General features: G+C 44.8%; 3 protein-coding genes, 1 non-coding gene and 2 pseudogenes across 5 annotated transcripts; 3 read left to right on the forward strand and 3 right to left on the reverse strand.

Moving 5' to 3' along the window:
- Positions 1-269,818: 269,818 nt before the first annotated feature.
- On the reverse strand, positions 269,819-762,904 carry SPOCK1 (SPARC (osteonectin), cwcv and kazal like domains proteoglycan 1). Its single transcript, XM_026508043.4, has 11 exons — positions 762,697-762,904; positions 761,896-762,081; positions 536,184-536,229; positions 422,208-422,322; positions 399,332-399,458; positions 353,355-353,469; positions 287,861-287,977; positions 283,974-284,195; positions 279,455-279,517; positions 273,802-273,939; positions 269,819-273,331 (listed from the first exon to the last, which is right to left on the reverse strand). Exons 2-11 carry the CDS (start codon positions 762,079-762,081, stop codon positions 273,141-273,143), a joined length of 1,320 nt encoding a protein of 439 aa, XP_026363828.1. The 5' UTR covers positions 762,697-762,904; the 3' UTR covers positions 269,819-273,140.
- Positions 762,905-863,824: 100,920 nt separating this feature from the next.
- KLHL3 (kelch like family member 3) lies at positions 863,825-980,683 on the reverse strand. 2 transcript variants are annotated; one of them, XM_026508046.4, is made up of 15 exons: positions 980,188-980,683; positions 964,934-965,053; positions 949,058-949,164; positions 940,322-940,443; positions 931,290-931,452; positions 918,054-918,163; positions 904,063-904,179; positions 900,023-900,172; positions 885,102-885,219; positions 884,492-884,689; positions 882,694-882,795; positions 879,522-879,650; positions 875,210-875,350; positions 872,832-872,975; positions 863,825-868,437 (listed from the first exon to the last, which is right to left on the reverse strand). In XM_026508046.4, the coding sequence occupies exons 1-15, from the start codon at positions 980,241-980,243 to the stop codon at positions 868,409-868,411; spliced, it is 1,806 nt and encodes a 601-aa protein (XP_026363831.1). In that variant the 5' UTR covers positions 980,244-980,683; the 3' UTR covers positions 863,825-868,408. The 2 variants fall into 2 exon arrangements, with proteins under 2 accessions (XP_026363831.1, XP_048076807.2); XM_048220850.2 differs by lacking the exons at positions 931,290-931,452; positions 940,322-940,443; positions 949,058-949,164; positions 964,934-965,053; positions 980,188-980,683 and adding an exon at positions 928,238-929,962.
- TRNAK-CUU (transfer RNA lysine (anticodon CUU)) lies at positions 905,513-905,585 on the forward strand. The gene has a single exon. It is a non-coding gene; the product is annotated as a tRNA-Lys (tRNA).
- Positions 980,684-1,007,485: 26,802 nt separating the features above from the next.
- HNRNPA0 (heterogeneous nuclear ribonucleoprotein A0) lies at positions 1,007,486-1,010,331 on the reverse strand. Its single transcript, XM_026508050.4, has one exon. It carries the CDS (start codon positions 1,009,978-1,009,980, stop codon positions 1,009,057-1,009,059), a length of 924 nt encoding a protein of 307 aa, XP_026363835.1. The 5' UTR covers positions 1,009,981-1,010,331; the 3' UTR covers positions 1,007,486-1,009,056.
- Positions 1,010,332-1,040,572: 30,241 nt separating this feature from the next.
- Positions 1,040,573-1,041,422, forward strand: LOC113261773 (folate receptor alpha-like; annotated as a pseudogene).
- A 39,854-nt stretch (positions 1,041,423-1,081,276) lies between these two features.
- LOC113261772 (glyceraldehyde-3-phosphate dehydrogenase-like) lies at positions 1,081,277-1,082,163 on the forward strand (annotated as a pseudogene).
- Positions 1,082,164-1,115,212: the final 33,049 nt, after the last annotated feature.

The following is a 1,115,212-nucleotide window of genomic DNA, read 5'->3' on the forward strand; positions in this document are numbered from 1 at the left end:
CCTTTCCCACGGGGAAGGAAAACTAACATAATTTATACAGGCTAATATACTACAGTTCTTTCCTGCACAGGATATCATTCTGCCCAAAGAGAAGTAATTAAATCAGCCAGCCATGTTTCCTTTTGGCCAGTTCCCCCTCCCTAACCTCCCAGATACTTCCCACCCTGGCAAACTACAAATATGTCAAAATGTTATTTTGAATGTTATATGAAAATTCATTTAATGCCTCTTTTCTCACAAAACAGCCTCAATTAATGTCTTAGATCCTGCTATCTCTGACTTTTAGTTGTTGACTTGTTTTATTTCATTAAGAACAAGTGATCAAAATGCTTTAGCCAGAGGCCTCTGGTCTTTCCCTCAGAAAGAGTGTTATTAGTTAGTTGGCACAATGAGAAGTCCTTTTGTAGTAGGAGATGGCTAATCACGGTTTCAGGAAGAAGTTCTTAGGTCTGCAGCAAAAGAAGAGAAAAGCAAATAAAGGTCCTTTACTGTGGAGAAAATAGCAGCTTACCTCGTCTGCTTCTTAAATTTTACTTTGAACACTCCATAAAGTTGAACAAGCAACTCAAAAAAGCAGTCATTCGGCTCGCTCTCTCTCTCCCTAAAATAAATAAATAATCTTTTATAAAGGGGGAGGCACCTGGGTGGCTTAGTCAATTAAGTGTCTGACTCTTGATTTTGGCTCAGATCATGATCTCAGGGTCGTGAGATCAAGCCTGGAGTCAGGTTCTGCCCTCAGTGCGGAATCTGCTTGAGATTTTCTCTCTCCCTCTCTTTCTGCCCCTCCTCTGCTCTCTCTCTCTTTCCACCTCCCCATAAATCAATCAATCAATCAATCAATCAATCAATCTTAAAAAACAGAGAACAGTCATTTGGGCCCAGTTTAATTAAGCAGCTCTGAACGGGAGCGTTCAGTCTGGGAAGAATAAGGCCAAGACATTGGAAAATCAGTTTGGCAATATCTTAGCAAGAGTCAAAAGTGCTTCATGACTTTGAGATCAAAAAGAAAGGAAGGATGAGGAATTCTTCCAAATAGCTGCAAATCTCTTCTCCAAGTATCCTTTTGAAAATATCTCATAAGGATTATTTTTTCTCGTGAATATTCAGGGAGTACGAAGGGATGGGAACTTTGAAGTGTGTATGTGTGTGTGTGTGTGTGTGTGTAAAGAAAACCAGTATATAATAATAGATATAAATATTTAGAAAAATAAACATATAAATATGGGAAGAAAACTAAATGTAGTCATCTGTGGAGAGAAGGTCCTCACTTTTGCAGTGAAGGTGGTATTTGTGAATCTCTCCCAGTGGGATATCTCTGAGAACTCTTCCCTATAGTGGAGATAGTCCCACCCTTTAATAGTTGCCAGTTGATTGGCCAGGTTCTGCGCAGCTGTCTATGAATGGCTGATCTTCTGAAGGAGAAACCTGGCAGGTGGCAAACTCTCCATCCATAGAATGCAGTAAATATTTGTGAATACATAATGAAAATGTCGACCGCAGTTTCATTCTTAGCGTCTCCCATTATGTCATGTATACTTGTTTTGGAGTGCTTTACATACTTGAAATGATTCCTTTCCCCCACAAGATCCCTTTGAAGGAGATATGATTTTCTTCGGTTAACAGAAAAGCAAATTTAAGAGTAGAAAAATGGTAGTTTGCCTTAAGGTGACACCGCCGATCAGTAAAATAGGAGAGATTTGAACTCAGGTTCATTCAGTTTTAAAGTCTTGTCCACCACACATAGTTTCCTCCGTTCCATTTCTGTACACCTTGGCAGAAACAACTGAGTAGCTATTACTAAGAATACATAATAAAAATAATTTTTAAATGCATGTTTTTATTAACTTTTATTTGTCCCAGTTCAGTTTCTTTGTAACTCAAGAGTGTAATCACTGTAAACAACCTCTAAAATGTTAAATTTGCATGCAAATTTAACAAAACCAACAAAATCAACAGTAAGACCACGTGTACTTGAGTGCCAGTATTTCTTTTTATTTTATTATTTTACTGGAGAAATGCAAATTTTCTTCTACCCCATTCTCTTGGAGTCTAGAAACTGAATAGTGGTCAAGACCACAGACTCGCACATGAGACAAATCCAGACTTAGCCACTTGCAAATTACATAATTTGGGGATGGTCTCAATCTCCCCATTTGTAAAGCAGAAATAGTAATGGTGTCTATTTTATGGGGTTGTCGAAAGGATAATAACATGAAAACCACTGGCCTATTCCTGGCACATAATAGACATTTATCAAATTTTATTTTCTCTTTCTACTTGCCTTCTGATCTTGTTTGTTAAACATGGCAGACAAATACATTCTGTTTACAGATAAAGTAGAAACACTGTCCCACTATTCATACGTATGTATGTGTGTGTAAATAAAATTTTTCCTTAGAATTGTGGCATATTAAAAAAAATGCTGTTATTTAAATCCTTTCTGCCATTTCTTTTTGTGAGCAGAGAATCTCTCTCCAAAGATTTCCTTTTCTGTTCTTTTAGTCAGTAAAACAAATAGACTAAGCAGACCACAGCAAACAAACAAACAAAAAGCCCCAGAAAACAAGAACACCAGGGAAAGTGGTGCACATCAGCCACAAATAGAAGGAAGGAATCTTGCCCATCTGAGAGCCCCTAAAATCTCTTTGAAGAGTCTTTCAAAAGAGAAAACAAACAAACAAACACCTTTTTCATTAAGAATGCAGAGCATTTCCTGTGGCCCTCTCAGCCTCTCAGCCAGGTGCAGAACCAGCCTGTGCCCCAAGGGCATCTTTAAGAGAACTGAGGGAGCAGCATGGACCCAGTGAGCCAGGCTGGAAGGTTTTCATGCTTTGGGAGGCTGTCTGCCTGCCCCCTGGCTCCACTGCCCACTGGAACCTGCCAGATCACAGAAACACAGAGCAGCTCAGCTCCCCTTAGGAAAAGCTTGGAGGTCCAGCCAGGCATGTTGAAAGACCTGGCCTGTGTTCCGGGCTTCTCCCGTAGTCTTTTCACCGTTACCTAGTGATGTCACTCTCCTCTGTGGAGCTCTTTTCCAGCACAGGTGTCCCCCTCCCTCCTTTTCTTAGTAGAAGGCCAAAAGGAGAGTTTGAGCTTGCAGCAATATGATTTTTCTTTGGCGTTAGGGAGAGGTGACAGCGAAGAACAGCCCTCTCTGTGAGTCAGTAGTCTTCATATCTTCACGTATAGCAGCTGCCCGTGTATTGGGCATTGGCACATGGGACTCCCAGCCCTTTTTCTACATGATCAGATTGGACCTTGATAGCAACCCTACAAGATAGCTATTATTATCATGTCCATCCTGCAGAGGAATAAACAGAGGCTGAGAGAGGTTCGGTTACTTTCCTCGGACTAGTCGGCGATCCGTGGTACAGCCTGGATTTACTCCCAGGCCTGGGCTTCCTTTCTTGTTTTCAAAGAATAGACACAAACTCCTAAAGGGGGAAGCATCTGTGGATACGCGGAGGTCCTCTGTGCACGTGGCTCATGGTTTGTTCCTAAAGTCTTCCTGGCTTGACATTTCGGAGAAGAGTCTTCATGCAGGCTGCTGGATTTGGGCACTTGGATGGCAGATAGGATGGCGCCGTGCCACCCTCATTCCTGAGGGTAATGCGCGTCATGCGGACCCATGTGAAACCTGCCATAAACTCTCATGTGGGTGCCGTGTGGGGCGCACACAGAAGCTTTGATCCTGTTGTGAGAAAGTGAAATACTGATGCGTGCAGGCCCATTTTATCATAAAGGTCAAACTTTTGGATGAAGGTGGAAACGGGATGGTGGGGCTTCTTCCCTGAGACTGTAAGACAGGGAATAAAAGCAGATCCAAAGTGAAGAGGGGCCTCCGCCAGTGAGGGGTTACTTTTGAGAAAATGTCTCTCATTTCTGGTCATTATGGAACCACCTTGACGTGAAATTTTGCATCCATGAAACAAATGAAACTCAGGGAAAAGGCAGCACCTCTAAGAACAGGGACTGTTGAGACGGGCAAAGCGACGAGAGGAAAGGATTTTGCCACCATCCTCATATGAGGCTCAGGACTCCTCAAGAAGCTGTCAGCACCTGTTGAGCAGGTTGTCTCCCCAAAATTACGTGCCCCTGGCAAAGGCGGCCTCTGGCAGCAGGGAGCATGGACCGGGAGAGGTGCCTGGCGGAAATCCCTTAATGTTCAATGAAAAACAAAAACAAATGAATGTTTTTCCGTGACGTTTGAGAGCTGTTTTACACTGTTCAGAGAGTCTCCACGGGTGAGTCTGGGATCCAGTCATACCTCCAAAGGAATGCCCACCCACTGTAATGGCTCAAGAAGAACAGGTTTGAGTTCCCTGCCTCTTTTCTAGAATCTGCACCTCCCACACCTTCCACCCTCCATCAGTAGTTAGGAGACCCTCAGGGCGACAGCACCGTCTTGTAGTGCGCCATCCCCACTGCCTGGCACGGGGACTCCCTGCATGTTGGTTGTTGAACTGAATTGAATTGATCAAGCCCATTAGTCCCTTTCTCGATATGGGACTCCCTATCTAGCCCAGTTTTCCAGACCTAATAAGTCGTTAACATCTAGAAGCCCGCCTCACTACCCTTGGTGTGTTCACTACTGATTTCTCAGAAGGTTTATATGGTGTTGGGGGTGGGAGGGATCTGCACCTTGTACCCTGCCTGGAAAGCCTCGAGCTCTAGTAGGTGACAAAGACTCGTGACCATTCCCTACCCAGGACATGATGCCTCTTCTGAAGTTCCTTTGACGGGGTCCCTCTGTGCTTGGATTCCACCCTGTGTTAGGTGTCTGTGGTCCCCTGCTGATGTCCCATCATAGGGCAGGTCTAGATGAGGGAGGAGGAGGAACATTCAGCAAACATATGAGATTCTGCCATAGCTGTGTGACATGGTTCCTCAGTGGCCTCACTGAAAAGCTGGAGCTGCAAGGTATTTCTCAACAACAGTTATTCAGATGAGCACATGTCCCTGGAGAGCAGATGTGCTGACCGTCCTCTCCAGGTGTCCACCTGTGTGTGGCTTCTCTGGAAGGGGCTGACAGGGCTCTGGTAAAGAGGGAATGGGAGGGGATCCTTATTAGCTGTGCCACATGGAAGCTTTTCCCATTGCCCTTGCACTGAGCTGGGGAACCTAGAAGGGAGAAGCTCAGTTTGCATTGCTTCCTCGTTCAACTTTTGCCATGGCCATTTTACCGCTCTGGTTTTGTGAGACCACAGAGACCTCAGTTGCCTCAAAGGCACCAGAAGAGGGGTAGAATATGACAAAAGGCACAAAGTGAACCTGAATTTGGAAGTCATGAATAGAGGTTTGTTTGAAAACATAGCGTTGAGCTGTTTACTGCCATACCACATACGTGCTGAGAAAGCGTAGGTCCACAGGCTGCAGCGCATGTGCGGAACGTGCATGGGAAGTCGTCATCCTCTGACTCACTGTGCACCTGCCCCATCCGAGCTCTGGAGCTGACGGTTAAGTAGCAATTCAGAGTCACCTACGTGTGTATCAGATAAGCAGAAAGAACCCAGCCACCGCCAAGAGTCTCTGGTGTGGGAAGTGAGACTAGATTCGCAGCTTGAAGGATGAAGCTCAGATCATGTGAAGAAGCACAGGGTGGGACAGGCAGGGGCAGAGTGTGAGCAGACGCACCGGGGCTGGGCACCAGGGGGGCAGGCCGAGACGAGGTGTGCGCTGGGCAGTGACCCGCCCGTCCAGTCGGCCCTGGTCTTGGCCCCCTGGGCACTGTCTTGGTACCTTCTCTAGAATCTCAGAGATCGAAGGGGCCAGATTACAGTGCCACCCGTCCTGCCCTGGGGACAGAGGCTGACTCGATAGCACTTGAGATCCCAGTCTCCACCTTGGCTCCTGGCCCAGCCGCCTGTAGGCCACGGAACTGAGCATTCATCTGCTCTTGATGGGCCTCCTTTCCGTTCCGCAAAATGAGGGGAATTATTGACTCTGCCTCAGAGCACAGTTGGGAGTGTTACATGAGGTGACACGTGTAAGGTATTCCGTGCTGTGCTTGACAATGGCTTAATAAATTGTTACCACTCTGTCACTCTTAACTTGCTGATAGGGCAACGGAAGCTCAAAAAAGTTAAATAGATACCAGGGTTACACAAATTAGAGGCTGCGTTAGGACTAGAACCCTGACAGCCAGCCAGATGCTGCATCTCTGGGGAGAAATGGAATTTTTGGTCAGGAAGTGGAGTTGTATAATGTCTCCGGGGCAGATTTTGGTGTCAGAGGGCTCCAGCCCTCAGGAATGCCGAGACATTCCTTGGACAAGAGCTCCGAATCTGTCTGGCCCTCGGTGCAGCATTTGTGTGAAAAACGGGTCTCGAATGTTACTACTTGACAGAAGGTTGCTTCATAGCATAACTGGGGACAGAGCCCACACAGGTGGCAAAACTAAATGAGCTGATTCAACCTGGTGTGTCCCCCTTGGGAGAGCCACGTAAACAACTGTTGCTTGAGATAGCAGAGCGCTCCTGAGGAAGGACGTGAAAGCTGCCCTCAGCCCCGCCAGACGGAGTGTGCCTGTCCACCAGAGCCCTAGAGATTTGCACAGCAAGCAGGAAGCCCCTGCTCCACGCTGCTCTGGGCACCTGCGGTGAAATCCATCCCCTCCTGCCCTTTCATTTTTGCTGATACCGGCGAGGAAGCCAAGTCAACAGTGTTTATCGAGCACCTTCTGGGTGCTACACTTAACCATATATCCTTGTGCCCCCAGCTGAAGGCAGGAGCCACTGAGATGCCAGAGCCTCCTCAGGGTCTCCAGCCTAGATCATGAGGGGTTTTTTTTTTTATTTAAATTCAATTAATTAACGTATACGGGATTGTTAGTTTCAGAGGTGGAGGTCAGTGATTCATCAGTCTTATGTAACACCAGTGCTCATCACAGCACTGCCCTCCTTAATGCCCATCACCCAGTTACCCCATCCCCTCACCCACCTCCCCTCCAGCAACCCTCAGTTTGTTTCCTATGGACCACAAGGGCCTATTAACTATTTTATTAATAATAACTACTTAATAAATATGTAAAATGTCTCAGGCAATGAGTTGAAGTACTTGACTTTAAAGTGTTATTTCAATTAATCATCCCAGCAATCTAGTGAAGTAGGACCTATTACTGTGTGTGAGGCTCAAAGATGTCAAGGGCTTAAAGGCCATAGAGTTAGTAGGTGGTAGAACTGGGTGTGAATTCAGGCTGTGGAGTCCACATGATTCACCAGATCAGAAAGGCGAGGTAAGCCAGGTAACCATGTGAGAGTCAGGAGTGGGGCTTATCTGTTCCTTGGTCAGAATCTGGGCTGAAGTATCATTGCCACCTGTCTTTGTGGAATGGCGTCATGACCCGCCACAGAAGACAGAGGAATCTGGGAATGATAGCTTTTGCTCTGAAAAGTCCCTTCAGGCCTCCAGCCTCCTTCAAGCTCTAGCTGGGGCACTGCCCCTGCATGGCTCTACCCAGACCAGGAGTTTTGGAATCAGGTAAACCTCTACCCTGCAGCTTCCTGGCCCAGTGATCTTGGATAGGTCCCTTAGCTTCTCTGAGCCTTCGTTAGGTTGTCTGTGGAAGGAGACGATACTACCTGATCCTTGAAGTGCATCATAGAAGATAAAATGAGTAAACACAGTGTGAAATTGGGTCTGCCACGTGGTAGGGATTCAAAGGGAACCTACCAGACCACCCCCTCTTAATTCAGGGGATCCAGGGACCCTGGCTGGCCTCTGAGACAGGACTTACTGTAATCTTTCACTTTTGCCTCTCTCCTGCGATTGGGCAAAAACCTGATACATTCACTTAATATGATAATGCTGGCTCTGGTACCAGAATGACTGAGTTCAAATCCTGTCTCTGTCGCTTACTGCCTGTTTGATCTGGAACAAGTTACTTGAGCTCTCTGCGCCTCTATCTCCTTCCTTATACGTACAAAGGGAATAGTAATGGTACCTACATTACAGGGCTACTCTGAAAACTAAATGAGATACTTCATGACAAGCATGTAAAAGACACTCAATAAATGTTACACATGAAAAGAAAAAAAGGTATAAACTAATGTTTATGCAGCGTCTTCTGTGTCGACCTAGCACTAACTGCTGGGGATACTGTTGTAACTGAAACTGATCCAGTCCCAGCCCCCACGGAGGCCACAGAGTCCAGTGAGGAGGACCCACAAGCCAGGAAACCAAGAAATAAGTCTAACATTACAAACTGTAATACAATCTGGGAAAGAAATGAACATGGTTTGATGATAGTAACAGTGAGACCTACTTTGTGAAGGTCAAGAAAGGTTGTGAAGTCTAGAAAATTCTGCATACTCTAGTTCCCCTCTTGGAAATTCATAATGCTCATTAACATATTAAAGGCTGAGAAATCTTCAGTAAAGAAGTAAAGAAGTCCATTCAATTTTGTTTATCCTAGGTTTTGCCAGATCCTTTTGACTGCACAGTGTTTTTCCCTGAAGAAGACCTTTTAATCATCTTTTTAAAATTAGTGTTCTCCTGAACACATTTCAGAGACCTGAACTAAACTAATATTTCTGTGTAATTAGCTCTTTTTGGCAGCCCGAGGCAGGGATCTTTCATGGGGTTATTCTTTAGACTATAATGACAATACCGCTGGTGAAAAATGTCTTACCAGGTGTCACATTCATCTCGTTTTTCTTCAGCGCTATTGACTTCTTCTCTCTCTTTGGACTTCTTTCTTGGTACATTTGTTCACGTCTCTTTGTTAGCAAACTAGTTTTCACTCTGTTCTTTTTTGCAGAGGGGTGAAAAAGATGCTTTTCAAGGGGCCATGAACTCAGGTGAGTTATGTAGCAGGCATCACAGCACGGAGCCTTGACAGCATTTTCCTGGAGCCAGCCCGAGGCATCTGTACCTGTGTGGGGAGAGCAGACGTCCTGTTTAGAATTCAGAAGTGACAATGAGGACATGCCAGCTGGCAAAGAGTACTGGGCATTCCCTGATCGGCCCCAGCAGGTAAGAAGAGCGAGAAAAGCAGCCCAGTGTGCAAACCTCAGTGTCCAGGATAAATGGGGCTCATCCGTTGCCACTAACTGCCAGAGTAGAGCATGGAGCAGCAAAAGGATGACCTTAGGGCCCAAGAAAATGATCTTGTGCATAGAATGTTTCACACCTCAAGCTTAAGGGGGAGCCAGAAATTCTACTATTGGGTCTACCCCTGGAAGCCCTTACTAAAATGTAAATTTTTGCTGAAATGAAATTGCAAATATTTCACGAACTTGGGAATCAGATGGACTCGTATTTGTACACTGACTCTGGTACCACACTAGCTCTATGACCTTATTTACTCTTTTCAAGCCTCAGTTTCTTTATCCATAAAGTGGGGATATTGCCACAAACTTCACGTGAGGATTACGGGAGAAGGTGGTAATAGTGCAATCATAGGCACTTAGGAGAGTATTTTAAAATGTCATTTTGCCTCCCCTGCTCCTTGTGGGCCATAATCAGCTGTTAACACCATAGGATGAGTAACTCACTAGATTAGTCCCCTTAGAGAGCCGGGAATGGGGGGCAATGGTGGGGAATAGAAAAAAAGGATTGGAAAATTGCTGGAATACTCAGAAATATATAGAGCGTGGGGGTCCCGGGCTCACAGCACTGGCTGCAAGCAATAAAGTGTAGGGGGCTTGGAGGCATGCAGAGAAATAAAGAAGTGCAGAGAAGAGTATGGAAGGGCTGCAGGGAACACGGGCTTCCTCATGCCATGGCTCGGAGCAAGACGCGGGCCTGCAAGTCACAGTAAGCACCATTGGCCAGTTGTGTGACTGGCAGTGATGATCTGTTCTGTGCCCCTAGTGCCCACGTGGTTGACAGGAACGCACCATCTTTTTCCTCCTGAGGGTGCCAGGAATGTTGGCAGAGAGGAATGTACAGGACAGGGCTTAGAAGATCATCTCACTGTCTGTCCTCATTCCCCCGGGAGAAAACTGAGCTATGGGAGAAAGACTGGCCTACTCAGTGGGTTGGCATAATCTAAGAAACCACATTCTTAACTCTGTGTTTCTGCTCTCCACTTGACTTAATACCACATGCCAGGAAAAATGTCCTGAATGAGGAAAGCTTCCCTAACAAGCTTTTACTTTGTGGACTATAGTGTCTCAGCCCTGGCATAATGCAGTGATAGGTGGTGTATTTGAACCCAAATATTAAGAAGCCATCTAAGAGGCATCTATTTTTCTTCCCCTTTCCCCTCCTCTTTTTGTCTTTTCTTAACGCGATGATGGTATAGCAACCATTTTGGGACCATGAAGATACTCTGAGGGTGGGGCCAAGCCTCAAGGAGGCAGGACAGAAAAGTAGAAGGAGACTGGGTCATCAGAGGCATCAGAGAGCCATCAGTGCTGTCTGGACCATCAATTCTGGGCTTCTGTGACCTGAGAAAATGTCTCCGTTTTACAGTGTGTGAGGGTGTTCGCATGTGTTCATATGTGTTCATATGTCAGACAAGCTTGGCTTCAAATCCCAGCTCTATATGAGTTTAAACAACTTAGTTTATTTTTCTTTGGAATTTCCATTTCTTTATAGTCACATAAATAATAATTGCCATTAATTACTCTGTGCCTGGAGTTGTGCCGTGTACTTTATACACATCATAGAGTAGGTGTCATCTCCATTGTATGGACGAGAAAACGAAGGCTGACATTAGCAAGTAACTTGCACAAGCAGGAATTCAGACCTAGGGTGACCTGACTTTGGGCACCTGTGTTTTTAAAACATGGGTGTCCATACAAGATGAATGAAATTATATCTACCTCATCAATTTGTGAGGATTATGTAAAATTGGTTACACCGGAGGCACTTATTAAATGTAGCTACTATAATATTGCCTAGGTTAAGTTCTGTTTCTTAGTTTTTACTTTATTTTTCGGTTTTGTTTGTTTGATTTATGAGACCTAGGGAAAAAAATCTGTGGACAAAAAGGAAGCAATCCCAAGAGGTAAGGAAAAAGCATTGGGTTGGAAGGGAATTTTTTCCCCTCCTAGTAGTGGCCAATTATTTCTAGGTAATTGGAAGCTAGTACTTTCTACTGTATCTACAGGCCATTCACAATGGGCCCTGGACTTCAAAGAGCTGGAAATGTGTTCTAGTTCAGATGTTAGAAACTCATAGGATGAGCCTAGGCGAATCCCTTCCCTTTTCTGAGCCTAGGACTCACCTCTATAAAAGGCTCTAAGGACCCCTACGGTCGCTTCTCTGATAGCTTCAGGCTCACATAGCATGGCCACCCCACCTCACCCCAACAGAATACTTATTTCAATGAAGCCTTCATTCAGTGATTTCTAGATACTGCATATTCTTGTTCAATACATATATTAATTTCAAGACCGCTACCCGTGGTCTATGTTAATTTTAGCATCACCAAACCATTTTCTTGTAAAATATTTACTACAGTTACTTCTAAAAATCCTTTGAAGACATTAGAAGAAAAACTTACAGGTAAAATCCAACTATCAATAACTCTCAAATCTGACTTTCTTTCCAAATTATGTTCTGTTCAGGTTGCTGTTAAAAATAAGTCCATATTTCCTGTCTGACAGCAACAAAAGGTGCTTACAAGATTTCAGGATAGGGGCGCCTGGGTGGCACAGCCGTTAAGCGTCTGCTTTCAGCTCAGGGCGTGATCCCGGGGTAATGGGATCGAGCCCCACATCAGGCTCCTCTGCCGGGAGCCTGCTTCTTCCTCTCCCACTCCCCCTGCTTGTGTTCCCTCTCTCGCTGGCTGTCTCTCTCTGTCAATAAATAAATAAAATTAAAAAAAAAAAAAGATTTCAGGATAAAGAGAAAACAGCCCAGATTACATATGCATTCTTCGACATGGCGTGAATCGCTTGAGTGACCTCGGCAGCTGTTGTAATAAAGGCTGCGTTCTACGCTCGCTCTGGGCCGTTTTACACTGCGAGACCCCACAGCCTGTAAGCTGTCAGCATTGGAAATAACTGAGATTCAGAGACAGCCCGCGGGAGGGCACCTGTCTGGGAGGTTGCAAGGAATCCGCGCTCTCTTCTCAGCACCAGCCCTTCGTGCCCATCAGCACCCAGAGGGCAGAACAAGAGCCCTTAGGGAAGAACTTCCTAACGATGAGCCACGTACGGGCAGTGACCTTCTTGTCATTGTAAGAAGGCAAGTTGAGGTCAGGTGACCTCTTAGTCATGATGTGGAGGGGATCAAACTAGGTGCAGGGTTGACCTTGATGAAGGTCCTCCTCCCTTCTTCGAGACTCCTGACTAGGAGTGCAGGCTTTGTTTGCATTACTGTTGACTAAACTCCAGATTAGTTGGATTTCATTAGTTTTTCCATTAACATCCTCTCTCTGTTATAGGATCCAATCCAGGGAACCACATCGCACTTAGTCGTTATGCCTCCAGAGTCTCCTGAGGTCTGTAGCAGTTTCTTAGTCTTGTCTTTTCTTGTGACCTTGACAGTCTTGACATTATACTGAAAGTCTCTGTAATGAAGCAGGAAAACACATAAATGTGTAAGGACTGGAGAGGAAAAATTAAAATGTCATTTTTCACAATAGATGTGATTTTTTGCAGAGAAATTTCAGAATAATCCATAGAAAGTTTACTACAATTAATAAATGAAATACTAATGTTAGGTACTCTGTAGATGTTCCCAGTCTGAGTTTTTCTCATGTGTTTTGCTTTATTAGACTGGGGTTGTGGGATTTTTGGAAGAATACACAGAGGCGAAGTCTCGTCACATCAGGGGACACATGGCATCCACGTGACAACACTGGCAATGTTAGGCTTCATTGCTCGGTTGAGGTGGTATTTGCTAGGGCTCTCCACAGTTTTCCCCGTTTCTATCCTCTATTCTTTAGATATGAGTCACTAAGTTAGCCTACCCTCAGGGAGGGCTGGGGCAGAAACTAGGAAATTAAGCTCCATAAATGGTATCTTTTAAAATTGTATGTTTGAGCTATTTTTGCTGGTACTTCAAAATACAGTTGATTTTTGTCAAGTGACCTTGCATCTAATGACCTTACTGTTCCACTTTTTTTTTTTTGAAGATTTTATTAGAACCAGTGAGTGAGAGAGCATGGGGGGGGGTTGGTGGGGAGTGGCAGACAGAGGGAGAAGCAGACTCCCCACTGAGCAAGGAGCCTGATGTGGGACTCGATCCCAGGACCCTGGGATCATGACCTGAACCGAAGGCAGACGCTTAACCAGCTGAGCCACCCAGGCGGCCTGTGCCTGCTGCTGGTCACACCTCTTGAGTGAGCACCAACCATTGTCGGCTGGTACTGATGATAGACAGTGACTGACTTTAGTGACTAGGTAGCCCAGCAGACACAGAGTCGGTCACTGTCACAAGAACAGGGGTGTTTGTTTTTCCACCTGGCCTCTTGCCTTGTCCGTCAGTCTGGTGCTCTGGCTCTGTGGTCCGAGGTCAGAAGCCCTGCCTACAGGAACAAGATGAGTCTGAGTCGGGCCTTGGCCCTCCTGGAGCTCAGATGAGGCAGCCTGTGGAGATTCTGTCAGCTTAGACTCTTATCACGATTGTTTGGAGAAAAAATAAGGGTATTTGGGAGTGATTTAATTATATGGATTGGAATGACTTGCTCTGTTATTGATTTTATATATTCAAGGAGTCTTTAAAGTGATTATTCTTGGAATGGGCAACCACCACCACATTGATTTCTGTGAAGTTGATGCTATCTGGAGAGGAGCCAGTCCTGTGGACAGAATGCATTTGGGAGTGAAGTGACAGACTATTTCTAATGAGGTTCTGAGAGGAGAACATTAAATATGGAGGAGCAAGCAGATTGCTTTAAATGCAGCCAGCATAGTCCACTTATGCTCTCCTCTTTCCTACGTGTGCCCATCCGGTCCTGGCCTTGGGACTGGACGTTCATTTTCCCTGCACCTGCCCCAACCCTGGGGATTCTGGAGGCTCAGAGAGAGGGGCACCAGAACATTTTAATATAAAGTAATCACTTAGGGACACCTGGGTGGCGGAGTCAGTTAAGCGTCCAAGTCTTGTTTCAGCTCAGGTCCTGATCTCAGGGTCCTGAGATCAAGCTCTATACCAGGCAGGCAGTCTGCTTGAGATTCTCTCTCTCCATCTCCCTCTGCCCCTCCCCCAGCTCACATGTGCTCTCTTTCTTTCTCTCAAATAAATAAATCTTTAAAAAGCTAAATAAAAGGTAATCACTTAGTCATAGTACCATTCATATTTGAATTTATATTTGCATATGAAAAGAAGTATATGTATCAAAAAAGGCAAACAAAACCAGTGGTGATAATTTTCTGGTAGATATATATTTTTCCACAATTACTTTTATATTCTGAAGTATATTTGTATGGCCAAAAACATATTTCAGAAAAGGACTATATCCTCTGACCTAGTAGTGTTCCACTTCTAGGAATATATCCTAGGTTCATAATTTAAAACACATAAAATGTATTTACGTATAAACATGATGATGTATAACAAACCAATTATTTGTAAATGAATTATACTTTTTTAATTAATCTAAATATGCAGTAATAAGGATATGTAGCATTAAATGTTGATACACTTGTAGTATAGAATATAGTGTAGCCTTTAAAAACATTTTTAAAAAGGTTTTAATGTTTTATTTTTTTAAGTTGAATATAATTAATGTACAATGTTACATTAATTTCCTCTATACAACATATTGAGTCAATAATTCTATACATTATTGTGTCACCGTAAGTATAGTCCCTGTCTGTCACCCTACAACATTATTACAGTATTATTGACCACATTCCCTATGCTGTGCTTTTCGTCTCTGTGACTTGTTTATTTTACCTGGAACCTTGTACCTCTTAATCCCCTTCATCTATTTCACCTGTTCCCCCATCCACGTTCTCTCTGGCAGCCACCACTTTGTTCTCTGTATTTGAGAGACTGGTTTTCTTCTTTTGTTTTGCTTGTTTTGTTTTTAGATTCTACATATGAGTGAAATCATATGGTATTTGTCTTTCTCTGACTGACTTATTTTATTTAGCATAATACCCTCCAGTTCCATCTGTGTCAATATAAATGGCAAGACCTCATTCTTCTTTATGGCTGAGTAATATTCCATCATATATTAAAAATGATTTTTAATGATCTTGAGGAAACCACAGTACAGATTGTGAAAGTAAAACGCAACTTAAAAGTTTTATTTACATTATAATACTTTTAAATATAATTTGAATTCTGTAAAATATACAGAACAATGTTCAGTAGGTAGTTTTGGGTGGCAGAATCCCAAGTGACTTTTCTTTCCCATATTTTTTCTTTCCTATTTTGTCCAAATTTTCATTAGTGACCATGGATTACGCACATACACACACACTCACTGAGAAAGTCATTATCAGAAGGAACTTTAAACCCTTAGAGTTTGAGCTGTGTTTACTTAAATAGGAGAATAATTGGGGCTTAAAGTGAATGTAAGTTTTTATATTGATTTGATTTTTCTCTCTAAATTCAAGCTTGAATGTTTATGCAATTATTGAACCAATATCTAGAATAATTTCACCAATTATTTGGAAATCATGTTAACTTTAAGTAAATGCAAGGGCACGTGACTGAAATGAGCCAGAGGCCCTGAGGTCACATGTTATTCCATTTTCAGAAGATATTCCAAGTATGTGCACTAATCAGCCTCTGTCTTCTAAATAAATGCTTATTCTGCTCAGAGACCATGGCCTAATTTGATCTATTTATATTTGAGGGTGTTAGCATTTATAATTCACTATGGGTTTTGGATTGCTGCTGCATTTGTCACATTGCCACTAAACTGTATTACTCTGAGGCAGCGTTCTGTGCGTGCGGCGCACCCTGGAGCCCTCAGCGCAAGGCATCTCAGGGAGTCGTTCTGCAGAAAGCAGTTTTTACGTAGCGTTCTGCTGGGCAGTGCTCCCTGGAGTAGAAGGGCCCTGAATTTTACATAGATTCCTGCTGTGCTTGACTCCTCACTTCTCTCCTCCCATCAGACTTCATTACTCAGTTGGGTAGAGTTGTTCGTATTAGCTAGAATATAAGAATGAAATAATAAGAGGAAGAAGAGATGGTCAAAAATGTAGGGAAATTGGAGCGAACTTACCGAAATCAGATTCTGTAATCCTTAAAATAAGACGTGTTTTAAACCTTACTTCCGAAACAGGGATCTACTGACTCTACAATTATGGAAAATGGTGATCAAATCAATACTGTATATTACTAATATTATATTGTGACATGCCAAGTCTGAATGGGAACAGGAGGTTTAAAGCAAGGTCATAGCCTGGTTGGCAGAATTGTTTAAGTGGTTGCCCAATATGATGATGGTCTATATGAAGATTTAAACAAAGCTAAGCCTCCACTGCTCCCCCCACAGAAAGGAAACAAAGGGTAAAAGTAGTTGTGGGGTGTTTTGTTTTGTTTTGATGTATATAGAATGGCTAGTCTCTTGCAGTGAAAGAGACACCCCAAGTCTTGGGCTTACACAACCAGGTTTTGTCCCTCAGTTACATGGGATGTGCATCAGGGATGTTCCTGAATGACTCTTCTCCAGGCAGTGACTCAGGGGCCCAGGCCTCTTCCATCCTGCCATTCGACCATCTCGGAATCTTTTGTTTCCAACTCTTTCAGTAGACGACAGAGAGAGGGTCCAAGGAGAAGGTGCTCCCATTCTTAATGACCTAGGGCTAGAAGCAAAAGATCCATTAGCTTCAAGAATTACTCATATGGCCTACCGAAGATGCTCAGCAACTGTATATTTGGAGAGGATTAATAGCCTCTGCCACAAGCACTAAGTGAATTGTTGCATTCTAGTTTGAAGAGTTTATTTCCATGAGAGAGCTCATGCCCCTCTAGTGGCAGCTTGGTGCCTGGGGGTCACCCATGTGACTGCCCCAAAGAGCATGAGTCTGTCTACAGCGCCAGTGAGTTCCTGACATCAAACCCAACTAGCTTGTTTTTAATTATTATTTTTTCTTTTATTTGCTTAGTTTTTTGAATATTTATCACTAAGTCAAACACAAATTATCAGTTGTCAAAATGTCATTTCAAAAACTTTGCTTACATCGGAAACGCAACTACCCTTTCAACCACAGCCCCCTTTGGTCACATTTTCTTTGAACTAACACATGCATTCATACATCATTCCAAGACTTGTATGTACCCTGTTCAAGCTGCTTGCTTGAGCATTGAGCCATCTACTTCCGGACTTTTAGTCACCTGTTCCTTTCTTCCATAATCGCTGTTCTAACTCCAAACGCCGCTTGAAATCCCTTGTTTCTTCAGACACATTGTGACTGAATGTGGATGTAAAGGCACATTGCTTCGCTTCCATTGTGAGGCCATCTTCGAGCCTATCAATTACATAGTCATTAGTTTAGCAGGTATTTATGGGGCATCTCTTGAGTGACAAGCAGTGTCTTAGTCAAACAAAATAGATACATCCTCTCATCTCGTGGACTTTATCTTCCAGTTGAAGGAGACAATAGGAAAGAAAAAAGTGTTTTTAATCATCAGTTCTGATAATGGCTATGAGGATAATAAAGCAGGACATTATAACAGAGGGAGGTGGTCTGCTTTCGTTTGGGCAAGGCCTTTTCGAGGTGACATGTGGGCTGACATCTGACCACTTGAATATGTGCTCTTTCCTCCTTATGGGGCCCACTTCCCTGTGTTCTCACCACTTGTAAAATCGTTCCATAACCTACATGATACTTCGCCTCTGCCTCTGCCTCCTGTTCTAATCTATGAGATTGTGAGCTTTTTGAGGGCAAGAACTATGTTTTATTTATCCCTCATTTTGAAATAACTTTACATTTTAACTTTTAATAGTTAATGCCTGACATGGTGCCCTACACTTAGTAGGTGCTCAGTGAATGGAAACGCTCAGCTTAGTGAATAGACACACACACACACACACACACACACACAGAGGATAAGTGTATTCAGACCTGACTTTTGGATGTGAAGAGAATTGTACTGACTCGCCATCACCAGAAGTAACTCAACAGTGTTAAAGCCAGTTTGTTCACATCTAGTTGACAGTGAGACAGTTTCCCTGTGGCACCTTCAAGCCCAACGGCATATTGACAGTCATCTCTGCTGCTTTCATATGTCACTCTGAACACACAGCTAGCCCAAAGGGTTTTCTTAGCATCCAAGCACATTTCCTCATGTAATTTACTGGCTAGGGCTCATGGTTAGAAAAACAGGACACAATGTATTCTCCTCCAGACTCTGACATCTGTCTTGTCCGAGACTGAATTGGGAGCAGGCTAGACTGCTGTAGCTATTAATCAGTATGGCCCGGCCAGTTTCTGGGGTATCGAGCGGAGAAGGCCATGCTGGATTGAATGCCCTTGCCATTACAAGGCAAATTGTATGCTGTTGTTGTTGTTGTTGTTGTTATTTTGTGCCTGAACAAAGCCCTTGACAGTCTTTTTTCACGTAATCCTCCCACCAGCGTTATGAGGTCCATTCTGTTATAACCTTCATTTTTCATACAAAGAACTGACACTTCTCGAAATTAAGAAACTTGTCAAGGTTCCCGAGATGGGAAGGGGCAGAGCCGTGCTCAGAATGAGACATCTGATTCCAGAACTCGAGTGTGACATCACGACTCTAAGACAGATGCCTCTCCTCTCTAAGGTAGGGAACATTTCCCAGGACTTCCTTCCCCGTATGGCTCTGCGTTAGAGCCAGAGGAGGACCTGGTATGAGATTTGGGAAGTGCAGATGAAGCTCAGGCATGCTCGCCTTGGCTGAGCCAGCATGATGACGAAGGTCACAAGGTGCGTGGAGGGCCTCGGCCAGCCCCCACGCTCTTCCTGTTGCTCGCGAACTTGGTCTGTCTCTGGCCACCAAAGGCAGCGTCGGGGCCCCCCACCAGGTGCTTGGCTGCAGGCTGCAGGGGGTGAATTTCGAAGGGGTGACTGATTCCCCAGAGGCCAGAGTTTCCCAGTTCTCTGCAAGAACTCCCACCTTTGTGGTCCCGTGTCAACAGCCAGGTGCACACAACTTCTCCTCTTTCCCTGTGAGCTCCTGCTCCCCCTCCCGCCCCCACCAGCACATCAGGCAGATGTCGCTCGTGACTCTGACTCTCCAACACCCATCGTAAGATTTTTCACTTGCCAACGTATACCATTGGTATAAGAAACTTCTATTAAATTCCATATTCTCATAGTACTCTGAGAAGCTCTGTTGGCATAACTGACACACATGTGAAATGGGAATGATACAAAATAAATGATAATAAGACCACCACTCCCTGCATCTTCTGTCCCAGCCTCGTGCTAAGGGCTCTAGCACTACCTGGTGATTATGCAGATTCACTCTTACCTGAAGCCCTTTCTGAGTTTCAGTGGCCGTCCTTTCAGTGAAGAAGAGGGCTGGTTTTGTCAAAAGCAATTTATGACTGAAAACACCAGCAAGGTGACTTTGCCAAACGCATAGTGCTCTGGTGCTGATGGCCCTGCCTGTGTGCTTGACCTTCCTAGGACTTTAGTCCTTTTGAAGGATTATTTTCATGAGCTCTAAGTGACTTAACTTCTTACTTGGTGACACGTACCCCTTGTTCGCTGGCACTGAAAGGCATTCGTCAGAACCTTTATGAGATGACGCCCCAGGTGTGTTCTTGCCAAACAAGGATTTGGTGCTTCATATAGCGCCCGTGTCAAAATGAACGGAAACCTCAAATTTCACTTCCCATCTTTACAAATCTCTGTTCCCTTCAGTACCGACTTCAGCTCCAGCTCCACAAACTGTGTGATAAATGTTTTTATGCAAAAAAAAAAATTAGTTTTGCAGAGGACAAGCATTCTCCTTGTTTCCTGAAGATGTCCACAATTGTTTCATTCAAGGATGATGAAGCTCGTGGTGCCATCATCAGTGAGTTATGATTGACTTAATGGCCGTGCGAGGCCATGTCCCTCTAATACCAACACCTGCTTCTATCTCTCTCAAGAAGTCTCTGTGTACAGGGCTCTACATCACCACACAGCCACAGGCAGGAAGCTATATGCAACTCTTGTGTATTTGACCACTCCTGTTAGTCACCTTATGTGAACGCCCAGGCCTTTAAAGCCTTGTCTGCAAAAAACTGCCAATTCCCAGTATTTAGATTCCATACCCACCTGTGCCTTCTATTTGAGAAATTAAAAAGCCCACCTTACAAGAACACTAGCCCTCAGTTGACCTCGTAGAATGGAGGGATGTGGGATCCAGGCCCCAGATATTCAGAAGGAGCTGCGTGTGGTTATGGGCAGAAGAGGGACCAATGATTTTGAAAACAGGCACCCCATAACCCCTCTTGGGGCAGTAGTGTAAGGAAGTGTCCCCTGCTCCACCAGATGAATCCTTGACACTGTCCCTTGATCCCTGTGAGCTCATAGATCCAATAACTAGCTCTCTACCTCCCCTAAAGAAAACACAGTAAGTGGTAGATGAATGAATGGTGGATGAAAAACGTTTATGTGAATCCACGTGTAAGAGGACCAAGACTTTTCTCCAAAAGAAGTAACTTACATGACAGCATAGAAATAGGTAGAGTTTCAGGGAACTTGGATGCCTATTTATTAATTGTGTCCTCCAGGGTAAGCTTTCTTTACCCATTTCTACCTAGTGAAACTATGGCGTTCCAGATTTCCTTCATCTAGAGATACGGACAAATGGGTCCCTGGAGTGCCTACCTCAGTCACTCATCTGACTTTCCAGTACAGTCCACACAGTACTGGCAAGAGAGGCGTGTTTTCAGGTGCAGGGATGTAAGTTTGACAGGCAGACCATGAATTTACCCAGACCTTCGTCTGACTGGAGGTATGTGTTTACAAAACACCTCCCTGAGACTGGACGTGCAGTACGTGGTCATCAGATCTGCCAGTCCACCCGGGAAGAAGCAGGGTCTTGCCTCATTGTCCCAACCTTGTAGCCGAGTAAGTTCCCACGGCATCCCATTTGGTTCCAGTGGCAACGACAGCCATGATGGTGGTGATGATGATGGTGAGCACTTAAGAGGTGCTTTGTATGGGCTGAGGTCCCCTTTTTAAAATGTAATCTTCAAGCAGTAGCAGTTGTTATTCTCATTTTATAGATTTAAAAAAACTGGGTCTTAGATTAAACATCTTGCTGAGGTTAATTAGAGCTTAATGTGCATACTTGTTTGATCCTTTGCATTTTGAGGAGAGCACCCTTGTTTTCTTCTCTTCTACTAATTGAAAATCAATTCCTTCTACCAAAGTCATGCGAAATACCTATTTTATATCTCCTTCAACATCCATAAGAAAAATGCACCAAAGTTTGTTAAATTCCTTCCCAGTTTTTCTCAGTATGATTTTAGATTGCTTCCCTGGGCCATGCTGATCAATCGCATAATGGAGTAAAGATGTTTTTAAAGCCGCAAAGATTAGCACGTCATTATTTATAACATTAGCCGTAGAAACATACATCTCTTAGGGTGTTTAAAGCACTCATCATATTTCTAAAATCTAAATTATCCAAACAGCATCATTAAGGAGGAAAACAAAATGTACGAAATTAAAGTGATCTTTGGAATGAATGACACACGTGGATTTTGTGACAAGCTGTGGGCTGGGTCAGGAAAGGGTCATCTCTGGTTCTTTTATAACTGGTACTGTTTGGGAATTCTTCCCAGGGTTGTTAGAGGTGGCTGCAGAGCATTGGTTCTTACTCCTCATCTCTTTGCCAACCCTGGGATCAGCTGGCTCCATGGGCTCCCAGTAGAAAATGGATTTGGGCAGGAACTCGAAAATTCTATTCTCTCATCTTGCATGCCTTTCTTCTCTGGCTGAACGCAGGATGGCAACAAAAATGCCAGACCTTAGAGGCATGAGGAAGCAGTATAAAAAGACAAGGTAAAGAAAAGGGCTGAGTGGCTCACGGCAATGCAAAGCCAAAGGGGTTTTTCAAGGTGAGGGTTCCCCACAGAATTTAGCTAGCAATTTGATTCCCAGCCCAGCTCCCACCAGCACACCCTTACCTGACCCAGAACTGTGGGAAGTAGGAGGATTCAGGGCCGTGTTGGCTCTGGACTGATTGTTCTGGTACAAGCACAATACAACTCAGCCTCAGGAGAGAGAACAATTATAGGGGCAGATGCTGGACAATAGGTAGACCACTTGTTGTACTATTGCAGATGAGGTCCTGGGACAGGATCGAATTTTGTGAATGCCAAAGGGCCCAGCCCTAAGAATGATAAGCATTCAATCTCTCCTGGCTTTGCCATGCTATTTCTAGGTCTGGTGTGTTTCCTTCTTCCTCCTGGTGACATGTGTTGGCTTTGGAGGCAGCCCACCCAGATTCTTGTTTGCCCCTGCCTGGTTTAATAACATCCTGCTGCAAGCAAAGCATCCGGCCCCAGGGGACCACCCACCAGATTACTGGACAATATGGCTCTTGTCAGTTTCCTCTGTTTCTCCAAAGTCATCTCAGAGATGTTTGCTCTCAGATTTATTTCACTGTGCCATCTTTATTTCAGCCGGATTTTGTGAGTTAAGCTTTGTATTTAGGAAGCAAATGGTTTTCATGCTAATTTCTCCCCTAAGGCTCTTTAGCAATGTGTAAACCAATATTTGCTTTGCTCTGAGGTACAAGAATAATATTTATGCAAAACACATTAGCTTCATTGGACCTTTTCCTATTTCCAAGATGTATGTTCTTATAAACATACCTAAAGAATTTTGGGCAAACATATTCCTTTTCTGCTTTGCTCACTAGATATCTTTCAGATTATCTATAAGAAAGTATTCGGTTGACTTTCAATTGGCCAGAAGAAGAAACAGGAAGCTGGTGTGCGTTGGGTCCATGATGGAGTTGGAATGCTTCTGAGGCCATTGCCCTGAAGGTTCCTGGTGCAGTGACAGCAGGCCTGCGGGTGGGAGGCTGTGTTATAGGCATTATGTGTGAAGGTGTAGGGCTGCACAGAGTTTCAATCCCTGGTCTGGTATTGACTGGCTCTGTGACCTGGGTAGGCCTCCTAATCTCTCCCAAGCTTGGGGTTTTCAACAATAAGGGGATTGATTTTACCTAGATCATAGGGTTAGTGAAAGGATTATATGAATTTATACCAAAAGGTGCTTAGCCCTGAGCTCAGGATATATTAAGTATTCATGACAAGGTAGCTTTTATTAATAGAAAGGACTTTAGTGAGGGGGCTGGCCAGTCTCATAGACTATTATTAACTGAGACCCTGACATCAGGGCTTGGGTGAACCCGTATTTGGATTTGCATTTGCAAGAAATTAAATGCCAGCTTTCTACAAGGCACTGACTGGATCACTGAAGTCACAGTACAGTTAGTTATTTTCACACAGAAACTGTGTCCACGAAGTAGTATTTTTGGCCTTATATCTTTCCTTACCCAATTCTTAAATTGTTTTTAATACTACTGGATTAGAGAACACCATAGGTGATTTTCTGATATCTGTTCTTCCAGTCTGTTTCCTTCACACCCACCCTCTAAGTATACTCATACACATACACACACACAATATATATATATATATATACATATATATATAATATTATATAAAATCAAATGGGATAATAATTTTATACTCTGGAGAAAAAATATTGTATTTTCCTAAAGATTATTCTACCTAATCAGTACTGTATGGTGGCAAAGTTGACTTCATCAATTGTTTAAAATTTATTTCCACTTTTTAAATATCCTAAATGGCATTTTGATAAGTATCTTGAGACATTTATATGTGTACATGATTGCTATTATGTTCTTACAAAAACTCAACACATGTGGAAATTTGGGGTCATGGAATATGCACGCTTTTTTAGGGCTTTCGTTGCATCTTGCCAGATTTGCCATCAGAAATTCTAGACCAGTGTATATTCTGCCAGGAGAATTCCAGCGCCCCCTCACCATCGCCAGTTAGGCTGTCGTTGTTTAAAAATGCTTGCCACATACTGCATGGAGCACTGGGTGTTACACGCAAATAATGAATCATGGAACACTACATCAAAAACTAAGGATATACTGTATGGTGACTAACATAACATAATAAACAATTATTATAAAAAATAAATAAATAAAAATAAAAATGCTTGCCAATTCGAAAGATGAAATTGGTACCTCAGTCTTACTTTGCTTTATGTGTCTTTGAACATTTTCACACATTTATTGGCTTTTCCTCTTTAGTGACCTGCTTTTTCTAAACTTTTCCTCTATTAAAGAATCAATGAGCTGTGAAATGAAGATGGGAATACAGTTCCTTTTAAAATATGTTGTTGGCTTTCAGGACTGAGAATAAAACACAATGTGACCGTGGTGGTAGATAGTTGCTTCTTCCCAGCAGAAGCTGTGCCCCGTAGAATCCCGCGGGCCCTGGAGACACCAGCTGTGCTGTGGACAGTGCATGGTGGTGGGGACGAGGCCTCCCGGTAGTAACAAGTGGTGGCAATTAAGCATTTAGGCCCTAAGCAGCCATCATGAGACAATGACCAAAAACCTTTCCATCCTAAAATACAAAGGTTTATTATAGCCCACCAAAGAATGCTACATGTACCAGTTTCCGGAATTTTCCTGGGAATCTGGAAAGGTACTTACATAAGTCATACTTACAGAGCCCTAAGTTAATAGTCATATAAAGAAACTCGCAAGTTGAGAGGTATATAAAAATATCATATGTATTATATGCATAACATTTGAGGGATATATATATATATGTATGAAGGTCAATCTTATATCATTTTTATTTCTGTTTTATAGAAGGTATTCAACAAAATCGGTTGCATGAATGCTGGCCGTGGTGACTTCCATACCTGAGTTGACCCAAGGCTTCACATTGAAAGTGGAAGCTTCTGCCAAAGGTAATGCACCCAGGAGATCAGACAGAGCTCACCCATGTCCACACCTCATCAGACCTTATACATTCACCCCTCCTGGAACCAGGCAATTTAAAGTGACAAATCCTGCTGTGAGTCTGTGTTGAGTGTGTTTGTATATTTACAGGAGCACACGGGCAAATCCATGTTGAGAGGGTGACTGTCCCATAACTTAGGAATCAAGGGTCAAGTGTTGCAAACCTGGATGCCTTAAAGGAGAAGATTGTTCCACAGAATTTGAAAAATGCAGCTGCAATTTAATTTGCTTTCTTTCTAAGATCCAGTGCCGAGTGAGACACGTGTGTGCTTCACCAAGTGACACAGGCCCAGTGCTCCTACATAAACACACACACACACACACACACACACACACACACACACACACACGCACACGAACACATACCCCTTCCGAAAGCTCTTTCACAGCCAGCTATCACGTGCACTTTGCTGGGAGATACAGAGGACACGGATGTTGTACCTTCTCTGGCTCTGCCCTTCAGCCACACATCATGATGCTTATACCCCTTTTCTCCAGACTTAAGGAGACACAGTAAAGAAGAGGGTAGCATGGGGCGCCTGGGTGGCTCAGTCGGTTAAGCGTCTGCCTTCAGCTCAGGTCATGATCCCAGAGTTCCGGGATTGAGTCCCATGTTGGGCTTCCTGCTCAGCAGGGAGTCTGTTTCTTCCTCTGCCCTTCACCCTGCTTGTGCTCTCTCTTGCTCTCTCTCTGTCTCTCTTTCAAATAAATAAATAAATCTGTTAAAAAAAAAAGAAGAAGAAGAAGAAGAGGGCAGCTTGTACCTCAGAGCCTAACAGATAGTGACACACTCTGGCTTCTGCTCCTTCTTAGCCCTGCGACCTTTAAAAGTAACTTTAAAAAATGTTTAAAAAAAAAGTTACCAGTTTCCTTTTCAGTGAAAAGAGGACTAAAAATAGCATCACCTTCCCAAAGTAGTCATGTGGATTAAATGTGATGAAATGTGCAAAAAATTGAGCAAGGCGACCCAGATGCTGTAATTTAAGCTCTCATTATGACAGTTGTTAGGAAACTCTTCCAAATAGCTTCTGTGGTTAAGAGGAATAGTGGTTCTGAACTCCGCACAGAAAGGAGGGTGACAGAAGGGTGGGCATTTGTACTATTTAATGATAACACAAAATTGCTAGACATCTGTATAGATTCTTTCCTGCAGCTCCTTCCCTTTGCCACCAGCTACTTCTCAACACAAACATAAGCACCTACTTAAATTTCTACTTAAAAAGAACGCAAAGCCACTTTCCTATTGTGTTTGAAGAACTGAATGAGGCAGAGACATTTGCGGAGGTAACAATGGTGCTCCCAGGCTCTGAGGAGCGGGAGTCTTCGCGCTTTTGTCCATGCGTGCTCTGCTGGACGTCTGTCCCTCCCAAGGCTCCCGGTGCCAGGAACCAGGCAGCGCACCAAGGAACCAGCGTCCTCTTCATTGACACAAACATCCCAGACTAACGTACTTGTCGGTGCCTTCATCTTGGCTATGAAAGGGAAGAAAAAATAGAATGGAGTATTTTTTCTTTTTAATGTTATCTCCATTTTAATTACAAAATAACATTTATATAAAAAAGGTTGGAAAATACCCCTAAAATAGAGTAAAAAGTTAATTTGCAGTAATCACACCACTCGTAGGTCATTAAGATATTGGTATATACCTTTCTAGACTTTTACATGTATTTTTAAAAGATGGAATGTTATTTTAAGCCTTATTTCCCCACTTAATGGAACATGAATATATGTCCATATAAATCATTATATATAAAAATAAATTTGCTGGTTCCATACTATTCTCCCTTGGAACACTAGCCTTATTTAACTCACCTCTTATTTTTGTACATGAGGCTTCTTTCTGATTTTTTAATTCTTAGAAATAACTAAGTGAACAGCATTTTACGAGCCCATTGAAGAGTATTTCTTTAGGAAGGACTCGAATTGCGGGCTTATGGGTCTGTGGAGTTCAAAGCTTCTGATACGTTTTACCTAGGGAGTTTACATCAACTTACACTCCACTGGCAGCCTATATGGTTTAATCCACATGGAGTGTAAATGTTAGCCAGTCTAAGCCGGTGGCAGAACTCCCTATTTCTTCCCGGTGACTCAGTTGGTCATGGGCACAGGACGCAATTCTGGCCAGTTGAACCTGCAGGGACTCTTTGAAGGCTCCTAGGAAATGGATCACTCTTTGATTCTAAGAAACACAGAGGGAAATGCTGTCCATTCTTCCAGTTCTTGCAGTGGAAGGGGACATCTAGAAATGATAGGTGCTGCACCCAGAATGTGACCATGAGGGGACTCATGGAGGATGAGAGGCAGTGTGCAGACGATGACAGAGATGGAGAAAGTGAACCCCGGACATCATGGTGAGTCACTAAGTTAATGAGCAGGGACCGACACCAGACCAATTCTTCTGTGTGAGATAATAAACTTTCTGGTTTACTGAGCTACCTTTTCATCAGGTTTTCTGTAATTGCAATGAAAAACATCCCACCTGGGTAATAAACAAAACTGATATATAATGGTTTTAGTTTTCATTTTCTTGATTACAGTGAACTTGAACTTTTATTTAACTTGGCCGCTTGCGTTTCTTCTTTTTGGATTGCCTTTTATTTCTGTTTTCGTTATTCTTCAGGGGTGTTGCCCTCATAGTGGTTTACAAAAATACCTTTATATTTAAAATACTAACCCTCAGGGTGCCTGGATGGCTCAGTTGGTTAGGTGTATGCCTTTGGCTCAGGTCATGATCCTGGGGATCATGTCCCTCATTGGGCTCCCTGCTCAGTGGGGAGCCTGCTTCTTCCTCTCCCTCTGCCTCTCCCTCTGGCTTGTGCTCTCTCTCTGTCTCAAATAAATAAAATCTTAAAAAAATATCAACCTTCTGTTGTAAATCCTACAGATATTTTTCCTACTTCCAAACTTTCGACATGTTGAAGCTTAAAATTTTTCTCTATTTACCATAGGAATATTTTTTCTGATTTCATTTCCTTTTATACTTACTGAGTGTTTTGACAGAACAGATATTCATCTATATTTTGCTCTAGTTCTTTCACGGTCTTATTTTTTACATTAATTGTTTAATACACATTTTGGTGAATAATATGAAATAAAGATTCAGTTTTTTAAAAAGGTAGGCGTATTCTAACACTATTTATTTTGAAAGGACAAAACCTCCCTGTTGGTTTGTAGTATTCTTATCTATATCAGTGCTATTTCTGGGTCTGTTTTGGAATTTTCTATTCTTGTTCTTAGATACCTATCTGTTCTCTTACACTAGTGTCATCTTGCTTTAGTGACTGTAACTCTTTAATGTAGTTAATTTTTCAGGATATAAGCCCAGCTTCACTGTAATTTTGTAAATTCTTTTTGGTTACTCTCACTGACTCTCTCTCTCTCTCTCTCTCTCTCCATATATACACACACACACACACACACACACACACACACACACATATACACACACATATATACATTCTACAATGCTTTTTTTCAAAATTCTACAAAGCTTTTTTAAAATTATATTAAAATAATGTGAGGAGAAGTAACATGTTTATAATGTAGTGACTTCTTACTCAGGACCACATTTCATTTGCCAAATCTTTTCAGTCTTACTTGATTTCCCCCCCAGGATTTTGTTTTAATTTCCTGCATGTAGTTCCTATACACTACTTTTTCTTCCCCCTTAATGATTAGATGTTTACAAAAGTGATACATTTGCCTCCATGGTTACCAGAGAAACAATCATTGTTTTTTTAAAAAATTGCATGATACAGATGTCAGTAGCAACTCTTCAGTACTAAATATAGCCAGTTAATTATGCAGTTTCCTATCTTTCAGAAAATATTAATGCATATTAGACAGGAGCAGTATCAAAGTAGACACTTAGCATTGGTGTCCTCACTGTTAGGAACTTCCTGCTAATTCTAAAACAATCTCATTTGAGAAGGAAAGAAAGATACTGTCATCCAATAATCCCGAACTCTCTCAGAGGTTAGAAAGGTTATGATGGTCATACCAATTACAAGATTTCTGCAGCATCTCTCTTTAACATACTGAACCTGAAGTCAATGCAGTGTGAATACTACCATTTTTACTAAATTGCTTAAAAATATTTGTGAGTCAATCTACTTGGCATTATTTACATAAAAATAAGACTGTTTCATAGCACAAGATATGAGAGTAGTGTTTGGAGGAAATTTGAAAATACTATGGCCTTCAGAATCCTGCTTTCTTGCAAGAAACTCAGGCACATTCAGAGGAGCCCGGCCTCTCAGCCTGTCTAAACAAATTCCCCAAATCTTAAAGTTATTTCTTACCTATTTTCAGCTTTTAGGGTCTTACCACTCCCACATTATAAATTAAAAATGTCATTTTGATGTCTTTAATGTTCTCTTCCCTATATTTTTTTAATTATGTTTTTAGTGGTTTCTCTAGGGCTTACTATCTGCACTAACTTTGAGGACAGTCTGTTTCAAATGTGTATTAGCTTACTTACAGCGTTATATAGAAAGGTCATTCCTGGGGCGCCTGCGTGGCTCCATCAATTGAGCCTCTGACTCTTAGTTTCAGCTCAGATCATGATCTCATGGGTCATGGGATCAAGTCCTGCATTGGGCTTGCACTCAGGACAGAGTCTGCTGGAGATTCTGCTCCTTCCCCAACTTGTAGCCTCGCTCTCTCTCAAGTAAAGAAATGAATCTTAAAAAAAAAAAAAAAAAAAAAAGGAAGAAATGTCATTCCTATAAAGCTGTATTCCCTTTACCTCATTTTTTGTGGTATGGTGTTATACACAGTATATCTACTAATGTTACAAACCCCCAAAATACTGTGTCATAGTTGCTTTGCCACCTGTAGTAATTTCCTTAGCCCAATGCAGTTTCTCTCCCACCTACCTTCACTTGTGCTATTATTGGCAAGTGTAATTCACATATATTACATTTTGGTATGAGTTCAACATTACATTATATACATAGTATTTTATACAGTTGCTTTTTAAATTAGTTTTCAGAAGAAGAAAAATATGCATGATACTGTTTTTTATAATTACCTTTACCAGTGCTTTTTATCATTTGGATTCAAATCACTGTCTAAGTTATTTCCTTTCAGCCTGAAGAACGTTCTTTAGTACTTCTCGTAAGGCAGGCCTGTTAGCAATAATTACTCACAGTTTTGTTATTTTGGAAAGTCTTTATTTCACCTCTATTTTTTTTTTAGCTAGTTTGTCTTAATAGACTTATATAAAAAACATTACCGGGTGCCTGGGTGGCTCAGTTGGTTAAGCGTCCAATGCTTAATTTTGTCTCAGGTCATGATATCGGGGTTATGAGTTCAAGCCCCGTGTGGGATTCTGCTCTGGGCATGGAGCCTGCTTAAGATTCTCTCTCTCCCTCTCCCTCTGCTGCTCCCTCCCTATGCTCATGCTCTCTCTCTCTCTCTTGAAATAATTGCATCCAATATCTTTAAAAATACAGACTTTTTAAATTCCAGTATAATAACATACAGTATTATATTAGTTTCAGGTGTACAATATAATGATCCAACAATTCTATGCATTACTCAGTGCTCATCACCTCCATTTTTGAAAGATAACTTGGCTGGATATAGGATTCTCAGTTGATGGTTTTTTAATTGAGCAGTTTGAATGCTGTCCCACAGTCTTCTGGCCTCCATTGGTTCTACTGGTAAGTCAGCCATCTCTCTTATTGGGATTCCTTTATAAGTGATGTCATTTTTCTCTTGCTGTTTTTAGGATTTTCTCCTTGTCTCTGATTTTCAGAATTTTTACGATGATATGTCTGTGAATCTCTTTGTTTTTATCGTACCTGGAGTGGATGGAGAGTCCTGGATATGTAGGTTGTTTTTCAATAAATTTGGGAACTTTTCTGCTGTTAATTTTTGGAATATTTCCTCTACTCCTCTCTCTTCTTTCCTCTGGGACTCTCTTTCCATGTAATTGATGCATTTGTTGGTGTCCCACATTTCTCTGAGGCTCTGTCCACTTTTTCTTCCTTTTCACGGAGTTTTTTGGCTTGCATAAGCTCTATTGATCTGTCTTCAAGTTTGCCAATTCTTTCTTCTGCCAGTTAAGGTTTACTGTTGCACCCTCTAATGATTTTGTAAATTTCAGTTATTGTACTGCTCAACTCCAGAATTTCCAGTTGCTTCTCTTTTTTTAATATAATTTATGTCTCTTTATTGCTGTTCTTTATTTGATGTGACATTGTTATGACGTCTTCCTTTACTTCTTATGCTGTCCTCTAGTTCTGTGAACATATTTAGAATAGCTGTTGTGCAGTCTTTTTCTGCTATATCTGACATCTGATCTTTCACAAGTGGTTTGTGTTGCCTGCTTTTCTCTTTCTTCAGTGTAGCAACTCTGGGCACTAGTCTCCCTCCTCTGGAGCTTATTGTTATTATTGGCTTGTTTATATTTTAGTGACTGGCTAGATTATTGTACTGAAATTTATCCCTCCTCCCACACAACATAATGTTAATTAAGCCTCCATTGTTGCTCCTCAGAAAGTCACAGCTTTGGGACATCCATGGTCACCTGGGGGTGACAGTGATATTGGCAGGGCTGCCTTTATCTCTTCTCCTGATCACTTCCAGGTGTACATTCCATTGAATGTTCTATTGCATTAAACAATGCCCTGGGCGTAAATTGCTTTACAAACTAATCCTGACAAATTGTGGGGTGGTTTCTGAGGTTGGTACAGTAGTCCCCCCACCACTTATCCACAGGGAATACATTCCAAGACCCCCAGTGGACACGTGAAACTAGATTGTACCCAACCCCATATATAGTAAGTTTTTCTTCTATATACATACCTGTGATAAAGTTTAACTTATAAATTAGGCACAGTAACAGATTAGCAACAATAACTAATAAGAAAATATAACAATTAACAATGTACTGTAATAAACATTATGCGAATGTGGTTTCTCTTTCTCAGTAACTTATCGTACTGTGTTCACCCTTCTTTTGATGGTGTGAGATGACAGACGCCTGCCTTTGTATGTGACGAGATGAATGAGGGGAACGACGCAGACAGTGTGACATAGCATTAGGCTAGTATTGATCTTCCGTGGATACCTCGGAAGGAGGGTAACTGCTCCCTGACTGTCGTTGGCTGCAGGTAATGGAAGCTGTGGCTAAGGGGAGGCTTCTGTGTTTGATCCTTGTTCTGACTCCAGGAGGGCTCCTTCCAGCTATTTTATTCCATGGGTTTCTACTACAAACTAGCCAGCCTAAAGTGCAGGCTGTATCTTCACTAGATCTACCCATCTCCTCCAATTGCCTCTTATTATAGCCTGCTCTGTTCTTGAGAGCACCTTGGAACTTCTCAGCTCTCCATAGCAGATGAAGTCAGTTCCTTTGCAAAGTGCTTATGAGCTCTCTGTTTTATGGTTTACTTCCCACCTCAGGCAAAAATCTCTCAGCCAGAGCTCTGGAGCTGGAGGTAAGGATGATGACAAGCTGCTCTCTAAGTGACACTCTTGCTCCAGGGGCTGAGTACTCATTTGTGTGTGTGCATGTGTGCGTGTGTGTGTGTGCGCGTGTGTGTGCGTGTGTGTGTGTGTGTGCGTGTGGTGAGGGCTGTTAGCAGACTGTAGTCCTCTTAGCTTGCCTCTTGCGTGGAAGCACCACCTCATGAGATGGAACAGTGACGAGGGGATCAGTATTCTCCATGTTCAAGGTAGAGCCTCCCTCCACAAATGGGGCTTGGGTGGAAGAAGGGAGCCCCCACCTCTGAACTGCATTCAACTGGGACTTACCCTTAGCGACCGGTGCCTGAAGCCTGCTCCACCCCTTGACCGGTTGCTGGAGGAGAGACAGCCCTATGTTCTTGAGGAAAGCAGTCAGAAGTGGAGTGTCTGCCTTGCTGAGCTAGGAGATGGGAAGGAAGGAATGTTTTTGGTTCAAATAATGCAGACTTTAGAATTTGGACTCACATATTTGTAAAAGAACAATTCAGAGAAATAGGGAGGGAAGGGCATAAACTTTGTGTGCCAAGCTTTTATGTGTCTATATAGCAGTCACAAATAGGGTGCATTTCAAATTGGAACCCTATTTTATAGCTTCACCTACTTTGTTTTGTCTCGTCCTCCATGCATTTAAGTGTAGGCAGTGGCTCTAGTCCTATCAGAACTTTAATTCAAGCACAAGACCCCGTGTCTCTGATTTCTCATGTAGTTCTCACGAGGATACTTGGACTTCTCATCCATGTGCCCTGAGTTTTGTCCTCATGCACTTGGGCCCATTAGAGCTCTTTACCCTCCTGGGAAAGCCTCTTCCCAGCTCCTGACTTTCCTCATGCATGAGGTGGGGCACGTATAGGCATACCGGTGGGCTGCACTTCTGCTTTGAAACAAGACAGAAATAGAGCACAAAGGGTTTAAGCAAGTTGCCAGAGGTCGCACAGCTGGTAAGTAGTCAAACCAGGATTCGATGTTAAGAAGTCTAGTTAGCATAGTGCTCTTAGCTATTACCTTGCCCTTGCCTCTCCTAGCAAGTATTCAACCAGCATCAGTTCCCCTTTCTCTCCTTTTATATGATGAACTCTGGCTGCCCTGGTAGTGAGGACTTGATTTATGTTTGGAGTCATGAAATACTGGACTAGTTCAGGCCTATTCTCTCTATCTCAAAAACCCTTACGCAGGGATTCTCAAACTTGCCTTCCATGGCAATCACCCGGGGAGCTGTAAAAAATAGTAATATCTGAGTCTCAGCCCAAAGATTCTGAGGGTATTGTTACGGGCATTAAGTTTCTGCAAGCTCCTCCGGTACTTCTAATGAGGACCCTGCTCTGATAAACCTGAGCATCCGCCGATTCGACTGGCAAGAACAGTCTCACTCTTTCCAACCTGATTTTATTTGCTGGTGTTGGCACCAGCCAACACACACGAAATGCATCTGCTTAGCCACACACCTCGAGTGGAGCTTCAGTTAGGTCACGGCTCCCTGACGCCCATGCCGTGCCATGGTGCTGGATTCCTATTTTTGTATGTCCTTCAGCACTGGGCCCTGGAAGGGCATGTGTTTGGGTATAATAGCGTGGGGCTGTGTCTCAGACTGTTTATACTAATCCTACAGCTGTTGAAGCTATCACTTTGTAAATGCCATTGTAATATGAAGGGCTCTTCCAAAAATAGTGTTTTTATCTTCCAAAGTCTGTGCTAACTGGAATTGTGGAATACACATGGCTCCGGTGCAACTCTAGTAAAGATAAAAACCCCGCTTACTTATCTCTGTGTTACACCTGCCAGTGCTCCTGGGAGGCCGTTCCCACCTAGCGGGGCCGGGAAAGTGTTTAGCACTTGCGGTTTTCACACTGACAGGTGAAATCTCAGTGGGGCGGCGGGCACGAGGGCTTGTGAGAAGCCTCAGCCGCTCCCAGGAAAGTGACCATGTGCACCTTCCAGGAAGGCCAAACCCCTTTCCAGAAGAAAATCTGAAATGCAGACAGGTTCCAGCAAGCTATGTGTTCTGGGCTGCTGCAGCTGGAGAGGGGGCCATGGAACGCCAGAGCTCAGGATTCCCTTACCCAGCCGTTCTGCTAACATGTTCACGCTGCCAAGCACCTTCCCTAGCCTCTACAAGGCCCTGGGACCAGCAGTGAACAAGGCAGGCATGGCCTCTGCCTCTTCTGGGGTTCACAGGCTAATGAGGATGGACATTTAATGCTTAAAATCAAGTAACTGTAGAACTACAAATTGTGATAAATGCTGGGAAAGTGGAGGCGAGGCTATGAGAGAGAATAATAGAGGAATGTTGTTGAGATTGGGTTGTGGGTGAGGGGAGAGGCAGCTACCCCAGGCCCAAGGGGTGAGTGGGATGTGGCTGGGGGAGGGGGAGAAGAATATTCCAGAAAGGGGACATTATGGGGGAATGTTTAATGCTTTCCTCAAGAAATGAGCATGACTAGAGACAGTGAGCAAGGATAAGAAGGATATTAGGAGAAGTGGAAGAGTGAGGTCAAGCTCAGATCACTCAGGGCCTTGCAAACCAGGAGGGGGATTTGGAATTTTATCCTGAGACCCACTGAAGCCTTCGGCAGTTTGAGTGAGGGTCTGGTGCTGGGGGCGTGGGCCCGGTTGCATGACCATGTTGGTCTTCTAGGAGGAGGAGGGATTGAAGAAGCTCAAACAGCTGTGAGGTCACCGGAGTGATGGTGGGAGGGGATGGCTCACAGTGTCCTCACCCATCTGACCCGCCTCACCCCTTCTCTTGCCTGCATCCCGGGGGTGAGGGAGTAGCAAGTGTGTCCACTGCACATCAGCGCGTGTGCTGTCTATGCCGGGAGGAGTGAGGCGGCTAGATAAGAGGATGGCTGTGCCTTCGTGTTGCGCACTGTCATCCTTGCTGGCCTCTGGGACACAGCAGAGGGGCAGGTCTTTCTTTCCACGCTGACCTGCAGTATTCTTGTCCTTGAGACTGTGCTGCCTGTCCGCGCCCTTTGGCGGTGAACAACACCGGGGTGTATTTACGCTCCGTGCCTCTCCTGTCTGTCTCCTTTTTCCGGCCTCTGCCGACATCTCAACTCAGGCCCTGACCTCCTCTGACCTGGCTTGCTGCAGCAGATTTCCAGCTGCCTCTGCACTGGCTTTCGAACCTCCCTATCTCCTGCTAATCGGGCCTCCCTTGAAATCTGACTCATCTTTGCAAACCACGGCCTTTGGGACACCACTTCGCTGATTTTTCATGGCTCATCATTGCAGAATGAATTAAACTGAAGTTCTTAACATTTGCATTCAAGTTTCCGGAGTGCCTCTGCCTTTTCATCTTCTCCCGCCACCCCCCCCCCCCCACTCCCCGCAGATGAGTGACCACACAGGACCACTCTCTGTTCTGGAACCATGGCCTTTGCTGTCATGCCACCTGTCTTTGGAATTGGCACTGCCTGTCAGAACTGAGTGATGTTTCCCACCCGTGAAGGACAAGGGCACATTCCCCCTGCTGTTCACTCCCAGCCTCAGGATTGATCTTTGCCATCCACCCTATCCTGCGTGTTTCGTGAGGGCACGTACCATGGCTTATTCCTCCCTGCCACTGCCCATCTTCGTCCTGGGGTCAGGAGACACAGGGCGCACTTGGCCACGTGCACCTGCCGTTTTCTCCCTTCTTCACCCTGTCCTCACGGAGCACTGCCAGTTTAGCAGGGGGTCAGTGCCGAGAGACCCCTCCATTCTTTACAGCTAGACGCCCACTTTCTTTTTCATCCTGCGTTGTCTCTTGTAGCTCCAGTCATGCCAGCCAGTGTTTTAACAGAATGTAGGGCTCTGGGGACTCTCTTCTGCCAGTGTATTTGCAGTGTCCCCACCACACTGTCAGCTGCTCAGCTCCCACGGTCGCTTCCTCAGTGATGGGCAGCTAGAGAAGGACCCGTTCCATTTTCACCTGCTCTGCTCGTTAATGGCCACACATGGGTAGCGCAAGCTGGCTTTTTGTTGATTGAGTCCCACTGAAGGGAGCGAAGAAGCTGTGTATGTGAACCCTGAAGGTTCACAGGCTCCCAAGTGTGCGGACCAGTGTTAAGTGGGCACATCACGAGGCCTTAGCACGGCGTTAGCTTATGCAGAACGTGCCCCTAATAGAGTGTCAGAAAGCATATTTGTGGTTTCTGACTGGCGCGGCTTCCAGTCTTGCATCTTCTGGTCATGAATTTCTCCAGGACCTTTGCCAGGTTTCAGGAACATCACAGCTTTAATGTCAAAGGAAAGGGGATCGGTGCCATCCTGGACTGAACCAGGAAAATGTCTGATGACAATGGACAGGTTGGGGGCAGTGGTCCACAACACTGCCGTCCGGCCCCTGGAGTGCTGCCTTCCTGCACACACACCTTGTCAGTTTCCAAACTCAATGCCAGAACAAATTATGAAAAGAGTGACAATACCAAACATTAATGAGGATTTGGAACAACAGGGGTTCTTGTACATTGTCGGTGGAAACCTAACATTGTACAGCCACCACTTTGAACAAAGGCTTTCTGTTTCCTGTCTTCTACCCTATGATCTTAGGCCTTTGTCCAAAAGAAATGAAAACATGTCTGTAGAAAGACTTCTACTTAAAGGTACACAGCAGCCTAAGTATCCTTCAGTAGCAGAATGCGTGAACAAACTGCATATTCATGCAGTCTATATCCAAACAGGGAAGTACGACTGCATGACAATAAAAAGAACCCACAGCCGGCTCGGAGCACAACGTGGGCCAACCTGGAAAACAGGCTGAGTGAAAGAGGGCATATGATCTGATTGCAGGCAGTTCCTATGAAATTCTAGAACAGGAAAACTAATGATAGAAGCCACCAGAACGGTAGTTTGCTCTGAGGGAGATGAGGGCAGGCATCGCCTGGGAGGGGTAGAGACAGGACTTTCCGGGACGATGGTAATGTTCTGTATCTTGGTAGGGGCTTTGGTGACTCGGGAATGCATTTGTCAAAACCTGGAATGTGCACTTAAAACGTGTACATGTCATCATCTGCAAATTCTCATCAAAAGGAAAAAACTATGCAGATATTAAACTTAATGATTTTCACGCAGATGTATTTAGAAGGAAGTGCACTGTTCGCAATTTACTTTGAAACAAAAATGTAAGATGACTGAGTGGAAAGAGGAACGGAGAATAAGCGATAAAACAGTGTGTGAGAGCTAGAGTTTTTAGGTGGGGGTTGTATAGGTGTTCACTCTAATATTCTTTCAGCTTTGCCATGTGGTATAAGGCTCAAAAGTCAGGCTCAGTGTTAGGTGCTGCCCTGACATCTGGTTAAATGAAGAGGGCCTCCAATAGCCTTACAGCAGCTTCCCTCCCCACTCTGCTCCGATGGGTAATATGGTCCCCCAGCCGAATAACCCTTCTTATCCGGGGGCCAAACACGGTCCCTGCTTTCCCTGAGTAGAAGGTTTTAATTGCCCGCCAGTCCACAGAGTCATTCAGCCAAGTCTGTCACATCCTCCCATGGTGCCAAGGGGTACCCCATCTTCTCGATGCCACAAAGCCTGCTTCCACAGGGCCCCTGCTTGTCCCCTCTTTTCCTGAGTCCTGCCCCTGTGTGGCCCTGCCTGTCCTGTTGTGGCCTCCTCCCCAGGTGGTAGGTGTGACTAGGAAATCTTAGTCTGTCCAGGGTGAGGTGTTCTGGGTTAAGCCATCCCTGTAACCCTAAGGCGGGAATACCTCCCTCACCGATGGAATGAATAGGAGGCAATTAAAACATGCTGTATGTTTGCAGTTTTCATAAAGTGTTGGAAAAAAAACCTTACGTGTCCAGCAGTGAATGACGTTACCAAGGAGAAAGCATTGCTGCTAACTTTACTGAACTTAGAGTTTGCTGAGGGAAATTCAGAATAGTAGTAAGTCACACACTGGTCACTTAAATGTGCCACACACTGTTTTCTGTCATCTAATCCTGACTTGCCCAGGCTCTCATGGTGAGTGGAAGGAACAGTGTGAGAACCCATGGATCCGATGGCGGGCCCTAAAGCCCTTCAAGGCAAAAAGCCCTGACTTACAGGCTCCTTACCTTTAGGCAAATCCTTCCCCCTCTCTGGGCCTCTGTGCTTTGTCTATAAAAACAAACAGTTGCCACAATTCAGCCTTCCCGCCCTACCAGTCTACAGATAAGTAATTTTAGAATTAGCGTCAGATGACATGATACTCTATATGGAAAACCCAAAAGAAGCCACTCCCAAACTATTAGAAGTTATAGAGCAATTCAGTAACGTGGCGGAATACAAAATCAATGCTCAGAAATCAGTTGCATTTCTGTACACGAATAACGAGACCGAAGAAGGAGAAATTAGGGAATCCATCCCATTTACAATAGCACCAAAAACCATACGTTACCTTGGAATTAACTTAACCAGAGACATAAAGGACCTATATTCTAGAAACTATAAATCACTCTTGAAAGACATTGAGGAAGACATAAAAAGATGGAAAGATACTCCATGCTCATGGATCGGAAGAATTAACATAGTTAAAATGTCCATGCTACCCAGAGCAATCTACACTTTCAGTGCTATCCCGATCAAAATACTGAGGACATTTTTCAAAGAACTGGAACAAATAGTCCTTAAATTTGTATGGAACCAGAAAAGGCCCCGAATCTCCAAGGAACTGTTGAAAAGGAAAAACAAAGCTGGGGGCATCACAATGCCGGATTTCGAGCTGTACTACAAAGCTGTGATCACAAAGACAGCATGGTACTGGCACAAAAACAGACACATAGACCAATGGAACAGAATAGAGAGCCCAGAAATGGACCCTTGGCTCTTTGGGCAACTAATCTTTGATATAGCAGGAAAAAACATCTGGTGGGAAAAAGACAGTCTCTTCAATAAATGGTACTGGGAAAATTGGACTGCTACATGCAAAAGAATGAAACTTGACCACTCTCTCACACCATACACAAAAATAAACTCCAAATGGATGAAAGACCTCAATGTGAGACAGGAATCCATCAAAATTCTAGAGGAGAACATAGGCAGCAACCTCTACGACATCGGCCAAAGCAACCTTTTTCATGACACATCCCCAAAGGCAAGAGAAACAAAAGATAAAATGAACTTGTGGGGCTTCATCAAGATTAAAAGTTTCTGCACAGCCAAGGAAACAGTCAGAAAAACTAAGAGGCAGCCCACGGAATGGGAGAAGATATTTGCAAATGACACTACAGATAAAGGACTGGTATCCAAGATCTACAAAGAACTTCTCAAACTCAATACACGAGAAACAAATAAACAAATCAAAAAATGGCAGAAGATATGAACAGACACTTTTCCAATGAAGACATACAAATGGCTAACAGACACATGAAAAAATGTTCAAAATCATTAGCCATCAAGGAAATTCAAATCAAAACCACACTGAGATACCACCTTACGCCAGTTAGAATGGCAAAAATAGACAAGGCAAGAAACAACAATTGTTGGAGAGGATGTGGAGAAAGGGGATCCCTCCTACACTGTTGGTGGGAATGCAAGTTGGTACAGCCACTCTGGAAAACAGTGTGGAGGTCCCTTAAAAAGTTAAAAATTGAGCTACCCTATGATCCAGCCATTGCACTACTGGGTGTTTACCCCAAAGATACAGACGTAGTGAAGAGAAGGGCCATATGCACCCCAATGTTCATAGCAGCAATGTCCACAATAGCTAAATCGTGGAAGGAGCCAAGATGCCCTTCAACAGATGACTGGATTAAGAAGTTGTGGTCCATATATACAATGGAATATTACTCAGCTATCAGAAAGAACGAATTCTCAACATTTGCTACAACATGGACGGCACTGGAGGAGATAATGCTAAGTGAAATAAGTCAAGCAGAGAAAGACAATTATCATATGATTTTTCTCATCAATGGAACATAAGAACTAGGATGATCTGTAGGGGAAGAAAGGGATAAAGAAAGGGGGGGTAATCAGAAGGGGGAATGAAACATGAGAGACTATGGACTCTGAGAAACAAACTGAGGGCCTCAGAGGGGAGGGGGGTGGGGGAACGGAATAGGCCGGTGATGGGTAGTAAGGAGGGCACGTATTGCATGGTGCACTGGGTGTTATACACAACTAATGAATCATCGAGCCTTACACTGGAAGCCGGGGATGTACTGTATGGTGACTAACATAATATAATAAAAAATCATTACCAAAAAAAATAAAAATAAAATATTTCAGAAGACAAAAGAAAAAAAAAAAAGAATTAGCGTCAACTCCCGCACTTACAATTGCCTTGAGACAGGAAAAAGGAAAGGGGCATCTTATCTCTGGGTCCCTGATCCTTGTGTTGTGACTTATCTGAGAAATAACTTATTCTAATGCCAACATGTCCCTAGCATCCACCTAAACATGAGCCACCAAAGAGCAGGAATTTAATTGGCTGCCTGATTTAATTCTCTGGTTTTGAGAATTTGCGCATTAGCCAGGGTAAACAGAATTTGCTGTTGTTGTTGTTACATGAATACTTCTGTTGTGAATCACACAGTCAAATATATTCAACCCAGCTGCCTTTGGGACAGTCTTTCAGAGGTGAGCCCCAGTTTTCCTAACTGGCAGAAAGGTTAGTATGAGGATTTCCTACCAGGGCAGGCCACATCTGTGCGCCGAAGCTGAGTGTGTGACTTAGTAATCTGGAGGTGTGGATAAAATTGTCACGCGCGGCCGGGACAGATTCACTGCGCGCCTGCGGAGATAAGGGCTTTTTCCTTTCATTCTTCTCAGGTCAGCTCTCTGAAGATTAGTGGAAGATGGTGGCTGATCTGGGGCATACTCACTGAGGACAAAACGAGACAGATTATGCTTTGGAGACGTCTGGTGGTACATTAAAATCTGTCTGAAAGCTCGTGGGAGAAAGGACAGTTAATTCTTCATTCTGGGAGACTGTCCTGGGCATTGAAGAGTGTGTAGCTCCATCCCTGGTCTCTTACCAGTGGATGACAGTAGTATCACCCTGGTCGTGGGTCAGATATGTCTCCAGACATGGTCAGTCTCTGCGTTGGAGAAGCACGGCTCTAAAGCTGGGCATTCAGGAACGGTTTGGGTAAGGTGAGGGAAGGAGCCGATGGCCCACCCCCTGCCCTCGGATGACATTGAAAACAGCTTAGTTTCTTTTTTTTTTTTTCTTTTTTTTATTTTATTTATGTGACAGAGAGACAGCCAGCGAGAGAGGGAACACAGCAGGGAGTGGGAGAGGAAGAAGCAGGCTCCCAGTGGAGGAGCCCGATGTGGGGCTCGATCCCGGAATGCCGGGATCACGCCCTGAGCCGAAGGCAGATGCTTTAACGACTGCGCTACCCAGGCGCCCCGAAAACAGCTTAGTTTCTAAACACTGCCTTCAAGTTGGCACACATTTTTTTAAAATTGTGCTAAAATACACATAACACAGGATTTACCATTTTTAAGTTTACAGTTCAATATTAAATATCTTCCCATTGTCGTACAGCCAATCCCCAGAACTCTTTCGTCTTCCCAGACTGAAACTGTACACCCTCCCAGTTCCCGCTCCACCCAGCCCCTGGCAGCCGTCATTCTGCATTCTGTCTTCGGAAGCTTGACTGCTCTAGGTACCTCGCGTAATTGGAATCGTACAGCAGTTGTCCCTTTGTGATTTATTTCACTTAGCATAATTCCCTCAAGGTTTATCCATGTTGTAGTCTATATCATAATTTCCTTCCTTCTTCCTTCTTCCTTCTTCCGGCTGAGTAATATTCCACTGTGTGTGTGTGTGTGTGTGTGTGTGTGTGTGTGTGTTTGTGTCACATTTTGTTTATATATTCATTCATCGATGGACACTTGGGTTGCTTCCATCTTTTGGCGATGGTGGATAGTGCTGCTATGAACATGGGCGTGCAGATATGTCTTCAGTTCCCTGCTTTCAATTCTTTGGGGCTATATACCCAGGAGCGGAACTGCTGAATCATATGGTAATTCTTTTTTTTTTTAAAAGATTTTATTTATTTGACAGAGAGAGAGACAGCCAGTGAGAGAGGGAACACAAGCAGGGGAGTGGGAGAGGAAGAAGCAGGCTCCCAGTGGAGGAGCCTGATGTGATCCCAGAACACTGGGATCACGCCCTGAGCCGAAGGCAGACGCTTAACGACGGAGCCACCCAGGCGCCCCTGGATCATATGGTAATTCTATTTTTAATTTTTTAAATAACTACTCTACTGCTTTCCATAGTGGCTGTTATCAATTTATATCCACAACAGCAGTGCTCAAGAATTCTCGTGTCTCCACATCCTCGCCAGCACTTGCTATCTTGTTTTTGTTTGTTTGTTTGTTGTTTTTACGGTATCCATCCTAATGGGGGTGAGGTGATTTCGCCTTTGGTTTCGATCTGCATTTCTCAGATGATCAGTAATCTTGAGCATCTTTGCATATGCTGGTTGGCCTATGTATCTTTGGAGAAATACCTATTCGAATCTTTTGCCCCTTTTAAAAAATGCGTTATTTTGTCATTGTTGCTGAGTTGTGGGAGTTCTTCGTATATTCTAGATGCTAACCCCTTACTATTAGCTATACGATTTGCAAATATTTTCTCTCATTCCATAGGTTGCCTTTTCACTCCATTAACTGTGTTTTTTTGATGCACAGAAGTTTTAAATTTTGATCTAGTCCATTTTATTTTTATTTTTGTTGCCTATGCTTTTGGTATCATATCCAAGAAATCATGGCCAAATCCAGTGCCATGAAATTTTCTCCTCTGCTTTCTCCGAAGAGTTTTATAGTTTCAGGTCGTACACTTAGGTCTTCAATACGTTTTGTGCCGCACACTTTTATAATTAATACTGTTCTGTGCTGTATTTCCCTGAGGCCTGAGAGGCAGGCCTCCCCTGATCACCCATGCCTAGAGTCACCATTACATGGTTACATGATTCCTTTGCTACAACTTCCTGTAAAGCCCCTGCACTATTTCTGGGAATACCAGGGGGCCTCACATGTGCACGCAGGCAAGTTCAGTCAGTCACCGTAGTTAACTGACACAAACCGTTATCCCTTTTGGCTGGGTACTACCAGCCCAGGGAATGCTACTGCCTTGTCCGGACCTCTCTGCCATCTCCTGCCAGGTTTGCCTTTACGTTTCCATGAAACATTGCTATTTCCCATAACCTACTGCCGTGCCTTCCACCAACTTGCATGGGACCATCACTGTCATCCTCGAGAGGTGCCAGAGCTCTGTGGTAGTCTGGGTAGAGGGGGGGAACATGTCTCCACTGTGTTATGGTGATACATTGTCTTAAAGGGGCTACACATTTTGGGTTTTGTGTTTGTTTTATTTTAGCAGTATAGTCCTTTCATTATTTGTTGACAGTGTCCTCTCTCCTTAAAACCCAGACATGAGTGCATGGGGGCGAGGCTAAGCTCAGGACACCAAGGGGCAGGGCAGCACTCCACTCCAATAACAGAGCTTGGAAACTGGGTAAAGCTCATGGAACCTGGCTCTGCTTTCCCTCTCGATGAATGTTTTCCCATGAGGATCTTCAGCTCCTCATACAAATGGACTTTTGTCACCCTGCCTCTCAGTACCCCAGCTTAGTGTTCCACTAAGACCCCACCTGAATTACGGTAGAGCAATTGTGAGCTCAGGAGAGCAGCCTCACTGCCAGGGTGAGGATTTGCTGTGCCTTAGTCACGGCACCGCATGAAGCTCCCGTGGAGCTGTTCCCAAGCAGGTACAGAAATCCCATCTATCTGGCACTGTCAAAGAAACCCTCTTTAGAAGTGATATTTATCATATACCATCCAATATTTACGAGTGAGTTTGAATCCCACAATGACACAAAATGCAGTATCTAACCAGAAACACCGGCAATCCTTCCATGATGCATCGCTATTGACATACTTATTAATTTCCCTCTCATGGCAGTCTTACCCCGGAAACAGTGGCATCTGTGTGGCAGTAATTCAAAGTGCCCCAACTTAAGGGGGACAGGAAAAGAGCTCAAAGTAAGCTGGCAGTAGAGCCAGGGAAAAAAAAAACTAGAAATTGCAGCATCTGGTTGCCAGCACCTGTTAGGCAAGCAGAAGGGTCAAGTAGCACCAACAGCCACTAGCACGTTCCCCGGGTTGGACAGGAAAAGCGATTTTCCTTTGTGCCTAAAGCTCTCATTGAATTCATGGATAGGTTTCCTGAAGTTATTTATTTAATAACAACTATCCATAGTTGGAGAAGTGTAGTGAGGATTAATGAGATGGTGCGAGGAAAGCAGGTAGCACGGGCCCCAGGATGCAGCTCAATAAATGGTGGTTTTAAAAAAAACTGTTTCCTTTTACAATGTACACTGAGGGCACCGTGCGCTTTGGGGGAAAGGAGCAGGCTTTGGAGCCCTACAGCTGTGATCCAGCGGCACCACTTCACCGTTACTCTTCAGTTGCCCTGGGAGCCTCGTCTGCCTCATCTGCAAACGGAGGCACCGGCACCCTCAAGAGGTGTTGTGAAGATTGAAGGACCTAGTCCAGTGCCCAGCAGAGTCCCTGGTTCATCACCGTCATCATGTGGCAGTAATGACAGTCGATGTTTATTGATCACCAGCTGTATGCCCGGCACTTGGCTTAACATTCTAAGTAGGTACTTTCATTATATCTGTTTGACGGATGAGGAGCTGAAACTCTGGCAGGCTAAGTGACTCACCTAAGGTCACATAACTCATAACACGCACTTTTGAATCGAAGCCGGAATCTCAGTCTGATGCTCAAGCTCATGGATTAACCACTCTGCCGTATCGACCCGTCCCTTTGTTGCGGGACTTTGTCCCGTGATGCTCAGTGGCTTGGGACTAGAGAATTCAGAAGGAAGGCAGACAAGGGCAGGGATGGGTGCAGCAGGAAGATGGGAGAGACAGAAGTTCATAGTGCCGGGGTGCTCTATGAAGTGGCTGTCTTGGAATGACTATAGACAAGGTTGGGGGGGCAAGTTGGGGAGGCAGGAAAGGGTGTTAGAAAACCTACATGAAGCCAAATGAGAGTAATGGACTGAGGAAACTGAGCAAGTCAAATGATTGGAAGGCAAGTGGAAGTCCCCAACCGTCTACCCAAGAGGTCTCTTCTGCAGGAAACCATGGATCCATTGGCTTCTAAAGGCTTTTAAGAGAGAAATGGAAGCACAGGCTTGTGTTGTGATGACTGCATTCGAACAGTCTGATACTTGTGGTAAGGAAACCACACCAGCAGGTAGAAAGCCATGGTAATCCAGCATCACTCACGCTGTAGACACTCTTCTCTAATGAAGAAAAAGGCATGGTTGAGAATCTTAAGACCAAAGTAAAAATAGAGTTAAGAGGACCAAGGTCACAGAAAACTCTGTGAACACCTTGTAAAACTTACACATTCATCAATGCAAAATAAATCCAACCCAAACCAATAAAAAGAATATCAACTGCATTTAATGTATTTTAAATTAACTCTAATCGCTCACAACAGGAGCCACTGTGCAGGTACTGATGTACTAGTGCCCCCATTCCTTGTGCTCAGACACCAGGAACAGAGAACCAGCTGAGTTCAGACTGAATGGTGCCAGAGACTTCATAAGACAGCCTTTATGTTGTGTAGAAGGACTACAGCCGAATAATTTGGACCTCAGAAACCCTGGCGGATATCAGTGGTGCCTCATGAGCCCAGTGTCCCAAATTCCCAAAAAGAACAGCCCCGCAGGGGAATCCATGGCTGGGAATTACTTCTAAGTTAGTAGAGCAATGAAAACACGTTGTTTGCTTTTTGTCTTCTGGTTTGTCTTAATCACGAACTAAAAATTCATTTATAATGTTGTATATAAACGTCATGTTTCTATCAGTATCATACGCCGCTTGCTTGAAATCGTATACATCAAAATTAAGAACAGAAATCCACGTTAATGTCAAAGACAACCAATAACAAAACCACTAAATTCCAGTTGTCAAACATCATTTAATATGTGTATTTCTGGGTTTTTTAAACAATAAGTATTAAAACTAAAGCGATATAAAAAAATAAAAATAAAAAGTAACTCTGATCGGTACTATACAGTTCATTTATGTGTCATGGAAAAAAATGTCATATGAGCCTTCCTTGGAGCTTCAGAAGAATGCCTGGAAATTCATTATGCTTTGTCACACATACCGTATCATTTTTTCCTATTTGATCGTTAATCCAAATGTTTGATTCCTTTTTGAAGAGATGACTCAGACTTCTTGACTCTGTCTCCCTGGTCTCGTGGTGCCAGGGACTGAGCCCAGAGCACAACACACCCATCAGTATGCTCTCAGAGATTTGTCCTCAGCCCTGTCTCCCTAGCAGACATCGGGGCATAGGTCTGAGCTGCGGTTGGCTTCCTTCAGGTTTTTTTTTTTCCTTCCTCCCAAGTCTTCACCAAAAATCTCCATTCTACTTCTCTGCTTTCTCTTCCCAAACCTAATCTCTTTTCCATGATAACAGCTAATAGAAGTGACTCATATGCTGTAGTCAAAGTTCTTCTGGATGTATAAAAGTTGACATAAACAGAGCTCTGGGCTCTAATATTTTAAGCATGGGATGTACTTGTGGTTTAGAAAGGATCATAACCTGGTGTTTTAAAGTCAGAATCAGAAACAGAAGTGTTTTCATATTTTTCCCTGGTGAAAAGTTTCTCTCCAAATACAGCTTTAGGGATGTCCAGTGAGCTGTCCCTCAGATAAAACTGTGAAGGTCAGTTCCATGCAGCTGTCTCACCATGGAGCCTCACAAAAACTACTGCCCCTTCATTAGAGCTGTGTATGGCATTGATCGCCACGGTACTCGTAATACCTACAGAACTTGGAAAGAAGATTCACAATGTCATCTGATGCCAGTTGAAACAATGAGAATGAGCGTTTGCCTACAAATTAACAAAATATTTCCTTGATGACCAATGTTGACGAGAACGTATTAACACAGGCACTGATAAACCACCAGTGAAATTGTAAGCTGGTACCATCCTCCTGGAAGGAGACTGGGCAAGATGTTCCAAGAGCATTTAACCTTGATTTTGTATACACAAGCAACTTCTAACTTAAATTTGGATTTTTATGGTTTTTTGGGGGGAATTGGGGGAGATAGCACTGGCACAGCTTAAGGAGAACCTGTAAGAGTGCAGGCCAGCCCCTGGATTGTGGTTTTCTCTGAGCAAAGTGTGTCCTGGGCAGGCTTCTTGACAGCAATTCACGTGACAATCCTTTGTTAAGACCTTGACTGGGGGCTCCCAGTTCATTCAAACTGCCACAGAGAACATAGATCCAATTTACTCTTTGAGAAGAACTAGGAGAATGATGTGCTTCCATGCTAGAATGGGAAGAGATGGTCCAAGAGGACAAAACAGAAATCAGAGCAAAAGGGAAGGGCAGCAGTGTGCTTTACATCCACTTTGATACAACTGAGGCCCAGCCAAGATGTTTTGAAGCCTAGATAAGAACTTAGGGTATAGATGACAATAGAAGTGACTCAAGGGTCCTAAGGTAGTCACACTGTTGGAACAAAGGTGATTTTAAGAAAACAAGTATAACTGAGCTTGGGACTGTGCTGAGATTGGGAAAGTTCTACCTTGACTCTCTATTTATCTGCCATGTCATTTTCATCAGGAAGAGTATATTTGTATCTTACTCAAGTAATTAAAAAAACAAACATTTGAAGCGGATGTCAACATGTGAGAAGTTAACATAATATGGTTGATGGACTTTTTCTTCTTTCTGCTCTTCTGCATCTTTCAGATTCTCAAGATATATGTTCTGTTCCTCTTTTCCTGCTCTCTTACAATAATTCTTATATCATTTATTGAGTGCTGCTTATGTGTTGACGATTCTACTAGCACATGCGTCATTTCATTTAATTGTCATAACAATCCTGTCAGGGACAGACTGCTTTCATCTGTTTTCAGATAAAGAAACAGGCTTGGAGGACTTATGTACTTGCCCAAAGTCAGTCAAAAAAAAAAAAAAAAGTGCCGAAGCTGAGGTTCAAGTCTCTATCTGTGCCTCCAGAACCTACAGCCATAACCAGTGTGCCGTAGAACTTCCAGCTCTTGTGGAGTAGACGTTGCTCTGTCTGGAGTCTGTGTGGGAAAGACAGAAATCCAGGAAAAGATTCATGCTCATATATATGCATTACAATATTTATTTACAATCGGTAACCTTTGGGGATATGGTTAAATAAATACATGCTTATGGCAGATCCTTATGCAGCTCTGGAAGATGTTTCCAGATTAAGAATAGTTAATATCATGCAGGATAAATACTTACCAAGATATTAATCATAAAAAGCAGAGTATAAACGTGAATATAGAGGAGAAGCCAACTTTGTGGCCCTGAAGGATGTAAATGAGAAACTAGAAAGAAAACAGCCTTGTCTGAGTTTTCCAGCTTTGCCTCGTGTAGAGAGAAGGGTCACTTACCTACTTCCTTACATGGACGGGTTTGGAATCATTTCTTGTCAGTTACTGAGGTGGGGGTCAGGTAGAACAAAAGAAGACAAGAATAGATATTAGTGAAAAAGTAAGAAACATCAAGGAGACGTAAACTAGAGCCTCTTGGCTGTCAGGAGGTATAACCCTAGAATTGGACGCTATTGAGAAAAGGGATTTCTGACCCTGGCAATTTCAAAGAGGAAACTGACACACTACCTTTGCCGGCTAGCTTATCGAGTCAGGGGCCTGGATTTTGCAATCCCCGAGGAATCTGATCCAAGTCTTAAAGGCTCAAGCGTGATTACTGGGAAAGCGATGATTTGCTTTCATGCCTGCTTCTCATCACCTCCGTAGCCAGTCTAGTCTTCAGCTCCCTATTTCTGTCCCAGATTATCTGGGAGCACAGTAACCGTGCAGAATTTGGCTGCTCGCATTTTACAGAAACAATTCAAGGGAAGTTGATCCTTAGATTCCTGGTGAATTGCTTAACTCTCTCATACAATGCAATCTTACCTTTAGACTAGTTACAGAAATGATAATGAAGCCTACTTTCTCTAGATTTTTAAAAAACAGTTAAAAATAGAGTTGCTAGTATTTTTTTTTTTTGTTTTCAGAAAGCAAGTAATTATCTGTTCAAGTAAGTTTTAAAGCGTCTAGCAGTTTAGGGGCTCCTGGGTGACTCCGCCGGTTAAGCATCCAGCTCTTGATCTCAGCTCAGGTCTTGATCTCAGGGTTGTGAAGTTCAAGCCCCTCACTGAGCTCCAACCTGGGTGTAGAGCCTACTTTAAAAAAAATTGTGTAGCAGTTTAATTAACTACTAAAAACGATTAAAGGTGAACAATTAGCATATTATTCAGAGATGAAAAGGATGGCATGTGAAACAAACTATGAACACTACACCAAGTAGTATCAAGTTGGAGAGAAATGCGTGTACTTTCAATGCCATGGGTTATAAAAGCAGTCTTATCAGCACAAATGGTATAGCAGTGAAATAAAGGTACTGTGTGAATACTGTAAAATTCCTGAATGATAGAGCTTGAAGAAAACAAGCTGACAAGAACCTTGATATATTGAATCTAAGCCACACACTATATTGGTTGAAGTGGTTTTAAATGCAAGAAATATTAACTCCCACTGACTTGTAATGTAGGGAAAATACTGACCAAAATACTGTTTCGCATAACAAAACCAGGAGGTAAGGCAGGATTCAGGGTTGGTGGAGTTGGAGTTCAACCATTTTGTGGTGGAGCCATGTTTTTTTCATCCCTCTGATTCATCCTGAGGCTGGTCTGTCTCATGGTTCTGTGATGGCTGCCAGCTACAACTGGAGAACCAAGCCTCCCTCCTCATAGCCCCTGAATGACAGAATCCTAGTCCTTTCCTTCTCTTCAGTGGACGACGTCCGCACATGCGCCCCCCACCCCTGAACCTCCTGAGCCGTTAACACTTGCCAAGAGCATGCTTGGCATACTTCTTTGTTAACTAAACATCTACCCTCAGGCTTATAGGATGGAGTCAGGTAATTAACTGTGTGTGATGGGGAGAAGGGTGGATAACTGAACAAAATTGGGATTGTGGTAGGAAGGAAAGGAGGGGAAATGGCTGCTAAGTGAAAAAGCAGTAGTGTTCGCCACAATCATCTTTGTGTATAGACCCACCTATCTTCCTGTGGATACACTTCAGCAAGCCTGACACACACATGAGAAACCCACTCACAGGCCTCAGTCTCATCTAGCTGGTAAGTCGAGCGCCAGCTCCAAGATTTCTGGATGGTGGGCAGCCTTTCCCTTCAGAGCTGAATGATCTGGTGAGAGAGGATAAGGGGGAGATTTGGGTTTTGTGGGCTGAGCTTATGCCATTTGGGAGTCCTTATTTAAGAAAAACACTAAATTATAAATACAAAATTTGGCACACAAATGCACTATTTGCTTAGAAAAAGAAAACAAATCACAAGAAACTGTAAAATTTAAAAGGTTGCCCCGAACATCAAAAAAAAAAAAAATAGAAAAAACAATATCCTATTGTATAATGAGCATGTTTACCAATTAACTGCCTGACTGATTATGTTCCTACATTTTGTCTCTTTCTTTCATTACCTCTTCATAGGACATTGATATCATGATTCAAACAGTTACAGAGATAATAGAAAAATAATGCCACCTTTAATTTTTTATTTGGAAGTTTAGAAAATTTCTTTCACTTTTACAACATCTTTTTTCGTTGTAATACCCCAGTTGTAACACTCTTCACTTTTTCTCATTGAGGTAGATCTTTCTGCTTTGAGATGAACTGCAGGAGAATTCCAGCCCTTGGTCTCGCAGGACATGGTCACATGGCAGCTTCCATGACAGCCAGTTCTACCTGGTCCTTGGCACCTCCAGTCCTCCCAGCCCCACCACGCTCAACTGGAGCGAGGGGGATGGCCACGTAGTGAGGAATCTTGGGTTGTCTTGGCCTCCAAGCAAGGCTCAGAGCAGCTGCTCGATGGAATATTTCTGCTTTGGATTAAAGATAGCCTCTTGTATTATCCAGTTGTCCTGAGAAACAGAACCAGTAGCATGTGTGTACGCACATGGAGGGAGATTTATTTTAGTGAACTGTCTCACACGATGGTAGAGGCTGGCAGGTCCAACATCGGCAGGGCAGGTGGGCCAGCTAGAGACCCAGGGAAGAGTTGATGTTGGAGCTTGGAGTCTGAGGGCAGTCTGTCTGGAGGAATTCCTTCTTCCTCTATCTTTTTTCTCTTAGGACCTTCAAATGATGGGGTGAGGCTCACCCATGTGTGGAGAATAATTTGCTTTACTCCAAGTCTACTGATTTAAATATTAATCCCACCAAAAACTACCTTCACAGCAACATTTAGACTGATGTTTGACCAATTTCTGGGTACTGTGGCCTCACCAAGTTGCCGCATGAGATTAACCAGCTCAAGGGCGCCTGGGTGGCTCAGTCGTTAAGTGTCTGCCTTCGGCTCAGGGCGTGATCCCGGCGTTCTGGGATCGAGCCCCACATCAGGCTCCTCTCCTGGGAGCCTGCTTCTTCCTCTCCCACTCCCCCTGCTTGTGTTCTCTCTCTCGCTGGCTATCTCTATCTCTGTCCAATAAATAAATAAAATCTTAAAAAAAAAAAAAAAAAGATTAACCAGCTCAGTTTCAGATGCTGAAAAGTGTTCCAGAATTGAGGAGGTGTTCCTGGGGACTGGGCATATACAGAAGCAGAGTGGATAGCACACTCACTCTGCCTGTAGCTTGGGTGTAGAGAGTAAAACCCCAGTTTGGACAGTATCCGGTGCCTCCCTATGCTGTCTCTCGTCTCTCCCATGACACCGAGAACAAATGGAGTCTTGGAAGTGAGGGTCCCCGACACCAAAACTCCATTGCCCTCAAAGTAAGTATCTCTGCCTGTGGCGAACAGTTATTTTTAAAATTTCCAAATCAACCATTATTCAATAGTGAATAAGGAATGGGTTAGTAATCAGTCCTAACACTTTCTACTTACAAAGGAAAGAAAGGAAACGATACACAATGGTTGTTAATACTAGTAAATCCTGGTGCTGGACAGACATGGTAAGAACATTCCACTCAGGCAAAGGAATGAATCTCTGGCCAGCCAACCGGGCATTCATGAATGCTCCTGTTCCAGTCTGCCCCATGGTCACCCCCTGACAGGTGCACTGGGAGGGGTGATGGGTGCTCCTTTCGGGAATGCACAGCTTTTACAGTCTGCTTCCTGATGTAACAAATTCCAAGGTCAAGGGATTGCTTACGAGGTAGGCATGAAGGCTGTTGTTGGCCAGCCCAGGGCTTTCTTTGACAATAGAGTTCCCTCGTAAATATGGTAGTTTCATCTCTTTGCTTCTGAGAAATTCAATGGCCACTCGAGTACCCAGAGGTAGGGATCTTCTCTGCCGCTGTGCCATCTTCTCGCTGGTGTCAAGTTTAACTTCCTTACCTAGTATCATTTCAAACAGATGGCTTCATTTGCAAAAGCAGCAACAATAATCCTCTACTTGACCCCGTGTTTCATTCTAAATGCAGCTTCCCAGTCAGTGCACAGGGAATACATACAAGAAGGCAGTGGGAAGAAGCTGGTGGTAACAGGCTTATCCACCCCCCCACCCCCCCACCCCCCCGCCCCCGTTATCTCCTTCTAAATCTTCTGTTTCTCCCATGTCTAACTTTAGCTTGGGGTGGAGAATCCAGCCTTTCTGACCTTGATCATCTCCAAATTATTGGCCCTGTATTCAACTGGGATTTTAGGACATGGGCAAAAAAGGCCTCATTTTAATAAAGCTGCATTGTCTTCTCTCTTTACTTTTAGAGTTCCGTTCAGCTTAAACTTATCTCTTGTAAGACCTTCCTGAAGGCTGAAAGAAGTAGCTAAAATGGCCTGTGTTTTCCTACCTCTTTGCTCCTGAACCAGCCTCTTCTGCGCATCGTCTCTGCCCTCCAGCATGGTAAGCAGCACGGTAGCACGGCGTTTCCCTGCTGCATCCCTGGAGTAACCTATTTGCAGAGCGGGAGTAACAGATCTTCCAAACTGATGGACGCAGAGGACTGGGCCCTCTGGGAGTGACTTTGGCCTAATAGACAATCTGTGCTGGATGCGCCTATCTGTTAGGATGACCCCGGGCTGTAAGTAACAACAGCAACAACAAAACAGAGCCAAGGCAGCTTAGATCTATAAGGATATTTGGGTTCGTTGTTGGGTTGTTTTTTTGTTTGTTTGTTTTTGTTTTTTACAACAGGTACAAGTCTGGAGACAACTGATCCCAGGGTTGATTCAGAGGATGAGCAGTGACAGGGCTGTGTGTCTACACTCTACAATGCTCTTGGCCTTTCACTAAGAGTGACAAGACGATCACTGAAACTTTAAGCAACACATTTTTAGGTGATCCCATCCCAGGCGGACAGTAAGGGCAGAGGGTAGTAAAGGGATCATTCCTCCTGCAATATTCTGTTATTATGAAAGAGAAGATCTCTCAGCAGATGTCCCCTTAGTCTCACTGGCCAGAATAGGTCACATACCCATGTCCAACACAATCGCTAGTGGAGATAACTGGGATGACCTGAGCAGCGTAAACCCTTTCCCCCAGGATGTGAAAATGCCAGTCTTCTCTGGGTCTATTGCTGCCCAGCCGCTGCCAAGACAGTACAGCTGTTTGCAGGGCAGACGGAGAGGCGGCTGAGGGAAGGGTGTCTGCTGCTGAGCCCCAGAAGGAGAACGACCTGAAGAGGGGAGAAGGTGGTGCCAGCAAATGTCAGATCTTTGTGGAATGCTTTCGGAGGATACTAAGTAAGGCTTGAAGACCTCTATCAAATTTCTGATCCACTGGTTGAGAGGTCTTAGTTGAGGTATAGATAGCAGAAGAGAAAAAATGACCCTGCAAATGAAAGGGAAAGGGAGAGCAAAGGAATGGGACATTAAGGAATCAAAACGGAAAAAGGAAAGGGGAAATTGGAGCGAACAGGGAGGCAAGAGTGAGACATTTTTTTATGATTGTTAATTTCATAGGGAAAACGTTATGGAGAGGCTCAGCAGTGTCTGTTGGGGAAGTGGGGGGGGGCGTCGGGGGTGTGGGGACCTGAAGGAAGACAGCCTGTGTCCAAGGGTACGTCCACGTCTTGGGGGATCTGATCCTTGTACAGTTTGAAGGGACTTCCGTAAGAAAAAGGGGAAAAATGTGTGAATGCATAAAATTAGATTTGAAAGTGAATATTTATTTAAAAGGCAGAAAGAAATCCATATAAGTTAACAAACTTTAAAATATGACAAAAATTCAGAAAAAAGATGTTGTTTTAATTAATGGCTGGCACACGTCTGGAATCTTTCTTCCTTCAATTTTTGCCTGTGCCCTCAATCCCTCTTCATATTAATGACGATGTTGTACTGACTTTTATAGCAAGCACAGAGCATAATTCAGTCAGTCGAGTGGAGCTGGTTAACAAAGGATATTCTTTTTTTTCTTTTCTTTTTTTAACAAAGGATAGTCTAGATTATCACTGGAATGCATGAAACATGGCTTCATACTCACATGTCCTCACTGCTCGTTGCTTTACTTCAGGCTTGTGTCCTACAAACGTGGGCATTCCATTGCATTCTATTTCACACAATTCCATTCAGAAAGGGAAGAAACAAGCACGGCATAATTACAATTCCACTTGGGGTATATTCCTGACAGGAGGCAACTCCCATTTTGACAAGGTGTCACTGAGAACGAAATCCTCCGCTTGGAGTTTTACACACCTGACGAAGCAGTTTTCCCGGATCAGCCCCTGGCTCTACCTTTTACACCTTGCTTCCCCTCCACGAGTCACACACTTGCGATGCCAGGCCCCTGAAGTCTGTGTCTATGCTGGTGGCTTGCACCTTTGCTGCCGTGAGACCAGGTGAGCTGGCAGGGCACAGCCGCAGTGAGCCTGGATGCCATTCAGACACCAGATGGCTAGCAGTAACGATGCCCAGAGAGGATGGCACAGTCCGTAAACGTATCCCACCAGACCCAACTAATTGTGTTCGAAAGTCAACTTCTCCTGAGCCAGATCCAAAAGAAAAAGCTCTCACAGCTACTCTAACGCTGCCTGAAACAAGAGGAGAAGGGACAAGAGGGAAGTTGCTGGGGGAAGAGACAGTGGTCTCAACCCATTGTGGTTCGCCTATCTGATTTCTTTTCAAATTTCACAAAAACATATGACAACGTGAAGACATTGCTAGGCCCTTAAGACCTAAATCGTAAGCTTCCTTTGTTTCAGGTAAAACTACCTTCTAGAGGAAACAGAGGGTATGGATGGGATGATGGGGATCATTAATAAATAATTTCCTCTTCTTCATGTTTATTCCATGACCCCGTCCTGCCACTGGCTTCCCGACTCAAGTGCCCCTCGGTGACCAAGACAAGACACCAAGCTGTTGACCTTTGCTATCACCTCAGTCTAAAATGTGTTGCTTCCTTGTGCATGTCCTGACTGGCCCTTCAGGTTCTGTGATTCAATCTCCATGAAGCGTTCTCTGATCTCCAGAGCTCAGCTACCTTCCTTCTCCTTTCTTTGCCTCATCAGAGTACCCCGTGGGGCCCCCTGAAGCCTCTGGAAACACTCCCTTAGACTTAGACTCTCAAATCACTGGAGGAGGGCTAAGAGCTGAAACCCGTTTTTCTCCCTGCACCTATCCTATCACCTCGGTTGAGTAGAGAGGAATGTGGTATAGAGAGAGAAGGAATTTGTTATGGGTCTGGGTCAGGGGTCAAGTCTCCACTCTCCATCCAGTGGAACTTGATCTACACTGTGTGACCAACTAACCTCGCTTCTGGGAGTCTGCTCTTTTTCTTAGGATGTAAGACCCGTTAGGAGATATTCTCAGTGAGTTTGAATGATTTAGACAAGCTCTCTTGAGTTATCGTGATTGAAAAATGAGGTTTTTCTGTAAAGGCCTGCATTCCACATTTCTTCCAATGATCTTTTTATCCTCAAATTCATCTAAATATACATATCCCTAGTAGCTATGACTGCATATACATAGTGAATTATAATTTGAATCCTTGCTCTTCTTTTCTCTTCCAAAGAAAATAATCTGTTTTATCAAATTGACGGTGATCCATACTCGGCCAGTCATGTTAGATCTATCAGTGGCAGAGACTAATGTATTATGAGTGTTGAAAACTGAAGTTGGAAGACAGAGTTTGATTCTCAGAGTGCTCCAACCTGATTTACATCAGAAAAACATAAAATTCATTTGGGCCAGAATGGAATGAAAAACACCTAACCAGGTGTGTAATAAGTGCCTCACTGAAGCCGCAAGTTGTCTGTCAGTAGACATGAGCTGGTGATGATTGGACTGGAGCCTGATGCCCTGGTGACAGGCCATGGCTCCCAAGGCCCTTAAAGCTGGCCTGCCTCCAGCTCCCGGACAGACTCCCTAGGCCCTGCTTTGGCCCTGCTCACAGACCATGCAGTGAACCCTCTGCTTCCCTCACAGGTCTAGTCTTTTGTTTCTCAGAGTCTAGCAAGTTATCTTATCACCAAGCTCTTATCCCACAGTTCTCTTGCTCTTTCTTCTTCTTCTCACCCCAAGACCGTTTAAATTCCTCTATCCAGCTTCCATCACATCCTAAAAGGGCCAGTTGAGAGATGACTTAGGTTCAAGAAGTGAGGTTAACCATCACAACATCTAGATGAAAGGCTCCCAGATGGAGAGTAGACACGTGGGTCCTTGACCTAGGCCTCGATGAATTCCTTTGGTAACCATGACCAAGTCCCCTTGCTTTTCCCTTAAAATTATCACGATAAACATTCCTTCAGTGTCTCCAGAACTCAAATAGCACATTAGCAAACAGAGAGCCAGGTAAGTGTGTCTTTAGAAATCCACACTCTTGGGGACGCCTGGGTGGCTCAGTCAGTTAAGCGTCAGCCTTCAGCTCAGGTCATGATCTCGGGGTCCTGGGATTGAGCCCTGCATTGGGCTCCCTGTTCTGCGGAGAGCATGGTTCTCCCCCTGCCACTCCCCCCCCCCCCTTGTGCTTTCTCTCTCACTCTGTCTCTCTCCGATGGATAGATAAAACTAAAAAAAAAGAGAAATCCACACTCCTTATGTGAAGCCCACATGTTGCTTCTAGATCAAAATAGCCCTCCGGCCTCAGCTTTGTGCATCCCTCCTTTGAGTTCTGTCTAGATCTTTCTTCTGCCAAATCCTAATACCTCCAGCCCATCTTCTCTAAACCTTGATTCTTCCTGGTTCTTGTCACTGGGTACTCACCTCTTACCTCTGCCTAATAAGACAGTTGAATTCAATGGGGCCCTTAGTTCACTTTATTGTAGCCCGCTTCTGGGGTCCTGAAAATCCAAAGCATGACACTGGCCAGTGGGAAAGATACTCTGAGATTGGTCTTGGCCATGGAGAAGGTGTGGACAAGTGTTGGGTGAGCTCAGCTGAACTGAGTGGTAGGTTTTATGGTATCTTTCAAGTCAGGCTTTGGTCACTCTACCATTCTGCTGCAGATGGGAAAATAAGATCTAGAACAAGAAGCAGGTGAGATCCAGACAACACCTCAGGAAGGCAGCAAGCCCCTCCCTCTGGCTTCTGGAATATGGGGGAAAGCAAGCATCCTGAGCATCTCCTGCTTTCCAGGCAGAACTAAATGCTTTCCAGATGGAGGCTCACTGCACTCGGCTTTCTAAGACAGTGGACCCTCCTTCTCCAGTGATAATGTAGGCTCACAGGCATAAGATGTGGCTTTGACCTTTTTTGTAGTCTTAGGTATTTTACAAATTCATCTATTTCTCTCCCTCCTCCCTGTGCCACTGTAGTTTGTTTATCCATTCACCTAATGAAGGACATCTTGGTTGTTGCCAGTTTTTGATAGTTACGAATAAAGCTGCCATAAACATTCATGTGCAGGTTTTTGTGTGAAAGTAAGTCTTGAGCCCAATTGAGTAAATACCTTGGAGTAAGATTGCTGGATCATTTGTTTAGGTTCGTAAGACATGGCCAAGCTGTCCTCCAAAGTGGCTGTACCATTCATGTTCCCATCAGCAATGAAGGCATTCCTGTTGCTCCTGGCTAGCATTTGGTATCATCAGTTTTCTTTATGTCACCATTCCAATAGGTGTCTAGTGGTACCTTGTGATTTTTTTCATTTACAATTCCCTGGCAACATATAATGTTGAACACTTTTCCCATGGCTCTTTGCATCTTCTTTGGGAAGGTGTCTGTTCAGATCTTTTGCCCATTTTTTAACTGGGTTGTTTGTGTTCTTACCATGTTAAGCGTTCTTTGTATATTTTGGATAAATCCTCTATCAGACATGTTTGCAAGTATTTTCTACCAGCCTTTGGCTCTTCTGTCTGATTATTGTATGATTCTAACTACATGACTTTCTGGCAATGTCAAAGCTACAGAAATGGTGAACAGATCAGTGGTTGCCAGGATTTGGGAGAGGGGAGAAGGATGAGGAGTTGATGCACAGGAGATTTTTATGGTAGTGAAATTATTCTATTCTTTAAGTGAATCTAAAACTGTTGTAAAAAGTCAAGTCTGTTAACTTAAAAGAAATGTGGTGTATACAGATCTTGATGTGTTGATGGTGTTTGAGGGAAATAAGGCTACCATGCAGTGGGTTGATGGTTGTTGCTATGAGATGCCAGAAGCAAACTGATGATTAATTCAAAGAAAGTTAAGTAGCAGTGCCAGGCACAATGCAGTGCTTCCCAAGAATTCCCACATGAATTGGTGGTGATGGTGGTGGTGATAGTGGCAGTTGTGAGTTTCATAGTGCACGAGGGTTTGGAATTGAAGCCATCTTTTAGTTAAGTGAAGTCATCCGGTGACTTAAATGGTGTGTGACCCCTCCATTCCATCTGCATGGCCTGAAATGGCAAGAGGTGCCCCTTTCCCCAGAAGAGGAGTAGATTAAACACAGGGAATTCAGGTGGTGGTGCAGACTGTTTCTTAACTTTTCCCCTGAGTCACTTGCAGTATAAATCAAGTCTGCCTTGGAGGGCTGCCCAGGAGACTCTTCCTCCTCATGTTCCCCACTCGCTGTGAGCTTCGGTCTCCTTTCTGTCCCTCCAGCCAGTGTGGGTCTTCTCCTCCTGGTGCTTGGGCGGAGGTGTGCGGCAGGTGCTCTGCGCGCACTTCGCGCCTCCTCTCGGCTGTTCTCAGTGGGTCTAGAGACTGTGGAGTGGGAGCCCCATCTCTTTCACTGTCTTAGCACAGACACCCTCGTCCCCAAGGAGGAGGGGGGAAGGAAGAAGATGAAAGGAGGCGCTGTCTGGCCATGCTAGCTATTATTATTGTTATTGTTGGCATCCGGAACTGCCTGCTGCTTGACTGCTTTTCTGTCGCTTCTCCAGACCCTGGGTATCCCAACAAGAAACACATTTCTCCTTTGAAGTAACCCGATGAGCCTCTGGCCAGCACACCAGCTGACGTCCAACCCCCACCCCCCACCCATCTCTTTCCCTCAGTGGGGCAGGGACAGCTTATGCTGCAGGAGGAGAGGGAAGCACCATCCGGGCTCAGCTGTTTCCGCAGGAGGCAGAGAAATGCAGAGTTTGACACCCACCATCTCGGATGACTTCTATTTTAATGACAAATGCAGGAGGAAGAAGGCAGCTTTGACGGGTGTCTGCTGGGCAGGACCTGGCTGAATGGTGTGCAGTGGAGTTCTTGGGAACATACACAGAACTGAGTCAGCAGCTCTCCCTGCTGCTGCATCTCCGAGGCTGGCCACCTCCCCCTGCTCCTGCCCTTTCTGCTCCATCCCCAAGCTGAAGGTTAGTAAGCCCTCCTGACTCAGGGCAGGTCTATCCAGAAGACAGGGGCCAGCCTGCCCTTCCAGCATCCCATTTAGACACACCAACCTTGCACATCAAAGGAGGACGGGCAACTTCACTTTCTGCCCTGAAGGCCAAAATAAACAGACCTCATAATGCCAGCCCTTAGGGAAAGGGGGGGGGTGCAGAATCAGAGCCCTTTTATCCAGTTCTTCCATATTAGCATTTCAAATCCAGAGGGCCGGATGCTTTTGTTCATGAAAGGTCACAAGAAGAGCACGTTGACTCCAGTAATCATTCTTAAATAGCCTCATGGGTCAGGCCATTCCAGAAGGGTTGGCCTTTGCAGAGCCACACCACACAATGACAAGAAACACAGAAGGGGCAAAGAGTTGGCACAGTTCAAAATTCTTTGTCTAATTACCCAGAGTCCACTGTCCACGAACAAGTTGTGAGCTGTGGTCTTGTTTCTGTCACTTACCTGACAGGTGACTCCCCTCTCTGGGGCCTTGGTTTCCTCCTTCTGCAAAGTGAGAGGCTGGAACTCACTAGAACCCTGGCTCCACTTTGGTATTGCCTGGCAAGCTTTTCATTTTTAACTTAATGCGTGCAGATTTCTGGACCTCACACCAGGCTTGCTAAGTTAGGGTCTCTCGGGCTGTGGCCTGGGTCCACGCCTATGTTTAGTGAGCTTCCCTGGACATGCGGAAGTCTCCGTTTGGGTGCTCCTCAAAACCCCCTTTGGAAGCCACTGAACTGAATGACCTTTAAGGGCCCTTTCTCCTAGAACTATTTTTAAAATACTTAATTGTGTTGTAACAACATAAAATACAGACTTTTTAAAAAATTTTTTTGTCAGAGAGCACAAACGGGGAGCAGGAGGCAGAGGGAGAAGCAGGCTCTCCACTGAGTAAGGAGCCCAATGCAGGACTCGATCCTAAGACCCTGGGATCATGACCTGAGCCGAAGGCAGATGCTTAACCGACTAAGCCACCCAGGCAACCCAACATATAGACATTTTTAAGAAAAATCAGAAAAGTGGAGAAAATAGACATTTCTGATTATAATTACTCTACCAGCCAGAGAGCTCTCTGTTATCATTCATCCGTACACATAGGTCTCTAGGATTTTTGCTTTTGTTTGCATAATTATAGCCATATTATAAATACAAATGTGTATCTTGCTCTTTCCCTTAAATCATCTTATAAACACTTTCCTGTGTTTTATCTGACATTTTCAAAAGTAAATGACAGACTCTGAGGGCATGGTTCCTAGTTAACATGTCACTCCCTTTCATCAGGCATAATGTTTAGCTGCATGAAGTGAACGCTTGCTTTGTTGCCAAGGGACATGAGAGCAGAGGACGGGCCGTCTACCCGCATTTCCCAGCTTGCATGCAACCCTCACAACTTACATGGGCCCACAGACTGCCCAACTCCAGCATTTGTGTCCGGTGAGGACCAGTTCCCTGAGGCAGACACTGGTGTGTGATGAAGGCAGCCTCGCCTCCTCTCCATTGCTCTCTGGCCCTTCTCCCAAGAACCTTGAATTATTGCTGCTGATGGAGCAGATTAATGGAGAACTGACAGTTCTGACCTAGAAACTCCTGATTGTTCCCTATCAGTTTTCATTTGCTATGGCTGGTTTGGCCCTCTGAAGGCTGAGATGCGCTTCAGTATTAATAGGTGAAATCTCAGGTCTGGGAAGCTCCTTCATCGACCCAATCACAAGCTCCCTCAGACTAAGCAACGAGCAGAAAGCTCAGGACCAGGCTTTGGGCGAAGAAGATGCTCAGGGTCTGGTGGATTGGGGCAGTACTGCTCTCACTAAACTTCTTCTCACTGTTGGCAGAAGCCAGAGAATCCAGCTAAACCACGCATTTTTCAAGGAGGAAGCTGAGACTTTTCAGAGGAAAGGACTCATCTGGCATCTTACAATGAGTGTGTGGCTGGGCCTGTTGGCTGGGACTGGCTGCCTGCCCGATTTTAGGTTGAAATGCTGACTCGGGCTGTCTGTGACTGCTCCTTCTTCCGGATGTTCCAGGAGCTCGGGATGGTCTGTCACTCCTCCATACTCCCCACCCAACTACTTCGCCTCGAAGACCACATCATTCCAATGTCCTTTCCTCTCTCCCTCCCTTCCCTTCTTCCTTCCCTCCCTCCCCCCACTTCCACAAAGTTTTCTGAATGTTAAGCCAATGGCAGGTACGCTACTAGAGATTCACAAGGTTCACCTCCTGGTTGCAGTGATGGGTCAGCCCACAAGCAGTTTCTCCACCAGTGTGATAAAGATGTGAAGGCTGAGGGAACCCGCGGTGGGCACCGGTCACGGACTTGCAGAGTAGAGGGGCTTCCTCGAGCAAGTGGCCTCAAAATCAAATCCTGAGGACCAAGGAGGAAATTACCAGGTGAAGCCTGAGGAGGAGGAGGAGGAGGAGGAGAGCCTTCCCTCTTGACAGAGATAACAGTTTGTGCAGAGGGCTGAGGGTAAGAAAGCACACGACACGCCTGAGGGACTAGAGGCCATCTGTATGTGGGGTCCAAAGAGTACACCGAGGGCATGCTTGGGTGTGAGTGTGGATCACGGCAAGACAAGAAGTGGACAAAACGGAAAGGCTCCAGGTTCTAAATGGCCTTAACCAAACCTAGTAACTTTATCCTGAGAGAGGCAGGGAGGGGGCACAATCAGGATGTATTCTGGACGTGTTCGTGGCCACAGAGGAAAGCATGGAATGGCAGACAGAAATCAAGTGAGAAATGGTGGCCCAAACCAGGGCTGGGCTGTGGGGAATCTAGGACGTCAAGAAAGGTCTCTGGTAGAGCACTTCCTGCCACAGGGCTACAGGGGTCTAAGCGAGTCCCGCTCACTGCTTCCGACTGCACCCAGAGCCCCCAAAGCAAACAGCAAAGCTACACAGCTCACATTGCTAAGCCTTAGCCCTCTCCACCTACCAACCAGAGCCCCTCACTCCCCGGGAAAAACAAGCTGTCGTCGGTGTCCAGATGCCTTCAGGCTTCCGGCTGGGCAGACTCTGCTGCTGGTCAGCTCAGCCTCTGAGAGGCTGGTCACCGACCACTGCTAGGATGAAACATGCACACCTTTGATGAGGGTTAATTGAATTTTTGTGTCTCTAAACTCATTATTAAAGACCAGAAAAAAAAAGAAAAAGGAAGAACACCAGTGTTTTAGTTCTCCTTGTTATCTAAATAAAACAGATGTTTGTAAAATATAGGTTTTAGAGGATAATGCCCAATTAGTCTTTCCCCTAGAAATCCACTGGTGCAGAATGGTTTTGTACCAAGTTATACTTAAAATGATTTTTACTGTTAATTATTTGCGTTTCTCTGACCCGGAAGTGCCATCTTGTCTCATAGGTGTGAAGAACAGAGGCCCTTTGGAAAATGCATATGCTAAGATCATATCTCGGGTGAGGGCCACAAGGAGGAGTGGCATCCCCCAGACCAGTGACGGAGCTCTGGCAGCCGTAGTCCCTGCTGTAGCAGGGAGCAATGGCTTGGTGTGTTTGGAGAAGCTGAACTCTACTTCGGTTGAGTAACACTGAAGACCCCTGTGAAGTGTAGTTGTAACCAGGAAGGGCCTATCCTATTTAGCTGTTCTCATTGGCTGACGTCTCTGTTCTTCCTGTACCTAATTAGGCAGGTGCCCAGATGGGCATTGAAGGGATAGAATACAGGACTGTTAAGTTTTGTGGGGAAGAATCAGACGTCTGGACAAGGAGTTGCCCAGGTGGGACAGCACTATGAAGGTCCCCAGGCAGCAGGGCTGGGAGTTAGCACCAGAAGAAGACACCAGCAGCAAGGACTGACTGAGAAGGAGAGCCAAGAAGGACCGACTTGGCCTGATCCTGTGTTGGCTATATCCTGAAAGCCAACAGCATCCTTGTCTCTGGACTCAGAGCTTCTAGTATATTAAAACCCAGTGCCATGAGTTTTTTTTTTTTTTTTTCAGAGCGCCTAATTTTTGAAAACTCAAGTGCCATGAACAAGTGTTTTTGTTTTATCAAGATAAATAATGGTCTAAGTAATCTAATTGAAGACTCAGACTTCAGGCTTTATGAAATTAGCATAACGTGGGGCCTGGGCTAATCCTGGGTGATCTCAGCTATTACTGCCTTCCAAAAATCAGATCGCTGGACATTATCAGTCTTTTTTTTTTAATCTGCATTCGTTACCAAGGATGTCATAGAGTCGTTTCATGGGTATCCAGTCAGCTAGTGTCTGTTCTCTGGATAGAATGATGAGATGGCCGGCCAGAAATGACAGGAAGAGACCTGTGGCCACTGAGTGACTCTTCTACATTTTTTCTTTCATCTTCACCATGAGTCTGGGAGGCAGGTTTATTTTTTCCTGTTTTCCATCCAAGGAAACTGACATGGTAAAGGGGGTAATATAGCCCGAGGAGGCGGGTGGCAGAATTCTGAGGTGACTGCCCATGATTCTTGTTCTTACGTAAGTCCTTCCCTTTGAGTGTGGGCACAGCAATGAACGTGGTGGGATGCGCTCTCATGATTAGGTTTTGTTACCTGGAGAAGGATTGTGCGGATGGTATGAAGGTCATAATCATTTGGCTCTGAGTTAATCGGAAGGGAAGCTATCCAGGTGGACCCAGCTAATCAATGACCCTTTAAATCTGCACAGAGAAGGCAGAGACAGAGGAAGTAAGGGATTGGAGGAATGAGGTCAACTGGACATGAGGGAGACCCTCCCTTGCTGGCTTTGACATTGGAGAAGGCCACGTGGGAGCATTCCCAGACACCAGCCAGCAACAGAATGGGACCAGCATCCTATAACCACAAGGAACTCTGTTCTGCCAGCAATCACGTGTTTGAAAGCCCCAAGCCCCAGAAAGGAACTCAACCGGGCCGGCATCTGCAATGCAGTCTTGGGAAACTCTGAGCCCAGAAGCCAGCTCAGATGTGCCTGGGCTCTCTCTGGCCTGCAGGCGCCAGGAGATGACGAGCAGGTGCTGTTTGAAAGTGCTTCATTGGTGTTAGCTGGTTACACAGTGATAGATGACGAATTCCGCAGGTGAAGAACTGGAATTTAAACTGGAGACTGTATAGACCTAGGCCCTTGCTTCTCCCCCTGCCCCCAATGGTGGTGGGGGTGGGGGGGGGAGAGAGAAAGTGAGAAGGGCTCCCTGGACCCCTACATTCTACAAGTGTTTATTGAGAGCCTTGGCATACAAAGGCCTGGATTAGGCGGTGGGTTTACAAGATGATTAAGACTCAACAGCATGCCTCGAGGGCTCAGCGTCTAGCGTGAAAGACAAACAAGAGGCAGGTGGTGGAGAGCGTGCGTGCGTGAGAGCCCGTGGCAGACGTGTGGGCGGTCCGCCGCTGGGGTCGGGAAGGCTCCAAAGGGCAGGAGGCTGAGCTTGGACGTAAGGACCGAGTAGGTGGTCACAGCAGACGGAGTGGGAAGTGCCTACGTGAGAGGTGTCAAAACCCAACAGCACACCGAATGAAACAAAGCAGAAAGAAGAGTTTATTGCGAGGGTTTCCGCCTGCAAGCCAGGAAGTTCAAGGCTGCGGGAAGCAGGAGGTCCGTGTTGCGCACAGACTACGGCATTTTGCGAGGTAAGTGCGGAAGTGTTTGGCTATTTCAGCTGGTTGGTTTCCTAGTCGTCGTCTTCCATGTTTGGATCAGGGTTGCTGAGTCCGGGGAACGAGCAAGGGCAGGGGTGGCATGAACAGACTTGGTGTCTGGGGATTGGCTGGCATCCTCTGCTGATCCCTGAGGAGAGCTGTAAAATTCGGCACCTTAGGTAAGGTGGTTTTGTTTTCTTTAACGGGCCTGCATCGGCCAACTCCGGTTTGTCCCTAACATACGTGTCTCCATTTTAGTTCGGTTCTCCAAAGGACAACAACATGGGCCAAAGCAGCGACAGAACACACACAATATATTTGAGTTCTATGAAGCCGTCTGGGGAGATCCGGACTATCAGTTACAGAGAGCGCAGGTGGGAGATGGAGTGCAGATCCGGATTAGACCAGGCAGAGAGGGGCCTTTCATGCTGTGACAGGACAGGCCAGTTCTCCAGGCAGTGAGAACAATTTCTCTGTTCTGCTGGCCTTGGCTGCCCAGAGATCCCAGAAAAATCAAAAGGCAGCTTCACTAGACAACATTCTCGGCTGCCTTCATAGGCGTTAAATCTCAAGCTCTGTGACTTTAAATGGCTGCTGTGCCTTGGGTCAATTCTTTTCACTTCCTTTAATCAGGGATTCATTCCACAAACCGTACCTGCGTAGCAGCTCTTGCTGGACAGTGTGTTAGGCCCTGGGGCCCAGCAGGAAGCCACGGTAGACCGGCCCCCTCAGGGAGCTGACAGGGTTTGGAGGCTGCAGGGATCCTCCCTGGGATGGGGGATGGGGAGGAGTGACAAGAATTAGGAAACCATTCCCAGAGGGAGGGAAAGGGAATTTGGCTGCTGGGAAATGAGGAAGACAGCAGAGAACATCAAAGGCTTCCCTTTTCCAAAACATTCTGGAATCCTCTCTGCTCAGAGAAGCTGTTGCCTCTGCTGAATAACTGCCAGGCTTCAGGAGATTTTATGCAGGTGACCAGAACCAGTGGCAAGCTGGCCACTGTGCCAAGCTTAATGGGATACTTGGGCTGAATTATCATGAATTCTTTGCCTTTGTTGCATAATGGCTTCTTTTCTTCATTAAAATTTGGCGTGATGACATCATAGGCAACAAAACATGTCAAGAGGCACTTTGGGAAGGATTGTGTATTTTCCTATAGCAGACGTCTCTTTGCTAGTTTCAAGGTTAGAGGTTTTCAGTCTACTGTAAAAAGGAGTAAAAAAATGAGAGGAGTGGTGGAGTGGCTCTGAATCTTAACTATGTTGGTGGGTGTGTAAGTCTGCTCAGGCTCCTGTAACAAAGTGCCATAGACCGGGGAGCTTACACACCGGAAGTTCATGTCCCATGATTCTGGAGGCTGGATGTCCGAGATGGAGGGCCAGCACAGTCGAGTTCATGTGAGAGTCCTCTTCTTAGCTTATAGACAACCGGTTACCTTCGCACTGTGTGCTCACAAGGCAGGGGAGGGAGGGAGGCACAGAGAGAAAGAGAAGCTGGGGAGAACCAGAGGGCCCAAGGGAGCAAGGGAGCGCTGGTGTCTCTTACTCTTCTTATAAGGATGCTAATCCTATCATATCTGGACTCCACCCCGTGACCTTATGTAACCAAATTCTGCCCGTGCAGGCTCCATCTCCAAATACAATGACACTGGCAGGTTAGAGCTTCAACATACGAATTTTGGTGGACAGAATTCAGTCCATAGCAGTGGGTGTGTAGAGCTGTCAGAACTCACCCATTTGTGTACTTTCAGTGAATGCAGTTTATTAGATAAACTATACCTCCATAAAATTTTTTAAAAGAGTAAGCCAGAGACAACTGGAGCTTGGCCCTGTAGATTTAATACAGACTTAAAAAAAAAAAAAAAAGGTTAGTGCTCACCACAGAATTGAATAACTAAGTCACTTGTTCAGGGTAATAGAGGGAGTGGAACCACCACCTTTCCCCACACCCCCACTGCCCTGGCCTTATAGCTATATCTTTGTGACCCGGCCCAGAGGACAGGACTGGATGCCGCCTCTGTGTCCGCTGAGTCCAAACTGGCCTCCCCTCTTCCCCAGTCAGCTTTGGGGACCATAACCGCCTGCACCCTACTTGGTTGTAAGGGCTCCCGGAACCCAAACCGAAGACTGACCTGCTTTTGAGAAAGAGATCCACGTTACCACCTACCCTTGAGCATAAGCTGTTTCCAAAGGGCCCTGGCCTGGGAGAGCTGTACAGTGGGTGAAGGGTCTCAGGTGCCCACTTGATCAACCTGCACTGGCCCCGACTACACCCGCATGCCATGCCCCCCAAGGCTGATCCCTTCCCAAAGGGCTTCACAGTGTTTCCTACGCCGTTCTGCGTCTCCTCATGACATGTGATCTCTGTCCTAGGCTCTGTACGCTCAGTGTTCAGATGGTACTGGTAGACCGTAATGGCTTGCATGATGCACGGTTGCTTCTGAAGTTAACACAAGCATTCCAGACACAATGTCTGAGTCCCAAGGTATCTTGATGCTTTTGATCTAACCCCCTCTGAACTCTAGCCTGTGTGCTTCAACCATGTCAGGGAGATTTTCCTAAAACCCGGAATGGGTCACATCACTTGGTTGATTATAGTTCTCTGTTACTCATTCCTATATTCATTCAGAAAATATATATTAAGTTTCTGCTCTTCAGAAATGAATGAGACAGAGTTCCTACCCTGTGGAAAATCACTGTGTAGCAAAAGCAGATAGACTTGTAAGTAGATAAATGTCACAAAGGGCTAAGTGTTTTAATGAAAGCGATTACGGGATTTAGCAGAGCCCAAAGGAAGGAGATGTCACTTTCTCCCAGGAAAGAAGAGGGTATCGAGGAAGGCTTCAAAGAAAAAGTGATCCTGAGCAAGGTTTTGAAATGAGAGAGTCAAGACATTCCTAGAAGAGGCAACAATGAGCAAAGGCATGAAGCAGTGTAGATGTGCTGATCCCATTTTACTTATAAGAAGGATGAGGCTCAGGGGCGCCTGGGTGGCGCAGTCCTTAAGCATCTGCCTTCGGCTCAGGGCGTGATCCCGGCGTTCTGGGATCGAGCCCCACATCAGGCTCTTCTGCTGGGAGCCTGCTTCTTCCTCTCCCACTCCCCCTGCTTGTGTTCCCTCTCTCGCTGGCTGTCTCTCTCTCTGTCGAATAAATAAATAAAATCTTAAAAAAAAAAAAAAAAAGAAAGATGAGGCTCAGACAGGTAAAAGCTTGCCCATGACCGTACCGCCCATATTGCTGGAAAGAGCTTTTATGAGGTTTTCTTGTAGGAGCTGGGAGTACGGCAGGAAACACGGAGTGCAGGGATCCCTCCACTCTACAACACTGCAACTGATCTTTTCAAATTAACAACTCGATCAAACAGACCTACTATGCACAAGATGTGGGGGAGTACACAAATGAGTTATATAATGCCCTCAAGATGTATTTGTAATCTAGGAAAGGAGACGATGCCCGGGCATAAATAGTTAAGTCATCCTTTCAACTTTGTAATGCTAGCTTGAAAAAGAAAAAGATGATTGTTTTATTTTATTTTGTTTTGTTTTATTTTCCTGATGACAAAGTGCGAACATTACAACAAAACCAGTCTTATTGACCTGGTACTTAGCACTCGACGAAGGTTTTGATTTATATGTTCTTTTGAATGATATAAAATGAGCTCTGACCCAAAGGCAGTTGGGTATTGTTCTATTTGTACTCACACTTAGGCCATATTACACGAGTTGTCATTCTGAGAAAGGTCAGTCTTTGCAGTTAAGCTATTGGGCCTCCATGTAGATTCCTTGTCCTGTTTCCTGAAGGGGGACCCCTGAAACCATAAATGAGAATCAATACTCACTCTACTTTTATGCCAAGAAGCTTTTCACGTAGATGCCTGAACATCTGTCTCTGGCTGTCAGAGGAAAAAGCCGTCATTAGATCCAGATAGATAATGTCAACATCCCCCACGTGACACTTGTGGGTTAAGCGAAGGTGAATCAGGTCTTCTCAACTCAAGTCCTTACATTCCCTAGGCCCTCCTGAGCTGGCCCAGTGGTATCCAGGATCGATGGTGTCCTGGACCATACGACCAGGAACTTGAGCATCACTTCTCTTGGATGGGAGAGAGGGCAAGAGCCCGGGAACAGTTCTTGCTCACTGATGTCTACCCAGAGGTCTGGTCCCCAACCCGCTCCCGAACTAACCAACAAGACCTCTGGAAGCCTTTTTTTTTTTTTAAAGATGTTATTTATTTATTTGACAGAGAGAGAGAGAGAGAGACAGCCAACGAGAGAGGGAACACAAGCAGGGGGAGTAGGAGAGGAAGAAGCAGGCTCCCAGCGGAGGAGCCTGACGTGGGGCTTGATCCCAGGATGCCAGGATCACGCCCTGAGCCAAAGGCAGACACCTAACGACTGAGCCACCCAGGTGCCCCAAGACCTCTGGAAGCTGTATTTGGCCCTACAAGGGAAAATTTTAGGCCCAGATTCCAAAAATACCTGCATATAAAATTTTGGGGATCAAGAGTAGGTTCTATGAGATTATTTCGGTGCCAAGGGATCCAGGAACACCACCTACGGATAATACATCACTGTTATACAAATCTCCGTGAGAAATAATGTATTGGACAAGGATATACAACTCACCTTAGTGTTAGCTTGGCCTTTGACTCTAAACTCCAATACAGAGAAAGCTAGTAAACCGGACTGGGCGACAGGTAGCCCTCTTGTCTTCCACGTTAGTAGAGCCCACTCTCCAACCCTGGGCCACTGGCAGACGTCACTAGTCCATTGCAGTACTCTACTGTTGATCTCCGATCTACCACCGGCGTTGAGTATAGAATGTAAAGAAGCAACTCCTGATTCATAAGATAAGTATAAGGATTAATCCTGTTTGCCATTTTTGGCCCAGGGGAGGAGTGAACCTTGCTTTGTACTATCTTTGTCTTGCTGCTTTCACTGGATTTTACTGCTGTTCTAAGCTGGTCTGCATACCCATGGGTTTCATGCTACGAAGGAAGATGCCCTGTATTTGGATTTGGGTTGCTGAAGCTCTGCCATGTATCCCCTCTCCTTCCTTCCTCTTCTCTGAACTCCTAACAACCAAGGGATGAGCGAGCATTGCATTCTCTTGGTCTTCCGTTTGTGTGTTTTCCTCCCTCTGGTTTGAGTTATGCCCTTCTGCTTGGGTTATCTTTTGTTTATCCTCTCCCTGACCAACTCATATTTGCTAATGGTTTTCATAAAAATCAAATCTCGGAAAGGTTACACAGAGAGTAATTTAAACCTCCTCTCTCACTGTTAATAACCCACAGAGGCTTATGGGCCGGATGTGCTCCTGCCTCCGACTCTGGTGTCTCTTAATTTATAACCGAAAATGCTGCCAGCCACTGTTGCAGGAATACTTTATGTCCCACTATCTCATGATGTCTCTGAGGCTCTTGTTAAATAATACTCCTCTCCGTGAAGCCTCAAACCCCTTTGCCTCCTTTAGAAAAGTCCCTTTTTCTGCTTGACCACATCTCTCTTTGGATTCCCAGGTTGGGCCTGCATCTCCATTTATTGCCCTTGAAGGAAGTCGGGGGAAGATGCCAGGGACTGGGCTCTCAGAAACTGACTCAGAATTTCTGCTTCCTTTATTTTTTTTAAATAATAATTTTTTATTATGTTAGTCACCATACAGTACATCCTTAGTTTTTGATGTAGTGTTCCATGATTCATTGTTTGCGTATAACACCCAGTGGCCCATGCAGTATGTGCCCTCCTTAATACCCATCACTGGCCTAGCCCAATCCTCCATCCCCCTCCCCTCTGAAGCCCTCAGTTTGTTTCCCAGAGTCCATAGTCTCTCATGGTTCATTCCCCCTTCTGTTTACCCCCCCTTCATTCTTCCCTTCCTTCTCCTACTGATCTCCCTGCTATTTCTTATGTTCCATAAATGAGTGAAACCATATGATAATTGTCTTTCTCTGCTTGACTTATTTCACTTAGCATAATCTCCTCCAGTCCCATCCATGTTGCTGCAAGTGTTGGGTAATTGTTCTTTCTGATGGCTGAGTAATATTCTGCTTCCTTTAGAGGATGGACTTCAAATCAGTGTTTGCCTTTGACTCCGTTGATTGCACTCTGAGGGGGGTGTTAATCTGATGGGTCAGATTTCAGGGACTTGCTTTCCAGCAGGTGACAAGCCTCAAGGGTATAAAGAAGCCCTAGTGGACAGGCAGTTTCTCTCTTTGATTCCATCCACCCTGCAGCTGATAGGTATCTTTCTTACATAAGAAGAAGATTCAAGACTTGGGCGCTAGGGGAGTAGAAGGTGGTGGGGATTTGGCAGACTGCTCTGTGCCATCTTTTGTCTAAAATTACTTAGGCTCCACTAAGTTACTGCACATGTTCTGGAATAATAGGTGTCCTGAATGTCCCTTAGCAGGACTCTTAAATTAACTCTTCACAGCCTTGATTTCTCCAGCCTTGCCTTCTTCTGATCTGTCCTGTACCATGAGGCCATAGGGATTTTAAGAAATGTGCATGTGCTCCTACCTCTGCTTTTGGAAGGAAACACATCCAGAGCTGTGGGAGAGAGGGCTCAGAGAAGTGGTCTTGCTTAGCGGAAAGTGACCCCTGTCTACCCATCAGCCATGACTCTGGAGAATTCACATTCCGATAGAGTCACATGCACTTCAGATTCCCCAGCAGGGAGGTAGTGGGTTGGGGGGGGGGAGGGGAAGTGTGATGGTGGGAAAAAATGAAAAAAGAACTAGAATGCAGTTTTTTAAAGTAAAAATTTGAAGGTTTGGCAAAATCGGTCAACCCTTGTAAGATGACACATTCTGAATTGTTCAGTCAGTGCGTATGTGATTGCCTCCCGAGCGGAGAATTCTAGGTCCACTTATAGACAGGATCATGGGTCTTTGTGCCCCAGCAGGGAAGACTGGTTTGGTCTCCTTTGTGGGTGAGTTCAAGAGCACGACGTGGAGGGTACAGGCTGTCCCACGTCCCCTTCCAGGAGTCTGGGCGTGATGAAGCAGCAGTGCAGAGGTAGCCACGTGGGAAAGAGCTTCCATCCCTCAGCAGTTCCATTGGAGGCAGTCACAGACGCTGCCAGCACTGAGGCCGGAGAAGCCCAGCGCCGGGGAATGGAGGGCAGGTGCAGGGGAGGCAGGGTGGGACCCAGTGTCGGGCGTGGGAGTGTGAAATGAGGCCAGGCTGGTCAGGGAGGGTGGAGGGGTCTGGAGTCTGAGGCTAGGTCAGCTCCACAAGAGACATCTAATCTGAGCAGTGTGAGAAAATTGGAATTTGGGGTCAGATTCAAGGGCAAACAGAGCTTGTTGGGAAGTCAGGGCCAGCTTTCAGGACAGTAGGAGAACAATCACTTCTGCCGGATAGAAAGCCAGAGGCCAAAGCCATCTTCAGTCTCCTCTTCTGAGAATTTCTACCTCCTCTGGTCTTAAAGTCACAGACATCCAAAACTAGAGTCTGCTGTAGGTTGAGGTGTTGGCCCCATTCAGCATAGTGTGGGCAACCCGGGAGGGTCCTACATCTCGGTGGACGGAATAACGCGTTCATTACCGGTGCTGCAGGGTCACACTGAGCACCACAGCCCTTCTTTAGGTCAAAGGGATATGCATTAGCAAGGGCCCTTAATTTCACAAACATTTTAAATTTTCCATCATGAATTTGGAAGGAGTTGTTCATCCTGAGGCATCATCAAACTAGATTTGAAAACCACAAGCATGACCAGTGTCCAGGTAGCTTTGCAGATAAAAGGAAGGTGCCGTGCGCCGCCTCTTCCCTTCCTTCTGCCTTGTACACGTATCTCCTGAGCACCTCTCTGCGCCAGCATGACCTTCCCCCATGGAGCAGACACTCTGAGACAGGCTTCCCAAACACTCCGGCAAGGTCCCTCCGGTCTCCCACTCTCCAAAGATGGGTAGGGCTGGCTGACTTTTTTTATTTACTCATTTTGAAGTTGAGGGGGAAAGAAAGGCCATAAAATGGGATTTTCAAAGGTCAAAATAGCCAGCAAAAAGGCAAGATACCATCTTCATGACAAAGGAATGCCAGATAAGCATAGTGTTTATGTAATGATTTTTTTTCATTCTCCATGCTGTCCCTTTGCTCCTAGAGAAGAACTTCCATACAATTCTCCCATTTTAAGTGATTCAACAGGAAAGAGAGGTGGGCAGTTGAGCATCTCACCGAGGCAATCTGACCCATCCTCTTAATTTTAATGGCCTCAGTTTGCAATGCTTGTACTTGACCTTGAACACCAGTGAAGGAATTCTCTCATCAGTGGGTGCTTGCAGCCTAAACTGGGAACCATCAGACATCTAAAGAAATCCTCATCTCTGATGCTGGAACTAGCTTGAGTATTTGTTAAGGAATAACCCTCCCTTCATGTTGCACAAGCATTCCCCCTCCCTGAAATATCAGTACCAAGCCCTGAGCCATTGTCAGCTACAAGGAGCACCATGGGCGTGGGGCACAGGTGGCACCCAGCCGCGCTTTCCTCCACGATGTCCTTGCAGGGCCCTCCTCTATCCAGGGCAGCTGGTATACCAGGAAGAGCATGGTCTTTGGCAACAGAATCACCCAGAATCGAATCCTCCTACTGGCATATGGGCTTTAGACACAAGACCCTGATCACTGAACCCAGTGCTTTGTTGGAAAGATGAAATGAGGTGACAAAGAGAGCACCCCATTGTAAAACTGAATCCGAAGACTATAGATGTGCATAAGAGTAGCTTTGAGGATAAAATTAACCAGATGGGGTTCTGTGCAAACTCTTTTCTTCCTCCATTTCTCCACAAGCTTCCTGAGCACCTCTCTGGGCAAAAGCAGAGCTAAATCGTAGAAGTGCAGCAATCCATAAGAAAAACATGCCCTTCACCCCACAGAGCTTAGACTTAGAGCCAGCATCTTTTTTTTTTTTTTTTTTTAAGATTTTATTTATTTATTTGACAGAGATAGAGACAGCCAGCGAGAGAGGGAACACAAGCAGGGGGAGTGGGAGAGGAAGAAGCAGGCTCACAGCGGAGGAGCCCGATGTGGGGCTCGATCCCAGAACTCCGGGATCACGCCCTGAGCCGAAGGCAGGCGCCCAACCGCTGTGCCACCCAGGCGCCCCTAGAGCCAGCATCTTAAAGTACACTGTGCCCTGCACAGGGTAGGCCCTCAAAAATGGGTGGTTATTGTCAACTTACTTATTCAATGCCCTGAAGACCTATTGTGCTCCTTCAGCTTTGTGTAAATTCACTCTTTTCAATACACTTCACCTAACCCTTGTTTGGACGTCTACAGCCAAGGAGAGAGGAAGAACCACTGTGCTTTCCTCTATAATTAGAACAATATGCCCAGTAAAATTTCAGTAAATTGTTCATCACTTAACTACTCTTAACAAAACTCAGCTTCCAGGTGGGAATTTCTCTGACCAGCATCTAGGAGCAAGAGAAGCGTATTGAAAATAGCCTCTTAAACTTGGAGCTCTGGGTAAAGAGAGAAAAGAGAAAAAGAAGAATGGTCCTTGCCCTTCTACTGACGGCTGGGTCAGGCAGGGGAGAGTCCAATAGGAAGATGCGGGCAAGCTCCCAGGGTCACTGCCAGCAGCGAAGGAACACAGGAACACAGATGCAAAGAGAAATGTCGCTCTGCCAGCTCTCACTGACACCTTCTGTTTCCCTTCCCCATTGGTCTGCTATGAGAAACAACCAGACCAGGGTATGCAAGGGAAAGAAGCAGATGAGCCCACAAAATGTATTGGTTACCTGGTGTGGCAGAATGGAGGTGATTTTAGCAGCAGGTGGCACTAAGCCCCTACAGTAAATGAATTCCGTCGTAGCGACAAAGCGTTGTGAGCTCAGGCTGCCAGTGGCCAGCCCTCAGCTGGTGGCAGCCACGCGGAAACCCAGCTTGATGTAATTAAAATAGGGAAACCTCCTTCCTGGGAGAATGCGCCAGGAAAAACCAAATAAAATCACCAACTTCTCAAAATGGATTTTCTTTTCCTTCCTAGTTCAACACAACACTGATCAAATGAGCAGGATCCGTTAATGGTGTTTCTAAAATACGAAAGCTGGTGTCTCTGAGTGAGGTGAGGCCCCAGGCCCTTCCTGTTGAATGGAAGCTCTTCTCTCTTTCAGGTCACAGGACCCCAACCAAGCCCCTCGTCACCATAAAACAAGGGCAGCCAACCCACGCCAGATTCATAGCTGTGTTCTATCAGAAATGTGGTTGTTAAGGAATATCTGGAAACCTAGGAAAAACCTCAGATGGTTTCTAGCTTAGCTTTATCTTTGTTGTTTATAAATCTCACCCCTGTGGACATGCACATCACACAACCTAATTCAGTTGTGTCGTAAATGATAGCTGTCTGAGTGGCCCAGGGCTGGGGGAGAGGCCTTGCCTCAGGGGCGGTAGGCCTCCCAACACCTGGTCCTTGCTGGCCTCCCTAGCCTCATCCTGCTCGTTTTGAGTTGATCTTGCTCAGCTTTTCCCTAGCCCCATCCTCTATTCCAACTCTTCTCTCCACTAAAATGCCTTTTCCTTCTTCTCCTTGGTGCAGGGGAACAGTCTGCACACTTCCCTCAGACCTAGCCGCCCTGATGGTCCTTCCCTTCTGGGCAGCTGGCTTGGCTGGGCTCCCTCTGCAGCGCCTCCCCCTACCTAGTGCCTTGTGTGGCTCTCCTTCTGCAGGCGCTGCCTTAGTTTGAGGGTTTGTTTTTAGTTTGTTTACCTGCCCACCACTACTCTCGAACTCTCAGCTGCCCCAGGGCAGGGCTATGTTACCGCTTGTTTGAGTCTCCCACACCTAGAGGTTGTTTGCGCTGTTGTGAGGCCACAACTGCTGGCGGGAGAAGGGGAGGGAAAGAGAGCACTGCAGAGATGGAGGGAGCCCCTGGACTGCGTGGAGCAGTTACAGGAGAAGACTCGGGGTGCGAAGGATAGACGCCATCTTGTATGTTGTACGTGCCACTGCTGAGAGGCCAGTACGGACGAGTACGGAGAGGAAGCGGTGAAGCAGGACAGGGGGTGGAGATTCTGACTTGTTCACAGGGCTGCTGGCGTGAATGAAGGAGGGACTTCTGAGATCAGGGAGGTAGGTGGTTCCAGAGGGCCTTCCTTAGGCCGACGCTCTGGAGAAACTCAGCCCCCCGTGCACAGAAGCCACGCATAAAAAGGTACAGCTTCGTGTCTTAGGGCTCCATAGAGAAACAGAACCAGTAGGATGCATGTATAAATGGAGAGGGGTTTATTAGAAGGAATTGGCTCACATGACTGTGGAGGCTGCCAAGACCCAAGACCTGGCAGTGTGAGCTGGCAGGCTGGAGACCCAGGAGACCCCATGCTGTAGTTCCAGCCCGAAGATGAACAGGTTTGAGACTGACGGAGAGGTGATATTTCAGTTTGAGTCTGAAGGCAGCAAAAAGTGGATGTCCCCATTCAAAGGCAATCAGGCAGGAAGAATTCTCTCTTATTTAGGGGAGAGTAGGTCTGCCTTGTGTTCCTCAGGCCTTCAACTGATCAGATGAGGCCCACTTGCATTAGGGAGGCCATTTGCCTTCATTCTACTGGTTTAAATGTTGCTTTCATCCCAAAACACTCACAGAAGCACTCAGAATAATGCTTGATCCAATATCTGGGCACCTCATGGCCTAGTCAACTTGACATATAAAATTAACCATTGCAGTTTATAATTGCAAAAAAAAAAAATCAGAATAGCTTAAGTATCTTTCAAAAGGGGAATAGATCAATAAATTGTGGTATAGTTATACACCGGGATACATGCATGAACCCGAGCTAAGTCTATCAACCTGGGTATACCTAGAAAGAATCATGTCCAGTGCAAAAAGAAAGTTGCAAAAGATAAAACTGTGTTTGTGAATTTTTAAAGGACAAAAAACAAGGCCATGTGTGGATATGTATCAGCGTAGACATAAAAACATGGGTAAAAGAATAAACATCCATTTCAGATTTCCCTTTAAAAAAGAGAAATCAGAAGTAAACATGACAGGAGCCTAACTTGAAAGTTAAAAACTGGATGGTGGGTACTTTTCTGGGTGTGCAAAATAATTTCGTGAGACGTTTCTGAAAGAGCAGGACTGGAAGCAGTGGCTTGCGCTGGTTGGAAGACTCGCACACATGCCCAGGTTACTAGTTGGTCTCTGCAAGGCAGACACTTTTGGGAATGCACACCTGCTGTCAGGTTTGGGTGAATATCTTCCGCCTACTTGGACATGTGAAAAACTACCGGTATCTTTCTTTAGGCAGCGAGAGGATTTGGGGCCCCTCAGAGAGCGTTCTGTCTCAGGGGAGCCCGATGGTCGGGGTGGGAGAGAGTCGCTCTTCGGGAGACCCTCTCTGTAAGGAAGCTGGACTCTAGCACTAATGGGAACAGGATATAAATAGGACCTTCTGATATCTTGAAAGGGCGAGAGGGGTCATCCTCCAGGGTGAGACCAGACAGACCAGGTTCCAATCTGGCTTTTCCATGTGCCAGTCTCACGATCTGGGGCAAGTTTGTAACCCTGGGCTGTCGTTTCCTCGTCTGTGCTGTAGAACTTCGTGAAAATGAAGTCATGCAGCCCAGCAGAGCTGCCTGGCCCCACTGAGGCAGCAGACCTCTCTTTTTCAGCATCCTTCCCACCTTGGAAGGGGAAACTGCAGCAGAGCATCCCAATACTCAATTACACGGCCATAGGATTTTTGCTTCACTAATGATTACTGTCGAAGGACCCGGGAAAGCGGGAGGGCACGTTCCAAGGCTCTGTGGTGAACACTGAGGAAGAGTCAGGAGAACCACCACACGTTCTATCTGTGACCCTGGGAAGCTCGTGCCACATTTCCAGGCCTCAGTGTCTCCATGGCTAGAAGGAAGCATGCTTTAAGTCTTTAGAACCATAAGATAATATGATTTTAAGAATGGAGCAATATAAAATAGTGAGAAGCAATGATCACTATAAGGAAACTTTTATATTATTCAGTATATACAGTCAGGGAGTGGGTGTGTGACCTAAACCTTCCTTACACTGTCCCCGTGAAGTAAGACTATGGGGAGCAAAGTTAGTATGGTGCTGGTATGATGACTTTTGTTCAAAAACAAGGCACAAAGTGAACCCGGTTATTTTTGCTGTGTTCTGACAGGCCTAGCAGGGCCTCCCCCCGAAGTGTGGATGGCAAAGTGACAGAGGTGAAAGTGTGCGCACTTCCCAGGTTCCCTTCTCTAGCAGCAGGAACACTTTGTCTAGGACATTTAGTAAGCAGTTTGTACTGTGATTTGAATTCTGAAATTTAAAGGTTGTTAAGGGGAGGAAGTACCTGACAACAGGTTCTCGGGATTGATTCCAGTCACCATGATGGAGCTTTAGGTTATTGGAAATTGTCATTCCCTTCCCCACTTGGGAATAATTAATGGCCTTATGAACTACATGAAGGCAACGTCATGTGCCTGTTTTTGAAACACTCTTTATTAAGGCTGGAAAGACAGCTGCTATGAGTCAGGAGAATATTCACAGGTTGATGAAAAAGCCGATCTGGTTGAAATAGAGTTAACCAGAAAATTCAGTTCAGAAAATACTCTGTCTCCATGTATTTCTGCTGACTTGACATTTTGTTATCTTTTGCATTAAAATGAACGATGAATCGATGAATCGTTCACTGCTTGATGGAATGCTGCCTGGCAGAACAGTGTGGGCTGGAAACAAAGCAGCTTGGCTTTGTTTACGTCCTACCACGAACTAGTCTGGTGCTTTGGGAAAACTACTTAACCTCTCTGAAGCTCTGAATGCTGGACTAGGAAATTAGAGACTGTCTGAAACCCTGCAGTTCTGGGTGCTTTCCACGTGCTGAACCACCTGCCAGATACGGCTGGTGAAGCTGAGGAGAGCAGCCTTGAGTTACCTTGAAGAAGCTGAACCAGATCATCTCACTCCCCAGCCCAGAACGGTCAGCGTTTCCCAGTGGTCACTGAACAAAGTTCTGGAAAGAACACTGAAAGCTTCCTATCTGTGAGGATACAGGAAAAGATGGAATGGAACTCTCTCTGCCCCCAGGATCTGCATATAAGAAAGTCACTTTGCCCTTGCACATTCTAACATATCAATTGCTGCTGAGTCAGCAGCTCGGCTGAGGGAAATGAGGTTTTCAACAGACACAACCTCAGGTTCCCTTCTAGGACCTCTAACGTGGGTGTCAGTGAGGAATGAATGGACTTTGGGATTCTGGATTCTAGGAGCTGTCGCAGGGACTCGGCGACTACTGACCAAGGCCATTTCTCTCTCCTTCTGGGAACACAGCCACATTGTATCCCAGTCTCCCTTGCAGGTCGGTGTGTGACTCTGTCACTGAATTCTGTCCAGTGGAATATGGGTGGAAGACACCCTTTCCAGCCAGACCCACGGAAACCTCTCGTTCAGATGTCTCTCTAGCAGCCACCAACTGAATACCAGTGTCCAGGGCAATTTGGAAGAAGTCTCACATCGAAGATGGCAGAGAATCTCTAGCCTAAGTGTCTGAATGGATGTCTCCATCACAGACCGGATTCTGCAGCAGTAAGAAATAAACGTATGCATTCGGCTGCAGAAAATCGGGCATTTGTTACAGCAGCTAGCTAGAAAATATCTGCCTTTGTACAAAAAAAAAAAAAAAAAAAGAAAAGAAAAGAAAAGAAAGAAAAGGTATTTGCATTATCAATTACTCCATGATATATAGTCAGTTATATGACAGCTTTTAAGGGTTCACTTAATTATATCAATAAACCATCCACTGTGCCTCTAATGCCAGTATCTGCGGTCTTAATGAGTGAATGAATACCGAATAAATCATTGGATAAATCAGCAGTGGATAAATAAATTAATCATCGGATGAAGAAATAAATAAAACCAGCCCTGTCAGGAGTGGATAAAAGGGCAAAAATGTCTCCTTCCCTTTGCCTTCCTCTTTGTGTTTGGAACAGCTTAGGGCAGCCCCTGGCTTCCTTGGCAGAAGTGAGACTTCATTTGTCATGCAGGCCCAGGACTCTGTTAGGCAGTTAACAAGAGGCTCTGGGAGAGATTGACCACAGCGACTGACTGCCCAGCTCTTAGGGAGGGAGGAGGGAAATGGAAGGAGATGTGGAAGTGCCGTTCAGTCAGAAGCCAGGGCGATGACACTTCCTGGAACCGTGGGGGAAAGCGAGGCTGTTTCTACGCCATTCTTCAAAAGAGGTCATGTGTGTACAGTCAACTTTCAAACAATTAAAAGCATGACTGTAATATAGAATGAATATGTATCACAGATTATTAGTTAAATAATGAGGGAATCAGTACGATAATAAAGGTATTTCAAAGAGCATTTTGAAGAACAGGGATGATCTCATCTATGAGAAAAGGCGTTCTGAAATAAATTTGCTGAGCTAGACATAAAACTGGAATATCCTACAGAGCAGGGAAGCCTAACGTGTAGGGTGATCTTTTTTGCATTAGAGAAATCTGCAATGGTACATGTAACTCCACTGGGTCCAATGCCCTTAATACCAGAGCCAAATACAGGTCTGTCTCCCTGGATAATTAGGTAATCCTCAAGCCTGGGAAATAATTCTCCAGTGTAACATCGAAGAGACATGATGCCCTCTCTGCCTTTTTTCAGGTTTTAAAAGGTTTTTCCTAACCAACCCCCTGTTTTGGTCAGAAATATTATCCACCAAAAAGGCTGGTCTCATTATGTTTTAGCTTGATTGTTTACAAAGGTAAAGTAAGAGGTGTTGCTTAACCATATAATCCTCCTTGAGCCAGAGATCCTGAAGACATGCTAACACCAGAAAATTAACTTCTGTCTGGAAATTTTACTAAAGAATCTCAGATTTGGCTTTTTAAAAGCCTTGATTATTTTTGTCTTCTAAGGCTAGAAACCAAGATCCAAGAAACGCCACCAGATCTTACATGCAGTACTAATAGATTTTGGTGAATTTCTCTTCAAAATCACATAAATTTTGAGATTGCCGGCATGCCAGGAAGTGACTCCCATCCGTCTTGTGAGGCTGGGAGCCTGAGAGCCATAGGACACGTCTCAGGCTGAGTTTCCTGGGAGGGCTTTGCAAACATTGCTGCCACAGGTTAAATATACCTTTGTAAAGGGGAGCTTGTCATACTTGAATAAGTGAGGTTAATTTTCAACATGACACTCCAGATATGGCCTCGGGTGCACAGCAAATTTGTCAAATTATATCTTGGTAAAAAGGAGACCAAATCCTCACTGAACCTATGCAAATAACTATATTTCTGTGCAAAGTGAAGAAACTCAATAAACGTATCAGTTTCTGAGTTCAGAGGTGTCGGTGAGAATCCGATATCATTAAAAGTGTCATGTTGCAGTGTACTAAAGCATAGTGTACTCAAGTGAGATAGATTAAAAAGGAAGAAAAAAGATTTCCTCTTATACCTATCAGATAGAATAGTTAAAGAATAACAGTATTCCAAAGTATATAACTATAATTTAAGTCTATTTTTCTCTCATCAGTTAATTCAGTCCTGTGAAACTGAATTTATTCCCCTGGATCTTGGGTCCGCAGCTCCCTTGGTAAAATTGTCTACTTCTGAAGTAAAAAGAATTCTGGAAGTTCTGACCAGTTCCCTGATACAGTCTGACAGTTATCTAGGTAATGTCAGCTTTATACTTTGGAGCTTGTACCCATAAGCCTAGTCTTCATGTATCAATAGTTATTGGTATCCAGTAGAGTTCTTTCCTCAAGACTGTGAGTTTTTGTTGAAGATCCGGATTCTAGTCTGCAGGCCATCAGGAGAATGTCAGGGAAGAGTGAAAACCACCTATAGATGAGACTGTGTGTCTGTGGCTCATTTTGTGCTGCGAATATTATCAAAATAGAGGCGGGGGCGCCTGGGTGGCACAGCAGTTAAGCGTCTGCCTTCAGCTCAGGGTGTGATCCCGGCGTTATGGGATCGAGCCCCACGTCAGGCTCCTCCGCTATGAGCCTGCTTCTTCCTCTCCCGCTCCCCCTGCTTGTGTTCCCTCTCTCACTGGCTGTCTCTATCTCTGTCAAATAAATAAATAAAATCTTAAAAAAAAAATAGAGGCGGGTTAAATTCTCTGTTGGGCTGTAACACATAACTGTTTCCCTGAGAGCTCAGTTAACGTTCCGTCTTGGGCTAGAACATATGGTGGACAATGAGAGCCCTAGCAAATCTCTGGCACCCCCCATTCGCTTCTGTAACGTGGACACTTGGTGAAACATTCATCACATTTGACCTGTACAAAACTGTACTTTGATTCGACAGATCATTTGTTGTTGTTTGGCTTTTATAGCTGTGTTGAACTAATTAGAAGCCGGCAAAACAGTCCTTATTATTTCTAGCATCCTTTTTCACCTAAGACTGAAGAATAAATTTTTGTGAGTTCCCATGGGAACTTTGGGACCTCACAAAGATGTTTTGGTGTGAAAAAAAAAAATCAATCTTTTCCCTAAGTTATGGTCCCAATTCGGGGATATTGCAACATCAAGAGTTATGAGAGAGGATTTGGCTGCTTGATTAAGATAGAAACAATAGCTTGGTTACCTGTTAATCAGAGTGGCAATGGAATATTTTAAGTAAATATAGAAGAAGGGAGACACAGTTTCACGAAACCTGAGCTCCTTAAGAATCCAGGGAATGGTGAAGTAAGCACACAGCACAGAAAATTATGCTGGTGGGAATTAGAAGCCTTGCAATCCAGACAGAGAACACAGAAGGTAGTGAATAACCTTGTACGCTCCTTTGTAAAAGCAGGCTACGTGCTCTAAGATCAATTTATCATTTTAACAGAGAGAAATCAAATTCTAGTTTTAAATTAATATCGGATCTGGCAGGAAGGATTCTGCAGCTCCTCCTACCCCTTTTGTTAAACTTCTGAATAAGCCCATCAGCTTGGAGCAAACTTTTCCAAAATTTAACACCCTCCTTTGATTATTTCAGACTCATTATTTGCAGGTATTCTAAGCCAAGGTGAATATCATCTAATTCATGTAAACCTTCTACCACTTCCTATATTCGAGTTTTGTCTTTCATTATTCTTGTTCACATTCAGGAACACCCAGACGCTTTTAAGTCCAACCTACCCCTCCCTTCCATTAACAGACACATCCTGTTGCCTTGCAAGTAGTAGCTCTTTGTCATGACTCCTACGGTATAGTCTTAATCGTTTATGTTGGTTACAACTTTTAACTAAAGCAACTAAATGTTATCTTAGAGAAATGAGAGCTGGGTAGGTAATTGAGAGCTACCTATCATACACAAGCACTTCCACAGACCAGAAAGCTCACAAAAACAGGTAATTTGATCCCCTAGTCTACCCACGTCTCTCTTAAATCTTCTCAAAGTGGCAAGAGGAACACACCCTGCTTTGTCGAAGATTAGTTGACCATAGGGTTGAGGATCCATATCTGGGCTCTGTGTTCTGTTCCATTGATCTATGTGTTGTTTTTATGCCAGTACCATGCTGTCTTGCTGATCACAGCTTTGTACTATAGCTTGAAGTCAGGCAACATGATGCCCCCAGCTTTGTTTTTTCTTTTTCAACATTTCCTTTGCGATTCGGGGTCTTTTCTGGTTCCACACGAATTTTAGGATTGTTTGTTCCAGCACTTTGAAAAATGTCATATGGTTTCACTTATATGTGGAACATAAGGAATAGCATGGGGGACATTAGGAGGAGGAAGGGAAAAATGAAGGAGGGGAAATCAGAGGGGGGAATGAACCATAAGAGACTATGGACTCTGGGAAACAAACTGAGGGTTTCAGAGGGGGGAGAGGGGTAGGGGTATGAATTAGCCTGGTGATGGGTATTAAGGAGGGCACGTATTGCAAGGAACACTGGGTGTTATACGCAAACAATGAATCATGGAACACTGCATCAAAAACCAACTACTGTATGGTGACTAACATAACAAAAAAATTTCTTTTTAATTTAAAAAAAAATCCATTAACAAAACCCCAAAATATAACTACTCTATACCATGAAAATAACAAATTAAATATATTTATATATTAAGACTCTACTAAGTAACCAAGATTTCTGTATTCTATCTTATTTAGAAATTACCTAGGGATCCAAAAATTATTCATTAATTTACTGGATTTAATATTAGTCTATGATTTTAAAGTTAACTAAGGGTGTTGGAAATTATGTTCACACTGATATACTATAATCATAGTTGCTATTGATATAAAAGGTTTTTTAGAATTACCATTAAATGTAGTTAGAATTTTTACATTTTCACAACTCTCAATATAATGTAGGAGTAATATAAGCTTATCTAATCAGTAAATTAGTATAAAAAGTTTGGAAATTCAGATTAGTTTTTCATGAAAATCATACTGAAACGTTGCTTTCAGAGATTCTTATATTATACCTCATTACTGATAAAACCAGAGAAAGTATGTATAACTACTTTTAAGCCAAAATGATTACATCAATATGATTTGCTTAAGGATTCACCTTGATTACTTGAATTTTGATTCTTAGAAAAATGCCTCCTAGCTAGTACTTTCTGTAAGAAAGGATTTTTGTAAGCCAGCCCATTCACAGTATTAGAAGTTGAGTTTATTTTGGGGGTGATTCTGGGAATATACATAATTTATATAAGTCCTTAAAATCTCCAAAAAGCAATTAATTTCATTTATGAGCCATTGTAATCTAATTAATACCCTTCAGGGAAAGGAACATATTTCACAGTCAAAGAAAAGTAAAGGTTTTTCTTAATTACACGCAAACCTTCAGAGAGCTTGTAGCTTCATTTCTAGAAATGCTATCACCAGTCATGAATAGACAGAAATACAAAAATTCACTGGTCCGACCTCAAAGGGCTGTTCTTAATTCCAGGAAGAACAAAATATTTTCTTAATTGATTTGAGGTCGCAAATGTCCAAACAAACAGAAGAGACTAATACACTGGTTTCTCACCCAACAGAGAATACATGCCAGCATTCCAATAAAAATCACCAAATGATCAGCCCATAAAACTGGGCCCTGGTCATTGTAGTCACCAATGGCAAATAACATACTGACCATGCATAGATCTGAACCAGAACTAAAATTGGTCAAGGACCAGAAATTAAAAGAAAAACATAGACTTTGATCAAAGAGAGAGAGTCAGGGAAGATAAAGTTTTATCATTTGCAATACACCCAGGAACAAAAAGAGCATGTTCAGCTGACCGGCCCCTGACGCCCACTTTCTGTGCATTGTAGTTGAGCGGGCACTAGCAGGTGAGTCCATTTGGCCATCTCAGCGAAGCCTGCAGAACAAGTATATTTACTATTATCCAGAAGTTCAAAACATGCAAATATAGAATAACCATGTTAAAGATTTGCTGACTCATCAATAAGGGAACCTGTAAGATTGGTGAAGATAGTTAAAATGCCTTTTAAGGAACAGGAGTCACATAATTTACCAAAGGGGAAAAAAAAAAGGCATTCTGAAATAATGGTACCCCAAAGATGTCAGCACTCTGATCCTCAGACCCTGTATTCATGTGATTGTACCTGGCATAAGAGATTTTGAAGATGTGATTTAGGTTAAGGATCTTGAGATGGGGAGATAAGTCCAGATTATCTGGACAGGCACAATTTAATTACAAGCCTTTAAAAGCAGAAGTGGAAGGCAGAAATGTAGGTCAGAATGATGTGATGTGAGGAGGACCTGCTGTTGCTGACTTTGAAGATGGAGGGAGAGGGCCATGTGCCAAGAGACAGAGGCCTCTAAGCTGCAAATGGCCCTCGATTTATAGTTAGCAAGAGCACAGGGACCTCTGTGCTCTTCTCCACCTGGAAGGGACTGAATTCTTCCAACAGCTGGAATGAGCAGGAAAAGCATTTTCTCCTTGAGCCTCCAGAAGGGAAGGAAATTTACATCTAAAACTTGATTTTTGGCTGGTGAGACCTGCTTTGAACTTCTTTTTTTTTTTGAAGTTTTTCTTTTTTAAAATAATTTTTTATTATATTATGTTAGTCACCATACAGTACATCCCTAGATTTTGATGTAAAGTTCCATGATTCATTACTTGCGTATAACACCCAGTGCTCCATGCAATATGTGCCCTCCTTAACCGGCCTAGCCCAATCCCCCACCCCCCCTCACCTCTGAAACCCTCAGTTTGTTTCCCAGAGTCCATAGTCTCTCGTGGTTCATCCCCCCTTCTGTTACCCCCCCTTCATTCTTCCCTTTCTTCTCCTACTGATCTTCCTATTTCTTATATTCCATAAATGAGTGAAACCATATGATAATTGTCTTTCTCTGCTTGACTTACTTCACTTAGCATAATCTCCTCCATGTTGCTGCAAATGTTGTGAAATTGTTCTTTTTGATGGCTGAGTAATATTCCATTGTATATATGGACCAGATCTTCTTAATCCAGTCACCTGTTGAAAGGCATCTTGGCTCCTTCCATGATTTAGCTATTGTGGACAATGCTGCTATGAACATTGGCTTTCAAATCTGTAAAATTATAAATTTGTGTTGTCCTAAGCCACTGACTTGGTAGTAATTTGCTATGGTAACAATAGAAGATGAACACACTGAGGCAGATAAAATTTGTTAACATGTTATAGACCCGTAAAAGTGTAACCTTTGAGTTTCCTTTTCTACCTGATGGATACCTACATGGTGCATTTAGCTTCATGAGAATGATTTCACAACTACTGGTAAATAGCAAGGTCAAAGACAGGCGTAGTGCTCTAGACGCTTAAATAATCTTTATGTGAATCTGCTACACAGTGCCCAGTTGACATTGGAAGAACATTCTATTCACCTTTTGCCTTCTTTCTAAGTCTAACTTTTTTAACAGGTGAGATAAGTATCATTTCATTTTTTTCTTTTTTTTTTAATAATTTTTTATTATGTTATGTCAGTCACTACACAGTACATCCTTAGTTTTTGATGTAGTGTTCCATGATTCATTTGTTGCGTATAACACCCAGTGCTCCATGCAATACGTGCGCTCCTTAATACCCATCACCGGCCTATCCCAGTCCCCCACCCCCTCCCCTCTGAAGTCCTCAGATTGTTTCCCAGAGTCCATAGTCTTTCATTTCATTTTTTAGACGGTAAGCTCCCTAACCTCATCTCCGAATGTTTCCTGCTGTGAAATCTAGGATTCAGCCACAACATTGAATTCCTTCTATTTTTAAATATAAACAAGCCATGCTCTCTCTCACCATGAGACTTTTGCATTTCCTTTTCCCTGGCCCGGAGCCCACCTGCCCATCCAATTGGCCTGACAAGCAGCCCTACGTTAGATCTAGGCTTAGACATCACCTCCTTTAGGAAGTAATGTCTGGTCGCCTCACCTTCCCACAAGTGATTTCCTCTGTTCTCACAACCTCTGTGCTTAATGCCATAGCACTTAACACATTGCATCCGCCTTGTACAGACCTCCCCTTGCTGGTCTAATGCAGCAAACTGTCATAGTTTCAGCATCAGCTCTAGAGTCAGACTGCCTGGGTTCAGATCCTGGCTCTGCAACTGACTAGTTGTTCCTTTTTTTTTTTTTTTTTTTTTTTTTTTTAGTATTTATTTGTCAGAGAGAGAGAGCACGTGCACAGGCAGGGGGAGTGGCAGGCAGAGGGAGAAACAGGCTCCCTGTAGATCAAGGAGCCCGACATGGGACTTGATTTCAGGACCCTGAGATCATGACCCGAGCCGAAGGCAGATGCCTAACCGACTGAACCACCCAGGCGCCCCTAGCTGTGTTATTTTAAATAAGCTAACTGATCTTTCTGTGACTGTTTTCTCATCAGTAAAAAGGAGATAAAATGAATGCATCTACTACATACGTCTGTGGTAAAGGTCAAATATCAAGGGCTTAGGACAGAGTGTGGGATATGGCAAGCACGTGGGAAGCTGTTATTGTTTTGTAAGCTCCTTGAAATCAGAACCACCATCTTCTTCACCACTGTCCTCTGTTTCCGATGCAGAATGCCCAACCTAGAGTAAGTGCTCAGTATCCTTTGGTGACTTGAATAGAACTGTGAGCCAGTGAGGACCATTCCTCTCATGGGTGCAGAATTGGAGATAAAAGAGCAGTGTCTTGATAGTGAGATAAGCTACCCAGAGAAGCTTACCTCCAAAGCCAGTAGAGGCCTTCTCCTGAAGCATCTGGAAGTCAAAGAACCAAGCAACCCTTCTTCTCCCAGGAAGGGGTTGTTGACTTAAGCCTACTGGGACGTATGCCTCATTATATCACAGGTACAAGCAACCAGTTCCGAAAGGAGTATGGATTCTCAGCCATGGCAGGCCCTTCTATCCCTACTTTCCCAGCACACACACATACACACTTCTCCTTCCATCTCACCCTCATGCTTTCTAGATCAGGAAATTCTCCAGTAGCCTCGAGACCCATTACATTGAACTTAGGGATCAGCCTTTGAATTCCTCAGGTTTGCCAGAGATCCAGGGTGCCCCTGGAGGAATATAAACGTACTGGCTCTGGCTGAGGAACGTAGTGCCACTCTTTCCTTTGGTTGGTTACTGGGGCTGCTCGCTGAGCCATCACACCCTTTTTGATGCAGACTGAGAACTGTCCACCTTCAGCCCTTCCACCAGGTGGGCTCTGGAAGCACCAGCCCAGCCAGGAACAGCGTAGAGCCACTTTGCAGTGGCTTAATCAAACTCGCACTCCTGCAGGCCTCTGCGTTCAGCCCCCACAGAGTGAAAAGAGGACATAAAGTATGAGAAAGGCACAGTCACTTCACAGAAATTACCCAAAGCCAGCATGAAGTTGTACATGGGCAGAAACTGAGATTTAGTATGCATTTTTAAAGGCTGGTGTTATTACGTGCTGAACGGGCGTGGGCCGCACCCAAATGAGCAATGGGAAGCCTCACCGGGGATGGTCCGCGCCCTCCCAGCTGCCGTTTGTTCCTGAATGAGGCTTTAGAATCATCACCTTTGCAATTCTCATTGAATGCTTTTATTCCCCTGACACAAGGAGTTTACTTTGCCTTTGAGAAAAAAAAAATGAGCCAGAAAAGTTACACAGAATGTCGTCGGTCATGTAGCATTGTAGCCACAGAGACCAGACACCTGGGTTCCAAATTTCTAGAAACACTGCCTCGTCCAGTCCCCGTTCTGTGAGTTGGGTGCTGTAATTCCCGCATTATACAGCTAAGGAAGCACTCTCTTGAGTGGGATGAGACTGAATACAGTATCTAATAGAGCAGGCATGGGATGAAAACTACAGTTGAACTTTGCACACCTGGGTGACTAAGAAAATTTGTGAATAAGGGCATTCAGAAAGCTTAACGGTATTGGTGAAGGTGTTCCGCATGCCACGCCCAGACTGACTTTCTTCCTCTCATCCCCCCAAGGAGAGTAGCTTGTTGACATTTGCAGGGTCATTGTCCCAAAAGGCAGCTTGCCCAGGCCCATGACGCGGCCAGAAATCACAAGACCAAGCTGAAAAGACACAAAGAACTTTCCTCTCTGACCCCAGGTGTCTCTGGCTTGAATAAGAGATAGCATTTTAGTGACACTACAGTGCAATTTCAAAAAATAGACTGGCATCATCCCTTTGAGACTACCACCTTGGGTCCATCTTAGGAACGGACAGGAAGTAGAATCTTGCCAAGCCTCACCCCCTCCTACTCCCATCTTCTGCAGCTCTGCCAGGGGGGTGGCTAGGTGGGTAACTGATGTTGCAAATGGGTCAGGGGCCTGCCTTGATATACGAGGAGAAGAACATACAGTTACCCTTGAACAACATGGGTTTGAACTGCATGGGTCTACTTAGATGCAGTTTTTTTATGGTACAGTACTGTAAGTGTGTTTTCTCTCATGTTCTTAATAATATTTTCTTTTCTCCACCTCTGTTTATCACAAGAATACAATAAATAATATATCCAACGTAGGAAATATATGTTGATCGATTGTTTATGTTATCCGTAAGGTTTCCAGTCAACAGAAGGCTATCAGTAGTTAAGTTTGGGGGGAGTCAGAAGTTAACATAGGGATTTTCGACTGTGGGAGGGTTGGTGCCCCTGACCTACCATGTTGTTCCAGGGTCGTCTGTGGTTTTCTTCTTTCCCAGGCTCTATCCTAAAGTTTTTCCCGTTTCATTTCTGCCGCAGGGACACCTTGCCAGACAGAGTCCTGTCTGCTAGACCTCGGCCATCGTTGCTGCCTCTCTCCCAAACTTCAGTCCTGGGGATACTCATCGTGGCTTCTGAACCCGCAGAACCTTGAAGGGGCTTGCTGGTGAGTGTGCGGGCGACTCTCTGCATAACTTGTCAGTACCTGGTGTCAGTCAGTGTCTTCTGCCTACCAGGTAAGAGAGTCCTCTTTTAACGGACTTCTTGATACAATATTTTTTAATTGGCTTTTAAAAGTAAGTGCATTTATTACTTTGATTAAGAGAGAAATTATACAAAAGAAGAAAATCATGGGGCCTCTTATGAGAGTATAGGTTAGTTTCCCCTCTGTAGATCAAATGATTGCATTTCTAAAACTATTTCTGTTGAATCAGTCATTTTCCAGTTTTTATTCTTTGATGTGATTGATTCTGCCCTGCGTATTCCCCGAAAAAGTCTCAGTCTAACTAAAATGTTTCCCAGCAGGAGCCTCAAATACATATGGTCTGATCCATGCTTCCACTTTCTCAATTTTTAAAATCTCTTTTTTTACATCTTTCTTGGTATTTACCACTAATGTCTAATTTGGTTATCATTACTATTCCTTAGATCATGAAATCCCTATTTATTTCTTTATTTTTAATTAAGGCATAATTGGCATACAACATTGTGTTAGTTGCAGGTGGACAACATAATTATTCACAATTTGTCTGTATTGTGAAATGATCACTACAGTAAGTTTAGTGAACGTCTGTCACTGTACGTGGTTAACAATTTGGGGTGTGTGTGCGTGATGAAAACTTTTAAGATTCACTCTCTTAGCAGCTTTCAAACGGACAGTATGTTGTGGTTAACGGTAGTCACCGTGCTGTACATTCCGTCGCCGTGACGCATTTATTTTATAACTGGAAGTTCACGCCTGTTGACTGTCTTCACCTATTCGGCCCCCGTCCACCCTCACCGCCAGCAACTGCCCATCTGTTCTCTGTATGACTTCACTTTTTGTTTTTTAGATTCTCTATAGAAGTGGAATCATATGGTATTTGTCTTTCTCTGTCTGACTTGTTTCCCTTAGCATAATGCTGTTTAGGTCCATCCGTGTTGCTGCAAATGGCAAGGTTTCATTCCGTTTTTAGGGATGAATGATATTCCCGTGTGTGTGTGTGTGTGTGTGTGTGTGTGCGCGCGCTCACACGTGTGTGTCTACACCACATCATCTCTATCCGTTTATCCATTGGTGAATACCTAGGTTGTTTCCATATTATGGCTATTACAAATAATGCCACAGTGAATACAGGGTTACATGTGTCTTTTCATACTAGTGTTTTTATTTTCTTCAGATAATTACCCAGAGTTAGAATTGCTGGATCATAAGGTAGCTCTATTTTTAATATTTTGAGGAACCTCCATACTGTTTTCCATAGTGGCTGCGCCAGTGTACGTTCCCACCACAGTACACGAGGAGAAATTCCATTTCTCCACATCCTCACCAACACTTGTTATTTCTTACCTTTTTGCCAGTAGCCATTCTGGCAGGTGTAAGGTGCTACCTTATTGTGGTTTGCTTTGCGTTTCCCTGATGGTTAGTGATGGTGAGCATCTTTTCGCGTGTGTGATGGCCGTCTGGATGTCTTCTTTGGAAAACTGTCTAGTCAGATTCTCTGCCCATTATTTCATTGGATTGTTGTTTTGCTGTTGAGTTGTATGGGTTCTTTATATATTTTGGGCATTAACCGTTATGAAATCTATGATCTGCAAATATTTTCTCCCATTCCATAGGTTGCCTTTTGTTGTCGATGGTTACCTTTCCTTTGCAGAAGCTTTTTAGTGTGGTGGAGTCCTACGTGTTTACTTTTTTCTTTTGTTGCCTTTGCTTTTGGTGCCAACTCCCAAAAGTCATCCCTAAGATTGCTGTCAAGGACCTTATCACCTGTGTGTGTGTGTGTGTGTTTGTTTTGGAGTTTTGTGGTCATAGGTCTTCCATTCAAATCTTTAATTCATTTTGAGTTAATTTGTGTGTGTGGCATAAAATAGTGGCCCACTTTCATTCTTTGGCATGTGGCTGTCCAGCTTTCCCAGCAGCATTTATCTAAAAGACTGTCCTTTCCCCATTGTATATTCTTGATTCCTTTGCCATAAATTTATTGACCGTATATGTATGAGTTTACTTCTGGACTCTCTGTTCTATTCCATTGATCGATGTGTCTGTTTTTATGTTAGTACCAGACTGTCTTCATTACTACAGCTTTGTAATAGAGTTTGAAGTCAGGGAGCGTGATACTTCCAGCTTTGCTCCTCTTTCCCAGGCTATTCAGAGTCTTTTGTGGTTTCATACAAATTTTATGATCTTTTTCTCTTCCTATGAAAAATGCCATTGGAATTTTTAAAAAATATTTTATTTAATTTGAGAGAGAGTGAGAGAGTGAGCACGAACAGGGGATTAGAAGGAGAGGAAGAAGCAAACTCCCCATGGAGCAGGGAACCTGACATGGGACTTGATCACAGGACCCTCGATCCCAGGACCCCAGGATCATGACCTGAGCCGAAGGCAGACACTTAACTGACTGAGCCACCCAGGCATCCCAGCCATTGGAATTTTGATAGGGATTTCCCTGAATCTGTAGATTGCTTTGAGTGGTGTGGACATTATAACAATATTAATTCTTCTAATCCAAGAGCATGGATTTTATCTTTTCATTTTATCTTTCCCCCGATTTGTGTCTCCTTCCGTTTCTTTCATCAGTGTCTTATAATTTGCCGTATATAGGTCTTTCACCTCCTTGGTTAAACATATTCCTCTGTGTTTTATTCTTTTTGATCCAATTTTAAATGGGATTGTGTTCTTAATTTCTCTTTCTGAGAGTTCCTTATTGATGTATGGGAACACAACAGGCTTCTGTATATTGATTTTGCACCCTGCAACTTTACTGAATTCATTTATCAGTTCTAAGAGTTTTTTTGGCAGTCTTAAAGGTTTTCTATGTATATATATTAACATGTCATCTGCAGTAGTGACAGTTTTACTTCTTTATTTTCTTTCTTTCTTTCTTTCTTTCTTTCTTTCTTTCTTTCTTTCTTTATTTATTTATTTTTGGCATTTTTGTTCCTTTTTCTTGCCCAGTGCTGTGGCTAGGACTTCCCGTCCTGTGTGGAATAAAAGTGGTGAGAGTCAGCACCTTGATCTCATTCCTGATCTTAGAGGAAAAGCTTTCAACCTTTCACTATTCAGTATGATGTTAGCTGTGGGCTTGTTGTATATGGCCTTTATTATGTCGAAGTATGTTTTCTTCATATCACTTGATTGAGAGCTTTTATCATCATTGGATGTTGAATTTTGTTAAATGCCTTTTCTGCATCCACTGAGATGATCGTACGGCTTTTCTCGTCTGTTTTGGTACTATGGTGTGTGTGGAATACCTCTTACGTGCCAGCCGTCATGCTAGCTAGGCGACCGTCACCAGACAGCCGTGGCTCCTGCCTTTCACATCTTCTAGTTGGATGTACAAGTTTATGAGCCCTAAATCCTTTCCTTCTCCCTGCCTGGAGAAAGCCACCTTTTGCAGTGTTTGTGGCGTATGCCAGCCTCTCCTGCACATGGAGGACAGAGCAGGGGTCTGGGCCATACCCCCAGTCCTAGCTGTCCAGAGCATGCCATGTAAATGTGGATGGCATTGGTGGGAGTGTCCCTGCTTCACTCTTCAGAGGCTCCTACTGTGTATGACAGTCACTCTCAGGGCCACGCGACAGCTATTCCCCCTTCCAGGCACCTGCTCTCCTGCTGACTTGCTGGGTCATGATCTAGTGCACCAGATGCCAGAACTTTCCATTTCTTCACATCGGGGACAAATCACATAGCGTTATGTAAGACAGACACCAGCACCGCTCCCTTGGTGTCCCCTCCCCTTGGCAAGAGGAAATGACAAGTGTATGCTGCCCAGCAGGTGCCGTGTCTTAGGTGGTTACTTTTCTAAGCCCTCCGCTAACCTGTAGGATAAGCAGTACCAACAAAGGAGTGGAAACTGCCAGAACTTGAGCTGACTTGCTCAAGACTGCACAGGATGTGATCTCGGGTCTTGCTGCATCCATCACAAGTGCTTTTCCCGCTACACCTTTATGGAGCAAAATGAGGGGCTCTGTTTGAAAAACCAGGGGACGGTTTGCTGCAATGAATAAACCTAGATTCTTTGTTGTCTTACCAAAAGCTGTGGCGTTACCCTGCGGAGCTGCAGTCTTTCCTCTCACAACCTAAAGAAAAACTGAATATCTGCTGGTGGAAGAGAAGTGACAAGAAGGAGCTCGGGGGAGCTTTACCAGGGGACGTTCAGTCACCCGTGAACCAGCGAACCATGGCAGATGCTTCGCTTCTCAACAACATGATAGTCCACCTGGGGGCAGCATCCTGCCTGCCGTGCAAATGAGATTCCAGAAGGATGGGCAGAGGGCAGGGTAAAATGGGGACTTGTTCCCAGAGGATGTCATGAGCTGACCGCGGGGTGCCGTCGAGGTCCCACCACATTCTCGCAGGTTGCAGTCACGGCAGCTGATGGGTGGCACGCACCAGCTCTGGGCAGGACTCTGGGCTGGGCCTACGTTCCCAGCTGTGAAACTGGCAGCACCCCCGGGTTGTGAGGTGGTGGTCAGGGGGATGAGCCTCGTGCAGCAGGAGAGGTGCCGAGGTAGGGTCACTCCCACTCACGCTTCTGCAAGGGTGAAGAGGAGCGCCTGGCCCCCAGCGCTTACAGCTGCCGTGGCCTGCATGACACAGGGCGCGATGCCTGACCGTAAGTGACATTCATTCAGCGGACCCCTGTGGGCCAGTGAGAAGACGAGGGTAGTAAGGTACAGCCCTTCATCTCGAGCACCTCTCTTGGGAGCATCATTCCACACATTTTGCTAAAGAGGGAAAATCCTCCCAGAAGGCTTATTAACTTGCTCGAGGTTGCGGGGTTGCGGCGGATGCAGGATTGGGAGACTGGAGTATCTGACCAGGAAACCTGTATTTTTCTACGATACAACAGACGCTGCAGTAACCGAAATGGTTCGTTAAATGAATCTCAGATTACCCTCCCCTGTCTCTAGGCACTCACTGGAGTCTGACAAAGTGCTTTGCTAGGAGGCCAGTGGCTTGTTCATGAGCTCCATCAGGTCAGTTGGCTGACAGGCCTCGGAAGAGCCAGGCTGTCACAGAAACTTCCTGAGAACCTGTTTGCATTGCAGAGGGAAGGACTGTGAGTCCTGGTGGAACAGCCCACGGTTAGATACGCTCTGGGGCAGATACGGAGATTCACCAGTGGACCCTTCAAGGAAGGACTTGCGGTCCAGCTGAGGAACTGCTGGCAGCCATGTCTCCTGCTCTCGGCTCCTTCAGGATCACTCAGCTCAACAGCAGAGTGCCGTCTCCCCTGGGCTACCCCCTTCCCAGACAGCCCACGTGTGGCGGTGCCAGGCCTGGCCGTGTGGGCCCCACACGGAGTGGGTGATGATTCGGGCACCCAGACTCCCCAGGTTGGCCGAGGCTTTGTGGAGCTTACATCATAATGGGACTCCTCCCGCCGTTCACTGCTGCTTCCTCCCTTTCCTCTCACAGGTGTTGACCCCAATAAATACCTAGCGCTCCCGTCCGTCTCCGCATCTGCTCTCAGAGACACCAGCCTGCAACGGTACCGAAGGCCTTCAGGGGCACACAAGTGTGAGCAGCGGGCTGGTGGAGAGAGATACAGAGGACAGCAGCACCCTCGCCGCGAAGATGCTCATGGTCAGGCACGAGGGGGGGAGTGTGGGTGGCTCGGCTCCGACTCCCGTCTGCAGAAGATGAGCTAAGGGAGAATCCTCCTCCCTCTGCCCAAGAGCGAGCACAGGGAGGCTGTCCTCGGTGTTCAGGCTGCTGCTGGTGAATCACACAGGACGAGGGCCACACGAGGAGACCTTCCGGCCCCGGACACTGGCTTCTTCCCATCTGGTCTGCCAGTTACTTTGCTCATAGCCTTCTCTTCATATTCACGGACGGCATCCTGGCCCGAGCCACTGGCATCTTTGCTGGCCTTTTCCATCAGCTCCATCTCTGACCCCCGTTTCCAGTCATTCTCCACACCACATCCACGGTCAACTCAAAATGCAAGGCAGATCACTGTATCCACTGATTAAAGCTTTCTAGTAGCTTCTTACTGCTTTTAGAATAAAAGCCATACCATGAATATGGTCTAGGGTGTTCTCCAGGGTCTGGCCCTGCCTCGGACCTCAGCAAATAGATTTTTGAATGTCTGCCACACGCCAAGCAATGTATTATATGCTGAAGATACAGCAGTGAACAAAACAAAGTCTTTCCTCCAGTGAGCCTCCACCACAGTGCTGAGAGACAGACGACAAGTGAGCAGATAACAAATATGTCAGGTCATAGAGTGCCATGGAGGGAAAAAGGGAGGTTCCAGGGCTGGATGTGAGGGCGTGGGGGAGCAGGGAAAAGGAAGAGACTGAGTGTCCACAATAAATTGACATTTCAGCAGAGGTGTAAATGGCTTTAAGAGAGGAAGCCACGCAGATATCTGGTGTGGGGAGTGCGGGCAGGAAGGAAGGAGTGAGTGCAGAGGCCCTGCGGTGGGGGTGTGCTCAGCATGTTTCAGGAAAGCAAGATGGCTGCGGGAGCAGAGTGGGTGAGAAGGAATGGAGGAAAAGTCAGGAGCACGTAGGGTCTCATGGGTAGTTACACACTGTGTACTGCACAAGTGTTACCTACATTACATCACGGTCTGAATGAGATGGGAGCTCTGAGAAGGTCTGTGCAGAGCAGTGCCGTACTGACTTCTGTTTCTGGAGGGGAAGCTCGAGACCTGGTAGGCATCCTCCTACGGGGCTGGACTGGGATGGCCACAGTGGAGGTGGGAAGAGGTGGCTCGAGTCCAGTCCTGTGAAGCTGCCTAGACTTGCTGGTGGTTGGCCCTAGGTTATGAGAGAGGGTCAGGGATGGCCCCAAGATTTGGGACTGGGGCAGCGTAAGAATGGCTTTCCTCCTTACTGAGATGGGGAAGACAGTGCCGTGGGCACATGTGGTAGGGAAATCCAGAGCTCCTCTTGGACCTGTTGGGTTCACTGTTGCACCTCTTACCATTACCCCTCAGTCATTGTGCTGCTACACCAGGTGTCCATCAGTTTCTAGCACTTGACTGGAGGGCCCTGTGCTTGTGGCGCCTTGGGCCAGCTTCTCCCTGGTGTACATGGATGGTGGCAGCAGCCAGCTGACAGAAAGACAGGGCTCTGACCCTCAGACAGTTTCTTCCTTCAGGGTCTCCCTGGGACTGTCACTTTGTGTCTCTGTGCTGAAAGTAGCTCCCATGTCCTTCCAATCCCATAAGCTGTGCTTTCGCTGGGTACCATTTATCACCCTCTGTGACCTTTTTGTTTGTTTGTTTATGTGCTTCTTTGCTAGGCTGTTAACTGCACAAGAGTCAGGACCATGGCTGTCCTGCTCCTGAGCCTGGCACATGGTGCTTGATCAATAAACATTTGTCAAATTAATTCAATCGGAAGGAATGATGATGGCCCTATACTGCTGGGGCTCGAAGCCTGGGAGAGATGTCACCAAATACTAGTCACATATGAGAAAGAGTGAGCACGGACAGGGCCAAAGGAAGCTGGGCTGGCCGAGGGGCAGAGACAGGGTGTAGCAGGAAGGGCCTCGCAATGCTGGCTGGAGGGAGAACGGGGACGCTGGAGCAGGCGCAGCGCCGCCAGGCGGCAGAAGGAGGGAGTGGTGGAAGGCCAGGCCCAGGTGCCGCAGGGCCAGGCTCCCGGGAGGAGGCTGAGGACAGCAGGGCAGGCTGGCTGGCCCTTTCCCCTCCATCCAGCATGCAGAGGAAGGGTGCGCAGCACTCCAGCAGGACTGGGAACACCAAGAATGCAACTACCAGCATCGGCCGCCAGAAAGCCTTTCCAAAAGCTCCTTCTCCAGGAGGCGAGGGAGGCACCGCGGCCATAAATCAGCATTAACCGCGACTGTCACGCAGAGGGTAGTTCCCCAGTGCGTCCTTTCAGACACCGCAGGAAAGAAACACCACTAGGCTGAGCCTCCAGGGCCAGCCAGTTCACTGTGTGTTCTCACCCACCCCCTGCTTGGCCCCTGCAACTGCACTCAGAGCTTCTCTGCTGGAACGTTCTGTTCTTGGAGACCCTTGCCTTGAGCACAGTTGGAAAGTAGTGCTCCTGCCAAGGTCAAGGCCTTAAGCAGAAGCAGCTGCTGGAGGATGCTGAAGCGCTCTCTGCTTCAAGCCCACCCACCCCACCTATGCCCACCTCCCCATAGCCATGGGTAAAGGTTTCTCTGAGGTGGGGCCGCATCACTAGCGGAAGGACTCGGTGTCAGCCAGGCACAGGGAGAGGGTGTCTGCGGTAGGACGGGACAGCCAGGGCAGCAATGCCATCAGGAATAAAGGCCGTCTGGCATATTTCCTGGGAACTCTTGGCACTGGTTGCACTTAGCAGCAGCTTTCAGAGCAAGTTTGGTCGAGCCCATGGAGTCTTCTGCTTTGGGGTATTTTTCTTGGCTTCCTGAAGGCTAGACAGTACGGTCTCTCCTCTCAATGACTCTGGCTGGGTTCTGTGCCAGGGTTAAGCCGGCTGCGCTGAAGGACAGGGCCCTGCTGTATCAGCACTGTGTCTGAACAAAGGGGACATGCTCAATTGGAAGAAATGCCTGCCCCCACCCCCCACCCCCGATTTCTGGGCACCCCCGAGTCAGCCCCAGGCACTTCAAGGGTGATGGTGGCATAGGTACAAGTGTGGGAAAATTGGAAAGGCTTGGCTGTGGGTCATTCCTCTCCTCCTGTTTGGCCCTCCTCCAGACCTTGTGGGAGAGCCTCTCCCAGGGTTGTCCTCCCTGTGAGAAGGCCACTGCTACCTGAATTCCCACCTGGGTTACCATCCAGAGGCTGCAGCCAAGGTCACAGTTTGGTCCTCCGCTGCCCCCCAGTGGTTGTCTTGTCTCACTGCACCCTGACAGCGGAGCATGCTATTTATTTATTTTCCTTAATCCCCTCAAACATGATAGGCATTCCTACCATATGCCTAACCCTCTCCCTAGAGCTGTAAGGGACATAGCACCTTCTCTAGAAGGAGTATAGTTTCTCCACGAGGTGAAGGCATGCCAGCACGGGAACAATGAAACAAATAGAGTAACATCTGCTTTCAGGGCAAGTGATGTTGTGATTTAGAAGAAATATGTGTTTGGTCTTTGTTCGCTGCTTCTGGCATAGAGCTCGTACAACCCTTGGAATTTCCTAAGTAAGGAGAGTGATCATGGTGTCTTTTGCTAGGTTAATGAGGTGACTTTTGCGATGCCCCTGAGATTAGGAGCTGGTTGCCAGGGGAACCAACCTGGGATTGGAGGTTTGGAACTCTCAGTCCCACCCCCAGGCCTCTGGGGAAAAGAGAAGGGCTGGAGGTGGAAGCAATCACCAGTGGCCATTGATTTGATCAATCAGGCCTGTGTAATGAAGCCTCCATAAAAACCAGAAAAAAAAGGACTGGGTTTGGAGAGCTTTGGGGTGGTGGACACATGGAGGTTCGGGGAGGGTCATGCTCTCCGAGAGAGCATGGGAGCTCCCGCTTTCCTCACATCTTGCCCTGTGCCTGCCTGCCCTGTGGCTGTTCCTGAGTTACCCCCTTTTAAAATAAACCAGTGCTCTAGGAAGTCACATGTTTCTGTGAGTTCTGTGGGCCACTGTAGCAAATTAATTGAACCCAAGGAGGTGGTCATTGGAACTTCCCATCAGTAGCCAGGCCCACCCTGGGCCTGAGGCTGGCGTCCGAAGTCTCATAGGACTGAGCCCTTAACCTGTGGGATCCGATGCTGTCATCATGTCGTCATCATTTTGTAGAATTGTAGACTTCCCAGCTGGATTGCTTGAGCTACCGTGGACCCCCGACCCCCCCCCCCCCCACACACACACTGGAATTACATCCCAGAATCCTTTTAGTCGGTGTCACAAGTGCGACTTGCTAGAACAGCCCTGGGTCACAGAAACATGGTTTGGGAAGAGACAGGATGAAAGGCCGGGGGTGAAGAACCTGCGGTTCCTGGGAGTCTGTGTGGTCCCCTTCGCTCCAGAGCATGAGCTGTGCTGTCCTCCGTTGCTGCAGGGGAAAGTTATCAGTGGAATTCAGAGATGGATGCAGCTCCGGGGGCGGTGAACCTCTGGACATATTAGGAAACGCAGAATAACGGGAAGCATGCTAAACCTACAGTCCTTTGGTTATTGCTCTCCGTCAAAGCTGAAGCAAAAGTAAAAGGAATCACCGGGTTGGGCCTTGATGCTCCACCAGCCTCAGACCTGGGCCTGTCTGAGCTTTGGCCACTAGCCTCCAAGCTGCCTAGAAAAGGGGAAAGTATGCAGGGGCCACAGAAATACTCCGAGACCCCCGGTCACCAAGAAAGCCGTCAGTGTAGCGGGGGAAAACCAAGACAGTAATGGACGCAGGGTTGCAGTGTGAGGGAGCATAGGTTTTGAATGCTACAGCGGGGGAGAGGGTTAGGTTGGTGTGGGACCGCAGCTCACGAGGAGACCATCACAGATGGCTGCATGTGATCCAGACGGCAGGCTCCCTCCGACGGAACACTATGAGGTCTGTTTACCTGGCGAAGGGGGACAGTGTGTCTCCCCCTGTGAATGCGCAGTGGAACACCCCCGCTAAAGCCCCAAGAGGCTTCACATGCAAGCGTGTGGGACTGGCTTGAAGATGACTAGGATAGTCACCTGCTGATTATGCCCATTGCTCAGCTCAGAGGACATGCTGTTCCCACAGGAACCTCATATAGCCTTTTGTTGCAAAACCTAGGGACAGTTCAGGAAGACTTACTGCTGGGGGGGGGGGGGAGGGGGACAGAGTGAAGGCCAGGCAGAGGTTAGCTGTCTTTCTCCTTTAAATCCCAGGGATCTCAAGACAGAGAGGCAAGATGAGCCCGCCAGCGGATCATAGGGCGGGGTAGACTCAATGGGCTCCGCCAGCGGATCATAGGGCAGGGTAGACTCAATGGGCTCCGCCAGCGGATCATAGGGTGGGGTAGACTCAATGGGCTCCGCCAGCGGATCATAGGGCGGGGTAGACTCAATGGGCTCCGCCAGCGGATCATAGGGCGGGGTAGACTCAATGGGCTCCAGGAGGAGCAAGCATAAAGGGAGCCCTTCCGGGAGCCAGCCTGTCCCTTCCCTGGCAGTAGCTCAGCCATGGAGAAGGGGAGGCGCTGACCCTCAGTAGGGCCTGCATGTGTCCCATCTGTGCTAAGGCCTCCTGGCTTAAGCCCCACTGTGACTGTGTGTGGGAGGCATGTAAAATTGTCCCCACTACACACATGGGAAGACGGAGGCTTGAAGAGGTCAAGTGTAAGGTTGCACAGCTGGTAAATGACCAAACAGCACTTCTAGCCCCCCTGAGATTCCGCAGCGGGCGTCCCTGCTCGTGTGCTCATGATCTGCGCAGTGCTCGCCCCTGATTAATTTAATCCTCATGTGAACCCTGCAGAGCTGGAGGTATTATTTCTATTTTATGGAGAAGAAAAGAAAATCTCGAGGAAATCACGTGCCCACATGGCTCAGACGTTGTCTAGTGGGTGGCTGAGCTCAGATTCAAAATTCACACGCAGCTGTGCTGGACACCCAGGACTCCCCATGACCACAAGGTTCTTGTGTCCCCACCTGCCACTGAAGTCTGGGGACTGAGCTTTTCCTGGAGAAGCTCTTCTGCTATCTCCCAACCCAAGCTGGGTGTCATCTAAGCCCTGTCCCCATCTCTGAGCCTCTGTCTCGTCACGGGCAGTGCATGGCACGTGCCCTCCAAGGACAGTCCCCACCCCGCGTCAGCACACATGGCCGGTACTACTGTCGATTTTGTTACTGCTGCCCTTCGGCATCCTAGCCCCATCACTGGGCTCTGGGCTGGGGCACTGTTCGGAACCAATGTCCCCATGGCCACGGTGAGAGCCGCTCGGCATGTCTTGTTGGAAATGTTCCCTGCCGTTTTCCCTGAGAACCCTTCCACTGGCGCTGAAAACCAGAGGGCATTCTTCTCTCCATTTAGAGGGCTTGCCCATGAGAAACGCCTCGCAGCCACAGGAACAGTGTGCAAGTCTAAGGCATGCATCTGGAAATGGGGTGGCAGTGATGTCTGTCCCCTGAGTGTGGGTTTCAGGGTGACTACATGACAGGAACACAAGAGACAGCACAGAGCCAACGTTCAGGCCACACCAGATCAAACTAGGACTTGTGCTTATTGGGATTTTACTTGCTAAGCACTGGATATGCTCTACTCCATATAAGCCTTGTGACAAGCCAGTGAGGGCAGAATTTCCATATTCCCGTTGTATAGATGAGAAAGGAGAAGGTCGGGAAGCTTACGGCATTTGTCAAGGGTCCATAAGCCAGTCAGTTTTCTTCCCTCCTCTCCCTTCCTACCCATAGGGATGCAGTCCCCCAGAGCATTGGCTGTCAGAATCTCCCATCCACAGAGTTCACGAATTTAATAGGTCTGGGTGGGGCCTGAGAATATACATTTTTAACAGGTTCCTGAGTGACCTGGGAATTTTGAAAACCACTGCTCTAGAGGCGGGATGGCTAATGAGTTTGCTCAAAACCCACCCAAGGGCATGGCAAAAGGGATTTGTTTCCTTCGATGTGTATCATCTTGCCTTCGGGGCGACGTGGGCTGGTGGTGCCGGTGGGCTTCTTGAACTGTAGCGGTAGCTGACACTGGACCTGAACCGTCCCTCGCGCCTGGAGTGAAGACAGGGAGGTGGGCTCTGCACCACAGAGCTTTAAAAGAGCCCAAACAGGGGACTCCAGTGGGCTGATCCATCAGGTGTAGACAGGGCCAGAGTGACAGACTTCACGGGCTCTAACAGCCAGGGAGGGCTGGAGGCCAAGCCAGGGCAGACACGGCCAGCCATGAGCTTGACCAGGGGCAGCCAAATGCTGCTCATTTTGTCCAAACCACAAAAATCTGAACTGCGCATCCCTGGAGATTTGGTTTCACTGTCTCAGGATCAAGAAGTAGGCACCTGCCCTGTCTAGTGCTCGGGGAGCATGTGGCCGCCTCCTCACCCCCAGCCCGCACACAGCTCGACAAGAGAGGATGACGCTTGGCAGGAGGGAGAAAAGGAAGGAGAAAAAGTAGCAGCCAGGGGTGGTGCATGCGGGAGCTCAGAAGACCGCACCCCTTCTCATCCCCAGCACCGCGCCTGTCTGTTGAGGACTGGCTAAGGTCAAGTTGCAGGTGGTGGCAAGGGGTTTAAATTCACCGTAAGAGAACTGTAACCATCCTCTCCTGTGGGGCCGCTTCTCTGTGTTCTGCTTCAGGTCGGGCTGACCCTGGGCTCGTCATGGGGACAGACAGTTCAAAAGCACATATACTGTGTGTAAGGGTTTGTCCAGCTGGCGAACACGCTTTCTAACAATTCCACACTTTGGATCTTCATTAACAGCCGCTCAAAATTGCGGAGGAGGGAATTTGTAGGAACGCTATCTTACGGCCTGTGTGCACCACTAATTGCTCTGTAGCGGCCGCGTGTTAGTTCCAGGCTTGCCCCGATGTCCACTAGAAGCATGGCCGCTGGAGCCATGGTGGGTCACACGGCGACACCAACCTGAAGACATACATGGTTTTCAGAAAGTGGATTTAGGGGGCAGCTGGGTGGCTCAGTTGGTGAAGCGTCTGACTCTAGATTCCAGTTCAGGTCATGATCTTGGGGTCACGGGATTGAGCCCCGTGTTGAGATGGGCTCTCTCCCTCTTCCCCCTGCCTCTCCCCAGCACGCGCTCTTTCTCTCCCTTTCAATCAATCAATCAAACAAAATCTTAAAAAAAAAAAAAAAAGGCTTTCATATATGAAACATGCCCTTACATGAAGCCAGCTGTGTAGATTGGGAAGCAAAAGCCACCATTCCATTGGGGTTTTTGTTTTTTTTTTTTGTCTGTCCAAGATTTGCAGTTTTTAAATGAAGGTATATGCAAAGCAAAACAAAACAAAGCAGGGGGAAAAGCCAAAGAAGAAAAACTACATGTATAATTGTGGAGTTGCACCCCAGCTGCTCAGATCATGATCTCCCGGATGAAGGGGAAACACCGGTGAACAAGGACAAAGACCCAGTGTTAAATCTACAGAAAGCAAAAGAGCAGTCAGGGCCCAGTGGGGAGAGACATTGCCATTCACAGCGAGTATTCCCTGGCTGGCCCAACCTGGGCCCAGGGGAAGGGTCCAGATTTCAGCTTTCCTAGGTTTATAGGAGGCTACGGAAGGGCGAGAAGACGCTATGAGCACACTGCCCTAATTAGCTTCTTACATCAGTGCCTGTGGGTCTTGGCCGAGGATCAGAATTCTCTGGGGATCATTTATAAGCCTTAACCTCAGACCAATTAAATTTCGGTTGTGGAGAATCGTGCATCAAAAGTGTTTAAAACCTCTTTAAGTGATTCAGTGGGCAGCCAAGGCTGAGAATCCCTGCTCTAGAATACTCTTGATGACTTTGAATTTCCCAGATTCTTGGCAGATTTCCATAATCTGCTTTATGCCCACTGGCCATGAAGTCAATGAAGCCCTGTCCCCAGACCCCCTGATTGCCTGCTTCTGTTGGTCTGTATTTTTATTTATTGCATTGATTTCTCAAAATGAGCATGAACCGGAGTCAAGTAATTGATTTCTACTTAAAAAATGAGTAAGCAGAATTGTGGAAGTATTTCCCACTTCACCCAGCACGTAATGTCTTCTAAGAACCCAGTGACATCGTCTCTGACTTCTTTAGCCACCGATGCCTTTGCAAAATAAACTTCAACCTTACAATACACCAGCAAGCCAAACGTTTCTTCTGCTATTTTCAATCAGTTTCTTGGTTTTTATCTCTAGCCTCAAAAAAGAAAGAAAAAAAATGAAAAAGAAACCTTTTTGGAAGAACTGCCACCTCTTCAAATAACTTTTTTTTTCTTTTGGTACATGTGATAATGTGGCAATTCTGATTTTTTCTAAGAGGAAAAATTATACCAGACAGACAGGTCTTAGATAATTTTTACCACTTCACCACCAGTCTCTTGTCCTATTTTTTTTTTTTAAGTTCTGTTAGAAGTGCCTCTTCCAATCAAAGGAAGGCCGTTTATTTCAAGATCTATAAATAGCTGTGGGTCTTTAAGATTCTCCCAGCACATTGTATTCCTCTGCTCTCTGCCGTGTTCATTTTCTTCCCAGTTTTCCTATTCCTGCACAGCTTGAAAACTATTTCCCCATGGGGAAAACTGTGATGAATGCAGCAGAACAAAAGGGACCATGCCGGGTGCCCAGAGGGTGCTGGATTCCTTAAAGAATGAGTGGGAAATAGCCCAGTGTCTTCCCAGCCCTGGTATGGCTTTAAGCACTGTGAATTGCCACACATTCCCAGATAAATATACATGTCACAGTTCTGGAAAAATACCTGGAGCAAACACTGCTATGAGAAACTTTGCCAGTGGCCACGGTCATAAGCCAACAGACAGACAGACTAGTCTCTGCCTTTATCTCTGCCCTGAATCTCTAATGTATCTTTGGGAAAACCTGTTTGGATTCAGAACCCAAGGAAAAGGACTGAGACTATTTGGTGACTTACGGACTTTAATGCCAGTGGAGATAACCAAATTTTTTTTTTAATCTCAATTGATTCATCTTACTCCCGTATTAATGTTTTTATCTTGATCTGTCTTTTAAAGCGTACAAGCTGCAGGATGACATACTTAGCCAGACATTCAAGTTGTCAACCACCTAATCTTTAGGAGTAGCAGCGACTGAGCAAAATATTTTGTTTCAGGGCTGAAATAGAAGAATAATTTGGTAATATGTCTAAAAGAAAATTTTCCTCCTAGAATCACGCTCAGATCTCTAGCTGGCCCATCTTGTCTCCTTCCCGAGTCTGGGGTTCAGTGGTCCCGTAGGAAAAGCCCTCGATTTGGGAGGAAGATTTGGTGTTTTGGTCTGTTCCGTGTTCTTTTTAACGGTGTATTACTTTTGCGAAGAAGAGTAAGAGTTCGCTGCTGGGATATTTTGTTCTCATTTTGGATAATAGGGTGGGGCGGGTTATTTGTCTCACTGTATTCACTGTTGACCAGCCCCTTGATGACCAGCCAGTCTTAAGGATGGAGAGAACACGGAGATCAACAGCACAAGATTCATCAGCTCTCGGTTGGCCAGACTGTTCAATATGGCAGCCCACCTTGAACCCTGTGTTTCCACACTAGTATTCCTTCACTTCATTTCTCAGGGAATTTGCAATTTTTCCAAATCCCCAATTCTGAGAAAAAAACTGATGCAGAAGTCAGGAAAATGGGAAACAACTATTATAAATCTCCTTCAAGATTTAAAACTTGGCAAGTCACAGAGACATGACTGGTTGGAAGGAATCATCTGCTGACTTCAAGTTTAAAGCAAAAGCAGAAGCTGACAAGGAGAAAGGTTAAGGAGGACATTTCTGGGAACCCGGATGATCACAATCTACGTGGCTGTTGCCATGTCTGCAAGTGTGTCCCTGGCCTTGTCTGCTGCTAAGGGTGAGTCACCCCTGAAAATTAAATGAACATTAATAAGCTTATACCCATAGTATGCTTTATACAAAACCAGTGAGTGGTGTTCCAAGAGATAACGAGTTTTGCAAACAAATTAAGTTCTTAAATTGGCAATTTTGACAGGAGATTCTGTGTAGTGTCTTTTATCTCACTAGGAGATCTGAATGCTACATTATTGGGATACTATCTTAAAACATTTGCTGGCGTTTTTCCAGTGTGTGAATGTTGCTACAAGCTACGGTTCTTTGAGTTCTTTGGGAAGACATTAAAGTTAAGGTTTCTTAGTCTTACTTGTTTTTTCATACAGGACAGGTTTTTCAGAAAACTGTAATAGTGATTAAGGAGTATAAAGAATGTTAGAAGCATTTTAAGAAAAACCTATGATTTAAAGAAAGAAAGAAAGAAAGAAAAACCTATGATTTCAGAAATTCCAGAGAATTCCCAGGATTCCCATTTCTTCTTCTCAAATCCTAAAGATCTTCAGGAATTTGGAAACACTGCTCTCAGTTTTATCTCCTAAATTTCTCTGAGAGTCCGGTGCTGTATCTCTTCCCCTGACCTGAGCTGCCAGCTAGCCTCCCGGCAGGTTCCCAGAGCCAGAGAGACCTTAACAGAAACACAGCTCTGTTCATTTCATCCCCTCACATAAGGCATTTTAGTGGGTGCCACGTGAAGGGGTGCTCAACCTCATTAGCAACCTGGGGAATAAAAATGAAAACCACAATTAGAGATCAGTACACACTTAACAGATTGGCACCAAGTGTAAAGTCCCAGCTCAGTGAGGCAGGGATGATATCTGGTTTTGTGTTCCATTTTCTTTAGAAGCTTAGCACGATGCCAGACAAGCAGTAGGTGCTCAATGCCCACTTGCAGAAGGATAAATGAGTGAATAAATGCATGGGAATGAGACACACAAGAGCCTTCATGCTATTTACTACAGTGTCACCCACCCACCTGGCAGAAAAGAGGGACCTTCGGGCGTTGTCCAAAGTGGTTTTTCTTCTCAGAGGATGGCAGTCAAGGTCCACCCCCCTTTTTTCAACGAATGCCTTCACTCCCACTATAGCCGTGAGACTGATTCTCATGAGCCCAGTGCTCCCATCTTGAACACGGGGAGATTCTACACCAATCGTGGCCTCTCCTCCCTTCCTTCCTTCTAAAAAATTATGAAACCATATCCAATTTTATAAACATCTGTTCAAACATAGCCTGACATTAGCAATATCATTTCCTCCTGTTTTGCAGAATTGCAGTGAGAAACAAGTGAGATAATGGGCATAAAAGTGCTTCACAAAGCCTAAGGCGTCATGCAACATTAGTGTCCGGCGTTATTAAATTGGTATGCCGCTGCTTTAAAAGCACATTCCCTGTGCACCTCAGCTTGTATCACAGGACCTGGGCTCAGCCTCAGCCAACCTGAAGAGATCCTCTTCCTATCTGGGAACCCCTTCTTCCCTGCTTCTCTTTGTCCTGCTTTGGCTGCCCCCTATTCTGGAACCTATTAAGTAATCAAAGCTCTTGTTATATTTGGACAAAAAAGTATTTTAGAATAAGACCCACCATGCTTTGAATTTTGGCTTTGCAGCTTAGAATTTCCTTGACCCTTGACCGGTTTCTTAACATTTCTGTACCTCCGTTTCTGCAGCTATAAAATTGGAATGAAAATCTCCCTCTAACAAGGGTGTTTTTGAGAATTGAATATAGCTGTCGGCTCAAAGTAGCATTCTTACTATCTGGTTTATACTGAGTATAAGATACATATTAGTTCCATTTCTCTCTGGGTGACCTCACCTAATCGACAAGCTCATCTTCACTAATAGAAGAGGGCGAAAAGCAGATTTTCGTGGGTAAGATGGAAGGTGAGGATATCAGGTTGTATAAAATAGTTATTAGTCCTTTAATAAAGCAGAGGGTTAGACATGTATCCAGAAGCCCATCAGCCTCTCCCAGTGACCACTGAACATTTTAGACAGTGGAAGGGTTGGAGTAGCCAAGGACAGGAGCTGACCACCAACTGAGCAGAGACTCTAGTCTGAAAGTATTTTCTAGGAGCAGGATGGTTTTCCAAGTCTCAGAATCATGGCCAGCAAGAGCATGCCCAGCCCAGCTCTGGGTGGACCACCTCAACACATTCTGAGAACCATGCCAACAATAATTGGGTACCAGTTGGTCACCCCCAAATCCACCTATTCCTTCAACCTGGACTTTCAGTCTAAGGAATCATCATCTTGGACCAAGACTTGCAATAATAGAGATGACCCTGTCAGAGGCTTGTTGTGAGAGTTTGTGTAAGACCACCCCTCGCTGGGCCCCAGTCTACCCACCTACACACTGATCAGTTTGGGCCTGCACAGCCAAAGTGCCCTCCCCTCTCTTGCATCCTGTTCATCGATAGTGTAACAAGGCTGTGCCCATGGCAACTTCTATCTCAGAATCAGAGACTGTCCCTTGGTTTTAAATCATCATTCTTGCTGTCTTTGAAGTCTGTCCCTGTACTTCCTGTTCTTTTAACTGGGAAGGGAAGCTTTTCACTGTTACTAGCTCCCAGATACATCCTTCTTCTGTTTTTCTGATCTCTTGCAGCACACTCACACTGAGGTTCCTAATCTCAGCTCCGTGGCCGCCCAGCAGATGTCAGGTCATCCCCAGAGTGCATTTATTCTGTGCCCTGTCTCCGTCACTCTCACACAAACGAGTATTAAGTGCATACTATGCAAGGTTGCCTTTTTCCACTTTGACTCAGTAAATGAGTGGAACTAGAAGGGGCCCGTCACCAAACACAAGAGGCTATAACAACCTCAGGTTGGCGATTTTACAGAATAGTCCCAATTTTAAATATGACCTTTTATTTCCTCGTCAGGAGTTCTGACTGTCCATCATGAAAATAGTCATTGTAGTGAGGTTGGAGAGCAGGAAAATGGTTGTGAAATTGACCCATGTCAGAGATATAAGTACTGAGGGAAATCCATGCCTGCTGCTCAGGTCAGAATCAGCCTAGGCAGGAAGAAAGCATGCAATCTAGCAAGAGCCTTTTTTCACTATGATATCACCCAATAAGAGGGTATATGTGTGTGTGTGTGTGTGTGTGTGTGTGTGTGTGTGTGTGTATTATGAGTGTGGTTTTCCTGCCCTCTAGTGTCTCAGAGTGTTAAGAACTTGTTGAACCTAAAAATGCCTTCTCACCCAGCGCTGGCCATAGATTTTATAGGGTCACAGAACACAAAATATTAGAACTCAACGGAAAAAACCGTTAGAGATAATCTAGTGAACATCATCACCCTTTGGATGGGTGGGAAACTGCAGACCAGAGAGGAAAGAACGTGCTCAACCTGCCAAAATTAGAGACAGCACAGGGAGGATTAATCGTTCAGTGATTGCATACATATGTTCATCTTATTGTATAATATGGGTAAAAATTAATTATACTCTTTGTTCCTTAAATTAGATCATTTTCTCTGAGGTCCCTGAGGCCATAAAGTTACATCTTTCTCATTCCAGAGCCAGAGTTCTTAATCCAAACTTTGCTCCCAAGCTCCTTTATATCCCTTAGGGGAGAGGAAAGACCAGCTCTTTGTCACCCACAACTCTGTTCCAGGCACTTTGCAGAGTTTGGCACAAATTAGGTGTTAGATCAGTATTTGTTGAATTAGTAAATGAATGAGTGGCGGAATAATTTGTTGAAATACTAATTGTGGTGTTTTTGTTGTTGTTCTCATTGCTATAGGTATGTAAGCATTTTATTGAAAGCAGAATTTAACAGGATGTGATCATAAAACAACTTTCTCCCAACTATTGCCTTTTCAAACCTGCTTGGTGGATTAGTTGTTTGTTCCCCCACACATTGGTTAAATCTAGGGTAGGTCTCATGACTTTTGTGGTTACTTTCAGGTATACAAATGACCTGTGATCACTTTTAAACACAGTGATTTAATTTTCCCATCACTTAAAGGTGGACTCCGCTGTTCTAGTGCTAATCTTGGACGTGGGGATAGGATCATGATGAGATCTCACTTAACCTGTCGCTTGGGCAAAGAAAAAGCATAGAGTAGTGAATTTCTGCTTCTGGAAATATCAAAGTAGGTTATTTGAGACAGATCCTTTCCCCACAGCTAGAAAGTCTGGAAAAAGAAAATACTTGAAGAATAATGTGTCTGAAGGTGTTAGAGAGTTCGAGAAACAAAACTTGCAGGTGCAAGATTTCTAAGAGATGGGAAACCCAGAGAGGGGAGCCCAGCATTTGCAAAGTTCCCCAGCCAAACCTGAAGCAACTGGAGGTTGGAAATCTGTGGCAAAGACAGAAAGATGAGCAGAGAGCAGCGGACGAAAAGGTTCTTACCTGAGCAGAGATTTATCAGTCTCATGCAATTGAGGGAGAATTGGATTACAGAGCTTGCCAGGGGTTTGGGGGGTGGCTGGTAGGTATCCCAGAGTTTCAGTTTTACCTCCCTTCCCCCAAGATTTCACACTAGATTAGGTATCCCTTCACAAAGGTTAAAGTTCAATCCATAGCTGCCTTAAGGTGATTTGCCCCAGGCTTGCTGCCTGCGGGAAGTAATACAAGATCCTCTCTGGAGGAGGGTAACATCCTCTAGAGCCTCAAATGTTTTCTACAGTTGTTGAAATACCAGCCTCATAGTCAAAATTAACCAGACCTAAAAGAATATAAAATGTGACTCCCCCCAAAAATCAACCAGACAATAGGAACAAACCAGTGGGAGATCCAGGTATGGGAGTCATCAGATGAGGATTTTAGCAGGGTCATGATTCAGCATTAAAAAATAAACACAGAGACTTAGACTAAATAGCTATAAAACATAAAAAGAATATAATAGAAATTCTAGAACTGAAAAATACCTGAAAGAAGGATTTGATAAAGTTAGAGAGTTAATAAACTGGAACATAGATCAGAAGAACATATCAAGACTGAAGCAGAGAGAGACAATAGTAGAAAAGAGCACAGGAAACGTCCATATAATTTGAGTCCTAGAAATTGAGATGGGAAAGAATGGATCAGAGGCAGTATTCAAAAGTCAATAGCTGAGAGTTTTCCAGAACTGATGGAAGAAGCCAAACCACATATCCCAGCCAGAAGCACTACAAACACAAAATAAGGTAAATAGAAGAAAATCACACTGAAGTACATCATCATAAAACTCATTTAAAAAATTCTAAGGCAAAGGATCCGGGGACAGTGTCAAAAAAAAAAAAAAAAGGCATGGACAAATAAATTGTGATCTATCCACATTGTGGAATATTATACAGCAGTAAGGATAAACAATTTAGAATTATTTGCAAGAGCATTTTTTAATCTCTATGCATAACATTGAGTAAAAGAAGCCAGGCACCAAAAAGAGCATATATTTTAAGTCCATAAAAATCACGAAGTAAACAAAAGAAATGAAATCAGTATAGATTTATAGTGAATGAAATCAGAGCAATGGGTAACTGTGGGAGAGATAATAGTGACTAGAAAATGAAAGGTAACGTGGTTAAATCTAAAAAAGTTTGCATTAACCAATAATAATAATAATTCTGTTTTGTGAGATTTAAATATGTCTGAGCAAGCACGGACATATAACTATATGTATATGTATTAAGATAAAATATTTTATTTTTATATGTATTATAGAAAAACATAAAATTGTATGTATATTTAAGTAAACAACAGCAATATCCAGTGGACAGGAAAGAGTTAAAGTGTTGTAGTTAAAATGGAGTTAAAATGTTCTAAATACTTTGCAGTGTCCAAAAAGAATAAAAAATGCCGCTTGATATTAGGAAATACTCTATTTCAATATTTAGGATGATAAGTAAAAGAGTAGCAAAAGAATCTGTAACTAATAAGAAAATATAGGAGAAAAAAGTATCTCGAAAAGAAATTAAGATTAAAAAACGAGATTATAGACTGCATGGGATAAATAGAAACTCACAGAAAGGTAGTAGATCAAAACTCGAATGTGTCAGCAATCACATTAAATACAAGGAAACTCAATACCCCAGTGAAATGACAAAGATTGTCAGACCAGGTGAAAAATTTCTCAAAAACTGTTTGCCGCTCACAAGAGATACACTTCAATATTTAAGGACAAAGAAAGATTCAAAGTAAAATGATGAAAAAAGAGAGACTATGTAAACATTATTGCTATGATCTGAATGTTGGTGTCCCAGAAAAATTGATCTGCTAAAATCCTAACACCCAGAGACGATGGTTTTAGAAAGTGGACTCTTTGGGAGGTGACGGGGGAGCCCTCGTGGATGCGACAAGAGAGCGTCCACCATGTGAGGACACAGCGAAAGGCCTGTGACCTTGCCCGACCACCCTGGAGCTCTGGTCTCACTGAGCACCGTGAGCACTGATATTCTGCTGTTTGTAAGCTGTGCCATCTACAGAAACAGCACAGATGGTTCCGTAACTTGCTCATAGGCTCAGACCTACTCGTGATCAGGGTCACATCCGAACACACGCTTTTCTGATACCAAACTCACTTTCTCTTCCCTTTGGCTCATCTCCTCCTTTCAACGGTCTTAACAATTTAGTGTGGCCTGTCCCGTATCAAGAAAGGGAGGTTTTGTGGATGGAGAGGCTGGGTTTGACGTGCCAGCCTCAGCAGCCCATGGCACGTTCCCCGGGGGAGGGTAGCAGGCTGGGCACCTGCCCTCCCACGGCAAGCTGCCCTGCCTGGCCTGCCCCCCCGGCTCGCGCCCTGTAGCTCTCTCTGCAACGTGCACGTCTGATGCTTCCAGGGCACTATCACTCTCCAAGTGACAAATCTTCATGCTTCTAATTGTCACCCATTATCTAATTGTGACTTACTCTGTGGAACTCAAATCCTTTTCATGGAAGGGCAAAGAAAGTTCAGCTGCCTGACAGCATATCCCCAACTTCTTTACTGGGTTAGTTCGTTCTTTAAAATTTGCAGCTGAGACTCCAGAGTGACATTCATTATCAGGTGTGTGGGGAGGATGTTGAAGTCACACAGTATCCTCTGCTGTGGGTGTTTTCATTTCATTTTTTTTAAATTAAAAATTGTATTTTATTATTTTTTAATTTTTTAAGTGTTTATTTGGCCGAGAGAGAGAACAAGCACAAGCAGGGGGAGCACAGGCAGAGAGAGAGGGAGAAGCAGATTCCCTGCTGAGTAAGGAGCCCGATGCAGGGCTGGATCCCAGGACCCTGGCATCATGACCTGAGCCAAAGGCAGATGCTTAATCGACTGAGCCACCCAGGCACCCCTTTATTTATTTTTTTTTTTTTCAATAAAATCTGCTGAACAGTGCATCTTAAAGGCAGGGCAGTACCTTTCTAGCCTCCGTGTACCTCACATAGTGCCTGACACATTGCAGGTAATCATTAACTACTTAGCAAGTAACATTGATGTATCTTTACTTTTCCCTTTTACAAGCCCTTTTGAATCTTCTGCCTTCAAATTGAGGAGGTGGCCCTCAAGCGTGATGGAACTGGAGTAAAACATATTTAGAATGACAGAAGTACAAATCTGATATCCCATTTTACAGGCAAACAGCCTGAGACACTGAAACACAGAAGCCAGGAGATACGCAGCAGAGGCGAAGCTCATGAGCCATGAGCAAACACCTTCCCTCTGCGTCCTCCTGCCTGGACCCCTCCCTGGACCTCTTGGGTTGGTTCACTCTTCTCTTTCTTCTGATCTCAGCTTTGCGGGACTTCCTCCTCTCTGAAGCCAGTGCTGAAGTTACTGGCAGCCCTGAGGTCAGAGCCCTTCTTCATCAGTGTCAGAGCAGGGACCCCGGTCAGGCACTGTGCATTCCCTCTCATCTGAGTTCCGAGGCAGCATCTGAGACCCGTGGGTCAGAGAGAGTGGCTAGTACCACGTTCTGTGGCCATTGTTTGTTGGCCTGTTTATCACCGCCCGCCCCATGGGGTGGTCGGAGGCTCTTGGAGGGACAGTGAGCAGTCACAGAGAGAGTTCAGACCCTGAAGTCACAACCCACCTGTGGGCCCTCAGCTGTGCTCTCTCATTCAGCAAACATTTGGGGGTGTCATGGTAATAAGCATGGTTTCTTCCCTCATGGAGTCTTCAAAGGTACCTCTAGAAGACAGGCATTTGATGAATGAATAAAAGCAGAGCTAATATTTACAAGTGCTTACCGTGTTCGGGTAAGCACTGTGCTGAGTGCTTTTCATGCGTTTATTTGAAGACGAGCCAGTAGGTGGCAGAGCTCGAGACTGAAACCGTACCCACATCTGTCTGACTCTAAAGCCCCAAGCGATGAAAAACGATAGAAAATACTAAGTAAAATGGCACTTAGTAGGATGGTCAAGTGCAACGAACCTGGCTTTGAGTCAGACCAGGGCTGGAGTCCTGCGTCGGCCCCCTCTCTGATGATCGACCACAGGGGGGAGGTCACACTGAGCTCCGTGGGGCAGGGTCGAGTCAGGCAGCTTCACTGCTTTAGTTTAAGCGTCCGACAGGAACAAGGTGCTAGAATTCAATTACACAGACCTGACTTACAGCATCCTGGGATGCTCTGACATGGATGAACCTTAAAAATATAGTGCTCAGTGAAACAGGCCAGACACAACAGGACGAACAGTGTATGACCCATTTCTATGAGGGACCTGGAGTGGTCAAACAGAGAGAAAGGAAGTAGAAGAGAGATTACTGAGGGCCGGGGGAGGGGGAAATGAGGGCGTATTCTTTCGTGGCTACAGAGTTTCTGTGTGGGATGATGAAAGCGTTCTGGAAATCAATCATGGTGATGGTCGCACAGCATTGTTAATGGACTTATTGCCCCTGAGTCCTTCCCTTTAAAAATGGTTTCAAGTGGTAAATTTTATGTATATTTGCCTTACAAAATAAATAACTTTTTTTAAATTAAAAAAATAAACACCCTTGGAAGCCAAGCTCTGTCGTAGAAGCTTGGAAAATGGTCTTAAAGGGGACAGAAGTCCAAGATACAAATAAGAAAATCATTTCACGATGACATGCTGTGGCTGTTTAATTATTGATACTGCTCTCACCATGAATGATAACATCTTCCCATGTACTGAGGCACTGCTGTGTGTGCTTTGCTACCAGGAGGATGGAAGCCGTCATGTCTGTTTTACACGAAAGAGAGTTTTGGTGCTTTCCTCTCGGCTCTATAGCCTGTGGGTGGGAGAGGCTACGGTTGAATTGAGGTCTCCGATATGACCATCCCAGCAGGCCATGCTTCCAGAGGCTCCTCCTTGGGAAAGCACCCTCAATCCAAGCAGATCCTGACTTGTTTAGTTTGGAAGCGTGCATAGTTAAGATCTCAAGAAAGTTCTAGTCGAATCCGTGTGCTCTGGGGGCCAATCAGATCTCCTGCTAACCAGAACTCTGTGTAAATAATGGTGCCCACGAAATGGGCTTCCTCGGGCAGAAGAGGAAGACTAGACACAGTTGCTCATGGCGCCCCTGGTTGAGAGCCAGTGCCCTAGGGCAAGAGCTCTTTGGGGAGAGGTTATGTAGGTCAGGTACTCAGCCCCCCTCAGCGGTCCATCTTTCTCCTCTGCCAGCCTGGCGTGCTACTGCTGCTATGACGCAGGAATGACCCACACTGGATTGAAGAAGGGAGTGATTCCTACCCAAAATTTGCCCTATCTCTTGTCTTACTGTTCTCAGAAGGCCCTAGGGGCCCTGCAGACATTGGCAGTGCGTTATTCAGGGATGTAAACGAATGAAGAAATGAGATGTACCAGTGGGTGGTGAGTGCTCTGGCCCCGTCCAGGCAGGCAGAGGGGACTCTTGTGGTGGCAGCCCTTGGAATATCTACCACTGGTGTCCCGAGGACCGTCTTGGTACAGGACTTGGCCCGTGCGTCCAGGGCAGTGTGCTTGCCTCGGCCATGGGAGATGGCATCCAAGCACTCCCGCACCAGCGATGCTGCCGGGTGTCTCTGCGCGCCCGTGTGCGGGAGAGTCTGTTGTGAGTCAGGAAGCTCCCTGCCTCCCTGAGAGAGAAAACAGAGGAGCTGTTCACAGTGGGTCACAGGAAGGTCACACGCAGCAGGGAACGAGATAGTGCTTAGCCTGTCATGAGCATTCAGTGACTGCGAGTCGTGATTTTTCTTCTGGATATTGTGAAGGGGGGTAGGGTGTTCTCCCCCAGATAAGAAAGGACCTCCTCCCTGTTAGCCGCGGTTTCATCCACAAAGGTCAGCGAGTTCTGAATAAATTCCATTTTAGAGTAACCTTTATATGTTTACTGGTTTTGCTCAACTTGTACTTTTACTTATAAAATGAGTTATGAAGGCAACATTTGTTACAGGGAAAGTGTCTACCGAGAAGGGCAACGGCACAGAAAATAGCTCACAAATAATCCTACTGCCAGAAAAGGCGCAGCAAACAGCTCCACCATTTTTGTCATAATTCTGTCCAGGTTTTTCTCTTCTGGGATGTTTATTTATTTTTAATGTTATAAGTAACATATTGTATTACAATCCCAGCAAAAAGAAAAAAGAAATAAAAAAGCAGATGATACACTTACATTGAGGAAGTTGAAGAGAATTTCATAAAATTGTTGTTTGTAAGGGAGTGGGCAGGATGTAGGGACGCCGGAAGCTCAGCGGGTCCAGGACCAGGGGGCTGCCATTCCCATCCATGACCTAAAGGGGAGGAGGGAATAAAACAATGAATGATCAGACCCAAGACAGTGAGCTGGAGAGCCACATGGGGAGGACCCCGTAACAGGAAGAGGGCGTAGTGGGACACCACGGGAAGAGAGTACATACCTTGTCCTTGATCTTGGCCCTTGCTGCCAGCGGCCCCCGGAAACCAGGGAGTGTGGTTGCCCATCGGTGCAGTTGGCCTCCCCAAGCACAGGACAGGTGGACAAGGATAGTGGGACAGTCTGGAAGGGTGAACAGAGGACAGCCAGCCCAAATAGGAGCACGCTCCTGAGGTCTAATACTCAAACATGACGGATAAATCTGCCCCTCTCCCTGAAGAGGTGACCATCTGTCTTAAGTTTGGTACAGATCCTTCCAGACCTTTCTCTGTATAGTTACCTGTATAATATATGCCCTCATAAAATGTGCAAGTTCATTCTGCCCATGTGGGCGTGGGTGTTTTATAAATGGGATGATGCAGCGTGCACTGTTCAACAACTTGCTTTTGTACTCAGCGATATGTCTTGGACGCTTTGTATGTCAGCTCGTGTAACCTAGCACAGTGTTTTAACCCCTGCAAGGTATTCCACAGCGTGGTCCGTGCGAAGGCCATTTCCCAGTATCTTCGTCGAGCTCTTTCCTGGGGACATGACAGCATTGTAGTTCTCCACGCTATTAAACTCAGGTGTGCCAGCGTAATTTCCTTTGCACAAGGACATTTAAACCAAATTCACACGTGTCACTTCCAGGCAAAAGCTTTGAGAGCCAAGGAGAGCTTCAGCCTCTCTCTTTGTCTGCCAGACGGACTAGGGATGTTTGAGACCAGTAAAACATATAATAAAATAAATAAAACATAATAAAATAGTAAAAGCTGGTCTGTAGTTTTAAATGTTGTAGAAGCCACATTTTTTTAAATTTAAAAAACAAGTAGAATTAACTTGACCATAAATTTTATTTACCCAGTATATCCACACTATTCTCATTTCAGTACACAATTAAGATGATAATTAATTGAGATATTTTGCATTTTTAATACTAAGCCTTTAAAATCCAGTATGTAATTTACGCTTAACAGTGCACGTCTGTTCCAACCAGCCGCATTACCAGCCCTCAGCAGCCGTCGTGTGGTGGCTCCCATATGCTTCTGTCTGGATCTCAGGATGCCACAGAGAGGAGTCCACGGCATACAGTGTGATAGGCATACAGTGTGAGTGAGAGAGAAGCCTGTTTTGTTTTCTTAAGGCATCAAGATTTGAATGTTGTTTGCTGGTCTATCCAGACAGACACATGTACTTCGTCTGATCATTTCCCCCTGGATGGACATGCAAGATGTTTTCAGTTTTTTACTCTTATAAAAAATGTGTTGATAAATATCCTTATATGCATTTCTTGTGTTCATAGGCAAGTTTTTTCCGCCCCCCTGGGGTAATCACTCTAGATTAAAATCATACGTACACTTTTTACTTAACAAACATATCTAAAAGGCTGTCCAGATTCACTTTACAAATTTCCATTTCTATCAGCAGTGTATGAAAGGACCCATTTTCCCCATCTTCTTACTAATACTCGATAGCATCAAATTTTTTCAGTTCAAATATTTTTTTCTGTTTTTCGTATTTAATCTCTGATGCTATATTTAACATGATATATAGCCTATTCTTTTTAATATCACAAATATTTTAATCTAATGAAAGTTTTTTTTAATAAACCTTGATTTTTGATGGTAGCGTGAACACATGGTATGGATATACTGAGTTTATCGAACCATTTCCTTAGTTTTCTGGACATTTGGATTTCTGACTTGAATTATACGTAACACCATAGTGAACATCTTTGTATGTTGAGCTTTTTCCACACTTCAATTATTTCTCCTTGGGATAAATTCTAGAAGTGTAATTGTTGGGTCAAAAGATTTGTAAAGGTCCCTGATATTTGCTGGTGGATTCTTTTTTTCCCAAAGTATATCAATGACACTCCTTTAGGGAAGTTTCAGATTTTTCTATGACATAGTTTGGACACAGTTAACATTAGCAGATGCCTTCAAATGCATTGAGTACTCACGAGGGTCCTATGAGATGAACAGAGGGGAAATTACCTGTCCAGAGTCACATGGTAGGTAGGAGGCAATGCTGACACTTGAGCCCAGCTTTGGGCCACAAACATCAGCATCTTGTTTGCTTTATTTTGTCTGACACTTTGCCTCTTTTCACACTGCCCACGGAAAAATAGCCTTCACCTTCAAAGCTCCCTCAGCCAAAACTCTTGGCCCCAAATAGTATATTCATTTAGGTCTCTGAATAGAATTAATGTTAACTATGTCTTCTTTTTTTTGTTTTAAGTTTTTATTTATTTATTTTGCCAGAGAGAAAGAGAGAGAGAGAGAGCACAAAAGCAGGGGGAGCTGCAGGCAGAGGGAAAAGCAGGCTCCCTGCTGAGTAGGGAGCCAGATGCCCTGACGTGGGACTTGATCCCAGGATCATGACCCCAGGACCCCAGGATCATGATCTGAGCCAAAGGCAGCCACTTAACCAACTGAGCCACCCAGGCGCCCCCAACTATGGCTTTCTATAGGGAAGAACTCAGTGCCCAGCAAAGGGAATGTCACGCTGTACCTCCAAGATGCCAGGAGAGGGCACTGCTGGCCCATAGTGTGCTTCAGAAAGACCCAGAAAAGCTCTGGAGAGGAGGCTGACAGTTTTTGAAATGGTTTCCCTAGGAGAGCCAGAGACCTTTTACTGAAGGAATATTAAGCTGGTGTTTGGTGTACAGAGCTGTTTTCCAAAGAGCCTCATTGGGGTTCTCTCTTCAGGTGATTTATACACACAAACGAATCAACTTGTTTCAGAATGAAAGTGGAGTGCATGATAAGGTGTTGAACTGTTTTAAGTGGAAACCGTCGCATGGATTTTTTAGCATTGTTCTTAGGATTTCAGACAACAATGAAATGCAAATAGGGAAATAAGGCCAAATGTGAAATTTCCTTTTAATGTGTAACAGAGTTGAGTGTATCAGAAACGATCAGAAACCGTCTCTCGACATTTCCACGTGTTGTTCCTGGGACTCTGTTGATGTCCTGTAAGTGTTGGCTGAAAGCGGAAGGTTGGTTTGTGCTGGCTGAGGGCGCACACAGCCCTCCCCTGCTGGGATCTGAGTTCCGTTCTTGCCTGCACTGCGACCTTAGTTTCCTGGTTGGTTTTTCTACCCCCACCCCATCTGTTGGCACATCTCCACGCCCCTATGCCCACCTCTGCTTCCCCACCTCTAGTCTTAGCCTGATTGACCTCTCTTTAAGATTGCGATCTCATCACTACCCTCCTGAAAGCCCCTAGTAGTTTCTCACCGTGTGTAAGATAAAAGCCTTCTCGTGTCCTACTCTACCTTCAAAACCAGGCCTCCCCTGGCTTTGCCAGCCTCGTTTTATGCTGCTTTTCCTGTACCCTCTGCCTCTCTTTTGCTCCAGCCACACTGAACTCCTGTCCCTCAGACATGCTTTGCTCTTTGACCTCTCCGTTGCTTTGTGCCTTCTCTTCCCTCTGCCTGGCAAGTTCTTCACCATTTTATTCAACCTACCGTTCAAATTGCTGCCCATTCTTCAGAACACAGGCGACAAGTCACCTCTCCCTGCTGTCTTCCCTAAATTTTCAGATAGTCGCTCCTCTGTTGGTACTCCCATGGGTGAACATAGGTTCGCGTCGTGCTGTTATTTCTCGTTTTGCTTGTCCATCAGTACCTCTGTACATCAGTACCTCTCTTTCCACTGGAAAGAGACCATATCTCATTCTTCATTTTCTTTTCAAATCCAAGTTTATGCCTGGCATGTAATAGACTCTCAGTAAATTAACATTATTATCATTATTATTAATTGCATTTTGGATAGAGAGGCATTGCATGAACTTCAATAGTCTGGCAACATGCCCTAAAAACCATTCTAAAAACGTTTGAAGTTCTGAGCTATCATTATTTATAATTTTCCCATTCACACGGAAGGTGACGATGTTTATGTGTGCTTACTTTCATTCCTTTCTTCTTCTGGATGATTTTATTTGGAAAGAGGATACCTGACACCAGAATTTGGACCAAGGCCAGCTTAAGTTTCTTAAAAGAGATGGAATTTCCGTAAAAGGAGAGATTTTCTGCTGGGTAAGGATAGAAACCGGCTCTGAGCATTTGGCAAAAGAATGCAGTGAGGCTGACGTGGAGAAGGAAGTGAGGATCCTTGAGAGCCGTTGTGCCGCACTGTAGGCAAGGGGAGCCGGGAGAGGACAGGAGCGAATGAGGCAGGAGAAAAAGGCGTGGGTTTGGGCCTTTCCTCCCCCTCCTCCAGCTTCCATTTCTGCTCCCAGCGGCCGGAATTAACATTGGTGAAAGACAATTGCCAAGCTTTTACCAACTCCCCGTATTCTTCCAGATGAGTTCTGAATGATCATCACATCTCGGAATGTAGAAGGTCACTGAAGGGAAACTTATTCACCCAGAGATCTATGGAGCTTGTCACTTCACAGTGTACACTATTTTAATGAGTCCTGCAACTCTTCATAGTGGTGCTGTGTCCACACGGGGAGTCATAACCACCTGAGAGCGTGCACGTGCACACACACAAACACGGGGGTTCACATATCCGCTGTCCCACGTGGGGGATGGCTCCATTTTCCTACTGACGGATGGACCTCTTGGGTTGACAGGAACCATCTGTCTCCCAAATAGCATTTCTAGTGCTTCAGTCACATCTCCAATAATCACTTCCCCTAAACACATTAGTGGGAAATGATGTAAAAAATAATTAAGCGTAACTATCCACTGCATTAGCAATTGATGATATCTATGTTTTGTAAATTAGAGACATGTAGGAGAAAATGATTATTCTCACAACTCATTGCTGCGGGACGATCTCTTCACTGTTGTGCAGAACTCATCTTACTTAGAGGAGTCTGCGCGAACTTGGTGTTTCAAAGCAAAGAAATAAAGAGCACGATGTACTCCAGTGGGTATACTCCCGGTGTCCCAGCTCTGAGTCCAAGGAGCTCATCCCCTATCCCCAGAAGAGAGTCTGTGGAATATTTTTGTAGGAGGGGACTTGTCAAGCAGAGCACTTGGAGCCCGACAGAATTGCCTTCCGAATATGGTTCAATGACTTAAAAGCTAGATAATTTTAGGGAAGTCAATTAACCTTTCTGAATCTATATCCTAATAGAAGTGTTCTAAGAATTTAATTAGATGCTGCATGGGAGTGCCTGACACGTTGCCTGGCGTGTAGACCCCGATTAGAGCTATTGATTCTCTTCACCCCTTCACCCCTTCCCCGAGTCTTCGACATCCACCCTGATGGTCTGTTGGATACCCTGACCTCATGATCTGAAATGGGGTGCACTCTCTGCTCCATTGTCGAACTTAACGGAATGCCTTTCTTTTGTGTTGTGACACGCTCTAAGTGCCCTCTAGTAGCCTCCTTTCTTTTCTTTTTTTTTTTTTAAGGTAAATGTGAGGTTTTTTTCTTTTTATAAACTTTTTTTATTACATTATGTTGGTCACCATACAGTACATCCCCGGTTTCCGATGTAAAGTTCGATGATTCATTAGTTGCGTATAACACCCAGTGCACCATGCAATACGTGCCCTCCTTACTACCCATCACCGGTCTATCCCATTCCCCCACCCCCCTCCCCTCTGAAGCCCTCAGTTTGTTTCTCAGAGTCCATAGTCTCCCATGTTTCATTCCCCCTTCTGATTACCCCCCCTTTCTTTATCCCTTTCTTCCCCTACCGATCATCCTAGTTCTTATGTTCCATAGATGAGAAAAATCCTATGATAATTGTCTTTCTCTGCTTGACTTATTTCACTTAGCATTATCTCCTCCAGTGCCGTCCATGTTGCAGCAAATGTTGAGAACTCGTTCTTTCTGATAGCTGAGTAATATTCCATTGTATATATGGACCACAGCTTCTTAATCCAGTCATCTGTTGAAGGGCATCTCGGTTCCTTCCACGATTTAGCTATTGTGGACAATGCTGCTATGAACATTGGGGTGCATATGGCCCTTCTCTTCACTACGTCTGTATCTTTGGGGTAAATACCCAGTAGTGCAATGGCTGGGTCATAGGGTAGATCAATTTTTAACTTCTTAAGGGACCTCCACACTGTTTTCCAGAGTGGCTGCACCAACCTGCATTCCCACCGACAATATAGGAGGGATCCCCTTTCTCCACATCCTCTCCAGCAATTGCTGTTTCCTGCCTTGTCGATTTTTGCCATTCTAACTGACATAAGGTGGTATCTCAGTGTGGTTTTGATTTGAATTTCCCTGATGGCTAATGATTTTGAACATTTTTTCATGTGTCTGTTAGCCATTTGTATGTCCTCATTGGAAAAGTATTCATATCTTCTGCCCATTTTATGATTTATTTGTTTCTCGCGTATTGAGTTTGAGAAGTTCTTTGTAGATCTTGGATACCAGTCTTTTATCTGTAGCATCATTTGCAAATATATTCTCCCATTCCATGGGCTGCCTCTTAGTTTTTTTGATTGTTTCCTTGGCTCCTTTCTAATCGAGCACTGAATACTGCACTTCCTCTTGGCAAGGGTTCTTCATAGCTCCCTGCTTACTTGCAAATACACCTCTGATCCACCCTAATGTCTTTGCCTCTCAGAGTGCCACTGGCAGCCCGCATGGGGACCTCAAGCACGGCTGGCTGAACTGCATATGGAAATAACTCCCATATCACCTGTCATCCATGTGGGGCTTTACTCCATCTCTTGGGCTAAGTTATACTAGCCCCAGGACTGACATCTTTGTTCAGCTCATTGGACAAACCTTAGAGGAAAGGCAAAGGAGGAAGGTTGGGTTGGGGCCATATCTGGCACCCTACCCATCTTCTCACTGACCGGCATGACCATTATAGTCTCAACAATCTTCTGCTCACCCTGCCCTTCCTTCTGGAATATTCTTACAAACCCTTTTTAGTTCTCCAGATTATAACCATCCTTTAGACTTCAATTGCAGTCCCGCCTCTCCTGCAAGCATCTGTCACTGCCTCCCGCACAAAGTAAGGTTACTGCCCTTACTCAGTTGTGTTTGAGAATTAAGACTCTGGAATCAGACAGAATGGATCTGAATCTTGGCTCCTCCTGTCATTAGCTCTGTGATCTTTGGAAAGTGGCTAATCTTTTCTAAGAAAGAGTTTCCCCCTTTGTAAAAGGGACACCAGTAATACGTATCTCATAGGAGTGCCATGAAGATGAAGTAAGATAATCCACAAAGAACACAGAAAAATGCTTTAACAAAGTTCAGTGTTTAATGCACATTTCCTAAGTTACTTACATTTTTCACTGTAAGTTCCTCTGGGACAAGATTATCATCTATCCATCCATCCGTCCGTCCTTCCTTCCATCCATCCATCCATCCATCCATCCATCCATCCATCCATCCATCCAACACTTGGGACCCAGAGATAAACGAGACCCGATCTGTGCCCTCAAAGAGCTGGCAGTCTTACCAGGGAAGCAGAAATGCAAGCAAGTTCATCATGATGTGATGTATCCGGAAGGCTTATGGCTCGCCAACTTGGAACCTGTCAGTTTTCCCTGTTGATGTGACAGGACAGCACACTCTCATTTGGCTGCAGCGTGCTGTCCCTTCACTGCTCCTGGCTGCTCACTGAAGCCTTTTGGTCCCAGAGAGAAAGCTGGAGGCTGTGACCACACAGAGATCTGGAGGGGCCTGTGCTGTATTCTGATTTCAGTACCACGATAACCTTCTCTTTTGCTGCATGGGAAATGGAACAACTTTTAGCTCAGACTTCTGGAGCTTCTCTGAAATTTGCTGGGATTTTAATCTATCCAAACCAGTTCTTCCAAGTGGAGGGTCCGGGGACCACCTCTGTATTTGATCCTAGAGCCAGACAGCAAAGGTTACAGGTCACCTGATGACCTCTCTACTCCTTCCACCCAACAGCTCTGTCTTAACCATCTCAGACAAAGAATCAAATAAGTCCTGTCTTTGGAAGATTTTCAGGAGAGTCAGATCCACGGGGAGAGAGGGTCTTGTAATATGAGATTAATCATAAAACCTCTGAGTCATCATACCAAGCTGTGGGAGCACAGGAATAGAGGGAGAGTATCCAGTTAGCTTGGGGGGTTACAATAGGCTGTGAGCATGGCCTTAGCCGGGGCTCTGGGTGTTGTGTAAGCCAGCTGGTCTCTGATGCCTGCAGACCTGATGCCGATCGGACACCATGTGGTCTCTGGGGCCCAGCGGAGAACGTGGGCAGCGCTGCACAGTCCCCATGACCAACAATCAAAGGCTGCGTCCCGAATTACCTCTGTGCCTTTGTATATGATGTTCTTTCCCATTGGCACCTTTGCCCACCTGTGCAGATCTGCTATTCTGGAGAAACATCGCTGTATGTCCTGTCTTTTGTGAAGTTTTGCCTAATACACCATCAGTCACTTGATGCTTCCAGTTCCGTTCAATAAACATTTATGAGGCTCTCTTTTTACTTATATGTGCGTATGTCACTACATTTTATGACTTGTGTACATGTTTCTATTAGACTTGAGCTTCCCAAAGGCAAGGACATGTCTGCTTCCCTATTTGAATGCTCAGCAGAGTTGGAGTTACAAGAAATGAATAGACAGAACCAGGTGGATACCTAAGAGACCATAATTTCAGCCACACTAGTCGGGAAGGCATGGCTCGGAGGGGTGGAGGAGCTTCTGCGGGTCTCCCGGGTGAGGGGGGTTACAATGGACACCTCCCTAGCCGACGTGGAAGATTCCAGCCCAACCCCTTCTTGCCTGTTTGCTGTCAGAGCTTCATAACCCTCTGGTCTCCTGGCCACCTGGCTTTGCTTTTTTCCTAAGTATTTTGCTACATTTTTTACATTCTTAAGGTTCTTAAGGTTTTTACATCTACTGTTTCTGTAAGGCAAAACTACTGTAATGTACGCCCCACTGATAGAACCGATGTAAAAAACCTTAGAAGCGCAGATAATAAAATGCAGCCAAGTAATCAGAATGTGCTAAGTTTTGAGTACATATTACCTTTGCTTTTAATATAATTTAATCATAAATATGTATGACTTAACATACTGTTTAACAACCAGCTTGGAGAATTCCTCAAACACTAACGATCAGCACTTGTGAGCCCGTGTGGGCCGGGTCCAGCCCCACCATTAGGGTGAGTAAGTTTGATCACTGCCCCGGACCACCACTGGAGGACTCGCACCCCGCGGAGAATCCACAGGCCCAGGACCGCAGGCCCGAGCCTCAAATGCGTTCCCGTGTCCATGAAAACAAAGGGAGTCTGGCCGTCAGAGGAACCACCCCTCTCCTGTCAGGGACTGGAGGCTGCTGAGTCTCCAGAGCTGGTTTGTCCTTGTCCCTTTCCCTGTTTGTGGTAAGTTGGGTTGGCCCTCAGGTGGGAGTGGTGTGCAGGGAGACTCCGAAATGGAGATCTCTGTTTATTAGGGAGGATTCTTGGGAGGGTGTAAAGGCAGGAGGACTGGGCAGAGGGTGAAGGTGAGCTTCGATGGAGTTGCAGTGTGGGCCCCAGCCCACCCCACAGGGGAGTTTCAACACTTGGAAGGTGCTTCTGGCCTTTGTATGTCACACGGCCCACTTATTGGGTACAGGGTGTCCCTGGACAGAAGGTACAACATTGGACACATAGCTGCCTCCGCCCAAGGCAGTGCCCGAGGAGGGATTCAGCTGGGAGGCCTCAAACAGGCAGTCCTCGGGGCAGCAGGGCTGGGACATACAGGCCTTGGTTCTGAGGAGGCCTGGCCCGCGTGCCTCAGCATCCCTTTGTAAGGATGCAAGTGGGCCCTGGACCAGCGTCAGCTGGGAGCCCCCAGCGCAGACCCATGTCATTAGAAACTCAGCGGACGGCGCCTAGCTCTTGTTGTAACACCCTCCCCAGGTGACTGGGATGCCAGCTGGGGCGTGAGAATCCCTGCCCTACCGGCGCTCTCAAACTCTGATTTCAGAACCGTTTACCCTCTGAAAACTTGCCTAGAGCCCCACAGAGCTTTGGTTTATGTAGGTAATATCTACCTGTATTTACCACGTTAAAAATGAAAACTAAGCGATTTAAGAGTTGGTTTATCAGTTTATTTAAAATAACAAAAATAAGACCACAGTTTTAATGAAAAATACCTAGATTTTCAAAATTAGAAAAAAATTAGAAAAGTGGTATTGTTTCGTATGTTTTACACACCTGTTCAGTGTTTGGCTTTAATAGAAGCTAGCTGGATTTGCATATCTACTTTTAACATTCAATCGGTCTTGACATCATATGTCATGTAGCTTCTGGAAAACTCCACTGTACATATAAGAATGAGAAAGAAAAAAGCAAATTACATCTTAGTGTCATTATAAAAATAGTTTGGACCTCGTGGACCCTGAAGGGGTCCCAAGGACCCTGACTTTGAGAACTGCACCGCACCACCTGACCTGGAGGAGGAGGTACAGGCCCCAAGGTCAGGTACTGCTAGTTTTCCACGTACAGAGTAGTTTTGAATTGCGTCTTGGGCCTTGTGAATGTCACGTGTAGGAGACTCAAGATTATGTGATGTCCTAAGAAGAGAGTTTTGTTGTTTTGGTTTCCCAGCAGACAGTGAACCTGCTTGGGCTCAAGCAGCAAGCCTGTCTCTTGGGCGAAAGCTTAAAGCGTTTCTGGAGTCCCTTGTGTATGTGCGGGGTTTGGGGCCGAGCCAGAGACTCAGGCAGAGTTTACACAAAGCATGTGGGGCTCTCCTCCTCTCGCTCTCTGTTTTCTGAGATCTCCCTCACTTTCCAGCAGCTGGGGTGGCCCCAAACTCAGTCCTCTGGATTTTTGCACCAGGAAGATTACTGGGTTTCTATTGAAGTTTTCGCCGCCCCGCAGAATATAGGTTTCAGCCTGCCCTTGAGCCCAGACCCCATAAAAATCTCACCCTCACACAGTGTCACGGCTTTGTTCTGAGTGTCTCATCCCCCGCCCCCCGCCCCACCGCCAGAGTCTGCCTGATTTTTGTATACTTCCTAGTCTCAGATGCTTGTGGACGGTTGTATCTTGGTGTTTTGTTCAGTCTCGTTGGTATCTGCAGGAGGGTCAGGAGGTCACAGGGCAGAGGAAGGGCACGGGATTTGGCTGGGGGCGGACCTTCTCAAGCCCCCTTGTTCCCTTCTCTTCAGTCCCTTCTCGGGTTCTACCAAGAAGGAAGAACATTAATGTAGATCTTATGAATTAAATGGTTGGTACGTAGCTGCTTCCCTTCCTGTGGCAGAGGGGTGAGCAGACCCGGGACAGCTCCTCCTGCCGACGCAGACAGTATCTGTTTCTTTCCGGTTGCTCCTCTTTTTCCTGCTAGGCAGCTGGCCTGGGACGTCTGCCTCTGCTGAGGTCCAGGATCTCTCAGTACTAAGCACTGGGACCCCAAACTCTTTCTTCTGCTCCCCCTACTCTCTGATTACAGTCCTCTTGGTGATGGGTTTGTATCGGATCAACTTGTCGGACTGTCACTCTTCAGGCCTCACCAGCTGAGGGAAATGGCTCCAGCTTACTGCAGTTCTCTGTTTTGGAGTTGGAGGCAAAACCGCAGCTGATGAGACATTGTTTTGTTGTATTTTCTGTATTTTATTTATTTTTGCCAGGCATTTCTCCATATTTATCTATCCCTCTGGGGTATCAGAGAGAGGAATGCAGATTGTGAGGGCAGGATTAAGGAGTTCCTAAGTCCTTAGCAAAAGTAATATCTGCCAGTACCACAACGTCCCCGTCAATGGCAAGTGGAGTCCCTAGTGAGACTTGGCAGGCACATGCCTTCTCCCGGGCCACACCCAGCACTGCAGGATCAGAATGACTCGGGCACAGAGTCCAGAATCTCTTCCCAGGCCGGTCTGTGCAGAGCTGGTTGTGATGGACCCACAGGTAGGAGAGAAGGCACCCAGGACGTGAAGCCTTCCCCTGGCCACACAGCTTTCAGGCACCTGCCGGGTGGTGGGCAGAGGGTCAGGCTGGACTTACTGGGCTGCTCCTGCCTCCTTTCACATCTGTCTCCTCTGCTGGACTGGCAGGGCCTCAGCTTCCAGGAGCTCATCTTTTCTGAGTATAAATCTCACCAGAGTCTTGGCAGCATAGTATTGCATTTGCTTTCTCAGACTTACCGTGCCCAGAAGGAAAGTCAGGGACTAGTTCTGCTTCAGATCCTTGCCATATAACCTGAAAAGGGTCTGCAACACCATTCAGCGTGACCCCCTTTCTGGTCTAAATGACCCCCTTCCCACAGAACCTCGCGCCACGTTCTCTACCACCCAGGGAGCCAGTACCACCTCGGGCCCTCTCTCAGGGATGGTCGCGTGTCCGCTTCACTGACAACCTGTGCTCTTCTCCGTCTAAAGCTTGCTCTGTTCTCTGTACCAGTCAGGGCCCCGCAGGGGAACATGGCATACACGGGCTGGATCATTTAAGAAAAATTCGATAAAGGAACTTTTAGAAAGGGTTGGTCGGGGTTTAAAGACGGACCGACAGAGGGTGCTGTCCTCCGGGACTGGGAACGGAAGTGAATGTTAACTGGACTCTGGAATGGGAACTCTGTGGAGGAGGCCACCTGATAGGAACTCTGGCCTGTGGTCTGGGGACACAGCCAAGCTGTGGGCCACCAAGAGAGAGAGGCAGGGAAATACCCCCCACCATCCCTCTCCCCCTGTCTTCGGACCTCCTGCAGTCGACTGCCACTGGCTTACCTCAGCCAGCAGCCAGCAGGCAAAGACGCCCATTGAAGCAACACACGGGGGCCAAACTCCTGGCCACGGGGCTGATGAAGGGAGATGGGGACGCGTGTGGAGGAGCGAAGATGACATTGTCCAAGACACTCTCCATCTTGTCCTACCTTTTTTCTTACTGACTCAGGGAAAACAGAGTGACTGTTTTGTCCCAAGGGAAGTAGCATAGTATAATAAACAGACATTTTTGGGTTTATCTTACTTACCTGCTGGATGATCTTAAGCAAACCGTTTAATCTATGTGCGTTTCAGTTTTCACATCTGCAAAATAGCGTATATTTTACAGGGCTTTTCTGAGGCAGTCGTGGTGGGTATAAAGCCCGTAGGATGAGGCGTATCACACAGGAAACCTCAGTAAATGGCTCATGTCCTTAAGAAGCCCATCTTTCCCTGTGTGCCCTTAATCGTATCCATACTCTGTCTTGCTTTTGCAGCTTCATTCTCTCCGAGGAATCCTTCCCTTTTGTCAGCAAAAATAAGTGCAGTGATGGACATTTTCCTAGAGCTGACATTCCTGGATGTCAGTGTGGTGTGTAGCCTTGGACCAGCCACGTGCCCTTCCCCCACACACTCACCCCAGGGGCTGCAGCCAGCACCTTGCCTCAACTGTTGGGTCGGCTCAGGCTGCAGGAGCCTCATGAAGGATGACGTTGATCAGCAAAGGCATCCCCAAAATTGAGTGGCCACTCCAAACAGGGCTGGTAGTGTTGAGTTTTCCCTTAGAGGGGGTGCGAAAGACAGATCTGGAAAATACTATCTGTCTCTCGGTGTGATTAATTGCAAAACATGCATGTCTATGGTTTATTGGCCTTTTCCAGTTGTGTCCTAGGTGTAAACAACGGTCAGGCCCTAGGAGCCAGAAGAGGTTGCTTACTGGTGATGTGATAAGAAAGTCACGGCCCTTAGGTGGACATCTCACTACCGCCAGGGTTGGCGGCAGGCAGATGCTACAAGCAGTCGGTACCCAGGTGCCCTCTGTATTAGTTAGCTAGGGCTGCCATGACGCGGTGCTGCAGGCTGGGGGGCTCAAACAGCAGAAATAGGTTGTCTTGCAGATCTGGAGCTAGAAGTCCAGGATCACTTGTCAGCAGGGTTGGTTCTTTCTGAGGATGGGGAGGGAAGGACTTTGCCCAGGCCTCTCTCCTTGACTTGTGGATGGCCATTTCCTCCCTCTATCTCTTCACATTGTCTTCCCTGTATGTGTGTCTTTGTGTCCACATTCCTCCTTTTTTATAAGAACGTCAATCAGCCTGGATTAGAACTTACCCTGATGACCTCATTTACCTCTGTCAAGACCCTGTCTCCAGATAAGGTCACATTCTCAGGTACTAGGGGTTAGGCCTTCAGCACATGAGTCTTGGGGGGGGGTGATAGTTCAACCCATAATAACTTCTCTTGGCTCTTGAGTCAGTGGAGGCTCATAAAAATAATTTTATCTAGAAGATTCTCAAGTTGGCCACATCTCCATAGTTAGTATTCTAAACCATTTTCTTGCCAACAGCAAACTCCTTTCCTGTGCTCGCTTGTGTTTGTTTTTTTTTTTTTTCTGGCTAGCGTCTGTAGATACCAAATGGATTAAAGAATTTCCAGGCAGTGCACGGATGTTGGCCACACTGGCCTCTTCCCTTTGCACCAGTCAGAGCAAGTCCCTGGGCATCCTCAAATGAACTAACTGTTTGAGAACTCAGGGTTTCAGCCTGGACCTGTCTGCTTCTGAAACTGCTTCTGTCACATCCTGGGGTAATACTGTCTGAGAGCCATTATTTGTCTTGTCAACACAGACCAAGGAAAGAGCATTGAAACTGAGCTCTCTCAACCCTGTCTTTTCCACATCTTGTCCCGTACCTCATGTCCAGAATCCCAGGGTATGGCTGGCACCTACCCCGGGGCGACATGAAGAAAATACTTCTTCTCTTCGGCGCTGAAAATGTTTGGATTGATTCTCTAGCTCCAGGCTGCTGAATCCACAGATGTTCTGTGGCAGAAAGCTAATGTTTGTCCAGCGCTCAGAGGTGAGAGTGCCTCAGAGGCAGGAGGGAGAGGATGGGCATTCAGCTCCCACAACCAGCGTCTGGGGAGAACTGTGTGCTAGAAGCTGAGCGGGACGCATGGGAGAGAGGCGCTCTCTGCCCTCAAGGGACCCATGGCTGCTGTGAGAGAGTTTTGTAGATTAGGAGGACATTCAAGCTGAGGGGGCTGGAGAGGCACCGACCTGGGTGTATGGCCCTGCCTGGACTAGACCAGTTGTATCTTGTCTGAGAGACAGATCTCATGGGTTCTTCTTGAGACTGAATAACCCAAACTCTAGAATGTGGTGTTGCCAGTCTCTTCTATGGTTTTCCATTGATTAGGCCCTTCGGGTCAGACTGGTGATGGAGTTCCTCCTGAAGGGATTGAAAATATGCACCACCCATCATCCAGGGCAAGACATGATTTGGAAGGCAGGCTGCAGACTGTGGGGAAGGCAAAGCTTTCCTCCCTCCTAGTGTCCATCGGACCCTGACTCCAAGCCATGGAGGGGTCCTGACGTTGGTGTGGATGGAGGGGTGGGGAGCTCACCCAGCCAAAAGAAAGCTGCCCAGTTATGAGTAAAAGAGGCAGCAGGATGAGAGACCCAAGGATGGGGCTTGCCTGTCCAGTGATTGTATGCTCTTCCTGTATATTGCACTTTTCTCTCATCATTCCTGATACTTTGGTAAAATCTCAAAGCTGTAGTTTGGCTCATGCACTGTTGCAGGTAGTAAAAGGAAGGGTAGGTCCCCTGTTGTGGAGAAATCACCAAGATGAGAGCAGAGGGTTGTCTGAAGCCAAGGGGTGATGGAAGCAGGGGTTAGAGCCCCGGGAGGCTCTGTGTGCTCAGATACCAACCCCTACGAGGGGGGCCCCCAATGCATCAGCCGGGGGACAGTTGGAAGGAGCCATTTCCTGATGGCAGAGCTGGTAGAACACATGTCACTGTGGTTCCAGTTACACATGTAAGCCATCGGTTGTTCAGTCTGAGACATCCTGTGCAACAGACCCACACAGATGTGAGGAGAATGCAGGTGCAGTGTGAACAGTGGTTCAGAGCATAAGAGTTTGACTGCAAAGATGGCTCAGAGCTTTGGTTCTGGAATCAGACAGCTTGGTTTGAGGGCCGTTGGCACCATTTACTGGCTGTGAGATCATGGGTAAGTCAATTTTGCTAAGGCTTGGTTTCCTCATATGACATGGAGATAATAATAGTACCTTGTAGGATTCTTGGGGTGTCTGGGTGGCTCAGTTGGTTGGGTGCCCAATTCTTGGTTTCAGCTCAGGTCATGATCTCAGGGTCATGGGATTGAGCCCCAAGTTGGTCTCTGTGCTCAGCCGGGAGTCTGCTTAGTGTTCTGTCTCTCCCTCTGCCCTTACCTCTTCCTCTGTACCTCCCTCTCCCTCTCTGTCTCTCTCTCTATACAATAAATAAGTAAAATCTTTTTTAAAAAAGGCAAAAAGAAAAACCATGCCCCCCTCCCCACCATCATTGAGTTTATATCTATGTGGTGTTTAGAGTAAGCCCTCAAATAAGATAACAATATGATCCCTCTTATATGTGGAATTTAAAAATACATCCGTACATACCTGAGCTCATAGATACAGAGAACGCATTGGTGGTTGCTAGACACAGGAGTTGCAAGAAATGGACAGAACGTGCAAGAAATGGGTAAACTGTGTTGTTGTTTTTGTTGTGTTTTTTTTTTTAGTTCAAATAAATAGAATAAAAGTAAATAAAAGCCAGTAAGCTGCTAAATAAGATACCTATCTTCCTACCTTCCAAATATACTTTCATAGAGAAAAAAGAAAGAAATAGTGTCTGAGTAAATGTCTTGATACCTTATACTAGTGAGCAATACGTTAAAATATTGCTAACTGTGTTGGAGTAGTAAAAATTTCAGTTTAGTATCCCCGTGCTTTTTAAAAAAAATTTTAATCATCAGAAACCAATAGAAAAATCTGAGGTAAAAGTAAATTGGGAAATTAGGAAGGAAGTCAGGGGAGGGGCACAGTTATCAAATATGTTTAAATATTATTGTCTAGTTCATAACCAGGCACAGAGAAAGAAAGTGAATGGCCGTGGGCCAAATTGTAGAAAATGGGTATTTCTATGAAAAACAAAACCCAACCAGAAGTCTGTTATCAGAGAAGCAAAGCGGTTCTGAATGAAAAGGTAAAGGAGAAGGAAATTTTACATGTTGGGCAAGTAAGATCAAAATGTCCAATTTTGTGATAGTCATGGAGAAATATATTCAATTATTCAACGAGCTGAAGATATCCCTCATGAGGAAAATGCTAAAGGGAGACACATTATTTCCTTACAGTTTTGACTCTGTGCCACGGTGGAAAGATGGGCATATTTCAAGGTGTCTGAACGGTGTGTGCAGCTGTGAACCAGCACCAGACCCTAGAGATGCCAATTACAGAGGCTGATGGTCCACTGAGTCTTTTTTCACGTTCTTCCCCCCAGTGCTTGTCTTTTCTTCTCCTTTATTAGCAAAAGCAACAAATGTCTTTGGAGATGAAATTGGTCGATTTTGTGTAAAATGCTAACCTGAATTTTAGGTATATATAGTTGGGAATTAGGAAAATCTCTTAATTTAAATAGAGATTGGGTATTCCTTGAAGATTTCACTTATTCATGTATTTTATGCCTGAACAAACTACTTTCCATCTGTTTGTGTATTTATCCGTTGCAGTAAGATGTTGGCAAATAGTACCAGAAATACACTGAAAAAATACATTTTCTTTTCAGGAAATATGTGAGTATGCAATGATGAACAAATGATTTTAATGATACTTACACATTAAATTCTTGATTATTTCTACTGCTAGACAGTAAACTCAGATATTTCTAATTCGAAGCAGCAAATCGTTGCCTGATAACAGACTTTGGGTTTTGTTTTGTTTTCCTCGAAGGTATTATTTTATGTAATTCATGCCAGAGCTGCCTCGTTTTCCTTCTCTGTATTTGACAATGGATTGGTTAGTACTATTTGAACAGGGATTAAAACGTTCTCCCTGACTTGCTTCATAATTTTCTAATTTATTGTGTGGGTAAAATTTCATTTCATTTAAAAATATTTTTATATCAGTTATAAGAGTTTGATAGTCTTCCCATCAGTAAAAGATGACTTTGCGGTGCGCCTGGGTGGCTTAGTCAGTTAAGCGTCCAACTCTTGATCTCGGCTCAGGTATTGATATCAGGGTTGTGAGTTGGAGCCTCGTGTTGGTCTCCACGCTGGGTGTGGAGCCTACTTAAAAAAAAAAAAAAAGATAAGTTTGAAAGTAATGGGGAAAAAAGAGATAAAAAGGCTTATTACTCCTTGGGTAGCATTTGGGGAGGAAAGCAAAGGACAAGTGAGGGCATGAGAAGGCAGGGGAGGGCGTCTGCGTGGGGGCCCTCAGTACTAGCACACTTGGAGGTGACATAAGGCACACACATCGAGATTCAAATGGCCATAGGTGGTCTCTCCATGCTTCTCTGGTGACTGGCCAAGTTCCCCGAGGTGGAGAGCATCTCACCACTTTGTCGCCCAGACATGCCACGTCGGAGCCCAGGGAATGGTGTTACTCATCGGAGTGTATTTTCGGACAGCCCCTGCCAGCCATCTGGATGAACTGGAGCAGATTCTGCAATGGAAGAATCTGGCTTCGCTTTTCAAATTCTGGTAGCACAACCTTCCCATTATTCTACAGGTCCGAATGGGAAGAGCAATTAGAGAGTGAGAGAATTATGTAGGACTGCCGCCTGAGAGAGCAGAGAAATTAGCAATTCATTATTGGAATGCAAACTGTAACAAGGGGATTTTGAGAGCAGCAGTACCCTGGCTGAGACAGCTAGCCTGTAGAAGATTCTGGCAACACTGTAATGAGCCATTTCCTAATTCAACCAAACTAAAGGCTCCCGCTGCCTTAGGAAATTGTACAGCGCTCTTTCCCTGTCCTCTCAGGGCCCCTGCCCTCCGGAGCCAGCCAGTGTGGATGTGATGTTTGCAGGGCCCATCTGCAGAGAATCTCCATTTGCTTCCGACTTCATCAGTTCTCCGATTGCCCTCAACCAATCAGCACCTGGGGTCTGTGAGTGGGTCCTTTGCAACGTGTGCTCTGCAGGAGCACTGACTGGGCTCCTCACACCTGCCTGGATCCGGTATAGCCCTGACAGAAAAGCCAGGGGTGGGATGCCCGCATTGGCACCACCACATTCTGGGGGCCCAGCTCAATCTTGTGACCCATCCAGAGCTGACCATTATGGAAAAAGATTAGCTCACATTAATTATGGAGTGATAACTGCTAACCTAACTGGAGTTCCTGCTATGATTGAGGGACTCTTTTAAGCATTCTACAGGTTATGATGTTACTTAGTCTTCACAGACCTTCTGCAGGATAGGTATAGCTGTTAATTCCATTTTGCAGATGAGGAAACAGACCATGGGAGGTTTTTTTTTTTTTTTAAAGATATTTGTCTATCTATCTATCCGAATAAGAGAGAGAGAAGGCGCAAGCAAGGGAGTAGACAGCAGAGGCAGAAGTAGGCTTCCTGATGATCAAGGAGCCCAATGCGTGACTCAGTCCCAGCACCCTGGGATCATGACCTGAGCTGATGGCAGACACTTTCGTGACAGAGCCGCCCAGGCATCGCAAGACCATGGGAGTTTAAGTAACTTGCCCAAAGTCACTCAGCTGGTAGAGGGTAGAGCCAGGGTTTGAACCCGGGCAGAGCCTCTCAGGGTCCTTGTTCCTCACTACTACATTGAACTTCATCTAGTTTCCCCTTGGGTGGGCATGGCAGGTTAACTGTCTGGTTGCACAGGTTGCTTTAGTCTAAGGTCTGTGCAGAATCTGACTCCCACTCAGTTTTAGGGGGCTTCAATCGAAAGCCATCTTTCTCTGTGAAGTCTGATTCCTTACCTGGTTTATGTGATTTTATTACCTACCTCTTAAAATACAATTGGGATGGTCTGGAGATCACTCACACTCATTGTTCAGCTGTTTATTTTTTTTCAAAGATTTTGTTTATTTATTTGAGAGAGAATGAGAGAGCACGCACATGAGAGGGGGGAGGGACAGAGGGAGAAGCAGACTCCCTGCTGAGCAGGGAGCCCGATGTGGGACTCGATTCTGAGACTCCAGGATCATGACCTGAGCCGAAGGCAGTTGCTTAACCAACTGAGCCACCCAGGCACCCTGTTCTACTGTTTAAACTGAATTGACATTTTATCTGGAGTCCTTGCATAGATTTTTACAGGAATCAATGCAACCACTTCAGGAAGCTGGGTGGGAATATTGCTGAAGAGACCAGGAGTCCTTTCCCCTCTGGCTATGGTGATTTTATCTTCTTTATTTTACCCATAGGTGAGTAGTGATGACTAATATTGTTGAAATGTTCAACTAGGCAGCGCTACCTTGTTATAGAAAAATTATAAATCTCTGTTTCTTAGTTACATCATTCCCCCATATTCTTCTGAAATTTAAACACTTAAAAATTATATGTATACAACACACACACATAGGTTCTATTAAAGAATTGGGTTGATATGGACAGAGGTAGGGTGTTATATATATCCCAAAGTTGAGGCTCTGAGAAGATAGTAGAATGATGAAAAAAATGATATGAACACCTCAGACAGGGCCAGAGAACAGATTATGGGAAAAGGGCAAGTTCTCACAAATTCCATGTATCCCTTCTGGATGGATGGATGGATGGATGGATAGATAGATAAATAGATTAGATTAGATTAGATATATAGGCAGGCAGACAGACAAACTAGGATAAGAATAAGTCAGCATATGGGGAAGGGAGTACATTTAAGGTAAGTATCAATAAGGTAATGATCGTCTTTGTGACCCTTTGAAGCTGTAGTCACCCTCCCAAGTTCTTGGGTAGGGAGAGATTTAAGTGCAATGTCCCTACAGCCCCTGTTCTTTGAATGAGGTCCAGAGGTCTGCACAGACTGTCTGACACTTTGGCTTCAGTCTAGTGGAGTAGTTCTTTCTGAGGGCAGGGAGTGGAGGATGATTTCTGTCAGACCGGGATAAGTTTCTCTTCCTCTGCTCCAGAAAGCAGAAGGATGCTGAGCCCTCGGGGACAAGGCAACCAGCTGAGGCACAGACACACAGTATTCCTCTTAGAGAACCAGCACTGTTTCTTTCTCAGGGATTAAGAGCCAAGACTAAGATACACAATGTCCCTGGATGGCCAGAGCCAGTGTTGTGAAGATGTCAACATTTCCTGAGTTTTCTTAAAGTTCAGTGAATTCCAAGTCAAATTCCCCACAGGATATTTCACAGAAACTATCACACTGACTATAAAGTTTATATGGAAGAGAAACTATTTTTAAAAAATGATTGAAAATAACAGTAAGAAATGTACTTGACCTAACATGTATCAAAATATGCAACAAAGGTAGAGTAATTAAAACAGAAGAAATTAATGAAATATTGGGATAAAACAGAGGAAACAAATGCATATGCCAGAGTTTAGCTTATGGGAAAGATGGCATTTCACCCAAATAGTCAAAGGAATGGAGAGCTGGTTGTCCCAACACCATTGATTTAATACAGCTAGACCTGCCCCAGCTCCCCACCCCAGCATCCAAATATTACTGAGAGGTGCTACAGAACAGTTAAGGTAATGATGATACTAGATAAAAATGACTGAAAATATTTCTTTAAGATTTTATTTATTTATTTATTTGAGAGAAAGAGAGCATGTGAGCAGGAGGAGCAGAGGGAGAGAGAGAATCTCAAGCACACTCTGCACTGAGCGTGGGCCTGACACGGGGCTCAGTCCCACAGCCCTGAGATCATGACCTGAGCTGAAATCAAGAATCGGGTGCTTAACTAACTCAGCCACCCAGGTGCCCCATGACCGAAAATATTTTGATAAGCCTTAGAGTAAGTCAAGTCTTCGAGGTAGGATACAAAGACCAGAAATTTAAAAAAATATATTAATATATGTGTAAAATGAATTTGAACTCTGGGTGCAAAAGGCATTTGAAAGGAAGTTTAAAAAATAAGCAACATTCTCAGGGCGCCTGGGTGTCACAGCGGTTAAGCGTCTGCCTTCGGCTCAGGGCATGATCCCGGCGTTCTGGGATCAAGCCCCACACCAGGCTCCTCCGCTATGAGCCTGTTTCTTCCTCTCCCACTCCCCCTGCTTGTGTTCCCTCTCTCGCTGGCTGTCTCTATCTCTGTCGAATGAATAAATAAAATCTTTAAAAAAAAAAAAAGCAACATTCTTTCAACTTGCTGATTGATGAACATTTTCATAATAAAATTTGGAAACGATAAGCGGCAGACCAGGAGAAAATGAGGTAACTTATAGGCAGGATTAATAATCAGAATATATAAAAAGTACCTATAAATGCCAAACATTGAACAATTGACAAAGAATAAAGATAAGCAGTTAAGAAGAAATGCCAATAGAGTATAAACATATGAAAAGTTCCACTTGATTAATAATCAGGGAAATGAAAATTAAATCAACAATTAGCTGACATTTCTTACCCATCAGATTGGAAATAATTAAACATATTGATCCTATTCTGTTTTGTTAAGGAAACAGACACTCTCACCCACTCTCATTTGGAGTATTCATTGCAAAGCCTTCGGGAAGGCAATTTAGCAGTATTATCAACATCTTAAATGTACACACTCATTAATCCAGAAATTTTGTGTCTTGGATGTATTCCAAAGAAAGACATTTTCTTCAAGATTCTTGTGAAGACAGTGGGGAAGATGCCCATCTTTAGAGGAATAAATAAACTGTTGATACACACAAACTATGGTCTTTAGAAAGAATGTGGACATACATATGTAATGACCAAAAGTATTTCCAAGGCATTAGTATTTGTCTCTGAGAAATGCCAGTCAGAAAACAACTCATAGAACACAATCCCCATTTGATGAAGGGACAACAAAATTATTTGCATTGCATAGAAACATGACTGAAGGATGGCCATCAGAGTGTCTCACGTCTCTCTGTCTTTCTCCCTCCCCTCAAAGCTAGCAGTTCACCATCTCTCCCTCACCCCTTAGCGCACACATACCCACGCACGCACGCCACTTACAGAATTATGTCCTGATTCGATTCTGAGCTTCTTTCCGGCCTGTGTGTGCTCACAGCACCCTGTGCTCCCGCTGGCCTCACCTTTGTCAAAGCTCTACATTCAAACCCTTTTTCCTACCCTGGCCCACAGAAGAGGGGGACGATGTGTTACGTGCTGCGATCTGTATATGGGCCTAGTTATGCACTAGCCCCAAAGCCCACCTCTGTGCTTAGCACACAGCAGGCACTCGATCAACGTTCATCGAATGACAACTCCTCTGTAAAAGGCAACATTGAAATACATTAATACCGTGCTAGTTAAAAACAAACATACCAACATCTGTGTATCAAATGACTAACTGGAGGAGAATAAGAAATTTGCATGTGACAAAGTGCCAGGCTGTTTCACGGGCAGCCCTCCTCCGAGAAAGCGTGCGTACCATTGTGTTTTCTTCAGTGTGCGACAGGGAAAGGTCAGCCGCTTGCCCTTGCTTCGCGCGGACACGACTGCAGGCTTCACAGGCTGGTCTTTGCGTGCCTCTGATTTGCGGAGTCACAGACGAGAAAAGATGGGGCTGGAGGGAGGAGAAGTTTTCTTTTACAGTTTATCAAGGTGAATGCTGGCACCTCCATTTTTATTTAAAAAAGAAAAAAAAATGCAAGCAAGGATAATGTGCAGTTTGGGTTCCAAATCACAGATAAATGGTGGAAGTAATGCAGCTCTTCTGTAAACACAGATAATGTGTATGACCAGAGAAAGCCAGATTCTCAGGGGGTGGAATGAATCCAAGAGGTTATCCATTCCAGTGAAATTACATTTGTTATAACGTCGAAGTTGGCAGGAGATCACTTATCGGTGTGGGTGAGTTTTCGGAGAGGGATAAAGTGGCATGTGGGTGCTGGGAGCAAGTAGGGACTGGTGGAACTTGTGGGAGGAACTGTGTAAAATGAACTCCCTTGTCTCAGTCTTGATCGTCAGGCCTGTCTCTGGTCACATCGCGTGAGTTTCCAGCAGGAGGTACGCCAGCCCTGAGAGAGTTCCCCAGCAGGAATGAGGCAGGGCCACCACGCATGGTCACTGCTTGCGCTGGAACTCCGTGAGCCTGGTCTGTCGCCCTGATCCCTAGAAATCTGAGTTGCCTGGTTCTCCCATGCCAGGCAGGGCCTGGGTATAGTAAACCATCAGGGAATGTGCATTGAATTGATAATATTAGATACTTTTTTTTTTTCCCACTTGGGAACAAGAAGGTGGTCTTTTATTTGAAATTGGTAGGTGGCTTTGGAAGATGGGGAGAAAGACAAAAAGTATGAATCTCTCTTTTATCTCTAAATTACTCTTTGGGATTTGGTGTATGATTTTTTGCCCTGCTTGATAAATAAGACCAGAGATCTAGGGGGGTCCCTAGAAAGTGAGTCTTAGGTTCATTGTTACTCTACTCGTAGGGGATTATTGTGTATCAGTAGTTTCCCTTTGGGAGGGAATGGGTAGACCAGAAGGCAGGGAAGCAAAAAAGTGACTCCATGCTTTTCTGTTGTGCAATTGTATTTTTCCTCAAAAAGCTGTCTTCAGTTTTGTGGTTCTGCCCATAATCCTATTCTCCGGGACTTCCCTTCTTCCATGCAGAGCCCGTTGAAAGGGCAGGCCTGGCCAGCAAGTCTTGAGTGGCAGCCAGGCTGTCAGGGCAGGAGCTGGACAAGAGTCAGTGGGGGTGAAGAACAAGGAGAAAAACCCAGAAATTCAAACACAGACTCCATGGCCATATGCAGTGACTAGCCAAGGGACACCTGTGAGATCGCCTCCCTGTGATGAATGCCTTTGAAGGGGTCCTCATTTCTATTCCTTGCTGTCAGTCATCTCTAACTAGGGCAGTTTTTGTCTCATGAAAGTCATCCCTGTTTTGGTTCGGGGTGTGTGTGTGTGTGTGTGCGCGCGCGCACACACGTGAACCCATCTTCTGCCCCCAAGAGTTCAGCTGCCGGTCTATCCAGGCTCCTGTGTGTTCTCCAGAAAAGACACAGGCCCCTGACCAGATTGTAACATTTTTGATATTCTTTAAAACCGAAGCTCCGAGGGATGTGTTAAATAGGGCTTGTTGATCCACACGTTTTGAGGCATGTTCTGTCTGAAACAAGGTCACTTTGAATACAAATCCTATTCTCATCCGTCTTTCTCTGGCCAGGAGTATTCAGCCTTTGCCTGGTAGCATATTTGTTCTCTAAGGGGCTTAGACTGTTAGGTCCAGTCGTCCCCTTTACGCAGGAAGAAACTGAGGCCCAAGAACGCCAAGTGACATACTTTCCCAGGGTCACAAAGGGATCTAGGAAAAAGTAGACTGGCCCTCAGGTGTCCCGAAGCGTGAAGGCCCACGACACCCCACTTCCCTCAGGCGGTCTCCATATCTTGCCAGCACCCATCATCCCCAGGCTGCGACAGGCCCCTCTTTTTGGCTGAATCTAAACTGAGACATACTTGCTTTCGTTGCCAGTGAAGTTTTTCCATATGGTCTTTTATATAATTGGTCCTCAGCTAGAAGAGAAAATGTATGCTGGTGTCAGGGGGTAAACCCTCTGACTGTTCCAAAGTTAGCTTTCTGCCCACTGCATTTTTCAGCCGCAAAGCCGCGTAAATCTAGGACAAATGCTCTCATGAATCGCTGATGGGGTCTGTAAAGAAGGATGTTTCCAGGACCTCAGAGGCCTGGCTTAAGAAATGCAAGTAGTTTTAGAAAAAGAGAAAGGCTGCCACTTTTCAAACCAATACTTCGTCCCCCCTCTGAGTCTCGGACCCACAAGCGCAGTGTTAGCTCGAGCAGCACGATCCTCTCAGCCTCACCCGGCTTGCGTTTCAAATCCCCGACCGGCGGCGTGTCATATTTGAGGAGCAGTGCTGTTGGGAGGCAGAAGGCCAGACGACAAAAAAGCAGGAATAACAAGCCGAGGAGAAGCCAGCGAGACAGGGGAGAGAGACGGACACTCTGTAATGGCCAGGAGCGCGGGAGCGACGGGCAGGAAGTTCAAGTACGTCACAAAATCCCATTTCCCTGCCATGTTCCTCCCCACGGCGCGGGTGCGTGCCGCTGTGAGAGTGTGGGCTGGAAGGGCCAAGAGGAGGGAACCGAATTCCCTGAACTCGGCTTGTAAATCTTTGGGATGAAGAGAGCAAGGCTTCAGAAATGGAAGCTCATCAGCCACGTGAGAAACGCAGGAGCAGCCTTTAGACCTGTGCTTGGAGCCTGTGCTGGGTCCTTGCGAGGGAAGCAGGTGCTGCCCGTGGTGGTGGGGCGTGGGGTCATTCTAAAGCCTCCTAGCTCTGCTGCACGCTGTCCGCACAGGTAGCGAAGACACCGGGCTCACCGGTGTTATTCTGGGCACTCTTTCTGTGCGTTAAGCATTCATTGGTTCTTCCCCAGAAGCTTAGTAGGAAGGTTATTATCTCTGTCTTCCACATGAAGAAGCAGAACTGAGCAAAGTTAAAAATCGTTCCCGGTATAGATGTATACAAAGGAGAAAAGCCTAGATTCACACCAAGGTCTCTCTGGCCCTAGAACGCACAGTGGAAATCATTGGCTGCTGATCTCTTGCAGTGCGTTTGTTCTGTAAGAACTTGCTGACCCTCTTGGCAGCCATGCTTGGGTGCCGCCAGAGGAATTGAGGGCCCAGGCTCTCTGGCCACCTTGATGGGCACATACGATGCTCTGGAGTGTGCCGTTTCTTCCCTCCCTCCTCTCTCCGCTTCTCCTTCCCTTTGTCTTCACTTTCTTCTTCTCATTCCTTTTTTCTTTCCCTCTACACCTAGTGACACTCCCCCTGACCCTGAACAATATTGTCGAATCTAGTATTTGATTCCCTGTGTCAAGAGGTTTCCTATTTGGGGACAAAGGTCATACTCTTTCTCTTTGTAATTCCACACTCTTTGCTTATTAGAACTTTCTTTCAAGGATCTAACATTTACAGCAAAATGTAAATGGTCGATGAGTCTCATAAAGGAGGTGCCAGGAATTGCCCATAAAGAAATATGACCCAGGTGGGGCCTGCGTGGCTCAGTCAGTTAAGCATCTGCCTTCCACTTAGGTCATGATCACAGGGCCCTGGGATTGAGGCCCGCATTGGGCTCTCTGCTTGACCCTCTGCCTGCTGCTCCCCCTGCTTGTGCGCTCGCTCTCTCTGTCGAATGAATAAAGAAAATCTTAAAAAAAAATATCACCCAGAGGCCAAGACCACAGAAGAAATCAGATCAAAGTGAAAATTAAGTCACCAAGGAAAGGAGCGAGTCACCAAGAAGAACTGAGGTGTCATCACATTGAGGAAGGGGCTGTGGGGAGAAGAGATGGTTGGTAGACTGAGTACATGTAACTTCTCAGTTGACTTCGAAAGCACCAGCTAGCAATACTCTTCCTCCTCTCCCAAGGCTGTCTGCTGCAGCCCAGCCCAGGAAATGGCCAGGTTGTCATCTTTCTGTGCCCCACTTGCCATCATTCTTTAGCTGATCTGGATTCCTGCTCCACGCCTACCCCACCTGCCATGACTGATTTATCCAGACCCCAGACGAGAAGTTCTGTGGACACATACCTCTCTCCTCCTCCTTCCTCACCACGAGAAAGTGTATGGGGGAATCACACCTAGAAGAGGACATTCCCAGAGGTCATCTCAGAATGTGTAGCTTCTTGTTCCCAGGGTGAACAGAGAGGCTCAGGGAACTGCCATCGCAAGCCATGCAGTTACACACACAGTGAACGCCACTGAAGACCATCTCTCCCCATGCCTGTTTCATTAGCTCAGCTCCAAATGCCTTAACTAGAACAGACAAAGGCTCATCAAAATATCATGTTGGATGAGATGTAACTCTCAGAATAATGTTAACATCAAAAAGCAATTGGGAGGCAGCATTGCTCTGGTCTTGCAAGTGAGGAGGTATTCTGCAAGGTAAGCACTCCTCTTACCGATGGGGTTTGGATGCCGGGTGGAGAGAAATGATTACGGATGAAGAGGCTGTTGCTGTAAGGATCAGAGCTCCATGTTGATGAAACCCAGCGCTCTCTAGTCGGCCCTATTCTCTGAATATTTGGCTTCTCAAAACCTCATTCTTTTTTAGACCTAGATCTGCTAATTACATCTTCTCTAAATTGACCATTCAGTAATTCTTCCAAACAAATCAACCAACCATTTTTAAGAGAAGCTGCCAAATTAGCTTCAGAGTCTGGCAGAGCCCTCTTCCTCGTAGAGAGGACCTGTCAGTTGTGAAACAGTATGAGAAATATCAAGGCAGAGAATTCCAGAGGCAGCTAGTTTGGTGTGGTATAAAGAACATTGCCTTAAGTAGAGCTAACTTTGAGTACTAGCTCAGTCACCCTACTGGGTTAAACAGCGTACCCCCCTGATTTGTGTCCGCACAGAACCTCGAAGTGGGACTTTGTTTGGAAATAGGGTTTTTGCAGGTATAATTAGTCAAGATGAGGTCAGACCGGATGCAGGTGGGCCATAGTGATGACTTGTGTCCTTATAAGAAAAGGAAAGGCCCACAGAGACATAGAGAAGGAGGAAGGGCCATGTGAAGACAGAGGCAGAGACTGAAATGAAGCACTTCAAACCAAGGAAGGCCAAGGATTGCCAGGAACCACCAGAAGATACCAAGAGGCAAGGAAGGCTTCTTCCTTAGAGCTTTCACAGTCCGCATGGCCCTATCCACGCCTGGTTTTGAATCTAGTATCAAGAACCATGGGGGACTAAACCTCTGCTGATTTAAGCCACCAGGCTGGTGGTAATTTGTTAGGGCAGCCCTGGGCCGCTGACAGAGCTGCTCATCAGCGGAGGAAACTCAAACTAGTTATTTATCCTCTCTGGTCCTCAGTTTCTTTATCTAGGCCAGAGTTTAGGCCCATTTGCCAAGTTACACAGGCACTCTATTTCCTCATATTAACATGAGAGTACTATAACTTACTGTTTTAAATAGAGAATTAGTGTTTGCATGTGTGGAACCCTTAGTACATCACAAGCTCTTACGGGCATCTCACTAAATATTGGTTATTGATTTTCATATCCTGCCTTGATCTGAAAAGCAATTGAGAAGGCTTAACAAATTCTTGCCATAAAGCATGACGGCCTTGCACAGAACTCAATGCTGAGTTTCCTGAAATCCAGTGCAAAAAAGGAAAACATGACATTCTGTGTACCTAAAAAAGAACCACAGGGCAAATGATCACACTTTTTTTTTTTAAAGATTTTATTTATTTATTAGACAGAGATAGAGACAGCCAGCGAGAGAGGGAACACAAGCAGGGGGAGTGGGAGAGGAAGAAGCAGGCTCATAGCGGAGGAACCTGACATGGGGCTCGATCTCGATCCCACAATGCCGGGATCACGCCCTGAGCCGAAGGCAGACGCTTAACCGCTGTGCCACCCAGGCGCCCCAAATGATCACACTTTTATCCTGGCAGACTTAAGGAAGATATTAGTGGGTCAGCCTGTACTTTCTCATAGGCCCAGAGTTCTCCTTTACACGTTCCCAGATTTGATTTAGCCTCATATGTTACTAAATTTCTTGGACTGTGTATAAGGCTCACAGCAGCAGAAATAAGGAAAGACCCCGTTTCTGCCCAGAAAAACTTGTAGTCCATTAGTAGGGTAGTGAATGGAGGGCATTCATACAAGCCTACAAGAAACAGACATAAAGCAGAATAGAATTGTGTCGTCAGTCCTTTGAAGGGTGAAAGGATGGTGTGTAAATCAATAACATTCTGAAGCAACACAAACCCGTGCCCTAACTTGCAGCCAGGGGACACATTTCTCACCAAGTAGTGGCCACTCCAGCCATCTCACCTCCTGCCCCCAGCTCAGTGCCCAACTACGGTAGTTCGAAGGATAAGGGGTTTCATTTTCATTTTTCTAGTGTGAGGATTGCCATTTCCAAGATGATCTAAGTCTGGGAATTGAAGCAGGAAACAGTGTGCTGAGTGGTCATAATGCTGGTGGATAAAAACAGACAAGATCCTTGCACTGATGGAGGTTATATTGTAACAGGAGAGACAGACATCAGTTGTTCATCACCAAATGGAAGGGTGAACATGGTCTGTACTATGAAAGCAAATAATGCAGAGAATTTTTTTAGTTGGGGAGGTCCAGGGAGGTTGTCATGAAGAAGTGATGTTTGAGCAGAGATCTGAAGGGTGAATAAAATTTATCCGGGTAAGTAGGGGAGAAAAGAACATTCCAGATAGAGTATACAGCATGTACAAGGGCCCTGAGATGGGCAGAGCTTGTCTAATAGGAAGGACCGAATAGAACCCAATGTCAATGCTTTGGAATGAGCTCAGAGGGAGGATGAGGCTGCTGAGTTAGAGCCAGCAAGACCATGCAGGACCTTGTCAGCCATGTGAAGGTTTGCGTGTATCCCAGCGGCAACGTGAAGCCATGTGCGAGTTCAGGTGTTTCCTGCACAGTGTGGTCTGCACAGCAGCAACATGGACATCACTAGGGAACATGTTGGAAAGGCAGAATCTCAGGTCCACCCCGCACCCACTGAAACGGAATCTATTTCCCAGGTGAGTGGTGTGCGTATGCAAGTTTGAGATTCCCTGGCTTAGAAAATTTTCAGGTAGTGCAGGAATTGTCAAGTGTGGAACATTGACTCGAAACACTTGTGTTATTGAGTATGTGTGTTTGTGTGCATGTATCAGGGAGAGAAGATAATAAATCCCATCGAAGAAATCCGGTTAGTGGCAGAACATGTCATTATGTTGTTGTTCTGGCAACACTTTCCTTGAGAGCCATCACTGCATTTTTACTACATCGGGGCTCCTCTGTGCCCCTGAGACACTGCTCAGTATGTTTGGTCTGCTCCATAATCAGTGCGTGGCTTAAAGAAGTCTATCTCCATGGTGGCACGTCTGAAACACTGAGACACAGTGCCTGGGGTGGGCTGGCTCCCGCTTCTGAAGGACATCTCTGATCCGTCAGCCTCCTTTCTACTCTGAGTTGAGACATGGCCTGAGACTCCCCACACAGTTCTCCAGTGTCGACCAGTTGATCCGATTAGACACACAGCACTAAATCAACTTGCCGGCCCTCGTTTCTTTGAGCAAGGGATGAAAACAAATTTCAGTAACAATCAATATTTCTTTTTTTTTTTTTAAGATTTTATTTATTTATTTGACAGAGAGAGAGCACAAGCAGGGGGAGCAGCAGGCAGAGGGAGAAGCAGGGTCTCCACTGAGCAGGGAGCCTGATGCGGGACTCCATCCCAGGACTCCGGAATCATGACCTGAGCCAAAGGCAGACGCTTAACTGACTGAGCCACCCAGGTGCCCCAACAATATTTCTGAAGATTCAGATGTATTTGCCCAGGATCCTTTTGGCTTGCAAGCCCCATTGCTGAGAATACTTTTCCAGGAGGAGAAAGAACCACACCTCCATGGAGTTTGGTCACAGGAGGCAGTGATGGCCACACAGCAGGCTCCCCAACCGAAAGAGGGAGAATAGAGACCAGCTCTGAAGGCTTGCTTCTCACAGAAGCACCAGCGGCTCAGGAAGGAACAGCAGAGACTTCTCCGAGAGAAATTATTTGTTCTTTTGAATCATCAAAGCTGCCTCCGGGCCTGCCACAAGGATGACTGGAAGCTGTTCAGAAAGACAGTTTAGCAGCCGGACAACTTCAGCTACCACAGGCTTACACAGAGATGGATAAGCTGTCCAACACCACAGAATTAATCCTGACTCCCTGAGCCAAGCAAGATTCCCAGCCTCCTGAGTAGCCAGCTTCGTTTTTCCGTCAGTTGTTCGTAAAAGGACAGATGAATCTTTTCTCCTCCAACCCATGTATGCAGGTGAATAACAAAGCTGTATTTGCCACCATCTGTGCCAAATCCAATACTTGGCCATTCCTTTCAAGAACAAGCATTTTTTCCAGACTCTCAGATACATGACTGTAATGTAATGAGATTGATTATGTGTCTGAATGAATTAGCTTCATTATTTTGGAGCTACATAGACTTGTTAAGTTAGCATTAGGTGTACCCATTTTGATTCAAAAAGACCACTGGGCACTCTTGTATTTGAGTTTCCTTTAAGTGAGAGAGACAAGCAAGAAACTCAGGACACAGTCCAGTCCTAAACACCATTGCCGCGTAATTAAGTGACATTTTATTTATCCATACAACATCAGCAAAGGCCCACATGGCAGTCTCTAATACACAGAGATAATGAATAACATCGAACAACCAAACAAAAGGGTTTGGAATGTGAGCAAGAACCAAAAAGACATAGATACAGAACATAACCGAGTTTAGCAGTAAGTACGGTCTTGCTAACGAAGGCCGCAGGCTCAGAGGAAGAGAGGAGGCTTGAGATGAACGTTTAGAATTGAAAAGAAAAAAATAAGCTGAACTGTTGAGCAAACATCCAGTAGATATCTCTGTCGCTTCATTGAGCCTGTTTGGAAAGTCTTAGGTGACAGTGCACACCCTCACCGAGATCAGCCTTTTCAAGGAGACAGTTGAAGGTGGATCCGATTGGCACATCTTGAAAGAACCATCATTCAAACAGGTGAAGACTTCTTTCCCAACTTCTTTCTCTGCCGTGTTCAGAGGGGTTTACGCTGGAACTCAAAAAGGTAGCAACTCATTCCAGGTTTCATGTCTGAGCGCTATAACGTCTGTATTCCCCTGGGAGTTATTCTACTGTAGTATTACTTTATTACTTTGTTCAGTTTTATGCATGACATGAAAACCTAACTTCGAGCCACCAAATTCCATGATGCTGATTCAATGTATTTTACATCAGTTAACTCCTCTGGGGAAAGTACCATTGAGATGTATTTCTGTGGGAGAGAGCTATGATCTTGTTAATATACACAGAGCCCACTCCTGAACAAAACTCACATACCTGAATGTGTTTATTGTGCATCCTTGGCATGAGTGGAAGGATCTTTACCCAATAAAGAATGTGTGAATTTATTTGTTTCTTTGTTTATTGAAATAGTGACTTCCATATGTTATTTCTATTTTTAATTTTTGGAGGAACCTTCATACTGTTTTTGAAAGTGGCTGTACCAATCTGCATTCCCACCAACAGAGCACGAGGGTTCCTTTTTCTCCACATCCTCGTTAATGCCTGTTATTTCTTGTCATTTTGAGTCTAGCCATTCTGACAGGTGTGAGGTGATATCGCATGGTTTTGATCTGCATTTCCCCGATGATTAGTGATGTTGAGCATCTTCTCATGTGTCTGTGGGCCATGGGTATGTCTTCTTTGTAAATATCTATTCAGATCCTCTGCCCGTTTTTAAATCAGATTGTTTGTTGTTTTGGTGTTGGGTTGTGTAAGTTACTTGTATATTTTGGGTGTTAACTCCTTGTAAGATGTATCATTTGCAAGTATCTTCTCCCATTCAGTAGATTGGCTTTTCATTTTGTTGATGATTTCCTTTGCTGTCCAAAAGCGTTCTATTTTGATGTAGTCCCAATCATTTATTTTGCTTTTGTTTCCCTTGCCAGAGGAGACATATCTAGAAAAATGTTGCTATGGCCAGTATCAGAGAAATTGCTGCCTAGGCTCTCTTCTAGGATTTTTATGGTTTCAGGTCTCACCTTTAGGTCTTTAATCCGTTTTGAATTTATCTTTGTGTATGATGTGAGAAGGTGATCCAGTTTCATTCTTTTGCATGTAGCTGTCCAGTTTTCCCAGCACCATTTATTGAAGAGACTGTGTTTTCCCCATACAATCCAGTAATTCCACTATCAGGTATTTACCCAAAGAAAATAAAAACTAACTCAAAAAGATATATGCACCCCTATGATCATTGCAGCATTGTTCATAATAGCCAAGACATGGAAGCAACCTGAGTGTCCACTGATAGATGGAATGGATAAGAAAGATGTGAGATACACACACGTACATGCACACACGTGCACACGTGCGCGCGCGCGCGCGCGCACACACACACACACACACACACCAGAATATTATGCAGCCATGAAAAGGATGAGATCTTGCCATTTGTAACAGCATGGATGGACCTACAGGGTATTATGCTAAGTGACGTAAGTCAGACTGAGAAAGACAACTACCATATGATTCCATTCATATGTGGAATCTAAAAAACAAAGGAATAAACAAGCAAAAAAGCAGAATCAGACCTATAAATACAGAGAACAGACTCATGTTTGCCAGAGGAAAGAGGAATGGGCCAAATGAGTGAAGGGGAGTGGGAAGTACAGGCTTTCAGATATGGAACGATTAAGTCACAGGAATAAAAGGCACAGAATTAGGAATATAGTCAATGATACTGTAATAGCATCGTTTAGTGATAGATGGTAGCCACACTTGGTATAGAGAAGTTGCATCACTATGTCGTACACCTGAAAATAATGTAACGTCTGTCAGTTATCCTCAAACCAAAAAATAATAAAAAATTTTTAAAAATTGTAACTGTCCATTTATTTTTTCTAGCTTTATTGAGATATAATTGACATACAACATTGTGTGACTTAAAGGTGTACAATGCGTCGATTTGATACACTTACGTCTTGTGAAGTGATTACCACAGTAGGGTTAGGTAACCCCTCCATCACCTCATGTAATTACCACTTGGGTTTTGGATTGCTAAGAGAGAAAGGGGCCTCTTTGGCAGTGTCTCGCACAGCTGGGGAAATGGGGTGCTCACTCACATGGTCTCTCTTCCCCCATGAAGGAAATCATAGTCTGAGAAAATCTTTCTCGGCCCCGAGCTGTGCTGCTCTGGGGTGGGGGTGGGGGGGTAGTGATGTGGGAAAAGTCTTTAATGTGTCCAAACCCATATATATTTTTTTGCTCCAGGGGAGTGCTGAACTTCTCCACTGGAAACTCGGACTTCTCTAGAAGCTTTCTTGTCTGTGGGTGATTGCCTAATCACTGTGGGTGATTCCAAGGGCTTCTGGACCGTACCTGAGCAGGGCTGGAGGTAGTTCGTGAGTCCCACTTTGGGGTTCACTCCTCAGACTGAGGTCCATATGTATATTACCTGATGCGTGGGTGGGCAAGTGCATCCTCCTGAGGCACTTGGCACATGGTTGGCGCCAAACCTCTCATGATGACGCTTCTGTCTATGGATGGATTCCGAATTGTTGCTGTTGAGTGGGGCCCATGGTGAGGGATGCCTTATTCAGTCATGTAGATATAACCTGTCAGTTCATTTAGGAAGTTGGTCAAAGCAGTTATCAATTTCCGACAGTGACATCTGGATGAGGTATGGGACTTAAATGCATTGTTTGAAATTCCCCAACGCGATGGTTTTACTGAGGGGGAGGATGTATAAAGGAGCCTTCATTTTACGTAGCTCACTTTCTTGAAACGGAGATCTAAAACCAGAGTGACATGCTATATATTTTAAGCAGTAGGTAAAAACAAATATAATCCATGAAATAATATTCTGTTCAATTCTGATCAGAATAGAATAGAAAAAAATGCATTTAGATCTGGGGTCCTCTTCTTAACAAAAGTAAATATTCATGGGAAAGTGGCCAGGGTGGCAAAATATTTAGCAACTGCATTATGTGAGGAGTAACAGGGTCGTTAGCGTAATTTTAACCCTGGGAGAGAGACTTCGGGAAAGTGTCTTTGAAGGACTAGAAAATTACTTTGTGGAAGCAAATTCATTCTGTGGTGTTCCAGGAGGGCAGAAGCCATAAGGAAGTAAGCAAATGGTAGAATTTTCCAGTGATTAAGACTGCGCAGTGTTTGAATCAAGAGTGGCAGAAGCAGAACAAGATGAGACATAACAGCAGCAAGAACCATCTGGGACAAAAAAGAAAAAAGGGAACTGGGTCAAAGAGAGAGATACTGAGTTCTTTTTCATGTTTCAAAATCTCGATAAATGGAATCGGAACCTGGAGAGCTTATTTTTATTAATAATAATAATAATAGACTTTATTTTTAAGACTAGGTTTAAATGTACCCAGGAATTGAAAAGATAGTCCAGGGTTCCCATATACCCTATACGCAGTTTCCCCTATTATTATGCCATATAATATATATTATTACAATAATATATATTATTAATATATAATCTAAATACTATATAAAAATTATATGTAATATATATTATTATTATAGCTTACTTGGTATTTTTGTTACAATTAATGAACTAATATTGGTACAATGTTATTAACTAACTAAAAGTCCATACTTTTTCAGATTTTCTTAGCTTTGCCTAAAGCCTTTCCATGATCCCATCTAGGAGACCACATTATATTATGTGTTATATCTCCTTCGGCTCCTCTTCGCTGTGGAAGTTTCTCATGTTTTCCTTGTTTCAGGTGACCTTGACAGTTTTGAGGAATAGTGGTCAATATTTTGTAGGACACCCCTCAAATAAGATTTATCTGATGTTTTTATTATACTTAAATTACGATTATTGGTTTGAGAGAGATAACGTTTCACTTTCTTTTTTTAAGGTTTTATTTATTCATTTGAGAGGGAGAGAGTGTGAGCAGGGGGGAGAGACAGAGGGAGAAGGAGAAGCAGGCTCCCCACTGAGCAGGGAGCCCAGCACGGGACTCGACCCCAAGACCCTGAGTTCATGACTCGAGCCAAAGGCAGACGCTTAACCATCTGAGCCACCCGGGAGCCCCTAAAGTTCCACTTTCAACACACCTTATCGTTGAACACTACGTCAAAAACTAGTGTTGTACTCTATGTTGCCTAATTGAACATAATTAACAAGGGTACATATAATCATCATAGTTTCTCAATTGTGGATGTTTATCTCAATCACTTGGCTGGAATACTGTTTGTCAGGTTTTCCCCTGTAAAATTACTCTCTTCCCCCTTTTCTTTGCCATACTCTTCGGGGGGAAGTCAGTATGTGAAGCCCACACTTAAGGAGTGGGAATTTATGGTCTCACCTCTTAAGAGCAGAGTGTCTACATAATTCATTTGGAAGTCTTCTGCAAGGGAAATTTGCTCTTTTCCATCAATTATTTATTTATTCAGTCATTTATATCTGCATGGATTCACAGAAATTTATTTTATACTTTGGATTATAATCCTGTACAATTCTTTTTGTTGCTCAAATTGTTCTGTCTTTGACCACCGGGAGTTCTTTCAGTTGGTTCCTGTGTCCCTCTGACAATATTCCCATCATTGTAATGTTTTGTTTTGTTTAATTTTTTGACCACTTTCTTTCTGTCATGTCAAGATGCTCCAGGCTCCCCTTGTGAATTTACTGCCCAGATAGTAGAATCAGCCATTTCTCCAAGGAGTCTGATACTTTTTACGGAGAATGCTATTGCAGACCAAGCAAGATCTGGGTGTTGTCACTTCTCAGCCATCTCAGCCAACAGAGCAAGGAAATATATGTGGATGTACTAAACCGTGTGTATACATTTATCTATAAATATTTGTATAGCCAGCCGAATGTGCATTAATGCTCAGTTCATATGATGTCTTCTGCTCTGATTACCATAAGGTTTAGTCCGGCCTCCCTGCCCCTTGCTTATTTGTAATGGCTGAACTGTGTGAAGCCTGGTTGCCACTGTCCACCATCCATTTACTTAACTTTTCAATTGCAGTATTTGAATCGTTCATACGCACCCCATCAGAACCACTTCTGTCTGCTGGAGTACAGTGCTTATGTGCTTTCCATTTGCCTTTAGTCTTACAGATTCTGGCTACAGACTCCAAAGTTATCTACCTTTCCCTCTCTCCCCCTTCAGGGAAGTAGTTTCATATACTTTTGATCCAGTTAGGTTCTCTTGTCACAGTCTGAATTTTTCCCTGGGATCCCTTGCCTTCTTAATTAAAAAATATGCCTACATGAAGATCCTTTGTACTGTAAAGTTATATGAGCTTTGAAAGGAAAGTCATGTACCCACTATTACGGTATCTTAGAGATACTTGCCCTGCCCTGAAGATTTGTTGTTTTACCTGTTCAACCCTCCATCCCTCCCACCAAACTCAGGCCACCATATCTATTGTTTGTCTTTTTCTTTGAAGACTTATTTATTTATTTTAGAAATGAGAGAGAGAGAGAAGAGCGCAAGCAAGTACGAGTTGTTGGGGAGAGGCAGAGGGAGAGGATCTTCCAGTAGACCCCCACCAAGTGGGAGTCCCATGTGGAACTTGATCCCAAGAGCCATGAGATCATGACCTGAGTGGAAATCAGGAGTCAGACACTCACTGACGGAGCCACCCAGGAGCTCTTGTCTACTGTTTGTCTCTTATAGAATGTCATGTGATTGGAATCTATCGCATGTAGCTTCTTCAGGCTGGCTTCTTTTGCTTAGTAGTATCCATTTAAGGATCATCCATATCTCTCTGTGGCTTGATGGCCCATCTGTTTTTGTCGGTGAATAATATTCCACTGTGAACACAATGTAGTTTTTCTATGCATTCATCTATGGAATGACATCTAGGTAGCTTCCCACTTGTGTCGATTTTGAGTAAACTTTCAATAAACATTGACTTGCAGGTTCTTCTGTAGACTAAGTTTACGAGTAAATTGGGTAGATACCTAAGAACGTGATTCCTGGATTGTATACTGAGAGTATGTCTAGTTTGGGGCACCTGGGTGGCTCAGTTGGTTAAGCATCCAACTCTTGATTTTGACTCAGGTCCTGACCTCAGGGTCCTGGGATCAAGCCCTGTGTCAGGCTCCATGCTCAGTGTGAAGTCTTCGTGAGAGTCTCTCTCTCCCTCTGCCCCTCCCCCCACATGCACAATATGAACATACATGCATACATAGATAATTTTTTTTAAAAGAGTATGTTTAGTTTTTTTTTTTAAACCTGAAAAACTGTTTTCCAAAGTGACAGTGCTGTTTTTCATTTCCACCAGCAATGAATTAAAGTTCTTACTGCTTTGCTTCCCTGTCAGCATTTGGTATTGTCATGTTTTGTTTTGTCTTGTTTTGCTTTTAGCCATTTTAATAGGTATGTGGTAGTATCTCATTACTGTTTTAATTTGGCATTTTTTAATGACAATGTTGAGAATCTTTTCATATGGTCATTTTCCATCTGTTTATCTTCTTTGATGAGGTGTATGTTCAGACCTTCTGCCTGTTTTTTAATTGTATTCTTTGTTTTCCTGTTGTTGAGCTTTAAAAATATTCACATTTTAGATACAGGCTTTTTATCAGATACACGTTTTGCAAATGTTGTCTCCCAGTGTGCGGCTAACTTTTTATTCTTTTAATAGTGTTTCTCACAGAGCAGAATGTTTTAATTTTAATGAAGTTCAGTTTATCAATTTTTCTTTCATGAATCATGCTTTTTGTGTTGCATTTAAAAACTCACCAGCAAGTTCAAAGTCACCTAGATTTTCTACTACATATTCTTCTAGAATTTTTATAATATTGCATTTTACAATAAGATCTTCAATCCATTTTGAGTTAAATTTTGTGAATGGTACAAGGTTGTTCCAGAAAGCTTTTTCTTTGTCTTCATTTGAACATCCAGTGTTCCAGCATCATGTCTTGGAAAGACTACCTTTGCTCCATTGAATTGCCTTTGACCCATAGATCAGTTGACTACCTTTGAGTGGATCTGTTTCTGTGCTCTATTCTGTTCGTTGACCTCTGTGACTTTTTTTTTTTCACCAATACCATACTGTCCTGATTATGGAAGCTTTAGATATGTGTAGTTGTAAGTAGTTTTTGAAGTTATAAGGTGTCAGTCCTCTAAATTTGCTCTTCAGCATCCTGTCGGCCGTCATGGGACTTTGGCCTCTCCATGTAAGCTTTAGAATAAGTTTGTCAATATCTGTCACATAGCTTGCCTCTCCATGTAAGCTTTAGAATAAGTTTGTCAATATCTGTCACATAGCTTGCCTGGCTTTTTATTGAGATTTCACTGAATTTTCAGAAGAAATCTTGGGAGGAATTGACATTTAAAAATATTGAGTCTTTCTATCTGTGAATACAGAATGTCTCTCCATTTATTTTGATCTTATTTTATTTCTCTTTCCAGGGTTTTGTAGTTTTCTGCATATAGACCTTGTCCATATTTTGTTAAATTTATAACTGGATATTTCTTTTTTTTTGCTATTGTAAATGGTATTGTGCTTTTAAATTTTAAAATTCCAATTCTTCATAGAAGTTGAGAGATTGCATTAATGTGAGAGAGAGAGAGAGAGAGAGGAGTAAGATTTTAAGGAATTGGCTCAGAGCTGTGGGGCCAGCAAATCCGAAGTCTGTAGGGCAAGCTGGTAGGCTAGAAATTCAGGTAAGAGTTAATGTTGCAAACTTGAGTCCAACATTTTCAGAGCAAAGCAGGCAAGCTGGAAACTTGGGGAGAGTGTCTTTGTTGCAATCTCGAGGCTAAAGTCCTTTTTGGGGAAATCTCAACACGTGCTCTTTTGGCCTTCACCTGATTGCATGAAGTCCACTCACTTTATGGAGGCTAATCTGCTTTACTAGAAGCCTACTGATGTAAATGTTAGTCATATTTAAAATAAATAACCTTCATAGCAACATCTAGACTAGTGTTTAACCAAACGAGCGGGCACTATAGCCTGGCTAAGCTGACACATATCATTAACCATCATGTTGCTGTACCCTTTTATTCTGTTTTCTGGAAGAGATTGTTGAGAATTGGTATCAACTCACTCTTAAATCCTTGAGAGATTCACCAGTGGAATCATACGGGACTGATGCTTTTATTTTTATAACATTATTGGTTATTGATTGAATTTTATTAATAGATATAGGCCTGTTCAGATTGTCTCTTTCTCCGTGAGTTTAATAGTTTATGTCTGTCAAAGAATTGGTCCATTTCATGCAAGTTCTCATATTTGTAAGTGTAGAGTTGTTCACAGTATTCTTATATTTTTCTTTTTGTCTTGAGATTTATAGTGATGACCTCTCTTTCATGCCTGATATTAGTAATTTATGTGGTTTTTTTTTTTTTTTTGGCTTGGTTAGCCAAATAATCCATTTTTTTCCTTTGCACGATTTCTTTTGACTCCTGCTCTAATTTTTATTATTTGTTTTCTTCTTCTTACTTTATTTCTTATATTTTCTCTGTTTTTTTTAAAGTGGAGCTTCAGATTGATTATTGATTTTAGATCTTTATGCTTTTCTAATATATACGTTTTGGTACTCTAAATTTTCCTCTAAACACTGCTTTTGCTGTATCTCATGAATTTTGATGTTAATTTTAATTTTCATTTCATTTAAAATATTTTTAAATTTCTCTTAAGACTTCTAATTTCATCCATTTATTATTTATAAACATGTTGTTTAATCTCCAAATATTTGACGATTATCCAGCTATCATTTTATTATTGATTTCTAGTTTAAGCTCACTGTGGTCTGAAAATATACTTTGTGTGATTTTGGTTTTTTTAAATTTGTGATGTTTTTCAACCCAGAATATGGGCTGTCTTGGTGAATGTTCCAGGTGAACTTGATATGAATATGTATTCTGCTCATGTTGGCTGCAGTATTCTATCAGTGTCAATCCAATCCAGTTGATTGATGGTGCTGTTTATTTCAACTCTATTCCTACTGATTTTTGCTTAGTAGATCAGTAGATTACTGATAAAGGGTTATTGAATTTCTGATTAAAATAGATTTATTTATTTCTCCTTGTAATTCTATTATTTTTTGCTGACGTATTTTGATCCTCTGTTTTCAGATGCATATGCATTAGAGGTTATGACTTTTTAGAGAATTGAGCCCTTTGTTATTATATAATGACTTTCTTTATCCCTGATAGTTTTCTTTGTTCTGAAGTATGCTTTGTCTAAAATTAATATAGCTAATTCACCTTTTTAAAATTAGTATTAGTATGGTATATCTTTCTCCACTCCCTTTTTTTTGCTGTTATGTTCAGTTAGCCAACATATAGTGCATCATTAGTTGCACTATACCCATCACCCAGTTACCCTATTCCCCAACCCCCCTCCCGTCTGTAACCCTCAGTTTGTTTCCTGGAGTCCAGAGTCTCTCATGGGTTGTCTCCCTCTGATTTCTTCCACTCCCTTACTTTAACTTATCTATATCTTTATGCTTTAAGTGTGTTTCTTGTAGACAAGATGCAATTGGGTGTTGGTTTTTAATCCTCTATGACAATTTTTGCCTTTTAATTGATATAATTAGACTATTCACATTTAAGGTGACTATTGAGGTAGTTGGATAATATTTACTGTGGATGTAAGCTGTTTTCATTGCACTTCTCTGTTTTTTTTCTTATCTTCGTTTTTTTTTTTTTTTCCTTGTCTTTTCTGGTTTTAAATGACCACCTTATATACTTCCATATCCCTCTCATCTCTTACCATATTAATTGTATTTCTCTCTAAAACAATTTTGGTGGTTTTCCTAGAGTCGTAGTCCACTTCCAAATAAAACTATACTGCTTCTGAGATGGTACAAATACCTGATAACACAGTATTTCCAGTTCCTCCTTCTCATCCTTATAAAAGTGCTATCACTCAGTTATTTTACTTATCCTCATGATACAGTCATGCAGTACGTGGTTATTATCATCTTGGGCAGTTATCTATTAAATCAATTTAGGATAAGAAAATTTTTATTTTCCTTCATTTATTCATTTTCTGATGTTTTCCCTTCTTTCTGTAGGTCCTAGTGTCTGAGCTGTATCATTTTCCTCTTCCCTGAAGAACTTCTTTTAACATTTCTTGCAGGGCTGGTTTGCTGCTGATGAATTACCTCAGTTATTATTTGTTCGAGAGTTTTATTTTCCTCTCTTTTGAAGGTTGATTTTACTAAATATAGAATCCTAGAGCAGTAGGTTTTGGTTTTTTATTTGTTTTTTTAATATTATGACACGTTAGGCACCATACAGTACATCATTAGCTTTTGATGTAGTGTTCCATGATTCATTGTTTGTATATAACACCCAGTAAATTTTTTTCTTGCAACATTTAAAATATTTCACTCTACTGTCTTCCTTAAATGGTTTCTTCTTCTTCTTCTTTTTTTTTTAAGATTTTATTTATTTATTCGACAGAGATAGAGACAGCCAGCGAGAGAGGGAACACAAGCAGGGGGAGTGGGAGAGGAAGAAGCAGGCTCATAGCGGAGGAGCCTGATGTGGGGCTCGATCCCACAACGCCAGGATCACGCCCTGAGCCGAAGGCAGACGCTTAACCGCTGTGCCACCCAGGCGCCCCTCCTTAAATGGTTTCTTATGAGAAATCCGAAGTTGTTTTTTTGTCGTCGTTATTGTTGTTTTTGTTTTTTTCTTTCCTTTTCCCTCTAAAGATAAGTTGTTTTTTCCCTCTGGCTTCTTTCAACATTTTCTCTTTGTTTTTGGTTTTCTGAAATTTGAGTATGATATGCCCTGGTGTAGAATATTTGTATTTTGTTTGGTGTTCTCTCAGCTTTCTGGATCTATGGTTTTGTGTCTGTCATTAACTGTAGAAAGTTCTCAGCCATTATTACTTCTGTATTTATTCTGCTTTGTAATTCTTCTGCTCCTTCTGGTATTCTAATTAAGCATATGTTAAACCTTTAAAATTTATCCCACAGTTATCAGATATTATTTTTATTTATTTTTATTCTTTTTTTCTTTGTATTTCAGTGTAGAAAGTTAATAATGACTTATCTGTAGATTCACTGATGTTTTCCTTCGCTGTGTCTAATCTATTAGACACAAAAGCATTAATCAAGGGCATTTTATTTCTGTGACCATGTTTTTTATTTCTAGCATTTCCTTTTGATTCTTTCTTAAAGTTCCCCTCTCTCCACTTACATTACCCATCTGTTCTTGCATGTTGTCTACCTTTACCATAGAGAGTTTAACAGATTAATCATAGTTATTTTAAATATCTAGTCTGATTAATTCCAAAATCTGTGTTGTATTTGAATCTGATTCTGATGCTTGCTTTTTCTCTTCGGACTCTGTTTTTTCTTGCCTCTAAGCATGACTTGTAATTTTTTTTTTTGAAAGCCGAACATGACATATTGGGTAATGAAAACTGAGGTAAATAGGCTTTTAATATGAGGCTTTATATTAATCTGGCTGGAGTTGGAATGTGTTTAATATACAGAGCAGCAGTGGATGCCAGGGGCTTCAAATCACTCTAGTGTCTTTGCCTCCCCCCTACCCTACCCTCCATTGTCTTTGGGTTTTCCTAAGAATTCCTTAAATAGAGTCATGCGGTACAACTGGAGCTCTGGTGCTGTGGTGGTAAGGAGTAGGGAAGAGAAAATGTTCTGTAATCTTGTAATTAGCTCTTAGTTTTTTAGTGGGCCTGTGTCCCTGCACTGTGACCCTCATAAGTGTTTCTTAGCTCCACCCCCCACATCTTTAAGTGAATCAGAAAGGCAAAGGGGGGCTGGAGTTGGGTAATTGCCCTTCTGCCCTCTGCTTCACTGAGACAAATTACTGATAAAGTCTTTTTCACTGGAGAGTAGGTTGTTGTTATAAGGTGCTCCAAGTGCATTTCCAAGTGTTTACTTTTCCCATCCTAAAAGAACCATGAGTTAATTTTTTTTTTTTTGGCTCTTCATGATGAGAATTTTGTGGGTACCTGAAGTCAAAACCCACAAAAGCATAGCCTACCCAAGAATGCAGCCCCCAGGGTCTTCTCACCGTCAAATTAGCCCACATTCAGCCTCATCCTCAAAATTACCATTGAAACATTCCTACCATTTCATGGCTCCAGAGGTTTCTGTGCTAGGGAAGTAGAATGCCCTGGATTCCTGCAGAATCCTGGCTGTGATTCCCTGTGTTTGAGGATGGTGATTGGCCCCGCAACCTTAGTTCCCTGATGAGTCCAGGGAAAGTCGGTGATTTTCAGTTTGTTCAGCTTTGGCTATTGTTGTAAGGACGGGAGTGATGACTTCCAAGGTATTTGCATGTTGTCACTGAAACTGGAAGACCTTGGGGGAACAAGACAAGGAAGTGAGTCACAAGGGGGATGCAGATTCTTAATTTTGATTGTTAGTCTCAGAAAGGATTTTCAGCTGTGTCCTACTTTTCTCCTTTTGAATGAAGTAGGCTATGAGCGAATAGCATAAGATGTTGAGGCTCAGCCATAGAGTTAGATGTTTAGACATCTATTCACCCAATTTGAGGCCAGTAAACATCAGAGAAGGCAGATTTTGTAGGGTTTTCTCGGATGTGGCATATAGGGAGAATGAACTTTTCATGATATCTGTGTCCTATTACGTGCTTGAGCAGATGGCACAGAGCTGGAAAACAGACTGTTGTCATTTGCAAGCATTGTTTTTTCTTCTATTGAGCCAAAAGAATTTTATTTATTACTTGTTAATGTTTGTATCATTTGTTTTATCTTTATGTATAAACAGGTGCTTTTTTTCTGAACCATTTGAGTGTTAGTTGCAGACATCTTACTGCTTCTGTATATATCGCCTGAAAATAGGAATTCTCCTGAATAACTATAATAACTGCACTCAGAAAATTTAATTTAGATTTAATATGATTATCTAATATTCAGTTCATTTCAAATCTCCCCAGTTGTCCCACAAAGGTCATTTGTTGTAATGTTTTGATCCATTATTCAATCACAGACAGTGACTTTCATCTATCTGGCATATGTCCTTAGCTTTCTTCAATCTAGAATAGTTGTTTGAACTTTTTTAGAGGGGTTTTAAAAATGATATTAACGAGGGGTTTTAAAAATGATATTAACATTTTTTAGAGTCCAGAATGTTTTCCTTTTTTTATATATTTTTATTTTGTTATATTAGTCACCATACAGTACATCCCCAGGTTTTGATCCAATGTTCCATGATTCATCATTTGCATATAACGCCCAGTGCACCATGCAATACGTGCCCTCCTTAATACCCATCACCAGCCTAGCCCAATCCCCCACCCCCTCCCCTCTGAAGCCCTCAGTTTGTTTCCCAAAGTCCATAGTCTCTCATGGTTCATTGCCCCTTCTGTTACCCCCCCTTCATTCTTCCCTTCCTTCTCCTACTGATCTTCCTATTTCTTATGTTCCATAAATGAGTGAAACCATATGATAATTGTCTTTCTCTGCTTGACTTATTTCATTTAGCATAATCTCCTCCAGTCCTGTCCATGTTGCTGCAAATGTTGTGAAATCATTTTATCTGATAGCTGAGTAATATTCCATTGTATATATGGACCACAACTTCTTAATCCAGTCATCTGTTGAAGGGCATCTCTGCTCCTTCCACAATTTAGCTATTGTGGACAATGCTGCTATGAACATTGGGGTGCATATGGCCCTTCTCTTCACTACGTCTGTATCTTTGGGGTAAATACCCAGTAGTGCAATGGCTGGGTCATAGGGTAGCTCAATTTTTAACTTTTTAAGGGACCTCCACGCTGTTTTCCAAAGTGGCTGTACCAACCTGCATTCCCACCAACAGTGTAAGAGGGATCCCCGTTCTCCACATTCTCTCCAACATTTGTTGTTTCCTTCCTTGTCAATTTTTGCCATTCTCACTGGTGTAAGGTGGTATCTTAGTGTGGTTTTGATTTGAATTTCCCTGATGGCTAATGATTTTGAACATTTTTTCATGTGTCTATTAGCCGTTTGTATGTCTTCATTGGAAAAGTGTCTGTTCATATCTTCTGCCCATTTTTTGATTTGATTATTTGTTTCACGTGTATTGAGTTTGAGAAGTTCCTTGTAGATCTTGGATACTAGTCTTTTATCATTTGCAAATATATTCTCCCATTCCGTGGGCTGCCTCTTAGTTTTTTTGACTGTTCCTTGGCTGTGCAGAAGCTTTTTATCTTGATGAAGTCCCACAAGTTCATTTTTTTCTTTTGTTTCTCTTGCCTTTGGAGATGTGTCATGAAAAAAGTTGCTGTGGCCGATGTCAAAGAGGTTGCAGCCTATGTTCTCCTCTAGGATTTTGATGGATTCCTGTCTCACATCGAGGTCTTTCAACCATTTGGAGTTTATCTTTGTGTATGGTGTGAGAGCGTGGTCAAGTTTCATTCTTTTGCATGTAGCTGTCCAATTTTCCCAGCACCATTTATTGAAGAGACTGTCTTTTTTCCACTGGATGTTTTCTCCTGCTTTGTCAAAGATTAGTTGCCCAAAGAGCCGAGAGTCCATTTCTGGGTTCTCTATTCTGTTCCATTGGTCTATGTGTCTGTTTTTGTGCCAGTACCATGCTGTCTTTGTGATCACAGCTTTGTAGTACAGCTTGAAATCCAGCAGCGTGATGCCCCTAGCTTTGTTTTTCCTTTTCAACAATTCCTTGGCAATTCGGGGTCTTTTCTGGTTCCACACAAATTTAAGGGCTGTTCATTCCAGTTCTTTGAAAAATGTCATCAGTATTTTAATCGGGATGGCATTGAAAGTGTAAATTGCTCTGGGTAGCATAGACATTTTAACTATGTTTATTCTTCCGATCCATGAGCATGGAATATTTTTCCATCTTTTTGTGTCTTCCTCAATGTCTTTCAAGAGTGATTTGTAGTTTCTAGAATATAGGTCCTTTACGTCTCTGGTTAAGTTAATTCCGAGATAACGTATAATTTTTGGTACTATTGTAAATGGAATGGATTCCCTAATTTCTCTTTCTTCAGTCTCATTGTGTATAGAAATGCAACTGATTTCTGAGCATTGATTTTGTATCCCACCACATTACTGAATTGCTCTATAAGTTCTAGTAGTTTGGGGGTGGAGTCTTTTGAATTTTCTATATAGAGTATCACGTCATCTGTGAAGAGAGACAGTTTGACTTCTTTGCTGATTTGGATACCTTTTATCCCTTTTTGTTGTCTGATTGCTGTTACAAGGACTTCTAGTACTATGTTGAATAATAATGGAGAGAGTGGGCATCCTTGTCGTGTTCCTGATCTTAAGGGAAAGGCTTCCAGCTTTTCCCCATTGAAAATGAGATTTGCTGTAAGCTTTTCATAGATGGTTTTTATGAGATTGAGGAATGTGCCCTCTATCCCTACACTCTGAAGCTTTTTAATCAGGAAAGGAAGCTGTATTTTGTCAAATGCTTTTTCTGCATCAATTGAGAGGATCATATGGTTCTTAACTCTTTTCTTGTTGATATGATCTATCACACTGATCGATTTGGAAATGTTGAACCACCCTTGCATCCCAGGGATGAATCCCACTTGGTCATGATGGATAATCCTTTTAATGTACTGTTGGATCCTATTAGCTAGGATCTTGTTGAGAATTTTGGCCTCCATATTCATCAGGGAAATCGGTCTGTAATTCTCCTTTTTGATGGGGTCTTTGCCTGGTTTGGGGATCAAGGTAATACTGGCCTCATAGAATGAGTTTGGTAGTTTTCCTTCTGTTTCTATTTTTTGAAACAGCTTCAGGAGAATAGGTATTATTTCTTCTTTGAACGTTTGGTAGAATTGCCCAGGGAATCCATAAGGCCCTGGACTCTAGTTTTTGGGGAGGTTTTTGATCACTGCTTCAATCTCTTCATAATTAATCGGTCTGTTTAAATAATCAATTTCTTCCTGTTTCAGTCTTGTTAGTTTATAGGTTTACAGGAAGGTATCCATTTCTTCCAGGTTGTTTAATTTATTGGCATAAAGCTGTTGATAAAAGTTTCTAATGATCCTTCCTATTTCATTGGTGTTGGTTGTGATCTCTCCCCTTTCATTCATAATTTTATTAATTTGAGTCCTTTCTCTATTCTTTTGAATAAGTCTGGCCACTGGCTTATCGATCTTATTTATTCTTTCACAGAACCAGCTTCTAGTTCTGTTGATCTGCTCTACTGTGCTGCTGGTTTCTAATTCATTGATCTCTGCTCTAATCTTTATCAACTGCCTTCTCGTGCATGGGTTAGGCCTGTTCTTCTGTTCCAGCTCCAGCTTCTTGAGGTGAGAATATAAAAACTGCATTTTAGATTTTTCTATTCTTTTGAGTGAGGCTTGGATGGTTATGTGTTTTCCCCATAGGACCGCCTTTGCAGTGTCCCATAGGTTTTGGACCGATGTGTTTTCATTCTCATTGGTCTCCAGAAATTGTTTAAACTGATTTTTAATTTCCTGGTTTAACCAATCATTCTTGAGCAGGATGGTTCTTAGTTTCCAAGTGTTTGAGTTTCTTCCAAATTTTTCCTTGTGATTGAGTTCCAGTTTCAAAGCATTGTGGTCTGAGAATATGCAGGGAATAATCTCAGTCTTTTGGTATCGGTTGAGACCTGTCTTGTGACGCAGTATATGGTCTATTCTGGAGAAAGTTCCATGTGCATTCGAAAAGAATGTGTATTCTGTTGTTCTGGGGTGTAGTGTTCTATATATATCTGTGAGGTCCATCTGGTCTAGTATGTCATTCAAAACTCTTGTTTCTTTGTTGATTTTCTGCTTAGGTGATCTGTCTATTGCTGAGAGTGGAGTGTTGAGATCCCCTACTATTAACGTATTATTATCTATGTGTCTCTTTATTCTGGTTAAGAGTTGGCTTGTGTATCTTGCTGCTCCCCTGTTGGGGGTATAGATATTTATAATTGTCATATCCACTTGTTGGATACATCCCTTAAGAATAATATAGTGTCCTTCTGTATCTCTAACTACAGTCTTTAGTTTAAAATCTAATGTGTCTGATATGAGAATGGCTACCCCAGCTTTCTTTTGAGGTCCATTGGCATGAAAAATGGTTCTCCATCCCTTCACTTTCAGTCTGGATGTATCTTTAGGTTCAAAATGAGTCTCTTGTAGACTGCAAATGGATGGGTCATGTCTTTTTATCCAATCTGCAACCCTGTGGCATTTTATGGGAGCATTTAGGCCATTCGCATTGAAAGTGATTATTGAGAGATATGATTTTAATGATGTCATGTTTCCTGTGAAGTCTTTGTTTCTGTAGATTGTAAATTTCTGTTCTGTATCACTCTTGGGGCCTTTTTACTTTTATAGAACCCCCCTTAATATCTCATGTAGGGCTTGTTTGGTGGTTATGAATACCTTCAGTTTCTGCTGATCATGGAAGGTCCTTACCTCTCCATCAATTCTGAATGACAGCCTTGCTGGATAAAGGATCCTTGGCTGCATGTTCTTCTCAGATAGAGCTTTGAAAATACCCTGCCAACACTTCCTAGCCTGCCAGGTCTCTATAGACAGGTCTGATGTTATTCTGATATTATTCCCTCTGCACGTAAGGATTTTCTTCCCCCTGGCCGCTTTCAATACTGTCCTTGGATCTAATATTTGGAAATTGCATTATGACGTGCGTGGTGTAGGTCTGTTCTCATTGACGTTGGGAGGGGTCCTCTCTGCTTCTTGGACACGAATGCTTGTTTCCTTTGCCAGATTAGGGAAGTTCGCAGCTACAATTTGTTCAAATATCTCTTCTAGACCTCTATTTTTCTCCACCCCCTCAGGGATGCTGATGATTCTGACATTGGAATGTTTCATTGAGTCAGTAATCTCCCATAATCTACATTCTTGAGATTGGATGTTTTTGAGGCAAGTTTCTGTTTTAACTTTCTCTTCTACCATCCCATCTTCCAATTCACTAATTCGTTCTTCTGCCTCATTTACCCTGGCCGTCCGAGCGTCTAGTTTAGACTGCATTTGATTCATGGCATTTTTAATTTCTGCCAGATTCGCTCTCATTTCTGCCCTTAGAGATTCTATATTCTTGTTAATATTTTCATTAATAGTTTTTTCAAGCCTACACATCATCTTGACCATTGTTACTCTGAGGTCCATTTCTGACTATTTGGTTATATCCATATCCATCAGTTCTGTGGCAGAGGCCACAGACTCATTATCTTTTTTTTGCTGGGGGTGATTTCTCCTCCTTGTCATTCTGATGAGGAGAGGTTGTGGGGATGCCCAGAGCCCAAATTATTGACCAGGACACAGGCAGTGTGCACTTGTTTTATAGGGACCTTAGGGATGTCAGCTCCTTGATTTTTCAGCCTGCCTTCTGGGGGAGGGGCCTGCCATGCTGATATTCAGGCAACCCTATTTGGGTAGAGTTGCCCCGTCCCCTGTGAGGGGGGATGGGGATGGGCACAATGTGAGCTGGTATTTCTGGGCTTTTGTTCTCTGGAGGCTTTCCCTGGCGGTTTGCTGTGGCTTTCTGAGAGAGCGGCAGTGGCCGAATCCTAGCCTCTGTCTCAGAACAGACAAATCACAGTCCGCTCTCCACTGAGCTCTCTTGGCCACTTTAACTCTGTTTCTGTCGGTGCTGCTAAAAACCCTGCAGCCTCTGGGATGTGTGCCCCACAGCCGGTGTCCCAGCCCTCACTTCCAGGGCTGGCGCATCTCTGTCCTTTGTGCTTCTAACACCACCAGCCGCCCCTGGTTCCTGCGCGCGCTCCCGAGCTCCCTGTTTCAGTGTGGTTTGCGCGTGCTCCGGAGCGCCGGTTTTCAGTCTGGTCACGCAAGCTCCCAAGCTCTCGGTTTCAGTCTAGTTCGAGTGTGTGCTCCGGTGCTCCAGTTTTCAGTTTGGACGCACGTGCGCTCCTTAGCTCCCGGTTTTAGTCCAGTTCTAGTGAGCGCTCTGGAGCTCTGGTTTTCAGTCTGGTCATGAGCGTTCCCGGGCTCACAGTCTCAGTTTGATCTCTGGTGAGTGCTGGTCCGCGAGCCTGGCCCGCTCCCCAGTGCAAGTGCCCACTGTTTCCCGGCGCCCGAGCGTGGAGGCTCCCTCCCCCTTCCATTTATCTTACGATATCTGTGCGCGGATTCACGGTTTCCCGCTTCGCACCTCAATACTCAGCGCTGGAGATGTTCGTTTGTAGAGATCCAGATGCATCTTCCTGCGTCTCAGGCTGATTCCGTGGATGTTCAGGATGGTCTGGTACCTATCCAGCTCGACTCGGGACCAGGTCTCCTACTCCTCCACCATCTTTTCTCCTCCTTGCAGAAAGTGGTCGCTTTTCTGTTCTCAGAGTTTCTGCTACTCTTTTCTTCGTTCTCCAGTTGTGTTCATAGGTATTCAGAATGGTTTGGTAGCTCTCTAGCTGAATTCCTGGGACCAGACGAACTTTAGGTCTCCTGCTCCTCTGCCATCTTGGAACGCCCCCTCCAGGATGTTTTCCTTCTCAGAGTGTCCACAAGTTTGGGTTTGTGTGATTGTTTTCTGATTATTCAGTTAAGGTGAAGCATCTCAGGCAGGAATACTATATTGGTTATTTTGTGTCCTTTTAAGAAATTACTTCAAGGGACACAGGATATCAGTTTTGCCCTCCTTTGGTGACATTAAATCACCTTCTTTAAGGTGGTATATACCAGTGTTTTCTTTGTTAAAGAAATCTTTTCAAATTTGTAATTAATAAGTCATTGATGGGGAGACATTTTGAGATGCTGTGAATCTTCAGTTCCTAACATTCTTTCCCTCAATAGTATAAGCATCTTTGATGTTTCCTGACTAAATTAATTTTTACTCTTGGGCTGCAGAATGGCAATGATTTTTATTATCATTTCTTCTGTATTTGTTACTTGGCCTTCTGTTAAATAGAGCTTTGTATTTAAAAGGTAGACAGATAGATAGATAGATACACAGATATTTTAAGTTTTTTATTTCAATTCCAGTATAGTTAACATATAGTGTTAGATTAGTTGTAGGTGTACAATAGAGTGATTCAAAGATATTTTACATTGCTCAGTGCTCATCCTGGTAAGTGTTTTCTTTATCCCCATCACCTCTTTCACCCATTCCCCTACCCACCTTGCCTCTGGTAACCATCAGTTTGTTCTCTAGTAGTCGAGTCTATTTCTTGCTTTCTCTCTCTCTCTTTACATTGCTCATTTGTTTTGTTTCTTAAATTCCACATATGAGAGATATCATATGGTATTGGTCTTTCTCTGATTTGATTTATTTTGCTCACCATTATACTCTCTGTTTCCATCTATATTGTTGCAAATGGCAAGATTTCATTCTCTTTTATAACTGAATAATATTCCATTGTATACATCACATCTTATTTATCCACTCATCTACCAATGGACGTTTGGGCTGTTTCCATAATTTGGCTATTGTGAATAATACTTCACTGAACATAGGGGTTCACGTATCCCTTTGAATTAGTGTTTTTGTATTTTTGCGGTAAATATCCAGTAGTGCAATTACTAGATCAGGGTAGATAGAACTAGTGTAGTTCTGTTTTTAACTTTTTGAGGAACCTCCATACTGTGTTTCCACAGTGACTGCACCTGTTTGCATTCCCATCAACAGTGCAAGAGGGTTCCTTTTTCTCCACATCCTCACCAATACTTGTTATTTCTTGTGTTTTTTATTTTAGCCATTCTAACAGGTTTGAGGTGATACCTCATTGTAGTTTTGATTTGCATTTCCCTGATGATGAGTGATGTTGAGTATCTTTCCATGTGTCTCCTGGCCATCTGATGTCTTCTTTGGCGAAATGTCTGTTAATGTCTTTTGCCTATTTCTTAAATGGGTTATTTGTTTTGGGGTGTTGAGAAGTATCAGTTCTTTATGTGTTTTTGATACCCTTTATTGCATATATCACTTGCAAATATCTCCTGTCATTCTGTAGGCTGCCTTTTAGTTTTCTTGATTGTTTTCCTTCACCATGCAGAAGCTTTTTATTTTGATGTGGTCCTGATACTTTATTTTTGCTTTTGTTTCCCTTGCCTCTGGACACATATCTAAAAAATGTTGCTATGGCCAATGTCAGAGACGTTACTGCCTGTGCTCTCTTCTAGGGTTTTTATGGTTTTTGGTCTCACATTTAGGTCTTTAATCCACCTGAGTTTACTTCTGTGTATGATGTAAGAAAGTGGCCCAATTTCATTCTTTTGCAGGTAGCTGACCAGTTTTCCCAGCATCATTTGTTGAGACTGTCTTTTTCCCAATGCATATTATTTCCTCCTTTGTCAAAGATTAATTGATCGTATAATTGTGGGTTTATTTCTGGGTTTTCTGTTCTGTTCTGTTTTCATTTCAATTCTGTTAAATGTCTGTGTTTGTGCCAGTACCATACTGTTTTGATTATTACAGATTTGTAATATAACCTGAAGTCTGGAATTGTGTTTTCCCCAGTTTTGTTGTTCTTTTCCAGTTTGTTTTGGTTATTTGGGGTCCTTTGTGTTTCCATATAAATTTTAGGATTGTTCTAGCCCTGTGAAAAATGCTTTTGCTAATTTGATAGGGATTGCATTAAATCTGTATGTTGCTTTGGGTAGTATAGACGCTTTAACAATATTTGTTCTTCCAATCCTTGAACATAGAATGTCTTTCTATTTCTTTGTGTCATCTTCATTTTTTTTTTTCGCCAGTGTTTTATAGTTTGCAGAGTACAGGTCTTGCACCTCCTTTGGTTAAGCTTATTCTTAGGCATTTTATTATTTTTGCTGCAGTTATAAATGGAATTGTTTTCTTAATTTCTCTTTCTGCTGTTTCATTTTTACTCTATAGAAATACAACTGATTTCTGTACATTGATTGATTTTGTATCCTGTGACTTTACTGAATTCATTTACCAGTTCTAGTAGTTTTTTGGTGAAGTCTTTAAGGTTTTCTGTATATAGCACTGTGTCATCTGCACATGGTGAAAGTTTTACTTCTTCCTTACCAATTTGGATGACTTTTATTTCTTTTTGTTGTCTGATTGTTGTGGCTAGGACCTCTAATACTATGTTGAATAGAAGTGACGAAAGTGAATATCCTTGTCTTGGTCCTGGATTTAGAAGAAAAGTTCTCAGGTTTTCCCCATTGAGTATGATGTTCACTGTGGATTTTTCATAGGTGGCCGTTATTATGTGGAGGTATGTTCCCTCTAAACCTACTTTGCTGAGGGTTTTTGTCATGAATGGATGTTGTACCTTGTCAAATGCTTTTTCTGCAGCTATTGAATTGATCGTCTGGTTCTTATCCTTTCACTTATTGATGTGATGTATCACATTGATTGATTTGCAAATATTGAATGACCTTGCATCCCAGGAATAAATCTCACTTGATTATGGTTAATGATTTTTTTAAAAGATTTTATTTATTTATTTGACAGAGAGAGACAGCCAGTGAGAGAGGGAACACAAGCAGGGGGAGTGGGAGAGGAAGAAGCAGGCTCATAGCAGAGGAGCCTGATGTGGGGCTCGATCCCATAACGCCGGGATCACACCCTGAGCCAAAGGCAGACGCTTAATCGCTGTGCAACCCAGGCGCCTCATGGTTAATGATTTTTTAATGTATTATTGAATTCAGTTTGCTAGTATTTTGTGGAGGATTTTTTGCATCTAAGTTCATCAGAGATATTGGCCCACGGTTTTCTTTTTTTTTTGTGGTATCTTTATTTGATTTTGATATCAGGGTAATGCTGGCCTCCTAGAATGAATTTGAAAGTTTTCCTTCCTCTTCAATTTTTTGGAATAGTTTGAGAAGAATAGATATTAACTCTTCTTTAAATGTTTGTTGGAAATCTGCCTATGAAGCCATCTGGTCCTGGACTTGTTTTTTGGGAGTTTTTTGATTACTGATTCAATTTCATTGCTGGTAATCGGACTGTTCAAATTTTCTATTTCTTCCTGCTTTAGTTGTGGTAGGTAGGTTACATGTTTCTAGGAATTTATACATTTCTTCTAGGTTGCCCAATTTGTTGGCACATTACTTTTCATAATATTCTCTTCCAGTTGTTTGTATTTCTGTGGCGTTGGTTATTATTTCTTTCTTTCTTTCTTTTTTTAGTGATTTTGGTTTTTTTGAGTTCTCTCTCTCTTTAATGAGTCTGGCTAGTGGTTTTTAATTTTGTTGATCTTTTCAAAGAACTAGCTCCTGGTTTTATTGATGTGATCTCTTGTTTTTTGTTTTTACTTTCTATAACATTTATTTCTGCAATAATCTTTATTATTTCCTTCCTTCTGCTGTTTTGAGGCTTTGTTTGCTCATCTTTTTCTAGCTCCTTTAAATGTAAGTTTATGTTGTTCGTTTGAGATTTTTCTTACTTCTTGAGATAGGTCTGTATTGCTATAAACTTCCCTCTTAGAACTGCTTTTTCTGCATCCCAAAGAATTTGGACTATTGTATTTTCATTTTTGTTTGTTTCCATGTAATTTTTTATTCTTTCTTTGATTTCTTGGTTAACCCATTCGTTGTTTAGTAGCATGTTATTTAACCTCCATGTATTTGTACTCTTCCCAGATTTTTTTCTCATAGTTGGTTTCTAGTTTCATAGTCTTATAAACAGAAAAGATCCATGGTATGACTTGGATTGTGTCCTAATATGTGATCCATTCTGGAGAATGTTACATGTGCACTTGAAAAGAATGTGTCTTCTGCTGTTTTAGGTTGGAATGTTCTGAATATATCTGTTAAATCCATCTCATCCGTTGTATTATTCAAAACCACTATTTCCTAGTTGATTTTCTGTTTGGAAGATCTGTCCATTAATGTAAGTGGAATATTAGAGTCCCCTACTATTACTGTATTACTATCAATTAATTCCTTTATGTTTGTTATTAACTGTTTTATGTATTTGGGTGGTCCCATGTTGGGTGCATAAATATTTACAAGTGTTAAATCTTCTTGTTGGATTATTCCCTTTATGATTATATAGTGTTCTTCTTTGTCTCTTGTTACAGTCTTCGTTTTAAAGTCTATTTTGTCCAACAAAAGTATCGCTATCCTGGCTTTCTTTTGACATCCATCCCTTCACTTTCAATCTGCAAGTATCTTTAGTGTAAAACGAGTCTCTTGTAGGCAGCATATAGATGGGTATTGTCTTTGTATCCACTCTGTCACCCTATGTCTTTGGATTGGAGCATTTAGTCCATTCACGTTCAAGGTAATTATTGATAGAGATGTACTTATTTCCATTCTGTTACTTGTTTTGTGGTTGTTTTGTAGTTTTTCTCTGATCCTTTCTTTTCTTGCTCTTTTTCATGATTTGCTGGCTTTCTTACTGGTATATTTGGATTCCTTTTTTTTATTTTTTGCATATCTATTTCTGGGTTTTGATTTGTGGTTAGCATTAGGCTTGAATGTAACATCTTCTGCGTATAGTGCTCTATATTAAGTCAGTGGTTGCTTAAGTTTGAACCTATTCTTTACTCCTCTCCCCACCATGTTTTAGATTTGTGGTGTCAAATTTTACATCTTTTTATTTTGTGACTCCCATGACTGATTTTTACAGGTATACTTATTTTTACTGCTTCTGTGATTCCTACTTTTCATATTCTTGCTTATGGTCTTTCCTTCTCACTCAAAGAATACCCTTTAGTATTTCTTGTAGGGCTGCTTTAGTGGCCAGGAATTCCTTTAGTTTTTATTTGTCTGAGAAACTCTTTATCTCTCCTTTTATTGTGAATGATAGCCCTGCTGGAAAGAGTATTCTTGGCTGCAGAAATTTCCCTTTCAGTACTTTGAATATATCATGCCATTCTCTTCTTGCCTGGGAAGTTTCCGCTAAAAAAAATCCACTGATAGCCTTATGGGGTTTCCCTTGTATTTAACTGTCTTCTTTTCTCTTGCTGCTTTAAAAATCTTTGCTTTATCACTAATTTTTGCCATTTCAGTTACTATATATCTTGGTGTGAACCTCCTTTGGTTGGTTTGTTGATCTCTGTGCCTCCTGGATCTGGATCTCTGTTTCCTTCCCCATTTTAGGGCATTTTTCAGCTGTTATTTTTTCAAATACCTTTCAGCCCCTTTTCTCTCTTTTCCTCTTCTGGGACCCCTAGAATGCAGATGTTATTACACTTGAGGCAGTCACTGAGTCCCCTAAGACTTTTCTAATTTGCATATTTTTTTCTCTTACTTTTTCAGCTTGATTGCTTTCCATTACTCTGTCTTCCAGGTCATTAATTAGTTTCTCTGCTTCCTCTAGGCTGCTATTTATTCTATCAAGTACATTTTTAATTTCATTTGTTGTGTTCTTTGTCTTTGATTGGTTCTTTTTTTTATCTCCTTGATAAGTGATGTCCTCTTTTCTCAAGTCCAGTGAGTATCTTTATGATCATTACTTTCAATTCTCTATCAGGCATATTATTTATCTCCATTTCATTTAGGTCTCTTGCTGTGGTTTTGTCCTGTTCTTTCATTTGAGACATACTCCTCTGTCTCCTCATTTTGTCTTCCTCTCTGTGTCTGTTTCTGTGTGTTAGGAAAGACATCTGTTTCTCCTGCTGTTGAAGGATGAACTTATGAAGAAGAGGCCTGTAATGACCTGTAGTGCAGTTTCTGCTGTTCCACAGGACTTGGTGCTTCAAGGAATATCTCTTACGTGTGTTGCATGTGCCCTGCTGTTGAAAGCATGTGTCCTGGCTGCTTTTTCCTTCAATCCAGTTATGTGCAGAGGCTCTCTTTGCCTCTGTGGGCAGTGTGTGGCCCCCAGCTGGGTGGGGCATATTTTAACAAGGTGTGCACTGGTCTGCTTGCAAAATGAGACCTGCTAGTGCTGCCACAGGAACTGAGGCCCCACCAAATGCATGTGGTGTTTGCAGGGTTTGCTCAGGTCTTCTGCGGGGAGGGGGCCCACAGCCCACAGGGACTGAGGCAAGCATGACTGGGAAGGGCAGAGCCTCTGAAGCATGGTGGGGTAGAGCTTGGTGTAAGGCAGTTAGGTAGTGAGTGTTGGCACTACACCGGTTCCTGCAGGTGGCTGTGAGTTTATGCTGGGGGGTGGGAGAGGGAAATGGGGTCTGCCAGCTCCATTGTTCCTGGATGGCTACCCCTGTGATCCTGCTTCTCTGGGACATGCTCTGAGATGAATAAATACCTCTCCCTCTGTATGCCCCAGATGTTTTTCAAACTGCTGCTTCCATGTTGTATCTCTGCGGGCTGTTCGTCGTGCTTTCTGGTTACTGGCAGGGACTCACATTCGTAACACCTTCCAGGCTCTCCCAGAGCCAAGCCCACTGATTTTTAAAATTCCAGGCTTTAATTCCTGCTTGTTGTAAGGACTCACAAAATTTGGCCCCTCTTGCTTTCAAAGCTGACTGTTATGGGGATTTGTCTTTCCTATGGGCTCCCTGGTGTGATAGTCTGTTTCTTGCCTTGTTCCGTGCCACCAGCTCCCTCCTGATGGCAGACAGCCAGGATCTCATCTCTGTTACACTCCCAAACTACATCTCTGCCCTTCCAACCTTCTTCACGATGTGGCCTCTTCTGTACCTTTAGGTGTGGATTTTGTTCTGCCAGCCTGCAGGACATTTTCTGAGTTGTTTATGCTGCTGTGAATGTCATTTGGTTGTATGCGTGGGTTGAGGCGAGCTTAAGGTCCTCCTGCTCTGCCATCTTCCCAGCCAGCCCTCCTATATATATAAATATACATATATCTACATATATGTGTGTGTGTGTATACTTACTTTACATTAGAGAATTTTGAAGCCCCTGGCACCTACAGGTGTACACATTATCAGCATGGGCTCATGGACCTATTACCATAATCCATTCTTGTGATTTTTCATTTTTATACTCAAATATATTCTAGTTAGGCCAGTAAGTACCCATGAAATCTGGCTGTGGAGTCCTTTTGACATGTTTCTTTTAGTCTTTGAACAGATTCTTATTTTCCATCACAACAAGATATTCTGTACTTGCTTTGTGTTTTCTATGTAGAAGACCTGGTGTCAGCCATTTCTCAAAGAGCCCAGGTTCCGTTTAGTGGGAAACGGTATTTAGAAATCAAGATCTGGGCTCCCTGTGCTCACTGCTACTGGGGTGTCATTGCTCCTAGCTCTTTTCTATGGACAAAGCAAAAACTTATTTTTGAATTATGAGCTCATACTAATGTCCCTATCAGTCAAACACTGTAAAGTTCTTCCTCTTTGTATTTGTATTCCCGTATTTGTATTTCTCTTCTCCCATAATGAGGACCAATACTGTGTGAATAGACACAGTGAGAACTCTGGGTCCCAGCATCAATATAGTTACTCATTTGCCCAAATCTATAATACACATAATAGGAATTTCAGAGTTGCTACACCAATACCAATACCGACAACAAATCTCCTAAACAGAGTTTAAGATTTCTTTGCTATTCTTTTTGCCTTTAAAGTAAATCTCAATGAGGGTATCTAGAGCAATGTATTCAAAAGTAACCTGAACAAATCCTGTTTTTCTTTTGTGTGATGTTGATATCTATTTGATATTAAGATCAGTTGTCTGTGTTTATATTTAATCTTTTCTCCCATCTTTGCCAATTTATTTTGATTGTTTGAACATGTAAAATATTAACGTGGAATCAAAGCCAAAGCTATAGAAAAAGATATAGTCAGAGCTGTCCCTATTCCTGCCCTCAATCCTGCACCCTCTTCCTACACGTCCTCTGGGTTATTAATTAGGTAACTTATTTCATTAACTTCTGGTTTATTTCTCCTTCTCATATTTCTTTTTGCAAAAATAATACAAGCACACATTTTCCTATTCCGTGCTTCTTTTTTTACATAAAAGGTAAAAATAATCTTTTGTACTTTGCTTTTCACTTAATGACACATATCCTGCCAATCACTCTACATCAGATCATAGGTATCTTCATCTATTTTTACAAATGCCTGTTATTTCCCTGTGTGTATGCATACTTAAGGCATATTCAGAATTCTAAGATAGGTGTTTAGTTTATTATCATGTATTTTGCTATAATAAATAATGCCTCAGTGAATTATCTTGATAATTAGTCTGTTTGATTTAGATGTTGTTGGGGATAAATCTTCGTGGTAAATTCCTAGAAGTGAGATTGCTGGGTCTAAAGGCTTTCCAGGTTTTATTGTGGTGTTGTGTTTTTTTGTTTTTTGTTTTTCACTTGACATGAACTCTCAGGTTCAATTTTGAAAGCAGTTTTTTCTTTTTTTCTTTTTTTGGTTTTTTAGAGGGTTGGGGAGGAAGATATAAATATTTTTGTTATGTGAAATTATCAAAGCTGGGGCAATGAGGAGTTAAACTCTTAAATGAAATAATGTATAAGTTTAACTTCTCTGGTGGAGAATGGCATCAGAAGGCAGGCCTAAAACTGGGCGTAATGAGGAAAATAGCTTTATTCTCACTCTAGCCTCAAAGAACTGGGCACCAACCAGTAGGGCTGCCATACTGCCGGCTCCAAGGGAGCTATTCATATGAAATAGAATTTAAATAACATCCCCCAGGAATTAAGGCATATGTCAGCCCTGGGAACTTGGACTCCAGAGAGGGAGAGAGCTGTTCATATGATTGACATTTGGGCCCAAAAGGGAAGGCTGTCACTAAGGTTTGGAGTAACAAGTAGCATCCAGATGATATCACCAACAAAAGCCTGTGTGGGAGCGATTGGATAGATTCAATGTCATTCAACTCACATTCATTTGGCACACCCTGTAGACAAGTTTCTGCATGGTACAGGGAAAGCAAACATCCAGTGAGTACCTACTGTATACCATAGACTGTAATGTTCATTATTTCAGCTAGTGTTAACAAGCGTGTAGTGAGGTAATACTAATACCCCCATATATACATGGGGAAGCTGAGATTCGGGTGTTTCACGTATATCGGATCAACATGCTTTCAGATTGTCAGCTCAGCTCCTTACTGTAGTATGATCTTGGGTAATTCAAGTAGTCTGAGACCCAGTCTTCTCATCTGTAGAAAGGGGAGGCCGATAGGAAAGTTGGGAACATCACCTAGCTCAGCCTTGTACCAGCAGCACGTGTGTCATCTGGGAACTTCTTAGAAACACATTCTCAGAACTAGAACTGCAGAGAGTAGATTTAGCAGTTTGTGTGTAACTAGCCTTCCAGGTGATTCTGAAGCGTTCTGGAGTTAGAGAACCGGAGGTGTAGAGGTTAAGCACATGCGCTCTGGAGCCTGACTCGATGCGTTGGAATCCTGGTACGGCTCTGCTTTTTAGCTGTACGATCTTGGTTACATAATCTCTACTTAGTCTGAGTTCACTCGGTTGTAAAACGGGGATAAAAATAGTACCTTACCTGGTGGAGATTGTCATGAGGACGTAATGTACATAAGATACAACAATGAGTGTTTTATAGCTATTTCTTAAACAGAACGCATAAAAATAAGGGTTGTTGATGGGGGATTTAGATAATGTGTGTAAATTGTGCTTGCCATATAGTAAGTGCTCAACCAATGTTAACAGTTATAATGGTTAGTAGCAATAATGTCATACTAGTTTGTTCTAAACTCCCAGAGCCAGCAGGGGACATTACTAGGACTGGAATGAGCTCCGTTCGTTTCTAATGTCCATACTGTCACTATACGTGACACTGTACCCCACACGCACACAGTCTCTGCTTTCAAAGGAAGGTAAGCATAAAACATGAGCTCACAGAGGTGGGCACGCTGGCAGAGATAAATATAGGAGCTACGCGAAGATGCATGCAGAGCTGCAAGACACTAAGAAAGCCTATGTTGGCCTCAGAGGAAGGAGGACGGCCACACTGGGGAAGTGGTGGAGGGAAGAAGTTGATGACCTGCTGTGTCAGAATTGAAAGGGACACATCATTTCAGCTGGAAACACTCAAAACATCATTATTTCGAAATTGCCAGGCAAATTCAATGGCTGGCATTGCTGTGCTAATGTGTTAATAATAATTCTGCAGTTAAAGGCAAGCCTGGGCTGTTAGCATTCAAGGCCACTTAAATTTTAAAGAGTCATTTTATGGAAAGTTTTAATTAGCTCTGGATTGTAACTAACATTCTCTTTAAAACTGTTGTGGGCGTTTGATTAGGTCTGGGTTCCAGTGGATGGAAATTAGAGCTGAATTTTACTCATTGCTCTGCCTTTGGGTCTAAGGCCATTCATCTTTTCTGTGCCTCAGCTTGAGTTCTGTGTAGCCAGGCATCGTGCGTGACAGAGGATTCAGGCTTGTGTGTCCCTGTGTGTTGTGTGCAAAAGGAGAAGGGTAGCAGGGCCGTTCAAGGGTGAAAGTTGGTCTGATCCCCAACTGCAGCCGCTGTCTCTCTCCTCCTGGGGAAAGCTGCACATTCCAGCTTCACACTGCCCTTCACCTCCCTTATAGAACCCCACCTAGACGTGCAGGCCCAGCTTTGTTCACCCTTCTTTTTTGCAGCATGGTGCCATGGGACCAAGGCGAACATGGTCCTAGTGGGCCCGGGTTTGAAAAATGGCTTTGCCACATATAAACTGTATTTCTGCGGCTTATCGATCTCTCAGACTCAGTTTTCTCATCTGTAAAATGGGGGTAAAATACCAAACAGTATTACTGTGAGAACTGGAATTAATCCAATTGGCACATAGTAAATATTCAGGAAACAATTATTATTATCGTTCTCTAATCACTTCCAACCATTCTCACATTTCGTTCTGTTCTGCCTGTGTCCTTCTCAAACTGCTTTATAGTCTCTTCCCTTCCACCCCTGAGGGCAAAGAACTGGGTGACTCCTTTGAACTTCTTCTTACTGCTCCCCCGACCTGGTTCCCTCCATGATAATCAAGTGTTCGTGTTGACTGGAAGATGCACGCACAGAGGCACTGGTGGAATTAGGATCATTGCAAGTTTCCCAGACTAATGACAGAGGAATATAACATGCCTCCAACGGTGTAGCAATTGAGCAGGAAGAGAAATGACCAGGTTTGAGATCCAGAGCTTTAAGAACCACACTGACTCCAGTGGTGCGGGAAGTCCAGGCAGAGGGCTGATTGGTATCATTCTACAGGCATTATCTGAGGCTCTGAGAGGCTTGCAGGAAGGCGAGGCATTCGGAGGGGTGAAGAGAATCTCAGGCCCACCTGAGCCTGGGCAGCAGGGTGCAGAGAGCCCAACAAAGGCACAGGCACTGGAATCAGCCATCAGGGAAGGGTGTGGCATCAGGCAGCTGTCCTGAGGATCCCAGGGCTTCGGCTGGCAGAATACAAAGAGGAAAACCAAATGGGACCAGAGGGCAGGCAATGACCATCCTTGGGTTTCTTCTCCACGGTGGACCACCCCATGCCTTGTGACTATCTTTCTGCCTCGTTCTGCCCATGTGTCCATGTGTTCCAAATGTGGCTGTGGATTCTTTGAGACCTAGAGCTCTGGGTTTTGAGATGAGGAAACCTGGGTCCTTACCCACGCCTGACCACAGTAGGGAAGCCTAGTGAAAATATGGGGAGAATATGGTCTTTGGAATTGTCTGGACCTGAGTTTAAATTCAGGCTCCAGCATCTACCAACCTAGTTATGTTGGACAAGTCACTTCGTGTCTTTGCCTCAGCTTCTCATCTGTAAAGTGAGCAAAATAAGGCTTATCTTTCAGCTGTGAGGTTTCTCTGTTAAGCCACATGGAGCATATTGCCTGTTTCAACAAATGGTAGCTATGTGGTAGTCAGTCACATTGCTGGCTCTGATAAGGTCGTGGTCTAGAAGATCCAGTGACTTGTTCAGGGGATGACAAACGAATCCCAAGTGATTAAGGCTCTCCTTTTTTTGTTCAGTTAATTTAGTCCAACCATCTTTAGCTAATTCAGTCATATCTCATTCACCAGTGGATAAATTGTCCTCATCAGAGACTTAACCATGCAGCTAATATGTTTTTAAGATAGATTGATTAACAAAGCCCTAATTGAGGCTCAATAAATGAGATAAACCCAGAAGCCTGTAAGATCAACCAGCAGGTCAGAAAGGACCATTGGCAATATTCAGTTACCCAATTCATTTAGCATATTTCAGCAAATACTTATTGTGTATCTACTTCATGCACGCCAGGGCTGGGACTCTGTTCTTTGTCCAAGCTGGGTATTAAAGGAACGTCAGCTCGGCCGTGATCAGCCTGAGTAGAATACAATTAGGACAGATGAGCACTGTAGGGTCAGAGCCAGAGCAGAAATTTTAAGGCAAGTCAGAAGATGGAGACAAGGTGAGGAAGGGACCAGAAGACAAGGCCAAGGAGCCACAGGGAGTTCACCCAAAGGTCCAGAGATAGTAATCATCTGCCAGAGGTGGGGAACAGAAATGGAAGAAACAGAGAGCCTAGACTGATCCTGCCGAGACCAACCTCTGTGTGAGTGGTGGGTAGGTGAGGGTGGGGCTGGAAAGGCAGAAGAGTGAGCACACAGACTTCTCCAGCCTGGCTGGGGAAAAGTATATTTGCGCATGCGTGGGTGAGTAATGTGATTTATAGGGACCAACCAGACCGCAGAATCAATATAAACTATGACATTCTTGAGTCAAAAATGAACTGTTGGATTTAGAGCTATGGGCCAGTCTGTCCTTCCCACTGAGAGCAGATAACTGCATGGATGAGCAGGTCTGTGTTTTCTTCGATTTTCGTCATGATCTCAGCCCTGAGCCCCTGTCTTCTAAATGTACTGCACACCATAGTTTCTGGCCAGTGACATCACATGTTTGCTCAGCTTCCCAAAGTTGGATTCACTGGTGCTGGGTGTGTGTCTTTGCGCAAAACCACCGTAGGGGCTACTGGAAGTCTTGAATCATTGTCCCCTTTATTTGTCCAATTCAAGCTTATCACCTTTTCCTAATAAAATTATTGATCACTCTTCACCCAAATCCACTGCCCCCTCTGGCAGCTACAGCTAATAATAGAATGGAGCGAGAGGCTGTGAAACTTCCTCCCGTGGTTTTAAACAGACCCTTGATTACCCCCTCGCTAGACATAGCCCAGGCAAGGCTTGTTTGAACCGCCATGAGTTTTCTTCCCTCTTGCAGAATCAGCTGGTGCTCTCCTGTTTCAGCCCTTGGGTGAATTTGCTTCAAGTATTAGCTAACAGAGTCTCTTTCAGCAACCTGGGAACTTTGTGTCTTGGGTTCTTTGTTCTGCTCAGAGGGTACTCTGCTATTTAAAGAAGTAGTCTGTTGCGTGACACCAAATTGCTCTCTGCCTGTGGTTGTGGAAACCAAGGTTCCAGAAAAGCTGTCAGTTTAGGGAAGTTCCAGTAAAAGTTTCATGGGAAAATGAAGGTGTTCTCCAGCACTCTGTCCTGGATCTGGTTGGCTCCTAAAGATGCCCTAAATTTCTTCTGGTGTCTGAGGTGGTAATAGTCGGTTTTAAATGTGATTCATCAGGGATTATATCCCACCAATGAAATGCTGCATGTACTCAGGTTGCTGGTAGAACCCTGGAGAAGGTTTAGATGGCCTTGGGCTCTCTACTTCTTTGTCCTCTTTTTGAGCTTGTCATTCGTAAGTAAACGAGATGGCCTGACTTCTTGAGTCCCATTTTAGAAATGCAGCCTATAAAAGAAAGCTGATAGTTTTCCGACTAATCATGTTCACATCTGACCCAAAGTGAGGATCAGTGTCGGAAGAGAGATCATTAATTTGAAGGAAACTCAGTGTCTTCCTCATCTAGCTTGAACTCTGAAGGTCACACAAACCCAGGAGAAGTTTCCATTCAGGAATATTTGTATGCGCCCATCGTAGATGTTAGATATCAGTCATGGAGTCATGAATGCCACCTGTTTAATGTTTCTGCATGACAATGAACTTGCTCTTCCAAGTCATCTGTCATGGAGAGCTCGAGCAATAGAAAAACTTGCCACAGACTGTTTTCCTAGTGGGTCTGACTAGTGGGTGGCATTTGGAACCCTTTGGCATGCTCCTTAACCTCTCTGCTTCGAGTTAGGAAGTCATTCCTTGCACAGACCATGAGTGGATTTCTTTTGTTAGTTAGCTAATTATTTAAGTTGGCCCTATGACTGGTGGCTCTCAAGGCTGAAAACCACTCTAAAAATCCTGTTTCTCAGCTCATCTACTTCTAATCTAAATTCTTAGAATGTATTTTTAGAACAAGTATGCTTAGAAGTAGGTTTTTGACATTTTCAATTATTGAAATTCGGAGCATTTTTTTCTGTATCAGATGCACAATGGCAGAATGTATCCTTAATTTCAAGAAGACTCATTAAAAACTTCCATCTTGATACATAATTAAGCAGAGTCAAAGTGGTCATGATTAGTCAAGCCTCACAATTAAAATCCTCTGTTTGATGAACTTTTGAAATAAAATGCCATTATCATCTAAAACCTCAATCATCTATGATAATGAAGCTCTCAATTAATTCTTTTGTTCTTCACAAAAAGATTAATAATGCTAGTTCATATATTTTTTTTAAGTATCAACATCTGCAAGAGGCATACCATATAAACCATATGTAACTAATCTCTTCCAAAGGGAGGAAGAAACAGATTTAGGCATATGTTTTATGGACAGCTAATATTTCCCTATAATAATTGTTCATGCTAATTATCTTTCTTGAATTGATTATGTTTTCAATAAATTATTATCTTTATGATTATTGCTAGTTTCAGGAAAATGTTCAAGAAATAAATGGTGGTTAGTCTAAATGACCTTGCACAGAGTTAGTGTTTCAGATAAATGCCACATTAAGTGGATAATTGCTGTGATCTGATCTTCACCCTTAATAGCTCCTTCTGGTCCAGCTGCTGCTTGAAAAATCTTGAGTACCATAGCTGAATCCCACAAGTGTTAAGACTACATTGGAACCTACTAGATAAGTCCTTAAGTTAATGTGGAATATTGTCCTGCACATGATTACAACTTTAACTTAAGTGACCACTTGTCACCATAGTGATGGTCTTTACTTCCTCCAAGGTAGTGATTCATCATAGAAGCCGAGGACAGATTGGTACTTCATTTCCCTACAGCACCCATGGCCAAAAATGTGGTAGCCCAAGGCGATGCCTGATCCTCCCTCTACGAATTCTCCTAATGTTCACAGTCCTCATGATCAAGAAGATCTTCCAATTAAATTTAGTTTTCAACATGTTTATTCTTAGTTGCAAAAATGACTGGGAACTAGGTGCTCAAACTCTGAATCATCGGTGGACCATTGAGAGAAAGTAACAATTTACAGAGAAGTGAGTTTCACATAACTAACAGTATGTATTGATGACCTATTGCATGCAGACACCTGCAGGAGGCTCTTGTTATGTTCTTGCTGAGGTCATCAAGCACAAATTGGGTATATGCTAAATGTCTACCGTCAGCACACTGAGCCTAGGATCCAAATATTTCTCAAATCTACTTTTTGTCCTAATATACCACCACCACAGCATCATTCAACAAATATGTGAGCCATTAGTTATGCTAGACCCTGCAGAACACAGTTCTGAGTAAGACATCTGTTTCCCCTGAGCAGTCTTCTGAGGGATATCAAGTAGATAATGACCAAAAAAAAAAAGGTAACGACAACACAGGGTTATGGGGCTATGGTGCGAGAGGTCCAAGGCACTGCAGGATGACAGAGAGGTGCTGCTAGCCTAGTTGGGTGGGGGGGGGGGGAGGGGGAGAAGACTGCCTGGTAGAAGTGACCGTTAAAGTCAAATTTGGAACAATGAACAGGCATTAAGAGAATTTGGGTTGAGCTGGGTAAGGGTTGGGAGGGCACATACAGAGTCTTGTTAAAAACACAAAATTCAACTGAGTAAATTTGAAGATCGAATTGGCTTTATTAAACAATGCATAAATCAGGCAACACCCCATCTAGCAAGTAGCAGGGGCTTTGCTGAGCTAAACAAAAGAAGGGTTTTTAAAGGCAGAGAGCAAGGCGGCATGAAAAAAAAAAAACAAAGAAAGGAATGTATTAGCAAGAAGTACATTGTTTAGGCAAGATCGCCCTCCTGATGGGAGCCAAAGGGGCCTATTAGTAAATTTCTTAGTATTGACCAGGAAATTCTATGTTGATTGGTTAGTTACATTCCTGGGGATTGAAACTGCACCTAGATTAGATACTAAATCTTGGTTTGTGGATTTGGCCTAAGCGACACCATCTGGGGACTGTGGTTTTCTTTTTAACAGCCTGTTCTAGGTTCTAGACAGCGGGAGCACATATATAAGTTCTGAAGGCCAGGAAGAGCACAGAATACCTTGAGAACAATAATGGAAATTCATTTAGTATGGCTGGAACATAAAGAGCACATTGTAGCTGAGCCCATGGAGGCGGATGTGTGGCTTTCACCCTGAAGGTGAAGGAGCACCATTACAGCGTGTTAGGAGGGGAGTGATAGGATCAGATACGCATCTTAGGAAACATTCTCTGATAGGGCTACGATGAAAGGAGGGCAGGGCGGCCCATGCAGATGCTGGAGATGTCCTCTAGGACTCAGAATTGAGCCCATTCCGAACACCCTTGCTTTTCCACATCCCCTGCAAGTAAAAGCCACTTCAGGAACCAAGTCAACAAGTCAAGGGTGTTTTCATTTATTCTGGAGCAATACTGTAATCTGCTTCATGAGAGAAAAATGCTATTTGCCATTGCTGAAAAATGCTCAATTGGTAGTTCTCTGGGAGAAACTATTCAGTTTGCTGAAATTTAAATACCCACAGAGTAAAAAACAAAAGCAGCTAATAAGAAATGTGTCATTGAAATTGAACAGAAGCTAGAGAAGTCCCATTTCTTGTTCTTTTTATCTTTTCAAAAGCATGGCTCCACAGCAATTTACCCATGTTATCATTCATCCTTTGTATCATTAGCATTTGGGAAAACGCCTGAAACTGTCACCATGAGACAAGCCACATGTAGAAACTAAAAATGCAGTTTGGGGAAATGAGAAAATAAAACTCTGAAGGAGGACGATTGAACGTTTCATTAAACGTAAAGATGATGCTAAAAATAAAATCCTTCCTGACTTCAAGAGTTGTTGGCTACTGAAATGTCATCAATTAGGCCTTTTTTGCATGCTGTGTGGTACAAAACCAATTACTCTGACAATCCCTGTCCTCTGGACACAGAGACCACAGATGTGGGAGACAATACAAGGGCCACTTTTGAGCCAAATATGTATTAAAGCAGGTACTAGTTTTAAAAAGAAAGTCATTGGTCATCATTCATTCGTTTGCTCATTCATGCCAGTCCACACCATTCACAAGACAGGGCGCATGGGGGGAGCACCAGGAGGACTGCACGTAGCCATGCCCATCGTAGGCTTGTTGTGATCTGGGGCGAGTGTTAAGTCACGCCCTTAAATAGCAAAAACAAAGGAAAGTAATGTCAGTAGAGACTGAGCTTTCAGTAAAAGTGGGAGAGGATCAGGTGGGGAGTAGTGACTAGAAGGAGGGGGAAAAGAATAGACCAGATACTATATTTTGTATATCTGTATATCTTATCTTAAAAATAGATCTCATGTGGTAGGGACCATAATTACTCATCTTCTAACATGAGGGAACTAAGACTTAGAAAAATTCCAGAGTTCACTGGTCCTAGGATCTTGGTTACTGTTGGCACCTGTTGGACTTCATGGTACCTCATTTTATTTCTGGTCTACCCTGGAGTTGAGGTCTCGGGGGGAAAAAGAGATCTTAAAAGTTTGGTTTTGGGATTTTGTAAACTTCACTAGGTCAAAGAACCATATATACTCTTCAAACAGCAGAACAGAGGACAAGAAGCATGGGGCTGAGGAGTTACGGGGTCTCTCCTCACTGGTGCCGTGCCAGGATAATCAGTTGAGGTAATGGGGGTCTCGGGTTTCAGGATTTCAACATGCTAAAAGAAGGCTTCCTGGAAGAGGTGGGGGCACAGCTGAACCTTTGAAAGTAGGACCTGGGCAAAAGGGAGAACAAGGGAATCCTCAGAAGGGAACAGAGCTGAGGGACTAAAAGGAATTCTGCATTCTCCAGAAGGGCGGCATCCATTCCAGGTCAGCTAACTGAGCAGAGACCTCTCCGTACCAGCGTCTGACTTGAGGGGAGGAGACCAAGAAGTAACGCCATGAAGGATGCACACCAGAGATGATCTGGGCTATGGGGGTTGGGGGACATGTATTTTAGAGCCGCAGTCAGTGGTAGACAAGGAAAGGCTGAGCTGCTCCCTTCGTCCCCACTTGCCCCTCTCTAGTTTTGGATATGCACAGTGGACATTTTCTTAGTTTTGACAAATGCAGTTTTAAACTTTCTTCTAGCCCCACCTGCCTTCCAGTCAGAATGCATTCCTGAGCCCCTCTTAGGGCCAACACTATAGAAAAGGGTAAGTTAGGAGAAGAGGGTTGGGGATATTAGAGTATATCACTGATTCCTGGCTGTCACTGTCTCCTCCTGTGTTTTAGATTTATCTACCGGTTTGCAGGTGTCCTTCTGTCCCTGGGTGAACATACTAATAAACACTTTCAGAGTTGGAGAGCTCCTTTCTGTCTGAACGGGATGCCCTCCAGTGAGGGTTAGGGCAGTGGGAGAGACGTCAATTGTGGAAGGTAGAACATAGGATTTGGAGACTTTGGGTGCATTCTGGTCACCGAGTTCAGTCATAGCTTAGAAACAAGAACAAATTCATTTTTATGAGAAGGGGAGGCATAGAATTACTCTTGTTCTTCATCTTATTTACAGGAAAGCCGGTTGGAGGCAGGGCTGTGAGGGATCTCCTACTCAAATCAGAGGTGTGTGGACAGAGAAAAGAGGGAACAGTTGGCTTCTCTCAATAGCCCCCCACTCCTCCACTGGAAGTTTGCCTCTGTGATACATGGCTTAGATGTCGTGAGCAGATAGACGACTAATAAATAGAATTCTAAAGAGCTCAGCTCTGTCTGTAATGGTAGATACCCAGTTGAAATGGCCCTGTTTTTTGTCAGTGGAGTGAACTATTGAGATAGAAGACCATGGACACATTAAATGTAGAGAAAGGGAATCCATGCAATAGAAGCAGACGAGAGCCCCCAAGGTGTCTTTCAAAAGACCTCGGGGCAGCAGGACATTTCTTTAGTCCTTCCCTTCAATTCTGGGATGGTGAGGAGAGTGGATTTCTGCTGGGAGGGTAGGAATCTAGGCCTTCTCCCACTCTGACCTTTTGACATCTTAGATGTCTTCTTGATCAGTAAAGTTTCCTTTTGAAATACTTTTGGTCTCTTTGACAGCTTTGTTCCAGCCTTGCTCCCATGTCATTCTTTCTACCATGACTCCATTTGGGACAAGAGAAACTACTGTCTGGGTAAATCTTCCTCAAGAAGGATCTCAAATGAGCTGGTACACAATACATAGCAAGTGTGAAATAATTTTGGTTGAACTCAATAGAATATTGCCCTGGTTGGCAGGGACAAAAAAGAAAATCTTCCTATCAAAAACTTGGTGGGGGCTGGGGGAAGATCATGCTTTCCTTATCCCAACATCATAAAATATATACATCATGTGAAATAGCTCATTGACACAGCTCTGTTCTTGAGGAGTTATTCGTCTTTACAAAAGTTCACGTGGGGCTTTATTTTAGGTATTAGGGGAAAAAAATCAACTCTATTAGTGAGAGTGGCCAAGCGAGCTTTGCTGTTTTAGCTCTCATGTTATTCTTTCTTTAGTCTCCTTGATCAAGTCAGTGGAAACGTAGGACAGAGCTAGAGATGTAAAGGTGATAAGAAGAGAAGAGAAAGAAAATGATGAAATATGTTTAGGGGTTCAGTGGAAATTATCAACTAGATTTGTAGGAAAGATTAATTAATGTTATCCTGTTTAATGTAATTACTCCTCCATACCGCTGTGAACTAAGAAATCAAATAAAATGTAAGTGAATAAGACGTAATCAAATATGTCTCTTTGTAATGTACTTTAAACAGGATTAGCACAAATTCTTGAGCCATCTCTTTGTTGAAAAGGATCCACATATTCAGTAATTGCCTTGATACAACTGGATAACTGTTATATTTTTCTAAGTTGAGTCTCTGCTTTATATTATCTTATTAAAATAATTTCCAGATAAGCTGAAAGTACTTAAAGAAAACATAGTTAATATATTATAAACTGAGGACAGAGTTGGTCTTTCCAAAGGTGATTCCAAAGAGCGAGCTCACCAAAGAGATGGGAAAGGAGGAGATAGGACTAACTACAATAAATTACAACTAAATCTTCGCCATACAAAAAATACTGTAAGTAAAACTCAAAGGAAAATTATAAAAGCAGGAAAAACATTTGTAACATATGACAAAAGACAAATAGGAGGGAAAAAAATTTAAAAAGAAATTCGTATAGCCATAAATGTACATAAAATGTTCAACTCCCCTAGTGGTAATGCCAAAGATATAGCATAACAGGAAAGATTTAAAGACGAACAATGCTAAGAGAAATAGACTCTTAGAGTCACTGGTGCTGGGAAACAATCTTTCTGGATCACAGCTTAGCAGCACATTTCAAATTTGGGTGGATCTTTTGACCTAGAAATTCTACACTTAGCAATTCATTGTATGGAATAATAAAAAAAATTAGGTTATAGGTAATGTCTACTGCATATTTACTGCATTTGTAACATGTGATTTACCTGCTTTATCCCATTTATTCTTCCCAAGAATCCTAAGACTGGGGTGGGGCTATGTCCTATTCTTTGTTTGAGGAAAGAAAGAATCATCTAACTAGTAGATAGTTAGCAAATGAAATACTTGCTTCCCATTAAGTATTATTTTAACTATGAAAAAAATTGAAACAGCTTAAAATTCTAAGAGAGGGATTTGTTAAATTATGTAAAATTGTGTAATGAATTCAGCCATGTTGACAATGAAAATGATGGTATAGAATATTTTTGACATTAGAGATGTCTGTTACGTATTAAGTGTGAGAAATAGATTACAAGAAAGTATATGCAGTATGATCTCATTTTTGTTGTAAAAATAGGTATTTGAATGTTTTCCTGTATATACAAACACATTTTTATAAGTCTCAGAGGCTAAATCAAAATATTAATAGAATTTATGTCGAGGGTGGGATTGTGTATGGCATTTGTTTTCTTCTTTTTGTTGATTGCTTTTTTTTTTTTGTTTGCACATTGAACACATTTTTACTTGTTTAATGTATAAGGTTGTTCCCCATCCTGAAGTCTTTAAAAAAAAAAAAACAGAACTAAGTCAGTTAATAGTTAATTTTTATCTCAAGTGGAAAATTGAAGACCCAAGGGCGGTGCACTCAGGGGACAATAAAACAAAGTAGGCTCAGGAGAAGTAGGTTTCAGTTTGACTTTCTAAAGATTTTCTTGACTAGCAGTGAGTAAAAATTGAATTACGCAGCAGAGGTAGATTGTAGAGCTACGTGGCTTCATAAAGAGCAAAAAAGGAGGCTCTCTGAAGCTGAATTGCTCATTTACTCAAGTGCCTCCATCTAGAACAGAGATTCTAAACTTAGGGCACAGCAGGTCCCTGATGCAATTAAGGGAGTCCAAGAACTTGAGCAGAAGGAAACTACGTCTTAATTTTCATTAATGTCTAGCTACAAATTAGAATTTCTTCAACTGTAAATGTAGGCGACAAATCACCTATGACTTTCTCAACACCTAAGACTTTGGCCCCAAGAGAAAGTCCATATATTTTCATGTCATATTACAGATGTTTATATTATTATTCATGTTTTTATTACTTAGGAGTTATGACAATTACTAGCTTTACCCCACAGTCTTATTAATGAATGCAATAATAAAGAAGCACATAGAGTGCTGTATCATACGTTGTTTTTTTAAAAAATACTTTGCTGACCGTATTTCAAGATCATGGTTTCCTAGGGAATCCTGTGTTACCTTAATTTTATGTGTTTAAAAACATGATTCTGAGAAGGGGTCAATAGATTTCACCAGAATGCTGGAAGAGACCATGGCACAGGTTAGGGTAAGTGGCCCTGATGCAAAATCTGTTCATCAGACAGACAGGTCTGGTCAGGCAGAAGATGCCACTGGCCCTCTCAGATGCTCCATGAGGCCTCTTGCCCAGAGGCTGAAAGACGAGTCACAGAGCTTCTAGTTACAAGAGTGAAAGCACAGTGGCCAGTGTGCACTAGGCCTTTAATAGAGGTCTCTTACCTTCTTTTTTTCTTTCTCTCTCTCTTTTTTTTTTTATATTATGTTAGTCACCATACAGTACATCCCTGGTTTCTGATGTAAAGTTCGATGATTCATTAGTTGTGTATAACACCCAGTGCACCATGCAATACGTGCCCTCCTTACTACCCATCACCAGCCTATCCCATTCCCCCACCCCCCCTCCCCTCTGAAGCCCTCAGTTTGTTTCTCAGAGTCCATAGTCTCTCATGCTTCATTCCCCCTTCTGATTACCCCCCCTTTCTTTATCCCTTTCTTCCCCTACCGATCATCCTAGTTCTTATGTTCCATAGATGAGAGAAATCCTATGATAATTGTCTTTCTCTGCTTGACTTATTTCACTTAGCATTATCTCCTCAAGTGCCGTCCATGTTGCAGCAAATGTTGAGAACTCGTTCTTTCTGATAGCTGAGTAATATTCCATTGTATATATGGACCACAACTTCTCAAACCTTCTTGATTTCCTTTCCCTCTCCTCCTCCTTGAGAAGTCAGTGGCTATCCTGCCCTTAAGTCAGCTAAAAAATAAGTCGTAATTGGCTATTTTTTAAAATGGCCACCTGTTTAACTGTGTTCAATGAGGCTTTTTTCAACAGACATGTGTATACACAGATTATCCATTCAGAGCCCGCTACCCGTGCGCCAGTACAAGACCCACAGTGTGGTCTGTGGAGGCACAAACAGTTGACCCCTGTCGTCAAGGAGAGCCCTGCCTGCCAGGAGAGGTGAGGTGCATACAGACCATTTTCACAGAAGGCAGGCAGTAGACAGAACATTTGGGCTTGATTTTGGGGCATGGTTACACACTTATTTCTGGATCTCTGTGCTTGCCTACTTTTTTCTTTGTACAAGTTTGGCTTATTTTTGTGATGTTCTTGTGAAAAAATGACATCAGTGAAAACAGACTAACCACCCTTTCTCTCCTCCTATTGGAGTCTGTTCTTCTGCTCCTTTCAGTGTTATGTTCCCACGCTGCTGCTGCTGTTTGCGGAGGGACGAAGGCAGCATGCTTTCTGCTTTACAAAGTGCCCTCGCGTCCACTGACTTATACCAGTGTTTCTCAAAGTGTCATCCAAGAAACAGAGATGGTTAAGAGTAAATGCCTGGGGCTGGCCCCAGTCCACCGAGTCAGAAAATTTGAGATTGGGTCCCAGAAACCTGATTGTTAAACAAGCACTCTCTTTTCCCTCTTTGGTCTACTTCTCCAGTGATTCTTACACACATGAAAATTTGAGAACGACTACCTTACGTGATCTTCACAAAATTCCTGTAAAGCAGGTGGGCCAAACACCCTCCTTGCATTTCAGAATGTAGGACACTGACATAGACGAGGTTAAGTGGTTTTGTTTCTGACGATGCATTTGTACCGTGGCAGCTGGTTAGGATGTTACTCAGGGACGTGGAGCTGGTAGGGAGGGGAAACGGAAAGAGAATTCCTGTTGCCAGAAGCTTCAGGCACACAGGATGGAAAATGTAGCGTGGGCATGGAACGGCGGAGGTCTGGGCAGAAACATCACTCAGGAGCCTTAGTGCAGGTCATCAGGCAAGAAGAAGCCAGGGCCTCAGCAAGGGCAAGGGGATCGGGTTCGAGAAGGGGAAAGTGACTAATTCTCATCACCGGCAGATTCCGGGTTTACAAGTTCACCTGCTTGCTGAAGTGTACTCGTAAGCCCCGAATCAGTACTGAAGGTGGTTTGCTGATATTCAGAGCTCTGCACAGAGCAGTGACAAAGTTTGGTCCACCGCCCGTGCCCCCAGCGGAGGAAGAGCAAGGCGCGCTCTGGTTTATTGTTTCAGCTCGCACACGGTAAGCCCTGGGCCTTTTTGCGGTCTACTTAGTAGTGCTACATTTTTGTGAATTTTTCTCCTTTTCTTCGTGATTTTGCAGTTTCAAATGGCCCCAAGTGTAGCCGTGAAGTGCTTTCTGGTGTTCGTAAGTGCAAGAAGGCTGTGGCGTGCCTGATGGAGAAAGAACAAGTGTTAGAATAAGCTCCACTCAGTCATGAGTGATAGTGCTGTTGGCTGGGAGTTCAGTGTTAATGACCAACAATGTATGCTAACTAAGGTGTTTTATGGTAGAAACAGACATAACGCAAGGTTACGTATCGATCAGTTGATGAAAATGTGATTAAGGGCTCATAGGAACCTAATCCTGTATTTCCCGAGGAGCAATGGTTCAGTGTCCGCAAAGTCACTGCAGTTGGTGTCTTCAGAGAACATCACTGCCAGGAAGAACGAGAATGAACTGTGAATACTGTAGCAACAGCCGGGGATGTCTCCTGTGGACCAGGGTCTCTGTGCCTTGGTGTAAGGGCTGTAACCCCCCAGCACCCGAAGTGTGTTTGCCATCATCCACGTGGCAAGGATTCAGAGACAGGCTCCGAATTGAGTTGATCCAAGATCATTCAGTGAAGAAATGACAAACGCTACTTTGCCATTGACATTGCAGAGTCACAACCCAACAGGGTTTTACTTACTGTCGGGATGCATCCCACTTTCCGACCAGGAAACACTGGTGTTGCCAGAAAGAAGAACAGGCTAAGATTTTAGGTGGAAAAGTGGGACTTGATTTTGGGTGTAGCTTTGGAAGTCACCCACAAAGATGCATTTATTTTTTTTTTTTTAAGATTTATTTATTTGAGAGAGAGAGAGTGGGGGCAATGAGGGGCAGAGGAAGAGGGAGAGAGAATCTCCGGCAGACTGTGTGCTGAGCGGGGAGCCCAAAGTGGGGCTCGATCTCACGACTCTGAGATCATGACCTGAGCGGAAACCCAACACTCAGCCGCTTAACCAACTGCACCACACAGGGCCCGCCGCCCCGACAAAGACGCACTTACATGGGAGAGAGGGAGACACAACCCCCAAGCCCCAGAAGAAGCAGAATTTGAGAAACTTTTTTATGTGTAGGAATAAGGGGAGGAAAGAGGAGCAACGAAGACAGGAGAACTAAAACAACAACCAGAAGGAGGGACAGAATAGGAGACACAAAGTAAAAATGGATTTCCAAAAAGGCAGACAGGAGATGGCCTGTGGTGTGAGACACTCAGAAAGGTCAAGCAGGATGATGACTGAGAAAAGGTCACTGCGTTTGCTGATAGAATGTCACTGGTGACCTTTGGGAGAGCAGCTGACGGTGGGGACAGAAGACAGGGAGGGGGTGAGGAGGTCTGAGGCCGCAGAGGCAGCCCAGCTGGACTGCTGTCTCCCGTGTGCGAATCTCCAGAGGAGATGGAGCGAGAACTTTCGGAGGAGACAGGAACGACCTCGGAGACAAGGAAACCGCATCCAGGAACAATGACAAGGTGACTCAAGGTGTCATTTTGAGAACACAGAAGGGGATGGGGGGGTAGTAAGCAGACTTGTCCTTCGCGAAGGGGAGGAGATGCTTCCTTTTTGTGGGGTGGCTCGCGGCTTGCGGGGACCCGTGGAGACAGAAACCACAAGTTTTCATGTCTCCAGAAGTGAGTAAAGGGCAAGACAGATCGGGGCACGTGCTGCGGTTGGGTTCTTGGCCTCCACGATACTATGTTGAGACATCATCAATTCTGATTGGAGACCATCTAGTCATTTCAGGAAATAAAATTGCTGGAGAGAGAGAGACTGGACTTTAAAGCGGCTGTAGTTACTTGGCTACTTCTAGAAAGTGATGAGCTGAAATCTTGCTGAATCTGCTTCCGCCGTTAATCACGGCTCTTTGGGCACTGGCATTTTTCGGCAGACACCTTGCTTAGGTTCTTGGCAAGTAAAACAAAAACTCACTTAAATCCCTCAAGTAGGTTCAACGTTTCCCATTCTCTCTTGCCTGTTTGCCTTATTCATCAAGAAACCTGGCAAACCTCTTAACTAGGGATGTTGCCGAGGCAGACCTCAGTGAGGTTTATGTTAAATTGTCGCAAAAACCCTAAATTAATAAGATCTGACTACCTAACGCTGTTTGTCGGCCAGACCTGAATACCCTTAATTGCCCTGCCCGCGGGAATGGGAAAGTGGGCCAGGCAGTTTTACTGCGTCTTGGTGAAGGCCTCTCAGTGATAAAATGCTTCCAGACATAGAATGTTCCAAACAGCCAGTTCTCTGGGAAATGCCGTGTAGAAGCTGATGGGTAATAGCAGCTTGCTCAGCCGAGCCCAGCCGTGAGAATTGAGATATTAAAGTTTGATATGCTGATTAGCTGGGGAAGCACTTCTACCTCTGGGTCTGGCTCACAGCTGCCACCCTCCCTGCCCCGCCACTGGGCACAGAAAGAAATTGCTCGTCGTCCCCTGACAGCCCTGTTCAGCAGCCTGTGGCCTGACCTCTTCCCTCGAGCTGACCCTTGCTCCAGCACTTCTGTGACAGGCCAGACCCGGATGCCAAAATCAGCTGATTTTTACTACCCTTGCAGTAGTGCGACTTAGTGAGCATTTCTGAGCCTGTAGAATGGGAGCAGGGGCTGAGATGCATAGGGGCTGCGGGGTCTGCATTTGCTGTGACCACGAAGGACTCTATGTTATCCCAGATGCCAGGCAATTTACTATTTAATCATCGTTCTTACCACTCTTTTCATCTCAGATTCCAGTAACGTGGGCTCATCGTGACAAGTCACACGATACAGCATCGTGCAAAGGAAGCCTTACTATCTTCCCCCTCCTTCCCTTCCAGCACCTCCTCCGCTCTTCCAGAAGTATCTGTTGCTAAGTTTTATGGGTGATCTCTCACCTTCCTCTCTAATATATACACAAATGTCAGGGACTTTATTTCTCCCTGAGTATATCTGTGTGTGTTGTTTTTGATGTTGTTTTACAAAAGTGGGATCATACGTACTCTTCTGCTTTCATAAATGTCTCTCTAGGTCAATATGGCTAATAAACTTATTCTTTTGAAGAGCCACATGGTATCCTAAACAGCTTGTTCCTAATGTAGTCAGCGCAGAATATAATGCCATTGTAATTGTTTCAACCAGCCTCCTACTGATGGAGAGTCAGGCTATTTATAGTTTTGTTTCTCCAGGATAAATAATGTCATTATTGCTATTATTCCGTTATAGGCATAAAACTGGGCCACAGTTTGGATGGGAAAACCAGATTCCATAATTATGGCTCATAGTCTGCCTCGTTTTGTCTTCTCTTCCACCCTTATCCGCCCTTTCTTCTCCTCTCTTCCTTCTTCCCCCCTCATCCGTCTCCATCCCTTCTCCTTCTTGCAAACCACCCTCCTACTTCTCGGCCCTGATGCCCCCAGAAACAAGGGGCCGAGCGGGTTTGTCTCCATTCCTGCATTCTGTTGGATCTGGCCTTCAGGGAGCCCGTCATCATTTCCTGAGAGGACGTGGCAACCCCTAAGCAAAAGTCTTATGTAAATTAATTCCCCAGGCTGTACTCTATTTGGGGGGCACCCTGATAGGGTCCTTTTGTTCCATTGGTCTCCTCAGGAAAATCCGAAATCGGAGATTCCCTTAAGCAGAGGAGAGCTCCTGCTGCATTCTGGAGTAGCCGTGGTAGAGATTTTCAGCAAGTTCTGTTACCAGCAGCGTTTTTGGATCTGAAGTTTTCCGTGCATCAGCTTCTTCTAAGAGTTTAGCTCCTTCACGTCTTCCCATACCTTCTGCCTCTGTCCCCTGTAGACACTGAGCTGAGTTTGGAGCCAGAGACCCGAAGTCTTGGCCCGTCTTGCTATAGCAGTGGCACCCACAGGTGACCAACACTGGACACATAGTGGCACAGGCTAGGGTCAGAAGAGAGAGAGGGACCTGTCCCCGGTGGGGAGCAAATCCTCGCCTCTAGGCCAGGAAAGGACTGGCTCAGACAAGCGCTCATGCTTCTGCTGGGCAAAGAGAAGATTAACTTTAGCCTGATGCACTATATGCAAGCTGTAGCATCTTAGCAGCTCGTAAAAATCTTGCACAGGAAGTGAGTTAGAGTTACATTCTGCCATCGTTTAGGTGCTAGTCCCCATTCCCAGCTCTCCCTTCAGGTGGCACATGCCCCCTCCAGCCCACACGTGTATGCTTATTGATTCCAAGCTTCTTGAGGTCTCACACCAAACAAAGCACAAAGGCAGAGGGGGTGTCTTGTGATGGGTGTCTCTCTGGGGACTCCTTCCCCACTCTCCTGGAACTAGAGTCATGGAAGTTGCCAGTAGCCTTTGTTATGCTCTCTGTCTTGGCCTTTGCCCTCCTGAGCGTCCTTGGTACTGCCCGGCACACTGGCCCTTGTCCCGGGTCCTTGCCCACCCGCTGCAGGCGTGCCGGAATCGGCCACACCAGCTCGGGCTTGCAGGAGGTTGGGGACAAGCTTTGCTGTGTTTCTTTCTCACTGTGCCGCCCAGCCCCCTCTGCTGCTTTGCTCATTCCCGCACAGAAATGCTGCTTCAGAAGTACCCACTGGGAAACAGGAGCCAGACCCTCTGTTCACAGTCACCCCCGGGACTGTTACGAGCATTCTCCGGAGATCACCCAGAGAGGTTAAAAACATTTGGGAGGTACAGTTCTCCTGCCTTCTTGACTTTCCCCAAAGTGCCTTGTCTGTTTCCCAGTCCTTTCTTACCATCTGTCTTGGTGGCAAAACCCACGAAACCAGTCGTGCTTCATTTTCTGCTTGGTGCACATTGGGCGTCTGGTCCCAGAAGGCGCATCTCCTTGCATGTCGAAGATGAAGGATGTAATCTCTCTGGTTTTCAGCTGTGAGCTTGCTTTGCCATAACTGGGCACCGGAGGGAGGACCGGCCTGGTGGATAACCAGGGAGAGCAGGGAAGGCCTCTTTTGGTGACGATTCCTATTACCTCGTCCTAGAATTCCACAATTAACCGTGGAATTCGCTTCATTTTCATTTGGCTGTCTGCTGGGGGAGGTGGCATGTCCGTAGTGGCGCAGAACGTGCTGCTGCTTACTGTTACATCCCAGACCTGCCGTGTCGCTCACTGGCGCTCAGTGCGTATCTGCTGAGTGAATCATCCGTCCAGTGCCCGAAGTCAGAGCCTGCCTGTCCACGGCGGTGAGTTCTGCCAACTGCTGGCGGGCCGACTGGTGCTCCTTGGTGTTTTCACCTGAGGGCTGGAATTGGCAGCAGGAAGCCCAGAGGAGCAATTGGGAGAAGAGGGGTGTGGTATGGATTTGGGGAAGGAGGTGTGACCTAGCAAGGGGAGGAGATGGAATACCTACTATCTGGGGCTCTCCTGGTCTGAGATTCCATGTGTTGAGGACAAGATTCTCTACCTGCCAGTGCAAGATTCCAGCTGTCTTCAGTGGCCATTGTGGAGACCTTGACTTGGGGTGAATGTGTAAAGGAAGGGGAGACAGGAATCCGTCCCACCCACTTCGCTCTCTCACTTAGAAGGGATCTGTCTGCTCCTGGGTGTGCGTGACTAATGTCCTCAGGCTTGGCGCTGCCTCTTCCTTCTTACAGTAGCATGTGTCATTCTCCACTTGATGTGGGAGGCGGCATAACACAGTGTTTAAAAGAATCTGGGATCCAAAATCTGCGACTTGTTAGCCATATGACCTGTTACTAAACTCTCTAAGCCACAATTTCCTTATCGGCAAAACAAAGGAATGTGCCTGTGATGAACGTTCGAATAAATGTTAGCGTATGTAATGGGCAGACAAAACATCCCTCGCACATTTACTTCCAATGGTCAGCTTCATAAACATTATGCCAACCCATATGCCAGCTTCATGCATATGTTTATAAACCCATTCCTTTGACAAATCTTTCTTGAGCCACTGCAGTGTAGTTGCTAAGACCACAGACTTTGGAGTTCTACCATCTGGGTTTAAATTCTTTACTGGCTGGGTGGCCTTAGGCAAGTTGCTTAACTTCTCTATTTTCCAAACTCCCATTTGCAAAGGGAGTGTATCAATATCATTTATTTCATAGGTGATTGTGAGCCTTAATTCAGTTAATGCATTAAGAAGGCGGAAAGTACCTGGTAAATGTGAGCCCAGTGTACCCAGCGGGAGCTGCTGTTACATTATGAGGCACACACTGTGCCAGAGGGTAGGATATAAGTAAAAATAGATGTAATCTCTCAATTAACAAAGATTGCAATCCAGCAGAGGAGAAGGTTTGCCAATGATTATACAAATGTTCTTTTTTTTTTTTTTTTTTTTAGTTTGTGATTTTGTTTTTTTAATCTATATAATGTTTTGGTTTTTTTATAATAGTTTTTTATTATGTTATGTTAGTCACCATACAGTACATCCCTAGTTTTTGATGTAATGTTCCATGATTCATTACTCGCGTACAACACCCAGTGCACCAAATATCCTTATAGCTGTTGGTCAGCACTAAGAAGGCAACGTGAAAGGGGCCGTGGGCCGACGGGACAGAGACTTGATCTGGAATGGGTGATGAGAGGGTCTGTGGAAAACCTCCCAGTGAAGTGACCATAAGGCTAGTCCTGAGGACCGGGGGGATTTGGCCAGGCAACAGTCAGAATTCTAGGTGGAGAGAAGAGCTCGGACAGAGCCCCTGGCATAAACAGGAAAAGGGCAAGTTAGAAAAAAAGAGGACGCTGGTGTTGTGACTAGGAGACAGAGCGTGACCGGCTGGGCACCGGCTGGCAGCCTTTGGAGTCACGGCTGAGGATTTTAGGCTTGATCCCAAGAGCATCAAACGCAAGGGGATTTAAGCAGGGAGCGATGTGACAGCTCTCTCCCTGCCTTGTTCTGTCTGTGGAGCCGCAAGGGGTCACTAGGACAGGGCCTTTTGGCCCCGGAGTCATCTAACTGCTCTCGTTCAGCGCATGTCTGTTAGCTAATCAGTCTCAGCAGTCCCAGCGCCAGGGACAAATGTGGGAAGACTCAGGGGACTCGACACTCAAACCCTCAACCGTTCCTGTGTGGCACTCCCGTAACAGGACACACTTCGGGACTAAAATGATGACACATACTTTTTCTTCTCTAGTCACGTCCCCGGTGCCTAACACGGTGTGTGAGGCGTGTTATAAATGGACCCGTCCATACGCGGCGAGCGGTCAGAACCATCACTGTGCTGACGTCACCAGGAGCGCATCCCTCCACAGCCAGCCCGGTGTTCACTCTGTTCTTTATGCCTGGGGCAGAGGGCATTGGGCTCCTTTCCCCAAAGCCCTGGCACAGCATGAGTCAGAGTTATTTCTGATGTCGGGAAACTGTGAGGTTCACAGAGACAAAATGCTGTGACACTGCTTAGTTTTATTTCTATACTTTGCTTTCAGCAGCCATTTGTTCCCTCCTCTTGTACCTCTTTGAAAAGCTCCTGATTCCGGGAGAAGGACTGAACCATTTGCATTACAATACATGGTGTTCCCAGCCAAGGTGTCTGCACTGGTGAAACCCTCCCTTGATCTCACACCACAGCTACTGTGGAGGGTTTGGAACAGAGCAACACTTTCTCTGCTGTGCCTGAGGAGTGTGTTTCCAGAAGAAAACATTGCATTCTCTGTGTAATAAATCATACCTGTCAGGTAGGCCGCCCATCTCTGCGAGCATTAAGCACGGGGCCAAACTCTGCTATCTTCCCTGGACCGCAGCTGATTTCTCAAGCGCTGATTAAACCGTCTACACGGGCAAATATAGGTCATCCTCCCCTTTGATGGCTGAATTGCTATCGTGCAGCCAGAGCTCCTGCATGTCAGATCCCTAACGGGTTTTGTTTTACATTCCAAACACAACAGGCTCATGGAACCTTCTGCCACCCACATAGGCTCCCACTCTTCAGCTCCTCCTGCACAAATGTGGCCCTCCCCTCCTTCCACAATCCAGGGACTTGAAGCAAATGAAATAGTGGTACAATTCAATTCAGATTCAGTTTAGGGAATATTTTGATTTTCTGGTTGAATAATTCTAGAAAAGATACAGGTTTAGTCCCAGGTCCAACTGGCTTATTGGATTTATGTATTTAAAAACAACTTTGATTTGCTTCACAGCTCACTTTAAAATAACCTGGGCTCAATCTGATTCTGGCAATGAGTGTGACCTATCCCCATTTTCTGCTCGGTGCTCAAGACCCTGTGCCCCGCACATGAAGCTAAATGAAGCTCGGTTCTGAAAAGCCAATTTTTCACTGTCCTCATCTGATTGTGCCTGGGATCGGTAAAGGCCCAAGAAACCTGTTTTAAGCAAAGAGCTGGCCTACAGATGGCTTTAATAAAAACACATTTACTTTGCTGTAGTGACCATAACACCAGCCTTCCATTGTGCAAGAGAAGCTTGGGGAGAGCAACTACCCTGGAAAATTAACAGCCGATCTAAGTTCTTCCAGGAGATAGACAATTGACTGTGGCCCAATTCAATTTGTAATGGGCTAAATGCTTCTCTCTGATCTTGTGTGTCTCACCTTTTCTTGATCCCCCATAGTCCTGAAGTTCATTGTTGCTCACGCTGTCCCCAAAACCAATCACGCAGCCTGATAGATAATAGGTGTTTGCTGTGTGTGAATTGAATTGAATCTCAGTCTTACCTTGTAGAAGTTAGGAGTAGATTTGGCTGCAAGGAACAGAAATGCCTTAAGTGGTGACTTAACAAGATTGAGGTTGGTCTCTTTGTAGCCTATAAGGAGTTCAGAGGTGGGCAAACCAGGGCTGACCTCACATCTCCAGGATGGTCAGGGGCCCCATTTTTTTCTCCACCCTCTGTGCTGCATAGCCCTCCTCCCACAACACACACACACACACACACACACACACACACACACACACACACACACTTTAACACATTATCATGAAACAAACAAACACATAACCAATATCCAGGTCAAGAGACAGAACATTGCCAGCACCTCAAAAGTTCTCTTTCAGATTCCCACCTAATATCACCACTGCTCCTTCCCCCAAAAAACTGACATCCTGGCTTTTGTAGTTGTCAGGTCATTACTTTCCTTATAGTTTTATGAATGAAGTTTATCCTAATACACTACAGTTCAGTATTATCTGTCCTAAAGTTTTTTTTATTAATGGGATTGTACAGTACGTATCGTTGTACATCTGATTTCTTTTCTCAACATTATGGTTTTGAGATGAACCCATTCTGTCACGCAGAGAAATTGTTCTCCTTGTTGTATAGCATTTTGATGAGTGAACAGTGGTACCTCATTGTACTAATAATTAGCGTTTTCTCCAGTTACTAATATAGTTAAACACCCTTTCATATGGATTTTAGCTACTTGGGTAACGTCTTTTGTGAATGACCTGCTCAAACCTTTCATTTTTAAATTTGTACAATCTATTTCATTTATTTATTTGCAAGAACTCTGATGTCTTCTGGGTGCAGTTTGTCAGTTACTGCTGTATTACATACCTCCTCATACTCCATGGCGTGCCATTTCATTCGTGTCCACGTGTCTTATGATGGTTCTTACTTTTAGTCACAATGACCAAATTTTTTCATTATGGTTTGTGTTTTTGCTCTGTGGTTAAGAAATCTTTCTGGACACCGAGGTCATAAAGAACTCCTCCTACGTTATTTTCTAGAAGCTTTGTTATGTGGCCTTTCTTATTTAGACTGCTGATCTTCCTAGGATTGATGTTTATGTGTGTGATGTAAACTCAAGCGTTCCCCCACCAACTGAATATCCCACAGTTGTGTTACGTGTAATTAACAAGCCCATCATTTCCCTCAGTGCTCCGCAGTGCTCCCTACACCGTTAATCCACTGTCTATATATGGATGGCTTTGTTTTTGAGTCTCCATTCCATTCCACTGGTTTGCGTCTCTTTGATTCACTACCACATCGTAAAAATTACTGTAGCGTTATAGTCCATTTTGATATCAAGCAGAGCCTGTCCTTTCACTTTTGTTCTTCAAGAGCGCCTTGGCTTTTCTTGGCCCCTTTTATCTTTGTATAAATTTCAGAACAAGTCTGTCAAATTACACATGCAAGAATTTTATTAAATTTATAGATCACACTTGAAGGGAACTGACGTCTATACAACACCGAGTTTTCCAATCCATGAACACGGCACATTCTACCTTTTAATTAGGTCTTCTTTAATTTCTCCCAATAATGTTTTATAGTTTTTTGTGTGAAGCTCTTACACCTAAGTTATTCCTAGATATTTGGTAACTTTAACATTATTGTAATTGTGCCTTTTAAAATTCCACTTTCTAACTGGCATAAAGAAATGCCATTGATGTTTATACTCTGATCTTGTAAGCAACAATTTTTCTCAACTCAGTCATTCCAATTTTCATTTCTCTGGGGATTATTTTGGGTTTTTTACGTATATAATTATATCTATAAATTTCCTTAGCTACTATAGATCTGTTCAAGTTTTCTGTTTCTTCTCGAGTGTATTTTATTAACCGCTCTTGTCTTTATCTTAGTCTGCTTACTTTGTGTTTAATATGTTCTTTTTCTAGTTTCTGAAGATATTAAGTTTAAAGTTGTAAGTTTATTTTTTCAAAAGATGTGTTTATTTGAGAGAGAGAGAGCATGAGTGGAAGGGGCAGAGGGAGAGAGAATCTCAAGCAGACTGCCCTGCGTGTGGAGCTGGCTATGGGGGTCTGATCCCACAACTCCAAGATCATGACCTGAGCTGAAATCAAGAGTCTGAGGCTCAAACAAGTGAGCCACCCAGGCACCCCAGAGTTGTAAATTTAGATCATTAATTTGAGTCCTTTCTTTACTAATATAGCCTTTTAAACTTATAACATCCCTGTAAGCATTGCTTTACTGCATCTTTAGAGTTTTGATATATTTGTGTTTTTCTTACCCAGTTTAAATATATTTGGCTTTTCATGTAATTTCTTTTTTTGAACCAATGATTATTTACAACTGTGTTATTTAAGTTCTGAGTACTGGAGATTTTCGTGGTTACTTTATCATTATTGGTTACTTCAAAATTTTTTTGAACTTGATACTCCCTTCTATGTCATTTCAGATGTATGTATGGTTACTATTTGATATCATTTAACACCTTCATAAGGTTCTGATAATTTCTTTTTCAAAAGTCTTCCTTCCCTTTCTTCTTCATCCTGTACAGCTTTTGTTAACTTATCTTCAAGTTTGCTTAGTCTTTCCTCTGTCATTTCCATTGGCCTATTTAAGTCCATCCCACGACTTTTTGGGTTAATTTTAGAAATTATATATTTTGGTTTAGGAATTTTCCATTTCTTTCTTTTTTGTTATTTCTGTTTTTCTGCTGAGATGTTCTTTTATGGAAACATGTTTTGTTTTACTTCATTAGGAATAGTTATGACAATGCTTTAGGATCCTCACGCTAATTTGAACATTTAGTCCATCATACGGTTGGACTCGGTTGGCTGTTTTCTCTTGGGAATATGCTCCATTTTCTTGGTTCTTTGAAAGTCAGGTAATTTCAAATTATATACTGAACATTATGCATATTAAGTTAGGAGAGTTTTGGAATTTGTTATTTTTACCCAATTTTTGTTGCTTAGTTTGCTACAACAGGTAATTTCCTTGGCTGGGCTCGAGTTGCAGATTTTATTTTTGAGGAGCAGAGTTGGTCTTAATACAGATCTTTTGTCTTTATCTTAGCTTCTCTAAATCTGGTCATTCAAGGGTTTTAGAGAGATCCGAGTAAGTAGAGTCTGAGGATGCTCTATCTGGCTCTTTCCCTTTTGAGGGTCCCTTCCTCTCTTTAGCTCCCATGATAGCCCAGCTTCACTTTTCTGGTTCTCAAGGCCACCTCGCCTGTGTGCATGCGGCTTAGCCCCAGGCTAAGAGCCTTGGGTGTATATGTTTGCTGGTATAGCTCCCCGGCTCCCTCTCATAAGCTAGCATGCTTCCCCTCCAGTCTGACTGTTTCTGTGCATTTTGGAGCACCGTCAGGCAGCTGGGTTTCCTACTATGTCAAGTATTAGTATTTGTTTTCCGCAGGGGAAAGGGGCTGTCTTAGCCTATCATGCCCAGAGGTGGAAGAGTTCTCTCTCAATTCCATCAGGGAGGCGAGGAAAGGAGAACTTTAATGGCAGTGAGTCAGGCTCCAGCCTGGCCTGGTGCTCCACTTGATATAAATATTTCAGCAGTTGATTTCCTTGTTTCTAATGCTAGAATATGGGCAACAGAATCAGACCACTTTTCCTCCTATCCAATATGCTCAGATACACTGGCTTCTGAGCAGGCAGTCTCAACGTGGACCCAAGGCAGTCATCCACACTGACTGTATTTGGACCGTTCTTGGGCTTCAGGCATACTCAGTAGGACATGAGTTAAGTCCAGCCATTAGAATCTCATGTTCTGTGAAGAGGACCCCTCCCTGACCTTTGTCGCCAATGTTCCCCAGTAAGGAATATGGTCTCATAGAAATCAGAGACAGAAGAATTAATCAGGAGAGGCCGGAAGTTGTAGGAAGACAGGAAGGACCCACCATGAAATTCACATTGGGAAGTAGAAACAGAGAAGGCACTAGGGTTTATTAATTATTGACTTACTGAGCCATCTGGGAAATAAAGTCAGGAGCAAATTATGGGCAGGCAAAGGGCTACTCATTGGGTCTATTTGGGGCATGCACTCCACAGGGAGAGGATAACCAGATATTGAATGCCCACCATGCTCTGGAGCTGCTCTGGCCCCCTCACAGCCCCTCTTTGACAGAAAAGAAATTGAACCTCAGACCATTATTATCACCTGCCCAATATTTCACAGCCAGGGAGTGGCAGAGTCACGGTATGAATCATGACCTACTGGGCTTCAGAACAGGTAGGACATCAAGCCAGGGGAGAGAATGTCTAACCATTCTCCAGATCAGAGGTTCTCCATCTTTACTATGGTGTAAATAAGACCGCGGATCTTTTATCCTTCACTCAAGAAAGCAAATCGAAAGGCAAATGAGCAAGACTGCCATCGTTAAAAATTAACCATGAATCTCAGTTTATTTAAGAAAAGAAAGAAAAAGTCATTTGCCCATTGTAGCATCTTGATCATTATCCATAACAAAGTCCTTGGGCCACCACATAATGTAGCCCCATACTTCAAGGGGAAAGCACTCAAAGAATGTTAACCCCTGGGAAAGGGAAGTGGCCCGTACTTGGGTACTTGGACAGGGGCACTCAGCAGAAAGGAGGATGAATCAGACCGTTTCCTGGGCCCTGGAAGCAGGGCAGCAAGAGACAACCAACCAGAAGCCTGGCTTCTCCCAGCCACTCCCAGCCTGGCCCCTCTCCACCGCCTGGGCTCCCTCCTGCCTGCAATCAATCTGGCCTCTTAGAGCTATTGACCGGTCTGCCTGAAAGTCATTGCCCAGATTGCATCTCCTCTAAAATCCATTTTCCCCGCCTCACAGAGAGCCAATTGGATTTCTCAATTATCAAATTGTACAGTCGTGAGCCTATATACTTCTAAGAGGTAATATGGTGTAAGTTTCTTTTCCGTGGAAATGTCATATTGCTCCTCTGGGGAGTGAATGGAATATTTAAAACGCTCTTCCAGTCTCCATGGCCTGTTAAGAGGGATGCAGAGGTGAAATGGGACTTGGCTGAGGCTGGAATAGAAACGGCGTTCCCGGAGAAGCTCCGAGGCAGTTTGCGTCACTGATAGCATCACTGCCTAGTCCTTTATCTGTTTCTCTTTCTACTTTTCTACATGGATTACAAAGTCCATAAATGGGTGAATGAAATTTCTCTGCCGACACACATCTTTGACACACATAAACTAATTTTTTGGCGATATATTTTGAACCTTTAAGGCTAATCAAATCAGCCATGCTTGTTTACTTTTTAAAATGAAACATGCAGCTACATTTGTCGGCAGTGTACTTTGCGCCATGCAATACTTAGGCACTTCACAAATACTATACAATTTTTAATTTGTGGCTGTAAAAATCATATATAAACACATTCACCTTAGAGAAATCCAAGTAAGTTAAGTAACACTGGAGTCCGGTTTGATCTCCATCCCTGTCCTCACCTAAGAGTTTGCTATTGTAACAAAAAGTAACTGCTTTTTCACCTTTTTGGGTCCTTCCAGAATTTTCTACCTACTTACATATATTGCTGTAGAAGTGATATAGTACGGAGTTTGTTTTATAAATAGAATCACCACTATTTTTCATGCTGCAGTTTGCACGTGAAAACTTTCACAAGTACATCTTGGATATCCCCATGTGGATAAGAGAGTCCTGGCTCCCTTCTTTTAAACTCTTGTTTCATTGTCCAAACAGGATAACGCCAGACTTTATTTAGCTATTCCCCGTTAAAGCAGAATCGCGTTGTTGTTTTTTTTTTCCCGTTTTCCCTCTTGCTATTACACACAAGGGTAAATTTCTATATTCCTCAGGTATTTAGTGTTTTTTAGCTTCCTTGTTACCAGCAAGAGGATGCCAGTAGTCAGACCGAGCCTAGTGTGCATGGTACTTCAATTTCAAAAGCTCAGTTCTTGTACTAGATTACAGACAGGATTATCTGCATTTTATTTCTAGTGTGGTAGGGAAAGGGAGGAGGGAAGGAGAAAAGCTGAAAACACAAAGGATAGCTATTGGGCTATCACCTCTGGGATCAATTACATATTCATCAGACAAATGAAAAGGGCAACCAGTCCGTAGGAAACACATAATTGTTGTTTTTCATTTGGTTTTGTGTGTTTTTGATTAGAAACCATCAGAAGGCTCCAGTGGAGATGAGAACAAACTCTTACTTCGGAAGAGCATGCTAGGTATGGGGAGACCCCGTTTTTTTTTTCAGACATTCCAGGTCCGGGCTGTCTCCTGCATGGCCCCCCAGGCGCACGGCGCCTGTCGAAGGCTGTGACCAGTGCTGCCCTCTCTCAGGTAGCCTCACTTCTATCCTGCAGGCCCAGGAGAACAAAGCACAGACACTTGGATTTGTTTGTCTTTTCAAATTGATTGTGGTTAGCAGGTTTTATATAAATCTGACTTGTTCTCATAGGAGGTATTCAAGTAGTATGGAAGTGTTTAAAGGAAGTAAAAACCAAACTCCCCCCCCCATTTCTCTACCCCAATATTAACATTTTGGTAAACATCTTCCAGACAGAGCAACTTCTCTCACTTTCTCTGAGAAAAAAAATTTCTATAAACAGGATTATAGCAGCCATGCATTTTTAAACATTTATTTCTTTGAAAGAGAGAGAGCGCAAGTGGGTAGGGGCAGAGGGAGAGAGAGAGAATCTCAAGCCGACTCCCCGCTGATCACGGAGCCTAATGTGGGCTAGATCTTACCGCCCATGAGATTATGACCTGAGCCTGAATCAGAAGTTAGATGCTTAAACAACTGAGCCACCCAGGCCCCCCAGCAGCCATGTGTTTTTAGAGCTAACTTATTTCACTTGACAGTAGGGTTTGTATCTTTATTTAACAATGCTAATAGGCGTGACCTGCCCTTGATATCAAGTAAATCTTCATCAATCACTCGGTGGTATGGACGTTGGACCGTTCTTTCATTCTGTCATCCATTGAACTCCAAAATCCTCATTTGCACCTTGTACCCGTCAGCTGTCCTGCTAAGCACTGGGCACACAGTGGGGAACAAGACAGGCACAGTCTGAGGCCCTCAGTTATTTGGGACTAGTAGGGAAAACACGTAAGTGGTAGCAACCTGGGCTATATCTTATGGAACCTAGTTTAGGAGGTCTGGGAGGCAGTGTGGGAGTTGGCAGAGACGGGTTGAGCAGGAGAGGGGGGACAGCATGTGCAAAGACCCAGAAATGCGAGAGATCCTGGCCATTCTGTGGAAATGAATACATTCCATCTAGCTGGAGCACGTATTCTGGGGATCTAGAAAGCGACGGTGCAGTAACATGTGGGCGTTATGTCAGCCTTGCTCCGTGGTCCTCTACACCGAATCAGCAGTTGGTTTTCCCTGCATAAATGCGTTCCACCTGTAAACCACCTGGTTAAGCTCAGGGCATAACTCAGCCCTGGGCATGACTCGGGTAAGTTGGAGGAGCAAGTTTGCTCCATCTCTTTCGAGGCACTCGTGGGAAATGGCAGATAGGACCAGAGACATCCATAACAATGTTCAAAAGGAGTGAGAGAACATGAATTCGTTCTTTTTCCAAGTGCAAGGAACTATTGGGTGGGACCGTCAAAAAAATTGGGTACATATGGGAATAGTGGCCCGGATGTCTGTTGTCCAGATCTCCCTGGGTTTATGAGCGGGTGGGTTGCAAGTAAAGTAAACCCCGTGACGAAGAGTCAAGTATTAATATTCTAGAAGCACTTGACAGACTTTCAGCATTCATGGGCCCCGCGAGGGAATAAGCCAGAGCAGCCGGGTCCTGCTGGCTAGAGCAGGGTGGGACCGGCAGGTCACTGGTAACCAGAGGTCGATCCCTTGGGCTTCAGAAGCGTGTGCAGGTCTGGACTAAAGTGAGTCTGGTCAGTGATCAACAGGGACGATCAGGGACTTATGAACCTGCATGAGGAAGAGAAGACCTCACCTGAGAAAAGAGAAAGCAAAATCCCGGCCACCAGCTGTGGAGCGTGTCACCCTGGGAAGCCCTCAGGAGGCAGAGAGGGGCCGGAAACAGGCTTTTGGTTCTAGCCTGCCTGCGTAGGTCTAACTGCAGGGTTGTTGCAGGTCTGCTGGTCAAGCTCATGTCCTTTGAGTCCTTGGGCTACAGTCAAGAGTCTAGAAGCACGAGTTCTGCAGCAGGCAAGCCGGGGTTCTAGCCTTGGCTGGGCCCCGTGCCTGTGGTATGTCCTTAGGTACATAGGTGTTCTAAGGCTGTTTGTCCCTCTTTAAAATGGGCTGTTGACAGCGCTCAGCTGAATTCAGTCATCTGCAGGGCTGGCGGTGGTGGGCAGTGGTGATGGCACCCACCCCAACATTTCTCTGTGGCTTTGGTATTTGACTGGAAAGAGAAGGTGTAAGTAGGAATCAAGGGTACTTTCTCTGCCGGAGCCCAGGGCTCCTTGCCCATCAGCTCGCCTTCAGAAGGGAGAGGATAAGCCCCAGAGAAGGGGCTTTCCCTGGACCCCCACAGCTCTTCCTGGGCAGAGCTCCAGTTGACTCCCATGAGCCTAGGTTCCCACAGGATGAGACTGAAACTGCTGGGGAGCAAAGGGCCCCCTGAACATGGATCAGTGTCAGAGTCACTGGCTTTGAAAGACTAAGGGCGAGATTCTGACCTCAAAGACGGGGATAAAGGGACTAACACAGGGAATCTGGGACTAAACAATAATTTGCAATGTGGGCATCTCAAAGGAGCCGAACTTTTCAAGCGTGGCTTTAAGTGGGCATTTTTCTATACCCCCCCCAAGGGAAATTCTGGTAAATGAAGGTAGGGTCATCATCCTCCTTGCTTTCTGAATTCTGGATTTCTCTGAGCTTTCTAGTTAAGATATCCATTTTTTCCTCTATGTAGAATAAAAATTGAGTACCTACCAGGACACTGGAAAGTCAGACACTGTCCAGATATCAAAGGAAAAAATATCTTTGATCGCATCTGAACCCCAGTAGTTAGGTTGGAAGCACATCATTCCAAGACAGTGGGAAAGGACTTGCCAATGAATTAAGTCCCAGCGACTGATACTACAGGTAGCTGGCACATCAGAGGGAAATGTTTATTGACTATATATTACACTGAGAAATAGAACAGATAAATATTTACGCTTCCACTGAGACACATTTGAAATTCCCAAACACCCATTGTATAATCTGCTAAGCAATTTGCCTAACTGTTTTGCATTCTTTCCTGAACAGGTGATTATAATATTTATTCTAGTCTGTGTGGATTTGTTATTGGTGGTTATTTGTAGTTGTTATTTATCTGTTGTTGCTGGGATTTTTTTTTTTCTTTTTGAGAGGGTGGTAACAACTTAAGAGAAATTATATATAAGGTTATTATAATAAGTCTCTTTTGATTTTTTAAATCAGAATCGATTTGGCTTCTCTGTTAACAAAAGTTACAAATCCACAATTTGAAAATTACCTGGGGGACAAAAGTATCTATTAGGCAGTTAGTATCATCTCTGCTTGCAAAGTCAAAGAACTAGCTATCCTGGCTCGTAAGTACACTGGTGGATAAGGAATCATCACACACAGAACCAGAACACCGTACAGTGTGTATTACCAAATTAAGATCACACAGATATTTTTCTCTGATGTAAGGAGGTACCTCAGAATGCCTTGGGGGGGGGTTCCATTTATCATTTTTTACTACGTAGAAGACCCGTAGAAGTAAAACACAGTGGAGAGCTCTGACTTCCAAAGGCAGAAAAGCACAGCTCACCATAGGTTTTGCTCATCTCCTGTTTTCCTATTCAGAGATTGATTGTCCAGAAGTCTACATGAATGAAATGCAGGAACATTGGCCTCGCAAGTGTACATACGATAGACAGGATTCAGAAGAAATGGGAGTGAGGAAGAACCAGTGAGTTGTGAGGGTCCAGGATAAATGCAGGCAAGAAGTGAAGATCTTGACAAAGAGGACAGTAGAGCTTTTGAAAAGGAAAGGAAAACAATTGGCCAAGAAAGGAGCCGGAGAGTAGAGGAAGGGAGCCAGAGGTGTTCAAGTGTTAAGGCAGCAGGTGTATTTGGGTTTGGGGGAAAATAAATTTGCTTTATTACTTACAGAGACTAAGTCATGTAAGGGGCCGTAGGTCCTCGGGTCATCCTGGCATTCCCCATCTCTGAGAGCTTTGTTGGGAGGATTTAGTTGACCGTGGAAATTTCCCTTTGTATTATCACTGCCTTTGGCTTTTCTCTTTCCCCAAACCGTGAGCTCTTTGGTGGCAGGATCTTTGTCTTTCATCTTTGTCTTCCCAAAGCACCTAGCACCATTACCAGGGGCATGATAGGTACTTGCTAAATGTTTGGAAAAGGAAGGATGTGGTGAAAAAATTGAAGGAAGTGAGAGAATATGTGAAAAAGGGCATTTGTCATTTGATATTTGTCTTAAAAATTTCAAAACCAAGAGGAACAAATTCTAGAGCAACATCCTTATGTTTACAGAACAGTAAACTGAGGCCCAGGCAGTGGAAGCAACTTGTCCAACCAAGGTCAAGCAGTTATGGAGGCAAAGGTGGAGTCAGAAACTAGGTTTGGGGGGGCGCCTGGGTGGCTCAGTCGTTAAGCATCTGCCTTTGGCTCAGGGCGTGATCCCGGAGTCCTGGGATCGAGCCCCGCATCAGGCTCCTCCGCGGGAAGCTTGCTTCTTCCTCTCCCTCTCCCCCTGCTTGTGTTCCCTCTCTCTCTGGCTCTCTCTCTCTGTCAAATAAATAAAATCTTTCAAAAAAAAAAAAAAAAAGAAAGAAAGAAAGAAACTAGGTTTGGGCTGTATGCCCATCTGGTGAACTCTCCTGCCTCCTCCCGAGAACACAGTGCCTGTTGAAGTTCTGTCAGTGAAAAAGTTTGGGACGCAAAGAAGCAACTACACAAAAAATGTCTTTTTAATAAACAGAGTGGGCCGTGATGCCTCTAACAGGGCTAGGTTCAAGCCCATAGACTGACCACAGAACACATGGCTAGGTTCTAGAATATTGAATTTCAAAAATTATCACCTGATAATTTTCTTGATTTGAAACCTTAAAAGAATAAAGAGGTATAAACAGGTAGGTAGGGAGAAGTCTCTGCCCTGCCTCGTACCCCAGCAGGCCAGTTACTACCCACCACGTAAATACGTACATTTTTAGTTTCTTATGCGTCTTCTGGAGTTTCTTTGTGATTATAGAAGCCAAACGTGAATAAATGTTCTTGTTTCCCTTCTTTTTACTACACAACATGTAGCATATTACAGTTACTGACCAACGTCCTTTTTTTAATGTAAAATATATCTTGGAGAACTCTCCTATCAATACAGAAAGAGCTACGTTTACTTAGCTACAAGGTATTCTCTCGGATGGATGCAACACAGTTTAATTAAATGGTCCCTTATTGATGGACATTTGGGTGGTTTCTAATCTTTTGATGTTAGGGAAAAAATCCTTTAATGGCTAACATTGTACATACACAAAGGGTTTGTGTATTTGTAATTTTGACATACTGCCCATTACCTTCCTAGCGGTTGTGCCAATTGACGTTCGAGTCAGCCGTCTGAGAGCACCTGATGCTTCACAGCTTCCTCAGCGGCGCGTGTTCTCCAGCTTCTGCACGTTAGCCAATCTGTGGGTGACAAGTGCCACGTCAGGGTAGTTTGATTTGCATTTTTCTGAGGAGTGAGGTTGAGCATATTCAAAATGGAAGACCATGCACGTACACAGAAAAACTACAACACGATCCCCTCCTCTTACCAAGATTGGTACCAGCACCCAGCTGGCCCCCTAGAAGGAGGGCCCCCTCTGAGGGGCATTTAGGGTGCAACATCCCTCCGTGCATGATCTCGTTCACATTCACAAGCCCTCGGAAGTGGGCACTGTGATCCCCATCGTACAGACGAGGGAACTGGAAAGAGGGTCACCTCCCCACCATCTGGGAAGTGGCAGCGCAGGGCCTCGGACTCAAGCATGGAGCCCTCCGGGACCCTGGTCCATGGCCACCCTGCGCTGTTGAGGACGCTGTCTTTATGCAGAGTCTGAATTAGGTCATTTGTATGCTGTTCTTCTCCCCTCGGATTTATGCCCTTCTCCCTGGCCCCGCCGTCCCCCAGCTCCGTGCCTGCTTTGGAGGGACATATTTTCTCTTGAATGTTGCTACGGTTCATCGCTTTTCCCTGTAGGATTTTGAGATGCAGCAAGTTTGCTCTGGGGCGGTCTCTCCCTCTGCACTTTTCCCTTATTCTGCTGGTGTCTTGTTAAAAGCCACTGTGTTCACAGCAAATCATAAATATTGATCTGTTTTCTTTCTCACCTTTACATAAAGACGGGAGTTGGGGGCACTGGGCTGTGTAACCGTAATAAACGAAGCAACTGGAGAAAATTTATTATTTTCTTAATTCTGTATGACGGATTAACTCAGCATAATCATGGGAGAACAAAATAACGTAAGACTAGTTGACTTCTTTTTTTTTTTTTTTTTTTTTTTAATGATTTTTTATTATATTATGTTAGTCACCATACAGTACATCCCCGGTTTCCGATGTAAGGCTCGATGATTCATTAGTTGTGTATAACACCCAGTGCACCATGCAATACGTGCCCTCCTTACTACCCATCACCGGTCTATCCCATTCCCCCACCCCCCTCCCCTCTGAAGTCCTCAGTTTGTTTCTCATAGTCCATAGTCTCTCATGTTTCATTCCCCCTTCTGATTACCCCCCCTTTCTTTATCCCTTTCTTCCCCTACCGATCATCCTAGTTCTTATGTTCCATAGATGAGAGAAATCATATGATAGTTGTCTTTCTCTGCTTGACTTATTTCACTTAGCATTATCTCCTCCAGTGCCGTCCATGTTGTAGCAAATGTTGAGAACTCGTTCTTTCTGATAGCTGAGTAATATTCCATTGTATATATGGACCACAACTTCTTAATCCAGTCATCTGTTGAAGGGCATCTCGGCTCCTTCCACATTTAGCTATTGTGGACATTGCTGCTATGAACATTGGGGTGCATATGGCCCTTCTCTTCACTACGTCTGTATCTTTGGGGTAAACACCCAGTAGTGCAATGGCTGGATCATAGGGTAGCTCAATTTTTAACTTTTTAAGGGACCTCCACACTGTTTTCCAGAGTGGCTGTACCAACTTGCATTCCCACCAACAATGTAGGAGGGATCCCCTTTCTCCACATCCTCTCCAACAATTGTTGTTTCTTGCCTTGTCTATTTTTGCCATTCTAACTGGCGTAAGGTGGTATCTCAGTGTGGTTTTGATTTGAATTTCCTTGATGGCTAATGATTTTGAACATTTTTTCATGTGTCTGTTAGCCATTTGTATGTCTTCATTGGAAAAGTGTCTGTTCATATCTTCTGCCCATTTTTTGATTTGTTTATTTGTTTCTCGTGTATTGAGTTTGAGAAGTTCTTTGTAGATATTGGATACCAGTCCTTTATCTGTAGTGTCATTTGCAAATATATTCTCCCATTCCGTGGGCTGCCTCTTAGTTTTTCTGACTGTTTCCTTGGATGTGCAGAAACTTTTAATCTTGATGAAGTCCCATAAATTCATTTTATCTTTTGTTTCTCTTGCCTTTGGGGATGTGTCATGAAAAAGGTTGCTTTGGCCGATGTCGTAGAGGTTGTTGCCTATGTTCTCCTCTAGAATTTTGATGGATTCCTGTCTCACATCGAGGTCTTTCATCCATTTGGAGTTTATTTTTGTGTATGGTGTGAGATAGTGGTCAAGTTTCATTCTCTTGCATGTAGCTGTCCAATTTTCCCAGCACCATTTATTGAAGAGACTGTCTTTTTCCCACCGGATGTTTTTTCCTGCTTTATCAAATATTAGTTGCCCAAAGAGCCGAGGGTCCATTTCTGGGCTCTCTATTCTGTTCCATTGGTCTATGTGTCTGTTTTTGTGCCAGTACCATGCTGTCTTTGTGATCACAGCTTTGTAGTACAGCTCGAAATCCGGCATTGTGATGCCCCCAGCTTTGTTTTTCCTTTTCAACAGTTCCTTGGAGATTCGGGGCCTTTTCTGTTTCCATACAAATTTAAGGATTGTTTGTTCCAGTTCTTTGAAAAATGTCCTTGGTATTTTGATCGGGATAGCATTGAAAGTGTAGATTGCTCTGGGTAGCATGGACATTTTAACTATGTTAATTCTTCCGATCCATGAGCATGGAATATCTTTCCATCTTTTTATGTCTTCCTCAATGTCTTTTAAGAGTGATTTATAGTTTCTAGAATATAGGTCCTTTATGTCTCTGGTTAAGTTAATTCCAAGGTAACGTATGGTTTTTGGTGCTATTGTAAATGGGATGGATTCCCTAATTTCTCTTTCTTCGGTCTCGTTATTCGTGTATAGAAATGCAACTGATTTCTGAGCATTTATTTTGTATCCTGCCACGTTACTGAATTGCTCTATAACTTCTAATAGTTTGGGAGTGGCTTCTTTTGGGTTTTCCATATAGAGTATCATGTCATCTGCAAAGAGAGACATTTTGACTTCTTCTTTGCCAATTTGAATACCTTTGATCCCTTTTTGTCGTCTGATTGCTGTTGCAAGGACTTCTAGTACTATGTTGAATAATAGTGGCGAGAGTGGGCATCCTTGTCGAGTTCCTGATCTTAAGGGAAAGGCTTCCAGCTTTTCCCCATTGAGAATAATATTTGCAGTAGGCTTTTCATAGATGGCTTTTATGAGATTGAGAAATGTACCTTCTATTCCTACACTCTGAAGGGTTTTAATCAGGAAAGGATGCTGTATTTTGTCAAATGCTTTTTCGGCATCGATTGAGAGGATCATATGGTTCCTGAGTCTTTTCTTGTTGATATGATGTATCACGCTGATTGATTTGCGAATATTGAACCACGCTTGCATCCCAGGTATGAATCCCACTTGATCGTGATGGATAATCCTTTTAATGTACTGTTGGATTCTATTAGCAAGTATCTTGTTGAGGATTTTGGCGTCCATATTCATTAGGGAAATCGGTCTGTAATTCTCCTTTTTGATGGGGTCTTTGCCTGGTTTGGGGATCAAGGTAATATTGGCCTCATAGAATGAGTTTGGTAGCTTTCCTTCTGTTTCTATTTTTTGAAATAGCTTTAGGAGAATAGGTATTATTTCTTCTTTGAATGTTTGGTAGAATTCCCCAGGAAAACCGTCCGGGCCTGGAGTTTTGTTATTTGGAAGGTTGTTTATCACTGACTCAATTTCTTCATAATTAATTGGCCTGTTTAAGGAATCAATTTCTTCCGGTTTCAATCTTGGTAGTTTATAGGTTTCCAGGAAGGATTCCATCTCTTCCAGATTGCTTAGTTTATTGGCATATAGCTGTTGATAAAAATTTCTAATAATCCTTCCAATTTCAATGGTGCTCGTCGTGACCTCTCCTTTTTCATTCATAATTTTAATAATCTGGGTCCTTTCTCTTTTCTTTTGGATAAGTCTTGCCAGTGGTCTGTCAATTTTATTGATTCTCTCAAAGAACCAGCTTCTAGTCCTGTTGATCTGCTCTACTGTACTTCTGGTTTCTGCTTGATTGATTTCAGCTCTAATTTTGGTCAACTGCTTCCTCGTGCGTGGATTAGGCCTGTCCCTCTGTTGCTGTTCCAGCTTCTTGAGGTGAGAATATAAAAACTGCATTTTAGATTTTTCTATTCTTTTGAGTGAGGCTTGGATGGCTATGTATTTCCCCCTTAGGACTGCCTTTGCAGTATCCCATAGGTTTTGGACTGTTGTATTTTCATTCTCATTGGTCTCCATAAATTGTTTTATTTGATTTTTGATTTCCTGGTTTATCGAGTCATTCCTGAGCAGGATGGTTCTTAGTCTCCAAGTGTTTGAGTTTCTTCCAAATTTTTCCTTGTGGTTGAGTTCCAATTTCAGAGCGTTGTGGTCTGAGAATATGCAGGGGATAATTTCAATCTTTTGGTATCGGTTGAGATCTGTTTTGTGTCCCAGAACATGGTCTATTCTTGAGAATGTTCCATGGGCATTAGAATAGAATGAGTATTCTTTGGTTCTGGGGTGTAGTGTTCTATATATATCTATGAGGTCCAACTCGTCGAGTATGGCATTCAAAGCCTTTGATTCTTTGCTTAGTTTTTGCCAGGGTGTTCTGTCTATTTCTGATAGTGGAGTGTTGAGGTCCCCTACTATTAATGTATTTTTATTTATATGTCTCTTTATTCTGGTTAAGAGTTGGCTTGTGTATCTTGCTGCTCCCCTGTTGGGGGCATATATATTTATAATTGTCATATCCACTTGTTGAATACTTCCCTTAAGAATAATATAGTGCCCTTCTGCATCTCTAACTATAGTCTGTAGTTTAAAATCCAATTTATCTGATATGAGAATTGCTACCCCAGCTTTCTTTTGAGGTCCATTTGCGTGAAAGATGGTACTCCATCCCCTTACTCTCAGTCTGAATGCATCTTTGGGTTTGAAATGAAGTCTCTTGTAGACAGCAAATGGATGGGTCATTTCTTTTTATCCAATCTGCAACCCTGTGGCGTTTTATGGGATGGTTCAAACCATTTACATTAAGACTGATTACTGAGAGATATGATTTTAATGTTGCCATGTTGCCAGTAAAGTCTTTGTTTGTATTGGCTGTGACTTTCTGTTCTGTATCACTCTTGGGGCCTTTTTACTTTTATAGAACCCCCCGTAATATCTCCTGTAGGGCTGGTTTCGTGGTTACAAAATTGGTTATTGACTGGCGATTCTGAAATGTCTTTATTTCTCCATCAATTCTGAATGAGAGCCTTGCTGGATAAAGGATCCTTGGCTGCATGTTTTTCTCTGAAAGAGCTTTAAATATGCTCCCCCAACCCTTTCTCTCATTCCAGGTCTGTGTAGACAGGTCTGACGTAATTCTGATGCTTTTGCCTTGGTACGTGAGAAATTTCTTTGCCCTGGCCGCTTTCAATACTGTATCCTTGCATCTAATATTTGCGAGTTGCACTATGACGTGACGTGGCGTAGGTTTGTCATGGTTGAGCTTGGGAGGGGTCCTCTCTGCCTCTTGGACACGAATGTTTGTTTCCCTTGCTAGATTAGGGAAGTTTTCAGCTACAATTTGTTCAAATATCTCTTCTAGACCTCTGTTTTTCTCCACCCCCTCGGGGATGCCGATGATTCTAATATTGGATCGTTTCATTGAGTCAGTAATCTCCCGTAACCTGCATTCGTGGGCGTGGATTTTTTTAAGACCATCTTCTATTTTCATTTTTTCCTCTATTAACCCATCCTCCAATTCACTAACCCGTTCCTCTGCTTCTGCGACCCTGGCCGTCAGAGCCTCTAGTTTTGCCTGCATTTGGCTCATAGAATTTTTAATTTCTGTCAGATTTGCTCTCATTTCTGTCCTTAGGGATTCTATATTCTCAGTAACCTTTTCGTTAATAGTTTTTTCAATTCTACTCATCATTTTGACCATCGTTACTCTGAATTCCATTTCTGATAATTTGGTTACATCCATATCCATTATTTCTGTGGCAGAGGCCACAGAATCACTGTCTTTTCTTTGCTGGGGGGGGCTTCTCCTTCTTGTCATTCTGATGAAGAGAGGTTGCGGGGTTTCCAGAGCCCAAATTATTGACTGGGTCCCAGGCCGTGCCCCTTGTTTTATAGGGATCTTAGGGATGTGGGCTTCTTCTTTAAAGATTTTATTTATTTATTTATGTGGCATCCAACCAGCGAGAGAGGGAATAGAAGCAGGGGAGTGGGAGAGGAAGAAGTAGGCTCCCAGCGGAGGAGCCCGATGAGGGACTCCTTTCCGGAACGCCGGGATCACGCCCTAAGCCGAAGGCAGGCGCTCAATGACTGCGCCACCCAGGCGCCTCGGGTTGTGGGCTTCTTGATTTTTCAGCCTGCCTTCTGTGTTCTGGGGGAGGGGCCTGCCGCGCCGATACTCAGGCAGCCATGTTTGGGTAGAGTCTCCGTGTCCCCTGCGAGGGGGGATGGGGATGGGCACTCCCTGAGCCGGTATTTCCAGGCTTTTGTTCTCTGGCGGCTTTCCCTGGCGGTTTGCTGTGCCTCTTCTGAGGGTCAGAGCAGCAGCGGCCGAATTTCAGCCTCTGTCACAGAACAGAGGATTGCGGCCTGTTCTCTACTAATGTTCTGGCCACTTTAACTCTGTTTCTGTTGGTGCTGCTCAACCCTGCAGCGTCCGGGATGTGCGCCCCACACCCGGCGTCCCAGCCCTCACTTCCAGGGCCGGCGCGTCTCTGTCCTTTGTGTTTCTAATGCCGCCAGCCGCCAGCCGCCAGCCGCCCCGCGCGCGCTCCGGAAGCTCCCGGTCTCAGTCTGGATCCAGTGAGCGCACCGGGATTCCGGGGTTACGCGAGATGCCTGGTGGCGTGCGCACCCGGCTCACGGTCTCAGTCTGCTGTTTTGCGGGTGCCGTCCGCGAGCCCCGCCCGCTCCCCCGTGCAAGTGGCTACCACTTCCCGGCGCCCGAACACGGCGGCTCCCTCCCCCTTCCGTTTATCTTCCGATATCTGTGCACGGTTTCATGGCTCCCCGCTTCGTACCTCAATACTCAGCGCTGGAGATGTTCATTTGTAGAGATCCAGATGCGTCTTCCTGCATCTCAGGCTGGTTCCGTGGTTGTTTAGGCTGGTCTGGTACCTATCCAGCTCGACTCAGAGGACCGGCTGAAAACGGTGTCTCCTACTCCTCCGCCATCTTAACTCACCTCGACTAGTTGACTTCTAAGCTCACCTCAACTGGACTTCTCCCAGATTACCTGGGGAAGACTAGTTCTCCCCAGATAGAACTCTCCCTTGGAAAGGGCTGGAAGAGTTAAAGTCAGAGTGAACTACTGGCCTTCTACTAAAGTGGTACTCCCCTGGTAGGCCTGGACTGGAAGCCCTGTCAGCTACAGCTCTCTATCCGGGAAGGCTCCACCATGCTAAAAATACCAGGTGTGCTGGCCTCTCTCCTCGCCAGGTCTGTTTTCAGACCCTTCCTGCTTCTTCTGATTTCATTCTTGCAGCTACGCATCGCCCCCTGGTCCCACTAGCCACACTCAGAATCTTTTATGGCCACCCAGGGCGGCCCTTCTAGAAACCGCTTCTGCCCTCCCAGTCTGGCACTCTCAGTTCTTCCTGTCCTAAGGCTTCAGCTTGCCAGCTAAAGGAGGACAAGCTTGTGAAAGCAGGTGCCATCCCCAGGAAGCCTGCCTCACCATCAACTGAGGCTCAATCTTGGGTCGTACATATTCTGGAAACCAAGGAGGAGGTTGAGGCCATTTCTAATCCGAATCACCTAGGCAAATCCAATCACTTGAAAATTGCCACGAGCATACACTTTTCGGATGGCTGATGTATAGTTTATTTGAGGGTTGAAGAAATTTAAAGAAATGCCATCCCACAGCCTGCTGCTGACCTCATCCCCGGGCTTCCCCAAGTCTGTCATTTTCTGTCCTCAGTTGTCAGGAAGAAGAACTTGGCAGGAAGAGTGAAGAGCAACCAAGACAGACATCCTTCTATTTTTCCTTCCCTCTGTTTGCACTGTGTGCGAACACCTTCAACCTGAAATGGCGCATCTTTCCCTTGGTTGCACACTGGAATTAACTGGAGAGTGTTAAAAAATACTGATAGCTTGGTTCCATTCCCAGGGATTTGGATTTGGATAGTCTAGGTGTGACCTGGGTGCTGCGTTGTTGTGAAACTCCCTGGAGGGGCGCGCATGTGCACAGCAGCGCTATTCGCCATAGCCAGAAGGTGGGGGCACCCAGGGGTCCATCGGTGGCTGCCTGGATGAACAGATGTGGTACGTCCATACCATGGAATGGTATTCAGCCTAAAAAAGGAAAGAAATTTTGACTCATGCGACAACATGAGTGAGCCTTGAGGACATTATGCTACAAGAAATAAGTAAAATATGAAAAGATATTGTATGATGCCACTTTTAGGAGCAGTCATGGACTTTTATCTTCCATCATGAGCATCCGTGGTACCCACATGGCAATCTCCAGGGAACTCTATCAGAACTTCTAGGGTTCTCTACTTTCCTTCCTAAAATTACAGAATCAGAATGTCAATGGTCAGAGCCTGGGGCTATGACTTTGAATGATCTCCTAAGTAATTCTGATGTGCTGCAGGAGTTGGAAATCACTGGGTGTCATAAAGCTCAGACTCCTCAATCTTACTTGAAGGTCTTGAGAATCCGGCTCCAGCATGCTTTTTCAGCTTTGCTTACTGTCTTTCTTGTGTGGCCCAGATGGGGCTTTTTAGCTTTCTGGGATTTTCTTCCTGCCTGGAATGCCTTTACTCCTCTGCCTATTCCAGTCCTCCCCAACCTTTAAGACTTGGACTGACTTTTACCTCTTCCACAGAACTTCCCTGGATTCCTTTCTCATCTTCATTCTTTTTCTGCCCTCTCTCTGACCACTGGGTCCAATTGGTTTCAAGCTTTAGGACCCCTTCCATTGTAATCGTGTAATCTCTCACTCTTGGCATCTCCAGAATATGGTCTCATGTTTGAGACTGATTCTCTCCGGAAGACAAGGTCCTAGCAGAGATGGGGCTGGTGTTGCTACGATGGGAGTAAGTGTTCAGTATTTATTATGTTCCATCGAATTTAACTTTCCAGCCCCAACTTACTTCTAAGCTCCAGATAAATATGTCCAGTGACCCACATGATGTCTCTCTCAAGCATTTCAATCAAAACACAGTCAAGGGGCGCCTAGGTGGCACAGCGGTTAAGCCTCTGCCTTCGGCTCAGGGCGTGATCCCGGCATTGTGGGATCGAGCCCCACGTCAGGCTCCTCCGCTATGAGCCTGCTTCTTCCTCTCCCACTCCCCCTGCTGTGTTCCCTCTCTCGCTGGCTGTCTCTATCTCTGTCGAATAAATAAATAAAATCTTTAAGAAAACAAACAAAATAAACCACAGTCAAAACAAGGTCTTGATTTAACCCTGCAGATTTCCCCTTCCCACAGTCTCCTCTTGTCTCAGTGATGGCGTCTCTGTGCTCTCACTTGCTTGCTCAGCTCAGAATGCGAAACCTCGTCAGCTGGTACATCTCCACATTTCTCACTTCTACATCCCAGCAGACATGAGCACCCGACAGTTCCATCTCTAAGCTGAATCTCAAACCTTTCCTTTTCTCTTCATGGTTCCCGTCACGACCAGGTACCAGATCTCTCTCTACAGGGAAGTGCCACCTGGTCTCAGACACCCATCTTGCCCCTTCCACTTGGTTTTTGTCCCTGCAATCTGACTGAAGGGGGGATAGCATGTCTGGCTATGTCACTCCACCACTCAAAGCTTTTCACTGGCTATTCAGTGTTCCTGCTAGCCACAGTTCTTAATATCTAGAAGGTTCTGCCTATGCCTTCTGCCACTCACCCTGTTTTTACTCCCCACTGTAGCAACACCAGCCCTGCCTCTACTCTCTTCCGTACTTTGGCCTATGTCTTTCCTTCCTCAGAAAACGTGTCTATAATGTTCTTTCTGCCTAGAATGCTGTGACTGTAAGTGACAGTAATATTGGCCACATTCTACTCTTCTTTTAGAGTTGACTCTCAATGTCAGTGCCTCAGGGAGACCTGTCCTCAGCCCCAGTATAGTAGATCCCTAGCTTTCCTTCATCACAGAATATAATACAAGTCTGCTTATAAAAATAATTATTGGATATTCCTACTCCATTAGGTTTCTTCTCTGTCCCTCTGGTTCCAAGCATCTATAATTTCTCTGTAAATATGTATTACATGAATCAGCTGCATACAACCCACCTGCCTGTATAGACCATCCTCATTTTCTGAGCCTTACTCCTTTCCAACCCTGAAGTAGAGAAAATCGTCATTATATCTGCCACAGAATTGCTCCTCTGTTGAGCTGGCCCAAGCTAATCACTGATACCCAAGGCAAGGAGAGTTGGCTTAGGAGGGAGAAATGAAGGAGTCGGCCCTGTACTCCTATCATGCTGAAGCCCCCAAGTCCTCCCTTCTATTTCCCCTGAGTTCCCATTGTGTCTGGGAACACACTTCTGCAGCCTCTGGTTCCCAGCCTGCCAGACTCCCTGCCTAGGGTAGGAGGATGGGAGGGAGGAAAACTCCACCCCTTTCTCTTTCCCTCTCTGTGTACAATACTGTAAACAAAGGAGGCCGAAGAAGGAGTAGTTTCTCCTGATGAATGCTGCATTTTAAACAAAGCTCCTTAGGCATTTAAATGATCATATTTATTCTACGTGCAACAATAGTTTCATTATATGTAGTGTAAATTCTTCTAAATGTCAGTGTAACATGGGTCTGAGAAACTTACATTTGGAATAAACAAACCAAGCTATGGCCTCACTATAGTGAAAACTTACTGAGCCCAGTTCTCTCCCTGTTTTAACTTGTTTTTGAGAGAAAGCAATTTCTTATAGTTGTAAAGAATACAGCCTTTGACATCGGAAAAACCTGGGTTCAAATCCTAGCTTTACTAACTGGGTGACTAAGAAAATTATTGTTACTGAGCCTATTTTATAGGATTTTTGAAAAGATCATATGAGAGGACACGTATCAAATAATGAGCATATAGTGCTTTTAGTTTATGGTATATTGTATATCATTATAATATATAGTATGTAGCCAATGTTCCATAAATGGTCATTATTAATAGTTATTAGTGTTCTAAATTGCTTATCATCTAGCTCAGCAATAAAACTTACCTGGGGTCAAATTGAAACTTGCCTAGCATCTATCATTCATTCAATAGATATTTCTAGAACCCCTAATATGTTTTGGGCAGTGTGCTAGGTACTAGGTAACATTTTGGTGAATGAAATAGGCTTAGTTTTGTCCACATGGAGCTTAAAGTTCAGTGGGATGTGGAAAAACAAATAGCAAACCGATTAATATTTAGCTATAAAGTGGACTAAGCATCACAGGGAAGTAAGCCGAGTGCTCTGGAGGGAAATGACAGAGAGGGTCTCCATGGACAGAGTAGTCAGAAAGGTGGCAAAAGAACAACACCTGATTGGCTAAGTCCATTGGCTTATTCCTGGTCCCAGCCCCACAACATGGTACCCAAAGAGGCTTGGCCAAACACCTTGTTAATCCGTTCTGGTGCTTACTGCATTTCCTGATACTTTTTTTTTTTTTTTTTTACAAAACTAGCTGAACTCGGATGCGCTAGTCTGACCAAGAATAGTTAATGTGGAACACACAGCCAACCTACAGGTCAGTAGTCATAAAAAATCATCTTAGATAAAATGCTAGCAAATTCAATGCAGTAGCATTTGAATAAGAGAACCTACCATAACCCAATGGGCTTATTCACAGACTCCAAAGGTGGATTGGCCCGAAGAAATCTGCTAAAATACTTTATTCTATCAGTTGGTCAAAGGAGAAGGACTGTATCTGCCTCGTCTAGAAGTAGAAGAATCCTGCCTTTGTGTTTAACATTCAGAGTAAGGCTTCTCTCATTGTTCATTGCTGTGGTTAGTTTGCCTGCAGTTACAAGGCTTTTGGCAACCAAGTATGAAGATTACAATAAGCAAACCTTAAAGGTTAGCAAAAAAAAAAAAAAAATGGTGTGTGTGTGCAGGGACATGCAAGCTGGCCGTCTCTTCCAGGCTAGTTTTGGACTGTATCTGTATCCTTAAGACTTCAGACCAACACAAGCACCCTTTCTGGCCAATCCCTGCAGTCTGTTCTGCCCAGCAGCTTTGAGAGAAATAAGAGAAATACACCCCCAAAGGCTGTGGCTGCTCACTAGTGACATGGTTTATGCCAGCAGATAACTGACAGCCTCCATTTCTGAAATTAATTACTTTTCTTCTGGAGTTAAATTTGCTGATGATGCTTCTCACAAAACTATGAGGCCTGTACACAGCAAATGCTCTAATTAAATAAGAATAAAGGCAGAAAACTTCCAGACCTAAATGAGATACATTTATTCCATGCATGTGTTTGAATCGTTAATAATTTGAAATGTAACAGTCTCTTCCCTCCTGGGATAGTGATAATATCTTGCGCTTTCCTATATTTGAATCCATCTCCCTTCTAATGTTTATTTATGACTGTGGCAAAGAGGAGAGGTGCATTCACTTCCGTCTTTCCCCACCACCCCTGCCCAGTCTCCCAATCCCCAGTGTTGTGGTTTGAATTGTGTCCCCACAAAATTCATATGTTCGAGCCCTAACCCCCAGTGTGACTGTATTTGGAGGTACAGCTCTTTGGAGGTCATAAGGTTAAAGGAGAGCATAGGCATAGGGTCCGAATCCAATAGCATTGGAGGCCTTCTAAGAAGAGGAAGAGATCCTTGTCTGACTCTTGATCCCGCCACGCACACACCCTGAGGAAAGGCCCTGTGAGTTTATAGCGAGAAGAAGGTGGCCATCACCAGCCAGGAAGAGGACCCTCACCAGAATCTGACCATGCTGGCACCCTGACTTCTGAATTCCAGTTTCCAGAACTGTGAGAAAATACATTTCTATTGTTTAAGCCACCCAGGCCATGGTATTTTGATATGACAGCCTGAGTAGACTAAGACACTCAGTGAGGAGAGAAAAGGATAGCTTGGACTATGAGGGAAAAAAAAATCTAGGGGCAGCTGGGTGGCTCAGTTGGCTAAGCATCTGACTCTTAGTTTCAGCTCAGGTCACGATCTCAGGGTCATGACATAGAGCCCAGCATTGGGCTCCATGTCCAGTGCGGAGTCGGCTCGTCCCTGCCCTCCCCACCACACGCTCTCTGCATCCCTCCCCCTCTCCTTCACTCTCGTCACGTGAGGGTGCACAGAAGGATCAGTAAGGACTTCTGTGTGCTGGGTACTGAGCCATACCACAACCTGAGATCTGCCCCTTCAATCCTCAAATGCACTGTAGTAGGAGAAGTACAACAAAGGAGCCCCATGCCATACCTCCCGTAAGTAATAGAATTTAGTGTGTGTGGCTTTGAAGACAGTGTTCTTGGCACAATTCTCTGCCTGTGTCATGCTTCTCTCAAGAGCCACTTATCGCAGGAGCTGCTGTTGGCCAAGAACAGGTATAATAATGCAGAGACCAAGTTGATTTCCCAGTAGCCAGGCAACTATCAAATATTATTCTCCCACACCTCCCCGCACCTCTCACCCCAGACCTGGATCCATTAGATAAAAGAGATAAAGAAATCCCAGGGGCTCTAAACCCTCAGAGCTCCCAAAGGTTGCTCTTTAATGTATTGGGGTGGGGGGAGCAAAAGAAAAAGATACCAAGTAAGAATCTTTGAGTCGCAAGGTACCTTGGGTAGGGGTGGGGAGGGATTTAGTGAATGAAGATGGGCATCTCACAGAACCCAAGAGCAGAAAAGTGGCTGGACCTTGGGAAGAGAGCTAGCAGAACTGGGAACCAGAAGCTGGACTGGATGCCTTCCATTCTCTTGTTTGGAAGAAAACCCTCTCTTAATAGCTTAATGGCTTCATCCTCCTCTTTCCATATACCAGTTGCTTTGTCTGTCTAGTCTACAGCCTGGAATTTGGGGGCCCCACACAGTCAAAGTTACTTATTCATGTCTCAGCTGTCCGGAGGCTTCTGGGCTATTTTTTAGTTCCATTTGTCCATCCCTAGGACATGGGACCTGATTGGCCAGCTTGGGTGAGCCTTTCACTCTTGGTCTAGGCTGCTATGACCCAGAGAGACAGTACCAGAGTAAGCAAGGGACTGTCTGGAAACAAAAAGACCTCCCCCCAAGAAGTATATACCACAGAAAAAAAGAGAGGAAGAAAGACAGACGAGGAAGGCGACTGGTTGGCTTTTGCTGAGCTCCTGTCAGGTGTCTTTCCGTGTTCTAGATGCTCTGATGAATGTAGGGACTAAAGTGTAATCCTCTAAGGGCTAGCTGGGCTGACCAGACCGATCTAGAAGAGACACTTCCTGAGCATTATAAAACAGTGTTTATGCAAGGACTAAATTATGTGGCCCATACGCGGTCTTCAGACGTTCAGAGGGTGATCAGGGTCTGTGGCAGTGAGATGGAAAATGGAGTTTACTGTGGCAAGCATCTTTTAGGCATGTTCACATATTCTGTCTGATTCCAGCCTCTCCACAACCCTGTAAGATAAATGCTACCTAGGAAAGCTCCCTGGAGGGAAAGGACATTCTAGTGGTGCTAACCATGTGAACGAAGGTTTGGCAGTGGGGTAGCCTATGGCTTGTACAGGGGAGAGTCAAGTGATTGGTCTAAATGAGGCAGAAAATGCTTTGAAAGGAGGAGTTTGTAGGAAAGAAGTTCAATAAGAGCACACACTCATAAAATCATGACCATCCTTTTATTGCATTTACATCTTGATCCCCTATGATGATGTGCCAGGCTTTGGAACTCGGCACTGGGGATAAAGAGGTGAATGAGGTGTAGCTCAGACTGTGAGAAATCCACAGTCCAGAGGACAGAGGAGCAAGTGGTGGAAACAACAGGCCTACTCTTCACACATTTCAGAGAGTAAAACATCTCCTGTGGCTTCTGTTTTCTCGGTCTATGAGCCGTGTTTTCCCATGGCAGATATGAAGGGCAGAGGGGGAAGCCCAGGACATCATGACAGTAGGTCTCAATGTGTCTCATTTTAAAGGACAGCTTCAGAGATTTTAAAAAGAGGGGCAATAACCTAATAGCCAAGACTTTGGGGGATTTTAGGGTGACCCAGAACAACAGCATGCTGAAAACACTCATCTGCAGTACCCACTATGCTTAATACCCCCAAAAGTTGTCCTACCATTGGGCAACAACTTTGCAGTGCTGTTCATATAGAATAAATCTCATTTTTAATAAAAATGTATCTTTAAGATATACACAACGATTACCCGAGAAATAGATTGAACTGTCTATTATATTGATATATACACAATCTCAGAAATTTGTCTCTAGTGCCTGGTTTACTATACACCCACAGAATTTAGAGCTCCATAAAAATATTTTATAGCATTCAGGCAGCAATGTTCCTATTTCTTATGCGGATACATTGGAAATGTGGTTGAGGCTGTCATTCATCCCTGGCACTTAAATGTTTTTCACAAATAGTTGCTGCCTTAAGAAAGCAGCACCAAATAAAGTGATTTTATTTGGTTCTTTGATGACACGTCAATAGACGTTAAAATAAAAACATCCTTGTACTGAGGTGCTATAACCCCCCCTCAGAATCTTTTCACGGGAAGCCAAAGGGTCTCTGAAGACCCATCAGTGGGGATGAGGAGGTAGAGATGGGGGGAACGTGTTATTACCTCTTCAAAGGATGACTCAGTCTGTTGGCCACTTCCCCTCTACTGGGAAGGTGGGAGCATAATAGAATTTTATTAAGATGTACCCTTACCTGTCTGGAGGAGGATCATCAAATCCCTGTGTCTTCTGTCCCTGCCGGCATGAGAGGGAGCACCTGCAGGGAACACGTGTCTCTGCTCTCCAGACACCAGTAGTATGCAGGTGTCCCCTTCTTTAAGCAAACTCAGTCCATGGCTGTCTCCGTCCACTGGATGTGGTTAAGGAGAAGGATGATAGAAAGACTTTACAAAAGTGATTCATGTATGATCTATTTAAATAAGGAGGCGTGGTAGGACATTGAAAGGAGAATTTTGCATCCATAAATTAGATTGGCCTGCCCAATTGTATTGCTTGGAATGGTTCACATAATATAATAATAGTACTACTAAAAATAACAGTAGCACTCCCTTAAGCCCTCTTCCTTTCTTTCTTTTTTTTTCCCGTAGTACTTCTCACTGAATTTACTATTTATTTCATTACTGTTTATCTTCATCCACTAGAATGTAAGCCTTATACAGGCAAAGGATGTCTTTTTTTTTCCTTTTTTCGCCTCCACTCTACCTGTATCCTCAGTACCTAGAACATGTCTGGCTCAATTCATGTGCTCATTAAAAATTTTTGAACACATGAAAAAGCTAATCTTTAGTGGGACTTGATTGTTTTATCTCATTTAATTAGTATGATACTATGAGTAATACAATGTATTCTTCCCATATTTTTAACATAAGAAAATAGTAAATCTATTTTGCATACAAAGAGTTTAAATAGCAGTAGAGCCCAGATTATGATTTTAAAATACCATTTGCTAGTAAAACAAACAAGGGCTTCCTAGAGAAATGGCTAATGCCAGATCTGGGGTGGAAGGTGCACAGGATGAGACTGGAACGTCTTGTTAAACAGTAAACAACAAAGCAATGAAAGACGACTTGAGTTGTATCAAAAGGTTTAAGAGTCCACCTTGAAGGGACACCCACTGGCCAAAGATGGGGTAATTTAAGTGTAAAAAGAATAACTACAATTGGTTGAAAATCTTAAAGTCTTAAAATCCATTAGTTCATAAGGGTAGTTTTTAAAAAATTTGGATTGGTCACCTGAAAGTGGTAAATAAGAGAAAAGAATCAAGACTTCCTGTTCAGCTCTGAGATGGAGAGCTGGAGGAAGAGCAGCATTGTTCCCGCGCAGCAGGAAAAACAAGAGATGGAGAAAAAACTACATGGAGAAACCAGAGATAAATGCATTTTCTTAAATTTTCACAATGAGGTCACAGGGCATATCCCTGACCTGGAAGGTAGTGTCAGAGACACAATGCAGCAGACAATTAAGGAGATGATTTTATTCAGACTACTGCAATAGGGACATCACCCCAGACTCAAAGATCAGCGTGTCTGATTCAGCAGGTTGGTTTTGCCTCAGACTTGATGGGGAGTGGAAGGCAGGTTAGGAGTGAGGGATTTACAGGTGGGATTGTTTTGTAATCAGAAGTCGCAAACAGCGGTACTAGAAATAGCCATTTCTGCCTCTAGCTGGTTTGGGGGTGGGGGATAAACAATTCTAACTTAAGTTGTTCACTCCTGATACACAAACACAGGCAGATGGCTGGGGGTGAAAGTGGAAGGGTCTATGTCTGGCTTTGTCAGCGGGTTCAGGGGCAAGACAAAAGGTCTGTGTTTGGCCCCCTCACACATAAACACAGGAGTTGTCTTGAGTCTTAAGTAGTTATGACAGAGAGTAGACAGAAACGTTTATCTGAGTTGTAGAAGGAAGGGTGATTCTTTGTGCTGAGTCACTTCCTGGGACACAAAATGGGGGGGGGGGGATTTTCCAAGCGTTGCTGAGTGAAGGAAGCACAGGACTCAGGTAAAGGTCAGCGTTGTCCCTGGAGAGACAGGTGTCTGCAATATCTAACAATCTGCAGCTGCTCACCTAGAACAGACTACCAGGTGCCGTAGAAGTCCATAGATACAGGTAGAAACTTCGAAGGAATTCCTAAAGGTTGGGCGTGGGCTACCTTAGGAGTGTGAATCCCACACGGAGGAGAGGTTTGCAAACTCTTAGGCCGTGTTTTCCTCAGGCACCCCACCCACCAGGTGTTCAGCTCAGTGCTGGCTGGCAGAGGCAGAGGCAGCCCCTGTTGAACCTCCACTGAGCTCTAGCTCCCCTGTGAGACAAAAGCCGCCTTCTTTCTGAGGAAGAGCAACAAAAACTGCAAGGGCAGTGGGTAGGAGGCCATCCATTGCAGCTGGGAAAGGGGGAAGACGTGCAGGGAGAAGGGCGGGCCTGGGGCACGTCCCACCACTAGGATTGGAGGAGGGGCAAGGCCCCGGAGGCCACACCCCAGCTCAGGTGCGCAGTCAACTCCCGCGACTGAGGCTGGGGGATCAGAGAACTTCTCCCTCGCCGCGTCTCCCACCACCACACTACCCAGCGTGAGGAAAAAATCACAGTGGATTAGACGCGGGAGAAGCACAAGAGAGATTTCCTCTGAGGAGCTGGGCAAAAGGGAGACCTAGTGCCAAGCCGCGCGAAGACGCCTAGAAAAACACTCCACAGCAAGGTAGGCCTGGTCATGATGGAAATGAGTTCAGTGGGCTCCTGGCTGGTGTGCCCTTAATAGGTATAAACTATTTCTGTTTCGTCTTTTTGCCTTTTGTTCTCCTTCATCGTGTATTAGTCCTTAACTTCCTTGTTAACTTGCCACATGTTTTTATCCCTTTAATTTCAACCTTCCTGTATCACTTTGTTTCAGATATGCTGCTTGTAAAAGCTCATGACTGCGCCATTGTTGGGATTTGCTGTGGCGATATTTTATACATGGCCTCTTAGAATCCCCCCAGAAATGGAACCTTTGAGGGTTGAGATAGGATCATAACCTCGGTAAAGCAGCTTGTTGGGCATAATCCTCTGTTACGGCATTTCCTTTAGCCTTTATATTCCCTCTTTACATGGGCGCAACCTTTGTGATAGCCACCTCTCTAGATGAAACAGCTTCTTGTAGTTAGGAGTGCCTGGGGAAGGAGGCTGTTGAGCCTCCTCCAGATGATAGACAGCAGGTGCGTGTTTGGGCTTTCCAAGCAGAGAGGCTCTCGCTGAGGATTTAGCCAATTCGTAAAGGGGAGTTGCAATCTCAGAAAAATATGGCCCCCATTGTCTGCAATATCCAGTTAAAATCAGAGTCTTCTCCATTGTCATTTGTGAGGAGTCTAAGATATGTTTCGGTCTATCAGGAGAGAGTACTTTTCCTTCTTTAAGTAGGTCATGCCCTAAATGATAAATTATTTGACAGAATTTAAATATAGCTAAATATAGCTTTTAAAACTTGATGTCCCTTTTCTCCTAAGACATCCTTTTCTGTGGGCTTCCTTGTCCTTTGCACAAAGTAGCAGGTCATCTACATGTTGTATCAGAACTGAATCACAGGGGGCCAAGGGGAATTGGGGCCTTTTTAAATCTCGGTTGAGGACCTGGGGCATGGAGGAGGGGATGTCAGTGAACCCCTAGCACATGACTGTCCAGATACCCTGTGGCCCTCCCCAGGTGAAGGCAAAAGGGTATTGGCCATCCTGCTCTAGAGGCACCCTGGGGGAAAAATTTTTAAAAAGCCAAGATCTAAAATGAAGCAGGTGGCTTCAGGAGGAATTGATGAGAGCATGCTATTTGGGTTAGGTCCTTCTGGGAAGCAAGGGATAGTAATTTTGTTTAGGGTCCTCAGTTGTTGAACAAATGGGTATCCCCATTCATTGGTTTCTTTCCTGGCAGGATAGAAATGTTACAAGGACTAGGATAGGGTATGAGAAGACCTCCTTTGGATATAAGGCTTCCAAATAGATTTGATCCTTCTTCTTGGCTTCTGGATTCAAGGAATATTGCAGAAGTTGAGGTAGTGGTGGTATGGTAGGGTCTATCTGAACTTTTATATCTTCTCTTCCAATTATTTTGTCTATTATATGTAAAATGTTTACATACATAGAGTGTCAGGTACAGTAACAAGATCCCTATTTGGGCTATGCATTAAATATAACGGAGGGAGCACCAGGGTGGCTCAGTGGGTTAAACGTCTGACTCTTGGTTTCGGCTCAGGTCATGATCTCAGGTTGGTGAGATCGAGTCCCACGCAGGGCTCCGTGCTCAGTGGGGAGTGTGCTTGAGATTCTTCACCTCTGTTCCTCCCTCTGCATGCACGCATGTGCTTTCTCTCTCTTTAAAATAAATACATCTTTAGGAAAAAACATAAGCAAAGGTATATCTAGAACAGACACGATTTGATTATGAATAGAAAAGTCCCCTAGAACCTCAAGAAATTGTCCCTCTGGTGTGTATTTGATTTTACAATTCAAATACTTACAATTGCTAAGTAAGTCTTTCATTAAATTTTCACAGGTAGTATCTCAGAGCAGGAAGAATGTTTCTCAGTCAAGGACCCAAGCATTAGGTTGAGGGCTTGGAGATAGGGGAAACCTGGTATTTGATAGTTACGTGAAATACGTGCCACCTGTGTCGCATGTTTGCTCGGAGGAAGAGGTTGAACAAAGGTGGCCGGGTTTAATGCACAAAGAGTAGCAGCGTATCTCTTTTAATGTGATCAGCACTGGGAGTTGATGAGGAGGACTATCGGTTTATAGTTATTTCTCTGTGTTTAAGGTAAGTGTTGTGAGTTCAGCTAAACTCCTCTACGGTGTTCCCACTCTGGTGTCCATTCTGTGTGGTCAGTTGGCCTGAAGGGGCCTTGAACTGAAGCCCCTCCCTCAAGTGCACACCCTAGATAGCAGCCCGCAGAGTCACAGAGGAAGGGTAAGTTCCTAGTATGACCCCCCCCCCCCCAACGGCCCTTGTGATCACCAGTCTTGCCTGCCTCCCAGGACCTTCCGCTTGTGGGCTCCTTGGATTAGCTCCCTGAGAAGCTTAACAAAACCTTCTTTTTGGTTCAAATTGACCTATCTGACCTTAGCCTAGGAACACCAAAGTGGTCCACCGTACCCCTTAATACAGGCATGGCCCCAGTGCTGCGCCCCACCCCCATTTGCCCTGTACAGCCCCAGGAAGTGTGCCCTGAACTTCTCCAGGACCCACGAGGAATGAATGTCTCTTTTTCGATTCTGTTGTGGTCTTTTGAACTGGGGCACATCATCTGACCTGCTGGAGCCCCACTTCACGAGTGTTAATTTAACAAAGTCACAACAGTATGGCAGGTCACTGGGCACCTTTCCCTTCCTTGGAGCACCTAATGAAGGGATTTTTCTTTGTATCGGTTTTTCTTTTATAAGATGGGACAGTCTGTTCTCCAGTGTTCTTCTGTTAACAGTATCCACAAGCACCCTTGTCAGTAGGTGGTTGGGTGGGGTGTGGGCCACCTCGGTGTTGGGTCTGTAGGGTTAGTTTACTCCGGGTCTTGTCTCATTTTTGTTCTAGAGTCCTATCAAAATGTTTTGCCAGTGGTGTAGTTGAGCTCACAGGGCTTTTTCCTGTTGTAAATTCTGTTTTTGAATTAGGTCTTCAGTTGCAGGTGTAACCCTGTTGACAAAATGAGATGAAAGGCCCTGCTCCATCAGCACCTTTAACTTTTTTTTTTCTTTTTAAAACTTATATGTTTGTTTATTTGAAAGAGAGAAGAGGGGCAGAGGGAAGGAGTCTCTAAGCAGACTCCCAGTGCGGGGCTCCTCGCACCACCTTGAGATCATGACCTGAGTGGAAACTAAGAGAGGTGCTCAACCAGCTGAGCCACCCAGGCGCCCCTAACTCTTGACTGTTGCCAAAAGTTATTTTGTAGACAATCCTGAGAATCTTCCATAGTTTCATCTTGTTGTTTTTTTTGCATCATTGAATTATGCTCCATTCAGTTTGGGGGGAATGTTTCAGGTATGCTTCCTACCAGCTGAGTTTTCTGGTTCTTTCCTCTTTCTTTCTCTTTCTCTTTCTTTCTTTCTTCTTTCCTTCCTTCCTTTCTCTCTCTTTCTCTTTCTTTTCTTTTTTTTTCTTTCTTTTCTGATTCTGTCAGGTTTATTGTGGAAAGAAAGACCGTGTGGTTCCCTTTCCAGATCAGTCCAATCAGCTTTTGCCATCCAAGATTTAACATCTGAGGTTCTGACCAACATAGTTGATACATGTCAGGTAATCCTATCTCATAAGTATCCAAAGAATCCTAAAATCTCCTATGAATATTTGCTTATTTTATTTGGGTTTAGGGAAATCTTTAATTCCTGCTCTTAATTCAGCTCACGTCCAAGTCATAAGTTCTTTACTTGCCTATACACCCAGCTCGTGGGAGGGGTGGATCCTCACAGGCATTTTGAGTTTTTAGGGAAGTTGTCAGGAGAATATAGGAGGTCTGGACAAGAAGAAGGATGGTGAGGAAGTGTGCAAAGAGAAAGGTCAGAAGCACAAGGGGGAAGAGGGAAGGCTGGATATAGAGAGACAACCGGGGGATGAGGAGGGGAGGATTTACTAGACAGTGAGTCTCCTTGGTCCTTGCTCAAGTTATCTCATTGCTCCTTAGCTTTGGCCAAAGAATCTTTTAGTGAAGCGATTGTTTATTCAGAATTTCATTTAAAGTGCTCTGCATAGCAATCAAAAAATGCTGCTCAATGGGCTTGTGAAATCTTATCCCTTCCTTTTCTAAGGCACCTCTCAAATGAACAATTTTATTCAGATTCAGATGTTCCCAAGATTGGCTACAGAAGACCCAGATTATCCCTGGTGAAGCTTTGCCATTTAGAAAGATAGACAAAAGAATTAGGATTTAAGGGGCGCCTGGGTGGCACAGCGGTTAAGCGCCTGCCTTCAGCTCAGGGCGTGATCCCGGCGTTTCGGGATCGAGCCCCACATCAGGCTCCTCCGCTATGAGCCTGCTTCTTCCTCTCCCACTCCCCCTGCGTGTGTTCCCTCTCTCACTGGCTGTCTCTATCTCTGTCAAATAAATAAATAAAATCTTTAAAAAAAAAAAGAATTAGGATTTAAATCACAATACATAGAAGAAGCAGGGATTTTCCAGGTGGAAGAGAGGATTTAGATTTAGATGACCCCATGAAAGGTGGTGGTAGTTGGCAGGAATGTAATGCTTATGCACCTTGTGTGTTGCCCCCCCCCCCCCCGCCACCTGACTGCTGGTCACTTCCTCATGAAGACCTGACATTCTCTGCCCCCAGCAGGTAGAAGAACAAAGAGAGCATTCTCTCTGATCAAAGCCGAGCTCTCAGGACTCAAAATGGAGGGAAAATCTGACGGACTTTTATTGGTGACCTACAGCATTTGGTCCAGTGGATGCTGGTCTGGTGAGAACGGAAAACCCAGGGGTCTGTGAGGCCAGTTCAAACAACAGGCTTATAAGGCCTTTGCCTGCATTCCGCCCTATGAGCCTCCTTCTTATAACACTTTTAGACAGCACAACAAAAAACAGTAACACAAGAGATAGCAAAACAGATTGGGAAAGGAATATTCTGAGTTGACCAAGGATGTCAATAGAAGTCAATAACAAAAGCCATGTACCACGCTGAGGATAAATAGCCAAGGAACTCAAAGAGAGCAGAGTTCAGACCCAGTGCTGTGTCTGGCACTGGGAGCCATGTGGGTCCCACAGCGGGTTGAAGGTCGGACCCCCGTGGTATGCAGTGTAGACAAGGCTTAGGGGAGCCTCCACAGAAGCTCTGGAAGTACACAAGGACCTAGCAAATTAGAGCAAGCAAAGTGGTCCCTACGGCAAGGGAATCAGCCACCATCACTTGCCTTAGCAGAAGCTCAGAGGCAGACAGGAGGGAGGAAAATGGGAATGCTTCTGGAAGGAAGCTGTCAGGGGACTAAATAGAAGCAGGGATCACATGTGCAGAGTATGTATTTTGTTTTCTCTCCTTGGTCTTAAGTTGGAATAAGGAACACAATTTGGGAAGTTGTCCATTATTAATAAAGTCCTGGCCTTTTTGGGGATGATTATATAGAAACTGAAGTTTGGCTTTCTTACAAGTCCAACTCCTAGAAAGCAGCCCAGTTTCTTTTGCTTAGTAACCTCCTCCGGAGCTTCCCAGATGTTATGAAACTGGCTCCTGCGTGCAGAGGGCAGGGAGAGACTGAAGAACGGGCAGGCCCTCCTGCTTGGTAGGTGGCAGTTGTAGGAAACAAAGGGAACTTGTCTGCGAGGCTTGTGTTGGCTGGCAGCAAGTTCATAGGACTCAACTGGGTTCAGTCGCGTATCCCATGCAGGTGTTCTCAGCATCTCTTGCTAATCTCAAGGCTCTGTCCTTGGAGCAGCCTCTAAGAGGGGGAAAGGCAAGAAGATCCCTCATTCTAAGGATGGGGTGTGGGTGAGGAATCTCCAGTCTCTAAGCCCACCTCCTGGGTCAGCTGGCAGTCTTGTCCTCTCAGTGCTCTTTACCGACCTGCTTCCAGGATGGTGAGTGGAGACGATGGTGTAGATAATAATGTTGGTAATAACCAACTGGGCTGGTCGCTGCAGGCTGTAAGAGTTGTAGTTTTAAATATAGTCTGGTTGTGCGTATGTTCCGTCTTTCATGTCACTCGGATGTTATTCCATGTATCAGTATTTAGAGTTGCCTATCAGATTTTAGAATCTGGTATACACCTTTTATATTATCTTGCTAGACACTCAGTGGTCATTTCAAACTGAGGACTCATCAGTATCCATTTTCACGTCTTGGCTATTATTTCTTGGCGTATTGCTCTCTCTCCATTATCAGTCCCTACCCTCTCCAGAACTTCGATTAGAAGCTTGTTGGTTTCTGGATCTGTCTTTAACATTTTCTGAATTTCTTCCTTTTCCTCTTAATATCCTTCTGGCTGCGGCTGAAACAGTTCCTTGACTCAGTCTTCCACGTCACGCTTTCTCTCTCTTTCTTTCTTTCTTTTTATGTATTTATTTGGTTTTTTTAGTCCATCTGTTGAGAATTTTACCCCCATTAATTATATTTCTCACTTTAGGAAGTTAATAAACAATGTATTTTGTTTAAAAGGTTCTCTCTGAACATGTAACCTTTTTTTAAAAGGCTTCTTCTGAGTGTTATATTAATTCTTTGTCCTCAGATACAAATTTTGCCATTGGTCATGTTTGTTGCTCTTTCAATATTGGATGATTTTCCTGAATTTCCTCCAATATTGGATGACTTTTGATTGTGTGTTTATCTCAGCGATTGAAATTTCCTGTTAAATTATCCATGGTCTCTAGCTTTGGGACCTTAGCAGGTGTTGCTGTTTTGAATGAACTGTGTAAGATGAGAACTGGCAAGGGTGGATGAATGGTTGGGTGAACACCTGGCATTCTGTGCTTGAGCACCCATTTGTCCTGGCGCTGGACATACTGTCTAGCTTCTTTGATCCTATTTTCCACCTGCGACAGATACCCCTCACTGCTGCTGCCTGGTCCCTGAAGACGAGCAAGAACGAGGCACAAGATTTTATCTGCTTAGAATACCTCAACTTAGCACACAATTCGTTGTTTCTGGGTTACACTCAGGTTTTGACTTTCATCTTCTCAATGCAGGGGGCAGTTGTAATGCCATTTCCAATTTTTTATGCTAGAATGTTGCTTCACAGAGTCTCCTTATCCCACCATGCCCGCACACCTAGTTTTTTAAGCACAGTCTTACATTTTTATTTTAACATATTTTCTGTAATTTATTTCAAATAGTTGTGGAAAACAGAAGATTGCTGTGTGTGTTTGGGAATCATGAAACTGGAAACTTTGGGGTCTAGTTTTTTTTTTTTTAACTCTTTATTCCAATATTTGCTTTATTGTGGTAGTCTGAAACCAAATCTACACTATCTTCAAGGAATGTATTATATTGCAAAAGCTTTTAAAATACATTGCTGATGAGGGTATATCTCAATAAAGTTGATTTCCCTTAAAATCTTATAAATTTTACTTCAGGCAGTTACACATGCTTTTTCAGAAAGGGGTCTACAGACACTCTCTGAAGGCCAAAGGGCCCGTCACACAGACGGATGGGAGCCCTACACAGTGGCACTTGGTGAGCCGTAGTCCTGCACCTTGGCTCACTTGGATCCGTCTAGAATGGGCACTTGCTATACTAGAGAGGCTCCTGGACCCTTATCCCCACCTGTAATGGGGCACCACTCCTCTTTTCCCATGACATCCTGTCTCACCCCTGCCGCTGCACCTACAACAAAATCTTCACTCCTGTCTTTTACGTAAAGAGGCAAGACTACCTTGTTTGTCCACCTTGTTTGTCTTAAACGTTATAGGTGAGGTATTTTCATGAAAGTTACAAATCCACCTTATTGTCTTCAATGTTATAGGCAAGATATTTTCACGGAAGTTACAAATTGACCACTGAAAGCTACCACACGTTAAAGGAGAAGTAAGCATGGTGCTACCATTGGTGACCTCCAGAAGATTTAAGTTCCCTGGTCAGTTTCCTATAAAAGACTGACCATGAAAGCCCTCAGTGGCAACCTATTCAGGACCCCGTAGTCTAGTTGTTATTAAAGTACGGTCCAAGAATCGCTGGAGTTCCCTGAGACCTTTTCAGGGATTCACAGGGTCTTTCCTTTTTCAACTTTGTGCAAAGGTAGATTCTCTTCATATACTTCAGCCAAAACAACATATTGCAATAGATTGAATGCTGAAGCAGATGCGAGAATTCAGCTGTCTTCTATTAAATCAGACCTTAAAGAGGTTTGCATAAATACTGAACAGTGCTGTTCTTCTCATTAATTTGTTCTTGTTTCAGAATATATATTTTTCATAAAACATTTATATTAACATGCAATAGGCTTCTTATCATTATTTGAATTAATAAACATTTAATACAAACAGATATAAAGAACCCCATAAACTATTGTTCTTTGAGATCCTTAATAATTTTTAAGAATTTAAAGGGATTTTGAAACCAGAGTGTTTGAGAACTGCAGTGTTAGTCCCATTTTACGTGGGAGACGCCTCACCCAAGGGTCTGAGCTAGGGAAAGGGGGCACCAAGAACCACACCCACGTTGTTTGTTTGCAGAGCCCATATACAGAAACATCGTGCATATTGTTTTTCTGTATTGCAGCCGTCTCTCTATTATCCACACGTGTATTTTTGTATTACTGATTGTATTATAGAGAAACTCAAAGTAGTCATCATACTGGAATGGGGCATGTGTATATGTGTATATGGGATGTGCATGCACACATTGCTCTATCCCCCTTGTGAAGAATAGAAATTGATCTACGTTATTAATTCCTTTCCCAAATGAGGCTTTGGGCTTGGGACTTAAATTCCAATGACTGGCTTTGGAATTGGATTAACCTCATGAGTTCCTAGACTCCATAGTCTTTCACAAACCTTCTGTTTTTACCTAGCACCTTTCTATCCCAATAGTTTTTTTTATGTTTTTTTTAAATTAACGATTGAATACAAAAGAGTATAAGTATAAAATAAAAAGAAAAGTGGATGGTAGATACACAAACCTCAAAGTATCAGTGCTCTAAGTCTATTCTCTCACCCCATATCCGCTCCTATCATCCTGAGACAACTACTGTCCCCGAATATAGTATTTATCATTTTCTTGTGCTCTTCATAATTTTACCACATATGTAGACATCCTTACCCAAAATATTTCCTTAAGTCTTGCCTGTATTTGACCATATATAGAACTGCGTTATATGGCTTGTACAAATTTCTTCTTCCCACTATGTTTTCTTCTCTTCCTCTACCTCTTTCTTCTTCTCGAGACTAACCTATGTTGATATGTGAAATGTGCATTTTTCATTTTCCTGCTGGATAGTCTTCAAGTGCATAAATAGGATCATGGTTTACTAATCCTGTTTCCTACCAAAAGAACATCTAGATTTTATATAAAAACAGTTTTTCTCTGTGGAACATTTTATTTTGAGATGATTGCATGTTCGCATGCAGCTGTAAGAACTAATACAAGGAGATCTCCACACTTTTCTCCCAGTTTGGCCCAGTGGTAACATCTTGCCTCACCACAGTATCACAGCCAGGAAACTGACTTGATAAAAATCCATTCACCTTATTCAGATTTCACCAGTATTCATGCACTTGTGCGCGCACGCGTGTGTGTGTATGTTTAGTTCTATGAAATTTCATCACACAGTCAAGATACAGAAAGTTTGCATCACAGTAATCCCTATGCGATTGTGTTATACCACAGCCACCTTCTCCCTTTCCCCTTCTCTGGCCCCTGGTGCTCTGTTCTCCGTCCCTATAATTTTGTCATTTCAAACCTGCTCTATAAATGGAACCACACACTGTATAGACTCTTGAGACGGCTTTCCCCCACTCATCATAATCCCCTTGCGGTCTATCCAAGTTACTGCAGGCGCCAATAGTTTGTTCTTCTTTTGCTGAGTAGTATTCCGTGGAGTCGTTGTGCCCAACTTATTCCCCTGTGAAGGACATTTGGGTTGTTTCCAGTTTGGGTATAGTTCACAAAGCTGCTGTGAACATTTTTTGCAGGTTTTTGTATGGAGTAGTTTTTATTTCTCTGGGATAAATGCCCGGGAGTGGGATGGCCGGGTTGCATGGTAAGCACACATTTAGTTGCGTAGGAAACTGCCAAACTTTTTTCCATCTTCCATTCACATTTGTGAACATATTTGTATGTCCCTTTGGTGAAGACACTCGGGAGTGCCTCCTCTGTGTACCCCCAGGAGTAGATTTGCTGGGCTGTGGAGTCCACACATCTTCACCTTTATCACAAAATGCCAAGTCATCTCCCTAGTGCCTACGACAGTGTGTTTTTCAGTACATAAGAGCTCTGTTTACTCCCTGAGAGTGTTGACATTCTCATTTCCTCCATTTGGGGGAAGTATAGAATGATGTCTCATGGGATTAATTCACACTTCCCTAAACATTTATCGTATGATTAATTGCCACTTTTTTTTTTTTCAACGATGTCTTATCCAACTCTCTTGTCCATGTTTCTTCTGGGTTGCTTGCCCTCTGCCTTGTGATTCTACAGCCAGGTTATTATAATTTTGTCAGATATAAACATTTCAAATATCTCATATTTGTAGTTGGGTTTTTTTTGTGGCCTCTATGAAATCTTTTTAGGAATAAAAGTTATTAATATTAAGATAGTCAAATGTATCAGTGCTTTCTCTTATGCTTAACTTTCTCAAGTCTATTCTCCTGTAACCTAGAAGTTTTGTGGGCTTATCTTCTCTATTTAGTCCACTTGGAATTTATTTTAAAGCATGGTGTGAGGAGGGAAGCCATATTCACTCCAAATGGATACCCATTTTTTCTGGCATGCTTTATTGCATTCCATATTCTGTTCCCAATGATTTGCAGTGTCTGTTTTGTCATATGTCAAGTATCCATTTATGTGTGGCTCTGCTCCGGGGCTCTTTGTTATGTTATCCGTCAACATGCTAATTATACAGTGCCTCCATTATTCTAACTGTATAATGAATCTGAATGACTGAATGCGTAACTCCACTCTCAATCCAGCGTGGTTTTTCTTTCCCAGGAGTGGTTGTCTATTTTTGGCTCTTCTATGTAAAAATTTTGACATGGCTTCTCAAATTTCATAAAAGTTTCAGATGATGAGAACTGGATTAAAACTATGTAAAGAGAAATACATCGTTACAGACTTCCAGCCCATGGATATGGTATCATTGCCTTTATTGGATCTTCTAGGAATGTTGTTCGGTAGAGTTTGCTAACAGAGTACTCCAAAAAAAGTTTTTCATTTCTTATAGTTGCTTTAGTATAGGTGGCATATATTTGGTTACTATTATAAATGATGTCTGTATTTTGTAAGAATCTGCTAGTGTATAAAAATGCAGTTAGGTTGCTAAACTGCTGTCTTTCTCCATTCCCTCAGTTTTCTTAATTAACCTTTTTCTGTACTTAACGGTTTCTAATATACTATGTAAATTTGTTAATTATTTTGTTTTTTTGTATGTTTTCCTTCACCGTAATGTCAGTTACATGAGGGTAGGGATTTTGTCACTTTCTTATTATATCGTTAGTTTTGAAAGTAGTGTTTTGCTTATATTAGGTGTTCAGTAAATATTATTTGAATGAATGGATAAATTCCTATTCTAATAATTGTTGTAGATATTTTGGGGGGTCATTCTGTGCAGGTCAGTCATATCATATGAATATAGGACGGTTTAATTTCTTGTTTCAGTCCATGTCTTTTTTTGTTGTCCAGTTGCTCAAGTTACTTCCCTTCATGTAACAGTGGATAGAATTAGTGTAATTGGTGATAGTGGTGTTCTTGCTACAGATTTTAAAAGTAAAACTTGTAATATTTCTCTTACGGGTGTGTGTGGATGTGTACACATGTACATGTGTTTTTTATGAGGGGAGATTTTCTCATTTTAAAAAAGTTTCTTTTTTGCTGATTTAAAAAATAGAAAAATAACAGGGTATTAAATTATTTGGTATATTTTATCTGTATCTACTGATAAAATCATATGGGTTTTTCCATATCCAATTAATTAGTATGGTGAGGTGGATTAATGTTTTTTAATATTAAACTGACCTTGCATTCCTGGTGTAAGCCTGACATGGTCCTGCCTTGTTTTACTTGGGGCAAATCTGACCCTTAATACTTGGTGTTACATTATTGTCTTATGTTGGATTATTTGGTTTGCTAGCCTTTTTTAAAAAATGATTTTCGGGGCGCCTGGGTGGCTCAGTCGTTGGGCGTCTGCCTTCAGCTCAGGGCGTGATCCCAGCGTTGTGGGATCAAGCCCCACATGGGGCACCTCTGCTGGGAGCCTGCTTCTTCCTCTCCCACTCCCCCTGCTTGTGTTCCCTCTCTTGCTGGCTGTTTCTCTCGCTCTCTCAAATAAACAAATAAAATCTTAAAAAAAATGATTTTCATATCTATGGTCATGAGTAAGATTAGTGTGTAATTTTTTATTTCTTATAGTATCCTTTTCTGGTTTTGGTGTGAAGATTATGCTAACTTCATAAACGGATTTGGAAAAAATTCTTTGTTTACTGTTCTTGAAAAAGTTTGTGTAACTTTATAATTGATTTGTTCACTGCTTTGTAGAATGTGTCTATAAAATCATCTGAGCCCAGGCATGCTTGAATGAAAGTTGTTATTTTTAAATTATTTAATTTTTAATAGTTTAAATTTTTTCTTGAGTCAACTGTCACAGTTCATTTTTTTTTTCCAAGAAGTCTTCCATTTATGTTCTGAAATTCACTGGGCTAAAGATCACAGTTATTCTTACTGCTTTTAAATCCCTGCTCCATCTGTGGTTATGTCCCATTTTCATTCCTAATATTATATATTTTTCTTCTTTCTTTGTTCTTGCTGGATAAATTTGTGAATTTTATATCTTTTAAAAGAATCAATATTAATTGAACTTGATTCAGCTTCCTTTCTTACTGTATCTTTTTTTCCTCTGTTAGTTATTCCTAAATTCCAAACATACGAATGTTTTTCTATTTACTTTTTTAGTTATTGATTTCTAACATTGAACTCAAAGAATAAGGTCTATGTGATATGTATCGCTTGAAGTTTATTGAGCTCTCTTTTATATTGCCTGATATATTCATTTGTTTTCTCATGTAGCATTAGTTCTATACCTGTCTATCAAATCAGCTGTTAATTATGGTATTCCGTCCTTTTACAGCCTTAGTCTGTTTTCTTGAAGTATAACTGACAAACAATATCCTATTACTTTCAGGTCTATATCAGAGTGATTTGATATTTTTATATGTTATGAAATGATCTCCATGATAAGTGCAGTTGCCATCTGTCACCATACAAAGTTATTAAAATATTATTGACTCTGTTCCCTATGTTGTACACTACATCTCCAGGACTGCTTTATTTTATAACTGGAAGTTTGTACCTGTTAATCCCTTTTCCCTATTTCCCTCACTCCCCAAGCCTCCCTTACTCTAGTAACCAGTAGTTTGTCTCCTGTATCTGTGATCCTATTTCTGTCTCATTTTGTTCGTTCAGTTGTTTTGCTTTTTAGATTCTACCTGTAAGTGAAATCATATGCTGTGTCTTTGCCTGTCTGATTTATTTCACTTAGCATAATACCTTCTAGGTCCATCCATGATGTTGCATATGACAAGAATTCATTCTTTTTGATGCCTGAGTAATATTCTATTGTATATATGGACCACATCTTCTTCATCCATACATCTGTGGATGGACACTTAGGTTGCCTCCATATTGTGGCCATGTAAATGGAGCAATCAATACAGGAGTGCATATGTTTGAATTATTTGCATTTTTTTCAGGTAAATATCAGAAGTAGAATTGTTGGATCTCATAGTAGCACTATTTTTTATTTTTTGAGGCCCCTCCATATTGTTTTATACAGTGACTGTACCAATTTACATTTCCACGAACAGTGTATATCCTTTTCTGGATATCCTCTCCAAGATTTGTGGGTTTTTTTTTTTCATCATTTTGATAATACTCAATTTTACAGGTATGAGGTGATACATCATAGTAGTTTTGATTTACATTTGCCTGTTGATGAGCGATGTTGAGCATCTTTTCATGTGCCTATTGTCTGTTGGTATGTCTTCTTTGCAAAATGTGTATTAAAGTCTTTTGCCCATTTGATAATTTTTAATTTTTTATTTCTTAAAGATTTATTTATTTGAGAGAAGGAGCATGACCAGGGGGAGGGGCAGAAGAAGAAGGAGACAAGCAGACTCTCCACTGAACACGAGTCCAACGTGCAGCTTGATGCCACGACTTGATCATGACTTGAGCCAAAATCAGAAGTCAAATGCTTAACCAACTGAGCCACCCACTTGCCCCTAGCTGAGGTTTTTTATTTTTTTATTTTTTATTTTATTTTTTTTAAAGATTTTATTTATTTATTTGACAGAGAGAGAGACAGCCAGCGAGAGAGGGAACACAAGCAGGGGGAGTGGGAGAGGAAGAAGCAGGCTCATAGCCAAGGAGCCTGACGTAGGGCTCGATCCCATAATGCCGGGATCACGCCCTGAGCCGAAGGCAGACGCTTAACCGCTGTGCCACCCAGGCGCCCCATAGCTGAGTTTTTTTAAAGAAGATTTATTTCTTCCGATCCATGAGCATGGAATATTTTTCCATCTTTTTGTGTCTTCCTCAATGTCTTTCAAGAGTGATTTATAGTTTCTAGAATATAGGTCCTTTACGTCTCTGGTTGATTCCAAGGTAACGTATGGTTTTTGGTGCTATTGTAAATGGGATGGATTCCCTAATTTCTCTTTCTTCAGTCTCATTATTCGTGTATAGAAATGCAACTGATTTCTGAGCATTGATTTTGTATCCCGCCACATTATGGAATAGCTCTATAACTTCTAATAGCTTGGGAGTGGATTCTTTTGGGTTTTGGGTTTGACATATAGAGTATCATGTCATCTGCGAAGAGAGACAGTTTGACTTCTTCTTTGCCGATTTGGATACCTTTTATCCCTTTTTGTTGTCTGATTGCTGTTGCAAGGACTTCTAGTACTGTATTGAATAATAATGGCGAGAGTGGGCATCCTTGTCGTGTTCCTGATCTTAAGGGAAAGGCTTTCAGCTTTTCCCCATGAGAATGATATTTGCTGTAGGCTTTTCATAGATGGTTTTTATGAGATTGAGGAATGTACCCTCTATCCCTACACTCTGAAGGGTTTTAATCAGGAAAGGATGCTGTATTTTGTCAAATGCTTTTCTGCATCTATTGAGAGAATCATATGATTTTTGAATTTTTCTTTCTGGATAAAATCTAAGACACTGATCGATTTGCGAATGTTGAACCACCCTTGCATCCCAGGGATGAATCCCACTTGGTCATGATGGATAATCCTTTTAATGTACTGTTGGATTCTATTAGCCAGGATCTTGTTGAGGATTTTGGCATCCATGTTCATTAGAGAAATCGGTCTGTAATTCTCCTTTTTGATGGGATCTTTGCCTGGTTTGGGGATCAAGATAATATTGGCCTCATAGAATGAGTTTGGTAGCTTTCCTTCTGTTTCTATTTTTTGAAATAGCTTTAGGAGAATAGGTATTATTTCTTCTTTGAATGTTTGGTACTGTATGGTGACTAACATAATATAATAAAAAAATTAAAAAAAAAATTTATTTATTTGAGAGAGAAAGGACACAGTGGGAGGGCCAGAGGAAGAGGGGGTGGAGAGAGAGAGAATCCTCAAGCAGAATCCCTACTGAGTTTGGAGCCTGACTTGGGGCTCCATCCCAGGACCCTGAGATCACGATCTGATCCAAAACCAAGAGTCAGCTGCTTAACTGACTGAGCCACCCAGGTGCCCCTCTTTTGCCCATTTTTAAATCAGGTGTTGTGTTTTTTATATTGTTGTATACTTTTTTTAAATGTATTTTGGGTATAAATCCCTTATCAGCTGTATGATTTGAAACTATCTTTTTCCAGTTTATTAGATTGCCTTTTCATTTTGTTTGCTTCCTTCCCAACACTATTTATTGGAGAAACTGTATTTTCCTCCACTGTGTATTCTTGTCTCCTTTATCATAAATTAATTGATCATATACACATAGGTTTACTTCTAGGTTATCTTTTTTATTCAATTGATCTATATGTCTGTGTTCATGTCAGTACCATACTGTTCTGATTACTACAACTTTGGAATATAGTTTGAAATCAGGGAGCATGATACTTCCAATTTTGTTCTTTTTTCTCAAGATTTCTTTGGCTCTTTGGGGTCAGTTGTGGTCTGGTACAAATTTTAGGAGTCTTTATTCTAGTTCTGTGAAAAATTGCGTTCGTATTTTGGTGGGGATTACACTGAATCTGTAGATAGCTTTGTGTAGTGTGGACATTTTTGCCATGTTAATTCGTCCAATCCATGAGCATGGTATATGTTTCCATTCATTTATGTCATCTTCAGTTTCTTCATTGGTGTCTTAGAGTTTTCATACTACAGGTTTTTTACCTCTTTGGTTAAATTTATTCCTATATACATTATTCCTTTTAATGTAATTATAAATGGGACTCCTTACTTAATTTCTGTTTCTTGACAGCTCATTATTATACAGAAATGCAACTGATTTTTATGTTAATGTTATATTTTGTAACTTTACTGATTTGTTAATTCTAATAGTTTTTGGTGGAGTCTTTAGAGTTTCCTATATACAATGTCAAGTCATCTGCAAATAGTGACAGTTAGTTTCTTCCTTTCCAATTTGGAGGACTTTTATTCCTTTTTCTTGCCTGATTGACATGTGTAGGACTTCCAGTACTATATTGAAGTGGTGAGAGTGGGCATCTTTGTCTTGTTCCTGATCTTAGAGAAAAAACTTAACAGCTTTTCACCATCGAGTATGATGTTGGCTGTGAACCTGTCATATATGGCCTGTATTATGTTGAGGTACATTCCTTCTATACCTACTTTGTTGAGAATTTTTATCCTAAATGGATGTTGAATTTTGTTGAATGTACTTTCTTCATCTATTGAGATGATCATATGATTTTTATCATCTTTTGATAATACAGTATATCATGTTGTTTGATTAGCAGATGTTGAGCTATTCTTACATTCCTGGAATAAATCCCGCTTTATCATGGTGTAAGATCCTTTCAATGTGTTGTTGAATTCAGTTTGCATATATTTTGTTATGGCTTTTTACACCTATGTTCATCGGGGATCTTGCCCTGTAATTTTCAGGTTTTTGTGACCTTCTTGTCTGCTTTTAGTATCAGAATAATGCTGGACTCCTAAAATGAATTTGGAACTGTTCCTGCCTCTTCAATTTTATTAAATAATTTGAGAAGGATAGGTAATAACTATTCCTTTTTTTTTTTTTAAGATTTTATTTGTTTGAGAGAAGAAAGGGAGAGGGAGAGAGTGAGTACAAGTTGGGGGAGGGGCAGAAGGAGAGGGAGAAGCAGACTCCCCATTGAGCAGGGATCCCAACTTGGGGCTCGGTCCCAGGACCCTGAGATCATGACCTGAGCTGAAGGCAGATGCTTAACTGACTGAGCCACCCAGGCACCCTGGTTCTAACTATTCTTTAAGTGGTTTTTGAAATTCACCTGTGAAGTTGTCTGGTCCTGGTTTTGGGAATTTTTTAAATTACCGATTTAATTTCGTTACTTGCAGTCAGTGCACTCAGATTTTCTAATTCTTTGTGATTCCCTGAAAAGTTGTATTTATAGGAATTTATCCATTTCTTCTCTATTTTCCAGTTTGTTGGTATATAATTGTTTGCAGTAGTCTCGTTTGATGGTTTGTATTTCTGTAACGTCAGTTGTAAATTCGTCTCCTTTGTTTGTTACTTTAGATTTCTCTCCTTTTTTCTTGATGAGGCTGGCAAGAAGTTCATCAATTTTGCTGATGTTTTGAAAGAAGTAACTTTTAGTTTCATTGATTTTTTTTTTTTTGTCTCTAGTTCATTACTTTCTGTTCTGTATTCCTTCTTCCACCTTTGCACTTTGTTCTTTTTCTTGTTCTTTTAAGCGTAAAGTTAGGTAGTTTATTTGGTAGTTTTGTTTCTTTGTTTCTTGAAGTAGGCCTGTATCACTATGAACTTCCCCCTTTTAACTGCTTTTGCTGCATCTCCTAGAGTTTGGAAAGTTGTGTTTCCACTTTCCTTTGTCTAAAGATTTTTTTTTTTTCCTCTTTGGTTTCTTCAGTGACCTATTATTTGTTTAGTAGCATATTTACTTGCCACATGTTTGTGGCTTTTTTTTTCCAGTTTTCTTTTTATAATTGAAGACTAGTTTCATACATTGTGGTCAGAAAAGATGCTTGATGTGATTTTATTCTTCTTGAATTTATTGAGACTTATTTTATGGCATAACATCTATTTTGGAGAATGTTCTGTGTGCACTTGAAAAGTATATTCTTCAGCTTTGGGATGAAATGTTCTGTATCTATTAAGTTCGTCTCGTCTAATAAGTCATTTAAGAACAGTGTTTCCTTATTGACTTTCTACCTGCATGATCTACCCATTGATGTAAGTGGGGTGTTAAAGTTCCCTACTGTTGTTATATTACTGCCAGTTTCTCCCTTTATGTCTGTTATTATTTCCTTTATTTGTTGAGGAGCTTCTATGTTGGATGCATAAATATTTATGAAAGGTATATCCTCTTCTTGGATTGATTCCTTAGTCATCATGTAATGCCCTTCCTTAAGTCTTGTTATAATCTTTGTTTTAAAGTCTATTTTTTTGCTATAAATATTGCTACTCCAGCTTTCTTGTTTCCATTTGCATGAAATATCATTTTCCGTCCCTTTACTTTCAATCTGTGTGTGTCTTTACATCTAAAATGAGTCTCTTATAGGCAACATATAGGTAGGTCTTGGGTGTTTTTTGTTTTTTTTTTAAACCCATTCAGCCACCTTTTGTCTTTTGATTGGGGAATTCAGTACATTTACATTTCAATTGATTATTGCTAAGTATGTAATTACTGCCACTTTTTTCTTTTTAGAGAGGGAGAAAGAGGGGAGGGGCAGGAGAAGGAGAGAGAGAGAATCTTAAGCAGGCTCCAAGCCTGGCATGGAGCCCAATGCTGGGCTTGATCTCACAACCCTGAGATCATGACCTGAGCCAAAATCAAGAGTCAAACATTTAGCTGACTAAGCCACCCAGGTGCCCCAATGCCATTTTTGTTAATTGTTTTCTGGTTGTTTTGGAGGTTCTTTGTTTCTGTCTACTTCTCTGAGTGTTTTGATGGTTTTCTTTCATGTTACATTTGGGTTCTTTTGTATTTATTTTTTTACGTATTGTAAGTGTTTGGATTTTGGTTACCATGAGGTTCATATATATTGACCTATATATATATGACTTTCTATATTAAGCTGATAGTTGCTGAAGTTTGAAGACATTCTGAAAGCACTACATTTTTACTCTCCTGGCTGACACAGATTTTATGTTTTTGACATATATTGCACCTTTTTATTTTGTGTAACCCTTAACTACTTATTGTAGTTATAGTTGATTTTACTATTTTAGTCTTTAACCTTCATACTAGTTAAGTAGCTGATTGACTGCCTTCATTATGTATTTGCCTTTAGCTGTGAGATTTTTCTTTCATATATTTTCTTATTTTTAGATATGGTATTTTGTAACTAAAGAAGACCCTGTAACATTTCTTGTAAGACTAGTATAGTAATGATAAATTCCTTTCATTTTCACTTGTCTGGAAACATACTTTCCCCCCTTCAATTCTGAATGATAATTTTGTTGGGTAGAGTATTTTTGCTTGTAAGTTTTTCCCTTTCAGCTCTTAAAATATATCCTGGCACTCTCTCTGTCCTGCAGAATTTGTGCCTAAAAATCATCTGATAGTCTAACATGGTTTTCCTTGTATGTGTCTATTTGTTTTCCTCTTGGTACCTTTAAGATTCTTTGTCTTTAACTTTGTGATTTTTATTATAATATGTGTTGGTGTGAATCTCTTTGAGGTTATTTTGTTACGGGCTCTCTATGCTTCCTGGACTTGGATGTCTGTTTCTTTTCCCAGGTTAGGGAAATTTTCAGCTCTTATATTTTCAAATAAGCTTTCAGTTTCTCTTCTTTTTCTGCAACCTCTATAATGTGAATATTATATTTGTTGTCCCAAAGGTGCTCTCAATTGTCCTCATTTTTTTAAAAATTCATTTTCCTTTTTGTTGTTCTCATAAGGTGATTTCTACGGCTCTATCTTCAAGATTGCTTGACCCATTCTTTTGTATCATCTTATCTGCTATTGATTCCCTCTAGTGTTTTTCATTTCAGTTCTTATATTTTTAAGTTCTCATTAGTTCTTTCTTATAATCTCTCTTTATCGAAGTTCTCACTGAGTTCCGTTCTTCCCCCAGAGTTTGTTCATGATGTTTGTGACCATTTGAGCTTTTTGTCAGGTCAGTTACTTATCTTCATTTCATTAGGGTTTTTTTTTCCTCTGGGGTTTTATCTTGTTCTCTTGTTTGGAACGTATTTCTCTTTCTCCTCATTTGGACTTTCTGTGTTTGTTTCTGTGAATTAAGCAGAACAGCTCTCTCTCCTGGTATTGAATGGCCTCATATAGGAACATTCCCTGTGTAAACTATATGTGCCCGATGGCTTTTGCAGATTGGCTGGAGCTGGAGCAGGGGTGGGCTGCAGGTTCCTGGGGGTGCTGCACCAGGGCTACCCTGGTGGGACAGCTGGGATTGGAGTGCGTAGGGGCTGTGGGATCCTGGGGTGTGCTGCACCACCTGGTGCAGGGGCCACCCTGGTTCTGCCCTGCCAGAATAGCTGGGGATGGAGTGGGTGTAGACCATAGAGGTCCTGGTGCATCATGTGCCAGGGCCTTCTGGGGGGTGGGGCAGCTGCAGCTGCAGTGGGCACTGGTGAGGGGTAGGTCTGTGGGGTATGCTGCACTGGAGCTGCCTTGGCAAGAGGGCTGGGGCTGGAGCTGGAGCAGGCATGGGCCAGGGGGATTCCTGGGTGTGATATGCTGGAGCTGCCTTGTCAGAACTGCTTGGCTGGGTGCAGGGCAGAGGGCTCCTAGAGCATGGTATGCCAGGGTCTCCTTGGTGAGATGGCTGGGTTGGGTTCAGGCAAGTGCCTGGGTGGGGGGGGGGGGTCCTGGAACACACTGCACCTGGGCTTTCTTGGTAGGACAGCTAGATCTGGTGTGGTCTAGGAGCCTGGGGCCTGCTGGCGTGGGTCTAGCAGGCCAGCTGGAATACCTAGTCATTGTTCCTTCCTGCATTATCAAGGTGGATGGGGAATTAAGAAATGATGCTCTCAGGCATCTTTGACTTGAGAGAGTTTGAGCAGTTCCTCGCACATTTGGTGGACACCCTAGGATTAATAAATGGATTTCCTTCTCAGATAGTCTAGTTGCCTTTTAAACTGGTGGTTTTTCATGCCCCAGGCCAGGTGAGTCTGTCTGCAGGTCCCTCAGTAATATCCCTCCTTAACTGCAGGTTGTTGCACTGGGAGGTGTGGTTGCCATCCTTACCATGCCTCCTCCTTTCCTACCCTTTTTTTGTGGTCCCTCTGTTGCACACAAGCTGTTCAGTTAGCCCTCAGTTTTTCTTCAGGAGAATTGCTCTGTATGTAGAGACAGAGTCAGTGTGTCCATGGGAGGTGGTGAGTTTAGGGTCTTCCTACGTTGCCGTCTTGGACCCTTAGCCTTGTGTTTTTTTGTTTTTCCACCCCCTTTTGATTTATCAGAGAGGTGTGTTCTTAAAATCTCTTATTATTATGGTAGATTTATCAGTTTCTTCTTGTATTTTAAATTTTTGTTCATTAGGGTTTGAAGTATGATATTAGGTATCCATAAATTTAATATCTTAAATTTACCTCTTATAACTTTTTCTATTTTGTTCACTGCTGTATCTGTAGTGTCTAAAATACGGGTTAGGACATAGACTGTAAAAAATATTTGCATGAATAAATTGAATTTTTGATCAGTACATATAGTGATTCTATAAATCTCAGTGATTTCTGTGTAAAGTGTATTTTGTCTGAAAATAACATAGTTATAACAAAATCTTGGTTTGTATTTGCTTGATAATTTTTTTTATCATTTTCTTTCATTTTTTCTAAATGCTTCTCTTTTAGATACATCTTATATACATCAGGTGCCTGAATCTTAATTTTTAACATCTGACAGGCTGTATTCTAACTAGAGTTTAGTTCTTGTGTACTGATGACGATTATTGATATATTTGGATTATTTTCTGCTACCTTATTTTTTTCTTTTTATAAATTTCTTTGGATTATATTTTTTCTTTTTAGTCTCATTCCATACTCTCCCTTCAACTAATTTGGTTGTTACATATTCTGGGCCTGTTCACTTAGTGAATGTGCAGGAAATTAAAAATTTTCATTTTATAAGTATACATTTAATAAATATGTATTCTTCTCACATAAAACAAGGAACTTAGGATGTTTTAAATCTGATATTCCAATCTTGACCTGTATGCTTTTGCATTCTAGAATAGAATTTTGAATTTCATAATATTCTAAATTAACTTCCATAGTCCTGCAGATAAGAGAGTAATGTTTTTCTTTTGCACAATTAATGTTGGTTTAAATTTACCCGTGTTTACCATTTTCTGTGCTTGCACATTCCTTTTTCTATCTCAGACCTTCCTTACGGGTTAATTTTCTTTCTTGCTGAAGCACATATTTCAGAAGTTATTTCGGTGGAACTCTTTGGGTAACAAACTCTCCGTTTTTGTTCATCCAAAACTATCTGTATTTTGCGCTTGTTCTTGAAAGATAGTTTTCCTGGGTTTCAATTCCAGGTTGACTATTATTTTTCTCTGGGTGCTTTGTAGATATCATTCAATTTTCTTTTCTCTTAAACTGTCGCTCTTTATAATGCAGCTGTCAGTCTAATTCAGTGGTTTTCAAAGGGTGGCCCCTAGATCAACAGCATCTGTAACACTTTGGAGATTTGTAGAAATGTATTTCTTCAACCTTATTCCAGACCTACTGAGTCCAAACTCTGCAGCTGGATGTCAGGAATAGGTGTTCTGAAAAGTCCTGCATGTGATTCTGATGCATACTAAATTTTGAGAGACGTTGATCTAATTGTTATTCCTTTCATGGGGTGAGTTAGGGTTAGGGTTATATTTATGGTTATTTTGAAGTTTTTTTGTCTTTGGTGTTCTATAGATTATGATGAGTCTAGGAATTAATTTATTTTTATTTATTTTGATTAAGATTTCCTGGGCTTCCTCAATTTAAGGATTCCTGGTTCCATTAGTCTTGCAAAATTATAACACATTATCTCTTTAAATACTGCTTATACCCTTTTTCCTCTGTGTTCTTCTGGAACTTTAATTAGACTTCTATTGTATCTTCTTTATGCTCCCTGTTTTTAACTATTTTCTCATATCTTACATATCTTTGTTACCTTTATTGTACCTGGGGTCATTTCTTCAGATATTTCCCAAAGACCATAACTATTTGTTTGTGATAGAGGCACGTTAAGTGTGATTTACATCTTGGATTTTTGGATCGCATAGGTAACGTGAATTCTGCCCTCAAACCCATATGAATTCAGTTTGTGTTAGAAATTCTCATGGGAGTGTTTTCTCCTTCTCCTACCCTCTCCCCACCCCCACCCCCCGCCGCCCACATTGGTCCTGGTCCTCCTCCTCGCCGTCCTCCTCCTTCATAGTGAAGCAGAGGCCACCACTTGTATCCTACACCCTCAATTTCATGTGTGTGTTTAACGAAGTCATTCACTGAGGTCATTGCCTTTTGAGGGTCTTGGTTTTCCTGGAGTTTCTGAGCTTAACTTCATCTTGTGAGGCCTATTCTTCCTCTTCTATCTCATGCAAAAAGATTGTTAAAACACAGCTAGAAACCATCAAAAGATTGGCAAAATCTAACTCTAATAGGAGCCTAACCTGCAAATTTTGGGTTGTTTTTTTTTTTTTTCCTTTTCTGCCAGTTTAGAAATTAATCAGTGATGGCTTGATGACTGAGTTGTCAGGAAAGTAATTAATTTTATTTAGTATTTTGGGAAATATTATACTAAGAGTATTTTCTCTGTGTCCCTTGACATCCCTATCACCAAACACGGAGATCGCTTGAATTGCTTATTCTAACTCCTCTTACACTACCCACGTTCCTCCTTGAGTATCCTCTACCTAGGGACCCAACTGGTCTCAGCATTCAGTGGATAGTTTGTTTAGAGAATTCGTTTACTCATAGGCCTAGGAGCTGGGGTGATAGGCAGGTTCAAATGCCTTGGGTGACCTGTAGGACTTTCATTCAAAAGAGCCCAATCCTCATCCCAGCTTCCCCAGAGTATCATGGCCTAAGATAAGCTCATAGCCAAATTGTAGGAGGTGGGCTTGTGGGGTCCATGTCCCCCATTGTCCCTCTTATCTCTGCTCAGAAGGGGCAGGCCCAAATGTGTCACAGAAACACACACAGGATAGGCTGCAGGTTAGAAATGGTGGAGTGGGGGCAACAATATATTGGGTCTAGAATTAGCAATTGTAGTACGCATAGAGGTGGCCCTATCGTTTGGAAATTCTCTCTGCTTTGCATGTCACAGATCCCGGGGTGGGGGGGAGGAACCCAACTAATACAGTACAAAATATGTTTCAGATGCATGATTTCACAGTGATTTCCTGGAATCTTGGGACCTCAAGTGGAGGTTCCAGTCCATGATCAGCCCCATCTTACTACTCTGTCTCCTGGTCCTTCCAAGGGGAGTTTGTATTGAGCCTCTTCACTGTACTGTGTGTTGGGCAAGCTGCATACAAACAGACTCGGTGCTTGCTGTTAGGAGCTCGTAGTGTATTTAGTTGATTCTCGGAGCATGCACCAGCCAAAGGCTCAGGGCTGGCTTTTGGGGTATAATGGAGAAATGACCCCTTCTGATGGTTTAAAGGAACCAAAGAAAACGGGTAGACTATCACCTGAAAGATGGCAGGAGTGGTCAAATGTAGAGATGGAAAGAAGTGAGAGTATTCCAGAAACAGAAAAAAAAAAAAAAAACCACTGTAAGGTACAAATACAGTAGGTTGAGGGCAAAAGGATGAACATGGAAAAGCAGGTCAGGGCTGACGTGGTTAGTACATTGAAGGGAAGTTGTGGAGGTTAAGTATTGTTTATGTAACAGAGGTGGTTGACTGAACCCTTAGACAAGCCAGATATTTCATGTCGGGTTAGGAGGATTTCAGATTGTCCCTAGGATTCTCCTGAGAGTTGCCTGGCACAGTTGGTTCACGTGAGGAGGGACTGTCTTGTGTCAGGAGTAGATGGCTGTCTCCCTTGGCCAGCTGGCTGCGACATTATGTATTATCATTACATTAAATGTGATTCTGGAAAGTGGCTTCATTGCTGTTGGTTAACATTAGTCAGATCCTAAATCCTGGCTTGGTGCTCATCCAAAGTGCTAAGATCCTTTGTTGGGGAACTATTTGTTAAAGGATAAAACGACTCGGGAATTATTCTGCACAAAATGTCAAGTGGCAGAATAAATAACCATTCCCCTCATTAATCCCTATGGGCAGCGCCTGTTTGAGAGCCTGGCTTTTCCATAATGAAAATATGTCAGCCCTGAATATATATTTGCGCTATTGAGACTGAACAGTGAAATGAAATGAATTCTCCACTCAGCCACAAGTGAAATACGGCAGTTGTGGTGAATGAGGCCCCGCGTGCTGTAAAGTTGAGATCTGGACTCGGAGAAACCACAGGGAGGCTAAGATCAAGTGAGAGAAGGGAGGGCGGTGTGTGATTAACGTGTGAAGCAATCCCAAGCAAAATTCATCTTCATCTACGCCATTTACAAGAGAAAGCTGTGCCACACAGTACAGCTGGATGTTTCAGGAACGTGTGAGGCTTTGTTGTCCTCAAAGCCACGGAAATTAGAAACCCCTGGGGTCCGGATTTGCTGTGCAGAAATGGTGGTGCACAGGAAGCTTCCAGTGAGGACAGAATCCTGAGCCTCAGAGACCCATCTGCCCAGCCCATTCGTTTCACAGGTGTGAAAGCTGAGGCCCAGAAGGGAAGAGACTTGCCTAAGGAATCACAGGGAGCCAGTAAGATTCTTCATTCACAGTGGCCTGCCCTCAGACTAGCCTGTTCCCTCCACACAGAGCCCAGGCTGCGTCGCCCTCTGTCCATCCTCTGTTCTCACCTGGAAACGATGACTTGGAGAGCAAGGTCTGATTTCGTCATCGGACAGTGCTTTGTGCCTGGTAGTTGTTAAGTGTTGCCAGTTGATGTATTGCCAGACCTTCTTCCAAGGTCCCGAGTGTCCATGTCCGTTTTGTGTGTGGGTGGGTGGTTACGTTTTATTTTATTTACCGATCTTCATTTCACTTTTGCACTCAGAGCTCACAGGCCAACAGCGTAACAGTTGTGAACTTGGGCTTGGGAGAGAGCCCATCCTGAGTGCAAATCCTCGCTCCACCATTTGCTAGCGGTGTCACTTTAGACAAGTTGCTTACCGTCTCTGTGAAATAGGAAGAGTCGTCATATCTCCCTACAGAACTGTTGTGAGGCTCGGCTGAGATAATGCGGGTGTAGGCAAGCAGCTCCTGTACCAGTCAGCCTGTGATAAGCTGCAATGGGCAGAAGTTGAACCGCATCCGTCTAAGACCTGCCGGGTCTCCGGCTCTTCCTCACTTGCCAAGATGATTCTAGCCAGTGTTGTTCTCAGTGGGAAAAGAATGTGAACCCCTGAGGAGACGTAGGTTGATATCCTATTAAGTGGAGTTTTGCAAACAAGCGCAGATGGCCAAGAGCTAAGGAAAAGCTGTCAAGAGCCCAGGATCCACAAGCCACAGAACCAGTATTGCCCAGGTCTCTATTCTAAGAACTGACCAGAATTTCCGTAAGAACTGTCTTAGATTTTAATTAGGTTCATTGTTTCTTTTGCCAGAATGTGATTAGTATTACAGGTTTGAAAAATTAGGCTTAGTTGTATATGACTAGAGTTCAAATTTGTGAAAAACAGCAGGAAGAAAACACTCTTTTATATAATCATGTGGTCCCTAAGTCTTTTTTAAAAAGAGAGAAGGAAAAGGGTGAATAGAACAGTAAAACCAGCAGGAATGTCAAGAAGAGAGGATAGTCGTCTGATTTTGGAGAGCGTGGGCTAACGGTATTGAGAGTCTCCAGACCCGTGGTTGAGAATATTGGCAGATCATTATTGGGCATCCAGTTTGCCATCTGAATTTCTAGTCCTCAAACCTGTGAGCAGTAGAACCCAGTGACATGCTGGATTAGTGATCAGTGGTCCTGCACAAGCCCACATGTTGCAGGATTCCATTTATATGAAATGTTCAGAAGAGACAAATAGATTTCTAGAGACGGAAAGCAGTTTGGTGATTGCATGGGCTCAGGATGGAAAAGGAGGAGAAGGCACTGCGGCTGGGCATGCAGTTCTATGTTAATGCCCTGGAATTAGCTATGATGGGGTTGACAGCTCTATAAATTTGATGAAAGACACACTTAAAATGGATAAATTTTATGCTAAGTAAAATATACCTCAATAAAGCTGTTAAAAAATCAAACTGTATGAATTGATGGAAAAATTCAACCTTTGTGAAGGTATTGATCAAATGTCATCCTTTCTATGAGATCTTTGCTGTTTTTCTTTCTTCTTCTTCTTTTTTTTTAATTGAAAACCTTTCCAGGCAGAGTTAACCCATCAGTCTTTTTTGGTTCCCATTACCATTTGCTTGTATTCAATTTTCGTCTAACAGACAGTAAGTTGTAACTACGCATTGGGCACTGAAGAATGAGAGGATAGGACATCTCCTGCTTTATTTTTTTACTGTAGTAAAAATACGTAACATAAAATTTAGTGTTGTGACCATTTTTAAGTGTACAATTCAGTGGAATTAAGTATATCGATATTGTTTTGCAACCATCACCACCCACCATCTCCGGAACTTTTTCATCATCCAAAACTGAAGCTCTCCATCAGTCAAGCACTTCCATCCCCTCCCCCAGTCCCTGGTAACCTCTAGTCTACTTTCTCTATGAATTTGACTATTCTAGGTACCTCATATAAGTGGAATCCTATAATATTTGTCCTTTTGTGTGTGGTTTGTTTCATGTAGTGTAACGTTTTCAAGCTCCATCCAAGCTGCAGCATGTATCAGAATTTTCACATTCTCTTTATCCATTCATCCGTTGGTGGACATTAGGATTTTGTGAATAATGCTCCTCTGAGTGTTGTTGCACAATGATCTGTTCAAATCTCTGGTTGCAATTTTTGGGGTATATACCTAGGAGTGAAATTGCTGGAGCGTGTGGTAAGGCTGTGGTTCCTGGTTTTGGAGAACTACTGTACCATCTTTCCCAGTGGCTGCAGTATTTTACATCCCCACCTTCCAGTTCCTTCACCTTTTGGCCAATATGTATTATTGTTGTTTATAATGGCCATCCTTAATGGTTTGAAGTGATATGTCATTGTGGTTTTGACTTGCATTTCCCTAATGATTCATGATGTTGGGCACATTTGCATACGCTTATGGGTCATTTGTATATATTCTTTGGAAAAATGCCTGTTCAAGTCCTTTGCCCTTTTTTACGATTGGGTTCTTTGTTGTTTTGTTGTTGAACTGTAGGTGTTCTTCTTATCTTTTGGATATTAATCCCTCATCAGATATATGATTGAAAATACTTTTCCCACTCCGTGGGTTGCCTTTTCACTCTGTTGATAGTATCACTTGGTGCACAGAAGCGTTCAGTTTTGATGAAGTCCCTTTTATCTGTTGTTTTTCTTGTTGTCTGTGCCTTTTGGTGTCATGTTCAAGAAATCGCTGCCAAATCCAATGCTATGAAATTTTCCTCTTCTGTTTTCTCTTAAGGGTTTTATGGGTTTAGCTCTTACATTTAGGTTTTTGATCTATTTTGAGATAATATTTGTACATGGTGTAAGGAAATGACCCAACTTTGTTATTTTGATATCCAATTTTCCCATCACCATTTGTATAAAAGATTGTTCTTTCCCCATTGAATAATATTGGCATCCTCAGAGGAAATCACTTAACCATATATGCAAGGGTTTATTTCTGGGCTTTGTATTCTATTCCATTTGTCTATATATGTGTCACATTATTTTGATTCTCATGGCATTGTAATACGTTTTAAAATGAGGAAGTGTAAATCCAGTTTGTTTCTTTTTCAAGATTGTTTTGGCTATTCAGAGTCTTCTGAGATTCCATGTAAATTTGGAATAGATTTATCTGTTGCTGGAAAAAAAAATACAACCCCACCATCTTTGGGATGCTGGTATGGATTGTTTTGAATCTCTAGGTCACTTTGGGTAATAATGACATCTTAACTATATTAAGTATTCAATCCATGAGCACTGAGTGTTTTTCTCTTATGTCTTCTTTAATGTTTTTTTGGCAGTGTTTTGTAGCTTTCAGTATGCAAGTCTTTGCTCCTTGGATAAGTTTATTCCTATGTATTTTATTCTTTTTGATGCTCTTGTAGATGAAATTGTTAATTTCCTTTTCAAGCTGTTCATCGCTAGTGTGTAAAAACACAGCTGGTTTTTGTGGGTTGATTTTGTGTTCTACATTTCCCTCGAATTATTATATCCTAAATTCTTCTTGTGGATATTCTAAGGTTTTCTGCATTTAAGATCATATCATCAGCAAACAGAATTTTACTTCTTTCTTTCCTATTTGGTTGTCTTTAGTTAATTTCCCATGCCTAATTGCTCTGGTTAGTACTTCCAATACTGTGTTGAAGAGGAGTAGTGAAAGTGGACATCTTTGTCTTGTTTATGATTATAAGCTAAAAGCATTGTCTTTCATCATTGAGTCTGATGGGAGCTGTGGGATTTTCATATGTGAACTTTATTATGTTGAGATAGTTTCCTTCTATTCTTATAGACTGTGTTTTAAAAAAAAGTGTTAAATTTCGTCGATATTTTTCTGTGTCATTTGAAATGATCATGTGATTGTTTTTCCTTTATTCTGTTAATGTGGTACATTATGTTGATTGATTTTTATAGGGTGGAACATCTTGGATTTAAGAGATAAATGGCTTGGTCATGGTTTATAAATCTTTAATATGTTTCTGAATTTAGTTTGCTAATATTCTTTTGAGGATTTTTACATGAATAGCTGTAAGGCATATTGTCTATAGTTTTCTTGTAGCGTCTTTGTCTGGCTTTGGTATCAGGGTAATGCTTGCCTCATAGCCTGGGTTAAGAAGTGTTCCCTCCTCTTTCATGTTTTGAGAAGAATTTGAAAAGGAAAGATGCTAACTTTTCCTTAAATTTTGGGTGAAATTCACCAGTGCATCCGTGTGATCCAGAGCTTTTCTCTGTTGGGAGAGTTTTGATTTCTGAGTCAATATCCTTGCTTGTTAGAGGTTCATTCAGATTTTCTGTTTCTTGATGATTCAGTCATGGGAAGTTCTGTGTTTCTAGGAATTTGTCTATTTCATCTAAGTTATTCAATTGTTGGTGTACAATTGTTCACAACTCTCTTATAATACATCTTATTTCTATAAAATCATTTAACCATGTATGCAAGGGTTTATTTCCCTAAGTAATATCCCCTACTTCCATTTCTAATTTTAGTAATTTGAGTCTTCTTTTTTCCTTAGCCAGTTTAACTAAATTTTGTTAGTTGTGTTAATCTTTTTGAAATGTTTTTGTTTTTGTTGATAGTCTGTATTTTTGTTCTTTATTTTATTTATATTGGTTCTATTTTTTAATTAATTGTATTTATTTAGGTTCAGTTATCCACTGTATAGTACATCATTAGTTTTTGATGTAGTGTTCTATTTCCTTCCATCTGCTAGCTTTGGGTTTACTTTGTTGTTCTTCTAGCTTCTGAAACTGTAAACTTAGGTTGTTGATTCAAGATCTTTTGGTCAATAATACCAGCATTTAGAGCTATAATTTGCACTCTTAGCCCTACTGTCATTGCACCCTGTAAAGTTTGGTATGTTTTCATTTTCATATGTGTCAAGGTATTTCCTAATTTCCTTTGTAATTTTTTTATTTGATTCATTGGTTCCTTAGGAGTGTATTGTTTAATTTCACATATTTTTTTAAATTTTCTGGTTTTCTTTTTGTTACTGATTTCTATTTTCATTTTATGTGATACGAAAAGATACTTTGTATGATTTCACTCTTTTAAAATTTATCCCGTTTAAAGTCTTAAAACAATAAAACTTGTTTTGCATCTTCATATGTGGTCTATCCTGGAGCATGTTTATGTGTAAGGAAATTGTAGATTTTCCTGCTGTTGGGTAAAGTTTTCTGCACGTGTCTTTTAGGTCCAGTTGGCTTATAGTGTTGCACAAGTCCTCTCTACCTGATACTCTGTCTGATTTTATCTATTATTCAAAGTAAGCTGCTGAAGTCTCTATTTATTTTACTTATTTCTCCTTTCAAGTATGCCAATATTTTTCATTTATTTTGGTGCTGTGATTTTTGGTATCTGTAGGCCTATAATTGTTGGATGTTTTGGCGAATTAAGCCTTTCATCACTCTCTGATGACATTCTTTGTCTCTTAGATGTGTGTAGCCACCATCGTTCTCTTTTGGTTACTGTTTTTATGGACTGTATTTTCCCGTTTTTTCAATTTCAAACTATTTTTGTCTAAATATCTCCAGTGAGTCTTTTGTAGATATCCAATAGTTGGACATATTTTGTCATTACTGTTGTTTTTTTATCCATTCTGCTAATAATCTATGCCTTTTGACTGAGGAGTTTAATCCATTGGCAACTTAAAGTAATTACTGATGGAGAAAGACTTACTCTTGAAATTTTGTTTTCTGCATGTCCTGTAGCTTTTTTTATGCTTACTTTCCTCCATTACTGCCTTCCTTTGTATTTAGTTGATTTTATTTTTATGATGATACATCTTGATTCTCACCTCGATTCCTTTTGTGAATATTCTACAAATATTTTGTAGTCAACACAGGGAGTATATATAACATCCTAATAAGGTCATGAAAATCTATTTTAAATTGATAACAACTTAACTTTAGTTACATACAAAATCTCTATAGCTCCATCCCTCCCTTTTCTGTTATTAATGTCACAAATTATATATTAGACACCCATTATCATAGCTTTATAATGACTTCTTATGCATTTGTCTTTTAAATCCTTTAGAAAATAAAAAGTGTTACAAACCAGAATTACAACAATACTTTTAAGAAACATTTGCCCATATATTTACCTTTGCCAGAGAATCTTATATCTTCATATTGTTTAGGTTACTTCCTAGCATTCTTTTCGTGTCAACCTGAGGGACTCCAGTCAACATTTCTTGTAGGACAGGTCTAGTGGTAATGAACCCCCTCAGTTTTCATCTGAGAGTACCTTAATTTCTTCCTCATTTTTGAAGAACATTTTTACCAGTTAAGGAATTCTTGGGTGATGAGGTTTTATTTTCTTTCTTTCAAAACTTTAAATAATTTTGTGACACTGCTTTCTGGCCTCCAAAGTTGCTGCTGAAAAATCTGCTAGTAATCTTACTAAAGATCCCTTGTATGTGATGAGTCCCTTTTCTCTTTTTCCTTCAAGATACTCTCTTTGGCTTTGACTTTCAAAAATTTGATTATAATGTATCTTGGTGTGTTTCTCTTTTTAAATTTATCACACTTCCCATTACTGAGCTGCTTGGATATGTAAATCCATGCTTTCCTCAATTCAGACATTTTTAGGCATTATTTCTTCAAATAATCTCTCTACAGTTTTCTGTCTTCTCCTTCTGAGATTACCATACTATATATATTGTTCAACTTTACAGAGTTCCAGAAATCCCTTTGGCTCTGTTGGCTTTTCTTCATTTTTCTTCTTTTTGTTCATCAGACTTGTTAATTTCAAGTCTTATCTTCAAGTTCAATGATTTTTTTTCCTGCCTGTCCAGATCTGTTAAAACTCTTCCAGTGAAATTTTTGTATTTAGTTACTGTTATTTTTCAGCTCCATAGTTTCTATTTGGGTATTTTTAAAATAATTTTCCCTTGTTCATTTGCCATTTTCCTGATTTTCATAATCTTTTGTTCATGTTTTCTTCTAGCTATTCAAGCATATTTGTGAAGTTGTTTTAAATCCTCTGTCATGTAAGTCCATTGCCTTTGCTCCCCCAGGAACAATTTCTGCCACTTTGTTTTCTTCCTTTGAATGGGCCTTGATGGCTTATGGGCCTTCCTTTGAAAGGGCCTTGAAAGCCCTTGTGGCCTTTTTTTTTTTTTTTTTTTTTAATTAGGGCATTTGAGAAAAACAACCATCTCTGTCAGTCTTTGAAGACTAGCTCTGTGCCAGTGCAGTCCGTCACTAATTAACTGGGTGTGTCTAAAGTTTGGGATCAGCCCAAGGTGAAAATGTAAGGTTTTCTCATGCATCTTGCCTCACTGTACATCTTTCCTGGACCTGTGTGTGACTCCCCCTCTCCCATGTACATAGCTGGTTTTGACTGTCTTGATTTCCCAAAGAGTCTCGTTTCAACTTTTCTTCGGAGCCATAGATAGTTTATTGTCTGCCTTTACCCATAATCTCTTGTCCTAGGCATCTGCGGGTCTGTAATCCCTCTGCATCTTTCATGAGCAATGCCTGCTGTTTCTCTGTGTCTGGAATTTGAGTTAGGTAACCCAGAGACCAGTCCTTTAGGCAGCCTCCAGACAGGTTAGAATATTGGGGAAAAAATGTTTTTTCTTCTCTTTGTGCTTTATGGGATTGGGCTGCCACCTGCTCTAGACTGAGACCATGCTGCACTGGGAAGAGAGTGGTCTTGGGAAAGCAAAAACACCATGGAATGTCCCACCATTTTGAACGTGGCTTTTTGTTGATTGGATGTTCCCTTGGATGCTGCAGAATTTTAACTTTTTTCCAGAGACTTTATTAATTTATCTTAGTTATGGGTGTTTTTAAATGTTTTTGTGGGAGAATGAAGACTTGGAGCTTCTTATTCTGTCATTTTGCTCCATCTCTTGCTTTTTTTAATTATTATGATTAGTTTCAGGGGTAGAATTTAGTGATTCATCATTTGCATGTAATATCCAGTGCTCATTACATCAAGGGTGCTCCTTAATGTCCATCACTGAATTACCATCCCCCAACCCACCTCCTTTCCAGCAACCCTCAGTTTGTTTCCCATAGTTAAGAGTCTCTTCTGGTTTGCCTCCCTCTCTGTTTTTATCTTTTTCAGTTTTTCCTTCTCTTCTCCTAGGATCATGTTTGTTTTGTTCCTCAAATTCCACATATGAGTGAAATCATATGGTATTTGTCCTTCTTTGACTGACTTATTTCCCTTAGCATAATCCCCTCTAGTTCCATCCATGTCTTTGCAAATGGCAAGATATTTCATTCCTTTTTATGGCTAATATTCCATTGTATGTATGTGTATGTATGTATATATGTATACATATATATATATGTGTGTGTGTGTGTGTGTGTGTGTATGTACACACCACATCTTCTTTGTTCATCTGTTGATGGACATCTGGGCTCTTCACATATTCTGGCTATTGTGGACTTGTTCTAAACATTGGGCAGCAGGTGCCCCTTCAAATCACCATTTTTGTGTCCTCTGGATAAATACCTAGTAGTGCAATTGCTGGGTCATAGGGTAGCTCTATTTTTAACTTTCTGAGGAACCTCCATACTGTTTTCCAGGGTGGTTGCGCCAGTTCGCATTCCCACCAGCGATGGAAGAGGGTTCCATCTCTTGCTTTTAAATAGTTCATACTTGATGAAAGAATTGGATATGACACAGGCACTATATTGGAGATACTCAGGGTGCTAGAGGAAAAGAGGAATAATACCTGATTCTTCTGGGAGCAACTGAGAAATGTTCCCAGAGGAGCAGTAATCCATCTGAGTCCCCTGGGCATTCCAGGTAAAGGAACTATCAAGAAAACAGGCTGAAGGTTGAGAAGGGTGGAAATGCTTGGGAAAAAAAGTAGAATTTGAGAAGTGAGGAATGCAAGGGGACAAAGAAATACAAAAGAATCGATTACAAAGGAGCTTGTTTGCCAAGTCAAGTAGTTTATATTAGGTCTTGAAAGTGAGGGGAAACCTTAAAAATTAAGTAGGGCAGTGGCATGATCATATTTTCCTTTAGAATAAACTACTCTGGCAGCAGCAGCACCCTGGGTAGATTGGAGCTGGGTAAGGATAAAAGCAGAGTCACTGGTTAAAAAATTTCTAGTAAGATTGAGAAAGATGATGGTGGTCAGAATCATGACAGCGGTGGTGATAAAGAGATGGAAAAGATATTTAGAAAGGTGAACAGACAGAATGTAGTGACATAGTGCAGGTTGGGAGAGAAGGTCAGAGATGGGGGTGCCATTCCTGAAGTCAGGATATGTAGGGGGAGAAACTGACGAGGAAGCTGATGAATTATTTTTAAATTATTAAACTTCTAAATGACCTAAGACATTATAGTCTATTGGTTTTGTTATTTAAAAAAAAAATAGTGAAACATGGAGATGAGGCCGATGCCCCTGTTGGCTACAGACACAATCCCAGTCCTGCGCTTAGAAGTCACCCCTGCTGCCAGCTTAGTGTGTGTCCTTTCAGGCCTAGTACTGTATTCCTGCACACCTGCAATATTGCCTTTTAGTTAGCTAACATAGTCTGTATTGTACATGCCCCCAGTTTTTTCCTTCACACAACTGATAGTGCAGAAGTTTTGCTAACTCTGTGTGTATGAATTACGTCCTTCTTTCTGACTGTTGCATCGTATTCCAGAATAGAGTCGCCAGTGTGCCCATTGATGGATGCTGGGTTTTGTCCCAGTTTGCCTGTTCTATCAGTGATGTTGCAGTGGATATACATTTCCATGTTCTTTGTAAATTATGTGATGTTCCCCCTCTAGTAGTAGTCACCGAGAAGTGGAATTCCTGGGTCCTCCGATATATATTCTTGTTTTGTTAGCCGTTGCCAAACTGCCCTCCATGTGGGTGTTCTGATTGTACAGTGTGCAAGTGTTCTTCTCATCAACACTTGACATGATTTTTTTTGAGTGAGAAATGATAGATCCTTGCTTTAATTTGTGTCTGATCATCATTGAGGTTGGGCATGGGGTCCTCGCCATTTGTCTTCTGTGAACTGCTAGTTTTTATCTTTTTCCCATTAGTCTGTTGGGCTGGCTTTCTTTTACGGATTTAGGAGCTTAAAAAAAATTACATCCTAATCCTTCATCTGTTTTATGTCACCAATATCTTCTTTGGTGTCTTGTTTATCTTTTCAGTTTGTTTATGATGTTCTTAATTTAGATAGAAAAATTTTATCAACCCTTTCCTTTATGGCCCACGTTTGTTTGAACAGCCATGCCGACTCGTCCTGCCATAGGCATATTCACACTAATGTTTCATTTGATCATTTTCATTTCTTAAGGTTTGAAATGGAGTTATCAGTGGGAAATTCAGGTAGAATTATGTGAATGGCAGGTGAGGCCTCAGAATGGAGTGGGAGTCAAAACGTCCACGCAAGCTATAGATTGGGGGCTTCTCAGAGGAGAGGAGATGGGTGAAACCAGTGGAATACATAATACTGTCCAGAGAAAGTGGGTAAAGTCAAAGAGAAGTGAGCCAGAGAAGTTATCAAGGAGGTAACTTCAGAGCCACGACGACATTTTATTCACATATATATTCCTAGAACTCAGTGTGGTGCCTGCCCGTAGTGGCATTCATCAGTCCAACGTATGTTCATTTATAAATCTATAAATCAGCTGATAAATCTAGAAAGACTTGCAGAGCGAATACATTTTAAAATCGTCCTCTTTCCTTGAATCAGTTTGCTCAAGCAAATCTTACAAATGAGTGAGCATTGTGAGAAGGTCCCATGACCTTTTTGCTTACAAACCCTGGCTTCCGGTTCTCCTTCGTTCGGTCCTGAGCTTTAAATGAACCCGCGTGGCATCCGTGGAGTCACAGCTGGAGAAGTGTGACAGCTGACCTGCACAACAGTGCTGATTTGAGATGAATTTGGAGAGTATCCACAGATGCCAACTTTTCTTTAATGTATCCTGTAACTACCCTGGAGGCTTCCTAGTGGTCATTGTTCTCTTGACATTAGTTATTTCGTGGACTTGTGAAGCACCTTTCGCTGAACTGTCAATCTCTAAATTGTCTGTAAAATCTACTCCATGGGGTAAAGGCACGGAATTATTCATAAGACAGTGTCTACCTCAGCTTTTGGTGAAACTACTCACTCAGGGTATAATTAAGTCATAGGCACACTGGCCCAAAAGTGGATAAAGCTGGACAGGAAATAATTCCTGTTCCAATTTGGGTGCTTTCTGATGTTTGACAAGCCTCTGGTGTGTTAATCCACGAACTGAGGAAAACTCAGAATCCCCTATAAAGGAGGATTTCTTTCTTTCTTTCTTTACCTTTTTTTTTTGGAGGGGGCGCGAATTGGAGAATAACAGGAGGGAAAGAATAGGCAGAACGGGAAAAGCTTCGGTTGTCAACAGGCTGACAGCAGTGAAATCTGATTGGTAAAATCGAAGTAACAATGTGGAAGCCTCAAGGAGACGAAGGCAGCAAAAACAGGGGTTGGGCGATGGGGTTCAAGACTGCGTGGGCACGGGGTGTGCTGGGAGGGCCAGGACTGGCTGGACCACCGGCAGGCCTACCTCCGCCGCCACGGACAGCAGCCTCTGTCCGCTCATGCTGTTTGCTCTCTGGAGATTGAGCATGGACATGGCTTGGTGAGATGACACGCATGCTAAGAAAATACAGATGCTCAGATATTGCAGACAAATCAAAATTTATTGAGACAGACAGAAATGCACCTACTCAGGACTACAGTTAAGCATTTACTATTAACCAAAGAGTCGTGTTCACATTCCAGAGAAGTCTACGTGGAAAAGCATTCAGAATTTACTAGATTTTTCTACATCACTATTTCATCTACAATAGGGACAAGAAAATGACACTCAGGATTTGGTGGGCTCTCATTACAGTGCTACACATTGAACAGGGACAGACATCAGTGACTTTGAGAAAAAGGTATAAAAAGACCAAAACCACCCACTGTAGAAAGGGCTCTTAGATGTTACTGTACAATGTGGTCAAGGTGGGGGGGGGGGGGGAAGGTGTGAATGGCATTCTGGGAAAAGTAGAGGGGCAGACCTGGACAGACATGTAGTCGTTCAGTGCTGGGTGTGGGGAAATGGGCATAAAGAAGGGGAAAGTGATAACAAAATCTCAGATTGAGTAGTAAGGTATTCCCATGCCTCGAATATCTGTGGAAACAAAAAGACATTAATATGACAGACAAGTAACCGTGGTGGAAGAAAATTCTGGGATTTAAGGTGGATGCTAAGGAAACTGTATTAAATAAAAGAACCATGTGTGGAATAAGAATAAAGCTATTTACTAGAGAGTTTCCAGAAATGAGTGAATGAGGATTCAGTTCAATACCTGTCTCAAAAAAGGGAATGGATTATCGTGGTATTATTTTTGTTCAATTAAGATTTTTATGTATACTTAGTCGCTAGCAAAAGGACTCCTGCCCAGAAAGAGGAAATCACAAATTCTACCTCTAAGGATAAGGTAACTAGAAAATCGAATCTTTAGGACTTGTGAAAAGTAGGAAAGCCCTTTAAAAATCTAACGCTGTCAGCCGAAGTGAGGCATGAGAAGTGGTGTTAGTGGTGCTCCACTGATTTAGGGTCCCAGTCTTAGGAGGGCTTTTTATTTAATATTTTAATGAATCAAAACATCTTCTTGGAGTATCTTTGAAAACGAGCATCTCGTTACCTTACTGGGAACTGACTGCTGAGCCCACTCTTCTCCATCATTAAGTTAATGCTAAGAATCTTTAAGTGTCATCTTAATTTGATACTTGTCATAAGATAATTAGGCAAATTAGAATCAGTGGTTCTCTGTTCCTGGAAGTTTTTCTAAATGAAATCAATTTGTCGCTTTTAATTTGTTCTCCTGTGCGTTTTTCCAAGCTCAGAGGAGACAGGAACGACGGTTTACTTTGATGGTCTAAACGGAAATTTTTTAATATGTCTTGATTCTTTTATATACTCTAATTTAGCGGCAATTAAGCACCTGTTGTCTAAATTACTATCTCAGTGTTTTGTTCAAGTGAGGAAAAACAATCGAAAGAGAGGTGATGGTTTTGTCGTCCCAGTACAGAGCTCGCCTCCGTTCTCTACCTCGGGTCCTGGTGGTACCCGTGTCTGTCAGGCCCAGAAGTTGATTGTATCACGTATGTTCATTTCCCATCTGAGACTAAGTTTAGGAATGATGCCACCATGGCCAGTGCTAGGATTGGAAAATGCTGGTTTGAAGGCAGCTTGGTAAAGTACAAAGAAATGGTCAACTGGAGGTGGAGGGAGTTGGTCAGCTGCCGCTATGACCAGGGTTTGGCAGGGTGTATTTTTTGCCTGAGTTTATGTGGTTGTCTTGTGGACACGCTGGAGCTCAGGAGGAAGGGAAGATAGACCAGTGTGGGGCAGAGAGCCTTGCCGGGGGCGGGGGGGGTGGGGGTTGCTGATGAGGGTCGCCAGGTACTTGGAAACCAGGTGGGGCAGGAGCTTAAGGGTCTGAAGTACTGAACTAAATGGGGCCACTTTGAAGACTATTCTTTGGTACTTATATCTGAGCCAGCTTGATAGAGAGGATGACCCTACCAAATTTGGAGACAGACTAATCAATCATGAGCTCACTTAGGGAAAAGAAACACTGGTGGAGGGCTTGCTTCATTAGCATCTCGACACTTGTGCAGGTGTGGGGATGGGGGCGGGGTGGGGTGGGGATGGAGTAGCTCTTAGAAATCCAACCCCAGCTTCTAGGTGCTATGATGAAGTTCTTTTTGGCCTCCCTTTGGGATTTTTTTTTCTAAGAAATGATGAGTGGTATAAAATCTGTACAGCTTGTGGACCCTCGTTATGATTGGTGGGTACAAATGGGGCAATAGCAAAACAGGAGGTTAAGAATCCTGAATTTTCTTCGGCTAAGGAACACTGTGGTATTGTCTTCTCGGGGAGCAGGGGATATGTATCCATGCCTTGGGAAAAGCCCTTGCGTCATAGGGAAGGTAAGAACCTGCGGCAGACGGGATCGCTGCAGCCCTGTGGCGGGGGAAGGGCTTGAGCTGAAAATGAAAAGATGGCTTGTGAAGTTGCCCAGGTGGGAGTCTCATGGCTTCTGCAAGAAAAGTGAGTGAGGCGGACAGAGGCTTATCTAAATCAAAGGGCTTCCAGTCACTCTGCGAATGCATAGGGAAAGGAGCCTCCTCAGCCCGTAGGCTACAAGTGCTAACTCTTAGTGCAAAAAAAGGACTTCTGATACAAATGTCTTATTCCAGAAATTGTGATCCAGGTCTGGACAAGCTGACAAATTTATAATTGTTTCTCAAATGACTTTCTGGAAGATACTGAAACGCTTTTTCTGAGTGGTGTGTGTCTTGTACACGTAGTCTACTCTGTACATACAGACATCTTTATGCACGTACAGAGAAGCATCCAGACGCCATTGTTCATAAAGAAAATTCCCCCAAAGGAACTCTTGACTGAATTAAGGCTGTTGTTTATAGGAAGCCAGATAGAGTGATATGAAAAACTAATTTTTAATTATTAACACAAGGGGCGGTGGGGATAGGGCGGAAGAAAGTACAGTGTGGTGTGTTTTCCACGACATCTACAGGACACAAGAAAAGCACTTAGACACCGTAAGGCCGGGAACCATGCTGGAATGACCACTGGTGTGGGTAATCGAAAAGCATCTTGGACGTTTACAAGGTGGGGGCTCCCTGCTCTGTCAGAATCCCACATACATCACATGCTCATTGCAAAAATCTCACGGGAGGGAAGGAGGCTCTAATTCAGCCAGCCGCTCCCCTGTCTAAAAAACAAAACACAACACCCTTCTTCCCACACAACTGTATGCAAGACCAGAACGCTCTGGGGACAAGGAGTGGTCTTCCAAACCTTGGGTCGGGTACAGAGAGCAACAATGGAGAAGAGGCCTTGGTGCTGTGGAGTCTTAGATACAAATGCAGGAGTAGGAAGTGACTTGCAATTCTGTGCAAACCTCGTGTCCTCGTCCTCGTGGGGACTACCATATGTAGCCCACCTCGTCCTCTTTGTCGTCGTCCTCATCCTCATCATCCTCTGTCACTGCTCGGGTGTGCACCCTCGGCTTCCCCAATTTGTCCTTTGGTCCCAGCTCCCGGTCGTCCTCTAGGTCATCTAGCAGGACCACAGAGCCGCCACTGCCAAAATCCCCTGAAGTCTCCTGCTCCTCTTCTGAAAGAAGAAGAAAAGATGGGAGGTTAGTTGCTGCTTATACCTCTGGACCACAGGGGTGGTTCCTTTTCATGTGACTCAAGAGTAGGGAGAAACCACGCATTCTCCTCTCTGAATATTGGAGCATCTCTGTCTGGATGGGGTTAGTCTGCGTGGCGTGGACCGCAAGCTCTGTGAACCCCAGAGGGCTGGAGATGCTCCTACAGTCTTGCGTGGAACCTTGGAAGGTTTATCGAAATCAGTCTCTGTCAAAAAACGTGATCCAGTCCCCTGGTCAGGGGGAGTTCCTGCCACGCAGAAAGCTAGCTTCACCTACTGCCGTGGGACTTCAAGGCCGCTGGGTCTCCACTGTAAACCGGTTCACTGCAGACCACAGATATGTCTCGAGATTCTTCCGCCCGGATCTTTATAGTCAAGACCTGCCAGTCAACAGAGGTCATGGTGGGGCTGACGCAGAAGGCCCTACTCACCACAGCTCACGGCGCCCTGTTTCCTGGAGCCGGCCAGCTCGTTGCCGTATTTATCCACACACCAGCACTGGCCCGTGCTGCCGTGGCACTGCGTGGCTTTGTAATAGCCCTCCTCGTTACACCGAGGGACGAATGCTCCTGAGGGAAGAGAAAGTCCAATTTGAACCCAGTGTGCACAGATAATCAGGGTTAATGTCCCCCAAGAGAGACAGGAAGGCTTAACACATCAGACGGGATTTCCTGCAGAGCTAGCAGGGAGAATGGAGTGGCTGGTTATAACTTAGTCAAGATCTGCAGGGTCCTGGATTGGCTCAAGGGGAGACGGGATCCCGTCTTGGGTGAGTTCTTATTTTTCCCTTTAAAATGTGAATGGGTAGTGTTCTTATTAATAACTTCTTAATAGTTTCCCAGTTTCATGGACATAGGATTGAGATGCAGCACTGGGCAATGTCTAGTGTACAGCAGAATTTGACTTACGTAGGCTGTGAAATGATTACCGCAGTAAGTTTAACATCCATCTTTCCTTTGTGATGAGAACTCTTAGAATTGACTAACAACTTTGCCTATGTACCATTCCGCAGTGTTGACTGTAGTCCTCATGCTGTACATTAAATTCCTAGTGCGTACTTGTGCTAAAACTGGACGTTTGTAACTTTTGACCCGTCCTCCAATTCCCCCTACCTAAGGTGACCACCAGTCTGATGTCTTTTCCTATGAGTGGTTGTTTTAGGTTCCGCATACAGGTGAAGCCATACGCTGTTGGATTTCACCTAGCATCTTGTCCTCAAGGTCATTCCGTGTTGTCACAACTGGCAGGACTTCCTTCTCTTTTATGGTGTATAATATTCTATTGTGTATACACACACAGACAATAATTTCTTTATGCGTTCATCCATTGATGGACGCCGAAGTTGTTTCCCTGTCTTGGCTATTGTAAATAACGCTGCCATGAACATGGGGGTGCAGATACCTCTTTGATAAAATGTTATTTCCTTGGGACATATTCTGAGAAGTGGAATTGCTGGATTACATGGTAGTTCTACTTTAAGGTTTTTGGTGAACCTCCATACTCCTTTCCATAGTGGCTGTACCAGTTTGCATTCCCATTAGTAGCACACAAGGCTTCCCTTTTCTCTGTGACCTCACCAACCTCTTGTAGCTTTGATGACCGCCACTGTAACAGGTGTGAGACGGTATCTCATTGTGGTTTTGATTTGCATTTCCCTAATGATTAATGATGTAGAGCATCTTTTGATGGGCTTGTTGGCCATCTGTATATTTTTATTAGACTAATGTCCATTCTGGGGTGCCTGGGTGTCTCAGTTAAATGTCTGACTCTTGGTTTCGGCTCCGCTCATGATCTCATGGGCGATGCAATCAAATCGGCACCGGGCTCTGTGCTGTGTAGTCTGCTTGAAGGTTCTCTCCTACTCTCTCAAATAAATCTTTAAACAATAATGTCTATTCAGATATTCTACCCATCTTTAAATCATCTTTTTTGCTGTTGAATCGCGTGAGTTCTTTATACGTTTTGGCTATTAATCCCTTCTCAGATATATGGTTTGCAGATATTTTTTTCTCATTCTGTTGATAATTTTGCTGTTCAGAAGTGTCTTTAATGTTGGTGCTTCTGGTGACCCATCCAAAAAATCATTGCCAAGGCCCATGTCAAGGAGCTTTTTCCCAAGGGTTTTATGGTTTCCATTCTTACATTTGAATTTATCTTATACCACTCATCAAAATTGAGATCTTTCTTTTATATATAATCAATTTTCCTAGCACCATTTATTTAAGAGACTGTCTTTTCTCCAGGGAGTGCTCTTGGCTCCCTTACCAAATATTAGTTGACCTTATATACATGAATTTATTTGGGGGCTCTTGATTCTGTTCCCTTCGTCTTTGTTTTTATGCCACATGCCATTTTGTTGATTACAGCTTGAAATCAGGAAGTGTGATGTCTCCTACTTTGCTCTTTCTCAGGATTGCTTTGGGTGTTTGAGGTCTTTCTGTATGAATTTTAGGACTGTTGTTTCTACCTACCTCTGCAAAAAAGTCTGTTGGACTTTTGATAGGTATAGCAATGACTTTGTAGATGGCTTTGGGTAATGTGGATATTTTAACAATTTTAACTCTTCTGATCCACAAACATGGGATTCCTTTCAATTTATGTGTGTTGTCTTTCATTCGTTTCTTTCATCAGTGTCCAAGGAAGTGAAAGATCTATACTGAAAACTATAAATCTTTCACTTCCTTGGGTAAAACATACCAGCTACAAAGAAAATCTTCCTTTACTTGGATGCCTTTTGTTTCTTCTTCTTGCCTGACTGGAGTGGATACCTTTGTCTTAATCTTAGAAGAAAAGCTTTCAACCTTTCACCATAGAGTATGATGTATGTGGTATTTGAGGTTTGTTCCTTTTAATTTGTGTTGAGGTTTTTTAAATCATAAATGGACGTTGAATTTTGTCAAATGTATTTTCTGGGTCTATTCAGACACCACCTTCTAGTAATGTGTTTTGAACCATCCTTGCATCCCAGGGTTAAATCCCATTTGATCATGGTAAATGATCCTTTTAATGTACTCCTGAATTTGGTTTACACCTGGAAACATCACAGAAAAGCAAATATATGGGCCCCACCCCAAACTTTGAGAGAGGGCTTAGCAAACTGTTTTAATAAAGCCTGCAAGTGATTCTAATACATGCTGAAATTTGAAAACCACAAGTTTATATGAGCCTTTCCTATTGCCAAAGAGTTGTCTATGTTTCGCTTTGCATTAAAGGTTTTTAATTAGAACATTTACTGTTTTGGTTTATTTTATAAATGCACCTGAAGGTAAGTTTTGCTTCCCTCTGATTTTGGTACACAAAATTTTCATTTTCTTCTAAATGCTTTGATTATCCCCCCCCCACCATGTATGGGGTCTGTGTAAATCTCATTTTTGGTTTCTACTTGTGTGTTTTAGCAAGTGAATTTAACCTGTGATTGGTTTATGCCACAAAAGAAAACTACACAATCCCCAAGCAAATTTTGAAAAGATAAGATGATAATAAGTTCCCTGCTTATGTACAGGAATACATATGTATGAATGTTACTCATTTCTTTGGTCTACTTGAGCCAAGAGGTATGTTAATGTGTCTCAATTCCTCCTTGTAATTCTCTTAAAGGCATACCATAATCATAATACAGTAGGAAAAAAATGAACATTTCAGCAATATGATACTCCCCTCTTTGGTTCTAGAATTCCAAACAGACTCCTTTTCACAAGTCTTTTAATTTCAATTTTTGGTGGAATGGTTTAAAAGTAAAAATGAGTTTTGGTCCATGTACAGTTATTGTTAGTTACTACAGATACACATGCTCTTCTTTTCCCCCCTTTCCTGACTTCCGTTGAAATGATCAAGTTTTTTAAGTCCATCTTCTATTCCCAATATTCCTGTTAGGCCTCTCTTTCTCTGTGGGAAATTCAACAATAAGATTTCAAGTTAATCTAGGTTTTCTTTTCTACCTGAATAAACTAGAAGCTTACCACCTTTTACTCTCACTGCTCCCAACAGTCTGAAATTCTAATTCTTTCTTGCTATAGAACATATTTATTTAGTAGCATGTCTTCTTTACCACAATTAAGTCTAGATAATTCCTCCTGGGAGTGTTTCTTTTCTGTAGAGTAAGTCCTTCAGTGATATTTTAGTAAGTCAGTCCGGGGTTAGTAAACTTAACTTAACCTATGATTTGAGAATACCTCTGTCCTCACACTTGAATGCTCTGATTCTCAGTTTTGGTTTGTTTCATAATTACGTGCTCATCTTCTAAGGCAGGAGTATTTTCCCAATGACCAGAGTAGTAACAGTGGTCTTTGGAAGGAAGTGTAGCATGGGAGGCAACGATTTTACTACTTTGAACTGGATTTAACCTCAGCTCCTGCTGATTGTGGCAACACCCTGCTCACCACGCTATTCTAAGATGACCAGACTCTCAGAGAGCAAATGAATAACCGTACAAAACCATTCCTAAATGATTGATTGATAGGTAGGTAAGTCTGCTGGTGCGAGAGTTGGAGGTGGTACCCACAACCTCAGCCAGTGCACAGCAGGAGGAAGGAAAAGAAAATTCCCATAACCAGAAGGCAGAGAGGAGAGACTGTCAAGCAAGGTCTGCAAAGGAAAGGAACTACCATAAAGCTGGGGAAATACCGATCCTTCTCCTTGAGCTGCAGTTGGGAAACCACAGGGCTTAGCCTCCAGGTTGGTAAGAAGCAGGTGATGCTCTAAATCTATAATGTAATAGACTCAAAGTAGGCAGTGATTATAACGGATTGTTGCTTATTTTTTTAAATTCAAATGCCCCTGAAGGGACTTACTTAAATAATGAGTCAACCAGAGTCATCTCCGTGTGCGGGGAGATGTGCTAAAGTCAGTTTTAAAACTAGGTGGGATTCATGATAGGCACTTCATTCAGGTGAGCTAGGGAAAATGGAAGAGGAGACGTTTTATCTCAGACTATGTACCTTATAAATGTCTCAGTGAGGCAGAAGATCTCCACAGCAAATGAAAATACAATTCTTAGAATAGATGTATACTAATTCTAGAACTACCCGTGCACCTCAAGAAATCACCTCCTGCACGGAGAAGTGAGCATGAGCCTTGCCCTGGAAAGATCCAGGGGAGGAGGGAGCCAGCCAGCCAGTTTGCCTTCACACCAGAAAGATGCCTTGGTCTTTCTAGAACCTAGGTCCACACAGGTCAGCTTCTTTCGGAGTTGAACAGGGGGCATTATCAGAAGTGAAGACGTCTGAGGCCAGCCAATGAATAAAAGTAGAAGGAAGAGAGAGAATCTAGCTACTCTGAGGTGACCCAAAAAGCAGCGAGGACAACCTGCCAGACAGTCTGCAGAAAACTTGCCCATTTCCTCCAGTAAATAGGTACACGTCTGAAACGGCAAACTGCTTAGGCACCGCACCTGCTTACCAAGAGTAATTCTGAATTACTGTATTGCAGCTGTCAGCTCTCCTTTTACAAAGCAAGTAAAGCAACACCGACTCCTTTTTCGGCCAACAAATGAGCTTTACCACGCTCTGCAATGGCTGGGTCTGAATGCCATGACGCCCCCTGAGTGCCGGAGGAAGAGGACACGTGGCTGCAACTTCAACAAGCCAGCATTTGTTACCTGTACCTCAGCCACAGATTGGCATGTCCGGGAAAAACACAGGTAACATTCGGACCGAGAGAGAAACGTACACTGTCTGAACGGCCTTATGCTTTCCTGTACGGATTATTAATTATGCACATGAAGCCAAGATATGCATTTAGGCACCCTCAAGTCTTTGAACCCTATGTGACAAATGCAGAAGAGGGGACAGCTCATCTTCCTCCTCGAATGGACAACTTGATCTGGGGGGTGATTCAGGAATTTACAGACCCAGTGAGGGCGGAGAGATGGTGTGGGGTCCCCACCCACTAGTCCTGGGCTCAGGGAGGCAGCAACCAGCTCCCCATCCTCAGATTACCTCTGGCCAGCTGTCTGGGGAGGAAGCGAGGCGTTTCTTTCAGGAAACACTGGTACCTAATTGAATAACCATTGCTGTGGCTCAATATTACAAGAGACATGGATGGTTTAATTAGTTGTTTAAACGAGTGACAAGAAATTGTACTTACCCAACAGGCTTTTCCCCTTGCTCAGCTTCTGAATCCTGTTCATTTCATTCTGGCAAGGGAGACCTAAAAAATAATTTATGAAAGTCAGTTTCCAGATGGTGCGGGACATAATCTCTAATGATTGGCTTCACTCTTGACGTGAAATGTACACAATGACACACCTGGGACTGGAATTACTCCATATGCTGTTATTAGACAGCAAAACAAATTCAGGCCATTAGTGTTACTAATTAAAAAAAAAAAAATCTTATACCGCAAGGTGCTTGAACAGTATTGCATTGTATACTAATTTTCTGCCCACTCTCCACTGAGGCAAATGCCAACTAGGTGATCTGGTAATGGCCGTTTTGATCAGCTGAGAACCAGGATCAAAGCTTCCTAGTGGTCAAATGTTCCGAACGCACACCCCGGAGCAACTAACCAGAGGGAGGGTGACAGATCGTTCATGTACCCCCAGGTCTTGCTGCAGGAGAGAAAGAGGATTAGAATGGCTACTTTAGGCTTCCTGGCTCACGGCCCCGGGGAAAGTATAGCACAGGCCTCAGGGGACAACTATGAAGCGATCCAAGATCCACAGAAAGGCAGTGACTAGAAAAAAGGGAAACCTTAACTCCCGGCTCTGCCACCTCCTAGCTGAATGCTTTAAGTCTCGCTCTCCACCTCCAGGTCCTCAGTTAGTTATGAAACACCTGATACAGTGGGGGGCATAGGAGTGTGTGCTTCTCCTATCTCCCGAGAACTTACTCCATTCTGAGCTGAAAGCAAGATGGTCTCACCGTCTTGAGTGTCACCCTGACTTGGCGGGGCACATCCGTCCTGTGGCTGCGTGCCCCAGGGCCTTACACTACTTCTGTCCAAGCAACTTTGGAGTAAGTACCTGAGCACCTCTTTGCATCTGTTACCCTGCGCATTACACACTACCCTGCTTTGCTACTTGTTCCTTGAGAAAAGCTAATTTTGTTCACTTCTGGGTTTAAGGTGCTTTCCGAGTACAGAAGAAAGATGCCAACTGAAAACAAGCAAGGAAAAGACGAATTCCATCTTTGAAGATTAAGGTTAGCATTTACTAGGACACACATACTAGAAAGTGTCCTAGAACTTTTTGTCTTACTCTTTACAACAGTCCTACAAAGTAGGTACCATTACTCCTTTGTGTGAAACCACAGGCATTTGAAAGACTATTCCAAGACAGGACAAGTCACCTGCATTCACATAACACCATGTCAGTTCCTCAAATTGTCCCACGGCGATTTTAAAAAATTCTACTTCTCTTTCAACAAGGAAACATGAATCAGGCTGAGACCTACTAGAAACTGCTGCAAGAAAAACAGTCAAGACCAAACTTCAGGTTAAGAATCGTAACAGAAAAAAACTTTGGCTGCTGAGCAGGTGACAAGAGTTACCAAAGACCCCTCTAAGTAGTCAAGGATGCTAGTGAAAAAGTCTGTGAGAGCAGAGCTCAAAGAGTCAAACACTGAAAGAATCGAAGGGTGTGTCTGAAGCAGAAGTCAGGTGTAACGTCCGTGTTAATGATGCTTCTGCGAGAAGACTAAAGTTTTAATTCCACAGCTTAAAAATGCATGACGTGTCCCCAGGAAAAGGATACATACAGACTGAGCCAAACTAAGACATGTCCAAGGAAATTCATGTCCTCCAAAGGGAAAAGAGTTAACGTGGGTTCCCATTACTGTACAGCTAAACCAGGTGCTAGGACAATCATGTTTAAGATAGGAGCTCTGGCTCTGAGACAGTTATACTTAGCATCTTTGTTTCAGTATTAAAAGAAAACAAAACAGCAATATTTAAAAATATTCAAGTGTTTGTTATTTCAAGGAATATAATTCCAGGGAGAATTTTTGAAAAAAAGTTCTAAAACCCAAACAGGAAAAATATCAAAACCAGTCAACAAATGATCCTACCACAGGGAAAATTAAAAAGTGTGCTCTCAAAATTTTCTGGGGGTCTAAGAGGCACTCAGAGCCTTAATTGTAGACTCCCTACACATTTATCCAGTAAAAATACCACAGATGGTGTACAGCTAAAAGAGTGCCTTGGAGAAAAATGTCAGCCTTGAGTACACACATTAATCAACAGGAAATAATGAAGAAACGTGGAGCGCAAACAACTCTGAGGACTGGCTCTGGGTCAGGGAGTGCGGTGGTGGGAACTCAATAAAAGAGGGAAATGCACAAAATGAGAAACGAGAACTACAACGAATTGACTTTGATTAGACTTGGCTCAACTTCTCCTCCCTAGAGGCCATCGTGTGCCATGCGAGGCGGTTCCGGCCTCCTCCAGCCGCTACTCAAAGGACGGCCCACCCAGGGACAGCCACATGGTGCAGTGACCGCCTCTGTCCCTTGGTAAAGGCAGTAGCCTCACTCTCAGGGTCCCAGTGGTCACCCTCTGCGGGAGGCGCTAGCCCTGAGGCTCTGCTTACTTCCGTGAAGCCTGAGCGCTGGCTACAGTCACAGGAGGTTACAGGGACTCAAGCCCACAGTCATCTCAGTACTGGATCTCTCTGGGCATTTCCATTAAGACAAGAACGTGGCTATGATTCAACACTGATTTGAAAGTACCAGCTGACAGGAGATTAAAAACAACACTTCTTTGCAGAGGCTATGATTGCACACCTGAAAAATCAAAGGGAACCAGTCCGAACAATTAAACAAAAGGAGGACTTAGTAAGGTGGCTGTGAGCAAAATCAATCCTGAAACAACCACCAGCAAGGAACTATAATAGGAAAAAAAATCAATTTCGTTTACAAGGAGGATAAATACAAGGGAAGTACAGCATCTGTGAAAACAAAACTTAAAAATGTAGCTCCATTGGTTAACAGATGCTGATCTAGAATCAAAGGATTCACTGTTACATAGCTATCAATTCCCTCTAGATTAATAAGACCTATAACAATAAGCACAAGAATATCCAGAAAAATTCTGCAAGATGAGTGGCCCCACTGGGTGTGGGAATAGGCAGGTATACATGAAGAAGTTTGATATACAATAGGGGAAGCATTCAGATTCGAGGAGGAAGATGGGTTAGTCAATGAATGACAGAAAGGTAACTGAACAACCCTCTCCAGGGGTGGGGGTAGGGGCTGGGACCCTACTTGACCACACACCAAAAAAATCTAAAGTGATATCACCAATCAACCAACCAAAAGGTACTGATGAAAACACAAATACAAGAGAATTACTTCAGTATTTCATGGTACCAAATACCTTTCTAAGCTTAAGGTAAGCCTTATGGTTTCCAAGAACCCATAAAAGATGGAGAAACTTCACATTATTATATTGAAACATTTCTTCCTAACAAAAATGCACCAAATCAAATTTGGGGGAACAAAAATACTTGCAATACACGTGACCAGAACAGTACTAATGTCCTCCATTTAGGGAAAATTCCTAAAAACACACGAAAAATGACACTAGGTATTCCTGGCAAGAGTAAAAATTAGTGCAATATTATTGGAAGTAACACTTAAAATCCACATATCCTATGGCCAGTAATTCTGCTTTTAGGAATGTATCTTGTAGTCCTATAAACAGACACATGGACTTGACACTGAGTGCCCTTCTGCAATGCCTACATTTCCTGCTCTGTGTGGATAGTGACTCAGAACGCATGCAGGCATAGACACACCGATCATTTTAAAACTCTAATATTCGTAGCCATCTTCCGTTCCCGGGCAGGGGGTGGGGGAGCCATGCTCAGGATAGATTATCCATGATCCCTGACTCCGACTCAGCAGATATGGGACGTGGGACTAGAATGTCCGATACAAGCCACTGTCTGCTAGGCCAGCTAGCTGTGCAATGCCACACTTGGGTGTGCAAGCCCAGGAAGCTCAGACAGAAGAAGGAAAGCCAGGCCATGTGGCTCCTCCTGCAGACTCAGAGCTCCTGCCTCTGGACTCCTGACAGGCTGTGGCGAACTGTCTGACTTGCCATGATGTGAGATACTCCTGTCTTCTTTCCACAAACTCCTCAAATGCTGTCTCTTTATTAAATGAGCTGGAGTTTCACCAAAATATCCTTGCCTCTGAGATTCAGTATAAATCCGTATTTACCCTGGAGAAGCTGACAAGAGGCTTTCTCTAAGGGGAACAATGGAGAATTCACGTTACAGGGGGCATCACGGTACTCTGCCATTTGTACAGTTCTCACATAAAGGATCTCACAGTGACCTTGGGAATGATGTAGCAAAGCTTTCTACACCCATTTTACAGATGTAAAAGCTAAGGCACAAGATAGTTAAGAGATTTCCCCCAGGGGAAGCTAGGTATTGGGCCCTTTCATTATGCTCTTGGGTTTTCTAATATACAATGATAAATGAGAAGAAAAGAGCCTTTGGGTCTTCCATTCTATCAGCTGAATTCTTTATTCTCTAGCCATGCCCTTTGGCCTGTTGACCTCTACCTGCCTCTACCTGCCTCCCTAATATGTGATACTCGGGCCTTTGGCGTCCAATGTGGCTGCCCTGAGTGCGGGACCGCCCCACCTTCCCCTGCCTCACCTCCAGGCTTCTGGAAGCAGTAGCACCACTCGTTGTTGGAGAGCTTGCCATCCTTGAAGGAGTCACAGGAGTTGAAGAGAGGCTTGATACAGGGCTCATACTTATCCAGGTAGATGGCATTGATCTCTGAGTGGTCAAGCAGGAGGTCATAGTTCATGTCCAACTTGTTGAACATCCAGCCCAGGGAGTCCTTGCAGATGGGCAGGATGCTGGTGTCAAATCCTGCCGAGAGAAGGGCGCATGTCAGTGGCCACCAAGCCTGGTCTGGCCTGACCCAAGAGGCGGCCCAGGGCCCACCCACCCCCTCCTCTCCTGAGGCACTTTCCCTCCAAGGGTTAGTCTCAGGGGCTACTGAGTCTACCCTACTAGAGGATACTATTGCTGTGGGGGGGGGTTCAATAAAATAATTTAAAATGCTCTTAAACAGAAGTCAGCATTTGAGGAAAGTATGTCCCAGAGGGAACAACTCCCTAACACGAATTTACATGGAATGTAAATACGAGTTTTCATTTACCAGACTTGCTTAGAACAGGGGATGCCCAAAAGGAAGAGTACAAACATGGTGAGCCAAAGGAAAAACTTGTGATTCTGCAAACTACACTTTTATATTTAGGGGGAAATATCTGAAACACCAAAACAAAAGAAACTATTGTAAAAAAAGATGGCAGTGAAATGAAACTATACAGCGCAATCCAGAAGCGCTGATTACGTCCCAGAGGACTGTTAAATCCAAGCCGTCTGAACATTAATGGGGAAACAAGCCAGGTACCTGCCTCTGTTCCCCATTCGTCTTTTCTGCAGTCCCCTCAAGAGATACATGATACGGAATCCAAACTGACTCAGACAATGATTTCTTTCTTATTTCCCTGGGGGAGGAGGGGTAGTTTTCTTAAAGAATTATTTGTTTCCACAATGGGAACTGTACGCACTAGAATAATAACACTTTGCTTAACACTCAGGATATTGAGTCTACTGTAGACAACCCCCAGAGAAGGCCTGCCCCAAATCTAAAATTGGTCTTTCTTTCCGAATCAAAAGCACTATGCAATTTCAAGTTGTTCCATAAGTTGGATTTGTAGAAGTGGTTTTATTTTCCCAGGAAAATTCCTATAAAAGTTCATTTTTCTGGGGTGCCTGAGTGGCGCAGTCGTTAAGCGTCTGCCTTCGGCTCAGGGCGTGATCCCGGCGTTCTGGGATCGATCCCCGCATCAGGCTTCTCCGCTGGGAGCCTGCTTCTTCCTCTCCCACTCCCCCTGCTTGTGTTTCCTCTCTCGCTGGCTGTCTCTCTCTCTCTGTCAAATAAATAAATAAAATCTTTAAAAAAAAAAGTTCCTTTTTCTGTTATTTAAGGTAATCCTCTAAGCAACGTATTTTTCATTATCTCACTGAATCCTTCTAAGAGTCCTCTAAAGTGCTGTGTCCCTTCTACTTTACAGACGGGGGCGGGGGAGCCCAAGGCTTAAGCGACTTGCTCGAGAACCTCTAACCGTGGAGCTGGGCTTCCAAGGCCCGTGGCCCAGCCCTGAGTCTACTCTCCCCAATCCCTTTGCTCCTGGGGCTGCCTGTGCCGCACACGATCCTCCCACCCTGAGGACGCCCAGCTGGCTGGAGGCCCAAGCCTGAGGATGGGCAGTGCAAGGCGGTGGTCCAGCGGCCACAGGTGAGGCCCTGATGGGGTTGACAGCTCGCTGTCTGCTCAGCGGGTTTCTGTATTCATTACAACGCCGCTTGAAGAATGGGAGACATAGCAAAGTGCACCCAGCCTTTTAAAAGCCTTGGTTTTCTGTAAAAGGTTCTTTACTGTACAGAAACCAGTGACGTAAGTACAGCACCTCCACCTCTAAGCTCTTCCAGAACCCTCTGCTTCCGCTTACTGTCAGTTCATGTTCATCAGATGCTAACAAGCTCCTTGAGGGCAAAGACCGCGTCGCGTAGCCTCCGCCAGTGCCGGCATGTAGCGAGTGCTCAGTAACAGCAAGTGTGGAGAGAAGTTCTCGAGCTACTGCAGAGTTTGGCCCTTCAACCCTGAATATCAGTTTATAAAGTTATTCCCATCAACACCTTACAACATGTCTCAGAACACATCCCCCTTCTCTAGAGAGACTCGGGGACATAATGTGGCCTCTTCTTTGAGGTCACGATTGAACAATCTCTATGACGAGGATGTCCTTAGGGACTGCTGAGTGAAGCAAGATCATTTTCTCTGACACTAAATGGCTCCACAGTTTTATATAGAATATTTTATGTAATACGTGGCCAAGAGAAGCTTACTGCTCACTGACCACCAAAGAGAAGTGCCAAGCTGGTTGGGCCGTCGTCTAAAGGTGAAGCCCCTCCTCCCGAACACCTGTTTGGAAAGTTCTAGAGAAAAGGCACCTGCATCTGATATCTAGAGGTGGAGGGGGGAAGAGAACAGCCCTTTGAGTTGGCCCCAAGCACGTGGGACTTGTAAGGTTCCATGGTTTCCTCGTCACAACTCCTGAATTTATAAAAACATCTCTCCCTCCTGTGGCCTTGAGGGCTAACCCAGCCTTGGTCCTTTATATCCCCTTCACTGCAGTTGCTTGAGGACATCACACCTAAAAGCCTCTTTGGGGACTCACTTTGCTTCTGGCCAAGGGCAGGTCTTTGGCTAGCTCCCCAGCTGTCTGCACAAGGAGTCTCGTGGGACTGGAGGCCACAAGAAGCAGGTCTCTGCGCATCAATCTGCTTCCTTGAAAGGTTGTTCAGAAAGCCCGAGGGCCGGCTGCTCCTAGAGGATCCCAGGGAAAAGTTCCTCTAGACCATCTGTGAACGAATTGTCCACAAACTCCCAAGGAAGCCTCTGGCAGGAATGGAAGAAGAAACTATCTTTCTCCTCCTTTCCCAGACTCACCCACCTGAAACCACTCTTTGGATACTTAGATCCTGAGAAGCAAACACTATCTTTCCCTTCAACTGTAAAATCCAAACTAGGGAAGGAATTGCCCCTTAGATCGATATTCTGTACCAGTATCTACAGCTTACAAGCCACAAAGAATAACCCATAATTAAGGCAATCACTCTTATTCCGGCCAAAGACCAGAGAGTGGTTAAGCTCTAGATCCCAACAGATGCAAAACTCCATATATTCGAACAACTGTGTTGTTGGGTAAGACATTCTGAGCCACCGGGCCACAGCGTGGAGAAGACTACCCCTAATTGTCTTTGAGTTCAAGGCGATGCGAGAGTCCATTAAAGTGCAAAGATGCTGACCCACTCTGAGTTTTCTCTTTAGCTTATGAAGAGGCCCTGAGTACAGGCTCCGCCAATGCACTCATGGAGGAGGAGATAAATGACCGAAGATGTTCGGTACAGAGTTGCTTATACAAGCCGAACATTAGGAATGACTTCAGTGCTCTGAAATAGAGGTCTAATTACATACATTCTGTCCATAACTTGAAATTCTGTGTAGCTATTCCAGAGTGCACTACTGCTGAACAACGTGGAAGGTCAGAGCTTGTTGCTGAGTGATAAAAGGTCACAGGACAGCCTGTGGCACATGTGTTCTCTGTACAAAGACACGTGGGTGTTGGTTTTTTTCTGTATGGTAAGGAAAACAAATTGCAAGTATATGCCACTATATGCTTACAGTTGTTCAAACCGTGGATTGTTAAATACTTTTTGTATTTTCTGAAGTCTCTATACTAAACATATGATAGTTTTGTGGCCAGACTTCAAAAAATTAAGTTGTTATATGGAGGAGGGGGAAATGCTTTGGAATCAAGAAAATATTTTAAGTCAGTGTGCATTTAACACAGTGTTTCTTTGATTACCCCAGAAGGCTACTGTTAAGTCAACAGTGTCTCGTAACTAAGGAACTGCGGTACGGAAAATGAACGACATTAGTGAGAATAAAGCGGTCTTACTGCCTTGAGTTGCATCAGAGCTGGTGGGCTTGATGACCCTGTTGGCGTCCTCGTGAAGGGCTCCAAACCAGTCTTTCAGGCGGGACGCGAGGTTCCTCAACTCCTTATCCGTGCAGGCTGCGGCAAAGCAAAGGCAAGAAACGGTGGGTCCACGGACGTTCTCCTCTTGCTAGCTCTCTGCCCTCAGCACGCAGTGCCGTCCACAAAGCCATGCTCGAAACACACCTCCCTCTCCAACCACCATGCAGCGCCTTACCCCCACTTGGAAAAGATGCTGCAGCCGCAGGTAAGGAGCACGGCAGGAAGCCCGGACTCCCGGGGGAAGCAGCATTGCTCAGAACTGAATCTGGACTGCCTCCGAGCTGTTAAAAACCAATGCTCATGGTCTCACAGTTGTGCACCGGCCTCCAAAGACTAACGGATCCCTCTCGCTAACCCGATAGAACTTGCTACTGCATTCGGCCGGAGATCACATTTTCCACTAAACTCCTGCCAGGAGATTAACACTCAGGAAGAGCGAATGTCCTTAGCAAGAGGATGCCTGGAACACCAAGAGATCCCAATAACAATAGACTATCGATGTTGTTTTAGCCCAAGGTCAGGACTTGTGCCTCTTCTCCTGGCCTTTTGGGAGACTGACCTGACTTTCCGCTAGAGGCAGATGGATGCCACCTTCATCCAAGAGTCCTTTCTATTGGCACGCCACCCATCTCTAACTGTGAGGCTTATCTTTTAGGGTACACGATAGGAACTGGGGCCAAGAAATACTCCTTCTGAGAACAGGAAGAAAACCTAAATGGGATGGGGGGGGGGGCATGCTCTGTGAAGGTCTCATGGGGTGCTGATGTAAGGCTTCCGGAAAAATCCCCGAAGGACGAATGATGCTGTGGAGAAGGGGGCTGATTTACCCTCACTTCCAGATATTACCCTAATTCTGGGTATGGAGAATCCTGACGAAGGGTCCAGACAGTGGCCCCACTTCCAAAACGCAGAAAAAAACAGCCTTTTAGCATCTGGAGGGTAAGAAATTGGAAACCCAAGGGACCAAAATCCCAAAAAGAAGGGACAAAGACACAAACCCACAACAGCCACATTTCCCAAATTCTAAAGCTACAGGAGCCCGCACAGAAGCCAAGCACAACACCACTCTAATGCAGAGCCAAGTTCTGACCATGTCATGGAGCTGATGGGATGTAGATGAAGGCTGGACTCTGCCGGGCAAGAGACGCCCCCAGCAGCGGGCTCTGTACTGAAAGGCATGGCGGCAGTGATGATGGGTAGACCGTCTTGCCAGAACTCCAGTCCAGCCTTCAGTCAATGCAGGCTCTCACTGAACTGAAGGCATCAGCCCCCATCTGCCTCCCAGAGAAGAGAACAGTATCCTACAGATCTTCCCCCTCATTGTTACAACCCATGTGTGCTTTCACAAAGCCCATCTTTTAGCCTGGAGTTTGGAACTTGAGGGAGAATAGAGCCAAACTTCCCAGACCCCTGATTCTCCATTGGAGGCGGGGCGGTGAGCAGACCCAGGCTGGGTCTGTGGAGCCTTAGTGCTCTCCTAACGCTCTCCTCGTTCCAGCCAGGATCCAGAGCCACACTCTGCAGGGCACGGAGTGTGCACATCACCGATACTCACGTTATTACCTAGCCTTGCTTTCAACAACCGGGACAGGACTGTATCTTCAAACACCAGCCGGGAAACGGCACCCAGAACTGTTTTAGAGGCAGCAGAGCGTCAGAGCTCTGGGCTCAGAGCCCCTGGAATGAAGCCCAGCTTTACCCAGCCTGGCTGGGTGACCCCCACAAGTCCCAACTTCTCAGCACCTCAGTGTCCCCATCTGTAAACGCAGGATACCACTTTGTGACCATGGGTTAGATCAAGGATGTAAAGGGCTTACAAAGCACCTTGTACATAACAGTCACTCAGTGTGTGCCAGCTATGATTTCATGGAAGCTTTAGCGGTAAGCTCAGAGCACTCATCACAGCATTCAGAAAACCAGTAAGACAAGTGCACCGCAACAAAACTGGCTTTGTCCACACAAGGGACTGGGGAAAATGGATACCTGTACCATCTCGTACAGGTGCTGTTAGCCAGATGTGCCTACTTATACAAGTAAAAAAGTTAAAAGAGAGTTTTCCACTTACACCCACCCCACTGCAAGCACTGAACAGTCACATGTGGCTGGGGATGCCGTGGGGGAAGGACAGGTGCAGAGTGTCTCCCAAGTGCCAGATAACAGCGGACGACATCAGCCATCCCTTTGGGATTTCCAACTTTTTGGAGGTTCATCATAATATCCTGATATCTGATACCCCTACTCCTTCCCTTTGGTGTTTTTCAGTTTTTGGTTTATCTTAGGAGGAGACATCCAGATCTCATGACCCCAAGATCACGACCTGAGCCGAAACCAGGAGGCAGCCGCTCAACTGCTCAACGGACAGCACCACCTGGGCGCCCCCCGCTTTGCTGTGTAAAGATGGGTTGAGGAAGAAGATCCCACGCCTGCTCAAGCCGGGAACCAGCCTCTCATGCCAAGCCACGCACACAGCCAGCAGGGGGCTGTGGTTCATGGGTTTGCCTCGGGAGCAGGTCCACACGGACACGCTGACTGACAGCCCCAACTCGGAAGCTCGGGACAGAGCCCTCACTTGCATGCCTCTTCAGATGCCGAGCAGCTTGTATCAGGAGAGGATGTGGTCTGTTTTCCTGATGGGAGTGGGATGTGGGCTCCAGAGTCAATCTCACGTTTGAAAATGGAAAATTAATGGCATCTATTTCTTCTCAATTGCCATGCACACCATCTATTCTAAATGTTCTCTGAGCAGAAAAAATTGCCAAGTCAACTTGCAAAGGAAATGAATCCCTGTCTCACACTGCAGGATAAATTAGTCAGTAATGTTTAACTAAACCCTGACAGATGTGCAGGTAATCTGTATCTTTAGAAGACTGCTGAATTTCCCACAGGCTTTCCAAAGTACACAGGCTCTGGACGGCTGATGGAATCAGGCACTGGAATCTCAAAAGAGCGAATGTGTCACTCAGGGAGGAGCGCACAAGCAAGACGCCACTGGCTTGGGTGGAGAGAGATCAGAAAGCCAGGACAGAGAGAGGAGGCACTCAATTAGTGAGCCCTATTCACTTGCTGTGTCCTCCACTGAATGGTCCTTATGGGGACAAAGTCCGGCACAGTGGGCCTGGAGCTAGATACGTCCCAGAGAAAAAAATAAAGTGATAGCCTGCAGAGCACTATTTGTTCAGACTGGGGATTCTAGCCACAAAAGACATGCTGGCAATGAGCTGGGGGGTTGGCGAGGGGAGAGGATGCCTGCCTTTTAAGGTGCCTATCACAGCTTCTGACAAAGGGATGAACTGAGGATTGATGTTTTCAAAAGTGGGGGACTGAAAGGCTACCTCCCACACACTCAGTTCCTTCCTGGGGAAAAATAACTTTTGGGAAAATAAAACGTTTCTAAAACCAAATCCACCTGTCACATTCACGGGGTGTCCTGAGGGAGACCGATCCTTGTGATTCTCCAGAGAGGCACCTGAGCTCACCTCTCTTCCTGGTGACAGAAGCCGGTACTCAGGCCACAAGCACCAGCACCCACAGAGGAAGACGCGGTGCTGTCCTGGAGAGGACTTGGTTCGCTCACGCAGGCCAGGACCTGATCCCCTTGGTCACCGGGTTACCTTCCAGAGCAGATGACCCAGCCTGTCCTCCGCGTTCCCTACCTCTCATTCCCTTCCATCCTGCCTTCTGCCCGGGCTTCGGCTCACTTCCTCCCCAGCATCCCCGCCAGCATCCTGTTCCTCAGTGATTGCACACTTGCCTTCCTGTTACTCCCCATCTTTTTTACGCGGTCTCAGTCTGCTCCGGCGCGGCTGGAGGGCGGCAGCACCCCTGCCTCCTCTGTGGCCGGCAAATGGCTCTACCGGGCACTCGTATCTTCAGGGCACACTCCTGGGAAGTGTCCCAGGTCCCTACAGAAAGTTCCCCACCTCTTGCTGGCTTTACTGCCCTCGTTCCCGTCCTCATCCCCACCGTTACCTCCCACCAAGAAGGCTGGATCGGGATCCTCATTGGTCTCCTGTCTTTTCCCCCACTTTCCCCTTCTCCCTTCTCCAAAGCCCTCTTTCTAAAGTGATCAGATCACTTTCCTGCTCAGCTACTTCCGACGCTCCTCCTCCCTCTGCCGGCAAATGCAAATCCATCATGTGGCCTGGGCAAGATCACGGTGTCCTGGGCCACCTCTGGTCTCCCTCCTCTCCTCCCTGGGCTCTGAGCCCCACCCTCACTGTCCTTTCCAGGTGCTGCGCCACCCTGAGCACCTTCCCCTCCTTGTCTTGCTAATGCCAATTTCTCTGTCACATCTCTCACGGGAGGGGAGTTTCCTTCTTACCCCTCCTGGGCTCCTCGGATGGTGTTCATCACACCCGCACGCTCTCCTTCCCCGGCCCTCTTCCCCTCTAGACGGTAGCGGCATAAAACAGCCCGAGTCTGGCTCAGCTCATGGGGCCCAGCATCTTAGGCAGCCAGCTCCTGGCATGAGTTACGACCCTCTTGTTGCCTTTCGCAAACTTCAATTTACCCATCTGCAAAATGGCCTAATACAGCTCAGCTCGTAGCATTATTGCATGGAATAAGATAGTATCCGTAAAACATAGCTCACAGCTACTGGCGTATAGCAGGGACTTAACAAATTTATGTTCCTCTTCCCATATCCCAACTGTCTGCATAATGTGTTACCATTTTATCCTTAGGTACTTTTAAGCCTCAGGAGATGCTTGTGATACAGAAAATAATCTCTCTCCTTTACTTATTTTGTAGGTGGGTCAGTATAAGTCCACGAGATTCGACTTGCAATATATGTCTGCCTTCTCCCAAAGAGAAAAGCTCCACGATGGGAGGGTTTGGCCTGACTTCCCCATGCCTGTATTCTCAGCACTTACCGAGGGTGGACATATACTTTTCTAAAATATAGGTATTAAAAGAAAACAGGAATGCACGAACACCCCGGTTGCAAGCTCTCAAAGTCACACAGTTACCAAGTGACGACGACAGGATTTGGATCCAGGCTGTTTTCTTTCGGGGCCGCCCCTGGGTACTGGACTGGCTCTTGCATTGACTGCGCTTGTGGGGAGCCCGTACTAACGGAGGCAATTAATAGACTTGGTCCATTTTCTGGGTTGGAAAAAATCAAGGCATCAGGCCCTCCCATGTAAAGAGAGCTCTGCCAGGGATGCAGGGGAGGCGGCCGGCTGAGTGTTAGCGAGATGAAATGAGGCTCTGCCTTCATTCGCTTGGGCGTGAGGACAGCGGTCCTGTGGAAGGAGCGCGTAGCCTGCTGCCTTCCTGTTATGTTCCCAGAAGCATGGATCACATGTGCAGCCACTGGGGCTTCATTAGAGAAAAGTATAGTGCCGCCGCACATTACTCCAAAATGTACAAAAAGACAGCTCTCTCCCCCAGGAAAGCACAGCGCGCAGGCGAAGGGCCCAGGTAATTTGGTGCTCTCCCAGTGGACTTCTCCTGTCTGTGTGGAAAATATGAACAGAATGCAATAAGCAAGTGTAAATAAGGCACAGCGTCCATGGAAGGTACATAGCCCAGGGAAGAAAATGTGATCGCTTTCTCCACCTGGGCACCATCTCCCTGCTCCGCCCAAGGCCTGGGGCTTTAAGGGGCTTGGGGCTAGACCGGATCTGAGTGCAGACAGTGTTCACACAAAGCAGGAGGACATCATGAGTGACCCAACTAATGGCTGTGAGAGGGAGGCACTGATGCCAATATGAGAGGGCAGAAAAGTGATCCCAGGGTTCCTGCTGCCCCAGTGAGGCCCTGAGGGAGGAAGAAGGGGTCTGTCATCTATTAGCATCTGCCTGTGGGACAGTGAGCCTGGGCAGAAGGTCCTGAGGGAGAGAGAGTTGCTTCTCACGTGAGTCTCAGTCAATGGGTTCTGCCTGCCCCTGGCCACCATGGCGCCATCTTCCCTGTCTCCTTCACACAAGGCCGAGGGCCAGAGAAGAGCTGGTGAGCAAGTTTCAAAAGGTAATGGTTCTGGAAGTGGGGAGCCAGGAGCCAGGAAATCCAAGCTTCTTTGCAAAGTGCTCCCAAAGGGAGGAACTGGTGTTTCAAGCTGGTCTTGGCTTACTGAGGACTCTGGGGGATGAAGGAGATTCTATAAGGTATCCTTGGAGGATGAGATAGAAAACCAGAGGCAAGGAGACAACCAGAAGGATAAAACATACTTGGATGATAGAAAGTGCTGGTAGGGGCGCCTGGGTGGCTCAGTCGTTAAGTGTCTGCCTTCGGTTCAGGTCATGATCCCAAGGTCCTGGGATTGAGCCCCGCATCAGGCTCCCTGCTCGGCGGGAAGCCAGCTTCTCCCTCTCCCACTCCCCCTGCTTTGTGTTCCCTCTCTCTCTGTCTCTGTCAAAGAAATAAAATCGTTAAAAAAAAAAAAAAGTGCAGGTAGGGACAGAAATACTGTATTCACAGCTACAGTGTTAATATCTAATTGTGTGTGCGTGTGCGTGTGTGCCTGGATGTTAAAATCCTAACTGAAGCCCCATTTGAACACCCAATCGGGGCTGTTTGAAAATGGCAAATCTGACACGCAAGCATCGTAAGCTACCTGTAAGCCTCTGCCAGGGCACCGATTACTGGTACGCTCTTGTAACTCACGAAATCCTTCAGCTAAAGGGCCCAACAAGAAAACACGTCACCTGTCACACGGACCCACTGCCTTCTGCCACCCAGGCCTCACCAAACGCTTAGCTCAGGATTCCGGAAGAAGTTAATATGAAAACAGCTCGAATTTAATTTAAACTTTAGTGCCTCTGAAAGTAATTAAGGAGTGGGGCCAGACCCAAGTTCTCTCCCGAGCAGGCGGGGGGGCCTCTCAGAAATGGAGACCTTTGAAAGTAATCTTCAGCCCTCCTAGGTGCTGTTGTTCTTAATTACTTAATCAAAGCAACACTGGATCGGCGCCCTCCGAGTGCATGCAATTAGCATCTCCTGCAAAAAGTCCAGCTGAGCCTTCTTCAGGGCAGAGGGTAGAGGACGAGCGGAGCCAGGCTGGGGGCGACCACAAGGACACCATGTCATCTTCAGGTGGATGCGGGCTCCTCCTCCCGAGTGGGCCTGGGGCCCTCGTGCGCTTGCACGCTGAGCACACAGCAAGTGGCCTGGGGTTGGGGTGCGTGTCGATACGCTGAGGAGGGGTGCTGCCCTCCGTGAGAGCTTGAGCGAGCGGGAGAACGAGCGAGGTTACAATCCCCCCCGGAACATCCGCTCTAGTAAACGAACTCCTAGAGGTGAGGGTGGATTCTGCTTAGCAGAGTTGCAAAACCAGGCACCAGACCCTGGGTAAAGGGATCCTGGGGCAGCAGAAGAGCGAAACGAGGCTCTGGAGAAAAGCCAGAGCTGAGCCTGGTCTGCTCTGCCCTCCTAGCTGCCACTGGCCAAGTGACCGTTTCAGCTTCCTCGCGGGCAGAGGCAGCACGAGGCGCTCGGAGCATGACGGGAGGACTGCACCGGAAAGCACTCAGCGCTCCCGAGCTCTCTGCGCTGATACCGCCGGTGTTTGTGCACACGGGCAGCACCGTGGTCCACCGAAGGGCACACTATGGAAATCAAGATCACACATGGGGCATTTTCACACCAGATGACTGCCTGAAGCCAGCCAGTAAGATACGAATCTCCTCTGTTTTTTCCAGAGGTTAGGTGACATCTCCAAGGTCCTACAGATGGTAAACGGCAAAACAGAGATTCAAATCCAGGCCTCGGAACCAGCAGGTCACGTGATCGGCTCTCCTACACAACCCCAGTGCCTGCACCCACTCTTGCACCAGTCCCCCGGCAGGCCCGGGAGCCTCTTCCACCAGATAAAGGTCCTGCAGGTGAGTGTGTGAGCCCGGGCAGCCCCGCGCACACTCCCTCCCCAGCACTCAAATAGGAGGGGGGTCCTGAGGCTGAGAGCCCAGGCCTGCGGGTCTGACAGCCCTCGGTTTGAATCCCAGCTCCCAGAGCACGAGCTGTTGTTCTCCACCAAAGTCCCTGCTCTTCCCTAAGCCTCTTTTTTTCCACAGTAAAACAGGGATCCTAAGAATATAAACCTCACCCAGTTGCGGTGAGGATTTGCTATGAAGATTAAGGTTTCAACAACCTCTACGACATCGGCCAAAGCAACCTTTTTCATGACACATCTCCAAAGGCAAGAGAAACAAAAGATAAAATGAACATGTGGGACTTCATCAAAATAAAAAGCTTCTGCACAGCCAAGGAAACAATCAAAAAAACTAAGAGGCAGCCCACGGAATGGGAGAATACATTTGCAAATGACACTACAGATAAAAGACTGGTATCCAAGATCTACAAAGAACTTCTCAAACTCAATACGTGAGAAACAAATAAATCATAAAATGGGCAGAAGATATGAACAGACACTTTTCCAATGAGGACATACAAATGGCTAACAGACACATGAAAAAATGTTCAAAATCATTAGCCATCAGGGAAATTCAAATCAAAACCACACTAAGATACCACCTCACGCCAGTTAGAATGGCAAAAATTGACAAGGCAAGAGACAGTTGCTGGAGAGGATGTGGAAAAGGGGGATCCCTCCTACATTGTTGGTGGGAATGCAGGTTGGTGCAGCCACTCTGGAAAACAGTGTGGAGGTCCCTTAAAAAGTTAAAAATTGAGCTACCCTATGACCCAGCCATTGCACTATTGGGTATTTACCCCAAAGATACAGACGTAGTGAAGAGAAGGGCCATATGCACCCCAATGTTCATAGCAGCATTGTCCACAATAGCTAAATCGTGGAAGGAGCCGAGATGCCCTTCAACAGATGACTGGATTAAGAAGCTGTGGTCCATATATACAATGGAATATTACTCAGCTATCAGAAAGAACGAGTTCTCAGCATTTGCTGCAACATGGATGGCACTGGAGGAGATAATGCTAAGTGAAATAAGTCAAGCAGAGAAAGACAATTATCATATGATTTCTCTCATCTATGGAACATAAGAACTAGGAAGATCGGTAGGGGAAGAAAGAAAGAAAGGGGGGGTAATCAGAAGGGGGAATGAAGCATGAGAGACTATGGACTATGAGAAACAAACTGAGGGCCTCAGAGGGGAGGGGGTTGGGGGAATGGGATAGGCCGGTGATGGGTAGTAAGGAGGGCATGTATTGCATGGTGCATTGGGTGTTATACGCAACTAATGAATCATCGAGCCTTACATCGGAAGCCGGGGATGTACTGTATGGTGACTAACATAATGTAATAAAAAAAACATTAAAAAAAGAAAAGATTAAGGTTGCAGAAACCAACAGGCAGCCACGCCTGCCCACCTTCACTTCTGGGGAACTCCAGAGCTGGGAGTGCTCACCCCTGGGAGCGAATAGATAATACACTCCCAGCCTAAGCAGATTTAGTGACCAGAAACACAACTGAGGTTTCCCGAGGGGATTTCTAAAGCTTAGATGAGGTGAATCCTCATTTCTTTTTTTTTTTTAAGATTTTATTTATTCATTCGACAGAGATAGAGATAGCCAGCGAGAGAGGGAACACAAGCAGGGGGAGTGGGAGAGGAAGAAGCAGGCTCATAGCGGAGGAGCCTGATGTGGGGCTCCCATAACGCCAGGATCACACCCTGAGCCGAAGGCAGACGCTTAACCGTTGTGCCACCCAGGCGCCCCTGAATCCTCATTTCTAATTGGAGATTATCTAACGAGATTTTAGCCAGGTTACACCTGCCCAAATTAAATTGCATTATTATACGTAAATCTGGTTTTTACTTTTCAGTGCCTAAAACATCAGTCTATATGTGTGTTCTCTTGTCCTGGGAGAATGCACCATTTTATGCAAAAACAGGCCTGAGCAGAGGAATTATTCAGAAGCTTGCTAATAAAGTCCTTCTTAAAAAGTAATCTTTGCAAGAGCTTAAAATACTGACATGAAACTTGGAGGAAAATGAGTTAAACTAATTAATGGTGGAACCTACAAGCAAAGATGGATAAATTTCCCCATTAACCCCATTACAACTATTCTTAGTAACCCGATTTGAGGAGACTTTAATGTTTCCCTTGATTCGAATGATAATCCTTCATCTGGAAAAAGAAGTACGTTTAGAACTTACACCACATTTGTAAATGTGCATTAGTGGAGTAACACTTATTTTTCCCACTGAATAATCCAGAGCAGGGAGGGTAGCTAGATGAAATAAGCTTTTAAAGCTTCGGATAAAATCCATAGCCTTTTCTTCACTCCAGGGTAAAACAAAAAACAAACAAAAATAGTGGATGTGCAAACCACTGGTTGGAAATGCCAACCCTGGCTTTAACCCTGCCTGTTTCGCAGGCACTGGGTAGGCACTGCGTTCCAAGGGACTCAGGAAGAGGTTAGAACTGCTGTAGAAAACCACGCCATAACCTGCAGCTCCACTGCAGGGCCTCATGGCCCTTGACCAATAAAGACACAATCAGAGAAATGACAACTGCTCTTTTCACCTAAAATCAGCAATGGCAGGTGCTTCAGGACAAGCTGTGGGATACAGGCTCAACGCAAACTTCTTCGAGTAGCAGGAGTGGGCACAGCCCTGGGAAAGGGGTCAGCTTGGTGATGGTCAGTCCCTGTAGGGACCATTCCACCAAAAAGAGGCAGATGGACAGTCACTTTGCATTTTGTTCATCTATTAGCTCGAGTGGCTGATGACAGTCTGGGAAGGCTTCCAGGAGGAGGCAGGACTTGAGCTGAGGTCAAGTGCAGGGAGGACTTAGAAAAGAAGAGGGTCCAGACAGGTCTTCGAAATAATGAGGAAGCCAATTTGAAAGAAGCGGCTGTTTGGTTTTTAAAGCTGATTTATACTTAAGATTAACTCTGTTCGGATTCAACATACCAACTTTAGCATGATTAGATATAATTCTAAATCACAGACGTATATAAAAATCAAACCTACATAACCGTGTGTGTATATAAATGCATATAAATGTAAAATGCTCTGTATCTCTCCTTCAAGATATTCCAGTATATTAGAGATCGTATAAATGCTTACATACATTCCAAGAACCATCTTCTGACCAGGGGGCACCGACAGTGCCAGGATTAATACAGGAACCTACTATCTGCAAGAGGTTTTACTGACAGAAACCTTTTTTTTTGAGAGAGAGAGAGCACAAGCAAGAGCAGGACCATGAACAGGGGGAGGGGCAGAGGGAGAATCTGAAGCAGGCTCCATGTCCAGTGTGGACCTTGACATGAGGTTTCATCTCACGATGCTGAGATCATGACCTGAGCTGAAATCGAGAGTCAGATGCTTAACTGACTGAGCCACCCAGGCCTGCCCCAGAAAACATACTTTCAGGGTACAAATAAGATGCAGCTCCACTCCTACTTATCAATTTCTATCCAGTTGAACAAATTCAACATCCAAATCTGGGCATTATAAGCTGGCGAAGGGTAGTAAGGAGGGCACGTACTGCATGGTGCACTGGGTGTTATACACAAGTAATGAATCATGGAACTTTACATCAAAAACTAGGGATGTACTGAATGGTGACTAACATAGTAAAAAATATTAAAAAAACAAAAAAATAAATGTAATTTAAATTTCTATGTTTTTCAACACCTAAGGCATCAATACATACATGTATGTTTCTTCCCTTAAACATGAAATAAACTTACACTGTTATTTGATGAGTCAGGAAGCCACAAAAGGTTGGTGGAGGACATGAATGCCAAACTTGGGCCTGGATATCTGATCCGGATATTCTAGGATGTGGACGGAAACTGGGATTGCCTCTTTAGTTTGGGGGGCGAGAGGAGGTTGCCAGCGTATCTCCGTTCAGAATTAGGTGGGGGACCAGGAGTAGATTTGGGCCAAAAACAGAGACACATGAGCTCTTCTTAGTTTATTTCCTCTCACCACTGCTCCCTCTCCTAGACCCGAATGGAGGGTGATGTGGGTATATGGACTGATGGGATGGAAGGTAGCACCACACCCTTTTTTTTTTTTTTAATGATTTTTTATTATATTATGTTAGTCACCATACAGTACATCCCCGGTTTCCGATGTAAAGTTCGATGATTCATTAGTTGTGTATAACACCCAGTGCACCATGCAATACGTGCCCTCCTTACTACCCATCACCGGTCTATCCCATTCCCCCACCCCCCTCCCCTCTGAGGCCCTGTTTGTTTCTCATAGTCCATAGTCTCTCATGTTTCATTCCCCCTTCTGATTACCCCCCCTTTCTTTATCCCTTTCTTCCCCTACCGATCATCCTAGTTCTTATGTTCCATTGATGAGAGAAATCATATGATAGTTGTCTTTCTCTGCTTATTTCACTTAGCATTATTTCCTCCAGTGCCGTCCATGTTGTAGCAAATGTTGAGAATTCGTTCTTTCTGATAGCTGAGTAATATTCCATTGCATATATGGACCACAACTTCTTAATCCAGTCATCTGTTGAAGGGCATCTCGGCTCCTTCCACGATTTAGCTATTGTGGACATTGCTGCTATGAACATTGGGGTGCATATGGCCCTTCTCTTCACTACGTCTGTATCTTTGGGGTAAACACCCAGTAGTGCAATGGCTGGATCATAGGGTAGCTCAATTTTTAACTTTTTAAGGGACCTCCACACTGTTTTCCAGAGTGGCTGTACCAACTTGCATTCCCACCAACAATGTAGGAGGGATCCCCTTTCTCCACATCCTCTCCAACAATTGTTGTTTCTTGCCTTGTCAATTTTTGCCATTCTAACTGGCGTAAGGTGGTATCTCAGTGAGCACCACACCCTTCTTATGACAAAGGTCCAACAGTGCCTCCAGGGCTGCCAGAGTCTCGGGTAAGGGGTAGAGGTTGGTGCTGGGATTGAAAACTCCCATTTGGGACTGAGGCCACAACGGAATGGCCCTGAGGATTCCTGGAACAGACATGGCCTGGCATCTTCACTTTCATGCTTCTGGTGACAAACTGACAGACAACCCAGTCACATAAAGCAGAATCTGAGGGAGAACTGCCTTCCTGAAACCATAAAGGGTGTCTTAAGCTATTCCAAGTCCGGCCAGGTTCAGTGTTTGACTCACTGTTCTCCTCGACCCTCAGACCGTGTAACTCCCTCTAAATTTACCTCCGCTCCAGAAGCCTGAGGACATAAATAGGTAGAGTGACCCAGCAAGAAAAGCAGATGGTATCCCAGCCCCATGGGACCCCCGGTGGGTTCTGAGAGGACCTCATGCCTGGCACAAAGATGAAATAGTAGCTACTCTCATTTCTATAGCTAGAAACACTACTATCTTTGATCGAAATTGCCTGTTTAGAGACCTAGTATCTAACACGGCAGCATGACAAAGCTCGCAATTTCCCTTCCCCTCCTAAATATCATGTAATCAACAACGTAGATGGAGTAAAATCATAAATTCCATTTTTAGTAAGACTACAAGGGAGACATGAAACACCTAGCTTTCAACAATATGGCAGAAGCAACCCACACAGAAGTAAAATGTCCACGGCCAATTAAACAAAAAAATCAAAACCATGTTTCTGACAGGCAAAGGGCTCTTCCTGAAGTCACAGCCCGGTATTTCGTGGCCAGCAAGGACTAAGGGACCTAAAGGAAAAGATGGGGTGCACATCAAGCAGAAACTGCATGGGAAGAAAAACCAATAAAAAAGGCAGAAGCGTGGAGTAGCCTAGGGCAGCAGGCCTCAGAAAGTGCCCAAAATTGTTCATCCTGTGAGCGGGAGGCTCAATCCAAAGTTCAGGTTCAGTTCTAGCAAAAAAACGGGAGAAAGGATGAACAGAGCTGTTTCATAGAGACAGAAAAGACAGAGCAGCCATTTTATCAGGAAGCCCTCGTTCACAGGTGACTCAGTGAAGCAGAAGCTTTGGATTGTGAACTCTGCAAAGACAAAAGGTTCCTCCCTTCCATCTACTGGACTCCCTTTGCAATAGGCAGGCTGGTCAAGTGTAACTTATTGCAATAGTAGTTTTTTTTATTTTTTTTTAAGATGCTGGCGTGTTCTCTTATATATGAAGAAACTATGGAAAAGAGCAGTAAAACTTGGCACAGAAAACTCAGCAGAAAAAATGGAAAAGGGGAAAATGTGGACCAAGTATAACACCATGAATTAAAGTGAAGCAATCACCTTTATGAAGAAAGAAAATAAAACAACATACAAGAACTCACAGATGAAGAGACACTAGAGGAAATGGCACGTGAGCATTTGGATACCAGGAATAAAAGGAGGAAGAAAAAGCAAAATCATCAAAATGAAGGCACAGTGAAAAAAGCACAAAGGAGCGCAGACACTAATTACGAGAGTGCACAATATAACAAGGAAAGATGGAAGAAATTACAAAGGATTAGAAAGTAAATGACAGCTCCAGAGAAGAGGCAAAGGAATTCCTACACGTATATAATGGAAGCCTCTGGAGCAACAAGAGAAGACAATGGCACAGGGAATATGTTTTAAATATAATTTGGGGTGCCTGGGTGGCTCAGATCATGATCTCAGGGTCATGGATTCAAGACCCACACCAGGCTCCCTGCTCAGTGGAGAGTCTGCTTCTCACTTTCCCTCTGCCCCTCCCCCTCCCCCACCTCCAGCTCATGTGCGCTCTCTCTCTCTCTCTCAAATAAATAAAATCTTTATATATATATATATATATATATATATATATATATATATATATACACACACACACACACACACATACACACATTGAAAAGGCGCAGCACTAGTGAGGGAAAAATCAACCCGGAATGGTCAGTTACTAATGAAGTTACTGGATTTTAAAAATAAATCCTGACACAGCAGCAGCAAAGATATCCAAGAAACATATGAGAGGAAAAATAACAAGGCTGCTGTCAGATTTCAAAACAGCCGTATTCGAAGCCGGAATCTGGTGGAGCAACATCTAGAAGAAAGTCAAGAAACTGTTGAACCCAAACTTTTATATCCACATGAACTACCTACTAAGAATGACTACTACAGAAAATCCGTTTTAAGCATATAGTAACTTGGGGAGTCTGGTTCCCATGAGCCCTCCAAAGGAGCCAGTGGAAGACTCCCTGGAGTCAGCTATGCAGAGGACTTGGGAAATGCATTTATTTATGAATGAACAAGGGGGGAGATTAGAGTGACGGATAGTGATGTGATGGTGACTAACATCATAAAAAAAAAAAAAAGAAAAAAATAGAATGACAGATAAGAATCCAAAGAGGGGGGAAAAAGGAGGCGAAGGGAAGAAGATGCGTTGTCGGACAAGTGTGCTGACTGCCCCGTATATAGTTGAGGGATGAGATAAAAGCATCAAAAAATGGCAAATCAAGTAACAAAAGAGTGAATATGTTTTATAGAACAAAGGGAAACCCTAAGAGGAAAACTATGTTAACTATTATCAAGTGACAGAAGGGAGGTGAAGTGAAAACAGGGGAAGGAAAGAGAAAGGAAGAATCCTATTAATATTGCCATTTAAAGTGATAACAACCCTGATTGTCAGAAGAACTGTACACATGCCCCCCCATGCACAGAAAATGGAACATATAGTGGGAAAAAAATAATAAAGACAGAACCAGGGATAACTGAGCTAATAGAACCAAACATAATTTTTTATATCAATAAATCAAAATGGGTTAGATTTGTTCTCTTAAAAGGATAAGATTTGATTTTCAGACTCAGTCACAGAGAAAAACTCAACCCCATACAGGTAACAAGAGACATGTAACAATGGCAAAGTGATTCAGAAAGGTTACTAGATAGGTTTGTTTTTAAGATTTTATTTATGTATTTGAGAGTGAGTGAGCACGCATGAGTAGGGGGAGAAGCAGAGGGAGAGGGACAAGCAGCCTCTGTGCTGAGCACGGAGCCCGGCACAGGGCTCGATCTCAAAACCCTGGGATCATGACTTGTGCCAAAACCGAGAGGCAAACACTGAACTGACTGAGCCACCCAGGCACCCCAGCTGCTAGATACGTTTTGACTCCAAAATCCCACTTTGGGACCATGCTCTGCAAGTACGCACGTGTGCGCGTGTGAAGTAACGTATATCCGGCTGTCCATCACAGCATTATTTGAAATCGCAAAAGGCTGGAAATAACTGAGACGTCTGCAGTTACATCATTACAGCACATCCAGCCGACGGAAACCCTTAACATCTATATGTATGACATGCGAGGATCTCTAAGGTACCTTAAGTTAAAAAAGCAAAGAGTATCATATGCTACTATCTGTGTTAAAAGGGGGGAAATACTTGTTACTTCAAGATACATCAAGAACCTCTTCAAGGATCGTCTCTGTTTCGTGGAGAGTGGGAGCTGGACAGACAGTAGACAGGAAAGGGAGGGAGAATTCCTGTATTCTTTGTAACACTCTCCCATTGTGATGTGAATATATACCTCCTTGAAAAATTAAACTCTGCTCCTTGTCTGTTTCCCCCACAAAACTCTCCGTCTCCTTGGTGCTGAGCTCAAGGCCCCAAACCACAGGTGTCCAGAGGTTTGTTGACCGGAAGAACAAACAGACAAAGCAAGGCACGGCTGCAGCACGGGTGAGAGCCCCAGGGCTATGACCGCAGGAGTCCTGGGAGCTGCGTGACTCGGGACGGTGGGTGCCACCCCATCCGTTCTAACGCCACGTGCTAACATTTTTCTTTTTCACCCAAAGGGGGAAAATAATCCCTAAACTCTGGATTTTTTAAATCAATATAATTTATGTGCTGTTCTCCATCATCCTGTCCTGTGACCTTGGACAGGTCTAAATCCAATTCCAGCGCTCCCCGAGTCAGACACTCTGGGGGATGCAGAGATGATTAAGACACTGCCCCTGCCTGGTGCTCAGGCTCCTCTCTCCTCATTTGTAAAAGGAGAACGTTTTCCCTCCACTGAGTTGGTAGAATTTTAACGATGAAGACGTGAGCCGCTTTCTCTCCCCGAACACTCCTTCCTGGAGAACCAAGGTCCAGTTCAAGTATGTGTTCATCTGTGGCATCTTCCCACCACCCTCCAGGAGGATCTGACTGTCCCCCTTTTGGGGTGTCCCCAGGGCCTCAAACTTCCGGTTCCGCTTTTCTGTGCTACGCCACAACCTGTTTTGTCCTTTCTGGACCCTGAGAGCCAACATGGCAAGGATTCTGCCATGGTCCCAAGTGTAACTATCCCCAGTTCCCGGCAGAGTGTCTGGTTGCAAACAGGCACGAGGCTGAGGCAGCAAGAAAATAAGATGAATACCTGGAGCTCTGTGAAAGCACTGCCCCCATCACCATAAAAACACCAAGAATAAACACGATGAACAGGTCAAATAAAAAAGTGGCTGGTTTTGTGTCATGGAGGATGGATACAGGGGAGTCCTAACTACCACCAAGACAAATAGCTTCCAGCCAAAAGAAGACTGTGGGGGGGGGAAGAGGCTGGGGGGATACACAGGTGTGCCTGACTCAATCATGGCGACTATATACAGAGACACACGGTCTCCGTGAAGCCTCAGGATGCCTGGGAAGGCGATCCTATTCTCCACCTCACATTCGCATTCGAGAATATCGAGACCTACTCATGTGGGAGACCCTGCCCATTCTTACCTCCAGTCCCCTCAACGCACTCACAAAGGCCAAGGCTGCCATTTGAACCCTGGACAAAATGAGTCAAGCCATGCTCTTCCCTCCACCCATGCTGGCTTGCTTATGGGAAGGATGGCCTCATTCTTCCTTCACAGACGTCAGCTCACTCCCTTGCCCCAAGCAAAGGAATTAAAAGGAAGCCCGGCAGCTCTGACTGCAAGGGTCCATAGGCTGAAACGAGGCCCATGGGCGTCCAGATCGGCACTAACCCAACTACTACCACCACAAACTACCACGAGCCTGGCAGCAGCCAGGGGTCCCTGGCATCTCATTTTCCTATTTCTTTGTGTATTGTGACTGGGGGATGCTAGAATGATCCCACACACCTGGCTGGTTTCACCACTGGCTTCTCACTCCTGTCTGCTTAGTTACCACTAAGTAATTTCGTTTATCTGTGTCTCCGCGAGCTTATTTGGAAACCATGGAACGCTGCTTACAGAAAATTAAGCTTCATTTTCTTTAAGCACCCAGCCACTAGCACAGGCAGGAGATGGTGATTTGGAGGTAACTGGCTTATGCATATGTAAACATGATGCATTTAGCAAATTATGTAGACTTCACACTTCAGAGCACTGAAGAAAACAGAAGTACCTTCCAAAGAAACTGGCACAACAGAGTCATTCCGAAAAGAATACAGAGTTATTGGTTTGTAAGAACAGTTGAACTCAGATACGAATGGAAAGTAATGGTTTACAGTGTGCAGCCTGGGGTGGCCACCAGCCCAATGTGAACAGGTCTCATTTTAAGCGGTGTTAAGGCGTCTCTAAGGACTTCCAGGAATTATAGCCCACAGCGTGCCTCGAGATTGAATCCGCGGTGTGATGAGGCTGCACGTTTCCAACTCGACTCCACAGAGACTCTTCTGCTTCACACCATTTCCCAGCATATGTTTTTCTTCTTGGGCCTAGAGAGAAAATTCTAGGTTGACCTCGAGCTCAAAAAGCATGGCAACCACTGAAGTGCCCTTACTGTCTGTGACACACCTTCCCCGTTCTCTGCTTGGGCGGCTGCTTCGGTCTCTTCCGAGATGTCACAGGCAAGACGTCACAGGCGCCCGAGAGGTGATCACGGGTCTCCCTCCACTAAGGGTAACCTTACGAGCCGGCGTGGGGGACGTGAGGACTGCTGGACGGGACGGGAGAGAGTCCTGGGCTCGAAGGTTTCCAGTCTGCACACCGGAGAGAGTCTGCACGTGCTGCCTCCAGCACTGACCTGCCCTGCTCCAACGGCCAGCTGTGCCGCCTGCATGGGACGGTGGCAGCTCAGCGTGGGTCCCGGTCACCCCAGTAACCGCAGGAGTAATCCCTTTGTCCCAAGAGCTGCCGCGTATTACATACCGGCTAGCGCTAACGACCGCTTTGCCTTCATTGCTTTCATTTCATTCCGGGGGCAACTTGTCAGAGTCCTTATTCTCTGCCTGAGGTGGCAACTGGAGCGCAGCGGGTTCAGTGACTTGTTTCAGCTGTCACTGAGTGCTTATTCTATGACAGGGGCTACGCGTACAAGGAGGATCTCACCGAACCCGTACGCCCATGAGGCAGAGAGGCGGGGACTTGCGTTAATACCCACGGTCCAGCCTGTGAACCGGAAGAAGCTCTAAGCGGGAGCCACATTCGGGTCACAGCCACAGCCACGTCTGTCCTGCTGCGCCCCACGTTATCACTATTCGAGAGGGGCTCCCCGTTGCCAGAAATGAAGATGAGCCAGGGAAGGAGCAAGTGGGGCATGTGGGAGTCACGCGGGTCTCTCCTTTCTCTCCCGAACTTCCTCCCAGCCACAGAGGCTTGCACGCACACGATTCCAAGGGGTAGACTCGTACGTCCTTACCACTCTCGCAGCCACTTTATAGCTATGGAGACTGAGCTTGGAGAAGTCATGTCAACTCGTCGAATTCGGCCAACTATAAAGCAGCAGGCTCGGGGTTTGCACCAAGGCTGTCTGACTCCGGGCCCGTACTCTCAGGCAGGAGGCCCTGCGATAGTTCATCTCATAGTCAGGGACATGGTGTTGGTGGTCCAAGAGCTGGTTCTAATTATGATGCTGTCTGTCTGATGAGGAGCACACCCTGAAAATGATGGTCCTTTAGTCGATTTTACATGAGACGTAAGTCAAGTGAGCACTGATGGCTGCCAAAACATAGCTGTACCATTACAAACAACTAGAACACTTCTAACACTAAAAAAAGATAGCCATGAAACAAACAAACAAAAAAACCCCAAAGCAACACAAAGCAAACCTGGAAGCCAATGTCCAACAACGGGGGTTAAATTATGGTTCACAAATAGGTCAGCCAACGGAGAAGCCATTGCAAAGTCTGACCAAGAAGGACGGCATTAAAATACTTATATTAAATGAAAAGAGCAGAATGCAGAAGTGTCTATGGTTTATCTTACTTTCATAACATGTAACTGGGGAGTGTGGACACGTGGAGAGAGACACAGAGATAGAGGTGAGGCAGAGAAGTGAAATTATGCAATAAATGGTAAACAGGGGGTCTAGTGTGTGGGGACTTAGCTTTGTTCCTGCTCTTTTACCTGTGGCTGTTTCCTAATGGTCTGTAATAAACAAATATCCATTATGTTATCATTTTTAAGACCTTGTTTTTTAGGCCTAAGACTGTGTATGGAGGTGAGGGTAAGACCAAAAGAGAGTCGGGGGCGCCTGGGTGGCTCAGTCAGTGAAGCGTCTGCCTTCAGCTCAGGTCATGATCTCGGGGTCCTGGGATCAAGCTCAGAGTTGGGCTCCCTGCTCAGCAGAGAGTGTACTCCTTCCTCTCTCTCTGCCCCTCCCCCCAGCTCATGTTGCTCTCTAATAAATAAAATATTAAAAAAAAAAAAAAAAAGGGAGAGAGACTCCAGTGAGGCTCAGAAAAGGTTGCTGGAGACCTGAGCAGCCTTTCCTGGAGTCCAGAGTGCATGGATATTTCCAGAAAATAGTTTCATGGTGAAATTCACTTGGCAAATATTCTTTCTTTGGTGACCCGAACTGCAGAATCTCACGTTAACGAGAGTTGATTTAGATTGGCGTGAGCTGGGGGATCCCGAATTCATATGACCACAGAACACTTGTGAGTGTGTGTAGGACGTAACATCTTGCAGCTCTGAGGAGCCCACCTTGGGAAGCGTTTGCTCAAAGCTCATTATTTATTTATCTCTACAATCTATGCATAGTCCAAATGACAACCTCTGTCTCCTAGGAACTCCCTTCTCTAACACCTATGACAGTAATGAAGTTCTTCCTCTCAGCATCTCCTGTAAATATTTTCAGAATTGAAGTGCAAGCAGAATATTCTTCCTCCTTTTACATGGGGGGACACCTGGATCTGTGGGCATCCTCTCAGGCCAGAATCCTTGGTGACACACGAAACAGCACATTTCTTCAAGACTGCTGCTGCCAACACAGGTGTGATCCCCAAGTGGTACACTTTCTCTGAGAACTTGTTTGGCACCCTCCCAGCAAGCCCGGATACTTCTCGGAGGAGGTCAGCAGGTGGCCGAGACAGTGCTGGCTGATACGCCGGAACCGTGGGCTGCAGGGCATTACAGATGGCTCTGGTGATGCGGGTTCCTTGTCGAACCCAGTTTTACTGGGCTACGTGGCCCCCGGGGGTGGTGTAGCCTCCAGACATTCAGGTTCACATACACGTCCTTGCTAGTCCAATGGTGGAGGTCTCAGGGCATCAAGATTTGGGGTGTTATTGGATATAGGGCCCCAGACATCATTTACGAGCCACTTAATTAAGCCTGCAGTGTCCAGATTGTAAATGTTCAAGACCGAGGGAGAGGAGAGAGACCCTCTTGGGTCCCTGAGCTCTACCTGGAAAAGGGACTTGCTGTGTCAGTGCACCTGAGTTTGTCGCCCGTAATGGAATATGTACGTAGCTAAAGCTCATTAATCCACTGTTCTACATCAAGGGATATAAAAATCCCGACAGGAACAGATTCCCAAGAGGGTCACGATACAGCCTCTGTATTTAGTTTGATTTTCTTTTTTAATTCTGTGTGATGATGTGATAACCCCCACTGACTCCGACGGAAACCACCCCTTTCTCTGTATACGGCAACAGTCCTGCCAGGAGAGCCCGCCAGGCAAGAAGACAAGGGCCAAATTCGTCTGGAGGGGACTTCTCCAGGATTCTGATTCTGATCCTGTGAAATGAGGCTGGGACTGATTTAAAAAGTCTCTTTGGGCAAAAGTGAATTCTGAAAGACTCATTTTTCCACTTTTCCCAAGAGAAGGCTTAAGTGGCTGTGGAGGAGAGTTTGTACCGTGGTTATCACATTAGTCTTGGGAAAGAGAAATCGGTCTGCCTTTTCAAGAGCCGAGCAAGGATCCAGACGCTAGTGTTGGCGACACTCACATTCCCGTTCAGGGCACATTTTGACACGAGAGTCTCCTCTCCCACACAGAGGGCTGAAGGAGCCGGAAGCCCCGCTGGGAAGAACACTCAGGGCTCTAAGAGGTTCTGCTTCTGACACTGTCGCTCCCTGGCCAGATCCCCACGGGAAGGTCAGTAGGCCCAAATCACTGCACACATGCGAAGGTCAACTGCAGAGGGACAGGGTCTCAGATTGCCCTCTGACAGACATACTCCGGGCTGTGTCTATGCACCCCTGGAGGCATGAGGGGAAAGGGAAACACATAATGGGACTGTTTCTTAATGTCACCAGTTCCAGATCTGGAGGACATGACACTGAGCCTGGTAACACGTGGCTTTGAAAGGAATCCAGTCAGATGGGAGGGGTAGGGAGTCAAGGAGGAGACAAAGCATCCGCGTCCTGAATGCAAGACTTGGAGTCTGAGGACACTGTCCAGGAAACGGCTCGGGTTAGGCAGGCCAACGTTGCTGCTGTAATGGGGTTATGGGACCGTGATGTAGACGCCTCTCTGGAGGAAGGCCACTTCGTGCTGCAAAACCAGACCACTGACAGACGCTCGTGGGTTCGTGCCGGGACCTTCACAGACATAGTTTCCCTCGCCATCTGTCGTGCTCTCCTTGGGAGCTCCGATATATAATGGTCTGGCATGCTTTTCTATACTTCTGGAAGGAAGTCAACTAATGAACCTCAGGGTTAAACATTAGATAGCTAAATCGTGGAAGGAGCCGAGATGCCCTTCAATAGATGACAGGATTAAGAAGTTGTGGTCCATGTATATGATGGAATATTACTCAGCCATCAGAAAGAACGAGTTCTCAACATTTGCTGCAACATGGATGGGACTGCAGGAGATTATGCTAAGCGAAATAAGTCAAGCAGACAAAGACAATTATCATATGGTTTCACCCATTTTTGGAACATAAGAAGTAGGAAGATCGGTAGGAGAAGAAAGGGAAGAAGAAAGGGGGGGGTAAACAGAAGGGGGAATGAAACATGAGAGACTATGGACTCTGGGAAACAAACTGAGGGCTTCAGAGGGGAGGGGGGTGGGGGAATGGGATAGACCAGTGATGGGTAGTAAGGAGGGCACGTACTACATGGTGCACTGGGTGTTATACGCAAGTAATGAATCCTGGAACTTTACATCAAAAACCAGGGATGTACTGTATGGTGACTGACATAACATAATAAAAAAATACTTAAAAAAAAAACAAACATTAGAGGAAAGACTGCTTAGGCACCAAATGAGGCTGTCCAGAACCCAAACCAGAAGAGAACCAAAGAATCAGAACAACCAGCCCAATATGGCCCCACATAGACAGTAACGTGACAGTGCCCCGAGGGAGGCCCAAGAAGGGAGACGGAGAATGATGGGGGCTTAGTTGGGGGCACAGGTGTTAAGCCAGTCCTGGGAACTCACACACCGCTGGAGGCCGGAGAGCTTATCTTGCCAACTCTGTCAAGTACCCAGGCCCCACATCATGTGGCACTAACAGTTGTCCTCTCCTGCTCTCAAGCTTGACATCGCTGAGTAGAAGACCAGAGGGCCGAGGAGAGGAGAAGCGTCCCACCCTAGGGCCTTGTGTGAGTTGGCCTGCGACAGGCACTCTCAGGGCTGCATGGGACTCCCGTGCCTCAGGGTGGGGCCCTCAGCTCCCCCAGAATGAGGAGTGAAACAGAGTCACCATGGACCAGAAGAAGCAGCACACGTGGTTTTCATTTTCAGTCTGTCCCACTACCAGAGAACAAGACGTTACCAGTTACACACGGCATTGGACTCCCGTCTCTGGTGGTGGTACTCTGATGATGCAATACTTCAAGGAGCTTACTACACAGCTGCCACTGGTCACTGACAGACCGAGGCGGCCACTCCTGCTACTTTTCTGAGTCAGATTCCAAGGGAAATGTGGCAATGATCAGAAAAAGTCACAAAAGAAAAAACTAGGATCAAGATTCTATTATTTTTCCCCAAACCTAGCTATGTGTGTGTATATAAACAAAGAGCTTCTGCACTCTAATAATTTTTTAAAGTACATGATAATATTGCAGGAATCTTTCAATGGGACCAACAAACAATATATAACCCTGTAAAACAACTTCCTGAATGTCTTAAGGAAGATCACAATGAAACTATTCAACTGATGGCATCATTACATTTGCTATTTTAAAAGAACAGAAACAGTGTTACACGCAACTAATGAATCATCGAACTTTACATCAGAAACCAGGAATGTACTGTATGGTGACTAACATAATGTAATAAAAAAAAATTAAAAAAATAAATAAAAGAACAGAAACAGGAAAAAGTTAAAGCCTCACCTAACAATATACATCAATGGAAATCTCATGTGGATTAAAGACTTAAGGTAAAAACAATTAACGGTACCAATTATTAGAAGATGAATAAAGGAGGACTCTGCACGTATCCAAGCAACAAAAGAAACAACAAACTATTACTAGAACAGAACAAAAAGGAAAGGTTTTCATTCATTAAAAGACTTGTCACAGCCCCACACTGTAGAAGAGAGCCCCGTGGACAGCCAGCCACGATTCCATCAAATTGCCGACGCAGCAAGATGAGCCCGAAAGCTCTCTAAATTACAACTCAACTTCAAGCCCCCAAAGCCCCGAAGGGAAGCCCTAGCTTTCCTGCCCTGTGTCAGCTGTCGCCTAGAACAGGGGTTTGCAAGTGAGGCCAATTTGGCACCTGCCCCACCCCCACCCCAGGGGATGTGTGCTACAGTCTGGAGACACTTGAGGCTGTCACAACAGCAACAGTACCATGGGCAGGAACACTGCAAACAACCTCCGGGGGCCAAGAGCCCCCCAACAAAGAAGGACCTGACCCCACACGTTCACAGCGCCAAGGTGAAGAGCCTGCCCCGGAAGAGAAAAGGCAGTTACCTGCAGCGCTCCTGCCCGACAGCGATGACCATTCTGGTGAAGAGGAGAGGAAACGGACACAGGTCCCAACCGTGGACCCGCCAGTGGGAAGTGGAAAGACCAGTGGGTTCATCCCCACCATGCGCCGCGGTTAAAGCTTCATCTTACGCACAGCGGGAGCTTGCCGCCGCCATCACTTGGTCCACGCCGTCCGGCACACCTCACGGTGATCGTGAGTAGCCACACGTAGAAAGGTGCGAGGACGGCCTACCAAATGTAGAATGGATGCATCCGTACGTCTGGAGAGGGGCGACGGAGGAGACAAGTCACCCCCGGGCTCCCGTCAGTTCGAAACTCTAAAGGAATACTCTGCCTCCTCTCCTTCTTCTTTTGTTTTTCTGCAACTGCTCTTAGAGGTATATTTACTTTTTCTCTCCTTGTTATCCAAATGTATATTTGAGTATTTTTTGAATGTATGTTTTCCTTTATTTGCAATTATGCCTCTCCCCTTTTTTTTCCCAAAAGGAGTCCGTGAATTATCTTTTAAAATGAAACACTAAAAACAACCTAAGTTACTATAAACAATATTTAAAAAACAAGTTGGAAAACACTATGAAAAAAGGCTCAATATTCTTAAGATATAAAGAGTGCTTTCAAATCAACAAGGAAATCGCGAGGAATGCAACTGGAAATCTGACAAAGGGTATGAACAAATGCTTCAGTAAAAGAAGACCTACAGATGGTCAGGAAACACACACACACACAAAGCATTTGACTTCAATACTAATAAAAAATGGAAATGGAAATAACAAGTACTAGGGCACACTTACAAACTTGGCAAACATTACAAGCGTAGCTGCCTCTCATGCGCTGCTAGGGCAGAAAGTGAGTGTAAATCACCCGATCTTCTTAAATATCATTTAGATTATGAGTAATTTTAAAAATAAATAACCGCTTTCTAATTATAAATGCTGGGCTTGCTTTTGCCGAAAGTGTATAAAATACTGAAAAGCATAAAAATGAAAATCAGAATAGGCAAGCACTACAGCAACTGAGAAACAAACGATTTTAGTTTTTTGCATATATTCTCCTCAGTCTTCTTTGAGGGCGTCCTTGTTGGTGGGCCAGCCGGTACATAGAGTTCGGCACATTGCTTTCCTCACTTAGGACTGCGTGTAAGCCTGATCTCGTGCCATCCTGTTATCTTTAAAAACGTAATTTACCGTTGTATGATATGTCGGATGGAGGTGTCTGTCTGATAAGCCCCTCCCCTTCTACAGGACATGTAGAGTTTTTACTCTTTTGTCTCTGTGTGTCACCAACAAGGCTGTGTGAACTTCATTGTGACTCAATATCTTCTGTCTGATAATGGTTTTTTGCTGAGGTTATTCTTAGAAAAAGAGGAAAACAAATACATTGTGAGACAGACAAAACCTGAGAAACTTTGCCACCCACAGACCCTCATGACAGCAATTTTCTAGGGATGTACTTTAGACAGAAACAAAGTGACTGGGGCGCCTGGGTGGCTCAGTCGGTTAAGCGTCTGCCTTCGGCTCAGGTCATGATTCCAGGGTCCTGAGATCGAGCCCCGCATCAGGCTCCCTGCTCAGCAAGGAGCCTGCTTCTCCCTTTCCCTCTGCCCCTCCACCTGCTTGTGCTCTCTCTCTCTCTCTCAAATAAATAAGTAAAAATCTTAAAAGAAAAAAGGAAGGAAGAAAGTGAGCCCCAGACAGAACTATGAAGTGCAGAAGGGACGGTGGGGAGAGAGAGAGGCGAGCGTGTGGGTAACACTAAACCATGTTAACTGTATAAAACAACTGGACAGCTTGGAAGTTACACGAGTGTAGAACTCAAACACACACAACGGCAGGCGGGTTAGAGCATGAGTGTTCTAAGGTTTGTCCTTGCATTGTCTGGGAGGAGGGCAAAGGTACTGGACACGTGTAGGCTCCGAAAAGTAAAGTCCATATGCCAGAATTTCTGGATTCATTGCTAATAAAACAGAAATAGAATAACTAATTTCAAAAGTGATGGACCCAGAGAAAAAACTTAAATTAGGAAAAAATAATCCAAAGAAAGAAAAAAAAAGGGAGAGAAGCAACACGGAAAGCCAAAACAAATAAAAAGTAGAATGTACAAGTAAGAGAGTGGAATTACCATAAATATACAGGCTGAATGCTTTAAAGATTATAACCGAGAATGAAAAACAAAACCACACCATTTGCTGTTATCAGACAACAAAGATTAAAGGATTGGGGCGGGGGGAAGGTTGAAAGCAAAAGGATAGCAAAAAAGTATACAAGGTTCATACCAACCAAGAGAGCTGAGGTGGCTGTATTATCAGAAGTATGGGACTTTTACCATCAGGATTCTTAATTAACAAAATTTAAAGAATAAGGACTATTGAAAACAAAGAATCAAAACACAACCACAAGAGGTTCATATCACCAGGAAAGCAGTCTTCCTAAACATGTATGCACTTAATAAGACAAAAGTCAATCAAAGAAGGGGCACATGCACCCCAATGTTCATAGCAGCAATGTCCACAATAGCCTAACTGTGGAAGGAGCCGAGATGCCCTTCAACAGATGACTGGATAAAGAAGCTGTGGTCCATATATACAATGGAATATTACTCAGCTATCAGAAAGGATGAATACCTACCATTTACATCGACATGGATGGAACTGGAGGGGATTATGCAAAGTGAAATAACTCAATCGGAGAAAGACAATGATCATATGGTTTCACTCATAGGTGACTATAAGTAATAGCACAGAGGATCACAGGGACAAGGAGGGAAAACTGGGAAGAAATCAGAGACGGAGACCACCCATAAGAGACTCTGGACTCTGGGAAACAAACCGAGGGTTTGTGGAAGGGGAGGGGAGTGGGGGGACGGGGTAACTGGGTGATGGGTATTAAGGAGGGCATGTGTTATGATGAGCACTGGGTGTTATACGTAACTAATGAATCATTGAACATTACATCAAAAATTAATGATGTATTATATATCAGCTAATTGAATTTAAATTAAAAAAAAAGTCAATCCAGACATACTGGATACTTAAATACTAAGAAGGCAGTATAAGATATCCAGAAGCTGCTGTAATAGAATATACTTATGACCTCAGGGCAGGGAAGGAATTTTTAAGTAAGACCCAAAAGTGCCGACAATACAGAAAGATTGAAAAAACAGACAGTACTGAATGAACAATTTCTATGGATTAAAAGATACCACAAAGAGTAAAAAGCAGCAGCCCGCAAACGGGATATCTGCGGCACATAACTGAAAAAAAGTTCGTATCCAGAATAGAAGAATACTCCTATAAATAAGTAAGAAAAAGACACCTCAGTACAAAACTGACAAAAGACTTGAACAGGAACTTAACAAATGAGAAAGCCAGGATGGCCAATACATCTAAGACAAGGTGCTCCTAAATGCCAAAGAAGACCCCAGTAAGACACCATTTCATATGCGCCGGGTTGGCAAAAGTGTTTTAGAAACATACAGAAAAGAAGTGCTGGCAGGCAGGAATGTGGAACAACCGGAATATCTGTATACTGAGGGTAGAAAGGAATAGAACTACCACTGTGAAACACGACATGGCATTTCTAATAAAGTTGAAAGCAAGCATTTGTTGTATGTCAGCAATTTCATTCGTCGGCCTGTGCCCTGGGAAAACGTGTGTACTTGCATTCCTGGAGACATACGTAAGAATGTTAATATCAGCATTGTTTACGATGGAAAAAATGGGGGAAATAAATGTGCAAACAGTGGAATATGTTATTGTTTACAGTGCTGAATACTATATTATAGAGAATGTGACTGAAATCCAGCTATAGGCAGGAGCACAGAGAAATCTCGAGAATATAGTACTGAATGAACGGATAGAGTAGGGTCCCAACGGCCAAGACATTCTCAAGTGAGCAAACACATATGATCAAGGGATGCAAACTGATGCCAAATGATAAAGAAGATTAATGTAGTCATGAACACAGAAGTCAGGTTAATGGTCACCTCAAAGTGGGGAGGACAGGGGAGGACACAAGGGGACTTCAGAGTTAAGGTAATGATCTATTTCCCACTGTTGCCGGTGGATACCCTGGTGCTCTTTATATCGTTACGATGCTTGGTACTGTATTTGTACTGTTCATCCCTTGCCTGTGTTTCATCGATAAAAATGACTGCTTTCTATTAAATACAGATACTTCTAAAAGTTAAAAAATGTAAGTATGCTAGTGGAAAAGGGTGTATCCCTAAGTGAGATCTCGCCCTAACCCTAGTCGCAACAACGAGGTAACCATGAGGGAGCATCTCTCTGTGAACTAGAAAATTATACCACAAATGATTCTGGTTGTATTCCCCATCCCTGGAATTAGTCTAAATTTTTTATCCTTCGCTTGGGATTGAAGTAGGAAATATTTTCAGTGGATGCATACTGGTTGAGATATATACTGATTTTTTAGATACCACAAATGGTTCAGTGAGGAAAGAGCTGGTATCGATGATGAGTTTAAAGAGAAGTATCTATGCCGACAGAAATCTTGGCTTAATGGAAAAGTTTTAGTTTTAGAAGAAAAGAATATATTTTAGAAAAAGCTATGCGGCAGACTGTACTTTCCAAACAGGGCTACAGCATATTCCTCCTTTTCATGTGGCCTGGACACAAGTCACAGAGGGAAGCAGAGTCTCTCTTCCCTCTCCTTGAACTTAAAGCTTTCCGTCAACCAAGAGAGTATGGAAGGAGCGATGCTTTGTGACTCATCAGTGTGGCTCATAAAACGTGATTGAGTTTCTCTCTCTTTCTGGATACTCGCTCTTGGAATTCATCTGCTAAGCACGACGAAGCCCCAGAGAGACCACATGGGCGTTCCAGCCAACAGCCCCAGCTGAGGTAACAGCTGACATCCAGCATCGATGCCAACACGTAAGAACGTGTCCAACCGACTCCAGCGCCAGTCACCGTCTGACTCCAGCCGCAGGACAGACTCCAAGTGCTAACGAGCCAGCTGAGCCCAGTCAACCCCAGGAACCATGACAGATAATAACAATAAGTGACTGATTGCTATTGTATGTGACCCAAATTGGGGTGCTTTGTTACGAAGCAATGGGTAACTGGAACAAGCTATGAGGCTGAGCTCCCTTCAAGTGAAGGAAAGATGATCTAGAACCTTAAACGGATGCCAGAAACCCAGAATGTAGAATGCAACTTTGCCACTAACTAGCCATGTGCCTCGTAACTTCTGTGAGCCTCAGTTTTCCTAGGTGAAAAACGAGGGATTCGTATCAACTCATACTTCCCAAAGTTTTTCAAGCAGGGTATCTAGTATCACCACAGTGTGCACTGTGAACAGGAAGCAAAACAGGCCGGCTAATGAAATTATTACGGTTAGGTCTGGCATTTGGCTGGCTTCCATTCTCTTCTAGACCTCTGCCATCCTTATGAGCCATGGAGAGAATTCTCCACTGTTCACTGGCAGGGAAGCCATCAACTGTGTCTGCGACTCCCACATGAGGGACCATTTGGTCTAGTTGTGACCTCAGAGTTCTCTGTTCTCCCACCTCTTAAAACTGGTCCTGCTTCCTCAATAGCCAAGCCTAACACGTAGGACAGGCAGCACAGTGCAGTGCTAAGGGCACGGACTCTGGAGCCTGGCTGCTTGAGTTCAAATCCTAGCTCTGGCCCTCACTAGCTTTGTGATCTCCTATGTTCTCTGTGCCTCAATTGTTTTTCATCTGAAGAATGGATTTGATAATCTTAACTAGTGTGTAGCATTATCAGGAGGGCCCAGTTAAGTGAGTTAACGTGCATGGGGCTTAGAACCTTGACTGGCACCTAGCAAGTTCTTCATAAGCATTGAAGGCAGTCAGTCACTAACTTGGAGGAAAGTGACTTCTTTGGGTAACTCAAAGAGTAGAACTCAATAAAAACAGAAGGGCTGGCTTCCCTCCCAACCAGCCACCACCAGAGAGCAGGCACTGGGCTACGGCCAGGGGCCTGTGTGCTCTGCGGTGCCATCTTGAAAAGAAACGTCAGGAGCCGTTGCTCGACAGCCACTGAGGACAGAGCACAGGGCACTAATAGTTGGCTGTACCTTCAAAGTCTGCAAGAGAAAACTCATGCCCTGAAATAATTGACTCACATACCAGACGGTGTCTAGAAGAATAGTTTAGAAAATGAGAATCAAATTGGTCCACCAATGACGAGAAGGCACCCTTTCATCTGCAGTGCGGCGCCCAGACATGTTCAATACCCTAATTATAACACACGAGGAAAAATGTCGATCCTTTGTCATCCTAAGTGATGCTCAGACCCCATCCCTTCCCCCGTTCTGCTCTCAGAGAAATGAAGGAGAACGGGGCTGATTTGGCTCCTCTAAAAGATGGCTCCCCGAACGCACGGAGTACCGTTAGCAGGAAGTGCTTCCGTAGCACAATGCAAATAAAGGTAGTAAAACTCACATAACCATAGCAGGCTACACGGGGAAATTGGATCTAATTAGCAAGCGTCAATACGGCCCTCCTTGCTGACTTTAACACTCGCAGCCTTGGCTATTTCAAGCAGTCTACAGACGATTTCGTTAGACACGCAACCTAACGGCTTGTACTTTCTATTAAGTCGCTTTATATTAATAAGGTAGCTTCTCTCTGAAACTCAAGTATCACGCAGAAAGCCAACTTTGGCTTCTGAGCAGCAGAAGCCAGCAGCGCCGGTACCCCTCCCGTGATGACGTTAGCACAGAACGAGGAAGTGCGGCCGAGGGGGGCAGGTGTAATTAAAATTATGCTCGGCGGCTGATCTGCCAGACAGACAAATGCCATAGGCACTATGCTGCATCAGCTTACTGAAAAAAGTTACAAGTGACTGTTCATTTCTTGCTCGATACAACACTGATTTAAAGCTGGGATCCTGGAACTTCACTGTCATTAAGGAAATCTCATGAGGTCTTTGGAATCAAAGGCGCAGCGATCTCTGACCCACAGAAACGTACGAGGTATTCATGCAGATCATGGGAGAAAATGTCCTGCTTCCTGCCGCCTACACCACCGTTACTCTATTTGGACACTTGCATGATGAAAACTAATTTCTCACGAGAGCACTGCACAATTCCCAGGAAGGGGACCACCCAGCATGTAAGAACAGTAGGAGAACCAGAAAGCTAGGGAGCAAGAAGAAAAAGATCAAAGAGCCACCAACGCCGTGATCTATCAGTCACCTCTACTGCACAGGCATGAAGACTGGAGGCAGCACAGGTGAGACGGGCCTGGAAAGGAGACCCTCCCAGCAAGCCGGACGGCAGTGGTAAAGAGACCTATACCCACAGTGTTTGCTGCTTACCGATGCTACCCCCTTTACCTCCCCACCACACAAAAGAAAAGGAATTCGGCCAGCAAGCTGTCAAAATGCAGCATCAACTTTCCTTGGTCTCCAGTCCACTGGCCTATCTTACAGATTTGGGACGTGTGCATAAGCTAATTCCTTAAAATCAATCAATCAATCTCTCTCTATAATATATACATGTGCATATATATATATACATATACACACACATATACACACACACACATATATATATTACACACATGCACACATCCTATTGGTTCTGTTTATCTGGAGACTTACCTGATACAACTACATTAAAATATGGAACTAGGAAACCAGCTTATATGGCCCTGAGAACCCTACAACACCTAGAATGGGATGAATCAAAGACGGCTCCCAGCTCGTGGTCTGAGTAGCTGGGCCTACCGGCTCCACGAGATTCATGGGGAGCAAAGACAAACAACAGACTGAATGGCCTAGTCAACTTTTTTTTAGAATGAGTCATGTATCCATTCATTTGACAGATGTTTATTGAATGCCTGCTATGTCCCATGCCCTGTGTTTTGTGCTAGAGAATCTGGCTGGGCTCTGCCTGGTACCTACCTATTGAATGAATAAAATCGTCAACCTAAAAAAAAATTAAACTCGCTTATTTTTAGGGTCATTACATTTTCGGAAGAGTTCCAAGTCAGGTGACTCAGCCTGGAAGTCAGATTACCTGGAGGGCAAGGATCCCGCGCAGACTAGGCGTACCAGCAGCCAGAATGCCTAATGAGGGACGTGGGGTTCTGGGACCCTGCTTTGCAAGCTGGAGATTTTCTCCTTAAGCTCCTTCTATCTTTTGAACTGGATTCTTTTATTAGTGGGAATGCGTGTGTGCACGACAGAAAGAGTGCCTTCAGAGAAAAGCAGGCCCCAATTTATACAAATAATGTAGTCATCAAAAGTTCTAGGCCAGCTGTATATAAAATCAATGCTTATAAAAATATTCTATGTTAAAGGCACCCCTAAGATGAATTCTTTTTGGAGAGCCAATAAGAAATCCCTGGAATGGTGCTAACAGAACTTTCTGTGACCACAGAAATATCTTAGCACCCAACACAGTAGCCACTAGCCAAGTGTGGCTATGGATCAGTGGTAACGTGGCTAGTGTGACCAAGGAATTGAACTTTGGGTTTTATTTAATTTTAGTTCATTTCTTTTTTTTTGTTGTTTTAAGTTCTTTATTTTTTTATAATATATTTTTATTGTATTATGTTAGTCACCATACAGTACATCCCTGGTTTCTGATGTAAAGTTCCATTAGTTGCGTATAACACCCAGTGCACCATGCAATACGTGCCCTCCTTACTACCCATCACCAGCCTATCCCATTCCCCACCCCCTCCCCTCTGAGGCCCTCAGTTTGTTTCTCAGAGTCCATAGTCTCTCACTTTAATAGCCATATGTAGGTAGTAGCTATCATACTGGAGAGCCCAGCTCCAGACTACTGAATGGTGGAGGTAGAAGGATATTTAAACAGACTGCGTCTGTCCAGCATGGGGATACTTCCTCCATCAGCCCTATTACAGCCAGGTTAGTCCATTAGCAGTCTAGCTGGCTGGGGTCTCCCCTCCTGTCTCAGCACCCACGGCCCCTCTGTGTCCCTCGTTCTCCTTTGTACATGAGCGCACAGGGAGACTTGTGAGTGCCCTGCTGAAGACCCCGCTGGCCAAGGAACATATGAGCATGATGGGACGGACCACTAAGTGGACAACAAGAAGAGCTGGTGTGTATGAAGTCCTGTGGTTGGAATAGACTTATCACCTCCAACCCCTGTCTCCTTCCAAACGTAGGAAGCCAACTTTCCCTCCCGCCCCCCACAATATGCTACAGCTGAGGGGGAAGGGATTTTCTGTCTTGAGGTCCCTACACCTCCTTTGCTCCTCTCCTGAAATCAGGGTGAGTCTGACACATTAGAAGTTCCAGCCATCACAGGAGACTTGTCCACATGGCGGAGCTGTGAATCTCCTCCGTGGGAGGCAAGCTACGTCCCGGGAACAGAGGGGAGGGGCTGCGTGAGTGCCAATTACAGCAGGAGGATGCACGTTCTCTAGCCGCCGTGAAAGAGAGGAGAAAATATTTAACCATTCTCTCGCTGGGCAAAATGCTATGTCCCACAGGGAAGGTGACTCGTACCACCATCACTTGCTGACTCTAAATGACACCATACAGGACCTAGCAGAGATGGTGGTAAATCCAGGAGGCGAGACGGTGCTGATGGCTCGCAGTGCGTTCACAAACACATCCAGTGACACCTTGAAGCATCAGGAGGTTCTGGAGGGTTCCTGCTGCTCCCTGGGGACACTAAGAGATAATGCATATGTTGGCGCGGAGGTCAGCCCTGGGGACAGGCTTCACATCCCATACTGCTGCGTAAGGTAGGAAGTCGCGGATGGTCATGGGAGAGAGAGGGAAGTGAGGGATGTAACTCTCACCTACCCGCCACGCAAGAGCTTGAGGAAGTTTGATTTAGCTGCCTACCAACTGAATTTAACCTGGTTGGTGATAAAATTGGCCTCTTAGAGGAAGCATTAAAAAAAAAAAAAAGTGCACACGCCCACCAAAATAAAGTGAGCTAAGAAGTTCCAGCTAGTTCACGAAATAATGTGCATGTTCTAGGAGTCAAATGCATCCTCTTAAAGATGGACTTGTGCCGTGAAGGGATTCCTTTAATGAATGACTGCATTCCTTCACAGTGAATAAATCTCACTGTATTGTAAATTCTCCTTCAGAGTGAAGTTCTTGAGAACAGGAATAAAGCCTAATACACAGCCCAGCACACTTAAAAACTATATAGGGTAGAGTGAAGGATGAATAGAGGAAGTGACGTCCTGGCCACTCTTGGGGGCAACAGCCATTAGCTCTTGACCCACGGCCGTCCAACTACTGCATTACTATTCATTTGGCATTTATTCAGCAAACATTTATTGCTGGACAAGTGACCAGTTTAAAGGTCTGACCCAAGATGACTCAACACAGCTTAATGAATCACTAATGACTACGCCTCAGAGACTCAACCCAAGAGCCAAGATGTCTAACATGGTCTTGAAATACAAAGGCCATAAAACAGCAAGTCACAAAAGAAGAACTATAAATAGTCAAATATAAAAGGTGCTCTACCTCACGAGTCATCAAAATAATACAAACAAAAGTAAACACTGACTGGGGCGGGGAGAGGTCTAGCAAACGGGCAACATTAAAATAAGATTTCTTGGTGTCTTTTGAAACAATACTCGGTACCGGAAACGATGTTGGCAAATGGCTGGTAGGACAGAGTGTAAGTTGGCACGGCCTATTTCGGCAGCTAAGATGGCGGTCTGGGTGAAAGGACCTAAAATTATGTCTATCTTTGACTTATTAATTTCAGGACAACCATTTATCCTACCAAAGACGTGTTTAAAAACCTTATGGAGAAGGTTGTTCTTGAAGGAGGTATTTATAAGAGGAAGAAGAAAAAAAAAAAAAAACCCAAAGTTACAACTTAAACCAAGAGACTAACTGTATCACATAACAGAATGCTATGCAGCTGTCAAAAATCAATTTCTCAAAAAAATTATTCAGGGAAAGTTTGCAATATACTGCAAAGTCAAAAAAAGAAAGTTTTGAAGCACTACCCAGAAAACCACATTGTTCGCCACAGTCCACACATTCTGTATTTTATGTGTATTTTCTTTTCTCTCTGTTGAGGTATTCCCACACATTATTCTGTCATTCTATTTTGAAAATCACGTCTCACAAACATAACTGACGATAACCCCCGATGCTCCCGTGGGATCTCATACCGGAGCCTCGCTCTCTCTTTACACCCCCTAGAGTCCGTGACAGGACTAGCGGTGAAATGATGTGTCCGCTGCTTCCCCCTAACTCAACTCCAAAGTCAGGCCTCACACTCAGTTCCCTCACTTCATGAGAATTCTTTGCATTACACTAAGGCTGGGTTTGCCAAGCGGATAAACCAGCGCCAATTTCAAAAGTCGTCAGACCTCATGGTGCACTTCTCAGAGTTCCTGTTAACCCTACAGCCTTGGAAAGCGGCGAGTACAATGATGCCATTTCTGTAGATGTAAATACTCTCCACTAGGAGAACCGGGGCTCTACCACATTTTCAATTCTAATTCTTCCCCAAGATTTTTTTTTTTAAATTTACAATATATATAGTAATGAAGAGTTTTGTTTTGTAAGTGTTCTTCCCCAGACTCATGAAAGCACATTCTTCCTGGTAAGTTATACATGGCATAATTACAAGAAGATGGGCCGCGCTTTGGGTCTCCTTTCGTGGTGATTCCATTCTAAAGCATTCTCTCTAATAAACTCACCACACTCGCAGCCTCCACGCAGAGCCACAAGGCAGTTGTGTTAACAAAATCCACACCCACAATAGTGAATTCTAATTTTAAAGGGTAGGTACTACCTGGGGGATTAATATCATGTTCTCAAGGGCTAGCTTCATTACAGAAAATCTTTTTATCACCATCGTAAGATCAGGAACTAACAGGACTTTGAAAACGACAGTGTTAAGAACAACGCACAGCTGTCCCGAGTACGGACTTCGCTTGAACGGGAATCCTCAAAGAGGAGCTCAGAGTGTACCCATATGTACCACCATTTCCCCAGGGAGGTAATCATTTCTCTAGCTTCCTGTATGTCTGTCCATGTCCTAAAACACACTAGAAATTTCTGGAGGGCCTGCTGTGTGGGAAGAGCTTGATTAATGTTTGCTGGGTAGCTGTAAACAGCAGAGAGAAAGACCCCCTCCCTCAACCCCCAGGAGGCTTTGTGCACTGACACAGGGAGAGAATATTCCAAGGCTTGGGACCCACATAAGCCAGAGTCAAAACAAGTCAGAACGAGGTGAGGGGAAAGTGAATTTATGAAGCTGATTATACCGAAAGGGACATACAGCTATTCCCCAAGTAGCGTTTGCTTTTTAAAGATTCATCTGCAAGTGGGGTTCAGGGGTGGAGAGGAGGGGAGAAGTAGCAGGAGACACTGGGAGCAGGAGCTGCAGGGCAGTACGTGGAGGTGACAAGGACTAGGATGATGTCAGTGGAAGAAGGGGAAGACAGGCCAGAAATGGATAAGCTGGAGACTAGGCCCGTAGGGAAGGCAACCGTCCAAGGGGGAAACGCAAGGAAGGGGGAGTCAGCACAGTTCGGGGGCGAAGCCCAGCATTCCTCAGAGGCTAAGGGAGAAGCGTTTTCAAAAGGAAGGAGGTGGTCAGCATCCCCAAATTCCCCAGAGAAGTTGTGGAGGAAGAAGACTGAACGTACCCCAGGCTTTGGGGCTCAGGATTGCTGCGGTGGGCCCAAAGGCCAAAGGTCAGCACTCGCAAGGGTCAACTGGCAGGAAGGGATGAAGTAGGTATCTTCCACACAATGAACTAAGAAGCTTGAGGCTTATGAGACGTCAAGACAGGGGCTACGACCTCCCTGCGTACAAAGGATAGAGGAACAAGCAGGGAGGGAAGGGGGGCAGGAAAGGAGAAGAGGGAGGGTCATCGGGATGAAGGAATTCTCCCTGTTCCTGACAAGGAGGGATGGATGGGCACCCAAGGACAGTGAGTCCAACCGCGGAGCCCTAGGACATCCAGGCAGTCACGGCAGGAGGAAGGGCAGCTGCCAGACGGAGGGGGGCATGCAGGGAGACAGGGCTGAGGCTGGGCTTGGAGGGAAAACAAAGGCCCTTCCTTCACTGCTGTTCCTACAAGCTCGATCCATTCTTCCTTCACTCTCGGGGACTCACGTTGCAAGCTCAGAGCCCCCCAAACACATTAAGGTGGCTCCCCGGGGACCCTTTTCCATTGGCCTCATTAATGCCTACTAATCCTTCCAAGCTCAGATCAGATGCTACCTCGTCATGGAAGTCCCCTGTCCCTGGCCACACCCAACAAGGCCAAGACCTTCCTGTCACAGCACCTTGCACTGGTTCCTCACTACTTCTCTCACACGCTTCTGTCACTCCTAATCATGGGATGTGCTTCGAGCTGTGTCATGACTGTCCTCTCTCATGCTGGACTGGAAGCCCCAAGAGGGCAGAGACCTTCTTTTTTACTATTACACGCGGGCCCATGGCGACACGGCAGGCTCTGTCCGGGAGGACTGCCTCAGTGTTCTGTGGTCCCTCAGGGCCTGGCGCACAGTGGGTCCTTCCTGAGCGCCTGCTTGCTGATGGGCCGCCTGCCTGCTGGACACGGTAGTAAGCCTCCCCAGGGCCTCAGTTCCCAGGCTGCCAACAGGACAGCTAGAGACCTGGAGCTCCTCCTAGACCCTCGCGGCTAGAGGGACCTGTGAGAATCGAGTTCTCTGCCCGCTGAGTGCCTACTCCTGAGTGCCGGGCCCCAGCGCGGGGACAGGGAGATAGTGGAGAGTGAGCCAGGTTCTGCCCTCAAGGAGGAAGACAGACAGAAACCAGGCTTTTCAATACAGCGTGAAGAGCATGGTGAGACTGTGCCGCACACAGGGGAACCTCCGCCACTCACGGATCGATGGAGGGGCTTCCCCAAGATGGCCTCACGGTGCCCCTTGCAATCCCGCTAAGTGAGCCCAGGGGCTGTAGATCCTTACAGGAAGCGACTGGTCACAATGCCAGTGGCAGATGGCACGATGAGCATTTACCAGGTTCTAGGCCGTACGTGAACATCACCTCACGGTTCTGTCAGACTCCCAGGGGCTGCACGTTGTCCTTATACCCCAGCTGAGAGACGCGAGGCTGGCTCAGGGAGGTGAAGAAGATTTGCTCGGGCACAAAGCCTGAATGTAACAGAACTAAGAATGAAACCCAGGTTGGAAGGACGCCAGCTAACCAGAAAGCTGTAGTGAAGTCAACATGCAGTCCCTAGGGGAACCCATGCTGACGACAGATCGGTGGTCGAGAAAGAGCCCTGCAGGTCCAGCATCCAGGGCGAGCCTGGCGTGGACAAAGGGCGTGTATAGTGGACAGCTGTGTTCTCCACCTGACAAGGCTTGAGGAACATCAGACAGCACAGAAGGGTACACGCGGGCGGTCCGGAGGGTCCAGGAGCAGGGTGGCACAGGCTGGGGTGGGCAGCGGTGGCAAAGGACAGATTCCACTGCTGGGGACTTGCCACCGACTGAGTCCCTCCACAGGCGGGCCTCCTTCTTTCTGAGTGAGACCATAAGGAGCTCGCAGACCCTGGGCCAGGCGTGCAGAGGACTGCACAAGTTAGCACCTCTATTTAAATCAGCCCAAAGGAGCACGATTTCTGCAGGAGTCTGTGCTGGGGCTCCTTTTTTGCCTCTCCCCCCGCGCCAAGGTGGAGAGGGAGGAAGTGAGCAGCCTAGCAAGCGTGGCTGCCTCAGGACCAGAGTCGGCTGCCTGCCGGCCCACCCGCCAAAGCCCACCTGCCGGTGCGAACAGCCTGAACCAGGGAAGGCCCGGGGAAGACTCGGGATCTCACCACCCAGGGAAGTGCTTCCAAGGAGACTCTTGCTTAGAAGCCATAGTGGCAACCACCGCCTTCTCCAGAAGGAACGGGCAGACTGGGGAGAAGGAGGGCAAACCCGGAACAGGGTGAATGTAAGTGGGGGGCGAGCTCCGACCAGGGAGAAGGCTCACCTGGGCTTCTGCTCTTGGGAGCCCCTGGCCGCTGCCCTACACAGCTGGCCCGACTTGTTTACCATGCACCTGGGGGAGGGGGACATCCAGCACCTGTCACTGGATGGGAGGAAAGCAGGGTCCCGAGGTCACTGTTGCCCATGCCCTCCCTCGTCACATTCACGGATCTTAGCCAAGCCTTGCTGGCACCATAATTAACGCAAGCTGGGGCCTGAAGGGGAGCATGTATCTGCTGACCACTCGTCAGCCATGGTGCCCGGGTGACCACCCAGCTCACCTTCTCTCCTGGCGCAGCCCAACAGGGGTGGTGAGGAGCATGGGAACAGAAAGCCCAGTCAGCAGCGTGGGGAGCAGCGTTGCGTTTTCTCTGTTTGCAAGCCCTCTGTATGTCACACTGGGGCTCCATGCTGAGTCGACCAGGGATCAAGAGAGATGGGCAGCTTGGCCCAGGAAGCTCCCCGTAAGGAGGAGAGTGTGAAGCAGGGCAAAAAGGAGGCTGTGGTGAGGAAGCACGGGGGTGAGGTGGGGTGGGGGAGAAAGCTGGGCTAATACAAGAAATCACATGCCCCTAGCCACAGAAAGCCTGAGGAACAGGGCTGAGGAGTTGTGCACCTGTTTTCTGGAAGGGAAGGGACCTGATAACCCCCTGGGCACCAGCAATGGCCTACATTATTGCATTTTCTGGAAACTCTAATTTAGTAAGTAACCCTGAGCTGGGGCTGATCAGCGAGTCCCAGGCTTTTCTGCTCTGCCATGCTCCAACCGACGCGTGGAGCCATCATGAGGGGCTCTGGAGAAACAGTAAGGAGGAGTCAAAGGAAAGAAATCCGGAGCCTCTCTTTCCTCCCATCTGAAAAGCCCTCTCGGACCCCCCCATCGCCCCGCTTCCCCTGCCCCCAGGCTGCATCTCCATGTTCCCTCAGCATCGCCTGTCACCCGCCATCGTGTGACACATCACGCACTGTCATGACCTATTCGCCCATCTTCCGGCCAACAGGGAGTTCTCGGAGAACAGGGATAGTGCCCGGCACTCAACACTGCTCCCCAGAAACTGTTACGGTTTGACCACTGCCCTTCCTTGTTACCCTCCAAGCCTGCCAGTTCAAGCCGCCGGCTCCAAGAGCCCAGGCCGCTCCTGAGACCGGGCAGGAGGGGGTGAGAGTGAGGCCCTGCAGCCGCAGCAGCTTTCCTGCTCCAGGCACTTCGCCTGCCCCGAGTGCTGCCCTGGGCTGAGCCCCAGGGAGTCTGCTCCGTAAACACTTACTTAGCAAGACATTTAAAATACTATCGATTTCTGTCCTCGGAAGGAGAGGTGAGATAGTGATAGACATTGTGAGCAGTTAGCAACAATGAGCCCCCGCCACTCCTGACCGGAGAATGTATTTCCCTTTCAGATTACCAGGCTGGCAGCCCTGGGAGAGACGCACACGCTAATGGAGGCCGCCCGTTAGAACCAGCAGGTGCTCTGGCTCCAAGAACAGCAATTAGAGGCTTAAGCTCCCTTTTCCATGAGACAATGAAAAAATAGAGCTAGTTTCAGACAGTGTACCTGCTTGCAAGGCTTCTTTCTCCCCTATTGAGGACGGATGACAGGAGATCGCACCTCTCCTCCAGAGCCAGGAGCCTCTGGTCAACATCAAGCCATCACAGACAACGTTTTCCAACACCTACTAGATGCTGGACATGGGAATACATGCAGACGGACAGCAGGGACACGAAGATGCATAAAAATAGAGCCCCTGTCGTCTTGTGGTCAACGTGCACGTGGGTGCAGCGCCCATGCCCAGCATGCTGGCCGGCTGGGTGCCTCCCTGGATTATCAGCTCCACGACAACAAACCAGTCCTGTTCATTCTTTCTTTGCTGGTGGGGTCTATGGTGGACTCACTGTGTGTGCCCACCCGGCCCCCATTCCCATGATGAAGCCCTAACCCCCAGGGTGATGGGATTAAGAAAAGGGGCTTCTGGAATGTCTTTAGGTGGAGATGAGGTCATGGGGGTGGAGCTTCCATAATGGCATCAGTGCTCTTAAAAGAAGAGACCAGAGTCCAATCTTCCTGCCCTGGGGTGTGAGCCTATAGCAGAAGCACAGTCCACAGGCCAGCAAGAAGGCCCGCACCAGTAAACGGGAGCTGCTGGCCCCCTGATCTTGGACTTCCCAGCCTCCAGAACCGTGAGAAGTACCCGCCTGTTGCTTAAGCCCCCCAGTCTGCAGTATGCTGTTACAGCAGCCTGAGCTAAGGCAGGGTCCTAGCACTTAGCACAATGCCTGTCTCATAACAGGTGCTCGATCCACATTCTTCGACTTAGTTTCTGTACTTGATAGGGAAGTGAGAGCTACTGGAACAGACAATCCCTAGCACCTGAGTGGTTTAGGATACAGAAGTAGATGACCATCCACGTCCCCTCCAACTAAGACAAGGGGGCTGCAAGGTCATCACGCACGTATCTCAGCCTCGTTTATGATTTTTTTGAGGTGGGGTTTGCTGCTTAAACTCAGAGGTCCCAACCTAAAAAATAAAAATTCTCCTGATGTATAAATATGCACTGGAAATAATAAAACATACAAATGAAGTTTCAGAACCTCCAGTCCCCTATACCCCGTAGTTGAAGGCCATGGCACAGTTGGTCAGGCAGAGGTGACCCAGAGGGGTGAGCCTCCCTCACACTGGCCAGTGCTGCCAGTGGCTCCATTTACATATACTTTTAAATATTTATTTATTTGAGAGAGAGCGTGCACGCAGAGACAGAGGGAGAGGGAGAAGGGGCTCCCCACCAAGCAGGAAGCAGGATGCCGGGCTGGATCCCAGGACTCTGGGGTCATGACCTGAGCCAATGGCAGCCACTTCCCTGACTCAGCCACCCAGACGCCCCACCACTTACGTAGTTTAATGCCCACATGAGTGGGGTTTGTGGCAGAGGCCAATTTAGGTTTGTCACAGAACAGAAAAATGCCTGTGGGAAAGGAGGCATTAGGGACGAGCAGACATTTCTGCCCACCGGGAGGTGGCGGAGAGGCGTGTGCTCTTGCTGGGGCTGGTGCCGTCTCTCCTGTGGGTGTGATCATTACAGCGAACACTGCGGGGAAGCCCGCAGGACTGCCCTGAAGGACAGCCACTGCTTTCATTCTCTCCCCTTCTGAACAGGAGAAGGCGAGACACTGAAGCAGCCACTCTAGACCCGAGCTTCGGGTCACCAAACTCTGGGACTCGAGGAAGATGTCACTGATGCCCGACTACTCTGTCTCAGGGGAAAGCTGCACCTCCAAGACCCCATGGAAACCCCGTGGATACAGAATGCTGCCAACCACAGGGGAGAAGCCGGGGGCGGGGGGGGGGGACACGCAGAAGTAGGCCCAGGAAGAGGAAGACCATGATAGCCGTACTCCGCCGCCTCCCTTCTCCCCCTGCAGGAACCGGCTGAGTGCCAAGGTTTCAAGTGACTCTGGGGGATTTGAGAGTGAAGGAAGGAGGGGCGGAAAACGGGAAGTTCGAGCAGTAGAGAAGCAAGAAGGCAGGAGAGGGGAAAGGGGAGTATCTGCTTTATGCCGAAACAAAAGAACAGTGAGATGTGCCAAGGCCTGATTTGCTTCCTTCTCTCCTCTCTGGCTCTCCCCTGCCCTTCATGGAAATGGTGTCTTCGTGACACAGACGGACAGAGATGTGAACCAAGGGGAGACCTTGTGGGTGAGGGCTATTTGTAAATAAATACCATTATTTTGGCTTTCCCAGCAATCAATAACCACATATGGTGTTGCTTATTTTTATAATTATATTGAGATCTAATAAATTTGTGAGTTTTCACCCCTAGAAGGTACAAGTTTTACGAGAGCAGAAACTGTGTGGACAATCTATATTCCTGAAGCCATCTGGAATCAAGCAGGGTTTTATGATTTTGACTTAATGCAATGCTCTTATGATAGAGAATGGGAAGGATATTTTTCAATACACCTTCTTATTGCCAATAATGCTGAAGAAGATGATGATGACGACGTCAGTGGTGGGAACAATGGCATGTATTATGAGGTTATTACGGGGCACCTGGATGGTTTAGTCGGTAGAGTGGGCACCACTGGATCTCGGGGTCATGAGTTCAAGCCCCACATTGGGGGTAGGGTTTTCTTACAACAATTTTTTTGTAGTATGAGGTTATTATACACCAGGCCCCATTCCAAGTGCTTTTCAGTGATTATTCCATTTAAACCTCAGAATAATCCATGAGCAGGTGGCATTATTAGGATCCCATTCCTCCAATGAAGACATGAATCCAAAGTGGTTCAAGTGTTTGTTGAAAGTCAACTAATGAGTAGGTTTCGGAATTGAATCCAGATCTGTCTGAAGATGGAAAGAGGTCATTCGAGCACCCTGTTTTTCTGACTGTCGTGCCAGGGCTCCTGGAACAGGGATGCTGTGCTCACACCAGAAGCCCTGGCAGGACTGGGGTACACCTGCCACGCATACAAACAAATGATGAATCTTGAGCCTTGAGGACTTCGGTGCCCATCCACACTGATGATGACCGGTGGGGTGCTTGGAGTTCACTCACAACTCTGCGATGTCATTCCACCTCTCACACCGCCTTTGCAGAAGACCCCACGTGGAAGATGCAAATTCTGATTACAAACCCTCGTCCCCCATCCTCCTGGCTCCCCTCCGAACCCAGAGCACACCCGTACCAGGTGCCCTCAACCTCATCAACAGGACCCACAGCTTTAGCAGGCAGGGCTTTGTTCACCATGGTCCAGACAGAGGCACGGTCCTGGCATCAGGGCTTCGTGGATGATTCAGGCTATGTACCCTCTGCTGCTCCCGACTTGTGCTGAGCTACCACACTGGGAGGGCCCTGTAGGAGCAGAAGAGTAGCCCGCGCACAGGGAATCTGGGCCCCCGTCTCCCTCGCACCCAGGGCAATGCTGCACACCCCCCATGCGCACAGGTAGCAGGTGCGCCACATAAGCAATGCTTTCCCTCCCAAGCCAGGCTTCTTCAGGTTAGGGGAGGACCAAAGGCCCCCACGTGTAACCCACTCATTGCTTAGATGCCTTGAAAAGGAATAAATGCAGCTGCTAGCTTGGGTCTGCCAGGGCTGGCTCTGCAGAGAGCTTCCCCGAAGGTTACATTGGAGCTGTCGCGCACAGCTGGATTTTTACCTGGGTTTCTGTCGTTCCTCCTGCACTGGACTCCCTGCTCTGTCTCTGTCCGGCAGCGGCCCAGGGCCTGCTGGGAAGTGGTGCCAGCAGAGACTGGGCTCCGAGCCTGGAGCAAAAGGGCCGTCAGTACTGACAGGCTTCCAGCTGAAGTGCCCGCCCAGACATCCAAAGAGGCGGGAAGGACAGTGCTAACAGCAGGCTAGCACTTCACGAGGGCTTGGACAACTGTTCTAATGCATCCTGATGAGCTCCGTCTGCTGCTGATCCACACTGGGCATATGTCTCCTTGCCCCAGCACTGCATTTTGGCTGGAAAATTCATCACTGAGCATGTATATGCCTTGCAGAGAGGAGCCAAATACTGGAGACAGCCTCCAAGCATATCTGGGAGCAAAGGAAGGCAGGTGGGAAAGAACATTCTGCAAATGCAGACCCACAAAATGCATAAGGGATGGATGCCCTTCCTGAGGTAGTCACCAAGTCCCAAATCAGACAATAGCAGAGCATAAACATGACCCATAAAACTCTTCACACTGGCTGGAGCCTTAGCCAGACCAGTTTCATGACTTGCCTTTCTGGCTTCTCTGTGCGGTGGTCAGTGCTCTCATTCTCACTCAGTTCTGAGCTCCAGTTTAGCTTAGATCTCAACTTTTTGGTTAAGAACCATCAATTTCACAAACCACTTCCTATCTCTTCACATGAATGATCGCCACTAAGAATGGGTTTTCTTCTGGGAACTGCAAGTAAGAAACGCTGAGACACAAGAGCTCCCAGAGGTGGCCACACCTGACCATCTGCTGGCCCCCCGCTCTGGCCGAGGGAGGTTCCCCCACGCGGGCTTGGTTCTAGGCAATCAACAAGTGACAAACAAAGGTCCACCACGTGCTTGGCCAGCACTGGATAACCCAGGTGAAGTATGTGTTCCATGCAAAAAGGCTGGGGACCAAACCTACTTGCTTTTTAAAAAATATTCTACATCACAAAAATTTGAGAGAGTATTATAACATTGGAGAAGAAAAACAATAGGAGAGCTCCAACCACCACATTTCAAGAGTTACTCTAAGGCTACTATAATTAAGACAGTGTGGTGGTGGTGAGAAAGTCAACAAACACACCAATGAACAGAAGAGAAGACTGAGATGTGGACCCATACAAATGCAGTCAGCTGACTTTGCAAAAGGAGAAAAAGGTAGCAGATTCGGTTCAATGGAGAAAGGATAGTCTTTTCAGTAAATGGTGCTGGAACAATGAGGTCTCCAAATGCCAGAGAATGAACCTATTCAGGGACCTTATACCTTAACACATAATTAAAGTGGATGATAAGCCAAAAAGTAAATTGCAAAACCATAAAACTTCTAGAAGAGAGGAGGAAATCTATGTGACCTTGGGTTTGGTAATAAATTTTTAGAAATAATGCCAAAAGCATGACCCCTGAAAACAAAGACGAGTCGGATGTCATTAACATTAAAAACTCCTACTCTGTGAATGACACTGTCACGAGAACCAAAACATAAGCCTGGGAGAAAATATTTGCAAACACATATCTGACAAAGAACATGTATCCAAAAAAAAAAAAATACTCTTAAAACTCAACAACAGGAAAACAAACAGCCCAATTAAAAAAATATATATACAAAAGATCTTAAGAGATACTTCACTGAGTAAGCTGTAAAATAACCATATGAAAAGATTCTCAACATCAGCTGTCATTAGGGAAATGCAAGTTAAAACAATGGCACACCACCACAAGCCTAGTAGAATGTCTAAAAGTAAAAAACCAACAACTGACAATACCAATTGCTGGCAAGGATACAAAGCAACACTCTCATTGCTAGCAGGAATAAAAGACAGTATCGCCACCTAGGAAAACAGTTTGGCAATTTCTCTCAAATCTAAACATCTTGGGGTGCTGGGTGGCTTGGTCGGTTGAGCATCTGACTCCTGATTTCGACTCCTGTCGTGATCTCAGGGTCATGAGATGGAGCCCTGTCCTGGGTTCCGTGCTCAGTGGGGAGCCTGCTTGTCCTTCTCCCTCTGCCCCTCCCCCATCCCTAGCGCTCGCGCGCGTGCGCTCTCTCTCTCTAATAAATAAATAAATGAGATTTTAAAAAATAAATCTAAACATCTTACCATGTGACCCAACAATAGCACTCCGAGGTATTTACCCAATTAATTTGAAATATTATGGCAACACTCAAAAAAGCTGCACTCGAGTATTTGTATCCGCTCTAGTCGTCACTGCACAAACCAGAAGCAGCGAGGATGTCCTTCTCAGGTGAATGGATAAAGAAATTAAGAAATTTCCATATAATGGAATACTATTTAGTGACAAAAAGGAATGATTATCAAGCCACTAAAATATGTTCGAATCTTTTTTTTTTAATTTTTTTTATTATATTATGTTAGTCACCATACAGTCCATCCCCAGTTTCCGATGTAAAGTTCGATGATTCATTACTTGCGTATAACACCCAGTGCACCATGCAATACGTGCCCTCCTTACTAGCCATCTTAACATGAATACAGCCGAGTGAAAAATGCTCACAGAAAAAGGCTACATAATGTATGGTTCCATTTATACGACATTCTACAAAAGGCAAAACCAAAGAGATAGTGCACAGATCAGTGGTTCCCAGAGATGCGAGGTGTGCAAGTGGGAAGGGTTGAAAAGTAAAGCATAAGGAATTTTGTCGTAGTGGTGAACCTATTTATGATACGGTGAGGGTAGATATAGGACACTATAAATTTGTCACGACCCACAGGACATGGCAGCATAAAGAGAGAACCTTAACGTATGCAAATGTTTGAACATCATTTAGGAAGTCGGGAGATCCTAGGATGAAATGCAGAATGGGAGAAAGCAATCTAACTGGATGACAGAGGTGCTGACCCGAGTAGCTTTGGAAATGAGTGGAGACTATAAGACTGAAGGCAAAAGAAGTCTACACAAGCACCGTGCTCTACGGGATAAAGTCATTTCCCGCAGAGGTAGGCGTTAACAATTCTGATACCACTCTACGAGCATACCGGAATGGAAGAACTAGGTGAAGGGACGGCAGATGCTGGGAACCAAGTTTCTCACTGTTGGAGAGGGAGGCTAAAGACAAAGGAGGAGGCTAGAATGATCCACGTGCTAATGGATTAGAACTGAAGATAGGAGGATGAACTCCTGTATAGCTTAATATAGATAAGGATGGATTCAAATAGAATTTACAGGTGTGTGTGTGTGTGAGTTTATCAGTATCACACATCTATTTCCTTGCTCTGTTAGCTGAAAGGGCAGAGAAGCAACATTCCAGGAGTAATGAGCACACCTAGTACCCAAATACCCAAATCTTGGCTTCTCGTACCATTCTCTAGGAAAAGGAACCAGGGCGAGTTGGAGAAATGGCTGGGATAAAGAAGACACAAGATGAGCCCGAGGCGCCAGGTACGGTCAGAAAATAAAGTGCGCAAAAGTAAGTAAATAAAATAAACCACAAGAGAATATATCACAAGGACATGGGCACCAACAGAAAGAGCTTCCTATGTCCAAAGGTGAGACAATTTATTTTTTTAAAGATTTTATTTATTTATTTGACATACAGAGAGACAGCCAGCAAGAGAGGGAACACAAGCAGGGGAAGTGGGAGAGGAAGAAGCAGGCTCCCAGCAGAGCAGGGAGCCCGATGCAGGACTCGATCCCAGGACCCTGGGATCACGCCCTGAGACGAAGGCAGATGCTTAACGACTGAGCCACCCAGGCGCCCCCGAAGGTGAAACAATTTGCACAACAAAATCTTAGGGTTGGACTAATTCAATAGTTAGTACTGGATTATAACCTCAAGTACAAAATAAATGCTTATGAGTCCATAAATAAATGGTTGAATGAATGAATGAATGAGGAAGAAGACACAAATCTCTGGTACAGAAGAATTCCCAATGATTTATGTAGACATTCCAGGCTCTGTAAGCGTGGGCTGTGCCAAGTGGCTTCCACTCAAAGAAGGCAGTACGAAAAGGGAGGAAGAGAGTGACATTACAGTGGAGAAACCTGACAGACACCACCTCAGCCAGGTGAGCAAGGTTCACGTGAACAGCGCTAAGTCATGTTGATAACATGCACCCGTGCTAGGACGGGACGGTAGCCCTCTAGCTCTGTGCTCTTCCTCTCCAAAACCCATAACCCCAGTCTAAGCATGAGAAAAACATCAAACAAACCCCAGCTGAGGGCCATTCTAGACAACTGGCCGGTACACCACAAAACTGTCAGGGTCATCAAAAAGAAGGAAAGTCTAAGAAAATGTCATAACCAGGAGGAACCTCAGGAGATATGATGACTAAAATACTGTAGTATCATGGGTGAAAGTGTGGAAGAGAAAAAGGAAATTAGGAAAACTAAGGAACTCTGAAAATGGACTTTAAGTGATTATAACTATTATAATCGGCCCATTAATTGTGACATATGTACCATAGGAAAAAAAAATAGATGTCAGTAAGGAGAAAATGGGTACAAGGGAGTAAGGGAACTCTACCATCTCTGTGATATTACCGTAAACTTGAAACTTTTCTAAAATAAATGTTTATGTAAAAAAACACGAACATTAAAGCAATAACTTCAGAAAATAGAATTTTGTTGGATACCAACTGCTGAAAATAAGAGGTGCCTAGTGACCTTTCCTATCTTGGCGATTATAAATAATGCCACAATAAACATAGGAATGCATATATATTTTTGAATTAGTGTTTTAATTTCTTTGGGTAAATACCCAGAAGTGTGCTCGCTGGATCCTAGGATAGTTCTATTGTAACTTTTTGAGGAACCTCCGTATTGTCGTCCATACTGGCTGCACCAGTTCGCAGTCCCCTCGACAGTATCCAAGGGCTACTTGGATACTTGCTTCTGCAACCTACGTGTCTACTGAAAAAATGAGTAAGGAAGATATGGTGTATATCACACACACACACATACTATGGGTTTCTTGGTAAAGCGATATTAATTACTCCATTCTGGAAGTTCCAGCCAAAGGAGTAAGACACAAATAAAGAAGTTTAATACATACATACTTAATAGAATGAAGTACTTTATTAAAACCCCAGGCTCAGGAGTTAGACCGGTCTGGGTTCAAATTCTGTCTCTGTCATTTGCTAGATGCATGGCCTTGAGCAATTTCAACGAACCTTGAGGTCCATTCTCTTCCCTTTAAAATAGACAGAACAGGGGCGCCTGGGTGGCACAGCGGTTAAGCGTCTGCCTTCGGCTCAGGGCATGATCCCGGCGTTATGGGATCGAGCCCCGCATCAGGCTCCTCTGCTGGGAGCCTGCTTCTTCCTCTCCCACTCCCCCTGCTTGTGTTCCCCTCTCGCTGGCTGTCACTATCTCTGTCAAATAAATAAATAAAATCTTTAAAAAAATAAAAATAAAAATAAAACAAAACAGTACCACCTCTCACTGGGCTTTCAGATGGTTAAATGGAAACATACATATGATACACAGTGTCTAGCAATCGTGAGTAATCAATAAATGGCAGCTATTTCTTAAAACTTACACTGGAGAGAAGAAGATAAGATGTTCATTCTCTGTAGATGAGATCGTCTTCTATAAAAGATCCCAAATGATAAAATGGAAAACTATCAGAATCGAAACTTCCTATTTGAAAGAAATAGTCATTTTAACAAAAATAGAAAACAGATTTCATTCACAAAAAGCAGTCCCAACCATCAACTTTCCAGCTATAGAGGTAATGAGAAATACAGGAGCCTCTATCAAAAGAAACTGCAGACATTTCCCAAGGAAATTTGGATCGAGAGATGTGCCATGTTTCCAGATGGAACAACTTAAGTGTAAAGTTATCAGTTCGTCTTAAATTACTTTGAAATTCAATCTAAAGCTCATCTCAAACTTTTCAAAATGATTTCTAATATTATCTGGGAGAATAGGCAAGAAGAGCTATAAAATTTTTGAAAAAAAAAAGTAACTTGTTACCTGAAAGGATGAATGACAGAGCAAAAATCATTACGGAAACTAGCTATTTAGAAAAGAAAAAGAAAAAAAAAAAAAAAAAAAAGAACCCAGAGCTTGATTTCTCATCGTGCATCTCAGAATAAGCTTTAGATGGATTAAAACAGTATTTTTTCAACTCCCCGTCACAATCCATGAGTGGGTTACGAACACAGCTTTGTAAAATATAAAGTACAACGACCAAGAGGAAATGGTGCCCATTATGCAGAGCGAGAGCGAGCACTGCCTGCTGAAAGCTTTAACCGTACTGCTCACGGTACCAACTATTTCTGCCTGTTCCAGTGAACATGGAAACATGGAACATCAAACATGAAAAATTCAAGCCATGAAAGAACAAAATGAAAACATAGGTGAACTTTTTATCTGGCCTCCGAGTTGGGGAGAGATTTCTAAACATACATCAAAGGCAGAAACTCCAAAAGAAAAGCATGATAGACCTGACTGGGTGAAAACATCAAAACCTGAGTCTATCACACAAAAAAAAGGCAAAGGACAAATCGGGAAAAAAATGTGAAATATATATGATGGATTCCTACCCTTACTATGTAAAACAATCACCTTGCAAATTACTGAGAAGACTCACACCCTAAAAAGGAAAGCACAAAGTATAGCAGGCAGTCCATAAAGAATTACAAATGGCGCCTATTTTTTTTTCAAATATACAAAAAAATAAAAGTTAAATCTGCACTGTAGTCAAAGAAGTAAAAACAAAACAAAACAAAAAACCAAAATCAAACTCTGACAGAGTCAGGTAATTGCCTCCCCAGATCCATTCTTCTGCTTTTCTTTGGTAACGAGAACTTTGATTTTTAGAGGGCTTATTGCTTTGGAGCTGAGAAGTCATACATTCCTAGGCATCTAGGCAGGGTCACGTGACTAGACACAGCTCAAATGCAGACTGAGCTGGCCACAGAGATGGAGGCAGGATTCCATCCGGATTCACGGAGGTCTGCTAGAAGTAAACTAGGGTGTTCTTTGCTCTCCCCTTTTTCCTGTTGACTGGATTACAGACCAAATGGCTGGCGCTCTAACAGACATGCTGGCCCATGAGGTTACACGCTCACGTAGCCAGGGCAAGGAGATAAAAGAGTCCTTCATGATTCAGAAGCTCCACACCAGCCCTGGACATTCTACCACTTGATTTCTTTTGTAGGAAAATGAAATGAACCCTCTTTTGTTTAAACCACTGTTATTTGACCACTGGAGTGGCGATTATGCACTGCTCAAATTCTAACTAAAGAAAGGACCTTTCTTCTTTATCCATGCAGGGAAGAAATTTGTTTTAAAAATCATCATCTCTAAAGTTGGTTAGTGTCCTCTGAATAGGTATTCTCATACACTGCTTCTGGCATATGTTTTCTGGGAGAAATGCAGCTAGTATATAACCAAAGAGTTACAAACCGCATACCCTTGTACCCAGAAATTCTATTGCTTGGAATGTATCCTACAAAAAAATTAATATATGTGCAAAATTAATACACAATGATGTTCACAAAAGCAGTGTTTGTAATAATGAAAAATTAGAGAGAAGCTAAATGTTAATAATAGAGGACTGGTTATAAAAATTACAGTACACTTACAGAATCAGATACCACACAGTCATTAAAAATCAAGTTTTAAAAGAATAATTGATGATACAGGGCTACTATTAAGTATTAAGCTAATAATGAATATTTTAAAGTAGTATGTGATTATACTCCGTTTGGGAGACTATGGGTAATTTTAACACTTTATTCTTTGTATTTTTCAGAATTTCTCAAACACAAACGTGCATAACTCCTCTAAATTTTTTTTTAATGTTGCTAAAAAATCGGCACATATCTACTGCCTTTGGCCACATAGCTATCTGCTCCGGCTGGGGGGTTCCTTCTGCTTACCTCCATGGACAGTGTATGCCGGTCCAACATGCCTCGCTGGTCCGCATCTTGGAATGTGCTTTCTCCTGCCCTATGAGTAGTCTTTGCAAGGGGTAAGGAACACCTGACACGTGACCATAGTTCACTTACAGGTCAGATGTTCCCACTCCAGACCAATCCAATCCCCTGCACCTAGTCCTGGGATCTACACGCTTTTGAGACCCTCGGAGTGTCTCATTGTACTCTGAGTGATTCCCCTGAGGCCATCTCAGGTCTCCCCTCCCCTGGATACCAAGATGGCATTGTCCGTGACTCCCTGGCAGCTCCTGGCCTCACACTGGTATTGCCCGTCTTGAAGCAAATGATCTTTAAAAGGAATGAATGTGTTCTATGTTGATGAGAAAGTGCGTTTAGCTGCAAGTAACAGACAGCTTGATTAACAGCGGCATACGTTCATGGAGCTTTACTCTGTGACCTGAGAAGTCAGCAGACAGTAGCAATGTTGTCGGTTCATCAGGGACCCACATTCTTCCTGTGATTCTGCTCAGTCATCTTCAATAGGTAGACTTTAATCCACAGGCTTTTCGCCTTGTGGTCACAAAATGGTTGCTCGGGCTCCACACACAGCTCTTCAGGGAGGAAGGACAGCACCAGTTGTGCGTGAAATCAAAAGCTTTCTCAGAAACCTCCAGAAGACCTTGCTTGCATTTCGTTGGGTAGCACTGAGTCAAAGGGCCACACCCTCAGCTGAAGAGAGACTGGAAAATTAGGACATAGCTGGACACTTGTGTCCTCAAACAAAACCAGAACTGAGTGCATCCAGGAAAGACAGTTAGAAGTATCTGCTATGTGTTGGCAAGACGGATTCTAGACCCCCAAGGTCTTTGGGAAGGCAGCATGTTACCACACCGCACAAAGAGCAGATCAAGGTATTCACGTACATGGGGTGTGTGTGCATTACCTAATGAAAGATGGAAAACTGATATCCATTGAGCATCAGTTAGAACCAGCTGCTTTCATAATGATCTCCAAGAATTCACTTCACTCTCCTAATAACCTCTTCAAAGAGCCCTTAATCTCTTTGCTTTTGCAGATGAGGAAACAGAGATTCAGAGAAATTAAGTAGCTTGCCCAAATCCACACAGCTGTTAAGGCCTGGGTCTGTGCTTCAATCCCACAACTGCCTGACTGCACAGCCCACGCTTTCCAGCCCACAGCAAGTCAAATTTTATCAGATGTACCTGATCGGATAATAATGCAGCAGAGTAAGTACGAGTTTGCAACCAAACTTGAAGATGCATAGTTCAAGACTCACGGGAGGCCTGAGGGAGAGCAACCTTCAGTGGGACACAGAAGGCAGTAGGTAAGCTAGTGAGCATGACTGTGATCGCTCCCTTAACTGCTGCTCACGGACAAAGAGGCAACAAACCGGGACTCCAAAGGGCCAGGTATTCAGCTGTGGTTATCACAGAAAAACACTGGGGAAAACGATGCAGAGATTTTAGATGCCAACCTCAATCGGAAGTGTCAGAGCAAACCAAGAAGCAGGTCTGTCTCTACCACATGTAGAATGAGCAGAAACTCGTAACAGGAAGTCGAAAGGCGCCCGATTTAACCTGGGTATTTATTTATTTAAATGCTGCTCTAATTAAATATGTAATAGATATGTTATAGACTTATATTTACACTTAGTTGTGTTCACTCATTGAACAGACCCTATGCTAGGGATATAATGATAAATTAGTCATAATCCCCACATTCAAGGAGGTCACAATCTAGTGCATATACGATGCCAGTACATCAGAGGTTCCAAAATGTAACAGTATGCCCATATTTTCAAGTTAGTTTCCTTGTCTTAACTATGTGAGATAAAGTCTAGCCCTTCTGACCCCTGAGATTATGGTAGCCGTAGGTCAAAAGTCTAACAAAGTACTCAGAAGGCAATAAAACCCTTTTGGAGTACCAGACTTATAAACCCAAATCCATGAAGAGATAGAAAACATCCCAGCTCTAGACAATCATCACCTTGGGACATAAGTGAACTGCACTTGAAGACACATGAACAGCATGTTATTGACGTATTTGATGTTAAAGTTCTTATCATCCCACTTAGGGGACAGACAGCAAAGGATATGGGCATAGAATAGGTATTTAATAAATGGTGGATGGGTCTCTGGTGGATGGATAGACAGATGAATGGACACACAGGTGGCTGGACAGATGGATGGAAAGACAGATGAACAGATGGATGGATAATGGATGAAAACACATGATCACTAGATCCAAACTCAATCACTGCCCCCGATTTTAAAAACAAATCATAACAGAGTAGCTATCAGAGTGGCACCTTAAGCTTTAAATTTTTAAATTTTTTTGAAGATTTATTTATTTTAGAGAGAGAGAGAGCACGCAAGAACCAGCAGGGGGAGGGGGAGGGACAGAGGGAGATAAGCAGACTCCCAGCTGAGCAAGGAACGCAATGACGTGGGGCTTGATCCCAGGACCCCGACATCGTGACCTGAGCCAAAAGCAAGAGTCAGATGCTTAACTGCCTGAGCCGCCCACGTGGCCCTAAATATTTAGAGGACTCCAGAAGCAAGGTACGGGCAATCACAGATCAGTGTTATTTTGGTTCACTACTTCTTTCCCAAACAGGCACTTCCTACTAGATACAGAGATAATCAGTATTTAATCCAGCTATTTCACAACATAGAGATGTGTATGATTCTTATTCTAGAAGCTCTCAATCCAAATGAGAACAAACTTTTTCCAGCTCCAGATACTCCCTCCTTCTCCTAGAAATGTTCTCTGTGTTCTCATAACAGCCTGAGTCAACTCTGAACAGAATGTTCTATTCCAAAGGACACTACGCTTCTGTCGTCAAGGCAAAAATATTTGCTTCCAGAGACACCTTGAGCCCTTCTCCTAAGTCAGGGATGCAGGACACAGGGAGAGAGAAGACCTGCCTGAGGCTGGTGTGGGCGATGCCATCTGTTCCCATTCCAGAGGAGCCAGAAACATACAGAAGTTAGGTTCCAGCCTGAGGCCAACCCCCAGAACGACTGCCCCAAGAAGGCCACAGACTGGCAGCTGGGACTCACTGAGCCTGCCTCTTCAGGCTAGGGACCTAATTCACCTATGATACCTGACACTTTCAAGTACAGGAACGTGCTCTGAAAACTGTAATAGTCTATACATTGCACCAATTCATCCATTCCACGATGACTGAAGATGGCCTAATCTATGCCTTGCACCTGCCCATGCACTGTGCTGGGTGCAGTGCAAACAGCAGTGAACCATCTGTCCCAAGTGGAGAGGACACACTGCCAGGTGCAGAATCACAGACAGGAGCCTGGCAGGTGAAGGCACCCCACAGCACCCATCCTTTATGACCAGGGGGGTAGGGGAGGAAGGTTTGGGAGAAGGAGAGATGCCAAGTCCTGGCGCCTGGGGATAGCCAGCGGTATCCCCACCCTGAAGGAACTCGGTCACTGGCTGGGATCCGGACAACAATCAGGCCCATGGAGCAGGGGGATCTGATGCTGTCCCCGCAAAACTACCGTCCTAGTGCTCTGAACAATCCCTGGGGATTAGCTTGCCTTAGGACAGAGTCTTCTAAATCCTAAAATCTGGAGAGATGTGGGAACAGGGATCCAGACCTCTTCAGCCTCAGTCATGCCTCTCAGGGGAACAGTTCCATAGGATTAACAGCCTCATAAAAAGAAGGGTTTGTTTTGTTTTGTTAACTTGGCTTAAAGTAATTTTTTGTAAGTCATTTTTGGGGACTATTTCTTGTCCCTGTGCATTGGTACATGATCAGAATTCTGATCAAATCCCCTGTCTGCACTAATTCTCGGGTCTTTGACATCCAACTTCTAAATCTGGTTTCACAACATCAATATCCCCTGCCTAGGTGATTTCTGAGGCCAGGGCTATGCTCACATCCCTTGCTGGGGCGGGACCCTTATGATTCAGTCGGTTGCTAGCCATGCCTCACCTCCACATGTGACCTGCTGGAAAGAGCCTTTTAAAAGATTCAAGCATTGACAGAGCACAGCCAGGCCAAGGAAACCAACCAACCAACCAAACAAACTGAGGGTCTCAAGGCTGGGGTGGGAGGCAACAGGCCTGTGTAACCGTCTTCCTGGGACACACAGACAGGGAAGAAGAGGGCTGCGCTGGTTTTTCCAGTGCTCCTTCTCTGCAACAGAAGTTAGCATGAAGGATGTGCCCCCAGCACCACCTGCTACTGCATCCCTGGGAAATCCAAAAGCCAGAATTCTCTCTCCTACGAGCCACTGGTCATCCTCATCACCTCTTCCACCCCAGGATCATGGCGCCTGCGTTTCCCAGAACTTCACCTCCATGGTTCTGAAGTTCTCCCTCGCCGGAGCACATCCGAGGTCTTGAAATGATGAGCTTCCCCAGCAGAGCCCTGCTGTGTAAGTCAGTCTGCCTTCTCTTGCAGCAAAGCTCCTCCTTGTCAAGCAGGAGGGGCCCTCGGGGCTGCTCTTCGGGGGTTAGAAGAGGAACACACGCTTTCAGCCGCCATGACACCATCATGATTTCCATCTGTCTCTTCCTCGGTCTGCTCAGACTGAAGAAATCTGCCTGGTTGTTTAGTTTTTGTCTTGGCTGCACTCCCAACCAATCTGAGTGTCTAGTACTGTATACGCAGCCAACTGCTTATTCTGTGCTTTATCTGCCGCCGTCACATATCCCTCAAGTTAAATCATCAAAGCGACATTCCTACTCCCTTCATGCCTAATTGCCACTTTTCGTTTTTAAACAGAGAATCAGCATCATCACCATTGAGGTAATAATGATGATAAGGACAAAACAGCTGTAGGTTCTGAACTCAATGTTTACAGTTGAAACCAAGCTCATCCGTTCTCACCACACCTGGGAGGGGGGTACCCCACCTTCCCCGGCTGCCCACGTGGTGGCCAAGGCTCCCACGGAGTCTCTCAGATCTTGGAAGGCAGAGGCCCACTACCATGTTACGAAGCAGCTGGCTTTGTGGGGCGGCAGCCCCCTGCTCTCTTCCTATTATAATTTCTATTTATTTTTTTACTGTAATGCTGTCTTTTCTTTTCAATAGATAGCAGGGCAATGGAAGAAAACTTGACTTCAGGACAGATTTCAAATGAATTTTTATCTTTAAGGAGCTGGGTCGGAAATGGGTGGCTATCAAGGAAAGCCCAGGATGGCGGTGAGCGATGAGCCCGTGCCGGTGCTCTGATAAACTGCAGAGAGCCAAGAGCGCTTACGGAAAGGAAGAGAAGAAAATGAGCAAGGACGTTAATTCTCTCACCTCGCACAAAGCCTGTCCGAGAGCGCTGCGCTCTCAGGGAAGGAGGGCAGGTCTCGAGAGCGGAAAGCACACACCACACGGTGAGGGCTACTTGAAAATGTGTGGTTGGGCGCCTGCAGGTTGGCTTTCCTTTTTCCAAAGGAAAATGGGCGTTCAATTTAGGTTAGGAACACAGTCTGATGTGAGCATAGGAGAGAAAGTTCCAGAAAAGCCTTCAAATCCCTGCTCTGTGATTTATTAGCCATGCGGCCTTGGGCGAGGTACCACGTGCTCCAGATCGCAAATGTTCCCACCGGCAGTAGAGGGGACATTCTTTGGTTAGAAGAAATAAAGGTACACATCACGTGCTTTTAGCTGGTGCACACGGTAAGGCCCTTGCACAGATGATCTCTCGTCCTAATAAATCATTCTGTTGCCATTTTCCACTGTAGACTATGGTACATCTACATAAAGGACAACTCTTAGAATGAGGTAGTGTCATTCGACACTTGACAAATCCTCACTGAGAATCCAGACAAAACGCCCTCATGTAACTTCCATTCTAGGTGGGCAAGACGAGAGGGTCCGGAAAAGGGGTCAACATGATATAGAAAAGGGGATGCACGGGACAGAGGAAAACAAACGGGGGAAGGGGGATAGCAGCTGCTGGGGGGGTGGCTCCCAAGAAGGAGACCTTTGTGTAGAGATTTGAAGAGGGGGCCGAGGCAGCGTGCCGTGTAGGCGTCTGGGAAGACGGGCCACCAGAGAAGGCTGGCAGTGCAAAGCCCAAGGCAGCAGCCCAACGGGCCCCGAGGGCACCCACGGAAGCCCGTCTGCCCGGGGCCGAGCACACAAAGGGTGCGGCAGTGGGAGAAGGGTGCAGGCACCCAGCAGCGGATCCAGTCACAGTGGGCCTTGCAGGTCACTGGAAGACTGTCAAGATGGGTAGTCCCTGGAGTGTCTTGAACAGGGGATGACAACATTTGACTTACACTGTACAGATCTGGTTTAACGACCACGTTCAAAAGAGAATGGAGGGGCCCAGAGATCAACTAGGAAGCTATGAGAATAAAAGGGGAGGGTGTCTTGGACCACTAGGGGAGTGGCAGTAGAGATGGTAAGAAGCAGATATATTTGGAAACCTCTTTGAAAGCAGAGTCAATGTGATTATGGCGTGTGTGACAAAGAGGATTTCCTTTTCACTTCAGCAAATCAAAATACAGAAGTGCCATTTATTAAGATAGTAAATACTGTGGGAGGAAGGAGCGGTTTGGGGGTGAAGATCAGGGGTTTGATTCTGGACATGAAGCTTGATACACCCACGGACATCCAAAGGCAATGCTGAGCGGCCATTACATAGTTAAGTCTGGAGCTCAGGAGAGTGGTGTGGGCAGGTCGGCTAGAGGGAAGGATGAAAGACAGACCCCCTCAAACACACATCTGTGTACTTAGATAAAAACGTATCTATGACATATAAAAGTGGCAGGGTACAAAATATTACACAGAATATAATCCTGATTTAGGATGAGTAAAGTGTATAATGTATGTTAGTCTATGTATATTGAAAATAACTGGAAACACACAACAGCAAAAAGCTAACAGAACTGAAATCTGAGACACTTTTGCTGAATCATTTAGATTTCAAAGAATATGTACTAATTTATAAATTTAAAAAAAAATCAGGGCAAGAGAAGAACGCCATTTAGGTGAACTTTCAAAGCCACTAATTTCTAGCACAGACCCTTCTCTGGACTCCAGTTATGACTGCGGCCACTCTCTGCCTCAGTTTACCTTCTCTCCCTTTGTATTTTTAGCTCTCTCCCGTTGGTTGCTGAGCCGCAGTCCTCTGAACGACCAGGAGAACCTCTACTTTGGCAGAGCTGAGCGCACAGAAGAGGAACGACCCGACTTTAAAACCAAAGTCAGCGGTTAACTCCAAGAGCCCTGAGTACTAAGTTTCTCTTCTTTGCAGTTGCCAATTTAATGCTGAAGCTTTTTTTTTCCCCTTAAGGTCATGACATTTAGAATAACAAGGTCCTAAAAATGAAATGTTCCTTTACATGTTTAATTTCTGGCTGTCGTGTAGAACTGAGGAAGAAGGGAAGGAAGCTCAACGGGTACGGGAAGGTTAAGACAAACCGCTTTTAAATTGCACGTTTGCAAGCCCGAGGCCTTCCCCGTTACACAACAGGCATTAAAGAAAAATGTTCTTTCCTGGATACAAAGATAAACCTCCATTTTGCTAGAAGCTTCTGCAGCAGGATTCCTGTAGGATTTTTCCACTGAGACATTACAGCTAGGAAGAACTCTTTAGCCCGTCTCTTTGGCACCACCTCCTGTTCTCGGTTAAACACTTTCCCCCAACTCCACTTGTGATAAGTAATGAAATTAGACAACCGTCTGTCAACCCAGGACTTTTCTCCCCCAGAATCTAGCCCTCGGGTTGAAATCACCATTTGAGAAAAGAAAATCATTGTAGACTATTTTTCTACTGTTTGAAATAGCTCAGAGGCAGGGAAGCTGTGATTCCCTCTTTGGCACGCCCTGCTGCATAGACCTGTCACATCCTTTCCTCCCTGGCCTGAACCAGTCATGCCCTCCACCCTGCCCCTACCTCCCAGCCCCCATCAGGCTAGGAAGGGATGCAACACACCGCCTTCTCCAGCATTCCAGGTTGCCTGCTGACCCATGTCCCCCTTCTCCAAAAGCTAATCTCTGCCAACAGTCAAGGAAGGAGCTGTGCTCTGAGAGGGTGATGTACTCTCTCCTTCCTCCTCCAAAGACCAAGGAGGAGGGAAGTGGGAGAGATTCTGAGGATGCTTCAAAATATTGCTGCTTGTGGAGAACACCACGACATTCTCTGCTTGATGGCTGACACTCCCAGATTTGGACAAGTGAGGTCACCCCCCCCAGAAGTTGTACAGGCAGCTGGGCAAAGGCACTAGCCTGGGAGTCCAAGGCTTGGGGTGTGAGACCTCTGTCCCCACCCACTGTCCGACGTCAGGCAAGGTTCTCTCTCACTGGGCTGCCAGGCTCCTCTGCTGGTAAGTGGGAGCAGCACAAAGACCCCTGGTGGCCCAACTCTTTCCTACAGAGGCCATGTGACATGGTAAAGCATAAAAACAGAGTCACGCTGGGGGATGTTCTTCCTCTTGGTCCTCGTGGGAAACCGGAGGCATCTTCAGGAACACAGGGTCCCCTCAACACGGTACGGAAAAAGATAACTGACATCTTTTCCTGATGTTCTATCCCACAACTGCAAAATTTTCCCCTCAGCAACGAGGGAGCCTCAAACCCCTCCCGAGGATGGAACAAGACCGCCAAGCCCAGGTCGGGGTTGGAGGGAGTTGTTTCTGAGAGAGAAGGGAGGATATGCAGGAGGGGGCCAGGCTCAGGCTGGAGAGGGGGGAAATGTTGGCTAGTTTAAAATGCATCCTGATGACTTTAATGGGAAGAAAACGCTGTTTTCCTCTTAGATTTTCGACCACTGTGAAGAAGTCAAGAAACAAGTGCCTCACATTCTTCATATCCTTCATTGAGGATTGAAGAAAAAGCAGCAGAAATAACCCCTGAGCTAAAGAGTTCATGTCAGATGTAAGGACTGACTTCCTAAATGGGCTGGCCACTGGGGACTGGAAAATACCAAGAGAAATTCGAGGCGAATCTTCCTGGAAGACTCTTAGAAAAAGCACAGAAACCCAGGCTTAACACAAGATTTCAAAGACCAAAGGTTAGAAGAAGCAGAACGTTCTGAGATTCACAAGGCAAAGAGTTAGACCCTGCCCTCACACACCTTTGACGCTCACATCCAGCACTGATCCAAGCTGAGGCCACCATTTTGGGAAGGACAGGTGGAGGCAGGTAAGCCCCCAGGAAAGCTTCTGCTCACCTCTGTTCTCCCTGTTCTCCAACCCAAGTCTGGGTTCCAGGCAGGGAAGAGGCACTTGTGAAACCACAGACAGGCGAACAGCCCCAGTGACAAAGAAGTATCCTGTGCCCTCCTACCAAGTGGAAATCCAATTCGGGGTAAGCTTTGTGGAAATACCCTCTGCAGAAAATAGAAATGGCTGCCAAGCAGACCCCAGGACAGAGGGCTTGGGAGAGCAACCTCACCAGTCTTTCCTGACACTAAAAGATTGTGGAAGGACATCTGCAACTTCTCCGTGGCCTTCAGGGGGGCCAGAGAGGGGCTGTGTGAGGACGAGTAAACCCAGAAGGGCAGGACATAGAGGAGCGAGCACTGGGTCTGACCCAACGGCGGCGGTAAGCACAGCTCACGACGGGAACGCAAACATCTTTCATCGGATGCAGTGAGCGTGTGCACGGCTGGCCAACTGACCGAACATGGCAACAACTCTACACAGGGGGATACCAAAGACAGGCAGCAGCAGAAGCCACTGCCCAGCAATGTCACAGTTCATAAGCCAGCCCCTACTTCCGAGAGTTTAGATACAACCACGGACTTAACAGAATTATCTAGAAGTGGCTACATTACTGTTGTTATTACCACATGGAACCAAAGTTCAAAAGAGAGATAAGACTGAAAAGAAAATGTCATCAACAACAACCCTAACTGCCACACTTCTGACACATCTGCACTTGGGAGACCACGAAATGTCATCTCTGCGGCAGGCACAGAAGCAAGACTGCTTCTGACACAGCCCAGAGCCCCGACGTGTCTCAGGAAGGTGGAGGCTTCCGCTCCCACTGCCCACAGCTCCTGCGTTGTCACGGCCCTTCGTTTCACCTGTGACGTCCCCCTTGCACCCTCTCCTTCCCCTTCATCCCACCTGCTTGTGAGAGCCTCAGGGAAAGAACTGTCAATTCAAAGGAGAAGGTCAGCCTTCCCTCCACTCTGTCCAGGTAAAATGTTATTAAGTTCAATGTTGCATTTCAGGTAATGACCCCGGGGACTTATCACTGCCTCCACTGCCCATAGTGTGTTCTTATCCCCCAGGCGAGCGTTGATCAAGTCCGTATTAAACAGTTAAGCATTATACCCTGATAGGGGATTATAGTCTCCTCCGTGAGGATGTTGCTGGATATGTAATAAGTTCACTCCAGCCATTCGGTCTTATCAGCAGGTAGTTTCTGCTTCCCCCTCACGCTTGTATAAAAACTCCGCAGTAAGTCACAGCCCAGAAAGTGGGTCTTAAACCAAGGAGGACAGTCTCAGAGCCTCAAGCAAAGAAGTGTAGCAAGTTTGATCGATACTTCAAGTATCAGACTCATCATTGCAAGCTTCCAAGGTGATATTTCCCAGACAAGCGCCAGGTGATGTGAGACACAGTGTGGAGTTCCGGAGCTCCTCTCCGCGCACAGGCAGATGACTTCATAAAAGCAAACCACTGACCAAGAGCCAGTGGAACAAAAAAATAATTATACAGAACTAAAACAACTGATGAAGGAAATATAATTTTGATTACTTGTTTTGGAATTCTGTTGCTATTACTTTTTTATTATTGTCATTGCTGATAGGTATATGAAGTCTCTTCTCATTCTTCCTGATTTATCTCTTACTATTAACCTAGTAGTTCACCCTTTTCAAACATTTTCAAATGAAACACTTTTAAATGGCATTCTTGTTCTCACTGACCTTTCAGGATTCTCCAACAATACTTTTTTCTAAGTCCCTTTGTTGTTAATGGCAATGCAGTAATTTGCAAAGGTTCAGTAAGAATTTGTTCTAATTTTTACCAGAACATAATTAAGCAAATGCATGGTACAGGCAAGGCTGTACCTGGAGTGTCATATTTGAGAGTGAATCTCATTTAATCAGGGGGGACAAGCCCACCGTTAAGAAGTAAGCTTTGGGATGCCGGGCTGCTCAGTCTGGAGAGCATACAACACTTTATCTCTGAGTCTGGGGTTCAAGCCCCACACTGGGCATAGGGTTTACGAAGGAAGGAAAGGAAAGAAGGAGGGAGGAACAGGCATTTCACTTCATTTGGAGACTTCCCAGGAAACCAGTCTGTTAGCTGACCATGGCGAATCAGGAAGCCTGAGCAGATCTGGGGCCCCTGAGGAGAGGTGAAACCCCCCCCCCCGCCCCCGTAGCGATACCGTAGGGAAAATAGTGGAGATGACTGTCTTGGTTTGGCTTCCTCACCTCAGAATAGCAGGGTACATAGAACCAGGAAACAATATACCCGGAATAACAGAGACTGCTGAAACTTCCCAAGAGAACTAAGAAATTCCCAGACAGAAGTGAATTTTCTGGATGTTGCAGTTGCTTCACAGCAGAGGGCTTCAGGTTTTCAGACCATGCTCCAAGGGGCCGCACGGACATGAAGGAACATTTCTTACTGCCGTTATATAAACGAATCAGGCCCAAACACAGTGAGACCAGCTTTATGCTAATCCATAGGAATTTATGGGGATTATCTGTGACCTTAGAGCTGGTTTACAAGGTCCTTCCACATTCTCAGCCAGACCTTCCAAAGAGCATCTTAACACAATATTCCTGTGACCGCCACCATGAACGAATGCACATTCTAGCATCTTCACCTATGTGCCCTGGAAAAGGCCGCAGGACCTAGGAAGAGGGGACTGCAAAACACCCACACCCCGATCGCCCTCTCCCATTACCAGCAGAAGACACCTAAGAAGAGACATGTGTGCGACGCGCGGAAACGTGCAACACTTTCCAGGGAACAGCAGCTATAACAGAGAAAGCCCAGCCCCACAGAAGGCAGATGCCGACTTCCATCTTGGATCTCATTAAGGAAGGCTCAAATATAGGCCAAGGCCAGAGGGACCGCCTTACTTGCTCCGTCACTGAAACAGCCAAATACGGCCAACCTTCCCTGCCCCTCTCGTCCATGGGAGAGAAACAGCCGCCCCTGGAGAGTTTCTCTCCTTTCCTCCGTCCCCTGGCTCCAGGCGCATTCCAAGCAGAATATATTAATGAAGAAATGCCTTTTTTTGGGGGGGGGGGAGAGACTCTCCACTGTTGTGACATCTCTGCAGTCCCTGTTTTGAAACGTGGCTTTGAGAAGTTTAAAGGACTTCCAGATTAAAGTTCAAGGAAGACCCCAAGACGTGCCCCAGGGCAGGCCGAGGTCTGAGACACCAACAAACCTGCCCTTCTTGTGTCACAGCCGACATGACCTCTGAAAGAACCTACTGCATATCCTGGTCTCAGAGAATTATTTTCCAAGACTCTTCTTTGTCTTTCTAATGGTAGCTGAAGGCAGTTCAGTTTCAAGTCCCTACACAAGCTGGAGTAATCGCCAAGTCCCTCCGTTTCCCCCGTGTGGCCTCAAACAGCTCTGTTAACGGCCAGCTGCCCTGCACGGGGGCAGAGTTCGGCCGCGTCAGCCTCCCTCCAGGGGTCTCCGGCAATCCCCACTCACCATTCTTTTCTGTCTTGTGTTTTGGTGGCTCAGGCTCCGGGAGACATGGACAGGGCCCGTCACAGAGGATGCTGAGGCTTTTGCCAGTGGAACAAGCATGGAACTCCAACTTGCACTGCAAAAGAGAGACAGAAGAGGCTTTAAGAATGCCACTGAGCAGACCCCCCAAGTGGCTTCCCTAGGAAGCGGCCAGTACCACTCCAACCAGGCAGGCTCATGGGAGCAAAGACAGAGAAGGAAGGAGTGCGTCTCAGCTCAAGGTCCAAATAGAGAATGCTGAATAAGAAGTGGCCTTTTATGTCTTTCCAAACGCATGGGGTAGCATCTAAGATCCCTGCAGAGCACTGTGGCACTCACTTTGGTCTATGGTAAATGCAACTGTAACTGTTAACAGAAGTATTCATCTGAAAGGACACCTCAGAGTCCCCGGGGGGCTACAAAGGCCCACTCCCTCAGCAGGAGGCCACTTCCCCCGTTTCCTGACTCCTTACATAGGGTGCCTCTGCCCCAGGGCAGCGAACCTAGGCCCTCTCAGCTGCTCACACGCTCTCCCTGGGCACGGAGGCTGAGTAACCACCTGGCTAGTGCACGTGGATGACGTATGTGAGGTCCAGCCTCGGCCCATCCAGAACAAGCAGGGAGTGACTGCTTCTGCTTCAATCACCCCAAACCTGCGTGCTACACAGTCCTTCCCCCCAGAGGATGCCTGTGGGTGTCTCCAGCCCGGGACTGGCTGCCAAGCACCCATCTGATTCTCAGATTCAAGGGTGAAGCCCAAAAGCCGGCATCTGTTCTTGTCAACCCTTTGTCAGCCACACCAGTAGTGTTTTGGTCACTTTCTGCCAGTTTCACTCTTTCTGCCTCTTCTATCGCCAAGTCTCAATGGATTCAGAACACAGGCCGGAAAGGATGCTATTTATGGGTGCAAAAGAGCACAAGAATTAATAGCATTTTTAGGACCCTGACACTAAGGGATAAGAAACAGACTCAGAGAGGTTAAATAACCCGCGAAAGATCGCGATGCCCACACAGGGTGGATTCCAAGCCATGTCTGAGTGCAGGGCCAGGTACTTCCTGGTCCCACATCGCTGCTCCTACAATGTAGACGGGCTGGGGAGAACAGACATCCCATACGGTACCCCAGGCTGCTACTGGCCTGGATCTCAGTTGTCTGACAGTCCATTCCTTTTCCACTTGTACAAGTCTCAGGATCCAGGCCTGCACATCATCAGCCTTCTGCTAAGGCCCACAGGCCTAGAACCATGTTTGTATCTGGTGGAAGTTCCAAGGAAGAGGAGACAGGCAAATTATACCGAGCACCCACTTTGTGAGCGGTTCTTACCAGGGGCCATGGAAATCTTTTAAGAGGGGAAAAAAAAAAAAAAAAAAAGAGGAGATACCGTCCTTGCCCTTGGAAAACACAAATGCGTACTTCTGAAAACCCACGAGCATTTGCAAAGCAACACACCTGAGGACAGATGAATACTGGCTCACTGGGGAGGCCGAGCTCTTCAGTCCCCACCCGCTTACAGACCGAGGGCAGGACTGCTTCAAACCCGTCTAACTGGACTGCTGTCACTTGGGCTAATTCCAGCTGCCCCCACCCGGTGGCCGGCCTCACAGAGAGAGAGCAACAGGCCAGCCTGCGGGCTGACGACTTCCCCTTGATGCAACTGCCTTCTGCACGTACTTGTTCGGTGTCCAGTATGTGCCCAGTGTGGCTGGAGGGCTTCTGGGGACAGGATGAAAGGCAGCCACGGCCCAGGCCTCCAACATCAAGAGACTTCATGAGGAGGCAAAAAAGAGCGCCTCCTTCTAAAGCCACGTGGCCAAGGCTGTGAAGTGGGCAGGAGTCCTGTGTATGGAGGGATGTGGCACGAGAAAGACCCATAGGAATGGGCTGGGCCGGCTGCCAGCCAGAGGGACAGAGCATTCTCCAAGGGGAAGACTGGAAGGGGGCAAGGACGCTGCCCCTGTAAGAAGGTTCTTCTCAAATCCTGCAGCCTGTGCGCACGTGCTAAGGGCTAGAGAGAAGACCACGGTGGCCAGTCTGCCGCCTCACTCTGCCCCACTGCTCTGGAACAATCCTGCTTCAGTTCTCAAACTATTTTCTCAACAGAACACCCAAAGCTAACTTAGGGGCAACAATATATTTGTATATGAAAATTTATTTTGTAAAATCAAAATTTAATACATTTACTGACTAAAAAACCTTATCTTCCCATTCTCCCACCTCCCTGCGAGAGGAATCTCTGTTCTGCTCACAGCCCGGGAAATGGGCTTCCCCTCCCCGCTGACATCAGTCCTGGCCATGTGACTCGCCCACTCTGTGGACAGTGAGTAGGTGTGACAGGCCAGGGTTCAGCAGATGTTTTAAGAACCAGTGCTTGGTTTTATCACCTCTCTTGCTCTTCCCTCTACCACAGAAATGACACATACCAGAGAAGGGCTGCTCCTCTGGCCTGGGAACCAGAGGGCGGAAGGCAAGGACCAGGCTGCAGCTAACCCACAGCGAACACACAACACGAACAAGGAATTCATGTTTGCTGTCTGCCGTAAGCCACGGATGTTTGGGAATCCTTTGTGAGCACAGCATAACGTAGCCAAAGGTAACAGCCCTGACTCCCGACTAGACCATGAGGTCCTTATCAGCTGGAAAAAGTCTAAGTCACTGTCTTACCCAGGCACATAGTTGGTGCTCAGTAAACAGTTGCTAAAAGATAAAGGCAGAAGGAGGTGCTCCCTGGGCGGCTCTAAGACTCTGCTGCGGTCCCCAGGAGCGACCATTCCGCCTGCACAAGGGATGCAGGTGCTGGAGCTCGGTCTTTGTGATGTTCACGGTGAAGCATCCTTGACGCACCCCTGCTGCCTGGGTCCTCCCTGCGAGCTCCACGTCCAGCACTTGGCCTTCCAGCCTCCCCGCTGACGCCCGTCCATTGCTAGAGTTGGAATCTTGTCCATCTGTTTCCCAGATGCCCAGAACACTCATTCCCCTGGGTGGCCTGGCCTCGCCTGAGAGCCCTGTGGACTGTAGTTCTAGTGCTCCACTTCCTTGCCGGCCCCAGAGTTCCCTCTCGTGGATGGCCACTGTCACAATCTGCGGAGGCAGCCGGGCCTCTTCCCGGACCCCAGGGAGGTGCCACCAGAGAAAACGATTTATCTGCACCAGTGAAAACCCATGTTTCAAGGGCACAGGTCTGCTTTTTTTAATCTTCCAGGACACTATGTGGCATTTAAATGAAGCTCAAAGAACTAGAATTCCATTTTTTATAAAGGTCAACACATGTTATTTAGAGATACCTATGTATATATGTAAATATATATGGGAGGAGGTAGGGTGACAAATACCAAGACAGGGGCGACCTCTGGGGCAGAGGCAGGAGGTTGGCATCAGGTGCCCAGAAAAACACTATAAGAACTGAAAATGGTTTATTTCCCAAGCTTTGTGGGAGATTCTGAGGCTTCGGTTGTTGGGCTTGGCAACTTATGGAAATAAGACAGCTACATTTATGTACCAAATATTTCATGAGAAAATATAAAACAAAGTTGACGTGCTTCTATCAAAGTGACAACCGAGCTCTACCCACGCCTCCTGGGGACTGTCGCTAAGAGGAGTAAATGAGCACGCGTGGGCACCCACGGGCAAGGGGAGAGGGCACCCGGCTCTGAGCCTGAGTCCTGCACTGTCACTGGGCGGGGGCCTCCTTGGGACACCTCGGGCATGTCCCCTTCCCACAGCACTTCACTCAGCCCCACCCCCCTCTCCCCCAAGCTCTTGCTAGGGAAGAACAGTTATGGAGGCCAAAAGGCAGTCACTGCACCAGCTTTCCTCACAGGGGCCTGGTAACTTCCAAAGTACAGTGCCTCCAGCTAGACTGGGCTGCAATGACCGAGGCCTTCACGCCAAGCAAAGGCCTCCAACGCCTTCTCCCAACCGCAGGCAACAGATGCTCGGGAAAGCCCTAGCCATTCACCTACAACCCCAAGTGGAGAAAATGCACAGACCCGGCTGGGCTCTGCAGAAGCGGGTCCTGCGCTGTGCACATGCCGATTCTGAAAACACTAGGCAGGTGTGCTGGCCCTTCAGTATGGGGCTGCCAAGAGAACGGGGCCGAGAGAAGAGGCAACTCACGGTACTTTTCCCAAGCAGTGATTCTGTGAACAGGCTCCTGACCCAGCAGGCACTGGGTCTGGACACCTATCAGGACAGACGCAGCCTCCCTTTGGCAAAGAGGCAGCAGGAGCAGAGAGCGAGAGTGCCAATTCTCCCACAGAGATGTGAGGAGGGAGACCCAAGCATCTCCCAAACCACAGAGACAGCACTGGCTCCTCTCCCACGCGACAAGCCTCCAGACTCACATGCCTTCTCTCCCACTGTGTGCCCAGAACTGCAGGGGCAAGCTGGCAAAATCATGGGTGGTGATTTGTTGGCCTTAAGGACGTGCTCGAGTGGCACTTATCGGCTCCCTCCACACCTGCCCTCGAGGCACTAGGGATGCAGGCTGTCCACCTGCCCCTGTCAGGCTTTGTTGACCTGTGTCAGAACAGCGTGTGCAGAGCTCCAACTTAAACAGAGCAGACTGGGAGCCTATCCCTTAGAGCCTGTGGCTTAGAGGTGGGAAAGTAAAAAACAAAACAACAATTTAAAAAAACTACAAAATGACATTCTTGAGAATTGATAAAGGGGCACCCACAATTTTTTTTTTTTTTTTTTAGAAAAAATTGTGGGGAGAGAAGAGAAGGGAAGAGGTATAAATGAATTTTTTGGATTTAGAATGCAGAGCCAGTCAGTTACTCAAAGCGCCCAAAAAGCCAGGGCTGCAGGCAGGCCCCGGAGCTCCTCCTCCCAATGGGGAAAGAGCCACACTGAACAAATGGAAAGAGCCCTCAGAGGGTCACTGCCACCCGTTGGAGAAAGCCCTTCCAGCCCTGGCCCTTATCAGAAGTGGGTCTAAGCAGAGAGGAATCACCACCGCCCTGGCCACCACTTACCCTCTAGAAGAGATGACCTTGCACCTTGTGTTGGGTTTTGAATTATATCCCTCCTAAAAGATATTTGGGAGTCCAACCCCAGGACGTAGAGAGTCTTTACAGAGATAATCAACTTGAAATGAGCTCAGGAGCATGGGTCCTAGTCCAATAGGACTGCCGTGCTTATATGAAGGGGGAAGTTGGACGCAGAGACAGACCCACGTAGAGGGAAGGTGGAGGGGTGAGGTGACACAGGGAGAAGACGGCCATCTACAAAGAACGCCTGAGCCTACGAGAAGCTAAGGAAAGGCGGGAGACAGATTCTCACTCAGGGCCTCAGCAGGAACCAACCCTGCCCACACCTTGGCTCCCAACTCCTACCATCAGGGCTGTGAGGCAATAAATCCCTGTTGTTTGAGGCACGCAGTTCATGGCACCCTGTCAGTGCAGCTCCAGCCAACTAATACACCTTCGGCCCAGATGTTTAAAAGGAATGGAAATGCCTCGTCTTAGGTTTTAAAGCACAGACCTTTGTGTCAAGATGACTCAGTTCCCCTGCAAAGCAAAAAAAACAACCTGGAACAGCAGCCTGAGGGTGTTGGGCAGGCTATCATACAGAACTTGGCCGAATACTATCAGCTGTGACTCACGGGCGGAAATAGGAAAAATTCACGACTTCATAATGATTCTGTGATCCAGGAGTAAAACAAATAATTAGCCCTAAGTATTTAAAGGAGGTGAGCCTAGAAAGTGGGAAATTAACAACTTTTAAACAACTTTTAAACTTTGTACCGGAACCCATACCATATTCATAGAAATGCAGACATAATCTCCTGACGCTTCTAGGAGAGAAATGTCTTCCCCAGTCCTCACAGAAATACAAAAGATGGAGGGAGCCAAAGACTTTGCGAACGGGCAGAAATATTCAAAATGTTGACCTACTTAAAAATAAATGTGCTAGCAGATTTCCCAACCAAGCTTTCCCTCCATTTTGCATAACACACCAACACGTCGGAATGAGTGAATGTTACTGCAAATGGCCAGTAAATCTTTCTCTTCTGTGATTTGTAAAGCAAAACTAATAACCTCTCTCTGGTTCACTGCTCCCACAGATCTCCACTGAGTACACTTCTCCGCCACCCCACACTCTTTGCTTTGCCTTGCATACTTTGGGTATTATTTTTAACATTTTATTTAAATTGCTTTCTCCACTCTATTTCATCAACCAATCATCTATTTTTAAACCAGACTGTTGACAGTTCACAGTTGACAATTTTGTTCACAGTTGATGAATTCTGATTTGTTTTTATTCCCAAAAAATCATGTCAAAGAAGGGGGGGTGGGTAATCTCATGGCTCTGCTGGCTTTAATGAGTGGGCAGGAACTGAGCGGCTGCTGGCTACACATGCTATTCCTGACAGACGGAAGAACAGCTGTCCGTCTCTGTCTGGGGTTTGACTGTCCCTGTGGTCATGTGAAAGGAGGAGTGAAGAGAAACAAAAGAAGGGTCTTTGGGCTTGTTCAGAGCTTTTCCAAACACGCATTCATGGATGTGTTCCTTCTCGCAGCCCACACATATTTACTGAGCACCTACTATGGGCCAGGCCTGGTACCAGGCTCCGAACTAACAAGCCAAAACCACTACTGCCGTGAAGTTTATATGGCGGGTGCAGATGAGGACTATAAAGCAGCGCGAGGAGAATAAGGGGCAGGGAATAATGGGGGAGGGGAGGGTATATTACACGGGGTGATGAGGCAATCTGGAAGGAGGACACCTGGGCAGAGAAAAGAATAAAGTGAGCCACGCAGCCCTCTGGGGTAAGGGGATTCCCGGCAAAGACCCCGAGGTGGAAGACGCTGACTGCTCCTGATGGTCATAAGGAAGCCAGTGTACGTACAGAGGAGGGAGTGGGGAGGAGAGCGGAAGGGACCATCTCAGCTGAATGCACAGAGCCCTGTGTGTGACTCGGGGCTCAGGCTTGGGCACTCTCCCGCCCCCGCCCCACACACGCATGCGCACACACTGGTCTGAGTTAAGGATTCCAAAGAAAGCAAAACCTTACACCTTGAGATCAAGTTGCTAAAAATGTGAAAAAGGAAGAGCTCATCTTTACAGAAGAATGCCAGCTAAATAAATTGAGAAGGAATGCTCGAATTAGAAAATCATTTGGCAACTCCCCATGTAATAATATGAGTCAGGAAAGGATCATTTGATGTTTATTAGAAATCGTGGGTAAAAGGAATTGGGTAATAGGACAATCACATGGCCTCCAAGCGCCACCCGCAGAACACACACCTATTATTACACGAGGGAAATGTACGTTTTCAATAAAAATACATGGCAGTCACACCTTAATGCAGGGCCAAGGGGCCAATGTAGCACCAGCAGCAGCAGGACCGGCTAATGTCCTTCGGCACAAGGACGTATACACAACAGTGCCTCCAGGGGATAGGGGCCAAAACGCCTCACCTCAATCTATTCGTTAGAGAACAAGTCTAAAATTGAAGACACTTTATAAGATAAATGCCTGAACTTTCAAAAGGTAAGCAACCACAAAAAAACCCTGGGGTGAGCAGGTCACTCTTCTAGATTAGAAGAAATTAAAAAGCTGGAACAAATGCAGTGGGTGAGGCTTCACTGGATCTTGAAAAACAACCATTATACAAAGCTGTAAAAGACATTCTGGGAAAAAGTGCTGTGGTTTTAACGAGGGAGGCATATTACATGACATTACTGGGTTATTGTTCTCGTAGGTGTAATAAGACCTACAAAAGTGGTCATATAGGAGAATGCCTGTTTCCTTAGGAGTGAGGCGTCTCAGCACCCGTAATGTATTTCTAAATGGTTCAAGGGGGAAAGTATGTAGGCTCCAGAGAGGGCGTGAATTTCACAAAACGTTAGCAAATGTCAAATCTCGGTGATCGGTACGTAAGTACTCATTGTTTGTTTTTTAAATTTTTCCATACGTTCAATAACTACTATACCAATTTCTCCACATCCTCACCAACACCTGTTTTTTCTTGTTTTTTTTATTCTAGCCATCCCGACAGGTGTGCGGTGATATCTCACTGTGGTTCTGACTTGCATTTCCATCATGACGAGTGATGTTGGGCGCTCATGTGTCTGTTGGCCATCTGGAGGTCTTCTTCGGAGAAATGTCTATTCGGGTCCTCTGCCCATTTTCCAATCAGACTGGTTTTTGGTGTTGAGTTGTATGAGTTCTTTATATATTTTGGATATTAACCCCTAACTGGATATATCATTTGCAAATATCTTCTCCCATTCAGTAGACTGCCATGTTGTTTTGTTGATGGTTTCCCTTGCTGTGCAAAAACTTTCTATTTTAGTGTAGTCCCAATAGTTTAATTTTGCTTTCATTTTCCTTGCCTGAGGAGACATATCTAGATGTTGGTGGGAATGCAAATTGGTACAGCCCCTGTGGAAAACAGTGTGGAGGTCCCTCAAAAATTTAAAGACAGAATTATCATGCGATGCAGTATATCCACTATTGGGTATTTACGCAAAGAAAGGGAAAACACTAATTTGAAAAGATATATGCGCCCCTATGTTTTTTACAGTGTTATTTACAATTGCCAAAATAAGGAAGCAACCCAAGTGTCCATCGATAGATGAATGGATAAAGAAGACGTGGTGGTATATATACACATATATTTATACACATACACACAGACACACACAACAGAATATTAGCCACGAAAAGAATGAGATCTTGCCATGTACAACATGGCTGGATCTAGAGGGTCTAATGCTAAGTGAAATAAGTCAGCAGAGAAAGGGAAATACCAGATAATTTCACTCATATATAGAATTTAAGAAACAAAATAAACAAATGATGAAAAAAGAGACAAAAAGAAAAAAAACCTCTTAAATGCAGAGAACTGGTGGTTACCAGGGGGAGGTCATGGGGGGATGGGTGCAATAGGTGAAGGGGACTAAGAGGACACTTACCACGCTGAGCCCTGACTAATGTATGGAATTACTGAATCATATTATACACTTGAAACTAATATAACACTGCAGGTTAATTATAGTTCAATTAAAGAAATTATTAAACCAAAGGCTGGAGAAAAATAAATGTAACTTGCTTTGCCTGGTGATGCTGAGACAATGTTTCGGGAAACCATGCAAACCATGCCTAGGAGCTCCCCTGAGCCGTTCCCCATATGGTAGGAGGGCTTGGCGTCTACTGCAATGACTTGTCCTCCTGCGCTTCCCCACCAGGGGGCGAGCTCCTGGAGGGCAGTGAGGATCTAGCAGACACCGTTCTGCAGGAAGAGCAGGCCTTCAGCAAGAATTTGTTCTACCAACGATTGAGATTTTTCTGGAGCACAATTCTCTTAGCGACAGAAGCAAGAAGGCCGCAATGTGAAGAGTAGCCGCAGGCGCAGTGAACGGCAGCGTTTTAGGTCTTGCGAAGACACTCTTGGTGGTGCACACAGCGAACGGGGGCTGGAGGAAGACACGCATCTTGTCTGAGGTCGTTCTCAAGTAACTCCCCTACCTTCTCCTGACCTCCTTCAGCTTGTCAACCATTCAGCAAACCCCTCTTCAGCAAATGAGGAGGCAAATTTCAGTCCAGTTCAAGTACAAGTTGTCACACGTTCGCATTTAGAGGCAAAGCTGCATAAATTTCCTCTAACTTGTGCAACAAGACCAGGGAAGCATCCTGCACGTGAAATGCCAAAGGAAAGGGCAAGGCTCCGTGTGAGGGAGCCTAAGGAAGAGGCCAGCTCCCCAGTGGCAGGAGTTCAAGGGACACCAACCTCTGCAGCCACTGATCTGTGGCACCCTCCATGCTGTGCGTCCAGCAGTGACCCCACCTGGGGGAGGAGACCCGCCCAGTGGGGTGCCTTCCCTGCACTGCACGGTCCCCAGACTCATCGCCGCTACTCCCCTGTCCCTGGTCCATGTTTTAGGTGCCCCAACCTCACACGCCTGGGGCTTGCATGCCTCACCTCCACTGCTTCTCCCTTTTGGGACTTTGCCTGCTGTCTGCTCTGCCTGGGATCCTCCGAAGGCTGGATCATGTGGTGAAATTCCCCCCTGTGGGATTTCCCCTCTATCTAGGATTTCGGGGAGATGGCACCAATGCAGAAGGACATGCAGTTCCCAGGCCCTGCTTCCTATCAGCCTGTTGGGGAGACCACAGAGCCCACAGAGAGAAAACAGCCATGTCTGTACCAGGAAAGATGGGACCCCATGCAGGTGGGCCAAGCGTGGCCTGGAAGCAGCAGACAGCCCCCCTTCAAAGCAGCCCTGGACACAGGGACACTTAAATGTCCCACCCCATGACCCCTTGTATAATTCAAGCCTTTGCTCAGATGTCACCTTCTCGATGAAGCCTTCTCTCAGCACCCTTGTGTGATCACAACCAGCACTCCTGACCCTCCCACTCTATTCTCCTGTACGTATATACGTACGTACGTACACACACACACACACACACACACACATCATGTTATAATACACTATGAATTTCTTGTTTTATTTACTATTTCCTGTCTCTCTCCCTTGCTGGAATTTAAGTTCCATGAGGACAGGGATCTTTGTTCACTGCTATACCCGCAGTGCCAAGCAAAGTACCTGGCATGTCATCGTGGCTTAGTAGAAACGCGTGGGGTACAGGAATGAGTGAACAAAAGCCACGGCCTATGTGCACAGGTGAGTGACTGAGTTAGAGTTCTGGCGAGTGACAGAACCCCAGAAAGGAGGCAAAACTCAAGAAATGAGTTCAAGTTTCCTACCAGCCCTATAGGAAAAGGGCTCCACATAGAAATGAGACTGATGTCCTTAGAATTTGAGGAGGCAGGCAGATGCTTGGATGTGAGAACAGATTCAGATCTTCCCCTCTTCCTGGCCTGGCTCCTGTTTCCCCTCCAGACAGGCCTCCGGGGGCGGGGGGGCTCGGTGCCCCAGGGCCGTTCTTGCTCACTGCGTTACCGCACTGCACGTACTCCTCTGTCTACACGGCTACCTCTGAAGAAAACATGCATCTTTTTTTCTTTAAAGATTTTATTTATTTATTTCAGAGAGAGAAAGCAAGAGCACAAGCAGGGGGAGCAGCAGAGGAGAAGCAGGCTCCTCACTGAGCAGGAAGCCTGACACAGGGCTCCATCCCAGGACCCCGGGATCATGACCCAAGCCAAAGGCAGACGCTTGACTGACTTGAGCCGCCCAGGCACCCCAAAAACATGCATCTTCGTCTAGACCCTAGCACACAGCAAATGCTTCACACATGGGCTTACTTATGGGATATACTTTATATAACACTATGTATGAGCAGATGTGAGTGGGTTCATTTTGCAGATGAAGAAAGTGAAACCTCAAGAAAGCAAAGGACCGTCTCAAGGTCACAAGGCCAGTAAATAGCAGACTTCCACTTTTAATTCAGATCATTCACCTTCTCCCTAGTCCATTGCTGTGTGCGGTGCCTCACAGACTTCTGGACATTGAGGGGTCTGGCAAAGTCTTTCCAGGCATCGCAGGATGGCTGAATGAAGTGGGGGAGGGAATGACTCCAGGGCTGGGCAAGTGGAGAAAGGGAGGGAAGGAGTCCTCTGCCGGAAGCTGCCATGATGCTGAGCTACGGGAAGAGAAGGCAGGCAGCGGGCCGCTCCCCACTAACCCTTGCCCGTCACCTGCACTGGTGCTAGTGATGTTCTCCAAAGTCACTTTAAATGGTTGCAATTAGCTAAGATCGCTTGCAAAACTCAAGTAAATTAGCTGACAGAACTGAGTAAGATGAGGTGGGCGCCTTCCCTTTGTGTTCGGGAAGCCGAGGGCACCCAGGTTCACCTGCCCTGGAGGCACGAGCCCTGCAGCGATTCCGGGCTGACAGAGTAAGCATCAGATATTACCCTGGGGTTCTCCTGGGCGCACTGCTTTCGGGAGCTGGCAGTCCAGAGTGGCCGCGCCAGCGAGGGCTCCAAGATCAGGCCTTGCAACCTGACTCCCAGCGGGGCGAAAGCTTCCTGAGAGCATTCTCCAGAGCACGGACTGGACGACTGGACGCCGTTCATGCTCCCATGCGCTAGGGCCAACAGCTCCCAGTGGGTGGAAAGGGCTTGCTGAAATGCATCATCTTGCCGGCAACTCTAGGAGGTTAGGGAGTACCATCCCGTTTTACAGAGGAGGGGGGAAAGGATGAAAAGGAGAAGAGAGGAAGAAAAGCAGCGGAGGAAGCCTGGCAGAAGGAGAGAAGGGAGAGGATCCTGCAAGCAGAGGAAAAAGCAGCAACCCTCCAGCAGAGACTCCAGGAGGTGCAGGAGGTGGGCCGGGAGCAGGGGCTCGTTAGCAGTCTCTCGCCCAGCCTGGCTGTGTGGGCTCAGGCAGCTCCAGGAGAGAGGAAGAGAATGTTCCTAGCTGGCACCTGCTTAAAATAAAGTCTCTGCTGCTATAAATGCCCCTGGGATGCCTGTCTCTCTGGCTGTCCCAGCTTCCTCGGAGGTGTCCCGCCCTCGCGAAGCCACCTCTCCCGGCCGCCTGTCCCCCCACGCCGCCACCAGGACAGACTCCCTCACAGACAGGATTCACAGGAGGTGCAACCCTGTGAGGGTGGCACCTAATTTTCACCAGGGCTCTCACCCCTCCAGCTGTGATGACGGAGGGGGAGAGGCTTTCCACCCAGGCTCTGCCTGCCTCTGTTTCACCATGGGCCTGAAAGCGGATGGGACACTCGGAGGCTCCACTGCCTTCTAGAGGGGAGGGTCTAAGCAATTCACAGAACCTGCCCAAGCCTTCCTTTCCTTAGCACTAGATAAAGCCATCGCCCACCCCCGTAGCTGTCAGGACAGAACAGGTAACTGGGGGATCCCCAGTGTCGGGCAGCTCCCCAGCACATGACGGACAACAAATCCCAGCTCATGCCTCCAGTCCTGCCAGCCCTGCCTTCGTTCTCCCATTCCTCCAGTATCTCTTCACACCTGAAGGATCTCTGTAGAATGCTAATGTGTATGCTTCTCTGTCCCAGTTCACACCCACTCCTCATCCCATCAGCCTCAGATGAATGTGAAAATGTGAGCCCAAAAAAGGACCCTGATGATCTACACCCCCTGTATCCCTGTAACTTCACCCCTTTGCTTCTCCTCCCAACACACGCTCGCTCTGCTCCGGCACACTGCCCCCTTAACGGACCCTCCATGCTCCCCCTTGACACTGTCCACCTCGATGCATTGCTTTGTCTCTAGCCCCCAGGGATCCTGTGGCAGGTTTCCCCAAGGGTGCCTGCGCGCCATGCCCACCTCCGCCACAGGCTGCCCTGCACTGCAATGACTGCTTTCTCGCCTGTCTCTCTTATGAGTTCCACAAAGACAATGTTGTAGTTCACTTGTTTAGCCTTAGTGCCTAGAAAAAAAGATCTGAAAAAGAACCAGGTAGTAAATAGATGCTGATGGACTAATAGATGCTTGGACAGATAAACAGACGTCCCGCTACCTGCCAAGCAATCACACACAGCGTGGGGGCCATGAGCTGCCGTCAAGTTGCCCAAATGAAGTGAGTCATCTCTCACCAGGAACTCAAGGTTTTGACACTCCTCAGCCCTGCAGATGGCACGCAGGTTCTCACAGTCCATGACGCAAAACCTGCCTGGTCCCTCCTACCCAATCTGATCCTCCCTGCTTACTGGGGAGTCAGGCCAAAGATCCCCAAATGCAGACATCTTCCTCACATGCCTGGATTAAATTCAAATTCTTGTTTCTAAGGCCCATCCCCTCTGGCCCTGACCCTGCCTCTCCAACGACCCTGCCCTGGTCCTTCCACAGTGGCCCCCAGATCTCCACCCCAGGCTTCGCTCCACTCTGATGCTCCTCTCACATGGCAGCCCCTCTCTCCTGCTACCTGAAGCCTCCCCACCTGGGCAATGTTCCTCCAGGACGCCCCTGGCCCCAGGCACATTTCCAACCCATGCCACTGTCTCTCCACAGGCCCAAGCCTCCTCCTCACGGCCCCTAGCGTTTCCTTCCCATTAATGAGTGAGCTGCAGGGCTGCCCGGCTTCTGTGTAGTACACGTGCATATATATATCCCTCAAAGTCAAGCTACGAACGCAAAGTCCATCCACAGCCTCCATGGTGTTGGTAGAAATGGCTTCAAAGTCCTCATAATACACATAAAGGTTCATTACAATTAATTCATGGAAAAGGTATTGTGCTAAAGGCTTTTCCTACACTTTCTCCCTTTATTTTCATCCCAGCCTGTATACAACGAGAACTCTGCTAGCAGCCAAATTACCAGCGAAGAAACTGGGGCTCAGAAACATTTGCCCAGTGAAAGCCAATTCTAAGCTGCAGAGGTTGAATTCAAACCCAGCCATCTGACCCTAAGGCTTGTGCTCTGAAGGGGTTAACTATACGGTCCCTTGTCAAGATGTTTGGTAAGCTCAGAGCTGTAATGACAGTGGTCAGCCCAGAGTGCCTGCAGGAAGCCTCTCCTACAAAGAAAGCCCAGTCCCACATGTTCTGGGGAATTCTCCCTGGAGTATGCAATGAGGTAGCATGCAACTGAGTTACACCGTTCTGCCTGCGGAAAGGCAGAGAGGCGGTGTCTCTCCCAAGTGTCTCTGTAGTGCTCTTGTCATGTTCTCATTGGGACGTGGACCTCACAAGAGCAGGGATCTTGGTCTCTGCATTCACTGCTGCAATTCCAGCTTCTCGGACAGTGCCCAGAACACAGCAGGTGCCCATGTGTGCTCAAGAAAGAATCAAGCAATGAGATAAGAAACAATCATCTGAAGCTCTACCAGAACTACCACCAAATTAAAAATGAGTTTCTTGGGCGCCTGGGTGGCGCAGTCGTTAAAGCGTCTGCCTTCGGCTCAGGGCGTGATCCTGGCGGTCCGGGATCGAGTCCCACATCAGGCTCTTCCGCTGTGAGCCTGCTTCTTCCTCTCCCACTCCCCCTGCTGTGTTCCCTCTCTCGCTGGCTGTCTCTCTGTCACATAAATAAATAAAATCTTTAAAAAAAAAAAAAATAAAAAAAAAAAAAAATAAAAATGAGTTTCTTGGAGAAATGAAAGAAGACAACCACGGACATATTTTTCTTCTTCTTCTTCTTATTTTTTTAAGGAGGCTCTACACCCACCAATGCAGGGCTTGAACTCACAACCCTGAGATCAAAACCTGAGCTGAGATCAAGAGTTGGATGCTTAACTGACTGAGCCACCCAGCCACCCCAGACCGCAGACGTTCTAAGTGGCTCTACAGGATAGAGCACTTCACAGCCCCCCCCAAAGGTATGGGTGGGATGACCGAGTCACTCATGAAAAGGAAGCTCAGAGCAAACAGAAGTCAGTATCAGATCCATAACCTCCCTAAAGCAACCCAGCCAAGGCCTCTTCTGCGGCTTCAAACAAATCTTCTCCTGGTTCTGAACTCCTTAGAATGCAGGCTCCTAAGCCCTCCATCTGTGGCGGAGATGATGGGGAAGCACCTCTCCACTGTGATCTGCCTTCTGAGGCTTTGCTGCCTCCTGTCCCAAAGCACCCCCAGGGATCTGCCTTCTGAGGGGCGGTCCTGGCCGCCTTCCCCATGTTGTCCGCTGTCTCTGCCATCACTGCCCCAGAGTACAGGCAGGCTCTTGTGACTCACGGTTTCTCAGCTGAGGACTTCTCTTAGGGCCTCTCCATAAACACCCTCTCTCTTCACTGATAAGAAAAGAGAAACGCAGACGGAAAAAGAGCAGCAGATTTCTAGAGTGATGAAGAGCCCAAGTCACACCCCCAGCAGCCCCTGACATTCCGCAGAATGAGAAAACAGACGCCAGCTAAGCAAATCCACCAATTCTTTCCAAAGCTAACACTGCCCAAGGTCAGAAAAAGCCATTAACATCCCACCATGGTCTGACATGAGATAAACATCACCAGCCAGGCAACCTCACTTTGTGTCTGCTCTAGACGATTTCTTCCTCTCTCCGCCGTTACTTGCTCTAGAAGAAGAAATGTCAGAAGCCTCTCTGAAGAAAGCCTCTGTATGCTCCTAAGAGCCAACAAAAATGAAGCTGTGGGTAGAGGTGACCAAAAATGCCAAAGCAGACTTCTGACCAAATGCCAGATGCAGGTGACATTTTTTTCAATGAAACAGCAACTTAAACTTTGAATGACTGCCTGATTTTACTGCTTAGAGATGAAAGACGCTGTAGTGCTGAACAAAAAAGTGATATAACTCAAAGAGGATTTTCTTTGCTTGGCATCACCTCTGTGAAAAATACATTTAAGTCATAAAATGCCCTTGTAAGAGTTCATTCTCTGATGATGGAGCTGAGGTGTGGAACTGGTGAGGACCAGGCAGGCGTTTTTCCTCTTGTGACTACACAGTTTTCTTCCCCAAACAGATCTCATCTCATTTCTCCTAGAATGTGATGAGAGGGGGGCCAGCTAGACCCGCTGTGCCATGAAGCTGACCCTGGTGGCCTTTCTGCCCCATGAGGTATGAGCTGAGGATTCCTACTTCTCATCCCACGGCCAGAAATGTCTAAGTCCCATCATTCACAGGGATCCCCTTCTCCTTTTCTACTTTCTATTGAGGCCAAAACTGTAGGCCCAGTGACCCTGTGATTGCCATGGCTTGATACTGAGATCATGAGGCCGGAGGATGTACAGACATGAGAAGCTGAAAGGCAGGGACCTAATTTCTGGGGATGTATGAGAAGATCTAGATCTGAGGAAGTCAGCCATGGGGACAGAGGGGATGCCATGACCCCAACCAGGTGGGTGGGGATGGTTAGGTAAGCAACTGGCAAGGGTCCGCACAGGAGGGGCAGGAAGAGAGACCCAGCTCTGAAGAGGTAGGCATTCGGGGACAAGACACCACTCGAAGCCCCTGTGAAGACTGCAAGGGTGGGTTTAGATGACAATGCATGACACTCATCCAGGTACCAAGGAAGTGAGACACAAGAGAAGAAGCTGGTGCAGCTTCTGAGGGTCGATCAGCCTTAGATTTCCACCCTGTGTGTCTTTGGGCAGACAACGGGTCCAGGAAGGTCGCAGAATGTGGGCTAGGCCTCAGTCTACAGAGTTCTGAGCAAAGCCACATCACTTCCAAGATCCAAAGCTCACTAGGCATACAGTCCTCAGCTGTAGGCTTCACACAAGACTTCCTATGATTTCAGAGTCAGCGAGTTCGAACTGGTCTCCCCCCACTCCTCCCAAGTTTCTACTCGCATATTTTGATGTCAGTCCAGAACCTGTGTTAATCAGGCCAAAATTCATTAAGGAAGGCCAACTGCGAGCTCCAGGAAGCTAGCTGCTCTCCATCGAACATAATTTGTGTTTCATACAGCTGAGTGATTTTTCAAACAGTCTAACACCAAGCTCTGGGGGGGGGGACCCCCACGAACGAAAGGGAAGAGCTCCTGTCTCACAGCGCCTGTTGCAATGTGTGCACTCCCTCCCGTCTGGGGGGACCCTGCGCTGCAAAGTAATAATGAGCACTCACGTCGTGTCACCCTCATCATGTCACTGCCACAGATAATTAAGCTCATCAATTACCTCCTTCCCTCCGCTGCTTGGGGAGGGTGCCACTGGTGAAGTTCACAGGAAAGCCGGTGTATCAGCCCCTTAAACCCTCCGCAAGTGTCCTGGTGACGTCCCAGGGTAGCACAGTGGTTAGAGCAGAGGCTCCAGAATGAGCTACCCTGATGTCAAATCCTCCCTGGCTCTAGACTTCTGAGCTATGGGAAAGTGAGCTAACCCTCCTGTTCCTGACTTCCCTGATGTCTAAAAGGGAGGAAATACCACTACCAGTCTCAACGGCCTGCTGTAATCCATTTATTCAACTGACGTTTTCGTTGAGCACCTACTCCGTGCCACACCATGCTCTACCTGCTAGGGACACCGGAGTCCACAGAACAGAAATGGCTGTGGTCCTCAAATGGGTTCCATTCTAGAAAAGGAAGCCAGATACCATGAAAAAATCAACATGAAATGAAATGATGAGAATAAAGTGGTCAGCACGAGGCCAGACACAGAGCACGGGCTTGGGGAGAGATGGCTCGGAGAGCAAAGGATATGTTGAGGATACGCCTGCCCCTGGAAGGAATGGACGTTCTCTCAGCCTTCATCTTGGGGAACCTTGTGGGGCTTCTTTCCCTCCAGCGTGACAGAAGTAAACAACAACATCGTAAGAATTCTACAGGAGTCAGGAGTGAGGAATTTGGAGACAGACAAACCCCAGACTCAAATATCAACTCTTGCTTGCTCGCTCACTGACCTGGAGCAAGTCACTGAACCCCGTGATGTTCAGCTTCCGTGGAGGTAAAATGGGGACGATCATGGCACCTGCCTGCCTGAGCTGTGAGGATCAGCCAGGATCGTGGTTAGGGCCCCGCCAGGTGCCCGACACAGGGGAGGGCTCGTTCCCCTCTGCCAAACCCACCCTCACCCCACGCAGCCGCTGTGCTGCCTCCATTCTACTTCGGAGACTGTGCCCAGAGTGCCTGAGTCATTTCACTCGTCATCCGTGAAGACGCCCTGAATCCCATCCCCACAAGGCGGCTCCGCCCCTTCTGCTTGGTAATGGCCGCAGTGAGCAGCAGGACGCGCCCCAGAGGCTGCACAGTGGTCCAGGGACTGCCCACCACTTCCTGTCAACTTGGAGCCACAGTGAGGTGACGAACGTCTTCTCCCGGCCAGACTGTAAGGTCCTGGCGGGCACCGGCTCACCTCCCCAGTCGGAGTCTTCCTCTCAGTACATGGTATGCTGCTGGGCCACAGCAGACACTTGAGGGATGAAAATGAGTTGAAGCCACCAGCCCAGGCGGACAGTAAGAAGCCACTATGAGAGAGGAACTCGTCACTCGGATCCCCCACCAAAAGGCCCCTGTAAGCATATTAGTGAAAAATGAACATTCTGCTAAAGACATTGTGAGACCACAGAGGAGGTTCCATCAAAAAGAAAACCTCCGTGGGGCGCCTGGGTGGCGCAGTCGTTAAGCGTCTGCCTTCGGCTCAGGGCGTGATCCCGGCGTTCTGGGATCGAGCCCCACATCAGGCTCCTCGGCTAGGAGCCTACTTCTTCCTCTCCCACTCACCCTGCTTGTGTTCCCTCTCTCACTGGCTGTCTCTCTGTCACATAAATAAAAAATCTTTAAAAAAAAAAAAAAAGAAAACCTCCGATTTTTCAATCACCTCCAGAATTTCTCTTCAGCTGTTCCCTGACCCAGGCCCTCTCTCAGGGACCACCCCCACTTTTCCCTGTGGATGCGGGAGCTCATCCTTCCAGTGAAGCAAAAGGCCCCTTCAGAGATCCACCATCGGCAGAAGGCAGGGGATTTATACACAGCTCATGATATTCCCCAGTCACACAAATATTCTGCCTTTATCAGAACAAAGCAATGAAACATTTTTAAAAATTATAAAATTTCGATGTTTCTAGAAGACCACCAAATATGCAATCCCAACAGGAGGGAATCTCAGCATCCAATGTGACAAACCATAAAAGGAGGTCACAGATCTGAGGGCTCCCTAAGCAGCACCAGTGAGATCATCCAGCACTGCCCCGACCTGACCCTACCGCATACACACACACACACACACACAGCAGGTAACCAAGGACAGCAACGTGTGACACGGACCGAATGGGAGCTGTCAGAAAGGACCCATAAGTTACTAGAAAGGAAAAACCAAGATTTAAATTTAGGGCCATGACAAACCACGGCTCAGAGGCACTTGGGAGGCAAGAGCAGGAAAGTGACATTTCCCCAAACAGCTCAGCTCCAGGGAAATGATCCCACTCGCCATCTGTACCGGGTATAAAGCTGCTGGCCGGCCTCCCTGCTGGCTTTCTGACACCAGAAGGAGAGAGGGGCCTCCTAACAGAGAGGGCTAGGAGGAGATGGTTTGCAGAAAGAGACCTGTGTCCTGGTCACCACTAAGAACACTTTCACTCTGCGCACTGGGGAGGAAGAACCTTGCCTTTCCTAAGGGAGTGACGGACACGACAGCCAGGTGCACGCCCATGTGAAGGAAAACGGCCAAGTGCACTCCTGCTTTCATCTCTACTGATGTGGATGACAATGACAGAAAGGACAGGGCCAATATCTACTTAAAGTAGAGTTATGTTCTACCTTGGATCCTCACTTGCTAAGCCTGCTTCGTTCTTTAGGTATTGGCCAATTGGATGGGTGGAAAATGGCATCAGACCACTGTTTCACCAGCACAAGACCCCTCCCCCATCCTGCTCCCACAAGGCAGTGCCCTTCAGGGCTGGGGGCCATGGGCTTCCCAGGCTGACGGACCTCAGCTTGATCCCAGTGTCACCACATACTAATTGAGTCTGGCTCACCCATCTGTAGACTGAAAATAACAACAACACTCCCTTCAAGCGTGGTTATATTTAAGGCAAGTGAAATGAAAAATGCTCTCAGAGTGTTGAGCACCGGGACTCCCCATCTGGTCCTCCTTCCTTTTCCTACAAAGGGCCCCCATCTTCCCATCCCGCTCCCTCGGTTAACCTGCTGCCTGACAGCTGAGGATACCTGAACTCCACAAAGGACACAAAGAACTGTTTCCTGAACTCTGGCTCCTTCCTTCTGTCCTTCTCCGTCCTCTCTCCCCATGACTCACACTCGGCCCCAGCCTGAAGCTTTCTTGGTCGGGGGCACCATAAGCCAGCCCAAAGGTTACAAGATGTCAGGGCTCACTGTCCCCGACCAGCCGCCACCACGGTGCAGAAACCGAGCAAGGACAGCCATGTTGCCTCTGTCATCATTAGCTTTGTGTGATGGATGCAGAAATGGAGACTCAGAGAAATCATGTGATTTGCCCAAGGTTACCGGGATAATACAGAGGAAAGCTGAAACTTGACTAATGTCTTCTGAGTCCTGATCAAATGCTCCTATTATGTAACAAGCTGTCATTCCCCCAGCGGCTGGGGAAGTCCTTGTAGGTATTTGTGGAAATGAATTAAATCAATACAATAAGGCTATGTCAGGCAAAGATTCCCAAGGAGGAGGATGGGAACAGTGCACAGCCTGGCTTTCTTTCCCTTCCACCAGAGTAAATGCAGCAGGACCCGAGGATGAGTCACTGAGTGACCTCCCTTCTTCCCTAGAGGGGACGGCCACATCCGCAGGCTGCATCTGGAGGGGCTGCTGGCTGGAGGTCTCCACCCCAGACCTCTGCTCTTCCCAAGAGGCCCTGATGAGGTCTGGGTCCTGAGGCATGAACTGAGACAAGTCGCCTCACCTCTCTGAGCTTCCACGTCTCCCTCTGGGAAACGGTAGCACTGACACTGTGGGGCTATGTCCTAAGTGAGAGAACAGAGGTAAAGCTTGTGGCATGGTACGGCATTGATAAACAGCAGATCTTTTATCTTTACTGTTACATTATTATTACCATTACGAACACTGTTGTTCACGTCATCAGGTTCACCTAAAAGAGCTATCTTTCACCCTCAAAACTCCTACACCCTGGGGCCTCTGCACAGCAGGGAGGGCTCGAGATTTTGCTTCTCTGTGAAACAGTGGCTGGCAGCGTCCAGCCCAGGGAATGGCAGAGCATGGCTGGCAGGGCAGGGGACCCGGGGAGCACTGTGACATGACACACAGGAAGGGGTGGAGTCAGAAGCACAGCACCAGCTGGATCTTTCAGGGGCAGAGCTGGCTCGCTAGCCTCAGGGGAGGGAGAAGAGTAAAGCCCTCAGAAAGATGTCAGGAAGCAGGCAGAAAAAGGAGGGGAAAAAAACCAAATAAGCATGTGGACCAGGGAAGAACGCATGGGGTGCTCCATTTAACTGGAACTTGTCACCCAGGATTTCTACACACAGGGCTGCTGACACTGTGTGATTTCTCTCAGCTTTCTGGTGCCTACAAGCATCTGTCACCCTCTCACGAAACGCTCTTGAGTGGAAGTCAGGAGGCTTGGGTTCTGGTCTCTGCGTAGACAATAAGCTGACTTCTCCCGGTCTCCGTCTTCGCATCTGTGAACACCGGTGGAGGTCGGGGAGTGGGGACCAGGAGAGGCTGGACTAGTGAGGTTCCAGGCTTCCCTCCCATCAAATATACTGTGCCTTCAATCACCGAAAGAATATTCTACCTCAGAATGGATGTGGTCTCCTGTCCAGGGAGGGCCTACATCTTCTCTTCCCACAAAGCCGCCCACAGATGTGACTGCAGTCTCAGAGTGAAGTCATGAATGTGAAGTCACGTGCTCACCTCCTGTGTAGTCATTAGGCAAATTTAACTTCCTACCGCCACCGGCTTTAATCTATGTGAGTTGGCCGCACGTTTCTAGTTTGCTCAGCAATCTCCCAGAGTTGAAAGATGAGCAGTCTCTGTCTCCCAAATGGGCTTGTTTCTACTTTGGGGTATAAATCACCTGATTAGCTTACTCCAAGGCGCTGAGGAAGAAAGATAAGAAGAGTGATATCAGAATGTCGAATCTATCCACCTTGTAGAGCAAGTTTGCTAACCCTGCCGTCACTCATCTTACCCACCATCACCCCCACCCTGCAGATGTCCTTAGCTCTTCCTGCCGATCACCTTTGTTCTGGAAGAAACTGTATGTCGAGACATTCACAATGGAATAGCAAAGACCTCCAAGAGTTTTCAAGTAGACGAACAACAGATCCACCAGCATACAACACCAGATTGGCCACAATGACATGGCGGACGATGGCCAGTGACCCTCAGCACTCTGGGAACTGGAAGATGGCAAACCCACATGGGGACAAGCCTTCCTGGTGGCCAAGCAACTTGGTGCAAGGTTCTGAGGATACGGAAAGAACAAGACATGGAGGAGACCAGGAGCAAAGGTGGAGATTAGGAAAGAGATTGAGAATTCAAGCAAGAGCCCCTTTTTGTCATGAAGAGCAATGAGAGGCTGCTGCATTTGCTCAAGCAGAGGAGAAGCACAGGCTATGTACGCGGGAAGGAGGCCAGGAGAAACACCATGACCTTGGCCAGCAGGATGCCCTGGAGAACCATGCAGACCAGAAATGAGGAGCTAGCACAGAAATGCAAGAACAGAGAGAGGATGAGAGGGTCCGCTCCTGACAGAGCCAGTCCATCACCACCCCTCTGGGTTTCCCTTCTCCCAGCTCATCCCTGCTCATGAGCATCAAAGCCTTGACACTCCCTCTGAATCTCCCTCTGCGAGAACACAAAACCAAAACACCTTCAAAGTCACTCTACCCCAACAGCTTCTTCTGATTTTCTGTTAGCTCTGCTGAGGAAGGCAAGCAGAAATGCCTTTAGGCTTCTAGAGTCAAAACTGTAGTGACAGCCCATACCCCATATTGAACACACTAACCCTAGTGGTCAACATGTTCATTCCCAGGATGTGGCCATCCTCCTCTTCTCCCACACCTGCTACTGTGAGCAGAGGGCCTTGGTGTCAGTGACCTGTGCACAATGGGACACCAACAAGGTCTCCTTCACACCCAGGACCTGGAGAGCTAGGCTACTGCCTATCAGGGCCTCCTGAGTGACCTCATCGGCACACCTGCTTGTGATTGTGGTCAACAGGAACCCCAGGGGCTGACTTCCAGAAACTATGCAAAGCAGAGGAAGTTTTTATTAAGAGACATTCTCCACTGAACTGGGATGTCCACTCAACTCCAAAGTCCCATCCGATGCATCAACTTATACTGAGACTAAAATATCCAAACCTACACTACTTTTCAGGGGAAAAAATCAGTCCAGAAATCAAGAATAAGCTTTTAAAAACTCATTTTTGAAGACTCTTTGGCAAGTCCTGGGCTACAGAGCTTTGTAACCATAAAAGGTAGCTCTATGGTTTGAGCCGGAATAAGGAAAAGAAGGACACCTTCTGAAATATACCCAGGAGGGGACAGAGGACTGTGACAGAGGCCACCAGCAGGCTGGAGCATTCTACTCCCCAAATAATCGGCTGGGATATAAGCACTGGATCTAACACGTAGGTGCTAGCCATTTTTTGCTCACTGACTTGGTTGGGAATCCAGGGAGAACTGGAGTCAACTTGGAAATGGCCCATCATTTAGAACCACAGAAATGGAAGCGATACTTTCTCTAACAAAATGTGCAAATCCCACGTGAGACTAGCTGCTAGTTCTAAGACTCTATTTCAATGAAAAAGGGTTGAGCTTGCCTCAAGAACAAAACAATTTTTTTGCAAAACAGCAATTTAAAGTTCATCCTTTTGTCAACAAAATTGCTGTGTAATTTCCAAACTTCGCACAGGGAAGCAATTAGCCAACAAACACATCCATGAGTCACAACACAATGGGAGAAGGAGAAGAATCCCAGCTCTGTTCTCCACCTCAGAGCACCTCTGTTGTCCTGGTCTGCAAGAACGAATTTTAAGTGCTGGTCTCTGTCTCTGGGCAATTCGAGGCCTTTCTCCCTGTAGGCATGGCAGGCTTCTGGCCCACAGATACAGACTGCCTGGGGACACTGAGCTTCCACCTCAGTGGAGCCAGTCTAAGCAAGTGGCAGCTGAAAGTGCCAACTCCCAGAGGGCAGGCACCCTGTCCTCATGGTGGGTGGACTCATGTCCACTCTGTCTCCACACTCCCCAAGGCACAGCCAAACATGGGGATCAGAACGCAGCACGCATTTTTGCTGCCTAAAGTTAATGAAAGAGCAGAATCAGTCAAGTTCAGATGCTATGCAGAGTTTCATCTCGAAAGCATGAAACACCTCTCAAGTGCTCCATAGTCCCAAGCTGGAAGAGAAAAAAGGGTCATGGCGCAAATAGAATAGGCAGATTTCATAAAAGGAAAATCCCTTTGTTCCCCTGGGCTTTCAAGCAAGGGGCTTTGACAAGAAGCAACTTGATTCTCCAGCGACTCCCAGGCACCTGTCATCATGAAGCGGTTCCTCTTTCTTGCAGTATTCTCTGGCTCCGTTTCAGATCCCGGTCAACCTCCTCCTTCAGCTCCTTACATGCTTATGCAGCCCTAGACCTGAGCCAAGTCACAGGGAAAAGGCAACACAGGAACAATGGAAATTGGGCCACACGTTCCTTCCCACGCTTCCGTGTTCAGTGGCCAAGAGGCAAGAGGTAGCAGAGGCACAAAGGGACAGGGATGGTGGAGTTGGCCAGATGGGGTACACGGATGTATCTAACAGACTGACAGCGGCTTTAGGACTTGGAGGACTCCACCTTCAAACTTGGTAGCCTGTAATTCATTTCCTCTATCTTTTCAAGGACTGTGTCTTCTCTACTCCACCCCTTCCTTCCACCACCATTTATTGAACGCCTACTGGCTACAGGCCCTGGAGAAGTTGCTAGGAATAGGAAGTTAACGGGTCTAGCAAAACAGCGCCAAGTCAGCACAAGACGACACTCCCAAGAGTTATACTTAATGGAAATAATAACACCCTCGCTGTAGGTGAGGCTAAGAAACAACTCCTTCATAAAAAGCGTCAATACCAGGCAGCTACATGCTCTGGGCTGTCCTTGGAAAGGGCCTGTGCACATCTCCACTGAGACATGGGCCCACTGGCAGCCTCTACATTTAAGTCCTGGTTTTCAGGTAAGAACAAATAAAAAGATCAGTTCTTTGGACAGCCACGTTTACATTAATTTCTGGGTCCCACTGGCTCCCAGGCTCTCTGAGCCTTCCAAGGCATCTGCAGTCCAAGTTTGCTCACTGCTGGAGGGTCACAGATCAACCCTCCCCTCCAAATGCAGATCCCTACCAGGGAGGGGCCCTGAATTGTTCATCTCGGTCATTCCCAGGGATGGACACGAAGGCTGACATGAAGGTACGGGTATAGTAAATGGTGAATTGAAGTCTTTTCTCCAGGCCTGAGAGTTCCAGAAATGGGAGTTCATTTATCCTTAGAGATTTTTTACATTAGATTACATTTGCTCACAAAGCCATTACATCCAATATGACAAAAAAAAAAAAAAAAAAAAAAAAAGAAGAGTCCCCAAGATACTCAATCACCTCAGTCCTGAGAGAACAATAAGCTCACATTTCCATTATTGCCCTGTGGGGTCCATCAGGAGGCCACATGGAGACCTTCACAATGTGCCCCTGCTCACCCCTCTGGCCTCATCTCTCCCGCTTCCCAGCCCACCTGCGTTCAGCAGGCAAGGGTCTATCGAGTCACTTCTCTGTGCGAGGCATTGTGTAAGCTGCTGGGGATGAAGCAGTGAGCCGAAAATAAACGCAGTTCCTAATCTAAGTTACTCAGAGTTTACTGGGGGAGAGAGTTCTTAATGAAGCAACCTTGCAAATACAAAATTAGACTTTAACTGTGGTGAATGCCAAGAATAAAAGGTATCCGACCCTGCTGAGATGTTGAACAAGGGGCCCGACCATCTCGAGGACAGCGGGGAAGGCAGCCATGGGGGAGTAACCTAAAGCTAGGATCTGCAGGACGAGTAGGAGTTTGCTGTGCTTCTGTGAGGGGAGGGGGAGCCCCTGAAGGGCTCACTCCCACCTCTGCCAGCATCCTTCACACTTCTCATACGCAGCTCAGCTATCACCTCCTCAGGAGACCCTCCCTGATTTTCCGGGGGAGGTATGATGCCCTCCCATGTGCCCACGTGGTGCTCTGCACACGCCCATCTTTATGAAGCCACTTAACAACCCGGGACTCCCATTTCCCCTTCTGAGCTGGGAGGTCTATGAGGGCAGGGACTTCACCTAATAGGTTTTTTCATCTGCAGTGCCCAGAGAGCAATGAGTGATGAATGGCAGGACAGACAAACGAACAGATGGATGGAGCAGTGCTCGTCACTCCCACCCAGCTCTCCTGTCTCTTTCAAACATGCACGTCTGCACGCGTCAGTGTCTGGGCAGTCAACAGCCTCTTTGGGCTTAGCATCATGACTCTGTGCTCGCCCTGTCTCCCCAGGCTCCTAGAGGTCAGTCTGGAGGAGCTGTCATCCTCATCAGTGGGCAGAAGGGCAGAATCATCCCCTAGCCCCAAGAGATTCTGGAATGGAGGAAGCCCAGGGCTACATTCTGAAGCTACTCTGGCACATTTTGAGAACTCTATGCTTCATTCTATCATCAAATCTTTCATTCACAAATATTTACTGAGCCCCTCCCATACATTACACACTATTCTAGAAACCAAGCAAGAAACAAGACAGACATGGTCCCTGCCTTCTTAGAGCATATAGTCTGGTGGAACAAGGGAAGTAAGATGATTGCAGACACAGGTAATTGGTATGGAGAAAGCAGAGCAATGGATAGAAAGTAAGTGATGGCGAAGCTGGCCCTGTTGTGTGGTGGTCAGGGAGGGCTTCTCAGAGGAGGGGACCTTCCAGCTAAGACCTGCATGATGAGAAAATAGCAGCCATGTGAAGTTCTGGGGGAACAGTATCCAGGTAGAGGGAATGGCACACACAAAATCCCTGATGCGGGACGAGTTCGGCATGCCAGGGGGAGAAACGTACATCAAGGTGGCCACACAGAGAGACGGGCAGAGAGACATGGTAAAGTATGGTTTGAGAGAGGCCAGATCATGGCGAACCTGGGGAGCAGGGTAAGGATTTTAGACATCATTCTACAGGTGATGGGAAGGGCACAGGTGTTTCAAATGTTTGCTCAGCTGCTCTGTGAGGAACCAACCCACCCCAGGGAACAGTACCAGAAAGAGAGAGACCAGTGAGGAGGCCGAGCAGTGGCCCAGGTACAAGAAGACAGAGGCAACAGTGTCATGGGAATATCAATGATGACCTGTAGTCAAATCATGCTATGGTTTGGAGATGAAGAGGACAAGGCTCGCTAATGGACGGGCTGAAGAGGATGGGAGAAAATGAAGAGTCCAAGAGGACGTTGAGGTTTGGGGTCTGAGTCCCTGGGTAGAAAGTGGAGTCATAGCAGCTTGGGGGACACCGTGGGCAATGAAGAGAATCATGTGTTAGGGCCACACTGAATGGGAGATACCAATCACACATCCGAGGGAACAGTCCTAGCAGGCCATTCAAACACCATTCTGCCACCGCACCATGCTATTAACATTCACTGCCATTAACCCAGCAAATCTCAATACTTCACGGACTTTAAGGACTGAAAAAGACTAGAACTGTCTGGGTTCTGCTCCATCTAGGTTCAGGGCCAACTCTGTCACTTATAGCTGTAGGATCTCAGGTAAGGAGCAACCTGTTCGTGATGCTCAGTTCTTCTTCTGTGAAAATGAGACCAAAACTGATTCACCCCAGGGTGGCCAGGCCCCGACTGGAGGGGGACCGTCAAGCGCCCAGGCGGCAACAGGTGCAGGGCCGGCACTGGGCTCGGGCTCCTTGGCCCCGTTTCTGACAGCCAGGCCTGCCCACCGCCGACGAGCTGCGGTTCCCCATTCTTATCATTAGCTATCACTCTCCCTAGGTTGATGAAAACTGCACGAAGGGAAAGAGCCCGAGAAATTCCAATGCAATACAGTAATACTGTTTTGAGTGACTGAAATAGCAGGTCAAGAAAAATGACAGCTACAGGGATAAAAATGTGCATCTACAAAACATGCAATCAGGAAAACCTGTGAGCTGTGAAAACCAAGTAACCTCAGGAGCCCTTCCTCCCTCCCCCACAGCACCAGCTCCCGTGCTACCCAAGAACCCGGCAGGGTGAGGGGTGGCCGGGAGGGAGGGGGCGCACTCTCATTGAGAAGGTGGGGTCCCTTTGGAGGTTAGCCTGGGGAGGCTGTTAGCACCGAGGTATGTGACAGAGCACTTTGTTTATGTGATACAATAATGGGGTGGTGTGGACAGGGCCCCCAGGGGGCCCCGCAGCCCGCCTCATCCTCAGTCTCTAACTCCTTGCAGCAGCCCCCGAAATTGCTCAGTCACGAGCTAGCTCGTTTTCTCCGGGGGGGCACTCCACTCTTTCCCTGTGTCTGTAATAAAACAACAGCCCACCGCCCAAGACAAAACAAGAACATGTTTCCATGACGACCACTTCTGAGCAGGGTACTTGGGAGAGAACGCCACACAGGGGCAGTGCCCGTGGGGTCAGCTGTCCCCCAGGGAGACCGAGCTCTCTGCCGCACGCCACCAACACCCACACACCCTGATCAGCTCTCCGAGCCAGGCCTGGGTCTCCCAATCACAGTTTGGGAAAGAAAGGGTCTGCTGACGGGGAGGAATGGATAAAGACGCCACTGTGAGGGAACAGTTCAACTCCTCAGGAAAAGGGCCACTCACGACACTTTAAAACCAAAACAGCAATGGCAGCACAGCTGTGTTTAAGAAATCCACGAGCCGGCGCAGGCCCTTATCTATATTTAATTGCCAACACAGGACTAGCGGGATCCTCAGACTAGAGCCATAGGATTTCTTCGAAGTTAGGAAAAAGAAACTTCTTCTTCAATTAAGATCTGATTTTCTTGTCACTAATTGAGTTCCGCCCCTCCCAGACTACTCTGAGTCAGCTCTGTTTGACTGACTTCAGCCGTGTTGGGATTAGGACCGTCTGGACTTTGCGTCATCACTATGACTCTGTGGTGAGGCCTGGCTCCTCCACTGAGGAGCTGAGGGACCACAGCAGTGTGAACAGCCGAGACTCTCTGTCCGCATCATTCCAAGAACGGGTTGAGTACTAGCATCCATCTGAGAGGGCCAGTGTGAGAATGAGGTATGATCTCGTCGTGTCAGGTGTCTACGTAGCCTGGCTGGTGACACACGGTTGACACGTGGTGTGGGATGGGCACCGCTATTGGCGTGGACTGCCTGTAAGTGGTCAGCAGTGCCAACAGGGGGTCTGGCGTACAATGCCCAGGTCAGGGGACAGAAAGGCGGCCCATGGAGAGGGATTCTGGAGCAGGCCACGTGTCCCTGGCTGCGTGATCGGAGGGGCTGCTTTTGCTTAATTCCTTCGAGTGGGGGCTTCCCAGGAAGGCACAGACTGAGGCCCAGCTCACTGCTCCCCTCGCCTATCTGGCAGACGGGGCAAGGGTCACATTTCTGTCCACTCTCTCCAGCCCAGGAATGGTCAGGCCATGGCCAAAGCTGCCGTCACTCAGTCCTCCAACAGGATCCTGCCTCAGAGATACACGAACCTTGGCTTACCAATCCCAGCAAAGCTACTCCCAAACCCTAGAAAGTGCAGCCAGCTCAGTCCACCTGTGTTGCCAACCTGCACACGTACTGAGTGTATCAGAGGGCTCAGCAAGTCTTTGACGAATGAACCAACCGTGGAGCGAGGATGAGGTGATGTCAGGGTGAGTGGAGCGCAGCAGAGAACATTCCCACCTGCGAGGCTGCGGGGGTCTTTGCTCACTTGCTACCACCTCCTCACCATCCCACCGGCTCAGTGAGATGTTCTCAACTCAGGCTCACCCTGATATCACCAACAGGAGCTCAGCCACACCTGACCCTGCTGTGACTTGGTGTTCACTGCGCGTCGGTGGAATGAGCGAAAATGGACCTGAGTGCCGTTTCACGCCAACAGGCCAAGCACCTACCATGCTGGGGGCTGCCAGGAGATCAATAGTGAGTGAGAAAATCCTTGCACCAGCCAGTGCCTGCTACAGAGGATGCCCTCACCTAAAGAAGCCTGCTACTGTTCTCGCCATTACCACCTCCATCAGAACGTGCAGGCACCGCCACCCCCCAAGACCTCAGGAAGACAGCGTCAAGTGTGATGTAAAAAGCTGGACTGTTGGGGCCAGATGGAGAACAGGTTTTCTAGAACAGGTCCTCGGACTTCCTTTGGGAAGAGGCAGATAATATTTATAGATGGGTTTTCTCTGTGCCAGATACCGTTCTAAGAATTTAGAATGTTCTAATTAAACCTTTGCAAAAACTCTTTGAGGTAGGTGTAATTATTTCCATTTTGTACCCAGGGAAACTAAGGCACCAAGAGGCTTCAGAACTTGTTCAAGGTCACGGCTCACAAGCTAACCTGGGATTTGAGCCTATGCCATCCAGCCCCACCAGACAAGCTCTTAACCAAGATACTGATGCGTGAATCCTCCCTCCATACTCCGACCCAGCGCCTCACCCTGCCCATGCCTCTACCACGCCCCTCCCCCGGCTGACCTAGGAAACCCTCACTGTTTACCATCTATCTTCCCGGAATCAGGAAACAACCTGGGGACAGGACCCGTGTCCGGCAGGGTTCTGATATCCAGTGGTGTGTTCGATGAGTGGAGGAGCCCACTGTCCCCGGAAGAGGGTCTCAAAGCTGGCCCAGAAAACTCTGTGGCCTCTCTGATTCTGCACACTTGAGGGTCTGAGACAGGAATCAGTGAACAGAGCTGAACACTTGCAGAGTCAGAAGACTGAAGTAGTCCCTCTCCTAAGCATGCGGCCCTCAGAGGCACTGTCTCCCTTGTTCCCCTGTCACCTACAGGACTGATGGCATTGTTCTATCAGTCACAGCAGCCATGCCACTCCTGTCCTCTTTCCCCTCACCTGCAAAGACCACTGGTTCTTATCTCTTAGGATTTATGTACTTGGCATAGTTTCTTCTTGCCATGCAGTGAACCCTAACCATCCCTCTGGCCCAAGCAGACTTTCCCTGCAAGGCCGCTAGGTCTGCAGGCGCCACGGGCCGCCCCAGGAGACCTGCCCTCTGCCATCCCAGCCGCTCCTGGAGTTGCTGTTCTGGCTACTGCTCAGTTTCCCAAGACCTCTGCTTCTCGAAGAGGGGCAGAAGGACAATGCAGCCAATGAACACCGGGCTCTGCACCCCAAGGGATGTGACCATCCCGGACACACTGCAAGTAGAGAGAATTCTCCAGGAAAGAAGAATCCAAAGTGACTGAGCGTTCAGGGTAACTTGCATCTTTTTTTCTTTCAAAGCTTCACCAGTAAAATCTCTGGACGGCGCCAACTGTGGTTTCTGCCATCATTACTCAGCCTAGATGAGGCTACAGAGTGGGGGCGGGTCCCAGCGCCAATCAAGACAAGCATGCAGACCCACCGTGGCAAAGTGGACGAACGTGTTATACCCCGGACATACAGCACAGGTCTGGCTTCTTTTTAAAAACTTTCTCGACAGCCGTATTGAGGCCCAGTTGGCATACAATTAACTACACGTATTTAGGGTGTCCAAGCTGATGAGCCTTGATAGATATAAATAACATACACACGCACAAGACCTTCACTGGACTCAGGGTCATTAACAGATCCATCATCCCCAGAAGGTTCTTCCCGCCTGTCTGTAATCCTGCCCTCCCACCCCTCCCCCACCCCATAGGAAACCACGGGTCTGCTTTCTGTCATTATAGATTAGCTTACATTTTCTGAAGTTTTATATGTATGTCATCAAATAGCATGTACTATGTTTTGGGGGACTGGCTTTCACTCAGCATAATTATTTTTTTGTTTATTCATGTTGTTACATGTATCAGGAGTTTATTCCTTTTTATTTCTGCCTACTATTCAATTGTGTAGATGCCCCACATTTGCTCCTCTAGTCCCTTGGTGGACATCCGAGTTATCTGAAGTTTCTGGCTGTTACAAATAAAGATGTTGTAAGCATGCGTGAACAACTATGTCTGTACACATATGCTTCCCCTCTCTTGGGTGGAGACCTACAATTAGAACAGCTAGGTCATACCTACGGTACTTTAAGAAACTTCCCAAATGTTTTCCAGAGCGCTGCACCATTGTACGTTCCCACAGCAACACAGGAGAGCGGCAGTTCTTCACTCCTTTGCCAGCACGGGAACTGATTGGTCTTTTTGATTTCAGACGTTGCAGTGTTGTGGCATCTCACTGTGGCTGTCATTTGCATTTCCTCGATGACAGGAATGTTGAACATCTTGTATGTGCTTATTTACCACCCACATATCTTCTCTGACGAAATGCCTGCTCAGATCTTTTCCCCATTTTTACTACGTTGTTGGTTTACTCATTATTGAATTTAATTCTTTATATATGCTGGGCGCAAGTCCTACACCAGATACACGATGTTCAAGTGTTTTGTACTAGGCTGTGGTTGCATTTTTCATTCTCTTAACAGTGTCTTTTGAAGGCAGAAATGAAAAATATTTACCCTTTTTATATTTTAAGCAGCACTCTTCTGGTATTGTATGTAAGAAATATTTGCCTTGAAAAATTCAAGGCCACAAAGATTCTTCTATGTTTTCCTAGAAAGAACTAGAAGTTTTATAGTTTTAAGTTTCGTATTTAAGTCTATGAGGTATATATTTTTATAGTTTTGCAAATTTATCACTTCGGTTTTTCCTAAAACTGTCCTGCACACACAGCTTCCTTCCTCTTGTTAATATTCACTTTCTGTGTCCAACACTGGAGGTAAGATTAACAGGAGATAATTTCTCCCCTCAAAGAGTGTGTTTTTTTTTTTCCCCACTTAGGAAAAATTTTCAATATAGGCCAAAGTAGAGAAATTAGTGCAATGGATCTCCATAACCTCAGTTCAACAGTTTTCAAGATTTTGCCACACTGGCTTGATCTTTTCTTTTCTTCTTTTCTTCCTCCCTTCCCCCCTTCCTTGCTAAATTATCTTGCGGCAAACCCTCTATGTTCCCCAGAGTGTATCTCTTTAAAAACTGTGGGTTTTTCTTACTCAACTATAATGCTACTATCCTACTTTGTTCCCCCTTCCTGATTTTCCTAAGAGTCCCCCAAACATCTGTCCCTTTTTCTATTTTGCTGGCTTGTTTCTCTTTGGGTTCAAACAGTGTCGACAGAACCTTGGCAGCTATGTGTCCCACTCCTCCTTCTTTCAGGCACTAACTGGGCCCATTTTCTGGCTCCCCGAACCCCTCGCGTTCTGAATTCGCCTGTCTCCCTCTGCGGGGCCTCCTTTAACACCTTGCTTACCGAGCACATCCTATAAATGGAAGGTAGCACCGTAGGCTTGACTAGAGGTAAGTTCATCTTCTTTTGGCAAAAATACACCACACACCTGTGAGGCCCACATCTGACCACAGGACCCCAGAAGACGAGCAAGGTCAGGTGCCCATTTCAGCAATTCTGTGATTCATCTGAAGGTTCAGGAGTTAACTGCCTGAAGTTCATTATCAACCTGCTGCTTAATGGTGTCATCCACACTTGATCATCGCCCACATCAGCTATACCATCAGAGGCTGAAAAATGGTGATTTTCTAGTTCTGTAATTACTTCTGCATTTACTAGCTAGACCTCTTCTATAAAGAATCTTCCCCTATTGAACAGAGCTTTAGGGTTGCCCTGAAATATGATTTGTACAGAAATAGTAACTGTCTAATAGCTTGTTTTTAAATGCAAAATTTAGAATAAGGAGCCGAAGCCTTGCTTTCCTTCCCATGGTAAAGGAGCTTCTGTGTGTTTCCTTAACATATACTTGTAATGATTCTGTTTCTCCCTTTCAGAGTTGGCATTTTCTGGTAGCATAGAATTCATTGCTTAAGTTTTACACTGTCCTATTTTTATTTAAACATTCTGAGCATTTGTATTGATTTTACATGAAAACCTACCTCTCAGGTTCCTGGGGGTCTAATTCTACAGTTTATTGTCTGTGCTACTTCTTGCTCATGGTGGTTTACTTCACTCTGGGTTTTAAAGAACTACGAGTCCTGTCTGGCAGGGTTTTGAGGGAATCCTGTGAAGCTGGATCTGATGGCTCAGCCCTCCAGAGAGCATTTACATCTGCAGGAAACTCAGTGTATTCCCGCACAAGACTGCTTTAAGTCAATTAACCAGCTTGAGGTTTTCCATGCCATACCAAGAATATAAATGGCAACCACAAACTCGGGTCACCATCTACTCAGTATGCCCACAGGACAGTTTCCCAGCCGCTCTGTGTCTTAGATCCGTCATGAAATGTTTGGTGACCAGCCTTCCCCTATAGGAATGAACGCAGGTTCTTTCTTTAAATGTTTTGCAGGTGATCTTTTCTTTCCCAAACCAGAATCCAGGCTGAAACTGACAAGTGTTCTTGCTTTTTGACTTTACCAATGGGTAGATTTTTTTTTTTTCTTTTTAAATCAAACCTACCCTTTAATTCAGGGTAAACGCGCTGAAGCTTCTGGATTTATGTGTGGGGTCTCACCTCCAATTTTCCACCTCGTAAGAACTTAAGGCACTGTCTCTGGTCTGCAGGTAAGCTGTTACCCCTAAAAACTCTTGATGTGATCAGCTGCCGTCCAGCTCCCCATGCCCCAGGGCCCCTAGGGTCCCCAGGGCAGTGGTCAGCATCCACTCTGGTTTTCTGTGCCCCCACCTCTCAACCAGGGATTTCCCTTACATCTTACAAACTCAGCTGTTTCAAAGGATACTCTATCGGGGGGCTTATGTCCTGGTTTTCGGACTCTCCAGCTCATCAAGAGACTAGGCATACACTTGCCTATGAACAATGCCAAGGTCGTGTAACGATGTGCCTGCAGCGGTGTTGCTGGAGCTCAGGAGAAAGAAATGGCCGAACTTAGCATGACAGGCTCACAGAGGCTTCACTGAGGAGATGCTTAGGCTGAGCCTCACAGCTGAACCCTCAGAAATATGGTTATTCCCTTTTCAGTGGCGGGGGTGGATGTGGGTAAGAGAGGCTCGATCCATTCTATCTTCCCATGGACGTTAAAAGGCAAAAAGAAAACAAACAAAAACACAACACAACAAAACAAAAACCAAGCAACCAAACTAACACACAAAAACGAAGGGTGCATCCTCTCTACTCCACCCCCATCCTGCTTTGTTTGGTGTCACGGAATTGGGTTGGATGCTGGTGTGCTCACAGGTTAGGCGGCTGGTGTCGAGAGCTTCCGGATGGAAACACAGAACATAACAGGGGCCGTCAGGGAAATTCAAATCAAAACCACACTAAGATACCACCTTACGCCAGTTAGAATGGCAAAAACTGACAAGGCAGGAAACAATTGCTGGAGAGGATGTGGAGAAAGGGGATCCCTCTTACATTGTTGGTGGGAATGCAAGTTGGTACAGCCACTCTGGAAAACAGCGTGGAGGTCCCTTAAAAAGTTAAAAATGGAGCTACCCTATGATCCAGCCATTGCACTACTGGGTATTTACCCCAAAGATACAGACGTAGTGAAGAGAAGGGCCTTATGCACCCCAGTGTTCATAGCAGCATTGTCCATAATAGCTAAATCGTGGAAGGAGCCGAGATGCCCTTCAACAGATGACTGGATTAAGAAGTTGTGGTCCATATATACAATGGAATATTACTCAGCTATCAGAAAGAACGAATTCTCAACATTTGCTGCAACATGTACGGCACTGGAGGAGATAATGCTAAGTGAAATAAGTCAAGCAGAGAAGGACAATTATCATATGGTTTCACTCATTTATGGAACATAATAAGTAGGAAGATCGGTAGGAGAAGAAAGGGAAGAAGAAAGAGGGGGGTAAACAGAAGGGGGAATGAACCATGAGAGACTATGGACTCTGGGAAATAAACTGAGGGCTTCAGAGGGGAGGGGGGGTGGGGGAATGGGATAGGCTGGTGATGAGTATTAAGGACGGCACGTATTGCATGGTGCACTGGGTGTTATACGCAAGTAATGAATCATGGAACACTACATCAAAAACTAGGGATATACTGTATGGTGACTAACATAATATAATAATAATAAAAAAAAGAACATAACAGGGGAGAGGTGGGGGACCTTGCTCAGTAGTGCCTTTGGGGCACCCCCCCATGCTGATGCGTAGTAACATCTTTTGATCTCTCTACTAGGAGAGGAGAAAGCAAATAAACCCTTATCGTGTGCTCCAGCTGACCGGTCTGCTCTGGGTCCCCAGGTTTCTGTACCCCTGGTCTCTCGTCTGGACACCACTTCACAGCAGGCTTTTGGGAGGATGTGAGTTTCAAAGCTGTCCTTAGTACCTTTGGATAAGAACTCGGGGAAGCTGCTCTTGTGGACACAGGGTCTTCCCTGATGCCAAAGTCTGCTGTTCGGAGCATATTACTGGACAGAAGCGAGGATCTTGAGAAAGCCACCCTTGACCAGGGCATGAGGCATTTCTGTTCCATGCAATCGTATGTGAACATGAGAAACTGCTCCACTTGTTTCAGAAAGGGGAAAACCCAACAACTTGCTTTGGTGAAAGCAAGAGCGTCATTAAAGCCATTTCCCTTGACATGCAGTCACGGCATCGCTTCGTGGTCAACTCTAACCTATCTCATTCCCTCACATGACATACCGGTACTAGCCCAAGACTTAGACAGTGAGATCAGTTTCTGGGAGCGTTACCCGTATCTGGGGCTCCACTGTTCTCTTAGAACATGTGGTGAAGAAGCCTGACTGACAGCATGCCAACAGGGAATATTTTGTTTGTTTCTTTTAAAGAAAAAGAAAAGCAATATGGTAGTGAACTTAATTTAAGTTGTTTTACAATGATTTAATTAGATTTATAGCACTGTGCAAATTCACTCTGGCCAGGGACCTGTCTTCTAAAGGAAGGGCTGGCACAGATCTCATGAGCTTTGCAATTTTACCTAATCCTTAATTTCATCTCCCGATGGGGTGAGGATGGACATAATTGTGTTCAGGTAATTGCTTTATCAAATGGTTTAATTGTGCATTGAAGAGAACTGACAGCAAGGAGGTTATTCTTCCTAACGTGTTTTTAACAAAAGCACTAACTAATTACATGGCATCCTATTCAGGGCATTTGAGAAGAAGAAATGAACACCTATTCTTCCAATCTTGGTTAAATGCATGTTTGCATATAGAACATAGAAATAAGTAGTAAAATAATTAGCTGAATTGCTTCCTTCTGCTGTAACTTTAGAACTAATCTGTACATTGAAGTAGTCTGTATAAATTCTGTGGATGCGTTTTCACCATGGACGGCGTTTGAACATCTGTGCTTCCTGAAAATGTCACAATAACCATTTTGCCTGAAAGTTTATCCTCAGGAGCCAAAAAGCCTGTGTTCTCTTGGCATGTTCCAAGAAGAAATAAATGCTTAATAGAACGGAGGACAGATGTGCCACATGATCAGAAGGAAGTATAACAACATTAGGCCAAATGGTGGAAAAGAATTCTGAATTAAAAGAATGCTGAGTCTACTCTACTTTGCATGAACATTCTCTTTACCTGGATCACTAACATGTCTGGTATGGACTTGCCTTATATGCCTGTCTACGCCTCTCATTCATAGAAACACAGAATGCCTTAATATATTCTTACGGGCTCAAGTTGTCATTTAGCTGAAACCTTTAATGAGGTTACTATATTTGACATTTCAGGAGGTGATTATGTAGTACACTGCTTTTTAAATTTTCCTCGATCCAGGAAATAATCTTGCCCTCCCTCTCCTCTGGAAAAAATACTACCCTTGGTCCTAGTAAACGGTAGGGAGGAAGAAGGTCATGTGGTCCGATATTTGATTAAAGGATGGACATAGGACTCAGAAAGAGCCAAGTGGAATCTTTCCCTGGGGTTGAAGCAGAGACACTGGTAAATGTCTTTTGAGTTTCTGGGCTGAGAGGAAATGAATCTGGGGCTGTCAAAATCCCTATATCCTGCCAAGGGGAGAAAGCCTCTTTGCAGAATGAAGCCAAGCAGAGATAGACAAAGAGAGACAGAAGGAAATGCAGAGTTGTCAACACTGAATTTCCTCTTCTTTCTCTGAGGTCTGCCTACCCCAGTATACTTTCTAGCCTTATATGGCAGTAAATCTTCATCTGGGAATTAGGCAGAGTGTGAGTTATGTTTCTGTCACTCGAAATCAAAAGCATCCTGATGATACAGCTGCTATTTTACATTACTTTTTAGATGGCTTTCCAGTCATCCAAGTAAAGACGGATTGAAGAGTTAGACCAGTGTTCAAGGATTTGCCCTGCTGCTTACGACCTATGCTGCCCTTGGAAAAGTTTTAATGCTGCCACGATCACATCTTTAATTTGGGACTAATAAAAGTCCGACCTCATAAGTTTGTTGTGGGAATTGGATGGAGTGATAGGGGAAATACAGTACTATGGCTCTCAGTACAAGGTCATGGTACTTAATACATGTTTAGTAATTAAGTTCTATTGTTTTGTTGCTGTTCTTGTCATGATCAGGATTATTTAAAATATTACTAGGATAGAGACTGATAGGTAACCCCAATATCCACTGTATCCTTCCTTTAATTATTTAACTTTCAAATTTTAGCTAGGCACATAGCTGCTTGGAATAAAAACTACATTTCCCAGACTTCTTTGCACCCTCATGGAGCCTTGTGATGAAGTTGTGTCCAATAGGATGTGAGCAGAAGTGACATGGGTGACTTCTTAATTGTGTTCCCTTTCTTTCCTCCTTCTTTCAGGATGGGGCACAAGCAGCCACCTTGGACCCCGATGCAGAAGTTCAACAATTCCATTTGCTGAGAAAGAACAATGAGCTGAAAGGATCCTGGTCAGCGACCAGCCCTGGGCTGCTTACCTTTGGAATGTTTGCATGAGGGAGAAATAAGACTTCATCCTTTTTAAGTCTCTGTTTCGTTTGGGTTTTTGTTATAGCAGTCAGACCTTAGTCCTAACTAGGACACGACCACTATTTTACATATTATTTGTACTTGCTCCTTCCAAAACCCTGTGAAGGAGAAAAGGGGAAGATGACAAAACTAGAGCAAAAATTCTATTTAAACCAAGAGCCGAGGGTTTTGTACCCTGAATTCCAGCTCTCATTCTAAATGATATTTGGCTGAGGAAAGGAAGGTGAAAATGAATGAGGTCTGAGTGGAAAAGGCAAAGTTGGGGCATCAGCCATGGGAGATGTGCCCCTGAATCTCGAACTGTTTAACATACAAAACACAACCGCTGAGAGTTGGTTAGATCCATGGAGTATTTCTCCAAAGTCATAAAACCTCCTTTGCTGGCTTTTTCTAAGCAACAGAAAATCAAAATAATGGAACCTACCATGTGACCCCCTCATCAGACTGTTGGTGTCCACGTGGTCCACGGACACACCACTGTGTTCTCCCCTTGCTACTTGACAGCCCAGGGGGATGGGGTTGGGATTTTTAATGTTTCTTTTTCCTCCACAGGGCCGCCAGATGGGCGCATCCAATGGCTCCCTTAATTGCTACCGTCCTCGTACCCTTGGGCCATTACTACTGCCACTGTGTCCAGTTCCCTGACACACAGAACATGCAAACGCAAGCCCGCCATCTTTTGTGGCCCATCATCTGACTTTCTGCTTAGCCAGAAGCAAGGCCCTCACCACAAGCCACTTGCAAGGGAAGACAGTTCTCACCCAGCAGGTTCTGTGGAGGCAGGGCTGTCCAAAAATATCCCCCCAAATACTGACACTCTCAACTCTGCTGCAAAGCAAAGCAGAGTTGCTGTACATAAAAAGGTCCCATGCCTGTCATGGTCACGGGGCCGCAAGAGCCTGGGGAAGATCGGGAAGAGACACTGAACTTCAAACTATCTTGCAGAGTCTTACAATCCACACTCTGGATTGCTCTAACCCTCAGAACAGCCTGTGCATGGGAAATGCCGGCCAACAGAGACTCCATTTGCCAAGAACTTCAAACATGACCTTTACTTGGTAGCAATTGTTGGAAACTATTAAGATGACTCTGAAAATAATATAATCTGCAGCGACAATATGTTGAAAGAAATGCCAACCCTGTAAAGCAAGCTCACTCCCTCTCCCCCTATGTGTGCACACTCAGAACAGAAGAGAAACATTTTCCTCCACAGCAGTTCTTAACTCTGCATCTCTCTTCGGCGTCTAGACATAAATGAGCCATTTGCTAATTGTTTAACAGTGATTAAGGGAGTAAACGTTCTGGGGAGGGGGTGATAGCAGAAGGGTGTTTGCCTGCTTGTTTTCCAATTACCAACAGCCAGGCTGATGTGGGAGAACAGAGCTGGCTCTCAGGGGTGCCCAGCTCCATTCGGGGAGCCCTCTCTTCGAGGTCAGGCCAAGCACTGGTGGCTTGTCACTGGGAAGTGAGCAGTCCTAGCACTGACATCAGAGCTTTCATCAAGTGGGTCCAGACTGAGAGGGGACTCAGTGAAGTCCTGCTGAAAGAGGCCTTTCCACCACAAACAAGATGTGGAGCATCCAGGCCCCTTGCCCTTCGAAGCTGCCAGGAACCCCAGAGCTACTCCGGTTTCCAAAACAGCTCTCCTCTCCACAGGGAGGAAAACTGAGCTTGTCCACTTGAAGCCCAGGTACCAGACTGTCATCAGGTGTGGCTATGCAGCCCCTCTGCAAACAGACAAAATTAGAAGTTGGCAGCCAGGAACCCAATAAGCTTCCATCCTTCTATGGGGATGACAAGAGAGGAAGCACGGGGGTTCAGAGATGAGAGGCTCCCAGCTGGCCCAGGCTGAGGCCATGAAGGTGTTGGCAGGAGGACTTGCAAGTCCGACCAGGACTAAGATGGTGAAGAAGACATTTTGCTGAGCTCGGAGCTGAAATGACTTTCTGTGTTTGAAATCCACACCGTCACCAAGACTGGCTCTGACTCCTTGAATGTCTCTGTGGGCTGTTTGCTGCCCATTTCTGCAACAACTACACACATCCAGGCCTCACACCCACCGGCAGGCCCTCACAGCCACTCTGCTTCCCTTCCTGCCCCTAACCATCCCCACCCTTCAGCCAGCATAAGCGAATCTGAAACCAGAAACCCTCAACAGGATCCACGGGGCCATTAGGGTGAACTCCAGCCTCCTCACATGGCCTCTGAGGCTGGGAAGAAATGGCCCCTGATCACTTCCTAGCCTCATTTCTGTAGCTAAGCCCCTGTCCCTGGTCCACATGTGATCAGCCATGCTGACACTGTCACTGGCTCCTTCAGGGGCCATGCCGTCCTTCATCTCTCTTTTCTACCCCTGCTCCCATCTGACAGATGAGTGGCCCTCCACACCACTCTTGCTCTAGCTGACTTCCAGCTTGAAGATCTCAATGGAACCATCACTTCCACTATGAAGACCATTCACATGTCCAGACTAGTGGAGGTGGCCCAGCTGTGTCCTGCAGCACCCAGAACGCCCCTCAGCTGAACATCTCTCGTAATAGAAGGAGGCTGCTTTTCAACTTGCCTACGTTTAAGTTCCATGAAAACTTTGTCTGCTTTGTCCTTTGCTGCAATACAGCAATTAGCTCTGCCACAGACAGGGGCTGTTCCTAAGCACATCCCTCCAGTTCTAGGACTGACTGCTCTGGGTGTAGAAGCAGAAGGAAAGCTCATGTGACGTCACCTGAGGACAAACACCCAGCAGCTGCACCAGAGCTGCTGTGCGGGCTCCTTCTTCCTCCTGCTCCTGACAGTGTGCCCGTAGCCTTCAGGTCCACCCAGGAGACAGCAAACACTCCCCGTGGAGTCCTGTGATCATGCACTGTGGGGTATGGGTTTCCCTGAGGATGATGGGGACCAAAGCTGCAATATATTTTGCCAACATTGATTTTTGTGAATTTGACCTATGATAGCAAATCCCTCCTGTTAAACATGTTTCATGGTCTTGTCTGTCCTTGGTTTCCTGACTCCAGGGACCCAAATAAAGGCTATAACTCCAGGGGATAGAGTTTATTAATAGCACATTCACTCTTATTAACTGACCATCTTACTCATGGTCCTCCAACAGCTTTGTCTGTAAGACTAAACTGTCCTCTTAAACCTCCATAAAAGGGTGGCCATGTATCTGGGGGCAATAATTCAAATACTTCCAGGAGTAAATCAGACCAGACTGAAATATCTTCCTTCCAAGGGGGTTTAGGACTGTCCTCGGGTTCAGAGGTCTTAAAGCAGTCAACACATGGCTATTGACTGACTACTATTCGATTCGTTTCTTCAGGACAAAGAAAATGCCAACTCTCTAGAAGTTCAAATAAGGTAGAAAACTATTGGTCTAATGCCAAAGACCAATACCCACACCATTTTCCACTGCAATGCTACCCCTCCCTGACTCCTTCACTTTGTTTTAGCTTCAAATACAAGCTGCTGATTACAGACATGGAGGCAGGAAACCTTGGGTTTCAAACTCTGCTGTTGTCTGTGGCTCTGTGGGCCTCAGTATACCCCACATGGAGAATGGGGAGAAGGATACAGCTCCTAATAAGAATGCTTTAGGTCTCTTCATTTGCTTCTGGAAAAGACAGCTGAGCCCATCTGGGAAACCGAGGACTCTGTTTCAGCTGGTGCTGGAGTTCACGGACACTAGTGCAACAGCGGGCTGAGGCCAATGAAGGCTTCGAGTGTACAGCAGCACCTGGAAGTCACACTCCTTTTGAAGAATCAGGAGTCATTGCAGGACTCTCCCAAATCCCCATCCTGCCCCTCAGACAAGCTATTTATTAGTACCGGTGAGCAGGCAACCCTCTCTAACAAAAAGCCAACTTTCCTGTCCAGACTGCAGGGGGCCGTGACCAGCAAGCACTTCCTGAGACATTCCCTGGGCAACTGACAACACTTCAAGCCACGGGTGGCAGGTAACTACCGCTCCCTGTAGCTCGGGGGTCACGGGGAGCCGGCATTTGAAACTCCTTTTGCAAAGGACAGAGGCGAGCGGGCAGGGTTTTGCTGGCTTCGACGTGCAACACGCCACTTGCCCCAACAGCCCTGATCACCCACTGACATGTCGTGGCCTGTCTCCAATCTCAGGCTTGAGGATCAGTTTACTCCAGAGCTGGAGGGACTCATTTGAACAGTGCACCCTGGATCTTCGCAAGGAGAGAAGCATTGCAAGGAGCCTCTGACTGTCTGCCAGGGCCCCGGGCTGGGTGTTTAGCTAAGCAACTTGGCCCGGGGTGGGGACAGCTTATTTTTCTCAATCACTAAGCTCTCTGCAACCCATTCACTCCCAGTCCCAGATGGGTTACACAGACCGGCTTCTCGCCGTCCCTTCCCAGCCAGAGTCCTGGGAGGCTCCCCTCTCGGCCCTGATACTATCTGAGCACCCACTGCGACTGCACCCTGTACCCAGTGAAGGTGGGGACAGGCTCTGTTTCTGTCTCTGGGGCCTCACATTCTGAAGGCCGACACGGAGAAGGCGGCGGTTACAGTAACAAGTGTCCCCCAAGACAGGCACTGCCCAAGACACGCTCACGTTCCAGCTTTGGCTACAGCTCTCCTCTGAGACTGCTCTCTCACCTTCCTTCCCCCCCAACACCACAATGTGACAGCCACACAGGCATCCTCTTCCCTCTTCATACACTCCATCCTGCCTCAGAGCCCTGGCCCAGGCTATTTTCCCTGTCTGAAACATTCTACCCTCCACTCTCCATTTCAAGGACACTCCTCAGAAAGGCCTTGCCTCACCGTCCCCTATACAGCATCCTCTCTCCCTCTCTCTCCCTCTCTCAGCCCCATTGTAACAGTCGCCAAAATTTGAAAGTGCCTATTTATCTGTTCGGTTACTTATTTATTTCTGCCTGCCCTACCAGATTGCAACCTCCAAGTGAGCTGGAATGGTGTCTGCCCTGTTCCCCACGGCCATGTTCTGCACAGGGCCTGGAACAACTAGAAATGTTCACAAACTACATCCTGAACCAGTGAAGGAAAGAGCTTTTCTGTAAGGAGCGACAACGGAGTAGGAAGGCAGCTGGCTCTGGAAGGCTCCGTTAGTAATGAGAACGGGCCTGGGTTTAGTTTCAGCAGGAAAAGGAAAGAAAGATATCCAAGCATTTTAAGAGGGAGAGACACACAAACAGACCTTTATTACAGAATCCTCCCCACCTCCTCCGTCATGCAGGAACGGCCTTTGAGGGCAGGGGAAGGGCGGATGGGAGTAATGAGATCTATTAGGAGACGTTATAAAAACCAAAGTCCTCACTACTTAGTGTGGTCCAGCAACCAGCAGCATGGACACCACCTGGGAACTTACTAGAAATGTAGAAACTGAGGCCCCATGCAAGACCTTTATATCACAAGGGGCATTTTAGCAGAATCTCCAGGTGACTGTTCACATCCCTAGAAGCGGGACTTTGGGTGGAAGACAATGCTGGCCTCATCTGCCCTTGGGGGATGGGAGATAGGACAAATTCATTCGTGCCCCCCAAAACCCACAGTTCCAGACGTATGCAGGATGCCAGCAGCGAGCCCTGCTACACAAGCTATCTCAAACGGATTTCATCAGGGGCCAGAGACAGGAGGGGAAGGGGCAAGGGTGGGTATGCTGAGCCGAGCTGAGCTATTTAACCAGGATGCACTGCGATCCTGGACAGAGAAGCTCTAATTCCTAGGCAGGTCTGAGGCTGGGGACGTAAGGATTCCTGACTCTGGCTACGAAGATGTGTGAACTTTTTTTTTAATTTCCATTCTAAATTTCCCCAGTACCTGGCACAGAGTTTGCCACATAAGAAGGGCTCAGATGATATGTGTTGAACGAATAAACAGTCAAAGAGTGATTATGACACTGAGGTCCTAAAAGCAGATTACATGGGCCTGAGTACAAGCGAGATATACCTTCTGGCTTCCTGTTTTGCTAAACATATCCCCTTTAGTTAGAAAAATGTGAAAATCTGAGAGGATACAACTCTGCTCTCAGTGAACAAAAATATATCATCTGTGCAACAGAGAGTCAGCAGGAAAGCATGGCACAGCCTCGAGATAACCTGAAGAAGCCTCTGAGGACAGCAGGCAGCCCCCTGCCCAGGCCTGCAGGATCTCCATGGTGTCAAGGATAGGATGGTGAGGGGCTCACAGGAACAGAAGCTGTAACCTGTGTGTGCAGAGGGGGAGGGACCAAGACGGGACCCAGGCCAAAACCACAGGGTAGTGGCGCCACAGGTGGCCAGGGTGCTGCTGATAGCAACTGTCGTCAGCCCCAGAATCTACTCACAAGTGAGCCTCAGAGACGACAGGAGAAGAGAGAAACCACTGCAGCTTGAACTGTGGGAGATGGGCAGCCACGTCTTACAGCAAACTCCGGAGACACCCAATGGCTGAGCTATAGGACTCACATCTTTGGAACCGCCTGCTACCCCACCTTCTCCAGGAAGCCTGCCTGGACTGACTTCAGGATGACGTGCCACCCTCAGAACCATCCTTTCCCCACCGTCCTTGATCACTGCCGTTCCATGGGAGGTAACATTTGTATCCTGTCTCCTTGGCTCGAGTCTACTCGTGCGGCAGCCTCTTGAGGGTGAGGCCCAAAGCCCACCGAGAGTCAGGGCCCTCGGGCCGGCACAGAGATTTGTGAGAACACGCAAACGTGGGATATTCTGGATGACGAGAGAAAAGAGCGGAGGTGACTGACCTTGGACGTGTAGGTGTGGCCATCGGAGCCGCAGACCATAGCCGAGGGCGCTGCGGGGCAGGGCTTGCACTTCACCAGATTCGACGGTCCGACCCAGTGCTTGTGGGCCACGCTCCCCTTCTTTTGCCTAGGGATGGAAAGAGAGGGGATAAGTTCACTGAAGCTCTGGTCCCCGCAGGTCACACCTGCAAGTCGCCTGGAAAAAAGTCCAGTCAATCAACAATGGGGCTGGTCAAACAGCCAGGCACGTCCTGGAGGCCTTCTCGAGTATTCCCGTTTGTTCTAACACGCTGACAGGGACCAGAGAGTGTCCTCCGAAAGCCCCAGTTCCACGCACCAGAGGGACCGCGCACAACAACGTCACCATGAGAAATAACGGGAAACGCCTTGGTGACATGGAAAGACATTCATGGCACATTAGAAGAAACAAGGAGGGAGCAGCCACATCGGCTCCCCGAGCCCCCAGTCCAGGGTGCGCATGTCCGGGGCACCCGGGCACAGCACCCCAGAGTTCTCACTCCTCCGGGGCTGACGGGCAGCCTTCCCAGTGGGCTGACACACACACAACTCAGACAGCAGTTTAGACAGAAACACATCTCCAAACACAACCAAATGACTTTATCACAGCTGTGGAAAACGATCTCTGGATACATTTTGAAGCAATTTCAGCCCAGCTTCCAATCTGCCATTCTATAGAGGCTCTGATGTGATGTCACTTTCAACTGCTAAAATAATCAGAATTCTACTCTTCCATTCCGGCTCCAGTTTCCCCCATCCTAACCTGTGTCATAATGACAAATGGTGCTATTAGGTTGGCTTATGTCCACGGAAGGCACCCCACCCCTGAATCATAAGCCACTGAGACAAAGGCCTGCAGTGACTGTGACCTTCCTCTCGTCGCCCAGCTGCTCCCCCGACAAAGCGCAGGGAGTGACTCTCACAGCCCTGGGGCAAGCTCCAGCGGGAGAACGAGCGTCTCTGGACAGCAATCATGGTGTCCTGCCAGTGTTTTCCTCTTGGTAGTGCTGCTGGTGGTTAACCCTTGGGCTCTGGAGTCCAAAGGCATCAAGTACAAATCTCAGCTCTGCCACTTACTCACTGGATTGGCAGGATATGTAACCCTGGAACGGTAAGTAAGCCTCAGTTTCCTCATCTGTAAAATGGGGGGAGGCAGAATCTACTTCAAGCTGGTGGCATGAGGATTAAATGAGCTGACACATGTACTTGGTATAATGCCTAGACACCAGAAAGCCATAAAAATGTCAACTGTTGCTCTAATTCTTATTTGCCCCAAAAGCAGATGAGGGTATAGAGAAGGAAATTACCACTGCGAGAGAAATGTGACTTCATTCCAAGGCCCGAGACTTGGAACGGCATTTAACTCTCCAGATGAACTCATGGGGCCACAGAAGGAAAGCTTTTCTACTAGTTATGGAATAAATCTCCAGCTCCATATGAATTTGGATTTGGAGTCTCTTCCAAATGAAAGAAAGCGATCTAGGAAGAGCAACCCCCAACGTGGTTCTCATCCTACCTCCAACCTCCCCTAGCCATTTGGGGAAGGCAGTCCAAGGAGTAGGTCTGTTTGGGAAACTACCTTTGAGGTTGACCCTGTACCCATAGCACAACCTTTAGGGCCATGAGGGGATCCCAGTCTGGCAGGGCCATAGGGCTGGGCCTGTCTGACCAACGAAATGAGAAAGGAGGTCCCAGAAGGACGCCATGAGATCACCTAATCCAGCTTACTCGTTTTATGAATGGTGAGAAGTGAAGCCCGAGCTGGGTAAGAGCTTTGCCCAAAGTCATGAAGACAACAGGCGGCTAGGCCTCTGATTATGATGACACTGGCGCAGTTGCACAGTGACCAAGGATGACTCTCTCCTCTTCAGCCCCTGTCAGCCCTGCCTAGATTACCAACTCGAAACTTCTTTGGGGGTCCCCGCGTGTCTGTCAAGGGTGGTCCTCTCTCCAACGCCTCCTTGCTTCCATAGCAGCTGCCCACCTTGTCCTGGCCGCTCTGTCCGGAATAAAAATATCTGCATTCCTGAATCACACAGACATGAGATCTCCTAGTGTCCTTTGCCAAACTTGACTCCTTCAAGTTCTGTTCCGGACTAGAGAAGAAGGGAGGCTGGGTGATGGGACTCCACGCAGCAGCCCAGCAGGCTGTCAGCACGGGGTGAATCTGAGAGTCCGTGATTCCTTCGGCAGAACGCTGCACATTCATCATCATTCACATGGCAGATGTCTGACACCGACAATGAATCCGCAAACACAGGGAGCGGTTCCGGCATCTGGCAAGCCCTCTCCTGGGTCAGTCCCCAGTGTGCATGGCCAACGCTGAAGCAATTCTTGTTACGAGTTCCCAGAAAGAGGCTCTAAAGTCCAAAGAGTGGGCAGCTTTGCTGGAGCAGACAAGGATGCCCCAGAGGAAACAAGGAGCTGAACCAAAGGGAGAGGAGGGAGAACTGAACACCGAGCCAAACGCTTTGAGGAAGAAATGGAATCACCTAGTCATGACCCGTTAATGACAGGCCGTCCCTACCCCTGGACCTAAACTTCACTGTTAAACTAAGTTTATAGTGGGGACACAAAGAGATGAGGCCGGCTGATTGCTGGCTGGCTGGGTGCATCATGGCGGCTCCCTTGATCCCTGGGGGGTGAGTGGGCGGGTTTCTATGCGCTGACCACCGCAGTGCTCACTCAGAAGTTCATCACAAAATCACTGTCAGAACAAGGAAATACCTTAAAATGAACCTAGTCCAACTTTATACATGAGGAATGAGACACAGACGGGAAGTGACTTGGCCAGTGACACACAGAATTACAGCAAAGCTACCTCACATGCATTTGTCAAAATGAGGTTATCCTGGAAATGGTTACCCTGCTCTGGGACCACTTTAATTCCTATTTTGGCATCTGTATTTTCATCTTCAGGGCTCAAATTTATAAATAAGACTCCTCTGAAACATTGTCCCTGGCTCTACCCTGCAAAGGAGGAAGCTGAGCATACCCAGCATTGGGCGGCCATGGAGGCACCATGACCTCTCTCTCGTAGGATGCCTTGGGGACTAGAGGTAAAGAGGCCAACCCAATCTAAATTTTCACTTTTCCAGTGAAACAAGCCTACCTGTCATAGTGGAGCCAACTCAGATGTTCCTCACCTTACTAGGACTCTAGTGGACATGGCACCCAAACCTACGGTCTCCCTCCGGAGACCAAATTATATAAAGTTATATACAAGTTTATGTGAACCCAAGAAGGCAGAACTTTCCTGGCTACTGTATGTGTATTTCAATCCCCAAAATTCAGTCCAAACCCTAAAACTTAACCAACCCAGTCAAAGCAAGGGATTAAGCGCTCGGACTGTAAGGTATTTCACTTCTTAAGTCAAAGACTGAAATTCTATAAAGGGGTCTTGATGGAATTGCCCTACCCAACTCCACAGACATTCATCACCTGGCATGACACAGCAATTCAACCTGGGAAGCAGGCCCTGCCAGCCTTTCAACTGGCCACGAAGCCCTAATTCCACCTTGACCTGGCTGTTGCTAGGGGCAGCCACACCTCCTACCCTACTAACCGCACCGCAAAGAAAACCCCAACCCACAAGCACCCCAGCATGGAGAGCAGACAGACAACAAGCAGGTCACGGGCATTTCTTTTTCTCTTGTGCTTAACTGCTTATTCTCAGTCCTTTTGATTTTAAAGTTTACCAAAATTCCCAGCATTTATGTTTCTGAAGCAGAGTGATGCTTCTTAAATACAAATCTGATGACGTGACTCCCATACTTAAAACCTCCCTCTTCCCCCTCTTCCTGGGGCACAGGCTGAACTCCTTGGTTTGGGTATGAAACTGAATGAGCCTACCTTTACAGGTCAGTGTCTGCTTCCCCCTGCTCTCTGACACTCACACACACACACGCACACACTGACCACACACCACCAAGTATCTTGCCCCGGCCACTCTCTGCTGCTTCCCAGAGCCCACCAAAAATCGCTGTGCACCTGTGCCACCATGTGGGTTTCCCTCCATCTGCCACATCTTCACTGCTACCCACATTGCTCCCCTCCCTCTCCTCTGCTGCCTAAGGATTTCCACAAGCCCCAGTTCAACCCCTCCCCCCCGCCCCCAAGAAGTCTCCTGGGGCCCCTCCACAGGCAGTCTGGCTACATGCCCATGCCACGGTGGTCCTGTAATCACTTCTGGTCAGGCTCCCGCCTAGTCTCCTCGTGAACCTTGCTTCGACTTGACCAGATGTTAAGTGGCTCCCATCATTCCGACAGGACGTGGGGTAGACTCAGGCTACAAGCCTTGGACCCCATCCTGGATGCCTCCCTTTCGTGCCCTCACCACTTCCCCCATCATTCGGTCCTACTGATCCAAGTCCAGCCAGCCCTATGAGCCTCCTCCATGTTTCCATATAAGCCATGCCCATGCAAGTCTACATGGACTGCGTACTTTCTGCCTGCATATGTCTGTCCCTCATTCCAACTTCAAATCCATGGCCCTTCATGACGTCTCTCTTGAAACTGTGAGTCCGACCTCAAGGAGAACTGATCATGATATTATTTGTTCCAGCATTACACCTGGTTCAGAGCCAGCTGTGACATGCACTGCATCATGAAGTGGTTCTTTTTGACTCTATCTTCCTCAGTGTACCGTCCGCACCTCAAGGGTAGTCACTGGGTCCTAACATTTCTGTGCTCCTGAGGCTTGGAAACAGGGTCAACCCTCAACACGTGAGTTTATTCAATGAAAAAGGTGAATTCATTAATCTGGACCTTTAGACCTTTCTCCTTTTATTTCTGGAAATTATCTGCACCAATTAGATGACAAACCTATCACGTGGCTTTGAGCAACAAGAACTCAACAGACTCAGAAATCCTAAGTCAAACTGAGGGCTTCAGAGGGGAGGGGGTGGGGGACTGGGATAGGCCGGTGATGGGGATTAAGGAGGGCACATATTGCATGGTGCACTGGTTGTTATACGCAAACAATGAATCATGGAACATTGCATCAAGAACTGGGGATGTACTATATGGTGACTAACAAAAAATTACAAAAAATAATAAATAAATGAATGAATAAATAAATAAATAAATAGAAATCCTAAGTCAAACTTGAAAAAACAACGAGCAAAAAGTTCTAAAGACAACTGAGAAGTGGGTGGAGGGAACTGTCCTCTGGACCTCAGGGCTCAAGGCTCCTCCTATTCCAGAGGTCAGACTGCTTCCCAGGCTGGACAAGGACCTCTGATGTAGTTAGTGGCTCCAAATTCCCCGCAATTTTTAGGACTTAGGAACAAGAAATCAGAATTCTCAGGAATCCTCAGGAATTGCTGAAATACTAAGTTTTTCTACATTCTTCACAATATTTACATATTTTTTAAACAAACAGAAAATGTTAAGTTTAGTATCATTTATAAAGAAATATAGTCTGAAGTGAAAATTCAAACAATGGAAACTATCAGCAAACATTATTGGGTAGTACTCCAATGATGAGACTCCCCTCAATCTTCCAGCAAGGAAACAGCATGGCACAGAATCAAATTTTGATAATCTCAATTTCAAGACTTACTCTGTTTCAAAACGATTCCTTGGAACACCACTCAGAGGATTTCTCTTCAGTACTGTATGTAAATAAATGTATTAGTATTCATATTATTTACAAGAGCAACTCGCACTCTTACGAGGGGGCAGCTGCTACAACCAAGACTGACCAGACTGTGACCACTCTTTCCAACACCTGGAAATGTCAACCTTCAAGTCCACACACCAGAAATGTCTTGCTCTTGCTTCCCCCTGTACCCTGCCACTTCTCACTCGGATGTCCCTACCCTCATCAAGGCAAGTCCCCTCTTCTGCCAATTCCCCACAGTTGACACCAACAAAGTCTTTGACGACATCAGTTGTGGTCCAGCATTTCACTCGGCCATGGCCAGAGGAGGACCATAGCCAAGGCCTAAGGCAAAACGGTGGCAGGACAGACACTTCCAGAATAATTTTTTGGTGATGGATGGGCAGGTATATATTTCCTAACATCGATCCTGCACGATGACATTCAACAATCTATGTCTGAAAAAAATTTAAGGACATACTGGAGGTGCGGGCTGCTAAGAGCCTCTGTAGCGATGTTGACTTTTTTTCATGTGGTTTTTAAGAAAGGCCCTTCATTGTATAACACCCTGGTATTCTACCAGGTGTGCATAACTTTAGATAAAATTGCTTTACTCTGTGTGAACAGCTGGTCAAAGAGTAAAGCAAGTCCAGATAGTAAGTGACAGTAGCTAACAGGCCTTCAGTTTTGTGGGACAACCACCTGCCTGACTCAGGGCCCTGAACACATCTCCCTGACTCCTCCTACACCACGACCCTCTGACAGGAGATACTGTCATTACCCCATTTTACAAAAGGGAGAAACAGGCTTATGGAAGAGCCAGCCACAGTCCCAGGAACTTTTCTTCTGTCCTGTGTCTGTTCTCTCATCAGCCCTCTAAAGCAGACCTGTCATCTCAAAGCCATGGAGGACCCACCCAAGAAGGGCCCCTTTCCAGCAATCCCAGTGTTCGTCTGCTGGCCGCCAGCATCACAAGCATTGTATTCTCTTGTTAATATCAAACTGCCCATTCACAGACAACATGGAATTTGTTTGCAAAATCAGAACTAATTGCTTCTAAAACAAGGATGGAAGATATGCAGAGAGCTAACGTGGTGGCTATTTTGAGCCAGAGACAAAATAATGAATGTTAATTGAAATGAAAAACATGTTAACCACTGAAATAATCTGTCATGTAAAATGATGCTATAATTCCTCCGTTGTTAGGGTTATTCAAGTCATTATACAAAGTCATAAAATTACACAGGAAGAGCATAATGGCCTGTGTCGTTTACAAAAGCTGCTTTGATGACAGAGACGGGCGCTCGTATCAGAAGACACTCTCCATCCGGGTATCTGTGGGCTCATGAGTCTCCATCCTCTTCCAAAGGAAGAAGACTACAGATGCAAGATCCTGGCCCAACAGGGTCCAGTTTTCCTAACGAACAGATGTCCATTAGCGAACAGAAGAGCTCTCAGTGTGCATGGAGTCACTAGGGTGTGCCTAGGGATGTCCTAAGTGCAACTGGGCACCCACATGGTACAAAGACAGGCTGTTTACAGATGCTTGAAATTAAAAAGGGCAAATACATAATAATAGCAGCTATGCATTTAGTGAGGACTTACTATTCTTCCGATACTATTATTACTACTACCACCAACAGTAATGAACAAGTTTTCGGCTCTCAAGTTCCAGGCATTGTTTAAGCCCTTTACACAGTGATGTGTCCCATTTACTCCTCCCAACATGCCCACGAGGGAGAAGAGGTATGGTGGAACATGGAAAGCTGCGTTGGGGAGTGAGTCGGGACTTCAGGAGCAGAAGAGACCCGTGGAGCCGGAAGGATCACGCTCCCGTGGTGGGTCCCAGTCATCAGGGTGGAGCACCCACTGATCCCCTGATTCGAGCTGGCTTGTCCACCTCCGGAAAGCCAGCACCTGTGTGTGGCTCCGCCCTATCAGAGTTGACCCAGGTAAGGTCGGTGAAGCTCAGGACATACTCCAAGTCACGGCTCAAACACCTCGGAAGAGACAAACAGGCCCCGGAATAAGGAGAGAGCCATCGGTTCACAGGCGAGCTTCCAAACCATCACCAACAAGGTTTCTAAAGCAGCTTCAAACCCACAGAAAAACTGTGTGTTTTTACAGTTGTAGAGCAGAAACGGGGCCACCAAAATATCATGTGCCTGGTATGTCAGCAATTTCAAAAGCAGGAACATCTTCCCAGGTACAGGTCAAAGCCAAGCCAAGTCTCCATGACCTGCCTGTCACCTGAGCTGGGTCACCGCCGAGGCAGCTGGGGATGCATCCACTCTTCATAGATGAGAAGAGTCAACAGCGAAATTAGAGTTTCCAGAAACACTGTAGGCAGCTGTGTAAATGAAGAAGAAGGCGAGGGAGGCCTGAAGGTATGAGAACGGGAACTTCCGCCTGGTGACTCTACATGGCTACTGCCTGACTCCCTGACAATCATGTGCTGCTGGTCTGATTTGTAGGAAAGGGAAAGGGGGAGGGGGAAGGGAAGGGAAGGAAAAGAGAAGAGAAGAGAAGAGAAGAGAAGAGAAGAGAAAAGAAAAGAAAAGAAAAGAAAAGAAAAGAAAAGAAAAGAAAAGAAAGGGGGAAGGGAAGGGAGGGGAGGGGAGGGGAGGGGAGGGGAATGGAAGGGAAGGGAAGGGGGAAGGGGGAAGGGGGAAGGGGGAAGGGGGAAGGGGAAGGGGAAGGGGAAGGGGAAGGGGAAGGAAGGAAGGAAGGAAAGAAGGAAGGGCATTTCCAGAATTTGTAAAGAACTGCGGTTGCCAAACCCACACCTGACTGCCAGTCTCACGTGTCTCCAGTCGTGTTTAAAGAAGCTGGGGTGGTTTAGGGATGCCTGGGCGGCTCAGTCGGTTAAGCATCTGCCTTTGGCTCGGGTCATGATCCCCGGGTCCTGGGAATGAGCCCCACATCGGATTCCCTGCTCAGCAGGGAGTCTGCTTCTCCCTCTGCCTGCGGCTCCCCCTGCTTCCAGTCTGTCTGTCTCTCTCTGCTGGGAAAAAAGGGACTTAGTTTACCTAGATAAAGGTGACCGGGCCTCAGAGGTTTCAGGGCAGACTAAGGGGTCAGATCACTGTATCTGAATTAAATTTCCAAATTATGTGGAACATTTGTTCGAGGAAAGCTATCAGAACTGAAGGTATAAGCATTCTAAACACGACTAGGATTCTAAACACAATCTTTACTTTTTCAATAAACACTCAGTAAATACCTGCTACGTGCCAGAAATTGGGCAAAGAATTCAAAGCCGACACTAGCATTGTGACTGACAGACTTCTCTAACTCACATCACATGTCACCACTATCACTAAAGGGTAATGATCATATTTAATCACTCTGAACACCTGCACTGATGTGAGGGGGGTGTTACCTTAACTCCTTTATTCCTACATCTTTAGATGCTCACAGACGCCTACCTTATCCAAGAACATCTCCACGAGGAAAGCAATGCGCTGTCCATTTCGGACCCCCTCCCCCCCGCCCCAGCCATTCTCCATTTACGAGTGTCAGAGCCATGTGTGTGGCCAAAAGCTCACAAAGGGCAGGAAGAAAAGGAACTTCCCAAATGATACAGATCTCTCCTCTCTCTCACATTTCTAGACATTACCTGAAATCAACATTTCCTTATACTTGAAACCAAGTATCTATGTCCAGGGATCCTCGTCAAACCGACTTTTAGCGGAGACCACGCTCTTGGTGTTTCCTGACCAGATCAGGAAGATTAGCCGGCTGACGTGATTATGTAAATTGCACTAACGGGCTGGAGATTCTGGTCTGCAGTCATTGCCCATTAAGAGGGTGACAGAGCTCGGCCAGGGGCACCAAGGGGCTCCGGGAGGCAGAGATAGTGGGGTTTGAAATCAGAGTTCATCTTGGTGCATGAACGTGGCCATGGGGACCTACAAGCATCGACAGTCCGCATGCGTGGACACACACACACACACACACACACACACACACACAGGACCCAACTAAGATTGTGCTTTGTGAAGGAAAACGCCAAGCCAGCAGTGTAATGGCAAGCTATTAGGGAAATAAAAGTGAACAGCTGAGCTTTCTTTATTCCCATAGGGCAGTGGATAGTGGAGTACTCAGTTTTAAAAATCTATTTCTTCCTAAAAGGGGGCACCAAAGAAACTGTGACTATTACCCACTGACCTTCGGGATCCCTGTTTGATTTCTTGTTTTCCTGCTCTTCTTTTTGTGCTGGCCCAATAAAGAGAGGTCCCTTTCCAGCCCTGAGATCTTAGTGGAAATCGTTAGCAAATGGACACGCTAATTGGGAAAAATCAAATGATAAGCGAGCCAGCCCAAGGCCGAGAATTTCATTTGGCTTCCCTCCTTGAGCATTTATAATCCTGACTCTTTGCAGGAGGGGCCCGAAGAACGGAGGGTTCTGCAAACACAGCTTCCAGCTAATGGTCTCTAAGCCCAGGTGTGCGGACAAGGTCACCTGCAGGCACATGCCACTCCACCTCGGCTCTGCTCTCCTTAGAAAACACGTGCTGGCATTCCTGGGGGGACAGTTCATGACTACGGGCGTGGGTATGAAAGAATACCCACACTTGTTTTCCAGGCACCAGCAGCAAAGCGCCTGTCCTGGCCGCGTATGATCTACCTTGGGAAGAACAAGCTAGTGAAATGAAGCAGAAGTGGGGAGACAGTACGACATGGGGGACACTGCAGCTTGCAGGACAGGCCTGGAGACAGGAAGCTGACAGGCACACGGCATCCGGGGAGCCGAACATCATCATCCACTCACCGCCAACGGCCGGCCGGCCATGCCCCAAAAGCGCTGCGGGAGGCAGAAAGAGCCCCATCAGCACCGTAACTTTGCCCTGATCTGGAAGCTTTCGTCACAGTGTCACAGGAAAGAAGCCGGAGCCTTGACAAGGCTTTGTGCCCTTCGCTGGTGGGGAATTTTCTGGATACATGGCTGGGAACTAAGGCTAACCACTGGCTTCAGTCTTCTTGAACGCTTATTTTCCACTGCCACGGTCCTCCCACACTTCCCCAAGCACCCACTCACACGCCACCTCCCCCTGAGGCTATCCCAGACACCCCACCCCTTCTTCCGAGCATGTCTGTCCTGTGTTCCAAGTCCCTCAGATGTGCCCTGAGCTAGCCTCAGTCAGGTTCCCAGCCGTTCCCACGGGCAGCGGCGACGCTCCAGAATGTGCTGGCACAGGGAATGACAAATCCGCAGGTCCCAGTGCTATGCCACAGCAGAGCCTGGCCCAATGCGCAGAAGTTACCAACAGAAAATCCATTCAAGTCACTGTAAGGAAGACACCTCAACAGTGAGTGAGAGCCGTACAGAGACAGAGTGTCTGTCTGAGAAGGCTGGGGAAGGAGGCTCCCAGTGCCACAAGAGTTCAGGCAGAGGTCACCTAGAAGGACGGGGGTTCTCCAGAAGGCACACGATGATTGGCGTAAGCATTCTTCTATGACTGGACAGTGAGGAGGTTGTTTCCATTTCTGTGATATTGTAATTAAGTGCACGAACACTCTTGTATACAAATCTTAATGTGTATCTCTATTTCCCTGAGATAAATTTTCCAAAGTGGAATCATGGTGTCAATGAGGCCAAAATGCCCACCAGAAATGTACCAATTTACATTCCCATCAACAGCATCCTGCTGGGACCATTATCCCATTACCCCATTTCCCCAGCCCTCCACTCTGCCCTGATCTACCAAGTATCAGTCTGATGCTAAGTGTTTGGATATGACACCAAAGGTCCACAAGTAATCAACAGAGTCATTAAGAGCAACAATCCAACTTTGTCCCATAACGCCAGATGAAAAAACAGCACAAGGAGAACTGGTAAAGTCGGAGAGTGGGTAGATTAGCAGGAAATCAAATGTCACCCCATTGTGCTCTGATCGGTTGGCATGGTGCACTGCGGGCTCACACTGGAGGCCCGAGCCCCTCCCAGCGGCAGGGAGCTCATCACTAAGCCCCCTGTGCACCAGGCCTCTCCCCAGCTCAGAGAAGGACCCAAAAGAACATGCCTGCTGCCTCGCTGGGCTTCCTCCTGGCTGAGCGGGCAACACTGGCTGCAAGCAGCCCTTCTTGTTCTGAGGGGCAGGAAGGGCCAGTCGCATGGGTCAAGCGAAGAGGAGTCGGACTTCACAGAGAAGAGATTCTGGTGCCTGCAAGACCCCTGTTTGAAGGAGGAGGATGAACTGAGGCTGTTCTCAGGAGACCTGCGGGGGAGAAGTGCCAACTCACGCAGGCCCTGCTCATGACGGCTCTCAGAATGGGTGCCCGGCACGTGTTCCTTCCTCCCTACAGGCAGATTCAAAGGCCCTTCTGCAGCCCTCTGAAGGACAGACCTCCAGCTCTGTGAGACTCGAGGGGTCAATGAGACGATGACGCCTTATCCCCTCCAAGGCCAAACCTGTGGCCCCAGAGGGCGGCGGACCTTTAGCTGTGCCCAGCCCCTCAGCAGAGAGCAAAGGCAGGCAAACTCTGCCAGTCACCAGGAGCAGGCCACCAGGTGAGGGCGGAGCGCAGAGTCTGGAGGACATCGCCCCTTCTCTACAATAACAGAGCACTTTCACGCCGGACTGACACACTGCCTCCCGCTTCCCTGTGGGGTTTCACAGGCGCCATCTGAGCATTTTCCTGCATGGTCAAGAGCGTGGTAGCTTCTACAGAGGGAAAAGGGATACACCCCGCGCTCTTATGAACAGCCCTGACGTGACCTGGAGCATCGCTTTGCGACTCGCTCGCTGACCTCTCAGAGCTCCTAATGAAAGACACCAGCCTGGCCCTGCGCCTCCAGCTTCTTTCTAGGCTGCAGTGACTCGTTCATCCATTCAATGTCATGAACACGTGTCAAGACCTGAGCTTATGCTCCAGAGGGAGTGTGGGCAGTGCAAGTGAGGGGGACGAGCGTAACGAGGAGCAAGGGCTCGCTCTCCCAGTAGGGAACTTCCTAATCATGACAACTGATACCATCCAGAACGTTAAAAATAGCAGGGCCTTGGCATGTGTGACCTCGCGTAGGCCTGAGTAACTCTGCACTGTCTGCAAGGATTATTCCTCCTCCTAGATGCTCATTGAAGAACCAGAGACTCAGACAGGAGACTAACTTTTCCTGAGCACCTACTATGCGCCAGCACTCTGTCCACTGCTTCCTTATCACAGTGCCGCGGGCTGGTGTGAAAGTCAGCATTTAATAAGGAAATGGAGATTTAGTGTAGGAAAGTGTTTCAAGGGCAGAGTGGCCCTTACAGAGCAGATGGGTTTCGGGGCAGCCTTGCCCTGGCCCCCCCATCTCCGCCACACACTCAGTAAGAGCACGTGTGCACGGGGTGGCTCACACATGTTGGGACTTGCTCATTTTTTTAGTTTTCTGGCTTTGATTACACACGATCTTTATCTCTGACCTCCTCTCCGAGGCCACAAGCTTCAATGAGATCTTCAGGATCTTCAGGCGAACGCACACAGACACACGGGCCTCTGGCTTCTTTCACAAAGCACACAGTGTGGCTTAAAAAAACAGAAACACAAGACAACTCAGGCCATCCTAAGGCACACAATTCTGCCACTCTCCCATTTAAAGCTACACGAGATGTCCCTTCTCAAGTGGCCTGAGAGCCAAACCTGTCCCATGGCCTTCAAGGGTCTGCAGGCTCTGGCCCGGCCACCTCTTCTAATCTCAGGCAGCCACGCACCCATCCGTCATTGCCTTCCTGCGGCACAAGCCTCTCTCCTCCTCTTTCCTTTACACACCAAGTCCCGTCCTCTTCCCTGAATCAGGACCTCTGCAAAGGCTGTTCCATCCTCTGTTCTCAGAGGTACCTCCCCAACACGCCCCCCCCCTCTAGCCCCTGTTCAACCAACTAAAGGGATTCTGTTAGGATACCCTGCTTTTATCCTATCTAGTGCTTATGACACCTTATTAGATATTTAATTTCTTTTTTATCTCTTTTTTCCTGCAGACTTTCCTCCCCGTAAGGCTAGATCATTCTCCTTCATCACAGAATTCCGAACATGCAGCCGGGTCTGGCAAATGGAAGGCACCATAAATGTTTGTTAAATCAAGAAATCATCACAGACTCCAACTTAATGGATTCTGAATTAATGACCTTTAACCCACCATTACCGGTCTACACGAGCTGTTTTCTGAGGGCTAGTCCTGCCAAAATTATGACAGTAGAGACTCAAGTCCTAAAGCCCTTTATCGGCAACGCTGTATTCACGGATGGCCTCCCCTGGCATGTGCCAAGAGGAAGACGCTAATTCCAGGCTGAACCAGAACCCTGCCATCTTGCCCTCCACTTGGGAATTACTCATAGCCAGGGGATGTTGGAGCTGGGGCTTCGTCTTTCCCACCAGGTAATGAAAAGCGCCGCTCCCAGTTTGGTGGAAAACAGGACACACCAGCACGTCGAGCTGTGGCAAGATCACAGACAGACAGGAAGGCTGGAAGGAGGGTCTTTCCCAACTCAGTAATACAGCCACATCCATTTCAGTGTGTGCCCATTAAAAACATCATTTAAGGGAGTGCCTTGGAAAGGTACCAAAGTCCCCAAACTAATTAACTTTCATCTCTCCTGTCCCTCTGTGCATGGACGGCCTCGCCCTCTGCCCATCCTCTCCATGAAGAACATTAAAGACAGGACATTAGCCTGAGAACATTCTATTTAAAACAAAAGTACTTCTAAAGATAGCCTCAGATGCCCATCTAAATCATCCTGAGTCCATTTTCTGGCCCCAGGACCTGCATGGTCAGTGCCCCCAGATGGGCCCTACTGTGGTGCCTGATACCCATAAACAGTGTCTTTCATGATTCATTGGTTGAATTAATCTGATATAAAATGTCTAAACTGAAAACCTACGAGTTGGGATCTTGATGAGTTTCGGCAGAAAAGCAAGCAGGCCACAGCAGATTTATTAGTAACAAAGGCAAATGAAAGAGATTTCAGAAAATTAAAGAAGTTAGTCTAAGTGGGAAAATGCAATCTGACCCCTTTTGTAAAAGATGATGATGTGTTTTGTGAGAGGCCACATGGATACTCCCCTCTCTGGATACTATAAAGGGCCCCCAGAACGCGTGGGCAAAGGAACATCTTCAGTGAGTCGCAGGGGGGCTGGAGCTCGTCTGTTTCCTAGTGTTTAGGGGTGAACGTTCTAATGTAATGCTTCACACCTGTGTGCTTCCCAGCATGCCCTGAGCCCGGGTGGAAATCACACCTCTTCAAAACCCGCACGCCCACCTCAACCCCCTCTTTCTAATCCACTTAAAACTGATGCATGAAGTATGCCTCTCTGTCCATTTCTTAATAGGCAAGGACAGCGATGAAGAGAGCAACGGCAGCCCGTCATCCCGGGGAGAACCACACAGCAGCATAGTGCATGAAGGCTCTTAACAGACACAGATCGAGGAGTCCAGAGGGCGGTGTGAACGTCCATGTCTGGCCCAGCTCCACACACTCGTGGCTTCCTAGCTTTCCAGCAACTTTGTATCTGAGCATAAGCACATTCTGGGAATTCAGTGATAAAACCTTTCCAATCTCCTACAGAGAGAACGTGGCTCAAAAAAAGGAAAAAAAAAAAAAAAGACAAGGATTCAATACATTGGGGTCAACTGGAAATCCAAACTACCCTTTCTGGAAAGCACTTCTCGAGCAGCGCAACTTGGGAGGGAGAGAGGAGCACATGGTTGTGGGTGGCGGGGGCCGGAGAGGACTCTGGCAGAGCGGAGGCTCTGGTCCTTAAGAGCCACACTCAGAAACAACTGTCCAGCCAGGCAAAATGCCATCAGACTCACTGGGAGAGCTCATTCGGGAACTGCCCTCATCTGCCCCCCATCTTTGGGTATAACCTGTGGGGTGCTGACAGTGAAGTTTAAAAAAGGAAAAAAAAAAAAAGGGAGAAGAAGGCAGGGCCAATGTGGGTCTGGCAAATTTTACTGACAGTCATGATTTTAATGTGTTTATAAAACTCACCCCAATTAGTCTGCCTTACAAAGTAAGATCTGCCTCTCACTCTGTCTCCTTTGTTCCAAGGGACTAAAAATTCTACACAATGACTCACATCTCCATTATGAATTGCTTTTTACTCTCTGCTGATCTGGTCGTCAAGCTTGTGTAATCAATACTCTCAATTTCAGAGAGGAAAACAAAGGAACAGAGAAGGTAACTGGCTTGCTTGAGTTACGAAATCTCTCACTGAAGTCCCCAGGAGCGGCTAGGTCCTTCTAGGCAGAGGCATACAATACTTCCATCCGGGGGAAAAAAAGGTTGTGGTTTAAAGTAAAATAAATATCTCTTACATTTAAGTGACGTGTGGTTTCAATACTGACTTTCAGAAAAACCACCAACGGGAAAAATGAACTACCGCCTTTGGGCACAGGAAAGGAGGAAAGGGGTGTTGGCCATGTCCCCACCGATGGCTCTGTTAGTGGCAGGAGTTAGGACAGAGGGGCACAAGCCCGTGCGTAGCACCTCTAGGGCCTTGGAGCAGGTCAGCAGGTTGGCTGGGTGACTGGTGGGCTTCAGCTCTATGGAAAAAGCAAACTAGCAAGTGAGAGCTCACACCCATGACCCTCACAGCAGAGGCGGCCGTGTGGTATTCCTCCATTCTGGTTCAAATCTGCCCCTAATGGGCCTTTTACCAGGAAAGGAGTTACTGACCGGACCTCGATAATCCCATCTGCAAAATGGGGATCATAACGCAGACCTATCCGACTACAGTGAGAAGTCAGCAAGGTCCGTTCTGCCAAGTGTGTCTAACATGGTAGGTGGTCAAGAAGCAGCATCTTGAACCAACCACTCACCCTTTGTTTGCCTCAGGAACCATGAGTAAAGAGATCACAGTGACGGTTTTCCTGTTTAATAAGGAGGCTGATTTAGAAGTGGGCTCATGGGGCACCTGGGTGGCTCAGTCGTTAAGTGTCTGACTCCGGCTCAGGGTGTGATCCCAGAGTCCTGGGATCGAACCCCACATCAGGCTCCTCCGCTGGAAGCCTGCTTCTTCCTCTCCCACTCCCCCTGCTTGTGTTCCCTCTCTTGCTGGCTGTCTCTCTCTCTGTCAAATAAATAAATAAAATCTTTAAAAAAAAAAAAAAAAAGAAGAAGAAGAAGTGGGCTCAAACCCAAAACTCAGCTCCATAACTTCCACCAACAGCCTAGAAACAGTATGAAGCCCTCATCAGCACTCTACCCGGGCCCAGAAAAGGGAAAAGGAAGATCCCTTGAGGTTAAAACAAAACACAAGGAAATGCATGGGCCCCTTGGAGAAGAAGTGTGAGCTCTATAAAGAAAAGATGAAAACGTAATAAGGAATGCAAGCGCGATCACACTTTGGTAACTGGCGAGGCCTTGAGCTGTGAAGTACCAGATCGCCACGCAAACACCTCGGAATCCCCCGCTTTCCACGCGGCCGTGTGTCTTCCAAAGCGAGACAGATATGTGTATGTATAATCAACCCGTCCAAAGCCCCTGCAGCAGGAGACAGTGCTTTGTTGTAAAACAAAACTGAGATGAAATAACCATCATCCTTTCAAATATCCTCTGAGAGTTTGGTATTTGAGGCACATTCTGTCATGTACTTCTCTCTGACCTCAAACACTTTGATTCTTTTTTTCCAAGTTCACATAAAAGACAGAAAGCTCTCACATTGGTCTACAGCACCACGAGCCTGGACTCAATCTGAATTCTTCGCCGGTGCAGAGAATTCGTTGTTATTCCAGATAATTAGGAAGTGGAGATAAAGGGCCATTACGTTAGAGAGGCCTAGCCCACTGGGAAGACTGGCCGTCGGCTCCTTATTTAAAAACAGATTAGTTCCCACTGCTCCCAGAAGGCTTCCAAGGATACGCTCAGCTATTCTCAGTCCCATCCTGACACCCTTTCCTCCCGTCCACAATACACTTGCAGAATTCGAGAATGCAGCTTGTCTGCAAGGCTGAAAACAAATGCTTCAATTTTCCATTCTCCAAATGAAAATCAATGGCAACAGAGAGGTAAAATCAATGTTCATCGCTCTGTAGGGAGAATCCCACCCCCAGCTCCCGCCCACCCAGAGCAATAAATCAGAAGCAGCCATCTTGACTGGCACAGTATGCCTACAAGCAGAGCCCTCTGTGGGTTGTACGACTTCCTGTCCATCGCTGTTTCCTGAGAGGGCATATTTCTTTATTAAAGTCTAAAAAAACATTTCTAAAACCTAAGTCAGGAAAAAAAACACATTGTTGCATTAGAAACTCTTCTTCCCCCAGTGAGTTCTTTTGCCGGTGGGATTTTTGGCATCTAAGGCCAGACTGTGACTGTTTCCCTAAAGATCCACTCTGCATTATGCAGCTTTAAAGAATGCTCAGACACCCTACTGACCTGTTCTCCCAGACGACCAATGATCTGCATTCTGTTACCACAGATTAGCTTGCATCCTCCAGGATTTCAGGTCAATAGAAATCATAGAGTATAGACTCTTTTCTGGACTATGTCCTTTCACTCAGCATAGTTATTATGAAATTTATCTATGCTATTGCATGCAGCAATAGCCTATCTCTTTTTATTGCTGAGTAGTAATCCATTATATGGATGTACCACAATTTGTTTACCCATTCACCTGTTGACGGAGCTTGAGGTTGCTTCTAGCTGTTGGCTATTACAAGTAAAGCTGCTGCGAATATTCATGAGTGAGTCTCTGTAGGGACATATGATTTCATTGTATAATCCAGATACAAACCTTTTGTCAGACCTGTGTTTTGTAAATATTTTCTCTTAGTATGGCTTACCCTTTTATTACTATGTCTTCTGAAGATCAAGTTTTTAATTTTGATGAAATGCAATATGTTTTTTTATCATTATTATTTCTTGCTTTTATAGTTTATGCTTTTTTTGTGCCCTGTTTAAGAAATCTCTGTCAAACCCAAGGTTACTACTCCTGTTTTCTTTCAGAAGTTTTATATTCTTAACTCATATTTGGGTCTATGATGCATTTCAAGTTAATCTTCTGTATACTATGTCATAACAGTCGATAAAATTTGTATCTACAAAGAGTTGTAGTATCCTGAAAATACTCATTTATAAAAATTAACTGAAGAGAGCCCAACACAAATCTTTATATATGGGATAGGCATCACTTGATCAAATTTTAACGAAAACAAACCAACGGATAAAACCCATGACTAGAAAGAATAGAAGGAGATACGCTAGAATGTTTAATTACTGTTTTTAGCTTATGCAACCATTGCCTATTTCCTGTTTCTTTTTACCTTTCTGTATTTTTCATGTTTGCTGTAAAAAGCATTAAAGATTGTTATACCAAAGATCAATTAAGATATTTTTAAAAAGTCATCTCAGAGAAGGCTTTCCGGCTCCGGGCAGCCTTCACAGGGCTCTTCAGTGCATAAATGGCCCCTTTGGAGAACCTAAAAGGTGAACACACTACCAAGAATTCACCCTCTCCCGAGCCCGCTCAGTGTGGCTCGACTGCAGGAAGAGATGAAACAAAGAATCTCCAAGGAGAATTCTCCAAAGAGAATGTGAGATTAGCTGAGGCCTCTAGGTGAAACCAAATGCAAACCCAAATCCGAATACCACCCTAATAAAGGCGGATTCCAGCTGAGGGAGGCCGGTTGCCCCACTGGGCTCCCCACCCAAATGCTGGCCCGTCCACCCAGACACTCCGTGCTCACAGACGTGAATGTCAAACAGCTTCTCCACTCACTTCATCTCCACGGGCAAGGAAAGCTAATGAAATTCTCTTGCTGATGTGCTCACTGTCCTCTGTCTCAATCCACTTGACAAGACAGCCTAAGTCTGTAGTTGCGTTGTGAGCCCACGGTGGGCCCAGCCGCCTCTCCATGTGTGTGCACTGCCGACAATCCAGCAGGAGGGATTTGCCTCTTGAGCTGCCGCAGAGGCCAGATTGGTTGAGGGGACTGTCTACAGATGTTTCACGGAGAGAAAGATTACTTCCCTGATCGATGAATAAACAGAGTTGTCAACACCGTCTCCTTGGTCAGAGGGGACCCCTGAAGTCTAATGTGGCAGGACAGATGTTTCATCTGGGAAGGTATCCAAGACCCTAAGAAGAGGTGTGTGCTCGGCTGATATGGCAGGGGCCGAGTGATTCAGCCGCCGAGAGGGCACTGGGGGGGGGGGCTCCAGCTGTAGCAAACACCACTGCAGAGCCGCCCTGGCTCAGACCACCTCCCAAATCCTGCTCATGGAGTGGGCATGCTGTCTCAATCACAGCCTCCTCTTTGGGCTGTTTTTCCAATGAACAAAAGGTCCCTATCATGAGAAATGCAGTCGTCTTCTTAGTCCTTACCTGCCGTGAATCACAAAGAGGGCAGCAGAAATGACACTGTCATCCTCACGCTGAACCTCACAGCTTCCTCCAGAAGGAAGGCAAAGCGGGCAGAGTCACACTGGGAAGGAGGCAGGGCACCTGGAGGGGCTACCTTCTTCTCAGGAGCATGCTACTGTGGGGTTTCCTGGCTGACCTTCCAGAATGAATGAGACAGTAACAGTAACTACGATCATAATTGTTTTAGCAACTGGAAGACGAGCCATCTCCACGTGATGCTACACTGTATCCCTGACACAGCTGCGTCTTGCTGAACTCTCACACAAGGACGTGCGTGCACGAAATACCCCGTGCAAGGACTATTAACACTTACGACCTGGAAACTCTCTGAGAGTCACTAGAGGATGTATCCCAACGAAGAGGAACGAGGGATGGGTAAGTGTTTTCATTAAATCCATTTTGCAGATGAAAAAGCACAAATTCAGAAAGGTGAAGTAAGGCGCCAAGGTCACAGAGCTAGGAAGCAGCCAGCCTGGGAACAGAGCCCACATTGGGCTCATTCCCAAATCCCTGCTCTGAGTCACTGTCATTCTGTGGCCACCAGGAGAGGTGGGAGATGAGGATTACACTTTGAACACAAGCAAACAAGTGATGGTACTTCCCACACGGAAACACGGCGTGCCACGCACACTGCTTACCCCTGGACATGCCCAGTTCCTGCCTTCCCCTTGCGCAGACTGGCACGCAACGCTGACGATCTCTTGTGTGGCACTTACAGAGGGGCTATCTTCTAGGAGGAAACAGGCAACAGACTATCCACGTTGCACACCCATACACACACATACACAACCGGACGGCTGAAACCTAGAGCACTATCCCAAAAAGTGTATTTGGGTATTCGTGGCAAAAGAGGCCCATCTTACCACCTGCAGAGAAGGAAGAAATCACGTGCAGCAGGAAAATCTAGGCTATTTTTCTCAGAGTTTGTATGCCTTAAGAACATTTTCTAGTAATAGCAACAACCAACTTTTTTTTATATCCCGCTCCGCAGCAAACTTGATTTTCCTCGAGGGTAGCGAAGTGTGTAACACAAGCCTGGCACATGGTAGGTACTCGATACCCTTTTGTTAAATGACAGTGAACGAATGGATAGACAAGGACAGGACGAAGGGAGAGGCCAACATACGGTAGTAATGGGAAACATAAGCTTTGGGGCCAGAGAGTCCTGGGTTTGAATCGTGGCTGCCACTTCCTGGGTATCTAAGCCAATCGCTACTGCCTCTCTGTGTCTCACTTCTCTCATGTTCAGAGTGGAGACAAAATAAATACCAACTTGACGAAATGGCTGGAAGAACTCAAGGATGTGGTGCTGAGCACCAGGCCCAGAACACACAAGGGTTCAGGGATGAGATCTACCTTTACTTCCAGGGAGAACACTCCAGTCTGCGGGAAAGAGCAAAACACATTGTACCTTGCACATCAGTCTTACCAAGGATCACTGTTTTTAGGTGACCACGGAGGCTGGGTCAGGAGCTGCAGTGACTAGCTCTGCAGAGGCAGAGCGGTGAGGGCTCTGCCCCAGGCAGTCTCTTTACAGGACCATGATGGAGCTTCCCGGGGGATTCAGAGAAAACCACTGAGGGGAGTGAAGTAAATCAGAACACATCCCAAGAGGAGCAGCCAAAGGGACCGGCACTGCTTAGACTTCATGAAGTGCAGGAAGGGACAGGACATCCCACATGGTCCCAGGGTCAGAAAAGAGCTAATGAGCAAAAGTCATAGGAGCTGCATTTCAGTGGGAATCAAGTCCCAGAAAGGCAGTTCTTTGCCTGAGGTCATGGCATGGTGCAGGTGCACGACAGGGCACACGGTCAGATCCAAAACTGGTGGCATGATTCCAATGCCCATGGCTACCCTTCTCCACTGTACAGGAAGAAAGGAGAATAGGCACTGAAATCACCTTCTCCCACCCCCACCAACCCAACTGCACTGGTAAAGAAAGCCGTGCGTGTGTGCGTGTGCACGGACACACACACACATGCGTGCTGGTTCTTGCTTCGAATATTTCTGTAGGACTGAAAGCACAAGTAGCCCAAACTCACAGGTTCTTTCTGTCATCTACAAAAGCCTAAGCCCACTGGATGGACAAAGCTGGGAGAGGGTAAGAGGCAAAGGCTTTCAGGATCCTAAAGGAGAGTGTAGAGCCCTACTTTCCCCTGGGCTGGGGAAGAAGGGAGTTCAGTGCTGCAGCCTGAGAAAATAGTAAGGCATGTTCTCGGGAGGAGTGGTGGTGTGGTGGTCCTGGGGAGGAAAGACTCCAAACCAGGGCACCCAGCCTGACAAAGATGCCCCACAGCCTATATGGGCATAAGAGCAGACAGCCCACAGAACTCAAGGAACCTCAAAGGCTTATCACGGTGAGCAGGTCAGTGGCAACCAGGAGACTAAAGGCCCCAACACTGTTTCCTTGGCCATAAGCTTCCTGGATCTCTGCAGTCACTCTGGAAGGAGGAATGGCCCCCACAATGACCAAGAAGGGATCTTCTGTTCATCTGCTCAGATGTGGGCTCAGAGACATACAAAGTCGATTTAAAGCAAATACAGATATTGAAATTCTTCAGAAATCTGTGCTTGAGAATTGAGATTCATACCCAGCAGGACTACAGGCACCAAACACCATATAAAAGGGCGACAGAGGGGCGCCTGGGTGGCTAAGCTGGATAAGCGTCTGCCGTCAACTCAGGTCACGATCCCAGGGTCCGGGTATCAAGCCCCACTTTGGGCTCCCTGCTCAGCAGTGAGTCTACTTCTCCCTCTGCCCCCAACTCGTGCTCTCTCTCTCTCAAATAAATAAAATCTCTTAAAAAAATGGTAACAGAAGCACCTGCTCTCCTCCCCCTGCCCGCTGTCCCCGAGTCAGAGACTGGGTACCCCCAGATCCGTCAGCTGGAGAGTGCCTCCCGGCCTTACCTGGGCAGCAGGTGTTTGCGGCTGACACACAGGGCGGTCTGGTAGTCCTGGGTCACACATACTTTGTGAGGGCTGCATTTCACCTTCAGGCAGGGGTCTTTGGATGGGTCCAGGGCTGAGACAAAAAGAACGAGAAGAGGGGGGTTAGGACCTCCAGGGAAATTTAATTTCTCTTCCTACTCAAATAAACAAGTGGGGCATAAACAGACCATGTGTTTGCACTCCGTGCTGTTTTCTTAGGCTGATGGGGATTGGAATGAATCCCCAAACCAGGGGGAATTCTGTGTCTGTGCACACATTCTTCTTCGACATCAGGATAGTGATTCCTTTGTGTTTTGGGGAGTTTCAGCATCTCCAACTCGGGCAGGAATTACTTTAAAAATCCTTTAAAATCTTACATGCTCCAAGGACCAAGAGCTACTTTTCCCTTTTTGGTTATTTGTCTGCAATTGCTTTTTATGACTGCATCCATGCCTACCTTTACTTATTTCCTACAACGTAAAAAAAGTCCTTGAGGACAGAGATTTTTGGCTCTGGTTCAATCAACATGGACTGTGTGCATCAATGAGCTTATTTTAAATTTTGTGAAGAACTTGAGGACTCGCAGGACCGTTCTGTGCCCCACAAAGTTCTGATCTAATAAGGAGGGGGACAAGCTGACACATAAATATTTATTGTGCGAGGTGGGAGGAGATAAGGGCCCCGACGGGCATATGAAATGATAACAGAGCTCAAGAGAAAAAGAGAGATCAATTTCTGGGGCACGGATTAATGAAGTATTAATACGTGAACTGGATCTTGAAGGAGGGGCAGAGTGTGGGGGCAATCGAGGCACGATGACCAGGGCACGCCAGTGCAGGGAGGCACGTCTGGGCCACCGCAAGACACTCCACCCGATGAGTCAGTGTGGGAAGGATGGGGGGCAGGGAGGCGATGTCGATTCAACCCAGGCAGTGGAGAAAGGGTCTCCCGCCACAGCAGTTCGTCAACCGCAATGTCTCCCAGAATGGGCTGAGCAGCAGGCCCTGGGCTCATCAGAGCTCCACAAGCTCGGAAACACACACGCTCCTCAGCTGCTCGTAGCAGAGAAGAGGCCGCAGGGAATTCTCCGCAAAACAAAAGCAATTGTGCCATCTCCCAGCTCCAGGCCCAAAGCCTATTTCGGCAGTAAATCTTTCATAACTTCTCTCCACGGCCACAGGAGGTGACGTTTCCCCATGTCCTCCCCACACAGATATCTGGTTACACAAATTGGCACCCCGAGCAGGGACAGCAAACCTGCCGTGAGAAATGCCATCGTCCCTGTCACGTCTGGGTCCCTTGGCGACCACGATACCCCCGTGCTTAGAGAAGTCCTGATTCCTCTCAGCTCACGCAGGCCCAAAGTCTCAAGACCACCTTCGTCAGATGGCTGCGGGCACTATCTCAGGGGATCGGAACACGCAGCAGCCGGAGGCATTTGTGCTGCGTGAACAGCTCGGGGAGGCGCCCTCCTCAGCAGCAGCAGCTCCAGCCTGCTCTCGACACAGGCAGGTGCATTTTTTAGGCCAGTCAAGTCAGCAACAAGCCCGGGGTCCCAGTCCCAGGGGAGTCAACTGGCAGAGCCCAGTCCCCGAAGGACTGCCTGGCTGCCTGAAGCTTAGCAGAGGGAAATGAGCTGCAGGACGAGAAAAGAGGCTGATTCAAGCCCCAGGCTCAGGGCATTCGCTTTGAACTCTTCAGCTGAGGGCTGCATCTGGCCAGCGAATGGCAGGGGGGCCTGGGTCTGCTCTCAGAGTTCCCCAAGGCTGGGCATTCCGGAAACTCACAGCAGGGACTTCCCAGTCCTAGGTGGAATACTGTCGGTCCTGGGGACATCCACATGAGAAGCCAGGAGGCTGGTGTGGCCTCAGGCCACTGGCCTTCTCCTTGGGCAGTGTGTGCCACCCCCAACCCCAGAGTGGCTGCCCAGCCAACTCAGACTTGCTTTCCAAGACTCACGCAAAGTTAAGCCAACCTGCAAAATGACTGGGATGACCGCTAATGACAACCACGCCAATCCTTCGCGGCCCCTCCTCACCGTGGGAGGAGGTCAGACGCTATGGAGCTCCAGAAACTCGGGGACCAGACCACAGGCAGCCCCCGCCAAGTACCAGCTTTGGCATTTCCCTGACAGGTGCTCAGTGTTGCAGAGCCCCAGGGATTGTCACCGCAGTGTGCGGCAGCGGTGGAAACCGACAAGGTGATGGATAGCAGAATCTGGAGTACTGCGTGACCAGCTTCAGGGCCGGACTTGGGGTTCCCTTTCTGTAGGCAACCCCACAAACATCCACGTCCACACTGCTGGACGTGGACAGTGTCCGCCATGGACAGTGCCATCTCAGGGCAACAAAGCAAGCCACGCGGAGTGCGGAAGAGCGGGCTCCAGGCCCAGCGTTTCTGAGTTTGAATGTCGGCTCTGCAGCTCACTCACGCCTCAGCTGCCTCTTCTACACGGGGGGGGGGGGGGGGGGGGGGGGGAATGCCATCTGCTATTGCCTGGGTTGTCAGGAGGACCACAGGAGTTAATATTTGTGAGTACTTGAAACAGACTTGGTATAGATTATGTACCTCGTAGGTGTTTGCTCATTTTTCGAGCATTCTGTCCCCAGAATGAAAAAGAAGCCTTCATAATAACAAGGACTGCTTAACACTTACCCACTGCTTCCAGACATGCAGGCAAGAACCAAGCCCTATAATTGGATTACCATATTTAATTCTCAAAACTACCTAAAGTGGTGGCTGCTATTAACGCACCCATTTTACAAATGAAGGTCTTAAAGAGGAGTCACCGATGGGAGAGGTGCAGAGGGCAATGGGACACCCGGTCGTTTGACTCCAGAAAGCAAACTCCTCACCTTCAATGGCTGGCAGCCTGAGAATCACCTAGGGTGTCCTTTGAGGAGCTGACTGTGGGGCCGCACCTCGCACCTAGTAGAGAGCCCAAGTGCACTGGGTTCTTGGGACGTCCTCAGGGCAGAAAGAGACTCAAGGGATCTAAGTAAGGGGGGTCCAGGGAATCTGGTGTACCCATGCCGGACGGACCATGCAGGACTGCCCCCACGGGCCTCACACAGCCCCAGGGCTTCCGGAGAATGTGAGGTGCCCGCTCCCTCTGAATGCAGTAACCCTCCAGCTAACTCCACAAACTCCTGTTCTGGTCCATTCTCTTTCTGCAGCCTTGCCACGTGGCACGCTACCATTAGGCTAACTACTATAGAGATCACGCTCCTCCCATTCTCGAAGCCAACATACCTTCAAAACAAACAAAACAATCAGTCCCTTAACTCCATACACATACTTAACAATTTGCATATAGAAATAAAGTCTGCTAAAAATTAATTACCAGGGTCTGAATACTTCAAACATGTATGCGAATTATTTTGAGTAAATGAACTTTGCAGAACAACAAAACAGTAATAAATCAAGCTGTCAGTGTTCATTTAATCACCACGGTGCATTTTGTGTCTGAAAAACAGCAACGCTGAGATTGAGAGGGGATGAGGAAGGTGAAGGGTGTGTGTCATATCCCTTTAAATGCGACCTCTCACTGGGTGTTATACGCAACTAATGAATGATCGAACTTTACATAAAAAACCAGGGATGTACTGTATGGTGACTAACATAATATAATAAAAAAACATTAAAAAAAAATGCGACCTCTCAGTTGTGCTTTTCCGAGCAGCCCCCAGGCTCATGGTGACACTGGAGAGCAGCCGACAGCCACAGCGGAGAGGGCTGTGTGCTCCACTTTCTAAAGGGAATGATAACAGATCAGAATAATAAGTGGCATTTGAGAGGCCCTTTAATAAGGGGCAGGGAGATTGTGCAAGGAAGGAGGTAGGGAGAGCGAGCTGAGTGTGAGTGATAACCGGGAGCAGGCCTAGAAGCTTCCTTATCAAGGGGCTAATGATTTCGGGAGCCTCTACTCCCAAGTTTCTCTCTCTCCCACCACACGCTTGGCAACAGGATACAGCATTGCCCGCGAGACAGCAGAGCCCCGGACCCCTGCACTGCTCCCCTCACGATGCCCGCAGGACTTCTGAGGACCACACCAGGCCAGCGTCCCTGACACAGAGCGCTCACCGACGAGAGCTCCATTTCACCTCTCCTGCCCAACCCCCAGCACCAGTCAAGGGTCCACTGGCACAGAACACATGTCCAATTAGTTCATTTAATGCTTTTTACAGAAACTTTTTCCCAAGAAGAAAAGGAGAACAAACTAATTTTGAGAGAGATGTGGTAAGCTGGGAAACACTGAATTCAAAAGCAAGTTCATTACAGGCTTCGTGTCATTTTTATTTTAATTCATTTTAGTTTTTAAGCTCACTGCTTGGTCTCAATTAAGGTCGTGGTATTTTAATTATCTTAATTGTTTCTAAACTTGTTTTCTAGTTCGAGTTACTTTTTAATTAGCTACATTGATTTTTCAAATCCAGAACCAAGCCTTTTCGCTGTCAGTGGGCATCCCGTAAACTCATGGGCAAAGGGCCGTAACCCCTTCGAGAGTGGAGCTGGAGACCACCTCAGAGCCACTGAGTGAGGGCGTGTTCCATTTTGTGGGAGGGCCACAGAGTCCCTGAGAGTCACCTGGGGCACTGACACACACTTGGATGTACCCCAGTAACACCCACAGAGCCTCTGTTCTGTGCAGGCTGGAGGCTGGCACCTCCAGAGGGAACAAGACCGCATGCTGGCCTCCCGGGGCTCACAGCTCCACAGGGAGGACAGGCAAGAGGAGGAGCAGCTCAGTGTGTGAGGGGAGAAGGCACGGTACCTCACCTAGCCTTTTGGGGGTAAGACTACCTTGACAGACGCCTATAGAAAATGGGTTCAAGCCAGGTGATGGGATGAAGAAGAACATTCCAGGTAGGAGGTGCCTTTCTTCCCAGAGAAATCAAGGCAAGTCTGGGGAACTGAAGTGTCTCATTGGGCTCCTGACAGGCTGGAGCTGGGGTGGTATGTGATACAACGCGAGGGGGTGGCAGCATCACCAGGAAGGGCCCTGAAAGCACGGGGAGGACTCCAGAGGACCACGGCCCTCCAAATGCCACAGCGAGACACACATGGCAGAAGCCGGTGACCTCTGGAGCATCCTCCCACGCTGACGTAGTGGAGAGGGGGTACACCTGTTTCAGCCAAAGTAGGACTTTGGTAAGAAGAGACAAGCTGCGCCCTCCAAATAAGAAGGGGTCTCAGGGTGGGGGTCTCTGTGGCCAGCTCTTAGAGCCCCCTTTCCTCCTGTGAGGAACCTCTGGGGACAGAAGCCACACAGGATTCTGGGAGGCAACAAGCCTACCCACTGAGTCGAACGAGCCAAGACATGGTCTAAAACAGCCATTGAAGTTGTGGGCCACACCGTTAACTCCAGGAAACTTCCGCAGACAAGAGGCCACTCAATGTACAAAAAGTTGACAAATTAATGAATGTGTGTTGTCTCCTCGTTGCTTTTCAGACCGCTGTCTGCACGCATCATGCTCAGCCGCAGTTCATCTGAAGAGCCGACGCTCCCGGTGATTCATTAGGAGTGACTTAATGGATGGATGACAAAGAAATTACTCCAAACTGCTAAAACCTCGTCAAGCTAAGATCCCAAACATTTATTACAGCTTGTCTGTCCCCATGGTAACCTGTGCATGCATCTGGCTTCCCCTCTCCTCTCCGGAGGGGCTTGTTCACTAGCTGACGACAGAGCCTCACGGAATACAAAAGAGAAGATTCCGCCTACAGATTTTTGCTGGAACCAGAGAAGAATGGCCGTTGGGAAGACCTCTGTCACCATTTTCAGTTTTCTATGCAAGCACCGGCCGTGTTCATCAGAGGCCGAACAAAGGGGCCCACGGGCTATGCGGCTAAGTCAGCCAGGCAGCTGAGTGGTACAGACGGCTGAGCGTGTATGCCCAAGGATGGGGGAATGGCCGCATCTGACCAAAGGTACCCGTCCTGAGAAGAGTTATTTTCTTTCCCCTTCAAACCAAGGACCTAAGAACTCTCTTCTGTGTTTAGACTAAAAGCATCCTCTCTTACACTGCGTGGGGGGGGGGGGGTAGGGGCTAGGGTGGTATAAGCTTGAAACAGTCTTTTTTGGAGGGCAATTAATCTGCCAAGACCCTAAATGCTAACAATTTTAAATAATGGTGGATGGGTATACAGGAGTTTATTATATTACTCCCTCAACTCTTTGGTATATAGGAAAATTTTAGTATTAAAAGGAAAGGAGAGAAAAAAGAAATATCGTGTGAGCCAGCAAGTCAACACGTTAGGCAAAAATGTACATCGTAATGGTCAACGGTAAGGGAAAATCATCGGCAACTTGAATGGCCATCTTCTTTACCCTACTTGAGCTGCCTTAACAAAGTACCCCAGAGACTGGGTGACTTGGACAACAGAGTTTTATTTCTGACAGTTCTGGAGGCAGGGAAATCTGAGATCAAGTTGCCACCATGGTCAGTTTCTTGTGAGAGCTCTTCCAGGCTGGCAGACAGACAGCCACCTTCTCACTCTGTCCTTATGTGGCCTTTTCTCAGTGCACACAGAGAGCAAGCCAGGGAGCTCTGGGATGTCTCTTCTTATAAGGATACCTATCCCATAGGTACGGGGCCCTACCCTGATGATCTTATTTAACCTTCATTACCTCTTTAGAGGCCCTGCCTCCAAATACAGCCACAGTGAGGGTTAAGGCTTCAGCATACAAAACATTCAGCCCCTATCACCATCTACAGGGAAACAGTGACCTCACTTACAGGACATCCCTTCATGAAATCTTGTCCGGCTATTATAAAAGAGGAAGTAGATCGGTAGGTACTAGCACAGGTAGATGTTTATAACAAATTAAGTGAAAAAGCAAGTTAAAATACTTGAAATGGCAAAGTAACTTCCCAACACCACACAGCTAATAAATGGCCAAGCCAGTACTCAAAACCAGATCTAGCTGCTTCTAAAGGAGATCTCTTTCCCTTTGCTCTCCTGCTGGCCTTAAGAAGTCCCTCTGTCTACAAAGTCCTAGCCTCCAGCCACTCACACAGCAGGACCTTCGGTTTCTCCACTGCCCTCTCCCTCCTGGGGCTTGCCCTGCATAACCTGTGAATGAATTCAGACTCCCTATGCCCCCGGGCCAACACCGCTGCCGCAGCCTGTCACCGATGGGTTTACAAACATCACCAGCAAAAAGCCCTCTCTGCTTCTTAGAGAATTTTGCCTGCAGCAAGGCAACAATGAAGTAATGACCATTGCTGGGAGCAAGAGCGAGTGTCCAGCCCCGTGAGCATTTGGAATTTACCTCCGAGGCATAAAAGTTAAGGACACCCCATGCCTGGCTAGAAAGGGCTTTGCCTTTCAAGTCATGTGCAAAACAAGACATTACAAGCAACCACTGGTAAGTCCAACATGGCTGATACACAAGTCCTGATCATTAGAAAAGAACGCATGAAGAGAAGTCTACTAGAGCAGCAGTGGAAATATGTTCCGGAAAATCAGAAGCCAACAAATTCTATGAGCATGGCCAGCCAATCCCCCCTTCTCAAAGCTATCATCCTATACCTTCCTCTGTTCCCCAGGTGCTCTCAGACAGTAAAAACAAGCACCCTCACTCTACGTTTCTGCCAAAAAACTGATTTCCCTACAAAAGTGGGATGGGGGAAAGAGGATAAAGGGGAGCAGGTGGGAGAACTAAGTGGAAAGAAAGGGAAAGAGGGAGTATTATATAATGCAGCATCCATTTAGGGGGCTGACCATGGCAACAGTGACATATGCCAACTTGTAGAGTAATGTACTGTTATTCTAACTAGCCAATGAAGAGACGGATGCAGAGATCAGTTCGGTGTTACTTTACCAGTGAGGAAACGGACACAGAAATGGTAATTGTCTTTGGTCTCATAGCTGGTTAAGTCTGGACTTGAAACTAAAGGAGTCTCACACCAAAGCTGGTGCTCAGAGCCACTAGGCCACTCATGAAAACAGCTTTTGATGGGGATAAAGGTGACAACTATAGTACTAAGCAGTAGCATGTTGAACCCCTCTGTCCCCCTCCCCCAAGAATCATGTCACCTCTAGGATCTCTCCCAAAAGAACTTCTTACTATGAAGAAAACATTGTACTATCAGAAGGCAAAGCCAGAATGTTGGACATCTGAGTAAGCTTATATTACTTTTACAATGAATATGAAAGTCAAAGTTTCTTTTCAAGGTGATGCTCATACCCAGGGAACATAATGTTCTCTCTGACCTGAAAAACAACACAGACCAGGTGAGCCTTGTGGTTCCTTCTGTGAGGTATTCTTTTTTTTTTTTTTTTAAGATTTTATTTCTTTGTCAGAGAGAGAGAGCCCACATGCAGGGGGAGTGGCAGGCAGAGGGAGAAATAGGCTCCCTGCTGAGCAAGGAGCCTGATGCAGGACTTGATCCCAGGACCCTGGGATCATGACCTGAGCCGAAGGCAGATGCTTACCCGACTGAGCCCTCTGTGAGGTGCTCTGTGAAGCCTATCTATGGCCCATATCACTGACGAGGAGATGCATGACACGTGGAGGCAACATGGGATGGGATGGGCAGCACAAGCAATAGGACCTGAGCATTACCTCAGTTCTCGGTGGAGGGACAAGACATCAACCACAGGGAAGTCTTGACCTTCCCATCCATCAGAATGGCCAGAATTCATTAACACACCGTAATGGTAAAGGCCATTGGGTTCTACTTCATGGTAACTGGCAGAAATTATTCATAAGACATTTCTGAACAAAGGAGACAGAATTACTGAAAATACCTAAGACCGGTTCTATGACCTAGGGAAACAAGAAGACATAAAAAGCACAATAAAAATCAAGTATGTCCAAGAAAAGGGTATACTTACAAGAGTCTTGTAGCTCAGTAAGTCTGTGTTTGGTACCTATACTTCATTTTAATACACTTAAAATTCCTATAAAACATGCAGCTTTTCACAAACAACGAACTCCTTTGTGCTGGTGAACATGACTCTGTCATGATTCAGCAGTCCCAGTAGTTGACCAAGTAAGAAATATAGAAACTGCACAAATTTCACACACACACACACACACACACACACACACACACAAATTAGTCTTTCTAGAAGAAGAGCACCCAGAGATTTGGATCAAAGAGGTAAGGAGTGTATGAGGAGAGGCACAACTATGCCACTCCCTGCCTCTGTGGTCCAAATGGGTTACTCACTCTCTAGGATTCAAATGCAGACAAAGAGATCTACTACACTTGGGTATCGTGAGGATCTGATGACATCATGCATGAACGCTGCCCAGCACAGGGCCTGACACATAGTGCATGTTCAGTTATCCTCACCACCCTTTCAGCTTGCTCTTCAAATACGGAAAGTGGATATACACAAAGAGCAAGGAACCCTAGGCATTTCAGAGACTCAAGATACCAGGGCAGTCAAAAAAATGGGCAGGAGACATGAAGAGACATTTGTCCAAAGAAGACATCCAGATGGCCAACAGACACATGAAAAGATGGTCAACATCATTCATCATCTGGGAAATGCAAATCAAAACCACAGTGAGATACCACCTCACACCTGTCAGATGGCTAAAATAAAAAACATCGAGAAACAAGTGTTGACAAGGATGTGGAGAAAAAGGAACCTTCTGGCACTGTTGGTGGGAATGCAACCTGGTGTAGCCACTCTGGAAAACAGTATGGAGCTTCCTCAAAAAATTAAAAATAGAGCTACCCTATCATCCAGTAATCACACTTCTAGATACTTACCCCAAAATACAAAAACACTAATTCAAAGGATACATGCAGCCCTATATTTATTGCAGCATTACTTACAATAGCCAAACTATAGAAGTAGCCCAAGTGTCCACTGGTAGATGAATGGATAAAGAAGATGTGGTGTACACATTCAATGAAACACTATTCAGCCATAAGAAAGAATGAAGTGTTGCCATTTGCAACAACATAGATGAAGCTAGAGAGGAGACAGTAGAGGTCAGAGAAAGACAAATACCGTATGATCTCATTCATATGTGGAATTTAAGAAACAAAACAAAGGGACAAAGAAAAGAGAGAGAGAGAGAAACTAAGAAATAGACTCTCAACTATAGAGAACAAACTGATGTTTACCAGAGGGGAAGTGGGAGGCGGGATGGGTAAAATGGGTGATGGGGATTAAAGAATACACTTACTGTGATGAAAAATAAATTGAGTTTAATTAAATTAAATTTAATTTAAAAAAGATCCTGGAGCTACAGTGCTGTTCAGCCCTACCAATTTCAAATGGGAGACTCATCTGTACAAGAAGAAACTTCAACATTTCTCTTTGAACCTCAAGCTCAGGGGCTCCTTTATCCAGAAAACTTTGGCTGCGTACCCAGATCTACAGCACTGCTGACTCCACCATATGACAAGTAAGGAGTTCAGGTATCTCTAGCAGAGCTGTGTTCTGCCTTGTGTCATCTCAGAGCTTATTAGGTCTGGAAATGAAGACTGAAAAAACTTTTTTTTTTTTTTTCTCTAAGCTACATGCACTAAGAACAAACTCAATAAACCTACATGGTCACAGTCTTTTTTCTGTTTGTTTTGAGAGAAGGTATTTTGGGCTTTGAAAAGTCTCTACGGGAAAGTCATGGAATTTGAGTCTTAAGGTATTCTAAGGCCTACATTCAGGCAACACTGATAAAATGTGAGGGGGGAAAAAAACAACGATTAAGGATGAAGAATCTGGCAGATGCTGTTGATCCAAGCAGACAAGGGCACGAGTCCAGGGAACTTGATAACATGAGGTGTGCTGGGTATAAATGGGCAGCAGGGTTTAGCAAGACAGGCTTTGTGCCCAAGGTTCGTGCTTTCCAATCCATAGCCAGAGGCTGTCCATCTGACTGCTTCTGCCCTGTCTTATAAAGCTTGGCAAGGACAGGTGTTAACTGAAACCAGAATAATAAAGTCTGCAGGGAAATCTTGCCCCAAATTAGACACAGAGATGTTCAAATGACCTCTAAGAGCCTGAGAGGAGGCAGTCACTTCCGTGATGTGACATTCTGAGAAGCAGAACCTCAGTCCAGAGCTCTAGTGAGGTAACGTGATGTTCATTCACTGGCCACCTCCCTTGCAAGTCCAGCAATCAGTGCAAGAAGGCAAAACAGTCCCACACCCTATGTGTACCACAGCCAGGACTCTTTTTTCTTGTTTTCCAAAATCTAACCTAGGTCTTGCCTCTCAGAGTATAATGGGCCAAGGAGAATGCAAATCTATAGTGAATATCCCTGCAGTATCTATTTTACTAGGGGGTAATTTAAAACTTATTTAAAATATTAAGGAAATCACTGATCTACTATAGGATATAATACAAAATTCATATAAATTTGTATAAAGAGATTCCAAAAACGTATATGCTCACAATAGGTTCAGTCCCCTGAATCTCATGATAGATGTTTGGTGGAAAAGTTTCAGAAGTGTTGAAAGTGTTTATCAAGTTTGAAAGGTCTTAAGAATGAAGTGGAGAGCTCTCCAGGGTACTGATATCTAAGATGGAAAATCAATAGCAGTAAAAGTACATACAAAGAACTTACATAAGCAAATTGTTCATTCTTGCAGGACCAGATGAAGCTAGTTAATCAAAACGGCATCCCACGCCCCCTGAAACAGACTCCCCATGCCATCTGTTCCCAGGGATCTCAGTCCCACTGGTGAAAGGCCCCAGGATTTTTCAGAGAATTGACCTTGCATAATCCAAAGCTTTTCTGAGAGCCATCAATGTGCCAAGCACTGGGTGAGATTTACAAATGAGTTACAAAGCATTTGTGGCTCCCTAGGTATGAATATCAAAATTAAAGCTTTTATTACTTTCATCCCTCCCACTCTTAATTTTTTAGAAACACTTGGCTCCAGATTTATAAATGGTAATTGGAGACTACACATTTCCAAGTCCTTTCTTTCTCCAATTAGGGCAGATTCATTTCTGCTTCCGTGGGATGGTTCCCAAGGCTATTAAATTCCATTCCTTAACTGATAACATTGAAGCAGTCATGACAAAGTTAGTGCTGATTGGAACAGGGATTTCTTTGGGCACCTTCTAAGCTATTAGAAAGTGCTTCAAACTGAGAGAAGAATGGCTCTATCTCCCAATGCAGGATTCAGTAAATCTGTATCATTTAAGTCTTGTGTATTCTTGTTCCTTTGTTTTTGTGTCCCACCTTATTCAATAACTGCTAAAATACTTTTCCATGTGCATCCAAATCAACTAAGCAATTCACAGTTCCAACCTTGCTCACAACCAGCTCTCTTGTCTGCTTTTCTCTTCACCAGTGTGCCCCTCAATGGCCAATTACCTCCATTACATTACCCTAAGATAAAGCCTATACTCCTAATATAAAATATAAATCAGGTCTTAACTACACACGGAAGACAGATGCAACAATAAATAATGAGAAAGCACCTATGAGGTTTCCTAAGACAAACATGGAACAAACACAAGGAGTAAAATCTTTCATTTTCATTCTTTAGCAATAAATACTGAGTACCCAGCAGGTAAAAAAGAGCAGGGAGATAATCATCTTTGGATACTATAATGGCTGCAACATTTCTTTCACTAAAGGAGTGAGAATGATGTCCTTGTTTTTGTGAAATTTATTGATTCTAAATTTTACAGAATTTTTAAAAAGAGTTTTATCTCCCACGCAGTAGGTTGCCTGAATGGGAGATGAAGCTATTAAAGGCAACCTACTAAATGGGAGAAGATACTTGCAAATGATACATCCAATAAGGGGTTGATATCTAAAATATATGAAGAACTCACACAACTCAATTACAAAAAAATTCCAAACAACTCAATTAAAAAAAAAATAGGAAAAGGACCTCAAAAAAATATTTTTCTGAAGAAGACATACAGATGACCAACAGGCACATGAAATGAGGCTCAGGGAAATGCAAATCAAAACCACAACGAGATATAACCTGACACTTGTCATAATGGCTATTATCAAAGCAAACAAATAAACAAGTGTTGGCAAGGTTGTGGAGAATAGGAAACCCTCATGTACTGCTGGTGGGAATATAAACTGGTGCACCCACTGTGGAAAACAGTACGGAGGTTCCTCAAAAAATTAAAAATAGAACTATTATATGAACCAGCAACTCCACTCTGGGTAATTATCCGAACAAAGTAAAAAAGTAATTTTAAAAGACAAATGCAACCCTATGCTCACTGCAGCATTATCTCCAAGAGCCAAAATATGGAAACAATTTAAGTGGTCATCCACGGAAGAATGGATAAGGATGGTGTATGTACATAAACACACACACACACACACACACACACACACACACACAGTGGAATATTACTCAGCCATAGAAAGGAATTAAATCTTGCCATTTGTATCAACATGGATGTATCAACAGAAAGAGGCTCATAAATACAGAGGACAAACTGGTGGTTGTCAGAGGGGAGGAGGGTGAGGGGACAGGACAAATAGGTGAAGGGGATTAAGAGTGCAAACCTCCGTTTATAAAATAAGTCGGTCATGGGGATGAAAAGTACAGCACAGGGAACCTAGTCAATAATACTATAATAACTTTGTGTAGTGACAAATGGTAACTAGATCTATGAGATATTTCATAATGTATAAAATGTTGAATTATATTATATACCTGAAACTAACATAATATTGTAAGTCAGTTATAACTCAATAATAAAAAAAAAAAGAGCTTCACGACTCTGTCTTCCACAATCTGGCCTCAAGCTTCCCTTCCAGAATTTGGCTCATATTCACAGCCTGTATCCTCCTCATCCTCCAAGATTTACCCCACCTTCAGTTATACTGGGTAACTCACAAACTCTCCAAGTCCTCATGTCCTTTCATGCATCTAGAGCCCAGACTGCAGTGTCCAATACAATGAGCCATTCCATTCTTTTATTTTTTTTAAGATTTTATTTATCTGAGAGAAAGAGCAAGCACAAGTGGGGGGGGGGGGGGCAGAGGGAGAGGGAGAAGCAGACTCCCCACTGAGCAGGGAGCCTGAATTTGGGCTCAATCCCAGTCAAGATCATGACCTGAGTCAAAGGCAGACACTTAACTGACTGAGCCACCTAGGCCCCCCATGAACCACTCCATTCTTATAACTGCCTTATGAGACCAATATTATCTACACTTGGGAAATAAGAAAAAAATTTAGAACTAGCCAAAGATCATGTAACTAGCACGTGACAGAGATGGGTTGTGTCTCTAAGTCTGTTGTAATCCAGTTGTTGTAAGCTTCACAAGACCAGAGAGAGTGTCTGTCCTCACTACTGCATGCCCCTCACCTAAGCAGCATCTGGAATATCATAGAGCTCAATAAGAGGTGTTGAGTGAGCACATGCATGAATGGCCCCCAGACCATGGATCTACTCACTACTCTCTCTTGCTCTGCGAGGCTAGGAATCAAGTCTGGCTCATCATTTCTGAACCCCAAGTTCCTGGCCTGTGTCTGCTATAAGGGACATGCTCAGTTAATGCTGAATTAACTGTCTGTGCAAAGAGTATCTTTGGATGAATCTTATAAGCTGGAATTTCTAGGTCACAAATGTTCAGAACTAAATGAGTCCTGGAGCATTTGCCTCCAGACCAACAAGTTCATATTTAACATAGGGAAGACTTCAACCCATCAATTGAGCAAACATTTATGAAACAACTTCTATGTGACAAGCTGGGCATTCAGAGACGGGTAGGACACAAGTCCTTGCTCTTAAAGGAACTGACATTCTAGTAGAGGGATAACGATAAGGGAAGGGAAGAGAGGGAGAGGGGAAGGGAAAGGTAAGGAAGAGCAAGAAGAAATGAAGAAGGAAGACAGGTGAGGAGGAAACAATGGATAGTAATAAGAGCTAAGCAGGTCATTTGAAAAGAGTGATAAAGTAGAGAGCTCCTGAGTAGCCACACTGGATTAAGTAGTTGGCAAGACCTCCCAGAGGATGTGACATTAAACCATAATCTGACAAGAAGGAGCCAGACTGTAGATCAGGCGAGGAACATTGCAGAAGAAGGACTGCAAAGGCCCCAAAGGTAGGAAGAGATTCTAGAGTGCTAGATAAAGAGACAGGTCTTGAGAGGTCACATGGCTTTTTCAAGGACACACAGCTAGGACAGGACCAGTACCTAACTTTCGAAACACCAAGTCTCAGCTGTGTATCCTCAGAGCAGTGAGTCCCGAGATATCTGAGACATGTTGAGATCTGACGGAGGTGCAGAGGCAACCACCCACTGGCCTCACTCCAGACCCAGACTCACCTTCATGACCATGGCCTTGCCATAACTCTGCTTTCAACACATGGTTCTTGACAAGTCATCACTCTGGTTCCTAAAGCTAAAGATGAATAGGCCAGAGAGAACCGAGGTCTCGGGCTATCTGGACACCATCTTTGCTCATATAAGCAAATGACCAATATATACGACATGAACTATATGGTAAGCTTAGAGGAACATGAACTCTATGTTCCAGACAGATCCAGTTTCACATCTGAGCTCAGCTGCTTGGGTGCTGACTTTGGGCAAGTTATGCAGCCTCTCTTAGCCATAAAGGGGAGTGGTCACATGTCCTTCACATGATGGCTCAGAGCACTGGATGAGGCATTATGTCAAATGCTGAACACCAATCTTGCAAAGTCCTCAATCAATGTTAGTTTCAACTCTTTCCCACATGATTCCCCCCAAACATTCCTTAAAGATCCACCAGTCCAAACTGAACCTCTTTTCTTCTCCCAATTTCTCTACCAGGTCATCTCTATGACAAAACACAACCTTGAAACCACCTTGCCTCTATCTATTTCCCTGGAGACTCCTGGGAGTCCCCTCTACTACCAGCTCGGCCCCGCTCTCCACTCTATGCCCTCCAGGGAGTCGGCTTGCAGGCACCCGCACCCTCGCTGGTCCAGAATGCTCTGCCCCGGCCCCACCCCTTCACAAAGGTTGAGCTGCAAACTGATATACCTAGCGCCCTGTAAATGTACACAACAGGGTGAAAGGAGAAGAAAACAATGAAATAAAGGAGGGTCCCTCTTCTGCCAGTAGTCTTTCCCGATGCAAATGTGTCACCGAAATTATTGGCCCCAGATTACCCCACTGGCTGGGACTGGAACAGTCATCAGGCCTCTTGTGATCCTGAAATAGCTAATGAGGGGATGTGTTTCTGTGTAATCCAAACAGTATCCATTTCACGCCCAATCGTTTTTTAAACGGGCAAATCTCCCCGGTGTGTTCCTTCCCCTAATAAACAGAAACTCTGTCTGGTCTCTTTGTGGGCCTGTCCAATCAACAAGGGCAAGGGGCCCTTGGTACTTATTCAAAGCCACAAGCCATGGGCACAAAGGCAGACCCGTGGGGCAGCTCCCGCCCTCGCTCCTGAACACTGCCTTCACTGGATGCCATGACCAAACCCAGGGCTGTCAACACAGACTGATGAAGCAGCCCACTGATTTTTAACTCATCTCTAACTTGCAAGTTGCCAACATTTCAGATGAAGTGCCCGGCTGTTTCAGGCAATGCAATCAATAGGTCATGAGATGAAAAGAGGTAAGTCACTGAGATCAAAGTCCAGCATAGGGACTATAATCAATAATAAAGCAATGACACTACACAGGGACAGAGGGTGACTACACTCGCATGGTGAGCACTGCGGAATGTAGAGAACTGTCGAATCACTGTTGTACACCTGAAGCCAATGTAACGTCGCGTGTCAATTATACTTCACTATTAACCATAATAAAAGGGATCAAGAGCAGAACAGAGGTGACTCTACAGTAGTCAAACATCCAGTAATTCATCTATTCATTGAGCTCAGACCCTCACTGGGCCCTACTCGGTGGCAGACATCATTCTAGGTGCTAAATCAAATAGGCCAGTCCCTATGCTTGTGGCAGTGACAGGCCCTTGCGAGCCACCAGGCACCCGCCCCATCTGATCTCATGGAATCCAGAAGCAACCTTATGAGGCAGGTGTTTCCCTCATGGTCGTTTTACGTCAAGATAACCCAATCACCCCACAGGCATGCTCTGACCAGCTTTTACAGTTTTAACTTGCTAGCAATAAAAAGTTAGAGAATATCATATAAAAACCAAGTATGCATTTCTGAATTATTTTTAATTGTAAGATGTGGCCACCCTTGGGCTTACATTCCCACATGGCTGCCTGCTTTGCCCCAGCATCTCCTGTGTCCCCCTGTGCACTGTGCTTTGCCTCCCTCTCTCCCTATCCCCTTCTCTCCTACGGAGGTTCACTGCCTACCGGGCCTGAAGGCACTGGCATTCATACCACCCACAGAGCTCCTAAGAATTTATCTTTTCTCCACAAAATAAACAATTGCACCATTCACATTCTATATTTCTTTCACTTAGCACAGACTCCCAAGACAATTGGGATGGAATGATCCAGAAGGGTTAGTTTTCTTGAGTTTAAAAGCAGTTCCCAGTCCACAGTATTTCAGTGTTTGGCAAACAACATGATAACTTTTTTTTTTTTTTTTAGCTTTAAAAGCCTAATTATTCTTTCTTTGAATTTTCACATCTGCATAATTAATTTAGCAATCCTCTGCCCTGGAGAATTTCCCCCTCTTAACAGACTTTACTCTGCTTTATTTTCTTAGAGTCTTGACTGTGCTGAACATCAGTCTTAGTGTCGTCAGATCCCAAAGGTGACTCTATGGTAGGGGCAGGTGGAGGGACAACAAGGGGACCTCCTCCACCCTAGTATTTCCCCCCAGGCTGGCCTCTCTCCTTCAAGTATGCCAAAGCGGCAGGGCACGATGTCTCCTACATGGCTTCCTGATCTGTAGAGGTTTCTGCTAATCACTTGTTCTGCAACCAACATCTTCTCAACATCCCCACCCATAGATATTCCAATTCCTGGGCACTCAAATCAAAACCACACTGAGATACCCCACACCAGTGAGAATGGCAAAAATGGACAAGGCAAGAAACAACAAATGTTGGCGAGGATGTGGAGAAAGAGGAACCCTCTTACACTGTTGGTGGGAATGCAAGTTGGTGCAGCTACTTTGAAAAACAGTGTGGAGGTCCCTTAAAAAGTTAAAAATTGAGCTACCCTATGACCCAGCAATTGCACTACTGGGTATTTACCCCAAAGATACAGACGTAGTGAAGAGAAGGGCCATATGCACCCCAATGTTTATAACAGCATTGTCCACAATAGCTAAATCGTGGAAGGAGCCGAGATGCCCTTCAACAGGTGACTGGATTGAGAAGATGTGGCCCATATATACAATGGAATATTACTCAGCCATCAAAAAGAACAATTACCCAACATTTGTAGTAATATGGACGGGACTGAAGGAGATTATGCTAAGCGAAATAAGCAGACAAAGACAATTATCATATGGTTTCACTCATTTATGGAACATAAGGAATAGCAGGGAGATCGGTAGGAGAAGGAAGGGAAGAATGAAGGGAGGATAAACAGAAGGGGGAATGAACCACGAGAGACTGTGGACTCTGGGAAACAAACTGAGGGCTTCAGAGGGGAGGGGGGTGGGGGAATGGGATAGGCCAGTGATGGGTATTAAGGAGGGCACATACTGCATGGTGCACTGGGTGTTATACACAAATAATGAATCATGGAACACTACATCAAAAACTAAGGATGTACTGTATGGTGACTAACATAATAAAAAATAAATAAAAAATAAAGTAAAATGAATAGGAAAAGGAAAAGGAAAAAAAAAAAGAAATGATAGGAATGGACAAATTCCTTTGGATGAAAGGTTGTTAACCAGCTGTGGACAAGCTTCAGTGGGTCTAAAACCTGCATCTAAATTTTTATGTGTGTTTTTGTGATGTCAAGGGCCCAGAGTGAATGTTTACCTTGAATCCTTCAGTCCCCCTTCCTGGCAGTGCCCCATTTCCCTACACAGAATCTCTCTCCTCATTGTGCACAGGCTAGGTGGGCCAGTGGTACCGAATGTCCACTTCTCACTAAAAAGACATGGGAGACAGGTCCGGTGCCCCTTCCTCCTCCTGCCTTTGTGCATTCGATCTGACTGACCCTCCTGAGACTGCATCGTGAAGGAGAAGCCCCAGGGCAGAGAGGGCAGGGGGCATCATTAGCCTGTGCCTGCCACTGCCTAGCTGCCACTGCCTAGCTGCCTGGTGCTCCCCTCGCCCCAGTTCCAAACCAAGTCTTCTACCCCAGCTTTCAAAGCTCATGAGTTCAGCATATCCTTCCTACGGTATATGAGTCAGGCTCTGTTGCTGGAGAACTCTTAAGCAAATTCATGGCATCTAGAAAATGTCACCGGGGTCTGTGGTTGGAAACCACACTTTGAAGGTAGTGAACAGTCCTGAATTAAGCCAGTTTACACACTAAGCCATCACTGTTCTGAAGGCTCGGAGTGACTGCGGTCAACAGACCATCCTCAACATCATGGCCTGTAGAAAGCTGTTCCCTGGACATGAACATTATCGTGCATAGCCCTGGCATGTGGGTATTGAGACTTACAAAGAACACTCCTGTTAAGGTCAGTGGGGAGGGGACATCAGCTGTGCCAGAGGGCAGGAGTCTTGAGGGCACCGTGACAAGGGAAGGCCAGTGGAACAAGGACATGAGAAGACTTCCAAGCAAACCACATCGTTCTCAGGATGGCCATGGGATAACCTGGTCCAGGGGAATCAGTGACCAGCACATGCAGGGTCTCAGTCGGAGGCGGCAAATCACCACGTAATCATGGCATCTCCATGTTTGATGGGGAAAGATGGCGGTATCGTCTCCCAGATGAACAGGCACAGTGCCGGGCACATGAAAACACTGGTGTGCCTCTTAGTCCTAGGCTCAAATTCTCCACCCAGAATCAGATCTGACTGGAATCAGGTGTCCACCTGGACCCAATCGTCTATGGCCTGAGGTAAAGTTTCTGGTCTCAGAAAGCAAGTGTGACCACCATGAGCCTACCCATGGGACTTTCTTTTTTTTTTTTTTTTTTTTTTTTTGATGGAGATCAATGTTCCTAGAGAATGGGTCGTTCTGAGTCAGGAAGATGCCTCCAAGAAGATCAACCTCAGGAGTTACACGAAGAGAAAACAAACAAACCTTCAAAATGGGATTGCCTCTGCTTTGAAGAGCCCACACCACTGGAATAAATACCATAAAGTTGACACTTGATGTCAAGTGTATGCTGTCTCTCCAATTTCCAAAGGCAGCACATTAGAATCATAAGCAACATCCAGATGTTTCAGACAAAGTGCATCACACTCTCCCGCGTTCTCCGGAACCTCGAAACTCTCTCCCCAAGTAAGGCTGACCTCCTTTCCTATCAACCTGAGCTCACGCTTCTATTTCTTTGGGCTCCAGTGGCAATTACCGCTTATGCTGTAAAAGCATTATTGCTTCCAACTACAAATTTAGTCATGATTTATATTTCTACCATTTTTTTCCTGTGTCACCTACCAAACTGTGCGCTGGGTCTTATAAATATTTTTTTACTTCTCTTGGAGCATCCAATACCCTACTTCTGTTGACAAAACATTACCAACAAGTTTACAATAAACACCTTGTTTATAACATCCTGGCACCACTGACAATGTTGTTTTTTTCCTCCAAACTGCTTTTGTATTCAAAAATCTCTAGCACGTACCAAGATCTAAGATGTAAGATGGAAGATTTTCAAAAATCTATCTTTTTTTATCAAGTATTCGGAGCCACCGCTACCCATTTTCCATGATGTAAGAATAAGATCTGATAGCTGCCACAGTCTGAGTGAGATCTAAGAGTTGTCATTCCCTATTTGCATCTTGGTGGTATATAATACATGGAATTATCTCAGCATGAATCCAGGGCCCCAGCACAATATCCGGGCTAGCTTTGTATTTTTACTTTCAAGCTGGTAAGGGAGTGGTTTTTTCTTTACCCCATTCCCTAGGGAAAAAGAAGCCTCTGATCAATACACTATTCCCATTTGCTTTAGTCTCCCAAGAAAACCTTCTGCTGCTTACAATGTCATCTGCAGTAATGCTACAGAACAATTTGTGTTTAGATTAGGGATTATGTGGGCGCGCGCGTGCACACACACACTTCTTTTCAGGAGACATGTGGCAATGTCTGGAGAAAATGTGCTTGTTTACAACTGGTGAACAGGGGTGGGGGGCAACACTACTATTGGCATTTAGTAGGTAGAGGTAAGAAATGGTGCTAAATATTTCATAATCCACAGGACTGACCTTCACAACAATCGATTATCTGGCCCCAAATGTCAATAGTTCCAAAGTGCAGATACCCTAGCTTAGGTATATACAAGGTGTGTTGGCAAGAGCTGCTGTTTAAAACATTCCTTGGGGCTGGGTTCATTTCTATGTGAAGGATGAAATGTAAGTAAGCTTACATGGAACTGGAGGCCTAAGAAAAAGGGAGAAGGAATGGGGGTTTCGCCCTGAGAACCCCCAGAGAGCACATCTATCCCATGTCAGCATTGGAAGGTCCTCCAGAAACCATGTAAACCAATGTCCTCATGATACTGTAGAGGGACTGAAGCCCAGAGAGGAGAGCCCAACTTGTCCAAGGCTCCCAGGCAAGCCAGCTGCAGAGCTGAAATGAGAAGCCCAGTCTCATGCCCCCACACCAGAGTTCCATCTGCTCCATCACACTGATCCCCAGGAAAGGAGAAAAGGGGAGACAGCTCCAAAACCACCATCGGCCTTTAAATTCCTTAAGAGAGATGGGAAGTAAGAAGAGACCTTTGTAGGGGCACCTGGGTGGCTCAGTTGGTTAAGCGTGTGCTTTCAGCTCAGGTCATGATACCGAGGTCCTGGGATCAAGCCCCGCATCAGGCTCCCTGCTCAGCCAGGAGTCTGCTTCTTCCTCTCCCTCTGCCCCTCCCCCTGCTTGTGCCCGCTCTCTCTCACTCTCTCAAATATATAAAATCTTAAAAAAAAAAAGAGAACTTTCTGATCCAGGATGGAATCAAATGCACATTCTAGAGACTAGAAGGCAAGGGCTTTATTCAGCAACAGATAAGCATTTAGGACATACCATATGCCAGGCATTGGCTCAGGTGCCAGAAATGCAAGAGTGAATGGGAGAGACAATGCGGAAGTCACATGACTTCACCTCTGGTAATATGTTGCAAGAGTGGCAGGCACAGCCACTAGGGAAAGGGAGAAAAGCTAAGACCAGAGCTAGACACAAATGTAAGCCTAGTACCCTAATATCCCCTCCAGCGCTCGAAGAGCTATGAAAAGGCAAACTCTCTAAGTACCTTTAAAAAGGATGATGCAACATTTTGCTTCAGGTTCTAAACCTTTCATAGGTCACTAGGCATTGCATTATCTCATTACCTAGTAATGCTTTCCTAGGTAATGCAAAAGTAGAGCTAATCGTCACTGCCCATACTTCCCGGACACGGGTCTGTGTGCAGGATACCGCGCTATGCACTTACACACCATCCCATTAAATCCTCCTAACAACCCTGGGATGTAGGTATCATTACCCCAATTTATAGAGGTAGAAACTAGGGTTCAATGATGCAAAATAACCAGTCCGAGGTCACTGAGCTAGAGGAACTCACACACAGGTCTGTCTGCCACCAAGACCTAAGCTCTTTACGACTAGGCTGGAGGGTATCAAGCCTTCTTAAGCTTTCAGAGCTTGACCTGCCAGTCAGCACGACCAACGTGTGACTCTCAACCTCCTGCCCCAATAGCATGTCTGCAGTTTATCCATAAGGTCACGTAGCAAACAAACAACTACCTTCATTAATATATGTTGTATTTCTTTCTGTTCAATGTGGCTTCTCAGAAAATTTAAACTGTCAGCAGACCATCTATTTCGACCTCATATGCTCACACAGACCATAAAAAGCCACCCTGGCACAAGGACCACCTTGTTTGAAATGTAAATGTTCGTACGCTGTTAAACTCTGAAAAGCAGGGAGGGTATATGAAGTCTTCATTTGCACTTTTGAATACCATCAGGCAAAACAGATTGCTTGCTGCCCCATAAATTTTCACCACTAGATTAAATTTTGTTAATGGCACTAAGAACAACCAAAATAACCCATTTTTCTATGTGAATATTGGATCCAAGTCATTAGTTCTCTACCGGATGAAGTTTGGGCTTTTTTAATCTGTCAAGAATGTCGTCCAATGGCTATCCGCCCAGCCACATCATCACTGTGGCCGGAAGTCCATAAACAGGTCAGCAGAGTGAGCGCAACACAGGACTTAAGATGACAAGCTGACCAAGCCTGCTGGGTCTGTGAACACATTCATGGATAAATGCATGAGAATCTCATTCCGCCAACATTTAGAGAACATCCACTATACATCCGAAAACACAGGTGCTATCCCACGGGCTGTCTTATTTAAACCTCACCGGAAGTCTGGGAAGTAAGACTCAGTTCTCCCATCTCACTCATCACAAAACAGTAAGGCTCAGAGAGGTTCAGTCACCGCCCCGGGGAGTGCAGCTAGGACGCGGCCAGGCCAAGGTTCAAATCTCTCATTCCAAACCTAAGTTCTTGTTCTTGCTCTTCTTTTACTGGTGTCCCCATTATACCCGTCACTTAAGACATGCGGCCATAAATACAATACAGCCCTGGTCTTGAAGAGCTTACAATTTTACAGAGAAAGAGATGCACCCATACAACTCCAGAAGCTCACATTTCCAGAATACTTACCACGTGCCAGGCACTGGACTAGCTTCTCTGCAAACATTAGCTAATAGCAACCAAGTAAAGGAGGTGCTGCTGTGGACTGAACTATGTTCCCCACCAAATCCACATGCTGAAGCCCTAACGCACACACAGTATGATCGTGTTTGGAGATCAGGCCTTTGGGAGGTAGTTACAAGAGGCTATGAGAGTGGGGGGGGGGGTCATGATGAGATCACCCTTTTAAGAAGGAACACCCGAGAAGGTGCTCGCTTGCCCGCTCTCTGTGTGCACGGAGGCAAGACCGCATGAGCACAGAGTGAGAAGGGGGCATCTGCAGGGCACGAAGTGAACCAACCATATTATCATCCTGGTCTCTGACTTCCGGCCTCTCCAGAATCGTGACAAATTCAGGTTCTGTTGTCCACGCCCCCCAGTGCATGGCCGTTTATTAGGGAGTCCAAGCGGACTACCACTGGGGCTACTACCATTAACATTTTGAAGCTAAGACAACTAAAGTTCAGAGAGCCTGGGAAGGTCCCCTACATGCACGGGGGCGTAAGCTCTGATTCGGGCTCTCTGGCGGGTGGCCACAAAGCCCTCACCACTCCCCACAGACACCACTGCCACCACGTGCACAGAGAACCGGGCATGAGACTGTCAGCACGGATGTAAATGCCTGTGTTCTAGGGACCCAGGGGGTGCAGTGTCCTGTGAAGTGAGCACAGAAAATGTACAAGGGAACTCAGATAGGAGCAGAGACGCAAGCACCCTTAACGACACCTCAGACCTCACGGCCCCCCCGCCGGCCATCAGCCAGCTGTGCTCCAACACTCTGCTTTTTCCCTGGATTGGCCCATCCCTGAATTCGTTCTTGTCTCTGGGCAGCTCCACATGGGGCTCACATTCAATCCCAGAAGACTGGCACATCTCATGGCCATTTATTGACCATTTGGGCAGAGAATGGATCTTGCTTGTCTCGGTGCTCCCCTGGACTTGGGCTGTGTCTACGGTAGAGCAGACGCTCTATAAATGCTTGCTCAACTCAACTGGGAAGAAACATTCTTGCAACCACCACATGAAAGGGTGGGCAACACGCCAGCGCTACGTGACGTGAAGGGTCAGACTCCAGCTCCTAACGGGCGCCCTGTGAATGCACGCTGAATAAAGCACACTCAGTTCAGCGGTTGTAAGCCACAGACAGAGATCTGTGTTCACATCAAGACAGCTTCAACTTCCTCTTGGCTCAAAACAGCCACCATAAAAACTTACAAATGACACAAGGTAAGAAAACGAAGACAAGAGAAATTCCAGGCTAGCATACAGTAGGCACTCACGAGCGCCCCTTGACCTGCCAAACTCGCCGGCTAAAGATCCCTATGAGGAGAAACTCATGCTAGAGTTTGAGGTGCCATTCCTGTGTGAGAGGACAACACGACAGGTGCCGCACCTTTCTAAGAAACATATGTTATCTGTGTGCCTCCAATTATAAAGGTTACCACGACTTAAAGTTCCATTAGGAGGAGCAGAGCAGCTGCTTTGCTGCCCTGTGCGTGTCTCCCATATGAACTCATCGTGGCGATCTGCCTCCCTGGCCAGCAAGTGGCCTGAGCATCTGGCCTTCTAATTGCAAGTTCTCCTACTTCACTTCTTTTAGAAAAAAAAAAAAAAAAGCTTTCACAAGGAATTCGGTGGTGATGGCACTTAAACCCTTCCCACCACAGAATGCAGCCTTGGCCTTCAACACGAACCCACAATGTTCCTAAATTTTTCAGATGGGTAAGAAAAACAAAATTACATTTCACCAATTCCAAAAAGATGGTCAGACTGGCCCTCCAACATAGCCCAGAGGAAGTGCCCGATCCTGCATGCTGATTTATGTGAGTACCCCGATACTTTGCTGTGCCCTCCCATTCATTGTGATGCCTCGTGATGGCAGGATAATGAGCATTTGGAAAACAAGACTCAATGAATAGATAGGGCGTGATAGTGGTGAGAGGAATGGTAACAGTACTGCCAAGCAATCTTTGTCGCCATGTAGAAAAACCAATTATCCAGAGGTCCCTCTCCCCTGCAGGAGGACGAGCCCTTTGGGCATCAATATTTCATGCACTGTCATCTGTGGATTATTTAATAAAGCAATTGAGGGATGAGTTTATTTTATTTTTCAACCTCTCCACCAGAGACCCAGGCCTCCAGTACGCAATGCTGGAACTCAGCTGGCACTCAGAGAGATGTATTTGCCGATCTTTTGAGGCCATGGGGATCTTTCTAGTCTTAACGACACACTCTCGGTGTCTAATACGCACTCTCTACCCCAGGGACACCCAATCACCGTCTGTTCCTGCTGACGGAGGTGAACTCACTTCAGAATCCAGTAAACAGTGATGCAGTCAATCACCAGATCACCGGACGTTTAGTGAGCGCCACGCTGGGGAATACAATGAGCATGAATCGGGATCCCTGTCCTCATGGGACCTCAAGGGTTTCCTTAGAGACAATAGGAAAACAGACAGGTAAACGATGGAGCTCACAAAGCCGCTGAGCACGTGACTATCACACTGGTGGTGCACTGGGTCCGGTATGGCGAAGGCATGGTGCATGTCTGCGTCCTTCCTCCCACGCCACCTTTAACTCCCTCCCTTCCCACACCAGACTCCCCTCTGTGTAGTGTTCGTGGGACTGAAGTTTCCATTGATGCCTGCCTTTCACCCTGCAGTGGCAGGGACCAGAAACGTATTCTTCCCGAGTCTTGGCATAGAGGGGCATCAGGCACGCAGTCTGAGCCCAGCCCCAGACCTCCTCCGGAGTCTTTAAGGAGTGACTCAGGGAAAATCCGAACGCTCAGCTCAGCACAGCACAGGTGATAGCACTTGGACTTGACCATTTTCAAAGTCTGGACTTCAGCAGGGCCCTCTGTTTCTAGCCACCGTCCAAGACCCCCGCTCCCAGAAGTTCTTTGAGCTCCTGCCATTCTTCTAATAAATCACCTGCTTTTTAAGCTTTCTTAAACCAAGGGAGCTGGTTTCTGCTTTTTGCAACCAAGATGCTGCCTGTTCAAGAACTATTTGTTGAGAGAGGGAGGAGGAGAGAGGGGGAAAGAAAGAGGGAGAGAGAAAACGAGAAAGGAAAAGGGAGAGAGGGAAGGGGGTGGGGAGGGGAGAGATGGAGAGAGGGGCTGTTATCCAGTTGTTACTCAGTCTCATCACCAGGGCTGGATTAGCCAACTAGACTGAGCCTGAGCTGGGGCTGCTGAAACTATTTGTGGAAGATTGTGATATTTCAAAAACAAAAACTAAATACCACCAAGCTGTGGACTAGAATCATGGGAAACAGAATCGTATCGGTCTTTCGTGCATGTATTTTAGAGTTCAGCATTGCTTTCATCTTGAATTGCCTATGGGGGTCAGAGCTTAGGAATCTGAAAATTCCTAGCTTGGCTCTGCTAACACTTATCTCTGCATTTATCCCATCTCCTTAACCAGGGCACTGACTCCTAGAGAGTAAGGGCGGGACATTTCTGGTCCTAAGTATCTAGTACCATCTCTGTGCTAGGTAGTTACTAAGTTCTGTGGATACCTGGTACCATTTAATCCCCACCACAATGCCACAAAGTGTACATTATTATTATGAGCATTTCATAGTAAAAGACACAGAGGCCAGAGAACATAGGTAACCGGCCCTAATTTACCTACCTTGGTAAAAGGCGGAGCTGAGATCAGAACCTACTCTAAGGGGATTGAAGAGCTTCTGGATCTAAACTAGCCACCAAGTTACGCCACTTAATAATTACTCTCAGGCACATATTCTGGTGTCTTTCACAGTAAAATCCAATGACCAAGTCCTGGGGGCTAAAAGAAACTTGACCTTACCCTAGCCAGCCTCCAGTTTCTGCCTAAGGTTTCCCTCTGGGAAGGGGGACACCTTCTCCTCCTCGGATGCGAGCACTCTGTGGCAGCTCGTGGCGGCAGGTAACAAGCCCATATTTAGCAGAAACCCTTCCTCTTCAAGTTTAAACATACTTCTCTCCTCTCCACGGGGAAGAGACAAGCTGACCTAACTCGGTGGCATAATTGGCTTTCATATGCTTCAAGACAATTACGAGGTCTCCCTGCAGGCTTCTTTTCCTGAGTCTACAATTCCTAATTATTTTTCATACATGCCCTCATTTCCAACTCCACGATCAAATCTGTGGCTCTCCTTTGAACCGTGTCCTAGCTGTCCTCTGCAGTTAGCGGTCCTGACACGTGGGCATCAGGCCCTGGTGTCTGGTCTCGTCCATCCTCTTAAGCCTGACTCAGGTACCTCCATCACAGGGGCAGAGGTAAAAAGGTCCATTCCAGAAGGCGGCTAATGGCCTCCACTCTAAAAGGGAACTTTAGCCTTGATCAGAGATTCTGTTCCAAAGCGGGTTCATTGGCAGGTCCAAGCACCCAGAAGTTGGCATTAGAAAGGGAAGAAAGACCATCCTGACTTGGCATCAGGAAAGTCCTGGCCCGTCACCGGCCCTGGTTGTCCTCTAAGGAATCACAGAGAAGGCCAGAAAAGAGGGGTCCAGCACATGTCTACAGAAAGGAGTGAAGGGAAAGGCATATGACATGCCCCATGGAGAAGGCATCACCTAAGCGTTGGTGCGCCACCAGGGACAAGGCGGCCACCACCTTCTTACCATACTGTATGGGTATGTGTATGTACGTACACGTACACACACACACACGCACACACACACGCACGCGCGCGCGTGCAGGTCTAACTCCTACTCCTACAGATGCCTACGACTCATTCAGTCCTTACACTCTAAGACCTTTTAAGATTAAAAAAAAAAAAGGCACCAGGTGTCATGAGGCAAAAATGACAAATTACTATGGGACTCAACATGAGGAAGTGAGAGAAATCCCTGCCTGCACCAGGCATGAAGGGGGCTTACAGAAATGGGGGCTAGGGAGGTGGGGACGATGGGAGTGGGCGCCGAACAGTGGGTGCTAGTACGAGACACAGGAAACTGTGGGTAGGGAAACCATGTGAACAGGGATGACAATAAAAGCCCCAGTGGTTTGGCCGGGTAGGGGGAAACTGAGGCCTTTGAGTAAAATCCTGAAACGACCAGAGACATACATGATTTACAAATACACTGAAAATAACATCTTTACTAGTGCAAACGTTCAACCTCTCTAATTCCCACGGAAGCCGCGCATGGGCAGAGTACGGTTGTGCCGGGGAAAAGCAGAGTAAGAGATTGCTAAGTGTGATGGTTTGGTCTATCCACCCCGGGAACGGCTGGATTGTTCCATCAAGCGTTACTGCCAGTCAATATAACAGTGTTTGCTAAGGCTCCAGGTTCTAATCTCAGGCTTACGATTTACTAGCTGTGTCATCTTGGATGAGTTATTTAACTTTCCTTGACCTCGATTTCTTGGTTTTTGAAAAAGAAAAAAACAACTATAGCTATGCCATAGGGTTGTCAAATAATAAAGCAGGCAATTCCTATAAAGTGCTTTGCAGAGTACCTGCCACAGAGAACGCTCCCCAAAGCTCCTGACCCATCTCTTCCAGCCACCCCAGTGCCCCCCCCCCGAATGACCATCCACTGAGATGAGCATGGCTTAGATCTGTGTACATGGATATACGCCAACACACACGTGTGTGCACACACACATTTGTGACAAACACTAAGCGATGACTCTCTTGGGGAGAATGTATAATTTGTTCAAAGCTCACAATTAAATTAAAATGCATCTACATCAAAGGTAAAAGCAGGATGGGGCGCCTGGGTGGCTCAGCCATTTGAGCGTCCAACTCTTGATCTCAGCTCAGGTCTTGACCTCAGGGTTGTGAGTTCAAGCCCCGTGCTGGGCTCCACGCTGGGCATGGAGCCTACTTAAAAATAAAAATAAAAAAAAGAGAGAAAAGAAAAACAAAAACGTAAAGGCAGGAGGCTGACACTGCCCAGGTCTATTTTCTGTGTCCATTGATGCTAACTTTAATGCTACAGAAAGAGGCTTCTAGACCAGGCTATCAACCCCAGGGGGATGCCAGCGGCACTAAATTTTTACCCAATCTTCCTAATGGCTGAATTAATCTGAGGCAACAACCATTAAAATCACCAGCCCATCTTGCTTTATAAGCTTCTAAAATGAGAAGCACCGAGCAAATCCCAAAACAATGTTCTACTTGTCTGCAAGGGAGGAAGATCCTGGCCCTTCATCACATAAATGGCCAACATGCCTTCAGTTCTCTCCGGGCATTTGCCATCAAGGTCATCTTGAACAGGCTCCGGGGGAGGGCTCTCCCAAGGCCCTAAACTACTTCTCAGAGGAAAGAACCTACCCCCTCCTTGGCAGTGGGCACGGCAACAACCGGGTGCTGACCTGACTTCGCACATGCCCTAGAAGCCGGGAAGATCCTTCCCTGTCATCATGGACATTCAGACGTGGGTCAAATGAACTTCAAATGTTGTCATGGAAAGGCTCAGAATCCCGAGCCTTCCCAGGGATGACAAAAATCTCCCTCACCACAATCCACTGTGTGTGTGTGTGTGTACACATGTACGCACCTGCACATATACTCTCTTCATCACTAATTAAACGACTTTAAGAACCCATCACTGTTCAGTCCTCAGAAAGATGATTACTCCATCAGAAAGACAGTAACCCAAAATGATGTTCTCGTCAATACAAATCAGCCATAGCAGCAGGGCCGGCTAAAGCCTGGGGTGGACAGAAAAGAAAAACGACACTAATAACCTGCATATGGAGCTAATAAAGAGCGCATGGCTCACCAAATACAACGACAGCTGATGCAATGTGAACAAAATCCTAAGGACCCTGAGTCCCCTTCTCACGACGTTCTCCTAACGGGCATTCCCGGTGGTAGAGCCGTGGTGGGCAGCGGCGGACAGAGGCGTGGTGATCAGATGTGCCGATACAACGGCATAACCCCGATTCCCTTTGCTTTCCTTTCCTGCAAGTTCAGGTCATGTTCTCTGCCAGAAATTATTCAGTGGCACCCAAAACCTGGAAGTACAACTTTCAGAAAGGAGGAAAACCCCAGAGACAAGAGGAATTAATCCATAACCAGTAACGTAAGGCTGGATAAAGTGTGCTCAGAGAAAGGTGGTGAATGAATGGCCTCGTACCGCAGCACCTGTCCCCAGACAACTGAATGTGGGGCGTGCATTTTTCTTGGTATCTGCAGAAATTCCTCCCAGAGAAAATCCACCATATGGAGTTAAAGACAACATTTGCTTTCTTTGAAATCAGGGCAACTTCAGCCAGTAGGTAAAGCAGGTGTCCTGTGGCACAGGTGTGCCACGGGCCATCCCCATTATCAAAGGCATCTTCAAAGGAGTCCCAGGGTGGGATAAATAATGCACAGAAGGGAGTCCAGAGGCTGCTTCACTGGGAAACAGCCCCTGGCAGCAGCTGGGTTAAGGAGCTCAGGGCGCCCAGCGTGGGGAGAAAATAAAGCTGAGAGACAACCAGGGAGGAATGCGCAAGGGAAGAGGTGGGAGTCCAGAGGGAGTGACAAAGAAGAGAGGGGAGAAACAGATAAGGAAAAAGCAGACAAAGGTACTCTGGGAAAAGAAGCTTAAGGAGGTCAGGGAGGGGAGAAATGTAGGGGTTCAGGAAGGAGGGGAATGAAAATGGAAAGCTTGTAAGATAACGAAGTTTAAAACTCCCTTTCACATTAACGTACATAAAAAAAATAACTTCCACAAAAGTGCTGTCGGACTCAAAGATAAGAGGAAGGGGAGCCCCAAGCATTCACTTTGAAGAGTCTTTTTAAGAACTGTCTTTGGTGTCAGCCAGTAGAGAGAAATGAGGAGTGCGAGGGAATGGAGATCTCTGACTTCACGTGTGAGAGAGGAACGGGGTGAGGGGGAAAGAGAGTCAATCCAAAGCCTTCAAAATGAGGGTTGAAACGAGAAAGCCAGGTGAGCCCCCTGGCCTCCTTTCCGACCTGGAGTCAGCAGTGAGGGGAGGCGGAACCTCCAGGCCAGGGAAATGGAAGGACCTCAAAGACCACAGGGGGAGAGAGCAACGGACCTGCTCAGCGGCTCCCTTCTGGAAATCACCTCCACACCCCAGGCAGGTGAGCAGGGAGGGCGGCAGCTTCGGAGAGGTGAATCTCTGAGGCCAGCTCAGCCCCAGTCCCTGGAACAGCCCATCTCCCTGCCCAAGAAGCCTCTGACCATCCAGCTGCTTCACGCAACTGCCCAGAAATGAGCTCACCTGTGTTTGATCATTACCACCGACTCCCCTCCTGGAACCTGGGTTTCATAGAAGAGGAACTTGTCTGTTTATGTCTCAATCCCCTGTGCTTAGCACGCTGGTGCAAGAGAAAGACTCTCTCGAATCTTCCCATCAGTCACAGGAGTACTGCCCTGGGCACCGCCTTCTCGGGGGCAATGAGAGGATCTGTCACAGCCGCGATGTCCTTACGCACCGGGCGTTGATCGCAAGTCATCCCTACAGAACATTCTCAAGGAAGGCATCACTGCACACATCTGACATTTAAGGAGACTGAGGCTCAGGGAGGTCAAGGGACTTGACTGTCTGTGTAACTGAGTAACAGAGCAGGCATCAAATTCAGAAGCCCAATGTCCTTTCTCTACAGAGATCAGGGAGTAAGAGTCTAGGACTGTACCAGCCCAACCAGCTCACTCCCCATGAGAGAGCAGAGCTGGAGCCACCCCCTTCAGTCCTCTGCCCTTGGGGTGACAAGGGAGCAGAAGTAAGTAGCATAATGTGTTCAAACCCAGACGGCCACCGGCCCACTTCTGGGCTGGCCTGCGGCTGACCGACATCTCTGCCTGTGCATTCCCACCCCAGGGGATGCGGGGACCAATCCTGGGAGGGCAGCAAGGGTCACAGGAGGAGCTCGTGGAAGGGGTAGCATTTTACGGCTACCCTGGTTAGAGAAGGGGAAGAAGGCGCCCTGAGCTTCCGTGAGTGGCCTCAGAGATTCACCACCAGGTGACTGCCGATGTGACGTCACTTGGCCAGCAGGGAGCTCACGCTTCATGTTCCAAAGCCACACTCGATTCTAGAAGACTTGTTCCTCCTGTCTTTTCCATCTCAGTGAAAGAATACACTGCCCCATAGTCCCTGAAGCCAAAGCCACATCGATCACTATCTCCCCATCACCGCCGACCACGCATTGGTCTCACTGGTCCTCTTCACATGGTCGCTTCTCTCCAACCTCACTGCCTCTTTAGCCTCCTCTAGCAGCCTCCCAGCTGGACTCCTGCTCCTCCCCCTACGCCCTCCCATCTCCCCGCTGCAGGTCGCCAGAGTCACGGATTGGAAACCTGAATCCCAGCACCGCACTCTCCTACTTGAAATCTCTCCAGTGACGTGGAAAGCCTCTTCCATGGCCCACAAAATCCTGCACAATTTGGACCCTGCCCTCATCTCTGGCCCCCCTCACCCTCTGGTACAGCCACAACAAGCCTGCCTTCGACCCTTTGCAACAAAGCTGGTTCTAGCAGGAGAGACTTTGCTGTGCCTAGAATGTTCCTCCTGATGTCTCTGCATGGCCTTCTGTCTCTCACATTCTGCCTGTCTCTGAAGGGCCCTCCTAGGCCACCCTTCCTAAAGCTGCCTCCGTCGTGTTATCCTGGCTTTTCTTGGTAAAATTTAGCACGGTTTCATGTTTTCCTGCAGCTCTCCCCAGGAAAATGCACGCCCACAAGAGCGGCGATCTTTTATGTTGTGTGAACCACTGTATCCTCTGGGCCGAGGAAAGTGCCTGGAACACGGCAAGAGCTCAGTATAAGCTCAACAAAGAGCTCAACGCCCCTCTGCGGCTCCAGGGACTGGCACAGCAGCTGGCCCAAACGAGCAAGTGCACCGGAAACTCATGACGTGGTGGGTCGTAACCGGTGACTTCCACTCCAAGCTGGCCTGTGGAGCCCTTCTAAGGTCATTCAGGCTATTTAAACTCGGGTATTATTTTTTTCTCCAATATGGAAAAAAGATTTTGATGACATACACGGGACTTTGCAGAAAAGGCAGAATCCATTCTCAGTCTGCTCAGAACCACACCCACATGAGTTTAAAAAAAGGGGGGGGGGGACCAGTTTTCTAGCCATACCCAGTGAAAAAACAAGCTCTCTGTCCTTCTTTTTCCCCATTTGATCTAAAAATAAAGGCCCAGCTCTGAGTTCCTGTGAGAGCATCTGATCTAAGATCTGATTCTGTCTCAGGAAAGGCACAGCCATTTGCTTCCCCTTCATAGGGCATAACGCCACCAATTAGTTACCTTACACGTTGGAGTTGTCACACAGGCCAGATTACAGGCTCCCAGGGCTGGGAGACCTACAGGGGTCATCCTGTTCCCTCGGTACATTGCTGGGGGATCCTGGAGGCCTGGGAACCACTCCTGTCTTTAAGAGAAGGATACTTTCTCAGGACACCTATTTTTCTAACCACTTCTAGAGCCAAAAATTCCTCCGACAGCAGTCTAAGCACTGCAGAGCACTAACACATTACCTGCCCTGCTCTGTTCTTTCCACAGCAGAGAGAGACTGAGGTTCCCTCCCCAGGCCCGGTAGCAAGAGTGCGAGGCAGCAGACCCGCTCCAAGCCCCAGCTCAGCCTCTTGCCAGTTGTGAGATTTAGGGCAGGTCCCTGACTTTGTCGAGAAGGAGGGATGTATAGGACAGCTCTGTCTACTTCACTGGCTGTCTCTAAGGACAGAACCTACAAGAAGCCATCTCCCTGCCTTAGGCCATGCACGCCTTGAGGCCTGAGGCCCTGCTTCCCTCCTACAAGGCCCCTCACCAGCATGGGCTGTGTGTTCACGAGGTGCCAGGCACCAGAGCTTGACAAGAGCTCACAACCATCCTGCTCAGAGTAATGCCACGAGGTGAATATCTGTGTCACGATTTTAAGGGAAGAAACTGAGCAACAGAAAGGTTACATCACTTGCCCAAGACCACCCCACAACTGAGAGGCTGAGGTGAGACCCACCGGATCCTGCAGAGGGGAGAGCTTCTGCTCTCCCCCCACCGCCCTTCCCCACAGCGGGCCCAGAACACCCGCCACCTGGCATCCGTAACCTACTTTGTAAAGCAAGCAAGCACGACTGGACTAGAAGCTGCTGCTATTAATTTATATTACCTTTTGTAATGCTAATGTTTGTAAGCCTGCCCTGAGCCAGTTTTAAATAAGGAGGTGAGGTGGGAAAGAAGAGGAGACAGCTGACTTTCTGAAGCACCAGGTGTCTTACCTACATTGTCACATCTCATTTCTCAAAGACTGTGGGCTAGACGTTGATCATTTTATAGGAAAGAAAATCAAACTCAAAGAGACCTCGAGCTTCCTAAGCCTGAAGCCAGTGGGTTTTCTTTCCCAAAGACCCTGCCGTAAGACTCTCAGGGATTAGTCGCTGCTCCGAGGCGTGGCCTGATTCCCGGGCACCATTCCCTTGGCCACTCAAGGGGTCACCTCCAACTGTGGCCAAGACAGCCCCGACCCTGCTACTCTTGGGCTGAAAGAAAACCAGGAGATCCAGGGGCTCCAGAATATTCAAGTCAGGGCTATGAGGGCTCCTTTCCCCAGTCCGGCTTTCCTCCTTCCCACACACTGATGAGCACACACTGAACACAGAAAGCCCCTGAGTTCAGACATTGAGAGGATGGAAAACACAAAAAGGCATGAATGAACCACTCACTATCCGTGTCCTCAAAATTAAAAACAAAACAAAACAAAACTGAAATACTATGTAATCAAGTAGATGGCTTGGAAAATATCCAGAATCCAAGCCTATATGGATGTGAGATCTTGGGCTGGGTCCTGGGGGAAGAGATGGGGAGTAAAGCTCATCTCCAGGTCCTAAGCCCAAGGACCTTCCACCTTAGAGTGCCCATGACTCAAGCCAAGTCCAAAAACATTGAATGGAAGACAGGAACACCACCTAGCAGAGATGGAAAGGCTCCGTGGAGCAAATAGTATTATGTTGGGCGAAGAAGAACACACAGTTTCCAGCAGGTGGAAATGAGGTATTCTGGGTAGAAGCAGCAGCAAGAGAAAATGCGGGAAGGAGAACTGGAAGACATCATGTGGAAAGTTCTAGTCTGGATGTGTGTGAGAACACAAGTTCTGGTTCGGACGTTATTCCACAGTCAGTGAGAGCCACTGTCAGTTTCTGGGGACAGGAGTGACACACAGGGATCTGCTTTAGGACCCTTCACTCCATCAGCCGTTGGGGACTGAGGTAGACTAGAAGCACCAGTCAACCAGGGACCGTGGTTCTGCCCACAAAATGGCACTCTCTCAAATCCCAGCCTTAGAAGTGAAAATTCGGGGCTGGATTCATAGAATGAGAGAGATGATCAAAAGGCAAAACTGGGAGGGACCCTGCCACTGGCTTCCCAATCCTAGAAGTGTCCAGCTTGCCATCAGCTCTGTAGACTCTTTTGCTGCCTTTGAATAAAACATTCAACAGAGCTGGAACTGTGGTTCCCATGGAGGCTGCAAACTGTGGAGCATTAGCTGACAAACAGGCTTGCTGCTGTGCAAACTCCCAGGGCAAATGCAAAGTATGAGCTAATCTTGCCACCATCACCCGCGCTCTGGGCTGAGGATAATGGATGATCATCTGAATTGGGCCGGGCAGATGTCTGCCGGGGAAATCCGATTAGGATTTGCTTGATGATCACTTCTCATCCTCTGGGATCCCGCAAGACATGGCAGACCAGACCTGGTCAGGAAGCTGACATGCCCCCAATATTCCAATCCCCATGGCACTCATCCACCGACCTTCCATTGTTGGCTAAAAGGGACGGAGGACAATCGTGTGCCAAGAATTTTTAAGCAGTGGGTTCATGGGAAGAGACCCACAGAGCTGAAGAGCTCAGAGCCTTTCTCTGTATAAAGACCATATGGAAAGCATGAGCTCAATTGTGCCACCTGTGGGCTTAACATCTTCTGATAGCAACCATCAACTCTGAAACAAAGTTTAAAATGCTTGGGAAGGCACACCTCTCCAGCCTTCACCCTCCGTGGCTCCCTACCACCTAAAACCTCATGCCTGGGTAATAAATGAACTGCCAGCACCTTCCCTCATGTACCATACACCCCTCCACACCTTTGCTCTTACAGTTTTCTCCACCCAAGTGCCCCTCGTCCCCTGGCTAAATCTTAGTTGTTGTTCCTAACACCACTCAAACATCTCCTTCTATGGGAAGCTTTTCTTGAACAGTGTCTCAGCCCTCAGTTATGTGACAAATTTTTAGCAGTGTTTACTGTATGCATAGGACAGTGCTACTATGTTCCCTACTATGCAAGGAGGGATTCCAGAGAGGTTAAGATGCCAGAGGGCACAGAGACACAGCCCAGATCCACCCCACACTCCAGCCTGGGTTTCAGAGCCCTTGTCTGAATGATCTCCCAGTTCACACTGCAGCTCTGTGTCAACATTTCTCTGGATCTGTTTTTCCCACCAGACTGTCAAGTCCCTGAGGGCAGAGAGGGTGCAAACCCTTCCCTCAGGACCATGTAGGGATAGTGGCCTGCTGCAAGGGCTGTTAAGAGTTCCAGAGATGAAGGTCTCTAGCCGAAGGCCAATGCAGCTGGCCTCGACACCATCAGGCTGAGCTTCTCGACTCCAGACAATTCCCCTCTCTAAACCCACAGGCCCTGGAATCCAGCCAAACACCTTCCGGACCCCCATCTTCTTCTTCTTCTTCTTTTTTAAGATTTTATTTATTTATTTGACAGAGAGAGACAGCCAGCGAGAGAGGGAACACAAGCAGGGAGAGTGGGAGAGGAAGAAGCAGGCTCCCAGCGGAGAAGCCTGATGTGGGGCTCGATCCCAGAAAGCTGGGATCACGCCTTGAGCCAAAGGCAGACGCTTAATGACTGCGCCACCCAGGCGCCCCAATGGACCCACATCTTCAATGTTCACAGAGATATAGTGAAGGAATGAGAATATTTTAGTGGAGAGCAACTCCCACAACTGGGCAACAAGTTCTCATGTATTTGTAAGATACAAGGCCCCGCACGTGTGTTCTTGGTATGAATGGAATGAATGGTATGAGAACCTCAGTGCACGCCCCCGCAGTCTCTACCAGAAATGAACAGTTAGCCCTCTGTGGGAACACAGGACATTTCATTATGTGTTAATATCTCCTTTCAAACATCCCTTAATCCCAACAACCTGTACGGAGGACTCACTGAGGGGCAGGGACTGTGGATCAACATGAGAAAGACCCAGTACCTGCCCTCAGTGAGCATCTGGCAGAGGGGGTGAGCAAGCATGGAAGTCTACACAGGGTGAGACAGCTACCTGCATGGGGTTACCAAAGGAGGATCGGCCAAGTCTACAAAGATCAAAGTCAGGAAAAGGGCCCTGGAAGACATCTTGGCCTGCAAACCATTATTCACAGTGTAAGTATCTGGGTCCATGTTCTCAAACCCGACTACACACCAAAATTGGATTCTTCGATCTCCCTTCCTGAAACCAGAATCTAGGTGGCAAGGCCCAAGATGCTGCACTTTTAAGTTGACTCTTCTGCATTGTGTTTGGAACTAGTCTAGGGGCGGGGTGTGGGAGCTACTGCTCTAGGACTCCAGTGACCAGAGAACACGGAGGCAGATGGGGGCAGGCTGGAAGAGCCCCAGACTAAGCCAAAAGACTCACCCTGAAGTCCGGTCTCTAGCTCTTGCTGGCTGTGTAGACAGGGGCAAGTCATCTAGCTTCTCACACCCTTTCCTCCCCAGCAGGCCATGAGGCACAAAGGTTGAGTGTCAGAACGCCCAGATGAAAATCCCAGCTCCACTACTGAGCTGGGTGACTTGAGCAAATCACCCACCTCGTCTGCACATTAGCTTTCCTTCGAACATCGAGCCTGAGTACCATCTACCTTGGAGGAGACAATCCATCCAGCACACTTAGCACTGTGGCCTGACAGTCACTAGATGCTTATCTACTGTTATGATCATCATCGTTACCATGGGATGCCCGTGGGGCCATAGGATGGAGTCCAGTGGCCACCAACGGAAGGGTTCCCCAGGATTGGAACCAACCCTATTCAATGTTTAAAGCATAGCTTTGCTTTCTTAATGACTATGTTAAGTACATATCCGCCAGTGAGCGCTTGGGGTTTTGCTTTCGCTCAAGGGTACATAGCTGTGTTTAGAAGACTAGCAAAATAAGCTCATGAGTAGATTTAATTCAGATATCCAGAGTCGAAGAAAGCCACGGAAGCAGGCACGAGCCTGGCACAGGAACATTCAAGCCACTCTCCTTGACTGGTCCTAGCACCCAGCCACAGAAAGCCCTTCTCTCTCCCTGCCCCAGACAAGTGACTTCTGCCCCGTTCCTTGCCCCCAGATGTCCCATCAGCTCCTGGCATCTGCCTCCCAACACGGCTCATACCCTGCCAGTTTGGGAGAAGGTCCAGAACTCCCTTCCTCAGCTTCTGGCTGCAGCTCTGCAAGGCTTCAAACAAAATCAACACCCCCATCCACAAGCTGAAGAAATCAGACAAGAGGCCACAGCCCAGGGCACAGCGTATTTGGGCAGCCACATCCCAGCTCCCGGCTTGGGAGAGGAGTATGGAGAGCAAACAGCGCTGAGACAATGGACTCCACTCCCGAGAATCTCGAAGTAGGCCTGTTGGTGTGGCCTCTGTCTCCAGCCTCCTCCACTGCCCCCTCTCTTCCCTCCTCGCCTTCACCCTCCCTGCCCTTGATTCTGAGAGGATCCCAAGATCTGTGCTGCTCAGAGGCCTTGGCCCCGCTGCTTCCTCTTACAGCCCGGTCCCTGGAGAGCACCCCATGCCTGGCTCTGTCTCATCCCCCAGGCCTCTTCTGAAATGTGTCCAGCTCAGACAGCCCACTCCTGACCACCCTTCCCTTCGCTTCTGTCACTGGAACCCGCGCATTCCCTTCAGAACCGAAGCCTGCCATGAGGATTCCGTCTGTTCTTTTGTCTGTCGTGTTGACCACCGGATGCCCGGTGCCTGCAGAGCAGGAGGAACACGAGGAAGGGCCGAAAGGACAAACAAAGGGAAGGGGGCAGGGTGAAATCAAGGCACAAAGAGGAGGAAACAGACAGGTTCAGCTGGGAGAGGGAGAGGAGACAGAGAGAGGCTGGAACAGAACAGAAGAGAGACGTGCTTCTATCCTGGGTGGCCAGGGATATTTTTATCTCTTGTGCTCTGTGCCTTGGAGGCCACAAAGGCACTACACAGCTTCCGCAGCTTCCTTGGCAAATGGACTAGCTCTAGGGCTGAGACCACCTTCTCTGAAGCCCCTACCCCCAGATGCCGGCCCCCACTGGTCCCGTGCCTGGCTTCCCACCTCCCCAGGGAAGGAGACTGCAGGGGCCCTGAGCCGGGGCAGGACCCCGAAATTGCTCAAGCAGATGGCACCGGCCCCAGCACTGGAGAACTCTGAGCAATTATTTTAATTTGTTGACTTTCTCTTGTTAAGTCAGGAACTGGAAGCAGACAAATTATACACCTGTATGCCTTCCATAACTGACTGTTTTGTAGCAAGTGTGTTTCTGACTCAGGGCCCTCCAAGGCTCCTAAGCCTTAATAAAGAAAGAAATGAAATCTTCTGAGAGGAAAGCGGTAAACACTGTGGGGATTGGTGTGTAATGAGGTGATGGACCATGGTGCCAGGGTGCCCTGGGGAGGCCCTGCCACGCAGGGGACAGCAAACAGATGTGAGCCGGGCCCACATCTCAGGAGGTGCCTACAGGACCGCAGAGAAGGAGTGGACAGGGAAGACCCCGCTGGCCCTCCACTCATTAAGGCCTTTCAAGGCACAGTCCAGGACTGAAAACAAAACAAACGGGGCCTTGCCACAAGATAGGCCGTAACAAGCACAGCGCTCCACCCTACAAGTCAGGAGAAACAAAGTCTTCCAAAGGTGCACGAATCAGGACAGCAAATTCCCTCTGAGACCAGACTGACCTATACTCAGAATAAAGGGGATGACTGGTGATTCCCAAAGCCCTGTCCTTGCAGGCACAAGGCCCCCCTAAGTCCTGATGTGCATTCAGGGCAGCTGAGCATCCGGTCACCCCACCGTTAGCAGAACAACACTCAGCCCCGTGCCCCCTTCTGCTACTTCCCCCTTGCCCACCTTTCACAACCAATCCTCGTGAAGGCGTTTGTGCAGCCATAATATTAGTGACCTTCCCGAGGCCTGGGGAGTCAGACAGAATGCTTTCATCAGGCTCCTCCCGTGCGAACAGCTACATAATGGCCATTGCTGCTCTTGCTCCCACTCTCCATTTTGGATGGCACCTACTGTCACCAGCACCATCCTGCAAGCACTCAGTTCCACCCCAGGAAAACATCTCCAAAGCCCTCACCAAACTTCGCTCTGGTAACAATGGGAAAGAAACATAACCAGGGGCGGGGGGGGGGGGGTGGCAGGACACGCCAGTTGCTGCAACTTCACGGAGGCTCACTATTCCTGTCAGGCCTAAACTAGGGCGTGTCTGACACACGTGGGGCCCCCAAGCTCCCCAGTCATGATCCAAGTTCATCTCTTGCATCACTGTCCATCTCTCAGCGTCTGTAGTGTTGGCTGGGGGAAGGATGAGGCCGCCTCCGATGGGGCTGCATCCTCTGTCATTTCGCTCCACAGAAACCGTTCTGACCAAGAGGCCCGTGACCTCCAGGCCACTTCCAAGGCCACCTCCCAGTCCTCCCCTGTCTTGGCTCTCAGCTTCCCCAGCCTTGCACAACCACAACCTTCCTCCTTCACCACATGTCTCTGCCCGCCCCAGGCAACTTCTGGCCTCTCTGGCACCTCCTTGACCTGTGAACGCTCCCCCTTTTTATCCCTTCCACACTGCCGTTCCTTGGGGGCTTCCTCCTAACTCTCTCTCAGTCTGCTCTCCCAGAAAGGGCATAGCCACCCTCCACCCCGCTCCATGGCCTCAAATACCTCTTTCACAGGGAGGACTCCCAGGCACTTCTCCAGGCCCACCTGTCCAGTAACGTGTTGCTCCTCACCCCAAGGACGACCCACAGGCAGTATGACAGCCACTGGGGCCCCATGCTTACCTCACCCTTCCCCTTCCTAAGCCACCTCTTCCTTCTGGGCTCCTGTTGAGGCATCCTAACCAGAAACCTAGTCATCTGTAACCCCTTCCTTCCATCAGCCTCACACCCTTCTCTCCACCCTCTGGTTTCCCCCAGTCCGTCCCCACCAGCCCGTCACCATTTCCCATCTGATCTAGATCAACGGCCTCCTTATCGAGATCTCCCTGCAATCCACCTTCCGACCCAGTGACATTAGCTGCCTAGAGCCCACGCGTGCACCAAGCACCCACAGCGGACTGGGCAGCACGGACAAAAAGCAACTCTCACTCTGGCCATGTTCCCAGTGGCTCTGAATTCTAAACACGACATAGGCAAACAGTTAAAATTCAGCATGTTAAAAACAAGGAACTATATGTTGTTCTGTGGGAGCCTGAAAGAGATGAGTACAGCCATTCAAGTCACTTCTTATCAAGAACCTCAGGGCCTCCCCAGTGGACGCCCTCAACACAGCTACCAGGGGTGGCGTCATGACACATAGGACGGTGTGATCAATTAGGAGGGATCCCAAGTAATTAGGAAGCATAAATTCATGAAAGGAGTAATGGCCCAAGAACATTTGTTTCCAAATCGTTACCTTTCTATACTTTAGAGCAGACTCAAGGCCATGGGGTAAGAACAGCCCTCTCACTTCCTTGCAGACTAAAGGGTAGGAGTTACTATCCTTCAAGGTGAGCACCAGTCCAGGCGAGGCCACAGGACATCCTGGGTCAGGGAGTCACCACAGAACAGAGAATGGAAGCTGCTGGCCTTTCAGCCGCTCTCATTATAATGGCTAAGGCTCTTATAACACAGCCCCAGGTTACCCCATCTCATACCTGTCTCCAATATGCGCCTTGCTCTAGCCATACCTGACCACCACCTTGTGACAACCCTCCCAAGACTTCAGGATCTTTCTCATGCTGTCATCCCGTGCCTGAAATGCTTTTTCCTCACTACCTACCACCCTGCAGGCTACATGTTACAGCTCAGGAAAGCTTGACCAACCTTTTCCCTCCTCAGAACTTTCATGTTGTGATGTGTCTGCGGTCTTCCTCCTCCTCTCCTCCACGAGCTCCAGGACAGGGCTGGGGAGGGCTGCTGTCTGATCCTGCCCTCTCTACCAGAACTTATTTCAGCCGCTGGTAACGCATACAGCTCCATATAGATTCCCTGAGCAAATCAAGAACTTATTGTAGGGTCTACCTCCCGCTGAGCCTTAGAAAACGAGCCTTCGCAGCACAAGAGAAGGGGGCTTTGAAAGAGCTTGCTATCTGTGTTCTGCCCTTTTCATCTGAGGATAGAATGTTCTAGGCTGGGCTTTTTTTCCTCCTCTCTCTTGGTTCTTCTGTCTTATCTTCCCACATAGAGTCTGTAGGGGGCCAGGACCTAACAGACACAGAAGAAAGACTCCAACTCTTCCTGCCTATGTGAACTTGAGCTGGTTACTGAAGCTCTCTCTTTGAGTGGTTCTGCTTCTCTAAATGAGAAACACAAAACATCCCCCATGCAGGTTTTATGAAAAATAATTTAACACGTGATTTACAGAGCACATAGTAAGTCCTCAGTTAATGTTATACTCCCTTCCCTCCCCCCCTCCTTGTGGCAAGCCTCACTAAGCAAACCACAGCACCTCATAGCCACCTGCGTCCAAAGGAGGCCTGCTCTGTGCTGGGAACCTGCTACAGTGGACGACTCCAGAGCATAGCATGTATTCGGGGGCTAAGCTGTTAAGTTCAAAGTACTTGGGTTTCGAACAGAGAAACCTTTGTTTAAAATAAGCTAGGTTTCATCTAGTGGTTCAAAACCTTTGCATCAATCACAATTTTCCTTTTTGAGGACTGCAGAACCTGACCTGTAGTATGAATATGTCACTCATACCCTTCCAGTAACCACACAGTATCAATGGCCTCTCAGGTAGAATAGCTCTGAGCTGCTTCTTTCTTATGGAAAGTGAGTTTGCTAAGAGCCAGCCCCTCCACTGACTAGGTCTCACTGCCTTTATACAAGGTCACTGGAGACACTAAGGGGTGCATAAATTTGGGGGGAGCAGTCCCTGAAGTCCATGGGTCTTAAAGGTGAGGTGTTTCTCTCCAAAATGTTCCCATTATCTGCACTGTAACAAACTAACCATCATGGAAGAGATACAAGAAAGAGGTGATCAAAAGGACAGAGATATGCAAAACCAGCTCAGAGAGACTCCTTCCAGGACTGAGAAGGAATGAGTCTCAGGACAGAGCCCGGCATATAGAACAGCCTGGCCATGGTGCGTAAACCCCCTTCTACAGACATGAAGCCCACAGCAACAGGGCCCAAGGTTGCTTGTTAGTGACCCACCAAGCACAGCCACATGGGTTGGAACAAAGACAAGCCTATGATTAGTCTAAGTTAGAAGGATTTCTCCTATTCCTGAGGCTGCCTCCCTCCTGGTGTCTGCCTGTGTTGGGCTGGGCGGTCACCAGTCAGGGCACAGCCAAACGAGGCCATACAGCCTGGGACAGCCTCCTCTTCAGGTGCTGAAGGGCTGTAAGCAAGGGAGAAACACACTCTGAGCGACACTTTGAAACGATGACTCAGTATCCATCAACACAAGGAAGCACAAAGGAATCATGCACACTGAAGACTGCTAGCCACTAAAGTGAATGAGCTGGAACCACATGACTCAACATGGATTAAACCTTCAAGATATTTGAGAATAAAAAAAAAAATCTGTATGAGGTTTAGAACATGAAAAACCTAGCACATGTATTCACTTCCAGATACACACAGAGTGAAAACATACACACAGGAATGACAACCTCAGGGCTGTAGTACCTCTGGGGAGGAAAGAAGGGAATGAGATCCAGGAAGGACACACTGGGGTCCTCACTGACAAATCTATGTTGTTCTGTTTCTTTAAGTCAATGATCCGTAGCCGGGAAGGCTCTGTTGAAACTGGTGGGCAGCTACAGAGGTGTATTTATAAATATGTCACGTATGAAAGAGGAAGCATCACTGTGGTGGCTGTATGCCACGGGGATGGGAGGGGGCCCAAGGGAAGGCGGGTGGACCCATCGGGAGGTGACGGCGATAGTTCAGACAAGAGACGGGAAGAGAGAGGGTGGCACTGGAGATAATGAGATGTGGACAGATTCCTCGTGTGTCTTGGAGGTGACCCAGTAGGCCCGAGGTGTTGACGGGATGTTTGGGACAGGTAGGAGAGGATGGATGGGGAGGAGGTACTTGGATGGCCTGTTTCCTGGTCACAGTAACTGGGGGGCAGAAGCACCGAAGTAGGCTGAAGGCAATGGAGAAGAGCCAACTGGTCAACCCAGGGACATCCAGAAGCGCCCATCCTCAGCACTATTCTCTAGCAAATGAAGCGGGACCCAGATATCCCCCCAGACCCATCATGGGCTGTCACCACAGAATATCATGAGAATTCTCTTTATAGGTTATGCCTGGTACCTGCCTTTGATAAAATAACCCAATTAAGAAAGGGATGGAAAGGACAGAGCTGAAGGCCCGGAGTAGGAACACAACCCGCACTTAATTCTGCCCACAAACCTTTGGGTACGACGAGCAGAGAAAAATGGGCAGTTGAGATGGTGCCTATGAATAGTTGATGGCTCAGTATGGCTTTGGGGGCCCAGACGACTATGAAATGTGAACAGTGCCTGGCGGCCCCCGAGAAGTTACATTAGTGGTAATAATGGCGGGCTGTAGGTAGAGTGCTGATTTATTTCCCCTTCTAGGATATGTTAGGAAAGGCAGACTGAATAGTATGGAAATGAGGATGGGTGAGACAGAACAGCGTCACTATGTAGCTAACCTGTCAGGCTCCCCCAGCCCTGTAACAGCCCTGGGCCTGCGCTTCTTCCTCTCCCAGAGGCAGCGCGGAGGCCTCTTCTCCCACACACACACGTGCCAAGACACACGGAATGGGCAAGTGTGCAACTGCTCATCTCACTCACAGGCTGCCCGGGGTCTTGGTTTTCAGGGCATCTGGGTACGGCAACATGCCTGTTCCAGACAGAACATTCCCAGAAGGCAGGGGTAGAGTGTGGGCCCGCCACACCACATGGTATCACTGACAGATGGGCAAAGAGATGGATGCCATGGAACTCTTTTCCTTTGAGCTTTCGAATCTATAAACCTCTTTTCATCACCAAAGGGAGAGAAGCCACAGGGAGGCTTGTCATTCACATTCACTAACGAGGTATTAAGTATTGACTGTGACGGGCACCGTTCCCGGCTCTCAATGTGCCCACTGTACAGAGGACAGACAAGCAGACAGGCAGGAGAACTGTGTGAGAAGCAAGGGGGGTGGGGGCACAGGTGATGTCTAGGGGAGACCACTTCACAGCTGGCAATTCTTCTCAAGGCAAGCTGAGACCGAAGGGCAAGAAGGCGTTAGCCAGGTGAGGGAGAGGAAGAGTGTGTCAGGCAAGGGGGACAGGACCCGTAAAGGCACAGGAGTAAGAGACCCTGTGGGCTGCCACTGGACTCACAGCAATTCAGTTCTACCGAAGCGAAGAGTGGCAGGTGGAGTGTGCAGAGATGAGGGCGGAGGAGGGGTCAGCAAGGGCACCCGTTTCTCTTTCTCAGGACTCGGTCCTATGCCACCGTGCCCTGGGAGACGGAGACATGTGGCCAGCCCTACCCTCCAGGAGCTCACGGAAGAGAGCCAAGTTCTCCTCGTTCACCCTCCACAGCCTCCACTTCCCTGAGAGCCCTGCTCCCGACACCAGGCCCTGCTGGATTTCCCTCCAGGAGGGCAGCTCCGAGCCCTCCACTGAGAGCCCCTGCTGACGATGGTCTTCCCAGGTCCTGAAGAAGATCCTACCTGGTCTGTCCGCAGACGACTCCCCATTTCTGGTCAGAACCTTCTGACGAAGCATACCAATCCAGCGTATGGCAGCACAAGGGACCCCAGCCTGTCTACAGCGTCGACAAGCTTCACCACAAGGAAAACAAAATGCTACAAGCAGCCACTCTCTCCCTGATGCAATTCAGTCTCCCTCCACGGTCAACACATGAGTCAGAGACAGAAGGGCCTGGCAGCAGGCTGTGATTAAATCCACCATGCAGCAAAGAGCTCATCCATCACTGCTTTCCTTTTCTTCGTACTCTAACAATGTAAAATGACCCTCTTAAAATCTCAAGTAAATAAGGTGATTCGGCCTCTCAATTCCCCTCCACTATGAGCATACGCACCACCTGTGCAAGGGTTCTGACACCCTCCCTCAAGTTGTAACTATCTATCTTTCCAACTTTAATGGTTCTCTGCCCATGTAAGTGCTTTGGCTTCTGGAGAAGGCTCGAACACACAGGTACTACGCTGCTGGCTTGCCTGGAAAGAGGTGTGGTCAGCAATTTACCTGACTCTCACAGACATTTAAAAAGGTCAAGATACGGTGCTCTGGTTTTGCCTAAAGTGAACTTTTTTGTTAAAGACCTCTTAACAAAGCAAACAGGTGGCCATGACCTTATCTGGGATCCAGCCCTAACATTACTATCCCCCCTACCAGGCAGGAGGCAGAAGATGTGGGAGCTGGGGCACTGGCTGAAGGATACGGCCGAGAAGGATGGCTGCCGCAGGTGGCCACAGGCTACAGAAGGTCAGCCTTGAGCTTGGACAGCCCCCAGTGGGCATGGTATGATGTGGGAGTGACCCACAGTACCAGATGTGTGAACTTTAGGTCAGTCCTCACCTGGACTGTCGCCAAGTTCACTGTTCCCTAGAGTTGGAAGTGAGAAGAGAGTCTTGACTACATGCTCATCACATGGAACCACCAGGGTGGCCATCCTTCTAGGGATAGCTAGAATACACTCCGTCCTCCATGCCCGAGCGCAGACCTTAGCACTCTAGGTGGCAGTAAAGATGCAGAATCATGGGGACCCCTTTGACCTACTGTGGTCTACAGTAGGAAACATGTATTTGGTCTTCGACCCTGTTCCTGACATAGAACCCCTAAAACCCCAGAAATTTCTTAAGTGATGGGAGTGATAAAGGTGGCTTTTGTTACATTGATGAGGTACCTTTGGGTAAGCCTTAAGGATGGGGCTGGTCACCCAGAGAACCAACCACGTGATTAGACCATTGGAACTTGCAATCCCATGCCCACAACCTCCGGGGAGGGGAGAAGGGCTGAAGAATGAGTTCAGTCACCAATGGCCAATGATGTAATCAATCATGCCTATGTAATGGAGTCTCCATAAAAATCCTGAAGGACTGGGTTTGGAGAGCTTCTGGGTTAGGGAACACATGGAGATTCAGGGAGAATGGTGTGCTGGGAGAGGACACGGAAGCTTCGCACTTTCCCCACATGTTGCCCGGTGCATGTCCTTAATCTCACTGTTCCTAAGTTACCCTGCTTCATAATAGACCAGTAATCTCATCAGTACAATGTTTCTCAGTTCTGTCGATCCCTATAGCAAATTCATCAAACCCAAGGGTAGGGGTTGTTGGAACCCCCTATCTAAAAACAGTTAACTGGCATCCGAAGTGGTGGGGGTGGGGGACTAAGGTAACGGATGCTTCACCCTGGGGAGGTGGGAAAAGTTACTGAGGGAAGAGGGTTACTCTTCTAGGCCGCACAAGTGCCCCTGAGTCCATCAAATGAACATTCACTGTATGCTCCGAACAATGCTAAGTGCCCTGGAGGATCCGAAGAAATAGGAGCCTTGGAAACTCTCCTTTGATCCTCAGTATCTCATCAATCATCCTCTCAGTCCCTCCTGCCCCCTCCCCCATACTGAGTCCATCTACCTGCTGCCATCCCCAGTACTACTACCTCCCAGCGCCACCCAAGGACTCATCTACAACAACAGTCCCTCCACTGCAGACACCGAACTCCAGCCCTCCCTGTGCAGCCCAACCATCACACAATAGCCAGTGGGAGCTTTTCAAAATACAAATCTGTCATTGGAGCTTCCAAGACCACCTGAGAGCCTTTAAGCGGCCTCCCCCTGTTGCTAAGGTGATGATAATATTCCTTCAAGAGTTCTGCTCAGCCCTGTGTTCTGGCCCCAGCCAGTCCCTCTGCATTCTGGCTTTCTTTCAATCCCTCTTAATTACCCCACTACTTTCCAGAAGAGAGCACTTCAACATGTTGTTCCCTCTGGCTACAATGCTTTTCCTTCTCTCCTTCAGCTATTCAACACCTTCCAATCCCAGCTGGAATGTAACTTCCCCCAGGAAAGCCTTCCCGAGTCATCTCTATGTCAAGTCTTCCTTTTACGACCATCGGGAACACTGTGTGCCTATTCGGCACTTACCCCTGTCTATAAGCTGTGCTTATTTATGTATCACTTGGCTTATAGGTCTCCTCCCTAAACCTATAAGCTCTGGGACAAGAGCTGGGCTGGTTCCTGTCGTCGCTGTGTGGTCAATACTCAACAGGGTGTCCAGCACACACCATGAGCTCAGTGTATATTTATTGAGTCAAATAATCTTGATCTCCAGGGGGTTGCAACAGCTAGTCCAGTTCATGATGATTCACATCTAGGTTCAAGAAAACTGACATCCAGAAATGGAAATAAAATAGCCACCCAAAGTAGCTGGAGGAACCGCTGGGTGATGAGGAGGACTCCAGCTGCCCTGTGACTTCAAGAGAATCTTTAGAGCAGGATACCCTTTAGAAGACACCCATCAACTTCCTCTTGACAACACAGTTGGGAGTCTGGGCCCCATGGACCGCCGTGGGAAGCTCACGGAGTCTATAAAGCTTCAAGAATGCACTTAGGCATGAATCTCTCCCCACTGCACAACCCAACCCTACTCAGTACCCCGCCCGTGCAGGAGCTCTGGGAGCGCTGGGCGTCCAAACCGAGCGACTGTCCTGAGCAACCTGCCACCGCCTGCTTGACGTGCTCCACCAAAGAAGAGATGTCACTCAGAAAACTCACAGAAAGATCACGATACTCCAGGAAAAGCGGCATGAGAGGACCTGCTTAGAACGAAAGCATAGTTCCTTCTGATCTCAGCTCTACGAGGCACTAGCGAGGTGACCAGCACCAAGTGCCTGTGCCACGGGTCAGTTTTCTCATGTATAAAGTCAGGATAAGAATCAAAATCTCTACCTTCTGCAGCGGTTCTGAAGATAAATGAAATAATACGTATAGCATGCCTGGCACAGAGTCCGCCAATTTCACTTTCCATTATAAGAGAAAAATCCCGATTCTACGTCTCTACAAAAATAGATAAGCTTAAAAATCAAATTTGGGAACACACTGTACTCCTTTAAAAAAATTAAGGTTCTTCTTTCCTGATTATCACAGTAATACATTTTCACTGAGAGGCAACAGGGAGTAGGAGATAAGGACCCATTGAACGGATTCAAATTCAGCACCACATCCTACCAGCTGCTCCGCCCAGGACAGGCTACTTCACCCCGCAGCCCCCAGTGTCCGCGTCCATAACCTGAAGATGCTAACACTGCCCCGTTTATAGCCTCGCTGCGGAAATTAAATGAGGTAATTTATGTGAGGTTCTTGATGCAGCACCTGCCACCTTGTGAGGGTTCAGTAAACATTATTTCAGTTGTCACCCTCCTCACTGTCACTCCTAGTGATGCTTTTTAAAGCCAGACACATGAGAGACCATGGACTCTGAGAAACAAACTGAGGGCTTCAGAGGGGAGGGGGGTGGGGGAATGGGATAGACCGGTGATGGGTAGTAAGGAGGGCACGTATTGCATGGTGCACTGGGTGTTATACACAACTAATGAATCATCGAACTTTACATCAAAAAAATAAAAAATAAATTAAAAAAAAAATAAAAAATAAAGCCAGACACATACAGAAGTAGGAAATGAAATTTATAATGCCGCCACCCATAAACGAACCTTTCAGTAGTTTCTTTCTAATAATCAATCAATACGTTTACAAAATTGAGGTCATACACCGTGAACTTGGTTCTATCCTGATATTTTCACTTTTTATGCCATCATTATTAAGGACATGGTGTCAAATTTCCATAATATTCCATCCTATGATAGCATTAAAATGAACTCATCGTAATAATTTTTACCAGATGTTGGTCTTATAAATAATGCTGCAATAAATGTATTTCTGTATAGGCCTTTGTCCTCATTTCTAATTATTTCTTTAGGACAGACTTCTAAACAATGAATTGCTGTATAACAGAGCACATGGATTTTCTTTTTTTTTAATTTCTTAACATATAACCAAGCGCTTTCCTCAATTTATGGTGCCTACCATAGTACTTAACACGCTGAGGGGCTGGATAAAGAGCTGTCATAAGAAGAAAATAGAGTAAACACAGTCTTTAAAAAAAAAAAAACACAGGCTTACAGAATAGAAGAAAGATTTCATCTTGTATTTTATATTTCTTTGAATGTCAATGGAGTTGAACATTTTTTCATGGTAATTATTTTTATGTTAATTATTTTTTCATGTTAATATTCTTTTATGCAATTTTATACTCGTGTCTTTAGTAAAATTTCAGGATTTTTACTAATTTATAAATGCTTTTTATATATTAAACCTACCACCTCCTTGACTTACTTGTGATAGTACTTTTCTTAATTTACTTTGTTTCATTTTTGACACGAATTATGTTTCAATTTTAATGTAGTCAAACCGTCTGAATTTAGTTACAGGATCTACTCTTCTCAGGGTTGGATGAAAATTCAACCATGACCTCTTCTAACTTTTGTGTGTTCTCATTTTTTATACGTAACTCTTCCTGAATAAATGCGTTTCAATGGTTGGCGGGAGATAACTACCTATCTTAAAGTATTTTGCAAAGTTTCCCAGCACAGTCGGTAGAATAATTCTTTTGGTGCTGCTGCTGTAACCATAGGCCAAAGACCTACCACTGACTACCAGGATCTATTTTTGACTTGTGGATTCTAGTCCACTGTTACGTCCACCGAATTTTACATCAGCTCTTAAGGGGGAAAAACTCGTCTTCCTCAGAGCCTGAGTCAGTGGATCCTGTCATATTGTGACCCTCAGGACATCAGTACTGCTGCCTCCCCTCAGATGGCAGCCACCTGTGACAGCACCAGCCTGGGCATTAACACCGAGACACAAGGGCTGCAGAAGAACATGGTGTCAGTGTGACATACGTCTTCAGTGTCATTAATACCATTCAGGCCCAGAAGCCTCACCTCATGGATTCTCTTCCAAGCCATGGTTTATGTTTGTTCCTGTGTATATTCTCTGAAGTCCAGAGTGGTCAGGAAAGAGCCTGCGGGGATGCCTGAGTCACCACACAGCTAATTTTCTGAGCAAGGAGTTGTAACAAGGACGTTCTCAGCTATGTATGGCCACTACCTAAACCTCATTGGCTCTCAGCCCTTACTTTACTTGCTCCCTCAGCCTCAAGTAACCCCGCTGATGTCTCCAACTTCCTTTACTCTTTTGTAACCTGGGTCCAGGACAACACACTGTCCTGGTTCTCCACCTTGTTTCTAGAAATTCTTTCTTAGCCATTTAGTACTTCCTGCTCATTTTCCCAGCTTCTGCATGTTGGAGATCTGAGGCATCCACCCTAGTCATCTGACCTCTTTGCCCTTCTGCTTCTACTCCCTCCCAGGGTGATCTCATCCAGCCTCAGGATTTTAAACACCAAGTAGAGGCTGATGACATCCCAAGTGTGGATCCCTCTCAGATATTCAGACCAAGGTATACAACAATCCACAGCTGGACTTCTAACACGTCCCAAAGTAAACGGACCTTCCTGGGCAAAACAGCTCTTCCCCCATCAGAGTGCACCAAAACAGAGCCAGAATTCGACCGCATCCTTCTGCCCTCGCTACCGTCACCCTGGAATGGGCTGTCACCAACCAGACAGTCTCCATGGCTCTGCCCTGTGACCCTCTTAGCATAAAGTCAAAGTCCTTACTGAATCACCTCTCTGTCCTTATTTCCTTATATTCTGCCCCCTGTTCATGTTCCTCCAGATGCCCCTGAGATTCCCCAGACAATGTGAGCACACCCCTCCTCTGGGCCTTCGTACCTGCCGCCCCCCTCCCCAGTGGTCCCCGTTTATGACTCCGCTTCCAACGGCACTTTCTTCATCGTCACCTTCTCTGGGAGGCCTTCTCTGGTCCTAACATAATGTCTGTTGTCCCAAAATAAAAATAAAGTAGCAACTCCCCACTCTGTACTCCTTTTCCCTGCCTTGTTTCTTTGGCACTTAAACTGAAAAGACTCTACATTTTCCTTATTTAGCTTGACTCTTGACTGCCCCCTCACCAGAAACTAAGCCCCACGAAGACAGGCATCTCCGTCTGTTCACTGCTGTGCCCACAGAACCAGGACAGTGTTTGGCACGTAGTAGGGTCTTGGCTACTCAATGCAAGAAGGGATGAATATATGGATGGATCAACAAATCCCTCTTTTACAAACAAGGAAGCAAAGTAGTCAGAAAGCCTCCCTGGCTCAGAATTTCAACCCAGAACTGACTGTGTCAGGGGGTCTGTGTTTACAACACTGGGACTAGGACGTGAGGGGTTAAGATGGTAAACACTACGGATTGAAACTGGATCTGTTGATCAAGCCCTGCTCTGCTTTACAATGCAGCAGGCCCTCCGTCCCCTGGCACCTTGAGAATGTAGTTTTTCTGGAAAAAAAATTAAAGGGAGAACAACGTGAACCTCAAGGCAACTGTCTTCTTGAGTTGGCCCAGAAAGGGAAAAAGGCATCAGCAAGACAATGCCCAACACTGAGTGAGAGCGCGAGTGACGGATCTGACTGACAGAAAGAAGAGGTATTAATTCATCAGAACAAAAGAGACCAGGACGGCTGGACCAGCAGAGAAACAGGGTGCTCTTGTAGGGGCTCCACAGACGAAACGGTGATTACCAAACAAAACAGTCCTAATAAGATTACAGCTGGTAATGAATCTGCTACAAAACTCTGGAACGATGTTAGGATTTTAATAAGCATCCCCCAAAGGGCACTCAGTCAATTTCACAAATGCCCATTCTCATCACTTAATTCCAAGGGGGGCGGAAGGAGGCTCCACCTAGCTGTTTCTAAATTAATAATGTGCTTCATTTCTGTTATGCCTCAGAAACAAAGCCACTGTAACATTTCAAGCTGTTTTGAGAGAATTTTAATATTCTCCCTGCTGATATAAACAGAACCTTATTAACTAAGTCCCAGAGATGCCACATTTGGAGTATAATCCAGGCCCTGGTGCCAAGTACAATGTTAACATTTGAAAATACCTCATGTGCACGCTTCATTTGGACAAGTAAGGCAATATAAGCTTTTCCCTAGAAAAATGGAAAGGGAGAAAAAGGGTAACTCTGTATCCTCTTGAGAAAGGCTGCTTAATCCCAATTTCGATAAAGACTATGGTAAATGGTACACACTGTGTGTGTGTGTCTCTCTCTCTCTCCTTTTTCTCATTTTTTCCTTCCATCAACTCTTCCTCATCTCTAAAGAACCTGTGTCATAAATAAAGCTGGGTCCATTCCACAGACGGGAAAACAGAGAGGAAACCCAAGTGACACATATACATTAAAACTGTATCCCAGGAGGGCCGCCTGGGTGGCTCAGTCGGTTAAGCATCTGACTCCTGATTTCAGCTCAGGTCATGATCTCCGGGTCATGAAATCGAGTTCCGGGTCAGGCTCCATGCTGGGCGTGGAGTTGGCATGAGATTCTCTCTCCCTCTCCCTCTGCCTCTCCCCCACTTTCTCTCTCTCTCCCCCAAAGAAAGAAAGAAACAAACAAACAAACTGCATCACAGGATGCCACACACCTCGCAACACAACTGAGGCCTAGGACATGGCTCCCAGGCCCCGGCTCCCCACCCACAGCTGTTCCATCACCGCCTGAACACCCCATCGCTCCGGGGTGCTCAAGGCTTCCAGGCACAATACGCTGCCAGTCATGTGAGCAGAACGTGGCTGTGTGTCACCAGATGCAAGCATTTCCAAATAATCCCAATGCCGTTCTTATGACTCAGCCTCTAATGACAGCCCAGACCCTGGTGGCGGCGGCCAATCTGCAGGACTTCCAATCACAACACAGGAGAAGCAAGTCACAGAAGAGAGAAGAGGACAAAGTGACATGAAGAAGGAAGGGGGAGGGAGGCAAGGTTGTCTACTGGTGCGTCATCGGGGCAAAGTACCCACCATGTGAATATACTGCTAACAGACACTTCTTTTTCAGTGCTGTTCTCGTACGGGGAATAAAAGAGAAAACCAGAAGGCATCCTGCAGTGTGACAAACCGGAGAAGCCAGACTCAAGCTCAGGACGAGCTGGAATTCGGCTCCACCTGAGACCTGATTTTATGCACCCTCACACAGATGCAGACGAGAGCACACACACACATACATGCACATGACATATCAATTTCTTGGTGTTCCCAGCGTATATAAATGCCTCCAGGAGATGCAGCGAGTAACAACTGTGTTGAACAACACTTAGAGACTTGATTTGAGTTCAAAAATAATTTCCTCCATTTGTAAATAAGTTCGATGTTCACAGGCTGAGACGTCGCCTTCGTGTGAGGGGCTCAGACTCAGCAAAGGAAAATAACAACAAAGCATTCTTTTCCTTGAATTAAAAATCAGGTCACAGTAAACTCAAAAATAACCTTGTCAAGGCTAAGGAAGGGAACAGAAGAGTTATTCTATAAATAATCGCTAACATTCATATTCATTGTGAGCCTTTGAAACTCGCTGGACAAGTAGTTTCAGAAAAGCAAGGGCTGATCTTGCTTAAAGACCGTCATCCATATTCACGTCCTGAATGCACCCTAATCAACAAATCAAAGTGCTCAACTAATTAAATGCTGATTGCTTGTTGCACAAGGGTGAAAGTCAACCATCTTAGCCAAGGTTTGAGTTATTCTAAGAAATGATGATAGTTAAGCTTTTTCGAGCCATTTTATGCCTAACGAGTACATTACCCTTAATGAAACTTCATTTAGGCTAATGATTACCGTGGTTTAACAAATAACTTACTGAGGACATTCTGTTTTTCAGTCCCCAAATTTTGTAACTGACACTGTGGACAAGGCTGATAAACTTTGAACACTTTTCTGGTCTTGACCACTGAGAGTCCAGGAGTGATCCTGTGACCCCGGAGTCATGGCTCAGCCCCGTGATGGAGGGCACCTGGTGGCTAATTTGGTGCCGTAAATGCCAGCTTCAGGATCGCTCCCCTGCCTCAGAGAACATTTCCCAGAATCAAGGCGGTGAGGCGAACTGCCGGGGACTTGCTCTTGAAGTAAAAAGGGCAATGAAAGGATCCAGGCCTGAGCATCTTCTCCTCTCCTCCCTAGGGAAGTCCCGGGAGCTGCTTCTAATTACTGATGTTCAGCGTATGATTTCCTTATCATTACTGCTATTTACCCTTTTTTCCTTAGGATGGCATTACCATGTTTACCTGAAGGGTAATGCATGCTTTAGCTAAATGAGAAAATCATTCTCTCTTCTCTAATCCTTAAGAATTTTGCATACGATGCTGCTTAAATGAATTTAAAGTATCTCACCAAGTCGTCAACAACAATTATTTACTCTACCTGGCTCACAACTTTTTGATTTACAGGGTGCTTTCTAATGTTGCATGTGTAAACAAGAAACTACTCATATCAGGAGCGATGTCATTCTTGCTCAACGGTCTCTCCTTCAAAAATTAATTAGGCTGACTGTCGGGACATTATGGAAAATCCCCCTTAAGTAATGTGGATTAATGATGTGCCGCCCCTTCCCAAGAGAAAGGGGATGTTGAATTCTTCCAAACATCAAACTCGGGCAACATGGGAAATAAGTCTGCCTGCTGGGTAAGAGCCTAGGCTCCGGATGCTGACAGATCTGTTTTTCAATCCTGTACTATGCGTTTGCTTGGTGGCCTTGGCTGGTTAATGAACCAACCCAAGCCTTGGTTTGCTCCTCTGTAAAATGGAATTAATTACCTTCAACTCTTGGCTTGTGATAAGGTACCAATTAATATGCCTACTAAGTCTGTAGCACTGTCTACATAAATGCCAGATGCTAATATTATTTTTTATTTTATCTGTATTAGTAGTAGTAGTAATGTCTAGCCAGTAGCATGACAGTTTTGAAAAGAGCAGAGATATTTGTAAACTTGATCGAACAAGACCTACAGACTTTCATGCATCCCTACACTGTGTCTGGGAGAAAGCCCTATCCTGCCAGAAAAGGCTTTCCTCCCAGAGAAGCCAGGCAGCAGACTGACAAAAGGGAAATGTACTGATTGGCTTCTAAGAGTCATCAATAAATGGCACCATTCCCCAAGTCACAGTGAAGGTAGAAATCTAGGAGGCATCCTTGATTTCGCCTCTTTTCTCTCTTCTCTCAGCCCATCACGCTGTACCACAGATTTTACCTTTAAAACATATCCCAAGTTCTGCGCCCTCTCTGCCTGCACACCCCAGGCCGCCATCTCTCTGCTCACCAGCAATAAGGCAATTAACCCTGTAACTAGTCTCCCACTCCTTGCCTTCCGTCACTCCCCAGGCCCCCCCAAATCCACTCCCCATCCAACAGCCAGAGTCTGCTTAACACCCTCTTGTGGTTCCCTACCACCTTGGGAATAAAGCCCAAATCCCGAACAGGCCACCACTGTCCCTCACTCAGTCCTCAGACCACAGCCTCCTCCGTTCCTCAAACACTCTCAGCCCACTCCCACCCCCAGGCCCCAGGCACAGTTGCTTCCTCTGCATGACAAATGTCTTCCTTGACCCCTGCTTGGCTGGCTCCCTCCTTGCCAAGATACAGCTGAAACATTCCCTCCTAAGAAGAGAGAATCCCCAAGACTCGGAAGAAGATGATCTATTCCTCTCATAGTACCCCACTTGTTTGTTTTTCACAACAGTTTTCTCCATTTTAATGCCACTTTGGCTTTTTTACCTGGGTCTCTCCACCCTGCTGCAGGCTTCCCAAGAACGAATTGGGGTGGGGGGGAGGGTCCTCTTTCCTTCCCCACCAGGCTGCCTGCACTTAGCACCATACTCTGCACAAGCACTAACTTGGCCCCATCTGAATTCTTCGAGAGTTGTGATGGGGTCGAGTGAAGTCTGGGCTTTATTCTGCATGGTTGCAAGGAAAAGAGCAAATCCACGTGAGGGATGCTGGGGGGCAGCCGACACATCTCAGGGAGAGGAAGGCACCTTTGTCTCAGAGAGCTGCCTGCCTTGTGAGTAGTGAGGTCCCCAGCCTTGAGAGCATTCGAAAGCTGGGACCAGTCAACCGTGCACAGGCTGGCAGGGGCTTTCACATGTGAAAGAGCTCAGCCCTTGGCAATGATGAATGCTCCGGGGCAGGACGGGGGAGGGGGTAGCTGGCCCTGCCTCCAGCTCCCTGACCTCAGTTTTAGAGAAGATGCACGTCCAGTCATAGCCACCGCAGAAGGCCAAGCATCACTCCTCACGGGCTCGCCAGACACGGAGTGCCGTGCACCCGGCTAACCCTGCTCGTCTCCTGAAGTCAGAGGAAACAGACCGCCTGAGTAAGCTCGGCAGTGCGCTCACACGTGTCTGGTGCGGTTCTCACCCATCCAGGCCTCCCCAGCGCCCCAGCACACAGGCACCGTCACAGCCACCACCTGGCGGAAGAGGACACGAACGTGCCCGGAGAGGTGAACGCACAGTGCCCAAGGTCAAATAGCCTACAGGCGAAGCCGGGACGAGGAGCCGGGCAGACAGACAGGAACCACACACCCAACCCCACCCCTGTCTGCAGCAACGGGAGAGGCAAGATTCAGCATGTACCATCCTTTTCGGTGCCTCTAGAGGAACCACTGGTGGTGTTTGGAAACCCACGGAACACCCTTATTAAGGCTGCCAGATGGCAGTGGATTCCAGGGAGCCGATTACGAACCCCTAAGTCAGAGCACCTTTAGGGTGATGTTCAAGGAAGGGGTTCCTGAGAAGGCAAACACAAAGCCTCGGAACGCCCTGAAAAATCTGGCCCAGCCCCAGAAGCTTCTTGCACAGGGGCTCTACCATACCCCCCAAGAAGGCCCACGGGGAGCTCCCCCATGTGTCCCCGCAAGGCCTTCCAGACTTCACGGGCCTGCCAAACACACCAAGATGCTTGCAAGAGTCCCTGCTACGCGGAAAAACCGAACTGGGGGACATTATCTTAGGGACGCACACAGAGGAGTCGGTGAAATGCAAGCAGCACTCCGTTGAATTCTGGGCCCTACAGTTTCCCAGCTGGCACACATGAGGCAAGTGACTCGCCCTCCTGGTCTCGCTTACCTATCTAACCCAACGGCTTCCTGAGCTGTGATGATATGGAAGTTAATAGACGCGTTCAGGAAACGCTAATATAATCCAACAAGTTAAAATTGCTTTTACTATGTTACAACCAGTGTAATTAATATAAGCAGGAGAAACTTCACATAAATATCATCATCGCTGACATTTATTAAGCATTAACTATATGCCAGGCAACGTCTTATGCAATATACCTGGGTTGTTGTATTTAATTCTCAAATGCCCCCATCAAGATAGGGCAATTAACCCCATTTCACAAGTGAGGAAACAGAGAACAAGAAATTAAAGAACTATGCCAAGGGACTCAACGCCTAGCAAGTGTCAGAGCCCAGACAGGAACCCAATGAGGGGACTGCAGAGGCCTAGGCCCAGCCGACCCTCCCAGCCTGTCAGGAAAAGAAGCATATGGCACGTTGTCCCTCGACGTATGTGTTTTCACAAGTATAATCCTTTGTCCTAAGTGACAGAGATCTCCTCAGATTCAGTCTCCTCTCATCCAGGTTCTCTGGTAATCAGCTTGAGAACACTGAGGGGCCTGGTGGTGAGCCCGTGGCATGCCTATCACAGACCAGCACGGCTGTCCCTCTGTCTGGGCCGCTGCCATCCCACACTCCCCAGGAATGGCCCCTGCAGGCCGGGGACAGGCCTATGAGCAGAGAGCCCTTCCAATGGGGGCTATTCTAAATTGGAACCCCAACACCAGCTCCAGCATTCTCTTGATTTACAAGTATAAGGGATGGTGAATAAATGATTGACAGGTGTGCATCGATTTCCTTCACGGTCCTTTCAATCAAAACTTTTTTTTTTTTTAACTGTCAGGGAAGAGGTCTAGCCTTTGGCTGCAGCACTCCGTTGTAGACCGGCCCTGGGTTTGCCCTGGCTGCTCCCGCACATCACAGCCAGTCACCTGGTTTTCTACTGGCCTAGTGGGAGTGGTCAGGGGAGGCCTCAGCCTTGGGCCACGTGATGGACAGCCCGCAGCAGGGGCAAGGAAGGGGAGGCAGTGGCTAACCTGGCTGTGACTCTGGGCAGAGGAAAGGGGGCAGGCATCAATATCTATTGAGCACAAGAGCAGGGCTGGATCCTGTGCTAGATGCTTCCTGGGGATCCAACGAGATGACACACCTGAAGGTCTCAGCCCCGGGCCTGCCCAGGCCTGCCCGGCATCGGCTCCAGAAATGCTGACTGTGGCTGCTGTGATTTACTCCTGCAATTATTTTTAGCTGTTACCATATTCGATGAATCTGAAGTCCTACGTGGTTCAAAATCAGAGTACAGCTCATTCACTTGACTTTAGAAAAGGAATTTCATCCTCAAATGTCTCCAAAAGGCATCTGAAAGGATCTAAATATACAGTCCCTGCAACTTTGATCAAAACCCCTTCCTCTCCCACTGATTCCTCTTCCCAAAGAGCCGGCCTCATTACGCGCACGTCCCCCAAATCCCTTATTCACTCTCCAACTAAATGTCTCTACTTCTTTGCCCCTAATTATTGTGACTGGCTTAGCCTCTCTTCCAACCAGAAAAACAATTCCCCCCTATTGACAAAGAAGGGGGAGGGGAGAAAAAAAATGGGGTCAGCAATTACAGTGTTCTCTTTGGTAGCTGGGAGAGCACAGAGCTCTATGGACATGGCCCTATTAATAATTTTGTCCTTTTCTAGTATCATTACTATGGACAACCATGTCAGTTGGGGATACTGTCCCCATTTTCATGAGATGCAGAGATGAAGCTTAAGAGGGGTGTAGACAACTTCCAGGCCACACACTCAAAGGTGGAAGAGACTCTGGTCTGCTTCCCAAACAGAACTGTACCATTCAGAACACCTTTTCTCTATGTGAAATAAAACCACACAGAATTCCACTGGTGGAGGAGGGAAGGAACAAAGGACATGGAGGTGGTTGGGCCAGAGTGTGAAGCCCAGCCTCCCTCCACGAGTTCCTTGACCCTTCCACCTCCACTCCCTCATTCACAAACCCGGGGGTGATAATATTGATCTCCTAAGGTTGTCGTGAGAATACAAAGAGCATACTCTTTCCTCCCTTCAACCCGATAAGCCGGTTTAAAAAAAAAAAAAAAAAAATCTATACGTTGTCTCCCGAATGTGGAAGCAACAACTTTTTCTCCCGTTCACTATCAAATCCCACACCTTGGTAAGAATTACTCGAAAAGAGTGCTTACTATTTCCCATTTCCAAAATATATTTTCCATTAGGTATTTCAAAACTATTAAGGCTGCCAAAGCCCTAAATAACCAGGCCACATCACAGCCAGCAATGCATGACCCACACACTCTAAATGAATTGCTTCTAACAGGAAATGGATATGGAGGTGCTTTGATTTTGCTCCTGTATGACTCAAACTGATAGAAACACTGTAAATATCCCCCCCAAAGCGGGAAGCAGACAACATTACCATCGGCAGCAAATGTGAAACCATTTTCATAATCATCTGTGGAGCCCAGAACCGCAAGAGTGGCTTGCATGACAGATGAGATAGCACCCGGCTTCATTGAATCAGACTAACCACATATTGCCGGACTGTACTTGGCTTCCATGATGGGCCCCCCGAGAGTTCAACCCAGTGTCAGTCATGAGATAGCGAACAAGAAGCCAACCTTCCAGCTTGAGGATGTCCAGGGAAGTTATATTAGGAGGTGAAAAATTGATTCATGTAGTCAATGCGCATGCAATCGCTGGGATCAAGTTTTAAAAGATGGATATGATACACTTTGTACACAAATACGAAACCGCGAGAAATGCAGGGAAGTATGAACTCTTCCAAACACTAAATGCAATAAATCCGTATTTTATGTTCTTGGGCATTAAGACTCAAGCACTTTTAGTGATTTCAATGTTCCACTGTAGCCTTTTCAAACTTGTGTATTTGCCAACCCAACTAGATTTGATATTGATTTTTTGTTACAAAGCCAGGAACTGAAAGAGCTTGGAACCAGATCTATGATCCGGGGTAGCCAGTTTTTCTCCATGCACTTCCAATTCCATAGAATTTTAGGGTGACACTTCCACCTTGTTATACATAGGACAATTAAGCAGAGTGATGGGAGATGCCGAGTGTATAATAGCAGTTAAGTGAGTTTCAATTTCATTCCATGTTGTGTATAATTCCCTTTTTTTCACACATGCACACGCACACACAAAAGCAACTGAGCCAAGTTTTCTATTACTTCATCTCAAAGAAACACTGAAAATGGGATGATCTAAAGAAACAGTCCCCAGCTTTCCAGTTACTTTCAAGGCTGAGGACACAATTTCACTAGAAGACTCTGGCAGCATTATCCCATCTTAATTTTGGGAGAATTCACACTGGGCCATTCGCACTTTTTTCTGAAACAGCAGCCCTGTTTAGTATCTCCGGGAGGTGCAGGAGGGCAGAGTGGATCTAAGACACAGTCATGACATAGGCTGGGCACCCAGTGGGGGGGGGCATCTGGGGAGGTAAAGCCAGCCTTTAGCCAGTGAGTCCTCGCTGAGAGTCCCAGGGCTTCGCTGTTCTGGATGAGTCAACCACTGGGAAAGGCGCGCAGGAGCAGCTGGGGGAGGAGGCGGGGGAGGTGTGCCCAGGGCTCGACATTATAGCTCTCACCTTCTCATTGTCTTACTTGTACTCCCCCAGTCCCCTTTCAGGCCACTTAAGAAACAGAGCTATCCAGACCCAGAACGGCCAATAAGTTTGGCCTGCGTGGTCTGACTGGAGAGAGGGCTCATTCTACGTTCTAGTTCCCCGAGTACTCTGTCCCCAAGCCCACTAGCTAGGATCCTCGCCAGTGCGCCAAAGGACATGGAAGTGTAGTTCTCTTCACACCGGGGAGCCTCAGCAGCATGGACGTGAGCTCAGCCCCGTCCAGGGCACACTGGAAGCCCAGAGGGAGAGCAGACCTAGCATGACAGCTCTGGAAGGGACCTTCTGAGCCGCCGCTCTGCGCTATTTCTTCAAAGATAGGGAAAAGCAAGACCCAGAGACGTAAAGGACTATCAACCCACACGTGTGCTCCCATTAGCCTGGGTCACACTGCCACATAACCGTTAAGAGCAAGGCCTTCCAACTTAAATACATCTCTGATTTCCACATCAGCCACCCCCAAGCTGCGTGATCTTTCTCAAGCCTCTCAGCACCTCAGACCGAGCCCCCCGAGTGTGAGTGTGCGCTCACCTCAGTAGGGGTGTTGCTAAGAATCGGGGACAGCTCACGGGAAGTGTTTGGCCCGGTGTCTGGCATGGAGTGAGGGTACGATGAACTGTAGTAAACACAACGATGACAATGGCGTTTCCCAGCATCCCATCAAACAGCAATCCTTTCAGGATTAATTTTCTCCGACACAACAACGATATAGTGAACTGCTCAGGGCCGGGCACTGCGCAGATTCAGCAAGGGGGCGGCAGGCCTCTGTCACCAAGCTTGGCCCGAACGGCTTGCACGCTGCCTAATTAACGATCTCATCGCGCTCCGGTAAAGGCACGTGTGGTAACCTGTTTGATCCACGAATGACACAGAAGCCCTGAGCCGGGGACAAGGGGTCTTAGCCCTTTAGGACCACACTGCTACCATTTCCTGAACTTGTATTACATGTGCTGCCAGATTTGCATCCCCAGCAGCTAAGCTTCCCTGCAGTGGACGAGGTTGGAGGCCTGGCATCCTGCACATGGGTAACAGCTCCGGGAGAGGGTTGGACCAAGGGCACTACACCGTCTGCTGAAGGAGGAAGGTACAGGAAGGAGGGAGACATCCACAGCCTCGGGCTCTGCCTCTGACCTTCCAGACTCTAGCTGCTGCCAAGTGGGAGGCAAGCGCAGAGCCGGGTCAAGGGGAGGTCAGGCAATGAATCCTGGTTTCAAGGCCCTGCCATGGCCTCTGCACCTCACTGAGGGTCGCTCAGGGTCAGGCAAGAGCCAGCTAATGCAACAGCCAGAGAGCATAAAAGGTGCTAGTCAGAGGCACACAGTCGTGGGGTTCATTTCTGATGAGGGAAGAGAGGCGAAGTCCAGAATCATCAAGCATCGCTGTCAGACACTCAACCGTCACGAGCAAATGCTACTCGGACTGCGTGTGTTCACGGTGACTGTCCCCATTTTACCCAGGAGCACACCAAGGCTCAGCCAGGATGGGTAACTGACCTGCGGACACACAAGTGGCAGACACGGGCTTCACGCTCAGGCGGCCCCCGAGAGTCTCCGTACGACAGCAGAGACACCAGGACTGTGAGCTGCGCTCTGCGCAGAGCCATTACATGCTCTCATTTCATCTCCACCAAAGCTTGATGACCCAGTTCCTGCCTCTCATTTTGCAGAAGAGGAAACAGATGCCCAAGGCATGTCTCACACAAGCGGGTGGCAAGGCTAGCGGCTGCTTCTGAGTTCCCAGGCGCCGTGCTCGGGAGAGGACTAGATGAGGGAAGGAGGAAACCTGGTTCAGTCCCACCCTCACCTCTCATTGACCACATGCTCTCAGTTAAGTCAGTAACCTTGGTGGGTCCCCGGTTCCCCTGTCTGTGAAGGGCGCAACGGTGCCTGCTTCAGGGGGTGCCAGCAAGGCTGCATCGTGAGGGTGCAACACACACCTGGTGGGGAGTTGTTTTACTGAGATGATGGTGAGCTCGCTCTCACCTGGGGTTGTTTCTGGAGGCAGCAAGGTCAGACCAGATCTGTTCTGGTGCCATCATTTTAACTCATCCTCATCTCAAAGCAGTAACAATGTCCACAGAATATTGTGGGGGGGAAAGCCACATGCATAATATACATCCACTCATTCACAGCAGCATTGATTTCCCACCAGCACTAGGCAACTCAGACCAAGGAAACTGCTACCAAAGCTCTCTGGCAAGAGCAAGAACCTTGGTCACCATAGGCACATACTCCCCAATACTTAGCAAATCCCCTAGGACAGGGTCTACTATATATAATAGGAACACGAATATTTCGAAATGACAGTAAATAGTTACCAAATTACGAGTATTCACTGTTATTAACCAGGCACCATGTTATCCTCATCTCTTCCAACTATGAAGGAAAGATCAGTTTTATTCCTATTTTACAAAGTGAAAAAAAACGCAAGCTCAAAGAGGAGACATTGGCCAAGGTCACAGGGCTGGTACGTGGTGAGGCAGGATTCCAACCCAGGTCTGTGCGAAGGTCACCCAAGGCCCTTCCACAACCCCACCACCCCAGCACAGTCAGAACTGCTCCAACACCAGAAACTTCGTCACTTCTAGACGGCTGAGTGTCCCCTCACAGGGGCATTGGTTTCATCCTTCATTCAGAAAGAAGAGATCATGTTTATCTATAGCACCACGATACCCACAGAGTCCTGCACACTTTCCGCACACCGGGCACGCAACAACAACAAAGAGTTCGACGACTGACTGAGTAAGCATTTACTGATAGCTGTGGTCTACACCCTCACACCACTTAGGACAAATAGTAATAAAAAGGCATAAAAAAGGTCAACGAAAACAATGCCTCACATACCAAGTGCCAGTTTCAGGATACCAGTGCCGAGGTCTAACGAGCATAGAAGGAGAGATTAGGATCAGTGGGGCCTGAGGAGGTCAGGAGACTGAACTTGAGCTGAATTTTTACGGTAGTTAGGATCTGATTAAAAGATGATGGGAAGCGAAATCTACAGCACATGAAATCATAATTGTTTTGTTGTAGAAATATTTCATTCCCATGCAAATATATATTTTAATTAGCAAGTCCTACCTCTCATGTAAAAAAGGAAACTCAACCCATCCATTCCAAGGGAAAAATAAATATTTACTCCTCAATTAGATGCAGACTAAAGGAATACCATGTAGTAAGCATCAATCATCACTGATTCTTGCTAATGAAAAACAAACACTTGACCACAGAAAGTGCTGGATAATTATGGGCTGGGAGGGACGGGTGGCAAGGTCTACAACTTTAATGGGACAAAACATCTTTGACCATTTACTACGTGCCAAGAACCAAGCTTTTCAGAGGCTTTCTCATCTAAGACCCGTGAAGAACCTGTTTTTATCTCCACAGAGAACAAGTAAATCTCTTCCAACTTAACGTCAAGAATCTGCTTTCCCCTGGAGAGAGACGCAAACTGTTTTCCCTAAGCAACTTCATCCTCCAGCAAGATCTGGTCTCCTGGCCAGAAGGAGAGACACCGTGCTCTGGAGATGCCCTGAGATCCAACCTCCCCCCACTCACCTAGAGAGGACCCACATCAACCAAGCTCTCAGGGACAAGAGAGAAAGCCAAAGTACCACCAGAGCTAGTGTGCAGTGGAAACTAGAGCATTCCGTCCCGGAATGCAGATCTTAGTGGGTGGTCATTTCATGTATTTTCATACCAAGATAAACACTGACAGATTAAGAAAAAGAACTCAAAATGTGTATGAATTTTTAAAGATGAAACCTAAGACTTCAAAGGGATTTAAGGTTTGTGGAAGACTGCTTCAGGCCACACCCCCACACCTCCCAGCCATATGGTTCATGCTTCTCCACCATGGGGCAGTGTGGCAGAAAGTTCTCTAAGGCTCCAGTTAGTAAAACTTTGCAGATACGGAAGCCACAGAGGATCTCTGGGGTGACTGTACATTTCTGATCTGGTGCATGAGAGTTCATTTGTAAGCGAATCCCCAGACACCAGGCCAGTTACAAGTTCTTAGAAGCATAAACCTACCTATTCTAGTGATAAAGAAATTGAGACTTAAAGAGCTTAGCGTCTGGCCCAAGGTCAAAAAGTGGCAGAGCAGAGGCCCAATCCAGGTTCAAATTCAAAAGACAGCCCTTCTTGTACAGGAGCAGAAGATCCAGATGGCACATGGGAATGCACAATGAGAAGATGTCTTGTCGCCAAACGCTCTCGAGTAAATGAGCTCTGGAGTGAGTGGTGATTGCACGGCAATCCAGGGCATGGCCGGGGCGAGGGCGGGGGGCGGATAGGGCACTGAAATGGCAGATCCTCAACATCAGGAAGGACTCAGACGGGCGAGGACAACGGGCGATGCATCTGGCGGGTAAAGACCACCTTGGACAAGACTGGTCACGACTTGTGACTTTCATTCACCATAACCTAAGGGCCAGGGGATCTGAAATCTCATACCCCATATTCAAATCCTGACCCTAGCAATGACTAGCCAGGCCTTGTAGACAACTTACCCTCTCTGGCCTCTGTGTTCTCAGCTCTCAGATGCAGACCCTAACTGACAAGTTCTCACAAGGACCCCCAGATAATCAGATGTTTATAGCTGGCCCAGCATTCACCGTTATGGCTCACTCAGACATTCAGATGTGGATTCCATACTTCCTCCAGGAAGGCACTACGCTAGTGATAGGGAATAAAGAATTGCGCAATACAGCATTATTTCCTTTTAGGATTGTACAATACATCAGTAAAAGAAACAAGTAAGGAACAAGACCAAGGGGTCCAGGAGACCAAAGCCCAGCCCAATTCTGCCTGGAGGAGCCAAGGGTCAAGGATGGGGAGTTGTGGAGCCATCTCTGGGGAAGCCTTCAGAGCAGTGACATTTGTACTGTCTTTCCATATAAACAGGAAACCACAAAGAAAGGAGAGGGGGAAAAGGTGCTCCAAGGGGAGAGGGGGCACGGGCAAAGGCCTGGGGAGTGCAGCTCAGGAGGGGCTGTGCTGGGGCCGTTGTAGGGAATTGAGGAGGCCCTGGGGGCCAAATTTTAATCAGAGGCATGCTGTGGTCAAAGGCATGTTTTGAGAAGAGGCATCAGGCAGGAGTCTGGAGGCCCGAGGGCAGGGAAAGGGAGTCCAGAGGGAGGGAGGCGAGATTCTGAGGGCCTCATTCTGCAGGAGTGGAGCTGAGACGAGGCTGGGAAGGGAGAAATGACAGGAAGCCGGTGGGAAGCCACAGGGAACCAAGATAAACCGACAAAGAAAATAAAACTCAGTTGACTGGAGCATTTCTTTCCGGTACTAGAGGCTCTTCTCAAACATGATGAATAAATAAATATGCTTCCAATGACTACAAAGCAGCACTTGGCTTCCCTTCAAATCACTCCCCAGAGCCAGTCACTGCGAGAGCCCCAAGTGAGAACCCATCCCACTGAGCGGCATCTCCCCTCCTGGTTGGGGCCACCGAGCTGGGCAGCTATCAGCCCACGCGAGAGACAGAAGTCAAGGACATGCTAGAATTTCAGGACAGAACGCACCTTGCCCTCACCTCACCCAGTGACCTTGGACAACACCCTTCCCCACCCCGGCCTGAAGTTTACAGATGTTCCCATCTATAAAAACATGGCTTCTAGCTCACAAGTTCCATGACTGTAAAGATGGGATTTCCTGCCAGGGTTGGGCCATAACCTACCTCTGCATTGCTCCGAAGTGCTCGCCCACACCGCGACGTGGGCAAATCCTCTGTGCTGCAGAAACAAGGGCTGTCTGGCCATCAGCCACTGTTAATGGAGAAAGTACTGGCCATAATTCTTATATTAGTAATAAAAGCTCAACCACATTTTTATTGAGCACCTGCTATGCAAAGTCCTTAAAACACCTGACCCAATTCTCATAACCTCCCTCTGAGGTAGGGACTATAGCATTTCCCTTTTGCTGATCAGGGAAGTACAGCTAAGAGAGGTTAAGTAACTTGTCTAAGGTGTCAGAGCTCATCAGTGGTGGATCTGGGATAGACATCAGGTGGTAGGGTCCAACCCCACTCCCACTGTCTATATTGTCCCACAGCACAGGTACCATCGCCCAGCTTCCGTGCCACTATACACAGAGAGAACAATACAAATAGAAGGGGCTCTGACAGTATCTTCCTGAAGGATGCCACCACTCACTCTTTCCTTACCTGTACCAGACATCACTAATCGATCACAGAATCCTTCCACACTGACTTATGACCCCACATCCATTTCTAACAAGTCAGGGTTCAAGATGAAACCTGATCCCTTGTCATCATCTTTGCATGGGAAAACTGAAACCTGTCAGAGGGATGTGATTTGTTTAAGGTAACACAGCTCGTTAGTGAGAACAGGAACACAAATCTTGGTCTTTCGATCAAGTAGCTGGTGAGATCTCCCCGCAAGTCAAGCAAGCAGGTGGTGAGCTCTCCCTGCACAAAGGACAGGGCCCTTTCGAAGGGAACAGAGATCAACAGTAGAAGGGATATACAGAAGATGACCACGCCATCAAGCTCCAGAAGGAGAAGGTCCCACGTCCAGCCCTAACATGTGGTTCTCTGGTATTACAAATCACCCAACTAATGGCCCACTACACAACAGCATCTCTGCTTTGTTCTCACTTAAACGAGTAATTAGTAAAGCTGCGAAATGATTTTTTTTCAAGCTAACAAATATTTGAACTGGGAATCCCAGAAAACTCATGAATTAAACAAAAGAACAATAACACTACTCATTTAATTCCTTCTGGAGGGACTCAATTTTCTTCCAGCCTTGCAGGGAAAACTGACAAGTCGCGTGACTCAGCTACATCAAAAGCAGGCGCCATGAGCCTCAGTCCCGGGAAAGAGCAGAGGCAAGCTCCCAGGAGGAAGTCCTAGAGGGGCCAGCCTGACTCTTCCTCCACCCCTGATGCACCCAGGACAGGTGGCCCCAGACAGGCCCAGGAGGTGCTCCTCATCTGACACCACGTCCGAAGGAGGGATGGGGGAGCCCAGACAGCACTGGCCAAAGTCAGGAACAAGACCCCAGGCATCAGGCGCCTGGGAAGAAGCAGGCATGGAAAGAGCAGAGATCATCATCAACAAGGACAAAAGCAGTGCCCAGGCCTCCCCCAAGAAGGTCACAAGTGGGGCAGTCAGAAAATGCGGGCTTGTCGTCAAGGCACACACACCCCCCCTTTGCAATCCCTGGGTGGGAGGAATCTTAAGGAGGCACGTGAGAAGAAACCTGCTTGATTCAAGGCTGTCTTCCCTTCAGGCTCACCTGGGAACTCTCCAAACAGATGCCTACTGACAAATTTGCACCCAGGAAATGCTATCATCGCCCCATCAATTTGTCCAGTGGCCTGTTTACATAAATACACTGTGTTCTTTGTGTGAACAGGAATAATGATGCTAAGATTATAAAAATCACTCATCCAAAATTATTTGCAGAGTGGTAAGCAAGCAGGATTCTGGCAGTGGAAGTCTCAAAGGTCCTTTCATAAAATATTAACTCTTCCTTGTGAGAGGTAGAGCTCATTGGGGGCAGCAGGGACTGGAAAATGTGAGAGGATCCCCAAACTTGACAGGGCCAGCCCCAGGGAGAGTCATGCATCTCCAGAGCTAGGCCAGGCCTAATGAGCCAGGAATTGGCATTTCTACAAATATGTTTCTTTCTAAAAGGAGAACTCATTATTCTAGAAATTGCATTTCTGAATTCATGAAGGTAAAATTACACCAATTAAGAATCATGCCTTTTCTTCTCCAAATGAATAGAAGCTCAAAATACTGCCAAACAGAATTCCAGGTCAAATTCCATGAAAAAATATACCTTATTACCAGAAACACACACAGATGTGGAAAAACAGTAACTGGCACGGTGCCTTTAGTTAACATTCTATGCCTCATCATGATCGAAGCATGCATGCATTCATTCATTCATTCAACAAACGTCTGTCAAGCACGAGGCCCTGTGGTGCGTGCTTAGGAGGCCAGGGTGCCAGCCCTGGATGAGCTTCCTGTCTGGTTCACTGCAGATAACCTCATATGCCATGGTTTAGGGGGAAAGAGGAAGACGGGTACAAAGAGGAGCACAGAGCAGCATCAGAGGACTTCAAAATCATGTCCTACATACCCCATACCAACAAGTCCACATCCCCCAAAAGCACTATTTTGTCAAGTTCTGCAGAAAAAGAAAATGCCCTTCCCATCTTTTTCCTCTGGGCACGCAAGTGACTCTTTCCCTCGAGCTGCCCTGCCTGATGGTGTATCTCTGGATGCACTGTGAGTCATTCTCGTGGTACATGTCTGAGCATTTATTGGACGGATCATCATTTTCTGGGCATGACCAGGTGCCAGGCACCATACTCTGTGTGCATTAGCAACACTTAATGCTCAAGGAACCCTATGAAGTTGGTACTATTTTTAACCCTACTTTACAGATGAATAAACTAAGCCATAAAGGATGTATATATCGTTTGGCCAAGGTCATGCAGGGCTGACACCTAAATCTAGTCTCCTACGCAGTGTGATCCCCACTGCCTTCCGCTGTCATTATGAGACTTAGTCACAGTCTCCACTCTCGACTGTGAGGACAGTGAAAGCCAGGACTGAGTCACGTTCTCTCAATCTTCCCAGCACCTTGCAGAGACACCAGCGCATAGGGGGTACTTAGCAAATGGTCACCAAGAGGATAATAAGGGAGCAAGTAATGGAGGGAGCCGGTAAGTCAATGTTGCCAGTTCCTATGCTGAAACCTCAGCCATGTCACAAAGTAGAAAACAGTAACATTCAAATGAAATTCACATAAAAAGTCTCCCAATTTTGTATATTATCAAGATGTTTATTATCCGTGCTTTTAAGGCATTTTCGCAATTGTTCTTTTAAAATTATTCACTTAAATTAACACCCTGCTACAGTAAAAATAACAGCCACAGTAAAAATAACAGCCACAGTAACATGGACAGCAAAATCACATCTACTTAGATGGTTATCCCTCACTTTAAGAAAAACCAGGATATAGGGGCGCCTGGGTGGCTCAGTCGGTTGAGCGTATGACTCTTGATTTCGACTCAGGTCATGATCTCAGTGTCATGAGACCCAGCCCCGCGTCAGGTTCTATGCTCAATGTGGAGTCTACTTGGGATTCTCTCTTTCCCTCTCCCTCTGCCCCTCCCTTCACTTGCATGCTCGCCCTCTCTCTCTCTCTCAAATAAATAAATCTTAAAAAAAAAAAAAAAAAGAAATAGAAAAACCAGAATATAAATCCCACATATCTACGTAGAAATATATACAGGGAGAGGCACTCAATTATAAAAAAGATTCACCATACGTTTCCTTCAAATAGCTTGTTGCCTTGGAAATTTCAGTTTTAAATGTCTAATTTCGACACCTCCCAAAAACCTAATCTTTTTAACTTCTATCCATTATAAGGAAAAATGACCCATTGGTTACAGTTACCAAGAAGCATACATGGCCTCGTGTTTTGAAAGTCCAGGCAAATAGCAGAAATTTACAGGTTCATCTGGCGGTAACAAAACTCCAGAAAATGTAACATCACTAAGCCCACTAAAATGAGAACCATTACAAGGCAGCCTTCTACGACACACTTAGGTCTCATTTCAGGGAATCAAAACAAAAAATTCAAAGCCTTTCCACTTTCAGTTAATGACTGAGACAAGAATAGATCTCAATTTGAGGAACTTAACTTTATTATTACAGCCATGAGGGTCAGACTATCAGAACCATTCATTACGATATTTTCTTAGACTATAATTAAATTCATTTTATTGACATGAATATTCATATTTCTGCGTAATTGTTGGTATAAAAGTAAGCACGAATGTCAATCTTCTCTCCCAAGGAAATTAACATCTGAAATATTTCTATGGAGAAACAAAGCTACCTAAAATGATGAATGAATGCCTCCCTTTCTGGGAATGCACACAATCAGTTATTTCTCCTGGGGCATCGCAAGGAAAGCAGCATCCACCCCTGCACAAGGCTTCAGGCACTGGGTCTGTCTGTGTCTGATGGGAAAGCTGCAGACTCTAGTCTGAGAGGCCCTTCCTGTTCCCTGGCATCTTAAAGGACACACACCAATTGTCTTGCTTCTGTTACTATTCCAATCACACAGGACAGCATGAAGCCTCCAGTTTTCTTGTTTTATTTAATGCAAGAGAAACTGCTGGGTTTTATCATGCCTTATGCATAGGCTATTGGGAAGGATGCAGGAGAGGTGGCAGATTATCGAGTGATCTGAAAACATGCAAGGTGCCTGGGTAAATCCAGGGCATACTGAGCAGATTTGTTGAAATGCCTCTGGTTGGTTCCCACCTCTGCTTCAAGAATACTTGTGGAAAACCTCTGTTTCGGTAAGGCCACCACCGGACCCCATAGAATATTGCCCAGAGGCGGGGGGAGGGGGAGGGGAGGTGGGGCGGGGGTCTGTCACCAAACAGGTCGGTTTCAGTACCACAGTTACAGTGGGAACAGAGCTCATGTCAGGAGCCAGCAAGAGCGTTTAGTAAATGTGTGCGGCGGCTTTTGGTTTTTGCATTGATCATCAAGGAGAGTCATCTACCTGTTTAAATAAGACCATCGATTAAAGCATTCCCTCCCCTGAATGATCACAGACTCTTAAAAGAAGAATGAGGACTTGATACAAGTGTAGGAAGGACTTCCTTCCCATACCTGTCAAAGGCTTAGACAACATTAGTACTGCAAGAGGAGGAGGAGGAGGAGGAGGGGGAAGGAGGGGGGAGGAGGGGGGAGGAGGGGGGAGAAGGGGAGGAGGAGGAGGAGGGGGAGGGGGAGGAGGGGGAGAAGGAGAAGAAAATTTTAGAAAGAGATACTTGGAAACTGTTACGAAGCACCAGCTCTGCTCCAGGCACTCCTGTTGGCTTAGAGCTAGAGTGTGCATTCTCAAAAGGGGCAAAGTTTCTCTTCAAGAGGTGAAACTGATTTTTGAGGGATTAAAAAACCTCCTACTCTTGTTACACATAAACCACACATATACATACAGTACATAGATACATGGTAAATTTGTGGTATCGAAATTTCACTGGGTGGGGCAATTAGGAGCAAAGAGTCTACAAATTCTCCTTAGGAGAGTGATAATGGGGAAAAAATAGTTAGAAACACTGGTATAGACTAAGGAACAGATAAAAATTCTTAGCTTCATGGAGCTAATATTCTACTTGTAGCAGAAAGATGGCAAATGATAAGTATAATGGATAGTTTATTAAACCTCAGTGTTTTGGAGAGAAATGAAGCAGGGAGAGAAAGTCAAGTCTGGCCAGGAAGGGACAGAGTATGGGAACTGGGGAAAACGACCATCTCCACTGATTAATTTCTCAATTTTCCTCCCAAACATGACTGCTAATGAGATTTATGACTTCAACGTGAGAAAAAATGACATTCTGATGACAAATTAAAAGGGCAGCCTCTATAACCAAGGGCAGCCCACTAAGTAGTACATAATGTGTTATGCTGTGGAAAGAAAAACTTAAAAGGGTGATGGTCAAACAACAGATTTCCATGTTGTAGGGTGGGGGGAGGGCCAATTCCTGAAGAATGAAAAACAACATGAAGTTCTTAATGACATCATGTTTAAACACCATCTTCGATGACATATTTGCAGAGGTTCATACATGCCCTTTAATTTCCTTTTTCCTCACAATTGAATACCTAGTTGACTGTCTTAATTCCAATGTCCGTCCATTTAAGACTAATGATTTGCCATTTGGGGCATGCCTAATGATTCCTGATGTTATCACCACATTCCCGAGAACCCAAACTTCAACACCATCATTCTCATTTTAGCACATGTATTTATGAAATAATGAGCAGGGAAAAAATGCACCACAACGTCAAAGAATTGCTCTAACATTCAAGTTGTACACGCAAAGGTGATGATCTAAAAACATGAATTCTAAGCTGGCCGGCCCTCATCACCAGAGCTCAGAATGTCTGTCTGCCAGGGGACATCTGAACAGTGACCTAAAACTCATGAAGGTAAGGAAATCCATGGGCATCAATTCATCATGTACTGATTCACTTTGTTTATGCAAAAGTTGAACCTCAAGAAGTCTGAACTACCTTCCCGTACTCCCCGATGGGCTAGTAAGTTGCAAGAGTCACTTCGGGAAGTTTACTCCAGAAGTGTTTTCCCCCTGACTAATAATGCCACAAAGCTGCCAACTTCCTGTAACACTCCAACATCTTCCCAGATGCTAAACAGTTATTCTCCAAGGGAGCAACTGATGATTGGGAAGGAAGAAGAGTACAGCTCAGCAATGTTTGTGGGCTGAGTTCAGCCTCCCTGTAGCTTTACCACATCTTTTCTATGGGGAAATTAACAAGAAAAGCTCTCAGCTTAATATATTATTGGAACTTGGCTACAAGCTAATTGGGGAAGAGAAATCACAGGGAAATGCAGCCCACTGCTGGATGTCTCCAATACAAATCTGGAGAATGGTGAGACACTTAGTGGACAGAGCACTGCTTACAATATAGGCAGGATATACCTATATTGATTTACCATGTATTTAGCTACGTTTTTCCTTGGAATAAGTGACATGCTTTCAAAGTGCAGACTGCAAAATTTTGGTCATAAGCAGGAAATAGCCAAATAGAAATTCTTAAAAGAATTTTAGCTGGGAAAAGAAGCTGCTATAAAAACCACAAGGCCAGTTTATATCTGAGTCCCAAGGCACCCATCTACCTACAGATTTGAGCCAGCAAGAAACTTGAAAAGGCATCACCGATCACCCTGGAAGCAGCAAGCTGAGGTTTGAAAATTGTCTCTGCTAAGCCGAATAGAACAGTTATCTCACACATATGCCTTCATGGAGTCTTCTAAATCTTAGCCCAGGTTTTCTTTTGTCCGCTACCTGTATATATAATAAAATCGTTACTGCTGCCTATTTAAAACGAGAGAAAGTCCACAAGAAATGTGCAGGCAGCATGAGACCCCTGTCCTCTCCACAGTGCCGCGACAGCCCGGGAAGACAATTAACAAGCTCACCCCTGCAGGTTTTAATGGCCCCAATCATAGGAGACCAGGAGCACAGACCCAGCCCAATTTAATAGGGCCTTGCTCACACATGGTGCATTTCAAGTGTAAAACAGTTCACTTCATTTTCTTCGTTCCTGTTTGTACTTCTAAAGGTATTCTTGGAGAGATTAAGTACCATTCTCTCCCAAGAGCATGAAAGCCCTTCATGCTCAAACCCTCTGCAGGACTCTGGACTGCAACAGTTCAACCAAGCCAGCCCAAGAGCCACAGGCAGGAAATGCAGGTGTTGCTAAATGTGGCCACCCCCCACCCCACCCGGAAATGCTGGTATGAGAACAGAGCGGGAGGAGGTGCAGACAGAAGCCATCAAGAACAGAGGCTTCGGACACAGCAGAGACCTGTGCTCGGGGGTTCCATCTCAGTTACTTTCTAGTTGGGTGACCTTGATCGTCTTACTTGCTACGAGGCTCACTTGGGCTCACTATAAAAAGGGGATGGGAAAAGTAGCTCACAGAGGTAACTGTGAGAATGAGGTCATGCGCACAAGGCTGGGCAGAAGGACGGCACGCGTGCTCAACAGTTGTTAGCTCTCACCATCAACATCACTATTAAGTACTAACCATCTGGAAGGTTTGTTAAAATGCAGGCTTCTGAGCCTTGTCGTCAGAGATGCGCACTCAGTACGTCTGAGTTGAGACTCAAGAGTTTGCAGGTCTGGTGAACCAGCCCCAGGACCACATTGCAAGAACCGCTATGCTAAAGGAACGAGAAATGAGACAAGCACAAGAACAGAAAGAGGGGTGTATGAAAACAAAAACCAGCTTTTGAAAAGCTCAGAACCAAAGGAAGTCGAGCCCCTGATGAAGCCAGGGCCCAGGCCCCAAGGGAGCCGCAAGAATGGCTGCCGACAGGCATCCTCCCACCGTGGAGACAGCCGTGCAGAGGTGACCCAAGGCCACAGTCCACCAGGGACATCCGGACCACAGCCGGGCCCCGCGGAGGGGCGGGTGTCTGGAAACAAGACTACCAGTGGGCCATACACCATCCTGCTCGCTTACCACCTCCCCCCACCGTGTTAACACAACGCTGTAGCCTCAAGACCGCTCACAGGGAGATTGATGGGCATATTTCATGCTAATTCTTTCTGGAGTTGGGAAGTTTTTATTTTCCTCATGTCAAGAAGAAAATGATGGCAGACATTTTCAGTAGAAATGCCACTGCATTCTTTATAATGTCATTCAGCTGCTGCCAGAATTAAACTATTGACCAAATTAATCTGTTTACCACACAAAATGTGGCTTGATCTTCCTGCCCCGAGGGCTGGAGTGCCATGCTGCCGAGGCATCCACATTTATTCTGAGTAGTGCCGGACGGTGAAGCACCACACGTACAGGTGGGGGCTTTAACGCAATGGAAGGAAGCAACGCTGAGGGCTGGCTCCTCCTCGGGAGCGCTTTCCCCTTCGCAGGGCTCCCCAGCTCCCTCGGGGTTCTGTCCCAACCCTTAAGCAAGGCATATGAACCCTATATGGTCGGACTTATTACACCCATGGCTTCATGGGTCCTCAGCTCTCATTCCCCGAGCCCTAGGCACCTGCGCCCAAGGGCTCAAGACTCTGCCAACTTTAGGTCTTTGCATGGGCTGTTTCCTCTGCCTGGAAGACTGTCCTCTCCTGCCTCCTCTGTATGTTCAACTCCTATTCATCTTTCTACTCTCAGGTTAAGTATCAACACTGTGTACCTGAATGGTACCGGCTATGGATTGAACTGTGTTCCCATCATGGAGAAAACACACACACACACACACATACACACACACACCAAACAAACAAACAAACAAATCTCCTATGAGGAAGCTCTAACTACCAATACGGGGGCATCTGGAGGTCGGGCCCTTGGGAGGTAACTGGGGTCAGATGAGGCCATGAGGGTGGGGGCCCCCAGAAGGGATCAGTGCCCTTTTAAGAAGGGGAAGAGCCACCAGAGCTCTACCTCTGCCATGTGAGGACACAGCAAGAAGGCGGCCACCTGCCAGCCAGGAAGAGAGCTCTCAGCAGGAATCCAATTTGTGGACACCCTGAGCTCAGACATCAGCCTCCGTAACCATGAAAAATAAGTATCTGCCATTTAAGTCACTCAGTCTCCAGTGTCGTGTTAGAGTAGCCTGAGCTGACCAGTGTGGGGCCCCAGTAGCTCCCCTTCTGAGCATTCGGGGCTCTGAGAGTTGTCTGTACCCGGACTGTAAGCTCGGGGAGGCCAAGAGACACTTGCTGACCAGGGTATCTCCACACGTAGTAAAGCTTCGTAACAGGTGTAAGGGCTCGGCAAGTATTTATCAATGAGGGCATGAATGAATGAATGAATGAACGAACAAATGAACGAACGAACAGCTAATGGAGAGCAAGTCTCTGCCTCTTTCAGGGCTTCCCTTTATCCATCTGAAAAATGAGGTGTTGTGACTGAGGACTTCCAGCAAAATCTGCAAACAGGGGACATATTAGGGACACCAGAACAGCTGCAAAAACTGAAGCTCAGAGCACGTGGGGAATCAGAAGACCCTGTTCTAGGCCACTTCTGTGCTCTGGCAGCCACTCAGCTTTCAAGGCACCGCAGGATTCTTAAAGCAGCAGCCTCAAAGTGAGGACCCTGCAATCCCGGACCTCCCGGGAAGAGCTTCGGGATCCCTTGTAGCAGGCTAGGGCTATGCTAACCTTAGAAATTCTGCTCTCATCAGTTGTAGGTACCAGGTTCTAGGTGAAATCTCATTTGGCAGAGAAACAGATTGTGCTGCTTTGCTGAAAAGAGAAAATGAAATCTGAAAGTCACGGCTGCTTTCTAAAGCTTCAGTCTCATTCAGTCCCACTGGCCTTGTCTCTGGAGAAGAATTTTCTAAGATCAGCAAGTTGAATTATTTGCTGTATTATGGTTGGCGTCAGATCATTTCATAGGGTCTTGAAAGCCTAGTGACCCTCTGGTTTTGGTATGAGCAGCATAAAATAAGAAGCTTTGGAAATTTGTCGTCTATTGCCCAACTCAGTGCCAGGTGTTGAGAGGTGCCCAAAGCCCGAGGGCCTGCCACTGTGGTTTCAGGAACAAATCAACCTGCATGGGAGTGTCTGTAGGGTCAGGAACATGGGCCATGACCCAAACCCAGTGACTCTCTTAGAAAAAAGAGGTCCGTGTCTGCAGAGCACATTTGTGGACTTTGCCAACGGGCATGAGAACAAGTTATTGTCCAGCTGATGGGGGCAAAGCAACAGCCGATACCACCACTAACTCTAGACTACAGACCACCAAAGCGGATTTGTGATGCAGGATCACGCATCTCAGACCCTGCCATCCTCTGGATTTTCTTTGTCCTCCTCCCTGGGAGCTCACATGATGAACAGGGGCCCGCTGGGCAGCAGATACACCTAAGAACAGAAACCACACAACTCTGCCGTTTGGGCACGTCCCCACCCACATGTAACAAAGAGCAAGAATAAATCCTGTTCACTTAACAGGGCTGATGAAACCCAACTGCAATGATGAGCAAAGCTGGCCTGGTTTCATCTTCCCATTCTCCTTCCTCAGTTACCAGCACAGAGGAATGGCGCCACTGCCCCCGTGAGGACCTGGGAAGCCGGGGGAGACCCATGAACGGCACGTGGCTGGTGCGAGTGCAGGGAGGGCTCTGGCCAACATCCACAACCGAGGCGGCTGCAGCAGCGCCCTCCCTGGAGACATGACAGGGCTCCCAAGTCCGTAAGACCTCTGAGTGGACACCCCGCAGAGGCACCTCTGGCCCAGATCCCGCCCGATCCAGGACAGAAACCCCAGCCACCTTCATAACAGCACTCGCGTGGTGCTCAAGCGGAAACATGGCACAAGAGTGCAAAGATTTTTAAAAGTCACCGCTAGCAACATTTTAAATATGTTTCGCCAAGGGGCAGAAAGCATACACAAATATCATATTTTCAGCTTAATTACTACACAGCAGTTCTTGCCCAGACACTGGATTTACCTCGGAGCAATGTCAGAATTTAGGAACAATCTAAATATACCTCTGCAATCCCTCAGGGGTCTTGATACGGGAATTCGGTAAGACGTAGCCTGGCGATGACATCCATCTCTCCAACAGCAAGATGAGCTCATACACCGCAAATAGAGGCGATGGGAGCCACCCAGGCTGCGCTACACCAGACTTTGTTCTGATTGTGGGGGATTCTTGATGAGGCTGGAGCTGTTCCTGGAAAAGCACCTGACCCTCCCTAGACACAAAGGGAATCTTGAACTGATCTGGTCTAGGACACAGCAAGAACCTGAAAGAACAAAAAAGAATGATGTGCTTATTTTTGGCCTCTCCTTCTGTGGTTACGAACAGTATGATAGAGGAAAGAAGAAAGAAAGAAAACAATGGGTATCAATCTTAGGGAGAGTGTGAATCAGGACGCCTAAATGCATGTGAAGGAAACCCAACGTGGACCAGCCAAGCCCAGGAATCCATCTTACCAGCTCATGTAAACAAAGAGCTCAAAGGGTGCCCAGTGTTGGGGGTGACTGCCGCCAGGGGCTGGTCTACCACTAGGACATGAAGCTCACCTCTGGTAGCTCCCAGGCCCCCGATGCCCCCAGAGTGGAGAAACACAGGGCACAGGAGGATGACCTTCTCATCTGAATCACAAGGTTACAGAGGAAGAGAAGCACAACTCCTAGAAAGGCAGATGGCCATTGCGTGGGCGGGCGAACTAAGAGATCCAGCAGAGAGAGCTCAGACAGAGGCCAGCAAGCCGAGAGCAGCCTCGCCACTGCAGGAGGGAGGCAGACAACGAAGACCGCCTCTGGCCCCTGAAGGAAAGGCAATCTGGGACTACCTGGGGCTCCGCTCCCACAAAAGCGCAGAAGAAGCACTTGTAATGTAGAGGGCTAATCAAAGACAGGATTGGATACCCTGGACCCTGAGCGCTCCCCATTTTCTTTATATGCAAATATCTACTGGCATCCCTCCAGTTACCACCCAATAGCAGCTCCAAGCTGCTGAAGGCACATCGGAAGCGAGTCTGGTTATGTCTCATGAGCCGCTAGCTTCTGTAACGTTGTGCAAGAGCCTTGTCTCAAACCAACAGCATCCTGGAAGAAAGGCCCAGGCAGAGAAAGACCTTCATACCCAAAGACATGGGGGTTCTCCTTGGAAAGAAAAGGTCACCCCACCCACCAACTATAAAATGAACCATAGGAGAAAATAGTGAGAGCACCAAACAAACAAAACAAAACAAAACAAAAACTATTGCAATCTTAGCCATCTACCAACACATAGGTAATGGTTATTTTATTCTCTGGGTTTATTTGGAAATTTCAAGTACAATGAACCTTCACTTCAGTACTTTTGCAAGAAGAAAAAAAAAAGATGCTTCACTTTTTAAATTATTTTTGTAGTATCATCTGATCATTAGATCAGAACAAAATGTACACATATATTAATTTCTAGTAAGCTACCCACTTTGGGACAGGACTTTAAGATGGTATACCACACCGTCCTTTTCTGTATACTTCTCTGAACATTTCATGGTGGGGCCTATTTAACCATTTTTAATACTTTCAAAATACGTTAAGCCTGATTCCACCACATCAGATACCTTTTTACATTGAAATTTCTATGGAAACCACTGTAGATTCCCATGCAGTAGCAAGAAAGGGTCCATACCGATCCCATACACCTTTATCGAATCTCACCTAATGGCAACGTCTTGCAAAAGTAGGTGCAGAACCACAACTCGATCTTCACACAGACACAATCCGCTCATCTCATTTGGATTTCACTAATTGCCCTTGTTCCGTGTGTGTGTGTGTGTGTGTGTGTGTTTAGTTCTATATAATTTCATCATCGGTAGGTTCGCGTTCTACCAAACACACAGCCAAAATACAAAACAGTTCCACCACCACAAGGATCCCCAGTAACGCCAGTTTATAACCACACCCTGCTCCCTCCTGACCCTCCTTAGTCCCCTACCATCGCTAACCACTGGCAACGACTCATCTTTCACTTGTTTCTAACATTTTGACATTTTTATTTTATTTTTTTTAAAGATTTTATTTATTTATTCGACAGAGAGACAGCCAGCAAGAGAGGGAACACAAGCAGGGGGAGTGGGGGAGGAAGAAGCAGGCTCATCGCGGAGGAGCCTGATGTGGGGCTCGATCCCATAACGCCGGGATCATACCCTGAGCCGAAGGCAGACGCTTAACCACTATGCCACCCAGGTGCCCCATTTTTGACATTTTTAAATGTTGTATAAATGTAAATGTATACAGCATGTGATCTCCTAGGACTGGCTTTTTCACTCAGCAAAGCCCTGGAGACGTCATCCCAATCACTCCATCCGTCAGTTGTACACTCCTATTTTATTCCACGGTATGGATACGCCACACTTGAACCAAATTCACCCCCGGAAGGAATTCTGGCCCGATTTCAATTTTTAGCTCTGACAAATAGAGGTGCTATCAACGTTTGTATGAACACCTTAAACTTGCACAGCACTATATGCCGATTATGTCTCAATAAACCTGGGAGAAAAAAAAAAAGAAAAAAGAATACAAGGAAGCTTTGGCAGAACTCATGTGGCCATTTGGAAACTGGATTTTTTTCTCTGTGCGAGCTGTACGGTATATTTGACTATGCACATCAGGTCAGTGGTTACAAAATTCATTTCACTTGATCATCTCCTATGCATTTCAGTCTTAGTCATTCACATAAAACAATCTCTTCTGTTAAAAGAAGTCTGTGTACAGATTTTTCATATGAATAAATGGGATAAATGCCCAAGGATGCATTTGCTGGGTTGCACGGTCCCTGCGTCCCAGAGCACCCAGACCACTTTACATTTCCACAAGTGACTCTGGGGACTTGGTTTCTCCACATCCTCCCCAGCTCCTTTTCAGTTCAGCCATTTGGACAGGTGTGTAACAATATCTCACTGTTACTTTCATTTGCATTTCCTGGATGGCTGAAGACGTCCAACCTCCTGTTATGTGGGTATTTGCCATCTGTGTATCTTCCTTAGTGAAATGACTCTCCGTGCCCTTTGCCCACTAGATGATGCCTTGTTTTCTTACTCTTGAGCTCTGAGAGATCTTCTTCTATTCCAGATACTGGTCCTGTGTCAGAAATGTAGCCTGTAAGTATATCCAGTCTAGAGCTTCTTTTTCCAACTGCTTACCATGGTTCTCCACAGACTACAGGTTTTTCATGTTTTGATCAAGTCCAATTTACCCATTTTCCTTCAATGGATCATGCTTTTGTTGTCAAGTGCAAGAATTCTTCGTCTAACCCTACATCCTGAAGATTTTATTTCTTCCTACGAGTTTTATAGTTTTACAGTGAAGTTCATGATCCATTTTGCTGGAACTTTTATATAAGGTATGAGGTTTGGGGCAACGTCTCTCTCTTTTTTTTTTTTTTTTTGCCTATAGACAGACGTCCAACTGCTCTATCATCGTTTCTTGAAAAGCCTAGCTTTCTTCCATGGAGATGCTTTTGCACCTTTGTCAAAAATCAGTTGAGCTTATTTCTCTGGTTCTATTTCTAGGCTCTCTATTCTGTGTCATTGATCCATGCGTCTATCCCTCTGCCAATATCACACTGTCTTGATTACTGCAGCCATCCAGTAAGCCTTAATATTAGGTAGACTTATTCCTGCTGTTTTATCTTTGTCAAGATCCTTTTAACTATTGGAGGGCCTGCACCTTTCAACATAAATTTCAGAATAACCTTATTTATGCCTATAAAAAACCTTGCTGGAATTTTGATAGGAATTGCTTTCTAACTATGTATCCATTTGGGACATCTTTACTATGTTGGGTCTTCCAATCAATGAATAAGATCTATCTTTCTATTCACTTGTGTCTTTTTTGATTTCTTTCATCAGTTTCATAATATTCAAAAAACAGATCCCATATAGGATTTAAGTGATACCTAAGTATTTCATTTTCTTTGCAGTGATCATAAATGATGTCTTTAATTTCAGATTTCACATACTCATTGTTAGTATACAGAAGTATGACTGATGTCTCTGTGTTCGTCCTGTATATTGTGACCTTACCGAACTTACTTACTGGTTCCAGGAGACTATTTTTCCTTTTTTTTTTTTTTTTTGTTAATTCCTAGGGGTTTTCCACATAGACAACTATGTCATCTACGAACTGGTACAATGAGGTGTGGCATTTCTTTTATTTCTTTTTCTCCTCATACTGCAGTGACTAAAACTTTTGTTGACTGAGAGTGGTAAGAGCAGACTTCGTTGTCACATTCCTCGTGACAAGGGGCTTCCCCAGTCAAGGCCAACTAGTGTCTATTGGTTGAGAAGGAGGTTGGACCCATGGTGATGAAGAGATGTCCCTGAGCGTCGAGTGGGCCTTCCTCAGCTGCCCAGGTGTCTCTGGGTGGGGGAGGGGAGTCTCAGGCTTTGTCTCCAGGGACAAAGAAGCCTCCCAGACTGGACCACTTACTGTGGGACAGGCCTCTTTTGCTGATATAACCCTGCCCTAGCCACCCTGGTATCTCAGACATCTCAGGCCAGCAGGGAATAGAAACACTTGTCTTGGCCACCATTCTCAGTGAAGCCAAGGTGCTGGGTCCAGTGGTGTTAGTGAGGACTCCCCTTGTATCAAGAAAGGGATGAGCCCAGGATGCTCTCTGATGCTAAGTCGTAAGTCAGGAAACACAAGGCCTAGGCCACCTTCGGTCGGGTTTGTGGGGAGGAACTCAGCTGCCCTGCTGTGCTCTTCTTCCAGGGCTGGGATCCTGAACCGAACCACCTTTCTCTGCACACCTTCCAGAGTTATCCTTTGGTTACCTCCTCTGCTATTTCCAGGGTTTACTGTCACACGTAGCTAGGAGGGGCAGGGAAAAGCAACTTCATGCCATCTCGTCCAGACCAGAAGTTGCACCAAACACCTTTCCATCTGTTTAAAAGTGAGAGTGCAGGAAATCTTTCTTTCAGTAGCATTCCAAGTAACTACGGAGCTACTGCTCCCTCCAGGAGGTGGAGCTTAATTCCCGGCTTTCCCCCTTGCAGGTGCCCTAGATGTAGCGACTTGCTTTCAAAAAAGCAAGGAGGGAAAAGGTAAAGTAGTAGCTTGACCCAGGAGCAATGCAAGTCTGGAATTTAGTAACAGTGATTTACCAATGCCAGTTCCAGGTCGGACAAACGAACTATAGTAATGTACGATGGTATGAATGGGTCCAACTGGATGAGAGACACACAGAACCCTCTCTGTGTCTGTGCAGCTTTTCTATAAATCTGAGAGGGTTCCAAAATGAAAGCTCATTTTTAAGAAAGTAATTGAAAAATAATCCTACCGACAAATACGAGACCTAGCTCTAACAAAAACTTCTGATCACACAGATAGCTTGTACTTTAGGGCACACAAGACAGCGGCATTAAAGGGCTTTGGGCACATACTGTTCACCTGGGAGTCTTCCAGGATCATCCCATCGCAGAGACAGCACTGAAGCGAATACAATGAGTGAGCTATTTGTGCCTGCCTTCACGGGGGCAGTGATCTGGAGATTGGATATACGGGGGTGAATCACTGGCTAAGTGGGAGTTGAGGCCCCCGGGAAGATCTAGGGTCTCTCTGTCTTCTCTGGATGGGTCTCCCTGTGTCAAGGGAGATAGATATGGAATGCTATAAGGAATCCTGAAACGCCCAGACAAGGGAGCCGCGGCCAAGCAATGTGCCTTGCTGGATGACACCTTCAGTGGGACTGCGTCACCCGTGAAAACACTGCCGAGACCTGGGTGTTTGGGTCCAGGTTACCTCAGAGTCATCAGTAACTGCCATGTGAGCAGCTGTCACTATCCACTAACGAACCAAAGGCAGACCTTCAATACAGGCACAGTGACTGGAATTCTAAAGCCTGATTTAAGCCACCAACATCAACAGGAGCCCTGAGAACAGCAGTGATGACAACGGCAGGTATGAGGAACATCCCAGATGAACTAAGTGTGGCTCCGTGGTACAGGAACACGGACAGAAAGATGCCTCACTTTGGAGGCACATGGACACGTGAAAAAGAAGTGGGTGTGTCTACGTGTGCAAGGCTGCTAGATACACATGTTTGTGGGAAAACACTGGGGTGTGTAATAATTTAGGACAGGTGTATGGGTGCCATAGAATGACAGGCAGGTGAAAATGTCTGCATGTTTCTACCTAAGAGTAGTGCAGATATGTCACTATGAGCACAGGAGGGTCAGTGTGAGTGTGCAAAGGGGACGTGCAAGGACCCTACGAAGCTCGGTGGTCAGTGTGTGCTCCTCAGGAATGCTGATGGCTGTGTGGCTTATATACGTGCATACACAAGCCTATGCTGAAGGCTTCTCCTTTGACTAAGGCCCAGGATGAATACAACTCTACTGACATTTGACAAGGCCAGTACCATCCTTAGACCCCCCCCCCCAGAGGGGGCCCTCACCCTAGCCTCGATGGGGTGGGGCTTCTGTGGGGCTGAGGAGACATGCCTACCCAGAGCTCACGCTTCCCCTTTCTACACCGTGTCCTGGGTCCCTAAAACCAAAATGTCCTGACCAAATGGCGCTGAGCCAACTTCCAGGCCTGTCTGAGCCTTTTCTCCACATCTGTCCTCTCAAGGTGGCCTGAGCTTCCAGTGAGGGCCCCCTGTGCCCACGGAGAGGCTCCAGGGCAGTGGTCAGCAGTGAGAGGGTTTTAGGATCAGGATTCAGACAGGAAGCCTGGTGTCCGCAGGAAGGCCTGCAAGGGCCTCACGGAGCAGGATGAAGTGAGTGGGAAGAAAAGGGGCACTCCTGCCACGCCACCACATCTCCGGTCATGACGGAGGTTCATTTGTCAAGGCAGGGGGATAGAACACATGTGACTGTTCACAGCATGTTCATGTGGTTATAGGACAAGTCTATTTAGGGCATGTGAGCCTCCACTTATACTCCTGCCGTAGGCTCCCGCTGTGCACCCACGTATGTGTGAATGTGCAGCCTCCATGAGCGTCCCTGGGCTCCACCGACCCCAGGCTCTAGCCCCCTGGCTGCTCATCAGCAGAGAGAAGCCTGGAGGTAAGAACATTTCTGACCTGGACTGGGTGGGGACAGACACGCTTTACTCTGAGTTAGCTCACAGAGGCGCCCACACCGCAGTCCCTGGAAAGTGATGCACTTAGCCTATCAATTCCAACCCACCACACACACATGTGCGTACACACACACACACACACACACACACACCAGGGAAGTGGCTACTAACCATAGAGATCTGTCAGTCTAGAAACCCCTAGACCTGGGCAAGGTACCTGAATATAATTAAGAGCTAGTCTCAGCAAACTATGCTGCGTCACCGGGAAACGCACAGCATCCTCGCAGCCCCATACTGACGCCGCTCAGACCTAATTACTCTGGGGGTGACAACCAATGCAAGGACAAGAGGCACATTATCGAAAACCACTTCAGCACTGCTCCAGCTCACAGCCACGCTGCCCTCGATAATGACTTTACCCAATTAGCTTGCAAGCAGTCTGCCTTTTGTAAATCAGTGATGCCAGGGAAATGAATTCTGCACCCAGAAGGGAAGGGCATGCAACTGGCGATTGCACGGAAATCATTAATTGGCTTGAGCCTTTTTAGGTTAAGTGAATTATCATTATTTCCTCGGTTTGGTGGCGTTGCGCGACGATGAGGTCAAGTGGGCGGCCCACCATGATTTCCCCTTCCTCTTGGCATTTGCTTATTCCAGGAAATGGAACAAAGGCCTTGGGTGCCTGTCTGGGAGGCAGAGCTGAAGCTGCTGGGTCCCTGTTCTCCCAGCACCCGCTTCTAGTTAGTCTCGGAAGGCTGCAGCATGCACAGGGCCTATGCAGAAAACATAGGGAACTACTCACACTTGGAAACAAAGTCTAATTAGTTTGCTTAAGACCTTTGCCTGGGCTGAGAGGGACATTTCACGAGCGTGTTTAATCATCTCAAGTTCACAGGGAGCTAGGCTCAGCAAATATGCGCTTTTGTGAACAGGTGGTAAGGTGCGAAACAGACGATTAGCCCTTATTTCTGGAGAACAAATGGAGAAAGGAAAGACTATTTACCCTTAGCCGTAGTTGAAAAGTTAACAAATCCTAGTATGCAGACTGCAGAGGGAAGAACAGTCTGTCCTTCCTAAGGCAGCGGTTCTAGAACTAGAACTTCAGTGTATATGCACCAGGATCACCTGCAGGCCTTATTAAAACAGAGCTGGGCCTCATCCCTGGAGTTTCTGCTTCAGGAGATCTGGCAGAGGCTTGAGAATCTGCATTTCTAACAGGGGACGCACATGCTGCTGGTCTGGGGACCACACGTGGAGGCCACTGCTTACAGAAACACTTCCCTTACTTCTAATTACCTTTAACAACTCAAATTTGTGTAAAAAATAATATGGGTGAGACTATGGATGCTGGGGTCAAAGAGATCTAGGTTTCCAGTGGGATTCCACCCCTGCCTAGCTGCATGACCCTGGGCAGGTGAAGTTCACCTCTTCAAAGTCAGTTTTCCCTTCTGTAACTTAAAAGCAACTCTTCCCAGGGCCATACGGAGGACCAAAATGAACTAACAAACATAAATCCAATTTATTACATATTTAGCTAATTAATTAACCTAGTTAACAAGTGATTATTCTTGTTAGTTCTTACTAATACAAACAAAATATTTGTAAATTATTTTCCAAACCATCTCCCCAGAGAGAGAGACCTTTTCTTAATAGTTTAAATTTGCACCCACATCATGAATACACTCCTAAGCAGTTCTTAAAACTATATGTGCCTTTAAGCTAGACATGCTTCCTAAAATTGTGTTCACAACATGAAATTATTTTTAAAAACCTCCTTCACATACAGTATCTTGACATTAAAGTGCAAAACTTCATAACCATTATGCATCAAAGAAAACTCAAGGCCACTTTCATTCATGAATATCATGCAAAAAATAGCACAAAGAATCAAGAAGCACAATAAAAGGTTACTACACCACGACCAAATGGAATCTATATACGTAATGCAATGATTGCTCAATATTAGTAAATCCATCATACTAGTTTACCATAATCAAAGAACTCAAAAGTCATGTAACCATGTAACCACCCCACAGACAAGGAAAAAGTACTGGATAAAATTCAACAACCATTTTTAATAGCAACAAAAAAATCACTCAAACAGAAATAAATGTATACTTCTTTGACATGATAAAATATATTTATCTCAATCCCAACGTGGCATCATACTTAATGATGCAACATTAGAATACAAGCCAATGAGAATCAGGACGAAAACAAGGGTGCTTACTATCATCCTATTTATTTTACATCATATGAGGGGGAACCAGGAAAAGCCTAAGGAAGTATAAAAATTGGAAAGGAGTCACATAAAACTAGGACTATTTAAAGACAAGTTGATCATATTATAGGAAAGCCAAAAAAAAAAATCAGCTAAAACTATAAAACAAAGGATATTCAGAAAGCTAACAAGATACAAAATTAACTTGTAGGTATCTAAAGCTTCCTTATATACAAACGTCCACCAATCAGAAGACGTAATTCAAAAAAATTGCATCATACAGTTCATGGTTCAGACTATGGACTCTGGGAAACAAACTGAGGGCTTCAGAGGGGAGGGGGTGGGGGAATGGGATAGGCTGGTGATGGGTAGTAAGAAGGGCACGTATTGCTCGGTGCACTGGGTGTTATAGGCAAGTAATGAATCATGGAACTTTACATCAAAAACTAGGGATGTACTGTATGGTGACTAACATAATAAAAAAAATTACTATAAAAATAAAATAAATGTAAAAAGAATTGCATTATATAAAATATAAAATACCAAAATAAAATATCACAATAAATAAAATAGAATACCAAGGAATTAACTGAAAAAATAAATGTGCAAACCTTTAAGAAGAAAACCTTAAAACCCATTTAAAGGACATAAAAGATCTGCACAATTAGAAAGACATACAATGTTCCTAGACAGTAAAACAAACTCACAAAGACGTCCATTTTTTCTTAAGATAATATATAAATGTAATGCTTTCCTAATGAAAACATCATCTTTAGTTTGGTAAGTACACGAGTTTATCCTTAAGTATATTTAGAAAAATATATGACTATCAAGAAAGGAGCAAAAAAACTCTGAAAAAGAGAAGTAACAATAAAGGGCAGCCCTATCAGATAGTCTAATGTATTATAAAAGTTTAATATTAAAATAGTGTTGCTGGCACTGGATTTGACTATAAACACAGACAAATGGATCAAAACACAGAAGTCGGAAAATCAATGCAAATTCAGTACACAGTAAAGGTGAGCATCTCTACCAGTGGGGGGAAAAACGTATTTTTGACTATGATATAAACACAACTGAACATCATCTAAAGAAAAAGACTGTTTCTCTATCTCACAACATACATCAAAATAAATTCCCAACATGTAAAATGTGATGGGAAAAAAGGGGGGGGGGAGATTATTTAACCTTGAAGCAGGAAAGGCCTTTTGAGTCATGCCTAAAAATCCACAGATTTTTTAACCCAAGAAGCCACGACAGTCAACACCAATAAATACAAACACATAAAAATCAGACTTTAACTTAGCAATATACCATAAACAAAGTCAAAAGGTAAACACCACCACTGGAAATCTTTTATTTGCTTTCAAATTACAGGCAAAGGGATAATCTCTCTAATATATAAAGAGCTTCTAGAAATTAACAAGTAGAAGACTTTGGACTTACTAGAAAATGGGCAAAGGACTAGAACAGATGTATCTTTGGCACGGCTGTTTGGAAACAGTTTTTTTCAAATACTTAGCATTACTGAGGGGCAAAGAATAATCCGACAGTAGTCTTCAGAATTATAAATGCATGTATCTTCTGATCCAGTAATTGCTCTTCTAGAAGTTTCCCATCTGAAGAATGTACACATGATGTGTGAAATGCCCCATCTATAGGGTTCTTTGTTGCAGCACTGCTTATGACAGTAAAACACTGGAAACTCCAATGTCCATCAGTAGGGATGGATTAAATAAGTCATTTGTACCCTGCAGTATTTATATATATACATGTAGAAGAAGAAAAAAGAGGGAACAATGATCTCTACACAGATATGGAAAGATCTGCAAAATACACTGACAGTTGCAAAAAGCAGAGTACAGAACATTGCCTATAATAGGCTATCTGTTATGTTTTAACAAAAGAAAAAGAATACACATATACACGCTAAGTAATAAATGCTTAAAAATATTTCTGGAAGGATACACAGGAGACTAATAACAGTGGTTACTGGGTGAGAAAATTGGGCACACGGAGACTTTACTGTATTCCTTGCTATTTATTTTCATTTCTGAACCATGTGAATGTATCCCCCTACTTAAAAACTACATTTTAAAAAACAAAGAAAATAAGAAGAAACGGGCTCTCCTGGGAGATGAGTTTTTTAGAATTGTTCTCCAGACATGCCCTGTCAGGGGCCTCACCCCACTTACAGCTGAACCCCTTGAAGCTCCCCTGGGTCTTCTCTTTCCCCCAACAGCCAGCATCTGGGGGAACGCATGTGGAGGTCACAGGCCACCTCGCCATCACCATCACGAGCTGTTTTAGCTGGCTCAGAATTACAGCGAAACCCACCCGACAGTCAAGGCAGGCTGGGGTTGCGTATTTTATTTATTTATTTTTTTTTTTTTTTAAGATTTTTTATTTATTCATTCAACAGAGAGAGAGACAGCCAGCGAGAGAGGGAACACAAGCAGGGGGAGTGGGAGAGGAAGAAGCAGGCTCATAGCGGAGGAGCCTGATGTGGGGCTCGATCCCATAACGCCGGGATCACGTCCTGAGCCAAAGGCAGACGCTTAACCGCTGTGCCACCCAGGCGCCCCTGGGGTTGTGTATTTTAAATTCAGCACTAGAGCCTCTGGTTTCTTCTGTTCTCAGTCTCATTTTCCTGGGACCAAAGACACCATTAAGAAGGTGATTTTGCACAATCGATAGAAAACAAAGCTTAGTATCTAAACACAGACGGCCACATGCGGACGTGGGGACCAACCAGAAACAAACTGGTCTGAAGCGTCTGAGATACTGGAAAACGCCCTAGCACCCTGGCTTACCGAAAGACCCCCAAAGAACCTGCCTAAGAAATGCTTCTGTCCAAACCCACTATTACGTGTTCTACAGGAATTCTGCAGGTGAATGCCATCACCTACTGCCCTGATGGTACTGCTGATTCAATTTTCTGCTTGCATATATACCTGCTCAGTCCCTTATTATGAACGAGCAGGGCTGGCCTCGGGACGAGACCTCTGGTCCTCATCCCGGCAGCCAGCAGAACTAATGACAGTAATGACTCGAAACTGATAAACCCACGGGCCGGCCTCACCCACCACCCCACGCTGTGGGCTTGCCTTAGCAGCACCTGCAAGGGGAGGCAGCACTCACAGCAACAAACACGGATTAAAGGATTATCTCACGAGATAAAAGCAAAGGAGGGCACGTATTGCACGGTGCACTGGGTGTTATACGCAAGTAATGAATCATGGAACTTTACATCAAAAACTTGGGATGTACTGTACGGTGACTAACATAACATAATAAAATATTTTTATAATAAAAAAAAGAAAAAATTTAAAAAAAATAAAAATGCTTTAACTGAAAAAAAAAAAAAAAAGCGCAACGAGGATGAAGCCATTTCTAATAAGGGGGCAACAGCACTCTTTCCAAAGAGCGGCAACCACCTCAGTAAATATTCTGGGGGAGGCTGTCACAGCTTATGCTATTATTGATGAAAGATAGAACTCCAATAAAAATTCAGTGAGTATAAAAAGTGTCAGAGATGGCTTCATTTCATGTGTAATAAAGTAAGGCACATAAAAATAACACCTTGGCTATAAAGACGCTATACTGCCTTCGATACAGGTACACAAAAGCACAAAGCGAGGCATGTAGAGGGGCTGCTGGTGGCACAGGGACCCGCTGAAAAAGAGCCCCCGGAGTTCAAGGGGCACAAAATTCAAATTTAGGCTGGAGCTAGGAGAGACCGCACTGCCAAACACATGTCCTTCAGGGAATTACGAGCCTGTAGCTGCCACTATGGGATTTACAAAACAAAGGACATTAGCAAGAGAGACACACTGAGAATTTGGGAAAAGGACAAAAAAAAAAAAAAAATTAGGAGTTGAAAAGGAATCCGCCTGAATTAGAGCTCATTTCCAGGCATCTTCCCAAGGCCATAGCGCCAAAATGGAAAAACACCTAAAATATGGGGTGGGCAATGTCAAGTTTAAAATCACAAGAACAGGGGAGCCTGGGTGGCTCAGTCGGTGAAGCATCTGCCTTCAGCTCAGGGCATGATCCCAGGGTCCTGGGATGAGTCCTGTATCAGGCTCCTTGCTCAGTGGGGAGCCTGCTTCTCCCTCTCCCTCTGTTGCTCCCCCTGCTTATGCTCTTTCTCTCTCATTCTCTCTCGCAAATAAATAAATAAATAAAATCTTAAGAAAATAAAATTAAATTAAATCGCAAGAACATCAAGTCTCTGGTTCTCCATTTAGGAATGTCCTGCCGGAAGACAGAATCCCATGTAATGGTGGTCAGCAGGGTTTTGCTCCATTCTCAATGGAGAGTGCACACACATGAAAAAAGAAATCAGGACTGTAGGACCTACATTTACAAGGGCAAATGAGTCCAGTGGGCAAGGCTCCGGGCAAGCACTGGCACCTGGGCCTCCCCAGATGCTCCGCCATGCCAGCACCTGTCACCTTGGCCTGCTGCCCTCCCACACGGGAACTGAAGTCAAATCCCAAAGGGGCAGGGAAGTCCGATTCTTTCAAACCAAGATCTGAGCCAAATTATGTCTTAAAGACGAATTTTACAACTTAGCAACATCCAGGACAAAGTTTATCTGCATCTAATAAGAGAAAACAGCTTGCCAAAATGGGTAAAAGTGAGTAATACAAAATAATCCTCTAAGAATTCCAATGAAAATGACCATCATTCTCTCTCCCCCGCCCCAGCAAAGGTTGAGGAGGTATTAGTGAACATGACCACCTGTCCCACTCAAATCCGAAAATAAACACTCTTGGCATTAAGCAGCCAGGTGAGAGCTAACATAATTAATTGTAAACACATCATGTTTCATTAGGATTCTCCTTGATGCTAGTATAAAAAAAAATCAATGATCTTTTCAACTTAATAGCCAATCTGAAAAGCAATTTTAGAAAAATAATTGGTTTCAGAAATGGAAAAAAACACATGGACATAAGTATACCCTGCCATTACTTTCTGGAGTTTTATAAGGCCATTTCCAGGACTCATATAACATTTATAAGAAATAATTATACTCCAAATGATCATTATACCAATTGTTGGTTCTAATCAATAGTTAAGGACATAAGCAGAGGAGGGAATTAATTACACATTCAATTCCGCTCCTTAAAAATAAAAGCAAAACTGAGGGCAATAAGCATCAAGAACTGGTGGGAGTGAAAAAGTCCCAGTTCTGCGTGCAGGTGTCCAGGCACAAAGGGCTCGTGCTTTTTGCAAAGGCACCCGGGTGGCTAGGAATCGAAATCATGTGGACACGAACCAGCTTGGGGGAGCTGTAGTCACATGGTCCAATCACAAATTCTCTGAAGCATGAATTCTTGCACAGCTGCCTTGGTTAAAAAATGTCTCGTAAGGAGCTTTAACGACCTGAGATATTCTTCAAGAATGGAATCTGTGATAAGAAAAGAGAATTCTAAATAAGAAGAATAATAAGGAAGGACAGTCAGAAGGATGAAGAGGCATGAGCCAGGTCAAAGAAGAGACCATGGAGGGAAAGGGGACCACAGCAGGTGGTGGCTGAGCACGCCCCAGGCTAAGAACAAGGCCGTGATCGGAGGCCAGGTGGCACACTGGAGAGGGTGGGGCAGGGAGCAGTGAAGGCAAGACAGATGGAGGAGGGGGTGCCTGGCCCAACACCTGGCACGTAGCCAGCTCGGTTCTCATACTGAGGCTGGGAGCAGGCCCTGGATGCCCCCCGCACTCCCTGTGCAGCCCAGTGGCACCCTCATCTGGGCTAGACTTGCCCTGGGTTCAGGTGCTACGAGCCACGTAGAAATCTGGGTTCTGCCCTGGCTAGGACCCGCATCATCCTATGGTTATAGAATGAATGCAGATATTTTATTTCCCTACCAATTTTCCTTCTGCTTGCTTCTCAGTAACAATCCAGGGCACAGAAAACCTAATAGATACATCTCTCTGGACCCCAGCTACACGTACATTACAGCAACATCATATAAGTTTACAAGGAACTTAAAAAAAAAAAAAAAGAAAGAATGTTTCTTTCTTAGAAAAAAAGGCCTTGTGTTAACTCTTATCTATTTTCCCACACATGACTTGGAGGCCAAGAATTGGCTACAGAGCTAAGCTTAAATATACTAAAATTTATTCTTTGGGTTTCATTTCTAGGGAAGAAAATACAGAGAAGTATATGTTTTCTGAGCCCTTGTCACCCTTTACATCCTACAGCATCTTTACCTGTATATCCTACTACTTAGCTCCTAATAATAACAGAACGAAGTCTTAAATTATTCTCTAAGTGTTTTACCTGTAGTTGTCTACTTCCTTCAGTCAGTTAGTCAACACCTGCCGAGCACCCTCTGTGCTAGGTTCACAGGTCTAAGTGACATACCATCCTGTCCTTGGAACTCACAGTCTAGAAGAAAAGCCTGTTTCCATAATCATCTGTGAAGCAGGAAGTAGAAGTAACATCTACTTCTATGGGCTCACTGATAACTACTGATTAACCCATCTCTATTGTGAAATATAGGATACTTACAAAAATTTAAGGCTACTAATATGAGGAAACAGTATGCTTGGTGGTCCAAGAATGGGAATTTCGGAGTCAAAGTTGGGTTCAACGTCTGGCTGTACCTCTAACTTGCTCTGTGACTCTGGACCTCTCTGAACCCATTTCCAGCCTTCGAATGTGATCATACACACTTGAGGAGAGAGTTCCTGTAAAGGGCTTAGTACAGAAGCTGGAAAAGAGTCAGTACTCAGAACCAGTAGGTGTCAAGTGATGTCTATACGCTATTAACAATCACTCCTTGGGCTGTGAGAAAAATTTATAGAGATTGGCGATAGTTTCTGCCCACCACTGTTGCCTCCCAATCAGAGAATCCTGGCCAGGCAGGCCCACAGCACATTTCGTGGGTTCTTCAAGAAAAGGTGACTCTTCTTTACATCAAAGTCAAAGATCATGTTGAGATCCAGAGCCCACAACCTCTCTGTCACCATTCTCTACCAACTAATTCTCTACCAACTCGTCAAGATGAAACTCGACCTATTTCCTCACCAACCAAAGAACAATGGGCGAGCACAAGCATTACAGGAGTCAATTCCCCCCCTTCCACCCAGCAATGCTGCCCTTTGTAGACATTGTTGGCTTGGCCATATAACCTGTTTGAAATTTCATGTAAGGAAAACATTAATGCATCAAAAAAGTACATCTCCTTTGATGCGGTAGCTGCTTTCAGGAACTTATCCTACAGAAATATTTATAAAAGCATGACAGAGTTACTTGCAGCAATAGTCAATGAACCCCACTGGGGAACAATTAGAAACAAAAACTGGAAATAACTCAAATCCAAGAACGGAAACGTGGCTAAACACCGAGCAGTGCTTTAGGAGTACTATCACAGAATACTATGCATCCACTAGGAATACTGGATTGATGGCTGCAATGACAACGGAGAGCTTTCTAAGAGCTGACGCGAAAGCAGAGGGATACAGCCCAAAGTCAATGTGCACACACACTGCTAGAGTGCTAGAGACAACTTCGACGAGTGTGGCCCGAGAAGCTGCTCAAGGTGGCTGCCTATGGGAGAAATAACTACGAAATAAAAGGGAGCAAGGGAGTTAACGCACTTTACTTTTTATTTTATATACTTTTGAACTGAGTTTTTTACACCATGCGCCTGTTTGTTTCACTTAAAAAGAAACTTCACATTTTCAGGCTGTCCGTTCAAAAGCCAAAATGCCTCCCCAAATTATAATTAACACTGAGCTACAAAGACACAAGTTCAGAGGAAATTAAAATTAGACTTTCCTTGAAAAACTTGACAAACTTCATGATTAAGGCAAATAGAACTTTTAGTACAGGTTTTTTAAGTTTTTTGGTTTTTTTTGACACACACAAAAAAAGTTGACAGCTACCTCTCGTTATCCATAGTATAATGGAGATTTAAACCTGGTTGTAGAGACCCATCTGGATTTGGACCTGGATTTCAGTTGGATTTGAACTCTATGAGACTCTAAACCAGGAACAGAAACCTAGGGCCCAGGGGCCAAATGCAGGGCCAATGTGGCACGCCACCAGTTTTTGTGTGGCCCCCCAGTTAAGAATAACTTGTACATACTCAAATGGTTGAAAATTAAAATAAGTAATATTTTATGACACGTGAAATTCTTATGACATCAACAGTTAGTGTCCATAAATAAAGTCTTATTGGAACACAGGCCCATTCATTTGCATATTGTCTTTGGATGCTTACACTCGATAAGCAAAGTAGAGTTGTTGCAGAAGAGCTCATATGGAGCCCAAAGCCTAGAGTATTTACTATCCGCCCCTTTATGGAAAAAGGCTGCTGGCCTCTGCCCGATACAACTGACTTAACTGAGCCTCAGTTAAAATAACTTAAAATAAGTTAAAACTTAAAAATAAGTTTAAAATAAACTTAAAAAAAAATAAACTTAAAAATAAGACCAGTAATAGCCCCAATTTCACAGGGCAGTTGTGAAGACTGAATGTAATAATGCGTGAAAAATGTTCGGCACTTTTTTAAATATTGTTTTTCCCGTTTCAAATTAAAGTCAGAATTTTCTTTTTTTTTTTTTTTTATAACCAGTGGTATATCAGCTATTTTTTCTTTCTTTTTTTTTTTTTTTTGTGGTACCAAAACTAAGGTATCTTTCCACTGATGGTGTCAGAGATCAGAAGAAAGAAGGCAGAGCCTGTCACATGTTGGTTACCGAATACTTTGGGCTATAAACGTGAGGACCGTTACCTTCAGGGCTAAGTGTCCATGCTCTGGTCCTACAGAGGCTGTGGTCACCTCCCCTTGGAATGATGATCCCCCCTCCCAGAACCAGTCTTTGCAGGTCTTCCGTATGGGTCCTTCAGAGACCGTGGGTCAGTATTACAGTGTGGCCCCCCCGGCCGCTCCCTTAGCCGTATCCTCCCTGTTTTCTCTGGAGCAGTCTGTGTGCACACCCATAGGTGTGGGAGGCTGACTCTCCAGAGAGCTCCACGGGAAGACACATGGAATGTCCTCGACATAGAGGACCAGGCGGTATTCTACAGGCAAAGAAGAACCAAAGCAGCTTCCAAAGCACATGATGAGAAACAGCGACAGCGGCGTTTACCAGTCCAGGCGAACGGGGGCAAAGGCACGGCCCAAGAGCGATTACCCGGGTAGTGCTGTGCAAATCACATTCGCCTGCACTCTCTGCTGATTCTTCCAACAACTCCGCAGGGTAGGTAGCACCATCCCCATTCTACAAGGAAGCTGAGGCCCGCGGAAGTCACGTGACATAGCCAAGGACCCGGCTATGGGAATGGGGGCCCCAGAAAGAGAAGTCTATCTTCCGTCCTTTTCCACAGCAGCTCTCAAACTAGAGCACGCATCAGAATCACCCTGATTGCTGGGTCCCAAAACCAAAGACTGCCACATTCCACAGGTCTGAGGAGAAGCTGGGTAATTCGCATTTCTAACAAGTTCTCAAGTGATGCCAGCCTGCTGGTCTGAGGGCCACACATGGAGAAACTGAGTCACTGTAACAGTAAGACCCTCACCCCCTCGTCGGCTTTCCCACCTCCTGCTGCTTGAACCAAATCCTACCCAACCTCACCTATTCGAGGAGACTATGTTCTTGTTTGTTTGCCACTCTCCCTTTAGGAAAATGATCACTCTTGGGGTGCCTGGGTGGCTCAGTCATTAAGCATCTGCCTTCGGCTCAGGGCGTGATCCCGGAGTCCCGGGATCGAGCCCCACATCGGGCTCCTTCCCTGGAGCCTGCTTCTCCCTCTCCCACTCCCCCTGCTTGTGTTCCCTCTCTCGCTGGCTGTCTCTCTCTGTCAAATAAAAAAAAAAAAAAGAAAGAAAGAAAGAAAAGAAAATGATCACTCTTTTCTTCCCGTTGCTGTCTTAGGGCTGATGTCAAGACCAGGGGCCAGGGGCCTGTGGTTCAGTCCTGACCGGCCAGTCGTTAGGTTTTAGCAAATGACTCCCCCTCTCTGGCCTCAGTTTCTTCCCTGTGAAGGGAGAAAGGCAATGCGATGATTCTCAAGAGCCCTGTCGGCGGAGCAACAAAGCCAATCCCTGATTCTGACAGAGCAGCCTCCCTCCCCTGGGTGCTCACTGTGAATCCATGTAGCTCCCCGAGGGGTCCCCTCCGCACTGAATGATCTGCCGGGGTAGACTGACAGAGACAGAATCATCCAGGCACCAGAAGGATGCCCCCAATCAGCTTTGGATGCCTGCCTGACACCTGGTTCCAGGTACTAAATAAACTTGTGAATCATCAGAGGAGTTGATGGGGAAAATCCAGACATCACCATTCATCCTAAAAGAACGCCCATTTTTCCCTGAGGTTGCGCTTAGACACAAGAATGTTCCTCCCCACGCTGCAACTCCTCGGGACCTTTCTTTGACGAAAAGCCTCTCTGTCTCTGTCTGTCTTTAAAAAGCTTGAGGCAAGCATAAGGCTGATAAATGATTTAATGTTCGCTGTTGCCACTGGGCACTGAAAGGATGTGACCTCAGGGCAGGCTCTGTGCCCAGGGCTGAGGCTAATGCCAGGCATCCCACAGTACGGGGCCCATGGTCCTGGGGGGTTGTCTGGGGCACTAGACTCACCGGGGTCTCCTCAGGGCCAGCTGCCCCTCGAGAGCAGAGCTGCTCGGCCCCAGCACTGCTGACGTGTCAGGCTGGGCACTGGGGGAGGCACCCAGCGCGGGGAAGGATGCTGGCAACGGCCCTGCCCACAGCCCGCTAGTGCATAGCACCCTTCCCCCACCACAGGTGAAGAAAACAAAACCGTGGAAAGAAATGGCCCAATGTCTCCAGGATGGGCATGGAGAGGGAGGGATCTCCCCAGTTGAAACTACTGCTGCAGACACATAATGGGCGTCAGGAAGAGAACCCAGGCTTCAGAGCCAGACGGGCTGCGGTTCAAATCCCCAGCCAGCCACCACACCACCTCAGAGACCTTGGGCAAATCTTTTTCTTTCCTATACTTTTCATTTATAAAGAGAGACTCACAGTCAATTCTTCAAGTAAAAGTATATAAAATATTCCAGAGTAAGAACGAAAATTCCTCTTGTTCCTCCCAGCCCATTCCTCAGAGATGAAAGGCGACAATTCGCTGTTCAGGTATCAAGCCCCCTCGGCTACGGACACACACAAACACTGTTTTAGTGAGTGGAATCCTCTCAGATACACTGTTGTGCTTTTTTATATGACTGTCACCAACATCAGGGATACTTTCCCAAGTGACTGTGTATACATTTCCTGAACCTGTTAAAAAGAAGCTGAGTATTTTACTCTCAGGATTTGAATCCAGTTCCCCAGTTTTAAAATGGGAGCAACTGTGTTGTCTTTATCCAGGTATCAGTATTAACAAGATTGTGCATGTGTACACACTTTAAGAAGAGTAGACCGTACTCGCATACAGTAGGTGTTCAATAAAAGGTAATTATCATTCTACCCGACAACTACTCACTCAGCAGTTACTTTGCATCCAGTCCTGCACTGGGCCCCGGAGATAACGCAAGTATACAGACACATGTAAGCCTGCTCCCAAAGAGATCACGGTCCGGCCATGGAATCAAACAGTAACTAATTCTAGAAAATTATTAAATCACAACTGTGTAATGACGCAAAGTACAGGCTACTAGGAGAGAGTGACCCAACTGAGTCTAGGGTCAATAAGAGAAGATTTCCTTGAGGAAGTAACATATACAATGGGACCTCAAGAAAGAGCTGGACATGCCACATGGTGTGGGGGGGGGGGCAGGAATACGTTAAGCACAGAGAGTGGGAATGTGGGAAGGTCCCAATGCAAACTATTTGCTAATTATTACAATATTACAGTAAATTCTTAAAGAAACGGTCACACAACTAGAAGGTGAAATAACTGTAATTCACCCTCAATTACAATTCTAACTCCCTCCATACTATCTAAATATCATAGTTCTAAGAAAAATGAAAACACACAGAGCAAAGAAGAAAAATGTAACAGTGCTGGAAATAGCAGTCACTGAGAATATTCTACAGAAAAGATCCTGCAGCACAATTAACCCAAGGGCTGGCATGATCATTTGCGACGAGGAACCCCCACCTCCTTGATCTGATGCTTCAGCCTGAATGCCCCTGGTGACGGAGACAGCGCCACCCCCCCCCCTTCTCTTCCAGGGACCTGCTCAGTGTTGACCAGATGTAAACACTAAGCACAAACTTCCCAAATACGTAATAATCCCTCTTTATCTGAGAATTTCAGGATCTCCTTTGGTGTCTGAGATAGCATGCTGTTCTCAACATCAAGGGAGACATTATTTGATAGGCTAACAAAACCACATTGAATCCTGCAAGCACTTCAGATTTCTCCAACAACACAAGCTGTCAGATGCCAGGAATTTGTGAAAGCATGCCCTTTGGGGGCTGCGGCAGGGGCTCCGTCGACGTGGCTCTAGCATTCGAAGATAGACGACAAGACACACGGAGGGACCAGGACTTCCTTGCAGCTAAGGACCAGCCTCATCGATTCCTCCTGGCCCTCAGGGTCTTCTCTAGAAAGACGATGGCTTCCCAGTTCCTTCACGCAGTACCCTTACCCTCAAGCATCTGAACATAGAGCAAAAAACATTTCTTTCCCCATGGAGGACAGCAATCTCTCTACATGAGCCTTACGCTAAGAAATGTCCATGCATTTGGAAATTCATGCGTGCGCCTGCAGCTCTAACAAGATAAAACATGGCACCAAGGCCAGAAATTCCTCTGCTATTCTTGCCAAAAACAATGGAATCCATTCATAGACGTACGATCGTTTCAGAAGGATGGAAGCAAAGATCTAAACTGACTGGATAGATCACTTTCCTTTCCGAGGAACACGGAATAATCCTGCCATTTTTCATACCCAAGTCCCTTGTATTTGCAAATAATGAGGCTTCAATTGTATACAACCAAACCCATTTACTTCTTCTTGTAAAGCTGCATAGACTACATTTTGTTAAACTGAATCTACCTTGATGTACCAATTTGGCAAGTTGTTTGAAGAAATCCTATGGGGAATAATTTCTATTATAAATAAATTATCAACTCTCAACAGACCTGCCTTACCATTGAGCTACATAAATTAGAAGTCAGAAGGAATGTCAATGGTAAGTACCCCCGTCCTCCAACAGCAAACCAGCTGGGTGGCTGCCCAGTCTTAAGTGTGAACATCCCAGCAATGGTGACCCATCCCTCGTGGCAGATACCCCTTCCCCACACTACTTGAGCTGCGAAAAGGCTGTACTTAGAGTGAGCTGAAATCTACCACTTTGCAACTCCCACTTTCTCTGGGACTATCCTTTGGTGCCAAACGATCCTCAGTTTCCTCTCTACAAGAACCCAACCAACATCTGAGTACAGTTCTTACATCCAAAGGAGTTCAAAATTCCACCCACTATGCGGCCTTGTATGGAGGCTTGCCCATACCGAGGGCTTTGTCACCTCACCCCTCCTTTGAAAACTACACAGGAAGGACTTGAAACCATTTCTGAATGAACAAATCTGTGCCTTGGTTTGAGTGTTCACCCCTAAGCTGACAGGGCATCACCAATGGAGAAGACAACTCGGGATTAACATGTGGGAACTGCAGCCTCCCCTTCACCCACCCCCCCAAGAGCAGCCATCATGCTCATAGTTCTGTTGGCTCAGAACTTGCTAACCAAACTTAGTATGAATTTGGCAATGTCTTCAAATAAAACGTGAATTTTACTAAGCATATCAGCATCTGGACACATCTGAGAAGCAGGGATGAACGTGTACAAGTATGTCTGCATGGGAAGTGTTTCCCACCATGTGGAGCTCGAATTACGTCATGAAGCTCCCATGGGATACCGTTGTAATCGCCTGGGCTTGCAGTGGGGTAGAGGTAAGAAAGCTGATGTTCATCACCACCCATTTGCCTGTGGGTTTGAATTAATTTACAGTCTCTGCATCGAGGAAGGTGACCATACATTCAGGCATCAAAATTCCAGCTTAGATTCTGGATCTCTGACCAAAGACACTGGCTCTACCTGCCACTTGGCTGATAAGAAGAGATCCATTTGCTTCTGCTAATTGGCAGCAGAGATCATCTGAACTTCTTGTTCCTGCCAGGAAAAACCCAGAACTCTCAGTTGCAATGCTAATCAGTTACCAGAAACAAAACAATCAGAGTATTCCCTGATGAAGACACAGGACATCCATTCTTCCTGATGTTGTCAATTTTATCCGTGGATCAAGCCAGGCCTTACGAAGACTGTGTACTCTGTATTATTCTGGTTTATCATTGAATTAACTTATAGAATTGCACTTTGGCCGTCAGCCATCCGTGTACCCGGAGAGACCTAGGAGGAAGCAGTCGTAGCAAGTGGCTGTGGTATTTACTGTCAGTCACGGTCAAGAGCACGCTCCCCCCACCCCCGCCACCCACCCCAACAACTCCCTGTTAGAGAACTCAGGTGGAGGAAGGCAACTCTAGCCTCAGTACCAGGAACCCCGCCCACCTCTCCTGAATAGCAGTCTTACTGTCATCTCACAGGCACATACAGGGGTGTGTTTCCTTCCTTACTTCCGTTGTTAGGAAGCTCTGGGGCCAGCTCTAGAAGTGCACAGAAATTGACTACACGTGTGTTTTCAGTAGTTACCCTTGCTGCAGCTTTGTTTAATCTACTTATGTTTCCTTACGTCCAAACGTTGTCCATCTATTCATTTTTTACCTGATACTTCTATATTCCCAAAAGTTACATTTTGAAGAATGGGACAGAGAAAATAATTTTTAAAAAGAAAAAAAAAAAGACAAAGAAAGTCAGGCTGTCATGCATTTGGTTACAGATCTGAGGGCGGCTGAGTGACATTTCAAGAAAATTCCTGTAAGGAAAGTGAACATTCATGGACATGAAGTGAAAGCAGTGGGGAAACAAGCGTCTTTCTCTCCCAGTCTTGACGTTAGCAGACAGAGAAGGGGCTGGAGCTGAATATGACCAAAGGCTCGTGGATGGCACTGACCCTGGGCCAAACCAGGGCTAGAATGTCACACCGGCTCCCAAGGGCTCAGTAGGACCCTCTTTTACTTTACTGGGGTCCTCTCCTGTTGGCAGTGAGTCCCTCTCATGTTGTCCACCTTCTCTATCACTTTCTATCATTCTTTTTGGGCCAAAAAAGAGCAGGAACAGCGTAGGGCCAGCTGCTGAACATGACACCCATCCCCTGCCGTCAGCTCCTCTGGGCCGGGCTGCCGGGGCCCCTGGCGCTGCCCAAACCCTCCCCGGAGCAGGGAGACTCAGCACCTGATTCGATCCCTCCTGATTCCCACGGGCTTCACTGGGGCTCTTTGGGCAGTGGTTTGTGTTTCAGAATCTCCGAGGCACCTGTGTCGTGTGAATTGTGTGAGTGTGAGTGTGCTTGCATGCGAGCAGGGGTGTGTGTCCCTCTTCTCAAGATTGAAACAATCCATCTGAAGGGGGTGTGGGAGGCCCACGGAGAAACAGCAGCAATAACCTGGCACTGCGCCCGGGGCTCGGGTTCCCATCAGGCTCCCCTGCTCATTACACGCGGCTACAGGCCTCACAGTGTCCGAGGGCAGCCTGGGCACAGATGACTTCCACTCAGGCAGTGTGTCCCCAGCTCCGCGAGGCACTGCCTCCAGGTCGGGGGCACTCCAAGGACGCCTCAGCCTCCAGAGCACACGCACCACAGGCCAAAGACAAGGTCTGACAATGAGGCCTCCGGCTTCCCTGTCAGAGAGAAGCCACAGACAAGAGGCCCAAGGACACACCTACCCTCTCATAGGCTTTTTTGGTTTTTAATAATTTACTTGCAAACACTGAAGGACTGGGTTTCACACACATGTCAAAACTTCTCTATCTCCTGCTTCCCTTGAGAAATCAGAAATTCTGTCACCACTGGGTCCCAGACCCTCACGACCAGCCTGAGCGAGGGCTGCATCACAGTCACTCCCTGGAGACAGAGCTGGTGCTGGCTCGTCCCGAACCCCGTCCTCCCCCTGTTCCTGCACAGGTGACCTCACTGTTCTCCTCCGTCTCTGCTCTGGGGGTGTTTCGAGGTGCCCACCAGAGAGATCTTGAGAGACAAATGGGTAAAGAGTGAAACAGCCTGATAAAGCAATGGCTTACCCTTTCCTCGTCTCTCTTAATAAATGTGTTTTCCAAAAGAAGCAATCCTATCAAACTCCACTTCTGTAGCAACTGAAGGCTCAGCTCTCAGGGAACATTTCTTCCCATCAAACGCTGCCCGCCGCCCCCGGCTTATCTCCAGGTATCTGCTCATCCTTGAGGGGCTCCCGGGTCGCCTCCTGGGACCCCTTTCCTGAGCCTCACCCAGAACTGCTGACTGGCCAGGAGCATCCAGGGTGCCTCAAACACATCCTCGGGCTTATTTTACTGCCCACAGGTCCTGCTCTGGACTAGACAGACGCTAAATGCCCTGAGGAAAGCCTCCATGACATTCCTCCTCACAGTTCCCGTGTGGAACCACCTCGGCACCTCCCAGGTCATCGGTTAAGCACTTGCCTCAACAATTCCCTGATCAGTCAGCTGGCGTGTTGGGTCAGGTAAGCAGACGTAGCAAAAGCTTCAAAGAGCCTTCCAAATCTGAGAGTCCAGAACAAAACAGTGGCCCCGCATCTTTTACCAAAGTTTTGTTGCCTTTATCGTGATCCTTTTATTAAGACTGGGTTGGGCTCACCACCAGGAGTTTGACAGATTGTAGGTGCAGTAAATCTCAATTTCTATTTTATAGAGGAGGAGGAGACTGCCTCCGAAAAGCTAAGCACTTGCCTCGGCACACACAGCTTCTAAAGGCAAGAGCTGGGAATCAGACCCCATCACTGAGACGGAGAACTGAGGACCTTTCCGATATACCACGTTGCCTCTCATCCTGCGTGGCAGTTAGGGCCAAATGGACATCAGGCCTCCAGCAACACAACTGAAAGCTTCGACAGAAGAAAAGTCTCGTCGGGCGTGGGACCCGTGGGGACACAGGTGATGCCGGCAGCATTCCCCCCAGGAGCCACCACCTCCTGGTTGTGAAAATGCTCTAATCCACTGTACGGTCTCAAATGAGGAAAATTTAAACAGCATTATTGATTGATTTTAAAATTCAGCTGACATTTTTTCCCTATTGAGAATTTCCCCAAACCAGGGCTGTTTCATTAGGACTCCACAAATACAATATAATTAATTCAGGGGCTGTTGTTCTAGCAGGTGGAATAGCAGGAAGGATTTTTTTTTTTTTTTTACCGTTTTTATAAAACTAACACTACATTTTATGAGTTTGGGGAAAGGTAATAAACATGTCTTTAAAATGGATTTGTCCATGCTGAAGGAACCTCTTAAACACAGTAACAGAAAGCCGCAGAGCCCGGTAATTGCAAGGGGAATTTTACTGCCCTTCATGATTCTCTATCATTCCATGCAAAGGATGGAACACAACCCAGGACGGCTTGGTTCTAGAGGCACAGGGTGCTGGGAGCTCCTAGTGAAACCAGGAGGAGGCTGGCACAGAACACTGACGGAGCCATCGGCACCCCCACAATGAAATGGGTCCCACACAGTCCTAGCTGACGGCACTCGGCTGGCAACAAAGTGAGGGTTAGTGGGCACAAGCCATACACCAACTCGTGGTTCTCTGCAACATGATGTCATTGAGTCTCCACGAATGTCCCACGACACAGGTGTCACCAGCCCCCGACGAGAAGACAAAGACTACGTAAGTTACGGCAGTGGAGGTGGCCAGCTAATCGGGGACTAAGACTGCAACCAGAGCCCTCGAGACCCTGCTCTTCCCTCCATTCGCTGGCAGCGCCCCCAACAGTCTATGAGAAGACCAAGGACCTCTCACTTTGGCCTTTTTCGCTTTTTATTTCGAGCCTCCCTCCCCATCCCTGATGGTTTAAAGGCCCGTTTAATTTCGCTGGTTTTATTGCAGCTATATTCATACCTCGTTGGCTAAACTGTAACCTTTGAAACTAGAGCATCAGGCTTCAGATTTTTCATTTTTCCTTCCTTTATGAGGAAAACATACACAGACTCTCTGCTGCCTGAAACCATGATAGCTTAACTATCATGGATGGAAAGGACCTCGGGAACCCCCTTTTTATTTCAGAAATAGGCTAAGTGAAGTCCAGAAAGGCCACGTGATTTGCCTGAATTTAACACATTTAAATAGTGGCAGAATCATGACCCACTCAGCCCTTTCCTGGGATACCAGGCTCTCCAGGCCAAGTGCCTTCAGGGCAGAATCAGTCGGTGTGTGTTAGAAATAGAAAGGCTAAGAAAAAGCAGCCCCGATAGCAAAACAAATAGAGCCAACATAAATGTCCGCCAGTGGGGGAATAGCGGATAAATGGTACCATATTAGTATAATGCAACATAACACTAGAAAGGCATTAACTAGATCTGCAACTACCACACCAAAGACCTTCAGAAACAACTTTCAATGAAATGAACAGGTTAGAGAAGGAAACATTTATTTCTAGGGCCCATCAGGTAATGTAATATCTTGCTTGGAAACAAGCCCATATGACCTATAAGTATAAGAACATGGACAGAAAAGTGCATTAATAATGTGGCACTTTAGGGAAAAGAAGCAAGAAGGGGCACCCACTGGATTTCAATCTTCTATGTGATATTTTATTTCTTTAAAATGAGCAAACAGGCCAAGGTGCCAGAGATGAAAGTTGTGACTTCTAATTTATCTAACTTCAAAGCAGATAGGCTGAGTAAAAAGTGGGAGCACACCGAGATGTGAATTAACAGTGTTCTGTTTCTTCCCTGGCAGAATTGACTTCGAACAGTTAAAAATCAATACTTAAAAAATTAAAAACAAACAAACAACAAAAAGAAAACAGTAACTATGCTATTGTCATAATCAAGAAAGAGAAGAAGGGACAGCAAAGAGAGAAGCGAATGGGGCCGGAGCAGAGCGGGAAGATCTGGGGTGGGAAACAGACTCACAGGCGGGGAGAGGGACTGCCACTTAGGGGAAAGCGTAGTGGTGACATCACGCGGAAAGGCAAAGGTAAGAGGGAGAAACCAAGCAGACCAGACATGAGAGGATTAGGGGAAAATTATTAGGATGCTTCCCACAAACCAGGCCAGCCGCCTCGGAAAATCAGTAGCTCCAGCAATCAGATAAGGTGAACAGATCCTTAAACACTGAGAAATGTTCAAGGCCGTATGAATGCAAATTAGAGGCTATTTTGGGGTGAGGTTAAATTCAAGAGGAAAGCTGAGGGGACTGAAGAGTTCTTTTAAGCCTAGCATGTAAAATATCAGATTAATCTAGAGGGAAAAAAAATCCTCTTCGGAAGAATCATTTTAAAAATAAGCAATCTTGCCTTCCCTAGAGCCCCCTTCAGAACTGGGACAAAACGTGGATGCCACCATAATCCATGGAGCTCCGGTTCCAGAAACACAGCCGAAACATGGAAAGGACTCTCCCCTTTTGAGTCTTAGAATTTCTGCTTCAAAACAGTTCAAGGCTTTGGTCAGAATTTGAGCTTGTTGGGATCTTGGTATAATAGATGGGAAGTCAAAGGGCAAGGGTTTTCTTCTTTTCTTCAATTCAAGTGAACAGCATGAGTGAAAAGGGCCCCTGACTCTGCGAGCTTTATATTTATCTGGAGATCAATTTCTACAAGTTCATATTCTGCTCTGAAGATCACCAGCATCATCGGAGATTTAGTCACAGCCAAGCTGCTCAGGAAGAACGATCAGTACTCACTACAGAAGAGAAAACACTATCCCTAAAACCAACAGCTATACACTCCATCTAAAACATTCATTTATTCCACATTAAAGGAACTCACTTGTTTCAAAAAGTTCCATGATAAATCTCCCTTCAGCCATTTGTCCTGAAAAGGCTTGTCTCATCGAGCGGAACTTCATACCCACATAAATCAGTGGGTTCTTTCAGGGGTGGACCATGGCTCCGGGACAGAACCGCAATTAGTTAATGTTCCATCACGTTAAGACTTCTTCAGCTAATCAGAACTCTATTCTAAAAGTAAAGTATTTGTTACATACAAAAATTACCTTCCCAACCTCCCAATGCAATAAAAAAAAAAAAAAAAACCACACCTTTTATTCAGCAAAAACCTTGCAATGAATCCTTTAAGTTTCTTTTTCAAAAAAGACTGGTCAAGTAGCTTTGAAACAACTTTTTAGAATTCACTTTGCTTCTTGTTCATCCTCTATCCTATGACACAAAAGCAACACCTTCTATTAACACAACACTGTGGTTTGAGAAATTGTCTCCTCCTTCCTGCTCCAAGCCCTTTGGATAACATTCCTCAGCCACCCCACTCCAGGGAAAAAGAGAACCTCTGAGGCAGCGCCTTTCTTACCACACTGGCGGTGGCTGTAACTAGCGACGGTTGGTGGCTACGGCACAGGGAGCCTGATCCACACACCACAGGCACAGAATGAGTGAGGCCGAGTAGTAACAGAGAACGTCACCTCAACTCACACTGACCTGTGTCACTTGTATTAACACTTGACATACTATGGACTTCCCAGTTTCTCAGACCAACACTCCTCGCCCGACCCACCCCCACCAGCCGTGGCACTTGCTGCCAGCCCCCAGCCCCCCTTCCCAGTACTTACACGCTCTCTATGCTTAAGACTTTAGATGGATGGCTTACGACTGACTGATAATTGGCAGTGCCCCACAGACAGGCCTTTCCCACTGTGGTCCCTGTTACCCAGCACAGCAGGTTGAAACACGGAGCACTTGAGAACCGTGTATGGATGGATGGGAGGAAGGAAGGAAGGAACATATTAAGAGCCTGAACCTCTTCAGCCCCCAAAATGAGGATCCGGGGTGCACCGCTGCAATGACCCGCCCACCCCACCCCCCCCGCCTGGTGTAAAACAGGCCAGCTCCAATTTACCCTGAGAGCTTCAGAGCACCTCAATTCTGAAGGCCCCCAGAAGGGAAGAAAGGAAGAAAGAAATAAAAGCTGAGTGGAAAAGGGAGGAAGCCACAGGGAGAGGCACGTAAACAAGAGGAAGAGAGAATGATAAAGATCAATTACTTGCTGAAGCAGCACTTATACAGCACTTACTGTATGCCAGACATTAACTCATTTCATCCTCCCAACGCCTTTCCTGGTGCCATTGCCAGGTTGGAAGGCTTCAAAGCAGAGAAGTGAAGCAACTTGCCCAGAATCACTCAGCTAGTAGCTGGCAGAGTCAAGTTCCAAATGTGGAGAATCTGACTGCAAACCCCAAGTCCCCACACCGCACTTACCAGAGCGCATCCCAGAGAACACACTACTTTCTCTGGGTACCTGATAGGCGTGGAGTGAAAAAATAAAAAATAAAAACACGTGATCAAACGCAAATTGAGAAAAATGCTAAGGTAAATGGGCTTCTTTACTAAAGGACTTTCCTGAGCTTTTCATTTGCTCATGAGTCCTGTGACTCTCCAGAAGAAGAGAGTTTATGTGGGTCCCAAACTTACTGGACCAGGAACTGTTTTCTTGGAAAAGTGCTTTGCTGGACCAGACACCACTTCCAGAAACATAAACCTCATACCTGCTCCGTACCCACTATGTGCTCCCAGGTTTGCCAGAGGCCAGGTGATGGAATACGCTCACAGGGCAGAGTGACGGAGGTCACCCAAAACTCTGGGATCATGCCCGAGCCCTATAGCCTCAGCCAGCCTCCTGCAGAGGTCCACCCCAGGGCCTCCGCTCCTGCCCACGCAAGACAAGAACTGTTCGCAAGAGCCCGTGCCCTCTCCAACTGGGCAGCCTGCCCAACGCGCCCCGCAGGGCGTCTGGCTTTGTGGACTTCACAATGGCAATGTCTCACCTGAGTGAGTAATCGTTCCCTTCAATTCTGAACTCTTCTCTGTCCCTTCTGTGAGATCATCTGGCGTTAAGTCATTATCACACACAGAAAAAAAGGAATATACTACTTTACCCAAATCTCACAAAGAATTCTTAGAAATGCCTGAAGTTGATAGCTATTATCCTCCACTGACAGAAACATTAATGATTCGCTTTAAGATAACAAGTAAAAGACGTTTTCAGTCTCTTGGAAGGAGACCACCAAGTGAGGTACTTTTCTTCTAACTGCCTGCGAGTCAATTACATGATAAGTGCGCTCTATGAAGCCCTGTTGTTCCAAGCTCGGTAAATATCCTGAAGCAGAGAATACAATTACAGCTGAGCAACTCCTTCTTAAATACTATGAGTGTCCTGACAATGCCCACCGACACCTAAGAGAAGAGGGAGCTACATGGGCATTTCAGAGATCAAGCTCCAGGGCTGAATGCGAAGTCCACCTGCCTACGACAGCCAAAGCCCAAAGCTCCAAGGCCATGAAAGGGGCAGTGGACAAGCCATGCGGGAGTCCTATAAGAGGGACATCATTTAGCAGCTGTGCCTTGGGCTCCCCACCACAGCTACTGAGTCACCCAACTAAGTCCTCACAAATACTGCCTTCACCACGTCATTCCTCCGCTGAAAACCTTTCTCCGGTTCCCCACAGCCAAGAAGACAAAGTTCAGTCAAACCCACCTTTCCAGCTACACTCCACCAGAATCCCTCAATGCCCGCCTTCCTTGCCCTCTTCTCCCCTGCATTTTAAGCCCACCTCGCCCCCACCGCCATCAGGAAGCCCTGTCCACCCCCAAGCAGTGCGTCATTGTCACGTGAAACCCTGCGATGCTTTTCAACAAATTCAATTTCTACCAACTCCAAGTTTTCCCCCAACCACAAAACCACTCGTACCATGTTTGATTCTTTTTCCACTTAGGAGGGGAAATGACTTCTCTCTGCAGCTGACAACTTTCACTGGAGTTCAGCAATTCTCCTATTCTCTGGAAGATGAAAAGCTCTACATCTTCCATGCCTATGGTTCATATTTCACCAAGTGGTGTCAGCACTGATATAGTAACCTCCCATTTTTATTGAGCGGCGCACCATGTAATTGATGACATCTGCTGGGGCTGATATTTTAAGTGAAGGCTATTCTCAGCTCTGCCCGCTCTGCCCGTGGCTCTGTATATAAATAGCCAACAGCCGCTATACCTGAGCTACAAAGTGGGGCTCCTTGGCTAGGTCCTCAGTTACACCCCATCAGGTCATGAGGTTTTATCGAAGGGAGATTTATCTCAGCAGATCCAGTTTTCATGCCTGCAGAGCTAGAAAAAGAGGGAGCAGGGGTGGGAAACTGCCGGATATGCTCGCCATCATTCCTAGGAGACAAAAATCCTTCTTTGGACTTTCTGGTGCAGCAGATTTAAATACCACGCTCTTTTGGATGCTCAAAGTTTCTGTGTTTGCCCCCAAATCAAGGCAAGTGATCATATACATCCCCGAGTGGCAAATGACGCCCACCTTCCAGTATTATCTTTTCCAATGTTTACTAGTAAAACTGAAAATGTCTTCCCCTGGTGAAGTTTTAGTTTTTGTTTGCAAGTCTTGGGGCAGAGTCAATCCGGCAGTTATTTAGACAACAAGGGATCCTCAAAGGCCAAGAACCCATTTGTGGTTCAGGGCTGGAAACAATCAGTCCACTGCCACCGTCAGTGGAGACACCTCCGTAAGCAAGATCCTGGTAGGAATGTTGACGGAAGGGCGCGTCTGTCAGGCACAGAGAATGTGTTGCTCTGTGTCTGAGTGTTCTTCTGAAAGGAAGGTCTATCCTTTCAAAAGGAATGTTTAGAAACTTTGACCAACTTCAATGGCAAATTTTTAAGTTAAATTGTAAATATCTTCGTATGCTTTCATGTGGCTTATTATGACAACTCAGTCATTGGTAAAGTGGCAAAGGAGAGAGGCTCTTGGAGGCTGCTAAGATACGGGTAAGTCCGGACTGATCTCCAAAGGAAAGCCTTTCCGGGCACCCGCTCCCCAGACGCAGGCAACACACGGTAAACTCCCCAGCTACAGATTCAACACCTGCCCTGAGCACATCCCACGGAAACTGCGGACCGGTTTACCTGCCCAAGCTCTACTTTGAGCCCCCCCGCCCCAAAGGCTGGCACCACAGCTCTTTTGTTTTATTCCCAGAACCTGGCTTGGTGCTTGTGCGCACTGTGGGTATTCAACTTTGAGAATGAATGAATGCATTATGAATGAATACAATGTTGCCCTACTTAGAGGCACGGGATAAAATGCACATGTTAAAGAAATTTTAACACCAATGTTGTTTATAAAATAAATAAATAAAACAAAACCCAGAGTCCCGGGACATAGGGACCCATTCAAGTGACAAAGGAGAGAGGAGAAGGAGGCACCTTCTACCATGTTACATGTCAATGCCTTCCTTGATTTCTTTTTTTGTCACGGCAACCATCAGGATCACATCAAACACTCAAGCCGCAGAAGTGGGAACCTTTGACACGTGGTCGGTAACCCTGCTCCTCCAGGTTTTGGTATTAATTGCATATACATGCTTCAAGTGCAATCTAGCATCATTTTCAGCAGCCAGTTCTGTGGCAACAGCTACCACACATGGAACAATAGGAACAGGGACGTGATTCACAGTAGGTCCTCGGTGTGTCTTAAATAACTCACAGGAGCACACTGGTAGTGATTTACAGTGGCCATCAGGAGATGGGCTTTATGCTTGCTTGTGGGAGTGCAAAGAGCCCTCTGAGGACCAAGCTTACACCCAAGTGGTCAGTGAGCAGCCTCAGAAGCAAGTTTCTATTGGGAACCATGAAGAAGTTATTTAACAAATGAAATACTAGTGCTCTTGAAAGTCTCCTGGGACTAACCTGTTTCTAGAAAGAAAGTTTCATTTTTATAGCTCATGTCAATTGCAAAGCATTTCCAGGCAGTCTGTTCCACGAAAGAAATCACTAGATTCCACCCAACAACTTACCAGGTTACTGTGATAAGCATTTTCCTCTCTTGTAATGGTGGTGTTTAAAAAATCCCAAAACCAAAAACATCCAATGATTGTAGGCAATCCAATACATTTTTAAGAATCTGTCTTAGGCGATCTCAGACAAATAACCAAATTGACTAAATAACTTCCATCACCATAGTCATGTCAGGCCCCCAAATCAGTCAAATAAGACAGCTCTCTGGCCTTTTTAGGAACAGTAACTCAGCGTGCGAGGAAGGAAAAATGAGAGTGCATTTCCCATGGAATATGCAACAAGAAATAATGCATCCTTTACCTTGGTCAAAGGGCTTGTTGGGATTCCAGTTTCTGAAATAATCATCCTATATAAGGAAAAAAAATAGAAAACGAAGGTCAGATTTCAGAAAGCATCTCACATCACTGCATAAAAACCTACCTTTCTCCCCACCTCCCAAAACACAAAGGAAAACACACATGGCTTAGAAATCTTTCCCTAAACAGACATTCATGTGAAATCAAAAATGTCAATTTACTTTTTAAATTCTTGTCTTTTCAAACTGTATGGATTAAACACCAGGAATAGTAAAAACATTTCAGCCTAATATGGAAACAAAGCTGCTCTTCTTGGCTTGACAGAAAAACCAAGACACCTTCTAAGTGCAAAGTGGATTTGGTATCAATTATACTGCAGGTGATGCCTTGCTGCCCTCGCTTATGATTAAGCCTCTGTGTTTGTAACAGCTGATAATTTCAACTGTCAACATTCCTTTCATGCGGAGACATGTAACTCGTGGTGTGCAGTTCCAGTTCCCCAACACTCACAAAAGTTAAAAACAGACTGGCCCTTCCAATGTTGGAATTAACCACAGGCATGCACTGAGCTTCCTACCATTTGTTCTGAGTGTGTGACAATAAAGTAACAAAGGCTGGCCAGTCTGCTCAATTCAAAACCACGTCTTTCTTGCAAGTTGTATCAATTTATGCTCTGAGGCTAGACACTTCCTTACTCCGAGATTCCCAGGGTCTAGGCCATTCACTTATTCATGGTTACATTAACCTCTTCTCCACTTTTTTTTTAAATAATTTTTATTCTGTTATATTAGTCACCATACAGTACATCTCCAGTTTTTGATGCAATGTTCCATGATTCATTATCCACTTTTACTAACCTCTCCTTCTTAACGGCTGCCTGCTCTCTTTACCCTCGGCGCCCCGCCCCCAGCTCAGCACTCAGCCACCCGCACTGTCCCCTAGCACACCCATTCTGTGCACGCAACCGGCTTGCCAGGTGAAGAGACTTCACCCATGTTTATCATCCCCACACCATTTCAGGGCTTGTGCACTTTTTCATTTAATTTCCTCCTCCATAGAGCGATCTTATTTGCTCTATGTGTTTTTGACAAGTACTCTGCGCGCTGCAGACAATTTCAGAGAGCTGTCTACAACAAGGCCTCAATTTCTCTTCCGGAGAAGTTAATTTACATCAAAGTGCACAATTAGTTTAAATTATTGTCCATGCTGCCTCCTGCTGCAGTTTATCTCCGACATGATCTCCCATGAATTTTGTCGGCCTCCGTGTCGTTCAATTACCTGGCTTTATTAGACCCTTGTTGAGTTCGCCTAAGCCCTTCAATAGATTTTAGGAAACTGCATTTAGAGTAAAATCACAGCACATTGCTTCTTGGGCAGTGATTCCATTTTCCAGAGCATGAATAAACATGAACAGGTTCCTCTGGATCCTGGGAATTCAGCATTTAATTATTTTTAACTCCAAGGAATTGGCCCACTTTGCTCTGGCTTTAATGTTATGGCATAACTGACCTTCTCATCCACCTGGTTAGGAAGCCTCCAAGGGCCACACCATGAAATATCATGGAGAAGATTCAAAGCAAGCCCTCTGTCCACCTATGATTTTAAATACAATCCTAATCTTTTGAACTGCGTGATCTGAGACTCAACAGCCAATGTCAAATGAGTGTAAGTTTAAGACTGGATACTAGGTGGGAAAAATTTAGCACCCAATTTCTCAGTTGCATGGCCAACGTGCTCTCAACCCTAGACACGAGCACGTTACCCACACATTCTGCTGTTCCTGAGGACATGAGAAGAATTAACCCAGGAAGAACCCAGCCTCACCAATGGAGAAAAAAACACCACCCATCCTTCCAACTGTGGTCCATCAATGCCCTCTTCGCATACAGAGGCCAACTTCCTGTCCAACAGCAGTGTGGAATCTTGTGAAATATTTTCTACTTGAACATGCTGTTCTGATACATGGAAGTCCTTGGAAGCTTAGGATGTGTGTCTGACAGGGAAAGCCTGGAGCCAAAGACAAGTTCCTTTACTTTAATTTCACATGCCACATTCCTTTTGATGTCAAAGAAAGGTTTGAGCAAGTCTCAAAAACTGAATATCCCCTAATGATTTCCACCTACTTTGTAACCTGCCTGGCATGTGAAGCATGCTTCTGGACCCCTTTCACTTTTCCAGGTTAACTACAATGGCCACTTTTACAAATTTCTTGGGGGAAAAAAATCGCAGTTTCAAATACAAAGCCTTTCAGTCATAAAAGCAGATATCCGCATTAGAATATTTTAAACTGATTGCAAAGGTAATACTGCCTAATTGCTCCCAAGATGTGAAAGTGCACCTCGAGCGAACGCTCATTATGCAAAGTGAGTCCTTCAAGCAGCCCATGGCCCGGCAAGGCCAAGCCCGGGAAGAGAATGATTCCCTGCATCTGACTGCTTTTTGCTCAGCTTTAGCAAAGTGGACAGCCTAAGCAAAAACCAATGAGCCAGGAGCTGGTAAAAATCTCGAGTGCAGCTCTTTGGCTAGAGCTAAGAGAAACCCCTATCAGAAGCCAAGATCACAAACACATGGAAAGCACGCTAGAACCAGAGCCCCCCTGGGGGATGGTCCCAGAGAGGGGGTGCAGCTACAGCCAAACGGAGGCTGAGATGTCCGGGCACAAAGAGCACCCTGCCACACCGTTCCCTGCCACACCACACAGGGCAGGTCCAAGCAAGCCGGAGCTGTCTCCATCCACCCCCTCCACGTGTGCGGGAATGCCCAGGGAGCGTGCACCTACACTCAAATGGAAAAAGCCAGAGACAGAAGACTGCCTCTTCTAGGGCCGCACCTCTGGACCATGAGTTCCTACCAGAAGCCCACATATCAGGATGCTCAAGGCACATAAGGACAACCGTCTGGGGGCACTGAACCGACACTCCATCGATACGAGGGCTAGTCACTTCTCCAGGGCCCAAGACCAGAAGTGGGGGTGAAGGGAAGCTACCACCCCAACATGTCTCTTATTTTCTATCTAAACTGATGGAGCTACATCCTATGTATGTTGCCCTAAAACAGACCCAGGACTTCCTGTGCTGTGGATAGCTGTGCCAGTTTTCTCAGAGTTACAACTCCCATGCTGGCCTGTCCCCATACCACCCCAACTCTGCACTGTCCCCAGGTGGGTTCCTGCTGCACAGACCCCAGAATCCCTTCCAGATACTCGCACAGTGCAGGACATGAAGCGCCCTGGCGTCTCATCTTCCTTCTGGCCCAAGAAAGCAGGGACCTGCTGGAATTCAGCTTGTGGGGAAAGGCATAGCGGACGTGTCCCATCAAACATGCCGAAAGAGGAGTACACGTCTGAGATGGCCTCTTAACTAGTCATTTTATCATCTAGTGATGAGGCTTTTAAAAATGACTTGCAAGGATCCCAGCAAGAGTTAATTTTTCAAACATAAACCTCAATAGAAAGATGCATACCTAAATACAGTCATTTATTAAATTCAGTAACTCCTATTAGTGCGTTATACAGGCTAAGGAATGAAAGATGGCGGTGTACACGCACGTGAGTATTTTATGGGCTCCACTGCACAGTATAATGTCAGGCCTCTGCTGGACAGGCCTGAGAACAGTCTTCCTCCAAATTCTAACCAGCGGAGTAAAGGCTGATTCCATTTTACTACACCTCTTCATAAATGAATATGACCCAACCCTTCAGGGACTGTTAAAATCTGGAAGAACCTAGAAATTGAAACAGAGTCTCCAACTTGAGCCTGTTGACTTACGTCCGAAATCATGAAACATCTCAAGGCAGGATAAAGCCATAGCAAGAAAGCATGAAAAGTCAGCATAAAAAATCACGGTAAGAAAGTGACACATCATTGTCTGTGCAGGATGAGAAAGAGGGTGCTGTGGTCGTGGTGTTAGAGAAAGAATCAGAGCCTGAGCAAGATTACAGCCCCCATTATCTTAATCCTCTGCAGCTGATCGATACAGAAGCTGACATATTCCTCCATTTATTTCACTAGTTAAATATCCTACTGACGTAGAAAAGGATCCTTTTAAAGTACTGCCAGCCAGTGACTAGTCCTAAGGAATTTAACTCTGGGTTTTTGACCACTTTAGAGATACCCTGTTCTGGTAAATATTCATGGGAAAGGAAATCTATTCAAAAAAAAAATATATATATATATACAGAACACATACGGTATATTATTAATTATTCTGCTCTGTAATTCATCTTCCAATAAAGTCTTTAAGCCTAACACGAAATGATGCAAAAAAATACATATTTCTGCTATAATTTGAGTGATTAAATGTCTTCATCATGATCATAACCAATTGGAAAAATCTCTGGTTCCAGCCCATTTTGAATGGGCACCTGAATTTTTCTTGCACTGTCCCAGAGCCCCAAAATGGCTGATGCAATGTAGCTCAAATATTCCCCAAGGAGTTGCTTTTCCAGAGGTGCTCATCTCAGCTCCACGGATTGTCCAAACAGACTCTGAGGAGGCGATGGGGAGGCAGAACAACATGGAAACTGTTTTGAAACCCAACCACCTTACGTTCACCTCTAAACATGATGATGTAATTTATTATCTACCTTACGGCTCCAGATATCACAGATCAAAGATATTTAGCTCACACGGAACAGATCACTTCTCCTTCACACACATTTCAGCAAAGCTGTTGGAACCCTGCAGTTTCATCTGAAGATTACCTGAGATAATACAGATTCCCAGCCTAGAAAATACATGGGAGCCTCATTTGTCTCAAGCAGGAGTGAGCCACAGGGACACCAACAGAAGGAAGGAAGTTGAGGTGAAGGCAGACAACCTCTCTGGGGTCATCTGTGGGTCCTCGGCAGGTACAGCCAGGAGGAAAAGCACTACCCTGCAAGGTCAGGCCGAGTCAAGTCGGGTTTGCAGATCCCAGATGGGGTGGATCCCCCTTTACAAAACCCAAAACCTTTACAAAGAGATCCATTAAGGGACTGTAAGCAAACCGCTCTCAAAACGATTCAGTGCAAAGTAGTTCAGTTAATTTTCACACTACTCGACTGGGGAGAATAGGAAGAAGGGCTGGTTGGCAGGTGGAAAAAGTGTCTCTAAAACATAACAGAAGTCACTGGAAAAGTGAGATTTCCAGAAGACGTTATTTAGGTACACTGGCTGTATAATTCAACATTTGACTGGAATTTTAATTGGTGTTCAATGGAAATGTCTACTAATCCAGCCATTGGGAGGTACCAAACATTCTGTTTATTCACTGGGAAAGGAGCTGGCTTCCCATTCAAGCACCTCATCTTTGAGCTGTTTGTGGTTCTATCTCTGGGCAAGTGATATGCTGCTAGCGTCCTCTCTACCAGGCCCATCCTGCCCATCCCTAGCAAAGAGCCCCATCCAGCGGGAATCCAATCCTTCTGAAGGAAGTGGCTCACACAAGTGGCCCAGCTTGGGCAGTGACTCAAGGCCCCACCAGGCTTCCCTGCACAGACCCCACTCTTGAGAACCGTGTACACCAGTGACTGGGAGCTGTGTGCAGGAATCCAATTCCACGTGAATATATCACTCGCACACACCTGAGCCTGGGCCACCTCTGGGCAGGGAAGGAAGATCTTACTCACCTGCATATTCCCCCAAGGCATCACTCAAAAGCACCCGATAAATCCTACCCAGATTGCATAAAATAGAAGTAAGCTGTTCCAGCTTTAACATCTTTGTATGCCTGCAAAATTCCCCAAATTGTTACTGGTAAGCGTGTAAATACAGGTGGGTATATGTTTATAGGGACACTCTAAATCACGTTCTTCCTGAATAGAGCGATTCTTTGATAAATTGGTCTGACATTCGGTATAAAGTCCTGCAGGCCCTAGACAAAATGATTTAGAAAATAACCATGTCAGTTGCTCTGCTCTTTCAATAAATAACACACCAGTAAAACACAGATAATAACTGACAATCATACTTGTACTATAACTAATGAGAAAAGATAAAGCAGCAAATGGACTGTTTATATGCGTTTGATAAATTGCATCCCCTGGATATACCAATGAGAAATAAATGTGTGCAGTGCTGGTTCACTGAACTAAAACAAATATTTACCACTGAGATTTAGGATTAAGAATGAAATTTACATTTTACTTGGCAACTATTTGAATGCTATGTCTACATACAGTTGAAAAGTCAAAAACCTACCTCAACTTCCTGAGTACGAAAGCATTATAAATGAGAAAAAAATAAAAGAATCACATCAAACAATAGGAAGGAAGGTAAACATTTGTGACAATTGCATCAAATTTTCATATCATCATAACATTAGAAAGGTCAAAGGCACATATTTTCCATTGAGTCACAGACCATCATACCCTTGAAAAAGTCCCATCATTCATTAAGTTCGTGGGGAAAAAACACAAGGTTATCAGGTAGAGTAACACAAGTGGGGAGAAATCTGAGTGTGCACTAGTGGCCCATGTCGTTATGGAAGAACAGCTAGCAAGATCATGATTAGATCCCAACAGCCAGGCATGAGGACTAGCTATGAGAATCTTCAGTGAGTAATTTCCCGTGACACTGGTCCCAAGGATGAAGTTCAGTAAAAATCCCGAGAGGACATCAGAGACCACATTTCTGCAGAGAAATTATTTTGCCTTGTAGCTCCAAACTAGCTTGAAGGGGTCTAACAGCTGAGAAAGACATGAATTTGGGTCTTAGGAGTAAGTGAAATGAGGAAGATTATCCTGGCCCCTCCAGCAAATTAAGGATTATCATCACCACAGAGAGTTCCTGCTTGTTCAAGACTTCGAAGACTTCATGTGTCTCCCTGTCCGTCCATCCAAGCGGAGGTTGGGGGAAGTGACCTGCTGACTTGTTCTTTTCTCAGAGAGAAAAACCGAGTCTGAGATTCCTTCCCAGAAGTACGCTCTACACATGGTTATTGTTCTGGGAACAGGAATGGGTATGAGAGGCTCCACGTGTACTCTGACCAAGACAAGGGGTGTCTCCCCTGACTCAAAGCCATCCACATCCCTGAACTTATTAGCCATCTTACCAAAATGCCTGTGCCAACCAGGAGCCGCCTTCTGAGTAGCCAGGAGGAAACAGCCAGGACTATGAAGGCAAAGGCCGAGGAGACAGGATACACAGGACAGGCTCTGAAGCAGAAGGAGGTTTACATTCTGCCTCCAGCACTCACTGGCTGGGTGGCCTCGCACAATCCACTCAGCTTCTCTTCTCTTTCTCTTACCTTGCTGCAAAACAAGGCACCGCACCCACCTTAAAGGAGGGGTCACGGTGATGCGTGTTAACATGGCCAAGTACCTGGGATATTGTCAGACCCATACAATTACTCAAGAAATAAAGGATGTACATTTCGGTGTCCACCACCAGAAGTTTGTAGTACTGAGATGTCCCAGCAACACGGAGACAAACAGGCTTTTGTGGAAACAGAGCCAACCCTTGAACGACACCGGGGGTGCAGGGAGCTGAACCCCGATGCAGTCGAAAACCTGACTGACCAAAGCTTAATTGCTAACAGCCTACTGTTGACCTTCCTGAATTCATGAACAGTCGGTTAACACAGATATGTTGCATGTTACATGCATTATACTATGTTCTTGCGATGAAGTTAGAGGAAAAAAATGTGAAGAAAATCTTGAGAAGATACATTTGTAGGACTGTACTTTATTGAAAAATATCCACGTACAAGTGGCCTCACACCGTTCAAACCCATGTTGCTCAAGAATTAACTGTAATATGTTTAAAGTTCCAATAATGAGACTTCTTGTGCATTTGAATCTTACCAACGAGGCCCAAGTGCTGGGAGACGAAGTGTACCCGGGAACAATAATTATGAAATATTTCAAATGCGTGTGATTTTATTACCGTCACATATAAAGAGTGGCTGAGAAAAATACAAATTCAGTGAAATGTGAAAACTTGAGTTTCAGGCATGTCTCTGTTTAAAGGTCAGGCTTAGATTCTCCAAGATTCAGTGACCCTGTCTTTAAAAAAATAAAAATAAATAAAAATAAAAATGGTACTTATACCAGAGAGCTGTTTTGTGAATCCATTGAGTTTTGAACCATTGTTAAGTATTACATTTAACTAAATTAAAGTTCCAGTTATGAGTAACTATATCCTGATAAGGGAATTGGGCATGCCCTGAACAGGCAATTTTTCCGCGTCACCATTACGTGGAGAAAAAAGACACAGAAACCCAGAAAGCGTCTGTCTTGCTGACACACCAACCAAGGCCCCTGTCACCCTGCAGCATGCGAGCCTTTACTTCACACAACATCCCAATTATGCTGGCAGGAGGCCCAGCCTTGTCCGAGTAGCACAAATTCCAAGTTAAATAGATCGCGTCCTCTTTCTGTGAAGGCCACTGCTGCCACACCCCTAGGCTGGCCGACCTCCGTCAATACCCAGACACCACCTTCTAGAGTGTAAGATATAGCTCTTAACTCCCACCTGCTCCTTCCTCCCCACCCAGCCTGCATGGGGGGCATTGACAGCAGGGCCTGGGCAAGGCAGCGGTTGTCATCCTTGGCTGAGTGCTGGGGTCACTGGAGGGCTTTCCAAACACGGATGCCTCAGCCAGGAGAAGCCGCTTCACTGGTCTGGGCTGTGGCCTCCACGGTGTTTTGGTGGGGTTTTTTGTTTTTGTTTTTGTTTTCAAGTTCCCCAAATGAGTCTCATGTTTAGCCCTCATTGGCCAAAGGAAGCCACAGATCAACTCAATCACAGGAAATGAGGGGCGACCCAGGAATGGTCAGGCCCTTCAAGGGTAGCAAACCGGGGGCAGCCCACCAAAAGAGTTCCAGAGCTGTCTCTTCCACTCCCAGGTTAATCCCTCAAGGCGTCCCCAGCTCCACACACAGTCCTGTCCACCGGTTGTCCAGGCAAGACCCCAGGCCTCAGGATGGACTCTTCCCTCTTCCTTCCTTTAGCTGTCCAGGCAGTGACTTCAAGGGGACAGAAATGGGCACCTGGGACTCGAGGGGCAACGCCGAAAGGTCTTGGAGGGGTTGACCAAGCTGTACAGGAGACCTGCAGGCGGAGCTCTGCCAGACACCCTCACCCCACGTCTACTCATGCCTGAGTCACCCCAAGGAACAAGGAGCCTTCTTGACTTGGCTCACCACGGCTGTGCTGGAAGTCATGCCTTGCAGCAAATTAAAGTTCACCTGAGATGGTTGAAATCAAACCTCAAAAATCAAAGAGTATTAATATTAATCGTGCAGTAATAATCGCAGCTACCATGTGGGAATGGCCACGATGTGCCAGGCACGTGCTAAGCCCTTTGTTTATTGCACTGAGACAGGCACCGTCAGGACTGCTGGGACGTAGCTGGGGAGAAGGAAGCTCAGAGAGAGGAAGTGACTGCACGAGATCATGTAGCGAGTAAGACGAAGCGGATGTGAACTCACTTTTGCCTGACTCTGAAATCATGTTCTAACCACGGCATGACGCCACCTCAACGGCCCTGTATGAAAGGAGGGGCACTAGGTCTGTGCAGGCTGGAAACCCCGGAGAGAGGACATGGGGCTGGCCAGCCTGGGAAGATGCCACCAAGAGAAACCAATAGATGGGAGATGAGCGCACAGACCCATGTGTACCTGAAGCCTCAGCTCTCCCATCTGTGAAATGGGGGGTGTAAACACCTGCTTCACATGGTCCTTGTGACACTGGACCGCAAGTCCATCGTCATGCACCTGCATCCAAGAAAGCAGGGAGGACACCCTCACTCCCTGATGGCAAGATGGCAGCCAGGGTTTCAGAACCATGTCCGTCAGCCCTGACAAAGCAGCCGCAGAAGTCCTCTGTCTGTCCGCTCTGGACTGAGCACTCACACCTGTCTGCCACCAGCACTCCCTGGGGCCCCGTTCAAAGTGAAGTACCCAGTGCAACATCAAGGCACAGCACGGAGGAGGCAGTGGCTTGGCCCCAGCCATATCTCTGGGAAGCTACGGCTACAGAATTCGCATGAAATTTTCATTAGCTGCACAGCTAGGCCTGCCACAGCTCTTCCCAGCCCTGCCATTCAGCCTCTTCTCTTCGAGGGAACAGCTGGGAGGTGTAGCAATAAAGATTCCCTTCCCTGTGTCCCCAAGTGTCCCAGCAGCCGCTCTGCCCACCCTCCTCTGCATCCCGAGGCTCTGGCCCTTGGACCACTTACATAGCAGATGCTCCCTGGCAAAAAAAAAAAAAGCCCCAGAAATGTATCTGGTCAACATCTTTTGTCCACGTCAAGCCAATGGTGTCCGTGTTGGGATCTGAGAGGGCTCATCTGATATTCACAACTTCTGAAGTGACATTCCCCCATAATAAGTAGTGATCAGAGCAGGCGAGCCTGCCCAAGCTGGATCCACACTCCTGAGCCACAGTTTACCTCGACGATCACCAACAAGGCTTCCGTGGAGAAGGGTGGTCTCCCCTTCTGTAACCTCAGAAGTTCTCCCCTCTCTGAGGTTACAGCCATTGCTAAAACCAGGGCCCACCAGAACAACCCTCTGAAACCGAAGACTCCCACAGCACCCCTAACTGCCAACAGCTGCTGGGTTCACTGAACACCTGATTATGGAGACAGGCTACCTTTCTTCTCACTCAGCAAGCACTCACGCAGCTCTGTGATGGGTATGACACAGGCTTTTCCCCCAGCACCGCCTACAAGAGGCCTGGTAGACTCAGGAGACTCAGAGGACCACCGGGCTCTGCAGGCAGGCTCCACACTTGGAAAGCTGCTCACCAGACCTCTTGGTCCCAGAGATGATGTACTGATGTCAGGGGACAGGATGGAGGGCCCAGAGAAGCTGCAGGAGAACTGTCCTCATACCAAGAACAATGCACGCTGAGCCCCCTAACAGGAGTCCAGCCCCCTCTTTTGTGGGATCCATGTGCAAGTGTACTCCAGGAACACACGTCTATCCCACTCCTCTCCAGGGAACTTGCTACAATCTGGCCAAGCTCACGTAGGGCCTGGAGCGCCCACAGAGGCAGAGTGAACTTGAAGCTGCAAAGGAAGCTGGGGCCGGAGGCGGAGGACCTCCATGCCTGATGAGAGAGGCAGACTTTAAGAGGAGCCGTTAGAGCGCACACTTAGAGGGTGACCCATCAAATTGGTGTTTTCTAAAGCATGCTGGGCTCACTGTGTGGGGGACAAATTAGAGGGAGCTCAAGTGAAACCAAGGACACCAGTGAAGAAGTCCATTCCACATGTTCACAGGCATTATTTATGCAACGTTTGCTACCCACCTGCCCTTGTGCTAGAAAACAGGTATGAACGACAGCCAGCCCTGACCCTCAGGATGCCCACAGTCTGACCAGGGGAGAGAGACCCAGAAATGCAAGCAGATGAAGCAGAGTGTTACCTGGTAATGTGGTGATTTCACTAATAATAATCATTATTATAAATGCTACATACAGAAGAGGAAGCCACTCGCTATTCCCGGAAACCAGAACAGACTCTACTGAGGCAGCGGGTCTCAAGCGGGTCCGGACAGACGAGCGGTGTTCCAGGCCAAGAGCATGCAGTGGGAGGCAACAGGGCAATGCAGGCCGAGAAACCAGCAGGGATGGCGGGCAAGGAGCACGAGCACGAGTCTTCGCTGCAACAGCCATCAGCTCAAGCAAAAGGCACAATAAAGCCTGAACCCAGGTGAAGCCGCAGAGACAGGACAGCAGAGCCATCAGCCAGCTTTGCCTAGGGTCTCCCCAAGGCACCATCACCGCATGGCTCCATCCGTCCCTTCCTCTGGGACTAGGAGACCCCGTAGCTACTGTGGCTGGTCGCTGGCACCATTACAACCTGTCCACGCTAGCTGGAAGGCTGAGCAATGACGCCACGGCTGGAGGAGCCATGCTGACCTCTGCATGCCACCCCAGGGACGAGAGCCAGCTCACACCCAGGCTCTTGCAACCTCATCAACCAAGAGTTGCCATCCACCTGCTAAGGACATGGCGGTCATCATCGTGGTCCCCAGGTGAAACCAGCTTGTCTGCATGCTTGCCCCTCTCTCCACCCTACAGAGACTTCCTGCCAGCTTGCTCCGCCTCCCCTTCATGAGATAACCCTCTTTCCCTTGGGAGGTGAGCTTCTTGAGAACAGAGGCCATGCCACGTGACTATGCTCTGGGAACTAGGTGTTCCCTCCCACCCTCAGTCAGTGATGTTTTAAGGCTCTCATTCCACCTTTAAAAGGTTCTACTCTAATTTGCAGGGGACAGGGATAGGGAACAGAGGTGAACCATCAAGGTTCCCTGGTACCTATCTTTTAAAATCAGAAACCTCCAGGGCAAAATTATCAAGTGAGATCATCTAGGGGTGCCTGGGTGGCTCAGTTGGTTAAGCATCTGCCTTCGGCTCAGGTCATGATCTCAGGGTCCTGAGATGGAACCCCACGTTGGGCTCTCTGCTCAGTGGGGAGTCTGCTTCTCCCTCGCCCTCTGCCCCTCCCCCCACTCAGATTTTCTCTCACTCATTCTACTCTCTCAAATAAATAAAAAAATCTTTCTAAAAATTGAGATCATTAATATGGTAACAAAACACACATTCAACAGACCGTTTATTTCTTGTAGAGGAACACTCAGCTGGCAGAAACCACCATAATACCTAAATTTTTAAGCTCTTTCATTTATTATTGGGTGGAATAACAGGGATGTTGATAATAATGCAAGTCTCTTCCAGCCACAAAATTCAGTGATCCTAAATTGTCAAATAATCAACTATGCCTTAAATCTCTATATAAATAAAGTAGGATCAATTTTCACAGAGTAGCAAGGACTATAACGTAGTAGAGAAATCCAAGATGGAGCAAAGCAGTAAGCTGCTTTTGCTTTGATTTTTATGTTTGCTTCCAAATGAAAGGACCTAATATGAACACAAATAATAATTATGTCCTATGTCTTTAAAATCTTCTATGAAATAACTTATGAGCATTAAAGAAAGTCCAGCTGGATTTTTTTTTTTTCACAGGATGCCCAGAAGTACTGAGATAGCATCTCTAGGAAAAAAAATTCCAAGATTGAATTCTCTGGCTCAGTCACCTTCTCGTGAGAGGGGGGCGAGACTCCTGGAAGAAATCACATACGATGACTTGGGGGGGGATATAGAAAACCAAGGAGCAGTCAAGAGGGCCAAAGAAGCAAGGGTAGTTACTTCATCCACTCCATAACCACGCCATCTCGGGGCCCAGAGCCCTCCTCCTCAGAGGCCTGGGCAAGAAGAAGGGGCAGCCATGGCACCAACGTGCCCATATCAGGACAAGATGGCTACGCCTGAGCAGTGCTGGGTCCTGTTCATTAAAACCGCCTTCTGTCAGTCAGTCAGCTGCATGGCCGCATTTTCTAGGTATCTCAACATCCTTGAGTAGTGTCCACAACCCAGAATAAGCAGGGGGGGGGGGGAACCCACGGAGAAGGACTATAGAAAAATGAAAATGGTTATCAATGGTTGGGGGAATACGAAGATGCTTCTACTTTATTATTTTTCCATTAAAAAATAAGACAGGAATTACTTCATGTGTTCGTATGTTGTCTATTCACTGATCTGTTCACTCATTCATTCATTCAAAGTTCTGTGGGATAGGGAAAATGAGGCCAGCATCGCTGTAACATTACCGATGGGGAAACTCTAGGGCACACAGGTACAATCATTTGGACACGAATTCACACAGCACTGAAATCTGCAGCATAAGATCCACGTAGACCAACAGCTTAGGCTGAGGAATGTACCCATGTCCCAGGCATAGGAAGTATCAGCAAAGAGCTTCCTGGGCCATGACCAAGGGCAATGACCAGGAGTGTTGCCAGGCAGCTGAATGGAACCACAAACCCTTATAATGAGCCTGTCTGTAGGCTGCCACATAGGGTCGCCACCCACCTATTCCTTTGTCCTGGCATCAGGGCTACCCTATTATGGAATGAAAGACCTAGGATTCACAGGGTGTGACCCTCGGCTCACTCACCAGCTCACGGCCCATGGCCCCGGGCAGAAACATGCACAAGGGCCCAGGGCTCACAGCAGAAACCATACATTTACCCACGAGGCATTGACAGCTCCAGCAACTCACCCAAATTGTGGCTCGATTTAATAAGGCATCCGAGGCTCAGACACCTCACCTGCTTTACCAGCAGGACACACAAATCCCGGCTAGAATCGGAGGCAACTTGTCAGGGCTCCCTGCTGGAATTATTTGGGAACAATACCGCATGGGTTATTTTGGTGTTGTCCATCAAAGCCTCATAGCTCCTTTCCCACAGCTCTCTCTTCACAAAATTCAGCTCTTAACCCAGCTTGGAGCTGAAATCAATGGCTCTGCTTCCCCATCAGAAACATACAAAAGCATAAAAGCCTGTGGCACTTTCTACAGTGGTAACTTCTCTTGATGTCTCCACTGCCACTGCCTCCACGATTCTGGGCAGGCGACTCGACCTCTGCCAACTGGTTTCCTCACCTGTAAAATGAGGGCAAAGGTGCCTTCTCCACAGGGGTGACCAGAAGGGTGATTTGAGACATAGATGCAAAATGTCTGGCACGTGGCACACACCAAAAAAAAAAAAGTAACCGTATTTTTTAATTGACCTCCGTGTGTCCTGTGCTGTGAGCCGATAACAAGAGTTTTAAATCGGACTGCCAGCACCCTCTGGATTAGTATTATTTGTGATATTGCCATCCTGACTCGGAGGAGATTTTTAAGAAATGAAATCTGGGTACGGCTGCTTTGGAAAAGCAGCAGCCACCGCTCTGTGCAAAGTGTAAATAAAATGCCACTTAAGTAATCACATTACTCACAGCTTAATGCCTGTGATCCAGCGCGGCAAGCGCGCGCGTGGGTGATGGATTTCTCATTATCTGTCGGCTGCCACTGCCGTCCGTCCCAGCGTCTGCAGGCGTCCTGGCTGGGGACGTCTACATTAGCTCCCGACGCGACCCACGCTCCCGCTATCGGCGGGAACAGGCTCGGCAGGAAGGAGGCGATGCCTTCGTATTGCGAGAATACAAACAGACATGTTTGCTTGGGGGAGAGCTGCCAGGGTCTAAGTCAGACATTAAAGTGCCTTCCTCAGCTCACGGGGGGCTCCCGAAAGAGTTTGGGCTGGGGGACATTTCTAGCTCAATCCTTCAGGCCCCTGTCAGGTAGGGACGGAGCCTCCTCAGATGCCTGGACGTAGCTTAGTGTCGACGGAGCAGCGTCAGGTGCCTCGGACCAAGCCCCGATGCTGGGCCTGAATCAACCTCCTTTGTGAGGAGGTTCTCTGAAATTCCAGGGTTTTCCGTGTGACTAGAACGGCCCTGCAGACTACCAAGAATTAAGTGGGGTATGTTAGGTCCTTATGACATTGATGCTCTGGATAAAACCTCCAGAAAAGCTATTTGAGAATCCAGCCGCAACATGTAATCTAGGTGCACTGCCGCACCTGCCACCTTTCCTCAGGGACAGAGCTCCCTCAACATGGGTGCTTTTGATCGAGGCAAGGCTTCTCCTCAGAGCCTCTGCCCTTCCCGCCTCCACCTCCCAGTGGGGCTTCTGTGCCCTCATGGTCTCCTCCCCTGCGCTCGCTCATCTAAACTAGCTCCTGGACCCTTCCTTCAGAGCCAGGTCAAGAGGACGGGGACAGCTCGCAGGCCATTCACATGCAATGAAGGATCCACGCCTGAGGTGGCAGAATCCTGCCAGGACATCTGCCAAAAGAAAGGCGAGGACTATTTGGGGAGAGGGCCTAGGGCTGGCCCCTGAATTTACGGCACACCTGGCCAGCCTGGCCCAGGTACGAGTAGAAGGGAGGAGGAGGGAGAATGAGCTGGGAGAGGGAAGAAGAATGAAAGAGTCTATGAAGAGTCACGAAGGGAAAAGATACAGTGACCAGAAGAGTGAGCATGGGTGATGTGAGAATATTTTCCACTACAGATCGAAAACAGACCCAATGGGCAGCAGAACAAGGACCCAGGGCCTGGGGAGGTGCTGGTGTCCTGCCATTTTCTGAGGGGGATTCAAGAAAACAGCAACTCCAGCCTGTACTCAACCTACAGTGGGAAGTAGCACACGTCCATTCGACGTGGACAGTCAGCTGAGCAGCGCGCTCTGCACTTGATGCCCGTTATTCCTCTTAAAGGTCACACTGACTTCACAAGGATGGAGAGGTCAGCTACCTTTCACAGTTGAGGCTCGACAAGGTTAACGAACTTGTCTGAAGTCACACATCAGGGTTCCAAATCCAGCTCTGTCCAACTGCAGAGCCCTGGGCTCTCTCCACGTGCCACGATCAGCCAGTGCCCCGAGACGGCGGGGTATCTCACCAAGCCCTAGATCGTCAGCTCCCAAAGGGTGGACTCTGCTGGCCCCAGCTCAGACCTGAGCAACCAGTGGAGACTCTGAACAGCTACTGGTTGAATGAGAGCCGACGTGGGAAAAAACGATGACTTCTCTTGGCAACTAGCAACTTAGTTCTTTTGAAGGCAAAGGCCTACTCTTGACAAAGCCCAGGGAAGCCGAGCCTCTAGGGCTAAGATCTGGGTGAAGCCAGAGTGTGGGAAGAGAAGGGAGAAGAACTGACATCCCAGGAGACACCTTGGGAGGGGTGGGGGGGGCATGCTATTATACCCGACCTCTTCGTGGTTGCTGGGTGGAGCTGGAGGGCAGAGGAGCAAACCGGAGTCTGGTCGACAGGAAGCACAGCATGGAGCAGGTGCAGGCAGGGCCCATTCACTTTCAAAGGGAGACCCCCTGGCTAAGTGCACGGGGGGGTCCATGAATCATCCTGAACCACTGCGCCCCTTCCCCCGGCTGCAGCGTAAGCTTGGAGTGGACCTCACCACCCACACACACCTTAACCAACGGGGGACCCACCCCACTAAAAACCGGATGCAAATTTCATAGGGGTCGTTGCTTGCCTTCCTGCTGATCCTTGCATTCTTCCACACAACAATGACGCCCCAATGGTAGAACTGGAGAAAACAGTTAATAAATGACGACGACATACTCAACCACAGCAACCCAGACCTTTTGGGCTTATTAACACTGTCTCTCTGCTCTTTAGAGGACCGCATTATTCTTACATCTTTTGCAACTTAAAGGTACCTGGGAACATAAATCTTCCTCACTGTAATGTGAACAAGTCCCATAACAACAGCGGCCGTTCATTACCACGCCATTTTGGGTTATATTTCTCCAAGAAAATAACCAGTTTAAAAACTGTCAGAAAAATGTTCCACTAATACTCAGCTTAAACATGATTATTTATTCAAAAGTAGTGAAAGCTACTCACACCTGTGGTAACCATAAGCACACGTGGTCTTCAGTGAGTTTTTATTCAAAGGTGGGAAAAATAGGTAAAACATGAAATGGTTACACATTTCCATTTTGAACAGATCTTTATTTTGGGCCGGCTCTGGCCTCTGTGGCTGATCCTGGTGACAGAAGCCCTGCTGCACAAATGCCCAGGCAGGGGAGAACCTGGAGAGAGACCGTGCAAGAGATGGGGGCGAGGAAAACATGACATGTAGAGCTGCTACCTTGTGCCACGCGAGGCTCACCCTCCCAGCGAGGGTCCTGCAAATCGTCCCTGTAAAGGGCCAGAAAGTAAGTATCGTTTGCCTTTGTGGGCCACACACATACTCTGTCCCAAAAGGTGATACTGTTAAAAACTAGGTATTTTGAAGGAAGATTTACACAAATTCTATCCAGCTCAACAGATATTTATGGACTGTCTTGGTGATTATGATCTCAGGGTGTATTAAAGGAAGCCGGGAGCAGCTGGAGAATTTCCTACCATCTTGAGGTTTCTATGGTGTAGGTTCCATCCTTAACAAAAACAGGCTCTCTAACCTGAAAGCAAAATGGAGGAGACTCTCTGTGATGACTTTTCAGGTGCTCCTGTGAGGCCTAGGCCACGGTTCTCCTGACCGTTGCCTCTAAGGTCACTACCTCTCCTACACCCACACATAAGGGGGACCTACAAAGGCCCCACACAGCTGTCCTGGCATCAGCTGTTTCTGCCCAGAGTTCCTTGGCAAAATACGGCCGCGCCCCAGCCCTCAGACCACCCATGTGCGCTGAGCCACACTCTCCACTTCCTGGGCTCAGACTTTTTGGGCAAACTTGTCTCAAGCTGAGGTCCTGCCACACAGAGGCCCACTCCTTACTGAGCACTTGGAGACACTTCCCTGGAGGGGACACACTGGGAAAGAGTCCTTAAGGACCCATGAGACTTCCTTTCTCCCACACCCTACCCAAGTGGAAAACATACACACACACACACACACACACGTCTTCTAGAGACCTCGGTGGGTGGAAAACTTAAATTGTCAGGAATGAGTTAACCAGGGAAAGAAACTGCATTGCCTTTTCTTTTGTCATCTCCACCTCCAAGGACAAGATTTCTCAGATGCCCCTAAAAGTTTCTGCAATTGTCTCTAGACAGACACTAGTGAGGACAGAAAGCAAATTGCTCTCTGCAATTACTAAGCTTTGAAGTCCCTAAACAGCCAATCTTCATGCTGCCATTGTAGTCGTGTCTACAGACGGCTGGTTCAGGCGAGGGCAATCATTCCCAGAGCCCTCCGCTACTGCTAAATGTTCGAAAGGCACTGTGGAAAATTACCCAGAAAACAGCTGTTTATGCTTTAGGCAGTTCCTACGTGGGGAGAGAAGCAACGGGCGGGTGGGTGGCGGGGAGGGGAGGCAGAAGCCATAAAATTGAGAAAATACTATTTTCAAGTTAAATGTGAAGGGAAGTCCCTTTGCAAGAGGTAATTAATAGTCAAGTGGGAGCACAGTAAGACAAGACCCTGTGGTTAAGGAGAGAAGGCAAGCAGCAAGAGTCACCCCCAACTGACAAGTCCGTGAGCTACGAGAGCCCCCGAGAGAGTGAATGCACCCCTGTTACGGTCCCCGGAGCACTCGAGGTCCCTCACCCAGCAAGGCAAGCCAAGCCCTGCCCCCAGCTTCTCTATGATTTGCTCCTTCCACGCACACAACTCTACCACACAGAGGCAGCTTCCCCATCAACTGTCGTAAACTGTGGTGCTCAAGGCACAGCACTACCGACATGGTGAGAGGCCGGGTAATGGCAGCTGCTGTTCTCCTCCAGCCATCTGAGGGTTCTTGGGAACCCTCAGGTATACTCAACCCCAACTTTGTCCCAAGTCCTGCCAATAAGCTGCCCATGACCTAGAGGGCCCAACACAGTATCCTCAGTCCTCCTCAGTGCTTCCACTAGGAGGGTCCTCTCTCCCCACCCAGGGCCAATTCCCACCCTCAGAGTTGTGAGGACCGGACCAGGAGGTTGGAAACTAAGGGTCTTCAACCAGTGAATAGTGAGAGGATCTGGAAGCAGCCAGAGATTCTCAACACTGGTCTCTTCTAGGTCTCTGAGACCAGGCAGTGATTAGATGCTATGCTAGGACAGCAGGCTACATTTAAAAGGGAAATCTGGACTCACGATGATTTTTACATACCCAATTCTAGAAGTCTGGCATATTTTATCCAAAACTTTAAGGTCCCCCCTGATCGCATGAGGAGAACAAGACACGATGCCTTCCAGAATGAAGAGGAGTAGAACAACTTGAAAAGGCCCTGAGGAGACAATCAGCTTCAGGGATTTATTTCTTAAAGGGAGGAGAAGCTACCCAATTTTTACATCAGGACTGAACTCTTCATGGCAGGAGGCCTGGAATGTGGTTCTGCTAGCTTGATCCAAATTGCAATGAGCAAGGCTGCCTCTTCCCCAGCAGGACGGCGTGGCAGACCACTGGGCTGTGGAGCCCGGCAGAGCCCACTGTGAACCTGGCTCCAGCATGTACTGACTGTGTGCCTTTGGAAAGGTACTGAACCTCACTATTCCAGTCTATAAAGTGAGGTTATTCATGAGGCCCAACTTCTTAGACTTTACCGAGTCCAAATGAGGTAGTCCACGTGCAGTGCTTAGCCAAAGGATGGGTGAATGGTCATAAACAGTAGGCATTGTTTATGTTGTAAGTAGAATTACTGTGATCCCCATTTATGTGCATTTTAACCCTGGATTCCTCTCTTTTTCAAAGACTTACCATCATTACCTTTTTAGGGAAAAACCATTTAAAGGGAATGATTGATTGGCCTGTCGCTTTTTCTTTTAAAACATCGCATTCTCTGGCGTCATGGTCTGAAAACAGGTCCAAAGAGTCAGTGACTTAGAGTCTTTAAAAAAAAGAAGGAGAAAGCGAAAACCCTACCTAACACGTAAGCCAGAGGCAAAGGTGAGGAAAGGTGGTTCTGTTTTATAATAAAGAAAAAGCAATTTTTGTGGAGGAAAGACCACAAGTCTCCCAGCTGGCGATGTGCTGGTTCTGGAGCTAGAACAAAGCTGCAGAGAGCAGTGCACTTGGCCCGACGGGAGGAAAGCACACTTTCCTATAGATGCGGCATTAACGTATACAAGGGGGCGGCGCGTGGGTGGCTCAGTCGATTAAGCGTCTGCCTTCAGCTCAGGTCATGATCCCGGGGTCCTGGGATCAAGCCCCATGTTGGGCTCCCTGCTCAGTTGGGAGTCTGCCTGACTCTCTCCTTCTGCTTCTGCCCCTCCCCCGACTCGTGCTCTCTCTCAAATAAAATCTTTAATCAATTAATTAATTAATTAAATATATTAGGGAAACTGTAGGCAAAGAAGAAAACTCATAAAGCATGTTCTTCATCGAGAAACACCAGGAGAGTGAAAGAAACAAGCCAGAGTGAGAGAAGGTATTTGCATCGTTTAAAACCAACAAATGGCTTGCATCCAGAATATAAAGACTGCACACAAATCCACCAGAAATAGAAAGATGACCCTATTAAAAACACCGGCAAGAGATCTGCACAGGCACTTCACAACAGGGGATAGCCCCAGACCGAAACCTACCAGAAGGGCTAAAACTTAACTACGGCTACATAGAGGACAGATGTCGGACAGCCAGAATGCTCACGCTCACAGGCAGGTGTGTGGCCCTGACGTGCTGCCAGAAAACTGTTCGATGGGATGAACCGAAAATGGTCACAGGTTCCCCTCTGACCCAGAGACTCCACCCCCAGGAAGATACCCAACAGAAATGAGCACAGGTATATACAAAGGCTGATACAAGAAGGTTCAGCAGCAGCAACACTCCCAGTAACCCTCGCGCAAACAACTCAAATATCCACCAAAGGGGCTCCTGGGTGGCTCAGTTGTTAAGCGTCTGCCTTCGGCTCAGGGCGTGATCCCGGAGTCCTGGGATCGAGCCCCACATCAGGCTCCTCCACCGGGAGCCTGCTTCTTCCTCTCCCACTCCCCCTGCCTGTGTTCCCTCTCTCACTGGCTGTCTCTCTGTCAAATAAATAAATGAAATCTTTAAAAATATACATATATATCTCCACCAAAAACCAGTGGATACACTGTGGTGTGCTCACACATGGGAACGCTAGGCAGCAGCACCAACAAGGGAACTACCCCTATACGTGATAGCATGGATGGCCCCACGTGCACCGTACCGACCAGGGAAAGACCAGACACGGAAGAACATAAGTGCACGATGTCGTCCACATCAAGTTCAGAAACGGCACAACTAACGGATGATGGAAAGTCAGAACAGCAGTACCCTCTGGAAAAAAGTGAGGGGGAAGAAGACAGGAGAGGGCAAGGTTAGGGAGGGTGAGTCGGACATACGGGTGCCAGGAACGTCCTGTCTCTTCACCTACAGCGGGTTGCATGGGTTTGCTCCCTTGGTGGGAAGTCTATTCTCTTTGGTACTTGGTACACAGGCATGTAAGACTCCAATTAAAAAAAAAAAAAATGAAAGGTATCCTGAGTGAGCAAAAAAAAGAAAGAAAGTCTTTTCCATTGTATGTATGTGATCTAGGCGGGTCCCTGCTTGGTTGGGAATCCAGAAATATTATGAGCCAGAAAAAGAAATTTCTGAGAAACACGCACATGGCAGAATGTGTTTTTCTGATGCAAGGTGAACCGCGGGACAGGTACACTCCAGAGTGAGATATGGGGGGAGGTGGCGGGCACCATCCTAGTCTGGGCAGCCAGAAAAGCACAAGGGAGACCTAGGACCAGCACAACTAATAATCAATGTATTAATTGTTCCCTAAGCACCGGCACTGTTTTAAACACTTAAAATGGATTAACTCATGTAGTTCTCATCAACTCCTACCTTTCAAATGAGCACAGAGGAGTTAAGTGGCTGACACAAGGTCACACAATTAGCCAGGGACAGAGCAAGGATTCATTCAGTCGGCGTGGTCTTGCTCCGGGATTCACAGGTTTAGGCATGAGCGGTGCTACTACCTGAAACGACTGATAATCTAAGGAACAATAAATCAAACCACCCACCTCAGCAGAGGCCCTCATGCTGGCATTGGGGAGGGGGATACAGGCCAAGGGAAGAAAAGCCACTGTCGATAGAGCACCTACTATGTGCCAGTCAATGGGTTAAGGACTCTTCCTGAGCCAAATTTGATTTTCACAAGAGCATTATCAAGCAGCTACGATCGGCATCCCTGCTGCAGACAAGTAGCAAGTTAAGGCTGGGAAAGGTAACTTCCCACAGGCAGCAAAAGGCACAGGCAGGGGTCTGAACCCCAAACTCCCACCACCTGAAAGGTCAGAGAAGTCTACAAGCCAGAATAGGCCCTGACAGCACTGTGTTTCCATGGCAACTCCAGGGAAGCCACCACCACTGGAGCGGGGCTTCTGAGGGGGAGTTCACACCTGCGGGGTTGCTTTCTAGGACCAGACCAGAGCCAAACCCAACTAGTGAGAATGGAACCTGTCTGCTCTGGGAGAGGGGTGGGCTGACATGTAAGCATCCCTGCACAACCAACAGCTGGAGTGAGACCCAAAGATGCCCTACCTGGAGTGGTGCAGTAGACATCCGTCTACTTCTTATAAGAGAGCCCTTTACCTGTGATTCCAGCCTGGCTTGCCATACCCACCAGCCACAAAGTGAGCCCCACGACTCAGGCTTGGCCAAGTCTGCCCTCCTGGCCACACCACAGTGATTCACCCAGGAAGCAGTTCATGACCCTGCAGATCCATGAGAGTCCTCCCTGAGTTTGCATTTGGATGCCAGATAGAGAGGGTTCTCTCCACGTGATTCTTATTACAAAGAGCCAGCTTGGAACTTGTCCAGAACATCTTTCCAGTTATATGGGAAAAACACGTCTAAGAATAAAGCCAGTGTGTCAAAGAAGATGCAAAGACAAAGTGAGGGCAAGTCCTGGATACAGCCATGCCTGAAGTCCAACACTGGACTTTCGAATCATGTGGAACATAACCTGGCTTTGTATGCAAGCTAGTCTGAATTGAGCTTCAGCGCCTTGCAACCATAAGAGATCTAACACAGCACACATCTCTGAATAAGATATGATCCAGGGACATTTTTCAAAACAAGTGATGGCAGATTGAGTGGGGAAGGCAGAACAATCTGAATGATCTCTCGGGAAGGTTCTATAAGGGAACTATCTTAAACTGAACCCCTAAAACCCTTGCTCAGCTTCTGGGAAAGGATTCATAAGAAAACTCTGGTGTCTCCACTCACTGGTGTAGTTGGGGTGGGAGGGAAGCGGATAACACAAAGCAAAACAAAAAAGAAAAAAGAAAAAATGTAGAGGGGGAGCCAGATCAAAATGCTAGGCCAGCGACCATGCTGCAGAAGTGACCTGAAACCGATGAGTCACCCATCGTCTTTCAGAGCAAACAGCTGCCGGAACGAAGCCCCCTCCGCGGCAGGACTGAACACAGCCAGGCTTGGCTCCTACAAAGCAATCTCTGTGGTGTAAGGAATCGACCCATCTTACCCATCTTTAACAAGATTTTCCTGCAATTTTAATTCCACACAAGAGCCAGCCAGTGAGAAAAAACAAAATGGTATTTTACTACCTGGGGATACACACCTTAACTTTAAATTCGTATCTTCAGATAGGAAGGGGGTCGGCAATAAGAGGAAATTAAATCCATAAATCCACTGATTTATCACTGCACACACACAGACCTGGCACCATGACAGTAAACTCTTTTCACGGGCTGTATTTCCCCCAGAGTCATTGCTGCAAACACAGTGGAAAATCCTGATTTGGAATGAGAAATAATTCCATTTTCATCTTGTTTATCTTCTTGGTCTAGTAATCCCCTGTGGCCACTGCCCATCTGGCACATTCCTGTAAGAAAACTGTGGCCACTGTTGCTTAATTCGATTCTGTGGTTGGTTTGTGGAATGTGTTTTTCAATGTATACTATATAGGCCATTGGGTATTGGGCTTATCTTTCTTAAATAAATCTAATAAACCAACACCGAGCACCATTTATTTCAGGAATATGTTGAAAGTACAAATAACATGTAGGCAGCTTTTTATGAGAGCACATGAAATGCTATCTGCAGGGGAGTTAACAGAGCCCAACAAATTAGTCTAATCTCAAGTGGACCGGGAGGAAGCAAACAGACTCACCAAAGCAAAATGCAATTAGTAACAATATTCTGTAATTCTGTAGCTCGCATCCTCGGAGCATCCGAGGATGGGCAACATGCCTTAATTAATTCTGACAGTGCCCTTTGGAGCCCCACATGGCACACTTTGGCCTGCGTCATACTCACAGAGGAAATGGTTAAGAGACATCTGTCTTGCCCTCAGAAATTCTGAATCAGGGAATCTATCACGGGTCTTAGAAATCCTACCCCAGCTGCTCCCCAAAGTGAATGGGATCGTGGAGGTCCAGAAACAACCACAATAAAGAAACGTATTATCACTCAACACACACACGGACAAGAGCTCAGAATAAGTAGGGGTTCACCATGTGCTTGAGAGTTGCAACGTCCAAGAGAATTTTTGGTGACACTGCCCAATACAGCTGCCCCCTTATGGGTGATGAGCTCTTGAAATCGAACTAGTAGGACCGAGGCACAGAATGTTCCGTCTTACTCCCTTTCACTTTAACTTGAATGGTCATGGGTGTCCCCTGGTTTCTTTATTGAACTATGTAGCTCTAGCTCGAACAGCAGCATTTAAGAGAAAGAAAAGTAAGCTACCTGATGAGACCATCGTCTTTTCCATCTTGGACGAATTTTCAGCAATTTCTTTGTCTTATCCATGTACATTAGCAAAATGGCATGGTTTGAGTACCTAGTCCTGTCAAAAACCCCATCAGGAAAGTTTTGTAGGTAAGGAAACTGAGGCCCAGAGAGGCACAGATGTGGTCAAAGTCACAGGGCTGGATATGACAGAGTCAAGGTGTGAACCCAAGTCCTCAATTCCAACGCCACGCTGTTTCCACTACGACATGCCACCTCTGCCCATGCGAGCGCAACTCAAAATGCAAAAAAGAGGTCATGGAATTGTCACCTTTCTTATCCTCAGCTCCTGACATTTTTCATCGTTTTCCATGTATCGATTACTATTCTTACGTAGGGTTCTATAAGTAAACACAGTATCACACAGAAAAAGGAGAAGGTCCCAAGGGCCAACCACATACTGCAGAATTTGGCCCTCAGTGCCCACCCCTTAACCTTCCTCTCTGCCCTCTGCTCACTCCACTCCAGTCACACTGGCCTTCTGCTGGAGCAAGAGAGCAGGCACACTCCTGTCTCAGGACCTTTGCACCAGCTGTTTTCTCACTTGAAATGCTCCATCTTCAGATATCCACATGACACACTCTTTCATAAAATCTCTGCTCCATTGGCCTTTATTTTTTTTTAAGATTTTATTTGAGAGGCAGAGGGAAAGAACACAGAGGGAGTGGGAGAAGCAGGCTCCCCACTGAGCAGGGAGCCAGACATGGGGCTCGATCCCAGAACTCTGGGATCATGACCTGAGCCAGAGGCACATGCTTAACCGACTGAGCCACCCAGGTGCCCCTCAATTGTCCTTTATACATGAGTTCTTCTGTCACCGTTTTTTTAAGTCCCCTTTCTACCCCCACAAGCCAGTACTCCTGGCACTGACTCCCTGTATTCTTCTCTGTAGTGTTGCCCACTTGTTTATTATTGGTGTTCCTCTGCTCCCATTGGGACATAAGCGGCATGAGGATAGGAACTCTGTCTTGTTCTCTGATGTATCCCAGCACCCGGCCCATAGAAGGCATTCAGTCAATACTCTGAATAAGGACACAGACATACAATAAAAGTTGACCTGCTTCATTGCAAGAGGTGTTATTTGTTCTTCACACTTTTCTAGGTTACCCCAATATTCTACAATAAACATCCACATCCCTGCAGCCATTAAATAAATGATTTAATAAATAATTCTTCACATAATCCTACTCAGTTGTCATCATGTGGCTCTGAAGTCACCACCGCCGTCAAGTCTTATACCTGCCCTACTGCCCAGCCTTCCTGCTCTGAGCTCCACTAGGCACGGAGCTAATGCCCCCTTGAAACAGAAATGGTCAAGTCGGTATTTCATCAAACCTGCTAGATCCAAGGAGTTTAACCACAGAGGCCTGCCAATGAGTCATACTTAAGTCCTGTTACTTAAAAACTGTAACTCCATTTCTGACAATTCTACCATTGCACATGGGGCTAAGAATTCAAGGTCCCAGTATTTGCTGAAAGCTACACATTTTCCCCCAAATAAAAGCCAAGCGTAAACACTGTTTACAATGCTGGCATCACGAAGCTGGGAGATGCTCAACGTTACTGAACAAGCATGCTTAAATAATGTTTTTTCACAGGGGAAAAAAAGTATTGTTGGATGTGGGCTCTGATTTATACCAACCAACTACCAGTGAACTTACATCACATATAAAATAAATGCACATTGTAATCACTTATTTTACCAAGGTCTTCTATGTGTCACCTTACTGAATCTTCTGAACAACTCAGTAAGGTGGGTTTTATTATGATGCCTGGTAAGAAGCTGAAGCACAGAAAGGCAAGAGGACTTCTCCAATGTCACAAGTCACGTAGGTAAACAGAAGTGAAGCCAGAATTCAAACTCAGAGCCTGTGCTTAGTTAAAGGACATAATCTCTACTTATGAAAGTTAGGAGTCCAGCAGCAAAGATGTCCAGACAACAGAGAAGTTGTGACGGGCAGCCACAAAACGTGGCATGGCTGGCTGAACATAAACTAAAGGAGCATCCAGGCTGTGAAATTGTGCTCCTGGCTCTGCCCATGAACATTATTGTTTGACAAGTGCTGCCCAGTGAATTGGTAGACAGAAAGGCTTTTCCACTGGCCTGAAACTAATGCAGCCTTCATAAGTAAATAGCACTCATCTGTGACAAGCACAGATAAATCCCAGTTTAGGGCTTCCCTCTGGAAGGGCTTGCGGAGGTGTCCTGATGTTCCACCAGAACAATCCATCATCCCAGAGAGACAGGTGAAAAGGTGCACTCAGCACCATGCAAAATCTGGACACAGGCTCATACAGCAGAGACCAGGGACCCAGGACTTGATGAAGCACACGGACTGATGAGCACGGACCTCCACAGCAGGATTCCTGACACGAGGCCACCTGAGGCCTCCAGCACAAGGGTGAATGGCAAGAGCTAACCCCAATGAATCTTAATACATTTGCTTCAAGAATTTTAACTTGAGTGAACTTCAAGAAAAGGCAAAAAAAAAAAAGAACGTGTATATAATTTATATATTATCTGCATGACATATCTATGTACACATACGTATATACATGTTTATGCATGATATACATATAATACACATGTATACATACATATGTGCGTACACACGTATAAATCTGTGTCAGATTGTAACTAAGAAGGTCAGCGGGTGCCTTCAACGAAGGTACCAAAGGATTTCTGTGCATGCTTCATTTTAACAAAAATAGAAAAAGTATATGAATTGGAAAAATATAGCTATAACCTGTAAGGGCAGACAATAGACAAGCTTTCATCAGGGAAGACCATAGTTTCAAAATCTCATCGAGGAAGGAAATGCAATATACATATATGATTAAGAGACCATACTTTAATGTGGTCCACAGAACGGCCTCTGGAGCCGGACTGACCTGGCCCGAACCTCACATCTCCTGCTCACTAGCTAGGAGACTTTGGGCAAGTCACTGAAGTGTTGGCTCTCGAGCAAAGACAGCTGTTTAAAAATTAGAAGATTCAGTGTATGTAAGACACCCTTTCACAAAGTGCTGTGTGTATAATGAGACTTGGTCAATGTCACTGCCTTCTCTCACTGTGGTGGGTTGACTGTAGCCCGCTCTGAGTGGAGGCCACCCTTCTGGTTCAGACATCAGAATGGGGCTCCCCCAGAGTTCCTGTGGCGACTGGAGACCTAGCATGATTCAATATACATTTACTTGGAATTTTGTTACCAATGCAATTCCCAGTGTGATCAAAGATTTCAGTCCTTTGAAATTTAGGTCTTATGTTATGATACATGGTGGTCTTTCTTGGCAAACATTCCATGTGCACCTGAAAAATAAGAATATTCTTCTGCTGGGTGTAGTGTTCTGTAAACACCAATTCGGTCAAGATGGCTGTATTCTCATTTCTTATTTGATTGTTCCGTCAATTACTGAGAGAGCAGTGATGAGATTTCCAGCTACAATGAAGAATCGCCAATTTCTCCCTTCAGTTGTCTGTTTTTGTTCAACTATGTTGAACTGATGTTATTAGGCACACACACACATTCATGAGGGTTAGATCTTCCTTTTTTTTTTATTATGAGATGTCCCTCTTTACCTCACATAATACTCCTTTATTTGGAGGTCCACTTTGTCCAGTTTTCTTATTTTTTGCATGGTACCTGCTTCTCCCTGCTTTCACGTTCAACCTCTCTGTCCCTCTATACTTAAAGTAGGGCTCCTGCACACGGCACTCAGTTGCCTTCCCTTTCTACCTGACAGTCTCTGCCTTTCCTATGAACGTTTAATTGATTTACATTTAATGTACTCACTGATACAGGTGGGTCTCAGGTCTGACACATTCCTACTTGTGTTCTGTTCCACCTGTTCTTTAGTATTTTCATTCTCCTTTCCTTCCTCCTTTGGGGTTAAGTCAACTTTTTAGTGTACCATTTTAATTCTCCTGGCTATTTTGGCTCTATCTTTTGCTTTACTGTTATCAGTGATTGATAAGTGATTACAATATTACCCTTAATTTATAGCAGTCTATTTCATACTATACTAATTAACATAAGAAACAAAATAATTCAGGGCTCCTGGGTGACTCCGTCAGTTTAGCATCTGCCTTCAGCTCAGGTCATGATCTCCGGGTCCTAGGATGGAGCCCTGCTTCAGGCTTCCAGCTCAGCGGGGAGTCTGCTGCTCTCTCTCTCTCTCTCTCTCCCTGTGCCCCTCTCCACTGCTCATTCTCTAATAAATTTTAAAAATTAAAAAATTTGAAAAATCTAGGAAAAGAAACAAAATAATTCCATTAACCCCCCCATTCTGTCCCTATGGGTCTTTGTTGAAGTTCATATATATGAAAATACAGACACACTATACTGAATATATATAGTGTATATATATCGAATAACCATATGTCTTTTAAATAAATCAAGAGCAGAAACATACATAAACAGTCCTATAAAATATACCATTCATGGCTATAGATCTGTGTTGTCACCTGCCTTCAGGATAAAGAACCTTCTTGAGCGTATCCTGCGGTGCGGTACTGCTGACGACAAATTTGCTTTTATTCAACTGAAAGCACACATTTTACTTTTCACGGGATACTTCTGCTGCATATACATTCAAAAGGTGACAGATCTTTTTAAAGGGTTTTTTGTTGTTTTAGTATTTTAGATGTTGTTCCATTGTCAACTGGTCTCCATTATTTCCAGTTTTTTTAGTTTCATTTTTAGGATCATTCTTCTCTATGTAATGTCTCTTTTCCTCTCCCCCAGCTGCTTTCCAGATTTCTCTTTGGTTTTAATACTTTGACTGTAATGTGTCGAAGGGCAGCATTCTTTGCATTTATCCTGCTTTGGGTTTGCGGAGTTTGCTATACCCTTAAGTTGATTTTTCCACCTATTTTAGGAAATGTTAGGCCATTATTTCCTCAAATATTTTTTCTGCCCCATTCTCTCTCCTCTCCCCTTCTGAGAGTCCAATTACATATATATTAAACCACTTTGTATTATCCCACTGGTCCCCGATGTGCTGTTAATTTTTTTTTAATTGAGGAGCTTTTTATTGATCGGATTTCAGATTTATTGGACCTTTCTTCTGCCATTTCCAATCTGCTGTTAACACAATCAAATAAACTTTTCATTTCGGATATATTTCAATGTTAGAATTTGCACTTTTAAAAAGAGCTTCCCTTCTCTGCTTAGAGTCTTCGATCTGTTTAAGATTGCTTTGTCCTTTAAGTCTTTGAAACACACACACACACACACACCCACACCCACACCCACACAGAGTTTGCTTTAAAACAACTGTCCTAATTCCAACATCTGAATCATCTCAGAGTCAGTTTTGTTTAATTGCTTTGTTTCTTAACCACAGCTCACACATTCCTGTTTCTTATAGTAATTTTTTTGTATTGATATTGTATAGGGTACACTATAGATGATCTCAATTCTTTGATTTTTTTTGAAAATATTGTATATTCTAACAGACAATTAATTTGGCTGGACTCAAACTCCAAATTCAGCATCCCCTACAAAGGCTAGCAGCTAAAACTTGTCAATTCCTTTAGCCTTTAAGCAGTTGCTTTTTGCTGGGAACTTTGGCATCTCCCCCATTTGTGCGAGCTCAGAAGTCAGCCAATGATCTGGACAAAATTAAAAATGCTCTTCATAGTCCCCATTCTGTGTTTCCCTCCTTTCTGAAACTTCCTCCCTCACTTTCCAGGTGTTCTGGCCCCCAACTTCCCAGCTCACCATTAGCACAGTTCTTTGCTTGACTTCTAACCACCCCAAGCTCCAGTAACTAGAGAGTACCTCAAGCAAAAAGCCACATAAATACCACTTTAATCAAGTGCACTTCTCTTCTTTCAAAAATCAATTTCCTTGTAGTTTCTTCCGATGTACCTAAACCAATGGGTTTGTTCCTCAGAGAGAAGAGACTTCTTAGGAGTCTAAGACTATGAAGTCTTGACAAAGGAAAATGCTCATCCTTAGCAAAACAGGGAAGAAAGAGACCTACCCTTGAGAAACTTCCAGTACCTTAACTGACCCCTTGTTCTCTTAACCATGCCACTTCTGGACTCTCTAACTGCCTTGGGACCACCCCGTCTGGGATGTCCAGAGCTTCCCTAGGGGAATTAATCTCCCTCCTCAACACAGAGTGATGGCTCCTCTCTACTCATGCTCTCAGGCTCTGCCACTGGATGCTTCATCAAAGAGCAGCTCTCTAAAGCTGTTCATGGCTGTCCACGACCCATTAGGGACTACTGTCACTAAAAGCAACTTATCAACTAAGAGGCATCCGTAACAATCCCACTATGTGTACCCGGGGCAGGCACAGAGAGCACCATTTGGAGCAGGAGTGTAGGGAGTCGCGTTCTCCCGGTGGAATCGGTGCAGTGAACGAACCACTGGGCCACAGCAGCACGGAGCTGCTACTCGGTGCACCCAGACACCGCGCCCGCTCACCCTTCCGAGGTGGAGCCAACGCCAGTGGCGAACTGCTTCAGAAACCGGAGTAACTCCACACGAATGTCCCTTCCACTGCCACCATCAGTCCCTCTGGTCTATTCTGGAACAACAGTAAATACTGGTGCAGTCACTCCTCATGTCCTTTTTCTTGGGTATGAACTCTGGTTAGGCCATTAGGACCTGCATCAGCAAACGCACTCATTAAGCATTTCATCATTATCGTTCTGTTTGCTCTCATTTTTGGCAAGGACTACTCAGGCCACAAAAGGAAGAAGAATCACACAGTTTACTGAACTTAGTTTGGCCAGATAATTCTATGCTTTACAAAATCTCCTATAAGAAGAGATAATCTAGAGAATAAAAGACATCAGTCTCTCCAGTCTGTATTTTGACAAGTCCAGATTCATCAAGTTTCCCCAAACAGTACAGTTTCAGACTCACAGGTGAATAATTTAAATGCTGAGAAGACGCAAAGGGCTCTAAGTATGCTGACATCCACGTACACACTCTAGGTGGCCCATAATGCTAAGGGTCATGACGTTTCTAGAACAATATGCTTCCAACCATTATAAAATTGAATTGGCTCTTGAACAGGAGTCTTATAAATGGCCTGAACTTACTAGTGCATAATACTGCAGGACCTATAAACAGACTAACAGAAATTCACGCTGGCCCTGCTTCATGGAAATGGGACTTGCTAGCATCAGAATGTAAAGGCAGAGAAGAAAAATCAAGTTTGATTAAGTAGTTCTGAACCAGTAAATTATGGGAGGGTATGCACATCAGAGACGACCCCCTTCATTTCACAAAGGGAGCTGACCTTGAGGCTCCTTTAAATCCATTTTAGATCCCACTGAAAGTCTAATTAAACTGCATGTTCCCTCCCAAGGGAAAAAAAGCACATATCCGCACAGATGCATTATAAATAATTTCAGAGGTTTGGTACACCGTCTAAAGTGTCCACGGCCTCTCACATCCATTAGAAGTTCATGACTCAAGGTTAAGGAACTCCATAACACATCTCTTGTTTCCCACCCCGTCACCCCATCCTGGTGAGGAATGTGAGGAATTGTGAGGCTAGGACTGTTGCAGCCACTTTCATCACTCTGTTTTCGAAGTCCTGAACAGGTAAAGGGCTGGTACGAGATAGGTGCTTAATAAAGACAAGTAGCTGAAAATACTATTATTACATAAGGAAAGAGAAATTCCAAACAAGGAGAGTGAAGAAAAAAACTCAAAACATTAAAAAGCCTCTACCTACTAAAAACCACAAAGACAGCATTGTCGATAATAAATTACTGAAGCATTTTTATCCATGAGAAGCTAGGTTTTGGTGATCCAAGGCTTGAATCCACACCCCACACTGAAGGTAGGAAAGGCCTAACGTTCTGTTTGTCTCTCTGCCTCCTCCAGGCCCTGGCACACAGCACATTTGTCAATAAACCCTTGTTAGCAACAGTACAGAAGCCCTGGTACAGGCTTCCCAGTGCTCTAGCTTCCACAGCCTTCCAGAAGCTCTCAAAGGGAAGACACATGCTTTGCCAAGTTTAACAGTCTTAAGCGCACCCAGAGAGATGGAAGCCTAGTGGTGCAGGGCCGGGGCACAGGACCTGCGGGACGTGAACGAGAATTTTTGGCGTGGCAGGAAATTACGTACATTACGTATGTGTGCCACTAGGAACCCACAGACTGACGAGGGAAGCAGCTCCACCCGGATGGGTGAGTGGGCATGGTGTCTGGGTACACCGAGGAACAGGTCCACATCCTGCCGTGGGCCAGTGATTCATTCACTGCACTGATTCCACCAGGACAGCCTCCTCCCGGAGAAGGGGGGGGGGGGGTGACGCTGACCAGGCTCCACTGTGGCTGGATGAGCGACTCCAACAAGTGACCTGACCTTTCTGGGCCTCCGCTCCCCATCTGCCAGTGGGGGCTATGATTTCATCTACCTCATGTGGTTACCGGGGTGGGGGGGGAGGTTTAGTTTCCCAGGGCTGCTGTCACACACGATCACAAACCAGGTGGCTTCAAACTAGAGGAAATTATTGTTCCATAGGTGAGAATCCTTCTTTGCCTCTTCCAGTAGTTGCCGGAAGCGCACGGCATTCTTTGGTTTACAGCTATAGCCTTTCCCTCTCTCATTCCACCAGCATTCTCCCTCAGGTGCCCATGTCTCTGTGTCTCTTTTCTTATAAGGACACAAGTCCACACAAATGGCCTCACGTTACTTGGATTCCATGTGCAAAACCACAATTTCTGAATCAGATCACACTCACACGTATCAGGGCTGAAGACTTCAACATAAGCATCTAGAGGCCACAATTCAACGCCGAACAGGCAGGTTCACTGAGATAGGGGCTGGCTAGCTTCACACGGCACCTGGCTGCAGGAAGTGCTCCATCACTCGGCAGCTCTTATTAGTTCTAGGCAGACTGTTATTAGTAACACGGACGGGTTTCAGGAAGACCATTCCCATCCTGGATGGCACTCCAGAGTCGCCCAGACTCAAGGCAGGCATGCCACGAAGGTTGTAAGCCTCAGGGCCCCTCCTCACACATGTTTCTCCCATGATCTTAGGATGGGCCTAGCAATACGCTGTGCAAGAAGATTCTAAGAGATCATTCAAAATAGCGTGGGGAGCACACTGAAAAGTCATGGCCTATGCACGTCTTCTGTTTCGATTCTGAACCCCATGGCCTTCTGACTTTTTTTCCACTTCCTGAGTGTACCGCCACCCTCTCCTGGAACACATCCTTCAACTTCGGACTGAAAGACAGATAACAGAACATCTATCAGCTAAAGAGCCCGTCACGTATTAGTTGGTTCAACTCTGTTGGCACCAATCATCCTTCCTGCAAAGCAGGGTCTGTGACCTTGTGGTTTTGGCCTTTATAAGCCTGTATTCTCTGCTTGCAATCTGGAATACACTTGGGAGATTTTGGTGGACTCTGAGTCTCCTGGCCTACAATCCCTAAGACCCTAAATAAACACTTCTGGTTGCCCTGCAGCCTCTTCTTCTTGGTCAACGTGATTCACCGGGATATGTGTTGGCATGCAATGTGCAAAAAGATGATCTCTTAACCACACTCAGTTAAGATCTCCGTCCCTTCCGCGGCACATCCCCCTCCGTCACATTCCACCTTGTTCCATCTAGGAACAAGGTAAGAGGAACCAGCTGGAGATCCATGGAGGCAGGATTCAGTGGGACGGACTCTGGAGTTTGTGGGCCCTCCCATGTACAAGTAAAATTATTGCTAGTTATTGTGGTCTGGGAATGGCTTCCGTGAATGTTCGCATTCACGCTCTATCATGGTAACGCAGAACAGGGCCGGAAGTCAAGTCCAGATAGAAAGAGCTTTTACGGTGCCTAGCACCAGAAGCGTCCGAGGGAAGAAGAACCAAGGTCTGACACCTGCAGAGACAGACTCTCTGGGCCATGCAACCATCCTCCAGCAACCGGCCATGTAAAACACGGCTTTTTCTTTCCCGTTGGAAAGTTCTCTCCCAGAAGGAGGACGCCGGGTGAGGGAGCGTACACAATTACAAATGCACAAGCCCCATCTCTTTATTTCTTGGTGGGAGTCACATGATGCAGAATTAATTAGAATCCCTGTGCTCGAGGGGTACGACGTTACAAACCGAGTACATCTGTGTGAGAAGTGGTGCGCTTTGTGCATCCAATCGTCCAAAACAAAAAAACAAATTTCATCAGCCATGCTAGAGGAAAGATTGACTTATCTAATCTCTCTGTAGAAAACACTATAAAATTCGCGTCATAGAAAGAGATAACAAAAAAAAGCATGCAACAAAAAACATACAAGGGAAAACTTACCATAGAGGTGTGTCAGGCAGTTAATCTACAATAGAAATCTGTTATTTTCTGGACTGGGTCATGGTTGTAACATGCGTCAGCTATGTGATATGTGTAATTTTTTGATGATTTATTTTTTCAGCCTACACCACAAATCATTTTACTGCTAATTTTGCACATGTCGTTTTGTGACGTTTGCCATAAGGAGAAGCCCCTACCCTGTATAAGCCCCACGAAACCTGCCCCCACCCGTGCTCGTGCTACTGTCAATCTCTGAGTTTACAATCTCTGGGAAACTGAGTAGTCCTAGAATCGACTTTGCACATACACGGTACCCTCAGGCAAGACCACTCAGGGGCCAAGACAGATCCCATATGTATCTAACTCACTTGGCCATGGTTTAACTCTTGAAGCCTCAACTTCCTCGGCTGTAAACTGGAGAGAATTTAAATGGCAGCTTAGACCTTCAGTTCCAAGTGAATTGCTTTTCCAAGTACCGTGCTAGGAACCAGAGACATGCTCGTAGCAAACACGGACATAGGGGGAAGTGGGCCTCTCTCGATGGAGGGGCCCATCCACTTACCCACTGCCCGTGAGATCTTTCGCTCAACATCAAAAACAGACATTCACACAAGCCGCTACGGGACAGTTCCAATACACATCTGCCTGTCTCCCACTGCTGCCTCGGCTCCCGGCCACGGAGGACACGCACACTGGAGAGTGGGACCTCTCCACCAGCGAGGCCTCTGCCACACAACCTGCAGTTGATTCAACCCTGCACCATGTGTTTACTCTGGGGCTGCCTTTCCCCACCAAAAGCGTGTGTTTTGGTCAACGGTCTTTCCTCTGAGTGGTTAACACCCATCGTGGTTGCCAGAAAGTGTGTAGCAAAGGAAGAACCTGGCCTAAGAAGAGAAAATACACGTTTTATACGTGAAAATTTCCAGGACACAGTGAACATAGGCAAGCAGACCCTCTGGGATTCATGACCACCTGGGGGGCTTCGGGAGGACACCCTCACAACGGCCGCAGTCTGGACGGACGAGCCCACATGTGTGGGAAAGAGGAGTGAAAGCGGCAGAGATGGAGGCCCACATGACCTCGCGAGCTTGTCCTGAAGGGGAAGCGCCAGGCTCTGAAAGCAACACCCCCGTGGGAGGAGCTCAGGTAGCACCCCCCTCCCCTTGCTCAGCGCTCATTCAGTGAGTCCCTTCATCTCCAGGAGCACATCCTGCACTGAACAAGGTGCATTTATACAATGACACAATGAGACAAGTGTTCAGAAGAAACGGAAAGCAGTTTTACAAGCCCTGAGGCTTAAATGACAATCCACAGGAAGTGTCGAGCACAGAGCCTGGTGGTTAGTAAATGCTCAACGAACAGCGGCTGTTAGCATTCTTCTTAACCCCACCGCCCACCTCGACTGCAGAGAAGAGCGGATGGTCTGGCCTCTGGTCTTTGTACTCCCAGCGGTACTTGGGCCAGTGCAGGGCACCCCACTGTGCTGGAGAGACAGCCCCTGATGAATTCTACCCAGGCTTCCCCAACACACAGAAACAATACTTGGGGGGGGCACCTGGGTGGCTCCGTCAGTTAAGCATCTCCCTTTGGCACAGATCATGATCCCGGGGCCCTGGGATTGAGCCCCTGCGTCAGATCCATGCTCCGTGGGGAACCTGCTTCTTCCTCTCCCTCTGCCCTTCGCCCGCTTGTGCGCTCTCCTTCTCTCTCTCAAATGAAACAATAAAATCTTTAAGGAAAAAAAAAAAAAGCAACACTTGGGACGAAGGTGCCCAGTTCCCATCTTGCCAGCCACTTGCCTGTTCGATGTCAGAACAATTCCTTGCTCTTCCTCCGCTCTGTATCAGAGGGAAAGACATTTCTGGACTTCTTTGACCTCTGGCTGCAGCAAGGTCACCCCGTCCAACAGGAGGCACAGGTGGAATGATGAAGAGCAGGGAACAGGGAGAAGTCAGGGTGTTCTACCCCACTTCCCACGCCTCCAGGGGCATCTCGGCAGTAACGGTGTCTCGTCCATGGCCCAGCTCCTGCGACAGCCATCCCTGTCTTGCCAGCCTGGGCAGCACAGCCCTCGCGATGGCCTTGGCTCCTGCCAGGGGGTCCTGGCTCCTGACCTCTGCGCCACCCCCTCCTCCCGTGAGCCCCCACAGCTCAAGGGAAACAGTTTTCTCTTTGTCTGAGCTCTTCTATCTCCTGTGTAAACAACTCCCTGTATTCGCTCTTCTCCAGCAAAGACACTTAATGTGGTTTCTGTTTTCCTAACCGGACCCTGACTGATACACATGTAAAGAAGAATTTTTACCACCACCACTCGAGGGGGCACTCAGCAGCCATTAGGAACGATGATACATATCTCAGTGTCCTGACTTGCAGAGGTGACTGAGGGCTGCGCTTAAGACAACATGAGGACCCTGGAACAGCAGTACACTCAGAAAATAGACATTAAAAGCTATGTTCATATATGCCCTTAAAAAAATGACTGTAGAAATATACATTTAATTTTGATTTGGGTTCTTTCCAGGTGGTGAGATTACGGAGTTTTTTTTAATTCTTTGTGCTTTTCCGAAAAATATGATTCTTTCGTCTTCAGTAGGAATTACTATTCTATTAGAACACTAAAATGCTAATTCCATTTTGGGGAAAAACACAGGAAAAATAAAGAAGAGCGATCTTCAGAAAGAAGTGAAGGGCCACGTATTTGATTGGCACCCCTCCATCTCCTCTGCACAGCTCAGGGACTCTTGATGGAGAAAGCCGCTTCCCGGCAGGACAGGGTGTGGCAGGAACCCCCCCAGGAGACAGCATGGGTGAGGACAAGGAAGGACGGCACAGTCGCTAGACTCCCTCCAGGAGTAACAGGCACCAGTATCCGCTCTGAGGGGCCCTCCTGGTCACTCTAGACTCGTCCTGAGGACTCCTGTCCGCAGCCACGGCTTCTCTACCATTCCTCCAGCTCCCTCATGGGAACCCAATCGAACACCTCCTCCAGAAGCCTTCCTGCTCGTTTTCCCAAGGTGCCTGGCTCCTTTTCTTTTTCTTCTCAGCACAAGTAGACCGCCCAACCTAAGCATCTTCCAAGCACGCTGATCCTTGGCCAGGGATGCAGCACGCTATGGTGATTCCCACTGACTGTCATCATTTGTTTATAAAAGGCTCAAACACGAATCCAAATCCTGGTTTTGCCATTTAAAATCTGTGACTCCTCCGGCAGGTTACTTTTCTTCACTGAGCTGTGAGGTAAGGCTACGGACACTTATCACATAGGATTATCATGATGGTGAAAAGGGGAAACTCAAGTGAAGCACGTAGCATGTGCCAAGTTGCGGGGTCTCAGAGAGTGGGACCCCCACACCATTCACAGGTCCAGCCTCCACTCCAGGCACTCACATAGCAAAGGCATTCTGGGAAGACTTATTGTTCAAGGTCGCCTTTTCACACACAGAGGTCACTCATTTAGTCATCAGAGGACACTCCTGTGAAAATGCCTGCCTCTTTGCACAATAACCCCAGACACGCAGAAACTTAGAAACAGCCTCGACTTTGCAGCCAGGGTCCTGTGTTTTGAAATCAGGTTGTACCCTCATGATCTGTGTGCCTCAGGCAAGTTACTGAACCTCTCTGAGCCATTTCCATACAATGGGGATGTACAATGGAGATCCTTCCTTAAAAGGAATGTTCTAAGAATTAAGTGAGAAAATGCGTATGAAGTCCTTGACTCAGGTCTCCGCATGGAGGGACTCTCTGAGGATTCACATCTGTTGTTCCCATTTATACGAATGCTAACAAGTCTTTTCTCAGCTCATGAAAAAAGCAAGCAAACCTCGCTGCAATGACAAGCAGCACAGCATAATGGCACCCAGGTGGGACCACACAAGTGTCACCATCACTTAGGAATTTTATATCATCTACTGGTTTATTAACCACAAGAAGCAATTCCCCAGGGGAGATGAGAGTTGAAATAATTGTTTTGGAGAAACTAGGGTGGATCAACACACCAGAATCATTAATCACCAAAACCGTAACATGCACTCGATGAGCGGGCCTCCACAGAGCTTGCCTTCAATGACGAAAGGAGAATTTGCACAAAACTCTACAGCTGTGTCGTCCAACAATTCATCAGCATTTCCCCGGTCTCTGCCCTGCTTCCCTCCAGAGCAGCGGGGATCTGCCCGAGAGGCACAGTTCCCACGGAAGTTGGGCCTCCCTCGTTAATCACTGCAGAACAGCCGGAGTTTAATGGGCTTATTAATGAATTAAAAATTTAGCGAACGTTTACTGTCTATTTTCTACTGAGTTATGTCCATGAAATACTGCAAAAGCAACCCAGGAAAGGAGAAGCCGGGAGGCTGGACAGGAGGAAAGCCTGCCTCCCCCAGATGCAGGTAAGACACGAGCTTTAAAATCAATTTGGCATGTATTAGAAGGTAACAGGATTGCTCTGTTCCCAAACACAGACACTCCTCAAAAGAGGACAGGCCTCGGGGAACCCTCCTCTTATTGAAGAGCAAACTTCCCACACGCTGGTCTAGAAATCTACGCCGTTTTCATCTTAAAAAGCACACACCTCAAAGTGCGTCCTAATCTCTCAGGCCACAAGATAGAGCCTCTCGTGTTGGTTTAATAAACATAACTAACCCAAGAGGGACAAATTCAAAGTCACTTCTTTTTCCCATTAGCTTTAGAACGTCACGGCTTTCTCTTAAGCAGAGGTAAGAGATGGCAGACAATTTTCTAAGCACTTACTACGAGTTAAGCACCATCCTTGATTCTTGATTCTTTTGGGGGGTGGGGGGGAAGGGTGACTCTAAATGGAGGTCTATTCCTGAGCCCCTTGCTAATGGCTGGTTTTCAATCCTGACTGTATATGAAAACCACCCGGAGAGTATTAAAAATACTAATGCCTTCGATTCTTTACAAAGGATGTTCCCCTGTGATAATTACCACAAGCTGGAGGAACAGATAAGGTCACTCCCGCTCTGTAGCATCTTGGTTTCATCATCTGTAAACACAAGTCACTTGTCCAACACACTTTTATTTATTTTTTTTAAAGATTTATTTATTTATTTATTTGACAGAGATAGAGACAGCCAGCGAGAGAGGGAACACAAGCAGGGGGAGTGGGAGAGGAAGAAGCAGGCTCCCAGTGGAAGAGCCCGATGTGGGGCTCGATCCCAGCACTCCGGGATCACGCCCTGAGCCGAAGGCAGACACTTAACGACTGCACCACTCAGGCGCCCCCCAACATACTTCTAAATAAGTTCAAAGCATCCACTCCTTTCTCGAGTCTCATCTTTACACACACACACACACACACACACACACACACACACTTTAAATGCCCTTCCCCCATCATCTGAACATCACAGGTACACAAAAAAATAACAAAATATATAAAAAGAAGGAAAACAATAATTCTCTGTAGAGCGACCTCCAGGAAGAGCCACTCTAACATTTCGACGTCTGCCTTGCCAGTCTTTTCCTTGACGTGTTCTAAATTACCACAGAACAGGATAATTCTGCACCCACTCTTTTGTAACCTGCTTTTTCCACTTAATAAAGCATGAACTTTTCCCCATGTCCTCAAATATTCTCCAGCGCCATTTCAGTGGCTGCCTAGTATGGCAGCATATGCCTGTGCCCTAATTTACTTAGCTTGTGTGAATTAATTAGATGTTACTGTCTGACAGAAGTTACTCTTTCGATACCCAAACCAGAAGAAAGCAAGTACTCAGGTATTTGAAAATGTGGAGACCCTTTCATTGTTTGGCATGTAGCTGGCATTAATATGCCAATTCTTTAGGGCACTTCTTTTTCAAAGGGATCCTAGATACTTCTCATTTCAAAAAATGCCTGGAAAGGCCCTAGAATATGGCTCAATATTCAGACTCAGCTCCCTTAAATCTCCAGCAGCACAACTGCGCTCAAAGAGCTCCCAGCGCCCCGCTCAGGGCAGCTTCCGGCACAAGATGGGAGGTGGGGTCAAAGGGTGCCTTGCAGACCACAAAGACCAGGCTCTGGCCCAGGCTCACAACCTCAGAGAGTCACATGTCCAGTGAGGAAGGAGCAAGATGTTTTGTTTTCTTTCTCATAATCCAAATCCAGAAACCATGTTATAAAATAGAGTACACCAACAAATGCCAACGTAGGAGCCCACAGCAGCTAGGAGTCTAGAATGTTCTGGATTCGTGCTCTTTCAGAAGCAACACACCCCATGCTTCTGGCAGCCTGGGAATATGGTACAGGAACAGCCAAGGAGCCCACCGGGACTCAAAGTCTTGAGAATCTGAGAAGAAATGATTTCTTTGCTCCAAAATCTGACCCCCATCTTTCTTTCATCATCCTCATCTGGTAACTATTCCACCAAAGGGAGGCCTTCTTTGAAGAGTAAATACCCCTGGAAGAGAAATGTCCACTTATGGGGGGATCTGAAAGACAGAACTATCAGCAGACAACAGGGAACCCGGGCCAGGCCTGTTTTTCCCCTGCCAGCTAGACCTAAAGCCCAATGCAGAGGATGTGGGTGTCTGTCCTCCCCTGGCAGCATCCCAGATTAACAGCAAGGCTGGACCCCGCAGGGAAACACGGTGCAACTCCATGGGGAGACGGGGCAGAGCCTAACTGCCCTGGACCTGAACATGACCCCCCCATCCATTCCCAACAGGAGCTGAAATTCCCACAGTTAGTCTCTCAAGAACTCAGTGGGAATGTGGGACTTTTATTAAGTGCAACGCATTAGGCTTTTGCATAATTGAAAGGGCAGCACATAAACTGGGCCCTGCTAAACTAGTTACTTCAATGAGCCCACTGGAGGATACCACATTGGTCTAGTTGGAAGCAGGGATGAGGTTTGGCCACACCAAAGAGGTAGGCTTCGCCAGGAGGATGAGGTGGAAGAGAGCAGGGACGGAGCCCCGCCCCGCCCAGCATCCTGCCGCAGAAAGTGCCTCAAGGGGTGGGTCCTGGGGAATGATCAGAGAGCAGGCTGGGAACGTGGGTCCCCATCCAATGCACCAGGCACCAAAACCTCAAACAGAGAGTCACAGGCGCCCCCCTTCTCTTCTATCCCTTCAGAACGAACCTGATGCATTCCCCTTAGCTTCCAGAACACACTGCCCGTGCTGCACAAATACTGATGCTGTGGGGAAAGAAACCGTTCAAGTCCACTACAATCCACCCCTTGGCAAGAAGGCCACCCTGCCCTTCTCCCAGAGGTGCTTGGGCTGAGGGGCTGCGTCTCTGCGTGACAGGAAAAGCAACAGTTTTCCTGGCTATTTCCGGTCCCTTACTGCAGGACTCAGTCCATCGTGGGGAAAAGGAGGAGCCCCTCACAAATGCTTCCCAGGGAAGAAAGCAGCGGGAGAACGGACAGATGCTCCCCACAGGGAGATGTGGAGCCACCGTTTGGCCTTCCCAGATGGATCCTTACCCCTCCCCCAGCCCCACAAATGGCAGACCTCCAGCCTCTCTCTCAGGGAGGGTTCTGGCCCCTGGACCATCTCAATTCAGTCTGGCCTCAGGCTCTGAGCCTGACCCCTCAAGGCTTCCTTGCCCTGGGACTTGATTATTTTCATCCTATTTCTGCTTTTCTCCTACAAGCCCTGCCATGAGGAGGCCTCGAAGGGCCTCTCTGGAGCCCACAGCCTCTGCAGACAAGTGGTGACCCCCTCATTTCCCTCCGCTTGGCTGGAATCATTGAACAAGGCACCCAGTCCCGCCACCGCTTAGGGGCAAATAAGACCGAGGAAACGTAACTCCCACACAGGATTTGGGAAAATCCCCAAACACCCCTGACGCAGTTCAGAGAACTCCAAAACCCAGTCTCACCAATACTCCCACCTTTGCACGACAGTAACTGCACCAGCTTCTCTGGGCTTGATTTAGAATGAACACAAGGTCCCAGAGAAAGAAGACAGGACTTCAGGACTTGCCACAGAAGAAGCCTGTGTTCGAATCTCCGCTCTGCTCTTCACAAACTTTCTGAGCCCCACTTTCCCCACCTGAGCAATAGAGATTCTTAAAAGAATAATGTTTTGGGGATTAAAAAAAAAAAAAATTAGAAATGCCATACATGAGGGGAGGAGGTGGGGGAATGGGATAGGCCGGTGATGGGTAGTAAGGAGGGCACGTATTGCATGGTGCACTGGGTGTTATACGCAAGTAATGAATCATGGAACTTTACATCAAAAACTAGGGATGTACTGTATGGTGACTAACATAATAAAAAATCATTAAAAAAATAATTAGAAATGCCATACATGAAGTACTGAGCACAAGGCCTCGAACATACCCTGTCCTCCTTGAAAGGGAGCATTAACATTTGTCATGGGTCTGCTGTTTCTCTCCAGCGAGAATCTCTGGCTAGTAATTGATAGCTTGGCTCTATTTAAAAGACGTATGTGACCCTGCCATATTTAATGTTCCTAGAGTGCAGGGACCGTGTTTTCCCTCTTTACTCCCCTAAGCCTGTCTCCTCCTGAGCTCAGTACCACACAGGTGATCCATAAATGAAGTTCACAAGACACTTGGATGTTTTCAATTGGCCTTGGTGAGGTCAGCAGCAGTTAGAGCTGTCTGTCCATCCACTTAGCCCTGCCAGTCCCATCAGGTCGCTCGGGTCCTGCGTGGGAGTTTATCAACGACCACAGGCAACTCCGAGAGGACCCAACTAGCACATCAGCTAGAGCCAGAGCTATGCCAAGAAAAGCTGCATCAGCCGTGTTGTAAAAATCCATTTCTCTCCACCCTGAAGCCTTCCAGGATTCACCCCAGACAGAACATGAGGCTAATCTCCAGGACCACTCCTCAATTCATATTCCATGGGGGGGGGAAGGGATTCTGTTCATCCTGGCTGTCATCCCCAGGAGGCTGTGAGCAGTCTTCACCACTACGCACATACAGTTTGGGGGAGAGACGTTTGGCAAACATTTACTGAACTATTTGTCCCTGTGAGGTAGACACTGCTCTGCACCCCTCATTTTCTACCTGAGAAAACAGAAGTGGAGAGAGCCTGAGCACTCCCACTTGGGGTCCCCTCTCTGTTCCCCATGAGCAAAGGCGGCCTCCACGCCAGGACACTTGCCACCAGGGCATGTCAGGCAGCCTCTAGCTCTGCTGATGACTTGAAACTCTCATGAACACATCTAGGGATCAGTTTATCTCATTTTATGATTATTTGCTGCCCTTTCTTATAGAGGGTGAATTCTCTAAGGCCAGACACAGAGTCTGTCCCCTCTCACTGTGTCCAGCACTAACAGGGCAGCTAAGGTAGGTTCCCGTCAAGATTTGCGGCAAGAATACAGACAGCTCACCTGTCCCACATGCCTCTCAGACTTCACTGTGCTTCCTAATCCCCGGGGCATCTGGTCAAAAAGCAGACTTTGGGTGTGACAGTGAGAGTCCGTATTTCTAGTGAGGCCCCAGGTGATGTCAAGGCTGCTGGAAAGAGGACCACATTGTGAGCAATGAGGCAAGTAGATGGAGGCTCCACTAGCTAGAGCCAATCCTCTTTCCAAAAGAAACAACTTTTATTGTTCATTCCTGGGCACCTGGAGTTGTCCTTTCTTTCAGCAATGTCATGAGACCTCCTTCCTGGTGCTTGGTGTCATGGTTTCCCAAATTCAGAGCAGAGCTTCAGTCCTCAAGAGCTAAGGGCTAGACAATCCCGCAGATCTAATCCCCGGTGTGCTGGCTCCCAGGCCAACAACCAGGCCCGGGGCTCCCAGGTCCTCACTAACAACCCATCCATGCCCGTCACGTTCGCAGATGTCTCTGCTTTTAAATCCCTCGAATTCATAACTGCACCTGCCAAACCTCATTCTAACTGCGTTTTTTTCCCTGCAGATTTCATCTCTAGCTCCTCTGGCCTCTGAATATTTCATTCATGCCCAGGACAGAGTCTTAGGTTGCAAGAAACCCAAATTCTGCACATCAATTAGCCTAACAAATAGCATATCGTTTTACTCATTTAACAGTTAGAATAACATGGTTTCTGTGTTCAGCACGAGCCTGCTGTGTGCACCGATGGAACAAACCTACCTGCCTTTAGAGGAGATCCATTGAAGAGCCAGAGCCCTCACAGTGCCGTGTCATCTAAAAGGGGTGACACTTTGATCCTTCTAAGGATTTCCCTTTTTTTCCAAGTTGATAAGGGCTTTGAATGGTCCCTGGGCCAGGAAGAACAAACAGCCCACCTTTTTCAGAGGTGTTTGGGTACAACCCAAGTGTTTCCTCACCGTACCGCCTGGCTGAGTCAGAGGGCATCTCTACCAGTGGAGCGGAGAGCTGATGTCCTACAGACAGAGTCCCTGGTCACCAATCTACAGCCCCTGCTCTTCCTCCCCAGATTCTACTACAACTACATAAACACAAACAGCTTTGGGGGGGGGGGTTTAAAGTGGGAAAGAGAAAAGGCTTTTGTTCCTAGTCCCTACAGTGAAACTGCTGGAACCCCTTACCTCCTCATCCCTCCCATCTCATGGCCATGGAATGAGGGTAGAGAGAACTCATCATCTCTGACTTCCAGGGGCTCCAAAAATGTGTCCCTTACCTACATTGCTGCTACTTCGGTGCAGTGCGGGGTACTGGGGAGAATGTGGACTCCCACGTTTCAGGGAGGGATGAATTTCAAAAATGGATGAAAGGTGCTCTCATGAAAGTCAGGTGGGGGTGTTCAAGAAAAAGTTTCATAGCGTGGTTGAATCTACAGAGAGTCAAACTGTCTGTGTCCAAAGAGCATCTTCAAAACATCCCATTTCAGCAAGTAAAAGCTCAGCTCAGCGGGTACTGTTCCTCACCATGCCTAGCAAACTAACCCTACAAGTCATCAGGCTGGAGAAAAGTCAGACACCTGCAGAAATACACATTACTGCAAAGTCCACCTTCTTCCATCTGAGTGTGATACATTTTAACAAAAGAGGTAATTCACCAACCATTCACCAACCATCTACAAATGAAACCAAGTTGCAATAGACATGTTTTCTTTCCACTCCAGCAGATGAAACTAGCTTCCAAGATCTACATAGCTATAATTTCCACCACCAACCCCCATGTGCATTTTTCTTTTTCTTGGCACTTTATTTTTGTAAATTACACTAAGTTTTGTTTTGATAGCTCACCAGAACCTAGGGTAACAAGTATTTTTAGTCTGATTATTTTAAAAGTCTCATTAATTTTTCAAGCCACACAACACAGAGGCACAGATGTATTCACGAGACATTCGCAACCAGTGAAGGTTAATAGTCATTTAATGTAACTGCATATGGTACAAGCAATCTTCCTGTCCCACTGCATTTTCAAAGACCACATAAATATGTAATCTATTCCTCTCTTTTTCTATCATAACATTCCACTGGGGCAACTCTGACGAGCTGTCCCCCTGCTTGCCTCCGCAGTAAAGTGCTGCATGATGCCTGATGGATAGATACTGGGTTTGAGGGAGGAGGATTTCTGCAGCCATCCATAAACCTAGCTCATTTAAATTGCTAGCTGTCGACTACCTAAGAGAGAGAAGGCTGTCTTTAAATAATAAAAAGGTATGGCTCTACTGTCTAGAATGTCAAGCAGAATTCCTATTTCCAGGCAGCAACAGTGAGGGACCACCTGCTCCTCACAAACAGCTTTTGGTACCCTGAGAAGAGGTCAGAGTACTCAAGGTGGTTCTCTGCGTAAGGAAGTTTCTGGTGAGTGCTGAACCCGATCACTGTTTAGATGGCCAAGTGGATCTTAAGTGGGAACAGAAACAGATCGAGGATGCCACTAAGAAAACCACTCCCTCGTAAAAAGGGAATTCAGAGATGAAACAAGCCCAGTCTCTTGTTGAATTTCTCCTGTTATGAGTTGGATGCTTAGGGCAAAAGCTAGGACTTAAAACCCACAGCAAGCAGAAGCAAACACAGAGTCGGCCCTGTTTTGGACATTTCACCTGGTAGAAGGAAGATGTTTCCTAACCCTGAGATATCCTACTGAGGGCGGAGGGGCTCAATATTGTGGGTTTGCTGACTGATTCATCTCCTTCATTGAAGGAAATGAAACTTCATTCATTTATAGACTTGCTCAGTCCCAAGAGGTGGTCGTGTGGACACCACTCTGCCCAGGGCTTACAATTCACATTTGAGCCCCTAAAATTTGCCAACTAACACTGCTGTAAGCTAAAAAGCATAATAAGTCACTTTTTCCACCTCAGCAGTTCAAGTTTGTCTGTCCAATCTTTGCCTCAGAGAAAAGAGGAGGTGCACGCAAATTCCAAGGCCATATATCACAGAGATTATGGAGCCTGTTTGAGACATCATGAAAACTCCCCAGCTGAATTTTAAGCTGCCTCTCCCCAGAGAATTGAGAATTCATGGATTCCCAGGCAAAGTGCATCTGGAGGAAAAATCTCTCCGTAAGTAAAAACCTATAGCGAGTTCAACGATTGACCTTTCTTTTGGCCTTTAATTGATTTGCAAACAACACTCTGTGGCTAGCATTGGATGAAACACCTATTAATTTAAATCAATTCATTATCCCTTTCTTTCATCCAACACGTTTTCCCAATATGTGTATTGCTCATTATAAGTAATAGATTGACATCCCTTGAAGAGAAAGTCTTAATACTTATAAAATGGTTTCTTGAAAGCCATCAATTATCAAACTAGCTATGTTACCACCAGAGTAATCCTGGGTTACAATTTTAGGAAATGCAATAAAACTGTACTTTGTATTCAAGTGATGTCAGCAAGATGGCCAAAACAGGAAGCCCCGATTTCATTTCCCCGCAGAAACACCAACAACAATCTACACTCCAAAAATCCTTTGTAAGAACTCCAGAAATCAATTAAGAAGTCGCAGTACTCCAGGCAAGTTCAAGGCCAAGAATAACTGCACTGAAACAGGTACCAAAACCCATTTCCTATCAACCATGTCCACCCCTCCCTCAACCTGGCACTGCTAACAATCAGAGAGAAAGACCCAACTTGTGGCTTCAACCTTGGGAGGGAAAGAACAAAATATACATCAACGCTGTGTCTTTTCAAGGGGCTGCCCAAGGCAGCAGTTTCTACCTCATGCGACTCGGAGCACTGATGAGGAAACAGCATACCTCGGATGCCTGGGGGCTGCAGAGAGCAAAACGGACCTCAGCAGTTTGTGGCAGCACCAGAGACCTTGCAATACCGCAAAACGAAACTGACACAGCTCACTGCAATTGGGAACAAGGGCCCAGCTTGTGGCTTCTCCCTTATTAGAAAAGAGAACAGTGAAACATGCATCACACAATCCAGCTTTTCAGAAGACTGCCTGGGGGACTGGTTTCTGTCTCACATGACTCAGAACACTGATGGAACTGGCATATACTAGATACCTGGAGGCCAGAAAGAACAAAAGAGAGCTCAATGGCTCTCTCAGAACCTTGAGTACCACAGACACCAGAGGAATTAAGAGACAACAACCTCCTAGAAAAAAACCAAAACAAACAAACAAAAAAGGTGGCAATCTCTCTAACTGGGAAATTACATACAGATGTCCAGAGATTACACATCCCCAGAAAAATCTGAGAGGCTCCCAGAATCTTAGCCTGGTTGACTGGTGACGTTTTCCATTTGATCCAAACCCATAAGCACTGAGAGAAATGGCTGGTTTTGTTTTTTTTTTTTTTTTTTTTTCAAACGTGCATATCCCAACACAAAGTTACAAAGTATATGAAGGTTACAAACCAAAGAAATGTGGCCCAATCAAAGGAACAAACTAAATCTCCAAAAACCAACCCTCCAAAAATGGGAGGTATAGGAAATACTTGACCAAGAATTCAATATAATCATCAAGAAGATACTCAACAAACTCAGGAAAACGATGCATGAGCAAAATGAGCATATCAACAAACAGAATATTTTAAGAAGAACCAAACAAATTCTGGAGCTAAAGAACCCCTTACCCGCACTGAAAGTTTCAGTAGAAGGGTTCGACAGCAGACTTGATCAAACAGAGGAAAGAATCCAAGAACTCAAAGACAAGTCATTTGAAATTATCCAGTCAGAAGAGCAAGGGGGAAAAAAAGAATTACAAAATGAAGAAAGCCTAAAGGACTTAGGGAAGTCCATTAATAAGACCAATATACACACTATAGGATTCCTAGAAAAAGAAGAGAGAGAAAACGGCACAAAGCTTTTTTAAGGAAATAATGGGTGAAAACTTCCCACATCTGAGGGAGGAAATGGACATCCAGATGTAATAAGCCAAACAGATTCCTAGAGCTAAGATGAGAATCCAAAAAAATATACATCAAGACACATTATAATCAAATTCTCAGAAGTCAGACAAAGGAAGAATTGAAAGCAACAAGAGAAAAGTGATTCACCAAATACAAGAGAAATCCCCATGAAACTATGAGTGGATTCACCAGTAGAAAGCTTGCAGTCTACAAACCAGTGGGATGATACATTCAAATGCTTTAAGGGAAAAAAAAAAAACCAACCAAGAATACTATATCCAGCAAGACTGTCCTTCAAAAATGGGAGAAAATAAAGACTTTCCTAGACAAACAAAAGCTAAAGGAGTTTAAAAACCACGAGATCTGCTTTGTAAGAAATGCTAAAGGGAATACTTCTAGTTGAAATGGCAGGATGCTAGATGTGTGAATATAAAGCTCAATGTTAAAATACATGCACAAATATCATAACGGTAGTGTGTAAATAACTTCTAATTGTCATATAGGACTTAGAAGACAAAATTATAAAAATAACTACTAAAAATAAGTAAACTGATACACAATCAGGAAAGATTTTGTTTGTAGCATGAATAACAATCAATGCAAAGTGTATGGGGAAAAGTGAAAAACCAGGGTGTTTGTATGTGGTTGAAACTAAGTTGTTATTAGCTTAGAATGTTATATTTAAGTCCCATAGTAATCACAAAGGAAATACCCAGAAAAGATACACAAAATTAGAATTAGAATCAAAGCAGGTCACCACAAAAAAAAAAAAAAAAAAAAAAAAAAGACAAGAACAAAATAAACCCATTCATAATATCATCCAGAAGAATACTTAGAAGTAAACTAAGGATGTTAAAGACTTCTACACAAAAAACTACAAACTGTGTTCAAAGAAATTAAAAGACACAAATAAGAAACACTTGCACTCCCATGTCCACTGCAGCATTATTCTCAACAGGCCAGAGGTAGGACAACAGAAGTACCCACCTATGGATGAGGAAGACGAGGTGTGTGTATATATACACAATGGATTCTTATTGAGCCTTTAAAAGGAAGGAAATCCTGTCATATGCTGCAACATGGATAAACTTTAAGGACATTACAGCTAAATGAAATAAGTCAGTCACAGAAAGACAAGTACTGTATGATTCCACTTCTATGAGGTATCAAAAATAATCCAGTCTTAGAAGCATGAAGAACAGTGGTCACCAAGGGACGCGATGGGGTGGGGGGGGGCGGTGGGAAACGAGGAGCTGTGGTTCAGTGGGTATACAGTATCCACCATGCGAGGTGAAAAAGTTTTAGAGCTCTTCTGGGACAACAGTGTGCATACAGTTAGTACTGTACTATGCGCTTAAAATTTAAGCAGGTAGGTTTCATGTTATATAAATTAGCACGGTGAAAAACCAAAAACTATGCTTGTCCAGGTTGGAAGTTTCAGAAGACTCTGGACACAAACCATTTCAAAAGCAGTTTTCCCCCATCCCAAAATTTAGCTTCCAAAGAGAAAGAGAGCCAAGTACCACCATCACTAAGCATATAGACGAGTTTCACAGCTCAATCCCGAAAACAGCCTGCGAGGTCAGCACTCATCAGGGAAGCGGAAGGCTCTCCAACACACCTGCAGCCCTTGAGTTTGCGATCTGTATGTGGGAATGCTCCCAAGTACGTCCGTAAATACATATGGCAAACTGTTAACGGTAATGACATTCTTTCGGGGGAGAGGGAGAACGTGGGAGCTAGTGAGTAAGAGGTGGTCAAGAGACTTTAGCCTTATAAGTCATATTAGAGGGGCGCCTGGGTGGCACAGTCATTAAGCGTCTGCCTTTGGCTCAGGGCGTGATCCCGGCATTACGGGATCAAGCCCCACATCAGGCTCCTCCGCTATGAGCCTGCTTCTTCTCTGTCAAATAAATAAATAAAATCTTTTAAAAAAATAAGTCATATTAGAATCTTTTAAAACAAAATGATAATGATTGAATTGTGAAATTTAAAATTGTGAAAATAAAATTTCTTGGTTAAAAAAATTACAGGTGACCCTTGCACATCACAAGTTTCAACTGCACAGGTCCACTTAGATGTGAATTGTTTATAAACACAAATACACTACTATAAATTTACTTTCTGTCCCTTATAATTTTCTTAGTATTTTCTCTAGCTTACTTTATCTTAAGAATATAGTATGTAATATGTTTAACACCCAAAATTGTGCTATTCCACTCTTCATGGTATCAGTAAAGCTTCTCCTCAACAGCAGGCTATAAAGAGTTAAGTTTTGGGGGAGACAAAAGTTATACATGGGTTTTCGACTGCATAAGGGGTTAGTGCTCCTGAACCCCACATTGCTCAAAGGTCAACTGTATCTACCAATCAGCTATGGTATTGTCGATATATGTCACTGATACATAAAACGACACAAGCCCTCCCTTGCACAGTACTCCTCAAGTCAGGGATATTTTACCCGTCTGTCCTAGACAAGCTATTCAGTTTCTGGCCACTCAGTTCACTGTCCTTTGCTCTTTGAGACCAGGACAAATGACCCCAGACTCTTGTCATCAAAGGAGCTAGATCTCACATTTTTTGAGAGCACCTTATACATTTGCTCAAACTAATAGCACATATGTGGTTCCTGGGAGCTATAAGCCCAACTCTATGAAGTGTTTACCCAAACAGAACTTTAAGGCAGTAACTTGTAATTAGAGTATTCAACAATCACTAATTAAGTACCCACTCTGCCAGACACAGTACTGCTCTCTGTGCTAGGCTACAGCATGGAACAAAGACCCTGCCTTCTTGGAACTCACATTTGTTGGGGAGGTAGACATACAAACTCATGCATGGTAAATAAAAATGTCAGGGAGTGTTAAAAGCTATGGGAAAAAACAAAGCAGGGTAAATAATATATAGAGTGAAGAGTGGTGCTAGTTTACATCGAATAATTAGATACAACCTCTCTGATAAAGTCACATTTGAGCCAAGGGATGAAATACAGAGTGAGCCAGCCATGCAAACAAGTGTGTGTAAAGCATTCCAGGAATAGGAAACAGCAAGTGCAAAGGCCCTGAGGTATTTTATCTTGATAGCTATCAACAAGTTGACCTCTATTAGGGCTGTACCAATTCACATTCACCAGCAGCATCTGAGAATGCCTACTGCCCTACATTTTAACCAGCATCTCATTTATATGTATCTACTTTATTTTCTCCAAGATCTTTGGGTAGATAGACTTAAAGAACGTATACTGGGAATAGAGGAAGTGAAAGAAGGCAGTGTCCATTCTGTGCTTCCTACACCATGTACAATGCTCCTTACTTTATAGATGTTTCCATTCATCCTCACATCAACCTTTTGAGAGAGATATTAATTACCCTCTTCCACTTGTAAAAAAGCTGAAGCCTACAGACTTTAAGAAAGACTTTAAGATAGGCACTCAAACCTTAAGCTATAACTGGAATTGACTTCGAGTGGGCCTCACTCCTGAACCTGAGTTCTTTCCGTGGTTATGGGCTGCCTCCCAATGCAGGGGCACAGAGCAGCTGCCCTTCTTCAGTCCCATTCAAGCCATGTGGAGCCCACTCATTCCAAGCTCCTGCTTGAGTGGAGCTGGTTGTTCTGGGTAATCTCTTGCATATGCATTTAATTTTCCTTTCACTGTATTTTTTCAACAGTAGAAGCCAGTATTTCCCAATGCGCCAGGAATTTATCTACAGCTGAAGTAAGTTACTGTCAGGAAGATGTGGATATGAATAATTAAGCCCCTATTAAACTTGCACACATCTTGTAATAAATCTCAAATTAGAATGTGCCAAGATCTTGTTAAACCTGCCAACACAAATTCTTAAATAAGGTGGGAATATAATTTGGAGCTTATCCGGAGATCCAACCTTTCCCAAAAGATAGCTCTTTGACTGTTTGGAATTTTAATCCAAAGATTACCTGAATTCATCTCATGTATCATTCCACTGTGTTTACGCCCACTGTAAAAATTAACCAGGTAATTTCTCTCCGGATATTCTCGAACGGTGTGCGTTTTAATACATATTGCATTAAACCTCATTATTTGGGATGGAATATGGTCCAAAAGAGCCTCACTCTGAATACACTTCAGCAAAATTCTAAAAACTAATCATTTGCAATCATCATTGACTTAAATGGAACTTTCATCTCACTGGGTGTTATATGCCACTGATGAATTACTGAACTCTACATCTGAAACTAATGATGTACTCTATGTTGGCTAACTGAATTTATATTAAAAAAATTTTTTTTTTAAATAGAACCGTTCAAAAAGCCCAAGCGTAATGCTTTCTGTTGTGGGGAAGGACAGAGAACTTTGGTTACGAGCACAAAATCCTGAGTCAGAGTCACTTCCTGTCCCAGCTCCAGCTTCTTTCCAACTGTACAATGGGAACCAAAGGAATGTTCGCCACACAGGGAGGGGTTTAAAGATTCGGTGAGTTAATCACCCGTGACACCACCTGCCTGCCCCATCATAAGTGCGGACTACGTGTGAGCTGCGATTCTTATTGTTCGGTGTATCCCAATGATGCAAACTGATATGAGCTAAAACATACTATTAAAAGATTTTAAAACCTCTCATTTTTCTGAAGTCAAAGTAATAGGGGTTTATTTTCATAACCTTATTAACAACCCGCAAGAATAACTCTGAAAATAAATCTTAAATATAACATCATGAAGTCTTCAATACCCCTGTGACCCTGACAAAAGCCCACACAGCGATCCCCATTTGCCGTCAGGAGAATGAGGACACCAGCGGCTGAGAAACTTGTTCTCCCAGAAAATAGGGATGGAATACAGAGGAACGCGCACAGCTTGCCACCGCTCTGCGAATGGTGCCTGGGGGCTTTCTGCCCCAAAAGGCCAGGCCGTTCTTTAAAGAGAAGCCTTCGTTCTCCGTATAAGCTGTGCAACCTTCAGCAAAGCAAGTAACTAGTCTGTGCATCAAGTTTCTCGAGTGTAAGGCAAGGGATATGGAAAAAAACACTGCTCCCAGGGTTGCTCTGAATGAAATGCCTAGCACGTCAGAGAAGTCTTGCCACACGCAGACACACACACAGCATCTGCCAACATGAGCTGCTGGGAATGTTCATCCACCTGCCTCTTCCTGAGTAGGCCTAATAATTCGGGAAATAGGCCAGATTCTCAAGCTGAACGGACAGAAGGAAAACGTCTTGGCAAGAAAAAAAGAACAGGAATATATCATTCCCGCAGAGACCCCTCAGATTCTTAAGACCTGGGAATTAACCACCCCTGCCCATGCCTACCTGTAATGCCATTTAAAATGTAAACAACAGGAGCTCGTCCCAGCCCTTTCTGTGGCCTGACATCCAACTGAGGGCTGAGCTCCTCCTTGCTGGTATGTGGAAAACCACCTGTGGAACATGAGTGGCCTGACCAGTGAGTATGTGCCAGGAGCCCATGTGAAAGCCAAACTTGTGATTTGACATCATGTCTAAATCAGACCCAACTGGATGGCAAAGTATGCCTGGGTCCCTGGGTCAGGGTCCTCCATCCCTAGGCCGTGTCACCATCAGGGCCTTGCTGCCAAACCCCCATCCTCCTGTGCACTCTGGGGACAGGGACAATAGTCTGAGGACCGGACTGGGAAAGGGGGACGGTTGGCCAAGGCCATCCCAAGGATGACCTCTCTCCTCCCCCAAGAAACAAGTCTCCTCTCATTGAAATGACAGAAGAAAAATTCCAGAAAAGAAAACATAATCATGCGGTCTGCAGAGGACAGAACTATTGAGACCTGAACCTCCTTCCGGGACAGACCGGTCACCAGGGAGTCCCTGTAGAGAAAGCACCTAAGTCAGTACTGGGGATCCCATGTTCACATCATGCATAGTGAATCTAGGCATTACCCCCCCTCACGGCAGAACACAGCTGTGACAACAGCCAGCATGCCGCAGTCCAAGGAGCTACGCTAAGCACCTTACATGTGTGATTTTATTTACTCCTAGTAAGAACACTAAGGAGCAGGTGCTATTATCATTTGCACTTTGCAGCTGAGAAAGCTGAAGTTTAGATGAGGAGAACTGCCAGGATCCCACAGTTAGTACATGGCAAAGCTCTAACACCCACTGGAGCCTTTCACATCACTACCTCCCAATTATATCACCTCCACATACCAAAGATTTTTTTTTTTTAAGTCTTTTGTGGAATGGAAATGATACATGAAGACATTCATGGCCCCTCAGCTGGCAGACCTCCCTCCCATGCCAGCTTCAGTATGTGGCAATGGGTAATCACACAGGTCAACTGGACTGAACCATGAAGAGCCCAGACATGTAGCCAAAGATTATTCTGGGTGTGTCGGTGGGGGTATTTCTGGGTGAAATTAACACGGAAAGGCAGACTCAGTAAAGCAGATTGTCCCTCCCCAGTGTGGGTGGGCTCTTCCAATCAACTAAGTAAAACAAAAAGCTTATTTAGAAGGAATTCCTTCTGCCTAAGTAATTGGCCATCAGTCTTTTTTCACTTTTGTACTTAAATGGAAAAAAATCGGCTCTTCTTGCATCTCAAGCCTGCTGGATTTTGGACCAGAACTTACAACATTAGTTCTCAGGCCTTCAGACTCAGACTGGAACTACACCATGAGCTCTCCTGGGTGCCCAGCTTGCCAAGTGCAGATCCTGGGACATCTCAGCCTCTATAACTGCCTGAGATAATGCCTTATTTTATGTACATTTATTTTTGTCCTAATGGTCCTGTTTCTCTGGAGAACCTGAACCAACACAGATGCCAAGTGTCACACAAGTCCGACTAAAGGTAGTTGGACTTAGTTGGACAATGGAGCTTCTATATGGGTTGTTTGGACATTAAGCATCCAACAGCCCAGTTTTTCCAACTAAACCTGAGATAAATGTCTGACCCGAAGAAATGCTGCTTTGAAAATAAAATAGGCAGGGATGTGAAGTAGGGGATCTAGGGGGGAAGGAAGGGAGGCTACGGGAGGGTGCCGGGCTCCTGCGTCCCTGCTGTGCCCTTCCACATCACTGTTGTTCTGCTCTTTGAACACAGCCCATCCCTCTGAGCACAAACACTATTCCACAGACAAGCTTGAGAATCCCTCCCCGGGGATCCCTCGGCTCATCACCCACGTGTCTTCCAATCTTCTGGATTCTACAGCTGGGTTTGGAAATATCTGAATCGATGGTAGAAGGGCAAGTCATTTTCAGGTCAGAACCTTCTTTGAAGTCCCTGCCTCTTTCTCCTCTTTACCAGACAGAATGCCCTGGCCCTCACACACCAGGCTCCGTGGGGATCAGTCTGTCCTGAGCTGGAGCCAGATCGCCAGTAACACCTGCTTCATGGAAAGCAGAGCTGGGACCTTAACTCTGCCCTACCAGGCCTCCCTCCAGGCCGCTGCTCCTGGAAATTAGCTCTTTCATCATGACGAGCTGCCCAAAGCTTGGGAGCTGAGAGATGACCTATGGGTGCAATTCATAATATATACGTTCCTGCCACTTCCGTGCCTTCTCTCTCCACTCGGTACCTTCGGCTGGCTGAATCCGAGATCCCTAGATATCGTAGGGATGGAAATGATCACTGCAATTCCCAGTTACGGGTGACTTTTAAGGTGAGGGCTGCACATTGTTCCGCCGCTTCCCAGCTCCCTCCACCAGCTTCACCCAAAATGCAAACTGACATTGCCTCTGTGGTTAGATGACGAGAAAGCCAGTTGAACTCGTTCCTTAAACACATCAGCACTTATTTTACAGCCGCCTATCTCTCAGATCTCAAGACATGAACTTGCTCCAAATCTATCATCAGATGCACTGTGAATTTTCACATGAAAAACTAGAAGCTGAAATTTTAAAAAATGAGTGTCAGTGCAGGGCTGATACTCGGTTTTGGAGCCTGTTGTAAGTTCTTGATAGTAAAAATATTCATCCGCCTAACATTTCAACAAATACATGTGGAGGAACCACTGTGTGCTGCTAGGCACGGGCCATGGAGACACAGAGATGAGGCCTAGGAGAGTTCACTATCCACCAAAGGACTCCGCCAAAGCCCGTTCCGGTGCCAAGAAAGGGTTCCGTTCATCTTTGCAGAGGCCTGCCCAGCCCGATATTCACCCTGGTAATTACAGCTTTCAGCAAAGGGAGCCACGCGCCAGGCATTACTCAGCCGCGCGCACTGTCGTCAATTCATTTCTTGAGCACCTGCTACTTTAGGCTCCACGATAAGCACAGCGCACATAATACCATTTAATCCACCTGACATCTCCTCGAGGTAGGTATTAGTGCTATGATTCTGTGGCTGAGAGCCAGAGAGATTACCCGACTGCCCCGAAGTTCTCTAACCAGCAAATGGTGGTAGAGCCAGGATTCCAATCCCTCAACTGTGTCATGGCAAACTCTGGTCTCAGGCACCTACTGTGATTCGCAAGGGGTTCCAAAGAGGCCTCCTCCTTCCTTGGCTCTTAGAGCAACCTTCGTCCCACTTTGTGCCTGAGGCCAAGGGACTGTTTATTTCTCAGAGAAAAAGGACCAGCTACGTGAGCGGCAGGGCTGTAGCTGTGGTCCCCAGGAGAGCTGCTTCCGCTCTCTGGAGTGTGTCTTGTCGTCTATGAAATGTGCAAGGTCAGTAAAGTGATGCCAAGAGTGTCTCCCAACCTCAGGGTCCTTCTGAACCCCTGCGATCGGAGGGCCTGCCAAAGTGTGGGCAAGAGGTTCTAGCTCGGGGCGCCTGGGGGGCTCCGTGGGTTAAGTGTCTGCCTTCAGCTCAGGTCATGATCCCAGGAGTCCGCGATCAAGCCCCGCATCAGGCTCCCTGTTCATCAGGGAGTCTGCTTCTCCTTCTACTCCTCACCTTGCTCCTGCTCTCTCTCTCAAATAAATAAAATCTTAAAAAAAAAAAAAAAAAAGTTCTAGCTCATTCCCAGGACATGTAGTATCACAGCCAGGCCTGAAGCAGCAGCTCCACAGAGATGAGCTGGCCCACCCCAGCTGCCTCAGCCACAGCCCCGTCGGACGTACGCACCCCCCCCCAAACCCCTCACTGCTCCTCATGCTCCTCCCCCGTCACATCTCCCTTGCCGACATGACATCGTGCTTTATGTAGTCAAGTTTTATACAACTCAGAGCACATCACCGCCCTGCATCAAAGGTAACCTGCCCCCTGTTGCTGGTTATGTCAACTCCTCAGCACAGCCTATGCTCCCTCTCTGGCCTCGCCTAGGCCTGCACCCTTCAGCTCGCTCCTCCAACCTCACCTGGTACTCAGTCCTTCCCTCCTCGGCCCTTGTTCTTCCCTGTGGGCAACTCCTCCCCCCAAGCTCACAGGACCGTTGCCCTGCCCTTCAGCCCCGGCCCCCAGGTCTCCTCCTCTGAGAGGCCTGCCCGCTGGCCAGTCACGATTCCAGCCCGCCTGCTCCCTGAGGGCAGCTATTACCATTAGTCATTTTCCGACCTGGGTTCATGGCTCGTCTCCCCACCTGAGTCTCTGCTTCAGCCACCGCCTGCACTCGGCAGGGTACCCAGCCCGGAACCGGTCCTCAGTGAAGGCTCGCCCAACATCTGAAAGCACAGCACTGCTTGTCTCGATAAGCCCACATCATGGGTCTGCCCCAGCCAACGGAGGCTGCACAGCTAAGGGAGGTGTATGGCACTGAGACCCTTGTACAGAGCAAGGTCTCCGCTCGGCAGGAGCGCAAGGACATGTGCAAAAGTGTTTCCAAACGAGAAAGTGCCATGCAAATATAAGGTGGTTTTATGGAGGTATATATAGCTGGTGTGAAAATACATCTACCACACATTCAAATCAGGGTCCAAGGCAGAATGTGCTAAGTGCAAAATCGTATCATAAAGAACACGCGCTACCGAAACAAGGGAGGAGGGGTGCAAGGGGGGGCAGGTGAGCTGTCCCGGGGAAGCCAGGCCCTACAGGCAGCACAGACTTGGAGAGGCCAACGGCCAGAGCAGCTCAGGCGTGGCTCCCCCCCGCCCCCCGCCCCCAGCATCAGTGATCACGTGAGACGCTAGCTAATAGCACAGATCCCGGGGCGCCACCCCTACCCACTTACTGGCGCTCTGGAAGACTATACATTTCATCACATCCCCGATAATCACCCAGCGAAACGTAAGCCCCCCCCCGGCCAAAGGGCCTGAAGGCACCCCACTGTGCCTGTAGGGTAGTAATGTGGGAGACCCTACATTAAAGGGAAAAAAGTCAGAAACACATGTTAGGGCTGGACAGAGAAGGGCTCTGCGTGGCAGGTTCAAGAGCTGGGTCCAGATTCTATAGGTACAAGACTTCGGAGGAAAGGAGTGACCTGGTAAATGCATTATTCCAGAAAGCGAGTCAAACAGCTCAGGAGGGATGAAGAAAACAGCCAAATGAGAGCAGAGGGAGACTCAGAAAGGGACAGAAGGCTCCAGCAGACACCGGAGCAGCACAGCCCTCCCCTTCCTCCCAGTGGCATGGCTAGGACCATGCACAGACACCAAGAAGACACCACCACCTCCTTTAGAGGCCCCCACTCTGGCCAGCCTGGTAAATCCAGGCCCGAGGCTGCTCTGACAAAGGCAACACACAGGATCTCAAGGCACGAGGGAGAAAATCTTGTTTGTGGGCCAAGAGAGTAAGAGATCCTTCAGAATTCAAGTGCTCCAACGCTGGTATTGGCAGAGATGCACGGAGTACCAGGCGCCCAAGTTCCTGGAAACAAATAAATAGTAACTGTAATCCGGTCAAAGCCGGGAGCCTGCTTTTGGGGGGAAAGCTGGCACACGCCCGTTGCATCTATAAATACCCAGACATTTCTGTGAATGCTAAATGTAAGTGTGATATTTTCTAAACAAGTCGTGTCTGTTTGTTGCAAGATGAATCTCAATGGCCTCTAGGATTCAAGAAACAAAGAAAGAAACCGGGAGTGGGAGGATATATAAACATCACACCCAAACCATCATTATTAAAAATGCAGGGGGTCGTTTCTCTCCTGATTGGGGAGATTAAAAGCGGCCCCCCCGTTGGAGCCCAACAGAGCCCCGGCCTCCCAGGGTGTCTGCCAAGGGAGCCATCCTGCCTTCCGCACCGTCCCCATGTCTATGTGGCTCTCCCATTTTGAGTTATGCCCAATTCATGGCCTTCACAAGAATACACAGATTCTGTGAGATAGACTTGTCTCAGAACATAGGTGCACAACGTGGACTCAAAATGATAAAATATATAAGCATCCAAACCACTTCCTTTTCTGCTGAGATACATAGAATATAAGTGACTTTTAAAATGCTTCCCTCTTTGAAATTCACAAAGACAGCATCAGCCAAAAGAAACTACATCATCTCTCCTGGTCTGGAGGCAGACAGGCTGTAAACATTCCAGAAAGATTTCTGGGGCATCCTTTAAGCTCCCTGTAAGAAAAGAAATGGTTTCAGAAAGGTCTCTCCAACGAGCTGACTGCAAAGAGAGAGCAAAAAAATGTTTAAATTCTGAGCTCACGGGAGAATTCTGTCACAGAACCAGGTCCCTATGCCTCTTGCCCTGTCACCCCACATTCTCTCCAAAGCAGACAATGCTTTCCTGGCCCTTCTGGTTTCAAAGATAACCTTCATGGTGAAAATCAATAGCTCTAACTCAGTCCTTGGTTCAGAATAAAGCAAGAGCCCTGGCCCTAAGATGAGGTCCCCTGTTGAGGTCAATGGGACACTGACACAGAAACTTCATTTTCTCCTCACAATCATGTTAACATTTGTAATCGCTGCCCTCCTGGCACTTAGGCAAGAATCCAACCCAAAGCTGAAGACAGACACGGGTGCAGTCCTGCCTTTCTCTGGAGAGCGGAGTGCCTGCAACACTCAGCCCCACAAAGCCCATGTAACCCCCCCACTGATAGGAGGTGGGCACTTCAGAGGTGCCTCCGACGGAGCCCCCTCAGCAGTGGGGCCCCCGTCATGATGCTGGGGCAAAGAAGTCCAGTACGGAAGACCGCATGCAGTACGATTCTTTTTCTGTGCCCTGTTCCTAAAAGGCACATTTACAGAGGCAGAGAGAGACCACGGGTGGAAGTGGTGACTCAGGGACCTGGGAGGGGGAGACAGCAATGTTCTCAAACTGGACTGAGGCAGTGGTTGCTCAACTCCAAAATTTGACTCCAACGTACGGAACTGCACACTTAAAACTGGCTAATGTTAGGATATTAAATTATACCTCAGTAAAACCATAAAAAGCACACTCATTCAATAATGATAGGAGAAACAAGTTAAAAAAGAAAGAATACCAGATATGAAATCATAGGCTCATTTACTTTAAATATACTTGCCAGCACACACTGCCAGAAGAGCAGTAAAAGAAAGAAACAAACCAGACAATTCATAGTCATTATTTTCTATATAATGAAATTATGGGTGATACTGTCTCTTCATACTTCCTGTGTGTTCCAAATTTTGATCAGCCTGCGCCTTGCTTTCATGATTAAGAAACAAAGCTGATGGGGGCGCCTGGGTGGCACAGCGGTTGGGCGTCTGCCTTCGGCTCAGGGCGTGATCCCGGTGATCTGGGATCGAGTCCCAACATCAGGCTCTTCCGCTATAAGCCTGCTTCTTCCACTCCCACTCCCCCTGCTTGTGTTCCCTCTCTCGCTGGCTGTCTCTATCTCTGTCAAATGAATAAATAAAATCTTTAAAAAAAAAAAAAAAAAAAAAGAAACAAAGCTGATGGGGCACCTGGGTGGCTCAGTCAGTTGGACTACCGACTTTTGGTTCGGGCTCAGGTCATGGTCTCGGGGTCATGGGATGGAGCCCTGCAATGGGTTCTGTGCCCAGTGTGAAGTTGGCTTGAGATTCTCCCCCTCCCCCTCTGCCCCTCCCCGTGCTCACGCACACACGTGCCCTCTAAAATAAAATAAGCGAAACTGCTATTCAATAATCTGTCTGTGAAGTACTTGTACATAATTGCACGAATTCATAGCAATGTTCGAGAAGATTCCACTCCCAGCCACAGAGATTGAGCAGGCTCTTAATTCCGGGCTATTGCTGAAATTTAAGGATCTGAAAGAGTTAAGGCCTCTCTTTTCAAGTGAGCACATCCTCTCCTCAGTGGGTCCTCTGTGGGTGTTCCCAGAAGGGGGTCAGCACGGGGGAAAGCAAACATTAATTGTCACGCGTTGCACACGCATTCACCAGCTCCCTGCTAATACACTGGAACAAATTTCAACGTGTTCAATTCGATTAAATATGGACGAGAGTAGCTGGAACGACATTAGCAAGCAGAAGCCCCGAAGTGCCCATCCCCAACCCAGAACAGAGCCTATTTGTACAAATGCCTTTTTTTTCCCCCGTGAGAAGGGCTCTTTATTTTCTTGGAATACACAGTCTTACTAGAACAGAGGATTTACTAGCCCCAACTAATGATTTCCTATCCTTCACAATTAATATCACACTCTGGATCTCCAGGTACTTTGCTGATACAGAATTTTCTAAAACAATAAATACTTGGTACCATGCTAACACAGGCGTTTCTCCACCACAGGTGGTAAGCTTGAAGGCAAGGTCAGCTGAGGCCGTTCCTACAATGTGCCAGTCTGAATTATCCTAAACTGAGGCTAACAGTATGTTTCCTTGACACGGCCCAGTAGGAAATCTGGATGGTGGAATCCTCAGCCTGCCAGCATTTTTCCAAGAACCACCCCTCTGCCTGTCAGAGGGCCGGGCCTTGCAGCTTCACTGGCACCAGAGAACCCACTTCCCCCTCTCAGATCACAGCTGCTGGGGCTTCTGATCCAAGTATCCTCTTTCTTGACATGAGAACTGCGATTAGCCATACTGTTGCTCCCTACTGGTCCTTGGAGAAACGGATCTGTGCGTTCCAGAGCCCTGGGGCAGCTATTTCCCACCAATGCACCTGGTGATGCTGGGAAAGCTAGGTCAGGAGACAGCCAGGTGATACAGAGAACACAGATGGAAGAGACTGACAGTGGCCTCCTGGATCCCCAGTTGTCCACCAGTCCCTGTGAGGCCAGCTCTCAGGGTACACAAACCATGCCTTGCGCCTCCTGATTACTCCTTCTTTTGGTTTGACCTGAGCCTGAGATTTTGTGAGTCACATCCAAAGGAGCCTTAGATACAAGAGCTACAGAATACATGCCACTCTGACAACAGGAAATACTTCTCTGGGCTCTCCACTCAGACACATTAGCAAAGGCATGGCCAGAGGAATACAATGTTTTCCTTCCCGGGATCGAGGTCAAGAGACTTCAAGTCCATGTTTCTACGGAAAGGGCTCCCGTGGCAGGTGTCCAGGCTGGAAGCCCAGTGGAGCCTCCAGAGGGACCAAGTCCCTCAATGGCTCAAAGGGAGAACTGTCCCTTGGACAGAGACCAGGGACAGGGACCAGGGACAGTGCCTGCCTTGCTCACCACTCTATCCTATACACTTAGAACACTGTCTGGGGCTTAGCAGGTGCTCAACTAGTACCCACTCAATTAACTAATGGATGCCTAAATACTAATCACCAACTTTTTGCAAAAGTCCATTTCAAGCACAGGTTTAAGAAGTTCCATATACCAACATTGAAATAGGAAAGTATAGGTGTGTCCAAGGAGCATGAAAAAGCCCCATTTGTTGGAAACACCAAGCATATTTGCAGAGCTATTGATTACAACTACCAGAGAGAAACCCTTGAGTATCAAGCTAAAAGCATAGTCTTACAGAAGTCCTCTCTGCAGGTCAGGCCACACCACAGCTAACACTGCTATGGACCCAACATTCCCCGTGTGCCTCCTTAATCCCCACTTGCTACTCTGTTGTGTCACTTTACCTTCTAAATATTCCTGCTTACTCGTAAGACTTTGTAGCATCATCCCTTTCTGTACCAGTACCGTGAAAATCCTCAGTATGTTAACCCTGTGTCCTCAGACTCCCTCGCCTCCTCCACCTCCGGAGATTCTGACCACAAGCACCAACTTACAGATCGAGAGATACCACATGAGCTTCAACAAACACCCAACTAAAGGCAAAGAACAGGTAGCAGTTCACACTAAGACCAATGACTCAATTCTCTCCATTTTTTACAACAGCATGCCAATGCATACACGTATACAAAGGTACATATGTGGGGCGCCTGGGTGGCTCAGTCAGTTGGGCATCTGCCTTCAAATCCAGTCATGATCCTAGGATCGAGCCCCGCATCAGGCTCCCTGCTCAGTAGGGAGTCTGCTTCTCCCTTTCCCTCTGCCCCTCCCCTCCCCTCTCCCCTCCCCACTTGTGCTCTCTCTGCAAACACACTCTCTCAAATAAATGAAATCTTTTTTTAAAAAAATGGACATAAGTGCCCGTGCACGTACACACACACCCAAACTCAGTTGAAAAGTGCACTGAATTCTGGCCCTCCTGAATGAAGATACTTCTGCTTCTTTTGTTGAGCAAGAAACATCCATAAATAACTGTCTTTCAAATAAGTATGTCTATAGGCGAGAATAAGAGATTTGGTGACAAGAGGAGTGGCCAACAGACCAGAATAATCTCTCACTGTACCATCTCCATCTGTGTCTAAAGTAACTACATGACTCTGCCAGGCTTTCCATCACCCTGAGTCTGCTTCTCCACCCTGAGCCTCGGGTATGGTAAATTGAGACTATCAATACTCTTTTCAAGGGTAATTTCAAAGATTAAGTCAGAGAATAGTCACCGAAGTGTCCAGCAGTGGCTTCCCCTTGATAAGAACTCAACAAACAGGAGCTGCGATTCCTGCTTCTGATGTTATCAAGTGAATGTTCTTAGGTCAGCATAAGCACGAGGCCAGGTCGCAAGTACATAACTACTTCTGGAACACGATCAGAAACGTACCCTCCCCTAAGCAGCACACACAATGGCAGAGAATAGACAGCAGCAGTGGGGGGACCCACGAGATCTAGCAGAACAGGAAGTGAACAGTGTTTACACCATGCCACTCGTACCCGTCTCCCCTTTTATGGGTTCCTTTGAGGAATGACCTCTCCCCCACATTTAGTTCTTAGCTTTGGGCCAAACTCCACCCCAGCTCCAGGAGATGGAGCACCTGACCCAGACCCAGGCTCATCAGTGCACCACATGTTCCTGGCCACGGTGACTGGTTCGCAGACAGACGCGTGACACCATCAGAGCCAATGCAGTGCAGTGAGGGATTTGCCAGGATGGCTGGAAGATATTTTCTGCTAAGTGTGTACATGTGAGGCTATAAGTCCGGGGCTGCTGCTGCCACCACCACCCTCGCTCCCTGCCACGGAGGAGACTGCTTGCCTGAGAGCAGACCCCGAGCAGAGACAACATAGCTCAGAGATGGAAAGTGGGAATCTAGGCTGTCCCAACCTCTATGAGCCCGTCCAACAAGCTCACTCTCAAGCCAGAACTACCTCCTGAGTTCTTGGTTTTGTCTTACAGGTCTTTTTTTTTCCCCCTTCAATCAATCTGCAATCAGAACACTGTCTCAGGACACTGGGACAGTCCTAACTAATGCACAGAGTCAGAGGGTTTGGGGCTGGTTAGAGGAGGGGAGTGAGCACAGGTGTCCAGATGATGCTTGCTAAGCTCTGGGCCGTAGAACAGAGGCCCTCAAGAAGTGGGCACACCGGACAGGGAGCAAAGCCAAAAGCCGTGGGATGTGTGCGCCTAGCCTGAAAACGGCCTCTAACCTGCGTGCCTGGCATCTGCCCGGGGGGTCCGGCCCAGGCCCAGCAAAACTTTTTTTTTTTAATTTTTTATTTTTTTTATAATATTTTTTATTATATTATATTAGTCACCATACAGTACATCCCTGGTTTTTGATGTAAAGTTCGATGATTCATTATTTGCATATAACACCCAGTGCACCATGCAATACGTGCCCTCCTCACTACCCATCACCAGCCTATCCCATTCCCCCACCCCCCTTCCCTCTGAAGCCCTGTTTGTTTCTCAGAGTCCATAGTCTCTCATGCTTCATTCCCCCTTCTGATTACCCCCCCTTTCTTTATCCCTTTCTTCCCCTACCGATCTTCCCAGTTCTTATGTTTCATAGATGAGAGAAACCATATGATAATTGTCTTTCTCTGCTTGACTTATTTCACTTAGCATTATCTCCTCCAGTGCCGTCCATGTAGCAGCAAATGTTGAGAAATCATTCTTCTTGATAGCGGAGTAATATTCCATTGTATATATGGACCACAACTTCTTAATCCAGTCATCTGACCAGCAGAACTTCTGACCTGTGCCCCATCGCTCCGCGTGGGAGGAACTGTGACGTGGACAAGGGTCACGTTCTCTGGAGCTCACAGTCTCCAAGCTCCTCAAAAATTCTCCTTTACTGACTACTTTCAGGAAACTACACATAACAAAACAACTCTTGGCTAAGACTCACGTAGGAGAAGTTGGGCACTTAAGGGAATCTCGATCTCCAGCTATAATCGCTGAGGGAGATCTTGATCCACGACTGTCACAATGAATTTGGGAACACTTGGGATGCTAGGCGCCCCTCCGCCACACACTGGTCACAGGTGTGATTCAGACATCACAGCCGCCTGAACTTTTGATGATCCTTCCCGACCGCTGCCCAGAGCCACCCCAAATCCTTACGGGATGCTTGGTCAGGATCCTTACCTGGAGGCAATGCAGGGGAATGGGTAGCGCCACACCGTGGACGCAAACCAGCACTGCATTCCTGACTCTGCTACTTGCGGACCAGGACCTACAGCAGGCCTCTCTGAGCCTCAGGTATGGTATCTGTAAACGAAGGCTATGAATACGACCCTCTCACCAGGCTGTCCTGAGGATGGAATGAGGAGGAACTTACTGGTGCGGTGGGTGGGAGGTCTTAACTTAGCTCTATGTGTAAGACTCAGGCCAGAGGGGTTGAGTGATTGGTCCAAGGCCCCAGAGCTCCTAACTGCGGGATGTGGGGCCTGCATCCAGGTCTGACATCAGAGCCCTTGCCCTCGTCACTCTTCTTTGTACCTGCAAGGCTGGCCCGGTGACTGACAGTCAGTGCCCCGTGTGTGATGCCCCCCCGAACTGTGTCTACCCATGCAGATGCCATGGCAGTAAGGCTGTGTTCTCCTCGAGGGGGGAGACTTTACGTGTCACGTTCTGCACAGATTTCGCGGACACTTAACGCTCCGAAAGGCAAGGTCTCAGAGATGAGAAGCAAGTCCTATCTTCTCCTAATGTGTGTGTTTGCTTGGGGTGCCCTGCAGGCACATTGTAAATGTAGCTCTGTTTTAAGGTCTGCTCAGAATAAACAAACCTGTTCCCACAGCCTTTTCTCTTCCTAAGTGTCACTCTGCCCCAGCAACGTGAATCACCATACAAAGGAAATTAGGATGCTGCCAGGGAAGACGGCTTAGGCCTGAGGGATGCGATCCTCACGTCTTGGGGTGGGGAAAAAAAATCATTGCAAAAAATGAAAATGAAACGTAGCACTCTCTGGATTTTGAGGTTGTATCCACGAGCACAGAGGACATTTACGTAAACCACGAGAGGGTTACAGGACTATCAAATTGTTAAAACAACCCTTCTTTTATTCATTTGTACCATAAATCTTCGTTGAGCTGCTATGCGCCAGGCACGGTGGCAGACCCACCGATCACAGCCCCGGAAGAGAGAGGCCCAGCCGTAGGGCAGGGAGTGCAGCCAGAGCCTCTCAGGGGCCTGCACCCCCTGCCAGGGGCACAACACGGGTTTGCCAACACTTCATTCTCACAATGATGTGCTAACAACTCATCCCGAGAGAAAATCATTTCACGGAGCAAGATCTCTAAAAACTTGTTCCTTCTAATAAGGTGTCAAGGGAAGAGAACAAAAAGTGTTTGTGGCCAAATTAGTTGAGAATGACTGTCTTTAAAACCGGAGCCCCAGTTTCTCTATTACAGGCCTTCTCCCATTCTTCACCTTGCAAATGTGCTTAGCAAGACACCCCGGGAGAGCCAAGACTGCAGTGGGTGGGCGCACAGAGCTTGTCCAACCCTAGGAGGTGAGCACAAGTTTTAAGTATGTACGTGATCGCCTCTTTTCCATAGAAGATTTCGAGGGGCCGGCGTTCCACTGAAAGCTCTGCAGAAACACTGTCATCAAGGACGGCAGCTGAGAAAGATCTGGGATGGCAGGAAAACCCAGCATTACCGCGTCCCCTCCTCACCTCGTATCCCATGTCCCTGACAGGCCCATGGTTACTCCTGTGTTTCTCTGGGAACAAGAATTTCTTTCCACAGCATAAAATACAATTTAGAATTTGAAAGCCACCTCATTCCTTACGTCACTAAGAAGAGTCTTGTCTTGGCACTTCTTCCAGCTTGCCCCATTGAGCTGACCCCCCACGAACAAATAAAAGTGCAAGCAAAAAATTCAGTGAGTGGTCTGGCCAATCGCTATGGTGTCCACTAAGGTTGGTCCTAACTGTCACCCCAAGAGGCCTTTTCAGGACCTCCTTCCCACCCATCCAGGATCAGATAAAGTGAACTTCCAGGGAAGATGGTCTGGCAGAGGGTGGAAACACAGTGTTGGAGAACAGAGATGGCAGGCCCCTGGGAGGGAAGGAGAACCCTCACAGATTATGTACAATAAAGAAATCTGCTTGGTTCACACAAGCAAGAGCAGGATGAAATGGAAGTTGCTCGGCTATTTACAGACAAGGACGTGGGGCTGAGGAAGCCATCAGAGAACCTTTCCCCTTGGCAACACTGGGCAGAAGTCTCTTATCAGCTCTCATCTCTGAGCAATGTGCTGTTTTCATCCCTCCTGGGTTTTTTGTTGTTGTTGTTCCATTCTTTGTTCTTACCCCACCCTCTGGGGAGCTCAGTATCTATATTCCCCTTTCCCAGCAAAATCTCATCTCTGGAAATGAGCTGAAATGCATTCACACCAAAACGTAACGACTAGCCCTAGATGAATGGTTTGATGCTGGATCAAGCATTAAACCACAAGAACTGCACTCCTGAAACAGGCTTTTTAGCCATCTCAGAGCTGGCGGTTGAGGCTCTTTGAACGGAAAGGCCTTTGGCTAAGTCCAAGTCCATCATGAAGCTGCCCCACCCCCACTGCTCAGGACCCTCTTGTCCAGACTCACCCACAACAGAAGAGATGCAGAGGCCATGTCCCTTCCCGCACAAGAGCCACACAATGGGGACGTTTTAAGTGCCTCGGAGAAGTCCAATCTCAGCGCTCCCATTCAACAGTGGAGGAAACGAGGTCCAGAGGGCAGGGGCTTCCCTGGGCTTCCTCAGAGGACTGGTGGGAGAGCCTTACAGAGATACCTGTAGCTTCCAAGCCACTTGCCTACCTCTTCTCAAATCCCCCATCACGGACACCTGGGAGGACCGAGGCTCTCAGCCCTGGTGGGTGACACAGTAAGCAGACTCGTACAGACCCTCCTTAGGGCCAATCCCAACCCTCTGTTTTGAGAGAAGAGTTAAGTCAAGGCCTTCTGCAATATTCACGCCTTCATCCTGCCACAGGTTCTCTGGTGTCTTGCTAACAAGACCCTCTGTCCTGGTACGAAGAGACCAGAAGGATTGGCTATCAGTGCTATCAGGACGAGTGAAGTGCTCTCCCCAGTTAACTCACTCTCACCGAAGCGGTTAAGTCCAAGTGTTCCCCTCCAGCCTTCACAGGTGCACACCTGAGATTAATTCAGCTCTACCTCACAGAACAAGCCCAGCAACATTCATTTAACCCAGCTGTGCCTCACGCGGATGCCCACTGCATTCTCTTCCTCATACCCGGCCTTGGTTGTCACGCTTTTAGAATATGTGTTTGCTATAAAGAATTATATTTCACACAACAAACAGCCCTTTTACCCAACTGGAAAAGCTAACAGAACATAATTATTCTAAAGAATCTAAAAGAAAGGACACTTGCTCCATCCCCGCCTCTGAGGCTCCTGTGCACCAGCAGCATGGAGTGGACGCGGTACGTGGGGGGCCTCTGTGTGGACGATCAGATGCCCCAGTTCAAGTGTGGGGAGCCATGAATGCAGTCCATCCTTCACAATTCTCCTCTAGGACTACTTAAAAACCAAAGCACAGGTCACAGGGCCACTGTTTATTCTACTACCAGTCAGAAGTCCCTGCACACTTGCATTAGTGACCTCCTGTCATGACAGCTGACATGCCCTAGCTTTTAGTGACCCTGGGGTCTCTGCTGTCACTGAAATGGGCTGGATGTTCATGACACATTTCAGATCAGTGGTGCTTAAAGTGGGAACAGTTCTGCCCACCAGGAGACAATGGCCGTGTCTGGGGACAATTTGGACTGTCACAAATGGGAGGGGAGGCGCTACTGACACTTAGTGGGTAGAGGCCAGGGATGCTGCTAAACGTCCTCCCCAGCTCGGGAGAGCCCCTCACACAAGGTATCTCCCCACACAGTCCAAACATTCCGTTGCCGAGGTTAAGAAACCCCGATGCAGCCCAATTGTTTGCAAATGACACTGGGCATAAGGTTTACAGGAAGGATTTACTTTAAATGCAGGTTTCTGTATCCCAATCCCGGAGACTCTATTTCAGCTGGAGTGGGGATTTGCTTCCGCCCCCACACACACAAAGACCTCTCCGCCTACCCAACAGCTGATTTCAATGTTACTTCCTCAAAACCACAGCCCTGCAATTCCAGAAACTGCCACCAGGGAGCACTGCTGTTAGCTTGGGTAACAAATCTACCAAGTTCCCAGGCCGGTTCACGCAACCACGTACGCTCTATTTCCCCACAAAAACCTAACCACAGTTAAGTGCCAACATGGACTGAATATAGAAACTGAATAAATCCACATAATATAGTGCAACATTTTAAAGAAATGCAAATACCATACACTGGGGACACCCTGCTAACATATAATCACCTCTGCCTAATTTAACTTCCACTCAATCTTCTAGAACCAAGTGACTTCAGAGCTGGAAGGGCTAAAGGCATCCAGTCCTCAAGCCCCGGTTTTACTGACAAGGACACAGAGCTGGTTCCTAGAGTTTGTTACTTGCCAGGCGATGCCCAGCAGTCCCAGCTGTCAGCCCGTCAGGGAGCAGAGCTCCTTCCCTGATCAGCTCTTCCCACTTAAGGTCTTTACCTGTCTGCCTTGAAAGCACATCCCCAGCTGCTTGAACCTCTTGCACTCAATATCCCCAGAAAGCTAGGCATTGCCTAGATCCCAGAGCCCAGTTATGCACACTTGGCTTTGTCCTGGCAATCACCTGGGGTTGGGTAGAAACCCAGGCTCTACCCTTGGAGAACCCCTTGCAGTGGGTCCGGAGCAGGACTGAGAATCTACTTGAGTGAACACTAGGCTAGGCAGCTCTTCAGCTGCGGTTCCATTCGAAACTTTTCCAAAATGTGGTCCCTGTGAGAATCAAATGGACTCCATTCTAGATCAGGTCATTCTAGATGCCCACTGCAGTGGGAATGTGTTTTAACAACCTCCTGAACGATTCTTTTGCACATTAAGCTCGAGAACCCTTGCGCTCAATGCCGTTCCCTGTCTAATGGAAGCATCATCTCGAACAAGGGTGAGGGTTGCTGAACACAAACGTATTAGCATTGTTGTAAGTACTCCACCAGACGCTGGGGGCATCTTGCCTGTTAGCATTCATCTCTGCCTCATCTGGTTCTCACAAACCTGAAAAGGGATTGTCCCCGCCATTGTATCACCTTTTTTTTTTTTTAAAGGAAACGGACCTGGAGAAGCTAAGTTGCTGCCTAAAGCCATGGGGCTAGAGTGGCAACGCGAGGGTTCCAACTCAAGTCTGTTCCTTGAAAAGCCCCTTTCTTCATTTAGACAGGCAAGGGGCAATTTTAGTAAGGCTTGGATTCTCCTTCTTCCACCAAATTCTTTCAGGCTTCCTCTCCCAGGAGCATAGCAGAATAGACCCCCGAGAGTGAGAAGCGCAGGAAGGCTGGGAGCTTGCATTACCCCGTGGTCTCCCCCAGCCCACGGATCCAGTGACCTGGGAGCCTGAGCCACAGAGGGAGCAGAAACCCGTTCCCCTCCTCGCTCAGCCTCTCCCTCCACAGTCCTTCTCCCAAATGGCTAATTCAAATGGACAGGATTTATTTGACTTAACTCTGCATAGTTTGACCCCAACCTGCTTCCAGCTTCAACTCCCAAGTCAAAAGGCAGGAAGTCAGAACTGGGAGGAGAGAAAGACTGAGATAATCAGCCCTTGATTCACACTGAGCTGTGAACGCACCACCCTTTCTAACGCTGCACGGGAGGGAGGGCTGTGGGGAGGAATGCAGATGAGACGGTGGTTATGAACGTGCCGCCTGCTCCGTAAAGCGCCATACAGACGGGAGTTATCGTTCACGTTAAAGACACATCAACAGGGATAACACAGCTTTTTCCAGCCAATTCTCTTCTGAGAGTCACCTTCTGCAACTGAAGAAGGGCGAGCTCTTGCACGAACTGGGTCCCAGCTCAGCAAGAGGACTCCAGGTGGTACTGAGTGCGGGGCTCATGTCCTAGGCACTCTAGTGAAAACAAAAACATGCAACGCAGGGCCCTGTGTTCAAAACGCTGATTATCTGGGAGAGAGAGGAAAAGAGAAATACCCCAACACAGGGTGAATGTGCCTAGTGAGACAGTCGACAGGAGGGGAGAGTCAGAAGCGGTGCCCAGACCTTCCGCTGGGCTCCCCAGCACAACGCACCTCCTGCGGGCTGCTCTCCTGACTCTTCCCTCCCCACCACGTTCCTGTCCTTCCAGTTTGGCCTCCCAGTGGGTCTCAAAGGCTTCCACTCATGCCCTCCGCACTGCCTCACCTCCCTGCCGGCAGCTCAGCTGCTGCGTGGAGCGCGCTCGGCCCTGCCCCCGCACCATCCGTCCCCCGCACTGCAGTGAAAGATTTTTGCAACAACCCATCGTGTTTTTAAATCCAATCCTATTTAAATACCTCAAGGGCTCCTTGTAACTCTCCGGGGAAAGGTCACAGTCCTTGTTTGTGGGCCTGGAGCCCTCCTTCGTTTCACAGCTGATCTCTCCGCCTCCCCTAGAGCTCAGAGCCCCAGCCACAAAGCCGGTCCATCCTCCAGCAGGCTGTAATCCCTTCCCTCAGGGGTTAAGCACACACGCTATCTGCTATCTGGGGCCTGAAAATGCGAGCACTCACCCCTGTCCGCTGGCTGTGTGCGGGCTTCTTCATCCTCCTGATTTCAGCTTAAACCAGTTCGTCCTTCCCCACAGCACCTCCCGAGATTCTAGCAGGGGCATGACCTGCTCCGCCCCCTGATAATGCCCCGCAGGTGAGCATTTTCACACCCTCTTATAACGACTCGTTGCATGGGCATTTCACAGAAATTGGCATCACCTGGTGATCTTGTTAAAACTGGCTCAGTCTGGGTCTTTCTAACCGGCTCCCAGCTGACCCTAATGCCGATGCTGATGGACCGTGGACCTCGATGGGTCCACACTGGGCCAGGCAGGGCCATGCTCATCGTGGTCACCGTCCACCCCTGGCACCAAACCGAAACCTAGTACGTGTGGGCGTTCAATAAACTTCTACAGAATGACTACGTGGGGAAGGTGGAGGGGAAGAAGGGAGACACTCGGGAAATTCGGGGTTCAGATAATAGTTTCATTAGGGCCTCAGGAGATAGTAACACTGACAAGGTCCACAAAATTAACAGTGTCCCATAAAGATCAGACCTTCTTGACGGACATGTAAGTATCCATTTATAAGGCTGGCTATTTGTCTGAATTCAATCCAGAGAGCAAGTGCAAGACCAAAACAGAACATCTGAACTTGGGTGATTTTGCGCCCTTTACCAAAGCTAAACAAATTGCTCCTTGCCGCAATCTCACACAGGGGGCCGTAGCGCCTGGGCTTAACTGTGAATTATTAATGTGAAAGATTTGCATGTGCTTTTTATGATTATGGCCGACTTTGATGTCTTTGTTGCCCTGCTTAGAGCTTCCACACACAGCTATAATTTCTTTACCAAGGGGAAAAAAAAGAAAGAAAGAAACAATTTGCATAGGCCAAGTATAGGAAATATGTTGAAGTAGTTTCAATATAAAATGAAATTGCAACAATTATATTGCTCCTCTGTTGCCAAGGGTAATGTGCGCGCTCTGAAAGGACGGAGCGCGGGGACTTGTTTAAATCACCGTCACGAGAAAAGGAGCGCAACATCGCTTTGGAAGCCTGACTCTTAATTCTGCAGACCAGTGATTTCAATATCACTGAATGGGGAAAAATGGAGGCAAAGGATTTGCACCAACTTCCACAACCAGCTGCAAATCAATACAGCACTCTAGAACAGCCCTCCTCGTCCTAAGCCTTCCAAAGAGCTGGGTCCAACTTGCAAGATTCCTTACAAAGATCACATTGTGCGACTCAACACACCGATGCGAGCTGTACACAATGAAGAGGAGACCGGTGAAAAGAGAACTTTTAGTAAGTCTCCCAAGTCAAAATCGATATTTCTCTGAAGAATAGGCAGGCAGGCATGCTGCTGAGATCTTATTTACATATATGTGGCTCTCAATATAGGCCTGGCCCTCGGCTGAAAGAAGACATCAATAGTTTCTCTCAGGAAACCTGCAGTACACAGGGCCGGGGACGGAGATAAAAGATATTCGGGGTTTGTATCTCTTTTTAATCCCAATTCTGCATATCCTCAGGGTAATCTCTACAATCTCCAAAAGACCTGCAGTATTTGAGGGCATCTCTTTAAATAGTCTATAGTATTGAGTGCCTGACTCTAGCCGGCCAGGTTTTGGGAGCCAAGAAGTCAGGTTTCTGGCTTGCACAAGTGGAGACATGGGGGAGCCATTCACAGAGACCAAGACTCTAGGAGGAAAAACAAGTCGGCAGCAAGGGCAATATAGGGGAGTGTGTTAGTGTCCTGGGGCTGCTGTAAACACTACCACAGTCTGGACTGCTGAAACGACAGTCACGGATCGCCTCACAGTTCCAGAGCTAGAAATCCGAGATGAAGGCACTGGCAGTGTTGGTCCCTTCCCAGGGCTGTGAAGGAAAATCTGTTCCAAGCCTCTCTCCTAGCCTCCCATGGTTTGCCGGCAATCTTGGCATTCCCTGGCTCGGAGAGGGATGACCCCAATCCTGACCTTCACCTTCACATGACCTTCTCCCTGTGCACCTTCATATGGTCTCCCCTCTGTGCATGTCTATTACTCTGGCCAAATTTACTGTTTTTCTAAGGACATAAATCATATTGGATTAGACCCCCCCCCCCCATGATCTCACTTTAACTTGATTACCTCTAGAAAGATCCTATTTGCAAATAAGTTCTCATTCTTCCATAGGAGCAGGTAGGACTTCAACCCATCTTTTGGGAGGGTCTCGATGCATCTTCTAACAGGAAAGTAAGGGAAGAAGTTAAGCCCAGTTCTCCGCATCATGAGGGCGAGCTAGCTGTGCGTGTGTGGACCCTGAGATCAGAAGACAAATTTGCACTAGAGATACAGAGTTGAGAGATGGATGTTTATACATTTGTAACCCATTTATCTGCTAAAATAGCAATAGGTATTTGAAGGTCAGGTGCTGGCTGAGGACGGCACGGCTGAAGCCCCAAGAGAAGTTCTAGTGCTTTGTAAAGAAGAGCTGCTAAGAAGAGAACCTCAAAACATCAGTACAGCAGAGACAGACGGGAAAGAGGGGCTCACAGAGGAGTCTGAGAAAAGCTGCCAATGAGGGGTAGAAAGACCCAGAAGGGCAACATCGCTGACACAAGGGAAATCGTCAGAAGGGATGGGTCACTGCTTCCATGAAGGGATCCCAGGCATCCGTCACTCTATTACAAATTACCCAAAACTTAGCGGCTTAGGACCCCTGCCATTAGTCATCTCTCATGGTTCCGTGGGTCAGGAATACAGGCGGGGCTTAGCTGAGCAATGCTTCTGCACCATGGGGCATCACACACGGTCATTTGGTGCTATTCCTGTGGGGGAGGGAGGGTCTGGAGGGGTTCCAACACTGCTTCCCTCAAAGGTCTGGCACCCGGGAGGCGGGGTGGGGAGAGGGCGGGGCTCCGCTGCAGCTGTCAGGCAGGGCGCCCACTCGGGCCGCTTGGACACGTGGTCTCAGGGGCAGAGCGGAGGGGCGGGCTCTCTCTGGTCCGTACTCTTATCCCCTCCCGGTCTCAGCAGAAGCAATCTTCAGCTGTAAAATGATAATGCAGAACTTCTTGTACAAAAAGCTGGAAAAAGTGTCATCGAATGTAGAGAAGGAAGTGTTCATACCATAATAATAATTTTAAAAAATTAATGAAATAATCCAAGTCAAACTCTCAGCCCAGAGTCTGGCAAGTGCTAATCATCCATTATATGGGAGGTATGACTTAATCAGTTCTACAAGGCTTGTTATGAAAAGCGATATACACATCCACTCCCCTCTCCCCAGAGGCATGTCGGCAGCTATTTTTATAAACTAGCATTATCTTACATCAGGGATGGGTCGTGTATAAAGAGAGTAAGTCTGATCAAACTCAAAAATGAAAAAGCTTTAAAACTGGTTAAGACTTAGATAGATACATAGATAGATAGACAGATAGATAGCTAACCCTTAAGGAAAATCTGCAATTCTAAGTTAACAAGAGGACGGAACACTCTCCCTGAATAAAGGTTTTCCTAAGAAATTGCACAGCAACTGGGGGCACTGGAGGTAAGACATTTAAGTTACTTAGGCATGACTGGTATTCACAGCATCCATGTTACTTAAACATATTGGTGTAAAATGTTATTCAAACAACTGAGTTGCATGTTTTATGTTTAAATATAGTTGACCCCATTTTACATCATTCAATGTCAAATATTTTTTAAAATCAGGAGTAAAAATACATAGAACTTGGCATCCAAGTGGGCACGAGAGTATCACTGCCCTCAAAGCATTCATTGTGATCCGCTGTCAGGCTGTTTGGCTGGGACATGTGTAATTATGCACGCTCCCCATGACGTGCACATGAAGAACTGATCTCATCTTAGGTCAGGACAAGCCAATTTCAACAGGATCCAGTTACGTGCAGGTCACAATTTCCAGCCAGGAGTCAGCAGCAGGGTCAGCAGGTGGCCATTAGGTGTCCCAGGAAGCAGGTCTAAGCACAACCCTGAGCCATCAAGGACCACAGCACTTGAGATGAGCCCAGAGTCCAAAGCATCTCAGTGAAGACAAGAACATCAGAGAAGTGGGATGCTGAATCGTAAGAGGATGGCCAGGAAAGGTAGGAAATCTGGGATGGATTCCCACGTTCCAGCAGAGCAGAGGGGCCACAGAAAGAGCTGAGGCTGCTGACACTGTCACTCATAGGCCGGGGGCTGGAGCAACGTGCTCAGCCCCTCAGTCTCCTTGCTGATCAAGCGCACACACGATGCATTCTTCTCACGAGGAGACAGCACCAGCAGGCTGGCCTCTGGACGCCATCCTCTATGGGAGGCATTCTCATGGTCATGGGCATTGTGTTTGATTGCAGTGGTCCTCCTTAAAACCACAGTGCCCTTGTCCACTTGACAGAACACAAGCTGGGCCAGAATCCAGCTTGAGAATTAACACATCCTCCATTCCCGGAGAGGAAAAAACTCTTGGAAAGAAAGAAACTCCTGCATCTTGCCCTCCACGCCCTCCCAGCTCTGCCTCATGTCACCGACCTCTTGCAAAAAGGCCTGACATCTAGGGATGTGAACACAGAGCCCACTTCAAGCACAGATCACGGTGGACAGCAGGAAATTCACATGCACTGCCAAGATCCTATGGAAATAAAACGTGTCCCCAGCATGCCAAACGTCAGCTCCCTTCATGTAACCTTTTTTTTTTTTTTAAGATTTATTTATTTTGAGAGAGAGAGAGCATGAGAAGGGAGAGGGGCAGAGAGAGGGAGAGACAGAATCTCAAGCAGACTCCATGTTGAGCACGGAGCCCAACTAGGGGCTCAATCTCTTGACCCTGAGATCAAGACCTGAGCTGAAACCAAGAGTTAGACGCTTAACCGACTGAGCCACCCAGATGCCCCCTTCACATATCCTTTAAAAGCAGCACATTTGAACACACTAAAAGGACACAAAGTTTTATCATGTGGGTCAGAATAGCCACACAGCCCTGATCTAACTAGGGCCCACCTAAAGCAAAATTATATGGACACAGAGAAACATTAGTATTAACTCAGCCTCTCAACAGCCTTACTTTCCAAGGCATAGCTGAGAACCTGAGTGAGAAACTTGTTTGAGGCTCCAAGAAGAGCTGGAGACCAATTAACAGCAAGGCCATACAGAGAGACACGATGGGCTCAGGCTCTGGAATCAGAAGAATTTACTGGCTATGGGACCTCAAGCAGGTCTCTTAACTTCTCTGAGCCTTCTCTCTTCCTCATGAGTCAAATCCAGCCTTGTCAGAAGGTTTGAGAGAAGATGGGAGAAATATCTGGAAGATGAGTTGACGCACTGAAGACGTCCAATTAATGTCAAATACTATTATTGTTATTATGATGCCAATAAGTATGTTAATGGACTAGACTTTTTCTTTGAGGCACAGAACTCAAATTCCATCTAAAAAGACATCTCTGTTACTCACTCGTTAAATCTGCAATGAGCCTGTAATGTAGTCAAATACTGTGGGGGAGAAAGACAACTCAGAGGTATGGCGTCTCATCTCAAGGTAGCTATGAAGTCATGACCACTACAAGTGCTCCATTCTTGGACACAGGAGATGGAAAGAATTTTCTAGACGTCTCATCAGGTTGAAATTCACCTTTTTATGTCTATGACTGTGGCTTCCACGAAGGGAAAGCTCCTGGAAGGGCCAGACCACGTCTGTACAGAGCTAGGAGAGTGCCCAGGACAGCCCACATGGGAGCTCAGCAAACAGCCAGGGGCAGGGAAGGGATGGGGCAGGGGAAGACTTGCATGTCAGAAATCCCCTGGAGAAAACAGCTATGTCACAAGCTAAGAGACACTGATGGGCTGGAGCTAAGAATGACTTCTCGGTGCTTGAAAAGGCCAGTAAAAGAACCTCTCTAGTTCACAAAGACAGAGAAAGGCAGAGCGGGTGATTTTTCACGCGGGGGGCTGGAGGGGTGGGCATCACAGGGCCGCGTCTCCATATCCTCATCGTTCTTCGCGTCCGCACACACCTGTGACTCTCTCTATTTGTGAACAACCTACAAAGCCCTCCAGGAAGCTGTTTTCTAGCAGTCACACAGCCAACAGCTTGGCAGTTCTGGAGTTATCGAGCATCATTGCAATTGTGGTCAAGTCAGAGAAGACAGGCTGACAGAGGACCAACAGGAAATATAGAACATTTTCCCAAAAGTGACACAGGATGAGAAATGAACACACTGGCTTCTCCGCAGCAAACCAGCAGGCAGCCTGATCCCCCGGTGTTGAGCTGGCCTCACAACCGCCACCCGACACCGTCAGCGCTTGGGCTCCCTTTACACCTGAGAAACCAATGGCTCTGATCAGATAAGGTGGCCCCCTTAACAGACACCAATTATCCAGCCGTTGGAATTCTGTAAGTACGGCCAGGTCCTTCCAGGGAAATACTTGCTGATCTGACCAATGGAGACAGGAGCAAGGCACAAATGAAGCACAGCACACTTAGCGAGCACAGAACTCATGCCCTCAAACTCCTTCCCACGGGGGAAGCCCAGCAGCGAGCAGCAGAGGCGTCCCCTCCTCAGCTGTCTGTCCCAGGCTCTCTCCCTGGCAGGCCCACCTCCTTCCAGGTGGCTAACCACCACCCCCCCCGCCCCGGGCAGCTGCTGGCCTCTCTGGCACCTTATGGCAAAGCTGAACACCACGGCCTCCCTGCCAACCCCTATGGCCAGCTTGACTTCTCAGTGTCTGTTACAGGTGCCCTTAGGGGTCCACTCTGAGGATCCCCCAAATCACCTACACTCTTTAAAAAGCCTCAATGATGCTATCTGCAAGACGCTTCTGTTTCAACCTTCATCTTTGCACTCCACCATCTTCGCCCAAGCTCGGACCTCTAAGAGCTCTGAAATCAGATCTCCCTGACTCCAGCGTCCTTCGCTTCCCAACGTCTCCCCTCATTGAGGCTGGCGTGGGCCTCGGAAGCACTCTATGGGAAATCCAGGGTCGGTTCCCCACTCGTCACCCCACTAAGCACAAATCCCTGGTCCTGGCCTCCACCTGTCTGGTCCCAAGCTTCCCTACCCGCCCCCTCCACTCCAGCCAAAGCCCCCAGAATGCCAGCACGGATTCCTGCCCCTGCAAGGCCCCGCCCTCACCAGAGCTCCCCCTGCTCCCCCAAGGCTACCTGGACGAGGGCCTCTCTGGTGCCGCCTAGCTGTGTACTCTGCTTCCCGCCCCCGCCGCCACCCCCAACTCTGATCTGCTTGGAGGGAGAGCTGGCTGACTCTTACTCACCCCCATGCATGCCTCTCACAGTGCACTTTTACACACCGTCGACTTTCGATCAGTATTTGCTGACCATACGGTCTAATCAATCAACAGAGCGTAATGTCTAGAACGAGGGCCTGGGCAGCACCGCAGATACCGGCTACTTCGTCTGTCGACAGCTTTATTGTGCATCTCCACTAGCAGCAGCTAACCTTCCTGAGAACAGAGTCCCGTCTGCCTGGTCCCCGCTGTACCCCAACACGCAGAACAGGATCTGACCCTAAGAGGGCCTTAGGGAATATTTTGTTAATTGAATGATCTGCTTTCAGGTCTCAGCTCTGTCACTTATTAACTGTATCACCTTGAGTAAATGACTCTCTATGTCCTCATCCTCACCTCTGTAAAATGGGAGAACAGTACAGTAGGGTCTCAAAACGCTGTCAAAGGACATCAAAAAATTCAGGACAAGGGCTTGGCGTGCAGCCGGACACAGCGGACGTCTGTGATGACCTTCCAGGAGATGTGCTGGAATCGCCAATGTCCCCACCACACCTCTTTCACCCTCCAGTTTGCTTTAAAAATCGGGTCCATTCAGTGCTTGGGACTGTGCCCCCCAGCGCCCTCCACACTCCTCCCTGGAAGCATCTCCAGTCCCCACGGTCCTTCTCCTTCCCTCAACTCTGGTCACACCCCACCCCCAGATGGGGTCCTGCACACCTGCCTCGTGGGGAGTCTAGAACACCAGGGGCTCCAAGGACTCCAGCCGGGCTCCGGGACCTTGCCCCACTAGAGCACATCCTGCCGGGGTGTTTCCCTCCTGGGAAAGCTGTGAGCCTGGAGGGAGGTTCCGTTCCTCCACCATGACTCCTTCCGCCGCTCTTCTGGGGGAGGGAAGCTGTGCACTGCCAAGACCATGACTAGAGGGCCGGGCCAGCATGGCCTCGGCTCAGCCAAGTCACAGCGCCCCAGGCTCTGGGCCGTCCTTCCACCTGCTCTACCCCACCGGTGCACGGGGACGAGGCCACCCACCCCATGCCCGTCTCACTAATACTGACTCGGCCTCCGTTTAGCTTCTCAAGCCTACCACCACAAAGTCCACAGATTAACTAAGGTAAGCTGCCAACTGAGGTCAATTTATAATTTAAATCAGCACTGCATAATGCATAAGATATCTTGTTATAAATTATTCACCCACAGATTGCCATCTGGACATTTAGGGAACTTGGGGGGACATTTAAAAGAGAAGCGGGCATTTGCCCAGCATCATGTCAGAATGCAAAGAGTGCTGGCTGGGTTGCTGCTGCTGCTATTTCATTCGCCAGGAACCTGAGCAGATGGACACCGTTCCCCTCCTACTAAAACCGCTGGAGAGCTGCGTGGGTCCAGCCCGGGGCTGGGGGCGGCGCCTCAGCCCAGTCCCTCCCCCGCCCCGGGGCCCTGCACTTTCAGCACAGTTGCAGGGCACGTATATCACATGAGTGGGTTTTGTCTCCCAGAAACACAAAGGGAAACATGACCTCACTTCTGACCTGGTAATTAGCAGCGTCTTTCCTCTCCTCTCCTCAAGTTGATACAAAGAACTGATTTTTTGCTCAGCCACAGCTCAATCTTGCTGATGGAAGTGTCCCCCAAAAAAGGGAATAAGAGCTTACACTGCAACCCATTCATCGACTCCGGCATCTGACACTGGTACACACATCCTTCTCTGAGGCCACTGAGCCGACGCCATCCATTCAAGTAATCATAATTGAACAGCTATTGCCATATCCGGGTACTGCACTATTTGCTGAGGGCACAGAGATGAAAAGAAGACACTCTCTGCTATTAGGAAGTTCACAGACCAGAGGGTAGGTACTCATGCAAGCGAACCACTGTGCAACAAATTCACCCGGACGCCCATTTTGCTCTAAGCACAGGCTGCGGAGATGAGAACTGTACGTAACAATGCCACGTTCAAGGTCAGTGGGGATGTAAAAGAGTCTGCAGTCAGCTCTGCTTGGGGAGGAAGAGGGTCAAGGAGAGTTGCGCAGAGAAGGAGATGCCTTAGCTGGGTCTGGAGGGAGGAGTAGGCATTTGCCAGGCAGACAGGGAGAAAGGGCACTCTGAGAAGAAGGACCAACATACGCAAAAGCTCCCAGTCCCGTAACTGCAGGCACATGTGGGGGGAGGGGGGCTGCAAAAGGATCAGCATACATAAATGCATGAAGGGCCATGGTGCACCCCCAAGTGTGCAGCTCAGATGGGCTAGCTATGCGCTATTCCACCTCATCTGTGACGGATTCTTACAGAATCTTTGTGAAGTTGGAAGGAAATGGGAGTTGTTTCATTCTTCCATAACAGAATAATTAGAACCCTCGCAGCCCCCTGTCCTCATCCTCTGTTAATAATTCACCTTCTGGCAAACTCAACGATTATGACCGTAAGATACCAATCTGCTTAAAAGATTCTTCCTGGGAGCCAAGAAATCATTGCCAGACCCACCTCATTCTGAGATACAAATGCAAAAAAAAAAAGAAGAAAAAGAACAGAAACTTTGCCTTCTGCCAAGGGCTTCTGGAGCCCTGTTCCCTTCCTGAGTATGGTACCAGTCACTGCAAACCCTGAAGGTTGTTCTGTTCAAACAGAAGCAAGTAAACAAATGAGGCCGGCTCAGCAGGAAAGGGGAGGGTGCAGGGGTGTGACTGTGTCTCCATAAGAGACATCACGGGGCAATGACTAAGACCAGTCCCATTCTCAAGTCAAACATTTCTTTACCTCCCTTCATACCTACCAAGTGCGCTGGCACAAGCAGCCGCGTCCAGGCGAGGTTCAGCCAACACCACCACCCAAGTGACAGAAGGGACACAGTGCTCACCTAGGTCATCGCTCTTCTGCCCTTCACTATACAACACACTTAGCTCTGCTTACTTTTACATAATAAATTAGATAAACAGATACATAGGTCGGTAGACAGGTAGGTAGGTGGGTCGATAAAGCGCTTTCTCGGCCAGTAATATCTCCCCAGGCAGCCCTAACTTTTCACCAGCCATGATAAAAAATGCAATCTGTCCAGCAGTTCTTCAGCTGTTTCCTCCAAAACTTGAATGCTCCAGGTGGTTGTGTATTTAAGAGAAATTTTCTGTTGGTTTTTGATAAACTGTTTATATAAGGGTTTGATATTCTTGGGTTAAACTCTTTCTGAAACCGTGTTCAAACAGATTAAACGCTCAAAACTGTGAAGGGTTTTTCTATGCCTCCTGGACAAAATTTCAAGACTTAACACGATCAAATCGAGAATCTAGATATCCTGGACTCCAATTTAATAGGAGCTTTCGGATGATACTGGAAGGATGAGCTCATCACAAAGCCCACAGTACGGGAGAACGGAAGACAGCATGTTAAGGCATCATTCCTGGGATGAAGGCTAAAAATTGTCTATCACTGCCAGTTAGCCTCCCAAGAAGCCTCAGTAAACTAAGCCCACTCAAGAGCCAGAGGTGTTAAGACCTACATTAGAAGGAATCTTTTAAGTCTCCTGTCCTTAAGAAATACAAATTCTCCCTCTAACTGGGACACAAGGCTCGCTTCAGAATAAAACTCCAGGTTACTTTAGCAGTAATATTACTGTATCTTAGAAAGCGATCTGGGGATTGAACTGGAAATTCACATTTGGATAATACTCTCATTTAATTATAAAACACTTCTCTGACATTTCTTCACCAGGACAAAAGCTGCCCCCAGGAAGGTGAACAACTCACAGGCGTACCTTTTCACAGACACCCATCTCTGACTAAAGACCAAGACAGGCGATTCTGAGCATACAAAACCGATTAAGAGAGTGAATATACAGAATTTTGAACTCTGAATCAAAATTAGCTATTATATCAATAGAAATGACAAATTCCGTTTATTGAGTACCTACTATACACCGGGCAATAGGTCAAGGACATGTTCTCTCTAATGTAATCCTAACAGCAAATCTTATAGGGTAGTGGCAACTCCCACACTGTATGGATGAATGTGAGGAAATGCCAATTTTGTTACTTTCTGCCTTGCTTGGAGGCCTTCATGAATGAAAACCCTTTTTTTTTTTTTAAATAAAACACTGCCTTCCACACTAAGGAGCAAATATGGTCAGCATTTTTATATTCTTGCCCAACGTAGATAAAAAGCCAAAAAGAAACACACAGAAACAGTTTCTGAGTTGGGACTTTTTCCCCTCTGTGACCAGACTTCCCGGAGCACCGAGCTCTTCCCCACATCACGCACCCCCTCCGTGGCTGCCCTGTCCCCTGCTGGGACGCGCCTGCGACCCACAGACTCACCCTGCAACAACGGCAGAGGCCCTCGTGGGGACAAACACGCTACTAAGTACCCACAAGCTGTCCCCGAACGTCCGGGGAATAAAGAGGGCCACTTCCATTTCACTCACTCAGAGGCAACGGAAGAACAACAGCCGTCAGGGCCATGCCTGCCTTGCTGCACATGCCCCACTCTCAGGCCCAGCTCAGCTGCCAAACAGAGATGTGCCAGACTCCAACTGCAATCAGTTTGTCACAACAGTCATCTCTCCCACTGTCACTCCTCGGGGGAAACATGTAAAAACAAACACATGCATCCAACGAGCAAGACAAAAGGCAGAAGCTGGGCATTTGTGAGCTCAGAATGTTTGAACAGGCCTGGGTCTGAGCTTTGCTCTTGCTGACAATGGGTCGTGTCACCTCTTAGGAGGCATGCAGCCTTGCCTCTAGTCATCCAGTGGCCACTGGGACCCACGTGGACCTTGATCGTCTTCCAAGTCACCAGGAAGCGGAGCGGAGCCATGATTTCTCAGCAGTGCTGTTGAACCTTCAAAACCAAGAGCATCTCCCAATTCAACCCGCCCTAGGATGTGTCCTTAAGTCTTGGGAAGCGATTCTATGTGGAACGCCGCCTCCAATTTCAGGAATGAGTTCAATGTTTCCAAATGAGTGAGCCAGCTTTTCTCTCTGCAGTACCTCCCATGATTTCTGAAGTGCCCCATGCTAGGAAGACAGTCTTTTTTTTTTTTTTTTTTAAACATAGTCAGCATAATACCATAATACCATAGTACAGCAATATTTGCCGTTATGCCACTCATCGTAACTACTAATTTCCTTTCCTTCCATCCTATTCAAGTGCACGTTTCTCCGAAGACTGTCTACCATTCCAAAGAGGACTTGTAGGTCAGGATTCCTCGAGCTTCCTCCAAAAAGACGACCACAGAGACTGAGATTAGCTTCCTCTAGAAAGCTTTCGACACCATATCAGGGATGGGGCCCGTCTATGTATGTTCCGACATATCCCTTCCCCCACATGCAAGCATTATCAAATGGTGTTTGTCATGGACTGAACATGTGTGTTGCCTCAAGCTTCCTACGATGAAGCCCTAACCCCTAATGTGATTGTGTTAGGAGACAGGACCTTCAGGAGGTAAACATGTTTAGATGAAGACGTCAGGGTGGAGGGTCCGTGATGAGATTGGTGCCTTTTTTTTTTTTTAAAGATTTTATTTATTTATTTATTTATTTGAGAGAGAGAGAGAGAGAGAGAGTGTGTGTGTGTGTGTGTGTGTGTGTGTGTGTGTGTGTAAGGGGGAGGAGCAGAGGGGGAGGGAGAGGGACAAGGAGAACATGGAACCAAAGGCAGGGCTCCATCTCATGACCCCGAGATCATGACCTGAGCCGAAACCAAGAGTCGGATGCTTAACTGACTGAGCCACCTAGGTGGCCGGAGACGGGCACCCTTATAAGTACCCAGACACGAGACCTCCTTCAGTCCACCGCGCGAGGACACAGAGGGAAGGCGACCACATACAAGCCAGGAAGAGAACCCTCTCCAGAATCCAACCACTCTGCACCCTGATCTCAGACTTCCACCCTGCAGAGCTGTGAGAAACAAACATCTATTATTCAAGTCCCCAGGCTACGGGGGTTTGCTGCTGCGGTCTATGCTGCGGTCTAAACAAAGACGACGTGCTGATGATTAACTGTCTCTCTCCTGTTAAACCACGATCTCTGTAAGGGGAAGGAGAGGGTCTACTGGTGCGCACCCCTGCATCCCTGGCACCAAGCACATGTGTTAGGTGGATGGGTGCACGCCCGCACGCGCAGGAGGGTGGGTGAGGGGATGCACATATGTATGCAGAGATGAAAATTATGGTTTTAAAAAACATTCATTGCTGGAGGAAATGGTTATGACATAATATGTAAAAATGCAGGAAATAAAATTATATAAACAATGTGATTTCAATTATGTAAACATTTACACATGATTAGGAATCTGGAAGGAAATATGCTAAAAATGCTAATAATGGTTATCTCTGGGTGGTAAGATTAGGATTGATTGTTGCAGTTTTCATTCCCCATGTTTCTGTAAATTGTATGTATTACATTTATGATCCAAAATAAGATTACGTTTTTAAAAAGGAAATTACTAAGAAGGAGAAAATAAATAAATAAAACACCCTCTGTGTTTTAGGAGATTTTCTCCTCTAAAAGCAGAGCAGAGAGACTCTGGATGGCAAAGTCAAGACTTGGGTCGCTTCATAGCCCAGAGTTTAGGAGTTCGCACGTGTCTGGGTTTCCCAGGAGCACAAAGGATCCTCTCACACAATCTCCTCTTTTGCTCAGAGGCTTTCTCGGCAGGCATTCCCTGGCCTCAGCCTTCTCGAAGCAAGGGCTGTGCAGAAGTGCAGGTGGTCTGGGGACAAACCAAAAACTATGAGGAAATCATCAGACCAGGAGAAAAAGGTGAGGAACAAAACTCGACCCGAGTCTTGAGAGCCATAAAGACCAAAACTAAGGGAATCCCAAAGGTGTTTGCCAAGCAAGTGAGGGTTCTCCCACAGCAACAAGTACAGAAGAAGGTCATTGTTCTACAGGTGCTCATTTAAGAAGGAGAAAGGCTCACATTCTAGGTAACGACACCAGCTGTAACAACAGCAGCGACCATCTGTTAGGGGCCCACGATGGGGTGGGCAAACTGACCACACAGGGCCAGGTGACAAACATTGTCAGCTTTGCAGGCCATGCTGTCTCTGGTCACTCAATTCGGCCGCTGCAGTGCAAACACAGCTACGACAATACACAGAAGAATGAACACTGCTGGGTTCGAGTAAAACTCTACGTAAGAAACAGCACCCAGATCAGGCCGGAGTGCTGTCGTTTACCCACAACTGATGGAACACGGCAGGCATTGTTAAATCTCTAATTCCTACAATCCTCGGATGGGGAAACTGAGGCTCAGAGAGATTACGCCACTTGCCCAGGCTATGCTGTCGAAAAGAGGCATGACTTGACTCAACCCCATGTCCAGCTGACTCCAAAGAGCCCACTCCTAACGTCCTTGCTGCCAGCATCATGCTGAGGATGGGGACCCACGGGCGAGTAAGATCCAGACCTGCCTTCCGAAGTTTATAGCTGAAGGTGGGCATCTGCTCCACAGATACCTACCCAGCACCCCTCCCAGCAGAATCGGAGGCGTCAAGAACTCCACCACCCACAGCACAGACCTACTACAGGTTTACTCAATTCCTTTACAGAAGTTTCGGCCTCCACACAAGGACACTGCTAGAAAGGGAGCTCAATTGGGCTTTTCTTTATTGGTTTACACATCTCTGAGTCCTCAGTGCAGAAGCCAACAGAGAAGACACAGCATGAGGAACCCCTACCAGAAAGTCACTGGACTGGGTCACCATTCACCTTCATGGTGAAGACCATACTACCTGAGGGGTGCCAGGGTGGCTCTGTCAGTTAAGCGACTGACTTCAGCTCAGGTCATGATCTCAGGGTCCTGGGATGGAGCCCCACATCGGGATCCCTGCTCAGCGGGCAATCTGCTTCTCCCTCTCCCTCTGCCTCTCCCCCTGCTCAGTCTCATTCTCTCTCTTTCAAATAAATAAATAAAATCTTAAAAAAAAAAAAAAGTATATGGCCTGAGGTCAGATGGACCTGGATGGGAATCCCTGCTCTGTGTGGTCTTGGGTAAATGACCCAGGCCTCAGCGAGCTCCCCTGTAAACTGAAGTTTGGAATCCCGCACTGTCCACGGGGGCAGGGGCTGCATCTGTTTTGGTCATCATCATATCTGCAGTACCAGGCACACACAGTAGGTTCAAAAGCAAGGGCAGAAAGCTAAATTATAAATTATTTCTGAAAACCTCCATTTTAAGTCAGCAGGAAAATAAGACTTACCTAATGAACCACTTCCAGTGAGAAGTCTAGCACTGGAATCAGGGACAGCTGTCCTGGAGCGCGAGCCTGCCGACCAGGCCCGAGATGCACAAATCCACTCTCCCTCCCAGGAGGCCCTGAAGGCCCTTCCCTGCCGGAGGCAGGTGCGGAGGGCAGTCAAAGTGAGCAGGGAGGGCTCAGCCGAGCGTCTGTCGACGCCTCTCGACACAAGCACCCTGAGATTCCCAGACCCTGGCTCTGCCTCCAGCATGGCCCCTGTGGCTCCTGCATTGCCCTAAGCGGCCCACCTCCTGCTTCTGACCCTAGAATAAACTCTGAACTTATTAACCTCCAGCAAGCAGGAGAGGGAACAGCCAGGCTGTCTCCCCACCACTCCCCTTCCACAGGCCTCTCTGGGGGGCGGCCTAATTGGAGGAGAATAAAGGTTACACGTGAATTTGCAAGCGGTCTTCCCTAACACAGAACCGCCATTTGTACACCTGTGGCTCCTTCATCAGCATTAAGGCTAGAGGCTGGGGGGAGGGGAGGAGGGGGGAAGGGTAGTATTTTTTGCACCTGCAGTGTTCCATGGGCCACAGAGCTCCACAGTCAAATGATGCCATTTTATCCTTATGGCAATCCTGAGAGGTGGGTGTTTTCCTTCACATTTTAAAAGAGGGAGCCGCAGCTCAGAGAGGTTATATCAACAGTCCAAGCCCCCATAGCTAGGGGACAAATCCAGGTCCAAGGGCTAGTGTGAGTTCAAGGGCTCTCCACTTCACTTTCACCCAACAGCCAAGGCACTCGGTGGTCCCTGCCCCCTCCCCACCACCAAGCGCATCTGGCCCCATTTCCCCATTACCCACTACACACCAGCCACAGTGGCCTCCCTTCTGTTCCAAGAACCTGATGCTCCCCTTCCCTAGAATGTTCTCACCCCTTCTCTTTACCAAACTATTCAGCCTGTGGCTCTCAGCTCAGTTGTGTCTTCCTCTGCAAAATTCCCCCCTGGCCATCACCCTTGACAAGAGCCTAGGTTAGCCCTTTACCCTCATCACTGTCTCCTTTACTGTGCCCCTGGGTCTTTCCCTCATAGCAACTATAATCCAATGGAAGGTGGATGAGACTGGTTTATGGCTTGTTTCCCAACCAGGACAGTGGGTTCTAGGAAAGGCAGTAACTGTGTCTGTCCTTTACGCTACTAAACCCAAGCACTTCCCACAGTGCTTGACACATAGGGATTCAACTGTACTTGATGAACGAATGAATGAATGGATGGATGAGCTAATGAATGAACAAAGCACCACCCACACACATTTCCCAGACATTTTGGGAGGCTCCAACACCATCATCTTCCTGGAGTTTAGCATAAGCATTAATGACACATGTACACACATACACAATTTACCACCCATGCTAAATTCTGGAAAACCAGGACTACAAAGCACCTACCACTCTCTTCAGATGATAGCAGAGCCCTACCCTGCAATTTCCATACTGAACCTTGCACATGTCATTTCTATATGTTATTGCCACTTTGGCTTTTCTGCCATTGCCACTCAAGTGGCCTGATGAAAGAATCCACACAAAAACGGGGAAAATGGCCTGGGTGAGAAGCCAATATGCGCAGGGCTGCAGAATTTAAGGAGCCTTTACACAAAGGTCACATAGCCCTGGCACTACCTGACAGACAAGGCAGGAAATTCACCCTCTTACTCGGAGACGAAACATAATAAGGGCAAAATGTGGACCCTCCCTGCACAGGGCCTGTACTATTAGGACTGTGCCCATCAGTTTTATACCCGTAGGATCAGGCAGGATTTGAAAGCCAGGCTTGGAGGTGGAGTTAGGCAAAGCTGGGTTCAACACGTCTCTCCGTCACTTACCACTATCTGTGGGGGCTTACGTCGCCTCCTCTGTAAGACAGTACTGATACTAGTGCCCTCTTCCAAGAGGTGCTGTAGGGCTGAGGTGGCTTGAATGCAGGCAACCTGCTCGTTTGAGCTTGCTGCATGACAACTGTCACCCCATCCTCTGCCCCGACGGAATGGGAGCTCCTCATGGGCAGCAATCATGTGAGGTTCCACTTAGGGTCTAAGCACCCAGCCCAGATCCTGGCACATAGTAGGGCCTCAGGTCACGCTTTTGATGAGGACACTCACTCAAGTTTATAGGCGGCGTCTACACAATACCCAGCTCGCCATGGCCACTGTCCTGCTCGGTCACCATCTCTTCTCTGGCTGCAATTCTCAGCCCGGGGGGTCTCTGCTGAGACCCTCCTGAGGAAGTGCTGGGGCTGATGAGCAGGTTTAAGAGAGGCTGAGCCTCTTGCTTCATCAACACAAGAGTCTCTGGCCAACTGGAAGTCATTCTGGATTCCTCCCAGTCCTCTGAACAAAGCCCAGAATCAAAGGCTCACCCCTCAAGACAGAGTTCTGACTTCAAATCTTCTTCTGAGTCAAGTTTGGGAGGAATTCTAGAATCTATTCAGGAATGGACAGAAGTGGGCAACCCCTCTACCCTAAAAGCAAATTTTCCCTCTTTAAGGGACTCTTGGACATCTGCTTGAAAAGGAACACCAATATTTGGGCAAACCTTGTTTTGGAGGGTCTTCTATCATATGCTAAAATCTTCCTTTGAAAATGCCAATTGCTAAGCAATCTGCCTCCTAACCCATTCATAATTCAGCCATTCAAGTCTTAGAATAATTTTCCCATAATTCATGTTAATCATTCTACTCTCATAACATGAGTCATCTGTTTAATGGAAACTTTCACCAAGATGGGCAAGAGCCACTGGATCTTGCTTTAAAAATTTCTCCAGAGCTCAGAAGGTTTTCTATTATTGACAGAAAAGTTACTGTATTTTTAGCAAGTGCTTTAAATATTACTCATGCAATCAAAGCTGTTTCCCCAATTCAACTTATACAGTTTTCAAACATGTAACGTAGTTGACCTTATTAAGTATTCCGTAATACCACTTACACATAACGACATGTAAAAGTACAGTCCTACAGCTTCTGGCAGCACTTGGAAAAAGGGAATCCTCATGAAATGTCCCAGAAGGAGCAGCAGAGGCTCTGAGTATGGCACAGACTGCCAACCAACGCCACGGGAGGCAACGACAAGGTCGGGTCCCCAGAAGAGCTCTTTGCACAGAAGTTCAGCAGGTGGGCAAAGAGACAGAGATCTGGGTTCTCCGCACTTTAACCCAGAACTCTATTGAATCCTCTAAGAATACTCTCCAAGCGCTCCAAGGACGAGATAGCATCTTTCAATCCTACTAAAATTCAGGATGTCACATGGGTAACAGGACAATCATGATGTTCTCAAAATAGAAAACTTGTAACTGTCTCATCAACATCTATAAGCTGGATAATAATGCCACAAATAGCTCCCAGGTATTGAACGCTCACTACCAGGTATTGTGCTAACTAAATACCGTAGAGATTTACAATCTTCAATCCTCGGGACAACCCTGCGAGATAAGCACTATCATCTTCATTTTTCAGATAAGAAAAGAAAGACACAGATGTTAACAGACTTGCCCATGGCCACTCCACCAAAAAAGTGGCAGAGCCAAGCTGGGAGCCGGGACCTTGTGGATTCCAACACCCACGTCCCCAAATACTTACACCAAGCTGGCCTAGAAGGTCAAGGCTAGAGTCCCCTCCCACCCCCAACTTGGCGGGTGGTGGTTACTGCCATTTACCACCAGTCAACTGTGGTAGTTCACAGAACAATAGTTCAGCTCCTGGAATGGCAGATTGTTGAGTAATGCAGGGACATCAATGATTAAGCAGGAATTTAATTAGCAGCAGCTGAAGCAGGGGAGTCCGTCATTGCTTCCACAGGGAAAATCCAGAGACTTTCCATCACCGCTTCCATGGGGAAAGAGCAAGGATCTAAGTAAACGTGAGGGGAACCAAAGGGAGACAGATGTTCCTGCTCAATGTGGGCCAGCTGTGCAAAGCAAGAAATCAGACCAAGTAGGGGCGCCTGGCTGGCTCAGGCTACGGAGCGTGCCACTCTTAATCTCAGGGTTCAAGCCCCAGGCTGGGTGCGGAGCCTACCTAACAAAAAAATAAAAAATAAAAATAAAAAATGAATCAGACCAAGTAAATGAGAATGGCAAATGACTGGGGGTACAATTTTTTCAACACCCGACCTTAGACTGCTTACCATTGCCCTGACAGAGATGAGAGACAGAGAGAGTGAGCGCTGTGACAGATGAGTCAAATGGCCAGGCTTCTGCTTGGAGTGCTCTCATTGGTTTTGTTTGTGGGTCTGTCCCTATCTTTTCAAGTAGATGAAGCGAAATCACTTGGGTTCCACTTCCTTTGTATCACCCCTGCTGTACAGGGAGAGGGCTCTGCCTGCACTTGTGGTTTGCGTCCCCGACAGCTTGCCCTGCTCTAGCTAACGCCCCGGCCTCTCCTGGCTCCCATCCAACCCTCAACATCCCTGTGGTCAACCGTCAGCAAGAAGCGGCGCTGCGACTGAGCACTGCATGGGGAGGACCAGAATGTGGAGGGGTTGGGGTTCTTTTTAAGTTTTTCTTTAAATTCCAGTTAGTTAACATACAGTGTAATATTAGTTTCAGGGGTACAATATAGGGATTCGATACTTCTATACATCACCCGGGGGTCATCACAAAGGCACTCCCTAATCCCCATCACCCACCCAACCCACCCCCCAGCCACCTCCCCTCCAGTAACCAGCAGTTTGTTCTCTATAGCTAAGAGTCTCTTTCTTAGTTTGTCTTTGACTCTTTTCCCTCCTTTACTCATTTGTTTCTTTAATTCCACGTATGAGTGAATTCGTATGGTACGTCTTTCTCTGCCTGACTCGGCTTAGCGTTATGCTCTAGCTCCACCCATGTCATTGCAAAGGATAATGTTTCATTCTTTTTTATGGCTGAGTAATATTCCATTGCACATGTAGGCCACATCTTCCATAAAGCAGAAGTTTAAACATAAGCAAGTCTCCAGCATGTCTAGGGCAGCCCCAGGGCATCATGGCCCAGACTGGGCACCTGGAAGACACTTATGCTTAAGAAGAGCGTAATGGAAGAAATACGAGTAACTCCAGTGGACAGATGCCTACAAGCATTTAAAGAGATAAGAGGCATACAGCGAGGGGAATGTAGGAGGTACCAATGCATGGGATCTAACAGCACCATTACTATCCCACGCTAAGCTCCTTCTGCCTCCCCTTTTTTATCTGCCCACCGTCCTTCACGCTGACCCGTACAGACCGCGCATCCCAACAAAGTTTCTCAGCGCCAAAAGTCTGGAAATGTCCTGTACATCTCTCTTTCACATAGTTTAGGCCTACACCTGTTAGGTAGCAACTACCTGCTAGTAACTGCACCCAGGTCTTAGGATGCTCAGAGACACAGCACAGCCCTGCCCTCAAAGTCCAGGGTAGGAGGCACAGAAGCTACTGCTACGTCTGCAACAGAAGTGCCATGACCAAGGTTAGGAAACCGCAGTGGGTGTACCGGCCCAGATGCCCGCCACCCTAGGCCTCCCCTGTGCTGCCTAGCCTACCCAGTGAGCCCCAAAAAGCAGCTTCACGACCTCATGACCCTCTCCCCAAAACACCCTTCAGATTGGGAGTGCATATCTGATTCTAAAAGACACACTCAGGAGCTCGAAATAATCGGGCCAAATTTTCCCTCAAACACCTATCTGCACCTCATAGTCACAAGATTGGGGGCAGATAATGATGGGCTTTTGACCCAGAAGGTGCTGTGGAGCTCGGGCTGGGAGAACGGTTTTCAAGCACAAACATGCTAGTCAACAGGCAGACAAATTCAGTTTCTGTGAACTACTACCTCGTGAAGCAGGAGAATAAACCAGGCGAGCCAAAGCAGGGTGAGGAAGGGAGACTACGTGACACTTTAAGCTACAATTATAACTGGGGAGGTGCCATAAAGGAGGGGAGCTCAGGGCCCCAAGGGTGGAGCATGGCCCCTGTGAGCTAGCCTGGGGGTCTGGGAAGGCTTCCCCAGGAAATGAGACCAGAAGGAGGAGAGGAAGTTGCTGGGACAGAGACGAGAGAGGAGGATGCAGGCTGGGAGACCACCGTGTGCAAAGGCCCGGTGCAACCCCAACTGGAGCGCTCCACACGGCTCCAGGGTGGCCCCACACTGCCACAAACCCAGGCTGGACCCAGGTATGGGCCCCCTGCCATATGCAACTCTTCCCTCCAAGAAGCTCCTTGGGTTGGCCTTGTTGGGGGCTGATGCCCTCGGTGCCTCGGTCTCCCTGCCCCCAAAACCCTCTGTCCCTACTGCTTCTGCTTCTCCCCTTGGGCACCACCGCTCCCCCCTCACAACCATGCACAGGACACAGTGTTCCGGAGAAGCATGAAGCATGTGGTCTGGTCCCTTATTAATCTTGCTGTATCTTATTAAAATGGCCTGGTGCCCGCCTGGTGCTCTGCACAGAGCAGCAGGGTTTACGCAGCAAGCGGCAGCTGGGCGAGCTGTATTTCATTTCTTTTGTGTTGGAGGAATGACCTAGACGCCGCTCTGTACAACAGACTCACACTTGCAGGCTTTAACCCCTTCTTTTCCCTCCGGCCCAGTGTGCAGGTAGAAGCAGAAGTATGGGCAGACAGAGTGGACTCAGCTGAGCTTATAAGTGGGTGGCGCTCCTGGGGACTGTTCCAGACGGCCAGGTTGGTGCCCCCTGCATGGGAGAGTATCTCTGGAGAGGCCAGCTGCAGGTGAGACTTCTCTGGGGAACCGTGTCCGTGGAGACTTAGACGCAGTCCATGAGTGAGGGGAGAAGATGAGGGCCTTGCTGCTCCCTCCAGCTGCCTCTTTGCTTACGTGGTTCTCAGCGCAGACCGTTGCCACATTCACTCCTCCCATGCATTCATTCACTATCTACTCACCGGCTCTCTACACAGGCTCTGTGACAGCCCCAGAGAGAAATCACAGGCCCAGGGAGAATACACGTACAGAAGCCCCCCAGCCAGGTGCTATTCCCACAGAGGCAGAGAGGCGCCAGGGAGGCTGGGCCGCAGATTGCTGGCCCAGACTGCCCTGCGGGCGGCTGACTGGGGAACTTGGATAAGCGTCTTAGATTGGTAAAACGGCATGTGGACCCACAAGGACCACAGTCTTGGTCAGATCGGGTCACCACAACAAAATACCACAGACGGGGCAGCTTAGGCAACAGGAACGGATTTCTGACAGTCCTAGAGGCTGAAAGCCCAAGGACAAGGTGCCAGATCATTCATTTTCCTGGGGAGGTCCTGCCTCCTAGCTTCTGGATGGCCACCTCCTCACCGTGCCTTCCCACAGCAGAGAGGCAGAAGCAGTAAGCAGCCTGGTGTTTCTTCTTAGAGATCGCCAATCCCACCATGAGGGTCTCACCCTGATGACCTCATCTAAACCTAATTACTTCCCAAAGGTCCCCCTACAAATACCATCCCACGGGCAGTTGGGGCTTCCACACAGAAATTTTGGAGAGATGCAATTCGTTCTGTAGCCACTACCAACCTCGGAGGACCAGCACGGAGGCTGAGGTCCAATGGGTAGTCCAGTTAGCCCAAGGCCTAGCCCTTGCCAATGCCCTGTGACGGCGGGTCATTGCTAGCTCGCCTCTTCCTGTGGCAACTGACACAGGAAGGGTGTCTTGTGCAAATGGCAGGTGTAATCTGTCAGCCAGGCCCCAGCTTGCCTTTCACGGCACTCAGGATTCTGTACCCCAACCCCTCCAGCCCCTACCTCCCCCTGCCAAGCCAGAGCGTGACTTGGAATTGAACTCTTTCCCTCCAGGGGTATGAAAGGAAACTGAAAACACAAGAGATGGGATTAAATGCTGAGCTGGTCATCCTGCCACAAGCTGACAGTCACACGTGGACCAAGTCCGGTGATTTTCCACCTCTTAATCAAGTCCCTGCCAGATAGAAAATGCAATGAACATCAATGAGAACAAATGCTAATAAGGTTCTAACAGGCATCGGATGTCAAGAGGTGAGGAATAAGCCTTGCATATTTTGACTGAAAGGGGGTCAAAGAGGAAATAATCGGGATACTAAATAGAAATCTTTTATTCAAGAGGAACGGCGTCCCTGAAAGGCAGCCGCTCCAATCAGTGACACTCATTCATTAAAGAATGTGCTGCTCGGTGTCCTGCGGCAACAGAAACGCCCAGCTCCGTGACACGTATCTTTCCTGGCATTTAGCGAACGCGGTAAAGACACCAGCAAATTTACATCAGGCCTAAGTGAAAGACAAGGTCCCTTCCTGACACACGCAGTCATTAGAGTTCTAGCTGTCGTGAAATTTCTCCCAGAAAGCACTGTGGCCTTGGAAACATTCTATCAAAAGCCTCCTCGAAGCAGCACGGCTGAAGTTAATGCATTTGTCAAGTGTCTGGGCCGGTATTTTTCTCTACCTCCCCAGGGGCTTGGCAAGGAAAACCTTTCTGGTGAATGGACGTCGGGTCCACGGAAGAACCCGAGGAAATCTTGCTCAGTGAGACGAAGGGACGGCCTGGCACCAGGGCCGTATGGCCCTCACTGCTCATCCGGCCACCTGGCTGTAACGTGTCGCTGGCCACCCTGCTCTTGACTCTGCTTCCAGCGCCAGCCTTGGCCAAAGGATTCTCAACCGATTTCTGGGCTTTCTCTGCCTTCAGACATATAGTCTCTCCAATTTCTCGGATACCCAGAAATATCCACTTCGCGGCTGCCCTGGGTTTCCTGATTAAGAGAAATTTGCTTTGAGTACTAATGAGGCAGAGTAAATAGTGTAGTCATTTCAGCATCAGACAGACCTGGATTCGAGGTCCAGCCCCCTCATGTGCTACAAAACTTGAGGTTCGTCCTTAGGCCAAATCCTAGCTTTACTCCACCAAAAAAGGAGCAGGTCAATACTGTGAAAAGCACTTAGCATAGAGCTAGACACATGGGAAGCACTTCATAAACGTTAGCAATTCTATGAGAGATTTCATTAAAAAAATGGATTTTTCACTCCAATACAACAAAGTAGCTGGGTAAATAAAGAAGCCTCAGAGGATTCTATGATTGGGTTGCAATGAGCAGTCATCCCTTTAGGTAACAGGTTTACCATGAATTGTACAAACAACCTTCCATTATAAACACAAACAGGAAGTCAAGAGGAGTGGGGCTCTCAGGAACACTTGCGAACCCTAAATCAAACAAAACCTCTTGGAAGGAAGGAGATGAGTTTACCTGGAACTCTCTTGAACCCAGACGTCCCCAATTCCAAATGCTCTCCTCCTCGCTTAGACTTCTGTCCTTGACAATGACATGATGCAGATGATGACAGCCCCTACGATACCATGAACACTTACCAAGTGCCAAGTACCAAACCAAACACTCCCATCCATTTGCCTATCTTCACACCTCCACAGTCCCAAGTCCCAGCACGGTCCCAGAGAAATGTCATGTGAAGCACAATTGTGAACCCTGTATGTCACTTTCATTTTCGAGCAGACATATTAAAAAGTAAAAACAACAGGTGAAATTAATTTTCATATTTCATTTAACCCAATGTATCCAAAATATTATCACATCGACATGTCGTCAGTATCTTAAAACGTTAATGATCTCTTTTACTTTCTTTTCCTCCACTAAGGCTTTGACATCTGGTGTATGTCTTATACTCAGAGCATACCTCAATCCAGACTAGCCTTATTTCAAGGGCTCAGCAGCCACACAGAGCTGGTGGTCACCATCAGCTCTCAAGGTCTCAAGAATGAGCAAAAGACACAAAAACGCTTGGGCAGGGTCCCACATGAGCAGTCGGTCCAGAGCCAAGCTCTTAGCTACTACTCGGTCCCACCTCTCATTTCCTGAGGCCATTAAGCCCCACGTTCTACAGCCCACCACTCGCCCCAGGAAAAAGTAGCTTCATGCTAAGGAGTGGAAGCAAATCCCTTCCTACATGCTGAGGGAAAACGCAGGAGACATCTGCGAATGCGTGTTTAAAGATAAGATCCTGACAAGGCACCATCACTGAAACCTGCTAAAAATGACCCCAGGCTGAGACACAGCTAAAGAGGAGACAAGGACTTTTTTAAAAACAGCACCCAGCTGACGTCCAAAGTTGGTTCAAAGCTGTCAAAAAAAAAAAAAAAAAAAATTCCCAGAAAGGGAAGAGAGAGTGAGTGTTGCAGAGATTAGCTACAATTTGGTAAAGATTCCAAAGTAAAATGCCAGAAAATGACAATGCTAAAAACAGAAGGAAACAAATGCAGTAACAGAGGCGGTACCACATACTTGAACAGGAAATGAGCAAATGCACATTTAACCTGAGACAGAACAGGGCCCGGCTAAGCAGCAGGGGAAGGAGCCTACAGGTGAGCTGCCCCTCACTTGCCTGCATCTCATGTCAGAGTCCAGGCGTTGCCTCAAAGACACAGAAATTATTCGGGACAGAAGCTCCTTGCAGCTGTAATTTGTAGTATAATGGCAAAATGCTAATTGCTTGCTGCCAATTGTACTGTGACTAAAAGTGCATCCAAGAACCAAGATGGCTTGGAAGGCCTCCATGAGATTGACTCGATCGACAGTTTCCAGCCCAGAAGTGGCCACTGGGAATACCCAGAGTTTAAAGAGAAACGGGGTGAAAACCCCCAAGTGTGAACTGACCCAATGTGCCCATAAGACAGGGGTGGGCTTTCTCTCCTGGGCCCCCCTCCTTCGGCCTCACTGTACAAGGTGCCAGACAAGAGAGGCGTGACCAGTGCCTGCAGCATGCAGCACACGGTTGAAGGGCCCGGCCTCAGGCCCAAACACCAATCCTCTGCCCTGCCAGGCCATCTGGGGGAGGCCAAGGCCTGGCCCTGCACGAGTGAGAGTCCTGAATGACCCCACCTGGGGGGCAGGTGGCATGTCCTTCCTGAAGCATGCTGGGTACACCAGCACAGGGATAAACGGACACTGAGCTCAGGGTACCATCTCTCCATCCCACTCCGAACCTGAACCTCTGTCCTTTTGGGAAGCGTCTCCAGCCCCTGGACAGGAGGATGGCTCCCAGCAGGAGCTCAGCATCACACAGACCCGGCTCTGCCTCTTACCAGCCGCGTGACTTCGGCTGAGTTAATGGCTCTAGGCCTCAATTTCTTCTCCTGTAATAGAAACATTCATTCATTTAACAAATATCTCTTAACCCGTATTATTCTAGCTTCTGGGGATACAACAGTGAAGAAAAGAAAAAAAAAAAAATCTCTCCCCATGAAACTTAATTCTCATTAGAGGAGGAGGTGCCAGTGGGCAGATCGACACATACAAACACACATAATAACGGTACGCGCCTCACAGGGGTGTTGTGAGGGCCCCACTCAGTAGCACATCTAATGCAGACTGCACGCACTGAACAGATGTTAGCTGCTGTTATTAGGAATAGTAATAATAGTTACATCTAATCCTTCCAGCTCCACTTGGGCCTGGGCCTGGCTCCAAAAGTCCAATTTGGCTGGAAGCCAGAGAGGGATAAAAGCCAGAAAGGCACTCCATTCTTCCCATCCTAACGTCTTTCTGGATTTGGGCCACAAGGACATCCTGCCGCAAGGATGGAGCCCCACGCGGTCTTCACTGAGCAGACATAACGGTCCCACGAAGCCCAGGTACACAGCAAAAGGTGGGTGTGGGAAACAAGGCTCTGGGGGGCACAGTTCTACTGAGCAGAGGAGCGCCAGCTTTCTACCAGCCCCCAATGCGGAGTGGCATGCCTTTCTCCAAAATGCTCGCAAACTAGCCGGGAGAAGTGCCTCGGAGACGCTCCAGCACGCTGCGGACCCACGCACTGTGGCTTATGACATCTTCCCAGGGCTGGAAGGATAGTAAGGGCTGCGATCCTGCCCCTGACAGGCATCCGTGGCTTTGCAGTGGTGCCCCAGCGAGTCCCGGGGCTCTGCGAGATGGGAAGGACGATGCCCGGAAAGACAGCAGTGCTCCCCGCACCACTCATGAAGCACGTGGTAAGCGCATGTCCATGCTGCGTGTGGTGCCTGCCTTACACAGTCTTACTGTTTCCAATCACCCTATGATAGCAGCACTCATTTTTTTCATGTCCATTTTGTCGATAAGGAAACTGAGGTTAAGTAATTTGTCTAAGGATGTGAGCAAGGGGAAAGCTGGCAGACAGTCCAGCTCCAGCGGATAAGCCAATAAGCTAACATGCCTCACCCCAGGGCCTCCCCAGAGGACAGGAAAGGCAAAGAGGCTGGGGGCTCAAAGCCGCCAACCCCCAATGAAGTTGCAGTAGTTCACATTCCGTCTATTTCTTAGAAACAGAATTCAGACATCGTTTCATTTGGAAAAAAAGAAAGCGTCATTGCTAATAAACTGAGGGCTTCAGAGGGGAGGGGGGTGGGGGAATGGGATAGGCTGGTGATTGGTATTAAGGAGGGCACGTATTGCATGGTGCACTGGGTGTTATATGCAACTAATGAATCATCGAACTTTACATCAAAAACTGGGGATGTACTGTATGGTGACTAACATAATAAAAAATATTATTAAAAAAATAAAAAATAAATAAAAATCCCTGGCATAAACAATGGCCAATGTCAAAAGATGGCTTCTATGTCAAGCTTTTAAAAATGTCATAACCAAATGTCCATCAACTGAACAGATAAATAAATCGTGGTAACCCTTTCATATAATGGAATAGAGCAGAGCGATGGAGAACTACTTCTAGATAAAGATGATAATCTCACAGACGTGATGAGTGAAAGAAGACATATAGAAAAATATAGACTGGATGAATTCATTTTATATCAAGTTCAAAAACAGGCAGAACTAATTAATGGTAATAAAAGTTAGAAGGGCAGTTACCTTTGCTAAAGGAGCAGCGGCTGGGAAGGGCATAAGGGAGCATGTAGGGTGCTGGAAAGGACCTCAGATCTTAATTAGATAAGATTACAGAGGAATGTATAGGGGTAAACATTATTGAGCTGTGACTTAAGATCTGTGTGCTTTCCTATATCATATCTCAATAAAAATATTTTTAAAAATTCAGAAATATCTCCATAAATTATTTAATCCAGGATCCTGACTTTAGGTAAAAATGAACCCAGACTCCTTTAAGAAAGAAGGCAACTGCCTCTCCTACTTGTTAAAACAAAAGCTAAAATAAGGGTTTTTTGTTTTGTTTTGTTTTGTTTCAAACCCAAAACAAAAATTCCAGCGCCAACACCAAAGCTTGTGAGCAGTGGAACTGGTGAGCGGGGCCCCAGGCTCCAGGTCCGCTCAGGTGATAATGACCTCCAGCTACCCCCAGTCCTGCCCTGCCCACTGGGGAGATCCACAGCTGGAGTCTCCAAAGTCTTGTCTGCAGAGAACAAAGCCCAGGCTGCCAGGCCACTTCAAAGGAGCTCAGAAGAATACTCCTTTCCTCTGCGCCCAGGAGCATCGGGGCTTTTCAGAAGGCACCACAAGAAACTCAAAAGCAATCTTGAAAGCGCTGAATGCAATAAAACTGTTGCTGGCCATCTCAGCAGCTCGTATGCCAAGTAAAATGGGCACGCCCGACAAAAGGAAAGCAGCAGCCAGCAGGCATTCACACAGAGAAGCCCACTCCAGGCACACTTGCCTCTAATTATTTCCAGGTCTGGGAACAAGCAGGGCTTTGAATAAAAGCCAGGGACCGGGCCAGTTATAGCCCCAGAAAGCAAGCCAGGCCCCAGGTAGTCTGGTCTCAGGCAGAGAGGGGCTCAGGCTCTGCGGGCCACCATCCACCCCTCCTCTGGCAGCCAGCAAGCACCTCTCCCTCCTGCGCTCCCCCGCTTATTAAAAGTGAAGCCAGCCTGCCCGTCATCAGGGGCCCAGAGTGCTGGCTTTGTTGCTGTCAGTGTAAGTGGTTTTGATACAAGAAGCAAAGGAGTAATGAGAGTCACTGGGTTTGACCACAATCACACTCGGATCTGAATTGCACTTCAGCAATTACAAGGTCCTCAGCCAGCAGAACTCCCCTGGGATGTGGCAGGAGGTGGGCTTTTCAAAAAGAAATGAGATGCACCATACCAACAGGTTTCCTTTCCAAAGCTCCCTGGCAAACAGTCTTTTTCACGGAAAACCAGCATCCGGCGCTGGAGGGAAGCGAGTACGCCTTCTGGGAAAGGTAGCTCCTGGATTCATTTTATTTCCATGCCCTTGTTTTCCTTCCCCATGCCCGCTTCTTCTTTACATGCTGCCCTACATCAGCTCTCCGCGTCCAGCCTTCCCGGTGCACCTCGGCGTGTGCGCACAGAGAAGACTGGAAGGTCAGCAACAAGATGCTAGCAGCGCGAAGCATGGCAACAGAAGCAGGAGCCCCTTGCACTTTCTTCTTTTTTGTACCCTTGTACATCAGAACGGTACATTATTCAGAAGTTTATTGCTGTCTTTTTGTTCCTGTTTGTTTTGCTGCGGTGGCTCACCGACAGGGGCCCGGCTTCGCTAATGCATGAAGGAGACGACCAGCCTGACGTTCTCCAGATCTGGGTTCTCCCCGCTCCACAGCAGAGTAAATATGATTTCTGTGCTTTCAGCCTCCTGGCCCCTCTCCACAGGACAAGAGACGGAGGCCTGAGCTTCGAGCCCTGAACCAGGGACTGGCCTCACACAGGGTGTGGGACGGGGCAGGGAGGAGCATGTGGAGGCCTCCAGGCAGGGGGCCTGACTGCTGGTGGGGAGCAGGCCACGCGGGTCCCCATGAGAGGGGGGCGTGCAGTGCCACGCCCTCCGGTCCCTCCTGCGGCTCCCGGGCCTTTCCCATGGCAAGGAGCCCTGAGGCAAGCGTGACACCAGGCCTCTTGTCTATCTCGCCAAGTTGCGCTGAAAGTTGATTTAACTTCAGGGCAAAAATGTAATCTGTGATGTCTTGCTCTCCAAGTATCAAGGAACAATTTGTTCCTGTTATTTTCTTTCCTTTTTTTTTAATTTTCTACAAGGAATGTGTATTACTTGTGGAATAATAAATTAAGTTTTTGGCACAAGGCAAGACACAAGCAATTAAACCAGCTGCCAGAGAAATCGTGAGAGGAGGGCTACTTCTGCGTCTGCGTGACCAGCTGCAGCCGCGCTCGGCATTCTCTTCCAGTGGGCTGAGAGGGAACTCCTTGCTGTTTTCTACAGGGACAGAGTCTCATCAACAAATTCATCAAATCAGTCCTGAAAGGAAGTCCTTGTCCCAAAGCGAAATCAGACCAGACTACATGAGAATCAGGAGACAGTGCTGGAAGAACTGTGACACAATCGCCCTGCCCCTTCCACGTCTGGGCTTCGCTCTGCAGGGACTTGCGGGCTGAGGGGCAGTCGGGGCAGGGGCTGGGGTAGCGCAGCTCCGTGGCTGCGGGAAGCAGCGAGAGAGTGAGGGCGGCAGAGGCGAGAGAGGCGGTGCAGGAGTACAGGCGGCACTGGCCCAGGCTCCGAAGCTCTGTACAGGAGGATAAGCCGCTGACCAACAACACCGGGGCTGAAGGCTGAGCTAAAGAGCTGCCCTTCGTCTCAGGCATGGATGCCTACAGATTCTGAGCTGGAAACACGAGTGGCCGAAGGCCCTTCGTGCAAATGAGGTCAGAGTCCCCACCCGAGCCAGCGAGGGGACAAAGATGCTACCAACGGCTACGTGCTGACGGCCCCCTTTCAGAGCAAAGTAGCCAGATGCGGTTTCGTGACCCTAGGTGAGCGTGTTTTCTACCAGGCAGCCCTTCCCTCCGGCCTCCACAGTCTCCACAGTCTCGCCAGCACTCACGATCACCACTACTAACTCAGTTCCTTCTTGGGGAGCAAGGACGTGAGGCCTGAGGCAAGTCAGCAGCTGGGAAGAGACAAGCAACAGAGGCGTGGAAAGGCACCAGGAAGGCAACCTGTTAGACTCTGAGGTGTCCGAGGCCTCAGACCCACCTGTACCCTGAGGCACCTCATAGTTCGCCAGAGGCTTGGCTTTCCCAAGACTGGGACTGTTTTCTGGGCCTCCCCTAACCCTTGCAGCACACCCTGCTTTCCCACAGGAACCAGAGAAAGCCTCAAACGGACCAGAACACTCTCCCATAGCCATCTGACCTCAACAGCAGGCCTCCGGGTCTGGGGGTGCGATGTACATATAGACGGCGATAGCCAAGGCGTCAGCCCACTGCCCACCTCCTGGGACTGATGATGTTGGGATCATGTTTTCAAGCCACTAGAATGAAAACTCATCCTGGCTTTCTATCACAACAAAGAAAGATTAGCCATCTGAAAAGAGTTTCATCATAATGAATTTATTTTAATTTCCTTCAAACACAAGAGATCAAACATATACAGATTTATCTTTACTGCAAGGAAAAAAAAATCCTGGGTAATATGCGAATGTGTTTCTGTGCCATCCTGTGGCTTTAAATAACAAAAAAGGAGGGTTTTATGTTCAAAAAGATGTTGTTCAAGTGACAAGGTCTCTTAATACTTTTTCTGCTTCCCAAGCAAGCTGCAAATGCTTCTGAGCGGCATCTCTCGCCCACTGGAGGGTATCGGTGCTGCTTAAAAATCACACGAGATAAGCCAATGATTTTAACATTTTCACTCATTTCTTTGGCTTAATAGCCATAAATCATACATTAAGTCAGCATCTGATTTGAATGTGAAATTCTCCTTCAATAAGCCAAGACACGTCTGGTGGTAGCATCAGGCGAGTCACCAGCCAGGGCCTGACAAGACAACAAAGCTGTGGGGTGAGTGGGGCTGAAGACTGTCTTCTCTTCGCCGAGTCCAAATAAACTCATCTCTTGGGTAATTCAGACTTAGTGGTGGATCAATTCATGAGCCCCAATGGTGATAGCACTAAAACCAATTCCCCTGCACAGACTGAGTCATCAGACTAAATATTGCCACTTTAACACTTAGTAAGAATTAGAATGTCAGGGAAGAGCTTTCCAAGCATTCATCATTCTCCTTTGCTTCCTCTAAGATATTCATATAACAACTCCCTAAGACCCACACCAAATAAACTCACCAGACCGACAGCTTGGCAGAGCAACTGTCGTGTGCATGAATCACGCTCCATCTAGGCTGTAATATATCTAGCCTCCACTGTAAGGACTCAGGAAGGCCAGAGAGGTGGGAATAGAGACGGTGGGGGCTGGGGGAGGTAATGGGGCGGGTTAGGTACACCCAAAGCTAAAAACGGATGTAACAACAGAAAATTCATTAATGTATTTGCTTTCCTGGTGAAGTCATGACAAGAGCGTCTGGGTACATTGTCCTGTGCAGGTCACGAAACGGCCTGTGTGTACCCTGTACGTGAGTGTGGGCTCCTTAAAGACGCTGTGGCTTAGGAAGAGGAAGCCGGGGAGGTAGGGCAGCACGGCCCAATGGAACCAAGTAGCCTACCCATGCTCGCTTTAGAATGAAGGCACGTGACGTGGCGCTCAGAAGTTTGATTAGCTGCTGGGCCAGGACTAGTTAACTGGGAAACACGACCCCAAGAGGGTCCCTTGGTTTTCTGTCCCTCTTCCACGGTCCCCATGGAGACCCCCTCCCCAGTCAGCCCCACCTCACATTTCCCTCCCTGAGAGCACCTGCTGCTTCAGGAGCAGCTGTTGAGAGCATGACCTTGGAGTCAGAAACACCCTGGGTGCTAATCCCAGCGTGACTACTTTCTGTGACTCCTTGGCTCCGTCACCGTAAGGCCTTGAACCTCCTTTTCCCATCTGTAAAATGGGGATATGAGAACATCTCAAAGAGCTGCTGTGATTTTTAACAAAATAAAAACAAGCAAAAACAAGGACAAATAGTCTTAGCACACCGCCTAGCATGTGGCGGGCTCCAACCGTGTCTCTTCCTCTCACCCTCTGGGCCACTGAGCCCTTAGCTTCCATGGCTGAGCTGACAAATCGATTTTTCTGACAATACCAGCAAGCTCCTTGGCTGGCTGATCTTTAACTACCTGCCTTCCCCCAAGAAGAGGGGCTGGAAACAGAGATTTGTGGGGGAGCACTGATATAGATCTCTCATCTATGGAACATAAGAACTAGGAAGATCGGTAGGGGAAGAAAGGGATAAAGAAAGGGGGTAATCAGAAGGGGGAATGAAGCATGAGAGACTATGGACTCTGAGAAACAAACTGAGGGCTTCAGAGGGGAGGGGGTGGGGGAATGGGATAGACTGGTGATGGGTAGTAAGGAGGGCACGTATTGCATGGAGCACTGGGTGTTATATGCAACTAATGAATCATCGAACTTTACATCAAAAACCAGGGATGTACTGTATGGTGACTAACATAATATAATAAAAAAATATTATTATAATAAAAAAAAAAAAAAAAAAGGAAAGGACTCGATGGGACTGGGGGAAGCAGAGCCACACCTGACACTTGAAGTCCCTGCAGCTTTGAAGGCTGCCCTGCCCCACTCTGCACCTGCAGGCACCTACGTCCTATTTCCACCCAGGGGGGAGGGTGGGACACAATTGTGGGGGACACAATTCCCAGCTGCAGCGCCCATCATGTGGGGTTCTTCAGATTAAAAGAAACAATGCCTGGAGCATGCTCTGAACGGTATCAGTCTCACGGTAAACAGTAACATTCCATGCTCTTATGCTGACCGCGGCCATCTTAATCTTCTCTAGGAAGCCTTCTTGACAGCCTGGTACCTTTTTCCAGAAAGGATCTGAGACAATTCAGACTTCCCCTCTAGACCGCAAACCCCTTAAGATCAGAGGCCAGGCTTGTTGGCATCCACTTGCTAAGCACTCCCTGAGTGGAGGGCAACGGTCTCAGCAGTGAGATCACGGGCTCCAATGTCAGACAGACCCCAGCTTGGAATGTGGCTCTGCCACTTTCTCCCGATATGGGGTTGGACACGTGAAGCCATGTCTGGGCCTCACGTTATCATCTGAGGAACAGGAACATTACAGCTGTGCAGGGAAGTTATGATGAACAGCTCAGACAACACAGACGCAACGCGGTGGGGCCAGCAAGTAGCATGTGCCCCGTAGCTGCTGTCACCTCACCGGGGCTCCACAACTGTTCTCCATAAATACCTGATAACTCAATAAATGGGCAGCACCAGCCACTCCTCTTCCCACAGAGGCACGAGGTCACACTAAGCCATGACATCCCTGGGGAGGCCTCTGGCCCTCAGTCCTGATTGAGCGCACACCTCCCCTCCTCCACAGCCCCTAGGAATGGTCACCAACCCCCCCCCCCCCCCCGCAGGATGACAAACCACTCCGTTCATCCATTTTCCAGACATTCACTGACGGAACACATGCCCTGCCAGGCATCTACCCCACGCCCAGCACCTCCTGGTGCTTCTGAACAGGGGTCAGCCAACATTTTTCTGTAAAGGGCCAGACAGTAAACAACCTGGGGGGCTTTCTGAGCCATATGGATCCTGTCGCTGCCGCTCAACTCCGGGTTACAGCATGAGCACTGCCACAAACAACGGGTCAACAAGTGAGCGTGGTCGCGTTCCAACGCCACTTGGTTTACAAAAACAAGTGTCGGGCGATAGTTTTTGACCCCCACTTCCGAGGATGTACAAATGAGTACGACTCAGTAGCCACACGATGATGGACAAAACTCCCACAGAGAGGAAGGGACAAGCTGAGAACAGAACGGAGGTCTCTTGTTCCCACCTCGGGCTCAACGAGGCCCTACCCTGTCCACGCAGGACCCATTAAACTGCACTTAAAACCAAGGAGAAACAGGAAGAGTTAAGCCAAAACTCTCTGGCCATGGCATAGAGGAAATGATTTCTAATATGAAGTCCAGTCAGCAGACCCGAAGAGTCTGTTCGTACCACATTCGGTGAGTATATATTCAGCGCCTGCTGTGTGCCAGGCCTCTCCTAGGCAGTAGGGATGTCGCAGCAAGCACCGCAGACCCAATCCCTTACAGGGCCCTCACCAAGCGGCTCAGAGGTCCATCCCCTGGGTGAAAGCATGGTTCTAGCCGCCAACTGAAAGGACCACAAACCATCCAAACCCACGGAATACGGAAAAGCCCATGAAACAGTGACCTCCCTTCCAAATGCTGAGCCAGGTTCTACTTATGTCCTTTGATGTGATCTCTGTGGGTACCGGGCACAGAGGGAGCGGTGGGTGATTTCATAAGATACTACAGAGCAAAAGCAAGGTCACCCAATTATATTCTTAAAAAACGACTGTTTTTCCTAACAGGCAGCCAACTGTCCAGGGTTGGAAGGCCTGTGAGTACGTGGGCCATTTGCGCCCTTGGAGCCCACACGATGTAATGGCATTTAAGGCTCCAGCCTCAAGGGTTCCCCTCCGGGTCTGCTCAGTGGCATGTTGGTCCCTCACCCCTTCCAGCTCCGTGCGGACATGGACCCAGTTTCCATCTGCGGGGGGCACTCACACAGCACGCCGAATCTGAGGCCTTTGGCTCCTCTGCCAGGGCTGCGGGCTCTGCTCTGCAAAGCCCTCTGAGTGTGCAGCTCCCTCTTCAAAACAGTCAAAATTAATTTTAGACAAACATTTAAGAGGAAAGGAAAATCTATCTGGAGGCCTTGCCAATGCTCACAGCTGTGACAGTGACAAGAAAAGGGCGGCAGAAGACAGAATTCGCCGCAGACCGTTCACTTGTCATCACGTACCACCCTTTGCACAAACTGGCATAATGTAGGTAGGCCAGCTACACCAAAATACCTAAGGCTCATTCCAAAGACCAATCAAGACAAGATGTGAGAGGGACAAAGAAAGCGCACTGCCACACACTTCCTGGGAGACGGGTTTTATCACGGGTTTAAAAATGATAATCCAAGGATCTCCGCCCTCTTTAAAATAGTCTAGAAGCACCTCCAACTCCTCACATGCTCTACACTCACCCAGCACTAGAGGGGCCAAGAGCTTTCTAGAGTGCCACGATCGCTCTGCCCAGGTCCTGTCTGCCCCTCGGAAGCCTACCGCCTTCCCCTCGGGTAGGCCCCGCCGGCCTCTGTGGGTCCCACACGTTTTCGCCCCTGCGCTCTCATGCTGCTTTCACTTCCTTCTGTTCTAACCTGTGTTTTAAGTGCTGACGGCACAGGGAACGACTGAAGCACCGCTCATCAGGGGTCAAGGTGTCGCGGCTGAGATGAAACAGAAGCAGAAGGAACCGCTGGCTTTGTGGAGGTCACATGCATGGTCCCAACACTGGACAAGCAATCCCAAAGCCGGAGATGCTGGTAAGAGGACCACTGCTATGTGCCCAGCATGCACAGAGCGCCCCACAGCAGTATCCTCACTTCTCAGACGGGGAGCCCCAAAGACGCAAGAGGTAGGGCTGGCCCTCGGATCCAGGAACAGACTGGACGTAAGCCCCCTGGGGCTGGGATGTCCACCACATCATCTTGGTGGACCACATCTGCCAGCTTCCACGTCATGGCCAAAAGCAAATACACTCTCATTCAGGTTCAGATGGGGACATACAGGTTCCAGGCGCAAATGATGCATTTCATGGGAGAAATCCTAAGCTATAAATGGTGCCAGCAAATTCAGGAACGTGAGAATGTCAAGGGACCACCGCCTCGTCCTCCTCCACTCTCGGGCACCCCACCCACCCAGACGCATGCACATGGGCCAGTGCGCATCTCCGTGTTCCCTCAGCTCCACCCAGGACTGCACTTTCTTCCTTGCTCTTGTACAAAATCCCATGTCTTTGTCCCGTGTTCCCTACCGCTCAGAGGAGAACCTTTCTCCTGTTCTCTCTACAAGGGACTCTGCAACCCCGGGGGTGCTTAGGGATTTTCTATTTAATAAAAGGGCAAAATACAAGACAAGTTGGCAGACGGAAATCCCCTGTGGTCTGAAACAAGGTCACGGAGGAGTCAATGTGAGGAAATGACGCTTGCCTGGAAGCTCGATGTATCTATAAGCAAATAAAGGACATTTGTTCCTGTGACTGCTAACGCAATGACCCTGGGGACCTAAACAGCCTCCTGGCCTGACTCATATATATTTTTAATGAAAAATTGCAAATTAGATTAGCTTAATTTGACCACATCTGCCTTTTTAAACAAAGGAAATTACCACTTTAATGGAATGCCAGCTATTTGTCTAAAGGAAAGAGGTCCTTCTGAGGTGTGCTTTGCCTGTTCTATTTCCATTTTTAAAAAGAAAAGAGAAAAAGAGGACTGTAGGGCAGAGGGCAGTTGGTCAGGCTTTAAAAACACACAGGAGTTGTGGCCAGCATGACAAAGGGGCTTAGAAGCACCAGGGAAACCCCTACCTGTGGAGAGGTTCTCGGCCTCCAGAAACAGCCTGGGCTCCTCGTGTGTCAACACCGCCCATGCCCATTTCCTTCAGGAAGGTTCTGCTGAGCCCCTGTTGTGGACCAGCCATGGTGTTGGATGCTGCGGATTCACCAGAGATCAAGGCGCTTTCCAGAGAAGAGACGCGGGGAAGCAGCCAGAGGTCAGCCCTCTGAACCGAGGCCCGGAGTTAGAAAGGAGCACAGGTGCAGGAGGGGGGTCCAGCACTCCAGACAGAAGGAACAGAGGGGCTGGAAGTATAGGGGGTGGGGCTGGATAGGGCTGGAGAGCCAGCAGGAACCCCAACACAAAAGGCGACCAACATGAAGGCCACCTTAAGGAGAGCAGGCTTTATGCTGAGGGCAAAAGCGAGTGTCAACGGTTTTCTTTTCAAAAGATCCTCTGGCTGCTGTGTAGGAAGTGGGGAACTGTGAGAGATGAAGCCAAGTGAGGTGCAGCAATGATGACGTTGCCCTGACTCTGGACACCCTGTCCTCCCCGCCACACCTAACCTCACATGTGCTCACTGCCTCCCCCGATGGTTCTACCCCTCCCGCACTCCCTCGTCCTTGCCTGTCCCCGAACCCCACCCATCGTGTGCCCCTCCTGGGGTGGGCTCCTTTGATGAACCCTCCTCTCTCGGGCATCCTCACTCATCCCCGGCTGTCTCCTCTTGACCTCCCACCCTGTCATGCTCAGACAGCCCTTGCCCCCGTGCCCACAGTGGCCCTGGACTTGGCTGCCAGGTGCCCTAAGCACAGGCTCGAAAGCTGACCCTCGGTCCCATCCTTCTCAGTCGTTCTGTTCAGGCGGCAAGGTGACTTGCCTTCTGTTTCCACAGCTTCTCCAAAAGCGTTCTGCTCACCGGTGCCCCTGGCCTCCCCACTGCCAAATCCTTGACCTCTTCTCAGTTTTCCTCCTCCTGGTGGCATTTCCCACCCCTGACCATAGGCCATCCCTCCACTGTGAAATTCCCCTCCTTCAGTCTGGATGGACGACTAAATTGAGGCAGTTTCCACCCACCTTTCAGCTCACTCCCTCGATGGCTCTCCTTTCTCGTCCTAATCCCGTGATGAAAACCGGCCCCAAAACTCTACTCTCGGTGCTCGGTGCTCTCTGCTCTTGCTAGTTTCCTTCCCTTGAGCAATGCCACAGGTCCGCCCTTGACCACTGCTTCCATTCACCATCCAAAGACATGTGACTCCCCCTGACCTGAGCAACTCTAAAACCCCAACCCCAGCGCATGCAGCCTTTCTGCTTAGTCGACAGCACCACTCCTACAGCTAGAAAGCTCATTTCCACAACCTTCATCTTTTCCTCTTTTCTTCCATGAACTGTTACCAAATCTGGTCGAATGTCTCTCATCAGGATCCTCTACTACCAAGAGGGACCCCAGAAGTGAGTGGAAGGTACAGCCTCTGGAGACACACTGCGCACGGTCACATCCCAGAGCTGCCACTAAACAGCCGTGGGACCCTAGTTGGCTGCTTAGTTGTTGTGCCTCGATTTCCCTGTCTATAAAGGGGCGATGATACTGAGCACTTGGTTCACTGGACAGTTGTCAGGGTTACAGAGAACAACGCAAAGCATTTGGCACAGCACCTGGTGGCACATGGTTAAGAATTCAATTAATGAAAGTCGAAATGATTAATCCTGTGGTTTTGGTCCAGCTCCTCCCACTTCCTTCTACCTCTAAGCCCACACGTGGATTATTCAATCAATACCCACTTGTCCTAGCCGAGGCCATTCTAGATCAGCTGACAGCGAGAGGACCCACAGACATACCAGCAAGACCAGCCACGAAAAGTCTACCCCCTGTTATCTCCAGACATGAATACTTAGTATTATATGTGGGTGATGCTCTCCAGTTGTCTAACAGGCCACAGATAATGATGCATGCATTGACCAGCGTGGGGAAAAGCTTACAGTGTATGATGGGGAAAGTGACCAAAAGCAGAGCAGTAACACAGAGCATACAGTACCAGCTGAGAGTGAGTGTGCATACATGCGTGTGCGTGTGTGCATGCTTATGTTCCCAGGGAGTGACAAATGCGAATATGTATTTATATAACTGTCTCCCAGCCTGAAGGAATATGTCCTTAAGGAGCCACAACCGCTTTGTTGACCGTTACAGACTTAAGGGCCTAACGCAAAGCCAGGAATGCTATAGACACTGAATAAATACTGTGAAATGAATAAATAAGTGGATTTCCATGGATGTGCGTGCATTCAAAGACCTAGCGGCTTTATACCAAATGATAAGAAGTAGTTATTGCCGGCTGCTGCGATGATCAATGGTATGTTTTTGGTTTTGGAGTTTTTATAAAGAATAGTTTTTTTTCCACAATCAACATGAGTTATATAATAAAGTAATAAGACTTACAATAAATTCTTCAGGGTGAAGGTCCCAGAGGCAGGGCACAGACTTTCCCCGTCTGCAGAACCTGGAGTAATGCCTTCCTTCTCTACACGTTCACCGTGGGCTCTCCACCCTTCTTGCGCTTGTATTTGCTTTTTTATTGGTAGAGATCTTGTTACCATGAGTAGATTGATAAACTCTTAAAAATGAATACAGGCGGGGCGCGTGGGTGGCTCAGTCCGTCAAGTTTCTGACTTCGGCTCAGGTGATGATCTCAGGGTCTTGGGACTGAGCCCCGCATCAGGCCCCCTGCTCAGCGGGGAGTCTGCTTCTCCTCCTCCCTCTGTCCTTCCCCCTGCTTGTGTTCTCTCCCTCTCAAATAAAATCTTTCAACAAATGAATACAGGAGCATATCCTCTCCTCACAATAATTCTGAAAAGTAGAAAGCCCTAGGATGGAGAGGTACAAACCTCCAGTTACGAAGTCAGTCGGTCACGGGGAGGTAGCGTGCAGCATGGTGTCTACCGTGAATAACACTGTACCGCGAATGTGAAAGGTGCTAAGGACGTAAGTCCTCAAAGCTTCCAAAAAATTTTTTCTAACTTAGTATGAAGACAGATGGTAACCAGACCTATTAGGGAGATCATTTCGCTGTATGTATAGATGTCAAATCACCTAAAATTAATGTAATGTTGCATGTCACCATGCAAGAATTAAAAAAGAAAGTCCTAGAGTCCTTGACCTTACTGTACATATGAGGACACTAGGGCACGGTGGACTGTCCGGGATCACAAAAGGCAGAATGAGAACTCAGCACAAGGTGAGAATCAGACTGAAATTCGGACTCTTTCTCCAACGCAGGTGCCAGCACGGCTCCCAGCCGTCACCGCCACCAACGACATGCCCATGTGAACAGCCTCCCTTCAGACACTGGCATCTCTACACCCCCTCATCTGTCCCACTGCCTCCCACCCAAAATGGGCTCAGTACATGCCCACTGCACTGAACTAGGAGACACAGTCCCCGGGAAATCAGTTCGGCTCTGAAGGCCAGTTCTCCTTATCTCCTCCTCCTCGAGGGAAGAGTGTTAAAAAGTTGAGTAAGTTTTAAGATGGTCTTCAGAGCAGGGAGAGAGTGCTGGGTCCACTGGGTATTGGAAGTCCTTAAACTGAGGCTCACAGATGAGTTTCAAGAGATGCACCGAATCTGTGCGTTGTGTGAAAAATATTTTCTGGATGTGTTGATGTTTTCTAAAGAGAGGGCAATGCTTTTATCAGATATTCGAGTGGAGTCAATAACCCAGCTAAGCTGAGGTCCAGCAAGATGACATGACTTCTGCCCAGTGGCAAATGGCACTCAGTGGGTAGAGCTGGGGCCAGAGCTCAGACCTCATTTCTATCCTGAGTCTTCTCTTCTTATAGACTGCCCACCTTGTGGCACGCTTATGTCCATGACAAGGTCCCAGAATGCTGCATTTCTGCAGCTCAGAAAGACGGTCTGACAGCTTTATAGCTTTATTGAATTTTGTTTTCTGCAGACCACAATTTTTTGTAATGGTAAAATATTTTTGACGTGACTGGGATTCGTTCCTTTAATTCATAAGCAATCCGTACAAATGTCAGGTATGCCAAAGTAATTTTCTTTGAAATGATTTATCAGCCATATGAACACAAGTCATTCCGTCTGATCTCTGGAATTAAAACCACATTTCTCTTCACAACAGAAGGAAAGCGCAGTCATGACAAACAGGATGCGTTTGCATTGGTCTGGGATGAGCGGGTCTCAGTCAGTAAGCAAAGTGGTCAACAGGAAGACACTCTGTCCAGGCCTGCGCCTCTCTCTCCATCCCACCAACACGAGATCCATGCCTGGTGACTCCTTCCCACCTGACGGCGTTTAATAACTACGCTAATCACCCATCTACAGCCAAATTACAGGCAGCTGCTACCCTGTGTGCGCACAGCAGCAGCAGGAGACGGCTGGGCCGCGGTGAAGTGAGCGGTTGACGGAGCAGAAATCACATTCCCACAATGCAGCTCGGAAGAGGTACCAGCTCAGCCCCTGCAAGGCCTCCGGACCGCATTCCCCAGGGGTGAACAGGTGAGCCAAGGAGGCCGATCCAAAGCACGCTGCGAGCCGGAGTGCAGCTCTATCCTGGGTGTGCCCTGGCCGCCAAAAAGCCTGAGTCGGAATGTCAAACTAAGGTTACTCACTTAGTTTGCTCCCAGAAGGATCCAGGCCCCCCCCCAACATCAGCATGAAGGCTGTGATTTCCTGCCAGGGGCACCTAATCAGAGCTTTCAAAGTCTCTCCAACCCACATTACGTTTCTCTGCAGCCTGTAATACTCCTCAGTTTTTGCAGCTTTGTCAAGGACTACCTTACATCGAATTTTTGGGTTTTGCTATGTGGAGTGGGAAGGAACTTTCAAACCTCAGGACCCAAATAAATACCAAACCGTATTTCAATTCAGCCAGTTCTATTCCTCAAACTGCGCTCAGATAAAAATGTGCCCTGCAATCCAGCCCATTCTACGCCTCGAACTTCCACATATAAAAATGTTCCCTTCACCAAACCACCTCCAAAATGCCTTGAGAAATATCAGAGAAATATCAGAGAAAACACTCCCAGCAGGCATGAAGGTATCTCAAAAACATCCAATCAGCACAGCGTTTCTCAAACCGTGGTACATACACCACTGGGAATTTGGGGAAGTACACGAAATTTTTTATTTAAGTAATTTATGTTATATGTATTAAACCTGTAGTTTCAGATCTATTATTATTTAAGATGAAATTGGAGAGGAAGGGAAACTGATTTAAAGAAAAAAATTTTTTTAATAAATGCAGGTGTTCAGGAATGTGGCCGAAACCAGGAGAGAGGCACCCACGGGTCTGGGAGCCACGGGATTGGACGTGAGATGGGAGATCCACCCCCGCGGCACCTGCAGCCACCTGTGCGCATGCGCTCAACTGAGCTGTGATGCGGGAGGGGCTGGTGGGCCATGGGCTGGGGGAGGAGGGCTTCTGACAAACTCCAAACAGTTTCCAGAGCCTTTCATGCGTCATCGCATTTTCCATAATGATCCTGCGAAGGAGAGCTTGGTCTCCTTACTTTTTCAACAAGGAAGAGACAGAGGTTACGCACTCATTCAAGGTAACACACTTCTTAATCCCATGCATATGAAGTGGCTCATCTAGCCTCAAAATGCGGCTGCTCAGATTCACTGTCACCCAAGAGAAGGCATCCCCGTGGTGAGTTACCTCCCTTCCACCCAGCAGAATGAGAAAACGTTAAGAACATACTTGGCAAAGAACATTAAACTTTTATACTTTAAAATTTCAAAAATGCTTCCACAACCATCAACATCTAGTTACCTTAAGGTATTACTTTCATTTGACAGATGAAGAAAACAGGCCCAGAGATGTTCAGCAAGTTAGGCAAGGTCACTCAGCAAGTGAGCCATAGAGGCAGGATCGGAACTGAGGTTTTCACACCGTTGTTCCAAAAGGTCAGAATCCTGCCCCATGTCCTTTCCAGGATGCCAAGTCAAAGGGCCCAAGCTTTCCCAAAGAACTGCTTCAGAGAGTGGGAGGAAAGGAGCTCCAGAGAGGTCTGATGACCTCTAGAATTACAGGGGCATCCCACCCAGCAAGAGTCGACCCCAGAGTTCAGGAGAGCAATGCCCATCCCATCTCCATAGCTGAGGAAGGTGCCCTCACATGGCGAGTGTGTAGACACCAGTGGTTATGGACCGTACACAGTGTCATCGCCTGGAGATCGACATCTGGCTGTACATGTAGCCGTCGTTACTATTTCTGTCGACCAGAGCTCTCTCGGCCTTTTCCAGCTGAATCATACACTCCTTCAGGAAAGGGATCAAGCCTCTCTTTCTCTTCACGCCCAACTCCCCTCCTTTCATAAAGCCAGCCCTGAAGGACGTTAGATGTATTCATCATCCCGTCAGTCATCACCAACGCCTTCTTCTTTTCTTTGTTAACACTGGGTCAAACTGTGGGTTCTGCCTGCCTGTCTACCACTAAGTTCCAGCGACTGAGTGTGTGGGCTCTGGAGAGAGACTTCCTAAATTAACAGACCAGTTCTCGACCTTGGGCAAGCTACTTACCCTGAGATTCAGTTCCTCCTCCATCAAAGGGGAATGACACTAATGCCCACTACTCAGGGTATGAGGGGCCCAGCTCAGTTAATCTGTGTGAATCCTTTCTCTTGGATCCCTTATCCATTCTTCAAGACTCAGTTTAGACATCATCGCCTCCAGGAAGCCTTCCTGGATACACCTACCCTCCCACCCACAGTGGCTAGTAACCACATCCACCACACAGGTGTTCAATAAATATTTATCAAGTGAACGTTTAAGGGGAATTTCCCAAACGAAGGAGAATCTTCAGAGCCCAAAAGAAGAAAGATGAATTATTGGAATGGCAATGGGAGGGCCCCTCTCCGGTAGTCCAGGGAGCCTGTGCAGGACACCTGCGAGCCCCCCACCAGTGCACACTGTATTGGGGAGTGCCTCTATCACCCACACACGGGACTGTTCTGCAGGCTGACAAGACTTACAATGAGGCCTGCCTGCCAGCCTTTTCCAGATACGTGCATGTCTCAGCAAGGCAGCCTTGTTAGCTGATGGGTTGGGACAAGGTAGCAGGATGACAATGACTCGTGCCTTTGAAATAATTGGTGCCCAGAGACTGTATTCAGTCCAAGATAAAGTGTCATGAGGCAGGTCCCCATCACCCTGGGACCCAGCCAGAGAAACCTGGACTGTAATCTATCCGTGCCTCCCCTCCACCCCCAGGAAAAGCAGAATTTAGCACGGCTGTGCCTGGCATTAAGCAATGTATCTGGCCTTGGATCATTAACTTATGTGGCTGACGAAAATACAGTAACAAATCTGAAATATTTGCTTAATTTATCTCTCTGCCCCTAGCCCTTCTAGCAGCTTCTGATAGGATATGCAGAACACATTCTTCTCTCAGGAAGACAGAAACAAATCTTTGGGGAAATTATGAGAGTAAATAAAGCAGGAGTCACCAGGAAACCACAGCTAAACAAATACTCAACAAATCTAATTGATTCGCTAATTTGGGAATTTGGCAGATTAACAGGGTTTTACTGCAATTTTATGGATAATATTTCCGTAATTTCTTCCTAGTTAAGTGATCGATAAAATCTAATACTATAGCACCTGTTTATTCCTGAAAACGAATAAGCAGCAGGAAAAAGGCTTCGGAAACGATTCCAAATGCACCAGCCTGCCATAACGTGGCGTTCACAGGGCAGAGAGACCCACCCAGGGGGTATGTCGTGCACCAAGCCATTTGATTTCCCAACAGCCTGACGCTGCAGGCAGCTGGAAGACCCCAAGAGGGCCAGGGGTTTTAGCCAAAGGAACTGGATAGAGTAGGGCCATCTGTGTACCAATGACATGATCCTGAAGGATGCACCATGGGACTAAAAGTCAGCCTTTGCAAAGTCTATTTTACAAATTAATGTATTTTCTGTTTATTTTCAAAGCAACATTTTTTGTTCATAAAGAATAAAGAAACCACAAGGTTTGCTCACTCTGGGAGAGTTTAACTTGTTTGCTGGACTCGCCATGTCGGAGGTCAACATTCCCGGAAAATAACATAATTAGTCTTCAGGCTCTCACAACTGTCCTAAAGCAAGTCTCATCCGCTCGGCTTAAGCGGACTTATTCAGCCTCAGAGGCCTGGGTTCCACTCACAGACGTTAAGATGACTGGGGTCTTCTTGCCCTCCCTAGGGGCAGCCATGCATCCCAAAGCTGCGGCCAAAGACCACGCAGCCTCTGGCCAGTGGGGGCATCGCCAGGTCACAGGGCAGAAGACAACAGTGTGCTAAGTGCAGCTCCGGAAGGGCCAGTTCTTACTGCCTGTGCCCACAGCCAGAGGCTGCGCCTAGCCGGCCTACCCTAGCCCCCACTGGCCCCTCGCAGACCCTGCAGCTCCCAGTGACATGTGCAAATGACTCCAGGAGAGACTCTCGTGACTACTGGAGCCTCTACTAGGAAGAGCCTCAAGCCAGCTTGGGACAGGAAGCTTCACAAAAGGACAAGGAGACCCGGGAGGCCTGCGAGGAAGCTACGCAGAGTCCTGACCCCCACCAGCGCCCAAGAGATGCCTGTTCTCTCCTCATCCGCCCTGTCTAACCAGAAGAGCAAATCTGCAAGATAAACTGCATTTCCTAGAAAGGGGGGCCTTGGAATTAGAATATCTTACTCCTACTTGGAGGGATCAAGACGAAGAGCTTCGTAACTTGTCTTTGGGGTCATGCAGAGAGCATGGCAGGGTGACACCATGGTGGCCATCCAAGGGCTCTTTGCAAGGCCCTCAGCACAGCCCTTGGGACTTGAGATGGCTCTCAAGAAGGCAAGCACTGCTCCTAGCCAAGGAACACCCAAACACCAATGCTGCCCAGAACAGCCAGCAAGGAGGAAAGAAAGGGGTGGATCAAAGAGAAGAAAGTCCAGTTCCAGACAAACCAGGAGTGGTTCCCACTGCCCAGTGGAAGGTTCTTCCACTGCCACTCACACACTTACCAGCAGGGCACCCACTGAAAACCCCTCCCCAACCCACCCCTGTATGTTCTGCTTTGCTGGAGCCAGAGTCAATAGACGGGTACTGGGGCAAAGAGAGGGCCTGTATCCCAACCGAGGCTGCTGGGCATCCCTGTACCAAACCCAACATACAACCAGGGGCCAGGAACCAGGGGCCATCCCTGATGGTTCCAGCAGACTAGAACATCAGTGGAGGTGTGTACCAAGTCCCATTCATAGAAATACTGTAGCTGGAGGAAAAGCAGTAATGCTCAGGGAGTTCCTATCTTTGCATTGTTCCAACAAGCACAAGGAACAGATGCACGCAGGGGGTTTGGGAGAACTTGGCAAAATGATAGCTAATAAAAGAAACGAGAGCCAATAAAGGCGAAGATTTATGAAGTGCTAGCCCTGTGCTGGCTTTACCTCCATCGCCAGACTGAGTCCTTACGATGATGCTTTTGCAGCAGGTCCTACTCACGTTCTCATCCGAAGGCGGGGAAATGGAGGCTTCCAGAGGCTATGTAACTTGCCCAAGGCCACACAGCTAACCCCAGGAAAAGCCTGCTCGCCATAGCCCCTGTGTATATTGGTGTGCACACTCTCCACACGCCCTGCCCACACACTGCACGCACTGTCCCCTGTCACCCCGTGAATCCCAGGATCCCAGTACCTCTCTCTTTTAGAAGAAAGCTAGAGGGGTCTTTACTCTGGAAAGGCTCGCATTCCATCTGAGATCTCAAGACTTGAGCCTCGGGTTTCTCTGGGAGGAAGGGGGCACCTTTATTACTGTTATCTTAGAGGAATTTCTCTGTCCCTCCCCAGGAGCTGCAAGGAGGCCCTCCTGTTCGTGAAGATTTCACCTTGACGTCAACAGCGAAGAGCCAGGAAGGAGGGGTTACAAGTGCCACACTGCCCTGTCTGGGAGAAGACAGGTCGGCTTATTCCAGCTCCCCCAGTCGGAGGGGGTTTTCATTTGTTTCTGTAGCAGCCATTAGGTTTCTCTCTGAAAAGCTTTTAGGAAAATGTACGACCACTGCAGATATTCTAGTTCTCGTGAGATTAATACGCTTATGGACTTTATAACAAACCAGACTTGCACATCTCCCCTAAAATGAATTTAAATTATGGAGGAAAGCATTTCACAGGTTTGAATTTAGTCAGCGTTTTTAAATGTCACTTTTTATTGACAACCATCTGGAGTGGGGATGAGGTGTGTTCTATGCCACTTGGCCGAGGTGACGTCTGGCCTGGGTTATTTCATATTTCACTGTAATTAATTTTCTATTAGTGAGTAGGAATGGAGGTGAAAATGGGAACGACAACATAAGACACCACAGTGTGAATACGGGGGCTCCCCCAGAAGCAGCCCCAGGGAGTCAGATCTCAGCCGGTGACCCCAGCTGCGTCAGGCAGGGGTGCTGGACACCTGTTGTTCTTCACCGAGTGAAGGGGGGAAATGAGCCCAAAAAGGAAGTTCTAATGGAAATATGAAAAGTAAGAAAAAGTCTATTTTGAATAGCAGCGGTCCAGATTTCGGAAACAGTTCTGACCCTTACAGTGTGGGTTGGGAGGCACGAGTAAGTTCACCTAGAGGTTCTCCTAACCTGGTGCGGCTCGAGATACCGCTGGAAGCGTCACCGCACCGCACGGACCAGCAGCACCTGTGCTCACAGCTGATCGGAGACACGGGCTCACTTAGCCCAGGTTCCCATGGACGGGCCGGAGCCTCGCCCGAGCTCACACAACTAGGTCACTTCACAATGACAGCCACCACACCTGTCCCTTCTGCTCCTCACCTCTTCTCCATTTCTTCTTGGCTCCGTGTGACATAAAATATGCTGCCACCTTCATCCTCAGGACAGAGGAGAAGAGGAAGGAGCAAGAGGACGCACAGGGATCAAGCTCCAGGGAAAGTTCTAGAACCCCGGGCCTCACGCTGAGGCTGGACAGCACCCACACTGCCAGCTCTTACCTTCTGCACGGTGTACATGGGGGTACGAAAACAGCTCCCCATTCCCATCCTTCTAAATTTCAGTCACCTTGACGTTTTAAAAAAAGAAAACACTCCGTGATTTCAACTACATCCAACAACGGACATTTTAAAAATGTCTACAAAGTGCCGGCCACTGTCATAGATGCTGGGATAAAATGGTGAACAAAACAAAGATCCCTGTCATTGTCAAATTCACATTCCAGCAGGGAGAAGAGGCAAACAATACATGTCATAAAGAAAGCCTTTAATGCATTAAAAGGGAGTAAATACTACACAAAAATGAACGTGTAGAGCCAGGTGGGTGGGGACGAAAAACACAGGGAGTGGGGTGGAAATGGGTTATAGTAACAAATCAGGTGATGTGGGAGGCCTCCCTGGAATGGTGGGACTTGACCCCAGACCTGTGGGAAGTGAGGGAGTGAGCTGAGCAGTTATCGAGGAGAAGAGCTTCCAGGGAGACTGGGCAAAGGCACTGAGGTTCGGTGTGTTCAGGGAACAGCAAGAAGGCCAGTGCGGCTGGAACAAAGTGAGCAAGGGAGAGAGGAAGAGACCACTCAGAGAGGCAGCAGGAAGCCAGGTTATGACGGGGCTGCAGGACACAGCGTGTCCTGGCTTTTCCTCTGAGACACATGGGGAACCTTAGCCGGGATTTGAGCAGAGGAGGGAGATGCTCTGACATGTTTTACAAGGACCAGTCCGGCTTCGGTGCTGAGCCATGACTGCGGAGCAGGGAGGCTGCAAAGGTGGCCGCGGGCCGAGCAGGTGGAAGGCGTGCGCACTCATCAGAAGAGAGACGTTAGCTGCAGCCAGGATGGGCACCACAGAGGCGAGGAGTCAGTCACCGAGCAGACCAGAGCTCCCTCCTCTGCTCCTGCAACCACCCACTCAAATGCCAGCTGGAGCCAAACTGATGAATTGAATAAATAAGGTCGACCAGGTTCACATGTTGGCAAACTAGATAGAGTACGGGTGCCTCGTGGGAAGAGGCAGCCGTTACTCAGCGCCAGCCACCTGTCGCCACAGAGCACTGGGAGCCAGGTGGCCGTGTCTGAGGATTTTCCCCCAAGAAATAGCAGATCCAAATATATAGGGTTTGGGCGGACATCTTGCAATTTTTTAATGTTAACAACTAACTCAAAGAAAGATTTTTTAACGACCCATTCAGGCCAATCAAAACACGTCTGCAAGGTGGATTTAACCGCTGTGTTTGTCACTGCTGGTGCAGCTGCGCTAATAGTTTAATCTTTGAAAAGCTAGTCAACTAACATATAACGAGTTATACTCCATCGGGACTATCCACAAAGTTTGTTTCCAGGGGCTTATGGTTTTTTTATCTTCAAGAACGTACCAGCACTCACTCTGAAGCCGTCTGTGAGTGCAGCAAGCATTTACAACAGGAGCCAGCAGGCTCAACTCCTCCCAGGTAACGCTCTTAATAATCAATAATTAGGAAAATAAAGACAACACACGCTCATCAAAGATGCAGGGAGCCTTTGTCACTCATGGTGCAGGAAAACTTCAGCATCAGAAACCCCACATAGGACAGAGCTGCTTGTGACAAAGCAATGGGTGCAGAGCAGAAGTTATCCCGAGCTGAGAGAAGCTAATGTCTAAATTCATCACTGTTTAGGTCAAGAATCCACCTGAAATGATTTTGCAAGCACCCAAGGGAAGGAACGGGAAATCTCATCAATTCATATAATTACTGACATCTCGCATAATGAGCGTATCTTAGCCCCATAAATCAGCTGAACCACAAGTTGCTACGTGTCTGAATGGGGAGAAGAGAAGCTTGAGGTGTGCTTTGTGGGAGAAGGGCCGGGGCAGGAGGCAGGAGGCAAAAATGGCAGCTGTTGCCCCCACGCCCTCTCCTCCTTTCAGGCAGAAACAAAGGTCTTCTCCAAACCACAGAGGGGCAAGCTAAAAGGGGGCTGTTCCTGTTTCTCTGAGGCTCCACATGGCCCCCCAGCTACACAGCCAGAAGGACCAAGGGGGACAAGGCTGCTACAAGACCCAGACTGCAGAGCCCAAAGAAAAGGGCAAGTTGGGCCAATTCCTTTCCCAGTTAAGCCAAATGCATTTTAACTCCTAATTTGAAAGGACCTGTCTTCACTCACGCTAGGAAAACCCAGCAAGGAACCCACAGCTGTGTCGTGGATGAACTGTGCCCCTCACAGAGTCACCCCTTGGGTTTCCTGCAATGGCCAAGTCCTGAACTCCACTCTGTTCACCAATCTGGCCCAGCCAGCTGTGCGGACAGAAAAAACAGAAGCCTTCGAGGCCAAGCAATAGCCTGACTCCATCATCGTCGATTTGGCATCCCGGCCAAGCTGCTGCTCTGGAGGCTTCCGTCCTGGTCCCACTGAGAGGATGTTCATAGTTGCAGGGAGTAAAATGAGAGGACACGGTCTCCCCATGCAAGGAGCCCAGCACCCTCCAGAGAAGATGCGGCGCTGACAAAAGCCCACAGCCCAGGAGCCAGGCATCTACAAAGCAGGCGCTGGCTAGACAGTCACACACAAAAGCGGTGTCAAGCCCTGGCACTCCACGCCTATGCCAACCCCCACGGGGGCTAAAGACATCTGGAGGAAGGTATCAATTCTGCAGGTAAGGTGCGGGGAGTCAGCAAGCGAGGACTCCCACAAGAGCAAGAAGGCCAGGTAGGCGTCCACAGTCCTGAAGGCAGCCCGTGTGACCGGGGGGCATGGCAGAACACCAGTTTCCTGACAGCTCTGCCTAGTCAACACCTACCCACTCAGCACGCAATCCATCTTGAGCACTGGCTGCCAAGGGACTGTCACCATCCGCAGAAAGCCCATTTGGATTCAAAGCTTCTATCTTTCTACTTAGAAGGCCTCCAAGAGGACAACTCTTCAGAATTACAGGCAGACAGATGGGAAGGGCACGGACTACGTGTCTGGCACTGTGATAAGGATGATGCATGCATTTTCCAATGAAGTCTCTAAGGGAGGACCCACAAGGAGCTTCGGCTAGGCGCTGAGAGCACAGGCTGGCTCTCTACCCCAGCTTTCCTACTTTCCAGCGGAGTGACTGTGAGCCAACGACTGAACTGTACCTCAATGTTTGCATCTGTAAAATGGAAATAAAATAGTAATTGCAGAGAGTAATTCCCAAGTAGGGCTATTAAGAGGATTAAATGAATTACTTAAGTCAGTGCTTCAAAAGCCTAAGTGTGCATGTTAGGTACCATTAACTTCTGCTATCAGATCAATTTTACATTGAGAACAAGGAAGCACGTAGAAACAAGTAATTTGCCAAAGGCCAAAGAGCTAGTAAGTAGCAGAGCTGGGTTTTGGACGAAGGTGTCATCCTTCCACACTGTGAAACATTAAGAGCATCCTTGGGATCCTGCCTAAAATGGTTAAAACAAAGGCAGAGAGAATTAACAGCTTAATTATATCAGTGAAATATGTACTGGAACAGGACATAATTTCATGGTCTGGAAAAAAGATATAAGATCTATACTTCAAGCCCTGAGCTGTCATTGTAAACCAACTCCTGTCCAAGGAGAATGGGCAATTTTAAAGGAATTGATCTTTTTTTTTTTCCTCTAGGGAAAGGTGACAATGCTATGCTTTACTTTAAGCTACACTTCACAACTGAGGAGAAACTGGGGAAGAGACAGGAGACAAGGAAAGGGCAGCACTGACAGGCTGAACCCAAGGGCAGGATGTGATCGTAAAAAATTACATCCACCTGGGACCCAGGACCCCAGGTTCTTGCAGTCACTAATTGGCCGGGTGCACCTGAAAGGGGAAGTGGTGATTATGTTAGGGAAGTATTCAATAAGCCCATTAGACGGTGACCCAGCGGTGTTTTATTATTATTATTGTTATTGTTATTCTAGAGAGCGAGCAAGTAAGCGAGCATGGAGAGGTGCAGAGGGAGAGAGACAAGCAGACTCTGTACTGAGCATGGAGCCCGACGTGGGGCTCGATCTCACAATCCTGAATTCATGAGCTGAGTGAAAACCATGAGTCGGACACGTAACCGACTAAGCCACCCAGGCACCCCAGACCCAGGGGTGCTTAAATCCTGCCTGGGCCCATCTTCCTCTCCTCCTCAAGGTCCTTGATGAAAACAGATGACCAGAAAAGCACAGAGCACTACTTTTGTGAATCCAAACCCCAATATAAAATAACATCGATCCTGGCTAGACCACACACAGAATTCCTATCACCCAGGCTAACCCAAAGATCCTCATTCTCCTAACACCAAACCAGATCACAAGTCCTTCTGCTGAGAAAAACCAGTCCGTTGTACACCACCAGCACTGAATAAAATGGAACAAGGAATTTAAGAATATTTGGAACATACATCAGGTCACATCACTCCCTAACTTAAAAGCCATTAGCAGTCTCCCCCGTGCAGAGAATGACATCCAATGGCCCGCTGCCAAGCCATAAGGCCCTGTAGGGTCTGTGCCTCCTTGCCCCTTCTCCGACCCTTCACTCACCCCTTACTCACTCTGCTCCTCGCCACTCCCCTCCAGGCCAAACTCTCACCACCTTGGAGCCTTTGCAAATGCTGTTTCGTCTCCCTGAAAGGTTATTTCACTGTATCCAGATTTATTTCTTTCCTAGCACTTACTATCATCTGAAAACACATGATTTATTTGTTTTCTGATTGTCTGTTTGCCCTCCTAGACTGTAGGTCCCACGAGGACAAAAGCCTGCCTCTGTCATTCACTACTGTGTTCCCAGCACTGAGCATATATTGCAGAAGACAAAGGGTCCAGGCCTCCCCAAGTCCACCATGATGGAATGGTCTGACTAACGAGATGGAAGAGAGTGGAGATGAGGAAAGAAGGCAGGGACACAGACCCAGACCAGATGATTGTCCGGTCTTGCTCTCACATGGGTCCACTAGGACCCTCACCCCACTGGTGTCAAAGCCAGGAAAAAACACACACCTTTGCTGTGACATTATCACCTTGTAAGTTCCACCTCTGGAATACAAGACCTCCTAAGGATTCCTGACCTTGACGCCCGTCAGTCCTTGCCCTCCTCCTCAGGGATAAAGAACTTGTCTTTAATGTCAGTCCATCCTTGAGGAAAAGTATGGGGAACAAAGAGAAACATCTTAAGCTACCAGATGTGGCCACCATGTAAAGAAGACACCCTCTCTGGACTCCCACTAACTTTGTTTTTTAAGACTGCATGACTTCTAAGGTCATTTACAGTGTAGACAGTCTCCAACTTTATGTTGTGGAAGAGGACACAAGCCTCCCCCAAGGACTGATTCCCTGGGCAAGTGAAACAATATGTAAGGAAAGAACATGTATTCCAGTATGAAACAGACTGGGGGACATCCCCGCTCTACCACTTACTGGCTGCGTAGTCTTGACAGTGGTTCTTAGCCTCTCTGAGGCTCAGCTTTCTCAACTGTAAAATGGGCAGAGAACTCCACCTTCCTCGCTGGGTGGGTGGGAGGACAGGCCCCAGTGCTGCGTCTGATGCTGATGCCCAACTTACGTTGTGTGAAGGTCAGTCCCATCTTCTTCCCAACCCCTTCCCCAGATACGCATCGGTGAACACAGCCCACCAGGCTCCTGAGCAGGAACCTCTAAGTCTGGGGGAACCCCAGGTCAACACACAATCTCCAAAGTGTCATGACACTGCCAACTCCATCTGAGAAATGCCAGACATGGTCCCCAACTTCCCCCATCCTCCAAGACGATTTTCCTTTCTTCTTTCAAAGCCTGGAAGGACACCGTACTGTTGATGCACCAAATGGGTATGTGTAAGCCCTGTTGTGCCCTTCACAGGTGGCATGCATGCCTTGAAATCCAAGGGAGAAGGACCAAAGAGAAGCCATGAGTTCAGGGAAATCCTAAACCCACAAGCAGCGCACAGGTGGAGAGGGACACAGCACCGCAGACACTGGCATGAGGCTCCCAAAAAAATGTGGGATTGGGCTGCAGGCCAGAGGAAAAGGCAACATAGCCTAGTGATTCTGTGCATGACCAGGGTCAAATCTCAAATCTGCCATGTCCTATGTGTATAAGCCTCTGCATCCCTTTCTGTAAAATGGCCTAATAATAGTACTCAGCTCGAGTTCTTGCAAGGGTTGAGATAATGCACATACATAGTCAGCACACAATAAATATTACATGGGTAACAGGTATACAGCAGGTGCTCATGGAAGACTAGCTGTTGTATTAACAGTCATTGGGTTGGCAAAGTTAGCTCTGTCTTGCTCTTTGAGGTTCCTCTATTAGGTTGGAAGGATACACATGCAAATGTACCAATGACTCAGTCCTTCAGCATCTATTAAATGCTAGATGTCTGGCCCGTGGGGAGCTTGTGGCCCAGTGAACATTCAGTTTGGCTCAGCTCAGCATTTGACAGGTACCCCGTACATTCCAGGCCAGGGCTGAGCACTGGAAGGTGGAGGAAGGGATGCTGAAGTGAAGCAGATGTGGACGGTACGGCAATGGGCCATCGTGAGCAGCTCACTCAGGCCATCACACAGCCAGCCTTCCCGAGCCCCGAGAACGTCATTTCTTCCATCGGCTTCACCCCATCTCCCATCACTACACCAAGACCTTATTGCCTTTCAAGTCTTCCCATTTTATACCCTTATTATCATGCTCCTGATATTCCATGTTCAAAGACACTTACTCAAGGTGTTCGCCTGGTTTATTACAACACCTTCCAGCTGATACATTTCCCCTTATCTGGCAACTCCACCACGGCACCCACTGGTGTTTGAAAAGATCTTCCCGAGGTATCATTTCACTTGCTCGTGATGATAATTAATTTTAAGAACTGACCAAGATGTTCGGGAGAGCCAGACTTTGGAAACTGATGGCCAGGGAGGTTTATCGTGACAACCGGGCCTTTGTAAGATGTTACAAGCAGGCCGGCTGCAGGAAGCAGGGAAAAGTCTGCTTTTTGATAACCATCTCGGTGGCTGCACTGATCACTGCTGTCAGAATCTGTTATTAGTTTCATTATTCCCAGCAAGTTCCGTTTTGTGCCCATTGGATAATGGGCCAAGGAGACATCACTGCATTTTAATGGAGTCAGCAAGTATTAAATAGGGACTAGGCCCCACGCAGCCTAGGGCACAACGCAAAGAGCAGGCAAGCAGGATGGGTGCTGACTCTGGTGTTCACAGCCCTGAGCAGAGCTCGAGGTAGGAGGGGAGGGTGCCACTCTGGCTCCCCAGCGGGCACCAGCCAGAGAACAGTCAGAGATATCCCATGCACACGGAACCATGGGTTTCTCTCCTTAGAGGTCTGGGTGGAGAGGGAGGCTGCCATGAGCTGAAGGACTAGAGGTGGGGAGGACAGGTGCACCGAGCAGGAAAGGCAGAAATGCTATCTTGAGAAGAACAACAAGCTTCACAGAGGAGCACACCAAGTTTGGGGACCACAGGAAAGGACGTTTCCTAGCATCTTGCTTTGGATAAAACCCAGGGTCAATTCACAAATTCCCATGCTCCTCAGTACCAGGGGCAGCAAGGACTCCAGCAGGAAGGTATTTACCCAGCACGTTCCTAGGGACCAGGCACGTCTCTGGGCCCTGCTGAGGACTCAGTGTGTACCGTGTCCTAGAAGTCCAGTGGGGGACACAAGCCAATGGAAACAGGTGGCGTGTGAGCAGTTGGAAGAGCTAGCTAACCCAGATAGGGATTTAGCCAAGACTTCCCGCGGGCGCCTGTGAGCTGGGACCAGCAGGGTGGGTCACGATTACCAAGTACCAGGCCCTGTGGGCCTCACACAGGCCTGGTGCAGCTCTAGTCATGCAAATGAGGGCACTCCAAACTGCAGTAAATTGAACAAATGCAACAGAGAGTGACAATCCCCCAGAACAGCAAAGTCTCACTTCATCCCACGGCTTTAATCCTCTCCAGTAAAAAAAAAAAAAAAAAATCTATTTAGACCTTAAAAAAAAAAAAGAAAACACAAGTATTGAATATGAATTTCCCTTGCTCTCTCCAGTCCTCACCCCCACAGTAAAGAAGAGGCCGAGTGCCTGACACAGCCACCACGGAGAAAGAGGAATGGGGACGAGAGGCACTCCAGGATCTGTGATGCAGAGCCCTCGGACTCCAGATGACCCCCAAGATAAACAAACCACCCCAACGACAAAGGGTTGAGGGAAATAACCACATGTCACGAAGACGGAGTGTGTGGGCCCAATGCAACAGTGACCTCATTTTCCAGGACCGCAAGCCCCACTCAGCTCAGATGAAACTGCTAATGCAGCAGAGCACAGGTGTGCGCCTGAAGGTCCACAGAGCCTCAGGACCTCACCGACAAGCGGCCGGGCTACAGAAGATGCTGTCATCCAGCCTCTCCCCACCGGTGCCAGGCTCCAAACTGAACATCGGCGGCCACAGAGAAGAAGTTGGGCCAGAGTGAAAAATTAGTCGGGCTTCCAGCCTGTAGCCGACAAGCCTGAAAAAGGTGACTCGTGAGAGAGAGGTGTGTAGGGAGAGGTTTCTGAACCACAGTTTGCCACTTCTGACATTAAGGAATTAGCGAACAAGTGCATGGCTGTCTGCTTCGTTTTAAGCAGGAACACAGGGGAAGCACAGGTGTCTGCCTGGAAAGGAGAATGCCCAGGCCAACAGGAAGAAACCCTGCTGATTCACGGAGAGCCCTGAACACAGAATGAGTCCAAGTCCTCAGGGGAAGGCTGGGAACACCAGTGGAGTGTCCACAGGGGTCTGTGACCGAAGGCAGGGAGAGCGTGCTGCCTTCTGACCGGCCTCAAGAATGAGAGGCAGAGAGGTCATCCTACAGAGGAGCGTGGCAAGTATGCAGACATCCGCATGCAAGAACGTCCTCTGGCATCCTGCGAGGGGAGGCTGCAGCAAGGGGCACTAGACTTCTTTCAACAGAAAATTTGGAAAAGAGAATCCAACTGTACTCTGATCATATGTCTCGGACTATATGTTCTAACACAAAAATCTGTCCAAAATCTAGTGGTAAGCAGTAGGAAGTTACTTTTGAGTACAGAGTGTATCACGGATTCCATTTTTATGAAATCTTAAGAGCTCATTTTGGGGGTGTGCTATACCAAGAAATTATATTCATCATCTCATTGAACCCTTTGATGGGCAGGTGTCTGCTATTATGTCATCTTATAATTGAGGCTATTAACTCAAAGCTCTTCTCAGGCAATCCCACTGCATACAGACCACGCTGCTTCCCAGGGGCCAGAGTAAGCACTCCTACTGCCTCCTGAGTTTTCCCCAGGATTCCACTTCTCTGAATATGAACTACAAAAAAAAAAAAAAAAAATCAAAATGCACAGGCAAACAGTAATTCTCTTTCACTTGTGACAAGTGGAAAAAAAAATCACAACCAAAAACCAAACATACACCATAATCCACGATTTTATTAACTTCTCTTATTTCGAAAGTGACTTTGAAACTGAACATATTAAGAAGTTATTAATTAATGGGTGAGTGGATAGATGGAGGAGGTTTAAATTCACTCACCTGGGTAGCTCCAGCTGCCTCCTTACAGGCTCTTCTTTTCCACACCTACTCACTCCCAGCTCCAGGAGTGAGCTCCATCCCACCCAAGCACAAATCACAGCCCCCCCACCAAGACCTGAGCTACACTTGTGGCTTCTCTGAAACTACCACCGTTGGAGGGAGTTGCACCACGTCCAGACCTTACAGTCTTATATGGAAATCTTCTGCTTCCAAACAAGACTTCAGTCCCAAATATGTGAATAAACCTTTATCCTTCACAATCCTGAAATACCAAACAACTTACTCTGAGCCCCTACTTGTTCCCATCAACAACCAGCTTGCCCATCACCAGGGTCCCACAGGTGTGTGGATGACAGGAGGCTATATTTAATCAGTGCAGCACTCGTCTTTTTTTTTTTTTTTTTGAGAGAGATCACCCCTGCTCCACTGACCTCTTCTCCCTAAATCCTGCCTCCAATTTGCCTTAAACCAAAACGAGGGCACCTGCAGGTCAAATAGCCTGTCCCCGACCAAGAGTTCAAGAAAAGATCACCTGTACACAAACTACGAGAAATTATTCCAGATGGAAAGAAGACAGAGAAAATCCTTTCTCCATCTCATAATGATATACACAAGTTTAATATAGAAGAGGGGAAAGTCCATTCTAAGGGATCAGGCAGACTTGACTTCTTTTCTACCCCTCTCTATCCTTCCCAGCAGTGTCTGCAATCTCGGAGCCTCCCGCTCCCAGCAAGCCCACTGGCTGGGTGAGAGGGGCAGGCAGGCCAGTGTCTCTGAGTGGTACAAGACCAAACATGCCTGTCCTTTGTCACTAACCACCTTTCTCGTTTCCCCTTCTGCCGAGCCATCCGCAGGAAAATGTCAGCATGTGCTGCAGGGAGAAAATGTATTTGCTAATTTATGTGCTGGGTAAATTCACTTATTCAGTAGAATAATAAAAATGTGACTGCTCACCACCCTTTCCTTGGAGAGTAAAGACATCTTTTTTAATGATTTTAAAATCTGAAGAAACGGCAATGCTTGCTCTCTTTACATTTCCCTATATTAAATGCAAGACATTCTCTTGCTGGTGGCAAAACATTGAAAGTACCCTTCTGGTCATGATTTATTGCTGGAGGATTTTTATTAAATTGGGATGTGACCATGTGTCTAGCTATCAATTACATCACTGGGAAAAGAAAACAACAGAGATTTACATTTTCAGTAATTCCTGAAATAAGCACTCTGTGTTCCTGGAGGTGTTAGAAAATATTTTCCAAGACTTCATATTTTAACCCCCTAAGGTCCAGAGCTTCAAATGCTGCATATTCTGGTGCTAAATAGAGTCATAGATGGTCCTCGTCTTTCTCCCCCCGCCCCTGCACTAACTGGAGGATTTTACATCCTATCCCCCATATGCTGTAGTTTTGCTGATCAAAGACTGTTCTACCACAGACCTCCTTGATTCTGAATTTGGCCTGAATCCACAAATGAACATTCAATTAGGACCAGAGAAGCATTCAGATTTGGGCTAGCACAGTTACAAGTAAACCAGAAGAAGAGATACAGGATGACATTTTTAAGCCCTAATTAGAAGATCTGAGCCATTGTGTATGTGGGGGGGGGGGGGTAAATTTCAATAAAGAAAAAAGGTATTTCAGGGTAAGTATATAAATAGAGATTTATGAATAATTCCTGGACTAGGAAAGAAGGTGACACAGATAGAGAAGGTCCCCAGTGTTTGAGATTCCTATGATAAAAGGCAGACCCTTCCTATTACAAGTACACACATAGTTCCGAGTTGGATCAGTGCAACTGATAACTCCCTGGGCTGGCTTTTAAAATAGGATTTCTGAGATAGTATGAGAAATCCAACCCATGTGTTTACATGGCTACTGAAGGCTAGTAGCAGAAGGAAAAACTGTTAAGTCCATAGGTCCAGGGTGGAATGGCATGCACCAAAGTAGAAGAAAGGATCCGTTAGGACGCAATCAAGATGACAGCTAGGTCCTACTTTCTCCCGCCATTGTAAAGAATAGTGGACACTGTCTGGATTCCCATAATGGGGTTAAAAGGAATTCTCTGGTCCAGATAAACTGTTCATCACATCCCAGAAATTCTACCTCAATGAACGCTGAGCCGGAAAGTCACAATTGGGAAATCTCTAACTGGTCAAGTGCCCAAATGAATCAAAATTAAAGTAAAGGCCCTTATTTTCATAACCCAGAGTCTGGAAGCAAGTGCACCTTGTTTCCAGAAAAAAGGAAAACTTCTGAACCACATCCACTTACTTTCCTGCTAATTCAAATGAATGAAAAAACTCATTAGCTAGCACACTTCAATGTTACCTTGGCAACCCTGATAAATCATACTTCTAAATACTATAAAATCTCAGGTCATCTTGTTCACTCTTAAAAACCTACGCAGATAAAAACTATAAGCCCACAGACCTAAGAACCTGAATGAACCTCAAGCACAAGTAACAGGAAGAAAACCAAAGGCACATCATAATCATTTACACAAAACCAGTGGTAAACAGAAAATCTCAAAAGTGGCCAAAGAAAAAAAAAGATGTCACATACAGAGGAACAAGGGAAAAGCAAAAGAATAAATTTCTTCAGGGAAACAACACAAAATGATGAAGGAGCAACATCTTTAAAGTACTGAAAGAAAAAAACTGTCAACCTAGAATGCTATACCCGACAAAAATGTCTTTCAAAAATAAGGAATTTTTCAGACAAACAAAAGCTTTACGAATTCCTCAATAGCAGCCATGGAGTACAAGAAATTTTAAAAGCAATACTTCAGGCGGAAGGAAAGCTACACCAAATGGAAATATGGACCTCACAAAGATACAAAGAGCTCTGGAAATGGTAACTGCATAGGCTGTCAGAATCCACATTGTTATATATATTAATTGCTTTCCTTACAGTAATTATCTTGTTGAAAATATGTTCTAACTTTTTAGCTCTTGCCTGTATAGTATTGCTTTCTCTGCTATTGTCTCGAGTTAAGCAGAAGAGCAAAATAATACTTTTGTATAAGAATGTTCAAAGAAAACAAAACTCAGGACTCCAGAAAATCTATTATTCTCCCTAAAGAGCTATAAAACTGGGAGGAATAAAATAAAATATACAGTGGAAGAAGCAAACTATAACTCACTGAAAAAAAATCTGAAGGCTACCAAAAATAACAAGAATAAGAAACTGCCAAATATTTTTCCAAAGTCATTGTACCATTTTACACCATTGACAGCCATCCATCAGTGTTCCGGTATTCCACACCTTCACCAACACGAGGCACTGTCAGTCTTTTAAATGTTATCCAGGATAATGGGTGTGAAACAGTGTATTATTATGGCTTTAATTTGCATTTCCATGATGTCTAATGGTTTTGATCTTTTCATATGCTCAATGCCTATCTGTCAACCTCCTTTTATGAAGTTTTGTTCAAATCTTTTGTCCATTTTCTAACTGGGTTGTCTTATTATAAAGTTTGTGTATATTCCATATTCCTTTATATATTCCATATTCAAGTCTTTTGTCATACACATAAATATGTGTGCACACACACATATGCATATATATACATATGTTCTTGTTTTTTCATTTTGCTAATGAACTGTTTCAAAGAGCCTAAGTCCCAAGCTGGAAACAAACTGAATGTCCATCAACAGGTGAAAGGATGAACAAATTATGTTATACCCACACAATGGAATACTAATCAGCAATAAAAAATAATGAATTACTGATACACACAATAACATGAACAAATCTTAAAAAGATGATACTAAGAAACCAGACATCAAAGATTACATACTGTATGATTTCATTTATATGGTGAAATTCATGTATAGTGACAGAAAGTAGATCAGGTCTCCTTGGGCTGGGGAATTGATCGCAAAGGTACCAGATGAAACTTACGGTGATGGAAATGTTCTAAATCTTAATTGTTGTGGTATATACATAGGTGTATACATTTGTTAAAAGTGAAACTGTACATTTAAAATTGGTGAATTGTATTGCATGAAAATTATTCCTCAATAAAATTGATTTTTAAAAGGCAGTCTTCCCTGTTATCAGTATGGACTTTCTACTCTAAAAGTTTACCTAAGGGTCTGTTTACATTCATAAGTATGAAAGATCACACTTACAGATATAAAGATGCTGGCTGCCCCTTATTTCTATCGACTATTTCTAGAATGCTTTCACAAGGCTAATATTTTAAACCAACACTTAAGATTGGGCTTAGCACAATGGATGGCCTGACCAAGTGAAGACACATTTATTACTAATGTACTTATTGATCTGCCCTGGTTGTTTATTTTCCAGAGTCCCATAAAGCCACTGGTATGGCAAAGGACTATGACGTTGAAGACATGGCAGAAATATTCAACACAAATATATCCCACTGCAGAGAATCTCCTATTCCCATGTGTATCTTCCCATCTGTGTCACCACGCAAACAACCTTTCCAACCTGCTCTGCCAAAGAGAATGACCTGGTATTCCGCTGCGAAATTCATCTCCAAAAACAGAAATATGGTTTGCATTTTTGGAAGCAAACAGCAATTCTTGTAATGTTGATGCATCACGGTACGACACAGCCCTGCAGTGTACTGAGGCTTGCCCAGGCAGCCATGTTCACACCCCAGCTCCCGAAGGCTGATGACACATCTATAACTTCTAGTTCACCAAGCCATGTGTTGAAGCTTCTCAAGCTGGGAACAGCACAGCCCTCGCAGTGTCCTGCATCTTACCAGGGGGCACAGCAAACCACAAAATAACATGGTGTATATTTTCTGGAGCATCAATTTTACACGGAGATGTAGCAAGGATAAAATGTTTTTGTGGTAAAAATAGTCATGCGGTATTATAGAAGAGAAAGCAATATTCATATGACTGGTTAAGATTTTGAAAAGACACTTCCCAGACATTTCCTACCAGCTACAGCTGCTTCAGATTAAACTCCAAAAATCCCCACGCCCCTTTTAGGTACATATTCCCTTTTCTATATCGTTAAGGGTACAACAACGAAAAGCCTGCCAAAAGAACCAGAATATGATCGAACCAGAATAAATTAAGGATTTAATTTATTAGGATTACATTTATCAGGATTAAACTGACGAGGATCAGAAAACCCAGGTCCTGGCATGTTCCTAGACTCCCACCAACTCATTCGAAGCCAGGGGTTCTGCAGAAGTCACGTGCTCGACCCAACAGCCACAGCTTTAACCCTGACTTAGCTACATCTCTGATACCACTTCAGAACTGCTGAAGTTTTCACGTCCATAAAACAGAGAGGACAACAACACCTGGTTTATAAAGTATTGTGCATGTAAATTAGCTGGCCAATATGAGTAATCATAGATGCTACCTGCCTATCATCACCGCTGTTGTTTTGTTATTGTGTTTAATCTCTATATTCCATAGCATAACCTTTTTATTTACCAACTGCAATCCATTCAGTAATAGATTATTGACTATTCACTCTCAGATGCAGAGGGAGGTAATGAGAATTCTGGACACGCAGTCTGCATGCACAGCCTTTCAGGAATCCTTACAGAGACATGGTATACTCCCTGGGTATCAACTCACATCTACAGAAGAAATAATGGCTTTTTCTGGCTGAGCTTCAAAAAGTGACCTGAAGCAAGCTCCGGTCTTTGGTTATGCCATGCGGATGAGCTTAAGAAGTAACTCAATCCTTCTGAACAAACATAAAACCAATTTATAACTTCAGGTGTCCAGCTATGTATTCATATACAACAGGAATATCTATGAGCAGGAGCCTGCCATCCATACAAGGAGACTCCTTCATCCTGAGAAGGAACTCCCAGGAGACCTCTACCAATCAGAAGTTTGCCCTGCAAGTACAGAATGACAGCCAAGACAGTGGCATGTTTTCCAGGGACGTTTCTAACAATGACAACCTGATGAGTTATTCTCCTAGATTCCAAGGGTATTTCAACTTAAAGAACTTGGATAATGTCCCCTAACAAAACACTGTAAGATTCTTATTACGTGTCATCTAAATTTCCTCAAACCTCATCCGTGGGTCTTTTCCCAGAGCCTACCCAATATGACGTAAGACCTCAAGCTTCCAGATTTCTCATCCAGTTATGTCTTGGAATTCCTGGCAGTAAAATACGTAGGCTCACAAATAATCCTTCCCAGTCTGGCTCCCCTTGTTGCTGCCTTCTACCTCAGCGACACCTGGAGAGTGCTGCTATCGCTGCACGGGGCACCGTCTGCAAGGGTTTACGGCCAACAACACAGAACGGGTACTACAATGTTGCTGTGTGTGGCAGAGAGGGTCAGTGGTCCTCCAGAGTCGTGTTCCCCTCTCCTAGAGAAGAAGCGTTGCTAAGCAGCTGCCAAGCTTGTGGACTTCATTCTCCAGCCCCTTTGCATCTGGGTAGGACCACGTGACTAATCCTAACTAACGAGGTAGAAGTAATGTGCGTCCTTTCTAGAATGAGCGGCTAAAAGAAGTGGGTATGTATCCTCCACGCAGCCTCTTCCCCATTTGTCAGCGAACACAGGTTAAAATTAGTCAACTCTCTAATAGCCTGGGTCCCTGAATGACGCTGGGAAGCAGAGATTTGGGGATTTGTCCCTTACAGCAGCCGCCGTCAACTTAACCACCGTGCTGTGTTCCCTGCTGGAGTACAGAAGGCCCTGTGATGCTGGGGCCCCAACTCAATGAGGATTGTTCTCACAAGTCCTGCCAAGGCCCCCACAAAACCAGGTTGCTTCTTTGGTTTACTCTAGAAGAAATAAGCAGCACCAGTGTTAGGAACAAGCCAAAGCATACAGGTGAGGAACAGGCCAAAGATACAGGTGAGAGCCAAGCTCTCCTTTGTCTCCCTAGTTTTCTCACCAAGGTCTGGCCAGAGTTGGTCATGGAGTGCCCTGTGAAGTAAGATGCCCACCAGAACAAGGGGTCTCTGAACTGTGGTCTCACTACTACCTCCAACACCTCAGAACCCAGAAACATCTTAAACCACCATAAAATGCAATACTTGGACTACTGAGCAAGTCATATCACCCCGGGCACAGTCCAGGTTCCACGCTCAAAATCACTACTGCCCCAGGAGCAACCTCCCCCTACTTGTGTCCAAACTGAGGAGCCCAGAAGTTTTCCATTTCTGTCGATGGGATGGACATTGCAAGCCATGGCCTGTCACAGCCTGCCCCTCTGGGACCACAACCACCCATACTGACCCCTCTATTACCTTGGCCAGATTCACCTTACAAATGGGTCAGCATCTGCAGATGAGAGAGAAAGTGGAAAGGCAGTGACAGAAGGGAAACTTGAGATGGGAAGCTTCGTCCTTGAGCTAACAGAGAGCCTTCAGAGGAGTTAAGCAAGAGGATTCTAAGACACAACCACATCTGTGATCCAGGAGCAAAGTCAGGTGGGGAAAATGTAAAGGCAGGGAGCCTGTCACAGGAAACCAGGAGAGATGGCCGCGTGGCACCCAGTTCCTACACTGTCCTTCCTTGCAACTGCCCCAAGTCCTGCACATACTTAGGGCTTGCTGGGATGCATAGGATCTGAGACCCCTTTACTCTGGTTGCAGCCTCTGTCCTCATTCTGCATCCCTGCCTGAAAAACACGCAGGCTCTGTCCACTCACTAAATGGACGCTCTGTGCCCTCCCTCAAATGCACTTTGAGAGAGGAGTAATCCCCTCCCGTTAGCTGGGGTCGTGCCCTCAGTGTCCTGCTCCCAGCCTTCTGATTCTCCTGCTGGCTCTCCTCACGGGGGCCCAGACCACCACCACCCAACCGCAGTTAATGACCAATCCCAACAGTGGGAGCCGTCAACAACCTTTCTCCCCAGTTCCCCCACCTTGGGCTAAAACACCAAATCCTATCGATTCCACCTCCTGAGTATGTCGCAAAGCCTTCAACCCCCGTCCTGCTACACTGGGGCCACATGTTCCAAACCAGCAGCCACCCTCTCGGAAGGACTAAAGAAACACCCTCCCATCCTGCAGGGGCCTCATCTGTTCTTGTCCCATCCAACCTAGTTTCTGTTCTGCACCCAAAAGGATCTTTTAACCACTTAGATGTGATCACGGCACTCTACGTAAAACCTGGAGTGGTTTGCTTTTATTCTTAGGATAAATACAAAGCTCTACGGGGTATTCACAACACCGTAGTGATCTCTGGTCCCTGCCTACCTTTCTGGTGGTCTTTTTGCTTTTCTCTTTCTGTTTGCACAGATTGGCCTCCTCTTTTCATTTCCTGAAATGTCACAGGACTCTAACTCTCTCAGGGCGCTCTGTCTCTGGGAGTTCGCCTGTGACCATGTCACCTCATTTTCTGTCCTCGCTCCTACGTATCCTTCATCTCTAAGGCGCAGCTTTCTCAGTGAAGCCCTTCGAGCCCACCCCTAGCCCCATGCCATTACATCAAATCTCTCATTACGTACCACATACATTATATTGTGCTTTGAATACAATATGAGACCTGTAACTAGATTATATAATGTAAATGTAAATAACTAGATGTATGGGAAATACCTATAATCCCATTATATTGTACCTTTCCTCCACAGCACTCATCACAACTATAATTAAATATTTATTTGGGTAACTGTTTAATAGCTGTCTCCTCCCCTGGACCGTAAGCTCCAGAAAGGCAGGAATGGGCTCACATGCTTGGTGCCCACAACACCCCCAGCACACAGGCGGCACTTGGAAAGTCTGAGGTGGCGTCATAAATTCAGTCTTCCCACGTACGAGATGAAGAGACGGAGGCCCAGAGATGGGAAGGGGCCTTCCCAAGGTCTCGCCGTCTTTGTCGGAGCCATGGTTTAAACCCTGGACTTTGAATCCACAGTTCAATCCCCGGCCCACACTGACACCTACATTACTCCAGCCCCAAGAGATCAAGCCACGCAGTTATCCAAAGGAGAGCGTAAAACCCAAAGATCTGTGTTCAACTCCTGGATTTGCCACAGAAAGCTTACAAGGTTGTGGTAGAAATTAGACAAGGTGATGTCCTGCTGTGATGGGCACAGGCTCGGGCACGGGCTCAGGCACGTATGGTCTCTCCAGGGACGGAGCTGTTCGGAGGACAGCTCGTGACGTCTGTCCCCTTCGCGTGCGTCAGCCCCCTCCGCCAGAACGGTCGTGTCCTTAGAAGGCAGGAAAACATTTCATGATGAGCAGTTACTGTCCCCTGCAGGCAGCAACAAACAGGGTTCGAGGAAGATGGTAAACACAGGACACTGATCTTACCACACAGATGTGGTGTTTGACATCGGGCCCACAGAGGCAGGGGGCAGGTGATCCATCTTGAGAAGATGGCAGTCCTGGCTACCGGTTTTCTGCCAGCCATGTATTTATGAGGAATTTAAATGCTGATTTAAATGTACTGAAAGCATTATTACTGAATATGCCAACGGCTCTATTCTAACGTGGGCAAAAGAGCCAATCCATCGGCCTAGCTCATACTCAGTCAATGTCCAGACAGCCTCAGCCTTATGCAGGGAAGTCGTGTCCTGGAAGCTTTTCACCACTGGCATGTTACAATGATGTTTCAGCCAATTCTGTAATCATCTATTTTTTTGCCCATGATGTTTTCAGCCCTGTGTGTGGCCCTGGGGACCCGGCAATGACGAGACACAGCCTCTGCTCCAGGAAGCTCACAATCCAGTGAACTAGACTTGTAAAGCACTTTACAATCTACTAAGTGATTTCAGTGAAACCTTTATCCCACCTTTCCCGGCATTTTTATTATCGTTGTATATGCCTTCCTTGGTCTGAGAAGATTTTAACAAAATTTGTTTCCAGTTAAAATTACGCCGAATTGCTTAATTACCTACGTTTTGGCTTCAGGATTCTAAGTGGGAGGAACAAATCCTGAATTTCTCTAGCAAACAGTGTGGCCGACTGTCAAGCAGCTGCCCAAAAGCCACTGCAAAGCCCCCTTTCCCTTACTGCCTCTCATGCAGACACTTGCCAGCCTCCCTGCTAGTGACAGGTCATCATACAACCTAGTTCCGGCCACGCAATGTCTCTAGGAAGCTGGTCCAGAGCTTGGAGGGCAGCTTTTGCTCTGATTTTAAGGAAAGACCCTTCCAGCTGCCTTGGCCCTTATTCCTTCTCACTGCCTTCACATCACAGAGATGTAACTTCGGGAGCTGGAATAGCCGTCTTGCAAACAGGAGGCAACGAGGAAGTCCGAGGGGAAAGAAGCAGAGTCACTCCTGTTGCCGGTGCTGAGCAACTGACACAATGCCGGCAGCTATATCCCTCCAGACCATTCGTTAACTAGGAAAAACCAAGGCCTGGGTGTTGAAACCATTGTAGGAGAGGCTTTCTGTTCCCTGCAGCCACATAGGCCTGGCATACATAGCTCGGGTCATGACTGAGCACATGCCTTTGAACTAGACACACCTGGGCTTAGGTATCGGTTCAGTCCCTTCCTCGCTACACGAGTCTGGACAAATTATTCAATTCCTCAGAGTTCAGTTTTTCCCATCTTCTACAAAATGAGAATTCTATAACTGCGGGCGAGAATGGAGAAGGGTGCGGCACTATGGAAAACAACAGGGCAGTTCCTCAAAAAACGAAGTACAAGTTTACCTTATGATGCAGCAATCACTTCTGGGCACCTAACCAAAAGAAATGAAAGCAGGGACTCAAAAGGATATTCGTACATCCATGCTGATGGCAGCATTATACACGAGAGCCAGATGTGGAAGCAATCCAAGTGGCCACCAACAGATAACTGGATAAGCATAATGTGATGTGTGGACAATGGAATATTATTCAGCCTTAAAAAGGAAAGAAATTCTGACACTTGCTCCGATATGGATCAAACCTGAAGACATTACCCTCGGTGCAATGAGCCCATCACAAAAGGACAAACACTATATGATTCTTTCTATATGAAGTACCTTGTCAAATTCATTGAGACATAAAGTACAATGGTAACTGTCAGGGGCCAGGAAGAGAGAGAAACAGTGTTTCCATTTTACAAGTTGAAAAAAAAAAAAGCTCTAGAGATGGATGGTGGGATGGTTTCTCTTAATGTGAGTACAGTTAACATCACTGAACTGCATATTTACTGTTAAAAGGGTAATTTTATGTTACATATATTTTACAATTTTTAAAAATAATTTTAATAAAACATAAATAGGTTTTTATATAATTTTAGAAATTAAATAAAATGAAAAAAATTGTTAGTTAATACATAGCTTGTCAGACTACACCACCACCCACCATAGTTGGTCAGGCTGACCACCATCCCTGGGTTAAGTCCTGCAGTACTTGCCCTAGTGTGGATCTTTCCCACATCAACATATCCACAAAATACTTCAACCATGGAGCCAACAGGCACAATCACTTGTCTCTCTGGGAAACCAAACATGAGTCCAATGGTTTCCTTCCCTAAGGCAATAAAGACTTCAATAAAGAGCCACATCCCAGGATAAAATGTAACACCTGTTCCAGAGAGTGATAGAAGAAACTGCAGCAACTTCAGAGATCAGAGCCACGGGCTTTGGAATGTGAGAAATGTTTCAAAGGAGAGATGACATGGGAGCTGGACATAAGGAATGAGCTCATTTACTGCAGAAACAAGGGGTTTTGAAGACGCTGACAGCTAGCAGTAACAGCAACGTGAGCCAAGATGGCAGACCATCCCACGCCGTTGGAGGGAATTGGGCATTAGGACAAGCAGGAAAGATGAAAGTCAGATGAAGCCCCAAGTGCCAGGCAAGAAAGTGGTACCTTTGTTTGACAGAGGAAGGCAGGAGATAAAGATGTGGGTCTGTAGCCACAGCACTGAAGACTATTCTAAGCACACCCCAAGTTCGCAATAATTGTTAACTCACTCAGTGGCCAGCAGCATCTGCGGAGACCCTCCAGTTGCCCAGCAATGGTTTCCTGAGGTCCCACTCAGCTGCCACGAGCCCCTCTTGAAGACTGCTATTGCCTGGACTACTTCCGAAGAGAATGAGGAGTCATGAGGAACGCTTGGAAAGGACTTCGGTTACTGATGGATGCCGAAGGCCAGTCCTGGCCCCCCAGCATCCCTTATCATGTGTGCTCCCAGATGGGACCCCACCGGACAGAACAGGGCTGCCTCCCTGAAGGAACACTGGCCCACCTTCCTCCTAAGCCAACTCCGAATCTGGGCATCTGGCTTCTTGAGAGCATGTGCCCATGTCCTTCTCTATATTCAAGGCAAGTAAACTAGCCCAGATAATTGAGGAATAAAAGCAGAAAAATGGATAAGGAGGTCCAATGCAAAAAAAAAAAAAATTATTCAATTGAGTCCAATTTTAAGAAATTATTTCAAAGTTCTAATCGCTATAAGTGATGAAACAATTCATGACAGAAATTGCAATTACCAAAGAAATGATCTGTTCTGCAACAGCAATTTTAGTGACATTTATAACACACAAGAAATCATGAAGCTTAATTATTTGAATTTACTGGGGCTACAGATGCCGTGTTGAAATCTAATTAAATAGATCCACCGAAACTGGCCAGATGAAGAAATGGCAAAGTTGCTGAACCGTGCACTGGTTTTTAAAAGCAGTTCGTGAACAGCCTCCAAATAGGCAGTGAGTAATGATCTATCTTTCTCCCTCAACTGTCATTTGAAAAAAAAAAGAGAGACATTTCTATATTGATCTTCAGTCCTTCACAACAGAATTTACTTCGACGCCTAAAACACATCCCCCATTCCAATGATCTTCAATAGATCTCCAGGATAAATGGAAACTCCCCCACTACTTATCTTTCAGGTCTTACATCCAAACTCTATCAGGCTTCAAGGAAACAGGTACAAATCCTCAAGTGACTGAGAAAAAGAAGTGCTTTCTCCATTTGTTAAGAATGTTAAGAGTCAAATATTAAGAGGATCAAGAAGTTCTACAGCTCCTGAAATATCAATGAACTGCCTGTTTAAATACTAAGTATTCCTTGTGGAGGAGCTTCTGATTACAAAAACTAACAACTGCTCAAGAAGAAAAAAGAGAGAACATCCAAGATACAAAAAAAATTAAAACTGCCAACAATCCCACCAACCGCATATAACCATTTCGTCCCCTTTCTTTCCAGTGTATTTTCTAAGCCTATCTAGTTTTTATCACAACATGACTATGTCGTATTTAGCATCTTTACATCTCATCTTATTGTTATCCTCTCAAGCACATTTAACAGGATTTCTTTAAACAATCCGCTATTTCTGGATTTCTAGCTTCTTCCCACATTTTAAACTTTTATCAATAAACTGACTCACATCCACATATGCAAACCTGCATCTTTTATGCATGTTTTATTCCTGAGGAGGGATTCTTAGAAACTCACTCCTAGAACCCTGTTCTCACTGACTTTTAACATTCCTGATATGACCAGCCCAATTGCTTTAACTAAAAGTTTTATGCCAATCTACATTTCTACCAACAGAGTCAATGAATAGCCCAAACTGAAAACTTTTTTTTTTCTTCTTTCTAAATGCATTATTCAAATTTCATTGCATGCCCTACCGGTTTTCTTTCGTACATTTTCCTTGTTTTACTAATTCTGCTATTTTGTCCCGTTTCCATTAATATTACAATTAACATTAGAGTCTTAAAGTTTCTTTTAAAGCATGGTTCTCTTAATGAACACATGTAGACCATCATATCAAATGGATTTTTTTTTTACAGATTTTATTTATGTATTTGAGAGAGCAGGTGAGACACACACACAAGCGTGTGCTCAAGTGGGGGGAGGGGCAGAAAGAGAAGCAGAATCCCCGCTGAACAGGGAGCTGACATGGGGCTCAATCCCAGGACCCCAGGATCATGACCTGAGCCAAAGGCAGACGCTTAATGACTGAGCCACCCAGGTGCCCCTCAAATGTATTTCTTTAAAAGGAGAGGTGTTGAACAGCTGACAACTTCGGCATGTTTACTTGTTGTTGGCATTTCATTTTCCGTTAAGCACCAGTTTATATCCTTCGTTAATTTTCCTAGGAGGGCTTTAGTATTGTTCCTACATATTTATAGATTAACAAAATCCTTTGTTGCATGTTTTTCCAAGATATTTTATCAGCATTTTTTTTTCTTGGGCAAGTTTTTTGACTTTTAGAAATGTTCATTTTATGTATAGTCATCAGTCATTTTCCTCCTTTGAAATCTGACTTTTGTTGACTGGTATTAAGAGAGTCACTTACAATTTTTCCTAGCTTTTTTTTTTTTTATGATGGCGACTTTTGTATTTAACTCTTTAATAGAACTAAAATTTGGTTTGGTATATTGTGTGAGGAAAGGCTGTAATTCTATTTTCTTTCCAAGTGGTTAACTGAGAACTTATTAAATAATTCACCCTCTACCTTCATCACGCACTAAACCCTCTTTTGTAATAGGCTTTGTGTCTAGACTATTCTGTTCCATTCAACAGTATGTTCCTGCCCTAATAACCACATGGTCTTCATTAGCATAGTTTGGATACATTTTATATCTGGAAATGCAAATCTCCTCCGATTATATATCACTTTCTAAATTTTCTGGCAATTCCAGCCAGCTTATTCTTTAAGAATTTGAGAATAATTTGACACATTCCAAAAAAAGAAGCAAGAAGCCCCCAGCTGAGTCGGTGATTGGAATGGGGTGAAATGACACATTATTTTGGAAAGAACTGACATCTTTATCACACTGAGAGAAACCGGCAGCACATACCTCCATTTATCCGAGTCTTCTTTTATGTCAGTCAATAAATTTTTCTGATTGTCTTCATATGGATTCTTCAGCATTTCTTGTCATGTTATTCCTGTGTGTCTTACATATTTTTACTCCTATGCAAACCATACCGCGCAAGGGAAGTCTGAAATGACATGCGGAAATTTCAACACCGCCGTGTGAAAGATCCGCTTGTCTCTCCAGGGCCTGACAAAGAGGCTCCACATCTCAGGAATAAATGAAGAGAATGAATGAGTGAATGAATGAGTGAATGAATGAATGACTGAGTGAGTGAATAAGTGAACAAACGGATGGATGAGAAAGGGGTCCAGAGGCCCTGGTGACAGGGAAGAACTGGGAGAGCAAAGCCATGTGGTGGACTCCTGAAGCTACTCTCACGCTCAATGCCCACTTGAGATTCTCAAAGAAAAATAAATCACCTTCAAATGTTTATCCAACTAGCCCTGGTCGTTCCAACCCTTAGAGTACATTCTCCCATGACTCCTGCTCTTGCACCCCATCCCTGGGGTGGGCACCTCCATGCCAACGTCTTTCTTGGGAACTTCAGTTTTGAACAGAATGACACCAGCCTTTGGAACGGAGTCAAGATGTTGTCAGCCCTGAGGGATATTAAAAAGGTGACTTGAAGTGAGAGAGAGAACAGCTTTACTGTGATACTGGCCATACACCATAGAGGTGACCCATTTCAAGTGTGTAATGCTATGGTTCGTAGTACCAAGAGGTGTGCAACCACCACCAGCCCCCCGCCAAAAGCCCTGCAGTCATTTAAAGCTTTTTAAAAATTGTGGTAAAATACACCTAACATGAAATGTATCATCTTAACTATTTTTAAGTGTACAGTTCATAGCGTTACTTAGATTCACACTGTTCTGCAACCAATATCTGGAACCTTATCTGGCAAAACTGAAACTCTGTACCCATTAAACAGCACCGCCCTATTCCCCTCCCCTTTTTAGCCCCTGGCAACCACCATTCCACTTTCTGTTTCTGTGAATTTCACTGCTCTAGATAGCTCATCTAAGTGGAATCACGTTGTATTTGAGTCTTGGGGACTGGCTTATTTCACTTAGCAAAATGTCCTCAGGCTTCTCCATGTTGTAGCATGTGTCAGGATTTCCCTCCTTTATAAGGCTAAATACATTTTAAGTTTTTTTTTTTTGTTTTTTTGTTTTTTTTTTATGAGAAAGAGAAGGAGGGAGCCCCAGAGAGGTAAGGAGAGAAGCAGATAACAAGGACAGAGACCAGCAGCCGGGAGGCTCCTGCACTGGTCCCAGCAGGAGACGGACGGTCTGTCCCAGAGCAGTGATGGGCGGAAGAGCAGACAGATTCAAGACATACTATGGATTAGTAAAATACAATAAATTCATGTTCTTAGGTTCCTCCAGAGACATGGGATCAGGGGCTAGAGTAAGGAGGATTAACTGGAATTCTGATCAAGAAGCACTCAGGCCCCCAGATGCTATCTGGCACTCTGCAGAGCTGAGTACTGCACTTTCTCTAGCAGGGCACACAGGAGAGCAAGTCACAGGACAGGGGACATGGGAGGGTCTCTTCAGCAAAGGACCCCAGGCATAGGTCAAAGCTAGTGTGCCTCACATAAAATAAGGGAGGTAAGCAAACAAAGGGGGATACTGAGACCACCCCCCAACACGCACCCAGCCCCCTCATCCCCACTGGCTCCTAGAAGCACTGGCAGCCCCATCTTCACTTTCTAGGCAGCTAAGGCTCGGAGTCTTCTCTAGACTGCATGAGCAAGCCAAGAGGAAAGACCTGAAGATACCAGTACTAATTTTTAACCGAACAGCCATGCAGATCACCCTCCAGCAAGACTCAGCATCAGCAAGACTCAGTGTCAGCAAGCCGCACCCACACCCGAAAGCCTCCAGCTTTGCAGTCCCTCTTACAGGTGAGCCAACAACTGAGTCTCATCAAACACTGGAGGGAAACCTTGAAAATGAGAGACAAAGACCAAAACAGAGAGGAAAAGAAAGTGATGAACTTGGAAGAAAAAAAACTCTACAGGGAGGGGAAACCAACTTGAAAATAATTACCATTAATATCCTCAGAAAGATAGGAAAGGATACTCTCAACCCGAAAAAAAAATAGTATGGTACAACCAAAGACTATCTAGAAAACCAAAAAAAAAAAAAAAAAAAAAAAAGGAGGTCTTAGGAAGTTAAGTTTAGGGGCGCCTGGGTGGCTCAGCTGGTTAAAAGCATCTGCCTTCAGCTCAGGTCATGATCCCAGGGTCCTGGGATGGAGCCCCACATCAGGCTCCCTGCTCAGCAGGGAGTCTGCTTCTCCCTCTGCCTGCTGCTCCCTCTGCTTGTGCTCTCTCTCTCTCAAATAAATAAAATCTTTAAAAAAAAAAAAAAAAGAAAGTTAAGTTTATGTATGTGTATACATTCACAAAAAGGAAAAGTCAACAGATAATTGGAAGATGAACTTGAGAAATTCTCCTGGAATGTAGAGCAAAAAGACAGAAAATAGAAGATAAAAGGTGACATAATTAGAAATAAAAGCCTGAATATTAAGAGTTGCATAATAAAGGGAAAATGAAAATAATCCAAAACAGTTTGAGAAAAGAATTCAAAACATTTCCCAGGGTAGAAAGATAGGAATTTCCAGATTTAAAGGGCGGTCCAAGTACGCAGAAAAAATTAAAATAAACACAAATTAAAGCACAGCAGCATGAAATTTTAAAATACTTAGGAGTAAATTAAGTCCTGCAAATAGAGAAAGAGGGAGAAGGAAATGAGCAACATAGAAAGTAGCAGGAATCAGGCCCCGACTTCTCAGGAGCCACGGTGGCCTCTAGAAGACAGTGGAGACTTGTCTTCAAAGTTCTGAAAGAAAAGTATTTCCAGCGTAGAACTGTGTCTCCAGCCAAGCTCCCAGTAACGTGTGAGGGCACCTCAGCACTCACTCAAGATCTCAAACATTCGTCTCTCACCGCCTTTCTCTGGCAACTCCTGGAAGCTGTTCTCGCCGACAGAGGAAGGTAAACGCCAACAATGCCAAGACATTAGGCAGGAACCAAGAGGACCAGACAGGGAGACAAGTCAAGTGACTCCGCAGGCGATGGTGCCAGAGGTCAGGATGACAGCTCTGCACCAGGCCCCGGAGGAGAGCGGTCCAGAGTGGCAACGGGCCAAGGGCCCTAGGAGAGAGCTGCTCAGGAAAACGGAACTGATGGAAATCAAGATGCACCTGAATCTCTTCAGACATTTGCCACTTGGAATGGTCCAGAGGTTAGATCAGTGGTAAATATATATAAAACCAAGCAAATACAAAAGGCAATATAATCTTCAGCTCCAGAGAAAATAGTAAGTTATGGAGAAAAGAAAAGTAAACATGGTTTGCTACATGGTTGAGCTATAGTGCGTGCCTAAGTGGGATACTCTACACCCACAAAAAAGAAGGACGATGTTCTCCATGTGTGGCTATGGAAATCCAAGACACATTGACAAGTGAAAAAAAGCCACACAGAACAGTATAACAACCTATCTTTTTTTTTTAAGTGGGGGAGGTAAAGATATAAACTAATTTTTGCTTTTCATTCCTCAGCTTGGGAACTCTAGAAGGATGGATACACATACACGTTGCACAAACCACTAAAAGTGGTTACCTGGGAAGCCAAGAGTGAAAACAGACAGATGGAAGACAGGGTGACAAGAAAACTCTTCATTGAGACCTTTTCGAACAATGTCAATGTATTATCCATTCTTTTTAACGGTGCCGAGTTACCACGTGACACCGCACCGCGCGTGCCTGAGCTCCGTCGTGGCTTGGGGAGATTTTTGTGAGTGCCGTGGCAAGCCAGCCACGCCCCCAAACATTAATTCCAGGACAAATGCATCCAAGGCTGCCTCCCCATTCACCTACAAACAAACAAATGAACCTGACACAATGTAGGTTCAAGCTGCTGCCATGAAATAAGATGGAAAAAAGGAAATAAGGAGAAAGAAACAGAGGGAGGAACAAAGGAGTAATTGGCTCAGGTTGCCACAAAAAAGGACAATAGCCTGGGGACACCTGGCTGATCCATTCATGGAGCCGCCAACCTTTGATCTCGGGGTTGAGTCTCAGCCCCACAATGGGGGTAGAGATTAATTTTTTAAAAAATGTAGGGGTGTCTGGGTGGCTTAGTTGGTTTTGTGTGTGACTCTCGATCTCAACTGGGGTCTTGATGTCAGGGTCATGGGTTCGAGCCACACATTGGGCTCCACGCTGGGCATGGAGCCTACTTTAAAATTTTTTTTTCTAAATATTTTAAAAATTAAATATTTTTTTAAAAGATTTTTAAATCACCTGGATGGCTTAAACAGTAGAAATTCATTTTCTCATGGTTCTGGAGACTCGGAAGTCTAAGCCAGCATGGGCGGGTTTTGGTGAGACCCTTTCCCTGGCTTGCTGATGGTTGCCTTCTTGCTGTGCACTCATGCGGCAGAAAGAAACAGATTTCTCTTCCTCTTTTCCTAAGATCACCAATGCTACTGAATTCGTATCTCACCCTCACAGCCTCGTGTAACTTTAATCACTTTCTAAAAGCCCTATTTCCAAATACAGTCACATTGGGAGGCAGGGCTTCAACATCTACATTTAGGGGAGACACGATTCAGTTCACGCAGAAAGAGGGAGTGAGTTTACACGGCCCAAGGATGTAACCAGAGGGAAGAATACGTACACCTAGCTTTGGAGTGATATTCATCAAAAAGCAAAATCAAGATCATTAGGAATGTCAGGTAATGGGGCTCGGAACCATGGAATCTTCTGATTATGTCAGACGTTAACCTCTACCACTGGCTGTTCTCCATCTTTCTCAAATGCCCACTCCAGCCTCCCTACCATCCAGAAGGCCTCACTGCACCTTTCCTTATCAGCCATCATCTTACAAGACTCAGAACTCCATTCTGAATCTAAACCTCATCACAGTGAAGTGCTGATAGAAATGGAAATGGTACAGCGCTTTGGTTTCCTGGAAGTTACATTTGACTTTTTATACCTAAATTTGATTCCAGCTTCATTCCTATAATCTGCTGGTTTTACTTTTTCCCAAAAGTCTATTGCCCCAAAAGAAAATTCCAGAAAAAAAAAATAAAATAAGCCTGTCTAACAGGGAAAAAGATAAATGACTTATGAAAATGACATCTATTGACCCAGATCCCGCTGAACGAGCAAGTGAATCCTTGGGTGCAAATGAGGCACTTATTACTGCTTTTCAAGCCTCGGGAGGCTTCATTTATTACATGCCTGTTGGGGGGGGCACTAATAGTTCTTTAATAACCTGAAGAGCAAGGGAGTTTTCTAACATGACAACTGATCTTCATGCACTGGGCTATAAGTGGTCGAGCCCTCATCAAAACTATCCCTGTGATTCCAGAAAAAAAGAGAGAAAATCAAATGTTCGACATCAGTGTCCGAGAAGGAGCCCACCCAATGTCCACTGGAAGACTCATGAGGTTTCGCCAATCTCTTCATCATCTTCTTTCCAATTTAATCAGGCAACAGGACCAGCCTCAGGAACACATGCCAATGAGATATTTGAAGTGCCAGCCCCAAAAATCAGGGGTACAAGGTAGAGGGCTGTCTTGGCTCTTGGTCTCCTCAAGACATGGCTAAGGATATTACCTCCTGTCTCCAGCCTTTGTGTTCCCATGGCAAGTTAAAGGGATCAGACCAATAGTTCTTTTCAGCCCCGGAAGTCTGTGATTCCAACTTTGATCAAATCACACTACTTAGTAAGATAAATCCAATCAGCAGTCTTAGCCGCCTGCCAGGCTTAAACCACTGCTCACCACAGGCCAGTGAGCAAATGCCTATTTGCAGGACTACCCGTGTACAGGAAGGAAATGGGAAAATGGCTAATGGTACAGCTTTGTAATCACCTCGGAGGCTCTGACCTCGGGTTCCGGTCACACAGGGTGGGCAGCTGTGTCTTATGCTGCATGGATGGCAAATACCAATCCACTGTGCATGGGTCATTGACTCCTGGATAATTCATTAGCAAGAGAGCACAGAACCACCCCAGTGACAACAGAAAATCCATAAGGAAGAGGCCTCAAACAAAGAAAATGTCTCCAAGGGTTAAGATGTTGGCTTTTAGTAGGACACTCTCTCCAGGCCTCTGGGGATGAGCAGGTAACTATTCACAACTAGGCAGGTGCAGAACTCCCAGCAGAGCCAGAAAGCAGGCTCCCTGCATGAATGAGCCCCCCCTCCCGCCCCAGAGCTACCCCTACAGGCCACAGGGTGCTTAATGGCATCACAATTTCTGGAGTCTCAGAAATAACCTCACTCCACCTCTAAAGAAGCAAACAAACAAAGCTCCATCAGTGCTGGGTCTGGCGTGCTTGCTGATGGATGATGTTCCTGCCGGGAGCTGCGGCTACTCCGGGAGCTGCGGCTACTCCCGCCAGAGAGCCAGGCCTCTGCACAGACTGCTCTAACTCTTTTGGGCCATTCAACCAGTTACTTTTTCAACAGCCTTGCTAGTTTAGGGTCAAAAACAACAGATTAAACCTAAGGAGGCTCTGACTGGAGGAGATGCCAGCCCGCAACAAATGAGAAAAAATGTCCAGTTATTCTGGAAGGTCAGCGTGAGGTGGGTTCAAACCCGCAGTCTGCCACTTCCTAACCATGGGATCCTGGGCAACCTGTTCTCTTCCCTCAGGACCACTTTTCCACCAGAACAACGAAGATGGTAATATGACCTAATGCACAGGGTTGTGCCACAAGGTAAATAAAAGAATACACGCTCGACGCTCAAGTCCGTTACCTTGCAGGCCGTAGGTGCTCACTGAACGTCAGACACGGCCATGCGCCCACACTCACACAACTGAGGACCTGCACAAACACTTCATAATGCCTCGAGACAATTCTAACACCAGGACCTTAGATAAAAGCTGATCCATTATGTGCACTCAAGGAAGAAAAAATAAATAAGGAGGCACTTGCCAACAAGGAAGAAAAAAAAAAAAACAAAACCAGAACTAATTATAGTAGGTCCTCTGTGTCTTGTGCCCAAGAGAAAATGAGTTTGTTGCTAGGCTCCTCTTCTGGCCCCAATTCATGATGCAATTAAATCACTGGCATTGTCTTCCATGTTCCATTTTCAAGAGCCTCCTTGTCCAGGTCTCCTTGATGGGGCCTGCTTAGTGGGGCCAGGGGAGGAAGGAGGCAGTGGGCCCCCGCTTATGTGCACCTGTGATGGTCAAGTTCCCTGCACTTGACATCTGCCCAAGTCGCTGAGGTCATCTGAAGGAGGAGGTTTTGCTGAACTCCGGTGCCTCCATCCCTGCTGCAGCCACCAGCTCTTTTCCAGGGTGGAAAAGAACACTGGCTTTGAAAAAAGACAAGTCTGCCAAGAGGTCTGTTGTTGCAGGTTTAAAGAGATACAAGAAGCTTCTAGCATGGTGCCTCAACCAATTAAAGGTAACAGCTCCTCTGGCCATGTCCTTAGGTTTCCTCCTACCTCTGCTGCTGGTCCTTCTTAGTGCTCTTTATAGACTCAGGGTTTTTGTTTTTTCTTCCCCTTCCCCTTCCCCTTAAACAGAGGCAGCCCTAAGGTATCATCTTTGACTTCCTTCCTCTCCTTCAACACACTCTCCTCCTGGACAGTCACGCCCATGCTGATGGTCGCAATGATCACGCACAGCCTAATGACTCCCAGAGGGCTGTCTGCAGCCCATTATTCCCAGCTCCTTACTCGGCTCCTTTTTTGGCTTCCCCATGGCCCTTAAACCATAAGTCTAAAAACACCCCGTTAAGTCTGCTCTTACTCAGTGACCCTTAAGAGTCCCCTCGATAGACAGCTATAGGTTCACCAAATGCCACGGTCTGTATGTTCTGGCTGCTTTTGCCATGAGTGCTCTCCTCACGAACTCCATTACCACTGCCTCCTGCAGGCTGGCACCACCGCTCCTGCCCTGACAACCTTTCCACCGACTCCTAAATCATCTACCCAACTTGCAATCTCACCCTGTCACTGATGTTTAAATTCTTACAGTGGGTCCCAACACCTACCAGTAAGACAAATGTATCAATGCATCATTGATTATGAACCTTGACCATTTGTAGGGATGAAAGGGGGACACTGCTCATAGTTGTACTGGTTAATAGGCATAAACTGGGACTATTCCAGGAAACTGAGGACAGTCACCCTTGGCCAGGCCTGCAAGGCCCTTTGTGATCGAGTTCCTGCCTGTGCTAACAACCTTGCCTCCCATTCCCTCTCAAACACCACTACTCTGACTTTACGGGCTTCCCCAACCTCTTCCCAAGGGTTACTCTCTCTCTGACCCCAGTGTCCATGACACAAATTCCTGCACTGCCCCTTCCATAGTATCTCCTCTGTGATGTGCTCCCTGCTCCCCCCCATCCCCAATGCACTGAGGCCTTCCCATCCTCGCTCCCCTCCAGGGCCTCACACACACACCTCTGTCTGAGGCCTCATCACATGGACTCCCCCTGCGTGCTCCCACCGGACTCCAGCTGTGTGTGACAGCAATGCCTGGTGCAGACACATGTAGATTCACCCAACCAATACGTAAGCATCCAACCAACAAGCCCCTATCTTGGTGGTGAGTCCAGATGGGATGGGGTCTGAGTCACAGCAGAGGTGACAAGCTGACCCAGGCACACTAGGACCAAGGCACTGAGCTGGCCTCCAAGGAGATCAAACCCAGACCTCTCCAACAAGCTTGTGCAATGGAACCAGAACTCTAGCTCTTCTCTTGGAGGCTCCCTCTATTCCTTAACACCTTTTTAGGTACAAATAACCGTGCCAGCCTCAGTCGAGCTCAGAGGTGAGCTGAGGGGAAAAGGAGTAGCTACAGTATAAGCACAGGAAGGCTGAACGTGGTGGGCATGCAGGGCTGCAGCCAGGCCCGAGGACAGGGCTAAGTCCCAGTGAGCGGAAAGTCACCCTACTTATTCTCACAGCAATTCTCTCCCTCTGCTAATGATCCTTCTCTGCCTTCTCTGACCTCCAGGCAGGTACCAGCCATCCAGCTACCAGGACGCAGACGCAGCGATGCAAACTCCTTTCCCAGTTCCTAGTCCACATCCCAGAAAGTGACTCTGAGTGGCCCAGCCCGGGTCCGGGGCCCATCGCCAGTTCAGTCCACGACAGATACCATGTAGCAGGCTTCAAGACAGAGTAGTCCCTGAGGGTCCCACTCCTATAAACGGTGGGAATGAGAGCTCACAATGAGCTCTGTGAACATTCCACAAGGAAAGTCCACTGCCTACCTCCACAGGGGCCAATTGGCTTTTCCCTCCTCTCTCTCTCTCTCTATTCCCTTCCCCCTAAGTATGCTATCTTTCCTCTGTTGTTCATCAATTTTCTGCCCATTTTACAGAACAGAGACCAAATCTCACCTCATCCAGGAAACCCTACAGGATTAATTCTATCTAGTTGCAAAACACTATTCACATTGCTTAAGGAGGCTGTGTTTTATCTGTGATCATACCTTTTCCTCAACCCTGTGAACCGTCTACTTAAATTCCATACGACCAGATGAAAAGGGCCCCTCCTGAAGGCTGGCCATGAGCTAGAGCCTGCAACCGAGTCTCAGGAAGCTTATCAACTCACAAGAAGAAACTTACGCGGTCTCTGAAGAACATTATAGGTGTTAGAGTAAGTAAAGGTAAGAGGGAGTCAAAGGTGAATGCAAACATTATTTCCTGAGAAAGGTTAATTCAAGGGTGAATTTTTTTCATGTTATACAAGTTTTGCATTTTCAAAACGATTTAATGCAGCCATCCTCTAAGAGCCAGCCCTCTGGAAGCATGAAGTTCAAATGCCGACTTTCACACATGGCATGAGAAGCGCCTCTCTTGGGTAAAGGGAGGGCATCCCACACAGGACTTGAAGCATGGTAACGACCACCTCTTGCCCCTGACGGACTCAGCACACAATCACTTCAAGCTAATAGAAGTATGCTCCGAAATGAATGGCTTTCGGATACCTTGCACTAAATAGTTTTATAAATTCCAAGAGGGTGCCTCAAGGAAGAGAAGGAGCTGACAATACAAACTGGGACTGGGACCTAGTTCTGGCTCCACCATTACCACCTCCCTAATAAGGACCCCAAATTCCTCCTTTATCAAATGAGAAAGCTGAAAAAAAAACTCTCCGAGATCCCTGCCAGCACTAAAATTTGATGTTCTGCATTAAATTATGTAGACGCAGGCTCCACAATATCCCTTTGGACTTAAATATCACACCAAAAAGCAGTGCCAGGCATTTATTAGCAGTAAAAAATTCAAATGATGCAGGAAAAAAAAATTTTATCTGTTGGGGACATGGAAGTACCCAAAGACTTTCTTCCTGCTGTACTTTGTATAAATTTGTTAGCAGCAGACTGACTGCAATTAAACCAAAACAATGATACAACTCATCAATGCAGCTGCAGAAAACAACACAATGTTTGCATCTCCAGAGGGCAGCTGGGCCAGGAAGAGAGAGATCACAGATGATACCCAGAGATGAAGAGCCGCAACCACCACGGGAGGGACCCAGGAGGGAAGGCAGCATCCCCTTTGGTCTCTGTAGGATGCCACAGGTTAGCGATCCCAAAGCCAGTCTAACCTGGATTCTGAGGCATTCCCACAGGAGGAAGGTATGTGAGGTGCCCAGGTAAGAGAAAATTGGGACGTGCCAATACCAGGGCCAAGATAAAAGACCCATACAAGTCAACATAGCTTAGAGACTCAAAAAGATGATGATATTTTTTAAATTGTGGTTAAAAATAAAACCACGAACATACGATCTGCCATCTTAACCATTTTTAAGCGTATGGTTCAGGGGTATGAAGCCCACTCGCGTTGTTTGTGCAACAATCTCTGGAGCCTTTTCATTGCAAATTGAAACTCGACACCCATTCAGCAACTAGTCCCCATGTGCCCTGCCCCCAGCTCCTGGCAACCGCCATCCTCCTTCCTGTCTCCATCAATGGGTCCCCTCTTCATACTTCACTTAAGCAGAATCATACAGTACTTGGCTTTTTTGTGATCGGTTTTTGCTTAGCCAAATGCCCTCATGGTCCATCCATGTTGCAGCCTGTGCTGGAATCTCCTTCCTTTTTAAGGCTGAATAATATTCCATTGTACACATGTGCCACTTTTTTTTAATCCATTCATCTATCAGTAAACGCCAGGGTCACTCCAGCTCTTGGTTACTGTGAATAATGCTGCCATCAACATGGATATATAATGATGATGATTCTTATTAGCAGAATCTCATCAACTGTTCTGAACCAAAAGATCAGTTGACAAGTTCATTTACTATTTTCTAATATAAACTATCCCTCCTTCTTATCTTCAGCAGAGGAAAGGAGGGCAACATCTGAGAAAGACCTTCCACCAGCAAGGAGAAGACTGCACGGAGGGGAGGTCACGGTGGTACCGGAAACATGCCATCCACGGGCCAGCCCATGACCTAGTGGCAGAGACAACCGCTTTTCCCTAAACAGCAATCCCCCACCTCGTGTCTGTTTGTATAAGGACACCCCTTTAAACAAGAACAACAACAACAAAAATCTAAAAAAGAGAGTGTCAAAAAAGCTACTAGTAATTCAGAGTTGTTTTAAAATAAATTGGTGTTTCATTACATCAACTGCATCTACTAGTATATATAAATAATATAGGCAAAGCTTGGCAAGCAAACGCAGTTACAAAAATCACCCCACGGAGGACACATACCCCCTGCACCCCAGCCACTGCTTCACGCAGGATCTCAGATCCAGGGATGGGAACTGCTCCTACACCAACCCGACTCGCCCACTCAGGCCGATCGCCCATACCCGGGTGGCATGACAAGAACTGGGAGAAACGAGAATTCAATCTATGCTTGCAAGAAAAGTCCTAAATAAACTTCACACACCTCTGTAAGGCCAGCCAGCAACATTAATAACTCCAACATATAGAATATAATCTGGGTAGGGCTCAAGAGCCCAGCAGCCTGATGCCTGGTTTCCCCTACTGTTCCCATTCAGTCTCTAATATCAAGTAGACCTTAAGCACGGGTATTAAAAAAAAATAAGCACAAGTTTACAAGTACCTGAAAAAGAACTACCCCTGACCTCTCATTAGTGCCAGAGAGAGGCGGTCACTCTGCGGGCAGGCAGCGTGCAGCCCCTTCTCTCCAGCATCATCTGATTAGAAACCTGGCCATTTCAGGAGATCCCCCAGGGGGAGAAAACTGGACCGAAGAATTCCACTGTGAAGTGCAAACCACGAGATCCCAAACACCTACGGAGACCGGCTGAGCCACTGTGTGCCAGGGGCACCGGGACGAGAAGACCCTTTCCCACTAGGGACAGCCACCAAGTGCAGCTGGAATACAGCTGAGTTCACGTGGGAGGGGAAAAAATCAGACCTGTTCTGAAATTTGACAACTGAGAGCTCCTTGAAGTCCGTTTTTAAACAGCAATATCCTTAAGGGCGTGTTTTTCCTGTCAGTCGATGTGAACCACTAATTTAGAATTAATTCAATGATGGATTTCGGATTCCAAAATAAACAGGTTCTCTGTTGTTCGGACATCACAGGCTGAGCAGACACCTTGTGGAAACACAGCCTGCACAAGCAGCTGCTCGATTTGCCAGCCCCTCCCCATGTTCCTCCCTCAGATCAAGCAGAGCCCCTTTTCAGAAAAGCCATGGCCTGGGTGGGGTGGGGGGGGGATCTGACGTGCAGCTGGGATCTGGCCCGAGACCGTTTCCACTGACTTGTCAGCTGGGTGCCAGGGGAGAGGAGACAGCCATTTCCACTCAGGCCTACATCCCTTCCACAACCTCCCAATCATCTCCCTCCCTCAGGCCCTGTTCCAAGGCATTGGGACAGCTAAGAAGCTAAGAAGGAGAGGCTTTGGTCCCCAGGACCTCTGGATGACCTGTTGCCCCCCCTCCAGTCTGCTGGCCGATCACAAACCACACAGTGGAAAACGATTTATCCTCAACCAACCCAAAGCCTCAAAACTTATGCCCAGACAAAAAAGAGCCGGTCTCCTCCTGCAGACCACAGGCACCCCTGGGCCAGTTTGTGAGAGATGGGTACCACCTGACCATGTTTTCAACTCCAGAAAGTTCTCAGCCTCTCCTCTTGGCCCTGCATCCAAAAACCAGTCAGTTCCCTCAGAAGATAGTTTTCACATGAGTTCTGCTTTTATTTTTTTTATTTTTTTTAAAGATTTTATTTATTTGTCAGAGACAGAGAGAAAGAGTGCACAAGCAGAGGGAAGGGGCAGATGGAGAGGGAGAAGCAGACTCCCCACTGAGCAGGGAGCCCGATGCAGGACTCAGTCCTAGGCCTCCGGGATCATGACCTGAGCTGAAGGCAGACGCTTATCTGACTGAGCCACCCAGACGTCCCTTGCCACAACTTTTAAACAAATCTTGAGCAGCCTGTGTTTTTGCATGGCCAAACAAAAAAGGACAGCACCACAGGGAGAGATGGGCTCTGCTGACCACTGCTATGGGGTTTTAATGGATTGCCTCTCTACGCCTCAGTTTTCCTCTCTGTAGAATGAGGTAATAACGCTCATATCAAAGGATTCAATAAGGTTGCATTCATGAACACGCTCTAGAAGGATTGGGTCTAACACAAGCATAGTAGACATTTAAAACAAAACAAAACAAAAACAAAAAACACGTTAGTATCTGCTTCGCAGGAGGCCAGAACGTCCAGGGAATGATCAAGCCATCCACCTGGGGAGTGTGAGGTTCATGGAGAGAGCAAAGACACCGGGCGACTTCTAAAAAGCCTCCACTTCCATAGTTGTCATTCAAATTTCAACTGAGGCAAATATGGGAGGACCTCAGACTCCTCACCTATTCTGAGGAATTAATCACATTTGATAATGAGCTTATCACCAACAAGTGGGACAGAAAGGGCTCAGTTCCACTCAGAGTTTGCTGTGGTTCTTGTCCCTCACCTTAGTCCTGACCCTGTGGCATCCTGCAGCACTGTGTGCAAGCCCACCCTGGTCCTTTACTCAAGCTTTCCCTGGTGCTGGGGCAGATTCCCAGGAAGGGCGTCGGGGGCATGCTCACTTTAGCACCTCCGATTCAATCAAGGCTGCCCTCATGGTTAGTGACCAGTACATTCATACAGGGCCCCAGGCTTGGAAGGACCATACTCTGCTATCACCATCTTTAAATTCTTCTTAATTTTTGAACAGGCCTTGAGTTTCAATTTTTCACTGGGCACTGCAAATCACGTACACAGTCCTGAGCTCCCTATTTCACGACTTTCAGGTTTTCTCCCAAACCAGTTCTTCCTATTCCTGATAATGGCCCTGCTATTTTCCCCATTACCTGGGCCTAGAATCAGAGACTCTCTTGCTCATGAGCCCCTCACACTGAAACCTGGCAGGCACTTTCAGTTCTATTTAGATCTTGCATCCATATCTCCCTCTCTATCCCCACTCTGGCTGCTCTACCTCTCTCTCACCCCTGGCCTAATAAATACCCCTCCCCACAAGCTAGTCTCCCCTCGTCCAGGCCCTTCTATCACTCATCTACCCTGCCTGCCCATGCCTGATTAATCCCACCAAGGCAAGGATAATCAGAGCATCCTCTGCTCAAAGCTCCTCAAAGCGTCTCAGTCTCTCCCAATGCACCAGCTCTGTTGCTCTGAACCTGATGGTAAGTCTCACCCTGGACCAATCTAGGAACAGATTCACCCTGCCCAGGACTGTTAAATCTTTTAGGAAAGCCACAGGCCAGGGGCCAGGTCCCCTCCCTCTCCTTGATTCTTATTCTACAACAGAACGCCCTCTTCCTGACTTAACGTACCGTCCTTATTATACTGCATGCTCCCTGAAGCCAGAACGCATGCTTGATTCATCCCAGCTCTGCTCACCCCAAGCACCCCAGCACACGGAACAATTTCCTTTTTTAAGTGACTTCTCACAATACGCATTTTCAGTGTTGCCCCAAGCTCATGTTACAGCCTTCACAGGGGTGAACTCAATGCTATCGTGGTACTTTTTACAACACATTCAATTTTGCAGGACATCTGTCACCTCCTTTTCTCCTTCCTTTTTTTAGTGACAATAAACACAGAGGAATTTCATTAGGCATAAACAGACTCTTGAAATCTACCTCAGCGTAATATGAAAAATCTTTCCTAATCCAGCTAATGTGCTTTCCCTCCAACACCCACTGAGATCTGGTTCTCATTTGAATATTTAACAAGCATCATCTTGGTAAACCTCTTTCCCTTGATCTATGTAGAAATTTTTAAAAAATGGATTTAGCCCATTCAGACTGTGTTTGGTCTTGCACATACATTTTATGACTCCATTCGAAGTCTTAATCCTATCTCAGCACATTAATTCTGGTTTGTAAGAAATAGTGCCAGCAGAACGTAGCTTTTTGCTTCATCCATTTAGATTAGTTTCCTTCAGTGAGCCCTGTAATGTTTAGCTCAGTAAATATACACGTATGTTTTCCACCTCTACAGATTGGGATAACTTCAAATACAATAATAATTGTCTATTTTAGACCATGAACCAAGAGAGAACCTTAAAAATGTGTTTTGTAAAATAAACCAAGATCTAATGATCTACATTTGTAATGCGTCTTACCACCATGTGCTGTGAGTTTTTATCACAACAATAGTATTGGGATTAGAAGAACTTTTTGCCAAGAAAATATATTTTTGTATCAATCCTGAAGGCTTACTGTTGCACAGAGTAAAATAAATAAAAATAGTGTGCTTTGCCAAGTTATTACGAAACTGTCACTTTGAAAGGGTGAGACTCATTGAATCCCAAGTGATTCAGTTATCCTTTCTCCCATTCGAGTTGGCTATTGTGTACCGTCATTTGGAAAACATAATAAAAGTGGATTTGAGTCAAGGTTTATAACATAATAATTTTGGAAGTACTCCCCCTTTTTAATTTGGATGTATCTAGCAGACATCCTAATAACTGAGACTGCAATGTGCATGGCTAACATGCCCCATTCAATACTCATATAGTAATTCTTTGTGGAAAAATAACAACAACAAATTCCCTGGGCATACTTCTGACAGTGGCATTTGTATTATTATGACTAGCATTTCAGATGCAAACACAAAGCTTCTCTCTCTGCTTACATGGCATCCTTAGTACATGGGCAATTATTTATCCTATGTCTGTTTTTTTCTACTGCACTGTTAGCTCTATGAAGGCCCAGCTATAAATCATATATATATATATGATTTATATATATATATGATTTATATATATATATATGATCTATCTATGTATCTATATTTATATATATACACACACACACTCAGCTATATATATATATGTGTGTGTGTGTGTATGTATATACTCAATTATATATTCCACTTTCGATCCTGGTGCTGCTATCAAAGTAATACAGGTATGTGGGTGGAAAAGAAGCTTTCCCTTGTTTCCTGACAATTTTCTAGGGCACTAGTAGCCTATGAACCCAGGATACCTTCAAGCCCATGAATCTGAGTTTTAGGAAAAGAGAAGATGGAGGTTATTTGACTTTTTAAATCCCTTTCCACCTTACTGTGTTCTTCACCGTCTTTCAAACCAAAGACAAATATTAGAGGCCTTCTGTTTGCCTCAAATGTCACAAGTAGTTATTTTCCTTAGCAAAATAAGGCATGCTTCTGAAATAAAACTCAAAACCTGAGTGCATTTGGTCCTGCCAGAAAGTGATTATGGAATTCGCTGTCAATGCAAACAGCTCCAGAAACACATCCCCAAACCCCGATTCCACTAAAAAGCAGTGCAGGGAATTCAGAATGAGAAGCCGCTTCACATACACCCCTCATTAAAAATAATTGTCAATTCCCTGTGTGCTCTCTGTGATCCTCTGGGGTAGATACGAGAAAGGAAAAATGAAAACATGAGCTGTCTCTACCAAAAACAGCCCACAAGTAAGAAACTCTCCCAATACCTAAGACCAAGAGAACTTGGGCCCAAAATATCAATGTACTGAAAGCTAAAACCATTATTTTTACTCAAACCAGTACAATAACTATCTTCAATTCTCTACTTCTTTCAGTATGACAAAACCCAGTCATGAGAATCTAAAGCTTTAAGTTCAAGAAGCAAAAGGTTTCATTTTGTCTGAAGCTGTGTTCTTGCTGAAGATTAGTTTATAGTAAGCATATCAGCACCACGGACAGTAGTAAGCATATCAGCACCACGGACAGTTCAGAGGAGCATTACTGAGTAATTGCTGCTACTGCACCAGAAACCTCTACATCCTTAGTTTTTGATGTAAAGTTCCATGATTCATTATTTGCGTATAACACCCAGTGCACCATGCAATATGTGCCCTCCTTACATCAAAAACTAAGGATATACTGTATGGTGACTAACATAATAAAAAATGCTTATAAAAAAAAAAAAGAAATCTCTACATCACAATGATGTAATTAGGGAGTAGAGACGGAATCGAGATGTCATCGTGTGTTTTATTTTGCCCTGTTTGGTTGGGAAACAACATGGGGTGAGGGGTTGGGAGGAAACAGAAAGTTAACAAAAAAATCAAGGTCTTAGAAATTTGTTGTGACTGCGGTGGCATCACCTTAACCCTCTGAGTTTCACTTCTCCAAACTAAATTTAGCTGTGTGTGCATGGATTAACACAAACATATACCATGCTCCCCAGTGGTAAATATTATGATGCATGAAGATGTCACAAGCAAGCAGAGAAGACAAACAGTAACCAGGATCAGGGGGGAAAAATGTAAGGAACACAAAACCTGAGGCCATCCACTATGTTCAAGGAAAGAGTAGGTGAGAAGAGTGAAGATAAATCTTCACAGAACAAAAATAGCATCATTTGTCTCTATCAATGTGGTCCAGTCTGCACAACTTCAGACTGGCCTACCTGACACACAAAAAGTGTTGGCCTAGATGAGTGCTGATGACAACTTAGTAACAGACAGAAAGCCAGGTCTAAGAGGGTGGTTGTTCCTATCCCAACTCTGGTACCAGCAGGGTAGATTCTGAGTCAACTACAAAGACCCTCCAAAATACCCAGGAGAGTGGAAAACACATTCAGAGGATCGTTGAGCTGTTGCTTAGATGTGGTTCAATAACAATCACATGAAAGAGCACTGAAAATCTCTTTTATATGACCGGGGTGCCTGGCTGGCTCAGTCGGTAGCACATATGACTCTTAATCTCAGGATCATGAGTTCAAGCCCCACATTGGGCATGGAGCCTAGTTAAAAAAATTTTTTTTTAATCTCTTTTAGATGACCAATAGACTCTGAAGAAAATGTCACATCCCCATAAATCCACAAAAGCATCTCAAAAGCCTGCTGATGTGGGACAGAGGGGTAAGGGGGTAGAAGGAGAGATTTAACTTTCTGAGGTAATGAAGTGAGTCCACTAGAAAAATTCAAAATGATTTCTCCCAGCAGTGTTTGAGAGGGGTTCACAGTGATTAGTACTCTCAATGAAAAGTGGATATTGATTCCTCCATGGAAGCATTAATAAACATGAAAGTTACACGATTTGCATGATGAGAATGTTGTTTTCCCTTAATTTTGTTTTGGCAAAGTACAATGAAGGCCCTTGAACAATTAATCACAATTGCTGAATTACAGCAATAAATGACAGATCTTCTCAATCCCAGGCCAAAGATGCTGTCAAATCATATATATGCAAAGAATGTTTTTTTGCCTTTAGATACCAGCTTTTTGAAAAGCTGTCACACATAATTTGGAATACTCGAAGACAAAGCAGAAATCTATCTGTTCCTCTTTTTTAACCCAAAGAAAATAATATATGAGAAAATGGACTCTTTTTTCCAAATTAAATTTAACACCAAACCAGACATACACTGTCTTAAAGGGCTTCTTCGGATGCACATTCAGTTCTCAAATCTTTGTACAGTAAGTTCATTCAACTAGGAACTGAGAAGAAACGAAGGCAAGTTGTGAAGCATGAACAACAGATTCTGCACCTTACACAAGAGAATGTACCCATTTTTCATGATCATAACACTGCTTCACTATCATCTTCCAGAGCATCTTTCCTCGAAAGATCTAGGTCTATTGACAGATACCACTTTATTTTAAGGACAATAAACAAGTTATTTTCTTCAAATGAGAGGGCTATGATACTAGAAGAGGTGAAGGGGCTTGTCCAGAGTCCCAGAGTAACTCATCAAGAAGGAAGGATCGTTCTTTACAGATGGTTTTATTTCCAGGCCAACACTACAGACAGCAGGTTGCCTGAATCAAACTAAGCTAGTTGCTCTCAGAATATCCAACATGTCTCCTAGGAGACAGGGGTCATGCTGACCTATCAGGGTGTATGGGAAGAAGAGCTGCTTTAGGGAGTCTAAATAAATATAATACGAGAAAAATGGCAGCCAAAGTCATAGTCCTGAGATGTTCTGAATGGTAGAAACCATTTGTTCATGGGTGTGTGTGCTGATGTGGTCCACAATAGGTTGCTCCTTGTCTCAAAGACCTGCAGACCTAAACTCTGACAAGCTTCAGGATCTGTACTTAAAATAGGATCACTCCTGGTGTGCCTGGATAGCTCAGTCGGTTAAGCCTCCAACTCTGGATTTAGGCGCAGGGTCATGAAATCAAGCCCCATGTCAGGCTCCACACAGGGTGTGGAACCTGCTTAGGATTCTCTCTCCTCCTCTGCCTCTGCCCCTCCCCACCCCCTCCCTCCAAAATGAATAAATGAATGAATAAAATAAAATGGGATCACTCCTTTCTGCCAACCACCAACTTTCTTCATAGCTTCGAATTCAGATATTAATTTATTTTCCCAGTCTAATTTAATACACCTTATCAGTCACATGACAGGCCAGAGGCGAGCGCGAGAAACCTTGGTAGCTATGCATGGTCCTTGGTCATCACTGCTCCCTGGTGCTCAGCTGCTTCCCCTAATCTTCAGATACTCTTTACCACTTATCAGGAGATAAGACTGGCATCAGGTAAGACTGCCCAATGCAGTGTTCTTAGCTCTCCTTTTGAAAAGAGGGGAAAAGATAATGTTATAGTACTACAAAACTAACATAACCAATAATTCATGGATCATAATTTATGTAGCTGCTTGTTTATCTTTTAATATTTACTAATAGAATGATTTCTTCTCCCCTCTGGTAAACTGAGATGCAATGTATCCCTTATACCATCCCTCTGATTCTCCAGTTATGTGAAATGCTAAAGAATCTCAGTAACCCCTGATCCCACATAGTATCTTCATATCTAATCACCTACATTCTGACCAGCTTAAGACTTTTGATGAATTTATTCAATCAACGAACACTCAATGAACAGAAATTATGTTCCAGCATAATTATCACACCTGGGAGTGATATATAAAGAGAGTGCTTTGGCCTCAAAGAGCTAATAATGAATGATGATGGCAAAAATCCATAACCAGTAAAATGATAGGAACTAAAACAGAGGTCTGTAATAGATACCATGGTAGACCCAAACAATAACTGGCCACTTAAATACAATGGGGAATTTGTATAAATTTTATCTGAGAGTATAATAATGATACCAAGTATGTTACTTCAATATAATATAACTTAACGTCTACAAAAGAAATTCATCGTTAACACACATTACCAACTACTGCACATCTGCTAGTGGGGATATTAACCTTTGTTTCAAGAGACTATTCAGTAAATATGAAACAAGTCTGTAAGTAGTTTGGTCATACCAGTACTCATCCCACTTAATGGTCTAGGGCTTCTCGGTTTAGCTTGATATCCAGGAGAGAGGAAATTGAAATTGGAGAGCAACTCATTGATGGGGAAATCACTAGGTAGGATGAGGCTTCACTATCAAGGAGGAGTTTCACATATGGCTGATTCTGAGCAAAAAAAACCCACACATGAGCAGATACCTGCAGAGGTCCTCATGAATTTTTCAGAGAAAGATCAAAGAGAAAATAGACATGAATGGGTTGGAGCAGAATGATATGAAGTGGAAACTGTGCTGGCATTGATTGGAATTTAGATAAAGTCTATCCATGCAGGATGAGCTGGAGCAGAATACAACGTTCCTAGGCTCAGGAGACAAATAAGTCATGTCGGTGTGGGACAGTAGGAGAGTATAAGAAGTTCCTGGCATTCAACTAAATACCACTCAGACACTGTTAAAACCATACCAAGAATCAAAAAGCTACTCAAATTTCATACCCTGGAATGACTATTCCTTCTAGACAAAGTTGCCATGGTCATCACGCAGCAATGGAAGCCCTATGTCAAGGAAATTAACCAGTAAGTTTGTGTGAGCATTTAATTTAGCAATTTAATTAGCCAAGTTTTGAGTGTGAGTACCTAGTATGTGCTACATAGTGTGGAAGACACTGGAGATGGCAAATATTAAAAAGCACACACTCAGAATTACCACATCCTTGTTATTTCAACAGAAATGGGTTGACTTTTCTAATTATCTCAGAGCAACAAAAAGAGGAATTTGCTTCTCAAACAACATAAATCTCCTTCAATTCTAAACCAAGTGGGAGCTGCATGTGGGGAATAAACCAAAGGATACGAGATGAGAAAATCCACAGAAATGACTCACTTCTGTTCAGTGGTTACTGAAAATAAAGAAAACAATGGTAATCTATGCATTGCCAAGAGCTAGAGGCAGGTACTCGGAGAAATGCTGACATGGCCTCTAAGGAGAGATTGTTTCTTTGGGAACTAAACATCATCATTCCAGTGATGTCTCATTGTAGACTGGACTCAACCCTCACTGATAGGTCCAGGCAGTATCTTCCAGAAGGAACGAGCCATAGGTGACCTGTACCTGGCAAAGCACCTATGTCAAAGGACACACTTTACTGGAGGTTTGAGACATATGCACTGGGCCAGCAAAACATTCCTGAGGAAGCCACAGCTTTGGTCATCATTTCCAAAAATGGCTCCCAGATCACATTCTCTTGATCAGCGTGGAAGAGACTCAGGAGGGAAAAAAAGGGGGGGAGGTGCCTATACTTCCTAAATTTCCCACAACAAATATATATTACTTTGTAACAAGAGAAATCATTTTTTTTAAAAAACAGAAAACATTAAGTATTGCCTGGGGCAACCTCTTTGGGCCCTGGATGCCTTAACTTTGCAAAATAAGCCATTCTTGCAAAAGTCAGTGAATCTGGCCTTTGGTCAAGTTTTCACGGTAAGAATTTATGCTATGAAATTTAAGAAACATTTCTGTTTTTCAGATGTCTCATTTTCTTCCATCTAAATTTCTCCTGGGGTAAGAGTTCCCTTTCTTGAGTCTTAGCTTTTACCAATAAAAACAGGGAAACGTCTAGCATTCTTGAGTATATCATATTGTTCTTTGGAGAAAACACATGTGACCAGCGGACAGAAGGGAAGCACTTGACCATCAAACAAAATACACTGATTAGCTCCCCTGCTACAGGAACACATGCCAAAATGAGGAGAAGAAGCTGATTTGGACGGCTTTACCATCTTCTGAGACCCTAAGGGTAGACCACCAGCTTGGCTGTGCTTACTTGAAATGACGTTTACCCACAGGGAAAGAAAAAACACACAAAGTCGAAAGAGTATGTATCCCTCGTGGTTTTCTCAGGGAAGCTGCACATACAGTTATGAGTGGGTGAGCAGCTCTGAGCAGGCAGCCTTGGATTAAAAGCCCTGTGTTGAATGAGAATGCTGTGACCACCTGTTGAACAAGCAGGGCCCCTCCTCTGATTCAAGGTGAGTGGGTATGGATGATTAAGTCAAGCAGTTTCCTAGGAACTAACACAAGACTCATTACCGAATTCAAGGGCAGGGGAAGCTCCTTGAGGTCTGAGCCAACATTTTTCAAATAAATGCCTGAAGCAACAAGACTGTCCCTGTGACCGGGCCCAACCATCCCTAGACTGGACTTCCCTTCTCAGATGAAAAAGGGCACCTCCAGCTCCAAAGCCCTGGGGGGAGCAGGTTTTCCCATCAGTGAAGAGGTGGTCCCGAGAGCAAGATGTCCTTGCACTCCACACACAGACAGAAGCTAATTCAAGGCTATCAGTAAAATAAAACATCCTTCCTTACAGCTGGAGTTCTGAGGAGACATGTCAGCAAGGGATACCTTTTGGAAACTCTCTACAGAGCTGAGCAAGACCGCCTGGAAATTTAAATGATGTTGCCCCCTCTTTGGGGACTGTTTCATCTGGAATATACTTCCACCCTGACCTGAAGATGTATGTGGTTTCCAGCTTATTCACAGATTCTTATCATCCCTGAGGTTTTTATCAACATCAACAATAAGGCCACTGCACCCTTCAGGAGCTGATGGTGTACTACTGGGAGAGACACAAAGGAAAAATAACCACCGGTGAGTTATTACAGGGGGAACTGTAAGCACTTGCAACATTCATAGGTATACAGAATATCTTCGGGAATTAAAGCAATCAAGAAAGGCTTCCTGGAGGAGTAGGTCTGGAAATGGAAGTTCAAGGTGCACCTGGGGTGTTAGGACAATGGAAAGGTGTGCTACAAGGGGTGCTTGACAAGCATCAATGCATGAGGGCAGAAAGTACAAGCAGTATTTAGAGACTGCACATAAATAAATCTGGTAGGGGAGAGGATCTGTGCCGGAGCATGAGAAGGATGAGTCAGTAGGATTAAATTATGAAGGGTCTTGAAGGTCAGGCTAAGAAGTGGATTTAATTCATCAGGAGTGGACAGTCTTTGAAAGCACCCAAGCAGGTACATTTAAAGACAATATAGAAGATAAATATGGAGCAGCCCGCCAGATGGTCTGGAGTGGGGAAAGCCTATACTGGAGAATGGGAGAAGGTTCCAGAAGTCCGAGATGCCTGGCTTGTGCACCTACAGAGCCAAGAAGGTCATGGACTAAGATTCTTCTGAACCTCCTGCCCTGTCTGCTTAACCATGCTCCTGGAAGAGGAGTCAGCTCCTAGGAGGCAAGGCCCCTAGAGAGACTCTACCAGGTCAACGACAAGTCAAGGATCAACCTGCCTAATGCACTCAGGGGACAGAGAGGAGTGAAAGCATAGAGCTCAGCAGCTACACCTTAACCCTCCCCACACGCCCCAACACTACAGCAAACAAAGCCAGTCTGTCCATTCAACCAGCTAAGTGTCCAGACAGATCCTGCAGACATGGGGAGGACAATGATGACTGTGTCCAACACAGAGGCAGGTAACACAGGGTCACAGACTCTCTAGGCAAGTTCACTCTGTGAGTGTCTACCTGTTGCACTTCAACTTGAGGCAAAAGTCATCTCTAATTTTAAGTAAAATTCAATTCTTTACACTGGCTAAGAGGTTCTTCAGGATCTGCAAAGCCTTGCCTGGCAATCTCACCACACTTGTGCCCACGTAATATACTCCAGACATCCTTCTTTTCATTTCTCAACCGCACCACATTCATTCCTGTCTCTGGGCCTCCACACACGCTGCTCCCTCCACCTAAGCATACCTTTCCCCACATCTTAATTCAGCTCGCTTCACTCGGCTTTCCTTCCTTTTTGTAAGAGCTTCCTGAAAACTCCAAGCTTTGTGCCCCCACAAGAGGTACATCTCACCTGCACACCTACCACATCACCTCGCCATGTCATCTTTTTTAATTGTCATTACCGACGTACAGTTGCCAGTGTTTTATCGACGTATAGTTGCCAATGTTCTATTAGTTTCAGGTGCACAACACGGGGACTCGACATTAATATACATCATGAAATGCTCGCCACGGGAAGTGTAGTTGCCATCTGTCATCCATGTACCGTTATTATAGTATCATTGACGACATTCCCTATGCTGTACTTCTCATCCCTGTAACTTATTTACCCTGTAACTGGAGTTTGCACCTCTTCGTTGCCTTCACCTATTTCATTCCGGTGCCACCCCACTGCCCCATCTTCTTATCTGCACTTAGCTCTATCAGAAATCTACTGAGCTAAGTGTTTGGTTTGTGGTCCTTCCCTGTTACAAGGCAAAAACCAGAAGAGCAGGGACCGTCCCACATCTTGTTCACTTCTGTCTCTCCGGTGTCTATAAAAGTCCCTGGCACATGTTGGTGGTCAATAAATACCTGTCAAATAAGTGAAATAATTAATGAATCAATCCATGCCTTGAGGATCCACGAAATTCCACCTCCCCCTGAGTAGAAAACCTATTTAAGACTGTGATGCAGATCTTCAAGAGACTAGAGCCTTAGAGTTTCTAGTTTCTTTTAAACCATCTGCATCTAAAATGTTGGCAGCTGGGCATTGTATGTGTTCACATCAAATGGGGAAAAGCAGTGGGGAACTTGCTAAGTACACCGTCAGTGAGAAAAGAAAGTTCCAGAAATGTCTTCATTAACAAAGTGGCTTTTAGGGGACAGTCCCTTGAAATACCATCTCACTGGTAATACAACTCCCCTCACTGTGGAGTTAAAGCTGGGCGAGAGAGGGGTAAGATCTCAGGCATTCCCCCCTCCCACCCCCGCGACAGAAGTAGGAGAGTCTGAAAGACTCAGGCTGACATCAAGTCACGGTGGCGAGCTCTCGGGCTGCGTCTTTGTTCTACTCCGGTATCTGGGCTCTAATGAGGCTTTAGGAAAAGCAGAGCTGCCTTTTAAGAAAATTTCATCCTAACCTGGCAACAGTGAAATGGAGCCAAGGCTCACTTAGTGGGACTAACAAGGCGGAGAGACAATAAATGAAACCCTCAGATAATTCAGACACCTCTTCCGGCAAACCTGCCTGTGATCCAATAATAACAACTACTACCATTTCTATGGCATTTGATCACACGCAAAGCACTTTCATATTCCACTGTCTCCCAGGATTCTCAAACTCCCTGTGAGGCCAGGGCTGGCATCATCAGCATTTTGCAGATGAGGGAACAGAGGCTCAGAGAGATGGGGGCAGAATGGGAAGCAAGACCCTTGGCCCACTGAGGCGAGGAACCCCTGCCAGGGGCTGCTCTTCCTCACTTAAGGCAGATGTGAGAGGATGTGGGAAGGTCCTACAGGGCCCTGCGCTCGGCCCCCTGTGCCAGGGCACTGGAGCCTCACATCTACGCTAGCCCTGAAGTAACCCAGTGGTGACTTCCTCCAGTGGCTCATTTCTCCTCAACAACCAGGATGAAGAAAGGACCAGAAGATGGCAGCCATGTCCACCGGGCCTCCTCTTGCTCTGGCAGCAGTCAGAGGCTGGTTCCTCCAGTCAATGAGGTTGTTGGGGCCTCTGTGTCTGGACCAAGACAAGGCTGCTGCTCACACACTTAGGTAACAGAGGCCTCCTCGGGTTGGAGGCTTTCCTGCAAGCCACAAACACTGGGACGCTGGAGGGTCAAGGGGCAGATTCATGGTCTGAATGCCTGGCTCAGAACCCTAGCTCAGAAGCTTCCTAGCTGGAATGACCCAGGGCAAGTTACTTAGGCTGACGCTCAGTGTCATCATCTGAAAAATGAGGATTACAGTGGTGTCGACCTCACGAGGCTATCGTATTAAATGAGCAAATACCTGCAGAGCACTTAGAACAATGTGTACCACAGCAGGCGCTTAATATATGTTAGCTGCGGCCGTTCATTGCTCTCATTTCAGATACAGCATTCTTGAAAGTTTAAGAGAGTCTGCAAAGGAGGAGGGATGGGAAGAAACATGTCTACATCTAAGTTACAATGCAGTGTGCTTGGTAATATTTCAGAGAGATGAGCCAAGAGATTAAGAGCCAAATATGAAACCAAAAACTCAACAAAGAAAGAGAAAACTTGACTAAGAACACCAAGTTCATTTCAGTTCCAAGGCCTTTGCATTTGCCGTTCCTTTGGCTTGGCAAAGTCTATGCCCACATCCCCCCATGGATGGCTCCAATGTCCTTTTCTCAAAGGACTTCCCTGAGCCCCCGCAAGCTAATAAGACTTCCCCCATCAGTAGTCATCAGTCTCAGAATGATCTGCTGTGGGGCGCCTGGGTGGCTCAGTCATTAAGCGTCTGCCTTCAGCTCAGGGCGTGATCCCAGAGTTCTGGGATCGAGCCCCACATCAGGCTCTTCTGCTGGGAGCCTGCTTCCTCCTCTCCCACTCCCCCTGCTTGTGTTCCCTCTATCGCTGGCTGTCTCTCTCTCTCTGTGTCAAATACATAAATAAATAAAAAATGAAAGAAAGAAAGAAAGAAAGAAAGAAAGAAAGAAAGAAAGAAAGAAAGAAAGAAAGAAAGAAAGAAAGAAAGAATCTGCTGTGACCAATTACTTACCGCCTACCACTCCACCAGAATATTAGCTTACATGTAGCCAAGAACATAGCCTGTTTTGTTCACTATTGCTTCCCTAGGGCCTACAATGGGGCCTAACACAGATTAGATGCACAAAATTGGCTGAATCAATAACTGGGCACTGAACTGAGCCATGAAGAATGGGTGGGAATTTTCCAGGTGGAGAAAGGATTTTCCCATGAGGGCAAATGTGTGTCTGGTCTGAAGTTTGATGACTTCCCATGACACGAGCTTCACAGTGTGATAAAACCCTACTTAAATTCTGAACCTCCACTTAATCGTTCTAGAGCTTAGCATTCCAACAGTTCAGCCAGGTAACTAACAACCCTCTTACCTGATACTCCCATCAAAGCAGGGACAGGGGCTCTCCAGCACCCAGTGGAAAACTGCCATGTGATATGGAAAGACCCTTATGGGGAAAACTCACTGATAATTGAAGTAGTGACATCAAAAGATTGCAATGGGAAAAAAAACTGTTTGAAAATTAAAAATTCTATCAACAGATAATTTTATTATATATAATTTTAAATTATATTAACAATTATATATCAACAGCAATAGCTAACATTTATGAAGCTCCTGCTTCATAGAGCTAGCATTTTGTTGATTTTTGCATCAGTGGAGAACTGAATTTATAACATAATATATGCAAATGGAATCATTCATTCATTCAGCAAACATTCATAAGGTGCCTAATTTATGCCAGGCACTGAGATGTAGCAATGAACAAATTACAGATCATTTCCTGAAGGTGCTCACACTAGATGTGACAAAGGAAGCAGTGATCAACTTTGCTTAAGTCAAAAAATAAAAAATTTAAAGGGATCACATAATGATGATATCAGCAAGTAACATTTATTGAGCAATTACGATGTCCCATACACTGTTCTAATGTACACTTCACTCATTTAATCCTCACAACATGCATATGAGGTAGACATATTATTACTTGCATTTTACAGTTGAAAAATCAAGACATAGAGAAGTTAGGTCACTTGCCCGAGGTCACAGACCTAGTCAAAGTCTTAAGAGGTTGACTGTTCTTGACCTGGGACAAAGTAAAAAGTTCACCAAGTGCTTTAGTCATGTTTCTCAACGTCAGCACTCTTGACATTTGGGGCCAGATAATTCATTGTGGGGCTGGCCTATGCTTTGTAGGAAGTTTAGCAGCATCCCTGCCCTCCAACCACTAGATGCCAGTAGCAACTGCCTCCTGTTGTGATAACCAAAAATATCTTCAGACACTGACAAATGTCCCCTGGAGGGAGAAAGCTGAAACCACTCGGTTACAGGAAGAGCATGCTCAAGGCAAGAAGTAGCACAGCAGGCCTGGGAAACTATGAGTGACCTGATGTGGGGTACGATTCAGGGAGTGACAAAGGAGGACGTTATAGGGGTGCGCAAGAACCAAATCACAGAGAAGCCTCACGGTCCACAGGAAGAATCTGGGCTTGATCTGGAGGACAATGGGGAGCCACTGAGGCATTTTAAGCAGGAACGTGACAAGACCAGACTTAGGTTTCAGAAATATGGAGCTGAAAGCAAGATAGAAGATGGCTCAAAGATGATGTAGAAAGAAATTAGGGAGTAGGGGGCAAAATCAAGACAGTGACAGGAAGCCAGGGAAGAAAAGATGCCTTCAGAGCACTGGAGATATGAGGGGCAGGCTCAGGGATGGGGTGGGAAAGAGCCAGGAATAATACAACCAGTTTACAGACCCGGGTGGCTGGATGAATGGCAATACCACTCACGATGACAAGGAGGAGGAAAAGGAGCTCCATTTTTACACTGACTGAATTTGAGCTGCATCAGAGAGAGGCCATCCAAGTGGAGACATCACCGTACAACTGGATCATTAGTGTCTTGAACCTCCAACCTGGGCTGGAGACAGGTATCCAGAGTATGAGATATACATGGTTGTGAAGACTTCCCCGGTGAATGAAATTATCCAGGGGAGATTAACAAAGGGAGAACAAGCCTGAGGACAGAACTCTGAGGAATCTGAAATATGAAATCTGGAATATGAAAAGGTTGGGAGGAAGAGGCAAGACCTAGACAAAAAGAGCCAAAGAGAACCAGGGAGGCCATGTCAGAAAACCATGAGAGAACAGTGTTCTGGAAGCCAATGGAAGAAAAGGGAGATAGCAGGTAATACCAAAATCTAGGATTCACGTCTGAATGAGAAGGTGTAACTAATAAACACCTAGGCTATCAATTTGATTACATTCATAAAATACTTCCTTGAGGAAAATGTACGTTACTAATATAAATAAACATAATTCTCCAAATTTAGAGAGTTGAAGAGACTACCCAATTAAACACACTTACTTAATTCACTTGTGATCTCATTGAGAATGGAAAGCAATCCCAATGTCAAAAGGCTGCCAAATTCATGACAGCTAAAGAGAGATTCAAATCATGACAGCTGAACACTGTGGGCAATGCAGAGCCTTGGAATATAAAATCCAAGTTCCTTCCAAATTCCTTTTCATAACAACGTTAAGACGAATGTACAAGCTTATACTTTTGACAAATTGTAAAATGATCTTTTCTTAAGAGCCCAAACTCGATTCTTGTTTATCTGGAAAAGTTCTGTTGAACTGTCAGAGGTTTTTACTAAAAGACACACAGGTATGTTTCCAGAATATAAGGTCTTATCTGAAACAACACTTCATATAGTAACACACCTAGTATATGCTTTATATCCAATACTTATTTGCAGTCCGTACATGCCTGGTTATTTGTCCATCACTCAAAGTGAATCTCTTTGAATTAGCAACTTACAATGCAACTCCACAGTACTCAAGAAGTTGTCAAAAATCAATCCCGAGGCAGGAGATACACAGACACACCAGAGGACAAAAAAACAGACAACAGTAGACTCCTAGCCTTCAAATTTCTCTGGAAGAACATAAACTCCAAAAGTCGGAGCTTAGAATCATTCTGCACCCAAAATTAGTTCCCAACACAAGGTCTTAGAACTTCAGAATCTAAATCCATAGTGATCTTACACAACATTAACCTTTTCTCTTACACATCCTGCATTCTCTTCTGTTGCAGTTTTAGAACTATAGATAAATAAAATGGAACATAAGTTTAAAAGCTTTAATACTGGTTAAAATATTCACAATGCCACAGTCTGCCACAGACAGAGTCATGTGGTTAAATGTGCAAACAATTACTCAATGTAATTTCATCTTGCAGAAGTTGAAAAACTAGCTGTAATCACAGTGGGCACTGTTCATTTTACTCCAAAAGCCGCCATCTTTTCTGCTCCTGATTGGATTTTATTCTTGGACACAAGAGGAGTGGGCTTCCACACTAAGCATGCTAGTTCAGAGAGCATTAAGAGGGCATACCTACATACAGCGACAGCTGGATCTCTCCTAAAGGGGCTCGATTCCAGTGCCTTAAAGAGACAGGGTCCAAGATGAGCCACTGCCCAAGTCCTCATACTGAACAGTCTCACACCCCACTGCACTGAGTCCTGGAAACCCACTCAGCCAGGACTCCGGGTCTTTAGGTGAGGAAGGAGCCCAAAGCCACTACAGGTTATATTCTACCTGTGGCACAGTCTCCGGCATGACACACACTACCCGTAATCTCCCAAGACTTTGGACCAGTTACTCAAGCTCTTGTAGCCTCACTTGTCTCATCTGGAAACTGGAGGTAAGAATGGAACCTACACCATGGAGTTAATGTAAGGAGCAGATAAAAGTGTACATATTAAGTGTTTATTTAGCACAAAACCAGACATGTATTAAGTTCCCATTATCATTAATATTATCTAATAAACTAACAGAGAAAAATCCATGCAATTGTTACCTATGGCTGTATAATAAATTACCCCAAAACTTAGTGCCTTAAAAAACAAGCATGTATGATCTCACAGCTTCTGTGAGTCAGGAACCCAAGGGCTGTTCAGTTCAGTGCCTCGGCCTCCAGATTTCTCATGGGCTGAAGTCAGGCTATTGGCTGGCATCTCATCTGAAGGCTCACTCACTTCCCAATTCACTCACATGGTGGTTGTCAGGATCCAGTTCCTCACAGGCAACTGGACTGAGGGACTCAGTTCCTCCCTGGCTGGCAATGAGAAGCCTCCCTCAGTTCCTCACCACATGGCCTGGGCCTCCCACTGGGCAGCTTGCAACATGGCTTCCACCACAGCAAGCACACAGGGCAAGAGAGAGCACACAAGACAGAAGCTACATTCTCTCTGTAACCTAATTTCAGATGTCGCATCCTGTACCACTGCAATATTCTATTTGTCAGAAATGAGTCTCTAGGTCAGCCTACACTCGACGGGAGGGAATTACACAAGGGCATGAATACCAGGAGGTGGGGATTATTAAAGATCATCCTAGGGCTCCAGTGCAATGTGAAAAAGACAAAATCTTCACAATGAGTTTTCAACTCTTTCTTTTCCGTCTTTCAACAAATATTTGAGTGTTTACTCCGTGTCAAGCACTGTACAAAGGCCCTGAGAATATAATAAAGAACAGAGACATGCCTCTGCTCTCATGAAGCTGATAATCTAGCAAGGCAAACAGACATTAAAGAAATAAACTATGATTGAATTAAAGTTGACAAGTGCCATGAGGAGGAAGTACATTGTGTAAAATAGCAGGAAGAATGTGATCCACTCAGGATTCATGTAGGGCTTCCCTGAGGAAGAGAACCAGGCTGAGACATAAAGGATAAGAAAGATTTAACCAGGCAAAAGGCAGGGCCAGGCAAGAGAACAGACATCCAGACACAAAGGAATGGACCACAGGAAGGCTGTGAGGTTAGATGTAGCCTGCACATGCTGGGCTTAATAAATGGAGTGGTGGAGGCAGGATGGTGTCCAAGCAGGATTAAACAGGTAAGTTTCTAACTGACCCTTATTCTCAGCTAAATTAAATTCACAAAACATGATTCAGATATATTGGTTCTCCATGGTGTAAGATCTACAAACCACCACATAAACAGTGAATAAAACCCATGTTGGTCTCAATCTTCCAGATCTTCAAACCTGTGGTGTCTTGGGGGCTTAGGGTTAATGATTCGTCCATGAAGACAGGCTTCCATAATAGGACACACTACCCCTAACCAAAATCAGATCTCATTCCAAAGAATTATTGCTAACCGAAAAGCATTCAGTAGAACAATGAAGACTCCTTCTCATTCCATTTCATTAAATTCAATCAATTTTTCCATAAATAATGCTGCTAAATGACTCCTGGACTTAAAAAAGAGAACACAGAAATGCTGATCCATGGAGGAGGTAGACTGAAACACTCAAAATAAAGATGCTTTTCTGTTGATTCCCAAGGTTAGAGAACAGATCCAGAAACAGATGCAGCCCAGTAGGGGGTTTAAATAAAGAACTTTCCTCCAAGGCATTCAAATTCTGTTCGATGCCCTCTCTTACTTACTAGCAACTACAAGTTCAAGTGTCAAACAGCCACAAAAGGACACATTTCAATAAGTCTGAAATCTAATACATTTGTACTGGAAAAGAAATTAGTAGATCTTCATTATATTCATGTTAACCTGAGCTGAGATACTTATGATAAATAACCTACATTGTAATCCTATTGACAAAAGGCCATCTTTCCTATCGATGCTGTGAAACCCCGTAGTACACTGTCATAGTCAATCCATACAACCCATAGGAACATAGTTAAGGTTTGGGAGTAGGTGACACATGTCTATTGCACTCAAAAGTTGAATGCCAACTGTTAGCCAGCTCTGATAACAGCGTGCTTCCAGCGCACTCTCCACAGACTTAACACTAGGATGGAATTTCCAAAGTAAAGCCCACAGGCAGAACAAAGCAGAGCTGATCAAAATTGCATGTTCTTCTGGAGCAATGAGGTATAGTGGGATAAAACTGAGGAAGAAGGGCTCCCCCCCCCCAAAAAAAATCACCAGCTGGTCATCTGGTCACCCACATCATCCCAGCTTCATCTGTGATAATGTGGAGAAAGGGGGTCAAGAAGGATGGACCAGGAGAAAATAGCATAGTGAAAGGGCTGAGTAAGCTTTAAGGTAGCTTGAGGGAACAGCACGATCCTGCGTTAGATTTTGTTGGCTAGCAAAACAAGCCTCTGGCTGGAAGGTGAAAGTACTGGATTCCAGCCTCAACTAATTAACTACTTGGCATTTAGCAAACATCTTCAATCAAGTAATTAGCAAGTAATTATTGAGTAGCTACTATGTGGTCAGTGCTCAGCAAGCTGTGGGGTTGACCCAAAGGAGGTTAAGGCTCCGATGTTACCCTCAAAGAACTTAACGTTTTAACTTGAGACTAGAAACAAATATGTACTAAACCTTCAGCTTTCCAGAACCTGCCAGGAATGACTCCTTGTTACCAAGTCCTTGCAGAGCTGGAAGCTAAAATTTTAAGCACAAGGGCTTTTCACAGCTAAGTGCTTTTAAGATGGAAATCTTTCAGAAATACATGATCTTAGCATTTCCAAAGATTTTCAAAGAAAACCCCACAAACACTGGTTCTGCTGGATATTAATAAGAATTATGCCCAAAAAGAAAAATGTTGGAAGGTCTCATGGTCAATAAGTTTGGGAAACAATGGGTTGACGAATTAAATAGGCTTTTCTTTACTAAAGGACTTCTCACAGCCTTAAAAAACTAATGTGAATTGTGAGCATCTAAAGGGTGGATATGATATACTTCTCCAGGGAATCATTTTTCTCGTTGATTAAGGTTCTGTGCCATGTACTTTGCAAAGACTATGCTATATACTTCCCTTTCTCCTTAAGTAAATGCTCTCGTGCTCAGAATTGTCTTATCAGGGGGCTGAGTCATTGTCACGGGCCGTGGATGGGGAAGAAGAACTGCACAGAAAATGCCTTCCCTTCACGGACCACCCTTAGCGCAATGAGCTGTGTCATGGCAACAGCACTGCGCACCACCCAATCACACTGCACAATTGACGGTGCTCCTGGGGGGGGGGGGCGCATTCATGGCAGCACAACCTGGACACTCTACCTGGAACCCAGAGGCTAGCTATGAAGCCCTAGAATGCTCCACTGCAACTTATCCCGCCCTCTAGCAAGTCCCACTTCCTTTAAGAAGACTCCAGACCACACTGACCTTTTCTTGCTCCACTCAGAGCACAAATGGCCTGCAAGATGTTCTTGGCATCCACCTGGGCAATGCCTTATGACCTTTTACACCCGTGGTTCCTTTTAGGACTCTTTCTCTGTTTAACCATTTCTTTGTGGAAGGATTTGTGGGCACGTCTTGAACTGAACAATGCATTCCCCAAGGACAGAGATACTGTATCACCCTGGGGCACCAAGGACATGCGCTTTTGATTTCTTGCTGATTGACCAAGGAAAACTTAGAGAAAAATGCAAGGTACTGTTATCAAAAGAGGTCAACCAAGCTTGGCCAGCCAGCCCCACAGTGGCCCACCTGAGAGAAGATCTATGCTGTTTGTCCGATTCATGGGCACAGTGTGGGTGGCACGGTTGTCCCTCCGCCGTCACGGTGCTACCGGCAAGGCAGCCAAAGTCAACAGAGATAGACGAAGCCACAGGCACAGCTGGAAATCTTCTGCAGTGTGGCTGCTGGGCGTGGTGCCCCCAAGGTCCCAGCAGGCTCTGACAGGGAGTCTGGTAGCTCCCGCTGCCCAAGAGCCATGGCGTCGGCACCATTTGGAGACCGCCCTGTTTAACAGGCTCACCAGAGGCAGAAAAGAAATCTGCCTTATTAAAGCCACTGGTCCAGTCAGTCCCCAACATGAACAGCAACAGATCCTGGCTTCCCTCCCTCCAATACCTAAAGAGAGGATCCACCTGGAGGAAGCTACCCAGAGGCCTGGTGGAATTTCTCCGGCCTCATGGGAGGTGGTGTTGCATGACAGTGAAGAGCACAGGTGTCTGGAGATGGATGACCCAGGTCTGAATCACAGCACTGCAGTGATCAGCTGTCTGTCCTTGCGCAGCTCCATTGATAATTCTGAGCCTCGGTCTCCTCATATATGTCAACTGGAGTGAAATTGTTCCTTTTCCATTAGAATGCTGTGGGCGTGTGTGAGATAAGCACACACAGGGTTCACCCCAACACTGGACACAAAGTAAATGCTCAGTGAACACTGGCCGTCGTTACTAACCACTACTTCCCAAAGCCACACTCGACTCTGTGTAAGGCTCAGCTCTGCCCCAATCTCCAGCCCAGGCTGAGGTCTCCACAGCCACAGAGGGCAATCCTATGCCAATCTAGTCACATAATATATGCTCAAGAAATGAAAATTATTTTTCACATAATTAGAATTGGAGATTTGGCTGTGTTCCCCACCGAATCAGAATATTCCCCAAAGTCAAATTAAGCGTGTGCTTTCTTGCGTCTTTACTTAATAGCTGTGAGGGCTTGAGCAGCTTCCTCACCTATAAAAAGGCAGATGTTCATAGCACCTACTTGGTTCAGTCACTGAAAAGCTGGAGGTCAGTAGATCTGACACCAGGGCAAAATGTGAGGGGGAGGGGGTAAGGCAGAGTTGGCCCCTCCTAAGAGGAGGGAGCTGAGCACTCTCTCCACCTCTAAGCAGACACAGGCCAGGCTGGGAACGAGGGGCTCAGGGAACTCTGCAGTCTGGCCATCAGCACAGAAGTAATCACATGTCCACGGGCCCTGAGGGCATGGCAAACAATGGGGCCAAGTGACTTGGCACAGGTAGGCTGGGCTGGAGAGGGAGAGCCAGCCACTGATGGGGGTGAGCAGAGAGGAGTGATGAAAACATCCCTCCACTTGCCAGCTGCAGTCTGGAGTCAGGCTCTCTCTCTCTACTAAGGAATTCAGCTGGAGAGCAGCAGACCAAGGACTTGGGTCCATGAATTCATGGGAGGCCATGATATCAGGGGGCTGAGCTAAAGTGCTGTCAGCAGACCATGTGCACATGTGGAGTGGACTTTAGGAACGGGGACACTTTGAGAACAGCTTAGTGTGGGGCTGCAATTTCCCAGAGGCAGGATCCAGGTCAGACAAGCTGTGGTAGCCCTGTCATGCAATCTTCCATTTTAACACCCTTATTTAACACCCCTGTCCAGGAAGAAGGAAGATCTGCCAGGGAAAAAAAGGGGGGGATGGGGCACGTGGGTGCCTCAGTCGTTAAGCGTCTGCCTTCGGCTCAGGTCATGATCCCAGGGTCCTGGGATGGAGCCCCACATCGGGCTCCCTGCTCAGCGAGAAGCCTGCTTCTCCCTCTCCCACTCCCCCTGCTTGTGTTCCCTCTCTCCCTGTGTCTCTGTCAAATAAATAAAATCTTAAAAAAAAAGGGGGGGGGGACCCAAGTCTTAAAAGAATGTTGTAGAAGACCATAATGTAGAAAAAGAAAAATATCTCAAGTATACGAGAAATGCTCAGTGCAAATTAACACTTCATTGAGATTTCATAATTCACTATTGGGATAAAAATCCAAAAGGCAACAACCCAGTCTGCTCACTAGCTGGGAGGAAAGAGGCACTCATATACACTGCTGGTGGGGGTGTTAAGTGGGGCGACTCATTAGAGGGGCATGAAATTTGGCAATACCTCTTCACATTACTAGCCCATAAACCCTTTGACCAAGCAAATCCACTTCTGAAATTTAACACGCACACAGAGCGGCACATGAGTAAAGTGTCCATACCATCATTCACTGTCGTTAACAGCAAAACATAAAAAACAACTCCAATTTCCACCAACAGGAGGCCAGGTAAATAAAGTATATGCAGACGGTGAAATACTATGCAACTTAAAAAATAATGAGGACCCAAGAGAAAAATGGGCAAAATTCATAAACAGTCCACAGGAAGAGACACACAAAATATACGAAAAGATGCTCAACTTCACTTGCTATAAGAAAAATGCAAATTAAAATGATACCATAATACCAATTCTTACCTGTCACGGTAGCAAAAAATCAAAAGCTTCATTCCATAGTCTGTCAGCGAGGCTGTGGGGAAACCAGACCTGTCCTGCGTCACTGGTTGGAATGCAAAATATTTCAACCCCATGGAGGGGGATTTAGTAATATCTAACACAAATGCATATGCTTTTACTCCGACCCAGCAATCCCACTTCTAGGCATCTACCCCAGTTCTGTAACTCCACCAACATGAAACAACGGACAAAGTTCTTCACTCGCATCGTGCATATGCCTGAAAAATTTGAAACAATCTAAATGCCCACCCACAGGAAGTTGGCTGAATAAACGACTATAAATCCATACAATGGGGAAAAACTCTGTACCCTTATTAAAGAATAAGAAAGATCTTGATGAACCACTATGGACTCCTTCCAGTGTATATTATTAAGTGCTAAAAGCAAAGTGCAAAAGTGCCTATGATGTATACATATACATATATATACACACACGGAAAAAAAGAGGAAATAAAAACATACACTTATTTTTCTAATGAAAAAGGTTATCTATAGAAGGTACATGTGACAGAGAGGAAAGGATGGCAATAGGAAGCAAGATTCCTAAGTAGATTTTCCTATATAGTTTTGATTTTAAACATGTAAATATTTTGTATTTTCAATAAATAAATTTTAAAATGACACAAAAGCAAAGACTAAAGTTCAGTATGAATAGTAATAAACCTAAATGCATATTAAAATGGTAACAAAAATCACATAGAAAATAAAAATTTGTTCAAGTAATTTTGAATACACAACTCTGACTATAAACTCTTGGTGGGACATACTCTGAGGACAAAAGAAAAACTGCAAAGAAACACTCAGCTTTATTTAGTAGGTTTGTTGTGAGTACAGGCACTGGTGCTATAATTCCTCGATTCTTTTGTGTATACAGGAGGACAAAATAAATGAGTGGTTATATTGATGAGAACCAGGGGTCTCATTCTGGAAATAATAGAGATTTATGGCATCTAGCAGCATGTTGTGAGATTTATAATGAAAGTATCAGTATTAGCTCATAATTTACCTGATTCCTAAACTTCAGGCACTTCAAAAGTATAAAAGTAATGACAAGACCCAGTACTGATAAGCACACCCAGCATCCAAATTTGGGTTTCTAAATACCAGTTCTCATTAGAAGGCACCAGAACTCTTTGAATAAATGTCTGATTCCAGGACCGGGGTGGGAGAAATATAAGATAACCCTGGAACATCTCATTATGCCAATAAGCAAGAGAGTGCCCAAAAGGACATAAAAGCAGGCTTGTAAGTGTTTCACACAGACAAACCTGGGACAATTTGAGAATCAAGAGGAATAATGACGACAACACACTGAATGGCATTATACGATTTTGTTAAAAATACACGTGTCTAGGGAAGCCTGGGTGGCTCAGTCAGTTAAGTGTCTGCGCTAGGCTCAGGTCATGATCCCAGGATCCTGGGATCAAGCCCCGCATTGGGGGCTCCCTGCTCAGCCCCTCCCCCTGCCTGTGCACTCTCTCTCTGACAATTAAATAAAATCTTTAAAAAAAATCCACATGTCCAGAGTACCAGTGTACTAAAAAGGCAGGAGAGTGATGAAGCTCTTTTTTACTGAAAAAAAAAACTAAAAAATGTAGAAAGAATACTTACAGAAAATGATTATTTTGCTATTGCCAATGTAGTAACTGAAACAGGCAAGGACCACTGGTGGATGCTAAAACCACCGGGTAAAAGATTTTTAAGAATAGGATATTCACATGGTCTCAAAATTAATCCCATAGATTATTAAATACAAAGGGCAGAGGGTACTTTTGCAATAAGGGATCTGGCAGACACCGCCTTAAACCACCAACTAACCATCCCCAAGGGTGAGACAAATTGGCATTGGGTGCCTTACAAGATCCAGTGGGAAGTATAGAACATCACCCATGAGGTCTTAGGGCCAAAATGTCTAATCTGAATGGAATTATGAAGAAGTTATTAGACAAAACAGATTGTGGGACCTTAAACTGAACAAGTAGCCTCAATTCTTCAAAAACATCAATGTCCTGAAAGACCCCTCCCCTTTGAAAAAAGGTAGAGGTGCTCTTTTCTAGACAAAAGGGACATTACAACCAAAAGTAATATTCAATATCTGACTAGATTCTGGAATGAAAAAAATTACATATGATATTTCTAGAAGACATTTTTACCTACACTAGATAACATTTTTTATTAATGGCAAATAATTTTATTATTTCAAATGTGGGGTATTATTTCAAATGTAGGAAATACATAAGCTAAAGTGTCTTAAAAGTAAAGAAGGAAGGGGGCGCCTGGGTTGCTTATTGGGTTAAGTGTCCAACTCTTGATTTCGGCTCAGGTCATGATCTCAGGGTTGTGAGATCAAGGCCCACATTGGGCACCATAGTGGGCATGGAGCCTGCTTAAGATTCTCTCTCCCCCTCCGTCTGTCCCTCCCTGCTACCTCTCTCAAAAGAAAAAAAAAAAAGTAAAGAAGGAAGAAGTTCTCTGTTTTAATATTTTTTGAAGTCCCTCCTGAATATTTTACATCAAAAAAGGCCAGATACAGAGCAAAGTAGATAGAATCCTACCTCGGGTTCAAGAGTGGGTGAGATAGGATAAACTATACAGTTTTATTAGTTTGTGTACACAAGGAATTTTGGGAAGGATATACAAGAAATTATTAACAGCAGTTACCTGGGGCCAGTAGCAAAGAGGAGCAGGGAACAAAACAGGGCACATAAGGGACAGAGTTGGGAGCAAATACATTCAACGGCTATTTTTTAAATATTGGGGATGGAGGGTGGCCTGGGTGGTTTGGTGGGTTAAGTGTTTGCCTCTTGGTTTCAGGTCAAGACATCATCTCATGAGTCCTGGGATCAAGTCCCACCTCAGCTCCACACTCAGCAGGGAGTCTGTTTGAGGTTCTCTGCCTCTACCCCTCCCCCCACCCTTATGCACACGAGCTCTTGCTTTCTCTCACTCTCACTCTAAAATAAATAAGTACTTTTAAAAATATTTGGAACCATGACTCTGTATGATCTACACAAAATAAGTGAATATTGCTTTTAGAGAAGAAACCTAAGGGCCTAGAAAGTGGAAGGAACAGGTCAATGAAGGAACCTGGGAACTCTTTGAGAGAGGCCCTCATCTCTTTCTAGAGCTTCCAATGACATCCTGGGTATGACAAAACATGGTCTTCCCAGGCAGAATGCGGACAGCAGTGTGTAGTTCAACAGAACATGTCAAAAGTCTTAAATTTTTACAGTCTTGTTCCCTAACAATTCAACATTCTTTTCCTAAAATTGATCCTAAGGAAATAATTGTAAAGATAAGCAAATATTTCATCACCTTTAAAAATGTTCATCACAACATTGTTACACTAGGGAAAAACTGACAGCAGCCCAAATGTAAAAGCAAACAAATACAGGCTTATTTAAATAAATTATGGAGTATCCATCCAAAGGAATATTAGGAAGATACGGTCAAAGTATATGCCATGAGAAAGAAAGACATTTACTGAGCATTTTAAAATGAAAATGGCACATCTATCACATGATTTCATTTAAAATTATAAACATGCAGTTATACAAAGGCATACACTGACACAGTTACCTATGAAATTACATGTACTTTATTTTTTCTTCCTTCTATTTATTTGTTTTAACTTCCACAAAAAAATGAGATTTATTTTGTAGCTATGATTTTTTTTTTAAGTCCTAAACTTATTTTTGTAAATAGGAGTGGAAAAGCTCTGTGCAGGAAGCTTCTGGAGAGGTAGCATCCAGACATCTTTCCCACCAACTTCAAGGTTGGGAAGAGACTTGCAGGATACTCAGAGTTTGGGGAGCTCTTGGAACGTTTCTCAGTATAACTGGTGGGGGAAGAGGGTAGGGAAGTGGCTTGTTGCTAGGATTTCAAAACAAACCTGTCAGCCTGCCAGCAACCCCTACGAGCAGCTCTACATCAGAGTAGGTCACCATCCACTGGGCCGTGACGATGCTGCCCTACTCACTCCCCAGGGAATGATCGCACTTGCCGGGGGGAAACACAGCCTCATCTCAACACAGCACCCCCGGCTCAGCTCCACGTGTCAGCTCCGGTGGCACCTGAGGCTAAGGACGCTGTACAGAGCTGACAGGGGCAGCCCACACCTATCGGCATGTCCTTGGGACTCTGGAAGAAGAACGCAGACCTCCTAACGATGCTGAAAATGCCACTTTCTGTCAACTTGCTGGCTGCCAAGCCAGCAAACGGAATGAGGTTTACTTCTCACAGCGGCCCAGCACGCTCAAGAATGAAGGGTTGGAGTCCGACCCAGATGTGAAGCTGTCCTTCTTTCCGTTAGCTCTCTTCCGGGGCAAGTCTGTTACCCGCTCCGATCCCTCCTCTGGGATCTCTAGGAGAGTTCTAACAATGAAATGAGGTCTGTGTAGAGAGCTTGGTACGGCAGCTTTAGTATACGTGTGGGTACACACATCCAGCAAAATGGTAACGAGGCTGTCACAGAACGGCACCCACCACATGCTGTCGCACTAGGCACTAGCTATTATTACTGCAAAAGCAGATAAACCAAACAGAAGGGGCCGAAACCCAACCCCATGTGCCTACACTCAAAGTCTCCAGGGATATGACTGGCATCAGTATCCCAAAGAGGGAAGAAGTTAACTGTATTAAAGAAAAAAATCATATCCAAGTCCCACACATATCAAGGCCCTTCAGATTTGAAATAATCACTGTTTTCGCTTGAAATGGAACATAAACTGAACAACTCGCTAAAATGTTTTTTAAGAAATTAAACTCTTTCTCAAGTCCCTCATTCATTTGAACAAAAAAAGAAATGTGCATTCAGCAAAAGTCCCAGGGTTAACCAACAGAAGTTGCAAGTCTAGAGGATTTTTAAATTGGTATATATTATATCCTCTATTTATCAATGAACCAGTACGTTGTCAAGCAGAAGGTTAAGACCCTTGTATCAAAAGTGTATCGTTTCAGTGGGACTTAACATTGCTCTCCAGGAAACTTGACTAAGACCCAATGAGGGAATCAAATTCCTATATATTCTGGAAAAAAAAAGAGGGTGTCAACAAGCTTCCTGGTGTTCAAAACAACTGCTACCTAGAGACAGCTTGAGAAAGTAGGCAGAACTGATCCTACCAATACCTCATGCAGGCCCTCACCTGCTCCTTAGAACACATTAGAAGATAGAGTGGGGAGAAGGTGGTCATCAACCTTCTGGAAAATACAATGTTCAACAGGTTCCCCTAGTGATGTGTACTTCCCCTTTCAGGTGCAAATTTTAGGGGGTATTATAGGAAAACAGCTTAAAACCTGGGGCACCTATAAGAGGGGAATATTTATTTCCCCAAATGAAAATCTTCCCAGGCAGTGGGTTTGCTACTCTGTCCTATGACTAACTTAACGGTGAAAGGAAAATTCAAGAGGACTGGCCAAACCTAAAGCAGCAGCAGCATTACGGAAGCACCTGTCCCCACTGTTTAGGAGAGCAAAGAGATGAGAGCTAAGGGAACAAAAGAACACAGAAGGCAGCTCTAGCACCACGGTGTATGTGTCTCTCCATGGAGACCACCTACAAAGTAAGAGGACCTTATTAGCATAAGGCTGTGATACAGATGTCTAGGAGAACATGCTCTTAGAATGTTATTAATGGCTTGGCCAAATATATGACTTCTCCTTCCAAGTACATGGTAGGATTACCCTTAACTGCCCCATGGAAGTGGAGTCTGGCCATGTAACTTCCTAGCTCAAAAAAAAAAAAAAAAAAAAAAAAAAAGGTGTCTCATCTAAGAAGATGCAGTGAGTTGCTAATGCAGGCTTTACAGCACAATGACTGTGAAAGCATGGAGATGGAGTCTTCATCAGCCTGTGTCCTCAGGACAACAAGGATCAGAGCCCCTGCCAACCCATGAGAGATATATAGCATGAGGGAAAAATACACCTTCCTTGTTTTAAGACAAAAGTATGATTTCTGAAGTTATTTGTTACCACAGCATAACCTAACTCATCCTGACTGATAAAGGGGAAAGAGAGGGGGAAAAAAAAGAGGCTAATCTGGGTGAAACCACCACATCAGGGAATTATGTAGTAGGCAAGTCCCCCGCCTGGCCCTCCAAAAGGGCCCAACTTGACACCCACCCTGGGAGGAAGGGGGGAAATCATCAATTACATATTCAGCACGACAGCGCTTCCTCAAGCCACAAGTCTGTACTGTGCAGATGAAGAGGAAAAGATGCTCCAAATCTGATATGAGATGGAAGTTTTCATGTCCACTGGCCTTTGTTTTAAAGCCAAAAATGATGGGAAACTATGGAATCTCTCCCAAGATGTTATGAAGGGAAAGCAGAAATTAAAAATAAATAAAATTGTCTTGTGTTTATTTCCCAAACTGAAATTCCTCAATAAGCTGGTTGCTCATACGTGTTTGATAAACAAGGACATGTGTTTATGACTGGTCTCAGAAAACTGCAGCTGTTCACATTTGCTCTCCTTAAAACACACACACACACACACACACACACACACACACACACACCCCTAAAATAATTCACAAAAGACAATCAATACTGCCCCCAGACAATCAGTTCTAATCAGCCCTACCAACCACAGTACATAAATCCTATTATGTGGGCTTCCTGCTTCTTGTAGAGATGAGGTTGTTTTTCTCTGTACAAAGAAGGTACACCCTACAGGGAGAGTGAAAAGATTAGGATAACTGAAAATAATGTATCGGAGAGAAGTAGATTAGAACTCAACTATTACCATGAGAGGGGTGTACACTGAAGAACCAAAATGTGGACCACGGGCGCAACAGGGAGGCGATTTGTTAACATGTAAAGGTTCTCCAACTTCCCACTCCATTTTACCCACCGCCTACCCTCTAAAGAACAATGTTGTCTTTTCTCAGCCTAGGAGTCATGGGAGGGAGGGGGGTAGAAAAACACCTAAGAAGCCAGAGGACCCTGCAGAGGTTTTGGCCAGGGAAGACTAGGTCCAACTATAAAACACATTACTGGGAGAAGTGGAGGAAAGAAGAGGTTTATGGGATTGTCATAAAAAAGACTCCTGAGTAACACAGGGAACAAAAGAATGAGGAAGAGGAGAATACAGCTTCTGAGAACTATAGCTGTGCATTATAACAAGGTCTTCTTTAACATGCGTTGAAAGATAGAAGGGAAAACTGGAATTCCTTTTGAAATACTCTGCATGCTGGGCTCGACTGTGCATCTGTGAATGGAACTGTAAACAAAGTTCTGGCTGTGTGAGATCCTGGGATTTATCTGAGCAACAGTTAATGCTGCAGAAACTCCTATGTACCTGTTTATCCAAGTAGAGCACCAGCTCCTTAGGGCCAAAATTTAGTCTTGAATTTCCACATTCCTGAGTCTGGTACCATGCCTAGCACAAAGGTATTCAATAATTAAGATGATATAGTCTCTCAAACTCAAAAATTTACTTGACCAAAATAACAGGAAAAAAGTGATTCTTAATCTGCTCCCCTTATCCATAGAACAACTGAGTTTCTTGCCTGTGTATCAATGTCTGTTCTCTCTGCAGAGGCTCAGCTACTCTGCAGGTCAATTCTATGTGCTGTGAAAACATCTCACATAAATACTAACTCTGTGTAGGGGAGAGAAAGGTATCCGAAAAAGCTACTGTAGAACGTCAGTTTGGGTATGAAGGCCCCACATTAGACAACCATAAACAGAGTGGCAAAGTCAGCTATATAAACTCCTCAAAGGAAGGGGTCTTCCAGAGCTGTGGGAAGGAGAGCAGAGTTGTAACAATAGAGGTTTTCTTTTCTTTCCTCCCTTCCTCCTAAAGTATGCCCAAGAACTTAGCAGCTTGGCTTAGCATCACAAAGGAGTTATGCTGGCAGGAAGTTAATCTTCCAAGTGGAAAGGGTCTTTCAGACCCTACCAAAAAGAAGACCCTTTCTCCATACTTCTACCCATGCTTAATATCCAACATTCCCAGGAATGAGACCAAACAGGGGAGATATAGCAATGCGTGTTAGATGTTAGGGACAGGAATTGGTGAGGCTTGACGACAGACGCAGAGCAAAGGAAAAAAAAGATGGTCTTTACAGGGGGAAAGGGACACAGTAAAAATGCCCAAGGGCATCTCCATGGGACAGGGCACATGGTACACCCCATCATCCTGAGCTAAGTCTTCATACCCATGAACAGAAACTGTAGAAATACCCAAACAGACACAATACATTACTCTCCCCATCTCCACTACCATACGACCTCAGTGTGGACTCACACCGACTCAAATGAGAAATAAAGACTTCAAAGGATATCCCCTGGGAAGCTGAGTCAGCTCAACCACTTCCTTGTGGGCTGTGTCCCCTTTCCCTTTACAAGGAAGAGTGCTATGATTACACAGGCTAAGAGAAAAGGCTGCCAGTACAACCTTAAGTATGTACTGCAGTTCCAACAGCCTCAGAGAGACCAGAATCCTGAGCCTACACCCTGGAAGTCAGGAGCTCACAATCCATGTGCACCTCCAACAGACAAAACAAGAACTCAACCTGAGGAATGCATTACCCAGGATAGAGCCACGTGGCACTGGCTGTCAGTGCTACGGAATTCAGAGGAGCGGGTCATTAAAATTTGCCATACAACATATGAAAAAGAAGTGAGTTGTGAACAGAGATCATCTTGTTGGAAATAATGGCTACTACCCAGGACGTGCGGTGAAACAAGATCCAAGGGAGAGTAACCAGGCCATCCATCTGGAGACTGTCACTTCTTTTAGGGAACAGAAATATTTTTATACTGAATTTTCCCACTCCTCTGGGAAACAGAATCAAACAGCCTCTCTGATTCACAGTGCAGCCAATTTACTGTGACTCACAGGTAACTACATGTCTCACACAAAAACTCCCCATGGCTGTTTATTCTGGCAAAATAATAAAAATTATAGGATCCTTATTACACCTGATTGGCTGCAATAATGCATCACATTTCCTGAGGATATAAAATATAACATATTTATTTGATTGATTCCCCCCCTCCTCTTGGCTCTGGAAAAGTCAAATAACTGGAACAAGAGGAGTTTATGCTTTAGAATGTACAGTCTATGAGGATATAAAATTTTGTATATTTTGTTTATGGCTATATCCCAGAGCCTAGGACAGTACCTGGTAGATTTATTTCTTGAATGAACAATGGAAGGAAAGGCGCATCGTATGCCCCTCATGCTCAACTTCATCCAGCTAGACTACACTTTACATTAAAAAGTAATCATCGGGGAGTGATATCACCAAGATAGCAAAACAAGTCATTCCTGACTTTGCTCCCCCTCATGAAAACAACTAACAACTACTCAAGAACAAGACACCACCAAGAGAATCCCAGAACACAAGGAGGAAACCAAAGCACCCCCAACACCACAGAGACCAAGACCATTAGAAGGTAAGAGAAGTGGCTACACATTGAACACATTACCCCTCTCCCAAGCCAGTGCACCACCAAGCAAAGAGGTCTCCTCTGAGCCTCCAGTTCCTCCAGTGGGAAAAGGGAGCCCACAGGGGATACTAGGACCCACTCGTAGCACTAAGTTCACTTTGTGAGAGCCCCTATTCCGATCGCACCCCGCATATAATGCAAGGGAACCTACAAGGCTCATCAACTGGAAATCTGACTATAATGGAGAAGGAGGGAGACACCTGCAAAAACCAATACATTGATCCTGGAAGACCAAGTTTATACTTGCAGTACCCAAGTAGTCCCAACCAGCAGTTTTGTTCATCTGTACAACCACACTAGGGGTACACTGTGACCAGGGAACATGGTGGGGTACAGATACACCTGATTCAGATTCTCAAATGAGCAATTTTGCAGCCTTAGAGCTCAGTTTTCCCATCCTCAGGCTAGGAATGGAGTTATGGCCCTGCCCACTGTGGATAGCATCTTCCAGCTATATCTGATCAGAAGGACTGGAGACGACTCTAGGAAGCTGTGTGGCCCAGCAGCACTTGAGCCAAGAGGTGGGTAGACAGAGATGATTTCCCCCAGAGAAAAGCCAGTACCAGGCATAGACGATTCCTATGCTATACACAGGGAGGGGGATTAATTCAAAGCCAAGCCAGCCCCTCCCAACCAGAGAGCCTATTTGTGAAACTGAGAGTAGCATGGAATGGCCTGTCCCCATTCCTAGGCATGGATGCTGATACATAACTCCAACCACTATGGAGAGTGTCTTTTGACCCCATCTGACCATAAAGGCTGGTAACAACTCCTGCAAGTTATGAGGACCAGCAGTGCTTGAACCTAGAAAGGGGGCAGGCAGTGGCCCTCTTCAGCTATCAGACTTGGAGTGTGGGTCAGCTTGACTTAAGACAACAAAGAGTTTTACTGGTTTTAAAGCAGCTTCTCCCGCTGCACACAGGCAGGGACTCTAATTCATAACCCTGCTCATTACTGAATACAGTCTTCAGCCTGTCCCACCACAGAACATAAGCCAGAGCACAGAGGAAGCTGTGTAGCCCATTTAACAGCTCTACATACAGTGGCACTTGAAGAGAAACCACAGCCGGTGGCTCTCCCCATCTACAGAGCAAAACTAATGGCCTCACCTGACCAAGAAATTCAATGCACACTCTGCTTTGAGTCTCCAAACAACAAGCTATATAGGCATAGGTCCCATCCTGCTGACTTGTACCAAGACCCAACCATCAACTAAGCCTGACCAGAGTATCCATGCAACCACAGAGCCATCATACAGCCTTACAGTGGGTAGGACACCAAGCCAGCAGTCCTATCAAATTTTTCTTAGAGGCATACCCTCCCATCCCTGTCCTCAGAACTTAAACCGTTGCCTTGCCCAAAACTAGATCATAATAGCAAGTCCCACCTGCCAAAGGACATTACCAGCAGAAACACTTAGAAATCCAAAATGAGCTGATGAGCTGACTGGTGAAGACTTTATAAAGTCTGGAAGAGGAATTCACTCAAATGCACAGATACCAATGTAAGGAATCGGAGAGCACAAAAAAATCAGGTAAATATGACACTGCCTAAGGAAACTAATAAAACTCTAATAACTGACCCTAAAGAAATGGAGATCTATTAACTGTCAGACAAGGAATTCAGAATAATCTTAAGGAAGTTTAGACAGCTATAGGAAAACACGTGCAGACAACTAAACAAAATTATTAAAACAATACATGGACAAAGTAAGAAGTTCAACAAGGAAATAGCAACCTTCAAAAGAGACCAAATAGAAATACTAGACTTCAAAAATAAATAACTGAAGAATTCAACGCAGAGTTTCAAAAGTAGACGCAGAAGAGGGAATGAGTGACATGAAAAATAAAAATATTAGAAATTACCCAGCCAAAGGAGCAAAATTTTGAAATGAATGACAAAGAGTGAAGAATGCCTTCAGGGATTACGAGACATAATGAAAAGAAACAATATTCGTATTATGGGAATTCCAGAAAGGTAAGAGAGAAAGGGACAGAAATTCTATTTAAAGCAATAAAGGTTGAAAACTTCTGGGTATTTACCCCAAAGATACAGAAATAGTGAAGAGAAGGGCCATATGCACCCCAATGTTCATAGCAGCATTGTCCACAATAGCTAAGTCGTGGAAGGAGCCAAGATACCCTTCAACAGATGACTGGATTAAGAAGATGTGGTCCATATATACAATGGAATATTACTCAGCCATTAAAAAGAACAATCTCTCAACATTTGCTGCAACATGGACAGGACTGGAGGAGATAATGCTAAGCGAAATAAGTCAAGCAGAGAAAGACAATTATCATATGGTTTCACTCATTTATGGAACATAAGAAGTAGGAAGATTGGTAGGAGAAGAAAGGGAAGAAGAAGGGGGGGTAAACAGAAGGGGCAATGAACCATGAGAGACTATGGACTCTGGGAAACAAACTGAGGGCTTCAGAGGGGAGGGGGGTGGGGGAATGGGATAGGCTGGTGATGGGTATTAAGGAGCACACGTACTGCACGGTGCACTGCGTGTTATACGCAAGTAATGAATCATGGAACTTTACATCAAAAACTAGGGATGTACTGTATGGTGACTAACATAATAAAAAAATATTATTTAAAAAAAAGAGAAAAGAAAACTTCCCAAACCTGGAGAGAAATGCACATTCACATTCAAAAGGCCTAAAGGATCCAAAATATAATGACTCTGATTAAGCCAACACCAAGGTACGTAACAATTGAATTGCAACAAATCAAAAACAAAGAAAGAATTTTAAAACTAATCAAAGAGAGAAGTTACACAGAAAGGAATTCTCATAAGGCTATCAATGGATTTCTCAACAGAAACTGTTCAGGCAAGGAGAGAATGGAGTGACATATTCAAAATACTGAAAGAAAGTAACTATAAAAGACGATTCTTATATGGTTTTACTCATATGTGGAATATAAGAAACAGCACAGAGGACCATAGGGGAAGGGAGGGAAAACTGAATGGGGAGTCATCAGAGAGGGAGAAAAGCCATGAGAGACTCTTAACTATAGGAAACAAATTGAGGGTTGCTGGAGGGGAGGTGGGGGTTAGGGTATTTGGGTGATGGACATTAGGGAGGGCACATGATGTGATGAGCACTGGATGTTATCCACAACTAATAAATTACTGAACACTACATCTGAAATTAATGATTACTATATGTTGGCTAACTGAATTTCAATTAAAAAAAAAGTAACTGTAAACCAAGAATTCCATACCCAGCGAAACTGTCCTTTAGAAATGAAGGAGGGAAAAGACTTCCAGAATAAAAGCTGCAGGAATTCACTATCACTAAATTTGATTTACACGAACTATATAGGGAGTTGAGTGGAAGTCAAAGAATGCTCACATAAAAACCATAAAAAGGTAGCATAAATCTCACGGATAATGGCACATATATTGTCTTAGTTAGACTCTGCAGTTCGATAATAGTGGTGCATACTTCAGTTACAATTCTAGTTTAAAAAAATTTTAAGAAGTAGCAAAAATAACCCTAACTAGAATAATCTGTTATTAGTTACACAATATAAAAAAATGTAAAATGTAACAGCAATAACCTAAAAGATTAGGGGGAAAAGAAATAACAGTGTTATTAAAGGTAAGTTGTTATCAGTTTAAAATAGGGTGTGGGGCGCCTGGGTGGTTAAGTTGGTTAAGCGCCTGTCTTCAGCTCAGGTCATGGTCCCAGGGTCCTGGGATGGAGCCCCACATCAGGCTCCCTGCTTAGCACAGAATCTGCTTCTCCCTCTCCCTCTGCACTCGCACTCTCCCTCTGTATTCCCTCCCACTTGTGCACTCGCACACATTCTCTCTCTCAAATAAATAAAATATTTCAAAATAAAATAAAATAGGATGTGGTATGTTTCAGGTATTTTAGGTAAGCCTTATGGTAACCACGAAGGAAAATCTTGTAGTAAATACACAAAGGAAAAAAAAAAAAAAGAAGTCAAAGCATAATGATACCAGAACACATCACAACACAAGACAGAAAGATAAGAAACAAGTAACAACAAATGTACATAACAATCAGAAAACAAAGAACAAAATGGCAATAGCAGCTCTTTACTTATCAGTAACTACTTTAAATGTAAACAAATAAAATTCTCCAAGTAAAAGAGAGGATGGCAGCATAGGTTTAAAAGAAAAAAAAAACAAGAAGACCCAAAAATATGGTGTCTAGAAGAAACTCACTTTAGCCTTAAAGACATATAGACTGAGAGCAAAGAGATAAGAAAAGACATTTCAAGCAAGTGGTAAGCAAAAAAAAGCAAGGGTACCTATACTTGTATTAGACAAAATAGAATTTAAGCTAAAAATGGTAAAAAGAGAGAAAGACAGTCATTATATGATAAAGGAGTCAAAACATCAAGAAGATTTAACCATTGTAAATATGTATATGCCCATCAGAGCACCTAAATATATCAACCAAAAACCAATAGAGCTAAAATGAGAAACAAACAATAACTCAGTAATAGTGGGGAACTTTAATACCCTACTCTCAACAATGGATAGACCATCTAGACAGAAAAGCAAGAAGGAAACAACAGATTTAACGCTATAGACGAAATGGACTTAACAGACATATACAGAACATCTTATCCAACAACGGCAAAATACACATTCTTCTCAAATGCACATGGAACATTTTCTATGATAGACCATATGTTAAGACACAAAACAAATCTTACCAAATTCAAGAAGACTGAAGTCATACAAAGCATCTTCTTGGACCACAATGGCATTAAACTAGAATACAACAAGAGGAAAACTGGGAAATTCACAAACACATGGAAATTAAACAATATTTCTGTGAATAATCAATAGATCAAAAAATAAAAGAGAAATAAAATTTTGAGAAAAACAAAAATGTAAACACAACATACCAGAACTTATGGAATGCAGCAAAAACAGTTAAAAGAGGGAAGTTCATAGCAAACATGCCTACATTAAGATATAAGACCCACCTCCCCCCAAAAAACTAACTCTATACTTAAAGTAGAAAAAGAACAAACTAAGCCCAAAATTAACAGAGGAGAGAAAATAATAAAAATCAGGGCAGAAATGAAATGAAAACAGAAAATCAACAGAAAAGATTAAAGAAATGAAAAGTTGATTCATTGAAATGATAAACAGAATTGACAAACCCTTAACTAGAATAGCCAAGGAAAAAAGAGAAAGGACTCAAATCAATAAAATTATAAATGAAAAATAAGATTTACAACTGATACCACAGAAATTCAAAGAATCATAATAGGCTACTATGAAAAACTACATGCCAACAAACTAGACAACCTAGAAGAAATGGAATAATTCTTGGAGGGGCGCCTGAGTGGCTCAGTCAGTTAAGCATCTGCATTCAGCTCAGCTTATGGTCCCGGGGTCCTGGGATCTAGGCTCCCTGCTCAGGATCCATCTCAGGCTCCCTGCTCAGTGGGGAGCTCAACCTCTCTCTCCGTCCCTTCTCACCCATCATGTTCTCTCTCTCTCTCTCTTTCAAATAAATAAATGAATAAAATCTTTTTTAAAAAAAGAAAAAAATTCTTGGAAACATACAACTTAAAATAGAGAAAATCTGAATATACCAATTACTAGTAAGGAGATTGAATCAGTAAGCAAAACCTCCCAACAAAAAAAAGCCCAGGACCGGAAGCTTCAGTTGTGAATTTTACTAAGCATTTAAATAGAAATAATGCCAATCCTTCTCAAACTCTTCAAAAAATTGAAAAAGAGGGAACACCCTAAAATGCATTTTACAAGGCCAGCATTATACTAATACCAAAACCAGAAAAGGATGGTACTAGAAAACAAAACTATAGGCCAATATCTTGGATGAACACAGATGCAAAAATTCTCAATAAAACACTAGCAAACTAAATTCAGCACCATATTAAAAGGACCATCCACCATGATCAAATGGGATTTATCCCTGGGCTGCAAGGATGGTTCAACATAAACAAATCAATGAATATGACATATCACATTAATAGAATAAGAGAAAATAACCATATGATCATTTCAATAACAAAGAAAAAGTAACTGACAAAATTCAACATCCATTCACGATACAAATTCTTAACAAATTAAGCACAGAAAGAACAGATTTCAACCTAATAAATGTTCTATATGACAAGCCCACAGGTAAAATCATACTCCATGGTGAATGGTTGAAAACTTTTCCTCTAAGATCAGGAACAAGAGAGTCCTATTAGTACTGAAAGTTTAGCAAAGCAATCAGGCAATAAAAATAAAAAGTATCAGAATTGAAGAGGAAGAAGAAAAATTGTCTCAATTTGCAGATTACATGATTTTATATATACAAATCCCAAAGACACAACCAACAAACTGTTAGATCTGATCAGTGAGCTCAGTATAGTTGCAGAAAATAAAATTAACACACAAAAATAAGTACTACTTTTTAAACATGAACAATGAACTTTCTGGGAAAATTTAAAATTCGACTTAAAAATTTAAAAAGCGATCCCATTTACAATAGTATTAAAAACAATAAAATACTTAGGAATAAATTTAACTAAGGAGGTGAAAGATCTCTTCTGAAAACTATAAAACAATAAAAGAAATTAAAGAAAACACAAATAAATAGAAAAATATCCTGTGTTCATGGATAGGAATAATTCATATTGTTAAAATGTCAATACTACCAAAAGGGTTTAATGTAATCCCTATCAAGATTTCAATGAAATTTTTCACAGAAGTGAAAAAGCACTCCTAAAATTTATGTAGAACCACAAAAGACCCTGAATAGCCAAAGAAATTCTAAGAAAGAAGAACAAAGCAGAAGGCACTACACTTTCTGATTTTCCAAGCTACACTATAAAGCTATAGTCATTAAACAGTATCATACTGACCTAAAAACAGACAAATAGAACAATGGAACAGAAATGAGAGCCCACAAATGAACCCAACAATATACGGTCAAGTAGTATTTGTTAAGGGAACCAATAATGCTCGGTGTATAAAAAACAGTCTCTTCAATGTGGGAAAACTGGACATTCACATGAAAAAGAATGAAACTGGACCTATATCTTACATCACACACAAAAATTAACTTGAAATTTATTAAAGACTTAAATGTCAGACCAGAAAACATGAAACTTGTAGAAAAAAAATATTGACACCAGTCTTGGCAATGATGTTTTTTTGGATAGGACACCTAACGGACAAGCAACAAAATCAAAAATAGACAAGTAGGATTTCATCACACTAAAAGGCTTCTGTGCAGTAAAAGAAACAGTCAAAAAAATGAAAAGACAACCCATGGAATGGGAAAAAATATTTACAAACCATATATTTGGTAAGGGGATAATATCTAAAATACATGAAGAACTCAAACAATTCATAGCAAAAAAACAAACAAACAAACAACCCAATTAAAAACTGGGCAAAGGACCTAACTAGACATTTCTCCAAAAAAGATAGACGAAAGGCCAACAAGTACATGGAGAAGATGCTCAGCATCACTAGTCATTAGGGAAATTCACATTAAAATCGCAATGATTATCACCTGGTGCCTTTTAGAATGGCCATTATCAAAAAGACATGAATGTAAAAAAAAGGGAACCCTCTCCACTGCTGATAGGATTGTAAACTGGTCCAGCCACTACGGAAAACACTATGGTGAATCCTAATTAAAAACAGAACTACCATATGATCCAGTAATTCCAATTCTGGGGATACAAACAAAGGAAACAAAACCACTAACTTGAAAAGATATCTGCACCCCCGTGTTCACTGCAGCATTATGTACAATAGCCAAGACACAAAACAACCCACGTGTCCACAGATGGATAAAGGGATAAAGAAGTTGTGTTATCTATCTATATAATGTAATATTATTCAGCCATTAAAAAACAACAATAAATTCTACCACCTGAGACAACACAGATGGACTTTGAAGGCATTATGCTAAATGAGATATGACAGGCAGAGAATGATAAATACTGTATGACCTTGATTATTTTAGAATCCAAAACAAAACAAAAACAAACCCAAAGGGAAAAGAAAAATCAAATCTGTAGTTACAGGAGGCTGGGGCGGGGCAGGGGAGGAGGGGAAGTGGACCAAAGGTACAAACTTGCAGCTGCAAGATCAGTAAGTACTAGGGATGTAACTTATGACATGGTCACTATAGTTAACAGGGCTGTGTGGGATATAGGAAAGTTGTTAAAGGAGTAAATCCTAAGAGCTCTTACCACAACAAGAACTTTTTTTTCCTTTTCCCTTTCTTCTCTTCTTTTCATTTTATCTGTATGAAAAGATGGATATTAACTGAACCTACTGTGGTCATCACGGCACAAGATCTGTAAATCAAACCATCACATTGTATGTCTTAAACTTACACAGTAACATATGGCATGTCAATGGTTTCTTGACAAAACTGGGGACAAAATAATTATAAAAGGAGCAACCATGGCGCACCTGGGTGGTGTGGTCGGTTAAGCGTCTGACTCATGGTTTCAGCTCAGGTCGCGATCTCAGGGTTGTGAGATTGAGCCCCGTGTCGGGCTCTGTGCTCAGTGTAGAGTCTGCTTTAGTTTCTCTCTCCCTCTCCCCCTCCCCCTGCTCTCTCTCGCTCTCTCTCAAATAAATAAATCTTAAAAAAAGAGACTGGAGCAACCACATCTCTAGGCCAGCATCTCCCAACCTTGGCACTGCAGACACTTCGGGGGAGAGGGGCTGTCCTGTACGTGGGGGGATTTTTAGCGGCATCCCTGCCCTCTACTCACAAGATGCCAATAGCATTTCCCCCCAGCCTCCCTGGCTATGGCAACCAGAAATGTCTCTAGACCTTGCCAAATGTCCCCTGGGGACAAAATCTTCCCTGCTTGGGAATCACTTGTCTAGGCCTGCAGAGAGATCCCCAGTTGCTGACAGATCCAGAGAACTGTTGTGTTTTTATCTTACTCACGATGCTGAGACAGCAGCCAGGGGAAACCCTCTCCCTGCCTACTCTGAGCTGAGTGCACCAGACAGGCCTGCGGTGAGAGCAGTGGGAGGAAATATTGGCTAATGAAAATCAGGCAGATGTCTTGAACACAAATGAAGATGGAGATGTGGGCTCAGGCCTTGTCTGTATTCGACAGGAGAAACCACTTTACCGCCGTGGTGGGGATGGACTTGGTGTTTAATGATCTCTTCTCACCCTCCTCCACCACAAGGGCATTAAAGCATCTCTACGTGGTACCAGCAGCAGGGGATCTGTGAGCAGCAATTTGACTTGAAATCTGGCTTGAAGCATCTGCTCCTGCTCCTAATTACGAACGAGGCTAGATTTCATTAATATCTCCACAATGAGTTCAAAGGGCTCTTCGGAGAGTAGGCTCTACACAGAATTTACAAGGCCAGGTACAAATGTGAGAAAGGGCAACAGCTTATGCTCCCCAATTCTAGGTGAGCTGGTCTCTTGCATCTGTTTCCATGACAAAATCAAGAGGGATCAGAGAAACATTCCTCCCCGTCAGGACTCCTGCGTGCATCATCTTACCTGTGTTGATTCGGTAACCGCACCTATCTTGGCATGCCATGTTTCTATCATATTCTTCTTCTTTACCCAAAAAAATCACTAACAGCCAATGCTGGCAAGGGTGCAGTAAAACATACTTTCTATTGTTCCAGGGGTAGAACTATATATAACATGGTAACACACATTAGTGGCCTTTAAAATGCACATGCCAGTAATCCCACGTATTTCTACTTCAGGGAATGTATCATAAGGAAATAATTCTAACTGCAGAAAGGCTCACAGGCCCAAAATATTCATCACGTAATCACAGAGAATAAGGAAAAATGGAAACCACCAATCGTATATTGTCAGGTACTATAGTTTGTTATATCGTGGTATTCACTGGACTAATATACGCCATTAAAATGTCATTTACAAACAATACCCTCATACGATACTAAAATGTTTATGTGTGTCATTAAATGAAAATAGAACACCAAGTCATATCAACAGCATGACATCAACCATGAAAATAAACATTTTGGCATTAAAAAGTCTTCTGAAAGCAAAAAGACCCCCTGCCCAAAAAACAAAACAAAAACATTCACGGTGACTGCATATGGGAGGGAAGTTATTTATTTCTCTTATTCTGTATCTTCTAAATTCTCTTTTTAAATCATCTATTTCTTTACAATGGGATAAGTACAATTTAAAGTCAAAAGAATAATGTAAACTGGAGCACCGGGGTGGCTCAGTTGGTTAAGCGTCTGCCTTCGGCTCAAGTCATGATCTCAGGGTCCTGGGATCAAGTCCCACATTGGGCTCCCACCTCAGTGGGGAGTCTGCTTCTCCTTCTCCCTCTGTCCCTTCCCCCTGCTCATGCTCGCTCTCTCAAATAAATAAATAAAATCTTTTAAAAAATAATAATAAAGTCAAAAGACTGATGGTAAACCCACACCTAGAACATAAATACATCCCCTCCATATTACCTTTATCTTAGTTTTTTCTCCAGTTTTATTGAGATGCTATTGACATATAACATTGCCTAAGTTTAAGGTGTACAATTTGATAACTTAATACATGTATATACTGCAAAATGATTACCAAGGTTAATACATCCTTCATTTCACATAATTACCATGTTAGTGTTATAGTGAGACATTTAAGATTTACTTTCTTAGCAACTTTCAAATATACAATACTGTTAACTACACTCATCATGCTATTCATTAAATCTCCACCTCTGAAGCCCCAGCAAACACCAGTGTACTCTCTAGTTCTATGAATTTGGCTTTTTCAGATTCCACATGTAAGTGAGATCATACAGTATTTGTCTTTCTCTGACTTATTTCGTTTAGAATAATGCCCTCAAGATCCACCCATGTTGTTGCAAATGACAGCATTTCCTTTTTTGTGGTGGAATAATACTTCACTGTGTGTATACACACACATACATTTTCTTGTCCATTCACCTGTCAAAGGATATTTAGTCTGCGTCCATGTCTTGGTTACCATGAATAATACTGCATGAACATGGGAGCACAGATATCTCTTCAAAGCAGTGATCATTTCCTTAGGATATATACCTAGAAATAACATTACTAGATCATATGATAGTTGAATTTTCAGTTTTTTGAGGAAACTCCATAGTGGTTGTACCAATTCAGATTGCCACCAACAGTGCACAAGGGTTCCCTTTTCTCCACATCCTTGCCAACACGTGTTATCTCTTACCTTTTTTACAGGTCCTTTGCCCATTTTGAAATCACATTATTTTGTCTTTTGCTATTGAGTTGTATAAGCTCTTTACATATTCTGGATAATAACCCTTATCAGATACATGGTTTGCTTGATATTTTCTCCCATTTTGTAGATGGCCTTTCATTTTGGTGATTGTTTCTTTTGTTGTGCAGGGGCTTTTTAAAGTTTGATCTAGTCTCATTTGTTTATTTTTGCTATTGTTGCTTGTATTTTTGGTCCATGTACAAAAAAATCATTGCCAAGACCAATGTCAAGGATTTTCTTCCATAGGTTTTCTTCTAGGAGTTTTATGGTTTCAGGTCTTACATATTAATTTTTAGGGACTTCTGTCTGGTTCAGTCAGTAGAGCATGCAACTCTTGATCTTGGGTTTTAAGTTCAAGCCCCATATTGGGTGTAGAGATTACTTAACAATAATATCTTTAAAAAAATAAACCTTTAATCCATTTCAAGTTAATTTTTATGGGTGGTGTAAGATATGGGTCCAATTTCATTCTTTTTCATATGAATATCCAGTTTTCCCAGTATCATTTATTGAAGAGACTACCTTTCCCCATTAAGTTACCCTATTATTTTGTCTATAGCACTTACAACTCACTGTTGTGTCTTATCCTCAGAATTATGTTTTATCCCCACCTAGAATACAGGCTCCATAAGCGTAGACAAGTACCTGATATATAATAGATGCTCAATGCATTTTGTTGAATTAAACATATAAGTTAGATTATAAAGTTTGTTTTTTAATTTCTCTGTCAGTAAAGCAAAAATGCTATAGTGGTAAAAGGGTATCTGGAACAACCACTTGGAAAACTTGAAAGTACAATGTTCGCCTGTCTTATTATGACCAATGGATTCTACACGTCAGTATGTACCTATAAAAAATGCACACATAGATTCACCAAAAAACATTCCCAAGAAGATGCTATTATATAAGAACCAAAACTTGGAAACTACGGAAAGGTCCTTCAATAATAGAACAGGTAGAGACTGCTGGGGAATTGTTGGAGTAGAAGGATCCTAGGCTCACCTCGTCCTATAGTTATAACTAGATAAAACACATATCACTATAAATAACCCCGAAAACCACCCAAAGACTGGCAAAACAACCTCTCCACAGCTAAATGTAAACAAAGGGCCACATTGAAGAGGGAGGAATAGGAGAGACATAGCTAGGAGCTAAATGGACATGCAGGACTGCCTGGGGCGGGAGGATCATTGCGGTTGTTGAGTGCAGAGAAAAACAGACACCCCAGCCACTCCAGGCATGGGGAATCCCCATAACATTTGGCTTTGAAAACCAGAGGGACTGAATTCCACAGGCTTTTACAGTAAGCTGTGCTTAATGCATGGAACTTTAAAAATCAGGTTTGCTCTGGGAGCGCTGGAAGGATGATAGGAGACTGAGTCCACACGCATAAAGAGATAGCACAATGGGGCACCTGGCTGGCTCAGTCAGGATAGCATGCAACTCTTAACCTCAGGGTCATGAGTTCCAGCCCCACGTCGAATATGAAGCAGAAGAAAGAAAAGAAAGAACAAAAAGAAAAAAGAAAAGAAAAGAGAAGAAAGAGAGGGGGAGGGAGAAAGGAAGAAAGGAAGAGGGACAGCACAACCAACAGCCCCACAGAGATACAGCATAGAAGCAGCATTTTTTAAAATGCCTGGTTCATACAGGAGGGATATTTGTTTACTAATCTCAGAGTGAGGGCATTTCTCTTCCTGACCCCTCATGCCCCCAGGCCTAGACATCTGTGAGAATCAGCACAGTGACATCTACCATCTCCATCTAACACTGCCAGCTTCTACAGATCTGCCCCCTCCAACCCTTCTGCTTCTGTTCCCTGCCACTGCAGTTCCCCTCCCCCAGCCAATAGGCAGAGACCTTGCAACCACAGTGCACCATACCCCTGCATGACCCACCAGTACATGACCCTCCAGCCAGACCTCAGCTTCAGGTCCCCTCCCAGAGCAGACCTGTGCAAATTTTGCTAACACAGAGTGCCCCACTTGCACATTCTCCTGCAGACCTGCCCCCTCCAAAATGTCCATGACTGTAGCCCTTCCAAAGATAACCGCACACACCAGTCCAACTGCAGCCCCAGCAGTGGGCTGGGAACAGACATCTGGTCTGACTGCAGGCTCCACCCATCAACAAAAGCTTCTCAGGGTATTGCACTTTGGTGCTACTGCATCTCTGTCAAATACCTGGTCTGACTCAAGTCAAACCCAAGGTGGCCCCAGAGTGGCCCACCAATAACAGAGGAACCAAACCCCACCCACAAGAGGCAAAGAGAGCTTTGGCACACAACTGAAGGCAAATGCAGCTCAACCACAATGGTGGGCATATGCAACACACACAGGAGACACTCCTTCAGTGCCACATTCTGGTAAACAGGAACACTGCACTACAGGACACTACAGGACACTACAGGACCTGTTCTTTATAGGGTCATTACTTTCAAAAGTAAGAGACATAGCTGACTTTCCTAACACATAAAAACAGAGATTTGGGCAAAATGAGAAGACAGAGGAATATGTCCCAAATGAAAGAGCAGGATGAAATCAAAGCAAGAGACCTAGAGGAAATGGAGATAAGTACTATCCCTGATAGGGGATATAACATAGTGGTCATAAAGATACTCACTGGACTTGAGAAAAGAGTGGAGGACCTCAGTGAGACCCTTAACAAAGAGACTGAAAACAGAAAAAAGAACGAAACAGACATTAAGAACTCAATAATGGGAATTAAAGGTACACTAGAGAGAATAAAAAGACTAGAGGAAGCAGAAGAATAAATCAATGACCTGGAGGAAAGAGTAATGTAAAACAATCAAGCTGAGCAGGAGGGAGAAAAAATAATTTAAAAAATGAAAAGAGATTTAGGGAACTCAGCAACACCACCAACTATAATAACATTTGCATTACAGGGAACCCAGGAGAGGGAGACCAAAGGGGGCAGATGATTTATCTGAAGAAGTAACAGCTGAAAACGTCCTGAATCTGTAGAAGGAAACAGAAATCCAGGTCCAGGAGGCACAGAGAGCCCCCAATAAAATCAACCCATGGAGATCCACACCAAGACACAGAGTAATTAAAATGGCAAAAAGAAATGATAAGGAGAGAATTTTAAAAGCAGCAAGAGAAAAGAAAACAGTTACATACAAGGGAAACTCCTTAGGACCATAAGCTGATTTTTCAACAAAAACTCTGCAGGCCAGAGGGAGTGGCAGGATATATTCACTACTAAAAGAAAACAACCTGCAGCAAAAAATACTCTATCCGGCAAGACTATCATTCAGAATAGAAGGAGAAATAAAGAGTTTCTCAGGAATTCATGACCATTAAACTAGCCCTACAAGAAATATTAAAGTGGATTATTTGAGTGCAAAAGAAAGACCTTAGGTAGGAGTAACAAAAGTATAGATACACAAGTGTATCTATAAAAAATCAGTCAAGGGATTCACAAAATAAAAGGATGTAAAGTATGACACCATATAGCTAAAATGTAGGTGGGGGTGAGTAATAAAGAACAGGTTTAAACCTCAGAAACCATCAACTTAAAATAGGCTTCTATATGCACAAGATGTTACATACAAACCTAATGGTAACCACAAACCAAAAACCAATAACAGATATGCAAAAAATTAAGAGAAAGTAACAACAGAAAAAACAGAGACAAACTGAAAAAACAGACTTTTACCTATTGAGTACTGCTGGGTACCAGTGGGAAGGTGGGTGAGGGAAGGAGTGAAATAGGTGAATGAGTACTGATGAGTACTGAATAATATACAGAATTACTGAATCACTATATTGTAAATGTAAAACTAACACTGTATGTTAAGTATACTGGAATTAACATTTTAAAAAAAGAGAAAGGAATCCAAATATATCACTAAAGAAAGCCAGCAAACTGAGAGAGAACAAAGCAGGAGAAGAAAGGAACAGAGAAGAACCACAGAGACAACCATAAAGAAAACAAAATGGCAGTAAGTACATACCTATCAATAATTACTTTGAAGTAATTTCTTCAATATTACGTTCCATCAAAAGACATAGGGTGATAGAATGGATAAAAAAGCAAGACTGTCTACAAGAGACTCATTTCAGATCTAAAGACACATGAAGATGGAAAGTGAAGGGAAGGAAAAGCACTTATCATTCAAATGGAAGTGAAAAGAAAGCTGGGGTAGCAGTACTGATATTGGGGGGAAAAGACTTTAAGACAAAGACTATAACAAGGACACTATATAAAGGGAACAATCCAACAAGAAGATCTAATAATTGTAAATATCTATGCACCCAACATGAGAGCACCAAAATACATAAAGCAGCTAATAACAAATATAATGGAAGTAATCAATAGTAATACAATAATGGTAGGGCACTGAAACACCCCACTTGCATTAATGGACAGATCATCTAAACAGAAAATCACTAAGCAAACAGTGGCTTTCAATGACACGCTGGACCAGATGGATCTAACAGACTATTCAGAACATTTCATCCGAAAACAGGAGCATACACATTTTTTTCAAGTGCACATAGAACATGCTCCAGAACAGATTCCATATTAGGCCACAAAACAACTCCCAACAAATTCAAAAAGTCTGAAGTCATACCACACATCTTTTGTGAATACAACACTGTGAAACTAGAAATCAACCAGAAGAAAAAAATCTGAAATGAGCACAAATAACATGCTACTAAACAATGAAGGGGTCAACCAAGAAATCAAAGAGGAAATCAAAAAATACAGAGACAAATGAAAATGGAAACACAACAATCCAAAATCCTTGGGCTGTAGCAAAAGCTGTTCTAAGAGGGAGGCTGGTAACAATACAGGCCCACCTTAAGCAAGAAAAATCTCAAATAAACAATCTAACCTTACACCTAAAGGAGCTAGAAAAAGAAGAACAAACAAACCCCAAAGCCAGCAGAAGGAAGTAAATAATGAAGATGAGAGCAGAAACGACAACAACAACAACAACAAAAATAGAACTAATCACTGAAACCAGGAGCTGGTACCTTGAAAAGATCAACAAAACTGGTAAACCTTTTGCTGACTCATAAAAATAAATCTCAAACAAAATGAAAAATGAAACTGCAGAAATAACAACTCATACCACAGAAATAAAGGATCATAAGAGAAAATCATGAAAAATTATATGCCAAGAAACTGGAAACCCTAGAAGAAATGGATAAATCCCCAGAAACCTAAAATCTCCCTAAACTGAAAAAGAAACAAACAAAAAAATGAACAGACCAAATGTCAGGAATGAAATAGAATCAGTAATCAAAAACTCTCAACAAACCAACCCCAGGACCAGATGGCTTCACAGGTGAATTCTACCCAATATTTAAAGACTTAAGACCCATTCTTCTCAAACTATTCAAAAAAAAAAAATAGAAAAGGAAGTAAAGTTTTGAATTCATTCTAGGAGGTCAGCATTATCCTGAGACCAAAACCATATAAAGAAACTAAAAAAGAAAACTACAGACCAATATCCCTGATGAATATAGATGAAAAAATCCTCAACAAAATATTAGCAAACTGAATTCAAAAACACACTTAAAAAAATCATTCACCATGATTGTGTGGGATTTATTCCTAGATTGCAAGGATGGTTCAATATTGTCAAATCAATCAACATGATACATCACATCAATAAGAAAAAGGATAAAAAACCACATGATCATTTCTACAGATGCAGAAAAACCATATGACAAAGTATAACACTCACTCATGATGAAAACCCTCAACAAAGTAAGTCTAGAGGGAACATAACAAAACATAATGAAGGCCATATATGAAAAACCCACAGCTAACATCATAGTCAATGGGGAAAAACTGAAAGCTTTCCCCCTAAGGTCAGGAACAAGATAAGGATGTCCACTCTCACTACATTTATTCAACACAGTATCTGATGGCCACAACCATCAGATAAGAAAAATAAATAAAACACATCCAAACTGGTAAGGAAGAAGTAAAACTTCCACAATTTGCACAGGACAGGACACTTAAAGACTCCACCAAAAAGCTACTAGAATTGATAAGTGAGTTCATTAAGGTCAGAGGATACAAAATCAAGGCATTTCTATACACTAATAATGAAGTACCAGAAAGAGAAATTAAGAAAACAATCCCATTTACCAATGTACCAAAAATAATAAAATATCTAGAAATAAACTTAACCGTGGAGGTAATTAAAAGACCTGTACTCTGAAAACTATAGGACATTGATAAAAGAAATTGAAGACGACACACACATTTAGAAAGATATTCCACGCTCATGGCTTGGGAGAACAAATACAGTTAAAATGTCTATACTACCCAAAGCAATCCACAGATTTAATGCAATCCTTTCAAAATACCAGCAGCATTTTTCATAGAACTAGAACAAACAATCCTACAATTTGTACAAAACCACAAAAGACCCCAAATAGCCAAAGCAATCTTGAAAAAGAAAAACAAAGATGGAGGTGTTATAATCCCAGATTTCAAGATATACTACAAAGCTATACTCATCCAAACAGTATGGTACTGGCACAAAAACAGACACAAAGGTCAACAGAACAGAGAGCCCAGAAAGAAACCCATGATTATATGGCCAATTAATCTTCAACAAAGGAGGCAAGAATATGCAATGGGGAAAAGACCATCTCTTCCACAAATGGTGCTGGGAAAACTGGACAGCTACATGCAAAAGAACAAAATTGGACCACTTTCCTACATCACACACAAAATAAACTCAAAATGGATTAAGAACCTAAATGTGAGACCTGAAACCATAAAAATTTCCAAAAGAGCACAGGCAGTAATTTCTCTGACATTGGCTATAGCAACATTTTTCTAGATATGTCTCCTGAGGCAAGGGAAATAAAAGCAAAAATAAGCTATTGGGATGTCATCAAAATAAAAAGCTTCTGTGCAGCAAAGGAAAAAACCAACAAAACTAAAAGGCAACTGACTGAATGGAGAAGATATTTGCAAATGACATATCGGATAAACAGTATCCAAAATATATAAAGAATTTATACAACTTGACACAAACACAAGTAATCCAATTTTTAAAAATGGGCAGAAGACACAGACACCACTCCAAAGAAGACATATATATGGTCAACAGACACATGAAAAGATGGTCAACATCATTCATCATCAGAGAAATGCAAATCAAAACCACAATGAGATATGACCTCACATCTGCCAGAATGGCAAAAATCAGAAACACAAAAAACAAGTTGTTGGTGAGGATATGGAAAAGAGGAACTCTTGTGCACAATTAGTGGGAATGCAAACTGGTGCAGCCACTGTGGAAAACACTACAGAGGTTTCTCAAAAAATTAAAAATAGAATTACCATATAATCCAGTAATTCCACTGCTATTTACTCAAAGAATACAAAAACACTAATTCAAAAAGATATATGCACATCTATGTTTATTGCAGGATTATTGACAATAGCCAAATTATGGAAGCAAACCAAGTGTCCATTAATAGAAGAATGACTAAAGAAGATGTGGTGTGTACACACACACACACACACACGCACACACACGTACACTCGATGAAATATGACTCAGCCATAAAAAAGAAAGATATCATTTGTAACAACAAGGATGGATCGGTAGGGTGTAATGCGAAGTGAAATAAATCAGTCAGAGAAAGACAAATACAATATGATTTTCATTCATACATGGAATTTAAGAAACAAAACAAAGAAAAAAAGAGACAAACCAACAGACTCTTTATTATCGAGAACAATCTGATGGTTACCAGAGGGGAGGAGGGAGGAGGGATGGGTGAAATAGGTGAAGGGCATAAAGAGTACACTCGCCTCGATGAGCACCGATTAAAATGCAGAGAATTGTCGAATCTCCCTATTGTACATCTAAAACTAATAGAACACTGTATGCGAACTGTACTGAATTTAAAATCAAAGACAAACAGAACAGGTGAATAAATGGTGGAACAGTCACACAACAATGAGAGTGAACAAGGTACAGCAACACACTACAATCTATCATAAATTTGATGTTCAGCAAAAGAAGCCAGACAAAAAGAGACATCCTTACAATTTCACTATAAAAGTATAAAAACAGGCAAAACTAATCTACAGTGTTAGAAGTCAGAACAGTTCTTGCTTGGGACAGGGACAGGCAGTGACAGCAAGGGACACAAAACGGACTTCTAACATGCTAATGAGATTCTGTCTCTTGATCGAGTTGATGGCTGTATGGGTGTGTTCACTTCATGAAAGTACATCAGGCGGTAGTACATTGAAGATTGGCACGCTTTGCTCTCTATATGTTAAACTCCAGTGAAACATAGTCTTTACCAATCCAGACCCTGACCTAGAGGACAGAGAAGGCTAAACACCAAACCTCAGCATTCGTACACAGCAAGTCCTCCCTCCTCTACATGCTCACCTTGACTGTACAGACCAATACCCTTCTATTGGCAGCACCTGGGTCTCTAAACGTATGCAGAACATCAGAGGCACCCCATGTGTGTCTGTAAGAGTTCAGGTGAGCTCAAGAGTCCTGACCCCCAGACAGATTGAGAGATGAAGGCTGATGCTAGTTTCCCACAGAGACATGGCTCAGGTCACAATGCCTCTGAATGTCCAGCTCACCAGGACTGCTCTGTGGACCAGAGCTCTTCCTTTGTGGAATAACCCCCAACAGGTCCCCGACTGACAAGCACCCCTTCTTCTTCACTTTACCTCAGACAAGCAGTCTACAGACTTCAGAGGATAGGAATCAGCTTTGTTTTGCCCCCGCTACATCCTAAAGGGCCAGCACAGTGGCTGGTACACAGCAACCTGGCCAATAAGTACGGTGTAGGAGTGTCTGAATACGTGAACAAACAGAACTACTTCATCTGTGTACCAGGACCTGGTTCCCAGAAAGGCAAGATCGAGGTCAAGGATGGCTATGGAAAGAAACAAAACATTTTTCAAAACACATGCAAAGGTCTTTCTGAGGCAGGAAGAATTTTTTAAACCATCAACCATGTCATATGAAGAAAAATCACACAATTTATCTCATAACTAGTAAAAACAGCAGTATTTTATCTTTACTATGGATAACACTTTGATACTCTCCTTCACTGAAATGTCATAGGTCTTATTCAGTTAAGCTGGCCAAAGGTTGACGACCAAATCCAGAGTCACAGTAAGACTGGCTGGCCCAGAAGTTGGAAGCAATGCCTTAGCCTAATGAAAGTTCTGGACACCAACCAGCCAACCAAGCCCACGGAAGTCACAAAGGAATCAGCATTCCAATAAGCACAAAAAGACACGGAAACTATCCAATCATCCCTTAACAATGGGGCTATGGAAAGACCCCAAACAGCCACACAAATCTGTTCAATTATTATCTGTTAACTATTTTCTCCCTCCTGGCAATGGTTTTATCAATTTTAAGTACTATTAATTAGAGGAAATTCAGCAACACGGGGTAAAGCAAAGTTTGATAGTTGGTTCAGTGGGCAAGGGAAAGGCTTCAGAACAAGGAGTATCACCATGTCTCAATAATCCTCAAAATTCCTTGCTTATTACATACTCCTAGCACCACTTAAGCCTCAATACCCATTTCTCTGTAAACTAAAGCTAATGACAGAGACAACTTCCTTCAGGTCATCTGTGCACAAAACATAGCAATTCTGCTAGAGAAGATGCAAAGTTGGCCCAGAGTTGGCTGAGTTCAGGCCCCTCCGGAGACATGAAGATTTATTGAGATGACACCCTAGGAGTTTATCTTGTAGAAAGCTCATGTACACAAGTGTCCCTAGAAGCCAGTCAACAGTCAAATGTTATTCTACTCTAGGAGCACCTCCTAACAATGGCTGCTGCTGAGACTACACAGATACACACACTGGAAAGCAAGACCTTTCTTTCTACTGGTACCAATGGTAGCCCCAATGGCCAAAGGGGAAAACGAAGCAGCCATAACAATTTCCTACTACCCAAAATGCTAATTTTGTCTAAAACGTTATTATTCATTGGATCTTATTATGTCGACTATTTAGGATGAACAATAATCCTCCAGGATTTTTCTAGAAATACAGTCTGAAAATTACCTGCATTAGAATTGTCCAGACTGTTTATTTAAAATGCAGCTTCCTGGGTGCCACCTTCGACCTACTGAAGACTATGCTCTGGAATCGGAGGTTGAAATCAACAGTTTATTTTTTTTTAAGATTTTATTTATTCATCTGATGGGGCGCCTGGGTGGCACAGCGGTTAAGCGTCTGCCTTCGGCTCAGGGCGTGATCCCGGCGTTACGGGATCGAGCCCCACATCAGGCTCCTCCGCTGTGAGCCTGCTTCTTCCTCTCCCACTCCCCCTGCTTCTGTTCCCTCTCTCGCTGGCTGTCTCTATCTCTGTCGAATAAATAAATAAAATCTTTAAAAAAAAAAGATTTTATTTATTCATTTGAGAGAGAGAGAACACAAGCAGGGCGGAGCAGCAGCAGAGGGAGAAGCAGACTCCTGGCTGAGCAGGGAGCCCAGCACAGGGCTCGATTCCAGGACCCTGAGATCATGACCTGAGCCAAAGGCAGTCATTTAACTGACTAAGCCACCCAGGCGCCCTGAGATCTAGAGTTTAAAGAAGCCCACTAGCGATGTTTCAAGGTTACGAAGCCATGACTATGAAAACCACTGCTCCAGCCCCTCACTCCAGGCACCTTCTCTTTTTGCCTTGGCCCGGCCTTTTTCAGAACTGAAAGTGATTCCTTGTCAACAGTGGGACAGAAAAGACAGAGCTAAAATAGAAGAGTGGAGGCTTATACTCGCTGTGTATGTTTTCTCTATGTTTTATCTGTGCGAAGACTGCCTGGAACGCCCGCACAAAGTTCTGCTTCCCTGCTCCAATCCCGGGCACCAACAGACTTCGCATAAATGCCTGCTCACCCAGCACGGAATCATGCTGGGGACCGTAGACGGTGCCCTCCGTAGTACGACATGTTGCAGATCACACAGGAGGAGTTTGCAAATTCTTACAGATAGTTGTACAATACGTCCTTCCCTCCTCCTTTCCCCAGTATGCCAAATTCAAAAGCAAGTTCATTTTAAAGGAACAAGGGAGAGAGTCTCCTGAGGGCCATATTTATACAGCATCCTAAGAAAAGCAGCCCAATCAAGTTACTGTGGACATTAATGGGTACCCTTCCAGAAGAATCTCCAATAACTCACATCATTAGTTTGTCAATAGATCTTTCCTCCTTCCCAAAAAGAAACCATTGTCCTCATCTCTGTCCGAGGGACACTAAGAGGACCCAGACGGAGGGGCTATGATGCACCCACGCTACTCAGCACTGAACATGTCGCTGAAGGATTTGCATGCATGTCCATCCCTCCCCCTAAAATGTGAACCTTGAAGATGGTAATCTTGGTTCTCACCTTTAGCCTCCATGCCTGGCACCCAGTTGGTTCTCAGCACTGATGCAGGAGAAGGGAATGGGGAGGTGGACAAGGAACAGCTCACTCAAACCACTCTCATTTTTTAAATAAATTCTTCATAAATCATCACTCCACCCAGAAACTCTACGGCGCCTTTATTTTTAAAGAACAGCGGGAATTGCAGGAGCTCTATAGCCCAGGACACTGGATCACAGAGGGAAGGAGAAGCTCATGGGTAGCTGACCCTAGAGGAGGAAGGACTTTCTGAAAGGGGGAGGCAAAGCGGGGGATGGATACTTTCCCATCAGAGAAGGCTGCTAAAGCCCGCAGAGAGGGAGAACAAAAGAACAGGCCATCCTTCCACATACTTGGCCCATCTGTGTACCTCATTTGACACAGGTGACTCATTCCCCTCCCCCCAAAATAGGTGTTAAGCTGAAAATGGGAAAAGTGTGCTTTTAAAATAAGCTAGGAGAGAGCTTGCTGCTGAACAGAATCCTAGGGCAAACACGTCTAATGGAAACACATCAGGATCCTTTCCACTTCAAGACCTTGGGACTTGCTCTTCCCACTGGCTGCCTGGAACACAAGCACCTCCTCTCCTCGCCTGCCTTGCTCCTGTCATCCACCACCTGTCAGCTCCAACAGCTTTCCTGGGGAGGCATTCCCTGACCAAAAGAGTTCATCAGCCCCTTCCCCTCCCCTTTACATAGTCTCAAGGCGTCTGTACCTCTACCTTGTAGCACTTTTGTCTACTGTCCCTACATGATTACTTTGTGATAGTTTATCTGTTTGCCATATTAGATGGTAAGCCCCAAGAGGGTACAAACTGCATCTGTCTTCTTCACGCGACACCCAGCAAAGGCCTGGCACCTAGCTGGCATTTGGAGAACATTTTGCACCAACAAACCATCGTGCCCTGCATTAGCTATTTTTTACTGTTTGGGTTTTCCTAAACCACAGCCAACCTGCTCCGCCTTTAGTGAATTATAGGTCCTCTGATAGCCTGTCATGATCTTGATCTGAAGAGCTACACAAGAGGAGAGAAGGAAGAAAGGCCTGGCCAACCCTACCAATATTTTCCTGTTGGTTTTAAAGCCAAAACAGAAGCTTGGGGACTCCTGAACTCCAACAAGCAACACTTGCTAGACCCTGGAGGAACTTCCTCAAGGACAGTAATGCAGAACCCCACCTACCCCAAAGCCACCCTGGATCTCTCTGTAGGATGAGATGAGGTTTATACATTTTGAGATGGGCCGGAGGCACCCGGATCGGAGCTTAACATTAAAAGTGATACTGATTAGGGCTGAGCTGGCAAAACAGGGCTCCCCGGGAAACCCTTCACATAACTCAGATTTCAGGCACAGCTGGGCACAAAGTCCCTCTCATATACATCATGATGAGTTGCTAGTTTCAGGAGGTCCAGTGATGATGGGAAATATAATGGGAAAGTCTTCAGTGCCAGAAGCTGCAACTGGAAATTAACAGAGAACAGACCATATGGAACCTCACACAGCCTTCCAGACTGGCAAGGAATGAAGACATGCTCAAGGATAATGGAACAGGGGCGCCTGGGTAGCGCAGTCGTTAAAGCGTCTGCCTTCGGCTCAGGGCGTGATCCTGGCGATCCGGGATCGAGTCCCACATCAGGCTCCTCCGCTGGGAGCCTGCTTCTTCCTCTCCCACTCCCCCTGCTGTGTTCCCTCTCTCGCTGGCTGTCTCTCTGTCACATAAATAAATAAAATCTTTAAAAAAAAAAAAAAAAAAAAAAGGATAATGGAACAAATCTCCCCAACATTTCTCTAAGACATGAGACAGTAAACAACATCTGCAGCTGTGTGCCAACAATTCACTCACAGGGCAGAAGACAAGTGACCCTCGGAAAGCAAATCAGAGGAGCAGGTCTACCAGCCACTCAAAGATCATGAGCATCTCACTTTGTGCTTTGCGTCATGATCTCACTCATCCTCCCCCAAGCCCAGCAAGTAGGTATGATTGCTCTACTGTTATAGATGAGGAAAGTGACGCTCTGGCCAAAGACCCAAGTTTATATTTGGCAAGACTGCAAGGTGACCTAGGTCAAGAGTGGGCTCTTCACTATGAAAGGACTCAGCTTCAAAGAGCTTTGCCTGAATTGTGCAGGGGTTGGGTTTCTTTTTCAGGTTTGCCTGGACTCTCAACAGCACCCCCATCTGTTGGTACCCATAATCACTATCAATAACTAAAAGAATGAGACACGTGTCCAAAGCTAGCATGACTTACTGGGGCCAGCCCTCTGCAAAGAACAACTTGTCCCCATCCTGGAGATGTGGAAAGTCCTGATCCCCAATAATTCACTCACTCATTCGCTCATTCATTCATTCACTGAGCAGCCTACTGTGCTGGACTTAATGGTAAAGGTCCAGGAACACTGAGCTCTATACGACAGTGTATCCTGAAAAGGGTTATAAAGTTGTAAGGTCCCAGCTTAGAGATAGAGACTAGAACTGTCCCCCCCAAAAAAATGTTTTTCCAGCATGAGTATGATGTAGAATTTCCACCTACCAAAAACTATAAAAGCATAAATGTCTGTAATTCTCCTATAGGCTTTTGTGTGTGTGTGTGTGTGTGTGTGTGTGAAGATTTTACTTATTTATTTGTCAGAGAGAAAGCACACACACAAGCAGGGGGAACAGCAGGCAGAGGGAGAGGGAGAAACAGGCTCCTCAAGGAGCCTGATGCAAGACTCGATCCCAGGACCCTAGGATCATGACCTGAGCCAAAGGCAGCTGCTCAACCAACTAAGCCACCCAGGCATCTCTCCTATAGGCTTTCTTTCCCAGGGGTACATCAAGAGGTGTGCTTAGGAAAAAATACAAGTCAATACAATGTTTACTCCCCACCTACTGTGTGCCAGGCACAATAAGACTCAGGCTCTGACTTCAGGAAGCACCCAATGATTTAAAAAACTAAAATATAAATATATACAACTAAAATTGAGGAATAATACATGAAGTGTTATAGGAGTTGTTGTTAATATTAAAAAATTGAGGTACCCTATGATCCAGCAATTGCACTACTGGGTATTTACCCCAAAGATACAGACGTAGTGAAGAGAAGGGCCATATGCACCCCAATGTTCATAGCAGCATTGTCCACAATAGCTAAATCGTGGAAGGAGCCGAGATGCCCTACAACAGATGACTGGATTAAGAAGATGTGGTCCATATGTACAATGGAATATTACTCAGCTATCAGAAAGAACAATTTCTCAACATTTGCTGCAACATGGACGGCACTGGAGATAATGCTAAGCAAAATAAGTCAAGCAGAGAAAGACAATTATCATATGGTTTCACTCATTTATGGAACATAAGAAGTAGGAAGATCGGTAGGGGAAGAAAGGGAAGAAGAAAGGGGGGGTAAACAGAAGGGGGAATGAACCATGAGAGACTATGGACTCTGGGAAACAAACTGAGGGCTTCAGAGGGGAGGGGGGGAATGGGATAGGCTGGTGATGGGTAGTAAGGAGGGCATGTATTGCATGGTGCACTGGGCGTTATATGCAAGTAATAAATCATGAAACTTTAAAAAGAATTTTTTAAATAAAATTTTTTTAAAAAGGTTAAAAAAAAATAGTCTCTACGTGTTCAGTATTTATTACACCAGATTCTTTGCTAAGAGCTTCCCAAGTATTAGCCAGTTTACTCTTCAAGCCAGCACGTAAGGCTGGTTAACATAGTGGACATCCATGACCCCTTAAGGAGCTACCCCTCAACCCTCCCTTCCACCATGGGATTCAGTGGAGCCCCCACCACCACTTTAGCCCCAGGTCCCAGGCCTGGACAACTGGCATATTCTACCCAATTGTCCAGAGTGGTTGACTGGGAATGGGTATATAAAACGGGTGAATCTTGAAAAGTCTCAATTCTGGGAATTTTGTTGGCACTATTGGGACATAAAAACTTAATGATGATATAAATTTGTACTTGCCATGAGCTACCACATGGAATTAATGAGCCTGAGAACAAAACCAACAGAGGGGAAAGAAAGCCCAAAGGCAGGGGGTGGGGGAGAGAGGAACGATGAGCACACACACTCAAGTCCTGTGATGGAAGCTGAGTGTCTGGATCCAACCTTACCTAAAATCATAGCTGATCAGTAGAATCTTCAGTTACAAAGTGAGTAAGTTCTCTTTTCCATTTAAGCCAGCATGAACTAGATTTTGGTTACTTGAAACTCAGAGTCCTCACCAATAAAGTGTTATTATCCCCACTTAACAAATGAAAAGTCAGGGATTCAGAGAGGACAAACAATCTAACTACTTTAAATTTAAATAACTAAGGTTTGGGAGGCCACAGGGGAGTAGGCGCTGAGTCAGCCTGCTGAAATGCCAGGGGCTTATTTTTTCCCTCCATCCACCAGGGCCAAGGTGGAGACAGGCAAGTCACCTTATTAAGCTCCTTTCTCTGCGTGGTGGGTTCCTTTCTTGTTTACCTTTACAGTGAGCGGGCGGTCCTCTGGGGACCCAGCTTTACCCAAGGGTCTATTAAATTCTTCATTCTGGGCACTGTCTTCTTTCTTAGAAGTACACAAAATGGTGCATCTTAAAAGTAATGGCATCTTATATTAGATGAAATAGAGTAAGAAAATACTTGTAACCTTGGGCAAATTGTTTGATCCTTTACAGGAAATTTATTTGATTTGTAGTTATCTAATCTGGGGAGAGGAGATCCATGGTGAGCCTGGGTCTGAGAAATTTCCTGAGGAACATTTACAGTCACCTCACCAGAAGAAAGGTAAAGAGAGTCATCCTCAAAGTGTTTTCAGTTTAGATATTGAGTGTGTTTGGTCTGAAACACGTTACTCTAGGTAAATAAGATATGATTTATCATAAAACATTTAGTTACTAACATTACTTTCTCTCTCCAAACAAGATAAAAGAGTCGAGCTAACAATTAGGTCCGATTCCTCTAGGGGAGTAGCACAGGCCCCACAATCCATTTGGGACCACTTCTTGCTTTTGGAAATAATCTCATGAGCCTATAGGAGAGGACTTACCCTCTCAGCAAACCTCTCAGTTCAGCGGAAGCCCTACAGGGCAGGACTTGGGGGTGGGGGACCAGAAGAGGCAGGGGAACTCAGCCTAGGAAGGTCAACTGGGCCAGAATCTCTCCCATCCTTGCCAGCCAAGAACTAGGTTTTCTCTGGCAAGGACAAACTGAAGGTATGGACAGAAAACATGAGAATGGTCTCAGGCCTACTGACTCCCAAACTGTCTCTTTACAATGATTCCTGTGAAATAATTATTTCTATCAGTGGTCATTTAGTACAGGGGACTTAAGATAGTGGGTTCATTAAAAAGAGTCAGGATCACAAACTCATTTAAGTCTCCTTGAACCTGTTTAATCAAAATGATTTTCTGCTACTCTCTATTACAAGCCAAGCTTCTGTGGTGACAGATTAATGACTGATGCCCTAAGCCATACCACCTCTCTTGTCACCAACTCTACAGACTGAGCCAGCTACTACTCTATCAGTAAGCCCCATTCGCCCTTGAAACTCATGACAGCTGAGATGTTAAGATCAAGTGAGCCGATCAGACGCTCACTGCCACCCCAGTTCTGCTACAGAGACCACCAAATCCCACAGAGTGTACACCAAGAGGAGAAAGAATGCAGGCTGGTCCTTGTGGTCTCATTAGAATTACAAACTCAGGTCACTCCGGACTAAGATAAATGCCAGCCAAGGCAACATTTCTGATTCTTCAGGCCTGCTCAAGGTAATTATCCTGGAGTTAAATGTCAAGTCTAGTTTCATGTGTGCAAAAGAAAGAAAATGTCATGTTTGGTGTAAGCAACAATATTATTTTAATCAAATCAGAAGCTCATTATTAGCAGAAGACAAGCCCTGATGTGACCCCTACAGTAAGCCGTATCTACCTGGCTTCCATTCCACTTTGTCTCAAACTAAGATTCTTCACTGATTGCCCGCAGACATAAAGCAGGAAAGACTTACAATGGGATATCAAAGGCGCCTCACACCTTAAATCCGCTCCACTCTTGATTGACTGCAATGCACAGTGAGAATCTGGAATCAGGCTGCCTGGGTCCAGTCCAGGCTCCTCCACAGCCCAGCTCTGTCACTTAGAGCAACAGCTTCAACCTCCCAGTAAATGGTCGATAATAGTACTTCTCTCCTAAGATGGTTATGAATTTTAAATGAGATAATATATGTAAAGTGCCTTAAACAATGTGCTTGGTTCATGTCAGGTATTATCTATTTCTGCAATGTTTTAATTTTTTAATTATAACCAGAATGTATGACTGTTTTAAGAAAAACAATTTTAAAAAACAGAATAAAAAAGAAATGCATGAAAGCCTAAGTTAAAGGATTTCCTATGATAGACAAGAGGTTGCTGAGAGAAGAGATCACATTATTTATCTTGTGCACCCTTACAGCCCACACGGCCTAGCACATTCTAGAGTCAGATAGGTGTGGGAATGAATGTGCAAATAAATGTAAGAATGAACAGAGGAAAATTTCCTTAGAGGAATGACTATGCAAAGTGAAATCACACTGAGGAAAAATCCAGAGAATGACTATAGCATCTTGACCCCTCAATCTCAAACCAGAGAGAAGTTAAATGTATGACAGCAGAAAGCTGGAAATTATTGTACAACATAATACAAACATCTACCTTCTTCATCTTCTCCTTCTCAGTACTGTATTTGTGCAAAAGTCTCAGTCTCTGTTTGTCCAAAACATCCCAACTGTTCATCTTTATAAAAGAATGATGACCAAACTAACAGACCACCAGTAAAATTAGGAGCAAACATCTTCCACCATTTCAACATTGTTCTGTTTCTCCTGGATCCATCACTCCGGGCAACAAGCCGTGGAGTAGTTCTGAAAATTTTGTTTCTGCTAATATGTGTGTACCTAGAGCAACAGGACCACCTCAAAGTGCTAAGCAGTGGCTCTCAGGTCATTGCTGGGATTGTCACAGCACACCCATGCAGGGGAGCATGGAGCACACAGCCGGCCATCACTGCCATTTCAAAGTGAGCCCAATAAAAACCACCGAAGGGTATGATCAACATTTTAAAAGGAGACTTTAGTTTTCAGTTTCACAAAGTCAAAAATCACTTCTAAATCTTTCTCCCCCAGGTGCCTAAGTGGCTCAGTTGGTTGAGCAACCAACTCTTGGTTTCAACTCAGGTCGTGATCTTGGGGTCATGAGATCAAGCCCCACATCAGGCTCTGTGCTCAGACAGAGTCTGCTTGGGATTCCCTCTCTCCCTCTGCCTCTCCTCTCTCTTCCTTTCTCTCTTTCTCAGAAAAATATACAAACCTTTAAAAGATAAAAATTTTAAAAACTTAAAAATAAATCTCTCTCCCCTGAGTGCAATAAAGTGACAAGTCAGGGGAAAGGCAACAAGCTTTTTTTCCACAATGACTTTCAAATATTGACAAGCATCATACCAGTAATCTCAGGACACAGTCTCTATAAGTCATCCGTGGCTTCAACAAAACAATTAAAACACTAACAGAGAAGCTAAGCTTTGTCAACCTTGAGCAAGATCTGGCTCAGTGCAAACAATTGGGCTGGCTGAGCAACTGCCCCATTAGTTGGGTCTTTGTCCACTGTTCACCGAACATGCGGTTTTCAGAGCAAGCAACATTTTACTGCCTGGTCCCAGGGAACAGAGGCTTTGTGGTTACTCCGAGTAAATGACCCAAGGAAGATGCTTGAAGGTGGAGTAAAAGAGCATCTAGTTTGAGTTTCACAACTTTGAAGAGGTTACTAGCCACAGCTGGTATCACAAGACCCCATGAAGCATATAAAATGGTTGATGATAAACTTGTCTGGAATTTTTTTAACATTTTTAGATGTTTTTAATGGTATGCTAGATTAAATTATCATTTTAAAAGAATATATGCTGGTAAAAATATTACCACCTAAAATTCTCCAGAAACAAGCAAACAAACAAACAAAAAAAAAAACAGTATGTATGGACATTGAAGCATTTCTCTTCTTACTAAGCTTCAGACATGCTTACAATGTTTAAGGCAATTTTGCCTAAATGTGGTAAGAATTACCAAGAATGTTTGTTTAAAATAGAATTGGTTGGTTTTTTTTTTAAAGATTTTATTTTATTTATTTGACAGAGAGAGAGACAGCCAGCGAGAGAGGGAACACAAGCAGGGGGAGTGGGAGAGGAAGAAGCAGGCTCCCAGCAGAAAAGCCTGACATGGGGCTCGATCCCAGAACTCCGGGATCACGCCCTGAGCCGAAGGCACACGCTTAACGACTGCGCCACCCAGGCGCCTCACCAAGAATGTTCGTTTAAAATAGAGTTTTCCAGCAGTCGTTCTAGCAGTGTGGAATCAGCTCTCCAGGGGAGGCATGTGGGTGCTAGAATTAAACAAACACCCCAGGTGAGCTTCATGATCAGTCAGGTTCAGGAAAACACTGACCCAAGGACAAAAAATGTCACCATATGCAAGCAACATGAGAAATGGAGAAAAAGGTCAACTTCTAAAAATTTAAAGCTTAATGGGAAATCAGAGTAATGTCGTGCTTATGACATACCAAGAATAGAAACTCTTAAGCAGACATAAAAGCACAGTAAACCCTTCCACACCCTGAGGGCCAACAAGAGCAGGTGCTTTCAATCCGACCTAGGTGCCCCTCTAACCAAGGCATCAGCAAAGGTGTTCCTTCTCCTCCACACCTGGCCCAAATCTTCCACCTCTAGCCAAGTTAAGCATCTGCCTTGTCCCTCAACTCTATCTAAAATGTAACGATAAAATAAATTTTAAAAAGAAAAATTATTTCTACCCTATTGAGTCCATAAATGAGTGCTTCTTTGGGGGCACCTTTTGGGCAGTTTGGCATCTTTTTCAGTCTCAGACAAATAAAGTCATCACAGGACTCCACCGAACTGAACAGAAAGGGGATGCAAGATGGTTAACAGAGCAGGTCAGGGACAGGGGGAAGTGTACCAGACATCTCGTGGCTGGGGGAAGCAAAGAGGAAGTCTGCTGCGTAAGTCAAGCTCAAAATAACTGTGAAAGTTCATTGAAAGTGTTTGAAAACACCTTTCTAAGAGAAGCAGCCCACAGTCAACTAAAGAGAGAAGGAAGAGGGAGAGAGAGAGGGAGAAGCCCTCATTCGAGGCTATGCGCACACCTGCTCCTCAGCAATGGAACCTGGAGAGGTGCTCTTTAGAAAGTACAAAAAAATATCTGGATTCACTGAATTTCCTCATACTTTCCCCCTGCAAGGGTTTGAGGCTACCAGAAATGGGGCTAGACAAATCCAGTAAAAGGAGGATGACTCCCACACATCTCCCTCCTAAAAGAGCCCTGTGACAAGAACAGGGACTCTGTGGTGCCGGTGTCTCTCAAGGGCTGGAAATCCTCATGTTAAGTATCATACAAGTTCTCTCCCGGTGCCCTCCAAGCACATGGCCCCAGCCACCTGGGAGAGCCTTTGAAAGAGCTGTCTGCAGCTCCCACAGTACCCGAGGGGTTGCCATCTGCTGGAAACACTGTGCCAGGTGCTTCTGGTCCTGCATCCTCTGGGACATACCTGTGGAGCAGCAGCCAGCCTTGGGGCAGAACAGGCAGCCGATGTGCCTCCCAGGGCTGCCCCAGAGCAGCAACCCTCTGCCACCCACTCCTCTTCAGGGCAGGAGACCAACTCCACGAGTGGCCTGCTCCCTTTCCCCTAAGACCCCGAGGATCGACACCACCACACCACTACCATCAACCTCTGATCAGGACCATTGCCACCACCCTCCAAACCTCCTAGAACACCTGTCTTTCTAACAAGTCAGCTGGGCTCAGCCTCAAGCCTAGCATCTGCAGCACGGATTCTTCTGGCACAGCCCAGAGATGGTCCAAATCGCTGCTGCCCCAGGAAGGTTCTCTACGGAGCTCCGTAAAGTCAACCGTCAACGTTAGGGGAATTGAGGGCCTGAGGAAGCCTCTCTCCGAGCCGCCTGCTGTTCACACCATGTTGCTCAGTCACCTCCCCCAGGCTGTGATAACACACACCTGGACCACAGGTCGCAGGCAAAGAGCATCAAGCCTTCGAAGTTGTCTTCAAAGTTCTTCCCTGACAAGAGGCAGCCCAGGAACCCCGACCACCAAGCTGCGGTGGGAGGTCTGCACCAATCCCCGCTCCACCCCGCCCCAGAGGCCCCCTCTCAGAGAGGTTCCCCAGCCCCGCAGGGCCTGGCAGCAGCCGCGGTACTCACGTCTCGAAAGCGGTTCCAGTACTTGTCCCGGTCGTACTGGGAGACGGTGCTCAGCCACTGGTCATTGTCTAGGAAATTGCCGTTGTTGGGGCCCGCGCCGCCGGCCAGCGCGTCCAGGTGCCGGCTCTCGACCTGGAGGAAGCACCACGCCGCGGCCGCCGCCGCCAGCACCGCGATCGCTGGCATCTGCGGGCAGGGGGCACGCAGGGGCGTGAGGCGGGAGGGCAGGGCCGGGCGAGCCCCTCGCGGCGCCCCGGGCTCTCGGCGCCTCCGCGACCCGCCCGGGCTGTAGGGATTGGGGTCTCACGGCGGGAAAAGGGTCACCGCCCGCGCACCCCGGGCGCCTGTCACCCGGGGACGCCTCTCACGAATTGGGAGCTTAGTTACAAATTAAGAGGCTGCGTCACAAATTAGGGGCTGCTACCAAACTATAGAGGACCCCTGCCGCCTATTCTCCGGGTGCCCCACAGACCGCTACTCTCTCGGCTCGGGGTTCTCAGCACCCCTCCCCAAAAACCGGGAGCCCTGGATCGGCAAGCCGCACTCCCACAGACGGAGCCCAGAGCTGTGGGGTAGGGAAGGGGAGAATAGGGCTCGGAGCAGCAGCCCAGGCTCTGGCCGAACGGGGTGCGGGGAGGAGGTACCCGTAGCGGGGTGGGGGGTCCCCCTCGCCTGCCCTGCCGCCTCGGCAAGAGGGGCGCTCGGAGATACCCCCAGGCCCTGACCCTGCCAGCCTGCCGGTGGTCGCGGGGAGGTCCCAACTACGCCAAGTTGGGGCGCGGGGTTCCGCGGGGCACGTACCGTGGGGGCCGGCCCGGGTCGCCGCGTCCGAGTTGCTCGAGCTCGCGTAGCGCGGTCGCGGAGGAGGCTATCAGCCGGCTCTCTCTCCTACGCTCCTGCCACCCGCCACCGCGCGTCCGGCCGCTTTGTGAGCCCGCAGCGCTCTGGCTCAGCTCGCTCTCCGGCTTGCTCGGGCGCGGCGACCGCGGGCGGAGGAGCCCGAGCGCACGAGCCGAGGCCTCTGGCGACCCCTGGCGGCCGCGCGCTGCTGTGCCGCCCGCCCGACAGCCGCGCCGCCCCTGGGCCCGCGGCCTGGGAAGTGGTTATCCACAGCTCAATGCAGGGCTGAAATAAGCTCTCAGGCTCCAGCTGCTGACAGCCCACGGAGGCGACTGAGGATACGAGGCCAAGGAGCCGGCCAGCGTTTAGACATTCTCAAAATGAAGGTCGTCGGGCCACCCAGGTCAGACTCACGTAGGTCGGGGGAGGAGAGGGCTTTTTAAAAATTCGGATTCCTGCCTCCAAGCTCCAGACTTGCTCAATCAGCATTCCTTAGGAGGGCACCGCCCCGCCCCAGGTGAGTGAATTTCTGCACTGGCCATTCCCAGTGGTGTGCCCACCTGTGTCTCTGCACTCCCATGCCCCACTACCATGCCCATTGGTGTCAATCCCTTCAAACAGTCCGTCTGCCCTCCATTTCTGTAATTTCTACATCCTTGTATCCCCACGGTGGACCTGTGCGTACCCTTCGGTGCTCTTCTGCAGAGAAGCCCATGTCTGCTGTTCCCATCCTTTGAGAACTGGCCCCAGCACCAGCCTGTTGGATTTTCCTGGAGGAGAGGACGGAGAAAGATGAAAACTAGACCAGGCTTCAGGAAGAGGGCATGGGGCGGGGGGGCGGGGGCTTGACCTCTCCCTCCCCCACCATCTGGTTTCCAGCGTCTGGTCAAAAAAGGCTGGAAAGGAATTAATGAGGTGCCCTGTGTGCATACAGGTGACTTACCCAGGGCCTTCCTCTTGTACAACCACATCCCTTTCCCCAGACACCAAAGTGCTCTTTTAAAACAAGTCTGATACATTTGCCCCTTCTTCCTTCAACACACACACTTAAAACCCTTCACCTCACTTTCCTGATGAAAACCAAACTCTGAATGAAGCTGCCAGACCCTGTACATCGTCCCCGCTCTGGCTGCCTCTCATGCCACTCCTTCCTCCTTCCCTGGCTTCTTGGACAGGTTGGTCTTGGTACCGACCCCAGTGGGGATAGGCTTCCCCCCAGCACTGGTGCTCACTTCTGCCTGGGCCACATACATCCTGACCTCTTCTGAGTAACTCTTGCTAAACCTCTGGACTAGGCCAAGACCCCGGTGAGGCTCTCCTTGAGAACACACTTCTCCAGCTGTCAGCTCCCTGCACTTGAAATCCCTTACTCCACATCTGTTCTCCCACCTGGCTGCAGCAAGGGGAGGACAGAGGTCACATTTGACTGTTCACCTCTGCCCCCACTGCCCAGAGCCACGCTCCTGACACAGAGCGAGTGCTGAGAAAATAGGTGATAAATGAATGAATGAATGGCACCCAGCCATGGTCTGGGGCCACACATAGCCAACATTCCACAACCTGTGTGATGTGGTCACTTATAAGTTGTGCCGAAACTAATTTGGGTTGCATGTAGTTTCACGTGTGGAAATTGGATTGTGGTGTTTCCTAAAAAGTAGCAGATGCTTATCCCAACATTACTCTGACTGATTTACATTCCTAGAAGCATTCTTGAAAGGGAAAGAAAGGAGTGGAGGAACAGCTATGTATTGGGGACCACATGTCATCCACAGTTTATTTTATCATGGAAATATGTTCAGTTTTTCAGGATCATGTCCTGGCTGTATCAGGGTGGAAGAGAGGTTTAGAAATGATGGAGAGAGCGTTTCTTAGTTTTCATAGAAACCCAACCAAGCAGCCACTTCGCCATTTCTCTGCCCAATTTGACAGCAAAACTTCTCCAGAGTTGTCCCCAAATGTCATTCTGCCTCCTCAGCTCTAGTTCTTTCTTTCTTCCACCCACTCTAATGTGCTTTTCATCCTCACTGACTAACTGAAGTGACTTGTCACCATCAGCAACCTCCTCCAAGTCATCACACTGAGTGGGAGACCTCAGTCCTCCCCTCCTTGGCCTCTGAGAGGTTCCTTGAGGCTCCTGTGACACCAACCCTGCTGGCTCTGCCACTCCCCGCTGGTCATGCCCACCAGTCATTTTCAGGGCTCAGGCCTGGACACTCTGCTCTATCTACACCGTGCCCCTGAGTGTTTCCATCCAATTCTGTGCTGAGATTCTGCAGTTGCATTTCCAGCCCGGAAGTGTCTGATGACTTCCAGCTATACATCTGATTTCATACTTGACATCTCCACCACATGCCCCATGGGTATGTCAGTCTGGACCAGGTGAAACCAGGAGTCTAGATTTCCTTCCGTGAACCTTTGCTCTGAGAGATCCCTACTGCAGTCAATGCAATCCCATGCACATGGCTGCGAAGGCCAGAAAACCTAGGAGGCATCTTCAGTTCCTTCCTTTCCCTCACCTCTCACCTCCTGTCTATCAGCAAGCTGACCCTTTCCACTGCCCAACACCCCTCCAGTCCATCCACTTCAGTCCACCCACATGGCACCTCTGGGTCCACGCAGCCACCGCTTCTCACCTGGAGGACTGCAGTGGCTTCTCCATTAGTCTCCCTCATTCTTTCCTTTCCCCTCCAATCTGTTATCCATTCAGGATAATCACTTTCATACTGAAATCACTCCCTTGAAAAAAAAAAACACTCAATGGCTCACCATGACATTAAAACAAAAACTCCAACTCCTTCCCATGACTGAGGAAGCCCTGTACCATCTGGCCCTTTCCCTCCCTCCCAGTCCCTGGATTCTCGCCACACTCCTTGTCATGGTTTTGCACACATGCCAAGCATGTTCTCACCCCAGGTACTCAGCACTGGCCAGGTCTTTTGCCTGGAATGCACTCTTCCTGTGCTTCCCAGTTCAGCTCTTTCTTAGCTGTCCAATCTCAGTTCAGTGTCACCACCTCAGGGAAGGCCTCCCTGACTACCTCATCTAAAACAGGCCCTCCCCAACCCAGCTGCATCACCACTCTCTATCCTTGCACCTAGTTTTCCCGTAAGAGTATTTGGTTGCTTTGTCTTTCTCTTTCCCAGCCCAAATATTAATTCCAGGAGGACATACGTAGCATCTTTTTTATTCCTGCATCCCCAGGCTTATCTCAGAGCCTGACAGTCAATGGGCACTCAATAAATATTTATCCATAAATGAATGAATGAATGAATGAATGAATGAATGAAGCACATTCCATAGCCCTTCACGCATTCAAAAGTTTGGAAACCGTCTAGAGGTGTTTCCTTTGGTAGCCCTTAAATCCCTCGTTCTGCAGATCCAAGCTCTACCTTTCTGGCAGGGCCTGTCCCCAGTTTAGTCAGAGGGCATCTGCTCTTGGCCAGTCTCCAACTTCACAACTGGAACCTTCCCTGGAACCACCCACCGGGGTGGGAAGGGCAGCCAGGGCACCACGGGCAGGTGTGGGGGTGCTGAAACTGGACGGAGCAGAGAAAGGACATAACCTTGGAACAGGGGCAAGGAGGCTGGAAGCTGGAGACCTGCCATCAGCACAGCCAGCACTTGAGGGCAGAAATGTCAGATTTATTCAGCTGCGGGAAGTACCCGGGACCAAAATCAATACTGAGCCTTGGGGCTGTATTTCTGCTTTTCACTGGCTTACGCACAACTATAATAACTCCTTGTTTTAACATAGTTCTCATTTCCAAAGTGCTCCACATGTTTTATTTTCAGTTTAATGGATCCTCAGACACGTGCTCCTGGGTAGTCTGGAGCAGACATAACTATCACCGTTTTATGCTGAGGATAGGGGAGAGGAGAAAGGTTAGATGAATTGCTGAAGGTCACAGAAGGAGGAAGGTAGATCTTGTAGTGGAAAGTTCTAAGTGTAGCCCCCACTCCACGATGCTTTGCTGGCTAGAATGAGAACCACCCACTGGGCTCTGTGGGATAAAAGAGGTGCCTGTGACACTCACCTTGTCATCAACCCAGATTTATGTTTAGCTACACACTCCTATCTCCCTCCTACGTGCCATTTCCATTTGGCCATCTCACTGCCATTTTGAATTCAGTGTGTCCAGTACTGAATGCCTGCACTATGCCTCCTTACTAAACCTGCTCCCCACCCATGTCCCCAGCTCAGGAAAACCAGCTCCACCCCAAATGGCCAGTGTCATTCCAACCCCCTCCTCAGTCCCCACCTTGAGTGAATCAGTGAATGCTTATGGCTCAATGTATTTATTTCCTTATCTTCTTGAAAGCAAAGAAGCTCCCAGGTTTATGTCGGTATCTTCACCCCCAAACCTTCTGTGGATGAAACCTGGAAACAAGGAGGGATGACATGCCCGCTCCATTTCCAGGCTTTTCTGCTCGTTTGAGGGTGAACGTATCCTGGCCCCAAGGAGAGGAAAAATGAAATAGGCACATTTCTTGGCACCACTGAAAAGAGCTCACCCAGGAGGGCCTATAAATTTTACGAAGATGTCGATTTCTCCTATTGATTATATGTATACAGCCAAGCCAGGCGCACTCCATCTCCCTGCATCCTCCATGGCCATTCCCACTCCATACACATACCATCTTGCTTTCCTTCCCCCCATGCAGAGCCATGGTGTATGGGCAACCCAGCTTGGGAGAAATCGATTTTAAGCATATGAATACCACATAAATAAATGAAAATAACCATCAGAGAAGACTAACGGCCAAGCAACTACCTAGGAACAAAGCAGAGGGAGCCAAAGTCTTGCCCGCAGAGGAGGGAAAAAAAAAACAAAAACAGGGGCGCCTGGGTGGCACAGTGGTTAAGCGTCTGCCTTCGGCTCAGGGCGTGATCCCGGCGTTATGGGATCGAGCCCCACATCAGGCTTTTCCGCTATGAGCCTGCTTCTTCCTCTCCCACTCCCCCTGCTTGTGCTCTCTCTCTCGCTAGCTGTCTCTATCTCTGTGGAATAAATAAATAAAATCTTTAAAAAAAAAACAAAAACAAAAACACAAGAAAGTGACAATACTAGGAACATTTGCTGATGTGCACTGGACAATGTCACAGATCCTATAGTCCTATGTGTTATCTAATATGATGTTCATGAACAACCTCCTATAAAGTAGGCACCAAGAAAAGCCCCATTTCACAGATGGAGACACTGAGTCCCAGAGGTGTGTAACCACTCATCCAGGAACCCTCAGTGAGTACATGGAAGAACCAGTATTTGAACCAAGCACTACCTGATGTCAAAGGTTCCCTCCGACCCACCAGAGCACTCAGCCCCACCACTGCCATCTCCCTCCCTGCCCTCTGCATTTCCCTCACCTCCCACATGAAATCTCACACAGTAAAAAGTCACCTTTTCCTGTAAACAGGCTGTTCCTAATTCGTTTACACACAATATCTGTTGTTCTCATGAAGTTTAATGCCCATTCCCATGAAATGTATAGTCTAGTCAGCAAGATGCTAAAATGGGATATCATGCTCCTAAGTTATGACTGTGACTGTCTGCACTTCGGAAGCCACCGACAACCGTGACTCCTCGAACATGGTACCAAAGGTTCAACATGACTCGGGATCCACGATGAGGATGTAACCTCATCATCACGGCATGTAAAATAGCATTTGGGTGCCAGGGGCCACACGTTTGGTCCTCATCCGGGAACACTAAAGCCTTCTCCACATCAGAGAGTGATGGCTGCTTACGGAGCACCTGGTAAAACAAGGTGAGGTGCTGTCTTGACCCAGCTCTGTGGTCCTGCGGGGAAAATCAAATCAGGTGCCCAAAGATTGTGGGACAGAGACTTCCAGGGACCGATGCCTCTGTGAAAAGTCACTGGGAATGGAGAGGCAACCTCAGAATCTTCATTTTATTCAACACTCAGCTATGGAGCAGACCCTCTGTGCCAGGCTAGATGACCCTTGGGACATAACAGTCGAATGGGACAGTTAGAGGCCCTGCCCTCATGGAGCTTATTCTCCCAGGGAAGACCTCAATGCGGGTTTGCAGCACTGGAGGCAAGCTTGCTTGGCCCAGATGGAGAGCATTCATCTCTGTTTGATTCCTCTATGCTCTTGCAGGGCCCCAAAAATCTGACACTCCTCTGCCTAGAACATTCTCCCAATTCCTCAGTAGCTAAAACAGTCCCTGGAGTTTGTGAGACCCCATCAGCTGTCAGATACACCCCCTTTCAGGGAAGTTGAAACAGTGGGCATCAATAAAACAATGCCATGCCTACCTCACAAGCAGTGCCTGTCAAGAGGGTCTGGAGAGCTTCAGTAACTTGCTCAGGATTATAAGGGATCTGATCCCAGGCATTGTGGCTTCTAAGTCCATCTCTCCACTTTGAGGTGGGGCAGCCTCACTCATTTCGCCTTACACTATGCTCTGAGATGGGAAATAGGAAGATGCCTCATCTCTGAGGACTGAACAACAAGCCCTTAGAGTCTTGAAGATAATTATCTTTTCTCCTCCCAGAAAAGCCATCTAAGCTCTTTTTTTTCTCATTAACTTTGTGTTCATTTAAAGATGAGAGAAGCACCCATGTTTTGGCCTCAGCCTTAATACACAGTACAAAGATTCACTGTGGGCTGGCAGGGGCCTTCTTCCCTCTCAGGGTCAATGCCAGAATTCTGCCGTTAGAAGTGTTTTAGCTTGGGGATCCTGCAGGTTCACACCTTGCAAAGGTGGAGGCAAGGGAGGACCAAGTCAACAGACAGCTTGGTGCTCCGCCAGAGAGCAAGGGCTGGTGAAAGGGACCCCAGCTCAGCAAGGATCCCAAGACTAAGCACAAAAATGGAGTTCTTCATGGAGGAAGCTCTCCAAGAATCTTTCAATCTGGAATGGAGATCAGAGAGCAAATTTGGAGCTTGAGAAGCCACACAGAGCCAAGTGGGCCTTAGAAACACAATAAAATGAACCAGACTAGCCTGCTGAGCCCCCAGAGGAGCCCGAGCGTTAACTGTCTTACTGGAACATGAACTAACTGGAAAGGATTTCTAAGACCATTCAGCAACTAGCTTGAACTGAAACCAAACTTCCCACAAATATTTCCTACCAAACTCCCCAAATGGAATATAGATGGGTCAGTAAAGACCAACACACAAAACTGAACTGGCTCAAGCCCCCAGAAATGAACAATGCTATGAAGGCATCATCTCAAGGCAAGATAGTGCCAGAAGGCCTTGATGGATCAGTGGGAAGACACAAACCTCCATCATTGTGCTAACTACACACAGCCTGGAGGCTCTGGTGAACCCTGGTTCAAGCACCAGCTCAGCCTCCTACGAGCTGTGGACTCTCAGACTAGATGATTAATCCCCCTAGACCCATCTGATTGCTGTAAAATGAAGAAAATAATGGTGTACCTTCTTTATAGGGCTATGAGGAGGATTAAGAGGGATGTAAAACTTGCCTAATGTCTACGCATGGGGAACACTATAAATATGATATGTCAGTGTCAATGCTGTTCCTATAAGATGCTTTACAACTTACCGTGTGATTTCTTATTAAAGTCTCACATATGCAGCTCACACAAGCAGGTGCATTCACCCCTTTAGAAACTGAGAAACAGAGACTCAGAGTAAAAATTTTAATCACTTACACACTCCTCTCCACTAGATTTTTCTTAAAAGTCAAAGTGTTGGGAAGAATTTGCCTGGCTACACACAGATTTGCCTATAATTTACAGAGTCCTACAACTATGAAAGACATCCTCAGGCAATTTGAAAGTTAAATTTGTATCATTTCACTCAAAGCATGAAGTAAAAATGGAGTCATCGAGCCAAGGAGAACTGTAGAGGAGACAGCAGGGGTCCCAAGAATCTCTCCCAAGATCTTCAGTGGGAGAACACTAAATTTAGAAAGTTAGCATGTGCCCAACAAAGGAATATTATGCAGGTCATTAAAAGGATGGCTACAAAACCCATGAAGCAATATGGAGACACATAGGGTAATAAAAGAAAAAATCAAGTTGTAGAATTGGATGTCCAGTAGGACTTCAGCAGGAAAGAAAAAACAAGTAAACACCCCAGACTAGCAGTGGCTATGTTAAGGCGGAACTGTGGGCAGTGTTCTTTCCCTTCTTCCAAAGATATCTCAATGTGGAAGTGTAACATAAATAGTATATCCTATAATAGGAGCATATACCCTAGAGTTAGAGAGACCTGGGTTTGGATCTCAGCTCCATCACTTAACGCCACTGTGATTTCCACAAGTTTTTCACTCCCTCTGTGCTTCCATTTCCTTATCTGTGGTATGTAGGTAATGATAGCACATACCTGTCAGAATTTGAGGAAGATAATATCATAGGCACATAGGGCTTTGAACCATACCTGCTCAATTAACTTCAAATGAGTATTCATAAGAAAAAGGAGAACCTCACTCCTCACTTCTCTTTATCATTGGGGATTGGCCAAGAGTGGCTGCTATTCTGTTAATTCTTGTCAGTCCTCATTTTCTAATGAAGGCAGTGGAGAGAGAATTAGATTGGGAGTTGTGAGGCCCAGTTTTTTAAAGATTTTTATTTACTTATTTATTGGAGAGAGAGAGAGCACAAGGAGGGGGAGGAGCAGAAGGGGAGGGAGCAGGAAGGGAAAGACCCTCAAGCTGACTCAGTGCTGAGCACAGAGCCCAACATGGAGCTTCATGTCACGACCCATGACATGAGTCAAAACCAAGAGTTGGATGCTTAACCGACTGAGCCACCCAGGTGCTCCATGAGGCCCAATTAATGCCATATTCTCCTGCATGTCCCCAGGACTCCGTTTCTCCTCTCCTAAAACGCTATAGCACCTCTACCCCAGCATTCAACTCTGAGGAGGTGTGAGGTACCCTTGACATGAACAATGGAAATTTCCATATACTTGGAATCCATTACAAAGGGAATTCAAACAAATCAGTGAAGCAAAGAATAAATCAATGAGAAAATGGGCAAAGGCTTTGAACAGACAATTTACCAAAGAAATACAAATGGCCAAATTATATGAGTCAACTGCCTAGTAACCAAAATAAAGCACATTAAAATAACAAACTACCTATCAAATTTGCAAAGCTGTCTTTACTCATTATTTTCTGGTTGGCAGATATGGGGGAAAGTCTCCTTTCCACACCGTCTGTGGGCTCATAAACTAGTACAACACTCCTGGAGTTCATGATAATTATTTTGAGAGTCATAAAATGTTTGTGACCTTTGACTTTTCAACTTCATCCACAGGAATTTTTTTTTGTAAATTATTTTAGAAATTGTTAAAATATGCGTAATAAAACTTACCGTTTCAATAATTTTTACATGTACGGTTTTTTTTATTAAAATAATATTTTTGTATTATATTATGTTAGTCACCATACAGTACATCCCTGGTTTTTGATGTAAAGTTTGATGATTCATTAGTTGCGTTAACACCCAGTGCACCATGCAATACGTGCCCTCCTTACTACCCATCACCAGCCTATCCCATTCCCCCACCCCCCTCCCCTCTGAAGCCCTCAGTTTGTTTCTCAGAGTCCATAGTCTCTCATGCTTCATTCCCCCTTGATTACCCCCCCTTTCTATATCCCTTTCTTCTCCTACCGATCTTCCTAGTTCTTATGTTCCATAGATGAGAGAAACCATATGATAATAATCATCCACAGGAATTTAACCTAGTAAGATAATTAAGAGTACGTACAAAGATTTGTCAACAATGGATGTTCTTCTCGGCATTATTTATAACAGTGAAAACTTGGAAACAATATAAATGTCTAGAAATGTGACTAGTTAATAAACTACATTTATATGAAAGAACTTTATGTGTCTAGCAAGAAGTTGCTGTGACTGAGGTCAAAGAGGTTGCTGCCTGTGTTCTCTCCTCTAGGATTTTGATGGATTCCTGTATCTCATTTAGGTCTTTCATCCATTTTGAATTTATTTTTATTTTTGTGTATAGTATAAGAAAGTGGTCCAGTTTCATTCTTCCTCATGTGGCTGTCCAATTTTCCCAACACCATTTGTTGAAGAGACTATATTTTTTCCATTGGATAGTCTTTCCTGTTTTGTGTAAGATTAATTGACCATACAGTTGAGGGTCCATTTCTGGGTTCTCTATTGTGTTCCATTGATCTATGTGTCTGTTTTTGTGCCAGTACCATACTGTATTGATGATTACAGCTTTGCAGTACAGCTTGAAGTCCAGAATTGTGATGCCTCTAGTTTTGGTTTTCATGCTCCACATCACTTGGCATCCGGGAAATACAAATTAAAAGCACAATGAGATACCACCTCACACTGGGCAGAATGGCTAAAATTAACAACTCAGGAAACAACAAATGTTGGCAAGGACGCAGAAAAAGGGGAACCCTCTTACACTCTGGTGGGAATGCAAATGGGTACAGCCACTCTGGAAAACAGTATGGAGGTTCCTCAAAAACTTAAAAACAGAACTACCCTATGACCCAGCAACTGCACTTACTAGGCATTCCAAAGGATACAAATATAGTGATTGGAAGGGGCACATGCACTCCAGTGTTTATAGCAGCGATGTCTGCAATAGCCAAACTATGGAAAGAGCCTAGATGTCTACTGACAGATGAATGGATAAAGAAGGTGTGAGATATATATACATATTAATATAGAGATAGATATAAATATATGTATAATGGAATAATACTCAACCATCAAAAAAGAATGAAATCTTGCCATTTGCAATGATTGGATGGAACAAGAGGGTATTATGCTAAGCGAAATAAGTCAAAGAAAGACAAAAACCATGTGATTTCGCTCATGTGGAATTTAAGAAATAAGACTGATGAACATAGGTGAAGGGAAGGAAAAATAAGATAAAAACAGAGAGGGAGGCAAACCATAAGAGACTCTTAACTATAGGAAACAAACTGAAGGTTGCTGGAAGGGAGGTGGGGGGGGAGGGGGTAACTGCGCGAGGGCACATGATGGAATGAGCACTGGGTGTCATATGCAACTGATGAATCATTAAATTCTAGTCCTGAAACTAATAATACACTGTATGTTAACTAAATTGAATTTAAATAAATTTTTTTAAAAAGAACAATATGTGGCCATTAAGTTATATTATTTATAAATATCTAACTGCCAGGAACATATGAAATTAACTGAATAAAAATAATCTGTCAGTATTATCTGAGGTTGGTTCCACAGAAGCAGTCTGAGGCAAGGATTCCCGAGAAAGTGATTTATTGAGAGAGTGCTGTGGGGAGAAGGGGAGCAAAGAGAATAGGAAAGTGCAGGGGAAGAAAGCCACGCATGGGTGTGGTCCCTACTAGAGAACAGCTTTAGCCTGGACCCATGGCAGCTTTGGAACAGAGTTGTACCCCCATGTTGGTGTCCCATGAGGGACTGGTCTTTCATTTCCCCATGGCACTGACTGCTGACTAGCAGAGGTATGAGATATGAGGGTGTATAACCTCTCCAGACTTCTCTGCCAAGGGTAAGTCTCCTGACATGCAGAATGAAACAGGAACACTTTCTTACACCACAAAAAACGAATCTGGAATGGATGAAAGACCTAAATGTAAGACAGGAAACCATCAAAATCCAAGAGGAGAAAACAGGCAGCAATCCCTTTGACCTCAGCCACAGCAACTTCTTAATAGACACGTCTGCAGAGGCAAAGGAAACAAAAGCAAAAATGAACTGCTGGGACCTCATCAAGATAAAAAGCTTCTGCACAGCAAATGAAACGATCAACAAAACTAAAAGGCAACCGACGGAATGAGAGAAGATATTTGCAAATGACCTATCAGATAAAATGTTAGTATCCAAAATCTATAAAGAACTTATCAAACTCAACCCCCAAAAAACAAATAATCCAATTAAGAAATGGGCAGAAGACATGAATAGACACTTTTCCAAAGAAGACATCCAGATGGCTAACAGACACATAAAAAGATGCTCACCATCATTCATAATCAGGGAAACACAAATCAAAACCACAATGACATACCACCTCACACTGGGCAGAACAGCTAAAATTAACAACTCAGGAAACAACAGATATTGGCAAGGATGCAGAGAAAGGGGAAACCTCTTATGCTTTGGTAGAAACGCAAGCTGGTGAAGCCACTCTGGAAAACAGTATGGAGGTTCCTCAAAAACTTAAAAGGTAGAGCTACCCTACGACCCCACAACTGCACTACTAGATATTTACCCAAAGGATATGAAATGCTGGTTAAAAGGGGTACATGCACCCCAATGTTTATAGCAGCACTATCAATAATAGCCAAATTATGGAAAGGGACAAAATGTCCATCGACTGATGAATGGATAAAGAAGATGTTGTATACATACAACACATATATATGTATATATATATGTATATATATGTATTGTATGTATACAACATATATATGGCTCAGTTGGTTAAGCATCCAACTCTTGATTTCAGCTCAGGTCATGATCTCAGGTTGTGAGATCAATCCCACTGTCAGGCTCCACACCGGGAGTAGAGCCTGCTTAAGACTCCCTCTCTCTCTCTCTCTCTCTGCCCCTCCCCCTGCAAGGTTCTCTCTCTCTCTCTCAAAAAAAAAAAAAAAAAAAAAAAGCAGACAGGGAGTCAAACCATAAGAGACTCTTAAATATAGAGAACAAACTGAGGGTTGCTGGACGGGAGGTGGGTGGGGGAATGGGCAAAATGGGTGATGAGTATTAAGGAGGGTGCTCGATGGGATGAGCACTGGGCATTGTATATAAGCGATGAATCACTCAATTCTATTCCTGAGACCAATACTACACTGTATGTTAACTAACTTGAATTTAAATTTTTTTTAAGGTGACTGAAAAAAAGAAAAAAAAAGGGTAAGTCTCCTGAGAAGAAGGGCCACTGACACTCACTTGTTCCTCGTGTTAAATTCACCCCATCCCCCGACAACTTCTCCAGGATTCTGATAGGTTATACTCTCTGGGAAATCACACAAGAGAAGGGTTACTTAATTGTTGCTGCACTTGGTCTTGAAGTTATGACTGATGATTGTCCTTCCCCTCCCTTTGGCTAGCCCTTCTGCTAACCTAGGTGACTTGCCTGGTAGGGTAACCCAGACCCTCATCCATGAACAGTCTGAGCCCCAGATCACCGTGCCTTTACCAGGCTGTAACTGCTATCCTTGCCCATTTAAAGCTGTGATTGGCCATGGAAGTGCCAAGGGACCTCAGGGGATCATGTGACGCAAAATGGATTTCTCCTTACCACCACCACCACATACCTCCTCATGATGATGAGGATCAATTGCTCCATTTTGTGCTTAGTCTCCCGGTGTGAGATGGGGAGCCCAAAGTGACAAGACAGCAGCCTAGTTTAAGTTTAGTGGAACACCTACCGTGCACCGTAGTGGAAGCATCCTCCATTTGGGACATAGGATCTCGAGTTGCAAATAGGAAGTGTGCAAATTCTCCAGATGGGTCAATGAGAGTGATGATGAACAGGGATGCTCCTTCTTACCATCCTGGATTCTCAGACCCATGTATCCTGTCTGTTGAGGACATAGAACCATAGAATGGCATTTGGTTTAAGACATATACTCAATCTAAAGAATGTTGCCCCATCCTTGCAGAATATCACCTCTAAATTAATACTTGAGCTACACCTTTAAGAGGTTGCTACAATCCTTAATCAGGCCAGCAGCTTCAGGATGGTGTAGTATACAAAAGGATCAGTGGATCCCATGGTTATATGCTCACTGCCACACCTCCTTTTCTATAAAATAGTTCCCTGATCCAAGGCCATGGTATGTGGTACTCCACGTCAGTACATCAAACACTGATTTGATCCTTATATCTGCTAGCGGTGCTGGCTGAGCCAAGGCATGCTGGAAAGGCAAATCTGAATGCAGAATATCTATCAGTCCCAGTCAGAATGAAACATTGCCCATTCCAAGTTGGAAGAGATCTGAAATGCAAGGTTCAGCAATCATTTCTGTTTCTGGTGGGTCAACATTCAGCCGTCACAGTAGCTAAACTGACTTAGCAGCAGCTAAATTTCCCTTAGAGAAAGGGAACCCATGTTGTTGGAACTATGAATAGCCTTCATCTCTGTCACCAAGGCCAATACATTCATCAGCCTGTTGTGCAAGAAATACAGATGTATGCACGTGCATGCATTAGTACACACACACACACACACACACACGTTTCCTAGCCCTAGCTACTGTGAGAGTCTAGAACAACCACACCCCAGTAGCAATGAACATACCTAGTGCCCAGGTCTTGGTTTCTAAATACTATTCTCTAATAAAAGTAACCAGGGCTCCTTGAGAAGTGATTGATTGCTAGGCTATAGCAGGGAAAATAAGATGAGCTTGGCACATTTTGTAGCCAGAAAGTAAGAAAGTGCTCAAAAAGATGTGAGCTTGTCAAAAAGAACAGGATCCAACCTGGAGGAGCACCTAATAATGGCCAAAGCTGGAAAAATTCTGGAAACAGAATAAATAATTGCTGTATTGGATTTAAACCGTAGAATAATAATATAGATGTCCAAGAGTCCATACTGGTATAATGAATGAACGAAGGAACGAATGAATGAATAAATAAATTGTAAGGATGGACAGTTCTTCCTTACAGTAGAATTCCAATTAATAAATGTAGGAGGAAAGAAGGAAGTAAAAAATCACTATTAGTCAAACACCACCGTAATCATTGTTGCAGACAAGATCTACCAATGGGTTGTGAAATGAATAGGTTGAAATTTGAAAAGGAACAGGACATAATTAGTCTCCAAGTATCCTGCAAAAAGAAGGATTACAAACGGAAGATAGTAACTTTACAGTGGAGAAACCCAGCAGAAACCACTTTGAGCAAGCGATGAAAGTCAACATCACCAGTAATGAGACAATATATTAACACCATGATGTATGACCTCTTGATATGATGCACAAGAAGAACATAACTAGTTCCTTTGGCATTCTTGCCAAAAAAAAAAAAATGCATAACCCCATTCCAAACATGAGAAAACATCAGACAAACCCAAACTGAGGGATATCCTACAAAATAATTGATCAGTATTCTTCAGAAGTGCAAGATCATGAAAAATAAGAAAAACTGAAGAACTGTTCAAGGTTATTGGAGACTAAAGACAAATAACAACCACCTCTGGGATTCTGGAGTAGAAAGGGGACAACGGTGGAACACTGGTGAAATTCAGATTAAGTCTATAGTTGATTCATAGTATTGTGCCAGTGTTAGTTTCCTGGTTTTGTACTGTGGCTCTGTATGATGTCATCATTAAGGTAAGCTAGGTAACGGATATGAGAAAGTTCTCTGTACTATTTTTGAAACTCTCCTGTAAGTCTAAAGTTAGTTCAAAATGAAAAGTTAAAAAATAAACATCAAAAAATAAAATGCAGTTCATGTTTTATAAACCAAAAGAAAAAAAAAAAGTATAGACCCAGATAATGCAAATACTTCCTAGTGTTACCTAAGTCCAAGCAAAACAAGTAACTCAGGTAGAAAAATAAAAAATTATGTCCACTCCTTAAACCAAACAGAAACTATATTTAGAGTTTCCACATGCTGTGTTCTTCCATTAACATGGATAATTGGAAATTGACTGCCTTTAGAAATGATGACCAGTTTCTCTCTCTGAGTACAACACAAGATAAATTCCCAGGGCAATGGCCTATGTTATTGAGCCCAACAGTAATTAAGTTAATGTATCCTATCTTGTGTATAGAGGTGTAATTCAGGTGGTACAAATCCTTTATTGAACTCAAATTCGATAGTCCTGTACAATTCCACTATTTGTGGTATGCACAAAGGCTGTAGGAAAATTATAAAAGGTGATACATTATAATTATATTCCTATGAAGGTTGGGTGTTTCACCTGACACAAGCCATTCATGGAGCACCCTTTCACTTGCACAGAGGAAATGTTCAAGTGAGTAAACATCAGCACATAATAAATGGAGCAGAAGCCTGTGGCTTTTGCCTGCCCAGGATTCTTTTCTCTTTCCTCTGTAAATATGCCCTGATTTTCCTTGAGACACCACCTCCTCCCTACTCTCGGCCAATATGATCCAGGAGGATGGGTGCCACAGCCTAGGTGACCCCAGCCTGCCCCAATAGCATATAATTCCCCTGGCCACAGTTTAGGAAGGTTCAGGAAGGGCACATGACCCCAGCCTGGCCAACGGAGCTCTATTCTAGGGCTTTTATTTGAATGACTAGGAAAGAGAAGGGCTCGTTCTTTCATAGATGACACTAAAGACGATTTGAGGTAAGCCCAGAGTCAGGGGTGCCCACCTTCTTGGAAGGTTATCTTGGAAGAGATCCTGAATGAGGCCAAAAGGCAGAAAAGCAGGGGCGCCTGGGTGGCGCAGTCATTAAGCGTCTGCCTTGAGCTCAGGGCATGATCCCAGCGTTCTGGGATCGAGCCCCACATCAGGCTCCTCTGCTGGGAGCCTGCTTCTTCCTCTCCCACTCCCCCTGCTTGTGTTCCCTCTCTTGCTGGCTGTCTCTCTCTGTCAAATAAATAAATAAAATCTTTAAAAAAAAAAAAAGGCAGAAAAGCAGAGCTAAGAGAGACAGACCGAGCAAACAAATACTTTCGTCAACACCTTCCTTCTCTCCTTCCTACCTTCCTCCCTTGCTTCCTTCCTAAAGCCAGATTTAGTTGGGCTTCTAATATTTACTAATGTAATAAACAATTTAAAATAAAGATTTCTAAGCCAAAAAAAAAATCTTTTACTTGAAATCTCAGCACCCAGATCTATCTCTATATTCACTTGCTATTATACCATTATAAATAATCCTGTCTTTGTAATTCTTCTAATTACCCTCTCTCACTTTCCTGGTCTTCCCTCTCATCTCACACCTCAACAACATGTACAAATCTCACCTCTTCCCAGAGCAATCAAGTGTTCCACCTACCCCTTTCCCCAAGTGTCACACATTTGAAACCTCTGTAACTCAGACTTTGAATTTTCCCTAAGCTCTAAAATAAATGGAAAAGGGGGTGGGGCAAGCTGGGGGAAAAAAGCCTTCCGTGGTCATTCTGGGGTTAAATTTGGAAGTTTATTCTTTTTTTTTTTTTAATTTTTTATTATGATATATTAGTCACCATACAGTACATCCTCAGTTTTTGATGTAGTGTTCCATGATTCATTATTTGCATATAACACCCAGTGCTCCATACAATATGTGCCCTCCTTAATACCCATCACTGGCCTATCCCAATCCCCCACCCCCCTCCCCTCTGAAGCCCTCAGTTTGTTTATTCTAACAAGAGAGGCAGCCAGGTTGCCATGACTTGTGTTTTCATGCCAGCCCCCAAAAAGCTCAGCAATCTTGGGAAAGGTACCTAAAAACATAGGCTCCACCTCTTGGGCCATGTAAGGAAGGGTTACGCTAAAAGAGAAAAGGGGCTTTTTCCGCCATAGTGTTTTGATCAAGTCAAGTGACAATGTTATCATTCAAGCTTAGCATTTTACCCACCTTCCTCCATGAGCCAACCTGCTATAGGATAGAGACCACCTGCCTGTAAACCAGGCACAACAGCAATATCAGCAGCAAACATCTGTGTAGCTACTACGTGCCAGTACTAGACATACTTCTAGCTGTGTGTCCAACCCTGCAACAGTGCTTTGAGGTCCGTCATTTTAGTCTCCTTGGTGAAACAAGGAAACCAAGAGGTTAGACTACTGGACTGAAACCCCTCAGCAAGGAAGATCGGCATCATTATTCTAACCCTGATTCAGCTAGGCAAAAAGTCCCTCCCTTTCCAATGTGTCGTGTTCCTCCACAGAAACTCTTGTCTTTGATCACCCTCCAGTTTACCCAGAAGAGGCACAAGCAGAAACACCTGTGTTGAGCTAGTATCTCTAGTGAGGGGCTGAGAGTGCTGCGTCTGCAACATAGAAAACCCCTGACAACCACCTCCATGTCTTTCACCCTGCAACCCAAATAAAAGACTGTCTCCCAAGCAGTAATGATAAATAAAAAGTACGAATTTCCAGCATATGTTAAAGGGGCTCACCACAACACTATTTATAATGAAGAAAAAAAATCTAGAACCATCCACCTGGGGAATGGCCAAGCCAAGGGGCATAGATCATTAGGAGGGAGATCGTGTACCCCTAAAAAGTGATATTCACTATTTTGTACATGAAATAAATCGAACAAAAAAGTGGCGGGGGCAGAGAGAAGAAACCAAAAGAATAATATCAATTACAACAAAATAACTTTGTTTGATCATTTACTATGAATGGCACATCTCATGAATTGTATCATTGAATCCGCCTCTACAATTCTATAAAATAGGTATTCTTATTCATCCCCATTTTTCAGATGAGGAAACTGAGGCTCAGGTTAAGTCAAGTGCCCAAAGTAATTAAAATAGAACCCATTTTAGAAATAGGGAAATTTGGGCGCCTGGGTGGCTCAGTCAGTTAAGCGTCTGCCTTTGGCTCAGGTCATGATCTCAGGGTCCCGGGATTGGATCGAGTCACTCATCGGGCTTCTTGCTCAGTGGGGAGCCTGCTTCTCCCTCTGCCCCTCCTCCACCCCTGCTCATGCTCTCTCTCAAAAAAAATTAAAAAATAAAATCTTCAAAAGAAAAGAAATAGGGAAATTCGACTTCGTAGCCTTATCCTTCAAGCATTTATCACTACTATGTGAAAATGCAGATACAAGCATGCATTGAAGAACAACTATATAGGAATACCTATGTATGCCAGGTCCTTTATATGGTTCTGTGATACAGAATTAACAAAACAGACAAGGTTATATTACTCATGGAGCTTACATTCTGGTAGAAGTAGAAGACAGGCAAATGTGACAGTGGAAATAAAGACTATGAAGAAAATAAAGCAAAGTAAGAGAACAAGGAGAGAATGGGAAGGTGCTGGTTTAAATGTTTAAACAGGGTCATCCAGAAAGTCCTTTTGAGAAGGTGACATGTGAGCAGAGTAAGAAAAGGAGGAATAAGGGGTGCCTGGGTGGCTCAGTCGTTAAGCGTCTGCCTTCGGCTCAGGACGTGATCCCGGCGTTCCGGGATCGAGCCCCACATCAGGCTCCTCCGCTGGAAGCCTGCTTCTTCCTCTCCCACTCCCCCTGCTTGTGTTCCCTCTCTCACTGGTCTCTATCTCTGTCAAATGAATAAATAAAGATCAAAGAAAGAGAAAGAAAGGAAGGAAGGAAGGAAGGAAGGAAGGAAGGAAGGAAGGAAGAAAGAAAGGAAGGAAGAAAGAAAGAAAGAAAGAAAGAAAGAAAAAGAAAGAAAGAAAGAAAGAAAAGGAGGAACAAATCTCACAGCTACTGTCAAGTGGGTGGTGGAAGTGGGGTTGCTCCAAGGAGAAGATCCATTTAGTGCTAAGATACAGAGGAATGGCGCACCTGTGTGTTCAAAGAATAGCAGGAAGGCCAGTACGTCTGCAGGAGGAGCTAAGGGAGGAAGAGGAGGTGAGTTCAGAGGGATGGGCAGGATCCTGAGGACTTTGCAAGGTTTGTGGATTTTATGAAATGGGAAAAACCTTAGAAGTGTTTCAAGTGAGGAGTGACGTGATCTGATTAAGTTTTAGAAGGATTGTTCTGGCGGCTGTGGGGAGAACAGACAGTCAAGGCAGGTGAGTACAAGTGGTAAGAAGTAAATTAGGATTCTGAATATATTTTGAAGACAGAGTTGACGCCATTTCTTCACGATTTGGATGTTGGATACAGAAACAAAAGACAAGTCATGGATAGCTCCAAAGGAAGATCTGACAAAGATAAAAAGGAAAGTTACAAAGAATATTTTAAGGTAGAGAAAATTTTTCTATAAAATGTTTGAATACATAATGAATTACGTATCACTATAATTGAAATGATAAAAATAATTGTATATAAATTCAGGAAAATGGTGCAGTCACTATGAAAAACAGGATGGTGGCTCCCCGAAAGATTAAAAATACAAGTATCCTATGACCTAGCAAATCCACTTCTGGAAAAATAAAAAGTTGAAAGCAGGGACTCAGACAGATACTTATACACCCATGTTCAGAGTGACATCATTCACAATAGCCAAAAGATGGAAGCAACCAAAGTGTCCATTGACAGCTGAATGGATAAACAAAATGGGATATATCCATACAATGGAATATTATTCAGCCTTAAAAAGGAAGGAAATTCTTGGGGCGCCTGGGTGGCACAGTGGTTAAGCCTCTGCCTTCAGCTCAGGGCGTGATCCCGGCGTTATGGGATCGAGCCCCACATCAGGCTCCTCTGCTATGAGCCTGCTTCTTCCTCTCCCACTCCCCCTGCTTGTGTTCCCTCTCTTGATGGCTGTCTCTCTCTCTGTCGAATAAATAAATAAAATCTTAAAAAAATAAAAAAATAAAATAAATAAAAAGGAAGGAAATTCTGATATATGCTACATCGTGGATGAAACTTAGTAACATTGTGTTAATTGAAATGAGTCAGTCATTAAAAGACAAATACTGTATGATCGCACTTATATGAGGCACCTAGAACAGTCAAAATTATAGTGAAGCTGGCATCCACCTTGTCAGTTCAGATGAATAATAAACATTACAAGTCATATCACCCCCAGACTCAACAGGACAAGCCAAGGACCGTGTAGACCTAGGCTCAAGGGATATGGATGCTTGCTTATCATTCAACGGAACCTGTAGGGCAAGTAGTTAATCAACATTACCCTAAAGGTATAATCACCAGATGTAACTAATGAAATCTCTAACATTAAAAATAAAAATATTTTTGGGATTCCAACTATCTTGAGATCAAACAGACCTCCAGGGGACCAAAGGAGCACCAGAAAGGATCAAGTAACATCTGCTAACACAACCTTATAGGCCTCGAATCAATGGTATCCACCTTCTCAGGAGACCCCTGCACCAAATTTTGCACCTAAAAACCCTCACTTGCAAGCCACTGGGGAGTTTGGGACTTTCTAGCACTAGCTGTTTCTTCTCCTGTGTGGCACCACACCAATAGATAGCCCATCTTTCCTCACTGCAAAAGCTCAGTATCAATTTTTGTTGGTTTGTTGCACATCAGGCGAACGAACTCCTGTTTGGTTCGGTTACAGTAGAGACAGAAAGTAGAATGATGGCTGCTAGGCGCTGGAGGGAAGGGGAAAGGGGAGTTACTGTGTAATGGGTGGAGCGTTTCAGATTCAAAAGATGAAGAGTGTTCTGGAGATGGATAGTCATGGTGGCTGCACGATAGGAATGTATTTAATACCAAGAAACTGTACACTTAAAAATGGTTACATGCTAAATATTATGTTACATGCATTTTATCTCAGTAAAAAAAAATTAAGTCATCACCAAACCACGCCCCCCCCCCAAAAAAAGGGAAAGAAGCATAGAAGTTATGAGTCTCCTGAGGCAGAGCCAACGTTCTGTGGCAGAGGGGTGAGTCTTCTCACACCTACTGCAAACAGTCCCAGAAATCTTCAGGGTATTTGAGTGGGGAAAGGCTAAAACAGAGCTTGGAAGCCTTGATCTCTCTCTGACTACTGAGGTGTCTTGAAGAGAAACTCTAGCAAAAAGTGCTAATAGATGGTGTGTTGTTCAAGCATCTATTAGAAGAACAAATGATGGATTCTCTTCCAATTTAATGAAGCAGAGATCATCAAACACACATTGCAAGCTATAAAACATTCTTCTCATTGCAGACTCCCTAGGGGAGGTTGCAAAATAGATGGGCGTTAATATCTGAAGATTAAATAACACGATAGCAGATTCTTCTATGTTTGACCTACTTTCTGAGAAATGAACAAAGAATTTTTTTACTCATCACCTTTGATAAACAACCTAATAGGTCAGTGTTAAGCCCATGATAATGACAATGGTAGCAAGGGGAGACATAAAGTGTGGGTACCTATTTATTACAAGGACGAGATAGAATGTGTGGACACCAAAAAGACAAACACTCCAAATTAGGCTAGCAGGACTTCAGCAAGGACTTCAGAGCATTCGGCAATTCTCCCTTCAGGCCCACAGGAGAAGAAATGGCCTCCCATTTTACCATCACCCACTGGAGAAGACACCTCATAAAGTGAGCCAGGAGGCCCCGTTTAGACATCCTGCTTCTGGCGGGCCTAAAAGGGGCACATAAATACAAATTTCAAACTCAGAATACTTGAAGTCTGTGAGGTCTCTTAAGGGCACCTTATCCATCTGCAGATGGGAAACTGGTCCCAAAGATGGCTGACCCAAGGTCAAACAGCCAACATGTAGGAAAAAGCCACTTCCTTTAACTATCTGTATGACCTCGAACAGAGGAAAGGAATGAGCAAAGGAAAAGGGATCTCAATGTTTGAAATCAAAATGAATAAGAAACTGTAGGTCTCCTGAGGCATAAGGACACTGAGGGCTTCAGAATCTCAGTGTTCTTATGTGTAAACTGGAAATGACAGTTACTCCGAAAGGTTTCTTTTAAGAAAATAAGACATGTACACTTATCTAGGTGTGGTAATGGATTGCGGACAACAGTGTATTGTGGTCACCCAACTGAGAAAGCTTTGCTGGTTCCCAGGTGTCTACAGGATAGAACCTAAATGACCATCATCAAGATCTCATCTTAAATTATTACCACTTAGCTAACCAACCCTTCCTCGCCCATTCTCTCTCAAGTTGTATCAGCCCCTCAGCAACACTACACGTGTCCCTATTTCATTTTCTTTATGGTACATATCCCTGATTTTCTTATTTATTCACCCGCTTATTTAGTCACACTGCTATATGCCAAGTACTTGAAACCATACCTATTACATAAATGTTGTCCTCCACGGTTGTTGACTGAACTGGCTTGAAATTAAAGACCATCTACAAGACCCTCTTGAAGATGAAATGATTCCCAAATGTGACACCCCCTTTTCTGTCAGAATGTCTTGAATACCATCCTGCCAATGGACAGAGAGCTGGAGCTAGAGATCTCTTAAGGCTCTTTTTACTTTTTAGAATCGTTTAACCTCTCCCTGTGTCCATTTGCCACTAGAAAATCTATCATTTGCAAGAAGAAACAATGAGTTAGCAGCACCTTCCACTTCCCTACGAAGCCTTAAACCCGTGTAAAATTGTACAATCTGGTCACGCAGTTGAAACTCAACTCTCGGAAGGGAAGGAGGGAGAGAGCTTTTTATACTCAAGAGCTAAGGCTAAAATATGTAAAGAAAAATAACAACGCTGGCAGTAAGTATTGGCAGCTTCTCTGACAGCAAAATTCAATTTTAAAATAAATCAGGCAATTCTTCAAACTAGAGCTAGACTTCAGGAAATTAGGGTTTGTGTTCAAGTGGGCACATTACAATTTCATAAAAACTGTCTTAGCTATTTCTCTGCTGAGGACTTTGGAAGATGATGATGTGCTTAATGTTTCTGATTATGTTGCCGGGCAAATCAAGGACCATGGAATAACTGGAGAAGCAGGAACTGAAAGTGTTTGGAAAGAAGGCCATCCTATCAGAATGGTGTCCTAGGCTCATAGATGGGGCCAGGCCTCACAGCACGCCTCCACCTCACTCCTACTTCTACTCTGGACACTTTCAGAGAAATTCAACCAAAAGGGAAAGAAGATCCTAAGTCCATCCTTAACAAGTTCTGAATGTTCTGTTTTCAAATAGATGGTGTCAAAGGGAGAAAACTCCCTGCTGTGTGACAAACATCATAACGGGTGAAAGCAGCAGGGAAGGCCTTTTTTAAAACTGACGTGTTACTGTGTCTTCCAAACCAAGATTAGCCTGAGTCCAAAAAAAAAAGGATGGTTAACAAGAGAATTTTGGCTTCATCTCCCAGCAAGGAGACTCCATTAGTTTAAGTCCAGAAATGCCTTGCCTTAAGAACACCCAGCACAAAGAAATCAGATTGTGTGAAATGAAAAAGTAACTGGAAGGAAGTCCACACTGCACCCTCTCTCATTCCACATGAGAGGAACCTGAGGCCCCAAAACATCGAACGTCATGCCCAAGGGCATTCACCACAGCCAGAACAAGATCCCAGATCTCTTGGCTCCCAAGTTGGCTGACCAACCATCCTGGTTTGCCCAGAACGGTACTCATTGTAAAATCATAAGGCCCTCATCTGACTTCCACCTGCTGGTCTGTCGTGTAAGGAGTTGGAAGTTGTCCCTTTGTCCTAACAACAAGTAAAAATCTGAACGAACTGAAAAATCACCTCAGAGAAGTGAGGTCACAGAGCAAACCACTATTCTCAACATTGAAGAGACAGCCAGGCAGATACAGAAAATCACAACCTACTGAAAGAGAAGAGAAAGCCCCGCCTGGACCAATGCAAGGATAGGAAAACCTGAACTATAATTGATGGATTATTGAGGGTTCGCCCTGGACAGATCTGAGAGTTAAAAACTCCAGGGGGCACCCGTCATAGGAGGTCCTCACATGCTTGTGAGTTTTGCTTCTGGGAGACAGAACAGGTTCTCACAGTGAAGATGGACGAAAAATGCCCCCATGCTTCTAGCAAGGGAGTAAGAAAAAAAAATTGAAATACACCGGAGCACTCTTCTTCTCAACAAGGCCTGCCCACAAGAGAAACTAGTTCACTAGAACCTACTAATTCACTAGAACCTAAACTATTGGGGTTTTATCAGAGCCCAGTGGGACTGGGGGAGGGAAATACCTAGCAACAGTCTACTCCAGACTTCCACATGGAGGAAGGGAAATACACAACTCAAACGTCTCTGGCCAGTCTGCCCCACAGAAGCGGGGGGCGAGGGGGGTGGGTATTCTAAGAAACACTGTAAAGTTCACAGTCCAGGGATGCAGGCTCACTAAAATACTGTGGCCTAATCATAGATGGAACTGTAGGACTCCCCCTCCACCTTACCACTAAACCACTAAACAGGTATTTATCACAGTTCCTTTGACCCAGTGTATCATGTCTGGCTATCAGGAAAAAAATATAAGGCGTACTAAAATGTAGAAAACGCAGTTTGAAGAGACTGAACAAGTATTAGAACCACAGTCAGATAGGCAGGAATGTTGGAATTATCACATCAGGAATTTTTTTAAACTATGATTATATGCTAAGGGTTCTAATGGAAAAAGACATGCAAGAACAGATGGGTAATGTAAGCAGAGAAATGGAAATTCTAAGAAAGAATCAAAACGAAATGCTAGAGATCAAAAACACTGTACCAGAAATAAAGAATCCCTTTTAAGGACTTGTTACTAGACTGGATATGGCTAAGGAAAGAATCTCTGAGCTTGGGGATATGTCAATGGAAACTTCCAAAACTAAAAAAGCAAAGACAAAAAAAGACTGGAAAAAAAAAAATAGAACAGAATAGCCAAGAACTGTAGGACAACTCCAGAAAGTAGAACATACATGGAACGGGGAATACCAAAAGGAAAAGAGAGGACAGGACAGAGGGAGGATGTGAAGCAATAATGACCAAGAATTTGCCTCAAATTCAGGAAGCTCGGAGACCATCAAGCATGAAAAATGCCCAAAAAACTATACCATCTTCAAGCTGAAGAATATCAAAGATATTCTTCAAAAAATCTTGAAAGAAGCCAGAAGAAATGAAACGCCTTACCCGCAGAGGAACCAAGGTAAGAATTAAATCTGACTTCTCCACAGAAACCATTTAAACAAGAAGAGAATGGGGTGAAATATTTAGTGTTGAGAGAAAAAAACAACAACAACCTAGAATTCTATTTCCTACAAAATTATTCTTCAAAAGTAAGGGGAAAATAAAGACTACCTAGAGAAAAAAAACAGAATTTACCAGTAGTAGACCTTCCTTGCAAGAAATGTTAAAAGAAGGTCTTCAGAAAGAGGGGAAAGGATACAGGCCAGAAACTTGGGCCTACTCTTCTTTTTTTAAAAGATTGTATTTATTTATGAGAGAGAGAAAGCATGAGCTGGGGGGGGGGGGCAGGGAGGGCCGAGGGAGAAGCAGACTCCCTGCTGAGCAGGGAGCCAGACGCAGGGCTTGATCCCAAGAACCCAGGAGCCCAGGCTCTTGACCTGAGCCAAAGGCAGAAGCTCAACCAACTGAGACACCCAGGTGCCCTGAACCTTGGGTCTACTTGAAGAGAGGAAGAGCACTAGAGAAGTAATAAGTGAAAGTAAAATTAAAAACTTTTATTTTTCTTATTCTTTATTGATCTAGCAGATAAGAACTTACTCAAAATAATAATATTCAATGATTATATTGAATATTATTCAACAATGATAATTTTACATATAAGTGAAATGCATGACAGCAGTGATACAAGGGATAGAAAGGAAGATACAGAGAGAGGGAGGAGTTAAGATGGCGGAGGAGTAGGAGACACCGTTTTCAGCCCGTCCCCCGAGTCGAGCTGGATCGGTACCAGACCAGCCTAAACAACCACGGAACCAGCCTGAGACGCAGGAAGACGCATCTGGATCTCTACAAATGAACATCTCCAGCGCTGAGTATTGAGGTACGAAGCGGGGAGCCATGAAACTGTGCACAGATATCGGAAGATAAACGGAAGGGGGAGGGAGCCTCCGCGTTCTGGCGCTGGGAAGCAGTAGCCACTTGCACGGGAGAGCGGGCGTGGCTCGTGGTCGGCACCCGCAAAACAGCAGACTGAGACCGTGAGCCGGGTGCGCACGCCACCAGGCATCTCGCGTAACCCCGGAATCCCGGTGCGCTCACTGGATCCAGACTGAGACCGGGAGCTTCCGGAGCGCGCGCGGGGCGGCTGGCGGCTGGCGGCATTAGAAACACAAAGGACAGAGACGTGCCGGCCCTGGAAGTGAGGGCAGGGACGCTGGGTGTGGGGCACACATCCCAGGACGCTGCAGGGTTGAGCAGCACCAACAGTAACAGAGTTAAAGTGGCCAGAACATTAGTAGAGAACGGGCCGCAATCCTTCTGTTCCGTGACAGAGGCTGAGATTCGGCCGCTGCTGCTCTGACTCTCAGAAGAGGCACAGCAAACCGCCAGGGAAAGCCGCCAGAGAACAAAAGCCTGGAAATACCGGCTCAGGGAGTGCCCATCCCCATCCCCCCTCGCAGGGGACACGGAGACTCTACCCAAACAGGGCTGCCTGAGTATCGGCGCGGCAGGCCCCTCCCCCAGAACACAGAAGGCAGGCTGAAAAATCAAGAAGCCCACAACCCGAGGCGCCGGGGTGGCGCAGTCATTGAGCCTTCGGCTTAGGGCGTGATCCCGGCGTTCCGGAAAGGAGTCCCTCATCGGGCTCCTCCGCTGGGAGCCTGCTTCTTCCTCTCCCACTCCCCTGCTTCTGTTCCCTCTCTCGCTGGTTGGCTGCCACATAAATAAATAAATAAAATCTTTAAAGAAGAAGCCCACATCCCTAAGATCCCTATAAAACAAGGGGCACGGCTTGGGACCCAGTCAATAATTTGGGCTCTGGAAACCCCGCAACCTCTCTTCATCAGAATGACAAGAAGGAGAAGCCCCCCCCAGCAAAGAAAAGACAGTGAGACTGTGGCCTCTGCCACAGAAATAATGGATATGGATGTAACCAAATTATCAGAAATGGAATTCAGAGTAACGATGGTCAAAATGATGAGTAGAATTGAAAAAAGTATAAACGAAAAGGTTACTGAGAATATAGAATCCCTAAGGACAGAAATGAGAGCGAATCTGACAGAAATTAAAAATTCTATGAGCCAAATGCAGGCAAAACTAGAGGCTCTGACAGCCAGGGTCGCAGAAGCAGAAGAAAGGGTTAGTGAATTGGAGGATGGGTTAATAGAGGAAAAAATGAAAATAGAAGATGGTCTTAAAAAAATCCACGCCCACGAATGTAGGTTACGGGAGATTACTGACTCAATGAAACGATCCAATGTCAGAATCATCGGCATCCCCGAGGGGGTGGAGAAAAACAGAGGTCTAGAAGAGATATTTGAACAAATTGTAGCTGAAAACTTCCCTAATCTAGCAAGGGAAACAAACATTCGTGTCCAAGAGGCAGAGAGGACCCCTCCCAAGCTCAACCACGACAAACCTACGCCACGTCACGTCATAGTGCATTTCGCAAATATTATATGCAAGGATACAGTATTGAAAGCGGCCAGGGCAAAGAAATTTCTCACGTACCAAGGCAAAAGCATCAGAATTACGTCAGACCTGTCTACGCAGACCTGGAATGAGAGAAAGGGTTGGGGGAGCATATTTAAAGCTCTTTCAGAGAAAAACATGCAGCCAAGGATCCTTTATCCAGCAAGGCTGTCATTCAGAATTGATGGAGAAATAAAGACATTTCAGAATCGCCAGTCACTAACCAATTTTGTAACTACGAAACCAGCCCTACAGGAGATATTACGGGGGGTTCTATAAAAGTAAAAAGGCCCCAAGAGTGATACAGAACAGAAAGTCACAGCCAATACAAAAAAAAGACTTTACTGGCAACATGGCATCATTAAAATCATATCTCTCAGTACTCAGTCTTAATGTAAATGGTTTGAACCATCCCATAAAACGCCACAGGGTTGCAGATTGGATAAAAAGAAATGACCCATCCATTTGCTGTCTACAAGAGACTCATTTCAAACCCAAAGATGCATTCAGACTGAGAGTAAGGGGATGGAGTACCATCTTTCATGCAAATGGTCCTCAAAAGAAAGCTGGGGTAGCAATTCTCATATCAGATAAATTGGATTTTAAACTACAGACTATAGTTAGAGATGCAGAAGGGCACTATATTATTCTTAAGGGAAGTATTCAACAAGTGGATATGACAATTATAAATATATATGCCCCCAACAGGGGAGCAGTAAGATACACAAGCCAACTCTTATCCAGAATAAAGAGACATATAAATGAAAATACATTAATAGTAGGGGACCTCAACACTCCACTATCAGAAATAGACAGAACACCCTGGCAAAAACTAAGCAAAGAATCAAAGGCTTTGAATGCCATACTCGACGAGTTGGACCTCATAGATATATATAGAACACTACACCCCAGAACGAAAGAATACTCATTCTATTCTAATGCCCATGGAACATTCTCAAGAATAGACCATGTTCTGGGACACAAAACAGGTCTCAACCGATACCAAAAGATTGAAATTATCCCCTGCATATTCTCAGACCACAACGCTCTGAAATTGGAACTCAACCACAAGGAAAAATTTGGAAGAAACTCAAACACTTGGAGACTAAGAACCATCCTGCTCAGGAATGACTCGATAAACCAGGAAATCAAAAATCAAATTAAACAATTTATGGAGACCAATGAGAATGAAAATACAACAGTCCAAAACCTATGGGATACTGCAAAGGCAGTCCTAAGGGGGAAATACATAGCCATCCAAGCCTCACTCAAAAGAATAGAAAAATCTAAAATGCAGTTTTTATATTCCCACCTCAAGAAGCTGGAACAGCAACAGAGGGACAGGCCTAATCCACGTACGAGGAAGCAGTTGACCAAAATTAGAGCTGAAATCAATCAAGCAGAAACCAGAAGTACAGTAGAGCAGATCAACAGGACTAGAAGCTGGTTCTTTGAGAGAATCAATAAAATTGACAGACCACTGGCAAGACTTATCCAAAAGAAAAGAGAAAGGACCCAGATTATTAAAATTATGAATGAAAAAGGAGAGGTCACGACGAGCACCATTGAAATTGGAAGGATTATTAGAAATTTTTATCAACAGCTATATGCCAATAAACTAAGCAATCTGGAAGAGATGGAATCCTTCCTGGAAACCTATAAACTACCAAGATTGAAACCGGAAGAAATTGATTCCTTAAACAGGCCAATTAATTATGAAGAAATTGAGTCAGTGATAAACAACCTTCCAAATAACAAAACTCCAGGCCCGGACGGTTTTCCTGGGGAATTCTACCAAACATTCAAAGAAGAAATAATACCTATTCTCCTAAAGCTATTTCAAAAAATAGAAACAGAAGGAAAGCTACCAAACTCATTCTATGAGGCCAATATTACCTTGATCCCCAAACCAGGCAAAGACCCCCTCAAAAAGGAGAATTACAGACCGATTTCCCTAATGAATATGGACGCCAAAATCCTCAACAAGATACTTGCTAATAGAATCCAACAGTACATTAAAAGGATTATCCATCACGATCAAGTGGGATTCATACCTGGGATGCAAGCGTGGTTCAATATTCGCAAATCAATCAGCGTGATACATCATATCAACAAGAAAAGACTCAGGAACCATATGATCCTCTCAATCGATGCCGAAAAAGCATTTGACAAAATACAGCATCCTTTCCTGATTAAAACCCTTCAGAGTGTAGGAATAGAAGGTACATTTCTCAATCTCATAAAAGCCATCTATGAAAAGCCTACTGCAAATATTATTCTCAATGGAGAAAAGCTGGAAGCCTTTCCCTTAAGATCAGGAACTTGACAAGGATGCCCACTCTCGCCACTATTATTCAACATAGTACTAGAAGTCCTTGCAACAGCAATCAGACGACAAAAAGGGATCAAAGGTATTCAAATTGGCAAAGAAGAAGTCAAAATGTCTCTCTTTGCAGATGACATGATACTCTATATGGAAAACCCAAAAGAAGCCACTCCCAAACTATTAGAAGTTATAGAGCAATTCAGTAACGTGGCAGGATACAAAATAAATGCTCAGAAATCAGTTGCATTTCTATACACGAATAACGAGACCGAAGAAAGAGAAATTAGGGAATCCATCCCATTTACAATAGCACCAAAAACCATACGTTACCTTGGAATTAACCAGAGACGTAAAGAACCTATATTCTAGAAACTATAAATCACTCTTGAAAGACATTGAGGAAGACATAAAAAGATGGAAAGATATTCCATGCTCATGGATCGGAAGAATTAACATAGTTAAAATGTCCATGCTACCCAGAGCAATCTACACTTTCAATGCTATCCCGATCAAAATACCAAGGACATTTTTCAAAGAACTGGAACAAACAGTCCTTAAATTTGTATGGAAACAGAAAAGGCCCCGAATCTCCAAGGAACTGTTGAAAAGGAAAAACAAAGCTGGGGGCATCACAATGCCAGATTTCGAGCTGTACTACAAAGCTGTGATCACAAAGACAGCATGGTACTGGCACAAAAACAGACACACAGACCAATGGAACAGAATAGAGAGCCCAGAAATGGACCCTCGGCTCTTTGGGCAACTAGATTTTATAAAGCAGGAAAAAACATCCGGTGGGAAAAAGACAGTCTCTTCAATAAATGGTGCTGGGAAAATTGGACAGCTACATGCAAAAGAATGAAACTTGACCACTATCTCACACCATACACAAAAATAAACTCCAAATGGATGAAAGACCTCAATGTGAGACAGGAATCTATCAAAATTCTAGAGGAGAACATAGGCAACAACCTCTACGACATTGGCCAAAGCAACCTTTTTCATGACACATCCCCAAAGGCAAGAGAAACAAAAGATAAAATGAATTTATGGGACTTCATCAAGATTAAAAGTTTCTGCACAGCCAAGGAAACAGTCAGAAAAACTAAGAGGCAGCCCACGGAATGGGAGAATATATTTGCAAATGACACTACAGATAAAGGACTGGTATCCAAGATCTACAAAGAACTTCTCAAACTCAATACACGAGAAACAAATAAACAAATCAAAAAATGGGCAGAAGATATGAACAGACACTTTTCCAATGAAGACATACAAATGGCTAACAGACACATGAAAAAATGTTCAAAATCATTAGCCATCAAGGAAATTCAAATCAAAACCACACTGAGATACCACCTTACGCCAGTTAGAATGGCAAAAATAGACAAGGCAAGAAACAACAATTGTTGGAGAGGATGTGGAGAAAGGGGATCCCTCCTACATTGTTGGTGGGAATGCAAGTTGGTACAGCCACTCTGGAAAACAGTGTGGAGGTCCCTTAAAAAGTTAAAAATTGAGCTACCCTATGATCCAGCCATTGCACTACTGGGTATTTACCCCAAAGATACAGACGTAGTGAAGAGAAGGGCCATATGCACCCCAATGTTCATAGCAGCAATGTCCACAATAGCTAAATCGTGGAAGGAGCCGAGATGCCCTTCAACAGATGACTGGATTAAGAAGTTGTGGTCCATATATACAATGGAATATTACTCAGCTATCAGAAAGAACGAGTTCTCAACATTTGCTACAACATGGACGGCACTGGAGGAGATAATGCTAAGTGAAATAAGTCAAGCAGAGAAAGACAACTATCATATGATTTCTCTCATCTATGGAACATAAGAACTAGGATGATCTGTAGGGGAAGAAAGGGATAAAGAAAGGGGGGGTAATCAGAAGGGGGAATGAAACATGAGAGACTATGGACTATGAGAAACAAACTGAGGACTTCAGAGGGGAGGGGGGTGGGGGAATGGGATAGACTGGTGATGGGTAGTAAGGAGGGCACGTATTGCATGGTGCACTGGGTGTTATACACAACTAATGAATCATCGAGCCTTACATCGGAAACCGGGGATGTACTGTATGGTGACTAACATAATATAATAAAAAATCATTAAAAAAAAAATAATAAAATAAAATTAAAAAAAAAAAAAAGAACCAGAAAAAAAAAAAAGAAAAAAAAAAAAGAAAGGAAGATACAGAAATATTTTGTTACTGCAAAGTACTAGCACTATTCACGAAGCAGTGTAGTATTATTGGAAAGTGGACTTAGATTAGTTATAAACATATATTACAAACACTAGGATAAATACTAAAACCAGTAAAAAAAAGAGAAGTATAACTGATAGGCTAAAAAGGAGAGAAAATGGAATCCTATAAAATGCTCAATTAAAACTAGAGGCAGAAAAAAAGAGTAGGAGGCAAAAACAGGAATAAAGAACAAAAGCAACAAATAGAAAACAAATATGGTAGCTATTAATCCATCTACATCAATAATCACCTTATACGTCAATGGAAAGTAGAAAATATAGGTGAAAGATACATCTGATAAAGGACTGTCATCCAAAATATAAAAAGAACTCTCCAAACTCAACAGTAAGAGAACAAACATTTAAAAGTTCAGGCAAAGACCTGAACAGACACCTCACCCAAAAAGATATCTAGATAGCAATTCAACATACAAAAAGAGGCTCCCCGTCATGTGTCACTAGGGAATTGTAAGTTAATGCAGTGAAATACCATTACACACCTGTTAGAATATCCAAAATCCGGAACACTGTCGACACCAAAGCCTGGCGTGGATGTGGAGTAACAGGAACTCTCATCCATTGCTGGTGGGAATGTGAAATGGTACGGTCACTTTGGAAGACAAGATGGCAGGTTCTCACAAAAATAAAGATACTCTTCGCATATGATCCAGCAACTGCACTCTTAGGGATTAACCGAAAGAGCTGAAAACTTCATCCACATGAAGCCTGCACAGGGACGTTGATGGCAGATTTATTCGTAACTGCCCACACATGGAAGCAGCGAAGATGTCCTTCGGTAGGTGAATGGGAAAATAAAACGTGGTCCATCCAGACCACAGAATATGATTCAGCGCTAAAAAGAACTGAGCTATCGGGCCATGAAAAGACATGGAAGAACCTTAAGTGCACATTACTAAGTGAAAGAAGCCAATCTGAAAAGGCTACACAGTGTGAGATTCCAACTCTCAGACATTCTGGAAAAGGCAGAATGAGGAAGACAGTAAAAATATCAGTGTTGCCAGGGTTGTGGGGAAGGAGGGATGACTCGATGGAGCACAGAGGACGGGCTGAGGGCACTAAAGCTATTCTGGGTGATACTATAATTTTGGACACATGTCATACTTGTCCAAACCCATAGAACATACAACACCAGAGTGAGCCCTAATACAAACATCATCTCTGGTACTGATAATGATTCGTCGCTGGAGGTTCATCAGTTGTAACGAATGCACCACTCTGGGGAGGGCTGCTGAAAATGCGGGAGGCTGTGGATGTGTGGGGGCAGGAAGTATATTGGAACTCTCTGTACTTTCTGCTGAATTATGCTGTCTGTGAAATTAAAGCTGCTCTAAAAAAGTAAAGTCTATTTTTAAAAAAGGGGGGGGCCCTCATCTTGAGAAATCCCTCAGTCATGGGCAAATAGAGACAGGTAGTCACCTTATTCCCATGCTAGGATGTGTTGTGTTTATACCTTACTCAGCAAAGAGGGCAGAGTCTCTCTGAAATGATCACAAAGGGGAATGGGAGAAATACAACTTGGTTTCTACAAGTTATAGTTAAGGACAAGTCTTCTGAAATCCATCTACTACATAAAGCAAGACATACCTATTTTTAAAACCCCCATAAATCAAATATTTGAAAGTGGATTTCTTAAATCATGGGTTAAAATGAATTATTTCAGCACCTTTGTCCTCAGGCTATGAGCCAGGCTCTCAAAAGAGAGCATCTGAAACAAGTCCATTCACACACACAAGGATTTACACATTATTCTGGCATATACCTCACTGATTGGGGGGGGTAGGGGGAGGGAGGGTAAATTTGCTTTCTAAAATACATGTTTTAAGAGTTTTCAAGAAATCACATTTTATCCTTTAAGAAAATTACTGTGCTCACCTGAGGGACCCCCAGATCCTTAAGGGCTGACAAGTTTGTAACTGCTGTGTGGGGAGATGGAAAAGAGAAGAATTAATACAAGGAATCCTTGCCATGAACGGACTGGTACCAAGGAAGTAGGTGAACAAGCAGGATCACTTCTCAACGCCCAGGTCTGTCCCCACACACCTGCTTTCCTCTGAAGCTGATGCAACTTGCTGGACCATGGCGAGGAGGTGGGGAGATACAAAATGTACCAATGAAGGTGCTCAAATGTCCCTAGAACAAAAGATAGGCCCTTTGCTTTAGAATGTTTCCTGATTTTTTAATCCAAATTAAACGATGCCAGAAACACCTCAAATGAGGTCAGTTATTCCACTGATGAGACCAGCGTGTCTCAGACTTCATGTGCATTCAAATCTCCTGGAATCTTTTAAAATGCAGGTTCTGATTCAGCGGGTCAGGGTGGGGGGCGAGAATCTACAGTTCTACCATGCTCCCAGGTGATGCCAATGCTGCCGGTCTGGCAATAACAGGACTTGACTGTCTCATCCCATGGACTATAAAGTCATCCTTCACAGACAAATTTGATTCCACACCATTTCCCACAGAGTTGGATCCTTATTCCTTGAGGTTAAGAAACTTCACCTCATGGCTTTAGATGTCCTCCATACACCAACAGACCCCAAATTCATATCCCCAGTCTGGAGGTCTCCCCTCAGTTCCCGATTTGTAAATACCACTGTCTGCTTAATATCGCCACATGAATGTCCAACACACTTAAAACTTATATGTCAAAAACTCAACTCTGGATCTGCACCCCCACCAAAATTAAAACAGCTAATCAACCAAGCAACCAAAACAAACCAAAACAAAAGAACACCTGTTCTACCACCAGCCTTTCCCAACCCAGTGGAAGGTGACTCTATTCTTTCAAATTTGCAAATGTGAGAAACCCGATATCATCCTGACTCTTCTCCTCCACACCGACATCCCATCTGTCATCAAATGTTTCTGGCTTTTCACCATTTCCCCTGGTACCACTCTGGCCAAGCCATTAGCATCCCCTGCATGGATTGCTGCAAAAGCCTTCTATCCAGTCTCCCTGCTTCTGCCCTTGCCCTCTGCAGTGCATTGGATGTTCCCACAACAGGTATGTCCTAATCCCCAGGACCTGTGAATGGACCCTTACATAGAAAAGGTGTCTTTGCAGGTGAGTTAAGGATCTTTGCATAAGGTCATCCTGGATTTATGTAGGTAGGCCCGAAATCCAATGGCAGGTGTCTTTATAAGATTAAGGGAGAGGGAGATTTGAGAGAGAGAGAGAGAGAGAGAGGGAAGAGAAAAGAAAGGAAGGGAAGGGAAAAGAAGGGGAGGAGAGGGGGAGGAGAGGAGAGAAAAGAGAAGAGAAGAGGCCATGTGAAGACACAGAGATTGGAGTTATGCAGCCACAAGCCAAGGATCGCCTGGAGCCACCAAGAACTGGAAGCTAAAAAACAGATACTCTCCTGGAACCCTGGAAGAAAGGCAACCCCACCAACACCTTGATTTCAAGACTTCCAACCTCCAGAACTGTCAGAGAATGAGTTCTTGTTTTAAGGCACCAGTGCATGGCCATATGCTGGGGGAGCCACGGAAAACAAATACATGCCTCTATAGTCCAATCTCAACGGGCAACCAGAGGAGCCTTTTAAATCAAAAGTCAGTTCCAGGCACTCCTTTGTTCAAGAGACAAATTCCTGCAATGGCTTTCCATGTCCCTCCAAGTAAAGACAAAGTCTCTCCAAAGGTCCTAGCCGATCTTCTTCCTATCTTCTTTCCCACCCCATTACTTCTCTGATCTCCTCCCCACTGCTCTCCCTCCTGCCACTCCACTCCAGCCTCCTCACTCCTCCCTCAACACACCAGGGACACTCCCACCATAGGAACTTGACCCTCTCTGGAGGTCTGGATGGTGATTCTTTCACCTCCTTCTAGTCTTTCATTAAATTTCACTTTCTCAGTGAGCCCTGTTATGACCAAGACTGCAAGCCCCAGCTCCCAAATATCCTTACCCTTCCCTGCTTTTTATTCTGGCAGACCACTTATCACCTTCTAACATATGGTATTATTTCCATATTTATCTTGTTTACTGTTTATTTTCTGTCTTCTCCAAAAGACTCTAAATGACATAGTGGCAGAAGTTTTTACTCCTTTGTTCACTGATACATTGAGAGTGCCTTAAGTAATGCCTGGCCCAAATCAGGTATTCAGTACACATTCAATGGAAGGAAGGAAGGAAGGAAGGAAGGAAGGAAGGAAGGAAGGAAGGAAGGAAGGAAGGGAGGGAGGGAGGAAGGGAACTTTTCTAAGACTGTAATAGAAATGATATTCAAACCCAAGACTGTCTGGCTCCAAGGCCTTTACTACTTCTAATCAATGCCACATCCCTAGATTTTTGATATAATACTCCCTTTGAAATGCCTGCTTTTGGACATCCTTGCAGGTGAAACTCTCCTAAGAGGAAGCCCTCTTGGAACTTCCATTATAAACACACTTGGAGAGTTTAGGGCCGACTTACCTTAGTCATATCAGGAGCTAGGAGTAGAGTGAGATGTGGGTCCTGTGCACAAGGAGAGTGAGTGGTATAGGGAATGGTAGAGGTGAGACATATTTGAAATATGTCAGAAAATAAACCCAGAGTAATTTAAGTAATGTCACAAGGCAGTAAATCAGACCCTTCCAAAACTGGAAAGGGGTCAAGAGCCACTCAAGTCCAAACACCCACTAATGCTTAATCACCTATAAATCAATACCACCAAGAAGGTAACTCAATTCTCACCTTCAATTAATACCTTAAATTCTCTTCCTTTCACTGTGTAAAAATAGCATTCTTACAGTGTTCACCATCAAATCCTCCAAACAAGGCCCTATTCCCATACAGAGGTCAGCACACTTTTTTTAAAGGACCAGATAGTAAGTAGGCTTTGTGGACCACACAATTTCTTTGGGAACCATCTAACCCTGTTATTGGAGCACAAAAGGAGCTATAGACAATATATAAAAGAATGGGTATGGCTGTTTCCAATAAAATTTTACTTATAAAAGCTGGCAACAGACCTTAGTTTGCCAACCCCTGCATTAGACCACCCAGAACAAGTCAAATCTCTCTTTCACAGGTCAGTCCCACAAATCCTTTAAGATGAATACAATAACCCTTCTATTTTTTGGATCAAAAAAGTCTGATTTCTTTCCTTCTCACTGGTATGACCTCTAGTTCCTCTGTTGGGGCCCTCTTCTCACATGCTCCATCTGTCTGTGAAGTTGTCAGTGGGGGTCCTGACGTGAGTAGGATGCTCCAGGGTGACCAGACCACAACAGAGAGAGCCTATCAGCTCCCTCACTGTAGCCATCATGCCTCTAAGAACACTGCCCAAGATCACAGGTTTCCCTGCATCCCACATACCACTGTTGACTCAGAATGCATTCACAGTTGGCTAAAACCCCAGATTATAACCACACTGACCAAGTCCTTCCTTCCCCATTTTGTGTCTATGCCCTTGGTATTTTAGACATTACTTTACTCCCTTAGCCTTTGCCTCATTGGATTTCAGACTTGGCCTCCATCCAGTCAAGATCTGATTTCTGTCACTCACCATATTGGTCATTCTTCCTATCTTTTTCATCTACTGGTTAATGAGCAAACCCTTTCTATCTTCATCCAAGTCCTTGATAAGAAATCTCTAGGATAACTTGGCCACTTGCCCCATGGACCCCAACATTTCTACTCTTCTGTGCAGTCCCCTCTCTGGTGTGGAATGGGAACCAGATTCATGATTCCCTGAATGCTTTCTCTCTCCTTCAGATGCTGCATCACAGGGGGTATGAACACCAGACAGGATAGGATAGAAGAGTGTGCAACATGTCCCATGTTACTGGCAACATTCAGTGGAGGGAGGGAGAAGAGGAGAGGGACCTCTCCTGGATTCTATAGCAAAGGACACAGCAGTTCAACTCCAGCACATTTGAAATCCAAAGACGTGCTTATGCTCACATTTTTGGGAAACAACATGACTGCAGTAATTTCACATGATTATCTCTGATGTGATATTGGATAGAGAAAGTCAGCTATCAGTGGCTTTTCTCTCACTACCACTAAGTCATTGAAAATGAAAACTTTTTCCAGTTTCTATGCTAGTGGGGATTTTGATTGGGAATTTGTTTTCTTTACCTTCTTTTTGAAGTATATTAAAGTGAAGAACAATTTGTTTTTCAATAGGTGCTGAGCTGCTTTTACTCACCATACTTCTGACATCAAAGTGATCAAGGGTTTTTCTCACACCAACCAATTCTCCAACTCTCGAGACACCAACTGAGTATCCTGTAATTCAAGTCAATTCTGACACTCACTACCAGGAGTTAGCATCAGATCCTGCAAGTTAAAGGGCTCAGTCACTTCTAACCAACCTGCTGTAAAATGGAGATTCCCACAACCCCCTCCTCAGGTTCAAGAATTCACTAGAATGATTCACAGAACTCAGGCAATCTCTTTACTTACTATTACCAGTGTATTATGAAGGATACAACTCAGGAACAGCCAAATGGAAGAGATGCATAGGGCCAGGTATGGAGGGAAGGGCATGGACCTTCTATGCCCTCTTTGGGCACACCCCCCTCCCAGCACCCGGATGCATTCACCAACCCAGAAGCTCTCTGAATCCTTTTGTTCAGGAGTTTCTATGGAGGTTTCATTAAGTAGGCATGATTGATTACATCAGTGGCCACTGGTGATTGAACTGAACCTCCAGCCCTTCTCTCTACCCAAGGGTCAGGGAGGGTGCTCAAAGTTCCAACCCTCTAACCACATGATTGGTTCCTCTGGCTACCCGTCCCCATCCTGAAGCTATCTAGAGTCCCAGAAGTCACCTCGCTAGTCACAAACACCCATGTGGTTGAAAGGAGCTAATTATGAATAACACAAGACACTTCTGTCACTCAGGAAATTCCAGGGGTTTTCAGAGCTCTGTGTCAGAACCAGGGGCAAAGATCAAATATATTTTTTATTATATCACTGGTACAAATCATTGACCCTTTTTTTTTTTAAGTTTTAAGCAGCACATCTACTTGGGTCCCAGGGGAAAAGCAATTCAGAAGAAATGCTGGTCTCTCTCTTGTCAATACCAAACTAGAATCATCTAGAATTTCATGCTGCAACAGGGAAAGAAACTTTCTAAATTAGAGAAAGTAGAGAAAAAAACACAAAGTTTTTTTTTTTTTTCCAATTGTAGCCCTAAGTGGTGACCCAAGTTGAGACTGCAGTGGCTTTCTCTTCTACTTGCATAGACAGAGGCAGCGCTCAGAGTATGTATGTGTGAGTGCGTGTGCTTCCAGCCAGTTACCCAAATAGAATTTGGTATTCATGAGTTTTATATTTGTCTGTTTAAGGATGCTCAGACATAAATGGATCTTTAATTACATGGGTCTAAATATAACCCCATCTCCTCGCACACGAACCCCACCTTTCAATTGCAAATACATTCATTTGCTCCTACTAACATTAGCTCCCTCTGAGCTTTCAGAGAAAAGACTAGGGCAAGTCAGGGAAGGAGCTTCTTATGTGCAGAGGGAAGACCCCTCCCCAAAGGAAGCCCTCCCTCTTTCCTGTGAGTCTTTCCCTTTCTAAGAAAAGGAGTATGAGGAGCCAGCAGCTGCCTGCTATCAGCTTGGCCTGCCCATCTGCTATTTGTGGAGGCTGAGCAACTTTACCTTTATGGGAGGTTGTTACTAAGGGCAAGAAGGCTCCACTCTACTGCCCTGCATGAGAGGTGTCAACACCCAGGTTGCAGGGGGGTGACTCTGGGCAAAGACAGGACCTTTATAGTCCCTGTTGCCAGCAAAGTCTCTTGGCCTCTAATTTCCCAAAATCCTGCTCGGTGCACTGAAGTTTGTTTCTTTCCTTCAGCACTGATACCCACCAGCTTCCTATGTGAGTGTTGAGTTGATTCTGGGTTGGTGGGGAGGCAGGAAACGCTGTGGGGGAGGAATAGCAGGATGGGAGCAATGTTTCGGGCAGAAGACCTGGCTGTGTACGCCCATTAGATTTGCTGTCGCTGAGCCTCTTCCTGGAGATGCCCCAAGGCTTTTCTTCCTTCCTGTTCCACTTCCTGAGCACAGAGGAGCACACAGCCATGACCAGCCAGCTTCCAACCACACACTTCTGCATTCCTAACCCAGGCCTTTGAACCCTGCTCTCTTTTCTTCCTTTTCTTCCTCTTATGCGCTCAGATCACCCAAGGGAGTGAGAGGAGGCAAGATTCCAATTTATTTCCTTGAGCTTCAAACCTGAGACTTGTTCATCCCTGGAATCGAAAGCTCTGATAGCTAGCGTGCCATTACAACAGCCCCACACTGCAGCAAAGGCAATTTGCGTTTCAAAAGTAATAGAGAGTAAATTGCGGAGGAAATATTTTATGCAAATTAACCAAGCTTAACATTTTGATAAAAGGCTTTTTAAAAAATGAACCAAGGAATCCAATACTCCATTGCAAGTTTAACACAAAAGAAAATTTCAAAAGCCTGAATTTTTTAAGTACGTGACAGCAAGAGACATTAACCACCAATAAGATGGAGCACAGAAGCCAGAGAGCATAAAACTATTAGTTCAAAACAATATTTATGTGAGCTTATGGATTAAGGTGCTTCAATAATTTAAATAATTCTCTCCCTTCTTTTGAGTGGACTCATCGCTAAGCCAAAACATATTTGCTGTGGGATCAATGCTACATTTGCAAGTGAGCTTGGAACCTGCTATCAGAGCAGGAAGGAGGAGAAGAAGAAAGATTTGAAGAGCATGAACTGTAGGTCAGGCCCTGTGCTAGGTGCTTCATGTACGCTCTCTCCTTTAAGCAGACATGCTCCAAGTTCCCTGAGAGAAAATGACAAAGGGACCGGGAAAAGCCATTTGCTGATTATTCTGGGCAAAGACACTTCCATGCGGAAAGAAAATGGCTGAGAGAGTACCATTAATGTCTTTTTCACCCACTCCCACTTGAATAAGATACTCTTTCAAAATCAAGAATGGTGGGTTGAAGACAAAATATTTTAAAAGCCTGGTAATATTTCCACTTACCCCAAATTCAGGCTTCCCAAAAGCCCCAAGCCCACGTCCTCACAATTGCCACGTAAAGAAAGTTAGAGGAGGCGCAGGTTTCAACACAGGCAAAAGACCTACTAAGATGTGGATCCCAGTAGGGATTCCCAAATATGGGAGACCTTAAAATTAATACAGGGAACTGAGCATCACACGCACACCAAACTTTGTAGACAGGATACATGCTACACACACATGTGCACTATTTCTCTAATGTGTGTAAGTGCTATGGTGAGTAATACAATGCAAATTCATATTAAAAAGTAACTGAATTTGTAGTTTTTGGTCATAATATGTTTTCCTTCAATAGACCTTAGAAGTATAATCACCATCATGTGGAGGTCCACAGTGATTTTTACCTTAAAGAGAATTCTTCAACACAATAAACTTGGGAAGCAATGATCTCAAAGGCTTGGAACAGTTGTCACCAAACCCACACAAAGTGTTGTGTAGAAAAATCTCACAGACCCACCCTACAGGCTCATCCACTCTTGTTTAATAAGAAATCTAAAGAAGCTTGTTACCAATTTTTCCGGAATCAAAAGTTGCACATTGGGTCCACAATAGCTAAATCGTGGAAGGAGCCAAGATGCCCTTCAACAGATGACTGGATTAAGAAGCTGTGGTCCATATATACAATGGAATATTACTCAGCTATCAGAAAGAACGAGTTCTCAACATTTGCTACAACATGGACGGCACTGGAGGAGATAATGCTAAGTGAAATAAGTCAAGCAGAGAAAGACAACTATCATATGATTTCTCTCATCCATGGAACATAAGAACTAGGATGATCGGTAGGGGAAGAAAGGGATAAAGAAAGGGGGGTAATCAGAAGGGGGAATGAAACATGAGAGACTATGGACTATGAGAAACACACTGAGGGCCTCAGAGGGGAGGGGGGTGGGGGGATGGGATAGACCGGTGATGGGTAGTAAGTAGGGCACGTATTGCATGGTGCACTGTGTGTTATACACAACTAATGAATCATCGAGCCTTACATCGGAAACCGGGGATGTACTGTATGGTGACTAACATAATATAATAAAAAATCATTAAAAAAAAAAGTTGCACATTGGGAAGGTGGAAAAACATAAAGGAAACACCTAAGTGATTTCACGATAGAACTTCAAAAACTTCCTGTGTGTCAAAAATGCCCTATAAAGATTACAGAGTGGTTCAAGATGGCGATGTAGGAAGATCCTGACCTCACTTCCTCCCACAGACACGCCAAATCAATAGCTACATATGGAACAATTCCTTCTGAAAAAGACCTGAAAACTAGCTAAAGAGCTACACTACAACAAAGGATAGAAGACCCACATCAAGACAGGTAGAGATGTAGTCTTGCCAAAAACCCCAACCCCAGAGTAGCAACTCATAATTGGGAGGCAGCTCACAAACATGGAGTTTCTCCTTGAGGAGTGAGGGGTTCATACTGCACATCAGGCACCCCAACCCTTGGGACCTACACTGGAGAAAAGAGCCCGCAAAACATCTAGCTCTGGAAACAAACAGGACTTACATCGAGGAGACCCAAAAGGCTGTGGAGACTGCTAGTCTACTCTTAAAGGGCATGTACCCAGACTTACTCACCCCAGGACCCAGGACGAAAGCAGCAGTTTGAAAAGTGCCTACGCCATAGATGAGAGATATTTATTTGTAAATTTTCAAGCATCTGCCAGAGATGCAAGAGTCTGGGAGGACTTTCTCTGTAGAACGAGGCCCAGGTGGCTCCCATTTTTGTACTCCCTCTACCTTGTTAGAGGTATCTGATAGCTAGAAGCTAGCAGGCTTGCCCCTCCTCCATGCTCTCCCACAGCCCCCTTGAAAAAGACGGGTTTGCCCTACCCACACCTGCTCCTGTGGCTCCACTGCAGCCAGCAAGCCCACCCCAACCCCAACCCCAGGCTCCCACATGGCTCTTCTAAAACCAGAAGGCATACACAGTCCACGGAGGCAATGCCCTTTGAATGCCTGGCTCTGTGGCCAGGGGCCTGTGTTGCTGGGCCTCGTGGGACTGAAACAATCAGAGAGACATTTCATGGCAGGCTACCATCCTCAGGCCACAGCACAGAAGGCTGACTGAAACATGCCCCTAGTCTTCCTGTGAAAAAGACCTAGTTACTTGTCCTAGAGTTTCAGCCTGAGGGACAGGCTTCAGATTTGCCACATATCCAGGGGCTCTGCAGGAGCTCTCAGGGAATGTAGGCCAGGAGAACACCAGCTTTGTGCTCTGCCTTGGCCTCACCAGAGCTCACCAGTACCTCCCAGGGGGAGCTCATACACTTGTCTGGAGCCCCAGTTTGGAAACTTTCACCGAGAAGATACCTCCAAATCACCTGGTCTGGAGGCCAGCAAGGATTTTAACCATGGTCCCAGAAGACTATATAAATGTACATATTTTAAAAGCTGCTGCTTGAGGGTCTGGCTTCAAATTGGCCTGAAAGTAGGTGCTGCCTGAGATCCTTCCCTTTGGAACAGACAGGGCTTGGCACAGCCTCAACAACTGGGACCTATCAGAAATAAATCAGGCTGCTTAGATAGTCACAAAGGTTCAAGAGACCATCAAGAATGAGGGCAAGGTTGAAAGATAAAGTTCATTGCCCATACAAGGCCACTCTTTCTAATCTGAGATTGTTGTATCACCGAATGAGAGAGAGAGAGAGAGAGAGAAAAGTAAGATGAAGAAATAGAAGGATATGCTCCAAATGAAAGGACAAGATCAAACCCCAGAAATAAACCTGAATGAAGTAGAGGTAAGTAATGTACCTGATAAAGAGTTTAAAGTAATTAGTCATAAAGATGCTCACAGAACTCAGGAGAAGAATGGATGAACACAGTGAGAACTTCAGCAGAGATGGAAAATACAAAAAAGTACCAAACAGAAGTCATAGAACAGAAGAATACAATAACTGAACAGAAAAATATAGCAGAGGGGTTCAACAGCAGACCAGTTGAAACTCCGTCCCCTAATAGTCCCTGAGACTGTCATCTGTGGCTAGTGTGCAGGACCTGCCACATCCCTCCTCTGCCTTATCAATGTCCTCCCCTCATGCTGCAATAAGAAAGCTTCACGCCTGTTGCTTCTGACAGCACCCACCACGAACACATGGATCCGTGCCAACATCCATGCCCAAAGCACTCTCTCCTGATGCCCCCAGTATTTCCAGAGCCACCGCCTTCCATTCCCACATGGAGAACATCCTCTCCCTGAGCCTACATCACTCTGTTGCGTGGGCACCAGAGCGTCCTCCAGCACTGCCATGGCTCATGGGGTCCTTTGTGAAAACAGCAACCTCAGCTTCCATCCCTAAGGTCACCAACAGATTTAGGGACTAGGCTGGGATCAGACATTACAGCATCCTCTCCACCTCCCTGTCTTCCCCTTCTCACACTGCTCCAGGAGCTCTGTCCACAAGAAGTCAGCTCCCTTCTTTCAGCCAAAATCCCCAAAGCCCCACAAATGGTAATTCATGCAAATAAAGAGCTAAGAGGGTCCAAAGTGATTATCTCTCCAAGACCTGTATTTCCTGCTATCTTACGTCCACTCATCTGGCCCATGTCTCCTCAGGCTCAGTAGTGGGTAAACTGATCCTTCCTGCAAACCTGGCTTCTGCCCCACCACCACCCCCTTTCTGTGTCTGTTAGAAAACTGTCTTTCTCCTCAGAGGGAACCAGACCCTCAGAGTCCTCCTGACTCCTCTCTCTCAACTCCACTCCCAGTCACCAAGCCCTAATGAGCCTTTCCTGCTTGCTTCTCTCTTCTTCCAGCCCCAGCACTGCCTGCCTCACACCCAGGCAGTGAGACAGCCCCTAACAGGTCTTCGAGCCCTCCTCCCCCCCTCTCTGGTCTATGGGACCACCACTTCACAAGAGCAAGGCCGCTAAAGCACACCTCTGGTCACAGCCCATTCCATATGCACACAGCAATGCTGGGATGGACAGTCACTCATGATCAGAGAAATTACCCTGGGTATAGTGCCCATTTGCTATACACCTGGGCCAGGTACTTTAAATACCTTACTTTGCCAGTCTTTACACAACTCGGAGGCAGAAGCTATTGTCCCCTTTTGCAGAGGAGGAAAGCGAGATTCATGTATTTAAATTAAGAGAGGTTACAAACCTATTTGAGATCTCAAAACACTGTGAGAATCTGACAAGGGCTATGAACCCCATGCCCAGAAAACTACATGTGCTTAAAAATTATAATGCAAATATAATACATATGCATACATATATACATATGTAGACATGTATACATATAATACATATTGGAGATATATATATATAAATATAATGCCAAGCCCTGCATACTATTCCAAAGGATTAGCAGACACAGTGAAGGAATCCTAATGTCCCCATATTGGTGCACCCCAAGTTAAAAACCCCACCTTAACAATATCTTTCACTATTCCCAGAAGTAGGCATCTAGAATTTTAACTTTTTTTTAGTTAATGGCCTTGAAGTTGTGGGGTTTTTTTTTTAAGCCTTATTTTTTAGCACATTTAATCCCCCTGGAATGGGGCTAAGACATCCAGCTCCTAACTATAAGGAAAGACAAGAGGAGTAGAGGAGAACCATTAGGCTTGACACTGCCCATCTCCCCTCAAAAAGCCAATTGCTGTTTCCCTAAGTGTGTCCGCGACGTCTCCCCTGGGCAGCCAGTGTGGCTCTGGAAGAGAAGAGGAGAAAAGAGGCTGTAACTGCGTGGAGAGTAACCCACAGGGTTAAGAAACCAAGGACCTCGCTTCAAAAAGATCAGAATTTAATCTGATTGGTGTCAGAAATACTTCCTTGCGGCACCAGGATTTAAACTCATGACACCAAAAGAACAGTCAACGTCGAGCTCTATAATCACTAAAATGCCCTCACCAGCCCTAGGTTAATAGGCTGTCATTCAGAACACGGGTTGAGCCAGAAACAAGCCACAGCAATGACAAAACAAAACCTCTTCCTCTCCTCACTCACTCATCCATCCATCCAAAATTTATTGGACACCTATTGGATGCATGTGGATTCAAAAATGTCCCCACTTTCAATGAGCTCATAGCCTACAGGGACAGCAGATGATTAAATGGATAATTATAGTGCCATCTGAATGTGGGTAAATGTACATCATAATGGACAGGTTAAATTAATCATGAAACAGCCATACCATAGAGTGCTACATAGCCATTAAAAAGAATAATGTGGCACCACATTCATTGATATGGAAAGATCGCCACAGTATAGTAAATGGAGGGAAAATAGCAGATTGCAAAATCGTATTTACAGTATTTTACTCTGCAAAATTATATTTTACACACACACACATGTTGAAAGGATGTTCACCAAATGATCTACCAGGTAGCTCTAGGTGGTACATTTTCAAGTAATTTTACTTTAGCCTTCATGTTTTTTCTGTTTTGTTTGTACAATTTAATTTTTTCAAAAGGAAACAGCTTCCTCTGGTGAAAATGAGAGGCACTCACTGCAGAAAATTCAACGTGCTAAGTTCAGTAATAAAGATACTTGCCTGCACCGACAGACACAGACACACACACACACACACACACACACGCACACACGCACACACCCCACTCACGGGGAATGCAAGATTCTCTAAGGATTCCTCAAAGGTGAGTGGCTACGTCTAGAGTTTTCTTCTATCTTGGTTAGCTACGTTTTTTGGACTAGAGCATTAAATGTTAAAGATTTTGGAAAATAAGAAAATACCAAATGACCAAAAGCATCCGCTACCTTCCATGGCAACAATTTCTCCATTCTGCAAAAGTGAGCTTCCCTTGAGTAAAGGAAGCTGCTTTCTTTTCATCCCGCTGGAGTGGGAAACCCTGAAGGAAGGTGGGTGGGGGAATGGGGTAACAGGGGGATGGGGGTAACTGCGTGATGGGCACAAAGGAGGGACCGGACGTAAGGAGCACTGGGTATTATTTGCAACTGATGAATCACTCAGTTCTACCCCTGAAACTAATAATACACTATGTTAACTAAATTGAATTTAAATTTAAAATTTTTTTTAAAAACCCACCCTACACTCCAGCCCTCCAGACTATATCTACAAAACACACAGCAAATGCATTCACCCCTGACCCTCAGCCTCAGACCCACCTTTTCTGCTCACACCCAAGCAAGGCTTGGTGTGTAAGATCCTTTATTCACTTAACAAACACTTACTGAGCCTCGCCCCAACCCCTCAAGTGCTTAGCTTCCATTAGCAGCTAACATATGGAGGTGAACAAGACAGGTGCTTCTCCATCCTTGTGGAACCCGGGTCCTAGTGGAAAAGGGGGCGGCAACAAAGGTGGCTCTGGAGTTCATGTCCTGGCATCGCATGGGCTAGCTGGGCGCCCTGGCTATGCTGGTTGACCTTTCTGGGCATCAGCTTCCCTTTCTCTGAAAGGGGCATAATAAACCTCATTGGGTTGTTAGGGGATTAAATAAGATGATGCGTGTGGAATGCTCAGCACAGGGCCTGGCACACGGCGGCCCCAGACGAAGGTTAATTACTATTGTCATAAACACTTAGACTTGTGAAGAATTGCAGTGAAAGACCAAAGTGTAGAGCACAGAGACCGTGTTCGCAGCAGGGAAAGCACTGAGCCTGCCCCGGGGTCACTGTTTACCTTCCAGATAACAGGTCTAATAGAAGGAAGGAAAACTGTGATCAGACCTGGCACAGTGACTCTCTTTAATTAAAATCATGGCCATCAGGGATCCACAGCACTGATGTAATTTCCTGGCCACATGGTTCAAGTTGGGCCGTACTGGCAGGAACGCAAAGGCAGAATGTTAATACCTCCCATTCTGGGAAAATATATAGTAGGAGCCCCACCATGCTGACCTTTTCCACACAGAGTGTTTTGATTAACTGGCATCCTATTCCTCCCCTACAGCTCTAGAAGGCTATAAACGGAGAGAAGTGAGCGGTCAGCCAATCACATTTTGGGTTTCCTTGAAAAGGTTAGGAGAGGGAGGTAAGCATAGCGGCTGGAGGAGGTGAGGAACCACACCTGCAGGCGGGAGAGGGGAAGTGAGAAGGCGGAGCTGCCCCACCTTGGCTCCTGGTCCTGAGCCAGGCTCGGCCCCTCTGCTGCCCAATTAATTCCAGGCACCAACATCTGTCCTGAATTCTTCAAGGTAATTAGCACCACATGTTATCAACAGGAAGCTGATACCCGCGGGCACTTGAGATAATTGTTTCCACACTGGCATGTCTCTGCCTACCGTAAAAGGTCACTGCAGCCGATGTATTCCCACTACCCCCATCCCTCTCTCTAAATGACAAAAGCCGTCCCTTGCCATGGCAGTTCTACCCTTTCATCGGCACAGGACTCAGGGCATCCAGGCAGAGGCTCCTCAGGAGGGTGTGTGCTCTGAGAGTTTGCAGTGATTACATCCCGCAACTTCCGGCATCACAAGCGTCACCACCCCCTCCTACAGGCAGTAGTTGAGACACACACAGCTTGGTCTGGTATGCTTGGGACCTGGTGTGCTCCGAGGAAAAAATACAGTTGAATTGGATGACTGTGACCCAGGTGGCTCAGGACTACCCCACAAACTCCAGGGGAGCCTCTCCAGGGGTGCCAGGAAACGTGGAAATCTGACAGTGTCCTTGCCAGCCCTGCACCCGTGCTCCAGCCCCATGACTAAGCCATGTTCTCCCCCTCTGGAACAGCATCCGTTCTCTTATCCTGTCCCGGCCTTACCAGCCCGCTCATGCTCCATCTCCAGGCAGCACTTCAGACAGCGTTTCCTCCAGGAGCCTTCCTTGAAGCCCTCTGGATGAGGTCAGGCACTCCCACACTTAGACGGCTTATCAGTCTTGTTCAGCCGCCTGCCCTTACCCCTGCCCACCACCCTGCCTAAAGGACAGCCCAATGAGAGCAGGAGGTCTTGACTGCCTTGTTTGCCCCTCTACCTTCATGCCCAGCGTAACACTCAAAAAACATTTACTGCGTGAATCGTGAATATGTGGTAGGCATTGATGCAGTGGCGGCTGTGTACACAGTCCATGTAGCATGAAACTGGGGAGAGTCTTAGCCTCCAGGGAGGCACAATCAACAAATTCTTGATTCCAGAACAAACAGGAACAAGGAGAACCCTACTGTGAACTGAGCCACCCGCTGGGGGCCCCAGCACAAGTTTGTCAGCAGGCAGAAACCTCCTTCCCAGGGACACAGGACAACTGCATGGCAAGCTGACTGCAGCCACGGGTCAAGGACCAGACATAGCAGCTAGAAATTAAGCACTACTCCAGGCAACTGGCATTTTGTCATCATTCCATGTGCTCAGCCCGTGCAGGCCTCCCATAACCCAGAGCAGGACAGGGGGAGTTTGCCTGGTGCACATACACCCCCAGTCATGCCAGGCAGTTGCTATACCAAACCCTGACTGAAGGAGGCTCTTGTGCCTCCCCCACCACCTCCATCAGACCCCCACGAGCCCTCACCCCCAGATCTCTGGCTGCATGGGTTGCTCTCCACGTCTAGGAAGCACCCACTGCTGTGGCTCAGGGCCTGTCCAGCTGGTTAATGCCGCTCTATACTTCACAGCTCCCTCAAGCCTCCCTCCGGGTCACTCCAGAGAGGGGCTCACCTCCCGATGGCAGCACACTTCTTTCCTGTGTACACTTTCTCCTGTGACAATTTTATACCACATGTGTGTTCACTTGATTAATGCCAGTGGCCCCCACGAGACTGTCAACATCATGAGGGCAGGTCCAAGACTAGTCTGCTCTGCTTCTCCACTCCATCCCCTGGGCCTAGCACTATTCAGGTGACATGCCAAAACCTCAAGTGGAGCGGAGAAAGGATCAGCCGACCTCGGTCAGCATTTCCCAAATTGTGTCTTAAGGAACTATTAACATGTGCTCAGTAAACAAAGGTTTGAGAAACACTATACACTCTCATCTCATAACACACACTGGCATATTATTTTTAAAACTTGGAGAAGTCCTGCAAAAAAGAAACTCATCTAACTTTAATTTCCCATTTCCCTGAGTCTGAGATCCTCTCCTCATTCCTTTCAACATCCTAGAGAGAGTGGGGTGCCTTGGAACACCATTTTGGGAAACACGATCTGGATAATATTTCTGTTTTTAAATATTTTATTTCAATAAACCAGTGAACCCCCAATTTTTCAAAATTGCTCTGAGCCATAGTGTGAAGGGGTCTGCTGTACCCAGTCTCTGCTTCCTGCCTGCTGTGTCCCTGCCCTTCCTCCGTGGTCTATGCCAGAATGGGTTCGGAAAATCATGCTGATCAGATGTGCACAGAAAGCCCCCAAGGCTCACTGCCCTTGGGCTTATGCCAGAATGAAAAACCAGGCTGGAACCTGGGCAGGAGTGGAGCAGAACATCCTTTTTGAGTTCACAATTTCTTCACCTCCCCCCCCAACTGGTCACACAAAATAAGAGCAGCCATGGGCATTTATACCATTCAAATCATGATTGCTGATGCTATCCTTTTCATCTCACAAGAAACCTAGTAGGTAATCCTGATACAATTTTCCTTGTTTCAAAGAATAGAGAAATTGAGACTCCTGGGTTCTCAAGGTCACCCAGCCCCAGAAGTTGCTGAGTGGAAAAAGAGGTTCTGGTCCTGTGCATCTCCAGCCAAGCCTCACCCCTCTTGTGAATCAGGTCACTCGTTCACACGAAAACTATCACTGGAAGAGACAGCCACAGGCCCAAGCAGGTCTGCGAGCAGAGAGAACGCCCTCACACAGGGAGGGAAGCCCAGCCCATCTTGGGCCAGGAAAACCTGACAGTCAATAGCGGAGCCTATACGTTGGTAGCCTCTGGGCTGAATCTGGCTTGTCAGTTTAATTCAATCCACACAATTGTGTTGGTTTTTAGCTGTCTACATTTAAGAGTCAAGAAATTTCACCTTAAAATCTGGATTCCAGCTTCTCTTGAAAACACAGGAGACGTGGCCACCTTGGGTTCACATTTCCGTGGCAACCATGAGCTAGCACAAGTAGGCTCTATCTCTCCAAACAGGCACATCCCCTCCAGTTCACCCCAGGCCTCCTGCCTCCACTCCTCACTGATTTACCTGCTGGGCTCTTGGGCACTAGGGTGTGACCCCCACTGCTTTGTAGATGCTGGTCCTGTTCCCAAACCACCAGACAGGGAGGTAGGCACAGAGCAGACGGACACAGAGATTGTTAAAGAAAGAGGGGGAAGCACCAAGGAACACATCTTCTGAAGTCTGGAATAACAACTTCCACCAAAAATAAAAACACGTTTTTGCAACAAAGGGAAAATGCGGACATAAATTCCCTTTAACCAGCAGCCAAACGTTTTAATATTTATGCTTGGATTTTCCCAGGCAATTTTAATTCACATTTGCGCTTTTGCTATAGAAAATAAAAAGGAAGACAGGGGGTACAGAACGTGAAAAATACTCAAAAATACCATAATTTAAATGGAATTGAATCCCTTTCAAAACACTGTGTCCAGTGAAGCTGTTGCCTTGAGAGGTTTTTTTTTTTTTCTCTGTTAGTTCTGTGCACTACTCAAAACCCATTGAAAGCTATAAAAAGCACCTGCCATCTCAATGGACTCCAGATTTGCTTGCTCTGGGGTTGGATTCTAATGTGGCCCCTTGGCAGCAGGAGCAGAGCTGGGGGCGACAGCTGAGGAGCTGCTGGGGCCTGTGACAGGTGAACTCGTTATATCACATTTCAAAGCCACAGGTTAGATAAAGAGCCAATTCCATCCAGGGGTTTGCTGCATCCAGAACTCAACTTTGCCAGGCTTGGCTGGCAACAGCAGGGAGAATACCGCTGCAGAAATAGTGTATTTTTTCAAGTCCTTCAGAGTTCACGAGTTCACAGTGGCTCTTTCTTCCAGCAAATTCAGCCTATATGGGCCATGGCGTTGGCCAGCTGGGCATCGTACCAGGATGGGGATAAACTTCTCCCCAAGGAAAATTCTCAAATTGGCCCACCTTCCATATGCTGGTGCACCATTGCCTCCTCCGGGGAGCCCTCCTCCATCTCTCCAGCCCTCCCACTGTTTCCTCCCAATGGCAGGAGTCCTTGGTCAATGTCAGACTTAACCTGCTGCTTCAAATTATTGCTTATCCTTTTTACATGGGGACCCTTGTGACTAGGAGCTAAACAAGCTGGTTCCTCAGGGTGGGACAGAGTCTCCTACTTCTCTTTGTAAGCACACATGTGGTGGGCGTGCTGCAGGAAGATCTAGCAGTAGGCTGGACATCAGACTCGAGCTCTAAGCACAGCGAAGTAACAGCAGGAACGTGGACCTGGGGGACCATGTGGCTGGGGGATGGGCCAACGGGCAACGCGTTTCCAAACCCTTGGCACTGCCTGAGTCCTGGCCCCCTGACACTCTCCGGAGGAGAGGCAGTACCCAGCAGTGACTGAGACACAGTTCCTATCAGCCTGTAGGACAGAGGCTCCAATTTACAGAAAATGAGACATGTTACACAACTGAATTTGTGTGGAGAAATTTCCCTTGGCCTCAAATCGAGCTCAATAAATGACACAGGGGGAAGAGAAACAGAGTATGGCCTCTCAGCTTCCGTTCAGAGGAGGGACACATTGAGAACACACGGGAGAAGGTTGAAAACAGGCTCTAGGAGCAGAGAATGGAATGTGCGTGTGTCCCAGATCTGGGACTGGTGAAAGAGGTTTGCTAATGGAACCACAGTGGCTATTTGGATATGATTTCCCCAGTGGTCTCGGTAGATACGTGGACCCTTGTCAGTTCCCCAGGACAAACCACTAAAAGGCCACCGAGAAACCCCAATGAAGCAGGGCACCCTCTGAGCAGAGTTCTGGCCCCAGGGGAAGATGCTGGGGGTGCAGAAACCATGCTGTGTCACATTGCAGGAGGCTTACCCCCACAAAAGTCCCAAGACTTGAACCAAGTTTCACAAACTCCCTTCATCAGCAAGAAACAAGCCTGGGACATGGTTGAATGAAGAGTGAAGAAGTCTATCCATTGGGGGGGCACCTGGGTGGCTCAGTCAGTTAAGCGTCTGCCTTTGGGCTCAGGTCATGATCCTGGGATCCCGGGATAGAGCCCTGCATCGTGTCAGGGTTCCCTGCTCTGCAAGGAGCCTGCTTCTCCCTCTCCGTCTGCCCCTCCCCCTGCTTGTGCTCTCTCACTCTTTCTCTCTTACTCTTTGTCAAATAAACAAGTAAAATCCTTGGGGGAAAAAAAGTCTATCCATCGGTGAGGGCCACTCTACCATTCATTCACTGAAGAAGCGTTTGCTTGGCACCAGCTGCCATGACCACACAGCCTGCAAGTGCTCTAGCACAAAAGATACAGCAGGGAATAGGGAGGCATGAATAGACATGGGCCCTGCCTTCATGGAGCTTGCCCTCTAGCTGGGGGAGAAAACCACCAAAAACGAACCAATGAATCATTTCAAGTAGGGATCAATGCAACTAAAAAGAAGTAAAGCAAGAGGAGAGAATGAGAAAGTGCTGGAAGAAAAATGATCTAGATGGTCACCGGCAGAATGGGTGACATTTGAGCAGAGACACTTGTGAAGATCGGAGGGGGAGTCTTCCCAGCAGGGGAAAAACAGGCACAAAAGGCTTAAGGCAGGAGTGAGGGTGTCCAGGTCAAGGGGGAAAGTCAGTACGGCAGAAGTAAAAGTGGGGAGCATGGTAGGAGGGGCTCCCCTGTATTGCCATTCATTATCCACATGTGCACGTGGCTGCCAAGCCACCATCACTCATCTTTCTCCCCATCGCCCTGGCCCCAGAGGGACATGTGAGAGGGAGGCTCACTTTGGTGGCTCCCACCCCTAACCTGAGCCTCTAGCACAAAAAAGACCCGATTAAACCCTAGCCCTAAGGGGAATCCCATGGAGTACTCAACCTTCACTGAGATAAAATGGAGTGTTTTCCAAACCACAATTTTCTGAACATCCCGTTCAGGTCCAACATCTATGTTTGATACCAGCTCAAAGGAAATTTTCTCTCAAAGCGTTAGTTACATCCATCCTGGTATTTTTGCAGGCAGAGGAGCAGGAAAACAAACAATGGGTCAGTTTAAAGAAGATGGCAAGCCCTCTCTCTCTGCTTGAATCACTGAAGCGATGCTGAGCTCCCCAGATGGAAACAAGAGAGGAAAATGCTCCTGAAGTCCTGAATCAGGCCCTTGTGCCTGGATCTGAGGGGATGGTCTGCACCTTGACTAGAGACCCAGGGACCTGCCCCAGAAGGGGCAAGTAGAAAAGGCGAGGTCAGAGGTCAAGTCTCAGCAGTGCAGCCTGGTGTCCCCCATCCCCCTCTCAGCCCCTCTGCTCCCCAGACTGCTGACTGCCTCTCTCAGGGACCCTACAGGGACAGCCTCAGCTCCTACGGCATGCCACCCATACTGCAGGGGAGGGGTCACTCAAGTGACCTCTCTGCTGAACACCCTTGTGACGCCCCACGCTGCCCTAGAGACAAACTCCGAGTTCCTCTACGGTCCCCGCTATCACAGCGCACTCCCGACACAGTCCCGCTGAACCAGTGCTGCTCAGAAGCCTGTCCCCGTGCTCATGAGAGCAAGTACGTTTTGCAGGAGACCCAGCACACACAGCCACACAGGTTTCTGAAACACAAGTTTCAAGAAACCATGATCCTTATTATACACCATGAGCCCTGATGTTTCCAATTCCATCTTTCTCTATTTCTTTTTAAAGCTGGTCATGACCCACTAAATCGGTTTCATGACCCACTAGCAAATCATGAACTACAGTTTGAATAACACTATACTCAACCGATTTCTGCAGTCTGTCCAAATCGCCTTCCCCTCCTGTCCCTCTGAGATTTCTTACATGCATTTCCTTCTGGTGGGATTTCCTCTCTCTTCCCTATTCCCCCCTTCTTTTGCTAATTCAGTTCTTTTCAACCTTGGCTGCACATTAGAATCACACAGGATGCCTTAAAAATATACCAATGCCTGGGCACCGCTCACATCGGTCCCCCCAGAATCTAATTTAATTGGCCATGGTGGAGCCCTACCCACAGTGCTTAGCACACAGAAGTAAATATTTGCTGTATGAATTTATGAGGAAGGTCCTATTATTATCCCATTTTACAGATAATGAAACTGATGTTCAGAAGGTTAAGTCAATTAGCCAATGTCGTACAGCTAGAAGTGGAAGAGGTGGGATTAGGACTCAGGTCTTTCCAGTTCCAGAGTCAGATCCTCCTAACCAGCACAGGTGCTTCTTCTCGTAGCCCAAGAGATAAGAGACACAACTCACAGCTATTGCCAGGCCTTAAGGATGAAGACCTAGGGAAAGCCATTAGGTATCACAGTAGGACTGCTTTCCTCCTGGCTCTTATCTGGCCCTGGGTTCACACAGCATCCCCCAACTGACTTGGTCCCCAGTCCTCTTCTATGGCCATTCTGCTCTCTCACCCAGCTCCCCTATTCCCCATGCCAGCTGGGCACTTCCAAAGGGACATCCTCTCAAGTAAGAGGACTCACCCCAAACTCATTCTCTCCTTCCTCTCACCCCCAGCATCACCACTCCCCACTAATGCTTCCAGTTATCTAAGTTCAAGATACCCCAACCTCAATCTCTCTGACTCAGTCCCTCCCTCCCTCCCCTCTCCCACAAAAGGCACCCAGTCTCCTGGGTTGCCACTCCCCACACTCCACCTCATGACCCCACCACTTCCTTGGTACATGGCCAGCCTGCTGCTAGCTCATTGCCACTTTCCCCTGGACTGTAGGAGTGGTCTCCACACATCTTTCTGTTTCTATGTTCTCCCTACCTATTGACCCCCACAAATAGGATGCCTGACCAAAGTCCAACTCTGGCCAGGTCTCTTCTTCACTTAGAATCCTCCAGTGAGCACATCCTAGCCCACACTGGGAGACAAAACTCAAGTGTCAGAGTCCATTGCTGTGAACTGGAAGGAAGGGACCTTTCCAGCCACGTTTCACCATGGCTCAACCATGTGTGCCTGTATCCCCAACTAACAGATCTGCTAGGCGTGCCATTTCTCAGATATGCCTCCTACGCCCACCCTGATCCGGGCATCAGTATTACCCAACTGCAGAAGGAGGGCTCAAGAGGAAATAACACCATTAGAAGTACCAGCCCATTAGGCTGAATGTTCTAGACACTACTCAGTGCTCTCCATGCTAAGACCACAGCAACAAGTCACAGCTCAAGTTCATTTAGGAGAAAATAGCAGGACAATGGGGTTATGGAAGTCTGGTAATTTTAATTGTGGAAAATGGTGGGAACAGTAAAGGTTTCTACTAGGGCCATGAGCAAAGTGGGTATAGGTGAGGCAGCACAATATTATGGCAATGAGGAGGGCTATCAACCCAGAAATTACACCGGGTCATGGGGCTCAGGAGGCTATAGGGGAAGGGACTACCAGCCCCTGCTATGCCCTCAAATGAGATACATTTTCATAAGAGGAGGATGTTTTTCCAGGGTGTCAATCTGCTTTAGAGTAGATAAGATTTGGAAGTCTTCAGGGAAACATTGTTGAGAAATATCTTCCCCTGCACAGGGCTTTCTTTACTCCCAGATCCAGGGAAGGATGGAGTATTCCGCACATAAGGAATCAACCCCTAGGTGCCCATCTCATGACCAAATTTCTTCCACCAGATTTTCAAGGGTCCCCAAGTCAACTCCTCCCTACCCTGCACCCTGTCCCTGTCTCAGGGCCAATGGCTCCCTTGCTTGGGTTGAATTGATTGGGGTCCCTGCTTTGGGATTCCAAATGCCTAATTGGGAATAATTATAACTCTAAATTAAACTTCAATCATTGCATACCAACACCACAGCTGCTTTTAAGTTTTATTTTTCATTAAAGCAATGTTTTCAAGAGCTTGTTTAAAAAGGAGGGAAAAAACTACTGAATAATCATTTATAATTTAAAAGTAAATAAGAACCAATTATGATCATGTTTGTGAAACAAAATGCTCTATTCAATCCAGTTAGTTATTAACCTAGAAATTCTTTGAGTCACCTGGAGCTTCAGACTTATACACCAAGCCCAGTGACTGGGAATCTAAGATTCCAGGGTTGGTTTCCAGTAACCTTGGACCTAAAGTTATTTTGGGTTCAAAAACCCAAAACCTATGGAGTTTCCCAGAAAAGATGGCAACAAAAAGTGTGGTGACGCCCAAAGAATGGGTATTCCAAAACAGAACACTCCTACAGACCATAATAATTGCACTGATGTAGCATTTCCCATGTTAGAATGTACATTCAGATGCATTTGTACATAGCTCCAAGCCTCATTTTCTTTGCAGTTCTTAATCTTTTAAAGGTATAGCACTGAAAACTCTTCCCCAGAGGGGCACCTGCATGGCTCAGTCAGTTAAGCATCCAACTCTTGATTTCAGCTCAGGTTACAAACTCAGAGTCTTGAGATCAAAGCCCTCATCAGGTTCTGAGCTCCGCACGGAGTCTGCTTCTCTCCCTCTCTCTCTGCCCCTCCCCCTGCTCATGCTCAATCTCTAAATCAATCAATCAATCTTTTTAAAAAAAGAAAGAAAACTCTTCCCCAGAAAAAATGCACATACGCAAAACATGCACAAGATTTTGCATACAATTTTAAGAGATTCACAGATTCATAAGGTTATCCACGAATTCCTAAAGATTTATGATTTTCAAGATATCCAATGTTCATTTGTTTGTTTTTTAGTACAGGGCAAACGCATGGAGACACTTGCAAATTATATGTATTATGAAATTTTTAGGCATGATTATTTACAATTCATTCTACAAAACACCAACTGCCTACTATGTTCCAGGCACTGGGCTAGGTGCCAGAAGAGAGGAAGGATGTGGTAATGAATCAAATAGGATCCCTGAAGGGAATCAGTGGGAGAGGCAAGGGGAGGATGCATGCTATACTGAGGAGGAAGGAGGAGGAAGTGCTGGAAGAATTTTGATTCCCGTGAGGCTGCCAAGCTTTGACCTCGCTGCCCTGTGAAAGCTGCAGGTGGGGTCGAGGGCAGAGAAGTACCTCAGCACAGAACATGCAACAATGACATTAAAGTGAAGACCTGACTCCCAGACTAGGAACATCACCCTCCTGAAAGCAAGCCTTTAAGCCTGACCCATGGGCCATGGAATGTGACCAGTCATTCATTAATTACCAGGGATATACGGTCTTCTAAGGACCCTACAGCAGTCCAGGAATAGACACTCAAGACAGAGCCATGTGCTTTAATAAAGGCAAAAGCTAAGTGGAGAGGATATGGCTAAGTCCATTGATGGTTTATCGGAAAATTGCTCCTAGCGTATCACAATAGCCCCCTAATTCAGAACTCAGTTTCTGGTGTTTCCAACCTGTTATTTTGCCAAGTACACATTTGTTTGACCACCATCTACTACCAGAATCATTTTATAAAAGAAAACCTTTTCACTGTTATTTAATAAGAATAAAGGATATTATTATCCTTACTAAGAAAAAAGAGTTGGAACTTCACACCATGAGTATACTTGCAATACACACAGAGTTGCATGTCTTTATTTTTCTAATTTTTCTAGACTGGTGAAATTTTGTCAGAGCTTGGCACCACTTCACAGAAGAGCATTTGGAAACCACAAGAGGGTTTAAAACGAAAGCGAGGGCTAAGTATGTAAGGAGCAATTGGCCCTGCCCAGGAGAGAGAAGGAAAGTCTCCCAGTGGGTGCTGAAGGATGAAAACAGTTTTGGCTAGTGAGATTGCTGGAATCATGCAGACACACTGGAAGCAAAGGCAGGTGGTGAGAAAGAAGCACAATGTCAACCTCATTTTTGAACTCCTGCATCTGTCAAGAGTCCTCAATGTCCATGTCTGTGACTTTTGTACCTTATACATTGTTACCTCTAAACTGCCTTTGTACTCCCAATTTGGACTGTCATAACTGATGGGAAAACTCTTCAGGCTATTACTGGATGGTCTTGCTCCCCAAACAACAGTTATGTTTTGTAAGCTCTCCTACGTTTGTATGTGGGTCCTTATTTTTTAAATACTCAAATATTAGATTATAGGTGGGAAACCAAAAGCCTATTGATAGAGAAAAAAAACACAAATAAATTTTGTATAATTGGAAAAAGGTGACAATTATTTGGTGACCCAAAAGCAGTACTTCTTTATTCCCAACAGTACTCAGTGGTTGTAAGCCAATAACTATGTGTTTAATTTTGAAAAAGAAGAAAAACATATGACTTTCACTTAAGCATGACCAAACGGCCACAAGCATTTATGTTTTCTCCCTCTGAAAACTCACTAAAATAATAGTGATTTTTTTTAAGGTATAACTATCCAAAGGAAAAAAGAATGATAAAGGAATAATCAGTGAATGAAAAATTTCCACAAATTTTGGGAAGACAGAAAATGGATGGAGGATTGGTAACCTGCACAACAGGGCCAAAAAAGCTATCGCCCATGTGCCCACAAAATGGAGATATCTATGATACATAAACTAATCCCTTTCTCCCTTACCCCAACACAGAATCCCAGAACGGTTTCAGGACTCAAGGTTCTAAGTACCACAAAAGGCAGAAAGTAGAGAGCATGAAGGCACAAAGCTGAAAATGGGAGGATTTATTGAAAGTCAGAATACTGAAGTATTGTGCTCTACGAGTCCCTCCACAACCCCAAACAACCAGTTAACTAATTCTACCCACCCTATCCCCAAGGAAATCAAAGGTTTATTTTCTGGAGAAGTTAATCTAGATAGGCTCTGGACTCAGGAACATCATGCCTATTAGAGATAAAGGTAGGTTAACTTAGAGTCTTCAGTCTCCATTCTTCTACCCTATTCCCGGAAAGCTGGAAAGAAGGCATTCTCCTCCCAGGCTGGAGACTAGAGGATTCATACACAGAGAAAAGATGGCCAGATACTTACATTTGCCAGGTATCACTACAGGATACAGTGAAGTGTACTAATTGGCCAAACACACACACACACACACACACACACACACACACACACAAACACACACCCCAAACAGCTTTTTAGAATCCTACCATTAAACATTAACAGTCAACCAAGGATTATTTAACATTTGAGGAATTCCTAATATGAAAACAAAACAAACAGAAAAAGGAAAGAACCAGGAAAATTGAGCTAATAAAGAGAAATGAATGTCAAATTTTTAATAAAAAGTAAGATACTGCATCTAAGAAACAAAGTAGGAGGAGTCAATATTTTTTAAGGGAACAGAGTTCAAGAAAGAACTTTACAATTAAAAATAAAATTGCCCAAATTTAAAAGCCAATGGAAGATGAGAAAGGCAAAGAATTTACCCCAAAAGTTGAGTTTTCACCTATTTTCCACTTTCCTAGAAAGAAAGACTACAGAAAGGATAAATTAAATATGGGATGCAGAAGATAATGGAGCAATGCTTTCAAGTGAGTTTTTAACCTGAGATTTTATAACCAGCTAAACTATCATTCATATGAGAATGATCAGATTCCTTTTCAGACTTGAACTCAAAACTTAAGCAGGCAATCTGAAGCGGAAAAGCAGTAGTATCCCTGGGAGATGCTGTGCCACAGGTCTAGAGAACAATTAGTCTAAATCAGAAGCAGAAAAATAGAAGTTTCCAGGAAGGAGCATTCTAGGAGGAAAACAACACAGAATTGATAGAATAGCTATGTGTTATGAGTATTTAGGAAAAAAAATTTATGGAAGTGTACAGACTGCTAGTGAAAAAGAAATTAAGATACATATATATATATATATATATATATATATATATATATTTTTTTTTTTTTTTAACTCCACAAGGAAAAATAGGAGGAAAAAAAAGACATTAACTCTAGGAAAAATAAAGTAGAAATTCCCAATGAAAGAAAAAAAACCATAACACTATACTTGGCTAATCACTGAACTACATTTACATAATTATAATAATGTAACCATTGACTTTTAATTCAACCAAAATACATTATGCAATTATACCAGAAGAATGGGGAAATGGGTATGAGGTGGGAAATGGAAAGTGGGTAGAAGAATGTGTGTGAGCATTCTAAACCTACCCATCCTGCAATAAGAATTCAATAATGTCCAAATGCGTAAATCAAGAAATGCAGTATTCACTTATTACTTATAAATATGGAGGTAAATTCCCAAAGAAATATTAAAATATTAAGGGTGTTGCAAGTAGTTAACTCTGGAAGACAGAAATGAAAAGGGTTGGGGGGGGAGTGACTGCTACTTTTTATTATAAGTTTTTTAATGAGTGAGCATATATTACTTTAATAAAAGTACATTTTATTTATTTAAAAAACACACATGAAACATTACCATATTGTTTAAGATTATATTTAAGTGGTAAGAGCATTTAAAGATTTTGCTGTTTTCATTTCGCTAAGCAGAGACACCTTTATAACATATTAAGTCTAACGTTCAACTTCTACCTATTTGATTTGATTTCCCCCCCCCCCCATACTTTAAGGCACATATTATGACAGTTACCATGCTTCTAGCACTCAGTAGCTAATGGATCTCCATCTGCAGTTCTGAGTCCCGGCTTTCACTAACAGTTTCATGGTTAGCCCATCCTGTCTGTGCCACACCCTCATGACCTCATTCATTATTCCCTTTGATAACAATGGGCTGAGCCCTGATTTTCAACAGCAGGAGCCCGAAGACTCCCATCAGGCCAGGCCAATACTTCTGTCTGTTCCAGAATCCACCTGCCTCCTGAGCAGGAGCCAGGGAGCTACTGATGCCAGCTTGCTCCCCTGGCTCAACACCGAGCATCAAGTCCTCCTTCAATACACCCTCACTAGGAAGATGATAAAAGTGGCTTTTTTCAAGGTAATAATCCCACGCTTATGAAAATTAATAATCTCCCCATAGTGAAAGTCACATCTCCCCAAGAAGCCAGCAGCAGTTAGGCCCCAACAATCTGTGAAGCCCCCTGGGACTGGGGATCTGAATATTCATGGCACCTGGACCCTCCTACCCAGAGATGACAGAGGTTCTCCTTCTGTACTGATGTGGACACCAGCTGGTATGATACAAGCCTGCTGCTGAGAAGACTATCAAGTGGACCAGCTTGACTTGGACAGTCTCAGCCCAAATCCAATCATGTCCTCATCAGGTTTAATTGAGATTAATAACCTCTCGCAGCTGGCTCCAGGTGTTTCATCAAAGACATCCTGCTAAGAAAACTGCTCTGCAGGCCTCCATTCTAACCAAAAAATTTCCCCCTTTCCTTCCCACCCTGACTCCCAGCCTATCAGACCACCCAACCCTACAGGAACAAAAGAAAACACCAAGGACACTTTCAGGACCCAAAGAGGATGGGAAAAGCAAAAGCAGAATTACTACTGAGTCAGAAGAATTAAAGCCCTGGCATGAGCCTCTTTGCCATGTTCTATAAGCATTGTGACCATCATTTTTAGGCTGTCTGCATTGTGGCTAGTGCTTCCCAGCTCTGCCTACCTGGGCTGCCACACTGGACTAAAAGGAAACATCAGTCATTCATTTCCTTAAAAGATAATTGTTAAGCACCTCCTCTGTGCCAGGGCACGTAGAAGACTGTAAGAAGTGGTTAGTCCAGGGGCGCCTGGGTGGCTCAGTCGTTAAGCATCTGCCCTCGGCTCAGGTCATGACCCCAGGGTCCTGGGATCGAGCCCCTCATCGGGCTCCCTGATCAGCGGGAAGTCTGCTTCTCCCTCTCCCTTTCCCCCTGCTTATGTCCCCTCTCTCGCTGTGTGTCTCTCTGTCAAATAAATAAAAATCTTTAAAAAAAAAAAAAAAGGAAGAAGAAGAAGAGGTTAGTCCAGCTGACGCAGCCAGCCAAAACGGACAGCAGAACAAGATGAGGCCACACAACCCCAGAGGCTGGATTATGCCAGACCAGGTGGGCCACAGAAAAAGGGTTGGATTTCATCTTGAGCATAGCGGGAAGTTACTTACTAATGCAAGACACCTCTTTCTATGGTCTGAGGAAGATGTCTGGGCATAAACTTTACAGCACAGTCCCTTCTTTTTGCTTTGGAGGAACACTTCCCTAGAATAAAACAAGTTGATTCAGTCATCTATCGAGTATATACCACATAATAAAACTAACTCTCCCACGAAACCAGTTGAGATCAGTCTCATGTGGTCAAAAGTAGAGTTTGTCCTAAAAGACTGCTGGGGGCTTCAGTCTGCCTGGGGACATCTCCATGGCCTGTCTCCATTTTCCTGGGGAAAAAACACAGGCCCTGCTCTCAGGAGGCTGGAGAGAAAAGGCAGGTCAACCTGTGATTCCCCAGACAGGAAAAGCCCCTTTCAGACTCCTGTTCTAATGGACTCAGGACTAAAGAAGGAAGCAAATGACTTGAAAGGAAGTGAACTTCACATTAGAATGAGAATCATGAAAATGTACCACGCATACTTTTGCCATATTTTGATACCATATTTGATTCCTTCGAAGGAATTCCCTGCTAAGCGGGTGATCCAGGAGTCAGGGTTGTCAAAGAGAAGGAGGGATGGATCTCTCTACTTTTTCAGACAGAAAAGCAAGAAAATCCCCCATCTAGCTTACCTCATCCCCATTAACTCAGACTCTACGTGGACTATTCACAGAAGCACTTTTCAGAGAATCATAGCTGAACACTTCAAAAAATTTTAACACTGAAGATGCTTTTTGACGGGGCAGAGAAGGTAATAGCTTTGGTCTCGAGAGTCCGCATTGGCACCAACAGCCCGTTCTGAGCCTGTAAGGTGACCCAACCCTTGGGAAGAGCTTTTCAGAAAAATTGGAAATGGGCCCCTGCCTTACCCATTGAGGCATGAATACCGTGCCCATTACCCAAACTGCCAGGTATGAAAGAGGAGAATGTGGGATGGCGGTCACAGTGAAAGCTGCAATTACCACCAGCTCCGGCTCAACTTTGTGCTCCCCCATTTCAACTGCCTTTCTCTCAGGTTTTTTTTTTTTTTTCCAAACCCACTGCAACTCAAGCGCTGAGCTGGGTTCCATGTGTTGCCAGAGCTCTCTTGCCTAAGCCTCCTGGGGAAGCCAGAGACCCCAGTTCGTGCCCTATCTCACTCCTCTTGTCTGAGGATACTGGGTAGGGAGTCCCAGGCCTTGCCAAAGTTACCTGTAAAAAGGTGGGTCCCAGGAGCACAGCAAGGGGTTAGAGCAGGTAAAGAAGTGTGAACAAAGGGCCTTTGGCTGAAAGGGAAGCAAGGGCTAGATGAGGCTTGTGATTGCAGAGCTCTCCGAAGCTTACAAATTTAAACACCAGCAAACAAAGCAACCCATGACACAAACTCAAATTGTTCCATCTTCTCACTTCCCGTTGCCTTTGCTGAAGGTAGGGACCGGCCACTTGTGTTCTGGGCTATCAGAGCAGTGCCCACCTTAAGCCTTGCCTCTCCTATCCAGCTCCCAGATTGGGACTGCACATCCGTTAGAGTGGCTTTTCTCAAACTCAGCTGTGGCTGTGTCTCTCCCACAGTGAACACTCTTCAACAACCAACCACTGCCTATTAAAGGAAGTCTAACCAAGCTGCCTAAAGTAATGTGCATGGCCTTTTGTGATCTGTCTCCCGTGACCTCCACTGTCCCACTTTCCCCTCTGCCCTACTCTTGTCTTCCCCCACATCGCTCCTCCTTCCCACTCAGCAGAAATACACAACCAGCGACAACTCCCAGGATGTGCCACAGGGTTTGCATGCCTGTGCGTTTGCATACACTATTCTCCCTGCCTGGAATGCTTTCTTTCTCTGTCTATCCACTCATAAAACTTCTCTCAAAATACTCACTTAAATGTTAGCTCGCTCTGGGGCGCCTGGGTGGCTCAGTCACTTGAGCGTCGGACTCTTGGTTTCAGCTCGGGTCATGACCTCAGGGTTGTGAGATCAAGCCTCACGTCGGGCTCCACCTCAGTGGGGAGTTTGCTGGAGATTCTCTCCTTCTCCCTCTGCCCCTTCCCCCACTCTCTGTCTCTCTCTGTCTCTCTCTCTCTCTCTCTCTCACACACACACACACACACACACACACATAAATAAATAAATAAACCTTTTTAAAAAAATGTTAGCTCCCTCTGAAGGCTTCCCTGATCTTCTCTGAAACTGATCCCCTCCTCCATTGACCAGTAGGACATGTAACACCAAACGGCAAGTGTTGGTCTACTCCACTAGAATGAGTTACTTAGAACATAGACTAAAATTTCATCATTCTCCAGGCAGCTCTCCAACGTGTAGAATGAAAGGATCTTTGCATCGTCCAGAATTAGGTAAAATCATTCCCATTTTATGGTTGAGCAAACTGAGGTCTAAAGAGGTAAGAGTCACAATGCCAGTTGGCAGTAGACTTGGATCTAGACATCACTTTCAGTTTACCCAATTCCTAATCCAGAGTATTTTCTACCAGGGTTCCCTGCCCACATGGGGCTAGGCTGCCCGTCTCCATGGAAGTTGACATCTTCAACCTTAAGTCCGATTCAGCCAGAGTAACATGATACAGAGGTCTCTGGAGTCTGGGCATCTTCTGGGCACTTCCATGTTCCCTCAGAGCCTTCTCCCATTTCCAGGGAGCTCAGAAGACTCCCAGGCAGCAGTTTAACTCCAGATACCTAAACTCACCCAAGCTCCTGAGGTCCCTGGAAGACCTCACTCAAAGCACTGTTTGCCAAGGAGTAGAAACATGACCTAGTTGCATGACCTTTGGCAGACGGTCAAGGGAGAGATACAATATAAGGGCTGAGAACACCTGTATTCTCCACATCCTCTTAACCTCCTAGAGTCATAAGTACAGAGAGGGCTATCGGGAAGGAGCCTTTAATTACCTGCAGGTGTCCCAATTAAGCGGCATTGCCTTCCCAATTAGCAGTCCCTTCCATTGGAAATCATTAGGCTTAATTCCATTTCCCGGGAAACATCTTAATCAAGCAAGCTCTGTCCCCAACTCCTGAAGCAGCCAGACTGCTGCAGTTGTCAGCCCGGCCTTGTCTGGGCTAGATGATGATGCTAAATTGGGCTCTGGGTCAATTTCCCAATTAAACACATCCCTTTAATTACACTGTTTTCTACTGTTTACGGCCAAACCAAGGCTCTGTTTCTTACATTACTTACTAACAGTAGAGCAAGTTCAAAGAAAGCCCTTCCCTAAAGAAGGAGATAAATTTGTAAGCATACTCAACTAAATCATCTCTGTTATAAAAAATAAATCCAAAACACCATGGACTGAGAGCTACAAAGCACAGCCTGTTTTCAAGATGTAACTTGAAATCTACAGGTGCCTTCACTCTCAAAGTCAGGGGAGAGCCCCCAGTTTCTCTCCCCCTTTTTTTTCTTCACTATCCCCCAAAATCATTAAAATGAGGGTGCCAATCTTAGGAGACAGGGGACCGTTCCAGGTACAGATGTCCATAGAGGGCTCTCCAAGTTCTCAGTCTTTGAATCTCAAATGTTTTAATCAGAAGGTGAAGGAGAGGGATGGGGGAAAGCAGAGGATTTGGAGGTGCCCCAGCCCTGATGACTCTCCAAGGAATTAGAGCTTATTGCATGTCAACACTAAAGCCAACTGCTGACCACCAGCTTTGTAATTTTTCTAGAGATCCTCCTCCTTGATTGTGTCCAATTCTCTTGTCCCAAATACAAAGAGCCCCAATCTCATAGTGATAAAGGACTCACTGCCAACCAAGGGGTTCATTTCTCATCTACACAAGCCAGAAATCCTTCACTCTGCAATGCTGGCAACACAGTTTTCTTCCCCATCCCCAGCATAGCATCCTCCTTGCACTCTGCTGGTTTATCTCTTTCCTCCTTTTGCTCCATTCTCAACAGACGTGAGCCCCCAGGAAAGGGGAAAGGGAGGGAGGAGGCAAAGTACAAGATGGAATTGGTTCAATCGTAATTTAGAATCCCTCGAAACTTATCCCTGAAAACCTTATAAAAACATCTTAATTTTCATTCTGAAATAGACTCTGAAGTTCAAATCAAATTCTGTTTCCTTTAACTTTTTTCATATCTATGTTAATCACATTCCTATGAAATTGGAGAGAAGTGCCCCTCTCCTTGATAATAAATTTAATATGGAGATGATTAGAAGTGCATTTGTCATTGTTGCCTGGAGAGCCTCATGCATTAGCCCTCTGGAAATTAGATCAACACCTAACCAACCCTGCCACTCCCCGGGTCCTTACCATGGTGCAGGCCTTTGTGATAATCACCTGCTACTGGCTTTTTCCCCAAATTGTATTTATTTTTTTTAATTTCATAATCAGCTTACCTTAATTCACTACTGTTCAACATTTAGGGAAATAGTCCCAAACCCTAGAGGACTCTGATCCTATTAAGCTAAAAAAAATGTATAGACATATATAAATATATATATATATACATACACACAACACATATATATATACACACACAGAATACTATCCATATATATGTGTGTGTACATATATATATACTTCAGACTATCCATATATACACACATGTATATGTGGATATACATATCCACATATAGTCTGAAGTATGTGTGTGTATATATATGTGTGTGTGCATGTGTGTGTTTGTATACATATGTGTACATATATATAAAATCTGTGCATATATATGTGTGTTATAAACATATAAACTGAAGTCAGTTGCTTTCCATTGACTTTTACCATTTCTTCCCTCTCTTCCCAGAAGACAAAACTATTTAGATCTGATAAAGCATCTGGCCTGTTAGATGAGCGTCCTTTTCTTCCTTACAGAAATCCTGATTGAAAACGTCACTATTCCAAAGTGGTCTAGAGACATTTCCCTGGCACAAGCCACAATTTGTCACGGAGTTCACTTTCAAAGCTTTCTGGCTTGGGAAAATGGGACTCTTCAGATTTTCCTTAACAAAGTCTCAAGTCAACCCTGAGAATTCAGAGAACCTATGCCCCGTACCATGCACCCCACACTGCTCAGGCCTCTGTGCTAGTTCCAAGGAGTAAGCCAGGTAAGAGCCTTGTGGCAATAGTACAGATGGTCAAAATATTAACAGTACTACTAATTACAGTTAACATATAGAGCCCTCATTGTGTTCTAGAAACAACTGAAAAGGTTCTCCCTATATTATTTCACTTATGTGATAGACATTACTAATACCCATCCTAAAGCCACCACACTGGAGGGGCTACATGTAGGTGCTCCCCCAGACAGCCCCAGCTAAGCCCAGCCTGCTGGCCCTCCCAAAGTGCCACATGTGTGAGTGAAGCCATCTTGGACTTTAGACCAACCTACTACTAGCTGAACACCACCAAGAGACCTCTGATGATGTCCCACGGAACAGAAGAATGCCTCAGCGGAGCCCTGACTGAATTCCGCCTGACAATTTATGAGCTATAATAAAGTGGCTGTTATTTTAAGCCCCTAAGCTCTGGAGTTGCATTTTTATGCAGCAGGAGATAACCAGGACAGCAAAGGAGCCTTGAGAGTGTTTAGGAAGGAGAGCAACATGATTAGTTTTGCTCTGGCAGGAGCACTCAGGCTGCTGTGTGGGGAATGGATTGACAGGAAGGGGAATGGAGCAGAATAAGCACTGGGCCACTGCAGTTGTACAGGTAAGTGGCAACCAAGACAGTAGTGGGAGGTGAAGAGAAATGCCAAGCTGATCTGAGAAATATGTAGAAGGCAGAGTCAAAAGAATGCAATGAGTGACTAGAGAAAGGATCAAAAAGAGTCTCACTCTTCTGGCTTGGGTGACTGGGTGGATGGTGGTACCATGTGGAGGGGGAGACCAGAAGGGAAGCATGCTGGGGGCTGGGGAGAGGAGGGAGTCTCTTTTAGATGTGGCGGTTGAGATCGTGCAGCACGGGGCAGGTAGCAGCTAGAGAACTCAGGAGATGCAAGTGTGCTAGAAACTTGCTTGTGTGAGCCTTCCACTAAGGGGTGGGCACGAAAGTCCTGAGAGCAATGGGAAGACCAGATGTCTGTCTCATCACAAGGAATGAGAAGAGGGGAACGGGGGCAGAACCACTGGGATAGCAGAGCTGAGACTGAGCAGGGACAGAGCCCCACCTGATCTCCTGTAACTGTTCTTCCTGGGTGATTCCCCCCAAAAAAGTTGCTTACCACACCCTTCTCTTGTCTCCTCTCTCCTGTCTCCTAGCAACTTTCAGGCCTCGAACATGACAAACACTGAGGCTGAGCAAACATGAGGCTGGGCTCTCTTTCCCTCCTGCTCATCAGAATTGCATATGCTATCCCATGCCAACTTCTTTAATTTTTAAATGCTCTGTTCTATCCTCCTCTACCCATTCCCTCCAGCCCGACTGTCTTCTTTTAAATGCTCCTCATTTCTTTCCCATTTCATTTTCTTTCATCTGCAACCAGCTATTAAGGTTGTTTTCCCCCCAGCTATTTTGACACCAAAGCAGCTTAATCTGTTCTCCTAATTAACTTGTGATACATACACAGAGTCCAACATCTCCTGCCCAATAGTACTCTCTCCATGATCACCATGGCTCCCCCATAGAATGGAGTTTTCCCCCTTCCCACATCCCTCTTTCTTCCCTCCTGTTACCACGGCTCCTCCAGCCAGACCTTTCTGTCCACATTTGGGAGACCATGGACCTGGACCACTGGCCTGCCGAGTGACTGCAGTAGCCATCTTTAGAGTCATTCCATGAATTGAGACATTGTCTCCATAAAGCCCCTATTAGAACACACCATGAGAAGTAAGCAGCTACTATGCAGTATTAATGGTTTGTCAGATCACCTTTCTTCAAGAAAAGTACAGCACATGGAATACAGTCAATAATATTGTAATACACTTATCATGGTGAGCATTTCATAGTATGTATAATTGTTGAACCACGATGTTGTACACCTAAAGCTAATTTAATATATGTCAACTATACTACAATTAAAAATTTAAAAATACTCCTTGCTGCATCTACTGCAGGAATGAAGACCATTCTCCGCAAACTGTCAACATTCCAGAAAATGTCAACATTCCTCTGAAGGGGTACACTGTTATTGTGAAGGGGCCCAGAGGAACCGGCAAAGGGCCTTCCATCACGTCAATGTAGAACTGAGTCTCCTACAAAAGAAAAACAAGAGTGGGCAAATGGTGGGGAGATGGAAAAGAATGGGCTACTAGGTGTGCCATCTGTAGTCGCATACAGAACGTGATCAAGAGCATTACAAGGGCTTCTCTTACAGGACGAGATCTCTATATGCTCACTTTCTCAGCAATGTCGTTATTCAGGAGAATGGTTCTCTTCATGAAATCTGAAATTTCTTGGGTGAAAAATACATCGGCAGAGTTCGGATGAGGCCAGGCATTTTGTTCAGTCAGTATCTCAAGCCCAGAAAGATGAGTTACTTCTTTCCTTTTTTAAGATTTGTTTATTTATTTTAGAGAGAGAGAAAGAGAGTGGTGGGGAGGGGCAGAGGAAGAAGGAAAGAGAGTCTGAAGCAGACTCTGCACTGAGCACAGAGCCTCACACAGGACTTGATCTCACGACCCTGAGATCACGACCTGAGCTGAAACCAAGAATCGGACACTCAACTGACTGCACTACGCATGTGCATCAAAATGAGTTAGTTCTTGAAGAAAATGACAGTGAACTTGTATCAAACTCAGCAGCTTTGACTCAGTAAGCCACAACAGTTAAAAATAAGAATATCAGAAAATTGGGGGATGGCATATAAGTTTCTGAAAAAGGAACACTTCAACAGGCTGATGAATAAGATCTAAGGTGTCCGGCTTCAGAAACAGCAAGATGTTGGATGATTTTTCAGGCTTATCTAAAGTTGTAATAAAAGCTGTATATTGATTTGGGAGGAAATTAAAAATTAAAATAAATTAAATCAATAAAAGCAAATGAACAGATTTTTTTTAAAGAGTTAACAAATTCCAATGGATTAAGGAAACTCATTCATAGGGGAAACTCATTTAAGACAAACTCATTAAGAGTTTGGAGGAACCAAACTCTAGTCCATATTAAGGGAAAGGTAAGGATGAACCTGGAGAGTGGACAGCAAGGTCTGGGGCATGGGGTGGGAGGTTGTGAAGGTGAGTGGCTCAGAATTAAGACAGAGTTCCCCTTGTTGTGGGGTGCCTATGCCATGTAGAGGCAGTACGGTAGTCTCAGAGAATCTCAAGGGCCTTGATTCCCTCCAAGTGCCTTCTAAACAAGCATGCACACACACACAAACACACACACACACACACCCTGTAACTCAAGGGCCTTGATTCCCTCCAAGTGCCTTCTAAATGAGCGTGTACACACACACACACACACACACACACACACACACACACACATCCTGTAACACATTGTCTAATAAAGTTAAGGAGCCTGAGCTGGCCAGACTCACCTTGGAACTTGCATGACCAGTAGAAGACAGCCCCAGCACAAGACATAAGAGTAAGAACCTGAATCAGAAACCAAAATGTCATGCCTTTCTTCACAAACCTGACTTTGTTAAACTTGTTGACAGTTGACTTAATAGACTACATAAATTCATTTTTGCCTCATGACAATTCCGAGCATTTTTCTTGCCTTAAAGAGGCTTCTAGGCAACTCCAAGAAGGCTAGACAATGTTATAACTCTCCTAATATTCTCAGGGTTCCCCTCCAGTCTCAGCAGAGACCCTGAGGACCACCCCATGAAGCAGATGTTATCATGGGATGACACACGTGGAGGGATTTACACCAGGCGTAAGATGCTAGGTCCCCCTTGCACGGTTCCTCTAACTTCAGATGCCATGACTCTCCAGAATCATGTGCTGCACACCAAGGGGTCTCAGAGCGCCACCCATGACATAATCTACAGGTGGCACACACTGTCCATTGACATAATCTGGGGATGTTGCAACATTGCCCATGATGTAATCCAGCCAAAAGATGCACTGGTATTTCTTCTGAAAATACCTGATTTCTTAATCCCAAGAACAGTTTCTGTGGTCTGAGCTCCTAACCCCAGCTGCCCATAAAATGAAACATCAGCCCCCAAAAGGAAGAATCCATTATCATCTGAACTGCAAACAATGTCTGAAAACCCTCTGGAAAACCTACAACCTGTGGCCTGCTTTACTTTTCATGAAGCCCACACCCTCCTGTCTAGCCTCCTGGTTCTCTACAAGAGAATTACAGGAAACTCACCATAACACTTTATTATATCTCCCTGCTCCTTCCCCAAGACAACTTGGGCTACTCCAAACTCTCTTCCCAATATGTATTAGGCTCCTTTCAATAAAGTGTATGGAAACTGGAGTCCCAAAATTATTCAAGAAAATACTTTCCTAGGCAAGAATGTATTTATTCTTAGAAGCAATCTTCTCTATCTTCCCTGTCCTTTGCACTGCTAATAACTTCCCTAATTGAGTTATGATGATATTATATGTTAAATCACAACTAATACAGTTGGAACAGTGTCCAGGCCTGCATAGCCCTGTCAGAGCTGTGGGTAAACACACATCTGCTTTTGGAACATCCCAAACCTCATTTCCAAAGGCAGAAAAGTAGATAAACTGGAAAGATATGTTCTTGCCCTAAGAGGTAAAATATTTGTTGCAGGTGGCTGATCTGGGGGAAATACAATGTGGGCAAGAACATGGGTTTTAGTAGAGTGGAGTGAAAATTTACTCAGCCACTTAACAGCCACATGGCCCTAGGCAAGTTATCAACTTTTTTTGAGCACCTGGTTTTCTATATGTAAAATGGAGATGACAACAGTACTTACTTCAGGGGATTTTAAGAGAGAACATTATAAAGTTCCCAGCATTGAGCATGGCACAGGGGAAACACTCAATAAACAATAGTTATTAATAATACATTATGCTGGGGATGACTCTTATTAACTTTGAGCTTTGAGGTTTGGTGCAGGGGCTGTTCTTGGGATGAGAGAACCAGGTGTCTTCCAAAACTATGCTGGGTAGCAACCATGATTCAGCTGTGGTCTCAGGAACCATATTCACTGCCTGGCAATATGTTTTGGTGTCACCAACCCTCAGGCATCCCTCCACCCTCAGATTGCTAAAAATTGTCAGTATCATTCACACGGATCATTGGTCCACTTTGGCTTCAAAATTTCCATTTTGTTATGCTATTTTAGAGATGATTGAACAAAAATGGGCATGAGCAACCATCTAATCCAAAACCCAAACCCCATACATGGGGAAATTCAATCATTCAATTCAATAAACCCCCCATCTACATCATATACCAGATCATTTCTTCTTCCAAGTCTCTCCTAGTCACTCTTCATTAATTGGTTCCACAATCACTTAATGAGTACCTACTATATTCCAGGAAGCATGTCAGGCAATGGAGGTAACAAGAATGAACAAAATGGGCAAAAAATATCTGACTCAATGGAAGTCATGTTCTAGTTGGGAAAGATAGACAATAAACAAATAAATGAATGAGTGGTATAGAGAAAAGCAAAGCAGGTTCAGGTGGAAAGGGAATGTGAAAATGGAGTCTCCCAGTTTATGTACAGTAGTCAGAGAAAAACTTGCTACCAAGAGCTTTGAGCAGAGGCTTGAAGAAAGTGAGGGAGTAATACCTGGGAAGAGCATTCCAGGAAGAGCAAACCACAAATACAAAAACCCCAAGTGGACGCATCATGAGTCTGATGTGTCAGAAGACCTAGAGGGAGATCAGAGTGTGTGTAATTGTGTTATCAAGAGTGAAGAGAGGAGAAGAGATCAGAGAGATAGTGGAAGGCCAAAGTAGGTAGAAACCTGTGTACTGTGGCAGCAACTTGGGCTTTAACTCCGGAAAGACTGGCAGTCAGTGTGGTCTTTGAGTAGAAGAGAGACATAAGTACACTTAAGCTTTTAAAGGATCTCTCTGGGTGCTCTACTAAAAATGGACTACATGTGTAGCAAGGTAGCAACAGAGAGGTCAGTTAGTGGTGGCTACTACATTATTCTAGGAGATAGGTGATGAAATGTGGACCTGAAGATGGCAGTGGAAGTGAAGAGAAAGCTCAGACCTTACCTGCTACTGGAAGCCTCATCCTCTCTCCTCCCCTGTACTTACACCACTATAGCACTTTCACCCTGTATTTTAATAATCTCCATCTCCATTGACTCTGAATTCCTTGAGGTAAAGGACTGAGTTTCATGTATTTCTATAATCTCAGCTCCTAATCTAACATCTAGTACATGGTACACAATCCTAATAAAATGAACTAACATTTTTTTTCCCTCCCACTACATGTCAGGTACTATAGGGATGAACACTACTGGTCCGTGGCCCTAGGGAATTGGATGGTTATGTTATTCAAGAGTGATCTTGAATTCAAGAGTGATCCTAAAAGTCTCATGGTTTATTGTTTTGCTGAGGCTGAAAACTGAATTTTTTGCTTGAAGACTGATATATAAGAAAAAGGCACTTCCCAAGCCCCAGTGACTATCCAGAACATACATTTCAATTCAACTTAGTTTTTCTCTCCTTTTTCGTCAGGGGCATTTTGAAGGGAGGGGATTCACATATTTCAGGATCCACAAAGATCTCCCTCATAAAGTCAAGAATCTATTCTACAATGCAGTCTCAACCTTCATCAGCCTCATATTCTAGTGGGGAGACACAGACTACAATAAAGTGTAAGTGCCATAATAAGGTGGAAAATATGCAAAAGAGACAAAGAAGATAGTTAATATTTGAAAATAAATTAATGTTACACTATATCAATAGAAAAAAACAAAAGCCACACAATTATCTCAGTAGATGCAGAAAAGCATTTGATAAAATCCAATACCACTTCATGGTAAAAACCTCAATAAACTAGGAATAGAAGGAAATCTCTTCAACAAGATAAAAGGCATTTACAAAAACCCACAGTTAACATCATACTAAATGATACAAAAATTAGATGTTTTCCCCCTAAGGTCAGAAACAACAAAAGGATGTCCACTCTACCACTTTTACTGAACATTGTACCATATGTTCTAGCCATTGCAATTAGGCGAGAAAATGAAATAAATAGAAGACACCTAGGTTGGAAAGGTAGAAGTAAAACTATCTCTATTCACAGATGACATGATCTTGTATATAGAAAATCCTAAGGAATCCACTAAAAAACTACTAGAACTAATAAATAAGTTCAACAAGATTGCAGAGTACAAGATCAATATACAAAAAACTCAGTTGTATTTTTAAACACTAAAAATAAACAATCTGAAAATGAAATTAAGAACACAATTCCATTTACAACAACATCAAAAAGAGTAAAACTACTTAGGAATAAGAGTAACAAAACTTACTACAAAGCTACAGTAATCAAGCTCATGTAGTACTGACATAAGGATGGACATATAGATTAATGGATTAGAACTGAGAGTCCAAAAGTAAATCCATACATTTACGGTCAATTGATTTTCAACAAGAATCTAATAATACTCTTTTCAACAAATGCTACTGGGACAACTGGGTAGCCAAAGCAAAAGAATGGAGTTAGATTCCTACCTCAGACCACATACAAAAATGAACACAAAATGGAGCAAAGACCTAAATGTAAAAGCAAAAACTATAAAACTCTTAGATGAAAATATAAGATTAAATCTTCATGACCTTGGATTTGGCAACGGATTCTTAGGTATGACACAAAAGCATAAGCAAAAAAAGAAAAAATAGATAAATTGAACTTTCTCAAAATTAAAAACTATTTTGCTTTAAAAGACACTACCCAGAAAGTGAAAGACAATCCACAGAATGGTAGAAAATATCTTATTAGGACTTGTATCTAAAATACATAAACACATGTATACGCAATAATAAAAATACAGATAACCCAATTTTAAAATGATCCAAAAATCTGAAAAGACATTTCTCCAAGAGAGATATAGAAATGGCCAGTAAGCACATTAAAAGATGTTTAACATCATTAGCTTCAGGGAAATGCAAATTGAAACCACTTCACATCCTGTAGAATGGCTATAAAAAAAGTCAGATAATAAGAGGTGTTGGTAAGGATATGAAGAAACTGGAACTCTCATACACTGTTGGTGGGAATATAAAATGGCACAGTCACTTTGAAAAATAGTCTAGAAGTTTCTCAAAGAAGTTATACATAGATTTAACATTTGACTCAGCAGTTCCACTCTTAAGTGAATACCCAGGAGAAATGAAAATACATGTCTACCCAAAAACTTTACATGAATGTTTATAGCAGTATTTTTCATAATAGTCAAAAGGTGGAAATCTACATGTCCATCAACTGATGAATGTGTAAGCAAAATGTTGTATATCTGTACAATGGGATATTATTCAGCCATAAAAAAGAACGAGGTACAGATACGTGTTACAACATGAATGGATCTTGAAGACATTAGGCTAAGTGAGAAAAGCCTCTCACAAAATGTCACATAGCATATGACTTTATTTATATGAAATGTCAGAACAGACAAATATATAGAAACAGGAAGTAGATTAGTGGGTTGCTTAGGATTGGGTGATATCTTCAGCAGTCAAGGCTGTCATAACAAAGTACCATAGACTATGTGGCTTATCAATAACAGAAATTTATTTCTCACAGTTCTGAAGGCTGGGAGTCTGAGATCGGGTGCCAGCGCTGCCATGTTCTGGTGAAGGCCCTTTTCCAGGATGTAGACTGTTAACTTCTCACTGTAAACTCATTTGTCTGAAAAAGACCGAGCTAGTTCTCTGGCCTCTTATTATAAGGGTAGTCATCCCACTCATGAGGGCTCCACTCTATGACCTAATTATCTCTCAAAGACTCCCCTCCAAATACCATCACACTGAGGATTAGATTTCAACATATGAATTTGGAGGAGACTCAAACATTTAGTCCATAACTTACGGGGTAGAAAATTGGGAGATAACAGCTAAAGGGCACGGACTTTCTTCCTCCTTGCAGTGTCTAAAAGTTCTAAAATACATTTAATGATGGTTTCACAATTCTGTGAATATATTAGGAAACCATCTAATTATATATTTTAAACTGGTAAATTGTGTGGAATGTAAATTACATTTCAATAAAAGAGTTATAAAAACAAAGAGGCAAGGAGTATAGAATGAAAGGATCTAACAAATTTAATCAGAGTCCCAAAAGTAGGAGAGAGGAGATAATGGGTGAGAGGGAAAATTTGGAGAGGATTTTCCAGAATATATAAAAGATACCAATCCACAGATTCAAGAAACCCAACAAATCCCAAAAAGGATAAGTGAAAAGAAAAAAGAAGGAAGGAAGGAAGGAAGGAAGGAAGGAAGTAAGTTAGTTAGTTAGTTAGTTACCTGATACGCGGTACTGTGAAACCACAGAACACCAAAGAGAGGAAAGAAAAAAAAAAAAAAAAAAAAACCCAGAAGGCGCTCAGAGGAAAATGTCAGCGGAATGAGTTAGATTGACAGCTGACTTATCAATAGCAACAATGGAAGTCTGAAGATGGAGGAATTATATGTAAAATGTACCAAAAGAAAATTACTATCAATCTAGATTTACATAAAATAAAGACAAATAAAAACAGAGAGAATACAACTGTAAAAGAATAAGCTGACAGGAAACTTTCTAGGGAATCTCTGGTATGATTTTTGCATGTATTCGAAGAAGAACTTTAGCACTGGAATCACAAGACCTAAATGTGATGCAAAGTCCTGCACTACTAAGGAGAATAAAACTTGTACAAGTCACAGAACCTTGTGATAACTCAGTTTCTCCAACCGTATCACAGGAATGTCTGCCCATTTACCTCACAGAGCTGATACGAAGCTTGAGTACAATCACACCTCCTAAAGATCTGTAAAACCTATAAAGAAGGCGGCAACTTGATGTGTACTGATATGGAACCACCTCTAAGACATTCTGTTAACCAAAAAAAAAGCAAGATATGTTATAGTGTGTACAGTAAGTTAACTACTATTTAAAGAAGGAGAAAGTATGTTAGGTCTATACTTCCATATGCATAGAATATCTTATAAAAGATTCATAAGAAATTGATAGCAATAAACTGCCTCTGGGTAGAAGTAGATGGCTGGGAGACAGGAAAAACAGAGATATGCCGGAAAATTTTCAAAATAACATTTAAAAAAAATAAAACCATTAAAGTGTTTCACAAAATATATAGCAATATATATTTTTACCATTTTAAACCCAAAGGCTTTTCAAAATATGACATAAAATCCAGATGCCATAAAGGAACAGATTGACAAATTCAAATATCCAAAAGTGAAATGATCCTGCATGACAATAAAAACATCACAATTTCTGCATGTCCTTCCTATTCAAATAATACATAATATAATTAATATTTAAATGTTTTTGAATCTCTGATACCACATAGTCCTCCTAATATTCCCACCCTCCCTCTACCTTACCATCCATTCTAGGACCAGTTCCTCTGGGGCAGTAAGGCATCTCAACTTTTGCCTCCTCAACAGAGGGCTTCCCCTAATCATGACTATTGGGAAAATGTTGTCTATCCTATCAGATTCTCCCATACTTCTGGGTAACTTTTTTATATTTACATTATTACTCTCCTAGCTCTGTGACATTCTGTAAACTACATGAGCTCATGGCAGCACAATAGCACCAGGCAATTTGCACGTCATTTGATGCTCTATTCCTATGAGAATAAAATATATACCAGTTTCTCACCCATGACTCCTATAAATGCCCATGTGACCAAGATCCCTTGACAAACCACTCACTATTCTCCACTAAGGAACACACAGCCAAACTCCAGCCCCACCACCTCTGGTCAGTCAGCTCTGGCTTCTTTTTCAATCTTACCAAGAGTCATATCCTCCCTCCCTACACAAAGCTAGCCACAGTCAACTATCTTCCACATATTCTGGCTGAAGCTATCAGGATCCTAGGAATAAAACATTTTGTTTCCTAGAACAATAAAGAAGATAGTAGTCCACTTTCAGCTTTGTAGCTTCTAAATAAATACATAATTTTTTCTACAAATTTCAATCATGCCCCAAGCTGATACTGTTTAATCATTTTAATTAAAAAGAATAATGAATTTGGAGACGCATGCACATGATGGTGATGCTGTCCGTGGTTCTGACCTTGCTTGCTGAGATACAGTTTTTTCCATCCTGGGATAGTGGTGATCACTGATCAACATCTTCCAAGAATTCTTTAAAAATAAAGGGAAAGGCAGTGGTGCGAGAGAAGGTAAAGGAGGGAAAATGGGATGGGGGAAATAGAGAGGAGAAAAAAAAACAATTGCAAAAGCAGACACCTCTGAAAGATTAATTAACCAAGGAAAAAAGAAGACTGTTATTCTATCTTTCAAACACTTGTAGTTACCAAGAAGCCATAACCAACAATAACAGAAATATGAATTACAAAATTACTGAGAGGAAATAGGAAATGTTTCAAGGGTACCAAGCGATGCTGACATTTGCTGGTGTTGACACAAGTAAAGAAGTTCTTGGGGCTGGATGAGAATAGCAGGTATTAGAGATGGTATGATTGAGTTATGTTATACCAAAGTGCCCATGATTTTTCCTTGCTTTTCCTTTATATCTTGAAGTAAACTGAGACCCATGTGTTGTAATATACATAGCTTCTTTCAAGTTCTTGTAAAAATCCTATCACATCTCCAACAGCTAAATTATTTTTCTTCCTGAGAGGTTGGGGACCATTCCCCTCTCCATCCTCTTCCTCCTTTGCCCACACCTCTCTGAGACCAGCACTGACAGCACACCCCACAGAGAGTACACTGAGCTGCTCAGCCACTGAAAGCTGACAAATTGCCAGTTCTTTCAGCAGATAGCAATTCTTCATAGCTTATTTTCAAAGCACTTGAACTCTATAATGTATGCTCACTCTGCTACAAGGAATTACAGAAAATTAATACACTCCTCAATACCAAGAAGCAGAATTATTGTTCTTGGTCTTGGTGTTTACATGCCGTCTGGGCTTCAGGGCTCATGAGGAGAAACTGCAAAATTGAGGGCAATGTTCAAGAGGGTTGGAATGTAGAGATGGCTGAGAATGGCTCTGAGCCTGGTATGGACTTCTCTGTAGAGTAATCATGGGCACCAGCACAGAGCGGTCACAGCTAGAAATCAGGGCCAGCTGGAGTGTTCCACATGGGAGATAATTCTATTCAGTCCACTTTGGTGGCCCTTTTAATACTCCACAAATTTCTTGTATTCCAGAATGTCAGAGATAGAAAGGGCTTAAATAAAGTCCATGTTTTCCATCATTTCCATTTATAAGCAGACAATAAAACCCTGAAAACCAGAGGTTGGATGACTTCTACGGTCACAGAATTAGTGAGATAATCAAGGCTGGAACCCAAGGCTCTGATTCCAATCCAGTGCCTATTTTATTATGCTGTGGTCGCTCCGGCTCTACCACTCACTATCTATGTGTCCATGAGTAAGCTCATCACCTCCTCTGTGCTCTAATTTCTTATCTGTTGAAAGGGGACAGGATATGAACCTTTGTCTTTGGGTTCATATGAGGACTGAATGAGTTAATTCAAGTGAAGTGCCTAGCATTGTGTCTGGCTCATAAATATTCTAGAAATGACAACTCTCATTATTACTAGTGTCATTAATATTTCCATCTTAAATATGAAGAAACTAAATATTAGAGCCCCAAAAAGACTTGACAAAAGAACAATATTTTAAAATAATTGCTTTCAACTGTAAACCCTAATGTGTTACGGACCTTAAGATGATTACTCTTAAGAACCTGCCTCTTAGGACAAATATGTTTTGAACCAGCAAGATTGCACCTTGCACACCCATAATGCCTCAGGGGCTCAGAGGAGAGCCCCAAAACCCAGGAAGAAAACTGAACTCAAATTGCCCTTCACTTTCAGCTTCCTTATCCACAAAACCCAGGCTGGTCAATGAAGCCATCAGCAGACTGAAATTCTTTTTGGATTCTGACCTGCCTATATCTTAAATTGTTCAAAATCCCAATTTTTGTTAATCTTCCAACCTGATTAATGAAGCACAATAAATGTTTCAGAATTAATGAACATGTTAATAAGAAAGAAGAGAGGAATTTACCAAGGATGGCTGGAAGATAAAAGAATGAAAGCCGTTAGAGGGAAAATATTAAAAGATGTGATTAAGTGTACATGAGAGAGATGCAATTAGCATTGCTGTTTTCAGAAAGAACCTCATCACATGCGTCAGATTAAATTGCCCCTTTTTCCTGCAAATAAACCAGAGACTTGTCTCCTCTTTAATGGAATTCAACCCTTGGCTCTTATGAATCAGGATCAGATTGTAACATTCTTGCCTGATAAGACTGGAATTACTTCTATCTAATTCAGAAGTTGTTCACTCTTGGTTATATAGATCATTACCAGAATTAAAATATAGGAAAGAAGGCCCAGCTGTCACACAAATCAGGGGAGAGGAAAGAGAAAGGGAGAGAAAACTTGCAGGTTTCAATTAGACCAGCTCATGGCCTCTGCACACTCTTAAGACTCACTCAAAGGACCAGATCAAACTCTAATTCATATTTCCACTTGTCACTCATTCCCTAAGAACTCATTCCTCTAGCAGAAAAATCCACTACACGGATAAGAGGGAGAGGTGGTGCCTGCCACTTGCTGCACATTTTGTACATTGTGAAGCCCTGTTGTGTACATGATTCTGCTCAAGCTTTGTACCAGCTTTGTGAGGTCAGCAGGCAGACATTTCCATGTTACACAAGAGGAAGCTGAGTTTCTAAGAAGTTCTGTGACTTGCCCAAAGTTTGGGTTATGGGGTTTTTTTCTCCCAATAGTAACCAGGCAAGGATTCAAATTCAGGTTTTAGTGGTTCCAGTACTAATACTCTTCATCACACACACACATGCGCGCACACACACACACACACAAAATCTATTCAAAATACCCCCCAGAAAATCCCCTATCACCTCAATTCAGTAAGAGAAATCTACCAGAACATGGGAGTAGCATACACACAGGAAAGTACTTAATGCAAAGTACCTCCTATAAACTAACCACTCTGCTGGGCCAGTTGCACTCATTTTAGCAAGTGTTACTATCCTCATTTTACAAATGAGGAAACTGAGTCTCAGGAAATTAAAATGACTTGCTGGGGATTCAGTTTCCTCATCTATGAAACTGAAGGGTTGAACTTGACGATCTCTAAGTTCTCTCCATCTCTAAGAATCTGTGATTCCAAGAAAAACAAAGAAGTTGCTCTGCCAAACAGTGCAGGGGAACACTTGGGTCTTTCTTTCACACTCACCGACTCTTTCCCTGGTGTACAGGGGCCAACCTCCACTCTCTGAAACCATCGCAGGCCAAAGAGGAAGAGCTGTCCTTTGAGAAACAAGAAACCCAGTAGAATTTTCTTTAGTCCGTCTCCAGGTAAAAGATCCCCATGGTTCTCGGTGCACAACTCAGAGGCAATAGCCTGAGGATTCCCCAGGAAATGCAGCTTCTGGCCAGGCAGCCTCATATGCTGACTGGGAGGCCCCCATACACACAACCAGAAAGAACATCCTGAAAGCCCCATGGAGCCCCCAGGCTTCTGTACACCTCTCCATAGCCCACCTGCCTTGGCCCTCCCTCCTTAGAGCAGGAACCCACAGCCCAGAGACCAAGACACACTGGGGAGGGGATTAGTCCAACTGTCCAGCCCAACCAAGGTTGACTTCCCCTTCCTGGTATTAATAACAGCAGCAGCTGCTGTCATCTGTGCACCCTTACCATGTGCCAAGCTCAGCCCCAAGCTCTTCCACAGCAGGCAGCATTCAGTCCTTGCCACAACTCTCTGCTGTGGGCACTGAGCTTACCCCTGTTTTACAGGTGAGGAAAAGGAGGGTCAGAGGTTAAATAATTGGCCTACAGTCACACCACTAGGAAGGGAAGGACTCGGGAGTCAAATGTAGGTCTTCTGACCTGACAGCTTGCACTCTTAGCAGCCTCCCCCCAGGGCCTGGCACCATGCCTGTGCTCACCAAGTGCGTGTTGAAAAGCAAGCCTGTCCATATGGTAAAAGGACAGGGAGCCCTTCAAGGGAAGAGTGCCTGAGATCTGGGAGGAAGCTCACACATGGCTACAAAGATGCTACCGAAAAAGCAGTGCCGCAAACAGCAGGGACGCTGTGTACACAGCTCCAGGAAAACGAGCCTCGGCCCGCACTGAAGGCCGGAAGTGAATACAGATGTAGGTGTTTACAGTTACGTGAGTTTCTTTTTTCTTGAGGGCTGATTCACTGCACAGTCAAAATTCACAAGTTTCAAAAAAGTGGAATCATCTCCACAGGAGGTCTTGATGGGGAAAGGGATGCAGGAGACCTAACTTAGAGACAAGGGAGAAACTTCCATTCATTCACTCAGCAAACATACTGTGCACCAGTCTCTATCCTCACAGAGACCAAAGGGGAGAGACCTGAATAAAGCAACTTGAAAAGATATAGTGCTAACCACCATGATGGATTCAAGAAGGAAAAGTCGATTATGAGAGTATTTATCACTGCAATTTGATTTAGTTTGATGAGGTCATGGAAGGCCTAAGTGAAGACATTTAAGCAGAAGCATAAAAGATGAAAAGGCATTTGTCAAGGCAAAGGGGGGTGGCAGTGGGAAAAGCATTACAGGGTGAGGGAATGGCATATGCAAAGTCCTGTGGTCTGGGTGCTGAAGGAGGCTGGTGTGGAAGACAGACGGGCCTGGAGAGCTCTGGCGCTGCATTTAGGGTGTTCCATTATGTTGTCAGCACCATGGGAAGTCACTAAGCTGTTGTGCAGAGAATGGGTGGGGGCTTAGGGAAGCTGGAAGCAGAGAGAGTAGTGACGAGGTTAATGCTTCACCCAAGTAAGCACAAAAGGTGGCCCAGGGAGGGCAGCAGATGGAGGTGGTGAGATGTACGCTGAGTCAGGTGACATTTGTGGCAGGGATTAGGATGGCGGCATTAAAATAGGACTGGGAAGAGCCAGAGCCCAGTCAATATCTTCCACCCAGACTTTGCAGCAGCTCCAGAAGAGATGATACGAGCACCAGAAATGGGGTTCTCTGAGGTCTCAACCTTTCCAAACACCCCTCTTCCCATTTGGAGAAAGCCAAAGGCAGCTCTGGGTACCTGGTCCCCCAGCTTACTCCCTCATGTGGGACCCCTCCCCACTGAAAGCTCTGTAGCCATCCCCAACCAGTGCTCCCTGGCACAGGGGGAGAGGGGATCTACTGAGAAGAAAACAGATGAAAAGCAAACTTCCTCCTTTTGCAGAGGGGAAGTCTGTGGTCAATATGCCCCACCAAAGGGAGAAACAAGATATCAAGAGGCAGGGAAGGGCACTTGGGTGGTTCAGTAGGTTAAGAGTCCGACTCTTGGTTTTGGCTCAGGTCATGATCTCGGGGTTGTGGAATCAAGCTTGGAGTCAGGCTCCTTGCTCTGTGCAGTCTGCTTGTCCCTCTCCCTCTGCTCCTCCCCTCACTTACTCTCTTTCTCTCAAGTAAATACATAAAATCTTTAAAAAAAAAAAAAAAAAAGAGGCAGGGAAACTCAACTCAAACCCAGCCCAAATTCCAAATAAATGCCTTCTACTTGAAGACAAATCCCAATACCATCAGAAATATATGCTGTCATTTCTAAATGCCATCCTTGATCTCAACTTCAAACCAACTTTTCTAGGCAGTTTCAGTAGCTACACTGGCTCTAATCACGTGGCTGAATCCAGAAAACAGAGAGGGGATGACTCTGCCCAGGGAGGCACCATGCCTGGCAGAGTCAACAACCAGGGGCCAGAATGCTCTCCACTTTCTGACCAGCCCCTCTGGGCAGCCCCAAGCCCTCCACAAGCCCACTTCCACTAACATGCCACAGAGCAGCTCCCTGTTCTCTTGCCCCCCCGCACCTGCCCCAGGGCTGTTGCTTCCATCATAACCCTACTAATGTTGACAATAGCTACAGTTTACAGAGCATCCACTGGGAGCCAGACCAGCAATTCCAATAAGGTGGGTCATCCCAGTTAGACGGATGATAAATCATAAACTCAGAAAGGTTAAGCAACTTATAAGCAACTTAACTAGGACTCAAATCCCAGACCTGACATCTGAGCCAGCCTTCACCATTTTGCTAAACCTCCCACTGGACCCCCTTGACCATTCCTCAAAGTACTTTGCCTAAGTCAGCTGTGACCTAGGGAGTGGAGGAAGGGTTGGCAGTACCCTGTTCTGCAGGGAGAATGAGAATGACAGTCTTTATTCTGACTCCTGCCTGACAGCAAGCCCCCTGTTGCCTACTGGGCTGAAATAAGGAGTGACACAACAGAGCTCAAAGTCAAGGGCCTGGGCACCAGAGCACAGCTCTCAGAAAGGGATGGCCCAACAGCCCAAATCCAAGGCTGAGGATGACCCCCCACACACACCTGTCTCCGGGGATGACAGCATTATCCCCCTGGGCCTTGGGTGGGGAGGTCTAAACTGACTGTCCCACTGCCTGCAGGTTCCTCTAATGCACCCAGAAATGGTTGAGGCCCTGGAGGCAGACCACTGGGATTCCAACCTTGGGAAGCCTGAGAAAATCACTTCCGCTTTCTGAACCAGAATTTCCCCATCTGCAAAATGGGAATGACAATAGTAACACTCAGTGCGCGGGGTTGCTGCGAGGACTGGATGAGACCTCGCAGGTCAAGGTAGCATGTGACAGCCCGTGTTGGCTGTCAACACACCTTCCACCCTGGAAAAGGGTCCACGCATCTGGCAAGAACAACACTGACCCTGTGAGCCCTGCTGAGACTTTTGGGATGTGGGTGTGCTCGCGTCCACAGGCAGGAGAACAGGGCTGGAACCACAATCAGGAACCCATGGGAGCCTCCCCAGACACCTCTGCGATCACCTTCTCTGCCCAACGGGTGTGGAAACAGGGACTCAGTGGGGCAAAGTGACTTAGCCGAGGCTACACAGCCAGAGAGGACTGCCCTGGGAAGAAGCGAACCCTGCTCAAGCGTGGGCACCATTATTTCACACCCTCCCTTCATGCCTTTCCATCTAAAGCATGCCAAGAAGTATTTTACCATTTATTTATCGAGACCATATTCTGGGCCAGAAACTGTGCTAGGCTCTGTCCTCGAAGATGAACATGCCGATGTAAACAGACGATGGCAGTTCCAGGTGGGGGGGGCCTGAAGCGTCTGCCAAGTTCCCTCATGGACACGTAAGAGGGGAGAGAGGAGAGCAGAGTCGCCGGGAGCAGAGACAGCACAGCCAGGTAGACACACAGGGCTAGGGAAGGGGATCCAGACCCAGGCTCCTGAGAGGTACTTCAAGGGCCCAGGGGCGGGGGGGGGGGGGCATCTACACTGTGTTCCTGTCTCTTCCTGTCAGCATGGTGCCTTAGTCCGCTCTCCTAGCATCCCCCCGACGGATCCCCAGCAGCTGCCCAGCTCCTTCCTCAGACCATTTAATACTTACCCAACCCCTAGGCACCATATCCCTCAAGTGCTGTCCTCTAGGAGGCCGCAGCGGTCCAGGTGCACTTGGCTCCTGACCATGGTTGGAGAAACCAACGACCCCCAGGCAGCTTCAGCCACAGATGCCTGGGGAAACCTCACCTGTACCTTCCTCCAGGGCTGCTTCTGGGCCAGGAGCTGGGGACCACAGTGCCACCTGTGCCGGTGATGCCAGGCTGAGTCGAGCCTCCTCCTGCTCCCAGCCCCAGGGTCCTCCCCAGGCTTCCCTGAGCTGGCTTATGCAGCTGCTTTGTTATTGTCAAAAACTACTATTTTTTTTAATGCTTACTATATTTCAGGCCCAAAAAACTTTTTTTTAAATAAAATGAATATTCTGCCCAGGATCTGAAATTCATGGTAACACATGCTACTCCAAGAAAGATACTCGAGTCTATCTCTTCCAGAACCTTCCTTGACAGGAACCTTCAGCTCTTTGTAGGCTGATATTTTCCTTTGGAGTGACAAAAGAACCTGAGTGCTTCTACTCTGGAAAGCACAGATATTTTAGGATTATTTCAGGGACCAAATGTCTCTGTGATAACAAGGTCCTTTCTCCCCCTCCAAATGTGGACCTGTGCACATGATTAAAATGAGAGGCCCGCTATTCTCCAGCAATCTGTAAAGACTGCAGCAATATACCCCAAAGTATCCCCAGAGAGAAAAGAGTAAGATTAAATAATTTGAAGATAATTTCTTCCATGAAAAGAATAATGTTGCCATCAAAATGAAAACCCTTGTAATAAAACCAAATTATGCTGAAACCTTGGGAGCACTCTGCCTCTTCTCCTGCCATTTCGAAACAGCGCTTCTGCAAAAACCGGTGCTGGAATTGTCAGCGCAGGGCTAGGACCAGAGGCCGAGGCCGAGGGAAGGCAGATGCCCACGCTGTCTGGCCATGCCGTCAGTTTTCTCCAAGGGACAACGGAAACCAGGTCTAACATTAAATGTCGAGCAACTGAGCGTAAAACCGGAGAACAGAGAAAGTGCGGCTAGCCCCAAGAAGTCCCAAGCAAGCTCGGTCAGGTCTCAAGGAAATCAGAGCGACCAACATCAGAAGAATGGCAGCCACTGCATTTGTCTCTCCGGTCGGGTCCAGTTTGATGGGCCGAGGCTTTCCCATTTTGTTTCGGGGCTAAACTGGGAGTGGGCTCAGAGCCACATCTATGTGTGATTGGACTCCAGCCGGCTGGAAGCAGAGGAAGCAGGGGATGAGGTTTGCAGGAGAAGGGGAAAGGCAGCCCACCGGGTTCCTCTAGAAGCGAGTTCGGCCAGACCAGGGATTCGAGCAAACCACGTGCAAGGCCCCTCCAAAGGCCGGAATGAAAGAAACGGGGCAGAGAATGTCTTTAAGTATCTACAGAAAGAAAATGAACTTCCTGTTGAAGCACAGCACACCTAAAAGCCCAGAGGCATTTTTCCTTCTCTTTCAGGGTATGTCTGAGACAGTCTGACTCAAAACACAGGGACACACACGAGACATTCTGGAAGCACCCAGAAGTGGCACCTGCTCCCCCAAACCAGCTGGAAAATGAAGTGCAACGATTCACGTCCAAGGACCAGCCTCTCGGGTCACATATTTAGACCCTACGGGCAGAGAAAACAAATGGGTGTTTAGAGTGGGTCCTAAACCTGAAATCCCCCACACAGACGCCTGGCCTGCAGAATGGGGCCTGTGACAGAGCAGCTCCTTCCCAGGCAGTGAGGAGCTCCAGGAAAGTACTTATGTCATGATGTTTAATGACTGACCTGGGCTTCAAGAGGTTCACTGGGCTTCACGACCAGCCGGAGAGCAGAGAGGAAACATGCAGAGTGTGGCCTGGATCTCCCGTGTGACCAGTGCCGAGAGTAGCCAGTTCCAAACAGAGGTTCTTTCCTCCCGCGCCCCCTCTCCACTCTTCCTACCCTGAAAGCACCTCTCCAGCAGCGGCTGGCATCCAGGTACACCTGTCCCACTCCCTACTCGGACTTCCGAGGGATACACAGCTTAGCTATCTGAGGACGGCCAGAGTCCAGCACAGAGCTTAGCATAGGATGGGTGCTCATGGGAGGGTTTGGGAAAAAGATAAACAAAGAATAACTCTGGAGGTCTAGGGCCTGAGGTCTGTGAGGTTAAGAGCAACTTGACTTAGCATCTCCACCTCCTACCTTCCCATCCTTCTCCTCCCCTCCTGAGCTTCCTCCTGCCTCCCTCAAATCCTGCTCTCCCAACAGGACCTAATGCCACTGTTTCCTTAGGTCTCAGGCCATTTTCTCTGTCCTGGGATTCCTGCATTTTAAGCAGGGTCCCTGGGATGAAAGGTGTTCCTATTTGAGGAATATCCAAGCTTCTACAGACTAACAGGAGAGAGGGTAGGAAGGGGAGAGAGAGAGAGAGAGAGAGAGAGAGAGAGAGATTGAAAAGTGTTTGACTTAGTCCAAGCTAAAGAAGGTAAGAGGAAAGCAAGAAAAAAGGCAGAGAAGCCTATAAGACCCCAAAAAGCAAGAGTGCTATGACCCCTACGAGGGAGGTGAGGGAGAGGTGAGGAAGAGTGTTAGTTAAGGCTTTGATGCCACACAGACCTGGATTCGAATTCCAACCTGGCCACTTTCTAGCTGTGCGATTTCGGATGAATAATTGACAAATTGGGGCCATTTCATTATCGGAAGAAAGAAGATGCCAGGACGAGGCTCCCAGATCTGTGGTGAGGAATAAAGGAGCTGAGGTAGATAAATCATTGAGGGGAGTGCCCGGCACACAGAAGAAATTCAAGAGCTGGCAGCTGGTACACTATTTGTATTTCTAAATCAAAGAGGGGCCTCTGGTGTGCAAATAAGGTATTTTCTTAAGCTGTAGGACAGCAATGACTCTTAAAAAATCTACAGACCCTCTTCATACACAAGGGGAAAAGCTTCTAGAATCTCTGGAAGTAAGGGCATAAGACAGTTCTTTAAGAGAAATATGCTTGGAGAAGAGCAGACAGCCTGATGTTAAGTCTCCCCACACAGCACACCTTACAGGATTTAAAAATTGCTTACAACTTGAAAAATACTGTAAATTTTACATTATTACAGGGGGTGAGGGGGACGCCATGACTTGTTTCACTATTTTGTGTAGCCAATTTCCTGCACTTTTGACAGAGCATATTTCTGAGCTATGTGACTCTCTGCCCCTTCCCGCCCATACCCAGAACATCAGAACAACGTATTAGGGTTACAGTGGACAAGGGAACACAAGGGCAAGTACTTAAAACTGAGATGACAAATCAGGTTCGTCTCTGGTCAACTCCAAGTTGACTGGCAGGAGCTGCCTGTGCCTTGCCTTCCAGAGATCAGTGAGACAGTGTCATAATTGATTAGTGATGCCCACCTTGGGCTCAGAGTAAGGTACCTAGGGCTCTCATGATAGGTTTTTGATATCAACAGATTCTGTGCTAATCCTCCAGCTCCTGGGGAAGACTAGTGATAAGGACCAGATACTGTTCAGCAGTTGCTAAAGCAGGGAGGAGAGGCACTGCTGGCAGGAGGGAAAGGGTCCAGAGCTTAGGGCCTGATGAAAATGCACCATTTTGGAGGCAATGGAAGATCTGAACTCGGACAAGTGGCACATGATGAGAGGCATTTGTGATGGTTAGTTTTATGCGCCAACTTGGCAGGGGGCTAAGGGATGCCCAGAGAGCTGGTGAAACATTATTTCTGGCGGCATCTGTGAGGGTGTCTCTGGAAGCGATTAGCATTTGAATTGGTGGAATGAGGAAAGAAGATTACATTCACAGATGTGGATAGGTGTCCTCCAATTCTTTGGAGGCCTGAATAGAACAAAAAAGGAGAATTCGCTCTCTTTGCTTAAACCGAGACATCTGTCTTCTGCCCTTGGACTTGGTTTTCAGACTTTCAGGTTCAGACCTGGGCTTACGCCAGTGGCCCCCAGGGCTCACACCTTCAGATTAAAACTGAAGACCATCACTTTTCCTGGCACTCCAGCTTGCAGATGGCAAACTGTGGGACCATTAGGCCTCCATAAACACATGAGCCAATTCCTATGAAATTATATATATATTATATATATTATATATTCTTTTGGTTCTCTTTCTCTGGAGAATCCTAATACACATTTTAATGAATTGTCACTTAACACCAGTAGTGATCCTTAGAACATCTGGGGGGAGCGACAGGTTGTGCCCAAGAGAATAAAGAACCATTAGCTGACAAACTTCCCAAAGCTTTGCCACCCGTGTAAAAAATTAGGACTAGAAAAGGGATGAAGAAAAGTAAAGACAGGCTCCTGTCAGCCTCCTCCAAACCTGATAAGTGCTGTGGTTTAATTTCCACATATTTGGGGTTTTTTTCCCACCAATATCCTATTGTTACTGATTTCCAGTTTAATTCAATTGTGTTCAGAAAATGAACCTGTATGATTCCAGTCCTTTTAAATGTACTGAGACTTTTGGTCCGTCTTGGTGTACGTATATATCATGACAGGCGGCAAAAAATGGCCGTAAGATTCTACTCCTACAAACAAAAGGGGAGTCTGTTTCTCCATCGCTTGATTCAGGGTTGGCCATGTGGCCATGGGACATTAATAGATGTGACATAAGCTAAGACTGGAGAACTTCCGCCCCTTGCAGCTTGATCTCTTGCTGAGCCTAAAACTCTGGAACTACCATGTGGACAAACCTGAGCCAGCCTGCTGGAAAATGAGACCCCATCCATTAACCTACCAACCACTAGATGGTTGAGTGAGGCCATTCTGGATCATCCAGCCACTAGCACACCTGTCACCCCAGCAAAGATCAGCCAAATCATATCAGAGCAGAACTTCCCAGCCAATCCACAGAATGCTTACAAATAATAAATGGTGATTGTTTGAAGCCACTCAGTGTTAAAGGGGATTGCTATGCGGCAAACACTGACATGTGTGTACATGCATATTATATACACACACTATATACACATACACATGTGCATAAGCACACAGGCCCCAATCACCCCTTTCCTCTCCTTTTCTCTACTTTTAGAGGCTCTAGTATATTTTGTGGTTGTTCAGTCCATATTGAGGCTTCAGGTTAGATGATATAAAGGCAGAATCGTCACTCAACTAGAAGAGGAATCATGTCACCTAGAGACGCAGTGACTGATGAAATTTGGGTCATCCCTTTGAGGGAAAAGGGGTAAATGCATTTTAATTTTTGCAGAGGATAGTTGCATTAGGTTATAAGGGAACAACTTGTGGAGCACCTGGCTGGCTCAGTGTGTAGAGCATGTGACTCTTGATCTCAGGGTTGTGAGTTCAAGCCCCAGATTGGGCGTGGAGCCTACTTCAAAAAAAAAAAAAAAAAAAAGAGGCAACTTTGTTGCCACAGTTGTTTAGACATTTGGGGAAAAGGCCACGTATAGATGTCAAGTGGCCGGATGGAAGAAATGTAGCAGTTAATGAGGACTGAGAGCATGAAAGGCCTTCCAACCCCTTTTATACATGTAGAGGCTGGGAAGCCAAAAGCCACGTTTCCCAGACTGATGTGCAGCTAGGGTTTCTGGATGTCATTTAGGTTCTGCTAATAAGGAACACTGAAGCAAAACAGGGATCGGGCTCTAAGGACATGGTGAGAGAAGTGGGGTGTCCATGTTCCTGGCGTGGATTGTGGCCCACGCAGTATACATCGGGCCAGGAGCTGTGACGGCTCTTTCTGATTCTGCAGCTTCCCACCTGGGGCAGAGGCAGCACTTGCTCTGCAGGGCAGCAAGGAAAGAGCCACAGTAGCCTCGAGTCTGTTTCTTTACCTCTCCCAACAATTTCGCAAGCCATTAAATATCCCGAGGTATGTCCCTCACTTGCAACTGAACCCTGACTAGATAAGAAGCAATTCTCCTCCACTAGCACAAGGACCTAACCCTTCACGTTCATGGACTCCAGCCAGGGTAAGAAAAAAGGGAACCAAACACACCTGTGAGACGCTGAGAACTACCTATAGGGATCGTTCACATTTTTGAATAAGACTAAATTTACCAGATTAGATTAAAATGGAAGGGTTTTCCCTCCACACTAGCCCGCGGGTGGAAGACCCGTGAGGAAAATCAGAGCACTATGAGAAAACGACAGTGCATTCTCTGTTTCTGTGACTGCATTTCCATTTATGTCTGCCATACATGTTCTATCTCATCTTATCCCTCCAACAACCCTACCCATTGAGGACTATTATTACCCCGTTTCAAAAATGAGGTAACAACCTGGAAAGAGTGTGTAACAGTAGAGCCAGGAGATCAAGTGACACAGCAGGTCCCAGGAGCCTCGTTTTTCACCATTATGCTATTCTGCTCCCAGCTCCCCCCCAACCCGCCACCCTCTTGGCCCCCACTCAGGTCCCCAGAGCCCTTTGTTTCCTCTCCTTGCAAGCTTGTTTAGACATTCACGCTCAGACAGGAGCAACTGTTGAGACTGTCAACTTCATTGACAGGCAGGGATGTTATCACTTTAATAGCATCAAGGTCCCCTTTGACTGAGTTCCAAGGATAAAACTTCAGACCAAAGCAAGCAAAGTGACATGTGTGGTCCTCCCTGAGATCTACAGAATCATCCCACAGTTCCTAGTCTGAAAAGTGCCTTTGCAGGTACTGTCTTCCAGCTAAGCCACCCCCCATCCCTGCACCTCCTCCCAGTCTCCCCCACAGGGAGGAAAATCCACCAAAGGTAACCCAGGTGTGCCTATGCACGCCCACCCCACCCCTAGCCAGGGTGTATCCAAGAGGCAGCAGCTTGGGGCCTTGGAAATAGCAGGTCTCACAGGGGGGTAGGTGGCACGTATGTGAGGATAAATGCCCTGATCCTGCATCAGCCACAAGGAAACAGCTTCCCGGGAAATCCTAGGGGAAAACGGCAGTCAAATTGTACCTCCGTCAGCCCTGACTTCAATTTATTGAAATCCATAACTCTCCTCATGTCTTCAAGGGAACGTGTTTAGGTGCGGGGAGCCTTGGACAGGAAACTGAAATATTGATGAAGATAAGTCTACAAATTTTTTGATAAATAAGATGACTTCTGATACTAGTTTTAGTACAAACAAGTTGCCTAAGTATAAGCAAGAATTTGCAACCCCCAAAAAAAGGATTAAACATGAGGACAATCTGCTCATTCCACTAATGTTTTCCTGTGACTAAGAGAAAACAACCTTTGCTGAATATTAGCAGCGGCGAGGTGTCTGCAGTAGTTGGGAAGGGAGCTCCTTCCTTCAGTTCAGTGCACATTTCTATGCTCTGTGCTGGGTGCTGAAGATACATTCAGACATGGTCCCTGCTTTCAAACCAATTAATTTTTCAGGGGCAATCAATCTGTGAATGACTGAGCACAAAACAGCACAGAATCGTTGCTTAGAACCTGACTTTGGGCCCCGGGTGGACATGAGTTCACACTCCTGTTCAAATTCCCACCGGCCACGGAGACCCCACGCAAGTCACTTAAACTTTCTAAGCTTCAGTTCGCTCATCTAAAAAGGGGGAGAATGACACCTGCCTCTTAGAGCTGTCACGAAGGTTACATGCTAAAGGAAAACTAACTCTACACTTCCACCCTGGAAGCCTTCTGTAGTGGATGCTGTGGGAGGTAACTCAGACCTGGAGGTTCGAATTCCCTTGGCCTCTCGGGAGTGTGGCCTGCTAATTGCTCACAGCTGAGCCGCTCCCCAGACAAGGCTCTCTGCCCGAGGGAGCTGTCTCATTCAAGGTCATATGACCTGGGAGGGTTGGGGGTCTGCATCCAAAATGGCCCTTTTTATGGAGTTCTAATTCACATGCCATAAAAATGCACCCTTGGAAAGTACAATTCAGTGGAGTTTAGTATATTCACAAAATTATAAAACCACTGTCACTCTCTAATATCAGAACATTTCTTTCATCACCCGCCCCAAAATACCTCAGATACCCAGTGCCATGAGCAGTCACTCCCTTTCCCCACCTCCTCTCATGCCCTTGCAACCGTTCCTCTACCTTCTGTCTCTGCTCATCTGCCGTTGTGCATATTTCACAGAAATGGAACCAGACAACAGGCGGCCTTAGGTCTCTGGCTTCTTTCACTTAGCGTAATGCCTTCGAGGTTTATCCCTGTGGGAGCATCAGCAGATGACTGTTCAGGTTCCACTGTCTGGCTAGTAGGAATAATGCTACTATGAACATTCACATACAAATTTTTGTGTAGACATATGTTTTCATTTCTCTTGGGTGTGTATAAAGGAGTGGAGTCAGCTAGGGCATATGGTAAACCTGTGTTTAACTACTTGAGAAACTGCCTGTTTTCCAAAGAGGCTGCACCACTTTACATTCCCCATCCCCCACCCCCCACCTCAAGGTACAAGTTCCAATTTCTCCACAACTTGCCCATTTTTTAATTGGGTTATCTTCTTATTGTTGAGTTGTAAGAACTCTTTATATATTCTGGATCCTAGATCCTTATCAGATACATGGTTTGCAAACACTCTCTTCCATCTGTGGATTGTCTTTTCACTCTCTTAATAGTAGTGCAGAAGTTTTTAATTTTGATGAAGTCCAATCTACCTATTATTGTGTCAACAACTGATTTTTGCAGAGATACAAAATTTGTCCCCCTTTTGTCAACTCAGGACAACACTGAAAGGCCACCCCAGCTCCAGAGCTTCCAGGAGACTGGTGGAGGCCTCTGTTAAAGTGCATGGTAATCTAACTTCTCCCCCTGCTTCATTCTGCTTCCCTCGCTCCTTCACAGGCATTACTGCTAGGAACACTCACCAGTAACATTCAGTATGCGTATCTCAGAGCCCCAGAGTCTGTTCCTTAGAAACCCAACTTGAGGCACTTGTGATGTTTTCCCAATGATCTCAAGAAAGAGACTTACCTCCACTCCATGGTTTCAAGCCCTTCTGTGACATGGCTCCCACCCAACACTCCAGCCTCATCCCTCTCTGTGCTTCCCTTATGCTCTAGGATCCAGCCACACTGAAGTACTGGTGCTTTCTCCAAAAGGTCATGTTTCTAGCCTCTGGGACTCTGCACTTGCTACCCCTTCTTCCTCTCTTCCCAACACCTCCACCTATCCATCCCTTCACAGGCCAACACCCATCATCCACCCAAAGTAAGGTCTTAGCTTACTACCACTTCCACCAGAACACTTTTCCTGACCCTTCTGTATGTGTCCAAAAGCCTCTTTACTTACCAGAGCGTGTGGTGATTCCTGTCTGCAAGACTCTACAGGAACCCTAGCAGGACAGGGACCCTCTCATGTGCATCATATCTGTAGAGGTGGCTCAGAGCCTGACATCCAGGAAAAGCAGGATAAATATGTATTGAATGAGTTCATATATATGGAATACACACGAAGTACAGAAGCGGCCAGAGAAGGCAGTGACTAAGTAGAGACTGCCTCAGGAAGGCGTGCACAAGGGCCCCCCCGGCCAACAGTGGGAGGGCTCCCGTGATGCAGTCCCAGGGTCTGGAGCCCACTTCAGCACCTCCAGCTCAGGGAGTCAGCACCACAGCAAAGCCCGGCTCTGATAACTCCTCCCACCATGTCCACCCGGGTCTCCTTGAATCCACCTGGGGTCAGCCCTCTTGCCTTCACAGGATCCTGGTATCTGGCAGCCTCCCAAATCCAGGCAGGAAGTCTCTGTCAGAAGCTGCTAGAAATCAAACCACCCTTTCTGGGACATACATAAAATCTCCTCTGGGAGCCTGAAGATGATTTTATGGGCTTTCTTATCAGGGCTGTGCAGAAACCGCAGGCGCCAAGACAGACAGTTCCTTAGTTAATCATTGAAATAGGAGGCCAGGTAACATTAAAATGATGGATCTGGGGCTGAAAAAATACATTTGGATGCCCTCTGTAGCCCCAGCCTTTCCCGCCTTGATCCCCTCACCTCATATCCAGGCTGCTGTTTAAAGGTGGAGGTCCGGATCCAGAGGAAGGCCCTTGAGGGGGCTGTTAGCTCCCCAGAGTGTGGGCTCCCTCGTGGCTGGAGTGTGATGCCTGCACCTTCCTGTCTGTCCTCAGAGCGTCTGGAAGAGGGCCTGGTCATGGGTGGACAGGGGTTTAAATGCACGCTAACTCAGATTCAAAGCTCTTAACGGGCGCACTATGTTGTCAAATGATCCTTTGAGACCAGGTCTCCAGGCTCTCCCTGCACCCTCTCTATGAGGCCACATAGCCTCTTAGCCAGGTACAGGGAGGCCCCAGGCCTCTGCAGCTCAGATATGCCCTCCTCCTGTGCTGTGGCCAGGACTCGGGCTGCAGCTGTCCCCAGCAAGAACAGACCTAGGACAGCCGCTTGGCAGCCAGATTGTCCGCATCATTTTCATGACCTCTTGTGACTCAGTACAGCCCTGGACACCACCCTGTGGGCCACCATGAAAAGTGAGGACATCTTGGAGGACAAAAGGACAAGGGATTTGGGGAAATTGCCTCTAAGAGACCAACACCAAATCTCACCCTCCCTGACTCCCAGTTTGTGGCTCAGAAAGATTTATGGTGCTGCGTACGTGGGTCACTCTCAAGATAAAGGTCATAGATCTTGCAGCTGACAGGCCTCCTCAATCAGCACTTCAGGGAAACTTCCACAGCTGACAAATGAGCTGTCTCTAAAGCCTCCCTGACAGGCTCCTAAAGGTCTGCATTGCTTAGGATTTCTCATTCATCCTGCAGGAGAGCCATCCGCCCCTGATGCCAGTATAGCAAGGGAGACAGTTGAGTGAGGCTCCAAGGGGAGCCTTCCTGGCCCAGGGCCCCCACACAATCCCCTCAAAGGGTGCCAGGTGCAGAGGAAGTACCATTAGCCCTCCATGATAAGGAACCGTACATAGGCTTAGTGCTCAGCCAAGGTCATTTCAGGAGCAGAAGTGGGAGGATAGACAAACTGGTGGAGAGGGAACCCCGTGGCATTCAGAGACAGGAGGCTAATAGGAGCTTTGTAGCCAACATTGCTCATTGCCTACCCAATGTCCATGCCCCCCCTTCCTTCTCCCAGGTGCAACTCTTGAGTTCGTTTGGAGGAGCAATGTGCCCACTTAAAAGCCTTCACCTCCTCTGACTCCCCTGCAACTGAGGGCCCTGCAAGAAATCTAAGTAGTGTTCTACTAGGGATTTCTGGAAACGGTTTTCTTTCCTGTTGCAGGCACTGCCCCTTGTACCATCCCCTTCCTTCTTTCTGCAGAATCGGCAATAGCTATGGAGCATCTCTCTTACAACATGTAAGGGATGGGAGATCAGAAAGATAGGAGGACCTAGGGTCCCAATGACAGCATGGATCTGCTGTGCCAGCCTCGGATTGTTTACCTCTGGCCTCGTGGCTATGGGAGCACCATAACCCGCTCTTTGGTTAAACTACTGCTGTCATTCTGCTGTCCTGTTCAGCCAAACAATCTTGGGTGATAGAGTCCAAGCTCTGATTCTGGGAACCCGAGCAAGTTGCTTGACCTCTATCTAGCTTGTTCCCCCATCTGTGTAATGGGAATGATGAGAATAAGAACCACTACCGCTAAGAACTCACTACTGAGTGTTCCACGTGCACTCGCCCCTGCACTGAGACAGTGCCCAAAGTATATCCCAGAGAGAAGCACACTGCACAAAATAATGCCTGCCTTGGCTACCTCACTGGGCTTTTTTGAGAAACAAAAATTCCTTGAAATTTCTTAGTAATTGAAACAGCTACACATGTTATTAATTCCCCATTCCCGGGAGTCAATGGGGTCAAAGGTAGGAAGATTCTGCACTCTTGGAGCAGAAAGCCAACTCAGGAGACATGCCCCATCTCGCCCAAAAAAGAAATAAAAGGGAGTTGAACACAGTTGTACCAAAGAGAAAGAAGTCGAGTAAGTGTCTGGGGGATAAAAGCCAGCCCTTCTGCATCGTTGCACGGCTAGGCCTCCTTCCGAGATTAAACAGCTCGTCTCTCTTCTTGTGTCTCCCCTCCCTGCAGTCACAATCCTGGCTCAGGAGGGCCTGTGTGCAGTCAGGATGCTCTCAGCGATGTCACTGCACTGAGACCGTCTCTTATTCAAGCTCCTCCACCAGGCCCCGCCTCCCCGGGGCCGAGAATGTCTGCATTCCAGATTTTATGGTCTTGTCAAGTAATCTCCACAAGCTTGCAAAAGTGGTGTTAGCATCCATGTTTTACAGGTGGAGGCACGGACACTGAAAGCTAGAGCCTGGCTCAAGGCCATGGCATCAGCTTACCAGAGGCCAGGTGTGCGAACCCGCGTCTCCTGCCAAATGCTTCTGATCTGAGCCACTGGGCTGACCAGTCTTCAGCCACTTTAAGAACTGATTCCTTCCCTCTCTGCCTCCCTCTTGGTCTCTGTGTCCGTATTTCTGTAGGAGTGGCGTCTCTTATCTGGCTGTGTACGTGTGCACGTGCGAGCATCCTTCCCATTATGTTTGTCTCCCTCTGTTTCCGTCTTCCTGTGCCTCATTCTTTCTCTTGGTCTTCCTCTTGCTTGGTGTGATCCTCACACCCCTTTCCCCAGGTCTCTGTGAGTTGGTCCCCCACTCTCTGGGTGCACATGTGTCTCTCCCCTCCCCCAGCACTCATGAACACCCCAGACTGAACCTGCTGGTTACCACCACTTGAACCCTCCTCACATGCCTTTTTTCTCCTTCTGTAAATATTTCCTCAGTGCTAACCGAGTGCTAGGCACAGGACATACAGATAAAGTCAAGCAGGCTGCGTCCGCTGGGAGCTCAAAATCCACTTCTCCAAGTGTGGGGAGGGATCTGGCCAAGAGGCTCCCACTTGTCCCTTGGGTCTCTTTAGCCTGGAGAGGAGCCTGATCCCTGTGAGCTGTCCACCTGTCACCTGGGAGAGGGCAGAACCAATGACATCCTAAAGGATCCTGGGATGGTCCAGTTTGTTCACTGGAGGGGAACCCATATCCCTGAGCAGGTAGATTTGAGAATTGCAGCCAAGCCAAGTCCCCAGGCCCACTGAACAGGAGGCTCACCTGCTGTATGGCAAAGCCCAGCTGAGCTGCCCATTTTACTCTCTGGATCCGACTCCTGGCGACCACAATTACCCAAGAGGAGGAGTCGCGAAAGGGGCAAGGCGGAGCAGCTGACAGGAAACATCCAGCCTCCAAAAGGCAATGCCACCTCCCTCGGAGGTTGTCACGGGGATTAAAGATCAAGTTCTAAAGCACTTAGCAGGGTGTGTGGTACAAAATAAGTACCTAATCAAATGTGGCTACTGCTGTCATCACCACAGCGACAAATAGGATTATTTACCATTGATATAAGATGGGGATATTGTTGGTCCAAATGGCCAGGAAAGTTGGGCTTCGGTATTTTTCTTGAGCCATGTTTGCTCTTCCCAGGGACTCTTAGGTGCTTCTTAGCACCCCCTCCTCCCATCATGACCTCCTCGAGGATGCAGCAACAGATGACCAAGGACACAACTCCGGAGTGCAACCACCTGGCTCCATCCCTCTGCAGCTCTGCTACCTCACGCAAGGTATTTAACCTCTGCATTTCATACTTTCATCTGTAAAAGATAATAGTAATTCAGAAGCCCATGATGAGCATTAAATGCGTGGACAGAAGTAAAGCACTTCGAAAAGTGCCTGCCACACAGTACATACTCACTAAATGTTACCTAGTATTATATATATATATATATATGTATATATATATATATATATATACATATATATATATATATAATTTATATTGATATTTTATAAACAGACTTTAAAAGTGGTACATATTTAATAAAATATTTGTATATGTAATAAAAACATATATATAGTATATATGTATATATATGTCAATATATATATAAAATATATATTGATATTTTATAAACAGACTTTAAAAGTGGTACATATTTAATAAAATATATTTGTATATGTAATAAAAACATAACAGGACACCTAAAAAACCTCTAGATATTGTTAAAAAAAACTTCTAAAAATCGATGTTTATTTTTGGCCAGATCTCGGTTTCCTCTTCTCCGTGTCTAAGACCAGCACACCCACCTGACGATGATCACTGGACAGATGCCCACACCACCGAACACCTACTGGAGGGACTGGCCTCTCTGGGCCTCACTGAAGAAGGTCTTGGTGGGTCTGGCACTCTGCTGAGGCCAGAGAACATAGAACCTGGTACACAGACCCTGTCCAGCGGATCTTAAAGAAAAAAAATTTTAATCTGAAGATAACATGGGAATAAGACATAGTGGAGAACCTGGAATACGGAAATAAAATACTGAGAAAGGTTTTCACAGTTCAGCTTTTATTAAAATTAACATAAAATATGGGAAACTAGAACTTGATTCCTATTGAAATAATCCATTTGAAGAATGGTTTCTTCGGCTATCACTGAAACTGATGGAGACTATGACAAGTTGACTTTTACAAGATAGATGGGCTCTAACATCCAAGCAGACGATAGGAGATCAAGGACCTTACCAATGCAATGTGTTCACAGGGCATCAGTGATCAAGTCAGGTTGCCTGTGGACAACCGCGTGGACAGAGCACCCACACAGACATACACATTCAGTGTCTTGAGTCTTCTTTCAAAGTATTTTATACATCATATACAAATTGAAGAAAAAGTCCAACAGCGGTCCTTTATTGCCACTGAAATTGGGGGGAAATATTTTTCAATCTCATAACCAAAGGCAAGAACGTAGTACTAGGGCAATTTGTTTCTCCAAATGCCACGGTCACATGCACTCCTGCCTTGGTGGATGCCATACCCACGAGTCACTCAGCCCCATGACAAAGGCTGTGCAGGGGCTATGAGGTGGTGATTATCCACTCTAGAAGTCTTTTCAATTCCCAAATGTCAAAAGTGCGGCCGGCTCACCTGCTCCGTCACACAGCACACACGGCACAGCCAAACGTGAGGGGCTTAGGACTCTAAATAGTGCAAACACTTAAAAAAAAAAAAAATACATTCCAACCTCCTTGCTTCTCCAGGCAAACAAAGCCCTAAAAACTCCAGCCTACTGGAGTAGGAGTTTGCTCAACCTTCTGACCTTATCCAACAAGGTGCAAATGGGGAGCATGGAGGCAATTCAATGGCGCCTGCCCCAATAATAATAAAAATAAGAGACTGTTTTAATGAGGCTAATGGCCGATAAATACATAAAATAGAGCCTGGAGTGTAGACGCAGCTCAAGAAACAATTAAGTTTTAGGTGTAGTGTGAACATTTGTAAAGCACATGCCTAACACATTCTTAATGATCATGAGGAATGACCCCTCTTTCAAAGTTCACAGAGAAGATGCTTCTGAAAGGGACATCATCCAGCAGCAAAGGCCTTTAGCTGGTGGGAACTTCAGAAGAACAAACGGCAGAAAAGAATGAGGATTGGTTTGCTGGATCTAGGAAACTCCTGGGAGTATGCACTGCAGGGCAGGCCTTTCTCTGGAGCTTCTCCACGCCACAGCGTGCAAGGCTCAGCACCAGGCAGTGAGAGCCACCAGGAGACAGGCCAACCAGCCTCCCCCTTGCAAAGAGCGGACGCCAAAAAAAAAAAAAGTGGCCAGGCAATATAGTAAGGTAATTGCTGTGTCAGGCTAAACGTTAGTCCCTAAGCAATTCCAGAAACACCAGGGACTGTGTTTTCCAACAATCTCCCTCGAATATGGAATAAGAAAAAGGACTCAAAGTCAAAAAGACTCATCTATCTGGAACTACTGAAAAATCAGTCTTTGGAGGGTGACAAGCAAAGGGAAAATAGCTACAGGCATGAACTAGGAGAGTGAATGACTTATAGAACAGAATATTTCATTATCATGGATAATAAAAATCAATTCAAATATCCTAAAAAATTATCTTATAAAAATATCTACATTAAAAGTTTAGCCTGAACGCTATCGCTTCAGTTTTATAAAAAGGCAATCTTTGAAAGGCTCTGGCTCAGGAATATACAAACATTACACAGCAGATATCAAAGTAACGCAGCTCAAAAAGCATGTTAGGGGATATTGCCACTGGTTTGTCATGAAACAGAATTAAGTATTCTTATTGCATAGCAGAAAATGAGGTCAGTTTCATTTGCATAATACTGCAACTTTTTAGAAGGAGAGATGCCATTAGGTACTTAGGAGAAGGAACTTTGGAATTCAGAGTCTGACTTCTGTGTTGTCCAAATTAGTATCCAAGCGGCATCTAAGCGGCTTCTAACCTTGGGCCGTAATTCCATTTCATCACTGTGATCAGCTTTCAGATATACCACCCGCAAAGCTGCATTCACAAGCAGCTGTGGCCACCCGAATGGGGGGGCCAGGGGTTTGCCTACCACGTGACCAGCACAGAAATCAAGTCGCCTGTGTTCACTGTGGAGAGAGAATCGTACCTAGTGATAGAGAAACAGCAGGTTTCAAATGGCATCTGTGGGCAGCTAGAGCCGAATGGCTTTTTGGTGGTGACGTACCAGTCAGTGTTGGAGTCCCTGTGAGAAAGGACTCCTGAGGATGAGATGAACTTGGCCTCAGCAGTACTACCAGCAGGGGGCAGTATTTCCCAGGAAGGGAGACATGAGGTGGAACCAATAGCAAAACTCCAAAAGCAGAAAACAGGGCTGGCGAGCTCTCAGGGAAGGGACCCACTTTGAGCAGATGAAAAACAAGAACCTCTCCCACATATGCATCAAAGTCCAGCTCCTAGGTGTTGGGAAAGGGGGTGGGAAGTTCACCTGCAGTCTGAAATCAAGAGCTGCGTGAACAGCACATATGGGACCCCACCCCGCAGTCTCATCCCCACCAGAAACCAAAACAAAGTCCCAAACCCTCCTCAGGCCGTGAGGAAGAACACTGGCAACAAAAAGCTCATTCCATCAGCCTCCAAGCCAAGGCAGAGGTCTGAAACCATGGTCATCTCCAGTGCCAGGTGAGAACACAGCACCGAAATGAAGACATGCCTTGATTCCTTTGGCGACATCTCCTCCAGGCCCAACAAAGCTGGATATTTCAGTCTCTTCCCAAAGCCGCTAAGAATTCCGGGTGCCTTGGTGCTGCCCTCCAAATGTCTCACTGAAATAACATCTGCTCAACATAGGAAGACATTTCTTCTTCAAGAGAGTTGAGTGTTTAGTGCACAAAAAATATACAGTAAATACACAAATCAGCCAACTAGCTAGGGAGGCTACTGGCTTTCTAACTGCAGGGGTGAGCTGAGGGGGGCTGCCAGTCTCCTGCAGTATCTGCTTGGAAGTAGCCCAGTTAGATCAGAAGTCCCACATCAGGTTTCATAAAGCCCCCGACCCCTGTAAGTGGACCCCAAAATTGGGGAGCGTTAAAGCCCAGCCCCCATGATGTGAGAGTACTCTCCAGATGCAAGACCTTCCCTCCTTATGCCACAAATTCCAACATAAGTGACTTGCAAGCTGAGGAATGGTTTCACGCTTCTTTCTTTTTTTTTAATGAAAATGATTCCACGTGCCCTCAAATACCCACCTCCCCCTCCAGATGCTTGAAGTTCTGTCATTAGTAATTTTTACCTGTGAATTAGCAAAGCTCTCACCAAGCTCCTCTTTTAAAATGCAAGTAACCCTGAGAGAGATGACACATCCAGGGCATTTACCAAGGTCTCCTCCCTCTCAGGTAACACAAGGAGGAAGCCAGTATTCTGAGGGTTAGAGAGAGAGTACAGGCCCTGCAACAGGGGGAGAGCACAAGAAAAGGAAGACTAGGTCCTCAGATGGACTTGACCGTTGCCATCAAGTGCTGAGGGCCAGCCCCAGCTGGTACACCCCTCTGAAGTCATCCGTGTCCATCTAGATCACATATGACCCCCAAGGCAGGGGCAAAAATATCTTTGGGTTTGGAGGTAGGGTGACCTTTAATTTATCCTCCAAACCAGAACACTTCTGGGAGTAAAATGGGATGCTGTGAAGAATTAAGCCTGGATAATAAGTATAGATGGGGACTGTCCCATCTCAGGAAAACCCAGTAGTAGGATCCTCTCTGAGACCATTTTAGGCAGGAACTGCCTTACCACTTCGGTTTGTTGTTTTGTTTTTGTTTTTCATGTTTATATATGTATTTTTTTTCTCCAGTGTGATACTCAGGGCTTCTCCAAAGATCTAGTTTTCCCAACTGAAGAGATACAAAATCTCCCAAGCCTGGAATCCACAACCTCAAAGGCCAGTGGCCCAAGGACTAGGCGATTCTCAGCTGCTTCCTAGAGGAGAGCCCAAGGAAGAGCACCCAGGGGAGGGGCGAGGGACCCCATCTGTTCCCAGTCCTAGCACATAGAAGACACAGTGCAGGCTCAAGAATGCCCAGCCCTTCTGCCGACTGTGCCAGGAGTCAGAGCCAGTCTGGGGGCATGGTCAAAGCCACGCCCCCATCACCAGTCACTTCTGGACATTCCTGGCCTGTCCAACCAGACCTCCAGAAGACAGCAGCTTTAGTAATCTTGGGGTTCCCATGGGGCAAATCCAGAAGAGAGGTTTCTGTGATTTGATTTTTAGCACAGAAGTATCAGTAGTAAAGAAATCCAGTAGATTGTCACACATCCCCCAACTTAGTAAAATACCATGTTCTACACACACACACACACACACACACTCAGGTTCTCAGGTGTTCCCTAGAAACACACAAAAAAGCCCCAAGGTGCTGCTGGGAGCTATCAGAAACCCACTGCTCAGGGGGGAGGCCCGAACACTTCAGGGGAGCAGGAGGCAGGTCACCAGTCTCCACGCAGGATGCCACTTAGCCACGTTGGAGGCCACTTCTTGCTCCACTGCAGACTGGCAGTGAGTGGCAGCCGGCAGTCACGGTGCCACCGTTCTGAGTCACGGCAGCACCCCTCCCCTCCTCCACCTCCTGGCAGTGGGCATGGAGGTCACAAGGGCTTGTGAATCACAGCAACACCTAAGACGAAAGGGAGAGAAAGTTAGCAACTCAGCTTCTTCAAAGGTATTCAGAGTCCCAAGGAGTTCATGTCATGAGTCCAAGACATCCTAAAGCCCCAGTCAAGGGAAAGGGGCACATCTGTATCCAAACACCACAGGGCCTGAGAACTCTAACCTAACGGCCAAGTCCTGGCAAGACATTTGAACCCACAAGCACAGTCCTTCAGCACCACAGCTTAGTGGGCTCCCCTCGCATCATCACATGGACATGGTTCCTATCTCAAGGACTCCTTTTCCAACCCCAGAACTCAGCGTCGTCATAACACTCCTCGCCGTCACCAGATGCCCGGAGGCAGCTCCATGGCTCTACCTCTCCATCACTGTAAGACAAGTGACAGTGATTCATGCCTACTTTGACAAGACACTGAAGTGAACTGAAAAGAACAGTGAACCGACTTCATGCAAGTAAGAAAAACTGCATGCCAGTCCTAGCTCTGCCACCAGTCGAGCTACAGTGCGGCCTGAGGCAAGTCCGCGGACCTCTTGAGGCTCAGCTCCCATACCGTTTGATGTCACTTGACGGAAAGACCACTCCTGTGCTAAATGCTATGCTCAGAAAAACAGTCCAGACATGTCTGTCTGCGTTATGGTTTTAGACAAAGTGAACCATATGCCATGGCTAACTTCGTGAATCCACAGATGACCCTAGAATGTCTCTGCAATGTGGCAAATACTGTAGGTGGATTCAGCTGACCTCCCTTCTACTTGCTGTCCGCAACGGCAGAGACCAGCATGTGATCAACTCAGCTTCCCAGACTGCCTTGCAGCTGGCAGCGCGGCGTGCCCCAGGGCTGGCCGAGACCATTGTAAATGCACGTCTGCCACAGCTGCAGCTTTGGCTCTGTCCGCTGCCCTGCCCGGAAGAATTCTTACACACGGCACAAGGCGGTGGTGGCAGCTATTGGTAAAGCTGGCAAAATAGGAAAGGCAGGGCAAACCTGGTTTTTCCACGACAGCCTGAGCCCTAGACCAGCCCTGGACTTCTGGACTTCTTTCTCCCTGAGACAGATACCCTCACTCCTTACTTAAGCAAGTACCTACCTGCTCTTCTGGTTTCTGCAACTAAACAAAATCCTAATTTACAGGTAAGGCCTACTGGCACGGCGTAACTGACTGGAGCCTTACTTTAACATATTCCCACAATTATAAAATCTTCTGGCTGCAGATGAGATTGAGAGAACTTTGCTAAAAGAAATGCCAGGATACCCCAGTGGTCAGATTCTGCTAAGACACTGACTGCACGTGAGTTCTGGATAAGATGCAGATAGGAAAGCTCAGAGGTGGGCAGCTCCACAGTCCCCAGACCCAGATGTGCTGCCTGACTTTGACAACATCTCACCTGCACCTCAGGATTCTTACGTAAGGTAGCATTAAAAATAGTAATAATAATATAAAATAAAATAAAATAAAATAAAAATAAAAAGCAGGGTCTTGTATTGCTTTTTTATATAAACCTCCTCTTTGGGGGGCACCTGGGTTAGCTCAGTCAGTTGAGTGTCTGCCTTAGGCTTGAGTCATGGGCTCAGAGTCCTTGGGATCAGGCCTTGAATTGGGCTCCCTGCTCAGCAGGGAGCCTGCTTTTCCCTCTCCTCTGCCCCTCCCCCTGCTTGTGTGTGCTTTCTCTCGCTCTCTCTCAAATAAATAAATAAAATATAAAAAATAAAAATATAAAAAATAAAATAAACCTCCTCTTCTAATTATAAAAGTAAAATATTCTTGGGGCGCCTGGATCATTCAGTCAGTTAAGTGGCCGATTCTTGATTTTCGTCATGATCCCAGGGTCCCAGGATTGAGCCGGGTGTGGGGCTCCATGCTCAGGGTGGAGTCTGCTTGAGATTCTCGCTCTCCCCCTGCCTCTACCCCTCCCTGCCACCTGCACGCTCTCTGTCTGTCTCTCTCTCCAAATAAATAAAATCTTTCAAAAAAGTAAAATATTCTCATTTCGGAAATCTGGAAAACACAGAAGAACAAAAGGAAAAAAAATTTTTGAATCCCTTCATACAAAGAGAATCACCATTACTTTTTTGGACTATTTCCTGGCTTCTAAAAATAATCGTGATCATCTACCAAGTGGCTGCTACATGCCAGGGAGACGCTGTGCTAACCATTCCCCATATTACTGCATAACAGCTATAAGAGACTTGATATGATTTTATTCTCATTTTACAAATGAGAAAACGAGAAGTTCAGTCAGACCATTTACCTTGCCCAGAGTCCCAGGCCAAGTGGCCGAGCTGGAACTCAAGCTGAGATCTGACTCCAATATCCCCTTCTTTAAGCAGTCGCTACTCAAACGTCTGTGATGCAGGACTAACTTGACTGAGCTCACGTGGTACATACCTTGTGCGTCCTCCCTTTTAAGCCCACAGCCTGTCACGAACAGGTTCTCATGACATTAAAAACACTCCCACTGTACAAATATTCCACAGTTTAACTATTTCCCTGATGTCAGACATTAAGTAGTTCTCGGTTCTTTGCTATCATAAAAAATACTTCAAATGAATAACTATCCACCTATCTCTGCATTTCAGGCAAATTTCTTCAGATTCTAAAAAAAAAAAAAAAAAAGGATTCACTCAGTTAATGGAGTTGAAGACAAATTGCACGTTTGCTTGTCTCTTCCCCCCTACTTCTAGAGTAGACAGACAATAAAGAGGTAGACATGAAATATTCAGTACATATGTGAAATTCTAACCACTTACACCTAAATCTCCCCCTCTCATTAAGGTCCACTAGGAGCCAAGGGAGGACCCCTCACTGGCCTCGCTGTTTCGTACTAGAAAATGCCCTGCTCTTCCCATGACAGCTTTGAAAAGAGAATGAAAGTACTAATAGTTCTAATAATTAATCTTGAGAAAAGAATCACACAAAGACCAACACGCCTCTAAAATCTTTCATAGTTAGTTGACAAAAATCCTAAACAAGGGAAAAAATTAAAATAAATTCACTGCAACTGAGGGCCTGTGTTGACAACATGGGATACAAGCCCTTCAAGCCTGCAAAGCACAACCTTCCTTTGCATTGAAATCCAAACAAGACAGAATGATTGACGTTCTACTGCAAAAAGGGAATCAGAATACCCATGGAGTCATGACGTACGCTGAAGGAGATCGTGGTTGTCAAATCCTTTGGGTCATGCCTGGCACACGTTACGTGCTCAGTAAATAACTGTTAGCTCTATCGCAGTTTCTGGAAGACGAGGTACAGGTCACTGAGCTATATCATAGGTAAAGGAGTCTGCTTGTCTCCCTACGGACCCCTGGCGTCAGCAGCACCAACTTCGGTCCGACTTCCCAAACCTCACTGAACCCATCACACACACTCCCCAGGAATAAGCCTCTACAGCAACGTCATTCCTTACTCCTGCCTCCGCCTCTTGCCAGGAGTGCTTTACCCCCTCAGCTGAGGTGGTACAAAGGGCAGGGGCTCAGGAGTCAGACCTGAGTCTGAATTCTGACTTTGTCATTTTTTAGCCAGGTGGTCGTGGGCGGGTGACTTAGACTCTCCAAACCTGTTTCATCACCTGTAAAATGGAAGGATATGGTCCCATTCACCCAGAGGGTTCTTGAAAAGATGACAGCGAATGCACACAGTGGACCTAACACACCGCCCTCTGGCACAGGGAGGGAGTCCCTGGCAAAGGGCAGGTCCCACCTTCAGAGCTGATCAAGCCTCATTTCCTCCCGTAAGTTCTCACTGGTCATGCCTTAAAATGCAGACAGCATAACACATTCCATTGAGAAGTCATGTATACATTGCCTTGAAAGTCCTATTTCATGTAGACAGATCTTATCGTTCCAATTAAATTTCTGGAAAGCAAGAACTGTATCTTATTCCACCTAGGAGCCCAGAAATGGCAATGAAATTCTAAAACCTCTTATGACAAATCAGAGCAGTTGGAAGTGGCTCCTGGCAACACAGGTATTAAAAAGAATTCTGGGCCTACGTTCAGGTTCGTTGGGGAAACCCGTGCTCATTAAGGGTAACTGTCTTGCAAACCGTGAGAGACTATGGACTCTGGGAAACAAACTGAGGGCTTCAGAGGGGAGGGGGGTGGGGGGATGGGCTAGTCCGGTGAAGGGGATGAAGGAGGGTGCACCGAGTGTTATACGCAAACAATGAATCCTGGAACACTACATCAAAAACTGATGATGTACCGTATGGTCACTAACATAACATAACAAAATTTTTAAAAAGGGTACCTGTCGTGGGTACAGAATGATGGAGTGGTGACATGTGACAATTACCCGCCATCCCTGGAGGAGGCACTCGGTCCCACGTTAGGCAAGCTCACCTCCAGCTGTGCAGGGGTGGGGCGTGGGTGAAGGTGTGGTTGGGGTGCAGCACACTGACCTGCGTAGCTCCGCCCCGTGCTCATGTTGGTCGGCAGCAGCGTCCATTTGTCGGTGACAGGATTGTAGTACTCCACCGAAGCCAAGTTGCAGGATCCATCATCCCCTCCGACCACATACAGGAGCCCGTTCACTGCACAGACTCCTGGGAAGCAGAGGCCATAGGAGACATTACAGCAGGAGCCACAAATGGAATGGATGGGAAACAAATGTGGACGGCCCTGGAGGCGCCCCTCGTCCCCTTCAAGGTAGCCCAATGAACCAGCTCATAGGTCTGATTTTGCCCGACGACAACCACTGGGCCCCAAGGATCCCCCCCTTTCTAAGAAGGTCACTTCTCCAACCAGGGAGCTCTCACTGCTACATGCTCCCGTGGACATTCCTGGCCCCGGACCCTATAAATACTTAGAGAGCATTATCAGTCCGGGCCCCTCTCTACGGGAGCATGCAGCCTCCCACGTGCAGACTGAGCTATGATCAGGGAATCTCACACACGCTACTCGTGCTCTGCTTGTAAGTTTGCCCTGATAAACGCTGTTATACACATACTGTGTGGCTAATGATTGTGTCTGTGATGGCTCCACATGACTTAGATCTAAACCCACACGCAATTCCCAGGGACAAGGCGTTCCTCCCACCCTGATCTCCCAGACAGCTGGTTTGAGGGCAAAGTCTCATGCTGCAGGGAGCCGACAGTAGGAAAATGCTGTTTTGCTCATCAAGAGTTTACGAGGCCGTGGTCTAGTACACTATGTCTTCTTTCAACTACATGAAGGGGTTGGTGATGTTCAAGAAGCAGTAATTGTAAGTACTGATGAAGATAATCTCAAATACTGGTGAGAGGATAAAATGTACCAGTTTCTTGGATGGTACTAAAAGCAAATATGCTCCCTCTGGCTCAAAAATTTCACTCCTGGACTCATATTCTAAAGAAATAATTCGAGATGTGTGCACTGATTAGCCATAGGACCATTTATAGTAACAAAAGCATTACTGACAGAAAAAATGGAAATAACCTAAATGTCCAATAGTAGATGAGATTTTTAAATTGTGATACAGCTATTTAAAATATCATGTAAATCTATTTCGTGTTATAAAAAGATAGTCACAAAAGATTGTAAAGTGGATTAGAAAAGCAGGTTATAAAACAGCATTAAGTAGGATTCTACTTTTGCTATAAAAAAAAAGAAATATCTCTACGTGAATGTGTACATATATACACACTGACATCTAAACTTAATTCTCAGATTCTTGATACACTAGCTGTCTCAGGGGTTCTGTAATCCCTCGCTCATGGGTCTTAAGGCCAAATACCAAGTTATCACAGCAGGCTCAGGCAATGGGCAAACTAATAAACTCCCCTCTGTTTACACTTTCAACATATGAGCTACAAATGAGTTTAGCAAATACGTAATTTGAGTATAAAGGAAATAAATCTGCCTGAAGGTCACCTGCTTGTCTTTCCAGCCTGGGAAGCTAAGCGAAGCCCACACTTTCCTAGAGCAAAGAGGCATAAAACAAGATATACCAACATAGGACACGATCCATAGGGCAAAGTTGTTAAGGCAAAGAGCTGAATAGGGATATCGGGCTCCCAGAATAAAAATCTAAACACTCTAAGATAAATCATTCCCACAGGAAGGAAAAGAGGGAGGGGAGAGAGAGACAGGAGGTACAAAACGAAGAATATGGGAAGTGCTCCTACTGGAGAATGAATTAGGGCCCTGTTACCCCTAAAAGGAAGAAGATGGGTTTCAGGTGAGAAGTGAGAGGCTCTCAGAGTCAGGTACTGGCAAAGAAAACACAGAACTGGGGCGCCTGGGTGGCTCAGTCGTTAAGCGTCTGCCTTCGGCTCAGGTCATGATCCCAGCATTCTGGAATCAAGCCCTGCCTCGGGCTCCCTGCTCAGCGGGAAGCCTGCTTCTCCCTCTCCCACTCCCTCTGCTGTGTTTCCTCTCTCACTGCCTCTCTCTCTGTCAAATAAATAAGTAAAATCTTAAAAAAAAAAAAAAAACAAAAAAAAAAACACAGAACCAAGCATCACTGACTGGCCACGTCCACATAGCCCTGTGCTTAGCTACCCAACAGAGCCAGTGGGCAGGGGGTTTTGATGGCAGTCAGAGGGCTTTTCTGGGTGTGTGCCCACATGTGTACAAAGTCATCAGCCCCTTGCATCTAAGTGGGGGACTCTGTGGCTAGCGTTTGCATTCCTCAGCTCTCCCCTCTCCTAGCCCAGCACCTACCTAGCGAACGGCTACTCCTGTTTGAGGTACAAGCTCGGGCCCAGGTTCTGGGAGTCTCTCCACTCTGCCTTCGTCTTACAGCTGGTGTTTGCACCCACACCCCCCCAAGGGCAGAAGGAGAGAGCAGTCACATTACCTGCATTACGCCGGCACATATTCATGTCTGCCACCTGCTTCCAGGTGTTTGTTCCGGGATCGTAAACTTCAACGCTCTTCCTCACCAGGGGCCCGTCGTGCCCACCTGTGGCATACAGCTGGCCACTGAGCACCCCGACCCCTGAAACGCAGAGCACAGCATCCCAACCTCAGGCTGGCAACCACCACCAGAAACCAGGAGGCCTGGTGTCTGGTCCTGGGCAGCGTCACCAGCAGGGCGACCTGGGGAGTGCTGGTTTGTTCCCCTGGACCTCGGTGCCCTCATCTGTAGAACACACAGAATGACAGCCTGCCTGCCTCCTAAGACTGTCAACCTGAGAATCCCCTACAGATAAAGCAAAAATGACCCCGTGTCTATTTAAAGAAACATAAATATACATATATACATACATACGTGTGTGTGTATGTATGTGGGTATAACATGGGGGAAAGAGAGTTCATGTGCAAAGAAAAAAGAGAAAAGAAAAGAAAAAAAAAGGCTGAAAGACACCCTCCAAAACTTTAGGAGTAGTTATTTCCAGAGGGTCAAATCTGGCCTCCCTTTGGGCTGTGTTGCCAAGTTTTTCTACAATGTTGTATTACTCGTATTCCTCAGCCTTCTATCACACTGGTTGTGCAGAAAGAGTGCAAACTGGAAACGAGCTGCACAGCAGCTATGCTGACGTCATTACCACGCAGATGGCCCTGCCCGGGAAGCAGAACCCATTCCTTCTGCCCATGCTCTCCTCTCAGCTTGCAGAGGAGAGAGGCATTCCATCACTCCCCATGTTGAGAGGCCTGAGCCGACTCCTAGAATGGCATCGCAGGCAGGATTTAGAAGAACCTTTTAAAATCCTTTCATGCAAGTCATGGGAATAAAAGCCAGCAGGAAGGAGGGTGGCCCAGGACCCCCGAAAGAGCAAATGACCTGGTGGCCAGGATACGTGGGGTCTGGACCTGGATCTCTAACTTGCCCCTTCTAGGCCTCAGTTCTCCCATCTGCAAAGCGAGGGAGCGGGACTGCATGGGTAGCTCCAGGGGACCACGGACTACTCTGCCCCACGACAGGCTGCCTCTCAATCGGGTGGGGAGATTTTGCAAAGAGAGATTCCAGGGACTCATTCCTGGAGACCCTGGCTGGGAATGAGAACAAGGACCTCAGGTGATTTGGGGATGTGCAGCCACGTGTTGGACCTGAGCCCTCGATTTCTAGGACATAAGCTTCCCATGGACAAGGACCCTGTCTATCTTATCTCATCTGTTTCCCTGTGCCTGGCGGTACTGGGTTTATTGTTTGAATGACGAAATATGTAAAATCCCATCTAGCAATTATGCTGCTATGCTAGTGGGTTCTCACAGTTGCCCGAAACTAACAGCAGATGGTGGTGTTGTATCAACAACGGCTAGCTAACAGACTTGGGTTTAAGACAATTCAGCGTGTTCCAAAGCAGCCTCATCTGCCCACCCCTCTTCCAAGCTCAGCAGGACCCAGCTCAGCCTGGTCCCAGAGTTGGACTCTTTACCCCCCAACCGTTTGCTAGCATAACTCATGCCCTACTGAAGAAGCAAGCAGCATTCCAGACCCTTGGGGTCCCGCCCGTCCTTCTGTAGCCTCTTCCACAAACGTTCATGCAGAGGTCTCCCAGACCCAGAGCCACGGGGGCTGCTGGCACTTTAAAGGGCCCAGAGGCAGCCAGACACCAGAGTCTTTGAGTCTTCAGCCACCAAAGAACACTCATCATCCAAGTATGTGGGTTCTCCACTCTGGAGATGTGGTTTTCCCAAATCTTAGGGACGTGAAGCACAAAATGAAAGCGGACCTGGGAGCCTGACACCACGGCTCTGACAGGAAGGTGAGTAAAGAGTCTGCCTCTGGCCGACAGAGCATCCCCTAAATTGAGTTAACCCAGGGACACAGGCAGGAGAGATGCCACTGTAAAGGGCTGCTAGCCCAGGTAAAGGTAAGGGCAGCTCAAGTGAACTCCACACAGCAACAATCCCTGGGAAGCCAGGCAGAGACAGAGCTGTTCGCCCCCAGAGGCAGCTCTAAGGCAGGTGAGGCAGGTCTGAGCTAGTGGCTCCACTCAGGGCTGCCCCTCCACACTTTCTGCTTGAGACATTCTAGAAGCAGCCCTGTATCTCAGGGCTGCCCCACTCCTCCTGAGCTGGCCCTATATCCTTGAGCTTTGAACTTGCTCTCACACCTCAAGTCACAGAGGATTCCTAGGAGGTTCAGAGACAACTCTACAAAGACTCCATAAACCACAATTACTAAAAGAGCTCTACGAAGGGAGAGGAGCCAAAGGATGTGGGAATTACCCTGCCCTCTAAGGAACATCTACTACAACCCGCTCATTTCATGCCTGACAAATCAGAAGCCAGAAAGGGGGAAGAGACGTGCCCAAGGTCGCGTGGCAAGTTCGAGCAGACCCAGCACTAAAGCACGGGTATCCTGACTTCCAGACATTTGCTCTATGTTCTGTTCAGGAAGGGCCAACTGGTCAGAAGCACCAGAAACAAGCCCACTAAAAATAGCATTCCAAACACAAACGCTTCTTAAATGGGACCATACACCTTTTTTCTCTTCTAACCAGTGAGCACACAAAGCTTTTTGAATAATATTAAGAAAGCATAATTTTTAAGGAATGCTGAGGAAGTGGTCATGTGTTCGGTACTATAAAGTGAGATCACAATTCGATCTTCAAAAATACAAAAAAGAAAAGATATAAAAAAAGAAAGACCTTGAAGGCATTATACCAAGTAAAATAAGTCAAACAGAGAAAATATCATATGATCTCCACGTATATGTGGAGTCTTAAAAAAAAAATCAAAACTCACAGTGTAGAGAACAGACTGATGGTAGCCAAGGGCAGGGGTTAGAGGGTGGGCCAAAAGGGCGAAGCTGGTCAAAAGGTACAAACTTCCAGTTACAAAATTAAAAAGTCATGGGAATGTCCTGTACTGCATGGCAACTATAATTAATAATACTGTATTTCACATCTGAAAGTTGCTAAGAAAGTAGGTCTTACAAATTCTCATCACAAGAAAAAAAAAATTTAAGACTATGTGTGGTGGCCGTTGTTAAGTGTATGTGGTGATCAATTCATAATATATACAAATACCAAGTACTGATGTGGTAGACCTGAAACTCATACAGTGTTGAATGTCAGTTACACCTCAATTTTAAAAAACACAAAAAAGAAAAAGAAAGAGCATTGTGGATGAAAACTCCCAATGGTGGCTTCCCTTGGCAAAAGGCAGACAACCTTACCACCAGTCCCAGGCTGGTCAACACCCACCACCCCCCGACAGAACCAGAACGGAGAGCCAGGGCCCAGTGTCCAGTGTCTCTGTTTGTCCTCTCAGACCCTTTCTTTGGGCCTCTAAGATGATGGTTCCACTTCCTGGAAAATCTCCAAGGAGCCCACGGCTCCTAGTCTTCCCACAGGATTCAGAAGTGAGCCACACTTGCGAAGGCCTTCCCTTTCCATGTGGGGAGGAGGTGGAGTGGGGGAGGGCAAGCAGGGAGAGAGAGAGAAGTTTATCTCCAAATAGGAACAATTTCAACCCCCAAGACAGAGACTCCAGACAGGCAGACTTCCGTTTCATCCACCACACAGGGACAGCTGTGCTCACCCTGCTACTTTCTAAGAGTGAGACTGTAATCATTTAGGGGTCAAAAACGCTAACTTTGGACACAAAGCTGAGTGGGAATCCTATTCTACCAGGTATACGACCTTGGGCAAATGACTTGCCCCCTGGGCAACTTACTTTCTGTTGAGTGGCACTGATGTTGTGTCCACCTCTTAGGGCAGTGGTGAGGATTAAATAAATTCAAGTACAGAAGGTACTTATTAGGACAGCACGTGGCACATAGCGAGCCTTCACTTCCCAGGGATGTGGACATCTCCACAGAAATGGAAGGGATGATGGTGAAGAGAATATCTCCTGCGAGGGGCTTGCGTTGAGTTACAAAGGTGCCAGTGGCATCACAGACTTTAAAAGGAAAGAACAGGGGGGTGCCCGGGTGGCTCAGTCGGTTAAGCATCTGCCTTCGGCTCAGGTCATGATCCCACAGTCCTGGGATCGAGTCCCACATCAGGCTCTCTGCTCATCAGGGAGTCTGCTTCTCCCTTTCCCTCTGTGAGCTCTCTCTCTCTCAAATAAATAAATCAATCTAAAATTTTTTTAAAAAATAAATAAATAAATAGGAAAGAACGGGAAGGTAAAATCAGGTAGAACATGCACCTGCTGGTCTCCAGACCCCCCTGAGAGCAGATCAGACACAGCCTGCACCCTGAGGCTCCCCGTACCTGCTCCGCTGCGGCGGGTGCTCATGTCCGCCACGTATGTCCACTCATTGGTTGCCGGGTTGTACTGCTCCACGGTGCTCAGGCACTGGCGAGAAGCCCCGTCGTAACCTCCGACAGCGTACAGCTTCCCTGGAACAGACGCGGTGGCTGAGGGTGGTGCCGGCTGAAACCCCATCTTTAACCCACGGGGGCACCTTCACCTCCATCAGAGTTCAGGGCCCCTTTCCTCTCTCCAGAGACCACAAACCAGACTAAGCATTCTTCACATCCCTTCTACTTCCTCGTGAGCCATGAGGCTCCCTGAAGCAGTACTGAGCATCTTTCTAAATAAGCACCTTATATACCCCAAGCAGAGCTATGGCCTGGCACCGCCCGAAGGGGCTCAGCCTACTCTTGCTAGTGCACAACATGAGATCTTCTCCAGAATAAGGCGACAAAGACACGAAAAGCTAGAGGGCCCCAGCTACAGGCAGGCAGGGTGACTTTCTGGCTAAAGGCTCACAAGAGCAGACAAAACAAATACAGGAAAATATTCAGTGAGAACTCAAACCCTGCGTTCACCATCAGTCGTGCGCTCCAACCACAATGCCAGCAAATGGAGCATGTGGGTGGAGTTCTCTGCCTGCGCTCTGGGCCGGGCTGGCTGGAAGCCATCTCTCAGCTCCCTTGTGACCTTTGAGCCATGCACAAGATCCCCGAAACACCACTACCCATTTTTAAAATAAAAATACCGTAAGCTGCTCCCCAAAAGCATCATTTCTGCCTGGGGCTGAGTGTGAGGCTGGACATGGGGCAGGAAATGGGCATTAGAGTGCTCCCAAAGAGCAGAGATTCCAATATGGAGGGTCTCCTCTCTCTACCCTCCCCCCCCCTTGTGGGGGGGGGGGGGGCGCGGGGAAGTCCTACTTCACCTGTGGGCCACAGATTGATGGAGAACAAAAGAGTTATAACAAAGATCTTAAACACTAGCTGTAGACTAAATAAACACCACCCACTGCCAATCCACTTAACAGAGTTACTAATTAAAAGATGTTTGTCACTGTGTGCTTTACTAAGGGAGAGATAACAAAAGTACAACTATTATTTGGAAGTCTGTAATTCTTTTAAGTTAGAAAGAGGCTCAAAACGGTGCCATATCATCACGACTATTGCCCTATCAAATGTAAAATTGTTTCTTCCTCTATCATGGAGGCTGGTTTTGTTTTCTGCCCCAGAGTCCTTTCCAGTGGACTTGCTAAAAGAAAGGGACACCTCGTCCCCAGTTCTGCCCTCACCTAAGCCAGAAGAAAAATGCCTGATCCAGAAGCTCTTCCAGAGTCCAGGCTGCTCCTGTGACGTGTGCTCGCCAGGACACAACCGCCTACCCACCCAGCTGCCCACCGCTCACCAAAGCCTAAGTCACTCAGATAGGAGGAAGGCCTGGCGTGTGGAGGAGATGAGAAGCTCCCGAGGGTCCCCGCAGGGTCACTGAGACCAGGCAGCCATGGCAGGAGATGGGGAGAGGGAGGAGAGCACCATGACGACATGGAGAACCATACCTATAAGGCCACAGGGAAGCAGAGGCCCCCTAAGATCCTCCTGAAACATTCTCATCAGAGCTGTGAGGAGGCCCCTCTGCTGCTGAGGGTGACCCACAGCCAGAGAGCTTCACAGTCAGGGTGCACAAGATCAACACCTTGCCAGGCTGTCGTCTGTCAACAGCACACTACAAGACAGCATTCCTCCCACACACACAACGTGCTCCCAGGAGTCCTTGTCAAGGGGACGATTTCAAAGCATCATCATGGAAGTAACTTCTCTAACCCCCACCAACCATATTGACCTTGCGTCAGCTGAAAAAATACCCACTCAAGGTTTCTCCTTGAGTCTCTTAACAGGGCCTTGCTATTTTTAACCCCTACTCTATTGTTTGATATTCCTGGCTGAGGAACAAGGGGGGAAATGGGAAGGTGGCTAGACAAAGCACTTACATTTGGCAGACAAATCAATTTCTGTTCCACCAGGAGGATGAGATTGCAAAAAACAATTTATCTTGATAGGAGGACAAAATCCTTGCACTCACCAGGATGACTTATTTAGTCTGTTAGAACGATGTACTTTTAAATGGAAATTTATGTAATACTGGTACAAACCAAGAAAGGCAGTGAGAGAAAAGAATATTTCTGTTAATGTCTAATCACTGCACATTACACTCTCCCCAGAGCAAGTACGTGTGTTCTCGGGGGGTGCACATGAGAGAGAGAGAGAGAATGTCTGCATACAAGTCCAAATGCACAGGTATTCCAGCTAAATTCCCTCTTTTAGGACAGGCTAATGAATCAGTGTTGTCCTACAAAGGATAACATTTTAGTCCAAATCATATTCTATACTTTAAAACACTGAATTCATACGTATTTATAAAACTCCCTATTAGCATTTGCTAATGGTCTGAAAGAGTATAGCATAATGGAAAAAAGCACTGAGTTGGGAGTCAGAAGACCTGCACTCAAGGACTGCCTGTGCCGTTGACTAATGGGCACATCACGTGCCCCTCTGGCACTCCATTTCCCCATCTGGAGAATGGAGAAAATCAAAGCCCTGCCTATCTCCTTCAAAAGGAATTGGGGAACAAAATTTGTATATAAAAGATCCCTTTATAAACTACAAAGCCCTGTCTAACTGTGCCCCAGACGTCATCCCTCCCACCCACCTGACCCCACACACCCTTCCTGATGAGAATAGAACTCTAACACCCACCTGTCCTTCAGTGACAGTAATCAGACCTGGGAAGAAACACCCACCTCAGTCAAGGCTCTGTAAATGTGTTAATGGTCAACATAGGAACAGGAGGACAAAATTAATGAAACAAAATGAACTCTTACCCCCACCACACTATACTCCTAGGTTATATGCTGACTCTAGATTCCTCAACCTATAACAGAACTGTTGACAAGGGGCCAAAGGGATAGGCCGGTGTTTCCGCTTAGGCTCCTCTTACTCCTCCCAACACAGCTGGCCACCCGCTAGCCTTGAGCCAGTAGCTGCACCTCTCTGCACCTCAACTTTCCTCACCTGTTCTGTCAGGATGCTAGCACCTGACTCACAGCTGTGATGGGAGGAACAGAGCTGGGGCACTAGGACAAGACCCATGGGCTGGGGCACGGATGGGCCGCCACCCCCTGCCATTCCTTACCCTCCACGACACCCACACCCACGCTGCTCCGCCGCGTGTTCATTGGGGCCACGAAGAACCACTCGTTGGTCTTGTAGCTGTAGGCTTCCACGGACGCTAGCCCTGGGAGACAAGAGACTCATGAGATTTCTATGGTGCGAGGCCTCACCCAGTGTGCCGAAGGGAGGCTGGGGAGGGTGAGAAACCCGCGTGTGTGGCTGAGCACCACCTCTCCCTCGCAGTGCCGTCTGGGGCACCTCCCTGAAGCACATCTACAGTGAGTCTACCTGAGAGGTCCACTGAGGCCTGACTCAGGGTGGATCAAGAGAGGACACGGGGCTGGGGCACCTGGGTGGCTCAGTTGTTAAGCGTCTGCCTTCGGCTCAGGGCGTGATCCCAGGATCCTGGGATTCAGCCCCACATCGGGCTCCCTGCTCTGCTGGGAGCCTGCTTCTTCCTCTCCCACTCCCTTGCTTGTGTTCCCTCTCTTGCTGGTTGTCTCTCTCTCTCTGTCAAATAAATAAATCTTAAAAAGAGAGAGAGGACACGGGGGTATAACGGAACTGCCCTGCAAACGTAAACTGTTATCCTAACAGAATGGAGGGAAAACCTAGGTTGCCTCACCAAACACCTTCTTTTCCCTTCTCTTCCTCTACATTAGAAGCTAGAAAACTCAACACTTACCTTCCCAGACTCCCTAGGGGTGACCCAGTCAATGAAGCCCAAGTAGAAGTCTGATGGGCATTTGTGAAATAGGCTTTCTTTTTCTGATACAAGTGCCAACACCAACCTGGAATACAAATGTGCTGGCTGGAGCTGTAACAGCCATCTTATGATCAGGAGGATACAGCCAAGAGATGTTTAAAGAGGTTGGCCCCAATATTCTTGAGCAAGTGGATGAAGTGAGCAACTGCCAACTTCCAGACTCCTTATTTCATGGGTAAAACAGTACCTCTCAATTGTTTCAGCCACAGTTGAGTGAGGTTTTCTACTTGCAGCTGAGAGCAATTTCTAAAAGAAACAATGCTCCACTCCCCTTTCTTCTCTTTATTACTCAGGTTCTGCCCACTAGAAGCAGCCCCTGGAGTGGCTACAGACCCTGGAATTTTATGAGAGAGGCAAAGAGAGGACTGGGAAAGGTTACCAAGAGATAAAGACATAAATGAAAATTCAGGGAAGTAAAAAATATTGTTTTCCACATCCCTGGGAGCATTTCAGTGTAACAGAGTTACTGTCTACAGAGACTTTCACTTGGAAGTATAGGAGAGAGGAGATAATCTCTCCAAGTCCACATCTATTCATAGCTTCTGATTTGAACTCTAAAATGACATAGAAGCCAAGAGCAAGGCGATGCTCCTGCAGTGGCGCAGCTGGGCAAAGCTTTATGGGGCAGTAAAAGGGCAATGGACAAAGATGGAGGGCCCGAGCCAGGTCTCTCCCATGGCTGAACCCCAGCTCCCTTGTCCGTTCAGCAGAGGGTTCGGACAGTCCTGAGATGCCCTGCAGCTGAGCATGCTCTCTAAGTCTCGTCTTTTGAAAAAATGGGTTTCCAAACAATGGAAAGGAGAAAAGGACCTCTTCTGAGTGCAGGATCCTTCCTAGAGTCCTAAAAATGATAGCATGTGGGCAGTTATATATCCTGTGTGTAGGAAGGCCTGGCTCTGGCAAACAAGGTAGGAGATGAGGCAGGATGAGTATGCTGTTGAGGAAGGAGCTATGGATGGACAGAAGGTTGGCCCAAGAACTGGCTGAGCAAACCAGGGTTGCACTGAGGGCATGTCCCAGGCTGGGAGGAGTGGGGACCACATCCCAGACCTACCAGTACTGCCATCAAAGCCCCCCACGGCGTAGAGCAGGTCATTGAGCACGGCCGCACCCAGAGTGCTCCGGCGCTCCTGCATGCTGGCGATGGACGTCCACTGGTCCTTCACACCATCATATACATCCACTGTCCGCACGCGCAGTGAGCCGTTAAACCCGCCCACAGCATACACGTGACCAGCCATGAACACCACACCTGAGGCACAGGAAACCAAGGCATCGAGGTCATCTCAGGTGGCTGATCACTCATGCGGTGACGAAGAGTGACAATGGGGGAGCCAGGCAGTCACATGAATAATTCACCACAGACAGTGATCCCCAACTTTACAGAACTGGAAGTCATCATGGGGCTCAAGGATTTCTATTCATATATGCTTTTCCAATGTTGTTTGATTCAAGCAAATATTCGTCCTAGCGTGAAGTCCCTAAGCACATAAGAACCAACCCCAGAAGGGGCAGCCAGAAATTGGGCAAGTGGGGAAGGAAGAGCAAGAGAGTCTGTAATGCACAGATGTTTGCGGAAACAAGGAGCAGGGGAGGGTTTCCGGCTGTGAGCAGAGACAAACTGGGGAAAGGCAGGCTGCAAAATGACAGATGGTGCCGCTCACCTGCCCTGCATCTCCTGGAGGGGAGCTCAGCAATCTGGTCCCACCGCTCCTCTTCGAAATCATAGCACTCCACGCTGCGGATCGCCTTGGGGGCCTGGCCACCAACCACAATCATGACCTCCAGAAAGACAAACAGACATTAGCTGGGTCTCCCCAGCTAATGGATGTGTGCGTGACCAATCCCTGGTTCTTGCACACGCCAATTGCCCAGGGTCTGTGAGTGACCTGACATGCCAGTTTACAGAGTTACATACATGGAGATGCTACCCTGAATCACCAACAAACAGGACAATTCAAGAAAAGTCTAACAGGGACATCTTGCCACAGAAACACCATCACAAGGTCTACACTTCCCAAATACTTCTGCTCAGGGCTAAGCCGGGGGTACATGCAGCCACTCAAGGCATGCTCTACAATCTCACTGACCTCAAGGATTTGGGATAGGAGGACGAAATTTTGTATCAAAACAAAATATTCCAAAATATATATCAAAACCTGAATCTATTTTGGAATAGCATGTAGAACTTGGATGCATGTTTAGGAGAAAATTACTTCAAAAATATTTCTGAATACACAGACTACAGGGAACACTTATTCATTGCAGTCTGGGGCAAAACTGTGAAAGACTGCTCTGGGGGAGTGGCCACAAAAATGTATGTAACTGATGATGCTCTGAAAAATAGCACTAACGATACTGTTCCCACAAGTATGGTAGTAGCTACCACCGCCAGTCGCCGTGTGAAATGTGCTGTCATTTACGTGTCACCATAACCCTGTGAGACAGATATTACCCATATTGACAGATGAGGAAATTAGAGCTCAGAGAACACAAGTAAATTGCCCAAGATCACACAGCTGAGAGCGGCAGAACAGAGACCAAAAACCAGGTCTACCTGACTTGGAGGTAAAGGCAGCCCCGCCCCTCTCCTGCTCCTGAGACAGGGTCCACACAAAGACAGCTCCCCACATCCATGTTTTTCAAACTGCAGGTCCCATTTCATGAGCGGGTCACAAGATGAAATTTATGCATTGCAACCAGCATACTTTTAATAGAGCAGCACAGAAAATACAGGAAGGGTGTTATTTCATGAAACATTTGTTGTGGTTACACACACGTAGGTGTCTCCTGGATAACAATTTAAACATATTTCTTAGCGTAGGGTACAGTTGGAAAAAAAAAAGAAAGAATGAGAGCCACTGTTCCAGCTATAGTAGAACCGCGGCATTTAACTGCGGTATCCCTGTTGCTGTGACTTTTGTCATGCATTAGTCATCAGTAAAAAATAAAGTAGTCAAGTTAACAACAGTGTATGCATTTTAATAAACTTGTGCAAATTCATGGTCATCCCCAAAAGGACATCACGCTCACTGGCATTCCAAGATGCCTTCTTCTGTGGCGAGAAAGGGGTGGAAGTCACAGGCACTTGGAGTCTCGGGATGTTCTCATTACCTATAGCTTGTATTATTTCCTCCAATGGTCCTCAAGCTTCAGTGTGCATCAGAATCACCTCGAGGGTTGTTGAGACACAAATTATTGGGCCCCTGCCAGAGGTGCTGATTGAGCAGGTCTGGAGTGGGACAGAGAATGGGCATTTCTAGCAAGTTCCTGGTTGAGGTTGATGCTGCTCTTCCAAGATTCATACTTTGATAACCAGTTTTCACCGTTGGACCACAGGGATTTGCTGACAATGTTCCATTAACAATTTCTGCCACTATGGATTACCATAGTACTTTTACTTCTCCACAACACATATTTGGGGAGAGGAGGGATGATCAACATCTCTGTGAGCTCATAGGAGTACATGCCTCAGGTGAACAGCATCTACCCCAGGAAGTAGAACTGGGGACGACAACAACTGCTCGTCCATCATTTATGCCCCAAGATTCCAAATCCAAGCTCACCCACTGCCCACCTGGGTGGTCACAGCCATCTGTGATCAAATGTGGGTATCTAATGTTCAAAAACTCAGAACTGACTTTTGGAACATTCCAAAGGAACCCAGGACAAACAGTCCAAGCTTAGAGCTACTGTGACTGCTTCTGGAAATAAACATTCTACATCTGACTCTCCTTGATCCAGCTCAGAGGGTCTGCTGCCCTGTGTCAAGAGTGGACCTTTTAAAAGAAAAGCTGAATTTGACATTACTTCCCTTCTGTAATCCTTTGCTTAGACAGGCATCCATGAACAGTTTAAGGGGGATGGTAATGAACACAGCCTCTTGGCAAACTCACGCCATGCCCACCTTACTCCTCTGGGCCCCAGTGACTTGCCGCGCATTCTTAAACATGCCTAGTACATGCACGGTCCTTCTGGTTTTGAGTTGGTAAAGCTAAAATGAAGGCACAATACTGTAACAATTTTCCATGAAATCTGATTTTGGGCAGTAAGTAAAAATAAAACCAGGTTTTAGTTTTCTTTCTGCAATGACCTCAGGCACTCAACACCCTCTGTCCCCTCTCTGTGAAACATTCTTCCCCCTTTCTAATCCTTCTGCTCTAACACATGCTCATCTTTCAGGTCTCAGTTGACCAAGGGTCACCTCCTCCAAGAGGACCTCTCTGATCTCACATCTGAGTTACTGTCTCTTCTCTGAGATCACACATACCCTGTGTTCTCTCATTAAAACTGCCCCACATTGCACTGTAACTGCCTGGCTACCTTGTCTCCCTGGTGAGATGGTGAGCCTGGCCAGGACAGAAAATGTATCTGCCTCAGTCACCAAGATAATCTTAGGGCCTAACAGTGCCAGGTAAAAGTAGGACTCAAGATATTTGGAATAAGGAATGAATGAATGGTTAGTAGCATATGCAAAAAGCCAAACAAAACAAAACAAAACAAAAAAACAGAGTTAAATGGAAGAAAACACACAGTCCAGAGAGTCAATTTCTGGGGTTAAGATATGTTGGACACTACAATTCGGGAGACAGAATCTGACAGGAAAAAAATAAACAAAAAGAGAAAAAGAGAACTCTTCCCATCTTTTCACTCAACCACTTATTCTTTGTACAAGTTTTCAGACTTCTTCTGTAAATAAAAAATAAAATAAAAATAAAATAAAATAGAAATAAAAGGCAAAGCTTTCAAGGAACCTCACCATAGCCCAGAAACCATCTTATGCCAGGGGAAGGGAGGTATATTCATAGGAGAGAAAATCTAGTACTCATCTCTGAGAATTTTCAGTGTTACATAGAAACAGTATTATACAAATGCAAAAATTCCAATGGTAAGGTAAAACCTGAGTAGAAACACAAAAGTAATACAGAACAAGGTTTTGAAAATAAACTTGCCTTGGAGCTCATAAAGCCACTGTTGAGACACGACTTTTAATATTCAACTTGTACAATAATCTGGGAAGAGGAACTATGAGGTTTTGTGCAGTAGGACCCTTGGTTTCTGAAGAAACAGAGGTAGCTCAAGGCAGGGGGAGGAGAAGGTATACTTTCTGTTTCTTTCACAAGCCTGAGAAATCCAATTTCTATGGCAGGTCTTGCAAGAAGCCATCGCACAAGGAACACTACACTCGCTAAGTAATCGTGCGGAGTAAAAGAAATACATTTCCTATCTTGAATACTAACGGATGGCTGTTTCCATAGATACCTGATCTTAGCAACCAATTAGACAAAAATGAGTAGTACCCCAAGTCTACATGCATGACATCTCTAAAATTATAAACCTCTCGCTACTTAGGAAGACTGTAAGATGTCAGGGCATGAAGACACTTAAACAGTTCTCTCCTGCAAGCCCTCATTGTACATTTCCAGAAAAACTCAGGCCCAGGAGGTTTCACAGGCACATTTCCTTCTTCCCCCCACACCCCTGAGTCCCAATTTACTAAAGACTTGTAATACCAATAATAGAAATTACTGAGTCCGATCAGCTAAATGATTGCTATTTTTAACATGTATCCTTTAAGGTAAACCTGAGAAAGAACTACCAGGGGTCATACGGGCATCACAATAAAGAACTGGTTCTGGACTAACAATTATGCTAGACCAAACATAATTTACTCATATTCAAGAACTGCAGTGTTCTTGGGAGTCTGGCAGCACACTTCAGGGTCCTAACCCCAAGCCTCAAGAGCCATGGTGTTGAAGGCTGCAGAAGTTCTGGTGGATGGAGAATTCTGGCTGACAGAATACAGGTGAGCCAGACTCAACTGTGGACGGCAAGGCTGTTGGACAACTCCCAAGGAAAACACTCTCATTTTGGAAAGTCAAATGTCCATTTGTTTTAGGGAGATGAGTGAGACCATGGAAAAATTACCTGATTCCTTAGGAAGGAAATTTCACTCCCGGCCTAACAAGATGGTTTTTAAATAAGTATATAAGGCTATATCCTTCCACGGAGGATTTAAACTCCAGCACTGTGACCTGGGAAGCGAAGACCATTCTTTGTGAGAGCCATGAGGTAGCCGGTACCCAAGACTAGCCAGGGACAGGTGCAGTAGGGGAACATAGCAGAGCTTTCTGGCTCACCTGTCAGTCATGACCCTAACCTCTAAGTCATTAGACTCTCCACTATGGTGAGAGGAATGACCTGGGCTCTGTAAACTTTTTTCATCAGGCAAGAGTGGAGTGTGTGTCCAAACTCTCTTCCATGACCGGTGAGCTGGGCAGAAGGCAGGCCCAGCCAGTCGGTCCCTCGGGCCAGGGCAGGAAGCGAGAGTCTCTCTTACCCTGGTGCGTGGGGCCGCAGGGCTAACACCAATTCATCCGAAGGAGCATGTCGAGGTCGAGGCAGAAGACTTGTCCCAGCAGGTTCCTGAGCAACAGGTGCTCGAGGCAAGAGCCGACAGCCCAAGTGCAGAGACAGGGGGAGGTGGAGAACCAGCAATGTGACAGCGAGACCCGGGGAAGGGAAAAGGAGTGGGAATATATGGACTTTGGAGTCAGACACGTCTGGGCTCAGGTATCAGCCGAGTCACTAAACAGCTGTATGACCATGGGCCAGACATTTAACCTTGCCAAACTCACTTCCATTACCTGTATTATCAGGATAATAGGATGTTTCTATCATGGGTGTCAGGAGCCTTAAAGGATACAAAGCACATAGCCCAGAGCTCGGTGCATCATACACGCTAAATGTTAGCTTCTACTATTCAATCGACACCAGCATCATCACTATTGTTTTAAGCAGTTGTTAAAAAACAGACTCCCCATAAATGGTAGAAAAGGACACTTATGATCTATAACCAGCAGAGTGAGCACCACTAATTCCAGGGTGATGATGGGGCTTTTTCAGGACTCCAGGGTGTTTTCTAGGCGTGGCCTGGGTCCATCTGAACGATCATGATGGAAGAGGCCCCACCCAGGGGCCTGGCCCAGCTGAGAAGTCATCCTACCCACGCTGCTGGTAGCCTTGTTTCCAATGCCATCTATTGAAAGCAGGACGGCCCAACTCGGGGGGAAGCTGCCTACTTCTGGCCCAAATGGCTTTTCAATGTCATTCTTAAAGAGTTGAATAGAGATGTCACTTGAACTGAAATGACAGTGAAAAGTGCCAGGCTCAGTACATTTCCAAAGGTTCATTTGCATCTTGCTGGGATCTCATTTCTCTGCAGCCATCTGTGGAACAGGGTAACGTAGGAGTGTTTTGAGAGACTGGGAGACAGCCTCTGGTTGTCCATGGCAACCCAGGCTCAGGGAAGTGCTGGGTGGTGGATGTGTGGGAGCTCAGATGATGCTATTAGCTGTTCCGGCTTGAATATGTCAGTATGATCTGTGCATATATGGCTCAGAAAAAATACTCTCATTAGCCTCCACAGCTATCTCCAGGCAGAGTCCTATTTCTTTCGGGGAGGGGGTTTGGCTGGCAAACAGGTTTGCTGCTGAGAACTGCTGAAGACAGGGCAAATCTCTCTCCACTGCTGTGTTTCTCAAAGTGTGCTCTGTCAGAAAGCCTATCTGGATTGAATTCATGAAAGCCCAAACTACTAGCCTGCCTTGCAATTCCTGTGGCTGTGAACCTTCAACTAGTCCAATTATCTCTTTACTTCTCTTCCTCTACTTATTTGGCTACATATATATATGTATATATATACACTATATATATATATATATATATACTATATATACACTATATATATATACACTATATATACACTATATATATATACACTATATATACACTATATATATATATACTATATATATATACACACACACACACACACATATATATATATATGGATATATATAGAGAGAGTTTGGTGTTTTTTTTTTTTTTAAGTAGGCTCCACACCCAGCATGGAGCTTGAACTCATGTGGCTTGAACTCATGACCTTGAGATCAAGACCTGAGCTGATATCAAAAGTTGGACGCTTAATCGACGAAGCCACCCAGGCACCCCATCCACTTGTGTATTTCTACCTTACTTTCTCAGAGGACTTCTTTAAAGTCCCCAGAGGGCAGGAACCGAGTTTCTTTCCACACAGTACCCAGCAAATACGCTTTTGTGAAATACGGAGGCAATATAATAGAACAGCTCAAACTACAAGGTCTGGAGTCGGTCCTCCTGAGTTTGAATCTCAGCTCAGCTACTTACTACTTACTTACGTTTTAAAGATACGTAACAAATTAACTGACACTCCTCCACTCAGGACATGGAACTTATTCCCCCTTCCCTTGAGTGTGGGCTGGACTTACAGACTTGCACCCAGCAGACAAAATACAGAAGATAAAATGTCCCATCACTTGGAGAACAGGTTATAAAAAGACTACAGCTTCTGCCTTGGGCATGCTCTCACTGCCCTCCTGTAGAATCTCTCACCCTGAGGGAAACCAGCTTCCATGTTGTGAGGACACTCAGGCAGCTTATGGAGAGGCCGAGAGGGTAAGGAACTGAGGGCTATAAGCAACCCCAATGGTGAGCTTAGAATCAGATCTCCCCCAGCCCACAACCCCAAACAAGATGACTGCAGTCCTAACCAAGAGCTCAACTACTTTATAAGGGGCCCTGAGTCAGGATGAGCAGAGCCAGTCCCAGCGGAGCCAATCCAGAACTCCTGTCCAAGGGAACTGTGAGATAATAAACATTTACTGTGTTAAGTCACCAAGGTTTGGGTAATTTGTAATGCGGAAATACATAATGAGTAGGTGAGAGAACCCAAGATTCAATTTCCACATGTGTAGAATGGGGACAATTATAATTACGTAAATCCTATGAGATAATAAATGTATATCACTTAGCCCAGGGATTGGCACATTCTGAGAGCTCACATTTGAGGGGTTATCATTATTATCTGCTGTTATCATCCTTGTGGAGTTAGGATTGTGTAGTGGTCAAAAAGTACAGCCTTTGAGTTGGCCAGACCTGTATCCGAGTCTTCATGCTGCCACTTAGCTGTGGAGCCCTGGGCACATCATTCCATCCCATTCAATCTCCAACATGGAGTTTCTTCCAACATTAGAACTTACAGAGTTGCTATGAGGATAAAATTATGTATATAAAGTACTTGGTCTAAAAATACAAGGAAGTCGTATTTAAATGATCCTAAAACTATCTGTGGGTGATAAGGACAGTAACCCAGCAAAGGAACACAGCACCAAGGACAACTTACTCTAAGTGGCCATCTGAGGTGGTGAGCTAGCCCTCCTTCCTGCAGTCATGGAAACCAGTTTCTCGAAGTTCACTCTCATAGACAACATCGCTTTGGCCTTGGAGATAGCTCGGGCGTCAGCTCCTGCAGAAAGCTTTCTCCAAGCCCTCTCCCCTCTCCACGCTCCCAGAGTGTCCTCCCTGTACCTCCATTGTGGCACATACATGGTCCACTGTAATTGTCTGTCTTCCTTCGCCTGAGTCTGGAGCACTGTGGGGAAGGGGCCAGTTCACATGAGGTTCTGTGGCTCTAGCACCAAGCCTAGTGCCTGGCAATCAGTGACTTCCCAATGGAAGTATGGTGAATGAGTGGATTAATAAATTAATGAGTTAATGCATGCATGATGGTTTATTACTTTACTGAGGGTACTATTTTTTTCATCTAAATGCTTCACCACCTATCTAACTCCCCAGGAATAACAACCGGATTCATTCGATATTGGACCTGTAGGATGAGCTGAAAGTCCTAGGATCAATCTACATTAGTGATCAAAGGAGAATACAAAGTAGGGCATAAATCCTCCCTACATCCATGCAAAAACATGTATGAATACAGACAGGATTAGAAAACAACTAGGGGTGAAAGAAATGGTCGGTACTAAATCTCTATGAGGTTATTTCTTCTTTAAAAATATATCTCTTGAGGCACATGGGTGGCTGAGTTGGTTAAGCATCTAACTCTTGGTTTTGGCTCAGGTCATGATCTCAGGGTCATGGGATCGAGTCCCGTGTTGGGCTCTGTGCTCAGTGGGGAGTCTGCTTGAGATTCTTTCCCTTTCCCTCTGCCCCTCCCCTGCTCATTCTCTCTCTCTCTCCTTCCCCCTCTCTCAAATAAGTAAATAAAATCTTACAATAAAAATAAAAATAAATAAAAATATATCTCTTTCAGGGCTCCTGGCTGGCTCAGTTGGTAGAGCATGCAACTCTTAATCTCAGGGTTGCAAGTCTGAGCCCCACATTGGGTGTAGAGATTACTTTAAAATAAAATCTTTTAAAAAATCTTAAAAAATCTTAAATCTTAAAAATAAAATCTTAAAAAAATTCTAAAATCTAAAAAAATATATGTGTATATATATATATATATATATATATATATATATACACACACATACATTTTAAGATACACACACACACACACACACATATCTCTCATTCATGAAAACTTTTACTATTGCCCACCCTGTGCCAGACTCCAGGCTATGTACCAAGGACGGAGATGAGTAACATCTGCCATCATGGAACCTATAGTTTAGTGAAGGAGGTAACCCTCTAGACGAGAACCCTGAATACCTCCCTGAGGTGTCAGTCCAGGGCATATAGTCACCTTCTGGAACTACTGCCCCTGCTTTGCAGAAACCAATGAAGCCATCACCAACCCGACCTCCCCTTAAATGTCTTTCTCATCATTGTACTTCTACATAGTAGCAATAAACTATTAGAAACAAGACCTTAAAAGAAAACATAAGAGTGTCAAAAACTATGAAATACCTGGAATAAATCTAACAAAGGATCCGTAAGCTCCATACACTGAGAACTGTAAAATGTGGCTAAGAGAAATTAAAGACGACAAAAATAAATGGAGATACACACCGTGATTGTGATCAGAAGATTAGAACAGCAGAACCCAACCCCCCACCCACTTATTCACAGCTTTGTTTCGTACAGTTTCAGTTACCCATGAACAACCTTGATCCAGAAGCAGATGATCCTCCTTCAGACGTAAGGTCAGAAGGTCAATAGTAGCCTACGTCAGTCACCTCACTTCATCTCATCTCGTAGGCATTTTATCATCTCTCATCATCACAAGAAAAAGGGTGAGTCAGTACAATAAGATATTTTGAGAGAAAGAAACCACATATATACATCACTTTTATTACAGTGTATTGTTATAATTGTTCTATTTTATCACTAATTATTGCTATTAATCTCTTACTGTGCCAATTTATAAGTTAAATCTTATCTGAAGTATTTATGTATAGGAAGAAAATGGAATATATAGAGTTCAGTACTATCCACAGTTTCAGCCACCCATGGGGGGTCTTGGATAAGAGGATAAGGGTACCCTCGAAGGATAAGAGGGGACTAGTGTATTGTTAATATGTGAATTCCCCCTAATTGATCCTAAAAATTTAACACAATCCCTATCAAAGGCTTTTTTGCAGAAATAGGCAAGCTGATTCTAAGAGATAAATGAACATGCAAAGTACCTAGAAAAGGCAAAACAACTCTGAAGAACAAAACTGGAGGACGCATACTACCTGATTTCAAGACTTACTATAAAGCTAGTGATCAAAGCAACATGGTATTGGTGTAAAGATACGCAAATAGATAAGAGGAACAGAATAGTATCCAGATATAGACCAACACATATGTAGTCAATTATTTACAACAAAGGTACCAAACCTATTCGATGGAGAAAGGAGAATCTTTCTAGGAAATGCTGTGGAAAAACTGGACAGTTAAAAATTAAGTAAATGAACCTTGACCCTTACTTCACACACCATATTAAAAAGAAATCACAAAATGGATCATAGATCCAAATGTAAAACCTAAAACTTAAAACCTAAAACTTAAAGGTTTCTAGGGGAAAAAAACGCATAGGAAAAAATCTTTGTGACCTTAGATTATGCAAAGATTTTTTTTTATAAAACACAAAATACATAAATCATAACAGAAAAAATTGACAAAATTTAAAACTTCTGTTCTCCCAAAGATACTTTCAAGAAAATAAAAAGACAAGATACAGGTTGGGAGAAAATATTTGTAAAATACAATTTTGATAACAGACCTACATCCACAACATACAAAGGACTCTTAGAAATCAGTAAGAATAAAATAACCCAGTTTTTTTAAAGGAAAAAAATTTTGAACAGACTTCATCAGAGAAGATATAGAGATGGCAAATAAGCATATGAAAAGATGCTCAACATCATTAGTCATTAGAGAACTGTAAATTAAAACCATAGCGAGATATCACCACATCCCTACTGCGGTGGTGAAAATTTTTAAAAATACATAATACAAGTAGTAGTAAGGCTGTGGATTAACTGGAACTCTCATACGCTGCTGATGGGAATACATAATGGTACAGCTGTCTTGAAAAACAGTTTAGCAATTTCTTATAAAGTTAAACATATACTTACCATACAACCCAGCAATCCTATTTACCCAAGAGAAATTAAAATATAAGTCCACACAGGGATCTGTAAGTGAATGTTCAAACAGCTTTATCTTAATAGCCAAAAATGGATACCCAAATGTCCATCAACAGATGAATGATAAACAAATTATGGTACGTCCATACAATGGAATATTACTCAGCAATTAAAGGAATGAACTCTTTATACATGCAACAACATGGATGAATCTCAAAAGCATTATGCTAAAAGAAAGAAGGCAAGCTCAAAAGGCTACATTTGGCATGATTTCATTTATATAACATTCTAGAAAAGACAAAGCTGTAAGGACAGAAATCAGATCAGTAGTTGCCAAGGCCTAGGGGTAGAAGAAGGGGCTTGACTATAGAGCAGCACAGGGAACTTTTTGGAGGACTTAAAATATTCTGTATTTTGATTAGGACAGTAATTAAACAACTGTATACATTTGCCAAAATTCATCAAATTGTTTTCCCTAAAAAGATTGAATCTTATTGTGTATAAATTATACCTCAATAAAACTGAATTTAAAAGAAAATATTCTGGGATGTTGATAATGGGGAAAACTATGCATGTATGGGGACAGAAGGTATATGGGAAATCTCTCTACCTGACCCTCAATTTTGGTGTGAACCTAAAACTGCTCTAAAAACATAAAGTCTTAATTCTAAAATAAAAAGTAGTAAATGTATTGGAAATGCATCTGTTCAGGAGATGAATGGGGTGTTATAGGGTTCAATTAAAGGAAATCTTGATATTAAAAAAATAATAAAGAAAAGAAAAGGATTTTTTTCATCTGCCATCAAAACCTGAAAACCTGTCCCTAAGGCAATCTGGTCTCAGAGAAAAAGCACAGACCTTGGCTTAAACCCCAACTTTGAACTTACTAGCTGTGTAACTGGGCAAGTTACTTAACCTCTCTGAGTAAGCTTAGTAAAGTAGGGATATGAATAGTAATGCCCTAATATTGTGATGATTTAATGAGATAATGTGCCACCTGATAATCCTCAAAGTGGTAGTTTTCCTCAGCATACCCCACTCCTCACACGCACAGTGGGGACCCCTCACTAATTTAAGTGCCCCAACAATGGTGACAGAGTAGAGTCTGAGAAGCAGGTTGGACAAGATAACCCTAAATCATTCAAGGATTAAAGTGAGGGGCACAATGAGGCAAAGAGCACTGATGTCTTTTTGTAAAATCCCTTCAAAAGATTCATTCACAAGAAGTCTTGGTCCGGTTGCCTGCAGAAGTCTATGTGTCCAAGAAACTAAACATTTTCATTCTGGAAAGAGTGGTTCCTAAGGAGTAGAGATGACAGAGGGACAACTCTGGCCTCCTGAAAGAAGGGTGGATGTTTTTTCAACCACAGATTCATCATCTGGAAAGGGAGGGGTGGTCTCCGCAGGTGGAGTGGGGACTCAGGCACAAACCTGGCTTTGATTTTTAAAACTGTCTTCTTACAGGTATATGTCGTAAAAGCTAGATGTGAAATCTAGAAAAGGAAAGGTCGCTGGGTATGGTCTCCACACAGAGAAACTGGACCAGCTCTGCACCATTTCCTTAGCCCCAGAACACACTCCCCAGGAGAAGATGTCAGTAACCCGATGTAAGAGAAGCACCTCCTTTCCCAAAGAAGAAAGTCACAAAGACGTGCATCAATGCCAGCTGAGAACCTGGCATGGGAGAAGCCTCCTCCACAGAGAACAGCACCACACCTCAGAATCAGCATTCTCCAGACCTCAATATTCAAGCTTGTGGAAATTGAGGTCCTAATAAACGTGGTATTCAGATTAATGGAGGGGGAGTGGAATGGAGATTATACAATAAAATAATTTTGGGGCAACTGGCTCATCATGTGTCATACAAATAAAGCTAGATTGTTATCCTCACTCCCTACACTAAAATAAATTCTAAGTGCATCAAAGATTTGAATGTAAAACAGAAATCATTAAAGTACTTGTAGAAAACACGGGAGTCTTTTTTCTTTTTTTTTTTTTAAATCTCGGAGCAGAGAAAACATTTCTAAGCAGAATGTAAAAGCTAAGCTCTAAAGCAAAAGACAGATTAATTTGACTACTTATAATTGTTTTGGGGGATTCAAAAAAATGTTATAAATACGTTTAGAGGCAAAATGCAAACTAAGAAAAAAAATATTGGAAATACATACAAAGGCTTAACCCCTTTAAAATAAAAAGAGCCCTTAAAAACCATTAATAAAAAACATACAGTCCAATAGAAAAATAGTCAAAGGACATTATAGAAAATTCCCAAAAAAGAAATACAGAGGCCATAATCATAGGAAACCAAGATCAGTCTCACCCACAACGAAAGAAATGCAAACTCAAACAAGATGCCATCTTTCAAAGGATATTTGACACAGAAATGTTTATAATATAAAAAAGGGAGATTATTAGAAGGCCCATCCACAGAGGACAGTTAAATAAATATAATTAAATATCATGTACCTATTATAATTTAAATGCTGATTTCACCCATCCTGATAACGATGAAAGCAGTCTGTTGAGTAAGAGATAAAAAATGATTTCAATTTGTGGAGCAAGATTCCACTTATCTAAAAGGGTACATTTTTGTCTATTTATGAATAGGGGCACAGAGATATGTCTGGAAGAAAATTCACCAAGGGAGCAGCAGTGATTGCCCCTGGGTGGAGGAGTTTCGGGTGATTTTCACTGTATGTCAAAAATGCAGTACCTTTTAATAGTCTACAATGAGCATATATTTCTATAATTGAAGTGAAGTTATTTTCATTTTGAAAAATATGGAGTAGTTTCAATGCAATACTTCAATAAAGTAAAACCTGAGTGTCAGCACACAGCAAGGCGCACGGCCAGCCGGACCCAGGCCCTTGCCCTGCGGCTGCCCCTCCCAACCTGCACGAGGCAACGGGAAGCAGACAGGTGGGTATACAGGCTCAGGTTTACAAAGATGAAGCCAGGTGCAGGATGGTGTGGGTTCACAGAACAGGTTTGGAGGGGGGAGAGACACAGTTCAAACCCTGGTTCTGCAACATTGGCTGTGTTGTCCTTGGGCAAGTCACTTCATGTCTCTGACCTCCAGTCTCCTCTGTGTAGAGCTAGGATCCCTGATCCCCCATACAGGGCTGTTGACAGGATTACGAAAGAGAGACGTACGTGTGAGACCTCAGCTTACTGTGTGACACAGAAGCAGCACTCAGGAAATGTCAGCGGCCTGTATTCTTATCTGGGGTATGTATAACCTTTGTTCACATTGCACTCACTAAATTCTCCATGACCCAGAGGCACAGAGCAGAGAGAAACCACAGACCTCAAGGAATCCAAACATCTGGTCTCGGACAACATGCTCCTCTAGCACTTTGAAAACCTTCCTGGAAGCGGCAGGCAAGGAGTATGGCAGCCAGCCACAAAGAGAAGGAAGAAGAGGAAGAGGAGGGGGAGGGGGAGGAGGAGGGGGAGGACAAAGCAAAGGCCTAACTAACTATTTCCCTGGTGCTGCCTGCTGTGCAGTCAATGAGTCAACCCAACTCACTCCAATCTGCTCACCTTTCCTCCTGGGGTGACTGGGACCCTTCCTGAGATGTCAGTATGTTAGGCTCCTAGAGAGCCTACTGGAATGCCAAACTGGGAAGGACTATAGAGACCAGCTAGTGCCAGAGCTTTCATTCTGCAGATGAAAGACAGGAGAACCAGACAGGGGAAGGACCTTGCAAGGAACCAAGCAGCCAGTACACATCTGGAGGCCCTAACTGTTCTGTAGAGCTCTGCAGTGAGAGAAAGAACCAGACTAGAACTATTCTGATTCAAATAATGGCCTAGAAAGAGGACTGGTAGGACCATCACTAAGTCAAGGGCCACCCAGCCATTCCTCTGCTTCCAAAAGAAATAGAACCCAGACCAAAAAAGGAGGAGAGAGAGAGAAGAGTTCTGAGTTATTCTCAAAACTCCCTGGTGACTCTGGAGGTTACCTGGAAATTCTTAGGAAAGGAAGACCCTGGAAGAGAGAGGTACCAGCAGATTCAAAAGGCACCAGCAGACTCCATCTCCTAGGTCATAAATGCAACCAAGAAGCAGGGCAGCCATGGGTGAGGAAAGACTTGGGAGGCAGGAGTGGAAGGCCACTTGCCCAGAACACAGTCCCGGCTGCCGGCACTGACTGGGCTGGGGCTTACCTTGGGCAGGCTGACTGGAGTCCTGGGCTTGGTCCTCGGGTTCTTAATCAAGAGCCTCTGATCCAGAGGGAGCAGATGGTATTTCATGGCCTCGATGAGGAAGTCCTTACAGGTGTTGTTATTCTTTATCAAAGCTTCTTCTTCAACCGTCTGGAGGTAACAACCCACAGGTAATCCAGGAGCAGAGCTTAGCTGCGTTTCCCAATCTGCCTCCCCAGGCTGAGTCATCCTTGTATTCCCACATTCTTTTAAACCCCCACCACATCATCTCAGACTCCAAAAGAAAGACCACAGACTTACAACTGAGTGCCTACCTCCTGCATTTCAAGAACACCAGTGGAGTAAGTGGTTAAGTTTTGGCATCAAACAGACAGAGATATAACCTCACTGGCTGTGTCTGTTATGTTAGTTTGTAGGCTTAAATGGAATTGTGCAAAACAAAGACAATTAGCTGTCTTGAAGGCTTCATCCCACATTCCTCCTGGTTTGAGTGCCTTACAATGTTTAGGGCAAATGGTCAGACATTTGAGAAGAGAGGGAGGGAAAGAGGAAGAGAGCAGGATCCATCAGCCAAACTTTGGAGGCATGGAGTCAAAAAAGGTGACAGTCAAGAAGAATTCATATCCATTTTCTTACAGTGAAAGCCTCGGGGACAAAACTGACCAGTAAGGTGCTCTATAACAGAGCGGCGATATCAGAGCAGAAAGAATGTCCTGCACAAAAGTCCCACCTACTGACTTCATCTCGGACCCTATCTAAGCTGGGACTATGGCTTCTTCACATACTGCAGAGCTGTGGACCTAAGCAGATGCTCAGCAAGTAATCGCCGAAATATCTCATGAGCAAGAACAAGGAGGAAACCATGCCGGTGCTCTGACTCTCAAATCTCTGTCCTTCGGCCTACGTCAGACTGCCCCGTGGCATATCTGTAAGGGGTAGTGTGGTCTTCAGAGGCCACCTCACATTTTCTTTGCTGGAGTGTTTAGGAGCTAGCAGGAGAGATCCATTTCATTCAACAGCTAACAAAGATCGAATGTCTCATGGTTGGGCAGCCCAGTGCTACACTCTGGGAAGAAAAAGGTGAACAAGACAAGGGTTCTGACTCTGAGACACTTAAGTCCAGTCAGAGAAGGAGAAGGGCCTCCCCACCTCAGCCCTCAAGCTGGTCATGCACAAGGCCTGACTGAGCCTCACCTGTAGCTAGGAATGGAAATGTGGCCAGGCCATCACCCGCCGGGCAGCACTGGAGCTGGCAGGAAAAGGATTGGCATGACAGGGCCTCTGTCATCACTGAGCACCTCCTTCCCCAGAGGTGATCCCCAGGAACACTCCATTTTAGGGGAAGGTTTCCCCACTCACCCCACCCTCACTGAGGGACTGACCCAGGTTGGGACAAATTGTAAGCTTTTAGGGTCAGTTAAAAAAACTAAAAAGGGTGAGAGAGTATCTTTTTTTTAAAAAAAAAGATTTTATTTATTTGAGAGAGATGGAGAGAGAGAAAGAAAGCACAAACAAGGGGAAGAGCAGAGGGAGAGGGAGAGGGACAAGCAGACTCTGCCCTGAGGGCAGAGCCTGACACAGGGCTCGATCTCACAACCCTGAGATCATGACCTGAGCCGAAACCAAGAGTCAGACACTCAACTGACTGAGCCACCCAGGTGCCCCAAGAGAAGATATCTTCAAAAGCCTGGATGGAAGGTGAAATGCATAAACAGCTACCTCTCCCAAAGAATAAATTCAACTTGAATGAAAAGTTCCTCCAGAGAGTTATTGCTTCACCATACAGAGTTTCAATTTGGGGTGACAAGAAAGTTTTAAGAATGGATATAGAGATGGTTGTGCAGCATCATGAATACAATTAGTACATTGAACTGCACACTTAAAAATGGTCAAAATGATGAAGTTTACGTTATATATATTTATATATATAATCACAATTTTAAAAATTTTAAAGATATAGCATATTACACACTTCTACAACATTTCAAAATATTTAATAAAGCCTAATAAATGTTAGTGGTTAAAAAACAAATAAAAACACCTTCCCCGGAAATCAGCATTCATGCGGGCCTGCTCAGGGCTTTCCCTGTGTCCTCACCCACCAAGATCGGCCACATGGCAGCAGGTTATACTAGTCTGAAATTTCAAGGTCGAATTAGTGTTAATGAAACATCCTCTTCCAGGGGTGTTCTGAAAAGAGTCCTTTGAAAAGGTGGGTCAGGGGGATCCCACACAACAGTGCTCATGCCCATTGCCTCTGACCCCGCTTCTTCTCCAGATCTAAACCCTACTTTGCCATAATAACCTAAGAACTATTTTCTAGTAGTTTCAGTTGTGGACAGCTGATTGAGGTCATGACCAAGGGTTTCTAAGGTCTCTTTAGTTTTCCCTGGAACCCAGGCCCACAGATCACCCTTCCTGTGGAAGTGATGCTGTGCTGGAGGCCAGACGTCCACATCTACCTTTGGTCAGTTTCCCACAGGACAGAAGGAGGTTTGATTCCGCCACTGGGAGCTCAGGCCAGTTCAGTCCCACTGCTTAGGGAACCTTTCCTACAGGAAGGATATGCTGCCACCAGGGGGCAGTGGTACCATCCAAACTGTAAAACGCAAGACACACAGAAGGGCTCGCAAGTGTATGCCTCGGTACCTGAGAATAGGACTGAGGTTCAGAAATTCAGAGAACATCTCACTGATCCATTAGACCTATGGTCAACAGGGTCACAAGCTGATGATTTTACAAGTGTTTGTGAGGATACAATATTGTCCCGCTACTCCCAGTAGCATCCATGATCAAGTCAGTAGTAATATCAGCTAGCATTCACTCACAGTGTTGCAGCTTTTATGTGGATTATCTGTAATACTCTATCCCCAAACAATTCTGTAATAATTTCTGTATCCCCAAACAATTCTGTAATAATTCTATCCCCAAACAATCCTATAAAGGCAGATAGTCTTTTTACCAGATGAGAAGACTGAGGTTGAGAAAGGTTGAGCGCTTGCCCAGTGTGAGATGGCTGGGAAGTGACAGAGCTAGGCCACTGGCTTGCTAAACCTTCTCTCTTATCCTTGCTTCACAACTTCCATTCCTTCCAGAAACTTCTTGGAATCAGATGAGGGTTGGCCTACTACCTTGGTGTTTAGTTTTGTGCATATATTTAAGTTTTACCCTCTGCCCACTTACAAGAGTATCTAAAGCAAATGGATCAACAGAACAGAGAGGATTAAAGGTGACAACTTGCTTAGTGAAAGGTGCTTCAGGTCATCAGACTTGGATTTGAATCATGACCCTGCCTTCTACTGCCAAATAATCCTCAGCCTCCATAAACCTCAAGGCCCAGACTTGTAAAAAGAGGGTTATCTTTGCCTCACAGGGTTGTAATAAGGATTAAATATGTGGCACCACAGGGGTACCCCATAATTCTTAATTTTCTTTCCTTCCTCAGAGGAAGTACAGGCAATAAGGATCCCAGGCACCTGTGAGAAGCTGTTTTTTACAGTTCTGAATTGGGCTCCAAGTTGCCTCACATGAAGGTAAAGAGAACATAGCAATATAGGAATGACCTTCCTTGCTTAGGTTCCCTACAATAAAAGCAGCTAACTTCCAGGGAACATTTCTTATCCCCAGCTCCATTCTAAACACCTGACTTGCATATTTACAACTCCTTCGGTCCTCATAGCAATCCTGTGGGGCTCTACTATAATATCCTTTCTGTCAAAGAAGAAACTAAGGCTTGAAGAGGTCAAATAAAAACTCAAAGCTAACAAGCAGCGGAGCATGAACTAAACTCTAAGTGTTTTATTCTCAAATCTACACTCTTAAAACCTCACACTACCATCTACCAGAACATTGTATGTCAACTATACTTCTATAATAAAAATGTTAAAAAAAAAAAAAAAAAAGACCCTTACATAACCATGCTTCACACTTAAAAAGACCCATAAAATTCCTCAACCACCCCATACAACCAGGGCTGCTCGCTGCTATTCCGACAGGCCTGCGGGAGCAGGAAAGCCCTTGGTTCTTCACACAGCACTCACCTGGACCAGGTAATCCCTCGGTAAGAGAGGGAGTCGGACATGTTCCATCAGTTTTGCCATGTGCTCTAAACGGGTTTCTTTCTCGTAATTGATCCATGAAATCACAGCTTCAAATACCTATCAAGAAAATCAACACAGGTAACTGTGGCAGAGAGAAGAGCTTCTAAACAATTTCCTCAATCTGAAAAAAAAAAAAATGTCCAACGTCCAAATCATCCACGAAGGTGGTTAACTTAAGGTTCAATATTTATAATAAAAGAAAAATGGAAAGATTTTGTCTGCTAGCTGACGTCAGAGTGATATCACACACACGGGTCATAATAAACCTGCTACCCCAAACGCAGCAGCACCAAGGTTCACTGCAAAATAAAGATCAGGTCTCAAGGTTACTTAAAGATAGAAATAGAAAGCAGGAACTCTCAACCAAATTTTATAAAGACTGTGCAGGAAGACCAGAGCCTTGGGGGCAAGGCCACCACGCCCCTCACACACACCCCTCTCCTCGTTCACCTCCCAGGTGCGGTTAATGCAGAATCAAGACAATCAGGATATCACCTGCCCAAAAGCTGGCTGTAAAATAGTGTGTCAGCAAATGACAGAGAATTTCTCTGTCAAAAAGTTCTCCTTGGTTTAACCTCTCCCTTGAGGAGAGATTTCATTTCTTTACAAAGGGAAATCGGGCTCAGAAACAAAAAGGAGGCTCTCTGGTTTGGATGCTCACCGTGCTCAAGAAAATGTCCAAAACCACACTCACCGCCACCATATATACACAGACGGATAAAATTCAATGTTGATAAGGCTGCAGGGAAACGGGCACTATTTCTAGAAATTTAATTAACACAGCTTTTAAGAGGGGACGGAAGACTTTGGCAATACCAATCAAATATTTCAATGTGCATACTCTTTGACCTAGAAGTACCACTTCTAGGATCTAGCCTACAAAAATACAAAGGTGGTGCTCACAAAAGAATATGTTTTTCCAGGATGTTTGCTAGGTCATTTTTCTAACAAAATAAAAAGGGAAACAACCTAAATCTCACTAATGGAAAAATTATTTAACTACTATACATACTATGGGACATTTTCAGCTGGTAAAAAGAATAAAACAACTTCTTGTGCCAGAAACGAAGAAAGTGCTCGAAGATTAAGATGGACACGTCAAACGGACACAGAACCAATAAACGGGGCTTTCGTTGCCAACGTCTGGGACAAAACATCAAAGAGAATAACGAAGAAATTAGATTCAGGCTTCTTGGGGAATCGGGATGGGGGAATGACTGGCAAGGTGACAAAGGAAAGTTCTGGGGGGAATGGATATGTTCTGTATCTTGACAAGGTGGGAGTTACAAGTACATATGCACTTGTGAAAACTAATTAGGCTGTACATGTAGCATCTGTACATTTCATGGCGCCTAAGTTATAACTCAGTAAAAAACATTCTCAGAGGGGCGCCTGGCTGGCTCAGTTGGCAGAGCATGAGACTCTTGATCTCAAGGTTGTGAGTTCAAGCCCCACACTGGACATGGAGCCTACTTAAATAAATAAATAAATAAATAAATAAATAAATAAATAAATAAAACATTCTCAGAATGAAAGAAAACATAGTAATGGATCATAACACAATGAACTAAAAAGAATCCACGAATCCATAAGGATACTTTCAAAAATGTGGGAAGGGCTCTTCTTCACAGAGAAATGCCAGCTATAAAAGGTAGAAGGAATAACAGAAACAAATATTTTGCAACCACCAATGTAATAACTGATACAGCAAAATTCATCAGTGGATGCTCAAATCACTGCATGAAAAATTGTCGGGGAACAGGATACAGTTTTCCAAGTATCACCTCGTAGATGACCTACTAATTACATGGTGGCAGGGGCGGCGGCAGCCTCAAATGGGGAAATCTGACAGATACCACCTTGAACAATGACCTAAATTAGCACCACCAATAACAGGACAAACATCTTCCTGATTGTGACTTAATGGGAAGGACACAGCATCCCCTAAAGTAGTTTCTTCCTAAAATGTTTAACCTGAATCTTACAGTAAGGAAACAGACAACTCCACGTTTGGAACATTCTGCAGTTCTACAAGACAGCTGGCCTGAATTCTTCAAAACCATTAATATTATGAAAGACAAAAAAAAAAAAAAAGGCAGAGAGATAGTTCTAGATTAAGAGGATTTAGAGACATGAGAACTAAATGCAATGCATGATCCTTGACTGGATCATGGATTTAAAAGAAACAGCCATAAAGGACTGTTTTGAGACCGTTAGGAAATTTGAATGCTATGTATTAGCTAACATCATTGTATTAGTGTTAAATTTCTTTAGTATGATAATGGCTTTTTGGCTCAAAAAAGATAATTTCTTTGTTCTTAGGAGGTGCATACTCCAACACTAGGGATGAAATGTTACCATGTCTCCAATTTATTGTCAAATGGTTCAGCAAAGAGAAGTTGAAATATGTGGAGAGAGAAGTAAGGCAAATGAAGCAAAATGTTAACTGGTGAATCTAGGTTAAGAGTATATGAATGTGCATGCTTTCAAACTTTAATATACATTGGAAATTTTTCAAAATGAAAAGCAGAGGGAAAAGAAATTGTAAGAAAAAAGGAAAATATGACAACAAAATTTATGTGGTGTAAAGCTGGAATGAAAACTAACTCTCAGGGGTGGAAAAAATCTCTAATTTTTCTAACCCTAATAATAGTTTGGTGTGTATTGATATGTTAATGATGCTCCAGCCCTATTTCCTAAATATAAACTTAAGTCAGGCTGGGTGTACTCAAAATAGGCAAAGAATCAATCAGAAAGGGAAGAGAAAAGAGTGGAATGGAATAGAAAGAAAGGAGCACTATCTCTGGACAGTTTGCTCTCAGTTCTGTAAAAAATAACCTCTATGTGCACAAACATAAACATACACATACCATGGAAATCCTCCTTGTCCAGTTTATTGTTTTTAAATTATGCACTCATATAGAGCTTTATCCCTCATAACAGTGAATCACTGTGTGTTGCTTCAGCCAGCCTTTCAGATCCATAAGAACAAGGACCTTGTTTTATTTAATGGCAGATAATACAGACTCGAATATTCTTTTAATAAATGAATGGACACATGAGTTCAGAAGAAGCATGTATGGAGGCAGTGGAAACTGTCTGGGACTGGACTCAGGGCAGAAACCAAAAGAAGCTGGAGAAGTCTGACCGTGCTGGATTAGGTGGTGGGCAGCCACAGTCCTGTTCTGCCTTGCAATGTGGTTATGCAACTTTCTTCTGCCTGCTTTACTAGACTGGGGGCTCTTGCAAGCCGCCTAAGCACAATGCCGGGCACAGAGCAGGCGGTCTGGGGACAAATCTCTGCTGAAGAATGAACCACAAGTCCTTGAGGAGGTGAGACTTCCTGATCATGCCCTTCCCCATCAACCAGCTTCGTCTTCGTTATAAAAAGCTAAAAAGCAAGCTGAGTCTAATAAAGTCGATATTTAACCTTATCTTTATTTTTGGCTTGACTTGTCTGACTGGTTCCGCTCAGTTGCACTATTTACCTACTCAGCTGTGAAAACCACAGTGCTCGGCAACGACGGTGACCTTCTCAGCAGCTAGAGAAGGCCACGCGTTTTTTTCATCGAGGCTCCATGCTTAGAAAATAAACAAGCCAATAAACTTTCAACTAGCTCTAGCCTTTAATGTGCCTAAAACTGTTCTCAAGACCGCCTCCTGTTAAGGGACTGACCAACACCAGGGGGCAACGGGTAACAGCAGCAGGGGCCAGTATTTACCATGTGCCAAGCCCTGTGCCATGCTCTTCGTGGACGCTGGCGGCCTGGACTCCCATGAGAACCCAGGGAGCAGATCCTCTGAACCCGCAGTAAGTGACTCGCCCAAACCCAGAGCCACAGAGCAGCATGGCTAGGGTCCACCCAGACCCAACGTCAGCACTCATGCTCTTACCCACTGATCTCAGCTGCCTGTCACAGGCCTACAGCAGCGGCTGCCGACTACAGCCCACAGGCCACATTCAGCCTGCCACCTGTTTTCATAAATAAAATTTTACTGGAACACAGCCATACTGTCTGTGGCTGCTTTCACATTCTAACAGCGCAGCTGAACAGAGACTCTATGGCCACAAAGCCTAAAATATTTACTATCTGGTGCTTTAGAGGAAAAGGTTATCAACTCCGGGTCTATGAAATCTAAGCAGAAACCCTGGGGCTCTGATCACAGGACAGGGTGATGTCTACTCAGATGAAAACACTTTTTATGGATCCCACAATGAAAGCAGCTGCCACAAGGCAGGCTTAGCGTTTTACTTTTCAACAAAGAAAGAGCATCATTTCCTCACTGCTTCATATTCCAAAACCAATCTCTTGAGTGCTACGAGGTCGCTAGGCAGAGAAAGGATGGAGAAAATCGAATTTCATAGTTTCTGGCTCCCCACACTTCCAATGTAAGCACAAGCCTTGGCCAGAACACCAGATGAAGCTGACCCCCTACCCCTACTACCCCTCCAGTGCGGCAGGCAGCCACGCCACACTGTACCTGCACCCAGCGAGGAGAGTGCCGAGCACTGGGGCACTGACACCTGCTTTCAAAATGTGTTCTGGAAATCAAGAAGGGGGACTTAAGTTAAAAATAGGCAGGGCGGTGAGTTGGCAAGGGAAAAAGGTCCAGTTGAGGGTGATTCACAGCAAAGCAGAGCATGGAGGAAAAGCAGCCAATTTTGACAAAATCAGGGGAAAAAACTAGGTTTCTGCCCATGGACTTAATTTGTTACTCAAGATTTGAGAAAGGTTAATTTTAATAACAAGAGACACCGTGCTGCGCATTTTACAAGCATGATCTCCTTTAATGCACCCCAAATCCTGTGAAGTAGGTATCAGTGTTCACATTTTACAGATGAGGAAACAGCCTCAGAGAGGTTAGTGTCCAAGGTCACACTGCCAAGAAGTAGTGGATCTGGGATGTGAACTCACCTCTAACTCCAGAGTTCTAACATTGTGCAACATTGCATCTCAGCAGCACAATTAGTTAGAAAACCTGCACAGAACACTGAGTTGGGGAACTACATTCCTAAACCCATAATCGTAAGTATACCCGCCATGTGCTCTTAGGACATCCCCCTCCCTGATACTCTTTTGTTTCCCAGGGACTGAGCCAATAGCATTTGCTGAATTCACTGCCATGATTTTCAATCAAGAAGACAGCACTACTAGGGTGCCTGGGTCACTCATTGGTTATGTGCTTGCCTTCAGCTCAGGTCAAGATCCCAGCGTCCTGGGATCGAGTCCTAATCGGGCTCCCTGCTTACTTTTTAAAAATTGAAAAAAAAAAAAAAAAAGACTGCACTACTAGACACAGGAATGATTCTGTCAGATTTCTGCTGTTTCTTCAACTGAAGCTTAACAGGACTTCTGTGAACCAGACCCCCACCTCGCTGTCCCACACCACACCAGGGACCGTCCGGAGCAGTGGTATGCTGGAGCTGGAGCTCATCATCCATGTTTCTTCCCATCTTGGTGTTTAGCGACATTACACTGGTAGTTTGAAATCAGCCTTGGTGGAAATATTTACACCGTGGAAATTAGCAAATGAATCAGCAAACAAACAGGGCTTTCAGAATTTTTTTTGCAGAGCCCATTGTTAAACATTTACCAGCATTAACACTGGCTGGGAGATTTCCTGGTCTGAAGGCTCCTCAGACTCTAGAAAACCCACTCAGCTGCACTCATCTTTCTGACAGTCCCATCATCTTAAGGTTTTATAGGGCACTTAACAGCTCCTTCTTGTCTTCCGTCCATCTCAGACCCACAAGGGCCCCGGGAACAGCAAGAGTCACTCATCTAAGAGAAAATCGAGGCAGACGGTGGGGAAGCGGTCTGCCCAAACATTACCCAGCTAATTGGTAATGGGGCAGCAATGAGAACCCCTGGATTTCAATCCACACTTCGTCCATAGCACATTTCATAGTTTGTAGCTATACATTTATTTCTGTACATATTTTTATAAAATCTATCTGTCTCATATGATTTTAAGTTCCACAAAGGCAGGGATCTTATACTGATCTGTTCACCAATGTCTCTCGTGTGAATAACACACTATCTGCCACATAGAAAGCACTCAATAAATATTTACTGAGAGAATGAATAAGTTAGTCAGAGGAGGAATGATTGGGTGTATGGTTCTCTTCCTATGATAGCATAGTGCCAAGTATGTGACCTCATCTAAACAACAAAAATGATGACAAAACTACAACAGGGATATTGCCTTGCCTGGAAATTGTTCAGCTTTCCACTACTGCCTATAGCCAAGATAAAGACATGCAGTCTGATTCTGCAAAGAAGGAGGACTGGAGCACAGTGCTTTGAGAGGCATGCCTGCAAGCTGAAAGACTATTTCATGGCACCAATCCTACAAATGAATGGAGCGTGACACAGGGATGGAGAATGCCTTGCAGTCAAGATGGTGGACGGAGCTGAGTTGGAAGGAATCTTCCCCTACAGCTCCAAACACGTAAAAGTGACTATTACCAACAAATAAAGCTTTGAGCCATAGTCAAAAGAAAGAGAGAAGTGCCTGAGTGTTTTAAAAAAGGAATATAAGTCTGGCAGCTGAATGGAAGCTGAGGCCAAAATGGGTCACAGGCCCATACAATTCAGATATGGACTTGAATGGTTCCAAAGTGGTGTCTTATCAGGCAGAATGCCACAGGCTCTCCGTGGACAGTGTTGCCCACCTGCGGTCCCATGTACTGGGACTAAAAGAACTCTATCCATCTGCTCTGGGAAGGGGGAAGGGAGCTCACCATCTCCTGGAGGCTGGGAAGTTAAAAACCGTGTATCTTCAAGAAATCAGAGCCCTAGGCTCACACCACGTATAGATATGGGGTCTGAAGTGACCTTATCCAGATAATACAGGGGATACTCCAAACAAAAAGGAATACAGAATCAGTCTCTAAATCAGTAAACCTGCCCTTGAAGGGCACTTCCACAGGCCAGGGCAACCCAGACTCCCATGGACAAAACATCCTCTGGAGATGGTCTCATAATCAAAAATTATATAATACTAATGAAAAAAACTGCAAAAAAGGAAAATCAACAGTTAAATCATAGAATATTTGGGACAACCAAAGAAAATCGGCCTCAAGACTATTTCACATAATGCAGTCCTCAGAATACTAGGGGCAGGAGACATTCTCTAGTAAAGGAGGTTCTGGGACTGAATGAGCCCGGAGAACACATCATACACACCCCCAAATCTCCTTCAGAGATTCATAAAGCTCATTAATATGTAAAAGCTCTGATAAGTCCTTCAGTTTCTTAACCTGGTTCCTGTGTTTGCCACTGTCTCCGAAATGTGTCGGACCTGAGACCATCGCACAAACATTGCAGTTTTACAGCACACAGTGGGGTAAATACTGACCTAGAGAAGAAAGGCCTCACCCCCTAACCTATTCCATTTTCACCCTCATCTCCCATGAACCCCCCCAAAGATCCTGGACTCTCATCACATCGGTTACCATTCCCCCAAGTAGAATAAGGTATCCCAAACTTCCACATCTGTATTGCTACAATCCCTTTGGCCTGAATGGCTTTCCAAAATCCCATTCTTATTCTCCAAATTTTAGCTAAAATATTCCCTCTTTGGGAGGTCTTCCCCACCTAACAATTTGGAATAAAACACCCCAGGGCGCTTTCCTTGAACTTTGACTATAGGCAACTACTTCTCTCTGCCACATGATACATGTTTTGTACCCAGACTGCAAGTTCTAAAAATGTCCTAAGTGCCACTCACCTCCATCTCCCCACCAGGGTGGGCATGCGTTCATAGAGAGCAGAGGCCTGGCAGGCAAAGTCAGCTTGAAATCATAAAGCTACCTACTGCCAACATGCCTTGGTTTCCTCCTCTGCAAAATGGGAACAATAGTCTCTGACTTGGCAGTTTGTGCAAGAAGTAGAAATGATGCGCTGAACAGCATGCTGGGCCAAAGAAGTCACGTGCAAAGCATACACACACCAGCATTACATTTACACAAAGTTCAAAAACTGGCAAAATTGACCCATGAGAAGTCAGAATGGTAATTATGCTTCTCGGGGTGGGAGGCAGTGCCAGGAAGGGCCTTCCGGGGTTCTATTACTGGATCTGTGTGCTAGTCCAGTGCGTATTTCACTTTGTTCACGTCCCTGTGAACTTACTTCAATACAAATGTCCCTTTGAAAAAAAAAAAAAGATGAGTGAAATACACCCGGGGAAGAGTGGGCAGTCAAGGTCGATTTTTGGTGGTGTTTGGCTCATAGGTGCTTACTGAATTGCACTTTCCAAAGGAGAACAGTAAAAGGAGTAACGCTGTGACCAGGGACCAGGCCAGATGGTTGTTTGCAAGCTGAGAAGCTGGCAACTCTAACTACTGACCTCACAGGAAGGTGGGGCTTCCAACAGCTCTGGCGAGGCAGCGGGATGCACCTGCTCGATCACTGGATATAATACCTGGGCAGCAAGCACTCAAGTCTAACCTCCTGGGCAAGGGGCTCCAGCCGGCATCCTCGACCCACCGCTGGCTGGAGAGGATAGGAGCTTAGACGGGAGGCCATGCAACACCAATAATCCTGGAGACAAGGGCCTGATCGTTTTCAGAAGATACCAGAATTTGGCTTCTGATTATAGGTTTAGGAGACAACAGCACATTAAACAGGTGATCTCGCAGAGATAAACTAAGCGGTAGTTCTCATTAAAATACACACATGACACAGATTTTTTTAAGAGATGTAACCAATATCTCCCTGACCTGTATCTAAATTGTGGGCCATTACCCCATTAGTACTCACTCTGAAAACATCAGTGGTGTTTCATAGGAAGGCAGAGAATTCCTGAGAAGTAGAGACATATATACCAGCTAAGAAAGTGAAGATTCAGGTTCAGAACCAGCAATTCGGTGGCAAACCTGCACTAGAACTTGAGAATCATCACCCTTCTCCTTAGAGTACGTCTGCCCTGGAGGGTTGTCTACCCTGCCCACCCCTGGGTCCCAGAATCTGTCCACAGTGAGGGACGAACTCTGGGTCTCAAAGGCAAATACAGTAAACAGCCTATCTGCTCACAGGCTGAGCTGTGAGCCCAGACACCTCCCTGTGGAAGAAACAGGTGACTGTAAAGGGCTTACTCCGGTGTGCCTTTGCTCTGTCCTGGGGTAGGGGAGAGGGTGGGGGGCAGCAGCGGGGAGGGGTCCCACCCAAAGAACTTGTGATTTTTGTAACTCCTACCAGGTCTTTTTGTCTTCCCTCAAATAACAGGAATTTTAAAACCAAAACTACATAAAGGAAAAACAGGAGAGAAAATGGCAGGGATCCATGCCTCCTCTGACCTCTAGTTCCCACATTTGTCCTTATTCTCTGGAAAAATGTGAAAATTATTCCCATAACCTCAGCTGGCTCGGGCCGGCGTCTGGCCCCGGCCCCTTCACTCCTCAGGGCATATCTGCTTAGCGGCTCCACAGAGCCGGCCGGGGGCTCTGTGTCAGGCATGCACTGCATGGGACACAAAGATGGCTAAGGCACCCTCATAGCCCTCAAGGAACTTGAGGCTAGTGGAGAACAGAGACTTGGGTAACAGCAAGTGATGTTGGAGGAAGAACAGTATCTGAGCCCTGGCAGAAGCCCAGACGGGGCCAAGGGGGCTGGGAAGGTTGGGGAGCAAGAGGCTACTTCCCTCTCTGTCCCTGCTAGGCACCAAGTCCCAGGTCACACAACCACCCAGACTAACACAAGCTCTGGGAAGAGCTCCCCCTTGAGAAATGCCCCCAGTCAACAGTGAGCAGGAGGAGGAGGAGGGGGACAGTGGCAGTAATAATAGCAGCAGTATCCTGTGGGCTAAGAACTTGTCATGTGTAATCTGATTGCATCCTCAGAACAACCCTATTAGATACTCTACTATCATTGCCCCCCCTTTTACAGATGAGAAGACTGAGAGATGTAGAAGTTCTCTTACACATTCATTTAACAAATTGTTTTTGTTTATGTGTCTACCGTGAACCTGATACCAATTCCACTCTGACAGTGACCATAAGACGGAGAAAATCCTTGACTGTATATGATGCATCCATTCTGGTGGGAGACAAATAACTTGCTCAAAGTTACTCAGCCTGCTAAAGCAGTGGAGGCAGGATTGGAACTCAGCCACCCCAACCATAGAACCTCTACTTCTTCAAACTCCCAACATACAAACTTCCTGGGCCTAGTCACAGCCACGTATAATCCTCATTTTTAAATACCACTTTTCCACTATTCTAAGATGCATAGTTTTTTCACATTTTAATATCTGAAATCTGGCTGCATTTTTTAATTTATGTGGAAAGAAATCTGTGGGCTGTAGGCAAAGAAGTAAATCATAATATAGCTGATTTGCTGTTCAAAGATGGATTTAGCTCAATACAGGTTATTTGATTACCAGTGCAGTTCAGTTTTCTGCAAATGTTTTTTTGGAGGGTTTTTTCCTTTATTTTTTGTTTTGTTTTGTTTTGTTTTTAATGTAGGCTGCAAACCCAGTATGGAGCCTAAGGCGGGATTTGAACAGGGTCTGAGATCGAGACCCAAGCAGAGATCAGGAATTGGACGCTTAACCGACTGAGCCATGCAGATGTGCCCCAGCAGATATTAACATCAAATGCAGCTGAATTTTAGCTTAAATTAAGATCCCTTATATTACTTCAAATATACTCCATTAAGTTCACTACCATGCAATAGTGAAAGAAAAGAGATTTATGCAAGAGATTACCTATTATGAAATGTAACTAAAGGAAGTAGAAATCACAAAATCTCCTGGAACACATTACAGAATTTTCAAAGCCTCAAGAGCTAGCATTCAAACAACAAACATGTAATTGTCAAAAGCTTCCAGCTATTTAACTTCTAGCAATATGTAATCAATTAAGGGGAAATAAAACTAGAAACAGAAAGCACAGGCCAAACCCCACTGTTCTTTGATAAGCCTCAAAATTATACTGTCAACCTTAGGGGCGCCTGGCTGGCTCAGGCGGTAGAGCATGTTACTCTTGACCTCAGGGTTGTGAGTTCAAGCATGGGTACAGAGATCACTTAAAAATAAAAACTTAGGGGCGCGTGGGTGGCACAGCGGTTAAGCATCTGCCTTCGGCTCAGGGCGTGATCCCGGCGTTATGGGATCGAGCCCCACATCAGGCTCCTCCGCTATGAGCCTGCTTCTTCCTCTCCCACTCCCCCTGCTTGTGCTCCCTCTCGCTGGCTGTCTCTATCTCTGTCAAATAAATAAATAAAATCTTTAAAAAATAAAATAAAATAAAATAAAAATAAAAAAATAAAAACTTAAAAAAAAAAAACTATACTGTCAATCTTAAAGTTACCAAAGGGATCAAGATCATCAGTAATCTACTTCATGAAAAGCATCACATAACTCTGAAGTTACAAATAATTTCTGAGAACCAAACATAATATACAACTTCACTGACGTTAAAAATACCTCTACTCTTGGGGTGCCTGGGTGGCTCAGTTGGTTAAGCATCTGCTTTCGGCTCAGGTCATGATCCCAGGGTCCCGGGATCTAGTCCCGCATCGGGCTCCCTGCTCAGTGGGGAGTCTGCTTCTCCCTCTGCCTTCCCCCCCATCCCGCTTGTACTCTCTCTCTCTCAAACAAACAAATAAAATCTTTTTTAAAAAAATACCTCTACTTTATACTCTAATTACACAGAGCAAGCAACTCCTATGTAAGCTTTTGAATGAATGAAAGCCACTATAGACGATGTTCTAAGCATGTAAATTTAATGTCATGCTTCTTTGCTTCTGGAAAGATGCAATTAACTCCATGGCTTATTTGACCTTTATCAGTGGCAAACCTGATACCATTACCATTGTCAATGGTGCCTCAAAACAGAGGACTGTGGTAATTACAATGACAGCCGCCATTTATTAGCATCTGCTGAACACTATCTTTGATTTTTTACACCCAGTATCTGTGATCCCCCTAACTCCATAAGGGAGATACTCATAGTAGTCCCACTTTATATGTAGGAAAATCAAGATTCAAAGAGACCAGTGACTTCTGAAAATCACAGAGCCAGTAAGCATCAATTGGAGCATGGAAACAGGTCTTCCTGGGTGATCCCAATCCTGCTGCTTATATGGCTGTTGACATTTTCTCAGACTACACCTGAGAACACGCTCAAGCAGGCCCCAAACTGGCCAAGTGCACCAACAACCACACGGTCAATCAACTAGTTCCTTCTTTCAAACTGTGCCCACTTAGTAGCATGATCCAGAGAAGACATTACATAGGCTTGGCAAGAAGTGAGGGAGTCTTGGCTGCTGGGGCTGGGACCGGAAGGGGCCTGGCCTGGCCAGAGGCATTCTTTACTCTGCAGGTGATATCTCACATCAGTTAATGGAAGTAGAAGCCTCTGAGCCTAAGGGACCGGCCAGCTAGTTGTGCTAGTCACCTTGAAAAAATTCCTCTGAGGTCTTGGGGCAGCTGATGATTCCAATCCACAACTGCTTTCCTTCTTGATCAAACTTTTGCAGGACGAGAGGCGGGGGCTTGTGCTTCCACCCTATTCTCTGGATATGTGGCTTTGGACACTCATCTCCAAGGTAAGATCCCTTTTAAGGGCTTTCCTTAAATATTTTCTCAGAAAAGGGCCTCAAGCTTGGACACAATGAGTGGACTAAGACAAGCCAAGAAACATGTATTGAGCATCTCTGAGGATGCAGAGAAGAGTAAGATGTGGTTGCTACCATCAGGGAACTCACAGTCAAGGGGACGAGGTAAGATGGGCTCAGAACTGCAGTAAAAAGCAAAACAAGGTGAGTGTTATCCTGGAACACAGAGAAGAAAGGAATAAATTTGAGACGAATGGTCAATAATAGACTCAGCTACCACCAAATGAGCACCTACCAAGTACCAGGTATGACACCAGGCATTTGACACTCCTTATCCCATTCAATCCCCAACACCACCCCGTTGGAGTACTTCTTATTACTATTCTCACTTTATACATGAGGAAACAGACGAAGAAGCAAACTAGCTCACCCAAGCTCACCAACTAATTTGTAAATACTAGAGAGAAGATTTGGACCCTACTGGCCAACATCAAAGCGTATGTTACTTTCAGTATAGGAGACTACATCTCCTGGAGTAAAGGAGTTCTTCCTGGGAGAAGTGGAATGGGAAATGGTTTGGAATTCAACCAGGTGATGTTGGAAGGGGGGAATAATCCAAGTGGAGAATCAGTGAGAAGAAAGACCTAGAGGCAGAACATATCAGCCTCCATGGGTCAGCTAAAGCAGTGGGCAGAAATCAAGCCTGCAGCACCAAGGAAGTGATGTGTGGTCGGTGAGATAGGGCACTAGGTGTCTAGAGACCGAGGTTCTAGTTTTGCCATGGTCACTCACTACGAGACCTTCAACAGATCCTATCCCTTCTCTGGGCCTCAGTTTTCTCAAGAGTAAAAGTTCCAACCCCTATTAGAACAGATGTTGCCCCAAAGGTCAGCTCTGGCTTAAATGCCCAGTGATGTTCCCAAGACGCCATGTGAGACAGTGGCTAAGACCAGGCGACAGGAAGACCACAACTCTGCAGTGACTAGCTGAGTAACTGCAGACAAGCTAATGAACTCTTCCAAGTTAGCTTTCTTCATCTGTATTGTGGGGACAAGGGCAATGCCTGCTTCACAGGGCTGTGGTGAAGGCTGAGGGAACTAAAGAGAACTGCAGAGTGCTTGGCAAACTGTAAATGTCCAGTTAATGGGGGCAGTTTTGTCACCATCATCATCACCAGCGTTATTACTTCCTCAAAGGGTCTGGACAGCAAATGTAATGATCAAGGGCCAAAAGGCCCTTTTCTAATTATTTAAAGGGACAAAAAATAAGCTCCTTTTTTTTCCACTGAAAAAGAGAAAAGGTCTCACTGTCCCTCCCATGACCGCCTCATACACGAGGATCCTGTTTCACCAAGGGGCCGTGCCATACCTTCTCCTCTGAAGAAACAGTCAGCTTGTCACTGGATATCAAGCTGCACACCTGGTCCAGACTTAGGCTAAGAAATTCTTCCCCCAGCATCACCTCTGGAAAGTGCTGCTCTGTTCCAAAAAAAAAAAAAAGAAAAGAAAAGAAAAAGAAAAAGCAGAAGTTCAGAAAACAAAGTTACAACACACTCCTGCCCTTCCATGGCCCTGGCAATCTGTGAAATTCACAGGGGAGTCATGGGCACTTTGGGGGTGGGCATGAGGAAAAGGGACAGACAGGCAGAAAGAAAGACAGCACATCCTGGCTGAAGGGAAACTAGCCTCTTCATCTGGCAGCAAAGGCACCCCTCTGTGTGATCCTCCATCCTAAACATCGACACAGATGAAAATGGGGCAGAGAGATGTGAGGTTATATTTTTTCCATGCTCCATGCGATTATTAATGGCGTTGCAGAAAAGCCTCACTGGGACCTGCCTACTTAATTGAGCTCATTTCCCCTCAAGGCGCAAGCTGGCAGATTTGCAGACGGTGCCCCCTGCAGCTCAGCCAAACAAAAGTGGGTCAGAACTGCTGTGTGGCTGGAAGTCTCTGGGGGTTCTGGTAAGAAGTCAACATTTCAAGGCTGGCAGAAGGCACCATCCTTTTGTGTCCAAAGTCAAGCCTACCACGGTCTCTTAATTCACAAGGAGGCCCAACTAAGCATCTGTCCACGCACAGAGGCAACACAGCGGGCCCCACCACCGCTAGCAACAGTCCATGACAGGCAGGCCAGTGGGAACCATTAAGATGGAGGGGAATTTGGGCACATCTAGACAGACAAAACACACAGGCCGGATGTCCATGCAAGGGAAATGCCAAGTACAATTCCTACCCCAACATTTGCCCAGACCACCATCCTGTTATTACAGAGACAGTGAAATGTCAGGGAAGGAGTATACACTTCAGAACGAAGGAAACCAGACTCAATCTGGCTTTGCCATTTGCAAGATGTGTTCCTGAGCCAATGGCATCACCTCCCTAGGCCTCACTAACCCTCTGTATAATGGGGATACAACAGCTCATCTTGTTTCACTCCCATGCTGTGATAGGAAAGGAAGTGTGAAAGTATTTGCACAAGCTATGCCAAGGTAAAGTGGCCAAGAGCTGACAACTCCTGGTGCAGCGGATTCTGGAGCTCACAGGGTCCTTTGTCTTGTGCCCCAGAAAGGGCTCCCTTCTCAGCCTTCTCATGGTTCTGCCCCACTGCATGCAGAAGCATCTATACTCCTGGCCCTCCAGACTCCAGGCCTCCCCTCTTCTTTCTTTGGTGGCCCCTCTCTGGCCTTGCAGCTTCTTGGATAATTCTAGAGGCGACACCTCCCAGTTCCCAGTGAGGGCTACCCCCACATGGTCTGGCCAGCCCCTCGGGTGAGAGTCAGAGTCCCTCTGTGCCCGGGAAGCTGCAGATATACGGGGTCTGCCGCAGCTGCACAATGAAAAGGGAAATCAGAGCATGCTCGGATCTGCTCTCACGTTCACTGGCTTCTTAAAAGCCAAACAAAGAAGACTCAATTATTTCTTATAAAACTCATTTTAAACTTTACCTTGAAATAATTTTGGACCCAAAGAATTCCCATATACCCTTCACCCAGAGCCTCCAAATGTCAGTATTGTACTCTCAGAGATCCGGCTATAAATAATCTTGTCCGTCTTTCACTGGACGGAAAGGGCTCCCCACCTGCTCCCCAGCAGCCCACTGATATCGCAGAGCCCACAATTAAGCCTTGTCCATCACAAAGCTCAGGAATGTTTGGACATAACAAAAACAAATTTAAAAGGCAGATCCTTTACAATGGGAAGCAAATGCCATAAAGTAAAAAGCTGGTGTTGCTTCTCCATATGTGAACAGGAAAACGCCTTTGGGTAAAGCTTAGATTTTCGGTTAGACATTCAAAAGATTTCCCTAATTAAGGGAATATTTAAGAGTGGATAATATTATTTTTAAAGCATCCATTCCTAAAAATTTTTAAATAAAAGCAAGTGAACAATCTCCATTGGGTGATGGGAATGCATTCTTGGTCTGGAAGCCGGGGAAAGAACAGGATTCTCCGTACATGCCCTTTCTGTTCAAGAAGTCTTTGGACCAGAGACCTCCATCTGTTGGCAACACCAAGAAATGGTGGAGAGAAAATTTTGGTGTGGAGTCATCACACCAAAACAAAATGCAGGACATCAAGACTCTGTGGACCTGCCAAGCTGAGCTCAGCAGGAGTCTCAGGCAAATCGGCACCAACATCCCCGTGGCTCACAGCCACGTGGAGCCTCCCTGTCTTTTCTTTGGCTGACCAAAAACCTAACATTTGGAGGAGGGAAAAGAATGAAGAGAACAAGAGCCTGCAAGAAGTTAAAATCCAGGTTGTGAAAAGTACTTCCTCAACGCTCATAAAGCCACAAGTAAATGGGCTTGGATTTTGCGAAGGAAGATGAAATGCAGCGATGTGTGTATTCTAGGTAGCTTGGTGAACAAACCAGAAATTCTCAAAGATTAGTCAAGGCAGGAAACAGTCCCCACACCTCCCCATCTCTCAGCCTCTGGGGCACTACAGGATTTGAATCTAGGTCCCTTCTTTCTGAAGTGGGGTGCCGCTCTGCCCATCTGGGACCTCCCACTGAAATCCCTCCAGAAATCTTCCCAGGAAGCTGCAGCTGGTGAGGAGGGGGCAGCTGGTAGGGAGAGGCAGCAGCTTCCCACCCAGGACTGGCACCTTGGGACCCAGGAGATTTGCAGGGCACGAGCGGGGAAACACAGAAAGGGAGCAAAGAGGGAAACTCCTTCCCTTCTGTGTGAGGAGACAGGGTTGAGCCCCCAGAGCCTCCTTTCTGCTAGCAACACTCAACAAGATAGACAAGCAGGAACAGGATGCTCTGGCCAACCTGATTTCCTAGGAGACACAAGTTCTCCAGCAGACTTTATATTCAAGTCAGCCCTCTCCCCAGCCACTTCCCAGAAAGCAACACCTCTGCTCCCAGAAGATACCTCCCTGAGAATCTTCTAGCTCTAACACTTGTTTGTTTGTGGATTCTTTGTTTGCTTTGCTGCATTAAAGGAGAATGCAGTCAGGAGCCTTGGCTAAGACTGAGAAGGCCTGGGTTTGAGTCCTAACTCTACCTCTTAAAGTCACTTCTTTCCAGCCTTTGGCTTCATCTTCCATAAAGTGGGACTGTAATAGCTGACCCAGGTCTCAAGGTTGTTTTGAAGCTCAGAGACAGTAATATGTATACTGATGAGGCCATTTTGAGATCTTTTAAGAAACTCTTTAGAAATGAAGGATGACAATTACATCAGCCCATGTTCCTGCCTCGCAAAGTCCAGTTCTGTGGGCAGCATGGCCCTCCAACAGAGAAGCTTTTCCACTGCATCTGAGACATCCCTTGGGACTGCAGGTCCTGTGGGTAAGGCTGTGGAACCCCAAGGCCTTAGAGACCCACTTGAATTCCACCAGGTTCAACATACTTTCTAGTGATAATGATATTCAACTTCTTAAAGCTACAGTTTTCTCATCTGTTAAATGCGGCTAATCAAACCTGTTTCATAAAGGTGTATGGGCATTAAAGAAGCAAACAGAAGTAACTCACATTTACTGAGATCACTGCAAATGTTCAATAACCATTAATGTATAATGTGCCAGATGCAGTGTTTCTTCAAAAATAAAGAAAGCGGGGGCGCCTGGGGGCACAGCGGTTAAGCGTCTGCCTTCGGTTCAGGGCGTGATCCCGGCGTTCTGGGATCGAGCCCCACATCAGGCTCCTCCACTATGAGCCTGCTTCTTCCTCTCCCACTCCCCCTGCTTGTGTTCCCTCTCTCGCTGGCTGTCTCTATCTCTGTCGAATAAATAAATAAAAATCTTAAAAAAAAAGAAGAAAGCGGAGCTGATGCCTACAAGGAGCCTACTGACTTAGAAGAGGAGTAAGACAAGGCACCAATAACTCCAACCCCAAGTCCACAGGGCCACGACTGGGAGAGGCACTCCAGGTATCAATGACAGCATGGACGCAGAAAAATGCAGAGCATGTCTAGAAAAAACAATGGCCCAGTCTAGCTAGAGCCTAGGCTCTATCTTCACTCATCGAAAACATGTTTACTGAAAAACTGTGCCAGGCTCCAGGAGATACAATGGAGCTGCAGGCAGGCTAGTTCTTGGGGGGGGGGGGACAGATGGGGTGTGCAAGGAGCAGAGTATCTGCTAACCATGAGCTCGCCCCTTGAAGGGGAGCTCTCCAATAATAAACTCTAACTCTTCTAGTCTTTTTGCTTCTTTTTCTTTAAAGAGGAGAGGGAACAGGGGCAGGGGAAAGTCACTGAAGACTAGGTTAAGAGTCCTAATTAACCAGCCTTTACCATAAGTAACAAACACTGTTTAAGTTCTAAGTTTTGTATGTCTGTTCCTGTCCATTTGGATGAGAAATTTTGGGGGTGGGGATTACCACCAGATAACCTGACGTCCTTTCCCCACCAAGCAACACACACACACATCTTCCCAAAGCTGAAAGGATGAGAACAGGCCTGCTCTGGGGGCACAGCTGCATCTTTTCAAGGAGGCAGGCCTGGACAAAGCTGAGGGCATTTCCTAATAGTAGATAACGTTGTGCTAGGCACTTACTTCTCCCCGCAGTCCTACTGAAGCGTCAATATCCCCACTGCACAAACCAAGAAATGGAAGCTCGGCAACTTATTCAGCCACGTGGTTAGGATCACACATCAGTCAAGCGGTAGAGCCAGGTTTTGAAACCAAGACTGTATGATGACAACAAGCTTTCTTAGTCCCCACGATGACAGTCATTAGTCCTAAGTGGGCCATTGTAGCAAAATTCAATACAGGTGTCAGAGCAGCCTAAGAATTCCTCTTTGGGTTATTATCGCAGAGAGACAAAGAAGGTATGAATCTAAAAACCTTTCTTTAAAAACAAAACAAAACCTTAGAAGAATAGTGTTCTAAACACTTTGGCATCAGTCCGGGGTTCAAATCTTAGACCTAACCCCTGATTTGAGATTCTTCCCTAATTCCCCTGCCCACCAGGCTAGAGGAAGGGATATTGCTATGTTTCCAAAGAACCCAAAACAGAAAATAAAAATTATTATCACCCTAATCAGGCTGTTTGATCATGTGAGGTCTTTCTTTCATACTGGAGCTGTGAACCCCATGACGGCAGGGTCTACCTTGTTTGAGTCTGTCTTGCTCGAAGCTAAATTCCCAGTGTCCACACATCTGCATGTCCTGCACTTTCCTGCCTGTTCTTCAGGAGTGCCTAGGGCTTGGGCAACCTCCCAGTTAATCCCAAACCCATTCCTCCCTCTTGATGGATGAAATAAACTAGACCTTTAATCAAGTTCATCTGAACTACAAGCCCAGAACAAATGGAACTAAACCCATCTATGACTTCTCTGACCCGCACAGATGAAATGAGCCCCATGATTCCAGAGCCAACAGCCCCAGGGAATAGGAATGAGTAGTTCTGACTTGAACCACGGGTCACCGCCCCCACCCCCAGCCCCAGCCGCCCACCAAGGAAAGACAGGTTGACACAGGTGGACACACAAACGGGATCAAAACATTTTAGTAAGGTAAAACAATAAAACAGAACTGCTTTAAATCTCTTTGTCCCCTACTGCCCTATTTTGGAGGGCAGAGTACGCTTTCCTGAGTCAGGATTTGGCTTTCAGGGCCCACTGTTTCCCTGCTCCAGGGAAAAGTCTCACAGAAAGCAACAGAGCTCTTACCTTGACCATTTCCCACAAGCGTCATGACCACCAGCCTCAGACTAAATATTACTATCTCTCCCTTCCCTGGGCATGGTGGGGTATGCGCTCTCTTTCCCAGGTGACTTAACTCCCCTTTTCTAACACACATTCACGCACACACACACCAAGGAGCTACGTCAAAACTGCACAGTTCACAGTGTTATTGCTTCGACACTAGAGCTCCCTGTTACCCAGAGAATAGAAGAATAAGGGAAGTTTCCTAAAAGAAACTTGTTCTCCAAAAACTAGCTACATCTTGCATTCCTGCTTCATTTGCCACCTTTGGCGTAGAAGCAGTCAATCAGGGGGAGGCAGGAGTGAGGCCAGCGCCGAGGATAGAGAAGCTGTCCTAGCCTGTGCTCTGATATCACAGCCTCCCCGGGAATGCTTGCACTGCCACGCACAAACTGCGGGGTCTTGGGCAAGTTACTAAAGCTTTCTGGCGTTTCTGTTTATTCATCTATAAATTGGAGAAATAGTAACTACCTCTCATAGTCATGTGGCCAAAATGAAGTAATACCTACGGAATGTGTAGCACCATGCCTGGCACCTAGCAAGTGCTCAGAAAGGGTAAAAAACTCCTACAATCATCATTACCCGTCATCGTCATTTCATGATGCCAAGTCGGAGGAAGCAATTTCACAAGCCAACCCTCACTGAGTCAGAGGCTCATGTTTTTTTAAATGATTTGTCAATGTTTTTTGTTGCCTTTAATTTAATCACTTCATTCCACGATCTCAAGTGACTCAGTCAAAAGAAGGCTATTTCTCTCCACGAACACGTGAAATCCGATGGCTTTTCCATCCCATGGCTGAAGGGTTTCAGCTCAGCTTTGGCAGACTGATGTAAACAACATGGCCAAAGAATTTTAATTGCCATTTCATTAATGGGGTCCCATTAACATCCCTCCCAATCAGCTCTGCTGATAGCCCAGTACAGGGCTGCCCAATTATCAAGCAACAGAGTCCCCATAAACTGGGGCCCTGGCCGATGAGGTTAAAGATTAAGCGGTCCTGGAAACAATAATGAGGTATAAGAAACAGGCTGCATAAAAGGCCGGGGTCCCTTTCCCAGCTGCTAGCAACCCGTCAGCTGGGGGCAAGGGTCTAAGCAGTCAGCTTCTAAACATGGGACCACCCTCCCCCACCCGAGAATAAAATATCACAGCAAAAAATCTGTGGGCATAACCTGGAGGGGGAAACTGGACCCAGAGGAAGCAAAGGGGACTGCCACAGCAGGAAGAGATGGGGCCGTTCCAAACAGGAAAGCAAACAGGCAGCAGGGTGGAGAGAGGCGGTGTTCCAGTCCTCCCAGAGCTGTACTGTGTCTGCCTCAGCGCCTTCACCAGAGGGCTGATGACTTAGCAGAAGGCAAGAGCTCACCTTAAAAATACCGTTTCATTTTTTGGAGAGCAATTTGGCAATATCTATCATTTTTTTTAAAGCACACTCTCTTTGAGCTGCTTTATGCCACTAAGCTGGTACCCTACAGGTACAATCGTACTTCTGCTTACCTACTGGCAAGTGTGTCCAAAATATGTACTCATGTATAACAATTCTCACTCAAGCATTTTCTATAAAGGAAAAAATTGGTAACATTAACGTCTATCAATTGAGGACTGGTTAAGTCAACTATATAGTTCATCCGTCTGATGCAGCAGAGAAAAAGAGTAAGATATGGCCATGCGCAAGGGTCTGGAAAGAATGCCAAGATTTTTTATTAAGTTAAGAAAAAGTACAATAAATACAGAATGCTTCTATTTAGGTATGTTAAAAAGCATTATATATATATATATGAAATATATATATATATAGGTATGTTAAAAAGCATTATATATATATATGAAACATATATATATATATATATTTTTTTTTTTTTTTTTTTTCATTCGAGAGGGCTAACCAAGATAGTCCCCCAGTCCCCTTCAGAGTGAAGGCCTGGGAGAAGATTAACTTTGCATTTTATAACTTTGTGTACTGTTTGAATTTTTTTATTATGAGTATACATTGAATTTTATTGAATAAATTTGTTTCAATAATAATGGTACAGCAACATATCTGCTAACATAGAAGGGTGTTCAGAATATACTGCAAGATTTTTTTTAAAGATTTATTTATTTATTAATTGAGTGAGAGAAAAAGAGAGCAGGGGGAAGGGGGAAGGAGGAAAAGGGAGAGAATCTCAAGCAGACCTCCCATGAGCACGGAGTCCAACACAGGGCTCTATCCCAGAACCGAGAGATCATGACCCGAGCCAAAATCAAGAATTAGATGCTTAACCGATAGAGCCACCCAGGCGCCCCATGTAAAGATTGTTGTTTAAGCCGGAAAACATACACATGCCACGGTAAGGATGGGCACGGCTCTATATTAAGATGCTGGTTTCCTCTGAGTAGGACTGTGGTGCTTTTCCTGCTCTTTCTTCTTGTCTGCTTTTTCTGTAATCATCAGGGGTGATTTTAATATTAAGACAGCAGTAACAAAAGCAATTAACAAGAGCAAAAGAAAGTTTGTGTTAGAGAAGGAAAAAAGAATAGAATTCAGAGGTAGAGCTGTGGATCGTGGAAAAGCGCAGGCAGAGGCCAGCTAGCCGGAGACCAGAGAGGGTGTGGGAAGCAGGACATACCTGCCTGCGCATCTGAATAAAGAGAAACCCAAATGAGAAGCTCTGGAAATGGTCCTCTTCCCTTAAGTAGCAGCAGCAGTGGTGTCCTGAGGAGCCTCATCTGTCCACCAGGACCCAGATGGGAGGCCCTCTTACTGCGGATCACGAGACCAGCAGGGAGGCTCTGAAACACAGCCCCTGGGGACACCTACTTCTGCAAGCAGCTCTCCTCCCCGCCCTCCCATCTCCCAAGCCATCCTGGAAACACAGCATGATGGATGTACTACCCCCATCACAGAGAAGAAAAAAAGGTCTAGGGTCACTCAGCTCCAAGTGTTGCCTGGTCTGATCCCTAGTTCTGAAGTGGAAGCTCTCCTTGTAGTTTCTTGGTTTAAAACACTTACTAATGCAAGGCATGGGGCAGGGAAGCCTGTGACCACAAGGGCTGACACTGCCTGACCCTTGTATGTGACCCTCGTCAATGCCCACATCCCTACATTTATAATGGGACTGAGACAAGACATCAGCTCTGTCTCCAGAGGCAGTGATGGCAGAGAATGTCAGGTTCCATCCAAAGTCAGGAGGTATAAGACCAAAACAACCAAAGCAGACTCACATCAGTGGGTAGGTATGAGGGAGTAAGTATGGATAATCATTTTATATATCCTTCTCTAAACACTTCACAATCTCACCTTCACACCGCTTCTCCTAAAATCTTTCCATCAAGGTCTTACCAACCTCTGCATTACCATGACTTCTCCGCTGTGCATGGCTGAGAGCTACAAAGAAAGCTATGAGCAGGAGATGGTCACGGGCTCCAAAGAAGGCCTACACCACAGGGAGGAGACTCTCAGTCTGAAGTCACGCTAACCATGCCAGGGAAAGTAGGAGGACTCAGATGTGCAATGAGAGGGCAGCCTGCCAAGAGGGAAGAGAAGACATCTACATCTCACTTCCCCACCCAAGATGACTAAACACACCAAGTCTAGCAGAGAAGCTGGTCATCTGTCTACATAGTCTGGCTGCTGGGATTTGGTGACTACATGGTATGCTCTTCCAGGCTCACACTTCCAATGAAAAATGTCAACCCTAGGTACCAACACTCATTGGTTACCAATCCACAGGGCCACCTATGTCCAAATGGAACCTGGAAGCCAAAGAATGTAGTAGTTATAAACACTGGCTCTGGAGTCAACACTATCTGGGTTTGAACCCTGCCTCTTTCTCTACCAGCTGTGTGACCCCAACCAATTACTTCACTTCTCTGTGCCTTAGTTTCCTTAGCTGCTGCATGCATTAAATGAGATGATGTGCATAAAATGCTTAGCACAGTGGGTGACCCATAGTGACAGCTCAGTAAATGCCAACTAAAAATAATTTATCAGGATATCTGCATACACACCTGTGTGCACACCCACCCACAACACTGACAGCACCCAATCCCCATGACAGCATCAGGACCAGGGAGTACCAAGCCCACAGTGCGTTCCAACTGCATCCTCCCCATTCTCGCACTGGTGTCTGTCACCATCAGACAGTGAAAGGGCCAAAGGGAGAAAACACAGATTGTGAAAGTGTGGGAAAGCCAGGCCAGAAGAAGCGGGGAGCCTTGTCAAAGTTGGGGTTTCAGGACAAAGCCCAAATCTCAGAAAATTGCATCAGCCAACTACAAAACACAAAACCCTACAAGCATGCACATGCTATGCAGAAGGAGAAGGCTGGGGGCGGGACAGGGAAGAGAGAGAATTCCTGGCATCTAAGTACTCTCCCTTTACCCCCACACCAGCAGATGTTCACAAGCTGACCTGGGCCTTGGCCAAGCTCTTGGCTCCTGCTGAAGCAAAGCCTGAGCACGTCCCTCAGGAAAGTGACCTCTTCAAAGGCTGGGCTGGGGAGCCCTGTCCAGGGAGAGGAAGGGCTCCTTGAGAAAAAAGTAGAAAGAAAATGTGGGATAGGAATGAAAAGGGAGGCACAGAGGGGCAGCAGAGAAACAAAAGAGTCGAGGTTCAGAGTCATCAGAATTCAGATTTGGGCCAACTGGGGAATGTCCTTCACAAAAATCATCATCTTAACAACTGGCCCCATTCGGATCCAAAACAGACTTCAGAGAGAAATGAGAGTCTATGTGGGCTTCTGGGGTCTGGGGGTTGATAAAGGAATACAAGGATTCTAAGAAATAGAGCACATGCTCAGTGCCTTGTGGACTAAAGGGCTAACACAGCACAGGGAGGTGGCAGGTGGACAACCAGCAGGCCTTTGGCTCATTTCCAGACATGGGCTGGACAGGAGACACAGAACAGAAGATCGACGGTGTTTGTATGGGCAGTGGGAAGAATGAAGTGCTTTACTGCAAGGGAAGGAGGGGGCCATGCCTGAATCTATTGTTTAAAATAACTAGGCCCACTACCTGGGCCACTCATGATCTTTCTCTGTCGTCAAGTCAAAATAAGTATCAATGAAGATTTCTGGGGTGCCTGGGTGGCTCAGCTGGTTAAGCATCAGACTCTTGGTTTCGGCTCAGGTCCAATCTCAGGGTTGTGGGATCAAGACCTCCATCAGGCTCTGCATCCTGTGTGGAGTCTGCTGGAGATTCTCTCCCTCCCCTTCTCCCTCTGCTCCTCCCCCTGCTTGTGCTCAATCTCTCTAAAATAAATAAATAAATAAAATCTTAAAAAAAAAAGTGAAAATCTCTTTCCTGCTAAATATGGTGGACTGAACATTCATGTCCATCTCTATACTCCCTCCCCAAACCTCATTAAAACAAGAGGATGACATCAGGGAAATACAAATCAAAACCATAATGCGATACCACATTACACCAGTTAGAATGGCTAAAATTGACAAGACAGGAAACAACAAATGTTGGTGAGGATGTGGAGAAAGGGGAACCCTCTTACACTGCTGGTGGGAATGCAAGCTGGTACAGCCATTCTGGAAAACAGGATGGAGGTTCCTCAGGAAGTTAAAAATAGAGATACCTTACAACCCAGCAATTGCTCTACTGGGTATTTACCCCAAAGATACAGACATAGTGAAAAGAAGGGGCACATGCCCCCCAATGTTCATAGCACCAATGTCCACAATAGCCAAACTGTGGAAGGAGCTGAGACGTCCTTCAACAGACAAATGGATAAAGATGTGGTTCATATATACAATGGAATATTACTCAGCCATCAGAAAAGATGAATACCCACAATTTGCACTGACATGGATGGAACTGGAGGGGATTATGCTAAGTGAAATAAGTCAAGCAGAGAAAGACCATTATCATTGGTTTCACTCATATGTGGAAGATAAGGAATAGTGCAAAGGACCATAGGGGAAAGGAGGGGAAAATGAATGGGAAGAAATGAGAGGGAGCCAAACCATGAGAGACTTGACTCCGGGAAACAAACTGAGGATTGTGGAAAGGGAGGTGGGTAGGGGGGTGGGGTAACTGGGTGATGGGTATTAAGGAGGGCACGTGTTTTTGTTTTGTTTTGTTTTTTTAATGATTTTTTATTATATTATGTTAGTCACCATACAGTACATCCCCGGTTTCCGATGTAAGGCTCGATGATTCATTAGTTGCGTATAACACCCAGTGCACCATGCAATACGTGCCCTTAAGGAGGGCACGTGTTGTGATGAGCACTGGGTGTTATACGCAATTAATGAATCACTGAACACTACACCAAAAACTAATGATGTACTATATGTTGGCTAATTGAATTTAAATTAAAAAAAAAATAAGAGGATGACAAGCTTTAGCAGAGAAACAAACTGGAATCGGCACAGTATCTGATGAACAGTTCTTACAAAAATCTGCCTTACAAGAATTAGTGGTAGGAAGGCTCACTATAAAAAAGAAAAGGGCAATTTCTTTTTCATGAGAGACTTCAAATGTTTACTTTTCTATGATTTCTCTGCCACCTAAAAAGTGCCTAACAGTAGGCATTCAAGCCATTGTTGAATCAATATACTCCCCAAGGAAGGAGCACAGTGTGACCTCACAGGCTATGCCTAGTACCGACCCTGCTGTCTTTAATTTAACCAGCACTCTTTAGATATTTTCTAAGATCTGTGAGAGTACAAGTTGAATAAAATCCTGGCCTGGATAAGGCAATTATTAACTGCCTTTCTGATTTAAAAAAAAAAAACAACTTCTGATTTAAAAAAAACCTAACTATAATCTATAACTCAGCTCGGCCATAGAAATGGTATTAGGAGAATAAAATGGGGAAGAGTGTGTATCCATAAGGGAAAGTCCATGAAAGCTCAACCTTGTACTTCCGTGTAAAGCCAACAGATCTCAAACTAATAAACCCAAAATAGTGATACAAACATTTTGTTGAGATAAATGGAGGTAAAGACTAGATGAGGCAGCTTTCCGTGGAATCAGAAGATGTACTTTAATTCTTTCAGAACTGGAGGTGAGTGGACCGCCTAAGACCTGCTGTGGAAAGGCAGAGCAGGGGCCTCTGTCTTACCATTACAGGACACGCAGTACTATTTGACTGCTAAAATCAAACCCATAGAACACTTGGATCAAAAAAGAAATTTTCTTAAACAACAACAACAAAGATTTATTTCAAGACCTCACTCAAATGACTTCTCCCTCCACAAAGTCTTCTCAGAAACCCTTCCTCTTCTCCTGTGAAAATGACTGTCTGTACCATCCGTCTGGCAACTAATCCTATTTCACTTGGCAATGAACGCAACTCTTCTGTCTTCTCTCTTTGCACGTAATGACGCCCTGACTAAATTACTACTGCTTCACAGGAGAGTGCGCTTCTCACCACACCTGAGGAGTCTACCGCAGACCAGGGGATTAAATCCACGAGCTCTGGAGGGGGCGGCACCCTGGCTCCCCGTTACCTGCGTAAGCGTTGGCCTGCTGCAGAAGGTCGGTGCAGGTGTGCACATCTGCAAATGCTCGGATGCCCAAGCAATTGGTGGGATGCAACTGAGACTGCAGGAAGTCACAGCAGTTCTGCCGAACGTCCATGAGCTGCAGCAAGCTGGCCGCTGGGAGCAGCACCTGCAGGAGAAGGCGACATGCTGAGACACCAGATCCCCTCCAACAGGCCCTCATCATCCTGACACACTGTTCCAATCACAGCACTCCCACACTCAAGGTCCTTGCATGGCCCTCCCCTGCTTGTCCAACTAAGTCCAAACTTCCTTCGGGGCAGCAGAGCCTTATTTCCCATGACTGTCCCCTTCACAGCCCTAAGCACCAGCACAGTCTCTGTATCCCTACATCCACAGCAGTGCCTCCCAATCACTCATGTACATACGAAATCTCTGGGGATCTTACTGAAACTCTGATTCAAGAGGTCTAGGGCGGGGCCTGGGAGCCTACATTTCTAACAAACAGCCAGGTGATGCTTGCAGCTGCTGGCCCAAGAACCAAACCTTGAGTAACAAGCCCCTTATGGACTGAATGTTTGTGCCCTCCTCCCCCAAATGTGTCTGTTGAAACTCTAACCCCAATATGACTGTATCTGGAGATAGGATCTATGAAGAGGTGATAAATGAGGTCATAAAGATGGGGCCCCTACGTGAAGAGAGACACCAGAGCATGCTCTCTCTCTCTCTCTCTGTCTCTCTAATGTAAGGACATAGGGAGAGAGCAACCTTCTGAAAGCCAGGAAGAGTCTCACCAGCAACCAAATCAACTAGAACTTTGATCCTGGACTTCAAATCTTCAAAACCAGGAGAAAAACAAATGTCTGTTGTTTACGCCACCCATTCTGTGGTCTTCTGTTATGGCAGCCCAAGCTGACCAAGGTAGATTGGCTCTCTTACCTGGCTACACATTGAATCACCTGGAGAATTTTTAAAACACTGATGCCTGGGTCTCGGCCCCAAAGATTTTAACTTCATAGGTATGAGGTGTGGCCTGGACAGTGAGACGTTTCTAAAGCTCCCCAGGTGTTTTCAAACTACAGCCACGTTTGAGAAAACACTTCCCTACAGCCTTTAGCGTACCATTTTCACTCAGTTGCTGAGTAAATTGTTCACTACTGCCTTCACCACTTAATTACTAAGCATCTGTATGCCAGGTATTGGTCTAGGCTCTGGGGTTTAGTGGTAAGTGCAGTAAGCCAGACCCTGGCTCTTACGGAGTTTATAATCTACTGGAAAAAAAAAGAGTGACCCTCAAATCCCTCAAGACTCAGGCGATCACACTGTATTCTCCCATCCAACAGATAAATGGTAAAGAACATCTCCGGGTACATTCTCAGAGAAAGGAGAGAAGTTTCCTTTTAAAAGGTCACAGAACACATGCGTATTTACACTGTAGCTTGGAAAACAGAAATAGTTTCTGTTCAGGTGTTTTTCCTAAAAGCCAGGGAAGACTGGCTTGAGCAGGCCAAAGAGGGTGCTCAGACCGCCAACCCCACTCTAGTTTCCCGAGGACCTTCCCACAGCTGCCAGAGCCTGCCCCCGGGTCAAAAATCCAGAAGAAATGGCATAGTCCTACTAGACCCCAGCTCTGCTCCCCACCACCCCTGCCCTAGGGAAAGGGTAGACAGTCTGAGAGTGACTTTCCAAAAAGAAATTAAGAAAAGAAATCACAGAGCATTATAGTTTCATTTGAGGCTGCTTAGTCTGGGGCCCCCAGCATCCATTTTACCATAAAAACAACCCTCACATCCCAGGCCTTTGCTCTCAGCTGCTCCCCTGGCTCTCAGAGGGAGTGTCTGGGCCAGCTAGACTCCAGCTGTTCTCATCCACAAGGGCTTACCCGGGAAGACATGGGCTACAGATGCATTTGTTTTCTTGATTCAGGGCACGACAAAAGTCTTTCTTTTTTTTTTTTTAAAGCGATTTAAATTCTAGACCCTGACGTTCTCCCAAAACATATCTGAACACCTCCGTGCAATAAGGCCAAAAACCCTGCTTCACTGCCCATTTTCTTAGGACCGAGGACACAGAACTTTCAGTGCTAAAACGTGAGCAGCTGGTGACCCTTCTTCATCCCTGCCCACCTGCAGAAACCACCAAGCGCCTCCACCACCCGTGGTCCTACTCCCGAGCTAAGCACCTACTCTTCATGAGGCAGGCTTTTCCTTCCTATGAGCTTAACTTCCTCCTCCCTCACACAGCTGAGTTCCAGGAAGTTAAAGCATGCTCCTCTCCCTTCTCTCGTCCACTCTCCTATGTCCCCAACAGTAAATTAACATGTCCTTAGTATTTTTTGAGCCACTGGTTCATTCCAGAGAAGGAGAAAGATAAAAGTACCCACTCTTGGGAGTTTTAGACTATAAGGTAGCTCCAAATCTGAGCACCTGAGCTCCAACCCCACTAAGCAGCCATAATCTGGGAACCTCAATTAACCTGTGAGCTTGCTCGGCCTAGCTAAACAGATTCTAGGACCAGATTAGTCTCAGCCTGCTAGTTAAGTAGATAACCATTAACCATTCTTGCTGAATACACAGCAGGAAAGGAAAGCTGTGTTTCAAATCCGCAAATGACCTCTATGATACCCTCTTGACCAACGCTAGCTACAAACTCTACAGTTAGGGTCACAGGTTGACCAGTCACCCTGGTCTGCGGAAACTTGGCCAGTTTCAGCACTGAAAGTTCTCTGTCCCAGGAGACCCCTCAGTTCCGGGCAAACTGGGGCGGTTGATCACCCTAGGGATCAGGAACTTCTAAGCAGTTACCCTAAGAATCCCTGGTGGACAGGAATAACCAAATGCTGTCCAGCACACACTACTCTGTGGTGGGACGAGCCCCAAAAGCGTCAGGCTGAGAAGAGGCAGGAAGGGGACAGCAGCCCTTTGAGCCCCACAGAGGAGGATTTCTGAGAGTCCAGTCTGCCCCCAGATTGCATTCCCAGCCAAGCCAGGGACACACGGCCCCTTCCCCTTTGCCCTTTTTCCCCACAAAGACAGCGGCACGGTTTGGTGCTTAAATTCTCAAGCTCGTGACACTCAGCCAAAGAAATTAAATCATAAATACTTCCCGAACATATTCCACAAGTTATACTTTCAGTTTTTAAAGCTTCCCTGGATAGAGCTACCCACATAGCTTTTCCCCACTGTTCACACAACACACTTAGCAGGCAAAAATTACAAGGTTTTCCACCTTGCCACACCACCGCCCCCATCCTGTTTCGGTCCACTCCTGGCCAAAAGCATTCCCAAGATGACTTCCTCAAGTGAACGGGGGCTTGTGGTTTCTCTCATTGCTTCTTTCCTCTCTTTGATCTTACACGGTGATTAGCTATGACTCAAAAGGCCTTTTCTTCCCACTACTTGCTTCCTACAGGAAGGCGTGAAGAAAAGTAAAGCAAGTCAGAAAACTGAGGGCAAGATTTGGAGGCTGGAAGATTTATCACTGCTCCAACTCTGCATCTCAGGGATAAACTGAGGCTCCATCTGCTGGGGTTCTGGGGCTGCACACGATGCGAACAGACACAAATCCCCAGAGGCTGTGAAAGAAAAGAGAGCAAAACATCCATAAGGTGGCTGTGCTCGCTTCCCTCTCCCACATCAACAAGGGCTTTTGGAGGATTTCCTCTTCTCTTCTTTTGCGTGCAATCCACTCCCTCGAGGGGCAGCAGTAACGGGCTGTGAACAAGAGGCCACGCTCAGGTCCTCAGCTTGGCAGAATCACTAGGGCACTAGTGCTTGGCCCCTGGAAGGAGGGGGCCAACACGGGAGGAGCTGCTGGCTGGAACCACCCCGGGGATGCAAGAAGACTCGAGGTCCAGCAGCCTTCAGCTTGCCTCTTACCACCCCAGCGTTTTAGTTCTGGGAAAACAGGCTCTACTATGACCCTCAGCAGAGAGTTTACAGGTTTCCCACCAGCTTGCAAATGGCCTCCCCTCCATTTTCCAGGAGCAGGCCCCGTTTTGTTTTTTTCTCTCCCTCGGATAACATGAAAACACAGCAGAGGATATCCCGTCACTGAGTTTGTTTCCTCTAACAAAAACAAAAGGAAATGCCCTGCCTCAGAAAGCACCGACTCCTGGAATTTCAGGGAGGCAGGGCCATGCCTAGAGGGAGGGAGACCACCAACCAGAGGGCCAGGTGACAGGCCTAAGGCCCCACACAGTAGGTCTGTCTCTGCCAACACCAGGTATGAAGCCTGGCACAGAAACATTGTTAAATAAAACTTTGTTGAAAAAAAAAGAAAGAAAAGTGGAGGAGGGAACAGGGAAGTTGGGGAGGGAAGAAGAGAAAGAGAAGGAGGGAAGGAAGAAAGGAGGGAGAGGAAGAGCAGTAAGCAGAAGAGCAGGAGAGCTAGCAAACTAGCACTGCTGTGATAAAAAGTGTCCCTTAGAATTCTAACTTCTCCACTTACCGGCCATGTGACTAAAGGCAAATTACTTAACCTCTCTGTGCCCTGCTGTCTCGACAATAAAATAAAGACCATAATGGTACTACCTTCGAGGTTTGTTGCAAGAATCAAATGAGATAACACATCTAAAGCAGTGAACAAAGCACCTGGTGCACAGGGAGGGCTCAGTTAAATTAGTTTTTATTATTATTATGAGCTTGAGTCAAGATTCTGATTCTTCATTTAACAAGACACTCAAATTCACCACGTCAACAGAGCCAGTGAGGCGGAGAGAGCAGGGTTCAAACTCCAATGCTACTACCTGTTTGACCACTCGGAGCATTAGCTTCCTCAACTGTAAAAGGCGGCCCATATTAGAAGACACCACTCATTTGGTGGTGATGAAATGAAGTGAAATAACGCACATGAAGTGATCAACGCGCGCTTGGCTTACAACCAGTACTACTAAGCGTCAGCTCTGACGGCAGTTACCTCCACCACGGAAAGGCGATGCAGTCTCTCCGGGGTACAGGTGGCTTGGAAGGAATGAAGGGTGGAGCTCTGCGAGCCATTTAACCCAGCCCCAAACCTCTGACTGTTGTTTCTCAGGCTTTCAGGGGAGCCCCGGTGCCTCCCTGCTCACCTCCTCGGTGTGCCAAATCCCCGACAGAGCGTGTCTTCAGAGGTCGTAAGCAGCTGCCTCAGCAGGTAACATCGCACGCAGCATGAAGCAGCAGCCACAACCTGATCCCAACTTTCTCGTCTCACCCTTTTAAGTTTCGTTTCCCCCAGGTCAGTCTGACCAAACCACATTTTAAAGTGAGGAGGAACCAGGTAAACAAATAGTGTATCTCACTGATGCCAAGTAATGCCCAGTTCGCTGACAGTTGCGCCTGGTGCCCCACAGTGGAGCCCCCGCATGTGCCCCCCACACACACACATGAACACAGCTGGCCCCTCAAGGGGCTCCTACATCAATGGGCTCACAGACATGCGAACAAAGGAGGAAAGCGTGACCTCCTGGTCTTCCTTCAAGACGGGGCCCACACAAGACCTCCTCAGTGAGGCTGCCCCCCTGACCATCCCCATCAAGGCAGCAATGGCCCTTCTGTGTCCTGGGTACCCCCACCCTGACCCCACCACAGCGGTGAGGATCCAGGTGCTGAGCCATCTGTCTCCACCCTCAGACCATGTGCTCCTTAGTGACAGGGTCTCTGTGCTCACACTGCCCATACCTCTGCCGGCACAGGGGAGCAATGTTCTAAGGCTTTACCTATATTAATTCATGTAATCATCACACCAACCCTCTGAGATTAAGTGCTAGTATTATGCCCACATTACAGCTGAAAACACTGAGGCACAGAAAGGTTAAGTAACTTGCTTAGTGTCTCACAGCTAGAAAATGGTGGAGCCAGGATTTGAAGGCAGACAGTCTGACTCAAGACCACCCAATAGAATGGGTACTACTATGACTGATCCTTGAGGCGAGCGGCTGGTGGGGGTGTCAGAGAGGCTCCAGTAGAAGGGAGAGAACACAGATCAGAGGCTGACACAGTACGTGTCTCCGCTGGCCAGAGCTCACTGAGTCCCCCGCCCCCACTTTACAGCTGGGAAAACTGACACCCTATGGGGGGGGGGTCTGAGTACGAGCACTATGGGCCTCAGGGGTGAGGCTAAGGCATCAGCCAGGCCTCCATCCGTCCTCAACTCCTGCCTCATCACTGCTTCCATAGAACTTCTTCCTCTGAACCTGCCCATCCTCACTCTGGCCCCCTGCCCTCCCCCTACAAAGTAGTTCTACAAGAGGCAACGGTGAAGCCAGGTTTGACAGGCTCCTCTGGTGAGTCTATCCGCTGCTACCTGCCTTAAGAACACGGTGCTGTACATACTACCACTGGGTGAGACCAAAGCTGCAAAGATAAGCACCCAGCCAGGTGATAAGGATCCAGAGTGGAACATCTTCTAATTATCCAAGTTTGTAAACATTTTGTACTTTACGGGGGAGGGGGGAGGAACTACTTGGCAAACACATGATAAAAAGGGAAGAAAAAGCTGGTTCCAATCATACAATCTACAACCTCACCTACAGTGTTGTGGGGTTTGGGGGGGGGTTGGTTTTGTTTTAGTGGCTTAAAACAACACAAATTCATTTTCTGACACTTCTGGAAGTCATAAGTTCCAAATGGGTCTCCCTGGACTGAAATAAAGGTGTCAACAGGGCTGCATTCCTTCTGAAGGCTCTAAGGGAGAATATGTTTCCTTGCCTTTCCTGCTTCTAGAGGCCACCCACATTCCTTGGTTCATGGCTCCCCTGTCTTCAAAGATGGAAACATCAAGTTGAGCCTCTCTCGGGTCATATCTCCCTGGTTCTCCTTATCCCCCTCCCCCTTCCACTTTAGAAAGCCCCTGTGACTACACGGGCCCCCTCTGGATAATCCGAGGTAATCTCCCCATCACACACTCTGCTGATGATCAGCAACATCAATCCCATCTGCAAGGTTAATTGCTCTTTGACAGTTAGCCTAACATACTCACAGGTTCCAGAAATTAGGACATGAACTTTTGGAGGGGGGTCATTACTCTGCCTACCACACTATAGGATTAATAGTTATTGATTAGGGGCGCCTGGGTGGTGCAGTTGGTTGAGCACCCGACTCTTGGTTTTGGTTCAGGTCATGATCTCAGGGTCGTGAGATGGAGCCCCACATCGGGCTCTGCACTCAGCACAGAGTCTGCTTGAGATTCTCTTTCCCTTTGCCCTTCTCCCCACCCTCTCTAAAATAAATAAATCTTTTATTAAGTTGATTAGCCCCTAATGCAAGATTTTTAAAAATTATTTACCCTCTGCACATTTTTAGGTTGACATCTAGCATTTTTCATAGAGTTGCAAAAGATGTACTTTTTTGCATCTTGTAAATCTCAATATTTACATCACTTTTTAAAGTATCCAAGTGGACATGAATGTGATGATGATATAACCATCACCCATTTAATATGTTTTTCAGCACATGCTCTACAACTCATTCTGCACTCACTGTCACTGCCCAAAGTCATTCTGCTGTTTCAATTCTGCTCCTAGACCTGGATGTGAGCGTTCGGATACCCACTCCATTCTGGATGAAAAAGACCAGAAACAAAATGGGATGGCTATGTGTTTTACTGTGTATAAAACAGAACTCAATTTTTAAAAGGGCAGAGGATTATTAGATTAGATCACTGTCCAATCCAAGAGTCTGTCCAGAGACAAAGGCAGACTCTATCGAGAGGCAGGCTCCTCAGGACCGAATGCAGGGCGCCTCGCACCCCCAATCTGCCTGCACCATGTACCCTTCACCCTCACCAGTACCCTGCACCACACCAAACTAACTCCCACTCACGTGCAGGCCACAGCTTAAATCCTATCTCCCAAAAGAGCCCTTTCCAGATCCCCTCATCCATCCAGAATGAGTCCCCGATATTGTATATCATGTTCCCTTCCTTCAAATGACTCATCACAATCTGTGCACAGACATCACTTGTGTGCTGATTTGATGAGCATCTGTCTTCACCCCTGGACCACAAACCGCATGACAGCAGGCAATGGAGTCGCCACTGTTCCTGTCACAATCACTGTGCCCAAAAAAGTGCCTGGCATATAACCAGCACTCGAACATTTGGGTTGAATTGAAAGAATAAATGATTACCAACTTAGCCTCCCAAATACCTTGATCCTGGTAAAGGAGGTGATGTTCTGGATAAGCGAAACAGATATTTTGGTCACTGGAGATACCTCTCCAGAGGTATCTCCTGGTACCGCCTTACAATAAATAAGGTGGAACTGTGCTTTTAAATGAAAAAAGAAAAATCCTTCCTATGACCTGCAACTTCCAGCACTTTACTGAAATAGTAAGGCCTTAAAGACAAGAAATAGTATGTCCCCTGTGTCTGGGTTTAGCCCCGGGCTTTGGAGGCCTCCAGAGTGGGTACACCCTCAAACATCTCCCCTACTGAAGCATGTCACTGCTGCATCGCGTCCCCACAATAAAGACGCACACCTTTGGGTGAAGCAGTGTCTTCACTGGCTCCTCTTTTCAAGGCTCCAGATGGCCGAGGATGAGGGCGGGGCGGCAAAAGGCACACACTTCACAGCCGCACAGCCCTGCTGAGGCTCAGACCTGGTGCTTGGCACCTCCACCTCTAAGCCTGAGCGCTCAGAGAAACTCGGTTGACTAATGTTGAAACAGGAAAAATGTTTAACAGCTTCACAATCTGTATTGAAAATCCCTGAGATGAGATGATGACGGAGGAGAACTGGGGTCACCCAGGCTTTTAGTTCTTCCTTCACCCAGAGTTTGAACCAACATGAGATAAAGACTATGTGCTCGGGGCCCAAGCTCATTCAGAGGTATCATGACTTAGCAGTAAGGGCATGGGTGCCACAGTCAGACAGGCATGACTTTGAGGGTCGTTCACCCACCCACATGCTATGTGATGTGGGGCAAGGTACCTAACCTCTTTGGAGCTTTAGTTTCCTCTCCAGCTACCAAATGAGTTGTTACGAGGGTTCAGTGAAACGGTGCTGTAAAACGGTGCCCGTGAGCGCGTGATGAGCTGTGAGCTGCGGCTGAGTTTACCTGGACGTTCTCTTCGGTCACCTCAATTTCCGCCGTATAGATGTAGTCAATCAGCTTATTCAGCGTCCTCCCATCCACGTCCTTGATTTCTATCTTCTTGGCTTTACTCTCAGACATGTCACCTGCAGTCCAAAACAAAACCAAAAGGGACATAAACTTGGTGCTTAACTTTCACAGAGCAAGTTGCCCTGTCTTAGCAACATAAAAGCACCAGCAGGGAGCAGAAGGGATTCAGGCACGGAGGAGTATGAAACAGCCAACATCTGGGTCACACCAACTTTGGGTCTGTAATCATCTGCAAACCAGTCTGAAGCATTCCCCACTCTACCTGTTGCCCATTTCCATTTTGAACCACATCTGTGTGCAGTAACTCATTCAACCACCATTTCCTGTAAGCTTATATACACAGGGCCAGGAAAAGTAAAGAAGAGATGCACCTGTCCTCAAGAAGCACATGGTCTAGCAGGGCTGATATCTAAAAATATATGAGATGATACGTTTACTAGATATATACAAAGTACCAGTATAACAACAACAGTACAAAGTAACACTTACTGAGGGCTGTGACTAAGCACTATGCTAAGCACTTGAAGTGGTGCTTCTTTCAATCTTCACAACCATTCATGAGTTTCATTAATATTATCCCCCATTTTACAGATGAAGAAACTGAGGCACAGGAGGATGGGTATTCATTTTGCCCACAGTCACACATCTAGGAAGGGGCCAGGCTGGGACTGAAACCAGGGAGTAGGACCTAGAGCCCACACTCATACTCACTACTCTATACTAAATCCCAAGAATGCAGAAGATGGAGCAGCCAACCCTGGGAAGCCATCCTAGCAGGAGGTCACATTGAAGCTGGGTATTTCCACAGGCAGCAAAGATGAGGAAGCATGAGCTGGAGGCAGGAACCTTAGGTGTAAAGGGAAGAAAGTGCCAAAAGGATAAATTTAAGGAACAGTGAGAGGCTGGTCTGGGGTGATAGCGAGAGGAAGCTAGAGAGGTAGCCAGGGGCCAGACCTTGCAGAGCCCTGTAAGCCATGCAAATGAGATTGGACTTTCATTCTAAGTGTAGCACCACTGAAAGGTTATAAACAGGAGAATGACATCAACAGATGGGTATTTCTGAATGAAATTTTGGTTGCCTGGTGGAAGCTGGGTCAGAGGCAGGGAAAGCAGTTGGGAGGCCCTGATAATAATCCAACAGAGGAAGGACAGAGCCTGTGAACTAGGGCAGCAGTGGCACCACATCTGCACTCCTGAGGCCCCTTAGCGCAGCCTGCACTCTCTAGACAGCACATGGGTTTATCGATAGCCAGGCTCATTCAATAAACGCTGCTGATTTCAGAAGGAAGAGACAGCCAAGACATGTGTCTTCGTAAACTGAAATAAAGGGCAACTTGACTGCAAGAAACAGGGATTCAGAAGCCCTTGTGTGAATACGAAAACAGAGCCTGGGTAGTTGTTTTCTCTCTGTGGAATTTGTGCAATGGAGCCAAGAAAATAAAGTACAGTACAGCGTGTGGGCTGCAGACGCCCACCTCCAAGCTGCACGGGCTGCACATTATTCTTCCACCAATCCACAATTCCCATCCTAACACAGTTAGAGATTTGAATGAGTCTGGAACAGGGAGGAAAGGGAGGAAAACCTACTCCGAATCCTGCCCACTCCCTCCACTGCCAGATCAGGTAGACCACAAACCCTCCACTCTGTTCTGTCTTCTCTCTGATTGCTGGCGAAAGCCAGCGAAAAGGCCTCAGTACAAAGGGCCCTGAGGCAGCACAAAGATGCTAAGAGGAAACGGGAAAGGATAGTGGGGGAAAGGATAGTGGGTTTCTACTGCACCTATTAGACAGGCTCTCACAATCTCCCTCTTGAGTACTCCAAGACACATAAATAAAGACACACACCCAAGGAAATCAGAAGTTTTACTCATCTCTCTAAATAGCTATTAAGAAGTTCATCAATAAGAGTGTAGTTGATAATCATAATGCAAACAATAATTACAGACAGTCAATTCTTTTGTTGGAACTTGGGCCTTAGAAAAAAGACTGAAAAAAGAACCACCTGAACACAAGAACCAAGAGATTCAGAAGCCCTTATGTGGGTATGGAAACAGAGCCCAGCTTGATTGTTTTCTTTCTGTGGAATCTGTACTTGGAAGTCATATTAGTCAGTCAATCTTGTAACTGTGGGGTAAACAAGTGGAAACTCCTGAAATTATGTGAAAATACTGGTAGATATAGGCAAAAGTTTTATTTTTCTGGGGGATGAAAGATCACTCTTATTAGTCAAATGTAGAGCAAACATTAATACACAGTTTTCTAGATGGTGGAACTTTGGAAGATTTCCTTCCTGCTTCTTTAACATGACTTTGAAGTTTCTAATTTTCTATCTTAAATACTTAAAACTTCAATACGTAAGTGGGAAAGAACATGTGAAAGAAAAACCATGGCCTCAAAAACCAAATCTATGTTTTAAGAAAGTTCCCTTATAGGAAACTGGAAACCTGTATAAGTCACACAGACTTGTCAAATACAATCTTGAGTATTTCTTACAGACCAACAGATATTACTGCAACAAACTAAGGCTTCAGCTTAAACAGACTCTGAAAATGGTAGCAATAATAGCTACTACGTGTGCCAGGACCTCGGCTAAGGGTTTACACACATTATCTCATTCGATCCTTATAACAACTCCAGGAGATAGATATTATTTCCATTTCACAAATTAAAGAACTGGCATTTCAAAAGGTATCTGCATATAGCTAGAGGGAGACAGGGCTGGGATTTGCACCTTGGCCTAACTATAGACTACATTTCATTTCTCATAAATCCCTGTGTAACTTAAACCTCACCCTAACTAATGACCTTGATAAAAGTATTTCCAAACAAGGCTTTGGTCCAAATTCTGAGGACAACTTAGTATATAAGACCTAGACAAGCAAGAACCAAGAGGGATGAGATCTTGTCAAGCTTATTTGCCAAAATATCCTCAACACCTAACAAAGTGCTTGGTATATAGCAAGCACTTAAAAAATACTTGTTGGAGAGAAGGGAAAAAAAAGAAGGAAGAAAGGGGCTTTCTCTTGATATCTCACAATTCCATGGACTCCAGTAATTCCTGAGGGGTGGAAACCAACAAAGGCTTCACCATTCTTGCTCCTTTCCTTACTTCTGCTACTCTAGAAAACAAAGCATGAAACCTATAAGTCCTTCCATCTTCAAGGTCAACCCAAGAGTCCTCCTCCTCTGTTTTTCCCAAGAGGCCCAGCCCAGACACCTCAGACTTGAACTTTCAGAAAATGTCTGTTAGTTGCACATCTTTTTAGCCCCTTCCACGTCTGCTTGTCATCTGTACCTTGCATGTGCTGTTCCTCCAAAAAGAACATGATCCAATCAAAGGCAGTTATTTGTTCGTTCATTCATTCATTTACCCACTCATTCATTCATTCAACGAACATGTATCAAATAGTCCCTGTGTGCCAAGCACTGTGCTAGGCCAGAGGACACCACGACGAATAAGCGATGGCCCTACCTTCACACAGCTCAGTCCAGTGGAGAGAGAGACAAGTAAATCAACAATTACAAAGTATGTTAAATACTAGAAAAGAGGGCTCAGCTTAAAGGATTCTGAAGTGGAGATTCCTGTACCTTGAACTGTATGCAAAATGATGAGCACACAGAGCCCATATTTGCTTTTTGGAGGGCAGAGTCCATTGTTTTCAACAGATTGATTCATAATGGTTAAGAACCACTGATCAAAAATGAGATCTGGAGAAGGAGTCATAGTTATTCAGAAAAGAGGTGAGTATGAGGGAAGAATATATATGCCAGGCAAAAAGAGGTAAGAAAGAACGTGACCTGTTCTGGGCCCCTAAGAAGTTGAGTCTGGCAGAAGTACAGCATGCAAAGGCAGAAACGGGGAGACGAGGCTGGAGATATAAGCAGGGTCTAGACCACTGGAAGGCCTTGTGCGCCATGTCAAGGAGTTCAGACTTCATCCTGAGAGCAATGGAAAGCCCCTGACAGATTTTAAGAGGCTAAGGGACACATCAGATTGATATTTTGGATGTGACAGCTATAGTGTAGAAAATGGGCTAGGGGTGAGGGAACAAAATAGGAGACAGGTTGACCAGTTTCAAAGGCTGCTGGAGGAAATTAGGTGAGAGACGATGGTAGCCTGGACCTAAGGACTAGGTCTTCAAATGTCTTTAAATCCTCAGGCTATACCTTAGGACCTTGTACCTAGACATCTCCAAAACCCACAGAAAGCCCAGGACAGCAAGCAATCCCATACTTCTCTCAGGTCAAGTGATGACAGGGGTTCATACCCTGAGCCCACCTATTCTTTAAAACTTGGTTCCTTTAACACCATAAGATGGTGTTGTTTTAATGTACTTGGATGACATGTAGGGACCCATATGGAGTACAAATATTCTAGTATACAGAACCCATAGTGAAGGGCATGACGATAAAGAAGACAAAAACTGACTCAGCTATTGGGGTAAAATCAGCTTCCCTGGGGATGGAGGTGCTACCCAAGGAGGAAGCAGGGGAATCTAATTCACAGGACAAAGATGGGCAGAACGCAGCATTACTGGCCTCTCTAATGACTGCGCTAAAGGAGTGGTGGACTGTTTGAGTGACGGCCCATCCCAGATCTTCTCACAAGCTGGTTGCCTCTTGACACGATCCTGAGAGCACTCAGACCTGTTTCACATTTATTCCAAGTTACTCTGGGCAGGATATGGTCAAGGAACAGGGTTGATATCTGGGACACTTGGGCAACACGAACTCAGAGGACAAAAAAATAAAAACACGTTAAGCCTGAGTAAAAAGATCGTAATCACACCACTCAAGTCAGAAGAATGTCACGAGTATTTCCTTTTCATTTTGGCCTTAAACATGCTGATAGAAATGGACGTAACGAGAGTCAGCTGGGCCTTTTCATGACTAAGTTTATGGATTTTGAAGCTGAACCTGATCATCAGAACAAAATTTTACAATGTAACTTTTTGTTTGTACCTGTTTATCAAGGTTTAAGCAAACTAAGGGGCCTCAAAAAATACACAAGTCTCATATATTGATGATGGAAGTATAAGCTGGCACAACTGTTCCAAGAACTGTGGATTTCTGTCATGTGTCTCGCAAGTCTTCAAAATGTGCACACCCTTATTCTAGGGATCTATGCTAAGGAAACAATCAAAAGGTAAATAAGATTAAGAGGCGGGGCGCCTGGGTGGCACAGCGGTTAAGCGTCTGCCTTCGGCTCAGGGCGTGATCCCGGCATTCTGGGATCAAGCCCCACATCAGGCTCCTCAGCTGGGAGCCTGCTTCTTCCTCTCCCACTCCCCCTGCTTGTGTTCCCTCTCTCGCTGGCTGTCTCTCTCTCTGTCAAATAAATAAATAAAATCTTTAAAAAAAAATAAGATTAAGAGGCAAAGATATGCATCCTAGTATCATTTATAATAGCAAAATATTAAAAAGAATTGTATTTTCTAAATAAAATCTTTAAAAAAAAAAAGAATTGTATTTTCTAACCAAAGAGGAAATGGATTTTCAATTAGGATATATACGATGGAATCTTATGAAGCCATTAAAATGATGATGTAGATATGGTTTCACTGATGTGAAAATATATTGACCATATACTGCTGGTTTAATTATGCAACTTTTCACTGAGCACCTACTACATGGGAGATCATGCCAGGCAGTGGGGAGACAGCGGTGAAGACAGGTACAGTTCTTAACTGACTGACAAGAGCTATCAGATACTGAGGAAGTAATGAGACAAGCAATAATACTAAGTACAAGCATAAAGTATCATAAGAGTAAATATCAAAAGAATTTAACCTAATCCAAGGGGATCATGGGAAAGCCGACCTGAGGAAACGCTGCTTCAGCGGTAATGAAAGATGAATAGGAGTTAGACAGGCAAAGACGCAGGAGGGAGAACATTCCAGGGCGATGAACAGCTATTTTTTTTAAGTATACATATTACATCACCTATGTATATACAAAATGAATTTATATTAAAATTTTATTTTGGGGGTGCCTGGGTGGCTTAGGTGGTTAAGCGTCTGCCTTCAGCTCAGGTCGTAAACCCAGGGTCCTGGGATCGAGTCCCGCATCGGGCTCCCTGCTCGGTGGGGGGCCTGCTTCTCCCTCTCCCCCTGCTCATGCTCTTTCTCTCGCTCTCTCTTGCTCTCAAATAAATAAAATATTTTTTTAAAAATTATTTTGTATCTGTATATATTTACAATTATAAAGTCTGAAAGGATATAAACTATAATTTTATCTACATGTTGTATTACATGTAATTTTTTATTTTTGTTTTTTGGCTTGTCCACATTTTTCTCATTTTTTTCCTGCAATGAACATCTGTAAGTAGTATTTAGATGGGTAGATGGATGGGTGGGTGGAGAGACAGGCAGGTGGCTCGCTCGCTGGCTGGCTGGCTGGATATATGGAAGGCTGGAAGGATGGACACTAACCAGATCCAACGGAAGATTTGAGCTGGGCTTCACATTAGACTGTTTTCTTACTGATTTTTTTCCTCTCTTCAATAAATAGAATCCAAGATCTGCTTCAGAAGCATCTTTTCTGTTAATAGAATTACCTTGTTTGGTTAGGCACTTCCACTACCCCAGAGGCAAGTTCATTAGCCACAAGTGGAGCCAATACTACAATTCCAAACAGATTTCCTCTCTCAACACTGGACCTTCCAAACCACACAGGCAAGAGAAGAAGGACTGACCGAGGTACTAACTGAAGGTGCAGCTTAAATAACTATTGCAAACAAAACAAATTATTTTAAAGACAGAGAGATGGATGAAGGAGAGAGGGGAACAAAGAAATAAAAACCTCACTACTAGAGTATGAAATTATGCCAAAGAGAATGCAGCTCAGAACTTCCAGGTCGTAAAATTAGCTGGTTTTCTAAGCCAGATTTTCCAGGCTACTAATTCCCAGCCCAAGGCTCACAGTGAGGTAAGACTGTCTTGGTCTGCTTGGTGGAGGCACAGCTCCAAGTTGCGACCAGCTCCTTTACACGATGAGCCAACAGAGAGCCGCAGGTGAGGAACTCTCAAAACACAAGGCTAAGTCACCCCCAACTAGAACCACTCTTGCCTAGGAGAGGCCACGTACTATATATTAGGAAAAGAGTAAGAGCATATTCAGCAAAAATTGGGTGCTTGCACTCACCCATTCTTAGCAAGCCCACATTTATTCTTTCAAACTTCATTTATTTACTGTCTCCTAAACACCACGCCCTGTGGTTGGCTCTGAGGATTCAACTGACAAGACGTGGTCCTCAAATGCCCAAAGCTCACCATGGTGGAGACACTGCATTCATTCATTTGAAAAACATCTGACTCCTGTGTACCAGGTGCTTAGGATGTGGTAGTAAACAACACCTCTGTCTTCACGGAGCTTACAGTCTAGCGAGGAGAGAAAGATAAAGAACACATCGACAGCCAACAACAGGATTTTCAGACAGGGATAAATGTTATGAAAAAATATGTAGTGGGGAACTATGGAGAGGGTCATCAGAGGAGGCCTCTCAAAGGAGACACCTGAGCTGTAAACTGCAGGATGAGGGGAGCCTGGGTGGCTCAGTTGGTTAAGCATCTGCCTTCAGCTCAGGTCATGATCCCAGGGTCCTGGGATGGAGTCCCACATCGGGCTCCTTGCTCCACAGGGAGCCTGTTTCTTCCTCTGCCTGCCGCTCCCCCTGCTTGTGCGCTCTCTCTCTGACAAATAAATAAATAAAATCTTTTAAAAAAATAAAATTAAAAAAAAAGTTAACTGCAGGATGAGAAGCAGCCAATACACCAGACGCCAGAGCACGGGCACAGCAGACCCCAGGAAACAGACAAGAACACAGAGGGATGGTGACCACACTCAAAAGCAGCACTGGGTACTTGGCAAAAGTGGGGAAGGGACACCTGACCCAGTTCGAGGGGCTCGCCCACCCAGCTGGCCTTCGGTCAGCACTGGTTTATAGAGCAGGGGAGGTGCTGTGAGGTACTACAAACAGGAAGCTCTGCCCACGGGTTTCAAGGAATTCAATCTCACACGTGAACTAGTTGGACAGGGCTATTTGGCATGTACAGGAAGCAGGGACTCTCTAGAATGCTGGCAAAGGTGCTGAAACTGAATGCCGGATGGTGAAAATTCCTGTCTTATTCTCCCCTCCAAGCCCCACCATCACTTCTCCCAAATCTCTTCCACACTCCCTGTAAAGGCTCAAGGGGGTTCGCAGACCTTGCCTGGTAGGAATGGCTAGGGAAGGACAAGCTAGTCCAGCATGGGGCCAGGTATCAAGAAACCAAGTTCCACTCATTTACTGTGTGACCTGGGGCAAGTCCCTTCCTTTTTCTTAGCCTCAGTGTTTCCCACCTGCAAAATGAAAGACCAGAGGCCTGGGGATGAGCCCAAGAGCCTAAATGTCTAAAAGCTCCTCTACACGATTATGATGCATGTGAAGTCTGAGAACTAATAACCTCTGATTCCACCTCTTCTTTCCTCCTAGTGGGCAAGGGGCTACATACTAGGCTGGTTGCACCCAGTACTCTGTGGTGCAAAACATAGTCTCTGGCACACAGAAGCGCGTCACGGTGAGTGTCACAGCATTCTCTTCCCGCCTTCCCCTCATGCCACCACCCGAAATAATCCCTCAACGGGGCCGCGGCCCCATAACTATGGGTTATTTTTTGCCCCTCATCGTACCTGTGAACATCGCACAGAAGTAGGGGCTGCAGGCTGCCAGGACCACACGGTGGGCTTCTATCTCGACATCTTCCGCCACAATCATCACATCACACAACAGCTGTTTACTGTAAAACACCAGTGAGGGGACAGCATGGGTCACAGCACCAACGCCCACCCCCAGCCATACAAGGATATTTCTTGTTTCCACCCAGATTCCATGTTGCCAGCACACAAGGCTGTCAGAGACATTTGCCGTACTGAGTTAGGCAGGGGGATGAACTCTTCGACTTTTCCAAGTCCCTGCTAAGCCTGGCATTCATGCTTTCCTAAGGCACACAGAGAGATCCAAGTACCCTGTAGCTGCCAATTCAGGTTTCCTCCATTTGTCTTCACATCTCTGCTCCTCAACTCCATCAGCTCTGACTGAAACGGGGGGACAGCAGCTCAGAGAGCAATGGGGAAAGTCTGGGGCTATGCGTTGGGTGACTGGCTGAATGCCAAGGAGCATGAGCGTGCCACTGAGGTGTGCCACCAGTGAGAACAAGTATTAACAATCCCCCAAGGGATCCAATACCTATGAAATACTAGTAAGAGGCCAGCCAGGTCTGGAGGCCCCAAGTATTAATCTTCCCGCCCAGATTTAACATTACCACCAAGAAGGCCACTGCTGAAGACCCTGTGTAAATTCCAGTCTTTGCAATTATTAAGGATACTGTAACTATCTTTTTTACTTGTCATCCCCACTACACTATACACTCTGAAAGGGACTTGTTTCCTATTATATCCTAAACACCTGGCTACAAGCCTACCATATAAAAAGCCCTAAATTTTTACTAAATAAATGAATAAATGAATAAACTTTGAAAGGGGATCAAACCACACTCATAGAATGAATATTAGACTACTTTGAAGGATTAAAAATGTGCCACAAGACCATTTCAACCCAAGAATTTTTCCTCCACCAGCCTTCCAATACTTAACATTTATTAAGTTCTATGTGCTAGGCACTGTTCTAAGCACTTTTTTGTACCTGATATTTCATTTATTCCTCTCTAAAACCCCATGAGCTAGGGTTATTATTATGTTTCATATTACAAAAAAGGAAACTGTGGCCCAGAGAAGTTAAGTAACTTTCTCAAAGTCATACAAAAATGGAGTAGTGGAAACAAGATTTGAATGCAGGTAGCTAAACCCCAGAACCCATGTTCCTGACATCTATGGTAACCCCCTCACCACTAATCCCTCCTTCAGACTGAAGCACTAGAGGTGGGAGAGAAGACAGGACAAACACATGTCAACTGCGATCCAGTGGCAGTGGTTACTTAGTGCTATACTGGACTGAGAAGTCTTGAGACATGACTGGATTCCAGGTGAGAGCGATGAGATGATTATAATGAGTCTGCCAGGATCAACTGATGGAAGAGAAGCTACATATTTGTCATCCCTGGTGTCGCATATTAAACCTTTGCCAACTATTCAGACATTAGTCCAAGATTGCTTATCAGAGAAATGGAATCACAAAGCCTGAAAAGACTGGAGCTGTAAATGCCAGATGATCTATGAAGTTCAGAGAGGTGGCCCAAAGCCACAGAAGACTGAGTCTTGACTCTAGTTCTGACTCTGGATATACTACCATAATGACTCGTGATTGGCTGATGCTTGGAAAGGGAAAAAAACAGGAGATAAGTTAGCCCCAATAGGGAAAGGTGAATAGAACAAAGTCCCCATGAGGGGGCTTCTGGGAAGGGGGAGACCTCTGAGCAGCAAGAGGCAAACCCTGGGGATGTGACCTCACCCTACAGTGGACAGCAGACCCCACATACAAATTTTAGCAGAATAAACCAGCTCAACTGGGAAGAGAACTGGCTCTGCCCCTAACCGGCTATGAGAACATGGACAATCTCACCACAGTATTCTCATCTTTCTTAGTGGGACATCCACTGTGGGGACCAAATAAGATTGCAAATGCCAACTGAGAATAGGCTACTTTTTAATCTGACCAAAATTTATTGTAGAAATGTATTCCCAACATTTTCACTTCACTTTCATTAAAGGTTTTAGAGAGACAATGGAGTTCTCTTATCACTACTATTTAAAAGTACAAGTAACTTGTCAACTATACTTCAATTAAAAAAAAAAATGGACTGACCAAAAAAAGTACAACTTTGTTGTTGTTGTTGTTGTTGTTCTTGTAATCAGTATTTTAATAAGGAAAAGTAGAACAGATGGGTCAGAAATGCTGAGCAAAAGCTGAGCCAGGTGCTGAAAAGGGAAATGTCAGAGTGGGATGTCTTGCACAAACCCAGAGGAGGTGATAGTTCATGAACAAATGGGAAAGACACAAGAAGGAATGAGGAATAAAGATGGAGAATCCAGTTAAGCAAATGAACAAGAACAGTTCTGATGGACTGGAAGTGGATCTCAAGGCTAGAAAAACTGTAACCTAGGAAAGTGACCAAGACAGACTCGCCAGGAACTCAGTGTAGGCTCTCCCTGGAAATGGTAAAGGCTGTCTGCACCCTGGAGTGTATCCACTCTGTATGGAAAAGAGAAGCAGCAGCTCTAAAGCACTGCATGGCTCAGAAGCATTTCTAATGCCGTTTATCAGAAGTCCTATAGGATTTTTTTTTTTTCTGAGCTGTCACACACTACTCCAAAGAACAATCTCAAGAAGAGAAAAGTAGGGCTATACACTTTGTGATAGCTGTTAGGAAGAAGCTCAGGCCCTGGAGTCCAAGTGACCAGAGTTCATGTCCTCTAGGAATCAGAATTCAGATGTGTTGTAAACAAGATAATGAATAGTGCTAATAGTAAACATTCAGTAAATGTTAACATTTCTTTCTTTTTTTTCCACAAAATACTTCATTTAAGATTAGCAGTTAAGTTAACCCTGTTAAGGTTAAATTTAAGCTGCATATTAAACCCCTAAGTAGGGTTTATCATGTAGGGAAGTGAATACATGAGTCTTAATTTCAAAGGTGGGAGCTGGTTAAGTGAAGTTCAGAGGGAAGAGAAAGAACCAGCTAAAGAAATAAGAAAGTAACGAGTGAGACAGGAGGAAAACCAAAAAAGTATGGTGTCCATTAAGTCAAGTGAAGAGAGGGCTACAAAAAAAGCAAGGAATAATCAACTATACCAAATACTGCTGTTAAGTTAGAGATCAGGGTGGCTGGCCAGGGCAAGTAAACAAGAAAATGAAGTAGAACATGAAAATGAAAAACATGCAAATTGAAAAGGAAGAAATAAAACTATCTCTATTCATAGATGACATGATCTCATATATAGAAAATCCTACAAGAAACCCACTAAAAAAAATTAAAACAAATACATGAGTTTAAGAGTATAATATCAAGGGATAAAGAAAGGGGGGTAATCAGAAGGGGGAATGAAGCATGAGAGACTATGGACTCTGAGAAACAAACTGAGGGCTTCAGAGGGGAGGGGGGTGGGGGAATGGGATAGACCGGTGATGGGTAGTAAGGAGGGCACGTATTGCATGGTGCACTGGGTGTTATACGCAACTAATGAATCATCGAACTTTACATCGGAAACCGGGGATGTACTGTATGGTGACTAACATAATATAATAAAAAAACATTAAAATAAATAAAATAAAATAAAAGAGTATAATATCAATATACAAAATCAACTGTATTTCTATACACATATAATGAACAAAAACATTATATTTAGAAAAATTCCACTTACAATAGCATCAAAAAGAATAAATACTTAAGAATAAACTTAACAAAAGAAGTGCAAAACCTATTCTCTAAAACTATTAAACACAGTTGAAAGAAATTAAAGAAGAGGGCAACCCTCTCAGGTCCCCTCCCTCTTCGGGAGCTTTGTACTATTGCTCAATAAACTTTGCTTTGCTGCCCACCAAAAAAAAAAAAGAAAAAAGAAAAAAGAAATTAAAGAAGATCTAGACCTCCAGTGTTAATGGATTGAAAGACTTAATATTATTAAGATGGCAATACTCCCCCAAATTGTTCTTTTTTTAAATTTTGTTTTTTTTCTTTAATAATAATTTTTTATTATGTTATGTTAGTCACCATACAGTACATCCCTAGTTTTTGATGTAAAGTTCCATGATTCATTAGTTGCGTATAACACCCAGTGCACCATGCAATACGTGCCCTCCTTAATACCCATCACTGGACTATCCCATTCCCCCACGCCCCTCCCCTCTAAAGCCCTCAGTTTGTTTCCCAGAGTCCATAGTCTCTCGTGGTTCATTCCCCCTTCTGTTTACCCCCCCTTCCTTCTTCCCTTTCTTCTCCTACCGATCTTCCTACTTCTTATGTTCCATAAATGAGTGAAAACATATGATAATTGTCTTTCTCTGCTTGACTTATTTCGCTTAGCATTATCTCCTCCAGTCCCGTCCATGTTGCTGCAAAAGTTGTGAAATCATTCTTTTTGATGGCCGAGTAATATTCCATTGTATATATGGACCACATCTTCTTAATCCAGTCATCTGTTGAAGGGCATCTCGGCTCCTTCCATAATTTGGCTATTTTGGACAGAGCTGCTATGAACATTGGGGTGCATATGGCCCTTCTCTTCACTACGTCTGTATCTTTGGGGTAAATACCCAGTAGTGCAATGGCTGGATCATAGGGTAGCTCAATTTTTAACTTTTTAAGGGACCTCCACGCTGTTTTCCAGAGTGGGTGTACCAACTTGCATTCCCACCAACAATGTAGGAGGGATCCCCTTTCTCCACATCCTCTCCAACATTTGTTATTTCCTGCCTTGTCAATTTTTGCCATTCCAACTGGCATAAGGAGGTATCTCAATGTGGTTTTGATTTGAATTTCCCTGATGGCTAATGATATTGAACATTTCTTCATGCGTCTTTTAGCCATTTGTATGTCTTCATTGGAAAAGTGTCTGTTCACATCTTCTGCCCATTTTTTGATTGTTCTACAGATTCATCACAATTTCTATCAAACTCCCAGCTGGCTTCTTTGCAGAAACTGGCAAGCTGAACCTAAAATTTATGTGGAAATGCAAGGGACCTAGAATGGCCAAATCAAGATGGTGAAGGACTCATGCTTCCCAATTTCAAAACCTACTACAAAGTTAAAAACAGCATAGTAATAACAATAGATATATAGATCAATAGAATAGAATTGAGAATCCAGAGATAAACCCTCATATTTACAGTCAATTCATTTAAAAACAAATTTATCATTTATTTCTTAAATGCTTATTATTGACATATAATTGACACAATGTTGTATTAGTTTCAGGAATACAACATAGGGATTCAACAATTCTACACATTACACAATGCTCGCCATGATAGCTGTAGCGACCACCTATCACCATTACCACATTACTATAGTATTACTCACTTTATTCCCTATGCTGAACCTTTCATCTCCATGACTTATTTACTTTAGAAATGGAAGTTTGTACCTCTTAATTCCATTTACCTATTTCATCCATTTCCCCAGTCTCCTCTACTCCGGCAACCACCATTTTATTCCCTGTATTTGCAAGCCTGTGTCTGTTTTTTGAGGGTTTTTTTTTTCATTCATTTTTTTTTTTTTTTTAGATTCCACATATAAGTGAAGTTATATGGCATTTGGCTTGCTCTGTCTGACTTATTTCACTCAGCTTAATGCCTTCTAGTTTTATCCATGTTGTCATAAATGGCATCTCTTTCTTATGGCTGAGTATATTCCATTCTATATACATACACACAACAGAATGCACGCACACACCACATCTTCTTCATCTGTTCATCTATCAGTGGACACTTAGGTTGTTTCCATATCTTGGCTATTGTAAATAATGTTGGAATAAACACAGGGGTGCATGTATCTTTTCAAATTAGTGTTTTCATTTTCTATAGGTAAGTACCCAGTAGTGGAATTACTGGATTAAATGGTATTTCTAATTTTTAATGCTTTGGGGAACCTCCACACTGCTTTCCACAGTGGCTGCACCAATTTCTATATCCACCATCAGTGCACAAGGGTTCCTTTTCTCCACATCCTCACCAACATTTGTTATTTTTTGTCTTTTTGATACGAGCCATTCTGCCTGGTATAAGGTGGTATCTCATTCTGGTTTTGATTTGCACTTCCTGAAGATTAGTGACACATCTTTTCATGTGTCTGTTGGCCTTGCAAAAATATATATTCAGATCACCTGCCCCTTTTTAATCAGATCATTTGTTCTTCTGGGTTTTTTTTTTAATTTTAAGATTTTATTACTTTATTTGTCAGAGAGAGAGAGCATAAGCAGGGGGAGCGGTGGGCAGAGTAAGCAAAGCAGGCAGAGCAGGCAGCGGGAGAAGCAGGCCCCTCCTTGAGCAAGGAGTCTGATGCAGGACCCGGTCCCAGAACGCTGGGATCATGACCTGGGCCGAAGGCAGACACTTTACTGACTGAGCCAGCCAGGCGTCCCATTCTTCTATTGCTGAGTTTTAGAAGTTCTTTATATCTTTTGGATATAAACCTCTTGTCAGATATATCATTTGTAAGTATCTTCTCCCACTCAGTAGGGTGCCTTTTCATTTGTTGATGATTTCCTTTGCTGCACAAAACAGTCTGTGGATTTTTTTTTCAGATTTTTAATTTATTTTTGAGCAAGAGAGACAGAGCAAGAGCATAAGCAGGGGGAGAGGGAGAGGGAGAGGGAGAAGCAGACTCCCCACTGAGCAGGGAGTCCAATGCAGGACTCGATCACAGGACCCTAACATCATGATCCAAGCCAAAGGCAGACACTTAACTGACTGAGCCACCCAGGTGCCCCCAGTCAATGGATTTTTGACAAGAGTGCCAAGACTATTCAATTCAGGGAAAAAATAGTCTTTTCAACAAATGGTGCTGGGACAACTGGGTATCCATATACAAAAAATAAAGGACCCCTACTTCACATGATATACAAATATTAACTCAGAATACATCAAAGACCTAAATATGAGAGCTTAAACTATAAAACTCTTAGAAGAAAACTTATAGGGGAATAGCTTCATGACTTCTGATCGGGCAATGGTTTGTTACACAGGACACCAAAAACACAAACAACAAAAGAAAAAAACAGATAAATTAGACATCAAAATTTACAACTTTTGTGCTTCCACAGACTCCATCAGGATATCAAAAAAGTGAAAAGACAACCCAAACAATGAAAGAAAAAGCTTTGCATATCATATATCGGCTAAGAGGCTTGTATCTGGAAAGTCTAAAGAACTTGAACCCTTTTAATTCAAAAATGGACATATAACCCAATTGAAAAATGGGCAAAGGATCTAATTAGGCATTTCTCCAAATAAGAAATAGAAATGGCCAATGAGCATATGAAAAGATGCTCAACATCATTAATGAGCAGAGAAAAATACAAATCAAAACCACAATGAGATATCGCCTCAGACACTAGGATGGCTATAATCAAAAGCACAAAAAATAACAAGTGTTGACAAGGATATAAAGAAATTGAAACCTTCATACACTGCTGGTAGAAACATAAAGTGGTGCGGTGTTTTGGAAAACAGCCTGGCAGTTCCTCCAAAAGTTAAACATGTAGTTATCATATGACCCCGCCACCAAAAGCTATATACCCAAACGAAATGAAAACATGCATCCACACAAAAATGTGTACATGAATGTTCATAGAGCATTATTCATTACAGCCAGGTGGCTGGCCTCAGATGTGGTATACCCATACAATAAAAAGAAATGAAATACTGAGACATGCTACAACGTGGATGAGCCTGGAAAACATTATCCTGAGAAAGAAGTCATAGAGATTTTTCACAATGGGTCTGCCACCAGAACCCAGGTGTCATGAAAACCACCACTAACCCTAAATCAAATTGGGAAAGGAAAAGACTCCTATCAACATCATCATCATTGGACACGCAGTCAGGCAAATCTACCACTACTGGTCATCTGATATACAAATGTGGTGGGACGGACAAAACAACTATCAAAAAATTTGAGAGAAGGCTGCTGAGATAGGAAAGGGCTCCTTCAAGTATGCCTGGCTCTTGGATAAACTGAAAGCTGAACATGAACACGTGGTATCACCACTGGTATCTTCCTGTGGAAATTCAAGACCAGCAAGTGTTACGTGACCATCACTGATGCCCCAGGACAGAGACTATGAAAAACATGATTAGAGGCATAATTCAGGCTGATTGCTGCCCTAATTGCTGCTGCTACTGTTGGTGAATTTGAAGCGGTTTTCTCCAAGAATGGGCAGACCCGTGAGCATGCCCTTCTTCTGGCTTACACACTGGGTGTAAAAGAACTAATTGTTGGTGTTAACAAAATTGATTCCACTGAGCCACCCTACAGCCAGAAAAGATACAAGGAAATCGTTAATGAAGCACCTACATTAAGAAATTGGCTACAATCCTGACACAGTAGTAGCATTTGTGCCAATTCTGGTTGGAATGGTGACAGCATGCTGGAGCCAAGAGCTAACATGCCTTGGTTCAAGAGATGAAAAGTCACCAGTAAAGATGGGAATGTCAGTGGAACCACACTGCCTGAAGTTCTGGAATGCATTCTGCCACCAACTCATCCAACTGACAAGCCCTTGCATCTGCCTCTTCAGGACATCTACAAAACTGATGGTATTGGTACTGTTCCTGTAGGCCGAGTGGAGACTGGTGTTCTTAAACCTGGCGTGATGGTCACCTTTGCTCCAGTCAATGTTACAAATGAAGTAAAGTCTGTTGAAAAGCAGCATAAAGCTTTGAGTGAGGCTCTTCCTGGGAACAACGTGGGCTTCAACGTCAAGAACATACCTATCAAAGATGTTCATCATGGCAATGTGGCTGGTGACAGCAAAAATGACCCACCAATGGAAGCAGTTGGCTTCACAGCTCAGGTGATTATCCTGAACCATCCAGGCCAGATCAGTGCTGGATATATATCTGTGTGGGATTGTCACACAGCTCACATTGCTTACAAGTTTGCTGAGCTGAAGGAATAGATCACTGTTCTAGATAAAAAGCTGGAAGATGATCCCAAGTACTTGAAAGCTGGTGATGCTGCCATCATTGATATGGTTCCTGGCAAGCCTATGTGTGTTGAGAGCTTCTCTGACTCTCCTCCTCCGGACCATCTTGCTGCGGGTGTCATCAAAGCAGTGGACAAGAAGGCAGCTGGAGCTGGCAAGGTCACGACATCTGCCCAGAAAGCTCAGAAGCCTAAATGAATATTATCCCCAAGACCCACGAGGTCAGTCTTAATCAGTGGTGGAAGAAAGGTCTCAGAACCATTTGTGTCAATTGGCCTTTTAATAGTAAAAGACTGGTTAATGATAACAATGCATCGTAAAACCTTCAGTAGGAAAGGAGAATGTTTTGTGGACCATTTATTGTGTGTGTATGTGTGTGTGTGTGTCAGCTTTAAGTTATACGCAACTAATGAAGTGTTGAACAGTACAACAAAAACTGATGTACTATATGCTGACTGACTGAACATAAGAAAAAAATCAGCTATTAGTTTTTAAAATCAGTATTTTTTTAATGGAAACAATCTGACCAAAAATCTGTCACAGAATTTTGAGAACCACCAAAAGAAAACGAGAGAAAGAAGTCACAAGAGACATATTACATAATTCCAAAATAAGCAAATCTGTAAAGACAGAAAGTAGATTAATGGTGGGGGAATAGAGGGATTACTGCTAAAATATACAAGATTTTTGGGGAGGGGATGATGAAAATCTTCTAAAATCAACTGTGAGTTGCACAACTCTGTGAATATACTAAAAGCCATTAAATTGACACTTTACATGGGTCATATTGTATGGCATATGAATTACATCTTAATAAAGCCATTACCAAAAAAAAGAAAAACAGAAAGCAATGTGCTAAGATGATTCATTACTAATAATACAGGCATAGTGACAGATCATCTTTAAAAAAAAAAAAAAAAGGATGAGGGCAGAGAACTGTTTGTGATGGTTAAAACTGTCAAAATGGGATAGAAGAGGCTGTCTCTCCTTTTCAGGAGTGAACCAGGGTGCTATTCCAAAAAGAACCATATCCCCACTTGCTGGCTGGATGATAAATCAGGAACCAAAAAGCCATTAGGACTCTGCTGCCCAGAAGCAGCTATTGGTCTGACGAGAGCAGAGAGATAAAATGCAAAAGGAAGAGGAAGACTAGGTGGTTACCATGCCAACAGCCCATTCTCTACCATGGAAGTAAAAAGAATAGGAAACTCGTGAATTGTGTGATTCATAAATCGCATAGAACATGTGTGCGTGAACTAAAATAGCTTAAAATCGAGGGAGGAAGATGTGAAAACAGTGCAAGAAATAACCCCAGGTCCCTGGAATATCATTTAACATTTCATTAGCTTAGTCCCTAGATTGCAAGATGCTTTACCAGGCCTTCATCCAAACAAAGTACGCCTCCCTCCAATTCACATTAAACACACCCAGATCAACAAAGTGTCTTCTCAGGCTCCCTTCCTCTCTCTCACCCACCCATTCCACTCTAGTTTTAAAAATTAGCCATATCGGGGCGCCTGGGTGGCACAGAGGTTAAGCGTCTGCCTTCGGCTCAGGGCGTGATCCTAGCGTTCTGGGATCGAGCCCCACATCAGGCTCCTCTGCTATGAGCCTGCTTCTTCCTCTCCCACTCCCCCTGCTTGTGTTCCCTCTCTCTCTGGCTGTCTCTATCTCTGTCAAATAAATAAATAAAATCTTTTTTTAAAAAATTAGCCATATCTTTAATACCTTAGAAATGATGGGTAGTAAGGAGGGTACGTATTGCATGGTGCACTGGGTGTTACACCCAACTAATGAATCATTGAACTTTACATCAAAAACCAGGGATGTACGTAAGGTGACTAACGTAATATAATTTAAAAAATATATTATTATAAAAAAAAGAATTTAAAGCCATAAAATACAGAATTTGATAAAATCTTTAAACACCACAAGAACGCAAGCCTCATTGAAAACAAAACTTTCACTCTCTAACCTACTGCCATATTCCTGCAAATGAGCACAGCGCTTAGGACATCATCATCATTATAATAATAGCTAACAGTTACAGAACATTCACTGCATGCCAGGGCTTCATGACAATATCTAAGGAATAGGTATTACTATCACTAGGCTACATGCTGTTGAAATCAGCAATTCTACTTCTAAGGAATTAATTCTATAGAAATAACTGTGAACGTGTACCAGTATTTAACAACAGTAATATATGTGCTATCACTGTTCTAAGCACTTGACTTACTAATCTTCTTAACAAGCCAGCAGCCCTGGAACTATTATTAGCTTCATTTTTATGGGTGACAAAAGTGAGGCCAGGGACATTCATTACCTTGTACAGGGTCACAGAACTGGACTCCTGAAGCCAAGATTTGAAACCAGGCTGCCTGCCTCCGGGGTCCATACTTGTGACCACTATGCTATATTGCACCCAACACAATTCCTGCAGGTACTATTCACATGAGGGTTTGGAATACCTAGACAGCTAACAACAAGGAACTGTTTTTGAAAAATTAACCAAAAATATAGAAAATCATTCATCCACTTAAAATAACATTGTAGAAGAGTTAGTGACATAGAAAAACTTGTTGAATATAGTGTTAAGAGAAAAAACCTGGTTGAGACATGTTTTAAAGAAAAATATTCTCCCAAGTGTTAACAATGGTAACCACTGGGTATTAAAATTATAGATGACTGTTTGCTCATCCATACTTTCTAAATGTTCTATAATATATTCATTTTCAAAAAAAAGAAAAAAGAAAAATGGAAATTTTTTAAATTAAAAGAAAAATAAAAGGGAAATCTATGCCTAAACCTGCACTAGAGATTTCCTGGCAAAACACACACAGATTGTGCTCCATTTAAAAAAAAAAAGAAAAGAACAAAGGAAGAACGAGAGTGTAATGGTTAATTTTATGTGTCAAATTAACTGAGCTAAGGGATGCCCAAATCCCTGGGAAAAGATAATTTCTGTGGATCTGTGATTTTTAAAAACGATCTCTCTCTAATGTTTTCATATGTAAAATGGGATTTTCCTGTTTTCTTCTAGGAGTGGTGTGGTTTTAGGTGTTACATTTAAGTCTTTAATCCTCTTCAAGCTAACTTCTGTGAGTGGAATAAGGTACAGGTCTAATTAAATTATTTTTCATGTGCCTGTCCAGTTTTCCTAAAACCATTGATTGAAGAGACTACCTTTCTCCATGAAGTATTCCAGCTTCTTTGTCAAATATTAGTTGACATACATGTGTGGGTTTATTTCTGGGCTCTCGGTTCTATTCCTTGGTCGGTGTTTGTACCACACTGTTTTGATTGCTACACTTCATGATATAGTTTGAAATCAGAAAATGTGGTATCTCCAGCTTTGCTCTGCCTTTACAAGACTGCTTTGGCTATTCAGAATCATTTCTTGTTCCATACAATTTTAGAATTTTTTTCTATTTCTGCAAAAAAAAAATGGCATTCTAATTTTGATAGAGGTTGCACGGAATCTATAGATGACTTCAGGTATTATGGACATTTTGATAATATTAATTCTTCTGACCCATAAAACTAGGATATTGTCCATTTATTTTTGCCTTCTTCAAACTCTTTCAACAATGTATACTAGTTTTCAGTGTACAGATCTCTCACCTCCTTGGTTAAATTCCTAAATATGTTATTGTTTTTGATGCTGCTGTCAATTGAATTGTTTTCTTTCCTTTTCAGATAGCTCATTGTTAATGTAGAGAAATGCAAGTGATTTTTATAGGTTGATTTTGTATCCTGCAACTTTACCAAATCTGTTTCTCAGTTCTAACAGTGTTTTGGTGGCATCTTTAGGGTTTTTAATAAACAGGATCACGTTATCTGCAGAGACAATCTTACATCTTCCTTTCTGATATGAGACCTTTTATTCCTTTTTCTTTCTTTTTTTTTTTTTAAAGATTTTATTTATGTATTTGACAGAGAGACAGTCAGTGAGAGAGGGAACACAAGCAGGGGGAGTGGGAGAGGAAGAAGCAGGCTCCCAGTAGAGGAGCCTGACGTGGGGCTCGATCCCAGAACACTGGGATCATGACCTGAGCCAAAGGCAGACACTTAACGACTGAACCACCCAGGCACCCCTTCATTCCTTTTTCTTGACTAACTGCTCTGTGTAGGACTTCCAGTCCGTGAGAATAAGCACCCTTGCCTTTTCCTGACCTCAGAAGAAAAGCTTCCGACCCTTACTATTGAGTATGATGGCAGCTGCAGATTTGTCACATATGGCCTTTAGTATGTTAAGGTATGCCCCTTCTATATCCAATTTTTTGGGAGTTTTCATCATAAAAGGGTACTGAATTTTGTCAAACACTTTCTGCATCTATTGGGAGGATCATACGATTTTTTTCCTTCCCTCTATTAATGTGATGCATCACATTTACTGATTTGCGTATGTTGAACCATCCTTGTACCAGAGAGATGCACGCTACTTGACTACAGTATATGATCCTTTTAACGTACTGTTGAATTCAGTTTCCCAGTATTCTGTTGAGAATTTTTACATCAATATCCATCAGGAATACTGGCCTATAGTTTTCTTATCTGGTAGTGTCCTTATCTGGCTTTGGGATCAGGGTAATGCTGGCCTTGTTAAAATGAGTTTGAGAGTGTTCCCTCCTCTTCAGTTTTTTGGAAGAACTGAGAAGGACTGGCATTAATTCTTTGAATGTTTGGTAGAATTCACCAGTGAAACCATCTGGTCATGGGATTTTTTTTTTTTTAACTGGGAGATTTTTGATTACTGACTCAATCTTCTTAATCATTAGTGGTCTGTTCAGATCTTCTTTTTCTTAATGATTCAGTCTTGGTGGGCTGTGCATTTCAAGGATATTAACCATTTCTTCTAGATTATCCAATTTGTTGGCATACAATTGTTCATAGTGGCCTCATGATCATTTGTATTTCCATGGTATCCGCTGTAATGTCTCCTCTTTCATTTCTAATTTTGAGTCTTCTCTCTGTTTTCCTTGGTTATTCTGACTAAAGTTATACTTATCTTTTCAAAAAACCAATTCTTACTTTCACTGATTTTTTCCTATTGTCTTTCCAGTCTCATTTCATTCATCTCTGCTCTAATCTTTAATATTTCCTTTCTTCTGATAACTTTGGGCTTAGTTTGTTCTTCTTTTTCTAGTTCCTTGAAATGTAAATTTAGGTTGTTTATGTGGAGACCCAGAATCTTACATCAGACAAAAGACACAAGCCATACTGAAGGAACTAAATGAGGAATGTCACTAGTACCTATGGAACACAACACAAATTCTTCAGTGACCAGAGAATTGTACTCATAAGCATGAACATGAGCACTGCCCACTGCCTCAGACAGTTGCAGGTAGAGCTTCTAGGAAATCTGGCAGAACTCCTACTAAAAACTGAGCAGTAGTGCATAAGACAAATTTAATTTAACTTGGTTTTTAATGCCAAAGACTGGGCCCTGCAGAAAAGGGAAATGAGGAAACAAATACAGAACCAGATAGAATTTTTGTTTAAAAGTAGTTCAGGGGCGCCTGGGTAGCACAGTCGTTAAGCATCTGCCTTTGGCTCAGGGCGTGATCCTGGAGTTCTGGGATCGAGCCCCACATCAGGCTCCTCTACTGGGAGCCTGCTTCTTCCTCTCCCACTCCCCCTGCTTGTGTTCCCTGTCTCGCTGGCTGTCTCTCTGTCAAATAAATAAATAAAATCTTAAAAAAAAAAAAAAAGAAAAGTAGTTCAACCCCCTACTCAACAAACACATCTTTAGTTATATGACCTTTTACTTAACACTATTTTCTCTGCCTGGAAGACTTCCCCCTAATCCCACCACTTGTCATTTCTTTGACTCTTACTTGTCTTCCAAGATTTAGCTCAAACATCATCCCCTTTAGAAAGTGTTCTCCAAAGCTGTAGTATGACATACTTGCTTTCATAGTAGCCTTTCAGAAACAAATAATTATTGCAAATCTGTCACCTGACAGGCACCTGATGCATTTCTCCTTCATAACACCTATTCTGTTGTGCAGGAAGATCATTTTCATTGAACTCTTTACATTTTTTACTCATGCCCATCCCAGAGCCTCATCAGTGCCTCTGGGCATCTTTGGTAAATGCCTTAAGGCTCCCATGAATTACCAGATGCTAGAGATCAGAATGATTTAAAAGTTGCCCCTGCCCTCGGAGAGCTCATAAATGACAGAGAAAAGAGGAGAATAACAATTATAGCTCACAGCAGGGTGAAGTATGCTGTAAATAATGCCGTGGGCAAAGGAAGCTTCTGGGTTCTCTAGTAAGGAGGAGATTGGGTGTGCAGCCTTTGTATAGAGAAACATGTTCAGTGTCCTGAATCTGCCTAGCAACAAGCTCACCAAATGTACTTATCGGCCTTTTATAAATAGCCTGCACACCCCCCACTATGAGCTCACAGAGCATGAGCCCATTCGCATTTCATTTCTTTCTTTGCAGAGTTAAATTGCACTGAAGAAGCTAGGTATTCTTCCACTTACGTGCTGTCGTAACAAGCTAAATTCAGACCAAGGAATGAGAGGAGGCCAAAAGAAAATGTGTAGCATCCACAATCTTTAATCTGCAACTACGTAACAGTACTGCGATCATTCTATTATTGGTCTTTGAGCAGCTGGTTTGGTTGGAAACCAAGTTTATGAACAGAGCTGCTACAACCATAAAAAAAAATTATTCCCCTGTGATTAAGGAGTAAAATGAAAGGTGTTAAATAAATAGAAAGGAAAGAGGGCGCTTTCTGAAAGCCATTCTATCTTGCCTGCAGCGTAAAGGGGAAGCCAAGTGAGAGTAGGTGGGGAAGAGTGAGTGGTGTTCTGACTTCTGCTCTCAGTCTTTGATGACGCTCACCCAACAAATTCTTCCCAAAGGGCACAGGCAAAAGAGGAAAAGTACCTCCGCAGTTCATTCATAACCTTGAACGCCTTCCCCATGTGGGCAGAGTTGACAGTGATCGTCCTCTGGTTCTTCTCATCATCCCCAGCCTGAACCGGGGGCTGGGAGCTCGGCTTGATGCTGTGAACAGGAAGGGAGTGGGAGGGTGAAGAGAGGATCACATGTCGGTAAACCCATTCACCCAGCTGCCACAACTCAGTGCAACTGCCCACCCACCAGAAGCATCTTTGTCAGCTTGTTTTCTTCATCACACACCCAGCAGGGAAAGAAATGCCCTGGGTCAGCCACTTCTGCAGGATCTTCCAATGCAACACACATTCCTCTGGTGGAAGCCAGGTCCCTAGTCAGCTTCTACCAGCACTTGTGTGACTTTGTGCAAAGTCCTTATCCTCCACCCACCATGCGCTAAAGGGGTGGGGACGTGGGAGGAGATTAAGTGCTATACCACTCACTTCACAGGGAAATTTGTTCATTCAACAAACATTTAATGGAGCCTACCATGTGCCAGGCACTGTATTTAAATTTAAGGGAAACACAACAACAAACAAGGTATAGACAGCTGCTCTCGCAAAGCTTAGAGCTCAGTGTAGGAGGAAGCCAAGAAAACACCTAAACCTATCTTTTTTTATATTTATTTTTTAATTTAAATTCAATTAATTAACATACAATGTATTATTTGTTTCAACAGTACAGGTCTGTGATTCATCAGTCTTACATAACCTAAACATCCTATCTTAAGTATGATGACTGGACAGGAGGTACAGATGTGCAGAGGACAGGCAACTACTCCAGGGCTGGCAGGATGAGGGGAAACTTCCCAGAAGCTGAGGGAGAGCAGAAATCTCAAGGAAGAGCAAAACGAAGACAGGTAAAAAGGAAGATAGAGAACATCCTGGCAGAGGAAAGAGGAGATACCCAGAGACCTGAAGGAAAAGAGTCAAGGGAGCTCAGTAAAACTAGGAGAGTCTCAGAAGCAAAGGCTACAAGATGGAGCAGGCCTGTAAGCATCATATTAGCAAAGCTAAGGCGTTTGGATTTCCAAGCAACTTCTGAGACAATGAGAAGCCATCAAAAGGAGAGAGAAGTGGGACAGGAAGCAGGTGAACACATCTGTGCTTGAGAAAGACCACACTGGCTGTAGTATGGAGAACAATGGCACAGGAGTGAAAGCTTCTGGGAAACCATAACCCCACAGAATGACAAGGGACTGTCACTGTTATGAAAAAAAGGGCTATCTGTGTAGGCTAAGCGAGCCGGTGGGGACTAGCAAAGGTCATTCATAACCTCAAAGTCTTCTGTACTGAAGACAAAACACTCAAATCCCTATGGGATACAAACTAGATGCCCAACTACTCTTGAGCAATGTGTCTCAGCTTTATGGGGGGTGGAAAAAAATAACAAAAGAATCAACAACAACAACAACAACAAAAAGGATGTTTTTTCCCAAACCAATGAAACTATTCAGCTCCAAGATCAAGTCCAGGACCTTGGAGCTAACAGAACCTTCTCCACTTGTGCAGATTTGGGGACTCGCAGTTCACTGAAACTCTAGTTTAGATAGTTTGCTTTGCCTTTGCCTGGTGTGCCTCTTCCAGGCGACCACCCAGACTTGCAAACTGGATCAAGAAAGGGGCTTCTGTGGTTAAGAGAATGTTCCAGAGACCTGATAATCTCTACAGATCTTACAGTGAAATTTGCAACTACTGGAACATTCAGATACAACCATCAGGGACATCTAGGTGGCTCAGCTGGTTAAGTGTCTGCCTTCAGCTCAGGTCATGATCCCAGGACTCCGGAGATCAAGTCCCGCATAAGGCTCCCTGCTCAGCGGAGAGCCTGCTTCTCCCTCTGCCTGCTGCTGACCCTACTTGTGCTCTTACTCTCTCTCTCTCACAAATAAAATCTTTAAAAACAAAAAAACAAAAAACAAATACAACCAGCATGTAAGACCATAACAGACTCCTTCTTTGGCTTCCTTCCTCACCTTCAGTTCAGCATGCAAATGCAAGGCCACGGTCATCTGAACTTTGCGACTATTCGAATTCTGGGGGCAAGGAAGTTACCTGAGCACAGGAAGATAAATATCAAGAGACGCACAAAAGCAGATGATTAAAATGATATGTTGAAGGAGGTAAAGAAAATCTCAAAAACAGGAGAAGATACGATCAAGGTGAAGGAGCACCCAGTAAAGGTGAAAATTTTCACATGAGAAATTCCATAAGCATTATGTCTTTTAAAGCCCGTGTCTTTCAAAACAGATGAACATATGGGAAAGGGGAAAAAGAAAAAAGGAGAGAGGAAAACAAGTCATAAGAGACTCTTCAAGATAGAGAACAAACTGAGGGTTGACAGAGGGAGGTAGGTGGGGGATGGGACAGACAGGTGATGGGCATTAAGGAGGGCACTTCTTATGATGAGCACTGGGTGTTGTATGTAAGTGACGAATCACTGAATTCTACTCCTGAAACCAAAACTGCACTATATGTACACTACCTAAAATTTAAGTTAAAAAAAAAAAAGTCAGTGTCTTTCCCTACGCCATGGCCAGAAAGATATTAATTTCTATTTTCGACTAAAAGTTTAACATTTTTGCTTTCAATTAATGGCCCTTATTTTATCTGATGTTGATTTTTATGTCATGATGTGAAATCCGATGTAATTTTTTCCCATACATTCCACTTACTGAATACTTATTTTTCCCACTTACCTGTCATGCCACTTTAGATCACATGTCAAAGTTCCAAATACAAGGATCTATTTCTAGACTCCCTAGGCTATTCCATTGGTCAGTTTATCTGTCTCTATACCAGTACCACATTATTTCTGTAACTTCATTATAAGGCTTGATACCTGACAGGGCAAGACCTCAATCCTATTGTTATGCTTCAAATGTGTCTTCACTATCTCAGTTTCTTTACCCTTTCATCCAAACTTTAGTATCAGTTTAAGTTGTATGAAAGACTCATGGGATTTTGATGGAAACCACAGTGAATTTATAAATCAATTAGGATAGAACTGACATCTTTCTGATATGATGTCTTCAGATCCATGAACATGGAATATCTCTCTCCATTTATTTAATCTTCTTTAATGTCAAACCTTTATAAGACCTTATACATATTTGATTAAATTTATTAAGTACTTTAAAATTTTTGTTGCTTTTTTACAATAGCAATGGTGTCTTTTTTGAATTGCATTTTCTGATTGCTACAGTTTATAAAATGCAATTGATTTCTGCAAATTATTATCCAGCCACCTTACCAAATGTTCCTATTTCTTTGTCTGAAGAGTCAATAAGGTGTTCTATGTAAACAATCCTATTAACCTGCATATACTGCCAGAGGGTTTTTTTTCCCTCCTTTCCAATGCTTAGGCCTTTAATTTTTTTTTTTTTTTAAGAAATTTTGGGTTGCTAGGATGGCCACACAATGTTGAACAGAAAGTGTGCTAACAAATATTGTCATCTTTCTGATTTTAAAGATGATGTTTCTAATGTTTGTCCATTGTGCATGTTTGTTGTAGGATTTTTACAGATGACCTTAATCAAATTAAGAAAATTCCCTTGAATTTTATTGTTTAAGTCATAAAGTTATACTGAATTTTATCAAATATTTTTGTGAATCTAATGAGCTGATCATATGGATTTTCCCCTTTATCCTTTTTTTTTTAAAGATTTTATTTATTTATTTGTCAGAGAGATAGAGCACGCGAGCACTAGCAGGGGGAGCAGCAGGTAGAGGGAGAAGCAGGCTCCCCACCGAGCAAGGAGTCTGATGCAGGACTCAATCCCAGGACCCAAGCTGGGATCATGACCTGAGCCAAAAGCAGATGCTTAACTGACTGAGTCATCCAGGTGTCCTTTTCCCTTTAATCTTCTAATGTGGTAAATGATACTAATATATTTTCCAAACTAAACCATACTTGCATTTCTGGTATAAATCTAGAAACTGTAAAAAGACTTCACAAATATTCATTATAAATGCTGTCTTCAAATTGTAGAGAGACTTAAAAGCCAAGGGAAAAAATATGTAATTTGGTATTGATCAGAAAACCACTGAAGGTTTTTGACAGGGAACTAATGAGAGCTCCTAGAAGCCCAGTGAACAGACATTATTAGTTCTGTTTCACATAGATGGAATAGGGCCATTTTGGAAGTAGTGACAACAATCTCCAGTGTGATGAGTGCACAGGAAGTCTTGCTCTTCTTGTGTTGCTCTTTGTACTTTCTGGCCTGTCAAAATGGTCCAAACATGGTGTAGCCCTGTTAATACAATGTTGTGTTTACCAAAAGGTCTCAAACACAGATTGCCTATTCAAAGGATTAAAGTTCAACAAAAAGCAATTCATACCAAAGCCAGCCTGACCATTAGGCTGGTTAGAGAATGGACGTCTGGTCTTCCCGCTATATCCAGAGCCCTTTCCACCTTTGATATAGGGGCAAGGGTTGACATCAGAAAGATCCTAAGGTCTCTTTCTTCCCCTGCTCTGCACCTCTGTGATAACACGAGAAGTCTGGAGTAGACTCTGGATCTCTGGTTTTTTAAAGGTACAAGCTTCTTGGCAACCCACTGACCTTCCAGGGAGCAGGAAAGTGAAGAAAGAGAGGGGCTGACTACTCAGAGATGTTAAGAATCTTAACAAAGGAGCATTCGTTTGTGCTGAGATGTCCAGAGTTTCAGTGACTCTTAAGCTAAATCATATCTAAAGATGATTCAAATGCATCAGCAACAATAGGTGAGGCAAGAAAGTATGGGCCAGGCAGAATCCTTATTCTTTCCTATAGAATTATACAGTAGTGGTCATCAAAGCCATTTTCCACTTAAGCTGCAGCAGAATCAGACTAGTCAACTTTGTCAGACCACCATAAATCTGGCTTAATAATTTAATTAATTTTATATACTGTCCTGTTATTATTAAACATACTTACATGAACCACCACTGGTGCCATAGTCAACACAGAAAGTGAGTAATTCCTCTAGCCCAGCAAGTAAAAAGGCCAACAAACCCTTCAAAAGCCCACAGCAAGAGAGTATTACAAGGTGGCCCAGACTTATTTCACATTCTCACTGACGTCCTTCAAGAAGTCATACATATAAGATAGTCAAGACTCATAGTCTTAAGACGGATTAACACAGGGGCACCTGGGTGCCCCAGATGGTTAAGCATCCGACTCTTGATTTCAACTCAGGTCATGATCTCAGGGTGGTGAGATCAATCCCTGCATCAGGCTCTGTGCTCAGCAGGGAGTCTGGTTGGGATTCTCCTTCTCCCTCTTGCCCCTCCCCACCCACCTGCCCACATGCTCTCTCTCTCAAATGAATAAGTAAATCTTTTTAAAAATATATTAAAAAGAAGGATGAACACAGCTAGCCCTTCCTTCCTGGGCTCTCCAATTCTCTTTTCCCTTAGACTAGCCTATGACGGTGCCTCTCCCCTCTGTCCTACTACGGTGGCTGTCCCCCATTCTAGATGCCCTCCCTGCAAGTGCTTCCTGCACACCACTGCAAAAATCAATCCCTAAAAGGTCATTCTGACCACATCGTTCAGCTTTCCCCTGCCCACAGGTCTCTTAAGGGGCCATGAAGATTACAAGCTAGAAGCTCACTTAGACCCCTGCTTCCATTTGTTCTACCTATTGGGTGTCCATGTAGGATTTCCTTTTAAAGGACGATACAGCTAAAAAACTGAAACATCATCAGCCTACGGGATAAAGTCATGATTATCTTGCTTAGCATTCAAGGTCCTCCTTGGCCTGGACTAAATCTAAATCCTACCCCTATCTCTCACTCAAATATTTACTGAGTACCCATTTTCTACTGCGGATGAATTATCTACTATAGGCAGATTCCGTCTCCCTTCTCTTCTGTCACAGTCTATCTGTTCTCCAGGATCAGTTAAGCTTTGCCTCTTCTATGAAGTCCTCTGAATCCTTTGGTCCTAAGTGATGTCTGTCTTCCCTAAATTCTTCAAGTACATCTGTCCTATAACTCAACCAGCATACAGAATACTGCCCTGTATTTGATTATGTTTTCATGGTACCTATCTAACAACCCACTCCTCTCACACTAGATTCGACATACCTGGTGGGCAAGGAACATGGATCCAAGGACCCTTTAGGGCTATGCCCATAGCAGGCCCTCATTACATATTTGTCATCAATGAACTCTGACCTGAAAACCATTTGCTTGTCCTTACAAGTGATGAACGGTAGAGCAGAGTGGAAGAGTCTGCCCCAACCAGTGGCTCCAAGGCTAACAATTTAAAAAAGCAAAAGTGGGGTCAGTTTTCAGAGTTAAACTATAAGTCAATACACATAAAATATTAATTACAGAAGTTATAAATAAAAATATCTAAGTTCTAAATAATGGGCCTTCTCAGCACACCACCTCCCACAGCCTTTTCTCCTGCCCTCCCTTGTCCTCTACCATCCAGATCTACACACCCAACGTCTGCCTGACTCCCTCACATTTTGCACAGTAACTCATACTCACAGTAACCCGTACCTATCCAAAACTAAGACTCTCCACCCTCCCTATTCTTCCTCAAGGCTACTCTTCTTTCTGTACTATCTCAGAGGCAAAACCAACCATCCACTCCCCTGTCCAAGGCAGAAACTGAGATATCATACTTGATATCCTCTTCCCTCTCTCTTTCTCGCCCCCCACGTACAGCCCCAAGTGCTCCTTTAATCTATCTCCACTCCATTCCCTTCTCAAGTCACTGCTACCACAACATCAACCCAGGCCATCATGATCCCTTGGCTGTCTTACTAAGATAACCTGCTCCCTGACTCCACAATGACCTTTACAGAATGTCAGTGTGAGCAAGGGATGTTGTACGTGAAACCTCTCACTGGTTCCTCATTGCATTCAGAATGAATCTCAGAGATCTAGCACGGCCCTTCAGAACTCTATCACTGCCCTGAAGACTTCTTACTACCATACTACTAAAATACTTGCACCTGCCTAAATATACCAGGCTCCTTTGCCCTACCCTACTCATTCTTATTCTTACCAGCACTTCAAGCCTCTTGCTGCACGTCTTCCCTATCATCCTTCACTACCCACTAGATTAATTTCCCTTCTGTGTCCCCACAGTACTCAGTGCTTCCCTCCATGTAATAGTGTAATTACCTCTTGATTTTCTGTCTCTATCACACAGCGCATGCTGGGACGTGTTTAACAGTTAGTTGCAAGGAAGCGAGCCCTGATTTGTAACATTTGCCAATTTCTATGGTGTCAATACTCCCATCGTGGCAGATTTCAAGCCACCAACATGATGCTACTGAACATGTGGAGTTGGAAAAAGATGTGTAACAGCACACCATTATACCACTGTACCGTATTTCCATTACAGAGACACAAGAGACATAATCTAAAAGGTACAGACCCTAGTAAAAAACTAGGAAGAGATGAGCTTGAGGTATTCGTTATACTTGTTTATAATTTATTCTTAAGTTATATAATTTATTTTTAATAAGTGCTATACTTCATAGAATGACTCAAAGAATTCCTGACAATTTAACAAGCAGCTCTTGCAAATGGATGAATGCTGGCTCCTGCACACCACTGCCAACCCTAGAATTTGTGCTCCATGAGAACCAGGATGGTGTCTTATTTCCCTCTGTATTCTGAGCCTCTGGCACATGGCAGGTGCTCAATAAGTAATCACTGAGTAAATGATTGGATAGGTAAGTAAATAAGGTATAACTACCACTATTCCAATCTTTCCTCACTTCTCCTCATTAAAATAATTATGGCTTTGTCCCTCTCAACTTCCCATCTTTGTACCCCCATAGAAGGGGGTGGGGTTCTTTCTTAGTGCATTGGTGATACGGAATAAAGAGGATGAAGGGAGAGAGAAAGGCATCATCAACCAGAGAAGAGGTAAGAAAGCAAGAAGGGTTTTCACCTACTGTATCAGTTTTTAGGCTCTTTCCATTGCTGAGGAAAATTCATGCAAAGAATAGAAAAGAGAGGACACTTCTATAGACAGCATGTCGGCAGGGCAGGAGATGGAAAAGCCTCTGAGCCTGTCAAATGTGCAGGGAGTCTGGGGGATCTGCCAAGTGAGGAGCTCCAGAGGATCCAGGGTATGAGAGAGTGTGGAGGAGAAGAAAGGGGAGACCGAGAAATGCTGCTGAGTTGAGCATTAGAACTGCATCCCCTCTCAAAGTCTTCAAGAGATGCAAAGGAAGGTCAGAGAGTGTGGGCTGACGCTGGGCCACATAAGAACATTCCAAGCACATTATGTTCAAGCTACAGAAAAGAGAGAAAAAAGAGAGGCAAAGTCACCTAAAAAAGTCAAAAGAGCTCTGAGTCAGTCAGACTATGTCAAATCGCTAAAATCCCCCAACAAAGAAAGTGGCGTTTAGAAAGGGAAACTGAAAAACAAGAATCAGACAGAGAAAGCCCCTTGTTCAGCTCATCGAACACTATCTAGGAAAGAAATGATTTAATCATTATGGTCTGACCTGGTTCAGCCTCAGGTCGGATCCGTGTTGTAAAGCGCGAAACCTGTAAACATTCAAATGCCATAACTCGGTCCCTAGCTCGCTATGCAGCCTTTAATCAATTAGGTCTTCCTTCAGGAAGGAAGCAAGGAAGCCGTAGCAGGCCCTCAGGAACATCCTGACAGTAGTCGCCTTCACTGCAAATTAATAAAGTACCACTCTAACGGTTGTACTTTCAGTTCTCATGAAGAGTTCATCAGCGTGACTCTGCTTCTCCAAGTCTGGGCAGCAGTGGGACAGTGCCTAGCAGCATTTCTGGACCTACAGGGCTCGGGGCCAACTACAGATCTAGCAGGTATCCCAATCCTAAAGTTCAAGGCCAAAACGACCAAATTTAAATTTCTACCTCTGGGCTAATAAAGGACCTGTCACTTGAAGGCGTCCAGGCAGCAGGATTTAGGACTAGACGGTGCAGTCCTGTCCTCAAGAACCACCACCTACACACAGGCCGCTATAAAGCCCCATTATTCTCCATACGCTTTCAGTGGTGCCGCCTCTGTTCACGGCATCAGCCTGAGCCCCAGCAACAGCCCACATGGACACACGGAAGATGTGCACTATAAGCTATAGCTCCTGGCTAACAGTTAGTAACAGCATTTACTGAAAACTGATAATATGGTAAAGCACTTTGCCTCCCTGATCTCATTTTATCTTCAGAACAGCCCTTGGGGCTCCTGGGTGGCTCCGTCAGTTAAGCGTCGGCCTTTGGCTCAGGTCATGATTCCAGGGTCCTGGGATTGAGTCCGGCATCGGGCTCCTTGCTCAGTGGGAAGCCTGCTTCTCCCTCTCCCTCTGCTGCTGCTCCCCCTGCTTGTGCTGTCAAATAAATAAATAGAATCTTAAAAAAAAAAAAAAAAGAGGGAGGGAGGGAGGAAGAAAGAAGGAAAAGAAAAGAAGAGCCCTATTATCTACTTAAGCACTGAGATAAAACTTGTCTCAAAGTCCCACGTAACTACTAAGTGGAGAACTGACACTCAAACCCAGGTCTTTTCAACTGCAGGGCCTATGCCCTTAACAGCAATGTTCAATGCTCACTGACTTGGGACAATGTCGGCGACCTATCTGGCCGAGGGAGCTCAAGCCTTACAGCCACTCTCTGAGGTTCTTCACTGGGCAGCCCAACCAGGCCAAAGGAAAAGGACTGAACCCTGTAGGACCTGTGACATAGCACTACTTCACTCCACTGACTGGGGGGTGGGGGGGATCTGCGGTGTGTAGTAGAGTTGATATTATTAAAGGTAGTGAACTTGGAGTCTTCACATAAGCCCATCGTGATTCGCCAAAGCTGGCAAGCAGCGGCTGCCATTCTTACGATGTGCTCCTTGCTAAACCAGCTCAAGAATAGGTATGTTGCTAATCACATTCCTAAGAGCCCAATTCATAGGCAGTTTCCCTCAAAACCCAGGGTGGGGGTGGTAGTACAGGGCAGTGGGGGTGGTGTTTCTTACATGGGCTGCATAAAAATGTGAAACACAAGAGAAACACTTGTGTTCAGACAGAATGAGACGAAGAGAGAGGAAGACTAAAAGAGAAAAACACCCCTTGTCAGGTGGTATTTCGGGAGCCAAGCTTCTACCCGGGTTGAAGAGGACAGCTGAGCTCTTCCACGCATGTGGTTTTGATAGAGGCTGTGACAGACTACCGTAAGTTAAAAAGAAAAGTCCAGGAGAGTTGTGTTCGGAGTTTGAAAATCCTCATAAATGATAAAAAGCTACAGATTTCCAGCTTAAGAACAACAGAACTTATTTAACGGGAAAAAGTCTAAGAATAAAGCATGTTCAAGTTATTTTTTATTACCGTTTATTAATGCTCTTTTCAATCTAACCTAGTTTTAGGGTTCATCCAGCAACTGAAAAGAATTAGGTCACTTCTACAATGGCAAATTTCATCAAATAAAGCACTCGCTTTAGAAAACTTACCCCAAAATATTCTTGCCTGCCTCTGTCGGAACAATCTAAAACGTAGCAAGCAAAATCCTGAAAACCCAAATCTGGGTATGGGGAAATCAAGTGCCTTCACTGACTTTGTTTTTTGCAGTTAAAAACCTTACTTCGCCAGTAAATATTCCCAAAATCGAAAATTTGGTTTCAATTACCATGGTTGAAATGCACATCTGCTTCAGGCAGCAGTGATGCCCAAAAATGTCTACAAAAGTTTCTATCCATGACTACTAGGGATGGAAGAGTACTCAAGGACATACCATGGGAAGAGAGAAAAGGCAAGAGCGCTCGATACTGGCTCTTCCCAGGGTCTTGCTAGCATTTTACCCGGCAATGCAAAACTCAGCATTTAGAGAATATCAGCTAAGTCATGTCTTCTCAAGAAATATGATCTTTCTGTTCATTGATCAAAGGTGGAAAAAAACCCTACTGGCTCTGAAGCTCCCTGAGGTCCAGAACAAGTTTTCCTTGTTCTGGATGAGCCATTCTCCTGAGAACTGCTTCCACCAAATCATGTCATAGTGCTGGGAACATGCTGCCCCTCTCAAGCAGGTGCACCCCATTGCTTCTGATGGAGAAAACCACAATTTTAAGAAAAATGGACAACTAACTTCCCATTTTTATGATGTTTCTTCCCAAAGCTGTTGTTCTCTGCAAATCTTGCTGGTATGCCAGACACTGTGCCTGGAAAAAATATTTTTTTTTAAGATTTTATTTTTAGGAGTAATCTCTACACCCAATGTGAGGCTCAAACTCATAACCCCGAGATCAAGAGTTGCATGCTCTACCAACAGAGCCAGCCAGGTGCCCCTGGAAAAAATTTTTTTAAATTGTGGCAATATATATAACATGACATTTTCCATCTTAACCACTTTTAAGGGTATAGTTCAGTGGCATTAGTTGTTGTGCAACTATCACCACCATCCATCTCTGGAATATAAATAAGGCAGCTCAGCCCACAAGGCTGATTTCCAGAACCAAAATAAAATCCTAATGGCAGGAGCAATCGCCATTTTCACTGTCTATCTGTTTTCCAAACACACAGGCCCATACACACACACAATTCATCAATGGAGTAGCTGAGAGCCAGAGACCCTTTTCCTTCACAAAACAGAAGGCACAGTCGTCTTCCTCTGACTGATGAAGAAACACTGATTCTTCACAAAGGGAGATGGCAATCTTGGCATCAGCAGGGTCTTTAGAGAGCTGGACAACTTGGGGGATACAGCAAAGGTAAGTGCAAATTCATAGGTTCTTCTTGAGATTTTTGTCTGAACAAAAGCATATCTGGTTTGTGATTCCAAACCACTACAGCATCCAGATGCCTCAGGATGTCTATAAAAAGGAGAATTAAGGTAGGTCTTGGGGAAACCTAGCAGAGGAAATGGCAAGCCCCGTGTGGTATCTCACTATGAGGACATGGATGGTTCAGGTAGAAGCAAGAGAATGGGCCTGGTAAGCTGTCCCCAGTTTTCTCATGGGAAAAGCCCCACATAGTCTGCTTCAGATGATAAATATAGAAAGTCCTTAAAATAAGCATCAGTTAGAATCCCAGCACGAGTCATGGGGTACAACAGGGCAACAGATGAACACCAAAGATAATAAGTACCGTTTACCTAGTACTTAGTCCGTGCCACAAAAATTTTATTAGATGCTTTCCATGTATTACCTCATTTGATCGTGACAACAACTCCATGAGGTACAGGTAGTATTATTACTTTTTATACCAAAAAGAAAAATTATTTGTGAAAAAAAAAGCAACACACTCAAGGTCACATGGTTTATGAAGCAGATTCACCGCCAGGTGTATGTTACTCTAAATCCCATGCTTTCGATTAATAGCCTTTTAAGGGAGAAGTTATTTTCACACCCTCGTGGCAAAGAAAGAAAATTGTTCATTAAAAATCTCTTGGCCGAGGGGTGCCTGGGTGGCGCAGTCATTAAGCGTCTGCCTTCAGCTCAGGGCGTGATCCTGGAGTTCTGGGATCGAGCCCCATATCGGGCTTCTCCACTAGGAGCCTGCTTCTTCCTCTCCTGCTCCCCCTGCTTGTGTTCCCTCTCTCGCTGTCTGGCTCTCTCTGTCAAATAAATAAATAAAATCTTTAAAAAAAAAAAAAATCTCTCGGCCGAAAAATTTTAAAGCTTAAAAAAACAGCCCCACCGAAGCTTCAGCAGGCTAAGTGTGGAACGAGCACAGGTTCAGGATTCCTCCAGTCACTGGAGGCCTGACATGTGATCCCAGACCAGTCACTCCACTCCAGCTTCTCGGGCCCTGGGTTTCCCAGGGAACTTGTAAAACAAGGCCACTTCCCCTGTTCTCCGCCTACAAAGCATTCCACCGGGTCAATGACCCGTGCTGAGATAATAAGGCCGATAGCCAGAGATGAACCTATTGGCCAAAGGTTTCAAACTCATTCTCTCACCAACTTGCTTCTTAGTTATCAGACTTTCCCGCAAAAGTTATCAATCAGCTAATTGCCAAATAATTATGCAGCACCTACTACGCATGCAGCTGCACAGCAATGAGTGAGGAGTATTCAGAGGTCCAGGCACCGTCCTTAGCCTTGAGGACCTGTCTCTGAGTCTGGGGACTTGTAAGATACACGAAACAAAAGCAGAAAAACATCTGCGGGGGTGGGGGGGGGGGAGATGATTCAGGATCCAACTATGGATACAAACTGGAGAGACTAGAATTCAGAAGAACATCACCTCAAACTAGAAAAGCTGAGGTTATCAACACAAAGTAGGGTTTTAAAAAACAGCCTTGTTAGATGGATAACTTGTAGAAAAGAAACAGGGAAAGGCATTCCAGGTAAAAAGGAACGCCAGGAGCAAAGGATCTGGGACCGGATGGAGTAGTATACAGGATGTGTGGTCACAAAAGAGACCAAAACATTGCTCGGTGGGGGAATGGGTGAGCAGAGGGGATGCAGACATGCAGACGGGGCCAGATTGCAGAAGACATGAATGCCTGACATGGTAAGCTGGGAACAAAAGGTAGTGAGGTGGGTGACGTGGTGAACACTGGAAGCTGCTCGGTTTGGATTTCTTGCCTACTCACTGCCCCTGGTAGGGGAAAAACAAAATCCAGGGGTCATAAAGGCCAGGATATCAGCCATCCCAGCAGAAAGGCACCAGAGTGTCGAAGAACAAGAGATCTCCTAGAGGGCAAAGGTTCGTTACATTTCTGAAAAGACAACAGGAACACAGTAGATACCCCAAAATGCTCAGGAAGCAATACTTGGATCTGCTGCTGCTCGACTCACAAGGACCTTTCAGGCCCGACATGCCACCAGTCAAGCAAATCGGCCTGATCCAAAATCTCTAAACCGCCATTGACATCACCCCTGCCCTTCCGCTAGCTATCAGACCAACAGAAGGTGAGGACACTACCCACCTCTGCGCCCAGCCTAGGAGACAGGCCTCCAGACGCTCTGCTGCCCAGCAGGCCACATGCAGTCCAACATCTAAGCTCCTGTTGCAGAAAGCACTGAGGCAGAAGCTGCATCAGCAGCACACTCCGACTAAAAGTCCCAGACTCTTCCTGTGGGAGTCACAGCAAGAAACACAGTCTCTGGGGCCTCTTCAGACAGGAAGACACCCAACCACCACGCCAATTCTAACAGGGTCTAGAGAGGTTTAATGGCATCACCCTGCCCCATGAGATGCAGACGTCGGGACCGTGTGTGCAGAGGAAAATGTTTATTGAGGTCCTCTCCAGTGTGAGTTAGGTGAACGGGTTATCATTTCACCAGCCAGCTATCATCTGCATCAAACCGGCAACTCAGAGCGGCAGCTCTCCCCTCGGTGGTGCACCGCCACACCTGACCCCTCCCTGCCTAATGCCTCCTGCCATTGCCCCACCTCAAGGAAAATGGCAAGCCTTATTCTCTACCAGCCGCAGACCCACAGAATGAAGAGGCTGACACAACACGAGGAGACGTTTTAGCACAGAGGAATGGCTGGCCCCCACACCGCATCGAGCACCTCCAAAATAAAAGAATCAGGTCCTCAGATAATAGTTTAAAATGTCCATGCACGTGCCTGCCAGAAAATAAACTCCTGCTAGTTAGATCCAGCTCAGCAGAAGTACTCAAATTCTCTTCTGTGGATTTCCTATTTCATAAGGAATCCCTGATAGAAAGAGCAAGAGTTTCTCTAAAGCACATACATTCCAGTATCATTCATAAACTTTTCAATGAAAATGAAAGTCAGTTCAGAGCAAGTGTCATCTGAATGTGTTTCTCTCCTTCTTATTTGAACTTGTGTGTGTATACAGGCACACACACATACACACATACACACACGCACACACATCCTTTTAGGATAGACATGAGCATGGCACACTTAAGATTTGAGCACTTCGGTGTGAAAATGTAAGGAGTCCATGCCAGGCCAGCCCTGCTGTGACATCAGAAACCCCCCACCAAAGAAAAACCACCCCCGGAAAGTACCCAAGAAAGGGAAACGCCTCCTTGAAACAGCCTGAGAAAGGCAATCCTGATTCAGCCCATGCTAAAACTATCCCCATACACCAGCCAGGAAGTCCTTCTTTCAGGGGGGCTCCACTGCCCAGCAAACCCAGACCTGCCTTTGCGGACGCCAGATCTCTGGAAAAGGGGGCTTCCCTGCTCTGACTCTGCCGCCTACTGGGATCCATCAGTGGCCAGGTCTTCCGACCCTGCCTCGCCAATGCAGATACAAAAGCTGGTAGCTGCACCACAAGCACACGTTCACACACACACACACACGCACACACACACACACACAAACCCCACAACACACACTTAATACATACATACCTTTCACCCTCCATTGTGCGAGGCCCAGCCGGGGTGGCAGCCGCTGAACTGTGCATGCACCCGGAGATCCTAGCTCTGCTCTCCGTTCTCCCAGCCAACCAGCAGGAGATCTGATCAGCAACAGTGATTCAGCATGGCTGCAAATGAAGCCTCCTCCCTCTCGATCCTCCTTCCTCTGACTTACTCCCAGCAGCTTCTACCGCAGAAGCAGCAGCAGCAGAAAATGTCTTACCCAGAGCTCCCTGCAGCCCTTTCAGCTGCTAAAAGCAGCAACCCACTTGCTCCCCCTCCCCCGCAGGCTTGCTGCTCTTCTGTCTCCTAGGAACAGCGCAGCTCCAGCGACCCAAGCGCGGTGCCACCTTTCCAGCTGCCTCCACATCTGCCCGGGCATCCCCAGCTCAGGCGACCAGCCCACCCCAGGGGCTCCCGCCTCCTGCGCCTACACTGCAAAGGCTCAGGCAGTTCCTCACTAGTCCAAGAAATACTGGCCCCCGCCCCTGCCCCAGCCCCCATAGGCTACAAGTCCGGCAGCCGGGCCAGATTGCTGGAATGAGGAGGCCCCTCTGTGGCTTGTGGTGGAGTTTATCCACCTGGGGAAATTGGCTTGTAGGTCACAGCTCACGTTCCAATTCCTCCTCACAAAATCTACAGTAGCTCTGAGAGTCTGACAGATGGAGAGAAGTTAAGGGAAAAGAGCCTGATAGAACTGAAAATGCTGAGAGAAATTTTATAAAGAGAACAGGAGACAGAGGTGAAACTGAAACAAACCCTCTTTTGCCTCAAGGGGCCAAAGACTATTGCAGTAAAGCCATCACAATGAGTACTGCCCACATTGCTTGCTTTCCCTATGCCGTACTGAAAGACCACAAATTTCATAGCACAACCCTAAAATATCTTCCTAAAGCAGTGAAATTTAACTTCAGCTGTGGCTCCAACTAGTAAGTCTCCCTCTGAATCTCCGTCTCTAGCCAAAGATCTCTCGTACCCTGTAATCTCCAGGTGCTGAGCCTCAATTTCGACTTACCGAACTCTAAAACATCATCTTGGGAAGGCACAAGGCCAATCTGTGTCTCCTAGCCATAGCCAAGACGCTTAGAGGAAACTGAAAAAATCAGCCCCTGGTGACTGGTTAGCCACAGAAATGGGTTCAGCTGCTTCCTTAATGCCTCAAAAATCACACATGAGCATCTCTATTCTCAAACCATCGTGTCACACCTGGGCTTTTCAGGATCTGAACTACCACTGGCTAGCTGAATGACTTTCAGCAAGTCTTCTCCCTACTCTGAACTTCAGCCCTTCACCCATAACACAGGATCAGTCCAGACAGAGTCCCTTTCAGCTCTAAAAATCACATGACTCTGAAAATGTCTTAAATGCTCCATTTTTTTTGTTCATCTGTAAGAATGCTTAAGAAGAAGTTTTTACTGGCCTCTAATACTTTGTAGGGGGCTTCAGGGAGGATAACATAATGTATGTGAAAGTAGAAAAGATGATCATTAAATCTATGATTGTTATAATTTGGACCTGTCAAATTTCTTCACAAAACCTTGAAACAGTGGAACAGAGGGTGGAGGGACACTGAGGTCACAGAAACTAGGAGTCACTTAAATTTTATACAGCCTCCTGAACTCAAACTGGTAGGGTGCTATTCTCAAAGATTACCTCCCACGGACACCTCAGGGTCCTCTGAGATAGGGACACTACCCAAACTCTCTCAAAAACCCAGAGGCCTGGGTTATTTTATTTACATCCTCCAGTCCCGGATCACCACTTCTTCTCTAGAACAATACCCCTCGTATCTTTCTCCCTCTGTCCCTTCCTCCTCTAATCAGCCTTGTGGCTTTGCTCCAGATATTTCCTCTTGAGGTGAATCACAGGGACCAGGAGAAGCTGAACACCACAAATAAGGAAACTGAATCCCAGAATCCACGCCAAAGTGTAGGCATCCACCAGGAAGACAACTGGGTGATTCATAAAAGGGACATAAGAATAAGATAAGTCTCTCTTTTATAACTTTATACCCTCCTTCACCACTTCACCATACAGGAAAGGGGGGAAATGTCACATCTAACAAACCAGAGAGAAAAGAAAAAGAAGGTCAGAAAAGGAAATACTTAAGGCTGAGGATATACAGATTTTATTTGACAGCCAGTATAAAAATTTTATAGCATTTCCTTCACAACCTACTTCGTTGTGCTAACTAATGTCACTACAATGTCTGTGCTGAAGCCATACTACTACCACCTACACACTTTATCAACCACTCACTTGATCCACAGAGGTACACGGAAGAGAGAACACTCAGAGAACGTCATCTAGGAAAACCAGGGGCAGAACCAAGTCAAGAATCAACGTCTCCAGATTCCTCACACAAAGTTCCCACCCTAATCTTCTCTAATTTCAGAGCTACATTTTACATTTTCTACTTCATTATCCAAATGTTCTCTGGGCCACAGCCTGAACATATTTGCTTTAGGCTACTTTTCCTGACTGAACTTCAGATGAAGAAGAGATGCTATTGGATTCTTGCAGCAGAGAAAAATCCATGGAACCAGAGTGGGGTCTGGTCCCATCCTTGGACTGACCAGCAGTAGTGTCTAACCTCTGCTTCCCAGCCCTCCTTCCCACACCCAGGGCTTCTTCACAGCTTGCCAATAGTACTTAGTGGCCCCAAATTCCATCCCAAAGCAGTCAGCCCAGCCATCCACACCAAGTCTGTGCACAATTCTTCAGCTTTATGTGGCTCAGGAAGACATCATGTTAGGAAAAGAAACTGGTTTTTGTTTTTGTTCTAACTGGGTTTGGTCTACAAAGTTCTTTTCTCCACACTCCATCTCTCCCCAAGGAGCCAGTACAGCATAGCTTATCTAGAAACAGTAAAGCCAACTGTTTTTTTTCTTATTTATTTTTTAATTTAAATTCAATTAATTAACATATAATGTATTATTGGTTTTAGATATAGAGGTCAGTGATTCATCAGCTGCATATAACGCCCAGTGCTCATTCCATCACATGCCCTCCTTAATGTCCATCACCCAGTTACCTCAACTCCCCACCCACCTCCCCTCTAGCAACCCTCGGTTTGTTCCCTATGCTTAAGAGTCTCTTAGGGTTTGTCTCCCCCTCTGATTTCACCTTGTTTTATTTTTTTTTCTCTTCCCCTATTATCCTGTTTCTTAAATGCCACATATGAGTGAAATCATATGATAATTGTCTTTCTCTGACTGACTTATTTCACTTAGCATAATACCCTTTAGTTCCATCCACATCGTTGCAAATGGCAAGATTTCATTCTTTTTGATAAGCCAACCATTCTTTTAAGTATCTTTTTTCTTTTGCCACTTTTCTCCTCCTTCTCCAGGCATTCAGTTTCTCACATTGGCAGGCACTGTAACACAGTACAGTGGTCCCACACCTCCCCACACATCAGAACCATCTGCCTAGATGGTTAAAACTGTACACATCAGGGGGTCAAAAGGGACAATGAAACTTCCTAGGGTTATGGAAATGTTCCACATCTTGAGTGCAGTGATACTTGGGTGACTGTATACAACTACTGTTTCACCAAACTAGACACTTAAAGTGGCTGAATTTTATCTTATGTCAATTATACCTCAATAAATCTGGGGAAACACTACGAAAAACAAAAAAACCCTCAAAACTACAGAACTGGGACCCAAGAAGCAGGAATTTCAGTGAACTTCACAAGTGATTCTAATGCACTTAGAACAATGAGAAGAGCTCAAACCATCAGAATGAGAAAGACCAGGATCCAAATGTACTTACCAGAAACACGACTCTTGGCAAACTACTTTTTAAGTCTCAATTTCCTCAAGTGCAAAAAGAAGACAATAACAGTACCGATCCCCGAGGGTTCGGAGGTCTCAGTAAGAAAGTATACAGAGCACTCCACAGACGGCCCTGCCGGCAATGAGGGCCCAGGAACCATTAGCAGCGGTTCATTTCGTGGCCTCTGCTGATGTTATCCAACTACAGCTCTGTGAGTCTTTGGCTCTGAGGTCAAGAAGAAAGTCCGCCAAGGTACCTTGTGCCAGAAACATGGACCCAAGCCTCCCCTGGAGCCATGTCCACATCGCCAATGATCCCTACTACCAACAGGCCACCAAGAACTAAGCAAAACCAGAGCTAAATGAAGGCCCACCCACACGTGTACCATCAGAACCTCCCCTGAGATTCTGGAGCACGTGAGGAATAGATTCCCCAAGAGCGGCTCTCACTGCCCCACGAAGCCGAGCAGAAACTGAAAAGAAACTTGAAGCCCAAAAAGTCAAAAAGTAAACAGAACAGCACCTTATCCCAAGGAATACCTGGCTTCCCTCAGGACTCCTCCTCTGAAGGTGGAAGAACCCATGTCCTGAATAGTTTCAAGAGTAGAATCACACATGGCACTTGTGTCTCACTTAAGCGTACAATGTGCTTCATGTCCCTCATCACCTTTAAGATAACATGCCCTGAGAAGTAATAGCAGCTTCCATCCCTGGACTATTTACTCTGGACCAGACACTGTACTCAAGGCTTTACAGGTACCTTTCTCATTTAATCATCACAGCAAACCTGTGAGAATGAACCATTATCCCTGTTTGAAATGTGAGGTGAGATTTTTGTAGACGGATTTCATACCATGCAACTTTGCTGAATCTGTTTATTAATTCAAACAGTTTTTGGATAGAGGCTTTAGGGTTTTCTCTATATATTTTTCTATATATAATACCATCTCATCTGCAAATAGTGACAGTTTTACTTCTTCCTTTCCGATTTCAACCCCTTGTATTTCTTTTTCTTGTCTGAGTGCCGTAGCTAGGACTTCCAGTACTATGTTGAATAAAAGAGGTGAGAGTAGACATCCTTGTCTTTTTCCTGATCTTAGAGGAAAAGTTTTCAGCTTTTCACCACGGAGTATGATGTTAGTTGTGGGCTTGGCATTTATGGCCTTTATCATGTTTAGGTATATTTCTTCTATACACAATTTGTGGAGAGGTTTTATCATAAGTAGATGTTGAATTTTGGCAAGTGTTTTTTCTGCATTTATTGAGATGATCATATAGTTTTTATCCTTCATTTTGTTGATGTGACGTATCACACTGACTGATTTGCAGATGTTGAACTATGCTTAAAACCCTGGAATAAGTCCCACTTGATCACAATGTGTGATCCTTTTAATGTATTGTTGACTTCAGTTTCCTAATATTTTGTTCAGTATTTTTGCATCTACGTTCATCAGGGATACTGGCCTCTAATTTTCTTGTGGCATCCTTGTCTGGTTTTGGTATCAGGGTAATTCTGCCCTCATAAAATGAGTTTGGAAGAGTTCCTACTTCTGTTATCATAAACAAATTCAGTAAAGTTGCAGGATAGAAAATCAATATACAAAAATCTATTGCATTTTTATATACTAATAATGAACTGTCAGAAAGAGAAATAAAAACAACCATCCCATTTACAACTGCTCCCAAACAGAAACACCTGGGAATAAATTAAACCAAGGAGGTGAAAGGCCTATATACTGAAAACCATAAGATATTAACAAAAGCAATTTTAAAAAATACAACCAAATGGAAAGATATTCCATGCTCACAGATTTGAAGAATATCATTAAAATGTCCATACTACCTGAAGCAATCTACAGATTCAATGCAAGACCTATGAAAATTCCAATGACATTTTTCAAAGAAATAGAACAAATGATCCTAAATTGTGTGTGGAACTACAAAATACCCCAAATAGGCAAAGTAACCTTGAGACAGAACAAAACTAGAAGCATCATGCTCCCTGATTTCAGACTGTTTTATAAAAGCTATAGTAATTAAAACAACATGGTATTGGCATAAAAACAGACATATAAACCAACAGAACAGAATAGAGGGCTTAGAAATAAACCTGTGCATATATGGTCAATTAACTTATAACAAAGAGTCAAGAATATAGAGTGGGAAAAGGACAGTCCCTTAGATAAATGGTGTTGAAAAAACTGGACAGACACATGCAAAAGAATAAAACTGGACCAGTATTTGACACCATACACAAAAAATCAACTCAAAATGGATTAAAAACTTGAAATGTAAGACCTGAAATCATAAAACTCCTGGAAGACAACATGGGCAATAAGTTCCTTGATACAGGTCTTGGCAATGATTTTTTTAAAATCTGACACCAAATGGGCACCTGGGTGGATCAGTTGGTTGGACATCGAACTCTCGATTTCAGCTTAGGTCATGATCTCAGGGTCCTGGGACTGAGCCTTCCTCAGCCTTCAAGCTCAGCGCGGAGTCTGTCTGGGATACTCTCTCCTTCTCTGCCCCTCCCCCTGCTCACACTCTCACACTCTCTAAAATAAATAAATAAAATCTTTAAAAAAAATCTGACACCAAAAGCAAAAATAAATGTGACTACACCATATTAAAATGCGTCTGCACACCTTATGCACCCCAATGTTCATGGCAGCATTGTCCACAATAGCTAAATCGTGGAAGAAGCAGAGATGCCCTTCAACAGATGACTAAGAAGATGTGGTCCATATATACAATGGAATATTACTCAGCTATCAAAAAGAACGATTTCTCAACATTTGCTGCAACATGGACGGGACTGGAGGAGATAATGCTAAGTGAAATAAGTCAAGCAGAGAAAGACAATTATCATATGGTTTCACTCATTTATGGAACATAAGAAGTAGGAAGATCAGTAAGAGAAGAAAGGGAAGAAGAAAGGGGGGGTAAACAGAAGGGGGAATGAACCATGAGAGACTATGGACTCTGGGAAACAAATTGAGGGCTTCAGAGGGGAGGAGGGTGGGGGAATGGGATAGGCTGATGATGGGTAGTAAGGAGGGCACGTATTGCACGGTGCACTGGGTGTTATACGCGAGTAATGAATCATGGAACTTTACATCAAAAACTAGGGATGTACTGTGGTGACTAACATAATATAATAAAAATAAAAAATAAAAAAAATAAAATGCTTCTGCACAGCAAAAGAAACAGTCAACAAAATCATCTGATAAGGGGCTAATACCCAAAATAATGATGAATTCATACAACTCAAAAGCAAAAAAAGCCTAACAATCCAATTTAAGAACGGGTAGAGGGGCGCCTGGGTGGTACAGCGGTTAAGCGTCTGCCTTCGGCTCAGGGCGTGATCCTGGCGTTATGGGATCGAGCCCTACATCAGGCTCTTCCACTATGAGCCTGCTTCTTCCTCTCCCACTCCCCCTGCTTGTGTTCCCTCTCTTGCTGCCTGTCTCTATCTCTGTCGAATAAATAAATAAAATCTTTAAAAAAAAAAAAAAAAACGGGTAGAGGATCTGCAAAGGATTTTTCTAAGGGAGACATACAAAAGGCCAAAAGGTATGTGAATAGATGCTCACCATCACTCATCATCAGGGAAATGCAAATCAAAATCACAATGAGATATCAACTCACACCTGTTAGGATGGCGACTATCAAAAAGACAAGAAATAACAAGCGTTGGTGAGAATGTGGAGAAAAAGGAACCCTTATTCACTGCTGGCGGGAATGTAAATCGGTATAGGGACCATGGCAAACAGTACGGATGTTCCTCAAAAAATCAAAAATGGAACTACCATATGATCCACCAATTCCACTTCTGAAGAAAATAAAAACATTAACTCAAAAGATATCTATGTATCTGTACCCCCATGTTCAATGCACCATTATTCACAATAGCCAAGGTACAGAAACAACCTAAGTGTTCATCAATGGAGGAATGCATAAAAAAAAATTCTGGTATACATATATACAATGGAATATTATTCTGCCGTAAAAAAATGAGATCTTGCCATTTGTGACAACATGGGTGGACCTCAAGGGCATTGTGACAAGTGAAATAAATCAGAGAAAGACAGATACCGTACGATCTCTCCTACATGTGGAATCTAAAAAAAAAAAAGCAAGCAAGCTCATAAATACAGAGAACAGATTGGTCGTTGTCAGAAGCAGGAGTTGGGGGAAGAGAAATGGGTGAAGGGGATCAGTATGTATTAAAAAAGAAGTTATTTTTAAAAGTAATCAGATAAATACAAGCTCCACTAGAACATACATACATATGTATATACAAGTGAGGAAACAAAGGGTCTGAGAGTTAAATGACTTGATGACGGCCCCACAGGTTCAAACCCAGGTCTGCCTGACCTCAAAGCCCACTACTAACTACTGTGCATGACAGGAACTACCTCCATTTTAGAGATAAGCCAACTGAGGCTGAGAGAAAAAAGCAAATGGCTCAAGATCTTCCAGTCAAGTAGGAAGCCAAGTGGGATGTGGAACCAGAGTCTCAGATGCCTGGCCTAATGTCCCTTCCACCTCACCTAGAGATGGGGAACAACAACATTTGAAACCCCTAAAGGTAATACAGGCTGGTATCCAATGCTTCCAAACACCTACTATAAAGTCCTTCACTCTAGATTCCTCTGGTCCCTTAGCTTAACCAAACACTGGTCTTGGGGAAAGCTAGAGGCACACCACTGGACCCCAAGTGAGTCAAAGAAAAACCAGACCAACTATAGCAGCAAGCAGGGTGCTTTACACAGGTGAGTACACTGCAAACACTGGTCTTTCAGGATCTTCCTAAAAAATTCCTTCTTCTCTCCAATCCTCAACCTGCAACTGGTGCCCTCTGCTGGTAAATATGTCCGTCTCTTCATAACAAAAGCGAGACCTAATTACTAGCCCAAAGGCTTAAAAAGGGGGGTGGGGAAGTAGTGACAAATATGCTCCTTCACAGAACGTTCTGTTCAAGAATGAGCATTAATTCCTACTTACACCTTTTTCATAGGTAGTTGTAACTTTAAATTTACTGCACAGTCCTCTAACCGCTGCTCCTGTCTCACCTCTCTGGTTCTTTCCTTTCTGGGTACAAAGAAAACTGGACTTTTTTACATGAAAAGGTAAAATACAGATAAGACATAGCACCAAAATCAAGAATACAGTGATGTGTATGTGAATGAGGTGAGGTGTGCCCACCTAGCAGATACAGAGAATGGAGGCAAGCACACGGTTAACATACTGTAAAACTCATAAGCAAGTAAGTTCAAACATTCTGGTCATTCTCTACAACTGCATTCCTACACTTCAGTCTCACTGACCACCTTACTCTGTCTATGCAATGGGTGTACCAGGGAACTACAACACAAATCCTACATGAACAGAATGCCGAAGAGCTTACAAGCTGGTTGAGGAAATTACACATGGACACATATAAATAGTGGCAAAACAAACAAACGAGATTCAAGAGAGGTGCAGAAAAGGAATTATGGGAACTCAGTGGAGTAGAACACAACTTTCAGTTTGGGGGGAAGGGTAAAAGGAACAGAAATAAAGTTGCACATTGCGTAATTCTGTGGAGCTTTAAAAAAGATATTCATAAATGTAAATAATTGCAACTAGATAATTTCAGTTTCTCATGACTTCACTTAAAATTTAAAAAAATAAAAGGCTGGTTTAATCCTGCTACTTTAATATACTTATGTATTATGCCACATTAAATAATACATGTTACTACATATTTTTAATTTTTTATTATGGTGGAATACATATAAAACTTACCATTTTAACCAATTATAAATGCACAGTTCAGTGGCATTAAGTACATTCACAATGTTGTGCAACCATCACCACTATCCATCTCCAGAACTTTTTCATCATTCTCAAAGAAACTCCATTAAACAGTAACTCTCCATTCCCTCCTCACCTAAGCCCCTGGTAATCTCCATCCTACTTTCTGTCTCTACGAACTTGCCTATTCTAGAGACCTCATAGAAGTGCAATCATACAGTTGTCCTTCTGTGTCTTGCTTATTTCTTTTAGCATAATGTTTTCAAGGTTCACCCATGTTGTAACATATATCAGAATTTCATTCCTTTTTATGGCTAAATAATATTCCATCGTACATATACACCACATTTTGTTTATCCATTCACCTGTTGATGGACACCAGGTTTTTAACATTTCACCTTTTCACAGAGCACTATTTAGTAAACATTTCCCTAATGTTTAACATTTATAGTTTTTAATCTCTTGCTATAGACAATGTTATAATAACCATCTTTGTGCAAAAACTGTTTTCCTTTCCTTGTTTTCTTAGGTTAAATTCCTAGTATTAGAGTCCTAGAGCCAAAGGGTAAGAATAATTTCATGGTTCTTCCTAAATATATCCATATTTGCCTTCCTCATTCATCAGCTTTCCCAGCCTATGGAGAAGTTACTGTCTTGCAATTTCAGCTGCGAAAGTACAGAACTGTGGTTAAAATCAACTGGAACATGGCAAACAAATAGTTCTGCCAACTGAAAATAAACGCTTTCAAGCTCATAGCTATATGGATCGAGAGATTTAAGGGCAACCAGCTGTGACTCTGAAGTTAGAAAGAAAGTAGAGATTAAGAAGAGATATGTCACGTGGGCATTTTTGCCATAATCTCCCTTCCGTGACCCAAGTCACATCTTCTCTGTATCAAAATCTTCTTATTACAAGTTCAGGACAGAATAACTTCCTTCCCAAGGGAGTAGTATGAAGTCGTTAAGTCAGACCAGCTTGCTACACATTTCACGGCAGAGACTTTACAAGCAAACAAAATGTGACCCTTCTAACGTACTGACAGAATTCCATCTGTCATGGGACGCTGTTGCTTCTAATAGTTATACTTCTTTTCTCCCTAAGGAGTTATTTATGGTGCCTATGTCAACAATTTCTTTCACTTAGATCATTTTAAAGACCGATATAAGGCAGTCCTTTTTATAAACTTGTTACAAAGGATTTACATGATGGCAGAGAGTCTCCCCAGGCTCAATGCTGCCAGAAGCTGCTCAGAACTGCTAGAAGACGCAATAATGAAAAGACCCAGGGTTTTCAGAAAAAAGAAATTAACAAAGTAGAAACTTCTCTGAAGAGCTCTCCACTTAATGTAGAGCTGGCTGACCTATGTGACAGGCTTTCCAAAACTGCACCTTCTTCCTACAACCTCATGTTTTCAACTTAAATTGGTTACACTTAAAAAAAGAAAAAAAAGAAAAAAAGAAAGCCAACTTGGTCTTGGTCTTCCCAAGACCAACCCAACACTGAGAGACTAGCTAGAAGAAATCACAGAACTCAACACTAAGTGCTGTACTCACAGCTAGAGTTTAACAGGCACAGAGTTAAGGATACACAGTACAATCATTTGGAAAAAAGACAGAGGCAGAGTCTGGAGGAATCCATGTACAAGCTTCTTTATGCTCTCTCCCTACCATGCTCTCTCCTGTGTGATGTTTCTGCCCAAGGACTCATGATTCAATGTTTTACAGGTACCTACTACCTAGCACTTACCAAAATTCCAGACTCCCAGAAGGAAAAAAGTTGTTTAGCATAAATCAGATTGCTTGCACAGTCTAGACACAGTGAACCACCCTTATCAGTTAAGAACATTCCCTAAATCCAAGTGCCCCAACAAGGGCCAATCTTGCAGGCAGCCCCTCTAAAGACAGCCCATCAGCAACGGAGATTCATTTCAGCCGAAAAGAATCAATCTCTCTCTCTTATGTATATATGAATGTAGGTACACACACACACACACACACACACACACACAGAATTTGAGATCAAGGAATAGGAATTCTATTCTAAGAGATGGAAAGCCAGAGACTCTTTTATAATTCAAGGCAGACCATGACATTCCTCTGTTCAAAACTCTGAAATGGTTCACCATTCATGTGGTAAAAGCCAAAATCCTTACAACAGCTTACAGGTACCTGCATGGTCTGCCCCATCTGACACTCATCAGCCGCTCCTTTGCTCCTCTTCCCCCATCTCCAGCCACCATGACCAACTTACCTTTCCTCAAAAATGTCATGCACAATCCCACCCTAGAGCTTCTACTTTCCTAATCCTCTACCTGGAATCCTCTTCCCCTATGTATCTTCCCTGCTCACTCCCCCATTTCCTTCAAGTCTTTCCTCAAATGTCACTTTCTCTGAGAGACCCACTTAAACCACCCTATTTTAAAATGCACTCTCTTCACAAACATCCTGACTTATAGCACTCCCTACTCCTTTTTTTTTTTTTTTTTTTGCGATTTTATTTATCTATTTGTCAGAGAGAGAGAGAGCACAAACAGAGGGAGCAACAGGCACAGGGAGATGCAGGCTACCTGCTGAGCAAGGAGCCCAACGCGGGACTTGATCCCAGGACCCTGGGATCATGACCTGAGCCGAAGGCAGACACTTAACCTACTGCGCCACCCAGGCACCCCAGCACTCCCTACTCCTTAAGGTAATTTTTCCACACCACTCACTCAACATCTTTCAACACACCATAAAACTGATTATGTTTCATTGTCTCACTCAACTAAAATATAAGCTCTACTGAGGGCAGGGATTTTTGTCTCTTGTTCACTGCTCTATTTTCAGCTGAATCATCACGCAAAAGAGCCATAAATTTAACCTAACATAGTAGGAAATAGGGAGACACTAAATTTCAAACAATGTGAGAAAACTCATGATAGGAAGTAACTTACTACAAAAAGCTACGTCTTCTCCAAGTGTGATGGTGCCTGGGAGATCAAGTCATTAAAAAATGTGGAAGGGATTTAAAATTTCTCACCAAAGAGATAAAAGAAGGCACACTCAGAGATATTGAGGTATTAATAAAAGTAATTATTTACAAGGATGTGGGCACAGGAAAATCAACAATGTTTGACAAACATCTTGGGGCCAGCAACAGCAAGCCGAAAGTAGCTATAGAAGGCAGTGGTTACCAGAAACCAGAAAAGACCTAGAGCTGTAAGAGAGGGCCAATGGAGCAGAGTTGTGACCACTGAAAACCCATTTGCTGAGTGTGTGTATTGGGGGAAAGGGGGTACAAATATGTAAACCTCCCCTTTCTCTCACTTTTAAGATCTCTTGCTGGTTTCTCCCACTGCCTAAACCAAAAAGAGAAGTCAAAGAAGTATGCAGTTCTTTAAGAAATCAAGCTCCCAAGAACACAAGGAAGAGAAAGGTGGAGAGTGGGCCAGGAGGGGCAAAAAGAGAATATCCAGCACAGTAATCACTCTGTAAAGCTATCTGCAAAAGACACAACTATGTTCCAAACCTAAATCTAAATCTCTTCTTTCCATTCCCAGGCGTATCACCATCCTCCTAGTTACACAGTAATTCTGATGCAGCTATGCTTCCTCCCACATACCCAGTCATTTGACGACTATACTTTCACAACTTCCCTCATATTCCCTATTTCCAGCGCTACCTCCTTGTTCGTGCTCTCATTTTCTTACCTGGTTAACATGAGTTGTCTTAACAACCTTGTCACCTGAAACATCACTGAACTGCCTTATCTATTCTACTCAGCGCTACTGAGTTAATTTTTCTAAATTAACAGCTCACTATCACTATTGCTGCTCAGTAACCTCTAGTGATTTCCACTGCCTGCCAGGTAAGGTCCAAACTCCTTAGCATACTACTCAAAGACCTCAGGAATGTGGTTCCAACTTCTCCCAATTTATTTCCCACAAATCTCCTTTACCCTTAGTACAAATTAGCCACCTGTATTTGGAAGCAAACCAAGTTTAGTGGGAAGAGTATGACCATCGGAATTGGTCAGACTTGGATTCAACTCCCCGCTCAACCATTTCCCCAGCTGGGGACCCTGGAAAAGTTACTGAACCTTTCTGAGATGAGCTTCAGCCACCAACTACGAAGCAGAGGGTTAGTGAACGGATCCAGTCAGAACATGTGTAAATGTAATTTGTAATGTTTTACGGTACATTAAAATGATTAGCACACAGGCTCCATGTCTCTGCCTATTTGTCCCTCTATCTGAAATTATCTTTTTCTCCCCAATCTTCTCTATGTGGCAAATTTTTCAGGTCAAATGCTGTATCTTCCACAGTGCTCTTCTTGATCTTTCTTCCAACATGGAAGACGTTTCTTCTCAAAATTCACATTATTTATACCTTCCTTATAGCAACAAATACTTAAACACTTAAGAGATAGCTAACATGGTTCGTACCTACTACAGTTGAAACAACAGAAGTTTAGGAGGTTCCCATATCCAAGCTCATCCAACAAGTCAAGGGCAAAGCCTAGTTTAAAACCAATCTCAAGCTTTGCACAGTGGCAGTATCGTAGACAATGAGGCTTATCTGAGGTGCAATTATTGCTAAAACCAATCTCAGGGGACACCTGGGTGGCTCATTAGATTAAGTGTCTGCCTTCGGCTTGGGTCATGATCCCAGGGTCCTGGAATCGAGTCCCTCATTGGGGCTCCCTGCTCAGTAAGAAGCCTGCTTCTCCTCTTCCTCTGCTGCTCCCCCTACTTGTGTTCTCTGACAAATAAAATCTTTAAAAAAAAAAAAAACAATCTAGTACGAAGATTGCTCTACAGACTACATACACATACGTCACTATTCTTTTCAAGACAGTTATTCATTCACCTCATTAACTGTGCAAATACCACAGGGTTGGGGGTTGGGGATGAAATAAAGGTATACCTTTTAGAGGCAGTCACGCCTCTTATCAGAGGTCATAATTTTAACATTACTGTGTACCAGAGAATATAGTTTAAGTCCTTTAAATACATTCTTTCACTCAATCTGTTCAACAACCCTGTGACACAGGTATTACTAATAGTCCCTCCTTTTAAAGACAAAGAAATAAAGGTTCAGGCCGATTTGTTCGATGTCACAGAACTAGAAAGAGACAGAGTCAGGAATGAAATCTAGACTATTTGATGACAAAATGTATGTCCTTAAGGACTGTGAAATATTAAATCAGATGCTTACTCTGCGGCAAATTATATTTGCAACATAAGCATCAGAGAAAAAAAATGCACCTTTCATATGGTATCCAAACAAGTAACCAATGAAGAAGTGAAGCCCTAATATAATCAGAGAATGTACACTAAATAACAATAAGACGAACTCCAAACTGTTTGTATGGTGTTAACAAACTGAGATGGTGCCGTGATGCTGAAAAGGAAAGAATCCATCATTTCAAAAGAAACTGAATTTCAATCAGAATGCAAGTTATTTGAAGGCAGAAACCATGTTTGTCTCACTGCTGTGTATCTCCAGATTCTAGATGTCTTTTGCACAAAGGTGATCAATACCTGATGAAAATGATGGTAAACACTGGGAAATAAGCATGCCATTTAAATGGTACACACCAAAGAATTTTAGTTCACATCAGAGAATTTTAAAGCAGATGATGACATGAACCTATTTCAGGAAGTTTTTGGTTTTTTGTATTTTTAGCAAAGTGGTAATACAATCAAAGGAGCCTACGAGAATCTACTTGGGAAGAGGAGGCACACAGACAAGAAAAGAATGTCTACCTAAGAAGGTATTTTTGTGGATCCTTTTCCTCTGTGAATATTCAGCTCATCTAGCTCCAAGTACAAGCAAAAAAGTAGGTGGAAAAAGTAAGTACACGAGACTCAATTGCCCTTCCTACTTTGGGATTCTTTTTTTACTTTTTTTTTTTAAGATTTTTTATTTACTTATTTGACAGAGAGAGAGACAGCCAGCGAGAGGGAACACAGGCAGGGGGAGTGGGAGAGGAAGAAGCAGGCTCCCAGCGGAGGAGCCTGATGTGGGGCTTGATCCCAGAGTCCTGAGCCGGAGGCAGAAGCTTAAGGACTGAGCCACCCAGGGGCCCCTGGGATTCTTTTTTTAAAAGCAGCTTCCAAGTATCTCCTTTTTATGATAAACGTTTTATCTAGTAACATTTAAATTCTCATTAAGGGAGAATGTGAATTTCACCCAAAAGCAAGTTCCAATGTCAAAGACTAACGTTCTCAAAGCAGTTGTGTGCCTCTTTTTGAAATGAGTAATAAATTCTATTTCCCAACTAAAATAATTCCACACATTATAATTAGCAAAAGACTAAACATCAAGAACATTCACGAAGTGCTAAAGTAAAATTCAATTTGAGGCTAATAATTCATGCCCACTTATTTTTCAAATAATGCCTCCCTCAAAATTATACAAATGTTAACTTTATTTTTAAAATGAAATGCAGAGAACATATAACCTTTCAATTATGGCAAATTCAGTTTCTTTTGTATCACAAACTGATTTAATTACTGTAAAAGTTATTTTCCAACAAAATTATATTTTAAAATCAGCTAATAAGTCAAAATATAAGATATTTATAAGATGAAAATGCAGTGAGCATAGTGCTAACTGCAGCTTAATAAAAGGGGTCTATCAAAGGTAAATTACACTCCTTATGGAAAGATTCATTAATATATAGTGATTATCATTCCCCACTTAATATTTCAACTGTTTTGTATTTCTATCATTGAATCAAGTTCCGCCTCCCTTAAGCTGATTTTGCTATCAATACTTAGCAAAAATCCTAAATCTTAAAATAATGCAAGATAATAAAATAAAAATGGATGATGCGCTTTTAAGGTCTACCTTGCGGTCTAGTAATGCAAGAAAAAACGTAAACAGCCCAATACATCAGGCTCTGCATTTTGGTATAAGCTGTGGAATGGGGGGCGCCTGGGTGGCTCAGTCAATTAAGTGTCTGCCTTTGCCTTAGGTCGTGATCCTGGGGTCCTGGGATTGAGCCCGGCAGCAAGTTCCCTGCTCAGCAGGGAGCCTGCTTCTGCCCTGCTTGTGCTCTATCTCAAATAAATGAATAAAATCTTAAAAAAAAAAAAAAAAGCTGTGGAATGGCCTTGGCCACCTCATCCACCTATTCTAAATGTCAAGACTAGTGCTAATGTCTCTTCTCTAACGTTTCCCTTGACTCACACACAAAGTCATCCCTACTGCTCATATATATGTCTAAAACGCCCACATTCTATCATAACTGATTAAATTCCCACCCCCCAAACTAAACTGCGGGTACCTTGCGAGCAAGGGCTCATCCTTATTATTTAGCTAAGTCATGCTCAATAAATTGTTTAATGAATTATAAAAACTAGTGCCACAGTTCCTCTTGAAGGCTGTTAATGAATTAATTACCAAATAGGACTAAAAACTAACAGTATCAAATTGGAAAGGATCTAAGCAATTCTAGTCTCCACATCACGGGAAGTAGTAGTCCAGGAAAAGTAAGTTGACTGACCAAGGTTAAATAGTAAGATCTGAATCCATGCAACTGGAAATTTAGATTTTGGGTATTGCCCACCTCTGATCCAGAGTAAACCCTTTCCAGTCTGTTATTTTCTCTACTTTCTCAAGAGCTTCTTGAGGAAATATTTAGCAAGTCCCTTAATTCAACTAAAAGCAATTTCTGCAGTGAAATACCTCTAGTCACACACATCTGAAACTAGAAAAGGACAATAAACTGCCTATTTATTGCTATTAATTCCTAGACTTCAATGTATAGTCCCTTCAGAATATAAAGGCTCATTTTTAATGTAGATACATTACATATTTTTTAACCAACTCTTTCTCATAAACAAACACAAAGCTGGGAGGAAAAATTACTAAATATCCGAAAAATCCTTGTAGGGTTCTAGCAGATTTCTCAGAGAACTACCTATATATGGGTATAACCAAAAGCTTCAGCCAGGCTCCTGTACTTGATTTTTTTCCTCTTTTATATGTTGTAAATGGCAACACAAAGCCTCCAAAAAAGTTTTAAATTAAAAGAAAACTGGAAATATGCTAATCAATAAATGATGTGCATCTATACTATAGTACACCATATAGTCTTTTAAGATATATGTGTAAATACGGAAAAATGTCTTTGATGTTAAAATTCATATATATGCGTATGTATCTATCTTGCCATTTAAAGGAAAAGATCTAGAAGTACACAAACTGTTAACAAAGGTTATCTCTGACCACTGGAAGAAAACAGGAGCAATTTTTTTTTAACTTTACAATGGCTTTTTAAAAATAAGCAAAAAGATTCCTATTTCTTATTCTCAACAGCTCCATGATCTTAAGCACACAAATAGGATCTTCTCAGTTATTCTGAGGACTAAAATAAATGATGTACAGAGTACCTAACACAAGCCACACAGGAAACACAATCAGTGGTACCTTTATTTCAGACAGTAATGAAATGTCTTAAGTGATAATATGTAGCCATCATATGGAAAAACTGTGAAATATCTCTGCAGTAAAAACTACTGAAGAAAACAAAAGGGGAAAACATGAGTATGTTCCTGAAATGGTAAGACCATTAATACTGTTCTATCATGTATAATCTAGCTTTGAAAATTTTCACTAAAATGTTTTCTCTGAATTTACCCTAAGGCTTTAAAAAGCTGCAAGTGAGAGGGAGGGAGTTAAGATGGCGGAGGAGTAGGGGACCCCTTTTTCAGCCAGTCGCCTGAGTCGAGTTGGATAGGTACCAGACCAGCCTGAACATCCACGGAATCAGCCTGAGACGCAGGAAGATACATCTGGATCCCTACAAATGAACATCTCCAGCGCTGAGTATTGAGGTACGAAGCGGGGAACCGTGAAACCGCGCACAGATATCACAAAATAAACGGAAGGGGGAGGGAGCCACCGCGTTCGGGCGCTGGGAAGCGGTAGCCACCTGCACGGGGGAGTGGGCGGACTCGCGGACCGGCACCCACGAGACAGCAGACTGAGACCGTGAGCCGGGGAATGCGCGCCACCAGACTGAAACAGAGCTCCAGTGTGCTCACTGGAACCAGACTGAAACCGGGAGCTCCGGGAGCGCGCGGGGCGGCTGGCAGCTGGCGGTGTTAGAAACACAAAGGACAGAGATGCGCCAGCCCTGGAAGTGAGGGCTGGGACGCCGGGTGTTGGGCGCACATCCCGGAAGCTGCAGGGTTGAGCAGCACCAACAGAAACAGAGTTAAAGTGGCCAGAACATCAGTGGAGAAGGGTCCGCAATTCCTCTGTTCTGAGACAGAGGCTGAGATTCGGCCACTGCTGCTCTGACTCTCAGAAGAGGCACAGCAAACCGCCAGGGAAAGCCGCCAGAGAACAAAAGCCTGGAAACACCGGCTCACAGTGTGCCCATCCCCATCCCCCCTCGCAGGGGACACGGAGACTCTACCCAAACAGGGTTGCCTGAGTATTCGCGCAGCAGGCCCCTCCCCCAGAAGGCAGGCTGAAAAATCAAAGCCCACATCCCTAAGATCCCTATAAAACAAGGCACACGGCCTGGGTCCTGGTCAATAATTTGGGCTCTGGACAACCCCGCACCCTCTCCTCATCAGAATGACGAGAAGGAGAAATCCCCCCCAGCAAAGAAAAGACAATGAGTCTGTGGCCTCTGCCACAGAACTAATGGATATGGATATAACCAAATTATCAGAAATGGAATTCAGAGTAACAATGGTCAAGATGATGTGTAGACTTGAAAAAAGTATTAACAAAAATGTTAATGAGAATGTAGAATCTCTAAAGGCGGAAATGAGAGCGAATCTGGCAGAAATTAAAAATTCTATGAGCCAAATGCAGTCGAAACTAGAGGCTCTGACGGCCAGGGTGAATGAGGCAGAAGAACGTATCAGCGAATTGGAGGATGGGTTAGCAGAAGAGAAAGCTAAAATAGAATCTGGACTCAAAAAAATCCACGCTCAGGAATATAGGTTACGGGAGATTACTGACTCAATGAAACGTTCCAATGTCAGAATCATCGACATCCCCAAGGGGGTGGAGAAAAACAGAGGTCTAGAAGAGATATTTGAACAAATTGTAGCTGAAAACTTCCCTAATCTAACAAGGGAAACAAACATTCGTGTCCAAGAGGCAGAGAGGACCCCTCCCAAGCTCAACCATGACAAACCTATGCCACGTCACGTCATAGTGCATTTCACAAATATTAGATCCAAGGATACAGTATTGAAAGCGGCCAGGACAAAGAAATTTCTCACGTACCAAGGCAAAGGTATCAGAATTACGTCAGACCTGTCTACACAGACCTGGAATGAGAGAAAGGGTGGGGGGGGGCATTTTTAAAGCTCTTTCAGAGAAAAACATGCAGCCAAGGATCCTTTATCCAGCAAGGCTGTCATTCAGAATTGATGGAGAGATAAAGACCTTCCAGAATCGCCAGTCATTGACCAATTTCGTAACCATGAAACCAGCCCTACAGGAGATATTAAGGGGGGTTCTATAAAAGTAAAAAGGCCCCAAGAGTGATACACAACAGAAAGTCACAATCTATAGAAACAAAGACTTTACTGGCAACATGACATCATTAAAATCATATCTCTCAATAATCAGTCTCAATGTAAATGTCCTAAAAGCTCCCATAAACGCCACAGGGTTGCAGACTGGATAAAAAGACATGACCCATCCATTTGCTGTCTACAAGAGCCTCATTTTGAACCTAAAGATACATTCAGATTGTAAGTAAAGGGATGGAATACCATCTTTCACGCCAATGGACCTCAAAAGAAAGCTGGGGTAGCAATTCTCATATCAGACAGATTGGATTTTGAACTAAAGACTATAGTTAGAGACACAGAAGGGCACTATATTATTCTTAAAGGATGTAACCAACAAGTGGATATGACAATTATAAATATCTATGCCCCCACCAGGGGAGCAGCAAGATACACAAGCCAACTGTTAACCAGAATAAAGAGACATATAGATAAAAATACACTAATAGTAGGGGACCTCAACACTCAGAAATAGACAGATCACCTAAGCAAGAAATCAGCAAAGAAACAAGACTTTGAATGCCATACTTGACGAGTTGGACCTCATAGATATATATAGAACACTACACCCCAGAACCAAAGAATACTCATTCTATTCTAATGCCCATGGAACATTCTCAAGGATAGACCATGTTCTGGGTCACAAAACAGGTCTCAACCGATACCAAAAAACTTAAATTATTCCCTGCATATTTTCAGACCACAACGCTCTGAAACTGGAACTCAACCACAAGGAAAAATCTGGAAGAAATGCAAACACTTGGAGACTAAGAACCATCCTGCTCAGGAATGATTCGATAAACCAAGAAATCAAAAATCAATTTAAACAATTTATGGAGACCAACGAGAATGAAAACACAACGGTCCAAAACCTATGGGATACTGCAAAGGCAGTCCTAAGGGGGAAATACATAGCCGTCCAAGCCTCACTCAAAAGAATAAAAAAATCTAAAATGCGGTTTTTATATTCTCACCTCAAGAAGCTGGAACAGCAACAGAGGGACAGGCCTAATCCACGCACGAGGAAGCAGTTGACCAAGATTAGAGCAGAAATCAATGAATTAGAAACCAGGAGCAGATCAACAGAACTAGAAGCTGGTTCTTTGAGAGAATTAATAAAATTGACAGACCACTGGCAACTTATCCAGAAGAATAGAGAAAGGACCCAAATTAATAAAATTATGAATGAAAAAGGAGAGGTCACAACCAACACCAATGAAACTGGAAGGATTATTAGAAACTTTTATCAACAGCTTTATGCCAATAAATTAAGCAATCTGGAAGAGATGGAGGCCTTCCTGGAAACCTATAAACTACCAAGACTGAAACAGGAAGAAATTGATTTTTTAAACAGGCCAATTAATTATGAAGAGATTGAGTCAGTGATAAACAACCTTCCAAAAAACAAAACTCCAGGCCCCCACAGTTTTCCTGGGGAATTCTACCAAACATTCAAAGAAGAAATAATACCTATTCTCCTAAAGCTATTTCAAAAAACAGAAACAGAAGGGGGCGCCTGGGTGGCACAGCGGTTAAGCGTCTGCCTTCGGCTCAGGGCGTGATCCTGGCGTTCTGGGATCGAGCCCCACGTCAGGCTCTTCTGCTGTGAGCCTGCTTCTTCCTCTCCCACTCCCCCTGCTTGTGTTCCCTCTCTCGCTGGCTGTCTCTCTCTGTGTCAAATAAATAAATAAAATCTTTAAAAAAAAAAAAAATAGAAACAGAAGGAAAGCTACCAAACTCATTCTATAAGGGCAATATTACCTTGATCCCCAAACCAGGCAAAGACCCCATCAAAAAGGAGAATTACAGACTGATTTCCCTAATGAATATGGACGCCAAAATCCTCCAACAAGATCCTGGCTTATAGAATCCAATAGTACTTAAAAGGATTATCCATCATGACCAAATGGGATTCATCCCTGGGATGCAAGGGTGGTTCAACATTCGCAAATCTATCAATGTCTTAGATTTTATCCAGAAAGAAAAATTCAAAAATCATATGATTCTCTAAAAAGATGCAGAAAAGCATTTGACAAAATACAGCATCCTTTCCTGATTAAAACCCTTCAGAGTGTAGGGATAGAGGGTACATTCCTCAATCTCATAAAAACCATCTATGAAAAGCCTACAGCAAATATCATTCTCAATGGGGAAAAGCTGGAAGCCTTTCCCTTAAGATCAGGAACACGACAAGGATGCCCACTCTCGCCACTATTATTCAATATAGTACTAGAAGTCCTTGCAAAAGCAATCAGACAACGAAAAGGGATAAAAGGTATCCAAATCGGCAAAGAAGAAGTCAAAATGTGTCTCTTCGCAGATGACATGATACTCTATATGGAAAACCCAAAAGAAGCCACTCCCAAACTATTAGAAGTTATAGAGCAATTCAGTAATGTGGCGGGATACAAAATCAATGCTCAGAAATCAGTTGCATTTCTATACATGAATAATGAGACTGAAGAAAGAGAAATCAGGGAATCCATCCCATTTACAATAGCACCAAAAACCATGCGTTACCTTGGAATTAACTTAACCAGAGACGTAAAGGATCTATACTCTAGAAACTATAAATCACTCTTGAAAGACATTGAGGAAGACACAAAAAGATGGAAAAAATTCCATGCTCATGGATCGGAAGAATTAACATAGTTAAAATGTCCATGCTACCCAGAGCAATCTACACTTTCAATGCTATCCTGATCAAAATACCGAGGACATTTTTTAAAGAACTGGAACAAATAGTCCTTAAATTTGTATGGAACCAGAAAAGGTCCTGAATTGCCAAGGAACTGTTGAAAAGGAAAAACAAAGCTCCGGGCATCACAATGCCAGATTTCGAGCTGTACTACAAAGCTGTGATCACAAAGACAGCATGGTACTGGCACAAAAACAGACACATAGACCAATGGAACAGAATAGAGAACCCAGAAATGGACCCTCGGCTCTTTGGGCAACTAATCTTTGATAAAGCAGAAAAAAACATCCGGTGGGAAAAAGACAGTCTCTTCAATAAATGGTGCTGAGAAAATTGGACAGCTACATGCAAAAGAATGAAACTTGACCACTATCTCACACCATACACAAAGATAAACTCCAAAGGGACGAAAGACCTCGATGTGAGACAGGAATCCATCAAAATGCTAGAGGAGAACATAGGCAGCAACTTCTACGACATCGGCCAAAGCAACCTTTTTCATGACACATATCCAAAGGCAAGAGAAACAAAAGATAAAATGAACTTGTGGGACTTCATCAAGATAAAAAGCTTCTGCACAGCCAAGGAAACAGTCAAAAAAACTAAGAGGCAGCCCACGGAATGGGAGAATACATTTGCAAATGATGCTACAGATAAAAGACTGGTATCCAAGATCTACAAAGAACTTTTCAAACTCAATACGCAAGAAACAAATAAATCATAAAATGGGCAGAAGATATGAACAGACACTTTTCCAATTATGACATACAAATGGCTAACAGACACATGAAAAAATGTTCAAAATCATTAGCCATCAGGGAAATTCAAATCAAAACCACACTAAGATACCACCTTATGCCAGTTAGAATGGCAAAAATTGACAAGGCAAGAAACAATTGCTGGAGAGGATGTGGAGAAAGGGGATCCCTCCTACATTGTTGGTGGGAATGCAAGTTGGTACAGCCACTCTGGAAAACAGTGTAGAGGTCCCTTAAAAAGTTAAAAATGGAGCTACCCTATGACCCAGCCATTGCACTACTGGGTATTTACCCCAAAGATACAGACGTAGTGAAGAGAAGGGCCATATGCACCCCAATGTTCATAGCAGCAATGTCCACAATAGCTAAATTGTGGAAGGAGCCGAGATGCCCTTCAACAGGTGACTGGATTAAGAAGTTGTGGTCCATATATACAATGGAATATTACTCAGCTATCAGAAAGAACGAGTTCTCAGCATTTGCTGCAACATGGACGGCACTCGAGGAGATAATGCTAAGTGAAATAAGTCAAGCACAGAAAGACAATTATCATATGATTTCTCTCATCTATGGAACATAAGAACTAGGAAGATCGGTAGGGGAAGAAAGGGATAAAGAAAGGGGGGGTAATCAGAAGGGGGAATGAAGCATGAGACACTATGGACTCTGAGAAACAAACTGAGGGCTTCAGAGGGGAGGGGGGTGGGGGAATGGGATAGACTGGTGATGGGTAGTAAGGAGGGCACATATTGCATGGTGCACTGGGTGTTATACGCAACTAATGAATCATCGAACTTTACATCAGAAACCAGGGATGTACTGTATGGTGACTAACATAATATAATAAAAAAACATTAAAAAAAAAAACCTGCAAGTGAATATGTACCTTTCTCTGTATGTATACTAAGAATTGAAAAATACTTACGAAACCACAAAACTGCTGCATTCTGTCTAGCACACTTAACTCTGAGTTAACCATCTAATCAACTAAGTACACATGTGATCAGCAAGAACATATCTCCAAGGATAATAATCACTGCATTATTCATCAGATCAAGAGAAAAAAACTTCAATCATCAAAAGGAATATTTTAAGTTGTAAGACAACTATACCAACATATGAGTTGACCCTTGAACAACACAGGTTCGAACTATATAGGTCCACTTAGTGATCTTTTTCAATAAATGCCGTATAGTACTGTAGCTGTTATCTTATGAGTTTAATAATAATCTTTTTCTAACTTACATTATAAGAATACAATATATGATACACAAACATAGGACACATGCGCCAATTGACTATGTTATCGCTAAGACATCCAGCTGACAGGATATTAGTAAGGTTTTGGAAAAGTCAAAACTTATACAGATTTTAAACTGCATAGGGTTGGGGGGGGGGGTCAGTGCCCAAACCCCCATTTTGTTCAAGGGTCAACCGTATAGACAATAGACAGAGAAAGGTCTATTTGTCTTTTTATATGAGAATGTTATTGATATACATAAAAAAATGCAAAACTATATAATCCTATTTTGAAAAATTTAGGTGCATACAAAAAAGAGCTAGCTGAATGTAAACTTACTAATGATTATCCTTAAGAGGATTTGATCATATTGGTAGAATATTTACTCACTTTTCATTTAGTTTGATTTATAACCAGTTATTTAACACTAGTAAATTTATTTTTAAAATACACCAGCCCCAAGATTCAGTAAGATTTCTGTATTTTCTACTTCCTAGTAATAATGCTATTTTCTGTGACAATCCAATGTTATGCAACATAACAATTTTTAAAATAACATATTGTAGAAATTACGTTTCTTAGGCTTTACCTATTCTTCCAAGGGATTCTTTATTGAAAAAAAAATCTTACAATGTATTTTCACTTTTAATAGAAAGCATGAAACAAAGGCACATCAAAGTAACCTGCAAAGAAACATTAAGAAAAAAGCACTGTCCTACTCTGGTTTAGAGGCAATTTTTGTTGCCCTGTTTCAGATAGAAACAAAATGGGGCCTTCTGAAACAGAATAGAAGAATTTTTCCCAATAATCAAAATCTTACACTCATTAAGTTGGCTAAAATAGGAGAGACTTACCCAACTGTTATCTTTCTAGGTAAAATCCATCTACTGTCTAGTTGCAGTTTTGCTCAAATCAATCCAACATCCAAAGGTCCACTTTCAGTCAGCAAAGATACAGGCATACAAAATTTAACATAAAATGCAAATTCTCAAATTTGAGAAAAGCAAGCACTTAAGAGAAGCCTACCAATTAAGTGACACTGTCACTTCTGGTCTTGAGGGGAATAATCGTAAATATCAAATTTTCACGTATCCTCAAACCCTTTAACCTTGCTTAAATGCAAAAATTTATCGTAAAGCAGATTTAAGAAATTATGTTCAAAATTACTACATTATAGGAAGAAACAATCAGTATATCATTCTGTAGTTATCCCAATAACTACAGTTAACCATTTGCAAGCTGAAGATTTAAAACTACCATCAATCTTTAAATACCTTTCAAAGTATTTCAACTAATAATTACCACTGGATTTATACTAAAATTCCTGTAAATGTAAAAGTTCTTCACAAGAGGGAGAAAAAAAATAGGTTTTTATTTTGATAATCTTTCAAATTAGATTCAAGCATGGTGCAAAAATTGTACTCTACTTACTAGATTCTGTACGACCTCGTGAATTCTTAAATTTCAAGTAATAATGTTTAGATAGTTCTCATAGGTGGAAGGACTTAAAAAATACAACCAGTGGTCCCCCAAAAGAAAAAAAACCTGTATGTCAAAACTGCTTCTATAAAAATCGACAAGAATTCCAGAAAGACTAAATACCACTGTGCTTTTGCCTTCACTAAATACCAGTCCAGATTACAGGAATCTATAAAGGTAAATACACGACAATGAAGTATTAATATACCATAAACCGCACCTTGAGTTGCTTTTCTAATTAACAGGTAATCCTTTTACATCATTCGTTTTACTTTTTAGAAGTCACTATGTTGGGAATACAAAGTAACAATAACCTTATTAGACTTTGGAAACCCTCCAAAAAGGGGACTGACTATTCCAGCTGACCCCAAAGAACTGGATCTTCCCGCTAAAGCTGAATAAAAGGAAAGCAGAATAATTATTATAATAAAAACTTTAAGCATATCATTTTCTGTATCTTAGAGGCACTCAAAAAACAGGACTAAACTACCAAATGAAGAAGCCCACATGTAGTATCATGTTTCACTAAAAACGAAAAATAAGTTTAAGGAAACTGCAGAACCGTTTAAGAGCAAAAAATTTGTATTTACTCAATGTGCAAAAACAACTATCCCATTTGTCATAGAGGTGTACTCAAGTTAACTGTACCAAACATCAGCTATTCATTGTCAAAGTGACCATTGCGCAGCCACAATCTAGCCTCCCAAGCTTCACCTTTCCTCATATCTCTCGAAATGAAAACCCTAGCAATTAAGATAAAAAATCTGGCAAGAATTAAGATATTAAAAAATATACAGCAGCAAAAACTAAAACAAAGTCAATGCTAATAATAGTCTTTTACTTTAAAGCCCATTAACCTCCCTTTAGAAAGCTTCTTACTATACAGTTGGGCTTTTGAATGCAATATTCAAGTTAGAAATATTACCATAACATTAAATCAAGTGTACTACATTATAGGTACTCTGAACCCACCCACCAGGTTATACATACTCTCACTCAATCATGTAAAGAATTGAATTCTTTATTTGTGATATCCATAAACGTTGCTATTCTATATTTCTATCCAGGAAGGCAATTTTCTCCTATATCGTTTTGTTTTGTTTTTTATAAACAACAACTTGAATTCTATTGCATGAAAGGGCTACAAATATACATTTGTTAACCAAGCAGAATACACAAATATTGTTTTACAACTTGCACCTAAGATACCAGTACACGTAGCTGGTTCATTAGTTGTCATAGCAATTTGGGGCCACTGCCCAAGCTATGCATAGCAGTTTACATTTTCAAATCTCATGTAGAAAGGGCAATTGTGATATGGACTGTTAACTACATTCCCGTAAAGCCATCTTAGTTACAAGTAAATGTGTAACCAAAGTCTGCACAGATTTTTGATGGCAAAACTTCTAAATCTGATGCGATTATCCTAAACAAGTTTTTTAAACAAATTGTTTTGCAGATGTACTGCCATTCTGCCAGTAGATGGTGCTACAAAGGTTGGGGGAAGGATTTCCAAGAGGACAACAGTTCAGCTATAGGAAAAAACGTTTAAACCTGCTCTGAAAATACAAAAAAGCATTTAGTTTAAGGGTAAAATATAACCCTTATTTGTAACCATTCATTACAGACAAACCAGTAAGAGGGATGAAACTAGGCCATCTGAAAATTTTTAAACAGTTTATATGAATGAAAACACATGCTTAACACAAACTATTTCTTTTCGAACTACACAGTACATACTTTGAAGTAAATTCTCATAGAAAGAAGTGACCAACCATGTCAAGATGATAAGCAAATCGCTTAGTACAAGAGATGGATGCACAAAAACTTTAAAGATTTTAAAAAGCTACATCCACCACTTCAAAAGTTTTGCCTGTAAGGGATAAAATTCAACACGTCACTAGAAGGGCAACAGAAAAAAAAACCACCAAAGGACCTTTTAAAAGTTTCTCTAAATACACATCAAGAATTAAGAATTAACACGAAAAATTTTTAACTAATCCCTTAAAACGGTACGGAATGAATCCTAGAAAAAAAATGTTAGACATATACGGTCAAACACAATGATTTATTAAAAATAAAACGTAAAAATGATTTTTGTACATATGCTTCCAAATTTCAGGCATGGGATCCAAGTAGATTTCATAGAAAACGCTGTAGCCAGATATCAAGTCCTTACAACAAAGTAAACTACCCCCCCACCCCAACCCCCGCCCAGGTTTTGCTACAGAATCAGCAAGTTCACTCCCACCCCCCCCAAAACACAAATTAAAACAAGACATTTTGCTAGTATAAAAACGACCAAGGTCCAAGTAATAATAAAAAAATATAGTCCATCAATGACTGTAACACAAAAATGTGTATGTGGGGCCGAGTCCATCTTCAGAGGGAGAGACAAGAGAGGTGGCAGGCAAATAGGGCAACACCCCCAAGGATAAGCAGCCTTAGAAGCGGCTCCCCCAAGGGCAAAATGGGGAAGGCGGTGGGAGAGGAAGGAACTTAGGAGTTGACCCTAGCTGGGTTGTTGAAAAGAGCTACCCCTATAGCCACTCCCAGGCATTTTTAGATTTTTTTTTTTAGAAGGAGCTGCCTCCATAACCACCCCCACCGCCATAGCCGCCTCTGTAAGGTCCACTGTTACTGCGACCGCCCCAGCTGCTGCCACCGCCACCGCCGCCGCCGCCGCCCTTCATGGGCCCATAGGAGGACTGGTGCTGGCTGTAGCTGCCGAAGCCGCCGAAACCGTTACCGTAGTCGCTTCCACCGTAGGACGAACCACCTCCGCCGCCTCCGTAGGCATTGTAGCCGCCGCCGCCGCCACCGCCGCCGCCGTAACCACCGTAGCTGTTGTAACCGCCGCCGCCGCCCTTAGACAGACCGTTCTGGTCTCGACCACCGCCGCGACCCCGGCCGCCTCGGCCGCCCCGGGAGGACCGAGAACCGCCTCCGCCCCCACCGGAGTGGATATCCTCCTTGGGGACTGCCTTCTTCACTTCCACGCGATGGCCCTGGATCGGATGGAACTTGACAACCGCGGCCTTGTCTGCCGCGTCGTGATTCTGAAAATACACGAAGCCGAAGCCACGCTTCTTGCCGGACTGCTTGTCGGCAATGATCTCGGCCTTTTCCACGGTGCCAAACTGCGAGAAATGCTCGATCAGGTCGCCCTCGGCCACGTCTCCCTTAAGGCCCCCGACAAAGAGCTTCTTAACCTTGGCGTGGGCTCCCGGCCGCGCCGAATCCTCCCGGGACACCGCCCGCTTCAGCTCCACCGTGTTGCCGTCCACGGCATGGGGCGAGGCGGCCATGGCGGCATCGGCCTCCTCCACATTGGAGTAGGTCACGAAGCCGAAGCAACGGGAGCGTTTGGTCTGGGGGTTCACCACCACCACGCAGTCCGTCAGAGTCCCAAAGGCCTCAAAGTGGCCGCGCAGGCCCGACTCACTCGTCTGCACATTGAGGCCGCCGATGAACAGCTTACACAACTGGGAATTCTCCATCTCCACGGCCCGAGCCTTCCCCCCGCCCTGCGAGCTCCGAGGTTTCGCCGTCGCCGTTATCGTTGGCTAAGGCCTCTTCACAGCTTGGGCCCAGCCGTTGCTGGAGCCGCCACCGCCGGTCACCGACGGGGAAGGGAAAAAGGGAAGGGGAGGGAAAGAGGAAAAAAGGAAGGGGGAGGGAAGGGGAGAGGTGCCGGCTAGAGGGCGAGCCGAGGAGACTGGAAGACAACCAAGGCCGCCGCTACCGCCACCGCCACCTCCGCTCCCCTATCTGGGCACCACACAAAGAGGCCGCTGAACGCGCGCGCACCCTCCCCGAGGCGTGCGTCACCGCCGACGTACGGTAGCATAGCGCTGCCCGCCAATCCCTGAGTCGCTCTCCCTAGTCCCGCCTACCGCGCCGCAGCGCCGCTCTCGGTCACGGACTCCCCGCCCTCCGCGGTCGATTCAAGCCCTCGGCCTGCGCTGCTCCCGCCACCGCCTCTACAGTCCCGCTTTCACACCCTGGCTCCCCCGCATTCCCTGACCAGGGACTCTCCCTGCTGTCCGCGTACCTCCGCAATTCATTTCCTCCCAGCCCCGCGGCTGTTCCCAGTGTTTTGCCCCCTCCCCTTGCCGTATCCCCTCGCCCAACTCCGCAGTGGCGTTCGCGCCAGCCCCTTGAGAGACATGTGGGCTCAGCCAATCACTGCGATCCGCTCGCGCCCACTTCCGTTTTCGGCCGCCGCTGGACGGGCGCGCTCCCCGGTGCGCGCTAGCCCCGGCGCCGGCTCTGTGCAGAACCTGCTTGCCATCCTGACGCCTTCCCCCCCTCCCTGGGCTTGGGGGTAGGGGATGGTGAGCGGGGGCGCGCTGGGGGCCATTCCCAGCGGATGCGGCCTGGGGCGCCACGCGCGGGATTTTTGAAAACTTGACTGTTGGGGTTGGGGGCTTGGATTTACCCGCCGCGGTTCCGCCGGGCCACTACACCTGGCATCCTCTCCGCCCCCCCCCCGTCCCCGGTCCGCACAAAGATGGAGGGTAGAGGCCTGGTCGGGAAAGGCGGTTACTAACCGTTTACGGGGGACCCGACGCGCGGTTAAACTAGAACACTGGCACGTGGCCCTGTGCCAAAGCGAGCCCGAGGCCAGGTGAAGGGCGACGGCGTGCACAAGCGCTTCCGACTTCCGACCGAGGCGTGGCGCGAGACCATCCGTAAAGCCCTTCCCGACGCCCCTCTCAGCCTCGCCTCCCGCACTCCGACAGATGGCATTTTCATTTTACTAAAGGGAACACATCGTTTCGTAGGTATACGTTACCTACGCGTTGCTTTATTCCCAACACGTTAGCTTTTTTAAAGCATTTTATAACAAACTGGGGGCCCAACACAAAGACATAACATATAAATATCACGCACCCCTGGTAAGTGCCTTACCGACCGACCCTCACTCAGGTGCAAATGCAAGCAAGTTATAACGGCTTCCACTTATTGAACCTTTATGTGCAAAGCAAGATAAAAGAAGAGGGACGTGGTTAATAAGAGTTATTCCTCGCTGCATCCTGGAGTATTCAGGAATGAATGGTGAAAGAGGTGGAACATGCACTCAACCTCAGATTCAAAGGCTGGGTAAAATTTCTAAAGGGACTTTACATGAGCAAAATAGAGAGGGAACAAAAATCAAATAAGGTTCAAGGAACAGCAAGCAGACTAGTGTGGAACAAGAGGTTTTTAATAGAAAATAGTAATGGGTAAGATACGTTTAGAGTCTTTGACACTTACGGAATGCCTTGAAATTTAGATAGTAGTCAAAATTATTTCAAAGGCATATAGATTAAGCATCAAGGCTTGAGGACGAACTAGAGTCTGGTACTACCACCTACTGTGTGTGATCATCCAGTTGTGTGACTTTAGACAAGTCACTTAACCTTTTTTAAAAACGTAGCCAGTTTTTCATCTGAAACTCAAAACAATGTAACACTTCCCCACTGTGGTTTTAAAAACTAAATGAAATTCTGTATGTAAACGCACAGTGGCTGGTACATACTAAGTGCTCAATTCATCCAACAAACATACCAGGTGCTGGGAATATAGCAGTAAACAACAGACAAACTTTTCTGCCCTCCTAGAGCTTATATCCTACTGGGGAGAAGCAGATAACAAGAATGATATACAGCATGACAGTGATCAATGTACTCCTGATTAAAAGAGGACAGTAGGAAGTTTTTTTTTTTTTACAGAAAATCCACAAAATTCAGGTATGTCAGGATTTGCTAACTGATGATAAAGAATGAGGAAAACAAAAGAATTTCAGTGCTTAAAATCTGGAACACTAAAATTGTAGCATGAAAGAACTACAAAATTAAGAAAGGAAACTATTTTGGAGGCAGTGGGGGAGATGATGAACATAATAGTTGTTTAAGGTGATATGGGATATTTACAGGGCACTGTTTTCCCGGCCCAAGATTACACCTCACATGAGAGATTAGACCTTAAGAAATGTATTTTAGGGATGCCTAAGTGGTGCAGTCAGTTAAGCATCAGACTCAGGTCCTGATCTCAGGGTTGTATGATTGAGCCCTGGCTAGGGCTCCACCCTGGGCATGGAGCTTGCTTAAGATTTTCTCTCTCCCTCTGCCCCTCCTATCCCTACGTCTAAAAAAAAAAAAAAAAAAAAAAAAAAGCCGTACAGAAAAAGGTTATAATAGTAAAAGATGAATTTCTGAAGGAAAAAGTGATTAAGACCATAACTTATTTTCTCATCCAAACTATAAATTCCAAAGTAATAGTTTTCTCCTATATTGTTTTTTCAAAATCCTCCATACCACCTAATTGGGAATCCATTATGGGTTTAATTTCTAAAGACTAGGAAAGCTTCGCAGAGGCATATGTCTGATTAAAAACCTTACATATAGGGGCTCTGGACCGTATAAAAATGCCGGTTTCCTGGGGCACCTGGGTGGCTCAGTATAGGGAAAAAAATCACTCATGAGCTTGCTCACTCTCTCTAGTAAATCAATAAATCTTTTTAAAAAATAAAAAACCCTTACCTATAGGGAGGCAACACAAGCATGTTTAAGTGACATTTATGAAGCCAGGATAAATGCAAGATAATTGGCATGTTAGATTCTTTTTGGAGATTGGATTGGTAAAGGTGGGCACAGTGAATAAGGAGTATTATATAAACACTTAAATGAAGCACTTAATTTCCTAACCCTCAGATAATTCAAGAAGAAAAACTTTTTTTTTTCCTATTTTACCTTTCAGATCATTGCCTGAGTTTGTTTCTTGGTTTTACCTTGCTTACCAGTGTCTCAGCCTTCCAAAACAAAACAAAAATTTAAAATATAACTGAAATCTATACATTTGGTTTCCATCCCTCTTGCAAGCTTGATTACAAAAAATGTAACTGAATGTGGTGGTTACACAACTCCTACAACTACACACTAGAAAAGGTGTATTTTGGGTATACTTTACTGTACTGAAATATACCTAGGAAAAGAAAGAGAATGGGCGAAAGGGAAAAAGAATGAACTACAGAAGAAAGGGAAAACTATGATAACCTGTATTTCTGGAAAGCAGCAACTCCAATTTTTTTAAATCAACTTTTCTTGACATCCAAGAGTCTCTTTTTGCAGTTAGGGTTCTGGTATGGACTTAATCGTGTCCCCTCCCCAAAATTCATATGTTGAAACCCTAGCCCCCAATATTTCTGAATGTAACTGTAATTGATGAGGTCTTTAAAGAAGTGATTAAGTTAAAATAAGGCTCTTAGTGTGGGGCCCTAATCCAATACGACTGATGTCCTTATACAAAGAGAAAGATATACCAGGGGTACATGTGCACAGAGGAACGACCATATGAAGAGGCAGCAAGAGGATGGCCATCTGTAAGCCAAAGAGACGTCTCTTTGGTACCAGCCCTGCTGGTACTTTGATCTTGGACCTCCAGACTCCAGAACTGCAAGAAGATTAATTTCTGTTTTGTTTTGTTTTTTAATTTCTGATGTTTAAGCCACCACCATTCTGAGGTATTTTGTTATGGAAGCCCTAACAAACTAAGACATGTTCCATTTTTATTTCCTCAAGGTACCTTCCAAAAGGGCACTTTCTGTCATTTATGATGAGCTACAATCTTTCTAGTGGACTCTTTTGCAACTCAAATCAAAAGCCTTAAAATATGGCCCATTCCTTCAAACCAGTTATTATGCTTCTGGACATTTATGCTAAGGAAATAAGTGAGGATCTGTGTGAAGATTTAGTTACAAGGATTTCAATACCGTTCATAGTAGAAAAAATGCAAACTACCTAATTTCCCTCAAATAGCTAATTTAAAAAATAAGGAAATAATGATTCTTTAGCTAAAAATACTATGAAGCACTTGAATTGATATTATAGAGGAAAAATAATGATGTGTTTGGGTATGAATCTTTTACCATCATGATGATATGTGAAAGGTCACATTACTTATTTTACTAAATGAAGTCTGACTCTGAACCCCACAGTTGACAGAATGGCAAAAATGTCATTATTGGGGCTCCTCTCACATTTTTCACTCAAAGGCACTTGCCTCTTTCCACTTCCCCTCTTGGGCAATCTAAGACTAATACTCTGAATAAAATGCTTTTTGCTTAAAAAATATATTGGAAAAAAAAAAAGAAAGAACCTGATGTGTCAAAGAATCAAGTGGCCCATGCTAGTTCATATGCTAATATTAATAATAAATTAATATTATTATATTTAATAACAAAATAACAATATAATTTTATTTATTTATTTATTTATTTATTTATTTATTTATTTATTTATTTAAAAAGCCACCATGAGGATTGGCTTTAAAAGGGACTGTCCTGAGGCAAAAGAATACACAGACCTATTTAATCTGTGGAGATACTAACTGTATCTTATTTGACTGTTTGTGTATTTCTTTACCTTGGGTACAAAATGTAGGCTTTCAGAAGGGAATTATAGCAATTTCCTTCACATGAGAAGAGATGTCAAAGGAGAAGGGCTTAGTGTAAAAAAATGACAGCTTCCCAAATTTAGGAGAAGTGACCAGAGAAAAGGTACGAGCTCCCAGTTACAAGGTAAGTAAGTCCTGGGGATGTAATGAACCACATGGTGACTATAGTTAACATTCATGTTCCACATATTTGAAAGTTGCTAAGAGAGTAGATCTTAAAAGTCCTCATCGTAAGAAAAAAAAAAAAACTTTAATTATGTATGATGAAGAAAGCTAAGTCAACTTGTGGTAAGCATTTTTGCAATACATACATATATCAGGTCATTATGTTGTATGCCTGAAACTAATACAATGTTACAGGTCAGTAAAATCTCAATTTTAAAATTAAAAAAATGTTTAAAAAGATGTAACCAGTAGCTTCTGGCTTTTTGTCCATTGGAGGAAGCCATAGGCCAGCCAGTGTATAGCCCACCATTCCACCCTACCCTACATACAAACACACACTCACAGGTAACAGTGGAGGCTGGCCACTAATTGTCTTGAAAGCTAGGTAAGCTACCTTGGTTTTGGAACCAGATTCATGTTCCGACCCCAAATGAACCTGGAATTCTTACATGTAAAACTCTAGGAATAACAGATATTTAATTTACAGCCAGATATGTGGGAGGTTGGGGTAGATTATCAGAAGCAGAGAATGGTACAAACTTAATGTTTTATGTCCCCCCAAATTCATATGTTGAAGCCTAACCCCCAATGTTCTGGTATTTTGAGGGGGTGGTAATTCAGACGGTAATTAGGTCATAAGAGTGGATGTCTCATGAATGGGATTAGTACCCTTATAAAAAGAAATCCCAAAATGCTTTCTAGTCTTCCTTCCATCATATGAGGACATAATGAGAAGATGGCCAACTATAAACCAAGAACCAGGTACTTAACAGACACCAAATCTGCAGGGACCTTGATTTTAGACTTCTCAGCCTCTAGAACTGTGAGAAATAAATTTCCTTTTTTTTTTTTTTTTAAGATGAGAGAGAGAGAGGGAGAGGGGGGAAAATCTTAAGCAGGCTCCACACCAAGCATGGAGCCCACATGGGGCTCGATCTCAGAACCCTGAGATCATGACCTGAGCTGGTATTAAAAGTTGGACACTTAACTGACTGAGCCACCCAGGCAACCTGAGAAATAAATTTCTGTTGTTTATAAGCTAGCCAGTCTCTGTATTTTTGTTATAGCAGCCTGAATGAACTAGGACAGAGGACTTAACAATTTGACATTTCTCAGAATATCTCTGCCCTAAAACATACATACCCAAGTACAAACACATGCACAGACTCACACCAGATTATGAGCCTTCTAAAACAAAAGCATTTAGACCACTCCATTTTCATTTATTCATCATATTTAATTCATTCATGGGCTGGGTACTGTGGATAAAAGTCCCTGGCCTCCAGGAGCTCAACAGTCTTGGAAGTAGTAGTACAAGAAAGATTACAAATATATGGGGCACCTGGGTGGCTCAGTCGTTAAGCGTCTGCCTTCAGCTCGGGGCGTGATCCCAGCGTTCTGGGATCAAGCCCTGCAATAGGCTCCTCTGCTGGGAGCCTGCTTCTTCCTCTCCCACTCCCCCTGTTTATGTTCCCTCTCTCACTGCCTGTCTCTCTCTCTGTCAAATAAATAAATAAAATCTTATTAAAAAAAAAAAAAAGAAAGATTACAAATATAATGTGTTAGGACAGAAATGAGCAGAAATCCAATCTGTAAATTCTTCTGATAGAAGCTAACTTCAGAAGTAGGTGTAAAATGTCTCCAAATGCAAGGGAAACATAAGCAAAAATGAACTTTTGGGATTTCATCAAGATAAAAAGCTTCTGCACAGCAAAGGAAACAGTCATCAAAACAAAGAGGCAACCCATGGAATGGGAGAAGATATTTGCAAATGACACTACAGATAAAAGGCTGGTATCCAAGATCTATAAAGAACTTCTCAAATTCAATACCCAAGAAACAAATAATCAAATCAAAAAGTGGGCAGAAGATATGAACAGACACTTTCCCAATGAAGACATACATGAATCCTGGAACACTACATCAAAAACTAATGATGTACTGTATGGTCACTAACATGTCATAATTAAAAAATAAAAGAAGTAGGTGTAAGAGGCCTACATAAAGGTAAGAGACACATGAAAAAATGTTCAACATCATTAGCCATCAGGGAAACTCAAATCAAAACCACATTGAGGTACTACCTTACACTAGTTAGAATGGCAAAAATTGACAAGGCAAGAAACAACAATTGTTGGAGAGGATATGGAGAAAGGGGATCCCTCTTACACTGTCGGTGGGAATGCAAGTTGGTACAGCCACTTTGGAACAGTGTGGAGGTCCCTTAAAAAGTTAAAAATAGAGTTACCCTATGACCCAGCAATTGCACTACTGGGTATTCACCCCGAAGATACAGACGTAGTGAAGAGAAGGGCCATATGCACCCCAATGTTCATAGCAGCATTGTCCACAATAGCCAAACTGTGGAAGGAGCCAAGAAGCCCATCAACAGATGAATGGATAAAGAAGATGTGGTCCATATATACAATGGAATATTATCAGCCATCAGAAAGAATGATCACCCAACATTTGCATCAACATGTACAGGACTGGAGGAGATTATGCTAAGTGAAATAAGTCAAGCAGAGAAAGACAATTATCATATGGTTTCACTCACTTGTGGAACATAAGGAATAGCAGGGAGATTGGTAGGAGAAGGAAGGGAAAAATGAAGGGGGGGTAAACAGAAGGAGAAATGAACCACGAGAGACTATGGACTCCGGGAAACAACCTGAGGGTTTTAGAGGGGAGGGGGGGTGGGCAGATGGGCCAGCCCGGTGATGGGTATCAAGGAGGGCACGTATTACATGGAGCACTGGGTGTTATACGCAAACCATGAATCCTGGAACACTACATCAAAAACTAATGATGTACTGTATGGTCACTAACATGTCATAATTAAAAAATAAAAGAAGTAGGTGTAAGAGGCCTACATAAAGGTAAAGGCATTCCAAGTACAGGAAACAGTATATATACCTACTGTGTTTGGAGGTGCACAAGTAAATTATCAAGGTGTGATGGTGAATTAGCTTCCTATTGCTGCTGCAACAACTTACCACAAATTTAGTGGCTTAAAAACACAAATTATCTTACAGTCTGTAGGTCACAAATCAAATATACCTCTCAGTTGGCCAAAATCAAGGTGTTGGCAGGGCTGGTTCCTTTTCTCAAAGTTACAGGGGAGAATCTGATGACTTGTCTTTTCCAGCTTCTTTAGGCAACCTGTATGTCTTAGCTTTTGGCAACTTCCCACCTTCAAAGCCATCTATAGCCAGTTGAGTTTCACACTGGCTCATTATGACACTGACTCTTCTAACTCCCAGATAATCCAGGAAAATCCTTCTATTTTAAAGTCAACTGATTAGCAACCTTAATGCCATCTGCAACCTTAATTCCCCCTTGTCATAAACATAATATATACATAGGTCCCAGGGATTAAGATGTGGACATCTTTGAGGTAACCATTATTCTGCCTACCTCAGATGGGAATAAAAGAAAATGAAGCTAGAATAGTAAGCAGGGGCTAGATCAGAAGGATTACGCTTGTCTTTCGAAAACTTTCCAGCTCTTAGTTCTATAAATAACATGGTGCCACTGACGAGTTTTAAAGAGAAGGATAACAGAGATTTACATTTAGAAAGACTATCCCATAGTAAATGTATAGAAGAGAGATTAGAGCAGGGTGTGACTTGAGAAAGAGCCCATTTAGAATGCCAGTGTGGTACACAATACTAATGGTTAGCATCTCCAAGGCCAGGAGTAAGGCACAGGCAGTAGGGATTGGGTGGGAAGGATGAATTAATTGAGAGATAATTAAGAGTTGAATTGACCTAACGTGGTGATCAAATGATCTTAGTGGGTTAAGTTTCTTATTTTATGATAAGGTAGATCACGATTGCATTCACCAAACCACTAAATTTTGAAGAGGAGACAGGTCAGAGAGATTTTCTGTTTTACAGCTGTTCCTGCTGCTGCTGCTGCTGCTGTATCAGCCATTAACTGCCTATCATTAGGCTTTTTAGGTCAGAGATAAATAAATATCTATCTTTTTAAGCCTCTTTTATGTAAACTAAACCTAACTCATACAAGAGGATTCCACATCTCTACTTCTGTCTTGCAAATATCCACCAGATCACCAATGTTATTCAATACCTGATGCTAAGTGCTATACATTATCTTAATGAGTCCTCACAGGGATCTTCAGAAGTGTATTTTATTATTATATCAATCTTTCAGCTAAAAAAACTGAGGCTTTAGGATACACTGCCTATGATCTGCCAACTATTTACCACCCAGCCTTGCATCACACAAAAAAAGTTTGTGCCCAACTTGTCAGGTAATATAAATGCAATGGACAGGAAAAATAAGGCATAAGAGTAAGAATAAGGAGGAGGAGAAGAAACACATTAATATCCTTCTGAATCCCTTTGCTTATATTTCTCAACTTAAAAACTAAAAATTCTTTAAAAATTCAAGAAAGATATTACCATTTTCACATCATTAATGTGTCTAGTTAACGTCACCTTAGGGCACAGATTGTTGTAGTTGCAAATGACAATTTGATCAGAGAACTCTGTTTAAATGAAATTTGAATATTTCAGTGTGAAGAGCCACAAAGGAAAAACTGAAAGATGGAAGGCCAAAAGGTAGAGTCAGAAGGAAGAGGGATGATAGGGTACCTGGGTAGCTCAGTCAGTTAAGCATTCAGCTCGTGATCTTAGCTCAGGTCTTGATCTCAGGGTTGTGATTTCAAGCCCCACACTGAAAGAGGGAAGAGGGACGAGATGAGGCCACTCCCCCCATACACCAATGAAGATAAAATCTGAGGAAGAAAGCCTTGTAACTTTCATTCTTTATCTCAAAGTGATTCAGGAACTATAGTTAGAAGGGTTTCATGAATATGCAAACTAAAACATGGCAAACTAAACCCATTTTCTATAGCTTCTTCCTAAAAATCCATTAAATGACAGTAAAAAAAAAAAAAAAAAAAAAAAACTTCAAGGACATAAACACTTGCTAGGGACTGGGCACCTCCCCAAATTCATATGTTGAATCCCTAACCCCACGTTGTGACTAGATTTGGAAAGAGGGTCTTTAGGGAGGTAACTGAAGTTAAATAAAGGGATTCACGACTCAGGTCGTGATCTCAGGGTCATGAGATGAAAACCCTCACTGGCTCCATGCTGGGTATGAAGACTGCTTGGAATTCTCTCTCTCCCTCTGCCCCTCCCCCATCCCCCCAAACCCCACTCACGCTCTCCCTTTCTTTCTATCTCTCTCTCTCAAAAAAAAAAAAAAAAAAAGAGAGAGATAGAGAAAGACACCAGAGACCTCTCTCCCCCATGTATACACAGCAAAGAGATCATGTTTGAACAGAGGATGAAAGTGTTATCTGAAAGCCAGAAAGAGAGGTATCACCAGAAACCAACCCCTACGGCACCTTGATATCTGACTTCCAGACTCCAGAGTTATGAGAAAATAAAACTTTGTAGTTTAAGTCACCCAGTGTATGGTAGTGTGTTATACAACCACCCAGAAGTATCCATATGTAGAGGTATAAGACCTCACTCATTTGTGTCTACAAAGTTGCCTATACATACCTTGCCTGAATTTCTCCAGGTAAAATTACATCGGATTTAGTGATTTACCAACACATTTTATATAGGGGTCACAGAATGACATTCCTTAAAATTACATAAATTATGTAACTTTGGTTTTTAATTTTATGAGTTATATTTATATTACCAATAAAACTTACATTTTTAATATATTGTTTTTACTTAGTCCAGTAAGAACTTCAATTTTTTTTCAATATTTATTTCCTTCAGCAAATTTTATACTGAATATTTTACTCTCCAGGAGGCATGTGTCAGATTAATGTGAAAAGCAAGTTTTTAATTTTACCTGTTAAGTCCATCTTCAGCTTCTAGTTTCAGCCTGTAGTACAGTTGGGAATGTGGACAACTTATAAAGCTTCTTTTCCTCACTTATACAGAGAACTTGTGCACTGAGATCAAATTTCCATCAACCTAAAGAGTGACAATACAGCGTGAGATTTAATTTATACAGTGTTCTATGCTCAGACCTGTGAATGAAATAAACATTCATACACCATACACATTTTCAGTCCTCAGGAATCTGGTCCCTCCTCATTTCTAAATACATACCGAACATCAGAGCAGAGCAGAGATTATTCTACTCAGTAAACTGCTAGAGGGGTATTTAACTGCAATTGTTCAGTGAATTCAGATTATATATAAAGCCTATCTGGATCATTCAGGATCTAAACAACATTTTTAGTTAAATGGTATTTAGTATCATAATTTCACCACATTAATATTAGAGAAAAACATTTTTTCTACTAAAACCAGGAGAAGAACAGTGGGAAAAATAAAAATAGGCAAGATTTATATGAGCAACAGTGTAATGATGATTAGCAGCTATGAAATCAAGAATTGTGTGCTCCTTGAGGAACTTATTTCGTATGACACTCACTGGCTGAGATCTCTCAGCATACACAGCAGTGATTTGTTTGTTTGGGATTGGCCATGTGCACAGCCTAATTTACATGAAATCTATTTTATTTTGCTGCCCGGGATTCTGAATATGGTCTATTTTTCAGCTTCTGAAGTGAATATATAAAGCACTTTTCATTCATCAGTAACCTTTAAGGAGTTTCTTTCAAGGATCAAAACTGCACATAATTCTGTTCAAATTCTAATAATTTGCTAATTCCCATCTTATTTCCGTTAGCTTTGGGGGATTTGTTTTTAACCTGGGTCTGACATGCTTATCTACAGCATTCAACCAAAATAGACAGCAATACTTTTTCTATGTTTCATCACAAGTTTAAGCATGGTTTTGTAAAAACACTGCATTGATCTTACCGGCACATTCAAAAATTCTACTAGAAATAGTTAAATCCCATTATATCTAAGCATTTAGGGTTGATAGGGCTCCTTATTACCCTGAATTTCAATTTTCAAAGAATCTTCCTATTCTACACTCTAGAATCTTAGTAAGATAGAGCATGGACACACCCATTAATGGTCATCCAGTTCCAAAACTTTCAAGTGACACATGTGGTCCAGAGAGTTGAAATGCTATGTCCAGAGCCACACAAGCAGCTGGTGGCAGAGTTCTAACTTCTCACCCGCAGTCAACAACTTTGTCACACATGGCTAAGCCCATAACACTCTTGCTGGTACAGTTCCTGGGTAGGCTTCCTTATTTAGAAAATAAAAACACTGCTAATGTAGGAGTTGGGTCATCACTCTATACTTGTAGTTATCATTTATCCGAAGTCTACTGACCGCCTGTCACAAAGGAAGTCTCGAGGCTCGATTTCTCCTGACTCAAAATAAGATTAAAAGAAATATGAGGTTTGGGAATTTGAATGAGATTTTTTGTCTAGAAGATAAAGTTGCAAGAACACTGGAATTAAACTGGTATTCACCCCAGACCTGCTCCCAGCCCTAAGTCAGCTCGGGGAGCCCTGGGAAAGGGAAGAGAGCAGAAAGGCACCTTCATCTACCAAATGTCAGAATGGCCTGTACCTTCCTTTCCACTACAGTTTAGCTTTTGGTTTAGAAAGACTAACAGAAAACCAAAATTGTTGAGGCATCCTGAGTTCATCTGGCATTAATTTCTGGACGCATGTATCAAATCAGAATATCCCACTTCTCTTACAGAAGGGGTACAACTAAAGACTTATGCTGATTTTTTTCTGGCAAAAAAAAAAAAAAAAACAATGTCTTTTCATGTGTAAGTAATGTCTCCTACAGTTTTAGAGCTATAAATGTGTACGGTAAGTACGAAATTTACTTCATACTTCTAGGTGTAAGAAAAGCCATGTTCTTTATTAACAAATTAAATCTCATCCTAAGCCAGCACTCCTTAAACTGATTTAACCTCAGTCAATACTGGGGCCACATCCTATCCCCAGAACAAAAATTTCAGGTTTTACACAGTCCAAGATACTTACGGACAACTCTCTGATCTGTGGTCACTGCTGATAGGTTCTTTGTCTAAGAGGACAGAGTCACTTACAGGAAGGGGGTTCTGCTGCTTCCTGAAACTCACCTTCCAGCTGCAGCTAGGAGCCCTAACACAAAGGGTCAGGTACCCACCATACCACAAAGCCATTTCACACTAAAGTCGGGCCACATCCCCAGGAGGTTACAATGGAGCAGCACAGAGGGACTGGATCCTGGTCCCCACTACGCCATGTAGCTCTCCTCCCCAAATAAATCTCTCTTTGAGGTTTCCGTAGCAGACTCTCCCTCCTGGGTTCTTGCCTCTCTCCTCTCTTGAGACCACATAGCATAAGCCCCTCAAAGAATTTACCTTTGAAAAACAAAAGGCAATTGTACTGCCTTGACCCTGCTGAACAAAAACTCAAAGAAAGAAAGCAGAAAAGCATTCTTGGAATAGGGCAGGAAAGCAGAACAAAAGGCAAGTTAGTATCTCAGTAAATTATCCTACCACATGTATCTTTTTGCTAAATTATTTGAAAGTAGATACAGAAGAGGCCGGCCACCTTCTCCATCCCTCTTCACGCTTCTCAGGTGTGCCTCCTGCAGGCACAAGTTTAAAGCAATTTGTGACTAACTCTGAGGTCAAGAAGCATCCTGGGGCAGTTTCTAGACAAATGGTTTCAGGCAGTTCCTAGACATTTGGGGGGCATTCTCGCTAATGTTGTGCTCTTGCTTATCAGTTTTAGGACCTAGAAGTGAATTATCATACATCCCCTAAGTCAGTGAACGAGACTACCACCTAGCTAAGGTTGCTACATGTTTTGTCTTTTTTTTTTTTTAATTTAAATTCAATTAGCCAACATATAGTACATCATTAGTTTCAAACATAGAGTTCAATAATTCATCAGTTGCATATAACGCCCAGTGCTTATCACATCATGTGCCCTCCTTAATGCCCACCACCCAATCACCCCATCCCCCTACCCACCTCCCCTCCAGCAACCCTCAGTTTGTTTCCTATAGTTAAGAGTTTACATGTCTTTTCTCTTGACAGCTAGCCCACCACCAATTCCACACTTTCCAGACACGCTGAACTGCTTGCAGGTCTCCTAAAAGACATACTCTCTGAGCTCCAGGCTTTTGCATATGTGACTCCCTCTGCCTAAAATAATGTGACACAGGCTTTTTCATATTATAGTGCACACACAAAAAAGGAGAATATTCGTACAACGTGCAGTGATAAACTGGAAATGATTTGGTTAATCTATATAGGCCTTAATGAAAAAATTTCAATAGAGAAGATATATAATAAGTTATCAAAATGTTTTCATGAGAAAATTTAGCTTACTCATTTATACGTAACTGTTCTTTATATTTTAAAATAATTCCAAATTTATTAAAAAGTTGCAACAACAATAGTACAAATAACTTTTTTCCTGGAACAGTTGAGAGTAAATTGCCAACATGATGGGATGCCCCAGGGCCGGTGCTAACACTTCAGTGTATAAATGCTATAAATAAGAACATTCTCCTACATAACTACAAGACAACCATCACATTCAGGACTAACGGTGATCCATTATTATCAACTAACCCAGAAGCCCAGTTCAAGTTTTAACAATTGTCCCAATAATGTGAAAGTTACGAGTCCAGGAACACACATTGTGTTTAGATTTCATGTCTGCTAAAGTCTCTTTAATCTATAACAGTACATCCATCTTCCTTTGACTTTGATGAACTCAACTTTTTTGGAGATCATAAGGCCAATTATTTTGTATCATGTCCCTCATTTGGATTTGTCGGCTATGCCCTCATCATTAGGTTATTTATTTTGGGCAGGAATGTCACTGAGGTGACGTGTACAGCTATCAGGTGGCACATGATTTCTATTTGTTTCATTACAGGTGATACTAACTTTGATCACTCAATTAAGGTGTATCTGTCAGATTTATCTACCATAGAGTTGCTTTTTACCCCTTTGTAATTAGTAAGTATTTTGTAGGGCGGTATTTTGAGACTACATAATATTCCTTTCTTCACCAAACTTTCATCCACTAGTTTGTAATATTCACCAATGCTTCTTGGCTGAATTATTACTATGATGGTATCAAAACAGCAATTTTCTAACTCAATTATTCATTCTACATGTATTCTCTTCACCCCAATTATATATTCAACTGTTTTTTTTAAAGATTTTGTTTATTTATTTCAGAGAGAGAGAGCATGAGCGGGGAGAGGGACAGAGGGAGAGGGAGAAGCAGTCTCCCCTCTGAGCAGGGAGCCCAACATGGGGCTCCATCCCAGGACCCTGGGATCATGACCTGAGCCAAAGGCAGACACTTAACCAACTGAGCCACCCACGCGTCCCATATTCAGTTGTTTATATCAGTACGGACTCATGGGTTCCTATTTTACTCAATGGGTTATAATCTGATATTATTTATTTTGATGCTCAAAGTATCCAGATTTGGCCACCAGAAACTCATTCAAACTCACATCTGCGTTCTTTTAACGTGTTCCCATAATTCCTTGAGCACTTTTTACTTTACTACCAAGATATTTCTGGCTCACTTTGGACTTTCTCTGCCCTGTCCTGAAATGAGCTACGTCTCCAAAGAAGTCTTGGTTCCTTTTAGTGGAGAATGGGACTTTGAAATCAAAATAGGGCACTAGATGTGTCCTATTTTAGGGGTACTCCTGTTCTCAGAGACAGGGAAATATATGTATGTATATATACACACATAGTATATTATTTACACACATATATTACATGTATAAAATCTATGCATTTACATCAACATTTCTACATTTATCTATCAAACCCTGAGTTCACATCACTACTTCCAATTCCAATACAATACCAGAATTATTACAGTTTTTTTTTCCTATTCCATATTTAGAACAGTGAAAAACTTGGCGGCATTATCCTCAATATATTTACTTATTGACTCAGTCCTGCCTGTGTGTAATCAACTTCCTGCCCTGCCACCACCCTCTCACAAAGAAGTCCTCCTTACCCTGTTCAGACTCTGACACATTGCTGGCCCATCACTGCTGCCACAGGCCCCTCTCATCCTACTGGGCTTCAATATCCCATGCCAGGTGACCACCACCCTCCTGCACAGATTGCCTCCCCATCCCAATCAAGCTCTGACACATGGTGCCAGGCCAGCAAGCACCCTTCTCACCCCCACTGAAGTAGCCAGCATTTACCAACTCTGCCTCTCAATCTAACTGCCTTCTTTTTCTCCCTCTAGGTCCAAATTCTTGTGTCAGATCCCTGCTGTCACCATCATCCTGTGCAGAAAACCTCCTCACCTCTCTCAAGCTCTCAACAACCATAGAGGCTGCTACCATCCTCCCCCTCATAGACTTCCTCCTCACTCTATTCAGGTTCTGATATCCCATGCCAAATAGCCCCTTTCCCCCAACGTCGATGCAAATGCCTACTTTGCTCAGCCCTAAATTTTTTTATTGAATTATTTAAAAAGGAAGAAAGGAAGACGGGATGGAAACAGGCTACATGCAATTTCTGCTAAAGAATTTTTAATGATAATTTCTTCAATTTTTGACATTCATCATCCACAAGAAACTTTATTCATGGATAGGTGGACGAAAATTTTAAGGTTTTTTATAAACATTCTAAAATGAACCTCAATTGAAACTGTAGTTAAGGAATCTAATCCCTCTGCCTTTTCTTTTATTGGCAAACAAAAGCATTCCAGGCAGAGGGAACAGCTAGTGCAAAGTCCCAAGAAAGAAAGAAATCCAGCAGGCAGGAAATTACTGACAGAAGAAGTCAGTTGTAGGAAGGATTTCTTGTACTAATGCAAAAGGATTGCAAATGCAATTAAACTTTCCAAATCAAAAATTTTTAAATAATGAAGCAGCTCTTATTTGCAGTCTATACCATAATAGCTACCTTGCAGTTACCCTTAGATCCCACAAAAACGTATTTCAGTTTCAGACAGAAGAATGTGATATATTTGAAGATAGTAATTCAGGGCCACCACCCCAAGCTGTGCCCACCAGGAACCCCTGCTCAGCCCTTCTGCTTTATCTTTCAGAACAGCTATATACTATATTCACAGGACTCCTGGATCATTGTGTTCCACTGACTCCACTGCCTCTTGTCCTCAATAGGTAGCAGCTGACTATTTAAACAGATGTCAAACTAGTAGAAGACTTCCTTGGAATGCTCTCAGCACCTTGCACTGGGGTAAGCAAATGCCAGCTATCCTTCAAAACATTTGCTGTTTTCAGGGATGGGGCCTGTAGCCACACTCTGCTGCATTATGAATGCCCTCTGAGTAGTTCAGCACAGGAATGGATGCTTTCTGTGCTGTTCCCAGGTTGTACCTAGGTATGTCAAACACCGGGGGGGTTAACATCTCCTGAACACCTATAATGCATTTGAGACACACTAATTGGATACTTCTTTCCCCTTTTTCTTCCCCTCTTTCCCTAGATAACTCTTACTCTGTTTAAGAATTCAGTTTGGAAATGAGTTCAAAATCATTCATTCATTCACTCGATAAACAAATATTTAGAAAGTGAAATTAAGAAAACAGTCCCATCTATAACTGCAACAAAAAGAAAAAATACCTAGTAGTAAATTTAACCAAGAAGGTGAAAGACCTGTACACTGAAAATTAAAGCTACCAATGAAAAACCTGAAGATGTCACAAATAAATGGAAAGATATGCCATGCTCATGGATTGGAAGAACACTGTTAAAATGTCCATACTACCCAAAGCAATCTACAGATTCAACACAGTCCCTACCAAAATTCCAAAGATATTTTTCACAGAAGTAGACCAAACAATCCCAAAATTTGTATGAAACCACAAAAGACTCTGAATTGCCAAAGGAGTCTTGAGAAAGAACAAAGCCAGAAGCATCATAATTCCTGATTTCAAACTATATTACAAAGCTGTGGTAATTAAAACAGTATCCTATTGGTAATAAAAACGGACACATAGATCAATGGAGCAGAACAGAAATCCCAGAAATAAACCCATACATGTGTGGCCAATTAATTTATGACATAAGAGCCAAGAATATACAATGAGGAAAGAAGAATCTCTTCAATAAATGGTGTTGAGGAAACTGGACAGCCACAAGCAGAAGAATGAAACAGGACAAATATCTTACACCATACACAAAAATAATCTCAAAATGGATTAAAGATTGAATGTAAGACCTGAAACTATGAAACTCCTAGAAAAAAAACCACAGAGGGTGAGCTCCTTAACATCATTTTTGGCATTGATATTTGGGATTTGACACCAAAAGCAAAAATGAACAACTGGGAGTACATCAAATGAAAAAGCTCCTGTTGACTTCATCAACAAAATGAAAAGGCAACCTATGGAATGGGAGAACACATTCACAAGTCATATATCTGATAGGGATATACAAAATATATCAAGAACTCACACAACTCAACAGAAAAATCCAATTTAAAAATGGGAAAAGCATCTAAATAAACATTTTTCCAAAGACGACATACAAATGGCCAACAGGTGTTTGCTGAACACACGAACAGCATATGAAAAGGTGTTCAACATTACTAATGATCATAAAAATGCAAATCAAAACCACAGGGAGCTATCATCTCATTTCTGTTAGAATGGTTAATATGAAAAAGACAAGAAATAACAAGTGTTAAAGACGTGCAGGAAAAGGAACTCTTGTGCACTGTTGTTGAGAATGTAAATTGGTGCAGCCCCTATAGAAAACAGTGTGGAGGTGCGTTAAAATTTTTAAAACAGAACTATCATACAATCTAGCAATTCTACTTCTGGGTATTTATCTGAACTTTCCAAAAGGTATCTGCACCCCAATGTTCCTTACAGCATTATTTATAATACCCAAGACATGGAAACAACCTAAACGTCCACTGATGGATGAGTGGATTTTTTTTAAAACATTTTATTTATTTATTTGACAGAGAGAGAGCAAGCACAAGCAGAGGGGGTGGCAGGCAGAGGGAGAGGGACAAGCAGGCTCCCCGCTGAGCTGAAAGCCCAATGCAAGACTCAATCCCAGGATCCTGGGATCATGACTTGAGCCAAAGGCAGACGCTTAACCGAATGAGCCACCCAGGTGACCCAATTTAAAATGTGGTGTATATATGCACAGTGGAATATTTTTCAGCCATACAAAAGAAGGATATTATGTTGAGATAACCTGAATGGACCATGAGGGCAATATGTTAGGTGAATTAAGTCACACAGAGAGAGAGATCTGAGAGAGAGAACACACTATATAATCTTGCATGTGGAATCTTAGGAAAAAGCACCTCATAGATACAGAAAAGAGACTGGTGGGTGCTAGACACAGGATGTGGGAAGGGGAGGGGTGAAATAGATGAAGGTGGCCAAAAGGCACAAATTTCTTTTTAATAATGATTTTTTATTATATTATGTTAGTCACCATACAGTACATCCCCGGTTTTCGATGTAAGGCTCGATGATTCATTAGTTGTGTATAACACCCAGTGCACCATGCAATATGTGCCCTCCTTACTACCCATCACCGGTCTATCCCATTCCCCCACCCCCCTCCCCTCTGTAGCCCTCAGTTTGTTTCTCATAGTCCATAGTCTCTCATGTTTCATTCCCCCTTCTGATTACCCCCTCTTTCTTTATCCCTTTCTTCCCCTACTGATCATTCTAGTTCTTATGTTCCATAGATGAGAGAAATCATGATAGTTGTCTTTCTCTGCTTGACTTATTTCACTAAGCATTATCTCCTCCAGTGCCATCCATGTTGTAGCAAATGTTGAGAACTCGTTCTTTCTGATTGCTGAGTAATATTCCATTGTATATATGGACCACAACTTCTTAATCCAGTCATCTGTTGAAGGGCATCTCGGCTCCTTCCACGATTTAGCTATTGTGGACATTGCTGCTATGAACATTGGGGTGCATATGGCCCTTCTCTTCACTACGTCTGAATCTTTGGGGTAAACACCCAGTAGTGCAATGGCTGGATCATAGGGTAGCTCAATTTTTAACTTTTTAAGGGACCTCCACACGGTTTTCCAGAGTGGCTGTACCAACTTGCATTCCCACCAACAATGTAGAAAAGGCACAAATTTCTAGTTATAGGATAAATTAAGTCCAGGGAATGTCAAGTATAACATGGTGACTACAGTTAATACTGTACTGTATATTTTAAAGTTGCTAAGAGAGTAGATCTTAAAAGTTCTCATCACAGAAAAAAAAATGGTAACTATGTATGATAACTAAACTTACTGGGGTAATCATTTCACAATATATACATAAATCAAATTATATTGTACACCTAAAGCTAATATAACATCCTATGTCAACTATATCTCAATAAATAATAATACATTTTTAAACACATATTTAAGGAGAGTCTACCAGACACCATGTTACGTTCCAGAAATGCATCCCTGAACAAGAAAGTCAAATCTCAAGGATTTTATGGCTGGTGAAGGGGGTGTTGAAGAGCAGACAATAAACAAATATATACACACACACAAAAACATTAGGAATGACAGGTACTGAAACATAAATGACAAGAAGTCAGCCATGTGAAGATCTAGGGGAAGAACCTTCCAGGCAGAGGAAAGAGCTAGTATAAAAGCCCCAAGGAAGAAAGAAGGCCATTGGGCTGGATATTCCCAACAGAGAAGAGCAGTAGGTAATGAGCGCAGAGATCTGGCAAGGGCCAAATCATGCAGGGCCGCATAGGCCAGGCAAACAAATGTAGATTTTAAAAGCAACAGAAACCACTGAAGGATTTTAAACAAGGAAGTAACATGATGTGATATCTTAAATTTGAAAGATGACTGGCTGCTCTATGACTCATGGACTGCAGAATAGAGAGGCAAGGAAACAGAGGTCTACCATAGTAGTCCAGGGAACAGATAATGATGTCTAGGACTAAGCTCGTAGAAATGAAAGAAAATACATAAATTCAAATACCCTAGGGTGGCAGGGTTAAGAGTAACTTGCTGAGGGAGTTGATACAGGGTATAGGGGAACAGGAGTTGTAATCAAGAACGGCTCCCAGGCTTCTGACTTGAGCAATGAGGCGGACAGCAATTCCATTTACTGAAATTTAAAGAGTGTGAGAAGGGGCAGGTCTCTATGGGTGAAAACCATGAGTTTTGTTTTGGACATGTTAAGTCTGAAATCCCTACTAGACATCTAGGAAGAGTGATTAAACAACTGGATAGAGGGGTATGGAAATAAGGGAAGTGTCAGAGCTAAAGATAGAAATTTGGACACAATTTTCACATAGTATTTTTTTTTTTTAAAGATTTTATTTATTTATTCGACAGAGAGAGAGACAGCCAGCGAGAGAGGGAACACAAGCAGGGGGAGTAGGAGAGGAAGAAGCAGGCTCCCAGCGGAGGAGCCTGACATGGGGCTCGATCCCACAACGCCGAGATCACGCCCTGAGCCAAAGGCAGACGCTTAACCGCTGTGCCACCCAGGCGCCCCATCACATAGTATTTAAAGACATAAGACAAGATGACATGGTATGAGCATATATAGAAGATATCTTAAGAAAGAGCCCTGGGGCATTCCAACATTTAATACCTTGATGGATGAAAAGGAGAATGAAGGGGAAGATGAGGTAAAACACACAAAAGAGACTGAGAAAGAGCAGCAAGTGAGGTAGGAAAAAAATAGGAAAGTGTAATGTCTTAGAAGGCAAAACAGGGAAGTGTTTCAAAAATGAGGGCTGCTGTACCAGAATACCAGAGACTAGGTGGCTTTACCAACAGAAATTTATTTCTCAGAGTTCTGGGGGCTAGAATGCTGAGATCCGGGTGCCAGCTTGGTCAGGGACTTGGTGAGGGCCCTCTTCCTGGTGTACAGCCTTTTCCTGGTATCCTCACATGGCTGAGAAACAGAGAGCTCTGATCTCTTCATTCTCTTATAAGGGAACCAAGCCCATAGTGGGGGCTCTACCCTCATGACCTACAAAAATCCTAATTACCTCCAAAGGCCCCACCTCCAAATGCCATCACACTGGGAATTAGGGTTTCCATATATGAATTTGAGGGAGGATATAAACATTCAGTCTATAGGAGATTGCTACAATATAAAAGATAAACAATCAAATGTTAGTAAGGATTTGGAAAAAGTAGAGTCTTTGTACATTGCTGGTGGGAATGAGAAATGGTGCACCACTCCGGAAAGCAATCTGGAGTTTCTTTAAAAAGCTAAACATAGAGTTACCATATGACCCAGCAATCCCACTTCTAGGGATTTTTCTAAGAGAAATGAAAATGTATGTTCATGTAAAAAGTTAAACACAAATGTTCAGAGCAGCACTATTATCATAAGAACCCAAAAGTGGAAACAACCTAAATGACTATTAACTGATGAATGGATAAATAAAATGTGGCATATCCATACAATGGGATATTATTTGGCAATAAACAGGAATGAAATACTGGCACATGGTACAGCATGGGCGAACCTTGAAAACATTTTCCTAAGTGAAAGGAGTCAGACACGAAAGACCAGACATTATAGGACTCCATTTATAGGAAATGTCCAGAAGAGGCAAATCTACAGAAACAGAAATCAGGTAAGTGGTTGCCTAGGGCTGGGACAGAGGAGGAGGGGGAAATGAGGAGTGACTGCTAGTAAATACACGGTTTCTTTTAGGGGGGACAAAAATGTGCTAACATTAGATGGTAGTGATGGCTCCACAACCCTGTGAATATAATAAAAACACTGTATTGTACAATTTATTTTTTTAAAGATTTTATTTATTTATTTGACAGAGAGACAGCCAGTGAGAAAGGGAACACAAGCAGGGGGAGTGGGAGAGGAAGAAGCAGGCTCACAGCGGAGGAGCCTGATGTGGGGCTCGATCCCAGGACCCCGGGATCACGCCCTGAGCCGAAGGCAGACGCTTAACGACTGAGCCACCCAGGTGCCCCTGTATTGTACAATTTAAACTGGTGAACTGTACAGTATTGGAAATTATATTTCAATAACGCCGTTGGAAAAAAAATAAGGGAGACATTACCTAAAGCAAATATTACTGAGAGATCAGCTAAAATTAGAAGAGAGACCACTGGGTTGGGTAGGATAAAGGTGATTTGTGATGTGGACAAACAAATTTTTAGCGGCATGGAGACAGAAGACAAATGGGGTGGACTGAAAGGGAATGACAAATGAAGGAGCATCAAAGAAGTTCCCTTGTAAAGGGTTGCAGAGATGAGGTGATGGTGAGAGAGGGATATGGAATAAAAAGAGGGTTTGTTTTCATAAGATGACAGATAATAGAGCATGTTTACTGATAAGAATGATTCATTACAGTGGGAGAAACTGACAATGAAAGAGAGAGAAGGTCTGTTGTTGAATTAAAGTCCTCAAGACGGGGATGGATTAAAAAGCACTAATGGAAAGGCTGGCACGTATTCATTTCACCGGGAAGGAGGCAGAGAGCCCAGGTACAGATGTCGGCATACCATACACCGTGTTAGAAAGATGAGAAAAGGCTGCTATTTTCTCCACGGAGTCATAAGCAAGGTGATCAACTTTGAGTAAGGACAATGAAGTCTATCAATCACATTGCTATAAACAAAATCATCCCCCCAAAACTTAGCAGCTCATGAGATCATATCTTCCTCAGTTTCCTGGATTTTCACCTTTGCCCAGAAGCCTGTTCTTAAATTTAGCATCATCTGCTTTCTGAAGATGCAGGGAAATTTTAAGACTAGTAAGTCCTGGTTCCTTTGTGTTTAACCATCTTTTCTTTAACAGATCTCTCTCTTCTCTCAACATTTTACCATTAGCAGAAACTATAAGAAGAAGCCAGGCAGCATCTTTACCATCCCGCCTGGCAATTTCCTTAGCTAAACAACCCATGTTTTTTATAGACATTTGCTACTTTCCCCATGAATACAGCTGACAGACAGTGCTGCTAAACTTTCCATTTCTACACAAAAAGGATTCCCTTTCCTTCTGCTTCCGGTAATATTTTTGTTACTTTCCTTTAAGTCTTCACCCACAGTCTCCTGAAAAGCCACGAGGCTGCTTCTCACAGACTCTTCAACATGCTTCAATTTTTCTCTAACATTTTCCTCAAAGTCCTTCCAGCTTTTGCCTACTGCTTCATTCCAAAACCCACATTTTCAGGTCTTTCATATAGAAGAATTCCACTTTTAAGTACGAAGATCTGTAGTAGTTACCTATGACAAATTACCCCCCAAATCAGTCACTTAAAACAACAGTTATTATCTCATAGTTTCTGTGAATCAGTTATTTGCAGAAGGCTTACCTGAGTGACTGGGGTTCAGGGTTGGCCAGAGGTTGTCATCGAGATGTCAGCCAGGGCTGGAGGATCTGCTTCCAAGACTGCTCACCCACAAGGCTTTGGGCCTTTGACCTCATCCCTGCCACGAGGCCCTCTCCATAGAGATACTTTTTACAGGGCAGTTGGCTTCCTCCAGGGTGAGGGATCCAAGAGGGATGGAGAGCAAGGAAGGCCACAATACTTTTTATGACCTAGTCTCAGAAGTCATACATAGTCACTTTTTTTTTTCCAGTTTTGTTAAGGTATAATTGACAAATAAAATTGTAATACATTTAAAGCATACAACGTGATGATTTCATATACATATATACACACGGTCGCTTCTGCCATATTAGTTTGTTTAAAATGAATCACCAGGTCCTGCTCATATTCAAGGCGGAGAGGACTTAAGCTCTACCTCGTGAAAGGAAGATTATTAAAGAATTTGTGGACATATTTTAAACCACCATAAAGAGGAATGAAGAAGACTTGTAGAGAGAGAAGATGAGAAACAGCCATTTCTGAGAGTGGTGGAATGAATGTAAGATTGCTGGAAAATTTAGGAGTATTTCCAGGAAATTTGGAGTTCCCAGTTATGATCTGTGGTAATGAATTTAAAGGATCAGTCAGCCCCCTGAATTTTTTGGCCAGGTTAGATGACTCTATCCCATGCTCACTCCTATTACTGCTTATATCAGACAGATTTGCAGTATATGTTTACTTGTCAGTTTCCCCCACTAAATTATGAGACTTCCGGTGTCAAGAACTGTGAACTAGCCCTCATATGGCAGGCATTTAATGAATATTTGTAAAATAATTAAATCTGCCTCAAACTACTGCCTTTAGTCAAGAAAAGAGGAGGGACAAGGTAGAAAAGGAAAATGCAACGCAGCCCAGAAACAGAGGAGGGTGAAAATAAAACGGCAGATGGGAAGTTGCAGGGTCACAACATTAACCGCAAAGAGAGGAGCACCATTAAACTTGCCAAAGAAACTAGTTTATTACCAACCGACCTCCAGTTCTCTAGGTTTGCCACTAGATCAAATTCAAGCTAGCTCTGCATCCTCCCAATCCAGGCTTCCAGACCCAATTCTAACAAGACATGGACTTCAGGCTTGTATTTGTTCTCTATCATAGTCATAGCAAATTACCTCAAACCCAGTGGCTTAAAACAACACAAACTTATTATCTTACAGTTTTGTATGTAAGAAGTCTGATGCCAGTTTCACTGGGCTAAAATTAAGTTGTTAACAAGGCTGCATTCTTTTCCGGAGACTATAGTGGAAAAATGGTTTCCTTCTAGAGGCCACTCATATTCCCTGGCTCATGGTCCACTCCTTCCATCTACAAGCCAGTCTAGTTTCTTTCACACTTTTTTCACTCCCATCTATCAATCTCTCTCCCCACTCCCCTTCCACTGACTCTCAGACTGCAACCAGGAGAGGGGCTCATATGATTACACTGTACCCACCCACATAATCCCAAAGTCTCCCTCTCTCAAGGTCCTTGGCCTTAATCCTATCTAAAAGCACTTTATGCCACATAAGGTACCACATTCACAGGTCTGGGGATTAAGACATGGACATCTTTGTGGAGGTTATTATTTTGCCTAGCACAGGCTACAGAGATAGAAAAGGAGATGATGTCCAAATGGGAACTAAAGGAGACCATACACTTATACAGGTCATAAAGCCAACAAGGATTTAATTAAGTACAGAAGGGAATCTTTAACTTTGATTACTCAGTTTACTTAGCACTATACAGGAGGTCAAAAATTCTAGATGATGAAGCAGGGTACAGGAGGTAAAGAGAAGAGTGCGTACAGAGTCCAGAAAATGCCACAGACGGAAAAATTTCTGTGCCCCAAAACTATTGCTGTGATTTGGTATTTTCAAAGTTAAACACACACAACCATATATTGCTTCTCTTCAGTAAGTTACATATCTCAAAATAGCTCAAATTCCTTGTTTTCCTACCAAATGCAATGTTCCATTCACAAGCCACCAGATGGCAGAGAAGAGTAGAAAATAAACTCTTAAATACAATTTAAAAAATTAATTTAAAAAAACCCAAAAATGAAAACCAAAAAACAATTTTTCTTATACATAGAAAAATCCAGCCCTCTAGAGGTGTTTTGGGGGAGGGGGCAAACTCAAACATTTTAAGGTAGAAAAGCACCTTACTTTTTTTTTAAAGGCTTCCAGAGGCATCAATTTCACAATCTTCCTCCAGGTGATACTAGAAAAATCTGTTAAAAATGTGTCAAGACAGTGTAACCAAGATTAGTTCAAAATAGTTAGGCAAATTTATAAGTTCAGAAGAAAACTAAGAATCACTTTAAACTTGAGAAGAAGCTCTTAAAACCAAACAAACAAAAAGGTCAAAAAAAAAAAAAAAAACCCACTGTCTTGGCCCTGTTGCGTCTCCCTGAGGAAACTCAACAGCTGTCCCCTGGTCATCCCCACTCAGTTATCCCTGACACCCCACATTCAACTTGCCCCACACAGGGAACTCACCATCCTCCTTCCACACCTCCTCTTCCTCCTGTTGCCTACTTCAGTGAAGAGTATTATCATCCACCTGGTTGCCAAATTCAGAAACCTGAAGGTCATCCTTGTTGCTTTGATAACCTTCCACCTGCAAACAGTATGTTGTAATTCCTTTTTCTTCATCTGCTGGTTTGGAAATAATGCACTGGTTTTACTCTTTTAGCAGTTATCCCAGAAATAACTGTGTGCATATTTACTTTATCAAAGCCAAGGCTAAAGAGTGTCTATACCCTATCTTCAGGTGATACGAGGATCTTTTAAAATGCATTCTCCCCCTCCTGGATTAAATTATGGCTGTTGTTATTGCTGTGTATTTGACTTATTTAACCATACTGGGACATCATTACTGCTGTTTTATACAATCAGTGTTTACCCATACACATCTGCCACCTTCTTTGCTCTTCTTCTTGAACCTCAGCTCCTCCCTCAAGGATCACTTTCCTTCTGTCTCAAGTACATCCTTTAGAATTTCCTATAGGCAGCATCTGCTAGAGATAAACTCTCTCAGCTTCTTGTTTGTCTGAAAAAAAGTCTTTCTTTCACCCTCATTCTTGAAGGATATTTTTTAATTCCCGTTCTACCCTGGAAGATATTTTATGGGAACCCTTTAAAGATACCATTCCACTCTCACCTGATTACCTGTTGCTGGTGGGAAGTTAACTATTAACCCAACTACTGCTCCTTTGAAAGTCATCCACTCTGTTCCTCTGGTGCTTCTGAGATTTTGTTTTCTTTGTCTGTTTGTTGTGGTTTCTATGATGCATCTTGGGTGGATTTCTTTTTATTGATCCTATTTGGGATTACTGAGCTTCTTTAATTCCTTCTAAAAGAGTTTCAGTCATTACATCTTCAAATAACTGCCTCTGCCCTATTCTTTCTCAACTTTCCTTATGTAATCCCGACTAAATGAATCAATCCTCTTACTCTGTCCACCACACATCTTAATTCCACTTCCATGCTTTCCATCTTTTTTGTCTCTCTTGAAAGCATTCTTGATAGTATCTACAGATCTATCCTCTAGTTCACTAATTCTCTCTTTAGCTTTGATGAACCTTCTGTCAAACTGTTAATGAATTTTTATTAGGTTATATATTTATCATTTCTAGAAGCCCTATTTGGTTCTTTTTCAAATATTTTCTGTTCCTTTGTATAACTTTCTATTTCCTGAAGATCATTTTAGGCTTATATTTTATCTTTTTAAATACTGGAAGCATAGTTGTATTAAGCCATGGAAGACTAGGTTATGTGGTAATAATAAATGGCTCAAATATCCCAGTGGCTTACAACCACAAACATTTGTTTTGTGCTTTCCGTGTTCACTGCACAGTGAACAGTGTTCAGCTGCAGTACTGACCCACATCTTCTTTGCTATGGGACCAAGACTGAGATAAACCATTATCTCAAACATTAATGCCTGTCACGGGAGAAAGCAAAGAGACTTATAACCAAGCACAAGGTTAACTCTTAAATCTTCTGAAAGAAGCAATATATGTCACTTCTGCTTATTTTGAGTATAATCCTCTTGTAAAGATGGGCACCAAAGTCCATGAATAATAACAAAAAAATCACAGCCCATGCTTCTTATTATTAAATATTCAGTTCCCACCCCATTGCATACAAAATACTTACCTCCTCCCCAAGGGAGAAGACCCTAGAGTCCCACCACAGTCACTGCTTTGAGCTCAAAGTCCAAGATCTCTAAGTGATAATGTGTTCATTTCTACATCAGATTTAGAAGAGGTTCATTTTAACCTAGACACCTGTGAACTAGTAATACAAGTTATTTTTCCACACCAACCCAATATATACACACAAGAGAACACGGTCAGGATAATTACAATAAATCTCTCATTTGTAAAGGAGAAAGATGGAAGGCACAATTCTAAATCTCACTGAGCAGACAATTACAAGCATTCCTACTCTAGGAAAGTAGAATATTTCTTGACTAGGTCTTGTTTTCTCTACCTACAAGTGAACACTGCTCACCATGGCTCTTGGTTCTGCCTTCTGGCAAGGTGTTCCTTTTCAATTATTATTAGTCACTCTGAAGAGGGCCCTGGAAAATATGCCCTCCTTGGGGAGTTTGCAGCTTTCTCTACATGTTTCCTTCCCATACAATTGTGGGGCCAACAATTGCAGACTCTTTGAATGCAGGCTGGTGGTACTTCTGATGAACAATTCTTTCCCAAAAACATACTTGATTTTTTATTTATTTTATTTTATTTTAATCAGCCCCCTATACTAAGAGCATACTTATAATTCCTTTTTTTTTTTTTTAAGATTTTATTTATGGGGGCACATGGGTGGCTCAGTTGGTTAAGTGACTGCCTTCGGCTTGGGTCATGATCCCAGGGTCCTGGGATTGAGCCCCACACTGGGCTCCCTGCTCAGCAGGGAGTCTGCTTCTCCCTCTCCCTCTGCCCCTTTCCCTTCACTTGTGCGCTGTCTCTCTCTCCTCTCTCTCAAATAAATAAATAAATAATCTAAAAAAAACACAACAAAATAGCCAGAAATAGAACTATACATGTGTAAACTCTTCATAAATGACAGAGATGCTACTGCAAAGTAGTGGGAGAAAGATGGTCTTTTCAATAAAAGGGTCTGGATAATCAAGTGTCTCTGAGAACAAAATGAAATTCTACTTCTAACTTATACTACAAAAATATCAACTTCAAGCAGATTATATACCTAAATGTGAAAGTCAAAACTGAAAAGCTTTTGGGGATCCTGGGTGACTCAGTCACTTAAGCATCCAACTCTTGATTTCAGCTCAGGTCATGATCTCAGTGTCGTGAGATCGAGCCCCATGTCAGGGTCCATGCTCAGTGAGGAGTCTGCTTGGGATTCTCTTTCCCTTTGCCCCTCCCCCCACCCATGCATGTGCACAAACTCCCTCTCTCTCTCTCAAATAAATATTTTTTTAAAAGCGGAAAAGCTTTTAAAAGACTGTACAGAGAATATCTTTATGACCTCAGGATAGGGAAGAATTTCTTAAGCAAGATGCAAAAAGCACTAAAGATTGATCAGTTCAGGGGCGCCTGGGTGGCACAGCAGTTAAGCGTCTGCCTTCGGCTCAGGGCATGATCCCGGCGTCATGGGATCGAGCCCCACCTCAGGCTCTTCCGCTATGATCCTGCTTCTTCCTCTCCCACTCCTCCTGCTTGTGTTCCATCTCTCACTGGCTGTCTCTATTTCTGTCGAATAAATAAATAAAATCTTTAAAAAAAAAAAAAAGATTGATCAGTTCAACTGCATTAATGTTTGTTGAACTCAGAGGTGAGAAAGAATATAATGGACTGAATCAGAAAATTACAGCAAAGTAAAAGGTTAAAGGGGTATACCTAACTGGACTGAAATTCCACAAAGTTGGAAAAGAAGTGATCTGAAATGGCAATGGGGAGCTAGATATAGATAGATAGATAGATAGATAGATAGATAGAGCGAGCCAATTCTCATTAAGTGCAATAGTTATATTCTATAAGTTTGCCATGAACAGTGAATTAGTGAACACTAGGAAAAACACAGCGTTGAATTCTTATGAGCCTCTAGTCATGTTTTTAACAACCAATCAATACATAACCTGTTCTGAATTTCTGTTTAAAGATACTTCTGTTTAGCTTATAAAGCCAGAAGAGAGGTGTGAGGGGTCCAGTGGTCCTTTACCTGCTGAGTTCTTTGGAGGTCTTAACCCTCCCTGGTTGTCACCAGAATCAGAGACTGACATGCCCCAGCTGGTGGTAACACAGCTGCTGGTCCCTCAGGTGGGGGTAGACACAGTATGGGCAGCCTGGCCCAGAACTGAGCTTCTCAATTTCTGTATGGATGCCAAGCCCCGCAAGGAAAAGCCAAGCCCGGAGGACAAGCTGCATAAGCAGTGCAGCCCCTGGAAAAAGAATTCCTGCTGCTTTGCTGATACCAGCTAGGAAGCCCATAAGGATATTTCCCACCTATACAGATTCAACTGGGACCACAGCAGACAGATGGCACCCGCTTGTAAACAGCACCTCATCCAGGACACCTGCCAGTATGAGTGCTCCCCAACCTGGGGCCCTGGGTCCAGCAGGTGAGCCATACCCGGCATAAAAAGTGCATCCTGAACATGCCCCTGTGCGAAGAGGACTGTAAGCACTGCTGGGAAGGCTGCCACACCTCCTACACCTACAAGAACAACTGGCACAGGGTTGGGCCTGGACGTCAGGGTATAAGTGGTGCCCAGTGGCAGCTGCCTGCCACCCCTTCCATTTCTACTTCCCCGCACCTGCTGCTCTGTGCAATGAGACCTGGAGCCACTCCTACAAACTCAGCCAACTATAGCTGAGGGAGCAGCTGCTGTATCCAGATGTGGTTTGACCCAGCCCAGGGCAACCCCAACAAGGCCGTGATGAGATTCTATGCTGAGGCCATGAGTGGGGCTGGGTTCTGTAGGCTTTGGCCTCTCCTGCTCAGCCTGGCCCTGATGCTGCTCTGGCTGCTCAGCTGAACTCCTTTTACCTTCCAATACCTCCTCAGCCCTGTCCTGTTCAGCCCCATAGCTCCCAGCTATTCACTTCCTGTTCCTCCCTCCACTCTGACAGTTTGAATAAGCCGGACCCCCAACATGTAAAAAACAAAAACAAAACAACACAATAAATAAAGAGGCTTCTGTGTAAAGATACTTATTTAATAAGTATACTGCCACAGCAGTATGACTCGCGCCCGAACGAAGCTTATCTAACACACGCACTTTCTCTGTAAGGCACATTGCAGCCTTCTTGCACTTGGGAATACTGGACAGCACTTCAGCACTATAGATGGGGGACTATTTTAAACAGTGAAAGCACCAATAAAACGCATAAAAATGTGAAAAATATGGCACTAAATAGACCATAAGAAGGAACTTGAATATAGTATGAGAGCTGAAACAGAGTCAGAATAGTTATCTTGTTCAACATGGTGCTCATCGGGTGATTCAAATTTTTCACCACTCTGCATCGGTCCACGAACGGCCACTAACGCAGGGTATTGGATTTGAGGGTTATAAATGAATTTTAGTGAATTCATAATATGAAATCTTTAAGAATTGACTGAATATACACAATTTGTGAAAAGGACTTATTAAGCTGGCAATGTACAGATAAATAATAAAACTAAAGACACACATAATGCATAAATTATGATATGTTACAAAAAATTTATCTTTCTTACCTTAATTTCATCAAAATCATTACTTACGTTGTTATAAACAAGGTTTTCTCATGATTTCTGTCATATTGCCAGTAAGGATCTAAAGGATTAAAAATAAAATATAATTCATCCTAAATATACAAAATTTGAACATACTGTCATCAAAATATATATATTAATTGTGCAAACTCAAAGACTAAAATTATTTTTTTAAGATTTGTTTATTTGAGAGAGAGAGAGAGCACAAACGGGAGGGGCAGAGGGAGAGAATCTCAAGCAGACTCCACGCTGAGCATGGAGCCGGACACGGGGTTCTCTATCTCACAACCCTGAGATCACGACCTGAACCAAAACCAGGAGTCAGATGCTTAACCGAATGCACCATCCAGGAGCCCCTAAAATTATTTTTATATTTGTTTTCAAATGTAATCTTTTTTCCAAACTTCCAAAAATTACCTATAAAAGGCAATATACAAATTATAATTAACAAATACCAAATTTAAATAAAATTATTATAATAAAGTTGAAACTTTTATGTAATTTTTAAAAAACTTATTAAAATCCTATTATGTATTCTTCAAAAATAGAACCATTCACAAGTCTATCAAGGTTCATCCATTGCTAATGTCAACAATAGGTATCACACTTGTTGTATCTGGACTTTCATGTATAAAGCTTAAGAGTAATATGAATTGCTTAATACTGCAAAATATTCCTCAGCTGCCATGGACCACTGTTAAAAATATCAACCTAATATTTAGGTAGAAACACGAATTGGAATACAAAGAGAAACAGGAAAATGGATGGTTAGCAGTACTGGAAAGTAATTCATTATGCAGGAATTTATTGCATTTATACTAAGTTAATTAATTTGTCCCTTCACCTAAGAACTTCTGCCACTTCCATTCCTCTCTACAAAGCAAAGCAGGTGTCCATAACCAGCATCAAAGCCCATAACCTTCATGACATTAGTTTCGAAGGCATCAGGGCAAGTGATGAAGAGAAGTGTATCTGAGGCCTGAAAGGTGTTAGTCACTAGAGTAAATGTTTGGATTACAAGTTGCTCTACCAGTGCTGAGTGCTGGATCCCAAATGACACTTATTTATTTAAAGTTTGTGATATCTGGGTCTTCTACATACAAGATCCAGGGGAGAGGCCCCTCTCCCTCAGGTCTTAAAAGAATACTGTAAGCTTCAGGGAGTAAACTGCTCATCTAGGATCTACTGAAATCAAAGGAAAAAACAATTACTTCAAGTTATCAAAATGAGAGAGCAGTTAACAGGGAGCCCTTGACAGAGGTAAAGAGAGCTGCAGCAGGGTGAGAAAAAAAAAAAGAAGCCTTTCTTTACTAAGCTTCTGTTATAATAATCATAACATAGATAACTAGGACTCTGAGTTCAGATGCTCCTTTTATTTTTCAAGATACTCCTCAATCTTGATTTCCCCTAAGTTGGCAAAAGTATGGGGTCAGAGAATCACCTACTATATTAATTAATGCTTATCAAGGTACAAAGACAATAAAACATGTCTTATAACTAAAAATAAAGTATATAATATAATGAGAATGCAAATATCAAGGCTGCAGGCCTCTAGAGAGAGGGGAGAAATGAGAGGCTTCTTTCTTTGGAAACTTTTATCAACTTCAATGCCTGGTGTCCAATGCTATTAGTCTATAAACTAGGTTTTGCAATTAAAACAATGAATTTTAACCAAGGCAAACAAAACCCTAATGCTCACTAAATTTACATCACCTGAAAAAAAAAGTTAAAAACAGAAGTACCCTATGATCCAGCAATCACACCACTGGGTATTTACCCAAAGAATACAAAAACACTAATTCAAAGGGATACATGCACCCCTATGTTTACTGCAGCATTATTTACAATAGCCAAAGTAGGGAAGCAGCCCAAGTGTCCTTCGACTGATGAATGGATGAAAAGGGTGAAGTGTACATATATACAATGGAATATTACTCAGCCCTACAGAAGAATGAAATCTTGCCATTTGCAATGACATGATGGAGCTAGACAGTATGATGCTAAGTGAAGTTCATCAGAGAAAGACAAATACCATGATTTCAGTCATATGTGGAATTTAAGAAACAAAACAAATGAGCAAAGGGGAAGAAGAGAGAGAGAAATCAAGAAACAGACTCTTAATTATACTGAGTAAATTGACGGTTCCCAAAGAGGGGGGTGGGAGGATGGGTGAAATAGGCCATGAGCATTAAGGAGTGCACTTGTCATGATAAGCACCAGGTGATGTATGGAAGTGTTAAATCACTATATTGAACACCTGAAACTAATACAACACTAACTGCAATTAAAAACTTAAAAGAATACATTTTTTTAAAAAAAAGCTGGGGCTCCATCACTACATCTTTGAGTTAGGAAATATTTCAAAATATTGCCAGTCTATCCACTACGGCATGCCAAAAATATCTTCAACCACACTTAATATTCTAAAATCTTGTTTCTCAAAGCCTTCAAACACTGTCACTATAAGGAAATATTTATTTCACCTAAATCTCACTTTTTCAATCTTTTGTAACAATGAGGAATAGCCTCCTTCCTGCAATAATTTCTCAAATGCAGATGAGGGCTTTTCAGCCCCCACTTCTTTTTTTAATCATTTTTTATTATATTATGTTAGTCACCATACAGTACATCCCCGGTTTCCGATGCAAGGCTCGATGATTCATTAGTTGTGTATAACACCCAGTGCACCATGCAATACGTGCCCTCCTTACCACCCATCACCGGTCTATCCCATTCCCCCACCCCCCTCCCCTCTGAAGTCCTCAGTTTGTTTCTCATAGTCCATAGTCTCTCATGTTTCATTCCCCCTTCTGGTTACCCCCCCTTTCTTTATCCCTTTCTTCCCCTACCGATCATCCTAGTTCTTATGTTCCATAGATGAGAGAAATCATATGATAGTTGTCTTTCTCTGCTTGACTTATTTCACTTAGCATTATCTCCTCCAGTGCCGTCCATGTTGTAGCAAATGTTGAGAACTCGTTCTTTCTGATAGCTGAGTAATATTCCATTGTACATATGGACCACAACTTCTTAATCCAGTCATCTGTTGAAGGGCATCTCGGCTCCTTCCACGATTTAGCTATTGCGGACATTGCTGCTATAAACATTGGGGTGCATATGGCCCTTCTCTTCACTACGTCTGTATCTTTGGGGTAAATACCCAGTAGTGCAATGGCTGGATCATAGGGTAGCTCAATTTTTAACTTTTTAAGGGACCTCCACACTGTTTTCCAGAGTTCAGCCCCCACTTCTAGTTCAGCAGCTCACATGCTGTAAGTTTCAAAGTGGTGCATGAAAATCTTATATAATAACCCATATTTTCTGGGGAATTTGGAGTTAATTTTAATTTTAAAAGCATTTTTATTAATCTCATAAATTATAGCAAAATCAGAAATAAAACCTACCTCTTAATTGATAGTAAATTCTCTAAGAACAACCATTCATGTTTACTAATAATCTGCCAGGAAATTTTTAAAACAAACATCTGCTTTTGGCACAACTAATTTTTTTTTAAGTATAAAAATATACATGCCAGAAAGTGCCACAGGTTTTCAAGACACACTCTTGTTACCATCTCTACAAGAGGAGTGAAAGTGACATTTTGGATACATCCTTTAAACAGCTCCATCTAATGTCACCTCTACTGAGATTTCTGACTCCTCCCCTCTGGCTCTTCAGTGGCCTTCAGATCCTACTAGATTCCAGAGCTGGATCTTCTGTGTGGTAACTTCAACTCTGGGAACAGCTTGTGAAAAGAAGCTATTCATTGTTTGGTGGATAAATAAGCCAAGAGGGAGAGGGGGTGTTTGGCTTAAAGAGGCGGCTCACACAGCATCTTGTGACAGAGAAACAAACATAGAAAAATAATCATGGAAATGAAGGAGGAAAACCTGTCCAAGATGAAAAGAACAGCAATAGCACTAGAAATTTCCAACAGGTAAGAAAATGGGAAACAAACCTCTAAAAATGCTAAAGAAAAATCTTGCAAATGTGTTTTGCAAACGTTCATTTCATGTTAAAATAACCCAGTTTTGAAATGTGAAGATCATTAAAAATTAGAACTGTCATGCTTTCAGGCCTAATTATACCAGATGTCTTCTTGCTTATGTGATCCTACAAACAACCCCACAGCTTTAGAATGCTCCACTATAAGAAAATTATCAAAAGAAATCACCAAATGCTAGTACTGGCACAATGCAGTTTCAATTACTTTTTGTTTACCTGTTTGTAAATAAACTTAAGAACCTGGTACACATACTTTTATTGGCAGACAGTGTGGCTCTCCTTTCTTGACAGATTTAATATACCGTTATTTTAAAGAATTAAAAACCTCAACATCTCTATAATGACAAACTCAGTCATTAACCTTCACAGAAAATTAAAGCCAATTCAGACAATCTGTGTTGGCTTGATTTTAAAAGTAACTGTGAAGAAACTGTGGGAAATGAAATGTGTACATTTTCCAATAACACTTTATATGGACTCGGGCAATTGTCAAGTTCCAGGAAAAACAGATAAACCATCTCCAGCAGAGAAAATCAAAATACGTGTAATAAAAGAATGGATGAGTCAAATGTTATCCCCAAATCTTAAAACACAGCACACATTTCTGGAATAGACAGAAACACCAGGCCAATTATACTTTTTATTTTTATTTTTTTAAAGATTTTATTTATTCATTTGAGAGAGAGAGTTGCGCAAGAGAGCACAAGCAGGGGGAGCAGCAGAGGGAGAGGGAGAAGCAGACTCCCCGCTGAGCAGAGAGCCCAACAACAGGGCTCGATCCCACTATTCCAGGGACCACGACCCGAGCTAAAGGCAGATGCTTAACCCACTGAGCCATCCAGGCACCCCCCAATTATACTTTTTAATAAGGCTATGAAAGAGTAGGCATTTGTTTCATGATGCTTCTTGTGGTTGGTTAACACAGTACTTTGTTCTCAAGGAGAGCTCTAATATGTGTCTTTACAGAGCTTCTAGTTCTATTTCTTTTCATGGAATGCAAATGACAAATTTTACTGATTTTCTTTAAAATGAAATGACCAGTAAACTAGAAATATTGCTTTGGGTATGGTTTAGAAACTAGAAGTCTTCCTCCTGACTCTGCCACTAACTATGCAACCATGAGCAAGTCACTGGGTCTTGGCTGCCGGGTTTTTAAATCAGAATTAAAGTATCATTCCTAACTAGAGTACATGACTGCTACAGAGATCAAGTAAGACAGCCCACTTTGTCAACACTTAAATTCTTGAACAAATTAACATAAGAGATAGTACTTTAAAATCGTCAAGCCCTAAACAAATGCAAGATGTTATTTGCATCAACACAGTGGCAGAATCTGTATTCCTAGAGATTTAAGGAAAAGGAGAAAGAGTTCTATGGCAGGGATGCTTGCAGTGTGGCCCTGGCCTATCCTGGGATCCCCACGTAAACACTTGCAGGTGTGTGCAAAACTTCACTTTGCCCAAGGCCACAGACTCCTTGAAGTTATATTAAGGAAACTGTTTGAATATAAAAGAAATAGAAAATGTTCTACTCATTCCTTAAAAACAAAAAAACAGAAATTTATTCAAGAAATATAAAACAGGGGTGCCTGGGCGGCTCAGTAGGTTAAGCGTCCAACTCTTGATCTCAGCTCAGATCTTGATCTCAGGCTTGCGAGTTCAAGCCCCACCGTGAGCTCCATGTTGAGCGGGGAGCCTACTTAAAAAAAAAAAGAAAAGAAAAAAGAAATACAAAATAGGAGGCAACAGAAAATAGTGGAAAGAGCATGGAAATCTGAGAGCCAGAAGACTTGGGCTCTGGTCCCAGTTCTGCCAGTAATTAACTGCAAAACTGCAACCAACAAGTGTCAAATGAGAGGGATCTATGAGAATACCTGCAGCGTCTTTTCCAGGGCAAGATACCATAGCACCAAATGAAATATAACAGAGAGTCTAAACTATGCTTCAATTTTTCTGTGTTATGGACAATTAAGGGAAAGGGGGAAACAGAGAAGACAATGCAACAGGCAGCATGAGAGGAAGACAATGAAAGGTAAGGGAAAAGCACAGAGACCAAGGAGCAGTCACACACAAATTTTGCTCCCAAACTCCCACCAAAAAATAAGAGTTGTATGAAGAGAGAAAAAGAGAAAGACACATTAAGTTTTTAAAAAATTAGATACAGGAATGAAGGTGCATAGAGAGACTTTGGCAGAATAATGCTCTTATTTTGTTCATCCTAAAACCTTTAAACACAAAACTATCAAAAACGTGTAATGTGTACTTCTGCATGAAAAGGCATACATGGAGCCAGTTCAAGGCATGTGTTTCATGAACCAAATACAGTCAAGTTAGAGACTGAAGATTTCCTACCTCAGCCATATCCTGCTCATATTTCTGGGCAAAATGTGACTCAGTAATTTGAGATTTCACATCTCTGGGTCATTTCCAACCAAACAAACCAAAAATGAACTTTCCCAAAATAGAAATGTATCCCAAGAATTTTTTTATGCATCAAAGCTTACCATTATGTTGCTTCCAGATATGCAGGATTTAAATACTTTAATAGTTACCAATTATGTAAAGCGTAAACCCCACATTGCCACTTAACATCCATACCGGGGATTTTCCTGTTAATCTTCTCTGTCTCGTGTGGAGAACAACGGATAATGTAATTCCAGCGCTCCCCTTTGAATTTCTCCCAGATGAGGCTCATCTGACCTTCTTCTGGTTTTCTGAGCTTCAAGCCTCTATAGGAATTTATAGGCTGGGGAGTTAATTTGCACTTTGCTACTAATCAACACAGAGGAGAGGAGACAGACCTCTACTAAGCTTCAGACCAGCTGTTGCAGGGTGGTGAGTAATCCCCATGAACTCAGCCCAGACACCCCAGATCAGCCAGAACAGGCAACGCACGGGTTCCCAATGTGTATTCACATCTCTGTTACCAATCTGCTAAGAACTCTATAAAATTGTTTGAATTTCCACATCTGTAAAGAGGAAACTGTTATTCAGACCTTTCTCTGAAGGATTCATAGGAAGCTTTCTTTTCTTGTGGACAGTAAGAACTGGGAAGAAAACAAGCACAAGAGTTTGCTGGTCTTGTCTGGCTTTAGCTAAGCCCTTAGACCTTTCTGTAGTTTGGTTTCTATCTATGAAATGGAAATACAACAATCCCACCTCTTTCCAGCAAACGTGATATCTGAGAAATAAATAGTACAGCAGACAGGAAAGCACTTAGAGCTCTTTGGAGGATGGGGGTTACATCAATTATGTCTGAGACATTCAACAAGTATAAAAGCAACAACAATAATGATCATGTGGATTTGTACAGCTTTAACAGTTTATAGGATGTTTTAAATACATTATTTCATTAGCCCTTAAACCAAGGTGTGTGAAATAGGGAGGCCATTTTTTGGTTTCATTTGGCAGAGGAAGAAACTGAGGCCCAGAGAAGCTGAGTGACTTGCCCAAGATCAAAGAGCTGGTTAGCAGCAGAACGTGTCTCCTGATAGGAAGTCCAGCACTCACTCCAGCAGACACGCACCTGTGCATGAAGTTATCTCCTACTGCCTTTTCATGCTTCCCTCCTCCAAGTAAAGCTGGCTTAGGAGGAGGTATCTTAATCAAAGCCTTCTAGGTCTCATTTATAGTTCTAGTCCTCTGACTGTCATAAAAAGCTTAAATCTGTCTTCACATTCCCCCTACAGCCAACATCTATGAACTCGAGTTCTGCTGAACCCCTGAATCATGCAAGTCTTAAACCATGTCAATACCATTATGGATCAATTTCACTCTCTCTACTTGCCACCACATCTTATCTGAGCTACAGATCAGTTCCTTGGGTCTTTCTTTACAAAATATACTGTCTCAATCAATAGTTGCTATCCATCTATGATATTTTTATGGTGTTCCTCATCGAAGTATCTATTGTTAAATCTGCGACAGACCTAACAAGTATTCTTAAGGTGATTTCTTTCCAGTAAGAATCTGCTAAGGCTTTGAACTTGGACAGGATGTGAGAGCAGGCCAGGATAATTTCAAACAGCAAACAAACATCTGTTCTCTTTTTTTTCCTACTGCTCAGCTTCCTTGATCAATGTTATTTATGTTGTTTTCCTCAAATTCCTAAAGAATAAACCAAGATGAGGGGTATTCTTTTCCTTTTGCCTTCTTTCAATGTGTCCTTGTTGGGCCAGAAATCTCAGCACTTAAAATGGTGGGGAGTTCATCATGCCTGTTGTATATTCTGGTCTGAATACAACCACCCTAGGCCATGAGGAACCACAGGATCAGGGCTCCCCTTCCCTCCAGAAGTCAGAAGAAGGGACTCAGAGGAAGAGAGAACTGGAGGAATGCTTCCTAAACAAAGTTCATTCTGAGGAGTGGCTCACTAGGCAATGGCTTTCTTGCCTGGAACTCCAGAATCTGAGCATCATAACCAGAAACTCCCGTGCAGAGTATGGCTTCAGTCCCAGACAGTACAACTACTACAAAGAGGGGGCAGCATATGCTACTCTACAGCAGGCATGATCTGTGATTCTAGCCTCCAGACTAAAGGCTAAAGACTAGCTCTGGGCAGTACAGCTGACAAATCTTATTCAGGACATAAATACTGAACACTATTATGTGCTCTATAATGGGACTAAGGAAAAATTCAGTTGCATAATCTCATTTATTCCTCACAACTACTCAGACACTGTTTATCCCCATTTTACAGATAAGCATATGACTCTTGGTCTCAGCTCAGGTCTTGATCTCAGGGTCATGAGTTCAAGCCCCGTGTTGGGTTCCATGCTGGGCATAGAGCCTACTTCAAAAAAAAAAAAAAAAAAAAAAAAAACTAAGCAGGAGGGGTAAATGACTCATGTCAAAGTCACACAGACACCAAATAGTGATGCTCCAATTGAAACCCAACTCCAAATCAAACATGGTACTCTGGCCTCCATAGCAGGGACACACGTAGACACATATAGACACACACACACACACACACACACACACAACACAGGAGGTGACAGGAATGGAAACAAATTTGGGCAACCTTATATAGTTAACAGAATGCTATCACATCCCCTACCTTATTAGCTCTAAAGACTATACTGCTGGGACAAATAAAGCACCCTGAGATGAGAAGAGGGCAAGAACAGAGAGACCCATCTCTCTGTATCTTCTCAGGGACCCTGTTCCACTACAGACTTGTCCAGGTTGTTAAAAACTTGCACTAATACTCTGGGTTCTCTTTAATTTTTTTAGGATCTCAGGCTGATACTCAAGTCATTGGTGTATTTCCACTCAGCACAGATAAAGATCAAGGAAGATTAAACCCTACTAATTACTCACTGGAAGCCTCAGAGACAAAATGCTTCCTGAGAACTAATGGCCAAAACAAGCTTAGAAAAGCTCTTCTTACAAACACTAACATAATGGAACTTTCTCTAAACCATCCAGCATCTAATAAAACCAATGCCAGAAAGCAACAACTCTGCATTTCACTACGTTAAGGCCCGTTGACCCCCTTCTCTAGCCTTGCTCCTATTCCTCATAGTCTATACTGTGGTCTTAAGAGTGGGCCTTTTTAGAACCTTTCTCTCATCGTTATCATCTTTAAGAAGCAGAGAGAAGCTCAGAACATCACCAATATACTGACTGCCAAGGTCTCCTCCTCTGACATTTCGGTGTATGACATGTGCATACCTTTATCTGTTATCTACACTCTGATGGGCCACTGGATATTTGGGAACACCATGTGCAAACTCAGCTCTTATGTGCAGAGTGTTGCCAATCTCTGTCCATAATTTTCACTTGTGTTAATTGCTGTTGAAAGGTACCTGCTGGCATGCCTGGGTGGCTCAGTTGGTTAAGCAACCGACTCTTGATTTCGGCTCAGGTCATGATCTCAGGGTTGCAAGTTCAAGCCCCTCATCAGGTATTCTGCTCAGCACAGGTGGAGTGTACTTGAGATTCTCTCTCTCCCTCTCCCTCTCCCCCTACTCTCTCTCTCTCTCTCTCAAAAAATAAATAAATAATTTATTTTTCTTTTTTTCACATTTATTTTTTTATTTAAATTCAATTAGCCAACATATTAAATAAATCTTGGGGGGAAAAAGAGAAAGGTTTCAGATGACTGTGAACCCCTGTGGCTGGAAATCCAGTGTACCTCATGCCTACTGGGGTATCACATTGATCTGTATGTTTTCTCTTCTGTTGTCTACGCCCTTCTTCCTATACTACCACCCATCGGTGAGCCTTTCCAGAACCTCTCTCCCCCCACTGACCTCTACATCCATGGTGTGGCCTACAGAGAGACCTGGCCCTCCACAATGAAGCAGCTCATCTTTACCATTTTCATGTTTATGGTCCAGTACTTCGTCCTCTGAGCTTCAACCTCATCTGCTACTTGAAGACTGTGATCTGCCTCCACAGGAGAAATGAAAAGGAAGACAGAAAGAGGGAAACTGAGGGCCAGCTCAATGAGAACAAGAGGATCAACACAATGTTGATCTCCATTGTAGTGATGTTTGGAGCCTGCTGGTTGCCCCTGAACATCGTCAATGTTATTTGTGACTGATGTCATGAGGTGCTGATGAACTGTTACCACGACCTGGTAGTTGTAATTTGCCACTTGATTGCTATGCTTTCCACATGCATAAATCCTCTATTTTATGGCTTTCTCAATAAAAATTTCCAGAAGGACCTGGTAGTGCTTATTCACCACTGCTGGCGCTTTGCACCTCAGGAAAGATACAGAAAATGCTGCCGTCTCCACTATGCACACAGATGAATCCGAGGGATTATTAAGGCTGGCTCTTGCATCAACAGGTATATAAAAACTGTTAACAATGATAAAGATGTTCCTGAATGACAGATTGAGAGGTTATGGTTGGCGATAGGGCAAAATGCACAAAAAAGAAGCTGAAACCAAAAAAAGAGAGCTACTTCATACCACGGAGTTTTGCATTAGGCCAGACCTGTCTATGCCATATATCTGCCCAAAACACAGACACAGAGACGCAAAAACACAGAGACACACACACAGACACACATATAGACACACACCAGCCCTTTTCTCTTAGGAGAAAAACTCTTAATAACTCAACCTAGCTGCTGTCATTTAGGACAAGGAATAACAGTGAGAAATCCACAGAGGCAAGCAGCACTGCTGGCTGGGAAACAAGTTCCCAGATGCTGTTATTCAATGGAACACCCACAGAAGTTATCACTAATGATATGCCTAGTAAAAGCACTACTATCCCACTTTACTGTTAAAGACATTTCTTTTTCATATTTAAGAACTGTAACTTTCAATCAAGTAACCATTCAATTAATTAGCAAAGTCAGAAAGCCCTCATCATAATTTATTAATTACCCAACAAAAAAAGTTTGGACCGGAAGCTGAAGGAACAGTTTTAACTTCACATTAAAACTAAGTATTGTAGGGGCGCCTGGGTGGCTTGGTCGTTAAGCATCTGCCTTCGGCTCAGGGCGTGATCTCAGAGTCCTGGGATCAAGCCCCACATCAGGCTCCTCTGCTGGGAGCCTGCTTCTTCCTCTCCCACTCCCCCTGCTTGTGTTCCCTCTCTTGCTGGCTGTCTCTCTGTCAAATAAATAAATAAAATCTTAAAAAAAAAAAACTAAGTATTGTAATTATAATTACTTCCCATGCTTGAATCTGATTCTCTAGTTTATGGTAACAGTACATTTTCTCCACTAACAATGCTATTAGCACCACTAGAAATGACCACAAACTCTTTAGCACTCCAATGATGTTAGAAATCACATTAACTTATTTTTTTAATATTTAGTTATTTATTTGAGAGAGAGTAGACAGAGAGAGACAGAGAGAGAGAGAGAGAGACAGAGAGAGAAAATCCCAAGCACTCCCCACTGAGCATGGAGCCCACTCAGAGCTCAATCCCACAACCCTGAGATCACAACCTGAGCCGAAACCAAGAGCCAGACAGTCAACCGACTAAGCCACCCAGGCACCCCCACATTAACTAACTTATTAATGGCCAATGTATATACAGCTTTAATTATAAAATGACTTTTTTATCCCAAATTCTTTATGTATATTAAATAGGGGTCGTGATGCATCTATTATAGGTTCTGAGGGACTTCATGAGTAGACTTTTATAATTAGCTCCAGATTTTTTAAACTTCTTATAAATCTTATGACTTAAACTTTAAAAAATACCGCTCATTCCCCACAGGGTCACATAGAAGAATCAGCTAAACCGTTTTCAAAAAGAATACTAAGCTAGTGTTCAATAGCCATTAGCTCAGGGATTTCTACTAAGTCATGACCAGCTTTATCTCTTCCTTGGAGAAATCTCCTTTATACTATTACATTTAAGCTACAGCTTATGTGTCTGTTAAAAATGTAACTGTATCTTCTTCCTTTTGGATAAAAGGTAATGTTTCTCTGAATACCTGTGATTTTTCTATTGTATTTTTTTCTTGTACATTAGCCTTTATGTTTTCCCCTCCTGAAAAATCTCTTCCTTCTCTCTACCTCTCCCTCCCCCTCCCTCCCTCTCCCTATCTTTTCCTTCCCCTTAGGATTTCTATTCTATCATTTGAAAAAACGAACAAAAGCACTGCAGGACACCCAAATGAAATAAAATATAATAGTTTCACAGCATTAGCTGCAAATAAAAACTCTTATCTAAAAACCGACTTCAAATGGTACAGCTTAGAATTCTAAAGGTACAGGACTGTGGCCCTTTGGTCCAGAAAACAGTCAACTCTACCTAGATAACCCCTTCTATCTCTTCTGACAGATAGTGGTTAGTCCTATAATTAAGATCTAATAGGTTATTTTACTTGCTTGGTAAAGACACACTGATTCTAGTTTCCATTACTAAAATGATTCTGATCAAACCACTAAAAGCAAGAAAAGGTTTTCATCAAACTCTGGTATTACCCCCTCCCCTCATCCACACACATGCATCAGGCTCCTCTAGCCTTGACCCCCAACACCCTGAGCATTCAAAAGAGATCTCCAATCTACGATTAAATATTATGGTGGTATTTCTGGCTCCATGCTAAGAGTTATTTCCTTCTATTAAACTGTTTTGTCTTTCTTCTAAATTTATCTTTAGTTTTAATGAAACGAAAGTCACTAATGTATAACTATCAATAATAGCTTTTCCTCTGGTTATTTTTACCTCAAAAAAGTAGTGAATTAAATGTACTTTTTAGGAGGGCTCGAGTTAAGATGGCGGAGGAGTAGGGGACCCCTTTTTCAGCCGGTCCCCTGAGTCGAGCTGGATAGGTACCAGACCAGCCTAAATAACCACGGAATCAGCCTGAGACGCAGGATGATGCATCTGGAACTCTACAAATGAACATCTCCAGCGCTGAGTATTGAGGTACGAAGAGGGGAGCTGTAAACCGTGCACAGATATCGGAAGATAAACGGAAGGGGGAGGGAGCCGCCGCGCTTGGGCGCCGGGAAGCGGCAGCCACCTGCACGGGGGAGCGGGCGGACTCACAGAGGGCACCCACGAGAGAGCGGACTGAGACCGGTGAGCCGTGAACGCTTGCCACCAGGCATCTCCCGGAACACCGGAATCCCGGTGTGCTCACGGGATCCAGACTGAGACCGGGAGCTCCCGGAGCGCGCGCGGGGCGGCTGGCGGCTGGCGGGCCACCTGCACGGGGGAGCGGGCGGACTCGCGGTCGGCACCCGCGAAACAGCAGACTGAGACCCTGAACCGGGTGCGCGCGCCACCAGGCTTCTCCCGAAACTCCGAAACTCCGGAATCGAGGTGTGCTCACCGGGCATAGACTGAGACCGGGAGACCCGGGAGCGCGCGGGGCGGCCGGTGGCTGGAGGCATTAGAAACACAAAGGACAGAGATGCGCTGGCCCTGGAAGTGAGGGCTGGGACGTCGAGTTGGTGCGCACATCCCGGGACGCTGCAGGGTTGAGCAGCACCAACAGTAATAGAGTTAAAGTGGCCAGAACATCAGTGGAGAACGGGCCGCAATCCCTCTGTTCTGTGACAATGCAGCCTCTGCTGCTCTGACCCTCAGAAGAGGCATAGCCGGCCGCCAGGGAAAGCCGCCAAAGAACAAAAGCCTGGAAACACCGGCTCAGAGAGTGCCTATCCCCATCCTCCCTCGCAGGGGACATGGAGACCCTACCCAAACAGGGTTGCCTGAGTATCGGCGCGGCAGGCCCCTCCCCCAGAACACAGAAGGCAGGCTGAAAAATCAAGAAGCCCACAACCCGGGCGCCTGGGTGGCGCAGTCATTGAGCGCCTGTCTCCGGCTTAGGGCGTGATCCCAGCGTTCCGGAAAGGAGTCCCTCATCAGGCTCCTCCGCTGGGAGCCTGCTTCTTCCTCTCCCACTCCCCTGCTTCTGTTCCATTCTTGCTGTCTGTCTCCCTCTCTCAGATAAGTAAATAAATAAAATCTTTAAAGAAGAAGCCCACATCTCTAAGATCCCTATAAAACAAGGGGCACGGCCTGGGACCCAGTCAATAATTTTGGGCTCTGGACAACCCCGCAACCTCCCCTCATTAGAATGACAAGAAGGAGAAGCCCCCCCCCAGCAAAGAAAAGACAGTGAGTCAGTGGCCTCTGCCACAGAAGTAACGGATATGGATGTAACCAAATTATCAGAAATGGAATTCAGAGTAACAATGGTCAAGATAATGAGTAGACTTGAAAAAAGTATTCAGGAAAATGTTACTGAGAATATAGAATCCCTAAGGGCGGAAATGAGAGCGAATTTGACAGAAATTAAAAATTCTATGAGCCAAATGCAGGCAAAACTAGAGGCTCTGACGGCCAGGGTCACCGAAGCAGAGGAAAGGGTTAGTGAATTGGAGGATGGGTTAATAGAGGAAAAAATAAAAATAGAAGATGGTCTTAAAAAAATCCACGCCCACGAATGTTGGCTACGGGAGATTACTGACTCAACGAAACGATCCAATGTTAGAATCATCGGCATCCCCGAGGGGGTGGAGAAAAACAGAGGTCTAGAAGAGATATTTGAACAAATTGTAGCTGAAAACTTCCCTAATCTAGCAAGGGAAACAAAAATTCGTGTCCAAGAGGCAGAGAGGACCCCTCCCAAGCTCAACCATGACAAACCTATGCCACGTCACGTCATAGTGCAATTTGCAAATATGAGATCCAAGGATACAGTATTGAAAGCGGCCAGGGCAAAGAAATTTCTCACGTACCAAGGCAAAGGCATCAGAATTACGTCAGACCTGTCTACACAGACCTGGAATGAGAAAAAGGGTTGGGGGAGCATTTTTAAAGCTCTTTCAGAGAAAAACATGCAGCCAAGGATCCTTTATCCAGCAAGGCTGTCATTCAGAACTGATGGAGAAATAAAGACATTTCACAATCGACAGTCACTAGCCAATTTCGTAACCACGAAACCAGCCCTACAGGAGGTATTACGGGGGGTTCTATAAAAGTAAAAAGGCCCCAAGAGTGATACAAAACAGAAAGTCACAGCCAATACAAACAAAGACTTTACTGACAACATGGCAGAATTAAAAGCATATCTCTCAGTACTCAGCCTTAACATTAATGGTTTAAATTCTTGCTTTAAACGCCACAGGGTTGCAGATTGGATAAAAAGAAATGACCCATCCATTTGCTGTCTACAAGAGACTCATTTCGAACCCAAAGATGCATTCAGACTGAGAGTAAGGGGATGGAGTACCATCTTTCACGCAAATGGACCTCAAAAGAAAGCTGGGGTAGCAATTCTCATATCAGATAAACTGGATTTTAAACTACAGACTATAGTTAGAGATGCAGAAGGGCACTATATTATTCTTAAGGGAAGTATTCAACAAGTGGATATGACAATTATAAATATATATGCCCCCAACAGGGGAGCAGCAAGATACACAAGCCAACTCTTAACCAGAATAAAGAGACATATAGATAAAAATACATTAATAGTAGGGGACCTCAACACTCCACTCTCAGAAATAGACAGAACACCCTGGCAAAAACTAAGCAAAGAATCAAAGGCTTTGAATGCCATACTCGACGAGTTGGACCTCTTAGATATATATAGAACACTACACCCCAGAACCAAAGAATACTCATTCTATTCTAATGCCCATGGAACATTTTCAAGAATAGACCATGTTCTGGGACACAAAACAGGTCTCAGCCGATACCAAAAGATTGAAATTATCCCCTGCATATTCTCAGACCACAACGCTCTGAAATTGGAACTCAACCACAAGGAAAAATTTGGAAGAAACTCAAACACTTGGAGACTAAGAACCATCCTGCTCAGGAATGACTCGATAAACCAGGAAATCAAAAATCAAATTAAACAATTTATGGAGACCAATTTATGGAGACCAATTTATGGAGACCAACAGTCCAAAACCTATGGGATACTGCAAAGGCAGTCCTAAGGGGGAAATACATAGCCATCCAAGCCTCACTCAAAAGAATAGAAAAATCTAAAATGCAGTTTTTATATTCTCACCTCAAGAAGCTGGAACAGCAACAGAGGGACAGGCCTAATCCACGCACAGGAAGCAGTTGACCAAAATTAAAGCTGAAATCAATCAAGCAGAAACCAGAAGTACAGTAGAGCAGATCAACAGGACTAGAAGCTGGTTCTTGGAGAGAATCAATAAAATTGACAGACCACTGGCAAGACTTATCCAAAAGAAAAGAGAAAGGACCCAGATTATTAAAATTATGAATGAAAAAGGAGAGGTCACGACGAACACCATTGAAATTGGAAGGATTATTAGAAATTTTTATCAACAGCTATATGCCAATAAACCAAGCAATCTGGAAGAGATGGAATCCTTCCTGGAAACCTATAAACTACCAAGATTGAAACAGGAAGAAATTGATTTCTTAAACAGGCCAATTAATTATGAAGAAATTGAGTCAGTGATAAACAACCTTCCAAATAACAAAACTCCAGGCCCGGACGGTTTTCCTGGGGAATTCTACCAAACATTCAAAGAAGAAATAATACCTATTCTCCTAAAGCTATTTCAAAAAATAGAAACAGAAGGAAAGCTACCAAACTCATTCTATGAGGCCAATATTACCTTGATCCCCAAACCAGGCAAAGACCCCCTCAAAAAGGAGAATTACAGACCGATTTCCCTAATGAATATGGACGCCAAAATCCTCAACAAGATACTTGCTAATAGAATCCAACAGTTCATTTAAAGGATTATCCACCACGATCAAGTGGGATTCATACCTGGGATGCAAGCGTGGTTCAATATTCGCAAATCAATCAGCGTGATACACCATATCAACAAGAAAAGACTCAAGAACCATATGATCCTCTCAAATGATGCCGAAAAAGCATTTGACAAAATACAGCATCCTTTCCTGATTAAAACCCTTCAGAGTGTAGGAATAGAAGGTACATTTCTCAATCTCATAAAAGCCATCTATGAAAAGCCTACTGCAAATATTATTCTCAATGGGGAAAAGCTGGAAGCCTTTCCCTTAAGATCAGGAACACGACAAGGATGCCCACTCTCGCCACTATTATTCAACATAGTACTAGAAGTCCTTGCAACAGCAATCAGACAACAAAAAGGGATCAAAGGTATTCAAATCGGCAAAGAAGAAGTCAAAATGTCTCTCTTCGCAGATGACATGATACTCTATATGGAAAACCCAAAAGAAGCCACTCCCAAACTATTAGAAGTTATAGAGCAATTCAGTAACATGGCGGGATACAAAATCAATGCTCAGAAATCAGTTGCATTTCTGTACACGAATAACGAGAACGAAGAAAGAGAAATTAGGGAATCCATCCCATTTACAATAGCACCAAAAACCATACGTTACCTTGGAATTAACTTAACCAGAGACGTAAAGGACCTTTATTCTAGAAACTATAAATCACTCTTAAAAGACATTGAGGAAGACATAAAAAGATGGAAAGATATTCCACGCTCATGGATCGGAAGAATTAACATAGTTAAAATGTCCATGCTACCCAGAGCAATCTACACTTTCAATGCTATCCCGATCAAAATACCGAGAACGTTTTTCAAAGAACTGGAACAAATAGTCCTTAAATTTGTATGGAACCAGAAAAGACCCCGAATCTCCAAGGAACTGTTGAAAAGGAAAAACAAAGCTGGGGGCATCACAATGCCGGATTTCGAGCTGTACTACAAAGCTGTGATCACAAAGACAGCATGGTACTGGCACAAAAACAGACACCTAGACCAATGGAACAGAATAGAGAGCCCAGAAATGGACCCTCAGCTCTTTGGGCAACTAATATTTGATAAAGCAGGAAAAAATATCCGGTGGGAAAAAGACAGTCTCTTCAATAAATGGTGCTGGGAAAATTGGACAGCTACATGCAAAAGAATGAAACTTGACCACTATCTCACACCATACACAAAAATAAACTCCAAATGGATGAAAGACCTCGATGTGACACAGGAATCCATCAAAATTCTAGAGGAGAACATAGGCAGCAACCTCTACGACATCGGCCAAAGCAACCTTTTTCATGATACATCCCCAAAGGCAAGAGAAACAAAAGATAAAATGAATTTATGGGACTTCATCAAGATTAAAAGTTTCTGCACAGCCAAGGAAACAGTCAGAAAAACTAAGAGGCAGCCCACAGAATGGGAGAAGATATTTGCAAATGACACTACAGATAAAGGACTGGTATCCAAGATCTACAAAGAACTTCTCAAACTCAATACACGAGAAACAAATAAATCAAAAAATGGGCAGAAGATATGAACAGACACTTTTCCAATGAAGACATACAAATGGCTAACAGACACATGAAAAAATGTTCAAAATCATTAGCCATCAAGGAAATTCAAATCAAAACCACACTGAGATACCACCTTACGCCAGTTAGAATGGCAAAAATAGACAAGGCAAGAAACAACAATTGTTGGAGAGGATGTGGAGAAAGGCGATCCCTCCTACATTGTTGGTGGGAATGCAAGTTGGTACAGCCACTCTGGAAAACAGTGTGGAGGTCCCTTAAAAAGTTAAAAATTGAGCTACCCTATGATCCAGCCATTGCACTACTGGGTGTTTACCCCAAAGATACAGACGTAGTGAAGAGAAGGGCCATATGCACCCCAATGTTCATAGCAGCAATGTCCACAATAGCTAAATCGTGGAAGGAGCCGAGATGCCCTGCAACAGATGACTGGATTAAGAAGTTGTGGTCCATATATACAATGGAATATTACTCAGCAATCAGAAAGAACGAGTTCTCAACATTTGCTACAACATGGACGGCACTGGAGGAGATAATGCTTAGTGAAATAAGTCAAGCAGAGAAAGACAACTATCATATGATTTCTCTCATCTATGGAACATAAGAACTAGAATGATCAGTAGGGGAAGAAAGGGATAAAGAAAGAGGGGGTAATCAGAAGGGGGAATGAAACATGAGAGACTATGGACTATGAGAAACAAACTGAGGGCTACAGAGGGGAGGGGGGTGGGGGAATGGGATAGACCGGTGATGGGTAGTAAGGAGGGCACATATTGCATGGTGCACTGGGTGTTATACGCAACTAATGAATCATCGAGCCTTACATCGAAAACCGGGGATGTACTGTATGGTGACTAACATAATATAATAAAAAATCATTATTAAAAAAAATAATAATAAAAAATAAATAAATAAATGTACTTTTTAATGCATGCCTTTCCCCTTAAGGGCCTTACATTCTGCAAGTAGGACAGGACAGATCTATAAGCAATTACTTAAGAAAGTATGATGAACAGGGAAATGCAAATCAAAACCATAATGAGATATCACCTCACACCTATCAGAACAGCTAGAATCAAAAAGACAGGAAATATCAAGTGTCGGCAAGGATGTGGAGAAAAAGGAACCCTCTTGCAATGTTAGTGGAAATGCAACTTGGTGCAGCCACTGTGGAAAACAGTATGGAAGTTCCTCCAAAAGTTAAAAAGAGAATTACCATACGATCAAGTAATTCCACTACTGGGTAGTCACCCAAGGAAAACAAAAATGCTAATTCAAAAAGAAATATGCACCCCTATGTTTATTGCAGCATTATTTACAATCGCCAAGATATGGAAGTAACCCAAGTGTCTGTCTGTAGACAAATGGATAAAGATGTGGTATATACGTATAATGGAATATTACTCAGCCATAAAAAAGAATGAGCTCCTGGGGCACCTGGGTGGCTCAGTCAGTCAGGCTTCTGCCTTTGGCTCAGGTCATGATCTCAGGGTCCTAGGACTGAGCCCCGCATTGGGCTCTCTGCTCAGCAGCGAGTCTGCTTCTCCCTCTCCCTCTGTGACTTCTCTCACTTTTGCTCTCTCTCTCAAATAGATAAATAAAATCCAAAAAAAAAAAAAAAAAGAATGAGATATTGCCATTTGTAACATGGATGGACCTAGAGGTTATGTACAATGCTAAGTGAAATAAGCCAGAGAAAGACAAATACCATATGATTTCACTCACATGTGGAATTTAAGAAACAAAACAAACGAACAAAGAATAAAAGAGATAAACAAACAAATAAACAAAAAACAGACTCTTACATACAGAGAACAAACTATTGATTGCCACAGGGGAGGTAGGTGGGGGGATGAGTGAAATAAAGGGGATTAAGACCACACTTACCAAAATAAGCACTAAGTACAGACTTCTTGAATCACCATATTGTACATTTGAAACTAATGTAATAGTATATGTTAATTATATTGGAATTTGAAAAATAAATAAAATTAATTATTATTTATAAAATTTAAAATATACATATATATGTAAGTAATTTAGATAATTCCAACAATTACGTGAAAGCAAATGGTTCATCCTTCAATAAATGTATTTCTGGTTTCTCTGTACTACGAAAAAAAAGAGTATACTTATTCATGATAAGCACTAAGTAATCTATAGAATTGTTAAATCATTATATTGTACACCTGAAACTAATATAATACTGTATATTAATTATATTTCAATAAAAATACATTTTAAAAAAGTAAAATGTCCAAGTTATAACATGTTATTAAATAAAAAATAGTAAGAAGTAAAAAAAAAAAAAGACAAGGAAAGAAAATATGATGGAAGTATAAACCAAGAGTTGTGGGGGCCCAACAGAGGTAAAAATAATTTTTGAGAAGAAATAAGGAAATATTTCAGGAAAGTCAACTTCCTGTTTTGCAGTATTTGTGGATCTGGTCCACCAGTCTGGTCTACTGCTGAGCCACTTGGTGAATGAAATAAGGCTTTCTTTTCTCACTTGCCTGATGGGCCTGTATTCTTCCTTCTAGGAATCTGAGACTGGAAGCTCATGATGCTTGCCAGATAGCCTTGGAAACACGGTGTCCTCTGGTCGATGATCCAAAAATCTGCTCCTCCATCTCCTAACCGCAAATCATTCTAGACCAAGAGTAATGTTTCATATCTTTAATTGTTTCCAGAAAAGATGACTATCAGTGAGATGAATAAATACTTATGCCCTCAAACAATTACTAAATTAACTATTCTGAATGTGTCTGTCTGGTGCACCAGAGTTGAATAGAGAAATGCTAAAACATCCTTACAACAAATCCCCTAAGTTTTCTCTCTGCCTATTTCTAAAGATTCCCCCAGGAATAATACCCAAACAATCTCTAACAGAGAGAATCAACAATATAAATAATTCAAAATAAAGAATACCCCAATGTGGTTTAAATGTGGCTGGTGTGTACTTCTCTGCAATGGAAAATATGATATTCTGAAAAAGGTATAAATAACGTGACAGAGCAACATGCATGAGGCTTCAACTCAAAGAAGCTGCTCCCCACTCCACGCTGAAGAGTATATATATACGCATACACATACTATATATATACATGCATATATACACACACACACATATAGAAAGTCCTTACTATATACTTAGCACTGTGTTAGATATAGAAAAAGTGTGAAAAACAGCTTTAAAGAGTTTACAATCTAGTTGAACCATCAAAGAGTTTAGAATACATAAGAGGGGTAATTCAGGGTCTTGGTTCTAAAGGCTTTCCTTCTGGCTAAGGTGAAAGCTGTCTAAAGGAAATTAGAGAGTCACTGAAGGCAGTCTCAGTAACAACAGAGCCCTTGATTTATCTCTATACCCCTAATGAGAATATACTGGGCAAGAGAAGAGTAAGGATCCCACGTGAGGGGAGGTGGGGAGTATGTCAAGGCTGAGATGCTCAGGAATTCCTACAATCCTCCCTCCTCAAGTCATCTATGCAATAAATGTGCTCATGCAATAAACCGCAGAATGAAGACGACAGGTAATTCCAGTGGGCCAAGGAAGGCAAGAAGGTCTCTTTCCCCTGCTACTATGCCCAAATCAAACTCCTTCTTGAAGCTGGGACGGTGTTTCCCCTGCTGGAGAAGTAAAAGGATGGGGGTGCTGGTGACAGGAACACATCCATCTGACATCTGGTTGTAGACTGTTTGCTGTGATTCTCTATTTTAAATCTGTTCTTCTAACTGGACTGAGAACTTTCAGAGACCTTGACCTACATCCATTATTCCTCCTATACCAGCAGTCCACTGCCACCTCAGTATGTAAGATACGACTAGGCAAGGAAAAAACATTTAATATGTATAGATTTTTTTTTAAGATCTTATTTATCCACTTGTCAGAGAGAGAGAGAGACAGAGAGCACAAGCAGGGGGAGCAGCAGGCAGAGGACAAGTAGACTCCTCGCTGAGCAGGGAGCCCGATGCGGGGCTCAATCCCAGGACCCTGGGATCGCGACCTGAGCTGAAGGCAGACAATTCATGGACTAAGCCACCGAGGTGTCCCTAATAATATAAATTTTAGAAGTTCTTTCTTTAAAAAACAGCTAGGCAGCAATTACTCCCTTAATACCTGAATGTTTTCAAACCTATGTTTTATGAATTATCCAATAAGAGTAGAAAGACATGATCCTAATTACACAGAAATTATGGTTATATCAATGAACTGCAAAATCCTGAGTCCTTTGGGACTCAGTTTAAAATGTTAGGGTTGGGAGCGCCTGGGTGACGCAGTCGTTAATCGTCTGCCTTCGGCTCAGGGCGTGATCCCGGCGTTCTGGGATCGAGCCCCACATCAGGCTCCTCCACTGGGAGCCTGCTTCTTCCTCTCCCACTCCCCCTGCTTGTGTTCCCTCTCTCGCTGGCTGTCTGTCAAGTAAATAAATAAAATCTTAAAAAAATAAATAAAAAATAATAAATAAAATGTTAGGGTTGTGAGGATCCCCTAGTCCCTGTTCTCATGGCACCATGTGCATCCCTACCATGCAGAACCCTGAAGACCTATTTACGTGTGTGCCTGCTCCACAGGACATGAGCTCTCTGAAGGTAGGGACTGCTCTTATTCACAGTAGTAGCTCGTGTCAATTATAGCATCCGGCACAAAGTGGGGAATCAATTAATATCTGTAAGCTGTAGAAACGGAATAAATCTGAGGATAACAAATCTTTGCTTGGAAGTGGTGTGTGGATCTGAATGGTATATGGGGCCTGTACTCCCTGGACTCAGTACCTGAAGAAGCAGAATGCCGAACTTCCATATGAACTGTAATAGCCAGTGCTCAGAAATATGCAACAGCAAGAAGACAAATACAAACATATACCTTGGTTCCAGGGGAGGCTCAAGGGTAAAGTATACTTACTCGTGGCTCAAACGTTATTTGCCAATAACAGTTACGCCAGTAAGAGTCAGCTAACTGGGCAGATTCTAGGACTGAAAGAAAATGCTCTATTACCTTCCAATTAACTAAGCTGACAGGTTCTTCGAGCAAACACATTTGAGAAATCAAAGGCCAGTCTTCCAGGGCAACCAGCCTCCTGGAGAGTAGGCCCCATTATGACTCTATCAGAAGAAAAAAAACAGACTCTCTATAAAAGACCAAGGCAGGACAGAATTTTGTCTTTTCCAGTGAGTCAAATTATTCTTCTCCATTAAGGTAACATAGAACCTAAAAACAAAAGTTATTGAGTTATTGATTTGGAGGCAGTCTTCCTCATCCTGGGATCCCAGAAGATGCCTTCTGGTTTTCTACAGGAGGAGTCCTTGACTCCCAGACACTGTTACAAGACAGCCATCTCCTGGTAATTCAAGTTTCACACCTTTCTACTTCCCGTGAAGTTTCTCAATTTAAAAACAAAGACGAACATGTGTGTGGGTGTCATATGCACAGCACCTAGAAAAACGTCTGAAAGATTCCAAACTGTTAACGGTGTTTATGCCCAGGTGACAGGACTCTTGGGTGGTCTATCTCTACTTCTTTCTTCCTTGTCTCATCTTGCCTTCTAACCTCTCTTCCTCTCCCATTCTTTTTGCCTATGTGCTCATCTACATTTTCTAAATATTCTACAAGAAACATGTATTATTTTTATAATGTTTTCTTAAATGGGAGAGAAAAAGATTAAACAAACAAAAAGCAAACACACAAAACAAAACAAAAAAACCTAAGAATCCAAAGTGCTTGACTATGAGGAAGCTGTGGTACAAGAAGTCAAGAGGCAAGGGTCTACCTCAAGGTTTGCGCAAATCACTTATCCTTCCTAAGCTCCAGGCTCCTCCTCTACAAAACGCATTACTCATTCAATAAATATTTAACAAGCTTCTACTACGTCAGTAAATATAACAGTGAGCAAGACTGACATAATTCCCTGCCTTTGTGGCAGTCTATCAGAGATGATACTTTTTTTTTTAATTTTTTATTTAAATTCAAGTCGGTTAACATAGAGCGTATTATTAGTTTCAGTGATAGAATTTAGTGATTCATCAGTTGCATACGACACCCAGTGCTCATTCCATCACATGCCCTCCTTAATGTCCATCACCCTGTTACCCCATCCTCCCGGCTCCCTCCCCTCCAGCAACTCTGTTTCTTATAGTTAAGAGTCTCTTATGGTTTGCCTCCCTGTTTTCATCTTATTTTATTTTTCCTTTCCTTGCCCTATGTTCATCTGTTTTGCTTCTTAAATTCCATACTTAAGTGAAATCATATGATATTTCTTTCTCTGATTGACTTATTTTGCTCAGTGTAATACCCTCTCGTTCCATCCATGTCATTGCAAATGGCAAGATTTCTTTCTTTTTGATGGCTGAGTAATATTGAGATGATACTTTTTTAAAAAGTAAATCATGGGGTGCCTGGGTGGCTCAGTTGTTAAGCGTCTGCCTTTCGCTCAGGGCGTGATCCCAGGGTCCTGGGATCAAGCCCCACATCAGGCTCCCTACTTTGCTGCAAGCCTGCTTCTTCCTCTCCCACTCCCCTTGCTGTGTTCCCTCTCTCTCTGGCCGTCTCTCTCTCTGTCAAATAAATAAATAAAATCTTTTAAAAAAATAAAAAGTAAATCATAGCAAATACTGTAACAGAAAAAAATACAATATTATGAAGGCATTTAGCAGAAGAAACTAATGTCATCTGGGGAGAATGGGGACAGAAAGAAGATAAAGAAATCTTCCTGGAAAAAATAATTTTTAAACTGAGATCTAAAGGATGATTAGGATTTAGCCAGGGAGACATGAGGCTGGTTATACCCTTAACTGTTTCATGATTCCGTGTTCTAAGCTGTGTTACTGAATCACAGAGTCCAAAGGACCATCTGTCACTCATCTTGTTTCTCCACTCATTAACTCACTTAATCCTAAAACATTCTTGTGGGTAGATAATGTTACTTCAGTTTACAAGTGAGGAAGTGTTAGTTAAGCAAGTTGCCTAAAGTTACACAGTGGTAAATCCTCATCTATTTAATCTAAAATCCCATCCTCCTTCATTCATCATTCAATTATCATTTACTTAGTAGCGCCAAGTTCCCTGCTAGACACTGGAGATGATGAGAACAGTAAGACTAAATCCTTGCTCTTGAGGAATGCACTGTTTGAGGGGGGACTGTAAATCGCCAATTACAACATCGTGAAGTGTTCAGAAAAAGGCAGAGTGGGACTATGCCTTCTCATCAGAATCCAGTTCCCTAGTTCCCCTAGGAAACCCAGGAAGCACATGATCACTGACCAACACTATACAAATTGGGAAATTTGCAAAGCTGTAGCTCAAGCCCAGCATCCCTGGCTGACACTGACCCACAGCTCTGTCTGCTGTACCATTAGGCCCTGTCTCTCTGTTCAGCTGCAAATCTTCCAGGGAAGTGGGGGTCCAAATGGTATCCACTCATCTTACTATGCAGAAGAAGCATGCTCTCAGGCATCCCAAACTGATGAAGAACTTCAGCAGTAGCACCACAGACTCCTAGAAAAAGACATACGTAAGCTAAATAATGGCCGTTGTAACTATGGGACACTTCCTGAAAATTTTCAGACAAAACCTCCTTACCCATATGTCTTCCAAAGAACACCCCACCTCTCTGATTTCTGGGAATTCAGAAAAGAAGTACAAAACCAAGATTTCAGAGTTGCTTAATGAATCATCAAACCTTGCATCAGAAACCAGGGATGTACTGTATGGTGACTAACATAATGTAATAAAAAAACATTTAATAAATAAATAAATAAATAAATAAATAAATAAATAAATAATAAAGGAAAATCAACAAACTTTAAAAAAAAAAAAAAGAAAGATTTCAGAGTTGCTCCTGGAAGAGCTTCAACCAGGAGCTCTCAGAAACAGGTATTACGTCTAATTTCGGAGTCTTACAAAAATGCAAGGCATCTAGCTTGGTAGAGCTAATCTGGGATATATCTTACAAGTCAGTAGAACCTAGACCTGCAGCATTGTGTAAAGGAACCTCAATTCCTCCACAGAGCAACCGAGGGAAAGAGCTCAAAGATCTCAGGTGTTTACTCGTCCCTCTGAAAGGCCACAAGATACATCCACTTGCTCATACATTCAGACCTACAATAAAATTCCCTCTGGTGTTGGTGGGACATGGATTGTAAAACAATGTCCCTGGAAGCCAGGAGTCCCGGGACTTTCATCTCAATTCTTCCACGGGCTTATTTTGTAGCCCTAAGCATGTGAACCCTTCTGTGCCTCAGTTCTGCCATCTTTGAAAAGGGATTCCCGCTGTCCTCCTTTCTGGAGGAGATGTAGAGATGACACTGGAACAGCATTCCGTCTGTATCCATGTTCCATACTTACTTCACGATATTGTTTGTAGGTGGGGAGAGATGGGCAGGAAAGGGAAACATATTACCCAACCCTAATGGGAAAAGCTCAGGTTTTGAGCCATCCAGCCTTGGACTTGAATCTTGGCCCTACCAGATACTAGCTGTGTGAACACAGGCAAGCTTCATTAACATCTGTGGCCCTAAAGTTATATCCATGAGAGGGAGAGTAATCCCTGCCCTGCAGGACCACTGTAAGAACTGAAGATAATGTATGTACAGTGGCTGGCCCAAAAAGGGACTAAAGAAATAGCAGCAATATTAAAATCTCTGACACCGATATAAGCCCTGAGGAGACTCCTCTTCTATAAATTTACATGTATCAGACCCAGCCCACAGATCAGAGTTAGGCTGAAAATCTACAGAAAACTCTTAAGTTCTTAAAGATGATCAGAGAAAAACATGAGATGATTTCAAATTGCTTTCAACATCCTTCCTCAATCCTGGTCATGTAGAAAAATACTCTCCAGCTTCACTCAACCACAGCCTTGGTATCGTTCTGACAGGAAGTCTCTTGTCACCCCATGGGACCTGACTTCACAAACTGACTACAGAATACTGTGGGGAAGGGGGATGTGGATGGTTGGAGGAAGGGCTCACAATTTTATTTTTTTCAAGATTTTATTTATTTATTTGACAGAGAGATAGAGAGAGCACAAGTAAGCAGAGCAGCAGGCAGAGGGAGAAGCAGACTCCCCACTGAGCAGGGAGCCCAATGCGGGACTCGATCCCAGGACCCTGGGATCATGACCTGAGCCGAAGGCAGACGCTTAACTGACTGAGCCACCCAGGGGCACCCCAGGGCTTGCAATTTTAAATGTGTGGTTCAGGTGGGTTTCCCTGAGGTGACAGTTGAACCAAGACTTGAAGGAGGTAAGGAAATAAGACATGAGGACAGCTGAGAGAAGAGGGTCTAGGGAGGAGGTACAGTAAGTTCAAGGGCCTTGAGGTAGGAGTGAGCCTGGTGGATTCAAGGAATAGCAGGGAGACTGAAGCAGTAGGAGTGAGGGGAGAATAAAAGAGGATGAGGTCCAAGAGGTGTGAGACCTCACAATATGGTCTCTAAAGTGATGGTCCTCTCTTAGGCCTCAGTTCTTCCTTCTAAAACCTAGGCAGAAAGATAATACTCAAGAACAAGGTACTTGAAAAGGGTAAAACAAAAAGATGACATAGCGAACAAATTAATGGACTGGGAATTAGAAGACATGAGTTTGAGGCCTGCATCTAACACAAATGAGTTATGTGGCCTTGCACAAGTCACTTCACCTCTCCAAGCCTGTTTTCTTATCCATAAAATGGAATTATCTGGGCAAAGAGATTTTTTTTAATCTTAAAAATTATATATATTCTTCAACAAATGGCTGGAACAACCGGATATCCATATGAAAAAAAAGGGGGGGTTTCATTCACACCTCATACAATACAAAAACTCAAGTCGTTCATAAACCTATATGTAAATTTAAAGTCATAAAACTAAGAAAAAAGAATAAAAGAAAAAACCAACAGACTTGCTTGAAAATGCACTATGAAGCACAATAAAGCAAAGTGCAATTAAACAAGGGGAAAAAAAGTTATAAAACTTACAGAAGAAAACACAGGGCAAAAAACACTGCAACCTTGGCTTACACAAAGATTTCTCAGATATAACACCAAAAGTATAGTCCTTTAAAGAGGAAATTGATAAAATGGACTTCATCAAAATTTAAAACTTCTGCTCTTGAAAGACACTGATAAGAGACTAAAAAGACAAGCCAAACAGGGACAAAACATTTGCAAAGCATATATCTGATATAGGACTTGTGTCCAAGGGGCACCTGGTTGGCTCAGGGTCCTGGGATCAAGCCCCGAACTGGGCTCCCTGCTCACCTGGGAGTCTGTTCCTCCCTCTGCCCCTGCCCCACCTCGACTTGTGTGTGTGTGTGCACTCTCTCTCTCTCTGTCTCAAATAAATATTTTTTTAAAAAAAGGACTTGTGTCCAAAATATATAAAGAACTCTCAAAACTCAACAAGAAAACAACCCAATTTTTTAAATGGGCAAATAACTGAAAAGACATTAAACCAAAAAAGGCATACAGATGGCAAATAAGCACATGAAAAGACGCTCAGGCTCACTAGTCACCAGGGAAACCTACACTTGATCTTAGCCAAAAGGCCAAGAAGCAATAGTCACTAGGGAAATCTAAATGAAAACCACAAGATACTAACTACTACACATCTTCCTAGAATGGCTAAAATTAAAAAGACTGACACACACCAAAAGTTGGCGAGGATATGGAAGAATTGAATCCTCATAATATTCTGATGGGATCAGAAATAACACAACCACTTTACAAAACAGTTTGACATGTTCTTACAAGTTAAAAAGACACCTACCATTTGATCCAGTTACTCTACTCCTAGGTGTTTACCCGCTTGAAATAAAAGCATATGCCCACACAAAGACTTGTACATGAATGTTCATAACAGCTTTATGTATAATAGCCAAAAACCACAGCAAGCCAAGGTTCATCAACAGGCAAATGAATAAATATACCATAGTATATTTATTTAATGAAATACTACTGAGGAATAAAACAGAATGAGCTATAGATACAGACTACAACATTTTTTGAGATGCCTCTCAAAATAATTATGCTGAGTGAAAGAGGCCAGACACCCCTCCTCCAAAGAAAATGAAGTACATACTGCACATGTCACTTATATAGAATTCTAGAGAATGCAAATTAATCTCTAGGGACAGAAAGCAAATCTGTGGTTGTCTAAAGACAGTGGTGGGAGGATTTAAGAGTGATATTACATAGGGACATGAGAAAACTTCTGGGAGTAATGGATATGTTAATTATCTTTAATGTGGTAATGGCTTCATAAGTACATACCCATGTCAAAACTTCACAAATTATACACTTTAAAATGTGCAGTTTATTGTATTTGACATACCACAATAAAGCTGTAAAAAAAAAATTAAGATTGATTGATTGCTTTGAGAAAGTGCACAGGGAAGAGGGGCAGAGGAAGATGGAGAGAGTATCTTAAGCAGACTTGATCTCAATGCGCAACACAGGGCTTGCTCTTGAGACCCCCAGATCACAACCTAAGCTGAAACCAAGAATCAGATGCTTAACAGACTGCACCAGCTGGGGGACCCGGTAAAAAAAATTTTTTAAGAAACGCAAAGTATTTACTCCAGGGGAGCCTGGGTGGCTCAGTCGGTGAAGTGGCTGCCTTCGGCTCAGGTCATGATCCCAGGGTCCTGGGATCAAGCCCCGCATCAGGCTCCCTGCTCAGCGGGGAATCTGCTTCTCCTTCGGCCTCTGTCTGCTTCTCCCCTGCTTGTGTTCTCTCTATCTGTCAAATAAATTAATTAATTAAATCTTTGGGAAAAAAAAAAAAAGTCCACAAAGTATTTACTCCAATTCAAGTCAGCTAACTTTACTAAGCATCTACCCTGTAGGAAGAGCTATGGCAGATACATGAGAGGCAGAGACAAATGAAACCAGGTTATTGACCTCAAGGCCCTGACAGCCTCCAGGGAGGAAGCTTGAAAGCAATTTCACATGCACACTGCACTATCACCATCCTATGGGGGAAGGGACAAGAATAACCTCCACAAGTGTTAAACATGGATCAGAATTAACTCTCTTCCCTCTCCCGCCCTAGAATTTTCAACCCACAAACTGGGAACATTCTCATTCTCCCCTCTCAGAACTTCAGAATCTCCGGACTGGAATAGGACTGAGGCTCTAGGGGAAAGGGACTTGCTATCCACCACAAACCTAGTCAGTAGCAGAATTAAACAAGCAGGCTGGTCAGAAGTATTTTTGGAATAAGTTACATTAAGACAATATGTATTCTCTAACTGAACTGACAGTGATTAATGGTTGAGGATTCTCATATTCACACAGAGGCTTCCTATGAAATGAAGTTGCATGAGCTGACTTCTTCCTACATAGTGAGTCTTCAAAGAAATTCTATGAACAATCAGCCTCAGAGCCCTTGAAACTTCAGCCTTTAAAGCTGACCACAGATTTAACTGTCAAGCTTTCCAGAACAGTTTCCTTTCTGCTCAGTCACCACTCAAAGCCTTCTCAGGGAACCATAATACCTACAGAGATGATGAACAACAGATCTCTCAGTTTATCTCTTATCCCTCATGACACACACCAAAAGCAATTCTATAATCACTACTGCCAGCTAAATCCACCCTCTTCCTCACTCCCTCCCAAATATACCCGTACAACTCATTCACCCCACTCCCTGGGAGTGAATATGTGCATCTTCCAAGTCCCAAGAATGGAGAGAAGAATAATAAGAGAAGTGAGCGGGAATGGTTATTTCGTCAGGATAGGCTAGTGCATGCTGTGGTAATAAACAACACCCAATCTCTCAGGGCCGGGCCTGGGACTAGGCGGGGGAGGGGTCTGCTATACATAAATTACTCAGGGACCCAAAATATTGAGGCTCTGCCATGTTGTAATTATACCATCCGGAATACACAACCCTTTCAGTTACTAAGGCAAGGATAGGAGGAGCTGAAGAGTCTCACACCAGCAGTTAAATACTTTGGCCTACAAGTGACATACACACTACTTCTGCTCACAGCTCATTGGCCAGAAATATTCTTATGTGCCTACCTAAATGCAAGAAATGGGAAAATACAACTCAGTAGTGTGCCTAGAAGAAGAAAACCAGATATGGGTGAACACCAGAAGTCTCTACTACAAAGGAACTGAAGCTACTGGTATCTTGATTCAGACAAGTCAGCTCATAGCCTTTACAAGGGATCATGAAGGGCTTTACAACAGATTAGCATTCTTCATTTTCTAAGAGAAAATGATTATCACTCTATCATTATCTGAGTATCATTCTATCACTTTTCATTTTCTAAAATTCTAGGGATGACATATTTGCTCGTCAGTCCTTAAGCGTTGACACTTCTCATGAATATGTTTGTTCTAGGTGACTCCCACCCTGGTGCTCATAGAACCACCAATTAATTGACCAAAAGCATTCCCTTACAGCTTCCTCCTAACATAATGAAAAAGCTTCCTTCTATCCTGTTATTCCTTTTTGTCCTCCTACCTTCTTGGCACAGCACCACTACAATCACACACTCCTAAAAATGATCAAGAAAAAGATAACTAAAAATAAAATTCACTATCCTTGAGTCTGGGCAAGAAAGCCAGAACAAGATGATTGGCAACTATGTGATTTTAATGATCTACACTATGTGTGTTTTAATCATCTGTATTTTTAAAAAACAAAAGCAAAGCTCACCCCTTGCCCTTCCCAAGGTGGCCCTTCCACTCCAGTTAAGACAGTCATTTATTTTGTCCACAACATATGGTCACTGCAGTCCCTGGGCCTTTGCCCATCATCTCTTCCTCTGGTCTGGAAAGCAACCAGTTTTGATGCATAATTTCCTTCAAGGTCTAGTCCAAGACTCACCTTCCTTAGAGAGCCTGTCCTTGGCAGCCCCGACTCACACTGTGTCTCCAGTCCTTGGGCCCACTCAGCACATGTACACAAAGTCATCTATTCCTGATGCCCACCCCCTCTCCATTTCTACACACAGTACATGCTTCCAGGCCACCAGCCTGTCCCCAACAAAACTGTGAGCACCACACCCACAGACTCAGGCCTTTATATCTCGACTCTCACTGAGTGACCAGCACAGGGCCAAATCTACTTGATGAGTAAAGATAAGATTACCGAGAGACTTTTTATCAGCTAGAGAAAACCAACCCTCAGAAATTACCCAAATTCCTCAAATCATAATATATAACAGGATTGATGGCCACCTGGGTGGCCAGTCGGTAAGCAGTCTGCTTTCAGCTCAGGTCATGAGCTCAGGGTCCTGGGGTCTTCTCCCTTTTCCTCTGCCTCTCTCTCTCAAATAAATAATTTTTTTAAATTTATATATAGATATAGATATATGAGATATATATCTATATATATATACATATATCCCTTTGTCTTATAAATCTTGCCAGAGTGAAGAAATAGAAGATTAGTAACCAAGAAAATATGTATTATTTATCTCCTCGTGAGTTCACATACAGTTTTTGTTTTCTTACACATTTCCAAACAGGATCACACAGGCATCTTACTGGCTCACATCATCACAGGAAGGCCCGCCTACCTACTGCAACTGACACTTTTAACCACCGCACCAAGCCAGTCACTGTGTGAATTGTCTTAAGGGCATTATCTAGAATAATCAACATAACAACTCTAGAAGAAACCTCTCTGTTGCTTTTCTAACCATATCTAGTCATAGAGTGCATGGTTGGACCTTCACAGAATATATGACAGGCCCTTTCTGGCTCAATTTCCTGATCAACAGAATGACAGCTATGCTCCCACATTCTACAGGTCTCATCTAATGAAATTAGGGCCCTGAAATAAGACTGTCTCCTGGATGTAAGGGCAGTTGTGAGCAACAGCACCCTATGCAGTCCACACTCAGGAAAGCCCTCCAGAAAATCCTGCAGAGCAGAGAAAGAAGGAGACAGATCATTTTCAGCCTTCCCAAAGCCTTCCAGATTCACCCTGAGGGGCATCGGGTGGCTTCATAAGACATCTTCAGAATGGCACCAGGCAGGGAGTCCCAGCTCCTCCAAGAGTATAGGACACTGTTCTCGAAATCCATCCACCCAGCTGTGAGGAAGCTCAAGCCACATGGAAAAGCCACAACAAAGTGTTTCGGCCTTAGCTAAATCCCAGCTGATAGTCACTGTCAACAAGACAGGAACAGGAGTGTCCCTGTGTCCCGCCCAGGCTTACAGGTGGTCTGTGGGGGAGATAAGGATTTATGGCTCGAGGCTGCCCCCCACGGTAAATACCAGCTCTCCACTTTCTCTATCAGCCTAGACCAGGCACCCCACTCTGACCCTTTTACCTTTGTACACCAAGAGGAAGGGATTGGCCATGGTCAATGGTCTTCAAAGACCCTAGCTCCACAACATGGAACTCACTGCGACCAGAACCCAGACCTGTCTCAGAGAAAGTGGTAGCCCATGTCACCTACTTCAGAATCTAGAACAAAATAGGTTGAGGGCCTTTGAGTGTTGGAAAACTTCCTTGCAAGTTCAAGAAGAACCACACAAGAAAGTCATATATATTAGTCGACCAAGGAAAACCATGCCGTTAGAAAGGAAGGCCCTGGAGCACCAGCTGGCTCAGTCAGTAAAGCATGCAACTCTTGATTTCGGGGGTTGTGAGTTCAAGTTCCACTTTGGATTACTTAAAAGTAAAATCTTGAAAAAGAAAAGAAAGGAAGGCCCTAGAAAAAAAATAGCCCGACTTTCTTTTCACCAAAAATTAATTAATTAATTCCAAATAGCATCATATTTACAATTACTAAAAACTGCATAATAATTCATCAAGTAGATATACAATATTTTTATTAATCATTTCTGTAGTTACATGTTTAGATTTCCTCAAAGTTTTCCGTATTATAAATGCACTGTGATAAAATGACACTGTGATAAAACTTGGACTGTATTTTGGATTATTTCTTTATGACAGATTCCTAAAAGAGGATATGTTAGGTCAAAGGTTATAAACATTTTTACTATGCCTGATATGCATTATAAATCCATGATGAATTTTTCATTATCTTTTGGCTCTGGGAGAGTAGAATTCTACTGCTAAGAAATGGAATCCCCTCCTGGTAAACATTTTTTAAGGCAGACAGAATAGAAAGAAATAGTCAAGAAAGCATACTCTGGAATAGGACTATCTGGGTTCAAATCCCAGTTCTATCATTTGCTAGCTGTGCAGACACAAAAAACAAGTTACGAATCCTTCTGAGACAGTGTACATAAAGCACTGGGTCTGGCACAAAGTGGGGGCTCAAAAATGCTAATCACTGCTGTTGTCTTTAGATTACTAAAAAGAAGATGAATCATAATTCAAAAAGCCAAGAATTATCCTCAAATGACAGAGTAAGAATAAACATTTTAAAAAGGACAAAATAATACTCTTTTACCTAGATTATAAGTAAGCAGGTTCATTTACTGTGAATACTACTCACATCACTGTGATTATTACATAAATAAAAATAAATACCACTTTAATGAGTGCTTATTCTCATTTAAAAGCTTTACATACACTGTCCCATTTAAGAATCACAATAACCCTGCATGGTGGTAGTAACAATAACAACAACAGCTAATACTTTCCAACTGTTTACTATGTGCCATGCATGATTCTACGTAATAACGTTAATCATTATACAACCTGTGAAAAGGGACTTCTCATTTTACTATTATTCTCATTTTACAGACAATATAATCAAGGTACACAAAGGCTAAATAACCTGTCCAAGGTTATATAGATAATAAGGTAGACATCATTATGCCCATTTTATAGATAAGAAAACTGAGACTTGGGGCGCCTGGGTGGCACAGCGGTTAGGCGTCTGCCTTCGGCTCAGGGCGTGATCCCGGCGTTATGGGATCGAGCCCCACATCGGGCTCCTCCGCTGTGAGCCTGCTTCTTCCTCTCCCACTCCCCCTGCTTGTGTTCCCTCTCTCGCTGGCTGTCTCTATCTCTGTCGAATAAATAAATTAAAAAAAATCTTAAAAAAAAAAAAGAAAACTGAGACTTATGATAATTACCTATAAAGGTAAGTAACTAGGCCAGGCTTTGAACCAATATCTGTCACACCATCAAGTCACATTCTTTTATTCTCTGCCACCTTTATATGGATTCACTTGTACAGAGAAGCCCTGCACAAGATCGCAAATGTTTAAAGTTGGCTTCCCTCATTTCCACCTTCTTTTGCCATCAGCTGCAGTAAACTGAGAATGGTCTCATTTGAACACTGCCTCTGAGAAGAATATAATTGGGAAGGCAACCCTCATGCAAAAGCCCATGTAATGAAATGTGTCCTTTAAATGGATTCTTTCCCTCTCCTGACACATTATCTGCTACAGTCCTAGCATGCACCCCTGAGAGTTTCTAATGCCTACCTTTCAGAGACTTGGTGATTCCTAATGAGGTGCTTCTGGCAAAGCTGCCTCAAAAGATTTTTTGGAGTAGATGCTAGAGAGGTCTCCTGTTTCCCTCTGCCTCAGAAAGCCCTCAAAATTCTCACCAGTGGGAGAAACAAAGCCGCTTCAAGCCTCCCAAAACACCTTGAAAATATTCACATTTGCAAAGGGACTGAACCCACAACAAGAAAGCTGGATTAAAGTCCTAACTCTTGAATGAACTAATTGTTTAATCATGAACAAATTATTTCCCTTCTCTGTGCCTCAGTTTCCTCTTCTGTGATGAGAAGTTGGATTAGCTAGTTTTCCAGGGCCACTAGAACTCTGATTCAAGAAAACAAAAGGGAACTTGGAGTCTATAGCAGTGAAATCCCCAGAGGGCACGAGTTGTAAGAAAGCCCAAAGCTCCAAATAGATTTGCAACCATTAACCAAGACCTGCCAGGGCTGGATTAACTTCCACAGTGGGGGAAGTGCCCTGGGATCCGGATTTAAAAATGTGAGTCCTTTGAGAAATTATTTAATGTGGAGTTGAAGGATTCCACTGCGGAGTGAGAAATATAGACAGTAGTAAAGGAATAAATCCTGTTCACCTTTACAGAGCAGAGCAAAGCAGCATCCAAATGCCTATGGATGCCTATTTTTTCCCCCTATGCTAAAGACAGGAGCAAAGACAGGATCCTGCTGCCACCTTGTGGCACACTGGGCAGTTTAGAAAGAAGGGTTTACTAGGGCGCCTGGGTAGCTCAGTCGTTGAGCTTCTGCCTTCGGCTCAGGGCGTGATATCGGCGTTCTAGGATCGAGCCCCACATCAGGCTCCTCTGCTGGAAGCCTTCTTCTTCCTCTCCCACTCCCCCTGCTTGTGTTCCCTCTCTCGCTGGCTGTCTCTACCTCTGTCAAATAAATAAATAAAATCTTTAAAAAAAAAAAAAAAAAAAAGAAGGGTTTACTTAATCTGGATCCCCCAGTCTAAATGCCCCTCAGGAAACTACATCCTCCTCTTCCCTTAAAATTACACGGAGCTTGATAACTCACGGAAACACTTTCAACCCTATTATCTCATTTCATTCTCTCAACAACTATGTGGAACGGCATGAAGGAGGTAAAGCTCCATTTTATGATAGAAGAAGCTACATCACTTGCCTAAAGTCACAGTTACTAACGGGTAGTCAGAATTTGCACCCATTCCTCCTGACTCTACATCAGGAGATTTGTTGACTCCATTGTGCAGGGTGGGGATGAAACAGGTTTAGGTATGCTCTCCCCAGGACTAGGAATTTGAGAGAGGAAGACTTATGAAGAGGAAAGCTCAATTTCTTCCACAGACAAAACTGGCCAAAGACCGTAATTAGGCTGCATGTCTACAGAATAAGGCATCCAAATAAGCCTGGATTCCTGCCTTCCTAGTTACCACATTCTTGGCTAACATCTCTAGGCCTCTCCAGCTGCTCTGCCTTCCTCGGCTCCCCAGCCCAGACCAGCCATGAGGGCTCAAGACTTATTTATAGCTAAATGCTGAACACCAAATGGATCCCAGTCAAGGGAGCCACAACACCCAGAATTCCACAAGAACTACTGGGAGTGCTGCTCTGTCTCTGCATTTGAGCTCATAATATTGGTGACTTAGTTCAAATTTTCCTGTAAGTTTTAGAGGGAAGCCCAACTGGCTCATCCCATAATGGTGTCATGCTCACTGAAACCTGAAGGGCAAAAGCTAGGGTTGTAGGATTCATCAACTGGCACATAGGTATGGCCTCAAGTTAATCTGAGACTTTCCAGTTTCTCCAAGGCAGCCATAACTTCTTTGACATAGAATTGCAAAGCTCAGTGCCTGAACCTCCCACCACCATAGATACTCCTTTAGTTTCACTCATTCATTCAGAGTACAACACATTCACTAAATGAAAAGGACACTGTGAACAAGCCCTTTAAGACTTTGTTGCCTAGTGGTGAAAAGAGGGAAATAAGGAAAGAACATAATTATAACTGCATGTGAAATGTAAATATTAAGTGTTTGAGGGGTGCCTGAGTGGCTCAGTCAGTTAGGTGTCTGACTTGGTTTTGGCTCAGGTCATGATCTCATGGGTCCTGGGATCAAGCCTGGTGCCTGGCTCCAAACTCACTGGGGAGTCCACTTGAAGATTATTTCCATCTGTCTCTCCCCCACCTCTCTCAAATAAAGGAATCTTTTTTTTTTCAAAGGTTTTTGTGAGAGTCAAGTGATATAAGTGTATGCAAAGCACCTGGCTTTGTGCCTGACATACAGTAAAGACTTAATAAACAGCCACTAATATTGTTCATTATCTCTGTGCCTTTGATCATGTTTCCTTTGCCACACATTTCCTTCGCCTTCTCAAACTGTTTTACCCCTATTTTCTCCTTTACAGCCATCACAAAAGTCTCTTTTCTTGAGTGCCGGAGGTTATGCCAGCGGTTTCCCAGTGAGTGCTCAGAACTCTTGTTCACATCTCCTTTACTGTATTTATGTGATGTCAATTTGTATTTGTTTGTAAATCTGTCTTTCAGGTCTGAGAGACTCCAGAGGACAGAAGCTAGGTCTTACTCATTCTGCCCTAGCACCTAACACAGGATGACTCAGTGTATGAAATTACTGTTGAATAAAAAATTGTATTTGAGCTGAACCTTAAATCAATAAATAGCAAAGTATCTTTGGATGGCCCTTTGAATGTGAATACTAACTTATTAATGTTGTACATGAAATTATTGGAACCCACGAGGATTGGTTATCAGAATTAACCTCTAATATGAACTGACTGGACCAAAGTGGGTCAAAATTTCATTACAGGAGGCTGGGGGTAAATGTGTGGATAAATGAAAGGATCCTAGAACCCAGGTGGCAGCTGAGGAAATGGTTGCAGGACTTCTTTAGTTAGCCAGGGATACTTTGGGAGTATTCAGTGGGAAGTGAAAGGAATCACTTTAAGAGTAGATAAGAGAGGCTCTCTGCTCCACCCCATTCAATAGACAGCCACATCTTCTGGCGTAGTGCCAGCCACGTTCCTGAGACACAACGGTGGAGGCTGGAGTAAAGGGATTTGACTGTATTGGGTGCCTGGTCACCAGGGCTAATTTTAACTCTGGCAAAGTGGGTATTGTCACCATCAACGACCCACTCATTGTCATCAACTACATGGTCTACATGTTCCGGTATGATTCCACCCACAGCAAATTTAATGGCACAGTCAAGGCTGAGAACAGAAAACTTATTATCAATGGAAAGCCTGTCTCCATCTTCCAGGAGTGAGATCCCACCAACATCAAATGGGGTGATGCTGGTTCTGAGTATGTTGTGGAGTCCACTGGGGTCTTCACCACCATGGAGAAGGCTTGGGCTCACTTGAAGGATGAGGCTAAGAGGGTTATCATCTCTGCCCCTTCTGCTGATGCCCCCATGTCTATGATGGGCGTAAACCATGAGAAGTATAATAACACCCTCAAGATCATCAGCAGTGTCTCCTGCACCACCAACTGCTTGGCTCCTCTGGCCAAGGTCAGCCATGACAACTCTGGCATCATGGAGGAACTCATGACCACAGTCCAAGCTATCAATGTTACCCAGAAGCCCATGGATGGTTCCTCTGGGAAGCTGTGGTATGATATCCGAGGGGCTACCCAGAACATCATTCCTGCTTCTAGTGGTGCTGTGGAGCCTGGAACAAAGGTCATCTATGAACTGAATGCGAAGCTCACTGGCATGGCCTTACATGTCCCATCCTCACCGTGTTAGTCATGGATCTGACCTGCCACCTGGATGAAGCTGCCAAATACGATGACATCAAGAAGGTGGTGAAGCAAGCATTGGAGGGCCCCCCAAGGGCATCCTGGGCTACACCAAGGACCAGGTTGTCTCCTGCAACTTTAACAGTGACACCCACTTGTTCATCTTTGATGCTGGAACTGGCATTACTCTCAATGACTTAATCTGTCAAGCTCATTTCCTGGTATAACAGTGATTTTGACTACAGCAACCAGGTGGTGGACCTTACGCTCCACATGGAGTAAGAGTCCCCAGACCACCAGCCTCAGTGAGAAAAAGAGGAAGAGAGAGGCCCTCAGCTGCTGGGGAGTTCTTGCTCCAATTTATCCCCTAACACACTGAGAATCTCCCAACCTCTACCCAGTTTCCATCCCAAACACCCTGAAGAAGGGGAGGGGCTTGAGGAGCCCTACCTTGTCATGTACCATCAATAAAATATACTGCACCCAAACATTAAAAAAAAAATGGAGTAAGTGAATCAGAGAGACTTAAGGATGGAAAAAAAAAAGAGGAAGATAAAAGATAAACATCACAATTTTTCCATTAAGGTCCAAAAGGAAGGCAACACAACCTATCATGTAGAAGGTCATCATGTACTTGAAAAAGGTCCTCTAGATTAGAGCTTTCTGCCCATTCATGATGTAACCATTCTTTATCTGCTGAGAAGCAATTTTATCTTTCATCACGACAGAAAAAGAGGTCTCCAGATCCTTTCAAGGCGCCATTATTCCTTCAAATATTTTTCTGGTGACACTGCCCTTCTCCAGCTCCAATTACATGATACTGTCCCACAGCTTCTGATACGCTATTCATTGTTTTACTTTGCTTTTTTTCGGTCTTTTTTCTCTGTGCTTTATTTTGTATAGCTTCTATTGTTATGCCTTCAAGTATTTAATCTGTTCTTCTACTGTGTCTAATCTATTAATCCCATCCAACATACTTCTCATCTCAAATATTTTCTTTACTGAAGCATATTTATAATAGCTGTTTTTAATATCTTTGTGGACTAATTCTATGCTCTCATCTCTGGATTCTGTTTCTATTAATGGAATTTTATCCATGTTATCAATGTATGATCCTGTTTCTTTGCATGTCCTGTAAATTTTCATTAGATGCCAGACATTAGAGAGCCCTTCCTTTAGAGATCACAATCGTATGATACCTGTTGTCCAATGTCTATAATATTGTTTTATATATCTTGTTGGGTTTTCTGGTCATTTAAGGTGAGAAATAAATTCTCTTCCTGATCTCTATCATGGCTGGAATTGGAAGGCCTTGCAACCCTAAATAAATTAATGCATTAAGCATCAACTGACTTCTAACATCACAATAAATCAGATAATCAAAAATCATGTGCCTCCCGATGATACATCATCATTTATGAAGTAGTTTTGCAAAAAAAGTATATATCAAATTTGATTCTGATCAAGCCTCTAGACTTAACTACCAATATAGGATATACAGAAGAACATCTTAAACTACACCACAGTGATATAATCAACAAAATCAAAATTGCAGGAAACTCTGTAGAACAAACCACCAGGTTTTTTCAACAATTTAAATTACAAGAAAACTTAAAAGGTAGAAAGAATGCTATAGATTAAAAGAAACTTAAGGTATATCAATGTATTGTAATGTGTGTACCTTATGCAGCTCCTGATTCAAGCAAATAAATCTAAGGAAAAATTAGGACACATATGAAACAATTAGAAATTCACATTCAAATCAGACAAGCTAGTTGATGGTATTAAAGAATCATTATTAATTTTAGGTGTTGTAATGGTATTCTGATTATTTTTTTATTATTTTCTCTTTTAGAGAAACATCATGGCATATTTATAGATGAAATATAGTTTAATAAAACTGGTCACATATAGGTCATCAGAGAAGCTGACTGATACATATATTTGAAATTTTCTATTATGAAAGAATTTTTAAATTATTCAAAAATTATACAATTGAGGTATGGATTTTAAATTTGGCTCTGACATCATTCTGCTCTGTACTTATGGACTACTCACTTCTCTCTAGGCTTCTATAAAATAGGACATATAAAACCCATCCCAATATACTTTCCATTATATCCACTTACGACCTATGTGACAGGGGAAAGTTACTTAATCTTTTTAAGCTTCAGTTTCCTTATCTGTAAAAAGCGACAGAAGTAGTAGCAAATTTTTAGGGCTACTATATGAGTTAAATTAGGTAATGTGCATTAAAGTGCCTGGCACAAAGTAAGCACTCGGTAATTATCATCTATTATTATTATTATTATTATTATTATTATTATTATTATCTTGCTGCATCTAAGAGATACTAGTGGTTGAATTCTGTACACTTTTTTTAAACTACTCTATATTTTATTCTCTTATCCCTTCCTTCTCCATATCTTCTTTCTAAAACCTCCCCTCTAAAATTCAGTGGAACAGTGTGCCCAATGGCACAAGCCAGGAGAGAAAGAGCTTGGCTCTCCTTCCCAGGGAGAGTCACTGCTGTGGGTCTGGAAAAACGGAGGCACCACTTTCATCATATTCAGAATATAGTATGCAGCTGCTCTTCTGGTATGCCACACATCCTGAGGTTGCTCCCAAGGGCTAAAAACAGAGCTCAGGCGATCAGCCCATCGCAGCCAAGATCATTCTTTTTCAAGGTGGCCCCATTTCAAATAAAATGGGTACTTTATATGTATCCCTTTTCTAACTAAGAGTTGGTCTCCCCTCCCAGTCTGTAGCCTACTTGAGGACAAGGACTGTATCTAGTTTATCTTTAAAATTACGCTCTTAGCAAAGTATCTGGGACAGAGCAAGTACTCAGTTTTTACTGCATGAAGAAATTATTTGTCTATTCTTTTGATTTATTTGGAGTGGGGCAGGAACGGGAAAGGAACATGGATACACATGCGGAAAACCAATGTTGCGTGGATCTTTCTAACAGTTTTTATCAGGTAGTACAAACTTGTTCACAACTTCCAATTCATTTCTTCTCTTTGTTTCCCACTACTCATCTTCTCATAACTTTCCTCCACTCCCATGGAGCTACTTATAGTTCCTCAAATACATGCCAAATATTCTTCCTTCTGAGCGTGTGTTCAAATTATTCCCTCCACCTATTAATATCCCTCCCCCAACTCCCTTACCTTCACTCTTAACATGTACATCCTTCAAGACTTGGTTTCAGCATCCCCTCTTCCATAAAGCTTTTCTCAACCACTGTAGCTGAAAGGGTTTTCTTCTTGATTCCCTTTAACACTTTACATTTAGCTGAAGGCATTCATAATATTCTATCACATGCTGTGCTTGGTTGTATAGGTTTCACAACTTTTACAAAGTTGAGGGGCGCCTGGGTGGCACAGCGGTTAACCGTCTGCCTTCGGCTCAGGGCGTGATCCCGGTGTTATGGGATCGAGCCCCACATCAGGCTCTTCCGCTATGAGCCTGCTTCTTTCTCTCCCACTCCCCCTGCTTGTGTTCCCTCTCTCGCTGGCTGTCTCTATCTCTGTCGAATAAATAAATAAAATCTTTAAAAAAAAAAAAAAAAAACAAAACAACTTTTACAAAGTTGAGGGCAAGGATCATATTTTAATTTCTTTGGCATCCAGCATACTGCTCTGTATACACCAGGCACCTAAAGAGTGTTCGTGCACTGCTGGCTAAACCCTGCAGAAGAAGAAGTATAATCATTCAACCAAATTTAATATATAAATAAGTGAGCCTTTAAAAGTATGTTTCACCTGTAAGATTTTTTCCTTAAAAAATTAACATTGTTTTGACGTTTTGCTATTATCTGTTTTATAAGACAATATCCCCTGCTCCTAGAAACATAAGTAAAAACTGTGATGAGGCATATGTATTTTTAATGAAATGTTTTCAAGAGAAAAATTCACAAAATTAAAAAATAATATTTTGACATTTTCTTTAAATTCCAGAGTAAGACAGACTGGGCTACTAAAGAAAAAAAATCAAGAATCACTAGACAACTGTATAATCTTGGCCAAGCCCTTGGTTTTTCCAAATATCCCCAAACTACTCTCAGCAGACTTATAGGACATGAAGGAGAGGAAAACGTTGAGAAACCATACAATATTAAATAACTTCAGGCTACTATACTTCTCAAAGATAAGGGCCATGATAGAAGTAAATCTCCTTTCTTACAATTAAAGATGAGCTGAGGCTTCCTTGTTACTTGGATAATTGCTTTATTTTTTCTTTTGATGATACACTCTAGCATGGTCATCATATATTTATCACTTTGTGGTCCTTTCCTCTTCTTCATTCCTTCTAGATCAAAGATTAAGATATATAAACCAATGACACCTCCCACCGCCCACTGCCCACCACCCCATCAACAGCAAACAAACTCAAGGTGGCCTTATCCATGCCATTTCTTAAAGTTATCATATTTTATTGTTGGAATGCACTTAGATCATCTAGCCAAACTTTTCCATTTTACCCATGAGGAGTAAAGTCTAGAGAGAGCGTATTATTTGTTCAAGGTCACCCAGCTAGTATCAGACCCCATAAAAGAATCTCCTTTTCTTAACTCCCAGTTCTCAACATTATACCCAACAAATGTCTGGGCACAGAGATGGCCATTAACAAATATTTTCTTGAAGTGAAATGAATTTAATTTCATCTTCTTTGACAGAACTACCTGTCCACTTGGCAGAATGTGGAAGGAAGGGGTTAAAGTGCTGTTCTGAAAGCTATGGCTTAAAAGGCAGTGTGGTGTGGACTCTGGAGTAGGCTTCTAGAGTTCTGATTCGGGCTCTGCCACTGCCCATCTGCATGACCTTGGGAAAATTGATTTACATTTCTTAGACTCAGCTTCCTCATTCGTGAAATGAACGTAATCACAGAAACCACCTGAAAGGGTTGTCTATTCATTCAGTAACATTGGTTTAACACTTGCTCTTAAGCAGGTACCATGTTAGATGCTGGGGCTACAACAACAGACAAGAAATGAAAGATTGCACCCCAAGGAGCTAACATTCTATTAAGACTAAAGGATATATCCAAATAAAATGCCCAGTACAGAGTCTGGCATCTAAGAAATGTTCAATAAATGCTACTTGTTAACATTATTATTAAAAATGTATTGTATATCCACATTTAAAAAGCAAATCAGCAAATAAATCTTACGAACTGAAAGCCCACGCAAGATTTGAGGGTATAAAACGGCTCACATAGCAGTATTTCACAAGGACAGATATTATCACCATGGCAATATTTTTCTGAGTTCCTGAAGAACACTTGCTGGATGCTGTGGAAGGTTCAGGCATGGTCTATGAAAACACCATGGAAAGAGCATCATATAGGGGGTGGAGAAAATCCTCTCCAGTTTATGGGCAGAAAAGATAACTTTCTCTATAGAATCATTTGATAAAATTTAATGTACAAAATCTTAATAAGAAACATAAACTAGGGGATAATTACTTGTATTACAATGGGAGTCATCTTTTCTTTTCAATGGTCAGCTTTCCTAACATTTAAAAAATGATGTACCACATGCTTAACAAGCACATGAAAAGATATTCAAACATCCTTAGTCATTAGAGAAATGCAAATCAAAACCAAAATGAGGTACCACTTCACACCTACTAGGGTGGCAAATAATTTTTTACGTGGAAAGTAACAAGGTTAGAGAGGAGCTGGAGAAATTGGAACCCTCGTACGTTGCTGGTAGGCATGTAAAATAGTAGAGTCTCTGTGGAAAACAATTTAGCAGTTCTTCAAATGTTAAACATAGAATTACCGTATGAGGCTACAATTCCACTTCTAAATATAAACCAAAAAGAACTGAAAACACGTACTTCAACAAGTGAGACGTATATGCATGTTCATGGCAACACTATTCACATTAGCCGAAAGATGGAAATATCCATTAATGGGTGGCCCGATGTCCATTAATGGGTGAATGATAAAGAAGATATGGTATATACATACAATGTAGTATTATTTGGCCATAAAAAGAAATGAATTACTGATATATGCTACAACATGGATAAATCTCCGATACATTACACTAAGAAGCCAGATACAAAAGGTCACATACTAGAAGAGTACATTTATATGAACTATGTCGAATAGATAAATGCACAGACACAGAAAGCAGATGGGTGGAGGCCAGGGGCTACAGGGCAGGCAGAATAGGGAGAAACTGCTTAACAGATAAGGGATTTTACTTTGGAGTGATAGAAATGTTTTAGAACTAGATAGAGATGTAGTTGTACAATATTGTGAATGTACAAAATGCCACTACATTGTTCCCTTTAGAATAGTTTTATAACCAACCTTCCAAAAAAATAAAAGGTTAGTTTTAGATTACATGAAATTAATCTCAGTAAGTTTTTTTTTTTTTAAAGATACTGTCCAAGTGTCTTACAAACATATAAAAGTATATTGGGGGATTTGGGTGGCTCAGTCAGTTAAGCATCTGCTCTTGATTTCAGCTCAGATCATGATCTCAGAGTCATGAAATTGAGACCTGCGACTGGCTCCATGCCTAGCGTGGAACCTGCTTAAGATTCTCTCTCTCTCCCTCTCTCTCTCTCTCCACCCCTGCTTGCTCTCACTCTCTCTAAAAAATAAAAATAAATAAATAAAAGTCTTTTTAAAAGCATAAGAAAAATATTATAAGTGATTATTTAACTGTCTCCGAAACCCATATAAATAGGGCCTCCATTTATTCACGGTGAAGGAAGGAACAGACTGTTCTTACTAAAATCTTGGCTTCTTCCTGTTCAAGAATAATTTTTTAAGGTAAAATTATGACTGTCACACAGATATAAAATGAACACATGTCAGAAGTTTTTATTTAACTCATTAATTTAAGACAGAACCAGAAACACGTAAAAAACTGGCTCAAGAGGCAAGGAGAAACACTCAAGTGTATTTGTTAATAGATAGAAATCCAGCTTCTTGGGGTGGAGGCAGGGGGGTGATCAACTGCATTTCCTCAAGACAAAAATTTGATTGCTTTTCTACAGATAAGAATAGTCTGCATTACTCTGTTTTCTACAACATTACAGTTTTCAATAGCTCAAAGATAATGAAAGATAAACCAGATAACTTGGAAGGATGCACTAGTCGATGCCTAGCATTCTAAAAGATACCCAGCGATTTTTTTTCCCCAGATTTCATAATTTTTCCTGACATTCTTCTGGCATTCAAGGTAATTCACTATCTTAGCAAATGGCTTCTCTTTCTTGGACTTCAGGTCCTTGTCTGTATAAAAACAAACAAAGAAAACAAAACAAAACTATTTTTAAGGAATAATTGGCTGGATGACCTAAAGCCATCTTGATCTTTACAGCTTGATAACAACCAACTTCTAAGGGCCCGCTGCTGAGTCAGAGGTTCCTGTAGGTAACAGAGCCCTTTAAGCCATCAGCACTCAGGATCACGTCACATAAATTACTTCTCTTTTGATGGGACACGCCATTCCTTGATGAAGGAGACCATATTTCAAATAAGCCACTCCAGGACAATTTGCCTTTTTACACTATTACTGGAAACACAATTATACTGAATTTCCCCAGGTTCTGTCATGACCAACAAGCATCATTTAATTTTTAAACAACCGATTGAAACCAGAGTGAGAAGTAGTCTGGACCTATGAAATGAAACAAAATAGACGACCTACATGAGATGTCAAAATATATATATATATACTGGTTGAGTTGAATGGCTTTTGAAATTTTTCTATCACTGGCCGGGAGGAGAGACAGTGATCACTTGCACTTAGTTTACTATATTACAGCAATGGTGTACTACTTACTTAGGGATTACTGACTCAGGGAGACTAAGGATTACTAAGAATTGTACTCAGGACACCGCTTACTGTAAACGCAGCATGACATTTATGTCTCTTCCTTGTGCTAGCTCTTCTGGAGAGTTCTCCAGCTGCCCAGTACTGGGCACACAGTAAGTCCTCAATCAAAGCTTGCTGTTTAATCATAAAATTGATTACAGAGAGTGAAAACCTACGCTCTTCACAGAAATATTCTGCTCACTCGAACATCAAGTTTCTCTATTTATTGGACTAAACTATTTTTATTATATTTAAGTGTATTGATCAATGTAGCACAAAGAAAGCACATCTACCAAGTGTGTAAAACAGAAGTCTTAAGCTTCCAAGAAAAAAAATGTGCTGTTCCACATAATTTTCCATAAAGATCTACAATCCTGCAAAGATCTTCCACCAAAGCCAATGCCAAGATTAATATTAGATTTCTGAAATCAGTAAAACTGTAATCCTGACCCAAGCAACTGTGAGCTACCTCCTGTCTTCTGGATTGAGAGAAAGGGCAGCTTGAATTTCCCTGAAATGCAGATACCAAAATTCTTTACATTCCAGCTAAAAATGCCTTGCTTACCATGAGACTTTGGCTTCTGCCCTACCTTTTTCTCCTCATTTTCATTTAGATTCAATGTATAATTATTAGTGGTTAACGCAGGGTCACGGACGTAATTTTTGTCCTTCTGCTGGGAGGACGCACACAAGCATGTGCATTCCTCAAGTGTGGTTAATTGAAAGCTGGGGCTGCAACAAATAGAGTGGAATAGGGAGACCCTTCCCCATCCCTTCCAGCTGACAGCCTAGCCTCTTTGCACACAGCTGTCATTCCAGTTTATGCCCCTCCTTGCCAGACAGCAGGGATCTACCTCAAACAAACCGAGCCTCGAGGGGCGTTTTCTGTGAGGACATCAGGACCTGGAAAGCCGACAGACAACGTGGAAGCTGTGAGTACCTTTGACACCAAGGCTGCTGGTTGGCTGGGGTTTCTCATATCATAGTGATTCTACAGATGAGGAAAACCAAAATTCTCTGGGTGCAGGACAAAGAATACACTCCTGGTGCTTTTAATTTATAGGAAGTGAGTACAGTGGCTTCCCACCTCCACTCTCAGGCCCAAATATACTCACTCACTCACACACACACATACACTGATAGTTAACACTTACCTAACATCTATTATTAAAGCACTAAACAAAATACAGGAGGGGATTCAAAGATTACTATTTCCTTGGTCCAAACATCTGGAGCTGCTAATGTTCCTGGTCTTCCCAGCACTACTCTCTTTGGTCAGATGCACCTTCTGAGCACCAAGTTGCATGCACGGGGGACTCAAGAAAGAGCAGGCCTGTCATTTTCCAATTTGCTCTCTGAGCCCTTGACTCTGCACAACGGAACTTGAAAAAAGATATGAGGGAAGTGCTGCTGGTGATTTTAAGATGGGAAATGACAGGTTGCAGGGAAAAAATCAAGAGAAAATATACCGAAAGAGCCACAAGGAAAGGAAATAAGCTCTGTGGGGGAAAAAAGAGGAGAGGAACAAAAGGAGAACAGTGAAGAGCTGACCTTTACCAGGGATGGCAGTGGGATTTTGGTTCAGCTTTTAAAGGTCAGCTTGGAAGGTCCAGAGTCAATGCCTCAGTACCTGTGAAGTACCCCCTGGAGGAGAAATATCTATGAAACACATTATGCTAAATGCAGGGAAATAGATGGAGACAAATTAAGCATTACTGAAGACCCATCTGATTTCTCCTCCTATCTCACAGATACAGTGAAAAACCCAAGTAAACCCAAGGAATTTGTTTTTGAGTACTAGGTCTGTGGCTGATTTTTTCTCTCACTTCTCTGCCATATTTCCCAACTTCTCCATAATGAGAATGCACTTTTATAGATAAATTTAAATAAATTATTTTATAAAAATAGAGCAAACCTCCAGACTTGGGAGAGAAGGCCCTGGGTCAGCAAGACATTGCTGAGTGGACCAAGAAACCCCAGAGCTCCCAGGGCTTAACACCCACTGCTGCCAAAGTTTGAATCTGTTGGCTTTTCTGAGTCCAGCAGTTAACAAGGGGATAATAACATCTGCCTTCCTTACAGAGTAGTTCTGAAGGTCACAAGATGAATGTGTGAAAGTGTTTTGTGAGTATCAAGCACTTAATCAGTGTGAGACAGTATTATTCCAGTTAAAAGCAACTTTCTAGAAAACTAAATAGGGTAGGGATAGATAAAAAGAATGTAGGTATTTAAATCTATTTCCCCTCCATTTAAGTTCCAATGAGATCCACAGATTAATTGTGACTGGCAAAGGCACTCTGCTCAGGACAGATTCTGAAGCAACAATAGAAACTGAAATTCAGCAGTATGAATCTTTACTCCACATCGGGTAACTTGTATCGTTGCGAAATCTTCGGGTCCTAGAACTGAGCTCCTGAGAGATCTTCCTACCTTTCCAGTTCTGGTAGAAGCTGACCTCCTGGGGGAAACAGTGAACCCAACCGATGTGGAAGAGACCTAGCAAAGATATATTTGAAACTGGAAGATATCAAGTGACTTCCCCCTGAGACTGGCCCCAAATTTGGTTTCAAGTTCTCACCTTGATGTGTTTAGCTACCTCCTAGAGGAGCTAGAGGAACGAATTAACTGAGCCTGACAGGAGCGAACAATAAGTATATCAGGACAAGGCTACAAACTTTTGCCGACACTAGTTCATGGCCAAACCTGTTTCTCACTCTGGCTCTCATTTTCACAGAGCATTAGGAGAACAGATGATGTCAACACCAGCCGAGAAGACAAGTTATCTCAATACTCAACCCCTGGCAGGAGAATTTGTGCCCTGATTTATTTTTAGTGCTTTTCTACCTTAGTAATCCAGTAAGCTGAAGAAAAGCCAGCAACCTGACTGTTCTCTGAGCTCACCACCCTTATTTATCCCTTAGCAATCAGCAAGACATTTAGTCATCTGGGGGAGACTCTATTAGGAGTTTGGGGTCCCATCATTTGCAAACTTTCAGAGACGACACAGGATTATTCTCCCAACCCAAGCAGAAGCATGGTTGTAATCACTGGTGGCAAAATTTTTGACTCAAGGGAGAAAGACAATGAGAGGTTGCTAACAAAAAGAGGTACCTACAGTCTAACATTTTTATCAGCAGGATGGAGGATAAGGTAAAAAGCAAGGATTCAGCTTTACCTTTCATGAAATGTTAGATCTTAAATTAAGGCACACATTCTGCTTATCTTTAGCTTCAAATAGGACCGCTGCAAGGAATTCACAATGAATAGAGAATATCTTTTCACCCAGATGCAGAAAGCGAAATATCAAAATATTCATCAGTCATTTCCACATTTTTGCATTTGAATTTAACCCCAAATATTTAATTTTATTTCAATCTCATACAGCTTGTGAGGACAGATTTATCCAACACCAGCTGTCCTCATAGTTAAAAGCTGCACCACAAAGATAAAATTAGAATTGAGTCAGGATCATATTTCTCTGCAAGAATTCTGCTCTATGTCCCACTAATGCCCGGAGCCACAACTGACAAACCAAATACCAGCATTATTCTTGTTTTTCTTGAACAATTCCTAAGCACCCACAGTGTGGTAGAATCTGCATATATCACCAAAAAAAAAGCATGAACCCTAAACATATAGAATTATACCCATGGGTACAAACTTATTTCCAAGATTACTTCTCACCCAAATATGAGGAAAGTATGTTCTGTTTCAAGAAAGCAGGGAGTAAGTGAAGTCAACTATCACGACTCTACCACCACCCTTTTATTCTCGAGTTTTCCACCGTAGGAATTTTCCAAACACGCATGAGACTCAAATTAGACCAAAGTCTGTTTAAAGTTTAGAAGATCATATTTCTCAACAGGCATTTTACAAGAAGAAAAAGCAAAAGTGATCAATAAATACACAAAAGATATACAACCTCATTTATGATTAAAGAAATACAAGTGTATGAAATGAGATACCACATTATGAGGATTATAAAGAAGTGATGTTCAAATAACTATTGAGAATGTGCTATTTCACAAAAGGGCAATTAGGCTGTTTAACTATTAAAATGTAAAATGTAAAATGTATGTGCTTTATTCCCCCTTGTAATTCCACTGCTACAGATATACTTACAAGAAGATGCAAAGGTGTGTTTATAAAGATGCTCGCTTAAGTATTGTTTTTAACGACTACCATATTCTTCAACAGTGAACTGATAAACTATTATAAACCATATAAAAAATTCTATGTAGAAATTTAGAAGAATTAATTAGATTTTTATGTGCTATTATCAAATGATGACCCAGATATATTAAGTGGAAAAGCAAGGTATAATATATATAGTAGGGCTGCATTTATGAAATAATAAAATTATATACAGAGCTGTACATGTATATAATTATATATCTGGAAGGATATTAAGAAAGTGTTAATAGTAGAAATTGGAGACTGGAAAGTGCCAACTTTTGCTTTTCACTTTATACCTTTTATATACTTTGAATTTTTAGAATTTTTGCCTTAAACATCTGCTACTTTTATTTCTAAAATCTCTGGCAAAAAAAAAAAAATCCTTTGCCATTCAGAGGTTTGTTGCAAGTAAATTCATTTGCGTGGAATATCCCAAGTCCCTAAAAGTACTTTATGAATCAAAATAATTAAATTATACTCAAAGTAGTTTGTAACAGTGACTATATTTTACTGTATCCTGTTTCTCTGAAAACTGGTAATTCCTGAAGTTTGGTAGAATTGGCCAGAATTCCACTCACTTACTATGACATATAACAAAAAGGAAGCTGTTTTCACACATCTTTTATTTTGAAAATTCATTTGACTTTCCAGGATATATTTCTTCATACCTTGATGTCATTTCAATGATTTGAAAAGATTTAATGCCATATGATCTAATGTCAGAAGAATATTAAGCACGACAATACTCTGAGAACATTAAATTCCTCCAAGACTTTCATAAAAAGGACCTCTGTGGCAACCATCAGTTTGTTCTCTGTATTTACAAGTCTGATCATGGTTTTTATTTTTTTTTTAGATTCCATTTATGAGTGGAATCATATGGTATTCGTCTTTTTCAGTCTGACTTATTTCATTAAGCATAATACCCTATAGGTCCATCCATGTTGTCTCATATGGCACAATCTTATCCTTTTTTATAGCCATATAATATTCCCCTCCCTCCCTCCCTCCGTCTCTCTCTCTCTCTCTCTCTCTCTGTGACATTTCCTTATCCATTTGTCTTTTGACAGACACTTAGGTTGCTTCCATGTTTTGGCTATTGCAAATAATATTCCAATAAACACAGGGGTACATGTATCTTTTTTACTCAGTGTTAGTGTTTTCACTTTCTCTGGGTAAATACCCAATAGTGGAAATATTTGATCATATGACATTTTTATTTTTAATTTTTTGAGGAACCCCTATATTGTTTTCCACAGTGGCTGTTACCAATTTACATTTCCACCAACAGTGCACAAGGGTTCCTTTTTCTCCACATCTTCACCAACATTTGTTGTTTCTTGCTTTTTGGATTTGAGCCATTCTAACAGGTATGAGGTGATGATTGCCAGAGGGGAAGGTGGTCAGAGGTTGGGCAAAACGGGTGAAAGAAAAAGGGAGATACAGGCCTCCAGTTATAGAATTAGGAAGTCATGGGAATAAAAGGCAGAGCATAAGGAATACAGTCAATAATACTATAATAACGAAATAATGGGACAGATGGTAGCTACACTTGTGAACATAACATAATGTATAAACTTGTCAAATCACTAAATTGTACACCTGAAACTAATGTAACATGTCGACTATACTCAAATAAATAAACAAACAAACAAAGACCTCTGACCTCAGGTTCAAGAAGCCAAGGAGCTAAGACTGAGTAAATGACAAGCAAGCATGTTCTGATGTGGGAAAGTACTCTGGGCGTTACTAAATGGAAGAGAAATTTAAGTTAGTAGAATTTCAGTATATTTTCTAGGACTACTACCTCACCTGATCTCACCAAACCTCAGGCTGGAGATAACTACTCAAATTATCTGCATTTTAACATACTGCATAGAAAAGCCTTCCACAGATATAGGCTGAGGTGGTGATTTTAATTTCCTTCTCTTAGGATGCATTCTCCATGATATTACTTTTGAGTATTGTAAGTCTGCACATGTGTTTTGTTTTGTTTTTAAGGGACCTTGGCTACATGACGCGTATAATAATTTATATTATGAATGGTAAATTAAAACGTCTGATCATCCTCTATTTCCTGCTTCATTTCCTTATTTATTTAAAAAATAAAATGAATCCTGTGAACCGATCACTCAACCCAAGAACTGGAACAATACCAATAACTGACAGTATCTATTTGCTCCGCCCCCAAATCTAACCCCTACTGGCCTTCCCTCAATTTTAACCACAATCCTTTATTTTGTGTTTTATCACGTCCCTGCTTTTCAGATAGTCTTATCAAGGGTAGACTATGTTAACTATCTATGTTAAAATGCCAGAATTAAACAGGATGAACATTACAATAATGTTGGTGAAGGGCAGGACCCTGCATGAGACACTCTGAGAAATACACAGATACCTGAGAGAGCAAAGCACTGTACCTGGCACTCAATACATTTTGGATGAGTTGGATTTAGCAAAAAGAAATTTACCAAGCACACAATTTATGACTGCATCCTTAAATAACAAGGGACTGGTGGGGATCTCTTGGAATTTGGGCAGACTAAAGAGATTCATGATCTAAACAACTCCCTCAGTCCCCCACCCAGAGCCACTCTATAAAACAGGTCACTTCCTGGTTGTCGGCCTCCTCCTCTGGTTCCTTTCTGCAACTTTTTCTCATTTGGCATTAAGGGCCAGAAGTTGAGTCTCTGCTTCTTGATAGTTAATACGAAACTTCTACCCCACCTGTGCTATACATGATGACAGATAAATCTCCCTTAAGTACGGGTCCTGTCATGTCATTCTATACCCAGTACAGAAACCCACAATGATTCCTTGACACATATATCATCTAAATCCTTACCCTGGTGCTTAAGGCCCTTTGAGATCTGATCCTAACCAATCTTTCCAAACTTCTCTCTCCCGTCAAACTGACTTGCTATTCCCTAAGCACGCCTCACATTTTAACCAATGTTAAGACTCTGCCCATGCTATTTATCAAAGTGTAGTCTGTAGACTAGCAGCATCAGTTTTATCTGGGAGTTTGTGAGAAATGAAGGATCTCAGGCCCCAACCCAGACCTACTGAATCAGAATCTGCATTTCAACAAGATTCTCAGGTGATGCAAATCCATGTTAAATTCTGAGAACCACTGTAAAACCTATCACATGCTTTTCCATGGTGCTTGAAACTGTTATCATTATTTATTTCCCTACAGAACACATGAGCACCTAGAAAGCAAGGGGCTATTCAAATTACGTACCTAGGATATGCTGCTGAACCCTCAGAAACAAAGGAATATACTAAGTGGATACTCAACAAAGTTCTACAGATTGACTAATTTGGTTTCAGTTCTGCAGCTAAAAAGGTAACTAAAATCACCATCCTTCGCTCTATGGTCTGAAAAATCAGAGCAAAAGGAGACACCATACCCACAGAAGCGTACATGGGCATACACACCGTCTTTTACAGATAGAATTCTTATCAGGAAAGAAAGTTGTAAAAGAAAGTGATGTTCAAGCCTGACATAACGATCCAAACTATTTTGAGGTCAACTAGACAACACTCTCATTTCCTTTAACCTAAAACTGAGGGCCTGGCTTTACTTGATGGGCTCTGAGGTCATTTTAGACTCTAATATTTAAGGATTCTCTGATGGTAAGGGACATCACTTCTGCACTGTCCCAGAAATGACTGGAGGGACCAGGGACAGCCCTGAGATTAAGTCTGAAGCTGCAAAGCCTGACTTCCTCTCTCTGTTCTCTCTAAACCCCAGCTTCTTTGTAACCTCCCTGAAAAGCTCCTGCTCTGCACATGTGTTTGCTATCATGACCCCTGCCCTCCCCACCTCCTGGCACTTCAAAATGCCCCTTGCCTCCATGAGCTTGTCACTGTCACACTTCTCTGCCCTAGTCTGTACTTCGCTTCTCAGTCTTTCACACAGGTCAGCACTGCCAAAGTGACAAAGAGCTAAATTAAACTGTGCTAAAAGAAGAAAGTTGGGACAGAAAGATGTCCCGCTAACCTGTCCTAATCATCCTCTTCTCCTTCCCCTGTGTAATTCCTTAGGAACTTTCTGGACAGAAGTGTAGTGGGGTATCATTATATCATACTCTAGAGTGAAGGGGCGGGACCTAGTGAGAATCTGCCCTTTGGATCTGTTAAATATTTTCATTCACTGAACACACTTTCAGTTCTGCCTCTGCCAAAGGGTCTGATGTAGGTCTTGCGGGCTTTGACCCAAAGTTATTTCACATCTCAAAAATGCAATCAATACAGTTATCACACATCTCTCTCACATTTTACAAAGAGCCTTTTGTACAATGTCCAGTTCAGTTTATTTCAACACCACATATATCTTCTTATACATCTAAGCAATAAATAGAAACCACTGTCAGAGTTAAGTTTTCAACCCAGTGTCCAGGGTATGAAAAGATTATTCCTCAACATTTCTGTTCAGATCCTTATAAGGTACCTCCTGAACCTAAAAGCTAGTTATAAAGTTGAACTTCAGGCTGTCCCTTAGAACCTGGGTACCTTTCCTCTGATTTCCCAAGAAATACACAGGTCAAGGAAGAATATTTCTTATAATAGAGATTAAGAGCTCTCTGCTGTAGATATGCACTATGTGGATTTTATTCCTGGCTCCACCACGACTAGCTATGTGACTCTGGGCAATTTGGGTAACCTCTATAAGCTTATGTTTCCTCATTTGTAAAATAAGAAAAACAATATCGCTACATCTTGGGGTTTTGCAAAGAATCAATGACAAAATGCATATAAAGTGGTTAATACAATATCTGGGTATTAATCTCATTTTATGGTTGTTAAAAATCAAAGCTCAGAGAGGACTGTACGTCGTCTTTTTTTTTTTTAATTTGCAAAGCCTGCTTAATGCTACAAATTCTCCTCTCTAGGACTCTTCTAGTTACACAGAGCTCTAGCACATACTGCTGTCCATGTGGTGGGTAACCTGACTCCGAGCTAATGACAGTGTGTGATCTTAGCTGTCCTGTGCACACAGTATTCCTCTTGGCAATAACTCTGCATGTGTGCGCAGAGCAAACAGAAATGGAACGGTCACTTTTAAAAAATCAAGCATGATCTTGTAACAGAAAAATTCACATACTCAAGCCAGTGGCATCAAAAAGGACAAATATCCTCTATTTTAGGGTAAATATAAAAAGGGAACAAAAGTTTTAGGGTTAAATACCAGTCTCTTCTGAACTTAGCAGGATGTGAACGAGATTAAGAGGAATCTCGTCTCCCCTACCTCCTAGAGGACGACTTGCCAACTGCCTTACATGCTTCAGAGTGTCCCACCAGAGAGGGTGTCATCTGGTTTAAAGCAACAGCTCTTACTGTTTAAAGACAAAAGAAGGGGTGGAATACATCCATGGATAAATTGGTGTCTCTGTCTGAACCACTCTATCAGAGGACTAACATATTTATAAAACAAGTCAGTTTTGATGTGGGCTCGAGGACATGCGAGCTTTCAAGGGATCAATCTAAACGAAGATAACACTGTACCTACGGGAAAGGGTTCTGGAGAGCAAGCAGGTGACAGAGGTGGGGAGAGCTTACATAATGTAAACTTTCATCAATTTGGTGGTTCTGCCAAAAGGTGGAATGAAGGTGGTTTATTGCTTCCAAGACCGTTAACTTTTCTCCTGACATCTCTCATCAGCACTGTCACTGCCAGTGCTGGAGAATGAGACCGGAAAGTATTAAAGATTATTTTTCTAGAGTCTAGGCCTCTGCCACCACTGCTCCTTTGCCACAGGGCTGGTTCAAGTTCAATATTTTAAGCTCAGGTAAGAAAAAAATCTACTAAACCCAATCTTGAGTAAATTTGAAAATTCTCTAACAAAACGAAGTAAAAAGTAGCTTGCCACATAATTCAAACCTAACATCTGTTTATCTTGGTATTTGAGCCCTAAGACCTGAATTTTTTATAAGAAGAATTGTATAAATTGGGTCTTTGGCAACTAGTTCCTGTACCATCATAGCTGAGGGTCCAAGAAATCACAACAGAACAAAGTAAGAGAAGTTTTCCTTTAAAAGAGAAAGAATATTATTGGAACACCTGCTCTTCGAGCCCTAAGCCTCAGGGTGAGAAATCCAACTTCCCCCGGGGGCCACTCTGGTACGAAAAACCAAGCCACATGGGGAGGCCCTGGAGAATGAGATACAATGTAGACAGAGAAAAACAAAGACAGACAGTTAAACACCAAGCAGCATCAAGGTGCCAGGCATGTTAGATGGTTAGGAAACCATCTTGGAAAAATGCACCTTCTGGGCCCAGTTGCCCCAATTGACAATACCTGGATCAGAAATGAATTGCCCACCTAATGCTTCTCAAATTCCTGACCTAAAACAGCAAGTCACAGGAAAAAGACCATACATCCCAAAAGAGCTCCTAGATATGTCCCACTTTTTTCCAAGCCCACTAGGATCTCAGCATCAGGGAGAGGAAATAATCACATTTCTAATCAATACCAGGCAACCTATCTTTTGATGGAGAAGCATCCTGAGAAAGGCCATGTACAATGTGGACTTTGACAACAGGAAAACCAGTGCAGTGAAGGTTGATATACATAGATATCCAAACAGAAATCTGTATGCCACTTAGAATGTAGCAGTTATCTTTTAAAAGAGCTTTGTAAATAGATAAATGGATAAAGAAGATGTGGTACACACACACAAAGCACACACAATGGAATATTACACAGCCATAAAAAAAGGATGAGATCTTGCCATTTGTGGCAACATGCATAGACCTACAGGGTATTATAAGTGAAATAAGCCAGACTGAGAAAGACAAATACCATATGATTTCACTCATATGTGGAATCTAAAAAACAATACAAATGAATATAAACAAACAAACAAACAAAAAGCAGAATCAGACCTACAAATATAGAAAATTGACAGCTGCCAGAGGGAAGCAGGGTGAGGAGATGGGCAAAATGGATGAGTGGGAGTGGGAGATACAGGCTTTCAATTATAAATTAATTAAGTCATGGGAATATAAGGGACAGCATAGGAAATATAGTCAATGATATTGTAATAATGTTGTACGGTGACAAATGGTAGCTACATTTGTGATGAGAAGAGTATAACATATAGAGATGTTATATATATGAATCACTATGCTGTACCCCTTAAACTAATATAACATTGTATGTCAACTATAGTCAAATAACAGTGAGTATTTTATTCTAACATGGCGAGACATGACTTGCAATGTCCTTGATACAGACTTCCTGCTTGGCACTGTGTAAAATCAAGAAATTTGACAAACTCTGGGCAAAAAGCAAAACATTAAGTATGATCAAGTAAAATTTCTAGTCATATAGAAAACAAAAGCCCACTCTTCACAACAGTTTAACTTGTTGAAAATAAAAATTGGTTATTTCTTTTTTCTGAAAAGCAAGAGAGAAAGAATGAAAGAGAGATAGAGACAAACATGAAGGTAATATGGTAAAGCATAAAAAATAAAAACCCACTGTTGCTAGAAAATGGTCTAGAAAAACTGGGGAAGAAGTGATATGATGCATTTGTAGAACTCCCTGTAAGAAGTATAAGAACTTCCTTAAGAACTTTTCAAAACCATCATCAAAATACTCAGTTTGGGTCCCTGGGTGGCTCAGACGGTTGGGCGTCTGACTCTTGGTTTCAGCTCATGTCATGATCTCAGGGTCATGAGATTCGGCCCCACTTGAGCTCCATGCTAGGCATGGAGCCTGCTTGAGATTCTCTCTCTCCCTCACCCCCTACCTCCCCCTACCAGCTCACGCACATACTCATTCTCTCTATAAAAGAAAAAAAAAATTACTCAGTGGATGTCATACATCATCTTCTCTTAAAACCTGAGTATGTTCACAAGTCAAATTAATTTTCACAGGGACTGACACTGGTGGGCCATAGCAGAAGCTCTGGCCTTGTTCAAAAAGTGACAGAAATCATCACACATACACACAATCTACAACTCCTTTTCTGACCGAACTCATGTACTTCTTTCCTCAACTACTTCTTCTTCCTCTTGCTGTGTTAGGTATATATGAAAAGAGTGACTTCTACAGTATCTCATGCTTTGTGGACAATGCAAATTAATTAGCTTTCTGTGAATATAGGTTATTTAGTATGGCATTTGTTATATTTAAAATAAACACTAAATCATAAAATAGGCAAACAAAGGAAAACATATTGGAACAGCAAAATAAACTTTTCCATCAACTCAAATAAGTAATACTTACTAAGGATGCACCAACTTTAGCTTATTGTGTGAATTTTCTTAAGTTTTCTCACTATAATGTGACATTTAAAACATTTGAGGGAGGGGCGCCTGGGTGGCACAGCGGTTAAGCGTCTGCCTTCGGCTCAGGGCGTGATCCCGGCGTTATGGGATCGAGCCCCACATCGGGCTCCTCCGCTGTGAGCCTGCTTCTTCCTCTCCCACTCCCCCTGCTTGTGTTCCCTCTCTCGCTGGCTGTCTCTATCTCTGTCAAATAAATAAATAAAACCTTTAAAAAAAAAAAAAAACATTTGAGGGGCACGTGGGTAGCTCAGTTGGTTAAGCATCCAACTTTTGATTTAGGCTCAGGTCATGATCTCAGGGTTGTGATATCAAGCCCCTTGTCAGGCTCAACACTGGGCATAGAGCCTGCTTAAGATTCTCTCTCTCTGTCCCTCCCCCACAACTCATGCACGTGCTCTCTCTCTCAAAAAAAAAAATAATAAAAATAAAACATTTCATGCTGCTAATCTGCCTTACATCACTTCTCTTTCTCCAATTTTTGCCTCATGTAGCTACTATCAGATTCTTCGGTGGTTCACTTTTAAATAGCTCTAATGTTCTATTTTTCAGACCAAGATATCCTAGCTATCCAGGCAATGTTATAAGGACATCAGCATTGTTCATTTGTGTGATCTCTATGTATCTTGTACTCTTTCCAGGGTAAGACTGCCAAGATCTTGGGCTCTTCATTTGGTAGAGTCTAATTCTGTTCTCTTTACAAAGAGCTAGGGTTACACTCAGCAAAGGTTACCATTTACGTGAGCCATGAAGCCTGCTAGCATAACCCATCACCAAAGTAAAATCCCTAGCTATTTTTTCTCTCAAGGACATCCCGAGTGCTACCTAAAATCAAGAAGGAACACTTCAGGACAGGTCACATGTAGGGCCCACACGTATTGAGAATTCACATTTTCATTCTGATACTTTGGAGTGTGGAATTATTTCACAGCAGTCAAGCAAAGGGTTGTTGTTTTTTTCCTTTGAAAACCTCCTTCTTTACCCCCTAGAGGAAAATACACGAGAAGTGAATGTAAAGATTACAGGAGGTTTAGCAAGAGAAGTCAATATTTTTAAATGAACTTTCTTTTAAAAATTCTTCCTTTTCTGGAAGTGGGGAAGAAGTAGTGGTTCTCACATTCGGTTTTGTTTTACCATTGAACCAGATGAGTTCTGAAATGTTTGCTTTCACAAATAAATAACATTTTAAACTGTTAAAGTAATTTCTAAAGCTCAGTTCATCTTTCAAACCTCAGGGTTCTAGAGCAGCCTAAGCACTGACCACTTTTGCTTTTAGGTCCAATGTTCATCTTTCTTTCTCTTATCCTCTGATGGAATTTCATTTGCTCTGGTAATTACAGAAATCAGAGATTTTAAAGCACAATCAGACTCTGAGAATTTAAAAATACTTTAAAACAGCTAACAGACCTAGAAAAAACCTTAGGGACCATCTCCCTTCTCACTTCTCATTAGATACGTGATACCTGAGACCCCAAAGGGTCTTTCCCAAGGTCGTATAATGAATTAACAACCGATCTAGAATAAAATCTAGATTTTCTCAATCCTGAATTAGCGCTCTCTCTCTCTCCCAAATGACCTGCCTCTCTATTATTTTCATCCTTTTGTCTAACATCTTCAAAGAATAAAACTAAGGTTATATTATTTGCTCAAGACACACATATTTGCTCAAATATTATTTGCTTCAGACACAGATTGTTTAATTCATGCTAACCAGTGGCACGTCCTAAGTAAGATGCAGGGTACTTCTTGGTTCTGTTAGTTATCACTGTCTCTTTCATTGGCTGGAAGATCAGGGATAGGACAGAGGAAGTTCTGCCAGGCCTCCTCACTCCATGGATTAAGTGACAGCATGGGCTGTCTGATGCCTTGCCCAGGAAGTCTGATTGTTCCTACTTACAACAGGAGGCATCTGGAATTTAGAAGTCCCAGTATTACCTTTCCTTTATAAGGACTGGATCTTCTCTTTTTTGTTCTCATTAGCCTAGGGACATCAGGCAGTTTCGAGGTGGGCAAAAACCTAAATCTCATCTACCACCAAAATTACTGCTGATATTTTCCAGCTTCTCCTTTGAGAAGTGCCAAGGGGCTTAGAGGAAATTCTAGCCTTTTGAACCAACTGACCTTATATTTATTTATAAGGTATGTTTCTTCCAAGGAGTTCCAAAAGTTTCATACACACTCTCTCACTTGATCCTTCTCTTCCCATGGGGGGAAGCATTTCTTTTTTATCTTCCTATCACAGCCAGAGTGTCCCTGATGTATACAGGGTTTCTCTCCAGGGTCTAAAACTCCAAGGTTAGAATCTCTAGAAGCCACACAAACATTCTCAACTGAAGTCTCAGCCAACTCTCCACTATACTAGGCACTAGGGATACAAGAGTGAACAAAACAGACTAAGTCTCTGACCTTATGGAGCTTACATACCAAGTAAAAGGACTGTTTCATTACCCAGTGAATTCAGAACCACAAATACAATGTATCCTGACAAAAGAAAAAAATCACTACTCAGACTAATATCCACAGTTTTACGTTTATCTGGTATTACAGAATCCATTTGCTAGAAGCGTATACGGATTGCACTAGAAGACAAGAGATTTGTATTCTAATCCTGACTCTTGTACCAACAGACTGCATGACCTTGAACAAATAATATAACCTTAGTTTTGTTCTTTGAAGATGTTAGACAAGATGTCCCAAGTCTTCTCTTGGTCTGCAATGATGGGTGATTGGTTAACTCCACCTAAGATGGCTGGTGTAGTATGAGGACTTCCTGCCAACATCAGAAGAGGAGGAATCTATTTCAATTGCTTTTATTTGTAGGATGAGGTTGAAAGAAACAGCACAAAACAATACACGTCCCCTAAGACTATTAATAGCACCTCCCTATGCATTAATCTATGAAATCAATCATCTCCAGACCTACTATGTGATCGACACTAGGCTAGATACTTTGAGGATGGGACACATTTGAAAAGATCCTTAATCTTAAGGAGCTTCCAAATGAAAGTACATAATAATAAATAATTAAAACGAAAGCCTATGAAAGAGGTTCTAAGTTCACAAGAGAAGAAAATCAGAGAGAGCTAAATTAGAAACCTCTGAGGTGGGGAGCCTGGGTGGCTCAGTTGATTAAGCATCTGCCTTCAGCTCAGGTCATGTTCTCACGGTCATGGGATCGAGACCCCCATCAGGCTTCCTGCACAGGGGGTAGTTTGCTTCTCTCTCTCTCTCTCCCCCTCCCTCTCAAATAAATGAAATCTAAAAGAAGAGAGAGAGAGAGAGAGAAAGAAAGGAAAGAAAGAAAAGAAAGAAAAAGAACAGAACAAGCTCTGAGGAAAGGTGGAAAACTTCACCTGGATCTATATATAACAACCATGATCACAATAATAATAGCAGCTAACATTTACTGAGTGCTTGATACATAGTACATGTATGCATTAAGTGCTTCTGTGGGCCATCTCACACAATCCTCAAAACAACCCTAGAAATAAATCCTAGTATTGTGCCTATTTTACAAAATGGGAAACGTGATGTTTAGAGGGAAGCCTAATACTCTTAAATGGTAAATCCAGATGATCTGATTCCAGAGCGTTCCTCACCATTGAATGGCTATGAGATGCTTTCCCCATGCGTGACAGAAAGAGATCAGCACAGTATCTGGCACACAGCTTGATGTTCCCTAAATGTTATTTACTTCCTTTTTCTATCCATCCCCTACCAGTATTCACCCCACCACTACTATACTCCCATCCCCAACTCACATACCTACACACCTCTGATTTTCCAATTTTAATATTCTTCAAAGTTCAGCTGAAGGTCGACTGTGGGCAGGAAGTTTTCCTAGACCAGTCAACCTTCTGTCTCTTTCGGTCATAGCACTTATTTCTAACAGCCTATTGGGTAATGGCGTGCTGTCTTGTGATGTCCCTGGCACTACTTAATGTCTTTGACATTAATGTTTCTGATGTCTTACAACACTGTTGAGGTAGTTTCTATACTATTATTATGTGTCTTTTGCACAACTCATCTGTTCATATAGTTTCACTGTGTCAGCTAACTCTAAACTCCTTTGTGTTGCTCCTGAGGACCTGACAGAGGAGACATCAGCAAGTGTTCAACAGTTCAAAAGCTGAGGTGTCTGTGAAGTTTTCATTCATCAGAAAAATGATTCAAATCAAATAAATACAGCCAACACTTCCAAGTTTGATTCTACCCTGTTTAGAGAATCTGTAGGTATAGATTCTCTGCCCAATTTTGGACATAAAGGTAATCTATGCATGTTCGCGACTCCTTAGCACATGTACACTCACAGAACTGAACCTATCTTCTTCTGAACTACCAAAGAATAATCCTATCCATCCTTTGAAAAAAACAACTACCCTTAAAAAAAAAGGCAATTCTAGGACACAGATTTTTTTTTAACCTTACAAATTGTAAAATGCTATATATATAGACATGAGTGATGTAATATATTTGGACATTTTATTTTTTTTAAAGATTTATCTATTTATTTGAGAGAGACTGTGTGTGCTCACAAGCAAACTCGTGTCAGGGGAGGGGCAGAGGGAGAAAATCTTCAAGCAGATGCTTCAAGTCCCACTGAGTGAGGAGCCCGACATGTGGCTCAATCTCACGACCCATGAGATCACAACCTGAGTATCCGGACATTTTAAATAAATAAAATGTACATTCTGTAGCCACTCTCCACCTAATAAATGAAGCATGAAATAGTATTAGCAAATCTTTTACATGGGTGAAATTTTAGCCTAAAGCAAATTAAGCACAAAATGCTTATAAAACTTCAAGATAAAGGAGTTTTTAAAGACTGAAAAAGCCACTAAGAATTATGAGATTATATACTAAGATTAAAAGATTAGATAAATCTAATCCAAATGGATGGTATCAAACAATGTATGTAAAAGATTTTTTTAAGTAGGAAATAAGTTTTTTTCATTAAAGCACTGTAGTATAAAAAGACCCTACAGACTGGGTTTTCTGGAATAGTTACAGTATCAAATACTCTATTTCCATAAACCAATGGCTTTCTGAAAATTATAGTATTTTGTTATTCAGGCTAGTCTGTATCTTCCAACCTATCTCTTCCACCTGGAAATAACATAAAAGTTCTCCATGGGGTCATGTGATCTAAATGTCGGTCTGGGTAAATAAATCATCATAAACATAGTGGGGGAAAAATATCAGGTTACAAATTTAGGAGATACTGACTCCAAAGTCTGTTGAATTCCTGGCTATGAAATGAGCATTATACTTTCAAATAGCTAACAAAGAGGAAATATAACCAATACTAAGATTTGTAGTACGTGTGAGGAAAAACTAAAGTAGTAGCATAGAAGCCCGATTATTTTTTTAAGGTTTTATTTACTTATTTATTCAAGAGAGAGAGTGTGTGTGCCCAGAGGCACATAGAGGAAGGGAGAGGGAGAGAGAGAACCTCAAGGTGACTCCACACTGAGCATGGAGCCCAACGTGGGGCTTGATCTCACAACCCTGAGATCATGACCTGAGCAGAAGCCAAGAGTTGGACGCTTAACTGACTGAGCCACCCAGGCGCCCCCTGATTATTCTTGATACTAAGAACTGAGATAGACTTCTCTACTAAGTACTCATAGAGCTAATATGAACATTAACAACATCCTTCAGCATAGCAATGTGTCAATAGATTTCTTATTGCAACAAATATGCTTAAGACTTCCAACCAAAACACAAATTCATAAGACAACAGTATCTGCCCTATAAAATGTTGTTTTGGGGAAATGATTCAATACCTCTTCTGGGTGCAACTACTATAGCTCTGTAAAGGTAAACGTCGGGATTTTTTAAACTGAGAATATTAAAGTAGTTCCATGCTTAGTCAAGAATTCAGATGTTCTGGACTGACCTGTTACCCGTAACTAATTTACTGGTCCTACTGTGCATACAATACAGGTGAGTTAAATTTGATTAAATTCCAGTGAGATCTAGACAGAATTTCTTTTTTCTCTTTCTTAAAAGGGAAGAGGGAAGAAAACATTTCTCTCTGTGACTGTGCTTGGACTATGCCACAGAAATGTCAGAGTAAGTACAGAATGTGCGTGTGAATGTGCATTTGTTGCCATATGAATATAGGGGAAATTCTACTTTAAAAAAATACACCAAAAAACCCTAAATTTTTCCAATTTTAAAGTGATTATTTGCTTTATAAATTATTTCTTCTGCATAAGTGTTTAGTAACAGCTCACTGATTATAAGACTAAGACACAGGAAATTTAAGGCAAAACTATTAGTAGCCATAATCCACTAAACGATCAAAAAGGGAAAAAACTGAATTATGCAAATCCAAAAAAATAAGGATTATAAGTAAAAATGTGGTACATACTAAATGAATACAGTGAAACATTTCTATCAAAGCTGCCTCTAATCTTTCTTTCACTGGACTGTGTTTGGTTTTGTTTCCACAACAGGATAAAGAAGAAAACCACTAGAGTTTCTTTGACCATCGGTTCCCTGGTTAATGAAACTTCCAACATCAAATCAAGTTACTCTACCTTAGTTCAACCATTGTGTATTGACCCCCAAAGGGTATGTTCAGTTTTAAATGCCTTCTTAAGGGTTCCAGTAATGGAGACACAGGCCCAGAGAAAAAGGAATCAATGCAACTTTCTTGAAAAGTATACATGAGGAGAGCCTCCAACTGCATAACCTCAAATAGAACAAGAAAAGAAATTCATGGGTCTCAGAAATAACTCAGTGGTAGTTCTGTGGGTTGGCCATTTGTCTGTGTGCCAGACCATAAGAGACAGTTGGTTTCTAGGAGTTCAGTCCCATAACAGAGTATTCCAACTATCCACGGAATGAATTCCCTTTTAATTAAAAGGGGGGGGACAGGAAGATGCTTTTACAAAAACCTAACAGACAAGACAAGAACAACTGTATAGAGAAGGGAAAAAAAATCTAGACAGTAAAATTTACAAGTTATTTTTGCCTTTTATAGTCTCTAAATAAGTGCCAAAATTCACCTCTCAAATGTAACTGCTCAGTGTTCCATTTCACCATCTCAGCTAATAGAATGCTGGAGGACAGAGAAAAAAAGGGTGGCATTGGAGCAGATACCCAAAATGACATTTAAATTAGAAGCATTATCCTTTTCAAAGAGGACACTTGGGGTGTGGTTGGTAGCAGCTAAAACTGATTCAGTTAGTTCATGGGCACCATGCTTCTAGGTTTCAGGGCCCTGGCAGTATGGATGAAATGTCTCTTCTATTTCTTTTTTTTTTTTTAAGATTTTATTTATTTAAGAGAGAGAGAGCGCACACGTGCAAGAGCAAGAGAGAGCATGAGTCGGGGGGAGAGGCAGAGGGAGAAGCAGACTCTCCGGGCAAGGGGCTTGATCCCAGGACCCCAGGATCAGGACCCTGGGATCATGACCCAAGCCGAAGGCAGACACTTAACCGCTTGAGCCAGCCAGGTGCCCCTGTCTTTTCTTTTTTTTTTTTTTAAGATTTTATCTTTTTATCCGACAGAGATAGAGACAGCCAGCGAGAGAGGGAACACAAGCAGAGGGAGTGGGAGAGGAAGAAGCAGGCTCATAGCGGAGGAGCCTGACGTGGGGCTCGATCCCATAACGCCGGGATCACGCCCTGAGCCGAAGGCAGACGCTTAACCGCTGTGCCACCCAGGCGCCCCCTGTCTTTTATTTCTTAAACCAGATGCAGAGTCCCTGCAGCAGCCTGTCCGGATCCACCTGTGTTGTAGCCCCTGTGTTCACAAAGGTAATGTCCTGCATGGCAGAGTTAGGATTTTATAGATAAATTGTAGGTGTCATCAAAGGGGTGAGAAGGAAAAGGGGAAACTAAAAAGAACCTCAGACAGTATTATTTTATGTATGAGAAAAGTGAATCCCAGAAGGGATGAAATTACTGTTCAATGTCACAGAGCAACTCACGGTTTCTCCTATACTCTTTAGACTTCTGCTCTACACCAACCTCCAGCTCTCAAGCGCAATGCTCAGACTGTCCTCTCCAAGTAGACTGTGCTCTACCGACCTCAAGGTTCATTTGAGTCTCCTAACTAGTCACAAGATGCCCTTCTGAAGAAATCATTAAGTAAAGCAATATGTATTTCCTTCTTGGGTAACAGGGAGCGATCAGGATTAAAAAGGTTCCTGTATCATCCACTGGAAAGAGCAGGAATCAATCAACTAGGTCAAACTGAACTAAGGTTGAAATCTCTGGGCTCTGTGTCCCCCAGTTTCCAAACCTGACAGAACTGGAACCACTGCTTCTTGCTGGCCCAAAGTACGAGAAGCAGGGCAAAGATTTTACTTGTACCAAATATGATATAGGAATCATAGGAAACAATGTTACTAAGAATAAGGAGCACTGCTATAGATTCTGGAAGCTTGCTTGCAGCCCAGGCTATCAGCTACATGGGTCTATTATTTCTACAAGTTTCCTGGGCATTCCTTCCCTGAGATATATAGCCCTGGGCATCAGGATGCAAGGGCTAGGCTGGTGGTCACTGTGACTCACCTGATAGAAGGACCTCAGACACTCCCTCTCAACCAAGTTATAACCTGAAATGTAATTCTAGGTTCTAGTGGCCTCTAGCTGAAAACAGGAGAGAAGGGAGATCAGGGTTTAACAGGGATATTTACCACAAATGCCACCCATTCATCAATGCACTGAGACCAAACCAACTCTTTTTGTATTTTTTATATAACACTATAACTCTTCACTCTTTAAAGAAAGTTTTCAGATTATTTATCTTAAATGAGCCTCAAAACCTCAAAAAAGGCTGAGCATTTTGCTAGCCCTCTATCACAGATAAAATACCTGAGTTACACAGAGGTTAAGAGTTTCCAAGTTCCTATGATCAGATTCAACCAGTCAGTAGCAGAGTTGAGATTCTGGTCCAAGTCCTCTCAGTCATGATTCAGAATCTTTAACAAATACAATGCTGTCCACACTACCCGACCAATAATAAAGATTAAATCTATGACTCTACATGTACTCAACGAAACCATATAACAAAGTTTAGAGTTTTCAACAAATCTGTTCCCTATTTTGAACGTGGCTGTTGGGGAAGTGAGCAACAACTTTCTCTATGAAATTAAGATAAAAATAACTTACACATGACTGTAAAGCACACTAGAAATCAGAAAAGAATCCCAGCAACTCCCTGTTTTGATTAAAGTCCATTGTCAATAATTATGGCGAAAAGCATACTCACTACCATTGGCATCCAAAATCATTGCATATGGTGGAAGTTTCTTCCATTCTGTGACTTCTGTGTGTATTTTTCAGCATCTTCAAGACATTTCTACAACCAGCGGTCAGTTTGTCGCATTTGAATGCCGAGTCCAGGCAACAACCACAATTCAAATTCACTGGTACAGAGAGAAAGAGCAGATAGCAGACTCTGAAGACTTCCAGATTCTGAGGAGAAGTATTGTGATAAGCTTTTCGACTTGCTTTTTATTTCAATTAACCTTGAAATCTAATTCATGTTTCAAAGTTTAATAGCTGACTTGTTACAGGCTCGGAAATTTCTATTGTTAAATAATTATGATTTCAAATCCAAATGATTCCTCAACACAAACAAAAAAGAAGACAGCTGTTTTTCTTTGATGAAACAATAGTTTTAATAGCTGTGAAAAGACTGGTTTGTTTTCATAAAATAATTTAACTATCTTCCTAATGAGCTCTCGGCATACAAACAAGAAAAAAAGTGTGAGAACAAACATATTTTTTAAAGAACAGCTTTCTAAATATTTTATTATTTGTTTCCTACCAAATAATAAACTCAGGGAAGAGGAACAAGTATGATGATCTACATCACGCTAAACACTGAGTTTATAAGCAACCTTTCATTTAATCCTCACATCAACGTTTTGAAGTGTGCACTATTATTTCCATTTTATATGAAAACTGAAATCGGAAATGCTAAATGCCTTGCCCAAGGTTACAAAGCTAATAAATGCTGCAGCCAGGGTTCAAGCCCAAAATAGCTCTTGCCCCAAGCGAAGAAAATATATTCATTTAAATATTGATGCAGCACAAATGAACATTTGCACATCACATCCAGCAAGAAAAACCTCTATTACACAATGTGGCATTAGCATAAAGAAGAAATTTTAAATCACCCATATCCGCACCACCCAAACTATTGCCCTTTTGTGTGTTTTTCTACAGTAATACTACAGTATGTTTATAATGTAATATTCAACTTTATTTTGAGAGACTAAAAGAAAAAGATTGTCTTGGGAGAAAGAGAGCACCGCAGGACCAGGGGTTCAATAATGGTTCCCATCCAAAAAACAGATACTTTCCTTCATGTTAGAGATGAAGAACTAAAGCCCAGAGAAGAGTTTTCACAAAATCACAGAGCAATTCAAGGCTAAAGAGTACAAAAATACAATTCTTCTGGCATCCTGCCAAGTGCTCATTCCATCATGTGTCTTTTCTAAGTTTCTATAGAGTTTATAGTCTGTGACTCCACATTATAGTCAACCTTGTATGTGCTTTATTTACTCAAGTTATTTATCATATACACATGGCCCCTTCTCCCAATTAAATTAACCATCATCTTTTAAATCCTCTCTATTCCCTTGTTTTATCTTCCAGAAGCTTCTTTATCATCCATTCCTGGTAAGCACAATTTTTCAACGTTTTTTCCTTTTTTAAAGATTTTATTTATTTGAGAGAGAGAGAGAGAGACTCAAGCAGGGGGAGGGGCAAGGGAGAGAGAAGCAGACTCCCCGATGAGCAGTGAGCCCGACATGGGGCTCGATCCCAGGACCCTGAGATCATGACCTGAGCCGAAGGCAGATGCTTAACCGATGAGCCACCCAGGCGCCCCCAATTTTCAACATCTTGATAGTAAATGATTAAATCAAGATTACCATTAGAAGACTTTGTCTCCTAAATCACTTTTGCCTTCATGAGCAGTTTTGAGGCGACCCTGTAACAGCTCTTGAGCTGACAGAACAAAAGCAGCAAGATAACTGGGATTTGTCAGTATAATTATTCACCTATTCATTCACTCAACATAGTACAGACAATGGCCACATTCCATTCTGGGCACTGAGGAGGTCCCTGCCCTTGCAGAGCACGCATCCATCCTCTGATCTGTGAGTCGTGAGCTCTACACAGAGGAAGCAAGGAGGTGTGCCATCAAACATCCGCATTGTTGACTGTCCAAGAAATAGGTGTAGTGCCCATCACAATGTGGCTATCACTGCACTATCAAACAATCCTGGCAATGATAACTTTTAGGTCAGCTCAGATCTGTCTCTAGGACCTTGATGCTAAGCACTAAAGCTACAAAAATCTAGAAGTCAAGGAATAAAGCATAATCCCTGCTTTCAAGGAACTCGCAGTAAACAGATGTGTCAAAGAGACAGATGATAGGGACTCTGTTGGGATTATTTTAGGTTGCATTTTTTATTTATCTTCAGGAGCTGATTCAAAGACAAAAAGTCTAATCAGATGGATTTTTTTTAAAAATCTCAGAAATACTCTTTTATTCCTAGTACGTACTTTCCCTGACATCTTCCCACAGTATTTGTTAATTTGGGGTCTCCCAAAACTCTGGTCAAGTTGAATCTCTTGCCTTTCCAGAGGAAGTCTGCACCTTGATTATCACAGAAGCATTTCCTGAAGACTCTGGGGAATTCATGTGCATTGCAGAAAATGAGGCTGGGACTGCAGTCTCCACAGCAAGACTCTTCGTTTCCCCAGGTAATTCTTTTCAGGATCTCCCTGCTCCAATTCAGCTGAGAGGAGAAGGAAGATTCTCTTTCTATCTAAAGTGGTGAATAATTATATTTTTCAGGAGGAAAAGAAGTGGAGAAATCAGAGGGTTCTCCAAAGTTACCCATAAGTAAACTTTCTCCAAAACTGGCCTCATTTCCCTGGAGCAGTGATAGCCACACGAAGGACAAAAATCCAGATGATACGCCAATGAACATTATTTCAACTATTCCTGAACCAGCCCGTCACAATGAACATGAGATCCAGGTTCCAAAGGAGGATTTCTGCAATGAAAATTCCTCTGAGCTACAACCACAATGGTAAGGGCAGACAGACTTAACACTCGCTCATTCAACAAATGTTTTTGGTCCTGCACATAGAACAGTAAACATGACAAAGTTCCTGCCCTTAGGGAACTTGCACTCTGAAGTGAGTCACTTAATTCTGTCATTTCTCCCTTGCCCTCCATCATATCTTTCACCAAAGCTGAAACAGTAAATCAAGTGCTTGGATCCACATCTAAAGGTTTGTTATAGAGACTTACTGGAAAAAAAAAAAATCAACAATGCTGAAATGGCACAAGATTTTGAAGAAGTAGAATCTTTTCCACAAAAGAATTCAGAGTCCTATCTCAATATAAATACAAAAAACATTTTGTGATACAGGCTTCTTCTTGTTGTCTTAAAATACAGACAGAGTTGTCCTTGCATTCAGAAGGCAAGTGTATAAATGGAAAGATAGCTCATTAGGTGAATTTGCCAACCAGGCTATATTCAAAACAAAAGCCACCATCATCCCCAATTCCCAAACACAAACCTCAAACCAAAATAGTGACTGGGGAAAAAACCAAAAACAAAAACAAAAAAACAACTAAAAACTGATAAGAGTCATTTAAAATTTTTTGTTTTAAGAATATCTAACAGAATCCACTAAATATTTTAATAAACCTAATGTTATCTTTAGGTTAAATTTAGGTTAAACCCCTTTAATAAAACTTAATAAATGAACATTCTTAACTATTTTCTAATATAACTAAATGTAGCCTCTTTTAATTACAAAATAAAAGATATTGAAATCTCTTTTAAGAAGAGATTTCTTGAGTAGTATTTGGGTCTATCAAGTGAATAAATTTATCATATTAGAGATGGAAGGAATCAGAGGTTACCTACACAAAGTTCCTCATTCTACAAACGACCGAAATTGTAGATGATTGGCTGATATTGTTGAGGGCTGCTTCCTCATGCTTCTATGACCCTGGGA

This window comes from Ursus arctos, unplaced genomic scaffold (assembly GCF_023065955.2).
Source record: "Ursus arctos isolate Adak ecotype North America unplaced genomic scaffold, UrsArc2.0 scaffold_5, whole genome shotgun sequence".
NCBI lineage: Eukaryota > Metazoa > Chordata > Mammalia > Carnivora > Ursidae > Ursus > Ursus arctos.

Excerpts from the sequence above, each read along its gene's own strand:
- SPOCK1 (XM_026508043.4), bottom strand. The coding sequence starts at position 762,081 with ATGCCAGCGATCGCGGTGCTGGCGGCGGCGGCCGCGGCGTGGTGCTTC. Across the intron at positions 536,230-761,895 it reads ACTGGAACCGCTTTCGAGAC|GATGATTATTTCAGAAACTG; the intron begins GTGAGTACCGCG and ends TTCCTTATATAG. Across the intron at positions 399,459-422,207 it reads CGCAAACACCTGCTGCCCAG|GCAAAAGAAGGGGAGCGTGG; the intron begins GTAAGGCCGGGA and ends TTCCATCCCTAG.
- KLHL3 (XM_026508046.4), bottom strand. The coding sequence starts at position 980,243 with ATGCACAGTTCAGCGGCTGCCACCCCGGCTGGGCCTCGCACAATGGAG. Across the intron at positions 885,220-900,022 it reads CTCCAGTCAGCCTGCCCAAG|GTCATGATTGTGGTTGGTGG; the intron begins GTAAGCCCCAGC and ends GTCTTTCTGGAG. Across the intron at positions 884,690-885,101 it reads CTCCAGGAGATGCAGGGCAG|GTGTGGTGTTCATGGCTGGT; the intron begins GTGAGCGGCACC and ends CCTGTGCCTCAG.
- HNRNPA0 (XM_026508050.4), bottom strand. The coding sequence starts at position 1,009,980 with ATGGAGAATTCCCAGTTGTGTAAGCTGTTCATCGGCGGCCTCAATGTG.